The sequence below is a fragment of the Miniopterus natalensis genome, chromosome 1 (assembly GCF_054644295.1).
Source record: "Miniopterus natalensis isolate mMinNat1 chromosome 1, mMinNat1.hap1, whole genome shotgun sequence".
Classification (NCBI taxonomy): Eukaryota; Metazoa; Chordata; class Mammalia; order Chiroptera; family Miniopteridae; genus Miniopterus; species Miniopterus natalensis.
The window spans coordinates 134,357,545-135,510,977 of record NC_142081.1 but is presented as its reverse complement, the minus strand read 5'-3'; the positions used below and the strand labels follow the sequence as shown (position 1 = coordinate 135,510,977).

Genomic DNA, 1,153,433 nt, shown 5'->3' with positions numbered 1-1,153,433 from the left:
AAAGGAAGTCCGACATTAAGCCTGATAAACTAGGGAGCCAAATCAGATATTTAGCTTTATTTACTAGCAAGCAATAGCATATTCAGAGGCTCCCAGAGGACCGCTGCATACTCCCCAGAAGGGATTTAATCTCCTCCCGCCCTGCAGGGCGATTACTGGCGGGGGGAGCGGGGGAAATTCCTCCGCTGGGCACATGCCCAGTAGAAGCCAGGATGACAGGGAAGGGCCTTCTCCTTTGGCATGCACAGTAGGAGCCAAAATGGTGACCATAAGGGAGAGGTATTAATCTGGAAAAGAATGAATTAGATAAAGAACACAGAACCCCAAAAGATCTAGGAAATAGATTGGTTGGGGGAGGGCCCAGCACAAACCCAGGAAGGATTGGAAAACAGATTGGGCATTTCAAAAGCCCCAGATAATACAATCAAAGCTCAACCAAAGCCTCTCTCCGTAGCATGTGTTGGTTTGGGCACTCTCTCTCCATAGCAGCCGTGGGGGCCTGGCAGCCGGGGGGCCAAGAGGCCCCATGGGCCAAGCAGGGGCTCCAAGCCTGGCTCCAAGCAGGGCCTGGATGCAGCAGCGCAGCGCCCTAGGAAAGCAGCCAGGACAAAGACCAAGGTGGCCAGATGGGGACAGAGACTGAACTGGACCAAGTTTTGGCATGGACTGAACTGAGGGCACAGAAGTTCTGAACCCCGGGGCTTCTGAGGTTGATGAAGACGAGGCTGGACTCCCTCCACAGCAGGACGGAGCTGAACCACCTGGCCATGGATGAGACACCTGGAAGCTGGGGGCAGTCTTTTATTTTTATTCCATTAAATCTTACCCACTACACCTCATCTTCCCCCTCATGGTCCCCAAAATGCTTTTCTTGCAACACTGCAAGAACCCCATTTCCACCAGCAACACATTGTTTTGCTTTTGTTTGGAGAGAGGTGGCAAAATTATACTCAGAGGCTGATTTTCTCTTTGCCAGCCATTTATTTAACACAAGTTTGCTGTGGGAATTATAATAATTCACAAGTCAATAATATACAGGATAATATCTCTTAATAGGCCAATAAAGAAATAATATACTCAAAAAATCACAGATTAATCACACTGTTGTTCCAGACAAGAGAAGATAAAAGGAATAAAGTCCAAATTTAACAGAGGTGTATCTGTTTGCATGAGTTTGGTTCCTTGGGGGAGACGGCTTGATCAATCGAGCGCTGTCTTGCAGCTGCGAATACACACGTCCCTTGTTGCTAGAGCACATTGCCAGGGAAGCAAAGGAGCCTGTGTTGATGGACAGCTAGACTGCTCCGAGGGCTATCACTCCTGCGACCATTGTACAGCTTGGCACTACTGCTGACCAAAGAGTCACCTTGCCCACAGCATGGACAAATGTCTCAAGATCTTCAGAGAGCTGTTTAGGTCAGCAAAATGTGCTTTTCCCAGGCAGAAACTCTCACGAACATTCAGTATGTACAGTCTAGATGTCCCCTTGTCATAGTTGCTTCTCCAATCTTATTAATAAGCTTCCAACAGGGCCCCTCAGCAGCTGGGTTGCTGGGTGCTTATCAATAACAACAGATATGATGATGACATCCTGACACAACTTACTTAATTCATTGTGGTGATGGCCAGAGGGAAGGGAGAGTGGGGGGCTGGGTGGAGGTGAGCAAAGGGAGTGAAAATGGAGACATCTGTAATAGTGTAAACAAAAAAATAGTTTAAAAAGAATCTAAAAAAACTTTGAAAAACTTTTTTGTCTTTGTTATAAATAAGTAAGTCAAAACAACCTCACTTAAGTCATAAACAAGAAGATTTGAAATAATATTAAACAATACACAACAAACTTCGAGTGATTGTGACTGTGAGAAGTTCCCATACTCTGAAGGACTTAAAATGTCAGCTTCTCTTGGCTTCCTTAAATTAATAACCATGTAGAATATTCAGCGTGTGGACTGTGCTTTGTAGACTACACCAGGCATAAGCAAACTATAGCCCACAGGTCAAATCGATCCCACCACCTATTTAAAATTTAGGAAAAAAAACAGCCTTTTATGAAAGTGAAAATTATATGAAATTCAAATTCATTGTTCATAAATTAAGCTTAATTTGAACACAGTGTAGGTCAGCAATTTTCATTCAGTGTGTTGCAGCACCCTGATGTGCCACAAGACTTTGTAAAACATGCAACACCGGACTATTTAGTCAGGGGCACTGACCTCTTTTTCCTTAGATTGTAAGATTTTAAAAATGACAACAGCCAATACAACAATAGCCACCCAGTGTAAGTGAATCAAAATTATACCTATTGTTTGTCAGATCAGCAAAAATATAACATATATTTTGGTGAGCTGCAGAAGTCTAGTAATTAATTTATTTGTGCTGTGAAATGAAAAAGGTTGAAAATCACTGGTGTAGTCATTCATTAATTTACTTTCTATAAATGTTTTCGTACTATAACAGCAGTTTATTAGTTGCATTAAAGATCATATGATCCATAAAGTCTAAAATTAAATATTATTATTTGGTTCTTTATATTTGATATCAAGAGTATGCATCTTACATAACTACATAACTCATTTCTGAAGAGTGACGTGGCATTGTGCTACAAAACCTAGCAAAGAAAAACAAATAGTTTTATTCACCTAATAGTTTATAGCACACACCCAAGCAATGAGATTAGATATTATTACCATAATTGAATCGATGTCAGCTTAAAATAAAGCCCCAAACGCTATCTTCCATAGACCTTCCATCTATCTTCATAAATAAAGATTCAGCATTCCCAAAAGCCAAACTTTAATTCTGATCAAGCTGCACTTTATCAGACTTCCAGGACCCTAAAAGCCACTGGTGTCAACTGAAGGTGAGCACTAGTATTTAAAGGGGTGAGAGTATTCTATTTATATACTTAGCAGTGCCAATTAAGTAGAGACTAACAGATAAGGACTTTTTATTTATTATTTGCCAAAAAGTACTTAAGCAAAACAGTTAAAATGCCAGCCATACCAAGGAGTTTTGATGAATCTACGAGTCAAAAGAGAATGCCGAACAGAAACATTCAGAATTTGCTTCTTCTAAATCTCAAGCACTTTGCAATCCTATCAAATAAATAATGAATCTTCAGTATATCTTGATTTAATTTTCAAAACTAACAGAGGAAATTGTCCATCTATCAGGTAAATGTATAAAGTATTACATAAACCATAATATGCGATGCTTGACCTTCACGGTCTGGATCAGTGTTCTCTGGACTGGAGGGTACCCCACTTCTCCCCTCCCCCCAACATAACACATTGTAGTGTGAGAGAAAAAAATATTATAAAAGCTCTGTTCCCATATTTAGCTAACTTTTTATGATGTACACTAATATAACAGTACTTGTACATAGTTAACAAATGAATAAATGTACCGACGATCAGCATATCATGAGAATATTTTACTTGCAGATACATATAACCAAAAATAATTGAAAACTGTTGGTGTAAATTAGTCTGGTTTGGTACTGACATATAACTAATTGCAATAATATAAAGAATGTTAAGATAAACTATGATAGTAGAACTTATAGAAAGTTTGATTTCTCTAACACTCAGTTTTGGCATCTAAAACCATTGCTCACTGAAAAGAAGCAGGGCTCTTTGAAGAAATAGCTGAGTCCACTCCTGCAGTGGAAAATGTAAAAAATTAGCCTAATACAAGAGTAAGAAAGCTATCAAAAACTATTGAGAGCATGTCCAAATGACTCAAGAGCCAGGGGAGGCTTCCACTGACTAAAAATTTGACATTGGGAATAATATCCATAAGCATAGTAACTGCGAAAGATAGCCTGTTTAAATTCATGAGCATCGGTCACTTTGAGAAGATTCTAGACAACTAACTCATTTGAAAACTGGTAAATAAAAGAAAATCATGAAGAATTTATTTTTCCTTCCCTAAAAAATAATAAACTAAAAATACTCAAGGCATATGAAGAAAAAATAAAGGATAAATGATATCGTGTGTTTGGAGTAAAAAATAAAAAAAAAAAAAGGCATTTGGGGTTTTTTCTAACCTATGGAATAACTTCTACTTTTGTTCTCAGTATAGAAATACTCAAGCAAAAGTAATATGGAATCATTTTTCCCAAGGTGTTTAAGTGTTTGGTGCTCTAACTGGTTGATTTTGTGAAGACAAATGATTCTGCTACCTAATTTAAAACCTCTTGGAACGTATTGTTCTGATCAATTCTTTATAGATGGGTAAAGTGAAAAAGTTTTAATAAAATTGTTTTTCTTTTCAGTGGTTAATTCTTCAGACCTGAAAAAATCCTTTCTAGCTGATAATGTTTATTTTTCTTTTTTTCTGCCAGCAGAAATAAAGCCAAATAAATACCCTATTGCACAGTTCCTTTCAAGGATATAAATGAGGCTGAAAGTGTCCTGGCTTCGCCTTCTAAGCTCACTAAAATCCCTATAGCCATTTGCTTATCTCAGGGGGACTGGATAGCTCCTTTAAATTAGATCTTATATGGTATATCCCTGTGTTTTAAGAACTCTCTGGGCAGCAGTAAAATGCCTCATTCCTTAAAGTGGTACAATGAAGATGCCTGCTCATTTCCCCCTGTGTGCTTTCCTACACTCAGCACATGAATATTTCTCCCTGCCACACTGTCAGTGAGCCCTTTGTGATGAGAAAAGGCTGTTTTAACCACAGAACAACAAAACAGAGGAAATTAGCTCAAAACATGAAAGTATTTTTTTTAAATCATTCTTTCTCCTTTCCCATTCTGATCACTCTATACACCACTGACAGAGAAATAGTCTCAGTTATTTGTAATTAGATAACCTAATATTATATCTCAGCTCTTCTATTCTTAGCTGACATCTCTGAGGCTCAATTTTCCCATCTGTACACAAAAAATCATCGTCATCATTACTACACTGCAACATGGAAAATAAAAAAATAAGTATAAAATTGCTTGCATAGCAAATATGTAGTATAACTGTCGACATAATTATAAAATCTTATTTGGAGAATTAAAAAGTACTACAATATCTATGTGCTATATACTGTGCTAAGCACTATGTATATATATGTGTGTATATATATAGTATCTATGTATATAGTATATATATATACATATAATCACATACACTCAATATCTGAATTTTCACCAAAACAATGAGTTATGTGTTAGTATCCTCGGCTTACAAATCAGGAAACTAAGACTCAGTGGAGCTAAGTGATTTGTCAAAGATGTATGTGGGATAAGTATGCCAAGGTAAAATGTGAATTTGGATCTACCTAACTCTACAACCTGCCCCTGTAACTCTTACATTACTCTACATTTCTACGCAGGCAGAGGGGGGAGAATGAGAGATAAGAGACAGAGGAAGAGAGAGAGAGAAGAGAAATGGATTTAAAATATAACATTTTTTAAAATGTAAGCAACAGATATGCTGAGACAGTAGATCAAATACTTGAAAGAAGTTTATGTCCGCCTTCATGAGTATGGCCTAAGTTTGCTAAGCAAATAATTGTAGTGTAAATGTAATAAGTTAAACTATATTCCTTGGTAATCTCCTTTACTTGATTAAGATATACTAACGATGTTTTCTTCACTGCTTTGCAGGGATTATTTCAAGTGCTTTAAAATCCTCATATCCCTGAAAATCTTTTTGATACAGGCAGGTTAAGTCCGCTTACAGTCAACCTAATCTGAATTTAGAAAAGTGATTTTTAAAGTTTCTCCAAAAATACCATAGGAACTTATAATCGCCCATCATCGCACCAAAGAGCAAAGCTGTTTGGCTACAAGTGATTGCCACTGGAGGGGAGGCTTTGCTCTTCTAGCTCTCTGCTTCCCCTTCTGCTTTGATTTTCCAAGGCCTCCTCCTCTCTTTCTTTTTCACTCTCTCCCTCCCTATTTTGGACTCTGCCTCTCAACAACCAACAACAGGCTTTGAATTATTTGGGAAGCTCATTTCATGTTTGGATTTTTAGCTTTAACTCCTGTTTCTGCTCCTTGCGAAACAGAAATATTTAACAAGACAGAGTTATCTTAACATCCCTTAACCCTTAAACACAGGATCCATTTTAAATATACACTGACGGAGCAGAGCTGAGACAGCCTGTGAGTGCACAACCCTGTGGCTTGCTTGACACGCCTGAAACATAAGCTCATGCTTCTTGTGTTCCTTCCTCCTTTCCTTCTCCAGAGCATCGCAGTACTGCCCGCAAAGATGGGAGAAAGGAAAAGATTTGCTTTCCGAGCAGGGGAAGTTTGAAGCCAGGAACATGCACCTAAAGCACTTCATTGAGAAGCACAGCCCCTGCTCGGTACTGTTAGGAAGCTGTCCTAGCCTCCATTTCTCTGGCACCGCAGGTTTGTCCCCAGGTGACTGGTGAGCAGTATTCAACTGAAACTTCAGGAGCTGACAGTGCATATGGATGCACCTCACCTGAGGATTCCTAAACACAAATTTACTCATTTTTCCAGGTCTAGTTAAACTTCCATCTAGGAATCCTCCTTTACCACGCAAATCCATAGCACTCCATGGCACTTATAGTCTATATAATTCAGAGAGAACCCAGAAGTGTTTTTAGAATTGGTACTTAACACTTTCTTGGTTATAGAGTAATTTCACTCTCTTTTTAGCATTGAATAAAGAACTGAACAAAACAAAACACTTTCATATCGGCTAATGGTATCATAAATCAATAATAATTAATGTCTATTAAAATGAACCTGGTCACCAAGACAAACAATGCAGAGAAATAAAAAATGCAGAGAAGAATGGGATGCATTTTAGGAAGATTTGCATAGAAATAATTAAAATATTAAAAATTGGGGTTCTTAACAAATTATAGGTAACTGACGCTCCCTAATGATGATAGGGTGCTGCTGCAAATAATAACAGGGAACATATATTAGGTGTTTACCCTTTGCCAGGAACTAGGCTAAGTGCTTTACATTCAGCCTTACGGATGCACAATAAATGTGTTATTCTAATTATACATTATGGGTGAGAAAACTGAGACAGTTAAGTACATTTTAAAATTTTTCAACTATGCAGTGGAGTCAAGATTTGGAACCCAGGCCATTTGACTACAGATCACATGGTCTTGAATCTCTAACTAAACTGAATAACTTTGGATTCATAGTAATTATATTATGTTTCTACTTATCTGGACAATAAAATTATGTAGGAAATAAGCAGTCTCTCCTACTGACAGATGATTGTATTCCAAAGAAACTTTACATTTAAAACATTGTCTGCAGACATGCAGAAACATGAAGGTGAAATGTGTATTTGAGGGTTTCAGATTAGCACTAATCATGTTACTTTTTCTGAAGAAATGTAAATAATAAAGAAATTTAAAGAATTCCTAGCAAATTATATTAATACAATTCAAAAATAATAAATATGTTAGTGAAAACTGAGAAAGCAAGCCTAAACACTATTGATCCTTTGCAGCACATAAAATCCAGGAGCTCGAAGAGGTGAATGGAAGGAACAGTGTGGGAACTTGGGGACAAAGATGGCCCCAGCTAAGTCTACCTAAATAGGCATGCGGTCAGCCCACTGTGACCAGCGGGGAGGAAGTAAAGAGAATAAATAACCTGACTCACTCTTTACTTGCCCTCTGGCTCTTGCTTCTGGCTGCCTTAGACTAATCCAACCAGAAATCAGAGGCAAGGGAATGCACTAAATGGAGTCCTTTCCAGGCCAGCTGTGCAGGTGGAGAGACGTGTGAGAGTGAAACTGAGAAGCCAACAAAAGGAGGTTTGCTAGTAGAAATGTCATTTGTGCATGTCCTCTGTTTTTTCTAGAGCTTATTTCTTTTTAAAATTAAAAATCTGTTGTTATATGTGTGCCATTCTGGAAAATCCTTCTACATATTAAAAATCTAAATCTAAAGCAAAATTATTAAAACACAAGTAAAAATAATTTTGGTTTAAGGGACAATTTTATCTTTGCTTCTTTATCTATTACTTCTTCATACTTTGAGTAATTCCTATCTGCCAGATAGGGTGTTGTCTTGTCATCAGAGATGACAAGGCAAATAATCAGTGGTCTTTGTTTTCAGAAACTCACATTCAATAGGAGAAAAGAGCTACAGTTAAATTACAACAGTGACTTGATAAGCGAATTCAGTTGGGTTGGGGGCCCATTCCCTGACTGAGAGCTTTCCTGAATTGAGTTTCTCCCTACCACTCACAGTGTGCACAATGCTCAGACAGCAACTTGGTGCTCAGATTCTAAAGCCTGTGCCTGTGGTATTCTCACTGCTTTGACGACTCTCTTGATCAAGATGATTTTGCAGCAGGGTTTTACTTTCTTCCCTTCAATTTGTATTTCTAGAGCTCCCCATAGGGTTCCATGATCTTTGTAAATTCTTTGATTGAATGCAGTGTGGGAAATGTAAAGTGGTTATGTAGTAAGAGCATAGCTCTTGTATAACACAAATGATTAGTCTTGGGATTTGGGCTTAAGCTCCTGAGACTCACTAGCTTAAAACAGCTGTTTTTCTTAACCAGAGGTAAATGTACAATCTTACAGAAGTGTGGGTATAAATGAAAAGCAATAAACAAATCCTCACCTTCCTGTCTCAGGGAAGAAGGAGAGCAGAGGGCTGGGTTTCCTTAGGTTCCCTGAAATCATCTTAGGCAATGGCATTAAAGATGTTTAGAAAAGGATCTCCTATTTGTAGGGCTAGTGATGTTTTATAAATCAGCAGTGTCCTATGTGCAATAAAGCTAAAGCAAGCCAAGGCCAGAGAGCTGTTGGGTAAAATGTTTAGGTAAGACATTCAGAAGAAACATGAAAGCAATTTTTCTCTCCAGCAAAAGTACAATGAGAAAAACAGTTATGTTGACATCAAATGAAACTGGGTTCTAATCTAAGCTCTTTCAATTTGTTCTTTTTTTATTGTTGACAATATTACAGATGTGTCCCATTCCCCTCCCTTTCCCCACTCCACCCAGCCCCCACCCCACTCCAGGCCTTTGAAACCCTACTGTCTGTATCTACAGGCTATGCAGATATTCATATAAATTCTTTGGTTAATCTCTTCTTATCCCTCCCTCCCCCCCCTCTGAGATTCCTCAGCCTGTTCCATGCATCCATGCCTCTGGATCTATTTTATTTGTCAGTTTATTTTCTTCACTGGATTCCACATATATGTAAGATCATGTGCTTTTTTTTTTGTCTTCCTCTGACTGGCTTATTTTGCTTTGCATAATAATCTCCAGATCCCATCCTGTCACAAAGGGTAAGAGGTCCTTCTTTTTTACAGCCACATAGTATTCTGTTATGTAAATGCACCGCAGCTTTTTTATCCACTCATCTGATGATGGGCACATTAGGCAAGTTTGTTAATCTCTATTAGCTTCAGATTTCTTCTTTATAAAAGAGAGATTTGTAATGCCTACATACTCAGGGTTCTCATGAGGCTTAAATAAGTAAGACTAAGTTTATAAATAATGCATTATGTGCTCTACACAAGGTAGCTTCTCTATATCATTCTACTTGGTGTTATTCCATGATGCCCTACAAAAAGAGAGGGAAAGGCTCCATTAACAACAAAGGCAACTACAGTAACTGCCACACAGGCCAGTGTACTGAGGAGAGCAGCCAATATTACATATAATTTCTCACCGTTTATAAGAAGTCAGATTGTGATTCGTTGCCATTTCTCTCAGGGATAAAAAATAAAAGCTCGTCAGAAAAGAGCCTGAGGAATAACAACCAGTGGCCTACTGAGCTCTTAGAGTCACCCTACAATCTCACTTCAGCAACTTCTCATTTACAGATGGAGAAGCTGAGGCTAAAGAGGATCAGACCCAGCCTCCTGCCCCTACCATGGTCTAGCCCAGCGTCACCCCAAACATATCACAGTCACGCGCTCACCTAAACGGAGCCAAAGTGCTCTCATTGGAGTGGGCTCCAGACATTTCAGATTTTCATTCCTAGTTAATAAAAAACATTTGGGCAGGCACCACTAATACAATTATATTCTTTTTCCTTTTTTAATATACTCGTTGGATTTGGAGCCCTCATGCATTGCTGCTGGGAATCATAAAATGATACAGTTGCTATGGAAAAGAGTTGGGCTATTTCTCAAAAACTTCATATAGAGTTGTCACACAATCCTGCAATTCCACTCTTAGGTATTTGCCCACAAGAATGGAAAACAGGTACTCAAACAAATATACATGAAGATGACAACAGGACTATTCACAGTAGCCAAAAGGCAGAAACAGCCCAAATGTCCATCAATGGGTAAATGGATAAACAAATTGTAATATATACATTCAATGGGATATTATTTAGCCATAAGAAAGAACAAGGTATGGATGTCTACTGCAACATCTATGTGGAAGATGTTGTCTTTTAGTATTCATATATGTTATTGTAGCTTCGTAATATAATTGAAAGTCAGGGAGTATGATACCTTCAGCTTTGATTTTTTTTCTTAGGATTGCTTTGGCAATTCGTGGTCTTTTGTGGTTCCATACAAATTTGATGATTTTTTCTATTTCTTTGAAAAATGCTATTAGGATTTTGATGGGGACTTCATTATATCTGTATATTGCTTTAGATAATATGGCCGTTTTAACTATGTTGATTCTTTCAACCCATGAAGACGAAATATCTTTCCATTCCTTTGTCTTTTTTTCAATTTCTTTAAACAATGTCTTCTAGTTTTCAGTATATAGGTCCTTCATATCCTTTAAGTTTATGCTTAGGTATCTTATTCTTTTTATTGCAATCACAAAATGAAATTATACATGTGGTTGGTTGGTTTTTTTTCATTTCTTTCCTGATACTTCATTGTTAGTATATAGGAATGCAATAGATTTTTGCACATTGATTTTTTATCCTTCAGCTTTGGTTATTGTTTTCAATAGATTTTTGGTGGTGTCTTTAGAGTTTTCTATGTAAAGAAACACGTCCTCTGCAAAAAAGTGACAATTTTTCTTCTTTATTTCCAATATGAATGCTTTTGTTTATTTGTTTTGCCTGATTGCTCTATGATTTCTAGTACTGTGTTGAATAAAAGTGGTGAGAGTGGACATCCTTGTCTTGTTCCTGATCTTAGAGGAAAAGGTTTCAGTTTTTCAACATTGAGTATGATGTTAGCTGAGGGATGGTCATATATTACCATTATTATGTTGAGGTGCTTTTGTCTGTCTTATATCACTTAGCATAATACCATCTAGGTCCACTTATGTTGTTGCAAATCGCAAGATTTCATTCTTTTTATTGCAGGGCAATATTCCATTGTGAATATATATATTTATATATATACGTATCACACCACATCTTCTTTATCCATTTACCTGTCTGTAGACACTGAGATTGCTTCCATATCTTAGTTATTGTAAATAAGGCTGCAATGAATATAGGGGTGCATATTTCTTTTTGAATTAGTGTTTTTATTTCCTTTAAATGAATATCCAGAAGTGGAATTTCTGGGTCATATGGCAGCTGTAGTTTAAATTTTTTGAAGAATCTTCATACTGTTCTTCATACAAATTTACAACTATGTATACTCCATTCCTTAAATAAATACTAACTTTTAAAATATTTCTGCCATAGAAAATTTTCAGCTATTCTATCCTTCCACCCAATTGATTTTATGCCCACTCCCAATGAGAATCTCATCTTATCTATAAAATCTGGACTTTCTCTTTTGTTCTTTTTTCCTTCAGTATCTCCATTGGATAAATTATGTCACTATCTATACACATATATAATGATATATCTGTATTTTTTATATTCTATAGGTTCCAAGGATTCTGGTTAATCTCTTCAAAGTGACAATGATTACAGGAAATCTCTTGCCACCAGAAAAATGAAGTTAGTCCTAAGTAGTTAAAAACATTAACTAAATTATTTCTAACTTTTACTAATATTTATCCTATCCCTCTGCTTACATTTTCCCCAAGTTTCTTTCTGATTGATGACTCTACATATTAATCTCACTCCCTCCTACTGTCACTTAAAGTGCTTTCTCTGGATAGTAACATTTTAGCCCTTCACTGAAGAACTAATGGACTAATAAATTTATAAATATCTTCACCACCAGAAAACAGAGGGTTTTAATGCACTATAGCTCATTTGATCTGGATATAACCAATCTGACAGTGTGAGTGACATAATAACTGTGAAATCACACAATCCCATGCCCCAAATGCAAAGGGCTCTTCATGGCCTCTGATCCTGATAGTTTCTTAGTCAAATATCTTATCATGGAATGTGTGAAGACATGGAAGCAATAAATAGCATGATCACGTGTCAGCTTAGAATTTCAAGATCCCTTCCCCCATATATTTTAAAAAGTCACTCTTCATTCCATTTACCTCTGCATAATTTTCTCCATAGCACTGATCACCATCTACCATGATTGTAATATATTTATTTATGCTCATTAATATTTATTTATTTGTATAAACTTCTGGAGGTCAGAGACTTTGTATCATTTGCTAATCTCCCTCCAGTGCCTAAAATAGTTCCAGGCATACAAACAATATTTAATTAACAATCATTGCATGAATTATTAACAATTTAAGGCTGGAAATTAAACTGTTTTTCTTCTCTCTAATTAATACAGTCTAAAGAAGTTTTTATATTAGCGTTTTTAAATTATTCTTTTAGCAATATTTATTTTTCAAATTAAATTATTTCCCATTAATTTTTGTAGTAAATCAATTCACAAAAGAATTGAATTGCTGTATGTTTATTTCTTTCACATAAGTTCGTTCTATGTTGTTTTAAACCATAATAAAATTGACAATGCTTCTAGAGAGGAGAATAAAATTAAAACCATTCCAAGCTTCCTTCTTACTATTTTTTTACATGTGGCACTTATCAATAACACCATTTTTTGAGACATAAAAGTAATGCACTCTAGTGTCTAGCCCAATCTCACAAAAATAATTTTCAGAGTCATTCTGCCTGTCTTCAGATTTCAATCTGTCTCCAGATTTCCGGATATTTAGCTTAACAGAAATAAGTGCTAGGAAATCTTGTTTTTATTCTAGCTCTACTAGTCAACTGTCAGTATCTCTAAAGCTTATCTCTGCTACAAAATAAAAAAACAACAACACATATTTTATTTCTCTAATATGCTTTATCTTATTCAGGTGGTTTGCATAAGTGACCTGCCTTATTTAAAGAACCTTAACACAAATATAGTCATGGACCCTAATTTTTCTCAACTATCGCTTCTTCTTAAACTTGAATCAAAGTAAGAGTAAATTGTTAAACAGCTTGGGCTTTGGAATCATGTTATCTAAGTTTGAATTTAAATTTATCTGCTTACTATACTGTTAACCTCAGGCAAATTACTTTATTTCTCCAAGATTCAGCTTACTCGTTTTTAAAATAGAGACATGGTTGTACCTATCTCATGAAAGTATTGTCAGTAGTAAATGACATAATCCCTGTGATGTATTTAGCACAATGCCTGGCACATTTAATTGCTTAAACCATGTTAGATGTTGTCTACATCACCCCTCCAAATGTATGGAAATTCTTCCTTTTTGAATTCTCAATGTAATTGTGTGTATGCACCTCAGGACAAGTTCACATTTATCTAGTACGGAAGCTTTTTGTGTATTTTTCTTTTTCCTGCATTACCCTCACATAGGGTAATAATACATCTTCATCTTCATCTTCTCTGAAGTGCCCTGAACTGTGCCTGAACATGGCAAGAATTTAATATATATTTAAATTGAATTAAACTAAAACAGGAGACAATCATTTGTCTATATCTAGATTTTAAAATAAAAAATAATAATTTTAATTGCCTCTGGCAAATAAGTAAAATTAAATTAAAAGCTTTTAAAACATAGTTTTCATAAATTCATTTGACAACTACAAACTGCTCTTGTATTCATCACTTCAAAATAGGTGTTATCTTGTGTTTACTATTTTCAGATGTCTTGCATTTGAGCTCCATAGAAGAGTGAACTGGAATAAGACATTGCATACTAACCATGGATATACAAATTTAATACATACTATTTTAGAATACAGAGACTTCCCAAAGGGTTGAAATAGAAGAACCAGGGGCCTATTGAATAATTACCACTTTCTACTTTCCTCTCCTGTTCAAGTACTACTTTCTATATTGGTTTAGCAGGTAATAACCTTTCATATTCTACAGGACCCAAAAAATAACAAATATGTTTAAGATTATTTTTAAAGCAGGAAAAAAAAAATCAATGTTTGTTTTTAGTCATCTAGTTTCAATTATCTCCTGAAAATTACAACTAAGCTAGCAACAAATAATGTAGTTAGTTGGATTTTTAAATCTATATATTATAATAATTTTGATATATAGTGTTTTTTCTAAAATGTTTTATTTAAAAACAAAAGGACATCATAGCTAGAACAAAAATAAATAAATATTATGATGACTAAACTGCTATCGTTATCAACAGATTTAACTGGATGGAAAAATATGATTGATATTTTCCTAATAGCAATTACAAAGCTGACACATAGGCATGGTATATTTATAACTGAAAATGTCAGTCTCTTCAGGTCACCTAGAAATCTCATTCTGCTAAAAGCAGAGCCTCTGATATATCCCTGCCTTGACTTGCCTTGCTTTGATTTACTGATCATTTTATTTCTCAAAAAGTTAAGGAAGCAAGAGTGGAGAGATTGTATTTTGAAGTTAATTTTACTAAACTCTACATGTCAAGGATGATATTCACACTTTTTCATAAGTAATACTGAACAGGCACCACCAGTCAAGTGGCAGTGGTCTTCATGCTCCAGCTATTGCTCCTCTTACTGTTGGCTGAGGGTCTCCTGGACCTGGACAGAGGACTGGGGCATGCCTCAGTGTCTCAGGGAAATGGTATTTATCAACCAGTATTTTAATTCTGTAATATCATATGTATATATGTAGCATATATATATATATAGCATATTATTAGCTTTGTTAATAATTTTCACCTCTCATCTGTTGAATCTCTTGAATTCATCGCCTAGTCTACAATTATAAACACTTCTGTGTTTCTGAGACTCATTGCTACCTAACCTAAACAACCTAACTTAAACCCTAAGGCTGATGGTTTCTATCTCCCCCAAAGCATTTCAGCTCCTTCCAGGATCCAGAGTCTCCACTTTCTAATCCATCTTAGCTTCTGATTGTGACACTCTCCAGGTCAAAATCTCCAATGTTTCTCCATTATCTATCATCAACACAAAACCCAAATTTTTACCCTAAACATTAGCACATATCTTTCATCTCATCCCAAAATGCTTTTACAAACTGTTTTCCTACTTCTTTTTTTCCAGTTTTACTGAGAAATAATTGGCATAGATCACTGCATAAGTTTAAGGTACACAGCATGATGGTTTGATTTACATGTGCTGTGAAATGATTACCACGATAGGTTCAGCTAACTTCCATCTTCTTGTATAGATATAATGAAAACAGGGATAAAAATTTTCCTTGTGAAGAGGACTCTTAAGATCCACTCTCTTAAAAACGCTATTATATATCCTACAGCCGTGGTAACTATAGTCATTATATTGTACATTATATCCTCAGTACTTATTTATCTTATAACTGGAAGTTTGTACCTGTACCTTTTGACCACCTTCCTCCAATTCCCCCTTTCCCAATCCTCTGCATCTGGTAATCACTGGTCTGATCTCTTTTTTCTATGAATTTGGGGGTTTTGTGTGTGTTTTTATTGTTGTTGTTATTTTCCAATTCCACATATAAGTGAGAGCATATGATATTTTTCTTTCTCTGTCTGACTTATTTCTCTTAGTACAATGTTTTCAAGGTCTAGCTATATTGTTGCAAATGGTAAAATTTTCTCATTTTTTGTGGCTGAATAATATTCATAGATAGATGATGATAGATAGATGATAGACAGAAGATAGATGATAGATGATAGATAGATGATAGATGATAGATAGATAGATAGATGATAGATAGATAGATAGATAGATAGATAGATAGATAGATAGATAGATAGATGATAGATAGATAGATAGATAGATAGATAGATAGATAGATAGATGATAGATGATAGATAGATGATAGATAGATAGATAGATAGATAGATAGATAGATAGATAGATAGATAGATAGATGATAGATAGATAGATAGATAGATAGATAGATAGATAGATAGATAGATGATAGATAGATAGATGATAGATAGATAGATGATAGATATAGATAGATGATAGATAGATAGATGATAGATATAGATAGATGATAGATAGATGATAGATATAGATAGATGATAGATAGATAGATGATAGATAGATAGATGATAGAGATAGATGATAGATAGATGATAGATAGATAGATAGATAGATAGATAGATAGATAGATGATAGATAGATAGATGATAGATAGATAGATGATAGAGATAGATGATAGATAGATAGATAGATAGATAGATGATAGATAGATAGATAGATGATAGATAGATAGATGATAGATAGATAGATAGATAGATAGATAGATAGATAGATAGATAGATAGATAGATAGATAGATAGATAGATAGATGATAGATAGATGATGATAGATGATAGATAGATAGATAGATAGATAGATAGATAGATAGATAGATAGATAGATAGATATAGATAGATAGATGATAGATAGATGATAGATAGATAGATGATAGATAGATAGATAGATAGATAGATAGATAGATAGATAGATAGATAGATAGATGATAGATAGATAGATGATGATAGATAGATAGATAGATGATAGATAGATAGATAGATAGATAGATAGATAGATAGATAGATAGATAGATAGATAGATAGATGATAGATAGATGATAGATAGATAGATAGATAGATAGATAGATAGATGATAGATAGATAGATAGATAGATAGATAGATAGATAGATAGATAGATAGATAGATGATAGATAGATGTACAGGGTGTCCCCCAAAATCACTTTACCAGCTGATTTCTATTACATTTTGAAAATGAAATGTATTTTAATAAAACTGCCTTTATAATTATTCCAAGTGTGTATACATTTTGGGGGACACCCTGTATATACATATATATCACAACATTTTTAGCCATTCATCCAACAACGGACACTTTGGTTGCTTCCATGTCTTGTTACTATAAGTAATACTGCTGTGAACATGGGGATGTAGATATCTTTCCAAGTTACTGTTTTTTTGTTTTCTTTGGATATATTCCCAGAAATGGAAATGTTAGATTATATGGTAGTTCTATTTTTAATTTTTGAAGATCCTGTATACTTTTTTCTATATTGGCTGCACCAATTTATAATCCCACCAACAGTTCACAAGGGTTCCCTTTTCTCCAAATTCATGCCAGCATTCGTTATCTCTTGGTGGGGTTTTTTATGATGAACCATTCTAACAGATATAAGGTGATGCCTCACTATGGTTTTAATTTGCATGTCCCTAATCACTAGTGATATTGCTGCTACTTCTTTTTGTTCACTCTACAATCCAGCCCAAATCAACATTTTGCTGTTCTCTGAGTAAAGGAAAGATTTTCACACTCCTGTTAGTTTCTTCTGCTGCTACTTTGATCTGGAACACAATTTCCTTCTTCCGTGTCCAAGCATTCACAAACCACCCAAGCATGATTTTCATCATAGTCTTCACTGATGTTTATGCCCATTACAAGTTTTATAATGCTTTGTATATACTGGTAATGAAAGTAATCATCATGTTGTGTATTTTTTTTGTATATGCTAATCCACTTTTGTAGACTGTAAATTTTTTAGTTTAATACATATTGATTCAATTTGGTATCTTGATAGCTTTTAGAGCATACTATACTCACAGCTGCCACCTAAAAGTTATTTGGTGAATAAAAAAATTAATATAATGAATAACAGAAGAATAAAATAAAATTAATAATGTTGGGAAAGAGGGCTTCTCATCTCAGAATTCATCCAACTAAAAAAAAAAAAAAATGCTGGCTATAGTAAACAATATGTCCTGTTCTCTAAAACTGCATATTCTTACATTGACTAAATGGTAAATAAACCAGAAATTCTAAAACATTCACTGGCTATTGAAGATGAAAGTCCATGAAAATCATACATAGGCATAAAAGTAAACTACACCAGAGACAGCAAGGAAATCAATCTGCATACACTGGTGTCATTGTGAACAGAGGTTGGAAGGGGACTCTCATATTTGCCCAAAATAAGTTCCCAAATATTGATTTGATTTGTCTACCTCATGACCTGAGACTCTTGAATACCAAAGAGAAGAACAGTGGAAATAAAAACAGAACTGAATCATCTGAAAAATGTTATGGAAAAAAAATGTAATTGTGGAACGTGGAGTATGAAGTTGTATGTTGTTTTGTTGTTAGGTTGTTTTGGCTGGTTAATTGACTGGGTGTTATTTGCTATATTTTAACTAAGAAAAGAAAAAATATGTAGGGAGGAAGGGATAAGCCTGTGTGGGATAGGATATATATATATATTATTTTTTGGGGGGGGAACATTAAAATGTTTAGATTAAAATAGAATAAAATCCCAATGTAATCATAAAGAAAACAGCAGGCAAATACACACTGAAAGACATTCTACAAAATACTTGATCAGTACTCCTCAGGTATGTCAGGATCATGAAAATAAGGAAATACTAAGAAACTGTCACTGACCAGAGACTAAGGAGACAGAATGACTAATTGCAGTGTGGTATTTGGATTGGATCCTGGAACAGAGAGAGTACAAATGGAAAGCTGATGAAATCCAAATAAAATGGCCTAATGTCTGTCAGCTTGTCCTAAAACTTCCATTCCCTGCTAGTTATATGAGAATTTTCCTACTACTCTTGACCAGGGAAAATTATAAATAGAGTTAAGACATTTGGCCTCTTCCATGCCATGGTCGGGAGAAAGGAAATAAACAGAAAAAAACACTTAACAGCTTGCTCTTGACTTTCTGTTAACCATCTCCATGAGCTCCCATCTTTCAAGTGAACTTAAAGTCATTGGGAACAGGAGAGATTACACCTTACTTAAACGGGCACATCTACTTTCTAGGTCTTAGCTCCTTTTACCTGTAACACCATTTATGAGTTTCTATTCCCACATTCAGACACTAATGACATAACAGTTTTTATGCATCTCTTTATGTATTCATTTACTCAACAAGAAAGTTCTGAGTGCTTACTATGTGCCAATACACCAGCACTTTTCTAAGAACTAAAAATACATAGAGACCAATAAGTTTTCCTTATTCTCATGCAGTTTGCATGTAGTGTTTGCTGCATGCCAGCTATATATGTGCCATTGAGTATAATGTGTACTTGGTTAAATGACGTAGGAATATAATTTTTAAAAAACTGTTCATTTATACTTTAATATGAGCTTGAGGGGAAGACTTTACACAAGGTCCTGCCCAAATAAGGTTGTAACATTTGAACCATTAGTTGGACTAAAATAATGAGATTAATTTTAAGTCCTAGATATATTCTTTTTTTAAATTTTATTTTTGTTTGAAATATTACAGATGTCCCTTTTTCTCCCCAGTGACCCGTTCCACCCCATCCCATCCCCCTCCCCAGTCCCTCTCCCCACCATTGTCCCTGTCCTTGGGTTGTGCATATACACATATAAATTCTTTGATTAATCTCTCTCCCTCCACCCACCCGCCCTCCTCCATCCCTCTGACATTCATCAACCTGATCTATGCTTCCATGTCATTGAATCTATTCTGTTCATCTGTTTATTAAGTTCTTTGGATTCCACATATAAGTGAGATCATGTAATGTTTGTATTTCTCTGCCTGGCTTATTTCACTTAGCATAATTTTCTCCAGTTTCATCCACACTGTCCCAATGGATACAAGATTCTTCTTTACAGCTGCATAGTACTCCATGGTGTATATGTCCCACAGCTTTTTTATCCACTCATCTACTAATGGGCACTTGGGCTGTTTCCAGATCTTAGCTATTGTAAACTGTGCTGCTATGAACATAGGGGTGCATATATTCTTTCTGATTAGTGTTTCAGGATTCTTAAGATATATTCCTAGAAGTGGAATCACTGGGTCAAAAGGCAGCTCCATTAATTTCCACTGATACATCTCCTAGGTCAAGAGAAACAAAAGAAAAAATAAACATATGGGACTATATCAAACTAAAAAGCTTCTGCACAGCAAAAGAAAACAGCCTCAAAATACAAAGGAATCCCACAGTCTGAGAAAACATATTTGCCAAGGATGTATCTGATAAGGGGCTAATTTCCAAAGTGCACAAAGAGCTCATACTACTCAGCAAGAGGAAGAGAAACAACCCAATTAGGAAATGAGCAAAGAGCCTGAATGGACACTTCTCCAAAGAGGACATACCGATGGCCAAGAGACACATGAGAAAATGCTGAACATCGCTAATCAGAGAGATGCAAATTAAACCACAATGAGGTATCACTTCACACCTTTCAGAATGGCACCATCAACAAATCAACAAATGACTCCTGCTGGCGAGGGTGTGGAGAAAGGGGAACCCTGGTACACTGCTGGTAGGAATGCAGACTGGGGCAGCCACTATGGAAAACAGCATGGAGGTTCCTCAAAAAATTAAAAATGGAGCTGCCTAGACATATTCTTTTAACTCAACAATTCACGTGGAAACTTATTTTAACAGTAGCAGATCTTAATATATTTTTTTTAAAGACTTAGGGCTTATTTGGTTACTCTCTACTTGATTGTATATCAGTCAAATAAGAAACTCTATAAACAATACAGAGTTTACTAGGTAAAGTACACTTTCCACTGCACTTTGAATGCTATATTTCAAGCAAGGTAATGAGAAATTGATAGATTTTGAAGAACTCCTGTGTGAAAGATGAATTCTACTATTTCTGGAGAACTCCAAGATGCCAAACTAGAACAGGAAGGCCAGAGTTATATAGCAACAGATAGGTGTCACATCAATACTAGCTAAAACAATAAAAATAAAGCTGTTTGGAAAATTCAAGTGCTTCCTCAAGTGATAATGATGAGCTCCTCATGGGTGAAATGTCAGGAATGTAATAGATTTGTAGTGGGTCAGACTATAAGACTTGACATTTTCTCCCAACTTCAGAATTCACAGTTCTAAGCAGATGTAGATGGCAATAGGTATGATATAAATGAGCAAATGAGATTGCCTTCTGTGGATATTAATAGTCCTGTGAGTTTGCATCTCTTGCTACCTCTCATATATACGCCAAATAAGTTCCCAAATGTTGATTTGTCTATATCATTTGTTCCCCTTGGCAATAACTCAGGTGAAATGGCTTGATTTTATTCCTTTACATACTCCAAGAACCAACAGCAGATGACATCTAAGGAAACAAATGATTTTTTTTTTTTTAAATATATCTTTATTGATTTTCAGAGAGAGGAAGGGAGAGGGAGAGGGAGAGAGAGATAGAAACATCAATGATGAGAGTCATTAATCAGCTGCCTCCTGCACGCCCCCGACTGGGCACGGAGCCCGCAACCCGGGCATGTGCCCTGAGGGGGAATCGAACCGTGATTTCTTGGATCCTAGGTCGGTGCTCCACCACTGAGCCACACCCAGCCGGGCAAGGAAACAAATTATTTTAAATCTTGGTGAGTATTGGACCTCTGGCCTATTTTCTCTAAGCTTTTGATGTGAGAATCTGGCAGTAATGATTTGTAAATCTTCTAAAGAAAGGTGAAAATCAGAGAAGCAAGAATTCCTAAAGTCCCAATGTTTCACAGATTAGTAGCCTGCCATTAAGAAAGTGCAGCACATTGGGTGAGTGAGCTGGAGCCATAAACATTATCAGGTAAAAGTGAGGTTTCCTGGGACTACAGAAAGAAATGAGCTTGTTACTACTTCTGGTATTAATCATAATAAGTGTTTTATCTAAGCCTGTCATGTTTAGTTTCTCTATGCAATTTACCTCTCAGGCACGCTACTCACAATATCAGTTGGCCTTATCTTTTAACTTATAGTGTTCAAGTACCTAAATGTATTTCCCCCCAAGTTCCCACAGTTAACATGACAAAAGTCAACATAAGTGCTATTTTAAGACAATGTTGCACCCACATTATAAAAGACAGACTTGCTTAGGCCTGACTACTCCTATCATCTGTTGAAAAGTATAACAGGCAGCACTGATTTTTTGCCTAATTGCAGTTTTACTGTGAAATTTGCAAGATTTTAAATGGGCATCCCAAGTGCTTTTAAAAATACACTTATTTTATTTTTTATCTTTGCCAAAGAAATAGAGATCCGCTTATCTTATATCCTGCTTATCTTTCATCAACTCACACTTGTTAGCCAATACCAGCAGCTTTTGAGAGATCACATTATGAAGCTCAACTTCTAAGGATCATAGAAACTATTAGGAGAAACCCAACCAAGCAAATAACCAGAAAACAAACAAACAAAACAATCAAACCAACAGCAATATAGAAACAAGCTTTTGCTACATACGTCAAAGACAAACACTGAGAGCCCTTATAAACCCAACCCACACAGTTCACACCAAAGAGGGATGTCAACCTGAGAGGAAGCTATGACTTGAAGATTAGACAGCTAATAATATTCCACTCCACATGACCTTATTTCATTGTAGTCCTCCTGTTATCTGCTAATAAGCCTTTAGAATTAAGCTTCCAGCATCATATTAAAATGTAGTCCACACGAACACTAATGACGGTGTATTTCAAAGGCTGAAGTGGTTACTGCTGCCAGCCATGCATGACAATCACTGTGCAGCTTTAATTTCATATATTTTAAATGATTAGCCCAAGATATAAAGAAAAGTTATGATCCATTTCTATCCAGAAGTACAATGAAATAGGTCTAATTTAAACTTAAACTGTTAAAAGTATGTCCAAAGAATGGGCCATAGAAATGTGCATTCTTCCCTTTAGAACTAAAAACCTTTGCTACATCCCCACAGAAGTAAGGGCATCCTTCGAGGAGTATCTTGTGAAATGTTTACAGCAAATAAAGCTGGTAATAGCAGACACTGCAAATGGGTGTCATGGAACAACAACAAAATTTCTTGATTCCACATTATATGTATTAATATTTGATTAAACACTACTGCCCATATTCAATTCTGGTGCATATATTTTCTATTTCTTCTATTTCAGTGTACAGCCTTCATATCTTGAAAAATTCCTCTTTTGCTCAATAACTAAATAATAATTTGAATCAAATAATAATTATTAGAAGTAACACATTCAAACATATTTAGCTTAACTGAGGTAGTTTTATATTCCAGTATAGCTGTATCATGAACATAATCTACTTAATAAGTCTATTTCAGAACAAAATTATAGTTAGAATATTGTAAATATTGATCCTAAGGCTGAGTTTTCTTCAAAGAAATTTGAAGTAATTTAATTTCAAGTAATTTAACATTATAATATTTTCTGATTCTGCTTCTCACATAAAAACAAGGGAGCTGGGGTAATGTTAACAACTTTCAAATTTAAAATGTTGGTTTTGACTCCAATAAAGAAAAAAGAGGGTGAAAATTATTGCATGATATTTTTCGAGTTGACTTGATTTGTAATTTACAGATAACAGACTGGTATTAGTGTAGGTTGTTTCCAAGTTGAGAGTTACTGTAGAGTAGAGAAATTGCATGTTGTCAGATAGGAAATGATGACTTGTAACTATAGTGATTATATCTAGACTCATAAAGTGCTCTGAAAATAATACCGCTCCTCAAATAGCTATTTTGTCAAATTTAGACATTTGACTAAATTTAAACATTTTTCTGAGAGGCAAAGTTTTTTAAACAATGTTTATGTGTTTTTAAACAAAACGGAATGATCTACAAGTACCATTTAAGCCATTTTAAAATGATTTATGTCAAGGTTAATGATGATAATGTCCTCTCAGAAATTTTTTGGAAAGTTTTAGAGTGCTTTTATTTTCATAGAAGTTTTATATAACCCCAAGTATTGAAAAAACTAAGCCAAAAAATTTCAAAATTCACTTCGTATTTAGTGTTAACTATATGCCAGGCACTGTGGTGGATGAAACCTAGGGTCTGACTTCAGAGAGCTTTTAATCTAGTGCTGAGTTTGGGGAGAGCTGAAGGAAGAAGAACAGAAAGGAGAGCTGGCAGAGGGTGAACTACACGAGCTATAAAACTCAGCTGCAAAAGACTTTGAGAGGAAAGGCAGAAAAGACAACAGGAACTAGCAAAGTGTAAGACCTGAGGATTAGGGAGTGGTGGGAACTCTAAAAAACTGTAGAGTGCATGCTGCATGCAGAGGCATTCAAAATAAATTATTTTTTTGAATGTTCTGCCAGTTTATCAAAATGGTCTATTGGCCCAATTCAGCCTGTAATTTACAATCCTCATTTTAAACCTAGAAAATAGATTATACTGTGGTAGGACACTTATTATTTAAAGGTACAAATAAAAATTTACTGAGAGTCTAAAAAGCATAGTGAGTAAATTGAGAGGGATTGGAGAAGTCATTGGAGAGAAAGTAAAATGTAACTGAATCTTAACAGATAAGGAAAATTCAACACATAGTGAGTGGTGGATGCAACACGATGCCATGGCTGTGAGCCTGGGGTTTAGAACCACACTGTCTGGGTTCAGGTGCTAGTTCTGCCACTAACCAGTTCTGTGATCCTGACAAGTTAACCTCTATAACCTGACTTTTTTCATATGTAACATGAATACTTACCTCAGTGGGTTGTTTTAAAAATTAAATGATAAGACACATGTAAATTACTAGTTTAGCTATTATAGTTATATACATAGTTACACGTATTAGCCATTTTTATTAATCATTTTTAGAATTTCAAATCCTTCTATAAAAATTGATCCAAGATCTCACCATCACCACTATTTTGTTGCGGTGCAGCCGTTATGAGCAAGCTGAGTTATCAGACCTAGAGCCCGAATCATCAATGGAAGTGCAAAGGAGATGGGATAGAGCACTATAATCAACAAAGGAGTAAATGCGAAGTGTTACCCATATTTCATTACACTGGAGAATGTCTTACTAGTTCGGAAATCACGAGCTGTGGCAAGACAAACCTTACCTTGTACGGTGCAGGAATCATTAGTTGAAAATGCACTCAATCAGAAATAGATGGTGCTGACTGGCACAAAACAATTATGCCAAGTGCTTGCTCGTTTCCTGTCGCTTGGCTCTAACGTTGATTTAACTGCTGTGAGCAGATCCCACCTTTCTCACTCAGAACAACGGGTCACAAAGAGATTTTCATTGAAAGAAACTTTTAGCTTTTCCTTTCTGAAGATTTATACTGAAAAGGCAAAACACCAGGTGAGCAAATAGAAAGAAAATAATTGAAAACAAAAATAAATCAAGTTTCCCTCCATCTTTTTGTCATACCTAATTTCCAACACCTTCTAAATAATTTCACAGCATCAAGGCACACTCTTGAGATTGATTCTCAAGGCCTTTCCTAATCTGATCTCTTAGTTTTTACCAACAGCCACTCTATTCCCAACAGGCCACTGGAATCACTCTGCCCTGCATAAAGCTGAAACTCTTCACACTCACTCTCCTGTCCATTTTCCCTGTTCTGAACAAATCATTTCTTTCCCTTAGACACCAATTCTGGTCCTGAGGTGCTTTCCTCCACTGCTCCAATTCAAACTGGACTCTCTTCCTTCAAATTATCATTTCATTATATCCTATGTATGCACACCCTATTTATTTATATCAATCCTATTTATATAAAGTATAGACATTCAAGTCTAAGATGACTTCGATTGCTTCTAAAAATTCTCCTTACATTTTAGGTGTTTCTATATTTTTAAACTACTGGTTTGACATGATTTTTTATATAAGATGTGAAATGTTCACTCTCATAGTCAAACAAGTGCAAATTAAAATAAGCTATATCTTTTTTCATGTCAGATTAAAAAACAATAAAAATAATAAAAATAATTGATGCAATTGATATGGAAGCTAATAACCATATGCAAGGAATAAGTATATATAACATATATGCATTTATATAAATTATAAAATAATACACTCTATTATAAAGTTCATACACCAATATATATTGAAGTTCCAAAGTTGATACTATTCTAACCTATTCATTGCATCCCTAAGAATTTATCCTAAGGAAATATTAAGTGTGAAATGATGCAAAGATATGCATCCAACTGTTTAAAATAGTGAAAACTTGAAAACAATCTTATGCTTAAAAAGGGGACTGGTTAAATATTTGTTGGTGCATTTATACAAAAGAATATTCTTAGGTAATAAAAGTAATCATGTTAAGATTAATTTTAAAAGCCTGTTGCGTAAGAGTGCTATATGATCTCATTAAAAAAAAAAAAAAAAAAAAGGCACCTGGCCATTGTGGCTCAGTGGTTGAGCATCGACCTATGATCTAGGAGATCCTGGTTCGATCCCCAGTCAGGGCACATGCCCGGGTTGCAGGCTCGGTCCCCAGTTAGGGGTGAGCAGGAGGCAGCCGATCAGTGACTCTCATCATATCTCTCTCTCACTCTTCCTCTCTCTAAAATCAATAAAGACACATGTTTTAAAAATAAATTAATTAAAATTTAAAAAATTAAAATTAAAAAAGCCAGATTGGAGGATATATTTCCAACTGCTAGGGGCTGGTACAGGATGTAGAAACTTGTTCATGAAAGTTGCCACTAGCTCATTGGACCCGCTTGATTTAGACTTTTCTCTCTTTTGTTTTTAATTTGTGATTATTTTTATGTTTTTAAATATAAACTTAAAATTCATTTAATAAAAAGATTTGTGTGTGCATTGAATAATGTGTTCCAAGAATTAGACAAATTTTGTTCTAATAGCCCCAAATCACAAAAAGTTTTAAGTTTTTGAGACATTTCATCACAAATTAAAATCAACTACATTTTATTCAGACCATTATAGGGTCATCCCATTATCACTTGACTGAAAGAGGAGGCAAATAATAATATGACAGAGTTTGGTCTCCTCATATTAGTTCTAACAAATGAATAGAATTCTTCTTTTCAAGGAAAATTCTTCAATTCAAAAAAAATTGAATTCAAAGTTCAAATTCTATTGTCATCCGTCAATTTCAACATCCTGTTTCCCTCAGGTCAGTTGTACTATCTGGTTTACTTTCTGGGCTGTGATCACTTCAAATTTCACCAGGCAGCGAGACCACGTTAAAGGCTTCTGTAAGGGTCATCAGTCTTCTTGTGTTACTGCCATTTAAACCCAGATTTCAAAGGTCAATGAATTAGGCCAGTCCTGTTTAGATTATGTTCCAACTACAAACATAGCGTAATGTGCATCGCTGATAACAAAATGATCAATAACCAGACCGCATCTTACAGCTGGTACTTTAGAGGGGAAGATGATCCAATATGACCAAACATTTTCAGCATTTGTTTACAATATATTGATCCACTGTACGGCAGTCAGTGTATCCTAACCAGCATGATTGTTCAAGCTGAGGTTGCCTTATATCATAAAAAGCAGACAGAAGCCCGCAAAGCTGCATCTCTCTGCGCTGGCTATAGATTTTTTTTTTTTTTGTATTTCTATTTAATATATAGCTTTAACGATGCAGCCTGGCACTTTTCTTACAACCACTCTGAAAACAGTGTGCTCTTCACTGAGTAAATAAGTCAAATACAAACAAAAAGTAGGTCAACTTAAGCCCTGAAAAATCTCAGGTCAAAGTAGTAGGGGAGTATTTTTAAATCAATTTACTCAGTATCTCAAAGGATCAGAGCTCTTTTCTAAAGCTCTAAAGCTCTGGATAATATTCTCATATGGAGATTCTACATATTCCACCAATATGAATCTTATCTCAATATTTCATTAACAAAATACCAACCTATGATTCCTGACTAAAGAGTTTCTCACACCAGAAGTTTAAGTACATTTGTACTCAGGAGTAGCGGCTAAGCTGCCTGGAGCTCCTCTGTGCCAGACTCCGTTTTAAGCACTACATATACAGTATTTCAAATAAATCTGAACAGCAACATTATGGAATAGGCAATCCCCATTTCAGGGAAGAGGAGAACAGAGCACAGGAAACCAGTGTCTCCCTGTTTATCCGGCCAGTGGGTGGTGAAGCTGAGTTTCAGCCCAGCCAGCCCAGCTCCGTAGTTCATGCTCTTAACCTCTGGGCCTTGGTATAACTCTTCGGGGATTTTTCTTGTGTGCTACATGTATGTGTCTTTAAAATTCCTAATCATGCACTTTGTTTAATGATTTAAATGTGGCACTATGATTCCATTACCAAGTAACACTATTTTCTGAAAGCTCTATGATTATTTCAATTCCTATATGTTTTGTAGGTGTGTAAACTCCTTGCCACAGACGTTTTTCTTGCCTCTTTTGTCTTTTTTTATTCTCTCTTTCCCTTTTCTTCTCACACCATTTACATACATCCTTTAAGTTCCTTTTCTCCCTAAGGGTTCACTCCATGCTCTCTCTTATGTCACTTTCTCCACCCCTCAAGAGCTGCACCCCAGATTAACTGGCTTTCCTATAACCCCACCCTGTCCACTCACCTCCCTCTACCAAAGTCCTAGTTTCCTGGCCTCTGGCTCCTCGTGAACCAGTTTCCGTCATTCCACAATCCTGTGATCATGGCCTCAGTGTAGTTTATCATAAAATGTAGAGTCAGTGCTGTAATAAAGTTGTCTTTCAAACACATTTTAAATAGTGATTAGCATAATCTTTTGGAAGACTGAAGATTTTTACTCGTGGCCACATTTTTCAATTTGATCCTGTCTTTCTGGTTTCAAATTTTATTTCCCAATTTCAGTTGAGTAACTGCCTAGTTACCAAGCAGAACATAAAAGATTCGGTCTGCTTCAAAACAAGCTTTATCTTACATGGTGCTGTTTGACAATTAATCCCTTTTCTCACTTTAACTACTAAAGTCAGCTGCTCCGTGATAAATTACTGTCTGACACTAGTAAACTTTGTCACCAGCAAAACAAATAGAAATACAAAGAAGGAAAAGAAAAGGAAAAACATGGACCATGGAAAGAGCGAGGTGAAAAGAATCCTAACAAAAACAAACCAAAAATGTGTGATAAAAAAGGAATTAAAAGTCAATTTTCAAATAAATACATTTATTACCCGTTGATTAAAAAGTAAAAGGTTTATTTTAAAAAGCTATTAGGGGTTCAAAAACAAAATGCAGGTTTTCATTTCTCCTGCATAAATTTTAAGGTATAATTATTTTTACAAAAATACATAATCTATCATCACATGATTAGATCGGAATAAAATTTTTAATTTCACAATTGGCTAGGTGAGAAACCAAGTGGTGTGTGTGAGTGTGTGTGAGCATGTTTATATGTGTACAAGTGCACTCGCACTTCATTAAGCCGTTATCTGAGTGTTTATTTTGCACAGCAAACCTTCCTCATCTGTCATCTTCTGCACTGTGGGAGGGAATAAATAGGGCGGGGGCAGACCTTGTCCTCCTTGCTCTTGAAGAAATGCCTGCAATTACATGGAGGGAAACTGAAGATCCTCATTAGATTACAGAGATTTCAGCCACTTGCTGTGGTAGAGTTCTGCTTCTCTCCCCAGGGGCTGGTCTAAGCTTCCTTCCTCCCTATTAACCTGGATGCTTCCCTTCCTAATATCGAAAGAGCTGAGTCACGTTTTGTTCCATTTCTCAGAAGGCTAAATTTAATGGAACTTTTAAGTGTGCCTTGGAACAGCTGTGTTCATGAAGTTTTCTGTGGGGTGTTTTTTTTTTTGCTTTTTGTTTTTTCTGCTGTGGATGGTTGATGCTGCAGGAGCAGACTGACTGTTGTGCCTTGAATTCCACCAAGAAGAAGGTGATATGTTATTGCTCTTTTTGAGTAAAGAGTGAGTATTTTTTCGAAGGCTTTTTACTTCCATGTGCTCCATTTTTAGTCTTGATCAACTCAACGTGAGTCATTTCAATGCCATGCAACATTAATTTGTATTTACTCATTTGAAAACTTTGTCTAGTTATTTGCTCATATTGGAATCATTCGAGACCAATCTGTAAACAATATTCAGATTCACTGTCATGCAGCAAGAATTAACGTGTGTGTATACACATGCATTGGGGGAGGTAAGGATAAAGGAAGGTAAATTATAGCAAGCATGTTAGAAATTAACCGAGTGTGAATCTTCATAACAGCCCCCCTTTTTTTGCCTCTATATCAGTTTTTACCTCATCTTGACAATGAGGAAGTATTTATAAGCCATGGTGTGGCTCGGAGCAGTGGGATTTATATTCACAGACTATTTTAGAAAATTAATACTGTCCAGTGTATCTGATCCATCTACTTCTTTAGCTCACATTTTGGAGGAACTGTCATGTGATTTTACATAGGGATGTTGATAACCTGAGTTCTTAAAGCTGTGTATGAAACAGATTTTAAGGGACCTAGCCCTGATTAGAACAGTTAGCCTGTTCACATCTTCTCTATTTACTGTGGATTACGGGAAGGGAAGTTGGGGTTAAATCAGCAGGTCTTCCTGCTTCCCCAGAGGTTAACCTGGCAGCCCGTTTGGCACCCACAGGAGGCCTGACAGGTAGCAGGATTTGTTTAAGCAGACTGCCTGAGAGCCAACAAGGAAAACTGAATGCTCTGGATTAGTTCTGGATTATGTTGTCAGAGTGAAGGCTGATGGACAAACTGCAAAGGAATAAAACACAATCTGTTTGGGGAGAGAGGCAGCGTGCATAGCTTTCATTTTTCAAGAAATGACAAGAAAAATCATTAATAATTTATAAATCCACCTCCATTAACTTTTCTCTTTGTTATCCCAAGACAGCCTTTTTAACATGAGTTTGCCACTGTCCTATATCTCTTCTTTCTAGTGACAGATGGCAAGATAGATCTGAAATTGGATTCATAAAATAATATCCCCACTTCTAAGAAAGAATGAGACTGTCTTCTCCCAACGCTACTTTGTCTCCCCCACGCTCTCCTCAGCCCACCCCCAGGATGAAAGGAAACTTCAACATTGGTGAAATAGCCAAATAACATGTTTGCTTCCTTCCCTCTGCAATAAATTTTAAGACAAGGATAATACTTAATGATATTTAAAGCCAAAAAGAAGTAAGTAATCTTGATAGTATTAATACCTTTATTATGATAAAATGTGATATGGGTTTGTTTGGGGTTTTTTGTTCTTGGTTGTTTTTTTTCCACAGAAAGATCTGAATATCAGTTCAGAACTAGGTAGTAGATATGAATACTCAAGTACTTAAAAAATAGTCTCTGTAGAAAGGTCTTACATTTTTTTCCAATAAAAATACTAAAATTCTTTAAAAATAGTTGTGAAATAGTTATGGTGAAACAATTTCCTTCTGCAAACAATCCAGCATTCTAAAATAATTTAGGTTTTGTTTTTTTCTTATAAGTTTCATAATCTACTTCACCATTTCTAAAGTTAAATTACCTTATCATCAGAAGAAATCTCTCTGCTTAGACTCACTTGAAACTAAGAAGTATTTTTTAAATGTTTGTAAAATATAAAAAATTAAAATATTCAGGTATTTGGGCTTATAATTGAATTATCATAACTTTACAATAATTTTTTAAAAAATGTTTTGTGGGCTCAGGGGTAAAAATTCATAAACCAAACTAACATAACAGGATTCTTATTTACACTCTCTTCTAGCATTTCAATAACAAATTCTTCCTTTTCTAAGTACAAAAGCTTGGTTTTCTCTCCACCGGAAGGAGTATAAATTAAGTCCCAATTCCTCAGGAAAAACTCAGGCTGGGTAGTTGTGTGTGTATCATTACAAAAAGAAGGAATCCATGGTTCCAAATTAACATTTTTTAGCTTGAGAAGAATTATTTCGTTTCTATTGCTCTGACATCTCACTACATCTGCCCCAGAATAAGCAGTCAATAAATATTTAATGAATAGTAAATAAATCAAAAACAAAGTATCTGATGCAAAAATATATTCACTTTGATCTGCAAGAAGCAAAACATATCTATTAGTAATTTTATTTTTCATAATATTGCTTTATTAGCTAATGTTAGTACGTAAAGCATAAAGGAGTAATAATGTCTAGAAACCATAGACTCAGACTGGTTATTTGACATTATAATAAATTTAAAGCTCTTTGTTGGCCTGAAGCAATGTGATTTTTTTAAACTAGAGTTAATTAAGCCAGTCTATGTGGATTAATACACTTTCAAACCTGTGTTTATTTTTAAGCCAGTTCAACCATAGGCCATCGTTACACAATGTTCTCCTACAAAAAGTGATCACTGATGTACTTATTTTCACTTTTGAAATGAACACCAAACTACTTGCACATGTAGATATACAAGTTTTTATTGCCAGTTAATAAATATTAACAATAATGTCGATACGTTGGTTTCTAATAAAAATAATCTTTCTTTCTTTACTCTTTAGTAATATAAACAGCTGCATAAAGAAATAACAGGATTTTGGTTTTCCCCATAAATATCCTCAAGATAAATTCTGTTTTACTGTAAAGTAGTGCCTCCTGATTATTTTCACACTGTAGTATACAAAGGCAGTGATAATACTTCTTTGCACACCGGGGTAACAGAGAAGGCTGCCCTCTGCTGAGAGCACCCTGCTTGCCCAGGGGTGAAGACATTAATCTTCCTTCACACTTTAAGCCATGGGGCAACAGGCCTCTGTGCCACCGCACCTGGGTAGAAAGGTCCGTGGTGCTGGACTTATTTATGTGTTTAATCTCAGGACAAGCCTGTCAGTCATGAATTTAGTCGTGAAAGTAGAGAGACTTTATTTTTTCCTTGTTTTTGAAGAAATATTAGCCATAATAGAAGCTAAAATAAATTTATTCATTTTAAATAGTGAAATAATAATGAAAATAACTCCATGAATAATATAACTACTTGGAAAACATTTTTTAAAAAAAAAAGAAGCTTATGAAAACATCATCCTCAGAGAATGTTTATACAATAAGAGCACTTTATTTAACTGCCATTCATGTTGTGTACATAGAAGAGAGGGTGTAAAAACAAACAAATGGTGTTATATAAAAACTCCAAATATTTACAATTTTAAATATATCAAAAGATTATCAGGCCCGGCCGGGCGTGGCTCAGTGGTTGAGCATCGACCTAGGATCCAGGTGATCCGGGTTCGATGCCCGGTCAGGGCACATGCCCGGGTTGCGGGCTGCAGCCGATCAATGACTCTCTCATCATTGATGTTTCTATCTCTCTCTCCCTCTCCTTTCCTCTCTCTGAAGTCAATAAAGATATTTTTTTTAAAAAAAAAGATTATCAGGATAAGGAGAGATTTTACAGATATTATATGGGTGATAATTATTGTCATTCCTATGAAGCCACCTACAGTACAGAACTTTGCCCAGGTAACTAGGCTTTCTTATTTTGTCAAAGATAAGAATACTTCCAAATTTTTCAGGCCAAAGAATTGTTTTGTCCGTAACTATGATAATCCATATATGACATAGGCTTGCATGAGCTATAAGTATTGAACGAAAAAAGATAAAAGGTTGGGAAGAGAAACCAAAACCTTGATGCATTTAAACAGTCTCTGAACTCCTTAAACCGGATCACTGTTTCCTAATGGAGTGAAGGCATTACGTTACTTCATTACTCTTCTTTCAAAAATGGCAGTGTTCCTGGATGGATTCATTTTGAAGTTTTTACTGTAGATTATTTTGTTATTTTGTATCTTTGCAAACATAAATCAAAACATCAAATTGTAGACAGAGATATTTAAATGGTTGTAAATTTTCTAGCATAAAATAAAATATCCTTATAAGTCAAAGCAATTCAATAATTACATAATATCTTTGTATGCCCAGGACTCAATCCAGTAATAAAAGGATCAAAAATACTCATTGAATATGGAAAATTAAAATATACATGTTACCTTAGTAAAAGAAGTTCCAATATAGTAGTTAAAGATGAAATTACATTCCGGAGAGCTGAAAAATTAAAGTGAGGAAGTGAAAATTACTCTTTCATAAAGTTTAGAAGAGAAAATAAGAAGAAAAATTAATAATAACTAGAGAGACCCCAGGGCTAAGGGATGTTTTAATAGAATGTGAGAGATTTGAACAACCCTGTATGCTTATGAGAAGGGAACATTAAAAAGAATGAATAGAAAATGGGGATATAGCCCTAAAAGTGGAGTAAAATTTAGCAAAATGGGAGATTATGGAATGAAAGAACAGGGTGCATGAATACATCTTCTGACTTCAAGGAAAATACTTTTGAGACTGGTCTGGCTATAGACAGCCTTCAGGTAGAAGGACACATTATAAAGAGAGTTCCCAACATAGCTGTGAAGGCACAGTTTTCTCAATAAACCAAGAGATCACTAGCTTGACAGGAGGAAAAGTTTGAACAGGTCAGACGAGAAATGTGACAAATGTTTAAATCATTCATTGAAAAGATTGGAAAAAGATATTTTAAAAGTGATGGTAAAAAGATGTTAAAAAGTTACAACGGCTGGTTGAATTGGGAACCATATTTTTGGAATGATCAATGTCCAGGTTTATGTGATTATTCTTGGGAGGGTCCCCGGCCTGGACAGGGAGCAGATTGCGGCCACAGTCCAGGGTTAAGATTTGTAAGTGGCCCGTGAATAGTGTGCACAGGAATCGAGTATGTTGCTTAGAGTGTAGTTCAGGAGACAGTCACAGAGGCCCGCCTGGTGGAAGAAAGAGAGAAGATGATGGCCCCAACGACTGGGAAAAGCCACGGGGATCAAGAAAATGAGCTCCTTAGCACAAATAGCAGAAACTTTTCAAATTAAGTCCTGTGTGAGATGGTCAGTGGCTAAGAATAAAATACCGGGAATAGTGGAATTCAAGACATGAGCAAGAACATTTTTTGTTCTAATTGATAGTACCAGAGGGAAAATTTGTAAACTTTCAAAATAGTTATATAATATAAAGTCTGATGAATGCATCTAGATATACCCTCCAAAATTTCCACAATAGAAATCTGGAAATGCTTACATGGAAGAATCGGAGTGATTTTAAAATCATGTTCTATCCAATTCTATAATTAAAACTATTCAGTCCTTAAATATGCCTCTAAGAGGTCATAACTGCATGAAAAAGTCAGCAGTGTGGTGACTGCGCAGGGAGGGGAGTGTGTGGAGGTGGAAGAGGGTATAGGGGTGATAAATGGTGATGAAAAAAAAATAATAGAGGGGGAAAGACATGCACTTGAGGTAAAGTAATGTATTCTTTGACCAGAAATGTTTTCAGAGCTTTCTTGAAATTTCTCCCAAAATACAAGACATAAAAATGTGAGAACGAAACACTCAAATTCACCTCTACACCCCCCCTTGAAAAGGCTCATGATTCCGCCGAGGCAGAATACGATGAGTGCAGAACTCCAGAGGCAGGGACACTGCAGCTCACCAGCCTGGGGACAGCTCTGTTCATTAGCAGTGATAAACGAGCAGGAAGTCACAGGCCTTCCATGGGATACATCTGTTAACCTCTAAACTTCTACAGGCTGGCACACCCTGAAAGCACTACTATGTATTATTACAACAATGTCAAAGCAAAAAAATTATTAAGATCTCTTAACAAATTAAAACACAACCATGAAATTCTGACCACCCCTACCATGTAAAGCAAAACCTTTGAATCATGGATTCAGTTCAATTTGAGAAATATTACTGAGGAAACACTATTTAGAGACTGAAGATAGTGTTGGGAGGTATACAAAGTTTTTTTAAAAAAAGAATATACTCTAACCACTACAATTTCAGGCTCTAGCATACAACAAAAGGCAATAAATATTTCAGGGAGTGAATCATAAAAGAACCGACTTAGGAAAACCTACACATACACTGTGTGAAAATATTATTTTCCTTCCTGTCACCATTTCTAAAGGGGACTTGGCAGAGCACAGCAGTAGCAGGTGTGGGAAGCTGAAGTAATGCCACATTTATAAGTGACTTGATGTGTAAGTTTTACTACTCTTTCAAAGGCACATGATCAAAGTCATGTTATCAAGGACCCAAGTAAAGGAAAGAAACTCTGTGTGTGTGTGTGTGTATGTGTGCCCCTTTAGTAACGTAGTCCTGATTGGTTTTAAGGATAATTGCCATCATCATCGGGACCTGGAGAAGCAATATGTAGTACAAGAGATAAGTTACACCATCATGATTCTTTTTCCACCTCTTTCTATCACTATCCATCTTAACAAGACCACACATACCCCATCACCCTGCCCTGCTTTACCTCACTTCATAGCACTTATTAGCCCCTAAAATTATCCCCAAGGTTAGAGAGCTTATCTGTCTCATTTTTATGCTGAACCTTCAGCACTGACAGAGGACTGGCACCCCGAAGGAGTAAGTGAACAGATGAAAACCCCTAGCTCTGTGCTCCACACAGACAATATGCAAACACATTGAACTTCAATTACTGCACTGCCACCTGTAATCTTTTTTTTAACCCATGACTTTGGTTTTCTCTTGTTCTACTTCAGCCTACAAGCAGGTTTGAGGACTTACATTTCCAGAAAATAAAGCCAAAGGAAATAATTGACGAATAATAACCCAGAGCTGCAGGCATAACTTGAGAGCAACATGTGACTTATAGCAGGTAGCTGCTTGTGTAAATTTTGTTATATTTTTAAAATATTTTTATAACATAAACTTTGACATTTTAATCACTTTTAAGTGTGCAGTTCAATGGCATTAAGTACATTCACATAGTTGTGCAGCCATCCCAATTATCCATCTCCAGAACATTTTCATCATTCCAAACTGAAACCCTGCCCCCATTAAATAACAATTCCCCGGCCTTCCACCTTCCCCCAGCCCTTGGTAACAGCTCTTTCTTTCTCTATGAATTTGACTCTTCTAGGTATTTCATAAAAATGGGATCATACAATATGTGTCTTTGTGACTGGCTTATTTCACTTAGCATAATGTTTTCAAGGTTCATTCATGTTGTAGCATGGGCCACTACTTCATTCCTTTTTAAGGCTGAATGATATTCCCTTGTATGTATATAATACATTTTCTTTGTGTTGATGAGGAATTAGCTTGATTCCATTTTTTTTACTATTGCAAATAATGCTGCTGTGAACATTAGTGTAAGGGTATGTGTCTGAGCTCTTGTTTTCGATTCTTTTGGATATGCGCTAAAGTAGATTAGAGATTGTATACCTATAAATGATCTTGGTTTTTACTCAAATGAACTGGTAAATTATTGAAGGTGTTTGGGCATAGAGAAATAATCTGGCTTATGTTTTACCATTTTACCATATTACATCACTACAGTTTGCAGACTTCTGAGAATTTACAAATTAAATTTAAGGAAATTAAATAATGATGAAATAACTTGTAATTGTATAAAACTATATATCCTCAAGTGAGATGTCATAGGCTCCAAAGGAATCTATAAATGTAGAAATGATGTAGAGAGTGATAAGATCCTCATAGGTCTGGTCAATTGATGAAAACACCTTGGGACCCACTTCAAACGCCCCTGAAGCTGTGGTAATGAGCAGGTACTTTGAACTACATTTAGACTCTGGGGAAGGAAGGAAAAAAGAAGTGGAACCACCAATTTATGCTGAAAAAGATTTAAGGCCTGTGCTACCAGTGTCACACATTCAAAGCTGTCATCCAAACATCATCATTAGTTTTAAACTTAAAAGTAATAAGTACTATTTTTCAAAAATTTACATATTTGTGACATTAGAAAAAGTCCATTGTAACCCCATTCCTTAGAAATAATCACTGAGTTTCAGCAAGCAGAAATCTTCTCGTGGAGCACAGATAGGCTATGATTTTTCTCAAGTTCTGTAACACACTGGATTCTTCTTGTAAGCGTGACTTCCAGGGGAGGAGAGTTTTGGCTCATGTTACAACCAAGCTAAGAAAACCATTGTCAATATTTCTTAGAAGTGCATTTTAAAAAGAAATAAATATCCTAATACATCTGGTGGAGTTTGCTATAGAAAGGAGTATGTTAATTTATTTGGAATATGAGAAACAATAAGTTATATGGGCTAAATCAAGCACTCATTCTGTATTGTTTCTTCCTAAAAGTGGAAAATTCCTATCATCACATTTAAAATTCTTTCATTTATCCATTCATTATGGGCTGCTTTATAGGGACTCACACAAAGATGTTTAAAATTGCATCTGGAAAGTAACAGAAGACAAAATTCACTAAGTCCTTTCAATTCAACACATCCAATCCATTAAGCCTTTACTGAACACCCAAATATTGGAGCAGACACAGAACCAGAAACTGAGAACAAAAAGCTAAGTTTCTATCATTTACCTTTCACTTATATGCACAGACACTTATTTGTTAATATTTTGTGTTAATTATTTACCCTTCGCGTATATCTTATCCAACATTTCAATATGTAATCACATTGATTTTGAAGACTTTCTCACTTTAAATATCTATAACAGAAAAAAATTACATGTGCATGCAGTCATTTCCTCCTCTATGAGTTCCTTATGCTTGACTTCATACCCATGAGGAAGAATATAAATTTCTTGGGGATATCTAGCAGGAAGGTGTGAATCTTGGTTTTGATTGTTGAGGATAACAGTCAGCACAGGAATGTGCTTGGCTGATGGGCTGCCCTACAAAAACTAAGAATCCCATTAGCTGTCAGGTATCCCCACAAAAAATTCCTGTCTGCTCACAGGTAGAAATTGCCCTGAAAACAGGGAGATGTGGTAGAGGAGGAGCCCTGTGCCTGAGCCCATCTCTGTCTCCAGTAACCAGTTTTTCTGGGCCCAGTAGAAATGCCTGAAAGCGGTTGAAAATGTAGAAATGGAATGTTGGGTAGAACACAAAGTTAAATATTGATTCCACTGACCAAAAGTGGAATAGTTGAAGACGAGAGAACAAGTCAGCTCACCAAGGGAGAGATGCAATTGGGCCTAAAAAAGTAAGGGAATGGAAACAAAAGAAGATCCAGGAAAGGAAAGAAAGTAGGTAGAGTCACCAAAATATGAGGAGAATTGGAATAATAATGCGCCAGGAAACTGAAGGAAAGGAGGAGAGTTTTTAAAAAGAGGCACAAGTCTAGAATCTCAAATTTATAAACAGGTCAAGGAGATAGGGACAGAAAAGGTCAATTTGCTTTTATCACAATTATTGGTCTTTGTTGTGTGTAACTGGTACAAATGTCTGAAACACTTATCCTGCTAAATTCTGCTAAATTTAACAATATTAATAGTATATAGGCAACAAGTTCTGTCAGGAAAAACTGAAATTTCCTGTTCTTTGGCACACCAGTGATTTTATGCTTTGTACAAAAGTAGAACTTTGTACAAGTACAAATTACAACTTTGTGCTTGTCTGCTCTTTTTTTACTTACTATAAGCACTAATCATTTTGTGGATACAATTACATGCATTGACAAAAAGATTACAATCTTTTTTACCCATTAATTTGCTTTTGACCTGCTGAAAGACTAGAGAAGCTAAGAGCCTTTTTTATCAACAAAAACATCTGACGTATAAGCTGCCATGTGTGCCACATTCAATGGATTGGACTAATGGAATCACTGACAAAATAACAATTTCTTCTGTTATTTTTTCTTTTCTTTCTGAGTTTCTATTTATAAAGAACAATGAAGATTGGTTCAATGTGTTAAATATTTGCAAAGATAAGATGGCAAAGCCATGTAAAGGCCAAAAAGGTTTTGAGTTACCCATAAATGAAAACACTACCGAACAAGGAAAGGAAATGAGTAAAGATGCAGAAAGAATAGCAGGCGAGGAATTGCTGAAAGAGTGGCCTCTGCAGCGCTCTATCCATAGTATCAGAACCCCAGGTAATAAATATCATCGAAGGATTTTACATATGTAGACACACATACAGAGTGGGGCAAAACTGAGTTCACAGTTGTTCATACAGGAAATAGTACAATAATTAATAAACAGTACTGCAAGAATAAACTCTATCGTGTACTCACAATTGTAAACCTACTTTTGCTTCAACCTGTCTATTGAACAATCCATATAAGCCATTATATCTATTGCCTAATATATATTGGCTTAATTGATGATAGGAATTTTTCTACTTTTAGGAAAAAGCAATAAAGAATAAGAGCATGACTTGGCTTATATATCTTTTTATTTCTCATATTTTAAAGTAACATATTGTTTTCCATAGAAAACTTATCAAATATATTAGGAAATTTATTTCCTTTTAAAAGATATTTCCTTTAAGGAATAATGACAGTAATTTTCTCAGCTTGGTCATATAACATGAGTCCAAGTTCTTCTCTGGAAGCTATTCCTATAAAGAGAATACACAGAATGTCAACAGAATCTGGGAAAAATCATACTGTATGTGTGCTCCACATAAAGATTTTTAATTGCTGAAACTCAGAAGGAAACTCTAGTGGTAGAAATATTAGAGATTGGTTCGCATTTGTTATCATAAAGTCTTCAGCTATAACCCTTCGAAGCCCCCTCTGAATATCATGTTTATGCCTCCATATAAGGCTGGCGCAGCCTAAGATAGTCTTCTTTCACATACTTAGATATATGGATTTTCTACTAATTTAAAAATGGACAGAACTGGGTTTTTCTTGTGCCTCTTCCATGCTAATATTCAGTGCACTTATACAGAATAAGAAAATCACTATCCAGATCATTAGGAACTCTATTAAGGGAAGATCTGATCAATTCACAAATGTAAGCCTCATTAGCTAGTTTTTATTCTATTAAACCAAATAATTACGGGTTACACTAATGCTGCTTTTCTTTCTCACAATTGCTTTTTTATTTTAAAAACCTCTTCAATCATTTATGTGGTTCATTTGTTATGCAATTTCATCCCCAATTGCCAAGGTAATTGAGGATTGACTATGGCCTGGAATTGTACATATCATGCAGTTAGCCCAGTGAGAAAAAGTGACACACCTATCTCTACCCACTAACTAGTCAGTAAGAATTCTTTATTAATTGTCAGAAAGCCATAACCAAACTCACAAAAAGAAAATTAAGCAACAAGGGAACATTTCCCTACTTTCAAGCCTTTACAGTTAAAAGCAAAATGTCTGACAATTATACAATGTTTATAAATGACATTTTTGTTCTTAAAAATATTTCAAGTACTTCCGCACAACTTATTTTACTAGTAAGTTGAAACATTTAATGGACAACCAGAAGCTGGACATTTCTAGAATGTCTTTTGAATATGTTTTCCCTTTGCACAGTTCTGAACCTTGGAGCCAGTTCAGTTGGCTGAGAAAACAGCATCATTGGGCCTTTTGTGCTCCAGTCATTTTAGGTCATCTAAACGCTGCTCAGAAATTCCTCTACTGAAGAGAGCTTGGGAGGTTAATTCTGTCATTACTGCGTTGACATGAGGCATGTTGCAGCCTTCAAGGCAAAATGTTACTTGTAATCTTTTAATACCAAATTAGGTCAATATTTTATCAAGTTAATCCAACATGAAGATTAATTGCATTAGTTACACACTTACACGTATGCAGGTTATTTGTTTTAGAGTACTTTTAATCAAAGAGCAAACCTTTGGTTACAACAAGCAATTTTTAAAAATCGTTCTCCAACAATATTTATCTTTATAAAGAGACATTTATTCTTTTCATTGATCTTTAGCCAAGACTGATATAAGAGAAAGGATAATGGTCTTATAATTACTAAGACAATGACCATTTAGGAAAGCTGTTTATGAAGAAGTGACTTCTGACTGAAGTGTTTTTAATAAAGTATCTCATTCTTTGTCTTCTTATTACAATTATTTTCTTATAATGTGTGATTAGTTCTGAAAAGAAACTTAATCGTTGCCTATGTGTTGGCATCTTTGTGTTGCTAGGCAAAAAATTTTAAATATTGTAACGAAGATTATGGATCAGATTGGCTTTCTAGAAAATTATTATAATGTCATGTTTTTTTCAGTTATGAAATTAAGATCAGGCACATCTTCCTTTTTTTCTTTATTTTTTTTTTTAACTAAAAAGTAGATTTAGGGGGAGGAAGGTGGAAATATATTGATCTAAGTGGCATAAATCTGCTAACAGGAATCATTAAAGTGGACAAATGCCTTGCTCCCTGAGTTTGTTAGATAAGAACTATCTGGTAGTTTAAGATTCCCAGGCGTCACTCGGGGTAGTATATTACAGGCCCCCGGGATCGCAGAACAGAGTTCATGCCCTGTTTCATCAAATATCCAATGACATTCTCCAAGGGTCATGCCAATTAAGGAGATTTTACAGCCAATGAATATTGCATCTCAAAATCTTAGCTCTTGTCTTCAAATACTGTTTTTCTGGCATTCTTTGTTAGTGAAAATGATAGATAAAAGGATCTAGAAATACTTTCATGTAACTAGCCTTTTGAATGAATTAACAGATTAATATCAAATCTTTCGCATGGCAAATCAACAACAAAAGGGGCCATCTGTAATACTTTCAACAATAAAGATACATTTAAAAAAAAAAAAAAAAACAATCTCAGTATTAGACACTTCTAAGAAGGGGATGTTTGACTGAATTTGGAACTAAAGTTCACAGCCCTGACTGACAACCTTACAGTTGTTATGAAGTTCAGGCAAGCTGTGCTGAAGAAATATGCCAAAGAATTCTCTGTCTTCCCACCTAAAACAGTATAATATTCTTCTCATAATGAATATTAAGAAAAGAAGAAAAAAAAAACATTCAATTTGCTAAAAATCAGCCAAGTGCATGATAAACATAAAATGAGAAGTGTTTTCAGGAAAGGGTACTATAAAAACTCCCAAATGAAAATAAAAATTTTTTAAAGTCCAAATTTTATTTTTTTTTCTACTTTGTCCTCAAATTCTAAAAATTTTGCAAGTTCCTCATATGAATTTAAACAATAGGGAGACAGAAAAAAAAGTTAAGTTTCTTCTTCGCTTCCTCTAATCTCACCTATCTAAAGCACCCAATAATGTATAGACTTCTCACTTCTTTGCATGTTCATTGAAATATATTTTTATAAATATATGCACATTCCTTATAAGCTTTTAATTTCTAATTTTAAAATGTACAAATATGAAAACAGATTATCTTCAAGTTTTAAAAATATACCTTGTTTTATGCCAATATTCTATATTTTTAATTAATATCTTATAAACTACTGTCCTCATAAAAACATACAGATCTAATACATTTTTAACAACCCAATTAGGAACTGTCCAGCTCTGAGAAAAATGCTGCCTAATCTCTATTAAATTAATCACTGACTTCTTACTGAGACCTTATATGTACCTGTCACATATCAGGTTTGTGATATACTCAACAAAAAGTGCAAGATAGAGTTCCTGAAAATATATTTTAATCTAATTTACAAGAGTAAAAGAGACAAACAGAACAGAAACAACATCATCATCAGGGGTGCAGTTTGGCGGTTAAGAAGAAGAATTCCGAAGCTGGGCAGATCTTGTTAGGAACTAGGACTCCATTATCTAGCCACAGGGTAAAGTCTGGAAATTTTCTTACTTTCCTTATGCCTCAGTTTCCTTATCTGTAAAGTTTTTGTTGAATAAATAAAGGAGATAAGAAAAACCAAGCACTTAATGTTTTGCCTAATAGTTGATAAGTGTTTGATCAATTTTAGTTAACGTTATTGTCACCATTATTTAGATGACCCAAAAGAAAGAGCTAAGATGTGAGATAAAGGAGAGAACTTCAAAGCTGTGAACTGTGGTGTATAAACTGGAGGCAGCTGGGAAAGCTTCATAAAGATGAGTCTTGTAGATCCAACTGGGCACGTGTTAGTGATATTTCAGAGGATTAGCTTCTCACAACCCACATGTTTCACGATCACTGAATATATGGGTCACTCAAGTTGAGGAAGGGATGCAGGTGGAGGCAGGTTTATACAGGTGAGATTTGGTACAAACTCATGAATAAGACTGTAGATTTTTGATCCCAGGTATATGGGATATTAGAGTTGGAGAGAACTTTATGACTCCGCTAGTTTTATTTTGCCTAGAAGTAAATGAAGACTAGAGGACACATGTAGTCACCCTGCTGGCAGTGGCCTAACCAGGACCAAGGGAGGGGCTCCGATCTCCCAGTTTATCTTCCTCTGCTCTGTTTTTCCTGCCATATCAAGTGATGACAGCCATGTTTTAGTAAAATTAATTTAGCAGCTTCATGTAGGCTAAGTCACAGGAGGAAAGCTTGGGGACAGGGTGTGGGGAACAAGGCCCCTAGGAGTAATCCAATCTTGAGGTGCTGCGGCCTCAGCTGAGGAAGTGGGAGTAGGATGCAAAAGGAAAGAACAAATCCAAAATGATACCCAAGTTATGAAACGTAAAAACCTCCAATATGGCTCAACCTTACGAAACTGAACATTATCTTTTATAGCTTCTTCTCTTAACGAAAAGTATGTGAAATGTAAACAAAGCTGTCTCGGACACTGCTACGTTTCCATTAGCCTCACACCAGCAAAGTGGACAGGTTCACCTGCACCCCATCCCACATCGCCGTCTCCAGCTGGCATCTAAAAAAATGCGGCACTGAAAAATATGTGACAACTGGAGAACTTTAAGTTTTATAGAATTTTATTTCACTTTCTTTCCCCTCTGGATAGGCATTTCAGTGTGTGTATATTTGTAGCTAAGAAGATGTCTTGAAGCAAACTTTTTCCCCTCATAGAAAGAGAAGTGATATTTTAACAGCTGATTCAAAATAGTGGAAGGAGGTTGCAAAGACACAGGAGTGTTTTACTATAACTTTGGTTTATCAGCAAAAAAGATGTTGCTTTATTTTGGGATGAAAATTATCTTTTTGTGACCTAAAATAACTATTTTTTTTGTTTTGTCCCTTTATCTTCTATTTGTTCCACTTGCCTTAACTTTTTTCAATAAAACTGAAATAACCATTTCTAAAAATGCTTCAAAACCATACTTGATAGACAAAAAGTTGATAGAATTATGATAGAACTAGTGGTGGCAGACCAATAACAATTTTCATGCATCAAACTTCTAAAGCATTATTGTCCACAGTGATTGTTTAGTTGACTGTGTGTTTCTGGGACAGTGTATCTTGTCTAAGACACATGCATGGAATCACTTCTCTAGGCAGTGCATACAGGGTGGGCAAAAGTCGGTTTACACTTGCTTGTATGGAAAAATAATACAATAATAAATAAATAATACAAGAATAAACTGTGTTTCAGTTCCTCACAAACCTATCTTTGCCCCACCCTGTGTGTTAGACAAGTGAGTCATTTTTCTACAATGTTATACTCTGTTCATGTAAACCTACCCACTTCTCCTTAGCAAGTTTTTGGAAGTTATTTAATTATTTTAACAAGGAAATGAGGTTTTTCGCAACTATTCATGAGCATTAATTATGTGGAATCTAAAAAACATATAAACTGATGAACAAAATAGATTCAGTGACACAGAAGCATGGAACAGACTTGCCAATCTCAGATGGAAGGTGGGGGATGGGGGGGTGGGTAAAGAAAGATTAATCAAAGGATATATATGCATAACCCATTGACACAGACAGAGTGATGAAGGCCTGGGGCGGGGAGTGGGTGCAGGTGGGGAAAAAAGGGGACATCTGTAATATTTTCAACAATAAAGATAAATTTTTTAAAAGATAAAAATAAAAAAGTTACAAAATAATTAGCTATAAAATGGCCAGAGCCCTCAGTATCCATAATTTGATTTAATTGTATACTGTTTAGATGAGTCTGATTAGTGTATAAACACCCAAGTGAGGAACTCAAGGTCACGATCCCATTTCTTCTTTATTTTTACCATGGTATATTTACGCATTTAGTAAAATCAATTTTGAACAAATATGCGATTCTGATGCATTTTTCCTCTAACAATTTAGTTTGAAAAATTTCAGGTATACAGAAAAAAAGGCAAGAGTAGCAAATAAGGAATCATATCCCTTACCTGGATTAACCAATTAATAACATTTCGTCACATTTGCATGTGTACATTTGTACAGTCACATGTGTGTTGCACACATATACTCTATGTATATTGTATTGTGTTATTATTGTACTATACATGCGTATTTGTATGTATAATATATATACACATACATACACATATATACATACACATTTGTATACAGGCTTGGGCAAAAGTAGGTTTACAGTTGTTCACATTAAAAAATAATACAATATTAATAAATAGCAATACAAGAATAAAGTGTGTTTTGAGTACTCACAACTGTAAACCTACCCTTGCCCCACACCATATATATGTAGCTAAAGCATTTAGGGGTTCCTTCGATATACATTCATAATCGCATTCCTAAAGCTAGGACTTATCAAATGCCATGAGTAAAACAACATTTTTTACTTCTGTCTTAATACTCAAATACATTGCTTTTCTCATGAGAACTTAACAAAGTTAATAAATGTTTGTAAGTGAAAGGAAACTACAGGCCTTTTTCCCAGTTACCATAAAGTTAAATCACATTTTATTATTCTTATTTCACTAATGTCAATAACTGGCCTCCTTGCTGCCACTCTTGTCTCCCTCCCCTGACCCCCAAGCATATCCTCCACTCAGCAGCCAAAGAACCTGCAAAGCTGGAATCAGATCATACTGTGATCTGCTCACAACCCTTCGTGATTTCCCATCTTACTCAGAGTTAAATCTGTGTTCTTTAAGGAACCTGCACTGACTCCCTGCATCTCTTCAACCTTATCTTCCCAACTTTATCTCTTCAACCTTGATGTTCCCAAAGGACCAGGACAGCCCAGCCTCGGGGCCTCAGCACCTGCTATTGCTTCTGCCTGGAACATTCCTCCCTCAGTATCCTCATGGCTTGTTCCTTCTGCCCTTTCAGACCTTGACTTAAATATTACTTTCTCATGGCATCTTTTCCTAACCAAACTTTTTAAAACTTTAAAAAACAAAACAGAAAACACAATTTGTATGCAAGCACTCCCTATCCCCTTTCTTGCTTAAGTTTTGTCATAAGCACTTACCAAAATCTAATATACCCTCTTTTAAATTTATTTATCCACATGTAAGTTTTGAAAAAAACAAGATATTAGTCTGTGTCATTTGCTGCTATATCACCACTCCTATAACAAGTTCTCTCTCTCTCTCAATATGTATACAGGGTGTCCCATAAAATGTATACACACTTCGAATAATTACGAAGGCAGACTACATTTCATTTTCAAAATGTAATAGAATCTACAGCTATCAGCTCTTAAGGTGTGTATACATGTTTTGGGACACCATATATATATACATATGCGTGATACAAATACATATGCAGAAAACAACCAAGTAATACAATTTAATAATCTTTGTATATATTACTTAGCTTTTTAAGGCAGCTACTGACAATATTAATGCCTCAATTTCACGAGCATTTTGTGCTTTTCCAGGATCTTCCACGTAGGTTAGCTTATTGACCATATTAGTGATCTATCGCTGCATAAAAATTATCAGAAAAACTTAGTGGTTAAAAATAAGAAATGCTGATCACCTGTCTCTGCAATGAGGAACGTAGGCGCAGCTTTGCTGGTGCCTCTGGTCCGCATCTCTCGCGTGGTTGCAGTCAAGCTGTTGGCTGGGTCTCCAGTCATCTCAGGCTTGTCAGGGGCTGGGACTCTCCTTTCAGGTTTATTTGTATAACTCCTGGCTAGTCTTGGGTCTCCACCATATGGGCCTCTCCATAAGCTGCCTGAGTGTGTCCTTATGACACAGTAGCTGGTACCCTGAGAAAGAGAGCTGGAAAAGCTTCCAGGACAGAGCGACCTGGTTTCAGAAATAACATTTTAGTCCAGCCCACATTTCAGGGAGGGGTATTACACAGCATGAATGACAGAGACAGGGGTGACTGGGGCCATCGAATGCCTGCATTTTGGACCATTTTATAGATGTCGAAGTTGAAACCGAGAGATGTCAACTTTTCCCAGTTTACACAAAGTAAGGTAGAATAGTTCTGATTCCCTGCTCAGCATCTTTTGAGGATCACTGGTAAATATGATGATAATTTTCAAAACGTCAAGAGATACATTTTTTGTGTGTTTCTGTGGGCCAGACACCACCTAATTGCTTTACATATGTCATTACATTTAATCCATAAAGCAGTCCTATGACGTAGGTTTATTATACACATTTCACAGATGAGAAAAATGACTAGAGAATTAATGTAACTGTCTCAGGGTCATACAGCTAAAGTTTCAAGGTTGGGGTTCAAAAAAGCAGCCTGGCTTAAGAAGCTGGCTTTATTACCAATACTCCATACCACACGCCTCTTAGAGATGCAAAACTACATTTGACTGTCTTCAGTTGATCAGAACTCATCTTGTAACTCTTGTGCTTTTCAACTTAAAACTTGTCTGATGAGGAAACTTTCATACAACAGGCAAAAAAAATACCTCAGATTAAAAACACACCCATTGTGGTACTGACCTGCAGGGAGAAGACAATTGGACAAGCTCAGTCCAGATAGAATGTCTCATTGCTGACTATGATGTTATCAGATGAAAACTGCTTCCCCCTTTCAAAGGAGCAGAAAAGCCACATGCAGACTGCCATCCAGTGCATGAGAAATACCTCTTCTCTTCTTTCTAGCTCATAAAATTTTCCCTCCCAAAAGGCAATAAGTCACTTCAGAAAATGCATTTTATAAAAGATGATTTCCCTTCTTGAGTAAGTGACACACTTAAGGCAGACATGCACTAATCCTCAGAAATGTACTGCCTAGAGTGTCTTATTACTTAATGAGAGCTGGCACTGGGCCACTGCTTCTCAGCCTTGAACCAGTGCAAAGAGCACTGGAGGGAGGCACAGGTGTTAGAAGTGTTATTTCAGGAGGATATAAAGGAATGGCGCTATGCCACTCTGCAGAACACAAAGCCAAACACTCCTGCTACCACAATAAAATGTCGAATGCCTGACTTTATAGCAGTCAGAGTGTAAATCCACCACTGTGCCCGTGGTCAGGGTTTAAATATGATCTCTGTTGTTCTAAAAGACTTTATAGTCCTTACTCACAGGACCATCATAACAATAAACAAAACTTCCCCCCAAAGTGTTCACTGGACAGATGGAGGAAGCCATCAGTATGTAAATATATTCTCTACTTCTCTGAATAGTTTACCATCTTTTTTTAATAGTACTACATTTTAGCAGAAAGCAAATGGCTAGTCCATACCAACTAGATGATAAAATTCTGTAGCTCCAGCTGCTGTTCCTCTAGCTTCCACATCTGCTCAAGGGGCTTCCAGAGAAGTTTTATAAACACCAGCAATTCTTTACCATGTATAGCAAATTTCACTTTTTTATAATCCCAAAATTAGTAACTTCATATTTTAATATTGAGAGAGTCCAGCTGTCTCCACAGCACCCTATAATCTTTTGTCCTTTCCTCAATAATTGGTTCCAGTTTTGCCTTCCCCATCTCTTGTAGTAGAATTCCCTTGTTTTCTCAACCACTTCTGAAACTAAATTTCTTGCCCTAACCCTGCCTTTCCATGAGTTGATCCTAAAAAACTACTCAGAATCCCATCAATTACCTACCTTTAACTTTCTTGAATAGGCATCATAAGTCTCAGACTAAATTCAATTCTTTTGCCAATGGCACTTAGATTTCACCTTTTCCTTTCTCGTGTTGATCACCTTTAATGTTTACATGAGGAATTATAGATTGCTAGACCAACAGTGCCAGCCTGAAAACAACTGACATTTCCCCAATCCCGTAGTCAGATTCCTGAAGTCTGACCAGGTGTGTCTGGGTTCTTACCCAGGCCTTCTCTTGGCTGGTCCTTGCTACCACTATGCAAGGCCAAGTCATGACAATAAATGGTTGGTCAACAACAGGGTACTCTGGTAGTCAGAAGAGGTGATGGTTTCAGGTAGAAAGTACAGCAAAAGTTGACAAATATTGAATAAATATCCACTGTAAAAACACAGGTAGGAGACCTCAACTAGAAACTGTGTGTTTTATAGAATGCTATGAAGTTACACTTCAAAAAACTTTAGTAGAACAGAGATCCCAGAAGTAGACCCACGCCATTATGGTCAGGCAATATTTGACAAAGGAGGCAAGAGCATACAATGGAGTAAAGACAGTCTCTTCAATAAATGGTGCTGGGAAAATTGGACAGCTATATGCAAAAAAATGAAACTAGACCACCAACTTTCACCATACACAAAAGTAAATTCAAAATGGATAAAAGACTTAAATGTAAGTCAAGAACCATAAAAATCCTGGAAGAAAACATAGGCAGTAAATTTAGTCACAGACATCCCACGTAGTGGAATTTTCACTGATACATACAGGGCAAGAGAAACAAAAGAAAAAATAAACATGTGGGACTACATCGAACTAAAACGCTTCTGCACAGCAAAAGAAAACAGCCTCAAAATACAAAGGAACCCCACGGTCTGGGCAAACATATTTGCCAAGGACGTATCTGGTAAGGGACTAATTTCCAAAGTGTACAAAGAACTCATACAACTCAACAAAATGAAGACAACCCAATTAAGAAATGGGCAAAGGACCTAAACAGACACTTCTCCAAAGAGGACATACCGATGGCCAAGAGACACATGAGAAAATGCTCGACATCACTAATCATCAGAGAGATGCAAATTAAAACCACAATGAGGTATCACTTTATACCTGTCAGAATGGCTCCATCAACAAATCAACAAACGACATGTGCTGGCGAGGGTGTGGAGAAAGGGGAACCCTAGTACATTGCTGGTGGGAATGCAGACTGGGGCAGCCACTATGGAAAACGGTATGGAGGTTCCTCAAAAAATTAAAAATGGAGCTGCCTTTTCACCCAGTGATCCCACTTCTAGGAATATATCCTAAGAATCCTGAAACACTAATCAGAAAGAATATACGTGCCCCAATGTTCATAGCAGCACAGTTTACAATAGCTAAGATCTGGAAACAGCCCAAGTGCCCATCAGTAGATGAGTGGATAAAAAAGCTCTGGGACACTTAAATCGTGGAATATCATCCAGCTGTAAAGAAGAAGAATCTCATGCCCTTTGGGACAGTATGGGTGGACCTGGAGAATATTATGCTAAGTGAAATAAGCCAGGCAGCGAAAGACAAACATCACATGATCTCGCTTATACGTGGAATCTAAAGAACTTAATAAACTGATGAACAGAATAGATTCAATGACATGGAAGCATAGATGAGATTGATGAATCTCAGAGGGATGGAGGAGGGCGGGTGGGTGGAGGGGGGGAGAGAGTAACCAAAGAATTTATATGCATATATGCACAACCCAAAGACAGGGACAATGGTGTGGAGAGGGACTGGGGAGGGGGATGGGTCGGGGTGGAATGGGTCATTGGGGAGAAAAAGGGACATCAGTAATATTTTAAACAAAAATAAAATTAAAAAATAAATAAACTTTAGTGCTCATGGTTTTTGTTTGTTTGTTTTTTAAATATATCTTTATTGATTTCAGAGAGAGGAAGGGAGAGGGAGAGAGAGAGAGAAACATCAATGATGAGAGAGAGTCATTGATCATCTGTCTCCTGCAAGACCCCTACTGGGGATCAAGCCTGCCACTGGGGCATGTGCCCTGACCGGGAATCGAACCCCTATCACCTGGATCTTAGGTCGACGCTCAACCACTGAGCCACTTCCGGCCGGGCAGTGCTCACGTTTTTAACACAATCTTAAATTGCCAGAAGGCAAGGCACCTGGAGCTTCAACCCTATATTTAGTTCTTAATTTTTATGAAGATAGAATATGTAAGGAAATCTACAAGTAGATCTCAGAGCATCAACAAAGAAAAAGGCAGCTCCTAAACTTAAACTCTTCCTCACCAAAGAATTTCAATTTGCCCACGAACAGAATGTTACATATGAACAAATCTTTGTCTTTATAATGAAAGTCAATGGAAAACAAGTATGGTTGTTCTTTTTTGATTTTTTAATTTTTTTTTTTAATCCTTTCTCAAGAATATATTTTTATTTTAGGGGGGGGGATGTTAGAGAAAAACATCAATTGGTTGCCTCCCATATGTGCCTCAACTGGGGATCAAACCCACAATCTGGGTATGTGCCCTGACCAGGAATCAAACCCACCCCCTTTTTGGTGTTTGTGATGATTCCCCAACTAACTGAGGTACACTGGCCAGGGCTATTTTTTTTTTATTTTTAAATTACAACTGACAACAATATTATATTAGTTTCAGGTGTACAACTCAGTCATTAGACATTTATATAACCTATGAAGTGATCACCCAGATAAATCTAGTACCCATCTGACACTCTATATAATTATGGACTATTTTCCCTATGCTATACTTTACATCCCCATCACTGTGCTGTAATTGTCAATTTGCACTTCTAAATCCTTCCACCTTTCCCATCCATTCCTCCAGCCGCTCCCCACCCCAATCTGTCAACCGTCAAAATGTTCTCTGTGTCTATGACTCTGTTTCTGCCCTGCCTGTTCATTTATTTTGTTTTGCAGGTATCACACAGAAGTGAAATTATCTGGCATTTGTCTTTCTCTTTCTGACTTATTTCACTTAGCATGATATCCTCTAGGTCCATCCATGTTGTTGCAAATGGCAAGATTTCATTCTTTTTCATGGCTGAATCATATTGCACTGTATATGTGCATTGTATATATGTATTCTGTACCCATTCACCTATGGATGGATACTCAGGCTGCTTCCATATCTTGGCAATAACTCTGCAATAAACCTGTGGATATATATGTCCTTTTGATTTAGTGTTTCGGGTTTCTTGGGATAAAGACCCAGAAGTGGAGTTGCTGGGTTTTTCTTTGTCTCTTGTTATAACCTTTATTTTAAAATAAAGTGTATGGCTATTCTTTATAAACAACTATTTACAATCATTGGACACCTGTATTCTTTCACTCTTCTTTCTCCTGTATTCTTCTTTCAGACATACTGGGGACTCTTTGTTGAGTCTCTAGTATGTTCTCATAGACAATAAACAGGCTCTCCCTACCAGTAGCAATGTACCTAGAAGCCTAGAATCTGAAAGAAATTATTACTGCAAGTTAAGACCAGCTATTTAATCTGTGGGTACCAGGGCAAAATGAAAATCCTAGGTCTCTTCTCCAAAAATTAAAAACTATTAAGAGTTTCAAGGCAACAACAGTAGAGCATAAACAAAATGGGAGGCCCCACTGAGTTCAGAGTCCAATGAAACTGCATTAGTGTCATGCCCGTGAAGCTAGCCCTGCTGGAAGTCTACGACACATATGTAAAATACAATTAAATAGTCTACATGTTCAATAGCACTATTACATAGGTAGTTTTTTAATATATCCAGACAGCCTGTTAATTCAGTCCCTCTTAGTCAATTCTGCAAAACAAACGAAAACATCTTCACTCCCACTGCACCAACCAAAAACACACACACACACAAAAACACAATGTCTGACAATAAGAGGATTTACCTTCGGGTAACTGATGTTTATACCCTATTGGCAAGGCTAGTAAATGTTCTAAAACTAAAGCAGGATTTTAAAAATATTATTATGCATGAGGTTTAGTCTGTTACAGAGAAATTCATGAATGTCTAAACCTTTTTTAAAAGATAGACATGTTAAGTAAAGGGAAAAAAATGTGTATGTGTGTGTGGGGGGGGTCCAAATGGTATTAATTACCAAATTTAGGTATTAATGGAGGAGATCTGACAGAGACTGGCTGCCAGATTACAGTTGAATCTTTTATGGCATCATGTTTTGGAATTTAATTTTGAGTTTAGAACTCATTGTTTACAATTCTGATATTCAAAAATACTGCAAGCCTCCACAGGCATTTCTGTTTTTCTTCAGTATATATTTCTCCACTGATCTGGAATAACAATTGACATCAGTCCTGACAGTCTTGGATAGCAGGTTATAGAGTCTCCTGGTGTAGAGAAGCAAAGAGCAGATGATGCCATAGGCTGAGTAACCTTATTACTAATATCTGCCCAAGAAGGATTGAAGTTAGATTTATGCGCTGAGAAAGCAGGTAATCATTGATGTTTCAAGCAAGCATCTCCAAAGCATGGATTTTACTGGATCATATCAAATGAGGGAGCAGAAACAGATGTATCTTCCCAACTGGGAGGAAAAAAAAAACGAGACAGGCTTATAGCTCAGAAAGAAACTATGTGTGATGCATATGTCCCTGATTATGCTACGATGCCTTTCCTTTTCATGTATATCTGGAATATGCCATTTAGCTCAATGTTCGTGTATTGCTTGATGTTCTATCATCTTGGAGAAAATGACAGTTCCTATAAATGTCATCGTGGAATAGAATTATAACTTGTTTATCTAGATAACTTTTATTTATCTCCTTGAGTTATTTCAATACTAACAGAAATTCACACCACTCTTTTATCTCTTTCCAAACATGTGGTCAGAAAACACTCATAAAAGTACCGTTTTCTTGTTAACTTAGCACAAAATACTATTTTCTCCCTTTGGTCTCTTCATTACAATCGCTTAATTTTATAGTCATTTCATATTTTGAGTATCCAAAAGCTTTGGGACATAATATTTTTTCACTGAATAAGTCATATATGCATAACTATATATATATAAAAAACATTATTATTGCTCCTTATTTTTAGGTATAAGTCCAAGGTTTGTCATTGACGCAGAATGAAAATTTCTACCTTAAAAAGGGAGCCAAAGTCATTCAACAATAAAAAAAAGAAAATACCTTAGTCCCTGACACAAAGGACTGAAGCTGTCTTTAGTTTTAAAACCAGAGGAAGATGGTATGAATCTTCTCCCCCAACCCCACCCTCAGCAACATTTGTATGGAACGTCTCCCTGTATTCATTTTTAACCACACAATCTGAAAGTTTGGAGGAGACTATATACAGGTCTAGTAATTAGGAGTAAAATTTTAAAATCCCTTTTTATAATACTGTAAATCTAATTTTCTCATATTGCTACTAATTCCATAGCCTACGTACACATAGAAAATTTCCTTTTACATTTCTTTCCCTCCCTTCCATCCTTACCTCCCATCCTGCTTTTCTTCTCATTTTTATTAAGTTCTCCTGTAAACAAGCATCTCTACAGATCACATGGCTTTCTCGGATCATTCTGGTTTCTGCCCTGGCATCTAGGACATATTGATATGATAAACAGGAAGCTAGACATGATTTACATTCTTCCTAGACTGATGGGGGTTACTGGGTTGCTTGAACGCTCTTTACTTATACAATATCCATTAAGTTAACCACTATTAAAAGACCTGTTTAATTAGATGTCAACAAAGTAAGCTGAATTCTCACAGGTATAATAGTTGAGACAATTCTTTTGTTCAGGCAGCAATATGTCTCTACACGCTCTGGGTTACATTACAACTTCAAGATGAAAATGAGTATGGGATTTTTCTCTCCAGAATAGCTGTAAGTTAATGCTTTTTTTTCTTGAGAAACTAATGGAGAAAAACAAAAGTCTCAATCTCCTGGTTTATTTTTCTTTTCTACAGTTCCTCACAGTTAAAACTGATCACTGGTTGTCTTTCTTATCCTTGGAGCACAATATCCTCACTGCATTTCTCCAATCATATTAACAGTTTATAAGATGGTTTATAAAAAAGAACATAAATGAAGTACATTCAGTTCTCCTGTAAACAAGCATCTCTACAGATCACATGACTTTCTCGGATCATTCTGGTTTCTTTTATTTATTTTTTTAATCTTTTTGAGTTAATGTTTTGTTTTTCTAATTTATTTTTTAATTAAAGTTCAAATACAATGTTATATTAGTTTCAGGCATACAGCATATATACACACCTTATGAAATGACCACCCCAATAAGTTTAGTAACCATCTGATAGCATACATAGTAATTACTTTGATGTTATTGACTATATTTTCTGTGCTGTACTTTATATCCTCATGACTATTTTTATAACTGGCAATTTATACTCCTTAATCCCTTTCACATTTTTCACCCATTCCCCCATCTCTCCTCCCATCTGGCAACTAACAATTTGGTCTCTGTATCTATGAGTTTGTTCATTTATTTTGTTTTTGTAATTGAAATTATGCGACATTTGTCATTCTCTGTCTGACTTATTTCACTTCACGTAATAGCCTCTAAGTTCATCAGTGTTGTGGATAATGGCAAGATTTCATTCTTTTTATGGCTCAGTAATATTCCATTCTGTATATGTACCATTTCGTCTTTACCCATTCATCTATCAATGGACATTAGGTAGCTTCCATATCTTGGCTATTGTAAATAGTGCTGCAATGAACATAGGAGTGCATATATATTTTCTAATTGGTGTTCTGGATTTCTTTGAATAGATACCCAGAAGTGGAATTGCTGGGTCATATGGTAGTTATATTTTAAATTTTTTGAGAAACCTCATACTGTTTCTATAAAGGTTGCACCAGTTTGCAATCCTACCAACAGAGCACAAGAGTTCCCTTTTCTCCACACCCCCTCTAACACTTGTTGTTTGTTGATTTATTGTTTATTTATAGCCATTCTGACAGGTGTGAAGTGATATCTCATTGCAAGTTTAATTTGCATTTCTCTGTTGATTAGTAATGTTGAGCATCTTTTCATCTGTCTGTTGGCTATTTGTATGTTGTCTCTGGAGAAATGTCCAAGTTCTCTGCCCAATTTTTAGTTGGATTGTTTGTTTTTTGATGTTGAGCTCTATGAGTTCTTTATGTATTTGGGGTATTAGCCCCTTATTGGATATATCATTTGCAAATGCCTTCTTCCATTCAATATTCGCTTTCTTTTTTTTGTTAATGGCTTTTGTTAATGGCTTTTTTAAATGTACTCCCATTTAATTTTGGTTTTGTTACCCAAGCAGACATATCCAAAAAAAGTATTGCTAAGACAAATGTCAAAAGTTTTATTGCCTAAGTTTTCTTCTAGGTATTTTATGTTTTCAGGGCTTACATGTAAGTCTCTAATCCATTTTGAGTTTATTTTTGTATATGGTGTAACAGAGTGGCCTAATTTTATTTTATTTTTTTGCATGTATCTGTCTATTTTTCCCAACATCATTTTGAAGACACTCTCTATCCTATTATATACTCTTGCCCCCTTTCTCATAGAATAATTGACCATACATGCCTGTGTTCCATTTATCTATATGTCTTTTTTATGCCAGTATCATGCTGTTTGATTACTATAGCCTTGTAGTATATTTTGATATTAAGTGCTATAATACATCCAAGTTTGTTCTTCTCTCTGAAGTCCACTTTAGCTACTTGGGGTTTTTGTGATTCCATAAATATTTTTAAATTATTTGTTCTAATTCTGTGAAAAATTCCTTTGGTATTGTGATAGGGATAAAACTGAATCTGTAGGTCATGTTCAGTAATATGCATATCTTAACAATGTTAATTCTTCCTATTCATGAGCACAATATAGCCTTCTATTTATTTGTCTTCTTAAATTACTATCTGCAAAGTCTTATAGGTTTTCTAGTACAGGTATTTTACCTCCTTGGTTAAATCTATTCCTAGGTATTTTATCTTTTTTGATGTAATTATAAATGAAATTGTTTTCTTAATTTCTCTTCTGATTGTTTATTATTGATGTAATGTTAATTTTTATCTGCTACTGTATTGAATTCATTTATTAGTTTCAATAGCTTTTTGGTGAAATCTTTAGGGTTCTCTTTACATAGTGTTATCTGTACATAATGATAGTTTTACTACTTCCTTTGCAATTTGGATGCATTTTATTCTTGCCTGATTGCCGTGGTTAGGACTTCCAATACGATGTTGAACAAATGTGGTAAAAGTAGACATCCTTGTCTTCTTCCTGATCTTAAAGAAAGACCTTTCATCTTTTTACCATTGTGGAAATATTACCTGTGGGTTTGTCATACATGGCCTTCATTATGGTGAGGATTGTATCATAAATAGAATTTTTATCATAAATGAATTTAGGATTTTGTCAAAAGGTCTTTCTGCATCTATTGATATGATTTTTATCCTTCAGGTTGCTTTTTTCTGTCCTTTTTATTGAATTTACTGTGGAGACACTGGTTTAAAAAAATTACAGTCTTCAAGTACACAATTCTACAGCACATCATCTGTACACTATATTGTATGTTCACCACCACAAGTCAAGCCTCCTTCCATTACCATTACCATTTATCTCCCCTATACCCTCCCTTACCTTTCCCCACCCAACTCCTCGGGTCATCAACACAATGTTATCTGTGCTCATGAGTTTTTTCTCTTTTTGTTTTCTTTTGCTCAGTTCCTTCCCCTACCTCCCAACTGACCCCCACCAAGAGCTGTATCCTTCATTTTGTTAAGTGGTTTATCATGTTAACTGATTTGTGGATATTGAACCAAACTTGCACCCCAAAAAGAAATCCCACTTGATCATACTATACAATCTTTTTAATGTATTACTAAATTTGGTTTGCATATATACTGTTGAGGATTTTTTTACATCTATGTTCATCAGGGATCTTGGCCTATAATTTTTTTTTTTTTTTTTTTTTGGTAGTGTCTTGGTTTTGGTATCAGGATGATGCATACCTCATAAAATGAGTTTGGGAGCCGTCATTTTTCTTCAATTTTTTTGGAATAGTTTGAGAATATCTATTAGTTCTCCTTTCAGTGTTCAGTAGAATTCACCTGTGAAGCCATCTCCTCCAGAACTTTTGTTTGTTGGGAGTATTTTGATTGCAGATTCTGTTTCATTGTTAATCATCAAGCTGTTCATATTTTCTGTTTCATTCTGATTCAGTCTTGGAAGATTGTATGTTTCTAGAAATTTATTCATTTCTTCTAGGTTGTTCAGTTTGATGGTATATGATTGTTCGTTGTATAGCCTTATAATCCTTTGTATTTCTGTGATGTCAGCTGTCACTTCTCATTAAATCCTGATTTTACTTATTTAGCATCTTGGTTTTTTTCTTGATGAGTCTGGCTAGTTTTATCAATTTTGTTATCTTTTAAAGGACACAGCTCTTGGTTTCATTGCTCTGATTATTATTTTAGATTCTATTTTATATGTTTCTGGTCTGATTTTATTATTTCCTTTTTTCTACACACTTTAGGCTTTGTTTGTTCTTTTTCTAGTTCCCTTAGTTGTATGATTAAATCGTTTATTTGAGATTTTTCTTGTTTCTCAACATAGACCTGTATTGCTGTGAATTTCCCCCTTAGAACTGCTTTGGCTATATCCCATAGATTTGGGGTCATTGTGTTTTCCTTTTCATTTGTCTCAAGATATTTTTTTATTCCTTCCTTGCTCTCATTGTTAACCCATTCATTGTTTAATAGTATGTCATTTAGTCTCCATATGTTTGTGTGTGTTTCAGTTTTCTCCTTGTAATTGATTTTTAGTGATCAGAGAAGGTGCTTGAAGTGATTTTAATCTTTTTGAATTTATTGAAATTTGTTTTGTGGCCTAGTGTATGGTCTATCCCTGGAAATAACCCAGTTGCATTGAAAAGGATGCATATTCTGCTGTTTTGGGGGAAAATAACTTAAAAATATCCTTGTTGGTTTTCTATGTAAAATATCTATTATTTACATCAATGGAGTGTTAAAACTTGATACTGTTACTGTATTACTATCTTTCACTTTATGTCTGTTAATATTTGCTTTATATATTTAGGTGCTCTTACGTTGGGAGCACAACAGATGTTTACAAGACTTATAGCCTTTTGTTGGATTGGTTCCTTTATCATTACACAATACTTTTCTTTGCCTCTTGTTATAATCTTTGTTTTAAGGTCTATTTTGTCTAACATAAGTATTGCTAACCCAACATTTTTTCATTTCCATTTTCATAAAATACCTTTTTCCATCCCCTTACTTTAAGTCTGTGTGTGTCTTACAATCTGAAGTTTATCTTGTATGCAGCATATGCACAAGTATTGTTTTTATTCATTTAGCCACCCTATGTCTTTTGATAAGAGCATTTAGTCCATTTACATTTAAAGTAATTATTGGTAGGTATGTAGTTATTGCCGTTTTATTAATTATTTTCTGATTGTTTTTGCATTTCTTCTCTGGTTTTTTTTACTCTCTTGCTCTCTTCTTTTGTATGTTAATGACTTTCTACAGTGTTTGGATTTCTTTCCCTTTATTTCTTGTGTATCTCATAGATTTTAGGTTTGCGTTGATCATGTGCTTTATATATACCAAGCTATGTTTATAGCAGTTTATTTTGACTTGACAATTGCTTACTTTCAAATATATTCTAAAATCACTCCAATTTTTATTCATCCCCTCCACACTTATGTTTTCATCATTAATTTTTACTTCTGTGTGTGTATCCCTCAATTTGTTATTGTAATTGTACTTGATTTTCCTACTTTTGTCTTTTAACATTTATACTAACTTTATAGTTGGCTGATCCACTGCTTTTATTAAGTATTTGCTGTTATCGGTAAGAAGTTTTTTTCTTTACTATATTCTCCTATTCATAGATTTTATCTTTACTTTTCTACTTAAAGAAGGCCCTTTAACATTTCCTATAATACTGGCTTGGTAGTGATGAATCCTTTAGCTTTTTCTTGTCTGGGAAACTATCTCTCCTTAAATTTAAATAATAGCTTTGTTGGGTAGAGTAATCTTGGTTATATTTTTTTGCCATTCACCACTTTAAGTACTTTGTGTCATTCCCTTCTGGTTTGCAAAGTTTCTATTGAGAAATCAGAGGACAATCTTATGGGAGGTCCTTTGTAGGTAACAAACTGCTCTCCTATTGCTACTTTTAAGATTCTCTCTTTGGCTTTAAACTTTGTCATTTTTATTATGATGTGTCTTGTTGTGGGTCTGTTTGCATGCATCCATTTTGGGACCCTCTGTACTTTCTGAACTTGTATGTCTATTTCCTTTGCCAGGTTAGGGATGTTTTAGTCATTATTTCTTCAAATAGGTTTTCAATTCCTTTCTCTCTCTCACCTTTTTGGTACTCCTATAATATGAATGTTGGTGTACTTGATATTGTACCAGAGGTCCCTTCAACTATCCTCATACTTTTTCTGTCCAATTGCTTGTTTTGCACTATCTTGTCTTCTCAATTGCTGATTTGATCCTCTGGGTCCTGTACTCTGCTGTTGACTACCACTACTGTATATTTCATTAAAGTTATTGTATTCTTCATTTCCGAATGGTTCTTTTTGATGTTTTCTATTTCCTTTTTTATGTTTTTTATCTCCTTGTTAAAGTTCTCACTGAATCTATCTATTCTTCCCCTAAGTTCATTGGACATCCTTATAACTAGTGTTTTAAACTCTATATCCAGTAGATTGCTTGTCTCCATTTTTTTTTTTTTTTTTAGTTCTGTTGCTGTCATGTTGTCCTATTTTGTCATTTGTGACCTTTTAAAAATTTTTTTTGGTTCCTCATTTTAGCTGATTCCCTGTGTTTGTTTCTGTGTATTAGATATGTCTGCTATGTCTCCCAGTCTTGAAAAAGTGGCCTGATGTAGAAGGTGTCCTGTGGGGTCCAGCGACACAGTCTCCCTGGTCCCATAAAATGGGTGTTCCTGGGGCATTCCCTGTGCTTGTTGTTTGTGCCCTCCTGTTGCAGCTGAGCCTCAATTATCGTTGTACATCTGTGAATGGGGTTGACTCTCAGGCTGGCTGACTGTGAGGGCCGGCCTCAACTCTAATGGACAAGCTGTTATTCAGGGGCTGATTCTGTGGAGTGAGTCACTTTTGCGAGCTCTGGTTCCAGCCATGTCTGCCTTTCAGTTTGTCATTTGTGGAGCTGATTAGGTTGTACTCTGGTGTGATCTGAAGTCAGTCACCAGGTATGTTGTGACTGGAGCCTCTTGGGAGGGGCTCTGGTGCAGGCCAAGGTTAGCTTCTGCTTGTACTGGGCTTGGGGTTGCTTGGTAGAAAATATAAAGTTATCTGCAGTTTGTTGCCATTTGTGCTGGGCTCAGAAGATGCTTGGCATAGGCTATGCTCTGAACCGATGCTGGCTGCTACTTGTTCCAAGCTTTAGACCATTTTTGGTGGACACCACAATGTGAGCTAAGGCCAGTCACCACATTTACCAAGCTTGTGGTCACTTATTAAAGTAACATTTTAAGCCACAAATCAGGGTAACCTGATGGGAATTATAATGCAAGTTGGGATCATTGCTTATGGGCTTAGGGCTATTTAGCAAAAGTTATAAGAATGCCAAGGCATGACACTGCTTGTTTGAGGTTTGTAGTCTTATGAGAAATTTTGGAAAAGTCCTCAGTGCAATTTAAGATAGGCTGCTTGTGTAGAGGAACTGCAGAAAGAGTCTGGGACCAGGCAAGTGAGTTGGATGGAACAAGATCTCAGGTAATCACCAGTGCAGGGAGAAGGGTGTTAGCCAGGTTAATGGATAGCACAGGTTTGGGGCCCACTTGTGCCAGGCCAGATGAATGGGAAGAGGGCTCAACAAAGAAACAACGGCATCTGCCTGTGCTAACAATTTCGGAGAGAATTGTCTGGACCCTTACCCTTCCAGTTCTTGCCCTGAAGTTAGTCAGTTTAGTTCCTCCTATCTGTCCCTGGAGTTTTTTGAGCAGTTGCCTCTGTACTGGAGCTTAAAGTAAATGAGCTGTGCATGGGCCCTTTAAGAGCATTGTGTTCTGGTCTTCTGCAGCCCTTTATCTTTCCTGGATGCAATCCCTGCTGGTTTTCACTGCCAGATGTTGTATAGACTCCTCTCCCCATCACTGATGTGCTGGGCTGGGGAGCTTGGTGTGGAACTAGTTCTCCTTGCTTCTTAGGGGGGACCTCTTCAGCCTAGATATCGCTCCTGATTCTTCATCACCACATCATGGGTATGGGACTTGCCTGTTCCACACCCCCACACCTACTACTAGTCTTAATCTGGAAACTTTTTTTTATCCTTAGTTACTGGAATTTTGTTCAACTAGTCTTCAGCTGGTTCTCAATTATGGTTGTTCTATAATTTAATGGTAATTTTGATGTGATTATGGGAGGAGGCAAACATAGAGTTTTATTTACTCTACCATCTTGACCAGAAATCTCAAAGTAGCCTTTCCATGTGCTACTTCATATCCGAATTCTTATTGGAACGACAGAAACAGATGTGTTGAAATATATTCGTGGGTTTTTTCTCTAAGTAAAAACAAACACTATTTCCATCAATCATTATTTTCCCTCTGTTGACCTGAATTTAGAAAATCTTGCTACTAATTTTGCAAAACTGTGACTTTAAACATTCAAGAACCTAAGCAAGTGCTTTCTATGATATTGGAGGCCCTAGTCATCACATGTCATTAGGTTTACTTCACAATTCATTGGCTACATAGGAATTTCTGTTATCATTCATTATGTAGGTATTGTCAATTTAAGATATTTGCCATTAATAGAAATGCAGCAGGAATGGCTGCATAATTTTTGGGGCCTAGCACAAAATCAAAATATGGGGCCTATTGTTCAAAAAGTATGGAGAATTTCTAGAACGTTACAGTAGTGCATTAAACCAAGTTTGGGGTCCTTCTAAGTGTAGATCCAATGCAGTTGCACAGGTCAGATGGCCATGAAAGCACCCTGAATGTGGTATATTTCAGCTACTTTTAAATCCTATGCTGTATAATCACATTTCCTTCTACCAATCTGCACTAGAGATGTGCAAACCTCAAAAGTTTGGGGCTTTTATTTCTATTTCTACATATCAAGTGGATATATATCTTTCACAGATTACTTTGGCTAGAAATTTTTTTTAAATGTTATATTTTGTGAGCTTTTGAGTTTCATCTACGCCAGTAAAGATTTCAGCAATATTATTGTAAGATGGAAGAATCCCAGTGTCCCATGTGAACCTACTCCAGTGGAGTAAAGACCTCAGAGAGAAGATTTACTCATTTCATTTTAAATGTTTGTCCTTAAGTGTGCATGAATTAATTTTAGTGGAATACAGAATTTTTCTTGAGAAAATACAAGTAGGATTTGCAGAATAATAACCTTAACTTTCATCAAAAAGCCATGCAGCCATTTATTTACTCAGTCTGGTAATCACCAGTCAGCATTTATTTTTATTCCCCTGGTATAGCATCTTCATTAAGAAGGTAGTCTAGAAAAGAAAAAGGGGAAAAGTCTACAAGGCAAATGCTGCCATCTAGAGAGAGAGACAAAAGAACATACTGGCAAGTGTAATTTTCCAAACACAATTCAAACAGAAATGAAAAGCCCCAGACAGTGAAGGTGAGAATTTTCCATGAGATCATCCCATAGAAGAAATCAGCATTTCATAAAAAGGAGCCATTAAGATTTCATTGAACTTAAGATGAATCGTTATACTGTTGTTAATTTTGTAAAACAGGGAAACTATCAAGAGATTTTTTTTTATTTTAAACAGGAACCTCTAAAGATCATTTTTTTAAGGCTGTGTAAAATAACTGCATGAGAGCTAATATTTTTTACCTGTCTAAAATGTAAATGAGTATATATCATTGTTTCTAATTTATATCATTTAAACAAATAAAAAAAGTCACAAGAGGTTGAATTATTTGTAGTTTATTCATCAGTTTGCCTCATTTTCATGATACAGTATAAAAACACTGTGAGGGACCTTAAAAGAACATGAATTGTAAAATCCAAATGAACACAAAGGAACAGCTAAAAATACCTTTTAAAAACATAGGAAAAGGCAGTGATCTAGTTTGTTGCTATATATTTCATGTGCAGATGTTTAAACAAATTTACCTTCAAAGAATGAATAGTTCATACTGAGATGAAAATCCTCTAATCAATTCACTTAGATATACCCCCAAAAATCTCTAGTAACTCTTGTTTGAGTATACAATATCTTGGTTACAGGAAAGTAATCAAATTCTTGTTTAAGAAATATCCCAAATCATTTTAAAACCTAAGTAGTATGAACTGAAGTAGGTTCCTCTTTTTCAGCTACTCAGTAGTTGGCTCTATGGAAAGTTTTGACATTTAATATTGCATTGTAAATTAAATATTACAGTATTTCTGAGCTCTATATTTATCTGAGACATATTTTAATAATATATTTATATGTGCATATATATGTATATTACACATATACTTGACATATTTAAAATTATAAAATGAACAAATTGAAATTTACCATTTAAACTTATTTAAATAGAAGGGATCATGTTTCTAATTATCTAATAATAAGAACAGTTATAATGAATTGAGCAATGTTTATAAGCATTATTCATTCATTCAGCAATTCTTTATTAAGCACCTACAATATCCCAGGCACTGCTATAGGCGCATAGGTGCTAGAGATGCTGTAGAGAACAAATATAGGTGTACAGTTCCGTGTACACCTCATAATATCTCATAAGCAATAATTTTTCTCATTTTACAGAAATTTGCCCAAGATCTTACTGCCTGCAATTGAGGGAGTGAATTTTATTTCAGTCTCTGCTTACTGATAAATCATGTTTTTATGGTAGATTGTGTTGCCTTTCAACATTCCTTTAAGCTCTGATGAAAGGTGTTGTTTTTTTTAAGTTTTGATTTCCAATAATTTGAGATGTGTCAGGTGAATATCAGCATGGAGGAAAAATTAAAACCATCTATAAAACACTATCATTGGAAGGTTATAATTATTAAATTTATATCAATGACATTTAGGTAGTAAACTTAAAATTTACAACACTATTGTTTCTACTTAGCATTTTAATAACAAAATTTTATTGTGAAAATGTTAATGAAATTTCAAAGTCAAGGCATCTTATTTTGTGCAGACAGCCAAAGTATGCAATCCAATTTTGGGCAATTGTTTATATATTTTTAAAATATTCTTTTGTAATATCTTTGTAATAACTCAGATGCTTTAAGCAAAAGCCAATTTTATGGTAAGTAACAATAAACAGATGAAGTTCTAGTTTGGTCTGGAAAACATTTCTGGTTTATAATAGAATAAAATATTAGGAATAATCTCAATTATAAGGCATTTAGATTTTGATGTTAGTAAAGACCCAATACCCACTCACATATGTTATGGAGTTTAGCATAAACTAAATATATTTTAAGCCATCAATAGTTATTCTATCCAAAAAAAGATATGTTTTACTTAAATATTGCTGATCAAAATGAAAAGTGCTGGTAAAATGTTAGGGTGAAAGTTTAAAGAAAGTTGATAAGGACATACTGCCACAAACGAGATGGTCCAACCTATTCCAAAGCAAAGCCCAGGTTTCCTTTTTCAGAGCTATTTCATGGGGTTATTTTCTTATGGGATTGGCCAATGTTTTGTTTTGCTTGTTATATGAGTTTAATGTTTGTTTTCTATCTATCATGACTCTGCCTTCCTCCCAAATGATAAACTCTGCATTCTACTAATTGTGTCAGCTACAAAAATTAACCAAGATAACTTTTACTGGCTGGGTTTTTTGGTTGTTGTTGGGGTTTTTTCGGACTACAAACATGATGAGATGAGGAACATCTCTGGCCCCTAGACCATCAAATCAAGTCATATGACTGCAGTGATTGGCCACTTATTATGAAAGCATTGTTTAAAAACTAAATGAGAAAGTGTCTCCTGCCTACTATGACAGGATAGTGAGTTATTCTGTTGCTTAGAATCTGGGCTAACATTTAGTGTTTATTTTTCTTAAAGCTTTGTTAAGGTGATTTTTATATTCAACTAAAATTTAAAACATTTTTATAAGTTTAAATAAAGTTTTATTTTCTTTTTTTCCTGTACTCTACATTTAATAAAGCTCTTTTTAAAGCAAAAGTAAATGGGCTTTTCTATATTCAAATAAATTTTTTTCAACATCTAGGTTGGGGGTTTGAGAGGAGGGAAGGAAGAAAGCAGATACAATATCTCAACTCGAAAAATCATATAAACTGAGATAGAAAGTAGCAGCAAAAAATTAATACCAGGTTTTAAAAGAAAAAATGCTAATATAATGAAGCAAACATTGAGCCATATGCTACTTATGAATGAGCCTCTCTCTTAAGAAGTGCTAGTCACTTTCACAGTATCCAAGTGGCCTAATCAGAGTTGATACCCTTCTTAGAGTTTCAGACTAAAACTCACAGTAACTGACTTATTCTCAGGATTTGGCCTAAGAAAATTTTAGACTTGCAAAAACCACCATTTTTCTGTTTTGTATTTGTCAAAATGATGAAATTTCTTCTAATCAACACGTTTCACTTGAAAAGCCAAGTTTGTCATTTTCTATTATTATCTTTTGCTCATATATAAAAACTTTTATTATTCTAAAGCCCACAACAAGGCTTTATTTCAATATGCTTTCATGTCAAAAATAGTTATGACCATTGGAAATGTGAATGAATAATAACATTTGGAAATGTGAATAATATTAGCATTTATCTTCCTGGCCATGCAGACACAGACTAAATCAGTTCTGGGATGCAGTTGTTCAAACTGAAGGAAAATGTCAAAATTCTCCTTAGATACCTATTAATCAACTAATTTTCTATAGTCATAATTGTCTGTTGAGGATATCTGATAAATGTAATATACTATAACTCTACAAACAATAATAAAAACAGGGTAACAAATGGAAGCTGGCCAGTCTTTTGGGAACCCCATTATTGAAACTGAACATGTTAATGTTGATTAAAATGCTTCATAGAAAGTTTGCCAGTCTGACTGGACTGAAAATTAACCCAGAAATTTCAACAACATTGTTAAATCATTAGCACATTCCTTTAGTGAACTTCATGACATGAACTATAAGAGAAGCCTATTAGGAATTCGCTGGTATGCAAAGCACATGTATACTTGTGTGCCTTCAACCAAGTTTATTAAGATCTACAATCATATGTTTTCAAATATACTACCTAAACCCCTGGAGGGCCAAGGCCAAGGCCAGATGTGGTATTTTATCTGTATTCTACCCTTGTCTGCCCCTTTGCTGACATTTCACTGAGTGCAGTATTCAGTACAGCAGGTAGTGTCAAGTAACTATTAACAGTGCAGTGCACACATCTGTTTATACACAATATTGGTATCAAGAAATTATTTCAAGTATTAAAAACATACATCCAATTAAGATAAAAGAGAATGAGGTGAAAAAGTGTGGGGGGTGGGAATGCATGTCATTTCAGTTAATTTTCTGGTATTAAATGTGCAAAATCACTTCTTTCGAGAAGTATATACATACATAGAACACCAACTTTTCTGACCATGAAAATGAGAGATACTTTCAGTTCATGGAAGTAACTAAAGATAGATGACCACAGACAACTGATCTCTTTTTTTCAGCACTTCATCAAATACGACACTTAAAATTACTTGGAAAACATTGTGGTAATATGTTGCTCCAAAATGTTGCCAGTTAGAAAGCACATTTTATCATCTGACAGGCCTTCATTTCCTCAGCCCTCCTTCATCATTAAAAAATACTTCGGTAGTTTGATGCATTTTTCCAAAGAGCAATGGATAGGTTAGATCAGCAACTGACTTTATCCACTGACATACAGACTGACTGATGGAAACTTCTAACAGCCCTAAGACTTTAAGCCTGGGTACAAGGGTTTACATCAGACCCTTCACAGAAGAGGAAAGCCACTTAATCCTACAAAATTTGCTAAGCTTCCAAACAAGACAAACCAGAGATTTTGTGTATTTTATTAATTCCAACAAAAAACAGCAAAATAATACTTTTATATCTCTGTGTGTTCATATTTCTTTTTTCCCCATATAACTGTGTATTGGAAAAGACAAGTGCTTAAGAATGAGCTTCAGGTGGCAATCCCAGTTTCACTCTGTACCATGCGTCATGCTTCCTGTGAGTGCTCCTGCTTGCTTGGGTCCCTGAGAATAATTGCTATCACTTCATTCTGAAATGACATGCAGGTTTTTTTTTAAGAGAGAGAAGTTGAGAGAGAGAGTGCGCCAAGGGACACTGCTAATCATCCTAAAAGCAAAAGCAATGGTTTCATAATTTAAATAGAAAGTGACTGGAGTTCACATTTGCCCATGTGCTTTTTATTAAATTATTGGAAGTTGTTGTTTTTTATTTCTCTGTATTTTTAAATTCTCAGCTCCTATGCATATTTTCTACGTATTTGTATTGAATGAGAAAAAAAACTCCCAAAAGATTGCATACCAAAGAGCAGAGCCTCCTGTTCCCTGAGATTGATGGATGTTTATGAGGAAATCCAGCATGCAATTTTAAAATCCTGCAGGTTCATTGTAAGTTAAACCATGTGGCCTCCACTCAAATCATTCCTTCCTTTCAAAATCACTCATCAGAATTCCCAATTTCCCTCGTCCCTTGAATCTTCCTGCACTGATCTGCTCCCGCCAAGCCCCAGCCCTGTGCTGGTGGGACCCCTGAGGGTGATGGTCTCCCAGCCGTCTTGGTGACTCCTTTCATCAGTGAGGCACCACCCCAATGTCCTCCCAAACACTGGGCCTTATTAGTTTACATTTTACTCTTTTTATTTCAGATGAGAAAATTTTAAATAAAAGGGAAATTTTATTCAATAAGAAATATAGAGCATGTTTTAAATTTGCGTCACAATTACGTAGAGGGCTTGATAAAAATACAGATTCCTGGCTTCATTCTAGAACCACTGGATCAGAACCTTGAGGTGGTTGTACGGATTTGCATTTTAAATTTGAGAACAACTTACAGGAGCAATAATAGTTTCTCCGTCGTTATAAAAGTGAGAAATATATGCTCAAAGTGACACAGTTCTTTTCATTAAAAAAAAAAAAAATACAGTTGTCTCAAAAACACAGAGGTGAGGGGAGCCCACCCCTGCACAATCAAAAATCCACACATAACTTTGACTCCCCCCAAAACTTAACTACTAATAGCCTACTGCTGACTGAAAGCCTTACTGATAGCATGAAGTCAATTTACACATTTTGTAGTTATATGTATTATGTACTGTATTCTGACAACAAAGTAAGCAAAAAAAAAAAAAAGAAAATATTATGAGATTATAAAAAGAAGAAAGTACATTTACTGTACCTATTTATTGAAAAAAATCCATGTATAAGTGGAACCATGGAGTCCAAATCCTATTGTTCAAGGGTCAACTGTATTTCAAAAGTGTGTATTGCTGAATGGATAAGTGAGAAATAAGAATATCCAGCCGATATTAACATTTTAAGTGCTGCATAATATGTCAACAGTAAACTTTAAAAAGAAATATAATTAATAGAAAATGTCGTTTTTGTTTCATTACCTGATTTTTAAATGTGTAGCACTGTATAAAAAGGTGAAGGTCATATGCCATTGTCTGAAGATAACATATGACCTTAATTCTCACACAAAAGAAATAAAAATAAACAGACAAAGCAGATGCTGTCCATTTTCAAATCTTTTGTTGGTTCATTTTCACCTGGCCTAGGCCAGCCTCAGTTACCTGGGGATTTGCACGGAATCCTGCTGGAGGGCCTCAGAGTTAAGTGGCAAATCTTAAAGGCCAATTTCGGATGAGCCAGTTTTAACCAGGTTGGGGGGGGGGGGGGGTGGGATCACTTTGGAAAAAAAAAAAAGCACCCTTTTAATTGGCAGTTTCTAGGGGAGCTTGTCACTGGATATGAAGACAATCCCTGGAAAATCTCATTGAAAGGGACACGAGTTCAGAAGAATCATAGCCGAAATCAGGATGCTGGTCTTGGGCATCGTTTCTTAAATGCCTCGAGGGCAGGGAGATGGGGTTTTGAAAGAGTGTAACGACGTGCCTGTAACATTATCACATTCACTTACACTTCTGTATATAAAACAAATCTCAGAGAAGAGAGGCATCCGTCAAAGAATATGAACGAGACAAGTGGGCTGCAAAGGCAGAAACTGTTAACAGGAGTAACGAGGAGAGCAAATGGCTGTTTGCTGATGTGACAAGCTCTGGAATTTAGAGCCTCTTGCCCTACAGTGGGCTTTAGCCATCAGCATCATCAGGGTCACCTGTGCACAGCAAGACTTGTAGTGCCTTGGGCCTCAGGCTAGACCGACCGGATCAGACTGTATTTTTTCTTTTTTTTTTTAAGGGAGGGAGACGAAAGGAGGGAGAGAGAGAAAAACATCAATGTGAGAGCACAACACTGATCTGCTGCCTCCTGCACCTTCCCCCCACAGGGATGGAGCCCACAACCCCGGCATGTGCCCTGAGGGGGAATCAAACCAGCAGCCTTTCAGGAGGACACCCAACCAACTAAGCCACATCACCCAGGGCCGGACTGTATTTTAACTAGATCCCTAGGTGGCCCATGTGCACATTAACATTTGATGTGCTCTGCTGCAGAAAACTATAGCAGGAGAGCCGAGATGTGGGCCATGAGCTCTAGAACATATTTCATATTTTATTTACAGGTAAAGGAAGAGTTTGAACAGGGGAGTTATTTTAGAAAAAGTAAAATGCTATTTTGTATTAGAATTTAGAAATATATTATACATGGAGATATATATATATATATATATATATATATATATATATATATATATATAAAACATAAAGAGCATTTGAACCCAATGAGGTGGTTCATGTGACAGCCATGTAGGATAAATTATTTAAGAACTTTTTAAATGTTTTATACTTTATCCAGTCTTTTCTTTTACGCTAATTCCTAAAGAGTATCAGGACTCTTTGCTCCTACTTTCCAGAAAGCTAAGTGATCCTAGGAGTGTTAATCTTGGGGACCATTTCATCAAATAGCCATTCAACAGAGGCTCACTTCCTAGACGATGAGGTCACAAAACACATGTCAACCTAGTCAGCGCCTAAAGGAACCTAATGCAAAATCGTGATTGTATCATGAAAAGCAAGGAAGGAGATGGAAAGACTGGAGAGAAGTATCTTTGTTAGAGAGAGTGAACCAAGAAGCATACAGGTGCAGCCTGCTATCCTAATTCGGGAACTCTATGACTTCGCACAGCCAGGGATGCTTCTGCTGTCAGAGAACAGCGGGTAAGAGAGGCAGCAGCAGAGGGATGCAACCGGCGCCATTTGCCTAGAAGCTTATTGCTAGAGAATTCATAGAGTATCAGGATAAGAGGGGCCCCAGCCACCTTCCTGTTCAGGAATCATTATGGTTCTTTACTGCTCCAGCAGTGAGTGTGATCCATAACTCAAGAGTATGAAGGCGTGAGCTGTCATCCGGAGCTCCCTTCCTCTGGGCCTTCAGCCCTCTTTGCAGGAGCAGCTCCTCTCAGAAGTGAGCAGAGTAGAATCTTCTGCAATTGTGGATGGAGTTGGTGTGGGAAACCATCTCTGGAGGACTGTTAGGAATAGTAATCATATGTCACTGAGACACGTAGTAGAGCAATTTTCCCACCTCAGTGGATATGCCACACTAGCTTCTCAACCTGACTTACACGCAAGGCTGGTACCACCTGTGGACAATGACAGCTCCTGGTCTAATGTGAAGCATGCACCCAGTTGACGACTATCTCCCTAAGTTTGCTAGCACAGCTCCACAAGCTTCACTTTAACAGTCATTACTGTAGAGACTCCTGAAGATATATTTCTTTGGTGGTGACATTCTACAAGAGGCAGTTTAAAAAAGCCCACTTAAGAAGCTGTGTCATCTGAGCAAGCTGCTTAACACCTCTTTGGGCCCCAGGTCCCTCGTGTGTAATATGGGGATAATATTAATGCCTGTTTCAGAGGGTTGTTCTGAGGATTAAATGATGGTGTGTGTCCATCCATATACGTATACACACTACCTGGCACATACTAAGTGCTATGTAAATATTAGTTATTCTAAAATGCCAGCTCCCCAAATATTAATAATACACCCTGTGGATACCATAGAACTGAGCTTATTGTTTACCTTGTTGAGGGAGAAGACAACCTAGGCAGAGCTTCATCAGTGTCTTGAAGGGGAAAGGAGGCAAAGTGAAAATTTGTTGAGACTTAGATGTTTGAGTTATGGTGGGCCTTTCAGTTAGGGGGCTTGATAAGAATTAGGTAAAGATTACTACCCAATTGTCCAGGCTTGTGTTTTGATACTTTCTGCTGAAGATTTATTGAGTCTGTAGGGAAGTTACTGTATGAACAGTCAGGTATTTTGCCTGGACAAGAGTCTCATGAAATAGCAGTCATGTTAATAGAGACAGTAATTTTTTTGTTTTCTGTGTGTTTTGGGGAAGCGGGGGGGGGGGAGACACAGGAGGGTCATAGGTAGTTTTAGTCCTCAGTGTATGTGGGTAGTGGTTTTGGTGACCATTATTATTGTTCATTCTTCTTAATATTATCATTGTTACATTTCTCAGAATAGATACACATTAGCTAACTACACATTAACTAGATAAATAGAAATAATCTATTTTTATCCATAGTCACCCAGGAAACATCAAGACCTTGGGAAATCAGACCAAATGGAGGAAAATTCCTGGGATGTCAGATCTGAGTGAAGCAGAAATGTGGAGGACTCCCAAGGGCGGTTGAGGAGGAGCAGAGTAGGCAGAATGATTAGAGAGATGATATCAGAAACACACTGCCTATAGTACAATTTTTTTTTCTAATATCAGCTTCTTTCTTCCAACATTTAATCATTTATATTTGGTTTGATTCTTAAACAGCAACAAGTTTCAAACATTTTATTTGTTTGGCTTTATTTTTCTCTTTGTAGCCATTAGGGTATCTGAAAGGTCCGTGGAGAAAGGCACTGTGCACAGCATTATTAGAAATGGGAATGAATTTGCAGATAGATGTGTGTAGTTCTGTTAAAGGGAGGCAATGTGACTACAAGTAAATAGCAAGGGCTTTGAAACCAGGTGGATCTGCCTTCAGATCCTGTTTCTGCTACATACTAACTAGCTTCTTTGACCTTGGACATGTTGTTTAACCCCCCTAAACTTCCCTTTCCTCTTATATAAACTGAGACCAAAATATCTCCTTGCAGAAATATTATAAAGAGATAACTGTTAGCAAATAATTTTCAATAAATAATAGTTATTGCAATGTGCAGATATGCTTTATATTTTATTGGTTATATCTATAGATGCACTCTTGCATATGGATATATCACTATGTACTAGTTGTGTATTGTGTACTACATAAGTACAAATTAGTAATTTAAATATATCTGTCATTTTTGTTTCAAATAAAACTGAAATTTCCTTATTAATTATATGTACAGTCAAAATCACAGAATTTAGTTTTAATTGTCAATCATAACTGATTCATTATAGTACCTGAAATTCACCTACCTAGTAATTCTATTCTTATTTTTACTCAAGGCACTCACTAGGTACATTAATTGTCATTATTTCCACAGATGATATTTTTTTAGCTTTTGCTAGTTTTATAATCTTGAATTATTCCAAACATTTATTTTTAATTACTATTTCAGCTACAGCATTTTAAAAAAGAAAACTTATTTGGGTTTATAATCTACTTATGATAGCAAGTAAATATCAGATCCACATGCTTGACTTGGAAAAAAAACGATTGATAAAACAGATTTCAAAAACTATGATAATGAAGTAGCTAAAGGCAACTGCAATTCTAATTTCAGATTTTATGAAAGTGTTACCTTTTGCTTTGGAGTGTCTTTACATTAGTTAACATCAGAACTACGTTTATCACCTCTGATTTTTATTTAAGATAATTTTTTCCCAAAAGCAGTTTATAGATAAGATTTATTTAAAAATGGCATCATAAAAAGTGGCATTTTTGAACATTTCACATTAATATTTCACGTTAATATTATGTTGAAACTGAGTAACAACAGTGTCTTTTCTCCGTCTCTTCTTTTTTATGGTGCCAGAAGAGCCCATACATCCAGGTAGCCTACACATATAGTGTCAGAGAGCCCCCATTTCTATCACTCCCTCATGATGAATGAGGTTCTTCTTCTAAACAAATAAGCACTTCAGAGGGTTACCCTTGACAGGGCTGTTAATCCAGAGTGCCAGCCTTATCACTGCAGGATTCAAGGGTTGAAGTTTTACAGGATCCCTGCACTGCCTGGCTCTTGGGCAGTTGTCTGGAAGCTGCATGGCACATGGCCACCCTTTGCAAAGAACAGCCAGGCTCTGCCTTTTTCCACAATGTTCCCTCTGTTTCCAGAACCGGTCTTCAGCTAACTTGGGACTTTTCTCTTAGCATATTGAAATCATTTCTATTATATGCAACAATTGGTTAATATGCTACACTGATACAACTTTCATTTTGTCTCCAGAAAAGCAATTTGCCAGCATAAATTCTCGTGCAAGCAGAGCAAATAAAAGACAGGAGGTTAAGTGACTGGTCCTGAGCTCACAAAAGCAGAAGTAGAAACACCACCTCTGGATTCCAGTGTATGAAGCGGAGGCGATTTCCACCTCTTATCAGCATTGTACAAATTTCTTACCAAAACTCTTGCTCTTGACTTTGCTTCCATTGACATCTAGACTAAAGGTCAGCATTTCTTTACATTCCAGAAGCTATTAGGAATCAGCTTCAACTCTATTCCTGTTAAGAATTGATGAGTTCACCTTAATTCAATGAGGTTCAATAAATCTCTCAGTAGCACTCTCAAAATACGTGTCCAGATGATGATTAAGAGGTCAGGAAGAGGGCTTCTTTAACTAACATACACTCTCTTGATATTTTAAAAGTATCAACATATATTTTTTTCCATAGAAGTGAAAAGTTAAAAGTCAGTGTTGCCTCTGTAAATGATTAGCGGGCACTTGGGACCTCCCCCTAACCGCCTCTGTCCGTCCAATTCCACAGTGTAGCACCCCAGGAGATATGTGGAAATAAAGGATGCCTATATTTTATCCCAGTCACAGCCTTCTGTCTTTAAAGGTTTAGGAAAGGCATGTGACAAAGCCTGATTGCAAAGCAGAGCATAATGTGTTTTCAGTTTATAAATTATAAAATATTCAAACGCACAAGCTAACAGGGAGGAGGAATTGGTTACCACTAGATATCTGGAACTGCTTTCTCTTTCTTTATCTCCTTGCTTTCTCCCCACCCCCCCAAGAAGAACAAAATGCAAATAAAATGCAAATGAAATGCCTTAGGCCTGAGAGGGTAAGGAGGGAAACAAGTGTGCCAAAAAGAGAAAGAATATGGGGGTCTCTTTGAATGCTTGTCAGACAGGTTGTTTAATCAGAGGATATTTTGATTGACCAGTTCCTACGATGTGATTTTCTAATTTGCATGTTTCTTGAATATTAAATTTTACAATGTTGTGGTTAAGGAAAATGGACATACTATTTTTGTATTTTGTTTTCAATTTCCTGCAAAAGAGACTAAAAATTATAGTTTATACATATTACAGTTCAGTGCATAAAGTTTGCTACATTATTTCACCTCAGAATTGTTGCCTAGTAGACATTACACAAATTGGGGACTCAACTCTCAACATCTTATTAGATCATGTCATTGCATTTATTGCAAAGGAAGAGCTGGAATGTGCTCTATCATAATGATAATATTGAGCTTCCTAATACTCAGAATCTGTGTGCATTGCAATTTAAGCCATAAATTAGAATCTACAGTCTTTCAGAAGATTCAATATAAATGAAAGATTAAGTCGATCATATGAAAATGGCTCAAGAAGATTCCACACTAGAAGGAGAACCAGTGTTTTCAGGTTTCATTCACATATATATATACATATATATATCCAAAAAAATGTATTCATACTTTGAATAATTTATTAATTCCAATGGGTTAAATCTGAAAAGAAAGAAACATCAATTGAGATTATCAGCTGTTAAAGTGTGTATACATTTTGGGAGGACATTATATATATATATATATATACACACACACACACACACACACACACACACACACACATATATCAGATCTAATTGAAAGATGAATCTTAGGAAGGAGCAATTCTGCTGTAATTCTCACAGATAGTGTTTTTAGATTCACATAAAAGTTTTTCATTCAAATTCCATGGCTGGTTTTTTAAATTATTTGTATTCATTATGAACTAGTAAAATAAAAAACATTACTTAGAGACTCAACATAACTACATTACAGTAAAATATTATAAGCAGAAAGTTAAGCGTAAGCCCAAATCTCTTCCCAGCACTGCTGAACACTTTATTCTGTGGCTATTTCATATTTTCCTAGGCCATCTTCAAACTTAATGGCAAGAAAAAATGCTTCCCTGAAGTTGTAAGACTGTGTATGTAGTTATGATAGCTATATTTATCAAAAACATCTTTTAAATATCTTTTTGACCTAACTTGAGACTCAGTTCAAAACATCATGATATATCTCTCATTGTAGTTCTTTATATATTTCATGTAGATTTCAACCAGTAGATGAAAGTATATTATTTCTAATGTCAAGTAAGAAACTATATTATAATACAATAACTAAGAAAAGGAAAAATAATAATTACTAGGGAGATTTCATCAATGCCACTTATATGGATATGGATTGTGTTGCTGAAAGATACATGTGAGTGTACCTAAGCTAAATATGCAATGAGGCTCTTTAAAAAGATTAGATAAATGAGGGACAATTCAAAAGAAAAATGAATTAGAGGATTAATTTATCTCTAGTTTCAAATGTCTTGGTTTCAGAAGTTTATGACAAGAGGTTGACTATGACTTAAAAGGAGTAAGTAGAGAGGGAAAATTTTTTTCGGAAATAGATGACTTTTAAAATTGACGTAGAGAAGAAGTAAAGGAACAAAACTTTTATAAGCAGTGGAAGCGATTCCAAAACAAAGCTTGAAACAAATAATAGTCACCTTAAAGCTGCAAGTTTAGAAGCTTTAAGTTTTGTAATGGAGATGAAAGGATATTGTATAAGACACTTTTGGCTCTTAAGTATCTTTCTATAGTTTCAGCTCTGTTCTATTGGACGAGTTAAGTCTTATGAGGAAATCTGGGTTGTTTCTTAAAAGAATTGCTAAATCTATCTTGAGTTTACAATCCCCTATCTTAGAATAAATAAGTGATTGGATAGTTATATTCTAATTAATGACATTTTCCTGAGAAATTAACTTAAAAAAAGAGTAGTGGTTGATATGTTTGGATAGAGGAGAATCTTTCAGGCCTTTCATAGGGCATATTCCTTTCCAATAATCAGGCAGATGTACATCTCAGTTGCTCTTTATTTCTAGATATGTATTGACTAGGACATTCTGCTAAGGAACAAACACAATAGCGTCCACGAGAGAGTTATCAAGTGTGATGTAATGCTCATGGAGAGATCATGTCCTTGTTTTCTTCCCTCTGTTATCTCACTAGACAAATCTCTCCAGCCTTTAATTGCAGCCTTGGCTGTGCAATAATTAACAGATTGGTTTGGGAGAAGGGTATTCTTTAAAAAACTATGTTTTTACCATATACCTCAACTTAGTATGGAATTGATTTTTAAAATAGAAATTGCTAGGCAACTGTCGTTTAATGGTCCATTTGGACATGCTGGAAAGCATTTAGATTGAGTGATTTTTAAGATAAATGTGTAAGGTTGATTTAATTGATATTAGAGTCACTCTTCACATTTATCATCAGATACAATCTGTGTAGCCGCAAAGCATGTTATCTTCTTTTTGAAAAGATCGACTAAAGCGAAAGAGATTCCCCCTTTGTAGTTCTCCCCAAAATAAACATTAACTCCTGCATCAGAGACAGAAGGATGAGGGCAGGCTCCCAGTGCAGATTGTCTTGTACGTGAGGTGGAGGCTGCTCCTGAGAAGCTCAGATTAGAGAATTCCCTTTAATAATAAAGTCAAATAAACCCCAGGTGAGATCATTCACTGGCCTTTCCCCAGTTACACTCAGGTCTCATGAGATTTTATCACAAGACTAAGTAAGGAACCAAACAAAAAAGTTTTCCAAAATAAAATAAGCTGACTTTTTAATACAGGAACAAGGCTCACTCTCAGACCTAGTTTAAATGCTTACAAAAAAGAAACTAACTCAATATTAGAAAATAGTTTAGCAAGATTAAAGTGAAAACAGTTTTTTTTAATTAACACTTTTTATTGGTGTGATGATAATATTATAGAGTTTATTACAAATAAAGACTTGATATAGTAGAGATTTATTCTCATAACTATACAGTATGAAGTTGTATCTCTTCATATGTATAAAAATTTTAGGCTTGATCTAGTTGTTTTCATATTGTAAAATAAAATTGCAATTTTAAAATAATTCATAGTTTTTATCGCTAAACTTATTCCTAGAAGTGTGTGTGTGTGTGCATGTGTTAGTGGATCAGGTTTAGAGAGCATAGAGTTTCTACTTACAAACACTATCTAAGAATAACATGAGTTATGATGTGAAACTATTCCAGATATGAGCTCAACTTTGCATCATACTCTGGCCTTGCTCAAATAAACCCTCTGGACCTACAGCAAGTAATGGTGGGTCTGATGTTAGGTATGAAATAGGCTAAGAGATCCCTCCTGTTGACCCCTGTGATGACCATTTAAACCACCCTTGGTTTCGAGGACCACGTGAACCTGTCATTTCAGAATTTAACAGTAAAAGTGCCATGCACTAAAAACACAGGAAATACAGGTCTAACATGTATTAGATATACTCAGGGCTTGGCTACAGAATTTTCAGGACCCAATGCAAAATAAAAATGAGGGGCAGCAGCAGAGCATTAAATAAGTGCTGAGCCCTGTGTGACTGCACAGACCACACCACAGGCCCTGAAACCAGCCCTGGGTGTGCTGTTACTTGTAAGTAAGAAATAGCTTAATTTGCTACAAGAAACTTCTCCATGCCTCCTCTTACTCTCCGTTACATAGTCGCAAAGCACAAATCTACATCTGCATTGATTGGCTATGCATTCGGAGACCTTTCACCTGGCCTCTGTTTGTGTGGCTTCATATCTTTATGACATGGAATGAACAGCTTGGCGCCACGTTGCTGTTATCCATTAACCATTCCTGTTTTCCTAATCATCTTCGACTCCATCTTTCTCTGTCCTATCTGTTATTGTCTTCGGAAAAGAGATGTGAGGTTTCCTTAGCCTGTTCTGGCTTACATGACATGATTTGTGTATCTGCCTACAAGAGTTTCTCAAATGAACCCTGTGCATTATCTTCTTCCCCCAGCCCCTCCTCCTCTGCAGAAAGAAGAAAAAGGTCGTACATCTGTAAAATGACAGCACTTATGAAAAATGAGAGTTTGGCCCACATGGCTCTCATCAGACACAGACTCATCTGCTATGCCACAGACACTGCTCATTTCCTTCGGAATCAGACTACAGCTAAAAACAGGAAACACCTAATAAATTGCCTGGTCTATCAAATTAACAAAGCATAAAAAAACTTTCTAAGTAATCAATGAGTATTTCTGACTTAAAAAATGCAAGTGTCAAACGTAAGGGACCTAGAAATGTAGCCATACTTTTCTCTATGAAACGACTTTAAGATGTCAACCTTAATTTAAATTTAGAAATAAAAAACCTTCTTAGAGGAGGTGAGTTGTGGAAAAATCGGACTTTCTACCTAATTTTCTGTCACAGATGGACTTAAAGTATTTCAAAAGCAATAATAACTTTTATCGTATATTCATTGCACCAGGATTTTTAGGCACAGAGCTATTTTTTTTAAAAAAAGAATAAAATATATAACAATCATATAAGTGACAGAATTCTCAAGGTAATCTCCTTTTGTGTAAAATTAATCAATCCCATTTTTAATGAAAAAAATCTCAGTAGTATGAAAATATTTTATCATAACAATATATAAGTGCCAAGAGCTGCTTGTTTTTATATATTTCTTGCCTAAAATGAAATCAGTAATAAACCACGAAGCAAAAGGATACTTTCTTTAGCTATATTTTGGATAATAAAGATACAATTAAATTTGAAAAAATATATACTATGCAATTACAACTCTCCTACTCTTGCCCCTAAAATTGCATTTTTTCATGAAAAGAGGGTAAAAGTCTGAAAAGACTTTGCCCTCTTTCCTTCCAAGCCTTTGCAAGGCTAATCTCTCTAATGCTTATATGTTCTGTGTTTCATTCCTATCCTTAAAACAAACTTCTAGGAAAATGTCAAGGAAATAACACTTTTCAGAATTGACAAGAAGAATAGCACTTAAATTCCCAAGTTTGAATATACTCATGAGGTAAACAGCCTTTATTTCCAGAAAAAATTCAACTGCTCTGTCTCTCAGAACTAACATAAAATGTTTCTACCACCACTCAGACATTTTACATTCAAATCAAGAGTCTACTCCACTGAGAGTATCTTTGTTCTGTGCATGAGTGACCCCTTCAGGGGCTGTGTTGAAAAGACTGTTTGATGCAGAGTGGGGAAGGTCCCCCTGACACAGTATATAGAATGCTAATAATTTTCAGAAAAATTTCAATAAAGCAATTCATTCAAAAGTTCCCTGGGAATAATAATTGTGATTTTAAACAATCTAAAAAAAAAAAACGCTTCTTCTAACAATGCATTTCATATGCCATTCACATACATTAACCAAGAAATAAACTTTGAATACCACAATCAAGAAACTATACTAGAGGGAGAAAAACAAGATGGCGCGTAGGTAACAGCTGCGCTCGCCGCCTCCCGCAGCCACATCAAAATTACAACTAAAATACAGAACCACCGTCACTCTGAGCCTCCTGAGACCTGGCCACACAGAAGCCCCACAACCAGGGACCTGAAGAAGCACCGAGACCGGGAGGAGGAGCGGAGGGGGGGGGGGCGGATCGGGGCTGAATCACGGAGAGGAGGCGGCAGGTCCACCCCTGGGGCTGCGGTTGAAACCAGGAAGGGAATCTCGGCGGCGGAGTTTTCCTGGAGGAGTGAGGGGTCCCAGCCCCACAGCAGGCCCCCAGCCCAGGGCTCCAGGCCGGGAAGAGACGTCCCCACAACTCTGGGCTGTGAAACCAGCGGGGACTGTCACTGAGGGTCCCGGAGGCTGTGGGAGCCCCAGCAGCTCCTCTAAAGGGCCCGGCACGGACTCACTCGGACGCTCCCCCTGAGCCCAGCGCCGGGCAGCAGCCTGAAAGGACCCGGGACACTCGGGGAGGAACTAACATGCCTGAGATCCGGGCGAGAGGTGGAGGGGCGGCTTCCTCCCAGGCAGAAGAGCTGGCAGAGGCCGTTGCTCCTTTGGCGAGTCCTCCCCGCACACAGCCGGCAGGCAGGCGCCGTGTTTGAGTCGCCAGCACCTGACTCACGCCTTTGGCCCCGCCCCGTGATTCCCGGAAGCCCCGCCCCTCCCCACCTGCAGCTCATCCAGGCCATTTCCAGGGGCTTTTCTGTGCAAGTGGCCTCTAGAATATCATGATTAGGACTTTCCTAAAAACTCTCAAACAAGCAGCAGCGGGTCCCATACAGCTTGATAAGCGGACGAAAGCCTGGTACTAGCGGCAGCTGCATTGGCTCATAGCTTGGCCTCTCCTGGACAAGGCCAAGCCCAGCACAAGTAGCAGCCAACTACGGTTTGCTGTGTAGCTCATGCTGGGTGGCCCTGGGCAAGGCACAAGCACAGGCTGACTTTGCACCTCCCGAGAGGACCCAGAGACAGTGCACCTGGTGGTCAGACTCCACCACGCTGGATTACAACCCTACCACAGCCACAAATGACACACTCAAGGGGCGCACTTGGTAACACCAAAGCTCCACTGAAGTAAACCCTGCTCCATAGGGGTGTCTCCAGCACAGCAGTTCTTTGGCTATAGTTGCAGCTGGTCCTCACAGCTGATTGGCCTGGGGGTCAGTTCCTCCCAGGGAAGCCAACAGCAACCAAGGCTCAACACAACAGGACAGTGCACACAACCCACACAGGGGAGCGCCTAGAAGGCCCAGCTCAGGTGACTGGGGAGGCTGAGCCACTGGACCCTACAGGACACCTACTATACAAAGCCACTCTACATATTCCAGGAGACATAGCAGCTCTATCTAATACATAGAAACAAACACCTGGAAGCAGCCAAAATGAGGAGGCAAAGAAACATGTCACAAAGGAAAGAACAGAAGAAATCTCTAGAAGAGGAACTAAATGAAATAGATCCAAGCAAGCTAACAGAGAGTTCAGAATTTTGGTTATAAGGATGTTTAAGCAGATGGTTAGGGAAATAACTGAGAAAATCGATAACATAATAAAGTACCAATTTGAAATGAAGGCTACAGGAACTGAAATGAAGAAAAATTTACATGGAATCAACAGTAGAGTAGAAGATGCTGAGAATCAAATCAGCAATTTGGAACATGAGGAAACAAAAAACACCCAACCAGAAGAGCAAAAAGAAAAAAGAACCCAGAAATATGAAGATAGTATAAGGACCCTCTGGGACAACTTCAAGAGGCCCAACATTTGTATTATTGGGGTGCCAGAAGAGGCAGAAAGAGACCAAGGAATTGAAAACCTCTTTGAAAAAATAATTACAGAAAACTTCCCCTACCTGGGGAAAGAAATAGACTTTCAAGTCCAGGAAGCACAGAGGGTCCCAAACAAGAGGAACCAAAAGAGGCCCACACCAAGGCACATCATAATTAAAATGCTAAAGGTTAAAGACAAAGAGAGAATCTTAAAAGCAGCAAGAGAAAAGCAAAAGCAATTAGTTACCTACAAGGGAGCACCCATACGACTGTCAGCTGATTTCTCAACAGAAACTTTGCAGGCCAGAAGGGAGTGGCAAGAAATATTCAAAGTGATGAAAAACATGGAACTACAACCAAGATTACTCTACCCAGCAAAGCTATCACTTAGAATAGAAGGTCAGATAAAGAGCTTCTCAGACAAGGAAAAGCTAAAGGAGTTCATCCCACCAGACCAGCACTACAGGATATGTTGAAGGGTCTTTAAGAAGAAGCTAATGAACAAAAGAATCTTATGAACTAAATAGATCCAGAGACATTGACGCATGCAACAGACGACCATATCTCAGAGGAAAGAGGGAAGGGGGGTGGAGGGTGGGAAGAGATTAACCAAAGAAGTTATATGCATATATGCATAACCCATGGACACAGTCAATAACAGGGCGAAGGCCTGGGGAGGGGGTGGGAGCGAAGTGGAGGGGGTCAGTTGGGGGGGGGGGGGGAATGATATACCTGTAATACTCTCAACAATAAAGATAAATTTAAAAAGTAAAAAAAAGAAAAAAAAGAAACTATACTAGAAATAAGATAACCACAGTAGTCAAAATACCATGTCAGGTCCTGTTTCAAATAATCTATGCTCCAACCCTTTAAGTATACTAGAATTTATCATATCATGTATCTAAATCTTTTCCCAAAAAGTATGATTACCTCAATCATAGGGAATATAATAAGGCATAATTCCTGTCCTTTAGAAGTTTGGAATTGAATTATAAACTATATAAAAATAATTTTATAACTTAAAAATAATCAATAATTAGAATTGTCCGGGAAGACATGATAATTTCATGATCTTCATAGTCTCACATAAAATGTCTGAAGTTACCTCAACAGTCGGCTGGCAGAAAGAAGCAAATATTTGGAAGTGAGGTAATTCTGAGTCTGTGAACAGTAAAATGACCCTGGAGTTGGATCCAAGCATAATTACCAGCAATCCAAATTAAATGCCTAAGGAGAGATCACGAACTGGGATTCCACTCAAGCTGGCAATACACAAAGTGCATTCTAGAAGGCAGGGTCATAATGATGTGAATCTTAGAAGTGTCAGTGCCTGTCTGTAGGCAAATAGGATATTGGACCTTAGGTAAAAGTAGAAGAAAGAATGAGGCAATGTCCCAGTCAGCGTGTCTGGGGGTGAACTACAGAATTCAACTTCTCAGAAATAAAGGGTTAGTGAGGGTAGGACCCAAATCGGCATGATGATCAGGGCAAGATTTCACTTTAAATACTGCTTGGATTATAAACTATGATCATGGGATCTGCATGGAGTCATTTGGGGAAAAGGCAAGCTGGTGCACCATTAGGGCTCAGCTACTGAACACCAGGTCAAAGTTGAGGGCAAGGGTGAGTCCTTACCCTTCTTCACTGCCAGACGGAATGGGCCTTACTAAAGCAGTCAAAGTTGATTTTCATTCCTCAACAACTGTGCCAAACAGTGGACAAACTGGACAAGCAGGAAGGAACACATAGAAGAGATTTGATTACAGCCTCTGAGCCAGGGTGAGGTTTTGAAAAGGGAGCAGAGAAATACATAGTTTGTTTGTGGGGGAAGAGTAATTTTCCATGCTATATTCAGGAAGAAAATATGTTTTTTGGGCATTCTGTCAACTGTTATCCTAAATAATCAATACTTTTTGTATATGAATGGTATAAAAATTATAGGTATATGAAATGGTGATATGCAGGACAATAAAGATCTTCAAAGACTTCCTGAGTGGGTTTAAATATTTTTTAAAATTAAATTATATGTTAAAAATACAGTTTTAATGTAAAAAAAAGTTAGAGATTACATAAACCTCTTAAATAGATCACATCTATGCCATTAAATTTAGTACTTCATATGGTACTAAACATTTTTAACAATTATTTTGCTGAACAAATAAAGACATCCTCAGAAAAAATTTTAACCTAAGCAAATTTATGTTATATACTTAATATATAGTAGGTGAATAGGTAAAAACAAAATTAAAAATTATCTTAATAGGCACAAAAATGAGCTCAAACTACAAATATTAAATTACACATCACTATATATAATGCACTTCCTTCAAGTTAAAGATAATTCAATATTCTTAAATGAAAAACTCAGAATTGTACAGTTTGATTTCTCCTTTATTTATTTGTATATTTAATGCAATTTAAATAAAAATATAGTTTATGGTGAAGGTGACAGAATATGAAAAATAGTTATAGAATTTCTGAATTAATAAATGCATAATAACATTCTTGAAAAGGAGTGATATTGAGAAGTTTGTTCTATCAACTAGTAAAACATAATATAAAGCTACAGTAATCAAAATGATATGGTCAAGTTATTGCATAAGCCCAATTGTTTTGGGATAAATTCTTAGAAGTCAGAAAAACCTATTATTTGACTCTTCTCAGTAACTAAACTTTCTTTTTTAAGCAGGGCAAATCAATAAATCATTCTTTGCAATCAGATATCCTCACTCATAATATAATGCCTAGATTAGTAAATGTCTATAAAAAATCTACTATTATTGACCTTTCTGAGTCATTCATTCTACAGCCACAAACTAATTCTTCTCTTGAACCTTAAGAAAACATTTGAAGCAATGTTTACAATGGAAACAATTTACTTCTTGACCTTGCATCCCACTCCTTTTTTTCTCTTCATGACTTTTTCAAGAAAAATTTTAAATCTTTTTCAGTAAACACTTGGCCTAGAACATACTGAGTTCCTCCCACCTCTACCATGAACTCCAGGAGACAGAAATCAAACTGCAGCTCAAAAAGAGTCATTCTTTTCAGAGTAAAATGGAAGATGTTTCCCAGACAGCATGTGTCAGGGCAGTTCTTATGATCCAGCCTTTGCCTAAATCTGGAAGATAAAAGGAAGCAAAGAGAGAACCTTAAAGACAGAATTGGGAACACTTTCAGGAAGAAAAATAGATTTCTTCACAAGCTGTGTTCAGTTCTTAAATAACAAAACAAGCCATCCAATACAGAATAGTCAAGAGTCCATCTCTGCCTGTTCCATCTGGCCAAGGGTTGCAGCTATTATTAGTGAAGGACCATCTTTTTTTTTTTAGGTGTTTTTACATTACCGTCTAAGTACAATATTACATTACTTTCAAGTATACACTATAGAGATTAGACATTTATATACCTTACAAAGTTATCACACCTAAAAATCTAGTATCCATCTGGCACCAGACTTAGTTCTTACAATATTATTGACTATACTCCTTATGCTGTACTTTACATCTCTGTGATGACTTTTATAACTGGCAAATTATACATCTTAATTCATTACTCCCATTTCACCCATTCCCCTAATCTGTCTTCCATCAGGCAACCATCAATTTGTTCCTTGCATATATGAGTTTGTTTGTTTTGTTTGTTTGTTTACTTTGTTTCTTAGATTCCACAGGTAAGTGAAAATATATAGTATTTGTCTGTACATGTCTGACTTATTTTACTTAGCATAATACCCTCTAAGTCCATCCATGTTGTTGCAAATGGCAAGACTTCATTCTTTTTTATGACTGAGTAATATTCCATTGTGTGTCTATACCACCTCTTCTTATTCATTTGTCTATCGATGGACATTTAGGTTGTTTCCATATCGTGGCTTTGTAAATAATGCTGCAATAAAAATAAGGGTGCATATATCTTTTTGAATTAGTGTTTTAAATTTCTTTGGATAAATATCCAGAAGTAGGATTGCTGGGTCATGTGGTAGTTGTATTTTAATACTGTTTCCCATAGTGGCTGCACCAATTTACAATCCCACAAACAAGGCATGAGGGTTACCTTTTCTCCACATCCTGGCCAACACTTGTTGTTAGATGATTTATTGATGATGGCCGTTCTGACAAGTGTGAGGTGGTATCTCATTGTAGTTTTCATTTGCATTTCCCTGATGATTAATGATGTTGAGCATCTTTTCATATGTCTGTTGACCATCTATATGTCCTCTTTGGAGAAATGTCTCCACTCAGGTTCTCTGCCTATTTTTAATCAGATTGTTTCTATGTTGAGCTGTATGAGTTCTTTATGTCTTTTGGATATTAATCCCTTATTAGATATAATACTTGCAAGTACCTTCTCCCATTCAGTGGTTGCTTTTTGTTTTATTGATGGATTTCTCTGTGGTGCATAAACTTTTTACTTTCATCTAGTCCCATTTGTTTGTTTTCATTTTTATTGTCTTTGCCTTAGGGGGCATATCCAAAAAATATTGCTAATACCAATTCAAAAATTTTATTGCCTATGTTTTCTTTTAGGAGTGTTATGGTTTCAGAATTTACATTTAAGTCTCCAGTTTATTTTGAGTTTATTTATGTATATGGTGGAAGGAAATGGTGTGATTTTAATTTATTTTTTTGCATGTATTGGTCCAGTTTTCCCAACACCATTTATTGAACAGACTGACCTTACCCCATTATATTGTTACCCTCTTTGTTGTAGAATAAGTGACCATATAGGCATGGGTTTATTTCTGGGACCTCTACTGTGTTCCATTGATCTATGTGCCTGTTTTTAGTCCAGTACCACACTGTTTGAATTACATAGCCTTGTAGTATAATTCGACATCAGCATAATACTTCCAATTTTGTTCTTTCTCAAAGTTGTCTTTGCTATTTGGGGGGCCTTTTGTGGTTCCATGTAAATTTTAGAATTTGTCCTCATTCTGTAAAAAAGTGTCATTGATAGTTTGATAGGGATAGCATTGAACCTATCAACCCAAAGATTGCTTTGGGTTGTTTGGATTTTTAACAATGTTAATTTTTTAATCCATGAACATGATATAGCCTTCCATTTATGTTTGTCATCAATTTATTTCCTCAAATCCTATAGTTTTTCAAATACAGATCTTTATCTCCTTGGTTAAATTTATTTCTTGGTAGTTTATTCTTTTTAATTGTAAATGAGATTGTTTACTTCATTTTTCTTTCTGATAGTTTATTATTGGTGTATAAAATGCACCCAATTTCTGAATTTTAAATTTATATCCTGCTACTTTACTGAATTCACTTATTAGATGTAATAGTTTTTCAGTGGGTTCTTTTAGAGTTCTCTTTATATAGTGTCATGTCATCTGCAAATAATGACAGTTTTACTTATTCCTTTCCCATTGGGATGTCTTCTATTTCTTTTTCTTATCTGATTGCTGTGTCTGTGACTTCCAATGCTCTGTTGAACAACAGTGATGAAAGTAGACATCCTTGTCTTGTTCCTAATCTTATAGAAAAAGCTTGAAGCTTTTCAACATTGAGTAAAATGTTAGCTGAGGGTTTATCAGATACGGCCCAGATTATGTCTGGGTATCTACCCTCTCTTCCCACTTTGTTGAGAGGTGTGTGTTTTTTAATCATATATGAATTCTGTGTTTTGTCAAATGCTTTTTCTGCATCTATTGATATGATCTTGTGATTTTTATCCTTAATTTTATTTATGTAGTGTATCACATTAATTGATTTGCAAATGTTAAACCAACTTTGCATTCCAGGGATAAATGCCACTTGAACATGATGTATGGGCTTTTTAATGTTGCTTAAGTTTATTTGCTAATATTTTTTGAGGATTTTTACATCTATGTTCATCAGGGATGTTGGGCTGCACTTTTCTTTTTTCTTTTTTGTGGTGTCTTTGTCTGATTTTGTTATCAGGGTAATGCTGGTCTGGTAAAATGAGTTTGAGACTCTTACTTTCTCTTCGTTTTGGGGGGGGTGTTTTTTTAATAGTTTAAGATGGATTGGTATTAATTCTTTTCTCAGCGTTTGGCAAAATTCATCTGTGAAGCCCTTTGGTCCAGGACTTATGTTTATTGGAAGTTTTTTCATTACTGATTTGATTTTGTTATTGTTATCAATCTGTTCAGATTTTCCGTTTCTTCCTGATTCAGCCTTGGGAGAGTTTATATTTCTAGGAATTTATCCATTTCTTCCAGATTATCCAATTTGTTGGCATATGTTTATTCATAGTGTTTTCTTTTTTATGTTATTTTTCAATTACAGTTTACATTCAATATTATTTTGTATTAGTTTTAAGTTTGCAATATAGTGGTTAGACATTCATATTGTAGTATTTTTTTATAATCCTTTGTATTTTGTGGTGTCAATTGTCACTTCCCTCTTCATCTCTGATTTTATTTATTTGGGCCTTCTCTCTTTATTTTCTTGATGAGTCTGGCTAAAGGTTTATCTATTTTGTTTATTTTTTCAAAAAAATGGCTCTTGTTTTCATTGATATTTTTTATTGTTTTTTAATACTCTATTTTTGGTTATTTCTCCCTTGATCTTTGTTATTTTTTTCTATTCACTTTGGGATTTTTTTCTAATTTCTTTATTATTAAAGTCAGATTATTTACTTGAGAGTTTTCTTGTTTCTTGTGGTAGACCTTTATTGCTATTAATTTCCCTCTTAAAACTGATTTGGCTGTGTCCCATAGATGTTAGGTCATTTGTGTTTTCACTTTCATTTGTCTCAGAGCACCTTTTTAATTTCTCCTAGATCTCATTGCTAACCCATTCATTGTTTAGTAGCATGTTGTTTAGTCTCCACGTGTTTGTGTCTTTTTCAGTTTTCTTTTTGTAATTAATTTCCAGTTTCATACCATTATGATCAGAGAAGATGCTTGATATGATTTCTATCTTCTTAAATTTATTGAGACTTATCTTGTGACCTGACATGTGGCATATTCTAGGACATGTACTATGTGCACTTGAAAAGAATGTATATTCTGGTGGTTTTGTGTGTCATGATATAAAGATATCAATTAAATACATCTGATCTAATGTATCATTCATCGACACTGTTTCTTTATTGATTTTCTGTCTGAATGATCTATCCATTGTTTTAAATTGGTGTAAAAAAACACCAAAAAAAAACCACTCATAGACACAGGCAACGGTATAGTGATTACCAGAGGGAAAGGGGGGTTGGGTGAGGTAGAAGAGGGTAAAGGGGGATATGGTGATGGAAGGAGACTTGACTTTGGGTGATGAACACACAATACAATATATAGATGATGTATTATAGAATTGTACACCTGAAACCTATATAATTTCACTAGCCAATATCACCCCAACAAATTCAATAAAATATTTTTTTAAATTCCCACTATTACTGCATTACTGTCCATATCTCCCCTTTATGTCCATCAACATTTGCTTTATTTGTTTAGGTGCTCCTCTGGTGCATAAATGTTTTTAAGAGTTTTATCCTCTTGTTGGATTGATCCCTTTATTATTATGTAATGTTCTTGTTAAGCCTTTGTTTTAAAGTGAATTTTTTTCAGATATAAGTATTACTAACTCAGCTTTTTTACAAATTTTTATTTGCATAAAATTTCTTTTTTTATCCCTTTAATTCCACTCTCTGCATGTCTTTCAATCTGAAGTTAGTCTCTGCTGGCATGTATAGGTCTTGTTTTTTTATCCATTCAATCACACTATGTCTTTTGATTGAAGTATTTAATCCATTAACATTTAAAGTAAATGTTGATATGTATGTAGTTACAGCCATTTATTAATTTTAATAAGTAAGTCCCTTTAACATCTTTTGTAATGCTGGTTTAGTAGTGATAAATTCATTTAAATTTGTCTTGCCTGGGAATCTCTTCCATCTCTCCTCTGATTATAAATGATAGATAGCCTTGTTGGATAAACTAATCTTGGTTATAAGACTTTTCCTTTCATCACATTAAAGATTTAGTGCCACTCGCTTTTGGCTTGCAGAGTTTATGTTGAAAAATCAACTGATAGTCTTGTGGGAGCTCCCTTGTATGTAACTGATTGCTTTTCTCTTGCTATTTTTAAGATTCTCTTTGTCTTTAACTTTTGGCGTTTTTAATTATTATGTGCATCAGTTTGGGCCTACTTCATCTTGTTTGGGATTCTCTGCACTTCCTTGACATGTATGGCTATTTCCTTCACCAGATTAGGGAAATTGTAGGTCATTTTCTTTCTAATATGTTTTCCATACCTTTCTCTCTCTCTTCTTTTCCTGGGACCAAGGTGATGTAAATGTTTGCATGCTTAATTTCGTCCCAGAGGTCCCTTAAACTATTCTCATTTTTTTAAATTATTTTTCTTTTTGCTGTTCTGATTGGGTGTTTTCTACTACTTTGTCTTCCAGGTCACTGATTCAACTCTCTGCTTCATCTAACCTGCTTTTGATTCTCTCTAGTGTATTCTTCATTTCAGTTTTTGAATTCTTCATTTTTTATTGTTTTTGTTTATGACTTTTATCTCTTTTATAAGTTTTCACTGAGTTTATTTATTCTTCAAGTTAACTCAGAACCCTTGTAAGCAGTGTCTCAAACTCTTTATCTCTCACAATTTCATTTAGCTCTTTTTCTGGAGTTGTGTCATTTTTCCCTCATTTGGAAATGTTTCTTTGTCTCCCATTTTGACTGACTTTCTGTGTTTGTTTTCAACTGTTAGGTAGATCTGACATGTTTCTCAATCTTGAAAGAGTGGTCTTATGTAGAAGATTTTCTCAGGCCCCAGTGGTATAGTCTCCCTGGTCACCTGGGCTGGGTGCACCAGGTATATACTCTGCGTGGGTTGTGTGTATTCTGTTTAGTATCCTGTTATAGTTGGGCCTTAATTGCTGCTGGCAAATCAGTGGGTGGTGTTTACTCTCAGGCTCACTGGCTGGGAGGGCTGGCTGCAACTACAGTGGATGAGCTGTTTTGCAGGGGTGGGAAGGATAACCCCATGGAGCAGGAGTTGATTTAGCAGGGCACTTGTGTCAGCTGAGTCTTCCCTTTAGTTGCATCAGTTGTGGAGCTGGTAGGGTGGGGCTTTGGTGTAACCTAGCATGTAATGTCTGGGACCTGTTTGGAGGAGCTACAGTGCAGGCCCAATTTCAGCCAGTGCTCCTGTCAGGCTTGGGGCCACTTGGTAGGAGCTGAAAAGTTATCAGCAATTGGTTGCCACTTGTGTTGTGCTTAGAGGTGCTTGGGAGAGGCTAAGCTGCAAGCCACGACTGGCTGCCATTTGTTGAGGCTTCAGACCCTTTCATGGGTCCTGCAATACTAGTTAAGGCCAAAAGTCACTTGTGCCAAGCTTATGGTTACTTAGTTGCACCTATGTTACAAGCCAAGACTGGCTACTGCTTATACTATATTTGGGGTCACGTGATAAGAGTTACAATGCACGTTGAGGCCACCTCTGCTGGATTTGGGTCACTTGATAGGAGATGCAGTGAATGCCCAGGTTTGCTGCTGTTTCTGTGGGGTTTGCAGACCTTTCAGAAAATCTGCAGTGTAAGCCTAAGGCAGCCACCACTTGTGTGAGGTTTGTGGATTCAGAAAAGCCCGCCGAGTGAGACAAGGAAGGTCACTTGTGTGGAAGAGGCCCCAGAAGAAACTCACGTTGGGTGAGCAAGTTGGGTGGTAAAGGGGTCTTAGCGAATCACCAGCACAGGGTGAATGGTGTCAACCAGGTTAAAGGAGAGCACAAATTTGGTCTCTACTGGCACTGGGCCAGCTGGGTCCAAGGAGAGTTCCACAAAAGAATAATGGCACCTGCCAGCATTTCTGTCCCTGGAAATGGTTGCTCAGACTTCTGCCCCTCCAATCCTTGCCCTGAAGTTAATCAATTTAGTTCTTCCCCCTATGTCCCTGGAGCTTTTTGAGTTGTTGCTTCCCCTGTGTGGAAGCTTAAAGTGAGTGAGTCTGTGAGCAAGTGAGTCTATGCTCAGGACCTTTAAGAGCAGTGTCTTGGTCTCTGGTAGCCCTTTGTCTCTCTCAGGCGAAATCCGTGCCAGTTTTCACAGACAGATGTTATGGGGACTCCTCTTCCAGGTACTGATGCCCTGACATGGGGAGTCTGGTGTGGGGCTGGGTCCCCTCACTCTTCAAGGATTACCTCCACCGTCGAGATATCACTCCATTTCTTAATGACTACACCATAGGTATGGACCTGCCTGGTCCACACCTCTGCCTTTCCTGCCCTTCTGGACATGGCTCCTTCTTTATATCCGTTATAGGACTTCTGTCCAGCTAGTCTTTAGGTGGTTCTCAGTGATGGTGGTTCTGTAATTTAGCTATAGTTTCGATGTGACATTGGATGGAGGCAAGCTCAGAGTTTACCTACCACACATTATGACTAAAAGTCCTGAGATAGGACCATCTTAACCACCCTATTAGTTATTTGTATTTTTTGAACTATATAATCACATTAAATTAACTGTTAATAGTGTTACATTTCTATTCCATTGTACACATTCAATTATTCTTAACTAATCATTTTTATGAGCTATAACTTCACAAGTAAAAATACCTCTTTCTAATAAATATCTTGAATGAGATAGGAGTTATATTATTATTTAAATCAAGGCTATATTTTTTAAAAAATAGAGAATGAGCATAATCTCTTACAGGATGTCCCTTAAGGAAAATATCAACATATATCATTTATTGTATAAAATTGCATTATTTAATCCTGTCGTGGATTCTGTGTAGTCTGAATTGGTTAGTTTTTATACCGGTGAACATTATAAGGCCAATGTGATAACATTAACATCCATTAAAATATTCAAATTAACTTTAGGCTCTTTAGGTGCATGAATGTAAGTGCATCTGTACATTCACACAGGCAAATACACACACGTGCATACAAATACATATAAGTAACAGAAAAAATTGAAAAGCTAATTTAATAATGTAGTGTAATCCACTACTACTTTTGGAAAAGCAAGCCAATACATATCATGCTGATGTATTTTAATTGAATAAAAACATCTCATTTTTCACTGTAGAGAAATATTAATTTGAAGTAGTAAATCGTTTGACTTAGAAGACATCCTCAAGAAACATAGATATATATGTATGAGTACACATAGTAACAATACTAAAACATGCTCTGTTAGGGTTTCTTGGGAGTCTAACTTAAATGAACCAAGTATCATGGCTTGCTATGAGTATATCAATTGTTTGTCTTAACATGAGTACACCTAAGTTCTTGAAAGCAAGACTCATTAATAGGAAGCAAATTTAAATTTATTAAATATTAATTTTAAGTCTGCACCAGGCATCGTTCAAGTGCTTTACCTTAATAGACAATCATCACAATAACCCTATACAACAGAGGAAAAAATAAATTAAGAAACTTGCCCAGTATTATACAGAGATCATTAAGAAAATCAGAGATGGAATCTCAGATATGTCTGGCCTCAGGGCTCAAGTTTACTATCTTCAATGTTGTATTGGTTCTTGAAAATACCAAATATCCAACACACATCATTCTGTATATTCTTAATTTTTAAACAGACTTTTTGTCTCAAACAATGGATAAATTTACATTTACCTCTTACCTCAAATCAATTGACCCATAATATATTTTTTAGCTGTATTTTATTGCTCACTGTGGAAAGATTAACATTTAATTGATAATATTCCCAAGCAAATTATCTACATGGTCTAAAGTCCTTTGTGGAAAAGGTAGGTTTAAAATGGAATCAAGAGTTATTAAAAAAGGAAATTCCACACCCCCAAACCAAATGTAGCCAAGAGGAATGTGAGATTACACTACTTACTCTGAGCCTTCATCCCGTTGGAAGTCAGGGAATTTTCCTTCAGTCGTTTTTGAGGGGATTACTTACTCCATACAGGAGTTGCGATGGTCCAGAAGTCTCATTCAGTGTCAGTACCTCAGGAAGGATCCTGTGGACTTCTCTCTGAAAATTAGGTGCAGAAATGTCCCTTGTTCAAGCTCACATGGACCCTGGCAACCTGCTGCTCTTGTGCCACAAGTAACAGAGAATCTTGGTTGAGGCTGGAAACCAGAGACCAAGCGCCCACCTGTAGGGCCCATCTTGTTGGCATTGCCTGCTGAGGACTTTCCACCTCCCAGCTGAGGAACAAATGGCTTCAAGGCCCACCCCAGCCCCTTGTTCCCACCTCTCTCTCCTCAGAGGTCAAGCTTGTAGAAAACGAAATCCAAAAACACAGGTTACTTGCAAATAAATTCTGCTTTTACCCTCTAAACAAACTTGCCAAGGGTGCCAGAGAGTCTGGCTACAAGTTTGAATCTGGGGGAAATAATACAGAAAAAAATAAAAAATAAATTATCTTAATAAATTATCTTGCTTACAAATAACTTACAAAAATAAGAAAACAATACTTTGCCTCTTTTCTCTCTATCATTCCCTATTTCTCATTTACACTTGCTTCATATCTCACTCTTTCTTTAATTTTTCCATTTCTCTCATGTTTCCATCTCTCTTCTCTCTTTCCAGGACCATATTCCTTACTGGAAATAGAAAGTGCCTCCATGTAGTGTATGGCCCTAGCTTAGGTTAAACTAGCATCTTTATAAGTATCAGCCAATCACTAATTCTGTCTTTTAGACAGTGTGCGCATGTGTGTGTGATCACTTTTTCTTTTATTCTCAACAATATTTGGCCATAGATATCTCGATGACCTTGAGGATATTCTGGTCAAAGCACTATATCCCTCCCCCCCCCCCAAGTGGTGTTTAATTTAGATGATAAAATAACCACTTTAATTTGCAAAAGTTAATTCTCTGGATTCTTCAAACTTTCTTCAGACACAGGTACTTTACTTTTTTCAGATTTCCAAGCCCCTTAACTGTTTAATTCATCCAAGTTTTACAACCTTGTAAAGTGAAGTTGCAGTTAACAGATGGTCATTTCAAGGAGCTCCAGAATGTTATAAATTATTGTAAATTAATTTGCTTATTTGGGAGTTTGACAAAGCAGCTCTCAGAGCTTTCCCTGCTCTGTACTGGAAGAAGGGAAGAGAGAAAAAAGCAGTAGGTTGGGGTCCCAGGAAAAAGAGTGTCTCCTGTGTTTCAGTAAGTGGCTGTGTCACATAAAATTTATGTCGGCTGTTAAGTGGCCAAGCCAGCTGCATCCCATGTGCCACAAATGTTCTGGCCTCTTATTTCTGCCATCCGGTTATTGTGTCTATAAATTCAATGGGCCACCTGTGCAATGTGCTCATCCAGAAGAGCCCCAGAGGAAGCATTAATGTATCAAGGCTCATGAAGCACAAATCCTTAAATGTAAAAACCGACACTTTCACCCTCTCCAGGCTACATCTATATAGATTTATTTTTAATGAAAAAGAAAAAAGGCTTATTTTTCTGCTTACAGTGAAATGCCTATGAATGGTATCATACAATTAACCATTGTATTTTTCAATTTTCTACTATTCTAAAGCTAAATTCAATCTCCTCTGAAACTGTATGTTAGTCCCCAGTTAGAACACCCATAACTATTAATTATCACCACTCAATTTAATCATGAAAATGACCCAGGCCAAGTGCCTGACAAACATCAACTCAAAGAACAGAAGAAAAAAAGAACAAAGGGGGAAAAAAGTGAACTTTAAAAGTAACTCAATACATCTTTTTATTTTTTCAATTTTTTTTCCAAAAAATGATATCTACTAGAAAATCTAACAGAGAATCCATTTCTCTATTTTGTTTCTCCACCCCAACCACATTAGCCAAACACTTTAATGTATTTAGTAACGTTTTGAATATACCCCTATTAATATCGCATCTGGAGGGCTGTAATATTCATGTATCTCACCTCCCCCTTCATTCGGTAAACTTCCATCAGCCGTTCTGAAGGGTGGCGGTGAGCGGGTCATTCAGAGCCCTCTTTGTATTTGTACATTCACTCCCCAGCACTTCCTACCCATCCTAAGGACTAACAGGACCCGGGAGAGTCAGAAGTACAGAAACAGGAGAGGCCGCCGTATCATTGCGAAGTTCCCCACTGTAGGAAGGAGATATCTTGCATTCACATTTGTGTGCATGTCACTACCTGGCACATCAGGGGAGACTAATTAACTCTGAATAAATAAGTGAGTGGGACCAAGGGAAAGCAAAACCTTCCCGTTCAAATAGTTCAGTGCTAACAATTTTGAGTCAAGTGGGTCACTAAGCTTGTTTTAGAAAAAAACCTTTTTTCGATGTATTATTTTTTAATGAACGTGTGTGCCCTCTAAACCAGTGGTGGGGAGAACAGAAAAGGTGAGGAAGGCGGGGGAAGAAAAGAGACAGCACCGACGCGTAAGAGCAAAGCCGGGCGACAGGGGAGAGCGAGGGAAGCGCCGCAGTTATTGGCTCTGCTGGCCCTCAGGCTCCTGCACCACAACCAGGGCACTTATGTTTGAAAGGGTGATGAAAATTGAACCCAGCCTGCCACACAGTTCCATCATTTCCCTGCGGGGAAGACATTAAAAGTTACCACCAAAATGTGATGACTCTTTTAGAGGAGGCAATAAAATACATATTTAGTAACACCTCAGGAGCAGCTCCTCTCCTTACCAGGGAGTAAGGGAAAGAAATGGGTCCGATAGTCAGTCACTTAAGCTAGTCCAGTTCATAGCATGCAGAATAGAATTAATCTTATTCAGTGAGAGGCCTGGCCTTTGTTCTCAACTCCTGGGAGATGATCTCTAGGAAGAGTATCTCTGTTAACCTGGGCTCTGGGCCACACCTGACATCCTAACCATGTGACTTACGATGGGGATTTGAGCCACGTGGTATCTACCACCTCAAGGGTGGCTGAAAACTAAAGGTATCAGCTCTACCTCCAGACCAGCTGAAGGCTAAAGGGCAGACGCTCAGGCAGCCAACTCCATCATCAAACCCCGGTAAAAGCTATGAGCACAGGCCTCAGGTGAGCTTCCCTGGTCGGCCGTACGCCATGTGTATTGTCATATATCATGGCCGTAAAGTATGCTGCCCAAGACTGCATGAGGCAAGACAACTGGAAGCTCCTTGTTAGGGATTTTCTTAGATTCTGCCCCCTGAGTCTCTCCCCATGGCTGATTTTTTTATCTGTATCCTTTTACTGTGATAGGCTGTAACCGTGAGTACAACCACTTGCAGTGTTTTGTGAATTCTCCTAATGAACGAGCAGAACTGAGACATGCAACCCCAGACTCTGCAGGTGGTGTCAGAAGTGAGTGGTTTTGTGGACTGTTCTCTAACTTTGTAACATAAAAATTTAATGAGCAATGAGCAACCGAACTGCCCAAAATTAGAAGGTTACTGTATTACCTGACCTGGCTGAGCTAGAAATCTTAACTTACTGTCAGGCTGTCTCCAGTGGCAACAACTAACTGGGCACTAAAACTTTAGAAAAACCATCTCTCTAAACTGTTTTTCATTTACTTTGAAAGCTTCCATGGTCATTTTCTAGTGGTCTGTTGAACAATTGATGTATTACTTTGTTTTCTAATCCTCTCCTGATCCAGAGTAGGACATCACAACTGAGCATTACTTTAATATTTAAATAAATAATAAGATTTGACAATCATAATCATAATTATAATATGCACTCAAATAGTGTTTACTCTGTTAAGGAACTATTCTGAGTACTTTAAATAAATTAATTCTCAATCCTAACAATAATTAGCCCCTGTGTGATTGATAGTCAGCCACGGATAAACATTTTACATTTAAAAAGAAAAATTAAAGCCATAATGCTGTGGCATTTGAAAAGGCCACTTTATTTCAGGCAGGTTGTCTTCTCGGCACAACTGAGAACATTTTAGCTTGTATCTGCATCCAGGGTTTTTAGTACTGATTTTCCAAAAACAACATCACAGATCAGTTGTCTTCTTGGAAATACTATTTTTTCCCCTGATTAGAAAAAAAGTAGGGGGGACTTACAGGAAACCCAAAGGGGTTTGGTAGAATTGGGACTTTGGAAAGTAGAAGTAGTAAAGATATTTAAAATGCTGTTGGGCATTGCTGTGTAGAGCAGAAATAAAGGATATTCAGAAATGGTAATTTTCCTTATTTTGTCTAATATATAATTTCCTTACAAATTTTAACCTCTCATGAGGTCTAGCTTTCAGAAGTATTTTGCATATGTGCAATAGATTTTTTTTCTCTTATTATAATTATATGAAATGCTGTTGTTGTAAATTTTTTTCTGGAGCATCCACTCAAATACTCATTTGCTGATGAATCTGGAATGCCGGCAGGGCCCAGTGGGGACGGTTCAGTATCAAATGTTGTGACTTGAAGGCAGAGGGCTAGAAATCATCTGAAAACTCCTTCATTCACATGCGTGGTGGTTGACTTTGGCTGATGCCAGGGAGCTCAGCTGGAGCAGTGCTCTGAACAGCTAGATGTAGCTTTTCCATGAGGATGCCTGGCTTCTTCACAGCATGGTGTTTAGGTTCCAAGGTTAGAGTCCCAAAGGAAAGAGAGACTGAAAGAAGCCCTGCCATTCTATGACCTCACTTGGGAAGTCATGCACCCTGAAGTCATATGGCTCAACCGCATTTGGATTGTGGAGGGTCTCACCAAAAGCTGCCTGGTTTCAGAAAGGGAAATAACCTCACTTCTCCATGGGGGTGGCGAGGTTGTGGAGGAGCATGTGAGACCAACAAGAATGCTTGTGCCATTTTTGGACAATATCATCTACCCTAGAAGGAAGGAAAATGAATGACCTGTGTTCATTTTTCTATGAGGAGAAAGGAAACACTAACATCACACTTTCATTCTATTTCACAGATAACGTGGCACACGTACACATTAACTTCCAATTACAGTTGCTAAGCTCTTATACTCTTAGTGACTAAAGTGTCACACTTCTCTCTGTTCTATTGTCCAGTTGGTAGTTAAACTCAAGGCCCAAATAAGAACAAAGCACTTATGTATTTTGGTCTTGAAAGAATCAGGCCGATATACAGGGAATAACTCTTTCTTATTCTAACTAATGCTTATATTTTATGAAATGACATTTCATGAAATAATTATTAATATGATAATTATTAATATCTTAAGAAACAATGATATATTGCTAAAAATTGTGTGTGTGTTTTGGATTATGGAAAGGGGTCCTTTGCAATAATACTCAAAAGAGATTTTTTTTATTGCAATGTATCCCCTCTATGCCCGCTTTCCACCTCCACAGCCCTGCCATCGCCACACTGCTGTCCACGCCCATGAGTTCTCTCTCTCTTTTTTCCTTTATTGCTGAATCCATCCACCTCCCAGCACTGCCCCCAACAAACACCAGAGCTGTTTGCCTCCTCTCTATCTATAAGGCTGTATAAGCCAGTCACAGAAAGGCAAGTACCATATGATTTCACTCATATGTGGAATCTAATGAGCAAACTGAACTATCAAAAGAAATTTCTGATAGACATCAGACTAAATGGGTCCCGGCAATATCTGACTCACCAAGTTCAACTTTTGCCATAGCTAGGTGTGCCAGGGGCAGCTTCCAGAGCCGCAACTTGCTTAAATAGTAGCTTATTAAACTGATAATACATATTTTTTCCCTGAAGATAATTTTCAAAGCTATTTTAATAACAGACCCTGGCATCAGATCAAGGATTCACTGCTGTCAATAAAATGTAGAATCATCTCATATGATTTCTCAAATTTTTCTCCATAAGCCAGGCATCCCTTTGATGAATTTTAAGACTTTGATGAGTTTTATTAAAACTCAGTAATCAAAGATTATACCAATATGGAATGAGGCTTACAGACTTGGATATCAGTAAGTCTCTCTGGTCAAACAGTGGTATTTCTTCTTCTTTGCCAATTATATGAGAAACATAAACCAGAATGTTAAAAAAATATTAAAAATGAAACAAATCTTAGAGTTTTCAACTTTTCCTAATTGTCCCCTAAATTCACTATAATAAATTATGAGATGCGGAAGGAAGGTGGAAACATAAGAAGGAAGGAAAGAAGACAGAAGGAAACATATTAGGGGAAAAATAAATTTTGAGGGTAATTTACTCCACTGTGATATTTTTAAATATAAACTCACATTAGAAGCAATTTACTTTGAGTAAATGATCACAATTTTCAAACTACAAGGATTTTGAATGTTAGAAGGTTATCCACAAAATAGTTACTCAACTTCAAGGGCAAAGTGGAATAATACATTATAGGTTTTTTTAACTGAGATTATGTCATAATTTTTAAAAATAAAATTTCATTATAGATATAAAGAAATTTCCTATGCACTTACCAGTAAAATGTTCCTGTTATTTAGAGCCCATACTCATAACTCACTGTGTCCTTTGTGGTAGGTTCAGTATGGTGGAAAGGGAATGGAATCCTAAGTCAGAGGCTCACTTTGCTACTCAGTTTTGAAAACTCATTCCACTCCCCTAAACCACAGTACCCTCAATATGAATAAGACATAATGAAATCAATCTCACTTTTATTTTGAAAATTAAACAAAAATGTGCCCATGAACTTATTTAATAACTATTTAGAAAGCACTATACTAAATTATATAATAATTATTATTTTTATCAGTTTGAATATCACATCGCAAAAAATGACCAATAAGAAATTGTTTTCTCTTTTTAGATTGATTGTACATTTTTGTCTGAAATTAGGTTTGAAGTTCCAGAATAGGAGGTCCTAGAAAACTCCCTGTTAAAATGCTAACCAAAATCAAGTTTTGAAGTATTTTATGACTTATCCTTAAAATTTAGTAAAATTGGTCTTCTGCTTCCCTTCCAAAACAAGATTTTTCAGAAACCCATTTCAAGGTATATATTACAGAAGCAAAATTATGAGGTAACAGTGCGTGACTATAATGTAGATTTTTTTTATAATTATTTATATGCTAACTGATGTTTTACAAGGAGAGGAACCTGATGATCTTTCTTCTAATCAAAAATAAAATAAAATAAAAGATGTGCTGGTGAAACTTAGCTACAATTAGAGTTTCTCAGGATGTTTTTGAAGTGGCATCAGCACAGAAAGCAAATCATGATCAGTTTTTCCAAAAGTGACCAGCTCATTTTAACTACTCTGCACTGCGTCCTACTGTCCAGCCTGAGTTCACACTTTCAGTATAGAGCTATGTGTGCCCCTTGCACCCTATCGTCACTGCAATGAGAAAATTCTGGACCTGGCAATAAATAACACAGCCAGTGTGGTGGGCATCTCACCAGATAGCTACATCCCAGTCTGCGTCTCCAGGACCATGACTTTGATTCCTTGAACTAGCCTGAAATCACAGCTATGCTTAGATTCATATTTCCTGCCTGCCCAGCGAAGGGAAGGGAAATAATTTTGCCCTTTGAAGCCAGTTACTCCTAAAATCCAGACAGCATTCACCATCGCAGAGTTGTGTGGTGAGAGCCTGGCCTGTTTCCCAAAGCCCAGCTCTCACAGCTGGAGTCACTTTGACAGGGGATGGCAAGCACAGGATGGAAAGAATAGTAAGATTTGAAGCAGAAAGAAGATTCAAGTCCAAATTCTTGCTTAGATTTGAATAAGGCTGAACACATCTGTCGATTTACCTAAGCCTTAGATTCCTCTGAAAATCAAAATCAGTGTCCTACTACCCAACACTGAAGTGAAAACTCTAAACCAGTGTTTGTCAAACTCTAGTATGCTTCAGTCACCTTGAGGACTTGTTAAAATATTTTCTGGCCCCACTCCCAGAAAATATTTTGTTTAAAACTTTTAAGAACCCCGTGAAAATGTATCTCTGTGAAATAAACATATTTACTAAAAGCCAGACAATAGGGAGCTTTTGAAAATAGAATTATTATTTGCAGTATTTACACACAACCTCTCCATTTTCTTCAAGTGCCCGTGAAAATAACATATTTTGCCCTCCTAATTGGGTCCTGGACAAAGAAGTTCTGGGAAAGCAATCTCCTCAGAACTGTGTCCCATGTCTCTCTAAAAAGAGGCCCGAAGGCTTAAGTCTGCATCAGGAAGAATTGTTCTATTTTGCTCAGTCTTACCTTAAAATTATTATCTTGCAAAATAAATATTGTAAGGCATTTTGCTAACAAAGTTCTTTCTCTCCTACATTAAGACTCAGTGCTGCATCAATATGTTTCTAATGCAGATCTTACTTGTAAAAACCAGGCTGTCAAGACTTACTCTAACCCAGAACCTGGTATCAGCTCCTGAGTCAGCTTTTTTATTACTTTCCCAGCTTATTAGAAAAATGCTACTGGAGATTTGGGCATAATAAAGTACAAATCAAATAGTGTTTAGAACTAGATGGCACTCATTTTTATATCACCAGCTAAGATAATGGAAAATGAAAGCGATGCTCTAGGTCACCTTGCTGACAATATCAGTGATATGAGCTTGTTGGAATAAATGTCTTAAATTACAAGCTAAATTCATTAAGGCCTTTCCCAACAAATTCTTCAATAGCTCTTTCAAAAGCTTTCTAATAAACTGACACAGAGATGAGTTCTCGTTTACCTGTGTTTGATATTTTACTGGAAAATTGGTATTGACTATTGACATAATTAAGGACAATAAATAGACTTGAGAACTCGTTTTTCCATGTGGAAAGGGGATGGGGGAGGTGTGAATAGCTGTGAACTACAGAGAATTTTTTAATTCTCATTTCCAAAACCACACAGCATTCTCTTCTATACAATATGATTATAGTTAGTGCTATATGTAGAATTTAATAAGAGTGAAGACTGTAAATTACTGGTAGATATCATATTGAATTCTGGAACTTAACATGCACTCATGCTTATTATAAAATATTTATATTTTAGTGCTCAAATACAAAAATAATTTAAAATTCTAGCAAAAAGTATATGTTGTGATTCCAGTTGTATACATTGTGAACATTCCATTCAACTTCCCTCTAACATGGGAAAAATAGGCAACTGTAACTCTGATGAAGGCTCAAATAAACTATTTCATCATTTAAAATGACCTAATGTGATGTGACAGGTAAAATTCATCTTAGGAAATATGTAAAAATTTTCTCAGGACAAAGGATAAAGCATCGAGGCCGATGAACAGTAGACTCAGTGCAATAAGAACAGGGGGCTCTATGCCCTTCACGTCCCTTACAGGTGAGAAAAGACAAGTTCACTGGACTTCTTCCATCTCATTTTCTCAGGTTCTGAAAGATGCTTAAACAAGATTAATTCCTTCCTTAGGAGCAGGCAGCTTGCTCAGGGGCAGGTGTATCCAGTCACCCTCTAGCTCTTACTGTGCCCTAAGCTCTGAGTTCCTTTTGCATGTGCACTGGGGTTGGGCTGGGGGCTGACAGAGCCATGCCATGTCCTGTTAACTTCCATGGAAAACCAAGTGTCAGATGGTTCAAAGTTTCTTCTCACATTAAGGTGTATAAACGGCTTAAATCCCATTCTCCTTCATTAATAGTGAAGTCATTCTCCATGAAAAATGTTTCGGTTTTTTACTCTTTTCTCAAAATACAGGAGCAACTATAGGTCCCTAGAGAATAAATATCCCAAGAACAACTAAAAGCAAAACTTTCCAGCATATTATTGTACATCAGTCTTACAAACTGCCAAAGCTCTTGGACAGTTAATCTTGAATTTATCTGCATTTAATTTTTCAAGTAACACATCGCACTGAATGTTATTCTATTATGCACCAAAGCCAAAAAATCCACAATACCACATATGTATATTATATAAAAATATTTACTTATATAAAATTATATATAATCTATAAATAACGGCACACATACCTACATGGTTTTTCAATACACAATAAGAGAAGACTCTGTTTGCACTTATTTGGGTTTTTTTGGTTTAATTAATAATTATTGAAGATCTGGTGATGTCGGCACTAAATACTGCATAAAGATAAATTAGAACACATTACTGGACTTAGTAAACCAACACATTAATAAAAGAGACAAACACAAAAATGTATATAGAAAATAAACTTTAAATTTGTTTTTAAAAGGAGACAGACTCAACCAGGCCATTACAATATAGTATGAAAAGGGCTATATTAGTGTGTTGTGAGATTGGGTTTGTTTTATTTTGTTTCATTTGCATTTTACTACAGATATTAAACAAGAGGTAGATCAGTTGAATTCCCCTGAAAGCTCTGTGTGTAGGTCTTTTTCCTCTGTGTCCTGGAGTTCCTCATAACTCATCAACTTGTAACACCATCCTTGTCTACCACACAAACCCACACACTCCGAGTGTTAAATGTGAAAGTCACTTGGAGCTTAACACAGCTGATCTGCAAACTCCCACCCCTGGCAGCAGCTCATTACTATCATCAGGAGATTTCAAAACTGTCCCCACCACCAATACACCTACCTGAGCCAAGTCAGTTCTGCTGCTTCTCCTGGGCACATCAAAGCAAACAGATACATTTGAAGTGGGCCACAAAGTGAGAATGGCATTAGGAGTCCAGAAAGCAAGGGGACAAAAGTGTTGGCACGAACGCTTGAGCAGTTTCCCTTTAAACACCAACTGATACACACGCCCTGAGCACCCGTGGGAAAGCTCTAGGCTCTGCTGGGTACTTGGGCTCAGAAAGGAATGTAGAGGATACCTGTAAGGATCACGTAATCTGACAATTTATATTAAAATAAAGAAATGGATTAATCTTGTGTTTGTAACAGAATAGCTATCAGCAAATTTTTTCTAGACGTCTCTATAAAAATCTGCTGCCTCATTAGCTATCAATTTAAACTATTGAAGATATTTTTAACTTCCAAAAATTAACTTCCAATTTTAAATGTTGAAGATGTGTTTTAACTGTGGGCGGGTGTGGAGATACTCCGTAATTAACTGGGTTAAAATTTTCTTTCTTAAGGAAGGTCAGGAGTGTGTGGATCACCATAGAATATCAACACATACTGCAGGAAATGCTCCCCTCCCCACCACTGTGTGCAGAATTCTCCACGCTCACGCATTAGCTCCAGTTTCGGTCCCTCTCCTACTTTTACACACAACCCCTCTGTCGACCGGTCCTTGAACCTATACTTTGACTTCCCAAAATAGTTCCTTTTTCCTCTAGACTAGCTGTATTTACAATTTCTAATAAATTGCATTTCAGCAGTAGCTCTCTAACAACTACCCAGTGTAGTTTTAAATTGGAAGTTAATTCTTTAGGAACTGAGTACGTTTGAAATTCTGCCTATTATATGTTATGAGCAGTACTAGTTACAGAAAGGGGACAGAATGTACCCACAAATTCTCATCATGTCCATGCCCTAATTGTCATTAGCTTACACCGAGGGCTTTTTACTTAACATGGCGGGCAAGCACCTTAGTTTAATCTTTCTGCATTTGTGTTTGTTTGTTTTTTCACGCTACTGAACTTTTATAAGGATTAATCAATGCATTCTTTCTAAAGCTCTAATGTTTGTCTTTTATTTGGGCGTAGGAGAATGTCTCCTAACCATGCAATGAGATGAGGTTTTTCACCATGATGGATAAGAGAAAAATAACTTTTTCCCCGCAAACCCTGACTGTAAACACAGCCGTGCCCCTCGGTGACCCCGACGCTGCGGGTTCCACACGTGCCCAGAGCATGGGAATTGTCTGCTCGGAGCCCTCCCCTGCCAGCTCCATCCCGCTCCAGGGGCAGCTCCGAGCGGCAGTAAATCTGTCAGCGGGGCCTGGTACCAAATGGCTCGGGCTTCCTATCTAGCCTTTTAAGACAAGCCTCTGAACAATTTCTTCCCTTTCGATTGACATAAACGCCACACTCAGAAAAAGACTGATACCAAAATCTTTACTCAAGTTGCTTTTTCTCTTAAAATATTTTATCAATACAGCCCGATAAGAGCACGTTTCAAAGAATCATCTAAACGTATCCATACTTGAAAAATCAGGGACACTCATGTTGTTTTGGTTTGCCCATAAATACTGCCTCAGGCCTGAAGAGCCGAAGATAAACGGCGTGGTGCACTGAGAGGGGGTCACTTGCAGTCGGTCGGGGCTGAAGGCTGGGCTGAAGCTCCATCAACTTCAAGTGGAAGGCCCGTGTTTATCCGCCTTCAGCTCGGATGCTGCAGCTTCAGCTTCTCTTTCTGCCATTAGTTCCAGTTCAGTGCTATTGTCAGTGATGTATTGAAACAGAAAGTCCCGAAGTAATCTGAGAAGGAAAGGGGGGGAAAAGCAGGACTGTATTCTAAATAGTGCAGCCATTTGGAAAAGATGACTTTAACATAGGAATCCCCAAACCTCTCAACTAATAACATAACTTTCCCCAAACTGAACTGATTTGTAGTATTTCAGACATACAGCTCATATTTAACGTAAGTGTAGTGACTTGTTTTCTCAATATACATATATATTTTTTAAAAATTGCTCCCATGCTAGAACAGGATGTTGGAGTGAGCCCTGGGGTCAAACTCTATCTTGGTCACTTATACATAGGTTTATGAGGATTAAATGAGACAGTAGATATAAATATCTGGAATATGACATGTGATAAAAAAAAGTATATTAGTTTTTACTTCCTCATCAGACATTAAATATTAGAATTTTAAAACATTTATTTTTATATGATCAACGTAATTTTGTTGTTTTAATTTTGTCATGATTTTTTTATTATTTTAGCAGTTCTGGTTCTTTCAATTATTTTAATTTATTTATTTATTGGTATCAACTGATTTTTATTTCATAAGTTAAATCAAGTATGGTGATCAAGAGAATTTTAAGATCATCCCAAGATTCCTTCCTTCTGATGTGCACACCCTGTATAACCCCCTCAAATGTAGTCAGGACCTGTTAATACCATGAAAGCAACACTACCTTAATTAGGTTATGTCTTATGGGCAAGGTTATAGAATAGGCACGTCCCAGTGTGTTACATTATATAAGACTCTGTTTTAGCAGATTGGAGAGAAAGAGATTCTGCTGCTGTTCTTGACCTTGAAGAAGTAACCATCCATGTTGGGAAAGGGCCTTGGAAAGGGCGTTACAGTAGCTTCACAGGAGCTGAGGCCAGTCTTCTGCTGACAGTAAGAAAATGGAGACCTCTACCGAAATCATAAGAAACTGGATTCTAGCAACAACCACATGGCCTTGGAAAAGCACCTCAGCCTTCAGAGGAGAATACCCTGGTTGGCAAAACCCTGACTGCAGCCTTGTAAGACAGACCCTGAGCAGAGGACCCAGGCTCCTTACCACAGAAAGTGAGATAATACATACAGTATCACCTTAAGTACTGAATTTGGAATAACTTGTTACCCAGCATAGGAAACCAATTCAAGAAGCCAGTTACATTTCATATTAAGTGATTAATATAAAAACATTCCTTCAAGGAGAGAGTAATGTATGAGTAACTGGCTCCTTAAACGCTAGTCTGTTAGGGAAAGCATGCCAGCTCCCATTTATTAGAAATCAATATCAGTTGGCAGTGAGACAGAGGCTTATTTTTAAAAAGCAGATAGCTACACTTACAAATGAGATGTAGGAGTAACAGTGACAACCACTCACATTTATTGGTCATGTCTTGTGTGCAGGCACTATTCTAAGCACTTGACGTTGTTTGCACCTTGAGATGGCATGACTGAAAGTTGAACAAAAAAGCAAAACAAAATTCTTTTCAATACTATTTCTCAAAACAGTTCTAGTGTTTAGAACATCTAGATGAGATCCAAATTTACAGCTGTTAAAAATCTAATATTCATATGGAATCTCAAGGGACCCAAAATAGCTAAAACAATCTTTTTTAAAAAAAAAATTTTTTAATATATCTATATTGCTCTCAGAGAGAGGAAGGGAGAAGGAGAGATAGAAACATCAATGGGGATCGAGCCCACAACCCAGGCCCATGCCCTGACCGGGAATCAAACCTCGATCTCCTGGATCCTAGGTCAACGCTCAACCGCTGAGCCACTCCCGGCCAGGATAAAACAATCTTGAAAAAGAACAAAGTTGGAAGTCTCACACTTCCTAACTTTAAAACTTACTACAAAGCTACAGTAACCAAAATACTGTGATATTGTCATAAAGACAGACATATAGACCAATTAAATAGAACAGAGAGCATGTGTATATGTGGTCAAATGATTTTTGACCAGGGCGACACGACCAATCAATGGGGAGAGGACAGTCTTTTCAATATATGATACTGGGAAAAATAGGATATCCACAGCCAAAGAATGAACTCAGAACCTCACCTTACACCATATATGAAAATGGATAGCCCTGCCGGTTTTCTCAATGGTTAGTACATCAGCCCACACACTGAAGGGTCCCAGGTTTGATTCCAGCCAAGGGCAAGCACCTCGGTTGCAAGCTGGGTCCCAGATACGTGGGCAATTGACTGAAGTGTCTCACTCACATTGATGTTTTTCTCTCTGTCTTCCTTCCACTCTCTCTGAAAAAAACAGTGGAAAAAATATCCTCAGGTAAGGATTAAAAAAAAGAAAAGAAAATGAACAAAATGGATAAGAGGTCTAAACATAAACGTAAAACTCTCTAGGAAATAAATGGGAAAAGCTTCATGATGCTGGATTTTGCAATAGTTTCTTGGATATGACACCAAGCTCAGGTAACAAAAAATAAGTAAAATAGATTGGACTTCATCAAAATTAAAAACTTTTTTGCATCAAAGGACACTTTTAACAGAGTTAAAAGGCAACACACTAAATAAAAGAAAATATTTGCAAATCATATTTATAAGGGGTTAATATCCAGAATTTATAATGAACTCCTAAAACTCAACAACAACAAAACAAACAACCCAATTTTTAAAATGGGCAAAGGACTTAAACAGATATTTTTTCAAAGAAGATATACAAATGATCCATAGGCACATGAAAAGATGCTCAACATCACTTCTCATTAGAAGAAATGCAAATCAAAACCACAAGATACCGCTTCACTCATTAGTATGGTTATTATCCAAAACCAAAAAAATAACAAGTGTTGGCAAGGAAGTAGAGAAATTGAATCCCTTGTGCACTGCTGGTGGAAATGCAAAAATGTTGCAGCTGTTATAAAAAACAGTATGGAGGTTCCTCAAAAAATTAAAAACAGAATTACTATTTGATCTATAAATTCCATTTCTGGGTATATACCCCCCCAAAAATTAAAGCAACTACTTGAACAGGTATTTGTACACCCACGTGCATTGCAGCATTATTCACGGTAGCCCAAAGGTGAAAACAACCCAAGAATGACTAAATATATGGTATATACATATAATAGAATATTATTAGGGCTGATTAAGGAAGGAAATTCTAATGTAAGCCACAACATAGATAAAACTTGAGGACATTATGCTAAGTGAAATAAGCAGTCACAAAAGGGCATATACGTGATAATACCACATAGATGAATTTCCTAGAGTGTTCGAATTCATAGACACAGAGAGTAGATGGTGGTTGCCGGCAAATATGGGAAGGGAGAGGAGAACTGGGAATTTTGCTTAATGGGTAAGGAGATTTAGTTTGGGAAGATGAAATTTTTCTGGAGATGAGTAGGGGTGATGGTTGCAAACACAATGTGAATGTACTTAATGCCACTAAACTATACACTTAAAAATGGTTAAAATGGTAAATTTTATGTTGTGTATATTTTACCACAATAAAAAAAAAAAATCACTTTAAAAATTCTAACTTATTCTACTCAGAAGATAGTTTTACTCAACATATGAGAGTGTGATTAAAAAAAAAATATCTTCACAACATTAGGGTTAACACCAACCACACTAAAAAGCCGGTTCCAGTATGCTAACCAAGTTTCCCAAAGATTGTTACGAATAGCAAATTTAAAAATAAGAATAGAGCCCAGCCGAGTGTGGCTCAGCGGATGAATGTCAACCTAGGATCCAGGCGATTGGGGTTCGATTCCCGGTCAGGACACGTGCCCAGGTTGTGGGCTCGATCCCTGGGCAGGGGCATGCAGGAGGCAGCTGATCAGTGACTCTCTCATCATTGATGTTTCTATCTCTCTCTCTCCCTCTCCTTTCCTCTCTCTGAAATCAATAAAGATATATTTTTAAAAAATAAGAATAGATCCTTGCTCACTTGAAATGCTATAGGGAATCCATTTTAATATGGTAGTTACTTAAGAATCAGAAAAAACTAAGTTCAAATTCTGCTTCTACCACTTAGCTATGCAAAATTGATTAAGTACTTAATTCAGTTTCTTTATCTATAAAACTTTACCCTTTTAAGGCTGCTATAAAGACTGCTATAATATAATATATGTGTGTGCATTAGTTAGGGTAATCTCGGTGTCTTACAAGACAAGGTGTTCACTTGACATCCTTCCACGTGGCTCTTCAGAATTCTGCTTCCTTTTCTCTCACTGAATCACTATCCACTGGCTACTCTGCATTTAACCAGCCAAAATGTTGAGTGAGGAAATCACCTAATTGGCCAGAACTTGATCCCATGGTTCTAATCTTCCTGCAAGGGAAGCTGCTACACATAGTCCTATTTGCCCAGAAAAGGAAATGACATTGGAATGCATCTAGCCACCTGTCTCTTAAGGAATATCTCCAAGAATATAGTGAGAGTGAGGAAACAAACTAACTAGTTTCTTCTTTGATCATTTGATGGCTCCTGGTGTCAGGTATTTCTCTCTTTGTAGGTGGGATTCATTTGCCCCCAAGAGTACCCAGTTGTTTTCTGGGCTGTTTAAAGCCACAAAATAAACACTGTGCATTTTCCTGGAATTTCTTACCTGGTTGGGGGAGTGAGGTAGGGTTAAAGATAAGTGATTTAAATTTTACATAATTTAAAACTTCAAATTTATAAAGTACACTCAAATAATATATAGAGTAAAATACAAAATTCACATAAATTTCTAAATGGGAAAACGTGAAATTTCTTTGAAATTTTATACAAGAATGGGAGGGAACTTTATGCTGAATTTGTGAATGTGTTCATATTGCTGTAGGATTATTTCAGGGAAAAGTTATCAGAAACACTGGATCATTCAAGGTGAACATATTACCTTTTGTGTCTTTAATTATTTAACTGAATCTGCTTCTTTTTGTGTGTCAAATATTTTGTTATATGTATGTATGATTTCCAAATATTAGCATAGTCTGAATATTACACGCTAGCTATACAAAGGCTTACACTTCATTAAACCCTGAATGCCTTCCCACACCTTCAGTATAAATATACCCACATTCTTTCAGCTAAAAACAGTTATCACCCGAATGGCACTATGTCTGTGTTGCCATCCAGCAGTTAAGAGCAGTTCTCTCCTGCAAGTGTTCAAAGATAGGCGGGTGGAGAGGTGTTGTAAGACAAAGTAGAGCCAAGCCAAGTAACTGGTTCAAATTTGTGTCTGTCAACATTTCAGAAGAGGTGACTTGTTGGTGACTAGTTTTCCAGACCTAAGACACTTGTTTATTTTAATTTATAACATAAAACTTAACTCTTTCACTTCACATTTTAGTATTTAATATTATTTAATTAGATACTAAATGCATGATAATGGTATCTAATTAAGTGAACTAAGATGCTTGAAGAGAGAGTTGATGATTTCACTCCTCCTTGTCCTAACCCCCACCCAGAAAACCAACGTTAACATTTTTCTCTTAGATCATACAAATACATATAAGCATACAGGTACTTAGGATCCTTGAATGTTTCTTTTCACAAAAATGGGATTGTACCAAATGCATTGCACTTCTCACTTAATATATTATAAGCATTACTCCAGTCAATAAATGTGGATCTAATTTATTTTACATTATAGAATAATATTCCTTAATATTATATACCATAATTCATTCAACTTCCACACTCCTGGGCTTTTTTGTTTGTATATGTATTTGTAAACCATTACAAAATAATCTTCAATAAATAACCTTATATCGATATCTTTTTATAATGGAGCTTTTATTTCTTAATATAAACTAGGTTTTCAAAGAGAGAATAAATGTATTTTTTTATTTTTTAATTGCAGTTTACATATGATATTATATTAGTTTCAGACTTAAAACATAGTGATTAGACATTTATATAATTTACAAAGTGATCACCTTGATAAGTATATACACATCTGACATCATATCTAGTTATTACAATATTATTGACTATATTCCCTATGCCATACTTTACATCCCCATGCCTATTTTTATAACTGGCAATTTGAACATCTTAATCCCTTTTACCTTTTTTACCCATCTGCCCAATCCCCTCCCGTCCTGTGACCATTATTTGGTTCTCTGCATCTATGAGTTTGTTTCTGTTTAGTTTGTTCGTCTGCTCCATCTAACCTGCTGTGGATTCCCTCTAACATTTTTCATTTCAATTATTGTATTCTACATTTATGACTGATTTTTTTGTTTTCTTTTTTTTTATTGACAGTATTACAGATGTCCTCTATTCTCCCTCTTTGCTTTTTTTATGTTTTCTCTCTTTGTTGAAGTTTCACTGAGTTCATCTATTCCTCCCCAAAGTTCACTGGGCATCCTTATAACCAGCATTTTGAACTCTGTATCTGGTAGAATACTTTTCTCCATTTCATTTCATTCTTCTCCTGGAGTTTCATCTTGTTCTTTCATTTGAGACATGTTTTTGGTTTTTGTTCTTTTGTCTCCCCATTTTGGCTGATGCCCTGTGTTTGTTTCTGTGTATTCGTGGATCTACTATCTGTCCCTGTCATGACAGTTTGGCCTTATGAAGAAGGTGTCTTGTGGGGCCCTGACACAGTCTTCCTGGTCATCTAAGCTGGGTGCTCCAGAGATCTTCCCTGTGTGGGTTGTATATGCCTTCCTGATGTAGTTTGGGCACAACTGCTATTGTCATGTTCACCCTCAGGCTGACTGGCTCTGCAACTGGCCATGACGACAGCTGAGAAGCTGTTGTGCAGGGGCTGACCCCACAGAGTGGGAGTCACTTTAGTGAGGTTCCAGCCAAGTCAGCCCTTCAAGGGGTCATTTGCAAAGCTGGTTGGGTGGTGCTCTTGTGTGGTCTTAAGTCAGCCAGCCACCAGGTGTGTTGGTTGTGGAGCCTCTTCAGAGGAGCTCTGGTGCAGGCCAAGTTCAGTCGCATTTGTGCTGGGGGTTGGGGCTGCGAGGTAAGAGCTACCTAACAATTTGCATTTAGTGGCTGTTTGTGCTGGCCTTGGAGGCACTTGGGAGAGGTTATGCTGTTACCCTAAGCCAGCTGCTACTTGTGCCAGTTTCGGGACCCTTTGGTGGGCAACACAATGTGAGTTGAGGCCAGTCACCACTTGTGCCAGGCCTGTGGCTGCTTAGTTAAAGCTAGGTTGCAAGTCAGGACTGGCCTCTCCTTACCCAGGCTTTGGGCCACCTGATGGGAGTTACAATGCAAGTTTAGACTGGTTGCCACTTGTGCTGCGGCTGCTTAGCAAGAAGTGCAAGGCACACAGAGACTGGCCACTGTTGTTTGGGGTTTACGAACCTTCGAAACATTTTACAAAAGTTCACAGAGAAAGCCGTGGCAGGCCACTTGTGTGGAGGAGGTGCTGAAAAAGGCTCAGCCAGGCAAGCAAATGGGATGGGGCGAGTGTCAGGAAATCACCAGGGCGGGGTGAACAGTGTTAGCCAGGTTAATGGAAGGCACAGATTTGGCCTTTGCCTGTGCTGGGTTGACTGGGTGGGAGGAGTGCCTGACAAAGAACAGTGGTGCCTGCCGGCACTTCTGTCCCCAGAGAGAGTTGCCTCCACCCCTGCACCTCCAGGCCTCACTCTGAAATTAGTCAGTTTAGTCCTTCCTCATGTCCCTGATGTTTTCGAGCTTCTGCCCCTGCACTGGAGCTTAGAGTGAATAAGTTTGTGAGCAAATGAGTTTGTGCACAGGCCTTTTAAAAGGAGCCTCTCAGTTTCCAGCATCCCTTTGTCTTACTGGGAGGCAATCCCCACTGGTTTTCAGAGCCAAATGTTACAAGAACTCTTCTCCCCAGCACTGGTGGCCCAGGCTGAGGATCCCAGTGTGGGAAGGGGCCCTTGCTCCTAGACAGATCTCCACAGCCTAGATATCTCTCCCAATTCTTCATCACCACACTGTGCTTGTGGGACCTGGCTGTTCCACATCTTCACCCCTCCTACCAGTCTCAATGTGGCTTCTGCTTTACATCCTTAGTTATACGAAGTCTATTCAGCTAGTCTTCAGCTGGTTCTCAGCTATGCTTGTTCAGCTGTAATTTTTATGTGGTCATGGGAGGAGGTGAGTAGAGCATTTTCCTAATCTGACATTCTTATTGGAGGTAGGATATATTTATTTTAAGTTAGCTTGGTTATCACATTGTAAGGTATATAAATGTCAAATCACTATACTGTACACCTGAGACTAATATAATATTGTATGCCAACTATACTTATATAAAATAATAATAATAATAATGAAATTGATGTATTTAATATGCCTTGATCTGTTTTTGCCTTGCCTGACCTAGTTGTCTTTCCCTAGGCTGGCACCATGGTGTTAATTATAGGGTGTGGTAGAGATGGCGTTGCCCGTCAGCGTCTGTGTTCCCCTTGTCTTCCTTGGCGCGCCACTAGAAGACATTCCTCATTCCTCATGCATGTAGGGAGGTCACAGGATTACTCACCAAGGAAGTTTCATAAAGGTGAGACTTCTCCATCTTTTTGTCAATTACCGGATGGGTAGAGATTTTCAGAAGGAAGAAAGAGCACAAGATAGTAGGAATATAGGTGTGCTGGTTTATCAACGCATTGCCTCTTGGTGCCAAACCTACCCCTCTTAGCCCTGCTTCGTCACATTGATGCCAATTCCTGGGCACCAGGTGGCACTAGGTAAAGCTTGTCAGCAGAAGGCATTAGAGGAACACTCTGAGAGGAAGGGGTTTCTCATTCCGGTTCTGAGGTGGCTTTTCCTATTGATTCCCGCAGTACATGGCAGCAAACAGCCAGACACCCAGTGGCACCCTCTCAGCAAGTTTCCCTGGCACGCCAGCAGACAGCTGCTCAGTGAGTCTCCCCAGCCAGTGGGCAATTTCCCCCTGCCAGCTCTAGCCTGTGGTCTGCTCTGACTCCACCTTGGGGCGTTTGGAGAAGGCTCCTTTAAGGTGATCCCTTCCCTGGGTACTCTGCCTTAGCCCTAGAGGTTGTAACTGCTCCTTTATATTCTGTTCCTCTGTTTTTTAGCATTCTTGCTATGTATTAGTAGTTAATTCTCCTAGTTAATAATTCTCCATATTAAATTTTCTCCATTCAAATTATCGGCATATTTTTCATCTCCTAGTTGACAAAGCATATCCCTGAGTGACTGATGGAGAAGAAGAGCCTTTTGCCCCTCTTACCAGTTACAAGAGTATTAACTAATTGTTTTCAGCCGCTAAAATTTGGGGGTTGCTAGTTATAGCATTTAAACTACCCTGAACAAATAGTCAAATTATAGAAGTAGTTAATATCTGGTAAATCAAGTACTGTGGAGTCTTTTTTTTTTTTTCTAAATTGGCATAACTATTCTCAAGAAATAATACCTTTGTACAAAATTTGACTTATTTCATTGTAGTTAATGAAAATTCCACTCCACTGGAATTCTGACTGAAATGATATATTTATGAAATTTAATAATTTTATAATATTAACTTTTTATCCTAGGAAACTGATGATACCTCTATATTTGTTTAGGCTTTATATAATGTCCTTCAATAAATGTTTTATATTTTTTCATGTAGGAAATATCTTACTTGTTAAATTTATTTTACCACTACTTTAAATTTTCTTAATTTTAATAGTTTTAGAAAAATCCTTTGGGTTTCTGGCATCTGAAATAGAGCTTAAATCTATCTAATATTTACATTGATTGTTTCACTTCTTATTACATTAACTGAAGCCTTTAAAAATGTTTACATAGGCATGAAAGTAGGTATCCCAGTATTTTTCATGATTTTTCTGGATATAGCTTAATATCGTACCATTTATTTTGTCATTTACTATTAAAGACAAATTAACTTCTCTTCCTTTTACTTAGAATTTTAGAAAAGAAGTAGTTGCTGGGTTTTATTAAGAGTAGGCCTCCACTAGCCACAGCTTCCTTTCATGGGATCTGAGGCATATTCCTAACCTTGAAATTGTCTACACAAGACTTGCTTGGGAGAGGAAACTACAGCACTCCAAGTGTCCCTCATGAGACCTTCCTCCCTTGCCTCAGAACTACCAACACAACCCTCAGGGACTCAGAGCTCCACGTGGGCCATAAAACTTCCTGTGTGGCCAATGCAAATTGTTTAAGAAACCATCCCCTAAAGGAAAATATAATTAAAATGAACTATTTACCACTTCCTGAGAGACCTTTAAGACTAATACCATCATACCCTAGATTCTTGGTTAGTCTAGTCCCATCACTGAAATCCCAAGCCACTCCACACTCTTTAGACAGTCTTCATTCACAGACTCTGAGCTCCTTACACCTGTATAGATTCCCTAATCTGATCAAGCTCTTCCTAGTTCTAATTGATTCTCCCACTAGGTCTCAGCTGAGGTGCTACTGGCATTTCATGCAGGAGCCAGAGGTGCTAGAAGTCCTGCCATTCATGGACAGTTTTTTCACTAAAAGAATTAGCTCATATAAGTGGCCAGTAGTGTATCTGTTGAGAAACATTAAATTTTCATAAGTATCCCCTAAAACTCCTGTCTTTCATCAGCTACACCTTCTCTACCCTAGACCTCATTTCTGACTCTTCATTTTAATTTCTTGGTCTAAGAGAAACCTCGCTGGTAACTGACTGAGTGACTCTTCTCAAGTAGAAGCTGTCATAGCTCCTAAACGCCAAGCTCCTTAGTTTCAGCCTCACCCAGATATCAGTCAGTCTATGCTGCTTATTATCAACAGCTATGGCCTATAAACTTCAAAGGAAAGGAAATTCCCATTAAGAGGCTAACAATGTTTATTTTCAGGAGAAAATTCACCTGTGTGTATTGTCACCTCTTTCAGGTTGTGGTGTTTGAGAAAATCTTGTCTTAGCCCATAGAAATTTGCAATGGTATACCCAGGCAGTATGCCTTATTTGAAGAGCTTTCCACCCTTCCCCATATCTAGCTTATTTAAAACATTTTGCCTGGCCAGCGTGCCTCAGAGGTTGAACATTGACCTATGATCCTAGAGATCTTGGTTCAATTCCTGGTCAGGGCATATGCCTGGGTTTGGGGCTCGATCCCAAGCAGGGGGCGTGTAAGAGGCAGCCGATCAATGACTCTCTCATCATTGATGTTTCTTTCTCTCTCCCCCTCTCCCTTCCTCTCTCTGAAATCAATAAAAATATATTTTTTTAAACTTTCTAATTTCCCTCTGAGCCAGTGTTGTCATCTTCCTAGTGCAGTTGAGTGTGGCCTGTGTCTCCTCACAGAGATTTCATGTGCTGCTGTGTTCTATGGTCACTACCTCTTCTATGGAGTTGCTTAAGCCTATGAGACCTACCTCCTGGGGAAAGTTTCTCCCACATACCCATTTTTTTCAGCTGGAAAATAACCATTCAGTAGAATGTTTATCTGAAACTTCTACTGATACCTCTAAAGTTCATGGCTCTTAGTGCCTAGTGAGGAGCAAATTATTCTCTATTGGCCCCTAAGGAGAGTCTCAAATAAGCATTATCCTCTCCTGATCTCCTGTTCTAGTGTTTCTCCACATGCTGCACATTATAATGAGTATTGCCAATGGGCCATCACCAGGACCCCACCATCAGATGCTCAGGTTAAACTGGCATGAGGTGAGGCCCACACTTCATTATTTATTAATTCCCCCAGTGATTCTAATGTGCAACCACCACTGAAAACCACTATCATTCTTTTGTGTTGAGTAACAGTTCCATCTTCTTCACTAAGAGTTTTTCCAGCCCTTCCATAAGTGAGGTCAATGCTGTGTGTTGATTTTGAGAACTTTCTTTCCTGTCTATTTCCCTTTCCATTCTGATGAAAACATTATCTATTTCTAATATAGTACTTTAGATTTCATCTTGTAGACACTCATATTCTGAAGCAGTAATAAAAAATCTCCCAGCAAACAAAAGTCTGGGTTCAGATGGATTTTCAGGCGAGTTTTACAAAACATTCAAAGAAGAATTAACACGTAGCCTCCTCAAACTATTCCAGAAAATTCAAGAGGAGGGAAAACTCCCAAGCTCTTGTTATGAGGCCAGTATCATCCTAATTACAAAACCAGATAAAGACACTACAAAGAAAGAAAATTATAGGTCAATATCCCTGATGAGCATAGATGCTAAAATCCTCAACAAAATACTAGGAAACTGGATCCAGCAATACATTAAAAAGATCATACACCATGAGCAAGTGGGATTTATTCTGGGGATGCAAAACTGGTAAAATATTTGCAAATCAATAAATGTGATACATCCCATAAACAAAATGGACAAAAACCAGATGATCATAACAATAGATGCAGAAAAAGCACTCGACAAAATCCAGGACCAATTTCTGATAAAAACTTTCAGCAAAGTGGGAACAGAGGGATCATACCTCAACATAATAAAGGTCATATATGACAAACCTACAACCAACATCATACTTAATGGTCAAAAATTAAAACCATTTCCCCTAAAAACAGGAACAGGACAGGGATGTCCACTCTCACCACTCTTATTCAACATAGTACTGGAAGTCCTTGCCACAGCCATCAGACAGGAAGAAAACATAAAATGTATCCAAATTGGAAAGGAGGAAGTAAAACTGTCATTATTTGCAGATGACATGATATTGTACATAGGAAACTCTAAAGACTCCACCAAAGTACTACTAGATTTGATAAATGAATTTTGCAAGGTAGCTGGATAAAAAATTAACATCCAGAAGTCAATGGCATTTTTATACACCAACAATGAACTCCCATAAAGAGAAACTAAAAAAACAATACCATTTACCATTGCAACTAAAAAAATAAGATACCTAGAAATAAACTTAACCAAGGATGTAAAAGAACTGTACTCAGAAAACTACAGGACACTGAAAAAAGAAATAGAGGAAGCTATAAACAAGTGGAAGAACATACTTTGTTTATAAATTGGAAGAATTCATAACGTTAAAATGCCCATACTGCCCAAAGTAACCTATAGATTAAATGCAATTCCTATTAAAATACCAATAACATATTTTCACAGAGCTAGAACAAATATTCCAAAAATTTATATAAAACCTAAAAAGACCCCAAATATCTGCAGCTATCTTGAGAAAGAAGAAGAGTTGGAGGGATCACTTTACCAGATATCAAACTATACTACAAAGCCATTGTAATCAAAACAGCCTGGTATTGGCACAACAACAAACATATTGATATATAGATCAATGATACAGAACAGAGACCCCAGAAATAGGCCCATGCCATTATGGTCAGTTAATATTTGACAAAGGAGGCAAGAGCATACAATGGAGTAAAAACAGTCTCTTCAATAAATGGTGCTGGGAAAATTGGACAGCTACATGCAAAAAAATGAAACTAGACCACCAACTTTCACCATATACAAAAATAAATTCAAAATGGATAAAAAAACTTAAATGTAAGTTTACAAAACCATAAAAATCCTGAAAGAAAACACAGGCAGTAAAGTCACAGACATCCCACATAGTGGAATTTTCACTGATAAATCTCCTAGGGCAAGAGAAACAAAAGAAAAAATAAACATATGGGACTACATCAAACTAAAAAGCTTCTGCACAGCAAAAGAAATCAACCTCAAAATATAAAGGAGCCCCATGGTATGGGAGAACATATTTGCCAAGGATGTATCTGATAAAGGGCTAATTTCCAAAGTGTACAAAGAACTCATACAACTCAACAAGAACAAGACAAACAATCAAATTTAAAAGTGAGCAAAGGACCTGAATAGACATTTCTCAAAAGAGGACATACAGATGGCCAAGAGGCATATGAAAAAATGCTCAACATCACTAATCATCAGAGAGATGCAAATGAAAACCACAATGAGGTATAACTTCACACATGGCAGAATGGTTACCATAAACAAATCAACAAATGGCATGTGCTGGCAAGGATGTGGCGAAACGGGAACCCTGGTACACTGCTGGTGGGAATGCAGACTGGTACAGCCACTATGGAAAACAGTATGGAGGTTCCTCAAAAAATTAAAATGAAATTGCCTTTTGACCCAGTTACCCCACTTCTAGGACTATGTCCTAAGAATCCCGAAACACTAATCAGAAAGAATATATGCACCCCTATGTTCATAGCAGCACAATTTACAATAGCTAAGATCTGGAAACAGCCCAAGTGCCCATCAGCAGACGAGTGGATAAAAAAGCTCTGGGACATTTACACAATGGAATACTACACAGCTATAAAGAAGAAGGATCTCATACTGTTTGGGACAGTATGGATGGACCTGGAGAATATGCTAAGTGAAATAAGCCCGGCAGAGAAAGACAAATATCATATGATCTCACTTATGTGGAATCTAAAGAACATAATAAACTGATGAACAAAATAGATTCAGTGACATGGAAGCATAGAAGAGACTGATGAATCTCAGAGGAAAGTTGGGGGGTGAGGGGGGAGAGAGGTTAACCAAAAAATTTATATGCATATATGCATAACCCATGGACACAGACAATAGTGTTGTGAAGGCCTGGGGTGCGGAGTCAGTGCAGGGTCAATGGCGGAAAAAAAGGGACATCTGTAATATGTTGAACTGTAAATATATATATAGTTATATTTTTATTTAAAACGTCTTATTTATGTTAGCATGTAGTGGGATTATTATTACTATTTTTAATTGAATTAATAAATATTTTAGACTAAAACAAAAAAAGAATAAACTCAAAATGAATTAAAGACTTAAATGTAAGACCCAAAACCATAAAACTCCTAAAAAAAAATAGGCAGTAAACCCTCTGATATTCCTCTTAGTAATATTTTTTCTGATATATCTTGTTGAGCAAAGGACTACTTCAAACTAAAAGGTTTTTGCATACCAAGGGAAACCATCAACAAAGCCAAATGACAACCTACTGAATTTGAGATGTTTGCCAAGGATATGTCCAATAAGGGCTTAAAATCCAAAATTTATGAAGAACTTATACAACTTAACACCCCCCAAAAAAATCCAATTAAAATATAGGCAGAGGACCTGAATAGAGATTTTTCCAAAGAGGACATACAAATGGCCAATAGATGAATGAAAAGATGCTCAATGTCACTAATTATCAAAGAAATGCAAATTATAAGCACTATGAGGTATCTATCACCTCACACCTTTCAGAATGGCTATTATCAATAAATCAACAAACAAGTGTTGGCGAGGAGATGGAGAACAGGGAAACCGTGTGCATTATTGTTGGGACTGCAAATTGCTGCAGCCACAATGGAAAGCAGTATGGAGGGTCCTCAAAAAATTAAAAATAGAAAAACTACCTATGACCCAACAATTCCATTTCCAAGTATTTATCTGAAAAAAATCCAAAACACTAAGTCTAAAGGATATATGCACCCCTGTGGTCATTGCAGCATTATTCACAATACCCAAGATATGGAAGCAACCTAAGTGTCCATCAATAGACAACTGGAGCCCAGCTGGTCCAGCTGGTGTGGGACAGTGATTGAGCATCGCCCTGTGATCCAGGCGATCCATGTTCGATTCCAGAGCATGTGTCATGACCCCCGTCAGGACTCGATCTTCCCAGTAAGGGGTGTGCAGGAGGCAGCCCATCAATGACTCTCATCATTGATGTTTCTATCTCTCTCTCTCCCTCTCCCTTCTCCTCTCTGAAATCAATAAAGACATATTTAAAAAAAAAAAAAATAGACAATTGGATAAAGAAGAGGTGGTACATATATATAATGGAATATTACTTGGCCATAGGGAAATCTTACCATTTGCAACAACATGGATGGACCTAGAGGGTATCATACTAAGTGAAATAAGTCAGACAGAGAAGAACAAATACCATATGATTTTATTTATATGTGGGATCTAAAAAAAAAACTAAATGAACAAACAGAACAAAAACAGACTCACAGATATGGAGGACAAACTGATGGCTGCCAGATGGGAGGCAGCTGGGGGGATGGGTGAAAGAAGTGAAGGGATTAAGAAATACAAATTGGTAGTTACAAAATAGTCACAGGGATTTAAAGTATAGCATAGGGAATATAGTCAATAATATTGTAATAACTATGCATGGTGCCAGATGGGAACTAGACTTATCAGGGGGATCACTTCATAAATCATACAAATATCTAGCCACCATTCTATATACCTGAAACTAATATAATATTAAATGTCAACTATAATGGAAAAATAAAATTTTTTTTAAAACCCAGCAGATGTATAGAATTGTTCTAAATTTAGTCATGCTAATAAAGTCACTGGATTTCCACCATATGAGGAAGTTTCTCAAATTACTGAATATCTTGCTTTGCATACTTTTGCTTTTAGAAGCCCTTGAGGTACTAGGGGAAGATAATTAACACCTTCCTGCAGAGATGAGAACAGAATCCTCCAGGGAATCAGTTAAAAAGCAGGAACAGTGAGCTTTCAATGAAATGTGCACTGAAGAATTGGCCAGTCAATATGATGCCAGCTCACCTGCCATGTATATCCACATGGTCTTTGAAACAGAAACTTTAAAAAATCACTTTTCAGAGCCAACTAAAGGAAGACTTGAAAGCAATACTATCATAAAAATAAAAATAGTAGTGTCCCATCAGCACAATTTCTCCTCTCACTTTTGTCATTTTCAAGTCAGGACACAGAGACACCATGCAGAAACACATATTTGCAAGCATTTCTGTGTAGTATTATAGTCAGGGGTTGTGTTTCTATGTGTCATTCTGTACCAACACCCAGATAGCTTTAGAGACCCTTGAAACTGTACCAAAATTTCAAGGTGTCAAGTTAGTGTCCCACAAAGGTTATCTTACAGTTAAATTCTTGGACATGATAAATTCAAGGTTCCAGGGCCTCACTTGGAGCTGTGCCATTCCTGGCAGGTAGATGAAGAGACAAGTATACAATATGCCAAGGGATTCCTTGGAGTCCTTTCTGTCAAAAATCACTCAGACATGATGTTTATTTGTAGTAGCCTTTTTGTCTGGACTAAGGGAAGATGGATGAACTAAAACTTACTTGGACTTGTCATTAATGGCCCAAATCAATCACTGCACTAAGTCACTGCATTACCTCAAAAGGAGGACTGAAACAAAGCATTCTGGTAAAATGAGAGATGACAACTTTACTGATGCTTATTCTAATCACAGATAATTTGTTAATGCGTTCTATTGGTGATTGGAACATATTTGATTTGTTTGTATTAGTGTGTCAGCATTGACTCCATTAACTTTACCAAAATATTGGAGAAATGTTTAACCCTTCAGAAAGGAAGTACATAAACAAATATATTCTGTCTTACATGGTAATACAAGAAATCAACAAACAGAAAGCTTGTACCAAATTTTCCACAATAGTACCTTTCAAAGCAGGGGATTAATACCTTTGGGGATTGTCCTGAACATGAAGAAACTCAAGTAGACCATGAATTTAAGGCAGGGTGTGGCTATGGGAGATTCTTTGCAGATCATATTTACAGTTCAGACCTGCCTCAACTCAAAACAGTCTTTCATTTATACTCCTTAGTATACACTTCTTCATTTGTAAGTAAACAAATGAAGCTTCATGAATATAGAATTAGTTGATATTGTCTCTGTATTACTTGGTTTTCTGGTGTTTTGGGCCCACTGACAATTGGCATTAGCAAAGGCCATGGCCTAAGTAATGATGAAAATACTATCATGCCCACATTCCACCCTCTTGCTAGATAGTTATTTGTAAGAGATGTAGGGAAATGATAGTGATCATTTACCTTTGGGAAAACTCCAATACTCAGAGTATCAAGATGTTCCTCTTCTCTGAAATATGCCCACTTTCAGTGATGCAGGCGATCAGACAACAAAGAATATTTGACCTAATTGTTTTCCAGACTTTTGGCTCCAATATATTACAACCCAGGAGACTGAAATAACTTGCAAATAAGATTGTAATGTGTCTATTGCTGAACACTAGAAATTGAGAAATGCCTTGTTTCAGTAAAAAAAGAGAAGAAAATAGAAAACATGAATTGAAGACCGGCAGGCTTCGTATTGATGCTGGGTAAGTGTATGAAACAGGCCCGTAGTGGGTGGGTTGTAAGCATCATGAAGTGGTCACTAGAAGCCAAGTGGGTTCAGTAAGACGAAGTCATGTTGCCCTCCCTTTTTTGTTTATATGGTTATAAGACAAGTTTATTTCTTAGGGAAAAGTATACCACCAAAAACCAAAGGTTAATGCTAATTAAAGAAGTAAAGAAAGCTAAAGGTGATGGTTCTTTGCCAGAAAATAGAGTTTGGAATTAGCAAGAGTAAAAAGATGAATTTGATGGTAGTTCAAATATAGGACATAAAAAAGTCTACTGTGTGCTCTAAAAAGAAACAAGAAAAAAAATCCATTAAGTTAACCCAACAAGTGTTCCAAGCAAAACAAACAAACAAACAAGCAAAAAGAATGGAATTTAATTAAAGATAGTATTTGCTACAGTGGTATTTGCAAAATTTGAAATTTACAAGTCTCAAAATACATCATTATTACCTACAACATGATTTATAATTTTTTTCTGGGACTCAAAATTATTAGAACTGAAAATTTCCTGAATTAGTTTGATTATGCAACCATCAGTCTTGAAATTTAGAAAATGTTGTCTTCACTTGCAGATAAGGCAAATGAGACCCAAGAATTTTAACTGGAAATTAACAAATAAAAGGTAGAATTTGAAATCCAGGTCTGAAATAGAGATCTATGTACCACATTCTTTACTAAATATCTGAATATTTGATTTTATTTCTACTTGCATTGTGCCCTCTCATGTACTAAATGAAACTGATATCTGCCCCCCCCCTTACAAAACTACCCAAGATGGTTACATAAGGAAAAAATAGTGCTTAACATGCAAATGTAAAATTCTAGGTAAAAGCTGCAAATAATAATGATTAGAGGAGGGAAAAGGAAAGTTTTTAGGGTTTTTTTATCAATTGCAAAGCCAGAAATAAAAATATATATATTTAAAATCTATTTAAATATTTATGCAGGGAATATTACAAACTTGATTTAAAGAAATAACATATCTGATATGTTCCTATCTCTATCCATTGGTCATTCTCTATTCCCTTACACTGAAGTTTCCCCTCAGCATTTGTGATTTACTAAAATTATACCATTTGTATGTTTATTTGTTTAAATTTCTTTTTGAATGCAATTTTGACTGGTTTGTTTACATCTAAGACCCATGCATTATCTGAAACACAGTAAGAATACAAAATAGATTTGCTAAAAGGATCAATTAATTTAAAATATCAAAACATGTACATATGCCCAGCCAGTGTTGACTCAGTCAGTGGTTGAGCATCAACCTATGAACGAGGCAGTCATGACTCGTTTTCCAGTCAGGGCACATTCCTGGCTTGGGGGTTCAATCCCTGGTGGGGGGCATGCAGGAGGCAGCCAATCGATGATTCTCTCTCATCACTGATGTTTCTATCTCTCTCTCCCTCTTCCTTCCTCTCTCTGAAATCAATAAAAACATATTTAAAATAAAACAACACATGTACATATGATATGTGATACATATATGTATTTGCTAGGTGAACTGCACTATCTTAACACAGGTATATATTTGCTAAAATTCTGAATAAGTATGTTCTTTTTAGCATTTTTGTTTTTATAAGAAGGAGTGAGTCAGTCCTCCTGTGATTTGCAAGCTCTCCATGTTTCCTAGATACCAGTAGAGAATCTGGAACCACAAAGTGATAAAATAATCGTCTAGAAAATGTCTGAATATATCACCGTCCCTCATGATAAACCTTAAAAGCATGCATTTTGGAAATACATGGGGACTTTAGCCCTGTAGTCTATAAAATAAAAGGTGATCTGGTAAGAAAATGGGGCAAATGTAGAGGTTTGATGGGAGGGAAACAAATGCAAGCAAGCATAAAGACTAAATTGAAATTTAATAGACTAAAATTTAACTAAAAAATAAAATAAAAATCTTAGGAACTGCTTCAAATGCTTCCATAGGAGAGCGGTCCCCTCCACAGTGGTTGTCTCATCACTGTCTGCCACTTTCCTTGCCAGTTGGGTCCACATTCAACATCAAGTTTAAATCATTTTCTGATAACCAGTTCCAGATGATGGCCGATGTATTGGGTTGCATAGTTTCAAAATAAACTACAAATAGAATAGTAGCCGTCTGTCTTAGAATTTCCAGTTTATTGTTTTCTATGAGCAACAGGCAAAAATAGAAATAAAACAGTTGTTGTGGAGAACATGGAAAGGCAGAAAATTTTGCTTTTAAACTAGTATTAAAATCAACAGATTAATCATTTTGAATCACCAGGTTTGTTTTTAAAAACTGGTTATGAATTTTTTAATTAAATTGTCTTGTTACATTGGCATCACTTTGCCACAAGCCATTAATAGCCGAAGATTATTATAAATTCTTAAAATTTATGTAAACTGAATATTCTTTCCCACTGACAAATATATATAATATGCTGACATATGTAATAAAGATTTTACTTAAACTTTCATTTGAAATGGCAGTGGGTTGGCAGCCCCATGACTTTGACCTCTCACAACTTCCCATTTAAACTATATTCATACTGACAGAAATGATATTGCTGGATATTTGGAGGAATTGATACAAACAATCAGACTGGTCTAACTGGGTGTAGAGAAAAATATTTTTCTTCCCAAAGAGGACAGGAAGAAAATAGTATTTTCTCTTCCTTTATCTTCCTGTGGATTCAGAACTCTAAGGATTCTATTTATCATCTATCTATGTCAATATCTATATCTATCTATATCTATATCTACCTATATCTATATCTATATCTATATCTATATCTATATCTATATCTATCATCTATATCTATATCATCATCTATATATCTATCTATATAAACAGATTATTTACTCTAAACAGCAACACAGACAAAATGCCATATAAACACAAGGGAAGTGATGTGGAAACAAGAGGTTGGCTGACTTCAGATCTGAGGCTTATAGCAACACAACCCGGGTTCTGCAGAGTGAAGGACAGAGGCGTGAGGGCAAGGGACAGGCTGATGGCTTTTCCATACAGCCAGCTGCACGCTACGTGTGGCTCAGACAGTGGGAAGCACACCTGCACCCGCCAGCAAAGGGAACTAGCTCCTCAGGGACTCATAGAAGTATAAAAGTTTATAATTTTACAGCAGTTGAAATACTGACATCAATATTAAAATAAAAGCAAGTTCTACATAACAATCAAAAATACAGAAGACTGAAGGAAGAGACCCTGTATGAAAAACTGGGCAATTCAGCAAGTGGAGAACTGTGCACCAGCGGCAGAAATGGAAAATGCCCCTGCCCACCTCCCCTAGGTGACTAGTAATTGTATAGAGCAAGGCTAGATCTGCAAATGTTGGAAACAAGTGTTTGCCAAACCAAACCTTTCCTTTTGATGGTGCCACAGGTCGCTGCTTATGAGGGTCCACACTTCTTGGCTTGTGCTGGAACCCTTTTCTCATATCCCACTCTGTTTTGGCAGTAGATTGTGTAGGCCTCCGCTTGAGCTGGATCTTGGATATTTGGTTCATTTAGAAGTTCCTGTGTTCTTAATAAGATCTGCTTAATTGTTGTGGCTGGCCTCCAGTCCTTGCCTGCCTCAAAGATGGACAGGCACACAGTTCGGGTGAAATAATGGTGGTTCAAATTTGCATTTTGGAGGTGAGGGTGGATAGTCGTCTTTGAAGGGCATCCGTAGTTTAAACAAGCCTCCTTCCCAAGAGGCCCCTTTCTTCCCTGGAATGGCGCACCCCCAGTTCATGAGGTTCATCGTGCCTTCAGGGTATTTTGTAGGGACAGCCACAAAACCAAATGGGTGGTCTTTTCTCCAAGCTTTCCTCTCCCGGGCGGGTCTGCTGAGAGCAATCCCCGACATACTCAAAGTCCTAGGGCGGCCACGGAGGCAGCAGAGTGATTCCTCTGTCTCGGGACTTCCCTCCCGAGCCCCAGGATTGTACCTTTGCTTCTACACCATACCTACTTCCACCCCTGTCCTATAAAACTCACTCTTTCAGGCTCATGCAATTTTATCACACTTTCTGCCCCTTTCCTGTTAGTATAATAAATGAAATGAAGGCCTTTGTCTGTTGGCTCAGTCTCCCTCTCCATGAGAAAGAAACCCTGCCATCTGCCTGGAGGACATCAGTGTTCCATCAAAATCCAGCCCTTCAGTTCCCTGGCCTACTGGTTCCAAGTAACCTTTTCACTTCCAACTCAGATATGCACAACCAGATTGTTACCATCCACAATTGCTGTACCTTGTCACCATCCACAATTGCTGTACCTCCAAAAACGCTCATTCAGGTACCCTGCTTTCTCAGCACAGCTGCCTCTCCTCCCACCTTACCCGTTCACCTTCTCCCCACAAACAGTGCTTTGGCCTCATGAAACCACCAACTCATGGATATATCTGTCACAGCTCTTCCAATCCATGAGTAATCTCTTCTGTGCACTTTCCTGTTATACAAATCCCAATCACCATAAACACCTGACTCCACAACCAAAAATCTAGATCCCAAAAGTAAAACCAAATAGCATGCCTAACAGAAAGTTTGATGGAAAGAGAGAAAAAGATGAAAGGCAATGGTGTCCCCTATTCAGCTTTATATTCTGCCCATTCTAGTTCAGCATCTTCCAGAGCCATCTACATACATTTTTTTCTCCTTCCTGGGGTAAATATGAGCCATAGTCTGTGCCATATGCCTTCTGAAGTAGTATTTCCCTGGAAAGACCACTCTGAGACCTGGTTTCATTGGTTTAGAAAAATAACGGTAAGTAGTGAAAGATTCTGAGCAGAATAAACAGCTTTTTCAAGAAAACTGTTTCACATAGGCTTTTACCTCCACCCAATGAGTCTGCTGTCTTTTTGCAAGGAGGTGGGTTAGCCAGCCTGGGGAATCACGGGAACCTGTGGGTTCATGCTTCTCAAGAGCATCTACCCAAATGTCCCCATTGCAGGTCTTTGACTGCAGCATAGAAGACTGGCTAGAGCTATGAATTCAATCTCTTGGAACTCTGCCAGTCTTATAATCAAATTTCAGGCCTAATTTTCAGCAGAGGTGTCTCTCTACTTGCAGATGAGGCTCTCTTTAAATGCTGCTCTGTGAGCTTTCTGGCTTATACCATGTGCCCAAAGTTGGTAGCCAGCTGCCCTGAACCTGTCCTTCTCTCCCTGTGAAACTTTAGCAGCAGTTAACAAATGCAAATCATCTCCACTATTGTTATAATAAACATTGTCCCCCATACCTTTCAAGTGCTAAAGCTATAGCACAAACCAGTGTTTCCCCTTTCTTCTGTATTCCATCCTACTCCCTAACTACTGCAAACAATATTGAAATTCAGCCATTTACTAAGGTACAAAGTGAATATTTCAATAGATTTTTATACATATAAATAATAACCAATTAAAAGATATAATGGAAAAATATTTTATTTACAATACCAGTAAAAGAGATTTAAAATGTTTAGCATATAAATTAGCAGTAGGTGCAACATAAAACCCAAATAAACAGTGACTTAGACAGAAAAATTATTATTGTTCTGTGTGAAAAGTCCAGTGGGCAGGAGTCTAAGACTAGAAGAGCAGTTTCGCAGACCCACGGAGCCAGGCCCAGGCTCCGTCCAGCTTTCTGCTCCAGCCATAGTGTCCCATTCTTACCACAAGAAAGAGGAAAGAGAAGAACATTCCTCTCCTGTAAGGAACATTTCTCAAAACTGCACATACCACTTTCACTTATATCCCATTGCCCAAACCTTAGTTACATGGCCAGTTTTATCTGCAAGGGAAGCAGTAAAATGAAGTTTTTATTCTGGGTAGCCATGTGCCAGCTGAAGCTCAGGGCTTCAACTGCAGAGAAAGAAGGGGAGAGATGATATTAGGGAACTACTAGCAGTCTCTGTCACACCTAGTAATGTTTAAGGAGAAATATGGAAGATCTACTAAGAAATACTTATAAATTGCATGAGCGATACAAAAGAAGATCTGAACAAGTGATAGCATACACCATGTTCTTGGGTAAGCAAAGAGAAATTTTACTTTGATAACCTGCAAATAAATTGTAATAGCCATGAATGTTAATGCATCAAATAGTTTTAAAAATGTCTATAAAACAAGACTGTTAAATATGTGTGTAAATAACAAAAACAATTATAGTAACAAATAACATTTGGCAGGTCAAATAAATAAAAATAAGGTTACAATTTTTTTTAACAATAGAAAAAAATAACATCTAGATGTCAGCTTAGGTCATGTTTCTATCAAAAATAAAATTGGTAAACGTCCCCATTACACATCAGGCAAAGGTTCAATGGCCTTCCCAAGAGTTCTGGCAACTCCCATGTCTTTCCTGCTGAAGGCTCCCTCTAACTTTGTTCTGCTCTCTGAACCGCATTAGATTCTTGCCTTCTGCTGTATTCTCCTTTATCCAGTGTGCATAGGTCCAGACCTGAGACACAGACCCTCTCTTTTTTTTACCTAACATTAGCTCACATAGGTGTGTGTTTTTTTTCTCATTAAACTTTGTTTTAATGGGTCTCAAAATTCTGTGACAGCTGGGGCAGGAGAGTTTCACCCCAGGTGCTGACCACAGGAAAGGCTGTCCCGCAGGGGGTGGTTTTCAAATAGAAAGGGGCCAGAGGGCTGCACTCAGCAGGGACCTAAAGGGACCCTCTGCTTTCCTGTAAGGCACTGTGTAGAACCCCAGAAAGCATTTGAATTGTGTGGTGCCGGGAAGGGGGAGAGAGCCCTCCCACCACCAGAGAGGGGACTGGAGCTGCCAGTCCAGTGGAGCAGGTCTCCAGCCACAGGAGAGAGACAGGAGACTTTCACCCGGGGTGCTGACAGCTGGAAAGGCTGTCCCGCAGGGGGTGGTTGCAGAGTGGAAGGGGTCAATGGGGATAAAAGGGGACATCTGTAATATTTTGAACAATAATAAAAAAAAAAAGAGTGGGGTGGCAGGTGTTGGGGATAATATTCATTTAGCCTTCTGAGCTTTCTGGGCAGACTTGGTGACTGCCTGCCTGCTCCAGCTGCCTTGTTGTCCACTGCTTGATGACACCCACAGCAACTGTGTGTCTCATGTCAAGGACATCAAAAAGACGCAGAGGAGGCTACTCAAAGAAGCTCTCAACACACATGGGCTTGCCAGGAACCATGTCAACAATAGCAGCATCACTAGATTTCAAAAACTTTGGGCAATCTTCCAGCTTTTTCCCAGAACACTGATCAATCTCCTTCAGCTCAGCAAATTTTCAAGCACTGTGAGCTGTGTGACAGTCCAGCACAGGTGCATATCTGGCACTGATTTTGCCTGAATGGTTCAGGATAACCACTTGACCTATGAAACCAGCTGCTGCAATTGGTGGGTCATTTTTGCTGTCACCAGCCATATTGCCACAACGAACATCTCTGACACACATGTTCTTGGCACTGAGGCCCACATTGTCCCCAGAAAGAGCTTCACTCAAAGCTCCTTGGTGTATTTCAACAGACTTTACTTCAGGTGTAACACCGACTGGAGCAAAGGTGACCACCATGCCGGGTCTGAGAACACCAGTCTCCACTCAACCCACAGGGACAGTACCAACACCACCAGTTTTTTAGACATGTAGGAGGGGCAGACGCAAGGTCTTGTCAGTTGGACAAGTTGGTGGCAGGATGTGATCCAGACCTTCAAGCAGTGTGGCTCCCCTGCATTTCCATCTTTACTGGTGACTTTCCATCCCTTGAAACCAGGCATGCTAGCATTTGTTTCCAGGATGTTGTTGCAACGCCAACCAGCAATTGGTACAAATGCTACTGTGTCAGGGTTATAGCCAATTTTCTCAATGTAGGTGCTGGCTTCTTTAACATTTTCCTCATATCTCTCCTGGCTGTAGGTTGGCTCAGTGGAATCAATTTTGTTAACACCAACAATCAGTTGTTTCACACCCAGTGTGTAAGCCAGAAGGGCATGCTCACAGGTCTGCCCATTCTTGGAGATGCCTGCTTCAAATTCACCAACACCAGCAGCAACAATCAGGACAGCACAGTCAGTCTGAGACCTGCCTGGAATCATGTTTTTTATGAAGTCTCTGTGTCCTGGGGCATCAATGATGGTCACATGATATTTGCTGGTCTCAAATTTCCATAGGGAGATATCAATGGTGATACCACGCTCACTTTCAGCTTTCAGTTTGTCCAAGACCCAGGCATCTGAAGGAGCCCTTCTCCATCTCAGCAGCCTCCTTCTCAAATTTTTCAATGGTTCTTTTGTCAATCCCACCACATTTGTAGATCAGATGACCAATAATGGTAGACTTGCCAGAATCTATGTGTCCAAAGACAACAGTGTTAATATGAGTTTTTTCCTTTCCCATTTTGGCTTTGATTTAGTGTGGTTTTCACAACACTTGTGTTATGTTTGTGACAAACCCATTGCAAAAGAGTCACATAGGCCTTTTTTGTTTTTAATCAACTTAACTGAAAATATGGGCCAGTGAAATAGAATTACAGCCTTAACAAGCAAACTATTTACACATAGTAGGCAGGCTATTTTTAAAAGTCATTAGTGTTTGGCTACCCACCACTATGAATTTCACCCATTTTTTCTGGTAAATCTAGTTTCTCACCTTGTTACTTAGCTCTGCTTCCCACAGGAAGAATGTCTTAACATTTCCCTGCTGCTCTGTTTTCAGGTCCATTCCATTTTGCCTCATCTCAGAAAATAACTTTTCCTTATTTTTTTTTTTAATTAGAGGTAGCTCCAACAGATAGCTTGGGTGGAATATATCATAAGGGTTACAATATCACCATAATTTCTACTAGAGTCTGTAGACAGATGCCAAACACACATAGACTCAATCATACACTGCAGCCAGCTTGTAGGACTCAGAACAGCTGATTATGTGGATTTCTTCTCTACTCCCAGTTCAATGACTTCATGTCAGGTTGAAATCCACATAGTGAAAGGATTTATACCTTGTAAGTCGGCAAAGAATTCAAATATCAGTGTTTTATGTTTTGTTTGGTTTGGGGTTGAGGTTTTTATGATTTTCTGTGTTTGGGATTATTTGTTTATTTCTTTCAAGGGGCAGTTTACCAAAGTAACACTTCACACACGCTGTATTTAATGTGCAAATAAACATTCAAGTCTTTTGAATCCCTCCCAGAGGACCAGCCTAACCCTCCCATGCATCAAAAGGTCATAGGTCGGGGTGCATATGGGAGGCAACTGGTCAATGTTTCTCTCTCTCTCTCCCCCTCTCGCTTCCTATCTCTCTAAAATCAATTTTTAAATTTTTTTTTAAAAGAACGGGGAAAGAACATTAAGCAACAGGATGATTCTGTTGCTTGAATTCCACACAGACCACAGGAACATGATATTCTGCCTTATTTTCGTCCATAATTTTTGCCATGGAACAATATATAGAATAATTCAGGCATCATGTATATGCAAATGTATAATTTATTAATTAAATTTGTTAATTGCACTGACCTGACTTGAGTCAAACTTGAGACAAGTAGGTGCTGTTATACCACATTCAAAAGAGAGGCTCTGGGGCTCAATATATCTCATAGGATTTAATGAAAAGCAGAAAAATCAGGCCTACAACCCCAAGCCAGGCCCCACCCCCAACCACCTACATAAGATAACTGACAATAGAGAAGAGAAGGTCATTGGGCTTGTGGGGAATATAATGTTCATCGAAAAAGGTACTTCCCCAGGACTCAAGTCAAAATTACAAGAGGGGATTCTCTCAGAGATTGTTGAGTAGAAATTTTAGTTCCTCCAAGACAAGCAACTGGCCTTACATTTGAGGGATAGCTATCTACTAAGATTTGCTGACCTGTTCCTGTGAATTAAAGAGAAATGATGATAGGCTAAAAAAGAGGGTGGCAATTGAGCGGCCAAGACTCTTACCATTGGCTGTGCTAAGGCTGTGTGAATTTCTCATAGGTCCATGGAACACCAGAAAAGGAGCTAATCTTGAGATCATTTTGCTAGCGACCCTCCAGGCTAAGGGAATACAGCATGGGGGAGGCTATGGCATATATCACTGTGGATAGGAACTGAGGAGAAGAAATTAGAAGTGCTTGTGCCAGAGAAGGTGCCCATGCCAGAGAAATGAGCTGTAGAGAGATCTCACAGGGAAGGGCACAGAACTCACACATACCCCTCCATAAGAGAGCAACTCTCTTCATGCCTTTTACACAAAGAGCCCACCGTCAGCAGCCTGTCAGACTCAACCAGAGGAGCAGCAGAAACCAACAAAGGAGGAAGTAGAACTATAACCAGTTAAAACACACTGACTTCGGCCATTTCTTCCTGTTGTTCTCAAACAGGAGGAGTGAAGGTCAAGTGCAGACCATCTTAAGCTCCCACTTAAAGACCCTTAAATTGTGATTTTAAGAGGCAATTTAGTGTGGAAAAGCTTCAGGCCATGTATGAGAGAAATTTTAAACTTGATGGGTTGAGTTTTTAAATCTAAGAGGTGTACAGAGTTTATGGAATCTGTCCACAACATCCTTAAAAAGTAAAATAGAGAATTTGATAAATGTTGACAGCACTGATTAGAAAAAAATAAAACTTCTCATGTTTTACTCCACCAGCTGAGATCCACATCTTAATAAATAGTGCTTTTGGATATACACAAAACAGAAACAAACTAAAACAAAACCTTCTTCCTTTATTTTCTTTCTTCTTTCCATCCAAATTCCCCTTCAGTGTTTCCTCACTGTGACAGGACTTTCTGTTGGTTTATGCTGGTTTATGCTACTCTTCTGACTAATTCTGGCAGGTGGCCTCTGTGTGTGGAAGGCATTGAAAGAGGAGATCTCTTATGGAGTGGCATGTGTGAACTCTTCACCCTGTCCTGTGGCTGTTCTCTGGCATGGAAGCGCAAGCCTAGACTTCGTTCTTTGGCATGTCTTTATATGTTGGTAAGTGATTTGGTGTTCTAGGCAATTTCAGCTGGCAAATATGCTATTATTCCTCAATGAAAACGTTAATGTTAATTAATTGGCATCCAAGTCTGTGCAGAAGATCTTGTATAACGCTGAAGGAAGCATCGCAAAGAACTAAACACTTATTTTCTGATAGAGGTATGTGGCTAGCTGGTTCACCTGATTTCACTTTCCTTGCACTTAGAGTACTATAGGTTTTGTTTTCCTTTTTTCTTTTTCTTTTTTTAATCCTTACCTGAGGATATTTTTGCCATTGCTTTTTCAGAGGTAGTGGAAGGGGGGAAGAGAGAAAAAGAGAGAGAGAGAGAGAGAGAGAGAGAGAGAGAGAGAGAGAGAGAGAAAGAGAGAGAGAGAGAGAAACATCAACGTGAGAGAGACACATCGATTGGTTGTCTCCTACTCAAGTGTCGACCGGGCCCAGGATTGAGCCTGCAACTGAGGTACATGCCCTTGGCTGGAATCGAACCTGGGATCCTTCAGTCCACAGTAGACACTCTAACCACTGAGCCAAACCTGCTAGGGCTTATTTTCTTTTAATGCAAGTATTTTTCTCTTCAGATTGTAGTCTGCTTATTTTTTAAAATATTATTTAAACAAGTACATATTATTGCAAACTTTACTTCTCAGACAGGGTCACTAATCGCTTCTTTCATCAAATAGCCACGCCTAAGCATCAGTACTGTTTATTTGCACAGAAATTTTGCTTTCCAAAAGTTTAAAGATTAGATCATGTGCTCTGATAAGTAAATGACACAACAGTGAGTTGAACATGATAGAACTGATAGAAGCTTTGAAACTTCAGTCTTTCTTTTCTCCTCCCACTCCAATCTCTTTTCCCAATGAAATGTATACATCATTCTTGCCTCCTCAGAAAACAATAGCAGTTATGATTGCTTTGTTTTGTTCCAAATAAAATTCCCCTGTCCATTTAATATAACTAGGCATACTAGATATGGAAATGAAGAGACAGTAATCCAAATTCACTCTATTAATGTAGCTGAGGCTGAGAAACAGTATCAATACAATCTTTTTTTTTTTATGTTTGGGTTTGTGTCTTTAGACCAGGTAACTGCTCTCCCTGCCAACTCATTGGCCCCATTCCCTAATTAATTTCATCTGGCTGTTGAGCACATTGATACCACTTGCCAGATTTCTGAAGATGTTTGGATTGACTTGAAACAAATGTTGAATATGTGGATGCATGAATGTATGTTTTTCACTAGCAGGGAATATGCTTTCTTTTCAAGCACCCATAAAACATTTGTAAATATTGTTTCAGAGTGGGCAAACAAATCAACAGAACATTAGAGACCATCTTAAAATCATAAAATCAACAAAATCATAATGGATAAAGAAGAACCATTGCAAACCAATGCATGTGAGTGAATTATCCAAAGGTTTGGGGGAAATTTTACTTTTGAAGAACAGATTAAATTGGATCACAGCTCTCATCTATTAAAATAAATTGTATTTAAAAATAAAAGCAGAAAATGTGATTATTTAACTGATCTCAGGGTGGATAAGCACTTTCTAAACACAGAAATAAATGGAATATATCATTAGGAAATGTTGTTAAATTTACCTATATAGAATTTGAAGCACCCTGAAGGGCAAGACCTCATAAAATTGTAAGACAATTCAAATTGAAAAAATTATTTATATGAACTATGGAAGATATTTAATAATATTTACCATATTAAAAATTCAAACTCATAAAACACATTTATTGAAAATGAAGAAAAAATATAAATAGAAAATTTATAGAAGATGGCATGTAAAGAGTTAATAAAATATGAAATAAAATATTCAAGTTATTAATAAATAAAGATACCAACTAAAAGAGAGAAAACATTGATTGATACCTAAGTGTCCTATTTTTAGTGCTGCCATGAGTGTAGTGAGGAGGACCTCACACACAATTGGTAAGACACACTGGTACAAACTCTGGAAAATAGACAATATGAACCAAGATAAGTAAATGTATTGCATTTAACCTAAAAGAAAGGGTTATGTTTTACTATCTTAAATATGGAAATCTAAGGCCCCTTCCTAATACAAAAAGGAAGAAAATACCCCTCAATGGAACCAGAAATTGGGGGAAATGAGGCAAAAAGTCCTGAAGAATGTAAAGGAAATGAACAGGGCCAGAAGAAAGAAGGAATTTTGCCTCTCATGAAATGAACTTGGCCAATAACAAGATAATTTACTTTCTGGTAATGTCTTTTAGGCTGTTGCAGGCATTGATAAAGAACACACAAAAGACACAGTAAGGTGACAACATGTTCAGCAATCAAGAAGAATTAAAACATTAGGAAATTGTTGTCAATTTGAAGGAATAAAGAAGAACAAAAATGTATAATGTATTGGGACATGGCATGAATCCAGAGTGGAAAGTCTGGAGCTAAATCATGGAGAATGCTGCATACTATGTCCAATAAATAAGCAACTTTCCTTTCAACTTTCTTAAATACTTTCTTTTTTTACTTCCATTATTTCTATAGTCTTATGAGAAGGCAATGGAATTACAACATGGAAATCCTGAGGAAAAATTTTATATGTTTTCATACTTCCAGTGAATATTAGAAATAAACTTAAAATCAAATATCAGAGAGGAAGTACACACTTTCCAAGTACTTCTAGATTATCCACTTACACTGTGTCTGGAAAAGTCTTTTATAGGCCCACATTAGACTCCAGTGATCACAAAACAGGTGGCAATTTGAGAACATGTAAAATTTAGTTAAGATATGTGCTTAAAGGTTTTTATCACTAGTGTGCTCTCAGGCAATAACAATTTCTCTGTGTTGTGGTATCTCTCAAATCAAAGTTTCCAGATGTTTTTACAAAACTATACGTAACCATCTATCTAGAGAGCTCTTCTTTTCACTTAACCATGACTTGCAACCACTTTGCATGGACACCTATATCAAATTGATTGTTGTTTTAAAAGGCCTTGCAACTAGACTAGTTCCTAATGGCCTGAAGACAGTACTTCCATAAATTTTGTTTCAAGTGTTACAGAAAGACAGAAGAGCTCACATAGTCTATAAGTTATTCTCCTGAATGGGTATTTTTCACTGATATCCCATGGCCCTTACCCACTGACAGTGACCTATAAAACATTCCTAATACAGAGACCTGCGGCCATGGTAATGACTCAGATAGGCTTAAGCTGAGAATTGCTTGAAAGCAGGGCCTTGTTTTATCATTGTCTCTATCTATAGTGCAGAGGGCAACCAGTAGATCCCAATTTCTGGTCTGTGTTTCAGCTTTGCCAATCAGAAATATCTTCTCTGGAAGTGGAATAGCACACATTACCCCATGACTATCCTAATGAGCTAGAAATGGAACTGAAAAGAAAAAAAATCCAAGAGTTTAATAAATTATAATTTTAGTAAAGTTTTTTGTGAAGTAAATGATCCCTAAGGTTAAATTCTCAATGAGTGGCTTTCTCTCATTCAGTCAAGCACAGTTAGCCTCCACAGAGCCTGATGTGCCACGGGCCCAGCATGAACTTCATAAAGTGCAGTCAGAGAAAGACAAGTACCACGTGATCTTACTCATATGTGGAATCTAATGAACAAAATAAATTGTTGAACAAGATAGATACAGAGAGACAGAACCAGGGAGCAGTCGAAAGAATTCAGAGGGAAGGTGGGGGTGGGGAGTGGGGGTGGGGAGATTAATCAAAGAACTTAGATGCATATATGCATGACCTATGGACACAGACAATAATGTGGAGAAGACCTGGAGGGGTGAGGATGCCTGGTGGAGGGGTTCAGTGGGGCAAAAAGGGGAACATCTGTAATACTTTCAACAATAAAGAAAAATAAAGTACAGTAGCATCTGTAAAGATGCTCTTCCCCCAAATAGTTAATCTCTCTGATACCAAGGGAAGTTTTCAGTTGGGTACGTTTATTATCAAACAGTTAAAAGGTCAGTCTTGATTAATTTTCTACTAATGTCATTTTATAGCATGTTGTTGTTTTGCCTCCATCGAGATTATCATTTCAATTATTATGAATGATAAAAATAAAAAAATAAAAAAGAAACAAATGTGGATAAACTTAAACAAAACTGCCAAAGACAACATAAGTTTGGAAATGTAAATGCTACTTGAGATGTCTTCCGTTTCTGTTTCTCCACCCTACCCTCTCCTTTCTCCCAAGGATGTCTGTGAATCATACTGAACAGACTAACGCACTAGTGCCCCCAACTCTTGCTCCCCAGGAGACTCAGCATAAATGACAGTTGTGCAGATTTTTAAAAAGCTTTACCTGAGAGCATAGCTGAAGTTAGAGATGCAAACAAAACAACAACAACAACAAAATTAAAGCAATAACAAATAAAGGAAGAGCTTAACTATCTAAGGAAATCATAAATTTAGTAGAATATTTAATATTTTCCTTCATATTCTTTAATTAACAGGACAGTTCGCAATAAATATGCATGCTACCGTTGACCAAAATGCAGGGTGAAACCTAGTTTAATGTAAAGCATAGAGGTTAAAAGGCAAAGCTTTATGTGAGAAAACCTCTGGTTTAAATTAATCAGAATTGAATAAAAATTAAAATAAACTAGTTTGTCTTTGACATTTTTCCCAACCAGGAGAAGGAATTTTCTTCTCCTCTTTGTATCCCTCCTTTGATCTATCTTTTGCTCCCTTTAAAATAAATTGTTTTCTTATTACTAAAATAGTACATGTCCTTTAGACAGCACTTAACAGAGGATAGTGTTGTGAATCTCTTTATGTTATCACTTATCAATTACATTGACACATTTATATGACTCACTCCCCAGAATACAAGTTCTTCCCACCAGAAACAGAAACTTTGAGACTCTGGTGCCTTAAACTGTGAATAGCACATACTTAAAGCTTAACATATATTACCTATTAAAGAGTAAAAAAAAATACCCATAGTTATTTATTTTTAAATAACCACCCAGAGTTATTTATTTTTACATGTTTTCTATATTTCTTTCCAGTTTTTATTCTATTCCTTCTGGGTCATTTTTCTAGGTTGGAGAACAATTCTAAATAAATTTTGATAAGCAAATGCCAGCATTCAAAATGCCCTTTGGCCAAATGAATAAATCTCAAGTGATAGAAATGAAGGCATTATAAGGAAAGATGTTCCAGAAAAGCCAGAAATTTACTGTCACTGCTAAAATTGGGACACCCACTACTCTACTTCCTTGTAAAGTTAACCCTCTGCTGTTGAGGTAAGGAACCAAGGTTTTCACTATAAGAGACAAAGATGTAAGTAAGGATCATGTAATATAAAATGTGAATTGGAATACAGCTCAAGGTTTTTTTCAGTGTGTTCTAGCTCTAGTCACTGAATAGATGTAGAAACAATGACATCTCTGTAGCAATGAACACATTTTGTTCCCAGATCGTGTGTTCTACACACCATTCTCCACTGAAAGAAACCAGAGAAACTGGGAGAAATGCTGTTCCAGGTATGAATCAGGGAACATACAAAGTGAATCAGAAATCTTGTTGCATCAGAAAGAAATAAAAGTGCCCAAAAAACAGTGGGGTTGTATTAGTTATTGATTGCTGCAAAATAAATGACTCCCAAACTTAGGAGTCTAAAACAATAAACATTGATTATATCACAGTTCTGTGGGTCAGAAATGTGAGGGTGGCTTAGCTGGGTCCTCTGGCTCAGGGTCTCTCACAAGGCTGCAATGAAGTTGTCAGCCCGGCTGCAGTCCTTTCAGGCTCATCTGGGAGAGGATCCACTTCTAAACTCGCTTTATGTGGCTGTTGACAACATTTGTTTCCTCGTGGGCTGTTATACTGAAATCTTAAGTTCCTTTCTGGCTGTTGATCAAAGGGGTCACTCAATTTCTAGCCATGTGGGCTTCCTTATGGGGAAGCTGACAACATCGTGTCTGGCTTCCATTAGCATTAGCTAGCAACAGAGTAAGACAGGATGAGCATGACAGAGCAACAGGCTTGTCATAACCTAATCTCAGACATGACATTCCATCACTTTTGCTCTATCCTGTTTGTTAGAAGTGTGTCGCTACATCCAGACCACATTCAAGGGAAGGGTTATACAAGGGCATGAATATTAGGATGCAGAGATCATTGGGAGGGATTCTAGTGGATGCCTATTGCACAGATTAGGTCAAAAGTCAAAGGAACAAGCTTGAATGGGCCCCAATTGACTTGGCTATTTAGGACAACTTAATTGTCGATAAAAATAACTATGATAATTGATTATGATGAAATAGTTTTTTTAATTAGTCCATAGCTATTAGAAAAAGATGAGAAGTATAGGGAAAGAGCAGTCTTATTTATAAAAGAATTGCCAGCTACTAAATATAGGAGAAATGATAGAATTAGAAAATCACCATTTTGTAACCTCCCAGTGTAATAAATGATTCAGGCAAAGGTTATTAAAAGGAGCTAAAATTGTTAGGTGAAATGTGATTGTATAACAAGATAGTCAACATAGTGCCAAAATATCACCAGTAGATTAAAAATTTTAAAAAGCAAAGCATATGCCTTTTTTAATACTAATTCTGGTGGTCAGCACCTAAGCTAATCACTAATATGGGATAACCATAAACTATATCCCTCCTGATATAACGTCATACAAAGTATGGATCATCACCTATAAAATCTTCTTGCCATAAATATTTTTAAAATCTAGTCAAGCTTTTAGATCAAACATCCAAATTACAGTAAATATAAGAAACAGAGGAACAAATTAAATGATACCATGAGGAAGCAATCCAATCAGACAAACCTAGAATGTGTGACATCTGGGAAGAAATTACCCTGGACTCTTTAAAAGTCGCTGTCAGGGGGTAAAAATAAAAGAATGGAGCTCTGTTCTAGATGAGACTAAAGAGAGCTCAAAACCAAGTGCAATGTGTGAACCCTGATTGGATTGTGCAAAGGAAAAAATAAATTGCTTAAGTCTCTGGGGGATGCCATCCAAAGAGGACACATGGTACTCAGCTATAAAATAGGGTTTGTGATGTGAAAGTTTTAAAAAGGAGAAACAGCAGAGTACACGCATTTCCTATAACTCATAGTCTCACAATTCAGGTTGCTCATAGGTGACCTCTAAGTGTCTGGCCAATGTTCCAGTAGAGAGAGGTCCTTCCCTACTGATAAGGCTTTACATATTTACAGGCGAAGTTCGGGCAGGAATGATCTATGCAGCCAGGCAACACTGAGCACTCCCAGGCGGAGGAAATGGTCCCAATAGACACGTGGAGCCTCCAGAGCCCCGCACCTGGAATCAGTCCCTTCTTCCAATGAACTAACTTATATTTCCTGTTTTCTGCTGAGCCACTCAAAAGAACCTCCAAGAGCAGAGGGGGGATCTCATTGGGGGACAATTTGTGAAATTTTTAAGTGAGCTGAATATTAAATAAAATTGTTGAATTCCTGTAAATTTCCGTAAGTGTGATAATGGTTGTGGTTAAGTATAAGAAAATCCTTTTATCTCAGAGGTAAAATGGCACAATGTCTGCAACCGATTTTCAAATAGGTTTTTTAATAAAGTGGGTGTGGGAAGAAAGAGACAGAGAGACAGGGAGATAAAATGTGACAACACGTTAGCAATCTCAGATTCTAGGTGAAGAGCGTGGGAGCCTTCACTGTGCTTTTGTTTAAACTGCTCTGGAGTTTTGAAATTCTCAATAAAAAGCTGGTGGAAATAAGGGTTTTCTTAACTCTTCAGCAAATTAGAAGTAAATTTACAAACAATATGAACACATGCTTTCTAGTTCTTCTCGAAATTAAAAAATTAATAATGGAGACTCGGAAGCTAAATTGCTGGCTGCAAATAAGTGACCTTTGGAAACCAGATTAAGTTATTCAAAACAAGTTTGTGCCTTGAAATGAGGGCATGGCAAATAATATGCTCATGAGGAAATGTTATCTAGGTCATTTTGACTCTCTTGCTATTTTTCATTTAAAGTGTATCCATTATACATAATTGTATATTGGCTATTGGATTGCCTGGACTCTGATGTTGATCCAGCAAAATTTGAGACAAAATCCACTGTCATTTAAAAGCATTTCTTTTAACTGTAATAATGTTTATCCCTCTAATAAAGTAGCCCCTACTTTCTACTTTTTGCATAGCCGTCATTTGTTAAACTAAGCCTTTTTGGTAAATAGCACAAGATACTGGTCCAAGTGACAAATTAAGGGATTAAAAGAATGTTTCAGCTCGGCTGGGCATGGCTCAGCGGTTGAGCATCAACCTAGAATCCAGGAGATGCAGGTTCGATTCCCGGTCAGGGCACATGCCCGGGTTGCGGGCTCCGTCCCCAGTAGGGGTCTTGCAGGAGGCAGCTGATCAATGACTCTCATCATTGATGTTCCAACTCTCTCTTTCCCTCTCCCTTCCTCTCTCTGAAATCAATAAAAAGATATATTAAAAAGAAAAAAAAAAAAAGAAAAAATGTTTCACTCATTGCTGTGCTCTGGCTTTCTATGCATATTTATTTAGAACCTGTGATTAAAGCAGATTTTATTGTCCTATCTAACTTCTCCCTATTGTCCAAAAAACATTTGCTTCAATTGAATATTATAGCTGCTGGAGAAAAAAATCACATTTCCCCCTCATTCTGTCTCCAGTATTCATGTGAGATTCCCATTTACCCCTAAAAAATAAGATCGTCTTCAACACTGAAACTGAGAAAAGAGGTTCATTAGAAACACATTTAATTATATATGTGAAATTCAGTAAGGTAGTATTAGATACCAGAGCAAGATACCTACATTTATCTCTTCACAGTGAGAATTTTAATAAATCTGAAAACCTGAGATCTGGGAAAAGGGAAATAGTTAAACAGTTAATCAGCATAGCCTTCAGAGAATCACAGTGTAAGCTTCTCCTTGGAAGCTGACAGGTGGACAACATGGGTTTGTTTAGACTGTTTTGATATAGAACTCTAAAATTAATAAAATAAAATTTATAAATTAACATATATAACAGTTTAAATTAAACAGTAAAAAAATAGGCCCTGGCCAAGTAGCTCAGCTAATTAAAGCAACATTCTGATATGCCAAGGTTGTGGGTTTGATCCCTGGTCAGGGCACATACAAGAATTAACCAATAAATGCATAAATAAGTGGAACAACAAAAATTGATCTATCTCTCTCTCTCTTCCCCTTCCTGTATCTCTCTAAAATCAATTAAAAAATTAAATGGCACAAAGTTAAAATAAAAAAATTTTTCTTAAGCTAAGGGAATATTGGTGGTATTAGAGAGACCTGTTTTGACCACGTTTTTGAGACTAACTGTTGAAACCTGTGTAAAGTATTTAACAACAGCACCTGAGTTCCTTAATCTGTAAAATGAATAGCATTTCATTCTGTTATTGGGAAGAATAAATGAACAAATGTATGTAAAATGTTTAATACAGAGCACACCGTCAACAAATGCTAGTTTTCTGCCAAACTACTCCCCAAAAATGATCCACTAATACGTATCTCTGTTTTGGGTTTTTTAATCCTCACCTGGGGATATGTTTATTGATTCTAGAAAGAGAAGAAGGAAGATAGAGACAGAAACATCAATCGGTTGCCTCCTGTATTCGCCCTGACCAGGATCAAACCCACAACCTAGGTACGTGTCCTCACTGAGAATCAAACCCACAACCTTTCGGTGTACTGGACAATGCTCCAACCAGCTGAGCCACCCGGCCAAGGCTATGCCTTTCTTTATAAAAATAGTATCTTAATAATTGGGGTGAACAATCAATTTTCTAATATCTATAATTAAAGTTAACTTCCCAAATTAAGCATGGTCACAAATATGGGTATGACTTTTTTTTCCCCCCAAGAAAAACCAAAAGGGTTTGATTAAGATGATCTTTTAGGTCATAGAATTCTAATAGTTTATTTTTTTCTAAAGAAGATTCTGTCTTTTTAACTATAATGGTCACTAACATATAGTTCACATGAACCTGGTACAACATTAAGCTGATTAAAATTTTAAGATTTTAAAAGCATTATTGCTCAAATAACTTTATATCACAGTTAAATGGAAACAGGAACAAGAGGATGAAACTTGGTTAAGTGCATTGTGGGAAAGTGAAGAGACTACCACCAAGTCTAATCAAACCAGGGTTCCTCCTTACAGATAAGCCAAGCAAAAGCTTCTCAGAGGTACTGGTCCTTCTGTGTCATCCCATTAATCAAGGTCTCAAGCCACTAGGTTTATGAGCTTTTTTTAATCCCACATCCAATATTTCTCAATATAGATAAGACTCTCTTCCTCAAAAGAAGACTCTTAAAGTAAATCCCAGGTCCTGAGGTGGTATGGCATTTTTTATTTCATCACTCTGTTTTTTTAAAAAAATCACTGTGTTCAAACAATACACAAAACAACCAGTTATAAACTAATGTAGGAGCAGTGGCCCTGATAGTTTTACACTCTTCATCTTTCTGCTTCCCATAGTATTGATAATCTCCTGACTCTATGATTTAAGATTGTTCTTAGATGATGGAGTTAAAAATAAATTCAATTTGGAGACAGCTGAGAGACGCAAAACAAAGAGAATGAAATTAAATTTTGCCCTGTAATGCTGTTTGCCTGGAGAATATGGGAGCTCTGATGAATTAAACAAGACAGATATACTTGGAATTTTAACTGCTTCGCAGCTACCAACCTCAGCAGTGGATGCAAAAGAAAGACAGGAGAGCAGTGCTTTTAAAGTATGCATTTCTCCTTAAGGGTGCAGCCCTTTTTTAACATTTTTTTTAAAAAATTTCCCACAGAGAAAAAAGTGGAGAAAGTCAAATAAAATAAAAATTTTTACTTCAAATTTAAACCCATAAATTTGCCAATTTGAATTGCTGTTTTCTTTCCAAAGGCATTTAAAACAATTTTCTTTTCATATTGACCACAAGCCTAAAATATAATCCCAGCTTCCTTTAAGAGGGACTCTGGTAAGGCTGAGAGAAAACAGGTATGTGGCTCCCCCTAGTGGCCATTGAGAATCTCAGCACAGTTCAGAGATAAAGGGGGAAATGGATGATTTGAATTACTGCCAGCAAAGGCCTATTGTCCAATCTTCTTCGCCACCTGGTAACAGCTGGTGTGTGTGTGTGTAAAGATGAGATGAAAAGCGAATAGAGGTCAAATCCAGAAGGACTTTCCTTGTATAGAAAATCAATTTAAAGTAACAGAAGTACCAAGATAAAATTTCCAAGAACTTCTGAAGCTTGAAAAACATGGCTAATCTTTAGAAAAAAGAGATGCCAAGGGAGAAGACAGGAGCAAGGCTTCCCTCCACATAGCATTTTATTAAGTTTCAAATTTAGAAATACAGAAGAAAGACTGTAACATCAGGGTAAAGGCTAATACCAGAATATTCCCAAGCTGACAATTAATTTAGAATGAAAATTGACACAGTAAAAAAATTAATGTACAGAATGTATTTCAGCTGCTAGTCCTCAATATCGGCAACTCCCAGAGGCTCCGGGGCAGGCACTCGGAGACACACAGCCTCTGAATTTCTGGGCCTTGGCCCAGATTTCAACTATGTCCCACGTTTGACGTTGCCTTTGTTCTCTTGAGGCTTCAACCTTCATAACAGCCTCTAAATTCAAAGCACAGCTTTTGAGAAGGGAAATGCTTTGAACAAAGATGGAACGATATATCTGCTTTTCAAATTTGTAAATCTTTATATTCACCAGTGCTAGTCAGCCCACAAGCACTATGCACAATTCCCAACCACGCGTTCCTGCTCAGCAAGAGCTGGGCAGGGGGAAGGCTAACCCTTCTTACTGACAAGCCTGACTCAATTCTGATGCCTCATCCCACCTCTGAGATACGTCTCCTTAACTAATTCATGCATAAAACCCCTCCTTACCTTTGACCTTTGGGGTTGTGTTGTTGTGTGTGTGTGTATTTTGCCTTCACCTGTCCTCTTTACCTCTACCACATCACTTTCCCCTACCTCCAAATACTGTTCTTTTCTAGGTTCAGAACTTGACTCCCTCTCTCTTGACTTTTATTTCCCTTGGTCTTCTAATGAACTTTCCTCAGCCCCCTGTTATTACTAACATGTGAAACAGACTGTTAAGGGATAAATTACCAAGGAGGCTCCACTACAAAGCACTATGAAGTCATGCAGCTTAGAGTCCCCAAGGGCCTCAACATATAATGTGGCAGAGCCTTCGGCTTACAGACTGTGGAGGTGGATTTTTCAGAGACTGAAATTGAGGCATAGAGCAGGTAAGTGTCTTGCTCACTGACAATCACCTGGAATTTGCAGTTTCTTACACCCCTATGTGTAAGGGGTGGTGTTTATAAACAACATAGACACTTAGGAAAGTTTTGAGGAAGCGGCTGGGTTTTTCCTACCCTTTGAGCACCGTCACTTAAATACAAAGCTGCCTGACAACACCTACGCTTGAATCCAAGTATTAGAAACAATCCACTTTTTAATTACAACTATTTCGTCTTTACATTCTTTCTTGTCTTCACTGCAATATGAATAATTAGTTTTGATTGGCATTTCTTCCTTGGTTATTGTGTATGAACACAAAATATGTTCTCATTTTAAGGTATATTGTCTTCACCTGCCAGCTGTCATTAACATTTCATCTGTAAAAAACGAGCCTTTTCATAGTTTTGTATGTAATGTTTTGCCTGGAAGGTTAATTGCAGTTCTGCTGCCATCGCTTCCTCACTGCTGTAGAGCTAACCATGGGTTTGCTGTGCTGGGAAAGGTTCATCAAAGGTCTGGAATGCAAAACAATGGCAGCAATAAATACCAATTAGACCAGGCCCTCTGCTCCGGCTGCCTGCACAGGTTAGGGTGGCAAAGCCAGCTTCTGGCTTCAAGCAGGCTGGACTCTCCTGGAGCCTCCGAGCAGCCTGGCTCAGGGACCTGTTTCCAAAATGGCTTTTGGATCACAAGTTCTCCTTCCTGATTGAGATGACAATGTGGAGGTGCTGGCGGGGAGCACCCCTGCTTGCTACCTTCTAGAAACAGCTTCTCTTAAGGGTTTGCAATTATATCAGGCCTTCATTAACCAATTAAGAGTATAAGTGACGTGTGAATCTGTCACCTAAAGCTTATTTTGTCACAGGCTAATAATTTGTGAAATTGAAATTGGAACCTGAATGTAAGACAAAGAGCATCCAAATCAAAGTAAAAACTGCAAATGCTCTCCAATTTTAGCAGAAATACGTATTTCTCACCTGTCCCCTATATTTCCCTTTTGTTAATTATTTGCTTTCTAAAATATAAAAATATAGATATAGTTATCTAAAAACATAAAGATGTAAAGATATGTAAACTATAACATCAGGAAAACTGGGTATCCTTTAAAACATTCAGCTATTGCAGTAAACAGAAAATAGCTAGTGATTTAACAAAATCATTGAAATAGGGTCAGAATTACCAGCCACAGTGACCTCTCTTGTTCTTATGGCTAAACAATCAACGGTTATAAAAACAGCTGCTTGCCCTCGCTCATTGTGGTTAACAAATATCAAATCAAACTGCAATTTCGGAAAATGAATGGGATCTCACCAGCAAGTCTGGCTTCACGGGCTTCTCCATGGAAAGAAGACGTAACAATAAAATTAAAGAATTTTTCAACATTAACATCTCACCACCTTAATGAAATCTTTTTTATTTTGTCTTTAACTTTCCAGTCACTTTTCACACGAATACATATTAATACAGTCATCATTATGTATTTTGTCCCCTATAGTATAGCCATCGTTTTATAACTTTAGAAAATAAAATATTTTTTCTTGACTCTCAACTTTAAAATTACATGTTATAAACAGAGACATGGAAGGGTTTATCGCTGGAAAAGTATTATGTGCTGAAATTATACACAGGTGCTTTTAAAAAGGAGATTATGAAATATAAAAATCAGTTAATTGGAATATAGAAGACAAACAGCTAATGGGAAACTTTGAAGCTGTAAGATGCCTGGAATTCAACTGCTCAGATTCTGCTCACCTGCAAGAGTGACAGAGCAAGCAACCTGCTGCAGTTTGCCCTAAGCTGAACCTAGTCTGGAAAACAGGACTTGTTTGACTATAAGATGCATTATAATTATTTCGGCTATGATAAATCTAGTAAAAACTCATAACCCATGTTTTTTCAGAAAAGAAAGTTCTATTCACTTTCTTTCGATAGAACTTTCAGTCAAATCCTACACATTGATAAGCAAGGTTTCAAACTACAGTAAACCCTCGATTTTGCAGACCTCAATTTAACGGGCTTCAGACTTAAAGGACAAAATTTCCAATCCATCATATGTGAAAATTAACACTGTTAATTTTAAAATGCTTTTAACCAAGATTTGCTTATAATTAATAGATCATTTTTTGTTATTAATTCATTGGTTTGTGTGTGTGTTTTTAATGTCTTTATTGACTTCAGAGAGAGGAAGGGAGAGGGAGAGAGAGAGATAGAGACATCAGTGATGAGAGACTCATTGATCGGCTGCCTCCTTCACGCCCCTGACTGGGGATGGAGCCCACAACCCAGGTATGTGCCCTGACCAGGAACTGAACTGCGATCTCCTGGATCCTAGGTCGATGCTCAACCACTAAGCCACACTTGGCCGGGCAATTCACTGTTATTTTTAACTAATTTTAGCAAATAGGCCATATGTTGGAAAAAACACTGTAGTAATTTCACCGACATAAATAAATATTACACATCTACAACTGTAGTCTACACATTTAAATCCAAGAGTCACTGCTTGTAAACAATGTTCAGGGAATGATTAGCACATGATCACACCCCATGGCCAATGGTAACTGGTTCTGTTGTCTCATCGCATGACTTTCTGCAGCAGTTTTATCAGGTGCTGGCCTATGTTCTGAATTGTGCTAAGCCACATTTAAGCCATGTGCATTTATTTACTTGAGGTGACAGATGAATGCGTGCATCTACTAGACCTATTCAGTACAAATTTAAAATTACAATAATACATATAGAAAAATTTTCTGTGAAATTAAACTTTTCATACATACTTAATTTTAATTACACAAACATGTCTACATAAGTAAAAACAGGTAAACTAACTAATTTGTCAAATTTTTAACATACCCATTTGGAAAACCTGCTTTATTACATAATGAACTTTCAGCTCTAACAGACACCCCTCTCACCCAAATTGGTCCATTATATCAAGGTTTTACTGTACGGAAATAAGGGATTTACATTCTCTTCTAATGAATCTTATCCTCCATAAAGAAACAGTGACTGAAAACGTTTCTAGAAAGTCCTCATTTATGTCTTTCCTTTGTCGTGGTGAGAAGGCAGTCCTCTCATCTCACTCATCCAGCAGAGCAGCTCGCACAGAGATAGAATGAAATGCTAAGTGGTGGAGTTTTATGAGCTGAGCTCTAACTGCAGAAAGGCCATAGCTCATCTTTTTCAAGAGGACACCCAAATCATTAGCTCATATTTTATGAAATATAGCATTTTCATCCTATCCTTTTCATTTTTGCTACTGTTATTAACAAAGACCTGTAGGTAAATTAGAGAATAGAAACAATTGATATTAAACTAAAATTAGGACTTCCTTTTATGCATATCTATTCTAAGCTGTCTGTCACTTAGTGGTCAAGTCACTGGACCAAGTTCTATCTTTATTATTCAAGTTTGTGGAGATTAAAAATTAAGGGAGAAATTTGTATGCAGGTAGATGGTGGGGGGAGCTTTTAAAGAGTGCATAAACTGAGGATGAGTTCAACGCTTTAATAAAGGGACACAGCCTGGCCGGGCGTGGCTCAGCAGTTGAGCGTCAACCTAGGATCCAGGCAATCGGGGTTTGATTCCCAGTCAGGGCACATGCCTGGGTTGCGGGCTGCAGCTGATCAATGACTCTCTCATCATTGATGTTTCTATCTCTGTCTCTTCCTCTCCCTTCCTCTCTCTGAAATCAATAAAGATATATTTAAAAAAAAAAAATAGAAAGGCAGATAAAAATCTGCTAACTTATGCTAAAAAAATGCAGACAAATCTGCCAAGAAGATGACATTTCTCATCCAAGAGATCTTAAGGCCTTCAAGGGTCTGATAAAAGAGTATCAGTTTTATATAATTTTACCTTTTTTCTAAAAGGTAAGAAATCCTTGAGCACAGTATAGCCTTCCATTTCTTTGTTTCATCTTCAATTTCTTTATTCAATGTCTTATAGTTTCGGGGTACAGGTATTTCATCCTCTTGGTTACATTTATTCCCAGGTCTTTGATGTTTTATGATGCAATTGTAAATGCAATTGTTTTCTCAATTCCGCTTTCTGATAGTTTGCTATTATTGTATAAAAATTCAACCAATTTCTGAAGGTTAATTTTGTATCCTGCTACCTTACTGAATTCCCTTATTAGTTCTAATAGTCTTTTGGTGGAATCTCCAAGGTTCCTCTGTATGTAGTATCATGTCATCTGCAAACCATGACAGTATTATTCCTTCCTTTCCTATGTAGATATCTTTTATTTCCTTTTCTTATCTGATTGCTGTGGCTAGGACTGCCAATATTATGCTAAATAAAAATGGTAAAAGTGGATGCTTTGTCTTGTTTTGGACCTTAGAGAAAAAGCATTCAGCTTTTTACTGTTGAGTATGATGTTAGCTGTGGTTTTCTCATAAATGGCCTTTATTATGTTGAGGTATATTCCTTCTAACCCCACATGATGATATTTTTTATCACAGATAGATGTTAAATTTTGTCAAAAACTTTTTCTGCATCTATTGATATGATCATATAATGTTTATACTTCATTTTGTTTATGTTGCACATCATGTTCATGGATTTGCAGATATTGCACCAACCCTGAATCCCAGGAATAAATCCCAATTGATCATGCTGTATAATCTTTTCACTGAATTGCTGAATACAGTTTGCTAAAATTTGTTGAGGATTTTAACAACTACATTTATCAGAGATGTGGGCTTATAATTTTTTGGGGGGGGGGGGTAATACCTTTGTCTGGTTTTGCTATCAGGGTAACACTGGCCTCATCAAATGAATTTGGGAGCCTTCCTTCCTCTTCAGATTTTTGAAACAGATTGAGAGGATAGGTATTAATTCTTCTTTGAGTTTTTGGTAAAATTCACCTGAGAAGCCATCTGATCCAGGAATACTGACCTTTGGGAGTTTTTTGGTTACTGATTTGATTTTATTAGTAGTGATCAATCTGTTCAGATTTTCTACTTCTGCCTGATTTGGCCTTAAGGGAATATATGTTTCTAGAAATTTATCCATTTCTTCCAGATTGTCCAACTTAATGGCATATTATTGTTCACAGCATTTTCTTATAATCCTTTATTTCTGTGATGTCAGTTGTTACTTCTCTTTTATTTCTGATTTTATTTATTTAGGCCCTCTCTTCTTTTTTCTTAATGTGTCTGGGTAAAAGTTTATTAAATTTGTTTATCTTTTCAAAAACCCAGCTTTTTATTTCATTGATTTTTTTCTACTGTATTTTTTTAACTCTATTTGATTTATTTCCACTCTGATCTTTGTTACTTCATTTCTTCTCACTTTAGGCTTTGTTAGTTCTTTTATTGCTAGTTCCTTTAGGTGTAAGTTTAGATTGTTTATTTGAGATTTTTCTTGTTTTTTGAGGTAGACCTGTATTGCTATGAGTTTCCCTTTTATAACTGCTTTAGCTGTTTCCCATAGATTTGGGGTCATTGTGGTTTCAAATTTTTATTTCCATGTTAACTAATGATTTTGAACATCTTTTTATGCATTTCTTGGCCATTCATATATCTTCTTTGTTAAAGTGTCTGTTAAAATCCTTTGTAAACCTTTTAAACCCTTAATTAACATTTTTAAATTATCTGATTTATTCTGAATATCTGGGACAAGACCCATGAAATCATCTCCCTTAAGGGTGGTTGCAGAGCAAGAATCTCCTGAGCCAAATTTAACTGAAATTTAATACCTGATATGACTGAAGCTACACAGTGGGATAAAGAGCAAAAAAACACATAGAAAATATTGAGAATTGAATCCAAAAAATAGCTGAAGCAGGAAACAAGAGATAACACAACATAGTTTGTGGTCTGGAGGATCAGGAAAGAATCAGTCTTTAAAAAATGGTTAAGGAGAAATTTCATAACAAAGACTGAACAGTGAGTATGAATCAAAGTTCTTTTATGTGTAACTGAGTGTTTTTGTGGAGGAATCTTAAGGAATGGAATCTTAAGGAAGTCAAAGATGATTAGTTAAATATGAAAATAACACCTTTATAACCTTCCATTTGTTGTGGAGTTTAGTACTTTAACAATATGCCAAGTTTTTGCTGACTTCTTGCCCTAACTGAGAAAGCAGCTTCAGTTAATGGAGCAAGATATGGAGTTCAGGAGACGTGGCTTTCACTGTTTGAAATGTTTGTGATTAACACCTTGTAATCTTGGCAAAATGTTCTATTATTCTGCATCTCAATTTCCCAAGCAATTATATATAAACATCTTGAGTTATAGAAGCTGTATTTTTAATCTTTTGCACAAGTAAGAGCAAATAAACAAAACAATTTATTCTAATACCATGAGTCCCAGAAATAGTTACAGAAACTCAAACGCTAACAAGTGTTCCCAGCCATGCTTAATGTGTGGTCTAACCACAGAGACTTTGTGCAAAAATGCTTTCTTTACAAAAATTTAATAATATGTTTGAAGTGAAAGATGCACTATTTAAGAATCCCACCTGAGTGTGCTTGCCTTCAGCACTGCCACATAAGGAAAGCAGAGGTATAATCACAATGGGCTGGCTTCTTGTTCTTCCTTTGTTTTCTTCTGTATCTTTGTATACCACTCCTATTAGCCCTCCTCAGTCAGAAAATCACAGTGATTTAGGAGAAATGAAGGAGATATCCATATAGCCTACTTGCACGTGTTTCTAAGCTGCGTTAGAGGAGTAGGTCAGCTTTCATCTCTGAACCTTTCTAGGGAAAGGATTATCATAGGGTCTCTGTCTTAGCAAATGCATATGGAAGGCCCACTATGGACACTGCAGCAGCAAGCAAGGATCACCTTGGTTTTCTGTAACGTCATGTTTCCTTAGTGCAAACATGCTAGTAACACTGGTTAACAGAATAGTAAAAAAATAAGATCTTAACAATGGATCTTCCTTGATATTTTCACTTACATTGTTGTATTGGCAAAGGATTTTTATTAAACCATAGGAATTTTCATTATAGTTTAGGGAAAAAGGAAAGATCTAAGCTACCATCATTTCTATATAAAATAGTCAACAAAAAATAGATATCTTAAAATAAGATTTTATAAAAAACTTAATTGTGCAATAAAAAATAAATAAAAATAAAAATAGACAAGATGCAATGATAATATCAAAATTCAACAACATAAAGTAATTAGTTTTTGCTACATATAAGTCTTGAAATTTAGTCAACTTCATCCCACAGAAAAAGGGTAAAGAGCTATCAGTGCAAAGGAAATTTAGAGACGAGGAAATCCAAATGGTTAACAAGAAAATAAAGAGATGCTCAAGCTCATTATTAATTAGAGAAGTAAAAATTAAAACCTCATTGAAATTTTCATCTGTATCTTATAGATTAGCAAAAACCATAAAGCAATAGACAACCAAGTGTTGGTGGAACATGGTGATATAGGGAGAAATGGACACTGTTGGTGAGAGTTGTCCACCACCCTGGAAAAGAGTGCACTAGAAGTCTCGAACTGAGTTATTTTTTGGGTATCTGTCTCATTGGAATTCCAACAGATTTATAAGTGGGAAAGTATGAGGATGTTCACTATAGCATTGCTGGTGGTAATAGGAAGTAAAGGCAATTTGAATATCTTTTCTTGGTTGAAGGGATAGATACAATGTGGTGAACATTATGAAGTACTATGTAGTAGTTAGAAAGAACACACCAGAAACAGCACTGGGGGTAAAAGTGTCCAAAGAATGATAGGCTTCCAGTCAAGAAGGTAGAGTAGATAAACATGGTGCATACATCTTCCCACAACCACAACAAAATTACAACTAAGCTACACAACAACTATCATTCAGAACCACCTGTAATCTAGCTGAACAGAAGCCCTATAACTAAGGATATAAAGAAGAAGCCACGTGGACTCTGGAAGGAGGGGCAGAGATGAAGAACCAGCAGGTCCACACCCACATATGGCAGTTAAAAATTGAGAAGGATATCTCCAATGTGGTCTCTCCTAAGGAGCAAAGATTCAGTGCTCCACACCAGTGCTGAGAGGAGAAGTCTCCATAACTTCTGTCTGTGAAAACCAGCGAAGATCGTGGCTCAGTGAGATAAAAAGTTGCTGAAGTACCAGGCATTTCTCATAGAGGTTCTGCATACAGACTTAGACTCACTGGCTCTGAGATCCAGTGCTGGGCAGCAGCTCAAATGGCAGCAGGGACTTATTGTAGGAACTGAATTTTCTAGCTTCAGGCAAGGGCTGGGGGGGCAAATTTCTCCCAGACAGAAGTGCTGGCAGAAGCCATTGTTCCTTTGCTGCAGCCACAGACCGGTGCCATATCTGAGTCTCCATCAACATTGCTAACAACTTTCTCCCCACTCCGGTGATTTCGTGAGTCCCCACCCCACTCAACTTTAAGGCCCACCCAAGCCCCTTCCAGTGGCATTTCCATACAAACAACCTGTCTTGGCTCCTGCTATGGACTTTCTTAAAATCTCTCAAAGGTCCACAAACCTCAAACAAGCAGCATCTGGCCTCAGCGTGCCTTGTACATCTTCCTAAGCAGCTGCAAGCCCATCACTAGTGGGAACTTGCTTTGGTTCACAGCTTGGGCTCTCCCAGGTACCTCCAAGAACAGCATAGTGGCAACCACCTTTAGGTCACTTTGCAGTTTATGCTGGGTGGCCTCAGACAAAGCATAGGCAGTGGCTAACCTGCACCTCCTGGAAGGGTCCAAAGCCAGTGCACCCAGTGGACAGCTTCAGACCATTCCGAACCACCACTCAACCACTTCCATGAGAGACATACTCAAGGAGAAAACTTGGCAGGCACCAGAGCCCCACTGAAGTGAGTCCTGCTTCATAGAGTGGGTTGCTGCACAGCAGTTCCTTTGCTGTAGTTATGGCCAGTCCTCGTGGCCCATTGGCCTGTGGGTAAATCCCTCCCACTGATGTGCCAACAGCAAGTAAAGCTCAACTACAACATAATGGTGCCCATGGGAAACACATCCGAAGCACCCCATTCAGGTGGCTGGGGAGGCTGTACCCATGGGCCCCACAAGACATTTACTTCATAAGGCCACTCTACCAAGACCAGGAGACATAACAGCTCTAATTAATACAAAGAAACAAAAACAGTGAGGCAGACAAAATGGGGAGACAAATAAATGTATCTAAATGAAAGAACAGGACAAAATTCCAAGAAAAGAACTAAACAAGATGGAGATAAGCAATGTACCAGGTGCAGGGTTCAAAGCACTGGTTATAGGGGTGTTCAATGTTTTTAGGGGAGAAATAGATCAACTCAGTGAGAACTTCTACAGAGAGATAGGAAACACAAAAATGATGGTAGAAAACATAAAAAAGCCAATCAGAAATGAAGACTACAATAACTGAAATAAAGAATACACTAGAAGTAATCAGCAGTAGGTTAGATGAAACAGAGGATCAAATCAGCAATTTGAAAGATAAGGTAGCAGAAAGCACCCAATCAGAACAGCAAAAGAAAAAAAGAATCCAAGAGAAAGATCATTTAAAGGGCCTCCAGGACAACATCAAGCATACCAACATTTGCATCATGGGAATGCTGGAAGGAAAAGAAAGAGAGCAATGAATTGAAAGCCTATTTGAAAGAATAATGACAGAAAAATAAAATTAAATTAAAAAATCACACACACACACACACAAAAAAGATTAAATGAGGTCATTAGGTTGGACTCTAAACCAGTATGATTAGAGTCTTTATAAGAAAAGGAAATTGGGACACACACACACAAGCACAGGGAGACCATGTGAAAACAGAAGTAGAAGACGGCCACCTACAAGACAAGGAGAGAGGCCTCAGAAGAAACTAACCCTGCTAACACCTTGATCTGACTTCTAGCTTCTGGAATTGTGAGGAAATAAATTTCTGTTAAAAAAAAAAAAAAAAAAAAAGAATAACAACAGAAAAGTTCTTTAAGTTGGTGAAGAAAATAGACATACAAGTCCAGGAGGCACAGAGCCCAAACAAGATGAACCCAAAGAGGCCCACACCAAGACATATCATAATAAAAATGCTAAAGGTTAAAGACAAAAAGAGAATCTTAAAAGCAGCAAGAGAAAAGTTGTTAATTGCCTACAAGGGAGCGCCTCATAAGACTCTCAGGTGATTTCTCAACAGAACTTTTGCAGGCCAGAAGGGATTGGCAAAAAATACTCAAAGTGATGAAAAGCAAGGACCTACAGCCAAGATTACTCTACTCAGCAAAGCTATCATTTAGAATTGAAGCACAGATAAAGAGTTTCTCAGACAAGAAAATATCAAAGGGATTTATCACCACCAAACCAGTATTATATGAAATGTTAAAGAGTCTTCTTTAAGAAGAAAAAAAGATCAAAAATATAAATAATAAAATGGCAATAAATATATATCAATCAACAATTACTTTAATGCAAATGGGTTAAATGCTCCAATCAAAAGACACAGGGTGGCTGAATGGATAACAAAACAAGACCTTACATATGCTGTCTACAAGAGATTCACTTCAGATTGAAAGACACACAGAGACTGAAAGTAAAGTCATGGAAAGAATATTTCATGAAAATGGAAATAGTCAAACAAACAAAAATGCTGGGGTAGCAATACTTTTACCAGTCAAAATAGACTTTAAAACAAAGGCTAGCCCTAGCCAGTTTGGCTCAGTGGTTAGAGCATCGGCCCTCAGACTGAAGGGTCCCAGGTTCAATCCTGGCCAAAGGCATGTACCTCAGGTGCAGGCTTGATCCCCAGCCCTGGTCAGGGCACATGTGGAGGCAACCAATCCATGTGTCTCTCTCACATTGATCTCTCTCTCTCTCTCTCTCTCCCTTCTACTCTCTCTGAAAAGCAATGGAAAAAATATCCTCAGGTGAGGATTAAAAAATAATAATAATAAAATAAAATAAAACAAAGTCTGTAACAAGAGGCAAAGATGGACCCAGCAATTCCACGTCTGCATGTTTCTCTGCAGAAATCCAAAACACTAATTCAAAATGAAATATGTATTCATATGTTCATTGCAGCATTATTTACAATATCCAATATATGGAAGCAACCCAAGTGCCCATCAGTAGACCAATGGATAAAGATATAGTACATATATACAATGGAATATTACTCAGTCATAAAAAAGAATGAAATCTTGCTATCTGCAACAATATGGATAGACCTAGAGGGTACTGTGGTGAGTGAAATAAGTCAGACAAAGAAAGACAAATGCCACATGTGGAATCTAAAGAACAAAATAAACAAACAAGCAGACCAGAAACAGACTCATAGATACAGAGAACATTTTGATGGTTGCCAGAGAAGGGAATTGGGGGCGGGGCAATAAAGGTGAAGAGATTAAGAAGCACAAGTTGGTAGTTACAGAATAATCATGGAGATATAAAGTATACCACAGGGAATATAGTCAATAATATTGTAAAAACTATGTATGGTGCCATATGGATGCCAGATTTATCAAGATCACTTCATAAGTTATATAAATGGCTAATCACTGGGTTGTACACCTGAAACTATATAATATTGTAATATAATATTGTACATCAACTATAATTTAAAAATAAATACTTATTTTTAAAAAGAATTATAACACTTGTCCAATGACATTTCTGTGAATTTTTTAATATACATATTAACAATATACATTTAAAAGAATTTATGTGTTTAAAGTGGTGAATGTCAAATAAATTTAAATAATTCCCCATGAGGAATAGGTATGTAAATGGAAAATAAAAATGAGTAAATAAAGACATAAATTAATAAAGCAAGAGATGAGCCTTATAGGACCAATGAAGATAAGAACAAAGCATAAAGTCACAGAGGGTGAAATTGAGAGAAAGAGAGAGGTGCTATAAAAGAAAGAGGGCTAGAAGATAATTTGGGGCCTAAGCAACTGAAAATACGGAGTTGTCATTAAGAAACAGTAAGAACTGTTAGGGAATTAGGCAGGGGACAGTGGAAGTGAGAAATGAGGGGTTCCGTTTAAATTTGAAATACTTAAGAAACACTGACATTGATTTGTAGAGTAAGCAGCTGAATAGAGAATTTGTACTTCAGAGTAGTAGACAAAGATATAAGGCTGGGCTTTGTCAGCAAAACTGGTTTTGTAAGAGATTACCTAGGGAGTTTGTGAATATAGAAAAGAAAGGATGTCAGAGACACTCCAGTATTTAGAGGTTGGGTGATGAGTTGAAACCCTCAAAGATGCAGAGAAGGACTGGCCAATGTAATAGATGTTGGAATTAAGAGATTGGGATAGCCCTGGCCGGGTAGCTCGGTTGGTTGGAGCATCATCCTGTACACCAAAAAAAGGTTGCGGGTTCGATTTCCAGTTAGGGCACATACCTAGGTTGGGGGTTAGATCCCATGTCAGGGTGTGCACTTGAGGCAACTGATCAATCTTTCTCTCTCACATTGATGTTTCTCTCTCTCTCCCTTCCTCTCTCTCTAAGAACCAATAAAAACATATTCTAGGGTAAGGGTTTAAAAAGAGAGAGAGAAGGACAGTCATATTCTCCATGTATTTGGGTTTCTTTATGTCTTCTTCCAGTATCTAAGATACCAAGATTAATAATGAAATAATGATGTGATTCAATTTTTTCCCCCAAATCCATAGAGATATATAAAAATACAATTAAACTGCCCTCTCTCTCTTAGAGTTGAGGAGGTAAATAAAAAATAAGCAAGCTAATGTGACTAATTTTTTTCAATCCAGATTGGATTATAAAATCTTAGTTCGACCTTGGTTCCTATCAGCTCTATCTCCTTTACCTTCTGTATCTGAAGAACAATCGCATATGATGTTCATCATGAGCATTCTACAATATGAGAAAACCAAAAATGTCTTCTGAATTATCAAAGCAAATTTACATTCACTGTAATTTTAATGTACATTATAATCTTAAGTAGCAGTTCATAAACTGTATAACTGTAACCCTTACATTAACAAGATTCTCATTTATGAAAAATGCCCATTCCTCAAGTATTATAAGTAGATGATAAATTAAAATTCTCACTTTAATTTGAGTAAAATTGTTAGTAATAAAAATTGTGAGGATGATTTTTTAAATCTTTATAATATAAGTGCTTGGTTTTCTTGTTATAATTGACTAGTAGTGAGTGGAATATATCAAGCTGAGATACTCGTAGATTAAAAAGTATTTCAGAACAACTAGTACAAAGTGTATGGATTAGATGTCTACCTACAAGGAGTGACTTGAAGATCATCACAATCTGTGGAGGATGTTGGGATAATAGAAAGAGAGGGAACCAGAAAGGCCTTGGTCTGGTGAGATCTTATGAAATTTTTTAGAGTTTTGCTCATTTTAAATACATTTCCCTTTGTAGCTAATGTTGTATTCTTTTTCTAAAAGACAGTCCCCCAATTGTATAAATGTCCAGCCCTACCAAACCTGGACCTATAAAATGCACAGGTCCACAGTAACATAGCCCCAGGGTGGCCTGGAAAGATACTCTCCCTAGAGACTGCCGGCCTGAGAGGAGCTGGGAAATGAGTAATTCCCGTAATCCAGAGATGAGCAGGAGGAAAGAAGTCACCTTGGGATGGAGCACCTACCAGAGAACAAAGAAGGGACGTAATCAAGTACAAAGCCTACACTGCAGTCTTTTTCTCTGATGCCATCTATGTTCTGCAATATCTGCTATTTGAGTCATGTTCTAGAGATCTGAAATACCCCATCTTTACCTGGTGAAGTAGTTCGCTTACATCCAGAAACTGGTTTAGATTACCTTGAATACTTAATTTAGGTCTGATCACAGAGAATCCAAAAACAAGAAAGAATCTTAGTTATTACAATATTATTGACTGTATTTCCTATGCTGTACTTTACATACCCACAAATATTGGGGGGGGGGGAATATAATAAAAATAAATAAATGTTCCCTATTCAAAGTCAAAAGAAAAAAGAATTTTAGGAATTCTGTAGACCTGGCTTCATTTTACAAAAATGAAACCACACGGCTCATTGGAGACAAAAGTGCAATCAATCAATCAAGTGATCAAATATATCTGAATAACTCTCCCTGTGTTTAAGGCATTGAGAGGAAAAAAAATAGAAAGAACTAACTTATAGTTTTAACATTTAAGCTTAAAACATAATATTTAAGACCATTAATAATATATATTTAACACTAGATATATATGTGTGTACAAATATAACACATATATGTACTCCCTACATATACAATATATATGCACGCATATATATTTAGTATTATGTACTATATATATAAGATATATAGTGTGTATTCAGTTATTTCAGAGAAATGAAATAAAAATGCTCTAAAATATAAATGAGAAAACTTCATTGACTATCATATAAGAATTTTTTATTATGCATCACAGAATTCTAGTGTATTGATGTACTCAGTAATTGTTAACATTAGCATTAATAGGAAAAGTAAAAAATATTTTTGACTGCCTATGCAAGCAAACAAAATTCAGATTATGGAATTAAACAATCTATTCTTTTTATTATTTTTTATTTTTTATAATTTAAATGAATGTTATACTCCTTTCTAAAATTAAAAGATTTTTAAATAAATGTTAACTTGACCATATATATATATAAAAGTATATGTATATGAGTCCTTAGAAATATAAGGTAGATAAAATCTGGACTTTGGCAATTAAGAAGTCAAAGGCAACAAGATGTTTATTATTCTGTAAACTGCCTCTGTCCCTACAACAAACCAAATTAGTTTTGTCTTCAGCTGGACTCATGAGAGCAATATTCTATCAAATTAATTTACCAAAAAACAAACTTCAAAACTCTAAAGAGATTTGCCTTCCCTAATGTAAATTAAAACACTGAAAGGGACTGATTAAAATACAGAAGAGGTCATGGAAATTTCAAAATTATTCCATTCCACATTACTCCTATCCCCTGCCCCATCCCACCCCATGCCCAAAACAAGCTTAAAAATGAATGTTGAAATAGAGTCCAGAGTACATTAGCCTTCTAATAATATCACAGCTGTCTGAAAGCTGGGGGCGGGGACTCTGAACAGGATTAGGGTTTCTTCCTTTTCTGTTGTTGTGTTTCATGCTGTTCATTTTGGGGTTTTTGAAAACCGAAGAAAGAATAGGCAGCTAGATGGACAGAGAGACAATTGCTTAAAGCTAGATTATTAGTAGCTTAAATAGTAATCTTTTAAGTGTATTGCCAAACATACTGCAAAGCCACCTGAAATAGCTCTTGACTGAAAAAGCTGAGGTGAGGTGGTAACCGCACACCTCAAACTGTTCTTGATTGCCTAAGACTTTAAAATGCTACTTTCATCTTATTAAAAGGTGCATAGAGTAGAGTAAGATTTGGAGCCTTCCTTTACTGGCTGTGTCCCCACTGTTTTTTTCAACCGTCATTTCAATTACTCAATTTTTTTATAAAAATGAAAAAATATTACCTCCACAGTTCAAGTTGTGTCAGCCTAAAGCCTATAATAATCCACAAGAATTAGGATAAATAAAAACATTTCAGCTATATTTTCCTTTGTTTTACAAACCAGATGACAGACAAATATGTAACTGTGTAAACTATTCCAGTTAGGCATATTGACCCATCCCATTGAGATTTGGAGGCAAGAAAATCTCAACAGAATAATAAATTTCAGATCAAAAGTGGACTTGTAAAATTTTCCATATAAACTTCAAAACATTAGCAAAACGAAACAAATACTTTTGCCAAAATCTCATCTGGAAAATGGATATTATGGTTACTTTTATTAGTATAAAAATAAAAACAGAAAATACATAGTGATTTAGATTTAGAAAGCATAAAATATTTTACATGTTTCTTTTGATAGATAAAAGCAAAAAACACAAAACTGTTTACATATTGCACTCTCTTCTTATCTTTATTCCTTTCCTTGGATTTATTTTTGCATTTGGGGGCATGAGTGAGGGGAGCATTGCAAAATTGAAACTGGAAGTATTTAATTAATATATATTTATTGTAACAAACTTAGACAACACAAATTTATACATTAATAAATAATGGTCCCACCCTTCCCCAACCCCATTCCTGGATGTTAACATATATTATTTCAAGTATTTTTAAACTTACCCAAGAGACTATAGAAAAACCACAACACCAGAGAGACTAAATGGTTTTTGGTCCCAAATAAATAAATTTTTCTTAGCTCCAATCCAAGGCACACAGAAGGAATAGAAGGTATACAACTGTATACAAAGTGCATATACAGTTCTACATTTTTCCAGGAAATGTTTGTGGAAATAAAATTAGAATACTTTGCCAAGTAAAAACTATCATAGTACTAACCATGGAAGCAAAGAACCAGAAAAATCTAAAAGAAATAAATAAAATCAAGGAAGATAGAATACATTAATATCTTTATCCATTAAGGACTCAGATAAGCTTATATTGTAAAATTTTCAGAAACCAGGCCAGAGATACTCATATTCGCAGCTTGTAATAAAAGAACATTATCAATTTCAGTATACCTTTTGCTGTGTGTTTTTTTTTTGCTCCTTATTTTTCAAATCCCTGTTTAAGATATTAGCAATGCTTTAATTTGAAACATGTTCCTTGGATATTGATGCTATTATGAACAATAGTGTTTTGTCTAATGTTGAAGTTCTAAACTATTTGTGTGTTTTTTATTTATAGCAAAAACCTGAGTGTGACAACAATTAGCAATTACCATATTACTTGTCTGTGTATCATTGATGTGGCAACTGCAGTAGCGGGGTTTCCCAGTGTCTCTGAGTCAGCTTGGATTTATAATATATCAGCAGCTAAGTGCTAATTTCTGAAACTCATCATCATGTGGTTCTTTGTGGTTGAATAATCCACCAAGATCCTAAATCTCTTATAGCCAGTGTTGTGTTGGTAAATGGTAAATAGCCAGTTCTCGGAGGTGGGGAGAAGCCCAGCCCTGATTCGTATAGCATTTGCCATTTTCCATGAAGTAAATATTTCCACCATGGCCAATTCCAAGATCCCAAAAGAGGTCACGAACTATTGAGTTGGGAAGAATTGTATACAACCAGCTCCTGAGAGCCTTAAGAGCCACCTCCAACATGCCACACCACTTCATAGCAGACTTGAAAATATGAAAGTTCAGTGACAGCCCAGATGCTGTTCCCTTTAAATGGCCATTCTTGTGATTACCTTGAAGGCCCTCCAGTCATCACCCTCCTTTTTCCCCTCCCCATTACATCTCTCTCTTCTCTGGAAACTGAGTCTAATGCTCAGATAAGCTTTTGGCCTTAAATCTCTTCCCCTGGACCCATGAGATTAAAGGCCCAAGTCCTCCCTCTCCACTCTGCATATCTTAATTATACCATGGTCTAAAATAAAAGGAAAGAAAAGGGAGCGGCAACTTCCATGGTGGTTCTTTAGGCCCAGAGTGGCAACCGCTGTTGTTTCCTAGCATCTGGACTAGAGTTGAGAGGAAGGTACTATAATTGTCCCCGAATATGCATTTCAATATGCAAGGTTGTGCTGATTTTAGAGCCTCCTACCAAAGTACTTTCCCACTTTCTCACCTGTAGGGTCACCGTGAATGGTTCCACCTGGAAGTACATAGCCAAGTGCCTGGCACGGGGAGGGGATGGATATGTGTTTGTTGAATAAGGAAGTAAATATTTATCTCCTCTATCAATCTTGTGATACTAGTTTAAGGATAGTCCCTTAGAAGGAAGCATCCATAATATAGTTGCCCTTCTATAATGTATCCCCAGCTATTTTATAATATAAGTAATATGATGGAAGGGAATACAATGGAAGTATTTCTGAATTTATCAGTGGAAGAATTAAGTTGCTAAACTGCAGGTAAGGGAAAATACTCTATTCCTGAAATAGTCCAAAGCCATTGCTGCCAGTAGTGTCACTATTGCTCTAACCTTCCAGGTCTAGATTTACTGGGGAGAACCTGCCTGCACTCCAGGAGGCCAGGTGAGCGTCTGAAATATAGTAATAAATGAAACCACCTGGCTCAGAATTACACTCAACAAATACATGTTTTTAAACTTTCTACTCTCCCAATACTTCCTCTGCCTTTTTCTTCTCGCTGGCACTATAATCACGTTATTATAACTATTCTGGAATCTAAATGCACTTTGATGTCCAATATAATTGAAGCATGCTCACTTAGAATACATCTCATTGTTATCTTGAAAAAAGACTACATTTGATATAATTCCATTCAACTCTGTGTCTTGTTAGGGACCAGAAAATAGAATGCTGTTTCTCAAATGCCAGATCAAATATTTATAAATTTTGTAGTTATTTGTAATTGTTGTTTTAGTAGGATCAAATGTCTTCCCTGATGAACTTCCCCAAGTAAATTTTAAGTCTTGATTGGGTATGTTTTTATCAGCGTGCCTTATTTTAATTCAGTAACTTCCTTCAAAATTAAAAGTTTCAAACGTATTAGAGAAGGCAGCAGCTTCTCCCTAGTTCCTGACTATTTTAAGTTTGCAAAAACCACAAACAGCCTGTAGAGGTCCTTGCAGTCCTACAACTGTGAACATGGGAACCATTTCATTTTTATTAAGCAATGAAATCCTTAATTTACAGGGCAAGAGAAAATTACAGCCCTCCTTGATAATTGGAGTTGCATTTCAATAATCTTCCTTCCTGTAGGTTCCAGAAATTTGTTTCTCAATATAAGACAAATGCAACTAAAGTCAATTTTCTTTTCAAGTGTTGGTCATATATGAGTCTACAACTCACAGTATCAAGATTCCTTCCTTCCTTCAGTAGCGTTACTGACCAACTATCAAAACCAGCAACTGAAAATGTACACTCAGAACAGACTATATAATTCTACTTATTAAAAAGAATAGTTGTGTTGTGTTTAAAACTACTAACCACAAAAACTTGTGTTCTTCAATAGCAAACATTCAGTACCCACTATTTATTTTTACTTTTGTCTTCAATTTTAGATTTATTTTAGTAGTATCAGTGCTCTCAGAAAATGGCTTGGCTTGCAATTCAACCTGTCTGTAAAATCCCCAGGGAGCAAAAGTTGAACTTAAGTTCCTCTACCCAATTGTGTCAGCTATTTCTGATGACAAGAGTGCCACAGGGTGGGGCTACCTTACAGTCAGAATAAGTTTAATCCTCTACTTCCCCAATATTAATATAATGCAGCAGTTTCTCTTTCCACAGGGTACAATTAATAATCATTTCTCACTCAAGCAGCTGAGACACAACACTACCATTAGGCAGCGTTTCTGCAACAGCTGAGTCATCCCTTTCAATTTGGTATCAATTAGGCTAATTAGTGGTTAGCAGCTCAGACTGCCCTTCAATCATTTGGAAACAGCTCTCCACACAAATGTTAGGCACTTACTCTAAGATTTTCTCACGTACTGATGATACTATACTATGTGTCTTGGCTGCTAAAAGAGAAGCTCCGAGCTGGAAAGATAGTATTTGGCTGCTACGCTTGTCTGACCACTGTCACAAAATAGAGCCTTCGTCGCCCACCCACCAGTTCTGTGGTCTGGCAGCCGCAGCAGTTGGCGTACAATTTGTTGGCCACTGATACAACCGAATTCTTCTATCTTTTCATCTCACCAGCTAGGTGGTGGGATTGTGCTTCCCCCAGAGGGCATATGTACCTGTTAAAACAATATTTCTTTTGGCTCTGGTTCTAAACCCAGGCAAAGGGGATTAGAAAGCTGGCTTTAATTGTGCTTGTCTTTTTCTTTTGAGAATGGCAATCATTCTGCAGCACCTTTTGTGATATGAAAATGAACACTGGATTAAAGCATATTTTTGATGCCTCACCAACCATTCTAGTCAGTCAGGCACCTTGCTTAAGCCTGTGGGTGTGCGTATCGGGCAGCTCGGCTTTGGCAGGAGGCAAGCAGTGAGCAATTTCAAAGCAAATCTAGCTTCTATTCCTAAAGAAGATCACTGGGAACAAGTTTACAGAGATAATTCAAAGAATGATTTAGCATTGTTCATTTAGCTATCAAATAAAATCTTGAAAGTTTTGACAGACTCACTTCCTTCATGGGATTCTATTAATCATAATATATATACAAAGAGCCTGCATAAAGTGTAGGAAAAGATAATGTAGGTTGTTCTCCAAACTAAATCTTCACTGGAAAAATACTTTTCAAAACTAAAGTAGTGTTATGACTTTTTGAAAATGTTATGTACCTTTTACATAGGTTATATGTCTTTTAGTATGCCTCAAAATATGAGAAAATTTCAATTTAAATAGTTCCATGATTATGTCCTAATAGTTTAGATGTTTAAGTTACCTTATTCTATTAAATTGGTTATATTATCAACCTTTGATTCTAAGAAAATGAATCCTATGTAATAAAATTAGATGAATATACTTTTCAACATGATAACTCAAAAGATACGTCCAGGAGTCATTATATTAGAGAATTTGCCAAATAAATATTTATTATGACCATAAAATATCTTAATAATAATTCTCATGTCAGGTTTTATGCACAAAAAATTCAAAATACTTCACTAACATGAAAATTATATAGTTTAAGCTTATCTGTGATGCAATTTTAATCTTTAATTTCACTTCATAAATGACCCATTTATATTTTATTTACATGTTTAGAGTCTACATAATATGTGAAATACAGGGTGTCCGCAAAAAAATGTATACACACTTTAATAGCTAATAGCTCACGTTTGAAAATGAAATGTATTTGGATAAACACTGCCTTTATAATTATTTAAAGTATGTGTGTGTACATTTTGGGGGATAACCCATATATTTGCATAACATAGGATTCAGTTATACATGAAATTTTAAAATATGCACTTGAATTTACATTGTATAAACAGACTAGAAGAAAATAATTAAAAACATTCCGATATTTTAAAATGTGGAATCAATCATAGCCCAGGGAAATGCGACCAACAAAACCTGATACATAAAAAGATTCATTTTGACTAAACTACTGGCTCAGCAAATTAAATAATATAATAATCTGAACCATCATATAATTTTAAACATGATTAAAAATGTAATTTTGATCATTTTTATTTTTAAAGTTAATCATCTGAAAACATAAATATTGTGTGCTTTTTACACTAGCAATATAAATACTTGAAAATCTCTGTGCTCTGTAAGCTGAGCACATATATAATATGAATAGATACAGGATTGAATCAGAAAAGCCAGATGGAAATATTTTTGCATCTACTACAACTTATGGTTCAGAAACTTTTGAGTTTTCTTTTCATTTGCTTACTTATTGACTATCAGTAAAACTCAATCTTAGATTTTTTCCCTTAAATATAAAATGATGCTTTGAGGAGATTTTTATGAACCAGTAAGAATTACATAGAAATTATAGTATGTGGAACAAATTTGGGGACCAAAGGGGAAGAAATGGGAACATCTGTAATAGGGTCAACAATAAAAATGAAGTTAAAAATATATATGTTCTATATAGAAAGTGAGTTAACTTCTAAAACATGAGAATTAGGGAGAAAAAATAATTTAGAGTACTCTGCTATTTACTCTAAAAAATTTTAAAGCCCCAACATTTTTTCTTTCACAATATTTCAATAGTAGAAAATTTATGCCCCCAAATTAAGGACTTTATCAGTGAAAGCAATCCAAAAACAATGTGGTATAATCTTAAAAAAGTAATTAGTCTCTTTTCTATACTTCAAAGATAATCTTTTCCATGTAACTCTTTTTATTACTTAAGTAAGCTTCACACCAATAATAGAGTAATATGTCATCATACACATCAATGTGAAAATTACATTTTTAAGTGCACATATTATCCAAATAGTTTTCAAAATATAAAAAAGTAACAGCAAACAATCAAATATATCAGAATCTGAGAAGAGGTAGAATAAAATAGGAAAATTATAATTTACAAGTCAGAGCAAGGATTTTTAAATTTTTTACATAGTTCTTTTTTTTTTTCAACCAGGTTTTTTTTATTTTTTTTATATGAAAAGGCGTAACCTATACTTGTCCAATATGGTGGCCTCTGGCCACATGTGGCTATTGAGCATTTCAAATATACCTAGTCCAAAATGAGTTGTGCTATAAATGTAAAATACACACTGGATTTCAAAGATTTAGTAAAAAAATATATATATAAAATATATCCCTAGTAACTTTTTATATTAATTACATCCTGAAATGATAGTATTTTGGATATATTGGGCTAAATAATATGTATTAGTAGAATTTATTTCACCTGTTTCTTTTAACTTTTTTATATAGCCACTAGAAATGGTAAAATTATGTTTCTAAAAGACAATACTTGCTTAGACTGCATATACATGACACTAAATAGTCAGTGACTTCAATCAAAATATTGATGTGACTTCTTTTTTTCTGAAGTGGCGAAGAGATACCCTAAGCGACAAGTTTGCCTTTTCTAACCAACTTGACCAAAATAAGCCAAAAGAAATACAACAGTCAAGTAAATCCAAAAGCAGTACCAAACATAAAACATAGAAAGTTATATGAAAATAGGTAAATTTGAACAATTTCAGCTGGTCACATCTTTCAAAATAGCCAAACCATTTGTGCCTATGATGCAGCTTCAACTTTTTTAACCAGATCAAACAGACCCAACCAACTAGGCAACATTTTACATTCCTATTACCCTTACGTTTTACATTCCTATTACCCTTCCATATATTTTGGTCATGTATTATTCTAATCAATTTCTGGAATAATAAATTCGAACACACAAGAGTGATAATGTACACTAGGCTTATACACACAAAATATCAAAACCTGGAATTCTAACTACAAATTATTTTTAAAAGAATACATTCATTCATTCCATCAAAATCAGTAGCATGGTTATTTGATTGGCAAGTATGTTTGAGTATACTTATATCAAAATAGGTATTTGAAAACTGAAAAATTTAATCCATCAACCAACTGTCTCATACACTATTGTACAATTATAGTCAATAGAGTGGGCATATCCAAAGAACAGACTGAAACTGACTTTGATATTAAATAACATGGGGAAAGAAAGGGCAGCTAAAACTGGAAACTTTTCACAGCTACATCAGACATAAAACAAAGTCATACGGCCTCTACTAAGCTTTCATTTTACAGCATGCCTTGTTCCCTCCCACTCTGCTTCCAGTAGATTTGTCACTTAAAGTTCTGTTCACATGGAATTTGATGAAATCCCTAGCAAACCACAAGATTGGTAAACCTGTTCTAACTGCTCTCACAATATCATGGAACAGAGCTTGAATTACCAATCCACCAGAGAATGCTAATGCAATTATGAGTGTTTACTTACACCATGTGTTTCTCACTGAGCCTCCCCCGCTGTGTCAGGATAAACCAAAGGGAGCTAATGTTTTATAGATGGTAAGACTCTGTTTGTTTTCAGTAGGGCTAAGGCTCCCAAAGCACTCAGACACACTAATTAAAGTAAACTGCAGAGGCCCATAATAAAATATATGTGTTTGGAGACTGTGAGATGAACCCTACTGGCTTATTAAAAGTCAAAAGAAAAATATACATTATTTATGACTTCAAAGGGACACATTGTGAGCTCCAGTTTATTTAAAGGATTAACTAAGCAGTGGTTTTGGTGACCATCTGAACTGAACGGTTCTTCTTTCACAGTTCATTAGTTCTGTCATATATGTGAGAAGCCATCATTTGGTTTCAAATCAAATATTATTAATCAAATAAATTACAGAGGGTACAGCAACATTATTAAATGAAATCTTTGTAAAATGGCTGCTAATAAATCTGGTGCTTACTTTTCAACAGTTGCCTAGTTGCAACAATGTGATTTAGGTTTTCAAAATGTGTTATAAGTATTAAATAATATATTATTCATCAGTTTGGCCATCCCAGAAATACGAAGCTTGGGAATACAAGTACAAAATGAGTTGCTTCCTGACTATTTCCACAAAAGTTATTCTGTCATCTCAATTTAGAAACCTGGAAACTTTACACGGAAATCCGCTTCCCCATTTTCAACACTGTCTACAGTAGAGGAAAAAGTAATCACACATGAAAACCAAAGCCTTTCCACATCCTATACTTCTTTCAATTATTACTCATTGTGCTAAATCAAACCACATTATTCAATCAAAGGACATTGCTTACACTTAGCTAAAGTAAGTCTGAACTCGAATGACCAAGGCAAATCAATGTTGCTGCATTTGTCTCTTGGCATGTGAATAATTACAAAGCTAGCCATTATTGTAGGTTCTATCAATAAAAATTTTATATTACTTAACTGAATATTAACATGCATCTGAAAATAAATAAAATTGTGCAAGCATTTCAGGGTATGATGCTAGAAAACAATCCTCATATTGTTTGAGGTCACCTTGAGATTTACCGAAGTTTTCACTAAAAGGAAATAATGTCCCTCTAAAATAAGAGATGGGTTCTAAGATATCTCTTCTAGACTATCTGGAAAACAGAGGTCCCCCTAATTTTCTCAAGAGGGCAGATAAGCTAGTGTAGATCTGATATTTCCTTCTGATGAGATTATTAGGGCTTTCAATCAAAATTTTGACATTATCAATATTCGTTTCTCCTTCCCTCCCAAAACTGCAGCTTCTAGATTGCATAAGCTGTCTGATTAATGCTCAAAGGCCGCTGCATTGTGAGATTCCAGTTTCATTCAACAAATGTTCATTGAATTAACTCATACTACTTTGTAAAATCCATAACTACCTTCACAGTCCTGTATATGTCGATGGTATCCAATAAACATATATTAGAAAAATGACCTCTTTATGAAATGAAGATGAACGACTTACTCAAAATATAACAATAAAAACAATTACTTAAAGACTACAAAGCTTAAAACACAGGGTGGTCAAAATAAATCTCCCAGATTCAAAATTAAATGCATGGTTTTTACTAATGTACTTAACCCAATTTAACTTCTACTCCACTTTAAAGACTGTAGGAAATAGAGTAAAATGTCCAGCTGTTCTCTGGTCTAGGACAATCTTAGAGATCATTTTTTAACTTATAACCCCAAATCTAAAGGTTCAAGCACTTCTTTTATTCTATAAATATTTATTTAGAAACAAATTACTAATATCAAAGATTTCTAAAAAAACTTTTTTTCCAAGTTTACAGTTTGGTTTAAAGGCTGAGATTCAAACAATAAAAATGAAAATGAAGCAAAACTTTTTCTTTCCTACAACTTATCCCAACTTGTATAATCATGATTAATAACTATCTCACCCATGAGATTAAGTTTCATTAGGAAGGAGATAGCCTATTTTTCTTTTTTATTTTACCCCCAGTTCCAAAGACAGTGCCTAGAAAATGTGCACATTAAACAAATATGTGCGAAATGTTTATTATTGAGTTGTAAACATATTAAGTCCTGTAGGATTTCAGAGGGGGAAAGATGCTTCCAGTTGGAATGATTACAGAAGACCGTGTAGAAGGAACAATTCCTGAGTCGACCTTGAAGAAATAGTTAGGATATCAGTAGGTGGGGTTAAAAATGTGTGTTTGAGTGCTGGGGAGCAGGGGTGTCAAGCAGAAAGGAAGGATGTCAGGCAGATAAGACAACATAAGACGTGGAGAATAAAATACAAACATATTCAGGGATAGCGAGTGAACTATGAGCCGTGAGCTGAGAAGAATAATTTTGTGGTGGATGAGGGAAAGAAAGCTTAGGTCAAATAAAAATTCAGGAAGCCTTGAAACTCAAACTCCATGTGGAAGGTTTTGACCAGGGAATGAGCTAGCATTTTATGAACCTAAATCTGGCCACGCACTACAGAATGGTTCCTGCATTAACATAATGGCAGCAGGAAAGCCGGTGAAGAGACAATTGCAGAAATCTAAGTGGGAAGTAATAAAACTTTGAAAAAGTTTCTGCTCATCAGTTTCTGAAAGATGTTTCCTTTATATCAGTAAACAGTTTAGTTTGGGAGCTAAAGTGACTTTATAGATCTTTTTATCCAAACAATATTTTATGGTTTAGGAAAGAGGGCCAAAAAGATTCAACGACCTGCCCAAAATTGCAAAGCCAACACTAGATGTGATGTGGGTCTCCTCACTTCCAGTCCAACTGTCCCTTCTATTATAAATGTGTGCCTCCCTCAAGGTGACTCTTTAAATTAAAATGAATTTACAAGGTACTAAGTACAGAATTAGGACTTTTATTGCTATTTCACTAACTGAACAGTAACCTTATTTAATAGATCTTTCTTGCCACACAGATATCCTGCTAAAGCATTGTAATAAAAGTAATAAAAGGGGAGATTAAGGCAAACATCAGCGGGAAGACATTAATTAGAGGAGGACCTCACCAATCCTCAGTTGACTAATCCTCAAACCCTATAATTCTCATAAGAAAACTGGCAATCTCGCTTTACTTCTTATCAAAAAGAGCTTCCAGCCAAAGAGAGTGGCAGGCTCAAGTAGTCAGAATATCATTAATTTTATTAAATACACTATAGAGTCCCACAATAAATAATTAAGCCCTATTGAACAAATATTTAATAGTATGTTAGATCCCTCCTTACTTACAGACATAAATAAAATAAGCGCTTACAATGAAAATCATAAAACATAATTGTTGTTATTGATAATAATACCTTATGTTTGTTTTAGAGATTTTAAAGCTTTTCTATCAGAATTGTTGCATCATATTTGGCATACAAAGCATTTATGCCCTAATCTATATAAATAAAGTTTCCATCTACTAGCTGTTACAGCATCACTTGAAAATAGATTTTCACCAAATTTGGCATATATGTTGTGATGACCGGACTTAAGATAGAAAGTAATAATTGCTGAACGTGTTCAATGGGGGAAGCCTAAGCAAGGAGCTCTCAAGAGGAGAAGACATCATTATCCAGAAACTGCCAACAGTGTTTGAAGTTGCACTAAGCAGTGTCATCTTACTAGAGGACAAGTTAAGGGTTTTTTCAACATATAAAATGTTAAAGGCTCTTGAAATTCTTTTTTCTGTTACCTATATCACTCATTTCTTCTTATATGAGTAAATGTTTCTGGCTATTAGTAAAATTCATAGTGCTGTAATTTTCATTCTTTTTGACTTTGCCTGTGATACAAATGCAATAAGAAATTTATTGTTTTCCGTTGAATCACAGTACTTTCATTTGGATAGTAAATCAATTTCCTAATGCGGTAGCCAGAATGCTCCCCACCCCCAAAAGATGTCCATGCCCTAACTCCAGGAACCTGTAAATATGCTAATTTGCATGCCAAAAAGAACTTTGCAGATGTAATTAAAATCATGGGTGTTAAAATAGGGAGATTTTCATGGATTTTTCAAGTAGACCCAATCTAAGCTCATGAGCAGAGAACTTTCTCTGGCTGTACTCAAGGAGATGCTGTAAAGGGAAAAATCGGAGAGATTCAGAACACAATGAAAAAAATCCAGCTCACCATTGTTAGAGGTGGCATGAGAAATAGCAAGCAGTTGAGGAGCAAAGACTGGCCCAGCCAACAGCTGACAAGAAATGGGACCTCAGTTCTACAAACGCAAGCAACTGAATTCAGCCAATAACCTGAATGAGCCTAGAAGTAGATTCTTCCCCAGGGCCTCCAGTCAGGAATGCAGACCAGGCGAAACCTTGATTGGGCTTCTGAGACCCTAAGCGAGGACCCAGCGAAGTCCATCAGTACTTCTCACCTACGGACACTGAGAAATAATACCTTCATGTCATTTAAAGCCACTAAGTATGTGATAATTTATTACAGCAGCAATAAAAAATATATATATACCTGAGTATTCTTGTTGCTTTAATCAATTGAGAACATTCCATATGTGAAGGGCTAGAGTAAATATTCTCTTAGCCTGCATGGCATATGGCCTGGTTAGGAAGGTAAAATACCTAAATTAAAGGGTGATTAGTATGTCAAAGTACTAACAAATGATGTGATAATAATAAATGCATGTAAGTATTAAAAAAGAAGCAGCAGTGCCTATCTGGGTCATTTAGGGAAGGCATAAAAAGAAGATTTCCCCAATACATAGGACAATGTTTCTCAAATTATAGCATATATGAGGATCACCTGGAATTTCCTGGGACTCTTATTAAAAATATCTCAATCAGAAATTCTTTCTGAATTTCTTTCTGGATTTCTGAGTCAGTAAGTCTGCGACAGGGATTGAACAGTTGCCTTAGCAAGTTTCTAGGTGATGCTGATGCCACTAATCCCAGGATGAAAAGTGGAGAACTATTTTGTAGAAGAGAAAGAAAATTGTTTAAGCAAATACTTAAGACTTGGAAGTTCAAAAATTGATTAGGGACCATAAATAGTTCATTATGAAAATAGTGCTTTAGAAATATTAATAATACCATAAATATTCTGAAATTACTTGGAGTCAGGAAGGAATATAAAGCAGAAAAATATAAAAATAAGGAAACCACTGCAATAATCTAAGCATGGAAAGCCTAAACCAATGATGAATGAGCAGAAATAGAAAAGGGAAATAAGTGCTTGAGGATTAGCAAAAGGCTATGAAATAAGAAAGTAATAGTTAATAGAGTAACCTGGCATGTTATACTGAAGGCAATTGACTCTAAGCTTTTAAGCACTTTATATTTTATTCTTTCTTCTATCAATTTTGGTTGTGTTTTTGGAGGAATAATTCATTTCATTGAATTGTCAGTTATTAGTGTAAATGCCTTCTTAATATACTTTAATATCATTAATATCTACAATAATATTGTCTTTTTGTTATTAATATTGATAATTTGTGTTCTCTCTCTGCACCAGTCTTACAAGGGGTTTTTCAATTGTATTAAGCTTTTCAAAGAACCAAATTTATAGTGCCAATTTTTTTTATTTTGTTTATTTCTTTAGTTATTTTGGTTCATATTTTTTTAATTTATTCTTATAGTTTTTCAATTAAATGTATTGTAGTTCTTTATAACTTATTGATATGGAAGCATTAAAACAACAATTTTCTGTTGAGACCTCCCCCCACCAATGCAGCAGGTGCAGTCAGACGTATAATCTTAATGCTTCATTAACTGGGGTATCACCACTTACCATGCTGGTGTGAACCCTGAGACTCTGAACAACCCAAATCACAATCAGCTGAAATCTTTCAGCAGCAATTCCATAAAAATGACCAGCCTCCACTCATGCTGTGCAATGGACTTTCCTAGCACTTCTCAAAGGTTCCCAAACCCCAAATAAGCAGTGTCTGGAATCATCGTGCCCCATACATCTTGCTAAGCAGCCCCCAGCACTGCAACTGTCCTTGATTCACAGCTTGGCCTCTCCCAGGCACCACTAAGCCCAGCACAGCAGCAAACATCTGCAGATCAGTTTACGAATCCTACCAGGTAGCCGTGGGCTAGGCACAGTCAGTGGCTGACCTTGGCCTGCACTAGAGCCCCTCCTAAGAATCCCTAGATTTAACATACCCAGTGATTGGCTTGAGAAAACACCAGAGACCCACTTAACTACTACACAAATGACAAACCCAAAGGTTGGATTTGGCACGCACCAGAGCCCCACTAAAGCAAATTCCACTCAGTTGGGGCAGCCCCTGCACAACAGCTCATCTGTTATAGTCACCACCATTGCTCACAGCCAGGCAGCCTGAGGGTCAGTCCTGCCACTGACATCACAACAGCGATCAAGGCTTAACTACAAGTGGGGGGCACACACATTACACAAGGGACACCCATAGAGTACCCAGCTCAGGTGACCAGGGAGATTGTGCCACTTGGTCCCACAGAACACTTAACTGCAGGAATATGGCCATTCTGCCAAGATCAGTAGACATAGCAGATCTACCTAATGCATAGAATGAGGAGGCAAAGAAACATGTCATAAATGCAGGAACCAGACAAAACTCCAGGAAAAAGAATTAAATGAAATGGAGACACGGAATTTGCTAGAGGCAGAGTTCAAAATACTGGTTATAAGGACGCTCAATGAACTTAGGGGAAGAGTAGGTGAACTCAATGAACTCCAACACAGATATAGGAAAAATAAGAATGAAGATTTTTTTTTTTAAAGTCATAAACGCAGAATACAATAACTTAAGTGAAGAATACATTAGAGGGAATCAACAGATTAGATGAAGCAAAGATCAAACCAGTGATACAGAAGGAAAGGGAGCAGAAAACACACAATCAGAACAGCAAAATAAACAAGACCAGCATTATTTTGATTATAAAACCTAACAAAGACTTTACAAAAAACGAAAATTATAGGCTAATATCCCTCATGAGCATAAATACAAAAATCCTCAACGAAATATTAGCAAACTGAATTTTGCAATACATTAAAAAGATCATACACCATGATCAAGTGGGATTTATTCCTGGGATGTGATTGGTCCAATACTTGAAAATCAATTAATGTGATACACCATACACACAAAATAAAAAATAAAAATTATATAATCACATCAATAGATGCAGAAAATCAGCTGACAGATTCAGCACTCATTATGATAAAAACTCTTAGCAAAGTGGGAATAGAAGCAATATACCTCAACATAATAAAGACCATATATGACAAACCCACAGCTAATATCATCTCAATGGGAAAGCTAAAAGCATTTTCCTTAAGAGCAGGAACAAGACAGAAATATGCACTTTACTCTTATTCAAAATAGTATTGGCCATCCTAGCCACAGCAACTGGACAAGAAGAAGAAATAAAAGGCATCCAAGTTAGAAAGAAATAAGTAAAACTGTCATTATTTGCGCATGATATGATTATTACGTTTAGAGAACCCTAATGATTCCACCAAAAAAACACTAGAACTGATAAATTCAGTAAAGCAGAATACAAAATAAATATTTATAAATTGGTTGTATTTTATACAATAATAATGAACTATCAGAAAGAGAAACTAAAGAAACAATCTTATTTATAATTTCATCAAAAAATACCCAGGAATAAATTTAACCAAGGATGTAAAAGACCTATACATGAAAAATTATAAGACACTGAAGAAAGAAATTGAAGAAGATACAAATAAATGGAAGCATAGCCCATTCTCATGATTAGGACAAATTAACATTATTAAAATGTCCATACTACTCAAAATCTATAGATATAATGCAATTTCTATCAAAAGACCAATGGAATTTTTCATAGAACTAAAACAAATATCCCAAAAATTTATATGGAACCACAAAAGACCTCAAATAGCCACAGCAATCTTGAAAAAGAAGAAAAAGGTGAATATATTATGCTATCTGATGTCAAACTATACTACAAAGCCATAGTAATTAAAACAGCATGGTACTGGCATAAAAACAGACACATAGATCAACGGAACAGAATAGACAGTGTAGAAATCTCTCCATGCCTATATGGTCAATTAATATATGATAAAAGAGGCAAGAACATACAATGTGGTAAAGACAGTCTATTCAATAAATAGTGTTGGGAAAATTGGACAGATACATGTGAGAGAAAAAAATGAAACTAGATTCTCTCACACCATATACAAGAATAAACTCAAAATGGATTAAAGACTCAAAACCATAAAACTCCCAGGAGAAAACATAGGCAGTAAACTCTGACATTTCTCCTAGCAATATTTTTTCTGATATATCTCCTCAGGCAAAAGCAACAAAAGAAAACTAAACTAATGGGACTACATCAAACTAAAATGTATTGAACAGGAAAGGAAATCATCAACAAAATGAAAAGATGAATGGAAGATATTTGCCAATGATACATCCAATGAGGGGTTAATATCCAAAATGTATAAAGAACCTATAAAACTTAACACCAAAAAGCAACAATCCAATTTTTAAAGTGGACAAAGGACTTGAATAGACACTTCACCAAAGAGGACATACAGATGGCCAACAGATATATGAAAGGATGTTCAACATCACTAATCATCAGAGGAATGCAAATTAAAACCGAAATGAGCTATCACCTCATCCCTGTCAGAATGGCTATCATCAATAAATCAACAAACAACAGGCATTGATGAGAATGTAGAGAAAAGAGAGCCCTCCTGCACTGTCAGTGGGAATGCAAAACAGTATGGAGGATCCTCAAAAAACTGAAAATTAAAATTAAAAACTGATTTATGACCCAGCAATTCCACTTCTGGGTATATATTTGAAGAAGTCCAAAACACTCACTCAGAAAGATAATACACCCCTATGTTCACTGCGGCTGCTATTTGCAATATCCAAGATATGGAAGCCACCCTAGTGTCTGTCTATCAATAGACAATTGGATAAAGAAGATGTGGTACATATATACAATGGAATATCAGCTGCCTTACGAAAGAATGAAATCACCATTTGTGATGACATGGGTGGGCCTAGATGCTAAGTAAAATAAGGTATTATGCTAAATAAAGTAAGTCAGACAAAGAAAAGCACCATACGTACCTATATGTAAACTCTGAACAACAAAACAAACAAAATAGAAACAGATTCACAGATGCAGAAAACAAACTGTGGTTGCCAGAGCAGAGGGAATCAGGTGACTGGATGTAAAAAGTGAGGGAATTAAGTAGTACAAATTGGTAGTTAAAAAGTAGTTATGGAGATGTGAAATATAGCATAGAGAATATAGTCAATAATATTGTAATAACTATGTACAGTGCCAGGTGGGTACTGGAAATATCAGGGGAGCACTGTAAAGTATATAACTGTCTAGCCATCATTTTTTTAAAGAATTTTGGAGGTTCAATTTGGAATTATCTATCAAAAATTTAAATGCAAATATGCTTTAACTCAGCAATTCCTTTTATGTATATATTCTAGAGAAATATTTACACAGATGCAAAAGAGTCTTCTATGATAATATTCTCTTTGTTAATTGCAGTGGTGAAAATGTGAAAACACTCTAAACATCCACCAATAAGGGAATGATTTAAATAAATGCTGGTACCCATTTGGTAGATACTTAGCAGTTTAAAAGAACATGGTAAATATTTCCTTGTCAATATCTCAAAGACATACTGCCAAATAAAAACCAAGCTGCAAACATTGTTTAGAATATGACCCTCGTAATGTTAATTTAAAAAATTATATATGACATATGTGCAGAAAAAAATTACACGCACACACACGAAATTATTAAAAACAATTATCTCTTGGAAGAGTATTACTGGGAAGGGCAAATAAGGAAGACTCGATTTTTATTCTATGTGGCTTTTTGTTTAAATTTGTATAATGACCCAAGGACACGGACAATGGTGGGGAGAGGGACTGGGGAGGGGGGTGGGATGGGGTGGAACAGGTCATTGGGGAGAAAAAGGGACATCTGTAACATTTTAAACAAAAATAAAATTTAAAAATTAAAAAAAAAAATTGTATAATGAAACTGTATTCATATGTCACTTATGTAAGACAAATATGTCTCTGAATATTCCTGAAAAACAAAATAATCCTAAGGTCCAATCAACTTATTCACTTACAGGCACTGCCCTGAAGTTCTATGATTTTGGCCTTCGAGTGTGGCAATACAGCACATCTGTACTCGGCCCACACAAATGCATCAGCAAATCCTTGGGCACCAAAAAGTTTGAGATGCCTGATATCCTGTCTCTAACCTTTGAGACCACCCCACCACGCTCAACCTTCACAGTTAACTTACCATTCTACCTGCACATCCTTCCATCTCTGTTTGTACCTTAAGGTCAACCCTGCATTGGTTTTTGTTGTTTCTGTTTTTTGTCCTTTGTCTTTATTTTTTTAATTGAGATAACATTGGTTTATAACACTATATAAGTTTCAGGTGTGCAGCATTATAATTTAACATCCATAAACACTACAGAGTGCTTACCATCAAAAGTCTAGGTTCCTCCCGTCACCATACAATTGTCCCCTTTTACCTATTTTGCCCTCCCTCCATCCCGCTTCCCCTCTGGTGCCCACCTATCTGTTGTCTGCCTCTATGGGTTTGATTTGTCAAGCTGCCCTTGAATCTCTGCAGCTATTTCTGTGGCATCGGGCAAATCACTGCAGTTCTATTTAGTCCCGTTTCTTCGACTGTGAAATTATGAAGATAGTATCTGCCTTTCAGGATGATGTTAGGATATTGCATGTGGAACACAGTGCTGGGCTCCTATTTAGGGCTTAATAAATAATAGTTACTATTATTACCTTTATGTCTCTGATTAAGCCACCTCCTTCTCTGGTTAAGGGACCCCTGATCTGCCAATTCCAAGTTTCCTGAACATTTTGTACCTACTGTTTAGGAACTCCGTGGACCCCAACCTCCATCAATAGGAAACAGTGATAGATGCTTTTTTTTTTTTTTTTTTGACAGCTGCATTCTAAAGAGACTACATTACTCAGACTTAACTGCTCAAGTTCTATAGCAGCAGTATCATTATATACACTGTGTCCCAGAATCTCAAAGATGGAGTAATATTTCCTTACAGTCAAAATAACATTGGATCATAAGCATGTCTTGTTTTTACCCTGAGCACCAGGAGAGAGACATGCAGGTGAGTAAGCAAGAAGGTAAATAAAGCCTCTTTCTTATGAATGCAAAAGATGATAGTAGAATAAAGAGTGAATAAGTATTAAGAATTACTAAGATGAATCCAGCTTTCTATGGATCACTTCGTATGAAGGCACTTCGTACCATTCTTCTTATTGAAAGACTATTCACCTACAACCGCAGTACATGTATGGTCACCACTTTCCATGACAGTTCTAGTGACATACAAAACACATTTGAATTTAATTCCGTAAGCATGTACTTTAAACACTGGCACAATGCTCTAAGTGGATCCATAAAATCCATGCTGTAGAGTCTAATGTATAGGTGAGACCATGTTATGATGGAATTCTTTCAATTAATAAGGTGATTTTACTCCAAACCATGCTGTACTTTCTGTAATATTAAAGAGTACTATCCAGTGAAGTGCTGCTTTGCACTGCTTTTGGTTATTTTCATTGTAAATAAATCCAAGAGTATTATACCCACATATGAATCAGTACATTTTAATGCTTTATTTAAAAATCTGTGTTTAAAGTAGTGTTGACTTTGTTGCTACCACTGTAAAATTTTTAACAGCTATAGAAAGAAAGGGAGAGGGAGAGAGAGAGAAACATGGATGTGAGAGCCTCCTGCATGCCTCCTACCAGGGATGGAGCCTGCAACCCTGGCTTGTGCTCTGACCAGGAATCCCAACTGGGAATCCAACTGGCAACTTTCTGGTGCATTGGGAGATGCCCAACCAACTGAGCCACACCAGCCAGAGCAAGTAGTCATATCTTTTAACAAGAAAAGAATGGTTCATAAATAGTTTAAATACATACTAACAGCACTGAACCAAAATGAGTCGTGTGAGCTAAGTGTATGGGCTCCCAGTCAAAACAGATGCCACCTGCCACAGTGGCTGGTCTCTACGCTGGCATTCTTTACAATGCTTTTATAAGAGCTCTTATTAACCAGACACCATCATCTACAGCTTTCTTCTAGAAAACATATCCTATTTAATAATTGGATATAAAGCTCTTTCTAACTGCTTTGGATTTTATTTATCTTAAGTAAATTTTGCATAAAAATCTAAATCAGAAAGATTTCACTTAGGTGAAGACATGTAAAATCATTTAGTCTTTGCCTCTCATTTAATTGTTCATATTTCCCCTTACCCCTCCTAGATATAACCTATTTCTGAGGTAATACATATAATTCTGTGACAAATCCACTTCAGCCTTGGTAATGCCCTTCGTTTTGACTTCAAAACATTCACTGGCTCTCGTGGATTTGTACTATTTAACACCCAGATAAAGGTAAGCTGCCTTTTTTAATAACGATGGATTACATATTCTCGTTACATGCTCTTATTCAATTGGATTTTTTCAATTGAAGCACATCTATTCTAAGGGAAAAATGTAATGTCATTCTGAGAACAATTGCGGTTATTAGAAAAGTAAACATGATAAAGCACGAAGGAACATAAACTGAAATAATCTGATTAAATTATTATAGAAGACTAGTATTTCCACAGGAAAATGACATATCTATGTGCTCTATATTTTACCTCTCCTTTTTTTGTTATAGGACTTTGTTATAAGTTGCATCTTCTCATAATCAAGTATATATGGAATATGTGGGGATATTTTAAATAGATATGGAAATCTGGGCATGTGCAATTAAAGATACTATGGCATTCGATGTTTAGAGCCTGATATGACAGTTCCTAGGCTAACAAATGTCTTACTGCTTTCATACATGTTCTTCCTGAACACTAATTCCAGATTAAGCCTCAAGGTTTTCACATGCACCAGTCTTTATATTCTGATAATATGGCTAAGACCATTAAATTTATTTTGACTGTGGCCCTGGCTGGTTTTCTAAGTGGTTAGAGTGTCGGCCCTCGGACTGAAGAATCCAGGGTTCGATTCCAGTCAAGGGCTTGTGCCTCCTTTGGGGATTTGAACCCCAGCCCCGGTTGGGGTCAGGGTATGTGTAGGAGGCGACCAATTGATGTCACATCAATGTTTCTCTCTCTCTGTCCCCTTTCCGCTTCCTCTGAAAAGTAATGAAAAAAATATCCTTAGGTGAGGATTAAAAATAAATAATAAATAAATAACTTTTTTGACTGTGTAGAGCTCACATGAATTCAAATAAAACTACTTTGAGACTTATTCCACTCAATTTGAAATCATTCAAAATGAGTTCCCATATCACTGATAAATTAATATTTTTAAATCCTTACTTAAAATAATTAAAATTAATAATACTCTTTCAAGTGGAATAAATCAGTACCTATCATAATAAAAATTATCTATGCTCTTTCTAGCATCTATATGCCATACTTAGTATGAATCATTTTACCTTTTTCCCTAAACCTCACAACCATTCTGCAAGATAGGTATGTGGACCCCTCTCCCAGGTGAGAAAACCAGATTCTCAGATGTGAAGTGTCATACCCCAAACTTCTCAACTAACTAGGTTTTTTTTATTTATCTTTATTGTTGAAAATATTACAGATGTCCACTTTCTTCCCCATTAACTCCTTCCACCCCACCCTAGGCCTTCACCACACTATTGCCTGTGTCCATGGATTATGCCTGTATGCCTATAAAACATTATATGATCTCACTTATATATGGAATCTAAAGAACATAATAAACTGATGAACAAAATAGATTCAGTGACATAGAAGCACGGAACAGACTGGTGAATCTCAGAGAGAAAGTAGGGGTGGGTGGGTGAGTGGGGAGAGGTTAACCAACTAACTAGTTTTTAAAGTAGTACTTGAGTTCTATTCCACTGGATTCTAAAGTGCAGCATATCACTTAGCCTCAGACACTCTTTGTACCCAACTCTGAGACTTGAACCCAAGCATTATTCTTGCTCACAACCTAGCATAGTGTCTAACATCTAGTGGGTACTTAGTCAAAGTACAATGGACGAGTGAATGAATGAATAAATACATAAACAGCACAGTAGGCATAGTAGAGTACAAAACATGACTCACAAGTTAGAAATGTACTGACTATCACAATTTCTTAAAGGCAACAGGCAAAATCACAAAAGTAAAAATCCATGGCATAAAATTCATTAAAATCACAATTACAGAAAAATTGATGTTACCCACATTTTAAAGTACCAGAATATGTGGTCTTTGTATATAAATATTTGTTATAATCTGATAAATTGTGCATATGGATGTCTTCCACTGTTTTCACTCAAGCTCAAACTTAACTGTGATTTATTAATGAAACATTCCCCCTTTTCTGTGTCAGAATTAAAACAACGCATTTCACATTCATTCCTTTTTCAGAAATGCCAATGTTTAAATCTGACATTTGGGTTTGAAATCAAGCTTTCTGACCAAAACTCCTTTGGAGAACAGAAATATTCACTAGAAGAAATATTTACTATTTCCAAGCATGTTGTTGTTGGACAAATCTAGCAGGAATAAACCTGAAAGATTAGAAGGATGGAAGAGTAGGAGTTCATAAGAGACAAGGTCAAGATGCCAAGACAGAAAGAGAGGAGGAGAAATGGGGAGAGGGAAGGGGGGGGGAAGGCAAGGCAGATGGAGAAGGGAAGAGGGAGAGAGAGGGAGAGGGGGCTGGAGAGGGAGAGATTTGTGTTTGTCTTATTACCTCCTGACAGACATATAGAATGACATAATCCTGTTTTTGTAAGACTATTTTGTTAAAATAATAAGAATATTTTGTTTGTGTTCTTTAAAACATTTCATAACAGTGCACCGAAAGAAAGATATGGAGACCCTCCTGTTTCATTTCCTGCCTTCATAGAATGTTGTGTTACTAAAATATTTTTATTACAGCAGAACCTGAAGCAATATAAAATGTTTGCTTGAGGATTTATTTTAGTCCCTTTAAGCTGAACTTCTGTAATGAAATCTATTTACAGACATTCCACAGCGCCCTATGGTTACTAGCTTATGCAGATGAAGTGTGACCCTGGGAATAAACCTCTTGCCCCTGCATCATCCTCGCCAGCTTCAAAGGTCTCTAGGCAATCACTTTTTTAAGTGAAGAGATTTTAAACTGAATTGAAATAGAAAGAGAGGGAACATAACTTGATGCCCAATACTTACACAACCCAACCATTTACTATCAACTATTTTTCCATAAATATTTAGACACTAATTTATAAATCCATTTGGGATAAATGTGTTCGTGTGTAATGATTTTTTTCAGCCTCTTCTTTTACTTCGACTCTTAGAAACTAGAGACCAATATCAATCAATAGTCATTTACTCTAACTTCATTTCTTACTTCTTACTTAAACTAAGGGTCACTAAATTGGTTTTGCAATAATAAAATCTTCCCTGATGATTATATTTTCATTGAAAATATATTTGTGCTGAACACCAGAAAATAAAAGTAATCAGGAAGGGTTCTATAATTCCATGAGGAAAATAACTAGATGTATGTTTAATACATAACTTGAATATATTAGGATTGGAATATATCAGTATTTATATGCAATTGTGAAAAAAAATAGTGGATTCAATATTTTGAGAAGAATAAATGAAACTAGATAATTGATTGCATTTTCAGATGGATTAGTGAGAAAGAGCTGTGCAAAATTCTTAATAACAATCATCATGACAAACTATATAATCTTAAAAGTTTTCTTCCTACTGGACAATACCATGGAGAGAAAAAAGGGGGGTTATTTTTTATGGGACAAAATGTTTAAAGACCAAATGGCCAGTGAATTCAATTCAGCCCTTGCAGACCCCAGGGATCTCAAAATCAAAGTGTCACCTCAGGATATTGCCAAATTTTAGAAATAATCCAGGATGACTCTGGGACTTGGATGTCAAAAGGTCTCCTCTGCAATATTTCATTTGCGGTTTGCCATCCACAAATGACTAACTTGGTAACCTGACCAAATGGCATGATAGGGTACAAGTAGACATTGACAGTTCCCTACACAGCAAATATATTTCTTTAAACTCCCCTATTTAGCCTACCATTTTAAACAAAATACAGAGCTTTATTAAATTTAAACTCTGTTATTTATGTACTACTTTTTTGTAAAAGATTATCAAATGTATGGCATGGGATTTTATTGTAGGTGGATTATGTTGAATAATCAGTATTGTGCATAGGTGAGCAATTAAGCACTAAAATGTGTAAGGCTCATCCTGGTCAATGTGGCTCAGTTGGTTGAGCATCATTCCATGCACCAAATGGCCACCAGTTCGATCCCAGGTCAGAGCACATGCCCCGGTTGCGGGTGCAATCCCCAATCGGGGGCATGCAGGAGGCAGCTGATCGATGTTTCTCTCTCACATCAATGTTTCTCTCTCCCCTCTCCCTTCCTCTCTCTCTAAAATCAATGAAAACATTTTTCAAAATTCAGAAGGCTCTGCAAAACCCTACATTCAAAGGGGCAGGACATCAAGACCACAGCCTCTGCCTGGAAAAATCTGAACAGGATCCGAAACAGGCCTAATAGCTCTGAATGCCCGGCCAGCAACAAATGACCTAAAGACAAAGAAATGATGTCCCCAAAATAGGTGCCAGAAGTGGGTACTAAAACCCCAGGTCACAATGAGGAATGACTAAATAAGTTTGTTTTACTTGTGTACGCTATCGGGATTGAAAAGGAAATGTGCATGGAGACCAGAAAAAGGGAGAATGGTACAACACAACTAAGAATCAGTAATTCAGAAGAAATTTTAGCATAGCAAACCAAAATCATAGCTAAAATACACTAACAAATTATAATGCCAAAGAAACTAAGTTCCCAGTAGAAAAAAAATCAAGGCACCCCAACCACGAAAAGTAAGAAATCCAGTGGAAAACATGCAATAATTAAAGAAAACGTTCCTGAAAAAAACATATAAAATATATATAAATTCAACTTAGCATTCACCTATACCAAAGATTACTTTCAGAAGCATTTCCCCAGATACTTTTCTATCAAGTTTTTAAAATTTAAGGACTAAGAAAGATTTGAGAATAATTTCAACTGTGGACACTGGTCCTCAGACTGAGAAGGGAATGGTAGGATGCTTGAAAATAAAGAGCCAGTCCTACAATTACAGCAAAGAAAATATAGAACAGAATAAGAAAAGGTAATATCCTTTGGAAAGATGATAGAAAGTCCAAGTTCAACAGAATGGTCATGATCTCTAACTTCTTAAGATCCTAGCCACTATCACAGAAGGCACATCTTGTTTCTTACATAGTTGCAGGCAGGCTGCTCTGAACCACACTTAGAAGTAGCGAGGCAGGATCTGTAGCAGCCCAAACCTTGAAACACGTCAGCCTTACCAGTTTTCCATACTGCTCATCTCCACATCATTCACCAAAGAATAATAACCTGGGCTGTTTCTCCTTAGTAGGTTAAAGATCTCAAAGAGCAAAGGCGGAGAGAAAGCTCTAAAATTTCACAGAAACGTATCATCAATGCATATGGCAAGAAAACAGGGGAGGATCTTTGAGGAAAGGATTTAGCGTTTTTGATCAAGGGAGAGGGCAGTGTGCCTGAAGCCCAGCCATGTTAGCCCACATCCCCTAAGCACATTCTGACAATGTTAGATCAACAGGCATCACTTCAAGGACCACAAGGACCTTGAAGTTTTCTTCCTTCTGGAAAGACAGATGCAAAATACAGTTGCCTTCTGGGAATTTAATTCCAGCTAGTTTGGGCATGGTATAGGAAGAGAAGGCACCTGGGTTCCTAGGAAATTGATATAAAAAATGGCTTATGCTTTTTTAATACATTTGTGAAAGATGTCCCATTCCTTTATAAGTAGAGTTGTCCCTAAGGAGATGGTAGATCATTTTCATAGGAAGTCCAGACCGTGGTGGGCCCAACCAGCATCTGATAGAGGTAAAGAACAATGAATCCCTAATCAAAGGGGGAGTCTAGGCTGCTAGCTCAGAACTGAACACGGACTGAAGGCATTCCTGGGAGTAGGATGCTGGACACAATGTGTGATTGGCATAGGAAGCCTCTCAGACTCAGTCACCCTGGCACAGCGGCTGTGCTGTAGTTGCTAGTGACTAAGCATATATGCGTAGGGACTCACTCTTGCCAAGTGGGTGAGCATCCTGCAAAAAGTGAAGACAAGTGTCTGACATTGAAACCATGTAGCGGAGAGAGGCAAAGGCATTAGCCAGCTTAACAAGCTTCCCTGTTCCCTCGATGCCTAGTATTGGAAATAAGACCCCTTTAGCCTTATGGATTTTCGGGGCTTCTTAGCAATTAGAGGGAAGTAGTGCTAAAAGGACAGGTAGGTACTTGAGTGATTAGTATATATTCTGAGTTTGTGAACTGGGGCATGCTGCTTATGAAAGGAATATCAGTCCCTCTTTCAGGCTTTCGTCATGTTCACCAGCAAGTTGCACCTTTATTCTCACATCTTTCTCTCTTCAAGTTGGTGTTATATTATATTATTTGAAATAACTTTACTTAATTGTGCTACTATTTGATTTTCTCCACACATACTCAAATATCTACTTTCTAATAAGAAATTATTGATAAGAATTTTCATTAACAGTCATCTTACCTGTTCATTATAATATCTACTTTCTTTTTTTTCTTTTTTTTTAAATATATCTTTATTGATTTCAGAGAGAGGAAAGGAGAGGGAGAGAGAGAGACAGAAACATCAATGATGAGAGAGTCATTGATCGAGCCCATGACCTTGGCATTTGCCCTGACCGGGAATCGAACCCTGATTGCCTGGATCCTAGGTCGACGCTCAACCGCTGAGCCACGCCCAGCCTGGCTATAATATCTACTTTCAATTGATGAATTATGCTTTCTTTTATTTGGCTACACTGAGCTCCAAAATATAAAATATAATTCTAGTTTCCAACTAATAATGTCTTTTAAAAGCTTGCTTAATCTGCCCACAAAATTAAATTGCTTTTACTTTAGCTTGAAACCAGTTGCATTTTCATAAAATATTCATGTACTTTTATATACATCTATTTTCATTTCATTATTAAAATTACATCTTTTTAGCCCAGCTGGTGTTTCTCAGTGGTTGAGCATCAACCCAAGAACCAAGAGGTCACAGCTCAATAACCAGTTAGGGCACATACCCGGGTTGAGGGCTGAATCCCTGGTAGGGGGCATGCAGGAGGCAGCTGATTGATGATTTTTTTTCTCTCATCGATGTTTCTCTCTCTCTTTTCCTCTCTCTCTGAAAATCAATAAAAACATAATTTTTTTAAAAAAAATTATTTCAGCTAGCTTAGGTTAAATTATGCTACAGTAACAAATGATCCCAATTCTTGTGGGTTAAACAATAAGTTTGTTTCTTACTCACATATGTGCCAGTCATAGGTTAGCTGTGGCTCTGATCAATGTCTTCTTTATTTCAGATGCAAGACTGGATAAATGGCCCTATGTGAGAAAAGAGAGAAAGAACAAAGCAATGGCTCTTAAAACGTCCACATGGAAGTGTCATATGTCACTGGTGCCCTTCATTGTCTTTCATTGTAACTTATTTCATTGGTCAAAATAAATAAGTTGGTCAAGCTTGAAACAGTCAAGTTTCCTGGTAGAAAGAGGCCAGGTAAAGAAAGGTCTAGTAAGAGAGAAGTACTAAATATTTTGACAATTATATCATCTACCACAAATTTATTTTCGGTCTACTATTCAAGGATCAGAATTTAAATAGAAATACAATTTTTAAAAAGATTTTTTTTAATTTTGTAGACTCTATAACAAATGTAAAGACTAGAAGTCTACAATCACTTCTTCAACTTTAAGCTTCTTCAGCTTTACAGTAACACCATGGCACCTATTTTCTACATTAATTTTGAAGTTGTGTCTATTAAATGCATGGAGTTCTTTAGAAAAATACCATCAGTCTGATGTTTTTGCTTGTTTGTTTTGGTTTTTTTTCAGATTCCATATGTAAGTGAAACCATACCATACTTGTCTTTCTCTGCCTTATTTCACTTTGCATAATACCCTATAGATCCATCCATGTTGCCACAAATGGCAAGATTGTATTTTTTATTGCTGTATAATATTCCATTGTGTATATATGCCACATCTTCTTTACCCATTTGTTTATCAATGAACACCTAGATTGCTTCCATATCATCACTGTAGTAAATAATGCTGTAATGAACATAAGGGTACATATATGTTTTTGAATTTGTGTTTTTGTTTTCTTTGGATAAATACCTAGAATTGGAATTGCTGATCATATGGTATATCTATTTTTAGTTTTTTGGCACAATCTTCATATTGTTTTCCATAGTGGTTACACCAGTTTTCAGTCCCACCAACAGTGCACAAGGGTTCACAGTAAGAGATGATTATTACTAGAATTAGTGGGGTGATCATATTGTATAGAAATGTCAGATCACTAAATTGTATACTTGAAACTAATATAACCAATATAATATTGTATACCAACTACATATTTTTAATTTTTTAAATACCATCAATGTCATGGTTATTATTCACATGATTATATATTTAATATAATTTTTTAAATAAAAATTGTGATCATGGTATCTCCCCTGCCAGGTAAGTAAAAAGCTTATCATGCCTATACAGATCTAAATGACCCATTGAGAAAGTTATTTTGAATGTTCTGTAACAATTGAGTACATGATTAGTAGATATTATAACTAAACATTGCATATTTAGGTTTATGCAAAATATACACCATTATAAATAATTTTAACATATGTGAAAAAAATTAGCATAGAAAAGAAAATTGATCACAATTCAAGTCTATAATTTACTTAGAGCAGGTCGCTTCAAAAATAAAATAAAGAACATTAACCATGATTACACTTTAAAAGCCCAGAATATCTTAAGTATATTTTATCTTTCCATTTCTATGTTAATGGAAATGGTCATCCTCAAAGAAATTATTTTCCATTCAGTGTACATGTTGACAAACATAAATTATAATTAATCTGTAAAAATTGACTATTTCAGAATAAGAGAGTACATTTTATGAGCTTAATAAAATAACACCCTAATATAACATCCTCAGTCCTCCTGCATGTCTCTGCAAATCTCAACCAGTCAATATGACTTTTAAGGGTCAAAGTTTTTCAGTGCTACGATGCTAAGATTACCTCAGGATTTAACACCTGGCTCAGTTAAATGCATGTTACATAGATCACTCTTTCTTTGGGGATAACCAGAAAAGAATCTTTTAAGTTTGATACAAAATAACAAGAAGGAGTAAAACAGCCCCTACATTCTTCTCAACCAACAGACAAATCAACCAACCAAACCAAGGTGAGAGAATGATGTGATCTAAGTGTGTACGCTAGTGACATCACCACGGTTATTACCCAACAGTTTCTGAGCATTCTCACGTGATAGGTACGGTGGGAGGTGCTGATGCTACAATGACTAACAGAGGAGAAGTTCAGATGAAACTTCCCAAAGAAGTTTGAAGTTCAGAGAATAAACTTTAAGGAATAAATATGATTTTGATAGGTGAGCAATGAGGGCTCCCCTGAGAGAAGGGTAGTGGGAAAAAAGAAGGCATTTCAGGCAGAACAAATATCGAAGACAAAAGCACAGAGGCATAAAACAACATAATAAATTCTTGAAGCTGTAATTAGTGCAGCACAGATAGATGCCTGTTGCTAGGGAATGGGCTGTGGGAGGTGAGGTCGCCACCACTTCATGGCGGGCCTCATTGACTTGTTAAGGTTTTTTCAATTAACCTGCGGACTATGGAGCCTCAGTGAAGGGTCTAATGAAAGAAATTAGTGTCTTGGGAAATAATACTGACTGGAGTATGGAGGATGCATTGGAGGAGATTGGATTGAAAGAAAAATATCAGGAGACTATTTTTAAAATCCAGGGGAGAGGGGTTGTTTTAAAAGATCCCAACAAAGGCAGGAGTTCAAAGAGAGCCAGTCACAGTACATAGAGGTAGAACTGGCAGGGTGCAGGTGGTCAGTGGATATGGAGATTTGACAGGAAAGTCAAGGCTGACTAGGAGAGACACAAGTCCAGGAGGATGGGAAGAAAGACAGTCTAGTTTGGGATATGTTACCCATGAGGAGTCTATTGGACGTCTAAACTATTGGAGAGAAGCTGACATTTCTCAGGATTTAAAACTCTGTTTAAAAGTTTCTTTTCCCCTAGTAGACACTTGAAAAAAAATCATCCCTTTTCCCTAACTTCTTACAAATGTTACCTGGAAGCCTATTGGATGCCTATATACAGACTTGTTTGCTCCTTTACTGACGAAAATTGCCACAAATCTCCTATTCCTTGAACTGTTCAGGGTTCATACACCAGGTTGTGATCCCCCTCAGCCCTTGTGAATGACAAATAATGATATTTCTCACATAATTTGACATCTGACTCCTCCCACTGAGAGCATGTGTCTCCCCCGTACTTATGCTTCCCACCAAGATCAGGCTTGCTCATGACCTGTGAAGTAACCTGAACTGTTTTGTATTTTTAATGGCCAGTAGATTGGGTGTTCTCAAAATTTTGCCCAGTGGTCTGACATCATAGATATTTCCCTGGGTCCATCTCAACATTGGACCAATTCTTCTTCCCATTGAGTCATGCTAAAAGAAAATATATTATCTCAATAATTACTATCTTCAACAACCTAAAATTAAGCATATTATCACAACATGTGGTATAATGAAAAGAGAATTCTCTTCAAGAAAGTTGAGGAGATACCGGGGCTAGGGAAGCTGTACCATGCAAGCAGAAGAAATTTTTAGAAAATATATTTTGTAATTGCAGGAAAAGGGTCTATCATGCATCATGGACAACAAGGTGCCTTTTATCACTCTTATAAAAAAAAAAAAGCAAAACTAAGCATAGTTCTAAATACTGTCATTAAAGGTTTTGTTTAGATTTAATTTCTGCTTATTTAGCAGTGCATCCATTCTTAAAATATACAAATCCTCATTATTAAAAATACTGCACCTCCCTGCAACGTGATTTTCAACAATGAATAGCTTGTTATAACTAGCTAATGTTGCTTTTTAAACCCAAAACCTTTTAGCAAGTTTACACAAAAACTCTGATAAGGTCTTAAAAACATCTGTGCTGGAGATCACACAATGTAGTAATACCCAAGGAGAATTGTCGACAGTAGCTTCTCACTGCCTGCCAAAGTCCATGACTCTTTTTAAGATTATGGAAGGCCATTCATTTTGTTTTCATGAACTTAAAGATGACTTAACCAAATCCCCTAACAGTAGTTAATGGTTCCTAATTATATGATGTGATAAAAAAGAAGAAAGCCTTATTCACTGAAAGGCAGTATTATTACTAAAATTGTTTAATTTTATATGACAGTAAAATTAAAAGATGACACAGTAAAGATGGAAAAATACCCCATCAAGTGGTTGAACAGCATCCAAATTTCATTCTCTGTGCCAAGTTCTACTTCAGAGAGTACGTCTCAGTTGCATACAATTTCAGGGAATCATGACATTAAGTTTGGAAGCAAATTTCATGGCTAAAGAATATCATCCAAAATCAGTTCATATTTATTTATTTTTTGAAGAAGTACATTTTGCATCACTTTTGGAATCTGCTGCCATCTCCATGATTAAAATGTTGACCTCAGAAATAAATGACAGTATAGCCTATTTTGAGTTATCCTCATTGTTATATCAATATAGCCAAAAACATTTTGCACAAGAATAAAAAAACAGACATCTAAAAAATTATTTTTAAAACACATCTGAGTTGCAAGGGTTCTAGGATTTAGAACATGAACGTGATAAGCATACTTGAGATTGCCTGCACCACTTCCTTTAGGGTGAAAACTCCGTTTCTTTCAAATCTGTGTAAATATGCTGGCTTTTCAAGAGTTTCTAGTTCTCAGCTGTCTTGTGACCTTAAAACATTTATCGAGTGCCAAGTATGTGCTCACCTAAGTTTTTTTCTTTTGTATTCCAACACCCTATGAGATTGGTATTATAATCCCCATGCTACAGATGAAGAATATGGAGCTCAGAGAGGTTAAATTGTAGCCTCAAAACATATGACTGTAAGAACAGAAACAGGATTCAAAGGTTGCTTGTGTTCAACAGGGATTCAAATGCAGATCTGACTCTAAAACTTAGGCTCTCACACTGCACAATACAGCTTTCAGTCTGTCCAACTCTTCTCTTAAGTGTTCCACCTTAAACTAGGATAGCTATACATAACTTTTTGATGGTTTCATTATTAACAGTAAGCCCCCCTTCATTCACAAAAGTGTCCCAATTGTACAATAATATACATGGTCACCCTACCTTTAAGTTAATACTTATGCAACTAAATGCCTATCTTTTCTACCACCTCTCAAAATATGCCCCTATTGTGACACCCCCTTACTACTGTGAATGGCACCATTGCCCCCATTCACCTGCAAACGCCAGAATACAGATAATTCTCAACTTCTCCTTTATCATAGTCCCCATAAGTCCTCATAAGTCTCCATATCTGTTCCTCTCTTCTACTTACGATCTTGCAAATCCAGCTTTTCTCCAGCTGCATTTCCACTCTCTCAGTTCTGACCCTCATTATTTATTTACTGGACAATTATAAAAGTTCTCAACTGATATTTGAACCTACAGTGTAACATATCTCTAATCCACTCTTTAAATTGCAATTAGTAAGAGCTTTCGAAAAGACCTATCGTATCATACAGTCATCCCAATATAAAATCTTTAAGTGGTTCCTTAGAGCCTAAGGATAAACTTCAAAGCCTTCTCAAGACACTTAGGCCCTTTGTTAACTGTCCCTTGCTTACTTCTCCATCCTAATCTCTCATTACTTTCCCTCTCACAGACTACATCCCTCTCCACCGAAGGTTCTATAGTTCCCAAAATATTCTAGTTGCCTCTTGTCTTTATGCCCTGGCACAAATTGATTTCCCACTGCTTGGGAAATCTTTCTTCTCTCCCCACCTTTTTGTAATTTTCACAATCTTCAGGATGCAGTTCTAGCACCCCTCCCCTGATTATCCCTTGATAAAAGTCTTGCTTGGCACAGCACTGGGCCCAAAGCACTTCAGGAATATTGTCACTATTGAGGTTGGCTTTGAAGTGCCTCCAATTCTGACCATTTCTGGTCTCCCAAGTGTCACCTCTATGGATGAGGGAGGGTGGAGTGGAAGCCTGCCTCTGGTCTTTCCAGTGTTCCCATGTCTTTTCTCCCATTGCCTCTAATATCTCTGTCATTGAAATTAAACTCTTAAAAGAAGAAACTTCTGAATATTTATCAAATCCTACTCAGTTTGGGTTAGATGTTTTCCTTGGAGCTATATACTATGCAGTGCATAACCAAATGATAGTGTAATATTCCAGTTACTTGTCTGTTTCATCAACTAGGCTATAATATCTTTGAGGTAGAGCTTTCATTGTTTAATTCTAACATTCATAACTGAATCTGACACATGGTTAATACACAATAGATTTTTAATGCTAATAATGGGATATTTATTTATTGAATAGGATTAAATGAAAGATAATAGTGCTGAAGAAAGGTACTATACAAGGTTTAATGTTCCTATGATTTTTATAATACACACCAGAAAATCTCCGAGAACTAGAGATATCCTCTATAATGAAACTACAGGTTTTCTTTCTTCTTTAAGCTATAATAAGCAGCTTTGGTTTATAACAAGATCTATTCAAATGCTGGAGTCATAGAATTTCAGAACAGGCAGAAAACATGAAAATCCAAAATCTAGTGATTTTCGATCCATTACTTATGTTAGATCAAAATCATACTCAGATCTCTAGCACATAAACAATTTGCTCTAGAGAAATTCCCTGAATTAAGGGGATGGTAACTGCCAGGGTGTGGAGGGCCTTGATCCGTCTGCTTCTCCATGCTCCTCTCCCTGGACCTCTGGAGATGCTAAGGCTCTGAACAGCACAGCTGTACAAACTCTAACCTAGTCCGAAACCTTATCTGACAAAAAAAGAAGCTGAAGCCATGAGAAGCACCAAATGATATATGGCAGGTCCTGAGTCTCCTGGCTCCTAGGTCACGTTCTAAACATACTGCTTCTCACAAAAGAACAGCTTAATTCTGGGAGCACTAAAAAAATATCCTATTACCTAGGTAAAAATATTCAAAAGGATTATAGTAGTAATAGGAAATGTGGACGCCAAAGCAGTGTTAGAATGAATTACAGAGAAAAAAATGTTTTGTGCTATAACACACATTGTCTGTGACATTGATGATATTTGACCAGACACTGTACATTACAGACTGCTAGATGCACTAAATCGTTCAAATGTTCAGCATAACTTCTTACGGGATTTTTCCCTCATAAGAGAGTGAATGAAAAAAAATATATTAATTTGATATAATTCAATGAATGCATCTCTTCTTTGATTCAATAGCATTTTTTGAAGGCAAAATTATAGTACCAGGCAACAATGAGAGGCATCCTCATTAAAACTGGCCATAAATTATATTGGTTTTTAATGTGTCAAATTGTACGTGCCAAAATTTGAATTGCATCCCCCAATTGAAGTCCTAACCCTTAGTACCTGAGAAAAGGACCTTATAAGGTCAATGCAGATGTAATTAGTTAAGATGAGGTCATATTACAGTAGACTTGACCTAAACTAATATGGGAGTCTTTTTAAAAATGGGAAATTTGGAAACAGATAGGGAGAATGCTATGTGAAAATTGGAGTTATGCTTCCATAAGCCAAGAAACAACCAGAAGTTATGAAAAATTCCAGGAAAAGATACTTATGTGATGCATTTAGAAGGAGCATTCTTCTGCTGACACTTTCATCTTAGACATCTTGCCTCCAGAGTTGTGAGTCAATAAATTTGTGTGGTTTAAATCTCTCAGTTTATGACACTTCGTTACAGCAGCTTTTGGAAACTAATACATTTCTAGATTTTCAATCACTTGCAAGGAAAATTTTTGTCAATCATCTAGTTGAGTAATTCACATGTCAAAAAATATAGATCTCTTTACTTAAATGTTCCAGTTGCTAGAATTTGATACAGAAAAAGTGAAATAACATGACAAACAATTAGGTAATATCTGCATGCAGAGGATGAACTGAATACAGAATCATAAAAATATAAATAATTCAATTCATTACAAAAAAACAGTTATATCTAGAGCCCAGGTATTCTTTTCTCCTGTAATGATTAAAGCTTCATGTAAATGGACACAGAACTTCATGACCTTCACATATTTCTTTTACCCTATTTTATCTTATCATTGTCTAATTGCAACATTTAAAATCTTTATTTTCACCTAAGGGGGTAAACTATAACATTTTAAAGAAGCATACAAACTTCCCAACAGACGAATGCCTTTATCTCTACTCCCTAGTTTAGACAATGCTTTGGCCTCTCTTTTACTATACAATTTCCTATAAGAAATCTGGCCCCCACATAAGCCTTACAAAAAAATTAGTGACACAGATATGTTAACTATTTTTAAAGGTCTGTTTTAGTACCAGCAGTAATTAGAAAGGTAAACATGTTGTCTAATTTCCACAAACGAAGCTCTCTGTTAACAGACTACTGCCAAATGCAATGTCAAAACATGATCAGGGAGGAGAAACAAGTTGGCGGCGTAGGAAACAGCTGCACCCGCCTCCTTCCGCAGCCACATCAAAATTACAACTAAGATACAGAACCACCATCACTCAGAGCCTCCTGAGATCTGGCCGCACCGAAGCCCCACAACCAGGGAACTGAAGCAGCAATGAGACCGGGAGGAGGGGCGGAGACGCGGGGGGATCAGGGCTGAATCCCGGAGAAGCGGCCGCAGGCCCACACCCGGTGCTGCAGTTTAAACCCAGGAGGGAATCTTGGCGGTGGGGGTTTCCTGGAGGAATGAGGGGTCCCAGCCCCATAGCAGGCCCCCAGCCCAGGGCTCCAGGGCAGGGAAGAGATGTTCCCACAACTTTGTGCTGTAAAAACCAGTGGGGACTGTCTCTGAGGGTCACAGAGGCTGCAGAAGCCCCAGGTTTTCCTCTTAAAGGACCCGCGCATGGATTCACTCGGATGCGCTGCCTCTGAGCCCAGCGCCGGGCAGCAGCCTGAAAGGACCTGGGACACTCGGGGAGGAACTAACCTGCCTGAAATCCACATGAGAGCTGGAGGGGCATCTTTCTCCCAGACAGAAGGGCTAGCAGAGGCCATTGCTCCTGTGGCAAATCCTCCCCACACAGAGTGGCAGGCAGGCACCATATTTGAATCCCCAGCACCTAACTCACACCTTTGGCCCCGCCCCGTGATTCCCGGAGGCCCCGCCCCTCCCCACCTGCAGCTCATCCAGGCCATTTCCAGTGGCTTTTCTGTGCAGGTGGCCTCTTGAGCCTCATGCTTAGGACTTTCCTAAAATCTCTCACACAAGGAGCAGCATACCCCATAGGGCTTGATAAGTGGCCCCAGGCCTGGCACTAGCAGCAGCCTACGTTGGTTCATAGCTTCGCCTCTCCTGGGCTCCTCCAAGCCCAGCAAGAGTAGCAGCCAACTACGGTTTGCTGAGTAGCTCATGCTGGGTGGCCCTGGGCAATGCACAGGCTGACTTTGCACCTCCCCAGAGGCCCCAGAGACAGTGCACCTGGTGGTCAGACTTGACCATGCTGGATTACAACCCTACCACATCCACGCGTGACACACTCAAGGGGCACACTTGGTAACACCAAAGCTCCACTGAAGTAAATCCTGCTCCATAGGGGTGTCTCCAGCACAGCAGTTCTTTGACTGTAGTTGCAGCTGGTCCTCACAGCTGATTAGCCAGAAGGTCAATTCCTCCCAGTGACACCAACAGCCACCAAGGTTCAACTGCAATAGGATAGTGCACACAACCCACACAGGGGAGCACCTAGAAGGCCCAGCTCAGGTGACTGGGGAGGCTGAGCCACTGGACCCTACAGGACACCTACTACACAAAGCCACTCTACAAATTCCAGGAGATATAGCAGCTCTACCTAATACATAGAAACAGACACCTGGAAGCAGCCAAAATGTGGAGGCAAAGAAACATGTCACAAAGGAAAGAACAGAAGAAATCTCTAAAAGAGGAACTAAATGAAATAGATCCAAGCAAGCTAAGAAATAGAGTTCAGAATTTTGGTTATAAGGATGTTCAAGCTGACTATTAGGGAAATAACTGAGAAAATCGATAACATAATAAAGTACCAATTTGAAATGAAGGCTACAGGAACTGAAATGAAGAATAATTTACAGGGAATCAAAAGTAGAGTAGAGGATGCTGAGAATCAAATCAGCAATTTGGAACATGAAGAAATAAAAAACACCCAACCAGAAGAGCAAAAAGAAAAAAGAATCCAGAAATATGAAGATAGCATAAGGACCCTCTGGGACAACTTCAAGAGGCCCAACATTCGTATTATTGGGGTACCAGAAGGAGAGGAAAGAGAGCAAGAAATTGAAAACCGATTTGAAAAAATAATTACAGAAAAATTCCCCTACCTGGGGAAAGAAATAAACTTACAAGTCCAGGAAGCACAGAGCATCCCAAACAAGAGGAACCCAAAGAGGCTCACAGCAAGACACATCATCATTAAAATGCCAAAGGTTAAAGACAAAGAGAGAATCTTAAAAGCAGCAAGAGAAAAGCAATTAATCACATACAAGGGGGCACTCATACGACTGTCAGCTGATTTCTCAACAGAAACTTTGCAGGCCAGAAGGGAGTGGCAAGAAATATTCAAAGTGACAATAAACATAGAACTACAACCAAGATTGCTCTACCCAGAAAAGCTATCATTTATAACTGAAGGTCAGATAAAGAGCTTCAAGGAAAATCTAAAGGAATTCAACGCCACCAAACCAGCACTACAGGAAATGTTGAAGGGTCTTGTTTAAGAAGAAGCTAATGAACAAAAGAATCTGATTAACTAAATAGATCCAGAGACACTGATGCATGTAACACACGATCATATTTCAGAAGGAAGAGAGAAGAGGGGTGGAGGGTGGGAAGAGATTAACCAAAGAAGTTATATGCATATATGCATAACCCAAGGACACACACAATGATGGGGTGACGGCCTGGGGAGGGGGTGGGAGGGAGGTGAAGGGGGTCAATTGGGAGGGGAAATGGGACACTTGTAATACTTTCAATAATAAAGATAAATTTTTAAAAAACACACATAAATCAGACTCACATTTTATGATTTAACATGTCATAAAACTATACAACTGGATTTTTTTACTGTGAAATTAGTTCTCTGAAAAGTATTAAGTATATCTTTACCAATACACTCTATAGAAAAGATTTGCATTCTAATCAATGAAATTAACTTCTTTAAAAACAGAAATAGCATTTGAGTGTTAATTTTTTCTTGTATGACTACATGTACCAGAAAAGAGGACTATTACCTTTCAAATATCATGTAGAAGTTGGCTCTTTGTATTTCAAGAGATAGATCCCTTCTCTTTTAAGTTTTTACTTCTGTTCTATATTGTAAATAGTGTCACTACCTTCATACCAAGAGAAAATTACCATCTCTGTGGTCTAGGTGACCATCTATTCAGGTTTGTTATTGCTTTCCCACAAGACTACACTTTTGCAATGCAGGGATTCAGATTTTCTCAATTATTATATAATCATCTCACAATGGGAACTGGATAAGTGTAGGCAAATCATTTGATGTGATTTAGTTCAAAAATCTATATTAATTGTTTACTATGTACCATCATTGTGGCAGGCACAGAATAGAAAAAAAATATTAAAAAACTTAAAATCTATAGACAAATAAACAGATGTTGACATAATGTGTTAAGATCAGAGATTGCAATCTGCCAAGAATGCTATGAAGCCATAGAAAAGAGTTCTATGAAACCACTTGGCCTGCCCATTACTTGTTCACAGACTTCCTGGAAAAGATAGACCTAAGCTAATTTCAATCATTAAGAAATATGGGTAAGACTTTGGTCAGCAGAAAAGGTGAGAAGGTTCTCCCAAGCAATGGAGCAAAATGAAGTAAAATGCAGAAGTGTGGTCACGATTTGGTTTCTCTGGAGGGGACACTAGTGCAGAATGTTTATTAAGAAAATACCTTTGGAAGGGTGCAGGAGGATGCAGGATTGGGCAGAACAGGAAACTGAACTGTGATGCAGGCAATCCAGTCTCCTCCAGCACCATGCAGAGCTCTGGAGCCAGACCTTTATATCCCTGTCTGGCTCTGTCACAAACACAGAATGCCCAGAAGAGTGTGCCTGTAGCAAGGCAGCACCCTGAAGCTGAGGCAATGAGAGAAGAGGCAGCTGGGCAGCAAGTCTCTCTTGGAAGGGAGTCAGGGCAAAGCATCTCCATGTTCACCACAAATGTAAATGTAGTAGATGTCCAGTGTTATTAGACTATACATTTCCATATGGAGAGTGGAAGGAGGCTTTTAAAGACATGTTCTCACAGTGATATGCTAGTCCTGCTGGAGAGAGCCAGTTGTGCACATTTTCTCCTTACTCTGCATTAGGTGACATCACTTTGATATCTTGAAATCATCGTTGGCAAAAGTATTTGCACCACAGAAATTGGCAAAAGTTATCAATCAGGGGCTTTACTTTTCTGAGACAGTTTACCAGCACAAAGCTTCACCATTTTCCTTCCTGTGTTCGTAAACCCAGGTTGGAACTATGATGAATAAAAGCCCTGAGTGAGATAGCCCTCTACAACCTGCTCAGAATAGGAAGGTTGTAGACCAATAACCCCCCTTTCTTTATGCTGAGAGAAGTAGACACTTCCCTTTTGCATTTCCTACTTCTCTCACTAATTTCACTTCAACCTTGGTAAATTGCAGTAATCTCAAAAAATATTTTATTCATTACAAGTATTCTCTTTTCACGTGTATTCAAAAGTATGGCCTGAAGGCCTGCTATGTGCCAAGAACTAAACTAGGCACTTAGAATTTAATGGCAGACTTAGTTCCTGTTCTTAGAATTTATAGTTAAGAAACAAATATTAAGTAAATCATGAAATAAATGTGTAATCATCCATGGTGATGAATACTGTGGGGGAAAAATAGGGAGTGAAAGATAAATAATATCCTTAATGTTTTAACAATCTATATCACTTAAGTAGTATAGAATAAAATATCAGTGTTATTAGACACTGAATTAAGGTAGTGATATAGTTCCATAGAAAGCCAATTATAATCATTTACAAGAAATTCTATCTTAGCTATTACTATTAAAAACCCAGCCAAATATTGATTTTTCCCCAAAATGTCCACATATACACCTTGGCAATCACAGTGCCTTACTTTTTTATTTACTATATCAATACATTTGTCTGTTGTACCATTACAAAGATATAGATAGGGAAAAATTTGAATAGCATCAAAAATCAACTTTTCTCCTTAAGCCACTTTTATCTCCATTGTAAAGAATATCTCATAGAAGCAGCATAAAACTACATTAAAGTAGATTATCAGCTGCAGAATTCCATTTTTCTAAATAACTGCCTCAAAGATTATTATTAGAATTCTCTGGTTAGGGCAAAATATTTGCAAAAAAACAACAACAAAAGTCATGTCTTCAAATTTATATTCCTGGGCTGATTATCTGAGAGAAATAATCTGAATTCTATTTACTAATATTATCTAAGGGGGTGGAAATAGTATTTTGTCTTTGAAAATGTTGAGACTTATGTCTGATCTATATGTGAAAATACATGAATAAGAAACTTAACATCTACTCATTGTATCATACTCCCTGTGTGTATTCCTACCCATGCTCTCAATATGCGGTTAAAAGCCCATATCAAATGCTCGGTCCGTCCTGTTTTAGAGGATTTAGAAAGTAACACTTTCTATTTGTGATATTACAATTGTGCTTTGAGTTCTGATTAGATTTTTTAAAAATCAAGGATAATCTGCCTCTACTTCCTATGGCCAAGATTCAGATTGAGCAAGATTTTGCTATTTTTAATATCAAGTATCTTCACCCCAAAGTCATTACAAAATACATCTCTAGAATCAGATTTAAAAAATGTTAGGTGTTTGTGTTGCAGATCACACCAAAAGGTTAAAACACCTCAACACATTTTATATATATATATATATATATATATATATATATATATATATATATATATATATTCATACAGCCAAAGAGATTGTATTCTCATTTTTCATCATCAAGGCATTTATAATGCTTCTATCTCCTTTTGCTGTTTCTGACCTCTAGCCAGAAAGGCCAAAGGATATAAAGGTCAAGAGAGGTGTCAAATCAAGCAATTACTAAACAGGGAACTTGGCTGTGACCCTCAGATTAGAAATGGTGACCTGGCACAGCAACAAGGGAAAACCTTCCTGCAACTCCTTCTCCTGTCCTGTGAAATACAATCTAGATTTGCAGCGTAGACTGAATGAAATTGATATCCTTCATTTGCGTTTTAATCTTTTTTACCCTTCATATTGGGGTTGTCCTCCCATTTTCTCCTTGGCTCTGAATTGTAGTCATTTGAGAGGAAAAATTAGTGAGTCTCAGGGATGGGGAGGGACAACATACCTACCATGAAAACTGAGAATAAGCTAACACAGCACGAAATGTTGTAATATCACTTTTATTCAAATAACTTTATTTGGAACTGTATGAAAATTAGACAGTTTGTATAATAGCAGTGATCTCAACAGTGCTGATCTTCTTTTTTTCTGCAATGGGTCATTTGTAGAAATACATTTCTGAAATATTCTTTAAGAGGTGACTATAATTTGCAAATTAATTTATATATTTGGGCCTTGATTCGTGCAATCCCTAGGATCTCATTCTTTCCTCTCTCATCCCAAAAAACTGCCAGTCTTCACCCCAGGTGATACGTTGGAAAATATTGCCTTTATTACTCATGTTAACACCACTGCCCACATTCACTCCTGAATTCCTGCCCTCCTTATACTGTCCATCCTTCAAACTACCTATGTTAGTCCTTTGATTGTCATTAAAGATGAAGAAAAGATTTACTTATGAATTTTGAGTGGAGGGAGAAAAAGAAAGGAACTTTAGTTGCAGCAGCAGTTCAATAATGGCATCTAACTAAGAAGTTTCTTGCCTGTCCTTTTCCTGCATGACTTGGGAGTATTACCAATTACGTAAAAAATCTCAACCATCTTTCCTACTAAATTCACAAATTCAGTTGCATTAATGGGGTTGGGCTGTTAAGTATAATAATTTCCAGTACAATTCTTTAAGTCAAAGAGGCTCATTTGAAAATCTGACTTTGAAATAAGCTAATAGAACAAATAAGAGATCAGAAGACTAATTTAAAAACAAACACACAATGACATAATCATCAACCTGTCATTGGAATACAGGCCTGGAACTACCTAAAGAAAGAATTAATTCAGAAAAAATAAAACTTTTGAAAATGAAAGTCTTACTTTTTAAAGATTTTTACATTAGTCAACTTTAAATGTTGGCCCTAATGAAAGAATATCAATATATTATTTTAGGTGATTTTCATTTTAAATTACACTCAATTCTAAGTCTTTGTTGAAAAAGAAATAATAATTTGAAGAACTTCTTAGCTGCAAAATTCACAAAAATAAAACAAAAGGAAGTTCCCACATCTAGATGACAGCCAAAGTTTAATTCTATGTAAACTACTGAGTCTTTATTTTCTGCTTTACGCTCACTGCTTTCACTTCTTTGTCCAAGGATTCTAACCAGAGATCCTATTAGAAAGCTTGGTATGTCATTTTTGTTATTATACGTGGTTCTTCTAAGTCACCAAAGAAGCTAACATAGTGCATGAGCTTTGAACGGTCCATTTAGGAAGCTTTATAGTCCTCAAGGGTTTCTTCACAGGTTACATTAATTTTGGATTTTTTTCTTCCCAAAGCATAAACGCACAGGGACGGAAGCAGGGGCAGGGGCAGGATGAACTCTTAGAAATTCCAAATTGTTTCTTTGACAAAAACTCTTCATCTCTACTGCATGCAGCTTTACTTACAAAATTCCCAGCGCTGAGAATAAACAAAAGAAGCCAGCTAACAACCAGTCTGAACTACTACGTCTCATTTCTTCATTGTGTCTGCGGTTAACAAAACCTGTGAATGAATGAGACTGAAGCTGCAACCTGTGAGGGCTTGATGTGTTTTCTGTTTTCCCAAGAGGTGTGGCCAGATTAAAAACAAAATACAGAATACTGTGTACTGAAAAATAATTGTCTAGGAGTGAGAACCTGGCATTTACCTAGGGGTGGACTCCCTCTAAATTTTACCCCAGTGGCTGCAGGATATGAATCACAGAAGATGGGCAACTCCCTGTGGCCAGCACTCCTCCTAGCCGCCTTTAGTAATGCCCATTAGCTGGGCGGGACCACCGTGGATGTAATCTTACATGCTGCACTATTTTCATAATATTTTTTCTTTGGTCAGGGGGTTTATAGGCTTCAGGCAAACTAAAAATAAAATTATACAGTTTAAGGATAAGGAAAAGTTAGACTTTAAAGATAGAAAACATTTAAACTTTACTAATTAGTGTTTATTCTTCATGTCATCTTTATTCCTTTTGAAAATTTTAAAATACCTCAAGAAAGCATAATAACCTTCTCTGGAATTTCGCTAAGCACTAAGAATGCCCAAAGTTTGTTAATGCATTTCTTTTAAACCCCAGGTTTTCTAGAAGTATAGTTCTCAAGGACTTAGACAAAAAATGATGAATGCAAAATGAGTTCAGTAGACTGAATTTCATCATAATGAGTCATTTTAGTATTGTCTTAAAGAAACCTATTTGTTAAATACCACCTGTAATAACTATAATTTTTATATATGCTTATTTTCCCCAAAAGCTATAAGCATTACTCAAATCAGTGCCTAACCTTTACCAAAATATTCTAACAATCAGCTATACAATAGGATATTATTCAGTCATAAGAAAGAAGGAACTCCTGTCATTTGCAACAACATGGATGGACTTTGAGGGTATTACGCTAAGTGAAATAAGCCAGACAGAGAAAGACAAATACTGCAATGGTATCACTTATATGTGGAATCTAAAAAAGAGTCAAACTCATAGGAAAGGAAAGTGGGAAAGTAGGTGCCAGGAGCGGGGGATGAGAGAAATAGAGAAAGGTTGGTAAAGGGCACAAACTTTCAGCTATAATATGAATAAAGTCTGAGGATATACTGTGCAATATGGTGACTAGAGTTGACAGCATTGTATTGTATAATGGAACTTTGCTAAAAGTAAAACTTAAATGTTCTCACACAAAGAAAGAGATAAATATGTGAGGTGGTGGATATGATAATTAACTAGATGGGGAAAATCATTTCACAATGTTTATATCAAGTCAGCATCATGTACACTTTAAATATCTTAGAATTTTATTTGTCAGTTATGCCTCAATAAAGCTGAAAAATCCTCAACAATCAATCAATATTCAGTGAAAGCTATATGTGTAATATCCAGGACAATTTCTGAGGTAAATTTATTCAATCCTCCAACAACCTTCTAAATTAGAAAAAATTAGTAATTTTCCCATTTTAATTAAAAAGGAGAAAATTGAGATTGAGAATGTCTATGACTATGGCCTTGAGCTAATTATTAGAAGAATAGGTTAGACTCCAGGCTCCTGGATTCCAATATACCACTCCATATTTACCCTCATAATATGTAATTCAGTTCCCCAAATTTTTATGTAATCTATCTCTTCTTAAGGAATTTAAAGAAAACACAAGTTAAGTTTATTAAGACTTCAGAGGGACAGAGGGCTTGGAGCAAAGCCTCAAAAGTAGGACCAGTTGGGGTAGGTGAAGGGATAGAAGAAACATATGTCAGGAGGTGGAAAATAGTAGCTAAGTAAAAATAGTTACATAACACTTATTAAGCACATGTTATAAAATACTGCAATGAGCACTTAATCTACACTATCCGGTTTTATACACAATGAGTTACATACTCCCGTTTAGGAAGCAAGGTAATTTGCCCTGGATCACAGAGCTAGGAAAGGACAGACGCAGGAGCTGGATTCCTGACCTGGTCTGTTTGGCTCCCAAATCCAAGCTCTTAACCTTTATTCTCTGCTACATCCAGACCAAAGACATGAGAGGGAGTAGAAGAGGTGTGAAAATAGCCTGACTAGAGCAGGGCCATGCTGAGAGTGAAAATAAAATTGCATAAACAGATAAGAACCAAGATGTAGAGGGCCTGAAAATTCCACATTAGATTTGATGTAGTAAAGCAATGAGACTTCTTTATAGATTTTGAACAGGAAGAACAATGACAAAGGGAAGTATTAGAAGAACGTTTGTCTTAGTGCAGAAAGACTGGGAAGGGGTAAAAGATGAAGGGGCCAGTTAGGAAACTGATCTAATGGTTCACGTATGAAACCATGAAGGTTTAATCCAGAGTGGTCAACGTGATCATGAATCAGAAGAAACGGATATGAAAACACAATTCGAGGAAGAATCAGCATAATTCCATGACTAATTAGATGCAAGGCCTGAAGAAGAGGAATGGTGAGTCAGAGATGACTGATGGTTTCAAGCCCAGGGGACTGAGGAGATGGCGCCAGCGAGAGCGAGGGAGGAAACTGTGGTGGGACAGCATGGGTTTGTGATTAGGCTTGTTGGATTGTAATGACCGACTAGTAGGGACTTGGACGTGGGACTTGCTTTCAGATATCCAAATATATAACCGTTAGAAACAAGGGCACTGTGCAATAATGAAAGTTGCAGCTATATCTGAATTTGCTCGTGAAGAACAGGGAAGAGAGGGAGTAGGGTTTACAGTTTAGGCTGAAGAGCTGCCATAGGTAATGGTGCCTGAGAAGAGGGAGGAGGCATCCAAAAAATAAAGACCAGACAGTCTAAGGGGTTTTCTGCGGAGTCATCATTAGCATGCACAGAGCAGCAGCATCTCCATTAGAATATAAGTTCCATGAGGGCAAGGACTAGTATCTAAAACAAGAGGAGGCAGACCTAGCTGATTTGGCTCAGTGGTTAGAGGGCCGGCTCTCAGACAAAGGGTCCTGGGTTCAATTCCTGCTGAGGGCACATACCTAGGTTGCAGGCTCAATCCCCCACCCTAGTCCGGGCATGCGGGAGGTGACCAATCGATATGTGGCTCTCACATTGATGTTTCTCTCCCCCCCCCTTCCACTCTCTTTGAAAAGCAATGGGGAAAATGTCCTTGGGTGAGAATAAATAAATAAAAACAAAACAAGTTGAGGCATACTTTAGAAATTCAATATTTGTTGAATTAATGTACTCCATATCTCAGCAACTAGCACAGTCAGTGCCTAGCAAATAGCTGATGCTCAGTAAAGCTTGTTGAACTGAATTGAACTAATAATTCTATCTTTATTCCTAAGGAGATCTCATCTTAAAATTAATTATGACATTCCAGACAAGATCATTAAGAATTTAAAGAAAAACCACATTATTGAGGCATTGCAAAGAAAAATATTATAGAGTGACCTTGAAAAAACCTAAATAGAAAGAGAGAAGATGAACAGAGACAGAAATGAATTTGAGATATTTTTACATCAGTTAAAAATTTCGATATGAATGAAGGATATGAATTAGGGAACCATAGAAAGCACCATTGCTTAGGTTGCAGTGTTTGTAACCAAGAAATACACCTCACTCCTTCGTGATAGGCTACAGACAATAAGACAGAAACACTTTAAAAACTATGTCAAGGTTTGTAACCTGCATGACTGTAATAATGATGGCAATAGGGAGCTCAAGTGCAGACAAAGATGTGTTTGATTTTGAATATAGATAGATGTCCCAATGTCCCAGTTTGGGATCATTTGAATGGTACTCAAACCAGCTCAAGTGAAAATAGGATTCATTAAAGATAAAATACAAAATTTTATAGACATCAGAAAAAAAGAAAAAATGTTTAGCATGACCACATGGAGGCCTTTCACCTGGAAAGTCGGGAAATAAAGCTGACAGCCGTATTCTTGGTCATTATATGGCTTGGTCTCCCATGATGCTGTCTCAGATCTGTTTCCCAGCTAGTCTCTGTAGAGCAGCTTCCTCTGCTTTTTCAAGTCACATCTGCTCCTCCAAAACATGTAGCTTGGAGCATGACTTTGGCCTGCCATGATGCCAACATTACATAAACATCCAATGTTTGTGCTTTCATTCTGAAAAATGTAAAAATCTCTCACATGCTTTTACAAGAAAAGTGCTATCACAGTTCTACTTTGTTTTTTACAAAACCACGAAGTCAATAATTAATTGTTTAAGAAAGTTTATTTATGCTTACAACCAACTTCAAGCATACATATTGATTAATTCTCCCTTCGATTTTATGGCTATTCATTTACTGCCTCAAAGAGCCTACTTTGTACATCCCATACTTTCTAATATCAAAATCAGCAGGTATCATTCAGTGCCTCATTGACCACAATGGCATAAAATTTAATAAAGGAATGGATAACCAATGAAATGTACCCAAGAGAGATAAAAGAAAAGTAACTAAACTGGTTAATTTACAAACCAGAAATCAGACGTTGAATAACTCAGAATTTGGTTAAGTAAGAATAGGCCAATAGCACTGAGATTCAATAATTTCATCTCCATTCTCATAGGTCACTTTAGTTTGGATCCTTCCAATAAATGGAGCTGACTATTTTCCAATGTGATGGTTAAGATTCACTGGTGGTCTCTGAAAATACCTGGAAATAAGTAGCAAATAACCTGAATAAATATTTCTGAACTTTTATCCAATAGAAATTAATAATTGATAATTATCTCATGGTGTTATAATTGAACTTAACTGATGTCTACAACTGCCCTTTGAAGCAAAGCCAAGACAGACTTTAGTCATCTAAAGGAGCAAGAAAGATTTGAACATGCTTTGGATTTCAAATGATTGTTTTATTATTTAATAGGTACTATAATAAAATATCGAAAAGAAGGAAATGAATATGAAATAAAGATTTATCTCTAAAGAATCACTTCTTCATGATATTTTCCTTCTCTATCAGCTTTAATAATCCAGAGTTAATTGTTATTTTAAATCCTTCTGGAAATGGTCTAGTAGATACTCTACCAATAATAAGGCAATAATCCTAACTTGAGTGCTACCAAGATCTAAGCAACTCAAACTGTTAGAAATGATATATCTGAAGCACTACTTCAATTGAAATTGATTTTCTGACAAATACTATGTTTTCTGTTCCTCTTTTCAGGTTTGTAAACTGATCTATAATCTCTAAAAGCTGAAACGGCAGCCTTCATTTGGACTTGACATAGTATCACAGGATTAGAACTAAGGTATCATCTCTACCAATTAAATGGCTAAATTGTTCTAAACCAAATAGGCAGTGCTTGCTAATCTTTCCTTGGGAACTCATTGTTCAGGAAAGAGGTGAGGCCTCCACCTACACAAAAATTTTCTCACTTGTGAGCCAATTATCTGAAATTTCATGATCAGAGTTTTATCCTTTCCGTTGACAGCTCTGATCCTTATGAAAGTGTTTATTCCTCTGCCGGGGCTAAAAATTCTCTTTGTTCCCAGAGATCATTCCTGACTACTTGATTTCACCAGGTTCAGCCTTTCTGGTGAGCTAACACTTTTGCATGTGATGTGGTCAGGTCCAGCAAATATTTCAAGATAAAAGGTCAAAGATATCACTGAAGTGTACGCCAGAAAATAAACTATGTCCAATGTTAGTGAAAAATAGTCTCTCGCAATTTATGTTTGCAAGTTCTTCATCTTAGAAAGGACAGTCTAAGAACCACCTTAGAAAACAATTTTATTACAAATTTTATGCCAAAGTATGTTTTTGTATTATTTATCATTTGTGGTGCACAAGACCATTGGTCCCAAATTTTAAACTAAAAGAAAAAAACACGCCCCTTTAAAATACGTTATTAAAATTTTACAGGAAGGCAGAAGTCACTACCAATGTTTAATCCCCTTTAAATATGCAGTTTTGCTGTTCTTCAAATATATGTTTAATAATCTATATGGAAAGATTGCAAAAGCCTACATTAATGTTTACTAAATAGGAATAGAATAAAGAATTATTAAAATCAGTAATTCTATCATGATCCGCGGCCCAATTTATACCTATATAATCTATATACCCAGGCAAGGTTTGCTGTGCTGCTTATGTTTGTATCCCTCAAACACAGAATTTCTCAATGCCTAGATATACGTACGTATTTTCTAATTGCTTCATTTATCCTCCTATTTACATCTTTACAGTTTCTAACAGCACATCTTTAAAGTGTTAGTTTTTCTGAAGATAAAATTTTACTTGGTTTAATTCAATCTTTCAGAATATGGACAACTCTGCTCCTTGGTTTTTCTAATTGGGCAGTAAGGAATACAGGCATGCATCCCGATTTATGTATGGATCAGTGTGCAAATATGGACCATAATATAAAAAATTTTATGTAAGATAACCATCAAGTGTGAGATCAGAAATTAGCTCTTCATTCCCCACCAATATTTAGATATTACTGACAGTTTTAAGGTAACTACTCAATATGAAAATCCTACTTATGTTATCTGAAACTATTTTAATTAGGTACTCTTAAGTGAAGTAGCTCTATAAGGCAAACATGTGTTGATTGGTTCGATGGACACATTTATTTTCAGAATAAGTCCATAAAATGTTTTATCAACATTTGACCAAATTACAGGATTTTTTAGAAATCTGTTCTGTGTCTTTAATTTCATAAATGTGGCTATGGAAAAATCTTCGAAAGTCCTTGCCCCTAGTAGTTGCAGAACCTGAAAAAGTCATGTAATTTCTCTGACCCTCATTTTTCACATCTGTTCATCAGATTTTTCTGTTAAATTAATGAGATAATAAAGTTCCTGGTACATAATAGATTTTCCCTAAATGTTTATCTTTATTATTATAACTGGGAAAATATAGTATTTCAGGAGTAGAAGAAAAGTGGCATGATAATACACTTTTATTTTTTTAAGTTTATCTTTATTTTTGAAAATATTACACATACCTCCTTTTTACTCCCATTGATTCCCTTCACCCCACATCCACCCCACCCCCAGGCCTTCCCCAGACCAATGTCTGTGTCCATAGGTTATGCTTATAAACATATAAGTTCTTTGATTAATGTCTCCCCTACACTCCGCCATCCCCACCTTCCCTCTGAGATCCCTCAGTCTGTTCCATGCTTCTGTGTCTCTGGATCCATTTTGTTCATCAGATTATTTTGTTTATTATATTCCACATATAAGTGAGATCATATGGTGCTTGTCTTTGTCTGACTGGCTTATTTCACTTAGCATAATACTTTCTAGTTCGCTTCATGCTGTTCCAAAGGATAAAAGATCCTTCTTCTTTACAGCCGCATAGTATTCCATGGTGTGAATGTCCCACAGCTTTTTTATCCGCTCATCTACTGATGGGCACTTGGTCTCTTTCCAGATCTTAGCTATTGTAAACTGTGCTGCTATGAACATAGGGGTGCATAAGTTATTTCTGATTGGTGTTTTGGGTTTCTTAGGATATATTCCTAGAAGTGGGATCACTGGGTCAAACAGCAGGTCAAATTTTAATTTTTTGAGGAAACTCCATACTGTTTTCCATAGTGGCTGCCCCAGTCTGCATTCCCATCAGCAGTGTACCAGGGTTCCCCTTTCTCCACACCCTCGCCAGCACTTGTTTGTTGACTTGTTGATGGAGCCATTCTGACAGGTGTGAGGTGATACCTCATTGTGGTTTTAATTTGCATCTCTCTGATGATTAGCCATGTTGAGCATTTTTTCATGTCTCTTAGCCATCTGTATGTCCTCTTTGGAGAAGTGTCTATTTAGGTCCTTTGCCCATTTTTTAATTGAATTGTTTGCATATATAAAGAACTCATACAACTTAACAAAAGGATAATACACTTTTAAATCCAGGCATTAAAATTACATGTATCCTTGGGCTGCCTTTTTTTTTTTCCTTTTCTTACTACTACATAGTGGCCCATGTAAATCCATTGGATTTCTGGCATCTTAATTATGAATTTGACTCTACAGGTAGATACTAAACCAGGAGTATCAGAATTATACAAAATCCATGTTGATGACTTTAGTTCATTTCAACCTGCAGAATACAACAATTGAGTGAAATTAATTAAGCCAAGCTATTAACCCTCAGACAGAGGTGATTACGTGATTACAGACCCTAGGACTGCTAGGAAGCAGCTTTGGTCCTATTCCAAAACTAATCCCCAGATGTCTCCTATTTATATAAGATAATACCTTTTTTCCTTCCAGTTCCTTTCCTCCTCCACTGTAATTTTACCTTCTGATACAATGCTCGATGCATTCTCCCTCTCTAACCATGCCAATCATCCACTCTCTCCTCTTCCCATACCTTACAAGAGACCGAGTTATTACCAACTTGGTCTTCTCTTTCTATATTTCAGTAAATTGAAGACCTCATTTGAAAGGGTCCTTTTCTTAAAACTCCTTCCCCTCGGCCTTCCCATTGACATGTCCTATAGTCTAAGCTGGGACCTAGATGGCATCCAGAATAGCAAGACTCACCACTAGAATTCTGGTATTTATGGGCGGCCAACTGAACATAATGTAGGCCAGGATAAACTTTAACAATTTAAAAACAAACAAGCCCAGCCAGGCGTGGCTCAGCGGTTGAGTGTCGACCTAGGATCCAGGCGATCGGGGTTCGATTCCCGGTCAGGGCACATGCCCGGGTTGCGGGCTCGATCAATGACTCTCCCATCATTGATGTTTCTGTCTCTCTCTCCCTCTCCTTTCCTCTCTCTGAAGTCAATAAAGATATATTTAAAAAAAAAAAAGACTATCTCTAAGCATAATACAAAGGTTCTTAATAATAAAGCTCAGAGAAATTGAAAATAAAAATAATTTTTATCACCATAATTTCACACTAAGTTCCAGGCTTCAACAGAAATGTTTTTCTTACTGTATAGCTTGGTCAAACTTTGAAGAAATAAAAGGAAATTTCAAATGCAATGTCCCCCACAAGAGCTAATTACCCTCAATGGTTTTCCGTAGCCAGAGTATTAAACTAATTAATCCATCTTTCATGAACAATTTGCAGAAAGGGGGCTTGGCCAACCACCCCCGCATATGCTCAGTTGCCTGGGCATGCTCGCTTTTGTGGTTGAAACTCAAATTCTTCCTCACACAATGGAACAAAAAGTAATTTCCTTGAAAAGATTAAGTACCTACAAAATTTCTCATTTATTGAATTTATTTTCATTTTTGTAAGACATATTCGCCTATTTAATAACCTATTTAATAGATTCCTTTTCTATTCTAGCAGAACTAGAAGCTTACATTTATTTAAGTAGCTTCTCTAAGTTTGCTGAGTGTCAATTATATATCATTCAAAGCTACTCATCTCCAGAGTTTCTCCTGTTTTTGCCTAAATTGTCTAAATATTTTATGAAAATAAAAATAAAATAAAATAAATCTATATTATATTTAGTGATTTGTAGACTTAGTCTAACATATACTTTGGGAAATCAATTTGGAGAAAGTATAAGTTTATGTTTCATGCTACATATAAAGAAAGTGGAAACATTTTTACATTTATTTATTTAAGCTCCAATATAAAAAGGATTTGAGTAGATTTACAAATACTTGAACAATGTAATGATACAGTAATATACACATATACACACATATATGTCAGGTAGTGTTTTAAGCATTTTCATGCATTATCTTATTTATTATTCTTAACAATCATATGAGGTCAATCTAATGTTCTCCTCATTTGTTACAGATGAGAAATTGAGCCTAAGAGAGGCTAATGAACTTGCCCAAAGCTCCAAAATTGAGGAGCAGTTGGAACTGGGATTTGAACCCAGTAGTCTGACTCTAGATCTATGCCTTTGTCAGTAAGGAAATAAGAAAGAAAAGGAAGCCAGAGTTTATGTTAGCACCAAAATGTGCATTGAAAATTTTGTCTAATACTAAAAGTGAGTAATAAATTTGTTCCTGATTTTCTTGGAACCAGATAAAGAAAACAACATAATCAGAAATAAAATTCACAGTGCCCACAAAATAAAAGGCATAGCAACAAATCATAAGATACATGGCTTTTCTTCTGGTGGACATTAGGGGAAAAAATTAAAAATATTCTTTAAAAAAAAAAAAATGTGGCACTTTCTCATATTGCCCTTAAACTTAAACTCAGAAAATAGCACCAGAACTAGCTTCAAAAAGCATATTTAAATGCTCCAAAGCAATATTATTCAAATACATATGCCCCATGGCGTGGTTTGATTCCAGAGTAAAATTTAGAATATCTCAGGGAATGTATAGAGTACTGTGGCAATCTTCCCATATCTAACAATGTAATATCTCAGAAGTTAGTTAACATTTAATGAGACTTGGAAGCAAATACTAACATTTGCTGGTAAGATTCTGAGATGGACTGATATTATTTTTCTAATTTTAAATGTATCTATGTATTTAACTTTTCAATAAAGGAGAAAGTAGAAAGGACACAAATCAATCACTCTAAGCTCCAGGCTCCTCAATTGTAAAATAGGAATAATAATAATATCCCTTCATTGTGTTGCTTTGAAGACTAAATGAGTTAATGCATAAAAAGTTCTTAGAACAGTGTCTAACTCATGCTATACACTGATTAAAATGTTAACTGTTATCAATAGTAACGCTACTCCTAAATCCATATTTTAAAACTCTAAGGTAACCCTTCAAAACTTTATAAAGCATAGTAAATTGAAACAGCATTATGGCTTAAGGAATTAAAAGTAAAATCTGCCTGGCTGGGCGTAGCTCAGTGGTTGAGCATTGACCTAGGACCTTGGAGATTGCAGTTCGGTTCCCAGTTGGAGCACATGCCCCGAGTTGCGGGCTCAATCCCCAATTGAGGACATGTGAGGGGCAGTCGATCAATGACTTTCTCATCATTGATGTTCCTATCTCTCTCTCTCCCTATCCCTTCCTGTCTCTGAAATCAATAAATATATATTTTTTAAAAAACAACAGTAAAATCTTTTAGTCAAATCAGAATCCAACTCTTAAAAGTTATATGTAGATTTTGTGTTCTTTGTCACTTTTTCAAAATGTTTTACACTGGGCTTAAATTTTTGTAGGAAAAATTATTTTTTCTTTAATCTAGTTATCTAGATAAACTCTTGGATCTACTTAATAAAGTGAGGACATATTTCTATCCAAAGTGGTATACTGCTGAGAGTGAATGGGGATGCTGAAGTAATTAGTAGCATTAATTGATCTACAATAGGTGTAAACCAGGATACTCCAGCAAATATAAAATATGGGCTCACCATACCAGTGCTTTCTTCTATATTTCAATAATAAAGAGAAGAGTTAATGGATAGGCATTATCCCTAAAAGGTATTTGCAAAGACTTTTTTTTAAGGCCAGTATTTATTTTTTGCAAAATTATAACTGTATTTCATTTCAATACATATTCATCTCCAAAACAAATCAAGTATTACTAGTTATGCTCAGATTCAAATGTATTCTAACACTTTATGCAGAAGTTGGGATTTTAGACAGGCATACCTCAGACATATTGCAAGTTCAGTTCCACACCACCACAATAAAGCAAAAGTCACAACAAATTAAGACATAACTTTTGGTTTCCCAGTGCATATAAAAGTTATGTTTATTCTATATTGTAGTCTGTTAAGTGTGCAATAGCATTATGTCTGAAAAAAATAATGTATATACCTTTAATAAAAACTACTTTATTGCTATAAAAATGCTAACCACAATTTGAGCCTTCAGCAATCTGTAATCTCTGTGCTGGTGGGGGGTCTTGCTTTGATGTCGGTGCTGCTGACTGATCAAGGTGGTTGTTGCTGAAGGTTGAGTTGGCTGTGGAAATTTCTTAAAATAAGACAACGATAAAGCTTGCCATATTGATTCTTTTTTCATGAATGATTTCTCTATAGCATATGATGCTATTTGATAGCATTTTACACACAGTAGAACTTCTTTCAAAATTGGAGTCAATCCTCTCAAACTCTGTCACTGCTTTCTCAGCTAAGTTTATGTAATTTTCTAAATCATTTGTTGTCATTTCAACAGTCTTCACAGCATCTTCACCAGGAGTAGTTTCCATCTTAAGAAACCACTTTCTTTCATTCATAAGAAGCAAGTCTTTATCCATTCAAGTTTTATTATAAAATTGCAGCAATTCTGTCACATCTTCAGGCTCCACTTGTAATTCTAGTTCTCTTGTTACTTCTGCAGTTACTTCCTCCACTGAAGTCTTGAATGCCCAGAAGTCATTCACGAGGGTTGGAATCAACTTTCAAACTTCTGCTAATGTTGATATTTTTACCTCTCTCCATGAATCACAAATGTTCTTCATGTCATCTGTAATGGTGAATTTGTTCCAGAAAGTTTTCAATCTACTTTGGCCAGTTGGATCAGAGGAATCACTATCTTTGGCACCTGTATACTTATGAAATGTACTTCTTAAATAATAAGACTTGAAAGTCAAAATACTCTTTCATTTATGAGCTGCAGATTGGATGTTGTGTTAGCATGCATAAAAACATTAGTCTCATTGTATATCTCCAGAAGAGCTCTTGGGTGACCAGATATATAAACAATGAGATATGATATTTTGAAAGGAATCATTTTTTCTGAGAAGTAGGTCTCAACAATGGGATTAAAATATTTAGTAAACCACATTGTAAACAAATGTGCTGTTATCCAGCCTTTGTTGTTTTATTTGTAAAGCATAGGCAAAGTAGATGTATCATAATTCTTAAGGGCCCTTAGGATTTTTGGAAAGGTAAATTAGCATTGAACTTCAACTTAAAGTCACCAACTGAATTAGCCTATAACAAGGGAGTCAGCTTGTCCTTTGAAGCTCTGAAGCCTGGCACTGACTTCTCCTCTCTACCTGTGAAACTCCTAAATGTCATCTTCTTCCAATAGAAGGCTGTTTCATCTACAGTAAGTCCTCACTTAATGCTGTTTATAGTTTCTGTGACTTTACATGAAATAATGTATAATGAAACCAATTTTACCATAGTTTAAATAATATAAACAAGAGTTGAGTTCCTATGGCATCTCATCAATATTAAAATGAAACATCTAGTAAAACAACATTATTCAAGGACCTGTTGTATATTAAAAGTGTGTTGTTTAGTGTAGCCACCCTCATTAGTTTTTGCTGACCTTCTGGATACTTTGCTGCAGATTCTACATCTGCACTTACTGCTTCACCTTGCACTTTTATGTTATGGAATGACTTCTTCTCTTAAACCTCATGACCTAAGTTCTGCTAGCTTCAAACTTTCTTCTGCAGCTTCCTCACATCTCTTAGCCTTCCTAGAATTAAAGAGAGGTAAGACCTTTCTCTGAATTAGGCTTTGGCTTAAGAGAATGTTGTGGCTGGTTTTATCTTCTATCTAGACTACTAAAACTTTCCCCATGTCAGCAATAAAGTTGTTTTGCTTGCTTCTCATTTGAGTGTTCACTGGAGTAGTACTTTTAATTTCCTTCAAGAACTTTTCCTTTGCATTCACAATTAGGCTATCTATTTGGTACAAGAGGCCTAGATTTCAGTCTGTCTTGGCTTTCAACATGCCTTCTTCACTAAGCTTAATTCCTTCTAGCTTTTGATGTTCAACTCTCCCTTTCACTTGAACACTTAGAGGCCATTGAGGAGTTATTAGTTGGCTTATTTTTAACATTGTTGTTCCTCAGGGAATAGGGAAGTCATAGGGGAGGGGGAGAAGGATGGGCATGGGATATGGGGTGGGAAATAGCTGGCCAGTTGTTAGAGCAATCAGAACACACACCACATTTATCAATTAAGTTTGCTATCTTCTATGGGCATAGTTCATGGAGCCCCAAAACAATTACAATAGTAACATCAAAGATCACTGATCTTGCCCAGCTGGGCGTGGCTCAGCAGTTGAGCACTGACCTAGGATCCAGGCGATCAGGGTTCGATTCCCAATCAGTGCCCATGCCTGGGTTGCAGGCTCGATCCCCAGTCAGGGGTGTGCAGGAGGCAGCTGATCAATGACTCTCTCATCATTAATATTTCTATCTCTCTCTCTCCCTCTCCTTTCCTCTCTCAGAAATCAATAAAGATATATTTTTAAAAATAAATAAAATATCACTGATCTCAAATCATGCTGACAAATACAATAATAAAATTTTTTAAATATTATGAGAATTACTAAAATGAGACACAGACACAAGAAGTAAACAAATGTTGGAAAAAATGACATCGATAGACTTGCTCAATACAGGGTTGCCATAAAGCTTCAATTTGTAAAAAAATTTTAAAAGCAGTATCTGAGAAGCACAGTAAGGCAAAGTGCAATAAATGAGGTATGACTGGTGCTAATTAGTTTGATACAGTCAAACTAATGGTCATTTAATATTATTCAGATTTATTTTTACATATATTTTTATTTATAAAACTTATGGACAAGTAAATGTCCAGTCAATCCCTTCGGTGACTGTGCACACATGTATAATAGAATCAAACATGTTCCATACCTTATTTTCTTTTTTCTTTTGGAGGACATGTTCATGCATGGGGGAAAATGTTTCTAGACTCTTTAACTCAAATATTTTTTCTTCCACAAAGAATTTTTTATTGTCTTGCCATCCCCTCAGCTTATGTTTCTTATATCTTCAAATTCTCATTATTACCCAAATAAATAAACAGGGAGGAGGTAAATAACAAATATTTAACTAACTTTTAAGATTAGTGATTTTTTAAAAATTATTATAAAATAAAAATAAATGGAGGGGGGTTAGAGAAGAAAACAGTAGGAAAACTAATATGTATATATAAAATCATTGAGCATAGTGAAATGTTTCTTTGCATAGTTTAAAAATGCAATTCATATTTAAGAGTGTCTTTGTGCAGAATAGCAGTAATAATAATAGAATAAATAATGTCCTATTGAAATGAGATTTTATTATGTGTTGGTAGAAATTAATTAATAGGGAGTTTCTGAAGGAAAAAGGAAGAAACTGATATTTCAAAGAGAAAATATTGTAGCAAGAAAAAAAATTAACAGAGTTACTCTTGTAAATTATGAATGCCTTTCCCCACTTCACTTCTAATCTTTGAACTAAGTAGCATAATTCCATGCTCATCCCTTGCAGTGTTTCTCTTCTCTGATGATCTAAGCACCATGAGAGCAGAGACTGTTTATGCAACACTGTATTCTCAGAACATCATACAGAACCTGATATTTTATAGCTGCTCAATAAACATTGATCAATTGGTGAATATGAATCCCATTATTTAGGTTCCACACTTAAGTATTTAAAGTCCAGGATAAGAACAACCAATTAAAAAACAATTTTAAGGATTTAAATTAACCGTAGGTTTACTATGTGCCAGAAGTGTAAAATAGTTTCAAAGTCTAATGCAATATTCGGTTACATTGGTACAGATAAAGGTCAAATCAACAACTAGTAATCCTGCTTTGTTCTGTACTCATCAGATCATATGTTATAAGAAGTTTTGACAATGTAGAGTCAATTTATAGAAGGGAAAATATGGTACTGAAATTAATCATTCATACATCATTAAAGGAATTAAGGAAAGACAAGGTGAGATATGATCACTCTTTAAATAATGGACTTAATATTATAGAAGAGGAATTGGATTATTTCATGTTAAAATACACTGAGATACATTATAACTCAATATTAGAATAATTGTTTTAGTAATTAGAACTGAGGAAGAATGAAGTGAATTATTTTCCTTTGAGATACTATGCTCCTTATCTGGGTTGTAAAGATAGATCTAGCCCATAGAAAAGTAAAAATTATTATTTCATCACATATCTATATATGTGAAATGTAAAATTGAGTGCTGAATACTAATGCTTTGTGTAAATAGCCTTAGCATATGAAAAATAATATTTGTGTATCTAATGGAATGTTTTCATTCTTTCCATTATTATCTCAGGGATATGTACCAACTGAAAAAAAATGTCTGTGACTCACTTCAAAAATATGTCTGTATTTTTAGAATGTTTATTGCATATTATTATTTGTTAACTTCTGTGAGAAATTAGTAAATAAATCATTGACTGGAATAAACTAACTCTAAAGTGTTTGTCCAAGTTTATTTCTAGTTAATTGAAGCAGTTAAGAATTTGTAATAAGCATACAAAAAGACGCTCCACATCATATGACTTCAAGGAAATGCAAATTAAAACAACAATGAGAGACCACAACACACCCATTAGAACGGTCAAAATCAGAACACTGACAGCACCAGATGCTGACAAGAATGTGGAACAATGGGAAGGCTCATTCATTGCTAATGGTATAAATGATACCAGCACTTTTGGCAGTTTCTTATATAACTAAACATGTTCTTACTATATGATCCCTTAATCACATTCCTTGATATTTACCCAAAAGACTTGAAACTGTGTCCACACAAAAACCTGCACACGGGTGTTTATAGCAGCTTTATTCATAATTGCCATAACTTGGAAACAACCAATATGTCCTTCAGTAGATAAGTAGATAAATAAACTTTTATACATCCAGGCAATGGAATATTATTCAGTACCAAAAATAAATGAACTATCAAGTGATGAAAAGACATGGAGGAAACTTAGATGCATATTACTCAGTGAAAGAAGCCAATCTGAAAAGGCTACATACTGTATGATTCCAACTATAAGACATTCTGGAAAAGGCAAAGCTATGGAGGCAGTAAAAAGATCAGCAGTTGCCAGGGATTACAGGGGAGGAACAAATAAATAGGTGGAGCACAGATTTTTTAGGGTAATGAAAATACCCCATATGACACAATAATGGTGGATACATGTCGTTTATACATTTGTCCAAACCTATAGAATGTGCGCCACCAAGAGTGAACCCTAATGTAAACTACGGACTTTTGGTAGTTGAGATGTGTTAATGTAGGTTTATTGGTTATAACAACTGTACCACTCTCTGGGGAAGGCTGTGCATGTGTAGGAATGGGAAGTATATGAGAAACCACTGTGCCTTTCTTTCAATTTTGTTGTAAACACAAAACTGCTCTAAAAAAATAAAGTCTTAAACAAACAAAAATTTGTGCTGGCACTACCATTACATCATACTTATAGAACTGCCTGCCTAGAAGAGCCCTGACCTGCTAGCTCAGTTGGGTAGAATGTCATCCTGAAACACCAAGGTAGCAGGTTCGATCGCAGGCCAATCCACATACAAGAATCAACTAATGAGTGCATGAATAAGTGGAACAACAAATTGATGTTTCTCTCTCTCTCTTTCACGTTCCTCTTTCTCTAAAATCAATCAATTTTTTAAAAAAATTAAGAGCAGGGCAAAGTCTGTGTTGTAGAACAGCTACCAACAGAGTTTAGTAGTTAAAAAGAAAAAAAAAGTGTTATAGCGAAATTTTAGAGAAGTGCTGTACTACAGGTCCACGTCAAGAAACCTGGTACAGTACAGATGAGACTGTCTTTTTTAAAAGTTGCCAGTCCTTAAAGTAGGACTGATAAACTATAAATAAATATTCATTCATCTAGATCACCTGTTAAATAATAAGAAAGATAATCTAATTGCAAACTGCCTCCTCGAACCCTTCGTCCATACCAGGAACCAAGATGCTCTCAGCTCATTCATCTTCTCTTCCCTGCTCTTTCCTCTCTACCTCTCCAAGATTAGGCACACACACTATATCTTATATATGTGTGTGTGTATATATATATGCACACACACATATAGGTATCATATATATATATACCTATACACACATATATTTAAAATCTCATAAAAATAATTATCAATGATAGTCTTACATTGACAAACTAATAATACAAGCATAATTCTGTTTGATTGTATTCTAAGTAAAACTCAAAGAAATGTAAAAATATACTGTTACCATCCTTAGCTAGTTATCAAAAGGAATGGAGCACGTGAAGTTAGAAATTGTTGGGCATGATCAGCTGGGAAGCAGAGGCCTGTTCGCTTCACCAGGAAGCTGCAGCTGCTCACTCCCCCCAGGAACCTGAGGAAGGGATAGAACGAAGAGGGAGGTAAACACATGCACAATAAAGTCCAAATGGTGCAAGGGGAGGTGCTGAACCATAAAAGCCTGTCGGTATAACCTGGGGGAAAGATCATTGGCTAGCGGGGGGACCCATCAGAAGCCTATGAAATCTTGGGAAGTTAATTGGTTATTTTGAAAAAGCTCCTGGTTTAATCTCAGGAGACAAAGCTCTCTCTTTCTCCCTTGCTCAGTGACCCACACTTGCCCATGTAGTCTTGTGTTCTCTCTCTATAGCCATGTGCCTTAGGAGCTGTATGGCCCATGGCCGCTGGACTCCAAGTGCAGGGTCCAGGCAGGAGCCTGGATACAGCAGCAAAGCAACAGACTGCAGCTGGGAATACAAGCTAAGCTAGCCAGATGCTGGACTGAACTAAGCTTTAATATGGCACAAGATCTCTTGACATTGACCCTATTTTTGGCCCTGATTTTCCATGGTGGAATGGACAGAGATGGGACATTGGGGAATTTCTTTAATTTTGCTTCCCGAATAAGTCATCCTCTCTTGTGGGTCCTTCGAAATGCTTTTCCTTGAGGCATGGCAAGAACCCCACTTCTACTAGCAACTGAAAAACTACTGAGTTAGAAAATGTGCATTTTAAGTTGTTCATAGCTAAATTACCAATAAAAAGTGTATATATATTCTTTCAAAATATTTTTTACTTTATATGTCTATATAAACTATATATATAATTATATATATAGTTTATATATAATTTAATCTCCACTTTACTTCTCTCTTCCAACTCTTTTTCTTTTACCCTAGGAAAATCAATTTCCTATTTTATTTTAGATTCTCCTTGATTTGTAAGTTGTAGGAAGGACTTTAACTCTTGGTGAAAGTGTTGGTGAACTAATAATAAATTGCCACAAGAAAAACATGTTGAGTATAGAATTTAGATGTTTTTTAATACCATCAATATCTAAAATGCTCAAAATTGCCTCAAGTTGCCATCAACATCATCATTTCTTACCAAGCTGCCTCTTCTCACATCCTGACATATAAAATAAAGAACCCGAAGAGTTATATGATTTCACTGTTTGTCTGTTTTGTTTAATTAGTTGTACTGTTTTTCCTTGGCTGACAACAATCCACTGTGAATCAACTCTGACTCTAAGAACCCAGTCCTATTTTCATGTAAAAATGTATATAGTTCATTTTAGTAACAAGAGTGCTCATTAAAATTCTAACTATATCGCACTATTCTCTGCAAATTCTTTTTTTTTTTGCAAAACAATGCCTAAATTAATATTTTTCATTTTGTATCTTTGTAGTTCATGCTTTGCTCATAATGCTTCCTCCTATGTTACCCTAAATCATAGCAAAATAAAATAAAACTGTTTTTAATACTTTTAAAAAAGAGAAAATATTATAGTGTTCAAAGTCACACCTATCTGGGTATTTATACAAAAATGTAATTTTCAAAAAAAAATTCACTTCAGTATTATTCCATTCAACCTAATTTTTCAGCACTGGAAATACTCAGAAAGACTCTTAATCTGCTGGGTTAGTGAAAGCCCTATGAATAGTTCTTATTCATCAGTCTCCAATAGGATAATTGACTTCAGAACCCAAGGCAAAAAAGGTTTGAAAGAGGGTGTGGCAAAGTGGTAAAGGAAGTAAATGTTTCTAGGGCTCTTGGATAACAGATTTTGAAAGAAGGGGTGGAAGCACCTTTGTAGGTTCCTCCGATAATCTCTTAAACATGCAAATAAGTGACTAAGTTAGAGGGAACCAATTTAGCAATGGTTGGGGCATATTTCCATGGCATTTGGGGATTATGTTAAAACTAGTGAGAATTAAACCTAAATCTCAAGGGTCTCGCCTACAAAGAGAGGAGTAAATGAAGAAGAGACCACAAAACTGAGAAAACTATTGGGCTGGGATTTTAATCACTGGCATCATGTAAGATTCTCTTGCGCTCCATCATGCCATGTGGGGATTAAGTGATTTCTCTGTCTTTCGAATTTCATGGGCTCCAAGTGGATTTTAATGGATTTCAGATGATTTCATTACAGTGCTAAGAAAACAATCCACATTACTGAAAGCATGAAACCAAATGGACAGTTTTACTACTTCTACTCATTCATAAACTACTATGACAATGCCACTCATTGTATCCCTCTAAATCTCCTATGAAAATAATTATTCATGACATTATGTTGACCAATTAATAATACAATAAGCTATTTACCTTTTTAAAATACAATTTTTTTAAATCAGGTTGTAAGTGGAATATCAAAGAAATGTAAAAATATACCGCTATGGAAGAAGACTATGCATTTTAAATTATCAAAAGCCAAATTACCAATAAAAACACTTTCAAATTGATACTAATGGTAGTGTCAGGGGAAAGAAAGATTCGAGTTTCTAAGTCTACATACAGACGTGAAAGTATAGAGAAACAGGAGTTGTAAGGCTAATCGTCTCACTTGTGGGCTTGTTTTAAAGAAATGTATATGTAGCTGCTTACTATGGAATTCTGGTGTATTTATGAATAATTATTGGGTGCCAGTAGGTGTTATTCACTGGGTTAATCTTTGGAATAATATCAGACATAGTCTTGCTCTTCAACTATTGGGGGAAAAGGGAAGAGGGCAATAAACAGGCAACAACAATACAGTGTTATAAGAGTTAAGCACAGGGTGCCAGGGGAGGGCCTGAGGGGTGCCTCTCCAAGAATGGTTAGGGATGGGGAGAGACTGGAAGTTCAGCAAAGTTTCCTAGGAGGTTTCCTGCTAGAAGAAAGAGAATAACTTACAGAGATGTCCACATTTCCCGCCTGTCACTCTTCAAATTACAACAAATGAACTCAATCTGGACTTAAAGTGTTAATTCCAGGTTGACTCATATGTGAAAGCACTGGTACAACCAAGGCTGTCAAGGTTTGGTATGTCTGTCTGCATCTTTCCCCAGAAAAGTTGATGAGCTGATGATCTTTCTTAAAGATTCAGCTCAGTAGGGGAAAAAAAGCTATGAATCTAGCAAAGTTTCTACATAATAAAGACCAGTCAGTAATTATAAAATTTCTAAATGGCTGTTTAAAACTATTGTTACAGTAGACAGATAATAACAAAAAGAAAGGGAACAAATTGAACCAGGCATCTGATTAAGCTGGACTAACTAGAAAAGGACAGTTTCACAGTTGCTGGGGGGGCATCTCCCACCATTCTGCCAGATTAAGGGGGGGGGGGGGCAAGGGCAATTGCTTTCACTGAGTGTGTGCCTGGTAGAGGCCAAATAGTGCAGAGGGGTGCCTTTCACTAAGGGCATGCCCAGTAGAAGCTGGATGACAAAGCAGAACCATGAGGCACGCACAGTAGGAGCCAAAATGGTAACCATAAGAGGGGTACGGCACTAGCCTGGGAAAGTCTGGGAAAAGTATAGATTGGAGAAGGGCACAAGCCCCCCGAAAATCCAAGAAACAGATTGGATGCAGAGAGGACACCGGCACAGCCCTGGAAAAGCCAGGAAAGAGATTGGATAGTTTGAAAGCAAACCTGCTCTTTCCCAAGCCCAAGGGACTGTGCAGAAGCTGAGCAAAGAACCCAGCACATGCCCTGCTTGGAGCATCCTGTGCCCTTCTCTCGGGCACGCACTTTTTGCCTTCTTTTCTCCTAAACTCTAAGGGTCCCCACAAGACTTGCAACCAGGGCAGCAGTGACAGAGGACTCTCCTTTGGCCTCTGTCCATGCAGCTGCTACTATAGCCTGCCCACCCTCCGCCTCTCCGAGGGCATGCTCTCTCTTTTCACTGTAATCAATCTTGCCACTATCACTTAAAATCCTCCTACATGTGTGTCTCCAAAATTCCTGTGACACTACAGAAGAATCCTATTTCTAGACCATGCTGGGCAGACCCGCCCTGGTTCCTCCTAACACTATCAAACTGTAAAAATTTCATATTTAAAAATATTGGTTGTACAATTTGCAAACATTTGTCTTTTGTTTGTTTTTAAAAAGGAAAACAAGTTAGTTACTACCATTAACAAGGTGTTTTTAACATTTTCTCACTAAACTATAATTATATATTCATTGTTCTTTAATTCTTTAAAGTCATCCCGATATTCTGACCAAATTTCATTCAAATATACATATGTATATATATGTGTGTGTGTGTGTGTGTGTGTGTGTGTGTGTGTGTGTATATATACAGTTAAAAACATATATACAAATATAGCAAAGGAATGGTTATCAACACCAAAATATGCCTCCCGATATTTGTATACATTTTAGTTTTGTTTTCAGACAGTAAAGCTTTAGGATTTCAGTTTAGTAATTACATGGAGTAAAGATGATATTTTCCAGTATTTATACAGGGCTCTTTATAATTTACATTTATAAAAATAAATGAGCAAGTAGCTTGCTCAAAACCAAAAGTTTAACAAGGTATATTCTTACCATATTATCTCCGAGACTTAATTAAATATTTTAATTAAACCATCACATAACAATGAATTAAGGAATTAATATGACAGAAAGTTTTACTCACATAGGAGACTAACTCACCTGTGGTTTAGAATGACTAAAAATTTTAATCTAAAATTTTATAATTAAAAAATACTGCCTTTATTCATCAGATATAATTATAGTTAGTTGAGTTATATGAAGCAATGTTCAGCATGGAGTTTAAAACACAAAGGAAACAAAATATTGAAAACAACTTTTCTCATAAACAGAGTTCACACTGAATCTTAAATAAGCAAGATTTTTTAAAAGTAAATATATTCCCATTTATCCTAAAATCTTACATAAATACAAAGGTCCATTTGTAATATGATCCTAGGTTTATCAAGCATACATATATAAATGTGGAAAAAAATGGGGAAATATAAAATATTTCAAAAGTTAGCAACTGTGTACTAAGAAAAATGAATAACAGTGGATTCTTTTCAAAAAAACATATGAGGCACCCTGGCCAGCCTGGGACTGAAGGGTCTCGGGTTCAATTCCCCGTCAAGGGCTTGTATCTCAGTTGCAGGTTCCAACCCGGCCCCAGTCGGGTGGATGCGGGAAGCAACCAATCAATGTGTCTCTCTCATGTTGAAGTTTCTCTCTCTTTCCCCCTCCTCCTCCATTTCTACTGTCTCTAAAAATCATGGGAAAAATATCCTCCAGTGAAGATTAATATATATATATGTATATGTGTGTGTGTGTGTGTATATATATATACACGTGTGTGTGTGTGTGTATATATACACGTGTGTGTGTGTGTGTGTGTGTGTATATATATATACACGTGTGTGTGTGTGTGTGTGTGTGTGTATATATATATATTACTGTTGAGGGTTCCTTTAAGATAGACTTTAGGCTATCAGTTTCAGAAATGCGACCCAAGAAATCATAGCTTTTGTGTAATTTTTCCTTACTCCTTTAGCATTTTAAAATACAGTACCTAAATGTACATTTTATGGGATTATGAAACTAAGTCTAGGGAAAACGGTAAGTTTTAAAAGGCTGTAAACAAGCCCCAATATCCAGATGCTGGCTTCATGCTCTGCATGAAAACTTTGCAAAGAGCTCCACCTTCAGGCCTTTTACAACATGCTGAGCTCAGTTATGAAGGTTCCCACTGTCCCTAAAGAGTTCCTCCATTGCTGAGTGTCTTCTGATTTGTTCTGCATTGGCATGAAAAAATGTTAGATTGAGTATATTTATTGAATATGACACAAAATTTCACAGTTTTCCCTCACGCACTGTAATATTTCTTTACAAATCAGACTATTGCTCAAACACATGTGCGCATGAGGACCCATCAGTGGGAGAACATTAGCTCCAAAGCTATTCCCTGAGGTTAATGCTGAAGAAGGAAGGCTAACCGAGAAAGGACACTTATACTTCCTTTTCTAATTGTAGAAGCAACTGCTGTATATTATATTTTTTTCATCTTCCAATTTCTCAAATCTTTTATTAGAATTAAGTTCTTAAATACATTTACAAGGTTGTGATACAAGCTTGACTTACAACACTGAAGCAAAACAGAGATGGTTTAAGCAAGATACACCCTTTTCTCTCTGGTAAGTAATATTCATTTCTTTCTCCATTTCTCCTTTCCTCACTCTTACTAAAGTCAGAGAAAGTGAGCCTACAAAAGAGCCTGGAAGGAGTTATATGGTGCCAGTTAATGCACTCTCTAAATCTGGACTTTTTCATCTTTAAACTCCTATGCAAGGCACTGGCTTCTTATCTCAAGGAATGAGACGCATCCCCAGATAGACCAGCTTTCAGATCTCACATGTCTGAAAATTACCATGTTTACTCATTAAGCCAAGTAAATCCTGGAATCAGGGTATAAAAGAGAAAAAGAGGACCCTCCAAAGCACTGCGCTTCACACCAAAGACAGCGGCATAGGATGACTTAGACATCCAATCATAAATATTTACACAGTTAAGCGCACACACAAATCCACCACTGGCCATACATTTTTATCATTAAAATTTCAAATAAAGTTCTATGAATATATTGCAATGGCTTCCATGAAGATATTTCAGTATCAAGATTACATAAGTAAAACATTCAACAAAAATCATATCTAACGTGAAATATTAAATAGTCTCCTCATGCCCACAATATGGAACTGTGTACATCTCTTTTTTTAAAATGTGAGGACTACAGCTGCTCCAGGACTCAGGTCTTCAAAAACAAATCTGACACAAAGTTAAAAAAGAATAATAGAATCTCAGGTTTGGAAAGACCATTAAAGATAATTAAATCCAACTACCTCTAATGACAGAGCCACCCTTATCAAGGGGTTATCCAGGCATTGTGCAAACCCCTCACTACTCCTATCTGACCATAGGGAAATTCATCTTTATATTTAGACAAAAATCCTTCCCTTATATTCTCACCTAGGAGATGTGTCCATTTTCTGGAGCATGTAGAATAAACTCTCTTCCAGGAAAGCCCTGAGATAGTTGAAGATAGTTCCCAGCCATTCTCCTGAGCTTTTCTTTCTCTTATGTCATTACAGTTCTGTTCCCTCTTCCTGCATGAAATGATTTTAAATCTCTTGTCTTCCTGGTTCATTCCCCAAGAAGAAATATAATTTGACATATTTTTTTTAAGATTTTTTAATTGATTTTTAGAGATAGAGGAAGGAAGAGAGAGGAGGGGGAGAAACATCAATGATGAGAGAGAATCATTGATAGGCTGCCTCCTGCACGCCCCCTACCGAGAATCAAGCCCACACCCCCCACACGTGCCCTGATGGGGAATCGAATGGACCACCTTTTGGTACACAGGAAGGCGCCCAGCCAACTGAGCCACCTGACCATGGCTGACATAGTCTTGAAAGTGTGATACCAGGACTAAATACAGTCCTCTAGAAGTGTCTTTGACAGAGCCGGCTGGAGTCGCCTAACACCTCTTATGTAGTAGATGATGGATTTTTTATTACTATAATTCAATCTAATTAGATTCATTTTAACCAGCACTGGGGAAGTGAAGCACAGGACTCCAGAAGCTATGGCTTGCTAACTAGATGTGCATGTTTTCTATTCTTATGTTCTTTTCTCTGTGTTTTTCCCACAAAGAAAACTGCTATCAGAAATATACTCCCTAGAAAATTGAATGTATCAGGAAATAAATATGTCACTTAGAAAGACAAATACATTTTTCTTATGCTGATCTATTAAGCTTTATGAGGAGTTTTATGTATAGGATTTTATGTATTTTATAAGAAAAAATATAATACAACTTTCTCATTTCTTTTGTATATAAAAAGTCAATGTTTGCTAAATATTTACATGTAAAATATAATTCATGAAATAGAAGGAGTTGGCTTGATTTATGACTGCATCATTGCCATAAAACTGAGCTGTAAGATAATTTAGAATATCTCTGCTTTATTATTTAAAAGGATTAATACCAATCAAACTGTTCATTTTGTTTCTTATTTACCAGTGATAGCATAAATTTAGCCCAAGTGGAGTTTTATTTTAAGCCTATAAAGTCAATAAAATTCATTCTGTGTGTATATATAGATAGACAGGTAATATGGTTATGTAAGTATGGATGATTGAACATATATAAATCAGAATATATAAACATATGTAAAATACCTCCCTGTAAGATGTTAGAAGGAAGCTCTAACGCAAGCAAGCAAAACACAAACTATAAAATGAAACACTTGTCCTGCTTGCATCTTTCTTCTCCCTTAAAACTTTACATTCTCAAACACCAGTATTTTCACTTACTGCAGTTAGATTATAGTTATGCAATTATTAAAAACAATCTCTATGTTAATATCTACAGTCTTTTCCAGATGTGCTTGATGATAACTCCGTATCTCACAATGAGAGCATTGATGAAGCTGGAATTATTTGGCCAAGAGTTAAGAAGCAGAAAGAACTCCATTGCCCTCTGGCATTTGTGAAATAAACAGATTTCTGGGCCTCCCCCCCTGGCGATGCAGAAGCTGCATGAACAGTACTGCAGTCAGACAACAAAGCAGAAAGGGAGGGAGGGAAGGGAAGAGCCCAGCACTACACTCTCTGCTGGAGCAGAGCCCCCCAAATAACCAACTCTGCAACAGCAATGGAGAGCTGGGTAAGGGCTGAAGTAGAGAATGAACACATATCATGTTTTATACAATCTGATTGTGTGAAACTCCTTCATCAGCTACCAGAATCTTTCTCAAATTCATGAGACCTGCTTGAGTCAAAGCTTTAAGTCTGAGACCTATGTGATTCGATTTGATACTAGAGGCATGTCAACAGGTTGAGATGTTTTGAAAAACACAAGACTATAAAATGAGGGCAAAAATAAGACTTCTCAGTGAAAATGATGGTACGATTTGTAATTTCACATATCTAAATGATCCTTTTACAATGAAGAGCTAAGATTGAACATATTTAATGAATTTTACTTTAATCACTGAATTTTAAACTGGGGGAGGAAAATAATTTTTCATAAATTAATGATGAAATGATGATTTCTGTATGCTATTGAGGCTAATAATTTAATTAGTTGTCACATTTTCAGCTACTTAATTTGGCATTTATATTTAATTGAGAATACCTGTAGTTGACTACAGGGAAATGATGAAATTTAGTCCATGCATGTTTTAAATATTTCTTGCCCGGCTGGGCGTGGCTCAGCGGTTGAGCGTCGACCTGGGATCCAGGCGATCGGGGTTTGATTCCCGGTCAGGGCACATGCCCGGGTTGCGGGCTCGATCAATGACTCTCTCATCATTGATGTTTCTGTCTCTCTCTCTCCCTCTCCTTTCCTCTCTCTGAAATCAATAAAGATATATTTAAAATATATATATATTTCTTTATTTCTCTAGAGAAAAATCACATTTTTATGAGCACAAATCTAATGTATAGAAGCAAAAAGAAAAGTGTAAATTTTAAAAGTAGTAGTTTTTGTCTATAAAAAATATAAACACATAGATGTGTCCATTTATATTTTTGTAAGCAAAACAAAGAAATATCAATTTTAGTACAATTCTAAATAAATTGATTTTAAAATATTAAAAGTTTATTGCACTGTCACTTAAAAACAATATGTCCTTCTTCAATGTAAAACTCACGGTTATTGGTTATCTGAAAAGAAATATTTAAAGAAGACAACATTATTATTATGAATCATTATCATCATAACAGAAGCTATCACCCTTTTTGAGTGCTGATTATATTCTCAGCATTATACTAGGTGCTTTACAAACAGAAAAGTGTATCCTTACAACTAATGCTGTGTATATTTTATTATGTACTTTTTCAGATGAAGAAACAAAGCTAAGATACCAACCACATTCTCTGCCCAAGGCCAATCTGTCTGACACAAAACTGATGCTCGATCTTGGCTAGCTTCTTTAAAACACTTTTTAAAAACCATATTCTATGCTTTAACAATCATATTGATAGATGTGTCCTAAGAATTTGAGTTTAATTTTTACAATTCTAGGTTCTTAACTCATAACACACATTTTAAAGCTAGAAATACATCATACTTTTATTTTTATAGAATAACATTTTTTTGATATGAACAATAAGTGGAATTTAATAACATAAAATTTAATCAAACATTAATTGTTTTAGTATATTTTAATGCTATACTAGATCATTATATTCAAAATCAGAGAATTAAGTGATATAATAGGAGTCAAACTTTAAGGACATTAAAGTAGTTACTAAGTAGTGAGCAAAAGAAGAAATGAAATACTGGTTTTTAAGTTTAAAAAATGTCGAAACAATTTCTCAGAAGTAAAAATATCCTGAACTATCATTAATTATTTTCTAAGAGTATACTTTACATATAAATATTTAGGGAATAAAACATAATGAAAGATAAGAAAGAGTTCCCATTAATCAATCTTCTAATTTTATTAGTTTTCCAAGTGAAGTAATATGAGTACATGAATGCAAGTAGCTAAAAATGGAATAAATTAACCTAGAGCATAGCATTATTACACTCTAATATTAAATAAGACAGTAACTTGAGAGCAGAGACATCTAGCCACATATTTGTTTTTCATAGTTATTGAAAAATATGAAGTTTTAACTTTTAAGATTAATTTAAGTAAACTTTACTCTTAAAAGTCATTTTATTTTCCCTCTCTTGAGAACATTTAACCATGACCTCATACTTTTGTATATAAACACACATTATATATAAAATGTTACTTGCTGTGAAATTAAAATGTTCTCTCTCAAGTTGCACCCAATAAAGTTACACTTTTGTGGGAGCAATCAGAATTGGCCTGGCCCTAAAGGAAGCAGTTAGGAAGGTCCAAGCCCTGTATTTGGAAAGGCTTTTAGTCTGAAATGTCCCTCACAGGGAAAGAGTGGCTGACCCATTTGCAGTTGCCACTAGGTGGAAGTCAAGGCACTCCCTCTGCCAGGCTCTTGCTGCAGCCCCAAGACGGGCCTTGCCAACATTTCACCCAGAGCCCTAGTGCGAAAAGGAGGGTCCATGCCTGCCTCACTGCCCTGTGCAGTCCCCGTGCCCTCTCAGATGCCCACAAAGATGCTGACAGCTGCGTGGAGCATTAACCTGCCACCTCTCTGAATACTGAATCTCAGCCAGGAATGTGAAAGAAAAGAGGGCATCTTATAACCACAGCCAAGCTCGTGACGGCCTGATTGCTCCAGAGCCCCGAAATCCTTCTGAAGACTACCCACATAATCAGTTTTGCAGATAAGCCCTCCCTTTTTAATCTTTTCTGCCAAAGTATTTGAACAGCTCAACAGCTCTTGCTGTTGCCCCTTGCTCTAATGGGCTCTACTCATACTTCAGATATCAGTGGTTTGTTCAAGAGCACCCGAATTTATATTTCTACCCACACAGAGTTAAGACACAATGTCCAGGAGCTAGGCACTGTGGAGGGCCACTTACTGCATTTCTCTGAGGGAAGCCAGCTGCTGTGAATTTCTGTGCAGAACACAGACTTCCGCTAGCACACCTGCCATCAAGATGAAAAGGGGCAGGCTTGGCGCACGGACCACAGTGACCATTAGAATCATGACCAACATGGTCAAGGCAGGGTCTGCCCAGTTCAGCTCAGAAGCTCCAAGCACAACAGTCGGGGTACCCTCCAATTCAGGCTTCATGAAGAGAATAAAGGGAATTACTGAATAATCACTAAAACTGCAGCATTGAGTGAATCCTAATTAACTCATAACTTGAACATAATTATCCATCCATGTTAAAATGACAATTCAGTTACAGTAAGGCTCCAACATAAATTTCCAGTTATCTCTTGACTAAGAATTGATGAAAACATTAGCAGAGTTGACCAAAAGCATTCTATCTTCTTTGTCTTCCTGCACTGCCCATGTTTCTTTGACCTCTTCTCTGTATTTCAGTTTTTTTCGTGTTATTGGAAAGCACCAAAAAAGTGCTTCTTTTTTATATTAGAAACATCAACCAACTCTCTGTTATGAGGTTGATCACTGGCATTTCTAGTACAGTTACTATCAATAGATCCCTACTGGGGCTCTTTTTAAAAACGCCAGCCACTGTCCCTCTCTGTTCCTGGGGCTCTGTGACCTGGGATCCACCTGTCCGAGTGCTCTGCTCCAAGCGCTCTGTAATTTGCTACTTTTATTCAGCTTGCAGGATGGTGTTGCAGTTAAAATAGAACCAGAGGCAGGAAAACCTGGGACAGACTGAGGAATCTCAGAGGGAAGGGGGGAGGGGGAGGCAGGAAGAGATGAACCAAGGAACTTCTATGCATATTTGCATTACCCTTGAACACAGACAATAGAGGGGCGAAGGCCTGGGGTGGAGTAGAATCCAGGTGGTAGGGGTAAGGGGGAAAAAGAGGGGACATCTGTAATACTCTCAACTGTAAAGATTTAAAAAATAATAAAATAAAAACTATAATTTAAAACATGGAAGAAAAAAAAAAGAGCGTATTCTAAGGCCAGGTTCCCTGGGTCTGAGTCCTGGCTCTGTCACTAACAAGCTATGTGGCCTTAAGAAATCTATTGAGCCTTTATCTGCTTCAGATTCCCCACCTGCACAGTGGGGATAACTGGACTCACTCCCAGGATTCTGTAAGGATTAAATTACCTAATTCATGTAAGGCATTTGGACTGAGTTCAGCATGTAGTGAGCATTCTATAAATGCTACCTACTTTTAGTCTGCCCAATTGACACCTACTATCCAACTAATTTAAGAGCAAATGTCTGAGTGTAATATGCAAGTGGTAGCCTTTATTCCTTTAAGTGGAAAAGGGGATGTTTCTCACCTAACTAGCTAAGTGGTTGCACCATCAAGAAAGCATGACCAAATTCCAACTTTAGGTATTAGTTCACCAGTTTTGACAGACTACAGAGCTCAAAGAAAACAATAGGCAAATACACAAGGGAACAGAAGTGGGAAAATGAATTCGCTTTGGATGTAAGGGCAAAGTAATTTACCATCTCACCCACTCACATGCACCATATTTAAATAGTTGGAATATGTTTCATTTATGACATGATTAATTATCACTCTTCCTAAAATCTATGGTCGTTATATCTCATAGCAGTATGTTGATGTAAGAAATGTCCAAACCTGTAGAGAATTTTTATAAAATTTATTTGAGCCAAATTGATGACCATGTCAAGAAGCAAGATCTCAAATGCTACAGAGAGGCAGAGTTTTGTAGTTTCTTTTCTAAATTTGGAATCAAGGGGGAGATGCAAGGAAGATTACATGAAGGTGGGTTAGATTTATTATAGGTCCCTTTTTCATCTACAAGTAGAAGCCAAAATGTTATGCCACCTTAGGAAAAACCTATGTGGGTTTAACAAAGCCAGATCTGGCAAAATCGATTACACATACTAGCCTGGTTAATCTGTTTTTAATTGAGCTCCATTGTTGTCATATATTTAGTAAACAGATGAGCCTAGGTGCAAACACTATGATTGTTTACAACCCAAATATTATGCAGCTTGCAATTTTAGAAGACCCATTGGCAAGACTTAAAGCTAAAGTATTTAATGTTCAGACATATTCAGACTTTTGTTATATTGTCTTTGCCTTCTGAACATCACAAATCCAGCTATTTAGCTCCTGTGACATGGCAGCTGAATGGACATACCATAAAGCTCTTATTAAACGGAGATTCTTTCTGGTTTCAATTTATTTCTCCATTAAACAAAAGGCAAATTTCACACTTGCCTGAAAAACACCACTTTAGATTATTGAAGGAATTCTTTATTATTTTATTAAAGAAAAGTAGGTTGCAATTCTCTTTTCATGCACAAGTCTGTTTTGACTTTTCCTCCCACATAAAAAGTATATCATAAGAAAAAAAAAAAATCTAAATTTGATTTTGAGGCATTACTAATGTTGAAAATGTTGATGTAAGAACTTCCAAACCTATAGAGTGTTTTTACAAGCATTTTCTTAAGTCTGTTTGAGCCAAACAGATGACATGCTTGGAAGCAAGATTTCAAATATTCCAGAAAAAGACAGTTTTGCAGTTTCCAGTTTCTTTTTATACATTTGGAATTAAGGAAGGAAATAAGGCAGATTTTTATGATTGGATTACAGGATAGTAAACAAGATTGCATGCTCCCTTGAAATAGTTATGCCTCAAAGGTGTCAGAAAAGAGAATTACTCTGGCATTTCAACAGGGTATTAACCTAGATGCACAGGAACAACATACATGCCCTTATTTAATATTTTTTAAAAAGTAATTATATCTATCATTTTCCCTAACATCTTAGATCCCCCAGAAAAGGAAATAATGATACACACAGAAGACAGTTACCCTTTTGTCACTCTTGAATAGTTTGGAAATACATCTAAAATCAAGAAAGGTCAGCATTTGCATTTTAAGTCTAATAAATTCAATATTAAAAGTAAAGAAAGCCTAAGACTTAAGAGTGTAGACAAACATAATACTCTTTTGAATTTCTCATTCTAAAATATTATACAGTTACCTGATTATTTGAGCTCAGTAAATAATTAGTTTTCCAAATTTGCTAAATCCCTCTTTATTTTGCTAAATTTCACTGGCTGTATATTTGTGTAATATAACATGATACAACAGAGTCGGAGGCTTTTAGAGCAGGAAGGCTTTTAGAATTGACTGTTGAATATATGTCTCAGACAAATCAATGTCTCTAATACCTAATATGCTGGAGGTCTTAAGAGACTTGTTCAAGGTCACACAGCTCATTAGTGACCAAGGCAGGACTAGATCCTGCCTCTGAAGTACTAGTTCAGTGGCAAGTGTTCCCTCTTTCCTGCTGCTTAGTTAGCATGGGAGAGTTGGGGAAGAGAGGCGTCAATTGTCATAGCTCCACTACTGAGGACAAATGTTGTATCACTTAATCAGAATGCAGTCCTTCATTGAGAAAAATCTCAAAGTGACATCTAGTGGAATATCCAGTCTCTATGGAGAAATTTAATTAAACTTTATTCCAGCACAAATATTATGAGGGAAAACAACTCAACTCCTCTGACATTTTTGCAAGTAGATTTAGTGGAATCCATTCTGTTTACCTTTACTGACATTTGTTTTTCAGTCAATTATCCCACATGGTTATTTTTTTTTTTTTCCTTCCTAATTTATTGCTAGCAACTTAGCCATAAGAATAAATACAAGTAATTTCTTTCTTTGGTACAAGCACCAGAGCTTAGATTAATGAGAGTTGAAGAAAATAAACATTTATTTACCTCCCCATTCCTATTCCTGCTAGTTCTGGTTTATTTATGAATCAGACTGGTGGCAACACCAGAATGCAACTAGGAAGGACTGAATCTCAAATGCATTGGGGTTTCTCCACACATAGCCCTAAAGCTTTGGAAAGTAACACTTTACTGGATTAGTCAACTACCAGATAAGTAAATATGATAAGCATTTTTTATCTCTTACTCATCTGTCGCCATTATTTGTACACCTCTATTTTGAAGTATTCTATGAAGTCTTGGAAGGTTCCAAAAAGCCTTTATTATGAACAAATTCTATTTCTTTTTTATTACATGGGGTCTCATTAAGTGAACAGAGAAAAACTAATTTGTAAGAGGTTGAAAAATATGTAGTGCAGAGCAATGCAGCTCAAATTCTAATAATGACATGAATCACCTGGAAATGATGTTAAAATGTAGGTTCAAATTCAATAGATCTGGAGTGAGGCCTGAGAGTCCACATTTCTAACAAGTTCTCAGGCCAGACCTTAGTTGGCACTGTGAATGGAAAGGATGAGAGGAAAGGGCACTTACTTTGGAGCTGGAGAGACCTGGACAGAAATTCTATGTAATCGGTCCCTGGCAGTGAGAACCTGAGACAGCCCACCCTCCTGCCAGAGCCCTCCTTTCTCCCCTACAACGCTCATCTGCCTTGGACCCACTGAGACTGACCTCTCCACACCCTTTATCCACTTCATGTCAGGCCACCCCCTGAACCCCCAGGCTGCCTCCCAATCCCCATGACTGAATCCCTGTTAGCCTCTGTAAACCTGTTTTGTGTCCTGCTCCCATCCAGCCCCAGGTTCTACAATCCTTCCACTCTATCTTTCAATACTCAGTCAGCCATCAGCAAAATCTCCTACATTCATTCCCCAACTACTACCTGAGTGCTTTCCGCCCTCTTGCTTCAAGGGAAACTTGGCTCTCCACTGATGAAACTGCTGCCCTGCAATCCTCTCAGTACAGTTTATTTTGTCTCCCATGGTTCTATAGCACTAGGCCTAGAAGTAGAGTGCAGGTCCTCCCTGCTCCTTACTGCTACTTTCAGACAATTTTCCAATCCTCCCTCATTTCTAAAAATTTTGAATCTGTCATCAGATTATATCACCCATGATTCCTCATTGTTTTTGCTGCCAAAACACCAAGGATCCCCTTCATTTCCTCTACTCAACCTACCCACTCACTCCTGTGGTCAATACCCTAGACCCTGTTACTGTTAATAACTGTCTTCTTAGTGTTATCTCCATGCCTCCCACTCTCTGCCATCACCTACTATCATTTCACCTCATTATTTCTGTATTCTGCAGCCTACAATTCTTCCGTACCACTGATATGGCTAAAACATTGATTCTACCATCTTTTCACTGTTCCTCACTTTCTCAATGCCATTCCTCTTCTTACCCAACGTAAATTCCATTGTCAGTGATTACTGACTCCCTTACCTCTTTACAGTTTGTTGTTCTTGCTTTACAAAATTATAATCCTATTTGAATACAAATTTCTTCCTATTCCAAGCCGTCTTCTACATAGCTAAACATGGTAGAGAAAAATACAAACCAAAATGAGTGATCTTGCTTTAAATACTTGACTACAAACCTCAAGCAGTTCGACCATTCATGCTATGTCTCTGTCCATACATTCTTTTAATCATGTAGACTGCCATTTAATACTCTTGCCTCAAGTTTCCAATACCTCTTCTCCCACTGTTATTCTCAGCTGATAACCTTGCTTCCTATTTTACTGAAAAAAGTGGAAGCAATAAGAAAACAAATTTCCACGTATCCCACCAACACATCTATCCACATGCCTGCACCAGCAAACACCTTTGCTTTCCTGCCTGTTATCATTGTTGAATTGCCAAATGCTCCTATCAGAAATCAGTCCTAAAAAAATAAATAAATCAGTCCTTATACTTATGCACTAGATCTCACCCCTTCTCACTACTCCAGCCCAGGCAAGCCTGCAAGTAGCTATAACACTGGCCAACATCTGACTATAACCTCCTGAGAGACTCTCATCCAGAACCACCTAGCTACGCAGCTTTCAAACTCCTGACCCTTAGAAAGCATGAGTTAAAAAAATGTTTATTGTTCTAAGCGACTAGGTTTTGGGTGATTTGTTATGCACAAATAAACATAATAAAAGAAATAAATGAATGAAATGACAGCTCACAATATCAGCCTCATATCCACTAATTAATTATGAAGAATTTATACACCAGTCTACTGAGGGAGTAATTTTCAAGTACCAGCAGAGGAGGTACAGCTAGCAGGTACTACTGCTTCTAGATTAATGGGTTTTGTAAGGAAACTTGATAAGGAGTGGACAGAACTATAGAGTGTGAGTAAAGCATCTTTCACTCTTCTGAATCCCCGTGGGAAAAACCCTCTAGCCTAGCCAAAGAGATCTGACAATTATATACACTCACTCCCCAGGCAGAGTTCATAGCTGCTGTCAGGACATCAGGATAGGAGAGGAAATCCCAACAGCAGTAGGGCCTCAGGAAAGCCAAGTCATTTCTTGCCTCTCCTGAAGATGGACAGCATTTCTATCAGCTTGTCACACATAATACAATGGCAGTGACTTGGGCAGTGTGTGTCATGTCGCTGAGGCTCTCCCACAGAGAAAGTCACTCTTGTCTCCTTCTTGAGGACAGCCAACTTATACAAATTTAATTGGAATGGCCATGAAACCAGAAGAAGACAGTTTCATCACATTGAGAGTGACCAGGTGTTTAGGGATCAGGATTTCACTCATAACTCATGGCCAGACATTCAGGGCCTGGGACTCCCAGGTTTAAATAACCCGCCATGCCCTTTAAATCACAAATTAAAATGTGAATGATACTTGCACATTTGAAGATAATATTGAGGTCTCAATTCAAACTCCTGTTTGATAAAGAACTCCTCAGCTAGTTGTATACCTAAGGCCATAGGCTTTAACTTCAGGAAATAGTTTGATGATGAGAGAGGGGGGGGAAGCCTCACAAAGTAGTTTGTGGGGTCTTTCTTTCTTTCTTCCTTCCTTTCTTTCTTTTTTTTTTTTTTTTGCTTGGCAGGCTCTAAGCCCAGGATGAATTGCCCTCAGGAAACCCTACCAAGACAACCAAGAGAATCTATCTATCCATTGATCAACTGACAAATAAATAGACACACATACCTTTAGTTAGATGCACATAAGTATATAATTTTTTTTATTTAGCAAGAAAATGGATTTTTGCAAAACGTAAGTAGAAAAGTATCAACTAATCAAAAAATATTTCATTTCTTTTAAACTTTTTCATCTGCCAGCACTTCTTAAACAAAAAGCTATCTGTTCTTCTAGGCTTTACAAAGAATCAAACAATTAATTTGATCACATCTTATACGTATCATGTAGATGTTCTGATAGAAGAATCTAAAAAGTTTTTAAACATTTATATTTTGTCTAGAGAAAAAAATGAATCTGAATATTCAGTAGTCTAAGACTATAAGAGTAGTCTAATATTAAAATTATATGAAAACATTAACTGCTTTACTATAAAGCAGTTAATGTTTTCATATAATTTTAATATTCCTAATATTAATTATATTTGTGGCTGTGATTAATACAGAAGCTATCAAAGCATTTCTACTAACTGCTATAAAATATGGTTCTTAGAACATCATCTCTCCTCTAGCTACACTCACTCCCTTGATGATCTCATCTAGTTACTTGGCTTTAAGCTTCATCTATACACCAAATTCCCAAATTTATATCTAGACCGCAGACGGCTCCTCTAAACTCCAGACTCATATATCCAGCTGCCTACTTGACATGTCCATTTAGAAGCCTAACACATTTTATATTTATCTTGTCTAACCCAAACTTCTGATATTTTTTCCCAAAACTCCTTCCATAGTTCTCCCTTTCTCAGTAAATAGTAGCCTCATCTTCCCAGTCGCTCAGGTCAAAATCTGGGAGCTATCCTTGACTCCTCTCTTTCTTTCACTCCTGACATGAAATTCATCAGGAAACCCTGTCAATTATACTTTCCACGTCACCCAGAATCTGGCTCCACACCCTCCACTGCAGTGTGTTAATCCCAGGCACCATCATCTCTCACCTGGATTACTCAGGGGCCTCCTAACTGGTCTTCTGCCTCTGCCCTGCTCCTTGTAGCCTATTAGATACACAGCATTCATGGTGATTAAGTAAAGCATGTCCTCTGTGTGTCCAAAACCCTAAAATTTTACCTCATTTCATCAAACTAAAAGACAGTTCTACAAGGTCCTACATCATTCTCATGTCACCTCCTCCACCTTCTCCACTCTGTCACCTCTCTAACTCATATTCTACTATTCTCCCTATTGTTCACTCTACTTGAGTCACTCTGGCTTCTTTATTGTTCCTCAAACATCAGGACCTTGGCACTAGCCCATCCATTGCCCAGGATGCTCTTGGCCCAGTTGGATACTTGGCCCGTGGCCTTACTTCTTTCCGGTGACCTACCCTAACCTTCCCAGGACAGCCCATCTTCTGAAAGCACCGTCCCTGCCCTGTCCTGCAATACCTATTCTCCTTTGCATCATTTTTCTCAGTTGTCCTTTTCAACTAACAGTGCAAATATTTTATTTATTTGTTTTATGTTTTTATCTCTCCACTAAAATGTAAACTTCCTGAGGGCAAGAGCTTCTGTTCATCTTGTTTATTACTTTATAGCCAGCTCTTAGAATATGAGTAGCAAGTATATATATACTCAATAAATACTCATTGAATGCATGAATATTAAAGGATTGGAAACCCACTCACAAATATTTTACGATCAATATTTCAGTCAATGGTCATTATTCTAGCTAATAGAAGGAAAGCTCAATATAGCATTGCTCATTCCTCCTTGAAACACCCTTATCATATAGTAAAATATTTAAGGTCATTTTCACTCTGGCTTTATGAATCTTTGTAGCAAAACTAAGCTCCAATATTATGACTCTTTTTCTGGAAACACTGATTTGTGAGTATCTCCATATTTTTCCACATCTGAGAACTTCATTAGAGCTGATGGTCATATTACTATTTAAAACTAGATAGACAAAGCATGTGTCTGTTTAAACACCCTTACCCCTCTACCAAGGACAACCAGAGAAATATTTCACAAGAACTAAATGATTATGGAATAGAGGTCTGCAAACTATGGCCTGGAGACCAAAGCCAGCTGTGTTGCCAGATCGAATACAGAATGTTCAGTTAAATTTGAATTTCAGATAAACAACAAATAATTTTTAGTATAAATATGTTCCAAATTCTGAAAGCTGAAAACCTGAAATCTGACCCTGTTTTTGTAGAGCCTCACAAGCAAAGAATGGTTTTTCCATCTTTAAGTGATTGGAAAAAAATTTGAACAAAAATAATATTTGTAGCAAGTGAAAATTATATGAGATTGAAACTTCGGTGTCTGTAAATAATGTGTTATTGGCACTCATTTGTTTACTTCTGTCCATGGCCACTTTCATACTACAACAGCACAGATGAATAATTTCAACAGACACCTAACTGTAAAGCTTAAACACCTATTGTCTGGCCCTTCATAGAAAAAATACCCCTGTTGTAGAATATTTCCTTTTTATGCTTTCCTTTACTGAAAATGAAACAAAGGTAACCTTTTTCCCTTTAGAATTCTCTTCCCACAAGAGCACTCCTGGTGTTTATCATTATATTGGAAAGAGAATATTGGAAGCAAGCTGAGAATAGCAAAATGATGAAGGGTGTGGGCTATGGACCCCCACAGAACTGAACTGGACTATTCAGTGCTCTCATTAGAATTTGAAATTTTAAACTTGAGATGCACAGGGACTTGGAGGTGAATCCCATTACTGGCAATACCCTATGAAGAATGACCACAAGCTCCTGTCCCACAGGAGACCCACAGCCACCCTGCTCTCTACTTTTGTCACATGTTGCTTATCAAACTCCATTTAGTTCAGTAAGAACCCTTTCCGTTTCCTTCTATCTGCTTAGGCCGGCCAGAATCAGATCTTATACCCATAACCCAAGAAACTGTCGCATATGCCACCTGTCCATATAATCACTCAACTCCCGTACTTAGTCTAGTTGTCACTCCAATCAACTTGCTGAGAGATTAATGTCCCATAAAGCTTCGTATATTATCTACCCCTCCAGAGGGGTAATAGTTTGGGGGGACTTGTGGATATATAATGTTGTAATCAGAGAATTTATTCTACTGTAGTAGGAGGAGGTTAGAACTTACTTAACAATGATAATCCACTAAAGGAGATATTTGGGCTTGTGGAGAATTATCATTAATGCCCTTCAGATTCCACTTCCCAAGAACAAAATTTGGAACCTAAGATATGGTTCCAAATCTTAGCTCTATCCTTCATGTAACCAAGCTAGTAAATGACAGAACTAAAATTTGAAATCTAGCCCGGCCAGTCGTGGCTCAGCAGTTGAGCGTTGACCTAGGATCCAGGCGATTGGGGTTCGATTCCCAGTCAGGGCACATGCCCTGGTTGCGGGCTCACAGCCAATCAATGACTCTCTCATCATTGATGTTTCTATCCCTCTCTCCCCCTCTCCCTTCCTCTCTCTGAAATCAATAAAGATTTTTTTTTTTTTTAATTGAAATCTAATCCGGTTATTTCCAGACCTCATAATTTTTCATACCACAGATGTACTTATTAATGCCTCTTTTTATTTTTCCTTTAAATCAATGGTTCTCAATTTGGGACAATTTTCCCTACACACACACACATCCCAGTAGACTTTGGTCAATATTGGAAGATATTTTTAGTTGTTAAAACCGTCATCAAGTGTGTAGAGACCAAGGATACTACTAACTATTCTATAATTACAGAACACCCCCACAACATTAATTATACGGCCCAAAATGTAAATAGTACTGAGGCTGAAAAACTCTGCTTTAAATCAAGTAGGTACATAAGTCTTATGAATAATGACTGATTCAAATGTCCAAAAAGAAGAAATTAATTACCAATTCCATTTTACAAAAAATGTACATTGGAATAGTATGTCACTAATAGATAGATCTATTGATGTAAAAAAATAGTTATAGTGTATTTTTAAATGGGAAAGATGTCCCCAATCAGTTATATAGTGTATGATCCCATTTTGTAAAAAGAATTCATACATGCAAGAGCATGGGCTCACAAAGATATAGGAAGAAAACTAAAAGACTACACACCACTAAGTTAGTGTCTAGACCTAAGGGGGGGGAGGGGGGCAGGAGAATTAAGTGATTTTTGTTTCTCCTTTTTTTTTTTTTTTTTTGAGATGCATTCTACATTTAAAGTTATTTGTTTTCATTTTAAAATATGACTCAAAATGTTAGTCTCATGCCTGACCTCAGCTGATTCCGATCAATTCACACTACTGGATTTCTTGTTTCACCTACCTGCCTACTCGAAAAAAGCAGCATTATTGCACTGAGACGCTGAGGAAGTACATTTCTGTTTATAAGGTTCTGGTGCCTGCTTGAAAATATTAATTACATTGACTCAAGGCCTCGTATTTCCCCAAAGATTCCTTGCTTCTGATTTAGGTAAATCCTGAAAATTCACAACATACTGGCTATTTCAATAAAGACAAATTCATGTTTATAAACCCTCACAGCACCCTTTTTTTTTTTTTTTTTTTTTTGCTACTGAGTCATAAGATCTCCTTACTTCTGAATAAACATGAGATAAACAAGACATTTGTTACCACTCTAACTAAGTGCCTCTAGCACTTAACTGAGGGGACGGAAGAAGAATTTTAGAACTTGTTATTAATATAAAGCTCAAAGAAAAACCATTAATGAATTTTGCCCCCAAATAATTCTAAGTACTCTTAGAATTGACCCTAATATTCTTTTTAGATTTCTTTCTTTTATCAGGCACAGCAGCAGTATTATTATTATTATTGTCTTCTTTTTATTCCTAACAAAGCTACAAGAAAGAGGAACTCAGTCTTCTTTTGGAGTGGTAAGTGGCAAGGGTGGGTCAGTCCAGAACTACCCTCCCTCAAGCACTAGGAGACAAAGTCCCTTGCTATAGTTATGTAAATATTGTAAAACATACAGAACTGATCAGGAAAAACCCTCTTTGGGAGGCAAAAAAGAGAATTTTCAGTAATTGAACAATAGCTTTGCCAGATTATCAGGAAACCGTTTCCTATAATTTCTCACCTCTCTTCTCAGTATTTGTTACTACTGGGGAGACACTTCTATACAACCCAAAATAAAACAGAATCGCATGCCAAATTAAATTATACCCCGAGCAGTTATTTGTCTTTTCTACAGATTGAGCATTCAACCCACCATACATCTTCAAGGCCCTGCCTCTGAACAAGTTTTCTTCTTTTATCAGTTACTGCACATCTCAGTAGGAAATGTGTGTACATGTGTGTGAATGTGCGTTTGTGTGTATGACTTTGTGTGTGTGTTTGCTTTACTCCAAAGGAATAAGACATTTACTGAACATCTTCAAATTAGAGCTGACAAATACTAATAGATGCTCCATTAAAATCTATAAAATGAATGAACAAATAATGAGCAAGGTCTATAATCTTTTTAATAAAAGTAAATAGTAATACACTGTCCTTCATAAGCTCATACTCTTGTAAAAGAGAGAACGGGTATCACAAACAACTATTCCTGAAAATTCACAATATATTGGCTATTTCAATAAACACATTAATAGCTTGAATTGGTACCATGTTGTTCCCTGAAGGTGTCAATGCATTCAATGTGTTTTAGCTCCTCCTGGAAGGATGAATTAAGGTTTTAAAAAATCTGCCTCAGTGAGAGGAAAAACAAGATGGCGGCGTCGGTAACAGCTGCACCCGCCGCCTCCCGCAGCCACATCAAAATCACAACTAAATACAGAACCACCGTCACTCAGAGCCTCCTGAGATCTGGCCGCACAGAAGCCCCACAACCAGGGAGCTGAAGAAGCACCGAGACGGTAGGAGGGGCGCAGACGGGGACAGATGGGGCTGAATCACAGAGACACAGCCGCAAGCCCACACCCGGTGCCTCGGGAGAAACCCGGACCGGAATCTCGGCGGAGGAGTTTTCCAGGAGGAGGGAGGAGGGAAGGGTCCCAACCCCACAGCAGCCCCCAGCCCAGGGCTCCAGGCCAGGAAGAGATGCCCCCACAACTCCGGGCTGTGAAACCAGCGGGGACTGTCCCTGAGGGTCCCGGAGGCTGCGGGAGCCCCAGCAGCTCCTCTTAAGGGCCTGGCACGGACTCACCCGGACGCTCCCTCCGAGCCCAGCACCGGGCAGCGGCCTGAAAGGACCTGGGACACTCGGGGAGGAACTAACCTGCCTGAGATCCGGGCGAGAGGCGGAGGGGCGGCTTCCTCCCAGGCAGAAGGGCTGGCAGAAGCCATGGCTCCTTTGGCGAGTCCTCCCCGCACACAGCCGGCAGGCGGGCGCCATATTTGAGTCGCCAGCACCTGACTCACACCTTTGGCCCCGCCCCGTGATTCCCGAGGCCCCGCCCCATCCCATCTGCAGGCTCATCCGGGCCATTTCCAGGGGCTTTTCTGTGCAAGTGGCCTCTCGAGCCTCATGCTTAGGACTTTCCTAAAATCTCTCAAACAAGCAGCAGCGGGCCCCATACAGCTTGATAAGCGGCCCCAGGCCTGGCACTAGCAGCAGCTGCATTGGCTCACAGCTTGGCCTCTCCTGGACACCGCCAAGCCCAGCACAAGTAGCAGCCAACTATGGTTTGCTATGTAGCTCATGCTGGGTAGCCCTGGGCAAGGCACTGGCACAGGATGATTCTGCACTTCCCCAGAGGCCCCAGAGACAGTGCACCTGGTGGTCAGACTCAACCATGCTGGATTACAACCCTACCACAGCCACGAGTGACACACTCAAGGGGCACACTTGGTGAACACCAAAGATCCACTGAAGTAAATCCTGCTCCATAGGGGTGTCTCCAGCACAGCAGTTCTTTGGCTGTAGTTGCAGCTGGTCCTCACAGCTGATTGGCCGGGGGTCAGTTCCTCCCAGAGACACCAACAGCAACCAAGGCCCAACTACAACAGGACAGTGCACACAGCCCACACAGGGAAGCACCTAGAAGGCCCAGCTCAGGTGACTGGGGAGGGTGAGCCACTGGACCCTACAGGACACCTACTACACAAAGCCACTCTACGTATTCCAGGAGACATAGCAGCTCTACCTAATACATAGAAACAAACACCTGGAAGCAGCCAAAATGAGGAGGCAAAGAAACATGTCACAAAGGAAAGAACAGAAGAAATGTATAGAAGAGGAACTAAATGAAATAGATCCAAGCAAGCTAACAGATAGAGAGTTCAAAATTTTGGTTATAAGGATGTTTAAACAGATGGTTAGGGAAATAACTAAGAAAATCGATAACATAAGTGAAATAAGCCAGGCAGCGAAAGAAAAATATCACAGGATCTCGCTTATACGTGGAATCTAAAGAACTTAATAAACTGATGAGCAGAATAGATTCAATGACATGGAAGCATAGTTGAGACTGACGAATGTCAGAGGGATGGAGGGGGGTGAAGGGGTGGAGGGGGAGAGAGTAATTTATATGCATTTATGCACAACCCAAGAACACGGACAATGGTGGGGAGAGTGACTGGGAAGGGGGAAGGAACAGGGGGGGAACGGGTCATTGGGGAGAAAAAGGGACATCTGTAATACTTTAAACAAAAATAAAAATTAAAAAAAAAAAGAAAGAAAATTGATAATATAATAAAGTACCAATTTGAAATGAAGGCTACAGGAACTGAAATGAAGAATAATTTACAGGGAATCAACAGTAGAGTAGAGGACACTGAGTATCAAATCAGCAATTTGGAACATGAGGAAACAAAAAACACCCAACCAGAAGAGCAAAAAAAAAAAAAGAATCCAGAAGTATGAAAATAGTAAAAGGAGCCTCTGGGACAACTTCAAGAGGCCCAACATTCATATTATTGGGGTGCCCGAAGGAGAGGAAAGAGACCAAGGAATTGAAAACATATTTGAAAAAATAATTACAGAAAACTTCCCCTACCTGGGGAAAGAAATAAACTTACAAGTCCAGGAAGCACAGAGGGTCCCAAACAAGAGGAACCCAAAGAGGCCCACACCAAGACACATACTAATTAAAATGCCAAAGGTTAAAGACAAAGAGAGAATCTTAAAAGCAGCAAGAGAAAAGCAATTAGTTACCTACAAGGAAGCACTCATACGACTGTCAGCTGATTTCTCAACAGAAACTTTGCAGGCCAAAAGGGAGTGGCAAGAAATATTCAAAGTGATGAAAAACATGGAACTACAACCAAGATTGCTCTACCCAGCAAAACTATCATTTAGAATTGAAGGTCAGATAAAGAGCTTCACAGATAAGAAAAAGCTAAAGGAGTTCATCACCACCAGACCAGCACTACAGGAAATGTTGAAGGGTCTTCTTTAAGTAGAAGCTAATGAACAAAATAATCTGATGAACTAAATAGATCCAGAGACATTGATGCATGCAACAGACGATCATATTTCAGAGGAAAGAGGGAAGTGGGGTGGAAGGTGGGAAGAGATTAACCAAAGAAGTTATATGCATATATGCATAACCCATGGACACAGTCAATAACAGGGTGAAGGACTAGGGAGGGAGAGGAAGCGAAGTGGAGGGGTGAGTTGCAGGGGAAAATGGTATACCTGTAATACTCTCAACAATAAAAATAAATTTAAAAAGTAAAAAAAAAAACACAATCTGCCTCACTGAGAAATTAGTCTGCTAATCTTTATCTTTATTATTAGTAACTAAGAATTTTATATAATCTTCACAAAATGTTACTTTTAGCTAAAGTAAAAGTAAGATTATAATGGAACAGAGATAATGTATTTCATTTTTAAATTATGAGAATGTCTTGTTCTTGGGTTAAAGACCCAAGTTACTCTTCATTCCAATATCTTTCACATGTAATAAAATGGCACAAGCTGCTTTAGCTCCTGGATTTCTATGATTAAGGCTAATTAATTTCTCTGGCAACTATAATTAATAATCTTCATCCTACTGTTTCAGGAAATTTCATCCACAAAGGGCAAGGACAATTGCTCACTGCAAATAATAAGGCTTTCATACGTGGAAAGGTCTCTCAAAACAATTAGAAATTTAATGAATAGTATACAAGTGCCCAGAAATTGCAGATGCTCACTCAATTTCAAATGGCATGGTCTTTAGCTACCCCACCAGGGAAAAAAATAACAATAATTTGTTTTAAAAACTATTGGCAAGAAAATTACAAGAAGGAAATCAGTTACTGATGTATGAAATTCAATGTAAATATTAGAAACAAACTAAAATAATGATGTAATTGCAGGACAAGTAGAGAAAAAATAAATCGAGAGCAAATGGAGGTTTGTATTTTCTATGTTCAGTTTTTGCCCCTAAACCCAAAGGGAATAGTTTAAATTCAGAATATTTTATAGATATTTATCAGGAGTTGATCTGGCTAGAAAACTGACCAAATCTAAACTGCCCATTCTGTATGCACTAAAATCAGATTTTTAATTTCCCAAAATCATAATTTCCCAAGTGCTGACAATACTTCCTCATTATTTAAACTAATTTTCACCTTTATTAACAAGGCTTTTTTAGATTTTGTTTTTAAATGTGAATTTGTATTATACCAGAAACTCTGACTGAATAACTTTTAAAAATTGAGTTGACATCTGGGAAAGCAGTGATAGCACTGTGATAGGCCTAAATAGGAAATTATTTCTGTCATTCTCTCTGACCTTTTCTGCAGTATCCTGGGTGGACTTGCTGGTGATCAATTCTCACACCCATTCTGCTAGTCAGTTCTAAAATTTCCCTTCTAGTTCTAACCATGAGCAATCCTAAATTCCATCAAAAATCAAAATTAGGTGGTGATAGATATGAGAAAATTGCTCAAGACATCAGATTTTTGTTCAATGATTAATTACTTTCTGTCATAAGCAATAGGTTGTCTAATTAAGATACTCATCAAGATACATCTATATCTCTTAAATATTCTTATATCTTATTTATCTTATCCATTCATGTTGGAAGGCCTGAGTTTAAAGCTGTTTTGTCCGCCTCATACCTCATCTCAGATATCCATTCCGTAATAGGTCCTCCTGCCATTCCTTTGTTGACAGAACATCAACCCATTGATACACAAGAATGTCTGGCTGTAACTCCAGAAACCAAATCACAGAACACTAAAAATGAGAATAGTTTCACATGTGTATATGACACGCAAAATAGAGCATTTATTTCTAGATGAAATGGAAAATTTCCCCTCATTTGGTCGATGCCAATTAGTTGTAGTTAAGCCACAGTCTTTTTGTAACATGTGACATGTCTCTCAATAAAAACAAAAGCACATCATAAGCCTACATCTCAGCTGTGGCATGATGTCTAGGCTCTAGTATGACCCAAGTTGGCAAATGTGCCTCTCCCTTAACAAAGAGAATACCGCATGCCACAAAGGTCATAGGCTCTGTGGGCTTGCTTACTAATAGTTTTCTAAAACTAAAAATTACCTTTATTAAAGTCATATGTTATAAAATATACCTTCATTTAATTTTTTAAAATGCATGCATAGCAACTTACTGAGTGCAGGGGTAATTCAAAACCACCGCTATTCCTTCAACTACTCTATGATATTTTTAAATCTCAGGTAACATTTCCTCGAGGTGAAATACTACAGGTAACATTTCCTCGAGGTGAAATACTACAGCTATCTAGATATCTTCATACTTTAGACTAAATGTCTACAGAAAGTATTCTCAAGCTTGTCTTAACATTGGAATCACCTGGGAACATCAAAAACTCCTGATGCCCACTTTCCACCCCAGAGATTGCAAATGAATTGGTCCTGGTGTGGCCTGACCTTGGGAATTTTTAATATATCCTCTGACGCCTGGCCAGGAATGGCTCAGCGGTTGAGCGTCGACCTAGGATCCAGGCGATCGGGGTTCGATTCCTGGTCAGGGCACATGCCTGGGTTGTGGGCTCGATCAATGACTCTCATCATTGATGTTTCTATCTCTCCCTCTCCTTTCCTCTCTCTCTGAAATCAATAAAGATATATTTTAAATATATATATATCTCCTCTGATGATTCTAATGTGCAATCAAGAATGGGAACCACTAGTCTACAGAAATAATCATTAATATACCATCATGTGGGCATTAGGTAAATATTTACCAGAATATCCTTGTTATCTGACAAGGTGACTAAGTAACCTTCCCAGTAATTGTTACCACATATTAAAATGCTGAGCTCTTTACCAACATTATACATAACCCTCAGTATATTCCTTCAAGACAGGTATTCTTATTTGCACTTCATACATGGGAAAACTGGAGGTCTGAGGATCTAGACTGTTTACCCAAAGCTGCCAAATAATAAATGGTGCTTATCTTCAAACCCAAGTCTCTTTGGTGCTAAAAGACCTTTTCATCCACCCTCCCATACATTTTCTTCCTTTTTCCACATTTGTCAATCCATTAGGTTTTTTAATTGAATGTATTGGGTGACATTGGTTAATAAAATTATGTAGGTTTCAGGTGTACAATTCTATAATATGTCATACATACATTGTATTCCGTGTTCACCACCCAAGGTGTAGTCTCCTGCCATCTCCATTTATGTCCCCTTTACCCTCTTCTGCCTCCCCTACCCCCCTTTTCTCTGGTAATCACCATACTCTTGTCTGTGTCTATGAGGGTTCTTTTTTCTTTTATTTAATCTCTTCACCTTTTTTACTCAGCTCCCCAACCCCCTTCACCTCTGACAGCTCTCGTCTGTTCTCTATCTATGAGTCTGTTTCTATTTTGTTTGTTGGTTTATTTTGTTCATTAGATTCCACATATGGGTGAAATCATATGGTACTTGTCTGTCTCTGACTGGCTTATTTCACTTAGCATAATACTCTCTGGGCCCATCCACGCTGTTGAAAAGCGTAACGTTTTCTTCATTTTTGTAGCTGAGTAGTATTCCAGGGTGTAACTGTACCACGGCCTTTTTATCCACTCATCTACTGGTGGGCACTTGGCCTGCTTCCAAATCTTGGCTATTGTAAACTGTGCTGCTATGAACATAGGGGTGCATATATTCTTTCAAATTAGTGTTTCAGTATTCTTCATCTAAATCCCCAGACGTGGAATCACTGGGTCATAAAGCAGTTAGTTCCATTTTTAATTTTTTGAGGTAACTCCATACTGCTTTCCACAGTGGCTGCACCAATCTGCAGTCCCAAAAACAGTACATGAGGGTTCCCTTTTCTCCACACCCTGGCCAGCACATGTTGCTTGTTGATTTATTGATGACAGTCATTCTGACAGATGTGAGGTGACATCTCCTTGTAGTTTTAATTTGCATTTCTCTGATAATTAGTGACATTGAGCATCTTTTCAGATGTGTATTAGACATCTGTATGTCCTCTTTGGAGAATTATCTATTCAGGTCCTTTGCGCATTCTTAATTGAATTGTTTGTGTTTTTGGTGTTGAGTTCCATAAGTAGTTTATAAATTTTCAATATTAACCACTTATCAGATGTATCATTGGTAATTATCTCCCATTCAGTGGATTGTCTTTGTAGTTTGTTGATGATTTCCTTCCTTGTACAAAAACATTTTAGTTTGATGTAGTTTTATTTGTTTATTTTTTCGTTTCCTTTGCCCAAGGAAATACATCAGAAAAAAATATTGCTACAAAAAATGTACAAATTTTACTGCCTATGTTTTCTTCTAGGATTTTTATGGTTTTGAGTCTGATATTTAAGTTTTTAATCCATTCTGAGTTTATTCTTGTGTATCGTGTAAGAAGGTGGTCCAGTTTTTTGTTGGGTTTTTTTGTTTGTTTGTTTTTTGCACGTATCTGTCCAATTTTCCCAACAACGTTTATTGAATAGACTATCTTTGCCTTGTTCTATATTTTGAATTTTTTGTCAAATATCAATTAATTATAAAGGATTGTTTGTTTTTCTGGGCTCTCTATTTTGTACTGTTTATTTATATCTCTGTTTTTATGCAAGTACCATGCTTTTTTTTTTTTTTTTTTTTTTATTGATTTCAGAGAAAGGAAGGGAGAGGGAGAGAGAACTAGAAACTTCAATGATGAGAGAGCCATTGATCAGCTGCCTCCTGCACACCCTACCCTGGGGATCAAGCCCGCAATGTGGCATGTGTCCTGACCGAGAATCAAATTGCAATCTCCTGGATCATAAGTCGATGCTCAACTGCTGAGCCATGCCAGCTAGGCTACCATGCCATTTTGATTTCTATGACATTGTAGTACAGTTTGATATCAAGTGGCATGATTTCTCCACCTTTGTTCTTCTCTCTCAAGACTACTGTAGCTATTCGGAGTCTTTTGTGGCTCCATATAAATTTTTGTAATATTTGTTCTAGTTCTGTGAAATACACCATTGGTATCTTGATACAAATTTCATTGAATCTATAGACTGCTTGGGGAGTAGGAACATTTTAATGATGTTAATTCTTCCTATTCATGAACACAGTATATGCTTCCACTTATTTGTATCCCCTTCAATTTCTTTCTTCAGTGTCTTATAATTTTCCAAGTACAGGTCTTCTCCATCCTTGATTAAATTTATTCCTAGGTATTTTTTTTATGCCATTGTAAATGAGATTCTTTTCTTAGTTTCCCTTGCTGATAGTTCATTATTGATGTATAAAAATGCAACTGATTTCTGGATATTCATTTTGTATCCTGCTGCTTTACTGAATTCATTTATCAGGTCTAATAGTTTTTTGGTAGAACTTTTAGGGTCCTCTATATACAGTATCATGTCATCTGCAACTAATGACAGTTCTACTTCCTCCATTCCCATTTGGATGCCTTTTATTTCTCCTTTTTGTTTGATAGCTGTGGTAGGACTTCCAGTCCATGTTGAATAAGAGTGGTGAAAGCAGTCATCCCTGTCTTGTTCCTGATCTTACAAGGAACATTTGTCATCTTTGCCCATTAAGTATGATGTTGGCTGTGGGTGTGTCATATGTTGCCTTTATGACATTGAGGTATATTCCCTCTATTCCCACTTTGCAGAGAGTTTCATAAATGGGTGCTGGATTTGATCAAATGCTTTTTCTGCATCTATTGATATGATCATATGGTTTTTATTCTTCACTTTGTTTATGTTTTATATCATCTCCAAGGAAGCGAAAATTAGCTCTTGAAGGTCAAAAAATTATTAGATATTACAACGGTTTGTGGCCCTCGAAAGTTCAACCCTGCTGACAAAATTCCTATTCTTTATATATTTAATTTCTCTCATTGGAGAAAATTTAAGTTTAATATTTTTCTACTTAGGAAAACAATTAAAAAAAAGTTTGAGAAACATTGTACTATATCATGTTCTGCCTCTATCCATTTGGTTAATAATGAATTAACATACCTTCTATTCATACACCACATACATAGTATCTATTATACAGAATACCTGCACAGAAAATGGCTCGCTTCTCAATTTTATAATTCCCAAGTTGTACTCAGAGTTGTAAATAATTACAGTATAAATAAAGCTCTATATGTCAAAGGTCCCCAGAATGCTAATGATAGTAGAGGAAGTAGTAAGGCCAAAGAGTATTACCAAAACGTCTTTATGAATGTCTATTGTATTGCTACTCCAGCATCACAGCAGGAGGTAGGTTCACCGACTCAGGAGTTTCCCAGGAGAGATCTGATACTGGCCCCCATACACAGATGACAAGCAGAGAGCAAAGAAAGAAGCAGGCCATGCCTGATTGGTAGGTGGTAGTTTAATAAGCAATGGGACTTACATAGGAGGCTTATCTTAGGCACCATAGGTCTCAACACTTGCCCACCAGATCTTAAAAGTTTGCATAGAGCCAGCTGTCATGGCTCAGTGGTTGAGCATCAACCTATGATCCAGAAGATTGCAGTTCAATTCCCGGTCAGGGCACATGCCCAGGTTGTGGGCTCAGTCTCTAGCAGGAGGTGTGTGAGAGGCAGTCGATCAATGACTCTCTCTCATCATTGATGTTTCTACCTCTCTCTCCCTCTCCCTCTCTCTTCCTCTCTAGGAAAACAATAAAAATATATCAAAAAAAAAAAAAAAGTTTACATAGAGGCCTTAATGAGGTTCAGCCACGTATACTGTCCAGATGGTCTCAACAACACATTACTACCTCAAGGCTGTGTCTTTGAAGCAACTTGTAGTTTAAGGAAGACAGGTGGGCCATACATTCCAAATACAAAGAAGGGGTGAGGAGCTTCCAATTGCCTGGGTACAGCTCATGGGTCAAGTGGGGGTCATGTCCTCTCGATGACCTCCTCTAACTTAGGTAAACATTAAAGTAAGCTTTCACTGATTTGACAAAGTTAGTTGTCAAAATATTTCAAAGTTTTAAACATCTGGAGGCAAAAATCAAGTCATTCACCTCTGAATCTCTTATAGCGCTGGGCCTCATATAAATTAATCAATCAATAAATGTGTGTGAAATTAAAAAGAAAACAGAATTTCCATTACCATACAGAGGTTATCAATCACATAACCAAAAACACACAATAATAATACAATCCTATGCAAATTTTAATTAATCGTTGATTCAGAAGATATTTTTCTATTTCCGTTAGAATATTTTTTGAACAGTTTTTATTCTATAGTAGAGGTAAATACATCACAAAATAAGCATTGAACTTTAACCTAATGTCTTCTCTAGAAAACCACTCATTTGATTTACCAAGATGCCACCACTGCCTTATGAAGGAGCACAGTACCTATGGGGGTGCTGACCAGTGTTCAAATGCCTGAGCTCAGACTTTGGCTGAAGGCAGTAATAAAGCCAACCCTACAGCAGCCTGAGAGGGCACCTTTAGGGAAATATGTAACTAAGTTAAGCCAAAGGGTCAGTGTGTTTATGCCTACTTCAAGGGAACATAGAAACAAACTGAAGTGACAATCAGAAACATGGTGTCACAAAGTGTATGTGCCCAAGGCAAGGCTAGAGTGTTTTAAACAACTTCTTCAAAGACATTGTTGCTTCAAAAAGTTTGACAACCCAACAAATAAGGATTCTATTGTGAGCAACAGCATCCCAGAAAAAAATGCCCTGAGGTTTCTAGCTACTGAGACAAAAGAATAATTGAAAATGTTCCTTGAGGCCAATGACACCAAGAGAAGGGTCAATGTAAACTATCTCCGGCATTGCTACCCACGTGCAGGCCAGTGAGCTCCACAGAGGAAGAGAGGTGACCTGGAAGAGGAACCTCCAAGAGGAGCTGCCACTCTTGGTGGGGACTGCCACTGGAGTTGCAATAGTCTGTGGGGGAAGAAACTTCATTGCATGGAGAACTCTGCCACTTTCTGCTTTCTCTAACCCTTCCATGCACCTAGAGCACCCACCCAGTCTAAGTACCTTTTGCTAGTCTCCTCACTGAGGAGAAATGTAGGTCCACCAGAAAAAACTAGTGCAGTTTGCATTGCAGAACTCAAGTCAGTTACTGAGATTCAGGGAGTAAAAGGGTATCTAGATTCCTGGCCTAGATTCCTGTGATCAAAGAATCTATATGAGGCAGTAATAATAATAATATAGCAACAACAACAATGGTAGATAACATTTATTGAACATTTGCTATATGTCAGTCAACATGTTAGCTGTTGGGGTGTTCTTTTTAATGTTAGCTGTTTTATATTCACTCTTTCATGTAAAACTTTCAAAGATCTTGCAAGAATTTTTTCCTTATATATAAAGAAGGCTAGAGAGTTTGGGTAAGTAAAATGAAAGCTGACATAATTTACTTTTATTTTCTTAATTTATAAGCTAGCATTTGAACTTGCAAGCTTACTCCTCTCACAGCAACCCTCCTTTTCTTACATCCATTGGTGTCGTAGAGGATCTTGGCTTTCTTGGTGAGGGGCAAGCACTTAACTCAAACTTAGAAAAGCAGAAAGGACATTTTATGAGCTCAGATCACCAAAACCACAGGCAGGATGGGGCACTGAATCTCTATGTCTCTTGCCCTTCCTTCTCTTTGAGCACCAGTGTCTTTCCTACACATGGCGTACACGCATTCTCCACTCGGCTGGGAAAATAGCCATTGACGATTGCAAGTTTACCTCTCTCCAGGTTCATGACTCCAGAACTACAAAAGACTTTTCCCTCCAACTTCAGAGTAAAGGGACATGGGGTAAGACCCCTACTGACCCAGGTAGGGTCCCATGTGGTCACTCCTGGCTTATCATGGTGGCTTCAAAGTCCAGATCTGAATTAACTGCTTATCTCTGTGGCCAAAAAGTGAGGTCTCTGTGATAAGCAGGCCCACCAGAAACACACAATTAGAGGCAGAGAGGAATGGTTATTTTAAGAAGGAAAGGGAGGTATTGTTACTAGATTAAGGAATACAGGGCAGACAAGATAGCAGGTGTCCACTACACCAATGATGTGTATCCAAATAATCTACAGAGCTTGTTAAAATGTGGATTCTGATTGAGAAGGTCCTGAGGTCCTCTATATCTAAAAATTTCCTTTCCAATGCCACAGCCCACACTTTAGCAAGGTCCTAAGCTTTCCATGCATTGCCCACAACTATCTAATGTGGTCGATGCGCGGAAGCTTCGGGCTCGCCAACAGGGACAGACGCAATCTCACATGCTTGTCTGAGTGTGGTGCCTTTTCGGGACCGGCTGTGTCCCGTCACAACACTGAAATAGCTGAGGTGTTGCCCGTCAGGATCGAGACGTAATGGCAGAACTCTGTGATAAAAACACTTTACAATTTCATAGCACCTTCCATTCCAAAGTGTTTCAGAAGCTATATACATTCAGCACCATGGAAAGATGATAGAGGCAGATTCGGGAGGGGGGAGGGCGAAGGAGGTGATGAGGGATGGAGTGGGGGTGGAGGCATATGTCAGCCAAGGACAGTAGGGTACTTCTCTATTAAAAGAACCAGCACACCAAACATTTAAAAAAAAAGAAAGGAAAGAGAGCTAAAACCTTTAAGGTTCATGCTTCAAGAAAGACAGAGCATAGCTTGATGTTCAGAATTATTTTCATAGAATCATCTTTTCTCAATAAGTTGCCCCTGGGTATAGGTACTCGGTGAGCACAGAGAAAAAGAAAAGAAAATCTGAAATGAGCTAAACAAACAAAAAGATTAAAAATATTATCAGGAAATCTATAACGTCTGAATCTAGGAACTCCAGCTTTCATAGACTATGTCAGTGTTCTTAATTAAACAATTAAGTCTTAAAATCGTAAAGGGCAGCTTTCCATCCTATATTCTCTGGGGCAGGAAATAGCTTTTCACTTGCAGAGCATTTAGAATAAGGACTGACTTTTCTAAGCATGACAAAAACGTGAACATCTAACTTAACCTTAATACACCTGATGACAATATGGGTAGGTCATATATGTTCTGGGGTGGGGGCGGGGGGAGCAAGGATGTTACTTTTGGACAGAGCTTGAAAATGGAAACTTTTAATGACTCCTAGAGTGTTTGCCTTTTGAAAGAATCCACTTTCTAGCCTTGCTGTTTCCCATTTGTTACCAGGGACTCCTGGGAGCGTCCATGAACTTGGAAGGAGTTCTAAGTTCACTTCTTCTGACTCCATCCAGCTGATAAATGAAGACCCACAAGCTCCCACAAGACAGTTTCAAAGAGTCTGCGCTCCAGGCAGTATGTGGCCACCTGCCAGGGAAGCACATACCAAATTAAAAGGGCAAGGAGAGAAATCCTTTTGCTATTTCATATCTCTTGGGGTTTCCAATGAACTCATTTCATTCGTCTCCTTTGTGAAATGTTTTCATAAATGAGCTTATTTATGAACATTCGCAAAACCCTCAAGATAACATGGAAAAGGGGAGCAGTGATTCTTAGCCCAGAAATCCATCTTTCCACTTCTTTTTATTCACTTTCCTCCTATTGTTTCTCCTCCTACTTTCACTTGAGACAAGGTGGTGATACCTTCCTCAGCCAACAAATAACTAGTTACTCCATCAGGAGAACGCAATCTTCAACCACATTATTACTGTTTTGTCAGAGGGAAAATCATGCCACTCATAAATCCCACAAAGGTATTTTCCAGTATACCTATTTTCTTTATACTTGAAATCTTCATTTTCATTAGAAAATAGGTTTAAGTGACCTGTTGCTCTTGTGCCCTGCCCTTACTCTGTAATTTTGGGCCCCTGGCAAAGTTTTGCTCAAAAGCCTATTTTTATAAAGGGTGGGAAGTAACTGATGCATCCAGTTATCTCCCAGGATTCTGTCAGTTTCACAACTAGAAATGGTGCTGCCACGATCACTCCAAAGGAAGGTGGTGGTGAAGTGTAGGCTTCAGATAAGGATTTACACTGGGAGGCCAGCTCCAGAAATGACACCGAAGATTATGGGCAAGAGACAAGCACGGAGAAAGGTATAGTCATAAAATTAGAGTTATTACAATTTTGCAGATAAATGCATATGTTCCACTCTGGTTTGCTATACATTTGACAATAGCAGGGGGAACAAAGCTGAATGTACACCTAGTGAATGGTAATAATCTAATATGCCAGCTTGGGATGAACAATATAAAAAGAAAGGAAAGTTACTCGTTAAGTGGAGTATTTTAAGCAATGGAGTCTTTGGAATTATATCCTATTTCACTCATTAGTTGACTTCCTGATAGTCTATTTGCTTCTTAAAAGATTTGAGGTGGATCAGCATTTAACAAATGTCAACCACATAAATATGAATTGCAAGCTTACTGAATCCAGGCACAGTTCTAGGAATTGGGGATTCATAGTAACCAAGACAAGTATGCCTCTACCTCTTGGCCTTACTATCTAACACTGTTGTCTAGTTTAACATGGAGAATGGACAATTGAAACTAGAATAATACTATTCAGACCTGTATGGCCATTGCATCATCAACCACCTCGTAAGCACCTATTTATTGAGTGGAAGTGTTTCACTTTAACACAGAAGTTACCACACCCATCTTTAAGTTCTAACAAGCTTTCTTCTGCTGCCTGAGTCCACATTCTTCAAAGACACTTAAACATGAATAATAAAATATTTTAAGAGCTCAGATGAACAGTTAAGTCAATTTAACTGCATGAACATCCACGGGCTGTCCTGAAGTGTAAGGCATTTCTTGTTGTTCCCCAAAACTGATGGCACCCATGCTTCTGTTGTCTACAGTTGCATTCAAGAGATGTTTACAGAAGAGCAAGAATAGAAAGTAGCCTGAGGTAGCCACTGCGTAGAAATTTAAACTTAGCTCTAGGTATGTGTGGGATCAAAAGGTTAACTTTTAGCAAGACAACTGGAGAACATACCTACAGAAGTTGAAGTTCCAAGAATGCCAAGAACAGTGAATGGATCTTATCAGTCATGTAGGGGGAGGGCAGAAGAGTGCAGGGGTTAAGAACTGACAACACAAAGCGATGGTCGGAATTCAGGCACTCTCTCTTGCTAACTGTATAAGTAACTATGACTATATAACAAAAGTTTCTCATTTGTGAGTGGGGCCAATAAGAGTACATCATAGAGATGCTATGAGTATTAAATAAGATAATTCTTGTAAAGTACTTTCACAGTGCCTGTTACATAGTGTTCAATAAATATCAGTTTTTATTATTATTATGCAGTAAGAGCGGAGGAAGGAAAGCAGGGAAGTATATAATTATGTTGAAGGAATAGCTGAAGAAGTGCCTGAAGGGCCTATTGAAAAGGGAGGTTAAGGGATAGATTATTGAAGACCTCAAAATACAAGAAATGTAACATAGTCTTTATTATATAAGAAACAAGAGCCCTGGCCAATGTGGCTCAGTTGGCTGGAGCATCGTCCAGTACACCGAAAGGTCGCGGGTTTGATTCCCAGTCAGGGCACATACACAGGTTGTGGGTTCAATCACCAGAGTGCCAGTCAGGGTGCAGGTTGGGGTGCATGCAGGAAGCAGCCGATTGATGATTGATGTTTCTCTCTCTATCACTCTCTCAAATCAATTAAAAAACATATCTTCAGGTGAGAGTTAAAAAAATTAAAAATTAAATAAGAAACAAAAAAGCGCTCGAAGGTTTGGAGTAAGGGAGTAAGTGACCTAACCCAATCAAAATTAAACTGTGTTTCACCCTCACCAATCTTAAGAGAGCAAGATAAAATATATGTCACTTTTCAAACATTTCCTGTTTATTTTTTTAAATTAATTTTACATCAGATTATGGAAAAAATTAAATTATTGCTTTCACATGGCAATCTGTGGAAATATTATATGGTCTGAATAACTGATAAAATGGACAGTGAGGTATCTTGATCAGAGTATATTATGAAAATATAAAACTATTAAGAGTAAACACTTATCAAGTAATATTGTGAACTAGGCTCGGTTATAACAGCTTTATATACAGGAGCTGGCAAAAGTAGGTTTACAGTTGTGATACAAATAAATGATATGATAATTAATAAATAATAATACAAGAATAAACTTCATGTTTTGCATACTCACAACTGTAAATCTACTTTTGTCCACCCCTGTATAGTAAGCCCCTTAGCCCTTAACCCTATGTAGTAGGTATTTCAGGATGGCATTTTACAGATAAGGAAACTAAAGCACAGGGATACTAAGTAATTTGTTCAAGATCACAAAGCTAGTAAGTGGGAGAGGTGAGATTTGAAAAGCCAGGAAACATGTTTCCAGAACCACATACCATATTATATCTCCAAAACTTAATAACACTAGCTTTTTATAATAATTATAGTTTATACCAGATTTATTACCTATTCCCTTTATGTGAACATTTTCTAAGTCTTCAGCATTTTTCAAGTGAGCAAGCCCTAAACTAAACACAAGCTCCAGACTGGCAGTTATCATGGATTAAGTTTGTGCAGCATCCATTGCCGTTTTCCCTTTTCCTAATTTTGCTCCAATTTTTCCTCATGCATACATCTCATCCCCTACACGTGAACCACATCTGGAGCTCCAGGAGCGAACATGATTGGTTTAAAGGAAATCCCGACAGGTACGCCACAGTGACTGAGTCAGGAACACAGACATAAGCCAGGCCGCACAGGGCAGGGCCCTGGCCACAAGGACTAGTTCAAGAGGACATGTGATCTAATTCAGACCAATGAAACGCAAAGAAAGATTGACACCGAACTCCTGGGGAATAATTTTCTCACTCTCAATAAAAATCCCCCAGAAAAAAAGTTCTCACTTCTTCTGAAAGTCATGAAATAGAACAGTGACGTTTAAAATAACTAGTCATTTTGCCTCCATGAAGAAAACCAGTCTGAAAATGAAACCAATACTCAGAGGAGGGTACAGCTGAGCAAACTGAGAGAGCCAGCCAGAGCCACTGGACTAAGCCAGGCTGAAGCTCGCTTTCTCTCGATTTTTGAGCATAGGAGATAATATTTACTTTTTGTTCAAGCTAGTTTTATTTTGTTTTCTGTTACTAGCAGTCCTAACTCATGTATACATTAAAAACAGACTCCCTCTAGTGATTTAGTCTACTCTGTCCTTTCAACAAATATCTGTACAAAAAACTTACTCTCCTGATACGTATGTAACATTCCTTATTCATGAGGAGCGGGACGTCAATAACTTCTGTCTGAGATTTGTGGCTGCCAGTCTGTATTTTTCATTTCCATAAATGTTGACTGCCTTGCCTCATTATTTTTCATCATAGCTAATCCCAGGCTTTCACGCAGTTTGTTCCTAGGTACCATGTCATTACAGACATTGGTGGGAGGCAGTTCCTAATGACCTGGAGGTTGTTTTTAGTGTTTCGTTACTGTATTCCCTGAGTCATCACTCACATCGGACTCTCGGGCAGTGATTAAGGTTCACACAGAAAGTCACTGAAGGGTGCAATATAGTTGGTCAAGTTGAGCACTTCAGCAAGGAAGTCTCACATATTAAAAAATAGGGAGTAGCCAAGAAGTGGTAAATGATTGAATAAATTATACTCTAGGCACACCAAGAAATATGCAGTTATGCAGTTTTTTTAAATTATGATTCTAGAGACTATGGAAAAACTTAGCCATTATCCTAAATAGGAAAAAAAGATACTAAATTATATACAAAATATTTGCAATTATGTAATAATCACAAATCAAAAAAAGAACAGAATTTTTTATCTGAAACAAAGAAAAATAAACACCAAAACTATATTAACAATGGTTGCACTAGGGACTATAGAAATTTTTTCTATTTTTTTCTTTTACTATTTTAATAAGCATAGATTATGTTATAAAGGAAATTTTTAATGTTTTAACATAGGAATGTTATATATCATTTTCACTAACTACATCTCTAAATTGGCAGATTTGTTTGAGCTGTACAGAGGTAAGAAAGTTAAGAAGGGAACACTTAGCATCACATAGCTTGCACATCACAGTGTCCACTTTCCCAAAGAGGTTTTCTAGGTCAAAGGAGATGCATAGTATCCAAAGTAGACCTCACGCTACATAAAATTTACGTGCTTTTTCTTAGGTGCTAATAAGCAAAACACTACCAGTCAGGTCTTCTGGGTCACTCCTCCAAAGCAGTAACACCATGCAAGAAATAGTACAGCTGGGAGGGGATGGAAGAGGGAAGGAGAGAATTGTGAATCAGTTCAACTTAGTCAAACTATGCACAAGGAAAAAGGGGAAAGGGCAAGGGATTAGGTAACACGAGGCTGAAATCTATAGACATCATCACTTTCCAAATGTGAAGCTCAAAGTAAAACGTTTAAATGAAGGGAGGACCAGAGGAAAATAAGGTGAAAAGAGACAGAATTGGAAAGAGAGATGCCAGATATATGTGTGTATAAAAGACAAACAATAAACCAGAATTATGGAAAGAGATAAAGGAGTTAATAGAAAGGACAGAGAGAATGTGAACAGGCAACCAGAGGCCAAAGGATAGTCCCAGTGCTGTCAGACCTCGATGGTGGAGACTTCGACCAGGCCCCGGGAAGGGAAGGTGGGGGTGAATGACAAATGTTCAGCATCAAAATAAATCATCTTTTCTAGATCTTCTGCAGGAACAAATTTTCCAGAGATTTAGATTTGGTAAACAGACCAGGCTGGATCACAGTGAGGAACTTACAGGGGATTTGAGATGTCAAACACACAGAAGCCAAGGTTTGCCTGCAATGTTGGGAATAACACCACGTGTGGCCTTTCAGCCTCGGGCCCCTTTCAAATCACTGCAGTTCAGAGAGACTCCTCCAAAATACCCAGGGCAATATATGAGTTTTTCTTTAGCTGTAAGATATAACAATAATCACTTATACTCAATTTATAGAGCTTGATAGTTTTTTCCTCAGACTTGAAAACTATGTATTGTATCCATGCGGTATTTTGTATTATATACCATGTTTACATTTAGTATTTGAAATCAAATCATTATTTATTAGTTATAATGCGATAGAATTGTCACACTGAAAGGAAAGGACATTTAATCTATATTTCCTGATTTTTAAAATTAAAATTCTTCCAGAGTAAACAGTTAACCGAGACAGAATTTTGTGCTTGAAGTTGCTTTATTTTCAGACCCAAGCAGACCTTAAACCTGATGACTTAGAGGGTGGGCTTCAGCGTGAGAGAGACCAAATAGCTCCAGGATCTACAACCAGTCAGCGTATGAAATCTGTTCCCTAGCTCTCTGATTCTGAATCTCCCTGCCTTTGGGATAGCAGTATCAGCACCTGCCCCATATGGTAACTGTGAGGATAAATAATGCATATGAAGTACTTAGCACAGCACCTGACACATAATAATTATTCAGAAAATGCTGTCAGTTCCAAAAGTCACTATAATTGTTGTCAATTTTATCATTAATATTATTGCCAATATTGTTGTAAGTGAGAGTAGAAGTTTTATTAAGAGAGAAAAGAGCATTTCTTACTTAGTGGTACACTGTATTTCAGACATCCTGAGGTCCCTGATCTTTTGTGTGTGATTTCCTCTGCCTGGACCATAGTCCCTGCCTCCTCCATGCCCTCTTTGCCTGGCTACCCCCACCAGCTCCACTCTGTGCTAAAACAGAAGGCTCTCCCAGAAGACAGCCTTCTCTGACACTGGAGGATGGGGTTGGCAGCTAGCAGTTGGCTCTTCCCCTGTGCTCTTGTCATCACATCACACTGTAATTCCATGTTTATTTTATTGATCTGTATTTCCCCTCATATTTTACACACACACACACACACACACACACACACACACACACATAACATTAAGCTCCATGAAAACATAAATCTATTTGCTTGGATGCATTTCTAACCCAAACCCCATAGTCAAAGTGTGCTTGGCACATACTAAGTTCCTAATAAATGTACTTTTTGAATAAACAAAAGACACTAAGCAAATAGACATTAAGAAGTTTTACAAACCCCATGTGTTAGGCTGAATCATAAGCTATCTACTAACAGAAAACATCCCATAACTACTGAACTATTAACTTCATGAATTACTTGCCAAGAGTCTTCTCACTAAAGTAACTTGACAAAAAATAAAGTACCTTGACATGTTTATGTAGATCTTTGAAGTAGTCAGCTGAAGAAAACAATTCAAATAATATGCCCTCAAGCAAATTTTTACAAAATTTAGCCCTTCCCTGAGCCCAGCTATTATAGTAGCTCCTTGAATAGAAGTTATATTTATGGGAATAGTGATGGAAAATAGCTATCAGACTGCATTAAAAAATCAACTAATAAACATTTGTGAGTACCTCCTATGTGTTAGGTGCACAGATCAAAGAAAGATAAAACACAGCCTTTCTTTTCAATAGGTTGAAAGTCTAAGTGACCTATCAATAGCACAGAACTTTATACCCCACCAAATGCATTAGTAAATTAGATTTATTTGTAGTTTCTATACATTTACTTCATTTTTAATCTAATAAAGATCAACATTGCCCAGCCGGGCATGGCTCAGCAGTTGAGCATCGACCTAGGATCCAGGCGATAGGGGCTCGATTCCTGGTCAGGGCACATGCCCGGGTTGCAGGCTCGATCAGTGACTCTCTCATCATTGATGTTTCTATCTCTCTCTCTCCCTCTCCTTTCCTCTCCCTGAAATCAATAAAGATTTAAAAAAAAAAAAAAAAGATCATTATTAAATATAGATAGGTACATTTATTTCTTTTGCAACTGATATGAATTAGTATTTTTGAGATAAATTAAGCATGCCAGGGGGTATCACAACTTTATGATTAATTCAGTCTTTGAAAATAAACCAATTTCTCCAAGAGCACATGCTCATGACATCCATCAAATAGACAAGATGATTTGTACATAGCTTCTGAAATTTTGCCCTGCAGCATCTAATTATTTTTCCTTTTGGCAAAAGCTTCTGAACACCTGTTGAAGTCATTACTGTTCTGTCCTTTGGGGGCAATAGGAGATCAGCTCCCTCACATGCTCCATTTTTCTCAAGGTTCACCAGGAACCTCATAGGCTTGCTGCTGCACAAACCATTTAACAGGTGGCTGGGCCGCTTCTCCTCTCCACTGTCCCCACCCCAAGAATGATATACTAGATTATTTTTTTCTTTTCTTCTCCTGTAAGCAAATATCCAAAGTAGTAGGGACATTCTCAGGAGGAGACAGAATTTAACCCAGATTAGTCTCAAGAATCTGCATGGAACAAGAGTTTTGCTTGTGAAACAAGAAGTGGGTGGATCTCTTCCTTTCCTCAATCCTGAGAAAAGTGGATGGGAACTGTGAAGATATCAGTCTTTCTACAATAGGTTGATAAAGAGAAAAAAATAATCTCAATAAACTGATCGCTACTAAAGAGTTCACTAGAAAGACATGTTATATCTTAATTTGTTATTACACATCAGCCTTCCTCTCAAATAAACAATGCTTGAAGTGGCACTTAGGCTGCTTATGTGTATAAGGAAAGCTTTGTTTTGATGTGGTGGTTCCCCGCATCCAGCTGTTGAGTATTGCCATCCTTCCCTTCTGCAATGCAGTTCATTCTCAATTAGTAGTGACAAAGGCTTATTTCAAATTCTGAGACTTTGGTACTATAATACTAAGACTTCCTATTGTGTCCTTCAGTATCCTGGTAGGAAACAGATTCACTCCAAATCATCAAATGAAGAGACCTCAAAAGAGCCATCCGAAGACCTCAACAGGAGGGATGCCGTTACACCAGTAGTGCTGAAGGGAGAGGGTAGAAAAGTGCTCGAGGAGCCCAGGGAGGTTAGACACTGCCGAAGAGAGACCATGTAGTAGGAGCTACACCCCTCGAAGACATAATAGGAGGAAGAGGAAATAAATATCTGGGCCTGTCTCATCCTCCCATTGATTTCCTATTGCCCAAATCCAACGGGAGGTTAGAAAGCAGCTGCAAGAGAATCCAGGTGACAGAATCCGTAGGGAATAGCCTCCTATAAATACATCACAGGATAGAAAAGAATGCAGAATAGATCTTAGACTAAAACAATATATTTTTAAAAAGTATAGACACATCCAAATAGAACTTGTTGACAAGTCATCAAACTAATCCAGCCATGTTTATCCTTAGTGGTCTAAATAAGTGAACCACGGAGAGTTCTCCATGTGACGACTTTGTAATGCACTTGCATGTAACTAGCAGTGCCTCATTTCCCACCTCCTCCTCTCTTCTCAAACTAATAACAGTCTTCAAGAGAACTACTCAGAAAGACTGAAAACACATTCTCCAGAAGGGCAGACTCTCCCGCAGTATTCTTGCCAAAGGGCCAAAAGCTCATAGGTAAACCCTATACTAAAGTGTGAGCCTTTGTCCTCGAGAGTTTGGGGGCATAGATCCTGATGTCTGACCTCATTTGGAGAAATGAAGACAGGCTGCTGGCCAGAACATCCACAATAGATGGGTGAAGAGAGAGAAAGTTGGTGGGCTTATGCCAAGTTCTCATGGATTAGGTTGACACTGAAGAAGATAAATGAGCATGAAGCAAGTAGGAAAACACTGGCCAAGACGGCTACTTTCCAGGACCATGGGCTACCAGCGCATAGAGGCTCTGTGGGTAGACCACAGGATGGGGGTGGGGGAGGTGAGGAGACAGGCACAGAAGATGGGTGATGTAGTGTCAAAGTATCTTCAAAGGGGGCTCCAAAGCACCCATAGAAGTGGCTCCCAAGACGGAGCAAGCACTTGGACTCCTGCCATGACAAGTGCAGGGAATCCAAGATAGAACTACTAACAGTCCCTGTTAAATTAAAAGGGCTTTTCCTCTCATTCTCTACTCCTCTCTCCTCTTCCCCACCTTAAAGAAACCGGAAGCAAGAAGAGGAGAGGCAAGAGCGAGAAGAACAGAACAACGTGTCACCAGATCCCACCAGCCCACTGCTGGCCACTGAACCACTGCACAGGGACTGTCTCGTCGTTGATATTTCTCTCTCTCTCTCTCCCTCTCCTTCCCTCTCTCTGAAATCAATAAAGATATATTTAAAAAAATAAAATTAAAATAAAATAATAAAATAAAATATAAAATAAAATAAAATAATAAAATAAAATAAAATAATAAAATAAAATAAAATAAAATATGGACGTTTAAATATATAAACAAACTGTGATGAATATCTCAGAGAGACATAAAAAGATATTGAGACTGTGAAACAAGAAAGACACTATAACAAAAGAAAAATCCTAAGACCAAAATGAGCTGTTGAAGATGAAAGCATGATGACAAAAGTAAATTGTGGTAGGATAAGTTTCCAGAGAGAAAAAGCAAATTACATAAAAGTGCTTGGGGATCAAAATGTCATCTTCTCAGCAGCAAAACTGGACAATGGAGAAATGCCTTCACAGTTCTGGAGGAAAAGGTTTTCCTACCAAGAATTCTTAACCCAATCAAATTAATGATCATTTCAGGCTATATATATATATATATATGTGTGTGTGTGTGTATATATATATATATACACACACACACACACACACACACACATATATATGCAAAGTGCCAAACAAATCTAATCCCCATCACCTTTTTTAGAAAGCTTCTGAGGATGTGATCCAACAAAATGAGAGTAGAAATCAAGAAAAAGACATGATCCAGGAAAACAGGAGACCCAACCTGGGAGAAAGACCAAGGCCTCTCTAAGGGTGTTGATAAAGGAAAATACGAACCTAGAAAGCAATTAGTCAAGAGTGAAGCAAGAGAACAGAAGCCTCCAGGAAAAGGATGTACCCAAGAGGAAAGAAAGAAAAACAGAAAGGCAGACAGGAAGGAAAAAAGAAAGGAATGAGAGAGGAAGGGAGCAAAACAGAAAGATATGTTTGGCTACATTGAACAGACATAATTCTCAGAAAAGTTGAGGATAAATTAGTAAAAGTCTCTAAAAATCATGAGAGAGTGAGAGGCAATTATTAATTCCAAGAAATAATGTAATTAGAGTAAATACCATGGCTCAGCTGTGAAAAATATTTACTTAATTGTAACACTGGACATTACTTTAACCACAACCTATAATGGGAGATGGGTGAGGACAGGGGTAGGTGGACAGGGAATAAGAGTATGTTGCAGGTTAAAAGAGTTAAATCCTTATGTTCTACAATAGTTAATATAAAATTACAAGGAATAGGAGTCTAAGAATGTTGTTTTTGAATATAGAGGTAAATAGCAGAACAATTAGCTAAAAGAATTAGAAGTGCTGCATTTGAAGAGTGGAGTAGGGACTAGTCAGAATTTTTTTGTTATTATAAGCTTGATGGTATTATTTCAAATCTTAAACTATACACACACACACACACAAAATATGATATACTATGTATATATATACTGCTTTGAGAGAGATTGCAATTTAAATTAAAAATTAAAGGATCAGCAGTAGTAATCAGAATTCCACATGTGGGTCTAATGGGAGACCATTTAACCCACAAAGAAAAGGAAAGCTCAAAGATCACTACCCAGAAACATTGCCAAGTATAAAAACAATGTAATACCAGTGAGAGAGTTTCCATCTCCGGCTGGAGTGCTTTAAGTGTGTCTCAAATCAGATACACTCTGGAATATTTAGAGTTTCAACCAATCAAGTTTCACATAAGACTTTGGCCCTTCCTTATACACAAAAAGGGTTAAATACCTGTTGACTTATCCTTTGTACAGAAAACTGAATGCAAAATCAATGAAGTCTCCACAGCTCTTTGAAGACTTGGTGTAAATTGGAGGTAAAGGGCTTTTAATGTGCTCCCAAAGGTATAAGCCAACTAAGAAGGGCAGCATCAAAGTGATCGGGGCAGAGGAGCAGCTAGTGATAAGCAAAGGGATGGAACAGCCGCCCCTTCCAGTGTCCAGATGGGAAGACTAGAAAGGCAATATAAATGTTCCTATTCTTTTGCTACTTATCAGAAATGCCCAAGAATGTGTTTTAAACCATGTACATTTCTTTCCTAGTTGCAAATAGCTTTGTCAACTATAGGTTAACAAAATAGAGAATGTCCAAAAGTATTCAAGACAAAACAGATCTATATTTACTTAAGCTTTATGGAGTATTAGAATTATCAGCAGCCTTCCCTAGGATTGTTTAAGGACTGGTAGTTGTTTCAATTATATCCTGATAAACTTCCAAGGCAAAAAGAAATGGGAGAAGTTTCTGTTGCAAATTCAGCGACATTTTATTTTCCAAACTACTCATTAGCAAAAAGGACATAGAATTTGGAGTCAACATTCTAACCTTAATATTTGTCAATATTGTGCTAACATTTCCAACCTCAAAGGATTCTTGTAACAATTAGGGATAGTTTATGTGAATAGTCAGGCATGTAATAGATACATAATCATTGTCTTTGTTATCATTCTCCCTAAAATAGCTTAGATTGTAGTCAGGTATAACCCTGCAACACTATTTCTATCAAGCTGCTTCACAGATAAGGAACACTAGTGCAGAAGAAACAGTGCTAAATATTTTATGGCTACATTCATGCCAAGAATTAGACAAGAATAAGACCCTTGTCCTAAGGTGGTAGCAATTGGTGCTATTCTCCAAATAATCCCCACTTAGGCCCCTTCTAAGCATATGGTTGGGGGAGAGGGCTTCAAATTATTTTTGGACCATGGATTATGAGTAGGAAATTGTGTGCATCATCTGGGCCAAGTATTTAATTGCAAAGAAAGATGATCCAAAGCTCTCTTTTCCATCTGGCATGGTGACTAGCAATGTTCACAATGGTGGCCACTCTCTTAGTCCAGGTCCCTGACTGACAAGACTGTGCAGAGCCTCCCTGATGACCCATAATTGATGTTCAGTGTGAGCAAGAAATAAAACTTGCTGTAAATTTTTGAGTTTATTTGTTACCAGCCTAACCTAACTGATAAAAAAAGGGAAGATAATCATTTTCTAACTAGCAACCTATCAGATTTAATCTCTCTCTCTTTCTCTTCCCCTCCCCCATTTTTCCTCTCTCATTCCTTCTATTTTCTATTTGGTCTAAACTAAATAATAATTATATGGCACTGAGCTCTCACCTGATCACATGGCATCAGGGATGGTCATGTGCATGCTAATGAGGACATACAGAAAGAAGGCTGTCTGCAGAAAAATCAGAATAGACTGTGTCTGTTCACATAGAGATGACAGCCTCATGGACATGAGAAACAAGAGTAACTAAATGACAAATTTGTGGTTCCTTTGAAGTGGATTGTAGTTCCTATATTTTATTTATAAGAGAAGTTACTATATTCTCTAAGCAAGCCTTTTTATTACTTAGGCTAGTGTAAATAGGTTTCTGGTCCTTGCAATAAAGAGAACACTAATTAAAACTGGGCTTGGACCAGAACAAGGCACAGGGTGCCTGGTACCAGGACAAGTAGCAAGGGGAACAGAGAGAGAGTAAAGGGATCATCACTGCTCCACAGCCCAGCAGTTAAGTCAAACAGTACAGTTGCCAAGGGCACACTCAGCAAGCCCACCAATGAGCCTCCATGAGGATGTGATATCATAAGGAATGTTCATTGCTTGCTTGATCAAACAGGGAAGAAACTGCTCATCCTTCAAATTAAACAAATGCTTGTGTTCTGTGGAGAAAATGTCTATATAAAATATGTCATTGATGAAAAATGTGTACATGCAGAGATCTTAACTCAGGGAGAACATTAGGCCCAATCATAGCTCATCTGGTATGAACAAGCACTGCAGGGAAGACTAAAGCACCTGCATGAGCGTTTGATTACTTAACCAGGCCTTTTGTCTAGTCTGTCAAACTCCTCTGTTAGAAAGCCCTCTTTCTGACACAATAATACGAAAACCGGTTTTTCAAATGGATGTTCTTTTACTCCAAAGAGTGAGCCAGGACTCATACTCAGCATGTGTGTCACCATCTCTTTGCAGGAGACAGTTGGTAATCGCTGCAGGGCTTTGCTCCGGAGAGGGTTTGTCCCTGCAACTTTCACTGATTTGTTTAACTAGCAGTGAAATGTGATTTACATGCCTTTCTCCCAAGGTGGTCTCCTTTAAAAACCACAGCAAAACTATCATTGGCAAGCTGAGCTTGTGGTGAATGAAACTGGGTCCCTTCTTTTCTAAAACGGAAGGCCTAATCGTAGTCTTGATTTCTTTGCTTTCCTAATCACAGACTCCAGTCAATGCCACAGTACTCATCGGTGGCAAGAACTCTGTCACTGGTTACGTATCTCATCCCCATCATGAACCTCCTCATTTAAATCAAACACAGAATAAACTCAAATCTACGCTGTTGCAGGTATTGAAAACTTCACTTAAGTGAGAGCTCCATTCCCCTTTTCATTCCCCTTTCCTTCTTTCTCCCCACTATACTGTTATCTTTCTCAGTATTGTGTCATCAGGAAAATATGGTTGTTGTTTTTTTAATAAAAAATTAAAAAAAGAAAAAACCGAGTCCAAAAGACTAGTATCATGACCTATAAATAGAATATTGAGGAACAGCAAAACAACCCGGATCCTAAAATCACAAGAGACTTTTTCTCCTCAGCTCATTTCTCAAATACAGGATTAGAGACGAGGGAGGTATGCATCACAAGCAGATTCCCCCAATTTGGCTGGAGAGTAGACAGTTACAATTCTACCAAGAATGTGAGTCTTAAAATAAAATGAGAGATGCAGGCAACTCTTTCCACAAGAAAAATTCACAGAAAAACTTAAGTACATCCCAGAAGACCTCATCTTAAAGAAACACTGGCTTCCATCTGCCCACACTCTTCCTCTTGACCATATGAAAAACTCCGATTCCCCTGAACATATGCCTTGGTTCCAGGCACTATGGCAACTCAAATCTGAGAGGAAGAACGGGGGGGATCACTGCAACCTTGATATAGATTTTAGTACTTTGTATTTCACTAGCACCTCCTAGTCAATATGTTTAAAGTGCTTGGCAAATATAAGGTTTTCTTATGCTCCTGTGCAGAAAACAGAAAAGCAAATTGAGGCAGACTAATGGACCTAAGTCTAAACTCAGCCAGCCAGGCAGTAAGAAATAGAAGGAGAAGCCCACAAGCCCTTACCGTGAACAGGGCCACTGGCATCTTTACAATGCTGTATGTGACCCAGTTCTGAATCCATCCCAACCTCAAGGAACAAGGCGATACAGCTGCTGCTGAAGAGGATCATGAAGGTGACAGCAAGAATCTCAGGAGCGAAGAGGTCGAGATCCACCAGCCCACCTTGGAGACTGAGGGAGCAGGGAAGGAGAAATCATATCAGCTCCCTGCCCCCCTCACCCCCATCCCTGCCCCCACGGAAGCTCTGTTGCTTCCCTGAATAGCAATAATGACATTGCGATGCTAACTCAGCTGGTCTAGACAAAAAAGTCAGCGTTTGGGGCTAAACAGTGAGGTTCAATTTTAATAATTACTAATTCTGGCAAGAAATTATCCACCTACCCATTTTTTCCTCAAAAAAGGAGTGCAAGTAAACTAAACAGTCATTGTTCTATTTTTATTCTCTCCAGCTACCTCTGCAGTTAGTTACTATACAGTCAAGATGTTTTTGGATGACAAAAACTACTGTAAACAAGGGGCACTTGTATTGTAAGGCAGAGAAATTAGGAAACTGTTAGCGTTAATAATAGTTAAGGTGCTCCTCTCTTCGCCTGGCAGCTCCCCACTCTCCCCCCAACAGAGAGCACTGACCCGTGCTGGGCAGGACGCCTCAGTGAAGGCCACGCAGAGCCAGGGGTTCAGCAGCACCCACTTTCAGAGAACATACTTACTTATCTTACATCCTAGCCAATTTTCTAGAGAAAAATTTTCTTTTTGAGAACCCATAATTGGCTAGTCTGCCCAATATCAATCATGATCTAATTTCACCAGATGGGGTGACATATTAGAAAGATCAGGTATATTTGACTGGTTTATTTTCAAGGTCTTTGTTGTCCAAATCATTGTCCACTCTCTTATATACTGAACAAGAGACTAGGCTGGAGTATATCATTTAACCTTGTTATCAAGACATTCTAAAATGTTTATATTTTACCATTTTTCAATCTTAAGCATTTTATATTTCTGAGCATCACACACGTTCTTTTGAGTTAAGCTCCTCCTAATATGATTTCCAGTTTACAGATAAAGAAACTGAGTCAACAAAAGACAGTTTAAATCTAACATTGTCCTTCACAGTAGGAGACTACTGTTGACAGTATTAAGACAGACAACAGAGCAAATCAATTACTGAGCTGGATTAAACCTTCAAGCCGCCCTAGCTTTATGCTTGATCAAGGAACTACCTTGTCATTCCCATACGGTCATGGAGGTGGGTAAATTTTATAATGTCACTGACTTTAAAGGAGTCCTATCTTTATTCAGTTGACCCTTTATCTTGGTCTTTCCTATTTCAGATCAGCTGTCTGCATATTTCCATGTTTTGAGCATACTCAAGAACAAGATTGTGAAGAATACAAAAATAAATCAGTTCACAGAGATTATCAGCCCGAATGCCACTAGGAGACAAAAGAAACTGCCACAAGGAACAAGGGAAATTAACATTCTTTCCTGTCCACCTGGCAAGAACTGACATCAAACTAAACTTGTCGGCAAGCTCTGTTGACATGGAAGCATTAGGAGAGTAGAGACTCCTGTAAAATATTCTGGAGCTACTAATACTGAGGTTTCCAAGGACCTTTTTATCATTTTTCATTCTCCCCCACTAACACCATTCTTTGTGAGATGCTCCTTTCTGAACTGCCTTGAATTCTTTGAAATTTATGGTTGGATAAGTAGTACAAAATGTGCAAGTATTATAATCAGACAGACCTTGGCATTGAATACCACCTTTGGCATTTATTAGGTGGGTGACATTGAAGAAGTTACGTAATCTCTCAGAGCCAAAATGTTCTCATCTGTTTTTTTAAAAATGGGTAATAATGCCTTCTCTTGTTATAACTAAGAGAGAATGTATGTAAAGCGCTTGACACATAGTAGACATTTAGTAATTGATCACTATTAATTAAGCCTTCTAATCATCCTGAATTACAATTAAAACCATTCTGTATCAACAGAGACAGAGAGAGGAGGAGAGAGAGAGAGATTTAACTTAGCCTAACTACCTTTATCACATACAAATAATTTCTATTTAGGTATTTTGGAAATCATTGGCAAGTCCCCATTTATTACTTCTAAGATTAAATGGGCCTGAGGGGACCACCAACAGATGAAATCAATGTTGATATTCTTTACCTCTCTGTGCAAAGAACAATGCATTTCACCAATGTCTTTGGAAAAGAAAAATGAAGTTCAAAATTTCCTTAATCTAATTCTCAGAGCCTACTCAGTGATTTGATGTAACATTTAATCTTAAATTCTAGTTACTGTAAAGTTTTTTGAAAAAATTCAAAATTCCTGTATTAGAATGTGAGTTTCCAGATTCAGCCATTGAAGTTATGTGACTTAAGTATGCCATATAAAAGCTTTGAGCTAACATTACTCACATGTCTAATGAAAAGGTTGAAGTGGGTTTCTAGTGGAACTGTTTCCTTTTACCACATCAGGCATTTTGTGCATTAAAGATGGAGAGCAGTGGGTAAGGAAAACTATTGAAATGGGAGAGAAAAACAGAAAAAAACCTCAGTATTGTCCATCAAAACTGAAATATGTTATTCAGATCATGCATTCAAGTTTTAAAATTCTATATTTCTCAGAAGACAAGGATAGTATCATATATATTTTTTTATCTCTTTCCCACTCCATCTCAACATAATGCTTTCCCTGTACTAAATATTTAATATTTGTCAATGAAGAAACAAACAAATGAACACATAAACTTTATTTTACATCTAACACCATAGTCTAATACCCAAGGAATTGTGTAGGACTGTGTTCTTTTTATATACTTTGATTCAAATGCAAGAATACATGACAACCATGAATTGTCCCTGGCAATATCTACAGGGTAATCTCATGAGAATAGAAAGGACTCTGTGGAAATAGCAGTGAAATGACATCAGCAGCCTGGCGGTATGAGAGGGCCTCCAGGTCCCTCCTCTTGAAGTTACTACAAGTTGGGCAGCCATAATTCAGCAAAGAATTCCCTGCTCAACACACAAATCAGAGACAGCAGGCATTGAAGCACCTGAAGGTTGGCATATCTAAGCCAACAACAGAGGTGGGATAGAAAAGGGGAAGGATAGAGACAAAGCCCAGTGCAACCCTGCACTCACCCAGGACCCTACCTATGTGATAGCAGTGAAGAGTTGAGGTGCAATCCCCACTGGGTGGATCAATGGGGCAGAGACAAAAATCAGGCCTGAGTAGCTGACACACTTTGATAATGAGCCCAAGGACAGGAGCAGAGAAGTTGCACACACAAAAATCACAGCACTGCATAGCCTGCCAGCACCAGACAAAGGATTCCACAGATGCAGGAACCCGCCCACCCCATCCCCGTGTCCTGCCAAGCAGTAAAATCCTCACTTAGCAGATCTGAAAGGGCTGAAAAAACTTTCCACCCTAAGTGGTCTGTACTTATTATGGCTAAACCCACAAGGAAAAGCAGAATCACACACCCACAAACCCGCTTCCTCCTGCCCATCACTCCCCCATCCATTATAGCACAGCCTGGTAGAGACAGCTGGGTCAACCCAGACAGAGCAGCTGTGCCAGCAGCTTCTGGCTACAGGAAGTTGGCGCCAGAAACACACAAAAGACACATAATATAAAAAAGAGGAAATGGAGAGGGGGGGAAATCATAGAATACCACAAAACTAAAATAACAGACAAAAACACAAGGGAAAAGAAACAATAGAGATACAGAACTACCATAAAAAATGATAAAATGGATATAGAAAATTCTCATATATCAATAATCACCCTAAATGTAAATGAATGAACTCACCAATTAAAAGGCACAGAAGTAGAAGGTTGGAACAGAAAAAAAACAATTATATGCTGCCTTTAGGAGACACATCTCAGCTTCAAGGACAAACACAGACTCAAAGTGAAGGAGTGGAAAACGATACTCCAAGCAAATGGCGTCCAGAGGAAAGTGGGTGTAGCCGCACTTATATCTGACAAAAACAGATTTCAAGATAACAAAGATAACAAGAAAGAAAGATGGACATTTTATAGTAATGAAAGGAATAATAATATATCAAGAAGACATGACACTTATTAACATATATGCACCCAACTGGGGAGATCAAAATATATAAAGCAGCTACTAATAGACCTAAAGGGAGAAACTGAAAAAAACACCCCATTAACAACAATGGATAGATTATTCAAACAAAAAATCAATAAGGAAATATTGGCCTTAAATGGCACATTGGACGAATGGACATATTTATACAGCTTTTCATCTCAGGACACCATAATAAACATTCTTCTTTGGTGCACTGGAACATTCTGAAGGATATTTTGGGACACAAAACTAGTCTTAACAAATTTAGGAAAATTGAAATAATACCAAAGCAACTACAATGCTTTGAAATTAAAAATCAACTGCAAAAAGAAAGTGGGGGGAAACACAAACATGTGGAGATTAAACAACATGCTAATAAACAACAAGTGGATCAAAACAAATAAAAGACAAGATCAAAATATATGTAGAGACAAATGAGAATGATAATAGGACATATCAAAATTTTGGAGATGCAGCAAAAGTGATAATAAGAGGGAAATTTATAGCATTACAGGCCTACCTCAAAAAATACAAGAAAAATCTCAAATAAATAACCTAACATTTTGCCTTAAATAACTAGAAAGAGAAGCCCAAAGAATAAACAAAGCCCAAAGTCAGTAGAAGAAAGGAAATAATTAAAAAATGAGAGCAGAATTAAACAAAATAAAGATTTTAAAGACAATAGAAATAACTAGTCCAACAAAGAGCTGGTTCTTTGAAAAGCTTAATGAAATTGGCAATCCTCTGGCTAGAATCACTAAAGAAAAAACAAAAAAGACTCAAATAAACAAAATCAAAAATAAAAGAGAAGAAGGTAAAAGAGACAACACAGAAATACAAAGGACTAAACAAGAATGCTATGAAATGCTATATACTACCAAATTTTATAACCTAGAAGAAATAGACAGGGTCTCAGAAATATATGTTTCCTAGATTGAATCATAAAGAACTGGGAAATCTAAATAGACCAAGCAACATTAAGGAAATTGAAATAGTCATTAAAAATCTCTCAAAAAAGTAAAAGTTCAGGACAGAGGGCTTCACTAGTGAATTCTACCAAACATTTTCAAAAGATTTAATACCTTTCCTTCTCAAGCTCTTTCAAAAAATTGAAGAAGCTATAATTCCTAACTTATTTTATGAGGCCAACATAATAACCCTGATGAGATAACTTGGCAAGAACAACGACAACACACACAGAAAAATTACAGACCAATATCTCTGATAAATATAGATGCAAAAATCCTAAACAAAATACTACCAAATCAAATACAACAATATAGTAAAAAGATAATGCATCACGATCAAGTTGAGTTCAAACCATTTACATACACAAATCGATCAATGTGATACACCACATTAACAAATAAAGGATAAATATCATATGACCATATCAATAGATACAGAAAAGCATTTCACAAGATACAACATCCATTTATGATTAAAACACTCAATAAAATGGGCACAGAAGAAAAGTAACTCAACATAATATAGGCCATATATGGTAAAAAAAAAAAAAAAAAAAAAGAAAGAAAGTTTTTCCTCTAAGACCAGGAACCAGGCAAAGATGCCCACTCTCACCACTGCTATTCAATATAATACTGGGAGTCCTTACCAGAACAATCAGGCAAGAAAAAGAAACAAAGGCATCCAAATTGGAAATGAAGAAGTAAAACAGTCACTATTTGCAGATGACATGATTCTACATGTAGAAAATAGAAACAATAAATACAGTAAAGTTGCAAGGTACAAAATCAATGTACAAAAACCTGTTGTGTTCCTATCTGCTAACAAATGAAAAAGAAATGAAGAAAACAATCCTATTTACAATTGCAACAAAAAGGATAAACTATAGGAATAAACTTAACAAAGGAAATAAAGAATCAATACACTGAACACTACAAGATATCGTTGAAAGAAATGGAAAGATATTTGGTGTTCATGGATTGAAAGAATTAACATTGTTAAAATGGTCATATTACCTAAAGCAATAAACAGATTTCATGCAATCCCCCATCAAAATCCCAATGACATTTTTCCCAGAAATAAAAACAAATGTCATCAAGTGTGTATGGAACCACAAAAGACACCAAATTGTTGAAGCAATCTTGAGAAAAAAGAACAAAGGTAGAGGTATTACTCTTCTGGACTTCAAGTTATACTACAGAGCTGCAATAATCAAAACAATATGGTATTGGCAGAAAAACAGACACACGGGCTGATGGAACAGAACTGAGAGCCCAGAAATAAACCCACATGTATATGGGCAACTAATTTTTTTTATAAAGGAGCCAAAAACATACAATGGAGAAAAGAATGCCTCTTCAATAAATGGTTCTGGAACAATTGGGGAGTCACATGCAAAAGAATGAATCTAGGCTGCTATTTGACACCATGCACAAAAATTAACTCAAAATGGATCAAAGACCTAAATATAAGACCTGAAACAATAAAATATATACAAGAAAACATAGGTACTAAACTTATAAAGAGGATTGCATTAATTTGACCCCAAAGACAAGGGAGTAAAAACAGAAATAATGAATGGGACTATATCAAACTAAAAAGCTTCTGCACGGCAAAAGAAATTATCAACAACAACAGAAAAGACAACCAACCAAATGGGAGAAGATATTTGCAAACAATACCTCCAATAAGTGTTTAATAGCTAAAATATATAAAGAACTGATGCAACTCAACACCACAAAAACAATTCTATTAAAAAAATGGACAGAGGACAGGCACACACACTTTTCCCAAGGGAACATACAAATGACCAACAGATATGTGAAAAGATGCTCAACTTCATTAGCTACAAGGCAAGTGCAAATCAAAACCACAGTGAGATACCACCTCACACTTGTTAGAATGACTAGTATCAATAAGACAAGAAATAACAAGTGTTGGAGAGGATGTGGAGGAAAAGGAACCCTCATACACTGCTGGTAGGAATACAAATTGTTACAGCCACTATGCATAATTGAATGGAGGTTCCTCAAAAAATTAAGGATATAGCTACCATATGACCCAGAGATTCATCTTCTGGGTATCTACCCCAAAAATTTGAAAACATTTATTCATAAAAATTTATGTACCCCTATGCTCACTGCAGCATTATTCACAATAGCCAAGAAGTGGAGACAACCTATATGTCCTCTGATGGATGATTAACTAAAGAATATGTGGTACATATCTATGATGGAATACTACTCAACCATAAGCAATGATGAAATATTGCCATTTTCGACAATATGGATGAATCTTGAGAGTATCATGCTGAGTGAAATAAGATGGAAAAGAAGAACCATATGATGTCATTCATGTGTGCAATATAAAACAGAAAGCAATGAACAAACAAATCAAACAAACAAAATTTTATAGACACAAACAACACAAAATTTTATAGACACAGAGGGCAAAGGGGGTGGGGGCAGGTTTAGAGGGTAAAGGGTTCCAAATCTATAGTGACTAAAGGAGACTAGACTTTGGGTGGTGAGCACATAATGCAATGTACAGATGATGTATTACCGAATTGTACGCTTGTAGTTTGTATAATTTTATTAATGACTGTCACCCCAATAAATGAAATTTTCCCCCAAAAAAGCAGCTTTATATCTTCTCTCTGACTTCCACCAAGTAAAAAGGTTTACATAACATTCCAGGTCATGAAAGTCTTGAGATTTTTTTTCTCATGAAAATCTTAATTAATTTGAATTTTCTAAATTTCCTCTACCAGTTTTGTTGGTCAAATAAATTAACATGACTTTAAATTTATAAAATTGCAAAATTATGTGTTCAACTAAATTACTTGATCATATATAATGTTTTTATGGAAAGATTCACTTTTATGCTTCAACAAATAAATTAATGTGCCAATTTAAATTGTAGTTTTTAGATCCTTAATTTTTAGGCCTTAGGCCAATATAAATCTGAGTTAATTAATAAATAATCTTTAATAACATTTTTAAAAAAGAAAATAGTGGTGATGCTGTTTGAGCACAAAATGGAAGAAATGCTATAATTTATTCTAAACAGAAAGCAAATGACATTTTATGAGTTTCTATTTCAAATGAAAAGGCAGTAGAACAATCAGCAAAATGCCAAGAAAATTAATCCAATATGATGCAAGACAGAGCACCCAACAATCAGCTTCAGAAATCTGTGTAAGTCATGTGGCAGGAACTCGACAATAAAAGACCAGGGACTTCTGTTTTAGTTTTACACCTACTTCGAATAAAGCCACAAACTGTGCAAGCCATGTGATAGATACTTTCTGCTAGATATTTTTAATTTGATTGGATTGTTCTTGACAGTTCCTTTACCACATCATGCATTATGCACATTAAAGATGGGCAGTGGGTAGGGAAAACTATTTGAGTGGGAAAGGGAAACAGAAAAAATATTATTTTTCTTTCAAATTGAAATAAGTTATCCAGATCATGCTAGGCTATATGATTTTATGTACAAAAAAAAAAAATAAAGTTGACAAAAATTATATTACGTTTAGTGTTGAAAGTGTTAGATTAATTATCTTTTATTATCTTTTAAATAATTCAAGAGATTATCACACCTACAGTGTATTTAATCTTTTAAATTATGTTAAATCAGTAGTCAAATTTTACTTAGGAATTAAGGTAGTGCTTTACTGAAGCCTTCATTTAAGTAAGCTGCATTTCACTGTGGGATTGGAATGAGATTTATTAACATGTTTGCACTCCTCAACTTTGTCACCTTTCCCACCTCCTCACTCTCTACCTCAAAGGAGAATACTGGCTTGCCCCACGTGGCTTCATCTTCTCTCCTACTTCTAAGGAAAGTTTCATCTTGATAGTCTACTGCCCCTGCTCATACCTCCTGGAAATCTTCAGGGATTCTCCTGGAGCTCCCTGAATATCCCCTGGGCCCCACTAGTTATGGGTACCATGGAATAGGAAGGTCTCACTAGTTGATCTTAGGAGTATAGAGACCAGTGACCAATGACATAATAATCAAACCAGCTGCTTGCAGTTCTGAATATATCCATTAACTTATCTAACACTGTCTTTTGAAGAGGCCAGCACATGCTATAAGTGGCCCATTCAAGTTTTGACTCTGACCCTAATAATATCCCCTGTCAAAATAAATAGAATATCAAGGCAAGATAGGATTCTAAACCCAAAAGAGGTTACTGGAGCTGACCAGTAAATAATAATAATATAAGAAATAATAACATCATTAAGGAAAGTTTCAGTAAGAAGGTAAGAGATTAGAAATCAAAAGTTTTAACATAAATAAGAGAGCAGATAGTGAATAACTAGAGGACACAGGTACATCATTCAAATGGATTTATGAACAGACATGGAATAGATGTTGGTAGGTGCTAAAGAAATAAAGCATAAGATGAGAGCAAGAATCAGCAACCATGACCCACTGCCTGCTTCTATAAATAAAGTTTTACTAAAACACAGACACACCCATTCATTTGCATACTAACAATGGCAATTTTCCTATAACCACCGCACAGTTGAGTAGTTGCACTAGAAACCACAAGACCTACAAAACCTAAAGTATTCATTATCTGGCCCTTTATAGGAAAAATGTTTGGCAACCTCCATCTCAGCCTTTAGGAAACTGATGACAATATTGTGATCAAAAGATATATCTCTGAGTTCATACCTCATGTTCAGACCTCAACTTATTTCATGCTTTAGGCTATGTTTGAGTAATCTCAATTTCACCATTTGGTTGAAGTGATAAATTTAGAGAGGTCTGTCCTTTTCTACAGATTGTTTATATAATTTTTCACATATTAAGCTAATTAGACAAAGTATACCCTTCTCTACTCTTGCAAAATATTAAGGAGCAATATTTCTTTGCACATATGAATTGTAACATTTTCCAAACAAAAGCTGGAATACTATAAAAGCATTTCAGAAAGCTAAACAAAAAGAAAACTCCCTTAGTGATGTTTTAATGCTGAAGGAAACATTCTGAAGAAACCTAAAGAATGAGTGGATATTTTCAAAGATCTCTGAAGGCAAAGATTTCTGATAACCATCTAATTATCAGCTAATTATGATAACCACGATACCTTGCCTCTGTTGACTAAGTGGTGCAACTGGACCTTGCCACTCCTGGACCCTGTGATCTGCACTGAACTCAGGAAGCTTATTTCAATGGCAGCCTCTCCCATCTTCAATTATAACCTAGAGAGAATAACCATTATACTTTAGGATGCTGCAATGAATGGTGTGTGTGTGCGTGTGTGTAAGAAAAGAGTAACCTCTATACCTTCTTGGATCCTTAGGACTGAAACAGATGAGCAATCCAATAACATCTAATTAAAAAAAAAAATCTGGCCCGCTCTCCCTCTTGGGAGCACACCCACGCCTTTCCCTTCCCTGTCTTCTTCCCCTCAGGTGAATTACCTTTGCCTCTCCCTCTCCTCAGCTCTAAGGGCCCTTATTCTGCCTCTGTAACTTGTTTTCTAAGATTACGCAGCCAAGCTGGCTCACTCTACTACCTCTGTAACTTTCTAAATAAACATTCTCTTATAATTTGAAAAGAAAAAGATCTCTAAAACTGACATGGAGAATTGATTTCCCTGACCACCCTGGAAAGTCTTGGCCCTTCATCCACTTATCATCTCTAATTCAGTTTCCAAACCCAGGGCCTTTTTTTTTTTTTCTTTTACTTTCAGAGAGAGAGGAAGGGTGAGGGTGAGGGAGAGAGTAACATTGATTGGTTGCCTCCCATACACACCTCAAAAGGGGATTGAACCCACAACCTGGGTATGCGCCCAGCCTGAGAATCGAACTCACCATTCTTCAGTGCACAGGACAACGCTCCAACCAACTGAGCCACACCAACCAGGGCAGGGCCTCTTGAGTAAAAAGGATGCCGATGACAGAAGAAAGAAAGGAAGAAGCCTAAAACAGCACCACCTGTTCGTTCCGTAAATCTCCTGACTACCTTCCTTCAATGAGAACTGGAGACATTTACACAACCCCACCCACCCTACAGTTTTACTGGCTTAGTGTTAGAATGGAACTATTGAAGATACAGTTACAACTTTTGTTGGTGTGTATTCTGAACTACCACCCAATATATAACACTATTTTTAACAATAATTTTAACCTGGGTTCAGGTACCAAAGGATAAAAATAGAAATGGTGATTCACTATCAAGTTTTTTGCTCGTCAATACTAGGGGTCGTAACCTCACTCCACCACAAAGGTATGTGAGCACCCAGCAAGTGGCAGCTAGACTTGGTATACCCTGGGACTTTTGCTGAGTGACCTCGGACCCAGCACTGGCACTGACTTTGAACCTGTATCTATCTGGTGAAATCCACCTGCCCCTTCTGGTGACTTACTGAGAGCCTACATCATGCAATTCAAGTACTGCCAGAGACTCTTTCAGAGCCTAAGCCTATCAGACAGCTGGCAGGGGGAGAGAGGCAGAGGCAAATCTCAGGGTGCCTGAGGACTTCTGCTGACCTGCCCTCAGGCCCAGTGCTAATAGCTGACCTTAGGGCACAGCTTGGTCCTTCCTGCTCACACACAGGACCAGCAGAGGCAGCCACAAACTGTGAATAGTTTTGTAGCTCCAAATCAATTGCCCAAAGCTAGTTATAGGCATTGTGTGACATTGGCCTGAACCAGAATGCCTCCAAGAAGCCCAGAACCAACACACCCATGGCCATCTTTAGAAAACATCAGAGCAGGATCCAATAAGCTTCACAAGCAGTATATCCAAAGGGAGATCTGGGCAGGCACCTGATGAGGTGAATTCTGCATTGTGTGGTTCGCTTTCACCGCTCTTATTCAGCATAGCACTAGAAGTCCTAGCCTCAGCGATCAGACAAGTAGAAGGAATAAAAGGCATCCAAATGGGAAAGGAGGAAGTAAAACTGTCATTAGTTGCAGATGACATGATGCTGTATTTAGAGAACCCTAAATATCCCACCTAACAACTACTACAACTAATAAATGAATTCAGCAAAGTAACAGAATACAAAATAAATATCCAGAAATCAGTTGCATTTTTATACATCAATAATGAACTATCTGAAAGGAACACTAAGAAAATAATCTCATTTAAATGGCATCAAAAAAAATCATATACCTAGGAACAAATTTAACCAAGGTTGTAAAAGACCTACTTTCAGAAAGTTATAAGACTGAAGAAAAAAATTGAAGGAGATACAAATAAGTGAACGCATATGCCATGTCATGGATAGGAAGAATGAACACCATTTAAATGTCCATGCTACCTAAAGCAATCTATAGATTCAATGCAATTTCTGTCAAGATATCAATGGTGTATTTCACAGATCTAGAACAAATATTCCAAAAATATGTATGGAACCACAAAAGACCCCAAATAGCCACAGAACTCTTGAGAAAGAAGAATAAAGTTGGAGGACTTATGCTACTTGATATAAATCTATACTATAAGGCCAGAGTAATCAAAACAGCATAGTACTGGCATAAAAACAGACATATTGATAAATGGAACAGAATAGAGAGCCCAGAAATAAACCCACATTTTGATGGTCAATTAATATTTGACAAAGGAGGCAAGAACATACCATGGGGTAAAGATAGTCTATTCAATAAATGGTATTAGGAAAATTGGTCAGATACATGCAAAAAAATGAAATTAGACCACCTTCTTACATCATACACACGAATGAATCCAATTTTATCAAAATGGATAAAAGACATTTGTGCAACTCAAAATTATAAAAATCTTAGAAAACATAGGCAGTAAAATCTCGGACATTACTAGAGCAATATTTTTCCGATATAGCTCCTCGGACAAGGGAAACAAAAGAAAAAATAAACAGATGGGACTACATCAAACTAAACAGTTTTTGCACAGCAAAGGGAACCATCAACAAAATGAAAAGACAACTCATTGAATGGGAAAACATATTCGCCAAAGATACATCAGATAAGGAGTTAATATCCAAAATTTATAAAGAACTTATAAAACTCAACACCAAAAAAACAGACAATCTAATAAAAAAAGAGCAAAGGACCTCCATAGACACTTCTCCAAAGAGGAAATACAGATGGCCAATAGACATATGAAAAGATGCTGTCACTAATCATCAGAGATGCAAATTAAAACCACAATGAGATGTCACCTTGTACCTGTTAGAATGGCTGTCATCAATAAATCAACAAACAATGATTGCTGGTGAGAGTGTGGAGAAAAGGGAACCCTGGTACCCTGCTGGTGGGAATGCAGACTGGGGCAGCCACTGTGGAAAACAGTATGGAGTTTCCTCAAAAAATTAAAAATGGAACTGCCTTATGATTACACTTCTGGGAGTTTATTTGAAGAAACCCAAAACACTAATTTGAAAGAATATATGCACCCTTATGTTCACTGCAGTATTATTTACAAATACTACTCAGCCATAAAAATAAATAAATAAATATAAATAAATAATAAATGCCTACCTTGTGTTGCAACACAGATGGACCCAGAGAGCATTATACTAAGTGAAATAAGCAGTCAGAGAAAGACAAGGACCATGTGATTTCACTCATATGTGGAATCTAATGAACAAAATAAACTAACCAACTAAATAGAAACATATTCATAGACTGACAGCTGTCAGAAGGGAGGGGGGTTGCCTGGGTGGATGAAAAAGTGAAGGGATTAAGGAAAAAAACCTCAGAGACAGACAACTGTATGTGATTACAACAGAGGGAAAAGGTGGTGGGAGGAAGTAGAAGAGAGTAAATGGGGGGATAAATGGTGATGTGGTGATGGAAGGAGAGTTTATTTGATGTGGTGAGCACACAATACAATATACAGATGATATATTATAGAATTATACACTTGAAACTTGTATAATTTTATTAATCAATGTCACCCCAATAAATTCAATAAAAAGTAACCAAAAAAATACTAGAGGTCTCTGAGATATGTCCAGGGGGCACACAAGGTCAAACTGTTTTCATAATGATTCTAAGACATTATTTGACTTTCTCCCTGTGTTGACTTTTGCTCTGATGGTGGATAAAACTGCTGGTGCTTTAGCATAAATCAGAGCAGTGGTGTCAAACTATACTAGTAGCCATTATGTTCTTCACTTCCTTGCACTCACAACAAGAAAAAAAGTGTCAGTTTCACTTAAGAATGCTCTTGATGAAACCATAAAAATGTTAAGATTATTAACCCTTGACCTGTGAGCACGTCTCTTTAATAGTCTGTGTGATGAACTAGGGCGGATGCTTTAAGCACTTTGGCTACACATCAGAGAACAATGACTTGGGGAAAAGCACTTGTGTTTGACTTGTGCTTGACTTGTGAGCTGAACTAGGCACATTTTTCATGGAACACTATTTTTATTTTTTTTAAATGACTGACAGACAAGCTATGGCTATTCAGATTGAGATTTGGAAAATGTTTTCTTGAAAATGAACAAAGTGAGCTTGTCACTTCAAGAAAAACAATGAACAATATGTGTGGTCAGTGATAATATTTGAGCTTTCAGAATAAATTTGAATTTTTAAAAACTTGGTTCCACCACTGTGAGTTTGACAGGTTTCTAAAACTTAAAGACTTCCTGATGGGATCAATGGTAATATTAACAAATGTAAATTTTGATATCATATAATGAAATAGGTCAACCTTTAGAAGATCTGAATAACTCAGAGAACACATATTTTTAAATGGGCAATGCAGAATGCTACAAAATCATAAAAGACCCATTAAAAATATATGATAGGCCAATGGATTTTAGTGTAAAAGAGCACTGTAAGTTTACTGGTGTGGTATCAGATTCCACTTTGCAACCAACCTGCAAAGCTATCAAGCTTTGCAACTAATCCTACAAGCTATCAAGTTTAAGTGGGTGTCAAAAAGGATATCCATAATTATAGGAAAAGACTATTAAAGTACAACCTTTTCCCAATTATATAGTTCTGTGAGACTGGACTTTCTGCATACTACACCTAAAATAGCATTTCACATAGTGAATATAGAAATCCTTCTGTTAAGCCACACATTGAAAGGACTGGAGAAAATTAAAAAACAATACCACTTTTCTCCTCTATATTTATTTTTCATTAAAAATATGTTCTATATGTTAACATGTAATGAATTTATCGTTATTTTTAATGAAGTAACAAATAAACATATCAAAATTACCTTCAGTTTAATTTCTAATGTGGTACATATTAATCACTATACCATATGTAAAATAAAATGTTCTTTGGGAAGCTCAATGCTTTTTAAAAGTATAAAGGGGCCTGAGACCAAAAGTTTGATATCTACTATCTTAGAGACTTTCCTCCCGTTCCCCTTCCTCTCCCTCCCCCTCCCCCTTTTCTCCCTGCCCCCTCCCCCTCCTCTTTCTTCTTCTTCATCATAATTAAATGCTGTCTGATCATTTCTAACAGTCCCTGGCTCACAAGAATAAGAATTTATAAGATAACTGTAAATTCTTATATAAACTGAGCCATAGCTTCAAGAAGCTAATGATCTCAATCATTTTATAAAATCATTTTTACTTACTGCTTTGTCAAAACTAATACTTCCATTGAAAAAACATTGAGAGGTATCTTCTAATTAGTTTCTGGGAATTTATTTGCCTGAAAGCCATCTCCTGTTTAGCTATGCTAAATCTGTCCTCTCTTCATTTAGGCTTCACAAATACTTGTGGAGTGTTATCAGGGCCCACTTCACCTTCACTTAACTGAACACAGTTAGCTGCCTTAATCTCTCCTAGCAAATCAGTTCTTTAGTTATCTTTATCACTATTATTTCTCATTTCTGGATCTCCACCAATATTTCTTTTCTAAGAGTTCATAAAACAGCAGATTGTATTCCAAGTCTGATCTCTCCTCGACCTATGGATGGGCGTGATATGTTCCCTGCTCTCCTCACACAAAGCCAAAAATAGTCCTGGATTTCTCAGCCATCCCTGCCAGACTTTATCTTTTTTTTTTTGCTCTCAGTCACCTTGAGATTTCACTGGCTTCTAGGTTGTTCTTTCCTACTGACTTTCTGAACTGCAGATCAATTTCTCACATTTCAAGTGAAGTACCTGTAAAAATCTTATTGACACCCTCAGTTCTACAAGATTAGAAGAGGGGCTGTGATGAAAAGGAAGTTTAATATAAACAAGAATAGCACTCCACCACAATAAGGTATACCTAGTTTTATTGCACTTTACAAATGTTGTATTTTTTTACAAATTGAAGGCAATACCCTCCACCAACAAAAAAGATTACAACTTGCTTTATTGCAATACTTTATTGTGGTAGTTTGGAACTGAATCTACAATATCTCTGAAATATGCCTCTAATTATATGTGTATTCTGGAAACACATATAATTAAGAGTGGTGAAAGATTGTTATTTTAGTCACATAGATTTACCATCAAAAAATAACATATAATTTGGTTCAAATGCCTGATCTTCCTTACATTAGGGGTGTGTCAGTCTTTCCAGAATTTTATTATTTTTCTTTATTGTTTATTGCTAGTGTGTGTTTTTAGCAAAGCAGGAAAAAACATATTTTAGAATTTATTCTTTTAAAGGAAAAAATCCACATATTTTATGTGAATATTTTCTTTCACATAGTAGGGACTCAGAATGTATCTTCATATGTTTAGCACTTTTCCATCTACTACTCAATGAGATTTAAAAATTCTCACTCTCTTGGGAGAAGCAGTAATTATTAAGCAGAAATAAGCCAGATATTACCCAAATTCAAAAACTACTGGGTAATTAATGGAATAGGATATGCACTTACAGACCTTTTCTGAAGACACCATTAAAAAAAATAATACAGAAGAAAAATTAGTGTAAGCGTAACCAGTATTCCTCTCATTATTTTTGAGATGCATATTTTAAAATGCTTGTTTGAGAGGAAACAAACTGGGAATTAGAATGGAGAGATTACAAAGATTGTTTGCTGTTGATGTTCTCCTCAACAAAGAGAAATTATTCCAACTATAATTGATATCTGTTTCCCAACATCAGTCAAATGCATTGGGCTCCCATTATGATCTGTGCACTATTCCAAGTTCCATGAAAAATAAAGTTATTTTCAAAAAGCTATTGTTTATATATTTACTTTGTCAAGTTAATGTTGTTAAAAATTAGAAGCTAAGATCAGGGAGAAATTTGAAGATGAAATGCTGCTGGCTTTGAAAATGGAGGAAGAGGCTACTGGCCAAGGAATTCGGGTACCCCTAGGAGCTGGAAAAAGCATGGAAATGATTCTCCTGAAAGCTCCCAGAAGCACCTTGTTTTTAACCAAGTGACACCCATTTGAGACTTCTCACTTTGAGAATGGTACAAAGCCGGGAGGAATCACGTCAACAAGGAGACTTGCTGTCACTTGGGGCCAACATTTGTGCCAAGAGTTATGATCTCTTACATGAGGATTTGCCTTTATTTTTAGAGAATAAAGATATAAAAGACATAGAAGCTAAAGAAAATAGAATTTCTATATAATCTAAATTCCTTTTAGAGGAACTGGGACACTTAAGATTAATGAGAATCTGATTTCAAATATTCACTATTTATGTTGAAAATTCCCAGAAATTCTGCTTTTATTTTTCAGCGACTACCTTTAAAAAGTTGTAAACATCCCTTTGTTTTAAAAAAAAAAAAAAATCTGATGACTGTCATTTAAGGAAGGTTATTAGTCTTTAAATTTTCTGTTTGTAGTAAAAAATAAACCTTTTTAACCTTGGTTTTTTGAGTGCAGTCTCAAGGAGTATGGGGAAACTCCTCAAATAAGCATAATTTAGTTCCCTTTACCTTTTAAAATAAAAATAATACTATAGAACTTTGAGATTTTGTTTAGTCAAACAAATCAAAGATTTTGTGGTTTATTGTAAAAATTCCATTTAGAAAATTCATAGAGTAAAATAATTTGTTCCTTCACAGGAGTTGATGCCATCATATCAAACTTCTAATGACATTTTCAACATAACAATCAAACAACGATCTCATTATCTTTACACAATATTTCCATCAACTTTCCTGCCCCCAAATAAGTATTTTTTAAGTAGTTAATCCACAAAGTTTTCCTAGCAACTTTTTGTTTTGCCTGGATCCGAGTCCTATTGTCAAATCCCTATAATGCAACATATATTTAATGAGAGTTTCAAGGGTGCAAAGCTCTGGGTTTAGCTCTATTAAATCCCTGAGTCCTACTGTAAAATCTTGTTTTGCCTGCATCAATGATTCCATTTTAGAAGGTAAATAACTACAATAACCTTCTAACTGGTCTCCATACTTCAATTTATCCCCCTTTTAATGCCACCTGAAAATTACAGCCAGATGAATTGTAAAATAGATATTTAATAACTCAGCTGGAAAAAGCACAAAATGCTCTACTTTTCTAAAGTAAGTTTCACATATTGTTTTTAGCTGTGAAACTCTCAAACAAATATTTTAAAAAGACCAATACACCGAAGAGATGAAGGCAGAGATACTTGGGTTAAGGTAGAGAAGGGGGAGCAAAGACCGCGGGTTCACAGGGCAATGCTTGGACTTCTTGCCTTACACTGAAGCTGTTCCACAAAATAACCAGTGTTCTTTAATCACTGTCTTCCTCACACTCTCGATTCCTGAAACTTCTGGATGCAAACATTTTATCATTTTCTCTCAAATACACTCTAAACGATGCTACCTCTGTCGCCTTCATTTCTGTTATTTCTCCTACCTGAAATACACCTTCCGCCCACCACTTAGATCACAGAAGCAATTTCCAGCCATTAGTCAAGCCCTAGGAAAAGTCTGCCTGCTTTCAGACCTTCCCTAATGCCAGGAGAAGTAGTGAAAATTTCCTCCTATGTTTATCATAGGTACTGTCATTTAGCCTTGTGAGGTAACTATGTTAACATAGCTTTTATATAGTTTAAAGTGGTTTTCCCAAGTTCTTCTTGGATTTATAAATAAGCTCCCAGGCAAACATGACTTCTAGGCAAACATTCTTACAATGCAGATTTCCTGTGTTTGAAGATCTGTCAGCCATCACCAGTGGCTATGTTTTAGTCTCTTAGTTATCTATGGCTATGTAACAGTTTACCACAAATTTAGCAGCTGAAAACAACACACACTTATTATTTCACAATTTCTGTAGGTCATCTTAGCTCAGTGCTCTACATAGGGTCTCACAAGGCTGCTACAAAGGCACTGGCCAGGGCTGTGATCTCATCTGAAACTTGACTGAGGAAGAACCTGCTCCAAGCTCACAGGGTTGTTTTCAGTTGTTGGACCTACGGCACTCATTTCCTGCTGGCTTTCTGCCAGAGGCCATACTAACTTCCTGCCATGTGAGCTCTACATAGCTCACAACAGGGCAGTTTGCTTCACCAAAGCCAGCATTTTAACCTCATGTAACCTAATCACATACACATAATCTTGTCACCTTTGCCATAGTATACATGGCTGGAAGCAAGGGACAGGTCCTGCCCACACTCAAGGGGAGGGGATTACACCGGGAAGCAGAGACCATGGGAGCTGCAAGTCGGCCTGACAGTCTGCTAAAATTATTAGATCAGTGAAAGGATGCTTAGATTATATGAAGTCAAGGCTTTCAAATTGGTTCCAGACACCTAAAGAATCTGCACACTCATTAGTAAAGGATATACACAGGTTGCAACGACACTAAGTTGTTTTATCAAAGTAGTGTTAGGACATGGAAGGACATTTTCTTAGTATAGATACCAAATAGCTGGCCAAAATCAGAAGGGTTAATCTGACTTTGGTCTTTTCAAAAAACTTTTCCAGCAGGCTGGTTAGGAAAATGATCTAAGGCTTTGGAAATGGTGGGATTTAATGAATGTTACTTACCAATATGACTGGGTTTAAAAATGACAAAGAGCATTTTGGAAAAGCTACATTAATGTCAGGTCAACAAATATACTCAGATATTTTTCTAAAAATGAATTTTAATGGCTTAGATTGTTTTTTACCTTTATTAATACAATTTTATATTGTTTCTCTCTACTATATATATATATATATATATATATATATATATATATATATATATATATATATAGGTTTATGTCAAAGTTTTAGGACTCCATGAACATTTTCTAGAAATAAATCTATGCAAAGATTATATTGAGGAAACTCATAAAAATGAATCTGTTGCTGCTTTTCTTTAAGATGTATTTCAACTGTCTAGAACAACACTCATCCTGGTAGATGCTCAATAAATATTAGCTTTGCGAATAAACAAACAATTAGAACTGGGAATGATTTCAAAAGTCATGTGTCCAATCCATGTTTCCTTCAGTGTAATCCTCCCATGGTTTCCTAAACTTGAGTCCTTTCTACTTGTAGGGCATTTTACAGTTGACAAAGTTTATTCATGTCTATTATTTTATTTCATCTTTGACAAAATGCTGTATGATCAGTATTAGTAGCCATCACTTAACAGATAGAAAAACAGACTAAAAAAAAAATAAAGTTATGCGTCCAAGATAACACAGACAGAAGTGGAGTCACTAGTTAGTTTGTTCCATTCATTGCAATTTTATGTTCTTGGCATCATTTTAGATGAAATAGAGATCGCCTCTACCCACTTTATGTCAGCCGGAATCCTCTTCTCTTGGATTATAAAATTGCCCCTTTGCAGGTAAAAGCAGGGTGAGCCAAGAAACCCTGAGCAACATCAGAGCCATCAATTTTCTGGAAAGGCTGCCAGCGCCCCCGGCCGCTGTGTGCTGGCAGGAGTGCCTGGCCTCCACTATAAGGATCCTGATGAAGGCCTCATGTGGTAAGTCCACGTTATCCCACTCCTGGCTAGCACACTGTCAATCTAAAGAAGAAAGACTACAGGTGTTTGTTAAGCACTGCTTAGGTCAAGACCTTAAACCTAAGGCAAGAATAAAGAAAGGGCTAAATCATAATTGCAAAATAGTAAATAATTAATGTCCTCTTAATTTTTTAGTTAAATAATTGTCAACTTTGTCAAATACTGTATAGGTTTTTCAAAGGCTGATTTTACTAATAGTACTCTTCTTTTACTCTTATCAAAAACTTAGGTGGACTTCTTAGGAAGGCAGATCAAAGGTAAGAAAAACTTTTTTTTTTAACTGTGACAATAACATGAAACTAAAAACGACTAACATTTGTTCAACTGTAACCCAAATGTCAGCTCTCTGGATGTCCCAAGTTCTCACAACTGTTAGGTCAGCCTGCTCTTTATTTGAATGTTTCTTCCACTTAGGGTAGGAAATTCGGACTCCATTCTACTGTTCCTCTAGAGTGTCAGGCTAAGGGGGTGGGTTATGTTGATTCTAATCACCCCTGGTTCATAGTTACTGCTTTGTCATCATTCTCTAACTTTAATACATGTCACTTTCCCTATTTTGTTGCCCTTTTGAGAAATACCCTGGTCCAAATCTTAGAGAACCAACAAAATTCAAACAAGGCTTTACTGAAGGTTCAGGGCAAAAGAACACAGCATAGCAATGTTAAGAACTAAATAGTAAAGACCTTCTTATTTGGAGATTTGTTGAGCTTTATAAAAATACTATCATTTAGTCTGCAATCTTCTGAGGTTTGCTTTTCTTCATGCTTCTAAAATGTATCCATACAATTTTGCAGTTTCAACAATATGATCATGTTCTAGTTCTCAGGCTGGTGGTGGGTTCTCAAGTGTTTGTTTCATTATTACGTTTCAAAAACTTAAAAATCACTGTATATTCTTTCATATGGATCAAGTATTACATTTTTTAAACATCTTAACTAAATAGTAACCACCTCAGTTCTTAAAATTCTGACAGCTATTAACACCTCCAGGAACCTCTTCTGATCACTCATTCTTCAGAGCTCATTTGAAGACCACTTGACTCCAGCTCCCTTTCCTTCTCCCTTCTCTCAATCACTTTCTTCTCATTGCAGCTCTTAATCCCTGGGTTCCTGTCACTGACTTTTCTAAATGTATTATTCAACATGAATTTGTAATAAACAATCCCAATCCCCAATATCACAGTGGCTTAATACAATAATACAATATTCTTGGTCACATAGAAACCAGAGCATTACAGGCCAGGAGACCTCCTGGGAAGTTCCTCCAAGTGATCACTCAGGATTTAGGCTCTTTCCATTCTATGTTCCCTCATCTCAAAGACCTTCCTTTCCTGCTATGTGGTTGGGAGGCAAGAGCAAGAAAGATCACACAGGAACATTTTATGGCGAGGCTGGGAGTGGCATGCATCACTTCCATTCACTTTCCATTCGGAGAGCTCAGGGACACAGTCAACCTAGACGTAAGGGGCTGCTGGGAAATATATGTCTTCCTGTGTACCCAGGAGAAAAATTAAAAAGTCTGGTAAACTCATAATATTGTCTCTGGTCTTCTTTTCCTTCAGGCTATTATGGAAGATGGGGAGGCAAGGGATAGAAAGTTTTTTTATATCTTTATACACAAATAGAATACCAGGCTTTTTTCTGAACAAAACCAGACTCTTTATATCAATGGATCTGCTACAACCATATAATGGGGGGGGGGGCATTTTGAGATAATAATAGGAGTTTCTCTTGGCAATACTTTTTTGTTACTGATATTTTTTGTCATAAGAAAAGAGAAGATCAGAATGAAGAAATTAACTGAGGTTCTAAATCCACTTATTTTTCGATTTGTCTCTGAATTAGTTATCTTAAAAACTAAGATAGGAGGTTTTAAAAGAGAAAAGAGTATTTTTAATTACAAAAAGCTTGCTTTTGCATGTAAAGAGTCCCAGTATGGAGGACTAATATCATGGAGTTTATGCTATAAGCCTTAGAGCAAGGAAAACTTAATCATGAAGGCCGAGAATTTCCCCAAAGGAGGAATTGAAGGCAACTTACTGGAGTTTAAATATTGGCAACTACTTGAGAGAAGGTCTAGTGTTCCATCTCCTAAGGCTAAATAATGGTTTGTAAGAATGACAGAAGGGAAGAAGGCATCTCTGGATATACTGATAGAAATCTGAGATAAGTCTGAAGAGATCCCAAAACAGAAGGATTACTGCCTAGCTATAAAGAGTGTAACTAGGAGCCACATAGAGAAATCCTCCATCCAACAGTGGACCAGAAATAGCAGTGGCTGAGAGGGTGCCCAGGTGGATGAGCCTCAGAGCTTCCTAATAAAAGCTTCAGCATTCCATAAAGATGTGGACACAGCAGCCAAGAGTTCCCTGGTGATCTTAGCAGAATGTAGAAAAGTTTGAAAGTCCATAGCCCAAAACAAAGGCCTTGCAGTGGAGATAAGAACTGGAGGCCATAATGAGGTGTGAATTCAGCATCAGACAGAAACAATACCCAAAACCAGAATAAAAGAGTAATACCTTAGGGGCGGGCCATAGAGAATACAGGATGTCCAGCAAGCCAGTAGGCCGGCTCCTAATGCCACCACCCCTCAAGAGGACCAGGTTATAGAATCATAATTAACTAAGTTGCTACCCAAAAGAGACTTAAAATTTAACTGAAAATGCTAATTACTTTAACTTAGCAATAATGAATGAGTTAGCTGTGTCATCCGAAAGTCATCATCACCAATTCAACATCAACAGAAGTCCTCAATTTGGAGTGCAGGGAGGGAAAAACGATTCAGTGTGGAACAGCTTGGCTGTGAGTCAGCTCAGCCGTGAAAGAGCACAGCTGTGGAACAACACAGCTATGAGGCAGCCCAGGTGAGGCCACCTGGGCTAGGAGACCCCAGTGTTACAGCTCAGCTCCAGGGTTGCAGCTCAGCTTTGATGTGGCAGCTCTAGCTGGGGATTGCAATTTTTAATGGACACTGAAAGTTCAGTCCATTGTGAAACTGGCTTCTATAGAGAGGAGCTCCCATCCTGGTCCCTGCTTGGTTCCTTCTCATGCAAATGAGGACTCCAAAACCTCATAGTTTGATTCACCCAAAAAGCATTGTCCTGACTGGTTGAAATGGAGCTGCTCTGATTGGTCAGTAAAGATGCAATTGAGGATATCGCTGCACAAACTTTCCCCAATTAGATGAGGAAATTCTCAGTCCTACTGGTCCAGTTTCAAACCTAAGAGCTCTCTTATAAGTGTCAGATGGCAGGAGCCCAGTGCTGGAGGCAGGCAGCTCAGTGCAGCTTTTCCCTGAAGCACAGAGCATGAGAGGCTCCTAACAGCAATGACTACTAGACTCTGTTTATACATTTAAGCCAAATTAGCCACCAGAAGTCCATCTTGACAGGTACTTTCACTTTGGGGTGGACAGCAGCCCTCATCAACAAACATGAGTAAGCTTATGTTAATTATAGGAACACAAAGAATATTGCATTTTTTGCACACAATTTGTAACTTGTATCCATTTACAACTTTATCTCTTCTCTAAACAGTATTCTATTGATGGTATTTTGTGCTTTAGGCTCTATGCTAGGTGTCAAGTATGCAAAGATTAAGAAATCTAAGTTCTAGACCTCTTCTTATAGTCTTAGAGTGGAATGGGCATGTTACCTAGGCAACAGGACCTTTTGTACCCGAATATTTGTATTAGGATATAAACATCTGAAACAGGGGCTTAAACAATGAAGAAGTTTATCTTTCGCACACAATAGTCTGACCGCAAGAGTCCAGAGTGATACGGTAGCTCCGCAGTATCAGGGACAAAGGCCTCTTCTGCCTGTTGTTCTGCCATCCCAGGGCATTGCCTATATCTGCACAATCAAAGATACTTCACTGCACCCATATTCCAGTCAGTGTACAGGAAGGTGAAAGGGGTAAGGGGAGGGCATACCTTTTACTTTAAAGAACATGCCTCAGAAGTTGCACACACCACTCTGTACACAAAGCACTGGAAAATAACCAGTCATATGGCCACACATGCTGTAGGGAAGCTGGGTAATTCAGTTCTCATTTGAGCAGCCATATGTCTGGTTAAATCATTTTACTACATAAGGACACACCAGACATTGGGAGACAACTGCAGCATCTGCTTTCGTCTGCTCCTCTGCTTTCTCAAATATGCACAATGTGTGATTCGACAAAAGAAAGAAACTAGCTTCTGAAAGAAAACTAGAGGAACGTCTAAAGGGAAGAGACAGCATGCAGATCAAGGAGGCCTTCAGAGAAGAACTGATGCCTGAACTGAGGCTTATAAGGTAAGCAGAGGTTCATGGAGATGACTGAGCTGAGCCAAGGCATTTAGGGTAAAGAAAAATGAGACCACATTCAGTATCGGAGAAGTGTAAACTTGGCCATTGCAGTTAGGGGATTGCAAATGGTTCTGTGAAGCCAAGGCACGTGGAAGAATAGATGGAGATGCGACTGGCTAAAGAGGAAGAAATCAGATCATAAACAACCTTCTATGGCCAGCAAGAAATTTGGCCATGGTTCTGCAGGTAAAAAGGAAAGGCTGATTAATTTCAAGTAGGAAACTGACTTAACCGTTTTTATATATTTAAAAGATTACTCTTGAAACAATACAGAGAATAGATGAGCCTGAAGACAGAGATAAGATTTAGGAGGCAGCTGCAATTTTACAAAAACAAGATTACAAGGGTATTACTTATGGCAATACCCGTAAGAAATAGAGGTTTAGGTGACAGATTCTATAGGACTTGACAGTTAACTGACAGTAAAAGTGAAGGGACAGGAAGATTATTGAATGCCTGGGTGGTACTAGAGATACTAAGAAATGCCTGAGTGAAAATGACCAATATTCATATGAAAATAAGGATCTGGAGTTCAAAGCAGGTCTAAAGTGGAAATGTATATTTGGAAGTCATCATTGTGATGTGGTAGTTAAAATATTTGACATTAATCGCTGAAAATATATAGCTTGAGAAGAGAAGACATCTGAGAATGGGAGGGTGCTTAGTATGCAGTGCCAAGTACTATCACAGGCCCTGTAAAGCATTTTGGAAGTCAGATTGCAAAGTTCTGATCCAGATAGGCAGTTATTGTATTCAAATACATCAAAAGTCACTGTAATTGGGAGCAGACAGCGAATCAATAAAAAGAAGGGATTCTGATGCTTTTGGTAGAAGATGAGGGGCAGAACTTTAAAATAAGGATTATAATAGAGTGTGAATTAGAAATATGGATGCAAATCCCAGGTCTGTCTCTTACTGGCAGGCTGACCTTGGGCACAGAAGAAATAGATCTTCAAAGAGAAAGAAAAATCATGTGCACAAAGAAGCAAGGACAAGAAACTGAAAGAAAACACTGCCTGTATTTCCATGTTCTCAATTCCTGGTTTCCTTGGAATTCCTTCCTTCCTACCTCTGAGTACCATAAAACACCATTGTAATTTATACTAGTTTTCCCTAGTTTTCCTCTAGCCCAGAGTTAATTTATTTGTTTCTTGAGACAGTAAGATCCTAATATACAGGCAGAGTATCATTTTAGAAGGAGAAATGTTATCTTCTCCTACATGGGATGTGTGGTTTTCTGAACTCAAGGCTGACCTTTTGGATTCAAGGCAAGAGAAAAGGAAATGTGAGGAGGAAAGGGGGTAGGAAAAAATATCCCTATCTATAGCAGGGATGGTTAGTTATCATCTCATATATATTACCCTCTTTCCTCAATAAGAGAACGCACATTTTAATTGATAATTGGCTAAAAGCACTTTGGGATCTCCTTTAGAGCCAGGCATGACATGCGACAAAGTTCTGGGCAAGGAGATGTAAGTGGAAAATGTTAAAGGAACTTCCTAGAAGACTAACTCATTTAGAAAATACGTTTGTCCTTTCCCCCTTCCTCCTTCCTGCATTCTGGATGGCTGACATGAGGGCAGGAGTTCCAGCAGCCATCATGGATCAAGAGGTGACCTTGAGGATGACAGCCGTCCACAGGATGGTGGAATCAGATGGCAGAAGGAGCCCAGGTTTCTGACGATCATGGGGCCACCATGAGAGCCCTGTACTCTCTTCCCTGTTCCTTTCATAGGGAAGAGAAACTTTTATCTTATTTAAGACATTTGGGGTTTGCTGTTATATGAAGCTAAACCTAATTGTAACAGATACTTTAAGAAATCAATATGCCTTTGTAGTATTTATTACAGCTTTAATTCCTAATATTACTACTGCATTTATCACAGTATTTTCTTAGATTAAAAATTATTTATGAATTCTTCTTTCTTACTTTTTTTTAAAATATGTCTTTGTTGATTTCAGAATGAGGAAGGGAGAGGGAGAGAGAGAGAAACATCAATGCTGAGAGAGTCATTGATCGGCTGCCTCCTGCACACCCCCTACTGGGGATCGAGCCCACAACCCGGGCATGTGCCCTGACCAGGAATTGAACTGCCATCTCCTGGATCTTAGGTCAACCACTGAGCCATGATGGCCAGGCCTTTCTTACATTTTTTTAAAGATTTTTTTATTGATTTTTAGAGAGAGGGGAAGAGAGAGGGAGAGAGAGAGAAACGTTGTTTTACCCATCACACACCGGCATGGGCCCTGACCAGGAATCAAACGGGTAACCTTTCAGTGCACAGGAAGACGTCCAACAAACTGAGCCACACCAGCCAGGGCTCCTTCTTACATTTATTTGTAAGAGTTATGTTGGGGGGATGGGGAGGAACAGCCATAAAATTAAGAAGCCTGTATTCAGATGCTAGTTATATTATTTTATGAAGTAATAGAACTTCAGGGACTTTTTTATGTCTTAAAATGAAGGACTTGAACTAAATGATCTCTATGATCCATTTCAACTGCAAAAACTTCTCTTATCCTGTACGTCTAGTTTTCATCACATGGTTATTGAAAAGATAAAATGTGTAACTATTGTTAGCCAACACGTAATACTGTACCAGGCACTTTGCAATTATTAATTTAATCATCATAACAGGCCAATGAGGTAGGTGTCACCCATTCTGCAAATAAGAAAACCGATGTATATAGAGGTTAAATAATTTACCTAAGTCACACAGTTTAGAGTTGGCAGAACCTGGATTCCAACCCAGGAAGTCTGACTGGGTCTCTGATCTTAACCACTACCCCAACCTGTCTCAATAAACAGAGCAGTAAATTAGCTCCACTTAACCAGGAAACTCTAGTCACTTCAGTGCAAGTGACTCTAAGGACCCAACAGGACCAGTCGATTTTATTTATAAAATATGTCTAAATGTGACTTCTCCCAACCCTTTAAACTCAGTAGTCGTGGGAAGCTGTTCGTGCAAAGGGGCTTCGGAAGGGCATCTGTGCTGTGCTGTGGGCTAGACGGATGCAGGTTCCCTGAGAAGTAGGACTGAAGAAATGTTTTCAGAATGGCCTGGGGAAGGAGGGTGCATATTCTTTCTAATTTTCAAAGAGTTAGCTAAATGAACAAATAAACCATCGCCTGTGTTTTTCATGCTGGGTGCACCACGGGCCTCGCCCCTGCCTTGCTGCAGAAGGGCTCCGCTCTGGGCCCTGGCGTCCTTGACACTGAGCTTCTGTGTCAGGGGCTGCGGCCCATTCCTCCCACTTCCCTGGCACGTCAGTGTGGGGTTTCACATAGAAAAGTGAAAGATGCCTTTAAGCTAATTTCTACACGACACACGATATATTTGCCAGATAAGCGGGACCCTCGTAGTATCCATAAATCAATTATGTTTCTCTTTAGCCAAGAAAGTACTAAAATGTTCTTTCCTCATCTTGAAATCCAACCGGACAGTCACAGTAATTACGCTGCCCTTCGTGTGACTCGCCGCCTCATGCTGTAGCTGTGAGCACTGCGCTCATTCATTTTCTGCTTTATAGTATTTGGGATGATCATTTCGCTTGTGGTAGGATTTGGGGAGTTATTGAAGTAAATCCTTTTATTCACTAGACTTTTCTTTATTTATCTCATCTTCAGTCTCTTTGTTCAGATTTTACACCAAAGTTTTCTGAAAGCTGTAGCGAGCAGGAGAAGAACAAACTGTTAAATCCCACTGAAGCCAGCAAAGCCGTACAAATGGACGGTGAAGCCTCTCTCGCCATGCCTTTCCCTCTGTCTTGCCTCTCTTAACGGTCACACCACACCTGTCCTCTTATTTGCCCCCTTTCATCCCAATGACATACATTTATATTAATATTATATGCTAAAATATACTTTCAAAATACCAAAGTCTTTCTTTCTGGTCATTACCCAAATACACACAAATAAATATGAGTTATTCTGTAGGTATCATATATATACATCATCACTTTGAAAGAGCCACATTTAAAGACAGACGTCTGCTGCCCTCATACCTCCAATATCACATTATTTTGTGCCTACGAAGAGGTGTCATGGGACCGTCTCTGGTTTAGACCCTTTGGAATATTTAGTTTAGGGATTAGGCCCTGCTGCTCTTTCCACATTAAATGCTCCACTGTCAGGATGAGTGGAAACAGGTGGACCATCGGACTCGGACTGCTAACCCCCAAGTGGGAATGGAAGAAGATGGGCACTGTCATCGCTGTAAGAAAATGTAACAACAAAGGGGGCGACTTGCCATTGCAGATATTAATGAGGGTCGCTCCAGCAAGAAATTCCTTTCCATGACCACAGCTACAAGCAGATTCTATTTCAACATCCACGATAGCTTTACTTCAGGAGGGGCTGTTTATATTCTATTTCGTTTAAGGCCTATTTCTTGCCTAAAAAACTGACTAAAGCTTATTCTCTCTTTGCATTTGAAGTACTGAGCTTTTCATTTTAAAATTTTAGGTATGAAATTTCATCTTCATAATGCGAGTGGCCATGCATTGAATGTTTACCATGTGCAGTACACTGCGCTGAGAGCTTTATAGTCAAAACCCTATTTGAACCTTAAAACCATCCTTTGTTGTATTATCAACTCTTCCTTATACATGAGGATATAAAACATCACATAACTATTAAAGGCAAGATCCATATCAAATCCCAGGCTTTGGAGACTTCAAAACCCATGTTTTTAACTACCAGCTCTTGCTATATTGCCTTCGCACTGGTGCAGAGACTGCCCACGAGCTATGCTGCCTTTCCCCGCATCTTTTCCTTAGCCAGTATATCTTGCTGCTGTAATCAGCTTGTCTTTAGAAACTTCCTTTTTGCTTTCCATTTTCCATGCTCACAGGATTGTGTTTTGTTTTTTAAGGAGTTAGAGAAAATACAGGGCAATGACATTATCCAAAAGCAGAATTTGTTTTAAATGGTTTCAACCATTTTCTTTCCTTTATCAACACATTTATTCTAAACTGCATAAAAAGACCCAAAACTAACTGCATTTTTATATTGGCTGAATGTGATTCTGTATTTTGTAAAATGACCGGTTTTATATGACACACCTCTGCACAACAGAACAGCTGGTCTTAAAATGGGCAATTCAGCCTACAACCCTCCTTCACTCTTGGCTTCTTGTATGGAGCTGCCGTGACACCTAGTGGCCACAGAATAAAGAAGATATTCCTTATCCATAAAGGAGTTCGATTTTAGAAGCTTATTTACAATCCTACATAGCTAATGAAATTCTTAGTACAGTGCTTTATAGTAACTCACTTTTGTATTAATTATTGGTTTTTGAACTTGAATGCAATGTCTTTCTTATTTCGTTTCAATTTTTTAAATATTTATTATAATCGTTACAGCAAAGTCACGGTTTATTCTGAGGGCAAGAATAAAACAGAAGATTTGACTCTTTGTGTTTCACTTCTAAAAGAGTAACAAATCTGCGCAAAATATCAATGATCAAATCAAACTTACATTTTTAGAGTCTAAGTAAACAAACAATGAATTTGTATTAACAATTAAATTAGAGTTAAATAATGATTCATATACAAGTACATTTTCTTTGCCTTTTACTGAGTTAATTGAATGGTGACTTTTGCTAATTTTTTTAATATTTAATGCTATTAGAGGAAGAAATAGAAGACCAGAAATTGTTTTTTTTTTAAATCACCAAAAAATAACTAAAAATGAGCAGCTTATGATCACTTTCAGCAGATTTTTAATTTCCAAGGTCTATTCTCTAATAATTAAGTTTTCTGTAGTTTAAGCTAAAAGAAACCACCATATTCAAATGACCAGAAAAAAAAGTTTTAATATTTTTTTCTGATGTGATTTCTCAGCCTAAGAAACTCCAAAAGCAGAGTCTGAGAAAAAGTCTGATGTATGGATGATTTATTAAAAACTACAATTGCAAGACCAAGAGTGAGGGCCAGGAGGGGCCCGGAGGAACAAAAGTGGATACAGAAGGAGGGATAGCTGGTATAAAGGTACAGTGTGGAGTTGGCTACTCCTGGGTACAAGTGGGTGCTAGATCTGTGGGACCTTCTGAAAAGACTTACTGAATGTACTGTGTCTCCAAGTCATCCACTGGAAGGATGAAAGGGTAGAGCATTTATCTGTCAACTCACATTCCCATTGGTCAAGATTTGTCACATGGGTCACAAATTCTCCCACACTTCCAATGTGTGTTCAAGCATCCCAGGCTGCAGGTGTCAGAGAGCTCATATGGGCTGAGGCAAGGCCGTTCCAGTTACTCATATACAAAGCAGGCCAACATGTGTGCAGACCTGTTCTGTGCAACCACGACTAGAAAGAAAATGAGGCCAAGTGGATCTGCAGTAGTAAAAGAGATGTCCAATACATGTGGATATGTATTGTCTGTGTTATCTTCATAATAAATAAGTCATTCAAGTTCATTAATAGGGACACATATTTTATGGACATTACTAAATATGTTGATTGACTGATGTAATCATCACTCTGGCCAATACACAGAAGTCAAATTTACAGAGATCTTGAATCAGCAGTGAAATCCACTCATTTTGAATGGCAATTATTTTAGCAGTGTTAGTCCAAATAATGTTTGTAGTAGGAATTATGTGGAAATACTTACTTTTGTAAAAATTCAACATTTAAAACCAATTATCTCAATATGAAATCCTGATATGGTGGGAATACCAGGCTCCTGGGAAGAAACTGTTTTCTTTGGAGTTCCAAGAGCAGCTGTTTTCCAGAAAAAAAGAGAAACATAAAAGAAAATGATAGTGAGAAATAGAAGAAAATTAAAATCTTAAATTATGAAAAAGATTTCCAGAAAGATAAATTTAGATTTTGCCTACCGAAGCAAAATTGGAAGTGCTATTATTTTGTATGTCTTCATAGTGCTTAAACTGATCACTGTATCATCCTCAAAAGTAAAGCTTTGTTGGGTTCTTTCTTTTTGTTTTTTTGGGGGGGGTGTTCTTAAACATTTTAACTTTTTAAAATGTTTTTTGATACATTTTTTTTATTTAAATCTTTTTTTAAATTACACTGACCATACAATATTATATTAGTTTCTGGTATACATCTAGTGATCAGACATTACATAAATTGCTAAGTGATCATCCTAATAAGTCTCATACCCATCTGACACCATATATAGTTATTAGAATATAAATTACTATATTCCCTATGCTATACTTTACATCCCCATCACTATTCTGTAACAAGCAACTGGTACTTTCTAACCCCTCTACTTTTTTCACCCATCCCTCAACCCCCTCCCACCTGGCAAGCTTCAAAAAGTTCTCTGTATCTATGAGTTTGTTTCTGTCCTGCTTGTTCATTTATTTTGTTTTTTAGATTCAATTATTGATAAATATGTATTTATGGCCATTTTATTGTTCATATTTTTTATCTTTTTTTCTTCTTCTTAAAAAACACCTTTTAACACTTCATGTGATACTGGTTTGGTGGTGATGAACTCCTTTAATATTTTTTCTTGTCTGGGAAGCTTTATCTTTCCTTCAATTCTAAATGATAGGTTTGCTGGGTAGAGTAATCTTGGTGGTAGGTTCTTGTGTGTCATCACTTAGAATATTTCTTACCGATCTCTTCTGGCCTGCAAAGGTTCTGTTAAGAAGTCAGCTGATAGTTTTATGGTAACTCCTTTGTAGGTAACTAACTGTCTTTCTGTTGCTGCTTTTAAGATTTTCTTTTTGTCTTTAACCTTTGCCATTTTAATTACGATGTGTCTTGGATGGGCCTCTTTGGGTTCCTCTAGTTTGGGACTCTCTGCGTTTCCTGGACTTGTGTGTCTTTTTCCTTCACCAGGTTAGGGAAGTTTTCTGTCATTATTTTTTCAAATAGTTTTTCAATTTCTTGTGCTCTCTCTTCTCCTTCCATTATCCCAATGATGCAAATGTTGGTACACTTGAAGTTATCCCAGAGGCTCCTTACACAGTCTTCATTTAGGAGGGATTCTTTTTCTTTTTGCTGTTCTGACTGGGTGTTTTTTGCTTCCTTATATTCCAAATAACTGATTTGACTCTTGGCTTCATCTACTCTACTGTTGATTTCCTATAAATTATTCTTCATTTCAGTTAGTGTATCCTTCATTTCTGCCTGGTTCTTTTTTATGATTTCTATGGCCTTTTTTATGCTGATGAAGTTCTCACTAAGTTCACTGAGCATCCTTATAACCAGTGTTTTGAACTCTGCATCTAGTAGATGGCTTGTCTCCATATTGTTTAGTTCTTTTTCTGGAGCTTTGTTCTATTCTTTCATTTAGAGCATGTTTCTTTGTCTCCTCATTATGGCAGCTTCTCTGTGTTTGTTTCTATGTATTAGGTAGAGCTGCTACATCTCCCGGGTTTGATAGAGTTTCCTTAAGTAGTAAGTGTTCTTCAGGGTCTCCTGGCACAGCCTCCCCAGTCACCTAAACTGGGCCCCCAAGTCATGCCCCCTCATGTGGGCTGTGTACACCCTCCTGTTGTACTTGAGCCTTGATTGCTGTTGGCACGTTAATGGGAGGGATTTACCTCAGGACAATTGGCAGCAAGGACTGGCTGAGACCACCGACCACTGACCACTGTGGAGGATCAGTTGTGCAGGGCCTCCCACACACACACAGAGCAAGACTTACTTCAGCAGGGCTGTGTTGCCCACTGAGTCTGCCTCTTGAGTGTGTCACTTGTGGAGATGGTTGGATGGTGTTTCAACGTGATCTGAAGCTGTCCACTGGGTATACTGGCTCTGGGGTCCCCAGGAGTTGCAGGCTATGGCCAGCCACTGCCTGTGTTCTGCCCAGGGCCACTCAGCATGAGCTACAAAGCAATCTGCAGGTGGCTGCTACTTGTGCTGGGCTTGAAGATGCTCAGGAGAGACCAAGCTGCAAACCAAGGCCAGCTGCTGCTAGTGCCAGTCCTGAGGCACTTAGCAAGAAGGGACATGCCAAAGCCAGATGTTATTTGTTTGAGAGATTTTAGGAAATCCTGAAGCATGAACCAAGATGGGTCATTTGAATGGAAAAGCCACTGGAAACAGCCTAGGTGAGCCTGCAAGTTGGGTGGGGCAGGCTCTCAGGGAATCACCAGGGCAGAGCAAACAGTGTTAGCCAGGTTGATAGAGACTCAGATATGGCACCTGCCTGTCAGTTCGGGGAGGGCGGTGGGGGGAGACTCAGAAAAGGAACAATGGCCTCTGCCAGCACTTCTGTATGGGAAAAGGCTGCCCTTCCAGATCTTTCCCTGATGCCAATCAATTTAGTTGCTCCCCATGTGTCTCTGATGCCTTTTGAGCTGCTGCCCAAGTGCTGGAACTCAGAGGGAGTGAGTCCAAGTAAGTCCATGTTCAAGCCCTTTAAAGGGAATGCTTGGGATTCCAGTAGCCCACTGTCTCACTCAGCCACAATCTCCACTGGTTTTTACAGCCATAAGTTAAGATTTCTCTTCCTGACACTGGAACCCTGGGATGGGAGGCCTGGTGTGGGGTTGGGATCCCTCATTGCTGAGGGAGATCTCTACAGCCAAGATATCCCACCCATTTTTTATATACCACACGTGGGTGTGGAACCAGTGTGCACCTCTACTCCTCCTACCAGTCTCAGTGTGGCTTTTTTAAATCCCTAGTTGCAGGACTTCCATTCAGTTAGATTTCAGGTAATTCTGAATGATGGTTATTCTGTAGTTTAGTTGCAATTTTGATGTATGGGTTCTTTCTTACTGCTATTAAATTCAGTTCAAGACAGGTCAAAGATTTGAATGTAAAAAATAAAATCATTAGCCCAGCCGGGCATGGCTCAACGGTTGAGCGTCGACCTAGGATCTAGGCAGTCAGGGTTCGAGTCACGGTCAGGGCACATGCCCGGGTTGTGGGCTCAATCCCCAGTCGGGGGCATGCAGGAGGCAGCCGATCAATGACTCTCTCGTCATTGATGTTTCTATCTCTCTCCCTCCCTCTCCTTTCCTCTCTCTGAAATCAATAAAGATATAATTTTTTAAAAATAAAATAAAATCATTAGACAACATAGGTAAATTTTTTAAATAATATTTAGGATAAGGAAGGCTTTTTCAGCCAGAGGTTTTAAACAATGAGTAAATTTTCCTAATTAAATGATAAGACCTTATATGGTACAAAGACATGCCAAAAAAAAAAACAACCAAAAAAAACTTGTAGCGTGTGTGATAAACAAGTAGTGAATAGTAGTTAATATCTGTAATTTTTAAAGAGCTCTATCAAATAAATAAATAAAAGATGAACATCATAACAGAGTATATCAAAGAACTTAAATATACAATTAAAGAATGAAAAAGTTAAATATTAAGTAACATGAAAAGATAGCAGTTAACATTATTGAGGGTGAGTTTACTCACACCTTAAAACTATATATTCATATTAACCATTGTCACCCCAATAAATTTAATTCATGTTAAAAAATGAGTGAGTTTTCCAGGAAATGTATTAATTCAGTTAATCCTCACAACAATCCTACAAAATTAGTATTATTATTTTCACCATTTTGCAGATGAGTAATGCAAGACATTGAGAGGTTAGATAACTGGCACAAAGTCAAAAAGCTGTTAAAAGATAAAGCTAGAATTTGAACTCACATAATCAGACTCTAGAGCTTAAGATCCTAACCAAATTCACATCTTCGTTATTAATCAAAAATGCAAATGCAAATGCAAACAATGATTTACTACTTTCCACATAGTCAATTGACAACAATCTTAAAGATTATCAGTGCTTGTGGGTATTCAAATAGTTGGTGGGAATTTCAAATGATACAGTCTTTCTGGAAGGCAGTCTAGCAATATGCATCGATGTTGAATGTCTTCTCTGTGTTCCTGGCATTCCTTTTCTAACAGCGTATCCCAAGGAGATAAGGAATCAAACAGATCTACACAAAAATATTCTTCATAGCATTGTTAATAATGGGAGGGAGAAGGAAATGGAAACTACAATGTTCATCAGTGCAACAATGGTTAAAAACAATTAAAACGTAGCTAGACAATGAACAAGTATACAGCCTTAAGAATAATCTATTCATTGACATGGAGAGATCTCAAGATCACTGAGTAAAAAGTCTAATTACGAAGTAGCATATGGACAATGCTTTTCAAATTTTTGCTGTCATAGATCATGAGAGGTTTTATACAGTCCACAATTAATGTGGCTCAGTGAGTCACTGATTCTCAGTTCAATAGGTGAGAGAAAGCATAGTCCCCAATTATGAACCGTTGATGTATAATTCAAAGATATAAATAAAGATATATGTAAATAAATATACACATACATGTATATACATATATGTATATATACACATACATATATATACAGGGTGGGGCAAAAGTAGGTTTACAGTTGTTCGTATGGAAAATAACACAATAATTAATAAATAATACAAGAATAAACTCTGTGCTTCACATGCAACTCTAAACCTACTTTTGTCCCACCCTGTATACATATGTATGCATGCATATACATATATATATGTATATGTGTGCATGTTGGTCAAAAAAATATCTGGATGAATCTTCACAAAAGCTTGAACAATGAATATTGGCCTGAATAATAGTACTGAGAACTATTTATATTTCTCTCTTTATATTTTCTATTTTATTTAAAATTTTTTATGTCCTTGTATATTGTCTATTAAATTAGAAAATAAAGCTATTTTTATCTGGAAAAATAATTATTACCTTTGTTATGTTATCCTTAAGCTGATTAAAACAATCTCTGTTTCCTTACAGGTCATGCAAGTTTATAAACACCTTATGACCAGATTTCACTTATTTCAGCTGTTATGTTACTGCCATACTTGTGGGCCATTAAACAAGGACCAATATATGTAACACCCACACTTCCTTTAGAGGTGACACTCTTAAATATTAAGATAGAAGGAAGAAATGTTAACCTGCTTTGTGAATTTCAAAGAGCCAACTTCCTCCTCCCACAAGAGGTACCTCCTCGCATTCCTTAAGGCTTTAGCAGATCCCTGTTCCCTGGAGCAGAAGCAGAGTGCACCAAACTTCAGGAGCCAATGCCTCCCTTATACATTAAGAAGTCAATAACTCACTTCTACCAGGATTAGATCATTGATTCCAACATGATCTTAACAGAAGTGTTTAATGCCAGCTCCCTCCCTGCTAAACCTCTTAGAATAGTATGTTCTTAGGACATATCCTCCCAAGAGAGCATCAGGGTAGATTCAAGATAAGAAAGCTAAATCAACTCATCTTGGCCAGTAGCTTAGCTATACTGCTACTGAAAAAAAGTCTATGTCAGAAAATGGGAAATCCTGTACCCTGAAAGATACACTGATTTCTACTGGACCCAATAGAAGCTGTAAAGGTCCTGATGTGGGACTAGGAATTAGGAATCATCTACCATATAAAAGCAGACCACGCTATAATAAATTTAATGAAAATCCAAAGCAGAATGTTCTTAAAAATCATTTAGTTTTCCTGTTAAAATATGCATTTTACACACACACGGGCATGCATAAAATAACAATGGCAAATAAATGTGAAAGTAAAATACTCCTAAAATTAAGGACAATCGCCTTTTCAGAAAGCTATACATAATTCAACAGAGTTTAGTAAAGATGGAAATGTTAATAAAATAATTTAACCTCATTTAGACAAAAGTTCAATTGCAAAATAACTTTTTATCAAACATGTTTTTATTCTACACATAAAAATATCATTTAGTCTTTAAAATGAATGATTTGGAAATAAGTGTGACTGAAGAGATTTAATTCTAAATCCAGGTCAGATTTTAGGTGTGACTTCATGATGTACAACTATTCTGGGTAGCAGGTATTATTAATAGCAATTTTATAGCTAAGGAAACTAAGACTAATAAATATTAATTATGTTGCTCAGAGTCAAAAAGTAAGTAAATGGAAGGACTGGGATAGTGCCTAGATCTTAACTTTTAAGTCCAAAACTTTGTTTTTCTGCATCATGCTTCCTTACAAAGGAAATTTATTGTTCAGGGTCCCTGAGAAAGAGTCAGTTATTCGTTTAATTTAAAAACCTATAAAAACACAATGTATAATTTCTTCAAGAGAGAAATAATATTAGTAGGTTGGAAATGTATTTCATTAATAAGAAGTTGTTGATGCTTTTTGAGTGAGTTTTAATTACTAACGTAGTAAAAAGATACCATTATGAGTTGATTCATCTACATAAACCCTGAGGATCGCACAGCAGCTACCACGCTCAGGCTCCCGGTTGGAACATTAGTTGGAGATGAAGAGCGACCCGGGACTACCAGTCTTACCTCAGGGAACAGGCCCTAAGTTCACTATGGATAAAATGAATGTGTGAATCAGATACAAGCTTTCTAACCAGTCTGCCCTTTAAGGGAGAGAGGAGTGTGAACTGTCTATTAAAATCATTGGAACCACGGTGGGAAAGGAGCCTAATCGGCAAACACAAAGAATGATCCTTGGAAAATAAGATTGCAGGACCACGCTTGCAGGAGAGATATCATTGCAATATCCACAGGTCTCAAGGCTATATCAGTGTCCTATAAGTGGGAGACATGGCAGGAGATCAGAACTAAAGCTAGAGCAGAATACTGGCTCCGGCCCCTGCAAAGGAGAAATTACAATGGCAACTGAGAAGAGTTCTGAGCCATCCCAAGATCTGCGGAGGGGGAGAGAGAGACTTGAAAAAATTGGAATTCTAATAATTGAGTTGCTGGTACTCATAGCCTATGGTTAGTTAGAGTGAAGGTCGTGCTGATGGAAGAACCGGGTCTAAAATTGTAGTGTTCCAGGCTGACACGTGTCTCTGGTGCACATGGTCCATGCACCATGTTTCTCCCACCTTGCTATTTCACTGTCCTCTAGGGCGCTTTCCTCTTCTGCCTGCATGAGGCTGGGCTGCAGGCACATCTGTCCTTCAGTTCATTAGAAATGTTTTAAGACCCAGATCCAGAAGTGTCACACCCAACTTCTCACATATCTTAGGTAAGAATTTAGACACATGGACACTCCTAGCTCTAAGAAAGACTGGGCTATGCAGTCCTTAGTTTATCTAGTATTATACAGTGTTTAATTTACCTTAGCTACAATTCTATAATTATGGAAGGAGAGAACGAATGTTTGTGAGCAACCAACACTCTCCACCTATCAACTAGAAGTCTTCTATCTTCATTTCTTTTCACTTGCCCTTGATTGTACCCCTCCTTCCAGAAAGCTAGAAATTTAGAAAGGGGTATAATTCTTTATATGTACTTTTATGATCCCTACCACCTTTATGTATGTACTTTATAATCCACAGTGCACATTCATTTTGCCCTCAATAAATTGCTTTGCTGTATTTAGGAAATCCCAAGTTAGAAGAAATCCGTAAGATATTATTTGAGTGAGGTGTCTGAACCAAGGCCCAGAACAGCAAGAAGCACCCCTCACATAACAGAATCGAAACTTTGACATAAAACACACTACTGCAGTGTATCTTTTAAGCTTTTTTTATCTTTAGTAATTAGCTTTTACACATCTATGAAAATCTGTGGGACTATATTAACAGCACAGATAATCTTGATAACTGGACTTGTTTTTCTATAAGAAAGAGATTTAAACCATTCCTAATTATACAGAATACTTGTTGGAAAAGTTTCAGTAAATCTGGCAGATAACTGCCTTACTAAATTCAACCATTGGAATATTGATTTTTGTTAAACTTGTTCAAATAAATTATGTGCACACACTATCTTAGAAAAACAAATATGTATAGGCCCTTTTAAAGGCCAACAAATTGGTGTCTTAATGCTTAAAATTTTCAAAATTTTAGTACTTAAAATTTGACATAATTTTATTAAAATTAGCATCAATTAAATTTACTGAAATAATTTTAAATTATTGCTTAACATAAAAGGGTTCCATTTTTTTGACCAGTTAATTACATTAACATTATAATTACATTTTAATGAAATAATTCTAATCAATATGACTAAATAATTTGGAGATTGTTAGGAAAGAAACAAATTTGAACAAGCAGGGATTCTAATAATTATGCTGCAGGTAGTCGGAGCCAAAGATCGGTTAGAGTGAAGGTTTCCTTGTTTGTTTTCTCAAGAAAAGCAAACGTATGATAGTAAAATGGCCATCTTACCCCATGAGCAAAATACAAAGGACACAAAACAGAAAACAATGTCTAGGAGAGAAGTCAGTGAAGTATCTGGATATAATACTAAGAATCTGCTTAAATTAGCATTGAATGTAAGATTTTAAAATTTTTTGAGAGTTTTATATTTCTGAAAGGAGTTTCCACACACAAAACAGGTCTGTTTGGTGAATTACATGTACTTCTATTTATCCCCAGAAAAAGATAATCAGGCCAGCAGCAAAACAGGCTCCACACACAAATGCCAGCAAACCGTTGATCTTAAATTTAAGGAGAGAAGAAACAGACTGGAAGATAGTTGCTACGGAATTCTGGCAGAATCTCTTTACAGAGGGAAGTTAATAGATGTAATAAATGACCCAGGGCACTGGTAGGAACAAATTATATAAATAAACTTAAGAAGAAGTTATACAAAAAACTTGGGCCCAAACAAATGTAAACCTGTAATTTACCAATTCAAATTCAGGATGGCAAGGCCTATTAAAAGCCATCTGACCTGCTACTCTCTTCTTTTGTCAGTTTTAGGAGCATCCTCTTAAGCTGTCACTTTTACAAATGTAAGCAAAATAATTTTATAAAGAGATATTTTGTCTTATTAAACACCACCTCCAATACATAGTCCAGATTTCCCTCTTAGCTTTAAGGAAAAGTGAATGAATGTTGGAGCAGAAGGTTTGCTTTAGAATTTTTTCTGTTGTGTTCTTTTTTTAAGATTGGGCAAGTTGCAAGTCAGTCCCTGTGATGTCTTTTTTTTATTTTTTATTGAATTTATTGCGGTGGCATTGATTAATAAAATTATATACATTTCAGGTATACAATTCTATAATACATCATCTCTATATTGTATTGTGTGGTCACCACCCCAAGTCACGTCTCCTTCCATCACCATTGATCTCCCCTTTACCCTCTTCTGCCTCTGCCCACCCCCCTTTCTCTCTGATAATCATCATATTGTTGTTTGTGTCTATGAGGGGTTTTTTCTTTGCTTAATCCTTTCACCTTTTTCACCCAGCCCCCGGAGCCCCCTCCTCTGTTCTCTGTATCCATGAGTCTGTTTCTAAGTTGTTTGTTTTTTTGTTCACTAGATTCCACGTATGAGTGAAATCATATGGTACTTGTCTTTCTCTGACTGGCTTATTTCACTTAGCATAATACTCTCTGGGTCCATCCATGCTGTTGAAAAGTGTAACATTTTCTTCATTTTTGTGGCTGAGTAGTATTCCATGGTGTAAATGTCCCACAGTTATTTTATCCAGTCATCTACTGATGGGCACTTGGGCTGCTTCTAAATCTTGGCTATTATAAATAACACTGCAATGAACACAGGGGTGCATATATTCTTTTGAATTAGTGTTTCAGGTTTCTTAGGATATATTCCCAGAAGTGGAATCGCTGGGTCATAAAGCAGCTCCATTTTTAATTTTTTGAGGTAACTGCATACTGCTTTCCACAGTGGCTGCCCCAGTCTGCATTTCCACCAGCAATGTACCAGGGCCCCCTTTTCCCCACACCCTCGCCAGCACTTGTTTGGTGATTTGTTGATGGAGCCATTCTGACAGGTGTGTGGTGATACCTCATTGTGGTTTTAATTTGCATCCCTCTGATGATTAGTGATGCTGAGCATCTTTTCATAAGTCTCTTGGCCATCTGCATGTCCTCTTTGTACAAGTGTCTATTCAGGTCTTTTACTCATTTCTTAATTGGATTGTTTGGTTTTTTGGTTAAGTTTTATAAGTTCTTTATAAATTTTGGATATTAACTCCTTATCTGATGTATCCCATTCAGTGAGTTGTCTTTTCACTTTGTTGATGGTTTCCTTTGCTGTGCAAAAACTTTTTAGTTTGATGTAATCCCATTTGTTTATTTTTTCTTTTGTTTCCCTTGCCCAAGGCAATACGTCAGAAAAAAATATTGCTATAAGAGATGTCCAAGCTTTTACTGCCTGTTTTCTTCTAGGATATTTATGGGTTTGAGTGTAACATTTTAAGTCTTTAATCCATTTTGAGTTTATTCTTGTGTATGGTGTAAGAAGGTGGTCTAGTTTCATTTTTTGGTATGTATCTGTCCAATTTTCCCAGCACCATTTATTGAATAGGCTATCTTTACCCCATTGTATGTTCTTGCCTCCTCTGTCAAATATTAATTGACCATAAAGGCGTGGGTTTATTTCTGGTCTCTCTATTCTGTTCCATTGATGTTTGTGTCTATTTTTATTTTAGGGTTTTTATTTAAATTATCATACCATGAGCTCTTAAATTACCTAATGATTAGTTTGCTTTGCAAACATAAAACAGAACTTTTTAAGATAAACTTTAACTCACTACAAATCATAAAATTATTTCCATATAAAGTCTGTTTATTAAACGTGTTAAACTGTTTTATAGTCCCTTTAAATTTATGGCAAGACAAAGAATTGCCTGGCAGGAATATCCACAAAGGCAATATACATCATTCCAAAAAATTACTTTTTTACTATTAAAAATAGACAGTACACAAGGAATATCTGAAATATCCAAGGCTGGGAATTGAGTTACTAAGTCTAACATGAGCCAAGATGATCTCATTTTCTGGGGAGCCATCCTTAAGACAGAGATTACAGCCTTAAACTTTGTCTATTAGACTTTCAGTATTTTGGCTAATTCTAAGAGGAAACATTTCAGACTTCTTCATCTCCTGATTACAGGAAAGTTAGTAACTGATTGGGGGTTCGGCAGCACACAGCCCTTTCCCCATCTTTGGATGCAAACAAATTCCTGAAAAAGATATGGTTACAAATTACTATAGCTTTCAGCAAAAAATTATAAGGTTAATATTTTAGCATCTCTGGAATATACTTGTTAATTGTAGAGATTTTAGCTGTAGACACAACTATAGGTTTCCTTGAAATAAACTATATAAACACAGTTTAGCTTTGTAACGCCTCACAACTGGCACATTAAGCTATTAAGAAAATTATTAGCAACAAATGTCCTGTTTCTGTCAAGCAACAAAGATTCCCTGAACTAAAGTTGCAGGGTTACATCAACAACTAGACCTTTTTCTTTCCCTATGACAAGCTCAGTAGGAATTAACAACAGTAGAAATTCTGTGAAGCTTCAGAGCTCCAAGGGGACTCTCTGGCTGATTCTAGAAAGGTTTCTTCCTGAATGAGTAGCTGTAACCTCTATTAATTCTTTAGTTACTATACAGATAAACCATATATATATTTCCCCGTCGCTTCCCTTTATTGTAGCATGTCAGAGGGTTACCAGTTTCTAGGAAAATATTACGTCAGAATATTTTGTGGCAAGTCGTTAGCCTGTGAATCTGTGATTACACGTTGATGTTCTTTATCTTCATGACCACAGCTGAAAGCAAAATGACTCCGAGCCTCCTGCTGCTCTCCAAGTGAAATGCCCATGAACACACACAACAGCGGGCAAGCAGTCTGGTCATCTAGAATCCTTTCTTATAAAGAGATTTGTCACCTTAATTTAGTAGGAGGTTGTGATCAAAATTAAGCTCTTAGAAGTCTCTAAAGAATCCTTATCATTTTAGATCCAAAAACTACCCAACACATGATGTGTCTAAAATATCTTCCATTTGACTCATACAAGTTACACAGAGGAGACAGACAACACATATGACTGTTTTGGGACAGTGATTGGCTTCTTCATTGCCCGTAAGGAACAATGAATAATACATTTGTGTTTTTTTGGTTTTGTTGTTTTAAATTCTCACTCAAGGATATTTTTTCCATTGCTTTTTTTAGAGAGAGTGAAAGGGAGTGAGGGAAGGGGAAAGAGAGAGAGAGAGGGAGAGAAACATGGATTTTGAGAGACGCATCTATTGGTTGCCTCCTGCAAGAGCCCAGACCAGGGCTGGAGATCAAACCTGCAACCCAGGTATGTGCTTTTGACTGGGAATCAAACCCGAGACCCTTCCATGCACGGGCCGACTCTGTAACCACTGAGCAACACCGGCCAGGGCAAGAATAATACATTTGTAACAGACTTCCATCTGGAGTTTACAGAAGCTAAAGTCTGTGTTATTCTGAATAAAACTGATCTTGGAAGTGGTTAGGTTTTTCTCATTGCTTTCATTTTCTGGCAAGTGTGGCATGATACTGCTAAAATATATATTCAAATAAAGTAATGCAAGCAGATATATTTAAGTGAAGTAATACAAGAGAAATCATGAGTCATATAGTTTGTATTTTACAAACCCAAATTCATTTGAAATGTATGTGCTCGCTGCATCAGTATCTTAAAGGGAGAGTAAAATGCAATTTAAAGTTTATTAACACACCTTCACTTGCTCTCTTATTGAGTTCTCAGAAATAATTGTATGATATAGGTATGATTATCCCTACTTTCCAGTGCGTTGGCTGAAACTCAGATGTTGGGTGATTTGTGCAAGGTTATAAAGCTAATAACTGATGGAATCTGATTTTAAACACAGGATTCAAGACAGCAAATCCAATGTTTTTTCACTAGGCCGTGTTGCATCCTTACATAGCACTCAGTATTCTTTTTGGCTGAAGGACAACACTGAGAAAAGCTCAGCATATGGCTCTGAGGTACCTGTGTGGATTTCCAACTTAGGAGGTGCTTTGAGAGATAAGCAAGCAGCCCGGAGAACAGCAATAAATTCCTGTGTCTTTCAACAGATAACACCCAGAGCCATTCATTTTAACCTTGGCAAAGGTACACTGACTTTTGGCTTTTCTTTTTCTGGATTTCATTAAGATGGTGCATGTGTAAATCAAAAATAGAAGAATGAAAATTGGTAAAAGAAAAAGAACTCAGTGGATAAAAAAGACCAGTATTTGTTTTATAAATGCAATACTCTTTATAAAACAAGTTATCTCTAACACTTTTTATGTAAATTAAATTTTGTTTTAAGTTTCTCGAAGGGATTAATTACTCAAAGGAATACTTTAGTGTAATTTTTGTAAGCAAATGTTCATCTTGAACATATCTGTCGGTAAGTCTATATATAGCACGATGCCTATCAGCAGGGACTCGAGAGCCAGACTTCCCTGGATTTCATTCTGACTCCTCCACTTAACAGCCATGAAGCCTTGAGCAAGTTATTAACTTCTTAGTATCTTAGTGCTTTCATTTGTAAAATAGGGGGTCCATAAGAATAATGTCCTCCTCAAGAGTTACTGTGAGAGTTAAATAAAAATATACATTAAGTACTTGGAACTGTAAATACTCACACATATAAGTATTAAACATGTTAACTAAAAATATTATCACATTGCTTAAAACAGTGTGCATCTCTGTTACAAATTGCTGCATATTTGGGATCTGAGTAAGCACTGATGATGATGATAATGATGATGATGATATAAAATTACCATAACCATATTAGCTACATTATTAGCTACAAAGTATTATAGTGTATAGTACTTTGGTTTTAAGCCAAATCTCTACAACTAAAAACACTGTTAAGCCAGTTGTCAGATACATGGGAAAGAGGTATTGAATAAGTAGGACTATGGACTGAAATAAAGAGATATATGATAGACAGAGAGATAGATGATGATAGATGATAGATGATAGATGATAGATAGATGATGATAGATGATAGATAGATAGATGATGATAGATAGGTAGATAGATAGATGATAGATAGATAGATAGATGATAGATAGATAGATGATAGATAGATAGATAGATAGATAGATGATGATAGATGATAGATGATAGATAGATGATAGATAGATAGATAGATAGATAGATAGATAGATAGATATAGATAGATAGATAGATGATGATTAGATAGATGATAGATAGATGATAGATAGATAGATAGATAGATGATAGATAGATGATAGATAGATAGATAGATAGATAGATAGATGATAGATAGATGATAGATAGATAGATAGATAGATAGATAGATAGATAGATAGATAGATAGATAGATAGATAGATAGATGATAGATAGATAGATGATAGATAGATAGATAGATGATAGATAGATAGATAGATAGATAGATAGATAGATAGATGATAGATAGATAGATGATAGATAGATAGATAGATAGATAGATAGATAGATAGATAGATAGATAGATAGATAGATAGATATAGATAGATAGATAGATGATAGATGATAGATAGATAGATAGATAGATAGATAGATAGATAGATAGATAGATAGATAGAGATAGATAGATAGATAGATAGATAGATGATAGATAGATGATAGATAGATAGATAGATAGATGATAGATAGATAGATAGATAGATAGATAGATAGATAGATAGATAGATGATAGATAGATAGATAGATGATAGATGATGATAGATGATAGATAGATAGATAGATAGATAGATGATAGATAGATAGATAGATAGATAGATAGATAGATAGATAGATAGATTAGATAGATGATAGATAGATAGATAGATAGATAGATAGATAGATAGATAGATAGATAGATGATAGATAGATAGATAGATGATAGATGATGGGTAGATAATAGATAGATGATGATAGATGAATAAATAGATATTATGTACTTACAGAGATAAAGATACATACACAGTAGGTATACACATAAAAAAAGGTGGCAATCATATAGAAACAAACCTGATCAATCAGTGAAGTGAAATGACAGTTTGCTTACTTTTACATATCAAGATCTTTTTTTTTTATTATTGATTTGAGAGCAAGAGAGAAACATTGATCTGTTGTTCCACTTATTTGTGCATTCATTGGTTGATTCTTGTATGTGCCCTGACCAGGGATCAAACCCACAACCTTGGGGTATCAGGACAATCTCTACCAAACTGAGCTACCAGGCCAGGGCACATAGGAAGATCTTGATGCTTTAAAATTTTTTCTGGCCCAGGTGCCAAAAAGTCTGAAGTTCTGCTATTAAATGACCCATTTTTTAAAATAAACTTCCCTCGATTTTTTTTTAACAAAATTGCTCTTAAGAGGGGTTAATCACACATAAATTAATTGAATCAGGTATGTGATCAATCAGATTCCCTTTTCTAGAACAATGGAGGAGCACAGGGAAGAAGAGTTCAGTCTCGTTTAGTACTCTGCTTGGGAGAGGAGGAAGGAAGGATAGACATGGGAAGGAATAAAACTAGTAGGGGATCCGCTAGTTATGAAAGAGTATAGAACTAGCCTTAGCTTGATTTTCTTCATTTCGTATCCTCCAGACCCTGCATGGTGAATTTTTTCTGTAAAGGGTCAGAGACTTAATATTTTAAGCTCTGCAGGCTTTACATTCTCTGTCACAACTACTCAACTCTACCACTAAAGCACAAAGCAGCCCTAGATAACACTAAACAAATGAGAGTGGCTGTGCTCTGATAGAACTTTATTTACAAATACAGGCTTGGGTCCAAATTTGGCCCCTCAAGATGTAGTCTGCTGTTTCATGCTCTAGACTAGTAGCCACTTGAGATTTTCTGATAAAAACCCTTGCCATATTGCCCCATATAAAATATAATTAGTAATAAACCTATGAAAAAGTATTTATGTAAAGAGAGTAAAAACAACATATATATATACAACATATATATATTCACACGTTTAAACCTTTAATCCAAGTAAAATGCAAAGTAAACCCAAAGCTCCATTATACATAACTGTATATTGTTGATGTAAGAACATCCAAACCTGTAGAGAATTTTTATAATAATTTATTTGTGCCAAACAGAGGATATGCTTGAAAGCAGTATCTCAACAGACTGAGAAAAATGCTTTAGAGAATAACAATTTGCAGTTTCCTTTATGCATTTGAGATTAAGTGGGTAATGTGAGGAAGATTACCTGCAGGTGAAAGAAAGCAAGGTGGGAGGTGGATGACAGGCTAGTTGAGGCTATGTGCCCTTGACGGTGGCTTTAGGAGGAGGGGCTGACAGGGTGGTCATGTATTAGAAGGAGGGATATGAGAGGGGGCATTTCAAAAATGTATAAATTTAGATGAACATAAAAAATGTGCAAGGCTTGCTTAAGGCAAAATCAAGACTTTTACTAAAATAAAGAAGTTATATGCCTGTGTCATGACTACCCACCATGACCTGCCCAGTTAGGAGTTGATGATCAGGTCACCCTGTGAGGTTACTTTTCCACAGAACCAATCCACAATATAAACCCTGCAACAGAGAGCACACAGGCCCCAGGTTGCCTCAAATTGATTTTCTGGCATTTGGGTAAGTCATTCTGTCTCAGTGTTTTCTTATTCTGGGCTCTCCACACAGGGATTTCCCCATCTTAACAAATGAGGAAACTATGGAGGAAATCGGGCCAGACCTCCCCAAAGGCTTTTTCAATGAGGGAAAGTAGACTCAGGACTTACTGTAAAAAGCCAGGTCATCTTAAGAAGGATTGTAGAAAATTAAAATGGGATTTAGAACAAGAAAGGAGACAGAAGCAAGCATTGGGCTGCTCCAAGGATTGCAAGAAAGCGTTTCCCCTTTTCCTTTCCAATACTTTATGAGAAATTGAAATTATCATAAAAGGGGAAACTGCTAAGGCCCTTGTAGATACTGGGGCTACTTTTATCTGTTCCTGACCCTACCCAATTACGTTGTCCTCTCCCTCAGAGTAAAACTTCTGTACAAATGGTAGAAATATCTACTTAACCAATGTCTGTTTTAAAATCAGAACTTACCACTAGCTTTGCACAGTGGCAGTGTCATAGCCAATGAGGTTTATCCGAGTCATGATTATTGCTAATTGAAAAGAAAATCAGAACATAGTCCCTTATTTTTGCTAGTCAAATCTGCCACAATTCATCTGACAAGGCCAGACTTTCTTGAAATCCATGATGCCCATGTATTTTTTTCTAAGAAGGGTGAAATGTATTTCAGAACTAAATGAATCAGATGCTGAACCAATGGATAGAATCATGATTTTAATGGAACCTCAACGAGAGAAAGCTAATCTTGAGGCTGGGCATTTGCGGCAGGGTGTTCCTACGGAGCTCTGGGGTCTTTCCAGTACAGATATGGGAAGATCAAGTCAGCCACTCTTATCAAAATAACCATTGATGATACTTTACCTAATGTTCACCAGTATCCTTTAAGACTGATGCACTAGCTGGAATTAAGCCCATTATATGAGATTACTTTGAAAGGGGTGTTTATAATTCCATATACAAGCCCTTGTAATTCTATCCTTCCAATAAAGAAACCCAATTGAAAAGAATGGAGATTTGTACAGAACCTCAGAGCTGTAAGTAAAATGGCTATTCCCATACATCCTGTGGTTCCAAACCCACATACCTATTACTAGCCACTCCTGTGGACTGCCAATATTTTTCAGTAATAGATTTATGTAGTGCCTTTTCTGTGTTCCTGTAGAAAAAGAGAGCCAATATCTCGCTGCTTTCACCAGCGAAGGTCAACATTTTACTTAGAGTGTAATGTCCCAGGAATATACACAGTCCAACCTATTTCTTTCAGATACTAAAGACTGATTTAAATGATGCTGATTTTCCCAGAGATTCCACGCTAATGGATATTTACTTTTATGCTCTAAGACATTACTAGACTCCCTAAAGAGCACAATTATCTATTACAACAGCTAGCTGTAAAAGGACATAAGGTCTCAGAGGGCAAGCTTCAATTCTGTTTGCCCCAAGTAAAATACCTTGGTCATCTTATATCTAACGATGTGCTACTAATTAACCCTGAAAGACTTAAAGGAATCCTATACTTTCCTCTTTCAGGAACTAAGAAGCAGATTAAAGTATCTATAGGATTGATTGGATACTGTCACAAATGGGTTCCAAATTTTTCATTAATGTTTCAACCTCTATATGCCCTATTAAAATCAGATCGACCTGATCCAATCCAACAGAACCCTGAAGAGAAACAAACTGTAGAAGATCTAAAGGAAGAATTATCTAAAGCTCCCACTTTGGGACACCCTAATTATAAACTTCCTTTCTTCCTTTACACGCATGAAAGTAAAGGAAATGCTTTAGGAGTTCTAACTCAGAAACATGGAAATCATCATAGACTGATAGGATACTATAGCCAGCAGTTAGACTCAGCAGTAAAAGGGCTCCTTCCGTATATGAGAGCCCCTTTGCCACAGCCATGTCATACAAACAGAGGAGATGGTTATGGGTGCTCCTTTAACCATTTATGTTTCTCATTCTGTTGAATCTTTGCTAAACTCTCACCATATTCAGCATTACTTGGTCTGTTGACTCTTGCTTTCTGCACTTAATACTACTTTAGTTCTATATAACAGTCTTAACCCAGCAACTTTACTACCTTCTTTACAGAATGAAGACACCATGTGATTGCATTTTATTTACAGACCACCTTCTTGATCCTACGAATGATTTAAAGGAAATTCCTATTGATAATGCTGACTTAATTTGCTTTACAGATGGATCTTATCTCAAAGACAAACAGGGACATTACCAAGCTGGATATGTAGTAATTTCTATGGTGGATGTAATTGAAAGCTCTTATTTACCTAAAATAAGAAATCTGCCCAACAGGCTGAATTAATTGCCTTAACTCAAGTTTGTCCATTGGCCAAAGATCAAATAGCCAATATTTACACTGATAGTCACTATGCCTTCGGTGTAGCTCAAAACTTTAGAATGTTGTAGAAGCAACAAGGTTTCTTAACTTTCTGAAGGCAGTCTATAAAAAATGGAAAACAGGTTGCAGAATTATTAGATGCCATACAGCAACCAAAACAACTAGCAATTATCAAAGTACCAGGACATTCTAAGGCTCCCACCATGGAAGCAAAAGGAAATGATTTAGCTGATGCTGCAGCTAAGCAAGCAGCACTTAGCAATCAAATTATCCAGACACAAGAATGTTCTTTGCTCCCTGATAAATCAATAAAAGACTCTTTCACAGTTCCAAAAGATAGCTACAGAATAAGCAAGGAAGGTATGGCAACAAAAAATGGGAACATTTTACCCAGACAAATAAATATAGCTTGGACAAATATAGCTTTAGGGGCTCAATTCCCTACACTTCAACATCTATATGTACTAACACATTGGGGTCCTGGAAGATGATCTAATGAAGTAAACAATATTACTAAAAACCTTCTCCCACTGTTGATCATAAAGTGAATGGCAGATGTTCTATTTGTCCCAAATATAACCATAGAAAACCATTCCATGGGTCTCAGGGACATTTTCCACTCCCTTTAGGTCCAGTTGAGGTAATGCCACCATCTTAAGGATACAAATACGTGTTCATTATGATTTGTATGTTCTCTCATTGAGCTTGAGGCTTTCCCTAGGAGAGCAACAGCCTTAATAATAGGTAAAGTTTTGTTGAAAAATAACTCCTAATTGGGAAATTCCCTCTGAGTTACATAGTGACTCAGGAACTCATTTCACTGGGCAAATAATGCAATCCATTTGTAGCATTTGGCTATCTACAGCATTTTTATTGGGCTTATCATCCCCAGTTCTCTGTTTGGTGGAATATACCAATGGTACAATTAAAACTCAACTAGCTAAATTTTCAGATGCTTTTAATCTCCCTTGGTCAAAAGCTCTTTTTATAGTGTTCCTCAACTTGATATGTACCTTGAAATCAACAAGGCCTGTATACCTATGGATTGATATTAAACTCAGAAACCATTTTAATTGTCTTTACCTATTCCTAATTAGTCATAATAATAGTCACACTTGTTCCTTGGATTTTTCTACTTATTTTTTATTATAAATTGTGGTTTTAAAGATTAAAATCTCAATATATGAGGAAATAACTTTGTAGAGTCCAGAAGGGCTTCTGGAACACCTCAAAAGATTTGCCTTTTATGTTAAATAAATGCATGGGAAGCATTGTAAAATAAGTTATAGAAAAACTTCTAGGGTATATTGTATGGGTAAACAATGGTTATAAATTAAATAAATAGTCGAGGTTATGGGAAATCAAGATGGCCCTCATGCCTGGCAGCTCCCTTTTTCTTTTTTTTTTCAGTTTTTGCATTCCTGCATGCATCATAATGCATTTAAACTGGATTTAAATGAAGGAAATTATGACTTGACATTATTGAAAGGAGACATCCTACAATATTGTCAAGCTAAAGAAGATGTGTAAAATAACTGTTAACACTTTTTTTATGGCTTGTGTAAGTGTTATACTAGATGCCTAATACAGAAAAATGATACAGAAGGCAAAACTCTGATCATGATAGTTAGAAATAATCCAGGAGGAACAAAAGATGGCAGCGTAGGTAACAGCTGCACCTGCTGCCTCCCGCAGCCACATCAAAATTACAACTAAAATACAGAACCACCATCACTCTAAGCCTCCTGAAATCTGGCTGCACAGAAGCCCCACAACCAGGGAACTGAAGAAGCACCGAGACAGTAGGAGGGGCGCAGACGCGGGCGGATCGGGGCTGGATCACAAAGACCTGCTGCGGGCCCACACCTGGTGCCGCGGTTGAAACCCAGGAGGGAATCTCCACGGCGGAGTTTTCCCAGAGGAGGGAGGGGTCCCAGCCCCACAGCAGGCCCCAGCCCATGGCTCCAGGCCGGGAAGAGACGTCCCCACAACTCTGGGCTGTGAAACCAGCAGGGACTGTCCCTGAGGGTCCCGGAGGCTGCGGGAGCCCCAGCAGCTCCTCTTGAAGGGCCCGGCACGGACTCACTCGGACGCTCCCTCTGAGCCCGGCGCCGGGCAGCAGCCTGAAAGGACCTGGGACACTCGGGGGGGGAGGAACTAACCTGCCTGAGATCCAGGCGAGAGGTGGGGGGGCGGCTTCCTCCCAGGCAGAAGGGCTGGCAGAGGCCATGGCTCCTTTGGTGAATCCTCCCACACACAGCCAGCAGGCAGGCGCCATATTTGAGTCGCCAACGCCTGACTCGCACCTTTGGCCCCGCCCCGTGATCCTGGAGGCCTCGCCCCTCCCCACCTGCAGCTCATCCAGGCCATTTCCAGGGGCTTTTCTATGCAAGTGGCCTCTCAAGCCTCATGTTTAGGACTTTCCTAAAATCTCTGAAATAAGCAGCATCGTGCCCCATACAGCTTGATAAGTGGCCCCAGGCCTGGCACTAGCAGCAGCCTGCATTGGCTCAGAGCTTGGCCTCTCCTGGGCTCCTCCAAGCCCAGCACAAGTAGCAGCCACCTAGGGTTTGCTGTGTAGCTCATGCTGGGTGGCCCTGGGCAAGGCACTGGCACAGGCTGACTTTGCACCTACCAGGAGGCCCCAGAGGCAGTGCACCTGCTGGTCAGACTCTACCACACTGGACTACAACCCTACCACATCCACAAGTGACACTCAAAGGGCACACTTGGTGAACACCAAAGCTCCACTGAAGTAAATCCTGACCCATAAGGTTCTCTCCAGCACAGCAGCTCTTTGGCTGTAGTTGCAGCTTCTCCTCACAGATGATTGGCCTGGGGGTCAGTTCCTCCCAGGTACACCAACAGCAACCAAGGCTCAACTACAACAGGACAGTGCACACAGCCCACACAGGGGAGCACCTAGAAGGCCCAGCTCAGGTGACTGGAGAGGCTGAGCCACTGGACCCTAGAAGACACCTACTACACAAAGTCACTCTACCAATTCCAGGAGACATAGCAGCTCTACCTAATACATAGAAACAAACACCTGAGAGCAGCCAAAATGTGGAGGCAAAGAAAGATGTCACAAAGGAAAGAACAGGAGAAATCTCTAGAAGAGAAACTAAATGAAATAGATCTAAGCAAGCTAACAGATAGAGAGTTCAGAATTTTGGTTATAAGAATGTTTAAGCAGACTGTTAGGGAAATAACTGAGAAAATTGATAACATAATAAAGTACCAATTTGAAATGAAGGCTACAGGAACTGAAATGAAGAATAATTTACAGGGAATCAACAGTAGAATAGAGGACGCTGAGAATCAAATGAGCAGTTTGGAACATGAGGAAACAAAAAACACCCAACCAGAAGAGCAAAAAGAAAAAAGAACCCAGAAATATGAAGATAGTATAAGGAGCCTCTGGGACAACTTCAAGAGGCCCAACATTTGTATTATTGGGGTGCCAGGAGGGGAAGAAAGAGACCAAGAAATTGAAAACCTATTTGAAAAAATAATTACAGAAAAGTTCCCCTACCTGGGGAAAGAAATAGACTTACAAGTCCAGGAAGCACAGAGGGTCCCAAACAAGAGGAACCCAAAGAGACCCACAGCAAGACACATCATCATTAAAATGCCAAAGGTTAAAGACAAAGAGAGAATCTTAAAAGCAGCAAGAGAAAAGCAGTTAGTTACCTACAAGGGAGCACCCATACGACTGTCAGCTGATTTCTCAAAAGAAGCCTTGCAGGCCAGAAAGGAGTGGCAAGAAATATTCAAAGTGATGAAAAACATGGAACTACAACCAAGATTGCTCTACCCAGCAAAGCTATCATTTAGAATTGAAGGTCAAATAAAGAGCTTCATAGACAAGGAAAAGCTAAAGGAGTTCATCACCACCAGAACAGCACTACAGGAAATGTTGAAGGGTCTTCTTTAAGAAGTTAATGAACAAAAGAATCTGATGAACTAAATAGATCCAGAGACACTGACACATGTAACAGACGATCACATTTCAGAGGAAAGAGGGAAGGGGGGTGGAGGATGGGAAGAGATTAACCAAAGAAGTTATATATATAACCCATATACAGTTAATAATGGGGTGAAGGCCTGGGAAGGGGGTGGGAGGGAAGTGGAGGGGATCAATTGGGGGGGGGAATGTTATACCTGTAATACTCTCAACAATAAAGATATAAATAAATAAATAAATAAATAAATAAATAAATAAATAAATAAATAAATAAATAAATAAAATCCAAAACACTCAACCTGTGTGGCTCAGTGGTTGAGCATAGACCTATGAACCAGAAGGTCATAATTCGATTCACAGTCAGGGCCTGTGCCAGGGTTTTGGGCTCAATCCCCAGTGCAGGGTGTGCAGGAGGCAGCAGATCGATGATTCTCTCTCATCATTAATGTTTCTATCTCTCTCTCCTCTCCCTTCCCCTTTCTGAAATCAATAAAACCAGATTTTAAAAAAGAAAAGAAAGAAATAATCCAGAATATTTTTTTTCAATGAAGACTACAAGAGCTGATTGCCTTCCATTTATCTGCTCTTCCCTTCGGGGGAAATAAGGCCTCAGCTCACATCCCATGGTTATGATATTGCTCTATTCCCATTGGTCCACTGTTTCAAGAAAACAGTGTTGATACTGAAACTTCCCAGGAATGAGCCTTCCTAGTGCTGTGATACCACACTAGTGACCAAAGCTTGGTCATCAGTGCATTCTTTGGATTGTTTTATGGCCTAAAGGGGAAACTGTGGGTGAAAAATGGGTTTGTACATTCTTATATCAACAAAACAAACTTAAAAATGTTAAGGAACCCAAAGTCAAGATGGCAAATGGCAGAACCTGGATTGAGACCCAGATTGTTCTGAGTCCAAAGCCCATGCTGAAAAAAGAACTGACATTTCCACCAATGGGAAAAGTGGTCTTCATTAGAGCCCAAAAGGTAACATTAACTGCATAAGCCTCAATTGTAGGTAAAGCAGGGTTATTGCAGCGGAGTGTTCACTCTGGAGGTTCTTGATAAGCATTTAATTTAATTTATCTTTATTACTGAAAGTATTACAGGTATCCCCTTTTTATCCCCATTAACCCTCTTCTCCCCACTCTCACCCCCTCCCCAGGGCTTTACTGCACTATTGTCTGTGTCCATGGGTTATGCATATATATGCCCCCCCTTCCCTCTGAGATTCGTCAGTCTGTTGCATGCTTCCATGTCCCTGGATTTATTTTGTTTGTCAGTTTATTTTGTTCATTAGATTCCACATAGAAGTGAGATCATGTGATATTTGTCTTTCTCTGGCTCACTTAGCATAATAATAGTATCATGACTCTAATAGTTTCTGCTGGGCATTTCAAGAAAATGTAGAATATGTACACTCAACCTATATTTTTGTTACTCTAAATAATTTTGGAAGTGCTCAAGCAGAGGGGGCTTCAAAGTAAAGAATTGCTTCTCACAAAAGAGTCACTTGCAATAATTCACGCAGTGAAACATATGACATCACGGTGTACATTTTATTTATAAGGGATTAGTTGGTTATATGCTGAGAATAAGTACAATGCATTTCAGATTTTCCTTAGGCTGCTGAGATTACATTATGACATTGATTTCTGTATCTGTCATCCTATTGTAACCTTAAAATGTTTTTCTGAGCTCAGACAAACTACCTCAGATCTTTGAGTAAGGCTGCTACTACAGCACTAAGATTACCAAAGGATCATGACAAAAAAAGTGCAATTTATTATTACTGAAATTCTGAAAAACAATTTCAATTTTATATCACTCATTTCTCCTTTGATATTCAGATAGTGTCCAATGACTAAATTAAGCATATTCTAAAAAACATTATTGTAGGAACCTAATGATGACAAAGTAGGCAATTTGGACAAATGCTCAGCTAGAAAAGCTTAACAAATATTTTAAAAAATATTCTCCATAGCATCTGAAGGCCAAAAGATAGTAAGGAATTACCAGACCAAGACCTGGGGAGGTTGAGGACCAAGGAGATGGACCTGGCATTAGAAACTACTTACTCTCTGGGGGATTTGACAAACCCAGAAGCGGGGGCTCAGTGGCTACAAAGCTTAACTTAACAGTGCTGTTGATAGTATCGTAGAGCTGGAAGGAACGAGGTTGGAGTCCAAGGGTGCCAGCTTTATTTTAGTTAGTGCTTATATGCCATATCTGGGTTTAAACCCAAATTAATTCGTATTTACATTAAGTGAAAAACAGTCAATTCTAATTAAAAGAAAAAGCTTGTCAGAATGAATTTTTTTAAAAGCATTATATTCTATAATAGACACACCTAAAGCAAAAAGATACAGAAAGTTGAAAGTAAAAGAATAATAAATGTTATGCCATACAACTCTAACAAAAACAGCATAGTGTAACTATATTAATATAAAACACAGTAGATTTGAAGGCAAAAAGGACATTTCCAAATGTATAAAACAAAAAGTGGCAGTACTACAAGAACTAGACAAATCTACAATCATAATGGAAGATCCTAACATATCTCTTTCAGTAATTATTAGAATAAACAGACAAATATCAGTAATAACTTACAAAATTTGAACAATATAATTAACAAGCTTGAACTAATTGACAGGCACAGAACACTGCACTAAACAAGTGTAGAATATGCATCCTTTTTAAGCACATATAACTCATTGATAAAAATTGACCCTCTCCTAAACCATAAAGCAAATTTCAATGGACGGAAATCTACATTATGTTTTCTGACTAATTAAGGTAAAATATGCATTAATTTTTTAGGAAAACAACCTGCAGTGAAAATTAATCAGGACATTCCCAAACCACTTATAGATTCAATGCAATCCCAATAAAAATCTTAGCAGGCTTTTGCTTTATTTCTGTTATTAAATTTGACAACCTGATTCTAAATGCATATGAAAATAATGAAGGCCAAAGTTATCTTGGTTTTAAGATTTATATAAAACTACACTAATTAAAACAATGTGGCATTGTCGCAAGGATGGATAAACAGACCTATGGAACAGAACATAGATTCAAGAACCATTCTCTAACCTATGGACAGTTGACATGTAACAAATAAGGCACTGCAAAAGAGCAAGGAAAGGATGAGCTTCTCTACAATTTGTACTGAGACAATTGGATGCCCATGTGGAAAAAAAGTAAAAATTGACCTTTACTTCCTACTATGGATAAAAATATGAGAGGCAAATTATGATAGCTTCTAGAAGGTAATATTAGAGACTATATTTGTGACCTTAGGATAGAGAAAGACTTCTTTAACAGAACAAAAAGATCCTTTTTTAAAAGGTGGATTAAATGGGCTACATTAAAACCCATCTAATCATAGAAGATTATGAAGAAAAGGGTACAAAAATGGCACTACGTTAAGGTTTAAAGTTTCTGTTTTTCTAAAGGCATTGTGAAGAGAGTAAAAAATCAAGCCACGAACTGGAGAAGATAATATCTGATAATATCAGTATTTGAAAGTATGCAGAACAGTGGGAATTCTAACACTGATGGCAGGAGTAATGTTAGAAATAATATGGAAAACAGTTTAGAACTATCTTTTAAATTTGAAGATACAGATGACCCACCGTTTCCACTCTTGGTATGAAACTAGCAATAAATGTGTGCACATGAGCTTCAAGAGACTTGTTCAAGAATGTTTATGGCAATTTCATTTATAATATCAAAAAATTGGAAACAGCGCAAGTGCCAGTCAATGGAAATGATAAATTATAGTATATTCATGCAATGGAATTCTATTCAACAATGAAAATGAATGAACTGCACTCAGACAACAACATGGATGATTCTTACAAACAAATCTATTGAGATAAAGTCAAATACATAAGAATTTATGTCAGTTTAATTTACATAAAGTTTTTTAAATAGGTAAAACTAAACTTTGGGCATTATGAACACGTGCTTGAGAACACCTATAAAGAAAAGCAAGGATATAGTTACATTATTAGTCGAGATATTAAGTAACTTTAGGAAAGATAGACGGGGCAATGATTGGGAGGGAGTTGGAAGGCAGCTTCTGTGGAGGTGACAATGTACTATTTCTTGACCTGAATGGGTTACGTATGTATTCACTTTGCAATAAATCATTAAGCTTTATTTTTATTTTGTGTACTATTCTGCATGTGTCTTATGTGTCACAATTAAAAAGTATTTTTTTCAAATTACCTTCTGGCCTTGGCCAGTGTGGCTCAGTGTAATCCCATGCACCAAAAGGTTGCTGGTTCAATTCCCAGTGAGGGCACATGTCCAGGTTGCAGGCTCGATCCCCAGTAGGGGGTGTGCAGAAGGCAACCAATTGATGTTTCTCTCTCATCAATGTATCTGTCTCTCTCCCTCTCCCTTCCTATCTCTAAAATCAGTAAAAGCATTTTTTTTTTATTTTAATTACCTTCTACATTAGGACTGAAATTAAAATTCAAAATATTATTTTGATGGCTATCTGATATTGTAGTGATGTACTTGAAAATAAGTAAAATATACTGACACTGCAGAAAAATATTCACTAACAATTGAGCCAAGCTAATAATAGTAATAATAACAAATATAATATTAATAATGGCTGAGAAATATAGCACTTAGTGTCAGGCACTATTCCATGCACTTATGTTTATTAAATCATTTAATATGGCAAGCACTATAAAACATATAGAACATAAGTATCTAAATATATATCCTCTCTTCTAATCTAAATTATAGTAATACTATTTGTGAAGAAATACACAAGAAAAACAGTTCTGTATATAATAGCCACCACTGCTCCCACGGTGTATCCTTTCCCAAAGTCACAGCAAACAAAAGCACTTGTCAAGGAATTTATGCCAGTAGTCAAGAAGAGATTAGAAACCACCTTCTTACACCATATACAAGAATAAACTCAAATGGATTAAAGACTTAAATGTAAGACTTGAAACCATTATAACTCCTAAAAGAAAACATAGGCATTAAACTCTCTGACATTTCTCTTAGCAATATTTTTTTCTGATATATCTCCTTGGGCAAAGGAAACAAAAGGAAAAATAAATAAATGGGACTACACCAAGCTAAAATGTTTTTGCACAGCAAAAGAAACCATCAACAAAATGAAAAGACAACCTCCTGAATAGAAGAAAATATTTGCCAATGATACATCTGATAAGGGGTTAATAATATCCAAAATGTATAAAGAAATTACACAACTCAACAACAAAACAATAAATAATCCAATTAGAAATGGGCAGAGGACCTGAATAGACACTTCTCCAAAGAGGACATACAGATGGCCAAGAGACATATGAGAAAATGCTCAATGTCACTAATCATCAGAGGGATGCAAATTAAAACCACAATGAGATAGCACCTCACACCTGTCAGAATGGCTCCATCAATAAATCAACAAACAAGTGCTGGCAAGGATGTGGGGAATGAAAATTTGTGCAGCCACTGTGGAAACAATTTGGCTCAGTGGTTAGAGTGTCAGCCCGTGGACTGAAGGGTCCTGGGTTCAATTATGGTCAAGGGCACATACCTCAGTTACAGCCTCAATCCCTGGCCCTGGTCAGGGCACGTGCGATGTTTTTCTCTCTCTCCCCCCACCCTCTTCTCTCTCTGAAAAGCAATGGAAAAAATATCCTCAGGTGAGAGTTTAAAAAAAAAAGTACAGCATAGGGAATATAGTCAATAATATTATAATAACTATGTATGATACCAGTGGGTACTTAAAAAATTAGGGGGATTACTTTGTAAATTACATAATTGTCTAGCCACTATGCTGTACACCTGAAGCTAATATAAAATAATATTTAATGTCAAATCTAACTGAAAAATAAAATTAAAAACACACACACACACAAGAGATTAGATAGTTTGAAAGAAATCAAGTCTGTCTATCAGCTAAGGGTAAAGCCAGTTAGAAAGCATTGTAAATAAATGAGTGAATTTAGCAGAAGATTTTTTAAATCCAGGTTGTGTAATTCAGCAATTTTTGGACATCTCTTGACTTCAAATCCTCCTCAATAGAAGACTGTGATAAGAAATATATGTCTTTTTAATTTTTAACATCCTAATATAGTACTGAAATAACATTTTCTTTTATTAGCTAATATCCCAGATGAAATTAAGCTGACCTTGTAGAGTAGTAATGAGAAACAGCCACCAAATTCTCCACGGTTGGAGGGATGTACTCGACCAAGTAGAACTCCATTAAATATGTAAACACTACAGTATCTCTGAGGAGCTATGAAGATATTTTGATCTTTTTTCAATTCTGAGATTAAAAGCTGACTGAGAATTGTGTTTTAGCTTGTGGTAACTTAAATATCCAGACCACTATTTGGTAAAATAAAATCAGTTTCTTTAGATCAGGGTGGGGAACATAAGGCCCACAAAATCCTTTGGTCCGGCCCTGCCAAGGCCTCACCAAAGAGACGCAGTGGCAGCCATCACATTAGGGGTGAGTTAATTAAATGTTTGACCAAATATAGCAGCCTAATTTTTAAGTTGATAGTTTTGTACAGCCGTCAAATGATGTTATAAATATCCAAATGGCCTTTGGCAGAAAAAAAGTTTCCCCACCCCTGCTTTAGATACACAGAATGGCATGGCCAACTAACTTGGGGTTGGGTGAGTATTTTACTTTCAATTCTCTGTTTATATTTAGTATAGACACACTAATTATTTGAGCTCCTTGGCTCTCTCAACATATAAAATAACTGCAGACGTAGAAAATCATTCTTCCTATAACTTTGATCAAAAAATATCAGTGTGGGCCTTCGGCATGGTGATGGCACTTATAGAAGCAGGATAATAGATATCTATCAATATATGAAAAGGTTGTTCTGCTAAATTTAACTAAAAGTTCATTAGAGAACAGTCTATTTTATCTGAATTTGCCAAAATGTTTAAAGCAATATTAACAAGCTGTGATGATGAACGTACATGCAAGATAAAATCACTTTACCAATATATGTTTTCTTAATGAATTAAGTTATTTACGTTAGGAAATACTAATTTTCTTTTCTTTTGTTCTCTTTACGGTCACCCCAATAAGTTTAATTTTAAAAAAAGAATATTTTAACTATGCAAACATAAAAAATAGTAATACAGCCCGGCAGTGTGGCTCAGTGGTTGAGCATTAATCCATCAGCCAGGAGGTCATAGTTTGATTCCCAGTCAGGGCACATGCCCCGGGGTGTGTGCTCGATCCCCAGGAAGGGGAGTGCAGGAGGCAGCCGATCAATGATTCTCATCATTGATGTTTCTCTCTCTTTCTCCCTCTCCCTTTCTCCCTTCCTCTCTCTGAAATCAATAATAAAAACATAGTAAAAAAAATTTTTTCAAATCGTAATAAAACCATTTTCACTATATAAATATTATAGTAATATGTAGTAAAAACTATTTTTTAAGGCTAATGTGGTATAAAATTGAATCTCATGATCAGAATGCTGTAAAGTATGATGCAAATTTTTTAAGTTAGACTTAATTTATTTCTCAATTAAATGTATTGGGGTGACATTGGTTAATGGGATCATATAGGTTTCAGGTGTAGATTTCTATGATATAAGATCTGTATATTACACTGAGTACCAACCACCCAAAGTCAAATTTTCTTCAGTCACCATATATTAATCAGACTTAATTTAAATAGGAAGGTTTAGTATACAATCCCGAGTGTCCATTTGTTAATTCAGCACTGAGTTATCTTTTGTATACCTCATTATATGTTGGGTTAACTTTTTATTTTATTTTGAGATAATTGTAGATCACATGCAGTTGTAAGAAGTAATATAGAGAGATCTCATCTACTGCTTACATACTTTTCCCCAGTGGAAATATCTTGCAAAATTATACAGTACAATATCACAGCCAGGATAGTGACATTGATATAGTGAAGATACAGGCAATTTCCACCACCACAAGGGTTCTTGGAATTCCCCTTTTATAGCCACACCCACCTCTCCTCTGCCCTTCCTTCATCCTAAACCACAGGCAACTACTAATATGCTCATCTCTATCATTTTGTCACTCAGAATGTATATAATTGGAGTCAGACAGTACATAACCTTTCAGGACTGATTTTTTTTTCCACTCAGCATAATTCTCTGATGATTCATCTAAGTTGCTGGCTGTATCAATAGTTTGTTCTCCTTATCATTGAGTAGTGTGGTATGGATATACCACAGTTTGTGTAATCATTCACCTATTGAAGAACATCTGAGTTGACGCTAGTTTGGGGCTATTATACACAAAGCTGCTATAAGCATCATAAGTATAGGTATTTGTGTAAACGTAAGTTTTTTGGTGTGTGTTTTTTTTACCAATTTATTTGGTGCCTTGACCTGGAATCAAACCCTTGAACCTTCGGTGCACAGGACAAAGCTCCAACCAACAAAGCCACACCGTCCAAGGTGAACGTAAGTTTTTATTTCTCTGGAATAAATGCCAGAAGTGCAATCACTGGGTCATATTATAGCTGGGTGTTTAGTTGTTTTTTAAAAACCTGCCAAACTGTTTTCCAAAGTGGCTATACCATTTTACATTACCACCAGCAGTGTGTGAGTGTTCCAGTTTTTTTTTTTTTACATCCTGACCATTTGGTGAACCCTACTATAATTTTTTTAACTTTTTTATTGATTGATTTTAGAGAAAGAGGAAGGGAGAGAGAGAAAAATATCGAGTTGTTGTTCCACTTATTAGTATATTCATTTGTTGATTCTTGCATGCTCCCTGACTGAACAATGAACCCAAAACCTTGCCTATCAGGTCAACGTTCTAACCAACTCAGCTACCTGGCCAGGGCGACCCTACTATAATTTTTAATGTCAGCATAGTGCTAGGACATAAATATTCAGACAATGTATTTGTGTAAGTAATTCCATTTCCTTGTGAAAGTATTTGTACAATTACATATAAATGAAAGATGGCCAGTTAAAAAATATTGAAAATAACCAGTAAAATTGAAACCAATAAACTAGGTAACAACTACGTATCCTATATTACTTCATATGATTCTCTAATATAATTTTTATAAGTCAATGACTCATCCTCCATAAGAAAAAGCTCTTGACAAATTCATCTTCACCAACCACATCTTAAGTTTACAGCTTTACAAACAGTTTGTTGTGTTTTTTTGCTCAAAATCCATTAAAAAAATAACTTATCAGCATAAATACCTAAAAGCAGAGTGTTACCACGTGTATTCACCTCATTTTCTTTTCTTTCATTTCCTATTTCTCTCTTTTTTTCAGATTTACTTTCTCTCTGCTTCAGATTATTTATGTAAGCCAGTTGTTACCTCTCAATTGTCCACAGAAGTGTTGCTAATCATTTAAAAAGGCTCAGGGAAAAAAAGTTATAATCCGTCTAGACTCAACTCGCTCCTAAGAATCCATAGGATTATATCCCTATTCAGTTATTTAGAGAGTTAAGCCCAGGCTTAGGTATCATAAAAGCCTGCTAAAATGCCTTTTGTCCTTTGACTGGAACACAGAGTCCCACATGCAAAACAGAGAAGCAGGAAGCGCTCACAGGAAGAGGGAAGATAGTGCCACAAACTGAAAATAACCAGAGCATGTTCTCCTGTGTTTTGAGTTAGCCTCTGCTTTCCATACCTTGAGAAGCATCAAACTAAAAGAATGTGACTCGAGAGGGCAAAAAAAAAGTAACCACATAGATTTACAGGCACACTCAGAAGTCCATGTAGTTGCACAGCTCCAGGCAGAAGGTTTATGTTCATTTAAGAGTGGAAAATGTTTAAGTTCTTCCAGAAGCACCATCTGTTTCTACGGCTGGTCTTGGTTTGAATTATTTATTACAATAATCTCAGATTTATCAGGTTAACCTTTGGATTGCCTCTTAAAAATAACTATGGAATATTTAGAATTTTTTGAGTAATGTAGTAGAATACAGGAATTAATTTTACCATTTTATTGGAATGACTTTAAAGTCTTTATCATAACAAAACTGACCCAAAAATTATATTGTTCATCACAATTAAGAGGTTTGACTTCTACAGATATACACAAGAAATCCACAAGATGGCACTAAGGTAATTAAAAATTTTAAAGGATTATTGTAGGGGCGGACAATTTCAAATAATTAAAAAAGTGAAAATAAAAACTTCCCACCATGGTTATCATAAGATATCTGCTTCATTGGCCTGTTAATGAAAAATGGAGGGGGAAAATGAGTTTTCAAAATCAAAGCCAGAATTTTCAAAGCTGAAAAACAGCTTTCTATGCATCTTTATGATCTGGTAAGTCTCAGTATCTTAAGAAAAATATAAGTGACTTCCTATAAGCAAAGTTAAAGATAAACGGCATGCTACGAAAGGATTAAATATAGAAACATTGGGGGGGGGGATGCATTTCCAAAAGACAGCATAGCTTTCCCTAGTGCAAAAGTTACATTAATCTCAACAAGAGTTATTTTTAAGAAATGGAGGGAGAAAATAACAATTTTTCACATAGTTGTTGATGTAAGAAACATCCAAAACTGTAGAGAATTTTCATAAGAGTTTATTTGAGCCAAACTGATGACAATTGCTGGGAGGCAAGATCTCAAATGCTCAGTGATTTTCAACCACTGTGCCTGTGCTGGGGCACACTAGTAAGCTGCAAGAATTTTTAAAACATGCAATACCTGTCTATTTAAGAGACAGACTCATAGAGAGCAGGCAGACAGCTGGGGGGAGGCTTTAGAGGGGGTGGAAGGATTGAGCGAAAAAGGAAAAAGAAAAAAAAAACTATTTAATCAGAGGCACTGACCTCTTTTTCCTTAGACTGTCAAATTAAAAAATGACAACAGCCAACACAACAGACATCCAGTGTGAATGAATCAAAATTATACCTATTTTTTTGCCAGACCACAAAAAATACATATTTTGGTGTGCCACAGAATTTTAGTAATGAGTTTATGTGTGCCATGAGGTGAAAAAGCTTAAAAATTGCTGCTCTAGAAGACAGTTTTGCAGTTTCTTTTATGCATTAAAAATGAAGGAGGAAACTTAAGAAAGATTACATGAAGGTGGGAGAAAGCAAGGCAGGGATCTGACTACGGGAGAGTTAATATTATGTGCTCTCTTGAGGGTGGTGATGCTTTAGAAGGAGGGGTCTGAAGAGAGGCATTTCAAAGCTGTCTTAATATAGATGTGCCAAAATGACGGACAAGGCTTGCTAAAGGCAAAGATAAGCTTTTACTAAAGAGGTTGTATGCCTGGGACATAACTATCCACCATGACCTGCCCAGTTAGGAACTTATGATTCGATCATCTTGTGAGGTTACTTTGAACCCCTTTTCCAGCCACATATTTAAGAACTCTAATTATAGTTTCTTGGGTTTTGTAGACTGGGACAACAAATGTTCAGTTAAAAATAGACAAATTTTTAAAAATCAGGTAAGAACCTAACTAAGTACCACACCTGGGTAGTCCATTTCCATTCTCTTGAACTAAGTCATGAAGCTTGGGGCCTGCAGGCCATTAACATAGTCAGTCTAATTCAACTGCCTTTTCCTAAGGTCTGGCTTCAGGACAACTTCTAACTGGTTGATAGCTTTGGAGGGTAGTGGAGGGTACAGGGTACAGTTCCTTCTAAATGAAGGTATCAGCTTTACTTTCTGTGTTTCTTTTGGTTTTGTTGAGGCTGTATTTTTTGTCTTAAGCTTTTGCCTCACTCATGCCTAATTCTTTTTTACTATTTGAGACCAGAAAGAACTGAGGAGCAATTATTTCTCATTGTCCTTGGTTTGAAAGTGTCATTTTAGTGATTATTAGCCATTTGGAATAGTGTGGATAAATTTTTAAGTTTGTTAGCACAAAGTTACACATGAGAAAATAAAATGGGGTCCTAGTGGCTTTTGAAAGCATAAAACACAACTTGGAAAAGAAGTTCAAGTCCCATAAGATCAATGTTTTTCTTAATGGAAAACATTTCAGACTATGAGTCATGTGTAACTTAACTAGAAGTTTTAAATCTTTACATCTTAATCCTTTGAATCTTTATGAAGGTTATCCCTTAAATGGAAAGCATCCCATACCTAACTCCTAAATGGCCTCTTTAGGATTAAAGTACAGCATCACATATGCATGGCATATTGAAATTCTGTGTTACTGAGCAAAATTTTCAAAATTCATTTCTTAATTATCAAATTAATAGTTAGTGGAGGAAAAAATATATTCCCTTCCTGGGTTCACCTTCAGTTTAGGGGCTATTCAGTAATATTCCTAGCCATAGGGAGGAGAAAATAACCGTAGTGTGGCCTTTCCATTTTTATCTCTTTGTTTACTAAACACTATCAAATCCCCAGGATATGATGATAACAAATAAACCCAGACAGAAAACAGAAGCCCAGCATCCATGGCTGAAGAAGAACCCTGCCAAGAGCACTGGCGCGGGAAGAGAAAACATGCCACAAGCAAGAACGCTCGCGCAGTTAAATGTGGCAGACACCTTGAATTTGATCCATCTATATTCAAGAATGAATACGACGCCATTCCTGTCCTCAAATAGAGAAATAGACATTTATACAAATAATTATATAGCCACCATCATTGTACAGATCATCACACCACAAGGAGGTAGGTTTGAGTTGCAATGGACATAAGACCCTGCACTCAGACAAGAACTGTTGAGAACCGTTTACTGAGCATTGATTGCCTGAATGCATGAAAGTGGCATGAGATCCTTACAATGTCCTGACACTCAAGTTGTTACCTTTCTAGCTTAGGCAGGAAAACTCACATACAAAAAAACATTGGACACAGCTCTAGCAAAGATGTAAATCCAATTAATATTGAAATCTAGCAACTGTAAAGTCTATATCTGTGTTTCATTTTCAACATTCCCAACCCTGCCTGACTCTAAATTATAGATGCTCAAAAGGTAAGAATATGTTTGAACAGCAGTAGTCTAAGAGGGGTGTTTGGAAGAGGGGCAATTTAACTTCTATTCTCTGTACTCTATTGAAGCTTTACAGTGAGTTCTTAGTTGAAGGTTCAAACATTTTTCTAGAGTCATACCATGCTTTATTTGTTGTCATCATTTTTCCACCTCCCTCACCATACTCAGCCAGATGCCAGACCTTGTAGCTACCACCACAGTGTCTCTCACATCCATCCCTTCTTTTCCATTCATGCTAAATATATTAATCCAAGGCCTCCCCTCCAAAAAAAAATAGCATACACACTTAAAGGATTAACTAAAGAGCATTGAATAAAGGAACTATTTACAGAGGTGTAAGAGATGGTGAAGCTCCCATCAGCTGGAAGCCATCACCCCCTCGAGCTCTGAAGGAGCAAGATGAGGAAGTTGTGTTACTGATACCAGAAAGAGCTGTACTTCTGACAAAGGGGCCACCCGATAGAGAAGGTGACTTCAAGGAGAAGGAAGGCAACATCATGGCCCAAAGCTGTAGGGAATTTTCAGGAAGGAACAAATACTCCAGCCTCCTTCTCCTCCTACCCTTCAATCTCCTGCTTTTTTGTCTCTAATTGGCCAAGCCCAGTTGAAAGCCAGATGCAAAGGAGCCCAGGTGACTAGTCCACAAAGCTCATAAGGGCAGAGACTAGACGTTGGGGGGCAAAGAAACAATAGCACACTCTACTCAGGGAGCTCAAAGCCCAGGATGTCTCAGCTAGATTTTTTTTTTTTAATTTATCTTTATTGTTGAGAGTATTACAAATGTCCCAATTTTCCACCCAATTGACCCCCTCCACTTTGCTCCCACCCCCTCCCCAGGCCTTCACCCCATTATTGACTGTGTGCATGGGTTATGCATATATGTATGCATAAGACTTCTTTGGTTAATCTCTTCCCACCCTCCACCCCCCTTCCCTCTTTCCTCTGAAATATGATCGTCTTTTGCATGCGTCAATGTCTCTGGATCTATTTAGTTCATCAGATTCTTTTGTTCATTAGCTTCTTCCTAAAGAAGACCTTTCAACTTTTCCTGTAGTGCTTGTCTGGTGGTGATGAACTCCTTTAGCTTTTTCTTATCTGTGAAGCTAAAGATTCTCTCTTTGTCTTTAACCTTTGGCATTTTAATGATGGTGTGTCTTGCTGTGGGCCTTTTTGGGTTCCTCTTGTTTGGGACCCTCTGTACTTCCTGGACTTGTAAGTCTATTTCTTTCCCCAGGTAGGGGAAGTTTTCTGTAATTATTTTTTCAAATAGGTTTTCAATTTCTCGGTCTCTCTCTTCCCCTCCTGGCACCCCAATAATACAAGTGTTGGGCCTCTTGAAGTTGTCCCAGAGGCTCCTTATACTATCTTCATATTTCTGGATTCTTTTTTCTTTTTGCTCTTCTGGTTGGGTGTTTTTTGTTTCCTCATGTTCCAAATTGCTGATTTGATTCTCAGCGTCCTCTACTCTACTGTTGATTTCCTGTAAATTATTCTTCATTTCAGTTCATGTAGCCTTCATTTCAAATTGGTACTTTATTATGTTATCAATTTTCTCAGTTATTTCCCTAATAGTATGCTTGAACATCCTTATAAACAAAATTTTGAACCCTCTGTCTGTTAGCTTGCTTGGATCTATTTCATTTAGTTCCTCTTCTATACATTTTTTCTGTTCTTTCCTTTGTGACATGTTTCTTTGCCTCCGCATTTTGGCTGCTTCCAGGTGTTTGTTTCTATGTATTAGGTAGAGCTGCTATGTCTCCTGGAATATGTAGAGTGGCTTTGTGTAGTAGGTGTCCTGTAGGGTCCAGTGGCTCAGTCTCCCCAGTCACCTGAGCTGGGCCTTCTAGGTGCTCCCCTGTGTGGACTGTGTGCACTGTCCTGTTGTAGTTGAGCCTTGGCTGCTGTTGGTGTCACTGGGAAGAATTGACCCCCTGCCAATCAGCTGTGAGGACCAGCTGCAACTACAGCGAAAGAAATGCTGTGCTGGAGACACACCTATGGAGCAGGATTTACTTCAGTGGAGCTTTGGTGTTCACCAAGTGCGCCCCTTGAGTGTGTCACTGGTGGATGTGGTAGGGTTGTAATCCAGTGTGGTCAAGTCTGACTACCCGGTGCACTGTCTCTGGGGCCTCCCGGGAGGTGCAAAGCCAACCTCTGCCAGTGCCTTGCCCAGGGCCACCCAGCATGAGCTACATAGCAAATTGTAGTTGGCTGCTACTTGTGCTGAGCTTGTCGTTGTCCAGGAGAGGCCAAGCTATGAGCCAATGCAGCTGCCACTAGTGCCAGGCCTGGGGCCACTTATCAAGCTGTATGGGGCATGATGCTGCTTATTTGAGAGATTTTAGGAAAGTCCTAGGCATGAGGCTGGAGAGGCCACTTGCATGAAAAGCCCCTGGAAATGGCCTGGATGAGCTGCAGGTGGGGAGGGGCGGGGCCTCCGGGAATCACGGGGCGGGGCCAAAGGCGTGAGTCAGGTGCTGGCGATTCAAATATGGCGCCTGCCTGCCGGCTGTGTGCGGGGAGGACTCGCCAAAGGAGCCATGGCCTCTGCCAGCCCTTCTGCCTGGGAGGAAGCCCCCCCCCACCTCTCGCCCGGATCTCAGGCAGGTCAGTTCCTCCCCACGTGTCCCAGGTCCCCTCAGGCTGCTGCCCGGCGCTGGGCTCAGAGGGAGCGTCCGAGTGAGTGCGTGCCGGGCCCTTTAGAGGAGCTGCTGGGGCTCCCGCAGCCTCCGCGACCCTCAGGGACAGTCCCCGCTGGTTTCACAGCCCGGAGTTGTGGGGACGTCTCTTCCCGGCCTGGAGCCCTGGGCTGGGGGCCTGCTGTGGGGCTGGGACCCCTCCCTCCTCTGGGAAAACTCCGCCGCCAAGATGTCCTCCCGGGTTTAACCCGCGGCACCGGGTGTGGGCCCGCAGCGGTGTCTCCGAGATTCAGCCCCGACCGGCCCGCGTCTGCGCCCCTCCTACCGGTCTCGGTGCTTCTTCAGCTCCCTGGTTGTGGGGCTTCTGTGCACCCGGGTCTCAGGAGGCTCAGAGTGACGGTGGTTCTGTATTGTAACTGTGATTTTGATGTGGCTACGGGAGGCGGCGGGTGCAGCTGTTACCTACGCGCCATCTTGTTTCTCCTCAGCTAGATTCTGTAATTACCTGTTCTCTCCCCTGTATGGTCAATCCTCCAGCCCATGTACTGGTTCCATAAATAGTGTTTAAAATTTTTTTAGTTGGAGTTACACATCAGAAAGCCATTCTCTGACTACCTTCTAATTCCTTTCTCGCTCTACCAGTTTCACTATTTTCTCAGTTATACTTCTCTAAAATCGCTATGTTTACTTTTTATGTTCATCTGTTCATCGTCTACTTCCCCAGATAGAATTAAGCTCCCTGAGGGCATTGGACTGTGCCTGGTACAGAGTGGGCGCTCATTTGTTAGTGAATAAAGGTGTACATATGCATGACCACTGTATGTTGAACAATGTGACCGAGGCAAAATGAATCAGCTACAAGACCTGAACCCAAGGAAATAGAAATTAATTCATCATTTTAATGCCCAACATCTTTGGGCAGAGTTCCCCAAAATATATATCATTGTCAGAATGAAGAATCCCCGCCTTTTAGTACAAGAACAAAAGCAGAAAAATCACCTGTTTCTCTGCCCAATGGCAGCCAAGACATGGGCATATGACCTGTAACCTGCCAATCAAATGCTCCGCTTTGAACCTTGGAGGAGTGGCGAACAGAAATATATTCCAACTATATCACTTCTTGTCTCAAGAACCCATCAGTGATGCAGTTTAAAGTATTTCCTGTTAAGTATAAATTTCTTGGGCTGATATTCCAGATTTTTCAGACCCTTCTTGTCTATCATTAGATTAATTAAAAGCTGGAATTAGAATTCAATGCCAGGTCTATCTAACAAAAAAACCCATATACTGCCCATATATCCTACTGTCATTTCAACAAATGTTGCCTCTGGCATCTAATGAATGAATCAGTCAAAAAAGAATTAGTGGGTTGGGCAGATGTGTTTTTATTTTACCTTACAAATCACAGAAGTGATATTATAGTCACAAGATGTAACTTTTAAATTTTCTAAACATTCCTTTCAAATGAGAATTTATTCTCATTCACTGTGAAGGAGTCATGGCAACTTTTAACATTAAGAAGCTGTTTCTTTTCATCTCTCATAAAGAAAGCAACTAGAAAAAGCAACTACAGTATAGAAGTCATGTACTTGTCTAAGCTGTTTCACAAAATTGATTTTGGTGTTTTATAAAAGTCTTGAAATCACAAAGTAGTAAACATATATATAAACGTTTAAATGTTTTATTTGAACTTTTTTCTTGAAAATTCATGACTAATTCATTAAAAGAGAAGAAAGAAAGCCTAAAAACAGAATTTAAAAGAGTAATTAGAGAATGATAACAATTGCTTCTAATCCAAAACCACAGAATTCAAAACCACAGTTCAATTCAATCAGGTGAATATGAAAATATACATTACTATAGGCTGGTCGGTCCTTCAGTGCACATCTGATCTGAGACACCATTCCTGCAAACAAAGAAGAACAATGAAGCTACAGAGGGGAAGATTGTATTTTGGCAGGTCGTATATTAATGATCGTATAAATAAAATAATAATTATAACTCACCATGTATGTGTCCTATTAGTCTTATATTAGCCTTTGGTTAAGAGTCTGATTCTAGGTCCAATATTAGCAATTAAGAAATTAATTATTGCCCAGCCGGGTGTGGCTCAGCGGTTGAGTGTCGACCTAGGATCCAGGAGGTCGGGGTTCGATTCCCGATCAGGGCACATGCCCGGGTTGCGGGCTTGATCCCCAATTGGGGGCATGCAAGGGGCAGCCGATCAATGACCCTTTCATCATTGATGTTTCTCTCTCTCTCTCTCTCTCTCTCCCTCTCCTTTCCTCTCTCTGAAATCAATAAAGATGTATTTTTTTAAAAAAGAAATTATTTAGTAGGTGATTTTAGAGATGTTTTTTCATGAAAAAGTCTTTCATTGGTAGAGAGTGATTACAGAAGTTAGATGGATAGACTATGGACAGAAAGAGATGATAGATACATAGATAGATGATGATTGATAGATAGGTGATAGATAGATATTCAGATAAATTGAAAGCTTTCTGATATGGTATTGAAAATAACAGTAATTTTCCTGGATGTAGTTATCAGTATATGAACACTGGTTAAACTTGAGAAATATTTCAATATACAATTTTGCAATTTAACTCAAGGCAACAGGAAACCACTGAATAGTTCCCAGTATTAGGGGAGCTTAAGTCATGTCATTACTTATTAAGGTTATATAAAGCACATGTCAGCAGCATAAAATACACCTACACAAGTAATTACTGGTATTGGTTTGAGACACTCCCAGGATTTCTCTACTTATCTTGAAGGGTGTCATAAAATTATCAAAACAAAATTAACATTCTTAACTTTTAAAAATATGTCTTAAGACTTTGCAAAAGAACTCAATGGCTATGACCAAATAATTAATAAAATATTGCACTTCAAAATTGCAGGAAATCACAATCTTTACCTATTATAGCTAAGCAAAATGATGGCTACGTCAGGGAAATTCCTCAAATCTATGGAAACATTACTTGCCTGATGCTATACCTCCACCCAGTGGCAGTTAATGCTAACTGGACTAGAAAGACTCCAGCCAGATAAGAGCAAGGGAAAGAACAAAGATGCTCACAGTAGGAAAGGGGCTTCTACAAAAGGTCAGGTTCCAACCACACTACAACTGCCTTGTACCAACAACATGCATTATTTCAAAGTATTCAAAGAGTCTCAAAGCTGCAAGACCATTTAGAATGAGAAAACTAAATCATTCAACACCACAGTTATGTCTACAATGTGAAAATAATCCAATGGAAAGTGAAAATTTTGGTCAATTTTCCAGATATTTGACTATACATAAATAATAACCCTTGGACTGACTTTTCCACTGTATGTTCTTAGGTAACATTTGTAGAATCTGAGATTAGAATCTGAGCATTTTGCCTTCGTTGTTTTCTCTAATTTCCATGACATATCTTGTGAAATGTATGTCAATTCAATAGAAGAATGTCTGGCTCACAGCTGTAGCCCAAGCTTAAAACAATGCCTGTCCCATATTATGTTCTCAATACATATTTATTGATTTAATGAAGAAATCTGATTCCTCCTACAGTACTTTAGATATGCAGTCTTTTATTCTCAAAGACCTTTGAGAATCTGAAAAAAAAAGCAATAAATTCTTTCTCCCAAGATATGCGTATATAATTATGAATGCAGTTTCCCTTGGACTCTATCACTCATGCTTATGGACAAGGTAAGAAGTGCTGTTCTAAAAAGAACATTAAGACCACTTCATAATTGGAAAATTGAGATGATGAACTGCATACATTATTTTTGTCTGCCTCGCTTCATCTATTATTGTCTCAGAAGAATTGGTTATATTGATGGTAAAATTAAAACTAATAGGAAAAAATTTAGTTCTATTTGAAAATCATACCAAATACCAAAAAATATATATGAGAAGAACACCAGGGAAAAAAAGATTAATCTGAGAACACCAGACATTCAGTCTACTATTGTTCCCCTTCTGTTCTTCACAGGGATGTGCCCAGAGAGATCATAATTATGAGATTCAGCAGGTCCCAGTGCCCTAAAGAAGGCACTCCTGGGATTGTACCCCCATCCTGCAAGAAGGGCCAAGTCAATGTCCAGAAGTTTCCGCATAAAACAATAAGTCTATTGCTCAAAATGAATTTCACACTAAAACAGTGTCCTAGCTCTGGGCTCTGAAATCCTTGTTGCACCAATAGTGTACAACCTCCCTTTCCTGTGTCTTGGGTTTCATAACCTTTCCTTACTTGCATCTTTGCAGAACATAGGAATTTTTCAGTTGTTCTCTCCAAAACCATTTCTGGCGCTGGTTTGCAACCTCAGGAGTTCCTTAGGTGAAATATGACACTGGCCCCCATTTGTGGAGGGCAGGGAGATACTAAAGAAAAAGGTATTAGGGCGAGTCTTGGCTGCCTCCACTTGGTCATCTTTGCGTAAGTCCAATGGGGTGGGGGGTGGACGGTTGTTGTTTTCATTTGTTTGTTTTGGTCTTTCTTAAATGGTTTTTAGATGATATTCATGAAGAGCAGTCAGTACCTAGAACCATGCCACTAATGAAAGGAAGGCCTGTCTGAGAAGGTGTGTTTTTGCCCAGAGCTGTCATTCCACCCTGGGGGCCCTCTGCTGGGAAAACAGAATCAAGTCTCAAACCATGCCTCTTTAATTGTATCTCTAGTATTATAGAGGTAGGGCAGGACTGTATCATACCTCTGTGGATGTAAAATATCTTGTTCCTGCTTTATGATACGTGGTAGTGACCGTGCTTTATCAGAGCTATTTTTAATGACGTTATTCTAGAATGTTTTCTTTCCAGTTGATGATGGAGAAGCTCATTAAAAAAATGGTGCCAGGTACCACAACAGTAACAGAACTTCACTGTGTTCTGGGGATATGTTTTTTACCTTTTTTCTTTTAATGGAGTGTTCTGGATGGCTCTATAATTTTGTTTAGATGACTACAGAACCTGGAAAAGCTATTGCTGCTCTTGTTACATCAGTGTTTGCTTTAAAATAACTTATCAAGCCATATATTTGTATTTTATGCACAATTCTGAATGTATGTTATATTTCACAATAGAAACTTTCTAAGAGAAAGAAAGTGTGAGATAGTACATTGATATCTATAAGGTATTATTTCCAAAAAGGAACTAAAGTGACAAAATTAACAAGGAATCTCACTTTTTTGGAAATGAGATAAATGAATATATATTTAAGGCAATAAATTTTTTACATATTATATGTATTGGTCTCATTACATATTCTTATGTCTCAAATAGGTATCTTAAAAGACATGCATTTGGGGGGGCGAAATTATTCAAAACTGAAGCAAAATCAGAAGAATAAAGATCATACACAAATAGGAAACACTGACCTTCCTTAAAAATTTACAAATGAGCTCTTGCAGTTTTGCTCAGTGGTTAGAGCATCAGCCCGTGGACTGAAGGGTCGAGGGTTCTATTCTGGACCAGTCGGTGTGTCTCTCACATCCATGTTTCTCTCTGTGTGTCTCTCCCTCTCCCTTCCACTCTCTCTAAAAAAAAAAATCAATGGAAAAAATATCCTCAGGTAAAGATTAACAAAAAAGAAAAAAAATTCACAAAGATAAAGAGTGATTATATTTTTCCATAAACAGTAAAAACAATGACAAATTAATTTGTAACTAAAACAGGTTTTGTGGGTGGTGAAAAATTCAGAGATCTAGATAGTTTTGTTTGAAAAATAAACCTGTAAAAATTATCTGTAATCTATGCAACTTGTGTTCTTTGCCCATTCACACTTATTTTCTTCTCTTCCTCCTTTTTCTTTCACCGTTTCATACTAAATGGGTATAAAAAGGGAAGCAGAATAAAGTTGAATAAAGAAAAAAAGAAGAGCCCAGCCTCGCGTGGCTCAGCGGTTCAATTCCGGGGCAGGGCACATGCCTGGGTTTCGGGCTCCATCCCCAGCAGGGGGCGAGCAGGAGGAAGCCCGTCAATGACTCTCTCATCCTTGATGTTTCTACCTCTCTCTCTTCCTCTCCCTTTCTCTTTCTGAAATCAATAAAGATATATTTTTAAAAAACAAAACAAAACTCTTTCTTTAAAAAAAAGGAAAAAAGAATAAAGAATTCCAAGAGGGGAAAATTCACTCAATTTCATTGTTTCACAACATTAAAGTAATGAGCACAATTCATAAAAGATTCTTGTAAATCAAATAACTTTAAATATAAATATTCTGGAAGAGTAACCACATAAAGATATATTTTAAAATAGTGTATCTCCCTCTCTGCAGAGAGAGTTTTACATAACAAAATTTCAGCACGTGCTCAGTAGTAGTAGTAATAACATCTATTCGTTGATCTACTATAAATTTTTCTCTAGGAATCTACTATTTCTACACATGTCTAAAAAAAAATTAATCTTGTCTACCTAAGATCCTCCTACCAACAAGAAAAGCAAACCAAGAAAAAAGTGTTATTTCAATCCAAACCCATTTGCTTAGGTTTTGATGTACCAACGCATTGGAAGTTATAACTGTTGCAGGCTTTGTCCTTGCGGAACATCATATTTTATCTGTCAGCTACTGACATTAATGGAACTGCAAAAGAAATAGGAGGAAATTACTCCTTTTACTCCTACATGGTAACAAAAGCATTCTTTCTCCCTCCTCAAGTCTATACCGACTCTTGTATGCCTTCAAGCGTCCTTCAAGTCTCAGCTGAAACATCCTAAAATTATTGCCTCACAGTCTCCACAATTGAAGCTAATTATTTGTTCAAGTGTTTGCTTCATACTTCTTACACCTACTAGACGCATGCTCCATGAAAATAGCAAGCGTAAATATCTAAGTTGCTATTGTATCCCAGCTATCTAACCTGGTACATGGTAATAAATAAATAAGTAAATAATAATTGTATATTTTCATTCACTTGAATTCCCTCAAGTTAAAATTCAAAAAATGTATGATGAATTTAAATGCCAAATAAGACACTTGATAGACATACTTAGCCTAGGACAGTGCCAAGCTCCACTAAAATTCATTGTTTAATAAATATTAAGCAACATTATTATGAGTCAGTACTAGTCCATAAAGTCATACATTTACTATAAATTGATAGTATTCTTAATCTCTCCTGAAATATTCTTATTGAATTTCCATAAATAAAAGGAAAACTTAAATGTAAGTTCTCTATTTTAATAGCTATGGCATTTAATCAAAGTATAAGCCTGTATAGCCCGTATTACTGGCTTGGAATATATGTTTGGCCTCATCTTGTATTTTTCCACTGTACATCTCTTTCCCCCTACCTGGCTTTGTTAATAGAAAGTCAATAATCTCTTTCTTCTGACCTACCCTTTCCTTTTCTGAGCCCAAAGACTTATTCATTCAAAATGTCTGGCTGCTGGTGAAAAGAAGAAAGGTTTCCTTGCCTAGCACAGCTATTGTTTCTTTCACTGTCACAAGATGTCACTGCTGAAAACCACAATCTAATGGACACATACATGTCTTCTCTAACCTGCAACAAAATCCTTTCTAATTCCAGTCCCTGCAAAACACCCTTGGGTGTTTATAAGCTCTTTACTTTTATAGCTCTTTAATTTTCTACACAGATGCTCAGTCTTTTTTTTTCCAAAGCATGACAATTAGGCCAGAGTGGCTGAGCCTACAGGAGTTTACAGCCTGCTTCGTACTATGCCAGAACTTGCAAGTCAGGTGCCCCTGGTTCAAATATTTCTCTTTGATATGTTTTGTTTGTCCACGCTCTGAAAAGTCACCTAAAGTTTTTCACAGAAAAGAGCTGAATTTCCAGTTTCTCTTGAATAATGTTGCAATACTGACTTAAATCTGACGCAGCAACAACCTTCTGGAGCTGAGTTGCAGGTACTTCCTTCTGTCTCCTACATGTCAGATTACATAAGGCAAACACTTCTCTACCATCTTCTTCCACTCCGCATTCCCTAATGTTGGCTGTTACCTGCCTGTAGGCAGGTGAATGTATGTTCATTCTAGGCCCTAATGGTTATACAAGGTCAACAATCCAGAGTTGCACTTTTTTCACAAACTTTCCTATGTGGACCTGAAACATCAACCAAGGTCCCTTTGTCCATCAGAGAGGTCTCTGGGACCTCTCTACCCAGAAGACTCATTGACCCCCCAACCATCCAGTAACAAGGTCTACAGACAAGGCCAACTACCTAATTTGCAAGTCCCAGTACAAAATGAAAATGTGGGATCTCTTATTCAAAAAGCAAAAAAAGTGTCAGTGAAGGTACTGCAATATAAAACTTTTCCTTTTTTATGGTCCCTCTCTCTAAATGTGCCATAATGATTTTTATTTACTATTTAATAAAATAGTGGCAACCTCTTATTTATAGCCAGTTGGTCAGAAGTGCAGGTAACAACCTGGGATTTTCACTGGCATCTGAGGTGGAGGACAGTCTTGTAGGACTAAACCCTTAGCCTGTGGAATCTGATGTTATCTCTGGGTAGATAGTGTTGAGTTGGATGGCACTTGGCTGATGTCAGAGAATTGCACAGTGGTTTGGGGAAAACTCCTGCCACACATTATAATTGGGGGGCCAGAACTGTTACATAGCATGTTTTATTATGAGAATTTATCAAATCATACTAGCCAAAGTCTTGTGAAGACCACCAAGTAACAAATATTAAAGCATTCAGTCTGTACATTAATGAGGAGGCTCAGTCTTTCCTTCTCAATTAAATACAGCTTGGTAAGGAGCAGAAAGAATTATTTTGTTTCCTTGGCCTCCTTTCTCTTTACATTTATGTACATTACACTGTATACTATGTAATAGATATATCATATATCCATAGTGACCTTCATTCCTGAATATAACTGCTTTACTATGCCACAGAAAAAGTTTTCTTTACCAGAAAGCTTGGCCAGCCCAACTTCAACTACACATTAAAACGAGGACTTTGATACCATTTCATTTCTCTGATAAAAAGATGATAAATATGGTGTAAAAATATGATGATAGGGTCCATTTCTAGTGGGAAACTTTAACAATCTATTAATAATCAATTTTCCATGCATTTTTCATTTGTCTTTTTCCCAGAAGATATGGTTTTAGGGTTTTTTTCCCACAAAGTTTAAATATTTGTCTCTTTCAATACTCTTCTATTCCTAGAATACATCGTCCATCAAACTGTCTGCCTTGGATTTGTCTAAAATCGAAGATAAAAAATTTTAAAACTAACACTTAAAATATATTTTATTTTGAGTTTACCAAAATGAAATGCCCATCAAAAATAATAAACTCTGATGCCAAACCAGGGTTTTCTTTGCAGATTAAACCAGGCAACATTCAGCTGATGCTCAAAACTAATATTGAGAATGGTGGTTTCTCAAAAAATTAAGCATAGAATTACCCTGTTTATTCCACTTAATTCCATAGTAATTTCAATTCTGAATATATACCCAATAGAACTGAAAACAAGAATTTAAATGGATATTTGTACAGTGGAATGGTAGTTTCCACAAATGGGAGAGAGGGAATTAGGGAGGTGTTGCTTGATGGGTGCAGAGTTTCATTTTGGCAAGTTGAACAAGTTCTGGAGACAGATGGTGGTGATAGTTGCACAGCAACATGAATGTACTTGATGTCACTGAACTGTATACATAAAATAATTAATATGGTTAATTTTGTTATGTATATTTTACAATTTTTAAAAATCTTATAAAAGAAATAGATGTTAGCCATAAAAAATTTAGAAAACTCAGTTAAGCAAAAAAGTTCTCATAATTTTACAAACATCGTATAACTACTGTTAGCATTAGGGAGGGGGGTAGAATACCTAATACCAATGATTATGCTGAATGTGACATGACTATTCACACTCCCGACACACAAAAAGTTGAACAGTTTAAGCAAAACCAAGTTGAAAGAAATGTTGAAATTCATATTTTTTACACATTAAAAAAAGAGTTCCAGACGGCTTAAGGAATTTCTCCCAACTTTACAGAACTCAAAATATATATTGACTCTCAGCTAAGGCTCATCAACACAAAATATCCATTCGACAAATATTTTATCCTACCTAGAAAAAAACTAATTAAGTCTTAAACAAATTAAGTCTATCCATGGTAGCCAATGTGTTTCACATTTAAAGCCTTATTACATAGATATAAATAGCACAAAGCTATAGCCTTTTAATTAGCAGATAGGAAGGAGGTGGAGAGTATTAATTTAGATGACAGCAAAGCTTCTATTATGTATACAAGTACCAGAAATGATGTACATTTGAGTCAAACATTATTATTACTGCTTTGTGTTTTCATCTGGTTTTTGCTTTTTTTTCATACATTTAGATTACTCATCATATGGTTTCTCTAAAGTCTGAAAGTTAATCTCTAATGTGGGAAGGAAAATTGATTAAAACATTGAGAACAGGAACTGTTGCTCTTATTACTTCATGTGGGCTCACTACAATAAGAGGAAATAATCCACTTGATCTAGAATACGGCCCCTGGAAATCCAACTTGATGTAAAAATTTTTTTTTTTTGCCTAATCCAGTATTTATAATCAATTCTATCAATATCTGAGTACAGTATACAATTTTTAGAATGCTTATGGCATTTATTTCTGCTGTTGTTTCTACATTGTTTTTTTAAATTTATCTTTATTGTTGAAAGTATTACAGATATCTCTTTTTTCCCCCCGCATTGACTGCCTCTGCATCATTCCCACCCCCTCCCCAGGCTTTCACCGCACTATTGTCTGTGTCAATGGGTTATACATATATTCATATAAGTTCTTTGGTTAATCTCTTCCTGTCCCACCCCCTTCCCTCTGTAATACATCAGTCTGTTGGATGCTTCAATGTCTGGGTCTATTTTGTTTGTCAGTTTATTTTGTTCATTAGATTCCACATATGAGTGAGATCACATATACTTGTCTTTCTCTGACTGGCTTGTTTCACTTAGCATAATACTCTCCAACTCTCTCTACGCTATCTCAAAGGGTAAGAGATCCTTCTTTTTTACAGCTGCATAGTATTCCATTGTGTAAGTGTACCACATTTTTTTATCCATTCGCCTACTGATGGGCACTTGGACTGTTTCCAGATCTTGGCTACTGTAAATAATGCTGCTATGAACATAGGGGTGCATATATTCTTTCTGATTGGTGTTTCAGGCTTCTTGGGATATATACTACCAAAAGTAATCTATAGATTCAATGCAATTCCTATTAAAATACCAATGACATATTTCACAGATCTAGAACAAACACTCCCAAAATCTATATGGAACCAAAAAAGACCGTGAATAGCTGGAGCAACCTTGAGAAAGGAAAACAAAGTTGGAGGCATCACAATACCGGATATCAAGTTATACTACAAGGCCACTATAATCAAAAAAGCCTAGTACTGGCACAAGAACAGGTATATAGATCAATGGAACCCAGAAAATGATGCAAGCCATTATGCTCAATTAATATTTAACAATGGAGGCAAAAGCATACAATGGAGTAAAGACAGTCTCTTCAATAAATGGTATTGGGAAAATTGAACAGGTACATGCAAAAAAAAATGAAATTAGACTGACAACTTACACCATACACAAGAATAAGCTCAAAATGGATAAAAGACTGAAATGTAAGTTGTTTCTAATTTTTAAATTAATTTAGTTTCTAATTACATTTGACACACAATATTATATTAGTTTCAACTGTACAACATAGTGATTAGACATGTATATACCTTACAAAAGGGTCACCTTAATAATTCTAGTACCCATCTGATTCCAAAGATAACTATTACAACATTATTGAATATATTCCCTTTGTTGTACTTTACAACCCCATGACTATTTTTATAACTAACAATTTGTACTTCTTAATCCCTTTCACCATTTCCTCCCATCCCTCAGTCCCCCTTCCCATCTGGTGATCATCAATTTCTTCTCTGCATCTATGAATTTGTTTCTGTTTCACTTGTTTATTTTGTCTTTTTTAGATTCCACATATATGTAAAATCACATGGCACTTGTTTTTCGCTGACATATTTTCACTTAGCGTAATACCCACTAGGTGCATCCATGCTGTCTCAAATGGCGATATTTTATTCCTTTTTGTGACTGAGTAATATTCTGTCATGTATATGTACAACATCTTATTTATCCATTTCTCTATTAATAGACACTTAAGTTGCTTCCATATCTTGGCTATGATAAATAATGCTGCAATGAACATAGGGATCATACAGGGTGGGACAAAATTAGATTTACAGTTGTGAATAGAAGAAACACAGAATTTATTCTTTTGTTATTTATTAATTATTGTATTATTTTCCATGCAAACACCTATAAACCTACTTTTGCCCCACTCTGTATATTCTTTAGCATTAGTGTTTTGGGTTTCTTTGGATAAATACCCAGAAGTGGAATCGCTGGGTCATAAGGCAGTTCAATCTGAAATTTTTTGACCAATCTGCATTTTCATCAAGTGCACAAGGGCTCCCCACATCCTCACCAATGCTTGTTGTTTGTTGATTTATTGATGATAGCCATTCTGACAGGTGTGAGGTGATATCTCATTGTGGTTTTAATTTGCATTTCTCAGATGATTAGTAACATTGAGCATCTTTTCATACATCTGTTGGCCATCTGTATGTTCTCTTTGGAGAAATGTCTATCAAGATCCTCTGTTCATTTTTTAATTGGATTGTTTAGGGGTGGAGGGTTGGTGCTCAGATGTGTGAGGTCTGTATAAATTTTGAATATTAACGCCTTATGGAATATATCATTGGTGAATATCTCCTCCCATTCAATAGATTGTCTTTTAGTTTTGTTGATGGTTTCCTTTGCTGTGAAAAAACTTTTTATTTTGATGTAGTCCCATTTGTTTATTTTTTCTTTTGTTTCTCTTGCCAAAGAAGATATATTAGAAAAAATACTACTAAGAGCAACATCAGAGAGTTTACTGTCTATGCTTTCTTTGGGGAGTTTTATAAAAAGATCATTTTCTTAAACTTAGGATTCTGGCATTTCCTAAGGCTGGGGAATTTTCAGGTTTTTTAAGGAGACCTGTGGTTTAATAAATAAAGATGCTGCTTGTAAGCATATTTTATTTTATGTAGATTTTTTTTTATTGGGAGACTTAAGAGCAAATTGCTGTTAAAAAAGGAGTGGTGGGTACACACCAGTGTCACTACTATTAATTGCAACACATAACTGAAGCCAACCCCTAGGTCTTGGTGCTGATAAAGTTGTGAATGCTCTAACCTCCTGGCATATGTCTTGATTAAGGTAGTTCATGGAGGGATTGCCACTTGAGCTGATGTCTTGAATCTCTGCTTTTGATAGAGGAGTGGTTCTCAAACTTTAATGGACATAAAAGACTCACTTGCACTATTTGTTTTACCAATTGTGAACTGTATGCTGAGTTTCTGATTCAATAGACCTGGGAAAGAAATCTTTCATTGATCACACATTAAAGATGATTCTAGGCAGGAGCTCCAGGGACCATGTTTTGAATATCACTTGCTAGCTAAGTTTCCTATGTCATTAATATCTGGATTTAGGCTGTGAATCTAACAATGTGATAATGGGCTCTTACTGATGTGTAGTGGCACAGATGAGAAACTCATTTTCTCGATGAAAAGGCAAAGCAGGAAGAGAGTGAGAGAGATCCTCAAGAATAGGTGATATTGTGGGGAAAGTGAAAACCCTTAGACTTTATCACCACCTTCTCTTGGCAGAAGGCCCCAGTTATGTAAACATGTTATAGCATAGTCATAACAGATGCCGTGTTAGCTGACTAATGTCTGACTCATCCTTGGCTGAGAACCACCATTGATCTGGGTCCTTTAAGACTGGCCCAGGACTTTCTGGGGTGCAGTTTGTACCCCGGGATGCGGCTTGTCTCCTGTGTATGCCTGGCCCGACAGCTGCCACAGGGAAGAGTGCGGGTTTATCTCTTGTGTACGTTCAGCCTGCCACAGCCAAATAAAAAAATGTCTCATCTTCCTTCAGCGCCACAGTTTTCCTTCGGACTGCCCGGATCTAGTGTGAATAACCCCAGCCTTGATCGTTGGCATTACAAATATTTAATCTGGGATTTACCAGATGAGAAGGAATTTTCCAGCTAGGAAAAGAGAACAAGAGAAAGGACTTGCAGGAAGGAAAGTGTGTGCAGAAGAATGGCAGGTAGAGATGACAAAGGATAGGCCTGGGCTACCTTATGCAGAGCTTTGTGCCCCCAGAGGAGCATAGTTTATCCTGTGGCTTGGTTGTTTCCAAACACAAGAGCTACACCAGAAATCTCCTGAGCTACTTATTAAAATGTAGATTCCCAGGGCCTCCAGAACACTGACTGAATGAAATCCCATTGGGGAGAGACCTGGATATCTAGACTCTTAATTAACAGAGTCCCAGGGATTCTGATAAGCAGCCAGTATGGGAACAGCTGGTAGACCAAGAGCTACCAGCAGTCTAGATCCTTAAGAGGATACAGCATCTGGGAGTTGATGGCATGACATATCCAACCAGAGGAGTAAAATATAGTCAAGGAGAAGGTCCAAAGCCAGAAACAGGTCAGTCGGAAAATTCCATAGAGAAAGTGATAGATACAAAAATGAGAATTAGGCAAATGAGTTGGACTAGAAAGAGCCTAAGATGTGTCCACGGAAGGCAGTTTGTAGAAATAAAGACAAAGTGAGACAGAAAAACATTCTATAAGAGATCAGGGAGAGGTGAATTTCCTGAACTCTGCAAGGTACTATCCAAGGAGATAGCTCAACAGCATCCTTAGTCTAGCTGATGATTTTCACCTGGAGTTGAAAAGACAAATCTAAGAAAAATCAGGATTGGAGTTTGGAAATTATGGTTCAATAGGAACCTGACTTTTAAGGGACCAAGTCGAGAAAACAGACATCGAATTATCAAGAGAAGAGGGTAGTATGAGATGTCTCTCTTCGCGTTGTAAATTACATTCTCGGTAGGATTCAACTCATAGTTTCCTTCGTGCTTCCTATCTAAGCATGCAGAAGTGTTCTTTAAACTGCCAGTAGAGAGTGCCATGATTTTGGTAAAAAATAAAGGTAAAGCCAATGATAGTAAATTTAATAACTTGTTTAAGAAAGAAAAGAAAAACTTGTGTTAAGGAAAGTCTAAACCAAATTAAGATACTAAATCCATATCTGAAGGCTTAGTCAGTGACCACATAAATTTTTTTAAAATATATCTTTATTGATTTCAGAGAGAGGAAGGGAGAGGGAGAGAGAGAGCTGGAAACATCAATGATGAGAGAGAGTCATTGATCGGCTGCCTCCTGCATGCTCTCTACTGGGGATGGAGCCTGCAACCCGGGCATGTGCCCTGATGAGGAATTGAACCATGATCTCCTGGATCCTAGGTCGATGCTCAACTGCTGAGCCATGCCCGGCCGGGCCCAAATAAATATTACTCAGAATTTTATGTTCTACATTAGTTTTAACTTATGACCAATAAATTGCATAACTCAGCCAGGAATGACACGGATCACCAAACCCACAAACAGAAAAACTCTGAAGAATTTTGAATATGGATGTTGGTTAAGAAATGTTTATTTGCTATAAAGCTAGCTACTTTCACTGTGTTATAACTTTTGTGAGCTTTAGGCACTTTTATTTTCATGGGCCCCTTCCTCCATAAAATAGATATATGTATAAAAAAAATTTTTTATCACTGCCTTGGTATAAAAACAAATATACTCCAGGCTGGGTTGTTAAATATTATTGTTATATTCAGTTTTTCCTCTTAAAGTTAAAATATTTTTGTGGTCCCCTTAAAGTATCATGGGCCCTAAACACTGTACCTATTATGCCTAATAGACAAGCCCATCCTGGCTACTTTAACTTATCCTAAGAAATGGAATATAAATAGAAAGTAAAACGAGAGAGAAAATGAGGATGAGGGAGAATGTAGCCCACGTTGTCCATGGCAAAACCAAAATTCCTTGGAAGCTACATGCATTATCTTCAAATTATATTCAAATATTGCAAAAAGTTGTTTTAAATTACTTCTCTTGAGAATTTGGGCTTTATCTTTTAAAAAAGATATAGAAAGCACTATACGTATAGGTTTTCATTTTAGAATGGCCCCTTCACCACACTGTAAAGAGTAAATTAGAGCAGATGAGGCAAGCATTTGGATTACAAAGATCACCCACCACTCCTCTCTCAAGTTTCTTCTTACAAATTTCTCTCAAAATGTCATGCAACCTCCATTGGCTTTGAAATGCTCCTGGAAAATCCTTCCTCTAAACTTGGGTAAGCCTGACCTATCATTCTTAGGACTTATTAAACACTGCTATGGGGGAAGTGACATTTCTGCTTGATTAATCTTGGCTGAAGGGTAGCAAGATATCAAAATAGTACTTTTTGGTTTAGAGTTTCACCAGTGACCCCAAAGACTAAGGACAATGTCTAAACTGAGTTGCTAGACCACTGGAGCAATACATCCTATGGACTGTGAAACTGATTCTATCAACATCGCTCAATCTCCCACCTCCATTTCCATGAAGGTTGAAACTGAGGAAACCTATAGAGAGAATGTCTTTGGAAAGAGTTCTGCGAACTATAGAGGGGATGGAATATAGGAAGGAAAGAAAAATAATTTTCCCTCACCTTAATCCAGGAAAGAAGGGCTTCTATGAAACTCTCAAAGAGCTTGACCTACAGCCTCTGAAGATTGGGAGGCCAGAGGCTGGAATCTCTGCCTCTGCTGTATGAAGTCTAAAGATACAAATATGTGACTAGATTAGCCTGACTGTAAATAGCAAAGAGGGCTGCATTGGACAAGATCTACACTTCCGGTGACAGTGTACAAAGGTGTTTGTCTCCCAGGACCCAGATGTGGATCCCTGGGAAGAAAGGCAGCTTAGTACATGAGAGGTCATCCTGGAGAAGCCAAAGGCCCACAGTGGGAGGCATATTGCCAGAAATTTATGGCTAAAGGGGGACTCAAAAGCAGCCCAATGTGGGAACATTACTTGTTTAATGCAGTCATAGCTCCTTTTGCAGAAGGGTTTTCCGGGAGAAAAAAGCCCCCTCAGAAAAAAAAGAGCCAATAATTGTATATCTGTCAACTTTGACGCACTTAGCTTTGTCCCCTGCCCTTGACTGGCTGTTTTTCTTTGAGGAGGTTTTTACAATATGTCTTATAATTTAAATTTCCTTTAAATAGATATGTGTGGGGGTTTTTAATGATCAGAAATTTTTGTATCAAGAGAGATGTAGAGCCTAGATCTATATCTCCTCCCCAAAATCTGGGTGGAAATATGGCCCATTTTTAACCCATAGAACATGGAAGAAGTGACATTGCATGACTTTCAAGGCTAGGTTAGAAAAGGTAGTGCATCTACCACTTAGTTTGCTAAGACACTAACTTTGGGACCCCCAGATGTCACATGAGGGGATTACCCTGAGGCTGCCATACTTTGAGGAAGCCCAGGCAATGGAGAGAAGCCATGTGGAAGTGTTCCATTGACCCTGCTATTGACTTAACTGACAAATGAGGGAAGACACCTGCAAATGATATGAGCCTCTAGCCCTTGAGTCAACACAGCCATCATGTTTTCCCAACTGAGGACCCAGACTATGAGCAGAGAAAAGTCATTTAAACTATGCCTCATCCAAATTCCTGGTCCACAGAATCTTTGAGCATAATAAAATGCTTGCTTTAAAGCACTAATTTGGGAGGAATATGTTGCACAGATAACATCAGATTCCACAGGTTAAGAGTTCAGCCCTACATCACTGCCCTCTGCCAACGCATACACTCTTCAAATGCCAGCCGGAAACCCAGGCTATCTGTGCTTCTGATCAACTGACTACAGACTGAAGTTTCCAACAAGCCCCTCCAACTCAGAATGCCATCGTTGTTACCTATATTACAACCCACTCCTTGGTTCAATTAATTTGCTAGAATGGCTCACGGAACACAGAGAAACATGTTACTTACTAGTTCACTGATTTATTGTGAAAGTTTTATTTATTTGTTGTACTCAGGAACAGCCAGATGGAAGAGATGCGCAGGGCGAGGTATGTGGAAAGGGGCATGACACACCTATGCCCTCTCCAGGCAAGCCACTCTCCCGGTACCTCCATGTATTCTCCAACCCAGAAGCTCTCTGAACCCCATCCTCTTGGGTGTTTATGGAAACTTCATTACATAGGTATGATTGATTAAATCACTGGACATTGACAATTTATTTCAATCTCCAAACCCCCTCCCCTCCCTGGGAGGTGAAAGTTTTGGGGTGGGACTGAAAATTCCAACCCTCTAGTCACATGGTTGGGTCTCCTGGCAAACAGTCCCCATCCTTAGGTGCTTTCTAAAAGTCACCTCATTAATATAACAAAAGACACCATTTTCACTCTCATTGTTTAGGAAATTTCAAGAGACTGAGAGCTGTGAGCCAGGAATTGTAGATGAAGAAGAAATATATATGAGATATATATTTTAGTCATCTGAATGGCTAAATATATATTTCTTACAAATAACAATATCACAGATATGATTCCATGTCCCTTCACCACCATGATTATTCTCCCATGAATGAGTCAATTTATACCCAAACAAGAAACTTCCTATAATAAAAGCTACCCAAAAAAAAAAAGAAAACCTACCCAGTAATGCCACAGACAACCTTATAAGGCAGTGAGATTACTATCACTGAAAGAATAGCTTTGAAGACTCTCTCAGGGATGTTGTAGAGATATTAGTAAATCAGAGTGCTCAGGATGAAATGCACAGTCTCTCTGACTCAAATTTGTTCAAGCCTGCTTTGTTCCCATGGCCTTCAGGCTAATCTCTGAGTCTTGCATATAGATATGCTAATCATTAGAGGAATTTGTCTTGAGTTTTACAAAAACAGCCCCTCCCATTTTCCCTTCCCTTGGTATAAAAGAAGCCTGGACTCTGTACTTTCTTAAGATGGATTTGAGGTACCACTGTGGCTCCCATCTTCCCAATTGGTGCCTTCTCCATCAATAGACCTTTCGTTACTCCAAACTCTGATGTTTTGAGTTTTAGCCTTTCAAAGCATCAGGAACATGGACTTTGGACCAGTAATAAGAGAAGATACTAGAATGTCTGTCCTCAAAGAAACTTTCAGATTTTAGATTTCAGATTTTACAACATGTTTAAGACCTGATATTCTGTTTATATTCTTTCATGAACTGAGTAATAAATGAAGTATGGAAGGGACACATAATAAAAATTTTGATAATAGTATACTTTTCACAAAGGGAGAAAACTGCAAAAAGAAATAAAAAGAAATGAGAGCATTTTAAATAATAAACAACAAGCTAGTTTGTCATAGTATCTCATTTACCTTCCCTCTAGATAAACTAGGTCTTTGTTTAATCCTTCTACCACAGATGCTCATGAGAACATTTTTACAAAAACAAGTCTTATGGAATTAGATCTAATTGCTTGATTTTTTAAGTCTGCATTGAAATAAAAAAAACTAGGAGGAAGATTTCTTTCACGTGGTTAGCCCTGTGGCATTTTCATACAAACTTATCTACAGATCAATCTCTGAAATATGGTTCCTTTTAGTAAAACATATTTGGACCAAACTTTCATCTTTGAGTAAATAATTAAAAGGTTAAAAGGAAGTTTTCTGAGCCTGGCCCAACGCACAGTGAGGTTGCATTTCTAAGCTGTCCAGCTTCCTGTTAATTTCCTTAACAAAGATGCTGACCAAGAGAACTTGTTTACAGACTGAAAATTCCTAAGATGTCTGTGCTTTCATTCAAGCTCTTATTCTACTCATAGAGTTAAATGAGCTTCAACTACAACAGTTTTGATAAAACAGCAAATACAGAGTATTACACCCTCAGGAGACCAATATTTCAGTCATAGTCTTATCCTTACTCTGGAGACAGGGGCACTTTCTAATTTATAAGATCTTTACTCTTTGAAGTATTACAGTGAAGAGCAGGGTTGCCTAAAGTAGTGAAGGGGTCTTTGGCACTTTTGTTGAATTCCCCCCAAAAGTGGCTTCACCCTTTACCCTCCAATAAATTTAGGTTTAAGGCCAAAGATTTAAATGAAACAAACAAACCAGAAACCAAAAAATATCCAGAAAAAAATGGATTATTTTTAATCTTGAAAGGAGAATAGGCATTATAAGCATAGCCTCAAACACAAAAGCCATAAAAGTAAAGTTCAACTTCATAAATGTTTAAACTCTCTTAATGGCAGTAAACAAACAAACAAAATAAAACCACTGACAACAGGATAAGAATAGACCATTCACAGAAATAAATATGAACAACAAACATGAAAAATTCTTAATTTCCTTCATAATTTTAAAAATAGAAATCAAGAAAGAATATATGCACCCCTATGTTCATAGCAGCACAATTTGCAATAGCTAAGATCTGGAAACAGCCCAAGTGCCCATCAGTAGATGAGTGCATAAAAAAGCTGTGGGACATTTACAGCATGGAATACTACGCAGCTATAAAGAAGAATATTCTTGTACCCTTTGGAACAGTATGGATGGACCTGGAGAAAATTATGCTAAGCGAAATAAGCCAGGCAGAGAAAGGCAAACATCACATGATCTCACTTATATGTGGAATCTAAAGAACTTAATAAACTGATGAACAGAATAGATTCAATGACATGGAAGCATGGATCAGACTGACGAATGTCAGAGGGATGGAGGAGGGCGGGTGGGTGAAGGCGGAGAGAGTAACCAAAGAATTTATATACGTCTATGCACAACCCAAGGACACGGACAATGGTGGGAAGGGCCTGGGGACAGGGGTGGGACTGAGTGAAACAGGTCATTGGGGAGATAAAGGGACATTTGTAATATTTTAAATAAAAATAAAATTTTTTTAAAAATGGAAATCAACGTGAGGAAACTGCATATTTTACCTACCAGATTAGCATTCCTTTTAAAAATAAAACCCAGTGTGGATGGAAGGAAATAGGCCACCGCGTACACTGTAAATGAAAGAGTAAATTGCTGCAAATTTTTTCATTGACTTTTTAAAGAGAAAGGGAGAGAGAGAAAGAAAAACATCAATTTGTTGCTCCACTTATTTATGCATTCATTGGTTGATTCTTGTATGAGCCCTGCCTGGGGATTGAACCCACAATTTTGGTGCAACTGAATGACGTTGTACCAAATGAGCTACTAGGCCAGGGCACAAAATTTTTGAGGGGCAATTGTGGAGAGACCATGGCTAGGTTGGATTTAGTTTGAATTTTTCTTCATGGCGAGAGTGAGGCGACTGCCTGGACTCCATTTAATATGCAGACTGTTAGACTAAAATCATGCCCAAGTTCAAACGATGAAGAAGAAAGCTAAAAGCAAAAAGATTTTTCAAAAAAAAAAAAAACCAGGCCTCTCACTTTAAAAAAAAAAAGAAGAAACCTCTCACTTGCAGTCTAAGCTCATTACACCTCCCCCTGTGCCACCCTCACCAGAAACAGTGGTTATTTCAACAGATACATCACTTGGCAGAAGCCCGCTAAGATCACCCTGGAACTTCAAATTTCCCAGCATCAAAGATGCTGTAAGCTCGCTGTCCCTCTCCGGAGCGTGCCCACCACTTTTCCTCCCCCTTCCTTCCCCGCAGGCACATTGCCTTTGCCTCTCCCTCCCCTGAGCTCCCAGGGCCCTTCTTCTGCCTCTGTAACTTGTTTCCTGAGCCCTGCTGGCTCACTTCTACTACCTCTGTAACTTCCTGAACTTTCTCTTTTAATTTGAAAAATTAAAAAAAAAAAAACAATAAAACTTTGGACAAACTGGTGCCAAAACTGCATAGCTCAGAGTTTAGGAATATTGAAAGACATTTTCTGTCCATCCCATTTCTGCCACCGAAAACTTAATAGTCTGCAAAAAGGGTTTTGCATTTTGGAAAGTGAATTATGCAAGCTCCAGGAAGCACTGAGTACCTTCTCAGAAGGTTCTTCCTGTACAACCTCTGGGCAAACCCGTTACATGGCTGTTGAACTTACAAATGTGCCTTCCTGTGCTCTAACCACCCTGGAGCATCCCGGCTGTGCCCGCGCCCACACCGCCACAGCCGTGGCCATGGGCACCCCCAGCTGGCCTCCACCCCCTGCACCCATGGCACCTTTGCTGCTCAGAAAATCCAACCTCACCCAAAGCACTTAAAGTGGGACCATTTAAAAAAAAAAAAAAAAAAAAGATGAACCTATGTTAATAACAGTTAAAGATCTACTTACTGTAAAATTTAAAAAAAAACAACAAAAAACAACAACAGAGTTTTGGTGAAAGGATGAAGCTTGCTTGCTCCATCACCAAAGGCCCAGAATTCACTAGTTAGATTTCTGGCCTGCAGCATGTTACCCTGAAACCCAAGCCCAAAGTCTTACCAACTAGAGTTGCAAATGTTTTCATACTCCTGGTAAGAGTCAGATAGATCTGCAGAAACTACTTAGAAAAGTCGATGTAGAAAAGAGCCCAGGTGGGACCCCACTTACCGATAAAGAAAATATGCAAACAGAAATTGGACTGGCCACAGTAATGAGCCAGGTCTTCAAGAGAAAGTTTCAGCTGGCTCACCCTAGAAGCCCAGCTGAAACTCTGCCACTCTCTGCAGACAGCTTTGATGATCAAGACTGATGCCAGCTCTGCCTGCCTCTAGTGATGATTCATAAAATATACAGATAAAACCACCTCAATCCTTTTTTAAAAAATGTAGTAGGGTATGCCTAAGTAATTATTCTAATATGTAATTTTATTTAAAGAATTCAAGTATAAATGGAGCCCATAAATACTGTGGTATAAAGTGAGTATTTGGATATCTCCTAGTTTGCATGGTCAATAAGAGAACAGACGGAAAACGCAATCCCCAGGACCATGTTTATTCTGGAATTACCCAATTTAGTTAGGGTGGAGGGGTTTTTCAAATTTAACTAGATAACTCTAATTTGTACTCTGTAGATGCAGTTATGACATTAAGATAATAAACTAGTTCCCATTCATCGTGGGTATTCTCAGGTAATTGAAAAGAAAAGTCTTTCAGCTTAAAAAACTCATTCATTAAGCGCTACAAACTTGGTAGATAAAAAAGACCCTCTCGATTTGATTTCTGTTCACTATAAACAGTTAAGAGCGAAGCGCATCCTCCTTCCAAGCCCAACCATTATCCAAAAGGATTGGAAGCAAAATATCCAATGTAACCTTAAAAACAAGAATGTATTATTTCTAGCGCTTAGGTACGTAGATAGTTATATCTGGCTCTCTGAAGTCTGATATATTCATTCTTTGATGTCTGCTGTCCATATTCATACAGCTAAATATAAATTCCATGAAGACTTCAACATGAGCCTTCTGTTTTCCGCAGCGCCCTGCAAAGGATTCTCTGAGGTCCTTAGCAGGGTCACCCTAAGACCTGACTCATCCTCAACAGCCTGTCGGTTCAGCAGCAGCAATAATGCACACCTAACTGGACTCTGTTCTTTCCTGCCAGTCCAGGGTTGCCAGATTTGGCAAATATAAGTAAGTGATTCCCGATAGGCTTTGAATTTCAGATAAACAACAAAAACTTTTCTTAAGTTTTTGGGGTTTTTTATTTTTTTATTTTTATTTGAATATAAATATGTTCCGTTAAACAGTGAGTAATTTTTTTTAGTATAACCATGTACCAAATATTTCATGGGACATATTTATACAAAAAAGAAAAATACATGTTTGCCTAGAGTTCAAATTTAACTGGGCATCCTATATTTTATTTGGCAGCCTTATCAGTCAGTCCCCTACAAAGCTGCCAAGTGTTTCTAGGAGCCCCCAGTTTGTCAGACATGTGTACTTAGCAGTGGACACTACTAGAGCTTCAACAAGGCCCCCCATCACTAATGTTCTAAATATCATGGAGGAAGGGGAACTCTCATCAGGGTGAGGGTGACTGAAGATGCAGGATTAGCTTTGATGTTGGTAACCTCCACTGCAGTTCCAGAAATAAGGAGAGCAGTTCTTCATGGATAGGAACCAAGGGGTTTCAGACTCTTCACTGTACTTTTTAGGCTGAGATGAAGTAGCTACATAGATGATATCCTGGAAATACCCCCTGGTTAGCTTAGGCTAAAAAAGATATTTTAGCAATTTCCCAGAAATGCCTATATTTCCACAGATAAATATTGCTTTGAGATGACAAATTGTGTTGTGAGTCACCAGACTGGAAAGCAGACTTGGGGACACTGTGTCTATGAGACCCACACTTATGTTTGTAGCACAATTAGGAATAAAAATTCACACTCCCAGAAACAGCCTCCTCCCCCTCAGAGATATCAGCACCATCCAGGTTCCTCAAGGGACCCCTCCTCCAAGGTCCTGAGGAACCAGCAACAGCTGGGAAACTTAAAATGGCCACATTTCCCAAATGGTCTTGAAGCTAAAGTTCTGGACACACTTTAAGTTATGTCATAAGATGCATTTGCTTATGATTTGAAAGACAGAAGTGAGACAAAGGCCATTTCCTTGTGGCTGTGGCTGTGGCTGTGGCTGCTGGTGAACAGGTTGGGCAGATAAGAGTGTTTGCAGTGGGTAGATTTCACACTATCTATCCAGGACTCCAGGGGTGTGCCGGTCACTGCATGGTATGTCATAGAATCCACAGTCCTGCAGTGGCCTTTGCCTCTCACTCTGTGTTGCCTGCTTCACGCCCATAACAATTTGGTAATCACCCAGTTCCCTGCTCTGAATCCCTGGAATGGTTACCCGTTCCTGAACTGAACGCCTGGAGGAAACCAAGTCCCAAATGACAAATTGAGAGACAGCAATATGAGCACATTATTTAGAAATCTAAAATGTCTTACCATGAAAATCATACCAGAGCAGGAGTGAGTAGCCTTGGAGAGCAAGCCTGGGGATACATAGAAGTGAATATAATTTCTAAATTATACTCAGGTTTCCTAAAAGCATAAACTGGCCCCATTCATCTAATACTGTTGTTCTAAGATTAAAGATAGTGTTGCTGTAAAGTAATTTTAAACACCTACACATACGCCAATTTTCTTCTCTTGAAGTTTTTCTTGTGCCAAGTTTATAGTATTCATACAGCCAAAGGAAGAAATAGCATTTTACAATATGTCTCACCATACATCCCTTCGCCGATCTCTGAAAACAAAAAAAAAGAATCAGTATGTGTTAACACAAACAGAATGTTTTGATACTTTTTTTTTAACCCATATAACAAGAAGTCTTACTCTCCCCTAAATATCTAAGAATTTTCAGGAAGCCATGTTTCCGTAATCGTTTTTGGTTCTGCTTCCACGGAATCACAATTTTGCTTTTGCTAGTTCTTGTCAGCCTCAGTGGGTTCGCAGGAGGGTCTGAGCTCCTTTTCCTGCTTTTCTCCAACCGCCTGCTTCAACTCCCTTCCCAGTCCCTGGTAGAAAACACACTTATGCACATACTTTCACACATGCTTTTGAGAGGAGCCAACTGTTGAGGTTCGGAGAACATAAAGGAAATTTACTTTGAAGAAATATAAACATCTACAAAATAAAGTTTGAAATTCTTATTCCTATAAAGCCCTGATGATCATTTCTACAACTCTCTCCTGCCATGCTGCTCAGGCTTCTGGTTCTTCTCTGCCAAGCTCCCACCCTCATAGGGGGGAAAATGCCATATATTCCTATACGGAAAACTTGAATAACTCCACTCTCTCCTTCAAACTCATCTCAGCTTCTCATTACACAGTCTAGGAATCACCAGAAACTGAAATTAAGGCTGTTAGGGCAACCACAGCGTATTTTCAGAAGAGAGCCGAAGTTGCCCCCATTTTTGGTCCCAAGGTAGGTTATAGGAAGAGAAGTTTTAATTCAAATTGCATTAAGAATGACTTTCTGATTATTAGAACAATAAAATAATTATTGAAATGCTTAAAGGAAATTATGTGTGCCATATCTGAAAATATTATGAAAAGATAAGTAGTAATCTCTCCTAAACGGTTTATGTCAGTTTTTAATTATCCTTTTGCCATTGTGTGGTAAACATTCATTGCCTCTCTCAAGAGTACATAGAATATGATTAGGTAAAGACTCCCAAAGTTATCCTTGAAAATAAATTCCTGTGTGTGTGTGTGTGTGTGTGTGTGTGTGTGTTTTAATTTAATCATGTCTTTATATCACTAAAACTTTTTCTGCTTTGGCAAATATATCATTATCAATATCTCTCCATTTTCTTTGTGATATTTAATTTCCATATAAGTAGTCATTGGCTTGTAACATAACTTGAAGACATTTTCATTCAGAAACCTAGTTTCTGAAACTGCAGAGCAGTAAATATATTTTTCTTTAGAAAAGTGCAGTTGATCAAGGTTTCTGGGTCCATTTTCCTCATTAAAGATTGAAACCAGCAGGTAGGTGAAAGAAGCTGAAAACTGAAAGGTTAAATCCCCTGAATACTCATTTACAACTTTTTTAGGAGGTTTTTGTTTGTTTGATTAGGTTTTTTTATTTGTTTGTTTTTAAAATGTATCTTTATTGATTTCAGAGAGAGGAAGCAAGAGGGAGAGAGAGATAGAAACCTCAATGATGAGAGTCACTGATCGGCTGCCTCCTGCACGCCCCCGACTGGGGATCGAGCCTGCAACCTGAGCATGTGCCCTGACTGGGAATCGAACCTCGGTAAGAATATAGATGTGAATTTTTTATTTTTAAAACAGCTTAATTGAGTTACAACTTACATATCATAAAATTCACCCATTGTCTAAGTATATAATAATTTTTAGTAAGTTTAATATGTGCAACAACCATCACAATCCAATTTTAAAACATTTTTGTTGCCCCAAAAAGTTCCCTGGTGCCTGTTTGCTATCACTCCCATTCCTATTCTCAGCCCCAGGCAACAATTGATTTATTTTCTATCTCTGTAAACTTACCTTTCCATAGATTTTCTATAAATAAAATGACATAATATGTAGTCTTCTGTGTTTGGCTTCTTTCACTTAACATAATATTTTAATGTTCATCCATATTATAGCATGTATCATTGACTATGCCTTTTTAATGCTGAACAATATTTTATTGTATAAATAGATATACCACATTTTGTTTATCCATTCAACAGCTGATAAACTTGTAGGTTTTTTTCCACTTTTTTGACTGTTATAAATAATGCTGCTATAAACAGTCACGTGCAAATTTTTATGTGGATACAAGTTTCCAATTCTCTAATTGCTGGGTCATGCGGTAACCCTGTATTTAACTTATTTAAGAATTGCCGAGCTCTCTTCAAAGCAGCCACACGGTTTCTGTATTCCCACCAGCAATGCATATGAGTTCCAACTGCTACACATCTTCACAAAACCTTAATATTGTTAGTCTTTCTTATTACAGCTATTTTAGTGGGTATGTAGTAATATCTCACAATGCTTTTATATTGCATTTCTCTAATGTCTGATGATGATAGGCATCTCTTCAAGAGCTTATTAACCGTTTATATATCTTCTTTGTAAAATGTCTATTCATATCTTTTGCCCATTTTTTAAATGAGTAATTTATCTTACTGTTACAGAGTTAAAAGTGTTCTTTGTATAGTCTGACTGCAAATCCTTTACCAAATGTATTATTTGCAAACATGTTCTCCCAATCTATGACTTGTTTTTTTATTAAGACTTTCATGTTTTGAAATGAGGGGGGAAATGGAATGGAATCAACATTATGTGAGAAAGATAATCTCCTAATAATTTTATTCTTTTAAATCCTGAAACACAAACTTTAGAACTTCTGGGTAGTGATGCAGACTGAATTTGCAAACTGGAAAGTTGAAAGTTTCCCCCCTAGAGGATGAACTGTAACACAAGAAAATCTTTTTAGAATAATGTGTTTTGCTATCAGACTAGTGGTTTACAGCTAACTGGCTTGGGGGAAGGGGGGTTGGATGGGGGTATGGATTCTGGTTTGTAACATCCCCAATTTCCATGGTGTAAATACATCAAGGTACTAATGGTTTAACAGCCAGCTCACAAATTCCTGATTATTTAACTATTGACTCTAGAGAGCCAGAAGGATCTAGACCTAGCACACTACTGAAAATTCGTGATTGCACTGATAATAAGAAGTCTTAGAGAAACTCCTTTATGTGTGTGTGTGTGTGTGTGTGTGTGTGTGTGTGTGTGTGTGTGTGTGGCAATTGCTTTGGAGGAATTTGCAGATTACCAAGAAAGAAGTTACTCACTGATCCTTCATATAAGAATGAAAGGAAGATCGTTTTTTTAAAAAAAATCCAAGCCTACAGATTATAAAAATATATAAATAAGTTCTACAAAAAATGAAGATAAAAGTATTCTCTGGAGCAGAAAATGGAGAATATTTGATAACAGTGGCCCCACTACCATTAATCAGGCAAGCCAGTTGGAATGAACTATGGTAGCTATAGAGAATTCATTCCACATGCTTTGGGTGGTGCTGACCCTTTCCATCTCCCTATAGCTGCAAACACACAACCCTGGCCTTCCAATCCGAGTACTTTGTCCCCTTATCCTCTGAGACTGGCTCAGGAAACGCAGTTGAGCCAATCCAGAGCCCTCCTTGGAATTTTCACTAGGAGGAACAAGAAAGAGATTTTTTTTAATTTTTTTTTTATTTTTTATTTTTTTGCTGGGGTGAGTCACTGAGCATGAAGACAATGGAAGCCTGGAGTTGTAGTTTTCTCAAATGGTGAACAACTCTTCTCCCACCATTTAGTCATGGGATTTGGGAGGCATCTTTACAAATCAATTCTTCTATCTCTCTTCCTACAATTCAAGGTATTCCCCCTCGTTACAGAGCTGGTCTAGAAGTGATCTAACGAGGCAAAGGTCAGGACTTTCAGTCAGTGGTTAGGGAAGCTAAATGTTCTCTTTACTGGGGAGTGGCCCAGTAGCCTTTAGCAGTCAAGAGAAAAATCAGTCTGAGGATAAACCTAGCGCAAGGAGAAGGGGAAAGCCTGGAGAATCTCTGAGAAAGATACTAAGCCCTGAAAAGCCATTCATGAAGATGGTGTATGAACATATAGATTTTTTTTAGCAGTTTGCATTCAATGTTCTGCTTCTTGCAACAAAAGCATTCCACACCTTTCTTCCCTGGGTTTTGTTTTGTTAAATGTCTCTGTATTATTTGATACAACCAATCGCTTTAGAACTCTGTCGTCCTGGGCTTTAGCAGCCTGAAAATAAAAGGTCAAAATGAAAGGCAACAAGCAATTACATGAGGTCAAATAATAGCTATTGGGGCAGCCCAAATACAGTTCCGATTGGGGCGAAGGCAAGAAACTTCTATTGGTGCTAATAAGCCAAGGAAGGAGTTTCTATAGGTGCCAATAAGCTAAGTTATTCTTTAGCTATACACGGTGGTGCTAATGCTAAACAATGTTCATAATCATTAGTCCTACGGTCAGGAGGTCGGCTTTCCTGTTAGGTTTACAAACCTTTGCTTGAAATGCAATGTTAGTTTGACTCAGCCCAAAGGTTATTTTGCCCAGTTCAAACGTTCCAAGGGTTTGAGTAATAAACTATGCAAGGCAGTTCCTCTAGAATGGCTGCCCTAGCTTTATTTTAAAAGGACTCCACTTATGTCACTTTTTCACAGCTTCAACCCTTCACTTCTCTTCTGCTCTTTAAAACCACCCAGCATATCCATGGAAACAAGCCCCGAAAGACACGAAGAGCCCAGTGCATCGCTCTCGATCCGGGGTCATCTCTTCTTTGTAAGGCAGGCTTATGTGCCCCTTTTGGGACTGGGTCCTCCTCGGACCCTGCACGGTGTCAGAACACTGCATCTGCTAGTTACCTGCTGTCTCGCTGTCCTTTAGGCAAGAAACATCCTGCCCTGGAACCAGCCCAGGCTCCTGCGACTTGTCCAGGCTGAGCCCATAGGGACCCAGATATCTGTGTCAACACTTTCTCCTGATTCCCTTTCTGCCTTTTTGACAACTTCTACTATTTTCAATAGCTCCGCTGTTCAGGGCCTACCCCCTAACCATTAGCATCTCACCAAATTCAAGTGCCAAATAATAATCCCAATTTTTATAGTTAAATAAAACTAAATCCCCAAAAATGAGTGATCTGTCCAAATTCATCGTGACAAAATCAGGCTTGGAATTTAACCTTCGAAGACCCAAGGGAGTATTTGGTTTACTTTCTACAGCAGATAAACAGTCTTATAATAACCTTCATAGGAAAAAGCTCCACGGAGTACTTTATATTTGATTATGGAGGTGACACTGTAAGCAGATTATTGATATATAAGAGGAAAGGATCTGAAAGGCATTATCAGATGAGGAAAATTTTAAAAACTAAGAATGTTCTCTCTTGGGAAGAAAATTCTTAGGAGAGAGCAGACAGTCATCTCAAATATCTAAACATCCGAGCTATGTAAAATCAGATGTACAGTGTGTCCAAACAAAATGTATACACACTGTAATGGCTGATAGCTCAATTTTGAAAATGAAATGTATTTTCATAAACACTGCCTTTATAATTATTCAAAGTGTGTGTATACAGTTTTGGAGGATACCCTATATTTCTTGCTCCTTATGAGGAAGATTACGAATAATAAAGTTAAGTCAAACTGGGTTAGATGCATAATAAGAGAAATTTCCAATAATTAAAACTTTTCCCAAATGCAGTTACCTTGTCAGGTGGTAGGATCCCATCAGTAAAAAATTTCAAGCAGAAATTAGATGCCAATCCATGAAGAATGTTGGAGATACACACTCAGTTTTTTGAATTATTGAATTTGGTTATATTACTTTATTTTTTCAATTACATTTTACATTCAGTATTATTTTGTATTGGTTTCAGGTGTACAGCATAGTAGTTAGACAACCATCTACTTTACAAAGTGGTCCCCCTGATATTTCAAGTACCTACCTGACACCATATATAGTTACAATATTATTGACTATATTCCCTGTACTATATTTTACATCCCCATGACTATTTTGTGCATACCAACTTTTACTATTTTTTTTTTCAATTTTTACTTCTTAATCCCTTCAGCTTTTTACCCAACCTCCCAAACCCCCTCCCCTCTGGCAAATATCAACCTGATATCTGTATATATGAGTCTATTTCTTTTTTGTTTGTTCGTTTATTTTGTTCTTAGGATTCCTCATATAAGTGAAATCATATGGTATTTCCCTTTCTCTGTCTGACATATTTCACTTAGCATAATATCCATCCATGTTGTCCCAAATGATAAGATTTCATTCTTTTTTATGGCCGAGTAATATCCCATTGTATATATGTACCACCACTTTTTTATCCACTCATCTATTGATGGACACTTGGGTTGTTTCCACATCTTGGTTATTATAAATAATGCTGCAATAAACACAGGGGTGCACATATTCTATCAAATTAATGGAATCATTGGGTCATAAATCAGTTCCATTTTTAGTTTTTTGAGGAGCCTCTATATTGTTTTCCATAGTGGTTGCACCAAACTGTAATCCCACCAATAATGCACCAGGGTTCCCTTTTCTCCACACCCTAATACTTGTTTTTTGATTTATTGATGATAGCCATTCTGACAGGTGTGAAGTAGTATCTTATTATGGTTTTAATTTATATTACTCTGATGATTAGTGACACTGAGCATCTTTTCATAGGCCTATTTGTTATTTGTATGTCCTCTTTGGAGAAGTGTCTATTTAGGTCCTCTGCCCATTTTTTAATTGGATCGTTTGTCTTTTTGGTATTGAGTAATATAAGTTCTTTATATATTTTGGACACTAACCTCTTATTGGATGTATCATTGGTGAATATCTTCTTCCATTCAATAGGTTTTCCTTTAGTTTGTTGATGGTTTCCTTTGCTGTGCAAAACTTTTTAGTTTGATGTAGTCCCATTTGTTAATTTTTTTTTCTTTATTATCAACATTAAAATTAAATACTAAATCAGTATGGTTGACATTTCCCTCATTTCCTATAGTTTCTAAATGATTAATTCTACAGTCCTGGAACCAACGTTTGTTTTAGGTATCATGTCCCTTCTTATATGTATCAAAACTCATACCGAACAATGAGTTCTGGGTTGCAAAAGAGGCTTTATTTTTTGCACCTGTATGTAGTCTTTGTCCACAAATTAAACAAAAACAAAAACACAAGTGCTATCCATTTGTTAATTTTTTTTGTTTGTTTCCTTTGCCAGGGAGGTATATCAGAAATAATATTGCTAAGAGAAATGATTGATTTTTTACTGCCTACATTTTTTAGAAGTTTTATGGTTTTAAGACTTATATGTAATTTTGAATTTATTCTTTTATATGGTGTACAAAGGTAGTCTAGTTTTGTTTATTTTTTGCATGTAACTGTCCAATTTTCCCAACACCATTTATTGACTAGGCTATCTTTACCCCATTCTATGTTCTTGCCTCCTTTGTTATATTTTAATTGACCATAGAAGTATGGGTTTATATCTGAGCTCTCTATTCTGTTCCATTGATCTGTATGTCTGATTTTATTTCAGTACCATGCTGTTTTGATTACTAAAGCCTTGTAGTGTAGTTTGTTATCAAATAGCATGATACCTCTGACTTTGTTCTTTGTCAAAATTGCTGTGGCCATCCAGGGTCTTTTGTGGCTTCATATAAATTTTTGGATTTTTGTTCTAGATCTGTAAAAAAAAAAACGTCATTGGTATTTACATAGGAATTGTGTTGAATCTATAGATTGCTTTGGGTGGTATGGACATTTAATGAGTTAATTCTTCCTATTCACGAACATGATATATGCTTCTACTTATTTGCATCTTCTGCAAATTCTTTCTTTAGTGTCTTATATTCCAAATTCAGGTCTTTTACCTCCCTGGTTAAATTTATTCCTAGGAGTTTTTTTGATGTACCTGTAAAAGAGATTGTTTTCTATTTTGAAAAATAGATTTACTGTTTGCCTTTCAAAAAGTTTCCCTTTATGATTGTTCATTATTGGTGTATAAAAACACAATCAATTTTCAAATATTTCTTTTGTATCCTGCTACTTTACTGAATTTATTTTTCAGTTCTAGTAGTTTTTTTGGTGAAACCTTGAAGGTTCTCTATATACAATATCATGCTGTCTGCAAATAATGACAGATTTATTTCTTCCTCTCCAATTTGGATCTTTTATTTCTTCTTGTCTGATTGCTGTGGCTAGGATTTCCAGTAGTATTTTGAGTGAGAGTGGTGAAAGTGGACATCCCTGTCCTGTTTTGACCTTAAAGGAAAAGATTTTAGCTTTTCCCTATTGAGTATGATGTTGGCTGTGGGTTTGGCACATATGGCCCTTATTATTTTGAAGTGTGTTCCCTCTATTACTATTATTATTGAGAGTTTCTATCATAAATGGGTGCTGGCTTTGGTCAGATTCTTTTCCTACATCTATTGATATGATCCTATGATTTGTATCCTTTATTTTGTTTATAAGTGTATCACATTATTTGATTTTCAGATATCATACCAACCTTGCACCCCAGGAATAAACCTCACTTAATCATGGTGTATGATCTTTTTAATGTATTGATGATTTCACTTTGCTAATATTTTGTTGAGGATTTTAACATCTATGCACATCAGGGATATTGGCTTCTAATTGTCTTTCTTAATAGTGTCTTATCTGGTTTTGGAATTAGGATAATGCTGGCCTGGTAAAATGAGGTTGGGTATTTCCCTTCTCTTAAATTTTTTGGAATAGTTTGACAAGAATAGGTGTTAGTTTTTCTCTGAATGTTCGAGAAAATTCACCTGTGAAGCCATCTGGTCCAGGGCTTTTGTTTGTTGGGAGTGTTTGTTATTGCTTTCATTTTTGTTGATTATAATTGATCTGTTCAGATTTTCTGTTTCTTCTTGATTTAGTCTTGAAAGATTGTATGCTTCTAGGAATTTATCCATTTTATCCAGGTTGTCCAATTTCTTGGCATATAGTTGTTCATAATATTTTCTTACAATCCTTTGTATTTCTGTGGTGTCAGTTATTTTTCCTCTTTCATTTCTGATTTTATTTATTTGATCTTCTTTTTTTCCTATTTTTTGTTTTGGTTTGGTTTGGTTTTTTGATGAATCTGGTTAAAGATTTGTCCATCTTGTTTGTTTATCTTTTCAAAGAACCAGGTCTTGATTTCATTGAACATTTCTATTGTTTTATTTTTAGACTCTATTTTGTTTATTTCCATTCTGATCTTTATAATTTCCATTCTTCTACTCACTTTGGGGTTTATTTGTTTTTCTCTCTTTAATTCCTTTAGGTGTAAGGTAATGTTGGTTATTTGAGATGTTTTTTGTTTCTTGAGGTAGACCTGTATTGCTGTAAATTTCCCTCTGAGGACTGCTTTTGCTGTGTCCCATTACTTTTGGGTATAGAAGGAAAGTACCTCAGCATAATAAAGGCCACATATGACAAACCTTCAGCCAATATATCCATGGTTAAAAAAACATATTAAAGTTTGCAGAGCACATATTAAAATTATTCTGATTCTATTTTGATTGAGACACATTATAAAATTTTAAAAGGATCTGAAAGCTTAAAACATATACCAGGGCACCCTCCCCCCACCACCACCACCCCCATCCCCCCCCACACACACACACTCCCCCGAGGTTCTGATTCAGTATGACTGAGACAAGGCCCAAGAGTTTGCTTTTCTGATAAGCTCCCAAATCATTCTGGTACTTCTGGTCCACAAACCATGCTTTGAATAGCTCTGCAAATCATAATTTTTATTAGATATTTATTAGGAGATGAAAGAAAAGTAAAAGGCTTTAATAAGCAAAAAGGGAAATAAAAAGAAATATGTACTTAGAATTTATATAGGAAATAAAACAGTATAATGACTGCTTCAAAGAAAAGAATCCTTCCAAAACATAGGCCATATCTACCCAAAAGTATAAAAACATTTGGAGAGGAAATTAATTGGTACATATGGCTGTGGGTGTTCCTTTCTAACAATACTAAACATTCCATCAAAGCCTTTCTTTTAAACATTTGGTTAAGTAATTCTAATGAAATGATGCCATTTAATAACCTCCCATTTGGGGTCAGGAACCCACTCAGGCCCAGGCATGTCTTCCGCTCATCTCTAATACCATTAGCGACTCCACCCAGACCAGTAATAAAACTAGGGGTGAGTTTGTCAGTTAAAAGTAAAGAACAACTGTTTGGGACAAATAGTACAATTTAGTTTGTAAATGTATTTACCCTTGAAATGGAGATCTGAAGTAATCATTTTAAAGTTACAAGCTCTCCCGGCCGGGCATGGCTCAGCGGTTGAGCATCAACCTAGGATCCAGGTGATCAGGGTTCGATTCCCGGTCAGGGCACATGCCCAGGTTGCGGGCTCCACCCCCAGTGGGGGCATGCAGGAGGCAGCCGATCAATGACTCTCTCATCATTGATGTTTCCATATCTCTCTCTCCCTCTCCTTTCCTCTCTCTGAAATCAATAAAGATATATTTAAAAATAAATAAATAAATAATAAATAAAATAAAATTACAAGCTCTCCAATAGCAAATTCAAAGGAAATCCTTATCCATTCTTCAAAGATCACCTAAAATTACACTCCCCCATTAAGTCTTTCCAGATCCCATTAACAGACTGTGAGTTCCAAATCCTTACCTCATGTTCAAATCTCTTAAGACACTCCATACTTGCTATATTCTGACTTAAAAATATTATCCGTTGTGTTAGTGTAGGCCCAATCACAAGTGGGTTAACCAGAGGGCATGTATATAAAGAATTATTACATTCTGATAAATGAGTGTGTAGAAACAAGTGTAAGGAAACTATGTGGTACCCTAAGAATGAGGGAGAGTAGCCAAGGGAGAACAAAGTTACAAGGGGGTCCTTCCCCAAGGCTGGGGTTCAGACCTCAGGAGAAAGTACAGTTCAGCTCACTGGAAAACAAAACAGTTCACTGGTTTGTTGTTGTGAGAGCTGATTCAAATTGCTGGGAGAGCAGGGGCCTTCCCTCTAGAATGTAGGGCAAGGATAACTGATCAGCAACCAGAGGCCCAGGTGTGCCTAGGTATTGGGGGTCCTGGGAGCAGGCAGGCCCCAGAGGCTGAAAGAGGAAATAATGGCTCTTGAAAACCCTCCAGGCTTCTTGCAATCTACATGCGGGCCTGCACAGGGAATTAGGGCACTGACGTGGGCAGGAAACCTGGAGGATACAAGTTTCTATGTCCAGGAGGGGGTTGCTGTGGGAAGCTTCTTGCCAGACTCAGCTGAGGCTGCAAGGTCACCTAGTGACCACATGTTTCGAGCATGCATATGAAGCAGAGCTCCAGCAAATGTTCTAACACCCACTCCACCAGCTGGAAATAGCAGGAGGCACCCCTCCAACAGCCTCTACTAAGAAAGTTTGGCATCATGCTCACTGTAAAGAAAAGGTACTTAAAAGAATTCTGTCCATTATCAAAGAGCGTACTTGAAGATCAAATTTGGAGCTGAGAGGTAGTAAGTTGATAATTAACACACTTGTGTCATTCCCAGGCTGTTGGTTCTTTTAAGATTAAGGACTGGGTTTCATCTTTGTAGATGTCTAATTTTTATAACAAATTATGCTTCAGTAAATATTGAGACTTCCCAGCTGTCTTTTTTTTATTTTTATTTTTTATTCAGAAGTTGACAAGCTGATCTTAAAATTCATATGGAAACTAAGGGACCCAGAATAGCCCAAATACTCTTGGGGGGAGGGGAATTGGAGGACTCACACTTCCTGATTTCAAAATTTACTACAAAGCTATAGAAATAAAGACAATGTGGTATTACCATAAGAGTAAAAATATAAACTAATGAACAAGAATTAAGAAATAAACCATTAAATTTAGGGTCAATTGATTTTTTTATATAGGTATCAAGACCATTCAATGGGAAAGAATATCTTTTCAATAAATTATATGAGAGCAACTGAATATTCACAGGAAAAAGAATAAATTTGAAATCCTACATTATTTAAAAAATCGCTCTACATAGATCATAGGTCTAACTAAAACTACAAAACTCTTAGAAGAAAAAATAGGAGTAAATCTTCATGACTTTGGATTAAGCAATGATTTCTTAGAGATAATAACAAAAGCACAAGTGAAAAAATAAAAAATAGATAAATTGTATCTCATCAAAATCCAAAATCTTTGTGCTTCGATGGACATCATCAAGAAAGTAAACGACAGCCTATGAAATGGGAGAAAATTTGGCAAATCACATATACGATAGGGGACTTGTACCCAGATTACATAAAGAACTTTCACAAATCAACAACAAAATAATGCAATATTAAAACTAGGCAAAGGACTCAAATAGCCATTTCTCCAAAGAAGATATACAAATGTCCGATAAGCATTTTAAAAAGGTTCAATATCATTAGTCATTAAAGAAATGCATATCACAACACCAATGACCTACCGCCTCACACCTGCTAGGATGGTAATAATGAAAAAGACAACAATAAGTGCTGGGGAAGACGTGAAGAAATTGGAACCCTATTGCGATGCTGCAAGGAGTATAAAATGGGGCAGTCACCTTGGAAAATGGTCTGATAGTTTCTCAAAATGTCATACGTAGAGTTACCATATGACCATCAATTCCATTCCTACAAGAAAAGTGAAAACATGTATCAAAACACAAAAACTGTACAATGTTTATTGCAGCATTGTTCACAATAGCCAGGAAATGGAAAAAACTCAAATGTCCCTTAACTGATGACTAGCTAAAAAGAACATATGCTAATATCTATACAATATAATACTTATGCTGCCATTAAAAGGAATAAAATATTGACACAGGCTAAAATCTGGACAAACCTTGAAAATATTATTCTAAGAAGCTGCAAACAAAAGGTTATATGCAATTCCATTTATATCAAATGGAAACTCCATAGTGATAGAAAGATTAGTGGTTGTCAGGGGCTGGGGGGAAGGGAAAATGGGGAATGACTGCTAATGGGTGTGAGATTTTGGTGGGGAGAGATGCAAGTGTTCTAGAATAAGACAGTGGTGATATATGCACAGTAGAGTGCACATAATGAAAAACATTAAACTGTATACTTTAGAGTGAACTTTCTAGTATGCAAACTATATCTCAATAAAGCTGTTATTTATTTTGAAAACTAAGATTTTAATATTTACTTCCATTTTTCTCTTTCCTTTCCATATACAGAGAGATACATCCAAACAACCTGTATTGAAAAAATGAAATGTTTCCTTCTTTTCTTGAGATAATTGAGATGTATGGAAAATTGGAATGTAATCATCAGTGGCTTCAAGTTTCATTCATTCTTATAAAAATGTCTAATTACAATTATTGGTTTCCATGAATTTTGAAAACTCATGAAAACCAATGAGATCCTGGAAAGGCTATGGGGCTAAATAACCAATGGAAGAGAAGACTTATGCAAGGCACCTGGTCTCTCTTGGGACGTCAGTTCCTCAATGGCAAAACAGGAAAGCTGGGGTAGATGCCCTCCAGCATCTGCATGCTTTCATCATTTGCCCTAAACAATTAGCTTTAGAATCAAATTTTCAAAGGCCTTTTATGTTTATAAATTAAATAGTAATAAGAATTGTTTTCTGACAAAAATACTTATTAAATGTGGGTAGAAGTATATATTATGCTTTTCTTTTTCTCTTGATGGAGCCTGGGTCTTTTTACCACCAGGCTAAACTATATCATCCTAACCATCTGTGTGTGTCTCTGTGTATATATATATATACATACATAAATATATGTGTATATATGTGTGTGTGTGTGTGTGTGTGTGTGTAAAATATTATTTGAATTTTTATGTATTCTTTGAAGGAGTCTTTATTTACTTAACAACTTAGACCTTCCAGTTCTAAACATACTTGTGCATGCTGTGACTACAAAGATTTCATTTTTCTCTGTGCAAAGTTAAAATGCAGGCATCCAATCAGAAGCATGAGCTATTTCTGCCAGCCCTCTCCTGGGACTCTGTTCCTAAGTTAGGCAGTTATCTAAAACTGAGCAACTCTACTGTTTCTCTAATGGTTATCATTTTTTAAAAATCATGGCACTTGAAAAACAACAACAAAGAATAAAGCCAACCTTCTTCAGCTAGTGAGTGTGCTCCCTTGAAACACAGCAGATACTCTTCTCTAGAGCTGGATTTAAATATATATTTATACCCTTTATCCCTGAGGGCCTGAGTGCTTTGCACTCTGAAAGCATGTGCTCATCTTGACAAACCAATTTTTCCCTTCCCACTTCAAAAAAAAGTATGAGAAGAAAAAAAAGTATGAGGCTGGGAAAAAATAATAATTTGATCAAGAGCCGGAAGGGAAGAAAAAAACTAGGGCAAACCAAATTCCTCGAGGCTGTCCACCCAGAAGTGATCACTGCCTGCGGACCAAGCTCTTTCTGATGACCGCAGTCACAACCATCCCTGCCTTGCCTCTGTGTAGCCACAGGGTGTTACTTGAGACTACTTAATGCTTACTTTATTCTGTGCATTACTATATCCTGTGCATTATATTAAATATCTGTCTCCCCCATCAGAATCGAGCGTATTTTTTGAGTGTTGTGTCAGAATACCACTAAGTCACACTGAATAAAAACCTAGTCATTTCCCAATCTAAGGCTCTCCAAATTCCCCTAAAATGGAGCAGAATGTCTAATTGATATTTATATTCCTTGAATACTTCCATGTACAATAATTTTATAAAGTAAGTTCTTAATACAGTTCATTGAATTAAATCTGCTTGTGATATCACTTAGTTAAAACATATGAAATGACCATTTTCTCAGGTCAAACATGGGTAAGAATTCTAACACCTCAGCCCAAATGAATTTCAGAAACCGGGGATTCAGCGTCAGCTTCTTCCCTCCCACTAAATGGGCTCTCTTATCAGGCACTTCACATTCAAGTGATTTTGTCAACATCTCATAGGGCTCAATTTAATAATTTTCACTAATGAGCTTTAAACTTATGGAAGTGTGTTAATTATACAGGCACTATCTGAAATTAATTTCCTCCTCTCTGTTACGGATTTGATATTTCAGAAGTGTAACAGGGCATCAAGGCCCAGTAACTTATGAGTGGAATAAAAGGTGGAGTAATGGTTCTTATTCTTTTGAGGTATTATAGCAACTTGAGAATCTGACAGAAAATATAGACATACCTCCCAGAAAAAAATGTGCATGTGTATGTGTGTACACACACACACACACACACACACACACACCATTTTGCATATAGTTCCATCAATTACATAATTAAAACTAAAAATAAACATTTGTACAAAATACCAAATACAAAATACAAAATAGAAAACCAAAACTGGAGATAAATTGTCTTGTGAAATACATCAAAAAATAGGTCCACGCCTGGCTGGTGTGGCTCAGTGGTTGAGCATCGACTAGGATCCAGGAGATGGAGGTTCAGTTCCCAGTCAGGAGGACACATGCTCGCATTGCTGGCTTGATCCCCAGTAGGGGGCGTGCAGGAGGCAGCTGGTCAATGACTCCCTCATCATTGATGTTTCTGTCTCTCTCCCCCTCTCTCTACCTCTCTCTGAAATCAATAAAAAGAAATTAAAAAAAAAAATAGGTCCAAAACCAAGGGCAATCTTTAAACACAGACCAGAAATCCTATTAAGTCAAAGGCAATACTTGAAGGTTGTTTTAGCTGTTATCCAGGAACTTAAAACCAGCTGGGTACAATGAAAACAGAGGGAGGTTTCTTCAAAACCACCCACATAGTGGCTGTTTTTCTGCTCCCAGGCCTGCCCATGAAGACCAGCTTCCTGCTCCAGCACTCTGTTCATATGGAAAACTGGAACCAGACAAATTACCACCCACATCAGTTCCTCTCCTGGAGAAAGGAGCAAAATATATTAAAAAGCAGTCACACAAAGAAAACTAATATGAGAAATTAAATCCATTTCAAAGGAGTTAGGAAAGGAAGAAAATAACTTGCTTGATGTAAATAAAAGTTAAAACCTGTTTCTCCAGATCTTAGAAACAGTATTGTAAATGGCGCTGCTATGAACATAGGGTGCATATATTCTTTCTGATTGGTGTTTCAGGTTTCTTAGAATATATTCCTAAAAGTGGGATCACTGGGTCAAATGGCAGTTCCATATTAAGTTTTTGAGGAAACTCCATGCTGTTTTCCATAGTGGCTGCCCCAGTCTGCATTCCCACCAGCAGTGCACTAGGGTTCCCTTAGATCTGGGAATAGCCCAAGTGTCCATCAGTAGATGAGTGGATAAAAAAGCTGTGGGACATTTACACCATGGAATACTATGCCCCTATGAAAAAGAAGGATCTCTTACCCTTTGGGACAGCATGGAGGGTCTCAGGGAGTATTATGCTAAGTGAAATAAGTCAGTCAGAGAAAGACAAGTATCACATGATCTCACTCATATGTGGAATCTAAAGAACAAAATAAACTGATGAACAAAATAGATCCAGAAACAAAGAAGCATGGAACAGACTGAGGGATCTCAGAGGGGGAAGGCAGGGGTGGGTGGGTGAGTGGGAACATATTAACCAAAGAATTTATATGCATATATGCATAACCCATGGATGCAGAGAATAGTGTGATGAAGACCTGGGTCGGGGGACGGAGACGGGGGGGGAAAGGGTTAACGGGGGGAAAAGAGGGACATCTGTAATACTTTCAACAATAAAGATAAATTTTTTTAAATAATTTTTAAAAAGGAAAAAAACCTTGTCTCTCTAGAATCATTCGTGAATGAACTATGGTGTGCAGAGTTTTCTGGAAAGCTGGAAGTATATCCTTTAACAAATACACATTTAAAACAAATTGAACCTTCTTGAATGCAAATCTCTCTAAAATCTGTTATATATTACTTTGATTCCCTTTTTTTTACTTTGATTCTTAAATGTGATTATTCTTTAAGGCTCATGATAAGGAAATTGTGCAATGACTTACAAACCCTATCCTGAGATCAGGTGCTAGGTTGACACGTAAGAATCACCTGGGAAATCTCTCAAAAACAGAGAAAAGATTTTGATTTACTAAAGCAGAAGCGAAGCCCAGAAACGTGTGCGTTTTAAAACCTTCCTGGGTTGTTCTGGCCACCATGGCCAGAAGAATATATCTAATGAACTAACAGTAAAGGTAGAACAAGATCCCTACTGTACAGGACAAGGCCCAACAAGCCAGCCCAATAATTACCACTCCCCCTGAGTTCCTATAGAAAGAACAAACCAGTCACGCCCCAGCCAAGCATAACCCCATTACTCATTGTAAAACATTGTGTTTAAATCATCCCTTTTATGTTGCTAAAGGTCCCCCCTTGTTTCCTGTAACAAAAGCTGAGAACCTAACAAATTCTTGGAAACCCCTTTACCGCAGGGCCTTTGTAGTTACTGAGCATAAAGCGAGGGAAGAACTGAGGGTCGGGGCTGCAGTTCGGCTCCTACAGGGGTGAGACTCCGCAACTGTAGCCGCTGGCCGGCTAATAAAGGCTCCAAAATTCAAACACAAACTCTGGTGGTCGTCTGTCGCGGGTCCCCCCAGAACAGATAAAGAAAAGAGAAAAACAGAGTCAAAGAGGCCCCACCCCCACCCCCCACCCCCAGACTGTCCGAAGCAAGTGACTTGCCCTTTCCAAATGTCATTAATAAAACATGGAGCCTAGATGACACTTAAGAGAACTTCTAATTCTACAGGTCTATGAGTCATTATAATACTGATTATTGTATTATTCAATGATGTCCTCAGAACCTCTTAACATTGACCTTACTCTAAGTCACTCCTGAACATTCTAAGTTCACATACCTGCTTTCTAAAATATGGCTCCAATCTCTCTTGATGTTAACTTACCGGCTGTTGTAGTAGCTGTGGACAGGATGCCTGCTTGCAGGAGTTCTTCCCTCTTCTAAAGCCATATTCAGATGAATTCCGTAGGTATGGAAGTTAGATAACTATGTAATCTCTTCTTCCGAACACATAGCACTTCCTCTGCAATTCCCTACAATTTCTTCATTCTAACCTGCTTTACTCTGAGCTGTATGGAGGCTTGACGGAGCCTTAATAAGGCTGAAGCGCCTGAGGATAAGAAGGGTGGGTCTTGATATTCTTTGTGTCCTTCCACATTAATCACCCCATGCACAATCATCTTGCACACACCAAGATTGTTAGAATTGTGAATAGAGTATGAACAAACAGACTCTGAGTGGAGACCTGAGCAGCATTTTTTTTTTTCTGAGTAGAGGAGCTATAAGGCTCAGCAGGTTTCACAGTTTTTCAGAAGGCCTTTTGCTCAGTTCATCACACATCGATCCTGTAGACAAGACTTTGCTTTTCCTAGCATCCAAACAAAAGTAAAAAATTGCATTTTATTGGCCCTGATTGGCCTGACATGAGTCATGTGTCCATCCTTGAACTAGCCGCTGTGGCCCACTGTGGGAGGTAGGGAAGATAAAATGCATTTGACTTACTTAGTAAAGGTCATATCTTTTGCTCCTGGACTCAGGAATGGAGTTATCTTCACTGATGGCAATCACAGACTGCAAGTGGGAGAGAGTTGAATCACTAACAAATAGATGGGATACTGTTAATATAAGAAGTTGGTACAGATAACAAATGGCAAAATCCACAAATTCTACATCTATCCATAAATAACAGTTAAAAGAATAAAAGCTAAGAGAAGACAAAAATTGCCTTGTAAAAAATTATCCCAAAGAGTGCCTTGAGGGGAAAAAAAGATTAATCTTTTTTCTTGTACTTCAGAAAAGAATTAGGACCAATAGGCCTAGGAGATAAGGGTACAGATTCAATTCAGTAGATGTAAAGAACTTTCTAACCATAGCAGGTGGCATCATGAAGTAATGAGTTTCCCATAGTTGGAAGCCTTCGAGCAGAAAGAGGGTGACCATTTGTCAGGAATGTCATAAAAAGGATCCCTACAGTGGGTGGGAGGTTGCTTTAAACTGACTCTTAGATTATAAATTATTGTGAACAGCACAGATAAAAGATCCAAATCCTTTCAAGAACTAAATTATTTCCATGAAAGGTAATAGAACTTTCATCTGTGCAGTTGAATCAACCAGACTTCGGGTGCCAGCCATCTAATTTTTACAAGGAAAACAGATACAAATGTTTAAAATGTTTATTTTTAAGCTATAACATTAAAATTAATTTTACAAGGAAATCCACCACCCAAAACAATTTTTTAAATGTATCCTCCAAATTTAATATGTTCATACAATTTTACTTTTGTCACACTTATACCTTAAGCTAAATCTGTTTTACTCTTTTTACCTTCCCAGCTCCTGGGATACAAGGTAACTAAGTGGCTCTGCTACTATCAAGCTGCACTTTTTCACTTAAAATTAAATATGTTTATCACATTCATACATAATCTTCATCATTACCATTTCATTGCATTGGTATACCGTAGTTTACTCAGCCATCTCCTTCTAGAGGGCACTTGGGCTTCTTTCAACTTTTCACAATCGTTTTGCCATGAACATTTTTATACGAACAGCTTTTCCTTCTAGGTCTGGGGTTAGTGGGCCAAAGGGTAGGACTATTTTGGGTATGAATTTCTGAATATGTACTGACAAAAGAATGTCATCAGTTTGCAGCACTACCAGCAATAACTGAGCTTAACCATTTCCCTAGGGCATTGTCCACATCAGGTTTTATTCAACATTTTTAAAATTGCCGACATATATTAAGTGGTACTTTATAAATTGTTTACATCTCTATGCTCAGCTCTCCCAAAAAAGAACGGCCTGAGTCAACCAATCAGCGCTTACCCACTGCACACGAGTTACCCAGCTCCAAGACTCCCCTTTGCTCCATTTAAGGGGTGTAACCCTGCTTTAGCCAGTCGGCAAAGGCCCAGGAAAACTTCCCTGTTGCTTCTCACTTTGGCCTATAAAACACTGAGTTATACAATTCTCTGGAGCTCCTTTCTGTTAGCCTGGATGCTTCTCACTTCATGAATCGCTGAATAAAGCCAAGAAGACCCTTAAAATTTACTCGGTTGGGTTGTGTTTTTTAACAACAGAGAGCATAGAAGTTAATTCCAAGAAGATGAGCAGATTTCTCCTCCCCATCGGAACGGACCCTGGGGAGGCTGGAGTACATGGAGCGAGTATTGGTTCAGCATCCTTCTGGCACAGCTTCCTGAGGCTGAAGGAAGACTAAAGGGAGTAAGGGTGCTCCAATAAGTTCCCTTTCCTTTAAAATCGCATACGTTGTTCAGAAACCATACTTTTCCCTGGGATTTTTATTAAGATTCTAAGTATCTCAAAAAATAATATTCCATACCAACAGCTCTGCTAAACAGAAAAGACAAGGAAGATTAAAAAACAAAAACAAAAAACACACATTAAGGAGCAAAAATTAAAGCACAGGAATCATATAATAAAATAACATCAAAGTATGTCAAAAAGCAAACGGAAAAATGAAGTTTGCATAGTTTCCACAAATAACTGCATTTGTTTTTCTAAGATTATATTACTAAATAAGTACAGATCACTCTGATTTGTTCATTTTTCCCTCTGATATGATGTACAAGTGGAAGAAGATTTAAAATAAGATTTTAAAGCTGTAAAATTAAAAGATTAAAAGTCATTGTTCTCACAGCTACTACATGTGACACATTTGCATTACACAGGCCACTTATTATTCCTGAGAAAACACAAGGTAAATACATGAATAAAATTACAACTAAACTACACACAGTGCAATACCAACATGTTGTAGTTGCCTAGGTAATAACAATTCTGTATTTCCCACAGAAAACTAGTAGTAATAGCTTTATGTGTATATTATTCATATTGTGCAGCAGAGTGAAAACAGCCCTCCCCTCCCTTAAGATGCTCTTGAAATTGTGTTATCTGTCATGGACTCAAATAATGTTTTTTGTGTGTGAAGTGCTACTATTAGATTTTTTTTAAAGAGGTGATTCCCTAAATCTCCAGGAAAGACCAAAGTTTCTGTGAACAAAAGAATAACAGCATTATCTAAATAAAAGGTAGATAATCCTAAGAAAAAGGAAAGGCTCTGACATTAGCCCTAGGACAGGAGCAGAGGATTCTGGCCACCCTTTGGTGAAAGTTTTTTGGTTTTTGCCAGGAGAAGCAAAATAGAATTCAAAAGAGAATAAAATGGAAGCTTCATGAGAACAGGGACCTAGACTTAAGTCTAATGCATAGTGCTGTTCAATAAATACCTGATAAATAACTGAATAAATATATTTCTCAAACTATCAGGAAGAAGCCTGAATCGCCAAAAGGCCAGACAGTATAAAGGACTTCTGTAAGACTTGTCTCCTAAGTTGAAGAAAGCTAAGCTCTGTATAATTCTTCCTACCTGCTCCCTCATATATATTCCGTGCCTTCTGAGTCCTCATGTACGCAAGAGGTTTCGGTTCACTCTGAAGCACGATTAAAGAGTGCATAGCTTCTTCATTATCAAGTTATCACACACAAGCCAAAAGAGGGAGAGCTTCAAAATGTGCCTTAAAAAACAAAATAAAAATAAATGGGACTACATCAGACTTAAAAGTTTTTGCACAGCAAAGGAAATCATCAACAGAACAAAAAGGCAACCTACTAAATGGAAGAAGATATTCACCAATGATATATCCTACAATGGGTTCTACAATGGGTTAATATCCAAAATTTATAAAGAACTCACACATCTTAACACCAAAAAAAAAAAAAAAAAATCAATTAAAAAATGGGCAGAGGATTTGAAGAGACACTTCTCCAAAGGGAACATACAGATGGCCACTAGACATATGAAAAGATGCTCAACATCACTAATCATGTGAGAAATGCACATTAAGATATCACCTCACACCTGTCAGAATGGCTGTCATCAAAAAATCCACAACGAGTGTTGGCAATGATGTGGAGAAAAGGGAACCCTCATGCGCTGTTGGTGGGCAAGCAGATTGGTGCAGCCACTGTGGAAAGCAGTATAGAAGTTCCTCTAAAAACTAAAACTGGAACTGCCTTATGACTCAGCGATTCTACTTCTGGGTACTTATCCAAAGAAACCCAAAACACTAATTCGAAAGAATATATGCACCCTCATGTTCTTTGCAGTATTATTTACAATAGTCAAGGTGTTGCTGGGAAACCCCGGTGGGGTTCAGGCTGCCTGTCGCTGTGTCCATTTCAGCGGAGGCAGGGTTGAATCACATAAGGTGTTTATTGAGAAGGCCGGCCAACCTAGACGACAGGGAGCATATGAGCATCCAAAACCTGTCTACCAGAATGGCCTGAGAGATAGGTTTATGTAGGAAAATGGGGTAAACTGAGTCTGGGAATAGAATGCAGCTGTTGTGCAGCCCTGGAGGTCCTCAGGCATCAGCTATTGTTCTTGGTCATCTGGCGATGTCTCGATAAGATGATAGCTTGACTCCTGGTTGGGTCCGCCTCACCATGCTGCTCAAGGACACACTTCCACAGCTGCGCCACCTCCTGAATTGCTTTGTCCGGAGTCAAGGGGAGTATATGGGCATAAAGCCCTAGGAAAAAGAAACTTAAAGAAACTTAAGTAAAAAGAAACTTAAATCCCTGCTCACATATGTGTTTTACGCTTTTATAAGTAATATAATTATATTTCAGATTAATTCAGGTGTTCAATCTTTCGACATTGTAAGTGCCCTTATCAAAGGTATAGAAGCAACAGAAGTGTCCATTGATAGACAATTGCATAAAAAAGAGGTGGTTCATATATACAATGGACTATTACTCTGCCATAAAAAGTAGGGGGGGTGTGGGAGGCAGCCAATGGATGATTCTCTCTCATTATTGATGTTTCTATCTCTCTCTCTCCCTTTCCTTTCTTTTCATCTCTCTGAAATCAATCAAATAAAATAAAAGAATAAAATTTTACCATTTGCAACAGCATGGATGGACCTAGAGGGTATTATACTCAGTGAAATGAGTCAGTCAGAGAAAGACAAATATACAATTTCACTTATATGAGGAATCTAAAGAACAGAGTAAACAAACAAGCAAAATTGAAACAGACCCCTAGACACAGAGAACAGACTGGTGGTTGCCAAAAGGTAGTGGGTTTGGGGGACTGGGTGAAAGAGGTGCACAGATTAACAAGAACAAGTTGGTAGTTACAAAATAGTCACAGGGATGTAAATAAAGTAGGGCATAGGGAATAAATAATATTGCAGTAACTATGTATGGTGCCAGGTGGGTACTGGAAATATTGAGGGAACACTTTATAAAGTATGATTGTCTAATCACTATGCTATACACCTCAAACCAATATAAAATAATATTGACAGTAAACTGTAACTGAAAAATAAAATTTTTAAAAATGTGTCATATGCTCTAGAGCTGACAGTAAAAGGCTGATATTCTCTGTGCTAATATATATATAATCCTAAAGTTTTATTTTAAAAAAATATAAGGCCACTTTTTATAAGAGCTAAAGCAAAATTTCAAAAATAAAAACGCTGTCATTAGCCCTAGCTGGTGTGGCTCAGTTCATTGGGTGTTGTCCATGCACAGAAAGGTTGCTGGTTCGATTCCTGACCAGGGCACATGCCCACGTTGCTGGCTCAATGCCCCGGGCGGGGGCATGCAGGAGGCAGCTGATCAATGTTATGCTCTCACATCGATGTTTCTCTCTCTCCTTCTTCCTTCCTCTCACTCTAAAAAGTCAATCAAAATATTTTTTTTAATGCTGTCATTAGAGGAAAGCAATGAGGCCCATCAGGGAATGTTTTGGGATTCCCATGATGACATTTATTTTTGATTCTATAGATATAGATAGATGATAGATGATGATAGATAGATAGATAGATAGATAGATAGATAGATAGATAGATAGATGATAGATAGATAGATAGATAGATAGATAGATAGATAGATAGATAGAGATAGATAGATAGATGATAGATAGATAGATGATGATAGATAGATAGATGATAGATAGATAGATAGATAGATAGATAGATAGATAGATAGATAGATAGATAGATAGATGATAGATAGATAGATGATAGATGATAGATAGATAGATAGATGATAGATAGATAGATAGATGATAGATGATAGATAGATAGATAGATGATAGATAGATAGATGATAGATAGATAGATAGATAGATAGATAGATAGATAGATAGATAGATAGATAGATGATAGATAGATGATAGATAGATGATAGATAGATAGATGATAGATATATATATATATATACAGTTGACCCTTAACCAACATGGAGGAGTGAGGGGAGCCAACCACCTGCAAAGTTGAAAATCCATTTGTAATTTAAGTCAGCCCCCTGCATACACAGATGCCCAACCATGGATCAAAATACTGTTTTCAGTCAAAGGTTGGTTGAATCCTGCGATACAAAACCTGGGTATATGGAAGGCTGACTGTATATTTGCTGGGGAAAAAAATATGTGCATACAAGTGGACCCACGCAGTTCAAACCCAAGCTGTTCAAGGGTCAACTGTAATATTAAATACTTTGGTCTAGGTTTTTAAAGGCTTTTAAAAAAGAAAATAAACCAGATTTATTTTCTCTCTAATTTGTGGTATCCAAAGGCATATGTTCTAGCTTCTACATTCTTAATTACCAAAAACTAGAAACAGGTATTTAAAATAAGACTTTAAGTTCCTGCCTACTTTAATTCCTCCTCTGGGTCTCAACACATTTTAATAGAAGATCCCAAATAAGTCTTACACTTCTTCATACATAGGCATACTCACTTCCCATTGTCAAGTAGCCTAATTTATCTATACGAGAGTCTATTATTTTCTCAAAGTACAAATAAGAGATATACAAAATTTGATATTTTATTTAAATGCCCCTCAACTTTCCTTTAACATAATGGATATTGTAGTCTGATGTATGTTTTCCAACACCACCAAGCAATTAACTTGACTCCGACACTATCCGGCCAGAGATAGGTCACAGATCTCACATGTTGAGGGCTCAGTCCCACAAGACTCCCCCGCCCCCTACACCCAACTTTAGATACCAATCACAAGTCCAGGTTGTTACCTGTGCTTCTGACCAACCGGCGATAAATTGAAAGTTTCCAGACACCCTCCTCAGGTTTGATTAATTTGCTAGAGTGGCTAACACAACTTGGAACAGAGTGAAATGCTCAGTCTGACTTAGGCCTGCATTGTTCCCACCCTTCAGGCTAGTAGCTCCTTCTATAGACTGTGAGGCCCCACCAAGACAGAGGGAGGCCCCTAGGCCCCAGGGCAGGACAAAAGGCATACATGAGTGACTCAGTAAACTGAAGAGGGTGGAGGCAGTTCCAGGAATTAACTTAAATCGGTGGGTTTGACGAATACCAGGTGCACTCCAGCTTCGGGCACCAGTGGTTGAGAAACATCCTGAGCCCACCCTTCCTAAAGAATTTATAACCCATGTAACTTTGTAACTGACAATGATTGCTTGCTCACTGTAGCCCTATGTAAGCTTGTGGGAAATTTAGATCGGGGTTCGAGTGAGAATTCCACTGCGTTGGATACGACTGAACCCCAGCTAGCTGGAATAAAAGTCCCTTTTGCTGTTACATTATCAGCTCTGGAGTGATTGCTTTACATGCCGCATAGGGGATCTGATTCTCGGACATAACAGACATGCTAATCATTGGAGGAATTCTGATTGCAGCTCAAGATTTTAAACGAACAGCCTCAAGCCAAAAGGTGCCTCTCCCAAGGTGGTGGGGGAACTTTGTACAAAAATAATGATACCTTATCAAAGACTTTTGGGAGCCTCAACACTGGATTCAGATCAGCTGGGGTCAACAAACTGTGAACAGAGAGACTTCTCAGTCTTCCTCGGACCCCTCCTGGTGCCCAGATGTCTTCGGTCATCAATCACCTCTTGCCCCTCCCATTTTCCCTTCCCTTGATATAAAAGAAGCCTGAACTCTATACTTTCTTAAGATGGATTTGAGGAACTACTAGGGCCCCCATCTTCTTGAATGGTGAATTCTCAGTCAATAAACCTTCCTTAGCCCAAGCTCAAATGTTTTGAGTTTTGGCCTTTTGAAGCATCAGGCACAGGGACTTCTGGGGCAGTAATAAACTCAGAGAAATATTTACTTATGTTTACCAGTTTATTATAAAGACTACGATAAACAATACAGATGAACGGCCAGATGAAGAAGTAGCGAATAAAGTATGTGGAAAGGGGCACAGAGCTTCTTGGGTCTCCCTGGGAGTGCCCCTCTCCCCACATCCCCATGTGTTCACCAGCCCATGAGTCCTGCAAACCCCAGCCCTTCTGGCTTTCTGCCGAGGCTTCATGACAGACATGACTGACTGAATCATTGCCTACAGGTGATTGATCCCACCTCCACCCCTCTCTCCCCTCCCCAGAGGTCAGGGGGTGGGACTGAAAACCCCAACCCTCCAGTGACTGGTTCGTCCTCCCATCCTTACGCGGCCTAAGGGGAATTCCAAAAGCCAGCTCATTAATGTAACAAGAAGCACCTCTATCACTCTCCTCACTTAGGAAATGCCAAGGTTTTAAGGGCTCTGTGCCAGAAATGGGGACAAAGGCCAAATATATATCTATTATAAATCACAGTGTCACAGGTGCTAAGAAAAGGAATTATAAATTGTGTGTCCCCCCTTACCACCCGCTGAGAGAGAGGCTCTTACCCATTTGTAGAAATACAAAGGCAGAGAGCTAGGCCACCAAATGCCCCCAAGGCTCCAACCGCCACCCCAGACCAGGGAAGCCCTCAAAAGAGAAACGGAGACGCGGGCCTGCAGAGGGACGCGGGAGAGGGGACAGGCGGGACGAGAAAGGGAGGAGAGTGTTCCCAGCGCCCGGCGAGGACAGGGGACTCCCCGGGAGAGTGACTGAGGGGGGCGGGGAGAGAGTCTGTGCGCGGGTGTCTGTCTCGCAAACAGCCCGCTAATGGGCACCGCCGCCGCGCGAGGCCGCGCCCGCCCGCGCCGCCCGCGCCGCCCGCGCCGCCCGCCCTCCGCTCGCCCGCCCGCCCGCCGGGCCCGCCCGCCAGGGGCGCCAGGGGCGGGGCGCGCGGGGACCGCGGCGGGGCGGAGCCGCAGCCCCGCGCTCCCGGCCGGCGGCCGCTGGGGGGAGTCTGCCGCCTGCAGCGGGCTCGGCAGCTCCGGGACCGGCTTCCTCCAGGGGTGGCGCCGCCTCGCGCTCCGCGCCTGGCCCCTCGGGCGGCCGTCCCCGGCGGCGGGATGTGCTCGGCGCGGGAGCCTCTCGGAGGCGGGGGCGGCGGCGGCGACAGCGGCGGCGGGGCGCGCGGCGAGGACGGGGACGCGCCGGCGGAACAGGCGGCGGCGGCGGGGCCCGAGAGGGAGCCCGGGGCGAGCCCGCGGCGGGGCGGGCGGCGGCCGCAGGAGCGGCGCGGGCAGGTGAGTGGGGGCGGGGCGGCGGGTGCCCGAGGCCACCGGCGGCGGGCGTGGCCCGCGCCCACCTGCGCCCGGAAGGGCGGTTGGACCGCGGCGCTGCGGCCGGCGCGGGGCCTGGCGCGGGGCGGGGACGGCGCGGCCCTTCCCCCCGCGCCGGGCTCCGTGGGAGCGCCCTTCCCAGTGGTCCCGGTCCCGACCCTTCCACGTGAGCGCTTCTCGCTCACCTCGTTTCCAGCGCGTGCCCCGTGCTGCGTTGTGGGGACAGCTGCCGCCGGCCCCCCGCCCTCCTTCCCCCATCCTGGCCTTTCCGAGCGCACCCTAGTGACCCCGTAACGGGGGGGCGGTTTCTCGCACGGTCAGCCAGTGCCCCGCGTGGGTGGGAGCGAGGCTGACAATGCGCGCCTTGACAGGGGCTCCCCCAGAGCAAGTTCTTCCCGGGAGCACAGGAGAGCTGAACTTCATTGTGTAAAAAAAAAAAAAAAAAAAAAAAATCAAGGAAATTGTAACACATCAGATGTGTTCAAGATCAGGCAAGGAATTTAATAGGAGAAGTTGGATTACATGTGGGATGAATTTTCGCCAGCAAATACAGTTAGACGCTCAGCAGTGCCCGAGGAGCCCGCCTTCAGAAGCACCTCGAGGAGCGGGGAGGAATTCAGATGATCATCTGCCTGCCCCTCGCCCTGTGCTGCCCCCGGGGACAGGGGCGTCTGTCTCCTCTCTCCCTCCTCCGTTTGTTCTTTTTGTCGCGTTTCACAAACTCCAGTGTCAGCACTAAATGCAATGAGATTAAGTAACTTCTAGTATGTCAGTGTTTTACTCAGAAGCAGAAAACAAGTGTGTGGCACACGCAAGGTATGCCCGAGCGTTAGGCTTGCTCAGCACGTGGAAGTGCAGCTTTTCATCATTATAACAGCGTAAGACATGGTGAGGGAAGCAAATCATTGGCAGCTAGGAGAGCTGCTGGTGGTTTTCCCCACTCGTTGTACCATAGCGCAGGAGCTGAAGGGCTCAGTTTCCTCTTACCTTGGTTGTTCAACTGGAAAGGTGAAGAAAAAAGCAACCGGAACTCACTTGGCGAAGGGGCGGTAGGTAGGGGTGCCTGGTGCCTCTGAGCTGAGGTTCCCAAACTAAATTTTCAAATGGCCTTAAAGGGAGCGTGTAGAATACTTCACTTAAGCTCTTGTGGATTTCACATCATCATTTGCTCTGGTCTTCCCATAACTGCTTATGGTAAAAGAAAAAGGGAAAAACAGACACACAAAAGCAAAAATGAAACATATTGTAGAAAACGTATCGCTTTGCAGACCTTGTTTCGTTGCGTGTCATGGAAATTCATTTTCATGTACTCCTTTGAAAATGTTATTTTTATCACAGGACTGATTTGTGTACTCTAAGCCTACATAACACGATAAACGAAAATACTAGCTGGGATATGGATTTCCTCCTATATCAGCACCAAGGAAGACTTTGTTTACCAAGAAGCCAAAAATAAACCAAAAAAAAAAAAAAATTGGTACAACCCAACCCATTGGTATAAGAAGCAAGCTTCATTTTGTATGCACCGCCTTGCATTCGTGGTAGGGGTAACTACAGATAGAAAGATGTTTGAGGGAGAGAGAAATGAAATGAACAACTGTAAAACATGTCCTAGGGAGTTGTTTTGTTTAGCTTTCCTTCGGGGACATAGTGTGTGTTTTTCCGTTTTAAGGACACACGGACTCTAAATCACAAATGGAATATTTTTGAAAACTTGGTTTGTAAACTAGTTATTTAGAGTTTAAAGGGAAGTTTTCCATAGAAACTGCATAAACAGGAACAGAGCCACATCTAATTAACTGGAAATGAAGCAGAGACGTCCTTTCTGCTTAGCACGATCAGTGGTGTCCCAGAGCCTTTGTAGCCTCGTGGACATTGGGAGAGAACTGGCTGCCGTGGGTGGGGGTGGCAGCTCCTTTATCTCTGGGTCAGGGCTGTGGTGGGGTTCTCTTTACAAGACCTCCAGAGGGCACCTGACTTTTGCTCCTCAGCTCTTTTCAGTGATTTTTGTCAGCCCCTAATTTTCTGTATGAAATCCCTTTCTATGTCTATTTCCTTCACAGAGTTTTCCTCTTACCTGATAATAAGACAAAGTGGATTTCTTCCCCCACACTAAAAGCTCCTCTACATACATCCTTTCTCTCCTTCACTGAGTTTTCTTTCCTCTTTCTGAAAGGCTCATACCCTTCCCTCAACCTGGAAAGGTCTTGCATCAGATTTAACTATACAAAGTCTATCTTTGGCTCATTGTTATTATGATACTAGATCAAAACTTATCTGTATTTTGGTGTTTACTTCATGTAATACTGAAATACTAGTATTAATATAGAGTGTTTTAATAACTGAGATATTGTCAGCCTCATTTTTTTTTTTTTACAATTTGTCCTTAGATGCCACTCCCTCTGAGAGAAAATTAAGGCTCCTCTGTCCTGGCCTGAGTCTGTCCAGGTAGAATGATTGACAGAGGAGGCCTGCTTAAAATCAAGTGTCCTAGGAAAGGTAGACTTTACAGAATGGACCAAGTCCTCTAGATGAAGGAGCCATGTCAAGTTTGAAGTAGGAATCAGGCCTCCCAGAGAGAGAAGCAAGGGAGAGAGGCAAATGCCCAAGGAAGGTGCCAGGCACAGTTACCAGGCACAGTTACCTTACATGTGTGTTGGTAATTGTGTGCATGAGAGATGATCCAGGTATGTTTATGACTGTGAAGGCCGTGTGACTTTATGTATAAAAGTCTCTGCTCTCTTGCATAGCTGGAAGACTCAACATCTCCAGTCCACTTGTTACACGTCTGTAATGTGAGCGGCATCCACTTAGATGCAGCAGTTCACAGCCTGAACAACCTAAGACGGCCTTGCTTACCTGGAGCATAGAGAGGTACGGTTACCCTTAGGTTGACTTTGGAGTCATTATCTTTAGCTTCAAGGTCTTTATGATTATAAAAGTAATATGTAAATGTGGAAGTATAGAAGGATCTAAAGAAGAAAACAAAGCATTTGAAATCCCACATTGAGGAATATTTTGTTATAAAATATCAAAAATTTTGTATTACTACATTAATATCTCTCAATATGTTCATATATGTATATATACAGATATATTTTTAACATGTTTTAATGCAGTATTTGAATTTGGTATCTTGTTTTATCTACTTAGCATGTTTTTTTCATTTTCCCATGTTACCAAAAATTTCTTTTTAAAAGTTATTTTTAGGGCTGCCTCATAGTCCATTCCTCCAATACTGCACATTTAAGTTGCTCTCAATTTTCTTTTATAAATAATGCTATCATAGAAGTCTTTGCTTGTAAGTCCTCACAGTTCTACCTAGAAACAGATGCCTAGAAGTGGAAGAACTAGGTCAATGAGTCAAACTCTTTGAAGCCTCTTGAAACATCCTAAAAAATTGCATTCAAGGAAGGTGGCACCAGTGTACACTTCCAGCATTGGTATGTTAGAGTGCTGATTGGAAACCATCCATTCCAGCAAAGAACAGTATCATTTACCGATTAATCTCTGCCAATTTAGTGGGCAAAAATTATCTTACTATTGTAAGACATTGCTGCAGAGGTTTTCTAAACCATATACAGGTTAATGTATAATGTATATACAGGGGTGGGCATAAGTAGATTACATACAGTTCCTATAGAAAAATACAAATAAGTAACACAATAATAAATAATACAACTCACAACTGCAAACCTACTTTTGCTCACCCCTGTGTGTGTTTGTACATTTGTATTTCATATATATAAACATTTGTATTTCATATATAAACATTTGTATTTCTTTTTAATAATATTCTTTGACCATTTTGGGGGGCATTATGTATCCCTTATTTCACATTGATTATGAATATTTTCTCTGCTTGCTGTTTACTTGATAACTTTATGTTTTTGATTTAGAAACTTTTAAATTTCAATTAGCCAAAGGAATTATTTTGGTAATTTCATACACATCACGCACACTCACACAGACACACACATACCCTCCCCGTATATATACAGATATCTATATATATTTGTTTAGAACATTCTTTTTAATTCTATAGTTAGTTAAATATCCACCAGTATTTTCTGTGTATGTGTGTGTGTGTGTCTGTGTGTGTGTGTCTGTGTTTACGGGAGGTTTTACCCTATGTAATCATTTTAGAATGACTATATATCATGTGAGGTATGAAGCTAATCTTTTATATTTTTTTTCTAATCATTGAATAATCCACTTTCTCCCTGGTTTTTCAATCCTTTATAATAGTTATAAATGCTAAAGTATGTATTAAACTTTTATATTTTTGTTGGTATTGTGAAAGGGATTTTTCTCCACATCATATTTTTGCTCCTGATTTCTAGCTATTGGTCCTTATATACTTTTTAGCTACCTTTCTGAATTCTTTTATTTTAATACTAATAAATACTAGTAGCTCTTAGACTTGACTTTTTGCATCCTGTAGTTATATAATCATCCCCATATAGACAAGGTTGATTTTGCTTCCTTTCACATGGTGACACTTCATTTCTGTGTTTTGCTTTTTGCAATGTCTGGAACTTTCAAATCATTGCTGACTCATAGATCTTTAAGCAAGTTAATTAACCTCTCGGCCTTCAGTTTCTTCATCTATATAAAGAGAATCATAGTTGTATGAACCTCAGGATTGTTGGGAGAATTACACGAGTTAATAATATATGTAAAGCATTTAGAGCAGCCCCTAGCACATAATTAGTGTGTAAATTACCTTTAGGACCTAGTTTTCAACCAGAACACTTACTGAAAGATGCCCGAAAAATGCCATTCTTAGGTTTTGCAGACTCTGCAGTTAGAAAGTCACACTAGGAGGAAGATGGAATGGAACAGTTCCCCTCATATTTATTCTGCGTACAGATCATCTCTTGTTAAATGAAGATTGTGATTTCACTGGCCTGGGGTGAGGTCTTAGATTTTGCATTTCCAACAAGCTCCCAAGGGATGCTGATGCTTTCTTTTTATGCCCATGGACCACACTGAGTCGCAAGGGACTGGAGGACAAGCAAGACAATCCACAGTGTTCACCATACTAACTGTAATGAGATAGATAGGTGATAGATGATAGATAGATATAACTATAATTATAGATATAGATATGGGATGTATAGATTTGTTCTGGGTTCTACAACTAAATAGTACTAGAGCAGACCAGAATGCAGGTCTCCAAACTCCAAGGCCAGTGTTTTTTCACATATACGAAGAGCCCTCCTACGTGATGGATAGTCACTGGCAAAACTGCTGCCCTCCCTCTAGGTTGCATAGTTCAAATTAGATACTCGTTTATACCTACTTCCTTTTAAATGCAGTTTGCAAGCAACACTGTAACAAGGGCTATGAGTTGAGATGAATTCAGCTCTGAACTTAATCTCATGTTTCCAAGTGCATCCAGTCACTAGAGTAACTCAGGGAATAATGTTGCATATGTAGCCGGGGTTTTTTTGTTCACTTTTTATCATCATTCAGTCTAACCTCTAAACCAGTGGCTCTTCACTGGGAGCAGTTTTGCTCACAGGGGACTCTGGCGATGCCTGAAGAGGTTTTTGATTGTTAAGATTGGCATCTAACAGGAAGAGGGAGGGATACCGCTAAACATCCCACCATGCACACAGCACCCCCTTCAACAAAGCATTATCTGGCTCAAAATGTCAACAGTGCCCGAGTTGAGAAACCCTGCTCAAAATGTATTCGGGTTAGAGTGCTTCCACTCGTCAAGGACGATTGTCCTGCTAATAAGGTATTTCGGTGTATATGTAAAAATTGTTTCTTTGCTTGAAGCCTGCATTCCCAGTTGGTCTTTGCTCGTATCGCTTCTTCTAGCACCTGCTCACACGCAGCTTTCTCTGTTTTTCTCTCTCTTTTTCTGCCCCTTTCCTACTACTCATCTCCCTTTTCTCTCTCTCTCCATTGTCTCACTCTGTCTTTTATTCTTCTCAGCCACTTTCTCTTTTTCTCCACACACGTCCCGGTCCCCACCACATCCTCTCCTCTGAAGAAGCAGAGAATTACTCAGGTCCAAGCCTGAGCCCTGGCTGCACTGCGTTATGACAGTGGTCACCCTGATGACTTAATCCCTCAGAGCAGCGATTTTCCACCCTCTCCGTCTCACGGCACACGCAGACCAATTACTGAAATTCTGCGGCACACCAAAAAATGTTTTTTTGCCCATCTGACCCAAAAAAAGGAAAGAAACTAGGTATGATTTTGACTCATTCTCAGCAGACAGCTGTTGTTGGGTTGGCTGTTGTCATTTTTGTTATTTGACAGTCTAAGGGAAAAGAGGTCAGCGCCCCTGACTAAAAGTAGGGTATTGATTGCATGTTTTAAACATTCTTGCAGTGCAACGGTTGAAAATCTCTGCCTTTGCGACTCCATGTTCTCATTGTCATGGGTGTACTGCGACCCACTTCTTAAAGTTCTTACAAGGATTCGGCGGCATCTTGCGTACAGGATGCCAGCCTGTGGTAGGCCCTCAACAAATATCAGGGACCTGTTTTACCCTCTTGTCTTTTTCCCTGGTTCCCCTTCTTGCTCTTATCAACCAGCCACATGATAGTACTGAATTTTGTAGACGTAAGACTATCCAAACCAAGAGAGAATTTTTATAACTTATTTGCCCAAACAGAGAATATACCTAGAAGCAAGATCTCAGCAGACTGAGAAAAAAAAACCTTCTGAGAAAAAGTGTGCAGTTTCTTTTATGCATCTGAGATTAAGAAGGAAATGTGAAAACCATGAAGGTGGGAAAAGGCAGGGATCCGATGACAGGATAGCTGAACTCTTTGGAGTGTGTTCACACCTGGGTTGGATTACAGGTTCTCTCTTTGGGTGGTCATGCTTTAGAAAGAGGGGTCTAAGAGGGCGGTCGGGCACTAGAAGGAGGGATCTGAAAGTGGGCATTCCAAAAGTGTGTTAACCCAGATGCACAGAAACAGTGGGCAGGGCTTGCTTAAGGCATAAGTCTTTTACTAAAGAAGTTAATGTGACTGGGGCATGACTACCCACTAGGACCTTCCCAGTAAGGAATTTCTGATCAAATACCGTGTGAGGTTGCTTTCCATAGAACCCCTTTTTTGTCTACAAATTTAATATTTGTAATTTTCAGATTTCAAGAATAAATCTTTACTGAAAAAAAGTATTAAGATTTCCTAATCTAAAAATTATATGATATTTCATATTTATCTAAAAAGAATTAACCTGCCCTGGCCAGGTGGCTGAGTTGGCTGGAGCATCGCCCCATACACCAAAAGGTTGCAGGTTCAATTCCCAGTCAGGCACATACCTAGATTACAGGTTCGATCCTGGACAGGGCTCGTGCAGAAGGCAACCGATCGATGTTTCTCTCTCACATAGATGTTTCTCTCTCTCTCCCTTCCTCTCTAAAAATCAATAAAAAAAATAAATAAATAAAAATATATCCTTAGGTAGGGATTAAAAAATAAAATAAAAGTTAATCTGCCAACCTACATTACTTTGCTTTCCATGTAGATTTTCAGTTGATTTTTTTTTTTTTTTTTTTTTTTTTTTTTTTTTTTTGCTGTTGTAGGTCACCAATCCTTGCTAGGAAAAAGAATGCTCACCCTCTATACAAGTTATTCTCAATTTCTTATTCAAGAGAAGTGTGAAAGCAATGTTAAAGGGAAAACTAAATGTACCACTACACTAGCTTTGCCCTAAGAGGCCTAAGTAGAAAGTCTATATCTTTATTCGAGGCTTCTTTAAGCCTTTGCCACACAGTATCTTCAGTTTCTGTTTTCTAGTTACGGTCTTATCTTGCAGTAACAGCCACATATCTTCAAAAACCTTAAGAGCCCCTACTAGTCATGTTTTGGTTCATTAAGCGTGGGGGGTGCGTGTGTTTAAGGGAATTGATAAGACAAAGAGTAGTTTTATTTGAGCAGAGAAACTGAATTTCTAATTAACGTGATGCAAAAGATACTTTCTGTCCTCTGATCTAATACTTTCCCATATCCAGTGTTTTTTTCCATTTAACCTCATTGGCAGTTATGCCTCATCTTGGCATAGGAAGAAGTGATTGGCTTTATTTGTTGCTGTTTTCTTATGGAACAACTGTAGCTTATGAGAATTCTGAGCAAAGAGAAATCATGGTGAAAATGTTTTGAACTTTTTGGATCAAAAAATCAAATTTCATTTGTGATCTTTACTACCTTTGATAGAATTTTTTTCTAACATCTGTGTTTCGGATTTTTTATTCCCTCTTAAAATTAATCGGAAAAACCATGATTTTTGTTTTTTATCCTCTTGATCAAAATTTTACTTGGATGTATGCAGATCGTCTGCAGAGGCAGGGCATTTAAGTTTGCTTTTTCATGACTGGCAAATTCCATCAGGCTGATTGTGATCAGAGTTCCTTGTTCCATGATTTTCAGAGGTAATTACATATAAAAGAAGCTTTTGTCCCTGCCAGAAGTTGAGAATTGGGAAGGAAAGTTACTTTTCAGGAAAGATGTTTGATTTGGACTACTTTCAATAGATAAGCTATTCCATCTTGTGGAAGCGTACAGTAGTTCCCCTCAGCCCCTTAACTGATGGTTTCAGTTGTCTTCAGTCAACCGCAGCCCAAAAATACTACATGGAAAATTCCAGAAATAAACAGTTTTTAAGTTTTAAATCGCACGCTGCTGTGAGTGGTATGAAATCTCTCGAAGGTCCCCCTCCTTCCCGCCCAGGACGGGAGTCATCCCCTTGTCCAGCGTCTCCACACTGTACTTACTACCCGCCGTTAGTTATCTGAGATATCAGATCAGCTGTCAGGATATCGCAGTGCTTGTGTCCAAGTTTCCCTTCCGTCGTCGTCTTAACACTTTGTCACAATGCCTAGGTCATTCGCCTCGGTTGATCTCATCACACAGGCACTGTAACACCTCACAACAAAAGCGAAGAGTGAGTGCAGTGCCGCAAGCTACTCGGAGAGGCAGAACACGTCCACATACCTTTTATTACGGTATATTGTTACGACCATTCTATTTTATTATTAGTTACTGTTCCTCGTCTCTTACCGTGCCTAATTTATAAATTAGACTTTATCAGAGGTGTGTATGTATAGGAAAAAACATAGGGTTTGGTTCTCTCCCTGGTTTCAGGCATCCACTGGGGGTCTCGGGACGTAACACACCCTCGATAAGGGGGGACGGCTGTACTGCCCTGCAGATACAGGGTACTCAGTAATGTCACCAGAGGCTTCATTTCTTTTATTTAAAAAAAGTTGATTTTAGGAAGAGGACAACATGTAGAAAATTTTAGCCTACAGCTTAAATTAATCGTGTTCTTCACGTCATGGCCTACTGTTGTCTATGACTAGTTCACACACAGTCTTTCTCTTATTTAATGAAGTTATTTTTTTTTTCATTACATAACCATTCTTTTCCACCACCATAGGCAACTCTTTTAATGTGTTTGATCAATACGGCTGAAATTGTATGTCTTTTTGAATACTTGGTGGTTTCATTTGTCTATGTTTGCAGCTATGATTCGAAATACTGAAGCCTATTGGTTACAATGAAAATAAATGCAAAGTTTAGTATTTCTTAGTTTATACTAATTTCAAAGACTATAATTCAAGAACTACTTGATATTCTCATTGTTTTTTATTCATCTCCTCAAAAAGTTTTTTTTTTTCCTTTGTTGGTTCTATGTAGTTTAGTGGGAAATAAGTGTAAATGAATGCTGTAACTTTGCATTTAATTGTAAATGACAAACAAGTTATAAATGTAATAATAAACATGTTATAAATTACTGTATATAATGCTGTGGCTAGGTGAAGATTTACATAATTATAAATTTTTATATTTAATGTATTATTTTTGTACATTGTGCAGGAAATGAAACTGCAAATACGTTTAGTATCCAATGAGCAGGAAAACATTTCAGCCTCACTAGAAATAAAAGAAATGCAAATCAAAACTATTAGGAATGATTTTTCACCTATCAAGTTGTTAAAGATTAAAAAGATGAACAGTGTGGGTTTAGAGAAACAGTATATGAAATAGGAATACACCAAAGTTAGGAGTATAAATTGGTTTAGTCTTTCTGAAGGGAAATCTGGTACCAGACTTCATGAGTAGATACTGTTATTGTTCCCACTTCAAAGCTGTAAACACCGTAGCACAGGGAGGTTATGTAACATACTGAAAGTATCACAGCGAGTAAATTGCGGAGCTGAGATTTAACCCCGTGTTTAAAGCCTGCTTCTCAACCGCCAAGCTGGTGCTGGGCCGTGAAATCAGTTTAATAGATTGTGAATAGGATAGGCGAGGGCAGAAACGCTTAGGGTGTATGACAGGCGGCACAAGTGTCGTTCCATGGAACTTTCGTTTGTATGTGCTGGGTCAGGAGATAAAATAGATCTCATTGTGGGTCTCGGTCACAAGCTCTGCACCGGGCGGGCCAGCTCAGCCCTGCCTCGGGCTGCTCCCCGGTCCCTGTGCGGAGCCGTCAGCTGGCCCAGACCCGCTCCGCCTCCCCTCTGGGGGAACCCCCCTGGCCGCCTCCCTCTCTCCCACGGCTCCGTTTCCCTTTCCTTATAGCTCCCCCACTATTTGAAGTCATCTTATTTATCTGTGAGTGTGTTTACTTTCTGCCACTTCTCATTCACCCCTTCACAGGCTCGCACTAAACCAGAATCTCCAGGAAAGTGGAGATCCCGTTATATATGGCAGATGCTTTAGGCAGTTAGTTTGGCGTCTCTGAGATAGTACAGAGTCTGTAGGAACTTCTCTCCAAAATGCCACTGTCGGTAAAAACTCAGTTTTAAGCTTTTGCTGAAGCAGCGTGGTTTCCCAGGAAAAACTGTCACGGCAAAAATTAGTTTTGAAGAGAGAAGACGTTGTGTGTAATAGAAACATGTTCTGTCATCAGAATCAACAGCGAAGAAACAAGTGGTTTTAGTTGCCTTTGAACTAATGATTCCCTGTAAGACATTTGTATGAATTTAGGCGAGGATTGTGTTCCTCAATATGCAGTATTGAAAAACCACCACAGCCCGGCCGGGCGTGGATCGGCCTAGGATCCAGGTGATCGGGGTTCGATTCCCAGTCAGGGCACATGCAGGGTTGCGGGCTTGGTCCCCAGTCGGGGGCGTGCAGGAGGCAGCCGATCAGTGACTCTCATCATTGATGTTTCTATCTCTCTCTCTCCCCCTCTCCTTTCCTTTCTCTGAAATCAATAAAGATATATTTTTAAAAATAAAAATCACCACAATATCAAGAAGGTGGAATGCTAATGAATTAGGATCTTGAAATACTGGTGTTAATCTATGTAATTACTCTAAATTTGCTATTTTGTTTTTATTTATTTATTATTTATTTATTTTAAATCCTCACCCAAGGATATTTTTTCCATTGCTTTTCAGAGAGGGTGGAAGGGGGGCGGGGAGAGAAACATCGATGTGAGAGAGACACATCGATTGGTTGTCTCCCGCACACACCCCGACCAGGGCTGGGAATTGAGCCTGCAACCAAGGTACGTGCCCCTTGGCCAAAATCGAACCCCGGACCCTTCAGTTCAGAGGCCGACACTCTAACCACTGAGCCAAACAGGCTAGGGCTGCAATTTTGTTTTTAAATTTTCTTGACGTGAACATAGGAAAGACGGTAAATGAAACCCAGAGCCAACATAAGTTAAAATTCAGATTAGCCATTTTAATAATGGCAGTTATAAAAGGTAATTTACAAAAAGAGGTAATGTCATAGCTCTTGTTACATGTAAAATGAATGCATATTAGGGATTTTATTTAACTCATCATTAATGGGGGAACCAGGCAAATGTTACAATTAATTCCAAGGAAAAATCAAAGAAACAAAAAATGTGTATGGAGAAAAGATATGTTGAAATGAACTTACACATGGACATGAAGCTTACTGACTCTTCCCATAGGCGGGGGAGGGAAGACAATTGAACCTTCACTGATACAGAATTTGTTGGCATGTTAGATAGGAATTATTTTGCATTGCTCTCAGTTATCTATGGACCTGTAAAACAGCTCAAAAGCCATGAATGCTATAGACTATTCTAAACAATGCATAGTTTTCCATGTAGGCACCCCATTTTTTAATTTTTTAATTTTTTTTTGCTTATTCTTAATTTCCTTATAATAATAAAATAATTTCTAAAAATAGCCACACAGAGTAGATTAATTGTGGATAGCCAGGGTACTTGATTTCTCCCTTTACAATGTCTCATGCTTCTAGAAAATAGTAATTGTAATCTCCTTCTATGGTAACATCGTGTACATACATTCAATGTGCATGTGGTTTATATGCGTGTGAGAAGCAGGGACTGGTTTATATTTGAAGTTCTTTCTGAAGAGTTATATAACTTGATACTAAGATAACTACTGAAAGACAAATTTAGATGAGAACAATACTGCTGCTCCAAGGATTCCATGTATGTCTACTTTTTATTTAGCACACAAATCCCAGTTTCTTGTTTATATCATCCTACATATTTTATCCGTATGTTGAATGGTTATTGGCTTCAGAGACAACTTTCTCCACTCAAGAGTTTCACGGGAGTGTAGAAGCACGTTTAGTTTAAGCTTTAAATTTAAAGGACGGCAAGAATGAAGTGATTTCTTCATAGAGAATTGCCCAGTTAGCATGGCCATCCTTGGTATAAAAAGATACATGGTGCAAAACACTTGATAATAAGTATAGAAAGAAAAAAAAATTTTTTAAATGCCAAATTTATTGCTTCACTATTCAGTATATATGCATACATAGTTTATTTAACAGTAAGTAATATAATGGAAAGGCTATAAAGATTCTGCCATTTTGGGATGCTACTGTTTTTCCTTTGGAGTTTAAATTATTAACCATTTGGAAGTCAGTGTCTGAGCACCCTATTCTTGGCTGCTAATTGTAGAATTCAGTTGTGCTAATCACTTGGTCCTATACTGAAGATATTTTCTTCTTTTGTATTATATTGAACATCGCTTGCTTTAACAACTAATTATAGTCATTGTATTATAGATGTTTTCTGTATGTATTATTCCTTATTTTTCTGGATGGCATATACTTTCTTGATAGCTTCTCACTCATGCATTTAAAAATTTTATTGAGGGAAAGGGGATCTGGGGGAGAATGAAGAGGGTAAAGGGGGTCAAATATATCGGTGACAGAGGGAGACCAGACTTTGAGTGGCGAGCCCAGAATGCAATATACAGATGATTATTATAGAATTGTACACTTGAAACATATAATGTTATTAACCAATGCCATCCCGGGAAATCTAATTTTTAGAAGAATTTATTGAGCTGCTACTGTTTTCCAGGCACTGCTCTAGGCACCCGGGTTACAAAGAAACAAACAGAAACAGGCTCAGATATCTCCCCTCGTTAATCTTGCATTGTAGCAGGAGAGAGAAACAGTGAATCAGTGAGCAGTACATCTGCGGGTTATAAGTGCTTTGGAGAAAAAAATAAAAACAGGGAAGGTGGGAAGCAAGGATGGGTACGGGGTAGGGTTGCCGTTCTAAATAAGGCGGTCCTGGAAGGGCTCGCCGAGGGGATGTCTGAGCACAGACCTAAAGGGAGTGAGAAGTACTCACCCACCTGTGGCCCTCCTTTGGCTTTGTCTCCCTAGGAAGGGAGAGCCCAGTGCGAGGCTCGGTCTTAGTAGCTGTGGTAACATCTTTCCCCAACCTAGATTCTCAGTTCTTTCTCGCCCATCCCGTTTCAGTTCTCTATTTTTTATTACTGTTTTATCTATTTGTTTATCTAAAGGATTCAGATCCTTTGTGGAAAGATGAGAGGAAAAAAGTAAATTAATTATGGACTTATTCAGTTAGCAAATTTCATAGTTTACATTTCTTAAGGAGTGTCATGTAATCACACCTCATACGGAATTTGTTTAAATATATTGCTTTTTAATACCTGGTTCAGCTCCTTGGCACTAAAGGATTTAGGGGTTTGAAGAGCAGTTTATTGGAAAGAGCTCAGAATTTATAGTCAGAAGGCTCCTGAGTTCAAATCCTGGCTGGATGACTGATCCTAGGGAAGTCGTTTGACCCCTAGAATTTAATAACATCTGCCTTATGGCGTTTCTGTGAGAGGCAAATGCTTGGAATATGTGTGTTAATACATTTATTTGAATAAATGGAATTAGCAAATAAAAATCCTGGGGGATTTCATTTAAAAACGGGGTGGGAAATCAAATTAAAACTATAGGGATTTTTTTCTGAAGAGATTAAAAATATTTCACTAATAATTTTTTCTTGGCCCGAGTGTGATTTAAAAAATGAAAGCCTTCAACCTATAAACCACAACAACACTAATAAAATCTCCATCAGGAGAGACTCTAGAGTAAGAAGAGAAGCTGGCCTACAGATACGTCCCTGAGGAGCGCCAACACAAACTCAGAGGGTTGAGCCAGCAAAAGGTGACCAAAAGGACAAAGGAGGCAGAGATAACCAGAGTGACTAGCAGGCCTCTCGCTTGCACCTCTGGGTGCTGCCATCCACTGCGGTAGGGGACGCTGAAGGAAGAGCACATTTAGGGCGGATGATTATGAGCTTGGTACAGGCATGTTGAGTGTGAGATTCCTGCAAGATATCTCTGTGGAAATTCTGAGTAGACAGTTGAGCATTCAAATCTAGAAACCTGAAAAGCTTCCTGAGCCGAGAGGTACTGCTCAGAGAGATAAATCGATGAATCTTCTGTAAAAGTACACATCACTTTAACTAGTAAGGGAGTGTGCAGCCATATTTTAATATAGTGATTTGAGTATGTATCTTTTCCTATATTAAGCAGCTTTATGTCAGGGAGCATGGATGGTTTATTTTGTGTACCCACAGCACGCACTTTGCTCATGGTAGGCATTCAACTTCGGGCTATTGAATTGAACTAAATTAACTGAAGGGTTCATTTTGCAAGCCAGACTGTTCTGTGAGTCAAGAGCTGTGAGTTATCAGAGTTGGAGTTTGCAGTAATCAAAGATCTGTGGTTCTCTGAGAGGACGCGACACACACTAAAAACCAGAGTGTGGTTTCCGGGAAGTAAGCAGCTGTCACTATGGCAAACCAGCCAGGACTGTGCAGGCTTGCCACAGGGAGTGCCACACACGTTAGATAACATGCAGGTGCAAACGTGCAGAGGAGAGAATTGTAACTCTAGAGTGTAACTGCAGACTGTTACAATAGGCAAAAACTGTAGTCACCATTCACCTAAAATTAAAACAACTAATATAACTTCATTATAAAATAAAATGGCTTTATGTAGATATACTGGTTTTCAAAGAATTTTTTCCATAAGAACTATCATAAACCCACATACTTTTTTTTATCTGCAAGACTAGATTCCTACAGATTCTTTAGTGCCATAATGAAAACCAATTAAACTTTCCCCCACTTTGTCCAAACAGTTGATTGACAATTTAATAGGCATTTTATTTAATAAGAATGGCACCACAGTGGTTATTTCAGAACTGCAAAGAAGAAAATAGCCAAGTCACTGGATTTGACAAAAAGTGCAGAACACAAAACAAGAGGCTGTTATTGTGTAGAAGGCAACAAACAACTCCCAGACGTTGTTATATGAATGGCATGTTGATAGCTGTTTGAAAATTTGTCAGACTCATAAGTACTGCTAACTTTTCTCTGAGACAAAATTCCATTATAGATCTTAGAAGTTAATGTCCAAAATTAATTTTAAAGGCCACATAATTCTAACAAGGATGGCTCATGTATTTGCAGAGTTCTGTTCAACATACCAGTTGTGTTCCTCTTTCACTCTTCAAGTATAATATGAAAAAGAAATAAAATAGCATAAACACATAGAATTTTCAGACTTTCATAAAGCTATATACTTCCTTGGCCGAGATTGGAGATTTTCAACGAGTGTGGTATTGCATGTTTCAGAAATTCTGTGGCACAGCGGTTGAAAATCACTGGTCTAGATACATACTTAACAATTTTTTTCTAAAATTTGACTTAAAGATATTCACAAAGTCATAAGTGTTGGTGATTCTTTCAGTAGATTGTGGTCAGACACATAACAGCAGCGTCGGTGATAGACCCAATGCTTTTAAGAGTCAGTCTTCATCTGGTTAGTGCTTCAGAGTCTGGCTGGTGCCTCTGATTTGGTAATGACATTGCCTTTCTTTGTCCTAAGAGTGTGACTTGCCTAATAGACAAGTGTTCCAGTTCTAGTCAGGATTTCTATTTTGCTGCTTTTGCTTTAGGAATGAAAAGGTGTGTTACAGTATAAAATCCATTTTTGTACTTCAATGTATGGGTGGGAGCTTTTGGGATTATGACTTAAAACAAATAGCAACACCTCTAGGAGGGAGAAGATAGAAGAGTGGGAAAGATTTGGAACAATAAGTATCAGGAATTGGATGAACAGTTATCAAGAGGTGACTGAAAGAACTTGAGAATATGGAAGGAGTACCAAGAACACCAAGGTAATACCTCTGAGCCCAGAAGAAGAAACGGGGAAATTGGAAGCTACCGCAAGTCAGGGAGTGGGGGAGAACACGTGGCTGTGAACTCATAGTGGAAATGGTAGACTGTGGATCCTAAACTGCAAGGAGAAAATAAAAGCCCAAAGGGCTAACTATATAACTAATCCGAGGTTTTTAAAATTTATAACTACTTCTTAATATCTACTTCATGTATTTGTTTATCACAGAATGAAACCGCATCTTGTTGATATTTTGCAAATGTGAGACTCCTGCCCTTTTAAATGGAAGTAACAAGATCTTCCAGAAATGTCTTTCTTTTGAGAGGTTGGGTGAGATGGTGGAGTAGATTGAGTTCCAGTATTTTGGGGCGTGGGGGAGAAGACTTTTCAGTCTAAAAGCTCTCTGAAACTGACTGAAATTTGTTCCTATCATTGTTCTTCCTCCTCAATATCTGTCTCTCCATGATTTAATTCAACCAAAAATTGTTATTTGTAAAGGCAACCTTTCTATGATCATTGGAGCACGTTCTCCAGTCATACACCACATACCAACATCTGGGTCAGTGACGGACAAATATACAACAGTGGTCCCATAAGATTATAGTGGAACTGAAAAATTCCTGCTGCATACTCACGTTGGAGCCGTCATAATGTTGTGAGGCAGTGCCTGAGCCATGTGTGTGGTGATGGTGTAAACACACTTACTGAGCCGCCAGTTGTATAAAAGTATAGCACATAAAATTATGCATAGTACGTAATACTCGATGATAAAAGACTATATTACAGATTTATGTATTTGCTATACTGTACTTCTTTATCATTTAGAGTGTATTCTTTTTACTTATTAAAAAAAAAAAATAGTCTGCTGTGTTACACCGAAAGCAGCCTCATGCATCTTGTGTTTACTGTGTCTCCTGCTTGCATTGTTTTCTCTTGGGTTTGATATAATGTCATGTTTTTTGTTCATCATGGTTCCTAAACAGTTCAAGAGTCATTACTCATTACATGATATGGAAGTAAGTGGCGAGTCTGCAAGTGTTGATCTGAAGGCAGCTGGATAATTTTGGGGTGTCTCAGAATTTTTCCCTTGTCATGTATAATTGGGTACACAAGGACATTTTCTGGAGAACTGACTTACAGGTGAACTTTTGGGTTTATTGTACAAAATTATTTCTGTTTGTAAGCTGTGTATTTCTCTCTCTGAGATTAATAAGAGGCATTTAAGACATTTGTAGAATTTAGACTGGAAAACTATGCGAGGGCCTACACTCAAGTCCCCTTAGCTGAGGCTGAGAGATTGTGGCGGTAATGACAGGACTGCTCAATAGTAGCCGCAAGACTGATCCAGTCAGCTGAGGCTGGTTCCTTAAGGTCTTGGTGTCAAAGGAATGCGCGAAAAAGAAGCTTGCTTACAAATCCAAGGCCCTACCTCAAAAGAGATTGGTGGGAAACGGTTGTTCTGAAGTCATGGCCACTGATAAGAGCAACACAAACATGGTTCTTCATGTAAGCAGCCAGCTGTCTGTGTGCGATTCCAGGAAACTAGAAAACGAATGGAAATCAATCAGCTCCTTCCTTCATCTTGTAAATCGTTGTTCTGGTAGCTGAAGGTCCAGTCAATGCCGATTTCCACAGACAATAAATCATTGCTGTCCATATTCTTGAAAGGTGAACACAAACACAGTTGTTCTGTATGTCAATCAAAAGGAACATTCCCAAGTATTTATTGAATATCAGAAGTATGTCCAGTACTTTGGAAGCTAAAGAAGCATTATGAGATGGTCTTTATTCTTAAAGACCTTCACCTATTTCTTATTTTATGTTTTATGTTTTGTTTTGTCTGTTTGTCTTTAAAGGACTGTGAAGAATCACAGAACCATGCTGGCGATTCTGCTGGAGATGACTACAGAAAGATGGGAACACTTTTTGGTGAGCTGAACAAAAGCCTCATCAACATGGGCTTTACAAGGATGTACTTGGGAGAGCGGATTGTGGAACCAGTGGTCATCATTTTCTTTTGGGTGATGCTGTGGTTCCTTGGCCTACAAGCCTTTGGACTAGTTGCTGTTCTTTGCCTTGTCATTATTTATGTACAACATTAAAATACGGCCGAATGAGCTGTTGGTTGACATTTGGTAGCCATATATACATAATTAGTGAAGTTATGTATTTCACTACATGAAAGCCAAAACGTTTGCCTTGTTTCAAATTGTGTGCTGTTTTATAATACAATTATAAGTGGATGTTGTTTAAAATAAAACTCAACTCTTGATTATAACAGGGTTCAATATGCATCTTGTAACATATTCAAAACTCGTGCTATAATGCTATAACCCGTGCCCATTTTTAGATACCCCTATTCCCATGCCTAGTCTTAAATACCACCACCAAGTGAGCATGGAAAATAACAGGAGTTCAAATTGGGCAACATACGTGTTATAAAGAGCTCCAATAAAATATTTTAAAAGAAAAATGATGAAATAATAAGCTAAAAATAAGTTGTACTTGGGGAATTTCTCCCCACCCACCCCACCAAATAACCCCATATTATTTGGAAAATAATTTGGACTTCTGTTGTCCCTGCTCTGCCCAAACCAATGTAAATAATAATTACTATATACTACCTGAATATTTTGGTGAAAATCAGTACAGCTAACACCTCTTCTAAAGATTGAAAATAATACATTTATTATTGCTTGGGAAACTTCCCAAGTTAAATATAACTTTTTATAATGAAACACTTGGGCCTGCAATCACTTCAGTATATCATTTGAAGTTTTAGATAATTTCGGTGCTAATTACTTTTTGTGAGTTTTTAAAGTTTCATAAGCCAGATCTATAGTTGTCTATACCCCATGGGAATGCTGTATTTTCATTTATCTAACAAGTTGCATATTTTTTCCTAGAGAAACATTTTCAGTGTTGTTGTTTTTTTCAAAAATTTATATTTTATAGTTCTTTTATAGCAATTATGCTAAGACTTTAAAAATCAATTTAGCTTACATGAATTTCTTTATTCCTCAAAAAACTGATTCGTATTATAGCTGAAATACTTAACTGTTCTTTTGGGGAGGGGGGGGAATCAGCTCATTTCTTTGATATATGTATTTGAAAGTACAATATAACAGAATAAAAACCAAATGCTTAAGTTAAATTAAAAACCAATGTTTAACAGCCAATTGTAATAATGTTCCTCTAAAGCTAAAGTGAAGTTATTAATGTGTCTTCATTCAGCACTTTGGGGTTTTATATTGAAATAAGCATTTCTTTAAATACACTTTGAAAATGGAAAATGGCTTAGTGACATTTTGGATTTTTGTTAGAGATCCTAAAATTTTTACACTTTTGTCTTAAAGAGTTTCTATATATACAAAGGAGTGGTAGTTAAGATAATTATCTAAAAACTCAAGTGAAATAAGAGGAAAATGGGACATTGGGGTATTTTTTATCTTTGGCAGGGCAATAACTATAGCATGTAAAGTGTTTACTGTTCCACTTTGTGAAGTTTTTACCCAATCCTGTTTTTAAAATGTATTCTGTAAGTTCTCAGTGTCTTCCATTCTGAAGCAGAAAAGTAACGAAAAATGTTCAAGTAAGATTTCTATAATCAGATAATCCTGGAATTGAAAATACCAATCATAGGGAACGAAGATGTATTGTGCGTTTGTATAAATACAGACCTTTTAAAGCCTGACCAAAAAAAAGACTTTGTACTATATCATTGTGTTTTTATTGGGCTCGCAGTATTTTTATGGTCACCTTTATAAACTCGGCATAAGTATTTGAAAAGTTGTCTTCATTTGTGCACAGTAGAATTGTGACTTTTTAATAGAAGCCATGAGATTTTGTATATCTGCATTAAATATTAAAAAGTACATTCTTTTCTACGCTACCCGGAATTTTAATTTCCCTTTGGAATGTGAAAAAGACATAGTTTGCATAATAGCAGCTCTGGTTCCACCAGTACCTGATGTTGAAAATATTTTAAAAGTAAGTTTTAATAGTGATTATTTAGTATAGTAACAATACTATGTTTCTGCACACTGTGTTAATAGTGTATATATTAAATTATATAAAGAAATGAGATATTTTGCTGTTATTCTTTCTGCCTCTATTATTGATTAGAGCAGTATGCCATCAAATTGTTTGCTTTGATAGAGGGGGGAAAAAACCTTGCTTATTTGATGGAAATAAAATATTTTCTTTTATGAGATATATTACAATGCCAAGTATACTGATATCCTGAAGTGAAAAGAAACTGCTCATTTATTTGGTTTGTGGTATAAAGAATTAGATTGAAAATGATTCTCAATCATTTCAATTTCAGATACCAGTTTTAGAAACTTATTGCTTATAAAAAAGATATATAAGTTAACAAATGCTAAGTTATAAATGATACATTACTCCTGCCACCAGCCTTCAATCCAAAGGCAAAAGGTTAAGGTCTCCAATGAACTGAATATAGGAGAATAAATTAATTTTCATTAGAGTAAAAACTCAGTGTTTTTAGAATTTACTCCCCTATATCTTACGCTGTCATTTACAAGGTAATTCCCCCTTCCTGGCCGCCAGTCAGATCCCTCTTGCTCCGGGAGTGTGCCAACCTAGCTCACGCCGGCTTGCAGAGGCCCAGTGTGCACATTGCCCCCCACTCTGCCTACAGTGACATGGAGTTGGCAGCTTGCCACTGTTGGGGGGGGGGGATTACACTATAAAAAATTGGCAAACACAACAAATCAGAGCTCTTTTTTCCCCCGGCAGGCCAGTTGTTAAACATGTATCTGCACACCAATGATTAGCCGCTCCAGAGGCCACATTCCCATTTGTATTCCTACGGATGTAAAAGGGAGTCTATTGAGGCAAATCCCCATGGACCCGGCCAAAACTGTGTTTGGATCTTTTCCAGGTGGGAATTATGGACCATGGTCATCTCTGTTTACTCACTATGGTTTGATCCAAGAAAATCTCCCTGGGCTGACAACTGAGTTGCAAAACCATTAAAGACAATGTAGGAAATAAAGAGTTACAGAACTGATGGGGGCAGATTACGGCATGAGTCCAGGTTTGTTGTCAAGTAGAAAGCTCAGCATAGCCAAAGCTGGGTATTGGGCAACCAAGGGCTGTTTGTTTGGCTTGTATGGATTATATTTTAACAGTTATTTTTTAAATGCGTATTGATTGCAGGTTTTTTAAAATGTTTTCGTTGCCAGTTTGTGGCTTTGCAAGATAAAAGAAGAGAAAAAAAATAAAATAAGACTTTTATCCCTGTTAGTACTTCTTGTAACAAACTTGGCCAAGGAGAATTTAAACTAATGTACAAATCATGGCTTCAGAATTACAGCTGGACTTAGCGCTCCTATGCCTCTCCTTAGTTTTGGTATTTCTTAGGGTTTTTTCCAACAGCCTGTTCGCTCATCGCCACACATTGCCCTGGACAATGTCACCAGTGCCATGGCTTTAGTTACCATTTCACACCAACAATTCCCCAGTCTCATCTCCAGTTCAGAGCGCTGCACAGAATATCAGCTCTGAACACTCGATTGCTTGCCCAACATTTGTACTCGCTTATCGCTTAGTACCGCAAATTCAGTATGTTCAAAAAAGTAACTTAGTATCCGTCTCCTAAACCCTTTCTTCTCTCTGTTTCCAATCTCAGCAAATGACAGAATCCCCTCCTACCCTGTCCACATATGTAACCAATCACCCAGTCCAGCCTATTTTACTTCCTAAAATGGTCATCTTTCCACTTCTCTCCATTCCCCGTATTACTTAGTTAATACCATTATCATCATCTCACCCAGATTGCTGTCTCAGAAATCTAATTGGTCTCTCTGCCTTCATTTTTTTACTTTATAGTCAGAATAATCTTTTTCAAAGATAACTCGGAGCCCTGGCCAGCGTGGCTCAGTTGGTTGAGTGTTGTCCCATGCACCAGGAGGTTGCAGGTTCAATTCCCGGTCAGGGCACATGCCTGGCTTGCAGGCTGGATTCCCATGAGGGAGCATGCAGGAGACAGCCGATAGATGTTTCTTCTCACATCAATGTTTCTTTCTCTCTCCCTCTCCCTTCCTCTCTCTAAAATCAATAAAAACATTTTTTTAAAAAAGATAACTGATCTCCTTGGCCTAAATCTTTTCAATGGCTCCCTGTCGCCATATGGTAAGTCCTTCATACGTTATACAAGGCCCTTTGTGAACTGGCTCTTGCATACTTCATCTCCTACCCGCCCTGTTCAAGACTCAGCTGTACTGAATTTATTTTTCAGTTGCATGAGAGAGAACTGCTTTCTCACTTTCAGAACTCTATACATGCTTCACCTTCTTTTTGAAACACCAGCTCCCCCTCGAAACAGGTCCACAGCTTTAATGCCTCAACCTAGACACTGTGTCCTCCAGGAAAATTTGTCTGACTCTTTTAGATCCACTCTTGTGTACTGTCAGAGAGCCCTGTACTTCCCCTACCAGCATGTGTCATCCTATGTTGCAATAGCTTATGTGTCAGCTTCTTCTATTAGACAATAGGCTTCACAAGGGAGAAAACACGTCTGTCTTGTTCATAACTGCATTGCCGAACACAATGCCTGGCACGTAATACGTGCTCAAAATGTCAAGTGAATAAATTGACTTCATGTATTCTCGCTCTCCCTATAGTGCATTAACAAAGAAGATCTAGAGTTGGTTGGACTGTAGAGTTCTTTGACTCCAAAAAATACGTATTGTGCATAAAGAAAGTGGATGAACGTATAAGTTATCATTTCTAAAGTTTATCGCTTTTGATGGCAGAATGTTGCTGTTATACAGTATTGCTACTATACACTTACACTGTTTAGGAAAAAAATGTATTCTCTTTTGAAAAATTGTTTTAATTTTCCAGTTACACTTGACATACAATACGGTGTTCGTTTCAGGTGTTCAAAATAGTGATTAGATATTTACATACTTTTGAAGTGATCACCCTGATAATCTGGCACCCATTTATCACCATACAGAGTTATTACAATATTACTGACTGCATCCCCTGTGCTGTACTTTACATCCCTACGACTGTTTTTGTAACTGGCAATTTGTGCTTCTTAATCCCTTCCCCTTTATAAAATGTATTTTCCGTGTTGTACTGGATGGAATCACTATTTCTCCAGAGGGGATATTTTAGAATGCTTATGGTCACTGATACCACATAAATTTCACATTTTCCAAGTATTTTTCAATAGACCTTTATCTACTAAATTTTAATCTTTTAAAAAACTTAGATGTTGTGATCAGGAATTCTCAAGTATCTAAGTTTGCTATTTTAGGCTCCAGAATAAACTCACTACTAGAATGTGTTGGGAGCCCAGGTAATATATGTTAAATGACATGTACATAAAGTACTTTGTTATTCTCTCTAATAAATAATGTTCTTTTAGAACTCTGCATTCTGAGTTTCTCTTCTGACTGCCTATATCATATTCTTATGAGATCATTGCTGCCACATCAAATTTGGAAATTGCCAAAGCATCAGTATACCTTCAGAGTGAACAGAGCTCATTTCTTTTCCCCATCCCTATTGCTGGAGCCGAACGCCAAGGCCTGAAGTGTGGCTAGCTTCCCAGGCAATAGAGTAGTAGGAAAACCCAAATTAAAATCAACCTCTGCATCCAAGCGATTTCTCCTTGACTATTGTGTAAATTAGAAGTACTGAGAGAGCTCTGCAGGCACCCGCCAAAATCCATTCATATGCTTATTAAACCTGAGTTATCTTTTCAGCAGCTGAATTTTATCATTTAACCTTTCAGCAACTTAATTAGTTGGAGATTTCCTTGCTAGTTTTCCAGTGCACCACGGAATACAGTGACTTTTATCATAAGACCATTAACCTTTCTGCTATTGGTTTACCCCTGTATTACAAGAGGCTAGTTACTTGATGCTATATTTTTAATGTGAGAATTTTTTTTAAATGGAGGAATGAAAATTCTACATACAGCCCTGCTGGGTGTGGCTCAGCGGTTGAGCCTCAACCTAGGATCCAGGAGATCGGGGTTCGATTCCCGGTCAGGGCACATGCCCTGGTTGCGGGCTCGATCCCCACTCAGGGACGTGCAGGAGGCAGCCGATCAGTGACTCTCATCACTGATGTTTCTCTCTCTCTCCCCCTCTCCTTTCCTCTCTCTGAAATCAATAAAGATATATTTTTTAAAATAAATAAATAAAAAGAAAGATCACTTTATGTCACACCTAAATGTCTGACTTGGTTCTGCTACTTAGTAACTGTAGTATTTGTACAAATCACACCCACTGTGGGTGAAAAGGGGCCACATAACTAAACCTGAAAAGCTCAGGGCAGGCCTGCCTGGCAGCCTTGCAAACTCAGAGACCGAAAATAACCACAAAGGATGGTCTGAAATGAAAACTTTTTAACTTAAAAGCAGTCTATGGTGGGTAGCCACGCCCTAAGGCAGTATTTTTCCTTCACAAAGGTTAATTTTCCCCTTCACTAAACCTGTCGGTTGTCCTTTGTATCTGAGATAACATACCTGATTAACACACGCCTTTGCAAAACAAAGTAATTTCCCCTTTTTCCGGGCCCTCCCTGCACCAGGGCAGAGACCAGGAACCTTCTCATTGTTATCGATACCTTGTGAACTGTTGACTGGTAACTATCCTGCACCCACCTAGGTAAAAAAAGTATGTGTTTATCATTTTACTCTATTCAATCCCAGAGGTTTCCCCGCTTTGCTTTCTCCCACCTCCCCCATCTGTCACCAGTGGATTTCTTGTCGCCCACTTACGTCTCCCCCTCTGATTGTAATGCATAAAACAAGGTGCAAAACTGCCATTCCCCGGAGCATTGTCTCAGTCTGTTGAGGCTTTGGCTTCCTGGCAATTGTCCACAGTTTGGCTCAAACTCACAAAAATTAAATTCTCCACAGGTTTGGATGATTTCTTACGTTAACACCACATTTCTTTAAACTCTGATACCTTCACCCAGCAAACGAGGTCGTTGTTATCCTGGTTACATTGTTGCCCCTCTTACCATAGTGGCTCACACACAGCAAGCTTTCAGTAAATGCTGGCTATTGTTAAATGAAAACACACATGAAAGAAAATATCTTTCACTATCCATGGAAAGGTCAAACATCGAAAGCCATGAACATTCTAATTGTTTTATTGATGCCAAAATATAGATAAATTCAAGGAAAGTTTATCATAATCCTGTTCCCAAATCCTCATGATAAAAAATCTTTGTGAATTATTAATTTCAACCATTAGTGCTTCATGAATCAAACTGATGCCAGAGGAATTAATGGCCAGATTTCCCAGACACCAGTGGAAATGAGGCTCTTGTAATATTTTTAGAAAATGAATTTTCTAAGACTTGCATGGGAGGATGGTATGTGGAAAAAGATTTTATTTGTGTGGAATTACATTTCTCGGGTTCCAAAGTCCCCTGCCCCTTAAGCCTGCCCTGAAAAGCTGCAGCTGGGAGTTCAGCAGGGTCAGACGTAGGCCAGTGTCCAGAGCTGCTGTTCCAGGTTGCAGCCGGGTGAAGCTCAATACTCGGGCCAGATTAAAGCCCATTAGTCCAGAGGGACCTGGAGAGTATTTTGATAAGGGAGATAAGCCAGTCAGAGAAAAACAAGTATCACATTGATAGGGGCACTTATAATTTCCATAGATTGAGCACCTGAATTAATCTGAAATATAATCATATTACGTATAAATTGTAGAACCCATACTTACGTGAGCAGGGGTTTAAGTTTCTTTCTCCTAGGCCTTTGCGCCTGTAAACTCCCCTTGATCCAGGATGAAGCAATTAAGGAGGTGACGCAGCTGTGAACAATGTGTCATTGAACAGGCATGGTCAGGCCGACCCAACCAGGAGTCAAAATATCAGCTTATCACCTGGCTGGTGTGGCTCAGCTGTTGACCTGGGATCCAGGAGATTGTGGTTTGATTCCCGGTCAGAGCACATGCCCGGGTTGCAGACTCGATCCCCAGTCGGGGGTGTGCAGGACGCAGCAGATCAATGACTCTCTCATCATTGATGTTTCTCTCTCTCTCTCGCTCTCCTTTCCTCTCTCTGAAAACAATAAAGATATATGATTTTTTTTAAAAAGGGTATCATCTTATCAAGACGTCGCCAGACAACCAAGAGCAAAAGGATGGCGTCTGCGAACTTCCAGGACTGCACATAGCTGCATTCCGTTCCCAGCCTCGGTTTACCCCATTTCCGTATATAACCCTATCCCTCAGGCCATTCCTTAGGACAGTTTTGGATGCTCGCATGCTCCCTGTCTTCTTGGTTGGCCGGCCTTCTCAACAAACGCCTTCTATGATTCAATCCTGCCTCCATTGAATTGGACCCAGCGACAGGCAGCCCAAACCCACCAGGGTTTCCCAGGAACAACATGATCTCACTCATATGTGGGATCTAACGAACAAAATAAACCGATGAACAAAACAGATCCACAAACAAAGAAGCTTGGAACAGACTAACGAATCTCAGAGGGAAGGTGGGGCTGGAGGGGGAGTGATTAACCTAAGAGCTTACACGCATATATGCAGGACCCATGGACACAGCCGATAGTGTGGTGAAGGCCTGAGGGGGCAGGGGGCAGGGTGGAGGGGGCCAATGGGGTCAAAAGGGGGACATTTGTAATACTTCCAACAATAAAGATAAATTAAAACAAATAATGATAAATAATGTCCACATGTGGAGCCCAAGGCGGCCGTGAGCCATGTGGGCAGAGGGCAGTGTGCCCTGCAACAGGACTCACAGGAGCCCTGGAGCCAAGAGGGTGGCTCCGTTGCCTAGAAGTTTATATTGGGGTTTCCCGCGCCTGCAGTGGCCACGCGCATCCTGGCCACTGCCTCAGCTTCAGGTGCGATGGGCGGCAGCCCTTGGACGTCTCCCCAGTCACTCAGATCCGGCCGGGCGTGCACCTGAGCTCCCCGTCTAGTCCCGTCCCCCACTCATCATTACTGGGTCTCCCCCTTCGCTCCTTTCCAGTTCAGTAATAGCCAGGTGACTGCAATGGCATCGAAAGGATCACACAGATAAGGAAGGAGGAGGCTAGGGTGCAACAGACGCTCAGTGTGCTTTCTGCAGCCACACCTTTCCAGTGACCCGCGTTCCTGCTTTGAATACCCGTCAGCACCATTTCACGCGTGTGCTGGTGCTCCTTTGGCTCAGTAAACTTGGCCCAGAATTACGCGGACGACGGGGCCACGTGCTAAGCCTGACAAGCTCAGGGGAGGCCCGGGGGCAGCCGCGCAAACCTGGAGGCCTACAGCAACCGCAGAGGGTGGTCCGAAATTAAAACTTTTTAACTAAAAGCAGTTTGTGGTGGGTTTATGTCCTAGGCCAGTATCTTCCCTGACAAAGGTCAACACCTAAAACGAGCCTGTCTGTCGTCTTTTTCCATCTACACAGCATATTGGAATGTCCAGGTAATTTTCCTTTATCCCGACCCCTCACAGCACAGGCACTGCTCTGCGGAGACCACAGATCCCCTCGTTGTTCCTGAGTTAACTGTCGACGGTTAACTGTCCTGCGCCCACCTAAGTAAAAGAAGTGTGTGTCTGTCATTTCACTTTCTATCTAATCCCAAAGTGTTCCCCTCTTTGCTCTCTCCCCCCTCCCTCATCTATCACCAATGGATTTCATGTCCCCCACTTACGTCTCCTCTTTTCATTGTAATGTATAAAAGAAGGTGCAAAACTGCCCTTCTCCGGAGCATTATCTCAGTCCACTGAGGTTTTGCTTCCTGGCAATTGTCCACAGTTTGGCTCAAACTCACAAAAATGTTTCACAGGTTGGACTGTTTCTTAAGTTGACAGTTATAATCACCAATGTATACAAAATTCTCCTATGGCTTTGAACAGTTTACAAAGAAAACAATGAAAATAATTTTCTAAGTTTTAACCCATTGAATAGGCCAAGAGTATTATGTTATATTTATAGAATTGCGAACAGCCTCTGGCTTTTATTCCAAAGTGAAATTTCAGACTAATCTGTTGGCCTATGTATGTTCTGTTTTTAGTACACGCTAAACATGTTTCACCAAGATAAATATAATAGTACACTAGCACGCTCACACACGAAAAACAACACAGGCCCTGGCCGGGTTCTCCGCGGTTAGAGCCTCGGCCTGCGGACTGAAGGGTCCCAGGTTCTACTCCAGCCGACGGCACGGACCTCAGCTGCAGGCTCGATCCTGCCCCAGGTCGGGGCGGGTGCAGGAGGCAGCCAGTCAGTGTGTCTCTCTCACATCAATGTTTTTTTTTCTCTCTTCCACTGTCTCTGAAAAGCAATGGAGGAAATATCCTCAGGTGAAGATTTTAAAAAAATACAACACAAGCTAATACTTTGGATCCATTCTGTAAATAGGTAGATGCATAGGCCAATAGAGATTGTTAATTCATAGTGTTTAATGTGTAAAGAGTAGTATTAATACATTCATAAAATCTTATCTTTTGATCTGTGAAAGCATACTGAAAGTATACTGTGATAAAGAAATATTGTGCCCGGCCGGGCGTGGCTCAGCGGTTGAGCATTAGCCTGGGATCCAGGCGATCGGGGTTCGATTCCCGGTCAGGGCACATGCCGGGGTTGCAGGCTCGATCAGTGACTCTCTCGTCATTGATGTTTCTCTCTCTCTCTCCCTCTCCTGTCCTCTCTCTGAAATCAATAAAGATATATTTTAAAAAAACAACAACAACAAGAAATATTGTTATTACAGGCCTTATAAACCACCTCACTGCACCGATTCCAGGGCAGGCATCACTTCCATTGGAGGAAAGAGCCGTGCGGAGTGCGGCTTCAAGGGTCTTGCTGGAAACATCTTTATTACAAGTCTTGTCAAAAACCTCACTACCCTCATTGAAGACAGAGACGACATTTAGTCAATGAAAGAACACTGCAAAATGCAGCTTGAAAGAGATGTTAGATGTATGTTTATTCCAAGTCTTGTCAAAGACACCCCTCTACACACTTGACAGAATGGGTGAGTTTTATGCGCTGACAGGACACGGCTACGCTTAGCCTTCAAGTAGCTTATGAAAAGTTTCCTCATTACAGGCCTTGGGAGACACTCCGCTAGTTGGATGACAGAATGGGTGTGACTTCACTTACTGAAGGGTCCCTGGGGAGCACAGTTTGCAAGTGGCTCTCGTTAGAAACTTCTTCATTCGGGTCTCCATGCACTGGTGCTCTCGGCCCAGATGTTCGTGGTTTGCGTCGCCCGTGAGCTCCAGCCTCCTCTCCCTTGACTTCGCGATGAAATTACTTGTGTTCATGGGTGCAGAGTGGGCTTGCAAATGTACTAAGTGCTTCGCAGAGTTTCACGCCTCTAATACAGACACAAAAATATTTCATTTTCTTTATATAAAATGCCACATAGCATTACACAGTTAAGATGTTTTGACTAACTTTGTCAAAGTTCCTGGTTAAAAGAAAAATATTTTGGAAATATTACAGTCTCTGTTTGGTGTGTGTGTGTGTGTGTATCCATGTCATACAAACCAATTTTTATAAAGTTTCTGAGTAAGATTCAGAATATTTTGTAAAAGAGTGTTCTCAAAAAGTATCCTCAGTTCTACAGACAGAAAAGATAAAATTAGTAAAATAACCAATATTTTCTCACAATGCTAATCAAATCAAATCATAACATAAATGTACATGGGGTGTCTCCCATGTACACACACACACTTTGAATAATTAGAAAGGCAGTGTTTATTAAAATACATTTCATTTTCAAAATTGAGCTATTGGCTGTTAAAAATGTGTATACATTTGGGGGGCGGGGTACATCCTATTTTTGGTTAAAAGAGTAGGTGAAGGACCATCTGAAAAGTGCGGAGACATAAGAGCGGGGTGAAAGTATACAATGTGAGGGTTTTGTAATTGTGCATTTACCGTGTGATGAAGACAAAGTTTCAGATCAGAGGGAGAGATGCAATGTGGAAAAATGTCATTGGCCAACTGGCAACTAATTTAAAGAAAAACGCCTGCATCTCAGCATCACAGCATTCTTAAAGTCATTAGTCGCTCTGGATTAGAATGATGTCAAAGGGAAAACAGCACAAATATTATTTTAAAATAAAAAGAAAGCGCTTAAATGGTTGTAATGTTATCGGAGGGGAGTGTGCCTCATCTCTCCCCGTTGCTGCTGGGAGTGGGGTTCCTAGGGTACCACTGAGTAAGCATTTCCAGAGGCCCCACGGGATGAGATACAGTAGAAAGCTTTATTTCCGTGGAGTTTTATCCCTGGGCTTCCAGAGTCCCGCCTCCCTTAGTGCAGTCGTAGAAGAAGTGTAGCTGGGGTGTCAGTAGAGGTCAAATCAGAGCCAGTGTCCAGAGTTGCTGTTCCACGTTGGAGCTGCGTCCAGCTCAGCATCAGGCTCCCTGCAGTCCATTAGCCCACTGCATGTGGGGTCTGCGTGGCCGTGGCCAGACGGGTGGATGCAAGAGAGCATGCCCTGAGCAACAGGAGTCCCAAGGGTCCTGAAAGCACATCAACTCAAGCTTCTTTGTTCAGCAGGTGATGTATTCCAAATCTTCACACGCTTGAGTAGCCACGCCCATTCTGGCCAGCCATCTCTGTCCCCAGGTGTGACCGACAGGCAAGTATCTTCCCTATGTCACCCCAACTTTACTGGGCATGGGTCTATCTTCCCTACGTGGTTTCCTCCCCTAGCGATTTGCAGGGAACATGTTTATAATGTCCGGCCTTCCCATTGCTCCTTTCCTATTATTAATAACTAGTTAATTAAAGGTAGCATTAAGAAATGCCTCATTACGACACACAGGAAAGGTCAGTGAATCAGATCCTATCCAAAGGAAAATCTCTCTGTGGTGCAATCATTTTGCATGTGGAACTGAGCAAACGACAACATACATTGATGCCTTTGGAAGAGACGTGATTTTTATGTGGGAGAATAAAAATAAAAATATGAGATGTCAGAGGAAAGAGGCAATTCTAGGCACTCAATGGAAACTGCAGGTGCTGGTTCGAGGTCTCATTTCTATCCACCATCCCCCACCTGAAGGAACCAGGCTCCTTGGAAAGTACCAAGTGCATCTAGAGAATCTTACTGATTAAAAAAAAGGGGGGTGGCACAGTATTTCTTATTTCTTGAAAAACCCTTGGATTTTCAAAATCCTCAGGCCAGCATGAAAGGGATGTCTCTGTGCCAATTTGAAACAACTTGAGCATCCAAAAATTGTATGGCGCTATATTATAATACATGGTGTGGATGGAAAAGGGCCCACACGCTCAACCCGACACGCTCAGGGGAGGCCTGCTTTGCGGCCTTACAAACTCAGAGACCAAAAGTAACCACACAGGATGGGCTGAACATAAAACTTTCTAACTAAAGTGGTTCATGGTGGGTAATCATGTCCTAAGGCAGTATTTTTATCTAACAAAGGCCAATATTCACCATAACTGAGCCTGTCTGTTGTCTTTTTGCATCTAAGATAACATACATTTGGAATGTCAAAAAGTAATTTCCTTTTCTCGAGACCCCTCAAAGCACAACCACCGCACTGAGCAGAGACCACAAATCCCCTCATTGTTATTATCTTGTTAATTATTAACTGTCAGCTATTCCAGAGATTCACACCCCCCATTTGCCTTCTCCTGCCTCCCTAATCTATTACAGGTGATTTTCATGTAACCCCCTTATGCCTCCTCCTCGGATTGTAATGTATAAATTAAGGCGCAAAACTGCCATTCTCTGGAGCCTTTTGTCCTCAGTTTGGCTCAGATAAACTCATAAAAATTCTTACAGGTTTGGATGTTTTTTACCTTAATAGAATGAAAAATATTCTTGACAATACTGGGACTGGAAGTAGTGCACTCCCAACCCGGCCTGGAGGTTGGACTCCCGAAAAGTGGTCCCACAGGAGGTGCTCACTTTAATTGGGCCCAGGAGACCGGGACACAGGTCTGGGCATCCCCTCTGCTCCTCACAGGCTGCCTGTCGCTGGAATGCAGAATTTGCCTCCAGCTGTCTCCTGGCGCCTTACCCCAGGCCTCCCCACGCTCACGCCCTGCCTGCAGTTGAGATGCAGAAATCTCCTCCAGGACTCTCCTTGTCCACGAACCCAGGACTCTCTCTGCCCCTCAGACTGGCAGGAGCCGGGGTGGAAAATTCACCTCCAGGTCTCTCCTTGAGCACTTTCCCAGGCTCCCAAGCTGCCCATCACAAGATGGGATGAATCAGGGATGGAGATTTCATTCCAGGTCTCTACTCCCTCCCTCCTCAGGAACCCCCTGTGCCCCTCACAAGCTGGCTGGAGCCAGAATGGAGAAGTCGCCTCCAGGGCTCTCCTGGCCTTTTCCCCAGGACCACCTCTGCCACGAGGGGAGGGTGGCACAGGCGTGCAGAGGTAAGAGCCGGGCCAGAAGGCCCTTAATGGCGCGCCAAGCTCCACATCAGATTTCACCTTGAGAACTCCACATCCCAGTGGGCAGCTTCCAGGGCACAGCTGATCACATCTGTGGCGCGGCCCTAGGTCCGAAACATTCTTCCTTGGCTCGGAAGCCTTTGGAAAGAACAGAGCTTTTCCCGGGGACCTCCACCCCGTTGTTATTCATGAGATGCACACTAGAGGGCAGCAGAGTGACCTCTCCTTTGATGTTATTCCCAAAATGACCACTAGACGGCAACAGAGAAGATCTTTTCCCGGTGATTTCCACTCCAGTGTTATTCCCGAGGTGCCCGCAAGATGGCAGCAGAGAAGAGCATTTCCCTGCCTGAGGGGTGCTCTGCAGGCCCTGCATTAAAATGAGAATACAGATCCCTGATGCTAAACTCACTTTGAGACAAATCCCGTTTTAGGCCCTTCATATGCTTCATCTCACCTACTGCTCCCATTTGCCAGATAAAGCAGGGGTAATTACGATCTCCAATGTACAGGTATTTCTATTGAAGACTGATGTTCTCGGGGCAGAACACCGGCCTAAATGGGCCAAGATGGGCCAGAAGAGCATGAACACACAGGGTCCTGGACAGACAGGGTAATCCAAATACTCCTTGCAGCTTTGGGTGAGATCTTAGTCATTCTATTTAGGAAAATCTGCACATAACCTGATGGTTGAGCTTGGGAGTGGGACTTGAGAAAGCCCCTGGGAATGAGAACAGGTGGGGTGGCAGGAGGTGGGCTGGCCCTTCACAGTACCGGATCCCTATAACAATGACTTCCTTGCTTCTACACACTGCCTGTCCTCTGGCCTTTTAAAATCTGTTCTTCAGTCCAGAGCACCAGTGTGCTTCTGCCCATGTTTCCTTCCTCTGAGGCCTCAACTGATGAGAGCCTACTGACTGCCCAGAATGAAGTCTAGGGAAGCAGTTTCCTTTGGGGGGACTGCCTGAGCCTCAGGCAGGCAGAGAGCTCACTTCTGGCCCCACCACCTACTAGCTGTGTGACTTCAGGCAAAGAAATGACAATTCAGTATCCTCATTTCCCAGATGGGGACAACCACTCCCTCTCAGGGTGCCTGCGGGAATTCAGTGAAGGTGCATGTTAGCTCCTGCCCAGCAGGTGATCAGCACTCATTCCCCCGCCCTCTTTCCCTCTTAGTCTTTTCTTTACTTTCCATGGGCCAGATAAATCAATGAGCTGCCCCAGGGCTGGAGCTCAGAGCAAGTGAGTCCAAGTAAGTCCCCGTGTGAGCCCTTTAAGAGGAATGCCTGGGACCCCAGTAGCCCTTCATCTCACTCAGCAGAAATCCCTGCTGGTTTTCACAGCCAGAAGTTACGAGGACCCCTCTCCCTTGCACTGGAACCCTGGACTGGAGAGCTTGATATAGAGCTGGGATCCCACCTCTGCAGCCGAGATATTCCTCCCAGTTTTTACCCACCACACGTGGGGATGGGGCCGGCTTGTTCCATCTCTGCCCCTCCTACCAGCCTTGATGTGGCTTCTGTGTATCCTTAGTTATAGGGCTTCTGTTCAGCTAGACTGCAGGTCATTCTCAACGATGGTTGTTCAGCAGTTTAGTTATAAACTCCAGAATCTCTACTCCACCATCTTTTTGTTTGTTAACCCTCACTGAGGACATGCTTAGAGAGAGAGAGAGAGAGGGAGGGAGGGAGGGAGGGAAGGAGGGAGGGAGGGAGGGAGGGAGGGAGGGAGGGAGGGAGGGAGGGAGGGAGGGAAGGAGGAAGGGAGGGAGGGAGGGAGGGAAGGAGGGAGGGAAGGAGAGAAACATCGATTGGTTGCCTGCTGTACGCGCCCTGACCAGGGATCAAAACCTGCAAACCAGGCATATGCCGTGACTGAGAATCGAACCGGCCACCTTCTGTTGCACAGGACGAGGCTCAACCAGCTGGCCACTCTGGCCAGGCTATGCCTCCCGCCATCTGCACTGCAAGCCTCGGGCTTTATCACGCCCCGGTTCCTTCTCCTGGTCTCACTTCCTCTCTTGCCCCCCAACCCAGGTGCCAGGCACCCCAGCCGGCAGCCTTAACCTCTCCGGTCAGGCGATCGGTGAGGCCTGTAACAGATCGAGGCACCAGCCCTGAGACTGAACCTTGAATATGGGAACCTGAATAAAATACAGACTTTACTTAATAATAATTATCAATATTTATTCATTAATTGCAACAATTCTGTAAAAAAAAACTAAAAAAGAGAGGAAATTTTAGAGTAAAATAACAGAAACCTACTGCATCAGAATGGAAACCTAGAGGAAATCGGTGATCTCCTAGGACAAATGAACATTAATAAAACAGACCCTAAAAATAAGGGAAATACAAACAGATAAATTACCTATCCAGGGACCTCTTCCCCCTGAGGGCTCTCCTGTCGTTGTTCTGGGGTTTCTCTCTCCCAGTTCAGACAAGGAATAGGGTCAGAGCTGACTGGCAGCTGCCCTAAGATCTGACCCCACCCAGTGTCTTCATCTCCCCGAGCCAGGCCCTGCCCAGTAAGGACACCGTCCAGAAGGAGTCTCGGGGTTTATTGATTCTCATGTGTCAGCCAGGACTTTTTTGATTGTGAAACTGGACACACTAAAGTCAAACAAATTGTTTAAATGGTAGAGATAAATTAATACTTGTAAGAGGCAAACTAAAGGGTGGGTTTGGACCAGGCGGGTCCAGGTTCTCACTCTTGCAGTGGGACCTGGTCCCTCTCCAACCCTTTGCCCTGCTAAGTGCCTTTGGGTGCCCTAGTCACAGGCACGGTCTCCCACTTTGTGAGGTGCCTCCTGCAAAGCCCCCTGACGCCCCCTCACCATCCATTCTAATGGGAAGGGTTTCTCCTTCCCTTGGGTTCCATTAAAAGTCAAAGTTTTAAATGCCTTTGACTTGGATTAAGTCACATTCTCATGCCTGAACCCATCAGAGCATCCAGAAGATGGGACATGGAATTGGCTAGACGTGGGGTCAGCCCTCGGGAGCTGTTTGGACTGGAAGCAGGTAGGATGCGTTCCCGAGGAAAGCTGAGGCGCTGGACTTGGGCAGGAGAGCAGATGCCGGGTGGGGGAAAGCGGCAGACTCCGCGTCACTGAGGGCCTACTGCGCAGCTGGGGACTCTGAAGCCCAGGGAAGGAAGGGTTTCTCCTCAGGTGAGGGCCTGCAGCCACCCATCCAGTGCTCTTGCTCTCTTCCCACATGGCAAGAAGCAATTCCACTCGCTGAAAAAATAACCCTCCTACTTGTAATAAACTCAAAGCTCCTGCCTTGGGCATCGGGGTCCTCACATCTCTGGGAAGGCACACAGACCTCATTAGTGTCCCTGGGAGGTGGGAACACAGGAGTATGGAAAAGAAATTATTTGCACACAACTCCAGGGAATTAAAAGAGCTAAAAAGGAGAGAGAGTTGTTCTAAGTATATTTAATGTTGTAGAATATTTTCAAAGCAACCTAACTTTTACGGTTATCATTAATTATCTAAACTACCTAATTTTCCAAACTTCCAGAAAAATGTTACTTTTTAAAAGGTTGCTTTTGCCCAGCCCGTTGGTTCAGTGGTTGAGTGTCCACCCATGAACCAAGAGGTCACCAGTTTGATTCCCAGGCAGGGCACGTGCCCGGGTTGCAGGCTCGGTCCCCAGGAGGGTGCATGCAGGGGGCAGCCGATCGATGTTTCTTTCTCATCGGTGTTTCTCTCTCTCTCACTCTCCCTTCCCCCTCTCTAAAAAAAATCAATAAAAGCATAGCTTTAAAAAGGCTGCTATTGAGGTTAATTCCTTATAGCGCAAATATGTTTTCTATTCACACAGTATTTCTAGGCACCCAGGGCCACACGACCCTGTGACTCCCTCATTCCGCGCACTCCCAGTTTTCGAGAACGGCCCTTCTGGACACATGGTACCAGATGAAATCTTATCTCTGGTCTTTGCTCTCCTTCCTAAACTTGGCAATAATGTGTCTACTGTAAACATGGTCTCCATAAAACTTCAACAAGTGGGTAATTAATTTCTGATTTTGTCTGTGGAAATGTGTTCCTCCTTATGGCTTGAAACATTGAATCTGAAGAAGCACTTTATCTGGGACCACACATTTAGGGGAGAGGGACAGTTTTAAACTAAGGCTCACATGAAGATATAAACAGTGACAGCGGCTTCATTTGAAGTGACAGATACCTCAAAGTGGTGGCCCTGTGTGTGCAATGCACAAATTGGTGGCCCTTCCATCCCGCTGCTCTTTGTATTGTGAGCACCTCACGCGGCAAGTATCGGTGCTGACCTGTGGCACTTTACAGAAAGTATATCAACAACTGCTTCCCTCGGGGTTTAGGCCCCAGCGTCGTTGACAAAGACCATCACTGCTCTATGGCCTAATGGTCTTACTCAAAATATGGTTGCTACGTCTAGGTGCTCCACCCAAATAAGAAATTCCTTGTGTGCACACTATCCGCCAAACATCCATCTTTTCACTCCTCTATTCGCTGAGACATAAGTGTTATTTACTGTTTTGCCAGACACAAACAGAGGTGAGTAGGATAAGGCCTGTGTCCTTGAGGAGATTATAGACTCAACCTAGAGACAGGCACATAAACCAATAACCTGAACGCAATAATTAAAGTGTCAGGGGCGCATAAAATGCGTCTTCTTCCTGAACCCATTGCATCAGCCGGCTGTCTTGTAGTTTCACAGGTGTCCCTTGCCACCCACTGTTCTCAGATGTCTAATTCCATTGTGTTGTATTACAAAACGGATCAATTAATTCACAGATTAATTCAGTGAACATGTTAGATGGCATCTTATGACAAGTTCCTTGGGTTAGGGAATTTCGGATAATATTGATTATAGCCGCCATAGACTTCTAATAACGAACGCTGGACAAAATGCTCCAAGGACAGGCCAGTTACACCGTTTTCATTTCTTCCAGGTGTCCTATGGCCAAGAAAAACAAGAGACAACATTGGATTTCTCAGTGTTACTCTGTTGTCATCTTGCTATATTTGCAAAAAATATACCCATCTGAGGAATCAGAGCTCTTTTATCCAGGGAGAAACATAGATTCAAAATGCTTTCGATGTCTCAGAGAATTCTTAATGAGCAGTTTACAAAGAAGTATTATAACACATGAATATTTCATGCTGTCTTTGGAGGTATAGACCATACATTAGTCCACAAAATAAGTCTCGACAGATTTAAAAATATGGATATGATGCAAAGTATCTTTTCTGTCCACAAAGGGATGAAGTAGAAATCAAAAACAAAAGTTAAAAAAACGATACTTTGTGGAAATTATGCAATACTCTTTTAACCAACTAATGGATTAAAAAAAAAAAAAATCACAAGAGAAATTAGAAAAGACTGAGAAAATAAGGAAATAAAAACAACTTATGAGACAGAGGAAATGGTGCTGGGGGAAACTGACAGTTATAAATAGCTACATTAAAAACAAGAAAAATCTCAAAGCATCTCACTTTATAACTTGAGAAACTAGAAAAAGAAGAACAAACTGAACCCAAAGCAAAGGAAGGAAATAATAAAGATTAGAATGGAGAAAGACAAAATAGAGACTAGAAAAACCAATAGAGGAAATAAATGGAACCAAAAGCTGGTTCTCAGAAAATCTCAACAAAATTGCCAAAACCATGGCTCAAGGAACTAAGAAAAAGAAGAGATGACTCAAACCACTAAAATCTTAACGGAGAGTCGGGACGTTGCCATGGATTCTACAGAAATAAGCAGGGCCACAGGGGAGCACAGGAGACAGTCGTGGGCAGGATACCCGGCAACCTCGATGAGATGAACAGATTCCTAGAAGCACAAAATCTGTCCAGACGAAATCATGAAAAAACCCCAGAAAATCTGAATCGACCTATAACTAGTAAGGAGACTGAATTGGTCATCGAAATCTCCCAACAGCAAAAGGCCCCAGACATTATGGCTCCCCGGGCGATTCTACCCAACATTGAAGGAACTACCCAACCTTCTCAGGCTTTTCCAAAATATTGAAAGGGAGGAAACGCCTCCTAATCAATTCAGTGAGACCAGTGAAACCCTCACACCCAAGGCAGAAAAAGACGTGACCAGAAAAGAAAACCGTGTTATTGACTATACATGTTCCCCGTGCTGTGCTCTGCATCCCTGAGGCTTATCTGATAACTGGGAGTTTTTACCAGTTATGGTTAACTAGGTTATCGAGGTGATCATCCTGTAAGGTATAGAAATGTTAAACCACTTTGTTTTACAGCTGAAACTAATATAACATTGTATGTCAATTATACTTTAATGAAAATTTTTAAATGAAAAAAGAAAACTATAGACCAACATCCCTTATAAATATTGATGCAAAATTGATCAACATAATGCACCACATCAGCAAAATTACATGAAAAGCAACCGCATGATCATCTCAATTGATGCAGAAAAAACTGACAAAATTCAAAGCCTTTCACGATAAAAACACTCAACAAAACAAGAATAAAGGAAACTACTTACGTGTAGTAAAACCATATGTGAACATTGTACTCAATGGTGAAAGACTGGTAGCTTTCCCAGTGCAATAAATGATTTCTTTATAAGACAAAGGCTGAACATAACTGGTGAGATTGACAATGCCTAGCAGGTCTTTAAAAGAAAAGGAAGACATGAAAAGATAGGAACAACAGTAGGAAAAATCTGTTAACTCATGGAGAATTGAGCGCTTATGAAATAAATCCATGTCTTACCCAACTGCTGAGCTGGCAACTTCTAAAAGTCATATATAAAATAAATAACAGCAGGTTAGCTAGATAGATTCCTTTTTATTTATAATAAATATCATGATGGTCAAGATACATCAGTTCGGTTATTGTAACATAATAATGACGATTAAATCATTTCTATTTCAAGGTATATTCCATGGAGCATATGTCCACTTGAAACTTTTCTGTTTCTTATGATCCTACTTAGGCATAAGAATAACAAAGTTTTTAAGTTTACATCAAGTTATTAAACTACAGAAGGACTAAGTGTAAAATTTGGTACATTGTAATACTGCTTAGATCACTTCTTCATTTGGGAACAAGAATTATAATCTTCTAAAATATGGTGTCTGAGGAAAACAATATTTCCTTAACTAGCCAGAGATAAACAACCATAAGGGTATATTATCTAAATGGCAGCCACTAATCCTTTAAATGAAATGAAATGAAAGATTCAGTCCACCAATTGCAGTTGGTCACATGTGGCTTGTGGCTACCCCACCACGTGGCACGGACACAACATTTCCATCATCGCAGGAGTTATTGCTGCCATTGTTGCTGTGAGGAGAAGCTTCCAAACACAGAGGAAAATAGGTAGATTTAAAAACAGTTTTATCCCATTATTGGGGAAGAAATAGATGAATGGGTTTCTCTCTTTCGGTGTTTGAAAGACATGTTGCTTGCCCTGTGCTGAACTCAATCTGGAAAACCTGAATTATGATGCCTTCCATTCAAGACGTAGTCCCCGTAAGACTCAAACAGATACAGTTTTCAGTTCTCTTAAATAACTAATTTTAAATGAACAGCTAATGAAGGTATAAGGAATCTAGTTACAAGAGAAAAGTATGCCCTTGACAAACTGGGAGATGTTTAATTTCACACGTTAGCAGTCTCTTAAATATCTATGGCCTCTTCTGGCAAAAAGAATCAATAAGCTCTATGGGCCTTCTAAGGCCTCCGCCTGACAGATGTGCCTGTTTTTAAACTGTTGCCCTGCAATTTCAAATAGACAAAATAATTTTGAAAAAGAGAAGAAGGAAAAAGATGTTCCCGTTGAAAACTTTAGGACCTAAAGGAGACAAATGCATTTGCACTAAAATATAGCCAGAACAGAGAAAAAAAACCACACACATATTGCAGCGGAATTGAGGTAGACTCTTTAGTGATTTTTGCAGAAGGTTTTTGTACTTGGGCCAAAAGATTGCATTTATTTTCCTACCGCTGCTAGACAAACAGGGGTGTGTGTTTTCATTACAAAGTACTTTCCTTGAATTAAAAAGTACTCAAGTAATTTACTGAAGTAGAGAATTCCCCTGAGCTCTTGGGCTTGTATAGGTGGATGGGTGCATTTTTACATGTGAATGACGACGCTGAGAGAAGGCGACGGCGAGTGGGAGTCTGTGGTTAATAAATGCTCCACCCTGCATCGCCTCATCCCTACAAGAGATTCAACAGCTAAGCAAAAATCACAGAGCCACAGCGCTGACTGGCTTTCAGAGGCGAGAGAGCAAAATAACAAAGTTTAAAAGACAGAAAGCAACTGCATAAACCTGACGTGAAGTCAAGGACAGCACAGATGCATAGAGCAAGCAAGCAAGCAAGAAAAATCGTATTTCTGGGTGAAAAATAAAAATAAAGATGAAATTAAATGTCCACCCTTTCCCCCCTTAATAATAATAAATAAATAAACGATCTGGTCCTTTTAATGGCTACTGGGAATTGCCATAGTTCCTTGCACATAAATATATCATTCATTTTCTTGGTTATATTGGTATAATAATCAGTATAGTTCATATTGAATTAAATACATATCCCCCTTTAGCTAAAGAAAAGAAATCTACCCCTAGCACCCCCAATATCTCTGAAAATCGGAGCCCAGCAGCAGGTGCACTGATTACTAGAATTTGGTACTGTTCGCGTTTTAAAGATTCCAGCTATTAACTTTCCTCACTAATTTTTAATTATTCCTGCTCTCTAATTTGCCAGGGGTGTATTGTCTTGAGAGAGGTTTATTTCAAACGTGTTTTCTTCTTCAAGGACTCTGAGGATCTTTAGATATACAAACCTCAATGTGAAGAGACAGCCACCTTCCTAACTGCTGTTTGTACTACTGACCACGTTGGAAACTCATTCCCTACAGGTTAGGGGGGCCCAGGCCAAGTGGGACTGACTCTGACTCCACCCCCCCAACCCCCACCCCTTTCTCAGGACCCTGGATGCCGGGATCCCCTCTCCAGGGGAAGAACCACGGGCCCTCCCCCTGGGCCTTACCCCTGAACGTCCACTCACCCCGGTTTTACTCAATGTGCTCATTTCTGTTGGAGAAGGCCGATGGCAAGCAGGGAAGGGGGCCGGGGGTGCAGAGAGGCTTCCAGTAAATACTTTCCTCATGAGTAATATTTCAGCACAAAATTCAGGGCCAGCTGGTCTCACTGATTCTTAACCGCCTGGTGTAGGTCACGCATGTAAACTAGCTGGTTTGACTTTCCTGGAAATGTGATGGGAATGGAACAGCGTAAGGGCTTGCGGACACGTTCCTATAGCCTTTTCTTCTTTCGAAAGATAGGAGGAGGAAAGGAAGTGAGACAGGCGGGCAGGCAAAGCTGCTGAGTGCTGTCCCTGTGCCTGTGTGTTTGTGGTAACTGAAGCCTGGCCCCATAGGAATACGGGGTCCTGGTAAGGGCGAGCTACCAGTTCTGTACATGTGACACCTAAGAAGCTATTTTGGCCACATGTCTTGCCAAGGGGTATATTCATTCAAAACCAAAACAGGCATAGCTAATCCACTCTCCCAGCAACCACACAGCAGGCCTCGGCGACTGCGGGGCCATCATTCCCTCCAGCCAGGCATAAAAGTGCGGGCTGAGCACACAAGGAGGTTTGTTTAATGGTTACGGTCGGAGCCCACGTAACCAAGACCCACAGAGAATCAAAAGAGGGAATTCTTTACGGCGTGTGGAGATAGTGCCCTCTGGGAGAGGAAACTCCTAACGTGCTGTCAATATATGCAGGGATTTTACCACTGAGGTCATTTCCAGGGTTAAGCAGATCTGCTAAACTCTCCTTTAATGAGGGCTTGAAATTTAACTCTACCCAAGTGTATCCACAGACATGATAAGCACATTTACTTCTTTCTAAAGTGCATTATTTGACAAGAATACACTTTAGTACAGAAGAGCTCCCCAGTTCCCTTTGGTATGCTTTGCACTGTGTGGAAAGGGCCGCCACGGGCAGGAGCTGAAGGTCATCTCCGCTCCCCAGTCCAGCAGCGGTCAGCCAGGGCGCACCGGCCCTGAAGAAGTGGATCTGAGCCATGTGACGGTAAAAGGACTGTAATCTATCAAAATCTTACCGGAGGCGTGCAGGAAAAGATCTGATTAGAATGACCAGGTAAGCGGGCAATCGCCAATCAAGAATAACTTTGGAAAAAGCAGCTTCTTATTTGATCTTTTCTGATAAAAGAATAAGAAAACCTTCTTTATCAGAAGAGTCAGTCCAACTATGGGAGTTTATTTCTATTTCGTGTCATTACATTGCCGAGATTTCAGAAAATAGTCCCTAGACTAGAACGAAGGATATTTCTGTGTTTCATGACCACTGGACTTGAGCACAAGCGCTTTTCTAGAGAAATGGCACAGGGGAAGGGTTCCTTGACTGAAATAGGTTTGTGGGTGGGTGTTGGGCGGGGAAAGTGCTTTACCTTCCTAAAATCAGTAAAATATACTGCATAAGCCTAACGTTCGTTCTGATACTTCATCAGGCATGCTACGCTAACCTGTTTCCAAGTCATCTAAGTGCAGTTATTAGAGTTATTAGTTTATAGAATAATGTTATTTTATTTTTAAACCTATATAGAGTTATGTATCTTCATTAAAAAAAATTTGTAATGATGCCTGCTAATACCATTTTTTAAATGATTGCCAAGGCCAATTGCTATTCTTATCCCAATGAAAATGATTGAAATTCTGCATTGTCCAGGGAAGGAAACAAGCACCACAATATTTCACTGACTTTAGTGATCATGTAAAGTAGGGGTTGTCCTGTGTTTAAAGTACTTTTTAAATACTTCCTATGACACTATTATATAGATTTAAAACTTGGTACTTAATTTTTTAAAAAATTACCAATAAATTGCCTTGGTAAAAATTAATAGACATTAACCTCACGTCTGAATATGGGTTCTGTTTTGTGAGATAGCTCCCGATCCAAATGAGGACAAGATTGCTGGCGCTGTGAAGAAAGCCCTCCCTTGCCGGGAGCTTTGTTCTCAGTGGCCTGTCTCTTCCTCCACGGGGATGTGGGGATCAGTCTTCCTTCTCTGGGAAAATCAGTCTGAAGGGAAGACTGAAAGCAGGCCCATCATTTTACAGAGCGCAGTCCTTCCGTGGACAAATGCAGAGGGAACAGTAATGACCATGAACCAGAGAACCGTCTCACTCGTCGCCAGATTCTGCAGTTTTTACATCTACCGCACGGTGTTGAGGCCTGTGAGAAGGTGCAATGTTTTACAAGGGTGGGGTTATCCGTGAGAGCAGTTTCAGTGACAGTGAAGGGAAGATAAACAGGAAGGCAGTTTAAAGAAGACAATCTTTTCTCCTCTCATTTTACGTGAAGGATGCAATGTGGAATGCTATAGATTTTCTTACTTAGATTTTATTTCAATTTTTTTTTTTAAATATCTTTATTGATTTCAGAGAGAGGAAAGGAGAGGGAGAGAGAGAAACATCAATGATGAGAGAGTCGCTGATCGGCTGCCTCCTGCACGCTCCCAACTGGGGATCGAGCCCCCAACCCTGCATGTGCCCTGACCGGGAATCGAACCCCGATCGCCTGGATCCTAGGTCGATGCTCAAACACTGAGCCACGCCCGGCCCTTACTTAGATTTTAATAGGCAGTTTCGTGTGCTTCCTAAGGCTGAGGCTGAGGAAACCTGGTGAGAGAGCAGGGCACTCTGAGCCAGCCTCCCTGGATGTGGTGTCCAGAGACCCCGCTCACGGGGGTGTGCTGGGCACGGCGCGGGATCATATGCGGATCTCTTGTGACCCAGTAAATCTCCCTGGGCATTCACACACCCTGCTCGTCCGCATTAGACAAGCCCTTCACGGATCCCCCTTCTCCCCGGCATCCCAGGTCTTATGCTGAAGGAGCAGCTGTGGAAGACAATGAAATAAAAAATATAAGCTGTCTATTAAACTTCACTCTTGTTTTTACAAAATTATAAATTAATAACACGCATATTCTAAACAATTTAACCTTTAGAAATTTTGATATCTTTGTAAACTTCAAAAATCTAACTGTACTACATGAATTCTAGAAGGGCTTACTGCTTCCTCGTGGGTGTTCTCACCGAGAGCAAAGCATACTTTGTAGGTTGACACACAAAGTGGTAGAAATTTTTGACGTAATGAATAATAGGCTGTTAAAAATTTAAGAGGTAGAGCGTTGGACAGAATCTCTTGCCCATATCATCCATCAAACACTTGTATTCATGAAAGGTCTCTGCTTACTATGAAATTATATGAACTAAAGTCGTGTTTGGTGTGTACCAAAATCACTTTTCTAGCTCGCTCCATTAACAAAAAAACACAATGATTTCAAGTTGTTTTCTAGCTTTTTAATCACTTGCTATTGCTATCCTAAAGGTGATGAATAAACACCATTAAAAAAAAAAAAAAGCCTCCAGCAATTAGAAAAAAATAAAAATACAAGTTGGGTTTGTTAATTTAAGAATCTATTTCACCCACGGGTAAAAAGATAAATTAAAAAGAACAAATTGAAGACACATTGTGTTTGTTTCCCCTTTCTGCAGTATTGTCTGGAGACAACGAAATTCCATGATATCAGTCATTAAAAGATGACACGTTACCGATGTGGAGTGCAAAGGAGTGAAAGAGTAACTCCATATGAAAATAAACCCTAACTGTTGGAGAGGAATTCCCTTACTGACTTAGCTGATTGCAATAATGAAATGCTACATTATCAAATATCTTTTGTTACATTTAGCTCTACTTAGGCATAACATTAGATTCGGAATAAAATCCCTAAGACAAGATATCAGCAGTAATGGGACACTAGAAAACAATCCATCCGACATCGCTCCCGGTGCACTGCCACCGCCGTCGGAATGAACTGAACGGATAGGACGGAGCACATGTCTAGCATTTCCCCGGGTGCTTAGAGAATGGAACAGTCAGCATTCAACCCTCTACGCCGATTAAGTTCCCAAAACCATTGTTATCATTTTTTAGGTCCATTTAACACACTGAAATGAAACTCTTAAGATGTATGAGATTCTACCCCATGGTTTGAATGAAGTCGTTGTGAGCTTAGAGTTACTGAAGTATTAGGCAAGTATTTCTCTGCACGTGTGCTACTAGGCACATTCCATTTTATATGTATTTTAGTTTTATTGAGACCTAGGAGGAATTTACCAGTTATCTTAAGAATTTTAATCAGAAATCGGGAAAGAAAATGTCAGGGTTAGAGCAGCTGGAAAACTACACTCCCAGGCATTTTGTTTAATTTAGCTGAAATGTGCCTCCTGTGTTTTATGGAGCACTTTTGTGGCTTTTTTGTACATGAGGACAAAAGCGCCTTGGGGATAATGCTTCTCAAGGTAAGAAGCATTCAACACCGAAAACCTCTTCCTAATGCTCTCTCGTTTTCAACAAGCCAGAGAATGAGCAACCCCTGCTGAGCGCTTGCTTTGCACAGGAGAAAAACAAGGATGGGGAAAGAATCACTTATGTTGTGTTTTTAATTAATTTGAGCAAGGTAAGAGTTGCATTTTGCTGTGTCAGGTATGCTAATGTTTAACCTGACTTCAGTTTTGTTTTGTTTTGTTTTAATATGTCTTTATTAATCTCAGAGAGAGGAAAGGAGAGGGAGAGAGAGAAACATCAATGATGAGAGTCATTGATCGGCTGTCTCCCGCACGCCCCCCAGGGCATGTGCCCTGACCGGGAATCGAACCCTGACCTCCTGGATCCTAGGTCGATGCTCAACAGCTGAGCCACACCCAGCCGGGCTGACATGGAATTTAATACAAAGAAATCCCCTTTCCTCCCAATCTTTCCTACGTTTTGTAAAAGTGGCTCCAGCTAAAGTCTTTAGTTATTTCAGAAATTTACAGGTGTTAATAATGAAATGTCATGTCTGTTTATCATCTTTTAAATAAACAAACCTTTATTAAGCCTTTATTTTTTACCCAGTAATCCCAAAAGTTTCTGTTTATTGGGTACCTAATTTGTGTCAGTACATATACTACATACAAATTATATATTCAAGTTATCCGTACAGTTAGGTCATACCAGGGGTGTGCACTTTACTCCAGGATACGCAATAATGACATGACATATGCTGTGTATTGAATTATAATTTGAATGACAATTCCCCAGGTTAGTAAGTCAAACTTAGATATTGTTTTTTCAAAGTCTGTGTAAGCTCAAATTGGCATTTCAAAAAAGAAATGTCAGGAAATATTTTGAAATAGATGAGAATAAAAAGATGACTTATCAAAATTTGTGGGATGCAGTAAAAGCAGAGCTTAGAGGGAAATTTATAGCGTTGTTTACATAAATTAGAAAAGAAGATAGCTCTAAAATCAATCATCTAAGTTTTTACCTTAGGAAACTAAACTTATGATACAAAAACCCAAGTTTTATGTTAGTTTTGATATTTAAGTATTATATATACAGTTCCTGTGAAGAAGTAATATCTATTGTTCTATAAACATATTACTGATATATATGTTATATATAAATTTATATTAAATGTATTTTTATATCATTGCTATCTCAATTGTACTTTAGTGAATGACAAGAGATATTATTTTCTATTGTTCCAATAATGGAGGAGAACAGATATATGAAAAAACAAAATTGGATATTAGAATTAATGGAAAAATAAATGGGATGTTACTTTCTTTCAACCATGGTTTTATTTGTAGAATATCAAATATGAACTTGAAACAACTCAGGAACAGAGTCCTGAGTCCCCTTTACAAAAACATTTCTCTGTAATGTAGTATCCCTCTTGACAATAGATTATTCTGAAATATATTGACCTTTTTCTCTCAAATTTCTTTTCTGAAATAAGGAAAGTAATAATAAGAATAATAATAAGTAACAATAAATTTCCAACAGTGGGCATGCTTGTGTGAAAGTCACCAATAAGCTCCAAATGTCCCATCTGCCTCTCACCAACTTGTAGCACAAGACATCAGGCTCTATGATCAAGGCATTTTCTTCTTTTGCTTCTATGACACCACACAGAACCTGCTTCCTCCTTCAGGAGCCAACTTCTTGGTTTCCTCTGCCTACTCCTCCTGTAGATCTAACAGGGCTGTTATTGGGGCATCTTTCTTTCCCTGTATATGCTCTCTGAAGGCAGTTTCACCCAGCCCCATGTTAAGTAAATCTACGTGCTCATGATCTCCAGTCCTTACTATTCTCCTATGCTCCTAACTCATATCTATATCCATGTGCTTACCTGATATTTCTCCTTGTAGGCCTTGAGCAAACCAAACATCAAAAATAGAATTCCTGATTCTGTTCTAAAAACTGTTCCTCCCAATGCATTTTCCACCTCAAAAAAAATTTTAAAAATGGCAATGATATCATTCTAGTTACTCTGTCCAAAAATTTGGGTAATATACTTAATTTTTCTTTTCTCTCATTGCCTCAATTCAAGACAATAAGAAACCTTGTCAGTCCTGCCTCTTAAATATATTTCAAAACTGTTGACTCCTGTCCAGCTCCAGCTTCTACGCAAGTCCAGGGATGGATATTTTTGACTCTGTAATGTTACCAATGACCCTATTTTCTTCCATCCTTTTAGGGACCAAAGGACAGAGTTCTGCACCAACAGATGTTGAAGGCCTCCCTTACTTCTATTGTGCATGATGTTAATTGCTAGATTGTATTTTTTAATTGTATTTTAGGAATACTTATTATGGGAAGCTTACAGTGGCCTACTTCTCTAGTTTAAAGGGAGTATGAACTCCACACACAGGAAGGACTATATTCACATGAGGTAAAAAGAAGAAAGAAAGGAAGGAAGGAAGAGAGAGGGAGGGAGGGAGGGAGGGAGGGAGGGAGGGAGGGAGGGAGGGAGGGAGGGAAGGAGGGAGGGAGGAAGAGGGAGGGAGGCAGGGGAAGAAAGGAGGGAGAGTGGACAAATCTATAGTTTTAGAATATTTTATAAAATCCAAATATCAAGTGGAAGTACTTTTCGTATGTTGCTATGTGAGTAGGAGCAGTTCGCGTATCCAGCTTGTAAGAACAGATCTAGTACATAAGATTTAACGGAGATGAAGAAAACATGAGGTTAGTGAATTTCCTCAGTTAGGTTATGTATGATGTATACTGAGTTGTTTCTGACTTCACATTTCATTTTAAAATTAGCTTCTGCCCTGGCCAGTTTTGCTCTGTGGTTGCAGTGTCGGCCTTGGACAAAGGATCCCAGGTTTGATTCCAGCCAAGGGAATGTACTTCGGTCGCAGGCTCGATCCCCAGCCCCGCTGGGGTGAGTACAGGTGGCAACCAATCGATGTGTCTCTCTCACATCGATGTTTCTCTCTCTCTCCCCGCTTTCCATTCTCTCTGAAAAGCAACGAATAAAATATCCTTGGGTGAGGATTTAAAAAAAATAAATAAAATTAGCTTCTTTTATTGTTTTTATTCTCAAATTTAACACATCTTTTCATTACATGTAATATCATGAAAGCAATTGGCAAGCTGTAGACTTTGATAGGAACCAAATTGTCTAGCATGAAAATGGGATGCCACAGAGTCGCACACAAAGGCGAATGTGATTTTATAAACCTACAAATAATAATAAAAAAATTCAATTTAAATTGCAATTTAATAACTTGTCATCCAGGCTAAATTTTTAATGCTTTGATAAAAACATGATTATTATTAAAACAATATAATAGTTATAATTCTCACACCTGACCTTAACTGTGGAATTCCTTCTCTTTATCTGTCATTATCAACCTAACCTTGCCTGAGGAGACTCGAAGCATGTTAAACGTCCTAAAGGAAGTAAATGAAATAACCAAGATGGACCCCATTGTAAATCCTATGGTTCTAAACAGTAAACGATCAAAGGGAAAGATTTTTTTTCACTTTGGGTGGCCCATTTAAATACAGTATTTTGGGTTTCGTTTGCCTTGTTTTAGAGTTTTTCACCTAGCCTTTGTTTAGTGAATGTGTATCTTTTATTTAAAATTTTTATTACCTTGTTCTGATTGAAATAATAGAAATTTTAGTTCAAGGCACGAAGGGTTTTTTGTGTGTGCGACATTATAGGTAAAGTCTTTTAGAAATGTGTTCCTAACTAAGGAGTGCATTTTGTATTTTTTAGTTTTTAAAAAATTGATTTTTATTTCATTTTATGTTCTCCATCACCATTTATCCCCTCTGTGCCCTCTTCCACCTCCACCCGCCCTGTCACCCCTCTGCAGTCCTCACTGTTGTCCATGCCCATTCCTTTCTCTTTTTCCTTTTTTGCTCAATACCTCCACCCCCGCCCCCAGCACCACCCCCTCCCACCACACACACACACACACACACACACACGCACACACACCCTGCCTGCTCTCTATCTATGACTCGATCTCTATTTTGCTTGTTCGTTCAGTTTGTCCGTTGAATTCCATATATGAGTGAACTCATATGGTCCTTGTCTTTCTCTGACTGGCTTATTTCACTCAGCATGATGTTCTCCAGGTCCATCCATGTTGTCACAAAGGGTAAAATTTTCTTTCTTTTTATGGCAGAGGAGGAGTATTGCATTGTATAAATGTCCCACAGTTTTTTATCCGCTCATCTACGGATGGACACTTGGGCTGCTTCCAAATCTTGCCTAGTGTAAATAATGCTGCAACGGACATAGGGGTGCATATATTCTTTTGAATTAGTGTTTCAGGTTTCTTCGGATAAACTCCCAGAAGTAGAATCTCTGGGTCCTAAGGCAGTTCCATTTTTGATTTTTTGAGGTAACTCCATTCTGTTTTCCACAGTGGCTGCATCATTCTGCATTCCCACCAACAGTGCAGAAGGGTTCCTTTTTCTCCACATCCTCGCCAATACTTGTTGTTTGTTGGTTTATTGATGACTGCCTTTCTGGCAGGAGTGAGGTGCTATCTCATTGTGGTTTTAATTTGCATTTCTCTGATGATTAGTGACTGAGCATCTTTTCATATGTCTATTGGCCATCTGTATGTCTTCTTTGGAGAAGTGCCTATTCAGATCTTTTACCCATTTCTTAATTGGATTGTTTGTTTTTTTTGTTGAGTTTTATATAAATTTTGGATATTAATCTCTTATCAGATGTGTCATTGGGGAATATGTTCTCTCATTCTGTGGGTTGTCTTTTCATTTTGTTGATGGTTTCCTGTGCTGTGCAAAAACTCTTTAGTTTGATGTAGTCCCATTTGTTTATTTTTTCTTTTTGTTCATTTGTTTCCCTTGCCCGAGAAGATATATCAGAAAAAATATTGCTATGAGAAATGTCCAAGATTTTACTGCTTATGTTTCCTTCTCAGATTTTCATGGTTTCAAGTCTAACATTTAAGTCTTTAATCCATTTTAAGTTTATTCTTGTGTGCAGTGTAAGAAGGTGATCTAGTTTCATTTTTTGCACATATCTGTCCAATTTTTCCAACACCATAGATTTAATAGAGTATCTTTAGTCAATTCTATGTTTTTGTCTCCTTTGTCAAATATTAATTGGCTATAAACACATGGATTAATTTCTGGGCTTTCTATTCTGTTTCATTGATCTATATGTCTGTTTCTATGCCAGTACCATGCTGTTTTAAATGACTACGGCCTTGTAGTATAGTTTGATACCAGGTAGTGTGATTCTTCCAACTTTGTTCTTCTTTCTCAATGTTGCTATTGCTATTTGGGGTCTTTTGTGGTTTCATATAAATTTTTGAAACATTTGTTCTAGTTCTGCGAAATACACCATTGGTATCTTGATAGGAATTGCATTGAATGTGTAGATTGCTTTGAGTAGTATAGACATTTTAGTGATGTTAATTCTTCCAATCCATGAACATGGTATATGCTTCCACTTATTCATATCTTCCTTAGTTTCATTCTTCAGTGTCTTATAATTTTCTGAGAATAGGTCTTTTATATCCTTGGTTAAATTTATTCCTAGGTATTTTATTCTTTTTGAAGCAATTGTGAATGGGATTGATTTTTTAGTTTCCCTTTCTGATAGTTCATTATTGTTGTTTAAAAATGCAACTGATATTTATTTTGTACCCTGTTACTTTACTGAATTCATTTATTCAGTTCTAGTAGTGTTTTGGTGGAATCTTTAGGGTTCTCTATATACAATATCATGTCATCGCCAATAATGACATTTTTACTTCTTTCTTTCCAATTTGGGTGTTTTTTATTTCTTCTTCCTGTCTGATTGCTGTGGCTAGGACTTCCAGTACTATGTTAAATAAGAGTGGTGAAAGTGAGCATCCTTGTCTTGTTCCCCATCTTAAAGGGAACAATTATAGTTTTTACCCATTGAGTATGATGTTGGCTGTGGGTTTGTCATATATGGCCTTTATTATGTTGAGGTTACATTCCCTCTGTACCCACTTTACTAAGAGTTTTTATCACATATGGGTGCTGGATTTTATCAAATGTGTTTTCTGCATCTATCAATATGATCATGTGGTTTTTATCCTTCAATTTGTTTATGTGGTATAGCACATTTATTGTTTTGTGGATATTGTACCAACCTTGCATCCTAGGAATAAATCCCACTTGATCCTGGTGTATGATCTTTCTAACGTATTGCTAGTTTTGGTTTGCTAATATTTTGTTGAGGATTTTAGCATCTATCTTCATCGTGGATATTGGCCTGTAATTTTCTTTCTTTGTCGTGTCTTTTTTGGAATTGGTATAATGCTGGCCTTGTACAATGAGCTTGGGAATTTTCCCTTGTCTTGAATTTTTTTGAATAGTTCAAGAAGGCCAGGTATTAGTTCTTCTTTGAATGTTTGGTAAAATTCACCTGTAAAGTCATCTGGTCCAGAGCTTTTGTTTGTTGGGAGTTTTTTAAATTAATGCTTCAATTTCACTAGTTGTAAAGGAATACATTTCAAATTATACAAAGAATAGCTCAGACTTCAGATTCTGTCAATTGATAATCTTGGACTCAAGTCTGAGTTTAGTCACTTGCCAGCTCAGAACCTAGGTAAGATATTTCACCTTTTGAAATCTCCATTTCCTCATGATTAAAATGTGAGTAAAGAAGTTCTCAGTTGTTAAGGATGAAATGAGCTCCAGTTGTGAAGGGCAGCTCCCCCCCTACCACATGGAGCTCCAAATATTTTATTATGAATAAAGGTCCTTATCATGAAAGGTGTTAATGACTGAAAGTACATTTATAGAAGAAATGAACTTTCTAACTATAACTCCTCACTATATCATTCAGAGAGTCTTTTACCTTTATGAGCTGTATGAGTTCAATATCATTAAAATTTTCAATGCAAACAATTGAACTGACTTCTAGAATTTGAGTTTGAGGGAGAATTTACATGAAATGTTATGAGCACTTTCTTCTACTTGGATTCCAGCTTATTCTATTGGATTGCTGTTTTCATAAAGAACAAACATACATGTCTGGTTTCACTTTTACTTTTATTCTTCAAAAAAATCCCAATCATGGAATCTGAAGACCAATGCTGATAAGTTGAACACTATGAAAGTGTCAATATTTAATTTCTTGACCTAAACAACTGGCTTTAATTAAATACTGCTCTGAACAGTAGAGGTGTTCCTCATTTAACAGAGTAAATGTATTAATAGAAATTTTAATTGAAAATAAATTTTCTGTTAACTGTATTATACATTGCTTTTGAGGGTTGTCTTATTACTATTAAATACCATTTAAATTTATATAACAGGTCTTTTAACATCAAATATTTTATTTTCAGAATAACATTTTTTATAATCATAAAATGGATACAAAATCAATAAAATAAAAATATTATAAAGGAAAAATAAATCACATATAGTTTTATTTGCCAGACATAAATATATTTATTATTTTATCATATCCCCTTCTTGTCTTTTTTCTATTAATATGTATGTTTATTTTTATATGACGTGATCATTTTCTCTAATGTATATCCTAGTTTTTCACTTAACATAGAAAAATAAAGTTTATCAACAACTTTTTAAATTTACATAAATCCTATCTATGAATAAGTCACTATTTAGCTGTGTTGTTATTGTGTGTGTGGGGTGGGGACTCGGTGAGAACTTGCTGACATAATGGGCAATTTATATAAAGGATTCCAAAATGTGTTTAACCCATAACAACTAAGCACCTCTAGTAGAAAATCTTGGTTAAATATTAAATAGATATAAATACATATGCACTTAAAATAAATAGCAGGAGTTTATTTTAGTTATGGACTTACCTAGAATGGACACACTAAAACAGTTTTATAATTAGCATTTGGCATATTAGTAAATATAAAAGAAATTCTACACTTACTCCTAAATCTTGTGATCTATGGATTCAATTACTCTCCGTTTCAGCAACAGTCCTTTAAAAAAACAACACAAAACAAAACAATTAGCGATAAAAAAAAAAAAGTTTCTAAGTTTCACTTTTTCTTTTACCTTCTTTGCCCATATTCTGCAGGAATTTTCAAAATACAAATAAGTGAATACAAATAAGAAAAGACAGTCTACCCTGAATGACGTTGTGTGTGAAGGTTAATTGGCTTCCCCAGTGAGAACGGAGGCTGAACAAGCCTCGACTGCAGGAGACAGCAAACCAGCCAGGGGCAGAAACAGAAAAATGCATTCATTGGTTTTTACACACAGCTGTCGAGGAAGCGGAACTTCCTGCTTGAAATTTGTAGTACACTTAAATAAAAAGAAAAGGGAAGTTATGGTCTTTAAGATTTCTTTAACTTTAAATACTGCACGCAAGCAAAAGAGACCGTCAAACTGTAGATGCAGATGAATTTCCAAGTAATTCAGGAAATACTTTTGGACCGTAGTAATTTTTAAGAAAGTGTAATTTAGCACTATGATTATTTCCTTTTCATTTCACTGTTTTCCTAGATTTTTACTTTCTACACATTTCACCTGAGAGATCTAAAATGTTTTATATATTTTTCTTCAGCTCTTTAAGGGACTTTTCACTGGGCAATTCAGTGAGATACAGGTATTTCCTTTAAACAGCAGAGAGAAGGTAAGAATACAAAAGGTTATTTTATATTTTCTTCTAGAAGGTAATTTTCTCATGAACCGTTTATTTAGAATTGTTACCTGTAATGTTCCTGTACCCTAAGGCTTTTTATTTTTATTTTTTTCTTAAATTTTATATATATATATCTTTATTGATTTCAGAGAGAGGAAAGGAGAGGGAGATAGAAACCCCTATGATGAGAGAGTCATTGGGAATCGAGCGAGCCCACAACCCGGGCATATGTCCTGACGGAGAATCGAACCCCGATCTCCTGGATCCTAGGTCGATGCTCAACTGCTGAGCCACTCCCGGCCGGGCCCCTAAGACTTTTAAAAATGTATCTCAACTCCATTGGCATTACAAACCTGAAACATGAATAAAGATAATGTAACTTTTAATTTTATGTCAATTATCCAAATGTGGAGGAAATCTTCTCCAAATATTAGAAAATAGAGGATCTTTCAGAACAAGGTTAAATTCCAAGTGACTGATAGAACACTGATGTTTTCGTAGACATGAATTTGTGTGGGAAGGGACATAACTATCCAATCACAACTGTCATGAAGCTGAAAGAAGAGAACAGAAAAGAAGATCGTAAATACCGTATTCCACAGCACCGGGTTTTCAAAAAGCTCAGAGTATTTCCCACAGGTTCTCATTTGTGACTACAATAGGTGGCAATGAGGGAAAAGAATTTCCGTAAATCGGAGCATTGAGAAGGGCCTCGGTTCACAGCGGCATGTAGTCGGTCGTGTTCATCGCCATCGCTGAGAGCAAACCTTAGCAACAGTGGGCGATGCTGGTGTCCCCTATTTTAATATAAACTCCCAACATGTAATTCTTCATAAGACTGTCCTGTGTGTAAAATGTGACTAAATGTTGTCCTTCCTAAAAAGTGACAATATGCGGAAAAGGTATCCTTGAGGAGAGGTTAGGGGATGTGTATAAAAAGGTAAGCGTGCATTTTCTGGTGTTTTAAATGTTTAAAATTTAAAGGACTCTACCAAGAGCCGATCAGTCTGATTCTGCCTTTGCAGAGGCCGGGAGTCACTTAAACCCAAACCAACCAACCAACCACTGGAAGGGGAAGGGAAAGAAGAAAAACTAGGAGTAGAGAAAAATAAAGGTGCATGAACCAGAAAGAATATCTGATATGAGTCTTCCCAAAGGCGAGGTCAGAACAGGCAGAGACAACAGGACTCCAGAACCAGGTGTGAGAACGGCCCTGGAGTTCCTACAGCTTTTGCGCTCGTGGAAACTTAAAGCGCAGTCAGTAAACCTCTCTCACCTACAAGGGAGAAAACTGGTGCCTGGAGAGGTTGCCTTTCGCCAAAAGTTATGTAACTAGTCAGAAGCAGTGTTTGGGAAAGTGGCTGCTGGGGTTCACGCAAACTGATATTTAAATGTCTTCTGTCCAGATTCTGGCAGTTAGGTCGGAGTTGGATGAGAAACAGCGGTTACCCCTGGTTCTGTCCTGGGGCTTGGCTGATAGACCCCAAGGGGTGAAGAGGGATGTGGAGGTGAGTGACTCACCTGCACACCCTTTCGTCCTCAGGTTTCCTGATTTTACTGTCCTGTGTGCTGGCCTCGAGGTTGTGGTGAAAGGGGGGAATATTTTACAATCTTCAGCTCATTTAATATCTGTGTTTACCCTGTAAAGTGGGTATTATTGTCCCAATTTTACAGATGATAATAGCAGCCAGAGCTATTAATTATTGAGCAGTTACTTTGGTCAGGCACTAATATGAGAATTATACATGCATTTTCTCATTTAATCCTCACAACAACTTTATGAAATAGGTGAATAGTATTCCGACTTTAAAGATGAAATAAGACACAAACTGGTAAATAACTTGTTCAAGGTTAACAGCGAGAGAATGTTGAAGTTGGAAATTTTAATCCAAGTAATCTGATGTCAAAAATCCATGCTCCTGACAAATGGGGAAGTCAGGCTCATAAGGTGAAATCACTTCCTCAAGGTCTCACAGGGAGTTGGAGTTGGAACTCAGGTGCTTTCTGCCAAAGCCATGCTCTTTCTGCTGTGCTGTGCTAGAGAATAGAGACAAGGAGAAGGGTAGGATCCCATTTTGGAGGGGAAAAGACACACATTCGCAAACACCGTTTTCATCTTGTGTGATGAGTTGGTTTCCTTTAAATGTTCTGAAGCATATTAACCAGGTGTGGTAGGTCCGACTTCCAACAGGTACTGTACACACACAGACAAAATCAGGAGACGAATTGAAGGAGCCACAGGCAGGGAGTGCCGAAGAAATGCCTGGGCAGGAGGAGCAGGCCTCATGAGCACTGTCCAAAGGAGCCACACAGGCAGTGTGGGAGACACGCCTGCTCCTCCTGCCCAGGCCCAGGCTTTTCTTCCCGTAAAACAGAGCTCTTATTTTATCCTGGAAGGTTTTTTAAATTAAAATATGTACAGTGCATGCTTCAGGCTTAGCCACAAAGGATCACAACTTCGGTGAATGGTAATTGCTATTACAAGGTTTTGGTCCACAACCTTCTGCAAAACATGAGTTTTTAGCCTGGCTTATTTATTTTTAGGGAAGGTAGGGAAAAACTGTATTCATATCTAAAATACCAATATCTAATACAAAATACTACAGAAAAATCCAATCAGAAGTCAGAAAGGTACAGAATAAAATCAAAGGAGATTTGTAAAATGGAAGCACAGTCCTAGAAAACATTTTATTGACCCCTGAGGTATTATCACTCTGCACTCTGTAGTGGCCAGCTCCACTGCCACTCACGTCAGCCTCTCTTTCATTAAATGGGGGTTTTAATCCTCTTTGTGTGTGTGTGTGTGTGTGTGTGTGTGTGTGTGTGTGTGTATGGGGGACTGTCGCATTATGTAAGAGATGACATTCCCAGTGGGCCACACATCCCCGTGGATGTGAGTTTTGACTCCCTCCTGCTCTCCCACATCAGGAAGCACCTCTAAAAGCAAATGAGCGCAGAGGATGTGGTCACAGGGGCACCCTTGGATTTACACTCACCTAGTTACTTGCAACAGTTTAGTACAATCACTAGTAACTAATTGCTTGGGTAATATCCTACATGGCAAAACTATGAGTTTTATAATATTGAACACAGACAAATCTTTACTTCTTGATTCTTTGTTTCTTGGAACCTCGAGTTCCAGAATGGGTGCTATGGAGCCCTGGGTTCCTCAGAGAGATCACAGGCGCTGTCCCTGAAGGACACTCCTCTGATCCGTATCTGTTTTCTACAATGAGTATACAGATAAGATTTCATTGCCTTACTATTGTGACGATATAGTAAATGTAAGGTTATAATTACTTAAACTCACTTTACGTGAGTGTAGTTTATTCTCACTGATAAGTAACACATTTGTAACATTTGTAAACCTTTTTTGTGTGTGTGGTGAGATGCTTCTATGACAACTATCCACATATAGTTTACATTTATTTTTATTAGCTTTGATTGCCCAATAGTTATATTTTTTGGCTTTTTATATAAATTTTGGGATGTGAACTATGTATAGATTGTAGCCACAAATCTCTCTATATACTAAATAAATCAATGGAAAATAAGATTCTATATGACTTAATTTTATAGTTATATATTCCTTCAAGTTAGGGATATCTACATGGTGCCATTCTATACATAGGCAATAACCAGTCTCAGAGGCTAGTTACTAGTAATTTTTCTCTGGATTATGAACTAAGATTTTTTTCAAAGAAGATACCTGTAACCCAAAGAAATATACACTGATAATATTTTCTTCCTTCTAATATTTAAAATGGAAATCATATGCATATGTAATTTAATATTCCTGTTCAATTGATAGTCTCTAAAGTTAGATTTTTATCTTATTTTCATTTGATTTTATTGATATTACAAAAATTGTGATGAGCGTAATTTTTAATTCATCAGCGAGTTCTGAATGCCAAATATTTCTAAGTTCCAAATATTTAGAGAAAGTGGCTCACCCTGGGTAGTTACACACAGTACCAGCTTTCTGCCTCCTCTCTCCCTTCATTTCATCCCCAGCCCCCGGCCTTGGGTAGTGAAGTTCAGGGGTCTGCTACAAAAGACCCGCTTCTAAATATATTAAAAACGGGAAAAATAATAATTTGGAGAATTGTGTTATCTCTCAACAAAGCCATGTTTGCAATCCTATTGTCTTGCCGCAGACTACAATTTCCTCTTTGGGGTGTCAGCAGCTTAATATTAACTTTCCTTCTATATACATTCTTGCGGTGACAATCCTAATGCCCTCCAAGGTACATGAATGCCTTGGGCTAACTAGAAACCTCCTGCATGGGTATGTAAAGGAGAAAAGTGTATTAATGTGCTTCAAAAAGCTCACCCCAGGTATATATGCCTCTTCTGTTTTATGAACACACCGATGCACATGCACCCTAAGCAGGAAGAACATTACATGGCTCCTCTCAGGGTTTGGGAGAACTGCATTTACAAGATCCTTTACTCCACAGCCTTAAGCTATTAGCCTAAGTATAACATCATCTAATTAACATGTAGTTTTAATTAATATGCATTAAGAAGGACTACACTACTTGAGTGACAGAGCCACAGTTATTATGCTATTTAAGAGCAAAACACTAATATCTAGACATTGCTCTGTCACGTGCAAAGAGACCTTCAATTGTATCTGTGGCATTTCTCCATTTAACCACATTTGTTGGGGGCCTGGGTGTGCTATGAAGAACAAACCCTCTCGTCCGTATCTAAACAGTAAAAATAAACATATCATTACAAATAATTTTGTGTTACGGAGATAAGCAGAGAGGGTCGATTTAGGTTGGGGGCTCAGAAAGGTCCTTTTTGGATAAAAGGTGACAATTGAACAGAAACTTGAAGAATGAATTAGGGGAAGTATGTTCTGGAAGAGGGAACAAACTTGGTGCCTTCCAGAGATGGAGTTATGCAGTCACTTCTTTCCTGAAAGGTAAGCTTCCTTCTATACATACAAGATGTTGTCTTACTTGAGTTGCCTCAGTGAAATAATGTGGAGCCATACAGTCCTCTGTTTTATGGATGACTTTTTTTTTTTTTTTTTTTTTAAAAAGCATGATTTACTTAAAGCCGTTTATTGTTAGAATTCCTGGTCCAGCACTCCAGCTAGGTCTGGCTTGATTTTTATCTGAAACCCTTTAACCCCTCTGCTGAATTTTATTTATCTGAAAAATTAAAACGAGTTAAAATTATTTTGTGATGTCCCTTGAGATAACCAGAAACTCTCTGGGATGTGTTAGAGCTAGGGCCATGGATGGCTGAAAAATTGCTTCTTTGGTGTGCGCCATGGAACACCTATTCAAGTATCACCCATTTCTAAATTCTGTCTTAGAGACCGGCTACGAAAAAAGATTGATGAATTGGACTAGAATCCCCAAATTTCTTGTACAGCGTCTTCCCAATTATTTGCAGGTCCGTATGTCCAATAAGAATCAGAGCAAGAAATTTTGGCCCGTAGGTCTTCCATCCAAAAACTCCTAGTGGAGTAAGGTCATTAGGGAAAATATATGGAATCTGTAAAGGATGCTTATCTTTGAGACTTCCCTAAACCACATATTGGCGTCTTCTCTGGTTAGATGTAGAATTACAAACTAAGATAACCTCGTTCTCTTTGCACCCATTTGTAGTGTTTTTGCCCATTTGACAACGGGTGGTCCTGTTCTTCTCCAAGTCCTATTTGTGTGCCGTACAGAATAAGGAATTAGCCAAGCCCTGCGTTTCTTTTTGACGACAGGATTGAACAGGTACTAAAACCAGACTCCCAGATTTGTTAATGTAAAAATGAATGCTTCGCGAAGCCTGCAGGCCGCTCGGCTGCTCGCGAGGAAACAGGTCCCGCGGCGGGAGCCGGCCCCGGCTGGCGCCGCCGAGCCCGCGGGCCGCGCGCGGAACAATGCGGGCCGGGACCTTTGTGCGCCGCTCCGCGCCCGCGCGCCGGCACCTACGTAGCTTCCACGTGTGGGGATGTGAAGTGCATGTGCGGCGATGTGAGAATATGCTGGAACAAATTCGGGTAGAGGCGCCGCGGACAGGACGGAGGGAAGGTGGGTGTGGGCGTGCACGGCGCGGGCCGCCGGGAGGGAGCCCGAGCCCCAGAGCGCAGCGCGGCCGGCGCCGCACAATAAAGTCCGGGGGCGGGCGGAGGTGGAGGAGGCGGCCCGCGAGCGGCCGCCCGCGCGCACCCCGCCATGTGAGCAGCGCCGCGTCCTCGCAGGACGGAAACTTTCCCGGCGGCGGCGCCCCAACTTCCCGCCCCGCCCGGGCCCGCCGCTCCGCCAGGAGACCCCGTAAGTCCGGGCGGCGCGGCCTCCGCGTCCGCGGCCCTGCCGGCCCGCCGGCCGCCGCGCCTTCCCCTCGCCGGCGCCCGCGCGCTGCTGAGGTGCGGGCTGTAAACATGGCGCCCTGAAGCGCCGAGTGGCCGGAGGGCGGCCGGGAGACGCCGGGGAGAGCGCGAGGCCCAGCCTGTGGAACCGGGGAGGAGGGCGGCGGGGAGACGCCAGGGAGGCCTGGCCGGCGGGGCCGAGGAGACTCCGTGGAGGGCGGAAGGCCGGGCCCGCGAGGCCGGGAGGAGGGCGGCGGGGAGAGCGGGAGGCTGGGCCCGCGGAGCCGCTGAGAGCGGGAGGCCGGGTCCGTGGAGCCGGAGAGGAGGGCGGTGGAGGGCCGGGCAGAGCGAGCCCGCGGGGGCGGAGGCGGGGGCGGAGGCCGGCGGCCCCCCCGCGCCCGCGGCCCAGACCCGGGAGGAGGCGGCGCGGCGCGGCGGAGGGGCCGGGCGCGGCGGCGGAGGGCGGGCACCGCGGCAGCGGCTGGGACCCGAGCATAATGGTAGGCAGAGGCTCCGCGGCGGGCATGGGGCGCGGGCGCGGGCGGGGGCGGTCGTGGCTGGGGCGTCCGTGGCGTTGCCGCCGAGCTTTGTGGAGCCCCGGCCCGGCTGCAGCCTCCCGGGGCTTCGCGCGGGTGTGACCGCCGCTCGCCCTCTCGCGAACGGCCCTGAGTTGCCCACGGAGCTTTGTGTGCGGCGGCCCCGGGCCTGCGGGGGTCCCGTCGGCGCCCCCTCGCCTCCGGTGGGCCGGCAGGGGAGGCCCGGAGGGGGGAGACCGTGAGGGGCCTGCTCGGGCGGAGAAGCCGGGGTGTCGCGTGAGCGTCGCACGCCAGGTCCGCCCTCCGCGCGCGGGCAGGCCCTGGGGCGGGCGGCCGAGATTCGAGATCCTGCGGAAGGCGGCCCCGTGAGTGTGAGAGGAGGGCGGGAGCGGGCGTTTGCAGTCGCGGTTCATTTTTCGGGAGCCATGGCCGAGGCTGGGCAGGCGGTCCCCAGAGACCCAAGCGAGGCTGGGTCCGTGTCCCCCGGGGCTGGGAACCCACGGTGGCGCGGCTTCCGCCGCCGCCGCAGGTCCCCCAGGCCGCTGGGACTGCCTGCGGGGTTCACCACTCCACGGGCGTGCGGAGAGCCGCTGCCGTACCGGGGTTCCTGGGGCGTCCCGGGGACCCAACTTCCACGTGGACTGCCCCCTCACGCCTCTCTTCTGGGCCAGCTGTGAAGGCGCTTTACGGTGTGGGCATGGTTCCGGGCATGTGCCTGGTACCCAGTGTGTGCTCATGATACCCGGTGTGTCCATTGGTGCCCGGTGTTGTTTATGGGTGTGGGCGTGATACTCGGTGCCTCCCTCCCATGGTGCGTGGTGCTTGGTGTTAATACGCGCTGTGCTTGTGATACTCGGTGTGTCCTTGGTGCCCTGTGTTACGTATGGTGTCTGAATAGTACCTGGTGGGGGCATGGGATACCCGGTGTTACATACGTTGTGTCCATGGTGCCCGGTCTGCACACATATATGTGTATATATGGTGTGTCTGTGGACTTAAAGCAGATGTCCAGGTAGCCTGTTCAAGGATGGGTGCCTGATGGTTGGAGGGGCCCACCTGACCCTCAGAGGTTTTGTACTGCGTCCTCTGGTCTGCTTCACCCAGGTGTTCTGCATTCTACAGTAAGCCATGTCCATGGAGCCAAGAGCTTGCTTAAAAATAATTTAATCTGTTTGTTGAAAGACAGAAAGTACATTTACAGTACTTATTTTCTTTTAAACTGAGAAATGTAGTAGTTGTAGCTTAGTAATTATGGGGTGCATACATAATCTTTTTAGGTTTTGGGGTCATCGGTGGTAATTAATGGTTGGAGGTTAGGGAGTTAGTCTTGGTTGTACTTTGAAAATCTGAGTGTTTTCTGGTTAACAAGGTCACCTTTGATTTTTTTCGGGATTCTAATTTCTACAAGCATGAGATAAAATACAAGTTTTGGCCCTGACCACATGGCTCAGTTGGTTGGAGCATCCTCTCCATACACCAAAAGGTTTCACGTTCGGATTCCTGGTCAGGGCACATACCTAGGTTGCAGGTTCAATCTCTGGTCCAACGGTGCATATGGGAGGCAACCAATTGCTTTCTCTCTCTTCCCCTTCTTCTCTGTTTAAAAATCAATAAACACATTCTCGGGTGAGAATTTAAAAAAAAAAAATAAAATAAAATATATATATAGAGGCCGGCCGGGCATGGCTCAGCTGTTGAACACCGACCTAGGATCCAGGAAATCACGGTTTGATTTCCACTCAGGGCACATGCTCGGGTAGCCTGCTCTGTCCCCAGTTGGGGGCGTGCGGGAGGCAGCAGGTCAATGACAACTCTCTCATCATTGATGTCTCCCTCCCTCCCTCCCTCCCTCCCTCCCTCCCTCCCTCCCCCCTTCCTCTCTCTGAAATCAATAAAGATATTTAAAATATATATATGAGTTTTGTACAGGCGTGTGATTTTCTTGTTTTTGACTGTGCTGGTTACAGTCATCATTTTGTTGGGCTCTTCTTTATAAGATGGCGAGGCTAGAGAATCAAGGATTAGAAGATATGGGATGTGATTATGACAATAAAATTTTTTTCTCGCTTAACTACCCGTGGTTAACAGGATTTCTATCTTTTACATGTACTTTTTTGCCATAGATGTTTTTATATGAAAACTGAATCTCCCTTTTACATCCTGTAATTGGGCGATTTATTTTTGCAGTTACCTGTTACAAGGTGTTTTTAAAAAATGCACGTAAGTGCTTCCAGCTTTACAAAGAAAGATCAATTTAAATGTTAAGACTTAGCACTTTTGTTCAGACTAAATAGTCCTAGGATATCATTATGTTGATACTTTGAGTGGATGTCATCTTGCATGTGTTGGTGAATTGACATGCGTTGATTTGAACTCTCACCCTTTTGTAACCCTATCTCCCTTTCCTTTAAGGGTTGTTCAGATAGTATATAATAGAAACATTCATACTCTTTGGCATACCTTAACTGAGACACTAAATGAAGCTAATTAAGAAATGTAACATTTGTAATGGAAGTAGCAAGTGCAGTCTAATACTGCTTAGAGCCCTAAACCTCTGGCGTCAGATTTTCCTTACTTGCCATTAGCATCCTTTAGTTGATTTCCACATGGAAAACATTTAAGCAAAGAGAATATATCCAGAAAAAAAATGAGAAAATGGACAGTAAGACTTAATGATAGTTAAAAACTTTTCACTGTTTGGCAACCTTAACTTGGATTTAACATTGAATATATTTACAGGGTAATTAGATAATTTTGTCATTAAATTAGAGAGGTAGCGTAGTGGAGGTTAGATGGCTCGGGTCTGAATCTCACCTCTCTTATTTACTAGCAAAGTGATCTTGGGCAAATTACACACTTATCATGGCTGGTCTCAGTTTCCTCATCTGAAAAGTGATATTAGGTTATATTGTACTATAGGGTTATTTACCCATAAACGACTATTAGACTAATTTAATTCATTTGAGTTAAATTCACTGTTAACTAATAATTAAACTAGTGTGGAAAGGTGTGAAGCTCTGAAATTATAGGATGGCATACTCACATATGCCTTGTCTTACTAATTTGAATTGGACTGTTGTAGCATACCTCTGAATCTTTCACTTTAGTTTTCTCAAAAGGCTGGAAAATAAGCATTTGTTACATTCCTTGGGCCTCATTTACTTGAAGCAATTTTAATGACCTTTCTATCATTACTTTTTTTTTAACTTTTTAAATTGTGATAAAATATGCATAACATAAAATTTGCTATCTTAACCATGTTCAAGTGTACAGATCAGTGATATTAAATACATTAACACTGTTGTGCAGCCATTACCATCATTCATCTCCATAGCTCTTTTCATCTTGTAAAACACACTCCATATCAATTAAACACTTAACTTGCCATCTCCCCAGCCCCTGGCAGCTGCCTATCATTACTTCTTAATATTTGATGGAGAATATAGGTAATTGAAGTACATAGTGTGAGCGTTCTTATTTTAACCATTGGTTTTAAATTAATATTTTTTTCTTCTCCTACATCTGCCACCCTGTCTGTAACTGCTTCAGGTTGTATGTTTTATATTTGCTTGAAGCAGATGGACTTTCTAAATAAAGAAGCACTCACTGCTTAGCATCTCTAATTTTTTTTTTTTTTTTTTTTTTTTTAGCATCTCTTGATTTGATCATTGTGGAACTAATCCCTCAAACATTTTTATTAGGAATTTTGTCAAGAAGTAAAAAATAACTGATGTGAGTTTAATTTCTACCTGTATCTCTTGCATGATAACTTTCAGTTACTTCCTTGCACTGATGGTGCCAAATTTTCAAAACAGTTTAAATCTTCTTTGGTGCAGTGATTCTGTGAAGATTATTAGTGATTTGAAGGTTCTTCACATCAGTGGTATAGCTTCCTTTGGTTTTGATTTTAGAAATGTTTTGGTTATCAATAAGTTTATTACACAAAATATAATAATTTGTATCACATATTGTATGTTTACCGTGTCTCAGCCACTGTGCAAATTTCTTTACATACACTGTCCCACTTTTAGAAGTACTGCACATGATTATCTTAAAAACATAGCAGTCTTCCTTTTAATTATGGAAGGCCCCACCTCCTATAACATCTCCATCCTAGCGCGTGCACACGCTAATGAGAAGTGAGTGAACTAGGAGTTTTGTGAGAGAATGTGATTCATATAACAAAATCCCCGTAATAAGAGGTAAAGTGATAAAAATGAAGATAATGGGAGATAAAAATCAAAATCTAAATATCCAGTAGTATAGTCTTTGAATAATCAAGTCTTAACTAATGTTTTAAACACGAATGTACTGCCTTAAGGGAAGATCTTTTTGCATGTGTGTGTGCTATTAGTTTCTATTGTGAAAATACTATACAGTATTTAATATCAAAATTACTTACAAATGCAAGTAAATAGTCTGTAAAATAAAATTTTTGGAAATTAAAAAATATTTGTATATCCCATTATTTAGTAGGGAAATTTAGCAAATTGTTAGATATTTAATTTAGTTTTATGAAGAATATGATTTATGTGGAACTAATAACTAATTAGATATTTAGTTACTCTTTCATTCTATTTTGGGGTATATTTTCTGTTCAATAAATAAATGGCTAAATGTTTCCCTACCTTTATGTGAAATTAAAGAAAGACATGACAAAGGTAATGGAATGTTGTTATATGAGCATTTTTAGGGAATCATTGACTCATATATTTATGTGCCTGGTATACATTATTTGGAAAATGTCTGGTCCTGAAAACTTGTATACAGTGTGTGTTAATGTGTTTTTTTTGTTTTTGTTTTTAAATATCTTTATTGATTTCAGAGAGAGGAAGGGAGAGGGAGAGAAAGATAGAAACATCAATGATGAGAGCGTTGTCATTGATCGGCTGCCTCCTGCATGCCCTGACTGGGGATCAGATGGAGCCCGCAACCCGGTTACGTGCCCTGACCAGGAATTGAACCACAATCTCCTGGATCCTATGTGGATGCTCAACCGCTGAGCCACACCTGGCCAGGCTTTTTTTTTTTTTTTTTGTTAACTGAGCAGTATTTAAGTATACTAGATAAAATAGTTTTGTTTTAAATAAATACTTTTATGGTTCAGGTTACTCCATAATCCATTTCAAAAGATCACATTAAAATATTATATTGTATTTTTTACAATGGGTAGAATGTTTTAATCTCTTGTTCATTCATTAAACATTGTTATTTATTGAAACTACTGTGTATTGGACCCTTGCTAAGTAGCATCATTATTGAAGCAAGTGCAATGAAATGTGACAGAAGAAAGTGTATATTCTGTGGAGCAATGTATGTGAGTTAAGGTACATTGTATTTCAGCAAAGATTACTTTTGAGGGTGTGTGCTTTTTTATCCTCACCTACGGATATTTTTTCCATTGCTTTTCAGGGAGAGAAGGAGGGAGGGAGAGAGGGAGAGAAAAACATGGATGTGAGAGACATTGATTGGTTGCCTCCTGCACTCGCCCAGACCGGTGCTGGGAATCTAGCCTGTAACCAAAGTACATGCCCTTGGTCAGAATCGAACCTGGGACCCTTCAGTCCTCAGGCTGACGCTCTAACCACTGAGCAAAACCAGCTAGGGCTACTTTGAAGTCTTAATGATGATTTCTAATTTTGTGATTTCACTGTTAATTACCTGAGAATTTTTAAAAACAACTTTGTTATGAATTTTTATGTTCTCCAAATATTTTCTAAGCATTAAGTGAAAGGTGTGCCCACTTAAAATTTCTGATGTTTTTTCTAGTTTGATCTACTTGTATGCTAAGTAAATTTAAAATATAATTTGAAGAAGGAAGATTCTTCTTTCCTAGTTCAAACATTTATCATGTAAACACTAAAAAAAGATATCTGCAAATATCTTTTAATGGATATGTATTGAGATTGGGAGGTCTTACAATTAGGATTAAAATGCTATATATATTTTTTTAATATATCTTTATTGATTTCAGAGAGAGGAGGGGAGAGAGAGAGAGTTGAAACATCAATGATGAGAGAGTCATTGATTGTCTGCGAGCCACAACCTGGGCATGTGCCCTAACCGGGAATCGAACTGCTGTCTCCTGGATCCTAGGTCAATGCTCAACCGCTGAGCCATGCCCGGCCGGGCTAAAATGCTATTTTAAAAATGGCTTAAATACATTTTAATTTGACTGTGTAGATGTATTATGTCCCTTTAGAAATCTCTAAGCAGTTTTAGGAAGCTGTGTTACATCATAAACTTTGCTTGTGGCAGCACCATTTTTTTTAAAAAAAGGTGTCACTTGTTGAGCACCTACTATGCTAGGCAATTTACTTACTCCATTTCTCCTCACAGCAGCATGAGGGAAGTAGTATTACAGTATGATTATATGACAAGTCCCAAAATTATACTACAATTATAAGTATTCTATAACGTATAATAGACTCAGGAGGAGGATGTTACCCGTGCCTGAGGTCACACGGAATACATGACCAAGTGGGTGTTTGAATTCAAGTGTAAAACCACCAAAACCTAAGGCTGCTATCTCCTAAAATGCTGAAGTCCTTGAATCTTTGTACTGATGCACCCTCATCTCCCAAATGTATTTTTATTTACTTGTGTGCCAAAGTGGGGGATAATAAAAGAATGTAAAACTAAGCTCGTTCTCTATACAAAAGTAGGGGATGGAAAGAAAAGGAATACTAGAAACCTGGTAATCAGAATGTTCCATACGTAAAGTTCTGATTAATTCCAGTTTCACTGGTTATCTAAGAATGAGCATCTATAATTGGTTTACTTTCTTGTCACTTTTGGCAGCTTGTATTATGAAGATATTTGGCATAGGGCGGGAGGGGAGGAACCTACAACTTTAATACTTACGTATAGTAGAGAAATGTTGGAAAATGTTCAGAATTAACTCCAACACCAAAGTGTTCTTGCTGTCTGAGAAGGGGAGTCATTGTCTTGAGGAATCCTTTAGCATTCCCTATGCTGAATAAGTTCAGTTTGTATTGAAATAACTAATTTCTTGAAAGTTGCTCTAAATGTGAAGGCTTTAGAGTTCTGTAGGTGTTTACCATCAACTAAAATACCAGAATCATATGGTGAAGAGAGAGATCAACTGAGTTGTAGCATTCACAGATTCACATCCTGATATTCATCAGTGGAGATGTTACATAGTAAATATGACTTTCTTGTTAAATAGTTAAAGATTTTAAAAAAAGAAATCTTTTAATGAAGGCTCAGCATGGGGAAATGCGTTGCATGGGGAAGTTCAACTTGAACGCTATTATGAACTTTTTAGTTTTTTTAGTAGACGGATTTATCCGCCTGTTGATTTATTTTCTCTCAAAACTGTATCTGAGAAATGCTGTTTAGGAGATTGTCTTTAATTTTGATTTTTGACATGGAGCCCTTCTTGAATTAATATAAAATATACCTAGATTGACCAGTTCTTTTGGTAGAAACAAGTGAGATGAATTTTTGGGGGGATTTCCATTAATGTCATATTTAAAAGATTTTTGGGGCATTTTACTAATCATTAGAGATTTTATCTTTTTAAATCACAGAGGACAAAGTTTAAGGTGATTTATTTTCCTACTGTACTTACAGTTTAACATTTTTTTATGTTTAAAAAATAAGCACATTGAGTATTATGTCAAAATACCTGGTATGTTTTATTTTGAAATACTGTATCTAGTTATTTTATTATTCTTAACATAGATATTCTACACACATAATATTAAGAGGCCTCTTGCTTGTGATCAATATTTATGTTGGATTGTTTCAGGTAAGAAACTTTCATTTGAATAATTTTAAAGTTAAATTTTATTTTCTTAGGATTACTAGTTTTAGACTTAAGTGACTTTTCAGGTGAATTAAAAGCTGAACAATTACCAATCTAATTTAAAGTTATACTTTCTCTTGATTCATTTGCATATTTTAAACAAATGCTAATGAAAAATGTACTGTTTTAAGCCTTAGTTGCAGTAGTATTTGGATCTCACTCTTTTATATAAATTCTTTGGGGATTCTAGCTGACACATTGAAGCCAAGAGTGGCCTGACATACCATACAACTGTTTCTCAATCATGACTGAGCATCTGGATTACTTTTTTCACGTAATAAAAACATTAAATTAATCTCTGGAGGTAGATCTGAGCTCTTTTTTAAAGTTCCACAATTTTTTTTTTAACTTTTCAAGTTTCAAATTTTTATTTTATTTTTTTAAGTAGGCTATGGTATATATGCCTTTTAAATATTTTTTTTTTGAGTGGCTTATAGAAAATGATGTACCCTGTTACCTTTAGCTCTATGTCTTAGAAATTCTTACAAGAATAATATTCATGAAGTTTTTTAAAGAGGATTGACAGCCTGAAAAATAAATTCTTCCTAGAAGAAAACCTCAGTTCTTTTCTGGTTCCTCTAAAATGCTCTTGTATTGTTGCTCTACTGTTGGTCATGGAAGGTGGATGGATATCAAAGGTAGGGTTGATGGGTGTTTGCTGATAGTCCTGCATCATGTCTGAGATGAATGATATTCAGGAGATAAACTGCCACTCAGTTTCAGTGTCTCTGGGCTTTTCCGTAATTTGAGCAGCAGCCTAGTGTTCTTGTGGGTACTGGAGTAAGCTTTCGACCCTAATAGGTATCGGAAAAGCTTGGATGTCTTTCCTAGACAGTCATGCCAACCATGGTGGGTTGTGTCTGTAGGCAGGACTTAGATCACAGAGAAGGTTTTTCGGCCTCTTAGTGATTTGGCTAACCCTGGCCTTTGTCTGGATTTCAGGCAATCCTTGGTATTCCTCCAGATTGGGGGTGTCATTTTCACTTATAGGTTGTTCCCCAGAGACTTGGGCATTGCAGGAACAGATTAGGTGTCTGAGCTGGGTACCAGAAGAATACGAGAGAAGAAGCCCTGTCACTTGACCACTGCTGGCCAATATCTGCACCTCTCCTTGGTTACTGTATTTCTGACTCGAGCATGCTGAGGTGTGACAGTGGCCTTGGGATCCTGTGGAGTGCCTGATAATGTCCACGGGTTTCTCTTCCTTCCTCTCTGCTGCAGTATCCATCAGTTCTGCAGAAGCCAGGTGGGATTTAAAGGAGGAGGGAGTGGCCCAGGGAGGTCTCATGGCCTGGTGCTGACTGTTGGAGTCTCCAACAAGGTCTGAGCCATGTTTCATTTGCTCTTCTGAGCATAGGGCACAGGCCATCCACAGCGGATTTCCCACTCGTGTCCTTTAACTGTTTTTTTCTTGTTTTTTTTTTACTCAGGTGATAGTTTTATCTGTTTTTAAACTGTGTTAAATCAGATTTTCTTAAATATATATCATTTTCTCAGTTTTAGATTACCAGATACATCCAAGAATTATATTAATTGCTGCTGTTAGTATTGCATTTTAAATAGAATCTTTTTATAAAATTTTACCTTGAGTAATACAGCGGGCATGTTAAATGGGCTTGCTATTACGAGTCAGTATTTGTTCTCAGTCCCAAATGTTATAAATAATAGGAAAGGAAGAGGACCTGAAGTTTGAGTCATAGAAGGTAAATGGCTTAAAAGTTTGGATTCTACCAATAGAAATGGTAAACTGAAAACTGGCCACTAGTCCCTGATCTTAGTCTCCACTCAGGAGGCCACAGGCTTTGTTCAGGTTCTTTTCCTTCACTTTAGCCCACTTTGGCCTCTCTTTCTTTCAGACAAGAAGAGACTGCATCATGTGGGAAGCAACTTATTTTACTCCAGGCCTGCCAGCCTGCACTCACCATCTCCTTTTGTCTTTCTCTTCACGTGTCCGTAGATGATTCACTCCAGAACTCACCTATTTTATTGTAATCCTCTTCTGGACTCACTCCCTTTCATTTGCATTGAAATACACTCAGACATCTCTTACCATTCCAAAATAAACACAACGAAAACAACTAAAACATTTTCTGAACTCTACACCCACTGCTCTGGTTTTCTTTTCTCCCCTTTATAAACTTTGTCCTTTCTGAACCCTCATCAAAAGCTTTGTCTTTCCTTTTGTTTTGCTGCTTTTCTCAGCCCAGCTTCTACCACCATCGAACAATTGGAGCTGTTCCTGAGAGGTCCTCAGGACCTCCAGGCTGCCAGAGACCGACTTTCCTTTGTCCAGTCCATCACCCTCATCCTCAGCTTTATTTTTACACTAGTTCCCCTCATGGTTGCAAGATGGCTGCATCAGTTTGGGGCATCATATCTACACCTAACAATAGTCAAAGAAAGAAGATACCATTTCATAGGAGCTAAGACATCTGTCCTAAAAGTAGCCCTAGCACACTTTTCCCTCATTGAGTCATCATATACCAGGTGCTGAACCTGGTATCAGGTGATACGAAAGATGGAATTACCATGGTTGGTACAGACTAAACTAAGCTAAAATAGCTGTTGAAAGTCTAATCCTTCTGACCTGCTGAATTCTTCAGTGACTTCCAATTGCCATTAGGTTAAAGTCTCAAGTCCTTTATAGTGGTGTATGAAACTCCATATAACCTGGCCCCTGTGTACCATGCTTCCTTTATGTAGTCTGTCTTTGCTGCTACCTTCCTTGCCAGTCCTAAATATCTTAGTGGCCCTAGGTTAAATGTCAATTCTTGAGGGAAATTATAACGATCCTACAAGTTGAGGTAAAGGAACACAACCTTCTCTGTACCATTCTGTGCTGTACCCCCACAGCATCTGTACTCATAACAACCACAATTGTTGTTTAATGTAAATAAATGCTGACTGATTAAATGACCTGGGTATTCTAACAGAATAATGAAAAGAGTCGATGGTAGGGAGCTATAAAATACCCTTGAGTGTCACTTAAGTATGGTTAAAACTAGTGTTGCATGTGCTGAAATAGCATTTGTATTAGCTTGTTAGGATACTACTTTTTAAACATATTTATAGAGTTTAATAACACAGTAGTAAAGTATAACAATATATTGTTAGCTTACCATTGTTAATATTTCTGTATGAAATTTAGATGTTTGGTATATTTGGGGATGAATTTTATACTTTATCAAGTATTATACTTTAATATTTCTTAGGAGGAGGGCAGTTATTCTATGAGAGAGGAGAAAGGCTGAAGCAGAATCTAATAAAGTAAATTATTTTCACTTTTATTCTCTCCCTTTTTATGGATACCTGCTTCTCAGACTAGAGAGGGACTCCTATTACTCTGCCTACCCACCCCACCTTCAGAAACGGAGGGAGAAAGTTGAGAATGTAGTCATAAGTGAAGGAAGTTGTTTGCCAGCTGCACCAAGGTTAGCCAAGGAGGCATGATGAATGTGAGCGCTCTCAGTGCCATTCTGGCAATTTTCAGAATTGAGCCATGTCTTACTTAGGCTGTGGCCATTTTAAATGCTGATGAGATGGGATTGTTTTAAAAAACAAAGTGCCTTTGTTAACCACAGTTAATAATTATATACTTTTTTTTAGTTTTCTTGAGACTCAATCTCTTCCCCTTCCTTCCCAATAACCTGTAAATTTACTCCTTGACCTCACACTCCTTACACAGTGCCCTAGGCAGTCATTACAAACCAGTTAGAAATGTGAAATGAAACTAAACTTTTTTGAAACCTTTATTCCAGATTATTGGAAACATTTTAATCAAATTGAAACCTAGAAACAGACATTTTATTAAAATAACAGGTAATTGGCAACTTAGAGAGAGTGCCAGATTTACTGGCAGATATCATCAGTGTCTGCTGTTGCTTGTGTCCACAGTTGCTGTACACTTTACAGTGTGTAAAATAATTGTAAGATTTCAGATTTTCTTGAATATTTAATAATAAAATGTGTATACCTTTTCAAAGATATAATAAACTTGGAGATGTATGTTATATCAATTCAATCCTATAGTATGGAAAAGAAAATAACTAAGTTCTGTCCTGGCTGATGTGGCTCAGTTGGTTGGTTGTCACCCTTCACTTCCCTGTTAGGGTACATGCCCAGGTTGTGGGCTTGATGCCCAGGTTCCAGGCTCGATCCTCAAGGGGCATACAGAAGGCAGCCAATCAACATTTCTCTGTCTCTTCCTCTCTTTTCTTCTCTCTCTAAAATCAATAGAAAAAGACATTTAACTGAATCATGCTCAGATGTGGAATGTCAGCCGAAATGCATGCTGTTCTGGATGACATTTGCATGGGTGCAGAGCATGTACCAGGAGTTTTTGTGCCATGTGCTGTTCTCACCCCATGCATGGACTTGCCATCTTTGATCTAGAATGTGGTGGTGTAATTTCTTAGTTGTTTCTCCCGTTGCTTATTCATTATAGCAAAATTCATATAGTAAAATAAGATTTGCTCCATTGTTATCTTTTATATGGACTGCTAAATAATTGAGGGTTTTTAAAAATTGTAGCTCATTTTCATATCAGAATCTAAGTAGTGGAAAACATCAGTTGTAAACTTGTCTAATTTCATGAATTTAAAGAGGTGATAATTTTAAAGGTAAATGTATTAGGAAAAAAGAGGTCAGTACAAATTGAGATATTACCTAGATCTTCTATTTAGAAGTATGTTATGACAGTGTGCATGAAAGTATAAACCATTTGAGTTGTCTACCTTTTAAATCCATTCAGACATTTAATAAGCAAGATGTGTTACTTCTAGTGTAAACATCAGATAAAATTGACTTCCTTTTGTCTCTCTGCCCTTGAGTACCTTCAATATAGTGCTATTGTGTACTCTCAAGTGTTTCTTATTCTATCAGTTCTGAAATCCAGAATTTCTATTTGTCATTTTCTTCAGATTTGAAGTTTATCATTCTACAAATATGACAAATTCCATTTGAAGAAAAAAAAGTATTTGAGAAATGAAGCATTCTGGTTAACTTAGTATGATTGCTATGTAATAAATGAATGGCTAATTAAAAATAATTTTAATATAAACATATACCTGATTTTGTAGATTTTTAAGTTCTTGGAAGGCAGTGATTATGTTATTTTAATTGACTTGTTAGGAGATAATATTATGAGCAAATTATAGGATCACAGTAATCCTTGTTTCTACCATGCGGACATTGAACATCAAAGTTGGTTATCTCTAACTGGAAATATCGTAAAACCTTCAGTTTTTCCATCTCCCTACTTAAAATGGTTTTCAGGAGTTTTATTTTATAATGTTATAAAAATGGCTGTTCAAAACATTTAAAAAGCAAAGATCACATTTTGTTATAATCAGTCAATTCTTTTTTTAAAAACTACTTAAAAAAAAAAGTCTATTGATTTCATAGAGAAGGGAGAGGGAGAACATCAATGATGAGAGAGTCATTAATCGGCTGCCTCCTGCACGCCCCTGACTGGGGACCGAGCCTGCAACCCAGGCGTATGCCCTGACTGGCAATAGAACCGCGATCTCCTGGATCCTAGGTTGATGCTCAGTGGCTGAGCCACTCCCGTCCGGGCTAGTCATTTCTTGTTATTTGCTATGGTAATGTTTTATAAAGTCACCAAGAACACTGAATTAGCCATTATTGACCCTTTTCTTCTTGGGGAATAAAGGGTTAGGTCTGTGAGCCTCTGGTCATGACATTTTTGTAAAACAGAATGCTGTTTCCATATATATAGGTTGGTTTACCAACATCCTTGTAAAACAATCCACACTCAGTGTTGGAAACCTGTTCTTCTACTATTTTCCTATATTAACATTTGTCTGTAGGTCCGTCCGTCCCCCCCCCCCCCCCCCATAGTGTCTACCACCTTTTGAAATGCCACCCAGCTCTAGCTGAGGAGGGTTTAGTATTTTCCTGAACCTGGATAATGAAACTACATTTCTTTGGCTTTCAGCCTCCAACCCTCTGTTCCACTTTTTGTTGGTTGTCATCTTATGGATCCATGAATTTAGCCACTATTCCATCTTCTTTGTAGCTTCCTCACACACTCTAAATGTTATTTATTTAGCATTCTTCCAGAGTGCCCTCAGGCACTGATGGGACACTCCTCTTCCTTGTTCTGGGTGTATCTGATAGCTGTTAGCTTCATGACTGGGACCTAAATGAAACTCATTTGACATATCTCAGCATTCCTGTGCTCAGGAACACTGGGCAGCATCATGCCTGGGGCCATTTTAAACAGCAAAAGCAACAGAAACAAAAAATGTGGCACTAGATTGCAAAAAGGACACTTTTTGCAGTCTGAGCTGGAAGGAGAAGGCAGAGCGTCAACCTGCTCCACGGACTTAGCTGGGAACATGCACATAATTGCAGAAGGCCACAGGTGTTGAATGTGGGGTTACACATAATTTTAGCAAGTTGGTGAATTCATAAATATGGAATCTGTGAAAAACGAGAATCAACTAGATACAGTAAGCTAAAGTTTTTCTGTGTCAGGGTTTTTATGGTGATTTTATATCTTAATTATTTCATTTTATAAAAAGTTTTGTACTGAAATTTCATGGCTATAAATGAAATATAAGAAAATTCGTCTTATTTTGAGTTCTATTAATTGGACATTTTTTCCTCTCTAAATTTTCTCTCTTTTTCCAACCTACGTAGACCTTAATATACTCTAGGCCTTTGGTAAATTTGGCTTTAAAAAAAGGATCAGGATTTCTTTGTCAGAAAGCATTTCATATGATTTAAAGAGATTAAGATTTTATAGAGGAAAAGTGTACATTGTTTTAGTATGTGTTTTTTAAATTTTAAGTTGAGAAAGGTGATTGATGCCAACAGTAAAAATCTTAGAGGAAAAGATTGACAAATTTGATTACATAACAATTTAAAACTGAAAAACCTATTATAAACAAAGACAGAAACAGACAATATTGGCAACATAATGATGACCCAAAGGGTACCATTCTTCAGGTTTTTAAAGACTTTTGAAAAATTATTAAGAAAATGGCAAATGACACAATACCAGAGAACACAAACACTTTCCTAAGGAAGAGCTACTAATGTAAAAAAAAAAAATTACTTGAAAAGATGTTTGGCTTCAATAGCAATCTTAAAAGCAGATTAAAACAGGATACCATTTTTGTACTTTTGGTTTTGGTGAAAATGAAAGCAAGAACAAATAATCTAAAAGGCTAATATCTATAATAGTTATTATCTAAAAACTCATACCCTATATTTAGAGGAGAGTTCCACCCTCTTCAACTATGACCAAAGAGGTGTTCTGATATTTTGGTGGACAGCACACTTAAAATAATTTTAAAAGGAAAAGAATTCTTTGAGAAAGATGCATACTTAAAAAAGATTGCTGTGCCATTGGGAGGTGAACACTGTGGGAAGAGATAGAAAATTAAAAAATCAAATACATGCAAAAAGCATGACCATTTGGTTTGCAGCCAGTGAGTTTGCCAACCCCCCTTCCCTCCCAAGGGACATTTGGCAATGTCTGGAGACATTTTTGATTGTCATGCCTTGGGGAATACTATTGGCACCCGATGGTCAGAAGCCAGAGATGCTGCTAACAACCTGTAGTTCACAAGAGAACCCCACAACAGTTACCTGGCCCTTGAGAGCCCTGAGGTTGAGTCCTGGAGTAGGGACAGGCAGCTTCTGTGTAACTCACTGAGGTGTTGATGTACTATTGCGTGTGATGATGGCTCTGAGTTACTAAGATAAGAAAATAAGATTGCTATATACTTCCTTTAAACAGGTATGGGTGTGCCTAACAAAAGTTAGATTTGCAGTCACATTATTTTAAGAAATGATTAATGCTTAAAGAAATCAGCACTTGGAAGATTTATACATCTTATTTTTGAAAATGATAATCTGGGCATTACTGAATTGTAGTGTTTTATTTACATGAGTCATTTAACTAACTTATTGGAGAACCTTTTCCCCTTTTCATGTGATTAATTTCTTAACACTAACCACAAATTTCTTATGCTGATCACAAATATGATACATACTTTAGCATAAAGGCCCTTATTTAGGTTAAACAAAACAGCTTATTCCCTATTTTTCAGGTAATGTGAAAACCATAAATTTGGAAGTAGACTGGTGGATTATATTCATTTGAGAGAGATTTGTGATTATTTTGTCTGAGTTTTCATAAATATCCAGGACATGATAACTTATTTAGTAAAAGCACAAAATAATTAGAGTCAAATTAAAAATACAAACAAAGCCCTGGCTGGCGTGGCTCATTTGGTTAGAGTGTCCTGTGTACCAAAGGATTGTGGGTTTGATTCCCAGTCAGGGAACATACCCAGGTAGCTGGTTTGATTCCTGGTCGGGGCACTTATGGGAGGCAACTGATTGATGTTTCTCTCTCACATTGATGTTTCTCTCCCCCCGTAGAATCAATGAAAAACACATCTTCGGGTGAGGATTAAAAACAAACAAACAACAATAAAAATACCTTTATAATAATATTTTTTAAGTTATGTAGGCACAGATTTTTGAATTGATATTTGAGAGTTTGCTGTATATAATCTAGCATTTCTTTAATTTTTTTGGTGGTAGAGGGGAGGGGAGGATATTATAAAGTTATTTGAGGCTTCCAGTCAAGATGGCGGCGTAGGTAAATGGGGTACTTGCATCCTGACAACCACATCAAAATTACTACTAAATTATAGAACAACCATCATTCTACCTACCTGAAATCTAACTGAATGGAAGTCCTACGACGAGGGATTAAAGAATCCACATTGAGACTGGTAGGAGGGATGGAGATTCAGAATGGGATAGCCCCAAACCTACATGGGGCAGATAAAAATTGGGAGGGATAGCCACTTTGGAGGTCCCATTTAAGGAGTGAGGGTTATAGGCCCCCCCAGCCCAGGGTTACAGTGCCAGGAAGAGAAGTCCCCAAAATTTATGGCTGTAAAAACCAGTGGGAATTCAGGCTGAGGGAGATGGAGGGCTGCTGGAGTCTCAGGCCTTCCTCTTAAAGGGCCCACACATGGACTTACTCAGACTCATTCCCTCTGAGCTCCAGCACTGTGGCAGCAGCTCAAAAGGCACCAGGGACGTATGGGGAGGAACTGAATTGTCTGACATCAGGGTGAGAGTTGGAGGGGCAGCTTTCTGCCAGGCAAAAGCGCTGGCAGAGGCCATTGTTCCTTTTCTGAGAAACCACTCTACCTCCACAGAGCCGGAAGGTGGGCACTGAGTCTTCATCAACCTGGCTCACAATATTTACCCCACCCTGGTGATTCCCTGAGACCCCACCTCACCCAGCTTGCTGGCCCGTCCAACCTGTTTCCAGTGGCTTTTCCTTACAAATGGCCTGTCTTGGCTCATGCTTCAGACTTGCCTAAAATCTCTTAAGCAGAATCTGGCCCCTTAATGCCCCGTACCTCTTGCTCAGTTGCCCCAGACCTGGCACTAGCAGCCAGCCTTGGTTCATAGCTTGGCCTTGCCTGGGCACCTCCAAGCCCAGCAGAAGTAGCAGTCACCTGCAAATCGCTTTGTAGCTCATGCCGCGTAGCCCTGGGTAGAACACAGGTGGCAACTAACCTTAGCCTGCATCTCCCAGGAGACACCAGAGCCAGCACACCTGGCAGACAGCTACAACCATGTTGAAGCACCCCCCCAACTGTCTTAACAAGTGACACACAGAAGGGGAAGACTTTGCGGGCACCAGAGCCCCCCTGAAGTAAGTTCTGCTCTGTGGGGAGGGTTTTTGCACAGCTGATTCTCCTTGGTGGTCGAAGCCAGTCCTTGCAGCCAATCGGCCTGGGGATAAGTCCCTCCCATTGACATGCCAGCAGCAATTAAGGCTCACCTACAACAGAAGGATGGACACAGCCCACATGGCAGGGGGCAGGGTGAGTGGAGGAGCACATCTGAACTTCCCAGCTTAGGTGATCGGGGTGGTGGTGCCACTGGACCCTACAGAACACCTACTACATAAGGCCACTCAGGAGACACAGCAGCTCTATTTAATAGAAACAAACGTAGGGAAGCTGTCAAAATAAGGAGACAAAACATGTCCCAAATGACAGAACAGAACAAACCTCTAGAAAAACAAAATGGAGACAAAATCTATCGGATGCAAAGTTCAAAACACTTTATAAGAATACTCAATGAACTTAAAACTTCAACAGCATAAAAAAGGACATGGAAACCATAATGAACCTGTCAGAAATGAAGGATGGATACATTAACTGAAATGAAGAATAATTTACAAGGAATCAACAGAGTAGATGAAGCCAAGAATCATATCAGCAATTTGGAAGAAAAGGAAGCAAAAAACACCCAATCAGAACAGCAAAAAGAAGAAAGAATCCAAAAAAATGAGGATAGTATAAGGAGCCTCTGAGATAACTTCAAGTGTACCAGCATGGGGGTACCAGAAGGAGAAGAGTGAGAGCAACAAATTGAAAATTGAAAACCTGTTTGAAAAAATCACAGAAAACTTTCTTAACCTGATGAAAGAAAAGACATACAAGTCCAGGAAGTGCAGTGAGTCCCAAATAAGATGAACCCAAAAAGGCCCACCCAAGACACATTATAATTAAAATGCCAAAGGTTAAAGCAAAGAATCCTAAAAGCATCAGGAGAAAAGCACTTAGTTACCTACATGGGAGCTCCCGTAAGACCGTTAGCTTAATTCTTAACAGAAATTTTACAGGCCAGAAGCGATTGGCTAGAAGTATTCAAAGTGATGAAAAGCAAGGACCTACAACCAAGATTACTCTAACCATTAAAACTATCGTTTAGACTTGAAGGATAGCCCAGCGAGCGTGCCTCAGCTGTTGAACATCGACCTATGATCCAGGAGATTGAGGTTGGATTTCTGGTTAGGGCACATGTCCAGGTTGCGGGCTCAGTCCCCAGCAGGGGGCGTGCACGAGGCAGCCGATCAGTGACTGATCATTGGTGTTTTTATCTCTTCTTTCCTCTCTCTCTCTGAAATCAATAAAACTATATTAAAAAAAAAAAAATAGATAAAAGCTTCCCAGACAAGAAAAAGCTATAGGAGTTTACCACCACTAAGCCAGTTAAAAAAATTTTTTAAAGGGTCTTCTTTAAGAAGGAAGAAAAATATCGTATGAACAATAAAATGGCAATAAATACATACCTATCAACAGCTGAATCTAAAAAGCAAAGTAAATGACCGGAAGATGCACAGAAAATTTGACAGTTACCAGATGGGAGGGAGGTAAGGGGGGGTTGGGTGAAAAAGGTGAAGGGATTAAGGAGTACAAATTGGCTTTGAGGTGGTGAACTGGCAGGATAGCTCAGTTGGTGATTGGTAGAATGTTGTCTCCATATGCCAAAATTGTGGGTTCAGCCCCTAGTCAGGGCACATAAAAGAAGCAACCCTAGAGTGCATAAACAAATGGAAAAACAGATGTTTCAGTTTGTCTCTCTCTCTGTCTCCCTCTCCCCCCCTCCCTCCTCTCTCTCTAAAATCAATAAAGAAGTACAAATTGGTTGTTACATAATAATCTTAGGGATGTAAAGTAGAGCATGGGGGATATAGTCAATAATATTCTAATAACTATGGTGTTGGATATGAGATATATCAGGATGATTACTTAATAAGTTGTATAATGTCTAATCACTGATGTGTACACCTGATGTGATGTGAAACTAATATAATATTGTATGTCAATTGTAATTGAAAAACAAAAAATGATTAAGAAAATAATGAGTTTTTTGTGTTTTAACTGGATTTTATAATTTACACTTAGTCTTTTTCTGTTAAGGATAAACTGCTGTTTGTAATAGTGAACATTTGATACCTAGGTCTTGGGGATTTTTAAGGAAATAATTTAGATTTAAAATATATTGCAAAATTTTAATTATTGAAGCACAAAAAGTTTATATAATCTTTATGTATGCTTGACATTTTTCATAATAGTTTTAAAAAGTTAATAACGAAAGCAGATACTTTTTAGAGGTTAGGGAGTCTTTCTTAGGGAACAATACTGCATTCTGTCTGAGTCAGCTGTATAGTTGGTCTAGGAATTCCCTTTGCCTTCTTCCTGTGTTCAGTCCTGTTTCCTGGACCACACAGGATCTTACAATTTATTTACTCCTATTAGTAACTTCCTGAGAAAGAGTGCATAGGGCATAAATTTTGGGGTTATCTGCATGACTGAAAAATCTCTTTATTCAGCATTCACTAGTTGATCATTTGAATACGAAAATTTAGGTTGAAAATAATTTACAGGACACTCACTCATCTTTTACTGGCTTCCATGTTGCTATTGAGAAATTCATTACATCCTGTTTATGACCTTTTTTCACTGTGGAAACCTGGAATCTCTTTTTCCTACTGCTGTTTTGACCTTCTAAGTTGATGTGCTTTGTGCCTTCGTCCATTCACAAGCCCGGCCCTTAGCAGGCCCTTTCTATCTGCAAATGCCTATTTTCAGTGCTAGGTAGTTTTCTTGAAATTTTCTTGGATAATGTTTCCCCTCCAAATTATTTTCTGAAGCTTTTGTTATTCAGATACTGTATCACAAAGTTTTCTCCTCCAGTCTCCTATTGTGTTTCTTGTATTTTTTGTTCTTTATGGGAGATTGCCACAAGTTTATTTTTTGTCCCTTTAACTGAATTTGTTATTCATTATATTTAAAATTTTTCTGAGTATTCCCGTTCATAGTATCCTATTTATGGTTTCAGAGATGCAATTTTTTTTTTTACATTTTAATATCTTTATTGTTCCTATTTTGTTTGAGTACTTCCAATTTGTTTGCTTAATATGACCTCTCTTCTCTTGAGAAGCTGTTCTGAAATGTAGGTGCACCTTGTATGTCCATTTTTTAGGGTGAGACAATCAAAAACTAATTGAAAATTTGGTGGATGGGCTTTACTCTAGGGATTGTCAGGAGGCCAGATGACTGTTTCTTTAGGTTCCCTCAAATGTCAGCGTCTAAAGGTCCTTTCTCTGGGATAATTTAATTTCTTCAGAAAGGTCTCTTTTGGTCTCTTGCCTGAGCTTAAGGTCATGCCCCTGGAATTTGGCAGTACAAAGAGATTGCCAGCTATTCACAATTTTTGATACAGCTTTCCCTAACCCCCTGTTTTCAGTCTGTATCTCACCACTACCCTTCTCTTTTGCTGGGTTCAGTCACTCTGGTTCAGTTTTTTCATAGCCTTTATCTCATGTTCCCTCAGGGCTGAGGATGGGTAGCTGTCTGACTAAACCTGATTGCACTGCAGTTCCAGGATGCTAATTGCTTATCCAGGCTATTAAATGATACCCTTTATTCAACATCTCTAATTACTCCTGTGTCTGCTGCATCCTGTTTCCAAATCTTTCTCAAGTTCTATGCAAGAGGCTTGCTTCTCATCACCGGTTCCCTATGTAAATTTGATCTTCTGTAGTTTGGCTAAAGCATTTAAAATTCCTGTATCCATCTGTTGTCTTCATTTTTTTGTAGATGTTTTTGTTTGTTACTTTTAGAGAAGGGGGTAGCAAGGTTTTTACTCTGTCATCTTAAAATCTGTAATCTAAGGATAACCTTCAATCAGATTGTTACTCCTACTGCACTGAAAGTTTAAAATTCTGTCACATGTTGCCTGTTGAAATTATGTGGAAATCTAAACCAGTTACTCTGGCCTTTGATCCTACCTGGCCTGATCTTAATTTACCTCTCTGCCTTTTGTCACACTACAGTTGTCCTTACTCTTTACATTCCCACCACTGTCCTTTCTGCCCTACAAACATCCCAAGTTCTTTCTTACTATGGCCTTTTGCGTGGCTAGGTCTTTTTCATCATTCAAGTCTTAAATGGAGTCTCCTTACCTTTCTATGATAGTCTTGGTTAGGTTTTACTCTGGGATAACATGCAGCCTCCATGTCTAAGTGGCTGAAAGAAAAAAATGACTCTTGCTCGTTGATATATCCCTCATGGATTGACTGGGACCTAGGATGACAGGAGCCACCATGTACAGCATTGCCATTACCCACGGCTTAAAGAAAAAGAAAGCAGACCAAATCAGAGATAGTTTCTAAAGCTTCCCAAATAGACGTGACATCAAGCCCTTTTACTTAGATTCCATGTGCCAGATCTAATCACATGGCCAAACCTAATTTCAGGGCAGCGGGGGAAGTGCAGTCCCATCAGTGCCTGGGACAAGAACTAGAAATATTTGATGAACAGCACTAATGACTGTCATAGCAACTTTGTCTAGCCAGTGTACAGTAGCTGTATTAGAGTTCTTCAGAGAAACAGAACCAGAAACAGAAGAATTTGCTACATGGTTACAGAGGCTGAGAGGTCCCATAATTTGCAAGCTAGAGACTCAGGAGGGCTAGTGGTTGAAGTTCCATCCAAGTCGGAAGACTTGAAAGCCAGAGGAGCTGATGGTGTAAACCCCAGTCTGAGGCTAGGAGAAGATGGGATGAGATGCCCCAGCTGAGTAGTGAGGAAAAAAAGAAAAGGCAAATTCCTCCTTCCATGTTTTGTTATATTAAGGCCATGAGGGAAATCAGCTTTACTGAGTCCACTGATTCAGTTACTAATCTCATCCAGAAACACCTCCACAGATATTCCGGGAAACAGTAACTAGCTATCTTGGCACCCTGTGGCCAGTGAAATTGATGTATGACATTAGCCATCACAGTAGCCCTCCTCATTGCCTGTTGTTTTATTGTTTCCCTTCTTATATTGGCTAACATACACATGAAAAGATGCTCAAGATGCTCAGCATCACTAATTATCAGGGTAGTGACAATAGGATGGTGAAGGCCTGGGGTGGGGTGAGAACCAGGTGGAGGGAGGCAGTGGGGGAAAAGGGTGGACATCTGTAATAATCTCAACAATAAAAGATAAAAATAAAAATAGCATCTCAAGACAAAAACCACAATGAAATATTACCTCACACCTGTCAGAATGGCTATCATCAATAAATCAAGGAACAACAAGTTGGCAAGGATGCAGAATAAAAGGAACCTTTGTTCACTGTTGGAGAGACAGTAAGTTGGTAGAGCCACTATGGAAAATAGTATGGAGGTTCCTCAAAAAATTAAAATTAGAACTACCATATGACCCAGCAATTCCACCTCTGGATATTTATCCGAAGAAATCCAAAATAATTCCAAAAGGCATATGCATTCCTAAGTTCATGGCAGTGTTATTTACAGTAGCCAAGATATGGAAACAACCTGTGTCCATCAAATGGCTAAAGATGTGGTACGTACAGGGAGGGACAAAAGTAGGTTTACAGTTGTGAATATATGAAAGAGTTTATTCTTGTATTATTTATTATTGTATTCCAAACAAACAACTGTAAACCTACTTTTGCCATACCCTGTATATACAAAAGAGTATTACTCAACCATAAAAAAGAGTGAAATGTTGTCACTTGCAACAACATGGGTGGACTTAGAGGCTAAGTGAAATAAGTCAGTGAGGGAAGGACACGTACTATATAATTTCATTTATATGTGGAATCTAAGAAACAAAATAAACTAACAAAACAGAAACAAACTTAGAATCAGAGACCAAACTGATGATTGCCACGTGGGAGGGAGTTAATGGGGAAGGGTGAAAAAAGGGGAGAGGATTAAGATGTACAAACTACCAGTTAGAAAAAGTCACAGGAATGTAAAGTACAGCATAGGGAATGTAGTCAATTGTATTGCAGTAACTGTATGGTATCAGGTAGGTACTAGACTTATCAGGGCGTTTACTTCATAAGTTATATAAATGTCTGACCACTATGTTGTATACCTAAAACTGATAAAATATTGTAAGCCAAGTGTAATTGAAAATTAACAAAATTTTTAAAAGATTATCACTTCAAAATGTATTGAAGTTATTACAGAGATGCAGATCAAAACTACGGTGGGATACTATTTCACACCCATTAGGATGGCTGCTAAAGAAAAAAGAAACAACAAAAAGTGTTAGAGATGATATGGAGAAAAGAGAATCTTGTACACTGGTGGGAATAAAAAATGGTGCAGCTGCTGTGGAAACAGTGTTGGAGTTGCCTCAAAAAATTAAAAATAGAAATCCTGAATGATCTGGCAATTCCACCTCAGAGTATATATCCAAAGGAACTAAAAGCAGCGTCTCAAAGAGATATTTGTACACCCATGTTCTTAATAGCATTATTTACAATAGCTAAAACATGGAAGTAACCCAAGTGTCCAATGAATGGATAAAGCAAAATATGGTGTACACATGCAATGGAATATTTTTCACCTTTTAAAAGGAAGGAAATTCTGACACATGCTATAACATGGATGAACCTGGAGGTCATTATGCTAAGAAAAATCAATCATAAAAAGACATATACTGTATGATTCCACTTATATGAAATACATAGAGTAGTAAAAATTAGAGACAGAAAATAGAATGGTGGTTGCTAGGAATGGAGTGAAAGGGAGAAAGAGAGTTATTGTGTAATGGGTATAGAAATTCAGTTCTACAACATAAAATGAGTTATATGGGGATGGACGGTGGTGACGGTTGCACAACAATGTGAATGTATTTAATACCATTGAACCAACTTTTAAAATGGTTAAGATGGTAAATTTTATGTCATGTTTCTTACCTTAATAAAATTTTTAATGGATTTGAGTGTCAAAAGAGTCTTAGATTGTTTTTTAAATGTCTTTCTCAGTAGTCTCTGCAGTGATAGTTTGTTTCCAGCAGACTTGGGTTTTTTTTCCTATTAAGTTATCATTACAGATAATAATATTTGAGGTTTTTTGTGTTTTTTTAAAAATTCACATTGGAGGATACGTATTTATTTTGAAGAAAGAGAGGAAGGGGGAAGAGAGAGAGAAACATTGATCAGTTGCCTCCTGTATGCGCCCTGAATGAGGATTGAACCTGCAACCTAGGTTTATGCCCTGACCAGGAATTGAACCCTCAACCTTTTGTTGTGTGGGATGATGCTCCAGCCAAATGAGCCACCTGGCCAGGGCTGTATTTGAGTTTTTAAACCTTATTTTAAACCACTGAAACTTTTTTGAAATTTAATTAGTCTTCATTGCTAGCAAAACCATGATCCAAGTTCTGACAGATGTGTCAGCCAATAAGAAACCAGCACAACCACAATGTGATTTAACCACAGTGCATTTTAGCCCAGAATTTTCAAAAGAATCACATAATTGCAGAAATCATATAAGAAGCAGAAAGTCAAGTATTTTTTCTTACTTTATGCCTTTTAAATTCTATATACTTAACGATCCACTTTTAAGAGAAATAATAAGAATGTTTAGCATAAAGATAAGCTTAAACACAGATGCTAAGGCTCCTTGCCAAAGGTGGGATGGGGTCTGGATATCTGCTTTTTTAAATTTTTTATTTAAACTTCACAAAAGATTCTGAAAGGTAATGAGAAATTTTGGTGAGAAGTTAATATAGTCTATATAAATTATGTTTATATTGTTAAAAAATACACCAAACACTAAACTACATCAGTGCCCAGGTGGTGTCAGAATTTGTGTGTCATACTAAATTTAGCTATAATTTAGTTTGACAGAAATAGTCCATTAGCCAGGGCTTTAAAATCATTGTTATTATTTTACTTTTAACTTTCATTTCACACATTCATTTGGTCACTAACATTTACTGCACATGTATAGGCAGTAGGCTAGACACTGGAGATAAAGATGCTTGTGTCAGGCACAGCCAAGCCCTCACGGTGCTTAAGGACTGTCCTGGGGACAGACCTATCAGGAGACACCACTCAAGAGAGCCACAGAGATCAACTTACCTTGCATGGGAGAGGAGAGTGAAGAAAGAAGGGCTGGCTTCATTTAAATGTCGACAACAATCAAGTTTCAAAATAGCTGTCATAAACACTGTATTTGCAAAACTTCTGTCTTCAGCCAAACACATTCAAGACCTGTTATTAATATTTTTATCTGAATCTGCAGAATCAATGGAGCAGCCACGATTACCTTGTGTGCCTCTGTGGTTACTCTCATCTTTGCATGAAAACTAGTGGTCATGTGCATGACAAATAGCTCTCTGGAATAGTTTTCTCATTCCTGTGTCTCTATCATAAATCCTCACCACCATTTTCACAGGCCACCATCAGAACCCAGACATCCCTGGTAATATAAATAAAAATACCTTTCCCAGCCCTAGCCAGTTTGGCTCAGTGGTTAGAGTGTCGGCCTGTAGACTGAAGGGTCCTGGGTTCAATTCCGGTCAAGGGCACGTACCTTGGTTGCAGGCTCGGTCCCCGTGCCCAATCAATGTGCCTCTTTTACATCGATGTTACTGTTTCTCTCTCTCCCTCCCTCCCACTCTCTGAAAAAGCAATGGAAAAAATATCCTTGGATGAGGATTAAAAAAATAAAATAACCTTTTCCAGTTGCTAATAGTCGGGAAAGAAAAGAAAATACCCTGCAAGTAAATTTGAGCAATGGCCGTCTATAACCAAGAAAAGCAAATGTGACTTCACAAAAGGTTGAAAACAAAGAAGATAAAGGAGGGGGAAGTAAGGGAGTGGTTGAAGAAAGACGGAGAAGGGAGAAGGGGGGATGTAGAGGAGATAGGGTGGGCAAAATGGTAAAGGTGCTCAAAAGTACAAAATCCCAGTTATAAATAAGCCTGGGCATGTAATGTATGGCATGGTGACTATAGTTAACAATACTGTATGTTTCAAAGTTGCTAAGAATAAACCTTAAAAGTTCATTTCTGCAGGGATAAAACTGGAAACATGAAGATTAAAAGGTGGTTGGGATTTTTTTACATCTTTTAATGTAAAATTATGATTAAATATAACAAATGGCTCTGTCCTTATAGAGCAAAGGTAAATAAGTATCTCATAAGAATATTATACTGCTAAGAGGTGAAATTACTTGCCTGTAGACAACACTCCTAATTGTGCATTTTCATATTTCAGGACCAAGAAGTTTTTTTTTTTTTAATCCAGTAATCTAAATCAGCATTACAGTTGGAAGTTTATGAAATTACAAGCATAATACATTGCATTTTTGTTGTAACTTTGTTTTATATTGATTAATGGTAATGATTCCTTAACTACTTTTTCTAAAATGCTTCAAATACCTAAAAATGAACTCTATTGATAGTAAAGGAAATTGCTCTCAGTTGTCTATAGCAATTAATACTAAAAGCATACCTATTTTTGTTTAATGGACATTTAAGAAAATAGAAAAAGAAAGCAGTTTATGAAAGTATAAAGTCCCTTTAGTGGAAAATGCTATGAAATGTGCTTATTTTAAAAATCAGTCTTGTCATGTATCCAATGTTTATGAACACCTACTATTTGCTAAGCAATGTCCTAAATACTGGAATAGAGTGGTGAATAATTCAGAAAGCTTCTTGTACTTATATAGCTGGGGAGGTGGGTGGAGGCAGACAATAAACAAAAACAAGATTCATTCAGATAGTGATTAAGTCCTATGAAGAAAAAAGAGAAATAATAAAATAACAGGCAATGAGGAAGGCTACTTTGATGTCTAATGTCGTGTCAGTTTCACTGGCCAGAGGGTGCCCATATAGCTGATTAAACATTGTTTCTGGGTATATATATCTGTGGGGATGTTTCTGGATGAGATTAATATTTGAATCAGTTGACTCAGTAAAGCCGATTTCCCTTATAGCCTGATATAACAAAACATGGAAGGAGGAACTTGCCCCTTTTTTTTTTTGCCTCAGTGTTGAGCTGGGTCATCTCATCCCGTCTTCTCCTAAACTCAGTCTGGGGTTTACACCATCAGCTCCTCTGGCTTTCAAGTCTTTACCACTAGCCCTCCTAAATCTCTGGCTTGCAGATTATAGGACCTCTCAGCCTCTGTAACCATGTAGCAAATTCTTCACAATAAATCTCTGTGTGTGTGTCCCCTACTGGTTCTGTTTCTCTGAGGAACCCTGACTAATACAGCTACTGTACACTGGCTGGTCAAAGTTGCTATGACAGTCATTAGTGCTGTTCATCAAATATTTCTAGTTCTTGTCCCAGGCACTGATGGGACTGCACTTCCCCCACTGCCCTGAAATTAGGTTTGGCCATGTGACTAGATCTGGCACATGGAATCTAAGTAAAAGGGCTTGATGTCACTTCTATTTTGGAAACTTGAGAAACTCTTTGATTTGGTCTGCTTTCTTTTTCTTTAAGCCGTGGGTAATGGCGATGCTGTACATGGTGTTTCCTGTGTCATTTCCCCTCTTTGGAAAAATATGTATATAGGTCCTCTGCCCATTTTTAAATCAGATTGGTTTTTTTTGGTGTTAAGTTGTATGAGTTAATGTTTTGGGTGTTAACTCCTTCTGAGATATATCATTGGTTAATGTTTTCACTCATTAGGTTGTTTCTGTTTTGTTGCTGGTTTCCTTGGCTGTGCAAAAAGCCTTTAATTTGATGTAGTCCCATTGGTTTATTCTTTCCTTAATTTCTCTTGCCTGAAGAGATATTGAAAAATGTATTATGATAGGGATGTCAGAGAGTTTATTGACTATGTTTTATTTCTAGGAGTTTTATGGTTTGGGGTTTAGATTTGAAATCTTTAATTCATTTTGAATTTAATCTTGTATATGGTGTAAGAAAGTGATCCAGCTTCATTATTTTTACGTGCCTGTCCAGAGTATGCGATGGGGTATTTTTCCCTACCTTGTCTTCCTTATTGCTGACTTGATCTGTGCTTCATCTAATCTTCTGTTGATTCCCTCTAATATATTCTTCATTTTGGTTATTGTATTCATTTCTGACTTTTTTTTACCTTTTTACATTTTCTGTTTCTTTGTTGACTTCTCCCTGAGTTCATCCACTCTTCTCCCAAGTTTATCGAACACTTTATAACCAGTGTTTTGAATGCTCTATCTAGTAGGTTGCTTATCTCATTTTAGTTCTTTTTCTGGACTTTTGTCCTATTCGTTGCTTTGGGACATGTTACTTTGTCTCTTTAGTTTGGCTGACTCCCTGTGTTTGTTTCTTTGTGTTGTCTTCTACATATCCCAATTTTGGCAGAATGGCCTTATGCAGTAGGTGTCCTCTGAGGCCCAGGAGTGCAGTCTCCCTGGTCACCTAAGCCAGGTGCTCCAGGGGTGTTCCTTGTGTTTGTTGTGTGTGCCCTCTTGTAGCTGAGCCTTGATTGCTGTTGGCAGGTTAGTGGGTGGGATTGACGCTCATGTTGACTGGTTTTGAGGAATAGCAGTAACTACAGTGGACAAACTGTTGTTGGGACTTACCCTGTAACAGGATTTGCTTTAGTGGGGCTTTGTTGCTTGCCAAGTTTGCCCTTTGGGTATGTCATTTGTAAAGCTGGTTGGGTGGTGCTCTGGTGTGGTCTGAAGCTGGCTACCAGTTATGTTGATTCTGGTGTCTTTTGGGAGAGCTCTGGTTGCAGGCCAGGCTCTGCCACTGCCTCTGCCTGGCCTGGGGCCACCTCTAGGAGTTACAAAGTGCTCTGTGGTTGGCTTCGGCTTGTGCTGGGCTTAGACGACTCTGGGATAGGCTAGGCTGTTCTACCAAAACTGGCTGCAACTTGTGCTGGGCTTAGGGCAGTTTAGCAAGAAAGGGGTATGGGGCACACAGGCCAGCTGCTGCTTGTTCAGAGTTTGTGGAGCTTTGAGAGAGATTAGGAAAGCTCCCAGCACAAGCTGAGGAAGGCCACTTGTGTGCAAAATCTACTGGGAGAGGTTCAGTCTGGCATGTGAGCTGGGTGGAATAGGGTCTCAGGGATTTGTCAGGGGTGGGGTGAATGTCATTAGCCATGTTAATGGAGAGGTCAGACTGAGGGTTTGCCTGCATTTGCCTACTGGGTAGTGGCGGGCTCAACAAAGGAAGAGTGGTTTCTGCCTTCCCTTCCAACCCAGGAGAGAGCTGCCCCTCTAACCCTCACCCTGAAGCTGATTGATGTAGTATCTCCCCTTGTAACCCTGATGATTTTTAGCTACCACCCCTGTGCTGGATCTCAGAGTGAGTAATCTGGGCGTGTAACCTTAAAGACCTACAGGACCTAGGTCTCCAGCCCTCTGCCTTTCACAAACAGCTTTTGTGGGGACTTTTCTTCCTGGCACTGGAGTCCTGGGCCTAGACCCCAGTGTGGGGCTGGGACCCCTCGCTCCTCAGAGGGGACTTCGGGAGTGGAGATACCTCTCCTGTTTCTTAACCACCACACTTGGGTGTGGGGCTTGACCTGTTTGTTCTGCATCTTCGCCTTTCCTACCAGTCTCGATGTGGTTTCTTCATCTCCTTAATTAATATGACTTCTCTTCAGCCGGTTTTCAGGTGGTTCTCAGTGATGGTTGTCACGTAATTTAGTTGTAATTTTGATGTGGTCATGGGAGGAGGAGAGCACAGCGACTACCGATTCTGCCATCTTGACAGGAAGTCTGATAATCTCTTAAATTAACTGGTTCATTTACAGATCTAACAGTCATATGCCAGGAATTAAGTGCAATGTATACATTTTAAAGGATTTATTTTCCTTTTAGGCTTGGATTTCAGGTATTAGAACATAAAGCCAAAAGATTAAATGAACCCAGAGTTTGAGGCTTTCCAAGTTGGAGCTGTTTGGTGGGCAGATCAAAGTTTCTGAAGGTTCATGCCATCATCACTAGCCACCTTGCTCTGAGCCCACATCTCTTTTTGTGTGTGCATTTCTGTATTAGTGAGTAGAGGAAGGGAAGTACCACTTAAGGGATAGATATGGATATGCTATTATTTTAATATAGAAATATCTTGAAAGTAGAGTTTTGCATTGCAGTTGAAGTATAGATACACAGCGCAGTGGAGGACAATCAAGTTGATTTGTCTCCACCATTCCATGGTTGCCTTCAGAAGATCTCTGTGTAGATTGTCTTACCCTTCTTCCATTAACATTTATTTCTTTGGAATGTGTCATATAGAGAGCAATCCATTCTGTTTGTAAAAATCTCAGACAGACTGGTTTAACTTAAAGGTAGTAAAATTCACAGACTTACACTTTTATTTGTGTCTGATTCAGTGTCTCTTTATTTTAACATCTATGTAGACTTCTAATTAGCAAACGTACAATCTACATGGAAATGGGTTGGTGTTTATTAATGTAAAATTTTAAGGCAATTTGGAAGGAATACAGAATTACCAATCTCTATTAAAGATTTGTAAGGCTTGTTTTCTTCCCTGCAGAGTTATATATAAAATGACATAGGTGTATAGAACTATTTGTGATCTATTTAAATGACAAATGTTTTAATGGATTAAACATAGGTAAGAATATTGTTTAGCCTGGCCGGGCGTGACTCAGTGGTTGAGCGTTGACCTATGATCCAGGCGATCGGGGTTCGATTCCTGGTCAGGGCACATGCCAGGGTTGTGGGCTCGAGACAGCCGATCAGTGACTCTCTCATCATTGATGTTTCTAGCTCTCCCTCTCCTTTCCTCTCTGAAATCAATAAAGATACATTTAAAAAAATATATTGTTTACATTGTGTGTTATTTCTTCCTCTTTTAAAAACTTTTAAATTGAAGAGTAATACTCATAGGAAAGGGAATCTGTTAACATTATTGTAATAATGACTTAATGGATTGTCATTAAATAAATATCCCCATATAATCACAATCCAGGTCAAGAAATAGACTGTTTAACAGCATAGCAGACTGTACCTTTACCCTAGAGCAGGAGATTATCTATACCACTCTCTTTACTTCTGTGGTCTTAGAACTTCTCTGATGTTCTAGTACTTTTGAACTTTCTATGTTTGGTATATTATTTTGTGAGTGGCTTTAGGGAAAATCATTTTTACAACATTTGGCTAGTTCTTTAAGATTCACTGTTAGGTGGTTTTTATTGTATTTCATGGTATGGCTAAACCACAATGTGCTAATCCAGTGTATTGATTGTGGACATTGAGTTCCTCCAGTTTTGGGTTATTACAAACACTGCTACATTGAAATTCTTTTTTTTTTTTAATTTATCTTTATTGTTGAAAGTATTATAGGTGTCCCATTCCCCCCCCATTTGACCCCCTCTACTTCGCTCCCACCCCCTCCCCAGGCCTTCACCCCATTATTGACTGTGTCCATGGGTTATGCATATATGCATATAACTTCTTTGGTTAATCTCTTCCCCTCCTTTACCCCCCCTTCCCTCTTTCCTCTCAGATATCATCGTCTGTTGCATGCATCAGTGTCTCTGGATCTGTTCGTCAGATTCTTTTGTTCATTAGCTTCTTAAAGAAGACCCTTCAACTTTTCCTGTAGTGCTGGTCTGGTGGTGATGAACTCCTTTAGCTTTTTCTTATCTGTGAAGCTTTTTATCTGACCTTCAGTGCCAAATGAGTTTTGCTGGGTAGAGCAATCTTGGTTGTAGTTCCATGTTTTTCATCACTTTATATATTTCTTGCTACTCCCTTCTGGCCTGCAAGGTTTCTGTTGAGAAATCAGCTGACAGTCGTATGGGTGCTCCCTTGTAGGTAACTAATTGCTTTTCTCTTGCTGCTTTTAAGATTGTCTCTTTGTCTTTAACCTTTAGCATTTTAATTATGATGTGTCTTGCTGTGGGCCTCTTTGGGTTCCTCTTGTTTGGGACCCTCTGTGCTTCCTGGACTTGTAAGTCTGTTTCTTTCCCCAGGTAGGGGAACTTTTCTGTAATTATTTTTTCAAATAGGTTTTCAGTTTCTTGGTCTCTTTCTTCCCCTTCTGGCATCCCAATAATATGACTGTCAGGCCTCTTGAAGTTGTCCCAGAGGCTCCTTATACTATCTTCATATTTCTGGATTCTTTTTTCCTTTTGCTCTTCTGATTGGGTGTTTTTTGTTTCCTCATGTTCCAAATTGCTGCTTTGATTCTCAGTGTCCTCTGCTCTACTGTTGATCCCCTGTAAATTATTCTTCATTTCAGTTCCTGTAGCCTTCATTTCAAATTGGTACTTTATTATGTTATCGATTTTCTCAGTTATTTCCCTAATAGTACGCTTGAACATCCTTATAAACAAAATTCTGAACTCTGTATCTCTTAGCTTGCTTGGATCTATTTCATTTAGTTCCTCTTCTAGAGATTTCTCCTGTTCTTTCCTTTGTGACATGTTTCTTTGCTTCCACATTTTTGCTGCTTCCAGGTGTTTGTTTCTGTGTATTAGGTAGAGCTGCTATGTCTCTTGGAACTTGTAGAGTGGCTTTGTGTAGTAGGTGTCCTGTAGGGTCCAGTGGCTCAGCCTCCCCAGTCACCTGAGCTGGGCCTTCTAGGTGCTCCCCTGTGTGGACTGTGTGCACTGTCCTGTTGTAGTTGAGCCTTGGTTGCTATTGGTGTCCCTGGGAGGAATTGACCCTCAGGCCAATCAGCTGTGAGGACCAGCTGCAACTACAGTCAAAGAGCTGCTGTGCTGGAGACACCTCTGTGGATCAGGATTTACTTCAGCGGGGCTTTGGTGTTCACCAAGTGTGCCCCTTGAGTATGTCACTTGTGGATGTGGTAGGGTTGTAGTCCAGTGTGGTTGAGTCTGACCACCAGGTGCACTGTCTCTGGGGCCTCCCAGGAGGTGCAAAGTCAGCCTGTGTCAGTGCCTTTCCCAGTGCCAGTCAGCATGAGCTACCCAGCAAACCGTAGTTGGCTGCTACTTGTGCTGGGCTTGGAGGTGTCCAGAAGAGGCCAAGCCATGAACCAATGCAGGCTGCCACTAGTGCCTGGCCTTGGACCACTTATCAAGCCGAATGGGGCACGCTGCTGCTTGTTTGAGAGATTTTAGGTAAGTCTTAAGCATGAGGCTTGAGAGGCCACTTGCATAGAAAAGCCACTGGAAAATGGCTTGGATGAGCTTGCAAGTGGGGAGGGGTGGGGCCTCTGGGAATCACTGGGGCGGGGCCAAAGGTGTGAATCAGGTGCTGGCGATTCAAATATTTTGCCTGCCTGCCGGCTGTGTGTGGAGAGGACTCGCCAAAGGAGCAATGGCCTCTGCCAGCTCTTCTGCCTGGGAGAAAGCTGGTTCTCCAGCTCTCGCCTGGATTTCAGGCAGGTTAGTTCCTCCCCAAGTGTCCCAGGTCCTTTCAAGCTGCTGCCCAGCGCTGGGGCTCAGAGGGAGCGTGTCCCAGTGAGTCCGTGAGGCAGCCCTTTAAGAGGAGAGCCTGGGACTCTTGCACCCTCCTTGACCCTCAGTGATAGTACCCGCTGGTTTTAACAGCCTGAAGTCTTGGGTACTTCTCTTCCCAGTCCTGTGCTGGGGGCCTGGTGTGGGGCTCGGACCCCTCACTCCTCGGGAAATCCTCTGCCACTGAGGTATCCCTTCCGGGTTTGGCACCGGGTGTGGGCCCCTGGCCGCATCTCCGCGATTCAGCTCGGATCTGCCTGCATCTCCCCCCTCCTACCAGTCTCATTGCTACTTTAGTTCCCTGGTTGTAGGGCTTCTGTTCAGCCAGATTTCAGGAGGTTCTGAGTGATCGTGGTTCTGTATTTTAGTTGTCATTTTGATGTGGCTGGGGGAGGCGGTGGGTGCAGCTGCTACCTATGCCGCCATCTTGTTTCTCCCCCTACTTTGAAATTCTTGGAACATATTTTTTGGTGACTATATGCATGCATTTCTGTTCAGTATATATACCTAGGAGCAGAACATTCAACTTTAATTTATAATCACAACTGTATTCCTAAGCAGTGTACTAGTTTACACTTTGATTAGCAGGGAATAAGAATTGTCTTTGCTCACATCTAGCTTGTACTTGGTATTATCTCTTTATTTTTCCTGTCCTAATGATAGCTCTTTATAAACAAATTTTTAATTTTAATTCCATCCTATTTAGCATTTTAGTGTTTGTAAGTATCCTGCATAGGAAACCTTTCCCTATTTGAAGATCATGAAAGTAGTGTACTATATTCTCCTCTAGAAGCTTGTATGTTTATAATGTACAGGTAATTCATTTTGTTGTGTGTGGTAAAGGTTGTTTGATCCCCACCCCCAATATAGATATCTAATTGACTCAGTGCTATTTATGGAGTTATGTTAAATTCATTGCTCTGCAGTGCCATCTTTGTCACTTATGGATAAATCAAGTATCCATATCTACATGAGTCTGTTTCTGGATTGGTCTTTCCCTGAATTTATATGACTTTTCTTGTTCTCTTGACACTGTCTTAATTACTGTAGCTTCATAATATGTCGATGTATAGTATCAGATTTTCCAATTATAATCTCTTATGGTCTTGATTTGTTACTTATATGTTGTTATATCTTATTTGTTTACTGGCTGTTCTTGGCTGTTTACATTTCCATACAAATTTCAGAATCAGTTTGTTAATTTATTCTAAAAAATTCCACTAGAATGTTGGTTGGAATTGCACTGAATTTGTAAATCATTTGGGGGAATTAGCATTTTTTACAACATTATCTTATCTGTGAATATGGCATATATCCCTCCGTTATTAAGGTCATTTAAGTTTTTTCTCAGTAAAGTTTTATGGCATTCTGGATAGAAATCTTGTATATCTTTTGTTATATTTATTCCTCGATGATTTTTTTTAGGTGACATTGTAAATAATATCTTAAAAATTTTTATTTACTCATTATTTGTTACTAATATATAGAAATAATTTTCTGTATAGACTTTGTGTACACTAACATTGAAATCACTTATTAATTTTAATAATTCCTCTAGATTTTGAAATTTTTCTATGGATAGACACTTCATTTCTGAATAATGAGTTTTAATTCTTCTTTTCCAATTGTATATATAATTTTTTTTCCTTGCGTTATTGCACTGACTAGGTCCTTCAGTACAGTGTTTAATGGAAGTCATGAGTATGACCATTTTAGCTCATTCCCATTTGCAGAGAGAAAGGTTTTAACGGTTAATTGAGTATGAATTTTCTGCTGTTGTTTTTATGTGGTATCTTTTCTCACATTAAGGAGTTTTCCCTCTATGTATTACTATTTTGCTTTGAGTTTTCCTTTGAATGGATGAATAATTTTATCCAGTGTTTTTTGCATTTATTGAGCTGATTATATAATTATTTTCCTTTATTTCCTTAGTGGGGTGAGTTGCTAGGATTTTAATAAACTTGGTGATGCTGTATCCTTCTTTATGTATTGCTGGTTTTGATTTGCTGATACTTTGTTGATGATTTTTACTTTCATGATCATGAATGAGATAGGCTTACAACTTTACTTTTTTCCAGTATCCTTTGTTAGGTTTTGATATCAAGGTTACTTACATTGATCTCATATAACAAGTTGGGACATATTTCCTTTTTTTCTGTTCTCATGGAAAGAGTTTCTGTAAGATTGGTGTTTTTCCTTGAAAGTTTTGGTAGCATCTCAGGTGAAGAACTCTGGTTCTGGAGTTTCTCTTTGTGGAAAATTTTTAAATCATCCAATTCTTCTTAAATCATCTATTGGTTCTTGTTTCTGTTTTGGTAGTTGTTTGGTAGTTTCATTAGTATTTTACCAGTTTTGTTTGCCTGTCTTTTGAAAGAATCAACTTTTCCTTTTATTGGATCTCTCTTCATATGTTTATTTTATATATATATATATTTATTTATATGTATGTATGTAATTTCTTTCTTCTTTCGCTAAATATTTATTTAGTAATTTCTTGAGATGGATGTTTAGATTATTGCTTTTTAGCCTCTTCTCTTTTCCTTACAGAGTTGATCCTTGAACAATATGGGTTTGAACTGCACAGGCCCATTGTACATGGATTACCCCCCCCATAAATACACAGTCAGCCTTCTATCTCACTGGGTTTTGTATCTAAGGATTTAACTAACTTCTAATCAAAAACAGTATTTTTAAAAAATTTATGGATGCAGAGGCCCCTCTGTGTGCATTGTTCTGTGCCATTTTATATAAGGACTTGAACATCTATGGATTTTGGTTGGGAACCTGGGTGTCCTGGAACCAATCGCCTGCAGATACCAAGGGACAGCCAGGGAGTCAGAAGTTATACTGGAATATTCCACTGCACAGGGGTCAGTGCTTCTAATCCCCACTGTTCAGAGGTCAGCCATATATGTATTTAAGGCTATAAATTTCCTTTTAAGTACGTATCAGAACTTTTGATAATTATTATTTCCATTTGCGTTCCTTTTATTTTTCTTATTTTTCTTGTGACTTTTGCATCAACCCATATATTATTTATTTATTTATTATTTATTTATTTATTTAAACACATCATTATTGATTTCAGAGAGAGGAAAGGAGGGGGAGAGAGAGAGAGATAGAAACATCAATGATGAGAGAGTCATTGATCAGCTGCCTAGCTCGTAACCCGGGCATGTGCCCTGACCCGAAATTGAACCCTGATTGCCTAGATCCCAGGCCCACCGCCAGACTGCTGAGCCACGCCCAGCCGGGCAACCCGTATATTATTTAGAAGTATGCTTTTTAGCTCCCCAAAACACAGAGATTGTTTTTGGTTATCTTTTGTTACTGATTTCTTCAGTTCCATTGTAGATAGAGAGCAGACAGTATAATTTCAGTCCTTTGAAATTTGAGACTTGCTATGTGATCAATTTGTAAACATTACATGTGCATTTGAAAAGAATGTGCATTCTTCAGTTATTGGCTACCAAGATTTATATGTATCAGGACAGGGTTATTAAAAGCTTTTGTAAAATTTCTATATAGCTAGTAATTTTTCTCTTTGTCTTATCAGCTATTAAAAAAGATGTTAAATCTCATACTATGACTGTGGATTTGTCTTTTTCCTTCCTATTTTGTCAATTTTTATGTTTTGAGATTATGTGAAGTACATAAATTTTAGAATATTTCTAATAAGTTGAATCTTTTATTACTATGAAATGACTCTCTTTTTCCTTAGTAAAATTTTACATTATTTTACTCTTTTTTTTTTTTTTTTTAAGTTTTATTATTGTTTAAAATATTACAGATGTCCCTTTTTCTCCCCAATGACCCGTTCCACCCCGTTCCTTCCTCCTCCCCAGTCCCTCTCCCCACCATTGTCCATGTCCTTGGGTTGTGTATCATTATTTTACTCTTGACAGCTTTCTTTTTAGTAATTTTTGCATGGCACTGTTTTTTACCTTCACAGACATTTAAAAAAAAATGTTTTTATTGATTTCAGAGAGAGGAAGGGGTGGGAGAGAGAGGGAGAGAGAGAGAGATAGAAATGTTAATGATGAGAGAGTCATTGATCAGCTGCCTTCCTGCTCACCGCCTCCCTGGGACTGAGCCCAGAACCGGGCATGTGCCCTGACCGGGAATCAAACTGTGACCACCTGCTTCATAGGTCCACACTCAACCACTGAGCCCCGCCTGGCTTCACAGATGTTTTTTGTCCTTTTTAAGATACATCTTTTGCAAGCTGCATGTAGCTGTATTTTTTGTTTTATTGTTTATAATTCAGGCTCAAAATTACTTTTATTGGAACTACTGTGTTTGGATTTAATGTAATTACTGGTATAATTGGGCTTATATCTATCACAATATATCATCATGTTTTTTATTTTTAATTTTTTAAAAAACATATCTTTATTGATTTCAGAGAGAGAAAAGGAGAGGGGGGGAGAGAGAGAGAAACATCAATGATGAGAGAGAGTCATTGATCGGCTGCCTCCTGCACGCCCCCGACTGAGGATCGAGCCCGCAACCTGGGCATATGCCCTGACTGGGAATCGAACCCCGATTGCCTGGATCCTAGGTCGATGCTCAACTGCTGAGCCATGCTTGGCCAGGCCGTCATGTGTTTTATTAATCTTGCTCCAGTTTCTTCTTTTTTGATGGTATGGGGGTGTTGATAAAGAATTTTGTATTCCTCTTTTTCCTCCATCTAGTAGCTTGGTTGTTATGCATTCTTTTGCTATCCTTTCAGTGGTTACCCTAGAGCAGTTATTTTCAACCTTTTTCATCTCATGGGACACATAAACCAAGTACTAAAATTCTGCGGCACACCAAAATTTTTTTTTTGGCCTATCTGACCAAAACAAAAAAACACAAAAACCAGGTATAATTACGATTCATTTACACTGGATGGCTATTGTTGGCTGTTGTCATTTTTTTATTTGACAGTCTAAGGGAAAAGAGGTCAGTGCCCTTGACTAAATATAGTCAGGTATTACATGTTTTAAAATTTGTGGCACACTGGTTGAAAATTGCTCTAGAGGTAGTAAATTGTGTTTTTGATGTGTCAACGTCTAATGTAAATTCTTTTATTCTTCCAAGTAATGCAAGGATCTTAAAACACTTAATTCTCCTTACCCCACTGTTTACTGTAGGCTGTTGTGGTGCTGACCAAACAGGCATTAGAAAATCCCTGTATAACTACAGTCGGCCCTCTGCATACAGTTGATCCTTGAACAATGTGAGTTTCAGCTGTGCAGGTTCAAACTTGTGTTGTTCAAGGGTCAAGCGTATTTTAAACATAGAAGACATTATTTTTTTTTTCATATAATTAACATTTACTTAGATTTACCCACATATGTACCCTTTTCATTGATGTTAATTACATTTTTCATATTCTAAGTTTTCATCTTAGGTTTTTTTTTTCCCTTATGTCCTGAGGAACATCTTTAGTTTTTGTATCATAGGACTGCTGGTGATGAATTCTTGGTTTATATAAACTATATGTTATTTACCTTTCATTTTTACAGGCATATAATTTTGATTGGCAGTTATTTTCTTGGAGCTCTTTGAAGACATTTTATTATCTTCTGACTTTTATTTTTTGGTTAAGTCAGCTTGCAGTTGTATTACTGCTGCTTTGAAGGTAATATGACTTCCTCCGTTACTTTTTGTTTATATCTGGTTTTCAGCAGTTTACTGTTGTGTGCTTAGGTGTAGTTATCTTTGTATTTATTTGGCTTTGCTTTCTAGTAATGATTCTTGAATCTCTGGCTTGATGTCTTTTCATCAGTTATGGAAGATTATTTGCTGCTGTCTATTTGAAAGTTAATTATGCTCCGTTCTTTTTTCCCCTCTGTTTTAGGATTGTAGTGATATATAAGTTAAACCTTATTATCACATTTATATATCTCTTATGCTCTTGTTTCTCTATGCTTTCTTCTTGATATTTTCTTTTGAAAATAATCCTTAGACCCAGCTGGGCCTGGCTCAGTGGTTGAGCATCGACCTCAGATCCAGGAGATAGAGGTTCAATTCCCAGTCAGGGCATATGCCCCGGTTGCAGGCTTGATCCCCAGTCCAGGACGTGCAGGAGGCAGCCGATCAATGATGACTCTTTCATCATTGATGTTTCTATCTCTCCCTCCCCCTCTCCCTGAAATTAATAACGATGTATTTTTAAAAAAAGAAAAAGAAAATAAGCCTCAGATTCACTAATTATCTTTTCATCTGTATCTGATCTTTTATTTATATATTTCTAGGGTGTAGACCTTTGGTATTTAAACTCAAAGTTTAGAAGGATTATAATATCCCCCTCCTCCCAGAGTAGGCACTCAATTCCAGTTTTTTAAATCCTCTTAGCCTTGTGTCTATGAAAGCTTTGCTCATGCTCTTACCTGCCTCTTCCAGAATTGCAAGGTGCCTATATGAGAGAAATGTAACCACAAATGCAAGGTTTGCCTCTTTGTGTTTTGTTTTCTTCTATTTTAATTTTTGTTATTTGATGTCTTCAAACAGGTTTTTAAAAAATAATTTATTTTTCAATTATAGTTGATGTACAATATTATATTAGTTTCAGGTGTACAACCCAATGATTAGACATTTGTGTAACTTACAAAGTGATGACCCTGATAAATCTGGTACCCATCTGACACCTAGATACTTACTACAGTATTATTCACTATACTCCCTATACTGTACTGTACATCCTCATGACAATTCTGTAACTACCAATTTGTGTTTCTTTTTTTTAATCCTCAGCCGAGGATATTTTTTCCATTGCTTTTCAGAGAGAGTGAAAGGAAGAGAGAGAGACACACATCGATGTGTGAGAGACACATCGATTGGTTGCCTTCCACATGCACCCTGACTGGGGCCGGGCATTGATCCTGCAACCGAGGTACGTGCCCTTGGGTGGAATTGAACCCAGGACCCTTCAGTGCACAGGCCAACGCTCTAACCACTGAGCCAAATCGGCTAGGGCTCTTCTTCTTTTTTTTTTTTTTTTTTTTAATATAAACATATTTTTATTGATTTCAGAGAGAAAAAAGGGAGAAGGGGGAAGAGAGAGGTAGAAACATCAATGATGAGAGTCATTGTTTGGCTGCCTCCTGCATGCCCCCCCTTGCTGGGGATCAAGCCCGCAGCCCAAGTATGTGTCCTGACCAGGAAGGGAACCTCATTCTGGATCATAGGTCGATGCTCAGCCACTGAGCCATGCCAGCTGGGCCCCATTTGTACTTCTTAATCCCTTCACCTTTTTCACCCATCTCTCCAACCCATTTCCATCTGGCAACCATCAAATGTCTCTGTATCTATGAGTCTGTTTCTCTTCTGCTTGTTCATTTATTCTGTTTTTTAGATTCCACGTATAAGTGAAACTAGATGACATTTGTTTTTCTCTGTCTGACTTATTTCACTCAGGACAATAAACTCCAAGTCTAGCCATGTTGTTGCAGATGGCAAGATTTCATTGTTTTTTTTAATGGCTCAGTCATATTCCATTGTATATATACGTACCACTTCTTTATCCATTCATTGATTGGTGGACACTTAGATTGCTTCCATATTTTGGCTATTGTAAATAATACTGCAATGGACATATGGATGCATATGTCTTTTCGATTTATTGATTTGGGCTTCTTTGGATAAATACCCAGAGGTGGAATTACTGGGTCCTTCTTTGTCTCTTAGTATAGCCTTTATTTGAAAGTCTATTTTGTCATAAGTATTGCTACCCCAGCTTATTAAAAAATGTTTTCCATTTTCATGAAATATCTTTTTATACCTTTCCTTTTAGTCTGTGTGTATCTTTTCATTTGAAGTTAGTCTCTTATAGACAGCATATGTAAGGGTCTTGTTTTCTTATCCATTCAGCCACCCTGTGTGATTTGATTGGAGCATTTAATCCATTTGCACATAAAGTAATTGTTGATAGATATGTATTTATTGCCATTTTATTACTCGTATTTATGATCTTTTTTTCCTTCTTATAAAACACCCTTTAACCCGGCCAGCGTGGCTTAGTGGTTGAGTGGCGGCTCATGAACCAGGAGATTGAGGTTTGATTCTCCGTCAGGGCACATGCTCGGGTTTCGGGATCAATCTCATTGATGTTTCTATGTCTTTCTCCCTTTCCTTTCCTCTCTCTGACAACAATAAAAATACATTTTTAAAAAACCAAAAACATCCTTAAACATTTTTTGTAGTACTGATTTGGTGGTGATGAACTCCCTTAGCTTTTCCTTGTCTGGGAAGCTCTTTATCTGCTTTCAATTCTAAATGATAGCCTTAATGGGTAGAATAATCTTAGTTGTAGGTCCTTGCTTTTCCTTACTTTGAATATTTATTGCCAATCCCTTCAGGCCTGCAAAGTTTCTATTGAGATATCAGCTGACAGTCTTATGGGCGGGCACTCCCTTGTAGGTAACTAAGTGCTTTTCTCTTTGTCTTTAACCTTTGGCATTTTAATTATGATGTGTCTTGGGTTCATTTTTGGGGGAACTCTCTGTGCTTCCTGGATTTTATGTCTTTTTCCTTCACCAAATTAGGGAAGTTTTCAGTCATTTTTTCTTCATATAGGTTTTTAATTTTTTGCTCTCTCTTTATTTCTGGTACCCTCATGATGTGAATGTTGGTATGCTTGAAGTTGTTACAGAGGTCCCTTTAATCCTCTTTTTTAAAATGTTCTGATTGGGTGTTTTCTGCTTTCTTATCAACATTAAGAAAATTAGCAACCTGCTTCAAACAAAGGAGCAAAAGACTTGATCTGATACTTCACCAAAGGTAGTATGCAGATGGAAAGTAAGCATATGAAAATTTGTTCAACATCACATATCATTAGAGAATTGCCTTTACCACTAAATATCTATTAGAATGCCTAAAATCCAAACACGGATAACAGCAACAGCTGGCAAGGACATGGAGCAACAGGAACCCTAACCCATTGCTGCTGGAAATGCATAATGGTGCAGCCACTCTGGTAGACAGCTTGACAGTTTCTTATAAAACTAAATATACTCTTACTATACAGTATGGCAGTCACACTTCTTATTTACCCAAAGGAGCTGAAAACTTTACATACAAAAACCTGTACTAGGATGTTTAAAACAGCTTTATGTAAAATTGTCAAAATATGGGAGCAAACAAGATAGCTTTTAGTTGTGAATGGATAAACTGGTTCATCCAGAAAATGCAATATTATTCAGCATTGAAAAGAAATGCTCTATCAAGCCACAAAAAAGCATGGGGCAACCTTAAATGCATATTATCAAGTGAAAGAAGACAATTTGAGAAGGCTACATACATCCTATATGACTCCAACTCAATGACATTCTGGAAAAGGAAAAATGATGGAGATGGTAAAAAAATCAGTGGTTGTCACCAATTTGTGGGAGGGTGGAACAAATAGGTGGAGCACAAGATTGTTAGGCCAAGGAAACTATTTCTGTAAATCTTTAATGGTGTTTACTTGTTTTTATACATATGTGTAAATCCATAGAATGTATATAACATGAACGGTAGAATACTATGGACTTTGGGTAGTAATGATGTGTCTGTGTAGGTTTGTTGATTTTAACAAATGTGTTCTCTGGTTTTGGATGTTGATAATGGGGGAGGTTGTGGGTTCATGTGGACATGGGACTCTTTGTATTTTCTGCTGAGAACCTAAAACTGCTCTAAAAAATAAAGTTTATTAATATTAATACTTTTTAAAATGTTTTTCCCAGATGGATTACCATGTCAATATTCTTTAAAAGTTAAAAAACACCAGAGGAACATACAATTCAGTACTTTTCTGATCTGATTGTGGAAGGACTTTAAATCATAAAAGGACACATAGTTAGATTTCAGTATAATTTAATGTTTACTAAATCAAACCGTAAAATATTTTATGACTAACCTTAATATGTAAAGAAATTAATGTATAAATGGGAAAATGGTATGAATAGACTATCAATAAAAAGTAATTTAAAATTGCTAATAGGTATTGGGAAAATTTCAACCTAACCTCAGTAACAGAAATGTGCATTATACAGTGAGGTTTATTTTTAAATTTTATGTAATATGTGATATAAATACTTCAACATTTATTTATGTTAGGCAGTATAGTAACTCACACCTACCACCAAGAAGTAAAAATCAGAACATACTCGATTTTATGTATCCTCCCAGTGTTTCTCCTTGATGCAGTCTCTTCCCTGCCCTCAAGTAGTTTCTTTTATTCTCCTGTTGTTTATTATTTCCTTGCAATAAAGTTTTCCCACTATGTATTTAATCATCAAGTAATGAATGCATTGTTTAATTTTGCTTATTTTTTATTTGCTTGCTCTCTCTTTTTTTAAACGTGTTTATTGATTTCAGAGAGAGAGATAGAAACATCAGTGATGAGAGTTATTCATCGGCTACCTCCTGCCTGCCTCCTACTGGGATTGAGCCGGAAACCCTGGCATGTGCCCTGACTGAGAATCAAACCGTGACTTTCTGGTTCATAGGTTGATGCTCAACCACTGAGCCATGCTAGCTGAGCTGCTTTTTCATTCTCTTTTTTGTTTTTTATAGCATTTTTGTGATATAAAACAAGATACTTAAATAGATGGAAGGGATTGATTGCATTAAATCTGAGTTGATAGGGATAGAGAATATCAATATCACCTGGGGTCTTGCCAAAGTTATTTGGATCACCTCACACCCATTTGGATGGCTACTATAAAAAAAAACAGACAATTAGAAGTGTTGATTACAATGTGGAGAAATTAGAACCCTTGTGCACTATTGGTGGGAATGTGTATGGTGCAGCTGCTGTGGAAAATATGTGGTGGTTCCTCAAAAAATTAAATGTAGAATAACCGTATGATCCAGCATTCCCACTTATGGGTGCATATCCAAAAGGATTGAAAGTAGGGTCTTGAAGAGATATTTGTACACCCATGTTCATAGCAGCATTATTCACAGTAGCTAATACGTGAAAGTAATCCAAGTCCATTGAAAGATGAGCGGATAACAGCGCTCTGTTGTGTACGTGCAAAGGAATATTATTCAGCCTTAGGAAGAAAATTCTGCAATATGCTACAGTATGGATGAACCTTGAGAATATAATGCTGAGTGAAATATGTCACAAGAGGTCAAATACTGTGTGGTTCCACTTCTGTGAAGTACTTAGGGTAGAAAAATCATAGAGACGGAACGAATGGTCGTTTCCAGGGACTGAGGGGAAGGCAGGACTGAGAGTTATTTATTGTGTAACAGTATAGAGTTTGAATTTTATAAGAGGAAATTAATTATATGGGGATAGATAGTGGTCATGGTGGTACAAAATTGTGAATATATTTAATACCACTGAACTGTACACTTAAAAATGGTTATGATGGCCCGGCCAGGCATGGCTCAGTGGTTGAGCATTGACCTAGGATCCAGGAGATTGTGGTTTGATTCTCGGTCGGGGCACATGCCCGGGTTGTGGGCTCGATCCCCAGTCGTGGGGTGTGCAGGAGGCAGCTGATCAATGACTCTCCATCATTGATGTTTCTCTCTCTCTTCCTCTCTCTGAAATCAATAAAGATATGTTAAAAATAAATAAAAAAGCAACAATTTCTTAAAAAAACAGGTTATGATGGTTTTCAGGCCAGGTGGCTCAGTTGATTGAAGTGTTGTCCCATGCACCAAAAGGGTTGCAGGTTCAATTCCCACTTGGGGCACATAGGGGAGGCAACCAATAAATGTTTCTCACATTGATGTTTCTCTCGCCCTCTGTCCCTTCCTTTCTCTCTAAAATTGGTAAACATATCCTCCGGTGAGGATTAAGAAAAAATGGTTACAATGGCAATTTTATGTTTGTTGTGTGTATTTTATTACAATAAAAGAAAGTGGAAAAAAGTTTACTGGGAAGTTTCCGGTTTTGTATTTTTACTCTTTGAACTGTAGGCCTCTTAAGAATTACTGCCTGAAGGAGCTACTACTCCTGAGGGGAGTCTATCATAGTCTCCAAAAATGTGTTGGAGCCAAAAAAAAAAAAAAAAAAAAAAAAAAAAAAAAAGATTGAGGACTTCTCATCTTTCTTTTTGGTGTCTTAATCTTTAATCTAACATAAATAAATGCTTACTGTGAGACTTTTTTTTTTAAATATATCTTTATTGATTTCAGAGAGAGTTAGAAACATCAGTGATGAGAGAGTCATCATTGATCAGCTGCTTCCTGCACACCCCCAACTGGGAATCGAGCCCACAACCCGGGCATGTGCCCTGACCAGGAACCGAACCTCCATCTCCTGGATCCTAGGTCAATGCTCAACCACTGAGCCACACCCTGCCGGGCACTCGGAGACTTTGTTGTTTATATAACATAGTTGGAAAAGTTGAATTTTATAATTCCATATCAAAAGTTTATCATGTTTACACTGTGCTAGGCACCTTGAAAGACAGATGAAAAAATAAACAGGATAAATTAATTCTTACTTGAATTAATGGATTTTTTGGGGAGAATTTAAAGTTATTTGTACAAGGCAGTACATTTGAGATGCATAAACAAATTACACTATAATACACAAGAGAATTGAGTTTGATTCAGTTTGTTGGTCAGGAACAACTGCATTAGGGTAAGTTGTGAAAAGAACAAAGACATTTTTAATAATTAGTAAAGGAGCAGGGGAGAAAATTCTAGGCAGAGAGAACTATTAAGCAAAGGGATGGAGGTATGAAGTTTTTGGACATATTTAGGAATTTTGAACAGTTCTGTTTAGTAGTAATGTAATATACATTTAGGAAAGAATGGACTGAAAACTTTGGTTTGGCCACATCAATGAAGACTTAAAGTGACAAGCTCTCTATGCATAGAATATGAGAAACTCATTTTCTGAGATTTTTCTTTTTATTGATGAACACCCAGATTTCAAATCATATTTACTAGATGATGGAAAGATTTTTGTCTGTTGCTATAGTCCCAGAGCATAGAAGAGTTGAATGAATGAACGATTTTAGATTTTATTAAGAAAGGAAAATTTCATGGGTTGTACATTAAAGAGATCTTGTCCTAATAGGTCCGATTGTTTTTGGTATTGTTCTATGGTTCAGGCTTTATTGCTTTCACCTCATTTGGGTTTGCATTCTTTGCATTGTTTTCGTTGGGCTCCTATAACTATGAGCATCTTCCTTATGGTGTACCTTCATTGCAGGGCACGTCTATCCACTTGTGTGAGTTGGTTCAGGTAGATCTCAGTATTCTTTGGTTTTAACTTTACATCTGTTTTCCTGAAGCGTGGCACTGCTTAACTCTTTAATCTTGATTTTAACCATTTGTGGGAATTGACATCACTTTTAGGGGTTCTGCTACTTTCCCTCATGTATTCTTCTGGTAGTTAGATTATGTTATATAAAGTTATTTATTTAGGTACTATTTTTCGGTGTTAACTTTGCTGTTATATATTTTCTGTAGTTATGAATAAATTATTCTTAATTTTACATGTATTTTGAAAAAATATTTTATAAGTTGAATTAATGTTAACTGTTCCATTAGTATTCTTCACTGCTTGCTCTAAGTATTATAATATGCATCTTCAATTTACCATAGTCTCCCTTGAATTACTATAATTCCACTTCACATACAGTGGAGAAATTTACATGATGTAATTATTGCTACCTCTTCCCTGTTTGTGGTGGTATTGTAATCTATTTTATGTCTACATCTGTTATAAACCTAATAATACCTAACAATTATTTTTATCTTTGCTTTAAACAGCCAATCATCTCTTAAAGAAATTAATTCTTTTCTATTTTTTCACATAGTTACCATTTTGCAGTGGCTTAGTTACCTAAGCTAGAAGTAGTGTCTCCCTTGTCTGGATTCTCACAGCACATATTTTGGACCACTTATGTCATATGACATCATATAATGTCATATATGTCAGAAACGTTAAATTTCCTTTGTCAGTTTTAGGTTATTTCCTGGCAAGGACTACATTCATTTTTAAAGACTTCATTGTGTCTAGCACAGTGCCTTACACAAAATAGGCAACTTAACTATGTAAGAATGACTGAAATTTTGTTTTTATCAATTTGTATAATCCAGCAAGTTGTATTATTACAGTTCACCATTAGATGTCACTTTGTAACATTTTACATTCTTACCAATAAATTCCTTACTATAATGTTTATTAGATTCGGAAAGTTGGCATTCCTGTATAAATGTATTTAAACTGAGAAGTCTCCATCCATTTTAAAGTGGTTTCTTTCTCAAACAGACACATTCATAAATTATAATTTTAATTTTTATTATCTTTTAGGGGTATTTGTTTAAGCCTATACCCAATTGATTTTTGTTATTTTAGGGTCACATGTCTAAATCTATACCGAACCAACCAAATTTCTTAAATTTTCTTTAAAACTTGAATACTGGCATTATTTTTTGGTCATTCCCTTCGGGGAGCAAAGTTTGGAACTATTCTAAGTAGTAGTGAGAAGAAGTAGGATATTCAGGAATACCTTGAAACGTGTTTTAAATTTTCCTGTTAGTAGTGTAATTCTGAAAACCACCTTCTTATTCCAGAAGCCTAAGTTTAACCAGATTCACCAGAAGTGAGTCTCTAGATAAGCTGATGGCAACTGCTGACTTAAAAGAGGAAGAACTGATTTGACTGTGAAAAGAAATGTAGAGGCAGAGAAAAATGAGATTTGTAAAGCTCTGTTGTCCAGTCATAAAACACAATTAAGTGCTAAGAATGAGTTTCCCTCAAAAGATGTAAAAGGTCAGGTCGAGGAGATTTCAGCCATTCCAGAGGGTTTCATGTTTACCTCGTGCCTGCAGGCCTCAGAGCATAACCAGTGTGCTTTAGGGAGCAGGTGTCTCAGCGGCTTAGGACATTCCTAATAGGTCCCTCCATGCCCTGCTGAGAGTTCCAGGGTGCCTCTTCCTGTTGTACTGTCACTCATCAGGCATCCAGGCTGCAACCCCGTTTTTCCCCCATATTGCCAGGATACATTGGTGACCATTTTCCTCAGTTCCTCTCCAAATATTAAAATTTAAATAAAATAGCAGTGTTGTTTCCAAGTTATGTAATGAACAACCAGCTCTAATCGAAACACATGAACATTTCAAATGACGTGGCTCCTCTGGTTTATCTGGTCCAGCCTTTAGCACCTCAGCCAGAAATAACTATATTATATTCTCTGTTTATGGTTTTATTTTAAAAAAAGAAAATGTTTTATCAATAAGCCTATATAAAATTAAAATTTTAAACTACGAGTATAATAAACTAAAGAACCAAAGAATTAGGACATTTAAATATCATTTTGTATCAATTTGTAAAGTGACACAAAATGTAATGTCAAAAAATGAAATTTTATGTTGTGCTATTTTTGTTTTAGAATAAAATTTAAATGTATATATTTTTGATATATTGTAATAAGGTAGCCAGTTGTCCTTAGGAAGACATTTTTTAACTTTTGGATCTTAAAATGTTATTCTTTATGAAGTAGTGAAGCGAATGATAATTTTTATGAAGTAATTGGTGATATGTATTGTAGAAAATAAAATAAAAAGTTGGTCTTATTACCTACTATGTTAGTGTACTCAGCAGTAATTAAGAGGTGCTGAAAGTGTAACTTATATAATAATAATTCATTTTGTAATCCATGCTTTTTGTCCTTATGTTTTTGTATATTCCTACAGCTAAAGCAGTTAACAGGTCATGGCACGTTTAACAAAAAGACGACAGGCGGATACAAAAGCTATCCAGCATCTTTGGGCAGCCATTGAGATTATACGGAACCAGAAGCAAATTGCCAACATTGACCGTATTACAAAGTAAGTAAATTTAAACAAAAATATCTCTGTAAAATTTCATATAATACTTTGGGAAAAAAGGTCCAAAAATAACTTATTTATTATGATAACATATATTACAAAATGTTGCCTTTTTGCCCTGCAGGAGTATGTAGTTGTTAGAAAAACAAATACAGAAACATACACAAGCAACTTGTGTTTGGAGGTTTTATAAATAAATGGTAGATAAGTAAAATATCAATATATGCTATTTGTAATAGTATTTTAGTTATCAAAAATTTAACTGTTGAAGCAAGTCTTTATATGTCTTTTGTTAAGAAGGATTTTAGTTATCACTTTTATGTAAACTATCTAAAAACTATTATTTATTATTCATTTTAATATAGAATAAGCATGATAACATCTTTTTAGTTCATAGCCCTCTCACCAAGAATGTTTAACAATTTTATTCTATAATTTAGAAATATAGTAAATAAATCTTAGTTAAAAAAAGAAAGTTCTCCCCCCCAACGTTAAATATTAGTTATAAGAGAGTCTTCAAATAGAGCTTGATTTTGTTATCTTTGTTTTCCTGGGTATTTTTAAAGGAATAAAGCTAAATTTATTTGTTTTTAAATGTTTGAATGACATTTTTTGGTAAGTTAGAATTTCTTTTTACTTCTTCCTCCCACACATTTTTTAGATGTTATGTGTAACAATGGAAAACAGATGACTTACAAAAGCTCATTTAATTAAATACTTATGTTCGCCCTTATTAATAAGTAACAAAAGTGAGTACCATATATTTTTATCCCTTACCTATATTCTAGTGGGGAAGATTATAAAGGTTAGTTAAGAGAGAAAGGAGAAGGTGAAAGGGATGTTGTATGTTGTTCTAACACTGTATTTACTCTTTGAATATTTTAAAGTTGCCCATGTACAACATGGCAGCATAGCTCCTACAGGCTAATAGAAGAAAACAAAATAGGTAACACCTATGTGAAAAATAAGAATAAAATAAATAGTATATAATAATTAAATTTAAATTAATTATAATTGTTTTTTAAAATAAAGCAAATAATTTCAGGTTTTGTAAGTAAATACAAGTTACAGTGCAGTGATACTAGTATAAAAACATTTTTTAAAACATCTTAAAGAATTAAAAGCCAAAAGTATTTTCCCATGATTGGGAATTTTTTATTTAAACCCATAGTTTATGTGTATAAAATTATTTATAGAAGAAAGTGGGAATGAGATACTGTTCTTTGGCTTTAACTTTTTAAATTAAAGTCATTTAAGCTTGACTGAACTATATCAAATTTTAAGGCTATTACTTCTTTCTAAACCATAGCATCTTTCTCTAAAAGCTTTAGGGACAATCTCTCTAGGAAGCTGTGGGAATCTCCCAGTGTGAGAGGTACACAGTTTGGTTGTCAAGATTGCTATTAGGTTGTACCAACCTGCTGATCTGGGAGTCAGATAATCCATAGAAGTGGGTGCAGGTGTCTTTGGGTGATCATAATGTCTGTGTGTGTATATACATACATACATGTTAAATTAGAGTAAAAGATACAGAAGTTGTTAACAGGATTGCACACCTCTTCTCATTTGCATTATGGATTGTTGATAAGCATTTTCTTTGCTCCTTTCTTCATCAGTTCAGCCTTAAGGATGTCAAAGCTTATTTTTCTTTATGTCTTAAGGTTTGTCGATCTTAAGATAAATATGAATAAATTAATTTACCTACCAAATAGTCATTGTTTTATCAGTCTCATCCAGAGGTGAAAAAAACCTAAATAAACCAGAGGGTAAGTGTTTAAGAGTGGTTCCCAGTGTTTTTTCTGCTTCATCTCATCTGAGAGTATGCCATTTTCCTTTATGTTAGGGGGACACGCTTCACAGCATGCTGTACATTTTTGATAACATTAGTCATATGTGTAATTACTTCCCTGCCAGACCATCAACCCCAGGAAGGAGCTATCTGTTGCCTAGCCCATTGCCTTGGCTGGCTTATTATCATTATACTTGCCAAGGTAAGTTAGGAAGAAGCATTGGACCATGACAAGAAGTCAAGTCTTTTGCTTTAAAGCCTAATATTCCCCTTACGTATTCTAATTTTAGGTACTTTTCAAGTGTTAGACTAATTTTAAATCAAGTTGCTCTGCTTAGTTACAGCCAGTTATGAACTTACAGGTATCTTTTAATCTTTACAAATATCTTAAGTTACTGAAGGCTGTAGTAGAGTTATTGTAAAGAATGCATATGTAGTCATTACGTTTCGTTCTGCATTATGACTAGTGAGTGACTCCATTATAAAAATAAAAACTTCATAGCTTTAGTGAAGCATTAAAAGTTTTAGGCTTTGGGGTCATGGCTCTTTATAATACTTGGAAGCCCTGGCACAGTTTAACACTCTAGTTTACTTATGTATAATGTTTTAGTTCTGCTTGTTTTGTTTTTGTTTCTGTTTCGTATGACTTTTAAGTCACTTTTAACCTATAGGTTTCTTATTCATCTATTTTTTTGTTGTTATTTTCCTTTGCAATTTATTTATTGAAGAAACTGGTTCATTTGATATGGATTCCCATAGTCTGACTTTTGCTGATCACATGCCTGTGGTGGACTTTAACGTTTTGCTCATTACTCTGCATTTCATGGAAATTGATATTTTATCTACAGACTTGGGGGTGGGGGGTGTGAGACCCTTTCATAGGTGGGACTGTGCTTTGCTCTCAGGAGGCCATAATGTCTGTTGTTTCTCATATGTGGGGTTAGTAGCCTTGATAAGCAGCTAGACCAGCTCATTAAATATTGTAAAATGTTGATAGTCTAACTTTATCCTTCCTTTTTTAACTGGATACTTCAACGAGGACATCAGCTTCCCATCACTCACTGTTTGGTTACCTTGTGGTATGGTTTATGTTGGAAAAATAGAACAGCTGATTCTTTTCCTTTATTAACGAGTTTTCAAAATAGTATCCTCTAATGGTAACCAGTTAGTTTTTTAAAAAAAGTGTTATTTGGAATTTATGCATTTAAATATGTTTGATATATTTCAATCCATTTCTGACATAATCTTTATTGATGCTCAAAATTTCCTATCTTTGACCATTTGGAGCCTCTTAATGCTGGCTCCTGAAGTTACTCTGCTTTCTGATACAACAGGATTTTTCAGGCTCATCTTATGTACACCTTGCACCAGATTTCTCCAGGGGCCTTTGGTTTCTTTCAGTTAGAAATTATATTTCAGGAGCCCTCATGGTGTTCATTGATGCTAGGTCTATCTCTATAGGACTTTAGTGGATAGAGTTTAGGAAGTAAATATAATTGTAAAAGAAAAAAAAATCTCATAAATTCATACAGTTCTTTTCCACTTGAATTTATGGCTACTGGGTTTTACTTAACTCTTTTATCTAAAATCTTTATGTCCTTTCTTACACAGTGTAAGGGTCATAGTTCTCAAGGACATCAGGAGTGATAACATTTTGGAATATCCTGTAATCACTCAGTTGTTTTATCCAACATTATACATCAAGCTATTTGAGAATAATGCCAACACTATAACCAGTAGTATGCTTCATGGAAACCATATGAATTGCTTTATCCATTGTTTTTAAACAATTGTATTGATTCTAAACTGTCAGAATATAGGAGTTACATATTTACTTTATTCCTTGCAGCCACCATTTCGCCTTCTGCGAATATCTGTTCTGTGCTCATTGCTAGCCCTGTGTTGGCCTCTAACGTCCATCCTGGGAGATTCTTTCTTGTCCTTTTCCCCACGTTTTATTGAGACAGAATTGACATCGTATTAGTTTAAATTGTGCAACATAATGATTATATATATATATGTATGTATTGCAAAGTCACCACCACAATAAGTTTAGTTAGTTAACATGCATCACCTCATATAGTTATGCCCTTTTTCTTTTTGATAAGAACTTTTCAGATTTACTCCCATAGCAACTTTCAGATGTACAACACAGTGTTATTAATTATATCACTATGCTGTGCATTACTCCACAGAAGTTTCTTATGCTAGGAGTTTGTATCTGTTGAACGCCTTCATCCATTTTGCCCACCCCCAAACCCTGCTTCTGGCAACCACCAACCTGTTCTCTGTATCTGTGAGTTTAGTTTTTATAGATTGCACATATAAGTAAGATTACACAGTATTTGTCTTTTTTTTCTTATTTATTTCACTTAGCATACTGCCCTCAAGGTCCATTTACATTGTCACAAAATGATCTTATTTTTTATGGCTGAATAATGATTCCATTTTGTGTGTGTGTGTGTGTATCAAGGAAAGATGGTTAGAACAGTTTTTCTAGATTTATGGCTCTAAAGCTCCTTCTCAGTGTCATTTTTATGAAGTACTCAAAATATGGCCTCATATTTCCCATGATTTCCTGCTTTTTCTTCACTTTCTTCCTCACTGCTTTTTTCTGGAAACACCCTTTCTTTTGTATTCATTGTCTTTATATTGAAGATCTTTTTGACCTGACTTTAGTAGTTTTTGATATTTTTACTGCTCGCGATTTCTCTACAATATGGTGCTCTATCCTGGAAGGCAGCTTTGTCTGATCAAGTTTGAATATTCATGGGGTCCGTTATGCTCCAGCCCCTTAGACTTTACCATGAGTTCATGAATTACTGTTATTCATCTGTAGATGTGAGTGTGTAAAACCCTATCTGGTTTCAACTGCTGTCCTCAGATTGGCCCACTGTACTTTCCAGTGACTATCTGTTGCTTATTTTATTCTTCTATGCTCTATTCCATTAGATATTCTGTTATGCTCCTCTGCTTTTTCTGCGCAGGTGTTAATACCAAATTGGGATTATAGCTCTTGGAGATTTAACCTCACCTACTCAAATTTTGGGATTCCTGGGGATTTCTCATCACTTAATTTTGTTGTTTATGTGGTCCCAGGGTAGGGTTTTTTCTCTGTTTACAGGTTTGGGAGAGATTAAAAACATGCTGTCTTCACTATCTTCCCAGTTCACATCAGTCTTGTGATTTTTCTTAAACGAAAAAGTAAGATAGTTGCCAAAGGCACTGGATATTTTCTGAAGTCCAAAAGCAGAGCTAAACGCAATAAAAGTTTCTTCTGGCAGAAGCAAATCTAAGGGACATTCTTCATGTTTGTATATAACACTAGACACCTCAGAATCTATAGCAGTATTATCTTCAAACACAGGGTGGTTAAAATACTAAGATTCATGTTGAAATTTACAAAGAAATTCCATGAGTAGAAGCCTCAGATCCTCAAAGTTACTTGAACAATTAGGGACTGATAATAATTTCCTTATTTTTGTAACAAAATAGAATTTTTCTATATTGCAAATGTTTTTTCCACTTAATCAGATGATATTTCACTTTAGGGTTTATAGCAGTAGCCTCCTATTGGGCATCACTACATCTCTTTAGTAAAGAGTCCTTTTTACCACTTTATTTTCCTTTTTCTTTTTTTTTTAAACTGCTAGTATTTTGTTCAAAAAAGTAGTAGAAAAAGTACTATAAGTTAGAGAATCACTGTTGAGATTTAAAATTATAACTAAGAGAAACTTTAACAAGTTCTGTTCGGGAATGGAAAGTATTTTTACAAAAAGTTGACTTGAAATCAAAATACATATATGGGATTAAGTTTGACTTTTAGTTAATGTGTAAGCTGTCCATTTGATTTAAAAGCCTTTTTTTCCCCCTCCTTAATCCTCACCCAAGGATATGTTTGTTGATTTAGAGAGAGGAAGGGAGAGAGAGTAACATTGATTAGTTGTCTCTCATACATCCCCCAACACGGGGAATCAAACCCACAACCTTTTGGTGCACAGGACGATGCTCCAACCAACTGAGCCACCCAGCCAGAGCCTAAAAGCTCATTTTTGTAAGTTTGATTTAGTGATAGTATAAAATTACATAGATGTCTTCATTTGGGCTCTTAATAAGCAAAAATAAATTTTGGCCTCAGTAAAAACATTTTACATTCTCAGAAACTGAAGAATGTTTTGTAATATTTAATTATCATAATGGAAACAAATGAATCATTTTATCATAAAAAAGACCCTGTACAGTAGTCAGTTTAGATGAAGATAAGCATAGGCTTATATCTTGAGTAGTTTCCCTTTTAGTTTAAGAGTCTATAAATGCTAAATTATAATTAGCAATAGGAATTCATCAGTTTTATGATACTTGGATAGGTGTCATGAAATTAAAGTTTTGAAATACTTGATTACTTAACATTTATATAAAACAAATATTTATAGCACATTTTTATGCTTTGGATCATGATGTTAGCTTTTGTTTTACAGTTTTTAAATCAAGGAGTCAAGAGATAAAGAATCATATAACAGCAAAATCAGGAACAGAAATGAAATTTACTTTCAATCCCTAAGATTCACAATATGATTTATAACTCATTGTCATGTTACTTTTCTAAATGTCACCTGTATTTTAATACACAATAAAAATAAGTTACATGTCATTTCCTTTTTCTCTTTAATCCAAACAAATGTGGTTAATTTTAATATGGTATTTGAGTTTCATAAGTATTAGTGCTAGTTATGAGGTAATTTAAAGACATACTTTGAAATAATTTTGGATTTTATATTATCTCTACCAGCATTATTGGCTCATTTTTGTCATTGGGAGAGGTCATTTTATTTTTTTGTCAACTGTTAAAAAAAGCAATTGAACTTTGAGTAACTTTGATTTTGTGTTTCTAGAGGTGATCACATTTTTGACTAGCATGATTAGACTAACAATGGATCAGTAGACTAGTCCCATTCAAGTTAATGTTTCAGATTAGGGCATCAATTAATTACATGTATTGCTTACTTTAGGGTCAAACCCCAGTTAGAAAATGTGACCTCTGACCTCTTGTGACATGTTTGGCATTGAGATTTCTGAGTTCTCCTGGAGTTCTACCTGTCGCTACAGACAGACATAAGCCCAAACTGTAAGTCTTCTTTGTGTGTAGGTTGCAAACAGGTACACTTTATTTATTTATTTATTTATTTATTTATTTATTACAATTTAATCTTATGAAACCCATGATTTCTAGGAACTGCTTACTAAAGTCATAATTTTGCTTTGTCTCTCTGTCAGTTTCTGTTCCCTAATTAGATATACTCTAGAGAAGGAAAATAGCCACTGTCTAAATTACTTCTTTGGAAATAAGTTAGTTTTTAAAAAGTACTAGTTATGTAGTCCTAAGAATTTTTCACAGCATTACTAACTATATTCTCACTTCAGTCTATATTGATTTATTCTTCCGTACATATTTTCTTATGGTTGCAGATTGGCAGGTACACTACCATTGTTACCATTATTTTATTTTATATAATAGCCTTATGAAAGAACTAACTGATTAACCATAATACATAATTACACAGTATGGAGTTTTTTTGTTTGTTTGTTTCAGTATGCCATATTCTTATGGCATTCCTCTTGGCTTGGATTGTTGTGTAGCTGTTTTTATGTTTGACGTTTCTCTGCAGATCTGTGAAGGAAACATACAAAGCACAGATTTGAGTGGAGCCACCGTGGGAGACTCAGGAAGGCCTTGTGGAAAGTAGGGAATTAGTCTTCGGAAGGTGATGGGGTTTGGTGAGACAGAGTCCAAGCAAAGAATTATAGGGTTTTAAGGGAAAGGGGATGAAAGGGCAAAGGCCAGACTAGGAGGGCATTTATATCAGCTTTGAGATTTTTATCCTGTAGCTAGAAGGGAATAGTGAATGAGTTTGGAATATGGAAATGGTAAAAGTAAAATAGACTCATTTTTTCCTCCCCAGGTATATTGAAGGGTCCTGTTAAATAAATGTCTCTTGAGTCTGCCTGCTCCTCCTTCTCTTGGCCTGGGTTTTACTTTGTAATTTCCTGCTTGTGCAGTAGCAGCAGGTTCCTAATTGGGCTTCCAGCCTCCTGGTCTTGCTAGTCTGTTTCTTCCCATCATTGGTGTCAGAGATGTTTTTCAAAACACCATCTTATTAACTGTTCCACCGTTGATAGCCTTTTTCTGTTGCCTGTGAAGTCCAGATTCCTGTTTAGATGTTCATGCCTTGCCTTTCTCTTCTGCATTCTCCTGCTGCTTCCCACTCAAGGTGCTGCACTCTGGTCACCCTGGGCTCTCCTGTTTCCACACTCTGCCTGGGATGGGATGCCTGTCCTCCTGGACTCATCTATCAGGCAAACTCCTCTTTCAAGTCAAATCTCCTAGGAAGATTTGACACTTTTAAGTCAACTGAAGCCTCGTGTTCTATCAGTTATTTTTCCAGATTTTAGGTTTGATTGCGTTCTTCTTAAAATCCTCTTGATTTCCTCACTGAGCATAAAGTATACATACCTGAACAGGGTATTGTGCAGAGCCCTTCACTACTAGACCCTCACATTTGCTTCCTGCTCGTGCCCTGCCTGTGCCCACTTAGAGCTCCATAAGATGAGACTATTCTCAGTTACTGGAGTGCTCTATTATTTTGATTATTTTGTATTCTTCCTTCATTAATGGACATAAAAAAACATACCTTCTCTTTTAAGATCCAACTCAAATATCTCCTTTGAGATACCAGTTCATTTCTCACTATAATCAACCTTAGCACCCTTATTCTTTGCTTACATATTAATATGTATAAAATTCAATTTTTATATTTATTACAGTCTCTTTTAAACTTTGAAAAATATTTCTGCTTCCTTTACTGGTTATGAACTTCTTGAGGGCAGGGCATACATCTTTCCTAGGCATGGAGAAAAAGTTTCTTAATAGTTGCAGTAAGTGAAGGAGTTGTTTGAGAACATTGAGTCATTATTTTGTGACAAGAACTGTGCTTTATATGATTTATCTCATTTAATTTTCACAACAACTCTGTGAAGTTTATTCTCTTGTTAATATCCTCATTTTCCTGATCAAGATGATTAAGCCTGGGCAGGTGAAATATATTGTCTAAGGCCACACAAATATATTGTCAGCAGAACTGAAGTTTGAGTATAGATCTATCTGATGTCTTAGTCCAAGCTCTTAACCATGAAATGTTTTCTTTTGATATTTAATGAATTTATATTTGTATCCTTCCGCACTTTGAACTTTTAAAAACACTGTCTTCTACATGGTGCTTCCATATTATCTCATTTCACCCTACCAGCAACTCTCTGACATTCAAATTCCCACCACTTTATGGGTGAAGAATATGAGGCTGTGTGAGTAAATTATTTGTCCCAGGTTAAGTATTAGAATTAGGAAGAACCTCGGTCTTCAGAGTACATTCTAAACTTTTAAATAAATTCATTGATAAAGAGTCCACAGGATGCTGTTTAGGTTTTGAAGTTTATTCATTTTTGTTCAACACAATTTTAAAATGAAATATTTGTTGTATACCTGTTCATCTATAAAGCACCTAGTGGCAGATTATTATTTTTAAAATTTTCTGTAGTAAAATGCACACAACATGAAATTTACCATCTTAACCCTGTTTAAGCGCGCAGCTTAGTGTTGTTAAGTACATTCACGTTGGCAGCCATCACCACCATTCATCTCCAGAACTATGTCAGTCTTATAAAACTGAAACTCATTACCTATTAAACAATAACTCCCCACCACGCCTGGCGACCATAACCACCATTCTACTTTCTGTCTTTATAATTGTGACTAAGTGCTGCACAGAAGTGGAATTATATAGTATTAGTCTTCTTGTGACTGGCTTATTTCACTTAGCATAATGCCCTCAAGATTCATCCGTATCGTGGCATATTCCAGAATTTTCTTTGTTTTGCATGTATACACCACATTTTGCTTATCCATTTATCTGTCAGTGGGCACTTGGGTTGCTTCCCAGTTTTAGCTATTATGGATAATGCTGCTATGAACATGGGGTGTACAAGTATCTCTCTTTGAGACCCTGCTTTCAGTCCTTTTGGCTCTATCCCCAGAAGTGGAATTGCTGGATCATATGGCAGTTCTATTTTTAATTTGTTGAGGAACCACCATACTGTTTTCCACACTGTCTCTACCGTTTTACCTTTTCACTAGCAGTGGCCAAAGGTTTCAGTTTCTGATTATCCTCATCAACGCTTGTTTTCTGTTATTTTGATAGCAGCCATCCTAATGGGTGAGAGGTGGTATCTCATTGTAGTTTTGATTTTCATTTCCCTAATAATTAGTGATGCGGAACATATTTTCATGTGCTCTTTTGCCTTTTGTGTATCTTCTTAGGAGAAATGTCTATACAAGTCCTTCGCACAATTGGGTTGTTCATTGTTGGGTTTTGGGAGTTCTCTATATGGTGATGTTAATCCCTTATCAAATATATGATTGCAAATATTTTCTCCCACTTAGAGGCTGACTTTTTATTATGTGGCAGCATGTCTCTTGTGCAAAATTTTTTAATTTCCAAAGTCCAATTTGTTTATTTTTCTTTTGCCTGTGCCTTTGGTGTCATATCTAAGAAATCATTACCAAGTCCAGTGTTGTGAAGCTTTAGTCCTGTTTTCTTCTAAGAGTTTTAGGTTTTACATTTAGGTCTTTGATCCATTTTGTGTTAGTTTTTGTATATGGTGTTAGGTAAGGGTCCAATTCTGTTCCATTGCTTGAATATATCCAGGTTTTCCCAGCACCATTTGTTGAAAAGACTGTTCCCTATTGAATGGTCTTGGCACCCTTGTAAAAAATAATTTGAATGTATGTATATGTGAGGGTTTATTTCTGGGCTCTTTATTCCATTGCTCTATGTTTGTCTTAATGCCAATACTACCTAGTTTTGATTACTGTGGCTTTAAAGTAAGTTTTGAAATTGGGAAGTGGGAATCCTCCAGTTTTTTTGTTTTGTTTTGTTTTTTCAAGATTGTTTTGAAAACAATGTTAGGATCTCTTTAGATTTACATATGAATTTTAAGTTGGGTTTTCCTATGTCTGAAACAAATGTCACTGGGATTTTGATGGGGATTGTATTGAATCTGTAGATTGCTTTGGGTAATAATTGACATTTTAACAATATTAATTTTTCTAATCCATGAACATGTGATGTGTTTCCATTTATTTATGTCTTTAATTTCTTCTAGCAGTGTTTTATAGCTTTGATTGTACACATTTTCACATTGTTGATTAATTCCTAAGTATTTTAAACTTTTTGATGCTATTGTAAATGAAATTATTTTCATAATTTGCTTTTCAGATTGTTGATAAAAATGGAACTGATTTTTGTATATTGACTTTGTATCATAGTGCTTTGCTGAATTCATTTATTAGTTACAACAGCTTTTTTGTGAAGTCTTTAGAATCTTCTACATATAATATCATTGCAGAGACAATTTTACTTCTTCCTCTCCAATTTGGATGCCTTTTATATCTTTCTTGCCTAATTGCTCTAGCTAGAACTTCTAATATTGTGTTTAAAAGAAGTGGTGAAAGTTGCCTTTTTTCTGAGCTTAGAGGAAAAGTTTTGTCTTTGAGTATGTTGTTGGGTTTGTCATATATGGCTTATATTATGGTGAGGTAGTTTCCTTCTACGCCCAATTTATTGAGTTTTTATCATGAAAGGGTGTTGAATCTTGTCAAATGCTTTTTTTCATCTATTGAGATTGATCATGATTTTTATGTCTCATTTTATTAATGTGGTGCATCACATTTATTGATTTGTATATGTTGAACGTTCCTTGCATATATAAAGCATCTAGTAGCAGAGCATTATGATTAAAAATTTTTTTCTTTATATCTAAAAGTAACATAACCATATTGCAGGATACTTGAAAAATAGAAAGCAGAAAGATAATCACTTTTAATTTCTCTACTCAAACCCAAGTAGGACCCATTTTAATTTATTTCTGGTCATTTTTCATGCTGTTTGTTTTTTTCTTGCGTTATTTAGCCTTTTACCATGCTGTTATATGGTCACCATAAATTATCATTGGTAATGAATGGCTGCATGGTAGTCCACCTGTTGATACTGTTCATTAATATACTTTGGGAGAGAAGAGGAATGAGATGCAAGATAAACATTTATTATAATGTTTATGTTACATTATCTTTATACCTTCAAAACAGCCACACGTGCTGATACTACTATGGATTTTACTTTATAAAAATGCATATTGGAATGCAGACAGGTTAAGTAACTTGTCCAGGGTCTTGCAGCTAGTAAGTTGTTGAGCTGGTGTTTGAACTGAGATCTGTGTAACTTCAAAGGCCTTGCTTTTTCCACTGTGCTTTCATGTTGTCCATATGTCATCTATTGAATTCTTTTTTCCCCCTTTTTTTTAATTAAATTTTTTTTCCAAAATATTACACGTGTCCATTTTTCTCCCCAATGACCCATTCCACCCTGTCCCACCGCCCTCCCTAGTCCCTCTCCACACCATTGTTATTGAATTCCTATAATACCTCTGTGTTCTTATTATACAGATATCTAGTAATACCAATAATGAGGTAAAAGCTTAGAGGAATTAATGATAATCAGTGCAGGAATGATTTACTTAGAACATATTAAGTGAAGGGCATTGGGCTAAGCACTTTACATTTATCACCTTGTTTAGCTTTTATTACAACCCTATTACCCTCTTTTTTTAATCACCATTACTACCATTGTTATATTCTTGGATAATTTGTGTGTTTCCATTTTTCCCCCCACTGTGTTTAATAATCTTCTTGCATTATAGCCTTTCCCTATGCTTTGAATTACTTCCTACAGTGGGTATTCAGGTTGTCTTCAGTTTATCTCTACCACAAATAACCGTGCATTGCTCCAGTTCTTTACTACCATAATAATAGTTTCCTTTTTGACCTATATGAGGAATTCAGTAGTGTGTATATCCAGGAACAGATTCCTCATTGGTTATAGAATATTTTATACACTTAATTTGACTTGCTCTGAAGAGAGGACATCTCACTCTACATGTTCGTTAGCAGTGAACAAAGATTTGGTTTCCCCTGTCCTTTATTCTCAGTCTGTTATGATTTCCCCTAGCCCCAGGAAATCACTAATTTGCTTTCTGTCACAGTGATTAGCTCTGTGTGTTCTAGAATTTTATATAAGTGGAATTATATAGTATGTTCTTTTTCATGATTAGCTTTTCTTGGTCAACATGTTTTAAGATTCATTTGCTGCATATATTGGTAGTTTATTTTTCATTGCTAGGTAGTATTGCATTATATGGATATACCACAGTTCTTTTTTTATTTTTTATTTTTAATATATATTTCTTGATTTCAGAGAGAGGAAAGGAGAGGGAGAGAGAGAGATAGAAACGTCAATGAGAGAGTCATTGATCGGCTGCCTCCTGCACTCCCCCGACTGGGGATCGAGCCCGCAACCCGGGCATGTCCCCTGACCAGGACTTGAACCCCGATTGCCTGAATCTTAGGTTGATGCTCAACTGCTGAGCCACGCCCGGCCGGGCTATACCACAATTCTTAAAATTCATTTATCTGCTGAGGGACATTTGAAATGTTTCCATTTGGGGACTATTATTACAAAAGCTGCACAGTGCTTTCATGTACAGACGTAGGTGATGTATATTCAGATAAATACCTAAAAGTAGAATACCTACAACTGGGGTAAGAGTGAAAGGGCACTACTAGTAGTTATACTGGTACAACATGTAAAACAGACAATTCAGGAAAAAAGGGTGGAAGGTGGGTGGTTTTTAATTGTGTGTATGTGTCCCTTGTATTTGTATAAGCTTATCAAATGCATATATACATAGTGAGGTAATATATATTAGAAGGGGTGAGGAGGAGGGGAAAAGAGAGAGAAGTTTAGGACATAAAATTGAGTCAGGAATAAAACTAATAGAAAAAGTTCTGTGAGGCCCCACAACTTGCTTAAGGATATTACAGATCTGGCTTTCTGTTTTCTAGTAGCTAATACTAGAAAATAAAGAGGCAAAAATAGCAGCCAGTGCAAGAACCATTTACTTAGGTAAATGGGGAACCTTATTCTTATAATAATGACCATAAAGGAATCAGTTGCTAAGTTGAACCATAGCTATTTCTAATAGTTCTGAAACCAGAAAGAAATTGATTCCTAGGATTTTAATAAAATTAACCATTTTATATTTGTTACAAAGCTCATGTCAGATGGCAGCGTCTACTTCTGTGTCTAAGTAGTTAGGCTAAGATCTCAGGCAGTTTTAATTAAAATGTTACTGTTATATTAAAAAAAAAGTATGTCAAAATGCTACTCTGCCATTGCTTGTGCTCTTTTTATCCAATTGCAAAGGAAATTGAAACATGAAACTTGCAATGTGCTCTGAAATTATGGGGCAGTACTAATCTTATCCAAATCATTCAGCACACACTTAAGTTTGTTGTATTTCCATCGCGATGAAGGCCTCTGGACTCCATTATAGTGTGAAGCTGCTTGTAGGGACAAGAGGACAGTACAGGTGTTCATTATGTTTTCTAGTTAGTAGAAAACATATCAGTACATTTTGTGGTAGTTTCTTGTGCCCGGATATGATCATATTTAACAGTGTCTGGGTGTGCTCACCTCCCAGAATACTCATGTCAAACAATGGTGACACACAATTCTGAGAATGAATCATTAGAAGGGTTAATGATAGGTAATTACTTTTAGGAAATTATGGCTCAAGAGATTTCTTACTTTGGTAAAATGTTAAACCTGCAGTGGCTGTTACCATTAGCTATATACTTTTTGTCTTGGAACATGCTGAGTTATCTCAGGGGAAATGAAACAAATTAGGGTTTTGCAAGCTGTTGCCTGGATACACTTCAGTGCGCAGCAGTTGGAAAGTGGTGTCCTGGGGGAAACACGGGGAGGAGAATTACAGGAAAGGAACTGGATGGAATGGGAGAAAATTAAAAAGTTACTGAAAAGTTCAGAGACATTGAATATAACATATCCGTATTAGATATTTACATACTATTCATGATTTATCCTAAGTGAAATTAAAATAGATTAGATGGCCACTGTAAATGCATCTCAAATCCAGATTGTTGTTTTTGCCTCTTTGTTTGAAGAAGATAAGACCCTATGATGGACAAACAGCCTGTAAAAAAAATGAGAAACCTGGAGTGACCTTAATCTGATTTATTAGCATGAAGAGTATTTTCACTTGAAGTAAACCTGCCTGAGTACTTGATGATCTAAGAAAAGGAATAATGGATTGGGATCTTTCGTTGTGTTCAATGTTTATCACATAAATCACTCAATCCTTCAGAATTAAGGATATACTTAGCCTGCAGTGCTCAGTAAGAGGACATTACTCCTCATTAACATCTATAGCATGCTGGCTCAATTCCACTTTTTAAGAAAAATAGGTGAGAATCAATATATTTTCTAAAAGAATAGAAGAGTAGGGAAAAAACAGGAATTCCTCAAGTTTAGACATTACTTTATGAGCTTGTGTTTGTTGACACTTTATTAGTGATTTCTGTCACAATAAGTATGAAACCAAACATGTTACATTGCTCATATAAGGTTTGGATGTATTGCATAGACCACGCACATAAAAAAGAAACCACTGGCATATCAGCTGTGTGGATAGGTATGTTTTTAACCTTTTGTCATTCTTGATATGTCCTTTTGCTAATTCACTGTTCCCTGTTTTAGTTTTCTTACTCTTATAATTTGTAATGTTAATTTTTTGTTTAAATCTATCTTTTACTGTGTTTCTTCCATTGTTATAATTTATAATTTGCCCCCCAAAGCTGATGCTTTGTTCTAATTCTTATTTTCTATTACATTTAAATATTTAAGTCATTCAAAATTTAAATAATGTAGATATAAATTATTTTTATACAGATTGCCATTTGGTTATTTCAGTATCACTTGCTAAATATTGTATATATTTTCTTCTTCCTTTTTTTTTTTCTCAAGAAAGTTTCTGTATATACTTCATACTCTTTCCTGGCCTCCCCATTTACAAAATTCTTGCGAAGTTGGGAACCTCCCTGGGACTGGCTGGGCTCCCAGACCTAAGCAGACCAATGAGGCGGGAGGGCACCCAGAGGTCAGTCAGCCCTTACTTACCATGGCATCCTAGCCATGGCCCCCAAGCTTCCTGACATGCACCATGTTATCACCTGCCCTGGAGCTGCCCACACTTAACGGTTTCCCTTCTTTTGTAATGCATACCTTCTGCATTTAGATACTTGTGTATTTGGACCTATTTCTAGATATTCTGATCTTTTGTATTGTTCTTTTGTTTGATTTTTTTAGTCTGGAACCGAACATGCAAGATCTTCAAGGTATGCCAGTGTACCAGAGTTAATTAATAAATTAAGGAATGTTTGGATGTTAACTAGACTGACTGTGGTGATCATTTTGCAATATATACAAATATTGAATCATGCTGTGTACACCTGAAACTAGTATAATGTTATGTGTCAATTATATCACAAAAAATAAGTTAAAAAAAGAAATTAAGAAATTTTGATAATTGTACTATTTTATGTAAAAGGTTAACATTAGGAGAAGCTGGATAAAGGGTATATGGGAACTTGACTATTTTTGCAACTCTTCTGAAAGTCTAGAATTCATTTAAAATAAAAGCTTTTACAAGATCGCATTGAAATTTTTGATGCTCATGAATAAATTCAAGCATTTATTGAGTACCAATACTGTGCGAGCCACTGTCTAATATAATTTGTCATTTGCTCCCACTGGTGGCACCTCTCCTGGCTGCAACTGCAGGTAGGCAGCAAATAGGTCCTATGATTAGAAGCCCTTAAAGGGAAGTAAATAGTATGTATTTGAAAAAAATTCAATGCAAATGTAACAACTATTTTAAATAATGTATACATGTTCTTAGCCTTTAGGTGACACTTTTTAATGCATGTTAGATCACTTACTCTTTTTTTAAAAAAACTTTATTGTTGAGAGTATTACAGATGTTCCCTCTTTTTCCCCTCAACCCCCTCCACTGGGTTCCTGCCCTGCCCCAGGTCTTCACCACCCTATTGTCTGTGGGCAATGCATTTACTCTTTATTCTAATTTTCCTAAACTCAGACTTTTCATTTCAGAAAACAAAATCCCTTATATTTATCAGTTTACTGATAAAATGTATGTACCAATAACCTTTGGCAAGTGTCATGTTTAATGGTTGAACTGTTACAAGAATCGCTTCCAAATCTGAAATGAGGCTACACAGTATTACCACCTAAGGGTGTACATTGCACTGGGAAGCTGCCTCAGTGCAATAAGAAAGGACAAGTTTAGCCCTGGGGGTGGCTCTGTTAGTTGGAGTGTCGTCCTGGACACCAGCAGGTTGCGGTTTGATTCCTGGTCAGGACACACACCTACGCTGCTGGTTTGATATCCTGTCAGGGCATGTACAGGAGGCAAGTGATTGATGTTTCTCTCTCACATCGATGTTTCTTCTCCCCCTCCCCCAATTAAACATATCCTTGGGCCAGGATTAAAAAAAAGAAAAATAACAATTAAAAAGGACAAATTTAATAGACTCACTTAAACAGACGATAGACTTAATTTAGATAAACTTAAAACTAATATAAGAGTTTAGCAAGGTTTCTGAATATATACCAGCAACCACCAAACAGAAAATATTATATAAAATAAAATCTCCTTTTCAAAGGAATAAAAAATATGCACTATCTAGAAAATCCCAAAAGATATAACTTTTTATGGAGAAAAAGTTATAAAACTTCATTAAGGTCATAGAAGATACAGATAAATGAACAAATATACCAAGTTCATCAGTGAAAAGACTTAAGTGATATTTATTCGCATGTTAATCAAAATTTCAAGTGTTTTTCATAGATCTTGGAAAACTGATGCTAAAATAATTATGGATGAGTAAAAGACCAAGAAGAGCCAAGGTGAGTTTGAAAAGGAGGGGAATTACCCAGATTGGCAAGCTTATGTGGGAGAAAGGCACTTCCATACATTGCTGGAGCCACTTTGTTTTTTTTAAATTTATCTTTATTGTTGAAGTATTACAGATGTCCCCTTTTTTTACCCACTGACCCCTTCAACCCTGCCCCTACCCTCCACCCCAGGTAGCTACTTTTTAAAAGTAAAAATAATCTTTAGCTAATAGGTGTGCAAACAAAATCCTTAAAGGCATACTGTGAAACAATGTTTTCTTCCTACTCATCTGCTGATCTAAGTTCCCCTTGGGGGTAACCTTTTTACAGTTTCTGGAATATAACTCTTGTGCATATGCAGAGATAATTATATAATGCTTTCCATAAATTGTACCATTTTATACAATGATATTTTTCACTAATTTTCTTTTTTTTAATTGAGGTATAATTGACAAATAACCTTATATTAGTTTCAGGTGCACAACATGATGATTCAGTATTTGTACATATTGCAAAATGATCACCACAATAAGTCTAACATCCATCACCATACATAGCTTTTGTGATAAGGAATTTTAAGGTATACTCTCTTAACAACTTTGAATTATACAATGTGGTTATTATTAGCTATAGTCACCACACTGTACATTACATCCCCATGACTGACTTTATTTTATCCAGAAAGTTTGTACCTTTTGACACTCTTCATTCGTTTTACTATTCTACCCTCTGTACCTCTGGCAACCACCAATCTATTCTGTTTTTGTTGTTGTTGTTAATGATCACCAGAGAATATTTTTTCCATTGCATTTTCAGAGAGAGTAGAAGGGAGGGGGAGGGAGGAGGAGGAGATGGAGAGAGAGAGAAATATTAATGTGAGACACATCTATTGGTTGCCTCCTGCATGCACCCCTGGGGTGGGGAGTGAATCCGAAACCCAGGTACCTGCTCTTGACCAGGAATTGAACCCAAGACCCTTCCTTACGTGGACTGATGCTCTAACCATCATGTTTTTGAGCTTCAGTTTCTTTATTCCTCCCCTTCTTGCTTTCTTTCCCCACTTTCTCCTTCCTTTCCTCAAAGTTCCACATATGTATAAGTGAGAACCTAGGGTATTTGTCTTTCTCTGTCTGACTTATTTCACTTATTATAATTCCCTCTAGGTCATCCACGTTGTTGCAAATGGCAAGATTTCCTTCATTTTTATGGACACACCACATTTTCTTTATCCATTTATCACCCAGTGGACACTTACGTTGTTTCCTTATCTTGGCTATTACAAATAATGCCACTGAACATGGGGTGCATGTATCTTTTCAAATTAGTGTTTCTGGTTTTTTCAGATAAATACCTGGAAGTGGAATTGCTGGATCATATGGTAGTCCTATTTTTAATTTTTTGAGGAACCTCCACATTGTTTTCCATAATGGCTGCATGAGTTTACGTTCCCATTAACAGTGCACAAGGGTTCCCTTTTCTCCACATCCTTGCCAAGACTTGTGTCCTTTTTGATGATAATGTTTGAACAGGTATGAGGTGATAACTTATTGTTTTGTTTTTTTAAAAAAATATATCTTTATTGATTTCAGAGAGAGGAACGGAGAGGGAGAGAGATAGAAACATCAATGATGAGAGAGTCATTGATCGGCCAGACTGGGGATCGGGCCTGCAACCCAGGCATGTGCCTGACCAGGAATCGAACCTTGATCGCCTGGATCCTAGGTTGACGCTCAGCCGCTGAGCCATGCCCAGCTGGGCTATTGTGGTTTTGATTTGCATTTCCCTGATGATTATTGAGGTTGAAAATCTTTTCATGTTACCTATTGGCCATCTATCTGTGTGTCTTCTTTGGAAAAATACTGCTTCATTTCTTTAATGATTATATATAAATCCTTGGTATGGTTATATTATAAATAGTCCCCTAAGATGTATGTTTAGATTGTTTCTAATCTTTTTATGCTGGCAACAAATGTTAAAATGAATTTACTACCTCGTCTATTATTTCACACGTATCTTAAGTATATCTGTAGGATAAATATCTGGAAGTGGAATTGTGATACCACATTGATCTTCACAGGAATAGTACTAATTTACATCTCACCAGTGATGTAGTTCCAGTCAAGCCCAACCTACCAGTGCAGTGTGTCAGACTTTTTGTCTTTATGAATCTGACAGATACAAAATGTTATTTTGTGGTTTTTATTATTAATTAGAAGTTGTTTATATGTTAGGAATATATAGGATTCAAGTTAGATCTTTTGTTATATGTGTTAAAAGTATATTTCCCAGCTTATTTGTATTTTAATTTTGCTTATTGTGTGTGTTTTTTTGTTATGTGGAAATTGCTGATTTTGTGTAAATTTTTTGTTCTTTTCTTACATCGCTTTGGCTTCTGTTTTAACTTGGAAAGATTTTCTCACAGCATGATTACTGTTCAGTCTTTTCCTTCTAATAATTATGTGGGTTTTGTGTTTAATATTTAAATCTGATCTGTCCAGTATTTATTTGTGGGTACAGACTAGGGTAGGGCTCCATCTCTGTTTTTTTTCCAAGTTCATGTGCTCGATATCCCAATGCCCACAAGTTGATTAGTCTTTCACCTCCAATTTGAAATGCCACCTTAATTATAATCCAAATTTGTATTTGGGTCTCTTTGTGAACTTTATGTTTTTTCCCATTGGTCTGCTCTCCATGCACTATTCCCACAGTATTTTAATTACTTTGGTATTATAATGTTTTCAAATATGACATTACTCTTAAAGAATTGTCTTGGGAAGTTCTTGTTGCATTCTTTATAGAACTTTAGAATCAACTTGTCTATTTTGTGGTGGTCTTTATTTAAATTATCTTACAGGCAATTTGGATTTTGTTGTCTTTCATCCAGATACAGGTATGTCTTTCCATTTGTTTATCTTCTTTGTGTCAGTAGAATTTCAGATTTTTCTTCATACGGATCTTATTCTATTTTTTACTTGATACTTATTTTTCTTAATTGCTTCTATAAACGATTGGGGTCTTTTGTTATTTTAAACCTCCTAACTTTTTTTTGGTTTGTATAGATGAATGCTGTTAATTTTAGTATATTAGTTTTTACCCAAGCAAATAATTGATTAAATTATTTGATTATTTAAAATAGCACATTAGCTGATTTTCTTGGTTTTTCTCTGTATGTGATCTGCAAATAATGGTAATTTTAACTTCTTAACAAATCTTACACCCCATTTCTTTATCTGTTTCACCCACGTTGGTTATCTTTGGCAGAGTGTTAAAGACATTTTTGAATGTTTTGATTGGGGTAAGGAATGCTGTTTATGGGCTGGATGTTGAGTTTTATGAAATACCTTCTCAATGTGTATAGAAATCGTCATGATTTCTCACTTTTGATGTATTAATTAGATGAGTTATATTTCTAGATTTTTAAATACTAAGTATTCCTAGGAATCCTGAAACTGAACACTTGGTTGTGGTATATTCTTTTGATATTTGAATGTATTTAACATTGGATTGTATATTTAAATATTTTACTTAGTATTTTTATACCCATATTCCTATGGGACACTAGTTTTCTTTTTCAGTGCCTTTTTTTTTGTGGGGTTTTGTTACCACTTTTATGCTAGATCCCTTGCTTTCCTTCTTTACTATGTATTAGAAGAGTTTGAATCACATTGGAGTTGTCTGGTCATTAAAAGTTTGATAGAATTACCTTGTGAATATGTTCCTACCTTGTGTTTTTCTGGAGAAGCTCTTTGTCAACATCCTCTATTTCTTTGGAAATTGTCCTTTTTAAGTATTCTTTTTTTTCCTCTGGGCAAGTTTTGGTCATTTATATTTTCCTAGAAAACCAATAGTGTTATATTTTTGTACGGAAATGAACATAGTAGTTGCTTATGACTAGTATTTTAATTTCCTTTTTACATATGGCTTTGTCTCTGTAGACATTTTAAAAAATTTATCTTATTGTTGAAAGTATTACAGATATCCCCCTTTTTTTGCCCCATTGATCCCCCACCCCGGGCGTCTGTAGACATTTTTTAGTTTGTATGTTTTTGTGCTTTTCTTCTTCACTATTGATTAGATTAGCTAAGATATCTCTTAATTTTCCCTAAGAAGGACCTCTTGGATTAATATTGTTAGCTCCATAATTTTTCCTCTTTCACTAGCACTGTTTTAGCTTTTGTAATTTTTAGAAAATTGTTTTGATTCAATGGTTTATGAGAGTTTTCTTGTTTTGTTAATAATATCTGGTTTAATTTCATGGTGACTAGCAAATGACTTACTTTTGAATTCTATTAAGGTTGTTTTGTGACTGATTTTATGCTCAGTTTTAATGACTGTTTCTTGGATTTATTAAAGGCATTTTTTGGTTTTAAAGTAAATTCAGCTAGATCTGTTTTATTAATTAATAAATGTAATTAATTAATTAAAGGTCTTCTGTATCCATTCTTAATTTTGTTCATTTGATGTTTTTGTGGACTGAGAGAAGTGAATTAAAGTATTACAGTCCTGTATTACTGTCAATATTCTCTTCATTATTATAGTTTTTGCTTTAAAACTGCCTGTGCTCTGTTTGCCTTTTTAAAAAATAATTTTTGCCCAGTTGCAGTGTTGAGGCCTGCTTCCCTTGGGTTGTGTTCTTACGATATGCCTTTGCCCGTTCTCTTTCATTATTTCTGTCACTCTAAGTGTGCCTCTTGTAGACAGCACAATTTTTGTTTTGTGAGTCAATCTGTCTTTTTAATTGCTGCGTTTAGCTAATTTGTATTTATTAAAGACAAATTTACTTGGTTTGGGTCCTCTTATATTTAACATGCTACTTGTTTTTATTGTTTCTTTTCTTGTTTTTATTTTACTACATAATGTGTTTTTATGGGTTTCTTCAGATAATTTGGAAGGCTTGAATTTTTTTTTAAGGGCTGCCTTTATAAGTTTAAATAGTATACTCAATTCCTAAGATAATGTCTACTGGCTCCCTATAGCGAACAGGGAGGATATTAGTACATTTTCACTTTGGCTTAGCCTCCTTCCCCATGTTCAAAACTTCAGTTATTTTTGTTGGTGGTGTTCTTTATATATCAAAATATATATGTGATTTATCACTTTAGACTGTGACAGTGTATGTGGACTGTCTTCACCTTCATTCTCTTCTGCTCCATCTGTTATTACCGCGAGTCTGATCGTCAGGGCCAGTGCTAGGTTCACCGTAATCCCTTGTCTCTTTCTTCTTAGCCCTTCAATTAACTGCATTTGCAGAGAAACCAGATACTTTATTATCTTCTACAAACCATAAACACAGATAGTTTATCATCAGTCCATTGGATGGGGTTTACTACTTTTTTGTTGTTGAAATTTGTCCTCTGAGTTTACAAGGTTCTTCAGTGATTATTTTGAATGCTGATACTTAAATGACAGGCAAATTGACACAGATTCTTGTCCTACTTAATTTCCACGAGGACTGTAGGCATTGGCTCCCAGTCTCCCAGCATGGAGTATTTCTCCGACGAGTCTAAGGCTGGCCTGATTTGTGCCATGACATGTTGTTTCTGGATATCCAGCAGACTCTTTTATGTCTAGTAGTTTACTGGTAGAGGGTTTAGTTTGGAGGGGAATGGAAAATTGTATAAATTTCACCATTACCTGTAACATTTTATTTCCTTAAAAGTAAAAAAGATATGAAGCAAATATGTCAAAATGTTTACATGAGGAATCTCCAATATTATTTTCTCTGGTCCAGGAAGTGTTTGAAATATTACGTTTTTTTATGTTTTAAAAAATGCCATGTAACTGTAAATCAGAGAGAGCTTGTATGCGTTAGTGATCCAGTCCGCAGTATACTTTATTGAAAATCAGTTTTTACTTTATTAATCACAGCATGCATTGTTTTTTTCTTAATATGCTGAGAACTACTCATGTAATATTTATGTTTTCTTTGTTGTCATTTCCTAAGTTTTGAGTAAAAGCATTTTATATTCTAAAATTCTATGGCTGGAGATTATAAAACTCTAATGGCTGCAGAGTGGAAGTTAGTGGTAATTGCTCAACACTTAAACTAAATGGGATGTATGACTAAAATCTGTTAAGTGATTTATGTTTGCTGGTTTGGTACTGTTTTGAACAGATATTCCTCTAACTATACAAAATAGGAGTAAGGTTTAAAATACCCTGATAACTGAAAGAGTTAAGTATTCAGAACTCCTTCTGTCCTTCCTTTCATCGGTGCGGTCATAAGTACAAGTCATAATAAAAGAGAAATAAATCACCTCTATTTTCTTATTGTTACTCATTTTTATGTTTTAGTACTAAAAGATTTTTAAGTTTGTTTTTTCTCTGTGTTCAGGTACATGTCTCGAGTCCACGGTATGCATCCAAAAGAGACCACCCGTCAGCTGAGCTTGGCTGTGAAAGATGGTCTTATTGTGGAAACTCTCACTGTGGGCTGCAAAGGTTCAAAAGCTGGTATTGAACAAGAAGGATACTGGTTGCCAGGAGATGAGATTGTAAGTATGTTTCATTTGATAAATTTGGAGAAGCTGACCTAACTTTTTGAACATTATTTAAATACAACTTTTAGAAACTCATTTTCAGAAGTTTAGTAACATTTCACTTTTACTTATTAACATTAAGGACCTACATTGGTGGGGTGGATGCTTTCCTCTGTGTTTCTTTAGTAGGAGAAAACTCACTTTTAAAGAGAGCCTACTTTTTCTGTGTAGATTACCTTGAATCTGAAAAATTCAAACAAAACAAGTAAAACCCCTTTAATATACACACAATGATATTTCTAAGTTTTCTTTAATAAATATTAGTAAAAAATGTTTCAGTGAAGGATAATGTTGATGCCGTCTTGACAGATTGGAAGGAACAGACTGTCTTCTCAGGGACATACCATACTCAGGTTGGATGATGTCAGAGCCCAGAGCGATGCTTCAGGAGGGTTTGCAGGTGACAAGGTTTCAGGTGCTAGACACACCTGGGCCTAGTGTCTTTGTTGATTTGTTGACTATAGTGGGTTTTTGTGGCACTTGAAAGAAATCATAGGAAAGATAGAAAGTTAATTGTCTTTATATTTTTACCTAGTTCTTATAATTTTGACTTCCCTTTTAAGTTATATTTGAATCTTTTTAGTATGTAATTTTATATCCAGGGGCATTGTGAGAAGTATAATTTTTTTATTATGTAAAGACTGCTTTCGTGTAAAGTTTCCGTCTTCTCCTACCTTATTTGTTTTTGATATTTCTAGCATCTTGATTTAAAAAGTCTTCCTTTTTGCAACGGAACATCATTTAAGATGATAGGTTTCAAATTTAATAGAGTTAGTTTTTTTAGTTTCTGAAAGGAATGGATTTAGTAATTAGGTATTTCGAGAGTGTGCTTATCATGAATTCTCTGAAATCTGAAATTATAAAAAATCACATAAGATCTTAAAATTGGTTCTTTGTGGAAACATTTCCCAAAACCTTTGGGTTGCGTTTTCCTTTTGGCTCTACATCAGATGAACCAGTAACATACTGTCAGTGGTCAGTTCTGCACAGTAAGCTCATAGCGCATCCTCTGTGGAAGGCTGAGCTGCAGAAGCAGTTACAACAAGTTACAAACTTAGTGAGCTTGCTCAGTTTTAACATTGTTTTTGTCAGTTAAATCTATGCCTTCAAAGTTTCAGGAAAGAAAATTCACATTTTCCACAAACAAAACATAGAAGAAAAAATGTTTAATTTCACTGGTATTATTTTATTTATACACTAGAAGTGTTCTTGTAAATTTGAGTAAAAAATGTTTATAACAGAATAATTTTTCTGTTGACTTCCATACAGAAAAGTACACCTTTGTTGCCAATAAAGAAACTCTGGATGTGCAGCCATAGTAATAATATTTGTTTACATCAGGCATTAAAAGGAGGGCCATTGATGACTGATAGTCTCTTATGTACTCAGAATAATCCAGATAATATAAAATTTCTAATCCCAAAACACTTGGAAATGTACAGATTTAGTATAGAAGGCTATCCTGATAATTTCTGAGATTTATATAGTCATTAACCAAGTATAGTACAACAATTACAGGATTTTGGTTTGTGGATCATGTACATTTTTTCATAAAAGCGATTTTAGTTCTCCTTGCTTTTTAGATTTGTGCTTTTCCACATGTGTTTTTCTTCTTTAGTTTGAAGTTTCCTTGTTCATTTTAATTCAACGAGCAGTTAATGAGTTATATTTACCACTGTATTAGGTTATATATATATTTTTATTTTTACATGTACTTCCTGCGTATACTTTATAGCAGCACCCTTTTCTTTTTTTCTAGATGAAATCTTATATGTAAATCAAACAACCAGTGTACAGATTTTTAAAATTCATGTTGGTTTTTATTCACATTTTTATACTGCGTATGCATGTATGATATAAGTACAAGTGAGTATATAAAAGTTGTGCCCAGTTATAAAATATGCAAATATTAAAAATTCAGAGGCAATATAGTGTAGCAGAAAGAGGTAAGGTCTTATATGTATAATAGTCACTGGATCTATATTTAAGATGTAACTTATAAAATTATGAGATTAATTATATTTGTATCTCATGGCCATGGCTGGTATACCACCTGGCTATCCAGGGGCTGTCATGTGCTGCTATTGTCATGCCCTAGTAATACACTTGAAGGACACATAACTGTGTTGCACTTGGCACAGCACAATCATCTCACACTTGCCAACTCTGTGTTTAGGTACTGTGTGGCCTATGCACACAGGCCACTGTGTATGGGGCCAGTTGTGAACTACACAACTTAGGAAGTACTGCTCAGTTCTCAGACATCATATACTTGTATGTTTATTCAGCTATTTTCTAGCTGATGGTAGTAAAAGTGTCTTATTCTAACAAAATCAGTCTTAGGGAAGGATCACCTTTTTTGATTTGCACAAAGGAAACTGTGGGCCAGTTACAGCCCAGCATGCTGGCATTTGAGTCTGGGACCCTCCTTTATAGTTTCTCTACCTTGTATATGATATGTTGCCTCTAAAACTTGACTTTTTATATTGAAAGATACACATTATTATTCATCTTGTCAACTTTCTGACTCAGTATCAAAAGAAGAAAAAAGTCAAGTAGATATTTCTATATCTATTATCTATCTATCTCTCTCTCTATCTGGCCTTGGGAAGGAACAGTATAGGATTTTTTGGTCATTCATTTTTAAACCTTTAATTCAAAGTTACAAATATTTTTCATCTAGGGAAGTTCTACCATTTGAAAAATGGGTAGTAAAGCACTTCTTTTCCTTCTATAGCCTCTAAAAGTAGTTGATGGTACCTCAGAGGTATGGAAAATGTTGATTTCTCTTGATAAGTCCCACGAGTTACATCCTCTGAGATACTTTGTATTAGCAAAGAGACTGGACTCTCCTTATCTTGACTTTCACAATTATGGTGAGAAAGACAAGGTAGGCAAGAGTGCAGTTTTTTAGTGCTACTCAACTGTAGTTGAGCAAACACCGTGTTGGTGTCACACTTTTATTCCACCTCTGCTACCCGCCCCCACAATGATTTTATTTATAAAAATTTGATCCAATTGAAAAATATGCATATCTTGAGCAAAATTAAATCCAGCAGTGATACTCTAATAACATGTCAGGATATAGTTATATATAATCTGTTCAAGAGGAAGACACCAAAGATGGTGGCCTTCATTGTACTGAGGTTTTTCGACTGGAATGATTTTTAGATAGTTTGAGATGCTAGTCTCAACTATCATTTGTAGCCCTATTGAAGTGATCATTCTTTTGGAGAAACCATGATAAAATTAGGCAATAGATAAGCATCTTTATGGTGATATTTTGAATATGTTTGTTAGAGATAGTAGAATGAAGCCACTCTCAATTTAGTTTATTTAAATGTTAGTCAATAAACAAGCAAAAGTATATGTACCAACCAGTGTTTAAAATGACAAGCTTGCTGAACCTGGGGAACTCTCTTGTAAATTTTCTGTGGTCATCTTAAACTTCCAGATTTGTATGTTATTAATATCCACTAATAGGATCCAGATCATTCTTTCAGGGGTTGTTTGCATAGCTTTTGAAATTATATTGGTAAAAGGCCAGTAGACCAGTGAAACTTGATGCCTGACCATTTAATGTTTTGTTATATCAAGGTCTTTTTCTTTTGATTTTTTAAAAAAAGAATTATACATGTTCTGATAGATTGCTTCATTATCTACTTTCTCTAAAGAAATAAATATACATGAATTGCTACATTTAATCCACATTTGATCACAGTATTGAATGTCCTTTATTCTAACAACTTGAGAAATGTATTTCTTGGGCAGAATTTTACCATTTGCTGAACTCAGTTAAGTTTGGTATTTAGTAACTCCTTTTGTAATAAACACAGGTTACTTTCTTATGAGTTAAATTCTTAGCTCATACAGGACTCACTAAAGATAGGAAGGTCTTATAAAACTAATGTTTTGTGGTTTCACAGGTAACCTTGAGTTATGGATCATTTGCAGATAAAACATGTCAAATATGTGTTTTGAATTTGAGGCAGTTAATAAATTATATGATGACTTCCAACTGTATTTATGGTTCCTGGCACAAGACTATGACGCTATTATTTGACAGATACTTTTAATCTGACATTAATTTGGTCACTAGTGTAGAGGATGACTTAAAAGTGTAAAAAATGATGTTTGCTGTGAAATTACTTCTCTCTTTACTTACCTGCCAAATCCTGACTCAGGGTCTCATTTCTTTTTTCATACTTAATGCCAGTTCAAAAATAATCTATCAGTGTAGGAACCACAGCTTGCATTTTCAGTTAGAAGCCTTCTGCTAGTTTTGTTGCTTATGATGCAAGAGCAACTACAGAAATGAGCTCATAACAGTCTTGGCCATGATGTCCTGCTTCAATTTGAGTACTTTCTTTTCATATAATTAAGCTTGTCCCACCATTAAGCAGGACCTCATACTACTTTTAAAGTAGTACTCAGGGGTAAGATAGACATTTTTCCTCTGTGATCATCTGCTTATCCTGATTCAGAATGACCTATCTAAAGAAACCGTGGTTCATGTACCTCTTGAAACTTAGTTAAGCTAACATTTTTTAGATAGGAGGTAGGAATGGATTTATATCTTCAGAAATCACACCATTAAACAGCCATGGCAAGGTGTTACCCTTTGCTTTGTTCTTGAAAAAATATTGAGAGGTCTGCTGAATTCAAAACAGTTTGTCTCTCTGAGCCCACTTCATAAATATAGCAGAGTGAATTGATATATTTTAAAGATTAGATCTTTGCATTTTCCTTATTATAAATTATAGTTGTCATAAATTAATCATGTTTTCAATACTCTAAGTAAAGAACTAGATGTTCCTTGGATACCTTTGATTTTTTTTAAGTGAAATATATTTTGTTATATTTATGTTAATTATGTGCAGAACTGCACATATCTTCCAAAGGTCCATCACCTGTCTCAGATACAAAAATAAAAATAACTGTTTTTTTACTAAGTAAAGTATTAAGTATTTGGTGATATTAATTACAAACCAGTTATAATATAGTTCTGTGTATATTCAAACTTTAATGTGCTTATACTTAGAAATTATTATTGCTTTGGTAAAGAATGTCCATTTTATTCAGTAGAATATTTTGGGTCATGCTGTTCTGTTTTACTCTTTTCAGCTTATTTATTTGTGTGTGTGTGTGTGTGTGTGTGTGTGTGTGTGTGTGAGAGAGAGAGAGAGAGAGAGAGAGAGTGTTTTTTTCCTTCTGTCTAAATTCTTTTCACTAAGCAATGTTGTAATATTTTTATTTAAAAAACTAATATCTAAAATTACTGTAAATATTTTAATCATTAAATTCTTACCTCTCAGTGATTAACTGAATTAACAGAATTAAACTAAACCTTGAATTGTAGAGAATTCATTTTGTTATTTATGTTAAAATACCACATCAAACACATATTTGATAATGTAAGATTTATCTGCTCATTGCATATAAGTAGGGAATCACTTTAAAAGGTAGAATCTCTTAAATATGATGAGGGTGGATTATAGTTTGGGGGGGCCCTTGTTACAGATACAGTTCTCCCATGAACTCTCTTGCTTTAGTGTTATCTCTAAATTGACTTAACAGTATTTCTTGCTCCATCTAGCGTACACAAATGTTGTGAGAGCTGTCATAACTTAAAAGTCCTGAAAAAATTTGCACATGTGTAATTACAAGCGTCACATTATTTTGTGATTTGTGTAGCAAACAGATCATCTTTACGCCAGCTAACACTTACTGAGCATAGTAACTCAGTTGATCCTTATAAAGACCTATATACTAGGCATTATTATTTTGTGCATTTTACAGATAGAAAATGATATGCAGAGAAGCTAAGTATTCTGCCTTAGATGACACAGCCTGTGAGTGCCGAAGCCAGGATTTGAGCCACTCTGGCTCCAGAGTCTTAACCAAATGCTATAAATGGCGACAGAGATGTAGGGCAGCAGGCTGCTTCTAGATGATGGAATGTTTTCTAGTAGCTTCTGAAGATAGCCTGTGTATGTGTCACACATGGTGAAGTGTGGAGTTTACCATGTTCACAATCATCACTTACAATTAAGAAAAATAACCAAGCTTGTACCAATTTCAGATAAAAAAGATATATATTTGTGGTCTTAATGAAATTTATAGTGGCTCTGAGTTTGTTAATAAAATGTTTTTCTAATGTCATGATAGGTTTCATGGCACACAACTTTCTAAAGAGAGAGGTTTTCTCTGTCCATTTGTAGCTTTTGTGTTAGTATCAAAAGTTTCCTCTTAAACTAGTAGTGACTTGAGTTTGCATGCTACTGTCTACTCATGATGAGCACATTCATAGACTGTCACTTGATATCATCTGCAAAATAATGTAAGTCGTGTAGCAAATAATAAACAGTTTGACCCTCTTATGAAATCCCTTTAGCTTTGTGTATTGCCTAATATTGAGCAAAGTTACAGTAGAGAGACCAAGATTATTTTGTTTTTATTTTGAAAGGCCTACAGTATGCAGCCTTTCTCCAGGACAGCAACCCCAAACAAGGTGAACTAATTTTGCACTGTTATTCTACTTTAAATCTGCTTTTTAAAACTATTACATTTCTGCCTTTCTTTAGATTAGCTTAGTTAACTCTTGTTAGAATTGTTGATTAAAACCATCTTGTCTTTATATTGCTTCTAGTTTGGGATTTTTTGCTAATAGGTTTGCTTTTAAAAAACTTTCTTGAAGTCTTGAAGTGGCATTTCACATATTATGCTGTTAATCAGGCTGTATCAGAGTAGTTTCTGACATCTGGTGAAATCCAGGGAAAATGTAGGCTTAGCTTAGGGCATACATTATTGAGTATTAGTCAAAGCCCTATGTAAATTAATTCCAAAAGAGAAATTGTGGGCAACTCTGCCTGTGATAAACATGCTTATATCATTTCTACCTCAGAAAAGTCTGCCCTGGGTTCAGAATTTTATAACTGTTGGACTTGATTGTCATTTTGTATATTCTAAACAGCTGTTGCTATGATTAAAAGAATGAACAGCACGTACATCCCCAGCCTATACTTTCTCTTACATCAGATAACAGAGTTAAGTTATATGCCATTATGTAAGTAATATATCCACATGTTTCTCTACTTTTACTTCACTTGAATTATATTCTTATTTCTATAATTTTTATGAAAACTAGGTCTGCTGTTAAATACCCCAGCGAGGGAAGATCCATTTTCATCTTGTTTTATGGGTAGATGGGAGAGAAAAGGGATAGAAAAGGGGAGGAGGTAATGTGGGGAGACTGGAGCTATGCACCAAAATTACACTCTTGCTCCCTTCTCTTAGTTGACTTAGTAACTACCATTGTAAGGATCACAGGAAGATTAATTAATGTAAAAAATTTCCAATGATGGTTGGCAGTTTCTTTTGTTAATAATGGGTCAAATATAAGCCCCCCATATCCTTTAAGATGTTTCTGAACAACTATGAAAAAAATATTCTGAAATATTTCGTTTTAAACTTGGAAAGAGTTCTGTTAAATCCGAATAGAACAAAGTATCTTATCTCCACTGAAACCTAATTTATCAATGATTTTGTATATAAAAATGAAAATAGCTAAAATGCAGCCTTACACATAAACTTTGTGAAATGGGTACACAATGACTGTTTAGTATAGCCAAGCTGATCACACACACATACTGTGTCTGTAGTGCCACTGCAGCAAACTTGGTGAGGTAGGTTTTTTTCCTACCACGCACACATTAGGGTTTTATGTCTTATCAGTATCTTAAGGTTTTTTTAGCAGTCAGACTGAAATTACTCCAGTGTAAGTTTACAGAGTATATACACCTGCAGCTAATAACTAGAAATGGTTTTCTTTATTACTTTGGTCAACAAAGACGACAATTTCTGAACAAAAGCAAACTAAAAAGTTTTCATTTTTGCTGAATTTACTGATGCACACCAGCCGTGACTCTGAATGTGAATTTTGGAACATTAGTGACTCTCATTCTTTTTGAAGGATTGGGTAGTAGCCATGTCATGTAGTCAGGCAGAAATTAATACGTTTCAACGTCAGGTGCCAAAGGAGTCACTGCCTGCTAAACAAGTGCTATATTTGAAGCCCATTTATTGGGGGAGTAATTGACATATGAGGAAACAAGAAAACTGCTCAACTTCAGAAACAGAGTGTAGGCAATAATTTATAAAAAAGAAAAATGGTGGCAGAGCCCAAGTTTGGAATTTTAGGACCCTCATTGGTAGTGACCTTGATTACACCAAATGTGGGTTAAACCGTTGTTCACTTAGTTACCACATCTACAAAAGAAAGCTGAGAATGAATCCATCACTCTTAACAGGTATTTTTTGACAGAAGCTAAGAGTGTATTTATGAAGAATGAATTCTAAATTAAGAGCACTTACAACATCTTCCTGTTTATATTTAAATGGTATTGACTATACAAAAAAGAGTGTAACAAAAAAGAAAATGTTGAAGAAAACCTGTATACCTGCAGTTACGTTCTTTTATTTCCAGGAATAGTCCCAATAAGAAAATGAGCCTACTTCCTTTTTAGTTTTTTATGGCAGTGTCCTTTGGAGAATGTGATTAAACCTTTAGTTTCACATTTTCAATTTATTTTTCCAAATTCAACAGACCCTGAAAATTTGACAACCTATCAGAACATGGACATTCTGATTAATGGTTATTTTCAATAAAGCATCCAATACCATGGATGAGAAGATAAGAATAGTGAGCATCACCATTTATTACTTTTTTTCTGTCCCACAGTGTGTTAATTAAGTACTTACTTTTTTTTTTTTTTTTTTTAAAAAGAACAAAATAGAGGTTTGTTTATTTGAAATACTAAGGTATAGATGTCTGTCTGGGGTACTAAGCTCACTGAAAAAATTATTCCATAAATTATATTTTAAAAATTGAAGATAATCTTAGAACTGGGATTGGCTTTGGACTTATTTCATTTTGGACTGGTTTTGCTATCAAATCACCTTAAGATATTTTGAATATTAATACTGTTTAGAAAAGAATTTAAAATTTAAAGAAGCAAATTTGTAGATATTTTTTCCGTTTTAAAATGTCTAAAATTGTTTATAATGCCTAACTTCTGATGGACTTTAGTGTCAATTTTGTTCTTAGTCATTGCAGATACTGACAAAATGTCATACGAAATTATTTTGTATTTTTTGTAGGACTGGGAAACAGAAAATCATGACTGGTATTGTTTTGAATGCCATTTGCCTGGAGAGGTGTTGATATGTGACCTGTGTTTTCGTGTGTATCATTCCAAGTGTTTGTCTGATGAGTACAGGCTTAGAGACAGCAGTAGTCACTGGCAGTGCCCAGTTTGCAGGGTGAGTACCTATCTGAGCTTTAATGTGCTGGTCAGAGGGTTGGCGTTCATTGACAATAGCTGCACAAAGATACCCCAGGTGGTCGTGCCAGGTGGATGGATAAAGTATTGGAGGGTGGGGGTTACCTGCTGAAATGATGGTGTATGAACATAGAGCACTCAGAAATGGAAATCACAGAACACATGACATATTCAGGGAATGGATTTTAGAAAGTTGTAATCACATAAATATATACTCTCTTCCCTTACTTTATACTTGCCACTGGATTGTGTGACTCCTTCAATGAATAGCCTTTGGGAATCAAGAAACATGCTTCCATACCAAGGTCTGTTCAGCGTGTCCTGCTACTCAGTAAACACAACAAAAGGCACATTGTTGGACACATTCTGTATCTACTTCCCATTTATATTCATGTAATGTTGCCTTAATTTTTTGTCATCTCATGGGTTAGCTCCTTTCTTACATTTTGTTTGGAGGGTGGAGGGATGGGACAGTTGTATATGAAGCATTCTCATTTAAAGTAAAATGAAGTAGGCTGGTAGGTAAAATAGGTACTTTCCACAGTTATTTTCATTCATATTATTTCCCCATTGAAAAGTATACATGGCTGTGTATACATGGCTTGTTGGTTGCAGAATGTGGCATGTGTGTGTATATGAGTGATGTGTGATACTTAAATACCACCTTACATGTGGCAGTGATGGTGATTAGCAAGGAATTATTTTATTGTAGTCTCCATTAATTTGTACTTAAAATTATTAAGATACTTATTTGGAACCATGCAGATTGCCCAGATTACTAATGAGTTCAGTTTGTGAATATGCTTTGTAATACTGGCGTAACTTAAATATTCATTTATTTTTCCAAAAAAAGTTTTGTCTTCATAATTTTTTCTCTCTTTGTTTTCAGCCAAACATTTTCTGCCTGTATGATGAGCAAAATATAGTGTACATTGTATTCTTTCCTTAGTACCTGTGGTTTTGTATTACTTAAGTGTATTGCACCCTACCAGCATACGATACATATTCCACAGGCAGGCAAAACATTGTTGAGACAGCATTAAAAAATAATGTGTAATGATGACTTATAATACAGTGCCTAAATGCTAGATAAGTAGTGATAAATCCCTAGATCAGAATCTATCAGCATCAAGCCTCAAGGTGTAGACCACCTTCTCTTTGAGGTCTGCAAGAATTTATATGTCTAAAAAAAATTATTGTAATTGGTGGTGTGGGAACTGCATTTAATATTCATATTTTATTCTGATTTGCGCATTTTAAAAACAAAGATTTTCCTGTTTCCTGGCAACAGTTTACATTAAAGTAAGTAAAGAAAAATGAGATCTTAAAAACAAAAAGCATTACAGTAGTAAAAATACAAAGGAGATGGGGTCACTGACCAAATAATACAGACTCAGGAACTTAGGAAATACACTTCTGGACATACCTGTGTCTTTACAGCTATAGCTTTTCGATATTTAGTTCTTATTTTCATAGTAAAGAATTTAAACAGTAACACTAGGATTTTTAAGGACAGGTTAAACTTTATTGTGGGTATTTTATATTCCTTGCATGAAGAATGGAAATCGAAAGGTTATACCTCTGAAGCAAATGTGTAATACTACTTCCATTAGAATTCACCATCAAGTTGTCAGATTCCATTCACTATGTGTATTTGCTCTACTCTTTACTGATTAGATGATTTTGTTTTATTTTTTTAATTTCAGAGAGTTGTATTGGCTCACACAGAAACATGATAGCCAAAATGGACCTTAGCTTACCCCATTCTAGTTTTGTTTTCTTCCCTCTGGTTTTCTTTTTGTCCTTGTAAGTCTAAATATTCTCACATTGTGATATAATTACACTCACTGGAATGATGCTGTGAGGCAATAAAAAATTGTTACTCACATTTGCTTCATAAACTGTGAGCTACTTTTTGGTTTGGCTCCAAAGGCCTTTGTCTGGGTTGGGGATGGTGTGTATTATCTTCAGCTTTAAACTCTCCAAAGAAGTATTGTTTTTCTGTTAGAACTATTCTACTGTTTTGTTACTTTCAAAAAAAAAATGTTAACAGTTCCTTTCCTGGGAGAAGAGGTAAAAATAACCTTGAAATTTGAATGGAATTTTAAATATCTTTAAAAGTTTTTGCTTGATTTTTCTTTTTTTAAACGAAGTGTCAAAACTTCAAGTAAAGCCATTTTTTTTATAACTGATCAGATTTAAATATTTGTGGACTAAGAGAAATGAAAGACTGAAATTTAACAACTGTGGTACCAAACCAGAATAACAGTCTTTTCTGGTTTTCTTTGTAATTAATGTTTGGAAAGAATATAGATTAATTAGATATACTAATGAGGAATTTTGAAGATGTCCAGAACCAGACTTCAGTGAAGGTTTAACAAACAGTAGATGGAACCCAGCCATTACTACCTAAACTTCAAGTTTAAAACATTTCTATTACCTTATAGTGATCAGAAGGCTATTGGGTTTTTACATAATTTCTGCCCCTACAGCATTGAAAAAGTCACTGAGGATGTCAATTCTAATTAAAAATAAATTTAAAGAAATAAGAGTACATGTGAGGATTCGTTTTAAAGTCACTGAGAATAGGTTCTCGCTCACCCAGCTCTCAGCTGTCGCTGCCAGGTTTACTTCAGCTCAAGCAGCTTTATCTCAAATATCTGACTATCTCTGAAATATTTTAAGAGGGCAGTGATAGGAACTTTTCTCAGTTTAAAATAATTTTATCAGTTTTCATAATCTCAGGAATCTCATGACTCTGAGGATATTTCTTTGGAATGTTTGCCTTTCTAAGAACATTAAAACTCTTCCTTTATAGATGTAGATTGTTATTGAACAGTCGCCTGTGAACCAGGTTAGCGTTTTGCTTTGAAGATAATTTGAGTCATCCTGTTTCACACTCTTGTTACTGAAAACCCTCAGCAGTTAAAAAGGGGGATTAAGAATTATTTTAACTTGGCTATAAAAATGTAAACAAGCTAGAGGAGGGTAAAGGAAAGAAGCAGCCTGGCGGGCGAGGCTCAGCGGCTGAGCGCACACTTAGGGCCCAGGAGAATGGCTGTGGTTCCCGCTTGGGCTTGGCCATCCCTGCAGGGGGTGTGCGGGGGGCTGATCAGTGACTTATCATTGATGCTGCTGTCTCTCTCGCCCTCTCCCTTCCTCTCTCTCTGAAACCAATAAAGATATATTTATAAAAAAGAAAAGAAAAGGAAAAAGAAATTTCTGGAAAAGCTGTCGCATAAGAGGCAAATGTTCTCACAGACACGGTCCTGTGCCTCCCTCCGAGCTCACCCATTTGTATCTGTATCTATGTAACTTTATGTACATTGTGGGATGGAGCCAGTTTGTTTCTATTCAGCAGTTTCCCAGGCTTTTTTCTAAGTATAGTATGCCATAATTTATTTAACCAGTTTCCCACTGATGCGTATTGCATTGTTTCTACTGGCCTGTCTGATCAGTAACATTGCACTGAAACTTACCTGTCCACAGGGACATTCATGTTATGTCCAGAGTTTTGCCTTGCTCTCCATTCTGAAGAGCAGTCTTCTCATTATATTGGAAAGTCTTTGAATTTTATACTCCTGAAGTAGCCATGAATTTTCCAGGGGAAAAAAGAGAAAACCGTAACTTTTAAGTGAAAATTGCTTTTGAGGTTTTATTTGCTTAAAGAATATATCTTTAAAACACAATATAGTCAACTGTATTTTTCAAGAAGAGACAAAATAAATTTACTTATATCTATGTAATTGTGTCTGATCACTTTCATAGGATAAATTCATTGAAATGGAATTCTTAAATTTAAAGGAAAGACACATGTAAATTTGTGATAAAAATCACTTAATTGTCCTGCAGAAGATTATACCCGTTTATGCCAACATGAAAGTATTTTTCAATTTTTTGTTACTAATTTGATAGTGTACAAATGGCTGTCTTATTTTAATGCTGCTTCATTTTCATATATATATATTTTCCAAATTACCAAGTCATTTTATCTTTTGATGCTGTGGTTATAGAAGGCAGGCTTGGGTGTGTACACGAGCCTGTGTGTGTGTGTGCGTGTCTGTCTCTGTTGTGTATGTGTAAGCACACGTGCATGTATGCATGGCTGGTGTGTGTGTGTATCTGCATGGGAGCATCTTGGCACAAGCACGGGCGTGTGTGTGGAGGGTAGGGGCATGTGTGCATGTATGTACATGTATTCATATGGGTGTGTGGGTGTGTGTGCATGTACTGCACAGTTGCTGGCCTCCAGTCCTGGTGGTGAATGTTATGATACTGTTTGAGTGATGAGGCTGGCACAACATGTTGCCTTTTAGAGTAGCACATTCTGGGAGACCTTTCTGTGGGGATGGAAATGCTCTCTGTGTGTTGTCCAGTAGGAACTACTGGCTATGTGTCTATTGTGAGACCCAGGAACTGGAATTCAGTTTGCCACATGTGGCTATGGCTACCTACTGTGTCATACCGTGCAGTTTTAAAATCGCATGTTCTAAGTTCCTGTACTCCCAGAGAAGCACCTTTGGTACAAAATCTCTGCCTCATAATTGGCCTGGTATTTGTTCTCCCCCTCATGCCATAGTTACGATTTGGAAGAATTCTAAAGGAGGGCCATAGATCAGCTTGCTCCCCACTGCCCCTCCTGTCTCTCATGTACACAGCAGACACTGCGTTGTGCCTGTAAAACACAGTGTAGTGCACAGATTAATTGCTGTAATATCTGATAGTGCTGCATTTACTCTGAATCTGGTACCTCATAAAAATCAGAAAGTTAACTTTAGGGGAAAATAAAATGCATATATAGCCAAACAAAATAGTTGGCACTTTCCTGCTTAGCAGTTTTGAGATGTATTTTGAAAGTGGGCCCGTTTCCTCCGTCTTCTTTTAACATGTTCATGCTCCCTACATAAACGAACTTTGTTTTTATAACTTGGAGGAGTTACAGATTTATATTACTGCTCTTTAGGTTCAGATGCATGAAAATTCTGTGTGTGGACTAAAATATGTCATTAGGGAGCAGAATTTTGTGTATTATGTGCCTTTCCTGTGGGCACATAGAAAGTGCTAGAAGGGGAAGACCACAGTGACCTGCAGCACTTGTCTCCTTTTCCATGTTTGGGCCTCTAAAATGGAATATTGCTCCAGTGAAATCCATCCACAGATTTTATCTAAGGCTTTTATATTATAACATAAAATTTTTATATTATAAATCTTTATATCCTGTGACAAACATTGGTTCACTTTATATCCCATTTATGACACACTTACAGTGACTTTTATATGAATGGATCAGAAGTCACAAAGAGAAAGATATGCACTGTAATGGATGGGGGTGTTATCATTCCAGTGTGTCTGTAAAAACTAGAAAACATACACACACTCTGATGTTTCAGATGGCATTTTTCTGTTTAAGGATCACAAATTTTACATTGTGTTGATATACAAATTGTATGATGTAGCCCATTAACAAAATAGGGAAACAAAATGTAAATAAGGAAATGGAGAATCTATGTGGGAGAATTTTATGAATAATTTTTAAAAATATATGTTGGTCCTACATCTAATCCAAAAAGCTCTCCCAATTTTGTAGTACCTGATTATCTGAATCCTGTTCTTGACTATCAGACATCTCAGAGATCTGAGGAAGAGCGCCCCTTAGTGGTACTTCCACATTGATTGGAACCATTCCAAAATTTTTGTACTGCCGCAGTTTCTCTTTAAAATATTTGAAAAGACGATGTATATATTTTACAGGAAACAACAACTTAAAAACATATGCAGAAAGAAGCCTATGGAAGGCATTTCAAATTAACTTTTAAATTGGATGTTAAACTCCAGATACTATAGATAGATTTTTTTCACATGGATTATACTATACTCATTAGGCAGATACTGCAGATGAAGGAATTTAACTTGTCTACTAAAACCAAACCAAGAATAAATCACCATTGGGAAACCACCTAGAGTTTTATCAAGTGGGTACTTAATGACTTATCGATGTTAACTTAGTTCTGTGTAAAGTTATATTTTGAGTCATTTGCACCGTGACTTTTGGTGATTTAGCTAGCTAAAGAAAAAGTCATGATGAAAGCTATTTCTTGAAACCGGAGATAGAAGTTTACTTTTGAATCCATTTTTCATTCTTTTAGGTATGTAAGCAGTACCTTTTTTTTTTTTTAATTCCAAAAGTGAAGAGAGTGTGCATTTAATGTTCAAAATAGAATTGGACAAAGTGCTAAATGAAAATATTTTAAACATAAATTTCTTATTAAGCATTGGTCAGTCTTCCTTTGTTAATGTGGGAAAATTACTAATATTTTCACCCTGAAAGTAAGGATCTTTACTTTCAAGATACATATTAACAAATCAGGAATGGAGATTTGATATTTAAATAAAATAGAAGTAGAAACTGTGTTTGCAAGAAGGTGTCTTTTTTTAACTGGTTGACAATCATAGTATTGAATATGAATGAACATTAAATATTTTTACAATTTTTACAGCCAAGTGAATCATATCATCTTTGTACTAGCAAAGTAGAAAGTTAATTTTAAGATCTTTGTCTAAATCAAGTACTTTATAAGGCAGTTTAACTTTTTTTTTTTTTAATCCTCGATATTTTTTCCATTGCTTTTCAGAAACAGTGGGAGAGGGGAGGGAATGGTGTGTGGGGAGAGAGAAAGAGGGGGGAGAGGGAGAGAGAGAGAAAGAAAGAAATGTCAATGTGAGAGACACATCAGTTGGTGGCCTCCCACACGTGCCCTGCCCCGAACAGGGTCGAGCCTGCAACCGAGGTACGTCCCTTTGATCGGACTCAAACCCGGGACCCTTCAGTCCGAGGGCCGATGCTCTAACCACTGAGCCAAACCAGCTAAAGCAAGGCAGTTTTACTGTTTATTAATCACTAGCTTGATTAGAGGAAAAAGTAATGGGAACATTGATAAACCCAGGGGATTTTAAAAATTGGATCTGGGATATAAAACTAAAATCTCACCTATTGTTATCTAATCCCTTTATAAAACTACCTGGACCCAAGCAAGCAAGGAAAAAAGTCCATGTTTTCTACATTGCTTTCCCGTGATGTTATGGCCAGAAAGGCTTGGATATGAGTGCAGAATGTTTTGGGTGGTGGTGTACTTGGTCTTTTTGATACATGTATCACAAAGGGATTAAGGAGATAACAGTTTCTATATCAGGATGGTTACAACTTAATCTATATAAATAGAAAGTTCATTTAGTGTTTCCAGTATTCATTAACTGAAAATAGTACCAAGGGTGCAGTTTCCTTTTATTGTCTGCAAATGCAGGAGGTGGGATGGGAAGGTGTGGACAGGTGGGCAGGTAGTGTTCCGGTTGGTTGGTATTCAGCCTCTCTGAGCAGAGAACAAATAATACTCATTTCTTGACATGAAAACAGACAGGTAATTTGTTTTCAGAAAAGGATGGCACTTACTCCACTGAGGAATGCATTCTACCTCTGCTGTTTGAATCTTGTCCTTTCTTTAAAGATTAGTTTTGTGTAGAAGGGAAGAAACAAGTAGGTACAAAACCTGGTTCCATAAAGTCTTTCTGAATGTCCCTTTTCTATTCTTCAGTCCCTGTAATACGCCACAGAGGAGCTTAAAGTTACCCCCCAAAGTGCATTTAATAATGAACGTTATTCTTGACATGCATAATAACACTCCCCTCTCTGTAGCTAATAATATTTTAGCAATTTTTCTGTGAATATGTGGATGTAGTAGGTTTAGAAATACTACATATTTTTACAGTACCAGTTGGTTTTGGGGCCTGTAGAATTAGAAATGCTTTAATAGTTTACAAATCACCCTAGACTGGCTGCTACAAAACTCAAAGCTAATTATATCATCTGAATTTAGTCATAACTTACTGAACTCAATCAGAGCAAAGAGCTGACTTTGTAAAAATTAATAAATACATATAGAGCTGGAGTAGCATTCAGTGCTGTTTGTAAGTCTGGACAAACAAGTCTGGAAACACTGCATTAGTGGTTCTGCAAGACCAACTTCCCCATGGGGGTTTGGGATGGGGGCTGTGAGGGGAGCTGCATTTGCTAGCATGCTCCAGGGGCCCACCTCAGGACACCCTTAGTGGTTTGCATTATCCTCAGAGTTCTCATTTTAGCTATTAGAAGACATATTTATGACAGCTTAAGGGAGGTTTAAAAATTTAAATTTACATTCTTTTAACTTAAATTTGAAAACAAAACAAAAAAGAACTATTGCCAGAAACTCAATTGCAAATGACTGTTGCTAGATTGGTTGTGGGAGATTAGGGATGGAGCTAGAGGGAGTCCATGTCGTTAAATGTGTGGTGCACCCCACATGCAGAAGTGAGTGAGCCACATTTTCCACCATTAAAACTGGCAATAGGTGTGGTGGTTTGATCTTTTGCTCTTACGTTGGAGAGTTAATTTCAGTGTCAGTACTGGGGGTAAAAAAGACTGAATGTAGCTATATTTTTAGAAAATTGTCCCAGAATATGATTGTCATTGATGGAGCTACTAGGGTCCCAGTGATACAGGAGGAGAAATGGCAGGATTTGGGGCTGCTTCCACCAGACCAGCTCTGGACAAAAGAAACATTGGGGTTTCTTATGAATACTTTGATTCCTTTATACTCAGTCATTACAAATGATTTCAATAACAACATACGCAATTTATGTGCAGATAAAATTTATTGTGATTCTTTTCTGTGATTACAGATAGTTATAGAGGAGAACTTGGAGCTTCTTGATTCCTCACGTAGGCAATTTAGATGTAGATTAGTGTTTCTTCACCAACTTCCAGGGCCTCCTGTACCAGAATCACTTGGTGTGCTTGTTTAGAAGGCAGCCTCTGCGCAGAGGCTCAGGAATCTGCCTTTTAGCAAGTGCCCCAGATTTGTGAGCTCATTAACATTTAAATGAGCCTTTGGTTATTAGAGGCCAACAGTGATATTTAGAGTCTGGCAATGAAATGATTCACACACCAGAAGTAAATAAGATGGTTTATAGTGGCCAGAATATGCTAACACAGCTTGGGTCTGTGATTGACTGTTTCACATTTTGGATGGATCTTGTATTGTCAGTTCAACTGCATGGAATGTTTTTTCCAGTAGGAAGTGAAGTTTGTTAGTAATGACTATCGTCAGTTCACCTAGCTCTTATGTACAAGCTTCTGGCAACAGCACATTGAACTAGACTATTATGGACCTTGCTTTCCAGAACTTAAGAGTTCAGTCAAGGGTTGAAACTACAGCTCATGGGCCAAATCAAGCCCTTCACCTGTTTTTGTACTGCTCATAAGCTATGAATAGGGTTTACATTTTTAAGTTGTTGAAGAAAAATCAAAAGAGGAATAATATTTTGTGATGTGAAAATTGTAAGAAATTCCCATTTTAGTTTCCACAAATTTTGTTAGAATGTAGCCACACTCATGGAATGCCTACATTATTTATGACTGCTTCCTTCTCACCATGGCAGTTCAGTAATTGAGACAGACACCAACTGTGTGTCCTCAAAGCGTAAAATATTTTCTGTCTGGCCCTCCATGGAGAAAGTTTGCCAACCCTGTTGAGCCTGCTGCCAAAGAACATTCTGGATACTGGGAAACCCCCAAAAGTGTGAGGCCATTGTCTTTCTGCAATCACAGACTTGGGGACTTGGATTTGAACTCCAGCAGCACAAATACATTAAGGAGAAGATACTATGATTTCTGACTTTTCACTTTTTTTTTTCTTATGGATATTTGATGTTCTGAAATGATACTTCCATAAGTTCGTTCTCTGCTAAAATATGTTTCTGCAGTTTAAAGCAGGTTCTCCAGAGAACATTGAAAAATCCAGACCATTTAACCCTGAGTGTCCCTTCGAATAATGATGCTTGGGCATTGTAATCTATGATCAGATGTGGATCCAAAGTTGCTTATCCCTTCTTCCAGCCAGAAACACCACACATCACTGAGTGTGACACTTTATTCATATTTTGTCTCTGGTATCTAACTAATATCATCTGATTTGCTATATCCTAGCAATTGTTCGTAACTTGCCTAAGAAGCCCTTACTCAGGAAAGTGCTCAAGATTTTTTGTTATGTTTTCCCTTCAAGTAGAGGAAAGCAGCCCCTCAGTTGTCTTTAATGTACTTAAGAGCATCTCACTTAGTGGTTTCTCACGCATGTTTGTAACACAGTTTCAGCTATGTGATTATTGTCATTTTAAAATGGTTGCAACAACTTTAGCCATGGAATAGAAAGTTTGTCTCTTGATAATTTGCAGATATTGACCCAAATCACTCCTATAAGCTGCTGGCTGATAGGAACAGTTACCAGAACTTTATTGGGCTTTACTAGGATGGGTTCTGAGCTGCACAGTGTTACAGAGAGGCCTTTACTAAGGAGTCCTGAAGTCTGCAAGTAGAGAGTAGGTACAGTTCTTAAAAGCCTGAGAAAGGATTGGATCTGAAATAAATCTGCAGATATTATACAGCATTACTTTTATATTTTCTGAACTTGTCAAGAGCTGTCTGCTTAGTTATGTTTCAGAGAGAATAGCATTTACCTTAGAAGCTAACCTTTTACTTTCTATTAGAGTGGCTTTTTCTCAAGCCACTGTAAGTTCCTTGGTTTGGCCACCAGGCACTAACTGGACACTGCTGTGAATGTCAAGTAAGGTGGCTCACAACATGTTACCTAAGAAATCCCCAGAATTCTTACTGTGCAGCTCTGGGGAAGACGCTACAATGCTTTGTTGATTTCTTGTGTGAAATTAAATCTCTAATTGTAACTGGAAACTGTTAGGAAGAAAGCCTACAGAATTAGCAAATGTGAAAGCATCATACAGCAAATGTGAAAGCATCATAGTTTTGTCCCTACGCATTGTTGGGAGAGGTTTTGCATCTGTTCAGGGTCCTCTCTTTTGTTTGCTTCAGTTTGCTGAGGAAGCTTCCTGGTTCCATCTCTCTAGGAAGCAGGCTCCTTTGCATCTCCTGGGCATGCCTTGACCACATGAGGCTGCTCCCCGGGGCAGCTGTTCCCTTACCAACCTGAGTGCTCGAATACATTTCAGTTCCTGTCCTACATCTGCAGTAGAATCCCATGTTTGTCACCGGAAAAGTGGATTGGGCAGCAGTACAAAATAAGTAGCAGAGGCTTTCAACAAAATAATTTTTTTGGCTGTGAAACTCCTTTTAGTGAATCCTTCTATACAGCCCAAATCACTGAAGTTTCTAATACAGTATCTGCAAAGAATGAACAAATATAGGAGAGACACATTTCTGTTTGTTGGAGCAAGGAGACAGAGAAAGGGACTAGATCTGACATCACTTTAGAAGAGAACTTTTGAAGATTACCACTTGACACTTCCCAGTATAGCAGCCAAGGTTACAGTTGGAATCACTGCACCTCTTTGTAAATGCATAGCCTCTTCAATAATGCCAGGCAGTGGTTCTCAGTCAGGGTCGCATGTTAGAAACACCTGGGGTGTTGGCAGGGCGAGTCCCCAGGACCCTCCCCAAGCAGCGTTAGCAGACTCTCTGGGGCGGCACCTCTACGTTGGCAGGCTTTTTCTTTGAGGTAAACTTTACTTTGCAGGAGTTTGCACAAGTCTTGAATGTACCATTTGATGAACAGACAAATGCACACACATCTGTGCACACAGGTCCCACCAAGGCAGAGAACATGATCCTTGAATCCTTTCCCCCACCCGCCCAGTCAACCGTTGTTCTCATTACTTTGCACCACAGGTATGTTGTGCCTGTTCTAGAACTTTGTATAAGTGGATGTTGGTGGGGTTTTATTTGTTTGTTAATCTTCACCTGAGGACATTTTTCCATTGCTTTTCAGAGAGAGTGGAAGGGCAGGGAAGGGGGAGGGGAGGGAGCGAGAGAGGAACATCGATGTGAGAGAGACACATGGATTGGTTGCCTCTCGCACTCGCCCTGACCAGGAATGGGCCCTGGGCCCTGAGGTGTGCAGGGTGACGCACTTAACTGCTTAGCCACACCGGCCAGCGCAAGATACTGGTGTTTGGTGTTTTTTAAAGGCTTTCCCGGGTGGTTCTAAGACAGCCACACTGCAGTAGGATCACTAAGTCTGAGTAGCAGTCTATTAAATGGGGTAGAAGGCTCCCTGAAGTATTATTTTGAAGGAATTGGAGTGTAAAGGATGGGTGAGTCACGTCTGTTCAGCCATGGGAGTCACCTGTCCCCCTCGGGTTTCCTTTTACGTTTTGCTTGAAATAGTCCTTTTTCCAAGCTCATATCACCACTTTTGTTGCATAAAGTAGAAAAGAGATACTCTAGCAACTTGACTCTAAGCATATTTAAACATGATGTAAAATCAGATTGTCATCCTACATTTTTCATTTAGATCTGTGAGATTAAGGCCCTCAGCCTGAACTTTGCATTTGCAGTCTTCCCAATAAGAAGTGTTGCTGCACGTGGTTACACTCATTTAGCAGTTTATTTAAGAATGTTTAAAACAGATGAAACCACAGCATTGTGACAGACGTGATGCTCACGTTTTGTGTCGATTCTCTGTGGGAAGGAAGTAGGAACTGAAAATGGACCTTTATTTAGTAAACTCCTACTAACAGTGAAGTCCATCTGAGGCTGATGTTTAGAGCACAGATCCTTCATACATGTGAAATGCACAGCAGTCCAAGGCCTTTGTGGTGGTAGATGCAGCGAGGAACCCATCCCTACTGACACTGACAGTACTTTGGGAACATTATACGTCAGCACTACATAAAGTGGTGGTTGTATATTTCCCCTAAAGAATATGTTATCTATCAAAAGAACCATAGCCCCACAAATACTATAAGACTTCTAACCTGATGTACGTTGCTATTACATCTGCATTTATACAAATTTATGATTTAATGATCAGATTGATATTTGGGATCAGCAGTTTCTAGTACTGTACCCAAAATATTTGGAGTGATAGAGCATGTAGCTGAAGCATTTGTTTTTATTCTTTTTAAGGGAATATAGGTTTTCCAAGAGGTAAAGGAAAAAGCAGCTTTCTTGGCCCTCTGGGAGGATGTCCATGTTGCAAAAACATTTGTCCAAAAGTGTTAACATCTGATTATGCTTCACACCCACTGACAGCCCCTCTACACTCCTGTGTGGTTTGCAGAATGCAAGAACAGAACTTCGTTCTCTTGTGCTCTGGCTTACAGAGGGGGCTAATTAATAGTTCTCATATGTTTGTGTGCATGAGAATCACTGGGATCTTGTTAAAAATGAGAATTCACAAGCTACATCAAAACCCCATTCCCCTCAAAATTATTAACCTGGGGTCCAAGAAACATTGCCTTTTAAACTCCACATCTACACCCTTGGTGCTTGGTTGTCTTGGCCATGTGTCACAACCACCTAAGGAGTTAGCAAATAGATGAGCGAACAAGCAGATACAGAGCACAGGACCTTCCCCCAGAAACTCCAGCTCAGTTGCTCAGAGGTGAAGTCCAGCTGCATTTTAAGAAGTTCCACCAATTTCTCCTGGTATGCCAGGGTTGAGAAGAACTGCACTTCAGTTGGCATAAATTTAGAAGCTGTGTACATACAGGTCATAACATAAAGATGGGTGAGGAGAAAACCATTGACTGTATCTGCATTGCCAAAGCATTCAGGCGAAAAGTGGTGGGAGCAAGTCACTTTAGATGTGAAGTATGTGAAACAGTCTCTAGCTAAGAAAATGCTTTTCTACTTTTTAATTCAAATATATATATATTTTTAAACTTTTTTTTTTTTTTTTTTTAATATATCTTTATTGATTTCAGAGAGAGGAAGGGAGAGGGAGAGAGAGAAAAACATCAATGATGAGAGAGTCATTGATCTGCTGCAGCCCCAACCGGGGCATGTGCCCTGACCAGGAATCCAACCCTGATCGCCTGGATCCTAGGCCCATGCTCAACCGCTGAGCCATGCCCAGCTGGACATAATTCAAATACTTTAATATTATGTGTATAACCAAATTGCTTACACTCTAGCTAAGACTTCTCAGTTACATGAGAAATACTTGTTCCTCCACTGTATCAAGCATATTAAGATGACTTCTGCATATAAAGTTTCTTTGGGAGTAATAATCTTGTGGCCTGAAAAAGTTCAAGCATCTGTGCAAGAGTAACCCAGACCTTACTCAGTCCTCTGCCGTGCCATCTACTTACAGCAAGTGTCTGCTGTGGTTTCTTAGCCTTGACTAAAGAAATGGGAATGTTTGTCTTCATTTCTTTGGAGTCTAGAAAGGACATAAAAGGTAGAATTGTAGATTTTTTCTTCTTGTAAAGTTAGATTTTCTGAGAGATAAATTAAAGAAACTAGTTAGCTTTTAGGCCAGACTAATAGAAATTGGAGTTACTACCTAATAGATCAATAGCACTTTATAATAAATATGTAGGTGTGTGCCACTGCACTGCACATATTTCATAAGTGACACAGACTTTTAATAATGCTTTAATGAAAAATAATGTTATATTGAAAGTCACCATTCACTATTGCTAATTTAAAATGCACCCTAAAGGACTTTAGCCATTGATTTTTGGGGGGGGGTTGGTACGTTAAAATGAGTGATTCTATATTATGTTATCATTATTGTCATTTCTTTTCATCTGAAAATTGGTTTAAGTTTCAAAATATTAAGAAACAAATGCAGAATTCTCTAAGGTATTTCAAGTACAGCATGATAGTTTCCAATTCTTGTTACAATAAATGTTATTTTTGATACGCAAATATCAAAGATTTCTCTGTATCAAACATGTTGTAAATGGTGTATTTTAAGTAAAATCTTTGCAGACTGTAATCTTTTATATATAGAAGTCTTTTGCATGAATATAGACATATAAATGATCAGATTTTATATCTGGCCTTTTCTGTTTTTAACAGAGCATCAAGAAGAAAAATACAAACAAACAGGAGATGAGCACATACCTGAGGTTCATTGTCTCCCGCATGAAGGAGAGGGTGAGTCCTGCCCCCGGGGTCTTTCGGAGTCTCCTAATTAGATTTCAGTCTGGTTCCCTCTTTAAAAGTTAATGACTGACAAGTAACAAATACGCGTAAAGCAGTTTGGAGAGTGGGAACCACTGCCATCATATTTCATTTGTTCAGTAAATAGTTGTATGATAGGCTTTTAGATTTTTTTGTTTTGTCTTTGTTTTAGAACAGACGTTTCTTTAGCTGCATTAGATTAGAAACATTAACATTTTAAAAATTTATCAGAACATTTTCATTGATAATTAGTGTCTAAACTGGAGCTTTCCAAAATAACCATTCTATCAAAACCTTAAGGAATGCCATGTTAAACTATATAGCGCATGTACATTTTTCCATTAAGTTGTTAAGTACTTGTTTAGAAATTGTTTTACCTGTCTCTCTCTAGCCACATTTAAAACTGATGTATCTAACAACCTTTCAGGCTATAGACCTTAATAAAAAGGGGAAGGACAGCAAACACCCGATGTACCGGAGGCTGGTGCACTCAGCGGTCGACGTCCCCACCATACAAGAGGTAAAGCCAGGCCTTCCGTACTGCTTCAGATTCACCTCGAGGCTCCCAGGTGACTGAGAGACTCGCAGCGGAGTGTGATTCTGGGTGCCATTCCTTCTTGAGGAGGGTGTGCCTGCCCTGCCTTTTACTAGAATCATCTAGGTGTGGCCACCACATGCACATGGCTGCTGTTTTAAATTTCATGTACTTGCTCTAGTGCACATTGGGTGTCATCTTTTAAAAGGCCTGGTTTTAAGCAACCTGTAGATTCTTGATACTTGTTGGTTAAAGCAAATGGATGATATCCTGGTCAATTTAATATTTCAGGTGTAGAGAATTCACATCTGGACATGGGTTCCTAGTTTTAGCAGTAGCACTTGGGGGTTTCTCTCAAGGAAAAAATAGAACATAGAACTAATCTAGAGTCTTGGGAAACAATGAAATGAACTTGAACAAAACAGTTTCATTCTTAAAGTTCTCAGTGTTATCAATGCTAGCTGAGGATTCTTGGGTTTGTTAATATTCATTTACTAATTGCAATACAATTCCCTAGACCACTTAGACATGTTTTAAGTTAGGGTTGCTGAATTACCAATTCTGTAATTTATGTGTCATTTTGAAATTTTAAAATTTTATGGTTGGCCATAATAGCTTATAGGAAGACCATAGGAATTATTTGAAATTATCTTACAAGTTTCCTAATCCCTTAGCAGCTAAGAAAGACTGAAGGAGTATTATTTCAATGGAAGAAAAGGGTAAATGAAGGTTGTTCTTTGAAAGTGGCTCGCAAATCTTGCAGTAAAAACAAGTAATTTAAAATTTACCTACTGCCGATAGATTTCACAGCCTCAGACATAGCCTCTTTTCCTAAACTCTGAGGTTTCTGAAGAATGATGAACCCGGTAACCCTTCCTGCCCCTGCCCCTGCCCCTGCCCCTGGAGCTTCTCCTTCCTGTATGGTACCTTCCCAGATCCCCAGTCTTATCCTGTTGGCTCCGTAGAGAACACTAGATGGGTGGATGGTGTCTTTGTCCTGTGCTTGGCAAGTGCCGGTTATGAGAAAAAGTACCTTAAGGAAAGTGGAGGAAGACATGATTTTTATGCTTTTAGGAGTTTACAATCCAGACTAAAATGCAAGCCACGAGGTGTATACCTCACATATCACAAAGATGCAGTTGTCCTCCACCTGGGTATGTATTGGGCAACCTGGGGAGCTCCAGACAGTGTCAATACCTGAGCATCCCGGAACCCAATACAATCAGAAATTCAGTATTTATGAATAATCCCTGCGACCCTATGTGACAGGAGGCAGGTACCTTCAGCTTGGGGAATCTGGGGGGAAGCCTTCCTGAAAAGGGGCAACTGAATTGGGTTTTGGAGGATTTCAACAGAAAGATGGGTTCTTTATTATTTTTTGATAATCTCAGTTTTTTAAAAATTGATTTGTAGGGTGAGAGAAAGGGAAAGGGGGAGAAAGAAAAAGAAACATCAGTGTAAGAACAAAACATCTATCGGCTGCCTCCTACACACCCCCTACTGGGGATCGAGCCTGCAACCAGGACATGTGCCTTGTCCCAGAATCGAACCTGCAGCCTTTCAGTGCATGGGAAGACACCCAACGAACAGAGCCACACCAGTCAGCACAGATCTTAATTATTATTTAGAGGCCTTAGCATTTTAGCATTTAGAAGCCAAGCAATTTTCAAACCTTTTTCCTAAAAATATCACCAGGATAAGAAAATACCTTCTTGTTGTCCAGTTAACTTTGTCATATCCCCTTCTAAAAATTTTGTCTTACCCCAGAACCCCGTCAGGTTTCCTCCCTAATCCTTCTCTTTGTAAGCTAAAGGCAAAGCTACAGAAAATTCAGTGATGCAGATCTATGACACACACCACTGTGATGCAGGAGAAAGCCTGATATTGCCTTGGTGCCTAGAGAAACATCTGGGCCTTTATTTTTTAATTATAAATTAGTACCTAGTCCCAATTCAGAATTATAAATGTGTCTTCTTTAGTTGTGTTAAATTGTCAAAGAGGCTGACAGAAAAAAACACTTTTTTCCAATCTTTATTCCCGTGTTATAATATGTGCTTAAGGTTTCATCAAGCCACCCTGGCCGAAGCTTTCACTGCTTACAAAGCTTAGCAGTGGCTTTTGTCATCGCTACAGAATGAGGTGTTCAAGCTGCCAGTTCACTCTCGTCAGTGCAGAGGACAGCGGTGGCTGCAGGACATGAGCTCTGCCACACTTCACCCTGCTGCACATTCTGACTGCACTGGAGTTGTGGGTTTCTCTTACATGTGGTCCGTCAACACTGGGGCACAGGAGTAGTAGCAATGATGTCATTCTGGAAAATTCTATGTCCCTCACACTAACGATGTCAGCATAATGCAGACAAGTATTATCACTGGTAACTCCTTTACCATTTTCTTTTGCCCACTGCAGAAAGTGAATGAAGGAAAGTACCGAAGTTACGAGGAGTTCAAAGCTGATGCTCAGCTGCTTCTCCACAACACAGTGATTTTCTATGGAGGTTGAATATTTTTTTCTTTTTCTTTTTCATTTTTTTGTCATACAATTTACATCCCATGTTGAGAAATACCTTTTATAAAACATTACATTAAAAATTACTTTAATTACAAGTAATGTTTAATCTTTAAGATATTTGGTAATATAGTGATAGCTTATAGAATTGACTGTCCAAAAACAAAACACTAGTACACTAACTGATGAAAGTGTTACTTTTTATAGTTCTATGTACAAACTGAGTTGAAAGGCTCTTTGTAAGCACTGTGATTAATTCTGGTCATTTCCCCACTAATGTTCTATCATTTAAGGTACAGAAAGAGGCCGTTTTATACTTAGAGAATTAATGTTACGTTGGATGTGAAATTAAAGTTGCCTGCAGAATTTTATTTTTCTGCCTGAACTTTTTAAAAATACATATTTTGTTTTAAAAAGTATACGTCCACTTATGTGAAATTGAAAGAAAATTTAAATGAGTGTATTAATTTTGATAGTCTTTCGTTTCCAGATTACTGGTAATGGATATCTGTCTCTAATTACAGCAGACAGTGAGCAAGCTGACATAGCAAGGATGCTGTATAAAGACACCTGTCATGAGGTACTGTCCATTCCTAGTAATTAAACTTTCACTATATTCCAAATTAACTTATTTCAGAATTCCACTCGTCTTATATATATTTTATATTTCCTTTAAATATTTTATTTCCATGTTTGGCATACACGGGAAATAATGCAAATACCGGGGAAAAATTTCTGGCAGACTATTCTCAGAGACATCCTGGGAGGTTTAGTTACTAAGTTACTACTAGAAAGAAATTTTGTTTGGTCTTCTTTAATTACCTTTAAGGTGTTAGTTACCTAATGCATGTACGTGTTTTGTATGGGGCAGAGACACTCAACAAATATTACCCTCTCTGAACGAAAGATACTACACAGGCAAAAACCCAAGTTTATATTTCTACAATAAATGAAATACATATTTTGGGAAGGTTTTTGTGTATGTGGTCTTTCTTATTTGAAACACTCACCTGTAACCATATTGTCTTTGCAAAAGTGTCTCAGTTACATAAAAGTTTTGTTTCTTAAATTCATTTCAAATTTGACTTTTTAAAATTCATTCAACAAATATTTATTGAGTCTGTTACCTGCTGCGCAGTGTGTTGGGAAGAATGAAATGGTGACCAAGGTACTGGCTTCCTGGAAGTTCATGGAGCTGTATTCTGAAGAGGGAGACTCAGAAAAAGAAACAGATGAAATTGTTTCTTTATAGGTTGTAAAAGAATGTTATGAAAGAAAACAAGGACTAAAGTGGAGAATGAGGCAAAGTGTAGGGGCTGCTGTTATTGGTGGTGGATATTTTATGTGGGTAGATGAGGAAGACCTTTCTGAGGAAATTGCATTAATCCAAGTGCTAAATAGCCAAAGGCACCAGCGAGGCTGCAACGCAGAGGTCAAACATGCAGGCCTTGTAAGGAATTTGTCTTCTCTTTTAAATGCGATCTGGGATCACAGGCTGGTTTGACAAGGAATGCAGCAGGCTTTTTCCTGTGTTATTGAAAACTTTAAGCTTAGGAACAGAACTCAAGGCTGTTTGTGTACATGAACAAGAATGTTAATTTACACGAAATCAATTTTATATCATGTAATGCACATGTATATTTTATGTAGGCTAAAATAGTTGCTTTTCTTTTTCAGCTGGATGAGCTGCAACTTTGCAAGAACTGCTTCTATTTGTCAAATGCTCGTCCTGACAATTGGTTCTGCTATCCTTGTGTATGTGACATTTTGTGATTTTTGTGTTTTACCTCTTAAGTGTATGATGCTCTAAGGAAGTTTCTCATTTACTTGAAGATTATAATCCTTCCTAAATGTTTCTTTATATCATAGTACATATGGTTTTAATGAGTCTAAAAACTGAGACACGGGAAAAACAACTCAGGATTGTTATCCACTTCTGACTTGACAATGAGGGACTTGAGAATAACCATTGGGCCCTGGCCAGCCTGACGCAGTGGTCAGGGTGTCGCCTGTGCACGGGGCCAGCGGCTCGATTCCAGTCAAGGGCATGTACCGGGGTTGCAGTCTGATCCCCACCCTGGTCAGGTATGGGAGGCAGCCAGTAGATGTGCCTGTCACATCAGTGTTTCTCTCTCCCCCGCCCTCCCTTCCACTCTAAAAATCAATGGAAAAAACATCCCCCTTGGGTGAGGATTAAAAAAAAGTAGTAAACATTGAACCTTAATATATGTAATAGGTTTTCGCTTTTCCTCTCATTCCACAAGAAATCTAAGGCTTTATATATGTTAATAACTATATTTCCCCTAAAATGACATGAAGGATGATGACAGAAGCCTGTGCATGTACTTGGAGCCCCAGAGGCACAGATGAAAGGCCACCTGCGAGCGGCCTGTCTTTGAGAAGTGACTGTGCTGCTCAGTCACTTGAAAGTTTTATTAAAATTTGAACCTCTGATTAGATAGGCTCGAATCAGGGCCTAAAATCCTCCCATTTCTAACGGGGTCATGAAAGATAGTGAGGGCCTTCGGTTTGCCCCCACTCCCATTCCATAGTGCTGCAGGATATTAAGGGAGCATTTTTTCCTGTCTCTCCTCAGAAGTGAAGGTCCATATTCCTACTGTGATGCAAATTTTAATTTTTGGTGTTTTTCTGCAGGCAAAGTCAGTCAATCCCAGAAGAAAAAGTTCTGTGTGTTTAGTTAGGAGTTAGAAATGTTTTCAAAATAATGAATTATACTTGACTAGTTCAATATTAATGATATACTTGTATTTAATACTTTAAAAGTAATATGACAAGGTAGAACGTTTTATTTCCAGATACCTAATCATGAACTGGTTTGGGCTAAGATGAAAGGTTTTGGATTCTGGCCAGCCAAGGTCATGCAGAAGGAGGACAATCAGGTTGACGTCCGCTTCTTTGGTCACCACCATCAGAGGTAATCACGACCCATGTGTAGCATTCGTGGCTGAGCTCTGAGGAGTTCTCAAGACCCAGTCCGGCCGTTATCAGTGTTCTGGTAGCTTCTTCATCAGAAACAGCTTGAAGTTTCTTTTAAATTAAAGAAACAAATCAGCATATAACTTGACTAGGCAACTAACAGTGATTTCTATAAATTGTGTTTCTAAGTATATTTCAGATACCGTTTGCTAAGGAAGACAGTTTCAGTAACTGACACTGTTGAACTCAGATGCGTGTTAATGCTGAGACTGAATTCCTAATGGCAGTGGAGGGGAAGTGCTCTCAGGATGTGTCCATTTCATAGTATTATAATGACACTATGGTTGTTTCAGCTATCTTTCAAGGCATCTTTAAAGTTTCTGTTGCTAGGGATATGTATACAGCAAAGCTTAAAACTTTACATTTTCATAATATATGTATCTCAAGGGTAAAAACTTCATTACTATAAAATTTTTGCATAGTTAAGTATTTCACCAAAAAAATGCCAAACTCTACTGTAAAATTATAGCTATCTCCTTTATTGTGATATTAAGACCTTAAATTTTACTGCACATTGGAAATTAGAAAGTCTTAAGATATTGTCCTGAGTAATGTGTCATAATAGCATTGACTCTAAAAGTGAATTCAAGTATTGTGAGCTACGATAGGACTTGGAGATTAATGAGTCCAACTAATCAAGCCACGATAGGAAAAACAGTTCACACAAATTTGTTGGGGGGTTCATTTAACACAAATTAAAGGGGGAGCCCGGCCGGGCGTGGCTCAGCGGTTGAGCATCAACCTAGGATCCAGGAGATCGGGGTTTGATTCCCAGTCAGGGCACATGCCCAGGTTGCAGGCTCGAGACAGCCAATCAATGACTCATCATTGATGTTTCTATCTGTCTCTCTCCCCCTCCTTTCCTCTCTCTGAAATCAATAAAGATATAAAAAAAAAAAAATTTAAAGGGGGGAAAGTGCCAACAGTCAGCTACATGATCTAAAAGCCATACTGTGTAAGGACTTAAATTTATAATCCATGTAGTGCCTGTCTCCTGTCCTGCCTGAGGGTGTACTGTATAGTTGTTATTATTGTAAGAGAAGCTACAGAATGAGAGACCTTATTCCTCCCATAGTGAATTTTTACCTAGTCTTCATTTAATTTAAGTAGAAGTTCTAAGAAACCTGTGAATAGTGTAAAATTTCCAAAAAAAAAGTGATTTAGTTCTTTCATAGATAGATTTTAGCTGACACTGCTTTCATGGCAAGAAACATGAGTTAAATGATACCATAATTAGTACAAAATGAATGTTTTAATTTTATGATTATTAAACAGTAATTTTTAATGTTACGTGCTCAGTACATCATACTTGGTTTCAGTTTTCCATCGAAACAGGCAAGGAATCACAGTGCACACGTCACAAGGGCGTTAGGGCAGTCTCTCTGTAGAAACACTAATCTGTAGAAGTCTGTGATTGATACCAGGGAAGGTGGAATGGTTAGATTTGTGTCCTTGCGCCATCATTTTCTACTCTAGTTTTGGACAGGTTATTTAGTCTCCCTCAGACTTGTTTCCTCACTCGTAAAATAGGGGCCTCAATACTACCTATCTTAAAAGAGTTTGTAAGGGTTAAATTTTTATATATAAAGACCAAAGCATAGTGCCTGGTATGTAGCAAATACTTAGTGAAGGTTAGCATTATAATACAAATGGACAGACTACAGAGGAAAAGTTTGATTCAATTTTTAAAATTTCATTAAGTACAGTTAACTTAGAAAAAATAAGAATTCAGTTATGTTTTAAGACCATACTGCTAGCTTAGAATAATTGACAATCAGAATTTTTACCTGTAATTTTTTTCTTTTTTACCAATTTTCAAACAGCTTTATAGTATCAACTATGAGTGATATTTTATTAATAATATGAGTTAACTTGTCTTACGTTTTTCGGTGTATTATGATGCAGAAAATATTTTAAAAGAGTAGTTGAGCAAAAAAAGAATAGTTGAGCTAATCTACTTGGGTCCTTAGAGTAAGTTTGTTGTCTGAAGAGAGAATTAAAACAAAATTATATTTCCAGAGGTTTTCCCCAAAAAACTTTATTTCCTGTAAGATTTTATCTAAAAGTTATGGATAGATCGGACTCAAAGGCTTTTATTTTAGAAAATAAAAGATTTGCCCAGCCGGTGTGGCTCAGCGGTTGAGCGTCGACCCGTGAACCACAGGAGGTCACAGTTCGGTCTCCGGAGAGGGCACATGCCCAGGTTGCAGGCTCAGTGCCCAGTGAGGGGCATACGGGAGGCAGCTGGTGAATGATTCTTTCATTACTGATGCTTCTGTCTCTCTCCCCCTCTTCCTTCCTTTCTCTGAAGTCAATAAAAAACACATTTAAAAAAACAACTACATGATTTTAAGTTCTAAGACATAGTTATAGAAAAAGAAAAGACCTACAGTTTTACTATCAATCTGATCTTTATCTTTTCCTGGTTACAGTGTGACCAATAAGATACTTGGAGTGAAGGATTGATAAGGGAGTACCTTAAAAATTATACTCTGTCATGTTAGAATGTTTGATTCATTGGAAAACAAACTTTATCAATATTATAATCATGAGTTTTAATTAAGCAACATATTATACAGCAAGACCAGATAGCCAGTAAGGGCCACCAGTGGCAAGTTTTCATAACTAACTAACTAACTAACTAACTAAATAAATAAATTTTACTGTTGTAACCATTATAAGTGTTCAGTTCAGTGTTATTAAAAACATTCACATTGTATTGCAGCAATCACCACCAATAAATATTCACCTGCCAGTTCATCATATCTTTACATGTAGGTAGGAAAAAAAAATAAAAAAAAATAACTGGTTTCAGACCAGTCCCTTCTGTACACTGAGAACTTGCTACTTCCCTTTACCCTGAGCAAGTTGTAATGTTCCAGGAAGAAAGGTGACTGATCCCTCAAAGCATAAGTGGGGTTTTTGTAGGATTTGCAAGGTTTTGCCTGCCAGAGGAAATAAAGGTAGCTGATAAGGCATTTGTGTCAAGGCTAACTCCTGCTGCTGCATGTAGCTGGAGGGGGGATGGCACAGGCAGGAGGAGCTGGCAGGAAATCAGGTCCTGCAAGAAAGAAATAGGACCGTTTTAGTTCATTTGCCTTCTGATCCCTGAGCCATTTTATTTTGCATATATTCAGAGCATTCAGGTTTTACAGGTGTATAGATATAGCCAAATTAGATTATATCTCTGTTTATTAAGCACTTTAAACTGTGGAGTGTTTGCCTTTTTCGTTATTTTTTTGTAGATCAGATTGCATACCCACTGATACCTTTAAAACTGAAATCTGATTACCTACAATAATGGAGTTGATTAAAGAGACTAGGAATGTATCCTGAGCTATGTTGAGACTTAATTCCCATATTAAGAATAGATATGAATCAATTTTATATCGAGGGGATAAATAGATAATTTAAGGGGAAAGCACTCTCATTGTTCGGGAGTTTGTTCCAGGTAGCACTGTTCGTAACAGTAATCTCTTTAAAAACCCACTGCTTTTAAAAAGTGAACTAAAATACCTTTATTGATGGCAGTAACATTCAGCCTCAGGTAGGCCTCACTGCTGTATGCTTTGCAGTGCCTTCCAGCGGCACATAGTAAACAGCATTCTCAATAGGCACTAATTTCAGTCCAGTCTAATCATTGGTGCCCTGGAAATTTTTCTTGAATTTTCAGCACTTTTCCCAATACAGTCAGATACAGTTTTTCATCGTGTAGTTTTAGATCAATATTACACATAATTCAGAGACACTTTAAATTGTTTTCATAGCTGTAAACTTGGTTGCCAAATGATTCAGACACTATTCTATTCATTAATCATGGTTCATCTAATGAGTAGGGACTTGATATAAATATAACTCACTAGGTAATAGTTTTGGAATCCTCATATTGTGTATGTATGAATCTCATGAAAATTTCTGGGCAATTTCAAGTGATTCTGTAGTTCTCATCTGCAAATAGCTAGATTTTAAGTAACTTACAGTATTTAGATCAACAAGAGGTAACATTTTTAAAAGGACTTATGCAGAATATATATAAACCATGGCAAACTTAAGCTGTTAAAACAGGGAACAGTTCTGAGACACTTGAATCACTTCAGTTCCAAACTTTGCTTTGATGACTAAAAACAACAGTTACCTCTCCTGTTTTCTACTTGGTAAGAGTGTTTATTCAAGCCATAACTAATAGCCTCAGTGAATTGAAATTTCCACAAATCATTCTTTACAGTGGGTGGTGTCCACCACCACCATTTTGGAAATTTCTAACTATACCTTTCAATGTTGCTAGGGCTTGGATTCCTTCTGAAAACATACAGGACATCACAGTCAACGTCCATCGGCTGCACGTTAAGCGCAGTATGGGCTGGAAAAAGGCTTGTGATGAGCTGGAACTGCACCAGCGTTTCCTTCGTGAAGGAAGGTTTTGGAAGTCTAAGAACGAGGACCGTGGGGAGGAGGAGGCGGAGTCCAGCATCTCCTCCACCAGCAATGAGCAGGTGAGCGGGATCCCCATCGAAACCACCCATCAGGTGTTATTTTAAATGTGAACATTGTTAGTGCACACTCCTTGCTCTAAAGAGCAGATTCTGACATTCCTCCTTCCTTTCATGTAAACATTTGTAAAGTGTTCTGCAAAAGAGAGTGAATCCAATTCAAACAGCTAAGCCACCCACAGCCCTGACCTGCCTCTGCCTGTTTGAAGAGAGTAAGTGCACTGCTGCTCTTCCGAAGGCACAGTAGCTTGCTCATGCCGTGCACATCAGAGCAGTAATGAGTAAGAGGTGACTTTGTGAAATGGAATAAGTTACTTCTTACCTGTGGGTCCATAGCTAGTATTTTCAGCAGAGAAGTGTTTCAGTGTCTGGAATAATATGCTGTTACTTTTATGATGCCCACAGCTAAAGGTCACTCAGGAACCAAGAGCAAAGAAAGGGCGACGTAATCAAAGTGTGGAACCCAAAAAAGAAGTAAGTTGTGCACCTTGCAATTTCCAGGTGGCATTGGCACAGGAAATGTTTTCAAAGTTATGGTCAAGACGATTGCTCGTGATGTGTACTTGTGAAATGCATTGCCATCAGTCAGATAGTATCAACCAAGTTTAAACCCACTCTTCTGACCTTTCTGTCAATATGTGCTATCACTGGGAAAACGCACACGTGCCCTCAGTCAAGCAACCACTGACCAAGTCTGGCTAAGTGGGAGTGTACTTTGTGGCATTTTCTGGAAGTGATATGTTCTCAGCATTACTAAACACAAAGCGTTCAGCTAGTAGCAAATCAGGCCAACATTTTAAAACAAGGAAATTAGAGTTAAGCTCAGCCTTTTAAAGTGTATAATCCATGCATATTTTAAATCCAGGTGTAAATCTGGGTGTATGCCAAACTCATATTCAGTGAAAAATGGTTTAGGATTTTAGGAAATTTGTTAATGAATCTAGCCCCAAAAGTGACTATAAATTGATAATAATTTAATATGATAAAATTTTTTTGATTGGTCTTTTAAAATAAAACACTAGTATTAACATGTAATGAAGTTGTAGATGAAGTTACTGTTTAGAATCATTGTAGCTATTAATTGCATGGCTTTTTTCTTTTTTTTTTTTAAATTGTGGTAGAATATACCTAATAGAATTTACTATCTTAATTGCATGTGTGTTGTTTTTTAATAGTTTCTTATGTGACTATTTTGTGTGTATCACTGTTTTATCCTGATAGAGCTTATTCTTAAACTAGTGAGTTAATGGTTTTGTTTTACATTGAAGCACTTTCCTTACCCTTTAGGAACCAGAGCCTGAAACTGAAGCAGTCAGTTCCAGCCAGGAAATCCCCACAATGCCTCAGCCAATTGAAAAAGTTTCAGTGTCAACTCAGACAAAGAAGTTAAGTGCCTCTTCACCAAGAATGCTGCATCGAAGCACCCAGACCACCAGTGACGGAGTGTGTCAAAGCATGTGCCACGACAAATACACCAAAATTTTCAATGACTTTAAAGATCGAATGAAGTCTGATCACAAGCGAGAAACTGAAAGAGTTGTACGAGAAGCTCTAGAAAAGGTAAGGAGCCCCCACAGCATATGCTCCCCTCTCACCTCTGGACATGGTGATTCCTTTCCTATAGTAGTTTAGCTTCTTTCACTCATGCATCAACCAGGCAGCTGCTTTTTAAAACTAGAAATACACTAAAACTAGGAATGTAATAAAGTATCTTTTATAATCAACAATACTTTTCGCACCTAAATATTCACAGCTCTTAAATGAAGGGAAGCTGTATTAAGGTCTTTGTAAATTGTGAGCTGACATATTGTGGGTTAACTTCTTTTTCATTTCAGCTGCGTTCTGAGATGGAAGAAGAAAAAAGACAAGCTGTAAATAAAGCTGTCGCCAATATGCAGGGTGAGATGGACAGAAAATGTAAACAAGTAAAGGAAAAGTGTAAAGAAGAGTTTGTAGAGGAAATCAAGAAGCTAGCAACACAGCACAAACAACTAATTTCTCAGACCAAGAAGAAGCAGTGGGTAAATATCAATATATTCTTAAGAATCCGATTGTTGAAAATGTACCATAGGTATGATGGAAATCAATTTAGAAAGATACATGTGGCATATGCAGATATTATCCATGAAATAAGATCAAGTATGAAACTGTCAGCTTTAGTTAATTTCTTAAGCCTCACCAAGGATATGATTTTTTAAAATTGATTTTTACAGACAGAGAGAAAGAGAGATAAACGTCAACTGGTTGCCTCCCATATACGCCCCGACCGGGAATCAAACCTGCAGCCTTTTGTAGGAACGATGGAACGATGCTCCAGTCAACTGAGCCACCTGGCCAGGGCTAATTAACTTTTAAAATTTTATTAGAAGTCCTATAATTTCTCAACTCCAGAACCCACAGTACCGAGTATTGCTTAGAATTATTTTGTTAAATTGAGATTATGATACTTTAATGCATAACACATTTAGTACAATTAATTTATATAACTTCTCCATGTATGCAAGTATTTTATTTGGATACATTGGCTGGCCTTTTGCCAATCCTGATAGGTAATATCTAAATTGTGATGAAAGTATAAATGTAAGAATCACAGTAGCAAATTAAGGATTTTCAGAATTTACTGGACTTACATTTATACATTAGATCTATTAAAGAAATTGATTACTTTTACTTTATAATAGTAATATCTCACTAGTCTCTAACTCTAGTTAGAATCTGAGAAATAGTTCATTTTTCATTAAATGAAAAATGTTTGTGACTCTTGTTTCCTACCTATATTAGAAGCTTCTGAGCACACACATTTCTCCACAGATCTCAGGTAATTGGCTGGGGGGAAAGTTTTGCTCCCAAAAGCTCATAACTTGGTTTTAATTTTAATGAATTATTGTAGGCAGTTTAGTGATTCTTCATTTGATCCAGGCTATGTTCTGAAAAGTCTTTAAATATACATGTCAAGTAAATGTTTCATGAGGGAAGTAAACATCATAAAGATTGGGCAAGAAGGGGAAAGTTGCATATAATTTAGAAGAATCTATGTAAATAAGTTGTAGGAAAAACAGATGAATAATGAAATAAGTATCACTAGATGGAAATTAAAGTGCGCCCAAGATAAAACAAGCACAGTACCCTAACACCATGTCTGTAATTCTACCATCATGTAAATTCAAGAGAAAGCCAGAAAGGGGACACTAGACTTAATAAACCCCCATAAGTTTACTAAACAATCAAGGACATGGGAAGAGGCGGCTGTAATAATGAATTATAATACTGCCTTTTATAGCACTTATATTTGTGAAGTTGATCCTGTTACATGTATGTATTTGATTCCACATATAAGTAATTCCATGCAATATTTGTCTTTCTGACTCATTTTACTTAGCATAATGCCCTTAAGGTCCATCCATGCTGTGCCAAATGGCAGGATTTCCTTCCTTCTTGCGGCTGAATAATCCTGCATATTGTGTGTGTGTGTAGCATCCTCTTTATTCATTCATCCATTGACACTTAGGTTGTGTCAATATCTTGTCTGTAGTGAGTATGCTGTAGTGAACATGGGGTGCATATATCTTTTCTGTATCCTGTTTTCATTTCCTTTTGGATAAGTACCCAGAAGTGGGATTGCTGGGTCATATGGCAGTTCTGTTTGAAACTTTTTGAGGAGCCTCCATACTGTTTTCCACAGTGGCTGCACCAGTTTACATTCCCACCAGCGGTGCACCAAGTGTTCCCTTTCTCCACATTCTCGCCACACTTACCTCTTTTTGATAATAGCCATTCTAAGAGATGTGAGGTGATCATCTCTATGATTTTGATTAGGATTTCCCTATTAGAGATGTGGACCATGTTTTCATGTACCTGTTGGCCATCAGTATGTCTTTACTTTGGAGAAATGTTAATTCAAGTCCTTTCCCCATTTTTAAATTGGGTTATTTGGTGTGTTTGTGGTTATTTTTTTTTTCCTGTTGAGTTGTATTTCTTTCTTTCTTTTGGATATTAACCCCTTAACAGATACATGATTTGCAAATATTTTTTTTCATTCCACAGGTTGCCTTTTCATTTTGTTGATGATTTTGTTCACTGTACAGAAGGGTTTTAATATGCCCAACTTGTTTATCTTTGCTTTTGCTTTGGTGTCAAATTAAAAAAAATCATCAAGACTGATAACTACACACCCTCTTTCCCTCTATGAAGTTTATGGTTTCAGGTCTTACATTCAAATCTTTAACCCATTTTGAGTTCATTTTTGTAGATGGTATAAGATAGTGGTCCAATTTCATTTTTTTGCATGTGGCTGCCCAGTTTTCCTAATGCTTTTTATTGAAGAGGCTATCCTTTCCTCATTGTATATTCTTGGCTTCTTTGTTGTAAATTAATTGACCATATGTGTATGGGTTTATTTCTGGGCTCTTGATTCTGTCCCATTGATCTATGTGTCTGTTATGCCAATACCGTACTGCTTTGATTTATACCCATTTTTTTAGGTGAGGAATTTGAGGCTTATGAGCTTAAACAGTAAAAACCTGGTTGGTAGAGCGGGAACTCACCCTTCTAAGCTGCTTCTGCTCATCATATCATTTCAGGTAGACTGGTAAAATATTTAGAATTGTTATTGTATTATAATTAAATGACATTATTGTAAGAAATACTATAATATTATAGGACAAAAATTATGTAGGTATGTCAGATTCCAAAAAATGGATGTTAAAATGATACATAAAAAAGAGAAATATAGTTAGAAAGATACATCTTTTAAATATATCCACAAAGAAAGGGAGAGATATAAAATGAGTGAATGTGTAAATAAGGTAATAGGGTAGTTGGGAGAAAGGATGGTGCTGTTTAAAATACTATTTAAAGTTGGGGAAACTAAGATAGAAGTTAAATAAACTTGGTTCCAAACTCACATGAGTAACACAGTCCCAAGATTCAAACACAGATCTGACTCATTACAACTGTTTCCAAAAATTAGAACGGGCTCTCCACGTTTTTCTAATGGTAACTATATTGAAGTTGCAATGCTGACATAATCAGATCACAAAATACCTCAAAAGATTAATTTTAATAATAAGAAAGCATAGAATAAGCAATGAAGAATATCAGAGTGTACAATTTTAGGTACCAAATGTAGGCTATTCTCCCTGGGTCCTACCTTAGGACTCTTACTGTCACCTGTCAAACCTATATTTGTAGGTCTGCCTATATCAGTGTGTATATAGTCGGTCCGGCTGTCTCTGTAAGAGCTCACATGTCTGTATGGATGCACTTTCAAGTGTCTATTTCCAAAACCCATCCTCATCTTCCCATTGCCTGTTCGTCTCCCTGTGGGTGTCTATTAATGATGCCACCATCCTTCTACCAGCTCAACTTGAAATCTTAGTTTTTACTTGCGCGCCATTTTCTTCTCCCAGGTCCAAACAGTCTAAATTACATAGATTCTTCCCCTTTGTTCAGACCTGTTTTCAAACTCAGTACTGATAACATTCATGGGAGGGCTCTCCTGTACATTGTAGGATGTTTGACTGCATCCTAGGCCCCTACCCATTGGATGCCAGTAGCACCTCTTCCCCTTTGCCCTGCAAAGTTGAGACAATCAAAAAGTCTCCCAACGTTGCCAAGTAAGTTGAGGGCTGAGAATTGACCACTGGTTTTGGGTCATAAATGATCTTGATAATAGCATATTCAGTGGTGAAGTGTAATCTTATCATAATTGTCCTTTTTTATGTAGCATAATGTCCTTAAGGAACATCCGTGTTGTAGCATATTACAGAATTTTCCTCCTTTTTAAGGCTTGATATTCATTCGCATGTCAGCGTTCACTATTGCGAACAATCCTGCTATAAATGTGGATATACAAATACCTCTTTGATATCCTGCTTCTAATTCTTTTAGGTGGGATTGTTGGTTCATATGGTAATTCTGTCTTTAATTTTCTGAGGGATCTCCATACTGTTTCCACAGGAGCTGCACCATTTTACATTCCCAACATTTGTTTTTTAACTTTGATGGTAGCCATCCAAATGGGTAGAAGGTATTATCTCATTGTAGTTTTGATTTGCATTTCCCTGGTGATTAGTTATGTTGAACATCTTTTCATGTGCTTATGGGCATTCTAGTATCTTTTTGGTAAGTGTCTATTCAAGTCCCTTGCCCATTTTTGAATCAAGGTTTTTGTTGTTGAGTTTTATGAGTTCTCTATGTATTCTAGATATTTCTTATCAGATATATGATTTTCAAATATTTCCTCCCATTCTGTGGGGTTTTTTTCATAAAATCTGATTTGTCTGTTTTCTCTTTTTGTTAACTGTGCCTTTAGTGTCATATCCAAGCAATCATTGCCAAATCCAGTATTGTGAAGCTTCTGTTCTATGTTTTCTTCCAAGAGTTTTATTATCTTAGGTCTTACTTTTATAATATCCTTGATCCATTTATTTATTTATTTTATGTCTTTATTGATTTCAGAGAGAGGAAGAGAGAGAGACAGGAACATCAATGATGAGAGAGTCATTGATCGAGCCCACAACCCAGGCATGTGCCCTGAACGGGAATCGAACCCTGATCGCCTGGATCCTAGGTCGATACTGAACCTCTGAGCCACGCCCGGCCGGGCTCCTTGATCCATTTTGAGTTAATTTTTTTTTTTTATGGTATTAGATAAGGATTCAGTTTCCTTCCAGCACTATTTATTAAAAGATTGATCCCCATTAAATGGTCTTGGCACCCTTGTCAAAAATCATTTGCCCAAAAATGCAAGGGTTTATTTCTGTGCTCTCAATTATATTCCACTGGTCTGTGTCTATCTCTAGGGCAGTACCACACAATTTTGATTCAAGTAACTTTGTAATAAGTATTGAAGTCAGGAAGTGGGAGCCCATGATTGTTTTGGCTATGCAAGGTCCCTTGAGATTCCACATGAAAATTAGGATGGGCTTTTCTGTTTCTACTAAAAATGTCATTGGGAATTTTTTATATATATATATATAGACACACACACGCGCTCTCTCTCTCTCTCTCTCTCTCTCCAGAGAAATGAAGGGAGAGTGAGAGAAACATCAATGATGAGTCACTGATCAGCTGCCTCCGGCACGCCCCCCTACTGGGGATTGAGCCGGCAACCGGGGCATGTGCCCTGACCGGGAATGGAACTGTGACCTCCAGGTTCATAGGTCGATGCTCAACCACTGAGCCAAGCCAGCAGGCTGTCATGGGATTTTGATAGGAATTGGCATTGAATTATATAGATGACTCTCAATAGTATTGACATTTTAACATTTTAAGTCTTTTAATCTATGAACATGGGATGTGTTTCCATTTATTAATGTCTTCTTTAATTTCAGCAATATGTTTTGGTTTTCATTGTACACGTCTTTCACCTCCTTAGTTAATTTCTAAGTATTTTATTCTTACGTTGAGGGATCTTAAATAGAATTGTTTTCATAATTTTCCTTATGAGATTTTCATTGTTCCTGTATAGAAATGTAACCGATTTTAGTGAATTCACTTAGTATCCTGCTACTTTGCTGAATTCATTTATTAGATCTAACGGTTGTGTTCTGGAATCTTTAGGGTTTTCTATACCCTAGAGCATATCATAGGCAAACAGATAATTTTACCTTCTCCTTTTCAATTTGTGTAGTTTTTATTTCTTGGTTGCCGAATTGCTCTGGTTAGAATGTTCTGTACCCTGTTGAATAGAGGTGAAAAGCGGGCATCCTTGTCTTGTCCCTGATCTAGAGGACAACTTTGCCTCTCACCATTGATGAGGAGTATGATGCTTGCAGTGGATTTTCATATGTGGCTTTTATTTATTACGTGTAAATAGTTTCCTTCTATTCATGTTTTGCCTAGTGTTTTTATCACGAAAGGTGTTGAATTTTGTCAGATGCTTTTTCTTTTGATCATCAATTGAGATGATTACGTGCTGTTTTTTTCCTTAATTATGTTGATGTGGTATATTACATTAGTTGATTTTCATTTGAACCATTTGTGATTTTTCTTTTGGAAAAGTTTGAGAAGAATTGGTATTAGTTTTTCTTCAACTAAGAATTTGGTAGAATTTACTAGAGAAGAAATCAGGTATAGAGCTCTGTTTTACTGGGAGATTTTTGATTAATAATTCAATCTCCTTACTAGTTACAGTTTCCTCAGATTTCCTGATTCTTTGTGATTTGGTCTTGGTAGGTTTTGTTTCGGAATTTGTCCATTTTACCTAGGTTATCCAATTTGGCGTGTGTAATTGTTAATAGTGCATTATTATAATCCTTTTTGATGGCCTCAGTAGTAAGGTCCCTACTTTCATTTCTGATTTTCTGATTTTATTAATTTGAGCCCTCTCCTTTATTAGTCCATCTAGCTATAGGTTTGTCAGTTTTGTTTACCTTTTTAAAGAACCATCTTTCAGTCTGACTTTTTTCCTCTCTCTTTCTATTGCCTACTTTGGTTCTGCTCTAATCATGATTTCTTTCCTGCTGCTAGCTTTGGGTTAAGTTTGTTTTTCCTAATTCCTTAAAGTGGACTTTTAGGTTACTTATTTCAGATCTTTCTTTTCTTACGGTAGGTGTTTGCAACTAATAATTGCCTTCTGAGCTCTGCCTTGCTGCGTCTCTTAAATTTTGGTATGTTGTGTTTTCTAATTTCCCTTGTGATTTCTTCTTTGATACATTGGTGTTCTCCCTTCAGTTCTGTTTTTGCTTCATATATTTTGATGATCTTTCATTAGGTACATAAATATTTATATTAATAAAGGTTCAATACAGCAAGAAAATATAACAATTATATAGTATCTGTTTTATAAGCTTTTTTAAAATTTAAAGTCTGTTGGTATTCCATACCTTTTTCATTACTGTTTGCATGGAACGTCTTTTCCCATCCTTTCACTTTCAGCCTGTTTGTGTCCAACCAAGACTCCTTTAGACAGCAGAGTTGGATCATGTGTTTTTATCCATTCTGGCAATCTGTGCCTTTTGACTAGAGAGTTAATCCATGTAATTTAAAATGATTACTGGTACGAGGGTCTCTGTCATTGTGTTTGTTTTCAATGCGCCCTATACCTTTTGTCCCTCATTTCCTGAATTCCTGTCTTGTGTTTAGATTTTTATTTTTTAATGTTTAAATTTCTTTCCTTTGTGTATATTCTATTGCTCTTTGTGGTTGCTGTGGGGATTACATTTAACATCCTAAAGCTATAACTCTGTAATATTAATTTATATCAGCTTAATTTCAGTAACACACAAAAACTCCTTTATGCCTGTTCCCACTCCTTTTGGGTTGTTGATGTCACAGAATTATATCTCTACACTGTGTGCCCCAAAACATAAATTAATCTTCCAAATTATGTAGGAAACAAGATTTGGAGTTACAAACAAAATTTACAGTAATAATAGCTTTGATACTAAAAACATTTAAAAAAAATGTATGTTTCTTAATCACCTAGGAAACAAAATGTAGTTATAAGCCATTAGTTACAATAGCACCAACTTTTACACTTGCCCAGGATTAACCCTCACGGAGATCTTTGGAACTCCCTCAGCTTTTGTTTATGGGAATTTTTAAATTTATTTTACTTTTGAAGGACTGTTTCGCTGAATATAGGATTCTCTGTTTATAGTTTTTTCTTTTAGCACTTTACAGTCCACTATTTTCTGGCCTACGAAGTTTCCGATGAGAAATCTGATGATATATTGGTGATCCTTTGTATGTGATAGTTTGCTTCTCTCTTGCTGCTTTCATGATTCCTTTTTTTTTTTTATTTGAGAGAGAAACATCGATTGTGTTCTACTTGTTTATGCATTCATTGGTTGATTCTTGTGTATGCCTGACTGTGGATCAAGCCTGCAACCTCGGCATATCGGGATGATGCTCTCACCAATTGAGCTACCCTGCCAGCTATTTCATGATTCTCTTTTAACTTTGGCTCTAATGTGTCTTGATGGGGGTCTCTTGGAGTTCATTGAGCTGCTTGAATGTTTGTATTTTTCATCAGATTGGGAAGTTCTCGGCCATTATTTCTTCAGATATTTTCCCTGCCCTTTTCTTTCTGGGAATCCAAATATATGCATCTTGGTGTCCTGAGTTGTGCCCCACAGGTCCCATCAGCTCTTTTTGCTTTCCTCCACTCTTTGGTCCTTATACTTGTTAATTTCCATGTTCTGTCTTGTGCCTGCTCAGATCTGCTTTTGAATCCCTCTAGTGAATTTTTCACTTCAGTTCATGGACTTTTCAGCTCCAGATTTTGTTTTTATTGACCTCCATTTTGTTCACACATCTTGACTTTCTGTATAACTTCCTTTAGTTCTTTGAGCATCTTCAGTAGTTGTTTTAAAGTCTATCTCCTTAGGGCCTTTTTAGGGTCAGTTTCTATTGCTTTTTTTCCCTTTGAATGGTCATACATTTCTGTTTCTTTGTATGCCCTGTGATGTTTAAATTATTATTGAACACTGGACATTTGAATCTAACAATATGGTAACTCTAGAACCCCCTTCCCCCCAGGGTTTATTGTTGGCTGTGCCAAGAATTAGCCTGCGGTGTAAACGCAATGTCTTCTAGGCCTTTTCTGAGCCTTTCCCAGGGCATGCTCATTCACTAATATTCCCTGTATGTGTGGTTGGTTTTGAATGTCTTAATCTTTAATTTCTGGCCCTTTAACTTGGAAATCACTTCAGCTGGAGAGAAGGGGCTTTTGACAACAAAACATCACCGGCCACCCCCCCTGTCTGGAGGACAGGGCACTTTTGGTCAACCCTGGCTCGCACATGCAGATACAGGGGCAAGCTGCCTGCCTGGTGGTGGGCAGCTGCTACTCTGCTGAAATTGACCACAACTTACTGTCCACGCCTCCCCGGTAAGTTGCGAGCCTTCAGTAGACTCCAGCGTTCCAAATAGTCACTCCAGGCTCCTGTTCTGTCATCAGCCCAGAGTCCTCTCAAGATCTTTTTAAGGAAATAGAAAGTGTTTTATTTCTACTGGGTCATTACCATCAACACACAAACATAAACAAGTTGTGCCGGGTAAGCTTGAATTCGCTGATGCCTGACTACATACTGCAGCCTCAGCCATCCCGCTCAGTACACACAACATATTCTGATGATCATGATGTTGTTTATGGTTGAGCCAAAAAGATCTTTAAAATCACAGCTTCAGAGGTCTACAATATTAACCAGTTTCCTACGCATTCAACCCCAAGTTTAAACACTGGTCATGATTTCTCCTCTAGTGCTACAACTGTGAGGAGGAGGCCATGTACCACTGCTGCTGGAACACGTCCTACTGCTCCATTAAGTGCCAGCAGGAGCACTGGCACGCCGAGCACAAGCGCACCTGTCGCCGGAAAAGATGAAGGCGGGTTCTTGCTGGAGAGTCACCGATGATTGCTCTTCTCAGACACAACGGTTTTTGTTTCCAAGAAGCCAAAATTGTTTAGAATTTGCTTCCCATTTTGCACCAGCCTTTAAACACTTTTCGTGAAGAGATTTTGCACAGTAGTTTAAATCTTTTGTTAATGTCCCTCTGGAGTTTTTCGGGGGTAAAAGTAACATCAGTGGAGGGTATTATTTTAAATAAAATTTAATTGAGAATTTGTTGCATTTACAGCAAATTTTAAAACATTTTTAGGTTTTACAGAGATTTTAACCTTTAAACAACAGATCTTTAAAAAACAACAGGTGTACACAAGTGAGTTTAACAAACATTTAAAATAGGTCTGAATGTAAGAACTACAGAACTGTTTCAGAAATAAAACATACTACCTTGATGTGAAATTTATTTCTTAACCTTGTTGAGCTGGTTTTGTTCAGCTTAATTTACTGTTTAAAGGCATTATCTATTGGTTATGCCAGTGGGTATATGATTGAATTTAGGGAACAGGGTTGACACAGCAGGTGCTAGTCCTGCATATTTTTTCTTAAATATTTCCCAATTGTGTTTTTCATTATTTCTTTTCAATATATAACTTTTATAACAAATTATTAGCTTTGATCTTGTAGTTTAAAATTGCAGGGAACTGGGGGTAATCTTTTACTGAGCTGGATCTTAGAGAAAATGAATATTTAAATTTTAAAGTTTGCACATTTCATCTTTGTCCTAACATGAGTGCTTGTAACAAAATAAACAACAAAAATAAACTAAGCCAAAAACTACCTTAATCCGTACATGAAATTATAGATGGGGCATACAAATTTATTTAATGCTTCCCTTCCCTCCCCAAATATCGATTGCCTATTATCTGGTGTCACCTCGTATATTATAAGTTAATGCTAAAAGGAAAGAAAGCACTTAAGTTTCACAGAAGCCGTTATGTTTGTGGTAATGGGGTCGTTGCCTACTAATGACCCCATCGCTGTACAGAATGAAGAATAATGCATGTTAATTTTCTTGTATTAAAGATGCCGTGGTTTGTAAAAAGTCTGTATTTTGCGGAATGTCTGAAGAAGCATTACCAATAGGAATGGATCGATAGTTGAATAATGAGTTTTTTATACATAGATATATAAAATACAGCCAGAAAAACTGAAATTACTTTTTTTTTAAAGAAAAATCTTTTTTCAAAGAATGATCTTAGACCAAGTCAAATTCCCATTTATCATTTAGTTATTTTTTAAGGTTAGAGAAATAATTTGTAAATATTTATTTAGACCTTTGATATTTATTAAAGCAATTACACACAATGGAAGTGAAAGAATCAGGAGAAAAACCTTTTAAAAAGTTTTCTCTAGGTTTGTCAGGGTCACTCTAAAGTTAAAAATGTAACCAAGTCTTCTGTGAAATAATCATCTACCCAGTCCTGGTGCTGTTGCAGATGGCGGTGACACGAGTTAATCGACAAGCTGCTGCCCAGCGGTGCCCAGCGGCTTGCAGGAGCTGCGCGTAGCGCCGTCACCACTGTCCCTGAATTGCGCAGTGACTCCATCTCGGTCCCTCCTCGTTGCTGTGTGATCAGTGTTGCTGTGGTCTGGTTGAGGCATCGTAACCGAGAACACTTACCTTCTCTTGATCGTTTCTCAAGTTTTAAAACTTCGATCCACCCCTATGAGAGCAAGTTACTGTGGAAGTACTTTCAGTGTAAAATCATTCCAGAGTGTGTACTATTTACTGATAGCTGCATGAACGTAAGATTCGTGTTACTTTGGCTTTTTTGTCTCCGTTGACACGGTTGCACATTTCCAAGTTACTACAGCGTGAAAACTGTGTGTTTAAAAAAAAAAAAAACAAAATTAAAAAAAGATTGTGGCCTGGTTTTGTAAGTTTTAGGTAAAATTACAATTGATTGTTTTAGGAATCATTATTAAAAAATTTCTGCGAATCATAAAGCTATATCAAGATGTTGAGCTTAGCCACTATGCACATTGTAATTACTCATTGTGGCTGTCCAGTTCTATGATGCATTCTGGCATTTTGTAAGCTGCTCTGACTAGCAATATATAGATTCATTTAATGTGTTAACATTGGTTAATAAATGTATTTAAAAAAACTGGCTTTAATACATTGTTGACTTAGTCCGTTCCACTATCCCAAACTAAACACAGCTATATCGCATGGTGATCACACAGTGGGTTATCTGCTGGTGACTGTTCAACTTCATATAAAAACTGTGTGAAAAACTATTCACTTAAACACTTACATTGAACGTACTTTTCCCAGCTTTCAAAAAGACTCAAAATACCTTTACCAATTCAAAAAAAAGTCAGGTTTGTTTGACCTCAAAACCTGTTTTCTTAACCCTTACACTAGACTAGGCTGATCATACAAATAGAAAATTATTCCATGGAAGTTTGTCAGTATCATCAATCTTAGTACATCCAGAATCAAACCTGTCATCGCTCCCAGTGTCACTCCACTCCTCTAACCAGTTTACGTGAACCAGTCTCAGTTCAGGTCAGCATCGCCCTCCTGCTCATGCAAGGAGCGACCTGGCCCTCTTTTTGCCTTCAGTATCTAATTCAGTGGTTCTCAAACTTCTGACATCCGACCACAGGAGAGCTTGTTAAACACTGCTGGCCTGACCCCTGCATTTGCATTGCCAACAAGTTCCCAGTGTTGCTGATGGGGGACCATCCTTTCATAACAGTGCTGTAACTCAGGAAAATAAAAACAATGGGCCATTTCGTCAAAAATCCACATGCACGTGCACATACGTGCACAAAACATGTTGCACAAAATTTAGTACATTACAGATTCCTAGGGCTCATCTGTAGACTCATCACCCCCAGGAGCACTCTGGTCCCTCAGGTTAATCCATGACCCCTATGTTTAGGGAAACACATGGAGTCCTGTTTCTGTGCTCCAGGTCACAGCCTCTCGTTAAAGTACAGAATCGGAGCAGGCCTGGGGTCGGTGGAGGTGGTGATTCTGCTCTTTCTCAAGCCTCCAAGTGACAGTGACTCTGCTGGCCGCAGATCACACTTGAGAGGCAAGGTGTTAAAGGGTATGTACCTTCACAAAAGGTCAACCTGAATTATAAACTGCATGAAACTGTTGTCAAATGAGAATATGTAATATGGGACACCTGTATAATTCTAAATAACTGAGAAGGGTGAAAATTTTAATAATCTAAAACCATTTCACTATTTAATATTAACGATGAATGAAACAGTTTACATTCTTGTTCTACACTAAGTCTTCAAAACCCATTGTGTCTTAGGCTCCCAGCACCTCTGTTTGGACTAGCCATTTTCCATTTGTGGCTGTCGCCACCCTGTATTGGACAGTGCAACCTGAAAACAACAGCTTTGTCTTACCGAGTGTCTGCCCTCATCAGCACCTTCTTTGTAGTCAATACTCAATCAGCAAATGTGCATTAGAGGGCCTGCTTGATACCTGGGAGCTGGTAAAAAAAAAAAAAAAAAAAAAAAAAGTCAAGATCCAAGCTCCGGGGATCGGCTCATGACTGGTGTTTCAGAGTCAGATCTGAGAAGTTAGCAATCCAGTCAACAAGTTCTAAGTTGACATTTCAATTAGGCAGCCCCGGAAAAGCATCCTAAGGTTCCCTGTGACTCTACAGGGCAGTTTGAAAACCTTTAGTCCAACTTCTTAACCTCACACTGGAGAGAAAGCTGAGACCCAGAGCCGCTCGGAGTCAACATCCACGGTCCTAACGTCTCTTCTACAGCCACTTGAAGGCTGCAAGATGCAAAGATTAAAAACCTCCTACTGTCTAGAAATAGGGCAGAGTGTAGCTGAAGGTGTAGAACGCTAAGGAAACCCAGGAGGCTGCAGACACCACTCATTTAACACACACGAGCTCCGAGAACATCTGTGTTTGACGCTGATCACATGACAGCAGAACAGACACACTGCCTGTCCCTGTGCAGCTCACATCCGAGTGAGGGCCTCAATCAAATAAAAACATTCTACTCACAAACCAGAGCTAGGTGCAAGCAAGAACAAACACAGAACTATAGGAGACAGAGAAAGGACAACACGAGAAGGGGAAGGAATTGGGGAAGGCTTAAAAAATTACATGCAAACCCAACCTTGAAAGGTGAGCAGGAGTTAGCTGGAGGAGAATGGCACCTGAGGGCCCAGTATTGATCTGGGGTGACCCACTTTTCTCCATATTTGTACTATGAACATTACTTTTAAAATCAGGAAACAAAGTTAGAAAAATAAGTCTTTCTTGGCCGAGCGTGGCTCAGCGGTTGAGCTTTGACCTAGGATCCAGGCGATTGGGGTTCGATTCCCGGTCGGGGCACATGCCCGGGCTCCGGGCTCGGTTCCCAGTCGAGGGTGTGCAGGAGGCAGCCGATCAGTGACTCTCTCATCATTGATGTTTCTATCTCTCCCTCTCCTTTCCTCTCTCTGAAGTCAATAAAGATATATTTTTTAAAAAAAGAAAAATAAGTCTTGCCCTGGACAGGTGGCTCGGTTGGAGCTTCTCCCCATACACCAAAAAGGTTATGGATTAGATTCCTGCTCAGGGCACATACTTAGGTTGTAGGTTCGATCCCCGCTCTGGGAGCGTACAGGAAGCAATCGATCAATGTTTCTCTCTCACATTGATGCTTCCCTCCCTCCCTCTCTAAAACCAATAAAAACATCCTCGGGTGAGAGAAATCGACAGGGCTAAGGGTTATAGGAGAGTATATTTTTTGCAAGTAATGAGATCTGACAAGGTTAAGGAAGCCAGCAGATGGGAAGAGGGGATGGGGGTGATGCCACGGGGATAACAGGCACGCACAAGTGACTGCCGAAGGCAAATGATGCAGAAGCGAAGGTCAGAGAAGACAACTGGAGAAGTTTGTTACTGAACAGGACAAAAAACCAGACTAAGGGAAATTATGTTTAGGACAAGTGGGACACACGAGTGGCATCAGCAGCATGGCGGCAAAAGATGTTCCTCATCCTGTTTTTCAAACAGCGAATGAGACATCCATTCACAAGCCAAAGTGCCTTGGTGGTTGCTCTGGGATCCAGCCCCACATGCCATGGGACCCAAGGGGCGTCTCTCACCTGTGCACTTGGCAATAGGCAGACACCTCGATATGGGCTGTGGAACCAGTGGAGCAGTGAGCCTGCCTCAACCCCTCTCGCCAGTCAGGAAAAACCTGGAGAGAGTTGTCCCGGGTGGATACCCACAGGAGACAGAGAAGGTGCAGAAACCCAGCCTTCCCTGGTGGAGATTCCGGCGTGCCACTGGGGGGAAAGAGATGGATGTAGCAGACATTGTAAGAAGAACTTTCTGAGTCCCCCTTCCCCCAAGGAAAGAGTACAGGGGGCCGATCATCTATCCAAAAGGCTGAAAGTAATTCTTCAAGCTGAAATGAAAAGATGACAATCAGTGACATGAAGACATATGAAAATACACATCACACTAATAAAGGCAAATATACAGTCAGACTTAGAAAACTAATTCTGTAATAGAATGGTGTATTAGCCTCTTAACTATATTATAAAGATCAAGGAAAAGAGTATCAAAAATAATAGGTACTATAAACTGTTACTGAATACACTATATAAAAGAGGTAAATAATGACAAAAAATTTAAAAGGGGGGTAAAAAAAGTGAAGCTTTTATAGATGATCAAAGTTAAGTTGCTAACAGCTGTGAGGGAACTTTTATCTATGAGGTGTCATATGCAAGCCTCATGGTAACCACAAAACAAACACCAAGAGTAGATGCACAAAGATAAAGCCAACTGAGAATACCACCATGGAAAATGACAAATTTATAATAGTAGGTAGAAATAGAGGGAAAAGGAAACCATGGAAATACCCAGCAAACAATAAGCATCAATAAGTTCTTAGATATCGATGATAACTCTAAAGGTAAATGAGTTCATCAATCCAAAGGTACCCAATGCCTAGATGAATTAAAAAACAAGACCCAACCACATGCTGCCAAGAGACTCACTTCAGCTTTAAAGACACTCACAGGCTCAAAGCGAAGGGATGGAGAAGATATTCCATGTATCTGGAAATCAAGAGAGAGCAGGGATAACTATACGGTTGACTCTTGAACAACACAGGTTTGAACTGTGTGGGTCTACTCATGCAACCTGTGCAGCTCGAGCCAGTGTTGTTCGAGGGTCAACTTTATGGCTGGGAAGCCCTATGTGCAGGGGGCTGACTGTAGTTATACTTGATTTTCAACCATGCAGGAGGCGAGTCCCTCTAACCCCCACATTGTTCAAGTGTCAACTGTGTATCAGACAAAATAGACTTTACGCCAAAAATGTTAAGAGACAAAGAAGGTCAATAAGTAATGATAAATGGGTCAATTAATCAAGAAGATAAAACAACTGTAAATATATATACACCCAACATCAGAGCATCTAAATATATTAAGAAAAGAGTAACAGATCTAAAGGGAAAAACAGAAAATACAACAATAGTAGGGGGATTCAATACCTCCCTTGCAGCAACTGACAGATCACCCAGGCAGAAAATCAACCAGGAAACATTGGACTTAAACCATACATTAGACCAAATGGACCTAACAGACATTTGTAGGCATGCCATCCAACAGCAGCAAAATCCATGGTCTTGTCAATGCACGGACGCTGTCCAGGATTTTTTGCTTTCTTCTGCCTTCCACCTCTACCAGGAAAAGGGAAAACCTATCACTTTATTGCGACTCTTCAAAAGCATCCAAACTTAGAGGACGTCAGAGAAACGGTAGCATGAGAGATTCCCTTCTTTCCCCTGGAAGTTTGAACAATTTGAACAGCTATAGCTCAACAAAGGATTCCCTGCTCAACACACAAACATGCCTGAGAGATCTGTGCATTGAAGCATCTAAAAATGGGCAAGTGGGAACAAACTGGGGAGGCAAGTAGGGAGAAGGGCTCAGATGGGCCATGGATGCAGCCCTGCACCCGGGAGCACACAGCAGGGCTCAGCCCGGAGAGGGGCGGAAGCTGATTGTGATAGGCACTCCCTTCAGCCAGGAGGAGCAGAGAGATTAGGTGGATATCCCTGTAAGAGTGAGCATTATGAACTGCAGCTGAGCCCAGCACCAGTCACGTCAGACAGGGAGCAATGCCCGAGGAACAGACTCTGGGTTTCAGTAGCTCAAAACTTTAACTTTGATGCTGGGTGGATGTCCAGAGACCAGGTGACAAGGGCCATTGCTTAGAAACCAGCGGACAGAACAAAGGTCACTGCATGGAGCTAAAGACTCCTCACCTTTATCTATCTGATCCAGTGGCAGAAGACACCCTTCTCCCCCACAACCTAAACACTGTTCAGGGGAGTAGGAGGGGAGAGGCAAGCTCAAAGACCCAGGATTCTTACCTGAGAGACTGCACATGACCTAAAGGGACTGTTTCAGTAATGGGTTCAGACCAAGCTCTCCTTCAGAATAGCTCTGTTCAGTGAGTGGGTCCCAGGTAGCAGGCAAATTAGATTTGGACAAAACAAATAAATTGTATTTTCTCTGCTTAAAAAAGAATGGCAAGCCAGTCTGTTCTAGCTCATTTTAAATAGAATCATGAAGACTAGGAAATATTAAGCTATAATTCTTATAACCTTTTAGTAATTCTGGAAACTGAGTATCTGCTAATAGGAGGGTCACACAGATATGACCCTGGACTCACGTTTTTTATTTGTCTCCAGTATAAGTCTTGTGATTTGTGTTTAATTTCTTCCTGTTGTTGATCTTTAGCCCAATGAGTGGGAGCTCTACTTACAAATAAATCACTTCCAAGCATTTTAATTTGGATCTTACAAGGGTTTTCAGGAAGTTGGTCAGAGGCACAAAAAATGGTCTTAGGCACTGAACCAAGGGCCCCCCAACAGATGCCTTCCTGGAGAGGGGCTGTGACACCTCCACAACTGCCTGGAGGGGTCCGCACTCTCCTTATCCTTGGCTTCCCTGAGCCTGGACCTGAATAGTAAAACAGAAAATTAAAAAGAGTTCAAAAGACAGGATGAGGGAAGGAGTAGGGAGGTGGGAGACGTGCAGTAACCTGGCAGAAGAGGATTCCAAGATGGTAGCAGATTTAGTGGAAGCTACACTGATATTCTCCCAGAGCCGAACTGGAATTACAACTAACATATAGAAAAACCACCTCTCACTGGTTTTGCTCAGTGGTCAGAGCATTGGCTTAAGGACCGAAGGGTCCCAGGTTCTATTCTGGCCAAGTGCACATACACTCGGCTGCAGGCTTAATCTCTGCTCTGGTCAGCGTAAGAGAGGGAAGCAACCAATGTGCTTCTCTCACATTTATACTGCTCTCTCTCTCTCAATCTCTCTTCCCCCTTCCACCCTCTCTGAAAAGCAATGGAAAAAATATCCTTGGGTGAGGATAAAAAAAATAATAAATAAATAAAATATAGAAAAACCATCCTGAATAATCAACTGCAACATAAGACTAGCTGGGGGACACCCTCATGACCAAGGAGGAAAAGTGGAGACCACATAGAGGCTGGGAGGAAGTGCGGAGGCCCGAGAGGGCTGCCTGGGCTCCCACAGGCAGCAGCTGAAGGTCTGGAGAAAGGTCTCAGCTGTGGGGGGTTCCCACTGAGGACTCTGGGGTCTAAGCCCCAAGCTGGGCTTCCCAGCCAAGAGCACCAGAACTGAGAAAGGAGCCCACATAACATCAGTCTGTGAAAAGCAGCAGGGTTTCTGTCAGCCAGAGAGAGACCACAGGAAATGCAGGCACCCTCTTAAAGGGCCAATGCACAAAGGTTTGTGTGCAGCCACTCACCTTGGGCTCTGGCAGAGGGAAGGCAGAGTGGACTAGAGCTGTGTGAGGAGAATCTAGGGGTGCTGGCTGGGGGAACAGAGCTCAGAGGGCAGCCATCTGGATCCTTGTGCTGAGTCATTCCCCCATACCTCAGAGGACATCTTTCTCAGGCAGACATTAACTTTTCAAAAAGCTTTTGCCTGGGAGGGAAGCAACTGTCCCACCCTGCTGGAAAACCTCTCACCCCACCCTGTGGAGTTTCTACAGCCCAAAGCTCATTAAAAGACTGACTAATAGCCTCTGGGTGTTTTGAGTCTTTGCCTGATTTGCTTCTGGACCCAGGGCTTGGAAAAGCAGACATTGGTGTGCATCTTGCTCCTTTCCAAACACACCTAGCCCACAGAGGGAACCACAAACTGTGGAGTGAGAAACTTCAAACAGGGTACTCAAGGCCAGTCACAAACAGCATCTGACATTGGCCCACACCAGAGATCATCCAAAAGACTGGGAGTCCTAGCAGACCTACTTAATACACAGAAACAAGCCCAAATAGGCAGCCAAAATGGGGAGACAAAAAAACAAGCCCCCAATGAAAGAACAAAAGAATTGTCCAGAAAAAGAGCTAAATGAAATGGAGGTAAGCAATGTATCAGATGTAGATTTCAGAATACTGATCATGAGGATGCTCAACAGCATGAAAAAAAAAAGAAAAGGAAACTATGAAGGAAATTAAGAATGACATAGTAGAAATAATTAAAAACAAAACAAACATTGGAAGGAATAAACAGCAGATTAGTGGAAGCTGAGGATTGGAACAGCAAATTAAAAGACTGTAGAAAAAAAAAATCAATCAGAGGACCGAAGAGAAAAAAAAACAATTAAAAAACAGGAGGACAGATTAAGGGAGCTGTGGGACAACATGACATGTAACAATATTTGCATCATGGGAGTGCCAGAAAATTTAGAAAGTAAGCAAAGGGTAGAGAACCTGAATAATGGCAGAAAACTTCCCTAACTTGGTCAAGAAAAAAAGTCACACAAGTTCAGGAGGCACAGAGAGTCCCAAGCAAGAAGAACCCAAAGAGGCCCACACCCAGACACATCACAATTAAAATGCCAAAAATTCAAGACAAAGAGAGAGAATCTTAAAGGCAGCAAGAGAAAATCAATTCGTTACCTACAAAGGAGCTCCCATAAGGCTCTCAGCTGATTTCTCATCAGAAACACTACAGGCCAGAAGGCAATGGCATGAAGTATTCAAGGTAATGCAAAATAAGGATCTGAAACCAAGACTACGATATCCAGCAAGGCTATCATTCAAAATAGATGGTGAAATAAAGAGCTTCCCAGACAAAAAAAGGCTAAGGGAATTTTTCACCACCAAACCAGCACTGCAAGAAATGTTAAAGGGACTGTTGTAATAAGAAGTTGAAATAGAATGAGAAACATAGGCATAAAGAGAAAAAATGGCAATAGATGAATACCTCTCAATAAGAAACTTAAATATAAATGGATTAAATGTCCCAATAAAAGGAGATGGGGTAGCTGAATGGATAAGAAAACAAGATCCAAATATATGCTGTCTACAAGAGCCCCCCTCAGAACAAAAGACTCACACAAGCTGGAAACAAACAACAAACTACAAACAAACTAACTCCTGGAGGACTTTAAGGGAGAGATCGACAGCAGCAGTCATAGTAGGGGACTTTAATACCCCACTGACTTTACTGGATAGATCTTCCAGACAGAAAATCAACAAGGAAGCGGTGACTCTAAATTACACACTAGATCAGATAGATTTAATTGACATTTATAGAACATTTCACCTCAAAGCTGCAGAATATGCATTCTCAAGTGCACATGGAACATTCTTAAAGATAGACCACATGTTAGGACACAAAACAAGTCTCTCCAAGCTCAAGAAGACTGAAATCATATCAAGCATCTTCTTGGATATTTACACCATGGAATACTATGCAGCTGTAAAAAAGAAAGATCCCTTACCCTAGGAGACATCATGGTGGGACCTGGAGAGTATTATGCTAAGCGAAATAAGCCAGTCAGAGAAAGACAAGTATCACATGATCTTACTCATATGTGGAATCTAAGGAACAAAATAAACTGATAAAATAGATCCAGAGACACAGAAGCATAGGACAGACTGACGAATCTCAGAGGGAAGGCAGGGGTGGGTGGGAAGAGATTAACCTAAGAACTTATATGCATAACCCATGAGCAAAGACAATAGTGTGGTGAAGGCCTAGGGGGAGGGGTACAAGGTGGAGAGGATCAATGGGGGAAAGGGACATTTGTAATCCTTTCAACAATAAAGATACATTAAAAACAAAAAACTAAAAAAAACTTGGCAGAAGCCATCTCATTTGAACTTTCAGAAACACCGCATTTCAAGGAAGAAGGTGCAATGTGTAAGGTAAGTCTCGCTGCTGTTCCTGCCAGCTGAGCCCACTGGAAAAGTGCCTGCAATGAGAATGTGTCCTCGGTGCTTCCGGGCTTAGAAGTGGTCTTTTCCTCAAGTCTGTCTTTGCACCAGTTATCCCTGTCTCTTGAAACAACGGAAACTGAAGCTAGTTGATCTGAAATCCAAAGTGCAGCTCTAGGTGTGATGGATGTCTCCTAGCCCTATCTGTCCAAACCAGCTTTTTTTTAAAACATCCAACTCAGATCCCATATTGCAAATTCATCCTCTCCCCTTGGACTGATGTAGCAATTACGACAGGTTCCTTTATCTGCAGCAATGGGGTGCTGTCTTGATGCACACACACTCTTACTTGGTGAAATTTGCTAGTTCCTTCAGGTCAGGAGCCATGTTCCAACCGTGTCACCTCTCATATTATGCTCTCAAACAGAATTTTTTTTAAAAAATTGATTTTAGGGAGAGAGGGAGGGAGGGAGAGGGAGAGGGAGAGAGAAACAGTGATGTGAGAGAGAAACATTGACTGGCTGCCTCCCATATGTACCCCGACCAGGGATCAAACCCGCAACTTGGGCACATGCCCTGACAGGGAATCAAACCTGTGACCCTTTGGTGCGCAGGATGACACTCAACCAACTTAGCCACACCAGACAGGGTGGGAAGAAAACATTTTCAACTCATCACAGATAACAGGCTGATCTCCCTAACGGACAGAGCTCACAGCAATGAAGAAACACTTTTAAAAGGACAATGTTAAAGAGCTATGAACACGACACCCTCACAGATACGACATACACACGATCACAGATTTCACTTAGCTCACTAATGAGGAAGCAAGTAAGATGCTACAATCGGTTCAAAGAAGGATTCCAGGAACACCACACATACGGAAAACATGGGATTCTGAAACGAATTTATGAAAAGATGTGAAACAAGTCTATCTACAAGGCAGCAATCAGTTGTGTTCATGGGACAAAAATAATTAGTATTATCCATTTTTTACAATTTAAAAACTGTACAGTAGCTCAAAGACAATAAAAGGCAGAGAGGACCTGGATAGGTGAGCTGGACAGGACATCCAATAATCTTTTTTGACCATTTAAAATTCGTTCACATTCTAGGCGGTTTTGCTCAGTGGTTAGAGCATCAGACTGCAGACCGAAGGGTCCCGGCTTCAATTCAAATCAAGGGGGCACGTACCTCAGTTGCAGGCTTGATCCCCGGCTCCGATCAGGGTGCGTATGGGAGGCAACCAATTGATATCTTTCACATCGATGTCTCTCTTTCTCTCTCTCCCTTCTTCTCTCTCCGAAAAGCAATGGAAAAAGTATCCTCGGGTGAGGATTGAAAAAAAAAAATCGTTCACAATATTTCCTGACAAGCTGAACCACCCAGCAGTTGAAGGGACATGAACAGTTCACAGAAAGAGAAATACAAATGGCTTTCTAAAATACTTTTTAAATACTCAACCTTACTTATAAGAGAAATGCAAATTAATATGAATACTTTCTGTTGATAAGTTAATGCTATTTGAAGTGAAACGGCAAAGTGAAACCTCCTGGCAGCATCTGTCCAAATCACAGTGGCATCTACCCAGATTCCACACCCCGATGGCCAGAAATCCACCCACCAGAAACACTGGCCCACATATGAAATGAACTGTTATTTGTCATAATAAAAATTGACTGTTAATAGCAAAACACTGGAAAACACTCAGTGTTCAACGACAGGAGCTGCAGTGGACCCAGAGGTGGGGCCATGCGGCCTTAAAGACACACAGATCTCTAAGGTAAACATAAAGAAAACAAGGTACAGAATAGAGTATACAGTATCCCACCTTTTGGATTGGAATGAGGGGATGGCAGGAGTACAGATTCATAGTTGGCTTGTATTCCTGTAAAGAAATTAGCATGGATTATTACCTGTTGAGGGCTCTGGGGTAGTGGGGACAGGGACAAGGTTGGGAACTTGACTTTACCACGAATACCTCTTTATATAGTTTCCACATTTGGACCATGGGATTGGATTACCTACTCAAACCACTACACCTTTTTCTGAAATGGCGATTTGGGTTTTCCTAGCAGGCCAGGCAGCTCATAGGGGTACTTTTCTGAGAGGTCTAGATGCTTTCACACATAACCGCCAGTCTATGTCCTGCTTTCAGGCTTCATTTCCTTACCTGGGTCGTCGTCTCCCACAATTCTGTACCTCCTGGCACATTCCTGGTCCCCAGGTTAGTGCTATAAACACACAAGTCCTAAATGCCCTGAGGCCGACTTCTTACCTGACCGTGGGTGTGTCATGCCCATGGCTGGGTTGGGGTAGGATTTTATACAACAGAGGTGGTGATGGAGAGGTGCTTGCTGAAGAAAATTAGCCCCACAGGCCCTGGCCAGTTTGGCTCAGTGGTTAGAGCGTTGGCCTGCGGACTGAAGGGCCTCAAGCTCAATTCTGGCCAAGGGCACATGCCTTGGTTGCAGGCTTGACCCCCAGCCCTGGGTGGGGTGTGTGCGGGAGGCAGCCAGCCGGCGTGTCTCTCTCACATCAGTGTTTCTCTCCCTCTCCCTTCCACTCTCTCTAAAAAGCAATGGAAAAAACACCCTCGGGAGAGGATTAAATTAAAAAAAAGAGAGAAAACTAACCCCACAGGTCACCCTTTTACACAACTAAACAAAATATTTAACATGGTAATACCTGCATATCAACTTGAACTTTAGTAAGACCAAATGGAGGGTTTAGTTATTCAGGTTACAAAGGATCATAGCATCTCTTTAAATCGCTTCTTCTCAGTGTTTCTCCACAGCCCTACCTTCAGGAACCCTGGGGCTGGCCGCACACTCTCACCTGTTCTCTGAGCCCGGGGACGATGGTCTAGGCTATGCTGACCTCCTGTGGCCCTTGATCCACCCTCAGCAGCTGGGAGCTGCTCTTGACAAGGAAACCTGTCCTCGAGAATTCATGCTTTTTAGCACTCGTCAGCGACTCCACAGGCCAGGCACTTTGGGTTCTGTCTTGAAACATCCTGATGCTACCTACACCTGAGTCCTCAGCAGAAAAGCTGGCCCGATAAAGGCCAGGGTGGGTGTCATTGGCCATTGCGCAGGGGGTCTGAGGAAAAGCAGCAGAGACATGGGTCAGGGACTCACCGATGATCGCTCAGCAAGGTGAGTGGGTGCAGCTCTGGCCTCTCGTTGCCGCCGCATCACGTGTTCCTTCCTTCTCAGTCTTCAGCTGCTCAGCTGCCCCTGGGCAGCCAGGTGAGGCCCAGGGCAGTCACCGGGACCTGCTGAAGTTCTGGTTCCCATGCCGTTCTCCTGAGGTTCGGCTGCGGCAGAGGTGCCTGGGTCCATCACTCCAGGTGGCCATCACATTCCCTCCCCTGCCCTGTCCTGAGCACAGGATGGGCGACGCACAGGCAGGCTCGGCTCTCTGCTCACGAGCCACATCCATTACTTCTAACCCCTCCCCTTCTCCTTTCCCCTCTCTCTGGTGTTTCCAGTCACCTGTCCAATGGCAGGGATATTTGGGCCCCAAGGTGGGTTATTAAAATGAACCCCTCTGGTCACAGGCCTGGGTCGCTGTCAGGATGCACTGGTGTCTTCTGGGTTATGTTTATCACACTCCCAGAGAATCCTAGCATCTGCCTGTTTTCTCATCCATATCTTGGGGGGTCAGTGAGCCCTCTGGTCACAGTGGCCCTGGTGCCACTTACCTGTGAGGAGGTCCCCCATTCAGCAAGTGTTTACTGAATGCCTGCTCTGCGCCAGGTGCCCAGGTACGCACAAAAAACACACCCTGTTCTCCTGCAGGGAAGCTAACGGGTGAAGAGATAGTTAATGCACATCAAGTACGAGGTCGGGAACAACGCAGAATGAGGAGCCACGCCCGAGGCGTCGTGACACTGGGGAGGATGACTGAGACGCTGAGGGATAATCACCCGCCAACCAAACTGCTGCTGTGTCCCAAGAACTCAGCAGTGAGCTGGAGGGTGTAGAACGTGGCCTCACAGAAGAAAACTCTACACTTGCACCCAGGCACATGTATAAGCACGTGCGTGCGCGCGCGCACACACGCATGCGCGGAAGGAAAGTCTATGCTGGCCTCTCTTGGCCACCTTGTCTGTATTTGACCCGTCACTGTTAGGCTACCATCTCAGACATTGGAGCCTTCCTCGCAATAGTCTGTTTAATTCGACGCAGTCGGGTGGTCTTCTGCAAGCCACCCACTTCATACACCCAAATCATTTTCCCCCAACTAATACAGACGATTGTATTGAACAAAAGCTGTGGGTTGGGGGGACAAGTGGAGTTCTAATACAAGGGGTTAATCCTGGTGATCTGTGTGCAGATTTGAGCTCTACTGATTTGCATGTATATAAAAGTTATCTTTTATAACCTGTAGCAAGTTAAGGTCAGTTAACTTGCTACTGCTTTTGAAAACACAAAGCCATAAGAATTCTCAGATCTTGGGCAAAAGATTGAGCTTCTGGTTGTCAAATGAACAGAGATAATTTGGGTTGGAATATTCAGCTAGACCTACCTCCAGATACGCAAAGGTTCCCTGCAATACAGTTGATAGGAAGTGTTTGCACATAGGACTCATGCTTGCTCTTTGTACCAAAAGTTAACCAATAATCTGTACACTTGCAGCAAAATGTGAACAAATATATTTAGATATATTTAAAAGAATTTAAAAAAACATTTCACAAAACACTTGTTGCCATAGGAATTTTTTTTAGTAATAAATGCCCACATCAAAATTTAAACATTGTTCAAAGTATGATTATCTGTACTAAGTAGTAATGCAACAAATTATGTAAACAGAGTCAGATACATTTCCCATTTCCCTGTAGGAATCACTTCCTTCCTCGGATTGAAGCTGTCCCAGACAGTTTTCCAGGGGACCAATTAAGAAACTGCTATTTTCAGAGCAACAAAAATAAAAGCTTTTATTTGTTCATTTGAATATAAAACAGGCGTTATCACAGATGTACAAAGCTTACTGGTGGTTTAACATACGAGAAGGTTGCCGTCCTTCGCACATAAAAATTTTGTTTGAAACCGTGATTGGCTGAGTACATGAATTTCTCTAACCAGTCACCACACTCTATGAAATAACGCTGCTAACATTCAACTGATAAAAGGGACGGTTTCCCTGGGGTAAAGTGTCAAGCAGGGTTAAATATATATAATAAACAAGCACCATGAGGAAGCCGCCCTGTAGGGTTAGGTCTGTGTTTCAATGTTCACTGTGTACCCTCCTTTGTGCAAGTTGATCACACGGTTTTGTCTGACTTCAAAAGCACAAGGTCACAAGACAAACATCTGTTACATTCCCATGAGTGATTTATCTACAGTAAGATTGCAAATGCAGAATGATCCTTCTTTATTGCTGAAACGGTGGTACTGAGTGTCTCCTTTCCTTTTTCTTGCACAACAGAGCTCCCACCTCGGCCCCCAACCCTTTGGACCTCAACTCCAACAGCAGAGGTGACAGGGTGTCACTAACCACTTTCACACCCTTACCGCCGGGCCTGGGATGCTGAGATGGGGAAGGTGAGGGTTGTGTTTGGAGTGACACCTGACTTGCCGCTTCCAACCTCAGCTGGACCTCACAAGTTATCCTGCAGGTGTGTGTCCTACTCAGTGTCTTTCCTGAAACCTGAAACCCCCTTCCCTTACACAAGGTGGGTGAAAGGAAGAAAATGTCTTTTTCCTGTGTGTGGTGGGGTTTTGCCTGTAGGAGGCAGAAGACTGTAGGAATGTATATCTGAAGCATGTAGAGAAATATTCACACACAGCAATGGAAGTCAAACAATATTGTAAAAGCCAAATGATTTGTGGTGATGGAAGGATGCATCCCACATGCAGACAAATTTAAAAAAATATGCCACTTAAATTTTTAAAAAACAATTAGCCTTGGATCTTAGAAGTCAAACAAAACTCTCTTTTAGCAAAGGGCTTACTGCTGGTGCATACAGCAAGGGCAGATAAAGACATTGCCTAGATAAAATGAAAAGAGAATCTAAATTTTGCCCAGCAACAATCTTAGTCATGCACATCTAGCAACAAGAGCCACTGCAGGGCCACCCTGGGGCAATTATCAAGTAAGTCACGCTGGGACAGCTGACACCTCCTCCTGGCTGGACACAGGCAGGCCGATTCAATCAGGAGTGCACAGAGGAACCCTGGGAATGAGACGACCTGGGAGGCAGCAGTGAGAGACGGGAATCAGAGATGTGTGATCCACAGGTGGCAGCATGAAGGCAGCTGTGAGACTTTCTCGCTCCAGCCAGGGGCGCTGGGGGGAGTCCCGGGTAGCTTGTGCAGGTCCCTGTGGGTTTTGCTCCCGAGGGCTGGGGAACCCTTGAGAGCTGGCCGAAGTGACGATCTCCTATGTGAGTCTTTACCCTTAATGCTGTTCTGAACACTCTGTCCGCTCCACACAGTGGCTGTCTGAGGGAAATCAACACAACTGGGTGCCAATGACCGCAGAGTATCATTCCTTTTCATATCAAGGACCAAAAAAGGGTGACACTAACAAAAATGATAAAAAACATTGTGCAACGAACTCTTGCAGCTCAGAGAACAGTGCCGTTGGCCACTGGCCTCCCCGAGCACTCAGGGCCTTGAGCACGTGCTGACCCCACCGTCCAGTGTTGCTCTCGCAGTAAAGGGAAACAGGCACGGCTCGCCTCACATTCCTTCACTGTCTGTGAGATAATTTCCAATAATTTCACTTGCTGGTCTCTGGTACTAGAAGAAACACCTGGACTGGGCTCCTGGCAACCTGACTGCTCCCATCAGCAGAGCGGATGTGAGAGAATCTCTCTTATCTACACACAGTGGAGGGGACACCATGCAAGTGACAGGTTCTGCATTTTAAACTTTAAAATCTCCTTTGTTCATTAGTGAATTTATATTTCATATATATATATTTGTTGTGATACTATCCACGCAAGATAATACAACACTTTTTTATATTAGCAAACATTACAAGACTTTAATATTCTTGAATGTTTTTCTCTTTTATACTTCTAAAGAGATCAAAATAAATTAAACGTTTTGTACATAATTACATCTGAAGAAGTTAACTTATTTTATCTTTTTAGTTTAGTACAAAGATATCTGCAAGATAATTGCTGAAATACACCTTATTTATAATTTCTTCTCGTTCTATGCTAATGCCAAAGGCCATGTGTTAGCCTTTGTTTCTTCAGCACATTTCCACAAAGAAAGCTGCTAAAATCTAATTGAAAGGTGCTATTTGGAAGGTTTTCTCGTACCTCAACAGACTTTCCTAAAAGGATGAGATCTAGCAATGGCTTAAATTAGTAACAGGTCCATGTCATCAAGATTTCATGACACATTAAAACAGAAAACAATTCTTTGTCACACTACATAAATCATTTAAAAGAACCCATCTGGAGGGCAGAATTTTTAATTGCTATTTTGGCTTAACAAAATATCACATTTACGAAGAAAGCACTTAACCAATAACTAAAAAAAAGAGAAAAAAGAAAAAAAAGAAAAATGTTTCAAAATGGGCTTTTCCAACAAACTGAAGGCATAATGCGAGGTCCTTCTGAGCAAACCTCGGTGATAACTCACGTTTCCCTTTCCCCCATGCCAATCAGGACTGCTGTGGGAAGTCTCCTCCACTCGACCTCCTGAATCAGGTTCCATCTGTGAACGTCGCCCTTGCTTCTGCACACTTTAGTGACACTGAGAAAAACGTGTACATCTCTAGAGAAGTCTGCGGCGCTGGAGACAAGACTACATGTTGTAGGCCACGTAGATGGGGTCCAGCTGGTCAGCCAAAAACCCGTCTCGCAGGTGCATCCGCTGCTTCTCTCCCCGGGAGTTAATGGGGATGACACCGATGTCCACCACAACCACCACCCCCACTACCAGGTAGTGCTCCTCCAGGACCACGTTGGTCACCAAGGGGACCAGGTCCAAAGCTTCTTGCTCTGACCCATCAAGCTCAACCACAACGACCAACAAATTTGTCCAGGTGAACACAGCACTGGAAGAGAGAAAAAGTCATCACTACACAGCAAGGTTTTTGTTTAATGATTATGTTTTCAAGAAGTTCCACTTGGTTCCTTTTGAATCTGCCTGAGCACTTACCGTCTGCAGCGTGCAGTCTCACTCACAGTCATGATTTCTCTCACATGCTCATGTCATTAGCCTTTCCTATCGGCCTATTCTCATGGTGGCTGCTCCTTGTGCCCTATCATCTCTGCACCCGGCATCACCCTCTCTGCCCCCCACCATCTGCCCCCAGCTGCTGCTGAGGGGTGGTGGGTGTAGTAGTAGTTCCTCCCTCCATCTGCACACTATGACCCTAAGGGTGGAGTCTGTCCTGCCCTTGACCTTAGGCCACCTGTAATCTGGACAGTGAGATGTTAGCAGAGGCTGAAGAGCCCTGAGGCATTTGGGCTGGACCTGACCTACCTCTGCTACAGCAGAGAGGAACATCTGGAGGACCTGAGCCGCCAACCTGCACCCAGCTGACCCCCAGGCCCAGCCAGCCAAGGTCAAATAATTCAGCAGTCCACTGCAGATATGGGGGCACATATTCCTGTTTAAGTGACTGTAGTGCAGCAAGAGCTAACCCGTAATGGGGGAGTAATTCCTCGACAATGTCAAAGATTCACCCAGAGTATTCAGTCTATATGCAATTTGTGGAAGCGAAGTCTAGTGATTTACACTTTAAGCGACATTAACCTTATATGGTTGGGCTTTTTACAAAGTAGTTAAGAACCTTAAAACTCATTGCCCCTGGTGCCCATGGTCTGTTTGGCTACAGAGGTCAGGAGGGTTCCAGGGTGGGGGTGCATAGGGGACAGGGACAGGCTCCAGGAGGGTCCCAGGGTAAGGGGTGCATGGGAGAGAAGACCAGGCTCCAGGAGGGTCTCAGGGTGGAGGGTGCATGGGAGATGGAACCAGGCTCTGGGGTCCTGCAGTGGGCAGCTGGTAACTGCTTTTTCATGCCAGGGACATGGAAGGGTTCTATATCAACAGTGAGGTAGGAAGTATTTGAGAAAACTCATTATTTTCTAAAAGTAAAAGTATGTCTATCAGGAAAAAGTGTATTTAGTTTGGTATGACCAACATGTGTTTAAATGAAAGGGAAACAGTGGAGAATGCATGTGCCATCTCTCCATCTGGATTTGCACTGTGACAGTGTGTAACCCTACAAGATGTGCTGGTGCCAAATGCCCTGAATCAGATCTTTGTGACACAAACACTGCTCTGCATGGCTGCATGAGCCCACACTGTGAGCTGGTGATGTCCCAGAATGTATTTTTATATATAATTGGTATGTTGTTGTTAGGGCATTTGGAATTGATGACACAGCATCAGGAATCAGGTCCGTTTCCATATTTAATGGAAGCCACGGGCTGGTTGCTGGTCACCTTTCTCCGTCAGAGCTCTCCTAGGGGCCAAACACGTTTAACACAGAGGAGAGCTGACGAGAAGGGAAAGATCTGGTCAGCTGGACTATCGACAATGAAGTGGTCATATTAGTTAACATGGGTGTCACACCCTCCTTCCTCAGCCCAGAAGCAGCCGGGCAGGGGAGGGCACGCTGAGGAGAGACAATGGCGACAGGCAGGCTGTGCCAGGCAGTTTCCAGGGGACTGAGGCCCATCAGGATGGAACCACCATGTTTCTTTTCTTCTGGTGCCATGTGTGAACACAGCTCAGTGGAGGCCAAACCCATCAGGGAGGCCACCCTGCAGGTGACAACAGCAGAGCTTAGAAAAGAAACTACAATTGTGGACTAGAAACCCATGAGGGGCACCAGCCTTTTAAGGTGGAAACAGTCCTTTTGCAAATAGAGAAATACTGGAGGGAGGCAACACAAGCCAGTCTAGATCATTGTCTTAGAAATAGAGAAGTAGAGGGCCGTAATAAATAGCTATAGCTATGCAGATGGAAACAGAGTAGGCCCAGGGAGTGTCCGAGGGGCAGCTGTGTGTCAGGGCCAATGGGTGCATTGAGAGAACCACGGGACCTGCCATGGGTATGCATTCACTCTCCCGTCTCTTATTGCTTCTATCTGCTGTGTTCTCTGTGTTCAGGTGCAGTAAGTGGCAACACACACCAGCCTGCAGTCAGCTAACAAGAGGCATGAAAAATCTCAGACCAATCCACCCTGCCAGAAAACACTGCAGAGATTTGGGGCAGCCCCCCCTTGGGGTTCCTAACCTGAGCTGAGACTGGCTTCATCATGTCTGCTAGCTCAGAGACCAGACAAATGAATAAACCTAAAGCTGATGGTGCTGAGCCACTCTTCTTCCTTAAACACCACATAAAGGCCCCAAGAACCTGAGGAAGTGTCTGCACTGCAGTGCCAGGTATTGGGGCACTGAAAACACACTCCTGCCACAGCCACCAAATGGCCAGGGAGGCAGTCCAGGCTCTGGGCGCGTAACACCCCAAGTCCCCAAGGGCCCACCCACTGGGATGTCTGAGATGGCAAATCGTCACTGTCGGTATTTCTGTCTTCTCCTCTCATCTAACGTCTTCCTACACATCACAATAACTTCTAGTCCCCAAGGTGACAGGAACAAGTGTCTTCTGTGCCTGTGTATGTAGGCAGTCTACCTTCCCCCTACATCATGCTTATGTAAACTAAAATCTACATAAATGACCACTTGGGCTCCTGGGCAATACTACCGAGTTCGTAGGTCATTCCCAGGAAATGTGTGAGACACCAGCTTGACGTGCCATGTTATTAGGCCCTAAAGGTAAAGGTTTACAACCCAAAGCTCAGACAGGACCACATCGTTTCTAATGCCACACTCATCCCGCCCCTGCCCTCGTGTGCAGAGCCCCACTCACCATTCCGTGACACTCTTGTGGGCTCTGATGACGGAGGTCTCGATGTCTATAGGGTGGTACCTCATCCCTCGCAGCTCCATTGCTTCGTCCAGCGCACCCACCACGTACAGGGCATCGTGGCGCTCTGTGGAGGAGACCAAGTATGTGTGAGGTTCACCGAAAAGCGGCTCAACCACTTAAAAAAAGATTAAAACAACTCCTGAATAAGAGATGCAAAGAAAGGGGGTGGCTGAGCTGGGGACAGCTGCTCCTTCTGTGGGGAGAGCTTTCAGGAAAGCGCTGGGGCTGGGGCAGGGGCAGAAGCGCTGGCCCCACAAGGCAACACTGCTCATGCCTCGGTCTGAGCATTTCCCAGGGCAGTGTCTATCCCCAATCGTAACTTCCTCAGCTGCCCCTTAGCACCACCTGCTCCTGCAGCGCACATGTGCCTTCGTCCTCGCTGTGCTCCCAGAGGACGTGGTTAGGACACATCATAGCAGTTAAACCTAGTTTCCTCTGATGCCGTCAAACCAGGTCTTAATTCTGTTACTATTCCACACTCGAGTTTCTGATCATGTTCATAAACAAAGATTTCCTTAGCCCTGTGACCTGCGCATTTGTTCTCATTGGTCCTACAAACCCTGGGATAAGGACAATGCGCAGTCGGCCTGTCTTCCCTCACAAATAAGAGATGTGTCCTTAACCTTAGGGTGGTAAGTACATCAGGGCAAATCTGAAGAAGCAGTCCACATATAAAACACCAGAACATAAATATTTTCCAATTTAGGTCAGATGAAATGGAGACATTTACTTGTTGCTTCTGATCATAACAGCAGGGGTGGGGGTGGGGGTGGGGGTGGGGGTCTCCCGGGAGACCCCCACCCCCCATTTCCACAGGACTGGACCTGCTGTGCCTCCTGGGAGGTCTGCATCACTACCAACCTCAATCCTCTAAGCTGAGCTCTTCCCGGGAGCCCCAGTGAGCACCCTCAAAACAGTCCATGATTTTCTTAAATTCAAATGTGATGCCAAAATGTTTTTGTACTTTCACCCTAAATTTATGCCAGTTTGGCTGGATCAGCACAGCTCCCACCAGGCAGGTGTGTCAAGAAGCCCCAGTGATCCCTAGAAACTCAAGTCCTGGGTTTGGGAATTTCAAACCTGACAGGTCTTCAGTGTTTGGGGGATCTGTCCCTTCGCCTGCCTGTCTGGACTCTCACCTCCATTTGCATCTGTGAGCTCAGTTCTCCGCAGGAAGCCCAAGTAGCCTGTTCGTGCCCAGATGGTCTGGGTGTCTCCAAAACTTAATCTTGAGCTAAAGTGATCTGACTGGAGGGACTCGTCTCCATAAATAGTGAAGTAACCGCTGGCGTTGTGGGCACTGTGTACCCAGATCTGTGAGAGGAGAACAGGACTGAATGAGTCAACTTGAGGAAGTCTCCAGGGACACTCATGGCATCTATGTGGACACAGATGCCAGTTTACTGACACAGAGGCACAAGGGCAAGCCTGCAGCCGTGCGAACTATACTTCCCACCCATCGAGAATTCTATTAAAGCAGGGTGGCTGAGGATTTTTAAAATAAATACATCCAATGAGCAGAGTTGTACTCATTTCCTCGTACTTATTCAAATTTAATGATTGTTTCCAAAAAGTAATCTAGAAAAATATTAAAAAGCTTTATGATTTATTTTTTCCCTTTCATCTGGTTTGCATACTGTTGGAAATACACTGCAGTGAAACAACACAAAACAAAACCAACTCTAAGAGGAAAAAACTCTGCCAAAAAATGGGAAACAAAAACACCCATGTGCCGCTTGGGAAAATGATGTGTTGACTCAAAGTGATGACCATGCAGGTTATGTAGAGCCATGGAAAACACTGGAGGAAATCGTTACGTAACTGAAGTGCCTAAAACGTTCATAAAACTGTATGCTCTTTTGTCTGTACAATAAGAATAGGAGTAGTCAGAGTGTTTATGGCAAAGACCTTCTGGGCTTGGCTGGTTCCATTATCTTATTTACACTAAAAACTAGTTAAGATCCCTGAAGTCAGAAACACTGTCATGTACACTGTCCCCCAGCTCCCAGGACAACGCCCGGCACATAGCAGGCACTCAAGTGACTGTCACCTGCTGGACAGAGAAAGAAGGTAGCTGTCTAATGCAGGTAATGGAAACTGTGCTCTGCTCTCTAACACGATTTCTGCTAAGAAAATCAAACTGACGTGGGTTCTACCGGCCCCAGCACGCCCTTTCCAAGCCTATGCCGTGGCCACACTGGGAGGGCAGCACCTGGAAGGATCCTCTCCAGGTGCCTGAGACAACAGCCTCCACAACTCAATTTTATGTCTACAAATGGAGTAAAAGGAACTTCCTAAATAAGATCTGTATAGAATTGCCATCTCAGTTCTAATCTTTACATGATTCAAAGGTATGAGGGCCAAAAATAGCCTACTAAGAGGATTTGTGGAGTGAGTCACGGTTAAGACTCACCCATTATCACTTACTCATTGACAATGTGTAAATGTCACTGTATATAATCCAGAAACAGTGGTGGCAGTGTTTTTAATAAGATGTCAGCTACAGTGGCAGGTCTGTGTGGGGCTAGAGCACTTCCATAAGGAGGGAGAGCTGAGGACACACAGTAGGTGACACTGCAGCAAGACCGTTGTCCCTTCTGGGCAGAGGGAGCTGTCGGAGTTCTCTTAGCAGGCTCAAGGAAGAGTCTGTGTAATGTAGGGCAGCCCCTGTCTGATGCTCCGACTTCCTCCCTGGAAGAAGCTTGTTACGAGCAAGTGAAGTGTCACACTGACACCTGGCAGGAAGAAACCACTGTCATTCATTCCTCTACCCTGTTTGGTGGCGTGTGTGGATGCTGCTATGACTCTGGGCTGGAGACGATGCCCTCTGTACATTTCTGTCACCTCCCTGACAAAGGCGGGCCTGTGGAAAACAAGTGTAAGAGCTAAGAAATGAGGAAACGCAGCTCATAAAGTTTTATCTCTTCTAAATTCTTTGAAGAGAACCTACCTCACTTGCTTAAGGACATCTCACTTCCTTAAGGAAGTCCCACTTTGTAATCCTGAACTTTCATGGACTCATTTAAGCAATAAAGCTTCTCTCACATTACTTCCCACCAGTTAACGTGACCTCCTCAATGTGATTTGATGTACACTGTGGTCAGGGGCAGGGGAGTACCGTTTACTGAGGTCAAGGAGAGCAGGTGGTGTGTAGCAGAAGGATACATTTGGTTTCAGAGGCTACATCTCCTAGAGGATGTCCCATACTCACCTCACCCAGATGTGAGTCTCCCAATGGTCCTTTTGTTTCTGGGTTGGCAATTATGATCCGAACGCCTGGAAGTATCTATGTGGGAAAGAAGAACATCCCTGTCAGTAAGTAGACAGTAGATCCTACACAGCAATCAACCTGGATCTTACCTTCATTCCATATGCCTGTTTTCCTTTCTAAAATCATTGGAAAGTGGTATGGCTTTAAATCAGAATTATGTACCACAGCATTATGTAATTACAGCATAATAGTTCCTTTTCACTGTAATTATTACTACAATGATAGAGCCTGTGTAAAAGTGATCTTGAAATTAAGAATTTGAACAAAAACATGATGAATATAATTTAACATAGCCTAATGCTTGGAAATGTGGATGAAAACACTTCTATGGAGTGTAACCTCACAGAGGGATCTGATCATAAATTCCTAACTAGGCACGTCCTGGTAGGTAGCCATACCCTAGGCATGTAACTTCTTTAGTAAAAGGCTTGTCCTTTGCCTTAAGCAAGCCCTGTCCATTATTCTTGTGCATCCAGGTTAACATACCTTTGAAATAAGCCCTAAGAGAGCACATAATCTTGTTAACTATCCCGTAATCCAATCCCCACCTTGCTTTCTCCTACCCTCACGCAATATTCTTTAGGTTCTAGCCTTAATGCTAAACGCATAAAAGAAGCTATGAACTATCATTTTCTGGAACATCTGAGATTTTGCTTCTCAGCAACTATCATCAGTTTTGGCTCAGAGCCTCTTACAAAAATTCTCTTCAAGTTTGGATGTTTCTTACATGGACACAAAACAGGAATTTCAATAAATTTTTCCAAGTATATTTAATGTTATACCCCCCATCGTGGCACATGAGTATGAAAGAAGGGCATGCTTGCAGTAGACACTGAATTAAGGGAGTCAGGGATAAAGTTTTCAGAGATGAGTGTGCCCTCAGAAATGCAGCAGGCACGGCCAAAAGACTTAGTGCAAAACCACTTCTGTGGCGGCCAGATGTTAAGAGATGGCACGTCACTGCCTGTGCAGGCTGGGGTAGTGTGTCTAGAACACCCATATGGCTCCCTGTCTCGCCTCCAATTTCTTCCTGCAGGCAAACATATTTTATTATAATGTCAATACTAAGCATCTCCTCCTTAATAGTAGTTTAGAAATGTTTTAAATTCTACTGAAATCGCATAAGTGAGAAAGTAAAAGCTGATTCTGCAAATTTAGAACACAGTCTGACTTGGTTCAGCTACTTGAACACTGAATGACTGAAATTAGGCAGAAGATATGGGGTAAAAGCTCTCGGAACAGCTGTCCCGAACCTGAAGTCTAAGGTGTAACATGTGGCTCAGGTCTATGTGCCTGTCGTCCACCAGGCTGCATGGGGGGGGGGGGGGGGCACTGATTCCTCTGGTTAGAACCAACTTACAAAAGGTGCAGAAGCAAAATAAGATTGCTTTTAGAATTAGGTGGAGAAGAGATCTGACCATTGCAGCCAAAAATAAAAAAAGGTCTCCATTTAGGTTTAAATATGTTTCTTATTCTTTGTAAGAAACATGACCACTGTGGCAAGAACTACTAGCTGTCTCCTGATAACCATTCTTTGTGTATGTCCACAGTAATCAATACCCCAATTGTTAGCCAGGCCCAGAGATATTCAGAACCAGTACAGTATTCCAAGCCTTTCTTCCAGCTGAATGTGACTGTGTGACCACATTCTGGCCACTGGTATTTAAGAATAAGGCAGCTCAGGAAGCTTCCTTCAAATCTGTGCCATTTGTCTCCTCCCTTTTCTGTTTCTCCCGCTGCTGATGAAAAGTGGAAATAATAGCTGGAGTGGCAGCAGCCACTTTAGGCCCTGAGGTGCCTTTGGGCATGCAGTCCATGCAGGGCAGAACAAGACAAGAGGGCTGGGGCCCCTGGTGGCTTCATGGTTTCCTTTATGTGAGAGGAAAAAAACACACCTAGCTTCCTGAAAACAGTTATTTCGAGTTTCTGTACTCATGGACAAACCTAGTCATGATACACTATATTCAAGAAAACTTTTTGAAAAAACATTCTATAAAATACATTTCTTAGAATTTTAAAGCCCATACACTGAGGCTCATACTTCCATAGAAATGCATATTTCCTCCTTTAATACTTACTTTTCCTGATTCCATAAGTGGCAAGCTGTGAGGGGATCCTCTTTCTACTAAACGGACTCTACAATGAGAAACAGAGTTGTCACTGAGCTTTTCTGTACCACAGTTCCCTTTGTCCACATTCAACACTTGGCCAATGCCTGGTAGGTAGCTGGGGAGCATTAACTCTGCTGGAGTGCAGTATCCAATGCAAAGATAATTTAGAAGTCAAAGAAAAAGTGGTCCAAGAGCAGAGTGCCACTGTGCTTGGTGGGAGTGGTATAAGCCACCCATCCAGGCCTTGAGAATGCAAATGAAGTCCCATTTCTCAAACCTGCAAAATAACTGGGAAAATAATTCTGCGTTACACCAGGAGTCAGCTTAGCACCTGCAGAAAAGGGAAGAACAAGGATTGACTCAACCCTGAGACAGCTGCTCTGCCCACGATGGGCCGTGGGGCAGGGCCCAGGTTGCGGCAGCACAGAATCCACAAGGCACGACTGAGTCAAGAGGAAAGCCAATTCAGACAGCAAAACCTCTCAGAAAAGAAACTCTTTTCAATTTAAAAGCTATTTAATGGTAATTTAATCTTAAGACCTGCAGAACACACTGGTGCTGGTCACAACCAGAGTTGGCTAAGTCCTTTATGGCTGCATTATTTTCAATGTTTTACAGCCTCCATGACTGGTCTTACATTTCCACCACAGTACTATAAGACTTTGGTGCTGTTCAGTAATCTAGAAGACAATTCTTAAGGAAAATGAAGTGAAGGACAAGGTGCTCAACTTCTTGGACACCACAGCATGAAGGCAGTTAGCAGGAGGCAGGGGCACAGGGATATGGGATGGTGAGAGGCTTTCTCTCCCCCACCCAGCGATGTGAAATTCAGCACCAGAACCCATTCTCTGCATTAGCATAGATCCTCCTCCTAAGTAATAAATGCTGGAGAGAGGGGAGTGTGTGTGTGTGTGTGTAGGGGGTGATGTGTGTGTGGAAGAATCTGCAAGTCACAACAGGCACATGAGGCTCCTGGCAGCCTCGTAGTTACCCAAGAGGTGAGGTTCCAGGGGGCAGATGACAATGACAATATTAGCACGAGACAGAAAGAGAGGTGCCCTAGCAAGGGGAGCGCTGGGGGCTCGGGTTGGGCAGGTGTCCTCAGGCAGTGGGCTCTGGTTGAGGGCTCCACGTGCTCCGCAGCTGAAAAGCTCTCACTTAGGGAAAGGCTGCCGTGCCTCCCATCCAGCCTTCAGTGTAGTGTCTCACACTGCTGGGGACAAAGGTGGCCATCCTGGGGTGAGTCCCTGTGGGTAGTGGTCAGACACAGGAGGACTGACATCTCTTCAGGGGGAGAATGGAGAGAAAAATCTGGGGCGGGAGGGGGGTGTTGCCCGAGTAGCTGTGGCAGTAACTTGATGAGGTAGGTATAAGAACTTACTGGAGCAACTCTGGATCAGGTAGTAACACAAACATCTTTGGTATCTGTCCTAAGACCTTGATGCTGACAGCAGGAAAGAAAACCACCTAGATCATATATATCACTTCAACTTTTCCAGAATTGCCAAAAGGCTTAATGATGTTAATCTTCAGAAACACAGTAAGTGGTCACTGACTATTGTCAGTGAAATGACTTATAAGGAAACCAGTTTTATTACAGGGTAACGGGTACAAACAAGAGTTAAGTTCCTATGACATTAATACAGAATTAAGAGCCCAAAACACTTTCAGCACTCAGGTAGCACTGTGCTAATTTTGGTGGGTTTCTGTGAAGAATTACCATCAGAGCACCACTGAAACCTATGGAACTTTAGCTGGTAACAGACCACTCAGAAGCAGCACTTGTAGCTACGCGTGAGGCTCGCAGGCGTTTCAACGCTGTCAATGACCAGTGAAGCCTGTAGCCCAGGAGGCCAGGCTGTCACATTGAGCTAAACTGGGCTGGTTGGAGCATTCAGGGTCCACGAACAAGCCTGTGTCCAATGCTGGCTAGCCAACTGTGGGATCTGGGTACTGGCAATTTGCTGCAGATGGAGAAAGTGCCAGGGAAATGAGGCCAAACAGGCTGGGAAAACTATGAAGGGGGTGGGGGTGGGGGCGGGGGCAAGGAAAGAGGGACAAAATGAAAGGGATCCTACCACTAGACGGCCTGGCCTCTGTGTGGTGGGGCTACTGCTGTGGGCCAAGGGGCAGCTGGCCAACGGCTGGGCTGGACGTCCTACAAAGTCCAGGTGGTCAGGCTGGGAGCAAAACTCTTAGCCAAAACTGAGGGCTGCTTGGACTAGCTTCTACTCTGCCAGTTGTCTACTTATAGCCACCACTATTGTAGAAACCCCTGCCAGGCACTGTGGACATGCTGAGCAGCTCTGGCAGCTGCATTATGACTGGGATAACTTCAGAGAGGGTACCTGGTGTAACAAGGCAGCTCAAAACAAATGTCCCTGGACTCTGGGATTGGTGCCCAGGACACCCATGGCTGTTCCTCTCTCCTTCCCCACAGGTTCTGCCTGGCCTGTGCCTGGCCTGGCCAATATGGGAGAATAAGACAAAGGCCTAATTCTCCTTCAGCGAGTGGGGCTCCTGGCTGTGCCCAAACTGCACATGCCTGCCTACCTGACCAGCAGGCCTCCGCTGCCCTCTTTCTGCCTTTAGAGTTTATCTTGTCTCCTGTCCTTCCCTGTATGACCCTCAGCCTCCAAGAAAGCAAGAGAGATGGCATCTCAGTTGGGTTCTCAGCTGAAATATGGACAAGAGGAGGATCTACGTTAGGATCTTCTTTTCTGGTCAGTGTGACACCAGTGTCAGAAGGGCTGCTGGAGTCATTCAGGGTTGGTCCTGAATGGAAGAACTATAGGTTCTGGTAGCAAATGCCACATGGACTGCCCTTCATCCCCATGAAAAGAAACAGCAAAAAGAAAACAAACACCTTTTTTAGAAAAAGGCAAAGCTATGTCTTTTGGAAGGGCTGGGAGGTACACTTGCAACACATGTAGGGAAAGACTGGAGTGGGAAGGGCAGCATGCGGTGACAGGTGGCCCGAGTGAAGCCCTGCTTGTCCACTGACCTCCTCAGGCCAGGAAGGCGCTGCTCACAGGCTGGGCTGCTGGCAAGTGTAAGGAGTTTCAAGCATACAGCACCTACATGTGTCTTAGCCAGGTGAGCTGTGAGAGCTGTGGTGTTGTCACTAGCACTACTCAGTTGTGAGGTTAGAAACAAGCTACCTACACAGATGTGAGGTGGCAGAAGCAGGCTGCCTGCGATTGGGCCAGAGTGCGGGGACGGAAGGAGTTGTATGAGGGAGAGGGAAGAACAGAGAGGGGACAGGCGCACAGGCCACTCCGCCACTTGTCAGTGAGGGGCTTGGCTCCATCCTGCAGTGAAGGCAGCTTGAACCACCAAGTGGGCCGAGCAAAGCAGTAAAAGAAACCCTGTCCTCAGAGCAGTTATTGCCAAGTCTGAGCCAGGAACAGAGACCCGCTCTCGAGACTCCGGCTAACCTGGCAGAATATGCTTCTGATAGTTCAGTCCTGTGGCTGGGCCCTCACTGCCCCACATCCCCGTGCTGGCCCAGCTGGCTCCAGGAGGGAGACCTCCCAAGGCTGAAGTCGGGGTCACTCTGTGCACTGCTTCTCCCATCAGGCTCCCGCTGGCTGTGCTAGTGTCTGAAGGAAGCCTCAGGCCTGGCCTTGTCTTACTCTCATCCCTGCCGTTTTCAACTCAAGTACAAACCCTGAACGTCACAAAACATGTTTTCCCATGTGGGCTGTTACATGGACTCAACGTGTAGGCTTTCACTAGACAGCAAGATGGAACACTGGCACGGGGAGATTTGCCATCAGTTATACAGTCCCTCACTGTGCTGTCCCTGAGCTTCTCCCACCCTGACCCGAATTTCACCGTGAAAGGCTGTGGCCAGCAGAGCAACGCAGCAAGAGGTCTTCCTGCAAGGCTTTCCTTCGCTGCCAGTGCTTCTCTAACCTCGAAGGAAGGGGTGGGGGTGCCACCATAATCTCACCTTCTCTCCAATCCCCAACACCTATCCATACACCGGGACTCTCGCCAAAAGGAGACTAGTGTTTTTGCCTCCCTGGGACAGGCCTGCTTGCTGACACCACCCCACATGGCCTAGTGTCACCCGCTGGCAGAGTATCTGTCAGACCACTGGCTCTGGAGAACTTAACAACCTAGATTCACACGATCTGCCCCAATAGGAGTGATGGAGTTCCCAAAACTGCCACCAGAGCCGGTCACTTCAGAATCATGGACAACAAACCCTGTGTGGACCTGACCCAGTGGACATGGTCAGGAGGGCAAGGGGGCGACCCCGTCTTTGCTGGCCACGAAGCTGCCCAGCAATGGGTGCCCCACGGTCTCTCCTGACCTGAGGACCAGCGCCATCTGTGCCTTCAATTGCCACAACCCATGCAGCCACACCAGACACAGACTTGGTGTCACACTAGGGACAGGAAGGAACAGGATCCAGAGCAATCCGCTTGTGTGAAATCCAGCTTCTATGCAGCCAGCACGCCACGGACATGCTGCTAGAAAGCCAGCCAGACTTTTAATTTAACATGAAACTACATCTTCTACCAAAAATAATCTGAGGCATTTAAGAGACCCAGTATAATATAGTAAGACCATTAGAACAAGTTTTTTAGAATCCCAAAAGATGGGATGTAGTTGAATATTCAAAAAGCTTAGGTTAATGTAGGTTCTGTGATTGGATTTAGTGACTGATCAGCTTCCTGTACACTAAGGCAAAGAGAATTAGACAGGGTTTACTGTCAAAGTTTGGATTTTAACATCTTGCTATTTCCTTTGCTGCTAGTAAAGCATATGAGAGAGGACCATTAGAAGCACAAGAGAAAAAAAATCAGTACTTAATATAACACACCACATTCACACACCCACAAGAGTAGCAAGACAACACACACACAAGAAAGGACCACTGTTTTGGCCTCAAGACCACTGGGAATGAGACCGGTGCTAAAGTTGAACAAGCTGATGCATATGAGCCCTCAGTCCAAGAATCTGTTTAGAATTCATACATTTAATGATGTCAAATAAAAAATTATATTTGTGAATAAGAAAAAAAAGGACCACTGTTGCTAAAGGAGGCTCTCCCCTGGAACCAGTGGCAGGTGCATCATGAAAGCCCAAACCAGGTAAAAATTACCCTAAAATGAGTGGACAAAGAGCATATTTAATATGACAACACTGTCCAAACAAAATACCTAAGCATGTGGGGTGAGTTTTATAAAATCACAAACCTAACATGTCCTTTCCACCACCTCCCCTCCTTCCCCAAATCCAAACTTTTGTAAGCCCTTTCCTTGTCCTTCCCTCAGATGAACGTGGTTCTGCATCCAACCAGCCAAGCCACGTGGCCAGAGCTGGTAGCTACTCTGTTCAGTGAGGGTGGAACAACTTAACAGGGTCTAAAGGTGGAAGTTGAACGAGGAGGCCGACAGGGAAGAAAGAGGGTTTTCATAGACCTGCATCTTCTTGCTGCCCTATTTTCTTTAAAAAAAAAAAAAAAAAATTATAGATTTTTTTTTTTATTTTTGAGAGAGAGAGAGAAACATCGACCTGTTGCTTCACTTATTTATACATTCATTGGTTGCTTTTTGTATGTACCCTGACTAGGGATCAAACCCATAACCCTGGACGACACTCCAACTGAGCTACCTGGCCAGGACCCATTGCTCTATTTTTATATGATACCTATCAACATGTGCAATTGGCTATTTAATTAAAAAGTGCAGCATGCCTGTGTAGAAGAATAAGGAAGAGAAGAGACTGAGGACAACAGCTGCAGTGTACAGCATGGGATAGGGTGGGATTTTGTTTCCAGTTGAGAATCAAGTTGGTGGGATTAAATAGCAGGTTTTGTCCAGGAGGCAACCCTTCTGGTGCTAGGTGGTGGTGGCTGTACTGTCCAAAATGCTGCCACTGCTGGACGTGTCAGACATCACTGCTGGCAGGAGAGGCCATTGGTGAGGAACTTCCCTATAGTGAATACTTCGAGTACTTTGCCTCAGGCTTCATGTTCCATCCAGAAGTCAGCACCCGCAATGAGAATCAGAACTCACGCCAGTATCTGGACCAGATCCCGCAGACAATCTCTGAAAACCTGAGGATGCTGAACCACTGCTGGGTGTCAGGTGGACCCTTCCTCTTTCCTGCACCGGAGTCCTGACCACGTAGATATCAAGCTCCTCCTGCTGCCTCTGTGTCATGCACTAGAGGGTTCCTTTAGGCCTCAAACTACATGTCCTGCAAATGGTAGGCTACTGCCTCGGCCTGACCCCTTCCTTGGGTTTCTAGCCAGGTGAGTGATGGCAGGGGGGTATGCAGCCCCTGGAATTGAGCAGGAGCTGGACTTCCCACACAGTGTGTCCAGGAGGGCACAAATCCCACATTGCGTGTCTTCACACACACAGTGTGTCCAGGAGGGCACTGACCACAGAGGAGCATATTTCACAAGGAGAAATCAAGAGACTACTTTACAACTTTGTCTAGAAACAGAAATTTTAATATGTCTGAGGCAGCAGTCTGCAGTAGAAGACCCTTCAGGGCATAGCTTCCTGGGAACAAGTCCCTCCACAGTCACAGAAAACCTGGGACTAGCAATAGCCACGGCTGTGAGACCTGGCATCTGATTTTAGAGTTAGGGTGGCCAGATTTAGCAAACAAAATGCAGGATACCTGGTTAAAAGTGAGTTTCAGATAAATGACAAAAATTTTATTACGTATATCCTAGGCATATTTGGTATATACTTGTACTAAAAAAATCATTTCTCTTCTATATGAAATTCTAACTTAACTGGTTGTCCTGTATTTTATATGCAACCCCAATTCAGAGGATTTGTTGGAGGTCTTTGGGATAAGCTTTAATGAATAAACCAGTGGGACAAAAAAATAACATATTCACTGGATATTTTATTTTTAAAAAATTAAGATCAACTGAATTTGATCTTTACCCAAAAGATAAAAATTTCTTTGAAGAACCTAAAATATTCCAGAATAAGGAACATCTAAACAAAATTCACCAAATTTTTGAATTGCAGAAGGGAATGAAAAACATCACCCAGTCACTGAAAATCAGGTGGGAGGGGAGGATCCACTGACCAGGGGAGAGCATCAGAAGATTCTGGAATTCTCTCACTCAAAAAGTGAGGTCCTGAGGTGCAGGGACTAGGTTTAAGGTCATACCGCTTGCCAGTGCCCAGGTCCTGGCTCCTTGTCTGTGGCTTTTGACTTCTTCTCAGTACCTCCTGACACAGGGTGAGGGGAAGTTAGTATGAGATCTGAAGACAACACTGCAATGGCTTGAAGGCTGTACACAGTCTCCAAGGGATACTGAATGTTTGAAAGAGTAAGAAAATCGCGGTAAAGAGCTTCTCTCTCCCAGATCCTAAAAACTCCCTGGTGCAGCAGCTGCCCAGGGCGTCCTCAAAGGAGATTTGCAGAGTGATTATACTGTGTTAAACTGTGAGGAGGGAGACCAGAGAAATGGGAATATTGTCTTTTTATCATCCTCCAAGGGAGGATGGAAGCCACAGACTTCATGCAAGACTTCAACCCCACATGGGAGACAGAAGCTGGAAATTCAGCTCCAGATGAGCACATAAGAGACAATCTGTAAAATGGAAAGTCTTCTTTCTGTTCAGTTTTGTCCATCATTAAAGTCATCTGATTTTCAAGTATACTCCGTAAGAACTATTTAAGGAATGTACAAAAACCATGGTACATTCCTGATCTGTTGAACTTCAATTAGGTACTAGCCATTAAGTTGGCTGAACAATGAATTACAGACTGTGTTCATGCCTGAAGCTGGCCAGACACAGAAATAACGGAGGTCAATACTAATAGATGAGAAACAAATCTGTAAGTATAGTATATATAAATGTAGAACTGCTTAAGTTTATGCATCTGAACCTTACAATTTGTTAGGCATTGTCTTTTATGCATTGTTTATATGTATTAAATTATGTCATCATGGTAGCAATCCTTACAAAGTAGGTAGCATTATCACCATGTTACAGGCAGGAGTGAAACGAAGAAGCAAATGTGCTCAGGCTCACAAGCTAGAAGGGGCGGTCCTGAGCCTAAGTGAACGTCATGACATGGACTATGTTCACTGCTGCCAGGCTGCCCTTCTGGGCATCAGCTTGGTCCCTAGAGAGACTGGGAAAGTTAGGGAGTGGTCTGTGTTGGTGAGGCGGGTGCACATGGTGGACAGTCATCCACGTACACGTGACAGGAACTTAGACCTCCGCAGTGAAAAGATTCAGTAATAAAAATTAGTAGTAAGTGCAAATGCCACTGAAGGTCCTGCCCCAGGTCTGCTAGACAATGGTTGCACTGAACTGACAGAAGATGAGGTGCAGCCTCAAGCACTCTCCCAGCAAATCCTTTTCACACACACGGGCAACACAGTCACACTCACACCTACTCACACACACAGAACTGCCCAAGAGCAGGGCACTTTTGTTCTATGATCGTGGGCCAGCCACTGACCAGGAACAATTTACTACCCATGCTCTGCTGAGGCTTCAATTACGACTTCAGGTTAAAAGGAGTGAGGAGGCTATGAAAGTTTTCATTTAAGGCCTTTATGCAAACATTGTGTTTGTAAGATTTAATTCCTAAAACTATTTCTTTAAATGCTGAAAACTTTTCTCATTCTTATCTGAAGTCTGCAAAATTCTAGTGCTTAAGATCAAATTGAAAGTGACTGAGAGACTGTGAATTTGACTTAAATGAATTTACTATAAAGAATACTTTAAAACTAACAGTCCACCTTCAAATAGTCTCAAAACAGTTTCATCATTTCCCCCCTGGTGCCCATAGGAACTAAATTCAGTCCAGAAGCAGGAGAACAGATGTGAAGCAGAAATGTCCTCTGTGGCAACCTGGAGATAACTGAAAAAACAAAACAAAACACACCACACTGATTCCAAGGGGAAAAAAAAAAGTATTAAAAATAAAGGCAGAAAATCAGGTAGAAATCAAATCAATTTGGAAAACCTATTTGACACAGGTACTGACAACAGTGGTTGTGCTGTCACCTCCCTGGTGCTGACACATGCACACACACAATCTTTTTCTCCCGGGGGGGATGCATACACGTATTAACAAGTTAACCTTGTCCACATTAATTAAGTGGTAATTGGGCAGGTGTCCTGGGGCTCCAGATGAATGTATTAAAGCAACAGTAATTAATCCTGTGCCTGAACATTAGTACAGGTAGACAATGGAGATATGGGGGTCTGGTTCCTGACCACCACAATACAGCAAGTGTCGCAGTAAAGAGAATCGCAACCTTTTTGTTGGTGGAGGGTCTTGCCTTCAAAGTGTAAAAAACATGACATCTGCGGAGCACAATAAAGGTACGCCTGTACAGCTCAAGTTACAAAGACAAAAGCCCCATTAAAAAAAAAAAAAAAAAGGAATAGTAACAGGAAAGGGATAGAGTCACTATCTTAAAAGGCTCTCATGTTTCACCTCCTGCCCACTAGGGCCTTGGAGCAGACAGCTCCCTTCTGTGCCCCTGGATTTCCTTCGGTGGGGTAGAGAAGCGAGTTCTCCACGGGGAAGAGGAAGACACCACCTCACATGTGGCGCACAGCCCTCCTGCTTACCGGGCTCCCAGGGACAGCTTCTACCCCTGCTGGCACTTCCTGGGTCCCTTCAGGTTTTTTGTTTTTTCTTTAATCCTCACCTGAGGGTATTTTTTCCAATGCTTTTTCAGAGAGAGTGGGAGGGGGGGTGGAGAGAGAGAGAGAGAGAAACATTGATATGAGAGAGACACATCAATTGGTTCCCTCCAGCACGCACCCAGACCGGGCTGGGGATCGAGCCTGCAACCGAAGTACTTCCCTTAGCTACAACTGAACCAGGGACGCTTCAGTCCGCGGGCCGATGCTCTAACCACTGAGAAAACAGGTCAGAGTGCTTCAGGCTGGTTTTACTGTGCCATCCTGAGCATAGGGACACTGAGGTCACAGTGCCTGTCCAAGGACTGGAGGAGAGAGAGGAGCTGAACTCTGATCTGTCAGACCCCAGCACCTGTGTGTCACACTAGCTACAGCACAAGGCTCATCTGATGCCTGTTGATAAGGTTGGAAGTGATGCTGGAGATTTAAGCTAGATATTTTCATCAGGGAATGTTCACAGGAGACAGTATTTGAGCTTTGCTTGAAAGAATGAGAATTTCAACAGAGTGGAGGGAGGTGCAGAAAGAGGAGGGGCAGGGGGCAAGACTCATGACACAAGAGGGCCTTGGCCGTGGTGTCTGACAGTTGAGGGAAAGGGGCACTCCTGAGGTTTTCTGCCACCTTGGAAGAAGGGGCCCAGTAGGATGGGGCAGGACAATGAACCCAGCCCTGCCATCTAGAGAAGCAGGCTGTGAGCAACACCACTGCTAGCGATGGAGACAGAAAGACCTGGTCAGAAAGGTCCAGGTTCGAACCTCCAATCACTGGCTGTCAAGGAAAAGAGCAAATGAAGAGCACAAGGGTGAGGGCTAGGCACGGGGAGGGAGGACTGGGTCTCATGGCCCTGGCATGGGGAGGAGGCAGGGAAGGAAGCTGTGACTCTGAGCATGGGGGGAGCCGCGCTGGGACAAAGCACAGGAATTACCTGATGCCCAGGGCTTGGCGTGCTCTGGTTTCTATGAGTCACGCAATGAAGAGGAGGAGGAGGAGGTAAGCCCACTGCAAACCTTTTTGGTGTCTGATGAGCTCCCCTCAGCTCCCAGCCACGTGTCCTCCGACACAGGAGAGAACTGAGGATATGAGCTATAGGGCTGGGAGAGCGGTGCTGGATGGAGGGGTGACCAAGCCAACGAATAAACAGGGTTCAGGCATGGCTCTGAAGGCTGTCCCATGAGTGGCCTGGACGGGCGGATGGGGATGTCTGACCTGTCTGGTGCTGGGGCTGCTTGTTGGATCAACATTACCATTAACTGTAATAGTCACTGATATTACTAACAGTTATGTTAACAACACATAACTGCACAGCAACTCCCAGTTCACTGAGCACTGTTACTTCTATTTCGGTTGACCTCGTTAGGGACAAGTATGTCTGAGAGATTATTTTACAGATTAGGAAAAACCTGTCACTTGCGATGATTACGGATTTGCCAAGCTCAAAGAATTAGTAAATCACCAAGAAGTAAATCAGCAAGAAGTGTTCCCTAGGACTCATGTCTCCTGACTCTTCCTAGAGCAGATATTGGTCTGATACTGAAATTTTATTACTTTACTGCCATACACTGTACTTGTTCCAATATTATTTCACATTTGCCAAATCATACCTTTTCTTGGTAAGACGACTTGCCACACTGAAGAGAGCCAAGAGGGTGGGTCCAAAACTCATTAGAAAGGAGTCTTTATGTTTCTATCCTTTCCCAGGAAAGAACAACTCCCTAAGTCCCTGCTCTCAACCATCCTGGGTATTCTAGGACACTCATAACACAGAACAAGACACCGGCCCTTTTATGATTACCATTCCTGTAGATAAATGGGTTTGAACCTGTAGCCTGCTCTCTCAAGACCCGAAGGTGAGCAGCTCTCATCCACATGGTTTGACCATGCTTGTTCCTCATGTCTGAGGGCCAGGCTACAGACAGAACTGCCTAATGTCACTCACATGGGGTCTTTCATGAGCTACTGCTCACCTTTTGAAGTTATAAAGTTATTTTCAAATGATTTTTATAGAGTAGATTTGTTGGAAAGCCTAGACGCTACATTTGGAAATTTATATGAATTAGTTACTTGATCTCTTCCAAACTAAGTTTTGGAATTTTGAGGAAATTCCAGATGGGATCCGGCTACAGTGCTGCTGGTAAGCTCTGGGTGGGCCCTCAGCCCCCCAGGGGGGCTCCCATAAGACAACTCTAATCTCTGTGATTCCCTTGCAACAGTAGGGTCTAAAACAAGGGCTACAGAGACCAGGCAGGCAACTAGTATTTCCCTGGGCACTACCAAGTTCCGTGAGGGGAACTTACCATCATCCACCAATAATGCCACCCTTCATTCTTGCTCAAGGCTGCTTAGGAAGCTGCACAGAAAGGCAGCTTGGCTTGTGTTTTTGTTTTTCATGGAAGCTCCTTGACAAAAACTTTCAATTCATGTAAAGAAATGTTGCTATTTTATGAGGTGCAAAATGGTGCCTGACTGGAATGGCCAAGGAAAAGAATGAAGTGCTCTGGTTAAACTTACAAAAAGCAACTCTGATCGCACCTGGCTATGATGTAGCAATTTCCATTTGCATCTTAAGACAAAAAGTCACCTGGCCTATTGGGTATGTTAACAAACAGAATGTGGAGAGAGTATGAGTTCAAGCCGACTTGCCCACCTCCACTGCTTTATTCATAAGGTGAATGTAGTTGGAGTAGATAAACACTGCTTCTCTTTCTTTTCTAGATGGGGACCTGCACACCTGGCAACCAAGAAAACATCACAAGCACATCATACCTGTCGTGCCTCAGAGCTCTCATGTCAACATAGACGGTGGTTGGATCAGGTCCTGAGGTCCCCTGCAAGCAAGGACACAGTGCGGTTAACTCATGCATGTGTGGGGGGAACCTGGGTCTGTTTCCTACAGGCTAGTAAGCGTATCTTTGGTGAAATGAAACTCAATAAAAACTAAAAGCACTGAAACCACACCTCTCCAAGATAACCTGTTAACTTGCAGTTTGATAACCTCAATTCCGAAAGGAACTTATTAGAATAATACTGGGCTTCCACACAGCTTGACTGTCAGTCACATTTATAAACATAAGAGGCATGCCACACATCTTTTAAAAAAAAAAAAAAAAAGAAGGCTGAAACTGTCGAGGTGCCATCTGCCTGGCCAAAGCAGGCCGTCAGGATATGAAGTTTCACTCGCTGAGAAACTTGACCGTGTGTCCAAGGACAACATGTACATGAATGGACAGATTAAGAAAGAAGAGATAGAGATAATCATCTTGTTCCTTTTTGCTCTACTTGTGTCTTGGTTTTCCTCCAGCTCCAGGTTATTTCTGTCTGTGATGTAGGTCAAGGAGGTTGTGTGTTTATTGCTAATCAGCTGGGCAGCACTTGGTGGTCTGAGCTTTCTGACTACTTATTTAACCCAGGGGTCCAAAAATCTTATCTTGCACCATAAATCCCTTTAAAACATATGCTGAATTGACTTCTCACCAGTGAGCTCTGTCCATATAAGAGCAATGCCATTATAGCCTCATTATAGCCTCATTATAAGCCAAAAATCTATGTACACTTCTTGGGAAGGCAATGCAGCATCTTGGGTAGGAAAACATAGAACCTAAAACAAATTTGCCAATAAATAAGAGAGCCCTCAGAATTTATTTGAAGAACTAAAATTCTTCAGGAGAGAATTTTAACCTTGCACAAAGGAATGGTTATATATATTTAAAAAGATAAAAATAAAGACACCTTCATTAAGATACACAGTCTTGGTCATTGGGCTCTCACAAGACAGAGCACATGCAGCCAGCCTATAGCTGGAAGCTCGACAGTATAGGCAAAGAATATACTTTCTAACCTGTGACCATTCAGTGGAGCTGTGTCACAGACTAGGGCTGAGTGGAGAAGTGTTTGATGTTCTGAGTAATGCAAAACCCATAATCACAGAGGCCCAATTAATAAGTAAACAAATCAGAAAATAGGTCACTAAAAGTGGAAAATGAAGTAAAACAGAGATGATCCTAAACTGGCAAAGAAATCACTGCTCCTATACAATGAATAAAAGTACAGCATTTGTCACAGTGTGAAATGTTTGGACAGATCTGAAGAGTGATGTCAAGCTGGGCATCAGTCCTCTTGGCCACGTGGCCTGTAAACCCCAGTCAGTCTGTGCACTCAACCCCTAGTCTGTCCTACTGTGGGAAGCAGATAGGTCAGTAGTAGGTTGTAGGTGCTGGTGTGGATGAAGAGGAAATCCCTACCTGCTCAGCCAGCTTCCACAGCCTGTGGGGCTACAGCAGCAGGAGGTGGGGAACAAGAGAAAGGAGAAAACACCACACCGACAGAAACCAAAAACAACACACAACAGACACAGAAACAAAACAACCCAACAATCAAAAATGGGATGAAGAAGAGGAAGGGGTAGGGAAGAGAATGCAACAAGCAGGGAACAAAGTAAAAAGAAGATCAAAAACAATGTCAAATATGGAGTTAAAATCAATCACTGTACCATTAAAGGCTAAAAAAAAATCTTAAAAAGATGTCAACATACCCACAAAGCAACAGAAGAGAGTAATAGATGGCTTGCCATGGACACACAGATCTGAATTCTGATTTTTTTTCACACACAAGGTTCAAAGGTATTATTGGGTAAATTTTATGCTACCTTTTTAAAATTTCTTTTCTGAGAGAAGTAGAGAGTATGAATTATGAAGTTGAGTGTTCCTCATTGAAATAGTCCCAAGTTTCCTATTAGAGTAATAAAGGGAACCTGGAAGTTTTTACATGTAAACTCATGGTGTTCAGGCCTCCTCACCTACAAGATTAGGTACAAGAAAGAGGCCAAAGGACGTCTGCAGCATGAAGGGACCAAACACCAGGACACCAGGCTTGTACGTGGTCTAGCTCAATATCCTGTGCCAACCCTCATGGCTACTGACCCCAAAGACATCTCCTTCCATTTTCTTTCCACCTCCGTGGCTTTGGTACCACCTCTACCCCTATTCAATTATCCTTCTTGGCATGGTGGGAAAACTCCAGAAAGCTGCAACTCAGGCAACCTCCTTTAATACAATGTTCGTCTCAGAAATGTAGCAGTAGCAGTCATCCCATGGCACCTGGATTGATGCAGCTGCTCTGTGTCTGTATGGCCCCACTGAGCCCTCTCCCTATAGTACATTACCAGGCAGGCTCCAGAGGGGACAGAAGCAGCAATACAAGAAAATTCTTAACTTGGTGATAAACAAAGCCAGACTGAAAAACTACCACCACTCAACTTGGAGGCGAGTCCATAAACCAGTGGTTCCAGATGTAAAATGATGACTCCACCCTCCTCTCTGTTCCTCCCTTCATGATGGTAACTATGGCGACTGTTTTCTCTCAGCACCTTTATCTTTAGGAAGCTGAGGCAGGACTCAAAGACTGAGAAGAACAAGGTCAGCGAAGGTGCATGCACTAGGAAGGTACACAGGACTTACTGGATCTCTTCAAGACAGATGCAATGGTTTAAATAATGTCCTTCATGGTTCCTCAAATCCTAATTATTCATTGCAACAAAAGTAAGTCAATATTCTAAATTATTCTAATTCGTAACTTTTGTTATAATGGCTCCAGGTTGTATCTTGGAAAAAACATGTATGATTAGAAACTAATTTCTTAACTTGTAGATGTGAGGAGACATCATAGCCTCTGGCGCAAGAGCATCCACTCCATTATTAAGGGTACGTGAAGATGGAGACAGGAGTTAATATGTAGGTGTTTCCAAATTTGAAAAACCCTAAGGTACAAGAATCTGAGATCTCAAGATACATATTAGGAGTGCTTATTTAACAAAATCTTCACTTTGCTAAACAACGCAAGCAGGGTTTTCTTTCTTTATTATTATTATTATTTTTTATATATCTTTATTGATTTCAGAGAGGAAAGGAGAGGGGGAGAGAGAGAGAATCATCAATGATGAGAGTCATTGATCAGCTGCCTCCTGCATGTCCCCGACTGGGGAACGAGCCTGCAACCTGGGCATGTGCCCTGACTGGGAATCAAACCCTGATCGCCTGGCCGGGCCGGATTTTCTTTAAACAAGGAGATCCCTAATGCACAGAACTGCTCCCAAGTATTCAAAGATCATCAAATACTCGCAAAAGGGCCAGCAGGAAAGTAAAGTTATTCATTCCAACCAAACCTTATCAGAAATGAGGAAAAACATGTTTGAAATCACAAATTATATTAATCAGCAAAGAGGATTAACTTTAAAAATTCAGTTGTATGATAAAAATGTTACTCATAGACATACCTGATTACATGATTTATACCGTAATTTATATAAATGATTATGCTAAAATTATTTTTTCTTATTGGTATAAGAGTATCATATAAGTTAGGTATTAAGTACTTCTTGAACAAGTGAGTTATATTTAAATCTCAGCTGTAGCTATGTAAACTCACATCTCAAACACTACAAAAAATCCAGCACATACATATTCTATCACTTCAGCCAAGTGGAGCTTTTTAGCAATTCACATGCTCTACTATTAGTACTATCTAGTATTAGCACATAGCTCCTAAGTTTATGTAAAAGTTCTAAGTAGAAATGTGTGAAATAAAGATACAATGTACTGATTTTGGACATATCTGCTATGCTGGGTGTCTGAGAAGTAAATGAAGTTTTCCCTCACTGGAGGCCACCGGAGGCAGTTTCTGCAGGAGTGGATGCCAGGTGTCCACACCTGCAGTGCTTGGGCACGGCACTGGGTTCACCATTGGACCACATCAGCAGCTGGACTTCAAGCAGTGTTCCCACCTGCGTTACCCCGAGCCATGTTCTTTGGCCCTCCTAGCAGACGTGTGTATTAACAACAATCTTCAACATTTTAATTGAGGTCTAATTTATATACAACGAAGTGCACGAATTTAAAGCATCCAGTTAGGTGAATTTTGACAACTGCATGTACCATGTAACTCCCACCCAAACAACACATAAAAACTCCTTCGCCCAGTTAGTGAGTCAACCACTCTCCATATCCCCTAAAAGGCTACGACTTTCTGATTGCCAACACCATACATTAGTTTTACTTGTTCTCCCGCTTCATGAGCAGGGGCCATGTTATTTTCTCTGTAGATTCTAATTTTAGTATATGTGCCACTGAAGCAAGCACACCATGTGATTTTAATTAGCATTTTCCTGATGAATAATGCTGTTGAGCACCATTTCCCACACTTTACTGGTCATTTGAATACCTTTTGTCAAGTGTCCATTTAAGTCTTTTGTCCATTTTTTAAAGATTTTCTTTCTATTGTTGATTTGTAATTTCTAAATGTAGTCTGGACAGAAGTCCTTTGTCAGATACTATATTATTACAAATATATTTTCCAAGTCTGTGATGTCCCTATTAATCTTATTAAATATATTGATTAAAATTAATTTTAACTTTATGAAGTCCATTTATCATGTTTTTCTTTTATGGTTAGTGCTTTTTGTGACCTAAGAAATCTCTGTGTATCCTAAAGTCATGAAGATATTCTTTAATAGCTCCTTCAAGGAAGCTTTACTCTAGAAGTATTATAGACATTTAGGTCTACCATCCATCTAGAATTATTTTTGTGCACTTTATGAGCATGGAATTGAGGCTACTTAATTTCAGTTCATCTTCAGCTGTTTAAAACTATGTGTCACAACCTTTTTCTTTCCCTATTGAATGGACTTGGTGCAGTGGTGGATTTATTTCTGTTTCCTCATTGGAACAGTGCTGTGGCATGAGCTGTTGTTCCTGGCTTCACAGTCCTAAATCTGGTCCTTAGCTACTCAATGCTTCTGAGAGCAAACCACTGACATCGTAACAAATTCCTGATCACTTAGGTTGCCAGAAAGGTTCCTGTCACAAAGTAGAATGAGACTGATATACTTGGTAATTGAGAATATGGGGCCCAAGATATCTAGTGTTAATTTTCATGATCTGTGACAACATACATCAGTGGGAGAAGATGTGAAAGTTACAGCTGAATGTGACCAATATCTTGGAGCATAAAACCCCCAGCAGCACCTGGTTTACTTTCACTTCCCTCTTCTAAAAGTGGCATAGGGGGAAATGAATTGAGAGCTCAGATTCATGGAAGTCTTATTATGACTATTCATTTTATTTTGAGAATTACTAAAGATTTATATCACCTTCTGAGCCTCCACTTTTTTTCAGCAATCAATGAGTCTACCTTGCCTCATCAGAGTGGCTATATTTCTCTTTAATTGTATGAATTGCAAGATTTAAGGTTGACTATAGCTGTTACTATTGATTTAATTCCACACAGCTATTCACAATAAAACTTTCCTCTCAGATAAATTAATCATTATTTTCTATATAATAACAGTTTCCGTGTCAGGTGGCTTAAAAGTTTTTCTAATAAAGCAAAAATTGAAATCTCTTGTGGAAAATAGAAGACCTCATTTCCCTTCTCTATCCCTTAGGAGGGTGCTAATTTTTCTGTTACAATGAAATAAATTTCTAGATCTGATACAACCAAAGACCTTTCAGTTTATGCTCTGAAAAGAGTAATTGTGGTTACAGGCAATGTCTTCTTCAGCAGAGGTTAATAAACAAGTGACACTTCTTAAGAGTACTAAGGGAAATTTACGTTAAAACTAATTAAACTCAGAAGTTATTAATTTGATCTTTCTAATGTCCACTTTTGTCATAAATTCAACCAACTGAAATTGTTTTAAATTAAAGTCATTTTTAACAGCTAAAGATTCTGGGAAATGTCACTCCTACGTTTAACAAATGGTTTGTACTTCTACATTTTTCTTCTGCACAGTCTACAATATACCAAAAGTTCATGTAAAGTTAAAGTTATCCACACTGTTTTATGAGTCCATTTCTAAAGCTATGATACGGAACTCAAAGGGACAATGTCAAAAAAATTAATGTGGCAATTCCTGCCTCAAAATGATGAATGGGTAAAACAAGTCACTCAGTTTCTAAGATGTGAGAGCTGAAAAAACAGCTTCACAGAAATTGTCTCAATTTTCTGTTTTCCTATCTTTAGGAGTATCTAATTTAAAATTTTTATATTTTCCCATCTGTGTATCTGGCAGTGATATATTGGTCATTTTTCATGATTTCTGCTTATATGAAAGAAATATCAGGGTTTCACATAACAGCATGAGAGGTGTCATGAAGTTACTGCAGCACTGCTCTGAGCTTCAGCACAAAGCCGTTCCTGGTTGGTGCCCCCCTCCACTGCAACAGTGCTAGCAGATGGAAGTCTGCTTCTCACAGCACATCCTGCACAGAGATGTGTGTCTTTTGAACTACTCCATTTAGGCCACACAAAAACAGCAGGTCTGACTTAAAATGTTAGAGGCAAGGAAACAGTTAAAAGCAGAAGACAGACTACCTGCATACAGTTCAGTTTTGCAGACACTTAGTTTAAGAAACTGTTATTTCATTGGATACTTTCTAGGGAGAATTGGTACCTAACAAGTTGCAAAATGCTAGATTTGTTGAAAGCATCGCTCTGCCTGGATTCTACAGTCCACAAGCTTTGTCAATCAGGAACGTTCACTTCACTTCTATTGTTGTACAAAGAAATGCCTGAACTCACCCTCTGTGAGCTGTGGGAATACCTAACTAGATGCTGCCTGGAACTGAAGGGTCCGATACACTTGTTAAAGAATGGTGTGGGGTTTTTTTGTTTGTTTGTTTTGGTGAGTGTGAATGTCTTGTTCTTACAGTGCAGCCCTGGTCCTGCTGTCAGATGCCAAGCTGCCAGCAGCTTGAAGAGCACTACACACTGATTTTCCCTCACAAGGAGGCGTGACAAACAGCACTGTGGACTTCCATGTGCTGGAGATTCACACTGTGCTTCCTTCCGGAGAGAAGTCAGTGCTGCCATGAAGTTACTGCACACAGGAGGTTTGACTCTGCTCAGAAAAACATGCCTCATTTATTTCTCTAATGTGAGTCATGTCTGCAGGTACAGGGACTGCACTCAGTACTTCGTGAAATGGGGATTCACTTCAAGAAGTGACTATGTGACTAGAGGGACACTGAGTTCTCTAACAGTGTTTCACAGATCAGAGGGGATGGGAGTCAGTTATGTGTTTATAAAATGTGCTAGGTAGTATAAAGTGGGAGAGATGAAGGGCCATGGGAAGTCAAAGGAAGCAAAGACTTCCAGCTGCAGGGATCAGAAATGAGGCCTGGGAAGAGAAGCCGTGTTCGGCATGTGGAGATGGTGGCAGTACATTTCAGACCCAGAACAGCAGGGTGACGTGTCAGGAAGTGAAAGCATGAGTAACTGTAAGGTAGACAATATTGTTTTATACCCGACTGTAAAGGGGAGAAAGAAGCTTGAGGCTGGATCAAGAAAGGTTCAAGGTAGCATCAATGAAAACTATTCTTGCAAAGTAAAAACAAACCCCTAATTTATCTCTGAATAACTGTAAATTCTCATGTATCAGATACATTTCACTGTCAGTCATAAAAACATGTCAGTTGTATCATGCAGCCTTTCCCAAAGACCAGGGAACCCTTTGGAAAGTGGTACCATGGACTCCACAAAACACTGTCCTGGAAACCATGGCCTGCAAACTCTGCATCGCTTGGACGTGGCTCTGTTCCTCGTTTGGACAGAGGTCAAGATTCTTCCCTTCTAACAGGGCTGCCACCCTCCACTAAAATGCTTAGAGCCAAACTGCAGGCTTGTTGACTATGGATGACAAAACAATGTTGTCAAAAGACAATGAATTGACTGAAAATAAAGCGCCCTGCCCAGCTGGCATGGCTCAGTATTTGAGCATCCACCTATGATCCAGGATGTCATGTTTCAATTCCCGGTCAGGGCACATCCTCTGGTTGTGGTCCTGATCCCCAGCAGGGGACATGCAAGAGGCAGCTGATCAATGACTCATTATTGATGTTTCTATCTCTCTCTCTCTGAAATCAATAAAGATACATTAAAAAAACAAACAAAAAAAAACCGCCCACTCACCAATTTCACATATATTGGTAACTGCTGCTCCAAAGGAAAAACTGCATGCATTTTTCAATGCCTTTAAATATTCAGGTACAGGGTTTGGGATATCTTACCTTTCTGTGCTTTTTTTTTTTTTTTTTTTTTTACATCAAAGGGTTGATGATTATCTCTGGGTAGATGAAACTATGGGTGTTATTATTTACTGACGGGCTAATCTGTATTTTCTGGTATTGCTTTCTAAAATATTTATTATGCATTAGGCCCCACAGAAGTACATGGGGAGCAGGAGACGTGGGATTTCTGCCCTCAGACCCGGGCTGTGCTTGTTCTGTTTGTGTGGTATCATTATCACACATCTCTAATTTTTGAACATTTCTCTGACCAGCCTCAATGCTTTGCACTTGCTGCTCCCTTTGCCCCAACTGTGCATGTCATTCACAGGGCACCCAGCTGAAATGTTGCCTCCCAGAGAGGCCTCCTTGGCCACTCTTCCTCAAATTGCCTCCTGTGTGTCTAAGCCATTCTTTACTCTCTCACTCTGTTTATTTTTACTAAAAAAATTTTATTTACTTATTCAAAAAATTTATCTGTATATTTACTGTACATCTCGTTGATTATGAGGAAATGTTCAGTGAGGACAAGGACTCTTTTGTAAGCAACCACCTTTGGGGGTCTTAAATGGACAGTGTGTGGGCAGGGAGCAGAGATTGGGGGTGACTTGTGTCTTCATTTTAGCACCTGCTGTGAGTCAAGTTTTTATCGTTTAAAATGTTAGAGGAACAAACTTCAACTGAGCTTGTTCTGGGTGAAGCTATGGGAAGGGCCCTTGGGGAGAACATTCCTGCTTCACTTTCCTTTCCTTCTCTTCCCTTCAGGCCATCCTGACCTTGCAAAGTGAGTGCCACGGACTGGACCTCACATTAGGAGTTCACAAACAGAAAGGAACAGGGAAGATACTCGAAAGTGGGCTAGTAAAGAGAAAGAAAGAAAACAAGTATTTTTTAGCAATGGTTAATGCAACGCTATCTTAGGAGGGTGGCCTCACATCTATGCCACAGAAATGCAGCTATTACTGTTATTTCTTTTTATTTTTAAATACTTTATTAAATTTATTGGGGTGACAATGGCTAATATAGACATACAGGTTTCAGTGTGGGTTTCTGTGTTACAAGATCTGTATATTGCTCTGTGTGCCCATCATCCAAAGTCGTATATTTTCCTGTAACCATATGTTAAGACCACCTTCACCTCCCCGCCCACACCTGTAATTGTTATTTCTACATTGCTACCACAGCAGTAGATGGTCAAACCTGTTTCACGTTTGGAATTCTTCCTACAGAAATTACTGTCTACATATACAAGACTAAGTACTTCAAAAGACAGGATTTCTTGCCACATTTGTCTAGTGTCTAATCTTTACAAAGCTCAACTTCAGAAGTCTGGGCAAACTGCTACTCCTATTACAAAAGTTAAAATGTTCCAGGACAGAATAAACACTAGGAATGCTAATTATGAATAATGGTTAATGACAAATACAGAATTTAAAAAAAGAAGAAATGCATGTGTACCAATCACATGCGTTTGATTAAAAGATATCTAAATGTAGCTAAGCGTAAGCCAAGGAGTGTAGGTTGAGCTTGAGAGTGTGCTGCACACCCGTCATTAACAGTGACTCTGTCACTTCAGCACTGTTGATATCAACAAAACTCACCTGCAAGCAAATGGCCAGGTTCACTCTACAGCCAAATGAGGTGCTCACTGCCCGTGGGTGGAGGCCCAGGTCTTTGAACAGTTTTGAGAAGGACTGAGTGAGTGCTATTCGAGGCCGTTCTTCTGCCACCACCACACACGTCCGCACTCGGGACAAGTCCAGCCCTCGTGCCTAGAAACAACAGCAGTAAGAGATCAGCCCTCCAAGTGCTTAGGTGTGCGGCCTCCGTAACCAGGCCCATCCACACAGTAGATACCCATTTCCAGAGTCCAACGTTTTCATGCCATTAATTGAAACGGTCTAAGATGTCTGTGTTTAAAAAAAAAAAATCAATCACACAGATAATAGATTATCAAGGATGTCATTATAAACATATTTTAAATAACAGCAAGAAGTAACAACAAGAATGAGGAGGAGAAAGGCTGAGGAGAAGCAAGGTCCTGGACAAAATAAAGGACTGAGTTTGGGGAAGAAAGGATGCGTTTGTAAAGCCTCCTATGGATCTGGATGCACAGGAACTGGAGAGAAATGAGAAAACGTTTTTTTAAAGTTTTAAAAAATCGATTTTAGAGAGAGGGAGAGAGAGAGAGAGAAATATCAACTGGCTGCCTCCCATACGTGCCACAACCAGGGATCAAACCCAAAACCCAGGTATGTGCCCTGACCGGGAATTGAATCTGAGCCCCTTCAGTGCACCACACGACTCTCCAATCAACTGAGCCATACCAGCCAGGGCGAGAAAACCTATTTTAATACAGGAGTGAAAAAGTAAAGTTTGGACAACTTTTAAAATACAGGTCTACTTTTATGTCCTATGAGACTTCAAAGGCGACAGATAAATTCTCATGATCAAGGGCATATCTGTTTCTAAGGTCCGAACACCTCCGTTCTGCACCAAATTCAGTCAGCTGAGCAAAACAGCAAAACTCAGAGGAGGAGGAATCAAGTGAGTTAGCACACACTCTCTGTGGTAACATCTGGGGCCTCATGAGAGCCAGAGGCTGCATTGAACATGAGGTAAGCAGTGAGTGGTGGTGTCTCAAGGAGGACAATCACTATAAGCAGACCCTTTCAGTCCTTCAAGCACCTGCAAGGTGGCCTCAGTACAGGGATAGTTGACAAGGCTCCTGAACTGCAGAGGGAAACACACAAGGCAACGCTGACACTGAAATTTAGTATATAGACCTGGTTTTATATACATACATTTATACAGGAAACAATAAAATCTCAGTAATACAAACGATTTACATGTGTATGTTTTGGGAGGCAAAGCAGCCTGGGATTTGAAAAGGTGGATCTGGAGCCAGAGATTCAAAATTCAGCTCCAAAATTCATTAAATGGAAGAACTTGGAAAGGGTGCTTAATTTCTCTGTAACTTAAAAGCGAAGAGAATAATGGTTTCTATTTCAGAGAGCTGTTGTAAAGGTTAAATGAATCAATATGTGAAGTGCTTAGAAATCACTGAATTATGATATTATTTCAGTTTAGTTATTTATGCACCTACAGGGGAATTTGATGAAGTGTACTTACTCATTTCATAATGTAATATAGGTGAACATGAGTAATAATTATGTTTTATAAATTTATTTTCCTGCATAAATATATAACTTCAAGTAATTATACACTAATTTATGTAACTTAATATCAATGTTATCTTGCATTTTATTTTCCTGCTCAATTCTAATACATTAAGTCTAAAAAGGAAAACAAAATTCAGGAGACACAAATGTATTGCTTTACTATTTGTATGTGCATAGACACACATACATACACACACGCACAAGGATAATCTGGATATACACATGGCAACCCACACATCTGGTCATATAAACAGTAAATAGTAGTTGGAATGTAAGTTAAAATAGGTGATATGATTATTTCCTCCTAGTTACTTGGATAAAGACTACTAAATTTTTAAAAAATATATATCTTTATTGATTTCAGAGGAAAGGAAAGGAGAGAGGTAGAGGGAGAGAGAGAGAAACATCAATGATGAGAGAGTCACTGATCAGCTACCTCCTGCATGCCCCCGACTGGGGATTGAGCCCACAACCCGGCCATGTGCCCTGACCAGGAATTGAACCCCGATCGCCTGGATCCTAGGTCAATGCTCAACCGCTGAGCCACGCTCGGCTGGGCAAGACTACTTAATTTACTATTAAAATATGTCTATCAAAATGCCCTTGGCTTAAATGGAGGGAAATGCTATTATTGTCACACACACACACACACACACACACACACACACACGCACACCACTGTTCACTTAATTATGAAAATGAATTTTGGTTAAGATCGATAGAGACTTATAAATCAGGGTCTTCAAGGTAAACAAAAATAGTGGTTAAATTGAAATCTATGACTTGACTACCAGTGTCAGAATAAAATTAATTGTGCTGAACAACTGAATTCACCAACAAATATGAAAGCAATTTAGGACCCCGCAAGTAGACCTAATGGAATCAAAGACATCAATAACATACACTCGTACTTTTTGTGGCAGTGAAAAAATATTCATGTTATAAAATGAAGTTTTCACATGAAAACAATTTTGTAAGCCTCGATTTTTGTGAAGGGTTATTTTAACTTCACCAACCCCTTTTCATGCCCTTGGACACTGTGCTTTCCTAGGACACTAGAAATGCTCTCCAGGCACTGAGGTGGGAGAGGGCTGCTTACCTTGAGGGATTCTGTCTGCGAGCCGAGCCCCTTTGTACAAAGTTCCATCACAGAATAGGAGCAAAAGGTATCCCGGACTTTGTACTGACTGACGGCAAGAAGCCACAAGGCAGGGTTGGTTTCCAACTCTGAAGGCGGGATGAGAATGGACTGGTGCCCAGAGTACACGCTGCAGAAAGAAATACGGAGGTCAGAAAGGACGCAGAAGAAGGGCCAACCTGTGCCTGAGAAATGCCTGTGGTCCACGTGCAAGAGAGGGTCAGCCATAGTCACTCTACTCTTAGGTATTTTTAAGTATAAAATGAAAGTGTGTTCATGAAAACATTCTGAAAAGCACTAAGAATACAGAATTATGATCCAGAGTTACTACCATGTTGAGCACTCATCTGAAACAGCTAAGCTGTGACACTGTTAGGTTTCTCTCAAAGCTGGTACAAAAACAAACTGGGTTCTCATTCACAGCAGGAAGCACAGAACTGAATTTTGGTAAAATGTCTGGAAGTTCAGAACAGGAGTCAGCAAACCACAAATGCAGCCTGTTTTAGTAAATAAAAGTCCACAGTGGCTTCACATCAACAGGCAGGGCTGAGTGGGCGTGACAGAGCCCAAGATAACTACTACAGGGCCGTTTGAGAAAAAGTATGCCTACTCTGATTTAGAAAACCGACACCCAGAGTAAATGAAAGAAAATCAACACAGCTAGACAAAGTCTGTTACTCAATGTTTAAGGTCTGAAATTTTGCTTCAGAATAATCTAAACAAATCACGGAACAGGAAAACTAAGGAAAACACATTCATTCTTTACTTTTACCTTTAGATTAGAGAACTTATTTAGGGAAATGAGGGAAATGCTAGATTACGTATTTTGATCTGTCATCAATTGGTTGGGCAAGTGTGGCTTTAAAATAATGAAGTATTTGTCAAAACTACATTTTTAATGGTTTTAATTTTTTGGTTTATAACTATAAATCAACATTAATAGATGTCATGCATTATAATAAAATATCCTAGGATAAATCACCTTTTAAGACTTAAGAGGGATTTTCTAGTTACAAAAATTCTGATAGATAAAATAGCACATTAAGCTTCAACTGCTATGTCATGACCTAAAGCCAATTCTTCTCGAATGAAGCCAGTCTCACATTAAGATTTTCAAAATTATTTACAACAGAATCCAAATGGTTAAAAAAAGTAAGGAAATTAAGTTGGCTCACAAAATCTACTTTAAACAGGGCCCTTAGAAGAAAAACTATTCTTCAGGGGATTTGGGAGCCAGCTTCTTTTCTTTCTTTGATCCTCTATTTCAAAGTTTCATTTACTTTTGTAAAAAGGGAAGATAGCAAATGACCTTTTCTGTGATCTTTTCAAAGGATTTAATCATCTGAGATTTGCCCTTGGGAAATTAATTTAGGTCATTCAAGATCACTTTATATTAAGGGTATTGAAGAGATCAAATATTACAACAAATATATCTACATCACAATATACTGACACAAGCCTGCATGTCTTGTGTCTTACTTTGGGGGCATACCATATTATTTTTAAAATAACCTTCCAAGAATTTTACACTTGGGGTCTGAAAACAAACCAAACATTTCCTTAGCACCAGCAACATATCCAGGGGACAACAGATGCTGCCCCCTCATACTCACTGAGGTCCCAGGACCATCTTTGGAGACCTAGTCTTTTTTCCAGGGGCTGTAAGAACTAAGACACAAGACTCGCTCCTGCTAAGACCCTGTTCCCAAAGGTGGAATGCCTCTGAGAACACTGAAAACAAGCAGAAGGGAATTCCCACGCCTGACTGTTGGAAGCTGTCATCGTGTTTTGCTATCGTGGGTGGGCAGTCGTTGGGCACAGTTGTTCAGTCCTACTCTGTCACTTGCCACAGTGTTGCAGAATCAGCCTGCATACTACATCTGGTATGACTGAATTAGAGTCATTCTTAGTAGCTAAAATGTCAACTCCAATTAGAAACCTTAAGGAAGCAGGAAGAAATAAAAATGGAAAATTTACCTCTGCTGAATGAATATTAAAACAACAAACTCAGAGCCCAAAGTGGGATCATATATACCAGGTCAAAGATATAATGTGTACGATCTAATGTGCAGGCCTAAGGTCTAACAAGCCTGAAAGTTAGGTATCTTATAATAATTATCCACCAGAAGCACACATCTTACCTCTCTGAAAGATAATGGGGCAGTTTTTTTTAACACCAAATGCTGTTCAACCCACCACCACCTTAGACTACCCTGTATGATTTTATTGCAGCTCAGAGGTCCACAGCTGCTCCTCCACACCTAGGACGTTTTCATCTTCAGTGCTGGTACCAAACACGTTTGATGGCACTTGAGCCTCATGTCTTAGGGAATTAAGATGTAGGGGAAACCTTATGATGATATTCCTATTATAACAATCTATCATTTCCACATTGTTCCCAGCATCTTACTTCATAGATGCTAGAGCATAAAGAGTTCCAAAATGAAGAAAATTAAACACAAATCACCTACTACCTTTCTTAAGAATTTATATCAGGAGAAATGAGTGGCTTGATCAGAAGCATTAGCACATGAAAAGGTGGTTAGTATGGTGTAGAATTCCAGGGCTAGAGAATGTTAAACATACTTGTGAAAATTAATAGGACAGAAGTCAACATTAAGAAGAAAATAAATCCTGGTAACAGAGGACAAGCAGAAAACTTGATTCATAAATTTTCTACTTGCCCTTTCCTTGTTCAGTCCAAAAGTGCTGATTGTTTCATTTATTAACCAATATTAATTGCTTGGCACCGGCTATAAATACCTCCAAGGACTTAAAACAAACCTACTTAAAAGCAGGTTGCTTATAATGAATTATAATTATTTTCTGAGAATTTCCGGAACCTGAACTATTCTAGTTTAGATCTTCAAAAAGAACAAAATTATTAAAAAGACATTTTGGGAATATTTCTCCTTGTCTGTGGCCTGTCTTTTCATTTTCTTGACAGTGTTTTTTGCAAAGCAGAAATTATTAATTTTAATGAACCCCAGCCTATCAATTTTTTCTTTCATGGATTTTATCTTTGGTGTCATATCTAAAAAGTAATCACCAAACCTCAGGTCATCTAGGTTTTCTCTAGAAGTTTTATCTTTCACATTTAGGTTTCTGATCCACTTTGAGCTAATTTTTGTGAACGCTGTGAGTTCTGTGTCTAGGTTCGTTTTTTTTTTTTTTGCATGTGGATGTACAGTTGTTCTAGCACCACTTGATGAAAAGACTATCTTTGTTCCATTGTATTGCCCTGTTCCTTTGTTAACCCTAATGTAAATTTTGGGTTCTGGATGTGATGTTTCAACATAGTTGCCTAGGTTGCAAAAAAATTACCATCTGTTGGGAGATGTTGATAATGGAGGAGGTTGTGCATGTGTGTGTTGGCCAGGGGATATAGGGAATAGCTCTGTAGCATATATTCGATTTTGCTGTGAACCTACCTAAAACTGCTCTGAAGAAAAAAGGCTATTTAAGAAAATATAAATAAAAACATAGCTGATAAGGGGAGAAAAAAAAGAGATTTTGTTAACTAATATAAATTCGCACATTTGTAATTGAATGATTTCGGATTATTAACCTGACAAAACATACAAGCAAGTGAAAACTATCACAACGTGGGCACTGTAAACAAGGCAGCCTCCTCTCAGCTCATGAGGACACACATCGCCTTATGTGTCACATGGGTGGGCCTCCTTCACTGACAGGCTGCATGCCAGTCAATCCAATAATAGGCTGTTTTCTGGTTTTTAAGACAGTTTTGTTTAGCTACAATGTACATACCATGAAATCCACCTATTTTAAGTATAGAATTAAATGAATTTCAGTAAATTGCAGAGTTGTATAATTATCACCACAATGCAGTTCTAGAACATTCCATCACCCTAAAGGTAGGCTTGTGTCCATTTGTTGTCAATCCTGTTTCCAACCCTTGCCACAATCCTCCTCCTTTCTGTCTTTATAGACTTACCTTTTCTGAACATTTCATGTAAATGGCATCATGATACAATCATGTACCGTATGGCCTTTGGAGTCTGGCTTCTTTCACTAAGCACAGTGTTTGTGAAGTTTACACGTGTGGCAGCTATTCCACTGCATGGATGTGACAAATACTGCTTATACACTCGCCAGTCAGTAGGCATCTGGATTGTTTCCTTCTTTATTTTTCTTCAAATGAAGGTTGCTCTGAATGCTTTAGGCATCAGGTCTTTGTGTGGACATGTTTTCCTCTCTCTTTGGTAGATGCTCAGGGGTGGAATTGCTGCTGGGTCATATGGTACATTTATGTTTAATTTTTAAGAACATGCAAGCTGTCATTTAATCATTTTACATTCCCATCATTGATGTAGGAGAATCCCATTTCTGTACACCCTTGGTTACCTTTGCTTTACAGTGTACCTTGTAATGAGGAAATGCCAGTCTCCCACTTTATTTTCTGTCTTTTAGGTTATAGCTGTCCTAATGGGTGTGAAGTGGTATCTCAAAGGTTTCAATTTGCATTTCCCTAATGAATGTTAAGCGTATTTTCATGTGCATATTGGTCATTTGTGTATTTTGGTGAAATGTCTGTTCAAATCTGTTGCCCATTTTTAAATCATGTTGCTTGTTTATGAGTTTTAGGAGTTTGTTTTCTATCTGGTTAGAAGGACTTTATTAGATAGATGATTTGCAAATATTTTTCCCCAGTCTGTGGCTTGTCTTTTCATTTTCTCTTATTTTTTAAAAAAGATTTTTAACTTTTTTAAAAAATTATTGATTTTAGAGAGAGGAAGAGAGAGAGAGGAAGATAGAGGGAGGGAGGGAGAGAAATATCAATTGGCTGCCTCCCGAATGTGGAACAAACTCATAACCTCAGTATATACTCTGAACCAGGAATCAAACCCACCACCTTTTGGTGCACAGGACGATGCTCCAGCCAGCTGAGCCACAACAGCCAGGGCTCTTTTCACTTTCTTAATGGTGTCTTTTAAGGTGCAAAGTTTTAAATTTTGTTGGAGTCTAATTTATCAATTTCTTAATGTATTATACCTTTGATGTCATACCTTTTGCCTAACCTAATACTATATTTACTTCTAAGCTTTTTTTCTAAAAGTTTTATAGTTTTCACTCTAACATTAAGGTCTATGATCCACTTTGAGTTGATTTATGTATATGATATTAGGTAAAGGTATAAATTTTTGCACATGGATGTCCATTTTTCCCAGCATCATTTGTTGAAAAGACTATCCTTTCCCGCTTGGCTCCTTTGTTGAAAAATCAAATGGCCACACTTACTAGGGTTTATTTTCTGGAATCTCAATTCCGTTTCATTGATCATTTTATATACCTACATGTATATCTGTTTGTTTGTTTTGTTTTTTAAAATATATCTTTATTGATTTCAGAGAGAGGAAGGGAGAGGGAGAGAGAGAGATAGAAACATCAATGATGAGAGAGTCACTGATCTGGTGCAACCCACAGCCAGGGCATGTGCCCTGACCGGGAATCGAACCCTGATCGCCTGGATCCTAGGCTGACGCTCAACCACTGAGCCACGCCCATCTGGGCCCTACATCTATATCTGTATTTTTATGCCAGTACCACATTGTCTTAGTTATAGTAGTAAGTGCTGAAATCAGGAAGTCTGAGTTTTCCAACTTTGTTATTCTATTCCAAAATGGTTTTGGATATTGTGGGTCCTTTATTTATATTTTAAGATCATGTGGTCAATTTTGGTAAAAAGAAAACAAAAAACCTGCTGAGATTTTTTTTTTTCTTCTTCAATCCTCACCCGAGGATATTTTTTCCATTGATTTTCAGAGAGAGTGGAAGGGGGAGAGGGAGAGGGAAAAAGAGAGAAAGTGTGAAACATCGATCACACCGATTGGTTGCCTCCTGCACATGCCCCAACAGGGCCAGGGATAGGGCGGGGGATCGAGCCTGCAGCTGAGGCAGGTGCCCTTGGCCGGAATCAAACCCAGGACCTTTCAGTCCACAGGCCGCTACTCTAACCACTGAGAAAAGCTGGCCTGGGCAACTGCTGAGATTTCTGACAGGGGTTACATTGAATCTTTAAACCAATTTGGGGAGAATTTCTAGTTTAACAGTATTGAATCTCCTCATCAGTGAATATCAACTCTCTGACATGCTTCTTAAAATATATATGATCTTATAAAATATTTTCAAGTCTGTTATGTCAATGATTTTCAGATAAACAACCTTCTACCTGATGACTGAAGGAAACTTTTGGATAAAGACATATAAAAAACTATTTGTATTAAATTTTTTAAAAAAGCTCTGAAACAATCACAAAGTTAAAGAAAAGTTCGAACTAAAGTAAAAATAACTTTTTCTCCCTTGAGTCATTTGAGGGTGAGTCACTGACCTGATGCACTAACAACTCTAAATACTTTCGGGGGTATTTCCAATAAATAAGTATATCTTCCTCCATAATAAATGAAGGCATCAAAATCAGGAACTAATTGATATATTTCTTCCATCTAAAACTCAGACCCTATTCAAGTTCCGCCAGTTGTCCCAATGATATCTGACAGTGAAGGGTCCAGTTCAACCTGTGACAATGGCATTCATGAAGATGACAGGCTGCTGTGCTGTTGTGTGTCCCTCAGTATGACTGTCTGATGTCCCCATGATTAGCTTCAGGTGAAGTACCTTTGATGCAGTTTTCCTTACTGCAACTCTCCCATTGATGCACAAATGCCCCTGTCCCACTGCTGATGAGGTTCACTTTGATTTCTCGGCTCAGGCTTCTCCACTGTGAAGTTCTCTCCTCTCCTTTATAATTAACAACTGTCTGATGGAAGGCTACTATATAAATCCTTGTTCCTCACTGAGCTTTCAGTTTGTTCACTTATTTATACCTGAATGGCTAGATTCTTTCCCATTTTACTCAAAATGTTATAATCTATTACAATCTTTGGTTGCTCAGATTGCCCCAATTTGGCCAGTGGGAACCCCTTTAAGCTGGCTCTTTGGCCCTTTTGGCATGTCCCCCTCATTCTGTGAGCACTTCCTTGCTTTCTAGCACAACAGATGTTCAGGGTCATCTTGTACATTTCCTGTCCCAGCCTTGAAATCAGCCATGTCTCAAAGGAGCCCTAGCTCCTTTGAGAGGAAAATGGTAATTACAACATTTATGGATGCTGGGCGTTCTCACTGCTGTTCAGTGGCTGCTCCCAGGTTCAGTTTTTAAAGCAAGCCCACCAGGACTTCAGAATGAAGAGGTTCATATGCATTTATTTTTCATGTTGCAGGGGCAATCAACAGAACACTGTAATGTCATGACTTCTAAATGAATTTGCAGGAAAGGCGTTCATTAAGAAAAGGTTTGTTGCAACCCTCTGTGCACAATTCCTTTAAAGACCCTCCCACCCCTGCTATTAGTGATGCACATCAAGAACTTTTCCTTCAAAAGCACCTTGTCTGTTGCTTGGACGGGGCTTAGGCTTGGTGACCCTGAAACACCAGAAAGTACTCCATTTGTGGGCTTTCGCTTCACCTTTGCCAAGTGACATATGGACAGCTGTCCTAAAAGGTCAGTAGTTCAGAACAGGATTTCTGCTCAGTTGGCCAATTATGTCTAAGATCACCTTGGCCCTATTGTTGGGATGGTATATTCTGATCTATTTCCCAAGAAAAAGTTACCCACAATGCTACTGCATTTTAGATGGCAGCAAATATTATTAAAATATTTTTATTGTTCAATTCTATATGCTCTCTCAAAAAATTTAACTGTTCTACTTAGAATGTCAGTGTTTTTCAAAAACACTGAATTGGATTTTAATCCAATCTAATATTAATAAATATTATGAGTCATTGTTTTAGAAGAGTGTTTAAAAACACAAGAAAAATGTCTACTGTAGACTATTATAAAAACAGGAAAATTATGACATTTCATACTGTAGCATCTCACTTTTACAAATATATTGATGTGCATTTATAAAATTATAACTTAAAGGCTTATGGTTGAAATCATATGTTGCTTGGTGTTTGCTTTAAAATATCCCATATGAAAAAGGGATAAAAAAAATGGAAAGACGGATAAGTAAAACTGGTGACAAGCTGATCCATGCGAAGCCGGGTGGTGGGCACTGTTGTTTATTACAGCATTCTTTATACACTTACATATGTTAGTAATAAATACTATTCTGCTGCATTAGAAAAATAAACTCTGAAAGGCTATACGCGAAGTGCTAAGAGTAAATATTTCTTGGTATCACTAGGTGGTATGATTGATAGCTTTCTTTTCTTCTTTATATTATTTTGTATTTTTTAGTTTCTACAATGAATATATATGTATAATCAGAAAGAATGACACAGAGATGTTCATCTCTCTATAATATCTGTCACGAGCTGGGCTAGGGGGCTGATGGCTGAGGAACACTGGACCTAGGAGGGAGACCAGCTCCAGGCCCTCCCTCAGCAGCAGCTCCTCCCCACCTGCATCAGGCAGAAGCCTGGAGGAGGGGTTCAACTGCAACGCCAGCTGATTTAATCCAAATTCCAGGCCAGGGATAACCACTAAGATTTAAGAGCAAAATAACCAAGCCTGAGGCCTGGGAGTGCTCTGCTTGGGAAAATGTGGGTCCCTGACAACTCTCAGAATGTCCCCAGAGGCCACTGTCTCTGTGTGTTTCAGAGAACTTCATGGAGATTAATTTTTTCAGACAACTCAGAATGTGGAACCCACTCCATCCTGAGAGTCTGGCTGAGCAGGGGCAGAACAGGCACCATTTGCAAGAAAAGGTATAAGATTTATTTATTATTTTAAAGATATTAAAGGGAAACTCACCTGCAGAGGCACCACAGGACAAACCCAAGTCCACAGTAAGGGTCCAAGCAGATGGCCACTTCTCTAGAGGGGTAGAGCTCACACTGTAGCTTAATGGATCGGCAGAAGGCACTGGTGGCTGCATGACACATCTGCAAGACAGCAGGGCCCACTGAGTGCATGGAGCCTGACACCAGCGCCCAGAGTGATTCAGCGCAGGAGACAATTGTGACCAAGCTTTGGCTTTGTTAGGAGAGAGTGGGCTGCTATATTATCATTAGTCTTTCCATTTTAAATGAGAAAACCACACATACAACTTTCTGGTCCCCAGGTACTAATAACTCTAGCAATTGGAGTACTGATGTCTTCCATTTGAATATCAGGTTAGTCTACAAAGGGGTTCCTCTGCAACCCCACTGCAGGCCTGTGAAATAGGCAGGGAGATGTCACCACTCACGCCCCTTCTCTGAGCAGGGACTACACCTATTCACGGTCCATCTCAGGCCCAAAAGAGCACTATTGGTGACATGGGCCAGCAGAGCATGTGGGGTGAACAAGTCCCACTCAGGGAGGCTCAGAGAAGGTACAGAGTTTGCTAAAGGTCATACATCTGAGCTGGAATCAGAAACCTGTACAGTGAGACACAGCCACTGTTATCATGTGATGGCAGCCAACATTCACTCTCAGCCCAGCACCGAGGGATAGGAAAAAGCTTCTCCAATCCCAGAATCAGTCCTACTATAGTTAGTATATAGCACATGAATTACTTTAAAATATTGTAAAATATATCTAATAAAGTCGATTGTCTCACAGAAGCTTTCTAGCCAATCAAACCTAAGAGGAACATGAAAGAAGCACAGGGAATGTTACCAGGCTCAAGGTTTTAAACAGATCTCAAGTTAACGGGAAGTGCTATGTTCGCCAGAGTGGGACTGTAAAAGGGACCAGTGCGAGCAACATAAGGAGGGAAACCCAGTGAAACGCCTGGGAAAAGCTGTGAGAGATGCCAGGCATGGGGCCCCCTTCCATTGTGACCTTGGGGTCATGGGGAGAAGTCCTGCTCAGAAGGTTTCACCAGGGATATTTTACTGAATTCATGCTAGGTAACATAGATTACTCTAGAATCTCACACATAGGTAGTTATTTTTAGCTTGCTTTTAAAGCCACAATATTTGTTTAAGGAAGAAAGGAGGCTGAAGTTATAAAACATTCCTCCACCTCCTACCTCCTGAATCAGGAGTTAATAAAATCCCAACTAGCAATATTACATTCTCAGATTAGCAACTAAAACAAACTTTTACGGAAACCCTGTTCTGTGCAGGCACTATCTGTAGCTCGAGAGCCAAGTTCTTCAGCTCAGTGCAGCAAATACAAATATATTAACTGAGCACTTGCTATGTATCAGGTGTTGTATTAGGTGCTTGGGATATAAAACAGAATAAAACATACCTGTGCCCTCAGGAGCTTACAATCTAGAGGGAAATTTAGAGACTGAACCTGGGAGCAGGATCTGTGAATACAGAGAACGTAGAGGGCAGAGAAAGGACCCTCTACCACCTGTGGGAGTTTTGGAGGGTTCTGGGGTATTAAGGAAGAGTGAGCATTGACAGATTTCAACACAGTGACAAGAACACACAGGTTAAGAAAAGGCAGCTAGAAAAGCTGAATGTCCAATTTCTAACCTCATCCCAATCTTGAACCTGCCAACATCGCAAACCAAGAGCCCAAGTTGGAATGCTTTCTTAGAACCTTGTATTAAGAAAAACTCCCAATTCTTATGAAGACGAACTTGTACTTGAATAAAGAATTAGTTTTCCCAACGTCCAGAACAACAAACTCTAATGCTCTACTCTAAAAGACACATTGAGAGTAGCAATATGAATGTGGAGGAATTGGGGATGAGGCCACCTGTATTTACTGTGAGGATGTATCTGTGACTGATCTTGGGCAGGACTGGCTGAAGTTAAAGTGTCCACTCCCTGGGCACACATCAGCTGAAAGTGATCAGAAAGTGTGACAGAAGCACACTCAGTGGAAGGGAAAGCCACCATGATTCTAAACTATCCTGTGTGGACAGCTGTAGGTGATTGATCTAAAGTACACTGTAGGTGCTGTATGTGAGTCCTCCACTGACTTCCTTAATGATGCTGAGCAAGTGTATATCTAGGCTCCATTAGGAACCTCCAGAGTTTAAATTACAGTTTAAACAGGCAGTATACAATGTAAATTGAACATATAAACATATACTCCTGGGTTTTATACTAAGTCAGCCATTCCAGAGAGCCCAGTATGGGGAAAACAGTTTACTGGATAAGCTTGTCTCTCTTAATTTTTTGTATCTAATTGAATACTCAATGACATTTTTGTCCAAAAGCTGAAATCGAGTCAAAATTTCTTCCTGAAAAAATAGTGACCTGTGCAACCAGAGGAAAAAGGAGAAGACTATATGCCAGATGATTTTAACTCTACTCATGCCTCTCAGTATTTAAAGCATATGAGTTTTTCATTAAGTGACATCACTATATATTTCATTTCAAGTACTCATCAAGTACACATTTAGCAGTCAAAAGTTTAAGAAAACTTTTTGTAAATTTAAGAAAAAGTTTAGTTGTTCATCTCTCTGGGATTTTTAGGGTCTATACTTATATTAAATGGAATCACCATGAAGTAATAATGTACAGCACTTATCTGTTTCAAGCAGAAATATCTTCATTGAATAAAGATTTAATACTATAGCTCCCACTTCTGTAGATCATGAAAATGTATGATCAAAAATGTTACTCTTTCGGCTATGATAGAAGGCTAATTAACTTCGGTACGACAATAAGTACTTTATTATTATTATTTTTTATTTTTAAAAACTATATCTTTATTGATTTCTGAGAGAGGAAAGGAGAGGCAGAGAGAGAGATAGAAACATCAATGATGAGAGAGTCACTGATCGGGCCCACAACCTGGGTATGTGCCCTGACTGGGAATCGAACCCTGATCGCCTGGATCCTAGGTCAATGCTCAACTGCTGAGCCACGCCCAGACGGGCTACAGTAAGTACTTTAAATGGTGTGAAAACCAATCTTTATTTTTAAAAGCTTTTGAAGAATTGTTTTATTTTATATTGTACTTTATATGATGTATCACCTCAAATTCTACTGAAGTGCAGAGGAAAGGATTCTGGGAAGATGATGGAGCAGGAAGCAGCAGGAACCTATCTATATTCCCACCTGGACAACAACTGCAGGGCAGAATAGCGTGTAACTATCTTGGAACTCTAGAATCTGTCAAAGGCTTGCAACTTCCAGGGGGAGACTTGGATGGTAACTGCACTTAATTTTGGAGAATTAAAACACTCCAAGGTTAAAAAAAAGTTTATTACATTTATACCTAAGTGAAGAAAATTCTCAAAAGATGTCTACAGGTTGAAATAGAAGGACATTAGACATAACTCAAAGCCATTTGAAGAAATAAAGATCTTAATAAAAGTATCTAAAAGGCAATTATAAAAGCTAGTATAATATCAACAACTTTGTAACTCCATTTTTTCCTACATGATTTAAGAGACTAATACACCAAAATAAAACAACTATTAGTTTAAAAACTATTATTACTGTAACTTCAGGTTTAAATCCCACAATCTCTGCCTGCATAACTTAAGAGACCAATGCATTTAAAACATTATTACCAGGCAGAGGAGCTGGCGGAAGCCACTGCTCCTTTGGCCAGTCCTCCCCGACACAGCAGGCAGGCAGGCACCATATTTGAATCTCTAGCACCTGACTCACACCTTTGGCGCTGCCCTAGTTATTCCCAGAGGCCTTGCCCTCCCTACCTGTAAGCTCATCCAGGCCATTTCCAGTGGCTTTTCTATGCAAGTGGCCTCTTGAGCCTTATGCTTAGGACTTTCCTAAAATCTCTCAAACAAGCAGCATCGTGCCCTATACAGCTTGATAAGTGGTCCCAGGCCTGGCACTAGTGGCGGCCTGCACTGGTTCATAGCTTGGCCTCTCCTGGACAACGCCAAGCCCAGCACAAGTAGCAGCCAACTACGGTTTGCTGGGTAGCTCATGCTGGGTGGCCCTGGGAAAGGCACTGGCACAGGCTGACTTTGTACATCCCAGGAGGCCTCAGAAACAGTGCACCCGGTGGTCAGACTCGACCATGCTGGGTTACAACCCTACCACATCCACGCGTGACACACTCAAGGGGCGCACTTGGTGAACATCAAAGCTCCACTGAAGTAAATCCTGATCCATAGGGGTGTCTCCAGCACAGCAGCTCTTTGGCTGTAGTTGCAGCAGGTCCTCACAGCCGACTGGCCTGGGGGTCAATTCCTCCCAGTGACACCAATAGCAACCAAGGCTTAACTACAACAGTACAGTGCACACAGCCCACACAGGGAAGCACCTAGAAGGCCCAGCTCAGGTGATTGGGGAGGCTGAGCCACTGGACCCTACAGGACACCTACTACACAAAGCCACTCTACAAGTTCCAGGAGACATAGCAGCTCTACCCAATACACAGAAACAAACACCTGGAAGCAGCCAAAATGTGGAGGCAAAGAAACATGTCACAAAGGAAAGAACAGAAGAAATCTCTAGAAGAGGAACTAAATGAAATAGATCCAAGCAAGCTAACAGATACAGAGTTCAAAATAATGCTTATAAGGATGTTCAAACATACTATTAGGGAAATAACTGAGAAAGTCGATAATAAAGTACCAATTTGAAATGAAGGCTACAGGAACTGAAATGAAGAAAAATTTACAGGAAATCAACAGTAGAGTAGAGGATGCTGAGAATCAAATCTGCAATTTGGAACATGAGGAAACAAAAAACACCCAACCAGAAGAGCAAAAAGAAAAAGAATCCAGAAATATGAAGATAGTATAAGGAGCCTCTGGAACAACTTCAAGAGGTCCGACATTCATATTATTGGGGTGCCAGAAGGGGAAGAAAGAGACCAAGAAATTGAAAACCTATTTGAAAAAATAATTACAGAAAACTCCCCCTGCCTGGGGGAAGAAATCTACTTACAAGTCCAGGAAGCACAGAGGGTCCCAAACAAGAGGAACCCAAAGAGGCCCACACCAAGACACATCATCATTAAAATGCCAAAGGTTAAAGACAAAGAGAGAATCTTGAAAGCAGCAAGAGAAAAACAGTTAGTTACCTACAAGGGAGCACCCATACGACTGTCAGCTGATTTCTCCACAGAAACCTTGCAGGCCAGAAGGGAGTGTCAAGAAATATATAAAGTGATGAAAAACATGGAACTACAACCAAGATTGCCCTACTCAGCAAAGCTATCATTTAGAACTGAAGGTCAGATAAAGAGCTTCACAGAGAAGAAAAAGCTAAAGGAGTTCATCGCCACCAGACAAGCACTACAGGAAATGCTGAAAGGTCTTCTTTAAGAAGAAGCTAATGAGCAAAAGAATCTTATGAACTAAATAGATCCAGAGACATTGATGCATGCAACAGACGATCATATTTCAGAGGAAAGAGGGAAGGGGGGTGGAGGGTGGGAAGAGATTAACCAAAGAAGTTAAATGCATATATGCATAACCCATGGACACAGTCAATAACAGGGTGAAGGCCTGGGGAGGGGGTGGGAGCAAGGTGGAGGGGATTAATTGGGGGGAAAATGGGACACCTATAATACTTTCAACAATAAATATAAATTAAAAAAAATAAAAACAAAAAAAAATTGACAGATCTGAAGGGAGAAATAGACAATTAACTCTACAATACTAGGAAACTTCAATACACCACTATCAATGGACAGACCAACTAGACATAAGTAAAGAAACAGAGAACTTAACACACTACTACATTACAATCCCAAAACAACATAATAAATCAAAGAGACAGAGAGAGAGATCCAATAAATCAAAGAGACAAAGAGGCAGAGTAGGTAGAAGCTACACATACCTCCTCCCAGGACGAAATTGGAATTACAACTAAATTATCGAATAGTCATCCTGAACAACCAACTGAAAACTAGCTGAAGACTTATAACCAAGAACTTACAGAAGAAGCCACAGCAAGATTGGTAGGAAGGGTGGAGATATGAAACGACTGGCCCCACTCCTAGAGGCAATGGGTGAGGTTCTGGAGGGATATTTCAGCTGTGGGGGGTTCCCCCTGAGAAGCATGAAGCCTAATCCCCAAGCAGGGCTTCCCAGCCCAGAGCACCAGAGCCAGGAAGGGGTGCCCACATAATATCTGGTTGTGAAAAGCAGTGGGGTTTCTATCTGCCAAAAAGAGATGGGAGTCTGCTGGAGACACAGGTGCACTCTGAAAGGGCCAATGCACAAACTTCCATTCATAGCCATGGACCCTTGGCTCCAGCAGAGGCAGGGAGGAGGGGACTAGAAGAGTGTAACAAGGGACTGAGGGTTTGTGACTCTGGGGAGGGAGCTAAAGGGACAGCTACCAGGATGCCTGTGCTGTCATATTCCAATACCACGGATGCCATCTTTCTTGGGAGGAGCACTCCCCTGTGAGCATCAGCCCCACCCCCTGGACTCCCTCTCACCCCACCCTGTGGAGATTATGCCAAGCTGAAGAGTACACCCAGAGGCTCTTTCAGTGACTGAGCCTAACAGGCAACAGGCAGGCAACAGGCAGGCAGGGGCAGGCAAGGCAATCTCAAGGTGCCTTGAGACTTTTGCTAACCTGCCCCTGGGCCTGGTTTTGGTAAAAGCTAGCCTTGGTGCACAGCTTGTTCATTCCTGCATGCACCCAGGCCCAGCAGAGGCAGCCACAAACTGTGGATCGTTTGTACTTCCACACAGGTTGACCAGGGCCAGTCACAGGCAGCGTCTTACACTGGCCTGAACCAGAGTCCCTCCCGAGCGCCCCAGAACCAACACTCCCAGTGGCTAGCTTCAGACAACATCAGAGCAGGTTCCAGTAAGCTTCACAAGCAGCATATCCAAAGGGAGATCTCGGCAGGCACCAGGCCATGCTGAGGCAAATTCTACTTCATGTGGTCAGCACCTCATACAGTGTGCTTGGGGTCAATTCTCAGTCAGCCAGCCTGAAGTTAAAACACCCACATGAATGGGCCAATAGCAATCAAGACTCAATTACAACAGGAGGGCCCACATAACACACACAAAGGATATTCCTGGAGCACTCAGCTCAGGTGATCAAGGAGACTGCACCACTGGACCCCACAGGACACCTACTACATAAGGCCACCCCCAAAGACTGGGAGTCATAGCATATCTAATACATAGAAACAAACACAAAGGGGCAGCCAAAATTGGGAGACAAAGAAACAGACCCCAAATGAAAAATCAGGAGAAATCTACAGAAGAAGAGCTAAATGAAATGGAAGCAAGCAATTTATCAGCTATAGAGTTCAAAGTAAGGGTTATTAAGGATGCACAACAACATGAAAAAGGACATAGAAACCATAAAAACAGGAACAGTAGGAAATGAAAAATACATGAACTGAAATGAAGAATAAACAAAGGAATAAACAGTAGGTTGAAGCAGAGAATCGAATCAATGATTTGGAAGACAAGGTAGAAAAAAACACCCAATCAGAGCAGCAAAAGGAAAAAAGAATGAAAAAAATGAGGATACTTTAAGAACCTATGGGACAACACAAAACACAACAACATCTGTATCATAGGGGTCCAAGAAGGAGAAGACAGAGAGGAAGGGATCAAGAATCTATTTGAAGAAATAATGACCAAAAACTTCCCTAACCTGGTGAAAGAAAAAGATGCACAAGTCCAGAAAGCACAGAGTCCCAAACAAGATGGACCCAAAGAGGCCCTCACCAAGACACATCATAATTAAAATGGCAAAGGTTAAAGACAAAGAGAGAACCCTAAAAGCCACAAGAGAGAGTTTAGTTACCTACAAGGGAGCTCCAATAAGACTGTCAGCTGATTTCTCAACAGAAACATTTCAGGCCAGAAGGGATTGGCATGGAATATTCAAAGTGATGAAAAACAAAGAGCTATAACCAAGACTACTCTACCCAGCAAGGCTAGTATTTAAAATTGGAGAAATAAAGAGCTTCCCAGACCAGAAAAAAACAACAACAAAAAAAAAACAAAACCAAACAAACAATAAACCTAAAAAAGTTCGTTACCACCAACCTGTATTATAAGAAATGTTAAAGGGCCTTCTTTATGAAGGAGAAGGAGGAGAAGGAACAGAGGAACTTAAAAGTATAAAATGGCAATAAATATGTACCCATCAATAATCACTTTAAATGTAAATGGCTTAAATGCTCAAATCAAAAGATATAGGGTAGCTGAATGGATAAGAAAACAAGACACCATATATATGTTGTCTACAAGAGACCAACCTCAGGACGAAAGATACACACAGATTAAAAGTAAAGAGACAGAAATATATATTTCATGTAAATAGAAATGGAAAAAGAGCTGGCATAGCAATACTTATATCTGACAAAACAGACTTTAAAGTCTATAGTAAGAGACAAAAAATGATACTACATAATGATAAAGGGAGCAATCTAACAAGAGGATATAACTCTTGTAAACATTTATGCATCCAACATAGGAGCACCTAAATATGTAAAGCAAATCTTGATGTACATAAAGGGAGAGACTGACAGTAATACAGTCAGAGTAGAAGATCACCCCATCAATGGATAGATCTTCCAGACACAAAATAAACAAGGAAATGGCAGCCTTAAGTGATATACCAGATCAGACAGATTTAATTAAAATCTTTACAGCATTTCACCCAAAAGCAGAACTTATATTCTTTTCAAGTACACATGGAACATTTTCTAAGACCACATTAGGACACAAAAAAAGTCTCAATAAATTTAAGAAGACTGAAATCATATCAAGCACTTTCTCTGACCATAATGGTACAAAAGTAGCAACTGATCACAAGAAAAAAAACTGAAAAACACACAAAGACATGGAGGATAAAAACATGTTACTAAACAATGAATGGGTTAACAATGAGTTCAAAGAAGAAATAAAAATATACCTTAAAACAAATGAAAATGAGAACACAACCACCCCAAATCTCTGGGACACAGCAAAAGCAATCTTAAGAGGGAAAATCACAGCATTACTGGCCTATCTAAAGAAACAAGAAAAATCTCAAATAAACAATCTAACTTTACACTTAAAGGAAGTTGAAAAACAACAACAAACAAAGCCCAAAGTGAGTAGAAGGAAGGAAATAATAAAGATCAGAACACAAAGAAATGAAATAGAGTCTAAAGAAACAATACAAAAGAAAAGATGAATGAAACCAAGAGTTGGTTCTTTGAAAAAATAAACAAGATTGATGAACCTTTAACAAGACTCATCAAGAAAAAAAAGAGAGAGGACCCAAATACATAAAATCAGAAATGAAAGAGGGTAAGTAACAACTGACACCAAAGATATACAAAGGATTGTAACAAAATATTACAAACAATGATATGCAAACCAATTGGACAACCTGGGCAAAATGGACAAATTCCTAGAAACATATAATTTTCCAAAACTGAATCAGGAAGAATTAGAGAATCTGAATAAATAGATTACAACTAGTGAAACTGAAGTAGTAATTTAAAAAACTCTCAACAAACAAAAGTACTGGACCAGATGGCATCACAGATGAATTTTACCAAACATTCAAAGAAGAACTAACACTTATTCTTCTCAAACTATTCCAAAAAAATCAAGAGGGCAGCATTATCCCCATTCCAAAACCAGATAAAGATACCACAAAGAAACAAAATTATAGGCCAATATTCTTGATGAACAGATGCTAAATCCACAACAAAATATTAGCAAACCAGATCCAGTATTACATAGAAAAGATCATATGCCATTATCAAGTGGGATTTAATCCAGGGATGCAAAGTTGGTACAATATTTGCAAATCAATAAACATGATACACCACATAAACAAAATGAAGGATAAAAACCACATGATCATAACAATAGATGTATAAAAAGCATCTGATAAAATCCAACACCCATTTATGATACAAACTCTCAGAAAAGTGGAAATAGAGAGAACATATCTCAATGTAATAAGTGCCATATATGACAAACCCACAGCAAATATCATACTTAATGGGCAAAAATGACAATTGTTTCCCTTAAGATTGGGAACAAGACAGAGATGTCCGCTTTCACCACTCTTATTCAATATAGTACTAGAAGTCGTAGCCACAGCAATCAGACAAGAAGAAGATAGAAGAGGCATCCAAATTGGAAAGGAAGAAGTAAAACTGTCATTAGTGGCAGATAACATGATACTGTATATTAAGAACCCTAAAGATTCCACCAAAAAAAAATACTAGAACTGATAAGTGAATTCAGTAAAGTAGCAGGGTACAAAATAAATATCCAAATATCAGTTGCATTTTCACATACCAATAATGAACTATCGAAAAGGGAAACTAAAAAAACAATCCCATTCACAATTGCTTCAAAAAGAATAAAATACCTAGGAATGAGTTTAACCAAAGATGTAAAAGACCTATAGTAGGAAAATTACAAGACACTGAAGAAAGAAACTGAAGAAGATACACCATATTCATGGATAGGAATCATTAACATCATTAAAATGTCCATACTACCCAATGCAATCTATAGATTCAATACAATTCCTATCAAGATACCAATGGCATATTTCACAGAACTAGAACAAACATTCCAAAAATTTATATGGAACCACAAAAGATCCTGAATAGTGACAGCAATTTTGAAAAAGAACAGAATTGGAGGAATTACACTTCCTGATATCAAGCTATACTACAAGGCCTTAGTAACAAAAACAGCATGGTACAGGCATAAAAACAGACATATAGATCAGTGAAACAGAAGAGAAAGCCCAGAAATAAATCCACACCATTATAGTCAATAAATATTTGACATAGGAGGCAAAAACATACAATGGGGTAAAGACAGTCTATTCAGTAAGTGGTGTTGGGTGTATAGGACAGATATGTGTAGAAAAATAAAACTAGACCATTTCTTGCACCATATACAAGAATAAACTCAAAATGAATTAAAGACTTAAATGTTAGACCTGAAACCATAAAAATCCTAGAAGAAAACACAGTAAAATCTCAGATATTTCTCGCAGCAATATTTTTTTTCTGATATATTTCTTTGGGTAAAGGAAACAAAGGAAAAAATAAATAAATGGGCCCGGTTGGCATGGCTCAGCAGTTGAGCACTGCCCTATGATCCAGGAGATCCTGGTTTGATTCCCAATCAGGGCGCATGCCTGGGGTGTGCAGGAGGCAGCCCATCAATGACTCTCTCACCATTGATATTTCAATCTCTCCCCCAGAAATCAATAAAGACATATTTAATAAATAAATAAATAAAAGTTTGAAACAAACAAACAAACAAATGGGACTACATCAAACTAAAAAGGTTTTGCTCAATAAAGGAAACCATCAACAAAATGAAAAGACAATCCACTAAATGGGAAAGCATATTTGCCAACACATCTGAAAAGGGATTAATATCCAAAATTTATAAAGAATAAAATTCAACACCAAAATAAACAAATAATCCAATTAAAAAGGGGCAAAGGACCTGAACAGACACTTTTCCAAAGAGGACACAAAGATGGCCAACAGACATATGAAAAGATACTCAAAATCACTAATCATCAGATAAATGAAAACTAAAACCACAATGAGATATCGCCCCGTACCTCTCAGAATGGTGGCTGTCATCAATAAATCAACAAACAAGTGTTGGTGAGGATGTGGAGAAAAGGGAACTCTCGTATGCTATTGGTGGGAACACAGATTGGTACAACCACCGTGGAAAGCCATATGGAGCTACCTCAAAAAATTAAAAAGTAGAGCTGCCTAATGAGCCTGTGATTCCATTTCTGGGAATTTATCCAAAGAAACCGAAACGCTAATTTGAAAGAATATATGCACCCTATGCTCACTGAAGTGTTATTTACAATAGCCAAGATCTGGAAGTAGCCCAAGTACCCATCAGTAGATGAATGGATAAAAAAGCTGTGGTATATTTACACAATGGAATACTACTTGGTCATTAAATGAAGGAAATCTTATCCTTTGTGACAGCATGGATGGGCCTGGAGAACGTTATACTAAGTGAAGTAAGCCAGTCAGAGAAAGTATGATTTCACTCATAGGTGGATCTAATGAGCAAAATGAACTATCAAGCAACATACAGACAGTCCAATAAACTGAGAGCAGGCTGAGAGCTGTTGGGGGGTAGGTGGTTGTGGGGGTGGAAGTGGGGGGATGGAAGGATTGAGAAAAAGGAAAAAACTCATGGACAGGGACAACAGTATGAGGATTGCTGGGGAGAGATGGGGCAGGGGGAGGTGGAAGAGGATAGAGGGGGGATAAATGGTATTTGACTTGGAACACACAATACAGTGTACAGATGATGTGCTGTGAATTGCGCACCTGAAACCTGTATTATTCTGTTAATGAATGTCAATAAAAAGGAAAAAAATTAAAGAGACACACAAAACACTCTATTCAACCACAACACAATACACATTATTTTCCAGAGTCTTTGGGTTACTTTCTAGGATAACCCATATTTTAGGCAACAAATTAAGTCTCAATCAACAATAGCTTTTAAAAAAATAGACAAAGTATCTTCTCTAATCACGACAGGATAAAGTTAGAAACTGGTAACAGGAGGAAAACTGCCCACAGATCTGTGGAATTCAAACGATGCACTCTTAACCAATGGGTCTAAGAAGAAATCACAAGGAAAATCAGGAAATAATTATACACAAATAAAAATGAAAACACAACATACCAAAACTTATGGGACACTGAAAAAGCCGTGTTAAGGCAGAAATTTGTAGCTATAAAAATTATATTAAATTATATTAAAAAGATCTCACATCAATAACCTAACTTTACAACTTAAGGAGTGAGAAAAAGAAGAACCCAAAGCTAGCAGAAGGGAAGAAATAACAAAAGATTAGAGCAAGATAAAGAATAAAAAAATAGTAGAGATAATCAATAAAACTAAAAAATGGTTCTTTAAATAGCTCAACAAAATTGACAAACATCTAACTAGGTGGACTAAGAAAAAAAGAGGGAAGACTCACTTTGCTAAAATCAAGAATGAAAATTGGAACATTTACTACTGATTCTGCAGAAATAAAAAGAATTATGAGATAGTACTATAAACAACTGTACACCAACAAATTGCACAACCTATCAGGAAGGAATTATCAAGAAGGAACACAGCCTGGCCAGTGTGGCTCAGTTGTCTGAGCATCGTCCCACGCACCAGGGGGTCACCAGTTCATTTCCCAGTGAGGGCACATGCCCACATTGCGGGCTGGATCCCCAACAGGGAACATGTGGGAGGCCGTTGATTGATATTTCTCTCTCTCTCCCCATTCTTCTCTCTGAAATCAATAAAAACATTGTTTTTAAAAAAGAAGGAACACAAAACATACCAAGACTAAATCATGAATCATACAAAATCTGAATAAACCTCTAACTTGTAAAAAGTTCAAATCAGAAAAAATAATTTTGAAGAGAAGGGGACAAAGGCACTACAAGAGAACTACAGATCAATATGCCTTATGAACACTGGGATGAAATCCTCAACATACTAGTTGAACATAGTAGCAAATGGAATTCAGCAGCACAATAAAAGGCTTATACATTATGACCAAGTGGAATTTATTCCTAGAATGCAAGCATGGCTAAACATATGACAACCAGTGAATATAATACATCACATTAAGGGAATGATGGGGACAAAACACATGATCATTTCATTTGATGCAGAAAAGCATCTGTAAAAATTTAATATTCTTCAATGACAAAAACACTCAGTAGACTAGGAATATAAGGAAAGTACCTCAACGTAATAAAAGCAATATATGAAAAACCCAGAGCAAACATAATACTCAACTGGGAAAGACTGAAAACTTTTCCTCTAAGATAAGAAACAAGACAAAGATGCCCACCTTTACCCTTTCCATTCAACATAGTACTGGAAGTTTTATCCAGAGCAATTAGGTAATAAAAAAGTAAATAAAGGCATCCAAATTAGAAAGAAAGAAGTAAAAGTATCTCTGTTCATAGATAATATGATCTTATACGTAAAAAGCCCTCAATATTTCACAAAATAATTGTTACAAATCATAAATGAATTCAGCAAAGTAGCAAAAGTCAGTTGCATTTCTATACATTAAATGAAAAATCTGAAAAGGTAATTAAAGCGGTTCCCATTACAATAGCATAAAAAATAAGATACTCAGGAATTAACCAAGGTGGTGAAAGACTTGTACAATGAACACTACTGTAGAGCATTTCTGAAATAAATTAAAGATATAAATAAAAGGAAACATATCCTATATTCATAGATGTCAACAGTATCCAAAACAATACAGATTCAATGCAATTTCTATCAAAATCTCAATGATGTATTTTGCAGAAATAAAAAAGCACACCTCATTGTAAAATTCATACGGAATCTCAATGAAACTTGAATAGTCAAAATAGTCTTGAAAAAGAACAAAGCTGGAGGTCCCACACTTCCTGATTTCAAAACTTACTACAAAGCTACAACAGTCAAAACAGTGTGGTACTGACATAAAGACAGACACATAAAAGAAGTGTGCCAAGACTACTCAATGGGGAAAGGACATTCTCTTCAACAAATGGTTCCATGACAAGTGGATATTCACATGTAAAAGAATGAAGCTGGATTCTTACCTAACACCACATACAAAATTAACACAAAATGGATCAAATATCTAAAAGTAAGACCTAAAACAATAAAACTCGTAGAAGAAAACATGGGACAAAATCTTTATGACATTAGATTTGGCAATGTTTTCTTTAGTATGACATCAAAGGCACAAGCCCCACCAACAAAAAGACAAAATTGAACTTAATAAAAATAAAAATTTTGTGCATCAAAAGACACTATCTATAGAGTAAAAAAAGGCAACTCAAAAAACAGGAGAAAATATTTGAAAATCTCATATCTGGTAAGAGATTAATATACAGAATATATAGAGAACTTCTAAAACTCAACAACAAAAAAGCCCACTTAAAATTGGCAAAGAACTTGAACAGACATCTCTCTAAAGATACACAAATGGCCAATAAATGCAAGAAAAGGTGCTGTCACTAATCATTTGGGAAATGCAAATAAAAAATATGAGATACAACCTCACCCATTAAGAGTAAAACCCATTAAAGTAAAACAAGTGCTGGTGAGGATGCTGAGAATTTGGAACCTTTGTGCACTGCTGGGGAGAAGGTAAAATGGTACAGACACTGTGAAAAACAGTATGGTAGTTCCTCGAATGATTACACAAAAATTACCATATGATCCAGCAATTCCGCTTCTGAGTACATACCAAAAGAACTGAAAGTAGTCCCTCAAACAGATATATGCACACTTACGTCCACAGCAGCATTAGTTGCAACAGCTAAAACGTGCAAGCAAGGCAAGTGTCCACTGATGTATGAGTGGATGAGCAAAATGTGGTATAAACATGCAACAGAATAATATTCAGCCTTAAAAAGAAATTCTGACAGCCCTGGCTGGTGTGGCTCAGTGGCTAGAGCATAGTCCTATGCATCAAAGGGTTGCAGGTTCCATTCCTGGTCAGGGTACATTCTCAGGTTGCAGGCTCGACCCCTGGTTGGGGAGCATGTGTGAGGCAACAAATCAATGTTTCTCATACTGATGTCTCTCTCTCTCTCCTTCTACCTTCCTCTTTCTCTAGAATAAATGAAAAAACATATCCTCGAGTGAGGATTAAAAAAAAAAGAAGGAATTCTGACACATGCTATAATATGGACAGTGAAATAAGCCAGGCACAAGAGGATATGTACTGTATGATTTCACTTATAAGAGGTATGTAGAGTTCAAAAACCATAGAGACAGGAAGAACGGTGATTTCTGGGGTTTGGGAGAGGGTGGTGGGGAGTCAGTGTTTAACAGGGAGAAAGTTTCCATTTTACAAGAAGAAAAAAGCTATGGGGATAGGTAGGGGTGATGGCAGCACAACATTTTGAATGTATTAAATACCACTGAACTATGCACTTAAATTGGTTAAGATGGTAAATTTATGTTATGTGTATTTTACTATAATAGGAAAAACTAGAGTAGATATAGCAAGAGAACTAAATGAGAGAAATGCAAACTGAGCAGTCAGACCCCAGAGGCAGATAAGAGGGAAAGGGCTTCCCGAGGCTAAAGAGAATTTAACAGTTCCTTGATAAGGATACCCCTCAGCTTGGAGGGTCCTAATTCAGGGGACACACTGAATGGTCCCATTCTCTGACAGGAAAAGGTGTCACTGCAGCTGCCATGATCAGCAATCTGGCAAGTGATAACAGAACCCATGTTAAAAAAGCAAGAAGCTCTAGTACACATTTTTATGACAGAAAGGATATCTGAATTTGAGAACCAGCAAGAAAGAAAAACATGCAGCTTTCTAGTAGGGACTAGTCAGGCTGTGTTTACATAAAAAAAAAAAAAGTTGGAACATTTGGAAAGAATCAGTCAGCATAGGTTACTACTGAAGTGGCCAAACATTTTATAGCTTGAATGAAAGGCTTGTATATACCTCGGTCCCACCAGAGTCCTACTGCACACAGAATGCAAACAGCCATCATCATGTGGGCCCACTGAACAGTGGGCAGATTGCATCTCTCACCTTCACTCCAGCTAGCATTCCAGTTGTGGACACACTGAAATCCAGGTATGCCAGTGTGTCCGGGTTGGAGGGTTTGTAGATCTGGGCTGGCCGCTTCTTTGGCAAATCATCTGGAGAGCAAAGTGAAGCTGTTAGCACATCTGACCTAATGGGAAAGCAGAGAAATAAATGTACCCAGCTAGTTCAAGGACTGACCTGTGTCCAGAATGGGGGGCCACGCCCTGACATCGACGGCTGCGGCTGCCTCCCTCGACCTTAACAATTTACAGATGAGCTGTGTTGTCATTAAACAGGCAGAGCGACTCACCTAAGAGTAAGAGAACAGAATGGCTGAAGGTAGGTAAACCACAGAATATGCACTGCACGTGTGTCTGCTCACTATGAGTGTTGCGGCCGTGTGGCTTTCAGAGCAGGTCAGACTACCAGGGACATACCTCCTTGTGAAGAGCCAGAGTTGGCCAGCAGAGGTACAAGATAGCCAGGAGTCTGACCACGAAGCAGAGCTCATGGGCACTGAGGTCCCTGAAAATTTCTATAGCTGAGTAGGATCCAGTGTTAAGATCACACTCAGAAACGAGCTTCTAAATTCACTACTGACACCGTTAGCTGTCCTACTGGCAATACCATGCGCGTCTACAAAAAAACCACCCACATTTTTTAACAGGAGTAATGACCGTGAAAGTACTTCAACATAACAACAAAAAAAGTATTCACTTATGGGGTCTCCAAACTAACTTGTCCCTTGTGGTTCCTCCTCTGAAAGGGAAAAACCTTTCCTAATCCTTTTCTTCCCCAGGCACAAAAAATTTAAAACAAATCTATTCCTTTCAAAAAAGACACTTATAAATCATGATGAGAGAACTATAAAAAGTGTGTGACTTTTTCACTTGGTTTGGTTCATGCAGTTGGGTTGCTGGGGCAGCTTCCAGGGTCTGTAGGGACGCCCTCTCTGGGAACTGCTTTCTTTAGGCATCGATCGAGGCAAGGCAGTCCTGTAGCTTCTAATTCCATGTAAAGGTGGGCTCTTGCTTCCAGCACTAGATGGAAGCTCCCAGAGGGTAGAAGCTGCATCCTGCCCCATCACTTGGGTTGAAGACTCCCATACAATCCCATAGCCAGTCCCTCCCCAGAAGGCCCAGCTCTGGTCTATGAGCCCAACACTCAGGTCTAGGGCAGGAGGAAGCACTCAGACACTCCAGGCAGTGTTACCTCCACAATCATCTTCACTGTAGGCAGTGTCGTTGCGATATTCTGTGGGTGTGGGGGGCGGACGGTAATTGGCACACAGCCTGCATACAGGCAACCGTAAAATGCTGCAATAAGGTCTATTCCTACAGGAGAAGAAAAGCAGAAGTTCTTGCTTGAAACAAGTCAGACCCTTTAATGGCTGTCATCCCTATCAGCAGAAATACTAGGCTAGAAAAAGTCAGAAGGGTAAGTGGGCAACAAAGACCTTTAATAGATTCTTTCACCTTCCTAGAGGTTTTGTTATGCTTCGGCATTAACTTCCACTTATTCTGTTCTTTTAGGCAGGTGATGCCAAAGCAGCCTTTAAGCTTAATTTCTGCCATTTCTCTAAGGCAATTTCTCAACTTAACTACTATTGATTAAATAAGTATCTCAGATATCTAATATAACAAATTTGGATACGAAAGTCTTTGTGAACTATCACTTCATTTATGCCCCTGCAAGTGATAGTGACTAGACAACTGAGCAATTCTTGGTGACAACACGGCAGCTCCAGTCATTAAGCCCCAACATGTGCAATAAGCTGTCTCATGCAGCTGCTGGTCCTGCCTTTTACCTGGTGGGTAGACGAGAGCCACATGGTCTCCATCTTGCAGGCGTCCCCTCTCCATCAGCATCACAGCTATCTTTTCTGCGCGTTTGTGTAGCTGGACACAGGTCAGTGAGTTTGCTATTGTACCCTGAGTGTTGCAAGAACAAGTGGGGAAGCCAGATTTTCTTAACATAATAGCTTTAGTGAGATCTAGCTTATATACCATACAATTCACTTATTTAAAATGTACAATTGTTTGCTAGTATAGTACATTCAGGGTTGTGCCACTACCACAGTCAGTTTTAGAATGTTTTCATCACCCCCTCAAGTCTCTGAACCAGCAGTAGTCACTCCTCTTCCTTCCCACCAGCCAGGTAGTACAGCACTAAAGAGGCATCTGGATATACTTGTGTTCACAAGAAATACTTAAACAAATAATTACTTGACCTAATATAGGTAAACTTATTTTAAAAAATCAACCTAGTGATTCTGGGTATTAAGCGTAATTGCCATGGCAGTTAAGATTAGTAGCAAACCTGCAGGACTTGTACTATGGGAAATAAGAGTAATTAAAAGTTTATTAAGAAAAACCACATTAAGTCCTGGCCAGTGTGGCTCAGTTGGTTGAGCGTGGTTCTGTGCACTGAAAGGTTACTGGTTCAATTCCTGGTCAGGGTACATGTCTCAGGTTTGACCCCCATTTAGGGTGTGTGCAGGAGGCAACTGGTGTATATTTCTCACATCAATACTTCTCTCTCTTCCCTTCTCCCTTCCTCTCTAAAAGAGTTGATAAAAACTTATTTTAAAAAAAAAAAAAAAAGAAAAACCATACCAAAGTCAAGGCGGTAAAAAACAAACAATACAAAAAGAAAAAGAAAAAACCCTAATTGCCTAATGTTTTAATGTAGACTTTTTAAACATGCACAAACAAATGGAAAACACATTTAGATTGACAAATACCTTAAAAAGGTTGTTAGGGGAGATCAGTAGCAAAATAGGTACTAAGAAATATCAAAATATGTGGGATTTACAATTTAAAATGTAAAGAAAAATATGGATAAATTGCAAATTATGAAAATACGACAAACCCCAAAAAGTTTTTCCTGAGGATGAACTTCACCGCTATTGTGCATTTGCTCAAAGTCTCAAATGTGAAGACATCACTGTCCATAAGCTATTTTAAAAACTACTTCTTTATGATGAAATTCTACTTAAGGTGATCCACAGGGTGAAGAACCTTTCCTTAAGCTACAGGCAAACTGGGCAGCTGGATCCACATCAGGAGGATCCCAGAAGCTGCGAAATGATCTTGAACAACTGGACCAGACACTCGTATTTAGGCTGGAGCTCTAGAGGAGAGTGTGCAAGAGACGGGTAATGGGAGAGAATGGCCAACACGGAGAAGACTTTTAGGGGACTGAACATATGCCCTGGTAGGTGTTCAGGTCCTGAATGCCATGTATGGAGGAAGAAGTCCAAAGGAAGGTGGGGTGAGCAGTCCTAAGAATGAATGTCTATAATTAAAAAACTTCTTACTTATAAAAAAGTAGTTCAGTAGTAAATACATAAATATTCCATAGATCTGCAATTGTTGTTGGTTGCAGAAATCATTCATTACTCTTTTTTTTGGGAAATACTGCAAAAATTTTGCTAAAATACATACATACACATATGTATAGACAGATGTGTAAACCCTTATATTTAAAAACAATTCTTCTTAACTGAAAATGTCTCAGTCAAAATAGCAACAAATAACTAAAATGAATTCAAGTAAGACTGAAAGTTGAGGATGAGGTCAGGAATATAATAGACAGCAGGAGGTGCAGCACCCCAGGGAGCAAGCGCGAGTCAGCAGCTCACCCTGCAGTTGAGCAGCGTGTAAAGGACGTGGTCGGGGGTGGTCTGAGCCCTCCACTGCAGGACCTCCGAGAGGAACAGGAACTGGAACAAAGCACAGACATTAGGGCCAGACCACCTGGTTGGGGGACTCATCTCAACATTTAAATGGGTCTAGTCTGTTTGAGTGTTTTTGGGGTGTGTCTCCACAGAGGAACGAGGGCGCCCTGACAGATACGGTTGACAGAACACGCAGGGGCTCAGAGTACTCCTGCCGTGACTGGGTTCAGATATGCCCCTGGAGAAGTTTTCTGAAACCTGCCCAAGATGGGAGAACTGCATCCTTGTCCCGCAAGATGGAGCAGCTGACACAGAAAACCCCTGTCCTGCTTGGGGATTCCAGAGGATGCCACATGACTTCTGGGTTGCACGGCAGTCAGCTCTGTCCTCTTGTAACATGGGCTCTCTTAAATGCGCTGTTTAGAATGGCCACCCTGATGTCATCCAAAGGCACCACAAACCAGAGACCATGTGCATTATATAGTCCTAGTGAAAAGGTCAACCTCTCTTATGTCAGGATCCAGGGAGCACCACGTCTGCCCTTAGTCCATGTTATGAACAGAGATGTACAGGAAAGTGGGAAACATGGCAACCATTGCTTCCAACAAACATATCACTGTGTATGTTACCAAATTCGCAGTATTTCAAATGGTTGATTTTGTCACATTTCTTGGTAGCCATACAGAGTGGGGCTACCTTTTGGTGACTCTTAAGAGTTCTCAAGGCTGCCCGGGCCACATGGCTCAGTTGGTTGGAGTGTCATCCCATACACCAGAAAGTCTGTGGGTTTGAGTCCAAGTCAGGGCAGATACCTGGGTTGTGGATTCAATCCCTAGTCAGGAGCATATGGGAAGGCAATAGATCGATGTTTTCCCCCCACCCCTTCTCTCTAAAATCAATTAACATATCCTTGGGTGAGGATTAAAAAAGAAGTTCTCAAGGCTAAATGGTAATGATGGGACTTGTAGCCACACGTGACAACTGTAAGGTGTCCGTGGCGGAGTTGGGCCAAGGACTTCTACGTTCCTGAGGCTGCTTTAAGGAGGTCTGGCTCCCAGTCTGGGTTTGAACTGATGTTTTCTTGCATTTGTACAATCAAAGGACTAAAGCCTTGACCGGCCAGGTCTGGCTCTGTGGTTGAGAACTGACCTAAGATCCAGGAGATCACAGTTTGATTCCCGGTCAGGGCACATGCCCAGGTTTCGGGCTTGATCCCCAGTCGGGGGGATGTAGAAGGAAGCCAGTCATTGATGTCTCTCTCATCGATGTTTCTATCTTTTTCTCTCCCTCTCCCTCCCTCTCTCTGAAATCAATAAAAATATATTAAAGGAAAAAAAAGGACTAAAGTCTTGCTACACAGTCACTACAAGGTCACTGTGAGGCAGATTAGTGCCCAATCAGGGCTGGTGGGAAACTAGGAACAAGTGTTCAGGGGACTAGGACCTGACAGGGCTACCCAGACACTGGCCCCAGGCCTGCCAGCTGTGGGACTGTGTCATCCACCCTTCTGTACTGCTGTGGCATGTTCTACAACACTGTATCCCCTAACACAAGCATTTCCTTATAACATTATGTGGTTGTCTCTTGCAGAACCAAGAGGGCAGGTAGGAAGCAAAGGTCACCAAAGACAGGGAAGATCAGTGGAAGACCTGCGCTGGCAGAGCAGGAAGCTAGAGCTCATGCTCCTGAAATTCAGCATCAGGGTGATGGGTGGGGGCCCAGTGAAGGCGGTCCCTCTGCTCTCACCTTCCGGGCCTGGTCGTTGTCTTCTATCTGACCCAGGTCTCTGCCACTGGCCTGTGCAATCCTCTTCCCAGACACCAGGTTCCCCACCATCACAGAGGCAGGGCCGATTTCTGGAAAGAAACAGTGGCGCACACGTGAGGAAAACACGTGAAATTCCTCAAACATGACCTCCCACCTTGGTAAAGTGCTTACTCTGGGGAAATCCTTTCAAAGACATGGCTTTGAAAATATCTTATTACAGCAAGGTTTCAGAGGAGTCTCTATGATTATGATGATGATTGCAGCAAGTATAAACTCGATGAAGGGTAGAGAGAAACAATGTGCTCACAAACCCCCCAGTGCTGCCCCAGCCCACTTCCTTTACTTTCCAGTTAGAGGAATACTGAAATCTCACATTAGTGATTATAAAAAATAGTGCCCAAGACAAACATGGAGTTTAAAACATGACGTATTTCACTGCTAAGTAGTGAAAGACTCCTGGGTTGTGAGTCTGGTTCCTGGGTGCTAGCACACATCACCAAGAGTTGACTAAACAAATGTTTCTTATACATGCCTCTTGGGATACACTTAGAGAGTAATACTGCTGAAGGATGTGACACAGAGTCACTTATCTGTGTATTTCATCAATGGAAAGGTTCAGGTTCTCTGTGAGGCCCAGAGATAGTCGAAGTTCCCTTTATGCCCCTGTTACCAACTCAATCACCAGGCTCTTTTCATAGTTTCTGACACAGTACAAAAGAGAAATGCAGAAACAATCTATTCTGGCAGCTTTCCTTTTCTTTTTTAATGAAACAAAGAAGGTTCTTAAAGAGCTGGAGTAACGCTTTCAAATTTTCTCATTCAAGAAACCCTAGATAACCTCAGTTTTCTGAAAATACTACCATTCACATTTTCTTTTCATTAAACACATACATATAAATCAAGATGCACACACTTAATAGAAAAAGGGTAGGAGTTCCAGGAGAACATGCCAGTGTGAGAGTATGCATAAGGGTGTGTGTGTGTGTGTGTGTGTGAGGGGGCATGTGAGTGTGCACGTGAGCCTGTGACTGTGCGTGTGTGTAAGCCTGTGTGATAGGGCCTGAGCGTGAGCATGCAAGTGTGAGAGACAGTGAGGAAGGAAGGAGAAGAGGAAGTGAGGGAGGAAGGCTGAGAGATATTTACCAAAAGAACTGCAATTTAAAGTAACAAAGATGACATTAGTGTTTAAGCCTTGGTTTGATAAAATACAAGTTGAAGGCTACTATTGAGTCCTATCATTACTAAATTTTCAATGAAGGCCAAGTTACAGGCTTAGAAATCAGGATACATGACGCATCACTTATTGTACATGGACAGCTGTTTATTATATCTGAAGCTGAGACACAGGTTTTGAGATTTAGGCTGAGGGGTGTGATGATACTGAACCCAGCCTATAATATGCACAGCTGCCATGACAACCACCCCAGCAGTCATCCTGGCTTTCACTGGAGTGATGAGGAATGCAGGGGGTGAGCACCTAATATCCTTTAGCTGACTGTCCAAGTGGGAACAGGTCACCCACTCTTCTCTGCAGATACATGACTATCCAGAATTTGGTTTGTCATGAAACACTCAACTTTCCGCATCTATGAGAGAGACTGCAGGGTGCTTCAAGGTAGGCCTGAATTGTGGAGAATAGCCTACGACACAGATTTCTGCACTGATGTCTTTGATTTTAGGTGATTTGTAGGAGCCTTTATGCTAGTTTCCATGTAATCATAGAACATGACTTACATACTCAGCTAAATCATGTTTCAATTTTCATGTGTGTTACTTTGGGACTAAATTTCTTTTCTTAGGTCTTAATGGAATACTACTCGGCCACAAAAAAGAAGGAAACGTTACCCTTTGTGACAGCATGGATGGACCTGGAGAGCATTATGCTAAGTGAAATAAGCCATTCAGAAAAAGACAAGTATCACATGATCTCACTTATATGTAGAATCTAACAAACAAAATAAACTGACAAATAAAACAGAAATAAACTCACAGATAGAGAACAGACTGATAGCTGTCAGAGGGGAAGGGGGTTGGGAGGCTGGGTGAAGCAGGTGAAAGGATTAGGCAACCCCCCCCCCAAAAAAAAAAAAAACCCTCGTAGACACAGACAATAGTATGGTGATTACCAGAGGGAAAGGGAGGTGGAGGAGATAAAACAGGGTAAGGGGGCGATAAATGGTGATGGAAGGAGACTTGACTCAGGATGGTGAACACAATATAAAATACAGATGATGTATTAGAGAATGGAACACCTGAAACATATCATTTTACTAACCAATGTCACACCAATAAAGTCAATTAAAAAAAAAACTATGAGAAAGAAAATTAGGCAACGTGGTGCATAGTGGTGGGAATGACACTGCTGTGTGGTTGGAGTGACGTAGCTGCTGCCCAGAAACAAATGCACCCACCCATCTACAGCCTTGCTTATTGGTCATTGATTTCCTATCTTTAGTACCTGTAAGAAAGTATCCAATGTTCTTTTTGGCCGTTGAGACTGGGCAGGACGGTTTTTCTAAGAAGCCAACTTGGAAATGGCCTACACTGAAGGCTTCCCTACAATTTTTTAAAGAATCCAAACTATAGTAGGAAAAGCACTGTTTTGAGGGGATATCACGACTTCAAGGTGCCTTATTTTGTGCTTCTCTGAGTCCAGTCTCTCCTCACTGAGAATTTATTTCTGTTGGCCTTCTCTGGCTGCAAAGCTCGGACCTTGCGTGTCTTTCTCCCCACACAGACTTAAGAGTTTATGTGTTCCTAATGTTGCTGGGAGACAAGCAGCTTTCCTGCTGCTTTTATTTATAAAATTCATCCTTACAGAGAATGGAGGCTCTCTCCCTTGTTGACTGAAGGGGGCATGTGCAAAACACTCTTGCAGTCTTCATCTCACCCTTCAAAATATGAAAATATAAGGTGGAGATTTTCCTAAGCTATGTGTTAAGTTCATATTTGCTCTATCTTTCCACATTCCCTCTTAGAGATTTACAAATCTACAAGCTAGTAACTCCATGTAAGTGCTGTTTAATTCTTGCCTTCCAATACCTGACCGACAAGTTTGTGCAGGGACATGGGGCAGGCGGTGTGTGTGAAGGCAGCATTTCTTCTCCTTGAGGGGCTGAGCTCTAATGGCTATTCCTCAGGTCTCCTCTAGCTGCTCTTATAAAATATGTCCAGGGAAAGTTAGAGCTGCTTTTATCATTTTGTTGCTAGCTTAACTGATGGGTTAAAGGTCTTTTAACAGTTTTTTGCTTAATTAAGACACTCTTGCAGCAATAGCGTTGTTAGCTGAGTAAATACAAATTCATCCAGTTAAAAGGCAATTAGGTTGTCTACAAATGATCTAAATTTTAGGGGCTCTGTTTCAAGCACCTAGCAAAACCCTTATGCATAAAGAGCCTCAGTAAATGTTTGCTTTGGCCACTGAGTACTTGCTTGGAGTCATAAATGTTTGTTCCAAGAGGACTGTAGGAATTGTCTAGCCCATTTCCCTCCCTGCATTCATGGAAAATGAGGCCTCAGGGAAACGTCACCTGTCTAAGGGACATCACAGGTCATCAACTAAGCTAGGGATGGCAACTGGTACCTCACAGCTGCCATGTACTGGTGCTAAAAAACAGCTTTTTGGAGACACAGAATTACATAGCCTCTCAATATTTAACAAGAAAAGATGGGACACCAAATATCAATAAAAAATTCTTTCCCTACATTTATAAGTAACCATAGGTTCCATTTACAACATTGTATTGTTCAAGTGGCCCCAAATCTTCCTGCTCACCTTTACCACGCTCCCCCCTGAGGAAAGAAGGCTTTCCCCATAGCTCTCAGCGCAGACCGTCCTGGCCTTTCACCTTGGCCATGATTGTCGTTTCGAGTTCCTTGACATCTGGCAGGTGAGCGGTACCCTGCACTTCTGGAATCATATGCATTTGCAAATGATCCCTCTCCACAGATATCTGTCCTGAATTCTGCCGTCACATTGCTGACCTGCGGGGCTCCATGACCTCCTCCACACTTGAGCACCTGGAGACACTGGGTCGAGGTGTCTGATAATGAGTGAAGGTGAGTAGGACAGAGACACACCAGTCACTTAGGAGTGCACAAGGACCCTGGAGAGCCCACATCCTCAACACACAAAACCATCACGCCCATACAGAGCATCCCCAGTGCAGTCCATGCCCTAAGATAACAGGAGACAAAGAGGCGCTTTGTCATCCTGTTGCTGTGCTCACCGAAGGGTGATGCTTTGTGTTTTCAGAGGCTCCCCACGTGCAGCCAGGGCACCCACAGAATTTAAAGAATGAAGATTTTGGTGAGTGCGACTGTACATTTGGCTATAACAATCATATGCACCAGGGATTGAGAGAAAAAAATGAAGGTGAGAAGGAAGAAACAGGAGAGGAATATTAGTTAAGGAAATCTAGAATATAAGAAAATAATTAACAAGACAGAAATAGGACAAAAATAAAAGAGCAATGATGCCTACAAACTGACTTTCTATGCTATTGAAGAGAATTACTTTGTACTAGGAAAGAACTAAATAGCACAAGGTGGAAGCTGCATTCTGACTGCTCTACAGACATCTCTGTGCTGCAGGGACATTAACAGCAAGGGACACAGTCACAGACCTGGACAAAAGTTCTGAGTCCTCTCTCCTTGTGGGAAGACCACTTTTCTCTTGTGGCATCCATGTCCTCACATTAACCAAGAGGATCATCTGCCTCACATAACTCATCCAATCTCACTTTCAGGGAGTTGAGCCTCGGGGGCCAGATGGCCCCTACGTTTACCACAGAGTGTATGCCCTGTGATACCCAAGGGCCTGTAGCTGCCTTTGCCATAGAGTCTGCCCCCCTGACACTCTAAAGGTGGAGCAAACAGCCACTGAGTCTAGGTCTGTTTCCACCACACTCTGGCCCCACAGCTGTGGGTGAGGCATTTTCCTCATTTGTGAAAGGAGACGAGAGTGCCACTAGCTAGTGCTCTGAGAGATGAAGGAGTTAATATGTGTAACATGCTACACACTCCACCACCCAGCCCGAGCTCTCGTCCTCTGATATCTGTCTGCATGTTCCAGCCTGGAGGCCAGGGACCTTCTGGCTACACTGGCAGATTTACCTCCTCACCACGCACATTCTTGAGATAAATTCCCTTTCAATGATAACTGTGCAGCCCCAAAGAGCATGATTGGAAGTCAGATAATTAATAACTACATGTCCCTCAAACTGCAAAGCACCAGGCAAATGTTCACTCTCATGACAACATCACCTGCAGGTTTGCGGATTCTTCATAGGCTTCAAAGTGCTTTCCCATGTGTTGGCAGCTTTGACCCCCAAATTAACCCATAAAACATGTATGGACACGTTATTCTCATTTATGTGCCAGGAAACTGAGCCTGAGAGGCTCTGTGCCTTGGTGAGGCCACAGCAGATGGAGATCTGATGCCCAACTAAGGAGGCTCAGGACACAGGCGCCACCTTCACTCCAGATGTTTTGCACGTGCCTGCTCTGAGTGGTTCCACTGGCCCAGCAAAGCCCTGCATTCCACCCACTCTTCTGCAAAAAACACAGCTTAGGGTGAACAGGTCCACTCCTAGGGGTGGCGACCAGGAGGAAGAATGGCTGAGAACTGCCTCAGTTCACGAGGCCTGGTGAGCATGGCACCACCACCACCACCAGCTGCAGAGCCCACCTAAGACTCCACACAAATCCTTCCTGCCCCTGACCATACCTGGCTGCTTTTGTCGAGGTTTAGGCAGGTTTGTGACACAAGTGTGTGGGCACATCAGGACATTGCAGGGGTGAAGCGAGCCCTCCAGGAAAAGCTGCTTTGTTTCTGACAAATGAATCCCACCGAGAGGGGTTTTGGGGAGTGTGTTTGCAGGAACCAAGGCCAAGCAATAAACCCCGACTTGATGGATGCTGTCGATTGCCTGGAAGTCACAAGAGGAGACCAATGTGTTAAAACAGGTACTGTGAAGAGACATCAAGCACCTATACAGGCTGTGCAAAGCACCATCCAGAGCACAGGAAGCATGTGCAGCACTGCAGTATGGCCCATGGGAGGCACCAAGGTAAGAGAGGGGGCTGCCTGGCTAAATCTCACCAAACTAAACTGTTATGGAGGAACTGTAGAATACCACACATATTAAGAAAGGAAGTTTGAAGAAAAGAAAACATAGTCTTAAGATAGACACTCGTGACCTCCCCAGGTGAACAGCAGGAGCCAGTTTTGCAAACCCCCGACTGCTAATCTCAGTCTAACAGCCACTCTCCTGGAATGCAAAATTTTTGACCAAATGGAGTGACAATCAGGGATAAAAGCACACACAAGTTTCAGGGTTGATGCAATATTTGACCAAATGGAGTGACATTCAAGGATAAAAACATATACTATGAGAGTTGGCCACATTCTAACAAATGCTACAAAAGCTGTGGGCATGCCTGGAAGAGGGCAAGAGAAGGGCTACCTGGAGCACCCTGCTCATCCACTGGAAGCTGTCCTCCTCCGTGGAGTCGGGCCGCTGCTCAGCCACGATCACTATCCTCTCGTCATGCAGAACGGTCACTGAGAACACAGCTATTCTGCAGGGACAGAGGGAAGGCATAGTGAGTATAGGCTGGAGATGCTTGTGTGAGGACGAGTCTCCAATAAGGAGCTTTAGAGCCACTGGTTATAGACTCAGTGGGTCCCAGCACCAAGGACTGTGTCAGAACAGCCATCACAACATCAAAATTCCATGCACATATTAAGGAGAAGGCAGCTCTGAGAGGGGGAACCTGGCAGAGTTTTGAGCAGAATGGCCTGCATTCCCTGAGGTCACCTCAGGTTTGGTGACAACTTCCCCACCTCTTAGTGCCGACAGAAGTTCAGTGCAATTATCAGAACTGCTGAAATTTAGAAAACCACTTAATTCACGTCTTGAGTTTGCACCTGTGAAGCAATAGTCTCCAAATGAGTAGAAATTTTGTGTTTGTGAAATAACAGTTTTCTACTAGATATGCCAGCCTCCTGCGTAAGCACAGGATAGTGGTGACTCAAATCCCCAGCGCCGCTTTTCACAGAGGTTTAAGAATAATCCAAAGGTGGCAATGCCTCATTCAATATCTATTTCTCCTTCTCCCTTAGCTTGCAGCACTGAAACAAGGTTCTGAAGCAGTTTATGACTTTCTTCAAATTAGCAAAAGCAATCACCAACATTTACCCTGTGCCAAGCAAGGCAGGGGTACAGTCAGGGGAGGGAAGTCGCAAGAGCCAGTGTCCCCTGTAAATCTGTCACTCACGTATTATCTTTGGATCTTTTGAAAGGACCTGCACCAAGAGATGAATATTTGACTTTTTGAACTTTTATTAAAAATACGTTTCTCAAATGGATATTTTTATGTAATTTAGAGGAGAAATTAATGAAAATATCGTTCTGGGGCTCAGGAAATTTCTATAAAACTGGATATTTGAGAACTCGATTGAATCTCAAAGTTCATTGAGTCCAGTTGCTTCATTTTACATAAGAGTACTGAGTCCCATCAGTTTAAGGAATTTATGCAATTTTATATAAAACATGCTATAGAAAACTGTGTGCTTAATGCACAGAGGGTGCACTCACCTTCCCCTGTAGACAAACTTCATGGGCTCCACGGCCAGGGCTGTGGCTACAATGTCATCAGCGTTGTGTCTGCGCCCGCTGACCACCATGAGCCCATCCATCTTGCCCACCACAAAGACGAGCCCCCCAGGGCCGACGAAGCCCAGCAGGCCTGTTCTCACGAAGGGGTACTCGCTGACAGGGGCCCCTGAGCTCGTCACAGGGAATACCTAGGGAAGCATGCGCTGTGAGTGCCCAGTGATGCCTGAATTCCTCCCTCCTCCTTGGAGCCCACTAGACCTGCTTCTCTTCAGCTCTGTCTCCTAGCCCGAGCCCTGGCTGGGGAAGCCAGCCCAGGCAGTTGCTGCCACCAGACACCACAAACAGCACCTTATAATTTGGTCCCGCTGGTGCACACACAAGGCCCCTCGCAGGTTTCTTTCCATGGATTCTGAGCCTCTTAACAGGTGATATGCTGAGGTCATTACAATAGTCTAATAAACACTAATTCTTCTGCTTATGAAGTCATAGCATAAAGTGATAAGTGGAGACTCAAGGGGCATTTTAAATAACATCTTTTAGTTGTGAAATGTTCCCTATCATTGAAATAGCTTTCCTTATTGGAACTACACTTAAAAAAATATAAAGGAAGCAAATTACATGTGTTCAGACTCTGCACCTGTTTTCCTCAAACCTGGCAGGTGAATCACATAGAGAAGATGGGGATTTTATTTAGGAGTGTCTTGAAAACGTGAATGTACATTCAACAGCCACAGTTCTAAGCATTAAGAAACTTATCCCCAAACAACTCAGGCTTTCCTGCACTTAGCAATCAAAAGTGTGCTTCTCCTGGGGTTGGGCATCTCCCAGTTAGTGGTATAAACTCTGAGAACATGGAGGTGCAGCTGAGTTCCCAGACTACTGAGTACACCCCTCAACTTCTCACTCATAACATCAACACACACATACAACATATACATCACCTGTGTGCACACACAACCCACGTACACATTGCACACACTACACACACAGCATAATACCCCCCTTGCCCCCCCCACAAACGCTTGCCTGTTCATGTTGTGGAGATAGTTATTTAGCGTGCACACTCGTTCACATCTGGCCAAGTGTGGCCTTGCCTGACAGGCCATAAAGGGGGCCAATGGCTCCTCCACTAGTGAGCCATGCCAGTGTGCTCACATTCCTCTATCCACCCACTGTTACTGGTGCTCTTACGAAACAGGCAAAGGTGAGGACAACAAAATATTAAAAAGGCCATTTTAAAGAAACTGTTTTTGCCCTTTTTTGACACTTGGTTACAAGGTGAAAACAACATAAGCCAAATTTATTGAAAACTATAAGAAGTGGCAGGAGAAAGTGCAACCATTTAATGACTATAAAAATGTTCTTTTGAGAAATTACCATCTTATCTTTCACATCTGTGCACCTGGCAATGGTGCTCACCTCCCAGACCTACCTCGAAGGTGTTCTTGGTCATGCCCGAGAGGCCATAATAGGATGTGCCCGTAGCAATTGCACACACGCAGAGCTCCCCGATTTCATCTGTCCTGCACAGCTGAGGGATCCCGTCTGGCTTCACAGAGCACATGATGGCTGTTGTGGAACATGGAGCACAGGAAATGTTAGAGGGAGGGAGGTAGGAATAGGGAGACAGTTACAGAGAGACATACATGGAAACAGAGAGATGAATACAAAGGGAAACACAAATGAATAGGAACAGCATCGGGAACAAAAATACAAGTGTGACAGGGAGGTAATAAGCCAGGTAGTCATTTTCCCTAAAGTGAGTCATCACTTTTCATGTTGCAGCAAAATGTCATATTTCACAACTGTGACATCGGTAGATCATCCCAATTGCTTTAATTTTAATGTGTAAATCGTATGTAAGGGGAGTAGCCCTTTCTGCCACAGACATGAGGATAACATTCAGAGTAGGCCAAGGGCCATCAGCTACAACACCATCAGCAAAATACATGCAGCCTCCAGGACGCAACCTCAACTCCATCAACAGTCTTTTGAGCCCTACAGTCTTCTGAGTTCTGGGTGGAGGGCCCCAGCTTCTGTGGAAACTATAATCTTTGATTTCAGATTCCCCGTCAAGCTGGGCCCTTTACAGAATATTGGTCAAGAACTTCTCAACTGACCATTTCAGCATGAAACTCAGCGATGATAAGTTTTACTCATCCGTGGCATGCACGCCCGACACTGTCATGACACATGCACCCTGATCGGCGACCACAGACCATGGGTCTGATCAGGGAGCTGGAGGCTCAGTGAAGTGGGGAGTTGGTCAGGATTGCTGAGCTGACCAGGAAGAGCCTGAACCCATCACCTTGTGTTGGAATGAGGTGACAGGAAGTGCCACATCTAAGAAACAGCCAGCAAAACACAGAAGACATTCAGCTCACTTTTGGGGAGAAAAATTCAGAATAAAATTATACCAAATATTTTTCAACAATCAGATAAAAATTAAGAAGTGTGATAATACACTGGGGAGGAGGGAGTGGAGAGAGAGGGACATCCCCCACTAGTGGTAGGATAAAAATCTTTAGTTTTTCCAAAGGACACAATATTGTCACTTATGTGGGCATCTGCCCTAGAAAAAAATCCAGTTCCTAGAACTTTCCCATTCGATCATCCTCACACTTGTGAAGATGAAGCACAGGCAAGTTACTTACAGCACTGCAGCTCAGGAGCACAAGACAGACAATCACTGGGGGTGGGGGGACAAACTGAATAAATTACATGTACTCAAACACCATATACTACGCAGCCTGGAGAGGAAGGAGAGCTCTTCATGCACTGACAAATGAGCTCTAAGATACAAGATGAGTGCCCTAAATCATGTGGCACTGAACAGAGGAAAACCCCACAGTGCTCTCTCATTATGTGAAATAGAAAAACCCCCAGAAAAAACAAATGTGGTTGTGTGTGTGTGTGTGTGTGTGTCCATAGCCTCAAGGAATTTCTGAGAGGAAGCATTATTGACAAAAAGGAAATTTTATCATTGTACAACCTGAATCTTTTGAGGCTAAAATCATGGGGATCTATTATTTATTTGAAAAATATGTTTTTTAAAGAAAGGAGCCAGGAGGCCTGGGTAAGGCTGGAAGTGTGCAGTGGGCCTGAGACACAGCACATAGAGGGTTTGATGGTTTAAGCAAAGTTTCTGTGACACCAGGGGTCCAAGGAGAAAGAGACTCTTTATGGACAGGCAAGGTGACCTCTGGGAAGCCTGGGCCAGCTCACCTCCTTCTGTGGAGGGGCCCTGGGGACACTCCTAAGAGGGTCCACATGGACCATGCACCTACAGTGTGGGGTTGCATGCACCTCTGGCTTGTGGCATGCACTGGTTGTGAGGAAGCTACGTTCTCATTTCTAGTGCCTTGCACGTGTGTGTCTGTGGGGCTGTGTTGTGTCTGGATGTGACTGTCCCCCTATGAGGTGAGACCACACTCCTGTGTGTGGAGGGCTCATCAAGAGAAGGTCTAGACTCAAGTGGAATCTGCACCTGAGAAGGGAACCCACTCCACTGTGGGGGCCTAGGTGCTCAAAAGGGACATAAGAGAGGGGATGTGTGTGAGGAGAAGCAAGACCAGGTAAGAGTATCCTGCAAATAAGAGGGTGAGCTCCCCTCTTGTGCCAGCACAGCCAGTCTCCCTGTGCTTCCTGTAGCACTATGTGATCACAAGGGGCCCCAAGTGCAGGGCAGGGGGTGGAAGGCAGGTAGGGTCCTGCAGGGTGGGCCTTTCAACCAGGAATCCTCTCTGCTCACTTATGGAAATGGTTTCTGACTTCTAAAGAGGGCTCTACTGCTAAGACAAGTTTCACTAAATACCCAGGCCACCATTCCTCAGTCTTCAAGTATCTGCTACAGGCCTAGCTAGCACCCAGCTCTGCATAGTGCGTTGGGATGACCTGGACTTCAGAGGAGAAGCCACCAAGTGCCACTGGGGGTACAGAGCAGCTCCCACCACCCCCATGGGAAGGGGACCCTGGTTCCAGTGCACCAAGAGGCATAGAAGCCGTTCCTCGGCTTCTTGAACATTTTAGGTTTCCCATCACCAGGAGGGGCAGTGTTACCGCCAACCATGAAGCTTAACAAACATGCGAGAAGACTGTAATTAAGCATCAATCCGAGAGCGCCTTCCAGAGGGGGAGGTGATGCAGTCGGAGAAGCATTTGATAACTGATTCCTCCATCACCCACATCTAGGGTCCTGAAAGAACTCATACACTGTTTGTGACCTGGGGCCCACTCTCACCTCCAGGCATCACGAGGCCGACATCCTGCACGGTGAGTACAGACAGCTTTTCTTCCGAGTCCACTCGGATGACCCCATAAGTCAGCCCGTGCATGGAGAGGACGCCCCGGCCCGGGGGCTGGTTGCTGTCATCTGTGGGCCTGTAAGAGCAGTTTTGTCTGAGTATGTAGAAGCAATGACGTTGTTGTAACCACAGATAAGCACAAGAGGACACCTGCACACCAAAGGCAGCCACACTGGGTCCTGCAGGACTCCTGAAAACAGGCCTGGCTGCCACATTTCAAGGGTTCTTAGCTTGTCAGGGGACCTGTTTTTGATATGTTAGTGTCCATTAATTCTACCTCTGGGTTTCCAGAATATTTTAAAAGCACCTCAGAAGCGTGAGGGCATTGCTGTGTTCCCTTAATATCTACCCTTCCCTTCTATACACCCACCATAGACTGACTGGTTTAATTCTCTTTCTCCAACCCCACTTCTGCAAGATTACATTTTCCAGTTTTGGAAATGGTTAAAAGGGAGAGCAATGATTCTAAGAACACGATGGTATCATGGAATATAAATGAGAAAGATTCTGCTTATCCAGCCTCAAGTTCAGACGTGCATGGTGTAGGTTCAAGAGCAAGTGTACGTGTGAGAATCTGAACTGAGGCTGAGGTGATGTCATTCTGGATGGCAAGTTCTTAGGGACAATGTTTGGATGAGAGACATGCTGTAACATGCTTTATGGTCATGGGATATGGGGTTTTGGATAAAATATGGTTTCACTGGATACACTGTCTATCTTCTCCATGCCCGTGGGCTCCACAGTCTACCCCTTTCCCTCCCTCTTGGCCTCATCTCTACTCTCAGAACAGAAGCACATGGATTCCTACCTAGACTCAGCGCTCGGCCTCATTGCCCCACCTCAGGACAGACAACACAGTCCCAGTTCTGTTCCCTAAACTCTTCTGCAAGACTTCCCACAGCACCTCCCGCCTGATGACAAAATTTTGCTCAATTGAAGCTTTTGTGTCCCGAATTGTCCTGAGCCCTCACACAGTGACTTACTTAATTCACAAACCTATGGGGGCACCACTCTTCTCCCGAATCACAGATTAGAAACGTCAGCCTAGGTTGCTGTGTGACTGATGGGCTAGGTGAGATCCAGACCTGGGCCCAGACCTGGATTTCATCCTGTGTCCTTTCCTGGCAATTTCCCAGCCTCTGGCCTAGAAGACTGAGCATCTCTTCGTTTACTGTGAAGTTTTGTTTTTATGAAATTTTAAAACAAAACAAATTATATGAGCACATCCTTGTATGAGCAAGTTCAATACTGCATGAGACACACAGCAAAAGGGGAAAGTTCCTGCTTACCCTCCCCCGCCCACAGGCAGCCTCCACCAACACTTCAATCCATGAAGTTCCAGCCTCTGTGATGTGCATTTACATATAAAATATGTGCATACACAAATACATTTATATTCAAAGAAAAGCAGGACCACAATATGCATATTCTTCAACATTTTCTCCACTAAACACACCTTGCAGATCTTTCCACGTGAGTGTGCATGTGCACATATGACCATGTGTGTAGTATGTGAGCTGCACACACAATGAACTGACCTCTCTTGTTAGATGGTATTCAGTAATATGAATATATGATCAGTTATTTTATTCCACTCAATTTTTATACAGCTGGAAATATTTCTGTAAGATACATCATTAGAAAGGGAATGGAATAATAAATGTATACCTTTAAAACAAATTTTTTTTTTTTAATATATCTTTATTGATTTCAGAGAGGGAGAGAGAGAGAGAAACATCAATGATGAGAGTCATTGATCAGCTGCCTCCTGCACACCCCTCACTAGGGATTGAGCCCGCAACCTGGGCATGTGCCCTGACTGGGAATCGAACCCCGATCACTGGGATCCTAGGTCGACTCTCAACCGCTGAGCCACGCCCAGCTGGGCAACCTTTAAAATTTTAATAAAACCTAAACTACCTTCCAGTAAGACTATCACTTTGCATTGCCACTAACAGTGTGTGATTATTATTTTTTCACTCACTAGACATGTACATTGTGCTGGCTACATGCAGTATGCTGTTCTCGGCATTTCAGATATGCTAGCTATTCTTATGGCAACTCTGTGGGACAGGCATGCTGTCCCCCGATTTACAGGTAGGAGGGGGACTGAGGAGAGGTGTGTACAACCACAGCTGAGGGCCGACCTGGGTCGCAAGGTTAGGCCGGCTTCACACCTGTGCTTTTGCCCCCCTATGCTCAGTTACCTGTCAGCAGCACCTGTTTCTGCACCCTTGTGCCAGCACTGCTATTCTACCTTAAAACTGTTGCCAATTTGAAGAGTAAAGTACCATTCCTTATAGTTGTTTCAATTTGCATTCCCTTGGTTAACAACCAAGTCAGATTTTTATTTCCATTAACACCTTGCAAGGAAATAAAACATCCAAGCAGATAAACTAGGTGAGAAAGTGAAAAAATAATCCCAATAAGCAGAATTCCTGGGGATTTCAGTTACTCTCATAATCAAAAACAGTAAATTAAATAATGGCTACAAGAGCTACAGACAAATCTGTCACCTTCCAGGTCCAACCCTGGGATGAAGTTGTGAGTCACGACTGTGCAGCTCTGTGTGGCACATGAGTGTGACATGGGGAAGGGATGGTCCCAGTGATTTTCAGGACTGTATAGAGGTGACCTTTGCATGCAGAGAAGGAAAAGGGTGTGCAGATATGTGTGGCCAATGCTGCAGTGACAGCAAAGAGACAAAGACCAGAATTAAAGACGTTGAAGGAGGAAGGTGCACCTCACCCTCAGCATGTGCCTCAGGAGCAATATGCTCGAGGGCCAATGGCTTCAGTCAGACAGTTTGCATCGCTATTTACTTGTGACACCACTTCTAGCCTCTAAAAAATTAGATATGCCTCTACTACTCATGCTTGTGGAACACATGAATAAAAGCTGCTATCAATCTCAACACATCTACAGTTTGCTGCTACTTAAAGCAAACATCTTGGATAGGTTCAAACACACTTTAATGCGAAATAAACGGAGTCAAGTGAATAAATAAAAGGCAGTTATAATGATTTCTATCCCAGGAGTAATCCAGTAACTGCAGCCACATTTGCAAATGTCAATGACGCCATCATTCACTGAGCCCTCTGCCAGCAGAAACCCCCCCCCCCCCATCTTGTATGGGCAATCTCTAATTTAGTAATTTCCAACTGAGGAACATGCGGAGAGTGAAAGAGTTAAGTCTCGGGTAATTGCACGTTCCTTCTCCTCCAATGACGATGCTTATCTGTTAGAGTATCATTGTATAATAGAGCATTATAGAACAATTACACACACGTGTACATATATACCTGTATATAAATAGCATATGTTATATACATAATATTACTGTAGTAATGCTAGCATTGATAACACAATTAATGCCTGTTGAATTAACACTGTGCACCAGGCATACCTTGGAGCTCTGTGTATACTGACACATTTGATGCTCACGTGACCCTGTGGTGTGGGCACTGATATTTCCCTCCTTTTATGGATGAAAATCTGAGGCCCAAAGGTTAAGGCTGTGCCAAGTTACAAACTCAGCAAGTGGAAAAACAAAGCAAGTGGAGAGCCAAACACAGTCCAGGACACCAGATCTCAGCCAGGCTCCCTGGACACAGAGGACAAGAGGGTGACATGCACCTGTGGTCCAGGAGCTCTTCCTTGTGGCATCAAAGTGCCTCTTATAACTGCTTCCCTGGGAAATACATCCGAGCTCCAAATAAACCCAAAAAGTGGCAGGGCCATCAATCTACTTGAGGGGAGGGTCCTCCTTTCGGCCTTTAGCAGCCAGGTCTTCCCATCTGAACCCAGGACCTGTCTTCCAGAAGCTGCTTGTCTGGAGTGTCCTTCTCATGGACAAAATGTCAACTAGATCCCGGAAGGAGCCTGGGTGACCAAACATACAAACATGGGCTGGAGACTATTTTAACTTGTTTCCTTCTCCAGGTTAATCTTTTCTACTGTGGCAGGATAGCCACTAATAAATGGTAAGTGTCCTGTAAAGGATGGGGAGCAGCTGAGGTCTTGTCCTTGTTTTAATAGAAATTGCATATCAGGGAGCACTCCTGCAACACAAACTTCAGGAGAAATGCAGTCAAATCCATAGATATATCCACATTCAATGTTTAGAAGATAAAGGCTTTCAAAATACAACAGATGCCTAAGGTCTCAGTTACGCTCATGATTTTTAATAGGGAAGGACACAAGGTCAAAACAACATATCTCCAAGTTATGAGTTAATTTAATGTAATTATCTTGCTTTTCTCTGATGAGAACAATATATGGCCTTTAAAAAAAACAAAACAAAACTGCATAAAACAGAAAAAGAACGTCATCCCTGTGTCCTGTTCTCACCTGTCCAGTTTAGTATGTAGCTTTCAGACTTTTTCTTCTTACTAAATATACCATTTAGAAATACTTAATTTTTTTTCAGTCAGAAAAGGAATCATACCATACAAGTTGTTTGCAATTGTGTTTCCATTTGCCCCAGCTACTCTTCCATGTCTAAAGACAAGCTGAGTGGAACTGGCTGGGAAAGGCCAGCATATAAATCAGGGATGGGCTACTTCCCAGCTATCTGCTCTCTGTGCAGCTCATGACCCCACCAACAAATATTCTGTGCACAAGTCAACACAAAACAGAACTTTAAAAAAAAAAATTTGTATCTTTATTGTTGAAAGTATTACAGGTGTCCCATTTTACCCCCCACTTAACCCCCCTCCCCTCCACAGATCCTATTATTGTCTGTGTCCATGGGTTATGGAGATATGCATATAACTTCTTTGGTAGTCTCTTCCCATCCCCCACACCGCTTCCCCCTTCCCTCTGAGATACGACAGTCTGTTGCATGCCTCAGTGTCTCTGGATCTATTTTGTTTGTCAGATTCTTTTGTTCATTAGCTTCTTAAAGAAAACCCTTGAACGTTTCATGTAATGCTGGTTTGGTGGTGATGAATTCCTTTAACATTCCTTTAACTTTTTCTTATCTGTGAAGCTCTTTATCTGACCTTCAGTTCTAAATGATAGCTTTGCTGGGTAGAGCAATCTTGGTTGTAGGTTCTTGCTTTTCATCACTTTGAATATTTCTTGCCAATCCCTTCTGGCCTGCAAAGTTTCTGTTGAGAAGTCAGGTGACAGTCGTATGGGCGCTCCCTTGTAGGTAACTAACTGCTTTTCTCTTGCTGCTTTTAAGATTCTCTCTCTGTCTTTAACCTTTGGCATTTTAATGATGATGTGTCTTGGTGTGGGCCTCTTTGGGTTCTCCTTGTTTGGGGCTCTCTGTGCTTCTGGGACTTGTAGTCTATTTCTTTCACCAGGTAAAGGAAGTTTTCTGTCATTATTTTTTCAAAAAGGTTTTCAATTTCATGCACTCTTTCTCTTCCTTCTGGCATCCCCATAATGTGAATGTTGGGCTGCTTGAAGTTGTCCCAGAGACTCCTTGCACTACCTTCGTATTTCTGGATTCTTTTTCTTTTTGCTCTTCTGGTTGTTTTTTGCTTCCTTATATTCCAAATTGCTGATCTGATTCTTGGCATCCTCTACTCTACTGTTGATTCCGTGTAAATTATTCTTCCTTTCAGTTCATGTAGCCTGCATTTCTGATTGATACTTTATTACGTCATTGATCTCACTAATGTCCTTAATAGTCTTGCTAAGATCCTTGAGCATCCTTATAAGCATCATTTTGAACTCTGTATCTAGTAGCTTGCTTGGCTCCATTCCACTTAGTTCTTTTTCTGGAGCTTTCTTCTGTTCTTTCCTTTGTGACATGTTTCTTTGCCTCCACATTTTGGCTGCTTCCAGGTGTTTGTTTCTATGTATTAGGAAGAGTTGCTATGTCTCCTAGAATGGGTAGAGTGGCTTTGTGTAATAGGTATCCTGTAAGGTCCAGTGGCTCAGCCTCCCCAGTCACCTGAGATGGGCCTTCTAGGTGCTCCCCTGTGTGGGCTGTATGCACTGTCCTGTTGTAGTTGAGCCTTGGTTGCTATTGGTGTCACTGGGAGGAATTGACCCCCTGGCCAATCAGATGTGAGGATCAGCTGCAGCTACAGCCAAAGAGCTGGTGTGCTGGAAACACTTCTATAGAGCAGGATTTACTTCAGTGGAGCTTTGGTGTTCACTGATTCCACTCCTTCAGTGTGTCACTCATGGATGTGGTAGGGTGGCTGTAATCCAGCATGGCTGAAGCTGACCACCAGGTGCACTGTCTCTGGGGCCTCCTGGGAGGTGCAAAGTCAGCCTCTGCCTGTGCCTTGCCCAGGGCCACCCAGAATGAGCTACACAGCAAACCATAGATGACTGCTACTTGTGCTGGGCTTGGAGGTGTCCAGGAGAGGCGAAGCTATGAACCAATGCAGGCTGCTGCTACAGACAGGCCTGGGGCAACATATCGAGAGGTATGGGGCACTCTGAGGCCAGCTGCTGCTTGTTTGAGAGATTTTAGGAAAGTCTTAAGCATGAGGCTCGAGAGACCACTTGCATAGAAAAGCCACTGGAAATGGCTTGGATGAGGTTGCAAGAAGGATGGGGAGGGGTATGTGGGAATCACCAGGGCCCAGGCGAAAGGTGTGAGTCAGGTGCTGGAAATTCAAATATGGCACATGCCTGCTAGCTCTGTGGGGGTAGGGCTCGCCAAAGGAGCAATGGCTGCTCTGCCACCTCTTCTGAGAGAAAGCTGTCCCTCCAGCTCGGGCCCTGATTCCAGGCAAGGTAGTTCCTCCCTGAATGTACCAGGTTCCTGTCAAGCTGCTGCCAGCAATGGAGTTCAGAGGGGAGCACGTCTGAGTGAGTCCATGCATGGGCACTTTAAGAGGAGCTGCCAGGGACTCCCGCAGCCTCCATTCACTCAGCCACAATCCTCACTGGTTTTCAAAGCCCAAAGTTGTGGGGACTTCTCTTCCTGGCACTGGAACCCTGAGCTGGGGGGCCTGATGTGGGGCTGGGACCCCTCTCTCCTCCGGGAAACCTCCACCACTGAGATATCCCTCCAGGTTTTAAATCGCGGCACCTGGGCGTGGGACTGTAGGCTGCGTCTCCCTGATTCTTCCCGGATTCTGCCCTGCATCTCCGCCTCTCCACTGGTCTCGATGTGCTTCTTCAGTTCCCTAGTTGTAGGACTTCTGTTGAGCTAGATTTTAGGAGGTTCTTAATGATGGTTGTTCTGTATTTTAGTAATTCTGATGCGGTTGTGGGAGGCAGAGGGTACCGCTGTTACCTACACCGCCATCTTCTTGTCACTCCAGAACTCACTCTTAAATGCAAGCAGTCAGGAGAACTTAATTTAAACAAGATAACACAGCTGCTCTGCTCGCTCTTCAATGCCACTTAATTGAGTCATATTTTCATTTAGATGATTATCGTCTCCAAACTGTTTTGTGGTTAGAGAACTTTTAAAATTTTATCTAAACTTTTAGATAAAACTTCATACAGTATTTTTTTTATCTTCTTGTGTTTTAAAATTAAGGTTTTAATTCTCCAAGTCTGACTTTTTGAGAGGTCAAAACATTCTTGAAAATTCTACTTCAATTCTAAGGTCTGTGTTAAGTTTTCTTACTTTGGACCACTGGTTGGTGTGCTCCTAGCAGAAACTGTCAAGTTCCAGTGTCAAATGAGCATTGTATGGCATAGAATCACCCTTTGGGTATCTTCTCTCTTGGTTTTCTCCCAGCTTTCTAAATACTAGGTTAGACATTTTCAACATGAAAAATGGTTATGGTAGCAAGGGGGTATATCTTTATTATTCTCGGAAATTGTTTTAATTACATATTAAAATGTACATGTTTTATATAATTATTACCTATTCATTGCTAAAGCGTCAAGGTATTGAAATAATACCTTATAGTTAGGCCACAAAAAAGACTGTTTTTTTAGTTCAATAAACATTATCACAATGTAGCTTTAAAAAAATTAGCTCTATTTTCTATATTCTAGAGACAGAAACAGAACAGACAGCAGTCTAGGAGATACTTGGAGCCAAAAAATAATTTGCTGGTGTTCATTTTGTAATTTGCCCTTTTGGGGGGGAAATTCTACTGAAGAGTTTAGGCATCATGAATCCATATTTCTCCAATATTTTTTATTCTACAACAAATCTTCAGAGAAAAAGGAAATACACAACATTGACCTGGATGATGACAGTTTTAAAAAGAAGCAAGCAGGTTAAATACCTGGGTAAAAATATGAATTCCACAGGAAGCCAGGGCAGACTTCACCAGGGAACAATGTGGTTTCCTGCCACCACCTGCTGACACTAATGAAGACAGACACACATGCAGAGGACACGTATAAAGACAGGCATGTCTCCTGTCCTTATTCCTTCAAATTCTCCAGCTCATGTTCTTAAAAATCATCAACCTTCCTACAATGAACATCACTTATTTTCTGGCCTGATCTCACTTCCTCCTGGAGAGCAGCCTTTTCCTGAGGGGAATGCTGACGGGAGGCCAGTCTGGGCAGTCAGATGCAGCCTGGGCAGCACATCTGAGGGGCACATTGTCCTGGAAGCTGGGGTGCCAGCTGACTGCTCCCTCTGATCATGGCCAGGGTCCTGCTGTTGGCACCCCAGAGCACCTGTGCATCCTGCCCACTTTCAAGCAGTATACCTGTGGTACCCACTGACTGTGTGCACCCCACAACCTTCCAATATGTTCCCTGCTGTGTAAGCAAGAGGCATTCTTACAAGAGGAGTGGCATCAAGAGGCTGTAACCATGGGCACCAACCCATCCAGCCTGGCTGTCCACTGTGGAAGGACCAGCTTGTAGCAGGCTGAGAAATGACTGGTGCACAAAGCCATCCCCACACAGCCCTCTGGCTGCATGAGCAGCTTTCCCATATCCACTTATTAGCTTACTGATTTACATACATTTTTTTTTTACAGAAGAGAATCACAGATACATGTTTCACAAAAGACCGAAAGTCCTACAAGTCACGAGCAATGAAAATGCATCAGCAGTTTTATCTTCACCAATGACCACAGACAACTATCATTTTCTAATTAAGTGGATGAAAAGCCAACCAAGCAATCAGCTGGTCCTGGCTCTTTACTGGAAGTTCACCATTACAGCAGAACAAGCAGTCCCAGGATGATAGGAAAGCATGGGACACAAGGACATAAATGCTCACACATCTGTGTGGAGGAAAATGTCTGTCTGCAGACTCGCTTTAACGAGGGGTAATTATTCCTTGACAGGCCTTTCTTTGCAACAAAATAGGACACTGTAGCAGCCAAGCTTTTTTTTTTTTTTCTTTAAAAATTATCCTATGGGCAGCAAACAAAATGTGAGATTGCAAGGCTTCTAACACTAAACTTTATAGTGACATTTAAGAAAGTATCCATTTAGTCCTCATACCAAAATCCTTGAGGAGCAATGAATGATGAGGCTTCCTGGTCCCCACTCAAAAAGGTGTGAATATAATGAATCAAAATTACTTTTTCTTAGCAGCCTGGCCTCTGCCTTCTTCATGTGGAAAATTCCATTTCAAGTCTTCTATGTGTTTCAGGGAAGAAAGTAAGCACTTAGCACAAAGTACAGTGTGAGTTTAAATGCTTGATTCCCAAAACAAGAATTTGTCCCAACCTTTCAACAGACAGTTGTTCATGTGAAACACCAGGAACAGGGAATTTTAACCTAAATTCACATGTTACAGAAAACAGCCCGGGGAGGATTATGTGGATAAAAATCCATTATGAATATTGTTTTCATCAAATGTGCTTAAAAATAACTTAAATATAAACATGTAAGAAACAAGGACAATGAAAGATTCTAAATGACAGCCTGGCATTCATTTCCTTCCTAAAGATATTTACCACTGAAATCAAGTCGTTGTCACCTAAATTAACCTCCATACAGAGTCTAAGTGCAATGGCTAATTATAAAGATTACTCTTTCACATAATCACCAGCGTTTAATGGCTCAAACTCACATCATACACATAATAATTCAGTAAGATGATGACTGTATTGGGAAAGCTGAGGAACGTGACCAAGGCAAGGGAACAAATGTGAAATAAGATGTGGCCAGAGGACTATTTTTAGTTTTGACTTATTATCCTAATTCAACTTAGAATCCTAAAATTGTACCTTTTTATCCTGTACATTTTCTGGCCCCTCCCTGTTTTATGCAGGAACAACATGAAAGGGGTACACTTCATTAACTGTTCCCCAGAGGGGCCGTCCTGGAGAGTCCTCAGTCAGTGAACCAAGGTAAAGGAAAGCTCCCAGCTGAGGATGTCACACACTGGATGACTTGCAAGGAGTTCTGGTCATTGTATCCACTGCCCCTGTCTCAGTTCTGGCTTTTCCTACCTGTTTTTTGGAAAATGACAGATGAGAGCTCAAAGGTGTAATGGTGGCCAGGACTGTGGCCAGAGTGTGAGAAGCTGAAGCAAATGGGCACTTGTGTCAGCTAAGAGCAAGATCGCCGATGTGTGTCAAGTCACTGACTCTAAGTGCAGTGACTGTAACCACACACCAAGGGGACAGAGGCTGGAAGGTGCAGGTGACTAAAGGAGAAGTCTGAACCATGGATGAGGGTGCGGCCTTGGACACGGGGGCCCATACAAGAGCACTCTTACATGAACCACATTTTTGCTGCCTGATGTCTGATTAGTTTTAGGCTTGAGCCCCACTGACCACGTGGAAAATGCCTCATGGCCATGCAAGGTACACTCAGTAAATAGTAGCCACTTATTTTACCTATTTTTGGTGCCAAATTTTTAATCTTTTTAAAGAAATAAATTTTAAAATATATTTTTAGTGTTAAAGATTTATAGAGAAACAATTTAAAATCCTTTGCTTACCCCTTCTCCCTCTGCTAATCAACTCTGGCATAATCTAGGCTGCTTATCTTATAAGCATAGAGAGTACATTTTTATGAAAAGCAAATAAGTAAATCATTTCATTATAACTCTGGATTTTCTACATGTGTGAATCGTTCATTCTGTGAATTATCTGTGGCAATGGTGCTTTGTCACAGAACTGTAGAATTCTAAAAACTTATGAATGGAAGGAAATTTTGAGAGATTACTGAGCCCAATCTTCCCATTTTCTGGTGAAGGAAATTGAGGCCCTGGAGAGAAGGGACTTGCCCAGGATCACATGGCTGGGCAGGGCATCTGCAGGGTCTCCTGCTCACAAGCTTCCCGAGGCTCAGTCTCCCTGGAATCTACTCTGAGGTTCAAATGAGACACACATTTTAATGAGTGAAGAACATCTAAAGAACACTGTGGAGGTTAATCTGCTATGACAACCCTGAAGTATTCTGTACTCCAAGGTCAGGCAGAAATGTCAGAAGATTGTTTGTGGAGATACTCATTTGATTAGGGCGACAGGGCCATACCTTGGAAAAGGAATAGGGGGGTCTGGTTAATGGTACTGTGTTTCCTCATCAATTTAAATTATGTCAGAGACTTTTAATTTCTGGCTCGATCAAAATTAACAGTTGCTTCTGATACTTTAAAGATTTTAGATTTCTTAGCCTGTTAATCAGGTGGACTGCTTAATTTTACATTAACAAACACCTAAAAGTATATGGTTTCTCATTTAAAGCCAATTTTCAGTCAGTATTTTTGGAAAGCCAACCTTTTAGTAATCAAGAACAGAACTTATATATGCTTTGTGTTCTGACAGCTCTGTCATCCCTTCTTACAATGGAGTACATCTGTATGACAAGAAATAAAACCTAATTAGAGACTTAACCCAAGGACACTGAAAAATAAGTCATGGTACAAGCTGCACCTACCCCTCACATTAATGTGGATAACTGAGAGCTGATAATGATGACGCGCCTTCCTGGTAGCTCTCACCTTGGGTCAGACAAACTTTCACATGCCCACACACACATCCCCCAGGGCTGCTCAGAGGCAGTGGTGCTGCTGCAGTGACCTACAACCATGACCTAGGGCACCAAGCAACAGGCTCAGCAAGAGCACCCACCACCCGTACTCACCACAGACCCATGAGCCCTGGATATACTGCTAAGTGGCTCCAGACCTCAAAAAACCAGCGTTTTTAAAGTGCAGTATGTGTAACGTTGCAGAGGACAGAAAATGAAGATGGCATAGAAACTGCATGCCAAAGGGCACAGGGGACAAAAATTCCACTTCACCCAACACTGACTCTATTTCACCCCAACTTAAACCTGGGCCTAACACCAGCAAATGAGAAAGTGAATAACCTGCAAAGACAAGACATCAGTGTTCCCCCTAGTGGGCTTCCATTCACACGGGAATTACAGTAAACTGCCAGAGCAAGGCTGCTGCCCTCACTAGTGAATCTAGACATTTTAAAGAATCCATATCATCCTAAGATTCCCAGGCTGTTCACATTAAGTACCTCCGGATGGCCACAGTGAGCGCTTCTGGAGAGCTGGCACAGGGACAGATAACCTCCTGGCGCAGGCCTTTACTTTGGAAGACATTGAGAAATGCATCGCAGGAAGAAATAGACCCTGGAGTGAAAGAGGGGACAGTAGTCAGACAGTGGAAGCCATGTCATTGATTAAAAGTATCCCATAATAGAAAAGATAGGATTTAGGCACATGTGAAATTAGGTAGCCTAGAAAGAACATTTCACTTCATATAAATATAATTTATCATTTATGTTACAAGGAAAGATGATTTTCTCACACAGAATCAAGAATTTACAAAATACAACTTCTGTGCTATGTCAAAACATTTGCTGACTGATGAACTTAAAACAACTTTTTTGAGACTTGTTCTACAATTTTCAATATGCATGTTCTAAAAGGTGGGTAAATCTAACCTTAACTCAGTGATTTTCAACCCTTTTCATCTCACGGCACACAACTAATTAGTAAAATTCTGCAGTACAAAGAACAAATATTTTTTGCCGATCTGACCAAAAAAATAAGATATAATTTGGTTCATTCACACTGGACGGCTATTGTTGTGTTGACTGTTGTCATTTTTTTATTTGACAATCTAAGGGAAAAGAGGTCAATGCCCCTCACTAAATACAGTGGTACCTTGGTTTTTTAATGTAATCCGTTCCGGAAGATCGTTTGAGTTCTAAAATGTTTGAAAACCGAGGGATCAACAGTCAACAGCTAAGCCTCAGGATCTTGCACTCAGTGGGAGCCATGTGTCATGTTCGACTTTGGAGGCGTGTTGGAAAACCGAAGCATTTACTTCCCGGTTTACGGTGTTCGTAACCGAAATGGTCATCAACGCAGACGTTTGAAAACCGAGGTACCACTGTAGTCAGGTATGGCATGTTTTAAAGATCCTTGTAGCACACCAGTTGAAAATCACTGCCTTAGCTAACTGAAGAAAACTTTAACTTGAATGATGAGATCCAGGTATAATTACTAGGAACCTGTCAGCTAAATGATTTCCTAATAAAAGTTTACCTTGCTTTATATAAAATATGATGCTCTGTCGAGTTGTGGGTAAAATCAATTGTGTGTTAAAATAGCTCACAATTTCCTGGCAAGGCGTGGCTCAGCAGTTAAGCATCAACCTAGGATCCAGGAGATTGTGGTTCAACTCCCAGTCAGGGCACATGACCAGGTTGCAGGCTTGAACCCGAGTCGGGGGCCTGCAGGAGACAGCTGATCAACGATGACTCTCTCATCATTGATGTTTCTATCTCTCTCTCCCCCTCTCCGTGAAATCAATAAAGATATATTTAAAATAAAAACCTTTTAAAAAAAAAAGCTCACAATTTATGGAGTTATTTTGTAAACGGAAGAGTCATTTATAAAATTAGTACTAACAAATGATCTGTTTGCAAGTCCACTTTTGCATATCAGATATTCTCTAAGAAAGTATATGCTGTTTTAATTTACAGGTATATACATTATAGTTTACAAATGTAGTCAGAAATAAACTTTCTTACATTCAATTCACTTTCATTCACTTTGCTTCTGGCTTCCATATTCCTCACATAAGAAACAAGCTAGCTGGGTTTTATTTCAACTGACTGAAATATTTCTCAGGGTATATTAACAGTACTTTGTGAAACTGCTAATTAACTTTACCTAGATAATTTTTGCTATACGATTAGATAATGACATTTCATTAAAAATGACAATTTTCTGATCAATAAAACTACTATAGACCATAAAATAGTAATAGTATTTCTTGAGAATTTATTATATCCAAGGAACTGTATATAGGGATTACTTCATTGAATCCTCATAAAATCTTATGATTTAGTTATCATTTTCAAGCTAAAGAAAGAGAAGGATTTTAAAAAAGTAGGCACTCTCTACGGAATCAGGACATGGAGGTGCCAGGACTTGGTCCAGGGCTGTGTTTGAAAGTCCCATGCTCTCCAATGGCACACCACTGCGCCTTTAGAGTAGTTTTGTATGGTTATTATTTTCAGAAAACTTAAGATAAAGACTAGAAAAAAAATCAAAGTGCAAAGAATGAACCCTGGTGATGAGGACCCTGATGCCTGCCTGTCCTCGCCCGAGCAGCAGACCATGCTTACAGGGGTTTGCGCCATCGGCCACGATCAGCATCCGCAGAGAGGAAAGGTTGATGTCTCTTTGATCCCTGTGTGCTACCAGTGCCCAGTGCATGTCCCTGGACTTGACACAGGCCACTTTTGCTGAAGTAGAAGCAGGGGGAAGAGAGTTAATATGTGGACCGTCACACCATGATATATTAAAAGAGGGACTCGTGATAGTGGGGGAACACTGGGGCCACCCTGGGACTTACCTTTGTACTGGCAGACCTTCTGAATCCAGGAGAGCGGGTTCACCTTCATCAGTGAGTAGGGGATGCTGATCACATGCATCATGTTCATGACGCTCTAAAAGCAAGGACATTCACAGAGGTGAGACAGGAGAGGCTCCCTGCATGGCACCAGGCTCCAAATGGGGAAATAACAGGAAGGGTGTGGGGCTCATCCCAACACCAGGGCTGCTTAGTGAGAGTGGGTGGCTGATCCCAGTGCATCTCAGAATAATCCGGGAAGTGACATCTCAAAGGTTATCTAGTCTTCTTGGCTCCTGCTTTTCCTGATACAGTTACAGAATCTAAGTCCAAATACTTTTTTTTAAATAAAATTTATAGTTCAATGATCATTATTTTTTTAAAGTCTTTTCACAGTCTGGAAGCTTAATTTTTTCTAGTATATTATACTAGCTTTTCTTTAAAAAATGTATTTCCTTTATTAAATGTTACACTGGAATGTCAAGGAGCAGTGGAACGTGTCTGCTCACCCTCAGTCTTCCATCCAGCCTTGGTAACATAGATCGGGAACTTTTAAAGGATTCATTTCCTTAAAAACAAGTAACCGAAACTAACTTTTAAAATACTAAACTTATTGGGGGGATCACTATATATATTATATAAATGCCTAGACATTATACTGTACATTTGAAACTAACATAAAATAATAAATGTTAACTGTAATTTTTAAAAAATGCAAAATCAAATTAAAAAAAAAAAGGTTAGTCCCTACATGCTTTACACACCTGAAGGACTCACACACCTGCTTGGACATTATTCAGCCCAATGCACTAAGGAGCTGCCAGTTAAGGGACTGCAAAGGAGGAGTATCAACCAGAACCCTCCCTGGCAGGCTCTGCCATATCAGGATTCTCTCTGCTACTGCGGGTGGAGGCGGAAGGAGAGAGCACAGACACTCTGGATAGTGCTGGCTTAATTCTGGAAGCTCTGAAGGAAATGACCACCTGTACCTTTCCAGGTAGAAATGAGCCTATGGGCCACTCTCACTTTGGTTGTTCCCCTCTCCATACTGGGGGTGAGAGCAACTTCCATCACATAGAAGATGCCACAGAAGAATGTGTGTGTAGCTGTCTAGCCAGACCTGCCTTGCTCTAGAACAGGGGTGGGGAACATTCTATATGGCCTGAGAAATCATTTGGTATGGCCCTGCCAAGGCAACTCCAGGGGGGACTCGAAATTCAATAAATCTAGGGCTTTTTTCATAGCTAATTTTTTAATTGATAATTTTGCATGGCCTGTGAATAATGTTATATATATATAAATGTCCCTGGCAGAAAAAAGATTCCCCACCTCTGCTCTAGAAGGTGGCAGCAAGAACCTTGGAAACCCCTGATTCCTGGGCAGTAATCCAGAGCAACAGTAAGCAGGTGGAAGACAATATCAGTAAGATGTACCACAGACCTATCACAGTGCTCTTGAAACCAAGACTGTTACGAGAAACTGATGGCAACATAACAGCAGCTCTGTCACATTATCAAGCAGGTGGATAGACTAGGTGCTCACTCAACATCAGACCCACAATTCTCACGCAGCATCATCATTCCCATTGGACAAATAGGAAAACTGAGGTTCAGAGTGACTTGGGCAATAAAAGATTCTTGGGCTCAGGTGACTGGCCTGGAGTCAAAACTATAGAAGGAAGGGCTGAGGTCCAAGCCTGGGTTCACTGACCCTGGGTGGGGCTCTTCCCACACCACCAGCACAGCAGTGTGAGAACACGTGGGGAGTCATGTAATGAACTGTATTGATTACAGAAAGAAGCTGCCAATCTAGAGCTGTAAACTTTGTCGTATGTGATACTTAAATGCTCTTGTTTTGAAAAATTCTAGCTTATGAAGAAACAACAAATTCCACTTTCTGTACTGATGTTCCTATCAATCATGCAAAAAGAACTAGATTTTTCTACTTCAGAAAAGACAAAGTTTCAACATAAACTTCAGAAGGAAAAATCGGTGATTAAAAATAACCACATATAAAACAGACATGGTAAGCAGTTATACTGCACATTTTTAAGTGCCAAATGTGTTTTACATAATAAGCTATTTCTTTATAAATGTGCCTACAGCTTTGAACTGCATTACTTATCAAGTGGCACCAATAATAGACAGGCATTCTCTATAGCACGTGCTGAATTTTCATCAAGGGGAGACACGTGAAGGACTTTCTCCATAGCAGAATGAAACAGTAGGTTCCCTCAATATTCATAAATACTGGCACAAAGTAAGAAAAGTAACAAGAATGTGGTAGCCAATCAGATGTATAGGAAAGTGGCTCAAACAAAAGACACTGCTAGCACTGCTGTGTAAACTTAAATGCTGAAAGTGGAAGATCCTTTGCTTCCTGTGAGCCCAAGAAAGGCTGCCCTCAGCAGCTGTAACCTCAGTATGTGGTTCAGTGACTCAGCAAGTGGCTGCAGAGACCCACTGGGTTTACAGTGGTTTTGGAAGTTATTTTATCTGACAACTCAAGACTTCCAACAATGACTTTTCCTTATAACTGGGAAGAAGGGGCTTACCCTAGCTGCTAAGTATAAAGATCCTGACTCTAACTTTGACATGAGCACATTCAAATGTAAATAGGACGCAGCAGGGCCCAGCCTCACACTTACTGTTAGGATTCCATGCCAGAGCCCAACGTCTTTCTTGAAATCCAACACATTCACAATTGTTTCAGCTGTACAAATAAAGAGAGTAGAAACTTTTTTACTTATGAAAGACAGGTACAGAACAAAGGGCAAAGAAAATCCCGCGTCAGGTCAGGGGCAGTGATGGATCTTGGAATAACATCATTTCACTGTATCTTTGCAGAAAGTCTGCAGCTCGCAAACCCATTTAAAAACGCTGGCCTGCCCAGCCGGGCGTGGCTCAGCGGTGGAGCTTCGACCTGGGATCCAGGCGATCAGGGTTCGATTCCTGGTGAGGGCACATGCCCGGGTTGTGGGCTGCAGCCAATCAGTGACTCTCTCATCACTGATGTTTCTGTCTCTCTCTCCCTCTCCCTTCCTCTGTCTGAAATCAATAAAGATATGTTTAAAAAAAAACACTGGCCTGCCTGGAAAGGGCTTCTAGATGAAAATTCTGGTATGCACATTTACAGCAATAGCTTTTCACACCATTACTTAAAGTACCTTATTCCTTCTCTTTATATACATAGTTCCCCCTTCCCTGCCTTTTTTCATTTTTTTAAAAGGTTCTTTTCATTTCCATCATGTGTTCTCCCAGGAAATCTGGAAGACAAGGCAATTTCTAGCAAATGCCCTATGTTGCACCAAAGAAATTTCAGGGGTGGGGCTGGGATGACAAAGGAGGCAAGGGCTTTGGAAGGATAGGATGGGGGAGCAGTCAAGAGTTATGGAGTGCTTTTAAAGGTGGTGGTAAGAAAAAGGAGCTAAAAATATGTGGTTGGAACTACTATGATGGACATGGTAGCCAACCTGGAGAGCCAGTCACCAGTGACACCATGAACAAGGCTTTTGAAGTCACATTTGTCAAGTGGCCTGGGCAGGTGGACCAGCTGCCTATACCTCTGCCTAACACTACCCAGCACTGAACCCCAGGCATTTCTTGATGCCTCATCTTCCATTTTTACTTGTTTGTTCTTGAGGTGCTCACTAAAAGTTCAGCACTGTGTGCCTGACCCCTTTCAGAGAGGGTGGGCAGAGGGGCTTTCAAAATAAACATGCTCAAAGGAAACAGTCTATTTTATTACAAATATTTTTTAAATCGAGAAATGAGCATTTATTTATTTATTTATTTTCCTCTCTCTCCATCCCCAACAAGAGTGACAACCTTAGACCTTTGATTAGGGCAAGGCAATGAATCATGAGGTTGTAAGAAATGTTGAAACTAAAACTGAGAACACTGACAAGTAGGGTGGTAATAATTAGAGACAACATGTGAAAATGTCTGGAAAACCAGTTTAGGGACAAAAATCAGCAGAACATCTCATGAGCTAAATGAATTGTTTTTAAAAAGGGAGACTACCAGAAGGATGGGGGAGAGAGAAACAGAATGATACAAATAGAAAAAGTAAAGCATTTCAGGCTACAGTGGAGCAACAGGTGCCACCAGCTTCCTCAGGCACATCCCCAATGCAGGGACCTTGTCACAGATGCTACAGCCAGAGGGATAACTGGTATCTGGTCTGGCCTTCTAAGATCCCAGGTCAGTGCTGATACCATGGTTTCCTCTGGTCACCCTATACCTCTTTTCCTCCATGACTATCCCTTTCTATCATGAAAACAATTGTTCTCAACTGTGTAGCCCAACCCTGGGAGCTCACAGAACCCACTCCCAGGAACTTGAATTCAGTTGGTAGGAGTGGGCTGAACATGAACATTTTTTAATGCTTCAAAGAGATTCTGAAGTGCAGCCAGAGACGAACACACACAGTACTATCTATCTGTTATGGCCTTAGTAGGGTCCCTCAAGTTCATAGATTGAAGCCCTAATCCCAGAGTGACTGAATTTGGAGATGGGACCTGTAAGGGTCAAAGGGTGGGGCCTGATCCAATAGGACCAGTGTCCTTAGAGAGGAGGAAGAGACACCACATCTCTCACTCTCTCCATGTGCACAGAGGAAAGGCTATGTGAAGACACAAAGAGAAGGTGCCACCTACAAGCCAAGAAAAGGTGCTCACCACCAGGAACCAACCTTGACAGTGCCCTCATCTCAGACTTCCAGCCAGGTCTGTGAGAAATAGATATCTACTGTTCAAGCCCCCAGGTTGTGGTATTTGTTATGTCAGTCATAATCCAAGTTAACCAGCAGTTGAGTTGGGCGCAAACTTAATGCAACTCTTAACGGTTACTAGTGGGAACAACACAGTCCTTGAAAGATCAACATTCGTCTTACAGGCCAAGGTCTGGAGTCAGGGTCCCGCAGGGAGGGTCTCCGAGAGTCCCACCCATACCTTCTGTGTAGCCACACGCCTGTGTGAGAGCCTGGCAGTGGGTCAGCAGTGCAATCCTTGTCACAGTCACCCCAAGCACGCTTCCATCCTTGCACGTCTTATACTGAAACGAGATGACAGTGTGGGGACGAGTGGTACCAAAGAACAAAGCAGGGGCCACATCCATCAGCTCTTCTGCTTAAGTAAGGGGCCGCAAGTCCCCTGATCCTGGAGCTGCATAACCATCAGAAATGTGGGAACTCAGTCCCGAAGCCCAGACCCAGTAACTTACCTCGATATACGCGGTGTCATTATTTGCATCTTTAATGTGTGGGAACCAGTCTCGAGGAGGTTTGGAGAGATGTTTTGACTCTGTGACAAACCATAATAGCTTTGGCCAACCTTGGAAATAAAGGACAAATTCCTTTTTGGTGAGCGTTTCCCAAAAAAGAGGTATGAAGAATCACTTCCCCATTCATGGCTATGATTCACACCACCACATGCTAGAGGGAACCTCTTCTGTCTCCATCAAGTCAAGGACAACATCCACAAGTGAAAGCCACCTCCAGTCGAATCACGCCACAGGGGAGGCTGATAACATGTGACGTGTTGCCTGAGACATTTGAGTGTGGAAAAGTGTACTCTGATTCGACCTAGTACCTTCTTTCCCAGTGAAGAGCGTGCCTCCCAACACAGTGCTCATCGATGTCTTACCTTTGAACTGCGGGATCTCCCCTGTAGGGCTCTTTGGCAGTCCTTTGTGGCAGGCATCGCTGGTCAAGGCAACAGTAACTCCACAGCTGCCAAGCAGGAAGCCAATCTGCTGGCTTCCTGCATCCTGGGAGAGGGCGACAGAAGAGGCACGGAGACGAGATGACAGTGGCACTCCTGGCAAAACAAGGCCTCACCCTGGGTTCTGGGATGGAAATGAAACTCCCTGAAACAACCCAGGATTCTAGCACAGACTGGGCTCTGCAGAACTGGGGTTGGGTCTCAGGCTGCTGTCTGCCGGCTGTGTGGCTTTGAAGGAGTAGCTAGCCTACATGGCCTCCCTTTCCTCATCTGCACTGTGGGGTGAAAGGCAGAGCCATCTCACAGGTCCGCTGTGAGAGATAAACCAGGAGAGCATAAGTAAGTACTCAATATGGAGCTGGCACTAAATGGGCCTCATAAAATCCCTCAGTTCTGTGAACGGCAACTGTAGGCCATAACTATGACTGTATTGTGGAGAACAGAAAGGGTCCAAGAAAACAGCTTCATACTGATAATTACTGACTGCCTGATTTTAAACACTCAGAGCAAAGGGCTCTGCCATATTTGATCATATCTACCAAAGAAATGGAGACCTGGTCACCTTTCCCCACTCTGCACTAGACAGGCCACCATGTATTATGCTGACTCTGGTGACACTGAGCACTGGGAGCCTCCAAATGACCAGCACCGACTTAAGAACATGGCATCTGAACAGCTGCTGCCAGTGGGGCAGCCACGGGAACAGCGAACCCTGTTTTGTTGCTTATTGTGTCAGCTGCCCTGCAGGAAGTCAGGTCAATTTGCTTTCATTACTCCCACTCGCCACACCAGCTGTGACTCACACTGTGAGGGAGCTGGCACTGCTGGAGTCAAAACTGCATGACTGCAGTGAACCCATCACCTGTTCATTCGCACTGGACTCTGCCTGAACACCCTGCACAACCAGCAAGCCTGTCAGTGGACCAGATACCTGGCTGCCTGTCACTCTGCCTGCCTGTGCCTTGAGGAGAAAAATGTGAGACAAGGTGGTGTTTTCACCTGAATAAAATCAACAATATTGACATCTTAAAACTATAGTCTTTCAAGTGAACAGTTTTACTTTTCTTATTGTAGATTTAACCCCCCAGTTAAAAGCACATCTCTCTTCACAGGATTGTGCACAACCTCCAAAGCCCTGTGCAGTCCTGAGGGGACAGATATGGCACCCATGGACAGATGGAGGCAGGTCACATTTTGGGTGTTCACAGTACATTTCTTTCAAGCAATGGTATTTCAAGCACAATTATAATCAGTCACTTCAATGTGAATTTGGATATTCCATCGCCAAACACCATGACCGTGTAGCAGGGAGAGAAGACAGGTTCTGAGAGCAGGTTTGGCAGCAGGAATGTGTTTTTTGGTGAGCATGAGTTTGCCAGACTGTCTACAGTAAGATGGACTGGGAGTGAGGACACCAGCGGGTACCTGCCCTGACCTGCCAAGGGCTGGTGCCCACGCTGAGGGCCCACGCTCTGATTTTGGCACTCTCAGCAGAGGCATGATGTTCCTTGAATCCTGTCTTTCCAACACCTGCTTGTGATTTGATTTCTAAAATAACGGAATCACAAAGATAAAAGACACCTAAAATACAGAGGAAGAGACAAGAGACAAGAGACCATGTGAGAAGAGGAGAAACTGGAAACAGGATGCCACAGTTCAGCGCAAAATTCAGGCTTCATGCCTTCTCTCCTTGTCTGGAAGAAGCTTCTCATTCTCGTCATCCGGACAATTCCTACTGAGAGTTCCAGTCAAATGTCAACTTCACAGAACAGCTCTGCCTGCTTCACCCCCACTGGGCTGAAATGAAACTCCATCACTTGCTTTTAGGGCAGCCTGTGAATCTCCTTCATGCACCAAGACCCCTAAACAAACACATGCTTGAACCCAGAGCCTGGAGCAGAACTGCCCTGTGCAGCTGTTCACATGGTACTCTCACATCAGGCCTTGTAAGCCTGCCTCCATCTGGCCTGATGTGCCACCAGCCAACTCAGGGAGGCAGCTGCTACGTCTCAGGAAGAATGTGATGACACCCCCTCCTAGTGTGCACACCTGCTGTGTTGTGTTCTCTGTGCTTTTCTCCTGGGAGTGAGGGTGCTCTGGTCTGCAGGCGGCCCTTCCTCTGAAGAGCTATGCTGGCTGTCAAGGATGGTCAGTTCCCCTATCACAAAATCTCAGTAATGATTTTTTTTTTAGCTGCCAAGAAAAGCTGGACCTCACCAGAGTTCAAACCTTCCTCTCACTTTCAATCTTTCTCCAATATGTAGAGAGTTGACTAATTATGTCACTTCCTAGGAGGTTTTGCCTCACAGCTGCCTCTCTGACAAGTAACTTCTCAAGCATTAGACAGGCCACGTGGACATGTTAATCAATCATCATCCACCCCGGTCCCATCTCAGTCTCCCCACCAGCAAGCATCAATCACACCCATAAAAAGGATTCTCTCTTTAATAAACAAGAAGTTAAGTTCATGGTAAACCTCTTTCTTGAACTCATTTTTTATTTGTGGCTCCACAACAACTAGCCGCAGTTTATCCAATTCTGTTCCTTGCCCACCCAAATCACCAACTAGTTGCTGGTTAGCTCTCAGGAAGCGAAAAAGACAATAAGACGTGATGGAGAGATGGACACTGATGCAGCGTCAACACAAAATGCTGCAGACCAACATGCTTAAAGATGATCAATGGCAATGGAACCAGGTGGATCAAAGAAATTGGGCACAAAACATTCTACTTATCAAAACTAAGACAAACTTGTGATATACATATAACTTATCTATATGACAATAAAAAGATGATGTCTAACTTTTTACTTATAATGGAAATTTTCGAGCACACACACAAATATAGAGAAAAGGCAAAAGAAATCCCATGAACTTATTCTCCAGCTTCAACAACTATCAATGTTTAACAAATCTGGTCTCACCCCGAACACATACACATGTACATGCAGACCAGAGTATTTTAAAATAAATCCCACGCGTGGGGCTCACACTTTCATGCACACATACTTTGGCTGGGTGATGGTAGCCCCTGGGCAGCCCATGTCCCTCCCCACAATGCCTGGTTCCCATGGTCTCCTTACTACTTCTGATTTCCTGAGGTAGAGATTCCATGACTGATCATGAGGTTGTAAAAAATGTGACAATATTGATGTTACCCCTTCTAGAGATATTTCATTTTAATGGGGTATTTGAAAACCTTTACTAAAGCAAACAAATGGCTGGTGTGTTAGAATTCCAAGGAGAGGAAGTGAGTGCTGACAGGCTGTGCTGACAGGCTGGCCCTAGTTGGCTGACTCCTGCAGCCCACAGGCCCCATCTTGTTTCTGGTTCTATCTTACTTAGAATATGCACATTTGATCCCCACCCTGAAGGCCTTGCTATTTTCCTGTCAGACTCACATGCCAGTGGCAAAGCCTATGTCCGTGAAGAAGAAATTCTGGCTCCGTCTAATTTCACGGGCAGACAGATGTGCTCTGCTTACAGCTGGCCTTAAAAGACCCACTCAGCCATCTCAAGAGGGTGCTGGCTTTCTCAGGTCTGCTGTGACCACTCAAGGCCTGTCCTGGCACAGATGCGTGGACACTCCTCTCACTCCTCCCCATGCCAAACATCGTGGAACACTGACCTTTTCTGCTATGGTATCCTTAAGGGAAAAATGAGCTTCTCCTCTCACTCCAAGAATTAGAACAGAGAATAAATGTTCGGTCAGGTTCACTAAGCAACATTCAAGATTCAGAAAATTTGGTTCTCATTAGGCCCATTATTTTAAGACAAGTCCAGTGGGAACAGAACTGGTACAAAGAGGAAATACTCACGTCATCACCTACGTTCATGTGCACATCCTACCCCCTTTTCAACTGTATTTGAGTCAATGGTTCATTTATTTAAAATGAAGAGAAGTTCTCTAACACAACAAATGTCATGTTCTGAAGTCACAGAGCCTGAGTAACAGAGGGGACCAGTCCATGGCTGCCAGCTGAGGATCCTTGGACAATGTCAGACCATCTGTTTTTGGTGGCCATCAGTGTCAACCCTATAGGGTCTCCTCCCGTTATCTTTCTTCCTACAGTTACCACAGCTATGGAGTATGGAGAGCAAGTCATTCACATGGACAAGGAAACCTACACTGATGCGTAGGACAGTACAATGTTCCTTCTTATACTGGACTACATATGACGCTATCATTTTAAGAGCAAGATTAGCTACTTATAATTACAGAATAAGATCTGACAAATTGTAGGTGAACCTGGGACTTGATACCATCCAAATACCTGAATGAAAGCAATAACTGCTGAAGAAAAAGATACTCAAACACCTGCTTTACTGACAATTACTTGGCTCAACGGTGTTACAATGCACAGAAGCTTTGTCCCTGAGACACTGCTCCTGCTAAACCACGAAGCTAAATGAATATGAGGTTATTGGCCCCTTTGTTGAGATAACTGCTGAAAACCTGACAGCCTCAGAAACAAGGAAAAACCTCTCTGTTCCTCTTGATCCACACCCTGCTGAGATGAAAAGCCACTTTCAAATCAGCCGTCTGCACATTCTGACCTCATAAGAGAATGTTCCAGTGCAGCCAAGCCTGTAATTCCCATTAACAGGCTTTAATGAAACAACGTGTTCTTTACCTTTCTCGTGAGTGGTACTTCTATGGGCACAGGAACGACCTCGGCCAGCAGGCAGCCGTAGAAGGCCACCATGGATGCAGCAGGGTCGTTGTTGGGGAACACCAGCGCCACCTGGACAGACACAGGGGGATGGGGTAGATTTACCATTAACACAACTTTGGAAATACCATGAAAGGATACAACCCACCACAGAATGAATGCTGGAAAAAAAATTAGGTGCCTTACTTAAAAATGCATTTTAGGAAGACACAATTTACTAAGTATCATATACTTTTCCTTTAATGCCTGTGAAACGTAAACATATTAGCAAGTCATCTGTAAGTCTGTACCAGAATACAACCATCCTTATTTTTTGTATCTTTTCTATATTGACATATTGTTATATAGAAGAAACTACAGTGCATACACTATTGTTTTCCACTTTTTAAAACAAAGGCTTTATGAAAAAGCCCTGGTAGTCTTCATAATCATGACTGAATTCTGGGAGCTTCCTTACTAGGGTGCTAGGCTGGCAGCTGGACCCACATAGGACTCTATTCAGATCCTGGTCAGGTTTAGCTCTGGGATCTCAGGCACAGTTTTAGCTCTTCTAAGCCTTAGTTTTCTCATGTGAAAAACGAGAACACTAGAACCTACATCTTAGCTTTGTGGTAAAGGTTCTAAAAGCCAGGTTAACTTAAATTACCATCCAAATAACCAAATAATGGATAGTATGATTTTAGAATATGTTTTCTTATAGTCCTTAGGGTATCTTAGTGATAAACAATTTTCCATGGGATGGCTTTTAAGTACCCTTCCTCAGATGAACTGCTTTTCATTTCCCTTGCCTACCTATCTGTTAGTGTTTTGACAGTACCCCTAAAATTTGGATAAATTTTAAATAAATTTGATAGTATTAACTCTTACATTTGGTGCAAAGACTTCTTGGTATAATAGTCTTTTAATTTTTATTGGTGCATTTAATGTTTTAAGTACATTTGTTAAGCTTTTTCTTTATCACCTATCATTTAAAAAATATTTCATCTGATTTAAATTCATCTGAAGCTCATTCTAGTGTGAGCAGTGTAGCTAATTGAATGTAGCTTTAACTTGCCCTCCTGCTACCCCAGTGTGCCTTCTGGAGTAGCCCGACCTAGTCTCTTGCTTTAGGCCCAGTGGGGTGTGGCTCAGTGGTTGAGCGTCGACCTAGGATCCTAGGCAATCAGGGTTCGATTCCTGGTCAGGGCACATGCCCGGGTTGCGGGCTGCAGCCGATCAATGACTCTCTCATCATTGATGTTTCTCTCTCTCTCTCTCTCTCTCCCCAAAGTCAATAAAGATATATTAAAAAAAAAAAAAAAAAAAGAAAGTTTGCTTTAGGATCTCAAAAAGTCCTGTTTCTGGATTCTCCACAATACTCTCCAGGATTTTGCTTCATTTTAACATGAGTTCCTCTCACATGCTGCCGTAGCATCGGCGATATTCTTCCTTATAAGTTTGGTGTGTTTTCAAAGCACATATATCCCATGATGTAACACATGCATATCATTTTTGCACTAGCATACTTTGAAATTTAAACAAATTTTTCTTAAAAAAATGTCCTAACTAGAAGTTAGTAGTTGTGTCATGAACAGTTGGATAAAACACTCTATTTCAAATATCTAAAGAAACAGGGTAGCATAAAAGGATTAGGATGCAGCTGCAAATGAAACAAGCTATATCTTAAATTTGGACATATTGGCAATTTAATAGCATGGCCAGTGGAAACAAAATTAATTTTGGGAACATTTCCTTTCTCTGTGAAAAATTCCTTAAGTTTACTAAAATCATCTAAATGAGAGTCAGACAAAACTGAAAGGCCAATAAAAGCCATTCTGCACTACTGATTAATTTTATTTCATATATCCTGTGAAATAATTACTGAATATTAATCCTTATTTTGTCTCAACAGAACCCAGACAGATGGCAGGCTACCATCAATAGGACTTTCAAGGAGGAATAAAAGGACATATTTGTATGTCTACGCATATGAACCAATTATTTTAAAAAAACATCTGAGGTGTGCATTAGCCTCAGGTATTCTGCTTCAACTGGTGGGCTGAGAGTTGACAGCATCTGTCTTTAGATCTGGACCCGGCAAAGCAACAATATTCTATTAAATGTCTGCAAATCTTCCAGGGCAGCAATGCCACATGACTTCTTTCCCTGAAGTAGACCAAAATGTTTTAGGAAGCTGATCAAACTGCAATAAAAAAGCAGGACACCGAAGCTCCATCTGAAACTGATGGTGTCACCTAGTCATAAAAGCCGTTAAGTACTGGCTTGTTCTTCCTAAAATATACCTGTTCTGCAGGTGGGAGGCCTCATGAGCAGAGAACAGAGAGAAACGAGGTAACATCCCAGAGCCGGACTGTGTATCAATCCTGTTTCCAAGGTTTGAGTCTGGCTGCCATCCCAGCTCTGCTCAAAGGAAGATCAACTAGATCTAAGATTTAAAAATCCCCCTGCTTTATCACTACAGTTTATGCTGATAATGCCATATTATATAACCTTGCAGAGGTAAGATAGGATGAAATGTTATATTAATGTAAAATGAATAAAAGCAGAATATAAAACTGTACATTGTAAGAAGCGCTCAACCACATAAAAATAATGGATAGAAAAGGGTCAAATACCTAAAGGCTCTTTTAGAATAAAAAATGATATATATATTTTTCTGTTTGTTTGAAGGCAAGTCTGTACTTTCATCATCTCACTGTTCTCCTTTAATATTGGATCAGTCACAGTCCTGTTTTTTGGTGCCTCCACAGTGATTTCAACTGTACCATAAATCCAGTTTCCCTTCATTTGACCTCTGTGTATTCCTTTGAAATCTCATGGCATGTAATTACCCACAGAGCAAAGGAGACATTGAAAACTCAAGAGGCAGGAGCCCACCTGTTGTTTGCTAAGGTTTAATCTTGTTAAGCTGATTCCATCTTCCTTCCACACCCAGCCCTACTGTTCAAGTGCCTGGCTTGCCTTCATTGGAAAACTACATTCTGTCCCCCAACCCCAGCTCCTTCACACTCTCTTTCCTGAACCAGACCAAGAGCTCACAGCCTTACTTTTTCACCCTGACAAAACTTCTCAGATACCAGATGCTCCCTAAATGAAAGAGGATTTCTCTCTCCTTCCCAAACAGTTCAGCTGTATCACTAGCCATCTCTTTTGGGGAACTGTATCCCTTTCCAATTTATAGAAAAGCTAATTATCAATTTGTCTATTTTTTTAAAAAACGACTGCAAGCTCCCTGAAGGTAGGCTTCTCATGTGATAAGTCTTGTAACCTTTCCACAGCTCCTCCTACAACATCCTGAAACCTATTCAGCTTAGGCCCTTTAATGCCTTTTTCAAAACCCAAGAAGGTATCCCCAAACTGCATTAATAGGGTGACCTGCATGAAAAGTGACTACAATTTTCCTGCTAAGGACTGAATGTTCATTATTCTGGAAAAAATTATGTTTCTTCCAAAAATGATTTTCCAAGAATCATTTACTGCAACAGAAGGTTATTACCAATTGAACACTATACTCCTATATGCTTATTTAATAAGTATTTATACACACATGCCAGATACTAACCACATAAATAAAATAATTTTAAACCCAAGTAGGCTTTTTTTTTTTTCCCCCCCAGAACAAAATGCTTATTTAATATAGAAACTACATATTTAACAGAAAAATTGTTAAAGCTAGAAGTTAAAGGCACATTGAGGGAGAGTCTTTTTGGAATGCAATTTATTTAATTTATTCATTTATTTAAATATGTATTGATTTCAGAGAGAGGAAGGGAGAGGGAGAGAGAGAGAGAGATAGAAACATCAATGATGGAAGAGTCACTGACTGGCTGCCTCCTGCATGCCCCCAACTGGGAACAAAGCCCACAACCCAGGCATGCGCCCTGACTGGGAATCAAACCAAGATCTCCTGGATTACAGGTCTATGCTCAACTGTTGAGCCACGCCAGCTGGGCTGTAATGCAATTTAAAGAAATTCCTTTTATACATCAATAAAATAAAATTCAAGAAAGTTATTTTGAAGTTTTTCATTACTGACAATTTCTGGAAAACATACAGTTGATTAAATTCCCCCATAGAAAAGGAATATTAAAATACAGGATTATATTCCTATACTAGAATTAAGCATTCAAATAAATCACTGGTCTAACCATCAATAGGTCATAAATGCAAAAAAAAAAACCCCAAAAAAACCAAAAACCCCTAAAAGGCTATAGTAATTTAAAATCCTATTCCCAGTTCTATTAAATAGGCATAAATATATGGCACATGTTAATTACAAAAGATATTTCATGCACTATTAAGTGTACACACAGTAAGAAAATGTAATAGGGGACCTAAAACTAAAGTACTTACTATATTTAACATTAAGGAATCATGTCATCTTAGAATTTAGGGTGTTGCTAGGGAAATGGATGGCACAACACTCTTTAAAGTTGTCAAATATTTAAAATTTTTATTTTGATATAAAAAAACCACACATCACAAACAAATAAACTAAAAACAAGCAGAGGCATTCAACCACCTTATTAATTCTAAAGGTATTTCTTCACAGAAAAAAAATTCCAAAAGAGTTGACATAATGTATGTCTCCTCTATCTTCCCTTTTCAATGTATTGAAAGCTAAAATTGTAAGGGCTGCATCAGACAAAAGGTCGTTCTGCCTAGCGTTTATTGATCTTGATAGAATACCTTCTCACTCATGAGCAAACTATAGAAAGGGCTACCTGGTCACTTGCCCAAAATTTAAAGAACACTTAAAAACATTTTGCCTTTGTGCTGAGTTGGCCAAAAGGAATGAGGGTAAACTGATGTTGGCTGTTTAAAAAGCCGAAAGCACTATATAAAGTCAATCTGAGATGCTATCCTTAAAGGTGCTTTTTCTATAAAGAAATCTGATTCAGTTAGATGAAATAAATCACACAACTGTTTTCTTTTCACTTCCTTAAGGTGGTTTTCTCAACTTCATTTCATGTATGAGTGTTTGGCAAATGGTATTAGGTTATGAAGGTTTGCGAAACATCCTGTTTACTAAGAGCTAATTAAAGAAAAACCTAATTAAGGGAAGCTGTTCACAAAAATATCTAGCAGTCTGGCTGGAAAAAAGCACCTAATCCTTCACACTAACACATCACGATGGATATTTTACAATAGCAATGAGATCCAAAAACCTTCCTAACCATGTTTATGCAGCACCTAAGAATACTTGCTCCAGTCCTTATTTAATTTGTGACAGTTTAGAAGCTACTGTGGAATGAGTCGATTCCGTGGCTAGGGAAGAACTTCTTCTGTTCTTTGGAGCAGCCTGTTGTAGTCCTGGAGCAGCCTGCTGTAGTCCTGGAGCAGCCTGCTGTAGTCCTGGAGCAGCCTGCTGTAGTCCTGGAGCAGCCTGCTGTAGTCCTGGAGCAGCCTGTTGTAGTCCTGGAGCAGCCTGCTGTAGTCCTGGAGCAGCCTGCTGTAGTCCTGGAGCAGCCTGTTGTAGTCCTTGCTTCTCTGATAAGCACTTCGTAGTCCAATGTTTCTGCAGATGCTGCTTCTGAAGTTTTAACCAGTTTTGGGGGGTCCTTTCCTCCCAGGACTGCTGTTCTAACTCTTTGTGTAACTCCTGGCTCTCTGTTTGGAGGTGGCGCAACTCAGAAGCATGCCTCTCTGCTGCTACTTCTATGACCTGGGCCTTCCTTTTCAGCTCCTTTTCTTCTCTCTTTCCCAACATGCTCAGGGCTGGCTCATTCAGTTGTTTCTCCAATAATGCTTTTTCCTTTAGGTACCGGATGTGGGCCTTTGCAGCTGTCTCAGCACGGGCTTTCTTTAGCTTCTCCTGTAATGTCTGCAATTCTCTCTGCTGTTTCTCCCTTACCAGTGAAATGTCCCTCACTGTTTCCAACTGCTGCTTCAGATTGTATTCCAGCTTTTCCTTCCCCAAGAACTGTGTTGTTTTAAGCTCTGAAGTTGGTCTTGCATATTTGGAGGCTAATTCTTGTTCCGTTTGTAGGATCTCACCACTTTCTTGTGCATAGTTGTTCCACTGATTTTCAATTTCCCTTCTATACTCCTTAGCTTTGTTGGTCAGGTTTGCTAGCAGGACTTTAGTGCCAGCCTGGAAAGGTAACTTTTCATTGAGTAATAGCCCAGCTTCCTCCCTTGCCACTTTTTGCTGGATTTGGGTTTCTCTTATTTGGTGGTCCAGCTTCATTACTTCCACTGTCTCTTTTATGAGCCCCATTGCTGCCTTTGTTGGCTTCTCTGGCTTCAAAAAATCATTTATTAAACGAAAATACAACACAGGGGGACTACTGACGTCCTCCCTTGTGGGAAATATTCCTGGCTCCTGGGGTCTGAGCTTAGCACTTGTGTCCACTGCCCAGAACCCCTGTGGGTCCCAGTTTACCTGGATACTGACTGGATCTGCCTTGAGTGGCACTGCAGTCCTGGTTGGTGCTTCCGTTTTTGGTGGTACCACAGTCCTGGCGGGCACTCCAGACTTCAGTGGCACCATGGTCCTGGTTGGCGGTCTGGGCTTCAGTGGCCCTGTGGTTCTGGTGGGCTCTCTGGACCTCTCTGGCACCGCAGCCTTGGTGGGTGCTCTGGATGTCCACTGCATGGCGGTCCTGGTGGGAGCTGCAGACCTCAACTGCATCGCGGTCCTGGTGGGCTCTCTAGACCTCAGAGGCACCGAGGTCCCAGGTGGCGCAGCACAGGCACTCAGGTCCCTGGAAGCTGTGGTTTCCACTTCCTGGGTATTGAAAGTGAACTGTATGGTTTTCTCCCTGCCACTGGGGTCTGGCTTCAGCTTCTGGGATCTCAACTCTTCAGGCTGTTTCAGGATTCGGGGCCTCTGAGTCCCCTGGTTCGTTTTCACTGCATCGAGCTCGTCCTCCTTAGGCCACTGGGAGTCCAGTTCCCCACGATGCCAGATCTTCACCACTGTCTCGGGCAGGCTCCCGCGCCAGTTTAGCATAGGATGCTGCTTCCGCATCCTTTCACTCTTTCGTCTCCAGCAGGTTAGAGCCTGCTGGAGCCTGTTTTACTCTCTTTCACAGCTTGGAATATGGAATGTGGAATGTAGGCAACTCCCTAGCCACATTTCCATGGTGACAGTGGAGGGGGCGGAGCTAGCGAAGCTCATAAAGAGGGGCTTTGACTCCAGTGTGTGTGTTGGTGCTGGGAACAATTTTTTGAAACAAATTCTGAAGTTTCTACGGTGGGTTTAGACTAGTCACTCATTCACTACAGAAAGCATTTTGAATAATCCCCCCAGCCCTCAGCCTCCCTAGGTCTGGTGGAGAGAACGCACTTCTTTCTAGGGTTAGTAGTACACCTCACAGTCCAGGGACAGACACCTCTGCCACACCTGACCTAGCGCTCTGACCACACTCCCGCCTCCCACGCGGTCATGCAGTCCCTCTCCGGGGCCCTAATCAGGGTTCCACTGCTCAGTACTTGGGTACATGCCACTTGTCTGTTCTGCATCCCTTTTCCACAGGTTCGAGAACACGGGGTCCATTCTGTCATCACCCGAGTCTGGCATGGCTGTTCATCGCACTTGCAAATCTGGGGGTCCGCCCTGGTTAAGTATTTGTATTTTTTATTACCCACAATGCTGATATTTTTGTTGATGGCTTTTGTGCCAGACATTGTTATCTTCCTTTCTCCTGCGAGCTCCTGCATCTCAATGGCAGGTTGCCTGTGGTCCTGCACGCCAGGGTCAGGAAGGGCATTGACCAGCCCTCCGCCACTGCCCGTGGCCAAGCCACACTCTGCAGGTCCCCCAGCCCAGCAGGTGGCTCGCATCCAAGATCTCGAACTCTTCTCTGGCGGGGCCGTAGGGCAGCCATCTTCCCAACCGCCATCTTGGCCACGTCACCGCCACAAATAATAATCAAAGAATAATTTAGAAAAGTAGTCTCCCTCATACAACACAAACCAGCCACTGACCAAAAAAATTCCTTTACATACTTTATGCTATCAAACTGTGCCCTCACAGTGCCACACCCCACCCCACCCTGTTTATTTTGTAATTATAAGGGAACTTCAAGAATTTGCAGGCAATACTACAAAAGAATTCTTTTAAAAAATACTAAGAGTATTAGTATGACCAAATTATAGATAAGGAAATATGTTACAACTGACATTTTTTATTGTGGTAAAATATACACACTTTAACAACAGATAGTTCAACTGTGAAAATGAAATGTATTTTAACAAACACTGCCTTTATAATTATTCAAAGTGTGTATATGTATTTTTTAGGGACACCCTATATATAACAAAGTTCATCTCAACTATTTTCAAGTGTACAATTCAGTAGATTTAAATACATTCACACTGTTGTACAACCATCACCATCATCCATCTCTAGAGCTTTTTGTTCTTCTCTATCCCCATTAAACAGAAACTCCCATGCTCCTCCCCCAGCCCCTGGTAACCATCATTCTTCCATCTCTATAAATTTAACTATTCTAAGTACCTCATATATGTGGAACCATATAATATCTGTCCTTTTGTGACTGGCTTATTCCACTTAACAGAATGTCTTCAAGGTTCATCCATGTTGTAGCATTGCCTGAATTTCCTTCCTTTTAAAGGCTGAATAACATCCCATTGTGTGTATATATATATATTCCACCATTTTGTTATCCATTCATCTATGGACACGGGTTGCTTTCACCTTTTGGTTTTTGTGAATAATGTTGCTATGAACATTGGTGTAGAAATATCTATTCAAGTCCCTTCTTTCAATTATTTTGAAAATTAAGTGGAATTATTGGATGATATGGTATTCTATGTTTAATTTTTTAAGAAACCACCATACTGTTTTCCACAGCAGCTACACTACTATATATTCCTACTGCAATGCATGAGGGTACCAATTTCTTCACATTCTTGCCAACACTTATTTTCTAATTTTGTAGTAGCCATTCTAATGGATATGAGGTGGTATTTCATTGTGGTTTTAACGTACATTTCCCTAATGATCAGTGATGCTGAGTATCTTTTCATGTGCTTATTGGCCATTTGTAAATCTCCAGAGAAATGTCTATTCAAGTCCTTTGCCCATTTCTTAAAAAAAGAAATTATCTTTATTGTTGAAAGTATTACAGATGTCCCCTTTCTTCCCCCATTGACCCCTTCCTCCCCACTCCCACCCCTTCACTACACCATTGTGTGCATAAGTCATGCATATAAGTTCTTTGGTTAACCCCCTCCCTAAGAATTGTCAGTCTGTTGCATGCTTCCATGTCTCTGGATCTATTTTGTTTGTCACTTTATCTTGTTCATTAGATTCCACATACGAGTAAGATCATGTGATAGTTGTCTTTCTCTGGCTGGCTTATTTCACTTAGCATAATACTCTCCAGGGTCCTCCATGTTGTCTCACAGGGTAAGAGATCCTTCTTTTTTATAGCTGCCTAGGATTCCATGGTGTAAATGCACCACAGCTTTGTTATCTACTCATCTGCTGATGGGCACTTGGGCTGTTTCCAGATCTTAGCTATTGTAAATAATGCTGCTATGAATATAGGGGGGCACATATTATTTGATTTTTTTTCCCTTTAGTGTTGGTTATTGTTGCTGAGCTGTAGGAGTTCTTTATACTGTAAAATCTGGGTACTAATCACTTATCAGACATATGATTTGCAAACATTTTCTCCCATTTCTTATGTTGCCTTTGCATTTTCAGTAGTGTCCTTTGGTGCAAAAAAGTTTTTTTTTTTTCCATTTTGATGAAGTCCAATTTATAAATTTATTTTTTTTGGCCTGGGCTTTTGATGTCACATCCAAGAAGTCATTGCCAAATCCAATGTCATGAAGGTTTTACCCTATGTTTTATTCTAAAAGTTTTAATGTTTTAGTACCTATGTTTAGGTTTTTGATATATTTTGAATTAATTTTTTGTATGTGTTGAAAGGGTTAAAGAACTTCTTTTGCTTGTAGATATCTGGTTTTCCCAGCACCACTTGTTAAATAAACTATCCTTTCCCCATTTAATGTCTAGCATCTTTATGGAAAATCATTTGACCCTATATGCGAGGATTTATTTCTGGGCTCTCTATTTCATTGGTCTATGTCTGTCTTTATGTTAGTACCACACTATTTTGATTACTGTACCTTTGTTTAGTAAGTTTTATAATCAGTAAGTGTGAGGCCTCTAATTGACAAGCTAAAGGCTAAACCTGTTAAATAAAAAACTGGAAAGAATCATAGTCTACCACAGAATCCTAGAGTGTCTTTATATTATCTCTTAAGTAAATCATAGCTTGTTTTCTTATTGGGTTATGGTACTCTACAATGATATTTTTATAAAATTCACTTGGAGTCCTTTGGGCGCAGGTAGGATAACCCAGTCTTATGGCATCTCAGGTACATAGCAGCATAAGGAAAAAAAGCAAGACAACTGGGTTCTATACTCAGCCCCACATCTAAAACTTGGGCAAGATTATTACACCTGCTGTGTCACATTGAAATGGAAATACCAGTATCATCTTCTCTAACTTATTAGATTGCAATAAGAATAAAAATTTGCATTTAAGTGAAAGACAGTGGCGTATATCACGAAATTTAATGCTGGGAAAGGAATGGTACTAGCAGTTCGCTGTCTGGATTGTCAATCTCTTTGACTAATGTAGAAAAGTGTTAAATATAATTGCCCTGCCTGCTCAGGTGGACAACACAGTATTTTTCAAACTAGGAGGCAATATATGACACAGGCTTTGGGGTCAGACAGAAATGGTATGAGTGCTGGCTATGCCACTCACTAGTTCTGTGCCTGCATCTGATTTTGATACTTAACCTCTCAAGTCCGAGTGAACTTGTGGAAAAAATGTGAGAAGTACTCTAGTTAAGCCCACTGAGTTGCTCAAGATTAAATTACTTGTTACATAATTGTTCCTGGTTCATAGTAAATGATAAAAAAATCTTATTTAGTAGTGTTAGTTTTAGGAGACACAGGACTCTCAAACTTTATAACCATGGGCATCTTTTCCACATAAGTCAATGTGTTTTGCAGATGTAATAAATTAAACTTCACTTACCCTATCTCCAGGTCGCACCATCGGTTCCTGCTTTGTACCTAATTTATGCAGAATGTTGTAAGCAACCTTCATACTTCTTGTCCACAGTTTGCCTATCAACACAAATTATAAAGACACAAGTAATTGGACACAAGACTTTTCAGCTATGTATAATGTGCACATTGAACTATATAGAAAGTATTACTTTTTCATTTTAAGCCTTCAAGTAAGTTATACTGAGTCCCTGGAATCAAGATGGGAAATAAAAGCCAGCAGCTCTGACTCACAAAAGCTGAGAAGACTGAACACTGGAATATAGTGCTAATACAAATACTCTTAAGAGTGCAAAGTGCCAACAGCAAAGCCATAGAGAATTTCAATTACCACAGAAGTTATGGGGAAAATTTCTGGGGAGTAAAGGAGGGCAAAGACCACAGCAACAGTGTGCTACTGCTAATTTATGTTGTGCAAAATGACATATATTTCCTCTGTTAATGAGTTCTGTCTTGTGCAACTGTAATGAATGTAAAGGGTATGTAAGACAGGCTTTAAAGGGCCTGACCCTTCTCCCTCCCCAAGTCCTATGTTTCTCAACTTCGAATTTTTCTAACCTCAGGGTTTTAGGAGAGGAACTGTTGAACCTAGATAAAGATACTGGTAAATATTTTCAATTATTTTAAAGTTTTGAACTCTAGAAAAAATGAGCACAAAGCAGGATTTAGAAAAAACACTTCTAAAAGGATGACCAGCTTTGAAGAATTTGGCAGATTTTAAATCCCTTCACCCCAGTGCCAGACTTTTCCTCAGTATCATCCAGGGTACAATATATAGTCTGAAATGTAATAAACATGACTTGCTCTTGAACACATAAAGGTCTTTTAAAGCCCTGGCTGGTGCGGCTCAATTGGTTTTAGTGTCATCCAATATACCAGAGGTGGTGGATTCACACACCCATGTGAGAGGCACCAATCGATGTCTCTGTCTCTGTGTCTCTCTCCCCACCTTTAAACAAAAAAATTTTTTTTTAAAAAAGGTCTTTTACAACTTGAGTGTCTATGAGCTTTCAGAAGTGTTAGAAGTTCTATTAATTCAGTAACAGCACAATAAAGTTAACAGCAATTTCAACTGTTTTCTATAAATGAAATCACTGTTTTAATCTTTTCCCTATTTTATATATTAAAAGCTAAATTAAAAAGCTTTTGTTTACAATATATATTTTGAATTAAAAAATCTGAATTTTGCCCCACAGTGGTTGAGCATCAACCTAGGATCCAGGAGATGGCGGTTCGATACCGTCGGGGCTGTGCAGGAGGCAGCTGATTAATGACGACTCTCACATCATTGATGTTTCAACTCTGTCTCCCTCTCCCTTCCTCTCTCTGAAATCAATAAAAATATATTTAAAAAAATAATTTAAAAATCTGATTTTATTTCATAGTGGATTTTGCAACAACTCAATTATGGTTATTAAACTATTTACCTGCCACAGGATTTATCAGCTTGTCTCATCCCAGTGAGACAGAAAATGTTTTAATTATCTTTGATCCCTCTAATTCTTAGGACATTCCTGGTTCACAGTATGTGCTCAACAAATGTTTCTTTGTTTTATTAATGTCATAAGCAAGCTATAAAAAACACAAAGTTATAGTATACATTTTAGCATGCTTCTTGAGGGTTTGGAGTAATTACCAGGTATGACATTTTATTCGTGCTCCCACCTCCATCCTCTCTAAATTCTTCTCCTCAAGACTGACTACTTTACAATTATTTGGTATTTCCTTTGGTGATTATATTTTTCCCCAAATATATAATTACTAGCCATCAGAAATCATTAAGGGGCCCTGGCCAGTGTTGCTCAGTGGTAGAATGTCGGACCACACACTGAAGGATTGAGGATTTGATTCACGGTCAAGGGCATGCACATACCTGGGTTATAGGTCAATCCCAGGCCCCAGTCGGGTGCATGCGGGAGGCAACAGATTGATGTGCCTCTCTCATACTGATGTTCCCCCCTCCCCCCTCCTTCCCTCTCTCCACTCTCTCTAAAAATCAATGGAAAAAATATCTTTGGGTGAGGATTAATGAAAAAGAAATCACTTGGAATAATTTTTTTCTTAAGGAAACACAATTATTTTGTGCCTTCAGATCTCTTTAATGTGAACAATATTAGGGATTATACTTGAACAAACAATTACAATCAATTTGTTGTAATGGAAAAAAATTTATGTGTTGTAAATAAACAAGTCTATTACAATCAATTAGCACCATTATATCTTGTTAAAGTTTCAACTTCATCCTCAGCTCGGAATATTAAAGTTGGTATCACCATAAATTCATTTAAAGCCAGATTATAATAGAGAGTTTGAAAAGGGCAACACCCTTTTGGCAAAATTCTAGAAATATACTTCGTGTTTTTCAAAGAGAAAAAGAAAGAAAAAGTTGATGATTTAAGTTAAAGAAGGTAAGAGTTCCTGACTGGTTTATAAAGAAGAAAGATAAACTTCCAACCCAGAATACTCTACCAGTAAACTTATAATTCAGAATTAAAGGACTCATAAAGAGTTTACCAGACAAGCAAAAGCTACATGAATTTATCAGCACTAAACCAGCCTTACAAAAAATGTTAATGGGACTTCTTTAAGCTAGAAAAAAAAAAGGGGGCATTAATGAGTAACATCAAACATATGAAAGTATAAATCTCACTGGTGACGGTAAATATATAGTAAAGGTTGTGGATTAATCACTTATAAAGCTAGTGTGAAGGTTAAAAGACAAAAGTAGTAAAAATAACTGTTACTAAAAATAATTCGTTAAGGGATATACTAGATGAAAAGATGTACAATGTGACATCAAAATTATAAAATGTGTGTGTGGGGTTAAAAGTGCAGAGCTTTAGAATGCACGCAAACTTAAGTTATTATCAACTTAAAACAACCTAACTTTAAAACAGACTAACATAAATATAAGGTGTTACATGAAACCTTATGGTTACCACCAAGCAAAAACCTATAGGAGATAAATAAAAGATAATGAGAAAGGAATCAAAACATACCAATAAAGAAAGTCATCAAATCACAAAGGAAGACCAGGAAAAGAAAGGAACAGAGCAACTACAAAACAGCCAGAAAACAATTAACAAAATGGCAATAAGTACATATCTATCAATAATTACTTAAAATGAAATTGATTAAATTCTCCAATAAAAGGACATAGAGTGGTGAAATGGATAAAAACAAAACAATACCCATCTATATGCTGCCTACAAGAGACTTAACTTCAGATGTAAGAACATACACAACTAAAAGTAAAGGGATAGAAAAAAATGTTTCACACAAATAGAAACCAAAAGAAAGTTGGGGTAGCAATACCTACATCGGACAAAATTGACTATAAAACAAAGACTGCAATAAGAGATAAGGAGGATGTTACAGAATGATAAAGGGGTCAATCCAACAAGAGAATACATTTGCAAATATTTATGCACCTAACACAGGAGCACCTAAATATATAAAGCAAATTATTAACAAACATAGAGATAAATACACAGCAATATAATAATATTAGGAAACTTTAATACTCCATTTACATCAATGAATAGATCATCCAGATATGTTAAAGAAACATCAACCTTAAATGACACATTAGACCAGATGAACTTAAGATATATATAGAACATTTCATCCAAAAGAAACAGTTTTCACATTCTTCTCAGGGGCACATGGCATATTCTCCAGGGTAGACCACATCTTAGGCCACAAAACAAGTATTGACAAATTTAAGAAGACTGAAATCATATCAAGCATCTTTTCTGACCACAATCACAAGAAAAGTGGAAAATTCATAAATATGTGGAGATTAAACAACATGCTGCCGAACAATCAATGGGTTAACAAAGAAATAAAAAATAACCTGAGACTAATGAAAATGGAAATAAAACACACCAAAACTTATAGGATGCAGCAAAAGCAGTGTTAAGAGGGAAGTTAATAGCAATAAATGCCTACCTTCAAGAAACAAGAAAAATTTCAAATATACAACCTAACTTTATACCTCAAAGAACAAGAAAAAGAACAAATGAGGCCCAAAGTTAATAGAAGGAAGGAAATGACAAAGGCTAGAGTAGAAATAAATTAAATACAGACTAAAAAGACAACAGAATATATCAGTGAAACTAAGATCTGGTTTATTGAAAATATAAACACAACTGACAAACCTTTGGCTAGACTCATCAAAAAAAAAAAAAAAAGAGGACTCAAATAAATAAAATCAGAAATGAAAAAGGAGACATTACCACTGATCCCACAGAAATACAAAGGATCATAAGAGACTACTATGAACAATTATAAGCCAACTAATTAGAAAACCTGTAAGAAATAGATAAATTCTAGATACATACAACCTTCCAAGACTAAATCATGAAGAAATACAAAAATCTAAACAGACCAATTACTAGTAAGGAGAATGAATCAGTAATCAAAAATCTCCCAAAAAACACAGTCCAGGACCAGACAGCTTCACTGGTGAATTTTATCAAATTTTCAAAGACAAATTAATCACAATCCATCTCAAACTCTTCCAAAAAATAGAAGAGGAAACACTTCCAAACTCATTTTATGAGGCTAGCATTACCCTGATGCCAAAATCAGACAAGGATGCTGCAAGAAAAGAAAATTGTAGAGTAATGAACCTGGTGAACACAGCTGCAAAAATCCTCAACGCAATATTAGCAAGCCAAATTCAACAATACATTAAAAGGATCACACCATAACCAATGCATTTATTCCAAAGATAGGTGAATATGGACAAATTAATCAATGTGATACACAATATTAACAAAATAAAAGATAAAAAATCATATGTTCATCTCAACGGACGCAGGAAAAAACACTTGACAAAATTCAACATCCATTTATGATAAAAACTCTCAACAAAGTGGGTATAAGAGAATGTTAGCCTTTATTATATTGAATGTAACTCAATATAATAAAGGCCATATATGACAAGCTAACATCATACTCAATGGTGAAAAGCTAAAAGCTTTTCCTCTAAGATTAACAAGACAACACCCACTCCAGCCACTTTTATTCAACATAGTATTAGAAGACCTAGCCAGAATCAATTAGGCAAGAAAAATAAATAAAAGGCATCCATATTGGAAAGGAAGAAGTAAACCTGTCACTATCTGCAGGTGACATGATACTATAGAAAACTCTAAAGATTCCACCAAAACCCCTATTAGAACTAATAAATGAATTTAGTAAAGTTGAAGGATACAAAATCAATATATGAAAACCTGCTGTTTCTATACATTAACAATGAATTATCAAAAAGAAAAATTAAGAAAATAATCCCACTTAAAATAACATTAAAAAGAATAAAATACCAGGAAATAAATTTAACCAAAGAGGTGAAAGACCTGTACACTGAAAACTATAAGACACTGATGAAAGAAACTGAAGACACAAATAAATGGAAAGATATTCTGTGCTTATGGATGGTAAGAATACATGCACTTTGCAGATACTGTGTTTTCATCAACATTGAGGCAAGACCCTCCACCAGCAAAAAGATTATAACTTGCTAAAGGCTCAGATGATTGTTAGCATTTTTTAGAAATAAAGTATGTATTTTAAGGTATACACATTGCTTTTTTAGACAACATTATTGCACACTTAGTAGACTATAGTATAGTGTAACTTACATTGAAAAAATAAAAAATTCATGTGACTTACTTTATTTCAATAGTTATTTTACTGCATGGTTTGGAACCAAACCTGCAATATTTCCAAGGGTTGTTTGTACTGTTAAAATGTCCCCACTACACAAATCAATCCATGTACTCAATGTAATCCCTATCAAGAATACAAAAGCATTTTTCACAGAAATAGAACTCAAAAATTTGTATGAAACCACAAGACCATGAATATACAAAGCAGTGTTGAGAAAGAAGAACAAAGAAGGAAGTATCATGGTCCTTGTCTTCAAACTATATTACAAAGCTATAGTAACATAAAAATAAGACACATCGATCAAGAGAAAAGAAAATAACCCAGAAATAAATCCACAAGTATGGTCAATTTATGACAAAGGAGCCAAGAATATACAATGGGGAAAGGACAGTATCTTCAATTTATAGTGTTGGGAGAATTGGACAGTCACACGCGAAAGAATGAAACTAGACCATTATCTTACACCATACACAAAAAAAATAACTCAAAATGGAATACTGATTAGAATGTAAGACCTGAAACCATAAAAATCATAGAAGAAGAAAGATCCTTGACAGCAGTCTTGGAGATGATTGTCTGGATTTGACAACAAAAGCAAAAATAAACTAGTGGGACTACATCAAACTTCTGCACAGCAAAGGAAACCATTAACAGAATGAAAAGGCAATCTACTGAATGGGAGAGGACATTCACAAATGATATATCTGATAATGGGTTAATATCCAAAGTATATAAAGAACTCATACAACCCTAGGGCAAAAAGACCTCCAAACAATCTAATTTAAAAATGAGAAGCCTGGCTGGGGTGGCTCAGTTGGTTGAGCATTTCCCCATGCACCAGGAGGTCACCAGTTTGATTCTCAGTAGGGACCCATGTCTGGGTTGCAGGCTTGATCCCCAGTAGGGGGCACGTGGGAAGCAGCTGATCGATGTTTCTCTCTCATCGATGTTTATCTCTCTCTCCCTTCCTCTCTCTGAAATCAATAAAAACATATTTTTTAAAAAGTGAGCAGAGGATCTGAATAGACATTTTTCCAAAGAAGACATACAGGTAGTCAATAGGTACATAAAAACATGCTCACCATCACTAATCAAGAGGGAAATGCAAATCAAAACCCCAATGAGCACACCTGTTAGAATGGCTATTCCCAAAAAGACAAGATGCTGGCAAGGATATGGATAAAAGTGAACTCTTGGGCACTGCTGGTAGGGATGTATTTGGTGCAGCCACAATGGGAAACAGTATGGAAGTTTCTTGAAAAATTAAAAATAGAACTACCATATGATTTAGCAATTCCACTCTGGGTATTTATCCAAAGAAAACAAAAACACTAACTCAAAGAGGCATATGCACACCCATGTTTATTACAGCATTATTTACAATAGCCAAGTATGGAAACAATCTAAATGTTCATTGACGAATGAATGGATAAAGAAAATGTGGTGTATACAAGCAATGGAATATTACTCAGCCATAAAAAAGAATGAAATCTTGCCATTTGCAACAACATGGATGGACCTAGAGGGTATTATGCTAAGTGAAATCTAAAAAACAAAAAAAAACCCCTAAGCTTATACAGAGAACAGATTGGTTGTGGCCAGAGATGCAGGTGGGAGGTAGGTGAAATGGTTGGAGGGAGTCAAAAGGCACAGACTTCCAGTTGAAAAATAAATCGATCACATGGATATAATGTACAGCATGGCACATATAGTTAATAACACTGTATTGCATATTTAAAAGTTGGGAGTTAGACACAAAATTCCCTAAGATTTAAGGTAAGTTAAATGGATATTTTAACTGGGAAACAGATATAGAAGCTCTGGGACAGCAATGTGCATGCTGTGGGGGGAAAAAATGTGGAAATGATGTGAACACTATCTTATTACATATAAATTTTAGCTTTACTTCAATTTAAGTGAGGAGTAAGCACTGTGCAGAGAGTGTAACTCTGATGGGGGAGTCAGGTTAGTAAGGAAGGGTGATCAGAGGTCATGCGCAGCACAGTGGCTATTTAATTTGGAATCTGCAGTGGGAGCTTGAGAAGTATATCAGCAACAACACAAAAAAATGAAAAAGGTTGCCCAATGATTTTATAGCTCAAGCATCTAAATCCGAGACAGAGGGGAGAGGGAGAGGAGAGAGAGGGACGGGGGAGAGGGATGGGGGAGGGAGGGGGGGAAAGAGGAGGAGAGAGGAGGGAGGGGGGAGAGTGACGGGGGGAGAGTGACGGGGGGAGGGTGACGGAGAGAGAGGGAGGGGGGAGGGAGAGAGAGGGAGAGGGTGACGGAGAGAGAGGGGGAGGGTGACGGGGAGGGTGACGGAGGGGGAGGGTGACGGGGAGGGTGACGGAGGGGGAGGGTGACGGGGAGGGTGACGGAGGGGGAGGGTGACGGAGGGGGAGGGTGACGGAGGGGGAGGGTGACGGAGGGGGAGGGTGACGGAGGGGGAGGGTGACGGAGGGGGAGGGTGACGGAGGGGGAGGGTGACGGAGGGGGAGGGTGACGGAGGGGGAGGGTGACGGAGGGGGAGGGTGACGGGGAGGGTGACGGAGGGGGAGGGGGAGAGAGGGTGACGGAGGGAGGGGGAGGGTGACGGAGAGAGAGGGGGAGGGAGAGAGAGGGTGACGGAGAGAGGGGGTGAGAGAGAGGGGGTGAGGGAGAGAGGGGGAGGGAGAGAGGGGGAGAAAAGCACACTGCACCAAAGCAAAATGAATGAGCAGATCTCTCACTAAGACCAGGGAGAAGGCAGAGAAGGAAGACTGAGAAGTTTTGGAAGTGAGGCATGATAGAAGGAAGTCAGTTGCTTAGCATGATTTATGCTTATTAATTTAACATGATAGAATGCCATGTGTTCTCTTCAAATGCAAAGCATAAGATTTTAAAAAGTCTGCTTAACACCTTCATTCACCATCTACATTTTCTATTGCTCCTGTTTCTCAGCTGGGAATTCTGCTACCCAAGGGCTTTGAGGAAGCTACAATTCAGAGCTGAATGTAAACCACATTTTGTAAATGGCCTTAGCTCTCCAATTATACCAAGTTACTTGGTATTACAACAATTCTACTCAATAAACTTTTCTCGGCATCTTTTCAGCAACATCTGATCATTAATGTTCACCTATTTAGTGTTTCTACTGTTTTCCAGTTTTTATAGCAGTAATCAACACTTTCATTTTAAGTCCTGATAAATTACAATCTTACATTTGGAAAAGAATTGCTTTCTTCTATTTCTTTACCAAAATAAAAACAAAGATTGATTCATAACATATATCTCATATAGATGATTAAAATACAACAAAATATAGGTGATTGAAAAGCAGGAGATGAGATGCCTTGATGTAGACATGCACTCCATATTTTCAGAAATACCATCAGTCTGTATCTGATGCCTCAAATTCATCTTAGGAGAGTCAGCACTACTCTGCTCTCCATTCCATCTAGAAGCTGGGCCATACTTCCAATGTGGATCACCGGCCTTGAGAACCATGTCTCACTCATCTTTGATCCCCAAGCCTTAGCGCTGTGCCACTGCAGTCAGTGCTTAAGCAGGACCTGTGGCTGACAGATGAGTGCTGCATTCATGCATGCATACAGATGGGTCCTAGAATTCCCAATATGTGGGCAGGTAAGCCCTGAAGAATCAGCTAAGGAGCAGCAGTTCCAAGTACACAACTGGTTCCACAGCTGAATCTGGCAAGAAGTGAGGCTCACACAATAGAGTATTCTATCTTTTTGGATGAAACCAATTTCCAACACCATAATTTTTTAAAAAAATCAAGCTTATGCCTCATCGTGGGTGAAATACTCTTTATCCACTTAGAATTACCAAAAAAAAGTCATAAAAATGAGGCTATGAAACATCTGTCCTAAACCACCCATCCCATTTCTGGCCATGAGATGCACAGGGTAATGATGGTTGTGCAAACAAAACTCAAAGCTAAAAAAAAAAAACTGGTACTCTAACCTCATGCATGCAGATATAATATGAGCCATTTTGGTCTTTTAGTTTTTAAGTTGGTTTCTTTGCAAAGCTGCAGCAGGCAGTGTGCAAATAATCTGACAATCTGCCTTTTCACAGTCCCTTATCCATGGAACAAAGAGACGGGGATCCCTCTGGTACAGTTAGTTCCAAAAATTTAGAGACTGCATTAATCGTATTGAATGAAGAATTCAGAAATAGCTTGTTTCTCGTTTTCTGAAAAAGTACTTTGCAAACAGATTTTGTTCCTTCTGAAATATGTATGTCAAAGAGTTTAGATACACATTCTTTAACTACCAATCCTTCTTAAAACCATTAATTTCAAGAATATCACATACATCCCAACATCTTGTTACAGTGATGATCACTCAGTTTTTAGATCCATTTCTGGATTTTACTCAAAAAACAGTTAATAAATATTTCCATATTCAAACCAAATAATTTTCCTAAAATATTTCCTTTTAGATTTATTTCAGGACCAGAAAAATAAAAGCAGCGCAAATGTAATCAAGCCACCCTGAAAGTGGGAGGTGCGTGCGTAAGCAAACAGAAGGAAAACAGCCTTATAGGATTACCATAAGTGAGGATGTATAGGGGTTTCCCATTTGTGTCCATTGTGGTCAAGCACGGGGCCTTCGGTGAGATGGTCCCCCATCGCTGTAATGCGGCTTCTAAAGACGGGGGCCAATTCGTAACCACACCCAGCTGCTCCCCTCGCATGGCCAACATCTGTGCTCCCTCCGGCTTTGGCTGGTTTGGATCTGGTTGTTGAACTAAACACATGTAGACACAAGTTTTTTTTTAAAAAATATATCCATATTAGCACAATCATATTTTTATTCCTTTTAAAGAAACTAGGAAACTTAAAGTATAAATTTGTTAGAGCACAGAAAACATGCTTTTCTAGAATTAGGGCTATGACCTACATACTGTCCTCATGAATGTAATAGAGGTACTTAATTCTTACAACTTCGTAGGCAATGTCAGGTGAGGTGCTTAAGAAGACCCGAGTGCATTTACAAAGTGACAGCAAGTAAAGCTCTGTATCTGAACATGCCTAGAGTCTAGGATTGCAACAACTATGTGAAAAATATCAATTATCAACATAGACTAACAATTCTGGACTCCAAAAAAACAGCTCAAATCTTTTGAGCTGCATTAAATTTAAATTTGCTACAACTACTACAGATGAGCACAGAACATATTTTCTTGAGTAAAACAAAAATAAAAGCTTCATAATAAAATACAATTTGCCCAACTGTTTAGATAGGTGAGAAGTTGTTTTTTCTCACTTCTGGAAGAGGTTTTCTCTCATAGTTTATGACTGATAAGTTTCCGCATGCAGGGCAGAAAATCAGCTATATCTTACTTGTGATGTAAAGAACAAGAACACAGAGAATTTGCATTTCATATAAGTATTTTGCTTTAAGTGGTTTGAGTTGAAAGGCTCATGAGCACTCAAGGGTTAAGACACCCACTCCTAGGTTTCTACTGAGTGGCAGCAGAATGGGACCATCTACATACTCATTGCACTCCCCTTAAGCTTATTCAGAGGGAACTGTGTCACTGTTGGCAAGGTTTTCTATGATTTACTTGCATTTCTGAAAGCCGATAGAGTCCTTAGAAAGAGGCCTGGCTCATGAGAAGGTACTTGAGTACCCTTTACGGGACCTGCAGGAACAGTACCTATGGTCTCTAGATAAAGATTCCCCATTTGTAGTGAATGCCAAGGTTACTGTTCTTAAAAAGTAAAATAGCCTTGGTAGAAAAAATATCATTATAGTTCATGGGCTCAAAGAGACACTGGAATAAATGGGGGTAGGAAAGGGTTCTTTTACCTTCTAACAATTCTTCAAAGTCATCAACAAAGAATTCCCGCAACGGTGGTCGTTTCGGTCGTTTAAGGGTATTGACAAGCTGTTGAATTTTTGCTGATACCCGGCTACTTACTGGCACTCCTGAAAAACAGAACCATGGGCAGACGGACTGACTTCAGTCCAAGCACCACAGTGGAATGGTGGAGACACCCATGCCCAATGCCCCACCTCAGAGCTGAAAGAAGCAGGGATGGCCTTGAGACTGGGTGTCCCTCAAAGCGTCACCTACGATGATGTGCAGAGTGAAGACATTCCACTAGGTGGAGAGTCACAGCACACTGACCCTGCTGGGAAGCCTCAAGAGGGTAGAGACTCAGCAGAAATAATTCTCTTCTACACCTTCATGAGCCATCCTGATGTGGTGATGTTAGGAAGAGCTCCGACCACAGATCAGGCTTGGTCCCACCTCCAATTCCTAAAATAGGGTTTGTCACCTTCTCACTAACAGTCTCTGGCCCCTTCTTTCAAAGGGGGTCAGAGAGCTGATGAACTGAAAGACCTCCTTGAATCCCTGACTCTCTGGTACTGGCTCACTGGGCCAAGAGAGGCCCCTGGTACTGGCCTCATTGGGCCAAGAGAACATTTTGCTGGAAAGTTTGAATTTGGGTACCCTGCAGCATCTGCATGGCCAGTCCCAGAACACATACCTCCTAACGAAAGCAAGGGCACTGGGTCCTACAAGCACCTTGGCAGGCCCTGACCACGCAGGTGACCACCCCGTCCCTACCGAGTGTTTTGGTTACACTCTCCTAAGTTAACATTCAGGCAACACATTCTAGAAGCACAGCAATTAGTCTCTAAATTCAATTTTTGTGTAACACAGAATACTAGCATATATCTGTCCATGTGTACTAAGAAACATTAACTCCGTGTTACAATAATGTATTTCTTACAGCAATGAATGTGACATCATTTTGAAAATTAAGTGAAACGATCATTGAAAAAGGCAAGAAGTTTTAAAATTTTTAAATAACCCAAATTAATGAATAAAACGAGTACCAAGATGTTGCTGTCCTTAACTATTCAAATGCAACCACTGCAGGCAAATCTCACTCCCGCTGAAAGCTGCTTGGAAACCCGCACCTGGTAACCAGGGGTGTGGAAACTCCACTGCTCTCACAGTCTAAGACCTACAGCTGAAGGGGTCTCCCCCATAATGACTGAGGCAGAGCCCTCCTCCACTGCAGGTATCATGAAAATAGACCTGAGCTTCTGTTATAAATATGACAGAATTCAAGGAAACTTTTCTATCAAATCAGAAACATTTTCATTGGTAATCTCAAAATACAGGCACCTTCAGAATTGAGACATTAAATATTTTATAGTTTTGAAAATACAGAAAAAATACACAACCCAGAATTCTCAGTCTCTAAACAGAATATTTTTCATTAAATAGTTCTTGGCTCAGAAGAATCCGATCATTTCACAAGGCCACTGGCTTTCCAGCTTAGTTGAGAATGTGTAAGAATCATTCTAGGACTTGCCTAGCCCAGAGTTTCTGATGTGCTAGGTTTTGGGGGTGGCCCAGAACTTGCTTTCTAACAAGTGCCCCAAGTGATTCTAATACAAGAGGTCATCACACACTGAAAAACTGGACTGGACAACATGTGAATCAAATGGAGTCACGTGGGCAACATATGAACTTACCTGGGAGAGCAGGTAAAGATGACAGGCTTCAAAAACAACAGTTATTAAAAAGATAATGACTAAAATAACAGTAATGACCAATTTAATATACAGTGAATTTAGCAGAGAATGAAAGCAGACACTGAAACTGAATGTGTTCCAGTGAAACCAATCGTATGGGAAACTGGAGTGACTTCCAATGTCCTAACAGGAGCTCATGAACCACACTAACTTTGGGCTCTCGCCACTATAAAGAGGTGGTGTGCTGCCTATTAGAGGCTGGGTCCAGGCTTTCCTCGTCACCTCTGAATCACACTGTATCACAGGACATGAGCACAGTTGGATGGCACACCAATGCTACTTTGGCCATCTTCCACAAAAAATAGCATTTCATGTCATCAATGGGTTCTATTATAACTTTCATGACCCTGGAAAGGACTAAAACTTAAGGAAAGCAGAATAATGCATGAAGTTCATATTTGATTCTTCTACTTCAGATTGGGTGACAGGAACTACAACTGTAATCAAAATATACCAAGATTCATGATATGAGGAATAAAGAAGACCCCTAACTGCTGTATTTTATCAAATCACTAATATTATTTTCCAATATGGAGGAAAAAAGACCCTCTTTCTTCCAAATTCTAAAGCATTACATTGGCCCATACCTATCAATTTGTTCACATTTAACTTCACCCTGCCCTTCTAAGTAACGATTCATGATCTTAACACTTGTACACTAATTTGCCAATTGCTGAACCAAATTTAGTTATTTGTTAGCAAATACATTAGAATCTTATAAAATTTCCTTTTCTTCTCATGACTAAATTCCTACATCATTTTTTTCCTACAAGGAATAACTTGGAGGTAATTTGCATTTCTTGTGAGCATGTCACCTACTATGGGAGGTTTGTAAAGAACTTGATGAATTAGATTCGGTGAGTTGATTGTTTATCTAGAAGAAATGCATTCAATCATGGTCTAAAAGGTAAGTTAGTAAAAATTTAGAGTTTACAAAGGAGGAAAGAAAATGCCAGGAGACATACCATCGCCAGTCTCCATGAGCTCAGCATTGCCATACTTTGGTGCTGTCCGCGATGTCGTTGAGCCTTGTGGCCTTTCTATTTGTATTGAGTGTTCTGAGGTGTATGTGGTTACATCAGGAGGTGCAGAGTGATTTTCTGTAAAGAAGTAAATGACAAGTTCTCTGATGATCATGAGTTATTCCAAAGGCCAAGCAAGCAACAGGGTTTCAAAAGAGGACACATCCTGAGACCATAATTCTGAATCAAAGTCTACCACAAAAATCTCAGCATAAAGATGATCTTTAAGATAATCTGTACTGCTCAAAATGAAACAAAGTTAACATAGGAAAAGTTCTTAGGACATTTCTTGATAGAGGCTGAGAGCTCAAGAAATATTAGCTATTTTGTTTGTTTCAGCATGAATAATACTGAACAGTCATTCAAAAGGCATGTATTTAGCTCTGGCTGTGTGGCTCAGTTGGCTGGAGTGTTGTCCCATGCACCAAAAGGTTTCAGGTGCAATTCCTGGTCAGGGCACATACCTAGGTTGCAGGTTCCGATCCCTGGTAAGGGTGAATACAGGAGGCAACTGATCGATGTTTCTCTCTCCCATCGATGCCACCCCACCCTTCCTCTCTTTCATCAATGAAAACATACCCTCAGGTGAGGATTTTTTTAAAAAAAAACATGTTTTTACAATCTCATGTGCATCAGTGATGGTCAGGCAGTGAACTGTGTGGCAGGCCTTCCCCACAATCTTCATCAATGATGACATCAAGCACTAAAACAGTTACGTGAGGAAAGCACAGTTCTTGTATTTATTGTTCTTGTATGTATTTATTTAACTTTATTTTTCAATTACAGTTTACATTCAGTTTTTTTTTTTGGTGTTAGTTTCAGGTGTACAACATAATGGTTAAACAATCATATACTTTATGAAGTGTTTCCCCAATATTTACTATAAGGCATTCAGGAGAGCACATCAAATGAGACTACCAATGACATTTTGTATATCCAGAGTCCTAATAATGGGTGTCATGTTATTAATTTTGAGTCATTAATCCTTATTAGATGGAAATTGTCAAGATTCCATAGTTCCATGTGACAGAAGCGATTTCCTTGTGCTGTATGTAGAAAGGGGAGCCAGTACTGGAAAGCCTCCTCCTTCACATACTCCCTCTTCAGCATCACATGTGGGGGTGGGGGCTGAGTAAACAGTGAATCACCAACAAAAATCAGAAGAGGAAAAGCAGGGCACCAAATGGCTCCTGTAAAGGACACTGTTCAATCTGCAGGCTGGAACAAGGAGGCAAAACGTTGCCCTCAGCTGCGAACATGCGTGTCAGGGACTTAAATTTTCACTGCTCTGCAAACATCCATTCATGACTGCGAGAAGGCGGAGCATACTGATTTGAGGTTACAAACAATTTTAACAAGTAGGTAGATCACTGAGGGGAAGTAGGAGAGGGAGAGAAGAGGATCATTCAAATCACCTCTTTAATGATTCAGAGATTGTTCATCCTCTCATCACCCCTACCTGTGCTTTTGTCATATTGATCTTATTTCACATGGCATAATGATCTAATTCTCCACAGCCAAGTAGCACACTCACTGGGGCCTCATATTTCAGATGAAAATACAATAGATGTTGATGTACACTGAGTACACTTTCAAATTAGCACCTAAAACAAAAGCAGGTTCACTACATTGCGATTTTATCCAGATTCACTGGTGTTTAAGTGGCACTGTAGCCTCATCATTGGTGATAGATGGCCAATCCATCTTTGTGCTGGGCGGCAGGAATACTGTCATGTTTCCACTTTGAAGCTGGGAAAAATGATGATTCCAATACATCTAGTGATTATAAAGTAGGAACAGTGACAGCTGCGTGACTTCAAAGTGCTTTCCAAATTTATTTAGCTGTCACCTCCCCCCCCACTTCCTTCCTAACTCCTTGGGTGTGCTGTCGCTGTGGGATCACCAGCTCAGCAGCTGCTCCTGTTAGGAGCCAGAGGACACGCTGACGTTGCAGTGACACACCGTACCGTTTTATTTTGATAAAGACTGCAAGTGCTTAACTAGGTTACCTATCTTTGGGGGAGTATTTAACAAAACCTTGTACATAACAGATGCTCAGGAAACACTTGTCAGTGGGTAAGGAAAAGTGGAGCTAGGTGGATGGTACAGTTTGAAAGGTCTAAGATGCTCACCAGCTCCAGGCATGAAGCCAGTGGAATCCACGTGTGCCAGGAGCATTTTGTAGATTAAGAGCCCTCATCAGAGCGGGGCTGTGTCTTTTGAGCAAGGCAGCCCACTGTTCCTTAGATCAGTTTCCCAGTACTTTAAAATCAAGAGAAAAATGGCAGCCATCCTTCCAGAACCTGTCAAGTGTCATCTCCACTGTAAATGCTCCAAGAGCTATCTGACCCCTTCACATCTGCCTGCCACGAGGTGGGCTCAGCTTCACCTACTCCTGCTTGACATTTGTTGTCAGCAGCTGACATGGGTTCCCCATGAATCAGGAATTTCGGATGGGCACAAGAGAAAGGCAGGAGGGAAGTACAATTCTACCATCTTTCACGGCAGTATCTGCATGCTGCTTTGGCACCATCAGTACCAGGGGTCTCACCTCAGTCCTTGACACCTCACACCCACCCCCCAAGGGTTTTAGCCTGTTACTCTTGCCAGCAATGCACCCCATTTGCACAGCTATTTCTGGTTAGGAACATTTCAGGGTCCTGCTGGTCTCCCTGCTAAACCCCACCTTGGAAATTCCTGCTTCCTCGACTCCCCCCAATCACATGCTTGGCAGGTGTCTGGCCCAGTCGGGCTCCCTGTGTCCTACTCAGAGGCTGACGTTACCTACACCCAGCCCACAGTCTGCTCAGCAAATGCTGGAAGAATAGTTCAAAGAATGAATGAATGAAAGAGCACTTGACAACCAGATAAAATGCCTCCGGTTCTAACGCCCACTAGCAAGAAGTGCTCTTTCTTTCTAACTGTATGAGCTGGAATCTGCAGGGGTCATGGAGATAAGCCCCACTTTTAAGCCAATGTTAATTATTTTTCAGTCCCCAAATAAAGAAAAGTAGGAAATCCAGTTTCTATATGTAAAAACTAACCTGCTTGTGGTTCACTAATTGGTGATGCCTGGTAAGTAACATGTTCAAAGGAACCCAAGTTTCTGTACACCAAGAATGCTCCATCCCAGGTTTCCTGTCAACTCGACCACTGTTGTCACTGAGAAGGTATCTGTAATCCAAGCCTGGTCTGTCCAGCTGCCCCAGCTTCCTAAGACAATGTAACCATGCACTCTACACAGTGGTGGAAAACCAGGTCCCTGGATGAAAATGTAAACGTGGACAAAGTTTAACCACCAGCCATGATCTTGACAAAAGACAACACATGGTAAAAGGAACATGCAAAGACAATGAGGGGAAGAGACAGCCCTTGCAGAAGTTGGAAGTCAAACATTAGCCTTGCTGCTGGGGGACTCAGCTGGACTACTTGACAGAATGACCCATCTCCCATGTGCAACAAATCAGAAGAGGTGACTTTCCTCCTCAGTTTTACCAGTAAAGTCCAGTTTCACTGGGTCTCATGGAAGGCACCTCACAGGGAAGATCTAACTTGTGTCTTGACCAAAAGTGACACGTGACAATATGTAATGTAAGGATTTATCTTATTTCTTTAATAACCACTCAGGGACAGAAGAACAATATACTTTGTTTACCTTGATTAACTTTTCCTATGTGTGTGTGTGAATGTGTGCGTGATGTGTGAGCTCGTAAGGATGTGTATGATGTGATTGTGTGTGTGTGTGTGAGCTTGTGTGTGTGTGAGCATGTGAGTGTGATACTGATAATGGCAATTAACAGCTGCTTTTCAAATGTGCAGGCAAATCACCCATGGACTAAACCTGGAGATGGTTAGGAAAGGACTTAGAGGCCCTGGCTGGGCAGCTTGGTTGGTTAGAGCGTTGTCTTGATACACCAAGGTTGCAGGTTCCATCCCCAGGCAGGGCACATACAAGAATCAACCAATGAATGCATGAGTAAGTAGAACAAATCGATGTCTCCCCCCGCAATCAATAAATGAAAAGTACTTAGAGGTTCTATATTGTAACTTCCCTTTCAGCAGTGTCCTTAGAGTCAGGGTTGAGTTCAGGATTACACAGGTTCTCACACCTGGAACTGCCTCCCTCCCACATTTATGCCATGAAAATCCCACAGAGAAGTGAATGCAACTGGTAGACACATTTTAGAATTGTAGGAAGTATGTTCTAATGTCAGAATAGGAGTCTTCAACTTCAGACAACAGCTTCCTGATTTTTGTCCAAAAACTCAAACTCATGATAAATGGCTCCAATTGTCACAAAGCCACTGCTTTTTTAAAAAAGTTTTTATTGGTTTTGGAGAGAAAGAAGGGAGAGGAAGAGAGAGAGAGAGAAACATCGGTGAGAGAAAGAAACATTATCAATTGCTTCCTGCAATCTGTTTATGTGCTCTAACTGGGAATTGAACAGGCAACCTTTCAGTGCATGGAATGAAGCTCAACCAACTGAGCCACACTGGCGTAGGTGCCACTGCTTTCCTTCTAAAATGTTTTTCATATTTACCGAAAACTCCCAGCTATTCTAGGAACTTATCTTTGTCCCAATATAGAAATTACTTAAATGTCACACATTCAAAAGCTATATTTAGGTTATATTGAGACCTATGTACATGAATCATGTACCCTTTTATAGTCTGGGTAAATTTAATTCTCCACACTATCATTTCCTTCAGCACTCCACATGCAAATTCACATAGGGAAAATCAAATGCAGTGATTAATTTGTTCGAAATTATGTGTTTCTCTTGGTAAGATTCTGACCCTTCCTTGGAGAGGAACTGGGTCAGAGCACACACATCTGCAGGATTGGAGTGGGAGGCAGAGGTGAGAGAATTCCACGTCTGACCCTGTGCAGGTGCCCAATGAAGCTCCAGGGCAGGACCTCAGCCACTGTCTCATGTTTCAAAACACAGAGGAGGACATTTTATTATCTAAAAATATTTGATGGCCACACATTTCCATTTAATTTTTAAGTTACTATGATTTCAAATAGAGATTCATAGTTCACATTATCCAGTGTCCATGCTACTGAAAACATTCTACACTGAAATTTAATAACACCACTTTGCATTTGAATGTTACTTTAAAAAATTTGGAAGAACTTTCCTATTTTCTCTTTACTCACAACAGTTCTGAAAGGTACAAAGGAAAGAAAGTATTACTCTTTTTTCCCCCACTACAAAATTAAGCCAGGGAGAAGTGACTTCTGAAGATGCCAGCAGCCATTCACGTGAGAAGCAAGATCAGACCCAGTTCTCCTGGAGGCTGCCTGTGCCTTGCCGCCTGTAGACACAGGGTCTCATTTCTGGGTTTAAAATCTTAATCCACAGTTGAAAATGGATCAGAAAAGATCTGGACTTCATACTTGTCTCTTCTACACCAAATAAGGGCTCATTTCCCTGGCCAATGACTGATGGGCACAAGTGGGGGCAGAAAAATGTGCACCTCACTCACCCACATTTGAAACAGCCACAATGCTCATACAATCACTCTCTTTTCCTCTAATAATTCTTATTTAATCTCCTTTTTTGCTCTATTTTCAAACATCTCAGGCAAAGCTTCCTAACTTTGTGCTTTTTCCAATACAGAAGATCTTACTCGTCATAGAACCTACATACAAAATGACAAGAACCACCAGAGAAATCTAAATACCTTCAGCAGAAAACTGTAGTATCAAAGCTCTAGGATTCCTTAAATGGTTTCCAAAGTCACAGCAAACACACTTTAAAATTCCCTGCCTGTTTATTAGAACTATTAATATTTCATTTAGGAGCATATTTTAGCATATATGAGAAGAAAATATGTAAACAGATATGGCTGCAAATTTCCCTAGTGACAAGTGCATTCCTTTATAAGCAGCAAGCTCCTGAATTCCAGCTGTAGGAGACATCTGGGATAATGATAAATAATAAAACCAAGGGGTTCAGAAAACAGTAAAACCAAAGCACAAAGCAGGCCAGGAGCCGGAGTGAGACTCTGCGGAATCTTGGGTAGATTTCAAGGCAGTGATGCCCAGATAGACAAACTTCTAAGTAGGAACTCGGCTGCTCTGGGCCACTTAGATACAACGAGAACCACGCAGTGACAGGCACTCACCTATGTGTGTTTGGGCCATGACGTCGGCCAGCCTGTGGGCGGCGCCACTGCCCCCACTTTGAGTGGATGAGGAAGAGGTTGTGGAGGTGGTGGAGCCATGGATGGCCTGGCTAATCCAGTGCTCCATGTTGATGCTGCCCTGGCTGGAGGTGGGTGTCCCCTGGGAGTCACCCTGCACAGAGCCTTCGTCTTCTGAACCAGAGGAGGTATCTGTGTGATAGGAAAGTTATTATGCAGAGAATTAAAGATGCACATCCCAATCAAACACTACTAACACTGACTTATTCACACATGGACAGCTGAAGGACTTATGCTTTGAACACTCTTGAAATTACACCACTTCTCAGATAAGTTATTTTTTAGTATAATGAATTTTTCCTTCAAAATACCTTCAAATAAATTGCTACAGAAGGCTTTTTTGGCATTAGAATCTCAGACTAAGACATACTCACCGATTTTCTCCACTGAACAGTTTGTGAAGAAGCCAAATGTTTTTGCTCACACACATCAAGTGAGGTGGCTGAGAGTGGCATTTTCTCAGAGATATTGAACTTTCATGTGTTTCAAAGTGAGATGTTTGTAGCCTGAAGTGGTTCTCTGAGGTATAATTTACTTTTAAATTCAGTCTGAGTGCAACATAACAATGCACCTCCCTAAAGAGTGAGATATCAGTGAAGAAAATGGTGGAGAAGGAAGAACGCATCTCACAATGAATCCTCCCACCTTCTCCACCAACCTACATGCTCAAGACCTTGCCTCCTCCTTTGGTGAGGGCAATAAATCATCACACTACACTTTATGATAAAACTAAATGTATTTACTCTTACATTCATTTTTTTAAATAACTTAAAAATTTACAGTTATAGTTGACATAATTATATTAGTTTCAGGTGTACACCTGTGATTAGACATTACATAACTTACTAAGTGATCATCTCGATAAATCTCGTACCCACCTGACACCATAATAGTTATTAGAATATAAATGACTACGCTCCTTATGCTATACTTTACATTCCTATGACTATTATGTAACTACCAATTTGCACTTCTTAACCTCTTCACCTTTTTGCACCTATCCTCCAAACCCCCTCCCATCTGGTAACCATCAAAATGTTCTCTGTGTCTATGAGTCTGTTTCTGTTCCACTTGCTTGTTTGGTTTTTAGATTCAGTTGTTGATAGATATGTATTTGTTGCCATTTTAATGTTCTATTTTTACCTCTTTTTTCTTCTTCTTAGAGAAGACCCTTTAACATTTCATATAATACTAGTTTGGTGGTGATAAATTCCTTTAGCTTTTTCTTGTCTGGGAGGCTCTTTGTCATTTAATTCTAAGTAATAGCTTTGCTGGGTTGAGTAATGTTGCTATAGGTCCTTGCTTTTCATCACTTTGAATATTTCTTGCCAATCCCTTCTGGTCTGCAAAGTTTCTGTTGAGAAATCAGCTGACAGTCTTATGGGAGTTCCCTTGTCGGTATTAAGTGCTTTTCCCTTGCTGCTTTTAAGATCCTCTCTTTGTGTGGGCCTCTTAGGGTTCATGTTGTTTGAGACTCTGCTTCCTAAACTTGTATGTCTATTTCCTTCAAGCTAGGGAAGTTTTCTGTCATTTTTTCACATAGGTTTTCAATTTCTTAGCCTCTCTTCTCCTTCTGGCACCCTCATGATGTGAATGTTGGTATGCTTGGAGTTGTCCCAGAGGCTTCTTATACTATCCTCATTTCTAGGGATTCTTTTTTCTTTTTGCTCTTCTAATTGGGTGTTTTTTGCTTTCTAATATTTCAACTCGCTAATTTGATTCGTGGTTTCATTTACTCTATTGTTGATTCCCTGTAAATTATTCTTTATTTCCGTTAGTATATTCTTCATTTCTGACTGGTCCTTTTTTATGCTGTTGAAGTTCTAAGTTCATTGAGCATTCTTATAAACAGTGTTTTGAAATCTGCATCTAATAGATTGTCTCCATTTTGTTGTTTTTTTTCTGGAGGTTTATTCTGTTCTTTCATTTGGGACATGTTTGTCTCTGCATTTTGGCAGCCTCCTTGTGTTTGTTTCTATATATTAGGTAGAGTTGTTATGTCCCCCAGGCTTGGAAAAGTGGCCTTATAGAGTAGGTGTGCTGTTAGGCCCAGTGAGGCAGCCGTCCTGGTCACCCGAGCTGGGCTCTCCTGTAGGTAGTGTGCACCTTCCTGCTGTAATTGAGTCTTGACTGCTGTTGGCATGTCAATGGGAGTGATTTGCTCCCAGGCTGATCAGCTGCAAGTATAGGCTGCGACCACCGACCTCCAGCCAATGTGGAAGATCAGCTGTGCAGGGGCCTACCCCACATAGCAGGACTTACTTCAGTGGGGCTCTGGTGCCCACTGAGTCCATCCTTTGAGTATGTCACTTGTAGAAGTGGTTGGATGGTGATGCTTCGATGTGGTCTTAAGCTGTCCACTGGGTGCACTGGCTCTGGGGCTTCCCAGGAGGTGTAGGCTAAGGTGCCAACTATGTTCTGCCCGAGGGCCTTTGGCATGAACTATAAAGCGATCTGCAGGTGGCTGCTACTTGTAGTGGGCTTAGAGGTGCTCAGGAGAGGCCAAGCTGTGAACCATGGCCAGCTGTTGCTATTGCCAGGCCTGCGGACACTTAGCAAGAAATATGGGACATACTGAAGACAGATGCTGCTTGTTTAAGAATTTTAGGAAAATCTGAAGCATGAGCCAAGACAGACCAGGTTGATGGAGTCTCAAAGATAAGTCACCTACCTACTCGCTCTGTGGGAGCAGGGCTCATCAAAGGAACAATGGCCTCTGCTAGCACTTGTCTGGCAAAAATATGCCCCTCTGCCCAGCTCTTGCCCTGATGCCAGACAATTCAGTTCCTCCCTATATGTCTCTGGTGCCTTTTAAGCTGCTGCCCCAGTGGTGGAGCTCAGAGTGAGTAAGTCCATGCACAAGCCCTTTAAGACGAACTGCCCGGGACTCCAGCAGCTCTCTGTCTCTCTCAGCCTCAATCCCCACTGGTTTTTACAGCCAGAAGTTAATGGAGAATTCTCTTCCTGGTATTGGAACCCTGGGCTTCAATCTGGTGTGGGGCTGGGACCCCTCACTTCCCGGGGGGGGGGGGGGACGGACTCTGTAGCTGAGATATCCTTCCCAATTATTATCCTCCATATGTGGGTGTAGGACCAGCGTCCAAAAGCCTCTGCCCCTCCTACCAGTCTCAATGTGGCTTCTTCTTTAATTCCCTCGTTGTACGACTTCCATTCAGCCAGATTTCAGGCAGTTCTGAATGATGGTTGTTATGGTTTAGTTGTAATTCTGACGTGGTTGTGGGAGGAGGCGAGAACCACTTACCTACATCTTGACCAGAAGTCTACATTCATTTTTTATAAAATTTTTAATTATTTATTTTTCTATCTGTGAAAATTGTATATCTTAGATTGAGAAAACACACATCACTTTTTAAATTAAAATTATTAAAAATATTTTGCATTTATTAGCTTTCACATAGCAGCAAGGTTTTCAAGAATGAATTATTGGTGGACTTGTTAAACTTCCATGTAATCATAACATTTAGGATCCTACCTATAGATGAGTAATGTGAGATGCCAAGAGGGGAAAAAAGCTGTGAGTAGCTGCTTTAGAACATTTAATGACAATAAGAGAAATTAGAGTTTAACTTAAATCAAGACATAGGAGTCTTTTTTAACACAACAATATTTGTAAAGGAATTTACACTAATATTTTATTGTCATTGTGACATAAACTTTTTTAAGAGTTTTAGAAATGTGTACAACCATATATCCATACCAGACATCACCAACTCCCCAGAAAGATTTTTCATGCCCCTATACAATCAGTTTTTCATTCCACATCCTACTTTTCCACAAACAAACCACAGAATATCCCTCATGATATAGACACAAAAATCCTCAAAAAATTTTAGCAAATGGAATCAAGCAACATATAAAATGGATAGTACATTATGACCAAGTGGTGACCAGGGTTATACATACAAATGTGAATTAAAGTTGATTTGACATTCAAAAAGTGAAATACTGTTATATACCATAATAGTAGAAGAAAAACCCTAAGTTAATCTTAAAAGTCATAGAAAAAATACTTAACAAAAACTAACACCCACTCATGAGAAAACCTCTCATCAAAGCAGAAATACAAGGCAATTTCCTCAACCTGATATAAAGAACCCATGAAAACCAACAGCTAACATTGTATTTAATGGTAAAAGACTGAATCCATTTCCCCAAGATCAAGAACAATGCAAAGATGTCCCTTCCTGCCACTTCTATTCAACATTATCTGGAAGGTTCTAGACAGTGAAATACAGCAAAAAGAATTAAAGTCAACCAGATTGGAAAGCAAGCAATAAAACTTTTTATTCACAGATGACATGATCTTGCATGTAGAAAATCACAAGGAACATACCAAAAATTTCTTGAATTAAGAAATAATTTTAGGAGGATCACAGGATGCAAGATAAAGACACAAAAGATCTTTATATATACATATACTAGCACCAAACAACAGGGGAATTAGACTTTAAAAATTCAATTCACAACAGCATCAAAAAAGATAAAACCCTTAGCAATACATCTAACAAAAATTCAAGGTAATATCTAATAAAATCCTAGAAGGCTTTTTTTTTTTTTGGAGAATTGAAAGCTTATTCAAAAATTCATTTGAAAATACAAAGGACCTACAATAGTCAAAATAATTTGAGAAAGAAGGACGACTTCACTACCTGATATTGAAACTTACTACAAAGTTACAGTAATTAAGACAGTGATAGTAGGACTAGAATAGGCATAGATATCAATGAAACAGAAGTGAATCCAGAAATAAACTTACATTTATAGTCAATTTATTTTTGACAAAGTTCTCAAGGTAATTCAATGAGGAAAAGAGCATCTTTTCAACAAATGTTGCTGGGCAACTAGATATTCTCATATCAAAACAAACAAAAAACCACCAATACCCCATAGATCTTGCCTCACACCATAAACAAAAATTAACTCAAAATGAATCAGAGACCTAAATGAAAGAACTAAAACTATGAAATTTCTAAAACTTCCAAAAGCACAATCCATAAAATAATAATTGATAAACTGAACTTTATCAAAATAAAAAACTCTTAAGCTTCAAAGGACACTATTATTTTCCTATGAGTAATGTAACAAATCACTACAGAGTCAATTGCTTACAACACACATTCATTACCTTACAGCTCTGGAGGTCAGAAGCCTAAACCCAGGTGTGTTGCCATGCCTATATCCCTTTTGGAGGCTTTAGGGGGAACTCTGTATTCCTCTGACTTATATATATATTTTAAATATATCTTTATTGATTTCAGAGAGAGGAAAGCAGAGGGAGAGAGAGAGATAGAAATATCAATAACGAGAGAGTCATTGATTGGCTGCCTCCTGCACGCCCCTGACTGGGGATTGAGACCGCAACCCGGGCATGTGCCCTGACCAGGAATCGAACCCTAATTGCCTGAATCCTAGGTTGACACTCAACTGCTGAGCCACACCCGGCCAGGCCCTCTGACTTTTCTTGAGGCACCTGCATCCCTGGCTCCTGGGCCCTTCATTTATCTTTAAAACGTAACCCTCCAACCTCTGGTTCAATTCTTTTTTTTCCTGAGTTAGAGACTCTTCCCTCTCTTATGAGGAACTCCCTCCATCCAGTTTTATTGATATATAATTGATATACATCACTGTATAAGTTTCAGTTATATGGCATAATTGTTCAACTTACATATATTGTGAAATGATTACTACAATTAAGTTTAGTTGCCACCCATCATCTTACAGATGCAATAAAAAGAAAATGCAAAAAACTTTTTTTCCTTGTGATGGGAACTCTTAGGATTTACTCTCTTAACTATCATATGTATATCCTACAGCAGTGTTAGCTATAGTTATCACATTGTACATTACATCTCTAGTACTTATCTTATAACTGGAAGTTGGTACCTTCTGGCCACTCTTCTCCAATTCCCGGTCCCCCTACCCCTGGCCTCTGGAAACCACAAATCTTCTTTCTATGAGGTTTTTGCTTTTTTTGTTTTTTAGATTCCACCTATCAGTGAGATCAAACAGTATTTGTCTTCTCTGTCTGAATAAGGACCCTTTTGATCACAGCGGGTACACCTCCTTAGTTCAGGATAATTGTCCATATCTCATGATCTTAATAATATCTGCAAAGTCCCCTTTGCAATGTAAAGTAATCTATTTACACGTTCTAGGAATTAGAACATGGATATCTTGGATTGGGGGGGGGGGGTGCATAATTCTATTTACCACAAACACTATTAAGAAAAAGATAAATGACATTTTGCAAACTGTATATTTGATAAAGGACTTATATTCAGATTACATAAAGAATTCCTAACCAGAGAAGACAAAAAAACATTTAAAAACTGGGCAAAAATTTAAACAGACATTTCATCAATGAATATATATAAACGGATAATAAGCACATAAAAAGATGCTTAGCATTATTAGGGAAAATGAAAAGTAAAACCATAATGATACACCACTTTGCATCCACTTGAATAGCTATAATAAAAAATATAGACAATATCAAGTGTTGGTGAGAATGCTGAAAAACTGAAAGCTTCATACATTACTGGTGGGAATGTAAAATGATGGAGCAATTATGAAAATAATCTGGCAGTTCTTAAAAGTTAAAGTTACAATATATCATTAATTTTACTCCTAGGAATCTACCCAAAATAAATGAAATTATAAGTATACAAAGATATGTACATAAATGTTGATAGCACTATTCATAATAACCAAAAACTGGAAACAAGCTAAATATCCATTAACTACTCAATGAATAAACAAAATGTGGTATATCTTTCTAAGAGGAAACAGTTCAGCAATGAAAAAGAATGCATTCTGGCCCGGCTGGACGTGGCTCAGCGGTTGAGCATCGACCTAGGATCCAGGTGATCAGGGTTTGATTCCTGGCCAGGGCACATGCCCGGGTTGCGGGCTCGATCCCCAGTCGGGGGCATGCAGGAGGCAGCCAATCAATGACTCTATCATCATTGATGTTTCTATCTCTCTCTCTCCCTCTCCTTTCCTCTCTCTGAAATCAATAAAGATATACTTAAAAAAAAAAAAAAGAATGCATTCTACAACTGATGAATGCTACAACATGGAAGATGCTTTAAAACATTATGCTGAAGTAACAAAATGCAAAAAATCTATTTCATGATTTCATTTGTGAAATATCTAGAGTATCTTTTAGAGGCATATAAATCAGATTAGTGGCATCCTAGGGCTGAAGTGAGAATGGGAATAAACTGAAAATGGGTATAAGGAAAATTTTGGGGGTAATGGAAATGCTTTAAAACTGAATTGTGGCAATGATTGCACAATCTATATATTTTCTAAACATCACTGAATTATAAACTTATAATGGGTCAATTTTATGGGATCTAAATTTACCTCAAGAAAGGTATTAAAAATAAATGTGTGTTCTGCAATAGTTGGGTGCAATATTCTGTGAATATTAACTACATCAAAGTGGCTGATAGTGTTGGTTTTGATAACTTTCTAATGATTATGTAAGAAGCGTATTTTAAAAATCTCCAATTTTTTTTTTTTTAAGTCTTTATTGATTTCAGAGACAGGAATGGAGAGGGAGAGAGAGAGTCACTGATCAGCTACCTCCTGCATGCCCCCTACTGGGGATAGAGCCTGCAACCCAAGCATGTGCCCTGACTGGGAATCGAACTGCGATCTCCTGGATCATAGGTCAATGCTCAACCACTGAGCCATGCCAGCTGGGCATCCAATTATTAGTCTTGATTTTTCTACTTTTCCCTTCTATATGCCAGTTTCTGCTTTATAAATTATAATATTCTGTTTTTAGGTATACTGTGTAAGTATTTATTCTTATATCTTCCTGATGAATTGCTCATTTCCCATTATGCAATATCCCTCTTTATATCTTGTACTATTTTGTCTTGTTGTCTACCTTGTCAGATATTAATATAGACTTGTTCACCTTCTCATGCTTAAAATTGCATTTATATTTTTTTCACTTTATTTTTATCCTTGTTTTTATATTTAAGTGTGTCTCTTTAGACAACATATAAATGTATATATTTTCCCTTTTTACCCCGTCTGACCATCTCTATCTTTTAATTGGGTATTTGGTCCATTTACACATACTATAATAATTGGTATAAGTGGGTTTAAAGCTAACATTTTGCTACTTGTTTTCCATTCATTCCTCCAATTTTTTTTTTTTATATCTCTGTTGATTTTTCCTGACTTCTTTTCTATTAGCCACTATTTTTTAAGAGTTTCATTTTATGCCCTCTATTCTTACCTGTATCTTTTCTCATGTTTTAGAGCTTGCTCTAGGGCTAACAATACGCATCTTTAATGTGTATATAGGGTCAATACTTTGACTGCTTGCTCTTCAAATCTGACATTACAAACTGCTTCCTACTTCACAAAGGTAATAACCATACGACAGTATAATTAGATTCACCTGTCTCTATCTTTTGCGCAACTATTGTTTTAAAGCAAATTATGAGGGGAAAACAGTCTTTTATGTTTGTTCAGCTAGTTATAGTTTTGTGTTCTCTTTTTTGCAGAGTAAGTTTTCATCTTGTATCATTACCTATTAGCCTTTATGCCATTGCTAGCATGTTTGCAGTACAGGTCAGCTGGCACCCTGCTCTCTCAGCTTTCATGTGTCTTTATTTCCTTTAATGCTTTAATATCCTTGCTTACAAAGGATATGTTCACTGTATCTGAGTTGACAGTTTTTCCCCCCTCCTTTCAGGACATTAAAGATGTTTTTGCTTTGTTTTCTGGCTCCAACTGTATCTTCATAGGAGTCATTTATTATTCATAATTGTTCTCTAGTATATGTTTTCCTCTGATCACTTTTAAGATTTCCTCTTAATCTTTGGATTTCAGCACTCTGACGTTTATCAACTTAGGTTTGATTCCTTTTAGACTTATTCTGCTTGGGGTTCACTGCATTTCTGAATCTATATGTGATTAGATCAACTAAGAAGATTTTGAGCCTCATTTCTTCAAATTATTTTTCTGCCCTCTCCTCACACTCTCCTCCTTCTTGGATTCCAATCACAAGTATGTTACCATCGTTTCACAGATGCTTGAGGTTCAGTTATTTTTACTTTAATCTTCTGTTTTTCTGTTCTTAAGTGTGGTTAACTTCTCTTGATCTCTCTTAGAAAGTTCAAAGACTCCATCTTCCTTCTCCAATCTGATATTAAACAGATTCAGTGAAATTTCATTTCAGTATTATACTTTTCAGTTTCAGAGTTTCCATTAATTTAAAAAATATTTTCCCTTTCTCTGCTCAAGCATTAAGACAATATTTTTCTTTATTTCTTTGACATATTTTCCTTTTATTCCCCAGATATCTTTTTTTTTTTTTTTTTTTTAATATATCTTTATTGATTTCAGAGAGAGGAAAGGAGAGGGAGAGAGACAGAAACATCAATGATGAGAGAGTCATTGATCGGCTACAGCCTGCAACCCGGGCATGTGCCCTGACCAGGAATCAAACCCTGATCGCCTGGATCCTAGGTTGACACTTAACCACTGAGCCACGCCCGGCCGGGCCACAGATAAATCTTTACAATCACATTTTAAAACCCCGTTTTCCTCTATATCAAACAATTACCCCAGTACTTCCTGAAAGAAATGTAATGGGAGCTTCATACATAATTTTAAACCTTCTAGTAGCCACATTATAAAATACATGAAGAGGTACAATTAATTTTAATATATTTTTATTTAACACAAAATATCCAAAATATTGTTTCACTGTGTAATAAAAAGTGAGTGAAATATATTCCAGTCATTTTTTCAATATAAGCTCTTCAAAATCTGTATTTCATGCTTATAGCAAAAACAATTGAGTCCAGCAATATTCTGTGTTCTTGACAGTGGATTAGTGGCTACAGAGAGCAAATTGGAGCAGTCTTGTGTTGGTATTCTATTGAGTCCTTTGATGGCCACAGCTTACACCTCGTTTCTCTGCGTATCTACTGATTGTCTACTGAGTACTAGTTACCGTGGGTGGTATGTTAAGGAGACTCTGAATTCTATAATCATCTTCTGAAGCCTTGATTTTTACTTTAGTATTTACTTCAATTACTGGTAGATCCTCTTGACCTTGAGCGGACTTGGAGTTTTATTTTTTTTTACTAGTGTGGATCTATGGAAAGCTTCAGCTCCTTTACCTTTCCTGAACTTGGATCTCAGCCTTCCTCAACTTAGCAGGATGGTCATGTTCGCTCATATCCCAATCTGTGCCATAGTCTGAAAATTTTCTCCAGGCAGAGAACTGGGAACTGTGGGGCTCACCTCATGAGTTTTTCTGCTCTCAGTTCAGTCTTGTGCTGCTTGAGGTCCACAGCCTAAAGACACTTGTCTCATCTGGTTTGTGCAGTTTTATAGCTGTTTATAGTGCCTAGGTTAGTCCAGCACCATGCGGCTAGAAGTGGAAGTACTGCCAATTTATTCTTATATTTTTATATGTGAAAACTAAAGGTAAGTTTCACCTGTAGAAGACTGGCAGTGCAATGAGACTAATAAGATCTTTTCTAGAAACTTTGACACTGGTCAGCAACCACTCATTTCATGCAGAGAATATAAACTTCAGGAATATTCCTTGAAGAGCAGTGGACATGAAATGAGTTCTAACAAGTTACTGGCAGCTAAAAAGAGAGAAAATGAACCTGAGCCAAGATTCTGTTCAAGCAAACATGGTTATAAATAGAAATTTATGACTTTACAAAACCCTCTCGTGACATCATCACTAGGACTCCTGAATGACAGACAGCTTACAAAATGTATTATATGGTGTATATGGAAATTCTAGTCAAATAATTAAATGCAAATGTTACACCAAAAACAACATTTCTGATAATGTTCTTTATATTTTGCAAAGACATTTCTATGAGGTTTGTTTTTCTGAAAGTTCTGGCTTTCATCATGTATGACACTAATATTTCTGAGGATGGACTTAATATGGAGAAAAACACATACATGAATAACCGCATTGCTTCTTGAATACTAAACTCAACATTTCTCATAAAAGGGGGCTCAGAAAAATGTCCATCTTCCTGAATACTGCCTAGTTCAAACACTTGGTTTAAAATATTTTAAGTTGATTTGTTATCCTCATAAGCCCATTCTGTTGGTTGCACAAACAACATATAAAACTAAAAATTTCTACCCATTATAAATTTTGGCAAATTATAACAAACTAAATAAACAGAATTGAACATGTTAATTATGCTAATTTTTAAATAGTCCCAAATTACATTAAGGCTCAGCATAAAGGAAGGAGAATAAGTAAACTGGCAAAAAAACAAACAAACTCCCTTTCTTACAAGAATACTATATTGTTGAGATGAAGAATATTTGTTGGACTACTTTTTTTTAAATGACTAAGGAATACAATAGTTATTTGTGTTGTCTTATAAAGCTCAGGACTTTCACCTTTAGCTGCATGCAAAGTTGAATACTTAAGAACTGTTTGGAGAATTACTGGATATATTTGATCACCTCTGAGTTGAAGTGAGAGCTTCATTAACCTCACCGTTTGCAAACACTCAGGGTTAAACTTCAAAGACCCCAAAAAGTGTTGTATATGCTCAACTATTCTTATTGCACCGTAAGTTTCTCTTGTGAACAAAGATCATGGCATTTAAAACTGTACAAAGTAGTGTGCAAGGTAACTTAGGTGTGTAGGAAAGAAACTTAGGTCTGGCAACAATGACATTAATAATGCTAGAACCAAAATCACAGGGGAAAAAACATCAAGTAGATTAGACTCAATTCTTCATGTCTGTGATAGATAACCTGGATGATTTAACTATGTGCCCTCACTTTGGTTTTGAAGATTATGAGATATAGACTTTAATTATTTGAACAGAGTGAAGAAGAAAACTTAAGTATTTATATAAAATTCAAGTTTAAATAAAAACAGTATTAAAATCAGAAATGTAAATGGGATATTACCTTCAACCACTTAAATCAGGGGTCAGTAGACTATGAACCAAACCAGCCTTCTGCCCATTTTTATAAAGTTTTATTGGCACACAGCTGTACCTATTCACTACTGCTGGCAAAGACCAAAATACTGTCTGCACTTTAAGGAAAAGTTTGATGACCCCAAATTAAAGTTAACCGCCTAAAGTTTTCAATTCATTTGGTTTCTTAATACAACATTAAACATACTTATATTTTAAAGACTTGAGAATATGTACATAGCAGTCTAAACAGAAGGAAAGTGCATGTTCAGTTAGAACTGTGGAGGTATAACACTTCTTTTTTGCTATATCAAGTATTAAATAAAATTTAATAAGATTAAGCCTTTCATATTTACAAGTCTTGATGAAAAGTTTAAAATACATATTTATAGATACACATAATCATGGTAATTTTCCTTCCAAGTTTAATTTAGAGCAAGTATTCTGTTTCTGGACCTGTGGTTCACAAAATCTGAGTTAGAACGCCATTATTTTGAAAGCTAGGAAGACTGCAATTGCAGGGCTGGCAGTGAATTAATTCTAAGGCATGCTCCTCACTTTACAAAGCAGACAGTGGGCCTGCTGCTCACCTGGAGGTGTGTAGGCATCCATCGAGGTCTGCACAACCAAGGACCTGCGTTTGGAAGGCATAGGCACTGCCATCTTCCTTTCTTTGTGTTTTGCAAGCGCTGCCTGAACAGCTTCTGTGTGGACATCTAAAACAAAAAAAGAGCTCAATTACTCCATTGTTCAGGGTCGTACTGAAAGCCCCATGCTTTTTCTTTCTCTCTGGTCCTGTGGAATAGTTTATCTTCCAAGAGAAACTGTAACAAATGAATGGGTGGGGAAGAAAGGGAAAGTGTGAACCTGCTAACAGCTTAAAAGCTCCAGTAAGACAACATACAAATTCATTCACAGACTTTTAATTATTCATTTATTACCCTAGACTCAGTATAAATGTAAGTGCTGGCTGCAAATTTATGTGAGATTTTTCTTTTCTTTTCTTAGGGTGAGTGGAATTGACCTTCAGATATTTCTTCACATTTTCAAGCCTCATAATTCATTTCACTGTTAAGGGAGGTATGTACATCCTACCGGCTGTCAGTAATGATTTAGCTACACATACCAAGAACTCAGTTATGGGGTCAGTCACTGTGTTAGGTGCTTTGTGTATGTTAACTCATAATATTAACTGCAAATATTTACTGGTTGCCTGCTTTGTAAGGTCATGTCCTCAGGGCAGGCACGGTGAAGAATCAGGTAGACAAGGTGCTATGAATCATGCAGCTTAACGTTTTTGTTTGTTTTTTTAATTCTCACCTGAGGATATACTTTTAGAAAGAAAGAAGGGGAAGGGAGGGATGATAAAGGGAGGGAGAGAGAGAGACACTGATAGGTTGCCTTCCATACATGCCCTGACCAGGGTTTGAACCCACAACCTAGGTATGTGTACTGACCAGCAATCGAACTCACAACCATTTGGTGTACGGAACAACTCCCCAACCAAGCCACCCGGCCAGGACCATGCAGCTTACTTTTCATTGGGTGAGATACAGACCACTGACAAGCGACCAGGGTAGAGCATTAAAGCAGGGAAAATGAATGGACTGAGTGGCTACTTCACTGTAAGGTCAGGAAAGAACTACCTCAATGTGAAATCTGAATGGTAAGAATGAACCAGCCTCTCTCTCAGGACAAGAAGGTCCAGGGAGAGGGGAAACTCCACTCAAAAGCCCTAACCTGAAAGTGAAGGTGGTGCTGGCACAACAAACAGGACCCTAGGAGAGAGGTGCAGAGGGTGAGAGCCAAACTCGAGTTAAAGAGTTTGGCTCCTATCCTAGATCTGACAGGGAGCACTAGGGGATCATAAGGGATGACATGATCAGATTCCGTTTTGATGGGATCATTCTGCTGCTGTGAAAAAGGCTGCAGAAGGAGAGTGGACATGAGGGCAGCAGACAAGCAAGATACAACTACACTCACAACATACACAGTAGTACAGATGAGGCGCTCTCAGCCTTTCCATGCCACAGATGAGCAAGTGGAAGTAGGAAGCTATCTCAGACTATCAAACTGGTGACTGGCATTGCCAGAGTTTGAACCCAGGTGTGAGTGCTGCTAGGGCCCATGCCCTTCACCATGAACCTTGCTATACTCCTGCGGTTCCTAGGAAAGCTCCACCCTGGTAACATGTTACAGCAGGGGTCAGCCAACCACCACCCGTGGGAAATGCAGCTTGCCTCCTCTTTGTGTAAATAATGCTTTATTGGAACAGAGCCACACCCTTCCTGTATGTACACTATGTCTGCTTTCACACTGTATGTGACAGAGACATAATGGCCCAGAAGGCTGAAAATACTTGTTATCTGGCCCTTTATAGAAATCATTTGCCACCCGTCTTAGAGCACATCACATACAAAACACAATGAACATGTTTTGCTGTATTTTGTTCACCTTGTGTGTACACTATTCTTTTCTCCCTAACTAGACTCAAAGTACTTTTGAGACAAAAACCAAGCTTCTCATCACTCTTTTTCTTAAACTCTCAGATTAAAAACACTTTCCATTTCACATGACCCCACTTCTAAACATCTTGGGTATAATTACAAATTTACAGAAAATATGCAAGAACAGTACAGAGAACTTCCGTAAAGTTTTACCCACATCCACAATTGTTTACATTTACCCCACTGCTTTCTGTGTGTGTTGTTTCTGCTAATCATTTGAAAATAAATTACAGATACCATATTCCTCTATACCTAAATATTTTAATGTATTTCCTAAAAACAAAGACATTCTCTTGTAAATTCTTAAAATCAAGAAACTGAACAGGTGTAATACTACACATAGTACTATTATCTAATCTAAAGTCCATGTTCAAATGGTGCCAATTGTCCCAGGAATTGCTTCCATAGCTGTTTTGTCTGTGGGTCTCTTACAAGCATGCACAGTTCCAGGCTTTGTCAAGAATCTGAATGGAGTTCATACACAGACTTGGGGGCTCCCTGCACTGTGGCTCACTCTTGCCGAGAATTCCCCCTTAACGTCCAGCTGTTCTGACAGCCCAAAAGTATGCCAGTAACTCTCTGGCTTTCAGCTTGGGTTTTAGAAGTTCCACACTTCATGACCAAATAAATATGAACCTCACTCAGTGCTGTGCCCTTCCTTCACATGGTCCTTCCATTTCTGCCTATGTTTGGGAGTTGCTCTCCAGTGCATTCAATAATTAGTTACTATTGTGTCTTGAGATTATTATTGTAATATGTGGGAGGGTTGATCTGATAACTTCAGAACCAGATCCGATAACCCTACATCAGTTTTTAAAATTAAATAATAAGATTATTCAAGTCAAGTAAAATATAACTTCAAACCCCACCTGGTTGAAAGTGACTTATAATCATCTTAATGGAAGAGTCTCACCTAAATCAAGTCCTCCATAAAGTGTATTCAAAAATTTGTGACATTAATAAAAAAGAAAGGTGACAGGATCAACTGAAAACATTGGAAGCTAAGAGGGAAGAATAGATCATATTATCACCTGACCATGCCCCCCAAAAAAATTATTTAAAACTCACTTCCAAAATTTGGAGTAAAAGTCACAAATTATTGGATTCTTTTTGTTGTTTTTCTTTATTGCAACTGTTTTAAGTTAAACTGTTAAAGAAACTGTTAAAGCTGAAATCTCCCTACATTCACTATCTCAGCTCAGTTGTTTTAAGAAAATAGTTTCAGTTATAAGTTTTCTAATTATAAGTTACACTTAAGGGGAAAAAATAATAGAAGATTCCATTTAACTGATCCATTTTTTTACAAAAAATTTCTTCCTCTGATTAGTTAATAGCCAATGAGATGCAAATCGATCAGCAACTACTCAACTGATCTCTCCCATGGATCTGGATGAGTTCATTCACAAATGAAACGGAGAATCAGTGATGAGATGAGAGAGGAAAGATGTAGCCCAGTTATTTATACTTTTCGACAGCTACTGGCATACCACAGTAATTTGGGAAAAAAGTCAGCATACACACTAACCTTGGGCAAATCATTAAACTTCTGTAGAAACATCCATAAAATAAAGGAGTTATATTTAATGATCAAACTAATTATTTTCAAAAAAGCAACTCTTTGTTCTATTTTAATCACAGCACAGTTTTTGTAAAAAATTGACAGGGTATTTTTAAAAATTCCAGGGAAATGCAATCAAATTTCAATACAAAAACAAAGGGCAACTATTAAACAGAGCCAGTGGGAAGAGGTCTTGTCCCCCAGTCTCTGCAGACTCTCTCCTCACCTGTCCTGGATGGGGGCAAATGAAAGCTGCACACTGTCCCTCTCCTCATCCTTCTGTATCATGTTAAGAACAGGGACACACACCCAGAGTAGAGAAATTCCCTTCCAGGCCCAAACTGATGATTTCAGTCACTTCAGATTTACCTCCTAATCTCTCTTCAGAACTTTTCCTTCAAAAGACCAGTTTTTAGGAAAGTAACCAAAACAACAGCAACAATGCTGAAACCCGAGCTTGTTCTACTACGAGGGACGATGTGCACCTGGGGTTTACGTGGCACCGAAACGCCACCACCACACACATTAACCTTAGTCCTCAGTGCCCAGAACAGTAATTTGGCCTCTTGTGCTTAAAGCAAAATAAATATGACCACCACAACTGATATCCACCTTTTCTTTTCTTTTTTGTTCTTTTTTTTAAAATATCTCTTTATTGATTTCAGAGAGGAAAGGAGAGGGAGAGAGAGAGAGACAGAAACATCAATGATGAGAGAGTCATTGATCGAGCCCACGACCTGGGCATGTGCCCTGACCGGGAATTGAACCCCGATCGCCTGGATCCTAGGTCGACACTCAACCGCTGGGCCACGCCCAGCTGGGCCCACCTTTTCTTAAATAAAGTTTTAAGGAGTTTTACATCCTCTTTACATATGGTCTTTCTTCTTTTGCCTCTAACTTGGTATTCTTTTCTTCTCCTTATTTCCTAACCGACCATGATTTAGTCATTATAATTAAAATGCTTGTGTTAAAAGTAATTTTACTTTAAAAAACTGAATGAATAACACCAAAAATGTACTGAAAGGTGAACCTAACCCTATTCTTTAACTTCTGACCATTTCTCCACCTACTGTTGTCTCAAAGAAACTTACAAAGTTTTTCTACCCATTTAGTTCCACAAGCTGACATTGTCTTACTGTCAGGAAGCTACAAGGGACACAGAAATATAAGATGTTCCCAAAGTTCTGGGGTAACAATAGGTTACTGAAGAGTCAGGGCTTAGAATCAGAATCCTGGCTCTGCCATTTATTTGCTGTAAGATACTGAAGAAATATTTTAATCCCTCTAAGTCTCACTTTGATCATCTGTAAAATGGGAACAAAATCCTAGTTACTGTGGGAATGATATAAGATAAAATATATAAGCAAGCCTCTAGCTGCCTGTCCCAGCAGGCACTCATTAACAATAGCAGCTTTAGTACTATTCTGAAGCAATGGATTTGGTACAGTCAGTTTGATAAACTGAAAATGCCTGAAGGAATCAGGTTGTTGGAGGTTCCCTCACACACTGTAACCTGAATTCTGGGAGCGACACTGCCTGATGCTGATGTTCCTACAAGACACACAGCACAGACCACAGTTTAACCTATGAATGGTTCCCTGTACAGGGGAAGACAGATGCTCATGCTGACAACGCTGTGCATGGGCCAGCCAGGCCACCCACATCCTCTGGTCTGCACCTTGAAAGTAAATCCCACAGGACAGTCACTGGGCCATCGGTCCTTTCTCTTCACAAGACCCCAGTTTTGGGCTCCTGTGTCAAAAGACTCAATAAGCTCCTTAAACAGATAAAAGTTCTTAATATAGCCCGGACGGTGTGACTCAGTGGTTGAGCATCGACCTATGAACCAGGAGAACACACTTCGATTCCTGGTCAGGGCACATGCCGGGGTTTCGGGCTAGATCCCCAGTAGAAGCCAATCAATGACTCTCATCAATGATGTTTCTATTTCTCTCCCTCTCCCTTCTTCTCTCTGAAATCAGTAAAAACATATTTTAAAAAGTTCTTAATATACTGAATAGAAAACCTCACTTTCTTTTTGGTTTCTTTAAATACATGGCACTTGCATTCATTCTGAAAGAAACTAGTATCCTGTAATACAACATGCAATGGAATATTTGAAGAATAAAAGTAAAAATAATCAGAACACCTTTAGCATCCCTGAGAAAGTGTGTGTCTTTGTATATCTGTTTAAATTTAAGAGAAATTGATGCTTGTCCTTTCACTTTTCCCTCCTAATGTAAAAAAACACAATCCATTTCCTAGAGCTCATAGCATCATACAACTAATAATATGTTGACAGCTGTCCAACTTTAAAGACAACAGTGGATCAATAAGAGAGACTGTTTTCTCTAAGGAAGCTTACTTTGTGTCATAACAGCAGCGCAGTTAAGGCCATAGTTCTAGAGCCAGACTGTCCGGGTTCAAATCCCAGTTCTTCCAGCCACCCTTGTACACATTACTTAACCTATATGTGCCTCAGTTTCCTTACAGGTAGAAAAAAGAATAATGAGAATACCTGTTCCCTGGGAGGCTATGAGGGTTAAATGAGTCATTGTGCTATAGGGCTACTGGGCAGACCCGGCACATGGCGACGTGAACACTTTGTACTGTGCTGTCAGGTTCAACTACGATGCTGCTCATTATTGTCACCACTAAGCCTGACAGAGAAGACAAAGAGAAGCAAGCCAAGTGTTGGAGAAACCAAACTGTGCCAAAGAGCTAGGTGGGGACCAGCTTTCCTGTGTCCTGTTGTACTGTGCCCTCTCCTCATAGTCAGGGCCACTCACGCTCAATTTCACGAGAGCGTTTTCTGTGGCTGTTCTGGTTTTTGTTCTTTGGGCAGAATATGCACGCAGAAGCAGAGGAGGGGGGAGTTGTGTAAGAACAGTGACAACAGTAAAGGAATGGTAAGGCCAGGTGCATTTCCTAGAAGCGCTGTCTCTTGATCAGCAGTGGGGCATCAGGAGCCATGTCAGTCACTTGGTTTTCACCTCCTTGCTGCTTCAGTTCAATCCCCTCCACCTCTCAATCTCCAGGAAAAATGTGTAGTTGCATGAATGCGTGGGGTGGGGGTGTGGGTGTGGGTGAGGGACAGTGCATGGAAAGAGGCTCTGGTCACAACTGTACTCATTCATTGAGCACCTACTCGCATACCAAGTCCCCCTTTCACAGAACTCTGAGATGTAGACCAGAAAACCAAGAAGATAATAGGATGTGATGAGTATTACATGAGGAGTTTGTGACCTGTGAGGACATAGATGGGAGAATCTGGGGCAGAGCCATCAGGAGAGGCCTCAACAAGAAGTGACACGCAGCTGACATCTGACACCGAGGATGAACTTCCAGACACGTGCACACTCATTTTCCACTTTCTGACCAGTTTTCTTCCTCCTCCTCCTCCTCCTCTTCTTTCTCTTTATTTTTAATATAAAAATAAAAAATTATTTTTACAGACACACCACTTCTCACAGGGTCATTGCTTTGTCTTTGGTCTTTAGAACTGTTGCCAATGAAGGAAGAATAATGTCACTGTTCAATCAGTAAATGAGTATGGATCGAACGTCCTCTGTGCTAGGCTCTGCTCTAGGCATAAGTTATCTCTTTTTCACCATAAACTCATCCCATGTTTAACTAACATTTTAACTCATGCTTTTGTCCTTAATGAACTATACAGGGGGTAAAATTTTATAACAGCTATTAACTGAGTACATAGGAAAGACACCAAAAGTTGACTATAAAACAAAGGCCAATGACTTTGTTCACCTATAAAATGAGGTAGTGAGACACTCTTGAATCCTGTGACAGAGATTACATGAGTTACACAAAAAGCATTTAGAACATGCCTGGTGCAAAGCAAATGCTCAATAAACACTGGCTTACATTATGGTACTATAATGGTGCCATTAATAATGGCTTATAAATAGTAGGATTATGACTACTTAGAACAGACATCAGGTTTTGTTGCGTATTTGGTGGCCATATTAAGTACCAATGTGCTAGCTGTTGCCTCTGGTCCACGTTTTACAATTTCAAACAAATGAAAATCTGTAAGATTTGTCTGTCCTTCTTTCTAATGTTTTGAGTTTCACCCATGATACATCTGACGTCTGTGGTAGTTACTTTCTCTTTAATGCATCTTATCCATCCTCAGCCCTCATTCTTTCATGTCAGTTCTACAGTCTGTTTCAGTTTCACACAGGACCCTGTGGAGGTTTTTATTAGAGCTGAACACAGATTAGGAGAGCTGGTATCTCTGCAGGATTACTCCCCATCCATTACCACAGTGAATCCACTTATTGTGGACTTCTTTCATATAAAATTTTATAATTTTCACCAAGAAAGTCCTACAAAAGTCTTTTGTTTAAATTTTCATTAGGTTCCTTATAAAATAGTTTTTGTTCCTATATACACAGCATTTTTTAAAAATTAGTTTTACATTTGTAACTTGTATATAGAAATATGATTAATTTTTGTTCAGATTCTATCGAGCCATTATACTAAACCCTCAATATTTCTCATAATTGGGGGTTTTTATGCAGATGTCTTGGACTTTTCCTTTCTTTATACTTCTGTCTTTTATTGACACAGGCCTCTGTCCTAGAATGAACTGGGAAGAATACCTTTTTCCTCTTTCCATTCTCTGAAACTATTTGTATAGAATCAGACTGGTTAACTTCTTGAAAGTTTGGTATAACTTAAATATAAAACCTTCTGAGTCTGGTATAATCTTTATGAGAAGGTTTTAAACTATTGTTTCCATTTATTTAATGACCATAGGATTACTCAAACTTTCTATTTCCTCTTAAGTTTTAAAATTAGTGATCTGTCCATTTAAGTAAGTTTTCAAATTTACTGTCATATGGTTATTCACAGTATTCTGATTATCTTTTTTCCCCTCTGATGTATCTGTAGTCATGTCCCATTATAAATTCCTTAGATCATTTATTTCTGTCTTCTTGTTTCATCATTCTCATTGGAGGTTTTTCAATATTATTAGTATTTCCCAAGAATCCTCTTTATTTTGTTGATCCTCTAAATTTTATCGTTGTCTTTTATTTCATTCTTAAATTAATAGACTTTATTTTTTAGGTCAATTTTAGGTTTATAGAAAAATTGAGTGGAAAATACAGGGTATCTCCATATACCCCATTTCTGCCTACACACACACACACACACACACACACACACAGTTTCCACGATTATTAACATCTTGCATTAGCGTGGTACATTTGTTATGATTATAAGGAAATATCAATACATTCTTAAATACAACCTATATTTTATATTAAGGGTAAGTCTTGGTGTTGTACATTCTACGGGTTTTGACAAATGTACAATGAACTATATCCGTGATTATAGTATTATACTGAATAGATTCACTGTCCTGAAAATCTTCCATGCTCCACCTATTCATCCCTCCTTTCCCCTGAGCACCTGGCAACCACCAATCTTCTGTCTCCATAGTTTTGCCTTTTCCAGAATGTTACAGATTGAAATCATATAGTATGCAGACTTTTCAGATTGGCTTCTTTCACTGAGTAATATGCATCTAAGGTTCCTCTATGTCTTTTCATGGCTTGACAGCTCATTTCTTTTTATAACTGATTAATATTCTATTGTCTGGATGGACCACAGTTTATATCCTTCCACCTTGAAGGATATCTTGGCTGCTTCCAAATTCGAGTAATTATGGGTAAAGCGGCTATAAACATTTGTGTGCACATTTTTATAAAGAGATATTTCAACCCCTTTAGGTAAATACCAAGGAGTGCAATAGCTGGATCATTCGGTAAGAGTACGTTTAGTTTCTGTTTTGTCATTCATACATTATATGTTTATTGAGTACATAATGTGTTTTTAAAACGTTGCTGAACACCACAAGAAATTTTAAGAGAAATTATTGCTTTCTAAGAAACTAGCTCCCTCTATCAAAGAAATAAGGATCACAGAAAATATCTCAGTAACAATACAGGATGAGATAGGATTTTACACCAAACCAGCAGTGCAAACAGTAAATGCTCTTGAAGGTAAACAGTAAGTCCTAAATGTCTATTATTATTATTTTATACTGCTTTCCACATATAGGGCTTTTTTAATTTTTCCAATTACAGTTTACATTCAAAATTATTCTGTACTAGTTTCAGGCATAAAGCATAGTGGCCAGACAATCATATACTCCACAAAGTGGTCTCCCCCATAATTCAGAGTGTTTAGTTTTACAAGAACCACCAAACTGCCTTCCTAAGTGTCTGTCCCTCGCTAACATTTGGTATTACCAGTGTTCTGGATTTTTGCCATTCTAACAGTGGTATCTCACTGTTGTTTTAATTTGCAAGTCCCTAATGGCATGTGATGTGGAGCATCTCTTCTACACTTACTTGCCATCTGTAGGTCTTTTCTGGTGAGGTATCTGTTCAAGTCTTCTGTCCACTTCTTAATTGGATTGCTTGTTTCCTTATTCTGAAGTTTAAGAGTTCTTTGTATATTTTGGATACCAGTCTTTTATAAAAAATGAGTTTTGTAAAGGTTATTCTCCCAATCTGTGGTTTGTCTTTTCCATTCTCTTAACTGTGTCTTTTATAGAGCAGAAGTTTCTAATTTTAATGAAGTCCAGTTTACCAACTTTTTTCTTTTTTTTTAAATATGTCTACTGATTTTAGAGAGAGGAAGGGAGAGGGGGAGAGAGAGAAACATCAATGATGAGAGAGGCATTGATTGGCTGCCTCCTGCACGCCCCCCCACCCCGCCCCCTGACTGGGGATCAAGCCCACAACCCAGGCATATGTCCTGACCAGTACTCGAACCACGATCTCCTGGATCATAGGTTGATGCTCAACCAATGAGCCACGCAGGCTGGGCCCAACTTTTTCTTTAATGGACTGTACTTTTGGTGTTGTATCTAAAAAGTCATCATCAAACCCCAATTCATCTAGATTTTCTCTTATATTATCTTCTAAAATGTTTCCAGTTTTGTTTTACATTAAGGTCTATGATCCATTCTGAGTTAATTTTCATGAAAGCTTTAAGATCTGTTCTAGATTCATTTTTTAATATGTGGATTTCTGGTGCTATGTATTGAAAATATTATCATTTCTCCGCTGAATTACTTCTGTTTCTTTGTCAAATACTGGTTGACTACATTTGTGTGGGTCTGTTTCTGGGCTAATATGATCCATTGATCTGTAAGTATATTATTTCACCAATACCTCACTCACTCACTGTCCCATTTCAAGTTTTATAGTAGGTCTTGAAGTTGAGTAATGTCAGTCTTCCGACTTTGTTCTTCTATATTGTGTTGGCTATTCTGAGTCTTTTACCTTTCATATAAACTTTAGAATTAGTTTGTTGACAGTAGCAAAATAACTTCCTGGGATTCTGGCTGGGATTGCACTGAATCTATAGATCAAATTTGGAAGAACTGACATGTTGACATTATTGTGTCTTCCTATCCATGCATATTTACATAGATCTTTTTATGATTTCCTTCATTATTTTTATAGTTTTCTCATATAGGCCTTGTACATTTTTAAAGAGCTCTAAGTATTTCATTTTTTGATGCAAATATAAATGACATTGTGTTTTAAATTTCAAATTCCAATTGTTACTGGTATATAAGAAAATGATTGGTTTTTGTATATTAGCTTTATATCTTGCAACCTTGCTATAACTGATTAGTTTCAGATTTTCTTCTTGATTCTTTGGGATTTTCTACATAGGCAATCATGTTATCTGTGAATAAAGACAGTTTTATTTCTTCCTTCCTAATACCTTTTGTTTCCTTTTCTTGTCCTACTGCATTAGCTAGGACTTCCAGTATAACACTGAAAAGTAGTAGGGAGAATGGACACCCCTGCCATGTTCCTGATCTTACTGGGAAATCACTTAGTTTCTCACCACTAAGTATGATGTTAACTGTAGGTTTTTTGTAGACGTTCTTTATCAAATTGAAGAAGTTCCCTTCTATTGCTATTTTTCTGAGCGTTTATCACAAATGGATGTTAAATTTTGTCAAATGTTTTGGGGTTGTTTTTTTGCATATATTGATAGGGTCATGTGGTTTTTCTTTTTAGTTGATGTATTAAGTTAATTAATTTTAAAATGTGAAACCAGCCTTGCACAGTTAGAAGAAATCCCACTTGGTGGCAATACAAAATTATTTTTATACATTATTAGATTTGATTTGCTAATATTTTGTTGAGAAATTTTATATCTATGTTCATAATACAGTCCATAGTCTATAGTTTTCCCTTATTGTAACGTCTTTGTCTAGTTTTTGTCTAGTTTTGTTTTAGGTTAATGATGGCCTCATAGAATGAATTAGGAAGTATTCCCTCTGCTTTCATCTATAGGAAGAAAATATAAAGAATGGGTATAATTTCTTACTTAGCTGTTTGGTAGAATTTGCCAGTGAACCCATTTGTCTGGTGCTTTGTTTTGGAAGGTTATTAGTTATTGATTCAATTTCTTTAAAAGACATATTTATATTGTCTATTTCTTCTTGTGTGTTTTGGTAGACTGTGTCTTTCAAGAAATGGAGTTCATTTCATCATATCAAATTTGTGGGCAGAGTTATTTGTAATATTCCTTTATTATCATTATGGTCTATGGGATCAGTAGTGGTGGTTGTTTTTTCATTTCTGATGTTAGTAATTTGTGTCATCTTTATTGTTTTCTTAGTTAATCTGACTAGAAGATTATCAATTATATTGATCTTTTCAAAGAACCAGCTTTTGGCTTGATTTTCTCTATTGATTTTGCATTTTCAATTTCATTAGTTTTCCTCCAACTTTTATTTCTTTTCTTCTTTAGATTTATTTTACTCTTATTTTCCTAGTTTCCTAAGGTTGAAGCTTTGATTATGGATTTTAGATCTTTCTTCTTTTCTAATATATGCATTCAATGCTATACATTTGCCTCTAAGCAATGGTTTTGCTGCATCTCACAAATTTTGATCACTTGTATTTTTCCATTTCAAGATATTTTTAAAATCTCCCAGTATTCTCTATGTAGATCTGAGTATCTGACCTATCCACCTTCAGTCTATTGATAAGCCATTCTTCATTTCTGTCACGATGCTTTTGATTTCTAGCACTACCTTTAGATTCTTTCTTAGAGATTCCACCTCTGCTTACATTACCCATCCCCAATTTGGGGGGGAGGGGGGTTGCCCAATGACCTAAGTTCTTTGATAGATCAAAGAAGGGTTGTTGATTTTCCATCTGTTAAGCGTTTCTCTTGTGATGAGGATGGGTGTGATGACTTCCATGGTCCCACAACATGCTGGAGTGGAAACCAAGTTTGTATCCTCTACTCCTATTTTATTCTATTATATTCTCATTTTCCTTTCTATGGACTTTTTAATTTTCCTTTTCTACCTTTTTAAGTTAAATCCTCATTTTTTCAATGTCCATGATCTCTGCTTACCTCAGATAAATATTTTAGGCTATCAACTTTTTTAATAAGTACTAGTTTGGTACATCACACAAATTTTGATGATTTTTTTTCCCCACCTAAAATACAGGTTTAATATGCCCCTGCTTTCAGCCAGGAGACCACCCCAATCCAACTCATCTATTCTATATATTCCTGCTACCCTGACATTTCTAAAATGCAAATCTGACTGTGTCATTTCTGTTTAAATTACTAGGTGTAGATATCAAGACTGAGTTAATTTTATTAGTTTAGGACAAACAGGTCTTATTGATCTGTCTTAAGTGCATCTTCTACCTTGGCCCCGCTCTTACACAACCTTGGCCCTAGAATAGCACTATGAAGGAGAATTTTCTGTTGTGCTGGTGATTTCCATATCTGCACTGCCCAGTAGTCACTTACCAAAAAAAAAAAAAAAAAAAAAAAAAAGTGGTTAGTGAAGCAAAAAAAATTTAACTTTAATTATTCTAATGTAAATAAGAAAATGTTATTTTCTAATTTATACTAGAGTAAATAAATTAATGAAAACTGAGTTGTTCAGAGAGAACACAGGTTACAGAGTTAGGAACCACATTAAAATCAGCAAATTCAAGTTGACTAGAGAAAGAAAAACCTTCTCAATCTAGAAAATTTAACTGAAGCATCGAGGAAGAAATTACTATAGGATAAATAAACTCTTTAAAAGCAAACACGTTTTCTGTATTATTCGCTCACTTATACTACATAGCAGAGTACTTTGTACACAAAATTATTTGCACATTTATTGAATGAATACGAGGATATAAGTCCTTATTCCCAGAAAGTGAGCATTGCCATGAATCAGACTTTAAACTGATGTCATCATAAAACCAGTCTTGGGGTGGATTCAGGTGTAGAAGTTTCTAATTCATATTATCTCTCAATTTTTAAAAGAAAGAATTACATTTTACAAGTCTCATAGCAATGGTTCTCAAACTCTTTGACTCAAAGAACACTTTAAACTCTTAAAAATTACCAAAAGCCCTTAAAAGCTTTTGCTTATGTGATTAATACTGTACTTGCATATTTGCTATATTAGAAAGCAAACTTTAAAATTTTTAAAACGTAGGACTTCACAATCACAGATTCCACTGGCTGTCAGAACCACAACACCCCCATATGTCATGCAGGCTCTGGAAAACTCCAGTGTGCATTCATGAAAAAATGTGAAAAAGGCAAACAATGTGTTAAGTGTCATTTTGAAGATAGTTTGACCTCAGAGATATCCCTGAAAGTGTCTCCAGTTCCCGTGGGGCCCCTGAACTACTTGAGTTCACCATCCTAGCTGATGAACACAGGGCTCCATGACATTCTTCCAGGAATGAGTGTGAGGGTGGGTAGGGTAGCTGACCACTGAGAAGCAGCTGCCTTGTCTGTGTGCAGACACGCAAAATATGAGGTGTGATTTTAAAACCATTTCTTAGCTCATAAAAAGACAAAACAATCATTTTTAACATATTAGAAAACTGTCAGTCTTGGTTGGAATATACACAATACAAATCTCAAGGTTTTCTTTTTTAGGGTGTTTAGTTGGGAGAAAAGGGGTGTTTAAAATAAGTAGAATTTAAGCTCTAATTCAGACTTTGTCATGTAAAAGAAAGTGCCTAATATATAGATGCCTGTTTATCATTCATTCACTTTCCAAATCAAATTTAAGTTTCCAAAGAAAGTTATTTATCAAAAATTCTAGTGGGAGTTCATCACAATGTAAGGCCATGGGTTTAGAAGTGAAATGGAAAAATATTGACAGGAGAGATTAAATTTGAGGCTATATGGTTGACTAGATTGACTGTTAATTAGGTCAATTATCTACGAGATAATAAAATTACTTCTAGGCTGATATAATTTGGTAACTGAAGCAACCAAAGGAACTCTACTGCAAGTTAAGTGGTCAAAGAAATTCAGAAAGCAATCTCCTGAGGGCCACAAATTTTTCCTTCTGAATGTCTTAAATCTTTCATGCTAACTCAGGAGAAAATAAAACAAAATCCTGAAACATGTACACTGGCAATAGACTAAAATCAGCTAAGATTTCATACTGTAATTTTTAAAATGATGTTAAGAGCATATACTCTAAGACAAAGTAATTTATATCAGTGAAATGTCTAAAATAAGAACACTTATGACTAGATGTTTTTAACAATAGGAGATAGAAGAGAATAAAGTGGTAAGTGAGACTACCAAGTGAGACTTCATAATGTTCCAAGGGTCCTCCTTAGTTTTCCTTTAGGGTGGCTGCCATATATATGGGGGGGTGGGGGCTGGGTGTTGATTATAGAAAATGAGAACCCCTACTGAGATTTCACAAGCACATGGAAAGATCCTCTGGACAGGTCTGTCCCATATGTAAATTATGCAGTCATTATTCAGATTTTTAAAATTAAAAATAGTACATACAGAATAAATTTTTCCACGCCTTACATAACACTTCAAGGAATGTCTATACAATTTTTCATAGTATTCTCTACATAGTAAATAGCTGAGGCAAATTTCACCATTTCTAACCTATGAATGAAAGAAACCTTAATTCTCTAAAGGCAGACTCAGAAACCATCATCTATGCAAGTGTATTACCTGGACACCTAGGAGTCAGCCCTAATTCCCCCTCTCACATACCCTACATTACCTCAGCCTTAGGGTCCTATTGCTATTATCTTCTAAATATATCTCAAATCTAACTGGCACCGACTCATCTCCTAAACATGCATCAATATTAGGCATTCAGGTCTTTGTAATTCCTCCAATTTTTTTTAAAAAAAATATCTTTATTGATTTCAGAGAGAGGAAGGGAGCGGGAGAGAGATAGATAGGAACATCAATGATGAGAGTCACTGATTGGCTGCCTCCTGCCTGCAACCAGGGCATGTGTCCTGACCGGGAATCGAACCTTGATCTCCAGGATCCTAGGTCAATGCTCAACCGCTGAGCAACATCCGGCCAGGCTCCACTTCTAATCCATACTTCACAGTGCTACCAAAGTAATCTTCAAATGCTAAGACTGCTTCTGTCATGTCTTTGCCAAAGTCTTCAAGTGGCACCCTATCAACTTCTTCGGGATAAAGTTCAAATTCCCAAGCATGGTATACCGGATACCTTAAAATCTAGGGCCTCCTGCACATAATTTCTTTCCCCCAGATATGCTATGCTCCTTCACCTTCCTTCCTTCCTTCCTTCCAAAACTATTAACTAGGCAACATTTTATGTGACTGGCATACATGAATTAACAAAACAAAGATCTTGTCTTTGTAGATCTTACATTCTTATGGTAGGTACGTAGGTAGATGGTTGATAGATGATAGATCATAGAAAGAAAATTGACAGACAAGTAGGTAGATGATTAATACATAGCTAACTAGATAAATGATTGATAAAGGTAGTAAGTAGGCAGATCATAGATGGGTTATTGATAGAGATGCTTGATAGGCAGGGAGATGGACTGATACGAAGATAGATGATTGACAGTGTTGGGGTGATGGCAGCAATGGACACAAATGAACCAGGATGGGGAAGCACAGGGATCATGTGTGAGGTGACATGGTGTTTTATTATTTTATTTGGGTGGTCAGAGAATGCCTACCAAAGCAGTCACACCTGAACAGAGACCTGATGAAGATAAGGAAACCAAGTGTATAGATATGACGGAAGAACATTTGAGGCAGAAGAACAAGCATTGTAAAGGTCCTACAGCAGTTAGGTACCTGTGTGCAAAATATCATCCAGGATGCCAGAATGGCTGTAGAGGAGGGATAATGTGAAAAACGAGATCATGGGGAAATGGAAGCCAAACCACGCAACGCAGGTGGGTCATTACAGGGACATGGTTCTTGCTCTGAGAGCAATAGGAGCTGCTGGGATACTTGGGTGGAGGAGTGTCGCCAGCTGATGTATATTTAGGAGCTCAGAGTGAGGCAAACAGCCTTCTCAGAGACCATACTACACAGTAACATTTGCCCTTTACACATTATAACCTTCAGTTTACTGGTCTGGTTCCTCCTTGGACTGTGAACTCCTGGGGAGGGGGGAGGCTATGCCTTATTTTCTGTGTAGCTCTCTAGCACCAAGCAGATCATGAAGAATACTTCACCCCACTCCTCAGGGGCTGGGTGCTCAGATGGACAGTTCATCACACTCCTCGGGTGCTGGGTGCTCAGACAGAGCTCCAGGACTGTGCTGGCCACTGGAGGGACGGAACTAGTCTTTGATCTTAGGCCTGGAGCCCAAAATTCAGCCACAGGGAAGGGGTGATCGCAACGACTGGGAAGAAAGGGAAACCAAGTGAGAGGAAATCAGCACTATGTAGAGGAAACAAGAGGGCCTGGAGAGATGCCCGCAGGAAACAAAGCTGCCAAGGTCAGGAGCCTGTTAAAACTCTGAGAGGGGGGCAGGGGTCTGGGGGTGTAATACCAAGTGCTCAAATCCGAGTCTGAAGCTCTAACTGGAAAGGACTAACGCTAGCTGCAGCTTTTGTTCACAACTCCTCTATCTCAGTGATGTGGGTGAGGAATTAACAGTAATAAGTAGGGATTGAGCTAGGCCGAACCCAGATGGGTCTAGTTTCCTTTGCAGAGGACTATGCTGGCAGTGTTTCTACTGACTAGTGAAAATAACCCCTGAAGTTGCCCTAGATTCTTCTGCTTAGTCCCCACCCTCTCCCAGTGCAGTGCTGTCCCACACCCCCTCAAAGATGGAAGGTGATGTGCACAGGTGAATTGACATGTACCTGAGGTCAAGGAATCACCATCCCTGCTGTGTTAACTAACCTCTCTCAAACTTTTACTATCTGACTACCTGTCCTACCCAGGCCCCTAAATAACAAAGAGGATTTGCAAAACATAGTACACCTTATCAAAGGCCATGTAATATTGGGGTTTAGCAGCCCCACCCTCCATTGGGAAAGATTTGCTGGGATTTAATTTCCATCTAAATTTTAAAAATTAATACAGAGTTAAAGGTTAGAAATGGACACAAGATAAAATATTTGTGGCAAGAAGTCAGATGACAGAGAAGGCAAGGCTAGATTTGCATCCTATTTTGATGAGCTACTCACTGTAATAATCATATTCCTGCCTAAGCTTCCATTTTCTCATCTATAGAATGGAAGTAAGAGCACAGTACTTGCTTCTGAGAGAATTGAAGATACTAACGATTGTAAACATGTGTCTTCATATATGGTCTACAGGTGTGACTACTGTATGTGGGGCACTGTGTGTGTGTGTCTACTGTGGGTGTGACCACGTATCTACTGTATGCAGGACTATGGGTGTATCTATGTGTGTGTCTACATGTGCATGCACATATATAAAATACTAGCAGCAGTATCAAGACAAAGGAGTTAATGGAAACACTTCATAGTAAGCTGACAGCACACATGTGCATGCCTCTACCCTCCTAAATATCTGAAAGGGGCCTCTGTGATGCCTGAATGGCTAAGATGGGTTCTTGATATGCACTGAGTGTTAAAATACCTCTGAAAAACAGAAGGTGGATCTGAGAACAAAATCCTGCCTTCATTCTATCCCCACATATTGACCCCGACACAAAGGCGTCTAGAGGGGCCAAGAAGTCAGAAAGAGCAGCAGTGAGGCTGCACTTGGGCTTTCCTCATTTCTCAAGTCCATTCTTCTTGCTTGTGTAGATGACTACTCCTGATGCCATAAAATCTCTGTCTTACCCCTTTATCCGTCTAGAAAGGAGAACAGGGCCAGGAAGTCAGTCAGACAGTTCCTTAGAGGTAACTGTGGTGGTTTATCTTATAAGCCCCCATTAATGGAAAGATTCATGAAGTGTGGACCCACTTAACCCAGGTATGAATGGGCTGAGCTACTTCATCTGCCGTAGGCTCAGTTTCCTCTCCTGCAACATGAAACAATAATACTTAACCTGTTTGCTATAAAAACTAAGTGAGATGATGTTTGTGAAAGTACCTTGCCAAATATAAAGTGATACGCAAATGTTATAATTTGATCATTACCATCATCAATCCACATGTGCCCTGACCCTGCAACAACACCTAATGATAATTTTCTTTTAAAAATTATAGTTAGGGAAGCAGGTAAAAGCAACTTTAATCTAGATGTTGGGGAAAAAGGTCTCAAAAAGTAATTGAAATATTAATCACAGTACGAATTTTCTGATGCTAAACTAATGAAATAAATTCAAGCCAGCCAAGTCGAGGTAATGAATACAATAGAACGGAATCACCAAGACAGTACTCTTGTAGAGAGCATCATAAAACACAAAGGCAATAAAAGAGAACATACAAAAATTTAAGGATTTTGTTTCTTTTATGAAACCTATACTTGAAAAACAGAAATTGAGGTTAAAAGAGAAGAAAAATTATACTACCAGCCAACATTATAAAAATTAAAACAAACTGCTGAACAGTGACACCTAAAAAAATAAAATTTGGTTCATGAGAAGTTACTATTTTTAAAATTATCAAATTCTAAATAGTGAACAGCACTATCTTTAAAAATGCAAAAATAGTTACTATTTACTGAATGTTAATGTGCATCCTGGAGAAAGCATCTGTGTATGAGGTAGGATGTAGTCCTCTGTGAACTACAACCAATCACGAGAACATTCAAACATACATATATACTTCTGCCTCACATACACATGGCTGCTACAGACACGCGCCTACTCAACCACCAACAATACAGCGCAGGATATTAGTGACCTCACGTCACATAGGTGCCTTACCCGACCGATAACGCTCATCTCGTGACCCTGAGGACCTTCGGCGGTGATAGCGAGAGGAAGAGGAAGGAGTAACCGGAGCTCGGCGCTCTGGCGGCAAAGCTTGATCCACCCCTGAGTTAAGGGAAATAGCAAAGTAAGGTGAGGCTTTACTTGGCAGCTGGAGTTAATTTACTTTGTGGAGCAAATCATTTGGTTGAGTATAGCCCTGCCTGACTCACTGCATTCCCACAGCAGAGCTAGAGCTCGCATGGGAGCAGGCACAGCGGCCTGTCCACCATAGACGATGACCAGGAAAGGGAGAAGCATCCAGGACAGGACAAGGCTCACACCCAACACGACAGCCTTTAGAAACAGCGCACATTCCTGCACATCACAAACGTCTAATACGTCATGGGAAGAGATGCAAACTAAGCCACAAGCAACGTCTGAAATCTTTAGGGTTTGAAGAAAAGAAAAAAAAGAAAATGGAGCCCAAAGCACAGAATGAAGTAATGATCTTCTTTATATAATAAAGATATGGAAAGTGGTAAAAACAAAAAACTTGATAAAATTAAAAATTACATTTATCATTAAAGATAACTTTAAAATAAATCTTATAGGCTATTTTAACAATATAATTCAGATAACTAGGATTAAGAATAAGCTTCCATCTTTGTTCATTCAAAATTTCTAACTCTCTGGAATCTTATTCCATTTGAAGCTAAATGATTAAACAAATTATATTTCAATATGGCTTTGATGAATTACCAAAAATGTTAACATGGTCAGATAAAAATGATTCAATGGGTATTGGTCAAATGCAACCTAAAGGTGGCAATCACAATACCTATTATACTTTAGAACTAGAGCAGTAAAAGCACAATCTAGATAAAATAAGTACTACGTGAAAGATTAATCATTACAGTTCAGAAACGAAGAAATTCTGAGCACTAAGCATTAAACATTAATTGCTACCTCGTCAGAAAATGACCAGTAATACTTGATAGAAAGTAAGCCAGAGACAGCAATTTTAACAAAACTGTTTAATCCCTGGTTTTCCATGATGGCTCCAAGAGAGCTATCTGTCTCTGGGATTTAATATTCCTTTTATGGTGATTTCTGCACCTCAATTTTTTTTTGTCTTCACCAAGAATATGTTTGTTGATTTTAGAGAGAAGAAGGGAGACAGAGAAACATCCATGTGAGAAAGAAACACCAATTGGTTGCCTCCTGTACATGCCCCAACTGGGGTGACAGGGGATTGAACCCGCAACCTAGGCATATGTCCTCACCAAGAATTGAACCGGCAACCTTTTGGTGTACGGGACCATGCTCCGACCAACTGAGCCACCAGTGCTGCACCTCAATTTTTGATAGTATGTTTGTGGGTTTCACGTATTAGGTTAACTGGGTTAGAATTGTGAAAAAGATACCTACACACTGTAGCCACGTTCGGTTCTATAAACTCTTCATCTAGCAAGCACATTAACATCATTAATTAACAGTTTTTAATGACTGAAATATTTATAGCTACCGAACCTCTTCCAGTTATTATCTACAAAGGATCTTTTTAAAATGATCTTTTAAAAAATTACTTTGTATGTTTATCACATAGATGCACAGAAATCAAAGCATACTATTAAGTCTTATTATGAAAAAGTTACCTTGTATTTAGTCATACTTATAAATATGAATTTATAATCCTACTTAATTGTCCATTTTAGACAATTTATGGACTTCTTCCTTACATCACCATGGCCATCACTATACCATTACTGGGATTATGAGTCAGTAGTATGCTATGAATACCCTCCTATTTCACACTTTTTTGTTACTCTGGAGTTAATATATGTATCTTTTTGTTCCATTATCTTGGTTTTCAATGTACCTATTGCTAATCTTTTCAAAATACCCAACAGCACTGAAAAACTCTTTCCAATTCTTTTTTCCCCTGTGGTCAAACACTGACAAGCTTGTGACAGTTTTTTAGTTTTCTTTCCTTTGAAGACTTCTCTCTTGGAATTTCCTCCTGCTCTAAGCCTGGCTGGTTGGTCCAGACTTGCTGCATAACTGCCATATTTCAAGTCAGAATTCTAAACAAAATTACTTATAACTTTGAAAATTTATTTGTATAAATATATAGGATGTCCCCAAAAAATGTATACACACACTTTTAATCAAGGCAGTGTTTATTTATTTATTTATTTATTTATTTATTTATTTATTGTTAATCCTCACCTGAGGATATTTTTCCCCTTGATTCTTTAGAGAGTGGAAGGGAGACAGAAACATCGATGTGAGAGAGACATATCAAAATACATTTCATTTTCAAAATTGAGCTATCAGCTGTTAAAGTGTGTATATATTTTTTGGGAACTCTGTATTTGAAAATTATTTGTATTCATTGCCTTTCATATCAATTATTGTTGCTGAGAAGTTAAATGTCATCTGATGCTATAGTCTTTAAGTAAAATCTGTTTGCTTTTCTCTCTTCTCCTCTGTCAACTTTTGCAATTTCTTCATTTCCATTAAAGGAGCTGCAAGCAGTGCTTTCTTCCTTTGATGGAGGCATCACTAGATCTATGCCCAGTAGGTCTTTTATCTGGGCTGTTCCATTTGCCCAAAGATGAGGCCTCTGATCTCCTGTCTTATGACCAAACACAGGAGCATCCATCATTCAAGGCTGGAGCTCTTCTCTCCCTAAAGCATGTGCGCTCTGATTTAGCGCCTCTGGGGTCAGTACCACTTGTGTTTCTAAATCTGGAGGCTCTTAGTCCATTTCTCCAGAGAACAAACCTCTCTGGAGAGTGGGGAGGACATGGATCACTTGCTTCCTGGATGCCATACCTCCCCCTACCCTGAGGTTTCATCAACACCTTCATTTGCTCCCTCACCTCCAACCCCCTGGGCTGAGTGAGGCACCTTACAAATCGCAGCAACGTGTCACTGTTTCTTCCTTTCTGTCCTGTGGCTAGTTTATACTTTACCTGTTTACTGACGTCTTAGTGCAATTCTGGAAAGAACAGCTAAATGGATAGTTTGGAGCCACCAAGGTTACATAGTGACTGATTCAAATATACATCTAATATTTCACTTTCATTCTTAGTACCGTTATCTTTCTAGTTCATTCAAACGTGCTTCTTGGAACTACTTTCCACTTTGACCCCTTCTGGTTCCATAGGTGGTTCTGTACTTCCTCTCAGATGTGCACAGTCCTAACACTTACTTGGACCAGCTATGAAAACTGGTAGGTTAATGCTTGCCTATGCGTGGACACTACATATCTGTCCTCAGAAAGCTAATACGCAGCACTGTCAACATTTACTTTCATAGGCTAAAATACAGAGTTTAAAAAAAAAAGTTTTCAAAGTAAATAAATTTGACAAAAGGAGAACAGCTTTAACAGGTCATTAGCAACAGGACATTAAAAGAAACTAAAGTATTAGTGTGCATATTTCAATCGTTAATTTTTATCTGACTTCACTGTGAATGAAATTTAAGGTGGCTTAAAGGTAGGTTCTAATAAGAAAAAGCCAAAAGTCAAATATGCGACTCCAAAGTAGAATTCAACCTGTCACCACTGGAGGACCCAGGGGCAATAACAAGAGGGGTCCTTCTCATTATCTGTCATAAGGATTTGACCAAATGCTGCTGCTGAAATGGGTGCCTCCTCCTTAATAACACTAATACATGAGTAATTAGCAAAATACAATTATAGCTCAGAATTCAGCATCGTTGGGGTCTCAAGTTCAAACCACAATTGAAAACTACCTCTCAGGAAAGCTGCAGGCTGGCCAGAGTGTCTACAATAGAGACAGGCCAATAGAGGTCCCTGGGAAGGTGAGGTGTCCCAAGAGAGGTGGGGTAACTGTCCAAAATCATAGGAAGCCACTGGGTCATAAATTAGTTCCCCTCAGATAACATGACAAAAATGAAGACTAGACCCTTTCTCCCTGAACACTAAGTGCCAGGCACTGACCTAGCTTCAGATCCCAGGTGAACTGAGGAGAAAGCACCAACATCATCATCATGCTCTGGAAATGGGTGTCCCAGCTGGCTGTTGTCACCAACTGTAACCCTGGGCCTCGGTTTACCCTCTTTACACAGAACTGATAAGAACTGCTAACACTTTATTGCATTGGTCTAAGCACAATACATTTATGAAACCCTGAACTATGCCATTTCCCTCTCAGTGGGAATGGGGTGGGCCATGAGGTCCACAGAGGAACGTTCCCAAGAAGGCTCTCTCTTCCTCACATTTCAATCAGGTATGCAAGCCTTCTGTAATTGTGAAAAGGACCCCAAAGCTACTACTGGACTCCACCGCCCACTAGCCAACCCTCCATTCTTCCTGCAAGGACATTTATCATATCTGTCAGCAAACAGTTTAGAGGGGACCAACAGAAGCCCTGATGGGGCAACCAGGCCTTGGGGCCAATTGTAACATTAAGTTTTCTCTCATTATTTGTGCATGATTTTCAAACAATGCCTTTTAATTCAGAGGTAAAACCCTGAAGACAAGCCTAAAACTTACAAATGCTTATTTTCTTATTCTTTTGTGTTAAACTCACTTTTTTTGGCTTCTTGTATTCAAATATTATCCATTAACATAATTTTGACCTCTGAGGATCACTACCTCTAAGAATACATTCTATCAGTAATTGGTTTCATTTTTCTATCAAACCCCATAACACTGCCCTTTGGAGACAGGAATGTGAAGGGCTGTAGATTCACTCCCTTCAGCAGGTCTCAGAGGCCAGAACCTATTAGTTCTTCCTTCGCTGAGGTGTTTGGCTATGAGACAAAGGTCAGCAGAAGACCAATAATTTTAAGAAGAATTTTAGAATTTGCCATGCATTCTTCTTTCTCAAGTGTTTGGAAACAGTGTCCCAACTGTGAAAACAAGGTTGTTACAACAGCATATTCTATTTTAATAGAAAACCCTCAGAACTGGCCCTGAGTCAGTAGAACAGTCATGGTTCTGGGGTCTGCAACAACTCTGAGACCAAAGAGTACTGTGGCCCCCGAAAACTTGTGTGACCTCATCTGCAGAATGGGGCTCACACACAGAACCCCCTAGGATACTCCAATGCTAAACCCTGCACTTCTGTTTAGAATGGGATTGGGTGATGGTCCATTTCAAACATTTCCCTGCCATGGGGTCTCTCTCTCTCAGAAAAGTGCGCTCACCGAAACGAAAGTAAAACAGAGGCCGGTTTCCCGCGGTGCTGGCCACCCGCTCCCTGCCAGCGGCTTCTCTGATGTCACACACCCCGATGTGGCCAGAGTGTGGCGTTCTCCTCGGGGCGCCTTCACTGTGCTGTAGTCTACACCGGGCCACCGCAGCTCCGTTCGCTGCTGTAACAAGTCGAAAAAAAACTAATTAATTCAAACTTTAGTTTTTTTTTAATTTGTTACAGCGCTGAGCAGAGCTGCAGACCCCATGCAGAACAGCACAAAGAACACCAAAGGGACCACGCAACAACGGGTGCCACCCTGAGCACCCAGCCCACATAGGCAGCCATGCTCTTGGTACTGTGGCTGGAGAACCATCTTCTGGGAATTGCTTCTGTTTCACTCTTGTTTGGTAAGGCACAGAAATAAGAACCCGGCAATGTCAAGAGCCTACAATCAGCCAACCAGCCTCTCTCCAAGATGTGGAGGGGCTGCTTGCTAAAAGGGATTCACAACCACAGCCCACAAAGACAGCCATCACCACACGGTACTGCTAGAGGACGACAGGAGGAAGAAAGGGGGAGACCACCGGCTATTCATCTGCCCACACATACCCCCAAAGCTTTTCACATGTGGGCATCAGCCAAACAAAAACCGGACTTATTTTTAATTTACTTGGATAGAACAGGGCTTCTTTCTCTCAAAAGCCAGACAACAGGAAATCTGGCCCATTGGCTAAGTCAAGCTATACAACAGGTCCATCTTTATGTTAACTCTCTTAAGATTCAAGGAAAGAAAGAAAACACACAAAATCAAAATAAAGCTAACAAACACAGCTGAAGCTCAACACACAAATTAAGTTTCCTGAAATGTGAGCCCCAGGAGACACTCCTAACCATGCTAACAGAGCACTGGTGGGTGTGTCACAGCCTGGAGATCAGGGAGGACAGAGCTGGGGATCTGTGCACTACGTACACATGCAGGCTTAACCCTTCTCCAGCAGATGCATATGAGCAGCTTTAAAAATTGTTTTAACAGTAAAAACTGTAGAGTTCAAGCAGTGCCTTCAAAATTTATATTGCTATCATTTCTCCTTGAATACAGCATTACCTGCATTGGCTTTAAGCTATTCCCAAACCCTAGCCATCTCAAGGTCACCCTCAAACCAAACTGAGCTTCATTAGAACTGAGCTGAGGGAACTCCAGTCTGGCATCATTTCATGTTTCCTGAAATGGACAGAACCTGGCTCAAGTGCAAAGAGATTCTACAAATCTGGACACGGAGTAAAACAGACTGTACTTTTGGGAAGAATCCATAATGTTTTACAATCACATTTCTAAGCAAAATCAACCTTCATGATTTCATAATCCCAGGCAGGATATTATATAATTTTCTAGGTTTCTAGATTTGGTCTGACCCCTAATGACTTCAACAAAAACCTGGGATTAATTAAACTATAAGCAACAGCAATAATTTTTAACTCCCCAAACCATTTAGATCATAACTTCTGCTCTCATCTTTTTTATTACTATAGCATTTTGAAGTAATCAACCATATTATTGCCCTCTATAGATGCAATACTTACTAAATATATTAGGCACACCTATAGAATATCATGTATGTGTTCTACATTCATAAAACATACAAGCAGTCATACAAAGGACTCAGATGTGGCCAGTGCCACATCAGGAGCACAGTCTTCATGCAAATCAGAGACTAAGGAAAGATTTGTACTCAGTTCCCTCTTGCATGTTGCAGTTAACTCTTTAAACTAGATGATGAAATACCATCAAAGTTTACGTACTCGGAGGCTGGGGCAGGTAGGCGCCAATTAATTTCGACCTCTTCTTTTCATATCCTTTTTGTGTGATGTCACCTATAAGAGAAGGAAAGACAGATTTAGAATGGTGCTCACGGGTAGGGCTGATCACTCAAGAGTATAGAAAGACATACAGTCACAACTGCGTTTTCTGTTTGCCTTTTAACTTAAAAAGAAAACACTGTATTCATTCTCCTTGACTTTTCCCCTGTCCTCAAACAAAAATTCTTGCCCCAGCCCTCCTCTCAAGGTTTCAGCTCAGACGGGGCCCAGAATTAGAATCTTGCAACCTTATTCACATCTGCCAGAGCAGGAAATCTCCCTAGTCTGCACGGCTCTCATTAAGGTAATCAACCACGGATTGCACAGGTCCATGCTGGTGACAGCTACCCAAAACCATTACTGATTAGCGCCTTCTTCCATTAATGAGATTATTTTCTAATCAGGCATGTCAGTTCCTAGGACTTTAAAATGCTAGGGTATTTTTGAAAATAAGTGACTTAGACCAAATGGAACATTAAGTAAAAAAAAAAAAAAAAAAAAAGAACATGGAACCTATGGAAATGCAAAATATGTCAGAAAGGTGCTTATCAGTGAAACAAGAATTAAAATATTAAAGCCAGAGTTTCACATACAGAAGAGCAGGAGCCATCATCACCATGCTAACATTCCTAAGTGTTGAGTACATGGGACAAAATAACCTTTATGACATGCAATGGCCTTTCCAAATGTAAACACTAATGCACACAAAATACTGATGTTACCCTTGAATCTGCTCAGTTTTTCCTAATATTCTAATCAAACTATCATTCCTAGAAGAGCCAAAAACTTGAGTTTGAATAAAAATATAGCAAGCAAATGAAAAGTTATGGGTCATGCACAAATTGGTAAATTTGCTTTTTCTAGCAAGATATGCTCACTAAACTTGATCAGACCATAAAGCGCCCTCAATGCTTAATGTCTGAACATAACTCACAGCTCACTGCAGAGTATTGTCCACCCCACAAAACACATGACTCATTTTTAAACATGGAGCAATAAATAACAGAGGGATACAGGAAACACATTCTGCTCTCGGCTGATGAGTATATTGGATGCCACACTAATGTGGGCAGCCAATGTCAGTGGGCTGATCAGACTAAAGTGAAACAAGGCCGCCATCACAGGTCTGCCATGCTCTGCACTTGAGCCCACTTGGTGCTCAGCACTGGGGTTGTTTAATACTTTTGGAAAGACCCCGTCAAATTTTTTTTTTTTTTTTTTACTGTCCAAAATATCAACACTCTCAATACCCACATGCATGTACATTTCTTTAACAGCTTTGTGATGGATCAGGACAAGGGAGTAAGTGAGCATATGGAGACACTGGCTGAGGAGTGGCTCTCACACCTCACCTCTCCCATATCACCGACTTCTCTCTGTCCCAGTGATTTTCCACTGGTGTGCGCCAAGAATTTTAAAAACATGCCAATGCTTACTTAGCCAAGGGCACTGACCTCTTTTCCCTTAGATTGTCAAATAAAAAATGACAACCAACACAACAATAGCCGTCCAGTGTGAACGAATCAAAATTATAAATTATACTTTTTTGTCAGATTGGCAAAAAATATATTTTTTGGTGTGCCACAGAATTTTAGTAATTAGTTTATGTGTGCTATGAGATGAAAAAGGCTGAAAATCGCTGCTCTAGCCGACTGCTCATTGGGTAACATTGCAAGAAAGAGGAAAACATCTGGCTTTGAGAAAACATGAAAAAAAAACCTGCAGGAGGGGGCACTTTCTGCTGTTTGACAGCAAAGCAGGAACAACCTCCCAGTCTGAGGTCCATCCTCTCACCGCCCCCGGGGACCCCTCAGAAGGCAGCTTCCCCCATCTCCCCAACAGATTCACTGTCCTTTACCACAGGTTCTTTCCTGACCAGTCTTTGGGAAACAAAAAACTATCAGGAAGCTAGTTTCCATGCTAATTGTACTCCCACTTAATCCACTTGGGCTCATGCTCAGCATTTCACAAATCCTGCAACCGAGGGGACACACCTGTATGAAATAAAAGCAGGGACCAGGAAAAGGAAGATGTGAGAGAGAATGTATCAGTGGAGGCACCATCAACCAGCACATACTGGACTTCTAAGAGGCTCTGGGTGTCCATTCCCAGCCAACTCCACTGGTCATTCAGAACTTGTCACCCCACAGGATCTGTGTGCAAGTCCACCATCAAGTCTTAGCCCTAGCAAACCAGTCCCATTTCAGTTCATTCTATACCCAAAACTCAGCTCAAGTTTTAAAAATCTCTCAGATAAACATTTAAAAAAAATCTTTATGTTTTTACTGATTTTAGAGAGAGGGGAAGAGAGAGATAGAAACATTAATGAGAGAGAAGCATCGATAGGCTGCTTCCTGCATGCAGTCCCTTATTGGGGATCGAGCCTGCAACCTGGGCATGTGCCCTGACCAGGAATCGAACCAGTGACCTCTTGGTGCATGGAATGCCACTCAACCATCTGAGCCACACCACCTGGGCTCAGATGAACATTTAACTGCCCCTGAATTTTCAGGGTAAGTCAACTTCACAGGAAACTCACTTTGAACTCTTTGAAGTCTGTCTCACTTGTTAAAGCCTTAGGCCTAAAGGAACATTAAGCACTTTCCCCAAGAATCCATAACCCCTCTTAAAGGGGAAGATGTCAGTGTGGCCCTGTTCTACATGTCCTAAATAATCTCTTTTAATCCTTACAATTGATGTAACAGGTAAGAAACTGAGGTACAAATAGTACTTATGTTTCTCACGCAGAGCCCCAGATCTAAAAAGAAAACAAAGATTGGTCAAGTCCAAAACTTTCCCCATTGAAACCACACATAGAATCTGCCACTCCAGCCAACACCGATGTGGTCAGCACTCTCTGGATGTCCTGCCCAGTTCTAGCCGCTCAGGAAATCCTGCTCTCAGGAACAACCTTGCACCCACTGCCTGCTGTCACTGTCTCACTTTCAGCCCAGCTCAGCCACACTGGAGTGTCTGGGCTCCCGATGCATAGAATTCTGCACAAGTTGTAGCCCTGCTCTCCCCTCAAGGCCTCAATCGATGGCTGCTGATGGTTTATATTTTACACCGTATGTGGGGCTCATCCTCAAAACCAGGTTGTGATGCCCTCATGGGTCAGTGTCCTCCAGACTGACCGCTGCTGTTTCACAAACTAGGACTGCCTGTTGACAGGTTTAGTCACACAAGAGAGCATCAGACACAAGTGTCACAGAGTGACTTCAAATAAATGACTGGACATAAGCTGCATTAGTAATCACAGCAAACACAGGGTGACAGTTTCACTGCTTAGAAACCATCCAGGAAAGGGCAGAGGGGAAAACAGATAACAATTCCATTATTAAAATGTGTAATACAACAGCCTGATTTGTGTGTTACCCAAAAGGTTCTAGCATATGTAACAAGGGGCCCGGTTCACTCAGGTGCCCTGAACATCAGGACTAAACATGCCCTTGTATTGTTTTTTTCAGGGAGAAAGTCCAGGTATTTTTTAATTCTGGAACCTCTTCAGAGAGATCCAACAGATTCTCTGACAAACTTACTGCAAATTCTAGTAGCAAACTTTCTAGTGGGGGTGCTTATGCTCTGCTCATTGTTCTGCAGCAATTGATGAGGTTTTTGTGCTAATATAATAAAGATAGATAAGAGATAGATGATAGCTATAGTTAGATGACAGGTAAATAATAGATGACAAACTGATACAAAAAATAGATGATTGATAGACGACATATAGATAGGTGATCAGTAAACAACAGATAGATATAGGTAGGTAAATTAGATAGATATAGATAGATAATAGATAATGGATAGATACATAAGACAGACAGAAGCAGATTGGTATCACCATGGTTCCTCCTTCCCTTTGTGTCAGTTCAGGCGGAAAGATCAATTGGCTACACCTCCTCTCTCCTCACCCTGAATCTGTAACAAGCACAGCCTTCAGAGTAAAACTCTGGAAATTCAAGGCAGAAAGGCTACTAAAGAGGACCCATTGCTCTACGTCACATCTCTAAGCATTTAACATCTATCATCCTACAAGGAATAGCCCATGATTTACAGCAGGTTAATTAATATTCTCTCAACCTGGAGCTAAAAGATCACCATCAACTAGAGGTGCAGCTCATCACCCCCTATCCCTCCATGCTGAGTCTACAGATTTTTGCTCCTTGAAAAGTAGCTGCTAATGTTAGAAGGCATGAACCACAGGATCCACATTAGATTATTTTCCATATAAAATTCCAAAGAGCATATTTTCCGTGCTTGAATACTCAAGACACCCACTTATTTAACTCCCTTTTCATTTTAGAAATAAGAATGTGTAACAGAAAAGTTAATGAAAAAAATCATTGGTAACCTCAGTAAGGAGAAAATTAAAGTGATCTTTTGAAGCACTTTCCACTTTATGAAAATATAATTTGTTATCCTAAAAGAAGTTCCATAAGACTTTAAATTCCAGTAGTAGAAATAGAGTTGTCATGTGTTCTGTTTCAAAGAAATGACAGTTACAGACAAGTCATAAATTTACAATGAAAATGCAGTAAAGTAAAACCATCAGTAAATAGACGGTTAAATCACACTGAAACAGAAAAGATAATTCTTATTTCCCTCCCCAAACAGAAGTCTTTTTTCTTACTTATATTGTAGTCTAGAGTTTCAGAGTAAAGGCTAAGTCAGAGAAAAGAGAAGGGAAAACCGGCCCCACAAATGCCAGAGTGAAGGTGACACCATGGCTACCGTTTTTCCATCTCAGCCTCATTCTGGCCACTTCAGCCCAATGACGTTTGTGCAGAGCCACCAGGCCTGTACACATCTGGCCAGGACAGGAAAACCCAGAGCCCTGTGGTCTCGAGGCAATGAAGAATGACCTACCAGTAACATATGAGCTCCAGTCATGCCAGGATCAGTTCAGAGTAAACAGATCGGCTTAATGATGATAGTTTCCATTCTGGTGTCAGGAGTTTATTTTATTATTTAATGCTGGAACCAATGTTTCATATAACAAAGCAATCATTTCCATGTTTGGAATTTTATGGCTGTCAGGAACCTTCACGGCATTTCTTTCCTAAGCCAATGGCTTTATAAGGCTTAGGGACACCCTTGGAGGCGTTCTCCCTCTCACCCTCTGCTGGAGAACGATCAGCAGCTCTGCATGAGCTTTTCTTTTGTGCAGAGAAGGGCTGTGCTATCTGGGCAAGTACCCACCTGTCTAGGGGAGTGGGAGCAGTAGACCAGGGACCTCTCCTCCCCCTAAGCACAAGCCAGGTGACTCCACAAGGGCACCTGACTTCTCAGGGTCTCATACTTCTCATGGTAAAATATTAATAACAAACCTATAACCTTCTACTCTAATTAGGAAAAAAAAAATCACATACACAGAAAGTAAAATGTCTCAGGCAGCATGAAACAGGTACTTGCCAGCATCTACTACATGTTCAAGCGTGTGATTGACACTAAGGGGCACACAGGATGGCTCTGGCCCCCAAGCTGGGTGGGAAGGCACATGAAAGCAGACTTGCTTGTGTGCAGCAAGTTCCGTGCAGTTAGAAGCCAGAAGGGACTGTGGCAATGATCCTTTCAGAAAGGTGAGGCCAAAGACAGGTGACAGAGGTGTCACAAATCCTGAAGGATGTCCTCCATCTCCTGTTTCATCCTGTCACTGATGCCAAATGCCAAGAGCTCTCCCTGCATGATCCAAAGAACTAGTTAGGACTAGCTTTCCAGTCCCAACCACTGTCCTCTCTCTACACGCAGCCCTCTAATCTGTCACTAAGAGGAGGGCGTGACCTCCTGCCTGGAGCCAGTGGAAAGCTGCTCAGTGCTTTAAGGACTGAGAGTAAACTCACCCAAAGGGCCACAAGTCCTTCTGTAGCCTGGCCCTCTCATGCCAATGTTCACAATCATTTTGCAGTGACCACACTTCTCTTTGTTACTATCTATAATGCTGTATTCATTGCTCATTAGTTTATGTCATATTTCTAATGTAAATTTATGTTCCATAAGAATATTTTAGGTAAGGTAATCATGATAAACATAAAACTTTGCAGTAGGATAATAAAATCACCAAGGCTTATTCTAATACTTAGTATGAAGGGGAAAAATTCTCAAGAACTACATGTTCACATGACTGGGATTTTTATGTTTATATGAATGATCAAAAAGTTCCTTAAAACATTTAGTTAATGGCATCGCCAGAAAGAAAAAAAAATAAAATATTTTAAATGTGCCATCCTGTTAAAATTGTAATTCTGGCCAGTAAGTTTCTGGATACTATCACCTAAGACTTTATCTTTATATACATATATACATACACACATATACATATATACATACATATGCATACATACATACATATATATAAATATAATGACCCCTATAGATTTTCACTTTGGTTTACCAAGAACTCCGACTGTAGAAGGCATTAAAGAAAATAGCCTATCTGGAGTCTGTTCTATTCTAAACCATAGGAGAGAAAGAACCAACCTCTGTCCACCCACAGCTGACTTAAAAACAAGCTAGCTGATGTTAAAGGAAAACCACTCCCAGCACAGAAGTCCTGGGGCCCACACTGCCCTGGAGATCTTAAAAATGAGCATTCCAAAAAAGCCTTCTAAAGTTTCAAAACGCTGGAGTGTGCGCTGTGTGATAGAGAGGGGTAAGTTCTCCTGCCGCTGGCCTCCTCCCCTCCCAGGGTCCCTACATGATCAGATCCAGCAGGCAGTGCCCAGCAGGGGCTCCCCACAACAGCCACCAAGATACTCCACCAGTGGTCAGCCTGGCTCACCAGTCTAGAAAATTTAAATAGGTCAGTTTCAGGCAAAACTGCTATAATCACTAAAAATTCTTCAAGCAAGCAAGTATAACCATTTTCTGGGATTCAGATATCCCTCCTTTTTTCAAAAAGGAAAAGGGAAGCCAAGCCTGACCAGCCGCGTGGCTCAGTGGCTGAGGGTCAACCTATGAACCAGGAGATCACGGTTCAATTCCCGGTAAGGGCACATGCTCAGTTGGGGGCTTGATCCCAGGTAGGGGGTGTGCAGGAGACAGTCAATCAATGATTCTCATCACTGATGTTTCCATCTCTCTTTCCTCTCCCTTTCTTTCTGAAATCAATAAAAAAATATATTAAAAAAACAAAACACAATCTTAGGAAGATAGTTCTTGAGAAGTCTACATAAATATGAAATAAAGCTACTTCTGAGATGGTGCTTCCCTAGTGAGCATTTCCACCTGTAGGCAAGTGGGTGTTACTGGATGTATCTGTTCCTTGGTGGGAAGGGGTGATGGAAAGCATCTTTCCTTATAGCTAGAAATCCAGAGGCTAAGATGGGACTGAGATGGACCAGGGTCCTGGAAGGCTCAGCCCTTTCTCATCTAAGCCTTACATCTTGTGAGTCTCTCGCCCTCCTCCCTGAAAGCTCCCCTCTAAAGAGGGACAGAGAGAGACCATCATACTTTGTACTTTGCAATGGGAGGGGATAGAAGCACAAAATATAAGACGGGACAGGAAGGAGCACTGATTATCTACAGTGAGCCAGATCTTACTGGGCATCTTACATACACATAAATATGTCACTTAAATTTTAGAGATCTATCATCATCACCCTCCTCATTTTCCAGAGCAGGCGACAGCCTCAGCAAGACTAAGATACTTTGGCCATAGCACCATCCCACAATGGGAACATCTACATGTCACACTGCAGGAAGGTCAAAGGCATTTGTGGAAGAGGAAGGAGGACAAATTGCACAAACGAATGTCCACGTCACTCTTGAGATCTGGATGATTTTGTGGAGCAGCCTACTGCCAGCAGACAGGATGGTATCTACAAGTGTAGGGAGAGGAAGGGCGTGAGGGGTGAAGTACTAGTGATGATTACGAAGTGGGTCCCACAGAAGCCACTTCTCTCCTGAGAGGCAGGACCAGAGGGAGAAATGAGAAACTGGCTGAGTTTATCAAAGGCTTAACCACTGTGACATCAGAGGAAGTGCGCAGCAGAGTAAACAAGAGTTTCCCCAGTGCAGTCCCTGCAAACAGAGCTGGAGAGTGAGGGTAGACACACATAAGCTTTAGGGAGGTGCTAACCTGCAAGGACCCAATGCCAAGAAAGCCCTGATTTTCCACAAATATATGAAGTACTAGCTTCCTGTGTGAGAAGCACACTCTCCCTCACCAAGATTTTGATTTTAAGTGTTTTCAGAGTCATCTAAGCCAGGGATCTGAAGGCCTTCACAGCAGCTACGGCTCTTTGTTCGGCCACTTCTATTACAGCACCAGTGAGTCAAAGGATTCAAGAGTCCGCCTGGACACAGCCTCAGCGAGGGAAGGTCAGAGAGATTCCATGGCCAACGAACCACCTGTGCCTGAGAATCCCAGGGCTACACAGGAAAAGACATTCCTAGCAAAGTCCCCAAGGGTGGAGAGTTTCTCTACATTCCTGCCAGCACTTGGTATTACTACTATTTTTCACTTTAGCCAGTGCAATAGCTAAGTAGTGATATTGCAAAATGGTTTTAATTTGCTTTTCTCTAATTTCTAATTATGTTGAACTATTTTCATATGCTTATTTTCCGATGGCATTCTCTTTGGTGAAATGTCTGTGCATGTCCTTAGCCTATTTTCTAACTGGATTTTTGGTAACTTTGTTGAGTTCTGGGAATTCTTTATATATTGTGGACATAGTCCTTTGTTGCATATGTGAGTTGCAAATATATGCTCCAAGTGTATAGCTTGTCTTTTTTCATCCTTTTACAGGTTCTTTCACAAAGCAAAAGTTTTTAATTTTAATGAACTCCAATTTATCAATTTTCCCTTCTATAGATGGTTACTCAGAATCATGGCCAGGCTCGGCCTCTGTGACATATAAACAGTACACACACTGTTATTCCTGCTTCCACAGGTCCCCAGGCAGCTTTCTTTAGTGGGCTTGTTAGGAATGTACTTTCTGTCCATCAATGACTGACTTACATTTTATTTACCTATTTACCCCAAATTCAATTTCTGCCCATTCCGTCTCAACTAAATAAAATACTTCAGGGAAGAAAGCAGCTTACCTCAAGATTTACAGCGCTCTCCCGTATTCTACCACATTGAATCTCCCATCAGCACTCAGTGCTAGCTCATGCTTTACCCAGTGATGGCTGAAGCCTGAAACATTCCTACTGTGCAGCTGAGTAAAGGACGCTATGAGCATTTGTTGAATCCTATCTGCTAATAATTAACAAAATTTTTAAAACTCTGGAACTGCTTATTAAATTTTACTCCATGGCATTATTTATTTGCAAACTGATATTTCTTATCAACGTTACTCTAGTTCACAAGAACCGTTGAGTGTGTTGAGAACAGCTTCCTGTTTTTATTTTTTATTATTCTCAACTGCCTGTTTTCAGGAAAGGCACCAATTCTGAAGAATTTAATCTGAATTACTTTTTCTTCTAAGATGATCCTCAACTTTCTTGATTCCTTCTGAATGGACTGAAAACACTACCTGATTAACAGCTAGATTAACAAACACTTACATATACTTCACTGCTGACTTGCCTGCTGCCAGCACTGCTGCCACGAAACAAAGCGTTCACATCCATAACCTGTCCCTTTTTAAACTGCTGATCTATACCGGTAGTTTTCCAAAGGATACCTGGAATGTCCAGTTGTCATTTGTTAAATTGTTAATGTTATCCTAAAGAAATCATTGATAACATTAACCCTTCAATGTAATAACGTAAGTGCTTAGGAACCCGATACCACCATGGTTGAAGAGGGGTGGATGGACCCCAACTCCAAGCCGGTCACCTCTCACTCAGGTGAGTTTCTGGGGCAAACAGGACCACTGAGAGCAAGTTTACACCCAGGGAGTAAAACTGGGGATCCCTCAGCAAGCGTAGACCACCTACAAATCTTTACACAAGATTTGGGCCAGGTTGGGCCCTCTTTGGCATCTCCACAAGCTGATGACACCCTGGGTAGCATGTGCTAACCCCCCTCGCAAACCGCCTCCCTGAGGGTAAGCCGTCAGGGTCAAAGGTGAGCTCACAGTCCACTCCCTGCATCCTGCCCTGCCTGTCCCCCAACAGGGTCCACGGTCCAGAGCTGTTGGAAGCCCCAGAGATGCCGGTAAGCACCCAGCCTCCCAGAGGCACAGTGACATGGGTCAGTGTTCCTCCCTTGAAACAAGGAGCCAACTCTACTTATTCTATCAGATGGAATAAAACCCTGCATCACAGGCTCACTCTGACCTTCTGGAATCCAGAATCTCAAGAGGACACTGTGGCTCAACACTGATCAAATCTGAAATGGGGAGGGTGACACTCAGCTCTCACTTCATACTCAAACCTAAACTTTACCTCAAAATTTCCAAATGCCATGGAAATGATCCTAAATTTATTTTCTAATTTATTCATTCATCCAACAAATATTTATTAATACCTACAATGAGCCAGGCAATTGATAGAGGGTTGTAAATGAAACAGAGACATTAAATGTTTACTGAATGAAAGATTAAATAAGTTACATTTTCACTTTAAAAACTTTTTTAAAGGTAGAAATAAAGTGGTGCTAAGTTAATGATTCCATGACTTTCTTAAACAAATTATCCCATCTGGACCAGTAATGGAAAGTAAAAATGGAAATAGACAAAGGTCTCATTAGGAAAATAAGAATGACTGAACACTCTCTCCCATTATACGTTTCAAGATATAGAATATGCCAGAAATTGGCTCCATTTTTGTACACCAATAATGAGCTATCAAAGGAAAACTAAGAAAACAAGCCCATTTACAACTGCATCAAAAAAACCCCCAAAAACCTAGGAATAAATTTAACCAAGGAGGTAAAAAGGCCTGTACTCAAAAAATGATAAGACACTAAAGAAAGAAATTGAAGATACAAATAAATGGGGCAGCATATTCCATTCTAATGGGTAGGAAGAATTAGTATCATTAAAAAGTCCATATTATGCAAAGCAATCTATAGTTTCAATACAATCCCTATCAAGATACCAACACCAATCTAAAAATTTACATGGAACCACGAAAGACCTCAAATAGCCACAGCAATCCTGAGAAAGAACAGAGTTGGAGGTATCACACTACCTGATATCAAACTATGCTACAAGGCAAAGTAATCAAAACAGCATGGTACTGGCATAAAAACAGATACACAGATCAATGGAACAGAATAGAGAGCATAGAAATAAACCCATGCCTATATGGTCAATTAACATATGACAAAGAAGGTAACATACAATGGAGTAAAGACAGTCAATTCATAAATGGAGAAAACGATATGTGCAAAAAAATGAAATTAGACCACCTTGTTATACCATATACAAGAATAAACTAAAAATGGATCAAAGACCTAAATGTAAGACCATAAAACTCCTAGAAGAAACACAGACAATAAAATCTCTGACATCTCTCATAGCAGTATTTTTTCTGATTATCTCCTCTGGCAAGTGAAACAAAAGAAAAAATAAACAAATGGGACTACATCAAACTAAAAAATGTACAGCAAAGGAAACCATCAACAAAATGAAAAGACAACCTACTGAACAGGAGATGTTGGCCAATGAAACATCCAATAAGAAGTTAGTATCCAAAATCCATAAAGAACCCATACAACTCACCACCACAAAAACAATCCAATTAAAAAATGGCAGAGGGACTGAAGAGACACTTCTCCATACAGAACATACAAAGATGACTGATAAACATATGAAAAGATGCTCAATGCTATTAGTCATCATAGAAATGCAAATGAGATGTCACCTCACAGCTGTCAGAATGGCTATCATCAATAAATCCACAAATGACAAGTGTTGGTAAGGATGTGAAGAAAACGGAACCCTCATGTACTGTTGGTGGGAATGCAGAATGGTGTAGCTACTATGGAAAACAGTATGGAGGGTCCTCAAAAAAATAAAAATGGAACTGCCTTATGACCCAGCAATTCCACTTCTGGGTATATATCTGAAGAAACACAAAACACTAATTTGAAAAAATATATGCACCCCTATGTTCACTGCAGCATACAACAGCCAAGATATGGAAGCAACCTAAGTGCCAATCAAAAGATGACTGGGTAAAGAAGTTGGGGTACATATATACAATGGAATATTACTCAGCCATAAAAAGAAAGCAATCTTACCATTTGTAAAAGAAAAGATGGACATTATGCTAAGTGAAGCAAGCCAGTTAGAGAAAGACAAATACTATATGATTTCACTCATATGTAGAATCTAAAGAGCAAAATAAATGAACGTACAAAAACAGACTCACAGATACAGAGAATAGACTGATGGTTGCAAGAGGGGAGGGGAAGAAGGGGGCTGGGTGAAAAAAGTGAAGGAATTAAGAAGTACAAATTGGTAGTTAAAAAGTAGTTACAGGGATGTAAAGTACAGCATAGGGAATACAGTTAATAATATTTTAATAACTATGTATGGTGCCAGGTGGGAACTAGAAATATCAGGGGGGACACTTTGTAAAGTATATGATTGTCTAACCTCTATGTTGTACACCTGAAACTAATACAAAATACTGAATGTAAACCATAACTGAAGAATAAAATTAAAAAAAAATAGATTCTCTCTTAAGCCAATAAAGACAAAATCCTTAATATTAAGAAAGATATAGAATATGCTAAAATTTTTATGTATTTTTATGTTCAAATTACACACACATAAATCCTGCTTTCTAAAATAATGACAGTCCTGAAAAGGCTTGCTGTTAATTTAAAGGACTTTAGGAATTGGAAGAAGTGGGGGAGGGAATAAGAAGAGCAAATTGCTTAGCAGAAGACGTGTGCAATAGGTTATTCTGAATAAGTTTCTATAATAGTTACTTCTCTTTGTGAGACCAATAAGCTGCAGAAAATCCTCCAGCAAACTCTCTGAAGCTTTGGTACACAAAATCACTTGTGAGGTTAAGCATACCCTGAACTGCTGGAAATCAAACATCTGGACGACCCTGGCACCTCATGTCTGCTCATGTCTGTGTGATGAAATTCTGATGAATCCACACAATTAAATAATAACAACCACAACAGTACAGTCAAACTTATAACTTACCAAAACGTTATGCTTTCTAAACAATTTTCCCAACTTTGATCAAGTGGCAATTATTAATAATACATTGTATTCAAAAGGCAAATAATAAAGCATAACATATACAATCCTGCACCCACTGATTCACTTTTAGAGAAGGAAGGAACTAGAAACAAAAACCTTGGATTTACTGTTGAAATTAATGGATCTCTACCAGATACTGAAGTACACATGCATTTACAGGTAATTTTTAATTTTTACAAGGTAACAATGCAATGGAACACTATCCCAGTAATAGAGGGATAGAAGGAAGTTGAGCACATACAAACAGAAAATAGAGAAAAAACTACTTACATTTTAATATAAGAAAAAATAATGAGTAATCAAAGCCTAAATTCATGTGCAAAAAAAAAACAGGTTGAAAATGTGGTCATGTTGTAAACTAGTTCGCAGAGTAAAGCAGTTCAGATACTCCAAGGGCCCAGGGTGCGAAAGCGCAAATGAGAGTGAACTTATCCTTATGTCAGCACATAAGCCAGCACCTTAGAACATGCACAGCAAGCATCATTCAACAGATCTTCTCACCTCCTGTACAATAAAAACCCTAAAATCCTGTCCCAGGCCATTTAAATTCAAATTCCCATCTTAATAACTTTTATGTCATCAAGAAACCACGCGTCACCATCTCTCTGACAAGTTCAGCTACTGTGATTTTGAAGATCCAGGCACAAAGCGTGAAAATATTATGGAGCAAATGCAGGATAAAAGTCTGCAGGAATTTTCATCTTGATCACTAGCTAAAAGAGATTTGTATGAACTACACAAAACTACGAGCTCTCAAAGTAAAAAGTATTGTCAACTGAACAAAAATGAAGCATTAAAGGTTTATTTATATCTGAAAAGAAAGGTTTCAAACCAACAATCTAAACTTCTACTTTAAGAAAATAGAGAAAGAAAAGTAAAATAAATCCATACCAAGTGAAAGGTAAGAAGAAACAGCAAAAAGGGAAGAAAATGAAAACAGGAAAAAAGGGAAATCCTACACAGAAAATCCCAAGGAAAATACAAAATTAACTCCTGGATCTAATAACTGACTCTAGCAATGGTACAAGATACAAAGTCAAATCATGGTAATATATTCTGACAATGAATATTTGGGACTAACATTTTAAAAGCAGTATCATTTTGCCCTAGCCGGGTTTCTCAGTGGTTAGAGTAATGACCCATGAACTAAAGGATCCCAGGTTCCATTCAGGCCACAGGCACGTACCTAGGTTGCAGACTCGATCCATGTGCAGGAGGCAACCAATCAATGTCTGTCCTCTCTCTCTCTCCCCTCAAACCCCAAAAAGCAATGGAAAAAATATCCTCAGGTAAGGATTAAAAAAATAATAAATAAATAAAAGCAATATCACTTAAAGTAGCTATATGAAAAAAGAAATATTTGAGCATAAATCTAACAAAACACACAATGTGAAGGGTCAGTTAAGATCTTTAGGATTCACATGCTGAAAAACCACAAAATGCTGATGGAAAAAACCCCACAAAGGTCCATATAAATTAAGATGTTAAGTTTTTGCAAATTATAGATTTAACACAACTCCAGTTAAAATTCTAGCAGAATTTTTTGTAGAGATAAGCAAGCTAATTCTAAAAGTTAGGTGAAAAGTCAAAGAAACGAGAATAGCTAAAGAAATTTGATAAAGGAGAATAAAGTTGGAGAACTCACACTGACTTTATTTACTTATTTGATCCTCACCAGAGGATATGTTTGCCATTGATTTGAGAGAGAGAGAAACATTGATGAGAGAAATGTTGGCTGGCTGCCTTCTGTACACACCCCAACCGGGGACCAAACCCACAACCTAGGTATGTGCCCTGACAGAAAATTGAACCCACTACCTTTTGGTGTATGGGATGACACTCCAACCAACTGAGCCACACCAGCCAGGGCACACTGACTGACTTTAAGATTTACTACAAAGTTACAATAATAACCAAAACAATGTGGTACTGGTGAAGGTATAGATGAGTCGAGTCCAGAAACAGACCCATGTAAATAGGGCTAATTGTTTTTTCATGAAGGTACAAAATGAATTAAATAGAGAAAGGACGGTCTTTTCAACATAGTGCTGGAATGACTGGACATCTATTTGGGGGGGGGTAGGGGGGGAAGAACCTCAACATAAAACTATAACATTTTTAGAAGAAAATAAAACATAGGGTAAAATCCTCCAGACTTGGGTTAGACAAAGAATTCTTAGACACGACACTAAAAGCATAAAGCCTTAAAAATTATAATAAAATGGAAAATAGTCTTTATCAAAATTTAAAAATTTGATCTGGAAAAAGGTACTCTTAAGAAACTAAGCTGGGCAAATGCAGCATTCCGATTAAAACACTGACAAAGACTTGAACAAACACTTCAACAAAGTAGATAAACAACTTGCTAAGAAGCAATATAAAATTCACAGAACCAACACCAAGAAGAAAATCAGTTTTACTAGGTGTTAATTTTAAAAACAAAATGAAACTACTATCACGGAGAAATACAAGAGGTATAATGAGCTACAAAGTCACATATTTTACAAGTTGGCAAAAAATCATGGAAGGATAACATGCCTCCTTCACTCAAAGCATCACCTGAGTGTCCAGGAGGAGACAGTGCCCATGGTCAGTGCCTAGAGAAATGTGGTTTATATGTAAGAAGAAAGAAAACAATTTCAATAAAATTCAGAAATAGTTCTCCAGCTTCTACTTTACTGTTAAACTGAAAATTGGGTTACCTTTTGAAGAACCTCTACACAGAAAATTAGGTTGCATTTTTAACACACTTTCTATTTCAAGAAGAGTCTTCCTTTCCATTCTTTCCCCTACGGTTTTCATAAAGATTCTCACACACCTGATAAACCCTGCAGCCAATCACAGACTCTGTCTAAACCCATACAGGATGTCCTCCGTTTCCCCATCACTCTGTTTTCAATACCAAGCCAAAAGGCACATTCTCATCATGGTTACTTCACTCAGGAATTAAACTCCAACTTCCTGATCGCACTTAACTGATAAAGTCAACTCGGTTCAATATTTGGATAACAGATAAAAACGGTTTAACTATGTGAACAGGGAGACCAGGAGGATCCTTCACCTCCAGGAAGTGTGCAGATGACCCACCCCAGCCTCGACCCAAAGCCAGCCTATGCAGAGTAAGAAAGAGCAACAGAAAGGCCCACAATGCATAATTCGTTGTCAAGTCACTGACATGCAGAAATCTGTTCAAAAGCTCCGTGGAAAATAAGAGCCACACTCAAACAGCATAGGGGAAAGCAATCATTAGGAGGGTCTTTGTTCCCATAACCGAGATGACACATTCTCTGAAGTCAGAGCTGCTTTCAAATGTCCCCAGAAATAGAGCAGCACCTTGCTACGGCCAAGCAGTTCCAGGCATGAGTCTCCTTGAGGTTCTGGGCAAGAATTCAGAATGTGACCCTGAATCAAACTATGACGTCACATCACCAGAACCCACTGTAGGAATGAGTTAGTAAAAGATTCAGAGGAAAAAAACCCTGAAATCTCTGTGATCTAACTTATGGATAACGGAGGGAGATTTTCCCCCTGGCATTTTGTGTTCTCTCACTCTGCAACTAAGTAATTTAGTATATCTTTCTTTTTTTAGAAGAAAGCTTATATAAGGACTGAGTAACAGAAAGTGACAGCTAACCTGGTTCTTTTCCGCTTCATATTAAAAGTAGGAAACAAACCAAAATTACAAACCAAATCACAGCTTATATTTGCATTGTCCCCTTTTTTGTGTTAACACTCAGGGCCACTTTTACACAGTAAGTCCTCAATTTCATTGATAGGTTCTCGGAAACTGCTGTGACTTTAAGAGACACGACATATAAGGAACACCTAGGAGAACTGATATAAACAAGAGTTAAGTTCCTATACGGCACATTTCTGGTCACAGAAACATCACTTAACTTCTAAAGACCCAAAACACTTCTAATATTAAACACTGAAATAAATATGAGCTATATATTCATTTAAGAAAGATTAATAAAAACAAGATAATGATTTTCCAGCTGGTTTATCCCAGTTCAGGGTCGCAGGTGGCTGGAACCTCTCCTGGCAGCTCAGGGCAGAAGGCTGGACCCACCCTGCACAAAACACCCTGCATCACAGGGCCACTCGCACCCACACTCAGATGGGAACAATGCAGACACAACATTCACCTTATGTGCACATCTTTGGGATGTGGAAGAAAACTGGGGTCCCTGGAGAAACCCAGGCAGACATGGGAAGAACGTGCACACTCCACACAGATCGTGGACCCACAGAGGAGCAATTTTTTTTCTCATCAACATAGTACTGAAACAATGTTGAATGAAATGACATTACTCAAGGACCTACTGTATATTCTTTTGTGAGCTCGTGTGAGTGGTGCTACGTTTCATTCATTCATCCATCCATCACTTAATGAGTGATTTGAGAGGCCCTGAGGATTAACACGGTCCTTTTGCCTCGGGGGAGGGGTTCTGATGGGACAGGCACACAGCCCTCCCTGAACCTGTGTTTATCCTAGAGAGGGGGAAAAAAACTGCGCTGAACAGAGGACCAGTGAAGTAGTTAGGAGTGTTTTGAGGAGTGATTCCAAATAGGAACTTTTAAAAAAAATGACTAACAGTTGGCACCTCATAAATAAGGTGTTAGTAACACACCGTCAATTCCTCCATCTCTTCTGAAGAGTATGGAGCCACAAACACACCAGCTGTCTTGGGACCCAGAGAGGAGGAACAGAACATGAGCATTTGAGGTACAGCAGATCTCTCCCCATGGGGGTGATCAGGGCCCTGCTTTTCCCCCTCCCTACATAAACCCCTCCCCCTGACCTCTCTGCAGCACATCCCCAACCCAGAAAACGCATGTTACGCATTCCTGTGTGTGCTGGGCACTGTGACAACAGTAAGTGTGCCTCACATACTCCCTCACATGACCCCGGCCCACTGAGAACCTAGGCCTGTCCTCTCTGCCTGCCTCACACACAGCTGTGGGAACCATTTTAAAGAGTAACAAGGACTGATGGGCACTTTTTTCCAAGGAAAAGCAAGGGAACTGAAAAAAATCACAGAGGTTTGAAGTAGCACCTACAACAGTAGCACCTACAATAGTTGGCGTGAGGAAATTAGGAACACTGGTGAAAAAACTCGAAAAGGGGCTGTGGTGAGCACAACTGGATTATTATTATTCCTCGATCTAACATGCACACGTTTCAGTGCACTTTTCACATGCATCACCTTAGGAAGATATATTTAAATAAAGTCATAAAATACCCTGACTCACTGGGACACATGTTGGAGAGAAAGTTCTAGACAATACTAGCCAGTACCCAAACCTCCTTTATCCCCTGAAAGCAGGGTTTTATCATTAAGCTAACAACTGGAAGTGTGTAAGTTTTACAAAAAGCAGACACACTCTCTGAAGCTCAAAGAAACCACAGCAGAAATTGTTCTACTGCTCCCATCTTTGGGCACAGCGAAGTCTTATAAAATTTGCTACTAAAAATAAAAGAAGTTTAAAATCCTGGGGCGGGGGGTGCATGTGTGTCTGTACATGTCTGCTGTGCATAAGTGTCTGTGTATCAGAATGTGCATGTTTCAGAATGTGCATGTTTGCGTGTCTCTGCAGTATTCATGTATGTGCCTGTGTGTGTGTGCATGCCCGTGTGTGTGTGTGTGTGTGTGTGTGTGTGTGTGTGTGTAATTAAATTAAAACCTTTTTAAAAAAGTTATTCTCTTTGGGTTGGGTATATTCATTAACCTCTTGGCAACTTACAGAAAAAGACATTAATGAAATACAGTAACCGCCCTAGCTGGTCTTGCTCAGTGGTTAGAGTGTCAGCTCGTACACTTAAGGGTCATGGGTTTGACTCCCAGTCAAGGGCACATACCTGCGTTGCAGGTTTGTTCCGCAGCCCCAGTCAGGGCCCATGCAGGAGGTAACCAATTGATGTGTCTCTCTCACATTGTTTCTCTCTCTCTCTCCCTCCCTCCCTCCCCTCCCTTCTTGCCTCCCTCTCCCCCACCCTTCCAACTCTATCTAAAAGCAATGGAAAAATATCCTCAGGTGAGGATTAAAAAAGAAAAGAAATACAGTAACCATTTTTAAATCCTCTAATGAAACATCTATTACAAATTCAGTCTCAGGCTGACACTTCTGCATTTTGGCTCCAGAGCCCAGGAACCAGTTACTCCATGAGAAAAGGGAAAAAACAGTAACACTCTTAACCCACACTCTGAAAGTATTAAAATACCTCATTAACCCAGCCCATGACTATTGTAAACCACAGATAACTGGGGAAAATGGTGCTTCAGGACATGAGAAGGAGAAGCTCTCTTGACACCTGGGTAGTCGTCCCCATGCCCACCACCTGTGCTCAGTCACTGAGGCACCTGGAAGACAGCTGCAAAGGCTCAGCTCACCAAGCCCCTGGCAGAACTCATAAGCACAAGCATCACTATTTAAAAACACCTTTGAAGGCATGATATGAAGAAGTAAATTCAAAACAAGTTCAAGAAGAACATGGTGACACTAAATTCTGGACGGCTGGCCATGAAAAGCACTCCCAAGTTGAGTATTGCTTGGCACAAGGACTTCTCATCATGCCTCTAGTGTCAAACTCCCATTAGAGTCATTTGTGTTTCTGAGGGGAATGCAACATGCACACGCAATGGATGATGTAAAACTCTAAGTGGTGAGAACCAGGAAAAGAAAACAAGTGGAGGAAAGGAAAGGGCCTATAAAAAAGAACTGTAAAAATATTTAAAACGTCCAAAAAATTAAATAAGCAAAAGAGAAGGCAAAAGACAAGAAACAGAGAAGACACCAGAGATACAGAAAGGGAGCAGCAGCTCTTCACAAGGAAGGGTGATTATGAAATCTCAGGTTTCTGCTTCCTGTTGGTTTTAGGGAAAACTTGTCATGGAGTTTTTGGTTCGTCTCCTGAGAAGTGGACAGTGGCACTAAAGAAACAATAGGAGGGAAACATGACTCCAGAAAGGGAACTCATGTAGGGAAAACAGACCCCAGAGGGTCAGTGCTACCTGAAGTGCAGACTCCTTGGAAAGTAGAAGAACCTCAGCTCCTTTCACAACCCTAACAGTCACCACAGTGAAGGTGACAGACACAAGGTGTCCTCACCATCTTCAGTTTTTTAGACCATTTACAGAGTCATCAAATCTCCTGGTGACTGGCCAGTCACAAACCTCATCTCTCTTCTCCCAGCACAGCTGAACTACTATCCTAGCTTCTTCAGGTACGGCCGTGAGACAAGTTAGCATCACGGGACAGGTGGCAACATTATGAGGCCCGCTCCATCCTGCCCCTCCCTGTGCTGGCTGAATGCAGAGATGCCAAGAGAGTAGAGAACAAAACCACAGGCCACCAGCACCTGGTCCTGCGCACATGCTGAAAGCCACCTGCTGCCTAGGATTGCACAGGAGTTTGAGTTAGGCCATTACAATCTTGGGATTTGTCACAGCACCTAATGTTAAAAAAAATCTACCCAAAAGCAACTGTCTTTAACTAGGTCCTGATCACCTGAGATTATTTTAATGTCCTGGGAACTTCAGATCAAAACACACCTGAGTGCCTTATGGTCACAAGTTGTCCGGGACCCTAAACTCCACCACTCTGCTTCCCTGACAGATTCTAGACTGCAAATGGAGTGTGCCTACTGTGTGCTGTTTTCTTTGACCTTCACGACAATCCCAATGATACTTGTTAGTATTTTTCACGAGGGGGGGGAGGGGGGAGGGAGGGAGGGAAAGGTAACATAACGAGTGTGGGAACAAAAGGTCAAATCCAGCTGGTCTGATCCCCAAACCCAGCCTCTACAAAGTAAAGCTTTCCCCTGAGTTCCTGGTGAACCTCAGTGTTCTAATTATTTGCAAAGGAAAGGCACATGACGTCAGGGAAATATATTAAGTTTAAAAAGTGCTGGTGTGCCCTAGCCAGTATGGCTCAATGGTTAGAGCATCGGCCCTTGGACTGAAGGGTCCCAGATTCAATTCTGGCCAAGAGCACGTACCTTGATTGTAGGCTTGATCCCCAGCCCTGGTGAGGGCGTGTGCAGGAGGCAATCAGTTGATGTGTCTCTCTCACATTGATGTTTCTCTCTCTCTCTCTCCCCCTCCCCTTCCACTCTCTCTGAAAAGCAATGGAAAAAACATCCTCAGGTAAGGATTAAAAAAAAAAAAGTGCTGGTGTGTTACCAAGTTTTTAACACACAGGAGGGCTACATCATGGATGAAGTGACCACCACACATGTATCACACTTTACATGTATTAACACATTTATCTTCCCAGCAGCTCTGTGCAGATGGTACCACTATTATCCCCATTTTGTAGACAAGAAAACTAGGGCCCAGAGAGGTGAGAGCAGGACTCTTATTCACCAGTGTGTTCCCATAACAAACACTCAATAAATGCTGAATAAATGAATGGGTGCTGGACATAGGTAACAGTTAACCTCAACATTTTTAGCATGTTGGTGATAATCATTACATCCAGCGAGAGGCAGGCACCCTATACATGTTCCCATTAATCCAACAATACCCTGCAACATCGGAGTTGTTGACCCACCTCATGGGAAACTGAGGCTCAGAGTGCAGATCTGCCCAAGATCCACAACCAGTGAGGGTCTCCATCCAGAGCTCAGCTCCATGCAGGTGTCGGGGAACCCCAGATGGCTATTTATATATCAGCTCTGAGCTACACTCAATATGAAGTGGTTCCTAAAACAGCAGGGGCAATACACTGAAATCAACCATCTTCCTAAAATACCATCAATAGTACGCTGCTCCTCTATTCAGCTCTCCAGAGGAAAGTCACTCAGTGGTGAACCTAAAGCCCACTATATGCAAAGCCCCCATCCCACCCCCACCCAGACCTCAATGAGCTGCCCTCACTGCCAACGTTCCCCACATAGAACACTTGGAAGGTACGATATGTCTTCCCTCTAAATTCACACCCACCATTCCTTTAAATTGTTTAGACTCCAACTCTCGAAACTTTCTGTGAATGGCATCATAGCTCCGGGATGGACAGTGTAATATGAGTGAGAAGGGCGGTGGGAACTGGAACTGAGCCCAAATCCTGGGCTGGCTGTGTTAAGTGACCCCGTGATTCTGATCTGCATTTCTGTCCCTTCTCCTTGCCCACAAGCTAATCGCCAAACTCTGTACCACGCTGCCCCAACCTCTCCAACATTAGACTATGCTGATTTCTGGCCTTGTTACTCCGCTGTCATGTCCCAGGCCCATGCCTAGAGCACTGTCCTCGTGGGTATTCATACAGCTGGAGGACAGACTCATTCACATTCTGCCACTCTGATTCCACGAGGAAAACTGTGATTCCTGAGTAATATTTTCATGAGTCCTGAATTCCTGTTTACAAAAAAAAACAAACTTCCTCTTGCTGGCCCTGCACGTGGTAGTGTGTGTGAACACACATGCATCTGACATGCTCTTCCCTCAGCAGTACTTGGTGTCCCACCGGCTCCCCAACCACACACACACCGCAGGTCTGTGGGACACCGGCCCATAGGAAGGGTGTCAAAAGATTAGGCTCCTATGCCCCATGCTTTCACCAAATCAGCTGCATTGACATAAGCTGGTCAAACTGAGGAATGGGATATATCCTTGCTTTTAAAGAAGAGACATTTGGGGAGATAATGAGTTTAGTGTTGCTTTTTAAATATGTTAGCTATCAGAATGTCCACATAAAGGCTTAAAGGAGTGAGACAAGACAGGGTTACCAGGGATTGTCAAAGCAACCTACGGTCCTTTCCTGGGACAACGTACTTTGAGGAACAGATAATGAAAGATTTTATTATTTTACTCTGAGCTTAATGTTAACTCACAGTCCAAAAGCCACATATTACATACAAAATTCCTGTTATTGTTGATAATTTAACTCTAGTTTCTTCTAATTCTCAACAGCTCTCCTCATGCTCAGCCACAGTTAAGGCTCATAAAACAAGACTTGAAGGTAGAGCAAAGGCCACTTTTAAAGAATGGAGATACACTAATCTATATCCTTTATAGTTGTGCCCTTTCTGGAATGTCACATGATTGTGATCACACAGCAAGTGGCCTTTTCAGACTGACTTTCTGCATTTAGCAGCACACACTGAGCCCCCATCCTGGTTTGGTATGGTTATGACATTCATTCTGCCTTACTGAATAGTCTCCTGTTCTTGGTGTAGTGGCGCCTTCATTCACTCACTCATGGAGGACCCCTCAGCCAGTGTTTGCTCTTTATGAATACAGCTGCTGTAAACATTCGTCTGCAGCTTATATGTGGACAACAGTTGTGCAGATCAGCCGGGCAAACACCTTGGGGCTCACTTGTTGGATCCTATGGTAAAACTGCTCTCAACTTTGTAAGGAGGAGGAACTAAGTAGAGAAATCGGCAAGCACGACCAAAGCTGATCAAGGACATCAACAGTCAGAAGTCATGAGTTCCAGCCACACCCCCGACATGAGGTCCCCCAACAGGGTCACCCATGACCTTCCTCCCACACCCACAACCCTGTCAAGTCATGAGAGAAACATCAGACAAATCCCAATTGTGGAACATTCTAGAACACACCAGCCAGTTACCCTCAAAACTGTCAAGGTTACCAAAAGGAAAAGTCTGCAGGAGCTAAGGAGACATGACCACTAAATGTCTTGTGGTATCCTGGGCAGGCTCCTGGGACAAAAAAGGGTCGTTAGGGAAAATGAGGCTCAGAAGTACAGTCCTTATTTAAAGATAACCACCTGTTTGTGTTTATTGTTTGTAACAAATGTGTCGGGCTAATGTGAGATGTTATGGAGAGCAGACAGGTGGGGCCTGTGGGATCTCTGTGCCATTGTCACAACTTTTCTAAACTGTTCTAAAATTAAAAATTTTAATATGGAAATGCATTTCATTTGAAAAGTATTCCCCTGAATTCTTTATGATTTTGAGCTAAAAAGGATGGACTCTAGATTTAGCCATAAATGTAACAAAAATCAAGAAATGCACATTTGCAGTGTCTGCTCTATGAGGCCCAGAAACAGGGCGCTTTGAAAACAAGCCTGGGGTTGTCACATACGAGTTACTGGGCAATGGCAGCAGGTCCAGGGAAATCCAGGGCCATGTTGATGGTCACAGGTAATGGAAGGTTAGGGCTAAGATCCAGGTCTCCTGCTGCTGCCCTCACGACACAGAGTCCCTCTGCCTCAATAAGAACATGATCGACTGATTGATCAATCGAGTGAAACAATTCTTAAGGGGCTTGTGGGCCTACATCAGGTGAGTGGCTGCTGGTGGACTCCAGAATGCCTAATACTCTGTCCCAACCTGCAGCCACCTGCTACTGCTCGTTCTCCTCCTCCTCCCTGTCGCACATCCCTGGACAGTTAAAGCAGCGCCACCATTTACTACCTTCCTTTCAGGGCTCCTGCTCCATTCTCCTGAGTATGACAATGGCCCCACAGATGTGCCCTCCTGGGTTTATGCTCCAGAACTTGATGGCCTGAGTCATCCCTGGGTCTCCAGGTCTGGTGGCCCCACTGTCCACGTGGCTCCCACGGCTGAAGTCTGACCAGGTTGTAGCTCAGAGAGAACCACTCAGCTCTGTTGGCCCTAGCAACCATCAGACTCATTGGAAAACACACTCACGGAGCTTATTTCATCTTTATTGGATGGAGAACATTGAGTGGTAGGCTGATGATGGACCACAAGAAATCACCACCTTAGAATTCCTGGGGAGAAGGGCAATTCCTTCTCTGAGTGAAGGTATGAGCCCCAGAAGCAATAAAACATGAACAATTTACTAATGCGGGGGGGGGGGGGGTGTCAGATTAATCTCTGAGTGGCCATTAAGCATGTTTTAATAGGCCATCAAGTTTATTAGTAATCAGTGATTTGAGAAAAGGGGACAGGAGAGCAGACAGATGTATGAGGAGAAAGCTGGTACACAGCACAGTGAAAACTGGGGGGTAGGGACCGGGGCACTTTTTCAGGAGCAGGCTCTAAAGAATGGCAGAGTGATGTACCTCTGGATTCCAGTAAACTCCACAATTTTATTCCAAGTTTAGAGACTGTCTCAGAAGAAGATGCTCTCCCAGCCTGGGGCTCAGCAGGCCCTGGCACCTCATTTTCCTCACCGTCACATTTACAGGTACAATGTTTCCTGGGGCAAAAACTCTCAATTCACAGCAACAGGAAAAGAAACCACCAATGCAAAGTGTCCATGTTAGCCCAGCGCTAAGGAACCGAGGGGACTGAGAACAAGCGTACAATGTGTTAAATCAAAAGCCAAATTACTGCTCTCACATTCAGTAGCATGACTACCTAGCAGATTCATCTGCAGCAATCATCTTCAGGGATCTTTAAAACATTAGTGATAACTAATATTTGCTGAATTCTTAACTAGGCTCCTCCACTCACAGTGGCAAAATCCACAAGGGAAGCTTCCTGTGAGTATCCCCAAGTTAGAGATGAGGAAAACTGGCTTTGGAAAGGCCAAGTGATAAACCAGACTGAGTCCCACATCCGTCATCTCCAAGACCCCTAGCCTACTTGGAGTTCTGGGGTCTCACAAGGACTGGCTGTTTGCTTTTTTGACTCAACTTTCTTCTTTCCTAAAATTCCTGTCTTCCCTGAATACACATGCACTACTTAACCACAGCTGCACGGCTGTGTGCCCATCAACATTGCTCTTTCCCTCTCAGATCTGTTTTTTGTAATACTCTGCTCCACTCTGGGACCCTGTGGCAGACCTGCAGATACAGCAAAGCTAAGGTAGGTGGCTGGTATTTTAAACATTAGAGCTATTTGAACAATAAAGACAAATTGAATGAATTCTCTTCTACTAGACAAAAGTCTAGAAGGAAAAGGAGAAAATACCACCGAGAAAGCGAGCAATCATACCTTAACATGGTGTAAAAATAGCTGAAGCTCTCAGATGTGGGGTTAAATAGAGCATTATTACCTGTTCACTCTGAGGCCGCCTGATCAAACCTCTGTCAAGATGGATGGTATCTAAATTGACCCAATATCAACATTCATCATTCTGAGATAGTGGCACAGAAAGACAGGGTGTCTCAGTCCTGCAGAGGCACAAAACATACTCCCCTCTTTCCATCGCTGCTTTCTTTATCAAAACCCAATTATTTTCTCCTGGATATTAAGCACAGTATAGTTGGTCCATTATCCTTCAAGACACACATTCAACATCAACTAAGGTGCACTTAAGTCTGTATTGCTACTCTCAACACACATGCACACCTGTTCCTAGAACCCAGTGTCTTCTGAACAGCATGCGCCCTTCTGTGGACGGCTATGGCTCCACCCACCACCAGGGGGCAGTGAGAGCTGTTGCAACAGGGAGCCTTAGCAACATAACATCCTTAGGAGCAACCATGACTGTGAGGAATTCACAGGGAGACCTACTGCCTGCAAGCACTTACAGGCAAACCTGAGACCTCTTCAGCTGCTGCGAATTTTCAATGAGGCGGCTGGCAGATTGAACAGCAACGTGTGAGAAAAATTCTATGTCCTTGTTTTTTTGTTTTTGTTTTTTAAGGAAAACATCTTTCACCACCCTAATCTTAGATTCAACATCAAATAATTAACATTGTTGACAAACCAAAGCGCTACTACTGCACACTCGGTACAGAAAAGTAAAAAGAGAAAAAGCATGGTATTTACATTTAAATTACGGCACTACCACTTACACCTCCTTGGAGAGCACACACACATAACTGCTCTAAAAATGATCAAATGTAACATATTTAAGGACATATATTACTCACTATCAGGACGAGTTAAAACTGGTTCTAACCTTTGTGCCACAACAAACAGGGTCAGAACACAGGAGAATGAGTCAGTTCCCCAGTGGTACCTTATCTTTTCCTCATATGGGCAGGAATAATACGAATATTGGCCACATTAGCAAAAACATGGTTCAATTTGTCTCATTCCCTCTTGAGTGTTGCATCCTTGACCCCCACACAGAAAAACCTGTCCAGGCTGAGGAACTACAGCTTCTTGTTATATTTTATTCTCTCCAGATATTCCAACCAGGAACACATACTTTATTCCCTTCATTAACCTTTATCGGACGAAAGGGAACTTTAGTTCCCTTAAATTCACTACGGGAATTTAAATGCCGTCTTTTAAATACTCAGAAACCTAAGCATATACGTTCTTTTTTACAGACAAAAGGAAAGAAACCATTATTTGTACAGTTGATCCTGGAAAATATATGGAGTTTGTATGATGCTGTCTTTTAAATGCCGTCTTTTAAAGGTTAAAGGTTAAAAGTTACCTCCCTCCGCAGGCTCACTAAATCTGAGTTTCCATCAGACGTGTCCAGTGTTTAAGGGCAATAGGCCCTCTCCCAGTTAGGGACTCCCACCCTCATGGGCACTGCTGCTTCTTCGTCACCAGCGTTTTCCCTATAATGTGAGTTTCAGGAGCTCTTGGCCGTGAGTCCCTGTTCCCAGCAGCTGCATCTAGGATAGGACTCCCACGTAATAAATGCCAATACTATCATACATTAGCATCTATTCCACTGGACCTGCTAATTGGGAGCCTAAATATCAAGAATTCCAGACGACTGTGCTTGCCTAGGAGAATTTCTTCCAATTGTGGAAGTGAGAGATAAGATTCTAAGTGCCTACAATGACCTCATTTCTGTAGCTAAGCAACCACCATGGTGGCAAAGAAGCAAGTGTTTTTTAACATCTTCTTTCTCTACACATTGAATGCAATTTAATTTTTTCATGTCCACATTTTCAACAGTTCCCACCTGGTGAGCATGCAAATACTAATTTCCAAAAAAAGCACACCAAACAAGTTGTTCCACAATTTTAACACTTAGCACTATCATTATTAAGCAAGAATTATCCTAAAAGATACAAGGTAATCTTGTCCTCAGATTCAGAAATTCATTGTCACATAGTTAAATATCATCTAATGCAAAGAAATGTTTCATTTCAGGTTTCTGATCTGAAAAAAAAACAAAACTGATTTCTGGCAAAGAGATAAACATTAATTATGTAACTATCAAAATGCCTCAAGAAAAGTTAACAAATAATGTAATTCAATTAGTTCTTTAAAGTGTTATAAATACAGCTGAGTTTTAACAGTAATTTGTCTGTAATTAAAATTATCACAAAACCTTTAAAATTTTTGATACTAAAAAAATAACCACAAATGGATAAAAAAATGCTGAACAGAAGGGTTAACACTTAGGGTAATTTGGGCTGATAATTTTAACATATGCATAGTTATTATTTACTCCCATGAAGCATATCCTTCTCTATGCCAAGACTGATTTTCATACATCGGCTGATTTCTGGTAAGTGAAGGCAGCTTCAAAAGATGTCGGGATATCTAAAAATAAGAACTGAGCTCTCAAAAAAGCTGTAAGCGCCCTCCCAGGGATCACATGGCAAGTTTCTCATCTGGTTTCAGTACAACAGGTAGAGGTTCATGCCCATCTCTACACACAGTGGCAAACACTGACCATCAATACAGGGAACTCCTGGCTCTACTAACACTGGACCAGCACAGAATTGATTAATGGGCCCATCTGCAGAGTTCAGCCACAAAAGCTATGGCATTAAGGACATATTGATGCTTAAAATTAAATTCCTTTGATTTGGGAGGGAGTGTGTATCTCAGGAAACAGCTAACCCAACAGAATAGCTCCACTTCTGAGCTCAAAGAAAACTGCGCAGTTTTCCTAAATGACCGGTGGAACTGGGTCTACTCCCCCTTGCTGTCTGGGGCTAGCTCATTACAGGATGATGGCATGAGAGGCAGTTACCAGAGGGTGAAGGTGGGTTCCCCCAGTCCTCCTGGTTATGTCAGGACGTGTCTACAAGCACATGAAGGACAGTAGAGAAAGTCTTCCAAGCTTAATAACCTGACCCACTTTCCTTGGAAATCAGTGAAGACATCATTTATTCTGCCCAGTTTAGTGACAACCCAGCAGATGGAGGAATTTTTAAACGTCAGACTCTATTTCCTACATATGCAAGTGCCAGGCAGAGCTCAATAGCTGTCCCTTATCCCTACTTAAAATCAGCTGCAGATCCCCAAGCTGATCATGAGTCATGCTTCAGCTTAAAGTACATCTTCAAGGAGTTCGGAATAGGAGTGCAAGTGGGGTATCACCCCATCTCATGACTGTGGAAGGGAAAAGCAGATTTGGGGAACAGGACGTGCATTCTTGAGCGACACAGGGGATGCTGGCCTTAGGCACTCTACATGCCCCTATATATGTTACATTCTGCCAGATCTAGCAGCACACCCTTAGCCTTCAGGTTAAAAAGTAACACGAGCTTATCAAAGTACTTACTCCCTAAACAACAGGGGCAAATTCAGATTTGAAGTTAATACAAGTTGTATTAATTCAGGAGTTCAAAGGAAGAGAAACACAGGAAGTGGAAAAAAGAGATGCGCCCAAAACAGGCAATTCCTCCAAAGGGTCAGCGACTCTGGCTTTAGGGGTTTTCTTGGCAACTCAGACAAAAAGGACACATGAGCCACCAGTTACTTACTGTCAATAGAAAGTATGCCCACTGACCCACAAGGACACGCCTTTTCTAGGAAATAACCCCAAGAGGCAAGCACTGTGAGTCTCAATTAAGCAAGTACATGCTGTATTCAACACACCCTGGCACAATATGAAGACACACTTTAGCTCCCACATTTTAGGAGTCTGTGAGGACGGACTCACACAAGGCCTTCTGAGGGAACCACAGGACAAAGTCACATCCAGCCTGTCCCTAACAGGTTTGGATCTCAGAGCATCTATACTGAACTCTAGAATCCACCATCCAAACCAACATACAAATTCCCACTCAAGGCACTATCACCAACCTAGAAAAGGAGCTGTCCACAGCCCTTGTCAGAGAAGTAATAATTCACCCCACCAGAGGCTTTTTCCTCACCTTGGGGATTTTAAAAGAAGAATGCAGAATCCAGGCATGGTGAAGCATTCAAATACCTGGGCTGACTGATTCCACTGAAACATTCTAATGCTGAACTCCGCCATCCCACTGGCCCAAGCTTGGAGCTGAGTTCCTTCCCTCCTGCTCCCACCTCTACAGAGGTGTACTCCAAGGACATGTCCCCACCTTGCTGGCCCATTCTTTTTCCCTGGAATACCTCTCCCTTGGTTTCCATGTACCTGCTGTATCATTGAGTCTAATGTCACCAACCAAGGCAAGTGTACCGTTAATTTACCACCAAGACCAAAAACACACCATTTAACCTGGGAAATCCCTCTATTATAAAATGTGTCCCATTTCATAGATGCTAAATAAATAAATAAATAAATAAATAAATAAATAAATAAATAAATAAATGGAAGAGGGGTTGAGGAGGCCTAAGATCTCTGGGTTTTCTCTCTGTGAAGATTTCTTCCCACCACCACAACCCTGTGCTCCTCCTCCATGGCCCTCCCACTCCCTGTCCACACTCTTATCACACCTGGTCTGAGAGCTCATGAGCACAGAGGTCACTTCCACCTGTTTACAGCACACATCAAAAGAACAGGTATTCAATATAAGCTGCTTATTGGTGATAGTGACAAAAATAACTCCTCCTTATACCCAGACTGTGAGAGGCACAGTGAATTGTATGGTATGTGAATTAGATATCAATAACACTTTTAAAAACAACAGAAAACACATGACCCATGTTTGTAGATGTTTAGCTCTTGAAAGCCTACTTTCCTGAACATAGGAAGTTGAGAGCCCATTCTGAACCGTCTTTGTCCCTTTGAATTCAAACTGCCAGTATTTTCGCCAATGTGAATTCTCTTAAAACTTTGTGGGTTTTCTAGAAATCTGATGAGCAGTTCACTCTATACCCCAAGGCCACATCCATAATTCTGTTTGTCATATCTTCATCTAATTCTAGCTGCCTCTGAGAATACAAAGGATCATTAGAAGCCCTTTTGTCTACATGAGAGCATCTACATTAGGCACCACCTTCAATATTTCTGAGGTCTTAACAAAGATCTTACAATGATTTTTATTACATTCACAAATTTGAAACCATCACCACAGTCAATTTTAGAACATTTTCATCCCCTCAAGAAAAAAATTTATGATCGCTATCCCTCCCATCCCCTGCCCACCCACCCCCATCCTTCCCAGCCCTAGGTATCACTTGTTTTCCAGAAACCCAGAGCTTGGGTAAAGTTCAACACTGTCAGTTCTCCCTTCTGTTCAATATTAATGAATATAATAGGTCCCTGAATAACTAAGAGACAAGTATAAAACTCCAGAGGGAAATGAAGCAGGATCTAATTAATAGTCTTTCTAGGACTCTTGTTGGTATTGTTTCTGTGAAATAAGTTAAACCATCTGGTGAAAGGCTATAGCACAGGCCAGTTGTTTTAGAATTCTGAAGTCCAGGCATCTTAACCAGGATTTGTTTGGCAGAGTCTGAAGCAAACAGAACCAGAGATTTTGGTCACAAAGGAAGCAGTACACAGTAGGGACACATTGGGATCTGATAAGGTCCCTTTCAATGAGGTCAAGAGCAGCAGTTTTCCTATGACATCTCTTCCAGTAATGAAATATCCACTTTGGACTTGACAAGGTTAGGAATCTACAAACAGATGACTCTCACTGTCCTAGAGACAGTGACGGCTACTTCTCTCATCCAGGAGAGGTCTCCAGAATTGGTCTAAAATCCTCATTCTCTTCTCCTTGGATAAAGAGACTTCTGATATTCCCCCTCCCCTTCAAGCAAGCAGTTATTACTATAAAAAAAAAAAAAAAAAAAGGAAGTTCGTTTTAGATTGACCCACTCTAAGTTTATCTAAAGCCTATTTCATTATTTTTCCCACGTCAATAATCTTTTTCCTGTAAAACCTATATGGATCTTTGAGCCCAGGTTCTGCACACAGAGGTCGTTGTGGACCTTTCAATCTGCTTACCCAGAGCTACTTCTTTGCCTGCTTAGCTAACAGGCAGATTTTTCCCTGACAGCCATTCTCCCCCACAGCCCAAATCTTCTGATCCAGCTCCTGCCATGGTCACTGGCCTAAGTAGCCCAGGCCTGTGGTGACCAGGACTGTAAAGGCTCGTGGCCGTGGTGTCTGGGCTGGCCCTGAGGTGTCACTCTGCCTTCCCCACTTCCAGCTGTCTAGGGGCCTGGCTGGATGTCGAGGAGGACGTTCTGGGGCTGCTGTAGCTGTGCATGACCAGGGAGGTGGGGGGGACACACATGGAAGACACAGCACCACGGATGGCAAACCAGAGAAGGAGCTGGGGCTGGATGGTAGCACCAAACCATTAAATAGAGTGAAACCCAAAATCTGAACCACTTCTGAACTTTGCAGGCTAGTGACCTAATCATACAATCAGATTCATCCTGTGAGTGTCTCCTGAGTGCAGCCCCTGCCACAGGCACTAGCTGTGCCAATAAACAAAACAGGAGTGTTCCTCCCACCCAGAGCTGCACTCTGGTGGGAAGACACAGAGACAGGCAAGCCACTCTGACCACTATGCACACCACAGGACAGTGACAGGGCCTCTCAGGGGCCCAGTACATCACCTTCACTGTCAAAGCCAGTCTCAGTCAAGATTTGTCACCCAAAGAAACCTGACTCTCCCATGGCTCTGAGTGCACAGAGGACATAAATGGTGTCTTATTGTCTTTAACACTCTTTCTCTGCCTGCACCCAGTTACAAATGTGGCCTGGGGCTGGTCTCATGTCCTCTCCTGGTTCTCACACCAAGCTGTGACTCTGGGATATTCTGGAAATGTGTCGTCATCCCCACCCCCACTCCAGGCCTTAATTTCCATGTTGAGGCTCTTGGAGTAGCCTTTACCCCAGGGAGGCTGGACCGCAGACACCCCTGGGACCAATCTGGTGCTATTCTGAACAACCAACTCCTACAGGAAGTGGCTGGAGATGAGCTTCTGCTTCTAAAAACTTAAAATATGCTGTGTAAAACCAAGAATGTGGGAGGAGGCAATGCAGAGAGTCCAGAATCAGGTTTGAAAGAAGGGTTGAAAAGTCAGTATGAGACGACAGAAAATCTTGTAATTACCCTCATTGTTATAAAATAAAACCGCTGTAACTCAGATGTGTATCTGACTAGAAGCAGAGGAAATTTAAAAAAAACACACAAATAACATAGAAAATAAACTATAAACAAGTTTTTCAAATCTGATAGCCACACTATCTCACTGACAACAGATCTCTGAAGGAGATTACTATCCTCCAATTCTATTTAAAGATTAAAAATTTAAATCCTAACAAACACAGTTCTCTGAAGTGTCAACACTTTATTTTTAAAACTCAGGCTGCATTAAATCTCCCCTCTCTAAATTTCTATTTAAACAATCACTTTTACTCAGAAATCCTAAAACTTGACAACTTGATGTTCAACATTAACTGTCTCTATCTGTAGATGTGATATTTTAGAGAGAAAACCCTAACACCACAAAAAAAATGGCTAGAATAAACTAATACAGTAAAGTTGCAAAATACAGAAAAATTAGTTGCATTTCTATACACTAATAAGAAACTATCAGAGAAATCAAGAAAACAATCCCATTTACACTGTATCAAAAATACCGAGGAATAAATTTAACAAAGGAGGTGAAAGACCTGTACATTGACAACTGTAAGATGCTGAAGAAGACACAAATAAATGGAAAGATATTCTGTGCTCATGAAATGCAAGAACTGTATTGTTAAAATGTCCCTACTACTCAAAGCAATCTACAGACTCAATGCAGCCCCAATCAAAATTCCAACGGCATTTTAAAAGAAACAGAAGAATCCTGAAATTTGTATAAAACCACAAAGACCCTGAATAACAGAAGCAATTTTAAGAAAGAAGAGCAAACAAAGGCATCACGCTATCTGGTATCAAGTTATACAACAAGGCTGTAGTAATCAAACATCTGGTATTGGCAGAAAAACAGACACAGAGATCAATGGAACAGAACAGAAAGCCCAGAAATAAACTAATGCCTAATATGGCTAATTAACTTACAATGAAGGAACCAAGACTAGACAATGGAGAAAGGACAGTCTCTTCAATGAATGGTGTTAAGAAAACTGGACAGCCACATGTAAAAGAATAAAACTAGACTTCTTACAGCAGAAACAAAAATTAACTCAAAATGGATTAAAGGTTTGAATGTAAGACCTGAAAGCATAAAACTCCTAGAAGAAAATATAGGGGGTAAGCTCCTGGACATTAGTCTTAGTGACTTTTTTTTTTTTAAAATATATTTTTATTGATTTCAGAGAGAGGAAAGGAGAGGGAGAGAGAGAGAAACATCAATGATGAGAGAGTCATTGATCAAGCCCACGACCTGGGCATGTGCCCTGACCGGGAATCGAACCCCGATCGCCTGGATCCTAGGTGGACGCTCAACCGCTGAGCCACGCCCAGCCGGGCAGTGATTATTTTTTTAATTTGACACCAAAAGCAAAGGTAACAAAAACAAAAAATAAACAAGTAGGACTAAATTGAACTAAAAAGCTTCCGCATAGCAAAGAAAACCATCAACAAAATGAAAAGGCAACATACAGAGTGGAAGAAAAGATTTGTAAATCATACATCTGATAAGTGGTTCCTATCCAAAATATATAAAGAACTCATACAACTTAGTAGCAAGATAAAACAAACAATCCAATTACAAAATTGACAGAGGACCTGAACAGACATTTTTCCAAAGAAGATATACAAATGGCCAACAGGTACATGATGTTCAACCTCACTAATCATCAGGGAAATGGAGATCAAAACGACAATGAGATCACTTCGCACCTGTTAGAATGATTATCATAAAAACAACAAAAAATAACAAGTGTTGGTGAGGATGTGGAGAAAAGAAAAAACTGTTCATTGCTGGTGGGAATGTAAACTGATGCAATCGCTATACACTATGGAGGTTGCTCAAAAAATTAAAAATAGAACTATCATATGATCCAGCAATTCCATTTCTGGGTTTATATCTAAAGGAAATAAAATCAGTATCTTAAAGACATATCTGCAACCCCATGTTCACTGTAGCATTATTTACAATAGCCAAGACATAGAAATAAACTAAGTGTCCATCAACAGATAAATGTAATATATAGGTACACATAAACACACATAATGGAATATAATTCAGTCATAAAAAAGATGAAAATCCTGCCATTTGCAACAATATGGATGGATCTTGAGGGCATTATGATAAGTGAAGTAAGTCAGAGAAAGAAAAATATCATATGAGCTCACTTATGTGGTATGAAATCTAAAAAAAATAAATAAAATCCAAATTCAGAAACAAAACAAACTGGTGGTTGCCAGAGGCATGGGGTGGGTGAAATGGGTATTAAAAGGTACAAACTTCCAGTTATAAAATAAATAAGTCCTGGGAACTTAATGTGCAGTACTGTGACTCTAGTTAACACTGTATTGTATATTTGAAAGGTGCCTATAAAATAAATCTTAAAAGTTCTCATCACAAGTGAAATAATGGTAACTATGTGTGGTAAAGGGTGTTAACTAGACTTATTGTGGTGACCATTTTGCAACATACACATAAATTATTGAATCATTATACCGTACACCTGAAACTAATATATGTGAATTTATCTCAATAAAAAATAATTTTTAAAGAAGAAGGTGGGCTTGCAGATTCATTTAAAGCAATTCAGATGGTCTATATAGAAAGCTTAAGACAGAATCACATTTCCAGGGTCAAAAGATCAAGAATCAATCCAGGATATTGTGAATAAGATCAACTGGTACTGAGTTATATTAAAAATATTTCACAAATCTGTGATTTGAGTGGCATAAACAAGACCTCCTCAGGAAAGACTATAGAGTCTAAAATACATAAAACCATTCTTAATGAGCCATGGTCCTTAAAACAAAAGCATAATATCTCAATTGACAAATCATTTTATATAAATTTAAAAGATATTAAGATGTCACCTTTTTATTTTATATTTTCAATTTCTAAAGCTCCTAAACCTCAAACTGAAATAGAGTTGGACTTAGACAAGCCATCTCCAAGTCACAAGCAGCTGTTCAGAATGCAGTCTTTTGATGGAAATGTTTATAAATGTAGACAAAATCTCCCAGGAATTACAAAGGCCGATGCAGCCTATAACAGACTGAAAATAAGTGGGTTCTAGCTCTGGCCAGGTAGTTCAGTTGGTTGTAGAATCGTCCCAACACAACAATGAATAGTGGAACAATGAACCATTATTTTTTCTCTCTTCCTCTTCTTCTCCCCCTCCCCCTTTCCTCTCTCTCTCTCAAATCAGTATTTTAAAAATACGTGGGTTCTGAAGGACAACAGTAGAAACAGTATAGGTAAGATACTAATCACTGAAGAAGACAGCAAAAGCTCTACGTGTGTCTCATTCAGAGCCCCAGAGCTTGTGAGATATTTTTTCAACTACAATATGACCTGACAGATGAGACAGACACTGTGAAGGGGACCGTGGCCCCTGCACAGGGCTTCAGATGTTTCTCCACCTGTATATGAAAATGGACATCTTGCTTGCCTGCCTATGAAAAGTAAGTAAAAGTAGGAGAACAGACCTTAAAAGGGCTTCATTGAAAAACAAAGGCCAGGAAAATGGAACCAACCCTGAGCACCTGTCATAAACTAGACAGCTCACATATTTAATTCTCACAATTATCTGATGTCAGGTATTTAGTCCAAGAATCCAGACTCAAGGGTTGACATGACTTGTCCAGATCAGTGGTTCTTGAATTCAGGCAAGATGGACCCAGACTCTGATTCAGTAGGAATGGGCCCAGGAACCTGCATTTTCAAGAAGCTCTGGGTCAGCGGTTGCCCAGTCATGTCACCTACCATGGTCAAAGGAGAACGCTCCTGGGTCCATACCCTCGTTTCTCTGTAACACCTGCTACTCTGAATTTCCTTAATTGCTGACACCAGTTGTCTTGCATTTTTTGAATTTACACACTGAATGAAAGAAGAACAGAGAGGGGACTGCAGAGCTTATGGAAGCCTGTAAGAGAAGAAGTTCACTTGAAATAGGAATAACTGGAGTGTGAGTTGTCAAATATAGAGAAAATTCAGAAGAATACAGAATAAGATAAATTCCTTTCTCGGAAGGTGCACTGTGCAAATAGCCCCCAGTAGTTGTGATTAACACAAAGCAGTTCAGTTTCTATTTGGAAAGTTGGCTGGAGGGATGGAGATGCTGTACCACTGTTTCTATGCTAAATGCATAATCCAGATGTTTTTACCACTGTGAAACACTTTTCATACCTGTCTACCTATAGCTCAGGAACAACATGTGACACCTATATTAAAATATCCATTATTCTTCATTATTATACCCAGTCCCACTAAGAAACTAAAAAGCCATAAAGTTTCTTAAGTCAATATTAATTTCAATAAAATTAGTTTTACTACATTTTTAGAGATGAAATTACTTCCCCTCAAAGTTTGCCAAATATAATGGATTTCACAATAAAAGCACATTCTCTCTCAATTCTCTACTTTCAAGAATGCATCTACACTCATGGCTTTAACTACTGCTACATGGATAACTTCCAAAAGACACATCAAAATACCAAAATCTACACTCTAAAAGTAAACTGGTATTTACTCTCCAAAGTTTTGTGCCTCTTTCTCTCCATCCTGCTAGGGCACCTTTTGAGTCACTGCTCTAAGGCAGGATCCATCCCACCCACACTTGTCCCCAAATCAATGATCTCTGTACTTCTGGTGTGACTCTGGGGGCAAGTAATCAAAAAACAAGAAAAAAAACCCTTGGTTTTACCCTTTTCTTTCTATTCACAGCAAGGGTGTGTTGGCAGTAACTTCCACAGAATAAACTTATATGACAAACCTTCCACAGAATAGCAAACAACTACATGGACGTAAATACAGATGTAGACACAAGTACAAAAGGCAAGGCTAAACCACACTGAGAAATGTGTGCCAACTGGTTGCATTTCTAAAATTGGCATGAGTGCTGGCTGAGGGACAGGAAATGTTATGAGATCAATACAATGGTCAGCCTGGAACCACAGGTTCTCTCATCTTTACAGTACCAAGTCACTAAGGAAATTAAGTCCACTTTAAAAGAAAAAGGTGAAATTTAAGAGCGTAATCAATCCTTTTCTTCTCGTTCCCATTTACTATACCAGCTGCGGTGGCTGCTTTTGCAAAGCTAAGGCTACACCATATTCCTCACCTGTTTAGGTAAATTAAGCAGCAGATGGCCACAGGAATGAGCTCTTGCAGTGAGTGGGATGTGAGTGGAAGTGCTATGTGTCACTCTGGTCCAAATTCTCAGGACAATGAGCGTGCCAGCCCCCCACCTTCAATTGCACAGAGGAGGAGGGGCATTAGGGCATGCAGAGTAGTGATTTGGAACCTGAGTCCCTGGATAACCATGGAGCAGAGTCGCCAGCCTTCAGTGAGAGAAAAAAACTTCTTTGTTCTTTAAGCTGCCATATCACAGAGCTTCTCTATCACAACACCTTACTTTACCCTAATACACCAGCTATCTACACCTTTACTTAGCAGTGCCATAATTAAATAAGAACACACTGGAATTCTTGCACACTACAAATTTATCCACATAAAAATCCACCATATGTGATCCAGCAATTCCACTTCTGGGTACATATCTAAAAGCAGGGTCCCAAAAGAGACATCTGTACACCCACGTTCATGGCAGCATTATTTACAGTAGCTAATACGTGGAAGTAATCTGTGTGTCATCATTGGATGAATGGTCAACAGAATGTGGTGTGTACATGCAATGCAATATCATTCAGCCTTAGGAAGAAAGGAAGGAAATTCTAACACATGCTACAACACAGATGAACCTTGAGGTCGATATGCTAAGAAAAATTAGCCACAAAAAGACAAATACCATATAATTCTACTTACATAAGGTACACAGAGCAGAAAAATCAGAGACAGAGAGTAGAGTGGTGGCTGCCAGGGACTGAGGAGAGGGGGATGAGGATTGTTTAATGGGTATAGAGTTTCAGTTTTACAAGATTAAATAAGTTATATGGGGATGGATGATGGTGATGGTTGTACAACAGTGTGAATATATTCAACAGCACTGTACTATAAATTTGATATTATGTATATTTACCACAATAAAAAAGAAAAAATCCACTGTTGACCTTAATTTTATTCACATCAAAACCTGCTGTGGTTAATATTTTCGATTCAGGTAACACATGGCTTTTTGCTAGAGATACGCACTGTGAGCTAGGGGTGCTGCACAGATGGAAACTGGATATTAACTGTGGATCACAGCTAAGGCATAGCAACAGTTTCAAGTGCAGGATGGCTCTTTTTGTCACAAGCGTCATTCCTCACCCAGCTGACACCCAACCTTAGCCCACAGAGTCCTCTCCTGTCCACGCATGTGACTCTACTCCCTGTTAACTGACTCACAACAGCAAGGCCTCATGAATACCCCAGGTCAGGAAGGAGGGCACTGACAATTTTCCCATGGTGGGGCTAGGTGGGAAAGAACGCTCAGCTGCAAAAATGTCACTGCAGGTCTCAGATGTGAAACTGCCACACGATCCCCCCACTCAGTCTGCACCACGACCAGCACAGATGCTACTCAGCTGTGATCCTCTTGCCGCACATCCTTCTATGTTTCCAAATGAACAGAAAACCTGATTAAAATACTGGAAACACAGGAACATGGTCAAGACTTTTTGCACAACCTTCACCTGTCACATGACACCTTTGTGAAGACCAGCAGGAAGGAGTCACACTGTCCTGAAATCAGTCAGATCAGATTCTAAGCTTCCTAACCGCCAGGATAGGACAACTCAATGCACCAATCGCTCTGTGGCCTGCAAACTCTCTTCTGTTCATCATGGAAATGTACTACCCACCCCATTTACCATGCCCAGGCATCCTCACTCCCAGCCTCTGCTCCCTGTCATCCACAGAGCACCTTTGGGTCTGCTGAGCACTCTCAGTGTCTACATACAATGCTACTTAATTAAAACTTCATTTATTATTATTTTTAATTCTCAATTCCAACTTACAGAGCATGAGGACATCTTTATCCTAGGAGGAGGCAGAAATGCAGGAGAAGGGAGAAAGAGGTAATGCTACCCATGCTTAGTGTTTGTCCAAAGACCAGTCACTGTCACAACAAATTGGCATTCTCATTGTTTAGGTGTCTTCTTTTTTTCCTTTGAAAGACACAAAAGTTATTTCTCAACACAGACAGCCAATTACACTATATTTTACACTATATTTGAAGTGTATCTGAAGGGAAATAACAGGAAAAGAAAGAAAAAACATGAGAAATATAAACACTGACAAAAGGGGAAATGTTGACAAGTGTGCGGGTGGGGAAGAGCATCAAAGAGGCAAGAGTTGGCCACTTCATTTCTTCCATTAACTAGTCTTGTAGCCCTGGGCTTGTCATTTAACCACTTCAGTTAAACTTTTAACATTTTGTTGCTATTATTTATTATCTTTATTGTTGAAAGTATTACGAAAGTCCTCCTTTTCCCCCATTGATCCCCTCCACCCTGTACCCCCCCTTCGAGGCCTTCACTAGACTATTGTCTATGTCCATGGGTTATGCATATATGCATATAAGTTCTTAGGTTATTCTCTCCCCCCTCCCCAGACTCCCCCACTCCTCCACCTGTCTTCTTTCTGAGATTCCTCAGTGTGTACCATGCTTCGATGTCTCTGAATCTATATTGTTCATCAGATTATTTTGTTCATTAGATTCCACATATGAATAAGATCATGTGATACCTGTCTTTCTCTGACTGGCTTATTTTGCTTAGCATAATACTCTCCAGGTCCCACCATGCTGTCTCAAAGGGTAAGGGACCCTTCTTTTTTACAGCTGCATAGTATTCCATGGTGTAAACGTCTGAGAGGATGCTTGATACGATTTCAGTCTTCTTGAACTTGGAGAGACTTGTTTTGTGTCCTAACACATAGTCTATCTTTGAGAATGTCCCATGTGCACTTAAAGAGAATGTATACTCTGCAGCTTTGGGGTGAAATGTTCTATAAATGTCAATTAAATCCATCTGATCTAGTGTGTCATTTAGAGTCACTTTTTCCTTGTTGATTTGCCTGGAAGATCTATCCAAAGTCAGTGGGGTGTTAAAGTCTCCTATGACTGTGTTGCTGCTGATCTCTCCTTTTACGTCCTCCAGAAGTGGGGGTTTGGGGGGTTTTCTTTCCAGCCTGTGTGAGTCTTTTTTTCTGAGGTAGGACTCTTGTAGACAGCATATATTTGGGTCTTGTTTTCTTATCCATTCAGCTACCCTATGTCTTTTGATTGGAACATTCAATCCATTTATATTTAAGGTTATTATTGATAGGTACTTATCTTTTGCCATTTTCTTTCTTTATGCCTATGTTTCTCTCAGTTTCTTATTACAGCAGTCCCTTTAACATTTCTTTGCAGGGCTGGTTTGGTGGTGATAAACTCCTTTAGCTTTTTTTTGTCTGGGAAGCTGTTTATTTCACCATCTATTTTGAATAAAAGTCTTGCTGGATAGCATAGTCTTGGTTTCAGATCCTTATTCTGCATTACCTTGAATACTTCATGCCATTCCCTCTGGCCTGTAGAGTTTCTGATGACAAATCAGGTGACAATCTTCTGGGAGCTCCTTTGTAGGTAACAGATTACTTTCTCTTACTGCCTTTAAGAATCTCTCTTGAATTTTTGGCATTTTAATTGTGATGCGTCTGGGCATGGGCCTCTTTGGGTTCTTCCTGCTTGGGACTCTGTGCCTCTTGAACTTGTGTCTTTTTCCTTTACTAGGTTAGGGAAATTTTCTGCCATTATTTCTTCAAACAGGTTCTCTACCCCTTGCTTACTTTCTAAATCTTCTGGCACTCTTATGATGCTAATATTACATTTCATGTTGTCCCACGGCTCCCTTAACCTGTCCTGTTTTCTCATTGTTTTTTCTTTTTGGATCTCTGATTTTTTCTACCCTATCTTCTTCTTTTTTTTTTTTAAAATATATCTTTATTGATTTCAGAGAGAGGAAAGGAGAGGGAGAGAGACAGACAGAAACATCAATGATGAGAGAGTCATTGATCAAGCCCACAACCGGGCATGTGCCCTGACCGGGAATAGAACCCTGATCTCCTCGATCCCAGGTCGACGCTCAACCGCTGAGCCACGCCCGGCCGGGCTCTACCCTATCTTCTAATTCACTAATCTGATCCTCAGCTTCCCCTAATCTGTTTATTCCTTCCAATTTTTTTTTTTTTTTTAATTTCTACTATGTCATTCTTAACTTCCTTCATAGTTTCCATTTCTTCTCACATGCTGTTGAGCATCCCTATGGTCAGTACTCTGAACTCTGTATCTGATAAAGTGCTTATCTCCCATTTCATTTAGCTCTTCTTCTGGAGAATTTTGTTTGTTCTTTCACTTGGGGCTTTTTTTTTTTTTAGTCTCCCCATTCTGGCTGCCTGTTTGGATTTGTTTCTATGTATTAGGTAGATCTGCTAGGACTCCCAGTCTTTTGGATGGTCTCTGGTGCAGGCCAATGTCAGACACTGTGACTGGCCTTGAGTACCCTGTTTGAAGCTTTCCACACTTCACAGCTTGTGGTTCCCTCTGCCAGGGCTGGATGTATTAGGAAAGGAGCAAGATGTACACCAGTGTGTTGCTTTTCCAAGCTCTGGGTCCAGAAGCAAATCAGACAAAGACTCAAAGCACCCAAAAGCTGACTGTTCTTCAGTCTCTTAATCAGCCTCAGGCTGTAGAAACTCCATAGGGTGGGGTGGCTGATGGTTATTCTATTCAGTCACTTAATGAGCCTCAGGCTGTAGAAACAGTCTCTATGTGGTCTCTGCTTTACATCCTTGGTTATGAGGGTGCTCTCCAGCTAGTCTTTAGTTGATTATTTGGGATGGTTTTTCTGTATTTTAGTTGTAATTCCAATTTGTTCCTGGGAGAGTGTCAGTGTAGCTTCCACTCAATCCGCCACTATCTTGGAATCTTCACTATTATGTTAAATTGGTAAGTTCTCCCTGATAGGGAAAGAAAAGGTTAGCCATATTTCCTTGCTGACAATTAAATTCTTATTTACCACTCACTTCAGGGCTTGGCAGGTCATTATCCTGACACCTTCCCCTCACTAACTATTCAGTCTTTGTGATACGAGTTACGCTTCAGTATTGAGAAAGCTTTGCAAATGATGCCAGGCCATTTGGCTCTTACCTTGAGAGACCCCTGTGGCTAAGGCTGGCATATCTGCCAGGCCAAGTGATAGCCACATATAAATACAGCCCAGAAATTCCTGACCTGCTACTGTGGATGGTATTTCACTCCATGGTGTAACTCTGCTGCCCGTGATTAGATATGGCATGTCACAATGGATTAAAAGGTGTTGGAAACTAATGCATTTCTCAGATATCAAGTGGAGTGTGAGATGAGCTTATTAGGTCCTTGGTTACTTGCTACGGGCTGGATTCAAAATAGCTTTCAGACTCCTGGGGACAAACATCTAGAGATTCTGGCTTTGTTTATAGAAGAATCACAAAATACCCATTTCACAGTTGTTTTTCTTACCAGAGCCTGAGCCAAAGAAAAGGAAAATATAACGGTGGCAGAGGTGTGGCTCCGAGGTTGGAGGGGGCTGACCACTGTGCTTCAGGGGGCGGGAGAGGCAGAGCATCGCTGAGAGTTCAAAATCATGGTAATAATTAATTAATAAAATGAAAGGCTTTTACTACAACTGCACAGAAACAGGGTATTGTACATGCTGGAAACTGAGTGATGTCTCCGTGTTTCTGGAACCCCATCCGAGCTGCTGTCCCATGAGCATGTTCCGGGTCAGGCAGGCAAGAGCAGTACCAGCCAGCAGCAGAGAGGCTGCTTCCACTAGCAGGTCTGACCAAAGGAAACCTGACACTGTGTGTAAGGAAGCCCTGGTCTGACAAGCAGTTTTGGGGAAATCAGGATGCAAACAGTGGTATATCCTCTGTGAGAACCACAAGGCCTATGAACTTTCAGGGCACAGAAGGTGTCACTGGACCAAAGGCTCCAGAGGTCTCAATGGCAAAGCCTCAGCTACCCTCCAATGTCAAGATGGAGTGGCCGGGAGAAAGCATCCACTCGTGTGACCATCCTGATAACTACTATGGGTCACCCAAGTGTATGGGCTCCTGTCTGTGCTCAACCACAAATGCCAAACACTGTGGCAGCATTTAAAGAATGGGCTGTAGCTAATTATAATTCTGTAACTTACTTTACAGACAAATTAGGTGAATATAGGGTTCTCCAAGGCTCCAAAGGATCAGCCTAGAACCTACAGGTTAGAACGCAGAGTATCAATCACTCTTAATGCTATAATTTCTGAGCTAAACAATGAAATGCACTTTTGTAAACCAGAAGGAAACCTGGGGCCATCTAGTGCATCTGCTTGTAGAAACAAAGTCTCGTTTGTAACATTCTTGTCCTAGGGCCAGTTCCCTACCTGCTCTCAGATCAGAAGCCTGTGATTTCACTGTTGGCCAGACACACATCCAGGCAAGTCCTAAGAGCTGCCTTCTGGAACCTTCATCAGATTATTACAGGCTTTTCTGGAGAGCACAGTATCGCCCACCCGCCACTCCCTGAAGGACAGCACCCCTTTCAGAGGAGGAAGACCAGGATAACTACCTCCACAGGCCTGAGCAGATAATGGAAACTTCACTTCTGCTAGGGCAACCCGCGACTGCATTTTCTTACTGGTTAACAAGTCAAAACAGCTAAATTACATAGAGCAACCAAAACAGTCAGGTTTTTCCTACTTAAAAGATCTCCCCATCTTTGCCCACTCAGCACTGGCATTTCTTTTTTTTAATACTCATCTAAGGATATTTTTTCCATTGCTTTTCAGAGAGAGAGGGGGCTGGGGAAGAGGGAGAGAAACATGGATATGAGAGAGATACAACTGTATCTCTCACCCTGAACACACATGCCCTGAACCAGGGCTGGAGACTGAGCCTGCAACCGAGGTACATGCCCTTGACCAAAATGGAACCTGGGACCCTTCAGTCCGAGGGCCGACGTTTTAACCACTGAGCAAAACTGGCTAGGGCAGCAATGATTTCTCTTTTCTTTTTTCTTTTGTTTTCTTCTTTCTTTCTTTTTAATATGTCTTCATTGATTTCAGAGAGGGAGAGAGAGAAACATCAATGGTGAGAGAGTCGCTGATCGGCTGCCTCCTGCATACTCCACACTGAGGATTGAGCCCGCAACCCGGGCATGTGCCCTGACCAGGAACTGAACCTCCATCTCCTGGATCCTAGGTTGATGCTCAACTGCTGAGCCACGCTGGCCAGGCAGTACTGGTATTTCTTAACATGCTTTGAATGTGAACTTCACTGTATAGATGTCCAGTGGCTCTGACAACTGAGAGAGATTTTCCTGATTGACTATGTCGCTTCCACATCAGTAGCTAAGAAGGGGTCAGAACTGACCATCTCCCTCATATATTCTAATGGTAAATGCAGTAAAATCCATGGCAACGGAGGAGAGGGAGGGGTGTGAAAGGGTGGTGAAATAAAAAATGTATTGAAATTCTGATGTTTAAATCACATCATCAAAAACTGTAAGCAGCAGTAAGTTACTTCCCTGAACATGTAGCCACTACATTAACTGCAGGTAAAGTTACCAGATTCCACAGGCCAAGCCTTTCCCCTTCTAGCAGAGTGAGTCAATACTGCAATTGGCTACACGCAACTTTACAAAGCCACAGGGATTAAATAAACAAAGAAGCGTTTAAGTCCTTCAAGAGTGTACTTTCCCACAGGTTACACAGGCTCCTAAAATACTCTTTATGCCACTGTATTCAGTAAACCTTCCCATTTGCACAGGTCCAGAGAAGCAACCATGTGGAATTACAAAATGCCACATTAGAGAAGTCCAGAGAAACTGAGGGCTTTATATACTAAAACATTTTAAATCCTTTCTGATAGTTAATACACCATGAAGCACAAACTCACTTTTTTTAAATTGATTTTTAGGGCCAAACTCACTTCTTTAGCGATCAGTATATGAAGCAGGAAGAGACCTGTAGCACTGACATGTTACAGGAGAGATGGTTGTCACTCCTCCCTAGTATCCTTCTCCTCTTGGGAGTAACAGAAACCTCACACTTTTGCTGGGCACAGGCCTCCCACAGACACTCAAACAATCGGGTGAGGCCTCGTGATCAAGAATGAACCATGGGAATGAGAACTGCAGGCACAGTTCTGATGTCACCCCCTTCATGGGAACAGGCATGCCCCCGCACCCTTCCTCTCTTTCCTGTTGGTTGGGCCTGAGGCAGGTGGCAGAGCAGTGAGTGAGGCGAAACCTGGCCCCTGGGAGACCCTAGTGACATCAACCAACCAGCCTCACACCTGCTGGACATTTACCTGCAGAGAGAGATCCCTACCTAGTGCCTCAATTACAAAAAAAAAAAAAAAAAAAAAGCTTCCATTCATTGCTTTCGAAAAAACTGAGAGAGAAATAGGACACAGGTGTTTTGCTAACTGACAGTGTCTCGATTATTTGGAAGTTTTGGGTCAAATGATGCCGACAGAAGGAAACAGAACCCTGTTATTTAGGAGTCTGACTTCTGGCCCACATCTACCACTAAAGCACCACATGGCTGCCAAGTTACTTCATGCCACAGTATTTCTCACCTGCTGGATGATTTTAAGTTACAAATCTCACAAAACAGGTAAGAAACCCATTTCTGGCGGTGGGGAGGTGGGAGCCATGCCTGTTATTCCATCTGAAGCCCCTCAGAGTCCTGACGGCATCATTCACGCCCCAGTGTCTCCCTTCAGTCAAAGTGGGCTCTTGAGAACAAGACCTGCAGCCTGGCCCCTGGTAAAGTATTTTGTCCCCAGAACCACCCCTCCTGATCAGAGCCAGGACTTAAGAAAAGGCAAGCAAGGCCCTAATGAGAAAGGAACTGAGAAAATCTGATATGATGGGACCCATCACCTACGTGATGGGCACTGCCAAACCCAAATTTCTAACCATTGTTCGACCTAAATTTCTCAAGGGTCTTTAAGTTAACAAACACTGAATCAATGTGTGGGATTCCTCATAGAACAGAAACGTCATCATGAGGGAGGCCAGCACTCGGTGACAACGCTCTAATGACAGGCACTTCCTTGGGCGCCCCATGGACTGTTTCTCTTATTTTACCTTGAGCTAAAAACAGTCGCTGTGTTAATGCTTTGAGTGACATGGGACATCTAAATACAGGTGGTAACAGTCAGAATGATCCCACCACAGGACTTTATAGCTGATCACAATTCTCATTAATGCCTTTATTCCTGTTCACTTGTTATTACCTTAACTAGAAGATAAAATGGTTTAGTCTGATAGTAGAAACACTGGTGGCCTGTGGCTACCTGACCACACCTCGCTCAAACTTCCCAACCTGGCTGCTGACCAAAGCACCTGGGTTTGCTCAAGGAACCACTGGTGTTCAATCAGGAAGTGTGACATCTTGTGTCATACTTGCTCGAGTGGTATGTTCTCAGAATTAAAGCTTTTACCCAAAATAAAAGCTGTGTGTATTTTTTGTCTTTGCCATATTTTCAACATTTAGCTCCCATTCCTCCTGTACACTTTCATCCTGAGGCACTGATTGTATACAAAGAATACTTTCAGATGCACCATAAGAATTACCACAAACTGAGTGGCTTAAGCAACAGAAATCTATTCTCTCACAGTTCTGGAGGCCAGAAGTTCAAAACTAAGGTGTAGGCAGGGCTATGCTCCCTCCGGAGGCATTGGGTAGGGTCTTCCAAAATCTGGTGGCTCTGGCATTCCTTGGCTTGTGGCTGTATCACTGTAATCTCTGCCTTGTCTTCCCATGGCCTTTTTCTCTGTTTCTGTGTGTCAAACTTCCCTATTTTTTCTTTTTTTTTTTTTTTTTAAACCAGAACATTTATTGCATGGCTAATCACTGAAATCCATAAGACAAACTAAATGCTGCAACAGCTGCTTTCTTGGGTTTAGGTGTTGTTCCTTCATGGAATCCATGCCTGAATCTGTGGTACACAATTTTTAGCTGCCTCATCCGACCAGTCCCATTGGTTTGTCCTTTAGCCTTGGCACTCTCCAGTTGTACTTCCTCTTCAGCTTGGCAGAGTAGCCACGCTTGCCATAGGTGGACTTCTGAAGATGGGAGGCCTTTGAGCCACAGTGGCAACACAATGTGTGTCTTATTGTGGTACTTTCTGAACCATGTTATTCCCTTTGTCATCTTGTTCCTGCAACCAAGGACAAAGAGCCCTCTTCTTTAACAAGGACACCAGTCATTGGATTTAGGACCCTACCCTAAATCCAGGATGATCTCATTTGAGATCCTTACATCTGCAAAAACCCTATTTCTCAATAAGGTAACTTTCACAGGTGCCAGGGTGTGAACTTATATATTGGGAGGACATTATTAACCCATGACAGATGCTGGAACAGCTAAAGGATTATGAATTCTGTAATTCTAACCCTGGTGAGCTGTGAAAGCCTCATGAGGGGTGCTAGGACAGAGGCAGCCATGTACTATTTGTGGAAGTCTAATCTATGACTCAGGTTTTACTGATTAAACATCCTCCCAGTGTGTAGCTTCTACAGGGAGAGAAGAGGGAAAGAGAAATTTGAAGAGGGAAGGTGAAGATCTGAAACTACTTTCTTTTCCTCAAGTTACCATGGTCCTATTTTCAATTCTCAAGTATTTCAAAGGCCCCATTTAAAAATCTTTGGTTAACACATATCAATTTTTCATTCTTTGTTTTTCCCAGGATGTATTACACATGCCATTATAAAACCACCCATTTTGTAAAGAGAGGAGGTCATTTTCAGTATCTAAGTATCGACACAATCTTACTCAGCCTTTCATCCTGGGCACCAAGCATAACAGACCTTTATTAAATGCCCGCCAGGTGGCCTGGAAGAGCTTACCCCCTTGTTACAGTCTGTACCTCCATTGGGGGGGGGGGGAATCTGATCACCTAAATCACAAACACTAGTCTAACTTAAGAACCTCCAATGGAAGTCCACGAATGCCAGAATACCCAGAAAGGAGTATAAACATGTAAAGCTCTGATTTATAACAAAAAAAATTTTTACAAAAACATATACATATCAATACTTTTATCAACAACTATATCAATACAGCACTGGGTAATATTTTGAAAATTTTGCTACTTAGAGATGCAAAAAGTAGCATGATTGCTAATAAGAACTGTTCTCCCATTTGTTAATCTTCTACATATACCTCAGTTGTGGAGTGTTTCTTCATGACATCTCTACATATTTATCTATTAGAGTTTTATAGTACTTATTATACCAATTGAAATAAACCCTTCATACATTAACCAATCATATTAACACTTTAATCCCTCTTTGTATTTGATTTTTTAAAATTGTGTTTGGATTTGGAAATATAGAGGTTTCAAAAACTTTTTGTGTAACAAATCTAGCTAATCTTTTATTAAAAAATATTTTCCATCACTTTTACTATTTGGAAGTCCTTCGCAATCTAGACACTTAGTATGTGCTTGCTTTCCTGTAAATGTTCTGTGTTTATTTTTATGTAAAATATAATGTAAAAATTTTAACTTTGCCCAATTACTGAACTAATCATGCCACTATGTTTACTGAATACACATCAATTTTTGAAACTAAATTCTTACAGGAATCATATTTATGCTGTAAGAGAGCTGTTTCATTTTGTTTTTCAAATGAAATGACAGTTTTTAAAAAACAGCAATATTATAGATTAACAGGATAAAGCAGACCAGTAATATGCAAAAATATGGTTTTAGAGCTAATCACAGTGTAAAACATTACAAAACCATGAACACTAAAGCACTGGAAAACAGATATTTCAGAGGAAACAAGATATTCGACAGCCCTGTATATACTTTCCCCTTCACTTTTCAGTGTTTCAGGAGCTTGTGTTTTAGTAATAACTGTGAATCAAACAGAAGTAGCAGCAACATAGAACTTTAACAAAGCAAACTGAGGAGGAAACATTTCATGTTTAGGAGAACAGGTAGAGAGTGATAAAAATGATGTGTTTTTTTTAAATCAAGAAATGTCCATTCAGATTCTCAGTCTCCCTTAAATATCGGAAGTTATTCACCAAACCTCACATACTAGGAAAGGGAGCTTGTAAGAAGAGCAAGTTCAGAATCTTTGGTGCCCGGGTGTAGGTGTGAGGACAGGTGCTCCACTGCATCAGGAAAACAAACCCTGAGGCCCAGGGATGTGCCATTACGTGATCACTGTTTCCCTCCATCTCCTGCTAGAGACAGAAGAAAACCTAAAATGCTTCTTGACCCAAAGACAGTCTCCCCTGAGTCCTCCCTCCCCTGCCCTTCTCTCACTGGAAAGCGTATTAATGCTCTGTGGTGGATATTAGAGGCTGGGGTGGGGGTGCTGTTAATGTTTAATGAAGACAGAGCTTCAGTTTGAGAAGTCGAGAAAGTTCTGGAGATGGATGGCGGTGATGGTAGCCCAACATCGTGAATGTGCTGAGTATTGCTGAACTGTACCCTTAAAAATGGTAAAAACCGTAAATTTTATGTTATGTAAATTTTACAATAAAAAAATAAGTTTAAAAAAATAATCTATAGCTACTGTTTCCAATTTCTTGCGTTCCACAAGGTGCATTGGCTGGCTTTTGAAAATATTTGCTTCTATTATGAAAAATGAATGTGCTTGTGGCTTGCAAAACACAGGCAAAACCTCTTAAGGTGTTTTTGGTATATACACTTAGAGTGCACAGATTTGTTCAACACAGATGGCACAGGACAGATACGTCATAAGTAGAATGTGACTGATAGGTGGGAAGAACCAGAAGATGCCAACACTCACCAAGGCACCTGGATATACACAGAACGCAAACGATCACTTAATACTCAAGTGGGTGCCATCACTGACACCCATGGTTGTTCACTAGTCTAACTGGCAATGAGACCTGTGGCCCTGAACCCCAACTGCTCAGAAAGTCAGGAAAACAATGGATACCCCAGGATCCAAGCAGAGCAGGACTCCCCCCGCACCCCACCCCCAGGTGTGTGAACCTAGCCCATCCCTGCCCTTGCTTCCTCGATGGGTTCAACACATTGATTATAAACTGTGGGACTGGGGCAGGGAGTCTAGTCTATGCTCCTGATTCTGTGACCCTGGGGACAGCTGGCCTGGAAGGGCACTGGGAGACGACCCATGCAGGGAGCTACGTTGGTGAAGGCCGCACAGGTGCTCCCATCTGTGTGAGCAGGGCCCGCCGCTGCCCAGGGAATCTGCTCCCAGGGAAGGGACCGCTTCTCTAAAAGCCCGCACCTCCGCGCTCTGCTCTGGCTCCCACCCGCCACCCCTCAGAGGCTCACCCCACACCACATCCCTCAGCAACGTATCTTTCTCCCTTTCTTCTCCTCGGAACAGTGTCCACAGCAGCCAATTCCTCAGGTTCCTACCTCTAACGCTGGAAGACAAACTCCAAATCGACGGCATCAGCAGCAGCCAAAGCCACCTCGGCATTTCAGCTCATTCCCAACAACCAGGCTCGGGAAATGCAAGGCAATTTTAACATTTTAAAGTAATAAAAAAGGAGTGAAAACGCTTCAAAGCCAAAGAGCGTTTTTAAACAACCTGCCTGGGGGTGTGGGGTGTTCAAATCCTGCCTCTCTCAACAGCACAGACAACCAAATGCTGGTTGTTTCCTAAATTAGCATTCTTCTGCAAACCATTTAAAAACCGGCGCGAGTTTCAAAGGTTAACTATATTGCAGTCAATCACTAACTAGGATGTGTTCTTAATCCCAAAAAAGAAAACAATTCTCAGTCCCACAAAATCCCCAAAAAGAAAACCTGTGCGGACATTCAGACAGTTTACAGGAAGACGCTTCCCCACGAATCTGCATAATTAAGCTACAGGTGGACATAATTCACTTACATCCTAATTTACCTGAAAGGCCCGGGGGACGGAATTGAAGGGACGTGCACGGAGGGGCTCAAAAAAGGGAAGCTCATACCCGTACGTGAGTTTTCCAAAGCCACCGTCGCTCCCTCCTCAAGGGAAGAGACCATCTTTCAGGCGACCGGAAGGAAACCAGTGAGCGGAAGAGCCGCGGTCCTCGGGCGGCGGGCGGCGCCACCTCCGCCCGGGTTCTCACCCCGGTCGGCCCAGCGCGGTGCGCGGCCTCGAAAACCCACCGGCGAGCTCACCGGCCCTCCTGGTCAGGGCAGGGCCGCGCCGTTAGGAGGACCTGGAGCCGAGCCTGTGAAAAGCACGAGTCTCCCTGGGGGTCAGGTCGTGGGGGAGGCCACGAAGACGGCTTCTCCCGAAAGCCCGCGTTGCAAAGTTCTGGAAGGACGCTCCGGCTCCATGACGCTGACAGGCCCCGGTCCCCCCCCCGCATTCCCGGCGGGCACCGGACGCTGAGGCCTGTACTTCTGTGAAGACCACGTGCCCTGCACAACCGAGAGCTGGTGTGAAGAGAGCTCTGAACACCTGCGGCCGCCCTCACCGCAGCCCTGCGAGGAGCGTGAGCCGCACACACGCCCGCACCCGGAGCACCAGACACCGCCCGCCGGGCTGCCCCGTCCTCACGGCACCCCGCACGCACAGTACGCAGCGGGAGCTCGTCCTCGAGCTCACTCAGTGCCAGTAAGGGCCTGAAGGGAGCACGCACGCCCTACGCACGCTCTACGCACGCTCTACGCACGCCCTACGCACGCCCTACGCACGCCCTACGCTCGCCCTAGCGGCCACGGGAACTAATTGCACCGACACAGGTAACACCTGTCCAGGCTCCTGAGCGCCCTGGTCTCGTTCCTGAATGTTCTGCCCACAGCTGAAGCTGCTACAAATAAAAACCAACGCCCAGTGTTCTGGGGGGTCACGTTTCCCACGTGCCCGCTGTCAGCACACCTGCCTTCGCCAGATCTGCGCTCAAAGCTTTCGACGTGAATACCGTGCAGGTGTACTCACTTATTTCCGCGGGGAGGGTAGACGCGGTGCTCGCAGATGGGCAGCCCTGTTAGTAACTTTTCAGGACAGACCAAGGATGAAATAAACGTGCAACTCTTGTTGCCATGCGGAGGAAACTAACGCACTATGGCTGCATTTCCTCCTGCTCTGCTAAAGGCCATCTGGGGAAAAAGAAATTTTCTTTTGCATCATGGCTCACGTTTCCATGGCCTTTCCCCTCTGTATGAAGAATAGCAATACGTTGTACGGAAGGTAGAAATTAATGATATGGGCTATAGCATAGCGTGGCTCGCTGCATCTAACAGGCTCCAACACAGAGTTTAAGGTCCTATAAAGATGGAGCGACTTGAATGATTTTTTTGGATGTAAGTTACATGGTAACAAGTTTTAGATACAACATCGTCCACATTCTAAAATATCAACACCAGAAAAGAAGTTCATTGAACGTCTTTTTTTAATTGATGCAAATGACAAACCACATTATCCCTCCTTTTAAAGTGTAAATTTCAGTGGGTTTTGTTTTTTTCCCCACTATATTCTCAATGAGCTAATTTATTGCAAATTTCTAAAGTCTGGCTGAATACAAAATAGCAGGATTCTCTTATCTGCTTCTGTATCAGTCTGTTGCAGTAAGTGTGTAGTTTTAGTTGAAGTATATGAAGAAAGTCTGGCCTCAACTGATACAGACTTGGAAAAGGGAGAACTATTTAAGTTTGGGGTTTTTTTAAAGATAATTTTTGGTATTCTCCTTTGATGCTATGCCAGATTCAATAAGTGCTACTTCCTTAAAGGTTGTTTGGAATTTGAAATCTTATCAGTGAACCTTTCATGTTTAATTCCTTTTAAATTCATTGGTCATCTTGCACTCTGAGTGGCTCTCTTTTCAACATGATTTTGTAACCACACTTTGGTCATTTAGGAAACGCTGGCTCACTGAGTTATACACGTCTTTCAAGGACTGACACAGTTCATCACATAACATCCAAAACATCACATCTGGTAGAACAGCACTGATCACATGGTGGTAGATGCAAGATTTCCAAAATTTTAATATTCACTTGAAAGCTCAAATTTCATCACTGTGGGCAAATAATATAAATTATTTTTCTTGAAAGAGTCAATTCAATTTTGAGAAAACACCCGCAAATACCTAAGTCTGAATAGCCACAGTATATGTGACCCTTTTTCATAAAAACAGGCTGTTCCCTGGGGAAAGCGGTTAGTTCAGCACATCACAGTGCTTTTGCTTGAGACACCCTCACACTCCAGAATGTGTCAGAGCACCTTACATATGCTTCCCACTTCATAGCTCAGAATATTAAATAGAAGGGTACTTGGGTGTTAAGATTTAGTAAAACAGAAACTTTTACTGATTCATCAAATGAATTTCCAAGTAAAACTGGTCTTTTTCCCCCCCTGTGAGTATGTGAACGTGAAGAATGTAACAACCAGCATAGGGTGGTGCCACCACCTTGATCAAGCCAAGACGCCCACAGCTTGCTCACCGTTTCTTAAATATCATCAATGTAAATATCCACACAGTGAGAAAGACAAGTAACTTCTTAAATTATAATTTTTATGACCTCGATCCTCTGAAAGAATCTGGGGCGCACCCACAGACCACACTTTGAGAACTGCTGTCTGACTCAGGAAGCAATTAGGCCAGGAAAGTAAACACAGTATAAAGGCTGGCCCTGAACTTTTCAGCATTGCACCTTTCAGCTCGATGACATGTGGGATATAAAAAAGAGTTTACAAAATTGAGAGCTATTTTTATTTTTATTTTTAGACTTACTTAAAATTGTAAACTGCCAAGAACTCAGAAATTAATTAACCAAAGTCTCAATGCAGTCTCATCCAATTTATGTCCATTGAGATAACTGAGAATTACTCATGACTTATCAATAAGAAATAATTTAATCTATAAATAAAATTACTATAATCAAGAGTTCAAAGAGAATTATATACTTGTAGAGCAGACCATTTTTGGACTGAAGCACCGGGTACACTGAATTAGTTACAAATATATCAAACCTATATATCATTCCTATTCTTTACCCCACCAACACTCATTAGCTGCACTTTCAAATTCCATTCTTGAAATAATTTTTAGTTTTATTAACAAACTTTCATTAAATGAGGCCAGTATTGACTTCGAATTCACAATACTATGTCATATGACCTGGATTCACTAGGACCAGGTCCAAATGATCAGAATAGAAAACCTCAAACTCCAGGGGCTTAAATACTCCTGTTTCTTGCTCACACAGGTAACACTAGGGAGGCTGCACCAGGCTGTGGGACTGAGCTCCTCCCAGCCATATCTTTAGTCTTCTGGTGTAAGTCGGCTACTAGAGCTCCGGCAAAAAGGAAAACAGATGCACACACTTTAAAATCCTACCAGAACAGCAAACAATACCCCTCCTTCCTTATTAGCCAAATCTCTGTCACATGGTCATAGTAGGTGGGACAGGGAAGCAGGGTTATTTTTTGGCTGGACAGCAGGTGCCCAACAAATATCAGAGTTCTTGTTACTAAGGAGGAGAGGGTATTGGAGGCAGAGAGCAGTCTCGGCCCACAAACTGATACCCAGCACTTCCACACAGATTATCTAATCTGACCCTCATAAGAACTCATGAGGTAGCAGAGGCATTATTATTATATCATTTTACATATAGGGAAACTGAAATCCAGAGCATGGAAAATGATCATACACTCTGACAGCAGGCTCCCAGAAATCCTTTCTTTTTTTTAAAATTTGCTGATTTGAGAAAGAGAGGAAGGGAGAGAGAGACATCAATTTGTTGTTCCACTTATTTATGCATTTATTGGTTGATTCTTGTATGTGCCATTACCTATGATCCAGGAGATTGCAGTTCAATTCCCAGTCATGGCACATGACCGGGTTGCGGGCTCAATCCCTGGCAGCCGATCAGTGACTCTCTCTCATCATTGATGTTTCTCTCTCTCTCTCTCTTTCTCTCCTCACTCTCTCTCTCTTTTCCTCTCTCTGAAATCAATAAAGATATATTAAAAAAACAAAAACAAAACAAAACCTGTTCACATTGACCTTCTACTTGACAGAAAACAAGAGAATTATCAGGGACCCCACAAGCAATGGCTTTAGGAACCCCCACATTAAAAATCCATCTTTGTCCAATTAAATCTTTATGTAAGGTTTTTACTTTTTCATTATTGCCACCACCCCTTAGGAGCCTTCTTAGACTTTTCCTAGTCAACCCACCCCTTGAAAATTTGGACACCAGATAAGCTGTATATCCAGTTATGTACTGAGGACCTTTGGAGGAACACAAACCAGTGCAGAGATCAGATGCCCCCAGGACAAGTCCCCTGTTGAGAATGCATGATATACACATACGGATAAAGACCATGCCTAAAAAATGAACTATCTGTGCTTGTAGGCAGGCAACATGTAGCATATGAAAAAGAAAAGGAAAGGAGAAAGAGTGAACGATACCCAACACCAAAGGAAAGGCAGTGTGTGCCATTCCGTGGGAATATGCCAGGGCACAGTGGGGGCAGGCCCACCCCATGCTCATGGGCATCACTTTTCCCTCTGTTTCCCTCTCTGGCCCTGGAGCTCACAGCCAGTCACTCACAGATATTTACCCGCAAAACTAAATATCTGTGAGTGACACATCACTGATACAACAGGTGGGTGAACACCAACTGGAGCACATGCTGCTTTAAAAAGGGGGTCCACACTGTCAGACTTAATACTGTGACATTATCCACACAAAACGTTTATCTTCCACAATCATGCTATCCCATTCCAGAGCCACTAGTAACACAGGGCTACCTAGTGTTCATTGAAATAAAATAAGATTAAAAGTTTGGTTCCTCATCCCATTTCCACTGCTCAACAGCCATGTGGGCATAGCTCGGCTACAATGTTTCCATCACTGTACAATGTTTCCACCACTGTAGCACGTTCTATGGAACAGTGAGGTTCTGGACCCTCTCAATAGCTACATAGTGAAGCTATTAATGTTTTGTTTCCTGTAGATGTTACCTTCTTCCCATTTTAAATAATCAGGCTCTTAAAACAATCAGGTCTGTATTGGCTTTGTCTCCTGAAAGTCTTTGCTCTTTGTTTGTAACAAACATAAGCAGAAAATCTCCACTCCACTCCCAGCTAAGGGATGATAGAAACCTGGAGTTCTAGGAAGTCAGAAACAAAATGAAATCCCCAGCCCCTTCCCCTACAATATTACAAATCCCCTTAAAATTCAGGATAATCCCCAGAGTAGCAAGAAATAAACATCCACAGGACATCTGGCGACAGGAAAGGAAGACAACCAAGGTCCTGGCCTCAAACTCACCCATGGCTTCCACTATCCCTGGTGAGTAGCAATCATGGCTCAGGTGCCCTCTTTCCTCCGCCCCATGGACACACAAACTCGCCCCCACCCCTTCCACCTTTTCAAAACCTACCACCACCACCAGCACCACTACTGTGGGCCTCCCGCCAGGGGTCTGGGCTCATTTCCAGAGCAAGCCTGGCTCTGTGAGCAGATCCCGAGTTCCTTTACAGACAGAGTTCTTGAAGGGAAGGACGCCTTGGTCCTTAACCCATCCCCAGAGCTCCTGCCTCCTGCTGGGTCCAGCGCCAATGCAGATTCAGTTTAAGGAAATCCTCCCACCTCTCAGAGAGAAAACTCTCAGGTCACAAGTGATCAGCCCAACATCCATCCCATAGTATCTGCAGAAACCCACGACATGTTACAAAGGGAATCAAAGCCCCTGCTGAGCACTCACTGCTGACTTTCCATCTATTACAGGACGTTCCAAACATTACCTGACTGAAGTTCAGTCCCCACTGATTAGGAGCATCTCGGGAGAAACGTGCAAGTGCCTGTCTTATATGGGCGACAGAGAAATGTCAGTGTGTACTCAGCATCCAGCACAGTGCCAGCAACAATGTGGATGAGCTCCAGATCCCAGCAGCTGTCCAGAACTGTCCTCTCACCACCCTGAGACAGAGTCAAGTATAAACATAGAGCCACGTTTGCACAGGAGCACAGGTAAGCCCAAAGTGCTCTCAGTAGAGCAATGATGGGTCAACTCCGCTTTCTCCAGCCCCAGGTTTGGGCTCCCCCTCACCAGACCACTGGACAACGTACAAGTACCCACACCACTGTCCCTTCATCCAGACATGAGGGTGACGCGCAGTAACACCCCCTTCCAGGAAGGGCGTCCCCTCCTGGTCCCTCAAAAGTTGCTGCTGAGCTGCTTCTGCCCGGGAACAGTCACATGTGGGAATTAACAAGAGGGCCTCTCATCTCTTTGGAGAACGGTGGCTCTTACAACCTGGAGGATTGTGCTCTGAGTTTTTGGTGCCCCCGTTCAGTTGCTATGGCGATACACATTCTGTACCATTGACAAATGGCAGCTCTATGAAGACCAGGAACTATAACTAACTTCAGAGATGCGCTCTCCATACTTTCTATTCAGTGTTTAGAAAGAAAGCATCATGAAGTTCTAGAAGAAGAAAAAAATTCTACAATCTGTCACATAGAGAGAGTAGAAATGTAGCTGAGATTTTAATAAGATCTGTGCAGAGGAACAGATGGGACTATTTTTTTAGGAACAGTGCTTGCTGGCTTTTTAGAAACATAGTAAAGACACTGCCAAGTAAAAGGGTTGTTTATGCTTTTGCTTTTGAAACGGAGAGTAAAGTCCTTCCTTATTATTCTGATACACATTAAGTATTTAAGTATTTGGATATACTGATATTAAGTATTCAGAAATAAATGACATTTGGTCTACTTCATTCCTTAAGTGCGACTTCGAAAGAGGTGACAAAACACCCTGAATCCTGGCTCCAGCTGGTCTGGACAGAGGTCTTGGGGACATCATGCAGGTCTGGCCTTGGACCAAAGGCGAGAAGCCATGCATGTTGCCCTCACAGGGGAAGCCCACATTTGCTATTTTATCGATGGTGTTGCTATTTTATCTGACACGGGCTAGGACTATTTTCCAGCAGAGGACTCGGTGCTATTGAATGACCTTTCTTACCATGTTTCCCTGGCCCTAACCCCTTGAGCTGGGGGCCATGAAGGCCTGGCCAGGGGACTCCCTCCACAGGAAAGCCCAGGCCCCGGCTCCCAAAGCCCCTCGGAGGGCTGTGGGCTAGGGCATTGGAAGCTGAGCACTGCTGCCCTTTTCCTCCCTTCCATCCCACTCCTGGCTCCTCATGGGAGCCCTGCAATGCGAGCTGGACACTCAGTCAGGTCCCATGAGGCAGGTCCTGGAACAGTCTACACAGCAGTGCTGTGTGCCCATGACAGGACCCTGACGCTCAGAAACGGCACCATGCAGGTGCTACTACTTGGTTGCCTCCAATATTTGTTTAGTGAACCCGAAACCACAAAACCGCTCACTTTGGTTGTGCAATGAATTACTTAACCACAAGTCCCCATTTATCCGGCAGACGGCAATAATTCAAAGTGTGGCATAATGCATTTAGACCTCACAGGAAATTTCAGGTTGCCACTCCTATTTTCACTTGTTCACTAAATGAGCATCACTTTTTTTTTCAATATATTTTTATTGATTTCAGAGAGAGGAAGGAAGAGGGAGAGAGAGAGAAACATCAATGATGAGAAAATCATTGATCGGCTGACTCCTGCACGCTCCCGACTGGGGATCGAGCCCACAACCTGGGCACGTGCCTTGACCAGGAATCGAACCTGATCTCCTGGATCCTAGGTCGATGCTCAACCACTGAGCCACACCCAGCCAGACAAATGAGCATCTCTTGACCACGTGCACTGAATACTGGGGAAATGATGAGTGGGATTAGCCCACAGCCTCAAAGAAATACACAGCACAGAAAAAATACACGCACACACTTGAAACTATAGCACGGTGTAGAATCTAGAGAACCTCAGAGGGGGTGTTTATGAAGAGCCCTAAGATGAAGAGAAGGCGATTATTTCATCCGGTCAGGTAAAAAGTGTTTCTTGGAGAAAGTGACAGTTAACACAATGCCTGCTCTTTGCTGTTCAGATTTTGGTTGCATCAGATATTGGACGACCACATTCTGCATGCTATTTCTACAAAATACATCACTGGCCCGGCCGGGCATGGCTCAGCAGTTGAGCATAGACCTAGGATACAGGAGATGACGGTTTGATTCCTGGTCAGGGCTCGATCCCCAGTCAGGGGCCTGCAGGAGGCAGCCAATCAGTGACGACTCTCACATCATTGATGTTTCTCTCTCTCCCTCTCCCTTCCTCTCTGAAATCAATAAAGATATATATATATATATATATATATATATATATATATAAACAAAACAAAATAAAACAAAACATCACTGTTAGAAGAGACTGAGTTACCATAAAATATATTTTTAATATGTTTTTATTGATTTTTAGAGGGAGAGAGAGGGAGAGGAATAGAGAAAAATACTGATGAGAGAGAAACATCAATCCTGCATGCCCCTTGCTGGGGATCGAGCCCGTAATGCAGGCATGTGCCCTGACCGGGAATCGAACCTACGTGGGTGGGCACTCAACCACTGAGCCCCACCAGCTGAGCTATCATAAAATAGTGTCAATCCTTCCTGCAACCTGTGAGTGTCTGAGGAGAGCAGGATGTGAGATTCCATGCTGTTTCCCCAGAGTTCCTGAGAGACAAGGCAGGCAGAAGCCCCGTGTACCCTTCTCCTTCCCCTCCCCACACTGCCGGGTGAGGGAAAGGGGGGTTCTAGAACCAGGGTTCTGGTGCCACGACAGTGACACAGCCTCTGGGGAGAGGTCGTCAGGTGGGCTGGCAGTGGGCAAAGGGCCTTTTGCTGAGGAACCTGCTCCTCCAGAAGGCAGGACAGAGCAGGAACCATGAGGAAAGCCGTCCTCCGAGACTCCTGAAACTGGGTGTGGTGGGGTGGCAGCCAAGGGGACCCACCAGTGACGTGAGAGCCTCCGGAGCACAAGAAGCACCACGATGCCGGGACAGCCAGCAAGGGGGGGGTTCAGGAGGACCTGCTGGAGGTAACGGCTTCCCCTTCCCAACTGGACAACCAGACAAACCACTTCAGCCGTAAAACCAGGAAACAAACGCCGGGCAGGTTGTAATGGGAAAGCAGAGGATATGGGAATGTTGGGGTCCTTAGGACAGAGAAATCCTCAGTCACCAGACCGTCTCGGAGTGACCATACACACCGAGGAGTCTGGACAACTCCAGCACTTGAGAAATGATGTCGGTGGACAGTGCTGGGCCCGCCTGGGGGGGGGGGGGGCAGTGACAAGAGCGAGAAGATGAGAAGGTGGAGGAGGCAGATTTAGGAGACACAGGAAATTCAGGCGACTCGAAAAGCCGTGTTTCTCCAGAGCAGTCTGCGTGGACGCACCTGGACGCTTGTTAGGACGCAGGCCCCAGGCACCTGCCTCAGACCTGCTAAGTCCCCGTGTCTGAAGCGGGGCCTTGAGCTCCAGAAAAATCACTCTGTACTCAAGTTAAACAGACACGCTGCACGTGGCACCGGCCTGGGTGCTGTGAAGGAGTCGCTGCCACCAAGCCTCAGCCTGCTATGTAAGGAGAGGACAGTCTACACCACAGCCACCAGTGAAAGGCCCTCCACGGGCCGGCGGGCGGCTCCCTCAGCCCTGCGGGATCAGCCAACAGGAACGCTAGGCCTTGGCGCCTCAGGCCCACTTTCATGGGAACCCCTGTGCCCTCCTGTCCTCCTCAGATGTGGTTTCACCATCCCCCGAGCCCAGGCCTGGAGGTCAATGAATCCCCTGTTATCTTTCACGTTTAATGCTGCTCATGGGCTGTATTAGAGTCACAGTTACGCCTGGTTTTGCGAACAAGACCGAGTGACAGAGGCAGCCAGCAGCTCTTACTCCTCAGCAGGATGCACTCAGATGCCTCATGGAGATGAACCAGCAACAGCTGTGGCTTCGTGACGCTGTGGGCACCTCGTGACAAGGACCTATGGGCAGGCCACTGGTATTTAAACAACGAATGACAGATCTGATTTCTCAGGCTTTCGTCAACAAAGAATTCATCCCACCCCAGGTATAAAGTGGAATTTACAACTGTGGAAACTGCAAGAGGAGTAGCATCGACACATTTCTTTAAATGACAAAAATACACTTTTAGAACTCAGGACAGGTGTCTGGACTGGCAGGGTTTGAACATGGGTGGCACCTACCGTCCCATGGATGCCAACTCTGTGCATCCATCTCTCAACTTTCTGTCACCATGGAGGAGGGGACAAAGGCACACAACCCACTTTGTTGGCAAGCATGTCACACCAGACACCATCAAAGTGGCCTCCTAAAGCCTGGGACTTTCCTCTCCTGTGCAGAAGCACGGCCACTTGCTCCCTGAAGAGAAAGAAACTGATCTGGCCTGGCTGCCTTTCCCCAAAACCAGGCGGTCACAATGCACTATCTTGGGCGCTAATCAGTGAGCACAGACAGACTGTTTGAGCCTTTATACTGTTCCCAGCCCCAAAGGTAATGCGACTGCACCATGGTCGGTCCCTCCCGCTGTTTAAGGATGGCCACTGTTTTTCAAAACTCTCAATCCTCTGAGTTCTCTGCAACAACATGGTCCAGAGAGCGCTGTGGGCAAAACTTCAGGTATGCCAAGCAAATGTTAGGGAACTGGGCCTATCTGACCACACCCGGCGTTTTGAAACGCTCGATACTCCCCGACAATGGAGCTGGCTTTTCTACGTCAGGTTTCTGTCCTATCCTGGGGCTTCTCCCTGTGCTCCTGTGAGCTCTGTCCCCACAAGCAGTCTCCGGTGATCTCTGCTCTCTGGGTCGCAGCCTGGAGAGGGAAGGATCTCCCGGCACTCACACCGGCAAATGAAAAAATGTTTACAGTGATGAAAAGAAAGACGAAAACTTTATTCTGTGCTTAACAGTGATGAGGATCAGGGCCCTGGCTTTGGAAACGATGGGTTTGGCAATGCGGGCACACGGGCCTTCCCGAAACGCAGGGCGCGCCGGGCATCTCTACCCAGGTGGCGGCATCCTCCCGGCAGCCCTGCGAGGCGGGCACCGTCAGGGACCCCTGCACAATGAGGGCACCGAGGCACATGCACACGTGCGGAGCTGAGGCTGGCAGCCAGGCGGGCGGCTCAGAAGTCCATGCTCTTTGCTGCTCTCTAATCAGGGCGATCAAATGGCCTTCTAACAAAAAAGAAAGTGGATTTGGAACATGAGGCATCTTATAGGTTAATTTTCAGTGAACACACCTTGCAGGAGCTTTGCCTAAAGAGGGTCTGAGACCACAGAGTGCGGGAATCCGTGTCATGTACTAAATGGCTGAAGAAAGTCCCATTCGTGTGGAGAAGGGAAGGCTGGAGAGAGTGGCAGCTGCCCCCATATCTGATGTGCCACCAGGGAAGAAAGAGCAGATGTGTCTGAGCTGCTCAAAAGGACAAGCAGAGATGGCCCAGGGAGCAGCGTGAGGCGGGGTGTGAGGCTGAATTCAGACACGAGGGGAGGGAGCACCCTGGACCCTGACTCAGAGGGACGCCAGGATGGCAACACCTGGGGCCTGGAGGCGGCCACCCCATGGGCACAGCTCTGGGCCCAGGCAGTCTCACTCAGGGGATCTGAAGTGATCTTGGCCGCCCTAAGGGAGACGCACAGAGAGCCAGGACGCGGTCCTTGTCCGTGTCCAGCTCCGTATCCAGGCCCCCAGGGAGGGAGTGCCCGACCGCACCAAGTTATAAGACGGCATTTACACCCTTCCGGAGAGTTTCCATTTCAGAAATATTCTTGTCATTAAATATTTTCTAACTTATGCTTATTCTAAGATTCTACGGTATCAGTCCTGTAGATCACCCCAGGCCAACAACAGTTGAGAAAATGCCTTGAAAACTATCTCAACAAATTCCCCTATTATTTCAAGTATCTGCCTTTTTCTTTCCATTCCGGCTCATTCCCGCCACCTCCCCACCATCCCACCCTCCCCGAGGGAATGAGGCCCTCTCTGTGGGACGTGACAGGAAACCGCAGGGACACACACAACTTCCAGGCACCAGAACCCCAGAGCTGTGTCTCCCCACCAGCCAGGCTGACAGAAAGCAGTGGCGCTCCCTGAAGTCTTGGAGGGGACGTTGTGCCTTTCACAGGCTGGTGGCTCCTCAGTCCTTCCCCAGGCTTCTCACGTTGCCCCCAGGACAGCGAGACAGGTGCAGGGGGACGAGACGAGGGCACTCCGCAGGAGAAAGGGATGTGAAGTCTGTGGGGCTGATTTAATTACATGCCTGACGGGGTTCCTGCATGTCCTCGCGATGCCGCCCGATATTCCCTGCATGGTCTTGAGGATCACAGCAGGCAACAAAGGTCAGATTCCACTCGGAACGCCATGCAAGAGAAGGGCTGAAAACAGCCACTCCCGCACGCACTGCCCCCTTTTGCTCCTGGGTCTGGAGTGTGTAGCTCAGAGAGCACGTGTGAGAGGCGAAGTTCCCCCGGGGCCACTCCCCGCTCAGCCTCACCCCTGCCCGCGTCTCACAGCCACTTTCACGACCTCCCCGGCTACCCTCCTAGAGGGTCTCACATGTCCCACTCCTCTGCTGCCCCCACAGGACCCCCAGCAGTTGGCGAGGATCTAAGGCCTCCGGGCAACAGCCTTGTGAGGGGAGGGTGCACCCTGGACACACCATCCCAGAGGAAACCTCTAGTCCAGCCTTCAGGTGAGGGCAGCCTGGCAGCATCTTGGCCTCAAAAGGAGACCCTGAGCCAGAACCCTCAGCAAAGCTGCCCCTGAAGCTGCAACCACAGAAACTATACAATGATAAATATTCATTTGCTTAGGCCACAAAGTCTAGGGTAATTTGTCAGCAGCAGCAGAAAATAACACAGGCTGCCAGGCCTGCATGGCTGCCTCTGCCTACCTCTCAGGTCCCACCAGAGCCACGCATCAGCTCTCTGCAAACCAGCCACACTGCCAGCTCTCAGGACCACAAAGGCTGCCGGAGTCCTTTTCACAGAGTAATTTGAAAATGAGAACATGTTTACAATACAATGTTAAATGAAAAACAAAAGAATGCAGAATATGGTCCACTATAAGGAGACGTGTGCATGTGTGTGCGTGAATTCACCAAATGTTGGCAGGTATATCCGGGTGCCCCCTCTACCAGGCGGAGGTCAGGCCCCCGCACCCACACACCTGCCTTCTCCCCATCCGTTTCCAGCACCCAGCAGAGAATGGTGATAAAAACTCATTAAACCAAGCCTTGCCTATGGATAAATTTGAAAAATTGTTCCTCAACATGATTCTCGCATTTTTATCATTGAGCTTACGATTAAATGGGGGCTTTGTTCATCCTGCAGTACTTCTCGATGTTTGGTAGAAAAGTCGCCAAAATTCCCAATGGATTCAGGCCACGATACTCGAAACCGCTGGAGCTCTGACAGGAGGCACCAAACTCCAGACTGAGATGGAGTAATTAACAGTGATTCTGTTTTGACACTTGCCTTTTGTATTTAGATTAAAATACAAAACAAGATGCAAGAGTAGCTCACATTCTATTTCCATTCTCTGCATTTCTGTAGTAACCGCATTTCTGCATCTCTGTAGTAACCAGGCCCTTTCTCTGGGTTTCACAGCCAAGTGTTAAAAAGCGCCAGCTGGAAAGTGCCGAAGTTGGGCCTTTGTTGTGGTGTGAGGGATGGAGAGGGAGAGACCGAGATGGAGGGAGGGGGAGAGGAGTCAAACAGAGAAACAGAAAGAGACAAAGAGAACACAGACAGAGACGGAAAGTCCTAGGTGTGGGTAGAGTGGGACACTCCCCAGTGACACTATGGCGACCGGCAGGTGGCTTCACAGCACGGCTGTATTACTGCGCTGATACATGACAGAGTTTAAGTAATAAACACGCTTAGAGGAGGTGAAGTGCCGAGTGTTTTCAGATTAGGGTGGTTTCCTCACGTAGTTTTCTATAATTTATAAAAGTCATGCATTTCATTGCTGGACAGAATTACCAAAATATTAAATGTAATTAAAACGAGATCGCATATAAGAACTTCATGCCGGCCCCCTCACAGTCACTGTGCTCACCTAACAGTAGACCTTCCTGTCCCTTGTCATCTCGATAAACAGGTCCAGAGAAGTTCCCGAAAGCCCGGACCCTTGACCGATTCTTTTAACTAGTCACTCTCTCAGAATTTTAGATAATCAACTCCAAATCTAAAAATCTCTGATTATCCAGAACTATATAAAGGAAGATGCAACTGCATAACCATAAACTACCAAACTAAACACTGTACTGATTTGCATGAGGTTTTTTTACTACTTCAGGTGTCTTTAATTTCAAGGGCCTGAACTACGGCAGCTGTCTTAGAAGAAACTCCAGTTTTTGTCCAAGGAGACTTTAGGCGTTTCTACCAAGGGCCACGCTGCCAAGGTGGGTGGTGAGAGCAGCTGGGTCTACAGAGGGCTGTAGATCGGGCCCGTGCAGCAACGTGACAGTAGGAAAGGAGCGAACACCGGATCCGGGTCCTCAGGCCAATAAAGTCTGGCAATGAGCACGTGGAAGAGAGGAACTGCACTGGAAGCTACAAAGCAGAGGAAGAAATCTGTCTTGCTCTCTCAAAGCGAGACACCGTCATCACCGATCCATCGGTCATGTGTCTGCATCCACACACCAGGGCCAGAACAACCCTCATGACAGTTCCCCCCCAGACTATGAAGATGGGCACTCCAGTGTAAAGTACTGGCCTGGGCCTGCCTGGCGGGACTGCGGGCATATTCCACTTACAGGAAGGTCTGAGGATACCAACTGTCTGCATGTAAACCACACCCCTGTCACTGCTGGGCGACTCTGAGAAGTGACAAGTGCCAATTTCCTGAGATAAATTAGTTCTTCAGCAAGATGGTCCAGAGAATCTCATTCTTGGGCTATTTAGAAAATTGGGGTAAACTATGAATGGTTTGTGAAATGACCTTTATGCAAACTTTTTATTTACACTTAATTTCAACAAGTTCTCAGGAGATGGTTTGGCTTTTTACGAAAACATGTTTTGAGTGTTTCTTCTAGAAAGCCGTTACAGAGGGTCTCTAAGGCAGTATTTTCCTAAGAAACACAGTTTTTCCCCCATCTTTCTATCAATTACATTATTGTAAAAGTGAGTGTTCCTCACACACAAGACGACACAAGACACACTAGGACACACACGTGCATTTTCGAAATCCTCGATTCACGATCAGTCATGATCGCAGTCAGCCCAATAAAACAAAGCCTGAGCTCACACTGGAGTTCTAGAAAACAAGCAACTTCTTCGTTTCTTAAAATAACCATGTCACTCGATAAGTCACTTGTAAATATTTATTAGACACCCCTATGAATCTGGCAATGTTTACAGGGCGGAGAGGCAGGCTCTCGGGGTGGAAGGAAGGATCCGGAAGGGGAAAGGACACAAAGCAGACAGAGATCAACGCTGGCACCTGCTAGGAATTACGGTAAGTAGCACCAGGGAGAGACCACCTTAGAGCAAGCAGTCCAAGGACTCTCTGAGTTGTAGAAATTTTCATGAAAAACGCCCCAAGGTTCAGATGTGGGGCAGAGGCGATGCAGGTGCTGAGGTGCGAGGCTGGCACGGCCAGGCCTGGGCACGAGGCCAGCACACTGCTGTTAACCTGTCACCAGACCGTCACGGGACTCTCAGTCACTGGTTAGGGAAAGGTCACTTCTCTCCAACATGAGTTTAATACCTGAAAGTGTGTTCCTGATAAGCTGTGTATAAACTAATGTTTCAGAAGTCGGTATTTTATCAGATACTTATCTGTATGACAAGAACACTGTTACATCGTTTCCAGCTCTGAAACTATGTAATATGTCTCTATCGACAAAGGGTACCTTCTACAGAAAACATTTCTGAATAAAGAATTCCATTGGAATGCAAAGACAGGGCCCTAAGTTTACCTGTTTCTGGTAAATATTATTTTTCTCAGTTAACTGAGGCAACACTGGAACAAAATAATGAAAAATGTCAGTTAGTCCACTTAGCCGGTGAACAGTTCAGGCTCTCACCACAATGATGTACTGGGAAGAATCTTCGAGAAGGAGACAGAAGCCCAGCTCTGTGACCCTGAAGAAGTCACTTACTTTTCTTCGATTTCCTCCTTACAAGAAAGAGAGCCAAGTAGTGGGACAAGACCAGTGATTTCCAACAATGTCTGAAAGAAACTATCAGGATTTTGAAAGTTTAATGGGAATTGTAGATTTGGACCTATGCAACCACACAAGCTAACGAACAAAGAAATTTCTCCTGTCTTCAAAACTGTATCAACTTCATGTAGCAGCACTGGCTACATTCCAAGCTGATGAGAAGTTCTGAGGCAGGCATGTGTCTTTTAGATGAATGATTTTAACAATGAGAGAAGTGCCTGGGCTCTTGGTCCTGGACCAAGAAAAACACTGAGATGATGTGTAACCAGGAAAACAGCCGGGCTCAGAATGTCTGGTCTCTATGGGAGAACCTCGGAGGAAAGGACAGGGAAGGGCGGCAGTAAACCGGAAGCAAGTACTGCATCTCCTGCTTAAAGGTAATCGGCATTGGAGCACAGAAGAACATGCCACCCCAAAACACAACTGCAGGAGTTCAGGACACGCCACCCCAAAACACAACTGCAGGAGTTCCAGACATGCCACCCCAAAACACGACTGCAGGAGTTCAGGACATGCCACCCCAAAACACAACTGCAGGAATTCCAGACATGCCACCCCAAAACACAACTGCAGGAGTTCAGGACACAGCACCCCAAAACACGACTGCAGGAGTTCAGGACACAGCACCCCAAAACACGACTGCAGGAGTTCAGGACACAGCACCCCAAAACACGACTGCAGGAGTTCAGGACACGCCACCCAAAAATGTGCCACTTTGGTGTATTGATTATTTTGAGCTAAAGGCATCTGAAAAACAGCACAGAGAGGCTTTCTCTGAACTCTCCTCTCTTCGTAAACACCGATCCTCCAGCAGGAACTCAGGTGTCAATCCCCTCCCAGAAGTTTCACCAACCAGGAAGATTGACTGTTGTCGTAGGAGAGGAGGATAGCCGTGGACACCACACCCAGACAGATTGTCACAAAGTATCATACCTCCCAAGTGTGCCGAGCCCAGTCCTCTTTGCTAAAGCACCGCCTTTCCCCTGAGAGGCCCACGCCCCTCCCTTCCCATGCAGGATGGTATTTCAGCCTGAGTCCTGAGCCCTGCAAGGAGTCAGTCATCTTCCCTGGGCATCGCCCATGCGCACACAGTAATAAACTTCTGTTTGCTTTTCTCTTGTTAGTCTGTCTTTTATTACAGGGGTCTCAGCTAAGAACTCAAAAGGGTTGAGGTAAAATTACTTTTCCTCCATTACAGCATCAGCCACAAGAATTTTTTTTTTTTAATTCAAGAAGGAACATATTAGCCCAAAACAAGTGCTACTGCCCCACAGCCCCAGCTTCTCCAACCCTCCGACAGGCTGGGTGAACTGGCGACAATCTGTGTGTTAACAGCAAAAACAACAAATCCCACAGGAGCCCTGAGCATGTTCCAGGGACAGGGGAAGCCGATTCCTCTTTGCAGTTTGGGGAAAGTTCCGACCAGGAGAGCCTAAGGCCAAGGTGAGCTTGTGGCCCTGTCTGTGCAGAGGCTCCACAGGCCTTCGCCACATCCCCGCGCCTCCTGCGTTCCTGCCGCTCAGCTCACGGCTTCTGCAGGCGAAGGGGTGCGGCCACGGTCCCCTCGGGAGCCAGGACCCAGGCGGGCCACGTGGGCATCTGGCCACACCAGGGAAATATCTACTCATTGAACCAACTAGTCCATTAACCTGAGTCACAGAAAACTTGAGAGCATCGTTTCTACCCTTGACCAAACCCCCTCCCCATTCTCAATCTCTCCTGGTCCCCCCAACACCCAGGTCTGCCATGGAGCCTGGGAATCAAGACAACGGTGATTTCAGAAGCTGGCAGTTACAAATAAAAGGAGCCATACAAACCAAGTAGTTACCGAGCACCTACTGTATACATGGCACAGGAAGGGGCTTCCTTAAGACTAACGTCTGTGGGGAAAGGACGCACGTGCACCAAGGACAGACGGCCACAGAGGGAGCCAGGATGGAGTGGATTCAGGGGAGGCAGGAATGACTGGAGGACAGTTGACAAGCGTTCAAGGGCTGAAACTGGAAACACATGGAAACAAAACACCCACAGTGACATGTGAGTCCTGTAAACACTGATCTTTAAAGGAGAAGACCTCAGTGTTAATTAAGAGTCAATCAAGATCCAAGTTCTCAAACCACTTCACATATCAGCATGCAGGCTGCTCAGATGTCGTCCTCCCTGACGGCAAACCCTTGAGTCAGTCTTACAGGAGACGTCCCATTGTGTCCTTTGAAATGCCGCTGGTTCTCGGGCTGGCTCCAAAGTACACTTCTCCACTTTGCTGTACACTCAATAATTAACATGCTTGAAAATCCACTAACTTACAAAGTGATCAGCTAATTTAAGAAAATATTAATTAACACATGGTACTGTCAACCACAACAAATCACTTTCTAGTGTTTTCTCATGTGTGTTCTTTTTCTTGGAGGTGGGGAGCCTCAAAATGGATAGGAGGGCCCGGCCGGGCGTGGCTCAGCAGTTGAGCGTCGACCTAGGATCCAGGCGATAGGGGTTTGATTCCCGGTCAGGGCACATGCCCGGGTTGCGGGCTCAATCCCCAATGACTCTCTCATCATTGATGTTTCTGTCTGTCTGTCTCACTCTCTCCTTTCCTCTCTCTGAAATCAATAAAGATATATTTAAAAAAAAAAAATGGATAGGAGGAAGCAATTATCCCACTGGACAAAAGCCTCAAGGAATAGGACCGATGGTCAGCTCTGGCCGGGGGATACCCCCCAACAAAATGTTCTCACGCATGTGTGCAAGTGTGCACTCACACACACACACACATACACACAGTGTCTACTAGTAGACCTGTACCTGGCAGGGCTTCTCTTTCCAAAATCTCAAATAAGACAGCTCCTAAACTTGTTCAACATCACCAAATGCTTGTCAAGGTGTTTTGTTTTTTTTTCTCTCTGCTCCTCCTGGAGTTTATTCCCCTAACAATCTCAACGGGAGTCTCCGATGCAGGGAAGATAAGTTGGTGGTCCAGCATCTACTCTCCAGCATCCCTGGCCGCAGCTCAGCTCCCACCAGCATCCTTGGACTCACGCCAGGCTGGAAGGCCACCTCCCCAGTCATGTGACCACAACACCTGGCTCTGGTCCCTTCTACAGACTATCTGCTGGGAAGAGGGGCTCGTGTTCCAGGGATAAGAAGAGGTTCCCCCAAGACAGACTCCTAACCACTGCAAAAGCAAGTACCGCTGAGTGAATAAACTCTCTTCCTCCTCAGAGACGATCGACTTCATTCCAGTCTAGATGCAATCAAAATGATCTGCACAACATCCCCAACGTGGAAGCCATGTCCCGGCTCAGCAGCTACCTTGGCCTCAGGCATCCGCGGTGCCCCTTGCTGCTCTGGGCAGACCTGCTCGGCTACCAGGTCCTGCGTTTTTTCTAATGGCTGCTTTTAATGGACTGCAGACAGAGGAACCAGATCATCAAGATTGCTATAATTCTAAAATAATCAATGAGCTGGAAGTATGGGTCAGTAGGACACCTCTTGAATCAAAACGCATTAAGTTTTACTGCATGAAATCTGCTACTTCTTTTGTTACTCAAAAGTCTTTTTTTGCTTTCCCAGGGTTCTCAATAATGATCCTAACAGATATGGCCCCCAAATACAAAAATGCTACTTTCTCATGTTAAAACCTTATATACAGGCATCCACACGAATGAATATCCCTGCTCACAAACATCAAGATAAACTTCAAAATTAATATAATTTTCCTGTCCAGAAAATTGAGCTCACCTGAGAACTAATGTAACAAATGTGCGCTTGACAAAGTTGCGCACAAATATTGTTATAAATGAATCATTACTTTAAGAACAAAGGCTCACTATTTAAATAAAGAAATCATGTGATTTATCATTTTTTATCATTTTAGTTTCATGTATCTGAAACATTAGACTACTACCCAGGAACTTATAAAATCTCTGCCTAATAGACAAAATTCCATTTTTTTAAACAGATGGTCATGAACCTCTTGTGCCCACCATGCTGGAGCATGTACGACCTTAAAGTATGAAAAGAGCACTGCCCTCCAACAGTTGTAATTGACTTGCGGAAACATCGCCCCTAAAAATACAAAACAGTAACCTGAGTTCCAAATGAGTGTTTTACACACACACACACAGACACACACACAGAGTAATGCCAAGTCACTATCTGGACTGTCCAAAAATACACATTTCACGTGAAGTGAAACTGTCTTTTCACATGAAGTGAAGCTAAAATCAGCCCAGAAGATTTCCATCTTGGTTCTGCTTTTTAAACAATGCTTATGAGGACCAAAATTTTTCCAATTTTAAAAGAAGGCACTTTCCACAGACTACACCCGAATTATACCTAGAATTTAAAACCACAGAATCCACATGTGCTAAAGCAATAAGATATAAAATTGTGCTTTTTTTCACTTGCTCCATGCAAGTCCAGTTTCTAACAGCATCTCATCAGATGCACTTAAATTTCACGCTCATGGCCTTGTTCTAGGCCTAAGACAGAGACACAGCTACAAACACAGTGGTGTAAACTGAAGACATCACAGGAAATAAATAGATGAATTACATGCACTTCAACTCAGTGCACTGCTCAGAAGTATCTGATGGCATAATGATTTAATAAAAATATTCCTGAATCTGCACAAAGGAAGAAACTATTGACTCATAATTATATCCAGGAAACAGACCCTCATTTAGAAGAGCCGTGCCTCTGAGGTGCTGTAGCTGGTGTTATTCTGAATCCACGTTCCTGCACTCACCTCGTCTCCTACTCTGGTGGGTGGCCTCTCACTACTGCACACGAAGTCCTGCTACCTGAGGCCTTTGCAACTTTATGATGGAGCAAAGATTATAAACCACATCAGAAAAAAAAGTCTATTTCAAAATTGGAATGCATTTTATAGAATAAAAAGTTTTAAAATCAGTACCTTCTTTTAGTATGTTTTTATATTAAAATCCTCAGTCCAAAAAATACAGTAAGTTTACATTTTCGCTTACCTAAAGAGCTATAAAGTCATTTTTGCCTACTATAAAGCTATAATAATGACTACCATTTATTAAAAGCCTGCTTTGTCAGGAATCTTACAAATACACTTTTTTATTTGTTTATAGTATAAATGTGTACATTTTTCTTTAGAAGGCTGCATGATTATTAATCTCTTATCATACACAAACAGCCAAAAGGACATACAACCAAATCTTCCACTTCCATGGTTGCCTTTCCTTTCTTGTAAAAAGCATTCTAAAAATAAACAGTGCTAACACACACAGTTACTATTTTTTTAGTTCATTTAGACATCAAAGATTACACATTCAGAAAGCAAGAACGAAGCCAGGGTGGAGGGGGCAGGATGGTAGGGGCTCCTCCTGCCCGCTGTCCACAGCCAGCGCCGGGCAGACAATGCGACCCTTTCTTTGCAGCATCTCAGATCCTGGGTCATCTCTCCACAGAGGCATTGCTTTTAAATACACCGCCAGCACCTCATGACTCAAACAGGAGTAGAGCAGTGGCCTATAACTTTCCATCTCTCATCTGAAGAAACACTGATTCACCGGACAGCCCAGGATCATAGTGACACCACAGTTAGTGTGCTGCCAGGATGAGAAACCTCGGAGGGTCTCTGTGATACTGTTGCAATTAACTAGTTATCAATGACAGGAAAGGAGCAATTATAGGCATGTCCTCTGCAAAACACTGGGGGAAGGGGACTGGACAAATGGGAGATAGACACATGCCCAGTAAAGTTGGGGTGACTAGGGAAGGTACTTGCTGTCAGTCACATCTGAGAACAAAGGTCATTGGCCAAAATGGGCGTAGCCGTTGCAAGCGTGTGTGGAAATTTGGGGATAATTTCCTGAACAAGAAACTTGCTCTCTTGTGCTGTTCTCTTATGCTCTTGGCTCTCTTGATGTATTGTGCTTAACTCCGGGCTTGTGGGGCTCTCACGCTCCTGCTCCCCTACATTCACCCACATGCAACCCACACACAATTGACTATTGGACTGTAACTAGCCTGAGGCTGTATTAGAACCCAGCTCCAACATGGAAACTCTGGACACTGCCTTGGCTTCTAGCTCTACTGAAACCCCAGCTACACTTCTACGACTGGACTAAGGGAAATGGGACTTTGGAAATGCAGGGGTGTAATTCCACACAAATCAAAATCACTCTTCCTCCCATGCGAGTTGCAGGAAATTCTTGTTCTTAGGATATCACAAGAAATCCACCCCCAGCAGCACCCGTGGGGAAGAGGGCACCCCGCTTCATCAGACATCATCTGCAATGCGGCAGGCATCCCATCAAACACTCTGTCTCTGAATCAAGACTCAGGTTAGAGAAACCCTATTCCATAAGCCACGCCGTGATGACCTACGGTCCAGTGGTTTAAATCTCTGTGTGATAACTGACCTAGTCAAGAAAATTCTAAGTAAGTGGAATTTACGCTAAACTCTACCACATGCCAGGCTGCACAGGGCCCAGAACAGTGTTTCTAACGAGTCCCCAGTGAGGCCTGGGGACTCGTTAGAAATGCACATATATATATGGGCCCCTCCCAGACCCACCGAAGCAGAAACTCAAACTCTGGCCCAAGGACTTAACCTGAGTTCTGACAAGCCCTCCAGGGACAGTGACCCTGCTGATGAACACAGAGGGAGAATCAGCAGATAATTAACGGGTTGTTGTTTCTCCCAAAGTGCTTCCTGCGTCATCTGAATGTTTCCGGGAAAACTGTTTTCTGCTGGACTAACAGGCCTCAAGCATCAGCATGATGTGGGGAGAGAGGTTCTGGTCAAGGCTCAGGTGTGGATCTGGGGCCAGCTCTGTACCACTAAAGGGTTCCCAGGGCGGTGGGTCACCACCCTGAGCTTCAAGGTTTACTGAGGACACGAGGATGTCATAGTAGTGACAGAGTTCTATAAGGTAAACTAAGGTATAAACTAACATGATAACTGTGTGAACTGTCACTACCAGGTGCCCTGTGAGGGGAGGGTACAGGAAGTGTGTATGAAAAACAAGTCCACACGCCCAGCCGCCAGGAGGGAGGGAAAAGTCAGCAACGTGCACGGCAGGGGCGATGCCACATGGTGTCGGGGAAGGGAAACAGAGAACCTGTTAAAATTGGTTTTTTGTTTTTACAGGTTTTTTTAGATCTCTAAAGAAGAGTAAGAATAATAATCCACTTGTAAAATCGGAGCTGAGATTCTAAATTAGGAGGAAAAGGTATATTTTTCAACATCTCACAGATCCAAATGGGAACAGGAAGATAAGCCAATCACACAGGATTAGTGGATGGAAAGGGATTAGAATTGACATCCTGGTGACATGCATTTAGGGAAAATTCTCAACATCAAGTCTGGATCTACTAGAAGTTTCTGTAAATGTCTCAGAGCTGTTCTCCAGGAAGTGATGAAACTGAAATACCGAGGCGCCTTCTGCATTTTCCTGGGCCTGCGACAGGAGTTAAGTTGGCAGCAGAACACTTCTGGGAGACACTGGGCCTTGCAGTAAGGGAAGAGAGAGCTTTAAAAAAACCCAAAAAACTGTTATGTAAGTTCGGCATCAAGGTGAGAGCCTCTTAGCTGGAGCATTGATGTAATGATGAAGGTCCTGCCCAGGTTACGATTAAAGACAGACTCGTGAGGAAAGTGCAGTCGAGAGTCTGTACACTATGGCCTAGGAACAAAATTCAGTGAGCTAAGAGGGATTTTTAAAGGGTTTAAAAAAAAAATACAAAGACAAGCATGTACCAGAGGCCACTGTGGCTGGCAAAGACAAAACATGTGCTCTCTGGCCCTTTACTGAAAGTTGCCAGGCCCGCCCCAGTTCTAGCCACAAAGTATTTCTACAATAATGTCACTGCTTCTTTAAAGCTAACATGCCGAAACATTCAGGGCGCGGGAGATGCTTTTGAGCACCCTCAATGGATACAGACTGTCATGTGCTTAGAACAGAATTCATTTTTGTAAAAGCTGAAACAAGGGAAGCAATTCAGCTAAGAAGTAATACAATTTGCGATACATAACGAGGTGTGACGGGAGAACAGCTCACTGGTGTTCCCGTGTGAAAATAAAGTAGCTCAAAGGTCAAGTTCAAAACAACCACCACCCAAGGATGATCTCCCAGTGACCAGTTAATCAGCTACGTGATAAATACAAGTCCGAATACTTTATAATCACTCTTCAAATTCGGGTATCACTGCAACATAGTGACAAGAGTTGTATTTTGAGGCTCTAAGAGACTAAGTAAGCCATCATCTCCAGGCTGCCTGCCAGGAGCCAGCAGAATCGGATGGGCCCACAGGCCTCGCCCTGGGGTCCCGCGGGACTCGGGAGGAGGGAGGATTCCCAGGAAGAACCGACTAGGTAACCTAGGCTTATTTAACAATTTTACCATAGCACAATCTTCTACACGTAACATTTTGGAACAATCTGAGCCCTTTCTACATCATCATCTTCCCATACATATGTCAACAATCTTGGCAGCCAGAAGCGCCAACGTTCCCAGCATCCAGACCTTCTCTGCATATCCTGTACCTTAACCTACGTTTTCATATCACATCAGCTCATCCCTGGATTATTTCAGTAGCTTCTTAGCCCCAACTGACCATGGGCACCACAGACCACAGGGTGCCAAGTGCCCCTGCAAGACTGTCCCTCCTATGAACAGAGACCCTGTACCAGGTGAAGTCACGCTGCCCCCTCCGGTTTGCACGGCCCCACTGTCAGTCCAGCCTGTTGCTGCCACCAACAGCTGGTGCCTTTTCTAAGTTTATGTGCCAGGAAGGGGAAACAGTTGCATTTATCATCTCAAATAATCTTCAAACTCCTAAGGTGTGTTTTATTATGCCCATTTTGTAGATTTGAAAAACCTTGAGTTTTGAAGCAGCTAAGTACACTGTCCAGAGTGACACTCATATAAGCCTAGTCAAGGCCCGGACGGTGACCACTGCCCCGAGACCCTCCCCAGTCTCAGGTCTACTGCTCTCCACTCTGAGCCCATTCCTACACTGCCATTCCCAAAACACAACTTGCATCTCCCACTCCCTTCTTCTGTTTCCCACAGCAAATGTTACCATCTTTCAACGCAGATCAAGTACCACTTCATCCAGAAGGTTCTCTAAAATGGAGAAGTGATGCCCTCCCAATCGAACTGTATTCACTACTTCATCCAGAAGGCACCATCCAGCTGGTTGAAGTCTGTAGCGAGTGGAACCTATCTCCATAAATTCATATCCCACCTTTCACAAGCTAAGCAATCAACTATTGAATTATTATCAGCAAAATATTTCCATTCAAAGACAAAAGATCACAAGGGATTCAGTAGTGACAATTAAGTTTCATTAGTCATGTAAAATTATGTTTACTGCATTCTAATAAAAACATACTATTCCTTATTTAGCTTTATTTGATAAAGGCTATTTTTTTCAATAAAAAACATTTGTGAAAATTCCTGTATGACAAAAGGCCTCACACACATCACCTCAGTTTTTCCGCGATGGCCTTGCATGAGCCCAACAAACACGGAGGACTTTCTCCACCAACAAGTCAAAAATCTGAAACTAGTGGATCACTCTGGAGAGTAAGAGAGATGTGACTATCCCTAACATGCTCATGGAAAAAACAGTCAACCAAACCATGATAAATATCATAAAATAAAAAGAACCTAAAGGGAGGAGTGCTTTTCTTTCCAGCTGGACATAACAAATGACAACTGTAACAACAACAGTCTGTTTAGTGGAGCAGATGTATACATGTTGAAAATCCCCAGGAAACCTGCCTCCGCCTCCCCAGAAGCTGTGGTCCCTCCCCTCCACCCCCCCCACCCCACTCCCGCCTCTGCTAGAGCTGGGTGCCAACGGGCCTGCTGCAAGCCCAATGGCCCTGCATTCATCTGCATGGATCAGCACTGGTCGCTTCCCAATAGAAGAAGCTTCTTACTTTTCCCCTTGCCTCTTGCTCTTTTTCTTTACCTTCAAAATTTCTCTCATCTTTCTGTTTCTCACTGGTCTGGGGTTGGCTTTCTCAGCCCAAATTAGCCAAATTATTTTCAGGTTCACTGAGAAATTTTTTTAAATTCTGTTTTCAATGCAATGATTATTCTTTAAATTAATGTCACTATGCTCCAGCCCACCTGATGGCCACCTCGTAACCAGGTGTGCCCTAGGATTTCCATGTCGTGTGTGCACAGCTACACAGCAGCAGGGCTTCGCCTGCTGAAGTTGGTGGTGAGAGAGACACGGGGACACCAGAGATGCATCCCACCATGTGCGAGATGCAAGCAGCTTTTGTTCTCACGAAAAATTATTTAAATTAACATTAATTTAAGTTTCACAGCTTATACAGTTTTGTTATTTAACTTGTAAACTGCTTCGGAGCTACAGTTACAGAGGAGCTACAAGCATTATGGAATATGTGTTTGGTTCCATGTTTATAATCTAAAAGCAACATTATAATTAAAATAACTGGAATCAACCCTGAGGCTCCAAGATTTTTTTCTTCAAAGAAGCCCCTATGAGCCTTCAATCATGGTCAGCCCAGCAGCAATAATAGGGGCACATGGGCTTTACAGGGAGCAGGAGCCCCTGACACACCAAGGCTCCAAGAATCAAAAGGGTGTCAAGGTACCAGTAGCTGGGGTGAGTCTCACTAATATGCCCAAAATATTTCACTCATACTTGTTAACTTTTCTTTCTCTCAACTTCCACAGCACCTCGTGTTCTGCCTCTAAGTTAGAGTTAACGATGTATCCTTCCACAAAACTTCCTAAACTCTGGCAGGACAAGGTAACCTGTGAGTCCCCACTGCAGCCAGCACAGTGCTGGGCGTGGAGTGGGAGCTCGGGAGTGACCACTTCAGGTAGCGGCTCTGCCCAGTTTTCACACTGGGACCAGCTCTTTTTAGAATTCAGCCTTCCAGTGACCATAACGGCTGAACACACACCTTTGTGAAGCTAGAAAACATCTGTAGGTGTGGATCCAGATGAGCAGACAGCACCCTCAGGCCCCACAGGTAAACACCTGGACCAAGTAAGGAGCCAGGAAACGGAGGCCTCTCCAAGGAGAAAAAGTTCCATCTCCCTGGATTTCCCACTGGGGCCCTACGCCCAAATATTGAATAAATGGAAAGATAAAAATATTTTCAGAAACCAGTACCGTCAACCCACAAATAAAAGGTACCATTTTCATTCTATGAGGAAGATTCTTCAAAGCACATAAATTTTAAAAGCAGAGGACTCTCAAAAGTCAAAGTCGCGTAACTCACATCCAGGGACATGGAAAATCGTTCCAGCTTTTAGCAATCAAATAAGAACCCTGCTCGGGAGCCCACTGTTCCAGACTCTAAGCAACAATGTGCTGAAGGAACTGGGGTAATTAATAAGAAAAATTTAAATATTAATAAGAGACTAAAACATAATTAAATTTACACAACTCCAGTTTAGATTGATGGAACAGCTGGTCAGTTCATCCACACATGACTATTCCATTCTTATGATTAAGTGCTTCAGTCTTGTAAGCATTCAAATACTTTTTTAAAAGATCCTCACCAGAGGATTTTATTTATTTATTTATTTTTTAAATATATCTTTATTGATTTCAGAGAGAGGAAAGGAGAGGGAGAGAGACAGACAGAAACATCAATGATGAGAGAGTCATTGATCGAGCCCGCAACCCGGGCATGCGCCCTGACTGGGAATCAAACCCCGCTCGCCTGGATCCTAAGTTGATGCTCAACTGCTGAGCCAGGCCCGGCCGGGCCAGAGGATATTTTTTAAAAATTTATCTTTATTGTTGAAAATATTACAGGTGTCCCCTTCCCCCCCCATTCAAATACTTTTTATGAACTAAGTAAAGTAAATCTTTAAGATACAGACAGTGCTAAAAGAATTTTCACACATCTCAAAAGTCACAACTAAAACGCAAGGGATAAAATATTGTATTTTTTAAACTATACTTTTATTGATTTTAGAGAGAGAGGAAGGGAGGGGGTGGAGGGACAGAGAGAGACTATGGCCATTCAAGCAGTGAGCTCCCCTTGAAGAGAACCAGGCTTTCCAAGAGTGAAGGACCTCAGTAGGTCAAGGCCGCTTCCTATGGGCACAAGTCATTATTAAAAATGAGAAAATAGCACATGCCTCACAGACCTGACATCTGAGATGAGAAGGGGGGGGAATCTAAGTTTGACCAGCAAACTGTCCCAGAGGAATGATGCACAAAGGACAAGCCACGGGGCGGTGCAGGAAGGAGCAGCTGCCACAGCGCTGCGTAAACGCACACCTATCGCTTCATACCGGGAAGCGCTGCCGTGTGGAGGTGACGCATTCCCCAGCTCGCTGGAGGCCCCGGGAGACCCACGAGGCACATTTCCCTCCAACCTGCCTCCAGATGCAGGAACGTGGCGCCAGCAGGCCCTCGGTGCGCGGAGAACTCAATTTAGGGCACCAACTTCTAGTGCCATTTTCAGAACATACAACAACGAAATACAATCTCCCCTTACCCGTGACTGCTCTACTGCGGTAAGAGCTGAGCCAGCAGTTTTATCAGTCACGCTTTAGAATTTTAATGATTTTGCATTTTCCTCATGTCAAGCATCCCCCTCCCCAGCACAGTTGCTATTTCTGGAAAGGGGATGTCATTCCCAACACTGCTCGCAAGCCATGTGCCCTGCTGCCATCGGCTGGGATGACTTAAGAAATCACATTTTCTTTCTTTTTTTAATTTTTTTAAAAATATATCTTTATTGATTTCAGAGAGAGGAAAGAAGAGGGAGAGAGAGAGATAGAAACATCAAATGATGAGAGAGTCATTGATCGAGCCCACAACCCGGGTATGTGCCCTGACCGGGAATCGAACCCTGATCGCCTGGATCCCAGGTCGATGCTCAACCGCTGAGCCACGCCCGGCCGGGCAAGAACTCACATTTTCTAACAAAATTAACGGAGGCTTTAAAAATTACTATACGCATTTGTTGGCAAAGAGTCCACCTACCTGTGCTATTTATTCCAAATGTGCTAGCACCTCGTAACACCCAGAAGTGTCCGCGAATGGACTCCCTTCTGACCCCCCTACAGGATACAAAGAAGGTAGCTTTTATCCATAATTACGATCATCAGTCATGACAATGCTGTAAAGTAAATGCTGATTCACCATAAATTAAGTTGCACTTTAGTATTAACTGTATTTAATCATAATGGACTTTGACTATTGTTTATTTGTGTATTGGAAAGCCATTTTAAGAATGGGTTTGGCTGCGACTGTCCACAAATTCCCACCCTCTCTAACCCGTTTTCTTCAATAACAAGCCCCCCTCACAAGGCTGCATGAGAATTAAATGAGCTGGCATGTAGATGACCCAGCACAGCACCGGCCCCCAGCAACGACTGGACAAATGTTCATTTCCGTTTACTTTTTTCTCCCTGGTGTAATAAAGTTAAATGCTTACATTGAGACTAAATTATAACAAACAGTTTAGACTAGAATGTCACAAACAGAGACTGACCTCCACATTCCATTTAAAATATAAAATTCGTTAACTGCTGTATACATATATTTTCATGCATTATGACCTTTGTATGTTTCTGACATTGCTCAATATGTTAAAATTTGGCCCTGGCTGGGTGGCTTGGTTGGCTGGAGTGTCATCCATACACCAAAAGGCTGTGGGTTTGATCCCCGGTTGGGGCGCATACGGGAGGCAACAGATAGGTGTTTCTCTCACATCAATGTTTCTCTCTCTCCCTTCCTCTCTCTCTAAAAAATCAATGAGAACATATTCTTGGGTGAGGATTTTTTTTTTTTAATGTTTACATTTGAATTAATCACACCTGCACCTGCGTGCGTCTATCAGCAGAAGATAAAATGCTTACATTTCATGAATGAGCAAATTCTAATAAGGATGCACCCTGTGGTATTTATTAATCCTTTGACAATGTAAAACTGACCCACCTTTTGACATATTACTGGCACATAACAAGGGAATAGCCTCTTACTGAATGAATAAATCATGATTTAAAAGGTATAAATATACTTTATCACCAGTTCACCAGTGATTAGCAATGGTGTTTTTTTTTTAAGAAAAAGAAAGGCATCAGGACTGTACATAGGAATTAATAAAGGCCAAAGTAAATTTGAAAATTCTACCACATTCAAATCAATCCCATTTTCTATGTGTCCATAACAGTCTGTACATATTTTTTTACACATTGTCACACTAAGTCCTCAGTGTGCTCTCTCCCTGAGTGCGGCAAGAGCTTCCCGAATTAACCTTGGACTCATCTTTGCACCTGAGCAGCTAACACCATTCTTGACACATAGGAAGGACTAAAGATGTCTGTCCAAAGAATAAATGGCCAGTCTGTCCAAAGAATAGGGCTGGCAGCCCTATCATTAGAGCAGTAGCTTATGAAAGGTATGAAATAACTCCCGGCCTTCATAAAACTTAACTCTAACTGGTACAAAATTTCCTTATGTGAAAATTAAGTAACCTTGAATGACCAAACAGTCTAAACACATGTGACAAATCCATGGTAAAATAACAAGGTGAACTTGGCTGAGACTAAACCCAATTTTTTTTTAACTGTTGAAGAGGGAAGAACTGAAAAAGTGTCTTTGAAAAAGTTGCAAGCAACTTGTTTCTCCAAAAGCAAAACTTAAAATTTACCTTTGAGACAACCTGTCCTTTTGTCCTGAAAAAAAAAAAAAAGTGAAATTCCCAAATAAATGGCAAACTCGAAGTACTTATTTAAAATTCCAAAACTACAGACAAATAAACTAAGGTTTGAATCATACATATATATGCACATAGTGTGCATACATATATCCATATGGTATACTTACATATAGTATAAATACATATATGCACATGTAGTATATATGTGCATATATACCCTCAAATCCCAAATCTGGAGACATGCACAAAGTTCTTATTTTCCCTGTTTACTTAAACACTCTCTATCCTTCTTCCATCCTAGATGTCTTTCTTACCCTTTCAAATGGTACCTACGCATCATTTTCAATTTTGACATAGAGGATACTGTGTTTATTTTGAACGGTTTATATTGGCAACATTAGAGAGATTCTGCTACGTAGTGACAAAGAACGCACTGCGGTCAGTACTCATGAATAAAGTTAAACAGTAGGAAGATGGATATTTCCTGATAGGCGGCAACTTCCCATTTATTTAGTTAAGTGGCAATAAACAAAGGCTGTGATGAGTAGAGGAAAACAACAAGTTGATACGATGCTAACATACTGTAAAGTTTCCTCTGCTAACACAAGTCACTCAATCACCATTTAATCTCGGTGTTCTCATCTGGGGAAAACCTACTTCAAAGAGTGACTATGACGACTAAATGGATGCGCACGCATGCCAATGAAACGACTGGTTCCTTCACTGTCACGGAGGCACAACTCGCCAAATTTCATATACTGCGTAGCAAAGAACAGCCTTTCACCCTACACTCTGTTCATGCAAGACAGAAGGTGCCGCACTCGAGCCTGCTGGAGCCCCATTCCTAGTACCACATTGTGTACATACAATATATTCATATAGTGTATATACATATAGTATGTATATATATACAGTATATATACAGTGCCCGCATATATATGCACTCATAGAGCATACAGTGTCCATGTATATGTACATATATTCTGTGTGTGTATATATAGTGAATACACACATATATATCCACTCAGTGTGTATATATAGTGTATATAGTGTCCACAAATATATGTACACATATAGTGCATGTGCATATACAGCACACATACATACACACATTGAATATACATATATACACACATAGTGTGCACACACATATCCATATAGTATATTTACATATAGTATAAATACATATATGCACATGTAGTGTACATGTAGTATATGTACATATATATCCAGTGTGTAAGTACATAATATGTCCATACGGTGCATATACATATATATAGCATATATATATATATATATATAAAACACACATATACCTATAGTGGAGATGTTTATAAGTACATATATACATATATAGTATATATACACACATATATAGTATACACACATATAAGCATATAGTGTACACACATATAACATATGTATAATATATGCATACAATGTGCACATATGGTATAAATACAAACGTGTACAATGTACATGCACGCACATATACATAGTGCACATACATTGAGCGCCTGAAAGGGCCCCGGATAATATTACGCTTTAACACACCATAGAAGTGCTGCCAGTTCTACATAAATAGATTTTTTTTCAAACTAGAACTCAGACAGGATTTTTAAAAACTAATTTTAATGGATACAGCTAGTGACACAACTGCAGTGAAAACTGTGAAGCCCTTTCCCTTAGAGATCCGGCTTGACAAGAAGCTCAGCTGTTTCCTCCTGCAGGATGTGTATGCAGGCTGATCAGCAATGAAGTCAGTGTTCTTTTAAAAGTCAGAAAAGAAACTTGTCCTTGTGTTTTGGCCTTTGAGACAAAGCCTCTTATTTAATAAAGTTCCTACTGAACTTCTTGAGTCTCTGATTCTCTGTGTCAGATTATTCTTCATTTCCTGGAGAAACAGACAAATGTCCCAGGGAGAGACCCACTGCAGACCCTTCTGTCAGCCTTCTCCAGCAGCCATGTCACGTGGGCACAAGCCAGTGCTGCTACTGAATGTATCTGCCACACAGCCACTCACCAAATATCACCTTTCTGATACACTATTTGTGCCATTCCACTTTTTCCCCCCTTTTATTGAAATGAGCTAAAAAGGAGAGAAATAGCCCATGAGTTTATATTTTTTAAAAACCAAAAACCACAACTTTCTAAATGAGAGACTGTTATATTTCAACAGTATACTATAAATAAAATATTCACTAAAACAGTGGCCACTGTAGAAAAAATAAAGGCACGAAGTCTTCTCCAAATAAATAGAAACAAGCTCCTGGGAACACAGAAACCAAGGAAATTTTCCAAAGGAAAACGATTCACCGAACTGTTCATCAAAGCTGCAATTCACAAAAGTACTAACAGATTTTTTAAAAAGATTTTTGCATTGCAATACTTAGACACCCATGGAAAAAACAGGAATGAAAATACAAAGATTCATACAAAATGATTTTAATGTCTTTCGATCCAGTTAAGTAACACTGTATCGTTTAAGTAGTGGTCTCCTCTGTTCTTTATCTGAAGCTGTGAATGGAAAGAACACCAACAGAAAGTAAGTGAACAAACACTGAAGTCATGCAGACAGGACACGAGCAGTGAGCAGTAGTTGCATCTGTGGCTATTGAGCTCTGGGTCAGTTCTGTCCCCAGCCCCGACACTGCAGGAGAGATGAGAACCTGTATTTAGAAGCCCTCAACCTCCCACCTGCCTTATTCAATCCTCTCCAATTTAGCTGCCCCAAGTGCAGCCTGAGCCCCAAATCTCATAACATCTTAGTTACTGATTTTATATATGACATGCACTGGGTTATTAGAGTGTCCACAGTTACATGAGAACCTGGGGGGGTGGGGGGGTCCAGACTTGATTCTCTGAGGAGATAGAAACAAGCAGAACAAATCCCAGCCCAACACATCCGAGGCAGCATCCCAGAAGGAAATCTGAGGAAGAGCGCCCAGTCCTGGTAATTCTCTTTGGAACTGATCCAATGCAAACAAATACAGAAAATTCTCTTTGTAAAAACCCACAGTACATTCGCTACAGAAACAGAAGGATACCTGGTGACTCGGGAGTGGAAGGAAAACCAATGTTACATAATTTATATTAGAAAGAACAATGTTTCCAAATTGAGTATCCACGTCCATCTGGCCATGAACATGCCTGTCCTTGGAATCACAGACTAGGACACATGTTTCACCTGTTCTTGTTTTTCATAAAATGGAGCCAGACACTGGAATGACACAAAAGAGCTATGAAAAAGTGTTTTTAGGCACTCAGAATTTCTATAGAAAGAAGAAATCACTGTATATAGAAGTTCCTATGCTTTAGCTGCAAAGCAATGAAAGCAAGTTTCCACTTCCAGATTAGAAAACTTCTGATGTATACTGCAACTACCATCTTTAGGGAAAAGTGTGATTTTTCTCTGTAAACAAAACAACATGTATTTAAGATCATTTTGCCACATATAATAAAAGGCACTTACGACATTTTTATCGATTGTCCTAATATTCTCACAGACATCACCGCTTGGGCAACTTGTAGATTTATAAAATTCTATAGATTTACAAAAGATCTACAAAACTTTTAGATTTACGAAACTGTTTGTGTGACCACTTTTAACCCCACAAAACATAACATACACAGAAATACAAGGTATTTCCTCCAAAGGAACGCTCTCATGTGTCAGAAAAAGTGCCACTGTATTAAAAGCGTATCCTTTGCTTCTGAAAAGCCAAGTGTGTGCAAAACAAACACTTTCTCCACAAACTTTTCACACCCCTCTCCAGGCTGTTTCACACATCCAGCGATGACACAAGGAGCAACATGGACTCATCAGGAACACGTGGAACTCGGGGCGGTGAGTAAAAATGTGTGCACTGAGTTCTCTGGGGAGAAATTCAGTATTTATACCGAGAGACTTGGAAATCTGCATACTTTCCAGGCCAGTCATTATTCTCTCATTTTTATCATAAAGAAATCATCTAGCCTGGCCAGCATGGCACAGCGGTGGAGCGTCAACCTGTGATCCGGGAGATCGAGGTTCGATTCCCGGTCAGGGCACAAGCCTGGGTTGCGGGCTCGATCCCCAGCCGGGGGCGTGCGGGAGGCAGCCGATCAATGACTCTCTCATCATTGATGCTTCTATCTGTCTCTCTCCCTCTCCTTTTCTCTGTCTGAAATCAATAAAGATATAGTTAGAAAAGAAATCATCTACAACATAGGGAAAAGCCTATTTTAGTACTTGTTAGTATAAGCAAAATGCTCACTGGGGTATTGGGAAGTGTTGTTACTTACGTGGTAGTGGAGAGGTGGGCAAGAACAAGCAGTGCCCTCCCATGAACGATGTCTAGGACTTTACCTTCGGAGGAAGGAGGGAACTTCAGGAAGTTATTTAATACTTACATTAAATAAAATGGATGATTTTATATTTTTATTACAAGTGACTAAATCACTCCTCTGAAAAGTAATCACAAGCATTAGCTTAGGTGCCAAGTAAGACAACTTGCTTTCGACAGTGTCCACGTTAGCACGGCCACGTGTGTGGCATGCCACTAAAAGCACACGAGAACGTGGCAGCCCCCTCGCTCGGCAGTACTCACAGGTTATCTATCCGGGAATAAGAGACAGGAGAAGTTTAGGTAGAATGAATTAATTGTTTGGGACCTACATAGAAGATAAAAGACCACTGTTCTACACATGGACTCATTACCAAACTTTTGCACTAAGATTCCTTTACATCGCAAATCCCCCAGAGAGTTTTAAATACTCAGATTTCAATATATATACAGTGTTGTAAGAAGTTCAGAAAAGGAACAGCTGGAAGGCAAGGCATGTGCTTACAGAGCAGCAGAGATGAGCTGGAAACCCCGCTCCTCTGCCTGGCTGCCTGGTCCTGGGCACACCTGCTAATCCCTCTCTAAGCCTCGTTGTCCAGGAGAGTAACATGGGGACACTGCCTACTTCACGGGTTTCTCTTCCGATTACAGGTATATAATGCTTAGCGCACGTTAAGCTCTCAATAAATGGAAGGAATTTCTATTATTCTGATCATCATGATTATAATTAATACAAAGGCACCTGATGAGAAACATATTAAATGCACAATGTGAAGGATAGAAAAGTCAAATTCCATCCTACTTATCCCCCAAAATAAAAATTTTTAAAAATCACTGAAAAATATGTCATGGACCAAAAACTGAAATCTTGAGGGCCCACGTCGATGACCACAGCCAGAGGCTCCTTCCACAAGAACACGTGCAGCTTTTCTGTATGACTCGTGAAGACACAGAAGCAAGGGCCCTGGCGCCGGGCTTGCTGCCAGCCTCGGCCTCGGTGCTGCCTGCAGAGCGGGGGTGGTGCAGGCGTGGCCCTGGGACCAGCACCAACTCTGCCGCCTCTCTAAACAGGACTGCGCCACACAGTAGGTTCCACTGGACTCTGCTCTTAAATATTTTAACTGCACACAAACGTCACTAGCACCACCACCACCACCAAATCTACTATTCAGACAGGAAAAGAGAAAAGTGCACGAACCTTGCCCTACGCCACAGGCAGCTGACTGTCAGGCAACAGGAAAGTTACAATAACCTTTCCAACAGCAGCAACAACCGTTTAATGTGTCTTTTTGAAATGTGTTTGCTCATCAGGAAATTCTTCCCCAGGCATGTTTTTTAGGAAATCGCTTGACAGATTCCTCATAATTTCCTGCACCCTGACCCTCGCTCAAGTCACACCGTTTCCAGGGGACAAATCTGGAACCGTATTCAGGGTCCAGTTCCCTCTTCACAATGCTAAAAACGGGTCCCCCCTAAGTCCAAAGAATAAGTTTGTGTTTTAAGTTTCCCACCGATCTTGTGGAAACAAACGTCCTGTTCCGTGCTACTGTGCATTTCACCGTCTCTCTTGCCCACAGGAGGAGTCGGCTCCCTATAAACTATGGGCTCAGACTGGACAGCAAGGCACACACGATGTCCCTTAACTGTCCACCAAATTCATCCAGCAGAAGCCAGCTCTGTGTGACCTGAGCGCTTGGAGGATCCTCAGATAGCAAAGAGGCAAATATACAAAGATACATTTCCTTAAAGAGAAACTCAATTTCCGATTTCCCTTAGAAAAAAAAATGTCAGGACCAGAATATAAGAGAATGTTCAGGAAAAGAGCAGGTCTGGGAAGAAACCATTCTGTCCTGGGTTCAGACTCCAGTACTTCCCAAATCTGCTTTCCTCCCCGTGCTCCGGGGAAAGTGCCCCTGGGCCACCGATGTGCTCCCCGCATGAGCCGTGACAACACTGTGTGGTGTGTTCCAACGGGAAGCCGGGGTGGAGGCTTTGTCCTGGGCTCTGTGCTCAGAGCCGTCCCAAAGAAGGAAAATGGTTCAGAAAGGACACGGGGACACGAGATGACCCGCCTGAATCTCAGCATCCACTGACCAGCCCACTGGACATGCACCGCTGCTGGTCAGAGAGAAGCCGCCCTGGGAGTAGCCATCCAAGTGACCATCCTGCGAGACAGCCAGGCACCACCAACTGCTCCCCAACACCGCTGCCTCCACAGGCCCTGGCCCTCTGTTCGTCTCTGTGTAGGACACAGACAGGTCTTAGTCCAGGTCTGCACGTCTGTAGTGACTGCTCTGGAGCTCTGATTCCAATTTTTTTCAGAATCAAGGATACCTCAAACCATCAAGAAGCCAGGATGGCAGGAGTGGGGCAAGTGTGAAAGAGAGGCTGAGTGAAGGAAGAAAGCTGTCACCTGGCCCTGCGGACACAAGGTGCCAAGGTGCCTGGTCAAAAAGCCACCACGGGCAGTCACATGTGTGTTTCAGAAAGCTATCCGGGGGGCTTCTGCACACCTGGGCATACACACCTCACAAGTGCACATGCCTCATATGTACCACATGTGTACACCCTCATATCCCAGACAACACACCACATGTGCACACACCCTCGTGTGTACACATCCCAGACCACACACAACAACGCACAAAAACCACTCCCCTAGTCTATTTCCACCTGAATCAGCTCATGAATGACCCCGTCTGGAAGGCCCTTCGTGACTCTTCCTGCCCCCATCACACCTGTGTCTGGGAGCACAAAGTCAGTGACAACATTCCCGGCCACCCTGGAATCAGAAAGACAGGCCCACGGGGCACTGAACACAGGGAAGGGGCTGCAGGGGCTCGGGAGTCTGACACGCCTGTCATTCCCTCACATCCAGCTTCCCAGGAAAGAGGAAGGAGAGACAGCACTGAGAGCCCAGGGCAGGGCTTTTCCCATTAGAGTCGCACGCTCCCCAGGCTGACAGGCCCAACCGTAATGACGGCTCCCTGACGGTCTCGCCGCCTGTGTGAAAGGCTCTCGAGATCCTCAGAATGGGGCTACATCCCACTTTCTCCCTGAAAACGCTGCCTCTTGTGTGGGAAAAAGAAAAATCAATCAGGAAGGAAATCAAATAAAGGCCATAAAGCACAGCCATCAATTTAAACATTAAAATTTAATAATACACTTTAAGTTGAAGATGAGTTAAGTGTCATTTCCAAACCTCTAAAAGCAGGCAGCCTCTGGGGGGGGGGGGGGGCACCCATAGACTGTTTCGGTAACTGCCCAGGTCGGGCAATGGCCAAAATCTCTGCGTGGACAGAGGAGAGGAGATCTGACTGGCAGCCGTCCCTGTCCCAAAGCGGCTGGTTAGCATGTAAGGAGATGTAAGGACAGAGGACAGATGCCACCCAGGCTCCAGCCTGGACACAGAAGGAATACGGCTCTGGGCTGTCCTCACCACATCCAGTGCCACAGCCCAGCCAAGAGCGAACGGAAAGTCAGCAGTACTTCCCAAAGGAGGAGAGGTGGTGAGCTCACCGGCAGCGACACCCGCTGCGGCCAACGGAGAAGCCGGGGAAGAAACATTTAATCTCACTCATAAGATAATCATAGGATGGGCTCAGCTCTCCCTCCACTCTGATTTCTCTCTCACTAAACGGCTTTGCACAATCCTTCCTGGCTCAAAACAGCAGGAATGTGCAGCTACAGCTGCTGAAACAGGATCCCAGCACAATCTACCTGCCATGGTATGTGTGCCTCCTTAAAAACAAGGCTCGGATTCCTAGGGCCGGAACTGACACCTCAGGGCATCCCCACACCCCGTGGGGCCCACCTGCTCTTTACAAGAGCAGGCCACGGGGCGTCTGTGCTGGGGGGGACCTGGGCTGTCCCTGCTTCATCACGGCTCTCTCCCAACAGCCGCCAGGAGGACCTGAACCATCGGAGGCCACAGACACCTGCCCACAAGGACCTGGTGGCCCACGAGTGACCCACTGAGGTGACGAGATTGGTTTATCACCGCCCAGCGTGCTGTACGCTCACCCTCCCTCCTAGAGAACCAGACGCTGATGCAAACCATGGTTTTCCATCAGCTGTGACCCCAACATCAAAACCCCGCAGGAGGAAGCTGGCGAGGGCACAGAACCACGTCTCTGCGGGATCTAGGATCTCCCAGTGGGGGTTCGCAAGGGGTTATCTGTAAACAAGGCTCAGGCCGCAGCCTTTTACCTCGGAAAGGTCAGGCCGCGGGCAATTCGTCGCTTCTCAATGTTTGTCAAGAATCTACTTTCTCCCAAAGCGTTGTGCCGCCAACACAGTCCTGTCAGGTAGTCCAACAGGGAACGCAGAGCGCATTCGGGTGAGCACGGGTAGGGAGACAAATGACGTGTGGGAGGCTCGCACATTCAGACCTGCCGCATCCAGCTCAGGCAAGCAGGGCTTCACAGGGCACAGATGCTATGGTCAGAATGCTCGCGTCCCCCCAGAATTGATGGTTGAAACCTAACCCCCAGTGTGATGGTGTTACTAGGTGGGGATCTGGAAAGGTGATGAGGGTGGAGCCCCCATGATGGGATTAGCACCCTAAGAACAGACCCCAGAGCCCCCTTGCCCCTTCCTCTACGTGAGGTCACAGCAAGAAGACACCCCTGTAAACCAGGAAGCAGGGTCTCACCGGACACCAAATCTGCCTGCACCTCGATCTTGGACTTCAATCTCCAGACTGTGAGAAATGGATGTCTGTGGTTTATAAGCCCCCAGGCTGTGTGTTCTGCTGTAATAGCCCAAATGCACCGAGATCGTAGAGAACCTGAGAAGGGAGAGGACAGAAAAGCATCCCTATAGCTTCAGGCGACACCAGGATTTAGGGCAATGATGAGAAGAAATCCTCCCGTAAAGAAATTTCTATTCTCAATGGAAACAGAACCAAGTAGCCCGGATGCAGAACAGGGAGAGGTACATCTATGGCATCTCAGTAAAAATGTTCCTGAAGAGCTGGATGTAAATTATGGTCAGCAAGTAGCATTCAAATGCCTCTCAGGCACTTTCATTTCTAATAATTCTACAGAGAATAATTCTATAAAACCAAGACGCACAGCCTAGGTATCAGCTCCACAACCCAGGGCTTCGGCGGAGGTGTCCACATCCTGGAGCTCTGACAGTTTCCTCAAGTGCAGCAGTGAAAGGGCCCTGGTGCAGAAGCACCGGCATCAGTGTGGCCCTGCCCCACCCCCGCCCCCACCCCACCCCACCCCCGCTGGGCTTGCAAATGTGTCTCCAAGGTACAAATGCCATTCAAAACCGAGGGTCTCGGTATAACCTGGTGGCCAGGGGGACTTTAATTACAGCAACACTAACTGCAAGACCCAGTGATGACAGAACTGTGGCCTTTGAAGAATGCACTTGATCAACACTTAAAGACAACCACACACTAAACTGTTAAGGTGTGTGTGTGGGGGGGGGGGGGGGTGTTCTAGATTGTTTTCCATCAAACATTCCTAACTGCCCCATACAAGGGAAAGGCTGTTTGCTCAGCCAGGAAAGAGCCTCTTGAAGAAGCCCAAAAGGCCCCAAGGAGATTATGCCCTCAAAACTGAAAAAGATAATGGGATAAAAAAACACACGGGGCATGGGATGGCTAAGAGCAGGAATTCTAGAGCCAGAGCCTGGTCCCTGCTGACTGTGGGACTTTAGACAAGTTATTAACCCCTCTGCTCTAATTTCCTGTCAGTAAAATGGGGATGGTGACAGTAAGTGCCTCCCGGGCTAGGGGGATAAAACACAGTGACAGTTGTCAATTTGGAACTCACATGTGGCACAGTGAGCAGCATCTGCTTTCATAGTTAGTACACAAATCTGCTTGCAGGATTTACCAAAACAAAAAGGCTTACACTTCTACAAAAACCATTGACCTTAACTCCCTTTGAGATGGTAAACCGCGAATACTAATTGGGTAGTCATCTGCAAGGGTCCAGTCCCAGGGAAAATAAACTAAACCCAGAGGTGCAAAAGAGGCTAATTATTAGGGACATGCAAATCAATACCACAAGGAGATATGTCTCCTACCTGTCAGAATGGCTATTATCAAAAAGACAGAAGGTCACAAGTGTGGGTGAGGATGTCCCTGTTGGAGACCTGTTGGTGGGATTGTAAACTGGTTCGGCCACTATGAAAAACAGTATGACGCTTCCTCAAAAAATTAAAAACTGAACTACCATATAATCCAGCAATTTCATTTCTGGGTATTTATCCAAAGGAAGTGAAAACAGGATCTCAAAATATCTGCACCCCCATGTTCACTGCAGCATTGGTTACAATGACCAAGATATGGACACAACCAAAATATCCATTGATGGATGAATGAGTAAAGATGTCATGTGTGTACACACACACACATGCGAATATTATCCATCCATAAAAAAGTAAGAAAGGAATCCTGCCATTTGTGACAACAGGGATGGACCTTGAAGGTATTGTGCTAAGTGAAATAAGTCAGACAGAGAAAGGCAAATATTTTACGCTCTCACTTATACATACAATCTAATATAAGCGAAGCTCACAGAAATAGAGTCGAGGTGCCTCCAGCGACCACTGATCTGTCCTCCATTCCTACAGTTTTATTTTTTCCAGAATGTCATATAAGTGGGATTTTAAGGAATATAATGTCTGAGACTGGCTTCTTTTACTTGCATCATTATGAGGAGCATCTAAGCTGCTGTGGATAGCAATAATTTGTTTTTACTGCTAAGCAGTATTTCACAGTGTGGATGTACTACCATTTGCTCATTTATTCACCTGTTTTGGGCAACGACAAATAGAGCTGCTATAAACACTGAGTACAGGTTTTTGTTGAACATCAGCTTTCACTTCTCTGGAGCTAATACCAAGAGCCCAACTGCTGGGTCAAGTGCTAAGCATGTGTTTACTTTTTTAAGAAATTGCCAAGCTTATTCCCAGAGTGGCTGCCCATTTCTGATTTCCCACCAGTGATGTACGAGAGTTCCAGTTGCTCCCATCCTTGCCACCACGTGGTATTGTCAGTGTTTTTTATGGCAGCCATTCTAATCGATGTTAAAAGCATCTGATCATGACTGCAACTTGCCTTTCAGGAGGACTACTCATATTGAATATTTCATGTGCTTCTTTGCCATCCTTATGTCCTTTTCAATAAACTATCTGTTCAAATCTTTTGCCACTTTTAAATTAAGTTGTTTTCTTAGTATTAGTTTTGGGGATCATATTTTTATTCCAAAATCAACTGATCAATTGATCAATCGATACATTGATAGATTCTGGATACAAGTCTTTTCTAGGAGATGTGAATTGCAAATATTTTTCCCAGGGTGTAGTTTATCTCTGCATTTTCCTTAACAGTGTTTCTTGCAAAGCAGAACTTTTTAATTTAGATAAACTCTGTTTATTTTTTCTTTTATGAATCATGGTATCATATCTAGGAACAGTGTGCCTAACTTCAGGTCCAGAAGAGTTTCACCTATGTTTCCTTCTAGCAGTTTTATAGTTTTACATTTATCATACGATCCAGTTAGAGTTAACTTTTGTATAAGGTGTTTTTCCTTTTTTGCATAGGGATGTACAATCCTTCCAGCACCACTTGCTGAAAAGACTATCCATTTACCACTGAATTGCTTTTCACCTCATCAAAAATCAATGGCCATATCTGTGTGGAACTATTTCTGGACTCTATTCTATTGATCCATGTTCTATCCTGAGCACAGTAAAATTTACTACTTACTTTAGTAAATGTCTCTTTGTGGGAAGAAAAAATAATTCTGTCTGGAAGCAAAAACAAACTAGTAACGCTCTATATGATATTATGCTTCTTGGAAGGAGGAATGAGCAGCACAGTCCTAAAGCAGAGAAACACTGTAACGGCTCCCAGGCAGATACACACATAACACATTTAGGGGGGAAGCAGTTCATTTCAAAAGTTTCCAAAGCAAACTCCAACAATGTAACAACAGAATGAAATTCATAAAGAACTACTGAAAATCTTTTAATTACAATTATAACATAAACTATCCTCAGATTAAGACAGTTGGACCAACACTAACTAAATAATAAATACTTTGAAGGTGAAAAGCAAGAGGTGACCAACTAAGGGTAGATTCCATACAGGTAGAATGACCCTGACGAGCTATCTGATCTATAGGAAAAGCAGAAACTCCCTAAAGGGTAGATCCTGAGGACGACTTCATAAACCACACTGAGAGGAGGCACTAAACTGAGGACCGGGGTGGTGGCCCAGGGTCTGCCACATGAAGGCCTCACACCAGATAGCCTCTCAAGTCCATCAACAAGAAAACTCGAATGCTAGGACAGGAGCAAAACAAGGTACTTATTGAGAGGAGACATAAAACTAGCACCCGGTACAAAAAACAGTACATTGCCTCAAGGGACATAAACTGCAAGTCAAAATACAAAGGTCTTGGAAACACAGCACTCTGTGAGTCATCCCCGGGAAGGCTGGAATTGTTAACGCCCACACTGATCTTCCCTGGATGGTGACCCTCAGGTGACCAAAGGCCCCGCAGCTCCTTTTAACCAAGACGGTCAATGAAGAGCTTTGATGCTGACTCTGTGGCATATAGTGAGTCAAACAATACATGTACCAGCTTTGATTCACTCACTTTTAGATTAAGCAAGAGAACTTGCCCTGACTGACCAAGAGGAGAGTCTACTCCAGTCTTGAAACAAACACAGAGCCAGAAAGAGCCCATCATCTATTCCTATTGCAAAATTCAGTCCCCATGAGAGATATGGTTTACCTTCCATTTCCTTGCCTTCAGAGTACTAGAAATCAAATTTAAAAATAGAAGAAAGAACCTGGAAACTCTACTAACAAATGAGAATCAAATACCTGGCAGCAATCGTTTTGATGGAGACTTTATTAGAGAGGAAACAGTCCCACCTTAAGACAGAAATACACACCCATGCCAACATGCACCAGCTAACACTATCAGCATGCTAGTCCACTAAATCTTCTTTATCTCACCGTCATAAAATAGTGCATAATGATACGCCGACTGCTCTGTGCAAAACCTGCATGGTGTGGCCACATTTGGTAACAAATAAAGCACAGTGTATGTATTGAGAGTGCCCTCCCTTTCGAAAGGACCGCAGAGACAATTACATATTCACCCAAATGAGTTAATGGCATGGCCCCCAACATTTCCGGAAATGCAACTTATTCCTTCCAGCTCAAGTGGCCTAAAAACAAAATTCATAAAATTCTTTGAGCAGGGAGAGACCTCAGATACCTCCTTATTTAACCATAAATCTGTACAGCTCAGGTCCAAATAACATGGTAATAATATGTAAAATAATATGGTTCCCAGACCAACGGTCTTTTCACAGGTTTTATCTTGTGTCCGATACGGAACATCCTCATTCTATGAAGAACTAACTTTGTAACTAGTTGAGGGATAGAACTATTTCTGGGGCATTAAACTTCAGGTATGAATATAAATTATTGTCACTGGCTCTGCACATGGGGTTGATAAACTGGGCCAAAGGGATGGCCACCTCATGGAACTCAAGAATCTGAGCCCTTTAGGAAGGTGGACTTTAAAACGGAGAAAACCTTCAGTGGCACAGAAGGGGCAGGAGGCTTGGTCATCACTGCTCCTCCTCAGAGCTGGTGCCCAGGTGACAACCTTTGAGCGGACAGGGACTCCTCCTCGCCTCCCTGGATCCTGAGGGGGTGGCAGGGGAGTGGAAAACAAGGCCATCCTTCCTGTCCTACTCAACCTTGCCTGGACAGTGCACTCTTCCAGAAAACCCCCACTCCCAGCCCCTAGCAGTTCTATTCCAGAGGCTTAGTGACCAGAACGGGCTCCCACTCTCTGCCCCTCAGGCCAGCCGCACCCCTGTTCATCCATGAGCACTTGAGCAAAGTCAGATTATACAGTCACAAGGCACAGGCAGGACCTGAGGAGCTGAAAGGCAACGGCCTCTTGACCTCCTGGACCTGCCAGGAACTGCAACCTCCTTTCTTTACTGCATATTAATTACACCTTGGTCACGGATTCCCTCCTTGGTGCTTCCAAAGGGACCCACTTCCAAAAGTAGTCTAAGAATGGGTAGGCTGGAGCTGAGCAAAGTGTCCGTTCTTAGCTCTCACTTGCGAGAGTCAACACCGCAGCATGGACTCCACGCATTGCATCCCTAAAACCAAAATAATTAGCTCTGTTTATCACAGCAACACAGGCACTTTCCCATGATTGTATAATTTGTAAGCTAACCCCTCACACCCACCCCTGCATCTTTTCACACCTGTTTCATGGCTGTATTCTTTTTGCACAGAACCTCCAGACACTTACGCATCTGCAGAACAAAAAATGCTCAAACTATTTTTAAAAACAAAGAACACCATCTATTTGCACAGAAGCTACCAAATCCCAGTTGATTTGAGCCTCGCACATGAAGTCATGCTGGTGACTGAATAAAATCTCCCTTTTCGTCCATTTACCTTACAAATTAGATACAGAAACATGAGAAATATCAAGGCAAAAAATTCAAGTATAAACTCTAGGAACAAAAAGAAAAACTACAACATCCTGCATATTCTTCACCCACCTCCCCCAAAATTTAGACAATGATGCTGGGGCCTTTATCAGAAAGACACCCAGTGTTTAATAAACCCTCTTTGCTGATGGGGCCTGGAGTGAAAGGTCACTAAGTCATCCCACAGAAAGCGTCTGAGGGGATCTACAACAATGTGGTTAGTGAGAAACTATGTCACACAAACGGTGAATCTTCTTATGCAATAAATTTTTACATTTCATTGAAGAGCTATGTGCCCGTCTAAAAGTAGAGATGGAAATCAACATTCAAATATAACTTCACACTTGAAGTCATATACATAGTGGTCATATGAGAAAAAAACATTCACAGCCATATATTTGGAGGTATTAATAAAATGCAGTTTCTTTCTGTTCTAAATGTGTAACTTCAAATTCTCATATTTCTGTATAACCTACTGAATTGGCAGAAACACTAACAAAATATATGACAAATTTAAGATCTGAGGAACATTTGGATGTGGGGTGTACATTTGTGGGTATGTGAATATAAGAAAATGGCTTCTATGTATATTATCACTAACATATGTTTTTTGTACAGTTGTAATCGGAGTTCATGTTGGTTCAATGGCAGATAATGTTATCATATTATAACATGCTTATCTTCTAAAAGGAAATCCTGAAAAACTGAAGCCTTTAATAGACACCCCCCCCCAAGTAACCCTAACATCAATATAAAAACGGATGCATTGTGGTATGTTCACATGTAGAAGACTCTACAGCAGTGAAAAGCAAATAAGCCAGAGCTAAAGGTATCAGCTGGGATAGAGTCAATCATATTTCACGTTCATTATGGGAACTCACTAGATGGAATTCATTTGGCATAGATGTTTGCTTGAAAAGGGTACTGTTAACCCAGCAGCTCAAAAATCTTAATTAGCAACACTGTTAGAAATACATCGGGGGGGGGAAAGCAAAACAATGACTGTAAGTAATTCAAAGTTCTTCATAAGTTCTAACTATTGATGAAATGTCTAAAAATGTTCGGCTTTTCCCCCCAACTCTTGATTTGCAGAGCTGCAGAATAAATGCCATGGGGGAACAGCTCCAATTAAGCCGGAATTGGGACAGGCTGAGCCAGTCTGAGCTTCCAGTTGCAGACCACAGCAGGTGACATAACGGAGGCTTCGAAGGCTTCGAAGGCATCAGGCTACGGGGTTGGGAGGAATGTGCCCTTGCAATCCAAGTCTGAGCTGAGAAACCACACAAGGTTGCCTGCCTTGCTGAACTGGTTCCTTCCCCTTCCAGGGCCCCTGATGGCCCTTCTCCTACTACTATTTGGTCCCTGCCAAACTTTAACCTTCTTATAAAGTTTGTGTCTTCCAGGCTTCAACAGTTTCATGAAGAGCCGACAGTCATACAGGAGTTTCAGCCAATCTCAGCTACTGGGACACCAGACTCAGGATCATTTGGACCCCTTGACCAAGCCACGAGAAATGTATACTCCCTCTGGGTTTGGGGTCCCCACAACGCCCCTCTGTCAGTAGGATGTAGCTTCAGAAGAAAAGACCTTCAGCCTTTATCCCTTAAGATTAGGGAAGGTAAAATCCCTCAGGGGGGAATGAGACAGGTTGAGCCTCTCCTAGATAAGACTGGAATTTGCATTGGTTGCTCCTCAAACCCTTCTCTCAGCACATTTTAACACATTTACGGTTGAGCCTCAGAGAGACCCTTGCATGACCTTACCCTCACCCATGGGTGGAGATTTATCATGTTAATGAGGCATGCCACCTATGAAAAAGCATGTAGTTATACTGCCCAAGTGCCAAAGAGTCCCCACCTCTACGTACTTAGACATCACAGTCAGATTTCGTCTTTTCCATCTCAACTCCTTTAACGCTGTTCCTCAGCTTCTGTTGGGGAGCAACACCTTCTTCTCTTCCTATGATGTATCCCTCACACACACAAGCTTTTTAATAAACCCCTAGCCTAAGCCTATTTTTGTGGTGAACTCTCTTGATTCCCATCTCAGGAGTTCCCAAGAACCCAGGGGGCCCAACAGTAGACATCTCGCCTGCCACAGGGAGATGGTTCAGCTCCTGGCCAATGCACCAGGCTCTACAGCAGCCTCCGGTGATCTCTTTTGATTTCTATTCTGGGAGATCGCAATAACCCAGGGTGCCTGTAACAGAGTCATGATCTGAAAGCTGACTGGCTCTTCTTGCCTCAAATGTATCTACAAATCATGCAAACATCTAAGTGCAACTTGGAGTTGCAGTTCTGTGTAACCTCCAATCCTGCATTTACTTGGGTCTCTAAGGGCTTCCATCTCCTGCCGGTTTTCCTTCTTAGCCAATTCCGTGGTCGTTTAGGTTTCCACCCCTTGCCCTCCCTCGTTCAACAACTCTGCCTGGGTGGCTGACCCTTGTCTTGGCCTAACTATACCCTGAGGACTCGAAAATCTCCATCTTCCACGCCCACCGACACCTGTGTCTAGGGTGCCAGTAAGAACATGTGTCCCCACTGACCTGATCTGTGTTGTTTGCCCAGCAAGAGTGAGTAGCACTCACTTCCACTCTGGTCACTCTGCCCACATCCCACCAGGTATCTCTACAATCTTAAACAACTTCCCCCAAACCAAACTCATTATTTCCTTCACTGCCACCCCGAAATCCTGCCTTCCTCCAACCAATCGTGCCAAATTGAAAAATAAAAAGTCAGCCTTAGTCTTTCATTATTCTTCTATCACCACCAATTCCCATTAATTTCACCTTTTAATTCTCTCTCAGGCATCCCCTCCTCTCCAAGCCCACTACCTCCTGTCTGGCCTGACCATCCCTTGCCTATTTTATGTCAGAAGTCTACTCACTATTCAGGACCATCAGGTCCATCCGTCACCAACATCTTCTGTCTTCAGTGAAGCTCCACTGCCATTCGCCTGGCTTAAACCATGTAAACGTCCTCCCATTTACAGGCTAAAGTCCAACTGCCCACACATCTCACCCTTACTGTCCCCAGCAGGACCCATGCCCACCACTCCCCAAGGTGCCTCACCCGGAATCCACCTTCTCTCATTCACAGCATGCCTAACGCTCCTTACGTCTTGAGCACTGGACCTGAAATGTGCTGTCCTGTTCTGCTCTTCAGGAAAATCTCAATCTCTCAATTTCTCTCTCTCTCCCTCTCTCAGAGGATCAGCTGGGGACCATCTCCTCAGGGGAGGCCGTCAACCCTCTACCCATAACCTCTAAGATAACTCAAATAGCTCTGCTTTGCTGGCTGAATGCCCTGGGCAAGGTCCTTAAACTTTAGTGTTTATCTCCTCTCTGCACAGACTTGAAGGATTAAGGAGAGGGCAGTTAACACAGTGCTCCGGGAGCTGCCTGAACACAGCCCCTGCTGAAGAAGTGAAGCCTACACACGCCTTCCCTACGCGGCCCTACTGCACTGCATTTTGGACATCACCTTGGTTTCTCCACTAGAGGGACAATCCCTGAAAGAAGGATTCTGTCATTCACCCTTGAACTCCCAGGTCGCCCTGGGGCCTGGCACATACACAGGACTCAATGTTTTCTGAAGGATGAGATTAATTGGAGCAAATGCATAACAGGGCTGCTTTCTGCAGCAGAGTCTAAGGACCTGTGGCAGAGGTGCGTGTGGCATCTTCAATGTCCAGCACTAAAGCCCCTGGGGTGGATGGCAGACACCATCCTGTGAGCCCACACCAAGAAAATGGAACAATGAAATAATTTAGCATCCTCCTGGCTCCTTTTAGAATAGGGCAGGACATAAAACATTTTTTTTAATTTATTTTTATCTTCACCCGAGGATATTTTTTCCATTGCTTTTTGGGGGTGGGGAGGACGACATCGATGTGAGAGAGACATGCCCCAACCAGGGCTGGGGATTGAGCCTGCAACTGAAGTAAATGCCCTTGGCTGGAGTTAAATCCGGGACCCTTCAGTCCCAGGGACGACTCTCTAACCACTTGGCCAAACTGACTAGGGCAGGATAAAAACTTTTAAATAACTATTTACTATTTGTGTTAGAACCAGAAGTCTGAAAGCAATCATTTTTGACATCTTAAAGAAACTGACTGACTATACTGCAGTGATTAGAAGGGAGAAATGCTTATTTTTAGGCAGACAATGAAATAGTGGCACCTGTTATGTTGAAAGGGCACAAACATGAGGTCCAAGAGCCCAGATCACAGGCCCTGCACTGGCCATGGGTCAGATGCACATGAAAAGCCTTTCTTTCCAGTTTCCCTACCTGTCAGAAGAGACAGCGCCTTCCCTACTAGGAAGAACACCGGTGAGACAAAGGGAAAGCTCTATGAAAACAAAGATCACAAACAAAATATCCTTATTTCTTTTCAATGCAATTTATTATGTTAGTGTATATATTCAACAAGTCCATTAAAATCATGTTATGGCCCGGCCAGCGTGGCTCAGCTGTTGAGCATCGACATATGATCTAGGGGATCATGGTTCGATTCCCGGTCAGGACACATGCCCGGCTCCATCCCTAGTCGGCGGCAGGCAGGAGGCAGCTGATCAATGACTCTCTCTCATCATTGATGTTTCTCTCTCTCTCCTCCTCTCCCTTCCTCTCTGAAATCAATAAAAATATATATATTTTTTAAATCATGTTATGGTTGGTATTAAATTTTCCTCCTTATGAGACAAACCATGTATTCACCCCTTTATTCTATAAATATTTATTCAACTACTACAAATACTTTTCTTTAGGTGATATAAAAATGAATGAGACAGTTTCTCCTCGGAAGAAAATTAAACCCCAGATGGAAAGAAAACTTACACTCTGAATGGAACCAACACAAGGGACTCACAGAGGTGTGAGTGGCGTCACAAAGCCACCGTGTTTGATGCAGATACAAAGGAACCACCCATGACAAGGTCACAAACTAATGGAGGACATGAACAACGTGTGCAGACAAACAAGCAAACAGCACGTAAAAGCCAACACACGTGGTTACTTCCCCGAAGTGACCTGCAGATTTCCTCTTGGCTGTAAGTTCCAGCAAGCTCTCCCTCCCGGGCCATGCACAGAATTCAGGCAGGAGACACCTAGTGATCAGGACGCACAGGGGCAAATGGCATCAGTTACAAGAATGTTACGCATTCTCACTAGATATCAATCAATAATTAGTGTTTGCCAGAAATGAGAACAGTAACAATATTTTAAACTAGTTAAATAAATTTGTCTTCTCTTACACTCCTAATACATGAGACATCATAAAACTAGGCCTATTCACAATTATATAAGTCTATAAATGTCCTTGGACTATTTCTGTCCCTTCATATTTTTAAACCAAATAAGCCTAAGGTCAGAAGAATACAAATAATATTACTGACAACAGCTGGGATGACATTAGGGCAGAACTTACACCCATAAGGTACTGACTGACCCCAATTTCTCCCCTTTTCATATATAAGCATAGGGAAGAAACAAGGAGTTAGGAATGAGTGTGGGACCCATTCTATCTCCCACAGGGTGACTGCTCCTTCCCCGAAACAACCTGCCTAGAAGGTGCTCTTCCTCCAGCCCCACTCTGGGGTCTACAGAGCTCCCTACCTCACCCACATCACCACTCAGGACAGCAGGCACCCTCCTCTGGACACTGTCAGCACCCACAGCCAAGTCCAGGCTAAACGAAGCTGCTCCGACCAGTCACGCCTGAGGAAAACTCCACTATGATCTTGCAGACAAGGCCCAGTGAATCGACTTAAAAGAGTAAAGAGTTTAGTTCTTACATTAAAACATAAAAAAGGGGGAGAGACATCAGAGCCGCGTTACTCCAGGAGGTACATGCTGGCACCAGCCTCTGCCCCACATCTTCCCCTCGTCCCCCTAGGGCAGCTAAAGTCAACTGTCCTGCCTTCCTCCTACAAGACCCCTAAACTGAGCACTGACCCTTTGGTTCAAGCTTTATATCAATAAAGGACCACAAGATGGACTTTGTCTCCCTAAATCCAAATGGCCACCCTCATACAGGAGACACAAGTATGATACACATTCCTTGTGAGAAATGACTTGAAACTCCACTCTGGCCCTGGGGAACCAGGGTGGGTAGAACACCAGCCCTGGGGTCCCTTGTCCCCTCCCATCCCCATTCTCCATGCTGGGAGACCCCGGGCCCACTGTGGTCACATATCCGCCTTGATGAAGTCACTCATTTCTCAGATCCAAAGCAACGAAGGGCATGGGGCTGACAAGGAAGCCCGTGCTATGGCTAGCTTACGTTTTTTATTCTCTTCAGTGTGAGAATTACAATGTGAGATTCTTCATTTGATGTCTCCATGTGATGGCACGTGACACTGAGCAAATGTCTGATGCCATGCCAGGACGGGCTGTGGGCATCTTCAACACCATGAGTGAATTCTCACAGTTTTATTTTAAACCATTGCTGGGAAAATAAAAGCCAGTGAGTATTTGCCTTTCTGTCAAAAGTAGGGAAAACCCTGCTACAGGCACCCAGGGCACCTTCCAATGCCATGGAGGTTTCTGCATCAAACAAATGTGGCTCCCTCACCTTTGCCTCCCAAACTGAAGTGACCAAGGCCACATGACACTAGGACTCAGAAATAAAATAATCGAAGAAGCAAGTCAGTCCAAAAGGGCTCCGTAAACCACAACCTCTCTTGGTTGTGAATTGAGTTCAGAGAGCCAGAATCCTTGACTTCTCGCTGTCAAAGGACAGAATAAATGCCATCTCCCCCTACTTTGGGGAGACACCATCCTCTCATTGCCCCATATCCCAAAGAAATGGCACTTCACTGAAATGGTTAGAATTAGCCAAATAGAAAGGGTGAAGGACTTTACTAAGACATCCCATTTCAACACAATATCAGAAGTTAAAGGAATTCGCAGACACATCAAGTCATCCAGGTGCAATTCTCTGGTGAGATACAGATCTGGTAAGCCATCTCCTCCTAATCACAAGTCAAGTCCCAAACTGCAGGATGATTAGAGATCAGGGTGAAACCAGAGAGAGCAGTAACAGGTCAAGAGCAGACCGAATCACGTCAACGGCTTTACAGTAAAGGAAGGAACTGTGAATCCGCTGGTCACTCGTTACCAGCCAACTGCCCAGTGGGCTGTGAATCAGCGGGTCAGTAATGAAAACTGAGGAGTCAAGGGCAAGGTGAGATGTCGACCTGAAAGGGGATGCAGGCACCTCCCAAGTCATCTAATCCAGGCCCTCATTTGACAATTGTGGGCCCATAGAGCCCTAAGTCACTCACCCAAAGTTCAATGTCAATTAAGGGCAAACCAAGAACTCTAACCCAAGTGCCCTACCCTCTCACCACCCAACTCCACCTGTCTTCTCATATCTCATGGGTTTACAAATACTGAAGAACTAGAAAAGTCACAAGTTCCCAAACAACACATTTAGATTCTGAACATCAAATTCAAGTGAAAAAATCAAAGAAATGGTAAGAAACTCTAGGAAATTAACCTAAATTTTACTGGATTTTACTGAATACCTAAACTCCAAACTAATCTTCCAAAAGATCAGATTAATTCATCCTCAATCATTTTTTTAAATGATCACTTGTATATGTAACATGATCTAGTTCCTTGTTTCTCTTTGAACACATGAGTAATCCAACAAATAATTAGTTATTTCATTTCAGGGAAAAGGCTAAGATCATTTCTAAAATCCCTGCCACAAAACACTTGCTATGCATTTCTCCCTACTTTCTAATAAAAGGGTTACTCAGCTTCAAGCATCTACAGTACAGTTTTTATTAAACAGCATTTATGAGAACAGGCAAGAGATCATCAAGAAACACTTGGTCTGAGCTTTCAGAACCCACAGAACATATGTTTTACAAAGGAAAAGAGACCAGAGAGAGTCTGGGTCACTGAAATGTCTTTCTGTGTCTTCACACAGGAAGAAAGCCAAGAAAATGCCCAGTGACCACCAAAAACAAGAAAAAGCACTCTTCAGACATGAAGTTACTTCTAACCATGTCCCTCTTATCACTGTCACCAAATAAATCCACAAGATAATTTCAGTAGATTTAGCTTTTGATTCCACTGAAATCAGGCTGAAGAGTTTACAGACACAGGCTGGTTTGTGTATCTTTAGAATCCAAATATGGGATGCTAATAAAGATAAACAACTTTTATTACTATAAGTACTCTAAACTGTGCAGAATTTTTTAAGGAGAAAAATCCATAAAGTTTCTGTCAGTTAATTCTAACCATAAATTTTTCACTAATGACCATGGGGCACTGAGATTGGGCAGAGAGGCACCTTCGTACACAAACTACAGCATTCGCCCAAGTTCTCCTCTCCCAGAGAGGGGCCTTTTCATTCGGAGTCCAGATGTGAGTATGGGTGCCGTCTGGTCTTTGAGATGAAAAGAGGCTGGTGTTTTTCAGCATGATTAGACATATTTTTCATGCAAAAAGAACACTCCATACATGGAGACAGCACACCAATTTGCCTTACCAGCGTGCCCCGCCACCCGGCTCAGTTGGAGACATGGTGGCAAGCTCTAAGTCACCACCCCTCAGCCAAAATGCTCGGTAGAGGTACTTTCCTAAGACCTGCTGTAGGATGTTACAAGGGTGCCACCATATGCATTTGTGTGAAGGGACAGCCAAGAAGGGCTGCCGTCCAGTCTGTGATCCACTCCCAGGGTGTGTGTTCCCTGCATGGGGCTGCAAAGGGGGTGCTGGCCTCTTCACTAACAAAGCTGTGTGTGTGGGCTACAGAGAACCTTAATGTAAGGTGCAGAACTGGAGGCAGTCAGTCGAAACGAAAGGAAACTGTACAATTCAAAGGACCAACAGCTGCTGAAGCCTGAATGGGCTTACTTGGGAAGGGGAAGGTACCGTATTCATTAACAGAAAAGCTGCAGAGCCACCCTCCTCTGCGAATCTCCAAGAGTCAGGGCAGAGCCCAGCTGGAACCCCACCCCAGACTGCTCCAAAGTGACCTTGCTTAAGACACTTCATCTCTTTGGCCTTCCTTTCCTTACTTGAAAAATGGCAGTAACGCTGGTCCCCAAGATGGGAAAGCTGTAGGGTTACATGAAATGACGTAGAAGTGTCTGGAGGACAGTCACCATCTTCCGTGACGGTCTGTGTATCAGCTGGGCTGTGAGCCCTTATGGTCACATCCCAACCTGAGTGTCCATGACTTTCCTAAACTAAATCTGCTTGTCTCAGACTTGCATCAACCCCACATCCAGGAGGAAGAGCTGAACCAGGACTTGTATCAACCCCACATCCAGGAGTAACAGCTGAACTAGGAAAATGATATTCTGTGAGGTCAGCATTAGGAGGACGGTTTTGAGCAGAGCAAGAAGTCCAGGAGGAGATGGGCAGAGCGAGCCAGTGCCTAAGTGGGAACTTGGGATTGTTGACTGGGGGTGGGGAAGGGACTCACCAACAGGAGAAAACCTGGAAAAAATTCTCAAACTAGCATCCACTGAGCATCACATCTGTCGGAGTCAATGTGGATACTGAAGGTCTAGATAAATGATACCAACTCCGTGGCACTGGTCATCTGACAACGTTTATTCTGGCATTTTTGGGTTCATTAATAAAACACAGCTCAGACGAACCTGGGAATGTTGCTTTCAGCCAATACTGGGCTCCACCTGTAAGTAACTGCATACTGACCAGAACATTCCAATTTGATGGCATGTACAGGAATATCAAACATTTAAGAATTTTAGTAGGGACATCACGATGAGCCTTTTTCAGGGATATCATTTCTGCCAGGCATGTGGTGGCATCAAGAGGCTGTCACAATGGTCCAATGGACAAATCTGATCCACCTCTCAAAACGTGTGGGGGGAGGGGTAGGCAGCAACTGAGATGGGCCCCCAGGTTCCTCACTGGTGACAGGTGGGCCTGTGGCTGTTCAGAGATGAGAGGGAGACATGAGGAGAAGTGGGAGGAGCTCAGGCCAAGGTTTTCAAAGGTCTGGCGTGCCTTGTATACATCCCCAGGGCAACTGGGCCAATGGAAGGGCTGTGGACATGAGTCAGGAGACCTCAGGCTGTGTCTCACTGTGGCGACACGCAGCTGGGCGCCGTCCGCGAGAACGCTCTGCAGTGGCAGAAACACCCTCTGCCTGTGCCATCTGAGGGCAGCCGGAGCCCCGGGCTGCCGTTCCTGACGCACTGGCTCACCTCTCCCAACCTCTCTGAGGTTGTTTTGTCACCTGTAAACAGGGGTGACTGCAGCAGCCCCCGTGTTTCCGAGGGCTGTGGTGAGGCTCAAGACGTGAATGAGTCAGTGGTCACGGCAGAAAAGTGTCGCCTGTGCCGCCGCGGGGTCCAGGACCCCGCCCACTCCTGCGCCCTCCCCTCTGCCATGGGCCAGACTCAGCACGGCTCTCCAGGACACAGGGAAGTGAGCTTCCTCTTTACCCAAGGACTCAAAATTATGCAAAAGAAGTAATAGCTGCAAGAAGCAACAGCGATGAGAAGCAGTAAAAGTTCACAAATTCTGTTTCTGAAGTGCTGCAAGTTTGGGGAGAAACTGGTGTGACCTGAGGGGCCTGATGGAGGAAAGGACACAGGGTCACACCCTTCCAGCTCAGCCCCCAGGGGACATGCCCCGTGCAGCGAGCTGAATGTGTGTGTCCCCCAAATCCATGTGCTGAAACCTAACCCCAGTCGCGGGTATTTTGTCACAGAAGCCTGAGCTGACAGCGACACCTGGACGGGGCCCTGTGTGCACAGGGGGACCTGAGCTCAGGGAGCCTGCGCCAGGACTCCCACACCCCGGGCCCGTGCTCAGTCCTCTCCCTGCCTTCTCTGGCTACACTTTCATGAGAATAGTGGGATTATTTTGTAGCTGAGTTTTGGCACTGTCTGCATCCTGCTTGCTTTCCAGCCTCAGAGAAGTGCTGCTAACGAGAGAAATGGCCTCGAGCCTGGAGGTGATTCATCAGAGAGGACTCGCCGGTCACGGCCACGGCCATCGACAAGCGAGCCCACGCACACAGTCAGGCGGCTCTGTGCCTGAGTCAGGATTACGGTGGGATCCAGGGCTATGGCTGCTAGCAAAGCGCTTTCTATCACGGTGCTGACAATTAAATCCAGCTGTTTCCCAAGGAGCATTAAGAGCAACTCGCTTGCTCAGTGCGACTCTCCTGCGGGATGAACCACGGACTGGTGGCCGGCTTTGCCAAAATGTATGGCACGTTCCACATCCACAGGGAAACTGCACTCCGGGGACTAGTCGGCCTTCAGGCATCTCGTGTGCGCTGAATGGATTAACCAGTTTGGTTTTCCTTTCTTTTAACCACACCAGGAAGTAAAGGGAGTGTAGACACACAGCTGGCTTTTTTCCAGCCCATTGCCTGCCTTACAAAGACATGGGTTTTAAATTGCAACACTTTGGTTGCTTTATAGAAAAAAGTCATACAAATATAAACTAGTGTCGCTATTAGCACTCCAAAGATTCAGTAAATTTCCAGCTAATGAGGCAAAAATAAAAAATAAAGCTACACTAAGGTTTACAACAGTTAGTTTAAAAATACAACCAGGCTTCAAAAATCACCATTCCCATTTTAGATGTAAGATACACATGAGAAAAACAGAAATGCGCTCAAACTTTTTTGTAATAGAAAACTCCCGCTTTTAGAACTACAACGTTTTTATTTCAAGTCCACCTGGATGAGGCTGGAAAACTAAAACTACACTTCGCAGGCCCTGGGCAGCTCAAGAGTCCCATGCAACCCGGCCGGGCGTGGCTCAGCGGCTGAGCATCGACCTAGGATCCAAGAGATCGGGGTTCGATTCCTGGTCAGGGCACATGCCCAGGTTGCGGGCTGGGCAGCCGATCAATGACTCTCTCATCATTGATGTTTCTACCTCTCTCTCTCCCCCTTCTTGCTTCTCTCTGAAATCAATAAAGATATGTTTAAAAAAAAAAAAAAGTCCCATGCAAGGCAGACAGGCAAGGATACCTTCCTGACACCCCAGCAGTTCTCTGATAGGAACCGAACATCACATAAAATCCAATCTGAACTCAGTAAGGACAGACTTTATTCAAAGGAATTCTGTGGCAGCAGGAGAGGAAGCCACAATAGGGAAAAAAGAACGCTGTGCCCCAAGGTCTGCTGCATCTGGAGGGGAGGCAGAGGCTGTGCTGTGTGTGCTACAGGCAGGAGGAAGCAGCCTGGTGGGCCTGGGGGGGGGCGGGACGGAGGCGGCCAGGTCAGGGAAGGTTTACCTGGTGCCGGCCTGCTCTGGAAGGGCCCTGAAAGGGGCTGCTTGCTGGCTCCGAGTTCAGAGGCTGGGAAGGAGAGAAGCTTGACCCACGTTAGCTTAGCAAGCATTTCGCTCCCACTGATCGGTGGGTAAGCAGCTCAGCTCATCACTTATGAGGCAGAGATGGGAATGCGGAGGGTCCACCTGGGCTTGTCCTGGATGCACAGGGGCACAGGGCATCTTATCTGGGTCACATGGGAAGGCGAGGTTTTTTTTAGTAAGCGAAGGGGTGGGGGCAGGACACAGGGCTCAGGAGAGTTCCCTGGTGTCAGACATCAGATTTCTATGGTCTGGACGCACCCTGACAGGCTCCCAAGGTTGCCTACGCTCTCAAGTCCTCATGTCCCATTTCTTCCTCTGCGAAAGTTCCCAACAGGGTTTCTGCAGTTGCACTGACTCCCACATCACAAAATCACTCATTTCCTGCAACAGTAACACCAAGGTAGCCCTGACTCTGCAGCCCAGGGCCAAATCTCATGAGTCGCTGTTTCTCAGTGGGCCAAAGCACTGCAGGGAGAAACCAGAAAGACTCGAGTGGATTCCCTGGAGGGGGGACTGGGGTTCAGGGAAGACAATTCCACCGAGGACCTCAGCGTGAGCCTCTCCTGCAGGAGGGGCGGCTGGGTATGGCACACTGAGCCACCTGTCCAAGCTCACTTCCCAGCGGCGGTGATGAGACCGACCAGACAGTCTGTGCAAGAGGTAAGAGCCCTGATGTTTAGAGACTCTTAGCTCAGCAGCAATGAGCCAAAAACTTGCCCTACACCCTATAAAACAAAGCAAAATAAAACTTGCCCAGGAAAGCCCTGTCCCCATCATTTACTTGGCAAAATGTCTGATGGTCACACTGAAGCTCTGGCATGTCAACTAACATATGAAATCTGTGTGAACACTATTTATTCAAAGTACATTAAATAAGAAAATCAGAATGTTTGGCAAATTATGAGATTTTATTGTTCCAAGCAGGGAAGTGGGTGAATTCTGTATTCCAATAGTCAAACATGAATTAATGTGGATTCAGGACTTCTATCTCTGCTATGCTTTAATTTTTTATTTTAACACACAATGCATAAAAGCTTAGTCTCCTGGGGAGATCAGAACAAGTGTTTCCAATATGTCATTAACAAGATCAGATTGTGTGACTGAAATGTCATTGCTTAAAGGCCCAAATAATACATCCAAAGAAGATTCACTATTTCTGTCCAATTCTCTTTTCCACCATGGTTTAAATGCCTATCCTACAAGCCATCTCTCATTATAATTTAGGGCACTCGGAAGGCGGATACAACATAACCATTTTTAAAAGGCTCAGAGGAAAAGAATAGAAATGCTGTATCCATTGCTGCTGTAACAAATTACCAATTTGGTGGCTTCCCACCCCACAATTTATTCTCTTTCCACTCTGGAGCTCAGAAGTCTCACTGGGCTACCCTCAAGGCTGGGCAGGGCTGCTTCCTCCTGAGGCCCCCAGGGGCCCTTCCCTTGACCTTTTCTGCTTCTTAAGGTGCCTGTGTCCCTGGACCTCTGCTCATGTCACACTTCCTTCTCTGACTCTGACCCTCCTCTTCCCTCTCCTCAGGGCCCTGTGATGACACTGGGACACAGAATGATCCCAATGTCTCCTCATCTCAAGATCCTTAATTTAGTTGCATCTGCAAAGTCCCTTCTCCTATGCATGGTGACATTCACAGGTTCTGAGGATTGGGTCGCAGACATCTTTGGGGGGCATTATTCTACAGATGACTAATGCTAAGTAAAAACTGTCTGTGGAAATTTTCTGTTTAAATTTAGAACCCAAATATCACATCACATGACAACTATATTAATCACTAACAAAACAGTCATGAAAATGTCAACCAATATGACTTTTAAAAATCAGCCAACCAATATGTACTGAGTGTACAACATATTTTCAGAGCTGTATGGTGTTGAGGAGAACACACATGTGCACACACATATGCACACTGGCATGCATACACACAGGCACACATGCACATACATATGCACACACTGACACTCACAAACATAGACACACAAACACCAACATACACAGAGACATACACACAGATACATGCACACACAGAGACAACACGCGCACACAGGCACACATGCGGATGCACCCCCCCCAAACTTTTAAACCAAATATAAGGAAACTTCAACTTTAATACTCTAAACTTTCTCATATAGTAAAACCCCTAAGTTTTATAGTTTGGGGTTTCTTTTTAAAGTAACTATTCAGGAAAAAAATTATTTCTCTGTAATTACAGAGATGTATTTCCTTCACAAAACATTTTTCTCAATTCTATTGTCCCATATAAACAAAAATAATGTATTAAAGAAAAAAGTTACGAACTATTTAGTTAATTTGGGAGGTCTGCCTATGACTTGGCCAAGCATGATTTACTCCTGGCCGGTTAGGGAGCAGTGATACCAAAATTTGGGGGGAAGAAAGACACAGATTTGCACTTAGGGGCCAGGCCATGTACTCTGGGTTTCCTCTGTCAAACTGGTGGCTGGCTACTTTCCCTACACATTCTCAATACCAGTGTCTTACAAAAGCAAGAGTTCAAGGACACTGGAAAGGCCATCAGTATCTAAAATAACTACAAAGCACAGGTAAGGCAGAAGCCACAGACAAACTGTTTTAAGACAATACAGGAGATTTAAACATCAAGGAGAGATCACTGTGCACTGAGGCATGAAGGAATGGGAAGAACTGAGGACCCCTGGTGTGTGTGCATGTGTGTGTGTTGGGGGGGGGTCAGTTCTCTCTTCCCACAGGAGACCCTCCCAGCCCTGATGTTACCTGAGAACCACAACCTCCTCTCTTTGGTGCAGAGGGTGGAAATCCCATTGTCATCAGTCATCAGGACTTAAACTTCGACATTTTACATCCAAGCCAAGTTTTCCTCTTAAATGGGAAACCGAGGCAGCACAATTGGCTTTCTAAACTATCTCAGAAAAGTCACGAGACTCCAAATCTATTAATTTCACCAGATTCCAGGATTTCCTGTAACATTCCTTCGGTTTGCCACTCGTGATTTCCTGGCAAATCTCATAAAGTCTAAATTCCTCACCAAAAACACAAAATCTCACCGCAGATAACCAGATCGATTGATGCCCTGCCTTTAGCATTGGTCTAAATACATAAGGTGTTATTTATACAAGGTTGCTCTTGAGGCAGACCTTCAGTAGAAATAACCACGAAATTTCATTATCACTGCTGTGGATCTGAGTGTGAAGGTCGTGACCGAATCAGGTCACGTTTTGGAACACAGAGCCAATGCTCCCAGAGCAAGGCGTGCATCTTCCCGTGTGCTATCCACCTCTGTTCTGGATGCTGACGCTACCAAAACTACTAACTTCAAAATTCAACAATACTTGCAGGTCATTTATCTAGACACAAAAGTAACACTATGATTATGCAATAAAAATGCTTCTTGGGCGTTTCTATAATACCAAAGTGATCAAAACTAAACAAGGAAACTGAGAACACTGTATCTACATATCTATATGTATGTATATATCCATCAATAGGTGACAGATAGTTGATAGATTCATAGATAGAGAGATGGAGAGAGAGATAGAAAAAGGCCAGCAAAGGCCTTTGTTTCCTCCATCAAACAAAACAAAAAACAAAATACTACAAAACGGCTCCCAGTCCCTCAAGCCACAGGCCTTACAGCACCTCCTCCCAGAAGGAGCCACTTCCACACACTTGCCCTTCTGGCCCCTCTCAAAGGTCCCCATTTGTGAACCCCCCCCACGAAACTAATCACTCTGCTTCCCATGCCCCCAATCTCTCCAAGTGCTCCCCAGCTCCACGCTGCAATGTTGGACATGGCCACCTTCCTAAATGGGACCCCAGAGCCTGCTGCAGTGTTTAGCACTGGGAAGCATCAATAAATGTCGAGTGAATATATATAAATCGATGCCTAAGCTGTCTCTTCAAAATGAATTCTGTAAATAGAAGAACCTTGTCAGAACCGCCCTATTACAGATCAGCTGGAGGATATCGGCCAACAAAGAGCCACTGCTCAGCTGGCAGCTCCATCGCTCAGAGGATGCCTGAGAACAGCAGGCCCCGTCCGGCCTCAGGGTGGACCGGCTGCCACCACCCTTAGCCAGGGAATGCTCCACCACCCGCCATACTTCCCCTCTGGGGTTTTAAATTCCTAGTAATTCCCACGAGTGTCCCACCAATCAGGGACTCCTCGCTATCCCCCACCCAAAAATAACAAAACCCAAAAAGCGCTCTTGAACAATGTTTCTGTGATCTCAGAAACCAGACCCACCCTAAAACTGGGGAGACCCACGCACATCCGTGGGTCGCTGCCTTGTCGAATCATCAGGTTTGCTCCATTAGGTGCATAAAGCTGAAGAGCTTTATCTGGGTGAATCAGACTGGAGATTGAAGAGGTTTTTCGAGCAATTATTTGACAGCCCACCAAACACATCAAAAAAAACAAAACAACCGTGCTCCTATATTTGCAACATGCCAGAACTACCACCATCCTCTCCCGGGCACAAGTTCTGCACGGAGAGGTAACCATTTATGACAGGTTTGTGTTTTATGAGGCTGTCACCACGCCTGGTGTGGGGCCCACCGGGCACAGAGCAGGCCACACGACACCCTATTTCCTCTGATCGGCTCTTCTGTCCACGGGAAGAGGCGCTCAAGTCTATTGTTTCGGTTTCCGAGGCTCCAGAATGTCCTCCCTTCTGTTCCTTCTAGACACCTTGCAGACATTACAGTCAGAATCGTCCTGCACAACTCAAACATAGGAAGGTTTCACCTCCAACCAGTTTGACTATTTTGCCTTTAGAAAGTAGTTAATAATTCACTGAGCTAAGAGGAAAACACAGATGGGACTATTGCCAGGACACATCTGGGAGTCAGCGGCCCGTGCGGGTGTCCAGGAGCTGCCGGCACCAATCCCCATGCAGGTTTCACTTCCGACTTGAAGGTGACGTTTCGCCATCACACACCCCAATGATGTCATGTAAGAAAGGCTCCGCTTTTATGAATAACACTGTAGCCACTGTCTTTATCAACGGAGACTCGGGGACCTCCTCTCCAACAAGAATCACAACTTACAATCCACAAAACGGGTAAGGAAAAATCTAAGAGTCTTAGCACTCTCCAGGTTCCAACAAAGCCAAAATGGATTTGCTGGGCCATTTGTGCCAGTCTCACTAAGATATGCTTCTCCACAGTGGTGGGGACCACTCTCGTTGCAATCCCCTATGGAGAGTGGTCCAAGGATGCTGGGCTCACAGCTGACAGGCGCTGTGGCAATGAACCAAATCCTCAGGTTGTCACTGGAATATATACAAATGCTCTCCAGCAAATGTGATGTAATCCTCCTATGTCACCTTCCTATGACCTGAAAAAGAAGCCATCACACACACACACACACACACACACACACACACACACACACAAAAGACCACCTCAAAAGTATATTAGTATTTTCGAATCTGGGTGCAGAGCAGAAATTCTGGAAATAAGCCAACTGCATATTTTTATATAACAACACAAATAGGTTCAACATATATAAGATCTTGTATTAGAATATAATAGTTTCACATGGTTATCATTACAGTGACACAATTAATGTACTAGTTACCCCAATGCACAGCTCCATGTTTATTAAAAGAATGATTAACTTTGTTCCCTAAAAGTCTTAACATTCAAAGCAAAAAACTAATCCCCTATCATGAGCATAATCCCTCCATCATCGCAGTTTGCTGTTAAGAGTCATATAAACAAGAGTAATATTGTTTCAAAAATGGGAAAGGTAAGGACACATTTAACCGTTACGACTCACTGCTCTAAAATTAGTTTAAAACAGCTAAAAATATCACAAGACAAATCCGATTAGAACACAGTTAACAATTTCCACCTAAACTGAAGTCACTGTGCAAGCACGGTGTCCTTTTCTCTCCTGACATGAACTTTCCAAAAGTAAACTCTAGAATTAACAGAGGACAACTTTTTCTGGTGATGGAATCTGGAGGAAATTGGTGGAAGATTGTTCATCCCCCTCAGCTGTTGGAAATTTTCTTTTACAAAGTAACACAGATGGGGGAGGATCCAACTCATCTTTACATTCACTTACTCCAGCAAGCAACAGTGAAGCTGACTGTGAATATCGGCAACATATTGTAACAGAGCCAATTTTCTAAATCAAGGCAAAATGCATTTTTCCTAATGAATTTGTAGCACTCGTAGTGTCTTTTCAAGACACCTGTGTAATAATTAACTCACTTCAGAAACATGTCATCCTTTTACCTATAAAATAAGTTAAATATTCCTCAAAAGAGTTTTTCTTTCAAATGATGTCATTTAATCTAAGGTTGATAGTACTTAACATGATACTCTCATGTTCCTTGACTTCTTAGAAAATAAAATATACCACCTCTTAAATATAAAAAATGCTGATAACCCCATAGTACAGCCAGGTTTAAAAGCATAATAAGAGTGGAAATTCAGCTACAGATTTGGGTCTCACCTGAAGCCCTGGGCAGTTCTCACCTAAACTGCCACCTGGTCAAATCCTGCCGGTGCGTGAATGACAGACAGAAATCAGACTGCTCGTCCTCCAGCTGCTCCCCTGCCATTCGTACAAGTGGAAATCTGTGTGTACAGAGAAACTGGGAATTCCTGGGGGGCCTTGCGGGTATCTAGCATGAGCTAATATTAAAGTGGCTAACACTTTCCAAACAGAAAACTGATAGAACCAGCTGATATACAGGTATTGGTGGGGCAAAGTCTCAGGACTGGCAATACTTTTCTTCTATCCAACAAACATCAAGTCACTAGGGTTGACCTATTTAAGGAAGCCCTTTGCCAGAATCCCTAAGGCTGTTCTATCTACTTTTCCCGTCTTAGGCAAACTGGGTCTGTCCATCTTGCCCATATCAGACAATCCTTCCCAAAGGAGCCTGCGTGTCTGCACCCGGCCTGCCAAGAGCCCTCTCTCTCGCCAACTGTTCCCAATATTTCCCTCCATGAAGCCTGTTTGGATTTAGCAATAAGAAAGGCTAATTCCTTTCACTTCGCTTGTTCTGAACAAGAAAACATTTTATGTTTCCTGTTTAAGCTGAAACAACAACCCAGAGGGAAAAAGTAAGCCCAATGAGGGCAGGACTATTTTTTTAGAAAAAGTATTGGGGTGACATTGGTTAATAAGATTGTACAGGTTTCAAGTGTACAATCCTATAGAGCATCGCCTGTATACCGCATTGTGTGCTCACCACCCTAGTCTCCTTCCGTCGCCATATATTTGACCTGCTTTTCCCTCTTCGCCCTGTCCCCACTCCCTTTCCCTTTGGTCACCACCATGCTGTTGTCTGGGTCTATGAGTTTTTCTGTGTATTTGTTTTGTTTGTTGCTTTCTGTTTCATATCCCACATATGAGTGAAATCATATGGTCCATGTCCTCTCCCACCTGACGTAGTTTTCACTGAACATGATACTCTCAAGGTCCATCCATGTCGTCACAAACGGCACTTATTTCATCCCTTCTTATGGCTGAGTAGGTTTCCATCGTATTTAGGTACCACTTCTTCTTTATCCAGTCATCCAAGAAAGGACATCTGTATCCAAGAAAGGGCCGTTTCTTATTCATGGCTGATACCTATGTCCTAGAACAGGGCCTGGCCCACTGGCACTCAACAAGTATGGGCTGAGTTAATATTATTAATGTTACGTCCTGAGGTTGAAATCCAGACATCTCTATAACTCCCCAAACACCCTGGATCCACGAGGATGGTGGCACATAGGGTGGTGGCCCACCTGACTGGAATTTGTACTAGGGCCATTTTAAACTGGCATCCAATGATTCTTTTAATTTCAGAACTTTTCAGCTGCTTTATCTTTGGGGGGTGGGCGGGAGGGAAAATATTATTTTGGTGGTTTTTTTTTTAAAGGATCTATTATATTAGTTACAACCAAGAATAAATAAATTCACCCAATTAATTGTTTGCAAGTAAAATGTCAAATATATCAGTTAAAAGAAGATGAAAAGTTATTTTGAAATCCATACATTGGGTTTAGCTATATCTTTAAGTGAGGATAATAAGATGGGAAGTTCTCCAAGGATGGGAGGCAGGGGGGCTTCAATAACAAGATAATCTTTAAAACCTCAAGGAAAGTCAAGTATGAGGAAAGATCTCAAGGCAAAACTTTTTCTTTGAATTTTTATTTCAAAGGAGAAGAGACACCTAAAATAGCAACTCTCCCACCCATACTTTATATGCTTTATGTCCCTTGAAAAGACTACAGACAATGACAATAATGGTAGCTTCTTTCTAAGCCTTATTTATTCACACAGGCGACTTACAGAGAAAGAGATCACCACCTGTCCCCAACAGAAAGGATCCCAATCTACATATCTCTGCTCGTGGCTTTGGGCCTAAGGGAAACCAGAAATGAAACAGCCGATGTTCCACAGCGAAGTGTAGGCTACCTCAAAGTCAGAAAGGGTCAGGGTTCACGTGAGACATGCAGCTTAGTTACTGTAAGTACTTGCCTACTTGCTAGTTTAAAACTTAAATTCAGAATTTCAAACAACCGTCTGACGCTTCCTAGTAGATGTGCATTTTTAGTTGGTTGCAACAGCGATGTTTTAGCCACATACTCTCCCCTGGCCTTGCTAAAGGGAAGCATCCCACACACCTGCGAAACGGGAGCCAACGGGCAGGTGTGTCCGTGGCTAAGGTGTGCGCTGCCCATCGAGGGGGGATGTGGGGATGGAGACGGCTCCCTGGTGGGGAACATGCACTGGGCTCTCTGTCTCTTACAGGTGGGAATCTTAGAGGAGGTCGCCGGGGAGTGTCTCCATAGCATATTCATCAGCTTTCCAGGTGTGCCCTTTCAGGGTCACGGTCAGTGCGAGGGCAGGGGGTCATTAGTCAGGGTATCTGGTCTCGAGGCGGAGGTGGCGCCCTGGCGCCACTCGTCTGGTTTCGCTGCTTATCTGGCCTGGAGCTGAGACCTAGATGTTATCTTTAGGGAGGAAATGCTCAGAGGGTCTAAACCACATGACAGCAATATGCTAGGGGAGGACAGGTTACCCCGGGGACAAAGTTCTTGTTTTCCCGGTTTCGCCCCTTGCTAGGCATCCAGGGCTTCCCTGCTGGGTGAGCCTCTGTACTCGGGTTTCTGTACCGGGTTTCTACATCTGATCTAGCAAATTCTCCATGGGCTTGGGCATTTCTTACGTCAACAGTGGGAATATGTAACCTCCTTGTTCACCTCTTCTCCTGGCAAGGCCCTGGGTCAGCCCGTGTAGGAACCGGGACCTCGTTCTGCATGACAGAGGAAGGACTGACTTCTCCTCTGACGCCTGCGACATCTGTGCGCTCCACTCCTACGGAAGTGATTTACCACACAGGTGAGGTTAAAAACAGCTGAAGGTGTAACTTCCCTCAGCCTCAGTGTCCACACCTACAAAACGCCAGGACAAACAGATAAAATGATGTGGTGCTAAAAACGTCTATAAATAACAAGCCCGTCCTGGCACCCGGGTTGAGAGCGAACGCCTGGAATGCACCCGCCAGGCCCGGGAGGGGCTGGCACAGCTGCGGGAATGCCAGCCGGCTGGGAGGAAAGTCAAGCACTAAAACTGGTTCCACGGGCTTCATAGTCTTGGCAAGGATGGGCCAGGCAAACAACTGCGTCAGTTTCCATCCCTGAATAGCTTTGTCCTTCCCGCTTATAGTAATTGTCACAGTTTCTAACACATGCTAATTGAAATGGGAACTTAACAGCAGGTAATTAGAGCAATCGCTACTGAATTACAGTGGCACACATTCCTAGGAAGAGTGGACTTTACCCCAGGAACTGTTGCCTGGAAATGGGGAACGACAGGCTCCCCGGGCAACCACTCCTTCCGGGCCCCAGAGCCCTCCTGGGAAGAGGCCCGGGCACTGGCCCAGTGAGGTCTTCTCTTCTCACCTTTGCCCATCTCAAACCAAACACATTACCCAAACTAGCCCCCAACCCCTGCCTTCCTCTAGCCTAAGCTATCCAGAGATTTCCCAAAACCAGCAACTGCATCTCCAGTTGTCAATCTCCAGCACTCTGGCAGCTACTAAGGACCAGGAAAGCCAGCTCAGCAGCGGTCCCAGGATCTCCCATTTCACAACGCGTATACATAGAAATTCACCTTAGCAGCCAGCCACAGGATAACTACGAACAGAGACCTTGGCCCGCATTGTGTCCTCTGACCTGGATGGAGGAAGACCATGTGCTCTATGAGCAATGAGGAGCCCACAGTCCCAGCGGAGGGCTGACAGTGCCCACCAGGTCTTGAGGACACAGTCCACTCCCTCCCCCCTCAGCACAGAGCCAAGGTGACCTGAGCAGAGCTTCAAGTGAGCACCTCACAGGCCACAGAAACCATCCATGACTTGGATATTGTGCTTTATTTATGACCGTGAGGGCTCCACGCTGACCTTCAGTTGGGGAAAATACAGGAGAGGGTACGGGAAGCCTGGATACCAGCAGGTCGCTGCCTGCCTCCCACAGAGAAGAGTGAGCACTGAAGGGACGCCGGCTTCTCACTGGAGGGTCACACGGGATGAAGGGTCTCCTCAGACAGAAACCCTCACTGCACAAGTGGGCTCTGCAGCCTCCAGGGCTGAGTTCCATGCAGAGCTAGCTGCCCTTGGACTACCCGAGGGACCCTGTGACCTCCAATGGGGGCACAGCTTCTGTCACTCCTGCAGCCACCAGCGCTGGGAAGATCTCTAGGACATCTTCCCCTGTCCTGTCCACCACCACCACAGCCCTGATGGGACTTCAGGAGGAATGCCAATCATGTCACATGGCTGATACTGTTAAGTGGCTTTCCAAGAAGCCACAGGAAATGCCAGGAAGAAAAACCCTTGTGTGTTCTGACCCTGTTCTGAGAGAAGGACCTGGAGCTCTTGTGTCCCCAGCAGGGTCTCCTCAGATCATCAGGATCGCCCGATGCCCACTGAGCAAGTGGCAGCTGTCAAAGGAGGAAACGCCAAGGCTACACGGAGCCCCTGAGGGAGAAGGCTAAAGATGCTGAAACGGGGTATAAAACCAAATTTTGAAAACTTTCTGTTAAATGGGCCAGGTGCAGAAACCCAGGTACAGAAACCCGAGTATGGAGACTCACCAGGGCAGGAAGCCCTGGATGCCTAGCAAGGGGCGAAACTGGGAAAACTTTGCCCCCAGGGTAACCTACCCTCCCCTAGCATATTGCTAGTCATGTGGTGTAGACCCCCTGAGTGTTTCCTCCCTAAAGATAACATCTAGGCCTCAGCTGTATTTCAGCTCCAGGCCCAGAAAAGCAGCGAAACCAGACAAGTGGCACCCTGGCTGCCTCAGGACCAGCTGCACTGACTAATGACCCCCTGCCCTGGCACCGATCAATCAGTGGAGACCACAGACCTGAAAGAGCAGCCCTGGAAAGCTGATGAATATTCTATTAAGCCTCTCCCCCACGACCTCCCCTAAGATTCCGGCCCCGTAAGAAAGAGATAAATCCTCTCAGGACAAAGGACCCAGTGCGTACTCCCCACCAGGGGAATGCCAGTGCCATCTCCCTCCATCCCTCCGAGGGGACCCCACAAGACCATACTTGCAACCAGGGGAGCAATGGGCAATGGCATCTCATCCCGGGCTTACCCCATGAACCTGTCTCCAAGGCCCCTTCTCTCTCTGACTTCCCAGTGAGGCTCTCCTGTTGCTGCTTCTATGCTCCTCCTTGTTTCACTGCTCCAGAAATATTTGGCTGCCATCATGGACCCAATACCCTTTGACGCAGCGCTGTGTAGCCCTTCCTTTTGGATATCCGCACCCCCTTTTAATAAATTTAATTTTCTTCATTCACCCGTCTGAGATGGCTATTCAGCCGGCCTGCGCACCATCAACCTTAACCTTTCGCTTTCCAAGTGAGGAGGAAGATGGAAAATTGGAAGAGAGATTACACTAGGAACACGGAGGCATGAGTATTCCTTGAAAATAAAGCAAACTACACATCACTCCAGGCTTCTTACGGAAGAGAGAGATGCTGAGGGGAAAAAATAAAAGACAAACTACAAACCATGTGTCCACACTAAAAAAACTGCTACATAAAATAGCAGCTACAGATTTGCAGACAGACCTGGATTTACTGACAGGTACTGAAAGTATCCACGACGGGTATGAACACCTAAAACCCCAGGGGTCTTTTTATATGAACTAAAGAGAGAGCTGCACTCTCCTCCCACGTGACCTTGGCCTCAAAAAATAATCAGCACATTTCAGGTAGACTGAGCATGAGATCCTGAAACCGCCCACCGAAGTCGTATTATCTCAAAACACAGAAAAAGTGTGGTATTTAGGACAATGACACTAAACTGCTTTCACAACTGCAGGCATTTACTTCTTCCCCACCTGTCTTGAGTTCCAAGGGAGCTGATGCTGGCAGGGTGAAGAGGCACAGGGGGGGCCTTCGGTGTGTGTAAAGAACTGCCCCCCAGAAGTGCCGTTACAACATGTTACCTAATGATAATGCTGGCAATGTCACCAGTGTACCAGTCTGTGTGGCACCTGCCCTACAGTGCAAGATGTGAGATGCGCATTTTTCTGGACTATGAGTTGAGAGAGGTTTCATTTTATAATTTGAATAACAGATCATATTTGTTAAGATTCACTGATATGTTTACAGAAAAACGTGTGCCTTATTTCTCTATTGGACCTTCTTCAAGGTCTCTTACAATCAGTACTGTCAGAGACGAATGATAAACCCCTTGGAGCATGACTGTGTATATAGTCATTTCCTTCTTGTCATTGGAAGGAATACTTACCATAAAGATTCTGATTCAAAAACCAAAACAATTAGCAGCACACATTCTTTTTGCCATACAAACAATACAGGTGACTATTTAGGTTCCGCACTTGGCCAGGAATCGAAGCTGAGTCTCACCTGTGTTCACAGTTCAAGATCAGTACAACAGGGCCTGCCGTTTCCTTCAGAGCCGGGTCTGACGGTGGTGCCAGGGTTCCCTGCAGAGACTGGCCTGGCCAGGGAGGCACAGAGGCTGCTGAGTCCCCCACCTGGCCCGCACATCACCCTGAAATAAACACGCGACCCCAACACGAAGAAAGCACTTGGTGGCAGAAGGAAGCCATCTCAACCTGCACATGTCTTGTGGTACCAGGTGCAGGGCTATAGACATGGCAACACCCAGGCCCCTTCACGGTCAACCAAGAGCAAAGGGCGCCCCACTCGGCTCCTGTGTCCAGGAGCCCTTACCCTGGGGTGGCCCCATTTAACAGAACTTCCTGTGAAGGACGTGTCCCATATCTGCCCTCTCCAAGCAGAAGCCAATGGTCACATGGAGCTGCCGAGTACCTGAAAGATGTCTAGTGTGACTGAAGGACTGAACTTTTAATCAATAAACTTATTTTTCGAATTACAGTTGACCTCTGAATAACACGGGGATTAAGGACGCCAACCCCTGCATAACTGGAAATATGCATATAACTTTGACTCCCCAAAACTTAACTACTAATAGCCTACTGTTGACAACATACTTTGTATATTATATGCCATATTCTTACAACAAAGTAAGCTGGAGAAAAGAAAATGTTATTTAAAAGATCATAAGGAAAAGAAGATACATTTAGAGTATTAATTGAAAAAAAAACCACCTCTCAGTGGACTCAGGCAGTTCAAACCCATGTTGTTCAAGGGCAACGGTATTTAGTTCATGTAATTAAATTTTAATTTTTATTAAATTTAAAATAACCGTGGCTCCAGGCTACCACAGTGGACATCACAGCTCAAGAGAGTAAACATGGAAAAACGTGATCCATTCTTCAAAGTCAGCACATGATCATAGAGAAAGTCACGTCGGTGGCATGAGACAACAGGTGCCATGAGAAGAGCTCAGTCTCTGCACGAAGACAGACCTAGCTTTGAATCCAGCCCTAATATGTGTAAGCTCTGGCGGCTCAGTGTCCCAGTGGAAAGTGGGGAGAACACCCCCCTGGACAGGTAGCAGGACATGGGTATGGATGATGGAATCCAAGGCATGGGGTGCAGGCCTGGACAACAGACAACCAGCTGTCACCGTCTGCAAAACAGGCAGGCAATGCTGATCAAGGCTCTCACAAAGAGGAATGACTGAGGAGATAATTTCTACGACATCTTGTGCTTCTCTGTGAAATATAAATAGAGGTTTTACTGTGAAATAACGTAGGATTTGAGCAGCCCCTAGGTGAGCTCCTTGATGCCTTTGCTCCTGCCAATATTCAAGTGACAAAAATAGGCATCTCATGTGCACTACTTGCTTTCTTATTTCAGGAAAATCATTTGCATGGTGTTAAAAAGAAGTTATTGAGTAGTTTATGCCTTCGATCTAATGACCAAGCACCACCATGGCTACTTCTGCAAAATCTGAAACCTTGCAGATGTTGTTGCAGGGGCCAGATTGTATACAACGGAGAAACAGGTGACTGTGCTAGGAGTGTTGTCTCCTCAGATACATTTAATGCATTGAACTTTCACCACTGAGGCATCAGTCATTCAGTTCCTTACCTATAATTACAGAGTGGTAAGAACACTGCATTACCACATGGAGTTCTGCAGGACACCCCCCATCAAATTCATAAATGTTTATAAAATGTCATTTTACTTGGGATGCAGGATGAGGTAGAGCCAAGAACAGGGTTCCCTTAGTCCTTTCTTTACTAGAACTTTTGATTCGTCTGTAACAATGTCACAGAGATTTTACCAATAGAGGAAACATGCACACAGAGCACACAACCCACACTGAAGAGTTCCAGACATTGGTGTCAAAAATCTGCATCTTATACATCAGGTTACGGCGCCCTCCAAACGACAAGAACCATGACTCACCTCATGTCATCCAAAAGGGCTCTTGGAATGAAGTGCTACCTGGGACCAAACGCCACCAGCTACTACTCTGTGTCTAAGTTAACTACTTTTTTTCTGCAGGCAGGCAGTGCTGAGTCAGCTTAGTCGTGTTCTGTGACCACATGAGAGGCTCAGGGAACAGGAAAGAAGCTGGTGGTGGAGTCCTCCACACTCAGCAGCCCTTTCTGTCCGCGTTCTCCTGAAGACTGAGAAGCAGCACAGGGACTTCTCCCACTTTAGTACAACAATTCGGGCTCGCAACTCCCCACCACCCAGCTTACCCCTGAGGTGATACACACTTTGTAGGGGAAATTTTTCAGTTCTCTAATTTAGGCTCCAAAATAAGTACAGAATTTCTAACAAATCCATGAATTAAATTATCAAGCAGTTTGTAATCTGGTCCACAACCTGGTGCAAACTTCACAGATAACTTGGGTTGCTGGTTACATTACAGATGAACACAGATGAAAACTTCAACTTACCTGTATATATTGCTCATGGGACCAATTTCCTAAACAAACCAACTATTCAAGCAATGAGTGTCTTCAATCAAAAGCAAATTAATTTGTTTCCCTTACAAAAGATTTTTTTTCTTTTCCAGTATGAATTTTTTAATCTATGGTCTTAGGGAAAAGTCTCATAAATCTGTATTTCTCCTGAGTAAAACTGTCTCTCTACCCTCTTGCTGTTGGCAAGCACAAGGAGACTCCCCCAAATGTCCGGATGGGAACCCACCGGGCAGAACAAAGCAACACAGCAGACCACACACTGGACCAGCGATGGGTCTGGAATCAAGCCTGAGGCACAGAAACAGTTGTCCTTGCATCTCCCCACTAACGCATGTGCTCCTCAGAGTCACTGTCAGATTGATGGATCCTGCACATTAAGAGTATAGCGCCGTGTCTGCCACGGAATGGATATTCTACAAATGGGAATCCCACCTGTGAAGTGGCTCACTGTGGCGACAGGTCATAATTACTTCCCTAGATTCTTTGAAACACTGAGGCGCAGGCACAGAGATGCTATGGGGTTGCCTACGCATCTGCATTTTACTGTGATTCTATGGACAAGAAAGTGGGATCTCACCCACACTGAGTGATAAACTGCTGAAGGCCAAGGGTGAGCAATGAATGAGAGAAGGACCGGGAGGGGCAGTCACTCCTACCGGAGGGCATGAAGAGGAGAGGCAGGACCCTCCCCCATAGAACCATCTCAGGAGGGCAGCTGCCTCTGTGGGGCGCCCCCAGGGAACTGGCAAGACCCACTGCCTCCTGGGTCTTGAGGCAGAGAAAGAAAAACACCTCCAGCCCTGGGGAAAGGACAGAAAATGTCTCCTACCAATGATACCAGGTAGAGACTGGCTGCCATGAAGAACTGGCCAAGTCACCAAAGAAGCCTTACTTCACCCTAGACTCCAGGGCTGAAGGTGGGCCAGGACAGGTGGGACCCCCTTCCTTCCCCCATGACCACTAGCAAGAAGCACCAAATAGCAAGCAACAGCATCTACTGGGGGGTTGGGGGGGTAGAGCGGAGGAGGAATGTGGAGAGACATCCAAGGCTCTGACCTGAGGGTTGGATCAGGAATACTGAGCAAAACCTCTGACAACCCTAGGCCAGGAATAAGGTGGAGCTGGAGGAGTTAAAGGTGACTGTAATGACAAGAAACCCCAAATCCCACCCACACCCTGACCAGAGGGACTCTCAACTTCCCACACCAGTGACTGAGTGGAAGAGTAGGGCCACTTCCACCATAAACACTCTGCACCTCGGCCTGGACAACCTTGTGTTTGGTGTCAGGCATTCAATCAAGATGCACCTGACACACAAAGAAAGCAAAGCCCACTATCAACAGACAAAGCAGTCCACAGAAGCAGATGCTCAGAGGTAAGATCCATCAGACAAAAAGTCTTCAAAATTATGATTAAAGGATGAGGAACTGTAGCAGGAGAGGAAATTATAAGAAAAGGTCAAATATAAATACAAGAGAAAAAAAAAGAAAAAAAAGAAAAAAAAAACATGGTAAGAGATGAAGAATGCCTTCAACAGGCTAAGCAGTAGATTCAACCCAAGTTGGGGAAAAATCTATGAACTTGAAAATAGATCAATAATTACCCAGACAAACATAAGGAGAACAAAGAGTGGGTGTGGGAACCAGAGCACAGCATCCAAGGGCTGTAGGACAACATCCAGCAGTCTAAGGGAAGGAAAACAGAGGGCAATGGAGAGAAAAAAATTTGAAGAGCTAACAACCAAGAATTTCCAATATTAATGAAAGACATAAAACCACAGATTCCAGAGGCTCAGAGAATCAAGAACAGGGTACACCTCACCATTATTGTCAGTGATTCTCAAAAGCAAGAGATTCCCCCTCCAGGAAACAGGGGATTATCCAGAGAGCCTTTTCAAGCTATAAACGCCCCAGATTCCCTTTGGGAAGTTTAAAAAAAAAATCCCCACCCTAGCAAACCTATGTCCTTCAGCTATGTGGGAGCAGGAAAAAATAGATAAAAATCACTTATTTCGATCCATTCAAATCCAAGCATTTTAAAACAACAGTTGAGAATGAGAATACATACATATAACCCTCTATAGGCAAAAGCAAATAAAATCTACAAAAATATATGTCTAAAGGGGACACTGTAATACATATTTTTTATAAAATCTAAGATGACAATCTCTTCCCATAATGAATTTTAAAATAAACATTAGTTTATCTGTGTGAAAGCCTGGCCATAAGAACTTCTTTCATAAAGCTAACCAATGGAAGAGAAAAAGGTATAACATCAGATTCACAGATGCTGGAGGTTTAATTTCCCTATCTCAGTTGAAAAGCAATAATTTGAATCACTTTGGATGACAGCAAGATAGCTTTCCAGATTTTGGAAGACCCAATTTTGGCAGTGGTGACCAGATGCATTCACTCCCTGAATAAATATGGTAACATACAACCTCATCAAGGTCACCAATGACATCATGGTGGCTGAATCAATCAATGAACATTTTCAACCTTTACCTTTCCTCCCATTTCATTGATGGCTTTTTCTCCATCTCTTTTGGTAGCCGTCAGGCCCACCCCAAGTGCATGTTCCCACAATGTTCTCTCCTAGGCTCTCCTGTCCTGTGAAAACACACTCTCTGGGTGTGAGTGTCACGTGTAAGCTTGTGCCTTGTGCAATGGGTTACCTCTAACTGCATTTCTCCCAAGTGACTCCTGTTGTATACTAACCACCACCAAGCCATCTTTGCTGAGACAGCCCTGGCTCCTCAAACTCGACTTAATCCACAAAAAAGCACACCTGTCATCTCTCCCTCCATGCTCTTGTTCCCTCCTGTCCAAACCAAAAATCTGTATTTCATCCTAGACTCTTGGTTCTCATTTCTCTCTCTGTGCCACCATCAAGTAAGGTCCACCTGGCCTTCCTAATTCCTCATCAATGTTTTGCTTCATCCATCCTCACTACTTCTAACTCTTTGAATTACATGCCTGTTCTCTGAAGTTCATAAGGACCCTCCTCACTACGTGTCCACGCCCCACGCCTGGCACCCTCACGCCCAGACTGAGGTAACTATCAAGGCGTGGGCTCTGGGATCATCACCTGATCTGAGATACTAGTTCTACCAGCTGTGTGACCTTGACGGCCTGCTGTAAACTCTCTTCGGGTTTCTCAAATGTAAAATGGTGACAGTACTTTAGCCTACCTCAGAGGGTTTTGTGAAGACAGAATGAGATCCCATGCAGCCCTAGCACATGCTAAAACTCAAGTGCAAATCTGTCACTTCTCTGATGGAAATCCTTCCGTTGACTCCTGAACGTCATCAAAATACAATCTAAACCACCAGGTTTGTAAGACAATGTTCTCTATGACCCATCAGCCATCTACACAGAACTCCCTCCCCCACTGCCCACTACAACTCCCCTCCCCAGCCCACTCCCGACAGCCCACACGCTGACCTACTGCCACTTAGTGGTCGATTCTGTGGACCAAGCTCTTTCACCCTCTGCTCTGGTGTTTGCAGCACTCCCCCTTCCTCTGTGAAAACACTGCAACCCACAGTTCTCCTAAAGGAAACGCCCTTTCCAGAAAGCTCTCCCTTCTCAAGTAGGTTTGCCTGTTCATCCTTACTGCACTAATCCCACTTTTTTAAAGACTATTTTTTAGAGCAGTTTTAGATCTACAGCAAAATTGAGGGGCAGGTACAGGGGTTTTCCATATGGCCCCAGCCCCACACATGTACCACCTCCCCATCACCATTGTCGCTTACCTGATGGTATAAGTTTGTTATAACTGATGAACCTACACTGACTGTCATCATCACTCAGAGTCCATAGTTTATATTAGGGTCACTCATGGTATTGTGCATTCTGTGAGTCTGGACAAATACGTAATGGCATGTGTCCACCATTAGTTTCATTGCCCTAAAAGCCTCTATGCTCTGCCTGTTCATCTCTTTCTCCTCCCAACCCCTGGCAACCAGCGATCTTTTACTGTCTCCTTAGTGTTACCTTTTCCAGAATGTCTTTTCATGACTTGATAACTCATTTCTTTTTAGCACTGAATATTCCACTGTCTGGATGGACCACAGTTTCTTTATCCATCACCTGCTGAAGGACATCTTGGTTGCTTCCAAGTCTTGGCGATTATGAATAAAGCTGCTATAAACACCTGTGTGCAGGCTTTTGTGTAGAGACACAAGCTCTCAGTTCCTTTGGGTCAATACTAAAACATGCATTGCCAGATCGTATGGTAAGACTATGTTTCTTTTGTTAAGAACACCCAAACCATCTTCCAAAGTGGCTGCACCATTTTGAATGAGAGTTCTCGCTGCTCCACATCCTTGTCAGCATTTGGTGTTGTCAGGGTTCTGGATTTTAGCCTTTCTAATAGGTGTGCAGTGGTAATAATCCCACCTTTGAAGACATTCATTTTGCTTTCAAGCACGATGCTTATTATAATGTAAGAACAGCAGGTCCACGCTTGCCAGTTTTAGGACAAGGAACTCACCACCTCCCTCACCAGCATTCATTCAGGCCCAGCACCACATCTCATCAGTGATTCTGAATTTTTTCAAAAATCCAAAATACTTTATTCTAAAATCCTACTGACATTTACTTTGTTCATAAAAATGCTAAAAAGAATTCATCAGTGAAACAAATGCCTTCAACTATTTAATCTCAATGTATAAATTACAAATTTGCCAAATAGTAAAGTTTTTATGTATTTTTTTAAAAATTGGTAACATTTTCTTATATATATTCTGAGTGTTTGAATGCTTCCTTGATATAAATTATAAGGACCCTTTGAGAAATAAGTTTTCTCTGGCACAAGATAAGGAAACAAGAAGCTCTGAGCTGAGCTGTGGCTGACGCGTAGGCCTGTTAAATCAGATGGTACATTTGCTGAAACTAAAGCCCAGCTCCTCGACACTGATGTGGCCTCATCCCAGATCCCTCGCCCAGTCGCACATCGGCAGGCTGGAGTAGCTGACCTGCCCACATTTCTCAAATGCCCTGTGCACAGCAGCTGCTCCCATTTCAAACAAACCCTGGGATGTGTGACTCCCACCCAACATTAAAAATACCGTTAGCAAGCGGTCCGTGTCACAGGCCACATGGGTTTAAGCTACAATGCAGCTGATTCTATAGCCATGACCATAAATTATATGTATTTATAGCCATGACGACTGAATAATAATTTCAAAACCATCATTACAGGTTCCGTTTGTTTGGGGGTTTTGCAACTAAGTTAGAAGACTATCACTTAGTTACAGGATACTAGTTTTACCACTGGAATAACTCAGGGAATAACTCATGATTTAGGGAACAAAACTCTTTGGATAATTACCAGCACTCAGAACATACAGCCCAACAGCTTCCCTGAGTACAAAACACCACTACCTCTGTGTCTGTCAGGAGAAACACCCCGGAGGTCTCCCTGGGCATGCAGCGGGCAGGGGGGCACACCCACAAAAGCCACACCTCAGCCCAGAGGCACCTTCCTTCACATACCACAACCAAAGGGCACTCGGGACAGACACACCTCTGTCTGACAGCTGCGTTCAGGACAGCCTCAAGCTCTACGGGCAAAATAACCCAAAACTGCACAGATGAGCCCTCCTTAGGAATCCTGCAATTGACAGGCCAGGGGAGACTTTCAGTACGGAAAGGACTCTGCGAGTGTGGCACAGCAGTCAGGGTGACATCAGAGCTGAGTGGGGGGAGAACAGCCAGCAGGTGACAGCCATCGGCAGTCCCTGGATCTGGACATTCACCAGGTGCCTGCAGGAGACCAACAGGTCTTCCCTGGGCAGCTGGTGCCTGTGCCCCGACCCCACAAGACAAGGAGGGTGGGATCCACCGAGACTTTCAGGGGCAGCAGAGATCAGAGCTCGTACCCAGCAGGAAGCCTCTGACACTCACATGCTACCTCCTCTGAGATCTTGCGTGAACCCTAAACCACACCAGCTGCAGGAGGAGGCTCACTACCGGTCTACCGATGGGCTCCCCTGGACAGCCTGGCTCTGCGGCAGGTGACACTGGATGAAACGGCAACTTCAGGATCAGCAGTCACCTCCTCACTGACAGATCACTGCACTTTCAATTCAGCGGTGGATTAGTGACACCAAGAACATCACTGAAAATAATAATCTGCCCTTGCGCTTGCAGTGTGGCTCCTCCATCCCATAAGCCCAGGTACTACTGCTTTAAATAAATCACCTTATTATGCCCAATTAAATATATTATTGGCTTGCAAAACCTGAACGTAGATCCAGTAAAAACCCTTAGAATCAAAATTATCAGCATTATTTTTCTTACTGTTTTTAATTTTATTTTTCAATTGCAGTTTACATTCAATATTATTTTATGTTAGTTTCAGGTGTATAGTATAGTAATTAGAAAATCATAATGCTTTACAAAGTGGTCCCCCCAATACTTCAAGTACCCACCTGGTACCATACATAGTTATTACAATATTATTGACTATATTCCCTATGCTGTACTTTGTTTTTGCATCCTTGTGACTATTTTGTGGCTACCAATTTGTACTTCTTAATCCCTTCACCCTTTTCACCCAGCCCCCCAACCTCTCTCCCCTCTGGCAACCATCAGTCTGATCTCTGTATCTATGAGTCTGTTTCTGTTCTGTTTGTTCTTTTATTTTGCTGCTTAGATTCCACATATAAGTGAAATCATATGGTATTTTTCTTTCTTTGTCTGACTTATTTCACTTAGCATAATACCCTCTAGGTTCATCCATGCTGTCACAAAGGTAAGATTTCATTCTTTTTTATGTCTGAATAATATTCCATTGTATATATGTACCACCTCTTCTCATCCAATCATCTAAGGATGAGCACTTGAGTTGCTTCCTTACCTTGGCTACTGTAAACAATGCTATGAGGAACATAGGGGTGCATATATTTTTTTAAATCAGTGTTTTGGATTTCTTTGGATATACAGGGGTGGGCAAAAGTATACCCAGAAGTAGAATCACTGGGTCATAAGGCAGCTCCATTTTTAGTTTTTTGAGAAACCTCCATACTGTTTTCCACAGTGGCTGCACCAGTCTGCATTCTCGCCAACAGTGCACGAGGGCTTCCTCCTCTTCTGTACATCTTCACCAACACTTGCTGTTTGTTGATTTATTGATGACAGCCATTCTGACAGGTGTGAGGTGATTATCTCACTGTGGTTTTCATTTGCAACTCTGAGGACTGGTGACATAGAGCATCTTTCCATTTATCCCTTGGCCATCTGTATGTTCTCTTTGGAGAAGTGCGTATTCAGGTCCTCTGCCCATTTTTTAATTGGACTGTGGGGTTTTTTGGTGTTGAGTTGTATAAATTCTTTTTTTTTTAAATTTTAAAGGACGTTGATTAAAGCTAGGAACAGTGAAACAAGGAAGGGCTGGAGGAATGAGCCTAGGCTGAGCCGCCTTGGCTCACTGGGAAGTCAGAGAAAAGGGGGCCTAGAGGACAGGTTTGGGGGATTAGCCTGAGATGAATTGCCACCACCCACTGTTGCTGGTTGCATGTCTCATGGGGTCCCTTAGAGTTTAGGAGACGTGTGCCTGCGGGAAAATAAGGTAGGGGAGGGGCAGGCATGCTCCTGGGAGGGAGGGCACGCCAAGCTGTATGAGTTCTTTATAAATTTTGGATATTAGCCCCTTGTCGGATATTTCATTGGCAAATATGTTCTCCCATTCAATAGGTTGTCTTCTCATTTTATTAATGGTTTCCTTTGCTGTGCAAAAACTTTTCAGTCTGATGCAGTCCCACTATATCAGTGTTCTTTATTACCAGGGTCACACGTGGCTAAAACAGTTATTTACATAAGGATTCTAAGCTGAACTGGACTTTGGGCTAAATGTAGTCTCCGCTGCATATTTTGTAACACCAAACATTTTACTTGTGTTTTATTATATTTGTATAGTTTTTTCCTACTATCTGCTTTATGAGGGTATTTCCTGCTTTTAAACTATAATACTTCAACTATAACCATACATTTATAAAACCAGTGTGTAAGTGTATTTCATCATTAAGCACGTCACAAGAAAGCAGTAAGAAGGCACTTAAAGGAGAGGCCGGTTTTCTCCTAAACCAAACCTATATTGAACTTAACAACAAAAAAAACATATAGAAGGTTTCAATTTCCAAAAGCCTGTGTACCAGAGTCCTCTTGGGTAGACCACAATAGATGGAGAAAGGAGCAGAGGGTCTATAGTATCTTTATACTTTCAGAAAAGACCATTTAGGTAAATTTGGGCACCATACTTAGAGATTAATTGAACCATGGAAAAACAAACAAACAAACCACAGTTTCTCCAGAACAAGACTAAAACCCTTGCCATCTGAAGAGATAACCGGAAGTGATGAGCAGAACATAAAAAAAAGGGAAACAGTCATGAGAACATATGGAGGGAAAATGACCTATTACATTTCACCCTTTGTTGTGACGAGTCCCATATCCTAGAACTGAATTTAGAAGTTTTACTACTTTTGACTGGTAGTGACCCCAACCCTAATTTTTAAGCAAAAAGAGTAGAAAGCATCTGTTATGTCAAAATTTAGTAATGAAAGTTTGCACATCTCCAAACAATTCCAGTTTGTCTGCGTGTGGATATAAACATGTTGGATGCTGAGTCCCAGCCCCAGGCTTCTCTAATAATTTGCTGACTGGTTATCTAACGGCTAATTACTCAGTCATGTTGGCAAGCTGCTCCAGTTTCTGTTTTTGTTTTTTCCCACTGGGGACGCATGTGAACGTTCCTGTAATTGCAGTTAACTGCTTGTGATGTTCAGTTCTGAAGAGCAGGGGCCAAGGAGACGAAGAATCAGGTTCAGGGAGATGGGCACTCTCGGGCCCGAGGGCCATCGATGGGTCCAAAACGAGAGAGCGACCATCCTGACAAAATGTTCCCTATTAACAATTTATGCCACAGGGTGCGCATGCACACACATCAGTGCGCACACCAGCACACACGCACACACATGCACATGGACTTCACATGCACACACATCCGTGCACACACATGCACACATGCACACACATGCACATGGACTTTACATGCACGCACATCCGTGCACACACGCATGCACACGGACTCCACATGCACACACATCCGTGCGCGCACCAGCACACGTGCACACGCATGCACACGGACTTCACATGCACACACACCAGCGCGCACCCCAGGGCACCTCTCAGCAGCGCACAGTCACAAACGGGAAAAGGACGGCCGAGGAAATCAGACACGGGTTTGGCATCGGCCCCACTCAGGTCGCAGCTCCACCCTCCCACTGGGCAAGCCAGGTCCGCTCGGGCATGTTATCTATGCTCCGTTAGCCTCGATGTTCTTTTCGGCAAAATGTGCACAATGACGAAACTCGCTTCACAGCCGTGTTAGGAGGCGCGACACCACGCTGCGCTGACGCTCAGAGAGCAGCTGCCTGGCACAGAGCGGCCGCCAGCGCCTCCTCGGGCTGCCTCACACACAGGAACAGGCTGACGCAGCTCCCAGGAAGGAAGCCATTCGTTTTATGGCAGAAAATAGGACTTAAGATCCTGCTCAGAAAGGTCAGGCCTCAGAATGAACAAAAATGTGGTGTGTTTTTAGAAAAAACAAAACAAACAAACCATATTCTGACTGCTTTTAAAAATGATCTACCTTCTTTAGCATAATTTAGTATGTATGTTTTTTGATCAAAAAGTATCCAATAAATATAGAAAATCAAAGAACTCCGTAAATGCCAATATCCCATCTCAGTTCACGGTCTTTAAGAAGACATTACTACAGGATTTCTATCAGTGATGCTTTCCTGGGACACCTGCCGGGACGGGAAGAGCAGCTGCACTTCTGGCTCTCGGGATCAGCCTACCGAGAGAGCACAGATTCCTGGAGCATCCCCTCCTCCCTTCTCCTACCCATCACCAACCCTTCTCTCCCAAACCTCCGAGAAAGAAACCAAACCTTCCACCAGCCAAAAAGTGCAATGCTGCTATCACTGCTCCAACCACAGCTCTGTATTTGAGGTCCATCTGATGGACACCCAATACTGACTTGGAATTATAGTGTCTTCCCGTATTAAGACAGAACGCATGTTCTAAGTGCAGTTTGCTGGGTGACTGGCCTTCTAATTCAGGATGGGAATATTAAAATCAGTTAAGTTCAATACATAAGCTTTTAGTCGGAAACTACTAGACCGGGGACAGTAGGGACACAAGGATGAAGAATTAGACGCTTAGACATTCTCCCCTTAAGTTCTAGAACACAATTTTTTTTAAAAGTACCTAAGATCCTTTCCCAACTTTAGCCCAATGATTACAGTATTTAAATTCATTTTTCTGTGTCAAAGCATTACTATTCACCAAGTAATTACTCCATTTGGAATACTGAGCAGGCTGAGAGGAAGGGCTCCGGCAAGGGTAAGAAGTAGGGACCACCCCAAGGGGCCTACTGAGCGTCTGAACAGACAAAGCACAAACATGGGAGGAGTCAGAAAAAGACGAGATACAGGACATTAGACGACAAGACGAGCCTGGCAAGGCCGCAGAAACGTCAGTTCTGAGAAGGGGCATTGTGGCAAAGAGGCCTGATGGCAGAGTCAGGCCAAAGGAAGTGTGGCGGCTTTTCCTTCCAATGAAAATCTTACGGTTTTCATAAACGTCAGGGGGGTTGGTAGACATGGCCACACAGACCAGAGAGAGGACACCAGACACATAAGGGCAGCAAGGGTCCCTCCCCTCTTCACGCCACAATCAGCTTCAAGAGAAGAAAGTTCAAGTAAGCAAATGTGATGGGCCAGACTGTGCTTCCATGGTAAGTGTGTTTTAAGTATGTTTTTACTGATCTCAGAGAGAGGAAGGGAGAGGGAGAGAGAGATGGAAACATCAGTGATGAGAGAGAATCATCGATCGGCTGCCTCCTATATGCCGCCAACTGGGGATCGAGCCCACAACCTGGGCATTTGCCCTGACAGGGAGTCAAACCCTGACCTCCTGGTTCATGAGTCGACGTTCAACTACTGAGCCAGGCCAGCTGAGCGGTAAGTGTGTATTAAATTAATAGATTAGAAAATAATTAAAAACCCTCCCGCACTTTTGTTTACAATTGCATGATATCCAAAGAAAATATCTAGAAGACCAAGCCAAAACAGTGCTCAAATCCCCATTCTGCCACTCAACTTCCTGCTTGTGTGAATTTGCACACCTGGTCCTGTATGTGTAAGGAAGACTTCACACACCTATGCCCTCCCAGGGCTTCTCTAGCTCCCAGGTGAGGCTGGTGCTGCCCATCAGGATGTGAGCCGTCTGAAAGTCACAAAGTAACGAACGGGTGGAATTATCTGTATCATCGTGAATCCTGGAACCCTCAGGTTGGAAAGGGCCTCAGAATCATATCTGAAGCTCTCATTTCCTCCCTGCCACAAATCACAAAGGAAATGCTATAAACTCAGTCGGATGACGAGACCAAAGACGAAACAGGTCTGCTTCCTGTGCAGCAGCCCCAGGCCTGGACTTTCAGCCCCTGTGCACACTGTCGGCAGTCAGCGCCCAGCAGTTTAAACCGTGTGTCAAACTCAGACGCCTCAGGAAGCTGCAGGGAGACAAACAAGGAGCAGCTGCTGCTGGAAAACCGGAATTCAGGTGCCCTCCTCAAGACAAAATCAAAAGAGTTTTTTCCCCCCCAGCTTTATGGAGACATTTATTGAGATATAATTGACATATTACTAAGACAATTATTGAGACATAATTGACACATAACATCCTGTATTTTATACACAAATACATCACAAAACGATTACCACTGTAGGGCTAGTTAACACCTCACATACTTACCTCTGTGTGTGTGTGTGTGTGTGTGTGTGTGTGTGTGTGTGTGTGTGTGTGTGGTGAGAACATTTAAGTTCTACTCTCTTCGCAAATTTCAAGTACACGATACAGTATTAACTGTCATCCCCATGCTGTGCCTTAGATCCCCAGACGTTCTACTCTGCTTCTATGCATTTGGCTTGTTTTATCCCCACATGTAAGTCTTTCTCTGACTTATTTCACTTACAACTCTGTCCTCCAAGTTCATCCATGTTGTCACACATGGCAAGATTCCCTTCTTTTTATGGCTGAATCATATTCCACTGTAGAAACATACATCTTCTTTATCCACTCATTTATCAATGGACACTTAGGTTGTTTCCACATCTTGGCTTTTGTGAATAATGCTATAATGAACATGGGGGTGGAGATATCTCTTCAAGTTACTGATATAAATTCAGGTGTGGGGCTGCTGGATCATATGGTAGTTCTATATTTAATTTTTTGAGCAACCTCCATACTGTTTTCCATAGTGGCTGCACCATTTTAGATTCCCACCAACAGTGCACACAAGGGTTCCCTTTTCTCCACACTTGTTGTTTGTTGATTTATTGATGGTAGCCATTCTGACAGGTACAAGGTGATAATTAATTGTGGTTTTAATTTGCATTTCCCTGATGATTAGTGACTGTTGAACATCTTTTGTCTATTGGCCATCTGTATTTCCTCTTTAGAGAAGTATTTATTCAGGTCTTCTACCCATTTTTTAATTGGACTGTTTGTTTGATACTGAGTCGTACGAGCTCCTTGCATATTCGGAAGTTTTGAAATCCTTTGCTAATCACACAGAACCCAGGACTGACTCCAGGTGTGGATCCCGGATTCACATCTGGCTGCCTGTGCGGAGTGTGTGAAAGATGCAGCCACTCCATAAAAGGGCAAATCTCTCCCATCACTGGCTGGCATCACAGCATTGATCCCAAAACAGTTGGTGAAGTAGCTTCCAACAAGGAAATAGCTCAAAGTTTACACATTCCTTTTTAATTATTAAACCCTTAAATAATCCACTCGTTAAATTATCTTAGTCCAAAACTCTACCATAGTGCCTACTACATATCAGGCAGCAATTAAACTGTGGTGTGTGTGTTTTTGTTTTTGTTTTTAATATATCTTTATTGATTTCAGAGAGAGGGAAGGAGAGGGAGAGAGAGACAGAAACATCAATGATGAGTGAGTCATTGATCAGCTGCAGCCCGCAACCCAGGCATGTGCCCTGCCCGGGAATCGAACCCCGATCGCCTGGATCCTAGGTCAATGCTCAACCGCTGAGCCACGCCCGGCCGGGCTAAACTGTGGTTTGTCTGGGTGGATGGACCTGGGCCCAAAGCCCCCAAGCCCTCTTGCTGAACATCTGGCCCTGGCGGGGCTCGTGCCTTGCTACCATATGTAGTTCTCTACCTGCCCGGGTTCCCAACTTTCCCAGCCACGCAGCTAGTGCAGACACAGCAAGATTCCCACCAACTCTGACCCCAGGACTATTCTCAGGTGGGTCTGGGCCTGACTGGCCTATCCCACAACAGTGGTTCTCAAATGTTACCCGCATCAAACTCCTTGTGAAGCACAGGTTGCCGGGGTTCCCTCCCAGTTCCTGAGTCAGTAGGCCTGGGTGCGGCCCGATCTCCTGCATTTCTGACAAGTTCCCAGGTGATGGTTCAGGGACCAGCAGCAAGAACGGCCACCCGGAGGGTCCCTCCCTGGCACCACTATGTCAAGGAACGGATGGAGATTTTAATCCAATCCCTTCCTACTCTTCCTCACGTCGTCCGAATTCTGCACAGGCTGCACCAGCTATGACGGTATTTCCCATTATTTTCTTCTTTTTATATTTGAAATACAACTTTATTCTGATTCTAAGGGAAAAGGAATGGGAATGACAGTAATAAACAAGGTTTCACCACTGAATATTGTGATGCAGCTGCAGCATTCTCTATTTTTCTTTCTTTTTTTCTTTAAATATATATTGATTTCAGAGAGAGGAAGGGAGAGGGGGAGAGAGATAGAAACATCAATGATGGAGAGTCATTGATCCGCTGCGTCCTGCACACCCCTGACCGGGGATCGAGCCCACAACCCGGGCCTGTGCCCTGACCGGGAATCGAACCACAGCCTCCTGGATCCCAGGCCGATGCTCAACCGCTGAGCCACGCCCGGCCGGGCTGCAGCATTCTAATAGTTGAAACTCAATAAGGAAACAACTTTGTTCCCAAACAGCTAAAACGCAGGTCCAAAAAATGGAGGTCTTTCTTAACTGCCACGTTCACTCCGAAGCCCACTCATCTCTTTCAGCATCCCAAAGATCAAGCACCGGCTCCTCTCAGCTATATAACAAAATGGCAAACACGCTGCACACTCACATCGCGGGACAGTTGCCTACAAATCCAGACTTCTGACGCCGGGCTCCAGCTCCCCCTTCTCACAGGTCGTCATCCCCGTCAGGGAGAGCAGCGGCCTGAGCAGCCTCTCGGTCGAGCTCATACTGTGCTGCCAAAGCCGGGTCCAGAACAACCTCGGGTGGGGCAAGAGCAGGCACGGCAACAAACTCTAAATCCGGGTCTCCAGTTAGTTTTCTGGCAAGCCAGAGGAAGGGCTTTTCAGAGTTGTAGCTACTTTTAGCAGAAATGTTGTATGTAGTACTGAAGATTCTTCTTTCAGTGAAAGACAATTGATTTTCCCTTAACTTTCCCATCCTTAATATCCGCTCTGTTGCCACACAACACGGTAGGGATGTTTTCACACACTTCTGCCAGATCTCTATGCCAGTTAGGCACATTCTTGTAAGGAGCTGTCGAAGGTACATCTAGCATTATAATGGCCCGCTGGGCCTGGATGTAATAGCCGTCTCAGTCCGCTGACCTTCCGGCCCTCTGTGTCCCACACATTGAACTTAATGGGCCCTCTGACGGAGATGGACCTCACACGGGGTCCATCACACGAGAGGGTGGACCTCAACACACAGGCTGGCTACCTAGTTCTCAAATTCACCAGTCAGATGACGTGTCACGGATGCAGTTTTCCCGGTCCTACCATCACCAACTAATACAAGTTTGCACTGAACTTGGTGTTCTCCTTGGGCAGCCATGGTGATGTTACTTCCAGAAGTGTCTCTGGGTCTATCTATATGATGTATTAGTATCTGTTAGGGTGTGTCTCTCACATTTTTATTTTTATTTTTTAATAGTTATAGTATACCTGGTCAGTAATCATAAACAGTTGGACAATATAGAAAAACCCAAAGAACAAGTATAACTATTATTATGTCTAATATAATTAGCAGACAGGAAAGACAAAATGGATTCTGAATTCAATCTCAATCTACAGGCTTACAGGCTTTGCAGTGTCTTGGGATATCTGTCTACCTCTGGTTTCAGCAGCTTCTCACCCTGGAGGGGTTTTTGATGTCCGCAGACAGGGTAAATATCTATCTGTAGTTAGGTGCCTGATAAGGTCCCTTCCAATGAGGTTGGAGAGTGTCTTCTATTTGGTGTCTTTTTCAATAAACAAAAACTCGAGGTGGCAGTCAAATGATCTTTAAAATCTTTGTCTCCTTGCAGCTGGCCACGTTCACCTGATATGAAGTGGGGAGCTGGTGGGGCACAAAGGGCCCCTGCCTGTACCTCACACTGGGCGCAGGTCTGCAGGGAGGTCCTGGGGATGCTTCAGAATTTTTGCCAACTGTGCCAAGTAAATGTCGATATAAGAAATACCCAACCCTGATTCAGCACCCTTCTGTGGCGTTTCTCAATGGCAGAGTAAAATCCAGCCTCTCAGCAGACACCTTCATGATCCCCCCCAGCCCTCTAAACTGCCACTCCTGCCCCCTGCCCCAATCTGAGGTTCCTGCCACTCTGAGCTCCTGGGTTCCTCCCCCAAGCCCATCCGGTGCCCTTTTTACACCTCTATCCACACAGCTGCCTCTATCTCAGCTGACCTCTCCTCCTACGTTCCATAATGTCAGGCAATAGCCCATAAAATTCCCCGGCTCCTAACGATGCCTCCTCCTGTTCTCACTGGGAATGAGCTCCCCACCTTCTCTGATCAAATTCTCCCCACCCTTCAATCAAGACCTTTCTCTTGGCCTCCCCCATCGACCTGGGATAGCTCTTAGCTCCCTCCGTGGACTATGAGGGCAGGGCCAGCCTCCCATTATTTTCAACAACAGTAGTTCAATCTGCTCATCTGAAATACTCTCATAACTCGGAGATCTGTTATCTAGTATGCAGCCATTAAAAATGATATTTGGTAAAAACATTTATTAACATGGAAATTTTGCATGATACACTAGTAACTAGAAAAGGGAGCAAGTAATAAAGCTACGTTTCATAATACAACGGTATTGGTTAAGAGTATAGATGGGTGGATGGATAGACGGGTGAGTGGATCGAATGGTAGGTGGGTGGATGCATGGATGGATACTGAAGAACCCGGGAAAAATATACATTATATACTATTAATAGAGGTTATTTCTGGTGGTGCGATTCATTGTGTTTTTTGCCAAATAATTTTCAATTAACACTACTTGGTAAGAGGAAAAATATCAGTTGCTTTTAATTTGTTTGAAAATGTTTGGGGAAAAATATGCTTCCTTAAAGCTTCTTGATAAAATTGACCTTATTGGTTATGGCCATTCTCATTTATCCCCGCATCACTGTGATACATGGGAGAGCATATCTTTTGTGACCAAAAACCTAGTCATGCCTTCACATCAGCAAAGTGGAGAAAGTGTCTCTCCATTTCCTCCAAAGGGCCGTGAGGAGAGATGAAATCGCAAACACGAAGGAGCTCCTGAAAGCCTCAGAGCTCTAACGCGAGATAAAGACCGAGCTATCGATTTGGCTACTCAGCTCCATTTGAAAACGGCTTTTTTCCACTTAGTGGGCACCACGTTCACAAGGCACAGAGAACTGCCGTATTAAATTTTAACATGATTGCATTTTTATAGCACACGGAGGCAAAAGGAGAGCATCCTTGAGTGACTTGGAATCCACTCCAGCTGAACCCGTCCTGCCAGCAGAAGTCGGGGGAGCGCACACCCAGCACATCTTCCCAGCTCTGCGCACAAGCCTGTTTCAGGGGCCTCCAACGTCAGCCGTAAAGCCTCAACAAAGCCCGTTTATAAATACTTTAAACAAAAAATAACTAAGTAACTTATGCAGTAAAGGGTTTACTGAACACACCCTTAGCAAGCATTCGCTCTAGTGAGCACCAACAGGCAATGCAAAGGTGCTGAGATGGAGGTGCGCATGGGTTGCCATGACAATACAAAGCCAGAAACAACTGCGTTTGGGCAGGAGCCCTGGGTCCCCATGCGCAAATAAAGCCCGAAGGCCCTTCCAGCATCCTGGAAATTCTCCGGAGTGCACTCGGCTGACCCACATCCCCGCAGGCCTGGCCAGCAGCCCCACCTTAGCCCTCTCAGGGTTTCCAAGAGTACAACCAAAAGTAGTAAAACTCAAGCTCCACCTCCAGGCAGACACCAAGGAAAGGTGACCTGAGGTGGCACTTTTGCATTTTAGATCCAGGTTCCTGATGTCAATTATTAAAATAAAAACATGTCAGTCTAAATTACAGTCGCTTCTTAGCTGGTCCCTATTTACACTAACAATTACAAAACAACTTGAACTCCACTGCAGCAGGCAGACAACAAACCCTCCACTGTCCACGGGCCAAGCAGCCGGTGGAATTGCTCGGCGAGGACTCCGGGCGGCATTCCCACATCTGCCGGTTCCAGTCAAACTGACATTAAGTCCCATGACAATGACTAAGAGACAGTCCACACACTAGCTTCAGCACGGAGGAAAAATCATGTCGAAATTTAAACACATTCTAAAAATGGGCAGTTGGTAGTAGCCGATTCCTAGATTAAACATTGCTCAGAGGGCTTTCTTAGCTAGCCTGGCTCTGCTCCGCTGGGAAGGCCGTTCCGGTGCTGGGCTCTGCCTGGGCCTGTGGGCTAAGCGACGTCTAGCCTGTTGTGTGGCCTCAGCTGCCAGCACCAGATAAGACATCCTAACATTGTCAAGCATTTTTGGCACAGCTTCCAAATGCTAGAAAAGGAGAAGAGTAATGAACAAGAATGAGAAGGCTTGGGCAAGAACAGAAAAAAAATTACTCCTAAACCTGCAAAAGATTTTAAGCCGGGCAAGGCCTCATGCACACTTGCCGTGCACACCTAGTTTCCATCAGGGCGACTGCAGCTGTGAGCTCTTAATGCGTCTAAATAAATACAAACGCCACCACCTATAGGTAGAGTTGTAGTGAATCTTTTTGATTATTTATAAATGGGGAAGAGTTGCCTAAAATTAAAATTAAAAAAGGACAATTAACCTGAAATTGTATATAATAAAAAATTTTAATGGCAACCTTTTAATTTAAAAGAACTATTGAAGGATATGGCATTAGATAGTAATAAAATAAAACAGTGAAGATTACCCCTGAAGTTCTTTGAAAGGGGTCAATAAAAGGCATGTCAAAATAGATTTTCATAAACTGGAAAACCAGAAGAACTGCATCTAATGAAATATATGATAAATCACTTGATTCATTCAAAAAAAAAATCTACCTAAAAATTAATTTCAAAAAGCTAATAAACTATGGATAAATGAAATAATAAGATAAATAAGGAACCACAGATTTCCATCCTATTAACCTTCAGTCAGGTCCACATAAGCATTAATAACTGCTAACACTTTCTGAGTGCCTGTCATGTGCTAAGCACTGTTTGGAGTAGCCGGTGGCCTTCATAACCACCTTGTGACTGAGATACATTATGATCCCCATTTTACAGATGAGAAAACAGAGGCAAGGAAAGGCCAAGGAACCTCCCAAGGCCACACGGCTAGTGAAGAGCAGCTGGCGTCAGAGCCCTGCCAGGATCAACTCCAGGGCATCACCTGGAACCGCCCCTCCTGACAGAACTCTATTAAATCCACCTGCAGGCAGGGACCCCACAGGATGGGGTAAGAGCGGGAGAGGGGCATCCATCCCGTTTAGCACCACCTGGAGAAATGGTTACTGTCCATCTTCCTCTCTGTCGTCAGCGCATCTCCATTTCTGGGCTCCTTTTTTGTTCCTGCACTTTTGATTTCTCCTTTCCTTTTTCCCTTGAGCCCACCCAGTGGCTCCACCAGATTAACGAGGCTCAGCACTGCACCCAAAGTCTCAGTGCTGCACCCTGACCTGTTCAAGACGGGATGGATACAGGGGTGGAGAAAATGCCACAGCGGAACAGGAGCTCTGAGGGCAGCTGGCTGAGCCCAACTGGAAGAAGCTGCACCTCGCAAAGAATAGGACAGCTCAAGGTCACACAGACGGCGAGCCAGGGCCAGAATGCCCATTTTAGTTCTTTCACTAGAACTCTCATTTGGGGCCATTCCTGAACAAATATATTCATCACCCCCCAAGACCAATTTGTATTTATTCTGCAGTTACAGATGCCATTCACCTATGAGGTATTCATAGGAAATAAGATCAATAGCAGACTCATGTCCTTCCTCTGGCTCTGCCCTCCTGTCATGAAGGGCAGAGCTAATTATGTCACTCGTTGTACCAGGAGTTCTTTAAGTCACTCTCAATTTTCTCTCACAGCTGAAAGATGTCTCCAGACACCTCCCAGTGGCCCCGGCCCTGGGCATCAAGATCGCTGCAGCTGGAACAGCTGAGCCACAGGCAGATGAGGAAGATCCGTGGAACCCGGGCTCGGAGGGCTGTGAACAGCTTAACGAGAGATTTGGTTTTTGTTTCTGTGGGTTTGGGTCCCGGGGATGGCTTGATCGGGGCAACCACCGTGTAGCACAGGCTAGATAAGAGCCTGAAGAGACTTGCCATATGCTCATCGCTGGAAAAGCATGTGGCGATCTGACATGTGGCAGCAGCAGGGAAACAGAAGAAATGGGCTGTGGGAGACGCCACGCGGTGCCGCAGAGGCCGACGAGGCCAAGGCCCTCTCAGACCGGCCGCGTGCTGGGTACTCTGAGTGGTCAAGTAATGCAGAATTCTTACAATAACCCTAAGAGGTGGCTGTGACTGTCCCCTTCTCCAAGGGCCGAAGCAGGATTCAGGTTCATTCCAAAGCCCTCCCCAGGATCAGAGACACGCAGGCACAGAACCGCCCACGGCTGCAAGGACGGAGAGTGGAGCCCAGGCACCGGAGAGCAGTCCCCGTTTGTCCCGTAAGCATGGGGTAGGGGGCGGCTGCCCCACACAGAAACCTCCAGGGCAGGACCCGAGGGAACCCGCCCTTGAGGATGAAACCTGACAATGCAGAAGCAGGTCTACCGTTTCTGTGACATCAGCCCCACTGAACAGGCACCACACTGCCCTTCAGACTTGGCCTCGTCGCTGGGTTACAGCCTGAAGGTCACCAAACACGAGTCACCATGGCTCCTGCTTAAGACCTGCAGGAGGTGTCCTCAAGGAAGGGGACTGACTCCCTGTCAAGAGCTATTTGCTAAGACAGAATACTTTACAGAAAGCAAACCACCTCTCATGTCTTCGGTGCTATTCCCAATCTCGTCCATTTGAATTAGATTTGGACTGAATTCTTCCCAATTTACGGTGTAATAGGAAGAGCACTGAGCAGACAGGAGGAGGCCGGTCGCTGTGCCAGCTGAACCACCCTCTGGAGCTGATCCCTGGCATGTCCGCTCCGTTCCCGGGGAGGGCAGCGTGCGCTCCTCTCAGCAACCCCAGGGGGCCGCGCCATGCCCATCTGCCTTCTCAGCCACAGCACGACCAGGCTGGACCGAACCATCTCTGCACTCTAGGAATGTGTGTTACAGAATCAGAAATGCTCACGGACTCAGACCACGTCTCTAACCCAAGAGGCAAAACATGAGGCTCATGAAACTGCACAACTATCACCAGTCAGAACATTACCGATCGCTCAGCTTTTCTGGTTTTTATCTTTTTGTTTAAATAATTAAAGATACTTGTTGACCAAAAAAAAAAAAATTAAAAAAATTCACTATAGACCTGGGGCAGGGGGGGACAGTTTTCTTTCTAATTAAAGATTTTTAAATTCTTCCATATACTTTTTTAAATAGTTGTAATTATAGCCATACTTAATGTTAAGCACTTCAACTCAATGAAAGGTTAATTATACAGACTGGTAATTATAAAAAGTAAAATAACATGCAAAATGTCATAATGAATAATTAATAAGACCTCTTTGATCTGCTTCAGACCAGAGATACAGAACTGACAAGCTCTTTCTCCATCGTATGTGGATGATCTTACTGAAAAAAAAATTAATATCTGATACCAAAAGCAGTAGTTCATAATAAGCATTTAACCTTGCCTTAAAAATAAGGTGAAAATTTTCCATTAGTTTCACACTTAAACATATACCCAAAAAGTGAGGCATTGGTGGCTCATCCACCTTGTGGTTCAGGATGAGATGATGTTTTTGTGGCAAATGTTCTAGATTTTCTCCTACATCCTGTAGGATTGCACTGTAGGGTCATCACAGCACCTGGAAACCTTCAGGAAAAGGTGCTGCGGTAAATGCAGAAGCAGACAAGAGGGGCTCCTGCCCTCAAAGAACATTAAGTCTTCTTAGGGGGGCCAAATAATTAATTCAAATAATTCAGATCAATAATTAAATGTATTTGATATGTTATTAATTAAAATGAATTACTTCAATTCACATAATTCTCAATCACTACAAATTTAATCAAAATAATGCAAATAAACTGTTTCAGTTATTTTGATTATTAAAATAACTCAAATAATTTTTAAAATGCCCTACCTTTGATACTTTGTATTTACTGCTTTTCTCCTCTTTTAGAGGAAGCATAGTGTGAGTATCCTGGACTCTTGGGGTGTTTATAGTTTCATAGCAATCTCCATGTTAATTAAATCTGTAGGGATTTAATACATCATCTGTAGGGACTCAATTGTGCTTCAAAAAGAGTGGCACTTGAGATCACATTTGATACAGTTATTAATACTGCTTAAATGTGTCACTTTGTAACAACTAATAACTGTACCACAGAGCAGGACAGTTAGCACCTCTAGGTGTTAAAGCTCTTAAAACATTTTTACAAGAGTATTCGTTAACAAGTAGACCTTTACAGGAAACTCAGAAGACTCTTTAAAAAATGAATTTTACAATGGGAGAAATCTTTATCAAACATTCACTCAACGTAAACACCCACTCTCCAGCCAACCCCTTAAGATATGCCTAAAACTGAGGAAAGGAGTAACACTTCCAGATGTGTTCCCCAGTGATGTGCTCTGATGTAGTATCTGCAAAGGAGCTTGGGGCTCCTAAATTTTCTTCCCCTTTTTAAAACTTACTTTCAATTACAGTTTACATTCAATATTATTTTTTATTAGTTTCAGGGGTACAGCCTAGTGATTAGATAATCATATACATTCTCATATAAGTATGAAGACATTGTAATATTTTTATATGGATCTATAATAAAATCAAAGTATCACTTCTACTTTAATACTTTATTTAAAATGTAACTTTCCAATAAGTAAACCACCAGTATTCAATGATCAACATTCCAATAGACTTCTGAAACCTTTAGAAACTGTTACCTTTAAAAACTGTATGATGAAAGATTATTTTTAAGTTTGAGCTGGGAAGAACCAGTATCATGGGACAGAACACAGTGAAGTATATGAAAGCACAGGATTTCAAGAATAACAATTCGTAAAATAGACAATGCCATGCTGTAAAGCAACAGAGAAACGGTTTTCAGGACAGACAGGTGGGTAATTAAAAACACGTATTGTTCCCTCGTCTAGCCAGGTCTGAAATGAGGTAACAATTAAAATGAAGAACTGGCAATGGACCGGGTGAGTTATAATTCTCACCTTCTCAGAAGGGTGGTTATGACCAGCACTAGGCTTGGGAACATGCCGGGGCAGGATCAAAATTCGTGCTCTGGATGACGTCCGGCCCGTTTCTCAGCATCCACCTGACCTGCTCACACAGACCTAGGCTCCCACTGGCTCAGCTGAACTTGAACTGCTTGTGCAGAAGTGCCTTCCAGGGGACAAGCACTCACTCTACTTCAGTGTGATCTACCTTAGAGACGGTTTCATTTCTTAGGGCACTTTTAATACAACACTTTATTCTAAAATGCAATGAATTGCAGTAGCCTCGCGTTCATTCTCTCTCAAGGGCAGTGAAATGAAAGGAGCTGCAGCTCTGGCCAGCAGCCCACGCCCACGGTAACACCAGGAGCCCCCAGGCCTCCTGTTTCCACGCCCTCCTCGCACGCACGGCCGGCTCTTCATCGCTGGTGCTGAATCCTTTCCCACAGAGCACGGCTAACACTCCGAGCACGTTTCGGCCCCGTGACCGAGGCTGGCTCACTCCAGACCCGCCTGAAGTGCACCTGTGCCCCTTGCTGGCCCCTCAAACCCAGGGAGCGGCGCCTCCCACACGCTCGGCTGGAGGAGGGAGGGAATCGGCCCCGGCCACTTCCCCACGCGCTCGCGTTCCTGTGGTGGTGTTGGGAGGACATGTGCTCCTCTATGAAAGGAATTTGACTAACAGCTCCACAATACAGAAGCCCATGGGGTGGAACGAATGCCATTCCTCATGCCACACGACTGCCTCCCCAACCCCGTCACTGCAGAAGCACTGAGAAGTTAAAATTTAAATCCCGCCAGCCTGTGCGCTACCCAGGGCCTGGTACTGGCTGTCCGATGGAAGCAACAGGAACCCTTCGAGTTTCACTAAAATGCTTGACTACAGGCCTCTCGACCGGCTGCCCAGAAGACTATCCCATCTGGAGCTGCCACGACTGCCCAGCCTGAGCCCAGCTCCAGAACTGACCCCAGCTGACACCAGGCTACCCTAAGGGCGCCCAGGGCTGACCCCTGGCTGGAACCCGTGGGCTCGCCATGTGCTCGGCGCTTTTCCATCGGCTTCAGCGCTGCTCCCCTTCTGACGGGGTAAAGGCTCCACTGAGAGTCTTTCTACCAACTGGATGGGATGCAGGCGCCAGAGGGCACATTCAACAAGATCTCGTTCCTGCGGCATTATTTACAAAAGCCAAGATAGGGGAGCAACCCGAGCGCCCACCCATAGGCAACTGGATAAAGAAGAGGTGGTGCATATATACAGCGGAATAGTAATGATAAAAAAAGAATGAAATCTTACCATTTGCAACAATATGCATGGACCTAGAGGGTATTATGCTAAGTGAAATAAATCAGAAAGGGAAAGAAAAATATCGTATGATTCCACATTTTATATGTGGGGGAAAACAAAGCAAACAAACAAAACAAAGCAGATTTCATAGGTACAAAGAACAAACTGATGATTGACAGATGGGACAGGGTTTAGGGGACTGGGTGAAAAGAGAGAAAGCACTAAGCCTAAATCGGTGGTTACACAATAGTCACAGGGATGTAGAGTGTAGGGAATATAGCCAGTAATAACTATGTATGATGCCAGGTGATCACTTTGTAAAGCATATAAATGTCTAATCACGATGCTGTATACCTGAAACTAATATACTATTGTATGTCAACTATAATTGAAAAAAATATTTTTAATTTAATCTAAAAACAAAACAAAACAAAAGTACCTGCCTGGCTCTATGCTCCCTGGGCTAAAACAACATACAGCAAGTCTACTGTGCAGATAAACTGGACCCCAGCACCAGCCCTTATGTGAAGGAGATGCACCCAGCCCCTTTTCTTGATAAATCTCTCATTCGTGAGACTATTAAACAAAGGGTCTGCCGTTTCTTGCCAGCAGTGGAACGACATTTTCCCAAACTAAACACCCAGGTGTTCTGGTAGCTGGGGCACCTGGTGCTCCTCCCGCCTTGCTCACTGCAGGTTTACTGGAGAAGACAGAGCTTCACCTGCCCAACGCCGCTGTCTGGACCCCTGGCCACCGCTGACCCACCTCCGGAGTGGACTCAGGGGACAAAATGCAAAGACTTGTTTAAAAACTGCTGAACTCTGGAACTTCTCATGGTAATAGGGTGAATTAAGAAAACTGACCTCCAACCACTATGAAAAAAAACTTACTGTACCCACTGGGGCACCAAACAATAGAGGATCTCATTGTGCCTGGCTCATAGGGGTGACCTGCCTGGTAGCCGGAAGGCTGGCACTCTCATTGACAAAGAATGTCTCTCAGTCAATGCGGGGAAATGCTTTCAACTCCCACAGCAGAGGCAAAAACAGCTCTTAAAGGTGCTCTCTCCTGTCTTCGTCTGTGGAAAGGATGACCCTCCTGTCCCACCTGACAGGCCTCCTTCCAGAAGGCCTCCTAGAAAGCCCTCCCGTCTCCACATCCCTAAGGCGAGCCTGGCCTCAACGTGCGGGTGAGGAGCACCTACACCTACACTGACGCACCCCAGTGCTCAAACAGAAAAGGAAGCCTTCCCATCTGGGCAGCCTTGTTTCTAGCAGTCGCATTAGCAGCGTTTTATTAGGGTAAATGCTAATAAAAATCTCAGGATCTACATAAGTGTTGTCTTTTAGATACTCCAACCTCACACTAATAGCAAATGCAAAGAAATGCCTCCTCTCCTATTTCTCTTAGCCCCGCCTGACGTTTTATCAGTCTGAGATTTACGATGGTTTGTTATTTTTAACCCGCCTTATGCAATCGCTGCACCAAGCCATGTGCTCTGGCAGCTCTGCTTACGGAGATAGCAGCTTGTGCAAGTTCAAAGGGACACTGGAGATAAGGTTTTCGGTGTAAATGCTCACCCCACCCCCCTTTTCCTGGGATGCGGGGTCAGCGTCTGCGGCGGTGAGCACGTCGGCACTGAGCTCACGCTGGTTCAAGTGCAGACACTGCTTACAGTCACGTAGAAAGGACAAACCACCCAAAAACTAGACTCCCTAATAAGAGTCTCAGGATACATCAACTTCCTAAAGTTTTCTGAAGGGCACCAGAGAGTATTACTCATAATGTAAACTAATTCAATCAAAAGTCTGTCCTCAACAAGCCACCTACTTAAATCTCTGTTTCACACTGACACCAAATTCTTGAGGATTTAAACAGACGTAGGCTGTTTTCCAGGAACAGCCACAAACACACACGATTGAGGCCAACCGTCGGTCTCACTGAATCTGCTCAGGAATTCACGTTGGTAACAGTCCTTGATACACAAACTGGTGGCAGACACCAACCGTTCTAGCCTCAGGTAAGCGGGGGACAATCGGCACTAATGTTGAAGAAATAGGCATCGGCTAGTTCTTCCTGATTTAATGTAATAAAAAGAGGTTAGTCCAAAGAAAAAGTATGCACACACATCTTGAAGACATATGCCCCAATCTCCCAGCTGTTTCCACACAGGCCGTTAATGTAAAGCAACTCCAGACATCAAACCCATTTTCTGTAGGTCCAGAAAGCCCGTCCTACACAGGTTAAGTGAACTCTGCCCTTCCCTGACAGACAGAAAACACCGACAGTCTCAAGGACGGTCAGACAGGTGGGCCCAAGTAGAGGCGAAGGGGCTGGTGGTTCAGCCCCGACAAAGCGAGCGGGAGCCAAGCTGCCAGTCCCGAGCTGACTCACGGAGCTGGTCAGGCCAGTCTTCGGAGTGCTCATGGCACTAAGGAGCTACGCGGGGATGGAGGTGTCCGCCCTGCGCATCTCCTGTTCTTTTACCGATGAGGGAAATGACCACACGTCACGGGCCTGCTGCTGTCAGGAGAATGGTAGGGACGGTGTCAGGCGCTGAGACGGGCCAGCCTCTACCTCGCAGGCGTCTGGAGTCAAGGCAGCCTGGGTGCTGCACCAATGGAGTCCCTGCGAGGCCCGGTCCTCACAGGTGGCCCAGAGCAGGGCAGGGACCAGCGGGGTCCCTGTTCACGGCACAGTCATGGGACACCCACTCTGTCCAGCACTCCAGCGGGATCAGCAGGTGACCCCGACTCTGAAGGACCTTGAGGAACGTACAGTCCGGTGGAGCACATGAGGTGCAGATGCCACCAGGACTCGGTTAGGTGAAAGAGCGCCACAGAAAAAGCAACGAGGGACCCTCATCAGTCCCAGGGGTGGGGCACTCAACGGTGCTCGGATACGTGGCCGGGGACACAGAGAACTCAAACACAGCTCTCAGTGTCTGTACCCAGGGGAAACTGATATTACAGAAATAAAGCAGGCAGCACTTAGATTGAGTTTATTATAACCCCACCCTCCAGGGTTTTTATAGCTTCATCGCACAGACGTGGTTAATGACATCATCAGCCGTGGGCAACAGATTCAACCTGCAGCCCCCTCCTCCCCCTAGAGCCCTGCGGTGGGACTGAAAGTCCCTTAATCACAAGGTAGTGTCCACAGCCACCTCATTAACATAACAAAACGCCACTCTTAACACAGGAAATTCCTAGAGTTCTGGGGCCTGTGAGCCAGGAATTGTGAATGGTGAGCAAAGACATATTTCTTTTAAGTCACAGTATCCCAGGAAGGAGGCATGTCCCTCCTGGGTGCTTGAGGCAACGAGGCAGTGATAGGAAAAAGTCACCACCTGACCCCAAAGTCTGTCGTTTCACCAAAGACACGGGGCTGTGCTTCTAAGAGGACTCAGGATTCCACGAAAAAAAAAAAAAAAAAAGCCTTAGAGAAGTAACAGGTTAACAGTTCTCCCCAAAGGGCAACGTCCACACCCACCCCCATTACCCAAGACCTGCTGAGGGATCCTTGTTCAAAGAGCCAACTATCAATGCCTGGGTTCTCATGTTTTCAACTGCTCAGAAAGACAAAATCACTGTCCAGTTCATTTTATCTCTCTTTTCCAAAGCTTAACAAGGGAGATTTAACTAAAAGAGATAACTAATCTAGTAGGAGATAACCACAGCTCTGGCCCAAGGATTAATCCCTTCACAAGTGAAAAGGCAGATAACTCGTGACCTTCCCCTCGCCCAGTGCGCTGTGGGGACACAGCCCTGAGTCCAGCAGGCAGAAGAGCGTGTGTGCACCAGCCAAGAACGGCCTGACGTCACCTGGGTGCCCAGGCTGAGAAGGCATTTTCCAGCAAAAATGGAAACATAACTGCTGTGTAAAAGCATCGTGCTTAATTATCTCTAAGCCGAATTCTAAATGCATCCTCATTTCAGAGCCAATGAAAGGAAACTCTTTAAAAAATATATGTGAACAGTGACTAGGGAACCAGGGCAGAAGCATTCAATCCATGCTGGATGAATAAATGAATTTCAAAAATTGATGAGAGAGCATGTGCCATTTAGGAAAATGCTGTATAATTTGACACCCTAACTATACAGGTGCTGCTTCATACTGACAGCTGATTTTGTTTCAGTTAACTCAAGAAAAGGTAAATAATCCTAATGGGAAACCAAAAGGCTTTGCAAAGAGTAACATTATAGTACCAATTCAATCGTACCCGACAATTTAGCCTACGTATTTAAATTCCGAAGCACAGCACTTGCAAAACAAGACATCAATGTGAATAAATATATCACCTGAAGCAAAACTTAAAGACCCCCTTCTCCGAGAAGGAGCAGTGCTGGATTGCAAGTCACAGAAAGGGTCATTCCAGGTCGAGGAGCTATTTCCTCTGTCCCCTGACATCCCATTTTGGTAATAAAATTTACTCAGTGAGATTAGAGTTCCAGGTTTAGGGGCATTTGGGTGTTTCTGGCACTTATTCACCCAGGTAACTAGAAAGCTGGAGGTCTCCAGGGTTCTCACATTTAAAGTCAACTGAGCACTCGGGTGGAAAGTGCTGCCAACCAAGGCATCGCCTCTCAAGGTGCAGATTCTGATTAAATCTTGAGGTTATTTTGCGCAATGTCCTCAATACAGATCCCTGGCCACTGGGAAGGAACAGTGTTCTCCTGACTTCTTGGGCCATCTCAAAGTTAAAATGTGATGCTCATGTCTTATTCTGAACTCTCCCCCCTGAGTTAAGGGTAACACCATCTCCAGCCTAAGTGAGAAGGGTCCCATGTCCCTAAAAATATGAAGCAGAAGACACAGCACCCCTCTCATTTCTCCTGTAAAATAAAAAATTCATCTCGCCCTGGCTGGTGTGGCCCATATACTGAATGGCAGCGGGTTTGATTCTCAGTCAGGGCACATACCCAGGTTTTGGGCTCAGTCGGTTGGGGTGAAAGTGGGAGGCAACTGATTAATGTTCCTCTCTCTCTCTCCCTTCCTTTCTCTAAAATCAATGGAAAGCATGTCCTCTGGTGAGGATTAAACATAAATAAAATTTTTTTAAAAATAATTCTTCTCATGCCACTCAAGTCACAACAAGGTCCAGCATGCTTTTGTTTCCTGGAGCTTCACTCTGCTGCTGGGAAACCATGAAAACAGAGAGAGATGCCACAGACGACCTGTGGCTACTGATGCCATCCACCGCAACAAAGTATAAAAAATATAGTCTAACCTCGTTATTATTTTTCCAAGTAATAATAATGTTGCAAGGCCAATGTCTATGCAGGACTATAATGAACACAATGGAATTTGTCCCAATAGCAAAAATGTCACCAGGATCTTACCAGCACAGGAGTGGTCTCTATGGAAACCAGGGCATGAAGCGGTAGGAAGGCTTCCTGGCAGGTTGATGTCACTCACATCCAATGTCACCTGCCTTGGGGGTTCACTCGTTAATGACAACTGGACATTCTCACAGCACTCAACAGCTGGTCCCATACATTCTGGTCCAATGCCTCTTCAGAATAGTCACGTTGTGCCTGTTTTACAGACTAGATCGAGGCCTAATACATTCAGACACTGCCCAAGGTCACACAGAAATGAGCGGCATCGCTAGAATTCATCTTGGACAAGGGCAAGAAGCTGTCCCAAGGCCAACCTCCAGATGTGCACAGGGACATCTGCCTGACCTGGGCACATGGCTCGGCAGCCTCACCTTCCCCGAGGGCCACACCCCTTGATCATCCTGCAGAAAGGGGCACCCCGGAAACTCAGTGAACTTGTTTGGTAAAAAGACACCAAGGGAATAAGTCTTGCCCCAAAGCCTCCGAGACCCACCTCACCACACCCCAGTAAACAAGCTTGTGGGGAAAGACCACCTTTCCACTGACATTCCGATACCTTAAACCAGGGCAGCCATGTGCACGAAATCCCACATTGACGGAGGTGGGGGGACAGTGAGGGGAGGTCAAGTAACTATGAAGACGACCAACTCAGACGCTGGCCCAGCAGCCAGAGGGCGACATTCCCACCCCTGCAAGGTGCACCAGGGCCCTGGAGAGCACGTACCCACCGCGTGCCCTGACTTGCCGTGCCAGCACAGTGGGCACGTGTGAATGTGTACATTCCAACTGAAATGCAGTGTCCCAGAAGCACAGAACCATGGTTCTCATCTGGACTTCCCTCCTTCCCTCCCACCAGCACAGTGAGACTAGTCAACAATGTGGTATTCGTCCTGCTTTCCTAGCAAAACAGGGGAAGTCGCTCCAAGGTCATTCATGACTAACTGCTGTGAGTAGTGGAAAAACCTCTCCTAATCTGAAAGGATCTCAAGGTCATTCCTCATTCTTCTGGGTCACAGTGGAGACACGACATTCACCTACTCCACTGGCTCTGTGTAACCCTTTTAAGGACATTTTCGGGACAAGCAGAGGCTCACGTGTACTCAGGACTGCTCTGTCACCAGCGCTGGGCCATTGTGGCCTGTCCCCAAACTCAGACCCTGCAGCCCAAGCAGCAAAGCCCACAAGGGGAAGGGGGGCAGCCGTGGTGAACTTGCTTGTCCTCTGGGCTTTTGCTTAGATCCCAGATACCTGATGGGCTGGACCCCTCCTACCAGCTCATGTCCAGAAGAAAACCCGCAATGCCATCCTCTCTCGCTACTGAGAGAGAGAGACACTCAGGGTAAAACAGACCGACACTGGACTTGATTTTCTAGCCGTCGATCGTAGCCAGTGTCGCTGGTGTGCAGTCCCATTCCATTACCTGTGGAAACAACACGGACTTACGCCGACTGCAGTGAGCGGTTTTATATCCCTGCTCCAGTACGCAAAGTCAGAAATTAGGAGCTCACTTTCATTCCAAATAGCGCCCACACTTTGAAGTCTTTCTAAATCTGACGAAGGGAGTCATTTTCCTTACCGTGCCCATTTTGACAAAACACTTCCATTTTTCTGCCGCACGGTGTTGTAATAAGCTATTTCAGACCCCGGCCGCTGCGCCGGAGACGCGGCGAGCGCAGCTCAGCGGCAGCCAGCACACGGGCAGATCTGGAGCCTGGGCCTCAGCCACTCGCCTGGAGGTGTGCTCAAGGCTCGCAGTCCATGTGGGGCCTGGAGTTTTCGTTTCTGACAAGATCCCTGACCTGCTGCCGTCAACGAGGCACATACACAGGGCACGCTCCCAACACCATGACCATCAGGTGCCAGTTTAAACACAAAAATAACCCAGCAGGTTTCGCTGAACAGATTTACATTCCCAGTGACATGCTGGCCAACACTGTCATCTAGAATATCGTTCTTATTTTAGGCCTTCCCTGACTCTAACTTTATTCAAAAGAATGGCTTCAAGGATCAGGGCTCCGGGCACCCCCACAGACCCCCTGCCCACCACTGTCACACAAGGGGGCATGCACGTCTACACCCTCAATTACACAGAACGCCCCTGTGCTCTTACACTGAGACATGGCACTCATTCCAGCCCCTACTGCTCTGTAAACTCAAGAGCGGCTAATTTAGGAAAGCAACAGGACACGAATATATGTGAGCTCCCCTCTCTCCGCTCCTTCCCCTCCCCTACGCCCACCTCCCGGCCCCCCATGGTTCTCCAGGGGGAGGAGAGATTTAGAAAGGATTTAAACATCCCCTGTAGGAGCCCCTGGGATAAACCCTGCACCCTCCCCCCCCACACACACCCACACACACTGCCCTGCATGTCACACAGTAACGTGCTAACGTGGAAGACCTTTAACCTAAATCACCAAAACTATTTCATTATTCCAATCACAGAACATTAGGACCGGAAGGGACATGCCTTGTTCCTTACCTTTCCATTAAGTCTATTTTATTCCATAAATATGCATGAGGCAGTGAGGACTCACAGGCATCCCTTCCAGCCACCCAATGCCGCCCACTTGGTACATCAAAAGGACGTTTGAAATTACAGCTGGTTTGTAATGTCACACGTATCAATGCCTCCGTTTTTCCTCCCAGTTTTTGAAAGAACTCTCATTGGGTGCATTTGCTTTATTCAATCTCACCGCATGCTTTTAAATTGGGGGCAAACATAAAGAGAAGAAGGTTCCACCTGAGGGTGGAAGGAGGTCACAGAACTGGGGGAAATGAGCAGCGGCAGGTCGGTGCCCTCGTGGGAAAGCACCGGGAAGAGGCGAGGCTGTGGAGGTGACCGCACCTGCCCCTCCGCCACCACGGACCCCACGATCCCCGCTCCGCTCACAGCGAGAAAGGACAGCAGCTCCCGCCGTTCAGAGGCACTGGTGGCTCGGGAAGCTACGTCTTAGAGGGCAAAGCCATTTAAATGCTGGAAGCTTACTCGTTATTTCAAAAGAGAACAGAGACGGTCTCGAAGCAGCGTCAGTGCACCTCCGGAGGCCGCCGGACACAAGGATGACAGAGACCGGCTCCAGGAGAAGTCAGCAGGAGCGGGAGGAATGCTGTACAAGGTTTTCCACGGAGTCATCCCCTCCGGCTTTCCCCAGAAGTTCTTAACAATCAGACACTAACAAAAATTCCATTTTAATGAGTTAATTGTGTCCTGGTCTCCAAAGACAGTGACACTGCTGAAGAAAGCCCGGCACCCTCCGGGGAGCCATCCAGATGTGTTCTGGATGACATAGCCCGCATTACAACCCCCCACCTGCCCGCAGGCGGTAAGCACGCCTCCTGCGCTCGGGGACCTGGGCACGCGGCTCCTGGCTTCAGGCGGCAACACAGCCCACCTCGAGGAGCCCGGAATCTCCGCCCGACGCCCGCCCTCACTTCAGAGAGCCTGGGCTGGGGTCCCTTAAAACAGCACCTGGTTGGCTGCCCGATAGACGCTCCCCCACTTCTCGAAAATTCTTATGGAAAAACACACAGAGTAGAGCTGCCACCAAAACCTCAGACACGTGGTCAAGCTGTGAACACTCCACATCGCGCAACCTGGTGCCCACCTAACAAGAGCCAGAAGATGTAACACTGAGATTACAATGGGATAGGTAAGAACGCAAGACGCCGAGCATGGGGTTGGCGACCTGAATAAGCATCTGTGAGGGGCCATCATTCCAGGCCAAACAAGAAGACAAGCCCACAGCACGGTGAGCTGAACACGATTTTCATCACCAAGATACAGGGGAGAAAAACATCCAGGAGGAAAATATAAGTTTCCTACCATGAAACAAAAACCTAGCAGGCCTCCGATTTCTCCTCCACACATTGAATTCCAAAAGATGGTGACGTGACCCGTGTGGTGCTTTGAAGAAGACTCCGCATGTGGTCCTGCGTGAGAGCAGAAAGCCAGCCGCAGACGCACGGGGCCCGGGACCTGCCCCGGTTCCCACTCTGACTCTGAGCAAAGCTCAGAACTGACCGGGGGGCGAGGTGCAGGGACCTCCCCGTGCGGCCCCCAAACTCGGGCTTAGCTCAGACAGACTCGGGGCCAGGGCACTGGGCGGCTTTCCTGCGAGCTCTGTCGCCTGTCTCTCCATTGCCTACACCGGGAAACTGTGTACTTACTATTCATCAAAATTTATATTTAAATATAAAAAAAGACCAAGGAAATTTATAAAGTGTATGTGACTGATGGGATTACGAGTAATTTTTAAACGAAAAGGTTGCCTCGGTTTTCCTCAATGGACACATTATTTCTAACAGGGCAAGTGCTTTTCAAGACACAGTGAACAACTACCTGCCTGCGACAGGATCACCAGACAGTAAAAACCGGAGCAGCGAGAACACTAAAGGGAAGCACATCGTGGTTCTCTCTCAATGGGCGGGGTGGGGAGTGGGGGTGAGGGTGGTTTTTCCCTCTATTTTCCCATGTTGAACAAGTGTTTTATGTTTGAAATGCAAAAACAAACCCCCTAGTTTAGGAAACACTGTCAATCACTGGCACAGAAGCCCATCCATCACAATGATTTTATTTTTTAAATCAACCGGGGTTTTTTTCCTAGAAAGTAGCACATAGTGTAATTACTTTTCACATTAAAGTGGATTAACATTCATGCTGACTCAGATACATTTTGGAAGGGGAATGTGTACAATTTTAAGTAATATTCATTTCCTTCTCCAGGAAACGTGTGTGGGTGCAACACTCACCCGGAGAAACGAGCTACCACCACCTCCGATCCTCCCCCAGCCCCGACTGGAGCCCCGGAGCAGCACTGAGGACACCCCAGAATCACTGGGACCAGCCACTCCCGCTCCTTACCCCCTCGCCTGACCTTAATAAGTGTGAGGACATCAAATCTCCACCCACCTGTCTCTGTGCCCAAGCAGGGAGTGGGGACCCCAAGAATCAACCACAGCCCGGGAAACATGATGCCGCCTGGAGACCGGGCAGGAGGAGTGGAGAATTCACCCTGAAAGGTGTTCTAAGAAAAGGCAACCCTCATCATAAAAGCAATATGTACAATTCTATCTTTACTTGGCTGTTAATTTTGTGATACTTGGTTAAGACACATTCATTTTTATAGCAATTACGAAAATAATTCATGATGCATTTATCATATTAAAGCCAAGCAACTGAAAAACACAGAACAAAACAAATAAGCAGAATTTTATAGAGTGGTAAGACTTTGTTAAACTGTCAAATTATTTTTAATTGAAAACCAGGCTAATTAAATCTTATTTTCAAGGTGGGGGCACTCAGAGAAGGGGAGAAGTTTAAAATTTTTTTTCTTTGCACAGATCCATTCAGTTGAGAATTTCCATTACTGGGATTAGATCCTATTCCGTAGGTTGAAAACCACTGCATTAAAAGCTTACGGGGGTAGGGGAAGCTTATGAATGATAATATTTATTTTTTCGTAAGCAAACTTGATCGTGAATGATGGTGGTGGGGGTGGGGAAGGGCAAAGGAAAAAGAAAACACCAAACACTCTGCGGCAACAATGCTTTTCGTTAAAACATATGCACTTCCAAGTATGTTACTTTTACTTTTATTAATTTTGAGATAAGTTCACATCTGATAAGGAAACAATTTTTCTTATTGAAAAGAGAAAAAATGAAATAAAAGTAAAATTATGCAACTCCCTTAAAGAAAAGCGGAACCCACGTTTCCTCTTCTCACATGACCCAGAAATTCTCAGAGTTAGAGTTTGTCATGTTTTAGCAAATGCCATGAATTAGAGGGAAATCAAAGTCGAAACACAGCACGTAAGTGTTATCCGAATTCTCCATGAGGAGCTAACTCAAATACCATGTTCACAGTGCTATAAGAGGAAGTTAGTTTATTTTTAGTTTAAACCAAAATCCCAAACCACTTGCCAAATGATCCTCTACTTACTTCAAATAAAGGCCAGGTTCTTCCTAGCAGAAAGTCATTACACTTTTCATCTGATGTCAGAAGAATGCCCTTTTGACATGACGCTCGCTCATGGCTCCCTTGCAGGGGACCCTCCAGAGTCACCAACATTCAAGTGTTTCACTGCTTTAACACACTATTAATAGCTCAACACAGAAAAGAAAATCCAGACAGTGTTGTCCAAAGTTCACATCAACTCAAGCTGTCTCACAAGGTGCACAACTTCCTAATTAGGAAGCGAGCACTTTCAGGAGGAAGCAGCGGGAAGGGAGAGAAGAACTGGGCTTCCAGGGGCTGCTCAGAGACCCTCTTGTTTGGTGCTAAACTCCCATCCCCCAGGAGACAAGTGCTCTCTGAACAACTGGCACAGCCTGGGGGCCACCCTGTGCCTGCCTTCTTTCAGGTGGTAGCAGGAGCCTCAGGGTCTGGGCTGGGGTCCACACTTACAGAACAGAGACGACGCACAGATGTGCAGTGTCTGTGCACACAGTGGGCACAGCTGTTACTGAAGCTAGTTCGGGACCTGCCTCGCAGGGCGTGGCTCAAGTGGGCTCCTTAGAGGCCCTTCCATGGAAACTGGGCTCGGAGCCATGCAGGGAATCCCTGGAGCTGTCCACCTGCAGACCAGACTAAGCTTAGTCACAGCTCATGTTCTCAGATGCTCCCACCTGCTCACGGGAGACCCCGCAAGCCCCCAACACTCTGGGCCCGCTCAGGATCAAACCTGAAGTTGGAGTATCTCATCCCAACATTTATCTGCAGAGGACAGACACTGAGTGGTTCTCTGCAGGTCTTGGCTCTTTCTCTCTCCCCTGGGGATGGAGGCACAAGCCCCCTTGTCCAGTGTCAACAGCTAGGGGAGACCCCTCCCAACCTAGTCCCTCCCAACCTAGTCCCTCCCTCCCTCCCCACACCTCCTGTCCCTGCCCCTCCTGCCAGTCAACTCACCCCTTTCCACACCTGCCACGTACCCAGGGCCTTCCCTCTGCACCCACCGGGTTCTGAGCCTCAGCCCCCCACAAACTACCTGCCCTTTTCACCACCAGCGTCATGTCATTAATCCCTAGTCAGCCTTTCCCACTAGACAGGAGCCATGTCTGTCTCCCGTTTCTGTCTCAGTGCCCCAGGGCTCAGCCCCGGACCTGGGCCTGAGGCTCGCACCACGGAACTCTGGAGGGACCAAATGGCAGAGCAAATCAGTAAAAATGTAAAAGATAGAGTTGAGCGTATGGGAAACAGTTAAAATTACATGATAATAAATATCCATTTGAAAGGTACTACGCAAAAAGGGTAAGTTTTTCTGTAACTTTGTTTCAATAATTTTCCAATAACATACGCTTTTAAAAAATATTTCTCCAGAAAGATACATCTTTTATATTCTAAGAACATAAGCCACTGAAAAAAACTTTAAACATTTATTTAAACAAAATCATGGCCTCAAAATTGTCCTTATCCTAAAATCTGGGGATTTTCCAAATACCGTCTTTGGCACAGCAGAAAAGTCTCTCCACTGACGCAGCCCTGGGCACGCAGCTGCCAGCCGAGCGAGAGGGCCACCCCACCCCCGGGGATTCGGCCCCACAGTGAAAGAGAGTGAGAGGAGGGTGGCGTAGGAAGAAAAACCAATAAAGAAAGTAACCTTCAGAGCTCTTGGGGCATGGAATAAAAGAAAAGAACAGATCCTTGAGGAATATTATATTAATAGGACTGAAATGTGCAATTAACACTAATTCCAATGCCGGATACCCGTATCTTCTAAGAGGTGGCACACTAAGTAAAATAAACAAAATTCAAAAACTGGATCAGTGTGAATTTCAATAGTTACCGCACGTCCCCCGTGATCTAAACCCACTCACTCCCTTGTCCATCCCAGACCACACAGCCGGCTCTTCCCGGGCGTAACTGAGCTCCAGGCAGGGCCATGTGAGCCGCTCCCCTTGGGCCTGGCCCTCGACCCTCCCAACGAACCTTTCGCCTCCTCAGCTGGGGTCACGGGTGAAGGTGGCTGGGCTGCCACACCAGGACTGTGCAGGACGCAGACACGGGGAGCCTCAGCTACCCCAGCCCCAGGCCTAGGACCCCCAAATCCAAATCCTTTGTGATCAAGAAACAAACTGTTACCATTTGAAGCCATTACATGTTTGCATCTACTTGTCACCACAGCCAGGCCGACCTACCACTCAAATTGAACTTTAATCATTTGCTTTGAAAAATGAAATCATAAAAAAGTAACGCCTGAGCCCCCCACCTCCCGGCGCTGTCCCACTTCCCAGCGTGAACCACTGTGGAGTCTGTGCGATGCTGTGCGTCTTGTCTATATTGACACAAGCACAGGAACCACACCAAGTTCATCTCTTTTTTTTTTTTAACAGAAATGGGACCATAGGAGATGATCCCATTTGTTTTCTTTCTTTACTTTCTTGGGCACTTTTCTGGCGGGCAAACATAGATCCTGCTCTTTCTTTCTTAAGAGCCCCCTTGCGGTCCCACACACCTTACACCACAACATCTGCTTCACGCATTGCTCTAGGTGCCTCAGATCCTTGACAGGCAATAGAGGTTACGGCCTCCGTGTGGTGTCGCTACGCATGCTGAGTGCACTGCAGGGTGAGAGCCTGGGGAGCCCCTGCTACAAGCTACGGCAGCCCAGCCTCTCTCAGCCCGGCCGGGGCCATCCTGACATCCATCCCGTCCTGTATGCCTGACAGGGAACAGCGGTAGTGGGGGGGGATTCTATTGATCTTTCCTTAGAAGGGAAAAAAAGAGAGATATTCCATGCTCTAGTCACAACTTTCATGGCAAAGAGGAAACCTCGAGGGAGCCAGAATTTTCCTTATTGGGTATCAGTCACCCTTCCTAACAAATCAAGCCCACACTCCTCCCCCAAGACATCCCATTGCCCTGGGAGACCCACACCCAGGTCGAAGTTGCCCCAGGCTCCCCCAGCCTTGGAGCTTCCTGACTTCTTCCTTGCAGGCCCACGACAGTGCCTTTGTCCCTCACTGACATCTGTGGACAGCAGGCAGCGTGGATCCCAGAGGGGGAGCTCAGTGCCTCTGCTATGCTGGCCTGGGGCTGTGAAGAAATCTACTCCAGCCATTCCTTCCCTCACCACAGATGGTAAAATACACAAAAGATTGATTGAGGTTCCGATCAAAACCCTGGGTAAGGGCTTTTTCAGCGGCACTCACAACCACTCACATTTTGTAGCCATGCAGGTCTTTTCTTCTGATACAAATGATCAATCGTAGCCTCTTGCTTGGAGGTGAGCTGAATATCCAAAACCCTGCCCTCGAACCTTCAGTTCCAGCTCCAGGGATGTCCCCCAGTGGACACAGCTTTGGCAACTCCATTTAGGCTAAATATTTCCAAATTTGTGATGTAAATACTTGGTTGCATGTCACTAAGAACCATCATTCATGTTTCCTCATATTGAAACCACTCATTTATGGTCAGAAGACAACACCTAGATGTCTAGAGACTAAAATTTTCCAACAAAAATGTTAAGATCCAAAAGGCCAACACCACGCTGTCTACAAGGCAAGGCACACCACCCTTGTCATTTTGTGAAGTAGTAGCTGAATAAATACAGTTGACACATTCCATGATGCAGTTTTGGCCCAGTTTTAACCCAAATGGCTCGGCCCGGACGACGCTGGCCACTAAGGGCATTTGTCTCCTGACCAGTGGGAGGCCAGAACATAAAAAAAAATGAGAGTGATGCCCTGGCCAGTGTGGCTTAGTGGTTGGAGCGTCAGTATGCACACCAATGGGTCAAAGGTTCGATTCCCACTCAAGGGCATGGCACCTCAGTTGAGGGTTCAATCCCGGCCCCAGTTGGGGTGTAGTTGGGCGCATGCGGGAGGCAACCCATCGATGTGTCTTTCTCACATTGATTTTTCTCTCTTGCTCTCCCTCCCTCCCGCCTTTCCACTCTTTCTAAAAAAATGGAAAAAATATCCTCAGGTGCGGATTAACAAAAAGAATAAGTGATGTGAGGACAGAGTACTACTGGGCATGGATGGGAGCATCCCTGTGTTGATGCAACTCAGAGGCCCAAATTCCCCTCCAAGTTTGATAATCTTGAGCCACCACTTCTCTGGACCTCGTTTAATTAAAGAAAGAAAAAAGAGATGGAAAGGCCCCTTCTCAGGCTCTAGGAGCTCAGGGGACTTTCCCCTCAATTCCAATGCAGCCCTGAACTCCCCTCCAGCCACGGCAGGCAACTCACGCGGCCAAGGTCCTGACACTCCTCCTGGGAGACCTTGGAATGTGGGTGCATTTTCCCACAGAACAAACATCACAGAGAGTGGTTTGGCTGAGCAGAGGACCGGGAATGGGAAGGCTTCAGTGCATGAGGATTCAGACAGCAGGTGATATTTGTGCAGAGGGACCACTGCCCTCAACCATATACAAGATGCTGACTGGGCAAATCTGAGGACAACCGCCCACTTTCCAGTAGTAATCACATCCTAAAAAGTCCTAAAGGGGAAAAAAGTCCCCAATGTACTTGGTAAATAAGTAATCCCTTTAAGGTTCATTAATAAACCTCAATGTCCTGAGTGAGAGAGCACGCGGCCCAGGCCCAGCCTCCCTTTGCACAAAGGCCGTGTTTCCACAACGCTGAGAGCTGCTCCTAGAAAAATAGGCTTTTTCAAATGTACTCTTCTGGCTGTGAAGACAGTCTTGCGAGAATATGCTTGAGAACCATGTTATCGGCCCATCTTGAGCCTCATGCATGAGTCTCCCTACTAACTACTCAATGAACAGTCCTGAGCCAATAGAAAAGCACGGTGGCATATTAAAATGGGCAAGAGCCACATAATCAAGGTGAGGGGAAAGAAACTGCAAAAAACATTTTATTGGGGGCAGGGCAGACTAATTTTGGAATGTTGAGCTCTTAACTGAGGAACACCCCTGAAGCCTAAGATCTCTGAGAAATTCCAAGTACCCAGCCACTCCCTCTCCGGATTCCTTCTTCATTCCAGGCCCCCTGCAGAAACAAGCAGTGGGCTTCCCACAAAGACAGCTGCACTGGAACAGGAGGAAGAGGCTTCCTCAGAGCCCTATAGAAATCCCAAATCAGCAAGCATAGTCCGAGTGCCTACAGCTGCCTGGGACACCAGACAGGATGCAACAGGAAGAGGTAAATTCCTGAATTCTGGGGGTTCCACATCTTCCACGCGTCAAGATCTAAACTGCGTAATGACAATTAAAAGTGACCTGGAGCATGTCCATCAGAGAGGACCTGGTGAGCCAGGTGGGATTTAAAGGACAGGTGGGATTTAAGGCAAAGTATATCTATTCCCCGGCCCTTTAGAACCACTCAAGGGGCTGACTGCTTTATATTAACTCTGACTCGAGTCCGCGAGAGTAATCATCTATTACAAATTAAAATTCATGATTAAAATTAAGAGTCATGACTCTATGGCTAAAATTTCCCAATTCAGAAATATCAAGAGAATAGACTTCTTTGGGTAAGAGAAAGACATCCACTGGGTCGGGGACTAGGACCCTCAATAACCAATGACTTAACAAACTGTTCAAGGCAAGGCCAGCAACTCAGTAAAGACACTCTAAATCATTCTTTGACTTCAGAAACCAAAGTTTGAAGTCATGAAGGGCTTCAGAAAGGATGAAACTAGACAGGCTCAGAGGAGATGCTGCAATGCTCTTTCTCACCTGGACAGGACACCCTGCTGTCCTGTCTGGGTCAGCAGGTACCTGGACACAGGTGTCTTCAGACAGGGACACAGGCTGCCAACCGCAACATCACCATCTAATGCTGGCTGTCTCAGTCACTCTCCACCCAACGAGGTCTAATAAAGAAGGAGCCCCAGGGACAACGGCACCCCTCCCCAGGTGTTGTCCCTCGTGCTTCCACTCTTCACAGCTGCTGTCTGCATCACATGCTAACCAGCACTTTTCAAATAACTAAGGGTGTCTCTGAAAAGACAGCCAGATGAAAGATGGGAGAAAAGAGAAAGTCAGAAGTCCTTTCCACAGCCAGATGCACAGGTCATTCACAGCACAAAAGAACATCTGAGAGCCCAGTGTTCTAAGTACCAGTGGGGTTTTCCCCAACAAATTTCTACTTTTGTTAAAATGAAACCTCATTCATGAAAAGGCTGATTTTCCACATGCCAGCCATGCTGCAGCTAGTTACACATAATATCATGTCTCAGACACACAGTGCACAGACTGTCACACAGAATACTATCAATAAACAGGGACCATCCTCCTATCCCTCATATCTCTCAATCCTAATTCTCTTGGTTAACAAAAGAAATAGAGGGCAAGAGATAAGATGCTATTCTACACACTGCTACACTATACACATACTATTCTATGCTAAACTATTCTATATTCTACAGTGCTACACTATCCATTCTGTACCCTACAGTGCTGTGCTACACTATCCATTCTATACAGTGCTGTGCCACACTATCCATTCTATATAGTGCTGTGCCACACTATCCATTCTATACAGTGCTGTGCCACACTATCCATTCTATACAGTGCTGTGCCACACTATCCATTCTGTACCCTACAGTGCTGTGCCACACTATCCATTCTATACAGTGCTGTGCCACACTATCCATTCTATACAGTGCTGTGCTACACTATCCGTTCTATACTCTACAGTGCTATGCTACACTATCCATTCTGTACCCTACAGTGCTGTGCCACACTATCCATTCTATACAGTGCTGTGCCACACTATCCATTCTATACAGTGCTGTGCCACACTATCCATTCTATACAGTGCTGTGCCACACTATCCATTCTATACAGTGCTGTGCCACACTATCCATTCTATACAGTGCTGTGCCACACTATCCATTCTATACAGTGCTGTGCCACACTATCCATTCTATACAGTGCTGTGCCACACTATCCATTCTGTACCCTACAGTGCTGTGCCACACTATCCATTCTATACAGTGCTGTGCCACACTATCCATTCTATACAGTGCTGTGCCACACTATCCATTCTATACAGTGCTGTGCCACACTATCCATTCTATACAGTGCTGTGCCACACTATCCATTCTATACAGTGCTGTGCCACACTATCCATTCTATACAGTGCTGTGCCACACTATCCATTCTGTACCCTACAGTGCTGTGCCACATTATCCATTCTATACAGTGCTGTGCCACACTACCCATTCTATACAGTGCTGTGCCACACTATCCATTCTATACAGTGCTGTGCCACACTATCCATTCTGTACCCTACAGTGCTGTGCCACACTACCCATTCTATACAGTGCTGTGCCACACTACCCATTCTATACAGTGCTGTGCCACACTACCCATTCTATACAGTGCTGTGCCACACTACCCATTCTATACAGTGCTGTGCCACACTACCCATTCTATACAGTGCTGTGCCACACTACCCATTCTATACAGTGCTGTGCCACACTATCCATTCTATACAGTGCTGTGCCACACTATCCATTCTATACAGTGCTGTGCCACACTATCCATTCTATACAGTGCTGTGCCACACTATCCATTCTATACAGTGCTGTGCCACACTATCCATTCTATACAGTGCTGTGCCACACTATCCATTCTATACAGTGCTGTGCCACACTATCCATTCTATACAGTGCTGTGCCACACTATCCATTCTATACAGTGCTGTGCCACACTATCCATTCTATACAGTGCTGTGCCACACTATCCATTCTATACAGTGCTGTGCCACACTATCCATTCTATACAGTGCTGTGCCACACTATCCATTCTATACAGTGCTGTGCCACACTATCCATTCTATACAGTGCTGTGCCACACTATCCATTCTATACAGTGCTGTGCCACACTATCCATTCTATACAGTGCTGTGCCACACTATCCATTCTATACAGTGCTGTGCCACACTATCCATTCTATACAGTGCTGTGCCACACTATCCATTCTATACAGTGCTGTGCCACACTATCCATTCTATACAGTGCTGTGCCACACTATCCATTCTATACAGTGCTGTGCCACACTATCCATTCTATACAGTGCTGTGCCACACTATCCATTCTATACAGTGCTGTGCCACACTATCCATTCTGTACCCTACAGTGCTGTGCCACACTATCCATTCTGTACCCTACAGTGCTGTGCCACATTATCCATTCTATACAGTGCTGTGCCACACTACCCATTCTATACAGTGCTGTGCCACACTATCCATTCTATACAGTGCTGTGCCACACTATCCATTCTATACAGTGCTGTGCCACACTATCCATTCTGTACCCTACAGTGCTGTGCCACACTACCCATTCTATACAGTGCTGTGCCACACTATCCATTCTATACAGTGCTGTGCCACACTATCCATTCTATACAGTGCTGTGCCACACTATCCATTCTATACAGTGCTGTGCCACACTATCCGTTCTGTACCCTACAGTGCTGTGCTGCACTATCCTATGCTATACCACACACTGCTGTGCTATGCTGCACTATTCTATAGTTTACTTTTACACTACACAGTACTATACATAGTCTCTTGTATTCTATCTGTTCTGTTCTATACTGTACTGTGCTCTGCCCTATTCTACTATAGTATACTGGAGTATCGCCAGTTCTACTTTCATAGTATCTGTTTTCTGAGTTCTTTTTCAGTACAATATTCAAGTGAGATTCTTATTTTTAAAATAATATTGTTTATTATTATGTAAATTCACATTTCACTATAATCTGCGCCATTACGTATCTCATATAATTAACCATTTCTTACAGCCAGGCTTCTCTGGACTTTTCTACAAGGCTTTTGCAGCTTCTGGTTTTTAGTGAGGAAGAGAGAGAGGCCCGCAGTAGTATCCCACAAAAGCAGCATCAGCACAGCATCACCATCTCGCCCCCGGAGCTCTCCCCCAGCCCCCAGTCGAGGGCGTGACAGGAGGATAACCAGATCCTGTCAGTGGACACAGCATCCAGCAAGCAAAGCCAAAGCTGACCTCCGCCCTGAAGAGACCCAGGAGAAAGCAGCGTAGGTGCTGCTGACCACTGCTGCTCTAAGAAGGGAAAGGTCAGGTTTTCACACAGGCCAGGTGGGTGACGCAAATGCTTTGGGTTTATAGAGAGAAAAGTAAAATGGATCTGAGAGCTGCTGCCCAGCTCTGGCCTAAGTCAACAGGAGAATCAGGAAGAAATCAAAGCCCTGGTGTCATTAAGTTGGCACAGTGTGAGTGAAATTCCAGTCCTGAGAAGTTCACATGGCACGTTTGGTACCAGAAACACCAATTAATCATTAACCAGTCCTCCTGGCAAACACTACCATAACCCACCTGCATCCTGAGCAGTATCTTCTATCACATGTCCAGGAATCATTCAAAAGCCTACAACCAGGAGGCACTGGGGTCACTTTTATTATAATGTCTGTGACGCCTCTATGCCCACTGAAAACATTAACTCCCACGATGCGGGCAGATCTGTTTTATGTACGTTCAAGCACTTCTACCCAACGGTAGGCCATTTACAATTCCCTGCCCAGGAGAAAGGCTGAAGGCTGAGGCTGTTCCGTGACGTGCCCTCCACAGGGGACTTCACAAACTAAATGCACACATAGCCGCATGCACAAGTACACTCAGAAACACATACACACAACTGCACAAGCACACACACATACATTCTCACACACACATACACAGAAACACACATTTGCACAAACACATCCACATCCACCCAGAAACACATACACCACATGTACGCGCACACAGTCACATCCACACACAGATACACACACATTCACACATGCACACACACTCAGAGGAACCCAATCATGCAATTCTACAACAGGGGGCACATCCCCCCAAATGAACCTTCTTGAAATCAGTGAGCCCACTTTGCGGCCCGTGTCTCGATTTCAAATAACGAGGCTTCATCGAGACCCTCTTCTCTCAAACTTCAACTAATTCCGCTGAGTGCGGTCCAAGTCGGCAAAGATGTGTGTTTTGAGCTGATACTTGAATGCCCTCATTCTCCTCGTTACCCCAGTAACAACAATTATGTAAAAGGGGCTGTGTGACATGGGGCCACCTATTCAATGCAACTTCCTGGGGTCCGACCCGCTTAGAAAGTTTTTTCCGTCTGAGAGATTTCCTTCTGCCTAAAATCATGAGATAATCCTTCCCTTCCTGCTTGTTCTTTCCATGCCCTTTCGCGACCCTTTCCCCATCCCAGAAACGCAATCGCAGTTGTCAAAATGGAAGGCAAAGAAAGTAATGCCCTCAAAAGTAATACGGAGCAGAGGGGACAGTGTTCTTCTTGAGAGTCGAGAGGCCCCTCTCAAGTCAGAGCACACCGCTGTCATCAGGCACCGGAGCCCGCAGGCCCGTCCTCCGCGTCTCAAACGAAGATGGCATTTCCTACGCCCCTGTTTCACAAAGTTGCCCTGAAGGGAAATGAAAGACACAGAGTTGTAGACAAGAGAGAAAAAAAAGCACAACTTTTAAAATGCGCTGCTGCTTTACAAGGGCCGTGAGGGCATTAGCGCTCATGTGAGAGCCATAAAGATGTTAAACCATCCTTAGGCTACAAAGAAAATCACATCTCCCCGCCTCACGAGTCAGGTGTTGTACAAACACCAGGAACCGCCACACAGCAGTGTCACTAACAGGTGCGTGAACGTCACAGCAAGACCAGGAGCTTCCCACACCGATTTCTAGGAATCTAGCTTTAAGCATCTTCACAGCTAACGTATCACAAAAATAGTGTTCCAAATGCGTAACCCGAGCGCTAAAAACCACCTAACAGAAAACATAGCCCCAGAGTCAGAACACAAGTCGTAGCCCCGAGGTTCTTCACCACCTCTTTTTTCTTTCTTCAACTACATTCACCCTTGACTCTCACATCATAATGCGATAATGATATAGTCATAATAATTAAATGATTTCACAAAGATGCCAAGATTTTATTTCCCATGAGGGCCTACCGCCGTTCGTTTGCAAAAATTCTGCATTTCCCACCCTTAGCCCAGCCCCCCAGCATGGGCTTCCCATCAACCCCAGGGGTCAGGGGTCCCCTCCAGGGGATCTTCTCCCTACCCTCCCTGGATCTTTTCTCTTTTTCATCTGGAGCACTGAGTGTGAGTTGAAGCCTGCTGAGTAGGTTTGACTGCTGATGTTTTTTATTTAAGAGCAGAGATGAAAAGGCAGAGCTAAATGCAGACACAACCTGAACGCAGGTGCATTCTGTCCCCCACTGGACGCTGCCTGGCTCAGAACCACGGGCGTAAATCACCATTTGCTCACAGAATTAGACAGCTCGGGATCACACACTGTGAACTGGGACTCAGAATCTCAGCTGAGGGTGCCTCCTTCCAAACACTGGGCAGTGCGGAGAGGCCGTGGGGACCTGGGCGCTGGCAGGGCTGCTCTGCGGACTTCAGCAGGAGACATGCTAAGAGTCAGTCATCCATACTAAACCAGAATCAAAGCACCCGGTGCTCTGAAATGCACAAGGCACAGTCCAGCTTACAGGGCCCCTCAGAACTTTCCTTTGTTCAGAATGAAGCAGATTCCTTTATGAAGTTAGAGTAAAAGCAATTCATGGATACGGAGAGTCATGACTGTCCATCCCAGGGGACCTGGCTCCACTGGTCCCCACTCTTCATGCGTTTTGGGGGCTCCCTCCACTGGCTCTGTACTCCTCTGCAGGAAGGCTCACCCCCCAACACACACACACACACACACACACACACACACACACACACACACACACTCTGTCTCTCCCACAGCACCTCCTAAAGGAAGTGACATCACCCTCACCCTCCAGCCTGACTGCTCTTCTCAGGTATCAGTGCCTCCCAGGCTTCAAGTCAAATGTTCCTGAGTCCAGCAACATCTGAAGGAAACCTCTCTTCTTCGGGCTTCGAGGAACTACACCCTTCAGGTCTTCCCTTTACCCCAAGCCAAGCCTTCTCTTGCTCTCCTGACTACTTGCTAAACCTAAATGTGCACTGTCCTTTGCCCTCTCGGCTTCCTACCTGTGGCTTTCTTCCACCCCAGCTACTCAACCACACTTCCATGTCGTTGGCTCCAAACTCACCGGATCCAGATGGTTCCCTGAGCATCGCTGTTTCCAAACTGAGCTCACGTGGCGTCCAGAGCACCTCAAACTCCTTCCAGACTTGCTTCTCCTCGTTTCTAACAAACGTCAGCTGCCCGGCCTCAAACCTCCATTCTCTCTCCCTGCATCTCCAGGAACCAGGTCACTGAGGCTCCTCCGTTCCCTTGTTTTCTCTGCTCTATCTCACACACACACTCCCTTCTCTTTCCTCCTCCCACTCTAACAGGTGCCACACTGGGGAACAGCCCCTGGGCTCGTCCGGGCCTCTCCTGGCCCCCCAGCATGCAACTCATCGGAAGCACAGCCCAGATCAGCTCATGATCCCCTCCAAAAATCCTCGTGGCTCCCCAATAACCTGACAGTTGAGGACATCCACATCCTGGTCTCGTTCCATTCACACATATTTTATCACCCACAGAGGGTATAAGCAACATACCTGCATTCATTCCTAGGCCTCCAGTTCCTCCTACAAGAGCTATATGGTAAAGCCATACACTTTTAAGTTTTCATTTAATGTACAGTCTTTAAAACAAAATTTCCTGATAATTTTGACATTGAAAAAAGTGAACTGCTGGAAAACAAGAGCTCAGGCGCGTGCAGAGTCCATCCTGACGGGCAGCCGCCTCCCCCTGAGTAGTGTCCAGCCCCTCCCTGCAGCAAGCTGGGCGATGCCACAGCCACTGAAGCCTCCGGCTCCTGCGCTGGGCCGCTGCTCCATCTCAGCAGCTGAGCCACATCTGATCAGGAAGCAGGTGTGTTTGCTCCGCAACCTGTTTGTGCAAAGTGTACCTGTAACAGACTATTTAAACCAATAAAATGCAACTCCAAAAAGAGAGTCACTGATTCCATGAAAACGAAATGGAATGTTTAACAGAGAATTGATATAGGGAAAAAATTAACTTTTTAATTAAAAATAATTTTGCTTTCAAATTAGCTGTGGGCAAAACAATGAAAATATTATGGGAGATAATAAATGTTTTAAATCTATGACTCTGAACTCAGGTCACCTCTCAAGCATTTGCTATTCTCTTTCAGAGAAATCAAACCCAGCAGTGGTGGATACCGTGTCAGAGCTGGGCCTTAGGCAAGAAAGTGGCCGTAGCCCCAGATCCGAGAAGTGTGCTCCGAGAAGATGCCCACTCTTGGGAGAGAAGGAGTGTCCGTGTCTGTGCTCTGAGGTGAGGGATCCACGCACCTCTTCACGATTCCTAGCTCGGCCTTTCCAATCAACTGAGCACAATGATTCTGATCACCTCAGACACGTGGGATCTCCTCTCTAGGAAACACTGTTAAGTCTCCTGGACCCTCTCGGGCAGGTGGTAAACAAGACTACGCAGCCTTGCCCCCAAGAAACACGCAGGGGATGCAAAGGGAACTCAGTGCGGCCCCTCCCTGCGCTGAGCTCAGGCTGAGTTTCTGTTGTAATTCTACATCCACTCTGAGTCCCAGGTTAAGTAAACTGAGAGATGTGTGTGCTACAAGAAAGCAACTAAACTGATACATGAATAGAAAAGCTTGAACAGACTAGAACTGGCCTAGATACCAAGAGGGAATGTAAGGACCAGGCTGGCGAGGCCATTCCACACGGGATGGTGTCCACCACCACCGACGCCACAGGCAGAGAACAAAAGGATGCGGAAAACACTTCCCTAACTAAAAGGTTTTTTGGAGGGGTGGGGAGGTCACAAGAGTCTTTATAAAGGGACCTCAGTGTCTCCCTCCCTGGAATTCTCTTCACGGGACACAGCCCTGCACCTGGCGGCAGACAGAGGGCCCTGGACACACAGCTGCAGATGCATTTAGCCACACGGCTGCGCACACACTTCAGCGGGTGTGCATCGAAGGGTTTCGTTTCTGTCAAACCAAGATTTGCACCAATTCCAGCCTGGATGGGTTGAATGTAGATGCCAAGATGTTCACCCAAACATCAGCCCTCAACCATGTTTCCATCACACAACTAGATTTGCAAAAATTAGCAACAGCTATTAATCAGGCGATGCCAACAACCCGCGTGTCTCCCTGTGCCACAGGAAGCAGCAGTTCTACGTGGGGGAGTGAGGGCACCAATGGCACCTAATGGGTAGAAAAAGCTCGACGACACCAAAGGTCTTACGATGCGTAGGATGCCACCCCTAACAAAGGGTCCTGGAGCCTGGCACTGAGAAACCCGACCTAAAAGACTAAGTTGCTTTTCCTCCAACTTTACTGAGGTGTAGTTGACAAATATAATTGTATATATTTACGTTGCACAGCATGATGATTTTTTTATGCTTCTACATTGTGAAATGATCACCAAGATCAAGATAAACATGTGGAACGATGGGCACGTCAATTAACTCTGGGTGGTGAGAGTGCCTAATATTTACTCTCAGCAACTTTAAGTATATATAATACTGAATTATAAACTGTAGTCACCCTGCTGTACGTCATCCCCAGCAGTTAACCATCTTATAACCGCAAGTCTGTGCCCTTTGACCAACATCTCCCCCTCCCCCAGCCCCTGGTGCCCACTGGGTTTGGATGCTGACCTTAAAAAAGAAAACACAGAACTTCAAAGATGTAGGTTTCCTGGACGCGAGAGAAAAGAAGCGTAACATTTCTGCACCACTGGGTCCTCTCAATTTTTATTTTTATCTCCTTTTTCACTCTGGATGACTTATAAAGACTACATATATATTTTTTAACTGTTTAAATGTTATATATTTGTGACTTTGATTTCATTTCTAACTTCATTCTGTAACTAAATCATACTTTTTTAACCAAAAGAAAAAAGAAACAGGGTAAATAAATAATAATGCAACCTAAAGCAAGGTTTGTAACTGTACACATCCAATGATGATATCATCTAGTTAGGAAAACATGTTTAACAATTCCAAAAACTTCATATAGAAACACTAAGTGAACTCTAGTGTATAAGTTAGTTTTTCAAGAGACAAAGCCACATACGTAGTTGTTGGGGAGATTCCGAGTTCTCACTAACGAAGTCCTGGAGGGTCTGCGTTTTTACCCGCATGTGAAATGCTGCCGGTGGACACCGCGGCCCCGAGCAGGGACCTGGCGTGGCTTCCCTCTGTAGTAACTTTCACAAAGACCAGTGATCACAGGAACCAGGCAAAAAGCAGGCAATCAAAACAGAAACAAGAGCTGAGTTTCCCTCTTACAGGACCTAATGCCAGGAACACGCCATAGATCTTACATGGGGCTCACACAACCCTGAACGTCATGTGCTGAACACAGGTAAACAGCCAGGCAGGAATCGCTCACAGAGCCCTTTTCCTCCCTCTCCAGAGGACCCAAGTCTTCACTTAGCATTTGTGCAGGGCTTGAGCTTCCAAGGACTGCAGTTACCAAGGAAGCAGCCCTGTGGAACAGGGGGGCCGTCACTATTGCACACACTGACCGGCTGCGATGGAGCCAGTCAGCTCCCGGCACCCCTGCTCCTGAGTTAATGGAGGGGTGGGGGGCGTATCTGAAATAACAGAAGTTCACGTAATGTAATTCCGAATTTCAGTTTTCTTCCAACTGGCCTTCCAGGAACAATCGTTCCTTCGGCACCTCCTGGGAAAGCTGAAAATAAAGCTCAGCACACCATCACCTACCCCCAGACGCCTGCAACACCCAAGCTCACAGAGCCAGTGAGTCAGGACTGAACCAGAATTCCCTGCCTCCTACTTCTTTCCACCGCGACACACTTTACGAAGAAATATGTGATTAACTTCAGATGGGTGGGAGAAGCCACTGGCCCCCAAAGGCTGGTCAGCTGCACTGGAACCGCCTAGGGACAGCACCCCACCCCACCACAGACTGCGATTCCGATGGCAATAAATGGCCAAGCTGTCTACACGTCCGGAAAGAAAAAGTAGGTGGTAAAATAGAGCTGAGGTCAGCGTGGGGGCCGGAATACCCGCCCGCACCTGTTGGAAGTGTCAAGAGCAATGTCAGTGACAACTGAACTGCTTTCTGCAGGTGGCCGAGGGGATGTGCCCTGGGCCTCGGCACGGGGACCAGGTAAAGGTACTTTTATTTCGGCATGCAGTCAGAGCCATCACGTTCCCCGAGCCAACAAGGGGAGAGCAAATCCCCCAGGAACCACCATGGGCGCCCACCCCCGCAGACACGTTCCCCGAGAAGCACTGCATGCCCCACAAAAAGGGGGCATGCAGACAGAGGGCTCAGCCCCCTGAGAAGAGTCCGGAAGAAAAAGTCAAGTGCGAAGGAGCACAGACCGCCTTCCTTGGTCACGGGGGAGAGAACAAGAAGACATTTCAGTTTGAATAAAAGTAATGTGTTTGTAAAGACCAACGATTGTCTTGGTTTATACGGCCAACATTTCCATTATTATTTCAGAGGATTTTAGGCCATCCATCATCATTTCCATTCTCCTGGAAGGCCAAAGCTCTTCGTTTAAAATACACATGAAATTGTGTCAAGAGAAAGGGAGGAGGCCCTCAGCACTGCTCTCTCCCAGGGGACCCCCGTGACAGCTCCAGTCGTCCTCTACGCAGCCGGACTTTCTGCTTACAGCGGCGGGGTTGTAACGTACAGCGTTCCGCAATACGCGAGTTGCTCACAAAGAATGCTGCCCGATGATCAGAGTCACGTGTGTGACAAGATGAGGCCTCTGCGATGGGAGGCGAGTGACTGATATTTTGCCCTGGGATACACTTTTACTAATCTCGGCTGATAAATACCCAGGCATTTAGGGAAACAGTATGGTCCTCGGAAGGTGAGCCCAAGCAGTGGGCAAGACTGTGCCAGAGGAGGAGGGGGCTTCAGGCAGAGGCCCAGCGAAGGCTTGGAGAGAAGGGATGGGGGCTGTTACCATTGTCACGGTTCAGTGGTCCTCTGAGGAGAGGTCTGAGCCACTTGCTGCCCTTTTTCATTTTACAGACTTAAAAATACTTGTCTATCAAATGGTACTAAGCTGAATGCCTCACCTGTCAGGCCAGCATTAACCCTTCCCGCAGCTGGGTCCTCACTCCCACAGGGGGCCCCTTGGCCCCCTCACCTGAAGGGCAGACCTGGCTGCAAGGCAGAGGCTGCCCAGACACCCACTCTGCTAACGATGCAGCTGGCCCACAGCTACGCCACGAAAAAGACTCATTCTTTCCTGGAAAGAGGACACTTAAAACGTGCAGGGCGCTCATCCTGACTAGAAGGCAGACAAAGGAAACCTTCTCTGATCTTAAAAATAGGTCTTCCTTTCACAGCCTAGATAATTGAAGGTTTCCGCCTCCAAGGGGGTCATAGTGGCTGAGGATTGAGTGGAGAGGGACGGCTGGGGAGGAGCCTCGCTTCCTGGGGGACCGGGACCCCCCCTGGCACTTGCCTCAGAGGGAGCCTCAGGGGTGACCTGGGTCTCTGAGATCAGACAACCACCTCTCTGTACCCATTCGACCCATCACAAGGGGTCAAGTCATCCCAATTACAAATTCACAGCTTTTGGGGAATGTTTATACATCCCACTGAACCCCAGTGGGACAGAAAAGAAAGGAGGGTCCTTAGAAAGAAGAGGAAACTTGGAGGGAAGGTAAACGCATGCTCCACAGGCGACTGGAGGGGAGGGGGCCTCAAGGGGGAGAAGACGGAGAGAGAGGAGACTGACACCTGGTTCTGCTGCTGACTGGTGACCTTTGGCAAGTCTCTGCACCTCCCACTTCCATAAACTTGCTCAGAAAGGGAGATGGTCGAGCAAGGTTATCTCCAATGTTACAGCCTCATATTCAGGGCTTACCTTTCTACTCAAAATAATAGCATCAAAGTTATACATCACCCCTTACACATGGCTCCACTGGGTAGGACGTTCATAGAGAAAAAAAAAAAAAACAAAGAAAAGCCCCAATCACTCACATGTGCCTCTGAAAACTAGGAAAGGCCCGGATGCCATCGTCCCGTTAAACTCAGCGTCCCAGGCCTCAGCCCAAAGCCAGCGGCCAGCCAGGGAAATTAGGGTGAGAATGTCTCACCCAGAACACAGGAGCCACAGACAGCACTGCCGGGGCACACTGAGTGATGGGCCACACCCAGCACAGCTGGTCTCTGCCCCTCTGCAGAGGCCCCAGGGCCCGCCTCCTGGCCCCCAAAGGCGCGGTGCCCAGGCCGCTTAGCAGGCATACTGAGGCCCTTCCGTCACCCAGCTGCTCCTTCCTCTGGTCTAAACTCAGAGCTCTCCTAGCTGAGGTCACTCCTCTGGCACTGAATTCCACATGGAGTTGTGGTGGGTCCTCGCAATAATTTGCCTTTTCCATCTGTACTGAACTTCCCCAAGGGCTTATGTTCTCCTATCTCCTTCTGGATTTATAAAAACAACTGTCACCACTCCCACAGCATGGAATGCAGAACCTCGCTCAAAAACTGCTAATGAGTTAAGTGCTTAAGGGAAGAAAAGACAGTCCAAGAGCTATCAAATGGCAAAAGCAACCTCTGCCTAACTTCGGAATCACGCGGCAGTGTCCTGATCCCATTTGGGGCTAAGTGTGCATGCACACACCTCCACCTGCGTGCACACCCACTGGGGTGGGCACATTCCGCTGCTTACACATTGACTCTATTTAATATTAAATAGTAAACAACAAACGATACGGCAAACCTCAATTTAAATCTCCGGAGAGCATTTTTATTGCTAAGGGCATTTACCCCCTTAAAATCAGCAAGAATCTCCTTTAGAAACTGTAGAAATTCCGAGTATAAAACAGAAAACAGTGCCAGCACAGCCTTCGAGGTATGACAAAAGCCGGCCGCTTCTGTCGAAAGGTCACCCACATCCAAACCTGATGGGTTCTAATCTCAGCTGCTGTGCAGATGACAGCGTCTTTGTCATCTGCTCCGAGAGTTACAATGATACTGTAATCGATTTCACATTTTATATCACTTCAATGTGAGGTGCTCCCAAAGGCCAGGATCCTCAGGGTCGCTCACGGTAACAAAACACAATCCACACTCAAATGCCAGGGAAGGGCGCCTGTGTGGCAATGTGTGACTTATTTGCAGAGCTCTGTTTAACCACTTTGCATGACGAAACAGGCTTGCAGAGCATAAACACACATGGGCTGGTGGAGTCATGAGTAGGGCAAAGAAAGGTCAGCCAAAAACCCCGCAGAAAAAAGGTTAAGACTGCCCGGCCGGGCGTGGCTCAGCGGTTGAGCGTCAACCTGGGCTCCAGGCGATCAGGGCTCAATTCCTGGTCAGGGCACATGCCCCGGTTGCGGGCTCACAGACGATCAATGACTCTCTGCATCACTGATGTTTCTATCTCTCTCTCCTTCTCCTTTCCTCTCTCTGAAATCAATAAAGATATATTAAAAATAAAAATAAATAAAAAAGGTTAATACTGTCCACAGACCGTCCACAAAACAGGTGATACTTGGGCAACTGAAATTTGTTTAGAGCTGTCTTGCTCAAAAGAAAAAGTCCTTTCCACAGTTAGGAAAGATTCACAGCCGTCAGGACCCCCACACACCATGTGCTGGGTCAGAAAGGAGACAAAATAGAAGACAAGATGGAGAGAGAAGAACATGGGAGACATGGTGACCGAAGAAGGAGCTTAGAATTTAGAACAAAGTGAGAAACAGAAATTAGATCCACGATTATGGCTATCATCTCATAAAAATGAAGAGTTAGTCTAAGTTACAGTAACAATGTTAACGCCTTCCTCTGGGCCTACAGTTCTACCTTATGAGGACAAATCCAAAAATAAAACTAATTCACAATGCAGTGTAACGATCCGGCCATGGATAACCAAATTAATACAACCCACTGAAAGTCAAACTGTATCTTTCTTTAAAACTGGGTTATTAAGCAGACAAGGGGCAGCCTGAGATTTAAAATATTTGGACTGGCAAACGATCTTGCTTCCATTAATTCGGGTAACCGTGGCCCCAGCAGGGCCAGGACGGAGCGGCTTTCACAGCTTACAGAACAGGTGCAATCATAAATATGCAAAACAATCCGCTGACAGCATTAACACTCCAGTTTTCTGTTTAGGCGAGTCACGTGGTCTCCAGTATTTGGGGAAGCACTCGCTCTACGTTTTCAACAAAGTTCATGGTAAATGCAGAGTACACAAAAACATCTTTTGTTCTGGGACCTATTTACTCAATATAACAGGAAAAGTCCTCCAGGTTCCTGATGCTGGAACATCTGTCTTTATTGGTGAGGAGCTACATGCTTTCTGAATGAGCACATGGGAAGTTGTCCTGTCCAAAAACAACATTCAAAAGGCTAATATTGTAGGAAAAGACGTCACGCATGCACGCGCACACGTGTAATTCCCATCTTGGATACATGGATTAAAAAATCGGGTGCAAACATGAGTAGTCAGGGAATAAGCAGGGTACATACTTGTGAAAATAAAGATGTTCTAGAATATTCTAGGGACAATATCCCAGGATGGCCACATGCCACACAAAAATCTTATCTGTTTTAAAAACGGTCATTCCTGCCAACATTTACCTGGATTAAGATTTTTTTTATTTACTTAAAGGAAAGGAAGCTATCAGATTTGTCCAAGGAGATTCTCTGATCACAAGATTATTTTCACAATTATGAGTAATCACTAAATTGCTTCCTCTCAAGGACCTAAAAACAAAAATAGGAAAACAAAAGAGAGCCACAATCCCAACAACTTTATTAAGCAGATTTTGGTAATGAAAAATAGAGGATCTTTTCTGAGACTACAGGTTCCCAAAATGTCCTTCACAGAATTTTGTAAGGCAGACCTTGGGGACATCGTGGGTTTGGTTCCAGACCACCCCAATAATGCAGGTGTCGCAATAAAATGAGTCAACTTCTCGCTGATGGAGGGTCTTGCCCTCAATTTGTAAAAAAATGCAGCATCTATGAAGCGCAATAAAACAAGGTGTGCCTGTGCCAGTAATGGCTGGTAATCAAGTTAATTGTTACATCAGGTGGAAAAACTATATCATTTAGGGTATATGAAAGGAACTATGTAAAAAAAAGAAAAATCCCATATACCATAAAACTTGCCGTCTTTTAAAAATTCTATTTCCTACCTGGGATTTGCCTAACTTACTGCAAGAGGGTGGGCCTCACACTGGGAAAGCTATCATGTGACAAGCAGGTGACAGCAGGGTCGGACAGAGCTCCAAGGGCAAAGCAGATGACTGGGACCTAACGCTCGCCGGAGCCTGGGCAAGCTCTCTGAACACTTTCCCTTTTTGTGAGACAAATGCAATTACACTCGGGTTTCAAGTACTAATAGATAGTATACGTAATACATTTAATACAACACACAGTGAGTAATCAGTGAGCGGTGGCTTCAAATATATGTCAGTGTCCTCTACCACCACAGAGAGAACAGACTTCGTTCACACCAAGAAGGGGTCTGCTTGCAGCCTCTGATCCAGGAGTCCGCGCCGTGCACCCTGCATTCCAAAGGACACAGCGCCAGCTCTCCGGGCACCAGAGGTGAGCATGGTTCGCGTGTATCAGATGTGGGCCCATCCCTGCAGGAGCCAGAGAAGATCAGAACCGGCCCTTCGCTTGGAATAAAAGCGCCGCACATCGAACTGGAAATTGATCGCCTCGTGCGTGACGGGGGGCTGCGTAAACGTGATCGCCATCATTCTGGTGAGTGTTGTAGGGAAGCTCTGAAAAAGGTCACTCTTTTCTGGTAGACACACTGAAGAAGTTATTCCTGGAACCTCATTTAGAATATTTTTCCCAAAAACAACACAACCAAGAATTAACAGCATTGTCTCTTGACCAAAACAATTAACATTTCTGATAAAAACCATACCATATCCAGCCTCCGGATTCCAAAGGACGCTATCCAGAAAAGTTAACCCTAAGGATTGCATTTCTTACATTTATTTTCCATGAGAAACATAGGAAATTTTCAAGCATTCAGAAAATGTGAAGACTTATACAGTGAACACCCATGTACCCACCCCTAAATCTAGAGGACAGATTAGATTTTTAATGCAAAGTTCTAGAGGCAACCAGCTAAGAAAACATGCAGCAAAGCCTCTACCCCTTTACAACCAAGTAGAAAGAAAATGCCAGCTTTTTCCTCACTGACTTGCTGCTCAGCCAGGGACAGACTGCTGAGGGGGGGGCTGCCACTGCTCCCCCCCCCCCCAAGAGTACCCACAACTGCCACAGAGCTCCTTGCAGCACTGGATCCCCAATCGTTGACCTCTCAAAAGCCATAAGGTCTACCAGCTCACTCACCACTCAGGACACTGACAATGTGTCAGGAAACCAAGATTCTAATGCTCATCATGGCTTTCTAACCATTTGAAATTCAGTCTCCTCACCTGTACAAAGAAGAGAACATCATTTCTTTGGGAAATACTTTTAAAGAACTAAAAAAAAGATCAGCATGAAAGCAGTTGAAAGCTACAAGGCACCACACAATGGTAAGATCGTTTTAAATCTTGGTTTCACGGAATGCTAGTGTTCTGAATATCACTTCCCATCCCACATTATCTTTCAACAATAAACCACAGTTATCAAAACTGCCCTATGGTCCTACTGATATGGTCAGTCCTGTGAGCTTCCTATACCTGGTCAGTGTTCTCAACCAGCAACCAACATCACCTGCCCAACGGGAAGGCCACTCAAAGTCCACCTCCCACCTCTGCCACCCTCACCCACCTTCCTTCCCCAAGGCCTGGCTCTTCTATAGTTACAGGAGACAGAGCACTTTCGGAAAGCCCCTGTTTTACTTACACACTTTCTATCAAGAGCATATTTCATCCAGAATCCTATCTGTGTAAAACAGTAAACTTAACAAGTCATCAAGGAAACAAGCAAAAATCAAGGATACTTCCTGCCCTGTGTCCAGGGACAGAACTTCCCAATACCAGGGAATTCTAAAATACCAACAGGCATTATAAATCCCTTACTAGTATGAGATCTAAACAATAACTCATCACCATCCACAGGGGGAGGGGGAAAGAAAAATGAATTCTACTTCCTTTTAGCATTAATTTTTGTACAAGTAACTCAGTGAAAAAGAATGTTCAAAGTCTGGACTCTGGTATCAGCAGCCAAATAACGCCAGGGGCTATTCCTGATTTGGCCTCGTCAACAACATCAATGTCACTGTCGTGGCGGGTAGAGAGAGCCCAGCCACTGCAGTAAGATGATACGAACTGGAACTGAGCAAAATGAAACAATAAAACCCACTCACCACACAAGTCTTATTTTTACAGAGTTGATACAGCACTGCCACAGTAACTTGTGGGCAGAGGGGACCATTACCATGCACATTAGTAATACTAGTAACAAAGTTTCTACCCTGGCAAATCGATAGTTATTGCCTTGGCTTTAAATGAGTGCATATTAATGACTTAAGTTTAATGGAATCACACCCTTGCTTAAGTAGCACCTTAAAGATTACTTTATATTACCAAATCTCAACAGCTTTTAAGCATCCATTACATGCGCTCAAATAAATAAGAACAAAAGATGTTTTCAGAGCCTGATAATGCTCACTTAAGACTCTAGCATGAAGTCTAGCTCCACCTTATTACTTCATGTCACTCTTAAATAGTCAGTTATTATACACCATTGAAGCCATAACTTCTGCAATACCATTAAGTTCACCTGGGGGCAGGGCTTAAAACTCTATCTCTGGTTTTTATTTTAAAAGAAGCATATGAGAATCAATCCCACTCACAGTCACAAACCCAAAGGTGCCCAAGCCAGAAGACTGCCAGAAGATCATAAGGATAAAGCCCCAGGGCACCCCAGGTGTTTGGCAAGCTGGGCACATGGCCTCAGGCCACACTGCCAGAGCAAGCCCCTGCCCCTCCTTCAGACTGCTGCAGGTGGGAAGCAGCCTGGCCTCGCAGAACTGCGCAGGCTCCAGTCATTCCACCTGTGTGGTGCACCAGCTGACATCTATGTACAGTCACCAGACATGATGAGAAGGGGTGTCAGCTTAGCCTCTCTCCATACACACTGATGCTGAGCGCCACACGCGTCTAGGAAGAAGATGTCTCAGAGTCACGGCTGGTAGATTTCTGTGCTTTATCGTCACTTAGCAGAGAGATGAGGGGGACTGCAGCTGAGGATTTCCAGGCAGCTCCTCCAGCAAGCTTTGTGAACCACTCTCAGTGGAGGTCCAAAAGTGGTCTGGAGCAGAACTTAACAGGACGTCCTTCCCAGACGCACCTGGAGCAGAACCCAATAGGACATCCTTCCAGATACACCTGGAGCAGAGCCCAATAGACATCCTTCCTAGATACAGCTGGAGCAGAACCTAATAAGATATCCTTCCCAGATACACCTGGAGCAGAACCCAGTAGGACATCCTTCCCAGATACAGCAGAACCTAATAGGACGTCCTTCCCCTACTTTTCTCTTGAAAAGTAAAGGAACTAAAAAGGGGGGGGGGGGAGCTTATAGGAGTATTGACTCAAAGAGGCCACCAGGAAGAAATAAGTTTTGTCTTAAAAAAAAAAAAAAAAAAAAAAAAGGCATCTCAGCTCTGACATTATCCAGTACAGGGTAAGTGGCCAGACAATTGCTAAGAAGTGCAGTGCACCCTCTCAGCAGAAGTAAAAGTGCTTCCCACACCCTGTCTGTACCTTGGGAGGACTCCTCCTCCCACTTCCTTTCTCCTAAGGCCACTCTTACAGTTACTGTAACCCCAAGTCACGTGAATAAACTGGGCAAGGGGAGCACCAGGAGTAGGAAGTACAGGAGCTCATCCCAGTACCTGGGAGGAAAAGAGCAGAAGTGGGTATTTACCAGGCAGACTGTGACACTCACTGCCTCTCTGGGCCTCATGACAACCTCTCAGGGAAAGCTGAGGTTTGACAGCTGAGGAAACTGAGGCAGGGAGGGACAAGCTACCTTACCAAGACAGTGCTGTGAGTGGTGGGATCAACAGAGCCCTGGACATGCTCCTCTGATGTATGAAAAGCAGGAAGACTTCTCAATGGATCAGACCTTCAGCCCAGAGAAATCTCAAGATCCTCCCACAAACCCCACAAATAGGAATTAGAAAGACTCAGAGATTCAAGAAGCACAGAAGAAGGTCGCCCACTAGTTAAAAAAAGTATTTCTGTGCTTAAATTCCCAGTGTAATATAATCTGGCCCCTCAAACTGATGGCTCCTGAGTGAACCTCTCCTTCCTAAAGCATTCGGCTAAGATTTCACCTGTTCCTTCCTCTGACAGTATCAGGCTTTGCAACTGCTCTGAGCTACACTTGACATCCTTATACGATGACTTGTAAGCCACATTTTGTCAGCATATGGGTAACTGTAACACCGCCAGAACCGGCCATGCTCTATTCATATTCGTGTACTCATGAAGACCCAGAGACTTCCAGTAAGGTTAATTAATAACTGTTTCCACTTTCATTTCAGGAAACTGGCCTACAAAATCTATTGCCCAGGAAGCATCTCTGGATACTTCCTTAGAAGATAGTCAGGGTAGATCCAAGCCACCTTCATCTTTATGGGGAAGTGAATCTCAGCTCGCTGAGAAAGGAGAATGGGGAATGAAACAAGGATTGAAAGCAGATGCTCATGTTTTCCTGAGAGCAATAAAGCCAAGAAACAAGGCTCCTTGTCCACACAAGGGAGCGACTGGAGCAAATCCACAAATGCAGCTGGGATACTAAGATAGTCCATTAAGGGCCTCTTGCCTCCCTAAAGCTTTATTTGTTGTATGAGCTCTTGAAATATGACAAGCTACATTTATAGGACGTTTGGTCAGAACGCAAGTAGAATCACTCCTGTGACTTTAGAATGAAGATCTCTCAGAGCAGGACTGTGTCCAGAAGTGAAGTCAGGCTGCGGAGGCCTGCCTCCCTCCCTCTCATGGGGCAGAGGCCTGAGACTGGGCATCTGCAGTCGCCTATATGGAAGAGGTGAGACATTCATATGTAATTTTTCATTTTATAATTTTTAAATGTTATAAAATTTCTCTAATAAACAGAAAAATATGTGACTTGATTAACCAAATAACTCAATAAAAAGAAATAATGATTGTGCGTGATTGTGGACAGGTATGCAAGTAATCCCTGGCTCTGGTGCAGACAGAACTAGCTGGATCTGCCATGGTCTTCAATCTTTTCATTAGGACACAGAAACAATTCCAACTTAAGATGGAAAAAAAAAAGATTTAAACCAGCAGCCCAGAAGAAAAAGATCTGTTTTACCTACTATCAATCAGAGGCCCTCCATTCCTCACTAGCTTGGACAGTTTTTCCCGTTTTTTCATACCTACTACGCAAAGCAAGTTGGTAAAGAACTCTCTCAATTTGTAATTCACACAGCACAGAGAGTCCATGTTACTAGGCAAGATACCAAGAGAAAATTTTTAAAAAAGAGTCCAACAGAATTCCAAAAAACTAAATAGCAACCCCGCCCCCCCCGAAAAAGACTGCTTGCTGTAATTTTGACTTTTACAGCTCAACATCTCAGAATGCTCCCACTCCATTTGTCTCAAAGGCTTATTAAAATTAATACCCCAACTGGGGCCTGAAGAGAGAAGGGCAGTATCCATTTGCTCAGAAGTGAGGAACCCCATTCCTTATCACACTGGCTCCTGCACCCTAACCCCCAGCTGGGACCCTCAGTTCGCCTCTCCTCTCTGACAGCCCTATTTTATTATCATCAGGAACAAATTGATGCAATCATTTCTTTGGAGATGTGACAAGTTTTTGACCCTTTTAGCAGAAAGAAAAGAGCACTGGCAACAATAGTGGGTAACCTTTGTATGGGACACCAAGAAATCACAAAAGAAAGATTAAAATCAGCAACCTTGAACGTAGAGGTACACAGACAGAGGAAGTGGAGGGAGAGAAGAGCACCAACCCCAATGAAAAGTGGCAAGAGACCAATCACATCACCCGAGACGCCGTCCACATTATAGCCGATGCCCTGTCCCTGATTCCCAGGATAAATACTGATGTGCAAAACTAAATCAAATCACTGAATCAAGAATTTGCTTCTTTTTTTTCTTTTTTTTTTAAGGTGCCTGAGTAATTATGGGAACTAGAAACGATCTTAATAATATGACTAGGATTTGGACAGATGAGTCAGTTCATATACATGACATCAAAACTAGGACGATCCAATCCATTCTCTTTGCAATTCAGAAGAATGCTACAACTCATCCCCTAAATCACTGCTTTTTAAAAAATCAGCTCTAAAAAAAGAGACAACCATTTGAAGAAGCCTGGGAGGAGGAAGACAAGAAGTGACTCATAGCATCCAACAGCTTGTAGCCTCAAACCATAACAAGAATATAAAACCCGTGGGCCCAGTCTAAAACAAAATAGAGTTGTTGTTTCGGCTTTAACCTCATAAAGTTCAGATCTAAGCATGAGTATAGCCTCGCAAATATCTTATAAGCATTTGGAACAATGTTACAGATCTACGTCTTTAATGTGTGTGTATATGTTTACTTTCCTAGCTTCCTGGCTAAATTTGGCATCTATATTAATTAATGGAGAAAAGAACATTCAAATGGAACAATTTTCACAACTCTGAAAAACTCTTAGAATTCAAGTCCACCCACTTCAAATCCCACACATATCAATGCTGCCATTTAAAAAAATGTTTTTAAATGCAGGTAACAGTATTTTACATTTATCCTGCCTAGTATTCCATTTCATTCACTGTGATACTTATGGCTATGTGTGACAACTTTGAGGTGGATGTAACAAAATAAACAAACTTTGTAACCATCATGATATCTTATTCCCGCTGGCGGGGCTCAGTGCAGCACCACAGCTTCTATTTCCCTCGCTCTGCTGACCCCTTCCCTTCCTCCCGGCCCACTTAGGACAAATTATCAATGAGACTCTGGAAAAAAAACAGAAAACCACAAACACTTTTTTTACACATTTGTTTTCCAGAGTCAACCGTTTCCTTTCAATGAGGAGAATGTACACAGTTTGGGTGGCATTAGAGACAGCTGGGTGTTTGCCGACTTTGGAAGGTGGTCCTAAGCTTTGAGCTTCGGCAGGCCTGTTAGCTCTGTAGCAACAGGGACCTCCAAGAAAAGTATGGGGGCTGGAAAGAGGGTGCGGGGACAGAGTTCGAGTTTAGAGCAAAGTGTATCTATTATCTTTGACCCAATAGCCCTGAAAACACCACCCCCTACATCCACAAACCTTCCAAACGCCATCCCATTCAGATTTTACTCCTCGGTGACAGGAATGTGCAAGCTGCTGGTGTGTGGCTCATCTGCAATTCTTTTTAAAAATTACTGGTTCCTTGACCAACACAAAAAGTTGACATTTAAGTTAGTATTCACCTCCTTCCTCAAGCAGTTTCAGACTTACTAAGAAAATGTTAAGTTGGACTCAGTGATGGAATAAAATGAACAGTTAAAGTAATTTGGTATATTAATCAGCAAAGCATAGCATGAACTGAGCAACCCCCATCAGCAGAAGGTAGGAAGGAAGTAGGCATACCAACAACTAAAAAGCCACAAGGGTTTGACATGGCATGTATTTTTTAAAGACATCTCTTCTACAAGCACCAAACAATTTTTGCAGGCTATATTAGAAGGCAGTTCCCCTGGTTCTGCCAAAATGAGAATCCAGCCACTCCTGAAGGGGTGGGGAGAGTGCCTTCTGTAGTTGCAAGTCCAGTGCATGCACAGCCGCAGAAACAAGATGTGAGTCTGTCTTTATTGAGAAGGGTTCTGTTTCCTCTCTACTATGATTGGTATTTCCATTTAAAGTTTTTCCTTAAGCCAAATGTTTATTCACTTATTCATGAAATTATGTGGGCGCCCTCTTAAAGCCAAGAGGAAAAATGCAAGACCCCAAAAGGCAAGAGAAGGGAAGAAAAAATGATCCTGGAAAAGGAGTGCCGGCCACTCCACCTGGCATCCTGCAGCCGCCAGCTCACTGGCTGGCTTCCTCCCCGTCTCACATTCTGTCCCAAGTATTTGAGCAGACCGACAATCCCTGGCCCCACAACGACTGTAGCTGCTAGTGCCCACAGGAGGGGCTGCCTGCTACATTTCCCCAGAAAGCCCCTGTTCTTTGCTGACATGGCTGTTCTATGGGAGAGGAGCTAGATTTCCCCAGTGAGGGGAGCACTGGGTGGTAACAGGCAGCAGAAAGAAACAAGAGGCAACCAGCAGAGCAGGAAAGTAAAAACCTGAGTTCTGCAGACAATGGCCCAATAAAATAAAATAGTATTAGCACCTGTAACAATACCCAGCAGACAGTGCAAACCAAAACGGGACCCCTGTCTACAAATCCCAATTAATAGGTTACTGCTGACAGCAGCAGGCCACACAGGAACTTTGCGAGGACAGCCCACTCTGTTTTTTCAACCTATATTATGTGCTTAAAATGGAATTGTTTTTTCCATTCTCCCCTGTAGAAACTGAGCACTGAAAATTCCACATATGCTTCCACAATATTTTCTGGTATTTCCATGAAATGACGAAACTAATTTAAAGAGTCCTCTCCCCGTGAATCCTGATTGAAGAGAAAATGTAAAAGCCATATACTTAAGTAATTCAGCATTAAAACTTGTTTTCACTTCTCACTTTGAGAGTGGGTATGCTGGGGCATTTTTTAAGTTCCAAAATGTATAGAGACACAGACATGTCTGACCCTTCCATTCACTGGTTTCTCTTAAGCAATACTGGGAAGCAAGTTGGTTCATCTAATTTAAGCCAGTAAAACTACTCTATGTGGTTATAAGACCTGAAATTCCAAATGACCTTAAAGAGCAATTCTATCAACTCAGCAGGGACAAAGCAAGTCAAGGGGGGGAGCAGCATGGAGGGGGCTACGTCTCCACCAGCAGAAGCCACAATCCTCTGAATCCTTTACCTTTCCGTGTCCAGGCCAGGTCTAGCCAGGTCTGCATAGAAAGAAAAACAATAATGTTCTTCCTGCATGCAAACACACACATCCCTGTCTCTGCCCACTCACTCAGTGAGAAATTCATTAAGCCCTTTTTAAAAATCTGTACAGACAATGAGGTTGAGAGCACGTTGGTCTAAAGTGGTTTTGCCATCCTCTGGGCAGCAGGAACATATTACTCACCCTCTGAGAGCGAGAGCTGGTGACAGGTGAGTATCATCTAACAGGTGAGTGCGCCCCACGTGCACGTCCACAAATGGCCATAAGTGACCACTCCCAGCACAGAAGGGGGCCAGAACACACGTTCCGAGCATGTCCCAGACACCGAGAAGCAAATGCGAGCTGATTTCCAGGCTGACGGGGGGGGGGGGGGGGGGGGGGGGGGGGGGTGAGCAGTGCTGTGGAGTTCAGGTGGCTCCCGCTTTGCTAACACAGGTGGGGTGTTGACACTTGACCTTTGTATGATGCAGACACAGCAGAAGTGCTTGTCTGGAGATAACGCATGAGTGACGGGTGCTGTGAATCATACAACAGGGGTGCTGATGAGAAGCTAGAGCTCGGAGGAGCTGATGAGTGAGGGAGAAAACCCGTCTGAGCCTTGACACAATCAAAGAACTCTGGCAAACATTTGCTAATACCGACTTCATCCCTTCAAGCACTGTCCACAGCACACAGTTTATCTGCCAGTGTAAATCTCAGCAGTGTTCCCGGTGGACCCGCCCTGTACGGCCTGCCTCGGGCCCCTCTGGGGTACTAGCAACGCCCTCACTTCTTCAACCAGGTGGAACAGTCCAGGAAGCAGCCTCCTTCTCTTGCTACGGGGCTGGTGAGCATTACAGATCATTGGGATACCCTGCAGAACCCCAGATTTGATATAGAGAAATAGTCCACGGACATCCGAAAAGGCAGCTAACACCACACGACAGCCCCCTCCTTTATTCCCTTCTGTGCCCTGCAAGTGTTAAAAAAGGAAACCATAAAGTCAACATCGGCTCCTCCCTGCTGATGAAATTGGCACGAATGAATTTACTTTCTGGCTGCCGGCCCTCACAAAACCGTTACACACACACACACACACACACACACAAAGTTCACCACGCTGCACTGCTCCAAATATAAATCCGAGACCAGCCGGCCCCTCCCAACCCCACCACAGCGTGTTAGTGGCCTGTCCAGGGTGAGCCGGGTGAATACTAAATATATATTAAACATTAACATTTTGGAACTTTAGTGGCTTTTTTTTTTTAAGACACAGCCAAACCTGATCTAAACTTATGACAGTTGAGCACATGATCCCACCCTTAAGAGCAAATAAGAAACCGTACATAACACTCCAAGAAATCACGGCTGCAAATCTGTCACCAATTCCAGACCCGAGGGATGGGCGCGAGGCAGGGAACCTGGCCTGAGGGAGGAGGTCTGCGAGTCTCCCACCCTGCGCATCACAACACCGACGAACAATAGTAGCCCAACCGTCCCCGAGCTGGACACGCCGTTGGAAAACCAGGATGTCTGGCACATCGGGGGTCAAATGCTCAAGTCCAACGACAAGTTTCTCATTAGAACAAGGCCGGGCACCGCAGGCCGAGCGGCGCGAGCCGTCCCCAGCCTGGGCCGCGGGGGCAGCGCGCGGACGCGCACAAGGACACGGGCCCGCCAGGCCGGCCCCTCCATCCCGCGCCCCAGGCCCCGCCGCAGCGCAGCCCGGCGGCGACACGCAGTGGCCCAGGCGGGGGCCGCGACGCGCACCGCAGAGACCCAGCGCCCCTGGGACCACGCGCCCGCCCGCCGCCCAGCAGCGGCCTCCCGGCGACAGCGCGGCGCGGCCCGGCCGGGCCTGTTACCTTCCGACAGCTCCAGCTCCAGCTCCGCCAGCCGCGCCCGCACCTCCAGCGGCAGCGCCATGCCCTCCAGGCTGCGGTCCGCCATCGCGCCGCGCCCGCCTCTTTGTTCCAGGCCGCGGCTCGGCCGCTCCTGCGATCCCGGACCCGCACAGCGCGGCGGCACCGGCGGGCAGCGCTCCTCCTCCGGCACCTCCTCCGCGCGGCCCCGCAGGGCGGCCTCGCGCCCGCGCCCCCGCGTCCCCGCGCGCCCCCGGCCGGCGCGGTCCCGCCGCGGCTCCGGGGCTCCGCTTGGTGCTCCCGGGTGCGCGTGGCGGCCAGGGCGCAAACAGGGCGGGGGCTGCGGGCGGGGGCGCGCACCGGGGGCGGGGTATTGGGAGGGCGGGAGCGCAGTGACGGGGGCGCGCACCAGGACGGAGGCTGCGGGCGGGGGCTTGCGGGGTGTGCTGGGCGGTGTGGGGGTGGGGGCGTGCGGATGCTGCGTGGAGCGGGGGCGCGCGCCAGGGCAGGGACACGCACCGGGATGGGGCCGCGCACCAGGGCGGGGACCCGCAGGCCAGCGCGGCGCGCGTCCCGGGCGCCCCCTCGGGCCCCGCGGTCCCTCCGCGCCCCGCCCAGCCCTCGCTTCCCTCTGGCCTACGGCAAAAAATACCTGCTGGGGCCCCGGCTTAAAGCGCACGTTGAAACTTCAAGTATTCTGAGCCTTCCAGAGCTGATTTTTTTTAAATGGACAGTTTCTTTGGGGGTGGGTGGCAGGGACAGCGTGGGCCGTGGAGCGAGTACCCGCTGAAAGTTCCTCACACTGGATCTAGAGCCAACCAGCCTGTGCTCTTGGCTAATCCGTGCGTCTGCCCCGCCCCGCTCCCCACCTGAGAAATGGAAGCTGGAGAAGAGGTGGGGTTGCCTCCTGCACACCTCAAGTCAGCCTGAAGGCCTTTGCCCGATGGCACGGTCCCCAGCACCCAGCTTTCACAGGCCGGGGCTCCGGTGGTCCCCAGCAGGCCCTCTTCCCCGCGCCCTGGCACGACCGCCCAGGACTCTGTCCGTCTTCCCCTGCAGGCCCGCGTGTCCTTCCCCGCGGCCGCGTTATCAGCGTCACCTCGGAGGCGATTTGCCAGATCTGTGCCTCTGGGCCTGATCGGTTTCGGGGAGGCTATCTCATGCCTCCAACTGTCCAACTGAATCATCTCGCTGAGATGCCCCGATACCCCGGACTCCCATGCCCAAGACTCAGCCAGCGCCTTCTCCTGACTTCTATTTGCACCAGTTTCCTAATTCTCCAGGCCAGAGAGAGTCCTCAGGGACTTTGGTCTTTCTCAGCTTTCCCAATCCTCTTTGGGTTGTCACACAAAGTCTGGGTCATCTGACCTCATTTTCATTCTCATAACCACCTTCCAGTTCCGCGCTCCTGGCGCATCCCCACAACCCCCTGGCCGGTTCCCCACCATGGGCTGCTCCACCCTGCAGCGGAGTCAGCGCCCAGCAGCTCTGTGGCAGCCTTTCCCCTTTCAAACGTAGGCCGGGCCGCGGTTCCCAGGCCAGGTGGCCCAGCTGGTTGGAGGGAGTGTCCTCCTGTACACAAAAAGGCTGCGGGTTCAATCCCCAGGGGTGCGTACCGGAGGCGACCCACAGACGTTTCTCTCTGACATGGGCCTGCAGTCTCGCCACATCTCCTGTGAGCTCCCAAAAGGCCTCCTGCAGGCCTTTCGCACCTTCTTTCAGGGTGTGCCTTCATGCAGGGTGCCCGCAGGCCTCTCTGTCCACACCCCCCCCACATCCACCCCTAATGTCAACTTGAGAAAAGCCTCCCCTCCTCCCTGCTGTGCTCCCCCTGCTTGCTGCCCTTGTCCTGTCCGACCCTGTTACCATCCTCATCATTCTGAGGGTAAGCTCCGCAAAGACAAAGACCAGGCCTTCTTCAGCTCCGTACTTCCGGGCGACTTGACCAGAGTGGCAACTGAGTTGTGGGCGTTTCTCATACAGATCTGACTTTTTTGGTGGGGACATGTGAGAGAAGTAGGCAACCGACAGTGACAAGCTTGAAAAAGGCGAACCCCCAAACACCTATGCTTTGTGTTCTGTGGACACAGAGTCAATGGACACTATGGGCCCCTCCTTTTCATGATAAACGGACCACTGGTAGAGAGAACCTTAGAGGGGCTCCAGTCCGGCCCTTCACGCAACAGATGAAAGGCCTGAGAGAAACAGAATGCAGCAGAACCAGGATCCAAACCCCCGTCTGCAGAGCAAAGCGTTGGGTTCATTACGGCAAAGTGGGGCTGCGCGCTCCACTCAGCAAGCAGTGCCAAGTCGCTCTACGGTAGGATGATGCCAAAATAAAAATATATAATGCCCTTTTCAATGCAAAGATGGGCCTTGGTCGTTATGAAAGATGCTATAACTGAAGTTGGTCCCAAAGAAGACTACTGTTTTGCATTAAACGCATCGATAGCACGCTGAGATTATGAATGGACGGTTCATTTTAACAGGTCTTTGTGTAATTACAGAGTGCAGATTGGACAGTGTACTCATGCAATTTCCAATGGCCTGATAGATGTCTTTATCTGGAAATCCTTCCATGTCCTTAAAACGCATTATGTCCATAATTAGAACCTTCTTACTTACCAATCCTCAGTCTCTGCTCGTCTCGTTACCCATGGTTTGAGCCATACTTGTTACGAAGCTTCAGTAACTTCTACCTACGGCCTTTCTCCGATGCCCCCTCTCCTCCCCTCTGCCCACAGCCACTGCCTGATTCAGGCCTTCAGCGCACAAGCACACACACCAAGCGTTTTTTTCTTGTAATTTTTCCTACCGTGGCTGCCAGATCACTCATTCTAAGGTGCCAGTTCCAGTAGGGAACACTGGGCTCTGCAGGATACAATGGTTCTCTGCCTACAAGCCCGGGAACTCCTTGCTTTGACACTGACGACTTTGCAGGCCCTGACACAAAGCTTTCTGTTCTGTGGCCCCCTGTCGGGCACCTGCATTCGCCTCAAGAATTCTCAGTTGTCCGTGGAGAGTCTGCCACTTCTTATGCCTGTTTTTGCGGACATGTTCCCTCTTCTTGTCATCCTGTCTCCCTTACTCCCCAGCCCAAGTCACAGCCGCAAGTCAAATTTTATACCTTCAAGTCCCAGTTTCAAATGTTGCTTCTTCCATGAAGCCTTCCTTCCTAATTTCCTGGTTGCAAAGATGCTCTCCCACTTCTCGAATCACGCACCTCTTTTCTGCCCAGTGTACCTGGATCAGTAGATCATCTGTGCATCTCTATGGAAGCTAGTTTGTCGATAACTCTTCTGCCGTGTAGAGGGACCTATAAACAGCATACAGTGTGGTCCCTCGGTTTTCCAATGTACTCTGTTCCGGAAGACTGCTCAAGTTCTGAAACGATGGAAAACTGAGGGATCAGCAGCCAACAGTTGGGTCTCAGGATCTTCCCCTCAGCAGAAGCCGAGTGGCATGTTCGACTTCCGAGGCGTGTTGGAAAATGAAGCATTTCCTTCTGGGTTTACGTCGTTCTTAAACTGAGATGGTCGTCAATGGGACATTCAAAAACCGAGGGACCACTGTATTGTTTCTCAAAGTGCAGTCCAGCATTGGCACAAGTGCATAGTTTAATTTGTGAAAAAGCCCAGCTTTGCATAACAAAACCCAGAGGGTCTGAGACACAGTACAAGCATTCAGGTGTCCAGGAGAGAAAGGCTCCCCCAGGAGGATCCTGGCGCACTAGGGGGTGGAAAGCCAGGGGCCAGTGGATCAAAGAAATGCTAAAATGTGACATTAAAAGTTATCTCTGCTCCTCTATCCTTTTGCCCAGACAAGCCCTGAAGGCAACTGATTTGAGTTCTACAGAGGGGCAGCTACCTAAAGCTAATTAATCAACTAATAATCTTGCAAACTAGGATTTGGGGACCTCTCTCTGTTCTGGGTAATTTGTCACCACTATGTACCTACCTACAGGACCTCACCTTTATTTTTTCTGTTTCACTGAATTCCAAGCCAATTCTGAGTGAAAACCTTACATTAACTGGGCCCTAGATTTCAGAAACCTGGTTAGGATGGAAGAGAGTGTTAAAGGGACCCACTCAACCAGTGGACTCTGAAGGCATCCTTGTAGCTGGAGGGCCGATTCATTAAGGAGCTAAGCGGAGGGAAACTCAACCCTCCTCAGGCGAGTGCCCTCGCCCTCAGATGGTATCTCCGAGGCACACCTTCACTTCCTGAGTCTTGCTGCTGTGAAGAGCTGATTATTTCCCTTGTCCTCAGATTCATGTAGAGCTTACTCTCTCCTGTGTATCCCAGTTTTGTGAATTTTTTACCTTTTCCAAAGCCACTAGGAAGAGTTGGTTGTAAATACTGTAGTGGGAATTCTTTAAGTTCTTGTATCCTAATTCCGGGGGGGGAGGGGTGGCGTTGCTTATAACCCTATTATGACACTGTCTTCTTTTTTTTTTCAATTCTAACCCAAGGATATGCTTGTATCCATGAGAGAGAGAGAAAGAGGGAGAGAGAGAGATGAGAGAAACATCAATGTGAGAGAAAAACATTGATTGGTTGCCTCCTGTATGTGCCCCAACCAGAGATAGAACCAGCAACCTAGGTACGTTCCCTGACTGGGAATCGAACCCGCAACCTTTTGGTGTACAGGATGACGCTCCAGCCAACTGACCTGACACCATCTTCTTAAGCTGAAGTCTCCCTATAGAACTATGCCTGGCAACTTATGCTTTTGGCTGTTTCATTTTGGTCTCCCTATATTATCAGAAATGCAGGTTGGGTAGGGTGTTGTGTTTAAAGAAAGGACAACAGTGAGTAATGTGACACAGAAAGTTTGGGTTTAATTACTTAGACTTAGAAAGCAGCCTGAACCTTGGAATGAAACTACTCTATGCGTGCAAGAGATCTTTAACATTTTTGTAACTTTTTTACATCATTATCGAGTGAATGTGACTAAGTTCGGTGGACCATGTGAGCCTCTGCCTTTCTGCTGAGTTACTAACCTTCCCCAGAAGCAAAGAACTATCCAACCAGTTTGCCTCACTCAGAGCCCGTCTACCAGCAGCGGAGGAGCAGGACCGAACCCCACCGCATGTTAATTTAGTTTCCACACCACTACTGGAAGTGCTGAGAATTCAACTGTGAGTCAAAGGTGTCTCAATGGAAACACAAGTGTGTGAATTTGTTTTTTGTTTTTGTTTTAATATGTGTTTATTGATTTCGGAGAGAGGAAGGGAGAGGAAGAGAGAGAGAGAGAAACATCAGTGATGAGAAAGTCGTCACTGATCGGCTGCCTCCTGCAGGCCTCCTGCAGGCCTCCCGCCGGGGACTGAGCCGCAACCCGGGCATGTGCCCTCATCAGGACTCGAACCTCGATCTCCTAGATCATACATAGGTCAGTGCTCAACTGCTGAGCCACGCCGGCCTGGCCAAGTGTGTGAATTTGTCTTTGACAAATGCCCTAAGTGTTTTCTTGTATATGTTATTATAAATCCATGTGCAATTACCAATAATGTAATTCTTTCTGATCATTTTTGTGAACTCTTATTAGGATAAAGAGAACAAATTATCCAAAAATTAATCCTGTTAGGTTTTAGACTGCATCATATTTTTACAGCATATTTCTTTTGCCAATTATGATTGACTAATGTAGGGCTTAATTAAGCTAATGTTAAAATTAGTTGTCATTCCCAGAACTCATATCAATTAAATGGCTGAGATAAGTGACACATAGGCTTTTTTTTCCTTCAAGATTTTACAAAGTATTTTAAGATACAAGAGTCCACTGAGTGTATAAGCTTTAAAAGCAGAAGAGAAAGGAGTTGATGACTAAAATTTCACCATCAAAAATCCACAAAGTGGAACAGAATCATAAGAGAAAAATTTTAAGCTAGCTTCATCTCTTCAAAATAGGGGGGAAGACACACACACACACACACACACACACACACACACACACGGAGTCTAGTGCATTCCTAAATGGCTTCTGCTTGCAAGTAAAACTCCACCATCATGCTCGTAAGTGGAGTCTAAAAAATTTAATTGTGTGAAATGCAGAATCTCATTATTGTGAAGATAATTAAAAGCAGTGTTTTCCAGTCTGTCTGTACTAGCCATACACACCCAATGAAAGTAAATAAAAATAAAGGTCATGAAGTTTGCACTGTCTACAGCTGACAGTACACTGGTCTCAGAGACCCGGGACTCCAGGGCCCCGGCTGCCTGGCCGTCACCCTCCCAGAATCAGGAGACAAACTTAATGCTTTGAGAACGGGACTGGGCGGGAGCAGGAGAGGATGGGCATTCAGGGACATCCGAAGCCTGGTGACGGTGGAAGTCTTACCTTAGTCAGTTCTGGTGCCTCAGCTTCCTGCCACGATCACTGTCCTGCAAATGGGCTGAGGAGATGTAAGGTGGGTGCCCAAGGTGAGGGTCAGGGCACACACTGTACTGAGGCCATGCTCTTATCAAAAAGAACCTGTAGGGACTGAACACATCAGGGGAGAAGGGAAGAGGCAGACCACAATCCATAGATTGATGGGCCACCCCAGACGGCCGGCCGTTGTACCACTGGGTCACTCAGTGTTGACCTGCGATGGGGGGGCCACCATCAGCCCAGCCCGTCAGGAAAGTGGGCCACTGTAATCCATTAGTACCAACACAGCAGCTAAGGAATGAGCACCAGCCTGTAAAGGACTCCAGGCGGGCTCTGCTTGTCAGTGGGGCAAAAACTTGGGCCCCGCTCACTTGGCCATAGCTGGTCACATCCACCATGAAGCCATCATGAGGCTGGTTTGGGTGGGCAGATCACAGAAAGTCAGGAACCTGCTAAGTCTGGGAGGGGGAGGGATGGACTTGGGCGATTGTTTTGTGTTTATTTGTACATTACTGTTATTGTTTTCTATTTTTATTTTATTTATTAATTTTTAAAAAATATATCTTTATTGATTTCAGAGAGGGAGGAAGGGAAAGGGGGGGAGAGAGAGAAACATCAATGATGAGAGAGAGTCATTGATCGGCTGCTTCCTGCGCGCCCCCACTGGGGATGGAGCCCACAACCCGGGCATGTGCCCTGACCGTAAGCGAGCCTAGATCTCCTGGATCCTAGGTCGATGCTCAACTGCTGAGCCACCCCCGGCTGGGCACTATTTTTTAATAAGCCAAAGAATTGTTCAAAATTACTTTACTTGCGCCCTAGTCGGTATGGCTCAGTTGGTTGGAGCACTGTCCCATATATCGAAAGGTTGTGGGTTTGATTCCCAGTCGGGGCACATACCTAGGTTTTGGGTTTGATCCCCAGACAGGAAGGCAACTAACTGATGTTTCTCTTTCACATCAATGTTTCTCTCTCTCTCTCTGCCTTCCCCTCTCTCTAAAATCAGTAAGCATGTCCTCAGGTGAGAATTTCTTTTTTTAAATTACTTTATTTGCTTTGCATGGGCTCATGAAGAATTTTAATGTTTCCCAGTCATTCATGTAGTTTTTACAAAGCATTTGTGCAAAACAGCATGCGGCTTCCATATACGACATTGCTTGTAACCTCTAGGAGCTTACGGCCCTGTAGGCATGTAGCCCAAATAAGAGGAACACATGTAGGCAGAAGTAGGTGAAGCCTGACCTACAGGTCCCGTTAGTCTGGCATTTGCTTTTAACACACCTTATGAACAGTACACTGACAAGGTGTCCCATACTGTCCAAAAGGCTCCTTGCCCATCTGTATACCTCATGTTGCCTCCACCTCCCAAGAGCAAAAGGTGGGTCTCTCATTGGCCAGCTGTACACCTGACTTCCCTGACTTTCCCTTTCTGGGTTCCCTGCGGCTGGCGTTTCCTTGCTTGTTGGGCCTCCGGCGACCGCCTGGGAAGACACCAGGAAGAGGGGAGCATGACCCTGGGTGTCACACTCGTAAGCAGATTTCTGAGAGATTTGTCTGGCTCAAGTTCCTTCTAGTTCCCTGCCCTGCCCCTGGCTTAGAGACAAACCGGTACACACACCTCAGAACCCCCAATTCATGCCCTTTCTGGACATGTAAGGAAAGCCTCGTCTCTTGGCCTTTTACTCAACTCCAAAATCAAGGCCTGAGCCCTCTTGAGAATCTGATCTGAGATGGGAGAAAACATGACCACGCATACAGTTCACAAAGTGCAAGGCCAAATGTTTTTATGCAGCATCCCTAATGCCACACTAACTGGGGGCGGTACGGCAGAGGCGGTCTCACCCGCCGGCCCCGGCGCTTCGGCCCCTGGGGGCACCTTTTCCCAGGGGGGCGGACTCACCGGGGGCGTCACAAACTCCCAGGGGTCCCAGGCCTCGGGAAGGCAAGGATGGGTGTGTGTGCAAACCCAGTGGAACAAGGCGGGGTGGAATAAGTGCCACATGGGCAATGTGTTTCTGAGAAAGGTAAAGGATGATGAAGGTAACTGAGAGAATCCACTAAATCTTCGAGTTTTGGGTTGTTTTCTAACCAACATTTCTAACTCGGGGAAACCGCGTTCACGGGAACCTCCTGCGCTCCCTGCGGGCAGAGGCACTGCTGCCTTATCCGTCTGACCAGTGGTCTTCCACAAAACCAAAGGAAGATATTCTGAAGCACAAGAAAGACAGATGAAAAGACCTGGAAAGAGAAAAGATAATCATGGAAAGAAGGGTAAAACAGAGATGGGAGATGCAGCACAGAAGGGAGGAAGATGAACACATAGACCACTTAATGTTTCAAGAAAAAAGAGCAGTATTAAAACAGAAAAGGAGACTGGAAGGACAAGACACAACGCAGGCAGACAGAGCTCCAAACGAAGGATTTTTAAGATACAATAACCCAGGTAACATTTTTTAAACTAGGAAAGAAGTATGCTATTTTGAAGTGTTACAGCAGAAATTAGATTCTGTATTAGATTCCGAAGGCTGCTGTAACAAAGTGGCACAAGATGGTGTCTTGAAACAAGAGAAACATAATTTCACAGTGGAGGCTGGAAAGTCTGAAATCAAGGTGTTAGCAGGGCCACGCTGCCTCTGGTGCACTAAGGCAGCGATTGCCAACCGGTGTGCCACAAGATTTTTTAAAACATGCAATACTCGACTATATTGCCAGGGACACTGACCTCTTTTCCCTTAGATTGTCAAATTTTTTAAATGACAACAGCCAACACAGCAATAGCCTTCTGTTGTGTATGAATCAAAAGTATTCCTTTTTTCTTTTTTTGGTCAGATCAGCAAAAAGTGTATTTTTGGGTGAGCCGCAGAATTTTAGGGATTAGTTTACGTGTGCCATGAGATGAAAAAGATTAAAAATCGCTGCTCTAAGGGAGAATCCCTTCTGGCTTTTTCCAGCCCCTGGTGGTTCTCAGATTGTTCTGCATCATTCCAATCTCTGCCTTCGTTGTCACATTGGCCTCTTTATGTCACCTTCCCTCTGTTTGTGTCTGTCCAAATTTCTCCTTTGTATAAGGACGCCAGTCATACTGGATTAGGGCCCACTCTAGTAACCTAGTCTTACTTAACTTGGTTTACTAGGCAGTAGAAAAAATTATAACATATTATATACAACTTTTAAAATTTTTTAATAACAAAAAAATAGTAAACTAAAACAAAAGCAATGAAAGAGATTAGTTCTGTTTCTAACACATGAGAAATGGATAGTACTCAATAATAGCTCTGTTTATGTCTGAATTTTTTCAATATTTTTTCTATTTCTTGGATTGAATGGCTCATTGACCGTTCCTTCTAACATCTCCAATCCATGGTTAAGCTCATACAATTAATTTTTCATTTTATATATTGGGTTTTTTCAGTTTTCTGATTTCCATTTTTTAAATTACATTTTTCTGTTGAGATTCCTATTTGTTCATTTATAAATGTATAATTGTAGTAGTTGCTTGAGAGTTATTGCTTGTTAATTCCAACATCTAGGTAACTAGGAACTAGTTTTCAAAAACTGCATTTTTCTCTTGACTATGGCTCACGTTTTCCCGTTTCTTTTCATACCTAGTGGTTTTTTATTACATGCTGAACATTTTGTATAGTATGCACTAGAGAGAGAAAATCACATCTTCCTCACACATAGGTGTTCAGCCTGTTCGGACACTGAAACTATTGGCACTCACTCTTGGTCTTCTCAGCCTTGGTTTTATTCTTTGTTGGAGTGGGTCTATTTTTACTTAGATCTCATTTCTAGGACATGTCCCTTACTGTAGAGTAAGGTTTGGCCTTTCTAGAATCTCCACTCCGTTCCAGAATTTTCAGTGACAACTCTCCACTGCCTAGGCCAGTGCTGCTATGTCACCCAGCACCGCACGCCTTCTGGTGTCACCATTGGGCTCTCAGACTACAGCAGGTGATCTCTGTTTAGTTACAGAGTTTCACCCTTTGCTTGTGCAGCCTGGCCTTAAGCCAAAGACCCACAATGATTCAAAAGCAGGCCTCTCGGTGCTCCTGTCTGGGCAACCCCCCTTCTCAGATACCCTGACAAACAAATTCCAACCACTTCAAAAGTCTGAACTCAGAGCAGAAAGACCACCTCCAGGCTGAAAGCCAGGACAATCGCAGGCAACGCTGGGCTCGCCTCAGGAGATCCTCTCCTGTGATGCTCACTTTTCAATGCCTGAAAAGAGTTGTATCCTACACCGTCCAATCTTGTAGCTGTTTCCAGTGGACAGCAAGTCTGGTATCACTTACTGAGTCATGGCTGATAGAAGCCTATGAAAAATATTTTATAAACATAATAATGTAAATTCTGATCCAAGCTGAGGGGAAAGAATGAAGGATTCTGGAGGGACATCTCCAAGGAAAAAAAGAATATCTAATCGAACACGTTGATAGGAGTTTAGGGTTGGATTATTATGGTTATGAATAATATTTACATAGTCATAATAATGTAAATACCAAATAATGTATCGAATTGACATAAACAAAAAACAATATAGTTGGAGAGGAAGAGAATAGGAAAAGAGTTTGTGTGAGCCTAAAGGAAAAGAGGTAGCTAAGGAAGCCTGTCCTCAGTGTGTGGATGTAGACAGTCCGTAAAGAGTACACAAAAGTAAAAAATAAAGACACAGCACTTTAACCTTATTATTTAGAAATATTAAGGTAAACACACACACACACAAAAACCCCAAAACCATCAGAAAATCTGACTGTGCCTCCAGGGAGTAAGATGGGATGGTGACTGCCACTTTCCATTACAAGTCTAATTATACAATTATATATTTTTATTGTGAAAGATGAAAGGTAACAAATACATTAACATGCATAAATGTTTGAGCATTTAACCAATAAGTAGAAAGCTAACTAATTCTCAACCATGTGGGAAAACTGATTTTCATGGGAAGTCTAATTATACTAATTTTTAAAGATCTGTATTGCAAACTATAAAGAAATGTTCACGAATGTTGCAGGTAACATTTAACAAATGGTTAGAGAGCCAAGTACCTCTCGCCCGAGTCCAGGACTTGAGCACTATTACATCCCAGAAGGCCCTTCCTGACTCCAGCGCCCTCCTTCCCACCATCCTCCTGTCTGTATGGTAATTACACCCTTGCTTTTCTTAACCACCCTTGCAGGCAGCCCTGTAAAATGCAGTTTAATTTTGCTTCCTTTTGAACTTTATATAAATAGCATTATACTGTAACCATAATTTTTATGTTTTGTTTTTCAGTCATTCAACTGTAGGTTTATAGACTTGTCCATTTTGTTTTATGTAGCCTACTTTTTTTTTAAGTAAATATTTTTTGAATGAGTATATCAGAGTTTCTCGATCCATTCTACCATTCCGTTGTTGATGGGCACTTGGGTTGTTTCCAGATTTGGGTAATTATGGGGAAATACAACATTAATGTGTCTGATATAGGTCAGATACAATACATGAGACCTATATGTCATGTGATCTATATCAGATATATATATACATACATATCATGTATGGTATCCTGGTGAACGTAAGTCCAGCTTTGCCCCCCCATGCTCTGAGTTGCTCCCCATGCCTCATATAGCTGTGCACATATGGACTCTCTCTTCTGCCCCACTCATCTATTCGTCTGTTCCTGCACCACTACAGCATGGTATTGATTAATGTAGCATCATAATCTGAACACTTGACAGCTGAGGCTCCTCATTCCCTTTCTGTCCCTTCCCTTCCCCTCCTCTCTTCACTTCTTCTTCCTTCGATGCCTTGGCTGCTCTTCTCTTTGGAATTTTTAAAATATTTTTAATTACCTTGTCATAGGTCACCTCCCTCTCCAAAACACCTCTTGGGATTTCAAGTGGGATCGAACAGAATCCAGAAATCATTTTAGACATAAAGGACTTCTTTGTGTTTTGAATCTTTTATTACATAAACGTGGTTACCTCTCTGCTTGTTTGGGTTTCCAACACTGTCTCTCGGTAAAATATAATTTTCCTTATAAAGGTTTTTCACATCACTCTTCGACATTTATTCTACTTGTGCATTTTAAAAGTTACATTTTCTATTTGTTGCTCTTATATAGAAATACAATTGAATTTTTATACTGATTTTATTTTTTGGTCACTTTCCTATAAGCTTTCTTTTCTTTTTTTTATCATCACTCAAGGATCCTCCATTGATCTTCAGAGAGAGTGGAAGGGAGGAGCAGGGGAGAGAGAGACACACACACATTGACCTGAGAGAGACACATCCATCAGTTGCCTCCCCAACATGCCCTGACAGGGCCAGGGCTGGGGATGAACTTGCAACTCAGGGACGTGCCCTTGACAGGGAATCGAGCCCGCGACCCTTCAGGGGTGCTCTAACCACTGGGCGATGCTGGCCAGGGCCCTATACGCGTTCTTATTAATTCTAATATATTATCTGTAAGCTGTTTTATTTGATACATATACAGTCATTTTATCTGGAGACAATGACAGTTTGGTTTCTTCCTTCCCAAAGTTAATAGTCTTGATTTTTTTCTTGTGTTACTGTGAGAACCAGGAACTGCTGTCTGCGGTGACAGTGGTGATAGGAAATGTCCTTTTCTTGTTCACCATCTCAAAGGGGAAGTTTTCAGACATTTGCTAAGTATCATGTTTATTGTAGATTTTTGTAGCTTCTTTTTATCTGATTAAGAAAACCCTATTTAGTTTTTAAGCTAATATTGAATTTAATCAAATGCTATTTTTGCATCTACTGGAATGATCATATAATTGTTCCTATATTAACCTACTACTGTGGAAAATAATTAACTAATTTTTAAAAAATCTTAAACTGACCTTGCATTCCTTGGATAAATCTGCCTTGGTCAAAATGTTTTATCCATTTAACATGTTGCTGAATTTGGTTTACTATTGCAGTAAAACTCATCAATAACTTCCCATCCAAATAACTTAAAATTGAGAGTAATTGATTAGAAATTTTTCCTTTCTTTCTCAAACAGAGGCTGATTAAACTTTGTTAACCTCTTTAGGAGTTGTGGAGGGGGCTAGGGTAGCTGTAGGTAATCAGTTATTTCTTGGGAAGTGGAGAAGTAGAGGACAGGACACTGAACCCCCAATATTCTCCCAGCCTAATCCCCACAGGTCCAGCTGGTTAAATTAAATCAATGGATTTCACTCGTACCTCATTAGTGTATTGTGGTGGGGCTTTACTAGTTATTGAAAAATTTACATCTATGTCCATGAGTGAAATTAGCTCGGAAATTATTCTTTACCCATTTGTCCTTGGAATCAAGTTTTGCTGCATCATGAAGTCAATAACAAAGTGTTTCTTCTTCCGTTGCCGGGAGGAGTGTAAGAATGGGCCTGTTCCTTCCTTGAATGTTTGGAATAACCACCTAGTGAAGCCAGCTGGCCTGGAGTTTTCCTTTAAAAAAAGACACATGCTACGGATTTAATTCTTTAAAGAGTTTTGAACATTGAAGTTTTCTGTTTCTTCTTGAGTCATTCTTGGCATACTTCCCCCAAATTTGTCCATTTCGTCTAGATTTTCAAATTTATTGGTATAAGGTTGTTAAGAATATCCTTTATCTAATACGCCTGAGTGTGTGGCATCTGTAATATTTCCTTTTTTACCCCAGTATTGGTTATTTGGACCTTCTATTTTGGGTCAATTTCACAAGAAGTTTTGTCAGTTTTATGAGTGTCAGTGAAGAGCAAGCAAGCTCTTAACTAACCAGATTCTTCCTCTTCTATGACTGTTTTTGTTTCAGTTAATTTCTGCTTCTATTGTTATTTTTTACTTTATTTTTCCTGTTTGAGTTAACCTTGCATTTGCTTTTAAACTTACTTCATGCCTATTAAACTCACTAATTTTCAGCCTTTCTTCTCTCATATATGGGTACAAATTTTCCTTTTATTATTTCTTTCTCTTTATTCATAGTTTTAATAAGTAGCATTTTTATCATTCAGTCCAAAATTTAACTTTTATTATAATTTATTACTTAACATATCACTTATTTAGCATGATGTTTTTAATTTCCAAAGATATGAGAATATTCTACTGGTCTTTTTATTACTGATTTCTCCCTTAATTACACTCTGACCAGAAAATATTTGAATATTGTTTAAATCCTCTGAAATGTTTTCTAGCTTACCTTAAAGTCACTGTTTGTAAAAGCTTTGTGTGCAATGGAAAATATGTGATAACTGAGAGAGGTAAAGTGCATTTTCCTCTATAATTGTGAATTTGTCTATTTCTCCTCATAGTTCTATCAAATTTTTGCTTTATATATTTTGGTGTTATGAGGTACCTACAAATTTAGATAATCCTATCTTCTTGGTGAAATGAAATTTTAATCACCACAAAGCATCCTTTTTTAACTCTCACAATGCTTTTTGCCTTACAGTCTATTTTGTATGGTATTGATCTATTTATACCAAATATCTTTTGCAAATACAAATAATATATTTTTTCTATCCTTTTGTCATTATTCTCCCTGTGTTCTCATGACATATAGTTCAATTTTTAAAATCCAGTAAATCATTGTCTTCTTTTAAACCAAAGAGTTTAATCATTTACATTTAATGTAATTATTAAGATATTTAGGTTTAAATCTGCTATATTTTGTGATTTCTATTTGTCATACTTCCTCTTCTGTGTTTTCCTCTCTTTTTTTTTTTTTTTTTGTAGTATTTTGATTGCCTAAGAATTTCTGATTATTAACTTTTTTCCACTATTAGTTTGGAAGTTGTGAATTCCAATGATTTTACTTGAGAAATTATAACACCAGTGGTTAAATTATTAAAATATAAAATCTTTGTTCTTTTCTTGGATAATACAAGGAACTTTGAACACTTTAACTTAACTTCACTTACATCCCATCATTTATCTCTCCTATTTAGACCCCACTGAATACTATCACTATTGTATTCAATCAATGTTCATTTACATTTACCTATATATTCACTTCTCTTTTTGTAATTAATTCTTTTCTTGTATCTCAAAACTTGCATCAGAAATCACTTATGTTCTGTCTCCTTTAGAATTCCCTTCAGTGGGAGTCAGTTGGTGATGAATTCTTTCCATTTTTATTTGTGAAAATGCTTTAATTTCACTCTCATTCATGAAATATAGATTTTCTATACATGGAATAATAGGTTGGCAGTTGAAGAGATCAATGCTATTGAACTTTCTACTTTAATGCTGCAGTTAGAGAATCCAGCCGTGTGTAACTGTCAGTCATTTGAAGGTGTTCTGTCCACTTTCTTTGGCTGATGTTAATATTTTCTCTTTGTCTTCTAATGTATCCATTTAGTCTTAAATTTTGATTATTGTATTTATTTCTAGATGTTCCATTTTCAAATGGACTGCATCACTTTTCACAGTTTCTTGTTTCCTGCATATATTTTAAGGTTTTATTGCCTTCCCTTATGATTGGTTGGCGCCAGCCACACATGCATGAATAGGCTTAGTCCTCTGCTGAAGACAAAAGGTATGAACGGATTGAACCTATCACTCAAGAGACTGCAGTTCCAGCCCAACCAAGAAAAATACCTATGGCCCGGCCGGGTGTGGCTCAGTGGTTAAGTGTCGACCTAGGATCCAGGTAATCAGGGTTCCATTCCCTGTCAGGGCACATGCCCGGGATGCAGGCTGCAGCTGATCAATGACTCTCTCATCACTGATGTTCCTATCTCTCTCTTTCCCTCTCCTTTCCTCTCCCTGAAATCAATAAAGATATATTTAAAAAAAGAAAAAGAAAAATACCTATGAAGTATAAAGGAAGCAAAATTTATGGAGAAAAACAACCAAATTCTGAACTCCACAGCTCAATTTTTGTTTTTGTGTGTGTGTGTTTTATATGTTTTTATTGATTTTACAGAGAAAGTAAGGGAGAGAGATAGAAACATCAATGAGAGAGAAACATAGATCGGCTGCCTCCTGCACGCCCCCTACTGGGGATCGAGCCCGAAACACAGGCATGTGCCCCGACTGGAATCAAACTGGTGACCTTTTGGTTCCAACACTCAACTGCTGAGCATCACCAGCCCGGCCACAGCTCAATTTTTATAATAAGCAGGGTACAATCTTAAATTACCCAACACATAAAGAACCAAGAAACTAGAACTTGTTCTCAGGAGAAAAGTAAATCAACTGAATTTTTCTCCAAGTTTGTTTCCAGATGTTAGCATTTTTATTTCAGTCTTTAGTTGCTGTATTAATTTTATGTATGTTGTAAGGGGTCTCTTTTCTCTCTCTCTCTCCTCCCTCCCTCCCTCCCTCCCTCCCTCCCTCCCTCCCTCCCTCCCTCCCTCCCTCCCCTCCTTCCCTCCTTCCTCCCTTCCTTCCTTCCTTCCTTCCTTCCTTCCTTCCTTCCTTCCTTCCTTCCTTCCTTCCTTCCTTCCTTCCTTCCTTCCTTCCTTCCTTCCTCCCTTCCTCTTCCCTCCCTCCCTTTCTCTTTTTTCCTTCCTTTTCTTCTTTCTTTCTTCTGTTTGGTTAGTCAGTTTCCCTAACACTATTTATTGAAAAAAGTCCATCCTTGCCCCACTCATCTAAAGTGCAACCTCCAGACTGATCAGTGTTGCTCAGTGGTTGAGCTTCAACCTATGAACCAGGAGGTCACGGTTCGATTCCTGTCAGGGCACATGCCCAGGTTGCAGGCTCGATCCCCAGTAGGGGGTGTGCAGGAGGCAGCCGATCAATGATTCTCTCTCATCATTGATGTTTCTATCTCTCTCCCTCTCCCTTCCTCTCTCTGAAATTAATGTTTTTAAAAAGTGCAACCTCTGTCATACATCACATGGTCATAAATCAGGGGCACATGAGCCTGTTTCTAGGTTTTCTATTCTACTCAATTGGCTCACTTGTCTACAAATACCGTAGTGTGTGGTTACACAGCTTTATGATATGACTTGAGGTGTGACATAGCAAGTCTTCCCACCTTATTCAAAGATATCCTGGCTACTCATGGCACTTTGTGATTCTGTATATATATTTTAGAGGTAGCTTATCAAATTACACTAAAAAATATTAAACAACCCAGGGACACAGTCAATAGTCTGGTAAGGGCCTGGGGGGGGAGGGCAGATGCAGGGTGTAGGGGATTAATGGGGGAAAAAAGGGTCATCTATAATACTTTTAACAATAACGATAAATTTTTTAAAATATTAGACAAACGAAGACCTGTTGGAAGAGTGAACTTGAGGAGCTCGAAATCACTAAATCAATTTGGGAAGAATTGACATTATAGTGTTGAGTCTGTAATTCATGGACATCCTTAGCTCTCTATTTCTTTAGTCTCTTTAAATCAGTGGTGGGGAATCCTTTTTCTGCCAACGGCCATTTGGATATTTATAACATCATTCAAGGGCCATACAAAATCATTAACTTAAAAATTAGCTATGAAAAAAGCTCCTAGATTTATTGAATTTCGAGTCCCGCCTGTGGTTGCCTTGGCTGGCCTGATGTCCCCCACCTCTGCTTTAAATAGTCTCATAATAAGTTTTATAATTTTCCCTATAGAGTTCTTTTGTTGGATTTATTTTCCTGTTTGACAATTTTTCATGCTACTTTAATGGTATATATCACAAATGCTTATGTTTTGTTTATTTCTTGAATAAAGAAATGCAATACAATATGCAATTTGGGGCATAGAGAAGGCAATTTTTGGTGTATTCAACAAGGCAAGCCTTGTATATTAATTCTAGTAACTTATCTAATAAATTGTTTTGGTCTTTCTATGTGCACAGCCATCTGTTAATAATGAGAATCTTATTTATTCCTTTATAATCTTTTCTTTCTCTTCAGTACTTACTGCACTGACTGAGACCTCAAACACAAGCTGGGTAGAAGTGGGGTTAGCTGACATCTCTCAGGCAAGTTTTCTGCATTTCACCACTGAGTGATGTTTGCTGTCAGCCTTCTGTAGCTCCCCTTTGTTAGATTAAGGAAGGTCCTGTCTATTCTCAATTTGCTAAGAGGTATGTGAGGTGTGGTTTTTTTTTGGTTGCTGTTGTTTTTTTAATTGAGTGCAAACTGAACTCTACCAAATGCTTTTTATAAGTCTACAGAGGTGATCATATTATTTTTCTCATTTAATGTATCAATATGATGAATTATATGGTTGATTTTCTAAGACCAACCTATTTCTATAATACATCCAACTTGGTGATGAGGTACTCATTCTTCTTCTTTTACTGCTTTCAATTTGCTAACATTTTGTTTAGGATTTCTGCACCCACATTCATGAGAGACTGGCCTGTAATTTCCTTTCTGGTGACGTCCTAATCTGGTTTGCACATCAAGGTTGTGCTGGTCTCATACCAGCAGTTGGGATGTGTTTCCTCTCTTTCTGTTTCCTGAAATCATTTAGTGAGATCCGGGCTAGTTATTCCTGAAAGGCTTCCTGGAGCTCACCCGTCACCCACTGCCCTAGGGGAGGTTCCCCGGGAGGGCCTGTCTTCCCCATCTGCTCTGCTTGGCTAAGGCGAAAACATCTCCCCTGGGGGTTCCAGGGGTTCAGCAGGAGAGGGGTCATCTTAATTGCTGACCAGCAATTTCAGGCCAGAACTCGCCCGTGTGGCTGGCTACTTTTCCATAGTGACTGGTCAGCAAGGTGTTTAAAATTACTTAAATTAATATAAGTGCAGACACGAATTATCTCGTGACTGGTCAGCAAGGTGTTAATATGGGCACATCTTCCCCAGAACTTTTCACCCTGGGTGGGCTCTGCCCTCGCGGTCACCCAGGCAGGGGCCAGCGGGCAGTACCCTCGGGACTGAAGTGGCTGTGTCGCTCTGGCTCCCCCGTGCCTTTCTGTTTCCATCCCGTAATGGCCGCACAGTTCCCCGCTGCGTCAGGCCTGCACTGCTACATGCAGTCTCTTCTAGTCATTCGCTTCAGCGGGAAGGTAGAGCCTAATTATGTAGCCCTTGCTGTCGTGTCGGACGCTCTGTCTGCCAAAGCCAAGCCAACTCCGTTCATCCTTGTGATGCAACAGAAGGAGGGATGCTACCTTTTTTTTCTTCTCTACATGATAACATCAGCAATACCCTAGAGAGAGGTGCAACCTCACCACCAATCACAAATTCCAACAAAATGGGCCACAGCTATCAAACAAACACAGGCTCATGCTTAAACATTTTTTGAGTTAGCAAATGTCTTAGTGTCATTGTTTCAATGAATAAAAATGGAAACCTCACCCTGCTGGGCGTGGCTCAGCAGTTGAGCATCTACCTAAGATCCAGGAGATCGTGGTTCGATTCCCGGTCAGGGCACATGCCCGGGTTGCAGGCTCGATCCCCAGTCAGGGGCGTGCAGGAGGCAGCCGATCAATGACTCTCTCATCATTGATGTTTCTATCTCCCTCTCCCTTCCTCTCTCTAAAATCAATAAATATATATTTTTTAAAAAATGGAAACCTTAGTTTTCATCTGTCTGATCCAAGGAAAAGTCTTACAATAAATGTCTTCAAGATGCGCAACCAAGAGCAACAGCAGAGGAGCCAGGAACACTGCTGAATAAATCAGAGGCTGCAGCAAGGCCTGTGACTGCGTATGTGCTCACGCACTCACCGGAGACAGGAAACTCCACGATGCTGCCTTTCATCACTATGCCAGCACACTTCAGCTCTTAGTGTCTGTAATAGTCATTATTTTCAGTGTTCTTTGAATAAAGAAAAACATAGTAACGTTTCTGAATCCTTGTTTCATTTGCTGTGAGGACCCTGTCCATATTTAGCAACCCCGAGGTAGTATGCTTTTTCTTCTAAAAAGAGTATGTGTGGCCTTTCATCAAGCTGGAGCCAACGTCATTGTTACTCAAAACAAACAAACAAACAGTCAGGAAAGGCCCTGCTGCATCAGGCCTGCACTGCTACATGCAGTCTTTTCTAGTCATTCATTTCAGCAGGAAGGTTGAGCCTAATTACATCACCAGACCCCCCCCAGCATCGGCAACCCTTGCTGTGGTGTCGGACGCTCTGTCTGCCAAAGCCAAACTAGAGACGAGGGCAGAGGATTTTGCTAATCACAATCCACTCCTACTATATGTCGGTGCAGAGCGGCAGTCATGTATGTTCTCTAGGTGTGTGAACTACTCACGCAGAGATTACCTCACCAAGTAACATCTGCAGGAAGCCTTCTCCATTTGGTGGATGTTTCTTATAAGTAAGTTAAAGGAAAGAGTCATCCAGGAAAAAGGTAACTTGTAAACATTAAGTACTTGAGAATTATGGAAAAGAACCTTCCAGAAGGTGAGCCACTGGTTTTGCAAACGTTAGTACACAGGTGGTGATTCCTTCTTAAATAGAGAACAGGACATTAACCATCAGAGCACATGGGCTGCCTCGACCTTGTCCCCTGTCTTCCCACGGGGCCAGCAAGGGCCGGGAACACAGTGAAAGATTGGCTGAGTCACGTAATCGAAGGAGCGACAGCCGAAAGAGGGGTTCAAGATCATCTGGTCCAACAGAGAGGCACCCTCCCCCCAGGAGATTTGCCGCTGGATTAGCCCGGGTCCTGCCAAAACCTTCATTTCAGTCTCAGCGTCCTGGGAAGTTGACGCTCTAGATTCGAGAGCATCTAGCGTCCTGGCAGAGTCCCGACAGCTTTCACTTTCACTGGAACTGTTGGTAGGCCTGGGCACGTCTGAGCATCCAGAAGCTGCTGCTAAGGGGGCACAGGTCACTTTCCCCGTCCCATTAGTGGCTTGGGGGGTAAAGAACAAAAGGACCAGGGAGCAGGAGTAAGACTTGGAAGTTACCTTTTTTTAACATTGATTTTTAGAGTGGAAGGTTAGGAGGAGGAGGGGAGAGAGAGATAGAGAGAGGCATCTATGTAAGAGGGACACACCGATCAGTTGCTTCCAGCATGCACCCCGCAGGGGCTGGGGATCAAACCTGCCACCCAGGTATGTGTGCGTGCCCTTGGTCAGGAGTCAAACCCAAGACCCTTCAGTTCACGGGCCACTACGCTAACCACTGAACCACACCGGCCAGGGTGGAAGTTACTTTTTTTTTTTTAAATATGTTTTTATTGATTTTAGAGAGAGGAAGGGAAAGAAACAGAAGCATCGATGTGAGAGAGAGACATCAGTCGCTGCCTCCTGCACGCCCACTACTGGGGATCGAGCCCACAATCGGGCATGTGCCCTGACTGGGGATGGAACCAGTGACTTCTTGGTTCACAGGTCGACGCTCAACCACTGAGCCACACTGGCCCTGCAGAAGTTACCCTTTCTCACTGCTTGTCTGTGGTTCTTCCCCGGCAGGCTCGGGTGCACATGAGGCCTGGAGGAGATGGTCAGGTTGCCCAGATGCCGCCTCCTGGCAGGCGGGAAGCTCTCACGCTGAATGGAGCGTTTTGTTCACCGCACCGGTATCACTGACAGAGATTATCTTGACTGATAAACTTTACAGAGTCTTGAACTAATTTTCTGAACTTCCACATGAGGATAGCAATCATCTTAATACACACACAAAAGGGAAAGAACCTTTTTAGTGTGGTCAGAAATAAATCTAAGTATGTCATTCTCAGTGCCATTTAAGTGATAAAATGGCATTTTGTGTAAATAAAAAGAGAGAGAGAGAGAAATACCGAGAACACTGGAGCTGTTAAAGCTTCTGTTTTATACTGAGGTTCCACTGACAATTCCCAGGACTAAAGACAAGGATTCCAGAGTACAGTCACTGGACAGTGCCCTGTAACAATGCCCAGACGTCATGGGTGCTCCAGAAATGGTGATGAAGGAAAATGGAGCAGAACTTTTTTTTTTTTTTTTTAATTTTCCATCACCATTTATACCCTTTATGTGCCCTTCTACCTCCCCTTTCCCCCCACCCTCCCCTGGCAATCACCACACTTTTCTCTACATCCATGGGTGCTCTCTCTCTCTTTTTTTCTTTTTTGCTCAATCCTTCTACCCCTGCTCCCCCCCCCCCCCCCCAGAGCTGTCGGAGCAGAACTATTTTTGTTCATCGGCCAAGACTGCATTCCAGGTTACAACAAACAACATATAACAGATAGAAAAATTCACATTTTAACTCGCTTTTTAAAGTGTTTTCCCACATTGAACACTTCTATGACTCCTTTCTAATGTGACAGGAATTTAGTAAATATCTTTAAATGTTCAACTATATAATCAATGAAATATACAAATACAGTGCTCCTACTTCTGATTGCGACCTTATGTTTTCCAAAATAAAATTTAAGAAACAATTTTATCAAAACATTTTAAAGATGATCATCCCCTCAGACCTTACCTGGTGATCAGCAGCATTACCAGCCCTGTATTCCACCTGGCCGGGTATTATCTACAACTAGTTATGTGTGGTTGGGAGCAGGAGTCAAATTACATGATTTTGCAAATTACTTAAAATTTATAACAAGGCACTAATTTCATCATAAAATATAAAAAGATTTCTATTTTGCGGCAAAAGCAATCTTGCTTTTCTGAGCAAGTAACAACATTTAAACATAAAAAAAAAGCACAAATAAAGCCAAAATTATATATTGTGAATATTTGTTGATGTTATTATCTAGTTTTGTATAACACATGATTTGTTTTAAAAGTTTCAGCTCTTTTAGGTACAGTATTATTGACATATAAAATTGTAAGGTATTTAGAGTAAGCCTTGTGATTTTAGGTATGCGTGCATTGTGAAAGGATTACCCCCGTTGAGTTAATTAATACATCTATCACCTCACATATTTACCTTTTTGTTTTTGGAGTGAAAACATTCAAGTTCTACTCTCTTAGCAAATTTCAATTACACAACACAGTGTTACCAACCAGAGTCATTATGTTATACATTAACCCTCAGACCTTATTCATCTTATAGCTGGTAGTTTGTTGTCTTTTACCAACCTCTCCCAATTTTCCCCACCCTCAGCCCCTGGCAACCACTCTTCTACTATTTCTTTAACTTGACTTTTCTTTTTAGATTCCAAGTGTAAGTTATACCATGCAGTATTTGTCCTTCTCTGACTTATCTCACTTAGCATAATGCCCTCAAGGCCCATCCATGTTGTCACAAAGGGCAGAATTCCCTTCCTTTTCATGGCTGAGTAATATTCCATTGTATGTATATACCCTATTTTCTTTACCCAGTCATTCGTCAACAGGCTCAGATTATTCCTAAGCCCTGGCAATTGTAAATAATGCTACAGTGAATAGGGGGTACAGGGATCTCTTTGAGATACTGATTTCATTTCCTTTGGATAAATATCCAAAAATGGAATTCCTGGATTGTATGGCAGCTCTATTCTTAATTTTTTGAGGAACCTCCATACTGTTTCCCACAGTGGCTGTACAAATTTACAGTCCCACCAACAGTGCATGAAGGTTCCTTTTTCTCCACTTCCTCACCAAAATGTTCTTTTATGTTTTTGATAATAGCCATTTGAACAGGTGTGAGGCAATATTTCATTGTGGTTTTAATTTGCATTTCCCTGATGATTAGTGGTGCTACACGGAAATCCATTTTTCTTTGCTTCAATTTTTTTTCATTATAAATAAACTCACGATGAACATCCTTATACATTATACTTTTTTGACTACATCTGATTATTTTCTGAAAATAGAGTTCTGGAAATGGGAAATTATCACTCCATGAAATGGGAAAGCCTAGGAGTTGTCTGAGCTTCCAGGGACGTGGGACTCAGCATCTCAAAGACACCATCAAAACTTGGTTTATCTCCATTTATAATCTCTACCTGTGTTTGTGGATTGGACTTCACTCTGATCCAGAAAGAAAGCATGCTCTATCCTCAGCACCTTTCCTTCAATGTCCAGTTCCTTCTCAAATGCTTTGACTGGATCTGAACCAATCATCCAACACAGGTACAGTGAGGTCTGCAGGGACAATGACACAGGTACAGTGAGGTCTGCAGGGACAATGACACAGGTACAGTGAGGTCTGCAGGGACAATGACACAGGTACAGTGAGGTCTGCAGGGACAATGACACAGGTACAGTGAGGTCTGCAGGGACAATGACACAGGTACAGTGATGGTGTCACTGGCAAGGTCTGCAGCACAGCCCCGCCCCACCCCAGGAACTGTGGGGAAGTCAGCTCCACCACTCTGTTTGGTCTGCATGTGGTAAGTGTGGTTTCCTGAAGAGGCCTGCCCACCATTGCAAAAAGGATTGAAGGCTGAGCAGAAAAAAATAGCAAACAACAGGATAGTATCACATTTGCACACAGAATGGTTTAAGCAGTTTGATTGAAGTGACTATTATACAAGGGGCTCATAGAAAATGGGATCAAAGTGACGTAGATTGAGATTGTCTCCTATGTTTATTGAGTGTTATCTGAAATGCTCGTTTCTATTGTAAATTTGGTAATCTTTTTCATTGTCCATTTCTGTCTTTTTTTTCAAAACTCAACTATCATTAATTCAGGACATTGCTATTTACTTAAGATTTCTTTTCAGCCTTACAACAGCCATCTAAAAGATGGTGCAAACATGAAAACTAAGGCAGAAAGAAATTAAGGGAAATGATGATTCATTCATTTTATTCATTCAGCAAATATTTTTAGGCACCTACCAAATGCCAGGGTCAGAAATGAACTAGACAAAGTTGCTTCCCTAATGAAGCTAAATTCTAGTGGTGAGAGACAGACAAAGAACTGGAATCGGTGCAGATAAAGGGCTTCAAGAGATGACAGTGCCTTAAGTTTGCCCTGTATTATATAACACATATCTACCTGGACAGTATGTCAGGTGACCCTCACCACTTTGGAGTAAAGGCCATGCAGCCAGAAGGGTCCATCTCCTTCTGGGGATATTTGCGTGTTAATAGAACATTCTTGACATGGACTTCCCAGCCCAGTTTTCATTTATTCATTCTCATGAACTCATTTGCATGTTCAGCAAATACTTACTGAGCATCTACTATTTGTTAGAAGCCACTGTGCTCAGCTCTGGGAATATACAGATGAAAAGTCAGAGTCCTGCTATTCATGGGCCTCCTGACCCCACAATACTCATTTGTCTCCTTTTCTTTAGTGTGAAAGTGTCCAATATTTTGCTATAAAACCAACGGTGCAGTGACTGCAACAATCAACTCAACTGGGCCCAGGCTGGGACTCTGGACAAAGCTCAGAGTCACAGGCAGGCCATTTCAATCCCACAAAGGGCCATTCTTAGTTAAAACAGCCTCCTCTCATCAATCTAGGAGATTTAGTCCAGTACGTGTTGTGTGTTGATGGTTTCCTAAATACAAGGCAGATCAAAATTTTGTACATGAAATTCTATCTTAATGAAAACTTTATATATAAGTCCTGGGTTAAGTAAAGAGAATTATTTTCCTTAAGCTTTCTTGTTCTTGAAACCTGGGTCCCAGAGGCTTTAAGAGAAGCATGCTGGTGCATTTCCCCGTGCTGAGAAATCTACAGCATCACAGGAGAAAGAGACACACCCCCTCTGTTTCTTCGGGAACTCCTGTAGGACAAGGCCAGGTGTGTGTGTGTGGGTGGGGGGGATGGCAGGCACATTATAATGAACTGATTGTGGATGTCACCAAATAAAAGCTTTAACTGGACATGTGTCACTGAAACGAAGCCTTCCTGACACCCCCACCCCCCAATCTATTTTCTCTACAATTCGTGACAGCCTGGCCAAAAGTGCAGTCTACTCTCCAGCCCGCCCCACTCCGGGTGCTCCCTCCTCTCTGTCCTGGTCATGGGTGTTAGCAGCACTGCGCAGGCTCCTGGAGTCCCTGGGGCTGCTCAGGCCCTCGAGCCTACCGGGGTCTGTGCCCCTGTAAGCAGCTGTCACTTGGGGACATAAGTGCCCTGTATGCAAATTCCTGGGAAAGGGTCTATCTCCTGGGGACATTTGCACGTTAAGAGAGCATTCCTGACAGCCTCTTAATCCAAAGGAAAAATGCTAGTAAAGAGACCTGAGGCATGAGGGACAGTGGGCACCGACTGTGTCCTTGCCCACAGGAGCTACCCTATGTCCTCACCTGCCCCATGCCTTGCTGGTCCCTCCTGGAGCCCCATTTGGTCACATCGCTTCCCTAACTGCACCTTTGTTTCCCTGCCTTTGTTATGTGACTTTTGCCCTTTATCTGACGTCTCCCGCTGCCTCAGTGGAAACACTGACCCGGCATGATCTTCTAGTCAAAGTGGCATGTTTCAACTTATCTTGAAAGAAAAAAGCAATGTCATACATGGGAAGGGTGTGCCCGGTCAACACCAATGTAAGTGTGCAAATTTCATCAATGACAAATATGCACTTCTGCCCAAACCTTGTGCTCTGGGGGGCACCTGGTGACAGGCCAGAGCAGAGCCTGAAGATGCCCATGCAGGGGAGACTTCCCAGGGGCCACACAGACACTGCTGCACTCCTGCATGGCTCCTGGGGAGGGAGCCACTCACCCAGGGCAGAGAGCCCCTCCCGCCCCGCAGCACCTGCAGAAGCAGAAGTTGGGGCCTGACAGCCACAAAGGGGAACCACCAACTCAACAGGTAGAAAACTTACAAGGAAGCAACAAGTTAATATAAGAATTCGAGCAGGACGTTTTTAAAACTACGGTTAATATCCTCAGAGAAACAAAGGTGCACATCTGATGTTTCATGTTCAGCTACGAAACAAAAACTGGTGGATTTGAAATATTTAACTGTTGAGGGAAATTTTTAAAAGATACAGAAAAAGAATGTATTCCGTCTAGAATGAAAAAATTTAAAGAGCCAATCTTTGAACCAGAAGATCAAATCAAATAATCATGCCTGAACGTATAACATCAAGCCAAAGAACATGTCAGCATGATTTCAGTACTGTATATTTTACTATATTTGAATATTATAAATTCTCAGTTTCCCAGAAATGTTCATCATTTTTATTTACACTAGAAATTTCATTCAAGCAAAACATTTAAACAAAACAGGCTTTTCAAGCATATTTTTAGCTGCAAAATTTTTATTAAAGAGCTCTTAAGTGGCAGCCCTATATACTTGTCCCCTGCTAACTCAATTAATGCCTTCTTGCAAATTATAAAAAGATACCCAAATCTCTATCTAGTGCCACGTAGCAACTACCCCAAATTACCCCAAAGCCCAGTGGCTTACTTATTGGCTCCTGATTCCATGACCAGTAATTTGGACATCTGGGCACAGATGTGGCTGGTGATCCCCCACGGCCTCATTTCTGTGTCTGAAGTTGGCTCTGGTTGTCTCCAAAGGCTCACGCAGGATCCTTCCCACAGGGTCTGTACTCTAAAAGTAGAGAGGTAGAGAGAGTGAGGCCCAGCCTGTGTCAAGCGTGCTTCTGTGTCACTGGCCATGTCCCCGGGGGCCTTTTCCTAGAGACACTACCCGCATTGTGCAGAGAAGGGTTGCAGTGCACTGCTTTGATTAGAAGAGGCTCTCAGCTGTAATATTCTAGGAAACTGTCATGAAATGAGCCCTGGCCTGTGATATTTATAAGGTGATGGCACCCATGGGACTGTCACACACACAGTAACTGGGGGCCTGCTGACATTTGCTCTGATTGAGGACCCAGCTTTGCAGCCTCGTCTTGCAGACCATCCTTAGAAACAGGCCAGAAATCCTGGAAGTCTCCGCGGGATGGAATCTGAATTAGGGACTTCAAAACCAGGCCTAAGACTCCTTATGATCATTTCTGGCTGCTTTGCACACCAACCAAATGATGGCAAATGATGAGCATTCGTGGGGCCCACCGAACACCCAGTAGCCTGCAGGTGCTGTGCCACGGAGAACACGAGGTCCTCGCAGCGAGGAGCTCCTCCACGTCTGAGCGGTGACAGGGACACAGGAGCACCTGTCAGCCACACCAGGGGCCTCGCCTGGGGACGGTAACATCTCATGCGCTCAGTAAGTGACTGACTTGTGTTCCTTCTAAAGCTCCTTCCACATATGCAGACGGAACTTTAGAAACGATTTCCATCAGAGGAGCGTGTTACTAGCTCTATAGCTGACGCTCCCTCTGCCCGCCCCGCTCTCTTCCTGTGGTCTCGGTCACACACACGCACTCCTTGGAATTCAGCGGCTCAAACTCTTTCTGTCCCAAGAAACCTGGCAGCTGGATTACTTTCAAAGCTGAGTTTGAATCTTCTCCTTTTCTGAAGCCAAGCAAAAGAAAACTCTTGGGTGAAATATTATTTCTTTTATAATTAACTAAGTAGCAGTAACAGTCAATATGGTTTTTCTCCCCTCTTTTTCATTCAATAGCACCAGGCAAGAAATGCATTTGATTCAGATTTGTCAAATATCTGTGTTAATGTGCTGTTAGAACTAAAATGACTCCTTGTGAAATGCCTTACAAGTCTGACGAGGAGAGGTTATGTAATTTAACTGAAACAAAAAAGATTATTATGCCTACTGTTCAGATAATTTTCCATTGGAAACTTAGGAAGAGATTTATTGGGTTTTCTGAGACAACCGTATCTCTTTATCTGCTATGAAATCCTCTGGCACTTTCCTGACTTTGCACTGTTTTTTGAGTACAGCCCCACACCATTTAATGACAGGGATATATTCCGAGAAATGTGTCATTGGGCAATTTTGTGGTCATGCGAATGTCATAGCATGCCCTTGCACAAACCTAGACGGACACCTGGGCCGTATGGCAGAGCCTGGCGCTCCTAGACTACCAGCCCGTCCAGCATGTTACTGCAGTGAACACTGCAGGCAACTACAGACACCACACCAGCCCGAGTGACATCCCACCAGCCCTGCCCCTCGCACTCGGAGCTTCTCCATTCCAAAGTGCCTCTGTGCTCGCTTGTCCTTCAGTCTGGGAAGGCATCTCCCGGATGTCCGTAAGAGCACAACCCTCATTTCCCCCCCCCATTATCAGAGGCCCTGCCTCCTACCCTAGATAGCACCCATTCCCCTCACCCCCCGTTTTCAACATGCTCTCTTCATGGATGTCATAGGAACCGCATTCTATATGTGTTATATGCCTACAGTCCTGTGTTGCTTTACTCAGACAACTGGAACAAAGTACCACCAACTAGGCCGCCTGAACAACAGAAATTTATTCTCTCTCAGTTCTGGAGGCTGAAGTCTGAGATCAGGGTGCTGACAGGACTGTCCCTCTGGAGCTCTGAGGGAGAAGCTGTCCCAGGCCCCTCTCCCAGCTGCTGGGGTTGCTGGTGTCCCTTGGCTTGTCACCCTATCTTTGCCTCTATTGTCACAATGCCTCTCCCTCTGTGTGTCTGTGTTGAAACGTTCACTTTTGAGCTCCATGATACTAATCTTACGGGACCACCATCGTGTATGTGATTCACTGTTGACTGAAGTGTCATCATGCAGAGCATGACTGTATCAGTTTGGGAGAAAGGGTGTCTTTAACTTACTGCAGGTCAGGCAGGTTTAGGACATGAGGGCTTATTTTACACAGTCCCTATGTCACAACATTTATATGATGTGCATTAGGATTCTCAGCTTGCACCAGCCACTTGTGCTGATCCTGCTGGACGTGGGCACTTGGTAGTGGGCTCGCCAGAGAGGAAGGGCCTAGGTGACAGTGCAGGCCCCAGATTCTGCCACTTGGCATGGAGATGGCCATCTGTAGGTGATTCCTAGAAGCCCAGGGTGTGGCTGGACACCTGGACGATAGGCCAGCTAACTGCAACCCCAAAGCCACCTGCTCAATATTCCGGGTGCTGCTCTGAGGGACGGGGCTTACTTCACAGGGCAGGGACTTTCCTTTGGGCTCCCTTTCATCCAGTAGCTTAAATCCAGGGGCTACATCTCCTTGCCATCTCCCTGAGCAGCAGATAGCACCAGGCCCGGGAATGCAGCAGGTCCTCGAGAAACGTCGTTTCATTCAATGCCATTTTGGTATAACATTGATGAGATGCCATAGGAACTTAACTCTTGTTTGTATCCATTAACCTGTGGTAAAATCGGGGTCCTTGTCATTTTGCTGCAGTTCCAAGAAGCTACGGATGAAGTAAGTGGGGACACACTGTACGGGAATGAACCACTCAAGCCCTGCTCTCCAGGAGCACAGCCTCCGGGGTGCCGGTCAATGAAACGCTCCAAGGTGGTCAGTGCAGCTACGAGGACAGAAGGCACAGGCGCGGGGCAGGCCTGGCACAACTGTGTGGGCGGTGACTTCCCAGCTGTCCAGGAGCTCGGGAGCGGGTCTGGCCAAGCCGTGGTTTATTTGACGTGTCACCTCGCCTGCACTCGGGGAAGCCAAGCCTGGTGCTATCTGCCACACCTTCCAAATAATGTGAGCTAATTACAGCCATTCCAGGGTCGGACACAAACATCTATTTCCCCACAAGCTATTAAAGCTGGATTCTATCCAATTTTTCAATTTTTGCTAACTAGTAGGCCAAAAAATCATATTAATCATTGCTTTGATTTTTATTTCCCACACTACTAGTGAGGGACAGCTTATTTCTAAGTGTACAGGGGTATTTGTAGTCTCAATGAATGGCCTCTTCATGTATGTTTTCTATTTCTCTATTGGTTCTTTTTAAAAAGATGTTTAATTTTTTTCCCCCCCAAGAAAACAAGGACCAAATTTCCCTTCCTTAGACCATTGTTTTATTCATAATGGCAAAAATGGAAGATAAAACAATTTTTCAGGTAATTTGAGCAAACAAAATCTTCACTTTGCTCTCAATTATCTGGTTATTCCAAGGGCAGTTTTTATATGATTTATCTCTGTAATTTCTTTAGTTTTCTGCTTTGCTTTGCAGCTCCAGCCAAAAGATGTCAAAGTATTTCCATTGTACTTTGAAGAATTTAGGAATAAAATACCTCCCCACTTTGTCCTTAACAAAATCAAAATCTAATTAATTCCACCCTCCTATTTTCAGTAGGTGTTGCTGGCAAGCCTTTCTCACTGTTTTCACCCCAGATATTCCAAGGCTTTGTCTTAGGCCTGTTCTTTCTGGCCATTTTGGCTAAACTAATGAGTCAAGTTGGAGGAGGAAAGTGGGTCTCAGGTCAGCAGTTCTGATGTCTCCTCCGCACTGTCACCTCGCCCTCCCAGAGGTCAGGCGTGGCCCTGGGAGAGGAATGTGGAGCCGGGAGGGAGATGTCAGTGAAGTGTAAGAAGCAAAACCCAAAAACCTCCAGGATATTCCAATAAGAAGGGAAATGAAATAATAAAAGATTCAATCACTATTTACAGAGGCTATAATTTTTCCACTAGAAAAGAAAAAGAAATCAGATTAAAATAAATTTTTTGGGAAAGCGACCGCATGTTAAATTGATTTTTCAAGTTCAATAGCGCCTATACACTAGCAACAACGACTAGTTAGAAATGTGGAAAGAGAGAGAAAAGCAGAGAGGAAGCATGCACAAGCATATACCATTCTTGACAGGACCTAAAAATATAAAGCGTCTTTGAAATTTTTAAAGAAAAAGATGAATTGCACACGTGACAGAAACTACAAAGCATTTTATGAGATAAGGAAGGCCTTCTGTTGCCAATAATGACTAATAAGATCCTAGAGACCACATGCCTGCAGGAAACAAATATAACATCAGACATCAAATAAGAGCAGCTCCCTTAGTCCTGAGATGAGAAGCGTGTAGAGTCTGGGGGCGTCCACACAGGGGAAGGACACTTGTACAAGCCGGCGCCTGTCCCTGTAGCCTTTAAACAGGCCTGAGACAATAAGCGTGGTGCCCAGGGCTCTAAGGCTGTGGGTGGGAAAATTCCACTCGTCGTGGCCTTGGAGAAGTAGACAACAGAATCCAGGAGATCACCACCTCAGCAGAGAGAAAGAATCTCAGAAGGGAAACCAGGAGAGGGAATCCCCAGTTCCTGACTGTCTGCCTCTGGACTATATGTGTGTGGGACCGACTCTAAGGATATCTCCCGGAGAGAGGTCTGAACTGAGGCCATTTCTGCGGCCCAGCAAGACGAGAAAGGACGCCTGCCAGAGACAATGAACAGAATCCTGAGCCTTGACAACTTAACATTTCCAATGTTCAGGATGTACAAAATTAACTCTTATACGAACCAACCAACCCAAGGGAGACGGAACTCACCCTCCAGAGAAAAGAACACAAACTGACCGAAAGCCTGAGATGCCCCAGATGTTGGAACTAATAGGCAAAGATTTTACCTATTTTAACTATCCTCAGTGAAATTAAACAAAATATGTTCACAGGAAAATAGAAATTAGAAAAAAAAAAAAAGAACCAAAATAGCTAAAACCGAAAAAATTTAATATCTGAAATAAAAAATTCACTGGATGGACTTAACAGGCAAATGAAAAGACAGAAGAAAGAATACATAAACTTGAAGATCAATGAATAGGCCCTGGCTGGTGTGGCTCAGTTGGTTGGAGCTTTGTCCTGTGTACTGAAAGGTTTTGGGTTCGATTCCCAGTCAGGATACATTCCTAGGTTGCAGGTTCAATCCTAGGCATGTACTGAAGGTAACCAATCGATGTTCTTTCTCTCTCTCCCCCTCTCTAAAATCAATAAGGATATCCTCAGATGAGGATTTTTAAAAGATTAATAAATAGAAGTGACATAGTGAGAAGTAGAGCGAACATAAGGGTAAGAAAAGCTCAGAGCCTGAGGGACCTGTTGGGTAATATCAAACAATCTTTACACATGTGTAACTGGAGACCAAAAAGGGGAAGGGAAGGAATAGGACAGAAAAGCATTTGAAGAAATAATGGCTGAAATTCTCCATCTGATGAAAGATGTAACTTGACAAATTCAAGATGACCAATAAACACTGAACTGGATAAACATGACGAATGAGCTCATCGTAGACAAACTTCCAAAAGCCAAACAGAAGACTACACTTGAGAGTAACAAGAGAAGCCCATTAAAAGCTTATATTAGAAGAAAAAAAAAAATTCTCAAATGAATAATCCAAGCTTACACCTTAAGAAATGAAAAAAGAAGGGCAAAAATAACCCTAAGGATGTAGAAGAAAGTAAATAAAAAGAGAAGAGCAGAAATCAATGAATGGAAAATAGAAAGCAAACTTGGCATATCAATAAAATCAAAAGCTGTTCTTTGAAATGATCAATAAAATTCATAAACCTCCAGCAGATGGGCAAATATAACAGAGAGGAAGCACATAATATGTCCTAACAACTTACTTGCTGGTTAAGAAAAGTATGCATATGTTGAAAAAAAAGTATTTTTTTTAAACCATAATTACTTATTATTGGAATGAGGGTGCCCACCGGACACTACACAGCTTCTTGAACAGTGGAATCAGATTGAATACAACCACCGTCATTTTCTGTTCCATTGATTTCCACATGCTTTTGATCAGAACCTCCACCTCTAAACCTACCTAATAAAGGTATATCATGCCCTGGTCGGTGTGGCTCAGTGGTTAGAGGGACCGCCTGTGCACCAAAGGGTCACAGGTTCGATTCCCAGTCAAGGGCACATAGCTGGGTTGCAGGTTCCATCCCAGGCTCTGGTCGGTGCACGTGCAGGAGGCAACCAATTGATGTGTTCCTCTCTCTCTCTTTCTCTCTCTCTCTCCCTCTCTCTCTCTTTCTCCCCCTCCCTCCCTCCCGCCCTTCCACCCTCTCTAAAAATCAATGGAAAAAATCCTTGGGTGAGGGTTAACAACAACAAAAAGATACGTCACTGATAAGAATACAGTGTGACCTGATGCTGAAACCATGAACTACTTCAAGTGAGAAGCATGTACAGTGTCCAACAGATGTCAGGTCTCAATGTATTTCCTTCTGTAATTGAAAACTCTTGCTGCACCCAATGACTTTACTGCCGTACACAAGGGAGTCTTGAAATCCACAGATTTAATCAATAAACAAAGAGAGTCAACCGTTAAAAATTTTTCTCACAAAGTAAACATCACAAAGTTTTATCAACAGATTCTACTAAACATACAAGGAACAGTTCATTCTAACCTTACATAAGCTTGCAGAAAATAGAAAAAAAAAAAAAAAAGGAATATTCCCAACTTCTTTTATGAAGTTAATTTCATTTTAATCCAAAAAAAGAAAGAAAAGAAAACAGTGTTTGGGTTTACTATTAGTGCATACAAACTACTCTAGAACTTAATGGCTTAAAAAGCATTTATTCTCTTCCATTGATCTGTAGTTGACAGGACTCACATGGGTGGTTCTTCTACTCCATGTAAGGCTATGGGGCTCAGCTAGGCATGTCCCAGATGTCTTCACCATAGATGTGGTTCCTGGGTGGTGACAGCTGGAAAGCTGCACCCAGCGAGGATGCACAGAAGACTGGGCCTTTCTCTCAAATGACCTCAGAACCTCTCTATATGATTTCTCCAGCATGTTAGCAGGACTTATTATATGGCATCCAAGGGCTCTCCAAAGAGAGAATGCTGAGCCTACCAGGCGTTTCTTAGATGTGTGTCCAGAGCCAGCACAGCATTAACCCTGCAGCATTCTGTTGTTCGAACTGAGCCTCAGGACCCATTCAGATTTGGAGGGGAAGGGCACACAAGGGAGCAAATTCGAGGAGACATGGTTCATCTTTGAGGACAAGTAACCTCATCACTTATGAACACAGAGGCAAAGTCCTGAACAAAACTGTAGCAACAGAACTCAGCATTGTAAAAGAAAGGTACTCTATCATGAATAAGTTAGATTTATCCTAAGATTGCAAATTGGTTTTACATAGAAAATCAATTAATGTAATTTACCACCATTAAAATTAAAAGAGAGAAATCTCACATGATTATCTAAATCATGATTTGCTATATCTCAGCACCCACTTATGAGAAAAACTCTTAGCAAACTTGAAATGTGTATGAGCTTCCCTTACATGATAAAGAATATAATTAGAAATTTGTCCCATGTGCTTTTAAGAAGTGAATCTATACAAGTTATCAATTTATTGCAAACAAGCTTGAAGTGAGAAACCCAGGCGAAGGTCTTGAAACTTTGTCATTATCAAAGGGTTACAAATCTTCTTAAAGGTAAGAGATAGTACAGAAAATGCAGTTTCTCCAAGCAAGTAATTAGTGTATATAGCACCAAGGTCATTATATTCTACAGGAGGTTAAGTATCTGAAAATAAGTATTTGAAATCTAGATGATGCAAAAAAGAACTTCTAGAGAATAAATTCTCCAAGGCACTAGCATAAGATCTAGAACAGGTATAAATGTTAACTCAAAAGGGCCTTGACCCTATCTTGAATTAAGATTTACATTATCTTACAGATTTGATGCAATCTATGTCAAAATCTCAATGATGTTCTTTGCAAAAATAGCAAAATCCATCCTAAAATTTATATGGCATGTTAAAAGACCCCAAATAGCTAAAACAATCTTAAAAAAGCAGAACAAAGTTGAGAGTCTCACATTTCCTAATTTCAAAACTTACCACAAAGCTATAGTAATCAAAAAAGTGTGGCACTAGCAAAAAGCCAGGTGGAACAATGGAATAGAATAGAGATCCCCAAGGGAATAGAATAAAATAGAGAGGTCCTGTCAAATTATTTCAACAGGGATGTCAAGACCATTCAATGGGGGAAAGGACAGTCTTTTCAGCATATGGTGCTGGACAACTGGATATCTACAAACAAAAGAATGAAGTAGGACCCTAACATATGTCATATACAAAAACCAACTCAAAATGGGTCAAAAATCCTAAATGGAAGAGTTAAAACTATAAAACTCATAGGAAAAAAAACATAGGGGGAAAGGTTCATAATATTGGATTTAGCAATGATTTATTGGATATGGTGAATTTTTGTTATATGTATTTCACCATAATTTTTTAAAAATCAAAAATGAAGATTTACATTCTTGGTATCTTTAAATGTCTCACAAATATTTGCAAACTTTATCTGTGTTACTTCTACTGAGCCAATAGTCCTAATATTCTCAAGGTTCCTGCTAACAAATACAAGTAAGAGCCTCCTGATCTCTGGCATACACTTGCTTTTTTTGAGCCAGGCTGAATCTAAGTATATGGAACTTGTTAAAAATGTGACTTGTTGAATCAAAAGACATGAGGTTTCCAATTTTGTTTCCATGGTACCTCTGAAAAACTCAGCTAACTTTGTAATGAATGAGGTAATGTTGCAAGCATTCTCTTTTAAAATCAGAAACAAGACAACAACTGCTAGCTCTGCTTCTGTCCAACATTGTCGAGGCCCTCACACTAAAGAAAAAGCAATGCAAAGAAAGTCATTGTAAGAAAAAGACAAATTGTCATTATTCAGAGCTGTTATGGTAGTCTTCACAATGGCCCCCAAAATAAGAGACACAATATTAAAATTCAGGAGAAAGTTTGGCAATATTGCTATATATAAAATTAATATGCAAAACTCAATTTCTGTACACTAACCATATGTAGAAAATGTAATTTATTTAAAAATGCTATTTATCATAGCAATTAAGGGAAAGTTATCTAGCACCAAGCACTGATGTTGATCTTTAACCTCTGTTTTTGGGCCACATCTGCTGTTTGGCTTTGGCTTAGATGTGGGAAGGTCAAATGTTTAGGTTAATGTCATTTCTTGTATCCCTGAATCTGTGTATAATCATATGGCTGTGCAGGTTACCATTAGCAATACAAACAAAGCAAGTTATTAGATTTTATCGCTACTATCTAAATATTTACTTTATGAATACAGATATACATTTTATATGTAACTTGGAGGGAAAATCTTAGCTTTTTTTCAGGTTGAAGTGCTGATTGTAGTATATTATTGCAGAAATAAAATTTTGCAGTGATTAATGATGATTGTGAGAGCAGTTGATTTTAGCAGACAAACAGTGATTAAGAGCTTCTAAATTGCTGAATAAATAAGGAAAAAGACTTCAAGTTAATAGGAATGTTAAGAGAATGCATTAGGTAGGTAAATATAGGAAGAACATTGTCATTTTTGAACCAAGAAACATTCCTAAAACTTTATGTAATTATACAAGCATAATAACTAAGAATTAGATTATGTAATTATTTTAGTCATCATAGAATTGTTTGGCACATTAAACACTAATTACACTAAACAGAATAATCTTTAAAACCTCCATTTAATTTTCAGTTAATTTCACTTAAATCATGAGATCTTAGAGAAAAATTATTGTTTGGGAATCCTTCAGATCTCATGAAGATAAATTAAAAGTACATTGTTCTGTTTGCCACTCCAAAAGTTCTCTGGGAAGAAAAGATCTAGTCAGTAAATACATTAAAAAATATGAAGATGAAAGCTTTAGAGAAGAAAATGATATACCTCAAAAGTATCTGGCTCCCCTGGCCAGGGGGACTCAGCCAGTAGGAGAGTCGTCCCATGCACCAAAACGTCATGGGTTCAATTCCCGGTCAGGACACATGCCTGGGTTACAGTGTGATCACCAGTTCTGGTCAGGGTGTGTGTAGGAGGCAACTGATTGGTGTTTTTCTCTCACATAGATGTTTCTCTCTTCCTTTCTCTCCCTCCCCCTCTAAAAATTAGTGAAAATGTCTTCAGGTGAAGATATTTTTTTAAAAAGTATCTCGCTTTTCTCTTCACCTCATTGCAGATGTGAAGTTTACCAGCTGCAGGAGCAATAACAGCTGTCAGTTCTGAGAACCGATTGTTTCTGCATTATAATATCAAACTTAAAATTTTGATACTAAAATTTTAGTGTAAAAATTAAAATTTTTTCATAAAATAAATTTTCTGATAATGTTTTATATTTATGTATGTATTTCAGGCATATTTTTCATTTTCTGACAGTCACCTTTGTCCATGACATTGACCAAATATCTGTTTTCACACTTGGTTATTTGGTATTTGGCAAAAATGTCTTTGGCGCATCGCTAGTAGCTCCAAATATATGTAAAAATTATTTGCAAGACCATTATGAAGAACATTTTGAAACTTACTTGAGAACCATAAAAGAATGCCTTAAAATAGAACAGTCTATTCATGACTAGGAATACTCAAGAGCATAAAGATGTCATTTTACCCCAAATTGATATATAGACCCAATATAATTTCAATCAAAACCCCAAGGTGGATTTGTGTGGAATCTGATGAATTAAACACAAAATTTCTGTGGAGGGCAAAGAACCAAGAATAGCTAAGACACTCCTGAAGGAAGACACAGTGGAAGACTTGCCCAATATCAAGACTTATAATAATCAACTCAGTGTTGCCGTATTTCTTCATAGATGAACCAACTGAACAGAAAAAAGAGCTCAAAAACAGACCTGTTTGTATTTGCAAAGTTGATTTTCAAATTTTTGTACTTTTAAAATATGAAAACCTATTGATGAGATAAAAATGTGAAATTATTCATCATAAAAATATAGAAATTTAATTTAATCGGCATATTAAAGAGTATAGCCCAAGAAAGGAAGATGTCTAAAAATTAACCCTTCGCCTTACTTGACCTCCTACATAATTGAGAGGTTGATTTTTATTATAGTTAATTTACCCCCTGTGATTACCATCCCACAAGTTAAAGGCTCACATTCACACTTTTAGAAATCCTAATAACTGTGTGTAATCAAAATACCGCAGCATCCAGAACAGACTGTGTCTGCCTTGTGTTTTGAGTGGACAAGTTATTAGTGTATGGATTTGTTTTGGCTGTCCTTAGCAACGGATCCCAGCAGATACGCTCAAGCTGGGCACAGCAATCTTTTCTGCAAAGAGAAAAAAATTATCCAGCAAGCCAGTCAAAGCTCTAAATAGCCCACAAAAATAATGACTCCTTATATGAGTCCAATACTGTAAAATCTCTAAGGAGGTGAATTTTGAGAGATTTCAGAATTTTGGGGGTTTCTTTTGGTCTGTAACTATTTTTTTTTTTTTAAAATATATCTTTATTGATTTCAGAGAGAGGAAGGGAGAGGGAGAGAGAGAGGTAGAAACATCAATGATGTGAGAGTCATTGATCGGCTTCCTCCTGCACTCCCCCCACTGGGGATCGAGCCCTCAACCCGGGCATGTGCCCCGGTGGGGAATCAACCCTCGATCTCCTGGATCCTCGGTTGATGCTCAACTGCTGAGCCCCGCCCGGCTGGGCTGTAACTGTTTTTTAAATAAGGCTTTCCATTTCCATATCCGCTCTACACTTACACAGGCAATCCCACTCTACAAGGTACTTGTCTCTCCATTCTCTGCCATTGTTCTGCAGGTGGGCACAGTACTTATGCCTTGTTTCCTGGTGATATTATATTTCTCAAGCACAGAAACCGTGATCTCTATTTTCTCTGTGTACATTGCAATGTCTAGGGTGGCATTAAGGGTGGAAGAGATTCTACAGAGAAGTTTTGAGGAAGGATTATAGTAGAGGAAAGGGCAGAAGTAGGGAAGGAAGGTAGATGCAGAGGGGTATATATAAGTAAAGAGGTCAGAGAGATGGTCTCAAGACTTTAAAAACATGGAAACCTATTTATGATATAAGATTAAATAAAAAATCAGATTATAAAATAGTATTGCAATATTGTATTTTTGTTTTTAAAAAACACAGTATGTATACATATACACGCTAGCACACATATACATGTGCTCATAGGGATGCTATCAGGAAGCCATACACCACAATATTAGTGGTTATTTTTGTAGTATGTGTGACTTTTATTGTGTGCATATTTACTTGTAATTTCTAAATTTTCTAAAATGAACATGTGTTATTTTCATAATTAAGAAAATAATATTTTAAAAATTAAAACAGAGTTTTCCACTTCTAGCTATAAGAGAATAAGTATCCAGACTTGTCATTCTCGTGTAACAATTAGAAAATTAGACAATATTTTAAACAAACCATGTGCAAAATAGCCACAGTACATAAAATTGTTTTTAGATATTGAACAACTGACAATGCAGGACTGTGATTTATAAGAGAAGGGAAACAATGGAGATGAGTTCTTCAAGCAACCTAGATTCAGCCTGGAGGCAATTTGTGATCTTGGCACAAAACAGAGTCAGGGGGTTTCAATGAGTCGAGGAGATAGAGATTGGAGCCTGGGAAAACTTAGGCAGCTAAAATTTGTGAGGCAGAGTACAGAAGAGGCAAGACTAGCCTAGACCTGCCTTAAATGATAGCTTTAAAACAAACCTTGAAAGAATCAAGGAAGACCGACAATAGCTTCAAAATTTTTTAAAGGAATACAACACAATCTAGTAAGTGGGTATCTAAAATTCACAATGGCTGGCACCCAATAAAAAATATTATTAGACATGCACTAAGGCAAGAAAATGGAAAACATAATCAAAAGAAAGGCCAGTCAGTAGAAACAGACCTAGAAATGACAGAGATGATGAATTTATCAGACAAAAGCATAAAAGTTATTATATGTTCAATATGCTCAAGAATGTAATGGAACACATGAACCTAATGAGGAGAGAGATGGAAGATATAAAAGATAAAGAAACAGCCCTGACTGGGTAGCTCAGTTGGTTAGAGCATCATCCTGAAACACCAAGGTTGTGGGTTCGATCCCCAATCAGGGCACATACAAGAAGCAATCAATGAATGCAAGTGGAACAAATCAGTGTTTCTCTCTCTGTCCCTCTCTCTCCCTCTCTCCCTTCCTCTCTTTCTAAAATCAATCAATAAATAAAATTGTTTAAATCTTTAAAAAAATAACCAAGTGGAAATTCTAGAGATGAAAATTACAATAGCTAAAATTAAAATGTTATTAAATGATATTAAGAGCAGATTATACACTGAAGAAGATAAGATCAGTTCTTATCAGATAAGAACTTGAAAATACAGCAAAAGAAGCTATCCAAAATAAAGCACAGAGAGGAAAACACTGAAAAACAATGAACAGAAGCTTAGTGCACTGATGGGCAACATCCAGTGGTCTAACAGATATGTAACTGGAAGGCCAGCAAAAAGAGTGTGTGGAGGGGGAGGGAGTTTGCAGGAAAATAGTTAATGACGTAATTTTCTAAATTTGATAAAATTTTGTATAAACCTACAGATCCAAAAAACTCAATAAACTCCCAAGAAGGGGTAACACAAAGAAAACCACTAGACCTATCATAATGAAAATACTTGAAATCAGTAATAAGAAACAAAATCTTAAAGGTAACCAAAGAAAATAGATATAAAAAGCACAACTAAAAAACAAAAAAGGTAAATTGACTTCAAAATAAAAACTTCTGTACTTTGACAGACTCCATGAAGAAAATGAGAAAGCAAGACTCAGATTGGAAGAAAATATCTAATACATATCTGACAATGGACTTGTACCAGAATCTATAAACAACTTTTACAACTCAGTAGCAGGACAACTCAATTTTTTCAAATGGGAAAAACATCTGGACAAACATTTCATAAAATAAAGTATGCAACTTTCCAATAAGTACCAGAAAAGATGCTTAACTTTATGCAAATTACAGACATGCAATTCAAAACCACAGTGAGATACTACTACATAGCCTCTAAGTGGCTAAAATTAAAAAGGCTGACAATACCAAGTGTTGATAAGAATGGAGAGCAACTGGAAACTCATATATTGCTGGTGGGAAAATTAAATGCACCAGATGCTTTGGAAATCATGACAGTTTTGAGTAAAGGTAAACTTATGAGACCAGAGGAGGAGCTGGAACTGTCACAGCATGTCACCTTAGCCGAGCTCCTCTATTATTTGCTAAAGACTCTCGTTTCTCTGTAATTTCAAAGTCCTCTAGAAGCTGTCTCCCAAAGAGCAGCTGTGAGGAAACTGCTTTTTGTAAAGCTGAAACCTGGAGGCAGGTCTTTTCTCGGGGCCCTTTGGGAACTGCATACTTGCACCTCAGTGTGAATGAGAATATCCAGTGCCCATGTCTTTAAACACCCAGAATTATGTGAGTCTTTCTTTTTAAAAAAATTTTATTTTTGTTTAAAATATTACAGATGTCCCTTTTTCTCCCCAATGACCCATTCCACCCCGTCCCATCCCCTTCCCCAATCCCTCTCCTCACCATTGTCCGTGTCCCTGGGTTGTGCATATATGCATATAAATTCTTTGGTCTTTCTTGAATGGTAACTCAAGCCACATAGTGGGAGACGTTTCTATAGGGACAGCATCTCCAGCAGTCCCCAGCACCCTGCCTGGGACCCCAGGCCCACAGAAGGCTGATGGTTCGTGTTCTGCGGAGCCCAGGACCTTGGCTTTCTCAGGCAGGACCTGGTGTGTCAGACATAAGGGTGCCTGTGTGGGCTCTTCTGACACCCTTCCACCCACAGCTTCTCCTGGTGTCTGCTTTTCATTTTCACAATGAGCATGCGTTACTGTTTTTGATAGTGCTAAATACACATTCCAGAAAATTTACCATCTTACTGTGAGTGGTTCAGTAGCATTAAATACATTCATTGTTGTGTAACTCCCCCGCCCCATCCACAGAACTTTCTATCTCAAACTCTGTCCCGGCTACACACTGCCTCCTCATTGCCCCCTCGCCTGGCAGCCACCACTCCACTCTCTATGCCTATGAATATGACTATCCTGAGGCAGGCCTTTCCTCTGGGCCCTTGTAAGTGCAATCGCACAGTATTTGTCCTGTGACTGGCTTATTTCACGCAGCATAATGCCCTCCAAGTTCATTCATGCTGTAGCCTTTTGAAGGCTGAATAATATTCCATTGTATGAATAAACCAGGTTGTGTTTGCTCATCTACACTTCAATGGACACTTGGGTTGTGTTCCTTTTTTAATAAATAAAAATTATTTTCATTTTGAAAACAACATTACGTGACGCTTGTCTCTCAGAAGCTCCTTTCACAGTGATCATGGTTCGGGTCAAGCATTGGCTCTGACGTGCTCTGGATCCTCAGATCGGCACGGGGTCGGGTAAGGTGACACCCCGGGAGAGCGGGAATAGTGAATCTGCACTAGGAGTACGCAGCTCTGGAAAGCGAGCCTCAGGCCCTTTCCTATGTGCACGTGAGATGTGCTGTGGGTGTGTCTCCATCCACGAACACCCGGACCAGGACTCTACGGAAAAATGTCTTCGTCCACTGTGAAAACGCAGCCCTTCACTCAAAGGCAGGGGAAATGTGAAAGCTGTACTTAATGCTTTTCTTTCTTCCATCATTCTTTCTCAACTTGTCATATTTTTATTTGCTATTTATCCTTGTTCTAAGAAGATCTAAACGTTTAAATTATTAGCGTTAATTTTACCATTCATCTTTACACTGTGCATTGCAGTTTTAAATGCAAATATCAGAGCATTTAATTTGTATGCAGAATCTCTGAAAGGACACATGCTGCACCCTCCCATTGGACTTTACAAACACAAATGGGGAGACAGATTTGTTGAGGATGTAGAAATGCAACTCCAGCTGGGGCTCTGCAGCTTGGGTCGAAGCTCAGTGATGCTGCAGCTAGTGGATGGTCAGGTCTCATGCAGACAGCTCCCAGTCCACTGTACTGCTTGCCTGGTGACCTCTGCTCAAGAGCGGGGGTCATACCCTTGACCCAGACCTCTCTCCCAGACCTCATCCAGGCCCACTTTGGCATCCCCAAGGGAGCCTGGGTCCTGTTAGCTGGGCCAGGCGGGGGTCACTGCCTCTCCCAGCTCTGTGCTCCATCTGCACACAAGGCTCCAGGACCACCCACCTGCACAGCTCTTCCTCTGCCAAGCGTTAAACCACAGGGTGCACCCCCGAGTCTTCATCGTGATCCATGGAGAAATGCAAGTGCCAAGCGAGACTGCTTGAGCTCTGGCTCCGGTCAGCCAAGTTCTCTTTCACCCGTGGCTGCCCTGTGTGTGTCCTATGCTTCACATATTTATCTTCTGCCTCCTGCCAAAAAAGGAGTTGAGGCAGCTGCTTGCCCTGGGTACCTGGAACCACCCCAGAACCATCTTCTCACTCCAAGTTTAAACAGCAATGTCTCCAAAAGTATTGCAAAAGGGAAATTGCTTTCTGTACAATGTCAATACTGGTAAAGCCTCTCTGTTTGCATTGACAGCTATAGAAACTGCCACTAACCATCTGGTAGAGTCTACTGTGAAACTACCTTGGCGGATTCTAGGGCACATCTGACCTCTAACATTTTTCCTATGTTTACACCCAGAAGTTCACTTTCACTTTAATTTGCTTTCTTTTTGTGTCTGTATGTCTGAAATTTTATATTGTGTTTGTATGTGCAGTGAGACAGTGAACAAACTCTGGCCTGAGCAATTCCAGCGTTGCTGCTCCCTCACTGTCCCCCAGCCCCCACCCCGGCAATGTCATCTCAGTGACACCCAGACAGTGGGAATCAGAAGAGCTCGCAGTGCCAGCAAATAAATGGGCACTTCTCTGCTTTGCTATGAGAGAGAAGGTGGGGTGGCCAGCACACCAGCCCTCTTCCCACCCCTCACCACACCCAGGCAGGCAGGGGGAGTGACATTTCACACCAGTAGGGCTATGCTTATGACAGGCAGAGCAATCACCACCCCGCCCAGGGGTTTTCACAGGGTCACAGATGCACCGGCTGTTTGGGGAAGGACAGAGAGGAAAGAGTGGAGCTGACCCAACAGGCTCGAAAGATCCCCCAGCTGCAGAGACCTCTGTTTAAAGTCACTTGCTTAGTTTTGCTTCTAAGACTTGAGATGGCAGTTGAAATTTTGATTTTTTTTAAAAGCATATTCACCACAAAAAGGGGTGAAAAGTCCGATTAAATCTGCTGAGGGGCAGGTGCTGAGCTTGGTGACAAGGAGGCCGGGGCCAGCACTGTGCTGTCCAGCGACCTCCACAGTCAGACAACGGTGTTATTGGTGAGGCGACTTAGGGAGACGGGACTTTGGTGGCATGATATGGAGCTGGCATTTTCTTTATAATTGTGTAGCCATGATAACAAGAATGCTGATTTTGCATAAAACTTTCAAATGAAATCTTTTCCAAAAATCTTACTGTGAAACTTGCTTTAGAAAACATAACTTCTGTACATCAGGATTTATCCTTGAAGTGGCCACATGTAACTCACTCCCAAGACTTTCTAATGACGCGTTGCATTTTCAACTCTCAGAACCCACTCGGCACTGAGAAAGTGCACCAAGAGGGGACTGAGGGAACTTAGAGCCACTTTCACAACCATTTTAAAGTTAAACATTGGAATTTTGTCTAAGATTTTTGTATCTCCCAATATCCTGTAATGTGGACATTTCTTTTGAATTTAAAAATCTTTATGGTAAGAACACTCGCCACAAGATCTGCCCTCTGAACAGATTTGAAATGCACGATGCTCGATAGTTGCCCGCATGCACGGCGTGGAGAAACTGGAGCCCTGCACACTGTTGGTGGAAATGCAAACTGTTGGCACTGCTTATGATAATTTGAATGGATTTGAAAACCAAAATTTTTCTCCATGTGGAAGGCACCATTTGCAATGTGCCTGTGCATTTTAAACCGTCACTGGCAGCTGGCGGGGGGACTCAAGGGCCCATCCACTGCACGAGGAAGGAGTGGAGGTGAAGGTGCTGCCTGGCCCCTGCTCTGCCAGGCCGCCCTGGGTGCCCGGTACAAGAGCTCCTGGCAGCTCCACAGGCCTTCCTCCATGCTCTGGCCACGTGCCAGGTGACCAACAGACCTGGGCTGGGCTGCTCACAGGAAAAGACAAAGCCACTGTCACTCGGGGACCCACTGCTTGCCAGGCGGGGTCCCCTCAGACCCCACCTCTCAGAGGCTCTGGCAGTCCTCACCTAGCACCTGTCCACACACACACACAGGCAGGCAGAGCAAGACCTGCTGGGGGACGCACTGGGGGTGAGAGCAGAAGTAGGGATGGGAAAGGAGAGGGCCTGGGGAGAGACTCTGGGGACAGACGCCGGGGATGGTCGGGGCTGAAGAGAGTCATGGCTAAGAGGGCAGGTGTGGGCCGGACGCGCAAGGGCCCTGGAGCATAAAATATGGTGATCCCGAGTGAGACAGCTGTCGGCATAAAACACCAGGCTTCCAAGACTTAGAATGAAAATGACGTGAACTCTCATTGATATTTTTATGTTGCTTCCATGTGGAAATGGTATCATGGATGTGGTGTTTAAATAGAAGATTTTATTAGAGTTCATTTTACCTGTTTCTTTTTACTCCCTAAATGTGGCCAGTAGGAAATTGAAAATGACCTGAGGGGTGCACGTTCTGACTGTCACCACTCACCGGGAAGGAGAGGACAGGGGCTGATTGGCAGGCTGACTGTTAATTAAAGGCTGCAGTCACCTGGGGCAGCCCTGGGCCCCGAGCCAGGTGCACTCAGGTAACTGTGTCTGAGCCAGGTGACAGGGGAAGATCCCCTGGAGCCCTTCAGGGCAGAAACTGAGGCGGTGTCAGATGGCTGAGGTTGACACCATCTCTGAAAAGCTCCTCATGAGCTAAAGAGACTGAATCTGGCGAGATTTAACTTAAAGAGACGCAGGTAAGTTTCTGCACTGAGCTACCCCCGACTGCACAGATGTGGGGTGAGAGAGGTGTGCCTCCTGGCGGCAGATAAGACCTGGGGGTTCTTAATATGCAGAGGGTGTTAAACTAAGTGACACAAAAAGACAAATACCGTATGGTTTCACTTTATGAAGAATCTAAACAAACAAAAACAAACAGAAACAGACTCATAGAAACAGAGACCAAAGGGATGGTTATCAGAGGGGAGGGGGTGGGGGACGGGTGAAAGGGGAAGGGGAATATAGTCCATAATATTGTGGTAAGTTTACGTGGTAACAGATGATTACTAGAATTAGTAAGGTGCTCCCATTATCAGGTATAAAAAGGGCACATCACTGCATGGGCACATATTGCACATCAGCTATACTTAAATTTAAAAAGAGAAGAAAGAAAGCCCTAGCCAGTTTGGCTCAGTGGTTAGAGTGTCCGTCCAAGGACCCAAGGGTCCCGGAGTTTGATTCCTGGTCAAGGGCAGGTGCCTCAGTTGCAGGCTCGATCCCTGGCCCCAGTCAGGGTGAATGTGGGAGGCGACCAATCAACGAGTCTCTCTCACATCAATGTTTCTCTCGCTCTCCCTTCCACTCTCTCTGAAAAGCAATGGAGAAGATATCCTCAGGTGAGGGAGGGGAGGGGAGGGGAGGGGAAGGGAGGGGAGGGGAGGGGAGGGGAGGGGAGGGGAGGGGAGGGGAGGGGAGGGGAGGGGAGGGGAGGGAGGCAAGGAAAGGAAAGGAAAAAGGAAAGGAAAGGAAAAAGGAAAGGAATGGAATTTGGGAAACAGGGACAGTTCAAGGGCAGGAGACAGTAGGTGACAGAACTGAGACAGTGCGAGGAGCTAGGAAATGGAGATACGGCAGCTCTCAGGGAGAGGGGGCGCCTGGCCCAACAGTGTCCTCTGTCTTCAGGGAGAGGGGACGCCTGGCCCTGCGGTGTCCTCATCTGAGCTGCTCACACGTGGAAGGAGCTGGTGGCACAGGCTGAGCTGAGAGGCACAGGCTGGCCCTTAGGGACCCTCCCAACCCTGAACGTCAGTGTTTCTGAGAAGAGGGGCCTGCTTGTGAAGCCACACGGCGAGGCCTCAACCCGATCCAGGTCCTCGTCACAGGACAAGAAGGGATTGGAGGGCGTGACAGGAGGACTGAGCAAAGCACAGCACATTTATTAAAGCGATAGCACTCTCCTGAGAAGTGAGAGAGGGCGACCTCGGAGAATGAGACGCGCCAGTGGGGTCCGGGTGGAAGGTTTTTACTGAAAGTGGGCAAGCGGAGTGGGATCAGGTGGCCTGTGGCTCCTGACGCTGGCGGGGTTACTGCCGACAGGGCCCGTCCTGCCCCTCCTCTCCAGATAGCAATTCCTCTCAATTACAGAAACTGGGGGCGGCGGGGGGAGCAGGGGAACAGCAGGTCACTGCAGATCGTGTCTGCGATGTTCCAGCCAAGACAGCAAAGGGGCTAGTGGTAGAGCTCAGGCCTCTGTTCCCTGTGCTTCCCTTCCTGCCTCACTTGGATAAGGGCCATCATTCACTATGACAAGTTGGTCCTTGCAGCCCTTCACACTCTGTCTCTGTGACTAAAGAAAGAGCTAGGCCCTTTTCAGGGGCCCAGGAGGACAGGCCGTCCAGGTAATCTCCCTTTTGGTGAGTGAGCTCACCCCGGAGTGACTCCACTCCAGCTGCGGCTCTGCCCACGCTCGGGCATCCGTGCGTCGCCTGTATTGGCTAAGGTGTGGGGTGCTGTGGGGCTTCTAGGTGGCCGGCAGTGGAGGCTCTGGAGATCAAAGCCCCTGATCCTACCCCAGTCCCCTCAGAACTGACCACAGAAGAGGAGGCTGAGACAAGCGAGGCTGGTCCTTTCCCCGGGGCAGTGTTGCAGGTCTATGGATAAGCTGACCTTGAACCATCGGGAGGCCACGCTGGCTGGTGGCATCTGGGTGGGAAAGCTCGGGAGTCTGCAGAGTGCTTTCAGGAGGAAGGGGGGGTTCACAGGAGAAACAACAGAGACCCTGTCACAACCATCACTCACAACTTTCGCTCCCTTTGCTTGTGGCCACAGAGGCAGGGAGCACCTCTGGCTTCAGGCTGGCTGTAGTTTGGATGGGTTTCTTCAGTGGACAAAAGCCCATCTGCCATCCCTTAATTTAAGAAGATTGCTTTTTTCTCCAGGGCCAAATCATTCGTTTGTTGAAAGTAGATCAGGGATTGCCCCATGGCATCAGCATTTGAAATACTCAAGTACTGAGGATGGAGAAAAACAAAATGAATGGAGGTGTCCCCAAGAAATGGAAGAGAAAATAGGACCCGAGTAGCTCTTGGTGCAGAACTGTTAAGGGATGTGGGCTCTTTTGCCTAAAATAGAAGGCAGAGCCCCAGGCTGCTCAAACTGTGTGGGACTGGGAGAGAGGGGAGGGCGGGGAGGGATGGGGAGAGAAGGGCAGAGAGGGGGAAATGGAGGTGGCAGGGAGGAGAGGAGGGGAGAGGAGCCAGCCCCACCCACCAGCACTCCTTTGCTTGGTGAAAAGCCCAGTGAAGAAACCCTTTGCAGCACTCTCAGCATCTCTAGATACCTTTGCAATTCCAGGGCCCTCTGTCCACCGCTGGCCTCTAGCCTTGCAGCTTTCCATTCGACAGAGACCATCAGGGTGATATCCTATTTTCTAAATTGCCCCCCCAACTCGATTTCCCCTGTATCTGCACTGGCCGGCAGAGCCTGGCTGTGACACCAGATTCCACAGGAAGCGCGAAATGAGGTGAGGCCCCATCAGGTGCTACGGACACTGAATGTTCATTCTCCTCCTCTAGGAGGAGGCCATCTCTCCCGCCTTAGTCTCATCTGTGCATCGATGCACTCGTTTACTCGTTAGTTCAGCTGGTATCTTGAGCGCCTTCGACACAGCAGACGTGGGCAAGGCCCCGGGGGGCCGGCGGCGTGTGGAACAGGGCCAGCAGCCAGCCTGGCCAGGCATTGGTGCCGCCGCTGTTCTGTGAGACCCGACCCATCACCAGCCCTCCCTTTCTGGTTAGCCCAGTGGGCGTTAAGGCTCCAGCTCTGGGAAGTAAACCTATTTTGGTCCTTGAGAGCCTGTGGGAGGGGAGGCGATGCTACAGGGGCAGTGCTGGGAGGGGAGGAGGGACAACGCAAAGTCCACCTGTGAGGCCACCCCAAGAACAGGGCCAGGGCACAGGGCACATCCTTCCAGCTCTGACCAGGAGCCCTAACTTCTGAATGTGAACCCTGTCTTTGGTTTTCAGCCACTTCTTAGTGCAGCTCCTCTGGTTTAAAGGTGCCGTTTGCATTTTGCTTCTCAGAGGATGGCCTGTGGTCCTAGCTCAGGCCCCTGGGCTGTTGCTCATCCGCAGAGCCAGGCTGTCTGTAAGCGGCCTGGGGACCTGCATTTCAGTGAGCTCCCCACGGGACTTAAGTGTGGCATCAATGAGAAGGCCTTGCCTAGGCTCAGCTTTCTGCCTTCGACTTATTTCCAAGACAGCAGCTGTCAATCCCAGACACAGGCCACAAGACTCCTTCAGGTGTCCTGCAGCCAGAAGGGTTTAGAAGGTTCACTCTCTTCTCAGAAATCAAAGCTCGCAGCCCAAGCAGAGCTCACCTGGGTCCCTGAGCGAGGCGACAGCAGGCTCAGCCAGGGAGAGACAGCTCAGCCCCTGGATTATTGATGAGTTAGGTGTGGTCTCACCCACCTCAGCCATCTGCAGTTCTTTCCAGGCCTGGCGGGCAGCCAGGGATGCACTCAGAACCGCTCTGTCCATGACCAGGGCTGCCGAGAGGGCAGAAGCCAAGAAGCTCTTTCTTGTTGTAGAAAGAAGGTGTCAAGCTGGGTGCTGTGTGTCCTGTGGAACCTGGCCACCCAGCACTCACATGCAGACCTGTGGCGTGCGGTGGTTCCAATCACACACTGTTCCTGCCATTCATGGTCCCTTGACATTTGACCCCTTTACTTATTCTCACAGTGGCGGCCCCTCGCATCCCTGAGCATCGGAGCCTCTAGTGTTCTGCACACTGTTGCAGTGCACACCCCCTTCTTGTGGCCCAATCAAAGGACCTTCCCAATCCCCAGGAGGATGAGTCATTCCTTCCTCCACGGCAGGAACGAACCTACCAAATGCCTCCTAACCACTGAGTCAGTGCCCAGAAATGCCATTTTTAGAGCCTCGCTGAGGGCTCACTGCCAGTGAATCAGAAATTCCGCTATTGAAATAAATTTGCAGAAGCTCTATTTCCCAGGAAGCAGAAAGGAAAGGAAGGAGCCCACACAGTGGAATGAGGCTTCCACACAGGCCCGGTGGCCTGTCTCTCCGAGAGTGGGTCTGATGTTGTGGCCTGCAGCTGATCCTGGGGGGCTGCACGGGGCAGGTCCAGGTCTACACAGACAGTCTGCATGACTCTGTCTGTCTCTCTGCCTCTGTCTCTATTTCTCCATCTCTCTCTCTCTGTCTCTCTTTGCCTCTCTGTTTCTGTTTCTCTCTCTCTGTCACTGTCTTTCTCTCTCTGCTTCTCTCTTTATCACTGTCTCTCCTTCTCTCTCTGTCTCTACATCTCTCTGTCTCTGCCTATTTCTCCGTCTCTCCCTTTTTCTCTGTCTCAGGCGACACGTAATCAAACATGGCAACTTTGGCATTGTCTGAGAGGTGGGATGGGGGACAATGCTCAGAGAAGAGGAGGGTGTGTTTGGTAGATCAACAGCATCTTCCCTTCAGAGAATCGGTCCCTGTGTGGGTTAGGTGGGCTGACACTCTTGGGACCAGGCTGAGGCAGGAGCGGTGGCCAGGCCTGGCTTGGGTGAGGCAGGTAAGCCTGTTGTGGCACTGAGCTCCCCCTGCTAAGATGAGGGGGCCTTCTTGCCTCCACATACACATACCAGACAGGGGGCAAATGGATCGAGTCCCGTAGATCCTGCTCTCTGCATTTTCATGCACAATTTCAGCCCTTTCAAAAGACCCAGCAGACAGGCTCAATTTGCCATCTCATTAAACTGAGGCTCAGAGAGGTCAGGTAACATGCTCAAGGTCACACAGCTATTAAATGGCAGAGCAGAACTCAGATGCCTAACTCATCCCTTGGCCTCCTCAGCCAAGCTGGGAGTTGGGAAAGGATACCTGTTCCCCCAACCGCAGGCCATTGCCCAACGCTTCTCCCCTTTATGAAGCAGCCTGGAGCTGCTCAACCAGATGTCCTAGAGCTTCATTCCTTGAGCTGGCAGAGGGGAAGCTCCTGGCACTGGGAACCCCCTCAGAGCCTCATGCTGTCCTGCAAGGAGCTGCCCCTCTTCTCCTAAGCCTCAAGCCCAGGTCTGTGCATCACAGTAGTTTGACATTAAGCTGCAGAGAAAAAAGGGATCTTGCTGCCCAGAGGGAGCAACGGGGATCCTCAAGTATGAAATGCCTGGTGCCCTGAGCATTAGTGGTTGCTCTAGAGCGCTCTCCCCCAAAGTAGCCTCACTTAGTGCAATGCCTTTTCCCAAAAATGTTTTATTGGAGAAATAAATAGAAAGTACTATAAATGTGGACTCCTCACATTTCATCTCTTTCTCTCTCACACACCCAAGCACACAATGCAAGCACCTATACAAACATGCACACAAACATGCATTCACACACATATGCAGATGCATGCACACACATGCATGCACATATGAAAACACACCCGCATACATGCATGTACACATAAATGTAAGTTTGCATGTATACACATATATGCATGTATGCATATGCATGCTCACACACAAACATGCACACAAGTATATGCATACACATGTGGGCACACTGCTTTCCCCTACAGAGAAAACTATTTCTGCCCATAAGCCACCCCTCACCTGCACACAGGGTTGTTCTATATTTCCTACTTGGTTATCTCTATGCAGTCTGGCCCTGCCTGCAGCCCCACATTGCCTCAGCCCCGCTCTCAGTGGAGCCACACTTTGCTTGGGGAGGGGACACCTCTGTTAGCCATGGGTCTGTGGTATTAGACAACCTTAGGACCATCGAGAGCAATTTAGACATCACAGGCCCGGCCAAGACCTGCACTGTATAGGGAGGCAGTGGCCCCTAGCCCTGGGCTTCGGGCTCTTGAGAAAATGAGAGGAACTGTAGGCATGAAGCACACTGGCTCTCTAAGGTAAGTGTGGGAAAAAGAACATAACCCATTGCATTGATAATTTTTATATTCATTACCTATTGAAGTAGCAGTATTTTGGATGTATTGGGTAAATAAAGTATGTTAACATGTGTAGCCTGTTTCACTTTACTTTTTTTTTTTTAAATATGTCTTTATTGATTTCAGAGAGAGGAAGGGAAAGGGAGAGAGAGCTGAAACGTCAGTGAGGAGAGTTGTCATTGATCGGCTGCCTCCTGCAGGCCCCCGACTGGGGATCGAGCCCACAACCCAGGAATGTTCCCTGACCAGGAATCGAACTGCAATCTCCTGGATACTAGGTCAATGCTCAACTGGTGAGCCACACCTGGCTGGACTCATTTTACTTTTTTTAAAAATGTGGCTAGTAGAAAATTTGAAATTATATCTGTGCCTCACATTACACGTCCACTGGGCAGTGCTGGTCTAGGCCTTGGGGAAGTAAAATCCACTCCTCTCCACACAGCCTGGGTGCTGACAAGAGGGCAGGGTTGATAGGACTTTTGTGCAGAAATAGGACTGGGATGGGCAGCTCATAAACTGTCTGGCCCTCCCTGCCCATCCTCTGCACAAATCCACAGTGGGCACCAATCCACTGCCCTTAACATTCTCCACAGAGGAGGCAGCAGGCCCCACTCTGGGTCAGCCCATCCCTGATTCTCACACTAGACTCACAGTATTATTACTGTTGGTGCTGGAGCCAAGCAGTGGGTCCCACTGCCCCTTATGCAGAAACACTGACCGGCTGCAGAGGCCCTGGAGTTACCGGGGAGGCAGGGCTGCCGCCCTCACCGCTCCTGAGAGCCGGCCCATAATGCCTCCTCCGCCACCAGGGGCCAGAGCGGAGCCCTGTGCACACAGGTGCGTGTCACACCGAGGGCAAGGAAGCTGCACACAGCAGCAAACCGCCTCCTGGGCCAGATGCCGAACGGAAGGAGCTGAATCATCCCGGCTCCCCGCCGACTTCCGGGGCTCAGCGTCACCCCCATTAGTCACTCATCCCCGCAGCCCACGTTGCAGAGAAAGGGCTGGAGCACAGGGAAGCCAGAAGCAGCCACACTGTCAGAAGTGCGTGCACCTGCCGGCCACAGCTCCTGCAATGAGGGACAGTCCAGCCCTGTGTCCTTCGGGCTCCATGTGAGCTCCGCACTCTGCCTCCTTCCTGGGCCCTGTGTTTGTGACCCAGGGAGTGCTGTGGCTTCTGGAATCACAGGAGAGAGTTTCATTTGCCAGTTACTGTGGCACAACCGGAAAGGAAATCACCGGCAACTGGGCCTGGCTGCGCTTCTCCGCTCACCACACTTTGTATACAGTGTGTTTCTTTTAATCTTTTGGAAATCAATTCTGAATCTTTTCAATTGCAGTTGTTTGACTTACAGAACAAGGGTGTTTTCTTCCCCCAGAGCTCATGCATCAAGAGTAAAGAACCAGGTTATAACAGGGCACCAAAGCTTTTTTTATTTCTTAGTATTTCATTGCTGATCCCTTTTGTCTTCATTCTATATTATTTACTCAGCTGATTAGCTTTAATGAGCCCCGGGAGAGTAATTGGCAAAACGTTAGAGGAATTCATAGCCCAATAAATAGGAGGAAGGTACTGTTCATGCTGGAAAGCGTTCCTTCAGGAAATGCACCTGATGCTCCGAGTGCACAGCGCCTGATGAAACCGCGTGGAATGTGCACACCTGTCACTCTAACGGCAGTGTGTTTCCTATCAGCTTCTGCTTCCTTCCAATTATAGAAACCCACGAGGAAGCTGCTGCCGAGCGAGGCATGCGCTTGCTCTCATCACGTGCACCTGTCTGACCATCATTTCCGCCATCAAAGTGTCCATCGGAGCCCATCTAAAGAGCGTTTCCATAGGCTCCTGAGAGCAAAATTTACACCAGCTTTCATAGCCCTGTCCCCAGGCCCAGCCACAGCCCAGCCACAGCATGTTCCATACTGAGAGGCAGGGGTGTGGTCATTTCCATCCTGCTCCCCTCCCTCCTTCTCTACCATGAGCATCATTTCTGAGCGAGCTCTCCTGGTAAGGAGGCCAGAGCACCCAGGTCTCTGAGATTCCTCAGACGCAAAGGCCATCGTGTGCTGTCAGGGTGGGCCCGGTGACGCTGAGCCTTTCCCTCCTCCTTCCCGCATAAAGCGAGTGTGCACCCGATGTCTTACTCTCTGCTGAGACTGATCCAGGACCCACAATGCCAGAGCAGGTGACCCGGCTGATGAGCATGCCCACCCCCTTCCCCTGCCTCCGCTGCCTGCCCTGACCGATGCATTTGAATTTATGTGTGGGCTTTGACATCTTGACAAATGGAGAACAAAACACAGACAGCAGAGAGCAGTGGGCAATCTGGGCGCTGGCATCTCGGTGGCCGGACCGTGGGTGCGTGCGCTGCAAAACGTGGGTGGTGACCGGGGTTTCTGGATGTCAGGTGCCAGAGAGAGAGAGGAAAGGGGGGCAATGAAGAGAGGTGGCTCTGCTGACTCGGCTGGCATGTCCTGCTGCTCTTGGCAGTGTCCATGTGCCCTTGCCCACCCGCACCTAGGCCACATTCATTCCCACTCATGGCTCTGTCCGCCTGCCTGTGCTGCAGGCCCAGAACAAGCACACAGCCCCCCTGTTCCACTGCCTGAGGGTTGAAGACCCACAGACTGAGCCACAGGGCCTGGGGAGGAAGACCCCAAGTCTGCTTGGACAGGGACAGCGGGACTAGGAGGCCAGCCGGAGTCTCGGCTCTTCTAACCCCTACTGGTTATAAAAAAGAAACATTTGTTTTAGGAGTGGAAATGTAGGGGGAAAGGTTTAAACAAAATGTGTCGCCCCCATTTCCAGGCAAACTCTGCAGGTTTGGCAAGCTACGGAGACAGGAAGAGTCTGAATGCCTACAAGCCCCGCTGTCCAGGATGTCCCCAGACCCAGTGCTGACCACAGCAGCTCCCCTTGGGCCACCTCAGGACCTGGGGTGGTCAGACCAGTCCTGTTTAGAAACCAAGTACATCCCAAAAGTTGGTCTTGAAACAATATAGGGAGCTGCCCAATCAGCCCCTATACCAGAGCACAGAAGCACTGAGGGGCCTTCTGCACAGCAACCTGAGCACTGAAACAGTCCCAGCCCCGGGTCCCTTAAGGACAAAGCTGAGACTTGATTTTGTCTCCTTAGGAACCATAGGCTGCATCCTTTAGAGTCTCTCTGCTGCCCTCTGGTGGCAGAACTAGAGTGAGGACTGTGAGTAAACACTGACCACAGGCTTGACTGGTCTGCAGGTGCTGCCGTCACAAGGGGTAAGGGCAAGATGGGCTGAGCCTGGGAGGAGATGGGTGGACCAAGCCTGGGAGAAGTGTGGGCACCCTCTTTCATCCAGGCCGGCACAGAAGCAAATATTATTTTTTTTATTGTTGACAGTATTACAAATGTTCCCCTTATCCACACCCCCGATTGCCTGCTTCTACCCAGTGCCCACGCTGCCGCAGGCCTTCTCTGCACTATTGTCTGTGTCCATGGGTTATGCATATATGCATATAAGTTCTTTGGTTAATCTCTTCTCATCACCCCTACCCTCTTTGCGATCTATCAGTCTGTTTCATGCAGCCATGCCTCTGGACCTATTTTGTTCAACTTATTAAGTTCTTTAGATTCCACGTATAAGTGAGATCATGTGATGTTTGTCTTTCTCTGCCTGGCTTATTTCACTTAGCATAATATTCTCCAGGTCTGCATACTTTCCCAATGGGTACAAGATCCTTCCTCTTTACAGCTGCATAGTATTCCAGGGTGTAAATATCCCACAGCTTTTTTATCCACTCATCTACTGATGGGCACTTGGGCTGTTTCCAGATCTTAGCTATTGTAAATTGTGCTGCTATGAACATAGCAGGATGGCATAAGTTCTTTCTGATTAGTGTTTCGGGATTCTTAGGATATATTCCTAGAAGTGGGATCACTGCATCAAAAGGCAGCTCCATTTTTAATTTTTTGAGGAACCTCAATACTGTTTTCTATAGTGGCTGCCCCAGTCTGCATTCCCGCCAGCAGTGCACTAAGGTTCCCCTTTCTCCACATCCTCACCAGCACTTGTCATTTGTTGACTTGTTGATGGAGCCATTCTGATAGGTGTGAAGTGATACCTCATTGTGGTTTTAATTTGCATCTTTCTGATGATTAGCAACATTGAGCATTTTTTCATGTCTCTTGGCCATCTGTATGTCCTCTTTGGAGAAGTGTCTATTCAGGTCCTTGGCCTATTTTTTAATTGGGTTGTTTGTCTTCCTCTTGCTAAGTAGTATGAGTTCTTTGTACACTTTGGAAATTAGCCCCTTATAAGATGCATCCTTGGCAAATATGTTCTCCCATACCATGGGGTTTCTTTGTATTTTGAGGCTGATTTCTTTTGCTGTGTAGAAGCTTTTTAGTTTGATGTAGTCCCATTTGTTTATTTTTTCTTTAGTTTCTCTTGCCCTAGGAGATGTATAGTGAAAATTCCACTACATGAGTTGTCTGTGACTTTACTGCCTATGTTTTCTTCCAGGATTTTTATGGTTTCGTGACTTACATTTAAATATTTTATCCTTTTGCATTTATTCTTATGTATGGAGTAAGTTGGTGACCTAGTTTCACTTTTTGCATATACCTGTCCAATTTTCCCAACACCATTTATTGAAGAGATTGTCTTTACTCCATTGTATGCTCCAGCCTCTTGTCAAATATTAACTGACCATTATGGCGTGGATCTATTTCTGGGTTCTCTGTTCTGTTCCATTGATCTGTATGTCTATAGTTGTACCAATACCAGGCTGTTTTGATTACAATGGCTTTGTAGTACAGTTTGATATCCAGTATAGTGATCCCTCCAATTCTGTTCTTCTTTCTCAAGATTGCTGCTGCTAGTCAGGGTCTTTTTCGGCTCCATATACATTTTTGGAATATTTGTTCTAGCTCTGTGAAATATGCCGTTGGTATTTCAATAGTAATTGCATTGAATCTATAGACTGCTTTGGATAGTATGGACATTTTAATGATATTAATTCTTCTGATCCAGGAACATGGTATATTCTTTCACTTGTTTATATCTTCCTCTATTTCTTCTTTCAGTGTCCTGTAGTTTTCCGGGTACAGGCCTTTTACATCCTTGGTTAAGTTTATTCCTAAGTATCTTATTTTTTTAGTTGCAATGGTAAATGGTATTGCTTTTTTACCTTCTCTCTCTGAAAGTTCATTGTTGGTGTATAAGAATGCCATTGATTTCAGGATGTTGATTTTTTATCCTGCTACCTTGCCAAATTCATTTATCAAATCTAGTAGTACTTTGGTGGAGTCTTTAGGGTTTTCTATGTACACTATCATGTCATCTGTGAATAATGACAGTTTTACTTCCTCCATTCCAATTTGGATACCTTTTATGTTTTCTTCCTGTCTGATGGCTGTAGCTAGGACTTCCAGTACTATGTTAAATAAGGGTGGTGAAAGTGGACAATTCTGTCTCATCCCTGTTTTTAAGAGAAATGATTTTAGTTTTTGCCCATTGAGTATGATGTTGGCTGTAGGTTTGTCATATATGGCCTTTACTTTGTTGAGAGTTGATCTCTCTATTCCCACTTTGCTGAGAGTTTTTATCAAAAATGGGTGCTGGAAAATTGTCTTGTCAAATGCTTTTTCTGCTGCTATTGATATGATCATATGATTTTTGTCCTTCATTTTGTTTATGTGATGCATCACATTTATTGATTTGCAGATATTATACCAGCCTTGCATCCCCAGAATAAATCCCACTTGGTCGTGGTGTATGATCTTTTTAATGGATCCAGTTTGCTAGTATTTTGTTGAGGATTTTAGCATTTATGTTCATCAGGGATACTGGCCTGTAATTTTCTTTCTTTGTAATGTCTTTATCTGGTTTTGGGGTTATGATGATGCTGGCCTCATAAAAAGAGTTTGGGAGTTTTCCCTCCTCTTGAATTTTCTGGAATAGTTTGAGGAGGACAGATATTAATTCTTCTTGGAATGTTTGGTAAAACTCACCTGCAAATCCATTTGGTCCCAAACTTTTCTTTGCTGGGAGTTTTTTGATTACTGCTTCAATTTCATTAGTTGTTACTGGCCTATTCAGGTTTTCTGATTCTTCCTGATTCAGCTTTGGAAGATTGTATGTTTCTAGGAATTTGTCCATTTCACCCAGGTTGTCCAGTTTGTTGGCATATAGTTGCTGATAGTATTTTCTTACAATCCCTTGTATTTCTGTTGGGTCAGTTGTTATATTTCTTATTTCATTTCTGATTTTATTTATTTGGGTCCTCTCTGTTTCTTCCTTGGTGAGACTGGCTAAAGGTGCATCAATCTTATCTTTTCAAAGAGCCATCTCTTGGTTTCATTGATTTTTTTGTTTCATTGTTTTTTCAGTCTCTATGTCATGAATTTCTGCTCTCTGTATCATTTCCTTCCTTCTACTTCCTCAGGGCTTTTCTTGCTGTTTTCTAGTACTTTTAGTTGTTGTGTTAGATGGTTTATTAGAGCTTTTTCTTGTTTCTTGAGGTATGCCTGTAATGCTATGAGCTTTCCTCTCAGGACTGCTTTCGCTGTGTCCCATAGATTTTGGGTTGTTGTCTGTTCATTTTTGTTTTTTTCCAGGAAGTGTTTGATTTCTTCCTTGATCTCACTGGTAATCCATTCATTTTTAAATAACATGCTATTTAGCCTCTATGTGTTTGAATATTTTTGAGGGTTTTTTTATAGTGGTTGATTTCTAGTTTCATGCCATTGTGATATGAGAAGATGCTTGATATGATTTCAATTTTCTTGAACTTGTAGAGACTTGTTTTGTGTCCTAACATTTTTGAGAATGTTCCATGCACACTTGAGAAGAATGCCTATTCTGCTGCTTTGGGGTGAAAGGTTCTGTAAATGTCAATTAAATCCATTAGAGCTAGTATGTCATATAAGGTCTGTTTCCCTGTTGATTTTTTGTCTTGATGATCTGTCCAATGATGACAGTGGGGTAGTTAAAATCCTCCACTATGATCTTGTTGCTGTTGCTCTCTCCCTAAAAGTCCATCAAGAATTTTTTTATATATTTAAGTGCTCCTATATTGGGTGCATATATATTTATAAGGGTTATTTCTTCCTGTTGGGTTGATCCCTTTAGTATTATGTGGTGACCTTCTCTGTCTCTTGTTGTGGTTTTTATTTTGAAGTCTGTTTTGTCAGAAATAAGTATTGCTACTCCAGCTCTTTTTCATTTCCATTTGCATGGAATATTTGTTTCCATCACTTTACTTGACGCCTGTGTGAAGCTTTTGCTCTCATGTGGGTCTCTTGAAGACAGCATAAATATGGGTCCTGTTTTCTTAAACATTCAGCTATCCTATGTCTTTTGATTGGAGCATTTAATCTGTTTACTTTTTTAAAAATATATATTTTTATTGATTTCAGAGAGAGAAAAGGAGAGGGAGAGAGAGAGATAGAAACATCAATGATGAGAGAGTCATTGATCATCTGCCTAGCTCACAACCCGGGCATGTGCACTGACCGGGAATCGAACCCCGATCGCCTGGATCCTAGGTCAACGCTCAACCGCTGAGCCACGCCTGGCCGGGCAATCCATTTACTTTTAAGGTTATTATTGATATATACTTATTTAATGCCATTTCCCCCCTTGATGCTGAAGTACCTTTCTCTCACTATTCCTTCTTTTTCTTAGAGCAGTCCTCTTAGCATTTCATGCAATGCTGGTTTGGTGGTACTAAACTCCTTTAGCCTTCTTCTGTCTGGGAAGCTCTTTATTTCACCTTCAATTTTAAATGATAACCTTGCTGGATAAAACAGTCTTAGTTGCAGGTTCTTCTGTTCATTACTTTGAGAACTTCATGCCACTTCCTTCTGGCCTGAAGTGTTTCTGTTGAAAAACCTGCTGTCAGCCTTATGGGGGCTCCCTTGTAGGTCACTGCTTGTCTCTCTCTTGCAGCCCTTAATATTATCTTTGTCCTGAACATTTGCCATTTTCATTATGATGTGTCTTGGAGTGGGTCTCTTTGGGTTCCTCTTGTTTGAACTTTTGTGGCTTTCTCTTTCACAAGGTTAGAGAAGTTTTCTGTCATTATTTCTTCCACCAGGTTCTCTATCCCTTGCTGACTTTCCTCCCACTCTGGCACCACAATAATGCAAATGTTGTTACACTTCATGTTATCCCAAAGTTCCCTTAAACTATCCCCATGCTTTTTAAGTGTTTCTTCTTTTTCCTGCTCTGATTATTTTTTTCTACCTTATCTTCTAATTCACTTATTCTATCCTCTGCTTCATTGAACCTGCTTTTAATCCTCCCAGCATATTCTTGATATCAGATATAGTATTCTTCATTTCTGCCTGGTTCTTATTTATCATATCTATATATTTTTTAATGCTGGTGAAGCTTTCACTAAGTTCCTGGACTTTCCCATTAAGTGTTGTGGTTCTCATTAATTTCCTTGAGCATCTTTATAACCATCACTCTGAAATCTATTTCTGATCATTTACTTAACTCCTTTTCATCAAGGTCTTTTTCTGGCAATTTTTCCTTTTCTTTAGTTTTGGAGTTGTTTCTTTGTCTCCCCATTTTAATGCCTCTTAGTGTTTGTATCTGTATATTGGATATATTTGCCGTGTCTCAGTCTTGTGGGTGGGATTTTGTAGTGTATGTCCAGTGGGGCCCAGAGGTGTTTTCTTTATACTTCTGAGCTATTTGCTGTAGGTGTATCCCTTTTGTGGGTGTCCCTTTTAGGGGTTCTTTGGTCTCTCCTGTTGTGATTGAGTCTAGATTATTGTTGACCCATTCATGGGAGGACTCTCCTCTCAGGTTGGCTAACTGTGAGGCTCAGCCACAACCACGTCATGTGAGCTGTTGTACGGGGCTGACAGGGCAAAACAAAACACAACTAAACTTCCAGGAAACAAACAGTAGCTTACAAAATATCCTGACAATCACAATGAAAACATCCCAAGTGAAAGTATAATTGGGAGAGTGAAGTAAGAACACAAATGCTAAAGCAAAGAGAGAGAGAGAGAGAGAGAAGGATATTATTGCTAATAGTAAAAGAAAAATTTTAAAATAATAAAATTAGATAAAAAGTAAAAAATAGAGAAGCTACTGGGAGATAAAAGGGGCAGAGAAAAGATTTTGAAAGAAGGGCAAGCAAAAAATTAAGGGTAGAGAGTAGGAATAGGAAAATGGTTGAAAAATAAAAAATAAAAATTAAATAGAGAGACACAAACAAACAAACAAACACTAAGACAGGAAGACAGAGAATAAAAGGGGAGGAAAAGAAAAGAGAAAAAAAAAAGTTGTGCTGACGGAACAAGACGAGAGAGAGAGGTAAACCCAAGGCAGGGAAAGAGTCCAATAATAGATATGGGGGGAACAATAGAGAAAAGCAATAAACTAATTGGTTATATTGTTAATATCCCAGCAATAAAGCAAAGAATATCAAGAAAATCTTGATAATAGAACAAAGCAAAAAAATAGACAAAACAAAGCAAAAACAACAACAAGCAGAGCAACACATTTTTTAAAATTAAGAAAAAACAAAATTTAAAAAGAAATTATTTTTTCCTCTTTTTTCTAAAAAAAAAAGTCAATCAGGTGAGTTTTTCTGGGCAGCTTATGTTGTCTGAGGCCCACTGTTTTGTGTGCTGATTTCAAGTCTCCTGGGAGGTACTTGTGTATCAGCCAACGTCAGGAGCTGTCTAGGTTTGGCTCTGGTGTCCCTAGGTAGTTGCTGATCTGAGGCTCTCTGTGGACCAGAACCACCGGTCAGCTATTTTGCCTCCCCCTTGTGGCTGACGGGCCTTACTCCAGAGTCTTCTGAAGAGTCTTTAGGGTGCAGGCTGGCTAGTGTAGCTCAGGATATTGCTCCCCTTACTTAGCGGTTTCGCTGTCAGGCGCTCACTGTGGGGAAGTCAGGCACTCACTGCTCCACAGCCAGCTCCTCAGTCCCTAGCCTACCCTCCAATTCTAGTTCCCCATGCACTGGCCTGCTGCAGGTTCAGATTGACTTCAGTCTGTTCCCTTTTCTGTGTGGGCAGTTTCAGTGGCCTGGGCTCAGTGATTCTGGTGAGCACGTTGCCTGCCCAGCCCCCAGCAGGGGCTTTAAGCTTTTCCTCCAGTTCCCAAACAATAGTCCCTGAGAGTCTTATTCTTGTTATTGTCATCCTGGGAGCTGGTCTCCCTTCCCCTCAGGGCTGTGCCTTGCAGAGGCTATCTGGGGCTTCAGTGAGATGAACCGGCCCCTTTCCTCTTGGGGGTGGCGCTCTTAGCCTGCAGGAGAGGTAGGCGTGCTCCGCCGCCCTTCCTTGCCCAGATCTGGTTGGCTCAGCTCACAGGGCGTTCAGTTCAAACTCTCCACAATGCAGACACAAATCCCAGCTTTTGCTGTACTGTCTCCCCAATGCAAGACAGGAAGGTGGAGGCCCGTTCCGCAAGCAAAAACTCAAAAACGCACAAAGCAACAAACAGGCAGAGAACCCACCCTGCGAGGCCCCGGAGAGGTCACAAAGTCAGCCCCATGCAGAGCCCCATGCAGGTCCCCTGCACAGCTGATCTCAGTGAAGCGGGGCAGCTCCTTGTGTGCTATCCAGGCTCCCCTCGGCCCAGGTCAAAAATCTCCGATTCACGGCACCGGCAGCTCTGGCGGCTGGAGACCCCCATCCGCCCCCTAGTGGCTCCTCCGGTCCTCTCTCTGGCGGCAGGAGGGTTCTCTTCCCCTTCCCCACACCACACAGTTTAAATGCTTCCTGGGGTTGCACACAAGGCCTGTGGGTGGCTGCTGCGTGCAGCCCTCGGGCCTCTTTCTATCGGGAAGCCACACCCTGGGGACAGCCTTTCCTGCGATCAGGGTGCGGGGTGAAGGTCTCCTGTCACAGCCGCCACCGTTAGGCCCTTAGTTTCACTGGGAGGCACAGTCCCCTCCTCGCAGGCACACTTGCCCATGCTCCCTCTGCCCGCCCTGCACGGGCTCTCCTTCCCTTCTCCTCCGCCCCGGGTTTGAGAGCTGGAGATCCCAGCTTTTGGATACCAGTTCACACTCCCGGAGGGGGGAGCTTTGCAGCCTCACGCCTCACAGCCCAGCACTGGGGTCAGGGGGGACTCCCCCTTTCTACCACCCCCCCTTACAAGACCCTATGATGTTTCTTCAGTGCTTCTTACTCAAAATAAGTCCACTCAGGTATATTTCTCGTTTTTCCAAGCTGGTTACACGGTATTTTAGCAATAAATCCAGTCTGTGGCTGGGAGCAAGGGTGCTTTGCTTCTTCTCAGAGCACCGCCATCTTCTAGAATGAAGATTTTTCCTTTTTGAGGTCGGCCTGCAGTGCTATGAACTTCCCTCTGAGGACTTCTTTCACTGTGTCCCATAGATTTGGGGTTGTTCTATGTTCATTTTCATTTGTTTCCAGGAAGTTTTTATTTCTTCCTTGATCTCATTGTTAACCCATTCATTGTTTAATGGGAGCAAATATCCATTAGGCCATGTGCCTCAAATGAATGTCAACTTGAGTCTGAAGTCATGGACTGCTTAGGTCCAGGAGGTACTCAGGCAGGTAAACCCTCGTGAAGGTGGTGAGTCCTGCTGGCCGGCCCTCCTTTCATGGGCCTTCCCTTTGCTGAGACTAAATTAGGGCTTCCTGCCTACCTGGCATCTCTCTCAGATCCCTCTCCCCAGCACACTGCTTAGTCCTCAAGAGATCATTGCACTGGCTTCCAAACCTCCTTCCAACAGTCACAGACCCAACGCCTAGATGGACCTAAGAGCCCATGGAGCAGTTAAGAGCCCTGGCTTTGAAGACTCCAGATAATCGTACTATCAGGATGTGTGTTTACCTTAAAAATCATTTCGAAGACTAAAACATGAATAACAGAAAATCTCCTCTAATTAGTAGTAAGGAGATTGAGGCAGTAATAAAAAACCTCCCAACAGCCCTGGCTGGGTGGCTCAGTTGGTTGGAGCACTGTCCCGCACCCGGAAAGGCTGCAGGTTCGATTCCTGGTCAGGGCACATACCTAGGTTGTGGGCTCAATCCCTGGTCAGGGCGCGTCCTGGAGGCAATTGATTGATGTTTCTCTCTCACCTCGCTCTCCCCCCTGCCCCCTGCTTACTCACTCTCTAAAAATCAATAAACATATCCTTGGGTAAGGATTAAAAAACACAAAAACCCCCAACAAACAAACGTTCAGGACCAGATGGCTTCACTGGTAAATTCTACCAAACATTTAAAGAAGAACATTGTATGACAACTATACTTTCATTAAAAATATAAAACACTTAAATAATACCCATACTTCTCAAACTCCCCCCCCCAAAAATAGAAGAGGAGGGAACACTTAAAAACTCACTGAAGTCCAGCCAGCGTGGCTCAGTGGTTGAGCGTTGACCTATGGACCTGGAGGTCATGGTTCTATTCCTGGTCGGGGCACATGCCAGGGTTGCAGGCTCACTCCCCAGTAGGGGACATGCAGGAGTCAGCAGATTGATGATTCTCTCTCATCATGGATGTTTCTGTCTCTCTCTCCCTCTCCCTCCCCTCTCTCTGAAATCAATAAAAGCATATTTATAACAACAACAACAAAACTCATTTGACAAGGCCAACATTACCCTGATAGCCAAACCAGACAGGAACACTACAAGAAAATGATAAATCAAATATCCCTAATGATTATATATGCAAATATCCTCAACAAAATATTAGCAAACTGAATTCAGCAATACACTAAAAAGATCATATATGCCATGATCAAGTGGGATTTATTTTGGGGATGCAATAATCTTTCAACATATGCAAATCAATAGGTGTGATTCAGCAAATTAACAGAATGGAGGATAGAACATCACATGGTCATCGCAATAGGTGAAGCAGCATTTGACAAAATTCAGCACCCATTCATGATAAAAACCCTCAACACAGTAGGCGTACTGGACTCGTGCCTCAACATAACAAGCCCACGTCTAACATCATACTCAACGACGAAAAGCTTTTTCCTCTAAAATCAGGAAAAAGAGATGAATGTCCACTTTCACCACTTTTATGCAGACATAGTACTAGAAGTCCTAGCCACAGCCATCAGAGAAGAAAAAGAACGAAACTGCGTCCAGTTGAAAAAGAAGAAGCATAACTTTTTATTTACAGATAACATAATACAGTATATATAGAAAATCTTAAAGACTCCACCAAAGAACTGTTAGAATAAATGAATTCAGCAAAGTTGTAGGCTACAAAATCAATATACAAATATCAGTTTTGTTTTTATACACTAACAGAAACTATCATAAAGAGAAATTAAGAATCTCATTTATAAGTGCATCAAAAAGAATAAAATACCTAGGAATAAATATAACCAAGGAGGTGAAACACCTGGTACCCTGAAAATCATATGACATTGATGAAAGGAACTGAAGATACAAATAAGTGAAAAGACATTCTGTACTCATCGACTGGAATAATTAATATTGTTTAAACATCCGTACTACCCAAAGCAACCTACAGATTCAATACAATCCCTATCAAAATACCAACGGAATTTTTCACAGAAATAGTACATTGGCCAGACCAAATGATTTTGCAGGCCATATCCAGATGTTCCCCACCCCTGACCTAAGGGGAAAGAGGTCAGTGCCCCTAATAGTCAGGTATTGCATGTTTTAAAAATTCTCGCCCAGCCGGGCGTGGCTCAGCGGTTGAGGATCGACCTACGGTCCAGGAGATTGAGGCTCAATTCCCCGTCAGGGCACATGCCTGGGTTGCGGGCTCGATCCCCAGTTGGGGGAATGCAGGAGGCAGCCGATCAATGGCTCTCTCATCACCGATGTTTCTATTTCTCTCTCCCTTTCCCTTCCTCTCTCTGAAATCAATAAAGATATATTTAAAAGAAAAAAATTCTCCACGGCACACTGGTTGAAAATTGCTGCCCTAGGAGAGCTTAAACAAGAGTTAAGCTCCTATGGCATATTTCTGCTAACAAAAACATCACCAAACTTCTGAATAAAGACCCCAAACACTTCTAATATTAAACATTGGAAGAAATGTGAGCTACACATACATTTAAGAAAGATGAATTAAAACAAGTTACATTATTATTTTCCACCCCACTTATCCCAGTTCAGGGTCACGGGGGGCTGGAGCCTCTCCCGGCAGCTCAGGGCACAAGGCTGGACCCACCCTGCACAGGACATCCTGCACTCAGGTGGGGACAATGCAGACACGGCATTCACCTCACATGCATACCTTTGGGATGTGGGAGGAAACTGGGGTCCCCAGAGAAACCCACACAGACATAGGGAAAACCTGCAAACTCTGCACAGACAGTGGCCCCGCCTGGAAGCAATTTTGTTTTCCTCATCAGTGTTAAAACTAAACATTGAACGAAACAATGTTAAAGGTTCTGCTGTATTTGAAAGTTAAGAGTAAATCTTAATCATCAGACACAAAAAATTTGTTAACTATGTGAGATGATGGAAGTTAGACTTACTGTGATGTTTCACAATACATACAAATATCAATGTTGATGTCAATTATCTCTCAATTTGAAGAAAGGAGCCCTTTAGCTCCGCCTCTTAGGAAAGTAGTCTCAGAGGGCACCCCGACTTAGTCACACAGCCACCTCAAATAGGGTGCCAGCTCCCTTTATTTTCCTCTTTAATTCTCTCCTTTCCAGGCTGACTCACCAAGCCTTGCACCCACTTCTGAGGGTCCTGGGCTGGACCTCCCCCAGCCGTCCTCATTCCTAGGGCTAGCGGAATGTGTCCCTGGTCCCTGAGGCCAGATCCCCACCGGAAGGGGTGCTCCATAGCTATTGTGGAAGGACCAGCCTGTGACTCACCAAGTCCTCAGAAGTATTCTTTGCCCAAAGATGGGCCCTTACCTGCTGGCAATGGCGTCTGCATCATCTGTCAGAGGATACGGCTCTGGCGGGGCACTGGGAGCCATGATTCCAAGTCTCACAAGACACACTTCTGGCCAGGCTCAGGAATTGTTGCTGACAGGGAGGCCCTGGGTGCACCAGTCCATGGGGAACTGTTTATCTCGCTGACGGCTTGACCCAGCAGGTCCGGGAGCTCCACGATCCTGGGGAGCTAGCTTGGGGACCTGCTGTGAGAAGGCCTGGACGTGATATGTGAGCCCTAACAGAGGGAAAGGAAGGGTGAAGACAGAGAGCTGTCAGCGGAGGTGCAGACACAAAGCGAGAGCAGCCTAGCAGAGGGGCCTCCGGAGGACCTGGCTGCCCCGGGGCTGAGTGCACCAGGCTCCTGAGCAGCCCAAGATCACAGAGATCCTGGTGCTCCTGACAACATGGAGCTGCTCTGAATTAGGCAACGCGGCTGAGGGCAGGTGCAGGAATCCTGTGTGCATGTGTGTATGTGTGTGTGCATGCCTGTGTGCACCTGTGCATGTGTGAAGGTGCATGTGTATGTGTACATGTGTAAGCATGCTCAGGCCCCACAGCTGTCTTGGACAGACTTGGTTGGGTCACACCTGCCATTACTGATGGGGCTAGACAATAAACCTGAATGCCTATCTTCACCAGAGCCACGTTCTCAGCATCAGAACCAGGTGAGGCCCAGGAACCTGAGCTCTCACAAGAGCTCCAGGTGATTCCCACAAAGCTATAGTTAAAGAGTGCAAGGTGGAAACCCCAAATGATGACACCCAGCGCTACACACACAACCCTACTGAGAAAGCGGGAATATTCATGGTCCTCAGGCTGGCTGGGAGCCTGGCCCAGGCTGGGCAGGGCAGAAATGGGGCAGGATGGCTCCTTCAAAGGCGGCTGTGCCTACAACAGCTTTGGTTCATGGTCCCACCCACTGGCTTAAGTATGAAAAATAGAAAGTGGATTTTTTCATGTAGAAGACTTAAACATTTCCAGGCCCTGGACAAACAGCGCTAAACAAAATATATGCCCCTTGCCCCCAAATCCACTCTGTGACCCAATGAAGCGTCAGCTCCAGGGGAGGCTAGCAAACAAGGCACACAGAAACGTTCTATTTGATGGCGACGGGGACTGTGAGGAAAACCGAGCAGGGAAGGGCGGGCAGGTACAAGTTAACCAGAGTGGTCACAAGACTGGACGCAATTGAGCCTCTGTTATCACACAGATAGCCAGAGGCCAGTTTGAGACGCCCAGGGCCCACTGAGCCTGAGGACTTGTCAGGTCGTCCAGGTCACACCAGGTGGGCCCTTGGGTGGTTCTGACCAGGGCTGAGATCATAGGACCACTGTGGTGCCATGTGAGAAAGGACATGGCATAAGCATAAAAGCTGCAGTTACTGCATTGATCCAGAGGCAGATCAGTGTCCTGGAGATTTGCTGATGTGGGAGAAAGCACTCAAGGGTGAGTCCCAGGTTTGGGTCCAAGGAATGGACTGACAGGGCTGTCACTGCCTGAAGGGAGGTTGTTGGGGCAGCATCAGAAACTCGGCTGTGTTGCTTTTGGACACCCACAGTGATGGTGAGCTGACAGTTTAAGGAAAAGGTCTGGGGCAACCGAAACTTTGGTGGCCTTAAGCCTGCATGTGTCAGTGTTTGGGACAACACAGGTCTCATCACCAAGCTGCTGAATACTTGGGATTTATGAGATGCCCATAGTGGGCGGAGCCACTCTCAGGACACTGGGAAGACAGAGGGATCTTGGGCCCAAAGCAAGTAAATTAGATGAAATGCAAATAAAGTAAGATGGGAATAAGACAGAGATGACTTGGGATGGGCTCAGGGACAGGCTCTGTAAAGGGCCAACATGTGAACCAGAACTCGACTGATAGGAAGAGCAGTCAATCGAGAGGAGGAAGGGTTCCAAGGTAAGAAAACACTGAGGCGGAGCAGCTGGGTGTGATGAGCAGCAGCTGGAGGCTACGCTGTTTACACTTGATTCTGCAGTGTGGCATCAATCACAGGGTTTACCCCGGGGAATGCCTACAGGACCCTTCCAGCTGGTGTGAAGGGGGCTGCGGGTGTCAGAAGGCTGGAGGTCAGTTATGAGGCTTGTAAGAGGTGACCATGGCTAAGTAGGACGATGGGAAGCTCGGGGTGTCTTAGAAAGGTAGAGGCAACAGGAATGTCGATGGATTAGATATGGGAATAGGGAATCAGGGATGGTCCAGCTGTTTAAGTAACTGGGTGGGTAAGTGGTACCAGGTGAGATGGTGTTTTGTGCAGAAAACAAAGGACCTACTTTGAGTGTAGCAAGTCTGAGATAACTAAATTCAGGTGGCCACATCACGTGAGCTGTCAGCTATACAAGCCTGAAGCCTGAGGGGCTGCATTCACAGTGGGTGGGTTGGTGGCTGCCTCTCCTTTCCTAACAGAGTCCCAACCTGTCCAGGACCCTGCCCTCCCTGGTTCAAGAATAGACATGTCCCCATTCTGGAGTACATGTGAAATTTACTGCCAGTTTGATATAATTCCTAAATGCCACACAGAAACTCCCTTTTCCACTCCCTGGATATTAACGTGGCTCCTGCAACATCCTGTTCCAAGGACAAGCTGACCTTGAGGTGGCAGGACAGAGACATGAAAAGGGCACAGGTCCCTGGGGACATTTTGAGCTTCCTCTTTAGTGACATAATTTATTGTTGCTGATCCCCAGATAGGCTTGGATTTTAGGTGCTGTGGAATCACCCACATTTCCATGAAGTGTAGTTATGGACCTGCAGGAGACTGCCCTATAAGAAGGTGCAGATACAGCCAAGAGGACATGCCTGCCTGCTGGGCCAAAGATGAAATGCACAGGTGACAAGGTGTGTGTGACCCCCCACCCCCACAAAAAGGCCCAGACCAGCTGATGCACACATCTGTGAGCAAGTGCAACCATGCCGAGCCCACATCCGCCAATCCCCACGCACAACTGTCATTTAAGCCACTGCGTTTTTGGGTGGTTATGCAGAAATAGCAATTAATAATATCACCCAATTTCTTCCCAAATTTCCTAGGCCGGTTGCTACGCATGGAGAATACATACTCAATAAATATTTCATTAATTTGATAAATATTTATTGAGCATCTACTATGTCACAGTGTACAAAGAACGGGATACAATGGTGATCCAGATGGGCCTAATTCCCACCTTTATGGAGCACATTTAGTTATCATTGTGATGAGCTCTACAAAGGAAATTCTTAGGAACACAGAATGACGGGTGAATGGCATTCTATGGTGTCAGCAAGGAAACAGAACGTAGAATAAGAGCCACATAAAGATGCATGCATGTGTGGGACCTCTGTAACAAGAGTGGCTTTACACATCAGTGGAGAAATAAGGAACTAGTGATACAGGAAAAAGAAACGTCCCATATGATGGAAAAGTTGGGTTCTTACTTCAGACCATACACACACATACAGATCAATGAACTCCAGACGGACTAAAGACATATATATATATATATACACACACACACAAAAAGAGATTATGACTGGAGTAGGGAAAGATTTCATAAACAAAACCAAGACACTTGAAGGAAAAGACTGATTAATTTTACATGATAATTAAAAACTGTAAGATAAAAAATACTCTAAAGTTAAGAGATTCAGAAAATCTTTGTAACACATATAACAGACAAAGAATTACTAGCCAGTAGCCAAAACACATAAAGAGTACCAAGTCAGTAAGTAAAAGATAACCTAGTAGAAAAATGAAAAAGGATATGAACAGGCAATTCATAAAAGAAAATTGGTCAATTAACATCTAATCGGATCATCTGTCCACTAAATAAATAATATACTAAGAAGTTTCATCCTCCTTCAGCCTTTTACTAGAGCTGGTATCACCACTGTTTACGGAAAGATCAGTAACTTTGTTTTTGAGGCTCACTTAATGGTCTGAAAACCACATGACCCCAACATCAGCTCAGAGTGACACTATGGAGACATCTCACAAGACATGGCCCTTTAACACAAGAAACAAAAGATCCTGACACAGGGATACTTACTTTTGTGGTAAATCTTGGGTTTAATGAACAGTTTCCTCATGAACACTTGATTTTAATGCTTGCTCTGAATACCTTAAAACAAACCAACTGGGGAGAACCCTCATGCTGCAGAAAACTCACATGTGTGCTCAGAAGCCTTTATGATCCAAACACAAGTTGGAGGAAACTTGTATTTCATTCTCATGTACAGACAGGAATACACAAAAAGTTACTTTTAAAAAGGTACATTCTTCAAGAATATTTTAATTTAAAAAAAAAATCAAAAGAAAAACTGAACAGTGCCTAAATCTTTATTTTTCATAACCTACATTTTTTTTTTTCAAATTAGACAGTTTTACACTGAATGACACAAAAGGAAACTTAAATTACCAATAGTTACACGTAAGCTTGATTCCAGTCTTAATTAAAAGAACAGAACAAAACAAAACCCTCAAGAAAGCGTCCACATTACACTCATTTTGTGAACTGGCAGCTGTTGGCTCTCCTTCAGTCTTCGATTGTCTGCTGCTTTCTGTGTAACCCCTACCGACAGCTCACAAGTTCACACCCTCCTCACCTGACCTCGTGAGAAACAACCTGCAGTACTCCTGACTACAGCTAGTGCCAGCTGGTGATGAGACTACAGGAAGGCCTGATCAGAAACATCATGACACTAACTCTTTAAGAAGCAACTACAATACTTGAAATTCATGTCTGCAAAAATGGGGCCAGATTCTTATATTTCCAAAGTATCATCATCACACAATTGTACAAGTTAAAATGTCATTTGTGATCGCTGTATCTCTGATTCTATACCTCAAAATACTGCTGGGGGAAAACAAAGAGTTACATTATTTAAAATGTACAAAGCCATATACTACTAGCTGCGTGTGACAGCTGCCATCTACATCACAGCTTCCCTGTTGTACCAACTCCCATTCTTTCCTGTGAGTAGAAAATCTCAATAGTAGTATCAGAAAGGTGGTTTTTTGGACATCATACAGCTATTTGGCATATCACCTTTGCTTAATTAAAAAGGATGTTATAAAAATCCATCAGAGCAACATTTCAACTCTGGATGCCACACACTGTGGCTGTGGAAGCAGTTGCAGCAGCGCAGCCACACCATGCCCAGTGACTGGCCTGCTGCGGTCAGTGACCACCTTCATCCTGTATGCAGCTGCTGAGCTCTTCACTTGCCAGCTATGGTGGAGCTCCAGCAGGCACCACCTCAGAGAGAGAAAGGCTTTGTCTTTATACGATTTGGGGATGACCGTGGCTCCCTCCTCCAGCAAAGACCACACTAAGGAATTCCTAAGCTTGGAGCTTGCCTTTCCAACTCTCTTTATGGGACTCACTAGTTTGGGCATAAGAGGTCACTTATTTCTGTTTTTTTATCAGCTATCTGGCAACCACAAAGAAATAATCTCCACGTTCCTTTTAGAGGCATTTGCAAAATGTTAGCACTGTGGTGTACTTCTAGGTGTATAAACGATGCTGGCTGCTCGAGGAGGGCGTCTTCCTCCGGCAAGGTAAATCATGCTGGGCTATTGGTGATTTTCAGTAGTAGATTATTTTTCACTTCCTTTGAAGATACTGCCAGTTTCTGCTTTCTACATTACACTTCAAAAACCCTTTCACACCAGCTATGATTAGCACATATTTACATACTTTTAGGAAGAGCATGGACACATCCAAAGGCTTTCATGAGACTGTCTACTTCCCTCTGCAGTAGCAAAGAGGCAGAGTCAGCTCAACACACCAGTTTAAGAGGGAAGAAAAACCTCAACAAATTAAAATAATATTCAAACCACAACATTTAGTTTATCTACATCCAGCTCAATAGCAACATTTATAATATATCAATAATTTTTATCAGATTTTTCTCTTTAGGGTACCTTTTTAATATGTTCTGATTATTTACAACTGTACAAGCTAAGCACACACTCCCAAGTGCACATATTTAATACAGTATCGACTATTTGCATTTACAGGATTTTTCAACAATCTGAAAAAAGATCAACTGTGTAAGATCTTCAAGGTATATTACAAACATGACGGCTAGTTCTCGTACTCCAGTACGCTTACTCAGTAAAACTAGTGCCAGTAGATCCCACATCACTGAGTAATTGCAATCCACTCACGCCAACCCAGGGGCCGGTCTCCAGGAACTCTACGCTGTCTTATACAAAAGTTAAGGCAAAGTCATTTTCAAGTTTAAATAAAATTCAAGTCTTTAAATATTGGATGGAAATAATTTTTTTAAAAAAACCCTCAGTCTTGTTAAATAACATTTTGTGGAATAAACTTGTATGGTTACATTTAGCAGGAAATACTCGTAATGTCTGCTGCTTAGAATACTTAAAGAAAAAATTTAGGCATTTTAAAAGAAAATAATTTATATTTAACTTTATTATAAACTGCTAGCTTTAGTGCATGCGGGTTCAGAGTGCAGCACTTCCAGAAGGAAATCAGTGAGATCCTCATCTTGGAGGTAAGGAGAGTGGGAATTCTTACCCTCCACCACCACAGGGCACCACACACACTCTCCCACGATTAAGTGACGTTAAGTCCGAGTGCCAATGCGGAGGTACGGGGAGAGGCCCGTGGAAGCCAGCAACCGTATGGGAGACTCGGGAGCTGCGTGGGCTCCCAGCCCTCCTGCCAGCTCATGGGAATCAAACACCACCAGGGTACAATGTCGTGGTAACATGTCAGTGGGCAACAAAGTTTGTTTTCATTTAAGTTCTATTCACAATGTGCTTTGAATTTATCTTACATAATAGCCACTGAGACTGGAGTGAGGAGCTGGTTACTTGCTTGCAGTGCATCGAAACTCAAGGTTTTAGGCTCTCAGGGGCTCTCTGCAAGTTCATTCTGCTAGTAGATAAAAAACTGGACTGTACTTTTTACAAAAAGCTAGGATCACTAGTTAAGATTCTGAATGTGAGTACATGGCCCAGGCCAGTGTGTGGTACCATTTAACCCATCCCTCCTCCAGGCTACACCCACAACATCGCCTCGTGCCATCAACCCACTATCCTCAGCTTCGCCCATTTGCCCATCAGTCTGACATTCTTAGAGATATGCACTTGCTAACCAGTTATTTTAAAAAATAAAGTAGCACAGTTCCGCTTAATTTAGAAAAACTCACTATTTATAGCTTGCATTCATAGCCACATGGAGGCTTAATAAAAAATATCAATTTGTTAGGATAAATGCATTTTCTATCCTGAAAAAAATCAGACTTATGCATCACCTCCAGTTAAGCACCAACCTAAAATAAGGTTTATATTAATTAAATCCTGAAAAATAGATTTTTTCAAGAGGGGGGAACATCCGACTGAGAAGAAAAATAACTTGCAGGCATCTCATGGGCCTCGTCTACACTGCAAGCTCCTAACCAGCGGCTCATTCTCGGTACCAAGTGGGACAGTGCTTAGTTGTGGCGACCTCAGCTCCTCACAGCCCTCCCTGACCTTGGCGCTCACTGAGGGGACCTGGGAGGGGAGCTCTGTTCTCTGTGTGAACGCTTCCCTGCAGGCGGGGGTGAGGGCCGGCGGCCCGATGGCCTCCTCTGGTCCCTGGGTGGTCCTGGGTTGGACTTGGGGGCAGGGGGCTCTCTCTCCACGAGCTTCTTTTCTTCCTTCCCACAACCAACAGTGTTTGGCTTTTGTTCTTTTGGAGGTGGCAACGGGGAGGACGAAGGCTCTCTACTCGTCCTCTGGCAAATCTCGGCGTAGCTGGGTTTTCGCAGTTCCTAGGAAAAGACACAGCTCTGGGATTACATGAACAACATGACCTCTCCAGGGGCAACAGGTGAAAATACTGTTCTTTTAAGGTAAAAAACGTTTTCAACTGTAATCAAATTCCCACATTCAAAAGTTTTTTTACTTATAAAGACTTCATAAATTTCAAAAATGTAGTTTCCTCTGCAGCACAACTTTTCCTCTAAGAAACTCTAGAAATATAAAAATGGGTAAAACTAGGAAAGGCATTGATGTGTAAAGTGCTGACTGAACTCATTCCAACTTGTAGTATTTTTGAGCCACATGAAACCCCAAAGGAAGCCTAAGAAAACCGGGTGCCCCAAGAAGACAGCAGCACCAGCTTTCTCTGTCCTTGCTTCCTCCAAACATACCACTGTGCAGCACAGTGCAGCCCAGCTTACAAATGGACTTCAGAATCGTCTTTAAAATGTTTTGGCTCATTTTTAACTACAGAGGGCTGGTAGTGTGGGTTCAGGAAAGGAAGAGTTAAAAACTTTGAAAAAAAGTGACAAGAGAGCAATTAAAACTATCTGATCTCTATAAATTATTTAAATTAAAAATAATTTTAACCTAAAAAAACTTTTTCACCCTAGCCAGTTTGGCTCAGTGGTTAGAGCATCTGTCTGAGGACTGAAGGGTCCAGAGTTCAATTCTGGACCATACCTCAGCTGCAGGCTCAATTCCCGGCCCTGGTTGGGGCCAATGTGGGAGGCAACCAACCGATGTGTCTCTCTCTTATTGATGTTTCTTTCTCTCTCTCCACCCAGCCTCCTCACTATCTGAAAAAGCAATGGAAAAAATATCCTTGGGTATGGATTAAAGAAATTTTTTTTTTCTTCTTTCAAGAGTCAACCTAGTGGACGGTACGGGTTTAACTCCTCAATCTAAATGACAAAAGCTCATCAAGACCAAATTGAGGAAACACAAATCAGAACAGAATAGGCTGGATCCACCTTGAGGGAAGGGTTTGAGAGGTGAGCAGGGTATGAGAGGTGGGCAGGGTGAGATGCCTCCTTGAATTCTCAGTGCCTATGAGCAACAGCCATGCTCAGATGAGCATGTATCCTACAGGAACTGGAGTCCTGTAACTACTTAAAAGGACAACCTCGTTAAACTAACACTGAAATAAGAGTGCTCATGACAGTGGTGACAAGAAATAAACAGTTAGCTGAAGTCATTAGTACATATCCAAGGTATCCTAAAGAGGAAGCATACCACACACAGTAGTAAAAGCCCACCAAGTCAGACTGTGCTGACAATGAGCTGATTTGAGAAGGAGCTGCTTTCCTCCCACCCAATGCCCCTGGCACCTACCGTGGTGGTGCCGTTCACCTGCACCGATTTACTGGCGGTGGTGGAAATAAGTCTGTCTGCACTCGGGGCTTCCCTTGGCTTCTCCACCACCTTGGGGTCCCTGTGAAAAGGCCACCCAACATGTGAGTCACACATAACAGCAATCCCAGTGGGTGAGGAGGAGGCAGCAGGATGGTACTTACTCGGGCAGGTGGGTAGGGGAAGGGGTGCGCTCGTGGGCCACAGACAGGGTGCAGGGGGCTGGCCCTGGGGGCTCTCTGGGGGTCGCTGCGGGAAGAGTGCTCGTGCTTGCATCTGCGCTGAGGCTCTGAAAACCATTGGAGTCAGAATTTACAGTCAGGTAGAGCAGCATGGGTCACATCTCTCATAATAATCTACAGCACACCAATAGGGGTACCAGCCTGACTGACGGATGGCTGTCTGCCCTCCTCCTGTGGCACCAGGTGGGCACTGTCATGCTGAGTGGGCAGTCAGAAAAGGAAACAGAGACCAAGTCTGTCCTCCCAGCAACTCATTCATAGTCTCTGGCCCTCTTCTGTGTTTCCACCATGTTTTCTGCAAGCTTGTTTTCCCAAATAAACAAATATCAAAAACACCAATTATTCTCCAACACCCCCATGCCTAGCACAGCCTGGTATAGAACAAATACAAGTATCTCTTGAATATGGAATTCCTAGCACAATTCAGTGAAACCAACAAAAACCAAAAACACCAACACTTCCATACCAACATAATTTGGAGTGTCTTGAGGTGAGTGGCAGCTGTCCCCACCTGAGTTCAAAAACAATCCCAGGGAGTGATGTTAACTCTTTCAATTAACAGGGGAAGAAACTTAACTCAGAACTTTTAGGTTAATCATCCATGGTGACAAGACAAAGACCTGACACCAAATGTTCTTATTCCAGCCATTGACACTCCCCGCTCCCAACAGCCCTTGTGCACAGTGACAGCTCATACATGCAGTCTTCTTCATGATGTGCAATTAACAAGAAAGGCAAGAGAATACATAAAGAATTGGAAGGGAGATTAAATGTAAAAAGACAACATTTCCTACAATTTTACTTTTCAAAGTAGACAAAAGGTTCAGAAGTAAACTGAACAGAAAAGCACTGAGGGAGATGAGATGAATGTGACTGCACCATCTATACCCCTCTACCCCCAGCATGGGGGACCAAAGACATGGGGATCTCCCTGAAAACCATCGTCTTATAGAGTTTGTGCTCAAGGTTGGTGGAAATGTGGAAAGGGAAAATGCTTCCTTTTTGGAAAAGCTCAGTTACCCAGGATCCAACTGATCCTGACACAATGGCATGTGAGGAGTCAGGATGTAACAGCACCTCAAATCTCTGAGGCCTTCCCCAGGCCCTGCATAGCTGCTAAGTCTCCTCCTGACCAGTGTCATGGAGGTAGGAAAAAACTATTGTAGGTGCTCTCCAAGAAGCAGGGATGCAGGCTCTCACCTGGCCATGGAATCAGGCTCTGACTTTTTAAAAGTAGCAATTCTTTCGTCCAAAGAAATTTTACACAGAAACTCAAATATAAGTAGAAGTAGTTGACATAGGGCAGTTTGCTCTGCCCACCACTGGGGGGAGTAAAAGTAAGTTGGAAAACTAGAATTCATCTTTAAAATGCACTTGTTCTGAGGCACTTAGGACTCAGAAATTACTGTTTAAAAGTTTAGAATAATGCACGAGATATGCCAACTTTAATATGTGATTGATAATTATAACCTCAAAGGTTAAGAACAGCAGTAACCACGTATCAGCATGAAAAGGACTGAAAACTGGCTATAAATCCCATGTAAACCTCAGCTTGGTGACCGAGGGGCTTCATGGTGGCCTGGAGTCTGGATGTGGCCCACCCTAATCCAGAGGCCAGGGAGTTCTGATTCCTAACATCTGGGAGTGGATTTCCATTGGAAAAAAAGACATAGGGGGATTACTCCTGGCAGCAGCACAAAGCTCTCTGTACCTCATTAACTGTAGCAGATCCCAGGAGCACTGGAAATGAATCCCCTGTGACTTCAGTAGCTCAAGCTGATTCCTGGGATTGTAATCACATAGGGAAGTGAAAGCAGCTAGTCTGGAGCCTACATAACTCATCAAAAGCCACTAGTATTAAAATTATCTCAGGCTTGTTATTCATGTAGTTTACAAAAAATTGTATTACTTTTGGTGTAATTCAGTATTTTCTATTTGATTCTTCTGACTTGTAATATAAAGGCAGGTCCTAAATAACAACAATAAAAATGCCATCTGAGTTTCTGGGTGAGAGATTGTGTATGTAATGCACACCACAGCACAGGTGTCTTTCTCGAACCTTGGCAGACTGGGAAATAAGAGACTTCAGTGCTAGGTTCAACTCTGACCCTACCACTCAAAATCTGTGCGGTCTCTGCAAATCATTTACCCTCTCTGTACCTCCTCTGCCTGTGAAAAAAATTGTGTGTGTAAAGAGCTCAGCCCAGTGCCTGGCAGGAAATCAGTGCTAAGTAAATATTAGCAACCATGAGGCTTGTGACATGTATCTTACCCTTTCCTTTGATCCTAGTAGCAAGCTAGATAGCCTGTTTTCAAACAAGTCCTCAGTCTTCAAGTGGCCTGCTGCCCCAGGCAGTGGGGGGAAGTTAGACAGTCCCAATTCGAAGCTCGGGGATGGAGGTTTTGGTGGCGTTGGAGATTGGGTCTGACTCCTCTGAAAGAGAACACCACCACAAAGTCGCACAAGTGCAGATAGTACCGTGCTGAGAAACACAGCAGAAGAGTAAGGCAATAATCCATTCTCTAACCTTCTGATTTCCACATCTGTATGAAAAAACAGATAATCTGACCACAACACTTTGTCACCTAATCAATAATCACTTAGTAGGTCAAAATTCACTTAGTAGGCAAGTTCCACCATCGAGAGCATAGCTGTAAAGCTGAGCCCTCAAGGCTGCTGCTAGGCATGATCGTATATGCTTTATGAAGCCGCTTCTCTATGCCCAAGACCCTCTGGTTCCTGGTACAGTGGGCTGACACAGACTGGCAACAAAGTGATAGCTATGGACAAGAAAGATGCTGTAGAACAACTGGACCCCACTGTCAAAAATTAGAGTAGCCTGATTCTAGACATTAACCTATTCATCTCCAGACAAATTTTGCGTTAATACAAAATAGTGTGTAATCTAAGTCATAAACGAGGTAGTAAAAGAAAACAATCAAAGAAGGCCACTCTTTCAACTCTCTACAACTTATGTATGAAATTTTACAGATTTCCATTAGGAAAAAAATAAACCATTTAACAAAAAAGGGGGAGGGGGCGGTTCAGTTATCTGAAAATTAACTTACAAAAACACTATTAGGTATGAGATTATCACATTCTTGACTTCAAGAACATAAAGTTGGCAGAATAATATCCAAGTGTAAATCATAAGCCCAAGATCTCAGGAAAAAGGCAGTGATATTTTATTGAAAAACTACAATCAACCTGTTTAAATAAGCTAGAGTCATTTTGTACATTTTTAGGTACTTGCTGAAAGCGACAAGGAACAGGAAGGGGAAATGAAGTTTCTACTTAGGTGGTATTTTTGTTGAATGTTAGCCACTCTAAGTGGATGCAGTGCTCTCATGAGGCTCACTCGAACTGGAAGGGCTGATACTTCCTAGAAACTTATACCAACAAGAAGATCATTCCCTCCAGAAGTAGAATCTGGAGAAAATCTTGTTAGAACTCAAGTGAGAGCAGGTTAAGGATGACATGAACCCAAGGTGGCAGCAATCCCATGCCTCCTGTGGGCAGCCTGCCAGCCTCTCTCCTCCACTATGGGGCAGGCACCGAGTTGAGCCTCACTCTGCTCAGTCAGGAGCCCTCAGAGTGGAGCTTGCACTTACTAACAGCAGCCGCGATGGTCTCTATAACTGAGCATAGACAGCATGAATTTTCAGAGCTCGAAGCAATTTTCAGAGATTTTATTTTATATATCTTCATGTTTTCAGAAGATAAGCATTTTGAGGAGAAATACTTCACAAAAATTTATAAATCTCGATTGTTAGGGACAAAAGAGGCAGGCAACAACTGTCCAGACACAGAAGTCACAAAATGACATACCTACGGATGAGGTTTTATCTTGAAGGCAGTGTTTAACACTTTAGAATCTGATGGGCTTTAGGTGAGATATCAGTGCTGCCCCAGTCCTATAGGCTTAGTCAGGCCAACGCTCAGCTGTATGTTACGTCACTAGGTTTCTGAAGTCAACAGAATGTCCCAGTGCAACAACAGGTATACTCTCTTTAATAAGTATAACTGTGTCACGTGCCTGGGATTCTAGGTGGCTCCCAGGTATGAATATGTGAACTAGGAACACAAAACAATGAAACAGAAACGACAACCAGAGAAAATTTCACCTTTTTAGGTGATATAGTGAGTGAGCAATGGGAGTAACCATGTAAGATAACTATAGGCTCTGAAGAGATTAGGATGGTAGTCTTGGTAGTTCAAACATTACAGGAATCATTAATTCCACTGGAACCAGCAAATATAAACTGCCTTACCAAAGGGTTCACTAAAAACTAGACTAAACAGGCTAATAACAGAATTATGGGAAGTTATGATTAATTTGTACATTCTAAGTTCCAAAGAAAATACATTTTCTGTAATGGGGAAGCACATACTTGATGGGTCAGGGGGCTAGAGAAAGAATTTTTTCATCTTTGCCAGTTCTCCAAGTGTGGACTTTATTCTACACCTGCAGGTCCAGGAAACAACCTTCCTTCCTTCGTGTCTTCCTGTGTACTGTGAGGATGTTTTCCACCACTTTGTGTGGAAACCCACCATATCAGCACTCATCAAAGCTCAGCAGAACATTATGCACAGGCTGAACTGTCATCACCTAAGACGACGGGACCTTGCCCACATGCCCACCACTCACATAAACCCACCACCATAAGTTACAGTGGAGGAAATGCCTTCTACATAGCAGGCACAGTTTTGAAGAAAAAAGACAGGTGAAGTATTTTCTACATGGGAAAAGCTTATTCTGCTTGCCAAACTTAATGAGCACAGTTATTTTAAATTATACTATATAGTAAACCACACAGCAATGACTCATGTGGACACCTGCAGATCGATTACATCATGTGCATACTACTTTCCTGGCTGTACCTACTGCACAACACACACACACACGTGTGTCATGTAGTACCTCAGAAAATTAGCCACCACCCTCTCCCCATTAGAGCATCAAAAATATCACCTATCACTTAATGGATGTCACATTAAAGGAAAGCATCTTTAAAAATCCTCCCTATTATGTCTTAACTCTTATTTAATTATAATTACATCTCATGCTTGCTTAATATAAATTAGATTTAAATGTCTTACAAAAATGACACAAACTTGATGTACTCACTGTAAACTTCTCCTCTCTTTTCTTCCGGTAACCGAAGGAATTTTTCCTAGAGGGAAAGCAAGCAAAACACTGTTAACTTTTCCCACTTGGAACTTCCTATGCCCAGCTCTGGCTCCCTCTCCCTTGGTCTTCACCACACTGTTGTCTGTGTCCATGGGTTATGCATGTGTTCTTTGGCTAATCTCTTCGCTTTCTTTTATGAAGTCCCTCCCATCCCCCTTCCCTCTGACATCTGTCGGTCTGTTCCATGCCTCTGGTTCTCTTTTGTTTGTCAATTTATTTTGTTCATTAGGTTCCACATATAAGTGAGATTACATGGTATTTGTCTTTCTCTGATTGGCTTATTTTGCTTAGCATAATAACCTCCAGGTCCCATCCATGCTTGTAGTAAAGGGTAAGAGTTCCTTTTTTTTCTTACAGCTGTGTAGTATTCCATTGTGTACCACAGCTTTTTATCCACTCATCTACTAATGGGCACCCAGGCTGTTTTCAGATCTTGGCTATTGTAAATAACGATGCTATGAGCACAGGGATGCATATATTCTTTCTGGTTGGTGTTTCGGGATTCTTAGGATATATTCTCAGAAGTGTGATTGCTGGGTCAAACAGCAGTACCATTTTTAATTTTTTGAGGAAACTCCATACTGTTTTCCACAGTGGCTGCACCAGTCTACATTCCCACCAGCAGTGCACACGGGTTCCCTTTTCTCCACGTCCTCACCAGCACTTGTTGATTTACTGATGCTAGCCATTCTGTGAGGTGATACCTCATTGTATTTTTTTTTGGTATTTTTTAAAATCGATTTTAGAGAGATGAAGGAAGAGGGAGAAAAGGGGAGGGAGAGAGGGGGAGGGAGAGAGAGGGAGAGAGAAACATCAATGCGAGAGCAGAACATTGATCAGCTGCCACCTGCATGCCCCCTACCAGGGATTGAGCCTGCAACCTGGGCATGTGCCCCAACCTGAATTGAACCAGTGACCTTTCAGTGCACCAGACAATGCTCAACCATCTGAGCAAGGACTCACTGTGGTTTTAATTTGCATCTCTCTCATGATTCCCACTTGGAACATTTTTCACTGGGCACATGTAAGAGCACATATATTCAATCTTTATGACTTTGTAATCTCTTACAATGACTTTTGATTATAAATCCCAACCTTAAGAAGTATAAGCAAAACAAACAAAAACTATATATTAAAGGACTAAAAATGACATCTAGATAGGTAAATAAAAATATTTAAAGAATGCTCCTAGTGGCTATTTCTAATTTTTGTTATATCAACCTTGAACATCCATTCAGTTGGAATGACAGAATGTGTAAAATCTGACACTGAGCTACACAGGTGAATTGTTAGAGAATGGTGATAAAATGTATCGAATTTACTGTCAAAATGCAAACCCCCAATAGCCTCATCAGCTCTTGCTGCACCCCCTTCAACCCTTAGAGTTCAGAGTCAATGGCCTACCCTTCACCACCAAACACACAAGTGTTTCTAAACCTCAAGCACTGTCTCTATCCAGCTGCTGACTACATGCACAGCATTCTAGACACACAGGCAGCAGAGCTGGGCCACGCACTGCAGCGCATAACCAGGGACCACAACAGCACGCCCTGAGGATACAAAGACACTTTCACTGCCCTGGATGGGCTTTGTGGGCTAACAATTCATGCATTATTCCAATTTATAATTTCATTTCTATTTACTTAACCTTTTGTTATTTCACATAAATGCAAAGACTAGCTGGGGGCCTTGGATTATATAAATTGGAAAGAAGTTTAGAAATACTCTTGACTAATTATTTTATAGAAAATCTACAAGCAACCTTGCACAAATGGTCTAATTAATTAGGATGAGCTCAGAGCCCTCGACTGTGCCAAGTAGGACATGCGTAAAGCCTCTGGTTCACCCCTCCAGAAGCACAGTGCAAACCTCTACGATTCTGGAGCAAAGCCACACCCTCTGCTGCAGAATCAATTCCAGAAATAGTTCCTAGCTTTCAGTTGACTCCTAGTAGAGCCTAAATGTAGACATCAGTAGCCATGGACTTGAGCCGCCCATCATAATGGGGCACTAAGCCATGGAGATGGGCACAAACACTATCACCCACCAGCAGCAGAAGCAGCACATCAGAGCCAGAAGTCCAGTCCTGTGCATCTCCCCTTGCTTTTAATCGACACCTACAGCCTTGTGGGGAGTCCTTCAGCACAAAGGCAAAGGGAGAGGAGTTTCAGACCTAGATTACCGATGGCCATGCAGTGTCAGGCTGCCTCAGCATCACACCTCTATAAAGAGCACCTCTGAAAGCTAGAGTGCAGGGGGATCACCCCAGAGAGCATAAGTTCAAGCAACGTATTTGTTATCGTCTGTGTCTGGTTGCAAAAATAGCTGAAAGTATGCATGTACACTGGTTCTTGAGCACGGGGGCCATGGATCAGGCTGGATGAGAGACCCACAAAGACCAAGACTCAAAGTATGGTGACAAAAGACCTTGGGAGTCTTGTGGAAGGAACAGTGTCAAGGCATCTGTGTTGAAGTCATCTTCAGAAGTGACCCTTGACAGCCAGGAGAAAAGAGGTGGTGAGACCAGCCAGCCTCTTCCTGGTCACCCCAAGTGCACAAGTCATACTTGGGCTCGCAGTTTATCACTACCTTAGTGGTGCCAGCCCTGTCTCATCCTGGAGGAGGCAGCACCTCTGCCTGCCACCACCCTGTCAGCACCACTCAGCAGATCTAAGGAGATGCCACCTTCACCCCATGGTGTCAGTGCAGTGTTGGCCCAACTCAGAGGTCCATCCCACAGAAACAGAAGTGTTGTGTGCCCACTCTGGGGAGCAGACTGGCTGAGTGAACACAGCTGCAAGGCTAGGGGTCAGTAGCACCCTCAGAGAATGGCCCTAACTCAGGAGATGCAGCATATGCTTTGCATATGAGCACAGCTAGGGCCATGGCAGCACATAGGTCCAGCCACCACAGAGCACACCCAATACTCTATCTGCAAAATTTCTGCTTCCTGTGCCCACAACTTTGAATCCTGGTGGTTTGGCTGTCTTGGTTCCCAGAGCCAGTTATGTCACCTGGCTCTCACCAGGTGACATAACTGAGACAGCGTCTGCTGAGCTGGGGTTCTTCCTGCCACTGATCCTGACTGGCTGACTGATCTATAGGTTGCTGCTACAGAAGGGGTTGGAGAACCATGTGTGGTCCAAGGGGAATCTCTCGGATGCCTCACACTGCTCCTTATGCTCAACACATGAAGTTAATGGAAAACAAAACAAAAACCAGGAAAAGGGGGAGTGCTGGGGGGGGGGGGGGCCACACACAGCTACTGTGGCTCAGGTCCTGCAGGATCACCCTCCAGCTGAAGAGCCCTGAGCACCCAAAAAGCCTTGTCTGAAGACAAAGGAAACGTGAGGAAGAGGGAAGGAGCCACCCATCAGTATCAACCAGGGCTTCCTGCTTGGCTTTTCCTTCTGCGTCATGTATGCTGCTGCATATCAGCTCAACTCTTCTCTCTCCTGATGTCTTCCTAGTGGTGGTCGCAGTCCTTAGGGTACAGACGATTTATGTGGGAGTCTCCATTTGTTGGGCAAAGGCAAATTAATTCATCACTGCTGTAGTTTGAAAGTTCAAGTGCTGCGGGACAACTGTACATATCCAGTGTGGCCAGAGCTGGGTACCGCTAGTCAACCAGATGCTTCTCAGCTTCAAGTGGACCCTTTACACTCCCATGTGACACTGAGCAGGTATTCCTCAGGCCCTGTCTTTCCATTGCCAGGACGTTTTTTCAACAGGACGTGCTAGAGGGAGATGGAGAAGTGAGGGGAGGACCTGGTAACCTGTCTTCCTGGTGGCACTTTTTCTGCATTGTCCCTCTAGCAGCATGGCAGGCACTGCCGTTCCTTAGAGTCTGGCCTCAGTTCCAAAAGTCCTGCTCCAAGCCTCTTGGTTTGATAAGCCCAAACACTCCCAATGACCCCTGCCCTATGGGTAATGCTTCCTAAAATCTGCATTTCCTCAGCATCCCCTTTGTCTTTCAGCCCTCCAATAACCTCCTGAACCAACTTTACATCAAATTTCTTGAAGATATGCAGTCCCACAACAGTTCTGCAGTATGCTGTCTTCAGCTATTCTAACTATCCTACAACCCCTCCAAGGCCTGGCCTTGTGGATTAACCACCATGAATGCAATGGACTGCCTCTGGCCCTCACACCCCGAACCTGTGCTGGAAGCACATTCTGAGTTAGGAAAAAAGAGGAATCAACATTACTAGAGTCTCTGCGTGTCACACACTGTGCTCTACACTCTGTATGAAGCACTCGGAAATATGTTCATCTTAAGTATTCAAAGTAGTTAAAAAAAAAAAAAAAAAAAAAGCAGCTTAGGCAGGTTGAGCTAGTTATCTGTCAGAGTGGATTTCCCTCCTGACATCCCATGTGGAATAAATCACTGAGAGAACGAACTGGATATAGCCAGCTTCAATCTGTCAATCCCAGGCAGGAGAGCACTGACTGAACACACGACCAGGACTCACTTCCACCTTTTAAATCTCACCTCTCTAACAGAATGCAAGTGGCATAAGGCAAGACAGCAAGCTGCTTCAAAGAAAAGGGGAAAAGAGAGTGGACACAGTCCACTATTAGGATGTGGTAACAGTCCAGGTAATAACCAGACATTACACAACCAACGTCACCAGATTGAACACCCAAGGGTGGAAATCTCCCCTAAAAGGCAACCACTTAACCGTAACAGCTTTTGTTTATAAAGAAATTTAGTACTAATGGAATTTAAACTCGACTGCCTGGCTACACAACTCATTATGTCTATTGTGTGACCCTGCAGGCTGGAAAAGAAGCAAGACTGGAACAGAAGACATGGGCCCTCTATACGGGCAGGAATGGGACTGGAGACTAGAAGCTCACAGACTGTGGAGTCTGGTATCTATATGGCTCGAACATCTCCACAAATAATGACTGTGATCTAACATGGTTCCATTCCATCCATAGTTTATATTACAATAAAGATGAGACCAGTTAGGTCTCTAATCTTAAAGTAACCCCTCTGAGTAACTATATAAAACCTTTGATGGTTGTTGTAGCTTTCAATTTTATTTTGTGATGTATTTGAAAATAATGATTATAAAAAACATACCTCAATTCATGGAATTTAAAAATATTAATAGTTTATAAGTACATAGTACCCATCCAACAGCAGTTCTAAGTAACTCACCTGCCTCTACCTAAGCCAGGAGAGGATTCAAGACTGCTCTGCTCCACCCGCCCGGTTCCTGCATCTCTCTTGGCATAAGCTGGAGGGTTCTGTATGCGGGTTCTAGGTTGGCCTGTCTGCCTTGTTTGTGGGCTCCGCACACCATTAATTAATCGATCCGCGGTGAAGTTAAATATCGACGGACTTTCTAACAGCCCAGGTCCTCTCTCTGCACTAGGAATGGCGTGGCGCAGATGGGATTTACTAGGATTCCTGCAAATGAAATGTTTGTAAAGGCTCAGATATTAATGATCAAAGCATGACGAAATGAGCATGCTCACACAGGAATGTCTAAGGGTAAAATATACTATTTAGAAAAAGCATTATAATAGTAAGAATAGTTAATGCATGAAATGTCTGATAGTGCTGACAGTGCACATCTATAACTACAGTATCAAATTTTAAATAAAAAGCAAACATACACGACTGCAAGCTGCCCCAGAAGACTTTGTCTGAAGAGAACCCCCTGTATTCAGGCACTACAGCATCATTTTGGGTAATTCTATGCTTCAAGTAGTTTTACCTCAGATGAACATGACTAGTAGTCAAGTGTATCATAAGCAATCATCAGGAACAGCCTCTTTACTTAAACAGGACTCATACACATGGTAAGAATGACCTAGCTTTAAACACATTTTGTTTTGTTTTGCTTTTAAAGCATACAGTGCGGCAGTGACCTGATTACAAACAGTGGGAAAACAGCATTTTAGACACTCATGAAACTTGCCTGCTTCTCGGAGGGTACTGTCTGAGTGAAGCCAGAGGAGATGCTGCAGGTTTGAAGGTTGGAGATGTAAACCCATTTATAAATCCAGTATTTGGAAATGGAGTTACCTAAATTCATTAAAAACAAACAGGTCAAAAAGCCATCACCATACTTCGAGTTGGTTAACAATGACTCTTATTGTAAGCTACAAGTCATTTCTCGATGACTTGTGTCAAGGAGCTCATGTTTCATTTTATTCTTAAAATATTCTGTGTTTAGGAAGAGCATTGTGTAAGATTATTGCTAATGGCCAAAGTCAGGCTGGGGCTAAGACCTTTTCCAGGGCTGTGTCAGAGGATCCTCCCAACAAACCTACAGGAAGTGGATTCCCACATATGGAAATTGACAAGAGGGAAGGCCTGTCAAGACCCCATATGCTTGTCTGCAAAGCCCAAGTGCTCAACCTAATGTACTGTAACACCACCTCCAGACTGGTAAGAAGTCAGCAATTCCTCAAAACGCTGGGGGAGAGAGATGGACCTGAAACTTTGTTAGACTCCCCTCCCTAATGCACTATGAGAAACTCCACAATTTGAAAGAGTCAGGCTATTTAGAAATATGTCAAGCACCCCAGTACTAGATTCTGACGATTGTTTTTCATGGGAAGACCCATCAAGAGGAATCATTTCATGTATACACTTTTACATGTAGAACTCTGGTATTTGAGTAATTTTGCTTAAGAGTTTAAAAAGAAATTCGTTGCTAATACAGTCATTTAATATAACTTGCTAAGAATTAATAGGCAATTATCTCTTTACTTTTGCTCAAAAACACAGCGTGTTTTAGAGCAAGCAAAGAGCCTCACAGACCAGGAACCATCCCAAATGGTCAAACAACTGATCTAGGGTCCCAAAGCACCCCACTCTGACAGGGATATGTATGATTAGAGAAACTAGAAAAGCAACCTAAATCAAGAACTAAACAGCACAAGCATGGAAGTGGCTTCTTTTAGGAGAAATTATTCAACACAAGAGTTTACAGACTCTCCTTCCTTTTACAGTTCTCCCATGACAAACTATATGGCTATCAGTACACTTATACAGAATGTAATAAATACTTCCAAAAAGTAGTACATTTTCTTACCATTAGGATTCACTCAAAAGAGACAGACACAACTTTGCATGTTAGCAGTTGTCTACTACCATCTTTCACTGAGTGGTTCTAGACTTGAGGGGCTCTGCACCCATGAGGACCTCTCCTGACTCATCTCTCTCCCAATGTGTCCTCATGTCCCACACACCACAGATGCAGTCCACACACCTCAAGAAACATTTAAGAACCTGTGCAGACGGAGCTTATCAACCTCATCTACCCAGTCCCCACCTCAGCTATGCCTTAGCTCAGAAACATTTGCCAAACCACAACTACCCCAGGCACCTATGTGCATGCCACTCTCATGCAGCTTCCTTCCCTTCTAGCTCTTCTGATAAGCTCCACTTAGATGATGACATACCAACTGATAAACCCCTAATTATAAATTTCATGGAATTCTATGTCCCATTTTTGCAATAATCACCTGCTTGCCACACTTGTCTTTTCCAGACTGTTCTTTCATGGACATGTATCTTTACATTCTAGTGGGTAAAAGGCATCCATCATCCAGCTGAGTCAAACCTCCTCTCTGGCTCACCCGTTCAGTTACCACCCACTTTATATCCATCAATCAGGGTAACAAGAGCCTCAGGTGACATGATGGGGCCAGGCTCACATTGTTCATTTCCCACACAGCTAATGGATCATCCCAATTTTCCCTGATGTGGTCCACAGCCATATCCTTGAAATTTTGAACTCGATTCCTGCTTCTAACCACAACCTTCCACACACTCTATCCTTCTATCACAATGGTTCCAACTAAATCTGCTGGCAACCTGATGCAAACCTCCGGTCCAACCAACCCACCCCACCTCCCAGGCAGGAGCCAAATGACCACTTCTTTTCTTGCCGTAGATTAGCCCTGACACATCCATTGCTCAGGGCCTACACAATCTTTCAAACATCTGTCCTAGCAGAGATGGAGAAAAAGGACTGGATCCATTACAAATCTATGGATTCCAACCACAGGCATTAAAGGAGGCCAATACATATAAAAATTAATCATGCTAACCGACTACAGGGCTGGTGTGAGATATAAGGCTTATAAGACAATAAAGCATGTCTTCTACTTGTTCTCAACTATTAAAAGCCTATAATAGGAAGGCTGTTCTTAAAGGCATTCCCCCCCACCCCATGCTCACAGGTAGTTCCCCTGCTACCCAACCCAGAGCTTGCATCACTTTGTTTTACTAGGAATACATTTCCTTACATTTAGGAAAGAACATGTTAGACGGAAGGCAAGCAAACTGAGCAAGGGACTGAGAGTACAGTGTTTGAAGGTTTTTTAATGTATGTAGATCCTTATTTATCTCCCAATTAAATTTAAAACCCACCACAGAATCAGAAGGTCCTTTTTTTTTTTTTTTTTTTTTAGTGCAGTGTCCACAACACAACTTTCTGTTACATAAGTGACAAGACAGGACTCACCAAGGGTGGATCAAGATAGCTGTGTGTTGCTGACCACGTCTGGGGAGCAATCAGGCTATACAAAGGGAACTGCTGCTGGGGGCTATAGATGGGAGGTAAGTAAAAGGATGCTGTGTAACGGTGCTGCGTATAAAGGCTCATGTCCAGGGGCCTAAATCCATTCTTTGGCAAAAATGTGTTTATAGCTATTGCCTTTGCTTTTATCCGTGCCTGTGTGGAAAAAATATAAGTGTCTATTAGAATACTTTAGAATACTGATTTACAAATAAAGTATATCCAGGGGTCTTGCTTACCTTAATTGGTTTTCCTTGAAAAGTTTTCACTTCTTCTCGCAGATATTTGTAAGCCTGAGGATAAAATCATCCAAAATACCATTGTGTCAATCTTATAAATAAAATAAACTGACAGTTAATACTTCAAATAATGACTTATATAGTTAAAATACAGTGAACAAGACCTAGAACTGTGATTCTTAACCTTCTTTGGACCACAGATTCCTTAAAACAAACCTGATAAAAGCTATGGAACCTCTACCCCTCCCACTTTTTTTTTTGGTTAATGCTCACTTGATATTTTTCCATTGATTCTAGAGAAGGGGGAATGAGAGAGAAAGGGGGGTCGGGGATTGAACCAGCAACCCCAGTAAGTGCATTTGACTGGAAATTGAACCCTCGATCTTGCATTGCACAGGTCGACGTTCTAACCACTAAGCAACACTGGACAGGGCTTTACCCTAAATTCTCATAAACATCTGTACACATTTTAAAATTATTAATAAATACCATGAAAGCCTCCCAGAGACCACAGGCAAAGAATCCTGACCTAGGGGAAACAACAAATGCTAAGTTCCTTGTAATAACCCCAATTTGAAACTGGGGTTACAGTTTGGGAAAGGGAAAGACTAGGACTGCAATATTCAAAAGTCCTGATTCTTCTCCAAATCCCACTCCGTAACACTGAAGGCTCTGACCCACTTGCTACATGCTCCTCTTAGTCCCCACCCTGATTCCAATTAAAGCCCATCTTTCAGATTCTTGTTTCTCTCTCCTGAACCCCCTGCATTCACACCATTTTAACACTGAATACAGGCTTCCTTTACACATGCTGTTTCCCCAGAGAAGTTTTCCTTTTAAGGGCAGGGAGACCATCCTAACTCCTGTGTCTACACCCAGAGCCTTGGTGCCCTTCTAAGTATCTTGTAAGACACCTAATGCCGAGTGAAAGATAAGGTCAAGTGCAAATTTCCCAAAACACGTGCCAAATATTAAAACCTTTCTCTGCCCAGGTATAAGAACAGAATTGTTACAAGCTGCTTGTCGTATATGTCCTTAGACTATAATGTCACATGCTTTTCATATTGCTACAAAAACTGTCTACACAAACACACACCTATTTAAGTTTCTATAACTTGATTTCCTCTGCACTTTATATTCAAACTTAATCCCACAATGTAAGAGTAATTTCAATGCCCAGATTTAGTCCCACTATGTACTAATTGTTAAGTATTAGTAAACTCCATACTTCTTGAGGGAGAGGAGCTTACCTGTTGTGCATCAGCTTCTGTTTCAAATGTAATAAACCAATTATCATTATAGGCAAATTCACAGTTTATAAATTTTGGTAAATTATCTCCTTTAAATAGTGCTTCTACTTCCTATGGGAAATAGAAAGGTTAGAAATTAATTTTCAACCATGCTACCTTTTGTCATCAGCAAATAAAAATGATGCATGCTCTCAAGACAGGCCCTTATACAGGGTCTAACATACGGATATCCAGTAAATCTTTCCTTCAAAACGGCTCAGGAATTTAACATGGCTTCCAGAATTAGGGTCCCATTAACATAAAAAAATAAGTCAAAAACTTATTGACAGCTTCCTCTACTCCCAAGATACCATTAAGCTAAATTAATATGAAAATATCATTTCATTTTACCAGTCAGCTGGAGAGGGGGGGGGGGTGATTTAAGAAATTTAAAAATTAGCTGGACTTTTGCTTCTAGCCAAGATTAGCCAGACTTATGCTCCCACATGAAACAATTAAAAAGAAAAGACAAAATACATGGAATAACAAACAGTGGACCTCAGACTGTGCAGCACAGGTGAGCTCAGGAGAATCCACCCAGCTCGCACCTGGAGTTTCCAGGCCGCAATACTAGGAGGGCAAGCAGAGCACAGCCTAGTACAGTCCAGCCCCTCCTTCAGGGCATGCCTAGGACCCTCTCAGCCAGCATAGGGAAATCAGCTCTAGGAGAGGCAGCTTTGCTTCCACCTGACAAACACACCTAAGGACCAAACTGCTTCCAAGTCAGTCAACTGAACCTCAGAACAAAGCTCAAGAATATTCAGAGGACTACAAAACATTACAGTCCAAAATGCCTGGCATCCATTCAAAGTTTACCAGGTATACATATTAAAAAAAAGTGACCTGTAATGAGAAAACTCAATCAAATAAAAAAATTCTCACATGCTCTAAAGGAAGACTTTTCTTCATTCTCCCAAGGCATGAACATCAATGTATTTTACTACATAATGCAACTCACTTTTAAACTGGATAAGTCCCAGATTTTATAGAAATTCTGTAACAACAGATTACTCTTCACCACTCGAACTATCTAACACTGTGGTTTCCTAAAATTAATGTCTAAGTTAGAACTTCTCAAATTATGATTTCCAGGCTCTATTTACATAAAAAGATGTCTTTGCCTTTTTACTATGACATCTTGCACTGATGTGGGCCCATCAGCTCCAATGACGCACAAGCTACTCTGGTGTTCACTATACTCTTCTTAATGTCCCTTGTCATGAAAATATTTGTTTTGAAAAGTTATGTTCTTTATCTTAACTTATGGTTTTATTATTATTATTTTAAAATAAATATTTAAACCTTTTCTTTTAATTTCTAAATACTGCAATCACATTAACTGTTTTTTTAAAATGTAAAGTGTGTAGTGGAGTCTTGAGACCAAAAAGTTTGAGAACCACTCTCACGTATGAATCACATTGTAACTATCAGTGTGTAAATCCTGGGAAGAAAGTGTTACTGTTCATATGCATTCCTTAAAATACCCTCTCCAAAAAAAACAGAGAAGTAAACAAAAAAAACCTTCCAAGTAGCCTTCTGAGGCAAAATTACTTACTTCTACAGGGGTGGATTCAGGGATTTCACGTAATATTACTATGCAACGATTTTGATTTGGCCTTACTTTTTCTCCCTTCTCATCCACTTGGACTAAAGGTAAAGCTACAAAGAGAAAAAAAGTGAATGGTAAAACAAAACATTGAAACAAACCAATCATTTAAATTCTACTGTAATATAATATAGATACTCCAATGGGATGTTAACACTATGAAACTAAACACATTAAAGAAACCTGTATACAGTTGTAAACTAGCAAAATGTTTTAAACTAATCTTGCATATTACATTTCTCAAAACTATAGAACATGATAATTTTAAAAGTCCTATAAGAGTTAAAATAAATGTAACATTATAAAACAAAGGTTCTAAAATAGCTCAAATAACTAACAATTACAATTCAGTGTCAATGGCTTTTCTTTTCTACAAGCCCCGAAAATAAAATAATTTTCTGTCTTATTATGATTTTTCATCTCGAATTCACAAGAAGAGTTTTTAGATTAAGAAAGCTGTTGGCCTTTACAAAAAGGTCAGGTGAAACCAAACTCAACTGATACATAAAGCAGGTTTCTGTTCCAAGTGAACTTTCAAACAAACAAACAAACACCAACATTGGAAAGCACACCACTATCTCAAGATATAGTGGTATAGTTTTCAGAATTCAAACTTCATGGATGATATTTGTCAGTTTCTTCATTATCTGTTTCAATTATTTAATGACATTTGCCTAGCAATAGAAAATAGAGGAAAACTTTAATTTGTGAATAGAAAATCCACCTATGCTTGTAAGGTAAGATGTTCATCTTTTTCTACTGTTAAGGCAAACGCACACAAGAAAAAAATCTGACCATCTGCAGTACAACTAAGCCAGGGAGAATATGTAAACAATTTCACATAAGTGTCAGATGGAAAGTCAAGGCAGTAACTCAAGAGAATTGGGGCTTTAATTAGGGCATGGTGATGTCCCATCATTTAGAAATATTTGGGTGGGGTGGAAGGCATGCATCTGTGTTCTCTGTGAGGGACACCCATCAGAGCTGCTCAGTAGAACAGTCCTGAGGAGGGAGACAATAGAAATTATTCACCTGGTACTTGTAAACCATATTATAAAAAGTGAATTTTTATAATTAAAAATAATCCCATTTTTAAAAAAATCAAACATATCATACATTTAATATAAAACTAATTCCCACTGAAGCTATCCTGGGTAGAAGGGAAGAGATGGAAATGTTACAAAGGGCACAAGAAAACTTTGGACAGTGGTGGAGGTGTTTGTAATCTGGACCACAGTGAATGTTTCACTGATGCATTCTATGTCAAACTGATCCCACTGCACACTTTAAATACACACAGTTCATGACAATATTTGCTTTGAAAAGTTATGTTCTTTATCTTAACTTGTGGGTTTATTATTATTTTAAAATAAATAAATATTTAAACCTTTTCTTTTAATTTCTAAATAGTAAAACCACCATTAACTATACGTCAACTTTACTTTGGTAAAGTGGTTTTAAAAAAATAAGTAAAATGGTTAGGTTGCAGAAGACTCACTCTCCAAAGCAAAGCAGGACACCAGCAAACTATATTTGTGACATGGCACATTTCCTGAATCGCTGCAGGCCTCTGATGTGCCCATTTAAACCTTCTTTTGATGTTGCCAAATATCTAAGAAACAACTTCATTCACAAAATCCTTTTAAGGAAAAATACAATTTCACCAAACCTACAGCAGGAAGGTGGAATTTGAAAGGAATAACTTTAGTGGCTAGAATGAATGCAAATTAAAATGTATTCTACTTTACCCTAAAATATCATGATTTCATGTCACAGCTTCTTTCATCTCTCCACTGGCCTTCTTCACTCCCTGGACCTATGATCAATTATGGAGCCCAGTGCTATCAGCATTTCACCAGACACGGGGGCTGGTCAGAGAGACTCAGATGGCAGGGAAGACTCCAATTGCCATGAAGGACCTTAGCACTGAATGGCTGTGGCTCGAATGGTTACACATGTGAGAAAAATGCTGTCAAGACCAGGTACAATGCAGCCTAGACTTTTGTTCACTTACATCTCAGCACTTCGACAATCAAGTCCAGGTCAGTGCTGAGCTTCTTGATGTGGTCCAGATTAGCCACTGTGGTGATTGGCACGTACTGATCACTGTCCATCTGCGATATAAGGTACATGTCACTAGCAAGGTTCTCCCTGCAGAAAGAAGACAATCTCTCTTAATTAACACTTCTTTAGGAGGAAGCCTTGTAAGGAAATGAGTGTGGCATGATGCTGCATCTGACTTAGTTAGGTCCAACCCCACCTGGTATTTTCCTTAGGTCAACTTTTTTCAAAGACATTTAGGAGGGGGAAAGAGCAAAGGTAAAAATATACTGCATTTTACACAATCGAAACTAATAAGTAAATCTTTACAGAATGTATTTTTTAGTGTATTTGTTCTACTAAAGAGTGTTAAAGACACAAACACAATTTTTAAAGTACAGAAATCCAGCTGAAAGAACAAGAAAATAAAAAATATGAAACCACCAGGAAAAGTTGGTGACCAAAGTGCTTGCTGTTCAGTCTGAAACACTTGCCAGAGAAGCAGCAGATCCAACTCTGGCTTTCCAGCACTTTTTGCAACCAGGATCAAAAATAAGGATATTTGATCATAACATGCCTTACAGGGTGACAAGGTAAGTCACAGATAAACAGCAGTTTGGGCGAAGATGAGCTACTTCCTAGTATTTTGTCCTACGATGAACATTCTCAAGTCTTAAGGCAGGCGCAGAGAAAAAGTCACCAATATTGATAGAAAATTTTATACATGACAATCGGTTATCTTCTTACCCCCCAAAATTACATTTAACTCAATTCTATCTTCTAGTTTGTCCAGTTCTTCCATTTAAACTTTAAAGGCTCTACTCTACTTTTCAATAGAAGAGGTATTATTCAGGGAGGGGGGACACCTAAAAATATGAGTGCTACATGAATAAAACAACCAGCTATTGCAATATTTGGCTTATTTTGAGAACTAGTATAAGAAATTTGTTCTCGCCCGGCCGGGCGTGGCTCAGCGGTTGAGCGTTGACCTGGGATCCAGGCGATCGGGGTTCGATTCCCAGTCAGGCAGGGCACATGCCAGGGTTGCGGGCTCGATCAATGACTCTCTCATCATTGATGTTTCTCTCTCTCTCCCCCTCTCCTTTCCTCTCTCTGAAATCAATAAAGATATATTAAAAAGAGAGAAAAAAAAATTTAAAAAAAAAAAAAAAAAAGAAAGAAATTTGTTCTCTAACTTTAGTGTGCTGAAAAATACCTTTCTGAGACAGACAACCTAACTAACGCTCCATACTCAGAGTCTGATTCCGTGGGTATGGGGTGGGGCCCAGGAATCCAAATTTAAAAAAGCAACCCAAATAATGATAATCAATATGAATTTGTGGACAACTATGGGGAACTCTGGCCTAGAGTTCTCCAACATGTCAGAGATTACTTACTCACTATTCTAGATTTCCTATTAATAGATGTACACCGACAAAGATATTAACAGACATACGCTCCATCTATGTAAAGACTCACATCTGTATATAATAACAAATGTACAACACCAAAGGTATTAGGTACTAGAAAAACCACTATGGTCCTTACCTGGATAAGCAGAATTCCAATGTTTTTTTAAGTACTTCTCGGGGGTCTTCCTGGCTTTCTGGGTTAGAATCATTTCCTCCTACATAAAAGTAATAATCAACTCAGGAAAAATGGCTTAAAATTTACTAAGCATATGATTTAGTACAGCAATTCTAATGTATTTATTTATTTATTTATTTGTTTGTTTATTTATTTATTTATTTATTTTTTAAAGAATATATCTTTATTGATTTGAGAGAGAGGGAAGGAGAGGGAGAGAGAGAGATAGAAATATCAATGATGAGAGTCATTGATCAAGCCCGCAACCAGGCATGTGCCCTGACCGGGAATCGAACCCTGATCACCTGGATCCCAGGTCGACACTCAATTGCTGAGACATGCCCAGCCGGGCAATTCTAATGTTTTTAATATACATATTAATTCATCTAGTATATAGAGACTATAAGAAAAATGCTATTCTAACTACTAAAAAAGGAAAGTAGAAGCACAAAAAAACAAAAATTTCCCTCTTCCTGAAACAAAAACAGTTTTGAAAAATAATCTGAGTATAAGATTTATTAGCAAAGTTTAGCAGGTGCTTTTTAATCACATAATAGGTGTAAGTTTATGTACTGTTTTGTCTCAACTCTAAGAAAAATCTTGAGGTAGCCTACAAGAACACAGATACTAAAGCAATAAAGAAACATAAAGGAAAGAATCAAAATAAGGAAAAGATAAATACAGGCCAAAAAAATCAAGGATGAGGATAATATACACACAGGCATACAGACCACACAATTCCTACACTAGAGCCTTGTAAATAAGCCTTTAAAGTTAGTCAAAGTCACAAGTGAGAAACTGTGACTCAAATGTTAATGTTCTAAACACTTGAATTAAAGGGATGCTACTGAGAACTAAATAAACAGATCCTCAAGAGGAAACTTCATAGTTGAGAAACCTAATAAACCTACTTCAGCCAGGTGGTCAAGGTCAACATCACAGTGATAAACCATGCTGATATTATATACCCTTAACATGATGGGATAAAAATGGCACTTGACCTCTGTGAGCTTTTTGCCCCCCAAACCAGTAACTCTGGTAAGATCATGAAAAAAACATCAAACAAATTCCAACAGAAATAGAAGAGTACCATACAAAATAATTGACCAGTTCTCCTCAAGACTATCAAGGCCATTAAAAGGAGCAAAGTCGCCCAGCCAGCATGGATCAGCAGCTAAGCATTGACTTATGAAGCAGGAGGTCACAGTTTGATTCCAGGTCAGGGCGCATACAGGGGTTTGACTTGATCCCCAGTAAAGGGCATGCAGGAGGCAGCTGATCAATGACTCTCTCATCATTGATGTTTCTATATCCGCCCCCCCAAATCAGTAAAAACGTTTTTTAAAAAAACCCACGAAGTCTAAAAATTGTTACAGTTAAGAGGAGCCTAAGACATGATTTATATAATGTGGTATCCTGGAATAGATAGAATGTACCAATACTGGTTCAGAAATTGTGGCAAATGCAGAATAGAAGGAACTGCCCTGGCAATAAGAATAGAAGGAACTGCCCTGGACAGTGTGGCTCAGTTGGTTGGAGGGTCATCCCATAAACCAAATGGTCAAGGGTTTGATTCCCAGGAGTGTACAGGAGGCAACCAATCAACGTTTCTCTCTCACATCAATATTTCTCTCTCTCTTTCCCTTCTTCTCTCTCCAAAAAGAAAAAAAAAAAATCAATAAAAACACATCCTCAGGTGAAAATAAAGAAAAGAAGGAACTGGATGCCTGGTCTATGGGAGCTCACCGTACTCAATCTTCTCAATTTTTCTGTAAGTTTAAAGAACTGTTCTAAAACAAATGGCAAGATGAGAGTCTCAAACCTAACCATATCAATTATCCCAATAAATGTTAATGTTCTAAACGCTTGAATTAAAGGAAGAAATCATAAAATTTTACTTCTTGTAAAAAAAACAAAAAGACAACAGTTACGTCAGCTATAAGAAATGTACTTTAGTAAATATAAATGCCCAAATAGGTTAAAAGTAAAAGGATGGAAAAAGATATACCATGCTAACACTAGTCAAAATAAAGCTGAGGGAATGTATTATTAGAGTAAATTCAGAGCAAAGACAATTACCAGGGATAAAGAAGGTCATTTCATAATGATAGAGGAGTCAATTCATGAAAAGGCCATAGCAATCCTAAAACAGAGCTCCAAAATACATGAAGCAAAAACTGGTAGAACTACAAGGAGAAATAGACAACTCCAAAAACGGACAGAGTACCTCTCTTAATAACTGATAGAACAAGTTGGGAGTAACCAGAAATATAGTAGACTCGAACAAGACCTGACTGATATTTACAGAACATCCCCATAGCAACAGCAAAATACACTCTTCTTTATTGCAAAGGGAACATTTACTAAGATTGCCCATATTTTGGGCCAGAGTACATCTAAATAAATTCAAAGAGATTTGTGTCATACACGGTATATATCCTTTGACTACAATGACATTAAATTAGAAATCAATAAAAGAAAGCTCCCTGGAAAATCCCCAAATATTTAGAAACTAAATAAAGTACTTCCAAATTACCCCAGGTCGATGTTGCTCAGTTGATTAGTGTTGGCCTACACACTGAAGGGTCTCGAGTTTGATTCACAGTCAAGGGCACCTACCTCGGTTTCAGATTCCCTCCCCACCCGTCAGGGTGGGAGCAGGAAGCAACCAGTTGATGTGTCTCTCTCACATCAATGCCCCCTACTCCCCACTCTCTCTGAAAAAGCAATTGAAAAAAAATATCCTCAGATGAGGATTAACAAAAAATAAAATAAATTAGGAAGAATTTGTGAATTTTAAAAGAAACACACCACAATTTGTGAGATTGTGCTAAAGCAATACTTAGGAGGAAATTTATAGAACTCAATGGCTATATTTGAAAAAAAGAAACTGTCCCATATCAATGAGCTCAGTTTCTGTCTTACAAGACACAAGAAAAAGAACAAATTAAACTGAAAATAACCAGAAGAAAGTATATTATAAAGATTAAGGGGGAAAAACAGAACACAATGAAACAAGAAGGAAAAAAAAAACAATTGAGGAAAATCAATGAAACCAAATACTGTTTTTTTGAGAAGATCAATAAAATTGACAAATCTCTACCTAGTTTGATTGGGGGGAGGGGGAGACGACACAAATTACCAATAACAGAAATGAATGGTATGACAGATTCTACAGATTACAAGGATAAATAGAATAATATGAGCAACTCTATACAATAGCTTTGACAAGTAAATGAACTCATCCAAATCTTTAGAAGACATAATCTTCCTCAAGAAGAAATAGATAACCTGAGAAGCCCTATAAAAAAACAAAAAACCTATAGGTGAAAACTTTCCCACAAGAAAGCTCTAGGTCCATGTGGCTTTGCTTCTTAATTTAAGGAGGAAATAATAAACTCATGCAAAAATTGAACAGGAAGGAATACATCGAAAAGAAAACTACAGACCAATATTACTCAACACAGATGTAAAAATTCTAAGCAAAATTTTGACCAATCTAATCCAACAATATATCAAGTATATTACAACATCATGACCGACTGAAGTTTATTCCAGGAATATAAATTTGGTTAAATGTTTCAAAAATCAATCAATGTAATTCATCTTTAACACACTAAAAAAGAAAAAATATATGACCATTGCCACAGGTGGAGGAAAAGAAAAGCAAGACATATTCCAAGAACCATTCCTCATAAAAACTCTCAGAAAATAATAACAGAAGGTACTTCATCAACCTGATAAAGTTCATATATGCAAAAATAACTAACATTACACTCAGTACGAATAATGACTGTTTCCCCCTAAGATTAGTCAGATGTTTGCACTCACCACATCTGTTCACCTTTGCAACGGAGGATCTATCCAGTGCAATCAGGCAAGATAAAGAAATAAAAGGTACCAGACTGGCTAGGGAATACAACTGAATTTATTCATAGACAAATTCAAGTCTATGTAGAAAATCCAATACAATCTATAAAAAAGTTCCTAAAACTATTAAGTGAGCTTAGCAAGTTTACAGGGTATAATATAAATTTATAAAAATTATATTTCTACTGATGAACTGCAACTTTAATGTTTAAAAAATCACTTAGAATAGCACCAAAAAATATGAAATAAGTTAAGGATAAAATGAACAAAAGATGTGAAACACTAGTACACTAAAAAAAAAAAAAAGGAAAGAAAAAAACCCCCACAAAAAACAAAGCCAAAAGAAATCAAAGACCTAAACAAGCAGAAACATATACCTTATTCATGAGTAATGCCTTAAGATGTCAATTTTCTCCAACTGATCTATGAAGTTAATGCAAGCCCAATAAAAATCTCAACATTTTATACACAATAACCAGCTTATTCTAATTTGTATGAAAATGGAAAGAAAAGGAACTAGAAAAGCCAAAGTAACTGAAAAAGAAAAAATGAGAAGGCTAACACTACCTTGTTTTTAAGAATTACTTACGGTAATCATAACAGTGCGGCACTGCTGTCAAAGCAGATTAACAGATCACCACAGTATGAGAGACCATATTTGCCAATGATATATCTGATAAAGGGGTTAATTCCAAAATATATAAAAAACTTAAACAACTAAACACCAGGAAGATAAACAACCCAACTGAAAAATGAGCAAAGCACCGGAATACACTTCTCCAAAGAGGACATACAGATGACCAATAGACATGAAAAAATAAAAAATGCTTACCGTCACTAATCAGCAGAGGGATGCAAATTAAAACTACAATAAGATATTACCTCAGACCTGTCAGAACGGCTATCATCAATAAATCAACAAACAACAAGTGTTGGCAAGGATGTAAAGAAAAGAAAACCCTCGTGGACTGTTGGTGGGAATGCAGAATGATGCAGCCACTGTGGAAAACAGTATGAAGTTTCCTCAAAAAATTAAAAATGGAACTGCCTTTTGACCCAGAGATCCCACTTCTGGGAATATATCCTAAGAAACCTGAAACACTAATTTGAAAAAACAGATGGGCCCCTATATTCACTGCAGCATTATTTACAATAGCTAAGATCTGGAAACAGCCCAAGTGCCCAGTGGTAGATGAGTGCATAAAAAAACTGTACATTTACACAATAGAGGACTACTCAGCAGTTAAAAAGGGGGGGAGGGGAAGAGACCCCTAGCTGGTTTTGCCCAGTGGTTAAGCGTGTCGGCCCACAAACTGAAGGGTCTTGGGTTCAATTCCGGTCCAGGGCACGTACATGAGTTGGAGGCTCCGTCCCCGGCCCCAGTTAGTGTGCGTGTGGGAGGTAACCAATCGATGTGTCTCTCTCAGATCAATTTTTTCTCTCTCTCTTTTCTCTCTCCCACTCTCTCTGAAAAGAGATGGACAAAGTATCCTTGGGTAGGCATTTAAAAAAAAGAGGGGGGGGATCTTACTTTTTGTGACAGCATGGATGGAGCTGGATATTATTATGCTAAGTGAAATAAGACAAATATCTTATGATCTCACTTACATGTGGAATCTAATGAACAAAATAAACTGATAAACAAAACAGATCCAGAGACATGGATATATGGAACAGAATGATAGCTGTCAGAGGGGAAAGGGGTTGGAGCACAAGATGAAAGAAGGTGAAGGCATGAACCAAAAAACATATATGCATAACACACAGAAACAGATAACAGTGTGGTGATGATAACCAGAGGGAAAGAAGGATGAGGGGTAGGTGAGGTAGGCAAAGGAGGGGGAAAATGGGAATGGCAAGAGTTTGTATGGGGCGATGGGTGCACAATGCAGTGTGCAGATGATGTGTGATTGTGTTATGTACTTGAAACCTGTATAGTTTTGGAAACCAATGTCACCCCAATAAATTCAATAAAAAGAAAATTATGGTGATGGTTTCCATAACTGTACACTGATGTCAAACCTTATCAAATTGTACACTTTTAATATTTTATACTTCAATAAAGCTGTTAAGAAAAAGACCATGGCCTGGCCGGGCGTGGCTCAGCGGTTAAGCGTCGACCTAGGATCCAGGCGATCAGGGTTCGATTCCCGGTCAGGGCACATGCCCGGGTTCCGGGCCGCAGCCGATCAATGACTCTCTCATCATTGATGTTTCTAACTCTCTCTCTCCCTCTCCTTTCCTCTCTCTGAAATCAATAAAGATATATTTAAAAAAAAAAAAAAAGGGAAAAAAAGACCATGCCCTGCCCGCATGGCTCAGTGGTTGAGCATTGACCTGTGACCCAGGAGCTCAAGGTTCGATTTCCGGTCAGGGCACATGCCTGGGTTGCAGGCTCAACCCCTGAGCAGGAGGCAGCCAATCAATGACTCTCATCATTGATGTTTCTCTCTCCCTCTCCCTTCCTCTCTCTGAAATCAATAAAGACATATTAAAAAAGAAAAAGTAAAAAAAAAGAACAGATCAATGAAACAGAGAGACAGTCCAGAGATAAACCCACGAACATATAAACAGAGGTTCTGACTATGGTACAAAGGCAGTGCAATGGAGAAAGGTGAGCCTTTCCAGCAAATGGTACATTTCCACATGTGGGGGGAAAAAAGAACTTTGCTCCACATTTCACAACATATACAAAAATTAACTTGAAATTGTCCACAGGCCTAAAAAATGTGAAAGTTAAAACCAGACAAATTCTAGGAAAAACCTCTATGACTAACATTAAGCAAAGATTTCTTAGGTACAACACCAAAAGCTAGATCCATAAAAGAAAAAAAAGATAAATTGGACTGTATTTTAAATAACTAATAAACTAGACTATATAGAAAATTACTGTAAACTTTTGCTTTTCAAAAGCTGCAACTAATAGGAAAAAAAAGACAAGCCACAGACTGGGAGAATGTATTTGCAAATCATGTATCTGAAAAGGACCTCTGTCCAAAATATATAAGGAACTCTCAAGACTTGAACAGACCCTTCACCAAAAGACATATGCATATGTAAAGATACTTTGAGACCACTGGTCATTAGGGAAATACAAATTAAAATCATAGTAAGACTACATACCTACCTTTTAGAATGGCTAAAACTAAAGACTGATCATATTAGTGTTGGTGAGGGTGTGGGGCAGTTAGATCTCTGATTGACTAATGGTAGGAACACACAAAGGGAGCCACTATGGAACACAGCTTCACCATTTCTTAGGTAGATAAATATATGTCTACTAGATGATCATCTATTCCATATCTATGTATTTGTCCAAAAGAAACAGAAACGTGTTCATACAAAGTCTTGCTTATAAATGTGCATGGCAGTTTTATTTGTAATAGCCACAACTTGGAAACAACCCAAAATATTCATCAGGTGAATGAAAAAAACATACTGGTATATAATGGAATACTATTCAGCAACAAAAAGGAACAACCTGTGAATGTTATGACATGAATGAACCTCAAAATTAGTAAGCCAAGTAAAAGAAGTATTGATCTTGACTGTGGTGATGGTTTTATAGGTGTATAAGTCATATCAAATTTGGTAGAGGAATCAATGAGGAATGGAAGAGTCAGCAAATCAATTTATAATGCAATGAATATTGTGCTTTAAGCTAGGAAAATAAAACTTATAGAAAAGCTGGGATACACTTTAAAATATGTGATGTTCATTGTACATCAATTATGCTTCAAGAGGCTCTATACCCAAAAATAAAGAAGAGAGTGCGGAGTCTGAAGAGAGAACAGAAGTTGTGAAACAGTTGTCCAGGACAGTGACTTCCCTGGGTCACTATGGGCCATGCCTGGAAGTTTGTGATCATGAATTTAAAAGTGAAACCACTGCATACCGCTATGTAGATTTGTTCAACCACATGTACCTATCTGCTCAGGAATAGGCACACAGTAGGTACAGAATTATATTTAAACAAGTTTGAAGCATTTGCTAAGCTAGTATGAAGGAAGTAATGAAATGATCGTTTGTGTGATCAGGAACAGTGAGGAGGGAAATAAGGGTGCTAGGAGGTGCAACAGAGGTCAGTGGAGGCATTCAACAAGTGCTACCCAAATTAGCAACAGTGCAGGAAAGGTCTTTATGGATGTCACCCTTTAACGGGAAAAATAACCAAATATGTGATGCCAAAAACTTACATGGTGCTTATGGTGTACCTCGCGCATCTTACAATGTTTGGTAGTAAGAACATAACACAGAAAGGGAGAGTGTGCTTTCTCATTCATGTACCTTGTCTAACTCAAGTGTATCTCTAGACAGAATTATCTGAGAGACTGAGTACACTTCACTTGCTAGCCAACTTAGTGGAGTCATTCCTTCCATCATGCTGCCCCATTCAACTGTCAATGAGTGTGCAGCCTATCTCTTAGGTCTATGGGGGTTTTAGATTATGTCAGAAACAAGCTTGGAAGTGAGCTTCAGTGTCCCATTGACATTTCTACATCTGCCCACATCCAGGCCCCCACAAAAGAACTGCTTTCTTCTCCTTGTTCTTTTCTTCTTCTGAAAACAGCTTTAAATACCCCTTTAAAAAGAACCAAGTTCTTGCCCTGGCCGGTACGGCTCAGTTGGTTGAGCCTTGTCCCATGCACCAAAAGGTCACAGGTTTGATTCCCTGTCAGGGCACATGCCCAGGTTGGGGGCACAATCCCCAGTAGGGAGTGTGCAGGAGGCAGCAGATTGATGTTTCTCTCTCTCCCTTTCTCTAAAATCAATAAAAAAAAATATTAAAAAAATAAAAAAGAACCAACTTCTTTTGGGATTGACTCTCAATTTCACATTAACGTTCCCTCTGAGTTCTCACACTTTGCCCCACAGTAGATCTTCTGCTTCTCTCAGCTCAAGGGGACTTGCTTTGCAGGAAGTGCTTAGGTCTCACACTCTTTCTGTGATGCCTTCCCCTACCAGAACACCTCATCTCTGTCCACACAGGAGTGAGTTTAAAGTAAAATCAAAGGAAGTAATGGCAGGCACACTGTGCTGGGAAAGATTTAATGAGCTGAATTTTAAAAAGCAGTATAAAAAAGCCCTTGCTCTATATGAAAATGAATTCATTAAGCAGCTTTACCTGTTTCACTATTTTCAGGCAGAGATTCATATTCGGAGTGATCCAGAGCCAAAGTGTTCATGGCTGTTTGGTCCGACTCCTGTAACTCTGACAGTGCTGCATTCTGATGACTTTTGTCACCATCACCATTGGCATCCAATTCTGTAATTAGGAATTTTACCCGAAAAAGGTAGGGTTACAGGAGTGCCTTTCTCTTAAAACAAAACAAAACAAAACAAAACAAAAGCTTATATTTGCAGTTACATCAATTTTAAGTTGTTGGTGAAAGATCGCATGACTCTTAATACTGTCACAAACCAGGACACAAATTTTAATGAACAATTTCTTAGACAAATTAAAAGGAAACAAAGACCACGCCTAGAGAGCAAAACTGTTCATGGTACTGGGCTCACAACTCACCTTCCTGGCTGTAGTTGGAGTGCTGGCAGGGCGTGTCCTCCCAGGATGCGCTCACACCACCATCTGCTGCACTACCTGCCTCCAAATGTAACACAGGTGTCCCCCATACTTTTGCATTGGGGTTTAGCTCTGAAACCTTGGCTGTTGGTACCTAAGAAAAAATTTGACATATACATTTGTATCCAAATTCCAATCAAATGCAATTATACTTATTCAGAGTTAAAACGCAGAGATTTAGGCTAAAATGGTTGAGCCTATCTACACATACTTTGGGGATGAAATCAGGGGCACCAGTAACAAAAGTGGATGCATTAAGAACTCAATTTCTCATTTGAGTCTAAGTTCCTACTGAACCCAAAGCTCTCTAGAGACATTTACTGATATATAACTACTGATCCAATTATCATCTCTAGACTACCCAACACAATTCATAGAATTGCAAATCTGAATAGAACACAGATTATCAGAAAATAAGCCTCAAACACTCATACAAGCAAAGGATACAGAAAACAAAAATTCCTCCAAGAACAAAGGTCTCTAACAACTCTATCAGAGGGGTGCTTGATGGGGGACCTTTAGGACCTTGCTCATTTCCAGGATCACTGGCCTCTTGCTGTCCAGACACACTGGATACTTCTGCTCCATTTGTCCAGAACACTCTCCCAGGTACTCACATGGCTATAACCTTTACCTCTTTAGGGACTGGTGAGGTCTTTTCTGGTGCACCTTATTAAACCAGCAACCACCCTGATTTTTCTTCTCCTGCTCACAAACCTTGAGAGGTTCCACAAATCTAAAGAAAAATTAAGCCCTGGCCAGTGTGCCTCAGTAGTTGGAGCGTTGGGCCACGAACTGAATGGTCCCAGGTCCAATTTCCAGCGTCGGGGCGTGCAGAAGGAAAACAATCAATGTGTGTCTCTCGCATTGATGTTTCTCCCCCATCCCCCCTAAAATTAATACAAAAATATCCTCAGCCCGGCTGGGGTGGCTCAGTGATTGAGCATCAACCTATGATCCAGGAGATCATGGCTCAATTCCCAGTCAGGGAACATGCCCAGGTTGCGGGCTGGATCCCCAGTAGGGGTGTGCAGGAGGCAGCCGATCAATAACTCTCTTTCATCATTGATGTTTCTCTCTCTCTCTTCCTCTCTCTGAAACCAATAAAAACATATTAAATAATAATAATAACAAACCTCAGGTGAAGACTGACCAAAAAAAAGAGAAAAGTTAATGTTCCAAGTGCAACTACTCCCTAAACTAACTCCAGTTCTGCTGCCACAACTGTTCAGCAAATCCTGCCAAATTATTCACCTTTTACCAAGTACCAGAGCCTTGACACCATGTACAGAGGTTGAGAACTTTTGAAAGGAGGGACCAGAGTCCTGGTCTCAGGAGCCCTACAGCAGTGCCAGGGAGGAGCTCTGAGCTGGGTGTAGACTCGGTGCACAACCCCAGAGGTGCACGTATTACCCAATGCTCTCCTAATGTAAACAGGGTCAGGATAAGCCATCAAACTAACCACATGTAAATTAACAATCTTTAAAAAAGACATTAAATTCACTGGTTAGGGTGATAAAAGTTTGAAGTGAAAAACTATTTCTGAAGTTGACAGTACAGGCTGATGTGGTTAAAACTACAGTATCTACTTTATTCATATTTAGGAGACAAGGACAATAAACACCATGCCCACAAAACCAGACGTCTCAGTCAGTGCCTACCTGGAATTCTTTTTATTTTTCAGGTACTGGCAAATGGGCAAAGAACAGGATTCCCTTTCTCCTTCAAGTATACTATACTCAGGAAGTACTGAACAGTCAATCCCCCTTCCTTCATGGCGCCTATACTTCCAGGTAATTTTGGCCTTTGCTTCCACACAAGGTGTTTCTCTATTTGTCTCTCTCATCCCCCAGGGTCCCCCAAAAATACTCCCCAAGTGCTCATAAGTGCCAGGCACAGCACTAAGCCATCAGGATAGAACAAAGCAGACACAACCCTCATGAGCAAAGAGCAATGCAGAAGGTATTCTGCATCTAAGACACGACTACCTCAGCATTCACACCTGTATCATCTGCTTTTTCTTCCTTAATTCATGCCTCTATTCTCTTTTCTAACACTTGTGTAAACCACTGTTTCTAATTAAAGAGACCACTCGTCTCTTTCCACCATGCAACAACACACACCAAGCTTCCCTACGTTACTGCTGTTCCATTCAGGAAACTGACTCCCCTGATCTCATGTATGTACTATACATTCTCTTAACTCCTAACATCAACCAATATCCATCTTTTAGATTCTTAGCATCTTTTGCAGCTGAATGTACTACATGACCAGTATACATTTTGTAGTTCACTAGTCCAGATCACACTTTGTCCTAGAGGTGAACACCACTCTGAAAACCATGGGCCTGTGGAAGGCTTGCCTGGTCTGCCTTTCCTACAAGCCCAGGAACTCTTGGATGTCCATTTAGTTCACCACTGCATTGCTAATACCTAGCAGTTTTGAACTCAGTACACAGGTGCTTGAGAAATACACTAAAGGAATGAATGTTTAATAAACTAATAACAGAAAGTTATGTTTTCCACTATTTGACAACCTGTGCAAGGTTTTATGCCACAACCGAATAGAATCATATACCTTTATATAATTTACTAGTTCATAAGTAGTAGATACTCAAATCCAAATACACTATTAAGGACTTCACAATTTAAAGCAATTAACCAGTATTCAAAAGATATTCTGAGATGTGACAAGGATGAATAAAGGGAGACATAATTAAGACCTAATGACATGACAACTAACACTGGAGAGTCTGCAAGGTGCCAGAATATTCTATGTACTTACCTGTATTTAATCATGACAAGCCTGACAGGTAGTAGGAATCACTGCCTCCATTTCACAAATAAGAAAACCAAGAAAGGACAGGTTAAGTAACCTGCCGTCCCCCCCACCCAGCCCCAAATGATGGTAACCAGAAAAGTGCTCTAGAATCAAACAACAACATTTATCAAGAGTTCATTAACTTCTTGTAATTCAAATGAGAAATAACTTATTAAACTTATTTCTTTGAAATGTGGTTATTCTCTTACAACTACATGGAACTTTCAGCTGATTATCAACTCAAGTTTCACCTGCTCAGCCACCTGAGTCTTATTTTCCCACTGAAAATGATAACCAAGCAATGATCATTAGAACCAGAAATGACATTTTGCCCTGGCTTAGTTAACTAGAGCGTTGTAATGTACACCAAAAAGGTTGTGGGTTCAATTCCCAGTCAGGGCACATACCTAGGTTGTGGTTCGATCCCCTGTTGGGGCGTGTAAGAGAGGCAACCAGTCGATGGTTTTCTCTCTCTCTCCCTTCCTCTCTTTCAAAATCAATAAACATATCCTCTGGTGGCGATAAAAAAAGTTCTGAATCCATTTTGCCTAAATGACCAATATTGCTCTTTGAAGCGTACAGCATCCCCAAATTCTGACTCTCTAAAGAAACTCTTCTACCCTGCAAACACATTGCTCCATTAAAAAAAAATGACCTAGCAATGCATAAATTTGTGTTTCCTCACAGAATGGTCCCACTGACAAGTTACCGAGTAGAAACTAAAGTAACTAGTATCAGAAGGGGAAGGCAGATAAAACATAAATATGTAAGATTATAGGGGGAAGTATACACTTGCACATTTCTTATTTCAAGTTAGCTCAAACTCCCTGGATTTGCCACTAGGAAAGCTTAATAATTCAGAGCAATTCACTGGCTTCAGAGTTATGAAGTCTCTGTACCTTTGGTTCTTGATTTGTAAAACGGAGTAACAGCTGCTGTGTGTAAGATTACTATAAAAAAGATGTCCATACAAACATTGTGAAAATCATATTTGTGAAAAGCAAAGCACTATCCTTAAATGTAGTATGTCAAATTAGAATGTTGTTTGGGCATACCTCATAATGGAAAAGCTAATTCAGAACAAGACACCGTATCTCACTTAGAGGTAGAACAGAACAGCAACAAGACCCACATGAACTCTACATTAATGTACCAAGCACTAAAATTAGCAGTCAATTGTTAATTGTGCCTGCTTATGTAAATGATTATAAGCATATGATTAAAAGGCCTAATTTTATAGTGTTTGCCCCTGCAATTATTTAAGAAACAAAACTGATTAACTTGAATGTAACTCAGGTAAAACTCCCAAATGTGGCATGGAAAGGAAAGAAACAACATTAATGGATAATTCCCTAAATTACAGAATTTATACTTGTTTATTTCCATATAATAGGCATTAATTAACATTTACGCTACATCTATCTCCTTACTATTACGTATTATTTTTCTTGCCTAATGCAACAAAAATCACTAATAAACTACTGTTTAAATAAATGAGATTTTACTATTACAAGTATGCCTTTTCAATCATACATGTTGAAAAGGACTACTTTAAGAGCAAGACTAACTTTCCCATTTGTGAAATGTTTGCATTTATTACAGAATTTCTAGAAAGATGCCCAAATTAGCTGCCCGTGCCAGAATCATCTGCAAAGGTTCTTCCAAATGAGCAGGGCCTGAGTACAGTGGTCTGAAAAGCTCTGTAGATGCTTCTGACAGAAAGGAGACAGAGGGAAATTTCAGAGCGAGTTAAAAGAAGCAAATTTTAACTGCCTAAGACAGTTACCATACAAAGTAACGGAAAGTACAGATTTAATTCATGTACATGCTGCAATTGTAACCTTTTAGAAATGTCTTTAAACATCCAATGGGTCAATGCTTGTTCTGCTCCAGCAAGGGGCTGGTGATGAGGACTGGAGTGGGCGGGGCAGGGCGCCTTCATGAGCACATGCATGTGAAGTCCACAAACAGAAGATGGTCTACACAAAGCTGCATCTCACCACCTGAGCAGTACAGGTTTAGTGCTAACAAGAGTTGACACAAAACAGTGAAGTAATTCAGTCTCCAATTTGGAAATGATTAAATCAATGCTACATTAACTCACAGCTTTACAGAAAGATTCAAACAATTGCCCATTGTTTAATTTTAAGTTAAAAGCAATCAAAATGAAAGATTAGTATATCACAGCACAATAATAAAAACTGATGAAAACATACTTACTAACTGTACACCTCTATTTTGCCATCCCCAAATAACACCATCTTCAGCCACTGGTAACTGATAAGGGAGCTTTTCCATCCAAAAGGGAGAGATCTCGAAGTCCTGTGACTGACTGTGCAAGTCACCAATAAGTATTTGTTCATCTTCTAGTGAACTTTTCACAACTGTGTTAGTCCACAGACAGCCCACTGGATAGGTACAACCACCAGCCAGGCTTTCAGAAAACATGTGACTTGCCAACCCTCCCACCGGATAATAGGAAAGTTCATTTAAAAACTGGGAATACAATTCCTCTGGGAAGCTCTGCAAACCCCCTTTTGAGCGGTTGTCAGATATATTTTTACTGTCTTCTGAGAGTGATAAAACATAGTCCTCACTAGTTGGTACTTCTATTTCTTTGTTGCCACCTGGAATGACAGGAACTGCGTGTAGCGCATCATGAGGAATAGCTGTGTGTCTGTCCACTTGGGTAGGGTGAACACCAGCCAAGCAGGAATACCCAGCAAGAGTGTCACATAACTCCATTTCTCCAAAATTCACCCTTGAATTTCCCACGAAACCCAGTTCACCATTTAACATAGGCCCTTTAATTGTGGCTACGGCATTTTTTTGTGTGAAGTGGTGTGCAAGTCTGCTTATCCCACATGGACGTTTGCAGTACCTGCTGCTGGAGTCACTGTTGTCTTTCTCCCAGGGAAGTCCGCCTTCCACTTCGTCCCCTATCAGTTCTGGTTTGTGTCCCATCAGTGCACTAGTACGTAAGGCATCAGAGACTTCAGTAGATGTGCAGGAAACCTGCTCCCGTCCTGGATCTCCACCATGGTTAAAAGAGCAGGTCTCCTCTGCTTCTGCCATCTGCGCACCTGAACTCACAGGTGCTACAAGATGAAGATCTTCGTGTCTGCAGTCATTCACTCTACAGGTTTCATCATGTTTTTCTATTTGATTTGTTTCAAAATCAGGGGGTTTTGTTATACTAGAACTAACACAAGCCAGTATATCCTGACTGGGCACTGCCTCGCATTTTCCTGTATTTGTTTCCCAGTGAAAGATTGTTTCAGAGACTAACTTGACATTTTCTATGTCATTTTTACTTGTCTCTCTGTGATTAGCCTTTAGTGACTGTTTTTCAGCATTTTCTAGTCTGTGAGGGCTACTCCCTGAACTCTTCACACATAATTCATCTTCTGTTTTATGATTCTGGCCTGTTTCACTTTCTTCTTCAGTGCAGGTGAAAATTAATGCACAGGATGTAAAGTTACTCTGAACACATCTGGGGCCACCAGGAGACTCAGCATTTGGGGGCACATCCTGTGAACTCCTGAGGTCCAGGGTATCTGTTCTCTGACATAAGCCCTCCATGTTTGTTGCCTGTATTGCACGAGTTAAATCACAGATCTGGGCCTGGGCTATGCTGGCCCCAGTATCTGCAGACAGATCTTCCTGACTAAAAGACCTCCTTTCAGAAGCCCTCTGACCATGACCCTCATCTTCAAAAATGCTCGTTTCATCCTCATCCTGGAAAGATAAACTATTTTCAAGTTGCAAAGGCAATTCTCCTTCACTTGCAAACTGGGTGCTCCCAGTTCCCAGGCTGCGGTCAGGACTGTACCGCCCCTCCATCAGCGCCGGACCCAGGTCCTCAGGTCTGGGATCATTACTGCTGTTAGGGGCTGCTTCTCGGAAATTAGCATGAAGAGGAAGACACTCATTTCCAAAGCTAACTGAAGTGACACATCTTTTTGAGCTGTCTGATCTGTTAGCATCTAAACTGGAACAATCATTGTCCCTTAAAGATTTTATAAGGTTCTTTCCTTCATTTTCAGAGTTTAAATTCTGATGTATGCTAGCTTTTACAGCCCCAGAGTCACCATTTTGCTCAATATTGGAAGTGTCATTAATTAGATTAACATGTGAGTCACCTCTCGGACTTACTTGTGCTGGACTGCGGCTCTCTCCTTCTTCAGGGATGGCGCACGTGCATTCTAGTGAGTCAGTGTCTATGTTAGTGTTTGATTCAGGTATTCTGCCAACATTATGTAATGCACCACTTTCTGTATAATCTTTAGGGAACCTGGTGTAAGTGTTTGCCCTTAAAGACTCAGCCTGCACGTCTCCAGTGTTGCCTTTACAAGATGGGTCACTGTCAGTCAAAACTTTGAAACTAGGGTTAGTTTTCTCAGTAGAGACTTCCTTCACTTCACTTGGACCTAGCAGGTCGTATGGAGACAGATCTTCCTGCGGTGCCTCTAAGTCCCTCAGACCTTGGGCAGTGTTATCTGGTGGCCAGGCCTCTTTGCAAACCCCCTCAGAAGTGACAGCTGAGCAGCTGTCTTCTGCTGCAGCTGCTCCACACCTGCGCACGCACAGTTCGTTGTTATGGTCGAGGCTGCCAGGGTCTACAACACAGATACTGTAAAACTTGCTCTCTCTTGAATTCCAGCATCGTTTGTGATCCACACAAATGGGGTTTGCACCCTCTATCTCCCTATCAGACACGCCTAAAGCATTATTCTCATTACCACAACTGAAGTAAACATTTACCGAGATTTCTTTTTCTACTTCAGAATTTTTACCAGTCATGAACTGATGGCACAGACAGTTATTTACAAGGGCTCCGTCCTGCACACCCTGACCAGAAGGCCCTGGGACATGTGAAAGACACTTGTCGTCCTCAGAGACAGCACCTGAAGAGAAACCCCGTGGGCTGTCAGTGTCCACACACACAGTCTCACGGGCACTCTCACAGGCCTGCTCAACAGCAGCAGTACCTGAATTCTTGTCAGTCTCATCCAAATTTTCATACCTAGCTAGGTACTTATACATTAAAGAGGAAATAGAATTAAATGACTGCCTCGGTCTGTGAGCCCGTTTGTAGCCAGACCTCACAAACATCCTCGGCCACATATCAGTCCCAGAAGCTGCCCTGCTGGCTCCATATTTAACATTGTGCAGCTCCTCACCTTCCAGTGTGTCAAATAATACAGATAAAGTTTTACTTATCTTGTTCTCCGGTTCCTTCTCCTCCACAGATTTTTGTAACAAGCCAGTTTTTTCATTGTCATTGTCACCACTTAATTCTTTGCTGAAGCAACAACCCATGTTCAAAAGTTCAAACACTCACATCACAATGCCTGTCACTGTCTGAGCTCCACAAGTGCACCTCGCACTAATTCTCTATGGTTTCTGACGAGAAGCCGACACCCAGGCACCAAAAATAGCCCTTGCACAGCAGTCACATGTCCCCGCCACTCAAATCCAAAATCCTAATTACAACAGCCCCTGCCTAACACCATCCTATTCCATGCACAAAAACCCAAACAACACACAGAACCCAAAGATTCAGAACAGCAACAAAAACTTTCACAGTATTCTTCTTACTCTCATAAACTCAATAAAAAATAATAATAATTAAAATTATTACCCCAGCCAAAAGAATGAATTTCAGAAATCTGCTTTTTCTATAGTGTTTCAGCATTCTCTGAACTATATTTCATGGGATGATGGCAACCAAAAAAGTTAGCTTATACAATCCCTGAATGGAAACAATAATAAAAATTTGCTCTTTAAAATTTACAGGTCCTTAGTTATATCTAATTTTCTGAAAGAAATAACGTCTGTGCATGATCAGAAATAACAGTGCTAGGCACAAAATTAGTGTCTGTTAGAGAAGCATGTTGAAGCTTTACTTAAATATATAACATTTTTTTGAAGTGTGATTGTAGAGGGGAGGAAAACATGAAACAAAGTAGCAAAACATATACCTTATAGTAGTTTTAATAGTCTTTTCTATGTAAAAAATATAGTAAAACACCTATTTATTTCAATTTACATCTCAGACCCTAAGTTCTCTTCTGAGGTGCAACTGGCCCCACCTGGCCACTTCAATGCTCACTTGAATTTCTGCCAGGTGGATTTTCCTGCCACAAACCTTTACTTCTCCAGTTTTTTCCATCCTAAAATAAGTGAAACCACCATCCACTGAATTGCTCAGCTACCCTTGATTTATCTTTCCCTCATCCTAACATCTATAACATCCAATCCACAAAGTGGTGTGGCTGCTGAATCTACCTGTAAAAGAAAATTGAAATCTATTCATTCCAAGCCTAAGTAATCATCATTTCTCACCTTCATTACTCAAGAGCTTTTTAATTTGGTCTCTTTGTTTCCATTCTTGACTATAATCCATTCTCTTAATATAGTGAGGTCAAAATAATCTTCCTACAATATGTCATTGTATTTCCCACCTTAAACCCTCCAGCTTTATCCCAAATTAATCTTATCAGCCAAGAGACTATGCAAACAGTTGCCAAACAGCTGACAAGTGCTGGGTTTTGTTTTAGATATTATCTTCTATTTGTTGTTTCTGCTTTTAAATGAAATAACAGATGCCAAAGAGGAAGTATCTCATCTTGAGTTTGGACTCTAAAGCCAGGTTGCCTGGTTTCAAACCCTGGTTCTTCCATGTCCTAGTTGAGTAATCTTGGGGAAATTACTTAATCCTCTCCAGGTCTCAGTTCCTCTAGTTAGGGTCACTTTTTGCTGCTCAAAAATTTGGGGTGGGTGGGTTAGGAGGTAGGGAGCAGAAGGGCTGTATGATAAATCTGATTGATATTACCACTGGATAAATGCAAATCTGCTCCTGAATTACTCAGACATTTATTTAGCCATCACTATGGTGAATCTCCTCCGACTCACATTGTGTCCAACTGGGGGAAAGACTAAACCTTAAAGAGACTGGTTCCTAAATCAGACTGCTAAGCATACTCACTGCCAATCATAACTGTGGGCTACTGAGCATCAACACTCAGAACCATGACACCAAGTAAGATGTCTACACTTAGTGTGCCATAAGTAATGCCAGTCAGAAAAATTGTCAGAGCAACATCACTGACAATAGCAGGAAAAAATATACAATGTAAATACCCCCCAAAACCAAATGGCTAAAGAAATGATGGCTTATTGACATAAAGAAAAGACTGCACTGCAAGTACAAGGGAATATATAGATGAACTTGTGCTATGTGGGGGGAAAAATGAGGTGAAATATCGAATGCTTACAACTCTTTAAAAATGGGTGTACTCTTTAATAAGACTTTTACTTTCTGTAAAGATGCTTAAGTTTGTAATAAATAAAATTTTAAAGGACACACATATCATGAATCAAGATGGTCTCTTATGGTACCTTCCAGCTCAAGTACTTAATGATCCTGTGAAACCTGAAGTGGGCACTACCCTGCAAAACTTGTAAATAGTATATCCCCAATTTACAAAACCTGGTGTGAGAGATGTGATCTGCCCAAGGGACGCCAGGGGTACTGAGTAGCAGGGCTGGACAAAGAACTCACCACATGATATTATGTTATAGGCCTTTAACTCTTAAAAATAATAAAGAAAGCATGTGTAGGTAGTGCTAGTTGCAAATTATTCTCCACAGAAATGAAATATTGACTTCTTTTCTAGATGGGTCTCATCTCAGTTCTTACCCACAAAGTAATTTAAAGAAACAAAACAAGCAAAAAACAAATAAACAAAAACCCTCACAGAATCCAAAACCTAGATTTAACCATTGGGAGGAAGATTTGTTCTTTAAAAAACATAAAAATAAAACTTTAAAAAAAAAATATATATCTTTATTGATTTCAGAGAGAGGAAAGGAGAGGAAGAGAAACATCAATGATGAGAGTCATTCACTGGCCGCCTCCTGCACGCCCTCGACTAGGGATCGAGCCCACAACCCAGGCATGTGCCCTGACCACGAATCGAACCCCGATCGCCTGGATCCTAGGACGACGCTCAACCGCTGAGCTACACCCAGCCGCGCAAAATAAAACTTTTTAAAAAATCAATGATTTCTGTATAATTTCCCTCTTAGACTACCAGAAGTTTTATATTTGGATTTTAAAATACTTAAAATATTATAAAGTTCAGTTTTTTAAATCCTCGCCCAAGGACATGTTTTTATTGATTTTTAGAGAGCAAGGAAGGGGGTGGAGAGAGAAACATAAATCAGTTACCTCCGGTACACATTGCAACCAGGGATCAAACCCGAAATCTAGGTATGTGTCCTGACAGGTTGAACCTGAAACCTTTTGTTGTATAGGACTATGCTCCAACCAACTGAGCCACCAGGCCAAGGCTATAAAATCAATTAAAAAAAAAAAAATCAATGTTAAAATACAATATGCAAAAAAAAATCCTACATGCATCATAGAATAATAACAATGAAATATAATAGTTTGGAGGAGGTCTTGTACTTTTTTAAGTCTTCCTTATTAAAAGTAGACAAACAATCCAATCTCAACTAATTTCTACATGAACTGCTTATAATTTGGGGGAATATAAGAGGTTTACTATAAATTTTGTGGGATTACTTTTAAATTTTTACATTAGCCCGGCTGGGCGTGGCTCAGCGGTTAAGCGTCGACCTAGGATCCAGGCAATCAGGGTTCGATTCCCGGTCAGGGCACATGCCCGGGTTGCGGGCTGCAGCCGATCAATGACTCTCTCATCAATGGTATTTCTGTCTCTCTCTCTCCCTCTCCTTTCCTCTCTCTGAAGTCAATAAAGATATATTTAATAAATAAATAAATAAATAAATAAATAAATAAATAAATAAATAAATAAATAAATTTTTACATTAAAAAAAAACCAATTCACATTTTCAATATTGTTTAAGATTTATAAGATCACTTACAAGATTACCAAGCTAAATCTGGAATGGCTCCAATTGCACCTGACATATGCATACCCAACTGGTGTAAAGCAGAATTTAAAAACCAGTAGTGCCCAGCCAGGTGTGGCTCAGGTGTTGAGCATCGACCTAGGACCCAGGAGATCGGGATTCAATTCCCGGTCAAGGCACATGCCTGGGTTGTGGGCTGCAGCAGATCAACGACTCTCTCATCACTGATGTTTCTATCTCTCTCTCCCTCCCTCCCCTTCCTCTCTGAAATCAATAAAGATATATTTTAAAAAAATAAAAAATAAAAACCAGTAGTTGTCTATTTCCATACTCTTTCATTAATCACAGCTAAAATGTGAACCAATTTTTTCTTTAAATTTTATTCTTTCCATCACCATTTATCCCCCCATGCCCTGTTCCACCTCTACCCATTCCCTCACCACCATCACCACAATGTTGTCTCTTTCCATGAGTTGTCTCTTTTTTCATTTTTGCTCAATCCCTCCATTCCCCCACCCCCAATAGAGCTGTATGCCTGCCCTCTACCTATGAGTCTGTCTCTATTTTGCTTGGTAGTTCAGTTAGTTCATTAAATTCCACATATGAGTGAAATCACATGGTACTTGTCTTTCTCTTATTTCACTTAATCACAGAACTAGAAAAAATGTTTCAAAAATTTGTATGGAACCACAAAAGACCCCAAATAGCAACAACTATCTTGAGAAAGAACAAAGTTGGAGGAATCATGCTCCCTGATATCAAACTATCCTACAAGGCCACAGTAATCAAAACAGCATGGTACTGGCATCAAAACAGACATATATAGATCAAACAAACTAGAGAGCCCAGAAATAAATCCACCTCTTTATAGTCAATTGATACTTGATAATGAAGGCAAAAACACACAATGGACTAAAGATAGTCTATTCATTAAAAGGTGTTGGGGAAATTGGATACATGCAAAACATGAAACTAGACTACCTTCTTACACCATGCACAAGAATCAACTCAAAATGGATTAAAGACTTAAATGTTAGACTTGAAACCATAAAAATTCTAGAAAAAAACATAGGCAGTAAAAATCTCAGACATTTCTCCTAGCAATATTTTTTTCTGAACCAATTTTCTTATGGTAAAAGCTTACTATGACTTGTGTGCTTTAAAAACAACAGGATACCAATATGTAAAGTTAATCATATACACACAATAGATTACCAGTGAACCATTAAAAACACCACAATGAATATATGACAACAAATTAATATACACGGCACTGTAGAAATATATACATAACACACACAGAAGCCAGAAGAGGACATACAGTATTGACATCTACTATGCCCAACTGGGTCCTCCCTATTCTCCTTGGGAAACATCAACATTTTCTAATTATTTTACAATAAATATTTGTTTTAAGGAAATATCCGTGAGCCTCCACTGCAATTTATCTCAGGACTAAATTACCTGACTCAAAGCTGGGATGGAGCTTGTCTGAGAAGTGGCTTGAGATATGGGACCATTCATCTGCAAAATTGAAAACATCAAACACACCATCAATACAATGTAAGGAAACATATTTTCAAAACACAGTAATTGGGCACAACAGAACTCACTGAGAAAAGCACATTTTTAAATGACAAAGGAAATTCAGAACAATGTAGGGGCCTTGAAATTTAAAATATGTTGAAATTCTGACTTAACACCATAAGTAAAATTCCTTGTAGTTTCAATGGGGAAAATTAAGAAAATCTACTTTTCCCAAAGGCATTAAAAAACTTTAAATATTACTGCTTGGCATGACTAAATCTTACAATTAACAAAAGGAGTCAAAATAAAAAATTTATATTATAATCCTAATTAATTCTTTAACTACATACCACTGCAATGGTTTTAATGTTATAAAAGTATTTATAAATCACTTTGTTTTCTTGGTGATTTAAAATCCAAGGCTTTGGCCCTGGCCGGGTAACTCAGTTGGTTAGAGCATCCTCCTGATATGTCAAGGTTGCAGGCTTGATCCTTAGTCAGGGTACATACAAGAATCAACCAATGAATGCAAAAATAAGTGGAACAACAAATCGATGTTTCTCTCTCCCTCTCAAAATCAGTAAATTAAAAAAAATTAAAACCCAAGGCTTTTAGTATCCAGACCTATTAACTGCCACTTGTTCTCTCTATCTCCTAGTACTTAAGTTTCCTCTACTAAGATACCCATAAGTTTATTCCATGTAAAAATTTGTTATCAGAAAAAAGGGAGATGCACAGGCCCATCCTGGCCTTGGGCATGCACTCACCAGATGATCGCTGTCTTTCCCTTCCTGGACTCGCTGGCCCTGCGGTTCAGCCACAACCTTAGCGTCCTGATCAGAAGTCATGAGCCGTTTACTTCGTGGCTCCACCGGGAGAAGTTTAATGTTAACTGTAGGGTGCTGTAAAATGACAAAGACAGTAAATTGGTAACTTGAAGTGCAGAGTATAATTGATTATTAAAATAAAATTACTAAGAAGTCTTAAAATCCTCAAGTTTTCTAGGACATGTTTATCCCTCTGGAGTTAAGTAGTTTAGAGAAATCTGTCGATAATTTATACCTTACCTACCCAAGAAATACCTTGGTTTTTCTTTTTAAATAAGTTTCTTCTTCACAATAATTTGGTGACCATGATAATGTTCTAAGACTTAGAAGCTAATACATATAAACCCACTCATGCCCAGAACTCATATCTTTAAAACAGACAATTACAAAATTAATGTAACACCAACTTGGAATTTAATGGCTCCCCAATATATATATATCGTTTCTGACCAGCCCCATTAATTTCAGTTGTTCCAGGAAAAGTTGTCAGGAGAAATAATAATTGGTTAAAAGGAACCCCTTCCTTCACAACTCTGAACCACAGTACTGCAAAAAGGCCTTTGCTACAAATTTTTCCACACATCTTACAAAGCAACTCTGTTTCTGAAGGTTTTCATGACTTCCTATTATGAGTGTTGGACCCAGCATTCCTGGACACCCAGGTTGGACTTCAGGCTACATTGCTTCACAACATGATAAAGACCTTGATTTAACCCACATATTTCTTCAGACTTTTCTGAGTGCTTGATAAAGAAATTTAAAAGCCAGCTATTTTTGTTTCCCTGGGTAACCAAGTAGCTTTTTAGTTTCTAAGATGATGCTTCTTATTCAATTACCTGCTTATGATTAATGCTCAATACCCTTGTTAATGAAATAATCTGATGATCAAAGGCACTATTCAATTGTCATTGTGTATCATCAATCACAAAGGTACAAAATCCCTTAAATGCTGTAAGATGGACACGGAAATATAAGCTACTCATAGAGAAGAAAGGCTTAAATCAAATTAAATCAGTTCCAAGGGTCAATGTTTTCCAAAATGCAGGATAAATGACAAATACATTAAACTGTAATAAAAACCAACATCAGTTCTCACAAAGCTGTCAAATCCAGAAAATAAAGATGTAGGTGGGAACCCAGACTGACAAGTCACAGAAGGTGGTACTATAGATGCTTTTTACCACTATTAACTTCTAGACTTTTAAGATTCTCAAGGGAAAAAATGCATGGTTGAACACAAGATATGATAGCCAAAGGGGGGGTGGGGGGGGGGTGTAAAAAAACAACTAGAGGAGTCCTTTATATATACTACCTATATTTTTTCAGACAGTCAGAAATGATGTATCTCCTGATGGAAACAGCAAACATACCAGACAGGAAGTGGTCTTGCAAAATAAACGACGACGACGATGCCAGGATGTGAAATTCTTACAAACTTACAGCAAACACAAGCACAGAGTTCTACAAAGTGGGCAATGACTGAACAAGCAGACTGGCTTTTTCCACACAAAAGACAAGTTGCACACTGGACAAACTATGGCTTTATTTGATTAAAACAACAATCAAGGAAGTAAAACTGATGGATTATTTGACGGTGCTTCTTTCATTCGTGATGAAACAATTACTGTATTTCCTTAGGTGTGATAACAATATTATGATTATGTTTAACAAGAGACCATTGCCTTTCAGAGTTGCATGTTGAAATATTTACAGGAGAAATAACACAATGTCTAGAATTTTCCACAGAGTAGTACGTGGGGCAAAGGTGTGGGGCTTCACCATTGCTCCTCCTGGAGAAGGGTATGTGGTTCATGATATGGTCCTGTCTACTTTGGTATGTTTGAATGTTCTTTAATACAAGGTTACAAAAAAACCAGGGTAGCACCTCAGTTCAATAGAAAAGTAGGCCTGATCTAACTTGAGCACCCTGTCCATAAACAAGTAAACTTTGTATCACGCCACTATGGTTCTTAATTACTGACCTCACAACTATCAAGTTTGCCAATAGAAGGGATTAATAATAGTCCCCTCCTTTAAGCAGTTCAACAGATACAAAGCATTAAAACTAGACTTTATTATCAAGTATCTGAATCTAGAATAAAATTTAAAGTATGATGATGCTGCAAGTACTGACAATTCTTCCAATAAGTAAAAATAACTTTTTCATTACTTGCTCAAGAGCTCAAAACTATTTTGAGACTTAAAGTATAAATTACTGCTTCCTGGCATGGCCAAAAAGCAAGTCTCTGGGTTGTAAAGAGAAATATGCAAGAGGGAAAACCTACCACCAAAGCATAGTACTTTCTGGCCTAAAACCCAGTAATTTTGAAACTTGAGTGTTCAGAGGCAGCCTCAACACAGCCTTAATGAGCTGATCAAGAGGGGTCACTTCCCTGATTTGGTTTCATCACTCTTTACAAGAAAAAGCAGAGAGATGAAACCCTCTTCCTGTTTGGTGGACTCCTTCTGTGTTACCAATCTTATTAAATACTTGGAAGAGTACAGTTCTCTTAGCTGTTTCTCAATTATTATTTTCACATATTCCAAAAATACCTCTTTCATAATTAAATATTTATTGAGGTATTTTTAAACACTCAAAGCAATCCTTAAAAATATAAATCAATCTCAAACTTAACTGTATATCAAGTTGGTGGTATAACTATTCAGAGAATTATTCTAAGTGATTTTAAGACAATATTTGCAGGGTGGCCTGGGAAGCAACCACCTGAGTAGGTGGTATGAGCCCTGGACATTTGCCATGGAGGGGTCTAGCAAGCTGCTGCAGGATGCTAAGGCCAAGGTCACCAACCAGCTTCTAGATTTTCAGTGGAAACTGTTATGGCTATGAGCTCAACAGTTGCAGATCATTTAAGTATCCTTATGTTGCAGTGATGCTAAAAGTGGGAGATCATTCAGGCCAAGTAAAGAACAAGTCTTCTGAAATGACAATTCCACAGTTTCAGAATTTCCAAAGTTCAAGGAAATTGCTGCAATTATTGAAAATGTGTGAAAACTGGTTACTTGGTTGATAAGTTGCTACCATCATTCTAAAACCATACACTTCACTTTCTGCAACAAAACAGTATAAAGATCAGATGATATTTATTGAATGAAAATTACACTTTTCTTTTTCCATTTTTTTAAATAATAAAAAAAATCAGACAAACAGGAATTAGGTAAGTGGTGATCTATGCAAAACTTTGTAAATGTACTAAAAGCCACTAAATTGAACACTTTAAAGGGTGAACTCAGTGGTATGTGAATTTCATCTCAATAAAAACATAAATCAGACAAATAGCTAAAAGAAAAAAATATCTTTACACACAAGAGCCTAAAAATTCACCAACAAATCTTTAAAAAGCACTCGACAGGCTTGTTCTTTGGGGTAAATGTTGGTATTATTTTGAAGCTATTTTATATATTATACACACTATCACAGGATAAAGTATGAATTACATTCATTTTAGGTACTTAGAGATACAAACTTAAAATCAAATAAGCTAGTAAAATACATATAATCTGTTTTCTTAAGATAGTATATGTAACTTTTTAAACTAAGCCATAGATTTTCTTTGGCTTTCACCAGTTTTTCTACTAATGTACTCTTTGTACTCCAGGATCCAATTTAGGTTCCCACACTGCATATTAAGTTATCACTTCTCTTTAGTCTCCTCCAAACTGTGCATCTCATCAGTTTTCCCTCATCTTTCATCTCACTTTACACGTTCCAAGAGTTCTGGTTAATTATTTTGTAGAATTTTGCTCACTTTGAGATGAACACCTGGAACACATGGGACACCCTAACATGAAAGCAAGCAAGCTACCAAAGACTCCTGTGGTCATGTCACAGGAGCAACAATGAAGTAAGGGGGGCTCCCGATGGTAACAGATGGACAATGTGAGGATCAGAAAGAATCAGTGGATGCAAACATAAAAATCCATATGGTTCAAAGCACCACCACCACACTGGTCACCTATGGAGGCTGTTATGACACCAACTCATTTTTCTGAATATTACAAAAGGGAAACAATGATTAGCCTGCCTTTCCTGGACAACTATTTCAGCATAAGCAAATAGCTGATCAAGGCAAGTTGTTTCCTATACAGGAACCACAATTAATAGGTGGAGGGTGAATAACAATTAGAAAATCAAAACACTGCAATATCTAATGAAATAACAATCTAGTGATCATTGACATCTACTAAAATTAGGTGAGGAGCTGACAGGGAACTTTATAATGGTTGATCAGATAGACACTGACTGAAGCTACTTTGCAATCTTATTGCCAAAAGTCAAATGATTTCAACATCTTCTTGATGCTGTGAAAGAGCACCATCTATGAAGTAGTCTTGCAAAAAAAAAAAAAAAAAAGTGTTAATCAAATCTCTAGATCTGACTTCCAACTTAAAGGAAATTCTGGGAAAACATATGTTAAATAATGCCAACAGAGAGACATTAGTTAAATCCAAAATGTGGGACAGCTATAAGACAGATGACTTCATTTCTATAGCAAATGTAAGACATGAAAATTTTGGGAGATTTGTATTGCTACAAAATACAAAAGCTTTAATCAATATAACCTTATGTGAAAACTGTATCTGCTTCCAAAATCAAATTAAGTTTAAAATGACATTTTTTACTGGAAAAACTGAATGTTGCCTAAGTGATAAAGGATATTACGGGATGATTAATTTTGTTGAGTGCAATCAAGGTGCTGTAACTGTTGATTTTAAAAGGTCTTACCTGTAAAAGATATAAACTAAAAGACTGGATAAAATTATACATTTGGAAATTGCTAATGATTTTTTGCTAAGTTTAAGGAAAGAGAATAAACAAAAATACAAGAGGGAGCAAGTTGACAATAGCTGAAACTAAATGATGGGTACATCGAGGATTGCTGTACTAGCCTCTCTACTTCTGTTGTAAAATCTTCCATTAAAAAAAAAAAAAAAATCAAAGATATAGTACCAGTATACATCTAAAACTTCATATACTTACTTCTATTTAAAATGTGTACTAATGAAATACAACTATGTAATCCATTTTATAAACAATGTTCATGGCAGCTCTAGGACACAGACACAAAAAAAAACTATAGAAAAGCAGAAACTAATGCATTACATTAAATATTCACAAAAATAACATAGCTTTAAAAAGCAGAAAATGGTGGATGACGTAATTACAACTATGTTTAAAAATTCACATGCCCGGGCGGGCGTGGCTCAGCAGTTGAGCATCGACCTAGAATCCAGGAGATCGAAGTTTGATTCCCGGTCAGGGCACATGCGCAGGTTGCGGGCTAGGCAGCCGATCAATGACTCTCTCATCACTGATGTTTCTATCTCTCTCCCTCTCCTTTTCTCTCTCTGAAATAAATAAAGATATATTTAAAAATTTATAAAAATAAATAAAAACTAAATTAAAAAAATAAAAAAATTCACATAACTGTGACTATTCAACAACAAAGCAAATGGCCTTGGCTAGTGTGTCTCAGTGGTTAAGTGTCAAAGAAACAAGGGTTCAATTCCCAGTCAAGGGCACATACCTAGATTACAGGTCGGATCCCTGGCCCTAGTCGGGGTGTCTCTCTCACACTGATGTTTCTTTCTCTCCTTCCTTCCTCCCTCCCACTCTCTCTAAAAAGTCAATGGAAAAAATATCCTCAGGTGAGGATTAACCAATAAATAAATAAATAATAAAAAGAAAATGAAACTAGAAGGAAATACACCATATGACTAACAATGTGTAAGCGTGAAAACTCAAAAATAGTGTTTTACTTGGTTTCACTCCTGCAGCCTCAATTTTTAAAATAACTGATTGTATTATAATCACACATACTTAATAAAATTCACCCAGCGTGCCGATTCCATGTATACCAAGCAGCCCCCTAACCCTTTAGGTCTAGCAATATCTTTCCTAGAGAAGAGCAAGTATTGACCCAGCAGAAAAAGCATTTAAGTTGCTTCCCAGCTGTTCGTCAATACAGATAATAAAACAGTCATTCAGTCACCAAGCTATTTTCTTGTGAAACTACACTACTCGGTCTTGTTCTTTATGACTGGGGTCTCAAAAGTATGGCCTGTCAGGGGTCCCAGAGACCCTTTCTGTGGGCCCACGAAGTCGAAATGATTTTCATTTATCTATTTCACTCTCATTCTCTCTTCCCAAAAGTACAGTAGAGCTTTGGTGTAGTATCAAACAATATTCAAGGTTATATAAAAAGACACAAACCCAGCCAGTGTGGCTCAGCGGTTGAGCACCGCGACCTATAACCCAGGAGATCATGGTCTGATTCCTGGTCATGGCATATGCCTGGGTTGTGGGCTCAATCCCCAGTAGGGGTGTGCAGGAGGCAGCTGATCAATGACTCTCATCACTGATGTTTCTACTCTCTACCCCAATCCCTTCTTCTATCTGAAGCCAATAAAGACATTAAAAAAAAGACACTTAAAATTATCCTCACTTTCCCAACTAAGCATTTGTGTAAAGCTAGATTTCCTTCTCCTACTTCAACCAAAATAACACATCGTAACAGATCAAATGCAGAAGCAGATGAGAATCCAGCTGAGATTCTATTAAATCAGACATTAAAAAGATTGACAAAAATATAAAACAATGCCACTCTCCCCAATAAATTACTTTTTGTTTTGGAAAGGACTGCTATCTTCTCATAAGCAATGTAACTTATATGTAATGGGTTTGTTGTTGTTGTTATTATTTTTATTAAAGAAAAAAATATTTTCAAAATTTCTGAACCTTAATTTTTAGAGACAAGGATCTTTAATATTTAAAAGTGTAAGAGGTCCTGAAATCAAAATGTTTGAGAACCACTGACATAAGATAGTGGTTCTGGTGGACAGAAACCTGGTGTTCATAGAGAGCGGAGATCCCATGTTCACAGATGGGGAGACATGCTATTCTTATGATGGCAACACTCCTCAAAGCAATCTACAGAGTCAATGCAATCCCAACAAAATCTCGCCACACCCTTTTTGCAAAATTGATGGAAACTGATTTAAAAAAACACACAAACACTCTATGGAAATGCAAGGTACCCAGAAAAGTCAAAACAATCTTGGGGGGGAAAAAAACTTAAGAGTCACACATCCCGATTTCAAAACTTACCACAAAACTATAGCAATCAACACAGTATGGTAATGGTATAGACATACAGATCAATGGAACAGAATTGAGAATCCAGAAATAAATTGTTACCTTTATGGTCAATTAATTTTCAAAAAGGTGGCAAGACCATTCGATGGGGAAAGAATACTCTTTTCAACAAACAGTGCCAGGACAACTGGATATCCACATGCAACAGAATGAGGCTGGACCCCTCTCTCTCTCTATATATATAAAAATTAACTCAAGCCCGGCCGGGCGTGGCTCAGCGGTTGAGCGTCGACCTAGGATCCAGGCAATTGGGGTTCGATTCCCAGTCAGGGCACATGCAGGGTTGCGGACTCCATCCCCAGTCGGGGGGCGTGCAGGAGGCAGCCGATCAATGAATCTCATCATTGATGTTTCTATCTCTCTCTCTCCCTCTCCTTTCCTCTCTCTGAAATCAATAAAGATATATTTAAAAAAAAAAAAAAAATTAACTCAAAATGGATCAAACACCTAAATGTAAGAGCTAAAACTACAAAACTCAAAAGAAAACATCAGAGTAAATATTTGTGAACTTGAATCAGGCAATGGCTTCTCAGGACACCAAAAACACAAGCAGCAAAAGAAAAAATAATTCAGTCTTCACTGAAATTAACAACTTTCATGCTTCAAGGCATTCCATGAAGAAAGTGAAAAAATAATCAACAAAATGGTAGAAAATATCTCCAAATCATATATCTGATAAGGAACATATATCTAGAATAAAGAATTCCTAAGACTCAGTATAAGAGACAAATTAAAAATGAGCAGATTCTGAATTGATATTTCCCCAAAGATATAGAAATGGCTGATAAGCGCGTGAAAAGATGCTCATTGTCATTAGGAAAATGTAAATCAAAACAGAAGATACCACTTCCCACTCATGAGGATGGCTACAATAAAAAAGATAATAGTAATAAGTGTTGGCAAGGATGTGGAGAAACTGGGACCTTCCTACATTGCTGGTAGGAACATACAATGGCACAGTCACTTTGGTAAATAGTTTCAAAATGTTAGAGTTATCACATGATTCAGCAATTCCACTCCTAGGCATATACCCCACTCCTAGGTGTATCCCCACCAAAACTCATATATGGATATTCACAGCAACATTATTCCTAACTGCCAGAAAGTGGAACCCCAAATAGTACGGTCATGCACCACCTACCTCAACCACAGAGGTCCCGTAAGATAGTAATGAATTTTAAGCAAGAAGTTTGCAATGTTTAAAGAAAAGGCTGGATCTGGTTGGTTTATATAGTCAGGGGGCTCAGCATGCTGTCCACCCACCCTGTGCCCACCCTCCTGTTGGGGCCCAGAGTTGTTAAGGGACCGAGGGAAGAGGGCCGGAGAGAAGAGGAAACCAGGAGCCCACCTACACTAGCTCCTGAACACACACACACTTGTGTGCATAAACTCACTTCCCTTCCTTTCAGTTACTCTTCATCTCTTTCCTCACAGTCTAACTCTCCTTTCTCTCTCCCTCTTATGATTTCTCATCTCAAGCTTTTTCTCTCTGGATCTCTCTCAATCTCAGGGCTCCCTTTTTCTCCTCTTCTCTTCCTTCCCTCACTACTCTTGACATCTGCTCTCCCTCCAAAGGTGCCTACCTCCACAGTTCTGTCCCTCTAACTCAAGCACATACACACACACTTTGTTTTTTGCTGTATTTTCACTGTACCTTTTCTGTTTAGATATACAAATACTTACCACTGTGTTACAATTGCCTACAGTACTCAGTATAATAATAGACTATGCCATACAATCTATACCTTGTACTCTATGTTTGCACAATGCTGTACTTCTCAGAATAATGCATCCCTATCACTGTCAGGACTGTAAACTATCAGAGGTTAAAAGCCTTATTTTCATACATGTGCCTGGTATACTTCAGTGGATTTTCAAATAACAGTAATAGAATCATAGTTTAGAATTTGATGATTTCTAAAACAAGATATCATTCTCCCTAAAGAGCATGAAATTCTTTTTCTTGGTACAAAAGGGTGACATGGAAACATGATTTGTCTCTGGATCAGAAGGGATCAGAATTAGATCTCTGAGTTAAAGGAGAGCGTGAGCAAAGGACATGTATAGTATAAAACACTACTACACAGACACGTGTTCTAAGAACTCCAGCATAACTATTAGGATAATTTTACAAAAACAGTAAATGAACAGTCAACTAGGTAAGTAAACACAATTTGACTAAAGACGGAAAATGGGCTTAGGAACAAGACTGCCCTAATTAAGTACTACATGATCCCCTTTGAGAATCAATCAGAAAAGTCAAAGTTTGTTACTTTCAATGTCTAAACAAACTTTGTAGAAAGGTAGTTTACCTTCCAAACCTTTGAAACTAAATAAACTCATTAGAAAAAACAAAAATGATCAAAGAAGCTAAATAAAATCATTCAAACACAATCATAGCATTTGGGAGTTGGAAGGACATTTGTTAATATGTAATAACAACTTTCTTTAATGAACTCAATACGCCCATCACTAGAGAGATGTAAGAAAATAAAGCACCATAATAGGAATTTAGTTTCTTGTTCATGTGCCTTGTGCTGCTGGTTGGATTATACTGTGTATCTCACAGCTGTTGACATCAGTATATAATATCTAAATGTGCATATTCCTGTCTTATGGCAGAATAATTTGTATCTTAGGTACTTTACACCTTCCATAGCACCTTATACATTATACAGTTGACCCTTGAACAATGCTGGGGTTGGGGTGCCAACCCCTGCTCTTAAAATCCGAGTGTAACTCTTGACTCCATAGTCAGCCCTTCGCATTCGGGAATTCAACCACAAATCAAAAACAGTAGTATTTTCTATTTGCAATTGTGAATGTGAAAATACTGTTTTCGTTCTGAGGATGTTTAAACCTGCAAATACAAAGGGCCAACTGTATTTATTGAAAAATTCTGTGCATAAGTGGACCCATTCAGTTCAAATCTGAGTTGTTCAAGAGTCACCTGTATACTCAACTCAATTTGTCGGCTTGAATAAGGGGGATATTTACACAGCAACAGGTGGCTGTTTCCAGGAGATGTTATTCTAGCTCTTTGGGTGTTTTTTTAAAGATTCAATATCTCTGATAGTCCTTTCTTTCCACTGAGTCTTCTCACAGTAAATGTGTCACTCAAAGACACTGACAAATGAAAGAAATTCAATCTCAGTAGAGTAGTTGTTTAATTACACATTTAATTGGCACCCGGTATGGAAAAACTCCTAAGCAGATGCTGCCAATAATCTTCAAGATTAATTTTTTAAATTGCCTTTTACACATATTCATCTGTGCTTCTACTGAAAAAAAGAGTAGTGGGAAAAGGGAATTTATTTTTATACCTTGATCTGGTTCTGCTCCTAAGGAAGAGCATAAATCAGACACAATATGTAAAAACTTACTCTTTAGCCAAATGTGATTAGAAAAGTATTTACATGAGAAGTATACAAAAAAAAATTCCACTTAAAGAATTTTCCACTAATGCTTTTAATTTAGAACTTACTCAGTAATTCCACAAAAAAATTTAAAAATGTCCCTTCCAGCTTTATAACATATGATCTTACCTTCAAGAAGATAATTATTTGGAAAGATCATTTTAGCTAGGATTCTTATTAAAATTCCAAACCGAACAAAACAAGGAGTTTAGGTCATCTCATTAACCCTCTGTGAGAAGTATTTCATCCATTAAATTTCTGACAAACTCTAATACTTGATTATAAAGAAGCCTAAATAGCCCTGGCAGAGTAGATCAGTTGGTTAGAATGTCATCCAGATCCACCAAGGTTGTGGGTTAGATCCCTGGTTAGGGAACATACAAGAGTTAACCAATGAATGCATGAATAGGTGAAAAAACAAATCAATGTTTCTCTCTCTCTAAAAGTCAATAAAAAATATAGAATAAAATAATCCTAAATAAAATGTTATGTTAAACAATATGAAGATTAAATTGCATGGGATACAATTAGGCATGTCTACTTCATTTAACCTGAAACTAAAGGAGTAAATTATAAGAACTATTTTTAACAAAAATGTTCAATTCCGTATTTGAAAAGTTAACTGTCCTCTATCCAGTCTGTTTAGGATATATTCTGATCTCCACTTGTCTATCAACATACAGTGAATTAAGAACTACTTCCCATGTTGAAAAAGACAACACCTACCATGCCAGATTTGCATTATCTGACCAAGCAGCATGCCGCTGAGAGCCCATCTTTCTTGCCTTATTCCAATCCCCTCACTCTCACCCACAAGTCCTCTCATTTGCCGCAAAGGCACTTTCCACTGAACTTCTCTGCTTCTCTTATTTTTGTCATCTCTTTTCTTAGCCACACATTAACTTCTCTCAATGGCAAACAAAATGTATCCAGGGTCTAGAGTAGGGAAAAAAACAACTTACTGCTGACATTTCAGACGTAATATCACCTTTTGGACAAAAAGGCAAAACTACCTGGTTCAGTATCTTCACTTTCTCTCATTTACACATTTGAAAACAAAGTGCTAATAGCCAAACGTAGTATTAGTATACACTTGGTACCAAGGGAAAGTTGGAATCAATACCACAGAAGTCTCAAGAGACCCAAAATTCCTCTTCAAAAATGGACTCTGGATAGTGCACTGTTCAACTCTTCAGTGGAAAGTCTCATTCACCTTACCCTGCTCATGAATTCTGCTTTTCTTCAAGGACTGCCAATCAAATTCTACTACACCTTCCAATTTATTATCACATAACTACAGTTTTTCAATTGAAAGCACATAATACTTAAAGAGTAAGGTGGGGGTGGTGATAAACCAACTTAGAACAACATTTTAAAGAATGACAGAATGTCAGAGCTGGAAAGAAGCTCCAAGCTGCTTTAACCCTGTGCTGCTGAGATTGGGACATGCTTATCCCAAGGAAGGCGACAAAGTAGAGGTGGTAAAACTGTCCTGGAGCTATACATAAATTGATTTAGTAAAAAAAATAAAATAACAAAAACTGTGCACACTTGACACTGATAGAGTATTTTCAGTTCATCCTGTAACAAACCAATTTCTTAAAGTACATTCAAGATAGTTTTCAAATATATTAAATTAAAAACTTTTCTGTGGGAAAAAGGTACTTCTGATCTACATTAATCAAACAGCAAGAACATCTCACATGTGTAATGTTTCCCCAAATGAAGGACAATGAAATTCAGCAAGTCATGAAGAAATTGCAAAGGGTCTGCAGAGTTCTAACAGAGTAAATGGCTGTTTGAGGCAACAGATGGTTGTGAAATGTGCAACCTGTCTTCCTCCTGTCCTGACCAAAACCTCACAGGGCTCCTTGTTAATCAACATGCAAACCACCTTCCTTAAAAATTCAAAGCCACTGGTGCCCTGGCTGAGTGGCTCAGTTGGTTGGAGTGTCATCCCATAAACCAAAGGTTTTGGGTTTGATTTCCAATCAGGGCACATGCCTAGGTTGTGGGTTCGACCCCCGGTCTGGGCACTTGTGGGAGGCAACCGATCATTGACGTTTCTCTCTCTCTCTCTAAAAAAATCAATAAACATATCCTCAGGTGAGAAATTAAAAAAAATTCAAAGCCACTGAACCGCTTTAAAGTAATGAGAAAATAGGCCTCCTTTCAAGATTTACATGAATATGCATCATTTCTTTCTCTAATTTCGTATTCCTGATAGATATATTTTTTAGCACTTTGGAGAAAGAAAGGGAAACATTCCATAACAATTAAAATCCTATATAGCTCTTGAAAATCAGACCTGAGAAGTCCAAGCAAGAGACCCAAATATAGTCTGGACACAGGAGACAACTTGAAAAGACTTCATGAAAATGAATGATTTTTCTCAGGAGTGTCTACATCAAAGAGGTTTGATGAAAAAAAACACACAAAAAACAGCTGTTAATTGAAGGAGTATTGCTCCTTCATTTGTAGTCTGGATCCCATTCCATCCTCTTGTCTGGTATCATCCACCCCTTCCTCCCATCAGTGTTAAAACACGTCCAGCCTCTGTTGTCTCCAAAGACAGAGCCACGGGAAGGGAAAGTGGAAGTGTGGGAGACAGGGACAGAGAAGGACAAAACCAAGAGGCTGGGGGCCTCCAGGTAAAACGGGGCCTCCAGGCAAGACGCAGCCCCTCCAAGGACAACACAGTTCCTCCTAAGGTGGCAATGGCCTCCTTGCTGCTAGATCTACGGGGTGGCCTAGCCTCTGCAAGGACTATCTTCTTCCTCCAACTCAGGGTCGGGGCCTTGAGTGATGCTTCCTCTTCCCTGCCTGCCTTTGTCCTCCCTGATGCTCACCAAGTGCCCTACCTGATTGGAATTGTAAAGAAAATTACAATAGGCAACTCTACAAACTGACACATAAATCCTTACCCACTTTAACTGTATGTACTCCTTCACTTGGGCCTTATTCTTAGATGGAGTCAGTCTATTTCTTTTTCACATAAGATTTTTCACTTTAATCTGAATGGTACAATGTTTCTGGAATGATGATTCCCCATTTTTTAAATTGGAATAATTATTCTAACAAATGTACAAAATTTGGAAAATAAGTGTATTTGAATCATTTCAGAGATAGATCAAGTTTCACACTAGCAGATTTGAGTTTTTGGCACCTCTGAAAAGAAGTATTCTGAGTTAAGGTAAGTGGCCATACAGGTTCTAACTACCTATGGTAAACCATTTCTCTAACTGAGGGTGTGTAGTCCTAGAACAGTGTAATCATTTAGTTTTTCCAGCTCTATGTTTGAGAGGGCCACAAAAAACACACACTTAAAGAGAATGAGGTGTTCACTAAATTCATGACTGGTGGCTAGAGGGTGGAAGAGAAATATTGAGACAAAAGGGGAATGATGACAGGCTGGACAAGGTCACATGGGCAGTCCACAGTCCACGTGCTGTACGTACATGTACGTGGTCTTATTTCCCATTAGCACAGTTGTTCCAGAAGCAAGAACTTGCCGGGTATAACCTCACTCAATTCTTCTGCATAATTACAAAGGTGTATATAGATGTTTTTCCCATCTTGGTGAGTTGGCCTAAAGTTTGTTCTACTGCATTTGTGACCACAGATTCACCAGTGCACTTTCTGTGGCCTCTTTTACAATATTACTCACTTCATCAATAACAAAAGCAGTCCCTTGGGCAACCTAGTAGTCTTCCATCTTTCCTTCTGCATGTCGTCTCTGCCTCCCTCATTCCCCAGTTTTTCAGTCTTCTTATCCATATACCTAATTTAGTAGCAGTTTTGTTAGTGATTTTCTTGTTATTGAGACACTCCAAAGTTGTCAAATTACTTTTCCTATAAGTAACTGTTTTTGTACTACTTTTATCAGTTTATATTAGTTAAATCATGTAATTGCACTAATGAGTACAACAGCCCTAAACAAGTTCAGGGACAAGCAGAACTGGCTTTTGTAAGCACAACTCAACTCGGTAGGAAGAGAAAGAGTCAAAGCAGACAGTGGCCAGCCGGTCCCAGCACTTTGTTGCCTATAGGTAAATAGATTCACCAGGAAAAGTGAGTCGACTTCCTCACTGTGCGCCTCAGTTCTGCTCTTCTACTCTTGGCTTTTTACAGCTTCAGTTAATACCAAATGCTGAATTTCAGTGCAAATAAGCAATTTCTGGCAAACATTTTTTTCACCTACAGACTCCTCAAATTTATTCCACTTTTCCATTTAAAACAAGCAAAAATTGATGACTGATCCCTCAATCTCAAGGAAAAACAGCCTATCGTCTACCAAGCTGCCAAAACTAGAAACTGCAAATACGTACAGATAGATGATAGATAACTAGACAGACAGATAGATAGATTTGGTTAATCCTCACCCAAGGATATTTCTTCCATTGATTTTCAGAGAGATTAGAATGGGGGAGGGAAACAGGGGGAGAGAAACAGAGAGAGAAGCATTGATGTGACAGAGACATCAATTGGTTGCTTTCTGCATGCTGCCAAACCTGCAACCCAGGTACTTGCCCATGACCAGGAATCAAACGTGAGATCCTTTGGTCCAGGCTGATGCTCTAACCACTGAGCGACACCAGCCAAGGCTGAAAATACATTTCTAACCTTTTCCTCTCAATTAAACTTCTATCTCCCCCCCCCCCCCCCCGTCTGTATTGTCTAAATTGTTCAGATAACCACCATCTCTGAATTACTTTTTTCCACAGAACCACCTTCCTGGAACAGGAGACTCCTTTCCCACCTCTCAGCTTACATTTTCAACAAGCAAGGCCAGCTGAGATGTCACTCTCTGTCCTCCCCACAGAGCCTGAGTCCAAAACCCTTTATACCCAGTGACACAGCATGTCAAATGAGTCCTGTCGGTCCAGTACATCTATCTTCTTGACTGTTGTATTCCTGACACATATCTAACAGAATAGAACTCTCAGGAAATACATGTTTAGTAATTTTGTCTTTTGTGCAATAAACATATGGGAAAAAATTTCTAGTATTTAAAATATAAAGCTCAGAAAATGAGATGAATCCAAGTGAAAGTCTCTACTGCTACATATTCCAAATGATGTGACAATGGGGGTAGGGGGACAGGCAGTATTTTTAGGTTAGGGTATAAGTAAAAGTACTCTGTTCATTTTCATCTTATTTTAGATATTCTCTAGATTTTATATATGTATACATGTGTGCATACATGTAAGTGTGCGCTTGGGATCTAAACATATGGAACAGTTAAATACAAAATAAGGATTATAGTAAAAAATTACATTTAATGATCAAAATAACAAATCACTCAAGAAGTTCCAAAGTGGCAAACACTACAACTATTATCTGTATTGAAGGGAGAGGTCAAAAATCCTTTTGAAACCTGTTGAAAGCTGTAAACCCTTTCACTAGAAAAATAGACCCATACTAGAAATGTTAAGCTCAGACTCACAGTCCAAGGACACTCCCCCTTCTCCCCCCAATCTATGAATAACACTCTGAGAGTCTGAGGAAGAAGTTAACCCAAACTTCCCTCTCTCCAAGTGGTGACCCTGGGCACTCCCATTTTATCTCCTGTGAACTTCAGGCCATGCACAGCAGAGAGCAAGTACTTTTAAAAAATGTCAGTCATTGCTGTTACTAGAGAACCAGAGGCAAGACCAGAGCAGCTATGAGATACCACACACTATTCAGGAAGCCACTGCATCCAAGCACACAATCCACCCCCAATCCTCAAATATTAGAAGTGACAACTGAATATGCTTTCGCTTTTCCAAGATGACAGTGCAAAAGTTAAAATTAAAATATAATGAACACCCTCCAACATGAAGTGTTGCTTACAAAAGTGATACTGTTTTAAAAAAAGTTCTAGGGTAATAAGTTCTAGGGTAATAAATTCAAAAATATACACAACTTTGGAAAATCTGTTTGGTATTCCAAAGGCATAATACATCTCCACTATATAAATAACTGGATCACAACTCCTACACCAATTAGGATTATAGTTAAACAATGGACCTAATAACATCACCATAAAAGTTCCAAGCAAACTATCAGAATCAGCTCAAATAATGTTGAACTACCGTTCAGCTTTCTGGTGTGGGATATCCCTGACCTCAACGGCCATGTCTATAAAAACTATTAAAACTTTCTAGTCAAAACCAGCATATCTGATGCTTAGCTATGCTGTGTGGCTAGTCCTCACCTATGCTTTTCCAATGCTGCAATCTGCAGTAGACTTGGAAGTAACAAGCTAGACAGATCCCATTATCTGCTCTTCCCTCATTTTTCGAACTGTTTCCAGGTCTGTTACCAAACGTGTTCTGAAGGAGGGGCGAGGGGGGAAGCAAGGGCTTTGGGTCCTCTGAATTTTACACCAAATTACAGTCTGGGAGAGAACTATAGCAATCTGCATTCGATTCCTCAATTCTGTAGGAGAGCTGTAGGCTATTAAGTCTGAAATTAGCAGGTACTGAGTAATAACAACAGTTGTTGAAGATGGTAAACTTAAGAGAAGACTGCTGGCACAGTACTCACAGCAAGTTAATTCTCTCTTTACAGAAAGGTGACAGGTATGGTATAGACAGAGGCGCTGACATTGTCAAGGTCTGAACACAGAGCCCTGGGCCAGCCGTGTGGACATGAAGGTTTACAACTGTCTGAATGCTTTGGGAAGAAAACCACTGAATTTATATAAATTTCTCTGCGACTATTTCTCAAAAAAAAAAACCATGTAAACTGCAGTCTATATGAGACAAACTGGAAGACCTGTTAGCACTTCCTAAACAGATTAAAGCTAATAGATTAAATAATCTAAAACGACACAGAAAACCCTTAATTTTCCTGGAATACAGTATTTCAATGTTTTAAAAAACAGTTTAATAGCTGCTTTAAGAATTTGCTTTAAAAAAAATGCCAATTCTAAAATCTGTAGAATACATAAAATTAACACTTTCACCAATTTAAATTTTTCTTTTGAGATACCATTGTTAAGACTATACCGAGCCCTGGCTGGTGTGGCTCAACTGGTTGGAGCATCATCTCATGCACCGAAAGGTTGCCAGTTTGATTCCTGGTCAGGGCACATACCGTCCCCTCTCTAAAATCAGTAAAAAGATATCCTCAAGTGAGGATTTAAAAAAAATTTCTTTAACTATACCTGGACAAATATCTTATGTGAGTTCCATAATTATAGTGCAACAGAAAACTGAACTCAGAGAAGACACCAATGTTAATCTTCACTCTGCCACCAAGTAGCTAGCTGTATTTCTAATTAATTTTACCTCTGTGGGCTTCAGTTTCTGAGTTCTTAGAGATTTAAAATCCTAAGACTGCAACTGCAATATTACACTATTTTCAGGCCATTATTTACAGACCAAAACTCGAAGTCTCAGAACATGACTGTCATACTTCAAAGTGTTTCATTCACACTGAACACTACATGAATAATCAAAAAGAATGAAAGGTTTCCCTCTCAGTCCTATAATTCCAGACAAATGACAATGGCACTGATAAAAACAAAATACTCTGAGCTACTAGATTAAGGCTGATTAAATGTATTGTTGATTATTACTAAACATTTGGTAAACATATTCTTTACAAATTATCAATAAACTTCCCTACCCTCACTTCCACACAGAAAATTGTAAACTGGAAGTTAATAATCCAGCTTTTATTTGTCTGCTCATAAAATTACCTAGTAATACAATTTTTGTGGCAATATAATGACTTTGGGAAAACATCTGATCTATGTTTTTTATCTTGAGCTGTAATATCATGATTTTATAAAAACTTACACTGAGTTACAGATTAAAAACCTTCACAGTGAAAATCAAACACACTCTCAATACAGTATTCTGAACTTGAAAGCCCAGAGTGTTATGGGCTTGACTTCAGTGCTAACAGTCATGGTCATTTAGGATCTCAAAACACTCTCTGCCAGAAAGCATTTCACTCTGAGACTGGAGTTCAGCCAATCGTAGACACTTAAATGCTATGTGCCTGAATGCTCTGCAGTTTTGCTTGGTGACTCTATTTGCACCCTCTAAAACAAAAAAAAACGGCAGCTGTGAAAAACACAGGTACGCAGGGCAACTTCTGTCAACTACCTTATTCATTGCGCCCTTTGGTCTTCACTGATTGCCCGTCCCCTCCCTAGATTATCTAAGGTGTGAAGAAGCAAATATTGCTGATTCATCAGTTACTCATTTGTACAATGGCCTGTACTGCAAGTGACCCACTAAAGGGAAACGGGGAAACAGATTCTAGTCTGATAACAAGTATCACTAATCAGATATTAATCAAAAAGGAACATGGACCTTACAATAACACCAGGGAAAGTTTCATCCAAAAAGGTTTTCAAATTAAGCTTCCACACTAAATGTCAACCAGCATATTCTATCAATTGTTTGTTTTTATTTACCTGCTAAAAACACAAATAAAGAAAAAATGCTTTTGACTTTCAAATGCTTAGATTTTTAAAAGTTAACTATCCACATGAACTTCAAGCCTACTTTTAAAGGTTCCTGGTATTCTCTGACCACGCAAAGTTGTGATAAACCATGCAGCAATGGATTACAGTACTATACAGTTTGTGTGGAGGTCGAGGGTACAAGGCAAGGCAGAAATTATACAGATAATAAAATCTCAAGAATGAAACACAGAGATACTATAATGTAATCAACAAAGGGAAAGAAAAATTGTGTTCAGAAAGCAGTCTTTAAAGAACAGATTTTAAAGGACTTGACATTTTCAGAAAAAATATTTGAAGAGGGAATATTTAACATGTTCAGAGAAAGACACAACTTGTAAATCTATATCAAATTGGTCACTATGTTTTTATCCCTGTATTTTGAGTTTTGACAATAAAACAAAGCTTTCTGAATCCTAAAAACAAAATGTTCTCATTTTTCAAAGATGTTTCTAAAAAAGGAATCTTGCTCATTAGTCTGCCTTAATAAAAGCTGAAACAACAAATACACTTTAAAAAAACTGACAAATGCTAGCAATTTTAAGGAATAATTCAAAAGCATTTTTTACACATACATTATTATGTGTAATACAAATAAATGAAAGGGGTTCTGAGCAAGCTATTATTCAATTAGAGCAGGGCTTGGCCTTTTACACTGTGAGGGCTCTGCACTTTGGGGCCAAGTAATACTCATCTGTGTGTGCCCATTCCTCCCCCTCTATGCCACTCTCCATAAAGAAGAATGATCACTTTAAAAAGGCAATTCTGGTTTAAAACCCTCCAACTGTTCTTGGAACAGAGCAAAATTTTCATCTATGCTAGGACCTCCCAGACCCAGTAGGAGGTAGCTGCCACTTCTCCCAGCCCTTCCCTCAGACTCAGTCTCATTCAAATTAGTTCTTCCAAATCACTCTGCCCTTCCTCAGCTCAGAGTGTATGAACTCTTATCTGTGCCTAGAAGGCCCTCTCCCTCAACCCCATCCTCTCTTAGGAAAGGAAGCCTCCAGATCCCTTAAGGCATAGTGGATGATCTCAGAACTGCCTACTCTCATATCTGATTACTTGACTATCTATCTGCCTCAGTATCTGGATAGCAAGCTCCCAAAAGGTGGGCAACATATCCCTTTTGTTCATCATTATAACCCTGGGATTTATTCATAAATTATTTAGTTCATATTGTGTACCATTCTAAAATCTGCGTTCGTATCAATAAACAAAATAGAAACCCTCAATCTCATCAAGTTTACATTCAAGTATGAGAAGACAGATCATATATAAAATATGGAAATTACATGGCATGCTATAATGTATAAAGTGCTACAAAGAAAAATAAAGCAGGGAAGGGAGATGAGGGGTGCCTGTCATAATAGGGGTGCTCGAGGAAGTGTGGAATTGAGAGTGATCAAGAAGTTTCATGTCAACTACCTTCCTTTAAATAAAACAATTCACTTTCCTAATTTTTTCTAGGCAACAGCCTTAGGAAAAAAGTTCTGGTACCATTCATTGCTGTATTGCTAGTATCTGATTGATCAAAAACATCTGCTCAAGTAAGGAATGAATCCTTTTCTTTCAGTGGCCCTCCTCCTATCAGGCCTTGATTCTCAATAGGGGGGATCTACTGAAGTTTAAAAATATTTTTTCACTATTGTAATTGCTGTTTTTGGTTAATAAAATATGTTTTAATCTTAAAGCAAAATAAAGGTAAGAAAAATTTATTGCTATTAAAAGGGGCACATTTTTAAAGACTGAAAAGTGTAATCTAGGTCACAGAAATTACTCCACCACCTGAAACAGTAAGTACTGCATGCACTAGATGCAGCCATCAAGTCAGTTAACATTTTATATAATTTATGCACTTTCTATTACACCCTTTTCTTTCTTTCCTTTTTTTTTGTTAATTCTCACCTGAGGGTATTTTTAACTTTGATTTTTTTAGAGAGAGTAAATGGGAGGGAGGAGGGCAAGAGAGACACATAGATTGGTTACCTCCCACACCTGCCTGGACCAGGGCAGGGGATCGAACCTACAACCCAGCCACGTGCCCTTAACCTGGAATTGAGCTCATGACCCTTTGGTGCAGGGCGCAGGGCCAATGCTCCAACCACTGAGCAACACTGGCCAGGGCCTAGTCCACCCTTTTCTAATGAAGACCTCCATGTTTGTTTATTTCTCTAAAACTGAGGTGGGAGGTGTCTTAGGTATGCCTAGTTGAACAAAGTTTACTAAACATCTATAGTGTGCCTCGCCCTGGGCTGAGCAAAGAGATTACAAACATAAAAGGATCTGTCCCACAAGGAACTTCCATTAATTAATTAGACTCCATGCCTAGAGCACTATGGAAACAGGGAAGCACTCAGCACCACCTTAAAAATAAAGACAAGGATTCCTGAAGGACTCCTGAAATACCTCCACAAGGACAGGTTAAAGGAAAACACTCAATTTCAGGCAAAGAAACTATGAAGAGCAAAGGCAACACCATGATTTTAGGGGTTTGGTGGTAGGGGAAGGCAGTGAGTGGTCAATGTAGGCTGACCAAACGTGGCCCTGCCAAAAGGATGAGGCAGAGAAGAAAGGCCCCATCGGCCCAGGCCTGCTGTGCTCAGGGGCCTGGGCACTTCTTATTTAGGCAGGGGACAGTCACTAAGGAGTTTCTGAAGGGTCTTAACAATCAGGATATACCCATTTTTAAAAAAAATTTTGATTGATTGACTGATTGATTTTTAGAGAGGGGGGAAGGGAGAAAGACTGATTTGTTGTTCCATTTATTTATGCATTCACTGGTTGCTTCTTGTGTGTGCCCTGACCAGGGATTGAGCCCACAACCTTGGCATATCTGGACAACACTAACCAACGGAGCTACCTGACAAGCGTAGGATATACTTTTTAAAGCAACTTCTAGCTGCAGGGTGACTAACATGGTGTGTGTAAATAAAAGAGAACGTTTTATCTTTATCATGCAAATAAATACCATAATAATTCAGACTTCATAAAGAACATTTTCAGTGAAGACTGTCTTAATGATCATCAAACTCCCCCTAAAACTTAAGTAGCGTGCTTTCAAATTCGAGTAAATATGAAATGTCTTCCATGTTACTTACACAATGCACTCTGTGGCCCAGGTCTCACTAGCAGGGAAGTAGGGTTGACACTAAAGAAGGAACTAGACCCTGACAGAGGTGCAAAAGTGGTGGCATCATTCACCTGTAACCCTTCATGATTAAATAGGAGCGATGGCTGCTTCACCATAAAAATTGTGAAAAGACAATGTTTATAAAGGCAATGAAGGTATAAAAGGTACTGAGGTTTTAGGGGGTGAGAGGGAAGGGAAACATGAGCTCAATTAATTTTCCCTGTTCCTAAGGAAGACATTTACACTCAGGAAAAATAAATCCTTAGAACACTAGGGGGAAAACCGTGCCAATGTAGGTATTATCGTCCTTCTTTTAATAAGAGAGCCTAATGGCTTTCTACCTTACAATTCAATATGCCAATAAAGAAATTCATTTTCTAATTATGATAACTCCTGAAATAGAGTAGTTCCAAAGACATCAGCCAGTACAACAATTAGGAGAAAAAGTTTAAAATGAACTAGACTAAACCAACATCAGTTCTGTTGAGTTGAACCCTCTCAGAAGGCAGTGCCTCATTCGCTGTGTACTCTAAAATTAGCTTTTACAGAAAAAGGAGAACTCTTTACAGGAATAAAGTTTTACAAAAGAGCATAAACAACAAAACCCCTACAGCAGTGTCTGTTTTTTAACAATGTATTTTCCATAAATACAACATAATTGTTTTCTTTTCTCCATGAGCAAAAGGTTGAGTCAATAGTCTTACAGGAAGAATTACAAGAATATACTCTGAGATTTTCTTGCATTTACCAATCTGAAATGTCCTTAAACATGAGAACTCTGCAAGAGTACAAGCATGTGTTAATGAAAGCATATTTAAAACTTGTGCCTTTAACATTAGGACAATAGCAAATGGATTTAAACTAACATATCTATACAGCTTTTTGCAATCTCAAGGGAGCATCATAAAGATAACACATATTACTAAAATTAGGCCTAGATTATAATCCTAGTTATCATATGAAAAGTATGAACTCTAGCATGCCACTGAAGAGTGAAAGGAGTTCCTCAGTCACTTCTTGGTTAGCAAAACCACACAGATCTATCACTACAAAAAGTTGTAAATATTGTTGCAAACCCACGTAGTGGGGCTACTTGCAGGCGCTGTTTACTGTTATTACCATTAACAACGTGATATTCCCAACTTGCACTTAAATATTTTAGAATTGTCTTATATAAAGATTGCCTCAAAAAAAACAAATCACTAAGCAAAATACCTGTTTCCACCGAGTTTATGTATTTGTTAAAACTTGTGCTTATTTGTGGAAATCAGATTAAGTTCAACAAAATCTCCAAATCTCAACTTTAAAAACATCTCAATCCCTAGGAACATTAAATAAAATCAAATTTCTCCCTGAATGTGCTGTCATTTAATTTCAGCTACTCTTCTACAAAACATGTTAAAACGAGTGCTAGAAACTTTTGTACCCATATTATCATCTATTTTCTCTCTGGCTACTACTCAAATAAAGTATGACTCTGTTCTCCAAATATACATTCTGTCCTCAGTACCTGATTTCTCTGTCCAAATATACGTGATCAAGCAAAAAAAAAAATTTTTTTTTAATTAAAATTGACACAGAAAGAATACTGAAAATAGTAATAAGGTAAGCACCATTTTCAAAATTCTCAGTAAGAATCTCAATAATTTAAAAAATAGTAAAACCAGCCAACATCAACATGTTACAAAAGTCATATGAGGCTGATGTTATTATCCATTTCTCCTTTAGAGGTGAAAAAAGTGAAGCACCAATAGGGTAATTCCTAATCAGAAAGAAGGAATGCCATTATTGCATGTAAATAAGTCATCTCACATTAACGTTTCAAAATACAGGATGAAATTTATTTATAACCAAACACAAGTTCCAAAGGAAAGTACACAAGTCAAATTTATGGATGAATAACAAACTTGCTAATCTGATGCCTTTCAGAAATTATTTCACTTTAAGCAAGTTAAGCAAGCTTCCGTCAAGTGATTTCTTATAGCCTGATTATAAAACTGTCTTTCAGTATATTAAACACAGAGAAAAGTTGAAAAGCCACAACCATTTCAACTTCTGTAAATTACTGGGACTGTAAATTAGAGGGAGCCAGGCAGGTGGGGAAGCAAGGAAATTGCACACTGTACATACTATCTGACCACCCCAGAGAAGTGAACATCACTCTTTCCCGACCTCTCCCCTTAGTCTTTGCAAACTACAACTTAGCACCTATTTCAAGTGCATTTAAAATACTTAATACAACTTAAAGTAAGAGACCAGCTAAATATTAAAAGAGAAAAAACTTTCAAAAGGGAAAATAACTTGTAGGCTTACTTAACAATATTCATCTTCAAGTTGGCATTATCTTTTTTAAAAACCCTCATACTTAAAAACTAATTTCCCCGCACAGTCCAGAGATATTCTCCCATTCCTTCAGTCACCCCAAACTTCAAACTTCCACTTAAGATTAGGACAAGTTACATTGCAGCCAGGAGGGGCTCTCGAAAGCATAAGAGCTACCCTACAGATAATTTCCTCAAGTTTCACGTCAGGCAGAATTAAAGACAATTTTACAAAAAAGGGTGGGTGGGTAATATATTAACTGCACAAAGAATTGCAATACAAAGTTACACTTAAGTCTTAACTCTTAAATCTACGTTCTGATTGGACAAGACCTAGAAGCAGGTAGGTTAAGAATTCCCGACCTGTCCCTTTCTCGACTGTTTCCTAGCCCTATTTCGAACACGGGACTTATTCAGATTTTTTTTTTCTAGTTCTTTCAGAATCTGCCTCTGCTTAAACCTTTCCAAAGAACCGGAGCTTCCCAAACACTCACAGAGCAACAGGATCTCCACTTCCTGGTCCGAATGACCCTGCCCCCTCCCCGCCCGGCCGGCCGGCGGCCCCAGGCTCCGGGGCGGAGGGCAGGGCGAGGCCGTCGCAGTGCGGGCCAGACCCGCGGAGGGGCCCGGACCCCGACCTGTCCTGCCCGGACTCCAGACCACGCTCCTGCTGGGATCCCAGCCCTGCCCAGACCCCAGGCTGCGACCCCGGCCCTGCCCGGACTCTGGACTGCGACCCGGGCCCTGCCCCTCCCGACCCTAGGCCCTGCCGGACCTCGACCCTGTCCTACCCAGACCCCGGCCCTACCCAGACCCCCGCCCTTCCCGGACCTTGCCCAAACCCCGGCCCCAGCCCGTACTCCGGCCCTGCAAGCCGCCGCCGCCCTGCTCGCCGCCCGACTCTGGCCCGGTCCTGCCCGCCGCCCTGCCGGCCGCGTCCTCCGGGAAGATGGCGGCCCGTGACAGGCGGGCGCGGCGCGGGTCCGAGACAGCAGCCGGGCGCGGTGGGGAGAGCAGAGGAAGGGAGAGGGGGCACGGGACCTGCTCGCCCGCCGCGCTCACCTGTCAGCGCCGCCGCCGCCCGGCCGCCGACCGCCGCAGCCCCGGTGCCCGGCGACCGCGCCACGCGCGGACCGGCCGTGAGGGAGGGGCGGGAGCAGGGGCACGGCCGGCCCGGGCGAGCGGCGGGGGAAGGCGCGGCGGGGGCTAGCGGCGTACGGGAGCAGTTCCTTCCCGTTTCGGGCCCGAAAATGTCTCAACCTCGCGACTCCGGGGCCCCAACGCTCCTTCCCGTTCGCATGAGAACACACAGCTCCTGCTTCCGGGACTCGGAGGAAGTCCCGCCCCGTTTGCCCGCGCACCCGCACACTCAGCCGCAGGGCCCGCCGACTGGCGCTCGGAGCCCGGGAGAGCCTCACGTCATGAAGACGCGACGGCCTGATTGGCCGCGCGCGACGTCCAGCCCACCCCCATCTCCTGGCCTCTCCGAGCGCGCGCGCCCCCTTTCCCCCGCGCTTACGATTGGCGCGGGCGCGCACGCAGCCAGGCCCGGCCCCGCGCATACCGCCCCGCCCCGTGCACGCTGCTCGGCCCCGCCCCGCCCTCCCCTGCGCCCCAAGGCGACCTGAGGAGGCGGTGCGGGCTGGCAGACCGCAGGCTGCGCCCTCCTCACCCGGCGACCGCGTCCCCGGGGCTCTCCTCCCGAGGCCTGCGTCCCCGGTGGAGGTCCGGGAGCCCCCTGAGCCTGCTGAGCAGAAGGCGCGCTGGCCGCACGTGCCTTCAGTCTCTCCTCGTTCCTCCACCTGTCAGCTGTTTTCTCGAGGATTTCAGGGGGAGTGCTGAGATTCGGGTGTCCTCCCGAACTCGACAATATGTCACCCACCTCTGACCCATTTTATCGGGAGAAAGAAACAAAAGAAAAGCATGTACACCTTTTTTAAACGTGCCCGATATCCTGTATAGCTGCTCTAATTGATTATTGATGGTATAGACATATAGGTGAATTAGGCCAAATTGTAGTATTCAACCCGTTATAAAGGCTTTCTGGGTCTCTCTGTCCAGGCTTCTGTCCCGTGCTTCTTATTTGTACTTCTTCTGCATCCTGGGCTTACACGTATCTCCTGGGAGGTCGCAGCGTTGCCGTCAGTGCGGGGCGCTTCCTGCTTGATGATGTTTTTCACATCCTAGCTCTAAGCCACTTGTAAGTTAAATAATGATATTCATGATACTGTCTTTAAGGAGAATAATCACTGAGATTATTGAAGACTGAGATTCCTGCTAACACTGAAATCATGTACATATTTTAGAAGAAGAAAAAACAGCGTTGAAAGCTCACTTTCCAAGAGAAGCTCTCTGTTGGGTATGTTCTCAGGTGCCTTGTTTATGCTTATGTCCATTTGTAACCTTTGAGACCAAGGCCTCTACTCTTGGCCTGTGACATCATCCCTGGGCCCAGTTTTGTGGTCTACCTGTGAAAGGTCAGGAATTCTCCAAAGTTGGAAAGTCATCTTATTGCTGTACAGACAAGTTCCTCGATTACCGAAAAGACTAAACACCTAAGTGAGAGGAGAATACATTATATTTAAATGGCATCTCTTACTTTCTGTTCATGTCGTGTGATCCTTGTTGAACAATCAACACCAAGCATTTTATTTCTCTATGATTTTTATTTTTATTTTTTTGACCTGTGTTTCAAATAAAACATCCACTTTCACCTTGGGATGTGAGGTCATAATATAAAACACATGTTTATGGTATTTCTATTTTAAAAAGTAAGATCAACTTTAACACAAATTTCTCAAAACCATGTCAGGCAGTTACAAGCCCTACCATCCCTACCTAAAAACTCTTTCCTTCTCCCTCTAAGGATGGTTTTGCTCCGCTCCCAATTGTTTTCATAGCGTGGAGGCTGGTCTCTGCTTCTGGGTCTCCTTACCCCATCACACATTATGCTGACATTTCCTTAAAAAGCCTCCTCACCATCCACCTGTGAATGGAGACCTGTTGTGTGCCCCAGAGGGTGAGGTCCACATTGTGTTCCATGGACTAGAAAGCCCTAGCCTGTCTCAGTCTGCCCCATCTCCTTTCCAGCCCTAGGTCAGACACCCTAACCTTTCATTCACACTGAAGTAACAAGTATTTGGAAGTCACTGCCGTAGTTGCTGGGTGCAGATGGGAGTAATACACAGGCTTTACACTATAAGACCTAACTGGTTACTGAAAGGCAAATCAACTGACAGTCGCCATAGTGTGTAGTGAGTCCTGTTAAACACCATGCAAGCCCAGCTTAGCAAGGCTCAGCGGTTGAACATCAACCTAGGATCCAGGAGATCACTGTTCAAGTCCCGGTCAGGGCACATGCCCCGGTTGCTGGCTCAGCTCCCATTGGGGTACATGCAGGAGGCAGCTAACCAATGACTCTTTCATCATTGATGTTTTGGTCTCTTTCTCTCCCTCTCCCTTCCTCTCTCTGAAATCAATAAAAGAGATACTTAAAAAACAAAACAAAACACCAGAACAAAACAATCATGGGTTCCCAGATGTTTGCTGCTCCTGAAGTTGAGTGTGGGGCGCCTTTTCATTCCTTAGCACTGTAATACTTTAGTGTCTTTTCATCTGTGCTTTACCCTCTGCCAGAAGTGTCCTTCCTCTGCTTCCACTTCTGTTAATCTAGCTAATTTCTCAAACTACAGCTCAAATGTCAACCATAAACTTTTTCCTTTTAGAGATTCCTTTCCCCTTCTGGGTCCTCTTAGCAGTCTGTTCATAGCTCTATTACAATGATATTTATATGACTATCTGCCAAACAAGGGAGTAGGCCCATAGGAGTGATATCTAGCACCATGTGGGGGGGTGGAAGGCGGGGGCATAGGATCTCCTTAAAAATGTTTGTTGAATTAACCAATGAAAAAAGCAAGACATTATTCTCTTGGTAAAAGCCTAAATTTCAGCTAATATATGGAAACATTCTTTTATTTCCAGTGAAAAATAAACACCTTTTCTCTGTGGTATGTATCATCTTTGGAAATTACCTTACCTGTATGTTAGCAAACTCATTTTCTGTGCTCATACTCTATTTCTAATGATCTAGAACTATCCATTTATCCACGAATTAAACACCCTGCAAGCCCCTACTCTGCCTCAGGGGGCTGTGCTAAGTGCTGAGGAGATGCACAGCAGCACAGACCAGAAGGCAGGTGAGCAGTGAGGGATAAAGAGGAATAAGGTTGACTATGGAGTGTGGACAGAGTGCCCAGGTAGCAAGCACATGGAAGGGGCTACAACCAGCTCGGGAAGGAATTGGAAAATGATAACTAAGCCAAGGCCAGAGAGACAGGAGTGGAGGGGCTCCCAGCAAACCTCCCAGCAGGGAGGGAGAGATCAGTCCTGGTCAGAGAACATTAGTATTTGAACATGGCAAAACATAAAGCCAAGTTGACAAGGAGGAGGTGAGCACAGGAGCCCAGAGGAATAAGCAAGGCAAGAACACCAAGGCTCTTGTGAGCCACTTAAAATGTTTGAATTTCATAGTCAATATTTTATGATGAGGCAAGATGGGGCTTGTAAAAGGTTTAAGCTCTGGAGGATCTCTGGCCCCCAAAATCCACCCAAATATAAATACAATAAGGAGCTGGCTTAATCAAATTAGGTGGAAATATCAAAATGGATAATGTTAGTAATATGTTAGAATACACTGGGGGGAGGGGAAGAGTGCATGAGTTCAAACTAACAAATATAAATAAAGGGTAAATGACACTGGAATAAAAGTTATCACCATTTCCATTTTACAGATAAGGAAAGTGAACCTCAGAGACATAAAACAATCTGCCCAAGATTCCCTTGCCAGTGAGTAGAAAGCCAGACTAGAACTCCAGATTGGGTGCATTTCCCACTATACCATAATGTTTTCCATGTTCTGTCAGCAGAATGGGAGTATCTTCGTGGAAACTTCACATTTCATTCAGTGGAAACTTTTTTGCTATACCTTGCTTAACATAGCAAAGTGGAAGACAAATAGCTTTCTATATAAAGACTTAACCAGACTTAATCTATTGCTTCCTGATAAAATCCAGTCAGACTGTGACATCTGCACTCAGAAAAGAACAGCTTCAATTCTCCCTGAAGACATTAGAGCTGTACTGGTCCAGCTCTGGGTTATATAACGTTTGTGAATAAAGATATGAATTATTTTAAGTCTACTTGAAATTAGAATTCTTTCAGTCTTAAGGTATTGATTCTAGCACCATATCCTAGTGTGTTTGCTGGAAACCAGGTGGGTGTGGCACTTCTTGATATGCTCCCCTATACCCCTCAAAATAGGACTATTCAGTGAACACCTATACAGTCCATGTTTTGATCTTAAGCATGATGTTATTTGTTAAGGGGTATACAATTAAGTGCTTAATTTTGTAAGTATACAAAATAAATGCTACATATAATGTAGGCTGTGTTCTCAAAGATATTACAGTATTTGGGGGGAGATGAGATATTTATGAACAAAACAATGTATAACAAACTGCTAAATCAGAAGACAAAATGTGTTATTCTAAAAATAAGTGCTATAGACACCAGGGGTAGGGATAGGACTTAGCTTGCAGTGTTGGGACTTCAAGGACTGATGGCTTTCTGGACCAGGAAGACAGCATGAGCTTGGTGTTCATGGAGAACAGTGAGTGCATGGATCAGAGAGTGCGTGGTGGGGAGGTAGCCAGAGGCAATATGAGAAAAGCGAATGTAGGCTAGTTCCAGGTTGTGACTGTCAGCACCAAACCAAGGAGTTTTGACTGCATCCTGAGGCATTTGGAAGACCTGGAAAAGAGAATGTTCCAAGGTTTCACTTAGAAGTTATTGAGGTTAGGTGACCACTAGAGGTTGATGTAAATACTACAGAGAAAGTATTGAATGTTGAGTGGGAAGTTGGGCCTTAAGATGTTGACTGGCCAAAATCATTGGCTCAGGTGGTGAAGTTAGTGGTGGCCAAGAAGGGGAACCCTGTTCCTCTAAGGTGACGGGAGCTCAGACCCCAGACTTTCAGGACAGGTTGTTTGCTGAAAATGAGGTTGGAGAAGTGGCAGGGTTTGTAAAAGTGTTTGTGAGGAATGTGCTTGGGGGAAAATGAATGTTTCGGAGGTGTCCTCTTTACTACTAAGTCACTTTTACAGATTTTAAGGACTCAGCCTGCTTTTCTCTCCTAAGGTTGTCACATATCTTATTGATAGAAGTCCTTCTCCTGCCACCATCTGAGAATGGATGAACATGGAGAGTCCCAATTCCTCATGACCTTGCTATTCCTTTTAAGTGATTGCAGTTCCAATTGGTGTTATAGTAATCCAGTATCGCATGATATCTATTTTTGCTTTAATTTCTATTTCTTATGTTTACTAGTGTGTTTGAGCACATTCACATATGTTTCTTAGTCATATTTTTTCCCTTGGCTAGTTTAGTTCCAAATTTATTATGAGAAGTATCTGATGGAGACAGCTTAGAAATGGAATGGGAGGGGTAATTATGTTTAGGAAAACAGAAGGGTATAGTAGAGGAAACAGGAAGATAAAGATTGAGAAGGGGAGGAGACTTCTTGGATCAAACTCCTAGACCCTCCTAGGAGCCTGATCCCCTCATTTTTTTCAGGATCAGATTCCAAATGCACCTCCCCACCCCCTTCTCTCTAGACCAGATCCATCTCCTAGGTCCCAATTCCTCCCAAATAATTGATTTTAACAAGATCTTCTTTCCCAAACATCATATTTGCACACACTCAAACCAGAGGTCAAAAGACTGTCCTGTAAGTTGTTCTTTCAGATGGAACAGCCTTTGCAAAGTGTAGAAGGTATTGGGTTACCATATCTAATAGTGGGAGTATTACTAATATTCAGCTTTGAATGAATGAGAGACCCCTATTGATTATCATAAATATGGGAAGTTGTTTTAATTTCATGATCTAATGATATTTTTGGAACCATAGTCTCCTCTCTTGGGTTATCATGTTGAGGGAAGCCAGCTGACATGCCATAAGGACACCCAGCAGCTCTAGAGGGGTCCCTGTGGGGAGGAACTGAGGCTCCTGCCAAAGACCATGGAGGACCCCTGGGAAGTGGGTCCTCCAACTCCAGCACAGTCTTCAGATGAGAACGCACACCCATAGCCCAAGCTGCTTCTTGACTGACCCTCATGTGAGGCCCTGCTTAAGAACTAACCAGCTGAGCCATTCCTAGTTCCTGACTCCTTTTTGAAATGGTTGATGGGATCTTTGCTTGTTGTGGATTATTCTCAGAGTTGGGCTCAGCCAGTCTCCCTCTTCCTGTAACTCTCATCTAACTGAAATACATGTTGGTGCCTTTCCCAGGAGAGCATTTTGAACATACATGAGAATATGAATCAGAAGCCAGTTTTCAGCCTTAATTCTGAATGGGAGTGCTTTATGTCAGGTGTTCTTTTTCCTGAGAGTTCATTGGCTGAGCTAAGATTGACATTATAGAATATAAAGTCTCTTTTTTTTTCCCCACTAACAAAGTTGTTACAGGAGAAGTGGGCAGAGTTGGATGCTGAGAATTGGTATAAAAGATGCTTCAGGAGGTCGGGAAAGCAATGGGAGAGCAACACCATTTGAGTACTGATTGCAGTTGTTTCTGATCTTCTTCCCTACCTCTAAGCCCCATGATACCAGGGACACTGTTATCCCTAGCACCTGCAAAATGCCTGGCACTCAGTATCATGGGGTTTTGTGACACACCCTGAGGGACAAGCGTTCCTGGGGTCCTAGGAGAAGTTGACTTTTCAACATTCCTGCTGAAGGAAAACATCCTGAGTAAGAGAATGGGGCAGGGAGGAGAGAGGAAATATAGGGTGAGAGTAAGGACATACACACAGCCAACTCCAAGGCCTCAGAAAACAAGGAAGAATGTTAATAGCATGACCAAAATCAGCCTTCCTGGTATATAACAGATATAAATTAGAAAAAGATGCACCAAAAGGACAGGAATTCTGAAGTCCTACTTCACCAGCACCATTGCTTTTCTTTTGGATTCTCAATCAGCTTCTGCACATTGGAACTCTAATTATTTACATACTTAACACCATGTCACTAAAGACAAAAACTTCCAAATTCTCCTGCAGACAGGCATATGTAGTGATCAACAGTTGCCTCACTGTAAGTAGGGAAATCTAAATAGTCTAACACAATTATATCAGTTTGGCCTATCACACTTCCTTTGGTAGGTAGTTGGTTCATTTTCCCCACAAGAATGTGGAAATCTTGTTCAGCATCACTGGCCTGAGGCTACGACCCTTAGAAAATGTGGGGAGGGGACGTGGGCCTTAGAGTGAGATTTAGATTTGAATCTCAACTTCCATGCTGGCCTCCTCCCTGTTTGATGGACAGGTGCCTGTCATTAATATTCAGGGAAAAACAAGTTTCCCTTCCTGTCAGCACTATTGCTTTGGATTTTTATTCCTGGCCCTTAGGGTGGATGCTGACCCTGCCCTGTCCTGCCCCTGGAGTTGGCCTGTGGGGCCTGGCTGACCCTGCGCTTGACTCTTGAGTCCCTGTGCCTCATCTTTTTTTTTTTTTTTTTTTAATATATCTTTCTTCATTGATTTCAGAGAGAGAGATAGAAACATCAATGATGAGAGAGTCATTGATCGGCTGCAGCCTGCAACCCGGGCCTGTGCTCTGACCGGGAATTGAACCCTGATCACCTGGATCCTAGGTTGATGCTCAACAGCTGAGCTATGTCCGGCTGGGCCCTGTGCCTCATCTTGAAGTGCTTCGTTCTGTTCCAGTTTCTGCTTCTGGTGCTCATCTTTGATTTATTAATATCAGTCAGTAAACAGTTTGTTAAAAGCTAGTGCCTGCCCAGGCAGGCGTGGCTCAGTGGTTGAGCATCGACCTAGGAACCAGGAGATCAAGGTTCGATTCCTGGTCAGGGCACATGCAGGGTTGGGGGCTTGATCCCCAGTCGTGAGCGTGCAGGAGGCAGCCAATCAATGATGACTCTCTCATCATTGATGTTTCTATCTCTCTCTCCCTCTCCCTTCCTCTCTCTGAAATCAATAAAGATATATTTTAAAAAATAAAATAAAATTCAGTAAATATTTGTTGATTCTTATGTTTATGGATTTTTTAAGGTTTCCAATTTTTTGTGTACTGTATTATAAAATATAAATAAACATTATGAATTACAGTTATAATTTATATTTTATATTATTATATTTTTAACATAATTTAAAAGAAATTTTAGCATTACTATTTGTTATGGACTGAATGTATCCATCCCAAATTCATATATTGAAGCCCTAGTGCCCAGTGTAGCTGTATTTATAATTGTTATTTTTATAAATAAATATACATTTGTCCAAGAGGATGTACTAAGGTGAGCAAATTACTTCTCTTATAATTTTAAGGGCAATTAGTTTGGTAGTTTCCTCAGTTAGTAAAACAATCTTAGCCCTGCCCAGTGTGGCTCAGTTTTGTTGGGCGTTGTCCCATGCAGCAAAAGGTTGCTGGTTCAATTCCCAGCCAGGCCACATGCCAGGGTTATGGGTTCAATCCCCAGTAGGGGGCTATGGATGTTCTACTCTCACATCAATGTTTCTCTTCCTCTCTCCCTCCCCCTCCCTCTATCTCTAAAAATCAATAAAAAATATATATTTTTTTAAATCTTAAAAGGTTAGGAAAATAAACATCTCCTTTAACATTTGTCTTCTAATTCAGTGTGGTAGCTGATGGGAGTCAGTATAAGAGTCCAGGACCTGAGGACCGTATTTCTATCTCTAACTTTTAGCAAGTTATTCAAGTTCTATGGGCCTCATTTCTTCAATTTGTTTTTCCCCCCTTAATAAAAGCTTGTATTAGTTTTTGTTCTCAAGTGTGTATACTTTCTTTTGCGTTGTCACAAAGTTCACCGATCTTTTGAATACAAAAATACGTCAAAATACTGTTCATACTTTTTTGGTCTTTTCTTCCTGTGTTTCACTTTGGATAGTTTCTACTGCTGTGTCTTCAAATTCATTTTTCTTCTGCAATGTCTAAACTGCCATTAATCGCATCCAGTGTATGTTGTATCTCAGAAATTGTAGTTTTTATCTTTAGAAATTTGACTTGGGCCTTTCTTTTTATTTTTCATACCTCTATTTGACATTGTTTACTTTTAACCCATTTGTGACAATATTTAAAGTAGGTTTCTAGTAAGCACCATATAGTTGAGCTTTTTTATTGTATTTAGTTCATTTATATTTAATGTGAGAATTAACATGGTTAGGTTTAAATCAATAACATGTAATATCCTATGTATCCCATTTGTTCTTTGTTCCCCCTTTCCTGTTTTTCTACCTTCTTTTGGAGTAACTGAGTATGTTTTATGATTATTTATCTCCTTTGTTGGCTTATTAGCTGTAACTGTTATTTAAGTGGTTCCTTGAGTTTATAGCATGCATCATTAGCTTATCAGCATAAGTTCAAGTATAATTATACTGCTTCATGTATAGTAACAGAATCTTATAATAGTATATTTTCATTTTCTGTAGCAAGATCAACCCATATTATTAAATTTTCCTGATCCAAAATTATATTCCTTCTGCCATGATCCTTCAAATGTTTCCCAGATTTCTACTGAACCATATAAGCAATATATAAAAAAGATAAATACTCCATGACTACATTGGATTTATTCAGAGAATGCAAAGTAGGTTAAAATGGGTCTAATTTTCTAAGTGATATAATTTACCAGTATATCTGGCTGCCGTTAAAAAATACTACAGAGTGGATCGTTTAAATAACAGAATTATTTTCTCACAGTTCTAGAAGCTAGAGGTCCAAGATCAAGGTTCCAGGAGATTTGGTTTCTGGTGAGATCCCATTTTTTGGCTTGCAGACAGCTGCCTTCTTGCTAGGTCATCACATGGCCTTGTCCTTAGTTTGTCTGCATCTTAATTGACCGGGCCCACTGAGCTTTTCTCTAGCCTTAGGCTCAAAGGCCATAACTTTTGGGACCATCTCTGCCCATCCTGAAGGGAGATCTGTCCTGCTTGAGCTTCTAAGTAACTAAGCAGTTTGTGTAGAACCTATGGCAAGTGTTGCACAGTCGGGGCTCATGGTTCAAGTGGTTTGGAAATGGGGTGACACGTGTCCCTTTCAGTAGTTTCTCACTGTTTTGAGCCTTTCTGGGAAAAGTGGGGAAAGGTAGATTACTCCTGGGGTAAAACAGTAGCTTGGGAAATGGCTGCTCGAGAAACATCAGTGTGAGAGAGAAACATCAATCAGTAGCCTCCCTTATATGCCATGACCAGGCATCAAACCTGCAACCTAGGTATATCCCCTGACCAGGAATCAAACTTGAAACCTTTTGGTGTGCAGGACTATGCGCCAACCAACTGAGCCACCCGGCTAGGGCTGCCTTGTTTTTTAACTTGGAGGTAATTATAACTTCATTTGCATTTGTGAGAAATAATACAGAGGGTCACAGGTTTCCTCTCCCCAGTTTCCTACAGGGGTGACATTGTGCACAATCGTAGTGCAACATCACAACAAAGACACTGACGCTACACTCAAGATGTAGAACACCCACTTCTGCCTTAATCCTGGCAGCCCCTAAACTGTTCATGGTTTCTGTCTGTCATTTCAGCAATGCTCTATAAATGAAATCATAGAGTATGTAGCCTTTTGGCTTTGGCTTCTTTCCTTCAGCATAATTCTCTGGCGAATCACTCTCGGTATGGGTATGGATTGATAGTTTGTTTCTTTTTATTGCAGAGTGCTGCTGCATGGTGTGGATGGACCACGGCTTAACCATTCATTGGTAGAAGGCATCTGGGTTGTTTCCAGTTTTGAGCTGTTACAAATAACGCTACTATGAGCATTTGTGTACAGGTTTTTGTGTTGTCTTCAAAGAAGCAAAGTTACCGGGTTGTATGGCAATTGCATGTTTTGTTTGTTAAAAAACTGCCAAATTCCAGAATGACCGCACTGTTTTATTTTATTATTTTATTTATTTTATGTTTTTATACATTTCAGAGAGAGGAAGGGAGACGATGAGACAGAAGCATCAATGAAGAGAGTCACCAATCATCTGCCCCCCCCCCCCCCCCCCCCCCCCCCCCCCCGCTGGAGATCAAGCTCGAAACCCAGGCATATGCCCCCAGGGATCGAACCTCAATCTCCTGGATCACAGGTCCATGCTCAACTGCTGAGCCACACCAGCCAGGTGACCACACTATTTTACATCCCCAGCAGCAGTATGTGAGTGATAGGGTTTTTCCAGACCCTCACTAGCATTGGGTGTTGTGTGTGTGAGTGTGAGTGTGTGTGTGTGTGTGTGTGTGTGTGTTTTAAGCCATACTGATAGGTGTATAATAATATCTCACAGTGGTTTTAATTTGCATTTCCCTGATGGCTCATTATGTGGAGTATCTTGTCGAACATCATTTCATGTACTTATTTGCCATCTGTATATCCTCTCTGGTGAAATGTCTTTTCAGATCTGTTTTCCATTTTTTACTTGGATTGTTTGTTTTTTACTGTTGAGTTGAGTTTTGAAAGTTCTTCACATAGTTGAGATACTAGTCCTTTGTTAGAAGTATGCTTTGTGAATGTTTTCTCCTAGTTTGTAGTTTGTCTTTCCATCTTTCTGACATGGTCTTTGGCAAAACCATGCAAAAGATTTTATTTTTGATGAAAACCAGTTTAACCATTTTTTTTCTTTTATGTATCATGTTGATGGTGTGAAGTCTAAGGAATTTTTATTTAGCCATAGATCTTGAATATTTTCTGCTTTTTTTCCCCTAAAAGTTTTATAGTTTTGTATTTTACATTTAGGTTTGTGACCCATCTTGAAATGGGATAGGCTGATTCCATCACTTTATTCTTCTTTTTCAAAATTGGTTTAGCTATTCTAGTCCGCTTGTCTTTCTGCATATATTCCAAAATTTTCTAGATCTACAAAATATCTTGCTGGCATTTTGACACAAATTACATTAAATCTGTATATCTGTATTATATCTATGCGAGGAGAACTGGGATCTTTACTGTGTTTAGTCTTCCAATCCATGAACTCCCTACATTTTCCCATTTATTTAGATCCTTCTGATTTCTTTCATTGCATTTTGTAATTTTCATCGTACAAATTTTATGCATACTTTGTTAAATTTATACCTAAGTATCTCATTTTTTTCAGTGATTGTAGATTACATTGTATTTTTAATTTTGGTGTCTATTCATTGCTAGTATATACAAAATACAAATTAATTTTGTATGTTTACTATGTACCTGTGATCCTGCTGAACTCTAGTGATTTTTTGGTTGATTCCTTGGAATTTTCTATGTAGAAAATCATGTCATCTTCAAATGACAGTTTTCTTTCTTTCCTTCTTATAAGTATGCCTTTTATTTCCTTTTCTTTGCTTATTGCACTGGCTAGGACTTCCAGCACCATGTTGAAAAGAATGGTGAGAGCAGGCCTCTTGGCCTTGTTCTTGGTCTAAGGGGGAAAGCACTGTCTTTTCCAATAAGTATACTGTTAGCTGTAGGTTCATGCCTTTTATTAAGTTGAGGACGATCCACTTTATTCCTATTTTTCTGAGAATTCTCTTTTTCCTTTTTAACAAGAATGCATGTTAATTTTATTAAATGCTTTTTCTGCAGCAGTTGATGTGCTTTTTCTTTTTTTAATCTGTTAATGTGGTATATTGATAATTGAAAATTGGGCCAGCCTTCCATCCCTAAAATAAACTTGGCCATAGTATAGAATTCTTTTTATATATGCCGAGTTCTATTTGCTATTCTGTTATAAGGTTTTGTATCTATATTTATGAGCATGTTGGTCTGTAGGTTGCTTTTTTCATCCTGTCTGGTTTTGTTATCAGAGTCATACTAGCTTCATGAAATAAATTAAGAAGTGTCCTCTCCTTTTCTGTTTCCTGGAAGAGATTATGGAAAATTGGGGTTAATTCTTTAAAATGTTTGGTAGCAGGCTGCAGTGAAATTATCCGGGCCTGGACATTTTAATATTTGGGACAAAGTACTTGCTTTCTACGTGCGGTTTGATGGTATGTCAGTGAAAGGCACTCACAGAAAATGAATCATGTAAGTTGGTACATATTAACTTGCTGAAATTTTAATAATTTTTGTATGTCATACAGTGAGTTTATGCATACATATTTCCTTTGAGCATCATATCAGTGTTGTGAAATCAATGGGGCAGAATTATTCTCATCTTTCAATTTTATTTCAGTTAAAGAAAAAGGCTCAAAGGTTGAATGACTCAGCCAAGTTCACTTAATAAGCGAGGAAGGAGAAAAACAAGCTTGGCAGTCAGATTTTCTGATTCACAGTTTTTCCCCATAATGGGAAATGTGAGATCATATTAGCTTAGAGGTAAGTAAAAACAAAACAAAACAAAACAAACAAAAAAATATAGGCTATCCTAGAAAAGGCAGGTGAACATAAGAAAGTGTGATTGTGAAAACTAATTGTCCCTAGTTGTTACTTCATAGAAACGCGAGTTCTCAAGGCATTTAATGCTTCAATAAGCATTTTTAAAAAAATATATTGTGAAAGGAGTTCTGGAGGATTTTTTTAAAGCCCAGTAGCAGAGATACTCTTAAAGACACAGGTCTGTACGATGGTCTTAGAGTTCTGTCCACATATCACCTTTTTGAGACAAAAGGTCCAGACCAGTCTACTCCCCAAGAAGTATTTCTTTAGGTTAACTCTGCCTGTAACCATGACGCCCTACCATGTCTCAGCAGAGAGGGCCGTTGGAGGTGGGCAGGAAGTAAGAGGACAGAGCAGCAGGCTTTCTATTTGTTCCTCCACAGACAGCCTCTCTTCACCCTGATATCTGCCTGCCAATGCTCAGAGATTATGAGATAATTAAGAAGAAAGGCAAATAGTAGTTCTATTTATGCTTCATAAAATGACCACACACACACACACACACACACACACACACTGAGAAAGCTCTACTGTCTCCTTTCAGATGATCTAAATCTTACACATCTTTCACAGTGTTGTTCACATATCATCTCTTCTCCAAGCCTTGTACACATGGAGTTCCTCCTGCCATCGTTAGCATTTTTTATGCACTTCTTTGCCGTGTTTTTTACGTACTTCTTTGCAGCGTGTGTGCATGTTCACTCTCTGAATAGAGGGTAAGCTCTTAGTTTCTGGGACCTGACTCAGTATGAGTTTATTCTCTGTCCAACCCAGCACAGGAGGTGCACAGCCACCATTAGGCCAACTGGTCTACTTGCCACACCCTGGGCGCGCTTAGTGCTTTCCCCATTTGTTCCTAACCTGGCTCTTCCCTCTGCCTCCTCAGTTCCACCAAGTTTTTCCCTGAGTTATTCTAATGAGGGCAAATCTGTTAAGGAGCAGCAGTGTTTATGCTTAAAAAAACAGGGGCGGGGGGATTTATTACTTCCTGACCACTTCATATGAACATTTCGAATAAACTGAAATGTTGAAGGAATCGTGTCAATGACATCCATATAAGCCACCACTCACGTTCAGCTGTTTCTATATTTAATTTTGAGTGATTTGTGCTTACTTTACCTTACAATTCTTTTTCCATTAATAAAGTAGCACAAATGAAAGTACTTGTAGAAAAAGCCATTAGGTCCAGGGTCCAGGCCCAGGCCTGGCAGCTTTGGGTGGCTGGGCGCGGGGCTCCCCAGGTGCAGCTTTCCAGCCCTGCGTGCTAGCTTGCCTTTGGAAGGGCTTCTCTCTTAGCTTCCTGCTGAAATCAGTCTTGCCCAGAAACCTGGCCTATTTGGCTAAAGTCTTGAAGTCGTTTGCCAGTCTTCCTCCCTCTCCCCCTAGTCCTTCCTCTCCTTTATTTCTGTTCCTGGAACTATGCTGGTGCCTCCCTGCAACTCATCCACTGTTTATTTTTGCTGCCGTGATCCATCTTCTTGCTGCATTCTTCCAGGAAATGAGTTCTGTCCAGGTCAAGTCTGAACACTGCATATTGGACTGTGCGGCCACCCCTATCCTCTGGGTCAGCACCTTCCTCTTCGACCCTGGTTTCCTCCCCCTCCTCCCTTCCCCAGGGTCCATGACCCTGTGGTCTTAACATTAGATGTGAAGGGTGAAAGTCTCCTCATTCCTCTAAGTGGCTGTAAACGTCATTAATGTGTCCTGTGCTCTGTCTTCTGAATTGTAGTTATCTAAAAACTTCTGATTTTCCTTACCAAATATTAATCTCTAAGTGGCATAGACAATTTCTGGCATGCTTTATATCACCCGTTAAGTGTCCCCATATGAAAAGTGTCCATCTAGTTCCTAAATTTATTGACTGGATTTACTGATATGAAGAAAGAAAGGAATAATTGTGGTAGAGTGGACTTAGATTTTAAAGCGCGGTGATGATCTGAATCTAAAGTGAGGAATGGTCCTAATGAGGAAGAGGAAGGTGGGAGGCTCTGAGCAAAAGCACAAGGAGAGAGGCACCTCCTGCAGACAGAGGAATGCACACATCTACACACAGGTAAATACAGGTGTGCATGGTGGGGGCCGGGGCAGTGCCTGGCGGAGCAGAGGGTCCGCTAGGGAATGCCGAAATGTTAGGGTGGATCATGGAGTGTGTGGAGATGAGGGTAAGGGGTCATTTCAGGAGGGGCTTTGAGCTGCAGGCAAGCATAGCATGATGACTGCTTCTCTAGATAGAAACACGCGGGATATGGATAGGTAAGGAGACCGAGTTAAGGAAGGAAAGGGGTTTATGACAAGCAGTATTTCATCTTGGACTCTTTTTGTTCCTTTGGGCAAAGGGGACGGCCTCTCCTCACGTTGGCTTGAGAGATGGCAGGCTTCAACTTTTCTTTTTGCAAAGATAAGCCAGCTCTTTAAGTCAGAAGTCTGGTATGTGGTAAATGTTTTCACAAACTCTTCTAAAGGTAATCGGGAAAGAAATAAAAGCAGAACATCCGATTAGGAAGGTCTTAGAGTAAGACCACTGTTTATTACGAGATTCCTTCCTGAAGTCAAGTTGTTCCAGAAAAGTAGGTGAATGGGCCAGTGCCACTATTCTTTCCACATTCCGGAAAGTTTAAGAATGTTTTTACTTAGAAAATCGCTGGGAAATCCGACAGCAAGTACATGGCCTGCATGACTTCCAGAGTTTTTATTAGCATGGGCTTTTTGCAGGAGTCCAGAGGAAAGCCTTTTCCCTTGTTCTCCTAGATGGCATCAGTGTTCTTGCTATTCTGGATACTGAGGGTGATAAACACTCTTATTTCCTGTCACTCCCTTCTTAAAACCACTTATGCTTCTTGACTTGAAAACATCTCTCTTCCTATACTATTGCCTGAAATCTGGGATAATTTTCAGTTACATATTCTCTACCTTCTTTTCTAACCTCCAAAGAAAATACTCAGATTTGGTTCTTCTGACGAGTCCACACACAGGCTGTCAGAACCTCCAGGGTGTGGATTCTGCAGTTATCCCAGAGCCTGTGACACTGAGGCCTGGGCTCGGTGACTGTGACCTCCATGGTCTGCTGCTTTGGAGGGCACGTGGATACTGCTGGCAGATCCTTTGGTCTGTTGGGTTGCAGTTTTAGTGAGTGTGAGCCTGAAGAACACACTTAAACACAGAGGAATGGTATCTTCCATTCACGTGAGCTGCATTTAGATGGCAGGTAATATACTTCACGCTAAGGGATGTGCCTGCTTTGTGGGTCTCAGCATGTCTGTGGGGGCTCAGATCTCTTTCAGAATCTGAAGGAAGCGGTGGACACTTTCCCTAGAAAGACGCCCATGACTTTTTATGACTTAAGTCTGCACAGACAGACCGAAGGTCCTTTCATGCAACCACAGTGTGAATCTCACCTCAAGGCTTGGACTCTGGCCTCCCTTGATCCACACCCCAAAGGGTCCCGTGACACAGTGAACATTTGACACACACTCAGAAACAGCAGAGCAAACAAGGAGCTTTAGTCGTTCTCTTGTCCAAAGAGCATTGAAAATCCCAGGAATATTTCCTTCCCCCCCCCACTTATTTGTCGTATTTTACTTTTAGTTCAGGGGGGACAGGTTTTATGTTCTACACTGGGGCAGGGGAACATGGGGCCCCTGGGTCCAGTCTGTGGAGGTGATTGTTCTGGCACTGCTTCTGAGTCTGCACACGTCTGTGTCCTCACTGACCCCTCACTACCACAGACCTCCTCTGCCCCTAAGACCACAGGCTTTCTCTTGTCTTGGGGCTTCTGTGTATGCTGTCACCTCTTCTGAAATACACTTTCTTGTCATTTTGTACCCAGCAAAAGCCAGGGAGCAAGGGCTTTCCCTGATGGAGGGAATAAACAGGAGCCGAGGAAGAATAAGGGTGCGGCTGGGTGACCAGGGATGGACTTCCCCGAGGTGGTGACATTTATGCTGAGACTTGAAGGGTTCCAGGCAGAGGATGCAGCGTGCTCAAAGGCCCTGAGTGAGAAAGGGCTGGGCGGGGTCCTGAGAGTGAAAGCAAGCTATACTAGTGGTCTCCGTCAGCCTCCGCTGCTCAACAGAATACGCAGACTCAGGGCTTAGACCGTAGACATTCATTTCTCAGTCTGGAGGCTGAAAGTCCAGGGTCAAGGCAATAGCAGGTTTGGTGTCTGGTGAGAACCCACTTCCTGGTTCACAGATGGCATCTTCTCACTATGTCTTCACATAGTGGAAGGGGATAGGGGGCTCTCTGGGGCCTCTTTTAGAGGACACATATCATGAGGGCTCCACCCTCGTGACCTACTTACCTCTCCAAAGCTCACCTCCTAATATCATTACCTTGGGAGTTAGGATTCAGCACATGAATTTGGGAGACACAGACATTCATTCCAGGGCACTAGCTGAAGGTGTGAGTGAAGGGAGAGGTTGGGGCTGTAGGAAGTATGTGGTCATACAAGGAGCTCAACATCTCATGGTAAAGATTTTGGAGGTTATTCCATTAGGGGATCACTGAGCATTTTAAATCAAGACAGTGAAATTATCTGGTTAGGATTTAGGAACATCATTGCTTCATATTTCTTCTGGGCATAAAACAGATTGGAAGAGAGCATTGGTTCTCATCTTGTGAAGATTTTGACCCTGGGGCATATTTGTCAATTCCTGGAGATGTTTTGAACATCACGATTGGTAGGGGGCGGATGGAGGGGGAGCTGCAGGCATTGCATGGGTGGAGGCCAGGAATGCTGCTCAACACCCTACAATGCATAGGTCGGCACTCCCCACACCCCGCCCCCACGACAAAGTGTCATCCAGCTCCAAATGTCAACAGTGCTGCTGCTAAGAACCCGAGTGAGAGTGGCAGCTGGCCAGGTGGACTTGAACCAAGCCAGCGGCCAGAGAGCCAGAGTGGTGGATGGCTTCAAATAGATCACAAAGATGGAAAACAGGACTTGCTGACAGATTGCAAATATGGGGACAGTAGGCAGAAATCAAGCAGGAGTCTCAGGTTTCTGAGCAACCCCGTTGAGAGCGGTTTTATTCAGACGGGGGAAACTAGGAGACTGTCGGGATGGAAGTAGCCAAGATTTCCATTTGGACATGTTTGGTTAGAGATAAGCTCAAGACACCCAAGTGCAGATGTCAAGTCGGTTGTCTGAAGATCAAAGGAAACATGAGGACTAATATAAAACTGTGGGAGTTTTCAATATATGAGTCTTGGAAACTTTGAAACCGATGTGATTGCTTAGGGACATGAGAAGAGAGAACCAGAGACGCAGGGTAAATCCCCAGGGTTCACTAATGTCCACTAATGTTCCTTTATGAATTGGTCCTAACAAAAAACTCTCCACACTCTGAAATGCTCAAAGTTGACAAAAACTGCTATTTGCTACATTACAATGTAACCTTCCTTTTTATTTTCAAATATTATCCTCCTTTTTAAAAGCTGTGCTATGATCTTCACCAAATTTCTAATCTTGGAAATGTTGACATTTGTTTATTATCAGAATAACTAGGGACACCTACTCTAGTAGCCTGTAGGATACGTGGCCCCGGTGGAATGTGGACGAGGCTGAGGTGGGGTTGGCAGGGTTGATGGAAAATTTCTGAGTCAACACATGGGCCCTGATGCCCCAGGGCCTCAGCAGAGCGACTGCACTCACAGCTCTGCTGCGGCGGCTGTGGCCACTGACGCCGTCTGTATGCACTCAGCAGAATCTGGAGCACCACAGGCGTTGGTTTGCTACTGCCATGTATCAAGACACACACACGTTCATTCTGAATGTTCATGTATGAAAACATCCCATGTGAATGTGTAGTTTTATTTTATTAGTCGGAATATCCTAGGTTTGAACCTCAAACTCTGACTTTATGCCTAAAAAATACAGGTTGACATGGTAATGAAAGCGAGCTGCTCTATCATAGCACAATGTACCCACTAAGAGATAAATGGCATCTGAAAAGGCCAGGGTAGATGATGATAAAGAACAACCAGCACCGCCCTGGCCTGTTTTGCTCAGTGGTTAGAGCATCAGCCCATGGACCAAAGGGTCTTGGGTTCGATTCCTGGTCAAGAGCACATACCTCGGTTGCAGGTTCTCTACCCTGGTGAGGGCACGTGCGGGAGGCAGCCAATCGATGTGTCTCTCTCACATCAATGTTTCTCTCTCTCTCTGCCCCCCTTCCTTCCACTCTCTCTAGAAATCAATGGAGAAGATGTCCTCAGGTGAGGATTAAAAAAACCCCAAAAAACAAAAAGACCAGCACCAAGTGGAGCCAAGACCCCCTAAGTAGGAAGTGGAGCCATTTGCCTTGAATTAGGGTGCTCACAACAATAGCACACAGCTTAATTTAGAAATTCTGGGGTCCCTATTTACAACATCTCACTAGACTCTGAAAGGAATCAGTGTCCTTCAAGGTGACCCTGTTGGTCCAGCTCCTGGACAGGGCAGGACCCACTTTATTCAATGGTCATTGTTAGGCAGCCCCGTCTTTGAGCCAGCACGTCAAGGGTGGAGCCTGTACTGCCTCAGATCAGGCCACCATTGTGGGCCAACGTGGAATGTTAAAAGGACCTGTAGCTTCTGAGAAAACATCAGCAAAATAACTCGAAGTAACTCTTCCTCTCCTGGCACCTGTTCCACTTCACCTGGGTGCCCTGCCAGCAATTGTAAAGGTTCAGAGACCTGGCTGACACAGAGCCACAGTTCTAGGAAGATTCAGCCCACTCCTGCTGGGGGGAGGAGATGGTTATTGAGAGGAAAACAGAACACTTTGGGGTGGGGACAAGTGTGGCCAATGTGGAAGGGGGTTGGCACAGACGCAATGATGTGTCCCGTGAAAGACGTGCACAGAAGGAGGGTCGGATCAGACCCTGTGACCAAGTCCAGCTCTGCTCAAAGGTGGACAGAAATTTCTATCCCATGGTCTCTCCTCTTTCTGGAGCTGTGCAGCCCCATCTGCAGGACCCCAACGCCAGGCTGGGACTATCCACAGAATATCACATACAGAGAGTGGCAAGAATGACAGGTAGCGCCTGTCTTGGCAGTCACACTGTCCTGCCTTGGCTACTTACCTCCCCGGTGAACTCAAGTGAGTTACTTACCCTTCCCAAGCCTCAGTTTACTTATCTGTAGCATGGGGATTATGACATCTGCCTCACGGGCGGCTCAGAGTTAGGCCACTCAGCAAATAGGAGCTCTTGTTTATTCACCCAAAAAGCCATTATTATTATCAAATTCACCAGTCCTAATGCATTATCACTATATGTTAGGTGCTTGGTGTGATTAATGTATAGAGAGATACTTTGAAAAGATGTAAGATTCACCCTCAGTTGTATTTGGTGAGTCAGCTGAGAATTGAAATAACATGGGTGGCATTATTCCAAATGTCATACAGGGATTAGCTTTGGGACTATGACTTATTTGTGACCTGAGGATCCCCTGAGCCACCTTCGGAGGTAAAAAGCCTCAAAGAATAATGTAGGAACCTCATGTTTACCAGAGGCTGCATTCAGCACCTCTGAAACCGCTCTGTGTGAAATGGCCAAGCAGTCCTCTGCCCTGGGCTGTGTTTATTTCTGGAGAATGGTGACTCACCAAATGCTGAAAATATTGCTACTGGGATTTTTGTGACGGCTACTCTAGGTTCCCCTTCCTGCACTGACTTTTCACTTAGCTATAGCATAATAGTAAACTGCAGCATTTCAGCATATTCACACTGAGGAGATGCATTTATATTTCTCTTATCAGTGGGGACTTCTTGAAGAAAACACGTGGTATTTGCTTCTACAGTTCTTGCAGCTGTAGACAAGCAACACTGCTATTTAAAGGCCCCAAAGTTAGGTCCTTTGGGACAAACTTCTGTCTTTTCTCTGCCAAGGACTCCAATCAGCACATTGCCCTCTACCCAGGACACAAGTGTGCCCAGTTTGCAGTGAGGAGTCTCTTCCTCCTTCATCCTTACACCTGCAGCTATGGCTGTTTATCGTACATTTCCTAAAGAGAGATGGAGTTGGTCCAGACAGAAAGAATACAGGACTGAAATGGAAACACTGACTCATTCATGATCCAGAAACACTTACCTCATTGGTACACTGAACTCTTATTTTATCTTTGGGCTTTTTTTTTTTTTTTTTGGTCTATTTATAGATTTATCTCTGCCTGTTGTTGATCTGAAGAATCAATGGAAGGTGACACTCAAGACTGAAGATGACACTACCCTTTGAGACTGGAAGGAGGAAAATGGAGGTAGCAGATGCGACAGAGCCACACAACTGAGGAGGACTCCCACGCCAGCTCCAAATGCTTCTAAACTTCGCTCTTTGTTTACAAACCTGGGTAGACCTCCAGGTACCTCTGGAGCTCCTCAGACAGGTCAGGACAGAAGGACCATGAGTAGAACTAGAGCAATCAGCCCAGATGGGATGGTGCTAATTCATAAATAGGCAAGAACTTTAAGAAATGTGAAACTAACAGAGCCTTCAGAGACATTCAGGACAATACTGTATCCGTGAAATAAGACTAGACTGCCCATGGGAACACCAGTACAAGAAAAGGCGGTAGAGAACTTAAAATGTGATTCTTTTACTTAAATGAATTACAAATTCAAAGGCCCCATCTGAGTAACAGGATGGACTCGAGCATATAATCCAAAGGAAAGCTGAACATAGACTAAGAACACAGGGGCACAACGAGGGGTTTCTGCTTCCATAGTGCTGGACAGAGCAATTCTGACCAGAAACACCTAAGGAGGCAGCATATTAAAATCTCCTGGAAAACCTGCAAGGACTGAACAGGACCCAGGGAAAGATGGGAATCTGCTTCAGCTTGGAAGATATTTGCCAATGGGAAGAGGGACTGAGAAGATTGAGTAGGCTTTGACCCAGGATCCTGCAAGGGGGAGCCATTCACTGACCATAGCTGAACCCCCATGTCCTGGTGAGCCAGGAGCCATCAGCCCCACAGAGACTGCATCCTGGCTGCGTGGCCTTGTGGAGCCCAGAAGCTGGATGACTGGTTTCGGGTGCTGTTGCCCTCCAGAACATAGACGGCTCCTTTGCTGTGTGTCATTTGTGGTCACTTTGCATATAGAGAAATAGTTGAGAGGCTGCAGCATAAGTATTTCCTTTACAATATTTCTTTTTTTTTTTCCCTACATTTCGCAACTATACATGAAGGACTGATTACACCTGTTCAAAGTGAAAGTAGAATGTAGATGAAGAATTCAGCTGCTAAAGAAACAGCTCCCAGAATCTGTGGTGGGATATGAGCAGGTTCACTACTGATTGTCATGGTGATTTTAGTCCTGTCACAGTGAATTGAATATTTACTACGTGCCAGAAATGTAAAGGTTGGCAAATAACTGCTGACACCGCAGCCAGTTGTCACATGCTGGTCAGAGGTTGAAGAGGAACATCCCACCTCAGTCCAGCAGAGCACTGCTGAACATGCCAGCCCCGTCCTAAATCACTCCTTTTTTTTTTTCTTCAAATAAAAATTATGTGTATCTAAGATGTACAGTGTAATGGTTTGATATATATACACACTGTGAAATGATCACCATATCAACCTAATTAAGGCCTCCATCACCTTACATAATTACCTGTGTGTGTGTGTGTGTGTGTGTGTTGAGAACACTCAAGATTCGCCCTTTGGGGGAATTTCAAGTACACAATTACAGTATTGTTCACTATAGTTATATTGTGGTATATTGGTTCTCCAGGACCTATTCCTCCTGCATAAACTGAAACATTTTTACTCTTTGACCAACATCTCCCCATTTCCCCTTCCCTCTATCCCCTGACAACCACTGTTCTATTTTCTGATACTGTAAGTTCTACTTTTTTAGATTCTATATATAAGTAAGATCATGCTATATGTGTCTAACTTATTTCACTTGGCATAATTTCCTCCAGGTCCATCCATGTTGTTGCAAATGGCCTAGTTCCTTCTTTTACAAGGCTGAATAATATTCTATCATATGTATACACCATACTATATTTCCTTTATCCCTTTGTCTCTCAATGGACATCTAGGTTAGCCACGTCTTGGCTATTGTGAATAAAGCTACCATGAACATGGGAGTGTGGACATCTCTTCAACATACTGATTTTATTTCCATTGAATATACACCCAAAAGTGGGATAGCTGGATCATATGGTAGTTCTTTTTTTAAAAATTTTAGGAATCTTCATACTGTTTTCCATAATGGTTGTACCAGTTTACATTCCCACCAACAGTGCACAAAGGTTCCCTTTTCTCCACATCTTCACCAACATTTGTTGTCTTTTTTGATAAAAGCCATCCTAACAGGTGTGAGGTGATATCTCATTGTGGTGTGGATTTTCATTTCCTTCGTGATTAGCGAGGTTGAACATTTTTTCATGTACCTGTTGGCAATTGTTTATCAATTTTTGTGAAATGTCTGTTCAGATCCTTTGCCCATTTATTAAAATTTTTAAAAGAATTTTTAAAATTGATTCTCAGAGGTAGAGGAAGGGAGAGCGAAACATCAATCGGCTGCCTCCTACACGCCCTCTACTGGGGATCGAGCATGTGTCTTGACCAAGAATTGAACTGGTAACCTTTCAGTGCACTGGACAAGGCCCAACCAAGTGAGCCACACTGGCCAGGGCGATCCTTTGCCCATTTAACAGTTAGATTAGTTTGGGGTCTGTTGATTTTGTGTCCTGCGACTTTACTGAATTTGTTTATCAGTTCTAACAATTTGTTTTTGTGACGTCTTAGGTTTTTCTACCTATATGATCATGTCATCTACAAGCAGATCATTTTACTTCTTCCTTTCCAATTTGGATGCCTTTTATTTCTTTTTCTTGTCTGATTGCTCTGGCTAGAACTTACAGTACTATGGTGAATAGAAGTAATGAGAGTGGGCATCCTTGTGTTGTATTGAATCTTAGAGGAAAAGCTTTGTTTTTCTTCATTGATTAGCTGTGTTGTGGGCTCTGGTTGTCTCTGGCAGCTGTAGTTTGGGTCGGCCAAGACTGTGGGGGTATGTGGCAGTGCAAGGGCTTCAGGGTCCTCAGTTATAAAGGCTGCAGCAGTCCTCCTCCTCTCCTTTTCCCTGTGGGGGAGATCACAGTGGAGGGGATTCCTTTTGACACCGAGATGGTCAGTCTGTGGGTTGGTGACATAGGTAAAATGATTCTGTGGCTTTTCTTTGTGGTCAGCCTCTGTTTTTGCTGCAGTTTCTTAATTGTAGCCCAGAGCTTTCTCAGAACTATTATTGTCTGTGGGTAGTTGTTAAACTGTGTTTTGGGGGAGGCAACAAAGGCTGAGACCACCTAGCGCACCATCCTGCTGATATCACCTGCATCTCTACTCTTGGACCAACCCGCCAGTAGTGTAGCCAGCTGGAGAGTCCCACACCACGGGCTACAGGTGCGCTACGTGACCGAAGATTAGGCAGGTGCTGAGCATACCGCTCTTATGAATAAATAAGAGCTTTGGCTTAGGTCATTGCCTTTTCAATAAAATATTTTACTGCCGAGGCAGTGTGTGTCTCTGCCTGTTGCCTGGGCTGTGCAGCTTATGTTTTCTACTCCATGGATTTGACAGAGCTTTTCTAGCCTGCCTGACGTACCTCAAAGCCTGAAGAGCTTAATATGCTTTCTGCTTTAAGTTGTAGCAGGAAATAAGCAAAGTAAACACTATCCTGGAAACTGGAATAACTTGAAACTGCACTGTTATTATTATTTTTTTAAATATAATCCTTTGAAAACCCTGGCAAGAAGGAAAATATGTGAGGGTTTTGGGAACCTTGGGTCTTAATTTCTCCCTCTTAATCCTGCCTGACGCAGTGTGTTTCTGGCTGGCTGAGAAATCTCTCCCTCCGCACTCTGGTCCCCACAATATGCCTCTCACGCTTCACAGGCACATGGTGCTTGCTAGCAGCCCTACAGAGAAGGGGGGCACATACACCGCTCTGCAGGAGGAGAGGCCCAACTCATGTTTCTGGTCTACCCACCAAACCAGAGCCTTCTCGGTCCAGCTGCCCTACAAGCTGACTCAGACCTATTGTCTACTCCCAAACTTCTGACCCCACGAACCGGGACAGATGAATGAAACTGTATCTGCACCAGAACCTACAACAAAGTGTAATGGCCCCTAGGAACTTGATTTACATCGCAAACTACAAACTGTAATTACATTACCAGAGTACTGATAGGGCTTTTGTCTACATGCCCAAGGCCATACCTACTTCCAAGGGGCACTAAGGAGCATAGTCTAAAGCAGAAAAATCTTTAACTTGTCATTTTGTTGAGTCTAAAATGACAGGAACCAATCAGGTTCCAACTGGACTGCTCCCCTATTGACAGTGATCTGTGGGCTGCAGGCGGCAGTGCTGCCTCCCAGAGCCGCTGGTGGAACCGTGGCCCCTCGGAGCCAATAGGAAAGTCCCTCCTGGGCCTGGGGAGGGCGGCGTGGAGCTAGACGTTGAGGGTAAATAGAAAACTTAAAGAGGCTCTTTATTGGGGAGAGGGATCTAGGAAGGTGATGGAATGAGACTACCATGTAGACAAGTATTGAAAGAGGAGCTTGACATTTTCAAGATCCTGGCGTTTACTTCTGCTTCATCTGTAGCCTGAACCGTTGTCCATGTTTTGCCCCTTTAGAGTCTCATTTTGTGAAGGGAATAAACTCCAAAGCAAAATGCAACTAATCCTAAAATCCCAAGCCTAACAACCCTTCAGACTGTTTGTAAACATTTTGGCAATGGAAGGGTAGAAGTTGGTCCTTCTGGTGAATCTAAAAATGTTTCTTCTCCCAACTGTTCTCTAGTCCTGTCTTCTTTCCTCTCTCAGCCACAAATCAACCCTCTTGATCTCCGGCATAAATCAGCACATTTCCTCTCTTTTCTTGAAATGATTTTTATTGGATTTTTCTCATTCCAAAAGCTGTAGACATTTATTACCACTCATACGGAAAATATAGAAAAGCCCAACAAAGAAAATAAAAACTTCCTATATCCCTACCGCCAAAGAATAAGCATTCTTTAGTTATGGATACAAGCCCTTTAATGATGTGTGTGTTTATAAAAGTGGCACTTACTGTGCGTATAATGCTTGTAACAGTTTCCCACTGTTATAACCAAAGGTACAAAAGCTGTGTGGTAGTTTCTGGAGCTTTTTTAGAAAGCCCACATTTGACCCAGAAGACTAGGCCACCCCATAAAGGATGGAAAGCCATCAAGGGAGCCTGGGTCCCTGAGAATTTCCTGGAGCAGCAGAACCACCTACCTCTCTGCTTCTTTAGGAAAGAAAAATGCTCTACATAATTCAGACCATCGTTCTGCATTTCTTACATCACACCTAACCCTAACTCTGCTATACTTACACTCAGGAACACCTATCCCCAACATCTCAAATTTCTGTTTTACTTTCCCAGAAGACTTTTATTTAGCACCCACTTTTGTTCATTGCTATTCAAGGCCCTGGGGACACTGAAGTGAGGTCCTCATCCGCTCAGATTTACATTCTAGAGCAGGAGACACTGTATAGGTGAATAAATAAGATGATTTGATAGGGATAAGTGTGTGTGTTAGGGGTGTGTGTTATTTTCCTATTACTGCTGTCACAAATTATTGCAAACTTAGGGGTTTAGACAGCATAAATTTATTATCTTACAATTCTGGAGGTAAGAAGTCCAAAATGGGTAACTTTGGGCTAAAATTAAGGTGTCCTTTCTGGAGGATCCTAGGGGACAATTCCTTTTCTTGATTTTTCCAGCTGAAACAGGCCACTGTGTTATAGTCATTGACTCATGGCCCCTTCCTCCTTCACAGCCAGCAATGGCAGGTTTAGTCTTTCTCATGTCCCATCCCTCTGAGACTGATTTTCCTGCCTCCCTCTTCCACTTTTAAAAAAATATATCTTGCCTGGCCTGGCGTGGCTCAGCAGTTGAGCGTCGACCTAAGATCCAGGCGATTGGGGTTCAATTCCCGGTCAGGGCACATGCCCGGGTTGTGGGCTCAATCAATGACTCTCCCATCATTGATGTTTCTATCTCTCTTTCTCCCTCTCCTTTCCTCTCTCTGAAATCAATAAAGATATATTTTAAACAATTAAATAAATAAATATATATATATCTTTATTGATTGTAGAGGGAGAGAGGAGAGAGAAAGAGAAACATCAATGATGAGAGAGTTGTTATTGATCGGCTGTCTCCTGCATGCCCCTGACTGGGGATGAGCCTGCAACCTGGCTGCTGAGCCATGCCTGACCAGGCCTTCTTCCACTTTTCAGGACCCTTGTGGTCACATTGGGCCCACTCAGGTAATCTAGAATAATCTATTTTAATGTCAGCTGGTTAGCAATCTTAATCCATCTGCTACCTAAATTATCCTTTGCAGTAATGTACAATAACATATTCAGGGGTTGCAGGAATTAGGAGGTAGAAATCTTTAGGGATAACTATTCTGCCTGTGATAAAATAAATGATGAAGAGATATGGTATATCTGGATCCCTGTGCTGAGTCATTCTCCCATAAGGCAGAGGACATCTTTCTCAGGCAGACATTTACCTTCCAAGCAGTTTTTTCCTGGGGGGAGGGGGGATAGTTGTCCCACCCTGCTGGAAAACCTCTTGCCCCACCTTGTGGAGTTTCTTAATGAACCTGAGGCTCATTAAGAGACTGAATAACAGCCTCCGGGTGCTTTGGGTCTTTGCCTGATTTGCTTCTGGACCCAGGGCTTGGAAAAGCAGACCTTGGTGAGCATCTTGGTCCTATCCAAACATGTCCAGCCACAGCAGAGGGAACCATAAGCTGTGGAGAGTGGAAAACTTCGAAAAGGGTATTCAAAGCCAGTCACAAACAGTGTCTAACATTGGCCTGCACCAGAGACCATCCAAAAGACTGAAAGTCCTAGCAGATCTACCTAATGCATAAAAACAAATCTAAACAGGCAGCCAAAATGGGGAGACAAACAAGCCCCAAATGAAAGAATGAAAGAATTCTCCAGGAGAGCTAAATTATATGGAGATAAGCAATCAAGCAGATATAGAATTCAGAGTACTGATCATAAGAACCCTCAAGAGCATGAGAAAAGAAATGGAAACTATGAAGGAAATTAAGAATGACATAGTAGAAATAAAAAAAAAAAAAATTGGAAGGAATAAACAGCAGTTTAGGGGAGGCTAAGGATTGGATCAACAAATTAGAAGACAGGGTAGAAAAAAATCACTCAATCAGAGAACCAAAAAGAAAAAACAATTAAAAAACAGGAGGACAGTTTAAGGGAACTGTGAGGCAACATGAAATGTAATAATACTTGCATCATAGGAGTGCCAGAAGATATAGAAAGTAAGCAAGGGTTAGAGAACCTGTTTGAAGAAATAATGGCAGAAAATTTCCCTAACCTGGTCAAGGAAAATGTCACACAAGTTCAGGAGGCACAGAGAGTCCCAAGCAAGAAGAACCCAAAGAGGCCCACACCCAGCTACATGATAATTAAAATGCCAAAATTCAGGACAAAAAGAGAATCTTAAAGGTAGCAAGAGAAAAGCAAGCTATTACCTACAAAGAAGCTCCCATAAGGCTGTCAGCTGATTTCTCATCAGAAACTCTACAGGCCGGAAGGGAATGGCATGAAGTGTTCAAGGTAATGCAAAACAAGGATCTGAAACCAAGAATACTCTATCCTGCAAGGCTATCATTCAAAATAGATGGTGAAATAAAGAGCTTCCCAGACAAAACAAAACAAAACAAAACAAAACAAAACAAAACAAAACAACAGGCTAAAGTAGTTTATCACCACCAAACCAGCACTGCAAGAAATATTAAAGGGACTGCCGTAATAAGGAGTTGAAATAGAGAGAATGAGAAACATAGGCATAGAGAAATAAAATGGCAATAGATAAATGTCTATCAATAATAACCTTAAATATAAATGGATTAAGTGCTCCAATCAAAAGACATACGGTAGCTGAATGGATAAGAAACCAAGACTCAAAAATATGCTGTCTGCAAGAGACCCACCTCAGAACAAAAGACTCACACAGACTGAAGAGAGAAAAAAAACTTCTGGAGGACTTTAAAGGAGAGACCAACAGCAATACAATCATAGTAGGGGGCTTTAACACCCCACTGACTTTACTTGATAGACCTTCCAGACAAAAGAATCAACAGGGAAACAGTGATTCTAAATGACACACTAGATCAGATGGATTTAGTTGACATTTACAGAATATTTCACCCCAAAGCTGCAGAATATACATTTTCCTCAAGTGCACCTGGGACATTCTCAAAGAGAGACCACACGTTAGGACACAAAACAAGTCTCTAAAAGTTCAAGAAGATTGAAATCATATCAAGCATCTTCTCAGACATTTACACCATGGAATACTATGCAGCTGTAAAAATGAGGGTCCCTTACCCTTTGAGACAGCATGGTGGGACCTGAAGAGTATTATGCTAAGCAAAATAAACCAGTCAGAGAAAGACAAATATCACATGATCTTACTCATATGTAGAATCTAATGAACAAAATAAACCAATGAACAAAATAGATCCAGAGACATAGAAGCATGGAACAGACTGATGAACCTCAGAGGGAAGAGGGTGGGTGGGGAGAGATTAACCTAAGAACTTATATGCATATATGTATAACCCATGGACACTGACAATAGTGTGGTGAAGGCCTGGGGAGGATGGGTACTGGGTGGAAGGGATCAGTGATAGAGAAAAGGGGACATTTATAATACTTTCAACAGTAAAGATAAATTTTTAAAAAAGAGAATGAGTTGGAATTGCAGATTTCTGGAGGAAGAGCATTCTAGATATAGGGACCAGAAAAAACAGAGGCCCTGAGGCTGGAATAAGATCCTCCTGTGTTGAGGAACAGAATGGAGCTTGTGAGTCCCTGGAGTATCCAAGGTAAGGTGGAAGATGGGCAGAGAGTCCAGGGAGCTTGCGTTTATTCTTTGTGGAGTAGGAACCTATTAGAGATTTTGAATAGCAAAGTGATGCCATTTGATGTGCTGTATAAAGATTACTTTGCCGCTGTGAGGGGATGTTGTGTAGATGGCAATAGAGTATGTGGGGAGAACCATTAGGAGGCCATTGCGGTAACTTTGTTAAAGAAACTTGATTTAGGGTGGTACTGTTGGATTTTGTGTAATGAGAATGGATTCAGGATGTATTTTGAAGATAGAGGCCACCAAATTTGCTGATGGGGTCACTGTAGGGTAGGAGGAAGGAGAAGAGTCAAGGATGAAGCTTGAAATTTTGGCTTTAGAAACTGGTTGGCTGATGATAGCATTTACTGAAAAAAAAGAAAATGGGTGAGAAACGGACTTGAAGCAGGAATCAAGAGTTCTGCTTTGGTTGTGCTAAGTGTGTGGTGTCTAGCACAGTTCTCACAGAGGTCCTGAGGTCTGTGTAAGTTTCACAGAATGGCAGCCTGACCAACAGGATTTATTTTCTCATAGCTCTGGAAGTTGGAAGTCCATGATCAAGTTTCCAGGGCTGGTTTCTGGTTTCTGGCCTCTCTCCTGGCTTGTAGACAGCACCTTCTCATTCTGTCCTCACATGTGTGAATGGAGAGAGAGATCTCTGGTGTCTCTTCCTGTTTTTATAAGGACGTCAGTCCTATCAGATGAGGGACCCATCCTTATGACCTCCTTCAACCTTAAGTTCCTCCTTTACATGCCCTATTTCCTTTAGATACAAGCACATTGGAAGTGGGACTTCAACAGATGAATTTGGGGAGACACAATTCAGCCCATAACAGACCCTAGTGAGAGGTCAGGACTCGAGATGTACATGCAGACTTCTTTTGCACATAGATGACTTTACCTTCCTCCTGTGCAATCCCCTTCCATTGAGTGTGGGTGGAACTTGTGATATAACTCCTATGATCATGCTGCATCATGTAGTAAAAGGAATTGTATGATGTGATCATGGCCCCAAATCAGTGGCCTTTGAGCTAATCGAAAGAAAGATTACCTTGGGTGGGCCTGACCTAATTGGGTGAACTCTGAGAGCAGAGGGTATTTTCTGGCTGGCCTCGGAGAAAGAAAGCGAAGACCTGTGGAGAGAGGTGTCTGCCTGTGGAGAGGGGCCTCTTCTAGGAGCTGAGGGTGGTCCAACAGCTAGCAAGACTCAGGCACCTCAATCATACAATCGCAAGCAACCTGAATGAGCTCAGAGGAGGGCCCCGAGCAGTAAGTGAGACCACAGCTCTGCGGACAGCTTGATTGCAGCTTTGTGAGACTCTGAGGAAAGGACCCAGCTAAGCCATACTCAGACTTCTGACCTAGCAAAGCTGAGATAATGAATGGATTTTGTTTTCAACACTAAGTTAGAGGTAAATTGGTATGCAGTGATAGAAAGCTAATATCTACCCTCTCTACCAAAGCCATATTACCAGCTACTTTACTTCAGCTCTTACAGAATCTTCTACTCTCCTGCCCTTGCATCCCTGTATCATTCCCGCCTGGAGAGAACCCAGCCTAGGACAAACCCCACTACCCCCGGCCCCTGTCCCACTCCAGGGCTCCTGAGGGTGTTGCTGGTGGAAGCCGGTCACCTCAGAGACTTTAGGGTCCACTCAGCCATGCTCTGCAGCCTGTCACTTCCCACCCTCATTCTCCATGATGCTGGTTCAGACCTTCCCACTCCTCCTCAAACCACTAAGCTTCCCTCACTCCACCACTCTTCAGTTTCACAGAGAAAATAAAAGCCACCGCACAACTCCCTTCGTTCCCTGACGCAGACTCTACTACATCTGTGTCCCGTTTCCTAGAAATAGGGGAGGTCTTCCTGGGTCAGGCTGATCACACTCTGGACAGAACTTTCCACACTTGTCACCCGCATCTTCCTTCTTCCTAGTCACCCTCTGAGCCCACCGCCGGCTGGCCCAGGCCTCCTGCTGTCTACACAGGCTGCACGTGCTGAGTCGCTGACAGCCTCCCGAGAAACAGCCTTCAGAGCCTGACGCTTTGCCTCCGTGGCCACAGCCTCCTTTGGGAGCAGTGCTTCCCCTTGGCTTCCCCTCTCCTGTCTCTCTGGCAGCCCCTCTTTGTTTCTTTCGTAGGGTCTTCCTTCTCTCTTTCTAGCTTCTGGCGCCTCTGGGGTTCCTGGTGTGCGTCTTCACTCTGCCCACTCTCACTGGGTGACTTTCCATCGTCATCTCTGTTTCAATTACTCCCAAACCAGCCTTCATGTATACATACCCGAACTTAAATTTTGTGACCCCAGCTGCTTATTCAACACTTCCCCAGGGATGAAGAAAAGCTCACTTGCAAGTTAACAACTGAATTCTGCCTCTCCCCTCCCCCTACTGCCCTGTGCCCAGACCAGTTGCCCCTATTTTGTAACCAGTTTGTGACCTGTTCTCCTGACAACCACTCAATCCCGCCATGTCTCTCCACTGGACCCTACTAGTTACGAGTCCACTTTCTTCCCCCACCTTATCACTACCGTGATCTATTTGTTCTCCCAACATCCATTCTTGCCACACCCCAGTGCCCTGTCCCTCAGCAGAGGGGGACAATGTTAACATACAAATCCGCTTGCAACGTCTGCTCTGTTGCGGGGCAGGCGGCCATCCAAGTCCTGCCTGGGCACGCAAACCCCTTTCCCATCTGGCTCTTTTCTTTCTGACACTCACCGCTTCCCCCCCGCCCCCCTCAAATGTTGCACTCCATCCATACTGGGTGCTGACCCTTTCCTAAGTGGTCATGCCACAGCTCAACTTCAGACTTTCACAAGAGCTTTCAATTCACCAGTGATGCATTTTTCACCTGGAGCTCAGACAGGAGCCAGCAAGGGCCAATCAAAGGCTCTCAGGCCTGCCGGGCAGTGAGTGGGGTGGGGTGGAAAGAACAGAGTGGGCAGAGCCAAGGGCTGCAGGGAAGGCAGAAGGCTGCTCAGAGAATAAGAACAATGTCATGGACAGAGCGGATGGTGCCATCATGCTAAGAATGGGTCCTGACAGGTGGACATTAGAAAGAAGGGCATTCATTTGTCAGTAATGACGTAAAGAGGAGAGGTTGGCACGTGTGAAAGAGAGCAGAGTCCACACCGGGAACCTGCTTGATCACTCTGGCTAGAAGGTAGACTCCTTCCAAGAAGCAGTGAGATGCCTGGCAAGCAGTCATCTTTCCTCTTGGACCCACCTCCATCGTGTCTCTCCGTCTGTGGTATAAATGATACTGACTGCTTTTTCCCCCCACATTAATCTTTCTCCTGCAGGAAATAGCACTTCTCCAAACCAGAAAATACAGCCCTTAAATTGTATCTTTCGTTCTCTACTTCTTCCATAAGCTTTAGTCTTGATCCTCAAACTTCAGTCATTCAACAAGTACTTACTGAGTATCTACAATGTGCCAAACCCTGTGCCTGGTGAGGTTCAATAAGGAGGGTACCGTCCAAGGTGTTGGGTGTGAGTCAGCGAGGGAGAGAGATAGGAAGCGTGCTCCGGCTTTAGCAACCAGGGCTTCTCAGTGCTGCCAATTGATTGGTTGGAGTGATGTCAGATAAGAGATGAGTAAAAAAAATATAAGCCTTGGCCAGTTTGGCTCAGTGATTACAGTGTCAGCCCACAGACCGAAGGGTCTCTGGTTCGATTCAAGGTCAAGGGCATGTGCCTCTGTTGCAGGTTTGATCCCCAGCCTCAGCCAGGACGCCTGCGGGAGGCAACCAATCAATGTGTCTCACATTGATGTTTCTCTCTCTCTCTCTCTCCCCCCCCTTCCTCCCTTCCTTCTACTCTTGCTAAAAAAAAAATCAGTGAAAAAAATATCCTCTGGTGAGCATTTAAAAAAAACAAGCATAAAAACCCATGAGGTTGATTAAAATGCACATCCCTAGACCTGCCTCAGACATATAGACAGAATTACCTGCTAAGGGGTCTGGGGGTTGCATGTGTTATAGGTTCTCCAGGTGACTCTTGGATGTGTGAGAATTTAGTGGTTTCTCTGGTATCAAACAGATGCGTAGGAAACATAAAGATGATGAGTCATGGTCTCCGTCCTCTGGAGTCCACAAGTCGACCCTGAGGATGCACAAAGTGGCAATGTGGGAGAACGAAGTACGGCCCATAAAAGGAGCTCTAAGGAAACAAAAATGCAGGTGCCCCCATTTATAACCTTGTCTACAAGCAAAGAGGGACATGGTTAGTTTTTTAAAACACAATTTCAGTAACATTCATGATGTACTCTGTTTTTGTCATGGGCTAGGACACAAGCCCGGGAAATCTGTGGATTAGGGCCAATGACTATGAAATAACCGGAAACCAGGATGTCAAATATTTTTGCAGCAAATCATCAATTTGGGCTAAATAAAAATTGACCATCACTGAAATGAACCAGAGGCTTGGCTCAGCAGCCGTGACAGGAGTCAAAAGCCAAGTCAGGGTTAAAGGTCACAGGCCACAAAATGCAGGGATCAAGGTCCAGGCCTAGGTGACTCCCAACTTCCAGGCCCTGCTGAGGTAGTACTAAATAATGATGGCGTTTCCCTGCACAGGTGATGTCGGCCACAGGGACAAGGCTGACAGCTGGGGAGAGAGCAGCTTCTCTTGGCCTAGGGCTGAACCAGAGTAAGAGCTCAGAAAGTTCAGATCTTAGAGAAGAATGGAAAGGATGAATGACTATGGTGGAAGAGGGAGCGCTGAAAGCTCTGGAAATGAGGGCTGTGAAAGACCAGCATGCACTTGGTGTGGACGTCCTGACCAGAAAAGGGTGCCAAGCAGACCTTCCACCCCGGGTCCCTGCTTTCCACTCTGAGCCTCTGAGACAGCCGTTGCTGGGGGTCAGAAGAGAGGAGGGCGCCAGGCATGTTGAGTGGCCGTTTGTGTGACTGTGTATCACCCATTGCCCCTGTTCTTTACCCGCTGGCTTCCTTGGGAGAACTGCTTCTTCCCTGGTCTTGTCTTGGTGGGAGTGCCAGGGCAGCGCAGACGCTGAGACCGAGGAACACGGGAAACCGAAGCTTGTTGTGACCCTGACTCAGTGGGAGTCTCTCGGGGACAGAAGACAGTGATGCCGAGTGATTCCTGTAGCAGATCAAAGCCAGGCCTAGTCTTGATTCTGAGCCCAACACAGCCCAGGCTCTGTCTTCTCTCTGACCTCCATTCCTACTACCTACATCTTCTTCATGTGGCTCATGCCACACGGGCCTCAAGGGTGGCCTCGAAGATGTTCTGCGTGCTCCTTCCATTTCATATTCTGTAATTCTGAGGCAGCCTGTATCCTCAAACAGCTGATAATCCAGCCAGAGAGACCACAAATGCAGCAGCAGAAAATACAAGGGAACTAGCCAAGTACAGATATTTGTAGGTAAGCAAAGCAAACCAAAGAAGAAAAAGGGACAAATGTGTCATTTCTACACAAATCAGCTATTGAATAGTCAAATAATCGATGAGGCCATTGTTTACTCACCAAGCTGCTCAGCAGATGTTTGTCCAGCACCAGCGAGAGGCTGAACCCTAAAGATAAAAAGGAAACTGAGAAACTTTACTGTGTTGAGGGATGACTCTCTTTTGAAAGAGACATTAATGTCCACTATTAATGTAATAAAGTGTTACAGAAGTGTGACGGATGAGATCTTAGCCCAGTCTTTCTGAACTGCCCACTGACTTATACCAAATAATCAACAGAAGGAATTAATGCAAACATTCCAGCCCCTCCCGTCTGTCATCTGTCGAGGAGAAAGGCTTCGTGGTGGATCCCTTTGTTATTTTCATTTATCCCTAAGTTTGAGGCGTGACGTTGTTTAAAGAGTAGAAAGGAGCTTAGGGGGCTTAGTGAGTTGATGCACAGTTTTTCATTTGTTCCCTTCCGGAGTCTCTCTGAAATGCCCATAAAAGCGAGAAGGAAGGAAAGAAAGAAGGGAAAGGACATGGGGTAGGAAGAGGAGGGAAGAGTGGAGAGACTGTGGGAGCTGGAAAAGGCAAGTGTGGCTTCATCACGCTGAGCCCAGGGGACAGCTCAGCCCAGCGCAGAGGGAAGCCCACAGGTGACCTGTGTGCCTGAAGCACCCCAGTGGGCACAGAGACAGGAAGTAGCCAGGACCTGTGAATGGGGGAGGTGGGCCTGAGAAGGAAAGCTGGTTGGAAACTTGAAAAGAAGCCCCTCTCTCCACCACTCACTATAAGTCAACTGTGGCCTGGAGATCCCTGAACCGGCTCAGAGAGAAGGTCTTTGCCAAGTGGGTTAAGTGAGCGAACACGCATTGAGGGGTGAGGCCACCCCCATACCCCTTTTCTTTCCTCATGTGAATCTCGTAAACACTGGCAGCTGCAGGACAGCCTCTTCGAGACAACATGTGGACACACTTTTTTTATAGAGTCTCATTAGTCCTTGAGAGAAGCCCCATAGGAAGTACCCCGATAACACCCTCCTGCCTACCACGCCACATGGCACATACGCAGTGACCATCACCTCATTAGAGCCCTGCTCCTGTGTGTGGATAGCCTCAACCCACCTGACTTTGGGGGAAAGCAGCCAGTGTTGAGTTCACACCAGAACAGATAGAAGGCATTCAGAGGAAATGGGTCCAATGCAAGGGGACATGAAAATGCTGGAGATTTACGCCCTTGGAGAGAGAAGAGTAGATACTCCACCCAAGAAACAAGAGCAAGGATATCTCTGTGGTTTGGTGAGTAGATGAAACACTTGAGGGAACAGTTGTGGACTGAGAGATGACCGGGACCTTCCACGAAGCATGCTGTCATAGCATTCCAGAATTTGGGGGTAGCCGATAATCCTGAGAGCCACAGTCATAACGGGAGAGCACAGCCACATGCAGAATGGAAACAAATTCCACGGGTGACTAGAAGGCAACACTGGACTGTAGGAGGTGATGAGGCAAGGCCTCCCCCCACCCCCACCCGAACTCTAAGGGCACATCACCTCCCACTAGAGTTGGGAAGCTAGTGGAGATGTGTTCCTATCAAATGAGGGAGTGGACAAGAAACGCAAGGACACTGGGTCCAGAAAGAAAATCCAACATAGTAAAGGGGAAAAGTCCCCAGAGTCCTTTGGTAGACCCTGAACAAACCAAGCGCAGACCGGCGAGGAAGACCACGGTCTCTGGAGCTCAGCACCAGGAGATGGGACAGACAAGACGCGAATGTGATGTGCCCATTGAAAGAAGTGTATGCCCAGGGCCAAGAGTGTGAGGGTGAATTTATTGTAAGTGCAGAGAAACGTAAACAATAGAAAGGCCAAAGCAGTTATTCACTTTACGGCAGCAATTTTCCACCGGTGTGCAGCAAGAATTTTTAAATCATGCAATATTTGATTCTTTAGCCAGGGGCACTGCCCTCTTTCCCCTTAGATTGTCAAATAAAAATATGACAACAGCCAACACAACAATAGCCATCCAGTGTGAATGAGTGAAAGTTATACCTATTTTTTGGTCAGATGGGCAAAAATGTTTTTTGTGTATTGCAGAATTTCAGTAATTAGTTTATGTGTGCTATGAGATGAAAATGGTTGGAAATCGCTGCTTTAGGGGGCAAAAGTGTAGAAGAAAAAAAATGGAATCATCGTTTTTTGTGTGAAGGGTGTTTACATGGATACAAGTCAAGTAACCCAGTGTTTACAATAGAGCATGTTGAGTATACGGTAGCTGGAGTGTGTGTGCATGTGCACTTGTGTGTTTGGGGGTGAGCAGCAGCCAGCAGTGAGTAGCAAACATTCTGGCACACAAGAAGGAAGTCAGTGGATGGCCCTAGAACAAAAGGGGCAGCATAGTGAACACTTTCAGAGATAAATCTGTGAGCAGACTTATTGGTCCTGGTGTGGCCTGGGCATCACCTGATTTAGTGTGCAGCCAAGATTAAGATCCTGTGAACAGAGATTGGGGGAGGGAGAGGCACGATGCCTGTGAAGATGGTTGCAGTCAGCCTGGGCCATTGCTTCTGGGTTGCACCTGCTTCTCCCTTAAGCCCCTTCATACAGAAGCAGAAAGTCAGGATCTTGGGTGTGGCCATCCCTCTGTCCTTTGTGTTAGTTGGGAAAGGACAGGGGCAGAGAAAATAGTTTTTATCTCTTTTATGTGTCAAGCACTGTGTTAGATATTTTGCACACAGTGCTACACTTAGGACACATACAAATAAGGAAAGCAAGGAATGGGGCTGCCTAGAGACTGGTTCAAGGGGGGGGGTCAAAACTGTAGTCAGAGGGCGCTCAGGGGTGCTCACCTTACCCCTACGCTCTGTGAACGTTGTGCAGTCTGTGTGGGGGGAGCCACCATAGAGTGGGTTGGGGAGGGGGATCAGGCAGGCAGAGCTGGAGTCCAGGTAAGGAGTCCAGGTAACTAGTGTGATTTAGCCTGCGACAAAAAATCATCAGAAGAGATGGTTTGTTTCAGAAAGCAAATCTAAAACAGGGAGGTGGAGCCTGGCCGGGCGTGGCTCAGCGGTTGAGCGCCGACCTAGGATCCAGGCGATCACGGTTTGATTCCCGGTCAGGGCACATGCCCGGGTTGCGGGCTCAATCAATGACTCTCTCATCATTGATGTTTCTGTCTCTCTCTCTCCCTCGCCTTTCCTCTCTCTGAAATTAATAAAGATATATTTAAAAAATAATAATAATAAAACAGGGAGGTGGAAATTAACCAGAGGCTTTTGGCTCAATTAAAACAGTCATTCTCATTCTCTCTCACACACATGTATAATATTATATATGTGTGTGTATGTATATATGTGTGTGTATGTGTGTGTGTATATATATATTATATTACATACCCTGTGCTAAGGAGACAAATTCAAGCAGAGGCTTCTAGCAATGGATGGAAATTTAGAGTCAATATACACTGAGGTTCTGTCTCCAAGACTCTGTAATCGTTATGGCATGAAAACCTCATTAAGTTGGAACCTGGTAATTTGCAATAATCATGCAGACTCAAGCTGTAGTATACCTTTGAGCTAATAAAAGGGCTTTCTAAAGCAAGTCATGCTACTTGAGAGCATGTTAAGGTTAAATATTATAGACGTGCCATACAATTTGTATGCTAATTAAAAGACTTCTTATAGGTAGTTCCCAAAGAATTTTTTTCTGCTCAGCAACCTTTTATTAGCATATTTTTGGTTACCAAATGCACTTGACTTTTCACTAATTCCATTGGCCTTTCCTCCAATTAGCCTACATTGATAGGGTTTTGCTCCATGTGTTCGTCTTAACTACAGATGCCATGCCAAAGGAAGGTTTTAATGAGGTTCCTCTAATCAAGCGAATGTATAGAGAAGACACTCAGGACAGACACTTCCGCTTCCAGCTGGCTGGCATAAAGGACTCTCCTGAAGGCTCAGCACCTGAGTTTCACTTGCTTTGTTGGTGGTTTCTCAACAAGCTGAAGTTACTTTGAACCACAAAGAAGAGCTCGGCTGATGAATGGAAAAGCAGTGGGAGAAAGAGACCTCCTCTTTCAGAAACTGTGGTGGCAGAGGAGGTGAGCCCCTGTATGCACAGCTGTTCCTGAGTCAGCAGTACTGTCTGGAGGAGATGTTAGAGACTGCAATTCTGTCTTAACTGCAGATTCAGTATGGGTCCACAATGTGGGGCCTGGGGAGAAAACGGATGTTTCCTTAAGCTTTTTGTACATTGTCTGGACCATGGACCATTCCGGCACTGTGATCCTCTGCCCAGGTCAGACCACACCTGGACACTGTGTTTAGGTCTCAGCTCCATATTTTAAGAAAGACTTGGGTAAACAATAACACTTTGGGATGGGGATTTTTAAAAACCCTGGAAACTATGTTTTATGGTAAATAATTGAATGAAATGGAGATTATTTCTAAATTGAATAGGATTTTGAGCAAACATTATAGATATTTTCAAATATTTGGAAGGAAATTAAGAAAATGATTCATTTTCACTAGGTGTGGCTGTTAAAACTTGCATTTGTTCTTCCCATATTTACCTTCCCTATTTGTCTTTCCTGCCACCTCACCCCATTGCAGGTAAGGGTTCAGATTAAATTTTATTGCCTGGGGTCTTTGCAGGGAAGTGTGATGACAAGGGCTCCTCCTGACTTTTACAAAAGCTTGTGAGAAGTTAAAGGTTTCAAACAGTAGGAAAGAGGCAGGAGTGATACTTTTATTAGGAGAAAACCCGATATTCTGGGAGTTAGGGAATGGAAGGAGGTGACTTGCCCCATGATTAGAGGCAATCTGATTCCCTTTCTATAAAGGTGCCCCTGGAAGGTTGTCAGGGGCCTGCACGACCCATAACATGCCCAACAGGATAGGAAGCTAAGGGGCCACGAGCATTCCAGTGGTAACAAGCATGAACTGATTAAAATAGGAATGGCCCTGATATTTGACTCTGCGCAGGCCCCAGTTATTGATCAGTGACTAGGAACTTTATCATCACTGAGATGAAATACTACCACCACCACCGCCAGAGGCCCAGACATGGATGTAAGTTGATTTAAAGGGGTGGCAATTTTTTGCACATCTGCATTTATGGATTGATAACTACACATTTGCATAGATCAATGATAGAACAAGGACCAGTAGGTAGAAGGTTCTGGAAGAAGTATTTTAGTTAACACAAGAAAGAGCTTTCTAAGCATTGGCACTGCCCAGCAATGGGATGGACTGACACGAGAAACCATGAGCTCTGGTCACAGGTGAGAGCTCGTGTCTATCCTTCACGGGTGTTTTACAGGAAAATTTCATGGCCGGTGGTACAAATTGGATTAAGTGCTCTGTTCCATCCCTTCCAAATCTGTGTTTTCCTGGTGTTATGAGTCATTGGAATCGCTGGCTCAAAAGTGGGAGTAGGACTGAGAGTCTAAGTAGCTTGTACCTGTTTACACAGGAGGCCTTTGAAAGCAATGATCACATCCTCTGTATCAAGACCAGGGACTTTGCACTGAAAACAACTGAAGTATTTATTTTACTCTGGCTCCTAGAATGAGTGATGGAACTCGTTTTCAAAGAGAGAAAAGACAGCTTCCTCAGCTTTGACCGTTCTCAAAGTTGGGGGTGTATTTTTCTTCCTTGATGTCTATTGTGGCAACAATAAGACTGTACTGAGCATCCAGAAAGAAGAGAGTTAAGTACAGACTGGAAGAATTAGGGGAAAAAAAAAAATGACAGATTGAGAAGGAAGATTGGGGACACTGCAAATGCCATTTCCACGCCACGTTAAAGGTTTATTACAGGATGTGCTGGCGCTCCCAGTGTTAGGGTTGGCTCAACTGTCCTCCGGTGATCACTCTGCTGTGTCAGATGAAATTGTCAGTGTTTGCAAAACCAGTTAAAGTGGCATTAGTGCACACGCACACATGCTAAGCAGCCCGCGCAGTGTTCATGCCCAGCTCCTTGGCAGTTGTTCAAGCCCGCATATCGTTTTAGAATAGAGTTATTTGGGCAAACTTTTGGAATGAAAATTTGTTTTTTAATTTCAATTACTTTTCACTTTATTGAACACTTCAGGAATTCCATCAGTTCGAGTATTGGTTCAAATAGCAAAGTGTGGAAAAGTGCCTTTACTTTCGTATTTTTGACAAGCTTATGACATTTTGTCCCTCTCAAGTGAACTATCAACAAGTTCTATGTAAATGCCACGTATATTAAACAGGCAAAGGGAAGCTGTAAATGAGGAAGAAATTACTTTGATTTATTGCTCTTTAAATATACAATGTGTCAACTAAATTACAGCTGTTTGTATTACATAATTTAGGGATACTAAAAAGTTGAGGTGACCAAAGTTATTTTGTAATAACAGTGGGAAAATAATTCTGTCTCAATTTATAAGATTTCTTATCTCGATTCCACGTTATTTGACAATCTGAACACACCTGCCCGTCAGGAAAATACTTGGGAAAATCTCTTAGGCCATGACAGAGTTGCTTTTATTGCACTAACTCCCCTGCTAATGACAATCATAAACTCTGTTCTGTATTAAATATTAAGAACAATCGTTCGAAGGCATCAGAGAGGAACAGAAGCAGAGGGGAACTGGAAATGCAATTCTGGAAGTAGGGTAAGCAAACTAGTGAGTGAAGTTTAGCCACATCCAACTGACTTTCCCCCCTTAAGAACATTTCCTGTTCTGTTGGGGCACCTGAGAACAAAGTTCAAATGAAAACCTTGGGAGGAGCAGGACTGCTGAGGGCCAGCCGGCTGCAGTCCCTGGCCATTCAGAGCTGGGTGTGGACTCAGGAGAAGGAGCTGTAAACACCAGGCAATGGATCACCCTTGGGCCTCATGGGCAGGGTGAAGCAGTACGTCTGGGTGGATCTAATTAGGCATCTTCATTTGCACCGTTTGCCAGCGGATGCCGACAGTGTGGACCTGGTTTAAGAGCCACTGGTCTCTCTAACCTCACACCCCCGGCTGTGTTAGT

The 1,153,433-nt window shown here is 40.3% G+C and overlaps 4 protein-coding genes, 1 long non-coding RNA gene, 1 other non-coding gene and 7 pseudogenes across 18 annotated transcripts; 5 read left to right on the top strand and 8 right to left on the bottom strand.

Moving 5' to 3' along the window:
* Nucleotides 1-128,465: 128,465 nt before the first annotated feature.
* LOC107532499 (SUMO-conjugating enzyme UBC9 pseudogene) lies at nucleotides 128,466-128,939 on the bottom strand (annotated as a pseudogene).
* Nucleotides 128,940-132,022: 3,083 nt separating this feature from the next.
* On the bottom strand, nucleotides 132,023-133,406 carry LOC107532498 (elongation factor 1-alpha 1 pseudogene; annotated as a pseudogene).
* A 191,629-nt stretch (nucleotides 133,407-325,035) lies between these two features.
* Nucleotides 325,036-325,160, top strand: LOC148094412 (U4 spliceosomal RNA; annotated as a pseudogene).
* A 42,582-nt stretch (nucleotides 325,161-367,742) lies between these two features.
* LOC107532482 (proline-rich protein 11-like) lies at nucleotides 367,743-369,060 on the top strand (annotated as a pseudogene).
* A 9,349-nt stretch (nucleotides 369,061-378,409) lies between these two features.
* LOC148094411 (small nucleolar RNA SNORA40) lies at nucleotides 378,410-378,538 on the bottom strand. Its single transcript, XR_015716548.1, has one exon. It is a non-coding gene; the product is annotated as a small nucleolar RNA SNORA40 (small nucleolar RNA).
* A 20,029-nt stretch (nucleotides 378,539-398,567) lies between these two features.
* FAM241A (family with sequence similarity 241 member A) lies at nucleotides 398,568-419,293 on the top strand. Its single transcript, XM_087826099.1, has 2 exons — nucleotides 398,568-398,744; nucleotides 417,066-419,293. The coding sequence occupies exons 1-2, from the start codon at nucleotides 398,568-398,570 to the stop codon at nucleotides 417,309-417,311; spliced, it is 423 nt and encodes a 140-aa protein (XP_087682225.1). The 3' UTR covers nucleotides 417,312-419,293.
* A 40,258-nt stretch (nucleotides 419,294-459,551) lies between these two features.
* Nucleotides 459,552-580,940, top strand: ZMYND11 (zinc finger MYND-type containing 11). 11 transcript variants are annotated; one of them, XM_087826062.1, is made up of 16 exons: nucleotides 459,552-459,631; nucleotides 509,936-510,070; nucleotides 534,135-534,294; nucleotides 540,806-540,850; nucleotides 543,499-543,660; nucleotides 558,553-558,630; nucleotides 559,085-559,177; nucleotides 561,602-561,689; nucleotides 562,225-562,280; nucleotides 563,378-563,455; nucleotides 564,517-564,635; nucleotides 568,983-569,190; nucleotides 569,593-569,661; nucleotides 570,475-570,747; nucleotides 571,023-571,208; nucleotides 580,397-580,940. In XM_087826062.1, the coding sequence occupies exons 2-16, from the start codon at nucleotides 509,955-509,957 to the stop codon at nucleotides 580,517-580,519; spliced, it is 1,854 nt and encodes a 617-aa protein (XP_087682188.1). In that variant the 5' UTR covers nucleotides 459,552-459,631; nucleotides 509,936-509,954; the 3' UTR covers nucleotides 580,520-580,940. The 11 variants fall into 11 exon arrangements, with proteins under 11 accessions (XP_087682188.1, XP_087682196.1, XP_087682179.1 ...); XM_087826070.1 differs by lacking the exon at nucleotides 459,552-459,631 and adding an exon at nucleotides 459,796-459,874 and having other exon boundaries at nucleotides 562,228-562,280; XM_087826053.1 differs by lacking the exon at nucleotides 459,552-459,631 and adding an exon at nucleotides 459,796-459,874.
* A 1,212-nt stretch (nucleotides 580,941-582,152) lies between these two features.
* On the bottom strand, nucleotides 582,153-586,636 carry LOC107532537 (uncharacterized). The gene is made up of 3 exons (XR_001602750.2): nucleotides 585,628-586,636; nucleotides 583,917-584,002; nucleotides 582,153-582,363 (listed from the first exon to the last, which is right to left on the bottom strand). It is a non-coding gene; the product is annotated as an uncharacterized LOC107532537 (long non-coding RNA).
* A 10,022-nt stretch (nucleotides 586,637-596,658) lies between these two features.
* On the bottom strand, nucleotides 596,659-964,232 carry DIP2C (DIP2 acetate--CoA ligase C (putative)). 2 transcript variants are annotated; one of them, XM_087826047.1, is made up of 38 exons: nucleotides 964,116-964,232; nucleotides 771,612-771,683; nucleotides 769,822-769,989; nucleotides 764,653-764,763; nucleotides 745,026-745,151; nucleotides 732,386-732,595; nucleotides 726,198-726,332; nucleotides 723,487-723,606; nucleotides 722,224-722,421; nucleotides 711,963-712,054; nucleotides 700,894-701,004; nucleotides 696,184-696,307; nucleotides 695,762-695,871; nucleotides 695,491-695,593; nucleotides 693,187-693,251; nucleotides 690,543-690,636; nucleotides 690,313-690,432; nucleotides 688,189-688,303; nucleotides 675,796-675,935; nucleotides 672,988-673,124; nucleotides 671,535-671,743; nucleotides 670,401-670,515; nucleotides 669,662-669,863; nucleotides 663,913-664,022; nucleotides 662,131-662,211; nucleotides 660,295-660,418; nucleotides 659,700-659,821; nucleotides 658,686-658,797; nucleotides 658,491-658,600; nucleotides 641,851-641,981; nucleotides 633,033-633,201; nucleotides 630,353-630,523; nucleotides 620,461-620,522; nucleotides 608,003-608,060; nucleotides 605,865-605,939; nucleotides 603,793-603,967; nucleotides 602,594-602,717; nucleotides 596,659-599,765 (listed from the first exon to the last, which is right to left on the bottom strand). In XM_087826047.1, the coding sequence occupies exons 1-38, from the start codon at nucleotides 964,198-964,200 to the stop codon at nucleotides 599,513-599,515; spliced, it is 4,839 nt and encodes a 1,612-aa protein (XP_087682173.1). In that variant the 5' UTR covers nucleotides 964,201-964,232; the 3' UTR covers nucleotides 596,659-599,512. The 2 variants fall into 2 exon arrangements, with proteins under 2 accessions (XP_087682173.1, XP_087682175.1); XM_087826049.1 differs by lacking the exon at nucleotides 769,822-769,989.
* LOC148094409 (large ribosomal subunit protein eL37-like) lies at nucleotides 819,707-820,030 on the bottom strand (annotated as a pseudogene).
* LOC107532502 (GTP-binding nuclear protein Ran-like) lies at nucleotides 910,445-912,719 on the bottom strand (annotated as a pseudogene).
* A 71,820-nt stretch (nucleotides 964,233-1,036,052) lies between the features above and the next one.
* On the bottom strand, nucleotides 1,036,053-1,085,876 carry LARP4B (La ribonucleoprotein 4B). Of its 2 annotated transcripts, XM_016206953.2 has the most exons (17): nucleotides 1,085,121-1,085,876; nucleotides 1,084,291-1,084,350; nucleotides 1,071,046-1,071,196; nucleotides 1,070,647-1,070,787; nucleotides 1,061,613-1,061,691; nucleotides 1,060,039-1,060,175; nucleotides 1,057,974-1,058,077; nucleotides 1,056,380-1,056,490; nucleotides 1,055,130-1,055,183; nucleotides 1,054,837-1,055,046; nucleotides 1,052,278-1,052,384; nucleotides 1,051,512-1,051,763; nucleotides 1,046,282-1,046,327; nucleotides 1,043,425-1,043,586; nucleotides 1,041,075-1,041,199; nucleotides 1,040,893-1,040,992; nucleotides 1,036,053-1,039,568 (listed from the first exon to the last, which is right to left on the bottom strand). In XM_016206953.2, exons 1-17 carry the CDS (start codon nucleotides 1,085,199-1,085,201, stop codon nucleotides 1,039,296-1,039,298), a joined length of 2,193 nt encoding a protein of 730 aa, XP_016062439.1. In that variant the 5' UTR covers nucleotides 1,085,202-1,085,876; the 3' UTR covers nucleotides 1,036,053-1,039,295. The 2 variants fall into 2 exon arrangements, with proteins under 2 accessions (XP_016062439.1, XP_016062438.2); XM_016206952.2 differs by lacking the exons at nucleotides 1,084,291-1,084,350; nucleotides 1,085,121-1,085,876 and adding an exon at nucleotides 1,076,143-1,081,300.
* A 2,062-nt stretch (nucleotides 1,085,877-1,087,938) lies between these two features.
* On the top strand, nucleotides 1,087,939-1,088,190 carry LOC148094408 (COMM domain-containing protein 6 pseudogene; annotated as a pseudogene).
* The last annotated feature ends 65,243 nt before the right edge of the window (nucleotides 1,088,191-1,153,433 follow it).

What these genes read in the sequence shown, in the direction of transcription:
- FAM241A (XM_087826099.1), top strand. Translation starts at nt 398,568, where the DNA reads ATGTGCTCGGCGCGGGAGCCTCTCGGAGGCGGGGGCGGCGGCGGCGAC. An exon ending in CGCAGGAGCGGCGCGGGCAG is followed by an intron (nt 398,745 to 417,065) that starts GTGAGTGGGGGC and finishes TTGTCTTTAAAG; the next exon opens with GACTGTGAAGAATCACAGAA.
- ZMYND11 (XM_087826062.1), top strand. Translation starts at nt 509,955, where the DNA reads ATGGCACGTTTAACAAAAAGACGACAGGCGGATACAAAAGCTATCCAG. An exon ending in ATAAAGACACCTGTCATGAG is followed by an intron (nt 562,281 to 563,377) that starts GTACTGTCCATT and finishes TTTCTTTTTCAG; the next exon opens with CTGGATGAGCTGCAACTTTG. An exon ending in TTTGGTCACCACCATCAGAG is followed by an intron (nt 564,636 to 568,982) that starts GTAATCACGACC and finishes CAATGTTGCTAG; the next exon opens with GGCTTGGATTCCTTCTGAAA.
- DIP2C (XM_087826047.1), bottom strand. Translation starts at nt 964,200, where the DNA reads ATGGCGGACCGCAGCCTGGAGGGCATGGCGCTGCCGCTGGAGGTGCGG. An exon ending in AGATGAGCGTTATCGGTCGG is followed by an intron (nt 745,152 to 764,652) that starts GTAAGGCACCTA and finishes TTTTTGTTTTAG; the next exon opens with ATGTCCACACAGAAGCTGTT. An exon ending in TGGTGCGACCTGGAGATAGG is followed by an intron (nt 701,005 to 711,962) that starts GTAAGTGAAGTT and finishes GTGTCTGTCCAG; the next exon opens with GTGGCGCTGGTGTTCCCCAA.
- LARP4B (XM_016206952.2), bottom strand. Translation starts at nt 1,079,244, where the DNA reads ATGGGTTGTTGCTTCAGCAAAGAATTAAGTGGTGACAATGACAATGAA. An exon ending in AAAATAGAGGTGTACAGTTA is followed by an intron (nt 1,071,197 to 1,076,142) that starts GTAAGTATGTTT and finishes ATTTTTTCTTAG; the next exon opens with GTACCAACAGCCAAGGTTTC. An exon ending in CAGTACCCTCCGAGAAGCAG is followed by an intron (nt 1,051,764 to 1,052,277) that starts GCAAGTTTCATG and finishes TTTCATTTGCAG; the next exon opens with GAATCCTAGTAAATCCCATC.